Source organism: Pteronotus mesoamericanus, unplaced genomic scaffold (assembly GCF_021234165.1).
Source record: "Pteronotus mesoamericanus isolate MK-2021 breed Mesoamerican mustached bat unplaced genomic scaffold, CSHL_Meso_final scaffold_85, whole genome shotgun sequence".
NCBI classification, from domain to species: domain Eukaryota; kingdom Metazoa; phylum Chordata; class Mammalia; order Chiroptera; family Mormoopidae; genus Pteronotus; species Pteronotus mesoamericanus.
This window is the reverse complement of record NW_026555329.1, coordinates 68909458-70062890: the sequence shown is the minus strand read 5'-3', so window position 1 is coordinate 70062890 and position 1153433 is coordinate 68909458. Positions and strand designations below refer to the sequence as shown.

The window sequence follows — 1153433 nt, the reverse complement described above, 5'->3', positions numbered from 1 at the left end:
AGCACTTTGGTGACTGGACACCTTCTTTCTGTAACCTAACTCACTCTTAGGCTGATGCTAGATCCTCTCCTGCTGTGGGCGCCCCACCAATATCCCTTCAAGACTCACCTCTAGACACAGAGACTTGCCTGGGGCCTTTTATTGGCCCGGGAGCACTGTGCTCTCCAGTGGAGAATATTGCTGGAGAGTTAATGCACCCAGAGCCACCTTTAATCAAAGATAAATGGCAATTTGGTGAATAATTAACGTAGCTTTCTAGTCCCTCACTTAGGGTACCTTTGAGGCCTCTTCTACACTTTCCCAGAATTCCACAGTGTCCGTTGCCGGCAGGGATAATTTACCTTATGATGCACCTTTTAGTGACTTTCCTTCCTTTTCCTGGCTCATTTCCCCTCTTCTCTACAGGTAATTCTTGGACTCTTCTCCTAAATAAATTACTTGCACTCAACATCTTTTTTTTTAAAGATTGTATTTATTTATTTATTTTTAGAGAGAGGGGAAGGGAGGGAGAGAGGGAGAGAAATATCGATTAGTTGTCTTTCATGCACCCCAACTGGGGACCTGGCCTGCAACCTAGGCATATGCCCTGATTGGGAATCGAACCAGTGGCCTTTCGGTTTGCAGGCCAGCACTCAATCCTCTGAGCCACACCAGCCAGGGCATGCACTCAAATTCTTGTCACGGTCTGCCTCTAGGGGAACCCAAACTAAGACAAGGACTATTTGTATGCCAGCAATGCCCATATTTACACCTGCAGTCCCAACATCTCCCAAACCATGCAGCCAATGATCCTCTACCACAGCTCTGAATGGATATCCAATATCCATTTCAATCTTAATGCGTCCACGTTGCGAGCTCCCAATTTCTCCTCCAAACCTGCACTTGTCAAGTCAAAGTCATATTTGACTCCTCTTTTTCTCTCATACCCGCATTTAACCCAACAACGAAATCTATTGGCTCTCTCTTCAATACATCTCCAAATCCTGCCTCTCCTCATCCACCTCTTGGGCCCTCATCCAAGCTACCTTGCCTAGGTTATTGACATAATTTTCAAACTGTCTTTTCTTTTTGTCTCCTGCCCCGTTAAAGTCTATTATCCTCACAGCGGCCACGAGGATCCTTTTAAACCATAGTGAGATCATGCCCCTCCTCTATTCAAAGCTTCATCTCCGGCCACTCTCCAGCTCATTCTCTCTGCTGTAGGATCGTTGGCTCCAAGTGCCCCTTAACACACTCAACATGCTACTTTCTAGGGGCTTTGAACTTTTTCTCCAACCTGGAACATTCCTACTCCAAATATCTGCATACTTTGTTTCTTCACTTCTTTCAAGTCTCTACTGAAACGTCATCCTACTTAGAAGGGCCTTCTTCGTTGGGTTTGAGCCTGCGTGGTCGTGGATTATCACCCTGCCTAACCCTGCGTCCCCTTGCAGGCTGCTTTTCTCAGGCCCCCGTGCCAGCTGGCTTTCAGTCGGCCCCTATCTATAGGAGTGCCAAAGTGAGGTTGGAGACGGGGAGAAGGGATAAAGGAGGGAGGGATATGTTCCCCTTTCTCGGGCTGCACGTCCAGGTGGCAGCAAATCCCTCCAGGGCTCTAGCCCCCTTTGCACAAGCTTCCAGCTTCTTCCAGGAAACTCCAGCTTCTGGGATTTGGTAACAGGATATCCCTCCCTCGTGGTGACTTACACCTGTGGCTGATTTCTGGGTTCTTTGCTGTTACTTATTTGGCCTTTAAGGCCTTCCTGTGCTCATGTCACCAATTCTTTCTATGAAAGTCCTCTCTTTAAAGTACTCAGACCTGTCCTCCTGTCTTCTTCTCTGGATCCTGACTACCAGCTTGTATAAGTTTCAGTCCCAGAAGAAAATTTGTCATTTGAGGAGAGTCTAAGAATGAAATGACGATTTGCACAGGTGTTGGTTTAGGGGTGGTGCAGTAACTCTGAGCCAGCAATAGCTGGCAGCCATTACCCATCAACCCCATGCTTGAGGGTCTAAGGCAAGGCTTCTTCACCTCAGCACTATCGCTATTTTGGGCCAGGCAATTCTTTGCTGTGAGGAAGGTGTCCTGAACACTTTAGGATATCTAGCAGCATCCCTGGCCTCTACCCACTAGATGCCAGTAGCATTCCCCTCGTTGGGAAAATCAAAAGTGTTTCCACACATTGCTAACGTGTCCTGGGGGGCCAAAATAGTTCAAGGTCGAAAGCCACTAGGCAAGGCCAGCTATTGGAAATCTAAGGGAGAAAGGTGTAGGAAGATGGCCATCCAACTAGACAAACCTTTAGTAGAAAGAGATAGCTAAACCATTGCAATTCAGAAGGCCCAGAAGAATAAATATCCTAATTCTATTGTTCTCCCTCCCTCTGCTTTCTTGCCAGTGGTCCCACTGGCCAAACTCAACTGGAAGCCAGAGGGAAAAAATGCCTACTGTGTAATCCAGAAAGGTCAACCACCTGTGGCAGATAATGGAGTAGAGAGGGTGGGGAACAAATCTGGAGAAGCAAGTGGAAGGTACCTAACATACTACCCTATGTATATCATGGTGAACACCCCCTGTATCCTGCCCTTTGTTTCTCTATCACTTATCGCCATTTGATACGCTATATATTTCCTCATTTGTTCACTGCCTTATGCTCAGTGCCCGGTACATTGCAGATGCTCAATAAATGCTTTTCAAATGAATGAGTCAATGAATGAATGAGGGAATCCAATACAAGAGAATAGGTTCTGGATATGCAGTAAAATCTTACTCTGGAAACAAAGTACAAATTACAGGACTTAAAGGAAGTATTTTTGTTTCAGAAAATAAAACGATTTAGCAAGGATATTAGTCACTTTTCCAGAGAGACAGAAACAGGATGTATGTGTACATACAGAGATTTATTTGAAGGAGCTGGCTCATGCGATGATGGAAGCTTGGCGAATCCAAAGTCTGATGGAGCAGGCCAACAGACTGGGGATTCAGGGAAGAGTTGTAGTTTGAGTCCAAAGGCAGCCTCCTTCTTGCTAGGGGATGCCAGTCATTTTCGTACAATGGCTTCAGCTGATTGAATGAGATCCACCCACATTATGGAAGATTATGCTTAACTCAAAGTTCACCAATTTAAATGTTAATATCATCCAAAAGTCATCTTCATAGAAACATCTAGAATAATGTTTGACCAAATATCTAGGCACGGTGGCCCAGCCAAGTTGACACACAAAGTTAACCATCACAGCAAGATTACAGTGTATTAAGTTATAGTTATAGTGTATAAATTATATTAGCGATTTAGAGTTTGAAGATAATAGGGCTGAGCTCTTCAATCTTAACCTTTTACTTTTTCATAAGGCAGAAAAAGTCATACAATGAACTTCTTCCTGTTAACCTAATTATGAAGACAGGCTTATTCTTAGCCAACCACGTTTCACATATTTATCATTCATTTGACAAGGGACCTTGGATAGGCCAAACTATTAGATGATAAAATCAGAATCCAAAAACAATTTGGCTAAACATTGTGATTACTCACAAGAAAATAAGGTTTAGTAGGGATACATGTAAGATCCTGAATTAAGGCCAAATATAATTTCTTCCTAGACTTCTGAATTTAATATTGACTATGGGCAAGACTTTGAAGAATGATCTTAAAGTAGCATATAATCACAACATATGTAAATTAAAGAGCAAACACTTAAACAACCAATGGGTCAAATTAGAAATTAGAATAGAAATTAGAAAATACTTTGATATGAATGAAAATAAAACACAACTTGTCAAAACCTATGGGCTGCAGTGAAAGCAGCGCTCAGAAATGTACAGCAGTAAACAGCTACATTTAAAAAGAAGAAAGATCTCAAATCAATAATTAACTGTATACCTTAGAATCAGAAAAAGAAGAGCAAACCAAATCAAGAGCTAACAAAAGGGAGGATCTAAAAAGGATTAGAGCAGAAAGAAATGAAATAGAGACAATAAAAACAGTGAAGAGAACCAAAAGCTGGTTCTTCGAAAAGATCAACAAAATGAACAAACCTTTAGCTCTGTTGACCATTTAAAAAGAGAAGAGCCAAAAAAAAAAAAAAAAATGGATTCAAAATGGATCAACATCCTAAATGCAAGAGTTAAATTCAAAAAACTTTTAAAAGAAAATATAACTCTTCATGACCTTATGTTGGCTATGGATTTTTGGACATCATAACAAAGCTATAAGCAATGAAAGAAAAAAAGATAATTTAAAACGATATTATCGAGAAAGTGAAAAGACAACCCACAGAATGAGAGAAATTATTTGCAAATCACATAAATGGTAAAGGTTTAGTATCCAGAATATATAAAGAACTTTTAAAACTCAACAACAAAAATGCAAACAGTCCAATCAGAAAAAACGGCAAAGGGCCTTGGCTAGGTGGTTCAGTTGGTTGGAGCATCATCCCAAGCATCAGAAGATTGTGCATCTGATTGCTGGTCAGAGCACGTACTAGGTTGTGGGTTAGATCCCTGGTCAGAGTGTGACTAGTCCCTGGGCGGCCACCAATGTCTCACTCTCTCTGTCTTCCTCCCTCTCTCTCTCTCTCTTTCTCTCTCTCTCTGTAAAATTGATAAGCATATCTTCAGGAAAGGATTAAAAAAATAAGCAAAGGACTTAAGTAAACATTTCTCCAAGAAACATGTACAGATATACAAATGGAGAATAAGCACATGAAAAGATACTGAACGTCATTAATTCTCAGGGAAATTCAAATCCAAATCACAATGAGATACCACTTCAGACCTACTAGGATGTCTATAATTTTAAAATGTAAAATAATGTGTTGGTGAGGGTGTGGATAAAATATACATTCTAACAAAGCTGATGGGAATGTCAAATGGTGCAGCCACTAGGGAAAACAGTTTTTGTGATTCCTCAAGAAAATGAAACATAGAATTCTCATATGAACCAGCAAGTCCACTCTTAAACATATACCCAAAGGAATTTAAAAGAGGTACCCAAGCAAATACATGTGCACCTACGTATTCATAGCAGCACTAATCACAATCGCTAAAAGGTGGAAACACTGCCCATACCCATCGTGTGTGAAATGATAAACAAACTGTGGTATATCCATATAATGGAATGTTATTTTTTCATAAAAAGGAATGAGGTATTGATATGTGCTACAACATGAATGTACCTCAAAAACAGTATGCAGAAAGAAGCCAGACGCAAAAGGTCATATGTTGTATGATTCCATCTATGTGAAGTACCCAGAATAGGTGAATCCACAGAGACAGAAAGCAGGATGGAAGTTGCCAGAGTCGGGGGGAAGGGAGAATGGGGAATAACGGTTAACGGTAATGGGCTTTTCTTCTGAGGTAATGAAAATGTTTTGTACCAGACAGAGGTAATGGCTGTATAACATTGTGAATGTACTAAATGACACTAAATTGTTCACTTTAAAATGGTGACTTTTATGTTAGGTGAACTTCACCTCAGTCTAAAAAAGTAGAGTGTAAAGTACATAGAAACCTTAGAAGTATTCCAGTTTTATATGGATTTTTTTCCTGGTGAAAGGAAAAGTAATAAAAAGTATTAAATTATGTGTTTAATTATCCAGTTCTAATTAAAGTATCTAAAATTATTTGTAAGAGGAAAGCATACATTCATTAATGTAAATACACATATATGCATTCTAGACTATAACAAACCGTAAGTTCTGGAGGTGCAATATATTCTCCTGGAAAAAAAGTTCAGTCTAAATGCTGGGAAGTTAACAGGGACTCTCCCTTTAGTCAGTTACATGGCTTGTGGGTTATTTTTGTTAAAAAAAAATACCACAGCTGACATGTTTCCCATGACGCTTTGTGTTGCTATAGTCTGCTGCTGAGGAGTATCCTGATTGTGTATTTTGGGCCGTAGTCTCACATCCGTATCCCAATACACTGGACCTATATTTTTCACTTATTTATTTAACAAGAGTTTTTATATTGCCATTTATAATGTGCCAGAAATGGTGTTAAATGCCTTACAAATATTAACATATTCAATCCTCATACCAATCCTATGATGTGGGCTCTATTATTATCCCCATTTTACCGATGACAAACCTGAGGCATAGTTTGGGGAGACAGAGGGCCCGGGTTCACACAGCCACTGACTGGAGAAGCCTGGGGGGCTCAGGCGCTCCGTATTCTTAGTCACAGTGCCCTGCTGTGTCTCTTAAAAACAGGGGTACATTTTAGAAATGATTTTTTGTAGGGAAGATATGTGGAGAGGGGAAGTGTACCCTAGACAGTAATAAATACAATCTTCACAAACGGCAGGCCAGTCCATAGTAGTGCATTTGGCAAGATCCCTCATGATTTATTTTAGAAAATGTGTAATAATGTGAATTGGTTTCTAGATCAATTAGGTGAATTCATGTTCAGTAGAATGGCCATACCCAAAGAGTGGTACTTACGGAATTTCCTTTCAACCTGTTAAGGGTCCCCTTGTGGCAGGCCACAGGGCTCTGTCCTGCCTTCTGTCCTACTTAAACTAGTTAGCACTGCTCTCAATAAAGGACGTCATTGGAAGGTCAGTCCATTCTGAAAAAGATATGTAACTGGTTCTTATGGGATGGGGATGGGAGAGAATAGTTAATGTGCTAAAGGCCAGAATGGAGAAAATTAATCTAATAAGATGGAATTGAACAACCATGAGAAATCCTTTACTTTGATCCAGAAAAACAAACTAAGATCTGGGTTGGGGAGAGATGGCTTAAAAACATCACAGGGGAAAAAAAGACTCAAGGATTTCCGTTGGCTGGAGGCTAAATATGAGTCAACAGCAAGTTGTGGCTACTTAACAAAACAAAACAAAAGCAAAACAAAACCCTAAGAAATCTTAGCCTGGAAAAACAGAATTGTAGTATGTAGGCCAAGGCGAAAGAACCCTTTTGTTTTACTAGTCAGCCTGTACCTGGGGAGCTGAGCAGTATCCCAGGCACGGTGGAGGGGCAGCATTGAGTCACAGGGGGACAGAAGAAAGGGATGGGAAGGTGCAAGGCTGCAACCATCTCATGTGAAGAGTGTGAAATATAATTAGGCAGGGATTTAATGTCCTCAATTACCCAGGCAGGCAAGGGTGGGAGATAGTGTTCAAAGAGAGCTTGTAGGAGATAAATTACTTACTCTGTGCCACTGCCTTCTATAGACCAATGGTAGAAAGGGAACTTAACATCGAGTGTTTGCTTTGTGCCAGGAAGCAATAACCACTTTACATGTGTGGTCACTTTAAATGCCTACACCAACTCTCTGAGACAGTTGTTGATATGCTTCTAGTACCGTAGCAGTGTTCTTACAACTCTTCCTTTTGAAGATCAAACGAGGGGAAAGCATATGCTTGTAGAGGTAAACACAGTGTTTGATGCTGGATTCTACTGTTCAGCCTGAAGGTTAACAGTCAACTTCAGAGGAAAGGGCTCTTCGCTCCGGGGATCCAGCACAGCGGTGGACCATTACTTTCTGTGCTCAGTCAGACCAGAATCAGACTGGGGCGGGGCAGTAGGGAACTTCAAACAGGCTGCCAAATTCAGGAGCAATGCCTGAGTAACATGCACCTGCCTGTTACTAAACTGAAGGGGTTCATTCACCTGCATGCATCAAATCCCAAACAGAGGCAAACGGGAGGTTGCAGCAAAGAAAGTAAAGGTTTATTTACGGAAATGGCGCCAAACGCAGAGTCACAGGTGAGTCATTGCTCTAAGATCTGGCTCCCTGGTGGCTCCTAGGAAATGGGTTACACAGGGGACTAAGGGAGCTAAGGTTGTGGTTTCTATTGATTGGTTGGCACTAGGGTAGGGAATAGTTGATCGTTTCATCTGGTCCTGATTCAGCCATGGCGTCGTTCTGTCTGGTTTCGCAAGGACTTGGTCGGTGGGATGATTTTATTTTCTGGGTCTGGAGCTGAAACACAACCGAGGCCAAGATGTTATCTTTAGTTTGACTAAAACTCTGTCTCAGTGGTCAACAGACCTGCGGCTTTGTTCCGATTATTTGATGCTGACCTGAATCTCATTGTCCTGAGGGCGAAATGATTAAGGAAGTGGACGTATAAGGGAGAGGGAGGTGGGTGAGTCAAGATGCGCCTAGGCTGGACAAGACCAGTTTAAATCAAAGGAAAGAAGGAGAAAAGGTCAGATTAAGGAAATGAAGTTTCTGCGCAGTTACACCTCCTTCCACCTCGGCTATTGCTGCCTGGTAGACAAAACAGGGGCGTCAGGGCTCTCCCTGTCACGTGCCACTCTCCTCCCAGCCATGCGGTATAGCCGCTTCCCATGGCTGCTCTGCTTCACCAAGTCCCTGTCCACTGGTTCTTCAGAGGAGACTTACTCCCACGTACTCTACCTTGAGGTCTGGTTTATAAACAAGAACTTGAAGGTCACATTCAATAAGTTATTTGAAAAATACTAAGGGAAGTATGCTAATTTCAATCACTCACTCCTGTGCCTCCCTATGATATATAAATTCTGCTCTCTGGTGTCCAGGACTTTCCAGATCCTGGCCAAATATGTCTTTCAGGCTTTGTTTTTCATTACATCCCTGCTTGGGTTCTCTGTTTCATCTAAATTGAATTTCTCATCCCTGATATCATACTGCCATGCCTTTTCCTGTTGTTCCTTTTACTTGGAAAGACTTCTATCTCTATCTTTCAAAATCATGCTCAGCATTTCAAATTCATTATAAGTATCATCTCCTTCATGAAACCTTTTTTGACCAGCAACTCCCACACCACGGGTGGATTTTTTTTTCCTCATTGAGTTCTACAGCACACGGCGAAGACTTTTGTATGTCACGTTACCACGTCTCAGTCTCCAAGACCAGCTCACATATTATGGTACACAGATTTAACACATTTTGTCCCCTAGGTTTATAAAAACAGAGTGCCTAGTAGTTTCATATTGCACAATGACTCATTGTAACACGTTATTTACATGGAAAAAAAACTCAAGGAAATAGAAAGCAGCAACACAGTTTTGCCCTCAGACCATGTGCAACTGGTTACTTGAACCATCTATAATTAGTAGCGTAGAGGGAGGAAATAGCTCTATTTTTCTTCTAGCTTTGCCTTCAAAAACACGGCTGGCTCTCTCTCCCGTCCTTGGAGATGTCATGGGCAGATCCAATGACTCTCCATTCACTCTTGGGTATTAAAATAATCTAATTTCTCACGTATTAAAAGGTATATCTAGCTAAAAACTTCATACTGTCCTCCACTTCAAAGTGTTACCCTTCCCTCAGCTCAGAACTGATTTTTGCTCTTTGTTTTCTCCCTTTCCGGCTTGTCCTGACAAGGACACCTGGAGCCATTCCTAATAAGCTGCTGGAGTATCTCCTTAAATTTGGCGGGAGGGGAGAAATGACGCCTACAGTAAAGGAGGTGGAGATGCTGGAAATTCCTTGGCAGAGGAACAGGCAAAGGCTCGGACAGGTGGGCGTGCTAGAACTGACTGACGGTACAACTGCAGAGAGCCACTAGATGACCGCGCTTCTCAGAAGACACAAAGGACAGTGTCCGCTAAAGCAAGAAGGAATGCCTCACAGGGGAGACACCAGCATCTTGACAAACTCGGCGTTGTGTGTCCTCTGTGGGCCAGAGTTGACCTTTGGAAATACATCTGGGAAACTGGGCTCCCTGGTGTCGATGGAGATGATAGGATTCTGGAATAGCAGCAGCAAGTTGACAGCACATAACAATCAGAGTGAAGGTCATATTAGTGGAATTAATGGGTTGCGTTAATTGCCACAGTAAGACTCAAGGAAGACAGGATGTTGCACTTACCTGAGTGATTAACAAGGCCAGAGTGACCATCAGTGGCCTCTGACCCTCAAGAATCTGTTGCAACGACTAATAAACTATGTATCTTAGGAGCAAGATGCCTAGGCAGGCAAGTGAGGGTATGGGTTGATTTACAGATCCGAAAAGATCGTGAGTGGGTCAGCGCCTCAATGAAAATCATGGTCTCTTGTCTGGTTTTAAAAGTTGAGGTGGGTTTCAGATTCAGAATCCATGAATTAAATCAACGTCCTCTTGAGGAAGGTCCCTGCAACCCCACAGCAAGTAGTTACAGTAACTATTAACAATTCTTCCTCAGAGGGACCTGCAACATATACCAGGTTGACTATACACTAGGGAAAGTAAATATTCAAGTATTCTGAGGGCTGTGTATAAGCTGACTTGGATATCAAATGACCCAAAATAGCATCAGCCTCTTTATTAGGGCAGGGATGTTTGGAGGCCAAATAATAAGTAGGGGCCTAGCCCAAGTCAGAGTTTATGCAACGCTTAGAAGCTGGAAGAACCTTCCTATAGGTTCTCTGTGGAGTGATGCTTTATGATTGGAAAGACTAAGAGGAAACCCCTAACAACTTTCCTGGACCCCCATCCCTGAGCAAAGGTAGTGAGTGGAAAAAAACAAAACAGTGATTTGCGTCACCCTGAACCAGTTAAAGGAGGCAGGAGAGATGCTCTCCATGAGAAGCCATTCCAGCGACCCGCTGGATCCCGGCTCACATTAAATAGGTCCTGGACGATGACAATGGGCCGCGATTACCTCTCCCCTCTGGTCACTGGCCACTATACTGATGACACCATGCCAGGCAGACCCGGGAGCAGAAAGTGACAAGAGAGTTGAGTGCTTAGGTAAGAGGTGTACCCCTCAGGGGATAGGGAATAGACCCCACAAAGATTCAGAGACCTGGCGCATCTGTGGAGTATTCAGAGGCACAATGGTTTAGACCAGGGCTTGGCAAACTGTGGCCTGTGGACCAGGCCTGGCCCGCTGCCTTTTTTTTTTTTTTAATGGTCCTAAAGCTAAGAATAGTTTTCCATTTTAAAATTAATTTTAAAAAATCCAAAGAATAAAAACTTGTGACATGTGAAACATATTTGAAATGAAAGGTTAGATTTCTATCTCTAGTGCAGTTTTATTGTAGCACAGCCATACCCATTCATTTTCCTATTGTCTATGGCTGTGTTCGAGTTTTAACAGCAGGCTTGAAAAGTTGCAACAGAGACCATGTGTGGAGCTCTCACCACTTCCTACTGCTGTTCAGTAAGTTACGACACTCAAAACAGCATTTCAAGTGCCAAGCGCAGTTTTGTCCCATAATATTTTATGACATGTTGTCTATTTCATTTTATGTCACCGTTGCCTCTCGCTTATGTCAAAACAAGAAAAGTGGACTTGAAATGTTGTAGTAGAGTGCTTTATTTTGTTAGTGAGTTATATCTGTTATGCAATGACACTATAACTGTGCCAAAATAACACAATATATGCCAGCGTTGCCAGATTAAGCATTCATCACAATATTTCAAACTCACAGGAAAGCAACGGTTAAAAAATTAGGAAACCTAAAAGAGAGTATCTCATTATAGCAGAATGTCTTCACAAGAATTAAAAATGTAAATGAAGCTGCAACCAGAATAAGTTTCCAAGCGAGCGGCTTATTTGTTAGCAAGCAAGGAAAGTCGTTTACCAATGGTAAGTTAATTAAATTGTGTTTGACTGCAGAAGCTGAAGAAATGTGTCCAGAGAAAATAAAATAAATCTGTTTAACACAATCAGCCTTTTGTGAGGAACTTTTGGTCGAAGAGCTGGGGATCTTGGAAGCAACTTCAACAGTTAATTAAAACAAAAACAAGGCTAACGGTTCTGAGCATTTCTTTCTTGTATCTTAATGAGCTGACAGATGCTGCTGACACTGCTCAGTTGTTGTTGTTTACTTGAGGTATCAATGCCAAACTGAAAGTGACTGAAGAGAATTGGAGCCCATAGTCTGTGGAGAATAACTGTAAGAGCATTTTCAAAGAAGTGGAGGAAATCTCTAATTCAATACAACTTGAAGAAGAATCTGCTAAAATATGTTACAAACTTCCGGCGGTAAAAGTTTGTGTGGAGCAGCAGGAAAGGCTTAGTCAGACATATTTCCAAAGCTTATGAAAAAGTAAAAGGTTAAAACCTGCAGTTATTCATTGTGTGGTTTGTCAGCAGATACTTTGCAGAAGATGCAGTCATGTGTCACTTAGCAATGGGGACATGTTCTGAGAAATGCACCGTTAGGCAAGTTTGCCATCGTGTGACCATTGAAAGAACACACTTAACACAAACCTGGCTGGTACAGCCTACCACACACCAGGCCACACGGGATAGCCTCTTGCTGCCAGGCTGTTGCATGTTGCTGTACCGAACAGTGTAGGCAGAGGTGATAATAAATACTTGTGTATCTAAACATAACAAATGGTACAGAAAAAATAGAGTGTAAGAGATAAAAAATGGTGCACCTGTATAGGGCACGTACCATAAATGGAGCTTCAGGACTGGAGGTGGTGCTGGGTGAGCCAGTGAGTGAGTGGTGAGTGCACGTGAAGGTCCAGGACATCACTGGACACTTCCGTCGACTTCATGAACCCTGTACACGTAGCCTACACTCAATTTATAAAACAATCCAAGGTTAAATTAAGCACAAGAGAAAATGATGCAATCAAGAGACATGGTAAACGTGAGATGTATGAGGCTGCTGCTGATGTAACATAGCATACTGTTTTACAGCAAGCTCTTTTTATAATTAGAAAGAGTACACTCTAAAACAATGATAAAAGTATAGTAAATACATAAACTAGAAACACAGTCATTCATTATCATTAGCAAGTATTACATTCTGTCCATAACTCTATGTGCTATGCTTTTATACGACCAGCAGGGCAGGAGGTTGTTTTTGCACCAGCTTCACCACCAGCACGTAAGGAATGTGTTGTGCTGTGGCATTACGAAGCCTCCCGTGTCATAAGGCAACAGGAAATTTTAAGCTCCATGATAACCTTAGGTGACCGTCGGTGAATATGCTGTCCATGGTTGACCAAAATGCCATTGTGTGGTGCAAGGCTGTATTGGAACCTGTCATGTGACATTAATCCAATAACAAAAATAAACAATCCACTTTTGTGGATTTAAGCATCTTTGCTTCTATGAATTTTCATCAGCAAGAGAAGCTGATTATTCTGCCTTGCCCCACCAAGCAGCAGTTTTATGGCTTTGTAATGGTAAAGTTTAAAAGTGATTTTTCTTGTAACCCGAGACTGAAACTGAAATTTTTCTGAACAAGAAAAACTACCCTCAACCCTTATTACTTAACATGAATGACTCTGGAATTTTTTTTGCTACATTTTGGGTGTGATGTGATATTAAGAATTCTTATCTTATAGAGATGTATACTGATGTATTTACAGATGTGAAGATATGATATTTGGGATTTGCTTTGAAATAATCAGGGGGAGGAGTAGAAAGTCTAGATGAAATAATATTGACCATAAAATGATAACTTAAGATGAATGATCTGTACTTTACATTCAATATACTATTCCCCTCCTTTTGTATATATTTGAAATTTACCATAATAAAAGAATAAATGAACAATATCTATTATCGTAACTGACAAAGAAAAAAAATCACATGATAGATAGATTGGCCTGCAAAGATGCCTTGAGAACCAAGAGGAAACCAAAGCGGTCATCAAAGGGCTCAAAGTGTTCAGGTAGCTAGGATTCCGGGGGACCGCTGCCAACTTTGGCTCTACAGATACCGTGCCTCATGGGAGCAACTGAGAGGGTCCACAGAAGTCAGTCAAGCAGATGAGGTGGGGTGAGCTCTCAGTCAGCAAAAATGGAGACTCCACCGAGTGAGGAATAAAGAAAAAGTCCCTAGAAATCCTCTCCCCTTTGGAGAGTGAGAAGGGAAATCCTTTGAGTCGGCCAAAGACCTAGCTGACTGAGAACAGCGTGGCCAAAAGCTACCCAGGAAGCAGATGTGCAGGAATTCCAAACCTTTCTGGGAAAGTAGAGAAACTAACTTCCAAAAACTTTACAAACTCAGAAAGGACAGAGGGGGTGATGGAGTTTGGTGGGTACAGAAACTTGCCTGAGGCCAAAGGAAGTCAAATTGCCTAAAGCAAGGGCTTGTCTTCTTTCATGGGCCATGCATTCCTTTAAGAAGTTAGGGGTTTTTTTAATGAGAAAAAATAAAATTTGGCATGTGATTTGAGGGAATCCCCCATGCCTGGGATCCGTTAGACCAAGATTCGGAACTCCTGGATGAAAATCTTCTTTCCTAAAAGTTCACAGCAGAGAATAAATGGCTAGGAAGGTAAGAAGGGCATCACTGCGCGTGGTTCACCTCCTGCGCTGGAGGGACATACGGGAAATGGCAAGGCGCCAGGTGTGGGGAGGTTTGCTCGGTGGAGACGCGCCGGGGCAGTCGAGGATTGAAAATAATCTGCGTGCTGGGCCTGAGAAAACCAAGTTTTTGAAACTGTATCTCATTGAAAAGTACAGGGGAGCCTCTTCACAGGTGTCAGCCCCACTCCGTTCACTACCGTCACCGTTTGCAACATTCCAGACCATTGAACCAACATTTTAACAGACAATGTGTCCACGTGGGAAGTGAACAGTATTTCGGAAACATGGACCCTAACACATGGGCACTCCTCTGGGAATGGCCAATGTGAATGGCCCTTGCAACCCCCTGGCCCTGAGCTCTTTGACCTTTGAAAATGTCTTCCTTTGGGGCATTTTCTGCTAAATACAGCCATAGTCACTTCTTCTGCATTATCCTTACTTACTACTATTCCGTCAAGATTTCAAACTCTGAAATTCTCCTGGACCACAAACTCTTGTTCCTCTTTCTCATACCTACTAATTTTTTTTTTTCCTCTACCCTTATTATGAACTCCAGGCTCCTTGAGTGCTCACGTCCACATAATCAGCTCTGCCTTGGTGTCGCTTGCCTCTTTCATAGCCTAGGTACTGTGGACAGGTGAAGCTACCACTAGGTTGCAGCAGAGTCTCAACCTCATTGTCCTCACGTGGGCACTAAGTCAGTTATGGTCATTTTTATAATGGGAGCCCCAAGCTCAAAGAGGCAAGACAGGAATGGAATTAAACAAAGTCTAAGAGAGTACAGGCAGACATGTTGTCTGGGAACAAGATCTTGAGCTCCATACAAGTGTAAACCAGAGAAGGGGTTAAACCTAAGCAATGCAGGAGATAACAGAGTGCTGCCTTGTTCACTGCAGCCATTTCATCCCTATACACAGGTAGTGCCCTCTTGCTTTGAAACATTCCCTTCCTTACTTCTCTGAAGCATTACCTATTTAAGGGTTAGTTACTTAATGCGACAGGTCTCCTGGAATCCTTTGCTCTCAACTGCCTTGCTAATCCCCAGGGCTAGATAAAGCCAAACCGCTCCTCTTCTCCTGGGCAGCCAGGTACCGCTGAAGAAAGTTACAAAGTTACAATCTAGCTCTGCAGGGTAGCTCAGTTGGTTAGAGCAGGCCCACTCCCGCCCCACCCCCACCCCTGCCCTGGACATGCTAAAATTGTGGGTTCAATTCCTGGTAGGGCGCACAATTAATGAATGCATAAATAAACTGAACAACAAATCGATGTTGCTTTCTCTCGCTCTCTCCCTCTCTCCCCTTACCTCTCTAAAAATATCAATAAAGGAAGTTACAACTACACATCGGTTCAACTTTAAATGTGTAATATGTAACCTCAGAGGTGCTATCAAGGCTGCTTTCCTCTTTTCCGGGGGCGTTGGAGGAACATTGTTCGATAGAAGCTCTCAGCCATCCACTCCCTGAAATCCCTTGGGGCATTTGAGCTCCTCAACCACAGTGTGACTCCGCGTCCTTCTCTTTCTGGAGGACGGGGACTGCCCACCCAGTCCTCCCCTGCAGCCCCTGTAGACAGAGCACAGCACCCACAGAGTCCTCCAGGGTACGTGGCCAGAGCAGGATGGGGAAGACGTCAGAAATTCCACCCTATTCAATGGGAAGTAATAAAACAGATATCCTACATTTTATCTCAGAACTAATTTACTCTTTTGAAAGACAAGTTACTCTTGCCCTGACGGGCGTGGCTCAGTGGATTGAGTGGTGGCCTGCAAACCGAAAGGTAGACAGTTTGATTCCCTGTCAGATCACATGCCTGGGTTGTGGGCCAGGTCCCCAGCAGGGGGCGTGTGAGAGGCAACAGACCGACTGCTGTTTCTCTCCCACACTGATGTTTCTCTCCCTCTCTTTCTCCCTCCTTTCCCCTCTCTCTGAAAATAATAAATAAAATCTTTAAAAAAAAGAAAGCAAGCAAGCTGGGTTATTCTCTTAGTCAGCATGGACTACCATAACCAAATACCACAACCTGAGCGGCTTAAACAGCAGACCTTTATCTCACAGTCCTGGAAGCTGGGAAGTCCAGGACCAAGATGCCAGCCAACTTGGCTCCTGTGGGCATCTTTTCTTCTGGCTTGCAGACAGCCGCCTTCTTGCTGTATCCCTTCATGGCCTCTCCTCAAGTGTGCACACAGAAAGGGATCTCTCTCCTCCTCTCCTTCTAAAACCGTGAATCCTGTCATGAGGGCCTCCCTGTCATGATCTAATCTGACTCCCCCGGTCTCACCTCCAGTACCACCATCACATTGGGGGTTACGGTCTCCGGAGAGGAATTTGGGGGCATGCAAACACCTAGCCCAGAAGAGTTCCAAGTTGATAAGAGGAGAGTGGCCCAGCTCACAGGAAGCAGCCTATGGCAGCTTTTCCAAAGGTTATCTGTAAAGACAATGCTTTCAGATTATTCCCTAAAAAAATTAGCAAAATACATTCTGCCTGTCACATTTCACCAGAGCTTGTTCTGTTCAATGGTTTCTGATTCATGTACTCATTCAGCTAATAAATGCTGACTTGAGCCAAGACTCCGAACCAGAACACATACAGCCAAATACAGATGTGATGATGCGGTACTTTTGTGACAGATAAAGAACATTAAAGAAGAATCATTTATCCGGACTGTGTCAGAACCTTCCTCCGGCACTATGGAGAGAGAGCCCACTCTTCTCTGTCTAGAAAGCACGTGCCAGCCTGCTGGGGGGGGGGGCGGCGGGGAGCTCGGCCGAGAGGGTACGTGTCTCGGGCTTCACATCTTTATTGTAATCGCCCCGATACTCAAGGAGTTTCCAGAGGCTCTCTGGCTAATGAAAAGGTGATGTAGGACCAGCCGGTAAATACATGTTCTTGCCTGTGTGAAGGGTACATCTCTCAGAGCAGCGATGTACATTAGACTTCTACCTCATTTATCAGTTTGTTATGAACTAGATTATTATGGGTCATCCTCCCAGGCCACTTCTGAGTAAATTAACAAAAAAGAATTTTTAAATTTGCAACACTGTAAATTGGACCTTGGCTTCAAAATGACCTGACCCATGTCCTGGTCGGCATCCTCTAAATTCAGTTTAATCCTTGTCTCTAAAAGCTACCAGTATAAACTTAAAGACACATCTATTTTTAATTGTTACTGAAGTTAATTAACTAATCTAATAACATCAGTTTAATATTAATGTTTAATATAATAAAATAATCAGATGACAAATTAATTTACTTATTAATAAATTATTAAACATTAATTTAAACACTATTGACTAATTGGCAATTACCCAAAACAATTGGGAATAACTTAGGAATACACAACTATAACAAATATTTGGAGGGCTTTCCAAGAAATAGATTAAGACTTTTTCTGTGTAGTCACAGCATATAGAATTGAGATCTACATGTAGACTATACAGGAAGACATATTTTAGCATAAAAAAGACTGCTCTAAACACAAGATTTTTCTAAATATTAGTTGGGAGTACAAGGATTCAAGATAGCAGCAGATTAGGTGGAAGCTACACTAACCTCCTCCCAGGATCAAACTGGAATTACAATTAAATTTTAGAAAAATCACCCTGAATAACCAGCTGAGGAAGCTGAAGAGAAGCTTTACAACAAAGGAATTACAGAAGAAGCCACATTGAAACCAGTAGGAACTACAGAGGTGCCCAGAGGGCTGGTGGAGCTCCCACAGTGGCAGCTGAAGTTCTGCAGGAATATCTCAGCTGCAGGGGTTTCCCCTGAGAAGCGTGGGGTCTAAGCCCCAAGCCAGGCTCCCCTACCTAAAGCACCAGAATCAGGAAATGTGCCCACACAACATTTGGCTGTGAAAAGCAGTGGGGTTTCTGTCTACCAGGGACAGATGGCTAGAGATGCAGCCACCCTCTTAAAGGACCAATGCACAAAATTTCATTCTTAACCACTAACCTTGGGCTCCAGCAAAGGGAGGGCAGAGGGGACTGGAGCCGTGTGAGGAGACTTTGGGGTTGGTGGCTCTTGGGAGTGAGCTGAAGGGTCAGCCTCTAGGATCCCTGTGCTGAGCTATTCCCCATACTGCAGAAGACATCTTTCTCAAGCAGAGCACTCCCCTCCATCAGCCTGGGGGGAGCAATAGTCCCACTCACTGGGCTTCGTCCTTTCCCTCCCTACAGAGTTTACACCCTGCTGAGGAGTACAGCCAGAGGCTCTTGCAGTAACTAAGCCTAACAGGCAGCCTGGAGATGAAGGTGGATCTCTGGGAGATCTGAGACTTTCACCTACCTGCTTCCAGGCCAGGGGCTTGCAAAAGCCAGCCTTGATATGCATCTTGGTCCTTTCTGCACACACTCAGGCCTAGCAGAGGAAGCCCCAAGGTGTGGATCACTGATAGCTCCAAACAGGTTGCCCAAAGCCAGTCATAGGCAGCGTCTGACACAGGACTGCATCAGAGACCTCCAAAGAGACCCAGAAATAATACACCTAGTAGTCAGCTTTAGATAACAACAGAGCAGGATGCAACATGCTTCACAAGCAGTATATCGAAGGAGAGTTCAGCAGGCACCAAAACCAGCTGAGGTGAATTCCACTTTGTGTGATCAGCACCTGACAGCGGCTTGCACACTGTGTGGGTGGGTTGAGCCTCACAGTCAGGCAGCCTGAAGTCTGATCCCATGTACAAATGGGCCGATAGTAATCAAGACTCAACTGCAACAGGATAGCACATGTAATAGGTACAAGAGACATTCCTAGAGGACCCAGCTCAGATGATCAGGGAGACTGCACTATTGGGTCCCACAGAACGCATATTATATAAGGCCACCCTACCAAGACTGAGAGTCATAGCAGATCTACTTAATATATAGAAAGAAACACAAAGAGGAAGCCAAAATGAGGAGACAAAGACACAAGCCCCAAATGAAAGAACAGAGGAAATCTCCATAAAAAGAGCTAAATGAAATATAGGCAAGCAACTTCTCAGATACAGAGTTCAAAGTAATGGTTATAAGGATGCTCAGCAGCATGAAAAAAAAGCAAAGAAAACAAAAAAAGGGCAAGTCAGAAATGAAGAATGCAATATTAGAAATAAAGAATACACTGGAAAGAATAAACACTAGTTTGGATGAGGCAGAATATTGAATCAGTGATTTAGAAGAAAAGGTGGGAAAAAAAACACCCAATCAGAGAGGAAGAAAAATTTTTTTAATGAGAATAGTTTAAGGGACCTTTGGGACAACATGAAACATAACAATATCCACATTGTAAGGGTACCAGAAGGAGAAGAGAGAGAGCAAGGGATAAGCAAGTATTTGAAGAAATAAAGACCAAAAACATTTCTAACCTGGTGGATGAAAAACATAAACAAGTCCAGGAAGTTCAGACAATCCCAGACAAGATGAACCCAAAGAGGCTCACACCAAGACATATCATAATTAAAATGGCAAAGGTTAAGGATGAAGAGAGAATCTTAAAAACCTCAAGAGAAACACAGTTAAGTACCTACAAGGGAGCTCCCATAAGACTGTCACCTGATTTTTCAACAGAAACATTTCAGGCCAGAAAACATTAGCTGAAATATTCAAAGTTATAAAAAGCAAGGACCTACAACCAAGGCCACTTTACCCAGCAAGGCTATCATTTAAATACTAAGGAGAAATAAAAAGCTTCCCAGACAAGAAAAAGCTAAAGCAGTTTGTTGCCACCAAACCAGTATTACAAGAAATGTTAAAGAGCCCAGCTGATGTAGCTCAACTGGTTTGGCATTGTCCTGTAAACCAAAATGTCACCAGTTTGATTCCCAGTTAGGGTACATGCCTGGGTTGCAGGTTTGTCCTTAGTTGGGGAGCATGTGAAAGGTAGCCAATTGATGTTTCTATCTCACATCAATGTTTCCATTTCTCCTTCCTCCTCCCTCCCCCTTTCTCTAAAACGAAAAATAACATTATATTTAAAAAAAAAGAAATGGAAAAGAGCTGGCATTAAGAAGAAGAGGAAGACAAAGAAGAAAAAGAAAAAACAAACAGAGGAACAAAGCTAAAAAATAAAATGGCAATAAATATGTACCTATCAATGATCACTTTAAATGTAAATACCTTAAATGCTCTAATAAAAAGACATAGGGTAGTTGAAAGGATAAGAAAACAAGATCCATAATATGCTGTCTAGAAGAGACCCACCTCAGAATAAAAATACACAAAGAATAAATGTAAAGAGATGGAAGAAATATATTTCATGCAAATGGAAAGGAAAATAAGCTAGGGTAGCACTATTAATATCTCACAAAATAGACTTTAAGACCAAGGTTAAAGTAAGAGACAAAGAAGGACATTACATAATGTTCAAGATAAAAATAAGTAGAAGCATATACCATGTTCATGGATAAGAAGAATTAACATCATTAAAATATATGCACTACCGAAAGCAATCTACAGATTCAACACAATTGCTATTAACATAGAAATGGCATATTTCACAGAGCTAGAACAAATATTCCAAAAATTCATATGGAACCACAGAAGACCTCGAATAATAAGTGATCTTTGATACCTAATACCAAACTCTACTGTAAGGCCATAGTAATCAAAACAGCATAGTACTGGTAGAAAAACAGACATATAGAGAGCTCAGAAATAAATCCACACCTTTATAGTCTATTAATATTTGACAAAGGAGGCAAGAATATACAATGGGTAAAGATAGTCTATTCAATAAATGATTTTGGAAAAACTGGGCAAATAGGTGCAAAAAAGTGTAACTTGATTACCTCTTATACCACAGACAAATATAAACTCAAAATGGATTAAAGACTTAAATCTTAGACTCGAAACCATAAAAACCCTAAAAGAAAACATAGGCAGTAAGATCTCAGATATTTCTTATAGCAATGTTTTTTTTTGTGTGTGTGTGTTTTTATTTTCTGACACATCTCCTAGAACAAGGGAAACAAAAGAGAAAATAAACAAATGAGACTACATCAAGCTAAAATTTTTTTGCACAGCAAAGCAAACCATCAACAAAATGAAAAGACAACTTACTGATTAGGAGAACATATTTGCCAATGATACATCTGATAAGGGCTTAATATCCAAAATTTATAAGGAACATATAAAACTCAACACCAAAAAAACAAACAATCCAATGAAAAAATGGGCAAAGGACATGAATACACTTCTCTGAACAGGACATACGGATGGCCAATAGACATATGAAAAAATGTTCAGTGTCACTAATCATCAGCGAAACGCAAATTAAAACCACAATGAGGTTTTATGTCACACCTGTCAGAATGGCCACCATCAACGAATCAACAAACAAGTGTTGGTGAGCATGTGGAGGAAGAGGAACCCTTGTGCATTTTGGTGGGAATGCAGATCGGCGCAGCCCCGAGGGAAAACAGTATGGAGGTTCCTCAAAAAATTAAAAATGGAACTGCCTTATGACGCAGTGATTCCATTTCTGAGAATTTATCTGAAGAAACCCAAAACACTGTTTCAAAAGAATATATGCACCCCTATGTTCATGGCAGCATTATTTACAATTGCCAACATTTGGACGCAGCTCAAGTGCCTGTCCATCAGTAAATGAGTGGATAAAACAGCTATGCTACTTTTACACAATGGTATACTACTTGGCCATAAAATGAACAAAATTTTACCCTTTTGTGACAGTATGGATGGACCTGGAGGACGTTATGCTAAGTGAAATAAGCCAGTCAGAGAAAGACAAGTACCATATGATTTCACTCAGAGGTGGAATCTAATGAACAAACCAAACTAACAAGCAAAACAGAGACAGACTCATAGATGGAGAGCAAGCTGACAGTTCTGGGTGGGGTAGGTGTGTTGGGAGGATGGAGGCATTAAGCAAAAAAAACAAAAAAAAAGTGAGAGAGAGAGAGAAAAAAAAGTCCTGAGTACGGACAACAGTATGACAATTGTAGGGGAAAGGGTGTGGGAGGAGGTAGGAAAGGGTATGGGGGCATTAATGGTGACAGGAATAATAAAGTAAAATAAAGTAGAATAGTTTAGGATAGGATAGGGTAGGGTAGGATAAGATAGGATAAAACAAAACAAAACAAAACAAAAGAGTTAGTCCGGAGTAGGGAATGCCTGGTCCGTAGAGGCAGATGGGCCAGTCTGTGATGTTGAAAGTCTAGAGGACCTTCAGGGCCTTCAAGTTGCCACCTGCATTGGAAGTGCGTGGCTCTAGACTGGCTGGTATAGGCTGAAACTTTGGAGCCAGCCCCATCACTTCTGCTGCAGCTGGAAGCACACAGTTGCTTAGTCTTGGGGCAACCTCAGCTGCTGGCCCTTGCTCACCTCCTACACAGAGACAGCAGGGCTCCAGGAAGACAAATCTGTTTGTTTTTCCAAGCTCCTAGATCTCAGGGCTGGGAGTGTGTTGCTTTTCATATGTTGATTCCCCAAAGACGACTTTGCAAGGCTGATGATTATGATGAAGCAACAGTTTCAACTCCTTGTCTGGGTCCAGCCTAGAGGTAAAATGGAAATAAGTTACAGAACATTAGAATACAACAATTACAGTAGGTTTTTTTACTTTAGAATATTACCTTTTTGTTTAGAAAAGTAAGCAAAATTGAAAGACAGAATCTGCACCCATAAAGTGCTGGAATCAGAGAGAAAAAGGAGTCAAGCGATTTATTTTCCTGAAATCACTGTTTTTCTCAGAAAGCTCAAGCAGAAATTAAGAAATTGGGTTCAGGAGTTCTAGTGCCTTTAGAAATGAACTTCCAAAATGGTCGCCAGAAAGTAGAAAGTGTGGGATCCAGGCTGTTCTGGGTCTACATAACCTCACAGGCAGGCCAAAAGAGGGAACTACTTCAGTGGACATGGAAATGTTAATACTTTAGGAAGACTTGTGGCTTCTAACTTCACTGACTTACTAACCTATTCTGTGTTTGAAGAATCTGTATGGGTGATGTGTGTATTGTTTTATTACAATAACTAAAACCAGGAAAAGAGGCTCTTAAGGGAACAGATGAGCTAGGACTTGCGGGTACTTCTGATTTTCAGAAGCCTGCTCCCTCTAAGACTCCACAGCCCTTGCCCTGGTGGAAAGGTGACAACAATGTGTCTTGTGCTGACAGACGGCCAAAGCCCCAGATCCAAAGACAGGCTGAGGAAGATACATACGTGAAGTCATGGTGTGGCGAACTTGGCTAACAACGTCACACCTGGTAAGACTGTATTTGGATGTGGAAGTGCAATGTGCAGCGAAGCTCCCCCTGTAGAGCTGCTCACAGAGAGGAAACTCACAACCCACTCTTTCCAGTGACGTCCAGAGTCTGATGTTTGTAATGTTACCAAGACAATAAAAAGGGGGAAAAAAGTAAGGGTGATTTTTTTTTTTCTTTAACTGAAAATCTTGTTTAATCATTTGAAACCAAAATGCAGTCCCTAAGTATTTATTGAGTGCTGAATTCTAGAAGAAATGCATAATAATCAGTACGTATTAGTGGCTTTTCAAATTTTTAAAAACTATTATAAACCCTGCTTATTGCTACATAAAAGAGGGCCACTGTCTTTCTGTAACCACAAAGAGCAGCCAGGGACTTTGACAAAACTCTTGGCATTTCTGTATATTTTCAAAAATGTTAATTACCTTCTTACCACCCTAGGGCAATGAACACTCCATTCTTCCCTCCCTTGTAGCTTGGGCTTTGCCATTTTGATACATAATTTTCCAGACAACTACTCAGAGCAGTTGGTAACTCGCTCAGATTCAGCTGCAGTTCCTCCCAGTTTGCAGTTTTTCCATTTTTACAAACTGATGTCCTAAAGGGAGCTGACCTTTTTCATTTGATTTTCATTTGATATTTTTAAATATTCAAAATGAAACAAAGCTGATTTTAGAAAAGAATATGTGAGATTCCTTCCCACCCCCAAATCATCTTTTAAATTCTATTGAGAATCTAGTTTGCCGTTCTTGTTTTCTTGATTAGCTAATTAATGATTCTTTTCCTCCCACTGAAATAGTTTAAGAAATAACTGCAAAAATAGAAAGAGCTTATTTTTTCTGAGTAATTTGAGAGTAATTTGCTGACAGGACACCCCATCATTCTTGAGTATTTTAATGTATAATTCTTACAAACAAGGCCTTGTATCTCTAATTACATTACAACCATTCAAATAAAGAAATTGAGTATAGTACATTAATAGCATTTAATTTGATACCCCACTCAAGTTTTACTCGTTGCCCTAATAATGTTTTCCATAACAAAAGGATCTAGTTCAGAATCACACATTGCATGTATTTATTCTGTTCTTTTTGCGTTAACCTGGAATGTGTGCCAGTCTTCTCTGACTTCCGTGACTTTGTTTTAAAGGTCCCAGACCTTTCATTGTCAGGTGTCACTCATGGCGGGACCGTCTGGTTGACCACGCTCATATTCAAGTCGTGCATCTTTAGCAAAATAGTTGCAGAGGAGATGCTGGCTTCTTCGCATTGCGTCCTGGTGGGTGGTACATGATTTCAGTTTGCCGTATTACAGGTAATATTAAAGCAATCACTTGGTTAATGTGGGATGGAGGGCAGAATTTTAGGATGTGGCTTTGACCGTGGCCCGTGGTGTTACTCTCATGATTGTGCTACGTTCTACGGCAAAGCAGAGACTACCTGGGTGGGCCAGTCTAAGCACATCGGCCCTTTAAAAGTGGAGTTTTCCCAGGCTGGTAGCAGAAGGGGAGGTCAGAGACATTCAAAGGGTGACAGGGATTCAGCTCCAGGGAAGCCTACCTCGTTCAGATGGAGAAGACCTAAGACCTGTGAGCAGGCTCCAAGGTTGGGGGGCTTTTCCTGGCCCCCGGCTCACAGCCAGCAAGGAAATGGGGCCTCAGTCCTGTAGCTGAAAGGAACTGAATTCCGCCAACAACCTGAACGAGTTTGGAAGGTAGATTCTTCCCCAGAGCCTCCAGGGTAGAGTGCAGCCTGGCCGATGCCTTGATTGCAGCTTTGGGAGGCCCCAACCCGAGAACCCAGTTGGACCTACCTGGACTTCTGACTTACAGAACTATGAGGTCATAAATGGGTGTTGTTTGAAGCCATTAAGTTTGCGGGGGTTTGTTACACAGCAGCGGAAAATGAATACCTGGCTACCTGCCAGGTTTCTCCACTGCAAGGCAACCTTTTCCCCCTTCGTAGCTGTCTTAGTCTGCTCAGGCTGCTGTAACAAATTGCCACCGACTGGGTGCCTTAGACAGCAGTTGTTTCTCCCAGATCTGGTGTCTGGTAAGGGCCCGCTCCTGGCTATGCAAATGATCATCTTCTCACCGTGTCCTGAGATGGTGGACAGCGGAGAGAGTGGGAGAGGGAGAGAGGGGGAGAGAGTGAGAGAAAGGGAGAAATCTGCTGGGTCTTCCGATAATGACACTAATCTCAGTCATGAGGGTCCCCCCTCATGCTCCAATTACCTCCCAAAGGTCCTACCTCCTAATACTATCACATGGGGAGTTAGAACGTCAACATAAGAACTTGGGGAGGGGACACAAACATTCAGCCCCTAGCAGTAATTAATAAGCATTTTGTGAAGAGGTGCTTTGAGGTTCGGTAACTACCCCGTTCCTCATCGGAGGTTTACTCACTCACTCATTTAAGTATCCACTGATGTTTCTTGGATGGACTAATTATTAGGATCGTCCAAACCATGATTTTCTAATTCCATCATTGCTTCTGTGCTTATTCCTTGACAATATACTGTGCGGGAAAGTTTTGATTTTCTTCATTTACTTATCTCTGTGTGGTCTCATGGAGTCCTCTTTTATTCCGTGGGTCTTAATCCATTGGTGTCCTTACTAATTTTTATGCTCTCACGGAGCCTACCTCTGGGCCTTTACCCGGGACCCCATCCTTCCTTGAGCACTCTTTGCCTTTCCGGTAAGAAAACCCTGTTCCCTGCTTCAACCCTGGAAGCAGCTCTTTCTCCAAGTAACCCTAGTTTCTTATCATGGAAAGTGGCATGTACATATCTGTGGGTCCACAAGTCTTTACATCCCAGTTTCTATGTTAATCTATCTATAAGGAAAACGACGAGTTCACACTAATTCTAATCCGATTCCACAAGGGTCATAACAGTTTGGTATCTTTTCGTAACTGTAACCTCTTACAGTGAGAAATCTGACTCTGGGGCCTTCACAATTGGACCCTAGTATTAGACCCTCGTGAGCGCAGGAGTAAACATTTGACCATGAATTAAGACTGACATTCTTCACGTATCACCCTTGATTGCAAAATGATGGCCTCAGTACCAGTTTAAGAATGTAGGGCAGTCCCTGAAATTTACTATTTTTTTGTAGAGTTCTTCACTGAATCACTTAGGAGTGTGTGGATAGGCACCATGGATTGTAACAATTAAGAGACTGGGTTCCAGTTTTCTCAAGTGTAAAATCAGAATAAAATACCTTACTTCCATCCATCCATCCATCCATCCTTCCATCCATGCATCCATCTATCCATTATCCATTCATCCACCCAACAGGTATTACTGAGGCACAGGGGATATACGCAACAAATAAAAAGACAACAATGCCGGCTCTCACAGAGCTTACACTCCGTTGGATAGAAACAGAATGAGCAAGCAAGCAAACAATAAGTGAAACATAGACTATGCTAGATAAATCAATGCTATGGGAGAAAACAGAGGAGGGAAAGAGGGAGACCAGAGGACATGGGTTAATTTTAAACAGGGTGGTGAAGAAAGGCCTCCCTGAGAAGACTGTAACTGAGCAAAGGCCTGGGGAACAGGAAGCAGAGAATCACTCGCCTGCCTGAGGGCAGAGCAGACCAGCGGCAAGCGTAGCAAGGGGCAGAGTCTTAGGGCGCAACACGGTGGTAGCCACAAGCCACATCTCGTGTACGTTTGAAATGATGATCGAAGTTGTGAAAGACAAACAGCAACATGGGCACTCGGGCTGCTTCTGCACCTTGGCTGTTGCGACTAGAGCTGCAATGAACACAGAGGTGCCTATATAAATAAGAAAATATAAATGATCTATGCTCTCACTGCTCAAGATATCATTGTCAGAATTGTTTTCCTCAGCCTTTTTTCCCCCCCTGTGCCTATGTTTTTAAGACACTGCGCATACAGTTTTACACTTACTGTCACAAAACAAAACTTTCTGTGTGTTTTAATACGTTCCTCTTAAATTTGTTTTACATCATTTTTAGTGGTTGTATGGATATGATTTATTCCATCATTTCCCTTATTCTTAGACATTCAGGTTATTTCTAGGTTCTTTCTCATATAAGTAAATAATAGTTCAAGGGACCTCCTTGTGAGTAAAGCTTTGGTTACATTCAGTTAATTTTAGGCTAGTTCTCCAGCTGTGGGATTATGCGATCAAAGAAAATTAATTTTGGCTTATCATGTGAGATGTGGTTCAAAATTGAGGTTTATTCCCAATGTCATTTATCGAATGACACCCTCACCCCGCTGCATGTGATGTCTCAGTAATCATCGATAAAGTGTTTATACTTTTATTACCTAATGTTATAAAAGTCACATATATACACTCTATAAAAATATCGGTAGAGAATATAGAAAAAGTATGTAAGAAAATAAAAACCATCCATATTCCCACATTTAGGAACCATCCTCTACACCATACCCTTTTAACAGCCAAAACGGATGATGCTTTAAATCCGTCCACGAGTCCCCACTGGATCCAGCCTTCACGGCCTCTGTCCCCTGTTCCCTCATTGCCTTTCCTGCCTTGTTGCAGGGCACTCGTCCTTTGCTCGTAACGTATCACACTTGCCGGCCTCCTTGCTGTTTCTCCAAGATTCCAAGTTCTTTCCTGTCCCCGGACATTTGCCCTTGCTTCCCCCTGCGCCTGAGATCCTCTCGTGCTGCCTCTTTCCAGGGCTGGCTTCTCTCTTTGGGCCTTGGCTCAAACGTCTTCCCTGAGCTGATGCCACCTTTTCTGACCTGTTGGTGTTCAAGCGGCATGCCTGCCCCTTCCCCCAGTCAGCCTCACCAGCCAGTTTATTTCTCCTATCAGCTTGTTACACCTGAATTAACATGTCTGCTTGGTGGCTTCTTTCTCTGAGCACAAGGATGTAATCTCCATGAGGAAAGAATCTTGTCCGTCTTGCGCACCACCATCACCCCACCGCCTGGGAGGGTACCACGCAGAGGAGACGTCCGATCCCTACTTAAGGAATAAGAGAATGAGTGTGGTTTGGAGGAGGCCACACAGCCTGTTAAAATGCTTAAAAGTTTGAGTCAGAACAATTTTTGAAAAATAGCCAACAGGTCCGTCTTCTTGCAGCCTATTCTGTATCTACTATGATTCATCTTATCCATGATCGAGGGAAGGAAACTCTTTATCCCCAGGGGTAGCACTTTCATGTCCTCCCTGTACACAGCTGCTACCACTCAGGGTGCTGACGGTGGAAGGTTCCAGAGGAGCCATTTGGGCTAACAGGTGAAGGAAGCAGTACGTAAGCAAATGTCACAACACCTCGCTCAACCATATTAATTGACAAACTTTCCATTCAAACAGGACTGTTAAGCAAAACAGCTACACAAACAAGCAAATCATAGTTAAATTTAAAGGGGCAGGTGGGAGCTATCCAAGGGTACTGACTATATTTTACTTTTTTAAGTAAATGTTAATTGAATGAATGGATTGCAGAACATCCAAACCAACAGGAAGAGAAACTACCAAGATTAAAGGAAATTTCTTTAATCTGGAAAAAGTCAGGGAAATATGACAAAAAGAAAATAAGATTAGATAACAGGAAATCTACTGTTACAGAAGATATGACTATGTTAAATTTACCTATTAAAAGTCAAAGTAAATTGTCACCTTCATATTGGGCAAGGATACTGCTATTCACAATTTACTATGGCAGAGACTGGCTTTTACTGAGAACTCCCCGTTCTCCTAGTGTTGTGTTAACACTTGTGAAGCAATTAAGCTTTACAACAGCACTCTGGTGTTCTTTGAGGATTATCCTTCATAAAAAAAAATATTAAATAAATATGGTTATTTCAGTGCATCATCAAATCCTATCAAATTGGGTAAAAAAGCTAAATCAATATAATATTTTTAAGAAGCAAAGATGAGTTACAGTAACAAAAGAGCAATACATTCTGCCAAATTAAGGGTGTTTTTTTTGTAAAAAGGCTTTGACTGCAGGTTGGGGATAAAACTGTGCCTTTAGGGTTAATTCCAGCAGGCCCAGGAGTACCCTCAACTGTCTTACTGAGACAAGACACATGATTCCAGGATCTTTCGCCCTGGCGTGGGCGAGGCCCCCAGAGGAGTGTGGCGCTGGGGATCCCTGCGCAGCAAGATCTATGTGGGCATCGCGGTATCAGAGGCCCCAGCTCACACTCTATTTGGGGCTCCGTGAGGATCTTGGAACTGACTCCCTTGAACCAGCTCAACCGCTGTTGCCCCGGAGCACTGCCGTGCAGCGAGAATTTTTAAAACATGAAGTACCTGACTATTCGTTCAGGGGCACTGACCTCTTTTCCCCTTAGATTGTCAAATTTGAAAAATGACAACAGCCAACATAATAGCTGTCCGGTGTGAATGAATCAAAATTATATCCATTTTTGTTAGCAAAAAAACAAAAACAAAACAAAAAGCAAACCACGCACACATATTTTTGGTGTGCTGCAGAATTGTAGTAATTAGTTTATGCCTGCCATGAGACGAAAAAGGTTGAAAATTGTTGCCTTACACTATTCTTGCTCCTCAGTCTTTTTCAAAGCCGTTAATAAGGCCTACGGTCGTGTGTCCTTTGTAACAGGAGGGAAGCTTCGTGTGGACGTAAAACAGCCCAGGACAGGAGCTGGTAGACTTGGGGGGGGGGCGGGGCGGGGCGGGGAGTGTTTCAATTTCAGGAGGCGAGAGAAGCCTTCAAAGAGTTTTGAAGAAGGGTAGGCAGTAAAAGACAAAGAGCAGAATTGGCCTGTTGGATTTTTCCCCACTCATCAATTTTTTTTTCTCCTTTTTGCTCTAGATCTTGCCCTTCTCCTTTGGACCCTCTACCCCACAATCGTCCAACACTCCCCCTAACGGCCTGCTGGTGAATCTCTGTGACTTAGGTTACATACACAAACCTCAAGACGGCACCTGAAGTCACTGTGTTAAAATAGAAACCGGAAGACTATTGCTTTTATTATTTATGGGGGGGGGTCCTCATTATTTCTTGCATCTCTGTGTTCCATAGTTTTCCTTAAATTCCCAGTTTTGGGGTTTCTCGGCGGCCATTTACAAGCATTGTCCTTGACCCAGCACGCCTGGAAACTGCCACGGTTGGCTTACTCCCTGGGCACTTGTTCTAAAAATAATTATTAGTAGAGCCCTGGCCAGCGTGACTTACTTGGTTGAAACGTCGTCCTGTTGACCCAGAAGTCTCGCTCGGGCTTGCTCCCTGGTCAGGGGGCCTATGAGGAGGAAACCAGTCGATGTTTCTCTGTCACACTGGTGTTTGTCTGTCTCCGTCTTTCTCTCAAAAGGAATGAAATAAAAATGTCCTTGGGTGAGGATTTAAAAAAAAAAAATAGAGGCTTCTCTCTCCATTCCTTCAGATCAAGAAGGTATCTTTGCAAAACTGACTTACCGGGCAGAAGGACACAGTGAAGGGTCACTCATTCTAGCCTTGCAGGAGGTTCTCCAGGTCCTCCCGCAGAGCCACGCCCTGGGACCCTCGGGTGAGGCCGCCTGTGCCTGGCCCAGGTCTTAGTGTTGGCTTTTCCGCTGTCACGGGACCTATCGCTTAGTCTCGCTGAGCCTCGGGTCCTTCCTAGGAAAGACGGCAGCACTGTGGTGACCCTCAGCAGACGCAAGCGGTGTCCACCAGGACAGCTTGCAACGCCTTTGGAGCACGCACAGTCTTTCTTGCCGCTTGGGGACGGGGGTGGGGGGCGGGAAGGAAAACTCCCAAGTCAGTCTGACAACACCAGCACCCAATATTAAACGACCATGAATGCCCCCAAACAGTTTGGGCACACAGGCTAAAGCACCAGCCGTGCAGTAGTAACCTGTGTTAAAGCTCAGGCAATGGGGATGTCTGAAGGCTTGCTACGGAATGAGCCGACAGGTTGGAGAGATGAATCTACGCCTTCCCTGGCCTAGAACTGCTCGGCAGCAGTCAGGGCTGGGCGGACTGTGCATTTCAGACTATGGCCAGCAGAGGGCAGCACACACCTATGTATTCAATACTTAGCTTTCCGGACATGCAATGCAGAACTGGCCCTCGGGAAGTGTTTTCTGGGGAAAGACAACTAGCCCCAACAAAGTCTACGTGAACATGTAAAAATAAAAGCCATTTAGAACGTAATTTGGGACCCAAGCACAGGTCCGGAGCTAGACCAAGGCAATGTTTAGAAGCGGGAAATTTTCGTCTTTGAATCCTTACCACCTCTTGGTGTGTCCCTCTTTTGCTTCTCAAAGTATTGGACACACCACCCTGAACCAGAAGTATGTCAGAAATGCAGAAGTTCAGCCCCCACCTCAGACCCACTGAGTCAGAACGTGCACTTCCACAAGACTGCCAGGTGCTTCACATTCACAGTGAACTCCGAAAAACACTAAACTACCTCCTAACTACATACACGTGCCACCCAGAAACCTAGGCTGTTCCCTGTGCCCAGCCTCCTGCCCCACCCTCACCCGCACACCCTGCCACACACAGAAGGGTCCTGTTGGTTTCAGGCTTAATGACAGGAGAGCAGTTAGTGTGACCTGAGTGGCAGCTCTGAGATAGCCTCTTCCACGAAAAGCAGGGGGCCCCCAAGTGTGTTTCTAACCACCCAGCTTTCTTTGGGGGTAACTGCTGAGCAAGGTAACACTGGGGTTAGTGCTCCCAAAAGATTAAAAACCTATTCACATCCAGAGCCCGCCCTCTAGCGTTGGTTTGCATAAATGTAGAAATAGACAGCTTTTAAGTACAAAACCATTGCTTTACTTATTTGCAATGGGTAGTTAGTTCCTTACAGCAACGAAAAGAAATAAGCCAACACTTTTTTTTACATCACTTTTTGCTAATCCCTTTACTTAAGGAAGTACATGCAGGAGGAAAAGGGAAGCAACTGACAATGTTAGAGAAGACAAGGGTCTCATGGCCTGGGCAGTTCTTCCTAAATGTTATTCTTGCTAAATGTTAAAATGTAGCACAGTATTTTGCAGCTGCAGCAGTAAACAGGAGGAGCTGACAGGAACCCAACTGCAAGGAAGAAATTCACATGTAATTTTCCAAATAGTGTCTGTCAGCAATGGCTAAGCCTCCCTTCCCAGAGGCACAGCTTTGGAGGTGAAATACCTATCTCCTGTACTTGCTGCAAATAAATAAAACTAACTTGCAAGAGTCACAGCTCTGTTTTTGAACAGAGCACCTCAGGTGGCATCCTTGAGTTCAGTCATAATAAGGGGCCTGCTCCAGATTCAGACTGGAAGGCATCCAAGTTAGTGCATTGTTTGCCAAGTTAGTGCTCGCTTCCTTCCTTCCTTCCTTCCTTCCTTCCTTCCTTCCTTCCTTCCTCCCTCCCTCCCTCCCTCCCTCCCTCCCTCTGTGTTCCTTCATGTTTACACTGGGCCCTTTCTTGTTTCCTGTGTGTTAAGAAGCAATCATGATATGACCACATATGCACAGGGCCTGCCTTCATCTGTACTTTTCCCCAGCCCTTCCTTTCTCTCTGACTCCCTCAGTGTTTTAGGTCTCCCAGCCCAGACCCAGTCCCCAGGCGTGCTCTGCTCCTTTCTTCTTAAGTGAACCCACTGAAATGTATTCACACTGAGCCGTAGCGATCCATGGAGCCAGAAGCTACGTCTTTCCGACACTTTGCGTTTAAAAGCCATGTATACAATGGACTATCACTCAGCCGTGAAAAAAACAAAATCTTACTGTTTGCGGCAACAACGTGGTGGACCTAGAGGGTATTATGCTAAGTGAAATAAGTCAGACAGAGAAAGACACATACCATATGATTTTACTATGTGCGGAATCTAAAGAGCAAAATAAACAAACAAAACAGAAACACACTTATATGTACACAGACCAGACTGATGGTTGCCAGATGGGAGGGAGGTTGGAGGGTTGTATGAAAAAAGTGAAGCGATGAAGTACAAAGCGGTAATTACAAAATAGTGGCGGGGATATAAAGTACAGCACAGGAAATATAGTCAATAATATCGTGATAACTCTGTATGGTGCCAAGTGGGTACTGGACTTATCAGGAGGATCACTTTGTAAATGACATAAACACCAGGTACCTGAAACGAATATAAAATAATATCCAATGTCAACCATAACTGAAAAAACAAAAATGACAGAAAAATCAATACATATCACCCAGAGCTGAGCTCAAATCTGGAGAATAAAGTGGTCTGACAGAGAAGGCCTGAGAGGTGAGGAGGCCTCCTGACTTCATCGGCAGGGAAGGCTGGGTTCCAGGCGAGTGGAGGGGCAGCGGGCGCCGAGCACATAGCTCATGGGCATTGGCCCCTTCCTCCGTCCTCTGCTTTTCAACTGTCCCCCCTGGAAAAGCGCTGGACCCCGATAGTTCAAACGGAAAGCAAGGTAGAGTGGATAAGCCGAGAGCCACGGGGGCAGGGTGGGTTCTGGGGAAGCGAGGCACAGAAAGCGACCAATGCCCTGGCCACACAATTATTGATGGGACATCAGCGACGGCTGGTTACTCGACACCGGTGTGTGCATTGCCATCAGCAGAGCATCTCTAGCCGCTGACTTTCTGAATCTAAACTTCTGTCGGTGAGGGCCCATTTCGTGTAAACGAGTGAGGCTTAAATGCCTAAAGAAAATTAGAGGACAGTTTAGAAAGCTCTCTTCAGTGTTTGTGACATTTAGTGTTTTATTCCACCCCTGGCCTTTGTTTCTGTGACTCCCACTTGCAACTTTGTATTGTTATTGCATAACCCCCAACTGCAGGCAAGCTTTTTTAAGTAAGCGAAGTTATTTGGTTTCCCCTGGGGGCCTGGGACACTGGGTGTGGCTCTCTCACCAGCTAGGTCCACACGCCAGAGCCAACCCCTGCGAAGCCCTTCCCAGCTCCTCCAAGCCGAATCCAGGAGTTCGTCCTGGACTGGGCGGGCTTTCTTAGACGTTTGCTCACACTACCTGTTCCATAGTCAGTTCCATAAGCTCTTCTCCTCTTCCAGTCCCCGGAAGCTTCTTAAGAGCAGGAACAGAGCACCCTTATCTTCTCCCAGCACAGTTCTGTCACAGTGAAGATAGCCGATATTATCACTGATGACCACATGAAGGAAGGAACGAATGAATATAGTTTCCCTGGTGGGCACAGGTGTTGGGAAACACCCTGCCTGGTTTCAGGAACTGTAACCCTGACAACAGGCTGGAGGACCCCAAGGCTGGAAATAATCAGAAGGCCTTAGAGAAACAGGCTCCTGAGGAGACACAGCCTGTCCCTCCTGACAAGGGCGTAGCTCCTGCCTCTCTGCTTTGGTAAGACCCCTTGGGGGAGGGGCGACCTAAGACAGATCTCAGTCCGTATTGGCAGCAGAGAAGAAACTGGGGGACACGAAGAAAGGGCGAAAAGACCCATACCTCTCGGCTTGGCTGGGACACGGCCTGAGTCCTCATGGCAGCGGAAAGCAGTCTCCTTCTCTCTTGGTGGTTCCCTCCCCCGACCTGGCTCGGGCTTGAAACAGTGCAGGAATCAGCCCTAAATCAGACCTGGTGGTTCCTGGGGAAATCAGGCCTAAAAGTAAATTCTTTAAAGTGTGCTTTGTTGTTCCCTCAGAGCTCTGGCCAGCTTGTGCTGAGGACAATCACATTATTTACAGACCCTACCCTATATCCTTAGGCACCCTTATATCTACTTTGCCCTTATTGTTAATCTCTCTTGTTGATACTAGTCTCCTCTCAGACCCATGTAAATCGGCGTGTTCCTGTCACTTGTCTTCTTAAAAGCATCTTATATTCTCTGTGAAACTTAACATACTAATGTAATGAGACAGCGTATGCATTCCTGTTAACCTAGCCCCACTGATAAGATTTTTCAATAAAAGCCTTGAAACAAAGGGCGACGGGGCCTTCCCCACTAGAGGGATGTGCCACCGGCTTCTCCTCTAAAAGGGAAGGGCCCTCGTCTGCTCTCCCAGCAAACAGTGTTTGCGATGATGATTCGTGTTTATTTCCCTCGTTTGTGACAACCCCCGGACGGGCTCCGCGAGATTCAGAGCCGCGCTCCCGTCCCAGCGGGCTCAGGCGGTGTCCCTCAGGGTCAGGGGGCGCGCCCCCTCCCCTCGGCCGTGGCGCGCCCCATCAGCCGCTGCGCAGCGCAATGCACAGGTGGGAATGGGACCACAGACACTTTTCCAGACGATATTTAAAGGCTGTAGAGAAGGACACTGGGGGTGCTCATAGCAAGGCACGTAGCTGATCGTTCTTCCACAGAAGGCGTACTGGAGGTAGATACGACCTGTGCTTTTTGATAAAACCTGTGCTTCCTTATGGACACAGCCTGCGTCTAAATTTCAGGTCTGGGTCTGTCTGCACCACTAGCTTTTAGGGCATTCACCCTATGGGCCAGGACCAGTGCACCGTGTTCAAAGTCAGGGTCATGGGCAAGCACAGCACACTACGTATAAGAACGGCTTCACTTCTTTTGCCAGGACCCACCTCCAAGGACGTGCGCCCAGTGCGGCCGTCAGCTCACGCAAGATTCTGACGGCGCGTGTGGCTGGGCGCTGACGTAGAGCCAGACCCCCGCTGGATGGCCCCGAGACTTGCCAAGGTAATACCTCATTGTAGGGCTTGTTGGGATTGTCACCATTTCTCTGGGCACCTCTAGCTCCAGGCCCAGGCTCTGCTGAAACAGCCCACGCAGAATTCGGCAGATCCCGGGCCTGAAGCTAGAGGCTCCCAGCAACAGCACAGCGAGAGCATGAAGGGTCCCAGACGTGTCAGGAGACAAGCCAAGTTGCTTGTCAAAGATGGACTCTGAATTGGAGAATATTTTCACTTCATCTTAAAAGACAAGTTGTCCCCTGTGAGCAGGGAGAGTAAAGAACATAGAAATATTAGTCACTGTTATTATTATAGGTACTGTCATTGCAAGGCGTAACCACTTCTAGGTTTAAGATGGGTAAGTTTAGCTGGTTACTTCTCTCCAGGCCTCAGCTTGATCAGCTATAGATCAGTGAGTTTGACTAGGTCATATCTGAGTTTTCTTCCAACTGCAATGGATTATGATGTATTGCATTTGGAAAGAAAGGGGGGAAATTATGGAGAGACCAGTAAGATTGGATACAATGAAGGGGGAAAAAGTGATAAGAAGCCATAACGGAGAAGCAAGCTTAAGATTCTTGAGTTAGTGCATTAAGTATGACAGAGTCACTTATCAGGAATAACTCTTCTTAAGGTGACCAACCACCCCTCTTTGCCTGCAACTACAGGTGTTCTTGGGTCACAGGACTTTCCATTTGTTTTTTTTTTTTAACTTTATTTATTGATTTGAGAGAGAGAGAAACATCTATTTGTTGTTCCATTTATTTATGCATGCATCAGTTGCTTCTTGTATGTGCCCTGCCTGGGGATCGAACCCACAGCTTTTGAGGACTTCCAGTTTTAAAATCAGGAAAGTTCCAGGTAACTGGCATGAGTTGGTCACCTTACTTATGACCTCAAGTGCCTGCAAAATAATATCACATGGAGTAAACAGAAGAATGAAAACTAGATAGTTTAATACAAATACATTTGAATTTGATAACCAGAGGGTGTGTTCTTGCAAAGAAGCCCATTTAACAGAGAGATAACACTATATGCTAAACAAAGAAAAAGTACACCTGACCGATAAGTCTGTAAACTCACAAAGGATACTCAGAAAATCAAAGAAGGAAGAAAGAGATGCCTTATTCTTCAAGGAGCATGCTTCCTTCCAAAAGCCCAGCCTGGCATATATAACATATATGATGGTTGACGAGGGCAAATAAAGAACTTAAATCAATTCTAAGATTATTAAGCAAATTCGACAAGTCTAGGAGTGAGCGTTGTTTGTTGGTTTGTTTTGATTGGCGTAAGAATGAGAGTAGGATTAGAGTGTTCTGTTTGGGGGTCAGGACTGTCGTTTCCTGTGGGTGCGGGGACAGCAGGCTCAGGGGCGAGGCCCCAGCCCCCCGGCCAGATCCCTCCGGCCCGCCCCCTGCCACTCTGGCTGCCTTGGGTCCTCTTGGAGGAAGAGGTAGAAGTCAAAACGGAAGAAGCTGTTTCGGTGAGAGACTTTGTGAGACTTGGGGCTCAGACAGGAACAAAGTGCAAGCGCAAGTGAGCAGAGAACTTTTGTTCCACTTGGTTATGGGGCCCAGCTTCCCGTTGGCTCCTTGAGGACGACGGGTGGTTCTGAGAGCCCCAGGACGTGCTGAGCCGCCCCCCACCCCGGGCAGCGCCGCTGCCAGAAACGTCAGGGGTGAGAGATCCCCTCGGGGCGCTCCATGCAAAGGGGCACCGAGAGTGGACTTAGGTGCATTTTTTTTCTGGCCCACTTAACTCTGGTTGTGAAAGATGACATTCGTATCACTCATGTTCTTTTCACTGGGATTAGTTTACATTATTATGGCCTTGGTATCCCACTGTATAAGTATGTTGCAATGCATGTATCCAATCTGCTGCTGATGCAAATCCGAGTTATTTCTTGGTTTTTGCTGTTAGAATCAAGGCTGTGCAGGCACGGGCAGCAGGACACAAATATAATCAAGTTTCTCTAAGACAGAAATTGCTAAAGTGCAAATGTATCTGTCTTCAACTTTACTAGATAAAAAAACAAATTGTTTTCCACAGTGGTTGCGCCAGTGTGCTTCCCCCAGTTAGGTACAAGCATGTGGATCACAAACATTTAATACCATCCGTTTCTTTCATTTTTTACCGACCCGAAAGGTATGCGATGGTATCTGTGAAATATTTTTTTAAAGTTTTCTTTATTTATTTTTAAAGGGGGAGGGAGGGAGAAAGAGAGGGAGAGGAACATCAATGTGTGGTTGCAATGTGTGGTCATGCGCCCCCTATTGGGGACCTGGCCTGCTACCCAGGCATGTGCCCTGACTGGGAAATGAACCAACGACCCTTTGCTTCGCAGGCCGGCACTCAATCCACTGAGCCACACCAGCCAGGGCAGGATGGTATCTGTGATTTTAATTTGCATTTCACTGATTACTAAAGAGGTTGAGTATTTTTTTCATGTCTATTGGCCACTGGGATCTTCAGTTTTATCAGATACATGTTCCAGTCTTTCATCCATTGTTCCAATTTGGTGGTTGCTTTCCTATTGATTTTTAGAAATCTTTTATATATTCTGGGTAATAGTCCTTTGTTGGTTATATGTGTATTGGAAATATCCTGTAACCCTGTGGGGGCCTCGATCTGATGCTCTTTATGATATTTTTACATGAAAAGATGTTCTGAATGTTACTGTGATCAAATGTACCAGTCTTTTTCTTTAGTGCTTTTTCTACCTTCTCTAAGAAACACTTCCTTAACTTGAGATCAGAAAGATGTCTTTTCTTAGCTCCTAAAAACCATGCCACACTATCCTAATTACCATACAGTAAGTCTTAAAATCAATTAGTGTTAGTCCTCCAACTTTATTCCTCTTTTTCGAAGTTTTTGGTCCACTGTAGTTCCTTCCACATGAATAATAAAACCCATTTGTCAATTTCTACCTGTCTGTCCAAATGCCTGATGAAATTTAAATTGATATTACATTGAACATGGACACAGATTTGGGAAGGATCGACACTGTAGCAATATTGACTCTTCTAACAAACACAGTAAATCTCTCCATTTACTTAGAACTTTAATTTCTCTCAGCAATGTTTTGTAATTTTCAGTGTTTTGTAAATTTCCCTAAATCTTTCCAATTTTTTACTAGTTTGCTGTGAGTTTCTAATAAGGAATGGATGCTGGATTCTGTCAAATGCTTTTTTAATGTTTCTTGATATGATGGTAGATTTATTTCTTTTTAACCTGTTAACATGGTAAATTAACTGATTTTCAAATGTTAAAGCAACTTGGCTTTCCTGGGATAAACCCAACTTGGTCATGGGCTTTTATCATCTTTGTGTATTATTATACTTTACTTGCTGTAATTTTGTTGAGAATTTTTGTGTGCATGTTCGGGAGGGATGTTGGTCTGTAGTTTTCCTGTAATATCTTTGTCTGGCTTTGATATCAAGATAATGCTGGCTTCATAAAATGAGTTGGGAAGCATTCTGTCTTCTTCACTTTTCTGAACGAATATGTGTAGAATGGATGTTTACCTTAAAAGTTTGGTTGAATTCACCAATAACACCATATGAACCCGGAAGGTTTTCTGGGAAAAAGGGGTAGATGCAATTTCTTTAGTAAATATGGAGTAAATAAGGAATAGAGGGTAATCTATTCCTTCTTAAATGAAATTTGAGAGTTTTCATCTTTTGAGGAATTTATTTCATCTAAATCATAGCATTTTTTAACAAAATATTGCTCATGGTGCTCTTTTATTATCCTTTAATATCTGCAGAATGTGTGGTGATGTTACATCTCTCATTCCTGATTTTGGTAATCTGCATCTTCCCCCCCATCTTTTTTTTTTTTTTTTACCTGATCAGTCTGGCTGAGATGAATCAATTGTATTGATCGACTTAAGAAATTATTTTGGATTCATTGCTTTTTTTCTATTGTTTTTCTGTTTCACTTTACTCTGATCTTTATGATTTCCTTTCTTCTTACCTCAGGCTTTCTTTTTTCTTTTTTCTAGATTTTTGTGGTGGAACTGAGGTTCTTAGTCTGAGACCTTTATTCTTTCAATACAGGTATTAGTGCTTTAAAAATCTCCCTTAAGTACTGCTTTAACAGGATCCTAAAAGTGTTTGTATGTTGTGTTTACATTTTCATTCAACACAACTTTTTTAAAAGGGTTTAATGTTCAATCAAATTTGCCAACATTATTTTAAATTTGAGATTGTTCTTCAGGTCCTTTAATCCAAATATTAAGAGGGTGGGATACTAACGAGGCTTTTTCTTCAAGTTGTATTGAATGTTACTGTATATTGATTGTGGATTTCCAGTGTGAAATCTTGAGTTGTTAAAATCACCTGAAGGGAACAGACACGGCCCTGCTCCCCCGTGTGCCCCGTGTGAGACATTGAGGAGCATGTGCCCTTTGCCCTTGCCAGGCGATTGCCCCAAATTACTTTGACTTGCCCTGCAGCAAAGCCAGTGAGATCCAAAGGTTAATTGAATAATTCCTGTGCAATAAATTCGTCTGGGAGCCAAGATAACTCTAAATGCACGGCATATTGCATTCAGTGCTTAAAATTAGATTGGAGAAGAAAGGTGGAGTAAGACAATTCATTTAACATTTTCTTTGGAGAGAAAAACCAGGGAGAGACTTTTTCATGGTACAGTGACTTCAGGCAATTTGTCTAAAAGGTAGTAATATTTCTTGAGGTAATCCTGAAAAGATGGAGGCTGATTTCCACTCCAGCTTTTACCCTTTCCACAGCCACTGAGTGAGTCATCACATCATTATTATTTAACTTCTCTCATTTTAATAAAACTTCAGTTTTTTTGTTAGCTTACGCACTTTAAATTTTCATATTCCAATTCTTTATTCCAAGAATAGAAAACGAGAATAGTGGGATAAAGTTTTACCACTTCTGATTGGAGGGGAAATTAAGAATCGGATAGGCTAAAATTTGGGACCAAACCCCATATGCTGAGGTTTGAATGAGAGTTAGGATTTAAAGAATCTATGGCACAAACACAGACTAGGAGAGACCTAATTCTTGGATAAACTCACAATAAAAAGAAATAAGGATTTACTTCCAGCAATTCAGTAAGAAACAATAGTATGAAAAATAGAATGACAAATTAAGAAAGCCAATAACTTCATTGCACTTAAGTATGGTAAGATCCTTTCCAGAAAAATCTGTATTTTCTTGTTATGTATGCCAAGGCCATGAAAAACTGATGTGTGCCGATGAGAAGATGAAAAACGGTGTCAGATGGAGGTACTCAACAGAGTTAGAAATGATACACTCAGAGGATAAATGGGGCAAAACATGACACTGCCCAGAATTTGAAGGACTGTCATGTGAAACTTAATGACAGCAGCCACTATGAGTTCCATGGGGCACAAAATAAAGACATTATTGTAATTAAGATGGTCCAACAAATTGATAAGCTGCTTTCCAAATCTTTCGACTCATCAAGAATGGAATTGTTTTTTCCTGGGTTGGGTGGCCAACCATTAAAGTGCTGTAACGGGTCCTTGAATGACTCGGGAATGGTAATAGAGCTTTGTAGCAGTGGCTCTCACACATTTTGGTTTCAGGATCCCTTGACACTCCTAAAAGCTATTAAAGACCCCAGAGCACTTTAGTTTAATGTGGACTATATTAATCAACATTTACCATATTAGAAATTAAAACTGAGAAATTTTAAAAAATATTTATGTATTAATTCACATAAAAGTAAGAATAACAAACCCCTGACGTATTATACAAACAACATATTTTTATGACTGTATTTTCCAAAACAAAAATTTAACAAGAAGACTGGCATGGGTTCGCATTTTTACAAAACTTTGAAATGTATGGCTTAGTAGCAGCCAGCTGAATTCTTGTGTCTTCTTCTGTATTCATGCTGCTGCAATATTGCATGTCATGTAGTTTCTGGAAACCCTACCACAGACATGTGAGAGGAGAGTAAAAAAGAAAAATGCTGTCTTAGTCTGATTATGAAAGTGGTTTTGGCTTCAAGAACCCCTAAAGACATCTCATATGTTCCAGTCACACTTTAACCCTTTTTGGACTAATAACATCTAATAATACCAATTTGTCAAATTTATAACACTATGTGAATAAGCCAGGCTCTTCCCTCTCAGGGTAGGACTTGAAGGTTTCTACTTTAAAATAAAGCATCAACATACGAATCCAGCAAAATCTAAAAAGTTTATTCCTTTTACTTTTAGTCTGTGTGTATCTTTCATTCTGAGGTAGGTCTCTTGTAGGCAGAATATATATGGGTCTTGCTCCTTATCCATTCAACTACCTTATATCTCTTTTTAACATTTAAAAACATATTTATTTATTTTTGAGAGAGAGACATTGATTTGTTGTTCCACAATTTATTTATTCATTCATTGAATGAATTTATTATTCATTCATTGGTTGATCCTTGTATTTTTCCTACTATTACTATCTGACTCCTTGATAAGGCTGGACTGCAATTCATTTAATTACTTTACAATTTTTCCTGTGTAAAATTTTCCAACTCAAGCCTTTGGATTTCTACTATTTTAAGAGAAAGTTTTCTTTGAACACTAGTTGCCCAAAATAACACCGAAACAACCTGCTGATAAGATGATGCTGGCCTTGAGGAGGAAGAATGTTACCTTTATGGAGTCTCAGTATCATCTCAAAGGGGAATGGCCAAAGTTGGGATATTTATTGAGATTTTTGAGGTCTGGTCTAAATTAGGAGTTTTGAAGGAGAAAGGGGAAGAGTGTGGAGCTCAGTTAGAATTGGGGAAGAATCATGACACAACAGATTAGGATTGTTAGATCCAAAAACAAAATTTTTAGAACAAGTTTCAAAGATTCTTGAGGTGTAAACCGTCATTTGATGCTTTGTATTGAAGAGTTAGTGGGTCTTTTAGGACGCACCTGAAATTAACAATAGTTTTCTGCAATTTTTATCTTCCTGGAGGAGTATACAAATGAAAAAAGCAAACTAATATTAATTTAGACAGCAAGATGTGTGATATAGATAGTTTCAGTTCTCAGTCTGACTAAAAAGGAACAGAAAAACCACACAATTTTTGTGGAAAAGAAGATGCCTAGTGTATAAATGTTTTTTATAAATGTTGTATTTTGAATATATTATATATAAATAATAGAATATACATATATTTATAAATAATTTATTGAGTGAATGAATGAATGAATGAATGAAGACTTCAGGTAGGGAGGAGAAGTGGACCAAACAGCCTTATTCTGTCCCCAGGTTGCTCCTTGCTCTGTGGGTTCTAATATTCAATGTCTTTGTCACCGCCCTGCCCAGATTTCCCTAAGTATAGGTTAAAATTCCAGCCCACGCTCGAACAAAAATATGCTTTCTTATAAATTCCTCTGGCATAGCTGAGTTAGGCAAGAATTTTAGAAATTATTGCTGGCCACCAAGAAAGCATTGAGAGAGAGAAACAGTGAGAGAGGCCCAGCATTTAAACAAAAGAATGGTATCTACAAGAACCAATGATACGTCCACTCACACCAACTGGTGAGTAAACAGAGCTATTCACTTACTTAAGGAAAATTCCGTGGTCATCTCTTTAAGGCAGCATGGATGATACAGCATCAGTCACTGCTTAGCAGTATACAGACCCTGATTTTCTGAGATTATTCCCTCAATAGTTCACATTGACGAGACGAAATTAAAACTCCTTTGCTTGGCACTCAAGACACAAGTTTCGTCTTGCATAAGAGAAATAGAAAAAAATGATGACTGAGGCCTAGAATGCTTAAGCAACTCACTCATGTCATAAATGGGGACTGAAGCTGAGAGAGTGTAGCTTTGGAAGCAGGGAGACCTGGTTAGAATCTCTGTGTAGTCACACAATAGCTTGGTGGCCTTGCTCAAATTCTCTGACCTTTATTTCTTCCTTAGTAAAACAGAGGTAATGAGAAAGGGTTGGTGAGAGCTCTGTGAGATAACGTGCATCACCCTGACTGTCTTTATTACACTAAGTCACATGAAATTGATATTTTTGTATTATAAAAAGCTGAATATTTGTAAATTTATGTGGTTTGATCTTATGTTAGCTAATAAGATGCAAGACTGGGATCCAGACTCAAGTCTTCTGGGTCCCAGCCCCTTGCACTCTATACCATGCTACTGTTTCTTGGCAATGAAATTTATGTTTAGTTGGATTGGTCCTGCCAACTGAATTATGAAACAGCTTAATGTAAGAGATGTGTAAAGACAACAAATTGTGAGAATTGGAGAGGAAAAAAGTTACAGAGTTGGTGCACACTTCTAGACTTTACAAATATAATGGGTGTCCAGTTATTCTGCCTTTCATAGGAACAATGAGGTACACGTGTGGAAGATCCTTGTTATCATCCTTCACGTCAGTGTCGTTGGTTAGGTATGACATTGTGATGGTTCATGTTATGTATTAACTTGACTGGGCCATGGGAGTCCCCAGATATTTGCTCCAACATTATTTGAGGTGTATCTTGGAGGGTGCTTCCGTGAGATTACAGTTGACTCCGTAGACTGAGTAAAGCAGATTGCCTTCCCCAGTGTGGGTGGGTCTTATCTAATCAGTGAAGATCTGAAGAGGCAGAGAAAGAGGGATTTCATTTGCTTTGCTGCTGGACCTGAGACAATAGTCTTTTGCTCTCTAACTGGGACTAACCCCACTGGCTCTTCTGGATTCCAGCTCGCTGACTGCAGACTTTGGAATTTCTATGAAGCCTCCATAACCCACATGAGCTGGTTCCTCATAATTAATTCTCTCTCTCTCTCCCTCTCCCCCATGTATATGTAATATATATCATATATAATATATATTATTTTTAAGATATATCTTTATAAGATATGATATAGTTACATATATCTTACATGTAAGTAAGATACATCTTTAAAATTATATATACACATATATGTATATATTATATATCTTATATATAAATACACATGATATATAAGATATATATGTGTGTATATATGTGTGTATATATGTGTATATATTATATATGTTATTAGTTCTGTATGGCAAAGGTTATAGTTTTTCTTAAATAGTGCACTCTGGAGCTTCCATTCATAAATGCATCTAAAAGGCTTTCTAAAGATATTGGCCATCACTGTAGGTTTAGATTTTCAAGGTCTGAGCATGTGAGCCCCCAGCCTGTCACTGGGCAGCCAGCTTTGTCCTGACTGTGAAGGCACGACTCAGACAGAAAGGCTTCCTGTGGGTGGGAAGGAATGTGTCCCCGATTTCAGTGGGGCAGTGTCCTGGACAGAGCTTGAGATTGGATGTCAGAAGATTTGCATTTGAATTCCAATTCTGCCATTTACTGGCTGTAAGATGTAATTTCTTTGAGCTTCAGCTTTCTCCTCTGCAAAGGGAGCACAATAAAGACGAATTCAGGGGTCCGGGAAAGAATTGCAGAGAGAATGTATGTGAGCTCCTCGTTGTAACTCAGTAGCGTTTCAAGAATATCAGTTGTCAGAATGTATTATTGTATGTTGAAAGGAGGATGATTTTTGGACCTTCTTATTTAGGTCAATAAATCTTTCTAAACCTAAGGAACTTTATGTGCTAAAGATAAAAAAGACGGAGAGACAACGAGATTATAACCAACTTTTGCATGTTGTTACAAAGATTAAAATGCATAGTGCATGGAAAGCTTCTAGCAAAAATCCTGGCCATGCATGTGCTTCCTTCTTTCTACAAAAGTATAACTTTTTATTAAATGAATAAACCATCAGCCACTTTAATGTTATGCTAAGTGTATATTTAAATAAACAATGGAATCCTAGAACTGCCCACGCCCACGTTCTATCAAGAGATGTCCATACTCATCTTCCTCCGTAAGCCATCACTACAGCTTCTTCCAGCTCACACGGCTGTTCACCCCGTATCCTTCCTGGCCCATCAAGCACCTGTAACTGTGAAACACTGGCCCCTGAGCTTGTATCACACACACAAAAAAACATTGTTGAGATTTATGATTGAAAGCTAAGTATTCTCTTTGCTAGCTGGCACTCAAGACTGTCACGTAGCTATGAACTTCCCTGACGATCCCGTAGGAAGGGGAAACAGATTTCTGCTCTGGGCACTTAGATGAGCCAGAAAGAGAAATTCTAAACTCATCACTTTTACACGGCTCCCTCACCATTTACAGACCTTAAAACCTGCCTTACTGAAGGTGTAGATTAGTCCATATCATACACTTCAACTGGGTTTCAGGCTTAGGTACCTGTCTCCTTGACAATGAGATAAGGGGAAAATGACAGGGCTTTCAAAAGTCCTTCAATCGTGGCTCCATCATCTTTTTAATTCTATATGGTCTCGGGCAAGTTGCTTAACCCCTCTGAGCCTTCACCTGTACGACGGCAATAACGCCCTCCTACAAGGTGGGATAATGGAGTCTGGATGTAAATAGACTGCACAGAGGAGGTGATTCCACCTGCGCCGCTCCCCCCTTCATTGTAGAACAGCTTGGCCCAGATACCCACTCTCAGGATGGAGAGAATGATGCATACTTATAACTGGACAGCGACATTTTCGTGGCGCTTCTTTGATGGACCCCCAGATCCAAGCTGGCCCTCTGTGACAGCTCTTCTCCGAGCCCTGGGAAGGCCCATGCAGTGTGGGGGTCCTGCGTGGGGGCTCTGGAGTCAGACTACGTCACTACCTGTCACTCTGCCATATAAAACATTAGCATGCTGCCTTTCACATGAGTCATCTTAGTGGGACCTCTGTTAAACTTCTCTAGAGTCTGCATCGCCCTCATAAAGCAGGGCATTCTGTTCTCAGGGAACACTTTAGCAGGGGTGTCCAAACTTTTGGCATCTCTGGGCCACACTGGAAGAAGAAGAGGTGTGTTGGGCCACACATGAAATTCATTGGGACATGTAATCACAAAAAACCTCATAATGTTTTAAGTTAATTTACGATTTTGTGTGGGGCCACGTTCACAGCCATCCTGGGCCGCATGCGGCCCGCGGGCTGCAGGTTGGACGCCCCTGCTTAGTTTCGAGGATAACGTTCATTCTTCCACCCAGCCCCTCGCTTACTCTTCCCCAAGGGTGGGGGAGGGACTTCTTTGGCCATTTCAGGACGCTTCTTGAACTGGGATTGTGCGCTCTCGGAACACACTCTCTGGATCTCCTCTCCCTCTGTGTCTCAGAGAGAGAGCCCTGTCTTCAGGAGTTTCTATTAGATAAGCGACCACTCTGAGAGGGAGGCCCCCGGGGTCCGGGTGTGTGACCCTGGCAGGGCCATTCAGTCCCGAGGGGCGTGTTACGGAGCCGCCTGCTAAGTTCAGACCGCATTCTCCAATTCAGCCTTGTTAGATACAAAACTGATGTTCTGATCTCCACACGCCTGGTTCTTATGTCTGTTGCTCAGTGTCTTCTCAACCAAGGACAAGAAAACCCGTCACCCCCAAGCAACAGCAGAACACGTTTCATTCACATTGATTATGACATTTTAAAAAATCCTCACCCCAGGATATATTCATGGATTTTTTTAATTCGTATTCTTCTTATTTTTTTTAGAGACTGAGAGGAAGATACAGACAGAAACATTGATGTGAAATAGAAACATAGCTTGGTTGCCTCCCATATACTCTCCAACCAGGGATTGAATCCGCACCGTTTCAGTGGACAGGATGAAGCTCCAACCAAGCGAGCCTTCTGACCGGGGCTGTTGATTATTACTTTGACTTTTAGTTTTCTAGAGATATTTATGATGTTTTTTTCCTGAACATCAGATAAGTATTTGTTCATCGAGGAAGCTCTGATACTCCTAAAACAGAGGCATCACTCCAAGGGCAACGCTCTTTAATGATTTTTATAACGGACCCTGAAGAGAGTTTTTGCAAATATTGGCTTTTGGTTCTGCCTCTTTAAAATCAGTGTCCATGTGTAGTCCTGGTCCTGGTTGTGCTTCAAGTGGGCTGCCTCTTCAATGCCAGAGTGAAGTCAGGCCTAACGTGGCACATGGCCTTGAATCAGATTTATGCAGATGATTGCTACCCATTCATTGGGCAAGAGTGGCCATAAACCTTTACCAGATAATTGCCTTCGAGGACACAGCGTTCGTCTTTGCCTCTGAGAAAGGTCGAGTCGCAGAGTACCTGCCAGTGACCCTCAGAGTCAGATCCCTGCCTTGGACCCACGTTTCTTGCTGTGACCCGTGGTACTTCTTAACACTTCCATGCCTTGATTTCTTTTTCTACAAACTGGAAGAAGAATAATAACTAACTTCTGAGTTTTCTGTGGGTATTGCTTAAATGAACACTTGTTAAGTGCTTGGAATAAGGCCTGGCACAGAGTAAGAACTCAGGTTCTGGAGCCAGATTGCCTAACTCAACCTGCCACCTGCAATCTCTGTAGGTCTCGGTGTCCTCATCTATAAAACTGGTATAAAGATAGACACATATTTGGGTAATTATGACACATAATTGAGATTATCTGTGTAGGCTTTGCAGCAAGCAGTAGAATAAATAAGACAAAAGCTTAATTTTTCTTTTCACAAAAAAAGATCGGAGGAAGGCCGTCCAGGTCTGATATGGCAGCTGCACCATTTAAGGAATCCAGGCTCCTTCTCTCCTACTGCTTTGTGTGTGCTGCCTCATGACTCCAACTTGCTGCTTGAGCTCCAGCCATCCTATCCACATTCCAGGCGGTAGGAAAGAAGAAGGGACAAAGGAGAAATGGTATAACTCTTTATGACATGGAATTCGAACATTTTCTTTATAACTTCACTTTCTATAAAACTTGCTGGGGATTTTTTTGCATTAATAATCAGAACTAAACATGTAGTTTAAGAAGACACTTCCGCACACCCCAAGCAATATTAAAGATTCACTGACAGACCTTACCCACCTTGGAAACTGACTTACTTATCCGACTTGGAAGGCTGCTTGAGCATTTGCCATACATACATGTATAACAAGTTACGTGTGTGTATAGACATCTTGCAGTCTATGGGTTTATAGTGTATATTTGTTATCATTTACATTTTATGGAGGCTACTCTCTGATACTTTTCAACTTTTGGGGTGCAGAAACCCAATTAAGGATCTGAAAGAAAGCTTTTAATGTCTCCCTGGAAGAATACACATAAAAACCTTTACTTTGAATTGTGCACTGAATTTTAGTGCACTGAAAAGTATTTCCTTAACAGAAATATTATTTAAAAAGTGTGTGCCCTCGCTAGATGGCTCAGTTGGTTGGAGCATTGTCCCATGCACTCCCCCCCCCCCCAAAAAAAGGTTGCAGGCTTGATTCCTGGTCAGGGCATATACCTAGGCTGCAGGTTCGATCCCCAGTCGGGGTATGTACAGGAGGCAACCAATCAATGTTTTTCTCTCTCTCCCCTGCTTCCTCTTTCTCTAAAATCAATAATAATTTTAAAAATCCTCAATTGAGGATAAAAAAAAAAGTCTAGAATGCCTTATGACTTATTCACTCTCAATAAATGTTTCAGCTTTGCAAATTTTTTTGACAATGAGCTTTCCTTTTCTTGTAACAACAACAACAAACTGTCTGAAGCCTCACCATGCGCTTCCAGAGGCCTCCGCAAAGTCAGTGAGTTTCTCTGGAGTGCGGTCCCATTTCTTGACCAATGCTGGTGACTCAAGCCCTGATTCTGATGAAACTGATGACGCCCACAACAGTAGACAAGACTTCTTTCAGGATTTTCGCAGAGCTCTTGACATTTATAATGAAACGTGGAGCCTCCGCAGAGAACAGAGGAGTCCCTCCCCCATCCCCAGGCGCTCCCAGCCCGGTCTCCTGTTCTCCCCCGTTTTTGCTGTAACTGCACTCTCTCTGCTTTAGCCACACAGGCTTCCTTGCGTCTCCCACCGCCCCCGCCCCACGCCACACACACCCACATCAACTCATAGTGTTCGCAGGGCCCCCGCAGGACCCCCCTTGCTTGCTGAGATGGACCTCTCTGGGTGCGCCCTTGTCTCCCTCTCCCCCTCCACCCTCCCTGTCCGTACAGCCCGCCCTGCCCTCCTCTGTGCTGTCATCTCTTGTTTTTATCACATGGCTTATCAATATCTGGCCAGATATTATCCTGGCTTGTTTTTAGATATGTTTTCTCTCTCCCCCTCTATAAAGGAAGCTTCCTGCGGTCAGAGACTTTGTCCTGTAATCCCCAGACCAAAAACAGTACCTCTGTGCTTGGTATGACATATTTGTTGGGTAAACAAATGAATTTGTTTGCTGATCACACTTCTTCCATAAAAGTACCTATCTTTATGATGTTACATGCACTTTGCCTGTGCAGGGAGCCCTCTTCTTCCAGCAGATTTTCCCAGCCAAGGCCTGGGTCTGGCCATTGAGGATGAAACCGGAGCCGGCAGGCAGGAAGGTAGCAGGCATCTCATCCAAACACATGCTGATGGGGCGCGATATGCTGCTCTGTGACCCGTTTTAAAGTACCAGAACCTGTGTTATCGACTCCGTAGGTTCACTGATCTTCACCCCCTCCGCTGCCGCCACACCAGGATCCCAGATAAGCACGGTGACCCCTCCATCTCACCAATAACCTTTGCCTAAAGCGGAGGGCAGGGGACACATTGGTGTGCTCTGCAAGGCCCGTTCTCCCGCACTGATGGGCTGGTAAGTCTTGCCTAAATCCCTTCCCACAGAAAGGAGAAGTGGTGAGCACCATAGGTTCTCAGCCACAGCACCACTGCCCCTGCGTGTGACCCACGGATGGGAGGGGTGTCACAGTCAAGGGTTTCTAGAAATGAAACATTCATAAACGCCTCCCAGGAGTGTCCAACCTGCGTCTTGTGGGTCACATGTGGCTGTGAATGCGGCCCGACACAAAATTGTAAATTTACCTGAAACTGTTTTTTTGCTCATCGGTTTTCGTTAGTGTTTGTGTATTTAATGTGTGGCCCAAGACAACTCTTCTTCCAGTGTGACCCAGAGATGCCAAAATGTTGGACACGCCTGCTAGGCACTGTTAAGAGCTGCCTCTGTTAGAAGACTCTCCTCACTCACTGCTTCCTCTTAGGCTTTCTTAGCTGGCAGAAGGAGGAGCAGGTGCCTGCCCCAGAGGTGGGGATCGGGTAGAAGCACGCAGATGCTTATGTCCACGTGCGTCTGCTATGAAGAGAGTAGCTGCCAGGAATTAGGGCAGTGTGGATAATAGTTGTTCTGTGTAAGTAACTCAACCCTATGCGTTCTTTTTCATTTTGGTTGTCAATTATATTTAATGCAACATTCTAAAAATCTAAATTAATGCAAAAAAATCCATGATGAACAAAATATCAAATTTTTAAAGGAAGGCTTCTTACTTCTAGGTTTTGGGCAAATCAGTATTGCCAAATCTCAGTTTCTTCATTCTGAAAAATGGGAAAGGAATACAGTGAGTTGTCTTTGCCCAGAGGCTGTAAGGATCAAATCAGAGAATGTATTTAAGGCGCCTGATGCACAAAAGACCCTGAAAAGAGTGAATGCTGTTGTTCACAAGGATTTATGGAATAGCTGTGCTAAAAAGTGACAGAATGTTTGTTTTTCTCTCTCCCTTTTATTTTTGGTTATTCTCCAATGTCGAAGAGGAAGGTTAATATCGATGCTTCTCTGAATGGCATTTGCCATCTGAACCTCATCCCGCAGACACAAGTAAATATTGACACACAGAAGCCATTACTGGAACTGGCCCAGTAAGCCAGTTCCTGTGTCTTTTAGGCCCATCCCACTCCGTGGCAGGGGCTGGGCCTCTTCATCCTCTTCCTATGGCTCCCACCATCTTTCTCTTTGGCTTGCTGCCTCTCTCTGCCTCCTGCCCCTCCACAAGCACAGTCTCAGGCGTTCTCATCCCAAAACTGTGATTGTTTGACTGGAAGTATGGGAGGAAGGAGTGGGCCAAGGTGGCAGGATAGGAAGTGGGCAGAAGTCGCCTTTGCTGGCATGATAGGAAGCCTTCCCCTGTGGTCTCTCCTGAAGCTGGCATCACGTCCCTTGGTGGTGGTTGTAATAGGGTTCCTGCTACCTGAGTGTGTTACCAGATGGGGACCGGGGCTGGGGTGGGTCTGCCTCCAGCCGGCCGGTACTGTGTGGGTTCTTGACTTCATGCAGGAAGGATTTCACAGCCCAAGTCCAAGTGATTTTGAGAGCACGTTTATTAAAGCAGAGGACAGTGAAACAAAGGAAGGGCTCAAGGGAGAAGAAGCAACAGGTGGGGCTACTTTGGCTTTCTAGAAACATTGTAGGAAAGAAGTGAGCCAGGCTAGGCTGGGAGAATTCAATGAGAAGTAAAAGTCACAGTGACAGATTGAGCCAAGGCAGGGCGGCTGTTAGCTCACTAGAGGGAAAAAAAAAAAAGGAAGGCTTGAAAATAGGTTCAGAGGGGAAGCCTGGGACAAGCTGATGCTGCTCTCTGCTCCTCTGGCTGCAACCTCATGGGGACCCTTAGTTTAGGAGAAAGAGAGCAGAGATACTAGCTCTAGGGAGAGCACGTCAGGAGTCCCTTGTCTTGAGGCTTTTTCTCTTTCATTGACCAGTGGGAATCCTTGGGGAGATCTCAGGGGAGGGTCTTAACAGAATAATCCTAGCTTTCCAAGTGTGTCCTTTGATATGTGGACTCATCAAAATGTGTGAATAGACTTGTTTTTTGATTAGTTTTATTTTCAAAGAACGTCCTCAAAGAGGGACCAAGCCTGAGGCCAGTCTGCCCTGGGGCAGACTTACTCTGAAATGAGTAAACCATTTATTCCTAAGTGTCCTAGGTTAGAGGACATAAAGCCTTGGATTCATTTACTGGTTGTGAATTGCTCAAATTGTTTGGCCTTGCTTAATTATATTGTCTCAGCTTCCCTTACTCCACTTAGAGGGTGCCACCATAGGGTGCCATCATAGTCACCCTATAAAAGTATCCAATATGGCTGTGGCTGGTGTGGCTCAGTGGATTGAGCACCAACCTGCAAAGCAAAGAGTTGCTGATTCGATTCCCAGTGTAGGGGGACATGCCTGGGTTGCAGGCCAGGTCCCCAGCAGGGGCTGCGCGAAATGCAACTGCACATTGATGTTTCTCTCCCTCTCTTTCTCCCTCTTTTCCCCTCTCTAAAAGTAAATAAATAAAATCTGTAAAAAGGAAGTATACAATTTGGTGGTTTTTCACATATTTAGAGTTATACCAGATTTCACAGGACCTTGAAAGCCAAGGAAACAAGTTGAAATTTTATCTTAAGGAGATTGAAGAGTTAATTGCAAAACATGTTTATTAATGAAATAATCTGACAAACAGTATTCCCATTTCCTTTGGCTTCTTCCCAACTTTATGCTGCAAGTTGTTTTTATGCTTGTAATCATGCCATATTTATGATTCTGCTTTCACTTTAATATTTTTTCATATCTTTTTTCTATACTGTACAGTCTTCATTTTTTATGACTACATGTTGTCTCTTGCTATTGTTGGATAGTTAGTGTTTTACTTTATGTGTATAGAACTTTTTAAAATAAACGTGTGTGTGTGCGCGCATGTGTGTGTGGCTGGACTAGAGTGAGGTTACCAAGTGCCCCAGGGGTAAAATTTAAGGAGGTGTCCCTGCCCAGGCATGTAATATTGAAACTACCTACATCACTTTCTTCATCCTAATCCCAGTACTATACCTAGTGTGTGTGTGTGTGTGTGTGTACCTTTAAATTATTTCAACAGGGTAAGATTACTGGTCTCATGACGGTCCAAAGTACATTCAGATTCTTATTGCTCCTGATATTAAGTACTAGAATGTTTCTCAGAAGGACTCCATTGAAGGCTTTTTTTTAAAGCATAATTTTGACAGTGCATGATGACATTTTACAAAGATTACGGAGGCAGCAAGGCAGTGAAGAGACTATCACAATACTATGTCCCAACTATAGAAATTCCACAGGTCTGACTTCTCATTTGGGTAACTGGGTCAGAATACTCCGTTTTTAGACAGTGATGCCTCCATGCAGTCAGCTGCTATACTCTGTCATCATAGAAACTGCAACAAAGCCCTTTACCATGAGACCATGCCCCTCCCAGACGACCCCTCTGTGTATGCCAACCTGGTCACTTCGGGTGCATTATTTTTGAAAAAGACTAGCCCTTTGGACAGCAGCCTTGTGTCACCAGGGATCTTAGCAATGAAGAGTGGTGGGCTGCTGCTGTTTGACCGCAAGCCAATTTCGCGCTTCCAGCTAAATGAACATTCTATTATTTGGAGACAACTAGCATCAGAATTTGCCTACTAACAGGAGTTTTTATAAAAATCAAGTGGAAAAATATCTGGTTGTGTATAAAATTTTCCTAAAGGGCACTTTTTAGAAATCACTAAGTGGAAAATCACCAGAATGGAGTTGAGGGAGGTTTGATTCCTGAGTCAGGACCAGGCAGGTATAGTCCTCAATCTTGCACGGTCAGGGGGAAGATTTGAGGGTGATGGAGCAGAAAGAGCAGGTTTGGGGTAGAGCAGAGCATCATGGATAAAGATTGTTGGAAGGAAACCAAAACTGACTTCAAAGCACTTTCAGCAGCTTTCCTTTGTTACTTTGGAACATAATATACCTTTTGAGGTCAAACTAAAAGAAGACTTACCTGCCAATTAGGGCTGGTCGATGTATTATTTAGCACCTCCTGATCTGAAGTACGTGAAACTACAGTATTAAAGCTAAGTTTTCTTTTATAATCGGTTTTCCGCCCATTCACTCTTCCAGGGTTTTGCTAAATTACCAGATTGAAACTTGCTACTTTGATAAGAGTCACTTTCTGAAGATTGACTAATCTGTGTGTTCTGGATCAAGTTCTTCAACGCTTCCTAGTCTGCAGAAATGCTGGCTTTTGGAGGAAAGCTTGCTGAACCAAACCCAGTGTATATATACACGGCTCGCACCTACAGTGAGGAGCCAAGATATATACATGCTGCCCGAGCAGCTACATACAGGCTGGGCAAACCCAAATCTCCAGAACGTGTTCTGAAACAAGATTGCAAACCGTTTCTCTTATAGGCACCTTCCTAAAAGCAAAATGTGCTAATATATACCTGTAGTCGATATGATTTGTACAAATTAAGGACAGGTCATTTGTCAAATTCCCGAGGAGCATGGTACTGGGCCTGGACAACAAACCTATCTCCCTCCCGGCTCTAAAAAAACAAAAACAAACAAAACACCCTTCTTCCAGGGCTGTTTTGCTTATTTGTAGGATGTCTGTTACTTTTGTTTGTTACATGCGCGTTTCCAAGCGCCTACACGAGTGGCGAAGTCTCTTAGGCTGCGTGGGGAACAACCCTCCAGCATTAAAATTCCGGCCCCGCTAGTACGTAGCGGAAGAAGCGTCTCAGAGGCGCTTGGGAGGAGGGGTGGACGCCGACTAGCCAATCAGAGGCCGCCCTTCCAAAGCCAGCAGCCAATCGTGTCAGCCCTTCCCGCGCAGCACGGTTTATATAAAGGTGCGCGCCGAAGCCAAGTAGACAAGATCTTTGGGTCTGGGTTTGAGGAGCGCAGCAGTCATGGCTAGCCACATCGTGCTCTCCAACGGCGCTAAGATGCCCCTCTTGGGCCTGGGCACCTGGAAGGTAGGTGCGGTGGGGGTCGCTTCCTGCTGCTCTCTTCGGGCTCCGCGCCCCCTGGGGCGGGGAGGGACCTAGAGTGACCCTCCGTGTGGTCGTCCAGCGTTTGAAGAGGCACACTTGGGCTTTGCTTGTCCTCGGCGGGCTCCGGTCGGCCTCGCGCGCTCCCACGGGCCGAGGAGGACCAGGCAGACAGGCCGGTGGGTTGCGGTGCGGGAGGGGCTTGGGAGGCCCGCGGAAGGCCGCCTCTGTAGACACTTGGTGGTTTTGGTCCCCAGGCCGCACTTTGAATCAGATCCCAGCTGGAAAAAAATGACTAAAAGGGACTGAAAGGAAAGTGGGCTTCCCGAACCCTCCCCCGCTCTGGCCCCAGGGATGGAAAACGGGAGAAGGATCAGGAAGACGGCGGGGGACGGGGGGTGCAGGGGTGGCGCGGAGCGCTGGCGTTCCTGCCGTAAGGGCACTCGGGGCGCCCTCCCTTTGTCTCTCTTCCAAATGGTTTGTGCTTAATGTGTTCCACTTTTCCCTCTAAGGGATAAGCATCTTAAGGTAAGCCGCTAGATTGCAGATAATTAAATTAGTTTGTCCAGGACGCATCCATTTCCCCGTCCCCAGACGTGCAGCGCGGAACCAACCCCTCCAGCCGGGCATCTCACTTTGGGGTGTGTCGCAATAGCCGGACGTCTCACTTTGGGCGTGTGTCGCAGAGAATCTGGGCACCAGTGGTTACTGCCTGCCTGTGGAAAACTGTTAGCAGGCTTTAGTATTAAATCTGGCTCCACAACTAATCACCACTGAAATCTCTTAACTCACAGCGTCTCTAAGAAATGGTTAGGAATTAAATGGATAGTCTGATTATCTGAAAATTAGGGGCACAGAAGGTGGTATTATGGGCACTGGGGAGAAACCCAGTATTTTTAAGCCGCTCATAAGATAGTTTCAGGTCTTACATAGTACATTGTACAGCTATGGCCCAGATTTACCCACTAACTTTGACTGCAGGCCTGGGCTTTGGCTATTTACAGACAGACAAGGGGGGGAAAAAGAGGCAGGATTGAGTTGCACACCTGCAGTATTTTGAAACTTAACAGAAGATGGTGCTTACCTCTACCCTAAAACCTGCAGTTGAAAATTGGTAAATATAAGCTGAATAAGAAAAGGGTCCTTGAGTTGCATCACATGGAAAATGTTTCTTGGCCGAGATGATCAGAATATTAGTAATTCTGCTTTTCCTTCAAAAAGTCCAGAGGTGGCTGTAAGGGTATAGTTTGAATTACGGTCATGATGTCGAGTTAAATTCCATAAGGAGCAGGTTATTCTCTCGGAATGGATGCGGAAAGATGTTTTCTTGGCAATGTGTAGCCCACAGACATACCCATGGAACTCGAACAAACGCTCCGCAAAGCAATCCTTAGCCTTACCAGGTGGGATGCATTCTGAAATGTTTTCGTTCCCTGTTTTCAGAAAGCGTGGTCCTGACCTTAGGCCTGTAATTTGAAAATCACAACTGTAGGGTGAAGGAGGAGTAAAGTTGATCAAAGAGGGCGTTTAATCATCCACCTGAGCACTTAACACCCTGCAAAGCTGTATGTTTCCTTACAACGGCACAAAATCTGTGTTTAGCTCCCTTGCGCAGGCTACAGTTTGTTGAGGGCTAGGGTGGTGTCTGCCTTGTTCAGTTACTGCCAGCGCTTTTCGCAGTGCCAGGTGAATAGCAGGTACGCAAAAGATAGGCGTTGAATTAGGAAAGTGGAGGGAAGTAAGATAACTTCAGATTTTGGGGGGGGTGGGCAGATGAGGTTTGTACTGAATTGTGTGGAGACATGATGAGGGTGGGGGTCAGTGAAATAAATGAGAGAAGTGGAGGCCTGGAGAGGGTTTCCTTTTTATAAGTACAAAAGTTTTACGAATAGCGGCGTCATACCTTCTCCACATATGAGTGTACATATTCCTTCACAAATGCGGGGCAAAAGGGGGGGTGGCCCAAATACCATTTGCTTCCTCTCCGGGAGAACCAGGGGAGGCCGCGAGTGGGTGCGGCTCCTTGTTCTCACGGACCTTTCCTGGACCTTTCCTGTCACGGGGACTGGCATTCTGGTCAGGCTGTTCTCTTGAGTCCACACTCTTTCAGTTCCAAGGAACGGGATAGCGAACAACAACAAAAAAAGTTTGAAGTGGGGATTTGTTGAACTGCAGAATGACCTGAGGTGTCCCAGATTGAAGGATATAAATGTGACCCTCACCTGCTCCTCAAGCCCACTTTCTTCCAGCAGCTCCTGGCTCAGATCCTCCCAGCACGGTGACCCCAGCAGAATGAAATGGTGTCTTGTTGGTGTCAACTTAAGGCTAAAGACGGACACTTGTGGGCCTGGCTTGGGTCATGTCTCTGTGCCAGTACTAGGCACCGACAGATACACTGTGTGGCTGCCCAGGGTTGGGGGCTGCAAGGTGCTGGGCTGGCACAGCACAGGGCTCTGCGGAGAAGGTCAGCGTTCCATTAAGTCTGAAGAAAGCCTAAGGCATGCCAGGCAGTTTCCCCCACCAGGGTCCCTCACTTGTTCTCTTTTTTGGGAGGGGTGTGCTCAGCTCCACGGCTCAGACCAGCGGCAGCTGTGCCCAGTTCGCCCCAAAGAGGCCGTGGTTGTGATGATCCGCTGCTCTGCTCTGTTCCTTCAGCCATGCAGCATGGGGAAGCTGCGAGGGAAGCTTCGTAGGGCCTCCGGGAAAGAGGAGGTTGCCAGATCACCTGAAGTTAATTTGTTGATCTAACACCTGAGTTAGCATGGCCAGGGCACCGTCAGGGCAGGGCAAGCTCTTATTCCAGTGCCTTCCTGTTCTGCCCTCCTCGCCTGTTCCGAGCAGCTGACGTCCAAACAGCAGATGTCTGCAGCTGCGGGTGGGCCCCGGGGAAACTCCCCTTCCATTCTTTTCTACCCCAGCTCTCGGGGGGAATGCGCTCCCTTCATTCAACAGCCCGCTGCACACGTGTTCACTGTTCACCCCACTGGTCTGAGCCAGGGATGGAGTCAGCGGCTGTGCAGTCAACCTGAGTGAAGCTTAATGGCTCTGCAGACGCTCCCTCCTCCTTGTCCTCCACAGCCGGGTGCCTGCACCTGTCCTGGTCATTCAGAGGGTTTGGGCACAGCCAGCCAGCCCTTCAGCTTCTTTGTAACTGTGACCACAGATCATGGTGTGGTCTTCCAAGATAGAGTGAGAATTGACGCCCAGGCCTTAGGTCTGTATCAGGAATATTATTGAGTTTGAGATTATGTCCCAAAACTGCTTAAAAACAAGGAATTGCCAGTATCTGAATCTGTGCACAAAAAAGAGAGTAAAAGCACAGGCGTTTACTGAACTCTGAAACCAAATGGGAATTGGGTAAACATTTACAGCGATTTTTGAAATATTTTGAGCTATTGAAAGGAACTGGTACCCTTACTGTCTTGGGGCCCTAACAGATTCAGGTAGCGGGGGACTTTTTTACAGTGGTTTGTAAATCATCAGATGTGAAGAAACCAGGAAGTGAATGTCTTCGCACATTTTTTTAAGGTGATCTGTGCTGCTGTTGCGTTGTCAGATGTTCCTAAAATGAAGCAGTGTGGCATTTCACCTGAGAGCAAATAGCTTAGTCTCTGCCTCAGAAGCTGGCCCTGGCCTTCCATAGCTGACCTTGAAGGAGCAGGTGCCTCAGGGAAGAACACTGGGCTCACTCTGTCCTCCTTCCTGGGTTGGATGCAAACTCCATTTTCTGTTTCCTTGGGGGTTTTAAATCCAAGACCTCCCTTCCCTTCCCTTCCAGTCCCCTCCAGGCAAAGTGATGGACGCTGTGAAGGTGGCGATCGACCTCGGGTACCGCCACATTGACTGTGCCCACGTGTACCAGAACGAGAACGAGGTGGGCATGGCCATCCAGGAGAAGATCAAGGAGCAGGTGGTGAAGCGTGAGGACCTCTTCATCGTCAGCAAGGTGCCGCTCTCGGGAGCCTGGGGCGGTAGGGTTCTCATTGGCGGTGATTGATGGGTGGCCTAGGCTTAGAGCCAAGGCCATATTCTGGGGCCCCTTCCTACAGCTACAGTTGTCACTCAGTACACGATTCTCCCAGGGAAAACAGGGAAAACGTATTAACTGGAGGCCACAAGGGGCTCCAGAGCGCGTCCAACCATAGCCGTCTGTGGGTTGGCCGTTCCACCTAGACCGAGTGTCCAGCCCCTTGCTGAAGAGGCTGAGGTCGTGGGTTGGTGCTTTCTTCTCCGGGGCTTCCCTTTGAGGGTAGAACTTGGTCCCCATCTACAGAGTGGATCTCCACTGCTGGCCGCCGCCTTTTACCTGGAGGCTGTGGGTGCCCAGAGGACACGTGGCGGGAGGGTCTCTCAGGGACAACAGCCCAGAGAACTCACGTGTCGAACCCAGGGCAGGTGCTTTGACCTGATAATCCGCGTCCCTCTGGAAAGCAAGGGTCCACACTGTGAGATGGCCCCTCCTTCAGCACCATGCACAGCATCACAGTGACACGGGTGGGCTGTGAGAGGAAAGTGGCTTCAGGCCATCTGGCTCCCAGCCAGGAAGCAGCTTCCTGCGTGGCAGTGATGAAACGCGTTTTCTCCCTGGCTCCAGCTGTGGTCCACGTACCACGAGAAAAACCTGGTGAAAGGAGCCTGCCAGAGGACACTCAGCGACCTGAAGCTGGACTATCTGGACCTCTACCTTATTCACTGGCCCATCAGTTTCAAGGTACGGAGCACAGGGCTCAGGGGTAGCCTGCGGCGCGTGGGGCCTCCTTTGTTGTCAGGTTATGAGTTGGCACACGCTCTGCGTGTGGTGTTACTGCTCACGGCGCAGTCCCCAGGCCTGCAGCAGGGACCAAACCCGGGAGCTTGTTAGACATCAGTCTTGGGGCCCACTCGTGGACTCTGAATCCAAACCCCAGTGACTTAGCTGCACCTCACAGAGTCTGAAGAGCCGTGCACTGGGTCAGTTGGTGAATGTATCATTTACAACCTTGTGACAGCAAACACCGCTCAGGTGACACATCTGCCTTTAGCCACAGGTGTCATCTGTTACCGCCACCCTGCCCGGAGGCACAGGCACACGCACACGTACCCATTCCTACCTGCACCTGTGTCTGTGTGTATCTTCCTACATTCCGCACTCATGCCGCACCCTGCGGAGGCTCAGCGGGCCCGCACGGGCCGTGTCACACTGTCCCGAAGGAATCTCGCGTGACTGTGTCCCTTGCCTTCACTCCAGCTATGGGCTCAGTTTTCTGCTTTGTCAGCCACATGGGAAGTGTGCCCTTTACCCTACAGCCCTATTTCGTTGTGCCATGTGGTATCAGGGCCTGACTTTTACCATTTGTGCTTCGCGATAAGCCAGCGAGGCTCGGCGAGGCCATGGCCCCGTAGGCTGATGATCAGCCAGGACGTGGACCCCGCAAGCCCTGGTCCTGAGTCCTTCCTCCATCCACACACTCCCGTCCCTGGTGGGGCTCGTCTCGCCGGCCGAGAATTAGCCACCTCCGTCTGACAGTCCGCTCACGCCCTTCTAGCAGAACGAGACTCGGGGGGTTTCCGGAGTTGTCTGCCTGTTTCTCTCATGGACACAGATTTGCCCTTGATTATCTTCTAAAAACTTAGCCAGCCCTTGTAGTTGAGGATATTTTTAAAACTTTGCTTTCAAAGACGCGGTTCCCCAGCATGTCTGTGAAGGGCTGTTAACCGATTATTTGCGTTTCATTGTTGGAACAGTCTGGGGAGGATTTTTTCCCGTTGGATGCGAAAGGCAACGTGATTTCCTCTGACGCTGACTTTCTGGACACGTGGGAGGTAAGGCCGTCCCCGGTGGGGCTTTCTTCTCCAGGGCTGGTCTCCTGTTGTTCCTGTGAGAGGGCAGATGTGCGTTCTGCCACTTTTTTTTTTGGTCATCACCCGAGGACATGCTTACTGATTTTCGAGGGGAAGGGAGGGAGGAGGGAGAACAAGAGGGAGGAAAAACATCCATATGAGAGAGAAACATTGACCGGTTGCCTTTCGTATGTGCCTTGAGTGGGAATCGAACCCATGACCTTTGGGTTTACAGGATGGTGCTCCAACCAATGGAGCCACACTGGCCAGGGCTCTGCCACTGGTTTTGCTCTTCCTGTCCGTTTAAGCCAGCCTGACATCTGTCTTTATGTTTCTTGGCTTCCCAAAGGTCTGTCTCTGGTACCCAACAGTAAGGGCAGGGCTGGTGTAAAAGATACTTCTGATCCTTTCCCGTGGGGCACATGTCAGGTGCAGGCTCCCTCTCTTTTGTCTTTAGGTCATGGAAGAGCTGGTCGATGAAGGGCTGGTGAAAAATATTGGAATCTCCAACTTCAACCACGTCCAAATCGAGAGGCTCTTAAACAAACCTGGCTTAAAATATAAGCCGGCGGTCAACCAGGTAAGCATCCAGCAGGGAAGCCTGTGGGCGCGGCAGGTACTTGGTACCTGCTGACTCTGGCAGGTGCCTCTTGTCCGCATCCCGCACCCCCCAGGGGCCCGGCCTGCTCCTGGGCACTGGCAGAGGCCTCATTCAGGACTCAGCATGACAGTGGCACCTTTGGGAGTGAGACTTGGGAGAGAGAAAGGGTGTGAGCCTGTCCCGTGGCGGCTCAGGGTCTCGCAGAGCGCGGCCTGTGGACGTTAAGACCCTCAGACCTGTCGCAGGTGACAAGTGGCCAAAGCCAGGAAAATCCCTTAGGGCCCATGGCCACATTACGTTGGTAACAAGGTTATTCTTATAAATGTCAAGGCCACTAGCTGAGAAACATAGATGTCATTACGGCTTATCTGGGAGATAGGACGCTGGGTACACATAACATCCTATCTGGTGAGGCCAGGACTTGGCACGGAGAACCTTCCTGTGTGTCCTGTCGCCTGCGCCCAGGGCTGCATCAGCCTCCCGTTTGCGCTTGCAGATTGAGTGCCACCCGTACCTCACTCAGGAGAAGTTAATCCAGTATTGCCAGTCCAAAGGCATTGCGGTGACTGCCTACAGTCCCCTCGGCTCTCCCGACAGGCCCTGGTGAGTTTCCACGAGACCGTGTTTTCTTGTCAGTTGGGGAAAATTAGAAATGGTTAGAGAGAAAACGTCAGCATCAAGGCAGGTGGCTCTGGCGCTAATTTGCAGACCTTCCCAAGAGCCTCTTTGTTGGTGTCCTGGGCCTGCTCTTTTTCCAAAGGGTTGGGAGTTCATAACCAAGCTTTGAATCGGGAGGAGACTGGCCAGCCTCCCTCTGAGGTTCACGGAGTTAGGTTTGGGGTGCCGGCTCTCTTGAGGGGCAGCACCAACGGTTTCTCACATGGGCCATTGTTCTGTCTCCAGGGCCAAGCCTGAGGACCCTTCCCTACTGGAGGATCCCAGGATCAAAGCCATAGCTGACAAGTACAATAAAACCACAGCCCAGGTATGGCCGTTGCCCAGCGCTTGTGACTGTCCCCAGAACTGTGTTCGTGGCAGTCCCTGTGGGCCAGGAGGGGGAGGTGACCGAGCTCAGTCAAGCCTTCCTAGAAGTGTGGCTTGGAGTCCTGGGGTGTGTAGTAGACAGCACAGCAGCTGGGGAGTTAAAATGCTGCCATACGGTCTAGGAATAGCAGCGCCTGCCCGCCACCTTCCTGGGCCGCTGCAAGGGTCAGCAGCTGCTCTGTAGGTGAAAGCGCGACTCTGGACCCTTGGCAAAGCTCCCGTTACGGGCTGCACAGGAAGCATCGTTCTCCCTAGCGGCAGGAGGAGTTAGGGAGAACTCCTAACTGATCCTAACTGATCCGCGGGCTGTCCCCTTGCGGGTAGGACACCTGGGAGACACCGAGGCGCTTGGCCTGATGGCTGAGCGCAGGGCTCTGGGGTCAGATCTTGCGTGCCACCCTCCCCGTTGCTGGGTGTGACCCTGACGTCTCTGAGCCTTGCTTTCCTCACCTGAGGTTCTGGAATTCCCCCTTTCTGATGACGGAGACGAGAGATTAAGCGGGGTGACGACAGATGATGTGCTTATGTGCTCCGCACGTCTGTGTGCAGGTTCTGATCCGGTTCCCCATGCAGAGGAATTTGGTCGTGATCCCCAAGTCTGTGACTCCGGAACGCATCGCCGAGAACTTCCAGGTGAGGTCCTGGCTGGCCGCCCCGGTTTTCCTCAGTGGAGAAGGCGGTGGGGAAGGACCCTTCCTAGGGTCTCACCCTGTCCCTGCAGTATTGTTTGTGGGACCCTTACCCTCTGTCCCATCTCGGTCAGGGAGCCACCCTCAGCAAGCTGCAGGGAGCACACCTTGGACTTGGGAAAGTGGCTCTCCCTTGGTGGAGGCACTGTTTTGGGGTGGGCCCTGTGCCTCAGTTTACCCTCTGTACATGCACACTCCAACATGAGGCTCGTCGGTGACTGTTTGCCCTGAGAAATGGTCGTGAATGACACTGGCTTTGCATCAGAGTTTTGCTAGTTACCTCAGTTTCCCCAACTGTAAAATCGTACCTAGTTCAAGGGTTGTCATGAAGATTAAATATGATTCATCAAAGGGCTTCACAGAGCATACTTGGTACCCTAGTAAGCGCTCAGGAAATGCTGCTGTGCTGCTGCTGAGTCCGTGGTCTGCAAAGACTTTATAGGCCATTCCTGCCCACCCCTTCGGCCAAGACCCCGTCCTGCAGTGGGCAGAGCAACAGGGCTGGCGTCAGAGCGCGTGAGGTGTTCTGTGTGGGCGCTGGGGGCACCCCCGAGCAGATCGGCTGGCTCGGCATCGGCATCACACCCTCCCTGCCTCCCACACTCGTGTGGGTCTGGGGCAGAAGAGCTCTGGGCAGCACCTGAGTCTGGCCCCCCAAGCAAAGCTCCACCGCGGCCACGCCGTCCTCACCCAGGTTGTGGTTTCCAGTGGCAGTTTCCACAGTGAATGGCTGGCTGTGCCTGTTCCTTAGCCGTAGGCTGTGGCTGCAACACGTGCCAATGGTCACCTGGGAGAGACTGGGGTGGAGTCTGGGGAGCGGGGAGGGGAGCTCTTTTGATAGTAGGGAAGAATTTTCTCCTTTCTTCAGATGTTTTGACTCTTTGAGATAAAGTGGTAAAACAGTGACCACTAGGGGAAACACGTCATGCTAGGGATGGATTCTTTGTTTCATATATTTTATTTTTTTCAAGGTGTTAGACAATAATTTTGAAATGACTAATGTCATAGAGTTAACATTTTATTTTCATTTCTGGGTGTGCAGTCCTTGCACATTTTTGCACAGCTGTGTTCACAGGGTCCTCAACAGACTTTCTCCTTGCACATTCTGTGATCGTCACAGGCCGAGGGCACTCCTGGTGTGTGGCCGGTTTTCTCACGCCTCCCCGGGGCCGCCCGGGGCCTGCCCACCGGCCCCTGCCGGCCACGTCTCCCCTGAGACTGTGGTCTTCGTGCAGATGGTTCCCCCGCTACCCCTCCTGCCCTGTCTGTCCACGCCTGTCAGGCGTTGGAGGCCTGCCTCAAACCCTTCACCTTGACCGCAGCCTTCAATCCGCAGCTGGGATGCATCCCGGTTCCGCTGGACGTCCCGCGTGCTCTGTGCAGTGCCTTTCATACAGCGTGCGATCAGTTCCCTCTCGTGCTACAGCCATTGTGTTTCCTTTGCTTCGTTGCAAACTGAGGCAAAGACGCGTCTCACGCATCCTGTGTTCCCTGGTGCTGAGCACAGCACAAGTGCCCAGCAGTGGTCTTGAAATGAACTAAATGGAATGAAAAGTATGATTTTGCTGGGAGGTTCTGGAAGGGAAGGAGTGTTTTCGATGTCTCGTGTTAGTACCAAGGGAAGCCTGTACCTTCCGTGGGTCCTCAGAGGGTGCACTTTCTCTGAGTTGAGTCCCCCTTCTCCCTTCCCCACTCAGGTGGCATCTCATCAGTGACCGTCTACAGAGCTGCTGGGGGTATCCTGTGTTGGAGCTTAGCGCTTATTGGCTGTTTTTTCTTTCTAGGTCTTCGACTTTGAACTGAGCAATGAGGATATGACCACGTTACTCAGCTACAACAGGAACTGGAGGGTCTGTTCCTTGGTGAGGTGAGTAGGGTCCCGGGCGAGCATCAGGTGCTGCAGAGCGAAAGCCTAACTCCTGGAGGCCTTGGCGTCCAAGCCCTGCTCTCCCGGACGCCCTTACCTGCATCCTCGTGTGTGTGCAGCCAGAGACGTTTCATCCTGTGTCAGCTGAGCCGCATGCAGCCACGGGGGAGATGCCAAGGCATCTGCTCCAGTGTCTTCTCGTCCTGGGCCAGGTGCTTTGTTGGCCTGACCTGCAGTATCCGCACATTCTCCAATCAAAGGGGCTCAGTAGGAAATGCGGTGTTCAGAGCCTGAGGTTATCCCGGCTCTGATACCACTAAAGCCACTCGGAGGAAGTCATTCAACCCCTCTGACTGAGGCAGAGCCCCCTCCGGGCCCTCCAGCTGCACATTCGCTGGTGCCTTGTGTTCCTTCCGATTTGGAGTTTGGACCCTGAGGGAGGTGAAGAGGAAGGCTGTTGATTTTCTTTCCTGGCCCGCACAGCAACTCAAGTTCAAAACGCGCTTTCTGCTTTCAGGAAGAAACGTCCCGTTTTCTAGTGGAGACTAAGAACCTCCTTTCTCGCTGCTTTTACTGTCTGATCTCTCTGCTGGTTTCTGCTCTGTCTCCTTAGTAGTCAGTTACTCATCTAAGTAAAATGTGAATGCTCGCTGAGACGGGCGGGGTGGGGGGTGCTAGCTTTCCTTCCCAGCCTCTGTGCTCTCTCTGTCCCCCTCAGAGTTTGCGCCGCTGGTGGCATTCGCCGCCACCCCCGGCCGATGTCCGCCCGCTCTGCAGCTTGGATGGTAAATCCCTGTCTTCGGGTGTGAATGTGCTTGTGAGCATGCTGCTATCTTTCACACCAGGGCCTCAGATTCAAAAGAGGCCACAAACAGAGTTTATCACTGGCAGCCCCAAACCAGGGCCCTTTCTGATGTCTGTGTGTGTTCATGTTGTTGAACCTTTAGACATCGAAACTGCTTTTGGATCTGGCGGGGAAGGGGGAGACGCGAATCTTTCACTCAGTTACATCTGTTCTGCTCTGAGAGTCTCTGAGTCATACATTCGGTTCCCTGTCCACTGCTCACAGGATTATTGAAGCTCTCGGGGCTGACAGACCACAGTGGTTTACTAGTTGATCCCTTTGTTACTTAGGCATCCTCCACTCTCCAGCGCAATTCTGGAAACCAACTATCAGATTATTCTATGGGCTGCCGGTGTGTGTTGGGGATGTTTGGGGTCTGAATGGGGAGGGAGAGGCTGTCTCCCACATTCCCAGGTCACCAAGAAAGCTTTGTGGAACTATATGTACATGTACATACACATTCACGTTACTTCTGTTTGGCAGTTACTATGATACTTACACCAGTGCCATTATTTTCAAGTTTGACAGGACGCAAAAAAACAAAAAACGTTTGGGGAACTTTTGAATGGTTCTGAATATTTGAATAAGTGTTAAAAACCAGGTTTGCCCTGGGCTAACCAGTTTTTCCAACATTGCCATTATGTTCCCAGCACAAGCCGTTGGCCCTGCCAGATGGAGCTGTGGGCCGTGGACCGTGGCAGACATGCCTGCAGCTCTCCATCCCCGGACCAGTGCCCAGCCTGTCCCCTCCCCTCTCTTTGTTTTTCAGATCCTCCACTACTCCCCTGGGTCCATGTCAGCTCCTGCTGACACCAGGAGACTTCTGGAGGGGACAGTGCCCCCTCTCCCCATGTACGCGGAGCCCGTCCTTGTTACACGCACACACTCTAAGCATCTCTTATGTTATTTACCACCCACTTAGTGTTTAAGACAGTAAGGCGCGCTCTTGTCTGGCCTGACAGGCTGAGTTACCGGGAGGCCAGAGTGGCACCTTGCTGACCTGGGCAGGTGGGGCACAGGGCTGGGTACACAGGAAGGGTGATGTCCGACATGCACGGTCCAGTCCCAGGGGGCACGTGGCAGGTCCCTCCCAGGCCTTTATTGCTCCCTGCAATGAGACACTCACCGTTTTTGTCTTTTTGTAATTTATTACGGCCGAAATCCCCTCTTGAAAAGCTCATGTATTGTTCTTTCCTCCTCACAGCTGTATCTACCACAAGAATTATCCCTTCCATGAAGAGTTTTGAAGCTGTGGGTGCCTGCCCTTCCCCAACGAGCTGTACCTACCCTTTCTGCCTCGTTCTTCCTGTATGCAGTGTAGCGTAGCGCGCATCCCTCAGCGTTGGGGGCAGCCACCGGCAGACGAACCAGTGAGGGCCTCGCCAGCCTGGCCTTGGGTCTGAAGAACAATCTGAGTAGAGGTCTCTCAGTTTCCTTTGCCCTCCTTGTCCAGCAAGAAAGTACAATCTCAATATCCTTCCCTAAGTTGAAAAAATAGTTCACTAACAGTTAGGTTTTGGCTGCTTGGAACTGTAATCCTCTCAGCCAGAACCAAATAACAAGTACTCTCTGAGCTCAATGGTGTCGGTTTGGTTTGGTGTGTTGAGATGACTCATCGCCTTTTGTCGCAGTTGACCTTCATCCCACTGTTCCCCACAGAGCCGGCCATTTGACCCTGCAACACAAATGAGGACTTGGCACCTTCCCTTTGGCGGGGGACCCCTTCAGCCAGTATTTTGCCCAGTTACCTTTCGGGTAACTTTGGAGTCAGCTGGGGAGCCGCAGGTGCTAGTGATGTCTGGCCCTCCTTAGATGTGTGGAGACGCTCTCATCAGTCTAGGGGGTAGGTGGCCGGGACATCGAGAGTCCGCATGCCCCCCAGGGGGGGTTCTAAGGTGCAGCCAAGGTGAGAGCCACAGCTTTAGGGCCCAGCCAGGCTGTTAACCCATTTGTAGCTGCGCAAATTACTCCATCACTCCTCTCAAAAGCCAAAGTCCAGTTTACTAGGCAGCACTCCTTACAAGTACCTGCTTTCGTGAGCTCCATTGTCTAGACTAGAGAGAAGAAGAGCATCATTAATTGCTATCTATCTTAGCTGGGGCCCCCGTACAAAATACCACAGATGGGGTGCCTTAAACAAGAGGTCCATTTCTCAGAGTTCCTGAGGCCAGAAGCCGGATCAGGGTGGTAGCGTGGTCGGGTTCAGTGAGGACCCGCATCCTGGTCTGTAGGTGGCCACCTGCCCACTGTTTGCACGTGACAGAAGGGTGAATGCTTTTCACTAGGGTTACGGAAGTAAAGGTCCCCGTATTCATTTTTTTTATCCCCCCCTTTTTTTTTTTACTTTTACAAATGCTGTTGCTTGTTTTTATTAATGTTTCCTTACCTCATAATGTCAAGTTAAATTGACAACAGCCAGGAGAAGGATGGGATAGATAGGTGTTGACTTCAAGTGTCTTGGACAGATTGCTTCATAACCCACTTTATCAGATGACCATGGCCTCGAATGAATAGGTGGCCTTAACTGCTTGGCAGGTGAAGTGTGTAGGTAGTAGTTGAACAGCGGTGGCTGCTAGCGGCACCCAGGGGTGACAAAGAGCACCAGGCTCCTGAGTGGCTAGGGTGGAGCCAGGTGGGGGATGCAGAGCCCCACCCACTGGCAGCCCTGAGCCTGGGCCTTTCTTCCTGGCACCTGCTGGTCACAGGGGTACGGTTTTCCCTGCTGGATACACAGGTCCCACCCTGTCCCAAGTTAAACTGCAAAACCTCTTCACTCACCCTCTAAATGATCAAGAGCAGACTATATGTTATATCAAGTTCACTACAACCCAATCCCTGCCCTTTTTTTGCAGTCAAGAATTGGCGTGAACACACTGTGGGAAAACTTTGAGGTAGTCCTTACCAAGAGTTTAAATGAGCTGCTTGCCTTCTAGAGCCCAGAGTAAAAACAGATCAAAACAAAGATTGGAAAAGTCAGCCAGAAGCACCAACAAGATAAAAGGCCTGGCGCTAGCCTGACCTGCTCTCCAGGAGAGACCGAGATGCTATCTGGGAACGTGTCCCTGACAAGGCTGGCCTGGGTTTGGGGAGAGGAGGAAACCAAGGCCGCCTCTTACAAATCACAAAGGACTTGTTCTGTATTTTCAAGATAAAATAGTTTGTGTGGCAGTCGGTGGCCCCAGGAACAGATTTGGGAGGGGGGTGGCCTGTGTGGGCTCGTTGGAGCCAGCTTCACACTACGGCTAACAACTGACCTGAGGCTGCGGCAGGTAGACGCCGGCGGGTCTCCATAGATAGAGACCACTTTTCCCGTGGACAGCCCCCTCCTCCCTTCCCTTTGTGGAAATCATACCTTCTGGGGCAGATTCCAGACCAGCCTAATAGCTCAAGAGTCACTGTGGTGATGTGAAATACAAAATAACATCCACGAAACAGTTGGAATTCCACCAGAACAGTTCAGCTGAAGAGAACTGTTAAGGGCAACTGAAAGGGAACTAAATTTTAATGAATCGCAGGGGCGGTTAACGCCTGCGCTTGAAAAGCCTCTCTGAGCAGTGCGGCCGCGGACTTGATTTCATACAGCCATTTCTCAGGGTCCAATGTCACAGCGAGGTCTCTCAAGGCCAAATTGATGTTTTAGGGCAGGGTCTGCAGTGCTGGACACCAGAAGCAGTCATTCCAGAAGCCTGGGCAGTCCTTAGCCAGAAGCACAACCCAGGCTGCCTTCCTAGAGGGACTGTCTTTGGGGACTGCCTTAGAGGGACTGGTGGCCTTTGGAAGATCGTGGTCCTCTGGGATCCAGGTCACACCTAGTCTTTCGTCCTTGGAAGGCATCTCCTAGCTGTGATCCAAGGAAAACCTTGGTCTCCAGGATCCCGAGAGGAACCTTTCTCTCTGCCTCGGAGCCTGGCCACTCAGGTTCTCCTCTAGCCCAACTTCAGCTCAGCCTGAGGAAGCGCTAGTATCTGTTTTCCTTGCCCTTTTGCCCACAGAGCCTGGAGCAGCACCCGGGCGCAGACACGGCTCCCGATGTCAGTTGCATGAACTAGCCAGTGAACGAATGAAGAGCTTTTCTTACAATGACTAGTAAAACCTCCTAGTGTGAAATGGATGTATTTCAGACCCAAAAGGGCTGCTTAGTTCTGAATAGTGGCCTAAAATACATGGAAGGGTGGCAAAGTGTGGTGTAGGGGTAGACAGTCTTCATTGCAGCTGCACTCTTCCTAATCGTGACCTTGGAGGTTAATGTACCAGCCTTCATTTCCTCAATCTCTAAAATGCCTACCTCCTAGCAGTCGTTGAGATTAAATGAGATCATACATGGAAAACCCCTATCCCAGGCCTTGCACACAGCACTCAGTGCGTGCTAGTTATTGTTGCTGAGGCTGTCGATGTTATAACCAAATGTCAACAACAGAAACACACCCATCTGTTTGCAGGTGGTGGCCCTGGGGGACCTAAGCCCAGAGAGGGTTCTTTCCTCTCTAAGAACAGTTCTTTCTCCAGGGCTGGACTCTGCCCAACCCCATGCACAGGATGGACAGCTCCTGATACATTTTTCAGTGAGCAGCACAATGAACGCTTTTGTTTCCAGTCTTGTTTCCAATCTGAATTGCGCTGGCCGGCCCAAGAATGAGCCCTGAAGACAATACTGCCTATGTGTTTGTAAGAAGTATATTTTTTCATATGGATAGATGAACCCATAGAGTGTCAAGAAGTCTTCCGATCCTGTGTTTCCCTAATCGAGTATTTTCCAACTTACTTTTGCAGCAGACTCCTTTTCTTCAAAACAAATGCCACGCAGATCCTCAGTCTATACACCAGATAAAGACAGAGCTGCAGCAGCTTAAGTGGGGGGAGACTCTCAGGACCAAGCCTGTCGACCCCACGCACAGCCCCCCAACCACAAGGGCCCTCAACAGTTTCAAGGCCTTGAGAGCCAACCCTTCTTTCGTTTATTTGGGAAAACTATAAATGTTTCTTTTACACAGTTGCTGGAGTTCCGGAATTCTGGCGTGGCTTAGCTGGGTGGATGAGGGTCTCATGAGGTGACAGTAGACAGGACAGCTGGGAATCGTCTTGCAAAGGCTGGGCTGGGCTGGAGGACTTGATTCCAAGATGGCACACTCAGTCATGCAATCCTGAGCCTCAGGTCCTTTTATAAAGCTGCTGGAGTACTCAAGCCATGTAGGCTGATTCTCCCTCAGTGAGTGATCCAAGAGCTGCGCAAAGTGCCACAATGTCTTCGTTTTCTAACCTCAGATGTCACACACCATCATTTCCTCAAAGGTTATCCCTATTCACTGGGACGCCAGGGAGGCTGGTTACCACAATGTGCAAAGCTAGAACTGCAGAGTGTTCAGAAAGCTTTTCAGGAATAAATGCAAATATCTCCAAAGGATATATGTTTGCCTTGGCATGACCGGCCAAGCAACCGTTTGGTTTAACAACGATAAAAAGTCCTGAGGATCAGAAAGATGAAGTGACCAGCCAAAGCTCACAGAGCAATTTAAGTAGCAAGTTAATGTCTCCAGATTCTAATCTATTGCATTACATCGTAATATTGTTAACAATGACATTGTGTTGTAATAAAAATTAGAGCGCCCTACCTATGTACACCACTTTATGACCAGGCGATCACGGTTGAGAGCGTAAGATTGATAGTGCGTGCTCTTGACATGCTGTGGCGAGAATGGCAATTTACCTCTATGATCGTCCCCAAACCCCAGTCTAATCGTGAGAAAATATCAGAGAAATCGGATGTAATCACGGGACTTTATACAAAACTCCTGACCATTATCGATACTCAAAACTGACGCAGTTACCAAACACCTTAAAAGTCTGAGAAGCCCACACAGCCAAGAGGAGCCCAGGGAGACCCAGCGGCTGAGCAGATGGGCTCCCGGGTCAGGAAAAAGGCCACTGGGGGCAGCTAAGGATGTTGGCATTGTCTAGACTTTATTTATTTTTTTATAAGAGTTTTTTTTTTTGAGCCAAACCAACAAGAAAATGCCAGTAAGCAAGATCTCAAATGCTCCCTAGAATAGTCTGGACTTTACTTAGCAATAATTTGCAATATTGATTCACTAACTATGCCAAATGTATCATATTAATGTAATCTGTTAATAATGGAGACTGGGTGTGGAGTATGTTGGAACTCTGTACTCTTAGAAAGTTTTCTGTAAATCTAAACCTATTAAAAATATAGAACTTCAAAAATAAAATACCTGTTAAGGGAAAACTTTATAAACGGAACCATTTTTCTAATCAAAATATAACAAGTCTGCCTAGATTACTCACTTGCTTTCAAAATGCTCACACTTTTCTTAGATCAAGCAAATAAAATAATTAGCAAGGGTACAGATTTGAACAGCATAATCACTAATTCTCTTTGTAGAGACTACAGATTTCTAAGCACAGGGGGGACATTTATGAAAACCAATGATAATGCTAGGGCCAAAGTGCTTGCCTCAACAAATCTCAACAAATTGATGTCATTTAGATTATATTATCTGACCATGATTAAATAAAATCATAAAATATTAACAAAAAAATTAACCATAAACTGCCCACTCTTTCACATACACATTTGGAAATTTAAAAAGGCATAACATAAATTTTCTTTTTAAAAAAGAAAACAGCAAACCTACATAACATTTATTAATGATTAATTATGTCCCAAGTAATATTTTATGAACTTGATAAATGTATTTTTAATCCTCTGGACAATGCCTTGAGGTTGGTCCTCTTGTTACCGCACTCACAGATGAAGAAACCGGGACACAAAGAGGCGGAACAGCCCGCCTGCGATGCTGGGGAAAAGGTGGAGCAGGGTGTGCAGGTGGGCAGTCTGACTCCAGAGTCTCCTCGCTCGCTCTCATCAGCTGCCTCCTCCTATAAAGTAGAAAACACATGAGGAATGGTAAAACTAGGACATATCAAAACTTTTGGAAGGTGGCCAAAACAAGTACTTAGGAGTCTTATCACTTATAGAGTCTTATAACCATTAACAAAGCTGAACGACTGGTTAAAAATCATGCCACAGAGAAAATACCGGGCCAAGATGGCTTCCTGGGACCGTTGCTATTTATCACAATATTCGAGGTACAGACAATGCCAAACCTATACGAGCTCTTCCAGAAAACAGAGCAAGAGGGAACACTTGGAAAGTCATTTTATGCAGCCAGCACACCTTTGATACTAAGAACACTGGGAGAGTTCAAGGAAGTTACAGACCAGTCTCACCGAAGAACATTTGTGCAAAAATCCTCAATGAAATATATTTCGTTACATTTGATAATGTATAAAACAGGGATCAATGCGAATTTATCATAGAAATGCAATGTTGATTTAATATTAGGAAATTATTGATGTGACCTACCATGTTACAATAATAAGTTAAAGGTGTATGTATGCACTCAAATAGGAACATATTTCATACAATTCAAAATCGCTTTATGATGACAATCGTTTGGCAAACTCAGAAGAAAATTTTTTTAACTTGCTAAAGGGCATCTGTCTGGGCATCTTATAAATGTGGAACAGCACATGCTCATGGCATACAAACTACAGCTGTATGATTCCACGGGAGTGAGTTGCTCAATGGAATGCTGAGGAAAGAAAGGCTTGTCACAGAAAAATACATACAGGTATACAGTAGGACTCCACTCGTACAGTGTTTAAATTGGAAAAACTAACCAACATGTTTTTAAAGATATAATCACAGGTTATAAAACTGTAAAAAAGAGCAAGAGAATGAGCAAGGATTGAGAAGTTCACCGATGTGCCAAATATCTCGCAGTTGCACCAGGGTTCCTCGTCTTGTTCTGCGGCCTTTCCACTGAAACCAATTTTCATGCTGCTACTTGATCGAGATACAGAACATTTGGCATGCCCAACTCAATACTTTCAAGCCAAAAAAAAAAAAAAATGGTTTCTTCGAACACAGCCATCTTTTAGGAGTCAGCATTCTTGTACAGCCCAGGAAATACAGTCCCCAATGTTGTAATAACTATGTACGGCGCCAGGTGAGGACTAGACTTAGTGGGGGAACACTTTGTAAAGTATATGGTTGCCTAACCATTATGATGCACACCTGAATACAAAATAACACTGAATGTAAGCTGTCATTGAAAAATAAAAGGTAAAAAAATATTCACATTCTTTTCTACTTTCCTTAGCTTTCTGCGGTGTAGCTGAGACTCCCTAGTGACAAGCAAGTGCGCCAGAGTTGCAAGCCAGGCATTGTTGTGGCGATATTAAGAAATGAGAGAGATGGTCAGACCAGAGACAGCAGGTTTTAGAAGAGAATTCTTGGAGCCTTTTCTATGCCTAGCAGAGAGCGGGGACAAAGAAGGGAGGGTGAGCCTAAGGGCCCAGGACAGAGGTCTTGGAGCACAGGGTCAAAAGGGACCAGAAAAGGGGACATTTACCCCAGGGAACACTGCCCATGGCTCAGCACATTGGGGCGGGGGGTAGGGGGCTGGCATGGGACTAGGGCAGGCAGAGCAGGAAGAGGCTGTGAGCTCACCGCCACGGCATAGCTCCACTTGGCCTGCAACAGAGTGCCTGCCGGCCAGGCCCTGAGCACTGAGGGCCATTGTGTGACCTCCCTCCCTGTCAGCATGAATCAGCAAGTACTGATGGGAACGTGTGTTCTGAGGGCCTCGCAGAGGTCAGATGTTCCCAGAGGTCATTGTATAGGAGGAAGTGACTCTGATTCAGACCAGCCAGCCAGTTGGTGGAAGAGCCAGGATTAGATTTACTGTCTCTGGACGTTTACCTAGTGTCCTTTTTCTATAGGTCAGCTGCACTGGTGTTGCCTTAGTCTGGGCACATCATCTTGGAAGCCTCAACTCAGCAAGTGGTGGCCTACCTGGGGCTAGAGGTTAGGCTGGGTCTCCCCAATGGGAAACCGGGAGGTTCCATATGAGGAAGCCCGGATCTGTACACCAGGGCTAAGGGTCAAGAAGGGGGCAGGGAGGTCTCCTCTCTTCCCTACCCTCTCTTCTGCTTCAGCCAGAGAAAGTTCCTTTTCATCTGCTTTGTTGGAATTGTGTGGATGATTTCATTTGTAGAAAGAAAGAGTTCTGACCCTTAAAAAAAAAGCTCAGAAAAATTAAAATCAATCCGTGGAGAACCAGGTTGGATCTCTTGTGGCGCGCTCTCTGCTCATTTTCCAAATTTAATACCTGTTGGTAAATATTCCTGGAGCCTTAGTTATGCGTCAGTTTTGTGGGACACACCAGGTGCATAGAACAGAGGGTGCGGCCTCAGTGTACAGATTTCTAGGTTAGTCACCTGAAAGTGTTTCGCCTTAGAAACAGTTTTACAAATGATACCTCGTCTTGCCCATTTCAAGCACAATATTCCTGCCTCCTATTTAATTGGATCTCATTTCTGAGATGTCCTGGAGAAAGGCACCTGTAATTTGCTAACTTTCTGCCTCTATGATAGGGGTGATTTCTTTCTGTGTGCATGTGGGTAGCTGTAGTTCAAACAATGTCTAGATTATTCTGTGCAGGGTAACATAAGGCAATAACTTCATCACAGTCCACTGAGCAAGGACAGAACAGAACCTCCCCAGTTGGATGTTCCTAAGTTGGCACAGCTTAGGGTGTGACATATAAACCCTGTACGCTCCTGCGACTACCTAGAGGGCAGGTGATATTTCTATGAATAAGAAGGCAGGTGAAAGAGCCCTGGCCGAGTGGCTCAGTTGGTTGGAGCGTTGTTCCGTACACCAGAAGTTCACGGGTTTGATTCCTGGTCAGGGCACATACCTAGGTTGCAGGTTCGATCCCAGGTTGGGGCATGTACAGAAGGCAACCGACCCATGTTCCTCTCTCCACATGCACCTCTGAAATCATTAAACATATTCCCAGGTGAGGATTAAAAAAAAAAAAAAAAGGCAGGTGAAAGGTTAGATAACAAAAAAATGTTTAAGGAGGGAACATGGGAGAGTAAATTGAGAGGCTCCCACGATATGCAGAATTCTTCCCAGGACCCAACACCAGCTCCCTCCAATTATAGGATTAAAATGCTGCTTGAATAGAATGGGGTATAATATAAACAACTGTTCTCTGACTTGCCAGATCCCAGACCTGACCGGCCAGCCTCACCAGAGCATTCCTGGCAATGCCTCAGTGGTCTGGGTGGTCTTGACCCTCAAAAGGGACTAGATACCCTTCTGGGCACTGCAGGCCAACCAAAGGAGGCAGAAGGAACCTAGTTCCTCTAGCTCATTGTTCGCGAGCAAAAGAGTCGCCACACACACCACTCACAGTTCAGTCTCACCCAAACTTAAGTGTAGCGTTTTTTGCCCCCTGCTGGCCACAAGTGAGTGAACGCTAATGTTTCAGGAATGCCTGGTGACTTGGGGGGAGCCCTTGCTGGGCAGTGATTCCTAGTGGTAGTAATAACCACCCTACTGTTGCCAGAACTATCTGTGGAAGGCTTATCAAAATACATCACGCACTGAGTTAAGCATTTTGCATATATGAAGAGATTTAGTTCTCTAAGTAATTTTGTAAGGTAGGTATTATCACTCCCACTATACAGGAGAAACTGAGTCTCAGAGCAGTTATATGACTTGTGCAAAGCACATGCTGGTAAATGGCAGGGCTGGGATTCAAATCCAGGTGTGTCAGACTTCAAAGTCCACATGCTGAGCCCCTGTGCAAACTCATGTGCCCGGCGGGCTGCACCCTCGATGGGCTACACTCTCCCACATTCTCTCTCACAACAGAAGAATGTTTTTATTCCGTTGGTTTCCATCCTGGCAACCTCCCACGTCATCTTCTCTTCCACTTCCTGTGCTAAGTACCAAACCTAGGGCCATTTCAGTCTTTATTTTTCCCGCCTAATCTTTGTGGAAACGCTTACCCTAGTGCAGGGGTTCTTAAAGTGGAGTTCACAAAAGACCTGGATAGAGCGCAAGAAACATGGAAACATTTACATTCTACCGTGAATATAGACGACAAACGGAAATGGTGCGACTCTGTCATTGATAGAAATCACAGACACTTCTATATCATGTTCCCTTGGCCACAGATATCTCGAAATATCATTTATGCTCATCACTGCTTTGAAATTATTATAGTTATTAAACCTGTCTCTAGACCTATTATTTAATCGTTAATGGAAAGCACATAGACTGTCATAGCACACATTTGTTTTCGATATTTTGATAGCATTCCTTGAAAATCATGGAATTCCTTTGTGACCCTGCGCGTCTTACTTTACGCATTAGGAAGGAAGCCGGGGAGGGGCCCGAAGGTTTCTGCAGCCTGCCGCCAGGGCTCTGGCGGGAAAGGGGCCCGCACGGCCCCTGATCGGTGCTGGGCTCTGGGCCTCCCAACCCAGGTCACGTAATGCAGCAGTGACCGTTTTCCAAATGGGATGACCGTATGGTGTATCTTCTGAGTTGAAAAGGAGCACTGTTAATAATTACACGGGCACAAGTGTAAACTGGGACATACGGTCACCCCACCCTAAGAGCCTGTATTCTGGAAACTGACCAAGTAGATAAGAAAATGCCAGGTGATCAAATGTGACTTACAAACATCAACATAAAAACTCTGTAAATATGCCACTGGTAAAACTAGATTATCTCCTAAAATCCAACCAAGTAAGCCAAAGTATAACTAATACAACGCCTCCCGGCTTCAAAAGCACTAACCCTGGCACGTAAGAATAATGGAGCTAATACTAACGTACCGCTTACGGTGGACCAGGGGCTGTCAGTAAAAATAGGTGTGGATTATTATTATTCCCATCTTACAAATGATGGTTACTTGCCTGACATCGCACAGCTGGGGAGAGCGAGCTGAGCCCCACGTCCACGCACGCTGGCTGCCCTATCTGTGCTGGGTTCCCCCCTGCCTCTTTGAGACCTTAGGAATTTTCATGATCCAGAGCCCTGCAAAATGACAGATGGAATACAAAAGACTGGCCTGTTTATCTCCAGCACTGAATGGGGTAGAAGCTACTTTTATTCTAGATGACTTGAACCAATTATTTGAAAGAAATTCCCCAGAGTGGGCGGAAAAATCTGGAAGGTTCCACAGAGCAATAGAAGTCTTCCTTTAGCCCTGACTGGTGTGGCTTACTTGATTAATGTCATCCACAGAGTAAAAAAGGGGTTTGATTCCTGGTCAGGGCACATGCTTGGGTTGCGGGTTCAGTTCCTGGTCAGGGCGCATTTGAGAGGCAGCCGATTGATGTTTCTCACATTGATGTTTCTCTCCTCTTTCTCCCTCCCTTCTCCTCTCTCTAAAAATAAATAAATATTTAAAAAAGTTTTTTTTAAAGAAAGAAGTATTCCTTTAAGACTCCTAGGATGCGATTAGCTCTCTTCCCAGGCATTCAACTTTTTCCTTTAACGGCAACTCCTGGATCCCCATGAGAGGCAGCACAGGGCAGGCTTGGAGTTCAAATTCCAGGCACCTGTAAGCTGAGTGACCTGGGATAGGCCCCATAGCCTTCTTGGGCTTCAGTTTTCTCATTTGTAGCCTGGAAATGATAATAAACCTCATACATAATGATGAGGAGTAAATGAGTTTGGAAAATATATAATACATGGTAATGATTATTTTGATCACTATCAATTTATTAGTAATCTCTACTTTTAACCGTTCTGTCCCTCCACTCGTCTCTCTTTATGATTCTATTTTCACGTGTCCTGGAATTTCCAACCTTACTTCCTCCCCAGCTGCTTCTGTCGTTCTGCATCTATCTTTGGGTGGCTCTTACAACACGTGCTCGTCCAGCACTTGGACCAGAGCTCGTTTTGCTGATGCAGCATAGCCTCTGACAACTGCAAGTGAGAACAGGGGTTTGCGTGATTATCCCATGTTCCTGATCTGCTCACTCATGGCAGCATTTGTATTTTGCTGAGCCATCCTGAGTTTCTGTAAGTTCAGGGGTGTCCAGAGAACGCCGCAGTAAAAATGAGTTGACAAAAACAAACAAACAAACAAAAAACAATGGATCATTTATCACCTTTGTAGAAACAAGATAAATTTCCGTTTTCAACTGAAAAAAGGACTGCCACGTCTGAAGATATGAAGAATGTAAAGCATACAAAAGAAAGATAATTCAGTATAAAAAAGGAAGACACATCTCACATCTTGGGAAATGTTTACATCGATGTGAAAAGGGGTTAATAAATATTTTTGTAAGGCCCATTTAAAAAGTCATTTTGGTTGCATCCTCCACTAAGAAAAAAAGTTGCATCATGACCTATTACATACTTAGGTTGAAACATAAATTTCACATACAAAAAGCTCACTGTGCACAATGATATTTTTAGTCTATTCTATTAGTAATATTAATTAATATTTTATAATATCAGATATAAATTTTCTATATTTCTATTCTATTCTATCCTATTCTGTTCCAGTCTATTCTAACTTTTTCTTTACTGCTGGTCATGAGCCACTTAATTGATTTCATAATGTACTAATAAATCATGATTTGCAGTTTAAAAATAGTGATTTCAAGAGCTCTGATAAATATATTATTGGATGAAGAATATACATAGATATTTCTATGCATAAAACATTTTTTATAATTTTTAAAATGTGGAAGAAACATTTTTAAAATATTACAAAATCTCAGCCTCCGTACTCACCCAAGATAAACAAATTATAAATGATAATAAAGCACACAAAAATAAAGCACAATTTTATTAGCAAAATTTAAATTATCAAAAATTAAAAGCAATAATACTGATGGCAGCACACTAAAGAGTTTTCTTGACTGTACCTATTTATACGCCGCTTCAATTCAAAACGAATTGGGGTGGTTTTGTGTACTGAAATTGCCAAACACAATGGATTGCAGAATCTATTGTTGCGATTCTGTCTGAGAAGCAATTTGGTAGTAGATTTGTGGAGTCATAAAAATGTTCATACACAAAAGTAATTCTGCTTCTGGGATTTTGTCCCAGTGAAGCAGTTCAAAGAAAAAGAAAAATCTCTATGCACCACTCTGCATATCATTTCTTAAATAGCAAAAAATGAGATTCTGTCTAAATAGCTAAGAAGAGCTCAATATTTAAATAGGCTATACTACATCAACTCAAAATATTTTGCAGCCAATAAAATGATAATTATGACTATGAAACAACATGAGTAAATGCTCATGTGAATAAATCCAAAAGTTATAAAACAAAACTCTTATGTGTTCCAGTTATTATGGCTGCATGAAAATTACCCTAAAACAATGATGAATTTAATCATAAAAACCATTAAATACTAATTAAATAATAGTAAGTCCTTCTATACCAAGTTCTATTCCTCTTCCCAGACATATGGTTGTCTAAGGAAGCCTACGTGTAAAAGGTCCTAGCTAGACTCACGGAGACAAAAGGGAAGTTGGTAGTGGGCTCTTCCCTTGAAACACCAGGGCCCTGGAGCAGGTGGAATGTTGCTGGAGAGAGAACAGACTTCCCTCCCCAAAGTCCCCCTGCCCCACTCCTCCTCTGACCACCCTCTGCGGGCCTGGGCCCTGGAGACACCACAGGACACATCCTGAGAGAGGACGAGAGCGCCCTGTGGCCGGTGACCGCGCCCTAGCACAACCCCGCAGGGCACGGGGCCTGCTGGGCGTCTCAGCCTTGGCTCGCTGGGCTGTGTGTGCGGGAACGAGACGGAGAGAAAGAGGGAGCTGACAAAGCTGTACAGCTCAGGCCTGGCTGGTGGCACTTTGCTGGGGGAGGCCTCTGAGGGAGGGTGGCAAAGAGGGAAGGAGCATCGACTCTCACCTCACGGGACTGTCCCTGCCCAGCAAGTCTGCAGAGGGCTGTTTCCTGGAGGGTCGGGGGGTCATTAGGCCCAGGCCCAGGCAGATTCGGTAGCTCCATGGGCCCAGGGCTGTCAGAGGCTTGAGGGGGGCTGGTAGCGGGGTCCCTGGGACTGATTCGTGCACGTTTCTGAGCGATTTTCACCAAACCCAGAGACCTGTGGGGTAAGGCAACCTGCAGGGAGCTGGGACTCCTGTGATGGAAATGACAGCGGGTGTGCAATGGCGGCGGAGGGAAGCCGGGGCCGGGGTGACCCTCCCTCCGTATCCCTGATCTGTTGTGGGGGTGGGGGGCAGCCTTCAGGGTTCTTCATCCTGCTCTGTTGGGCCCAGCCCCACAGTTTTGGGACAGTGCTACCTTCTCTTCCGACCGCCCATGCCACCCCCAAGGACTGTCTGCTGGGGGGCCCTGTGCATGAGGCCTCTCCCCTCAGCTCAAGTGGGTCCCGTCTGAAGCCGCCGGAGGGCCTGGCCTGGCCTGGCCTGGTTTCTGAGGTGCCCCTCGCCAGGTGCACACAAGCACCTCCCAGCCTGACACTCTGCATCATCCTGGGAAGCTGATGTCACCTACTGGGAGGCGGAGTTGGACCAGGTGGTCGATAGGGTTTCCACCGAATCTGTCACTCTGTAATTCTGGGATTAATTTGGAAAATAGCACCAAAAAGGCCCAGTGGAAACCCTCAGACACAGCCTCTCGAGACACTGTTTCCAATTACCCAGCCCTGGGCCTGGCTTCCCAGGAGGTCCCGGGCTGGACCCTGTCCCCACCCCAGGTGGGGCACAGAGACCACAGAGAGGAATGGGAAGGAAGGAATCCAAGGGCCCAACAGTGGCGGGGAGACCTCTGTGGGAAGGGGTCCCTGTTCACAGGAAACCAGAGAAGGGCTCCACCAACTCTTCCCCCAACTTTGGTCTCTGCTTTGACCATAGTGGAAATCTACACCCTAGTGGAAAGCTTTGGTTTTGTTCTGTTTTTTCCCTAGAACCTTGGTGCTTTTCTGTTTTCTAAGTTTCCAGAGAAGAGTTCCTTTTGGAAAATTCCAACTCAGCCTCCGCTAACAGAAGGAAAAAGGGATTTTCCACTTTTTTCCAGGATTTTTCTGGGTTGATAGAGAGGCTCGGCACCCCCAGCTGTCACAGGCCTGAAACCTGTGTCCAGCTCTCACAGGAGCAGCTGGGCGGGAGGGGCCCCACAGGAGGGCTGGCACTGAGGTCAGCGGCGACCCTGGCCCTTCGCTCCCACTATCGTCTCACCTGTACCTGGGTGGGGGGTGGCGGGGGGAGATTCTTACCCTCCCACTTGCTCCTCTGGGACTCAGCTCTCGGGGTCCAACTGGACCCTAATTATCCAACATATTAAATGATGTGATATGATAAGTGCACTCCATTGGAATTTCTATTCCACAGGAAAACCCTCTGCAGGAGTTGGTCCTAGGGATCTTGGACCCTCTTTTTACTCCTCTCTCTGTCCCTATGGGCCACTCTGTGACTTCTTTCTCTTCTTTTTCCTTTTTCTCTTTTCTTTTTTACTTTGGTAAATATTTTTAAAAAATTGAAATCGAGGTAGAGTTCTTTTAAATACAAAACTCACGATTTTAAAGTGCACAGCTCAGTAGCTTTTAGTATGTTCATGATTCCGTGTGACTTCTTACCCCATTCACGTCTTACCTGGGAGAGAGGAAGGGAGCTTGGGGCTGGAAGTTTCCCTGACGTGTTACCAGGGCAACGCTGGCAGCTGAGGTGCCCAAGGCTCCCTCCAGCCTCAGGGGCGGAGCCACACCCCTCTCAGGAATTTCTGGATGGATCCTGTGGGTGGAGCTGGAATTCTGCCATTCATGGGACCAGGAGGTTCTTGGGAAAATTTTCCACGTATGGGAATCTCTTATATCAGTGACACCAGAATGAACGCACAAGGGTTTGGTGACCCCGGACCCTGAGATGAAAGCAACCCCTGAGGGTGAGCTGACCAGGTCAGGGGGTGAGGGCTTCCCTGGGCCGTCACCCTTGAGAAGAGAGTCCTGGTATACTGGTTGGCCTTTCACAGTAACATGGCTCAACTCCTGCCTTCTACACATGAGGAAATTGAGGCCCAGAAACTGAAAAGTTTCACAACCTGACAACAGCTCACCAGAGGCCAGAAGCCAACCCTTCTGATTCTGGGCCAGCGTTTTCTACCAGATCATTCATTCAACAGTAATTACTCATAAAATACCACTCCCTGGGGCCAGGCACTTCTCTGGGTACTAGACAGGATGGACTGGGAAAGCCACATGCAGGCCGCACACTCCCGGCTCTAGAGGCTGGGACTGGAGGGCTTAGCACAGCAGCCACTGCTTGCCCTGTGGAGGGCCAACCTCGAGAAGGAAGAGAGATCCAGAGAGAAAACCCCTCAGGAAGGCTTGGCTCCTTGCCTGGCGGCTGCCCCAAGAAGTCCTTTCACCAGAGGCTCGCCCAGCTCTCCCTCTCTGGCCCTAAGTTAGTGGCAGAACGTTTTCTGGGGCAGAGTGGTTTGTAGGAACTGGCTCATAACAGCTCAGGAGAGCCCAACTGTTACATTTTCAGGAATTTTGTAAAACACGATTTATTGTAAAAATCAAGTGATATAAACTTACGATTAAACTATAGTAGACACAAAGGTAATAAATGCTCACAATGCATCATTCCTAATTATTTTGTTATCACCAACCAGGCTCCTGAGTTGTTTATCACTATATCTGTACAGTGTAATACCACACAGCTGTGCATCTCTTCCGTGTCTGGTGGTGAGGCCATGGTGTGGCTTGAACTAGGCCACGGTGGGCATGTTTACACAGCTATAAATGAAGGTTTGGTTTTGTTTTTAAATTTAGCAGCCACCGAAAGGTCCACACTGTGTATGACACCCTCAGGGGAGCAGGCAGCACGTCATTGCTGAGCTCCCATGGTGTGGCCGCTCCCGGCGGCCAGGCTGGGGAGGGACCGAGGGGGCACCAGCAGGAGTCGCAATGGGACAGGTCACAGGGAAGGCCAGGCAGCGAGAGGAAGAAGAGACAGACAAAAGGACCTGAAACTAATATCATATTGAGTGTCAACTGTCATTTAAAAATTAAATGGATACGTAAATGAATAAATGAAAGGACACATGCAGGTCTGCTCAGCACTTCCTCCCTCCTTTCCTTCCTCCGTTCCTCCCTCCCTTCCTCCCTCCCTTCCTTCCTTCCTTCCTTCTTTCCCTCCAACTAACTACCTATTCGTTTCATTCATCAAATATTTGGAACGTCCACTACATGTCAGGCACCTTGCTGTCTTCTGGGAAAAAAACAACTGCCAGACAAAGAAAGACCTCCCCTCAGGCACCATTCCCTCTCTCCTTGGAAATAAATAGAGACCATGGGGGCCTAAGAATCTCTTTATTTTGGAATTTACAAAGGGTAAGGAAAGCAGATCTCAATTTCGATTTAAGTGCCGAAGGTCTCAGAATGTAACTGGATTACCTGGAACTCAGACGTACTTAGGCTTAAGCAACTTAACTTGTACTTGATTTAACAAGAGGGAAAAGGATCTTTAAAATCCTCTGTCCAGCCAACAAAACCTCCATCCACATAATCCAGTTGCATGTGTAGGCAGGTGTGTGCTTGCGTACCAATCTACTATTCAAGATTCCCTTGAATAGAAACTCCCTCAAGTTTCTATCCCTTTTAAATGTGACCATGTGTCCTCTTGTTCATTCATTGTCTTCACTTTATCTTTTTTATAGAATGAGTTCAATGAGCCTGCATGGCTCCTCATTCAGTGGCTTGTGGTCTCTTTCTGGTCCCAAATTTTAACATACCCCAGACTCGCCCAGGGTACTCGTTAGAAATGCAAACTCCCAGGGACCGTCTCCAGAGGTTCGGACTCAGTAGGTTTGGGGCAGACACCCAAAATCCACACCTTGACCAGGCTCTCCAGCTGCTTCTGAGGCAGGCGGTAAAAGAATAACGTTTTGCAAAATACTTTCTTGTGTCACTGTAATACAATACAACACAACAGTAATACGATAGTTATGGTTTTTCCCTGTAGAGAAGATCAATTTCTGCGGTTCCATTCCCACTCCCTTGCTTGCTGCCCTTATTAGCACAGTTGTTTGACTTTTCCTATGTCTTGTGGTGCCGGCTCCACCAACCTTACTCTAACAAGCCAGGCCTTGGAGCAGGTGGGTGCCAGGTAAACTCGCGAATAAAGTTGATGAAAAACCAGCAGTCAGAGGTGTCGTTCTCAGTTTCACCACGTAGTGGCGCCATTGCTCTTCTATTTACTCTCGGTTTGGGGTCCGGAAAGTTTCCTACTTTATTTTGCTGATGGTTTTAGAGGGATTTGTTGTTGTTGTTGTTGTTGTTTTGAATTGTTTTTAATCCTCTGTTACAATCTTTGAATCGGACACACTGCAACAGAAGGAGGAGCCTGGAAGGGGGATGGCATTTTCCCACCCTCACCACAGGTTTTGGGGATACATTTTACATTGAGTTAGAGAAGATGGTCCCGAAGCATCAGGAAAGACCAGGCTTCGTGACAATCAGCCTGGGAGAGGCTGACCCACTCCTCAAAGTCATGGGGTTACTTGGCTGCCTTCTCGCTAGGCCCTAACGCAGGGATTACACATCCGGTGTAAGGAAGAGTCCCAGTGTTTGTGGATTACCTCCCGTGTGCCAAGTACTTTACATGTCAGCACATTTAATCCTCCCACTAACCCTGTATTTTATTTCTCTCGAGGGGAGCCTGAGGAAAATGAGACCAGAGTGATCCCTTCAAATCCCCCATTCTTTCTGCACACACGTCATCTCAGCTCATTCACAGACCAAACACTGATAACAAAGCAGATTTGCAAGTGATTCTATTTAGGACAAAGGAAGGGGTGCTGGGCCTCTGCCGGCAGCAGGAAGGAAAACACTGAGCTCCCCGCCGCGGAGCCGCCGACGAGGAGCGATTCGCGTCCACCGCCAAGGGCGGCGTTAGAAAGCTCAGGAGAGGACAGGAAATGAGTACTTGCGAACGAATGGGCGAACAAAGGGCCTCCCCAGCGGCGAAAGTCAATGACCCGGCGATGTACGGCACTTCAGCAGCCAGAATGACGGCCACCTGAGACCAGCAGCCCACACCCCTTTCCCAGGACACCTCCTGTCCCTCTCACGCCTGCGGACTTCTGCTTAGGCTCCAAGAGCCACTGGAGGGGCGTCCAGCTGGAGCCACGTGGGTACACAAAACAGCCGGTGTCCTCGCTGCCTTTGGACATCTCCTGTCCCATGTGGGTCCAGGCGGGGTGGGGTTCCAGGTTAGTTAAGGTACAAATAGGACTTTAAAGGGCTAATTTGAAGAATTACATAATGTTGTTAGAGGGACAATTAGATGCTGGTATGATCTGGCAGGAAGGAGCCGTGTCTGAGCAAAACCATGAGAAGTAAGATGTGAGCCCTGTTGCGCCCAGACCGACCCAGGTGGGGCGTGGGGGAAGCACCCTCCTGGTCCAGTTTGGGCGGGGGCCGAGTTTGTTACTTTAATGCCTGTTGGTCTCTTTGGCCTCCCTGGTCCTCCATCAGCCTCTCTTAGGCCCAGCTGGCCATCTGACCCCGCCGCCGGCGGCATCTGAGGCCCCATCAAGCCCCTCCCCAAAGCAACCAGATCATGATCATTCGCATCCCCTCCCTCTGGCCTGCGGCAGCCCTCCTCCCAGGACGGCGTGTCTGCCGAAACAAGGCCAAAGGGGCAAGACCCTGCCTGCCGACAACCCGTCTGTCTGGGCGACGTGCACCTGAGGGGCTCTTTGATCTGATTTGCGTGATAGTAAACTGCGTATGATGAAATTACTGAATTGCAACGTGAGGCTGTGCCATCTGGCCTCTCGCGGCCGCTCCCGAGCTCGGCTTTTGCTTCCACATCTCGGTACGTAGCCAAATCCAGAGGTGCGGCTGCCCTGCGGACCCAGCCTGCGTGCACTGGGCGTCCCTGACACACCCATCCCCTCATTCACTTGCTCGGCGAATGGCTGGCCAGTGCCTACCGTGTGCCCAGCAGCGACCCGGGCTCCGGAAGTCACGTGTTGGCCCTGCCAAGGAGACCTCTGCTCTCAGGGAGCTTAGGTTCTAGTGAAGGGGGCAGAGTCTATGCAAATAAACCAACAAGCCGAAAGCAGGTGGTGATGAGAGCCAGATGGATGGAAAGAAATGTGGAGTGGCCGAGCGTGCCCAGGAGCTTAGTTTGGAGCGAGTGGGACATCTCCCCACGGACTCTGCAAGCCTTCCCCAATGTCATGCTTTCCCGGATCCACTCAGCTCTGGCTTCTGCGGCTGGAAAACCAAAGGGCAGGCATCAGGGGAAATGGGTCATGTCATTGCTTCCCCGTGATGCCACAAATCCATGGGGAAGGTGCGGGATCCCGGGAGGCAGCACTGCTCTGGCCCTGACTGACAACAGAGGAAGCTGGGATCGGGGGCAGCCTGTGGTCTCCCGGGGTCATGGGCTGTGCCAGGTAAAAGAACCAGCCCTCCCTTGACAGGTGGCAGAATGGAGGCTGGCCAGGCGGAGCGCCTTCGCTGACACCATGTAGGTACCCGTCAAACGTCTGCTTTCCATTCCTCCCCAGGCCCCCTTAGTTCCTGGGAAGGGAAGGGAGAGTGTGGAAAATGGACAATAACGTCTACTGATTTTCCAGATTCTTACTTCTCCTATACATGGCAGTGCTGGATTTAACTTGGAAGAGAAGATTTCTAAAGTCTCCCTCTTCTCTACTAATTTTGTTGCAGCCAATGAAAGGAGGCAGGATAGTTGCTAAGCAATGGGAGATCGAGCAGGGGCATTGTTGCCGCGAGAGCCACCACTTACTGACAGCTGCTATGACAGAGAACCGTGTGAACTATCAAACCCCTGCATATCCGCCTTTGCGTTAGGAGTTCAGTCGTGAGGAAACTGAGGGTCAAGGACTTTAAGTAACTGGCCCCAGGTAGCACACTCTTAGCAGTAGAACTGAGATATGAATGCACATCTCCTTGACTCCAAAGTTTTGTCTTTCTTCAACTACAGCACACCAAGGAAAGTTCTGGAAAAAAAAGGAGAGTAAGGAATTAACTTGTCATCTTTGCTCAAAACAACAAAGCCCTGAAACCACATTGTCCCAGGCTCTGCAAGTCATGCTCTCATATGTTGGCACGTAGCGGTCCCCCAGCCTCGGACCCCGGCGAAGCCCTCCCATAGGGTGACCTTGACTCCCTGTTCGGGGTGCTAATCTCCAGTGAAGTGTGGGGAACGTTAGAGAATGTCACTCACCACCCGGGTTATTGGTGAGCAGCAGGGTCAAAGTCCTGTCTCCAGCTCTTTCTTTCCCTGCCATGGTCTGTCCTCCACGCTCCTGGCAGAGGGACCTTGGCAAATGTAAACCCGTCTTGCTCTCTGTCACTCCGAGAACTGAACCTGGGCCCAGGTGTGGCCCAGGGCTGGCGTCCGCTCGCCTCTGGGACCTCATGCCCCGGGTTCCTCTCTCTCACTCTGCTGGAGGCACGTGGTATTTTGCTAGGTCACAGGAAGCATGCTCCTCCCTCAGGCATCTTGCAGATTTGTTCCCACAACCTGGGGACAGGTTTTTATCACAGAAGTCCCCAGAACTTGCTCCCTCACTCTATTTATGTCTCGGCTCAATGTCACTTCCTCCCAGATGCCTTCTCTCCCTGTCAGAGTGAACCCCCCTCCCTTCACACGCTACCTCTTTACCCTGCTCTGTTCTCCTTCCTAACACTCTTTACCACTTGCTGTTATTTTATAATTATTTTTCCATTGTCTTGAGTGCCTGTCTCTCATGCAAACATAAGCTTGCTGAAGGCAGGAATTTTATACATAAACTTTGTCCACCATGAGGCCCATGGAAACCCACAGTGCCTAATATGCTGCAGACTCAGTAACTGTTAAATGAATGAGATGACCTAAATAAAGAGAGAAACTGAGGCAAGCTCAAAAAAGATGAGCTCATTCGGGACTAGCTAAGAAATTGTAATTCGGGACAAACAGACTAGAACAAGATACAGGCTAGTCTACCAAGGGTTTGGGGTAGGTTGTATTTATGGGCAGCGTAAAAAGAGGAGTTCCACCCAAGTCCATTAAAATAAAAAACAGAGACCAGCCTAGAAAAGCTCCCCAGCAGACAAAACCAGTTTAGTCATGCAAACAAAGCTCAATTTTGCCCGTCTCACAAAACCAACCAGACAGGGATCACTGCCCACTCCCGCCTCTGGCAAGACTTCCCAAGGCTGATCTCAGACGACCCCTGACCAACCCATCAGAGTCCAAGAAAATTCCATCATGACCAGGTTTCTGTAAATCGGGCATTTACAGGAAATCGGTCTCTTTGTCCTTAAATTTTGTCTTCCTGTGGGCAGATACATGAGATTCTCCATTTTATATTCTCTGCTTCTCTTTTAGACTGAGAGTCTTCCACAAGTCAATGACTCAATAAGGAGCCTCAGTTCATTTTCCTCACGACACACACTGGGTTCTGAAGAAACGGAAGGCTTTTCAGAGGGAAACAGCCCAGCCTCCTTGGCTTCTTAGGTTTCAATGGCAGACCAGGGCTTGTGGCTCTGTTCCTCTCACACATCCTTACACACGCCAGCTCTCAGAGCCACCTGGGAAGCCTGGTCGCCCCCACGTCCCCTACCCCTGCAGGCCGGTCTGGAGCTGGATCTCCTGCCCTCTTTGCCGCCCCCACCGCCCTGGCAAGAGGGGCTGATTTTGCCTCTCCTGCTCAGGGCTCGGCACCTTTGCACTTCCTGCTTTGGTTCAGATCAAGATCGGCTCCCAGAAATAAGCCTCTCTCCTAGTTAACCTTGTTCTAAACGAAAATCACTGATAAGGAGGAGGAAGAGCCTTGAATGGAAAGGCAGGAGAGAGGAAGGAGGGACCAGGGAGACCTGCAGGGCAGCCGTCCCTGTCAGGCTCTGGCAGGATTTTCCCTTCTCTAACCCTGGGAGTCACGGCCCGCTGCCCTCCCTGGAGGGGGGTAGTTCCTGCCGTCATCCCTTTGAGGGGGGACTCAAGAGTTGGCAAAGTTTAGTTTAGCGTAACAGCTGATAAGCCTGAAACCGGAAAAGCCGGCCTTCGTGCTGCCTGACACCTACCAGACCCAACAAGCAGGGACAGGGACTGAATCTTTACAGGCACTTTATTCAGACCGCCAGCGATCTGAGAAGACGGCGGGTCTGTGCCCTAAGTAAGCTTAGAAACTATTACCTTAAACTAAAATTTTCCAACTCGTGACTCCGCCATCCAGCCTAGTAGTTAACGCCTGTGAAAAGCTATTGTTTCAGGAGCTGAAGGCACAGCCGCCCTGACTCCAGGGGACCCCAGCGATTGACCTTTGTGCTCCAGGAGAGACCTTAAGCCATCAAGGTGGTATCTGAGCCACTGTGTTCCTGAGAGAGACAGGCCCCCCACCCTCCACCCCCCTGCCCAGGACGCAGATAAAGACAACTGCCCAGGACACAGGACACAGATAAAGAAAATGACCAGTCAGCGGATGAGAGGATATTAAGGAAATTGCCAGATTGCAGCTTTTATCTCATTAACCTCTTTCCTGAATTCCAGACCCCTTACCTACACTTTTTCCTCCTTATAAAAAAGGCAGGGAAGGAAGTGCAAGACGGTCTATCAGGGCACAAACCTGCCGTCTTTTCAGACCACCGGCCACCTGCATAAAGCGCCCGTAAAGACTCAATCCCTGACTCTGTGTACTGAGTCGGGTAGGTGACAGGCAGCGCGAATGACAGCTTTTCCAGTCCCACCTTCACTCTATTTGTGTCTCTAGGTTTCCGGCTCGGGTCCCCACGTTCCCCTTTATAGGGGAAGGTTCATGATGAAGGCAAGTTCACGGCAGATTCCATGTCCTTCTCCTTCAGGCGGTGTCAAAGGTGACCCTGAACGAATAGAACAAAGCAATACTTCACCATGTTTTTCACTCTGAAATGGAATCATTCATAAAAGTTCAGACAACTCTAGAGACCTAACAAGCTAATCTTCACTTTTGATTAATGAGGAAACAGGGGGCAGAGATGCTCAGGAACGTGCCCATGGTCACGGAGCTGGTGAAGGGCGTGGCTAGGACTTGAAGTCTCCTGCCCCACTGTCCAGCCCAGCTCTGTGGGGCCACCGAGATGCAGCAAAGGCAGGTCATCTCCACTAAACAAGACTAGTTCCCAGAAGTGTACATGGCTTCATTTGGTCTTACAAATAATTCTCCCAAGTGGTCAAGCTTGAAAACCTTCCCCTTTAGCTTGAATTGTTGCTCAAGGGTTTGCTGCATTTATTCCAAACGATCATCTCTTCCTCTCCCCTTCATTCTCCCGTCCTACCCTTTTTAAATCCACAATGCCCGAAGCTTTCAAATGACTGTTTAGAGTTTGGGCATAAAGGACCCCACCTGTACTGATCCAAGATTTGCGCCCACCTGACACCAGTCTGTGGTCCCCAGCGTCCCCTAGAATCAGTGACCCCTGAGAGCCACCAATGGCAAACCAGGCCCGCAGCCAAAAGCTCTGGCTCTTGTTTATGAAATCCTCTCCTCCTGGCGGTGTGTGAAGTGACCACGGAAGAGGTGGCATCACATGACTTAGCTTCTACAAAGCTAGTGATAAATGGCATTCCTGGAAAACCTCTATGTCAGTAGTCACATTATTTTACATTTTTCATTTATTAACCATATTAAGAACCTTCCCTCCAACAGCAGAATAAAGATGGAACAAAAAAGCAAGACTAATAGGCAACTCTGGGAAGAACACCCCATTCGAAGGCCTGCTGCTATTTCCCTGGGGCATGAGCTTATTCATCACCTGTGTGCAGAAAGGACGCCTGACTCAGTGCAGATACGAGAGCATCTGCTGTTCAGGGGTCCTCTGAATGCTCCCGAGGCTCCGCAGCATCCCGTCCTAAGGGGTCTATTCTTCAAGGAAAGCCACAGCCAAACATTTCTTTTAAATTCTGCTGGTAGCCCTATCCAATGCCTATGAGACTATTGAAAGGACAAAACATGGTTAGAAAACAGACCAATGGAAGAGCTGGCAGAACGGGCTGTGCAGGGCTGACGGATGGTAATGCGCGTGTAGTCGGTAACTGCGCCTGAAAGCACCAGCCACACGGTGAATGCTATGGCCGTCGTGTTAGCCCAGAGCCTGGCGCGCAGTGAGCTTGGGATTAATGCTGGCCTGTGGTGTTCCATCATCTGCCCAGCCAACAAGGCTCGCCGTTTGGGGACCAGCTCCCATGCTGCCTCCTCTCTCTCTTTCTTAATCCTCACCTGAGGGTATTTTCTTTTTCTTTTCTTTTTTAATTGATTTTAGAAAGTGGGGGGTGGGGGGTGGACAGAGACATCAATAGGTTGCCTCCCGTACGCGCCCCTGCCGAGGATGAAACCTATAACCTAGGCCTGTGCCCTGACCAGGACTCGAACTCGCAGCCTTTTGGTGCACAGGGACAACGCTCCAACCAACTGAGCCACCCAGCCAGGGCTGCTCCCTCTGCTTTTAAAGAATCCCAGCATGTGTGCCTTCTCTTGACTCCTGTCAAATTGGGCTCCACATCTTTTCCCTGATGTTTGTTGGTCCTCTATTTTATGGCCCATATTGGATTGCTGGCGTCTCAGAACTATGATTTTTATTGATTCTTTTTATCACTCCCATGGCATAGAGAGGGGACCTGATAAACAAAGTAATTGCAGGTGACAGTCGCCATGTTTTTTTTTGGTTTGTTGGTAGTTTAATTTCTGCTTCTTAATCTTTGTATTGTAGCTACAGAGATGGGGGGAGATGTTATAAATCAGATATATACAGGAGAAGGGGAAATCTTTTCTCACTTGGCTTCATACTTCAGTCTTCTTGAATTTTGATAGAATGGAAAGGATCTTGGTCAAATAAAAAAAAATTCAAGAAATGCAACCCAGTCTTGGAATATAAGATGGAGGCATAAGTTCCCGAAGTTACAATTTTTCACCTCTATGATGAATAATAATTTGTATTCTGACTACCTCCCCGGACTATCATGAGGCTCAAATAAGATAATGTGTGTAGGAAAGCTCTTTGCTGGTAGGAAAGCATGATATAGGTGCAAGGTGTTATTATGCCTTTAATCTTTCTAGTCTCATAATAGAGAAAATTTTTCAAAGACAAATTGGGAGCTCATTTCAGTCTCTCAGCTGCCTCTTGCTACATGACATTCATGACAATTAAATGCTGTGGCCGGCCGAGTCTAGCTGAATCCAAATAAACAGCAGAGTGAAATGCATTTGTCAACCCTCTGGCACCGCGGGCAACTTCTTCCTCAGGCCTCTGGGACGCATCCGCTGGCTGAGATGCCAGTTTGCATATGAACGCCGCCGCAGATGCCACTCTGGGTGAGACCTGTATTGTGTGTGCATTTCCCTGGGACTGCAGAACACAAAGCCTCCAGGAATGAATTCGGGAAGCTCTGCCCAGACCCTCCCACTCTTTTGGGACTCAGGGACCCATTCTCCCAGCTGCTGGGAGTCATGGGGGCTGAGGGCTTTCAGGTGAGTCCTAATCTGGGCACCGTCCTCAGCCTGAGAGAGCTCTTTTCCAAAGCCACGTCCCCTCCCACTCCGGTGAAGGCAGGTGATGGGGGAGGGGCGATAAAGGCCTGGCTCGCTTTTCTCAAAGTGGGACAAGTCTGAAGGGCCACCCCAGCTCCGGAGCTCCCCAGAGGGCCTGCTGGGGTCTCTGAGGCCATTTTATTGCCACTCAGCTTCTCCCTCTGCCTAGCCCTGTGTGTCCCTCACTCCTCACAGGTGTCATTCTTGAAAACAGTTCTTCATAAAGCTCCTGCCTACCTGCCTCTGAGGGACCCTACCTCAGGCACGTCTCAGAAAGCTCCCCTGTGAAGGGGTTGCTGGTCTGCAGGCTATTGACCGCCTCTGAAGAAGCCACGTGGATCTCATGTCACTTCCTGTCCCCAGGCGAGTGGTTGTGTCCATAAGCAGCAACCCCCATTTGCCCTGGCTGGTCATGCAAGCATTATTTTCTCGGTCCCATGATGAGAAAGGTCAGGAAGCGCGAACGTAATGTGTAGCACCCTCAGAAATAAATCTATTTTAACTCTGTGTGGTTGCCTTTCCAATATCCATCCCCTCTCTTCCTCACTAACTGAAGCTGATTTCAATTCCAGGCAGTAATTTTCTCAGCTGAAAAACAAGCCACATGTCGCAGCTTCCTCCGCAGCGCAGGAGAGCCCTGTGCACGGTCCTCGCTCAGTGGAGAGAAGCAGCCGGCGCTGCCTCCTCCCGAAGGTGCACCCTCCCACTTATGTGTTGTTCCCTTCTCTGTCTTCCTGCCTGGAGCTGGGCTAGGACGCTGGTGACCAAACGGAGACCATGTGCTAAGCGTATGCATAAAAAATCACCCCCAAACTTGTTTGGGGTGTCCAACCCGCAGCCTGTGGGCCACATACGACTCAGGATGGCTATGAATGCAGCCCAACACAAAGTAGTAAATTTACTTAAAACATTATGAGATTTTTTCTGTGCGTGTGTACGATTACATGTTGCAATGTATTTAATGTGTCCCAAGACACCTCTTCTTCCTGTGTGGCCCAGAGAGGCCAAAAGGTTGGACACCCAAAAGGCAAACCCTTATTATTTCATGGTTTCTATGGGTCAGGAATTATGCAGGAATGGGGCCACTTTGATGCAGTTTCTTGGTCACCCAGCTCAAAGTCAGTGTAATGTGGGAGGGACTGTCCCTGCAAAGATGTAAACAGCAGGAGGCAGCCACCATGAGAGGCCTGCTGTGGGGGTGCCCACCGCCGCCTGTCCTCTGGCACATCCTTTCCACATGCAAAATACCACGGGGGGCCCCAAAAACCTGGAATCATCATCTGGAGGGCAGGCGCCTTGTAGTACAGGATTCCCCAGCTAGGTGAGGGTTCTAGGAACCCATCTGCATCAGTGTGCCAACTGGTGTAGTTGTGAGAGGCTGCATTCGGCTTCAGTGAAAGTTTTTTGGAAGACTCTTGCGATGCATTTGCCCATTTCATGATATGGGTGATTGATGAGTGCACCTGCCCACTCTGCCCTGAATGTTCAGCAGTTTTTGACCAAAAATGGCCTGACCCCCATGCCCCACCCTCCCTATTCACCGGACCTTGCCCTGAGTGGCTTTTTTGTTGTCGTTTCCCCGATGAAAAGAGACCTCAAAGGGAAACGTTTTGTCGATGTGGAAGAGGTGAAACAAGAATGGCAGAAGCATGAAAAGACATCAGAATCAACAAGTTCAAAAACTGTTTTGAGCAGTGGAAAAAATGTCTCAGTTAGTTTATTGCATCCAATGGAGGGTACTTTGAAAGCGATTGAAGTTTAAACAGGTAAGAAAAAATACAAAATTTTTTATAAATAAATTCCAAGTTTTTGGGGTGGTCCCCCCTAGTAGACTCCACTCTCTCCCCAAACCTCCAAAAGTCTCATCTCATTTTAGCTTCAATGTGCAAGTCAGAACCTTATCACCCAAACCAGGTCCAGGTGTGGACGAGGCTCCACAGGTGTCGCCCCCAGCAGCTCCTCTCGTCCAGGCCCACTCAGCACAGGCGCTCACGGCAGCCTAACAGGCGGTTTCATGACTTCCGTGTGAACGTGTCAAAAAGAAGGGAAACAGGTAACTTGGCTCCTCTCTTCCTCCCCATCCACCACATGCTAACACTGGAGTGTGCACATATGAGCCTGTACAGACACAGCACATACGCACGCTTTCCCCAAAGCACAACGTGAGAAGGGGTGTCTTAACCAAATTAAGCAAGACAACAAAGCCAGGGCTGCAGCAGGAAAGCCAGGACTGATATTTTTGCGATGAGAACAATTCGCTCAGAAATTGAGCTTATAAGGGGCTGACCCAACAGATGCCAAGTGGGGATCGCAACGCTTCTTCAGCCTGAAGCCCCGACCCTCTGGCCCCCAGTATAGGAAGCAGGATGGAGCGTGAGTGGGACAGGGCGGGAGGTGCTTGGGAAGCTTGGACCGGGCCCCGAGACCTGGGACCCAGAAAGGATCAACAGAGACGTTTCTAGGTCCGCAGCGTATCTGTCTTGCTTTAACGTTCTGGAGGCAACTCTGTTGTTTACAGCGCCGACTGAAGAGCGTTCTATGTTCTGCAAATTGAGGGGCAGAGAAAACGCCCCTGCATGAGAAGATCTTCAGTTTCTGACTTGCTCAGACGGGATCTGGGGTCCCCATTCCTATTGGGTCCATGGCATATCTTTGCCATTTGTGTTAATATCTGGTAACTGTGCCAGGGATGGCCAGCTCAGCCCTTTCTTCACTGTGCCAGCTGGGCAGGAAGTCCCGTTTAAAGGTTCTCGAAAGACAATTTTGGATCCAGCTATGAAAGCCAGACCTGAATACTATTCTGCTGGCTTGGCTGTCTGAGCAGAGGATCCCAGAGATTCAATCATGTTTAAAGTTTGTTCTACAAAATTAACGTTGATAACGAACTGAAGCTCGCTTTTATTTTTCAGCTGAGGCTAGAATTTGGGGTTTAACCCTTTTCATCCTGGACCCTCTAGGAGGAATTTAAGAGCATATAGCCAGTAGTTGGCATCACGCCATTTTGGTTCAGTTCCTTCTGATTTTGGCCCCTTGTTTCCAGCCATTTCCGCCCTCCCCCGCCCCCCCGCCTTGTTCCCTAGGCCAAGGCTTTGCCCCAGTCACAACTGGATCCTGACCTTGGTCCCGAGGACTTCAGCACATCTCGCCTTGTCCTGCATCCTCTGAAAACTGATGTCCCATTTTTGAACCCAAATTCCTGAAGGCGGATACTGCCTTCTGACTATTGAGAGTCTCCCCCAGTGCCTGTTTGTCCCATGGAAACTCAGGTTTGCTGAACTCTAACTGCCCCCTGGTCGAGGTCAATGACTTTCCCATTCTGTCCGTCACTTCTCAGACTACCTATGAGAATAAGGGCATTCAAAGGCTGGAAGGGACTTCACACACTATCTCATCCAACCATCTCACTGTGCCTTGTCTGTAGTAAACTCAGGGGCTCATGCAAACAACTCCCCAAATTCAGTCCTCCCTCCCCTTGTTGCACTGAGTAAGAATGACTTAAAATCAAACATTTCCAAAAATTTCTCTCTAACACTAAGGGCCAGGTTGCCTGAGAGGTCCAGGGACGCTAATTTTCAGATTATTTTAACAACCATCTGTCTAATGGATGGAGGAAGCCTGGCCATCAGTATCAGACAAAGAAAGTCAAGTTTCAGACAACATAGAGGTGACAGAGGATGAGAAGGAGGCACCTCCTCATACTGCTGACTTCCGCAGTGACAGCCAGCTCGTCCTCTCTGAGACTGGGCACGGACACCCAGCTGTCTCCTAATTCAGTCCCGAGGTGAGGTCATCTCCTCCAATACTGTAGACAAAGCTCTTGATTAAACAAGGGGACCCACCTTACAGGCTTCCGTTTTTCTGTTCGGGGGATGATGGAGGAACCTATGGATGTGAACTATCCTAGATGGCCCTTTTCCTGGCCTCGCGGTCAGCTAAGGAACTGTGGACAAGCTGTGGAAGCAAGCTCCCACCTCCACTCAAAGTTTCAGAGCTTCTTTGCAAAACAGCTACTCTCCCAGAGAACTCCTTTAGGGTTTAGCCACCCCCTCCCCCGCATCGGTGTAGCCGAACACCAGTCCTTGACCGGGTCCTTGTCTGTATTTGTCTGACATTGCACTTTTATGTACCAGCAAGGCCATAGGATGCCCGCACAGGCTGGATACCCAAAATTGCAGTGTGAGCACAGTGCCTTTTGTAGGTGTGAGAAGACCCAGTCGACGAAATCTGGGATGCCCATGACATGTGGCAGATTGGGGACAGAATGGAATCAACAGGGACAAAAATAATTCCAAAGGTGCCCTACTTATCTCTGAGTGCTCTTGACTACACCAAAGCTCCTCGAGTCAAGGGTACATGAGGAGGGGGTGAAGGCCATTGCTGGGCAGAGGGAGAAAGGGCAGGAAGCATGAGGACTCAGATGCTTTGGTTGGGCCACTTCTAGATTGGTTGTTGACAGGCACTTTGCAGGTAGCTAACCACATAGCATTAAATTACTTGGTGGTTCAACTCAGTAGATCCCTGGGAAAGAAGGAGGTAAGGCTCGCCCAGGACTTTTAGAAGGGGGCCGGAAGCGGGGGGAGGCGGTAAAATTGGGCAACTCTCAGTCAATGTGGGAACAGTCACCCCAGAGAGCCCTGATGTCTGGGGGCCCAAAAATTCCAGGGAGACCCCCCCAAGCCTGGGGAAGGCTCTGCAGGGGCTCCTGGGAACCCAGGCGAGTGCGCCCCTTCCCACGCCGGCCCAGGGTGGTGTGGGGGATTGATAGGTGCGCTGAGATGCGTAGACCGTCCCCACGGGGGTGGGGGTGGAGACGGAGGTGGAGGAAGCACTTGCAGAAGGAGAGCAGGCCTGATTAATGCACCGCAGCCTTTGAGAAGATTAATGTGTGGACAAGGGGAAACCAATGAATGTAATTTATTTAGACTTTCAAAAAGGCTCCAGACTAACGGCTGTTTTTAAAAGTCACTGTGGAGTCTGGGTTTTAAAGGGCTCGCTCGCTTTTTGAGGTTAATGCCAACAAAGGCACATTTTCCCACTGCCACCGCCCCCAAAATATGGATGACTGGTGACTGTTACTCTGTATGGCAGTTTCGAAGCAGATGGCCACCGCCTCTCTCCCTCTAGAAGTGACCTCTCGCTTCTCCCTTTTGACCTCCCATCTGGTTTCTCTCTTCCACACCAATCCCACCTCACGCGCAACTACAGGTGCGTCTCTCATCCCCTAATAGACCTCAGGACAGGGACGGTGTCATATCCATGTTGTACCCTGTACAGTGCTGTGATTGGGGTGTGTTGACCGTAACTCAGAGGAGACACGGTGACCTCACACCCAGTAATCTGAACCCCTGCAGTTTACGCCCGGAGAAGTCGCGGAAGCAGTCAGTGCGGTGTGGTGGCAGCCTCGGTGGCCGTCACCCTTCAGCGCTGTCACCGCAGCTGCTCCTGCAGACCCCTCTTGGTTGGTGGCACCACTCCCTACCCACCTGGCAGTGCCCACCTCTCTGCATCCCGCTGCACCTACGTTAGCCCGGGCCCTCATGCTTTACCTTTATGGCAACACCTCCCACCTGGTAAATCCTTCGAAGGCCCAGCCAGCAGGCAGGGCTCGCCCTGCTCCCTCCCAGTTTCCCTCCAGCCCTACTCTTTGTACCACCCTCTGCCTGCCCAGAGCTGGAGCCGGCTCGATAGCCACGACTCTTGCTCCTGTGATGTCCGCTCCTTCTCTCTTGAGCTTCGTCCAGCTTCTTCCTGTAGTGAAGTCCTACTTGTCTTTTCTATCTCAGCTCAGGCGTTGTTTCCTCTAAGAAAATCTCTCTGAAGTCCCAGTCTGGGTTTATCGCTTTTCCTCTGTGCTCATGCATTCGTTCAACAAATACTGCTTGAGCTACTCTGGCAGGCATCGTGTCAGGTGAGGGTGATGTAGTGGTGAACAAGACAGCCACAGCCTCTGCTCTCACAGAGCTCAGTATCTAGTGAGGAGCGAAGACAATGAATAAAAAGACAGTAAATATTAGAATAAATGCTCCCTTCTGCCCTAGGGCCTTTGCACATGCCATCCCCTTGTGCTGATACTCTCTCCCTTTTGTCTAGTATTCCCTCAGATTTAAACTCAATCAGTTCCCCGAGGCTCGATCAAATCCCCCTCCTTTGTGTTTTTGTAACAAGTTGTACTTCTCCATGCAGGGATTTAACACAATTATAGTTTCATAGGTATTTGTGTTATTACTTGATTGGTGACTATCAGCTCCTCTAGACTGCAAGCTTTATAAACACAGGGCCAGGTTCAGTTTGCTCGCCTGGATGAGTCTGCCATAATAGAAACTCAACAAGGTACTTGTCCTGTGAAGAAGTGCTAGGGAATGAACAAAAGAAGTACCCAACCTGGTTTAAGGGGGGTTAGGCAAAGCTGCTCAGAGGAAGTATAAATCAGAGACCTTAAGAGAGTGAAGGAAGTAGGCCAAGTGCAAGTGGGCTGCAAAGGCAGCTTTGGGAAGACCCTGTAGCTAGAAGGCCCAGTGTTTCCAAGCACAGATTTCCAGAGTCTTGCTCCCTAAGGGGAACATACATAAGAGAATCCATTGGGACACCGGAAGAAAACTATTCACCTACTTATGCTGAATTTTTAATCTAAGTGGCTAAGAAAGAAATAAGCTCCACTATTCTCAAATAAACAGGCTGACGCCAGCGACTCCCATGGTGTCAGAGGGTCACGTGCCCTGCGAAGCTCTTGATGCATGCTGAGAGAGAGGCCATGCCTTCTCGTGCAGCTTCTGTGTGTCTGTCACACAAACTCACGGATTATATTACTTAGCCCGAACCAACCCTCGCAAAATGAACCATAGCTTAAAGGGGTTCCTGCAAAGGAGTCACAGATTGAAGGTAACGCTAGTAATGCAAGTACAAGTGAGCAAGAATTTTCTTCTAAACTGACACTGCTTCCTACAAGCTCTTTGTTAGCCACATTATGAGATCAAAATAATGATATAATGAGATCTGACAAGGAGTCTGCCTAAGGAATACAAAATTATTACCAAGTCCTTTTGAAATATGGATTTGCATGCTCTGTTGTTAATACTGAATCTTTATAGTTCTCTTCAGCTTGATATATTAATGGTAATAATACATTGCACGATTTATAAATAAATACTCGCACCTTGGAGTGTGTATGTAAGTATTGTATTTTGCTGTGTATGATGAGCACTTCTTTGTCCAAATTTCTGAGGGAAAAATAAGGATGCACATTATACATGAGTAGTACCTGAAATACCTTGCATCTGTTCCTCTCTGTTTTGTAATTATTTGTTACATAAAATGTCTTGTACCATAATATGTTCAAAAATAAATGCTAAAATTTATTTGTAAGACAAAAAACAAGTATCTAAATATAAGTAGATGGAAAGTTGAATTAAAAAATTAAAACAGAAGATTTTTTTCCTGAAAGTTTGGGCCAAAATGTGGGTGTGTGTTATACACAGGACTGCATTATACACGGCAAAATATGGTATGTGTATTACATATTCATAGTATATGTATAATACATATGTATGTGTAGAAGGGTTGGGCTTATTTATTTGATGTTGATTTCTAAATGAGGTGTACGTCCAACCAAGACTTTGAAAACTGTTTCATTAAAGAATGAAACAGGGTCACCCTGGCTGGGTCGTTCATTCGGTTGGTCCCATACACAAAAATGTTGTGGGTTCAATTCTCAGTCAGGACACATACCTAGGCTGCCAGTTCAATTCCTAGTCTGGGCGCATACGGGAGGTAACCAATCAATGTGTGTGTGACTCTCTCTCTCTCCCCCTCCCTCCCTTCCTCTTTTCTTCTCTCTCTAAAATCAATGAACATGTCCTCCGGTGAGGATTAAAAGTAATGTTAAAGAATAAAAGAAGGTCAATGTAGAAGAACCTGGAAGAATGGGAGGGCAGTGTTGAAAAATTGTACTGGAGAGGTAAATAGGGACCATATCCTTAGTATAGTATTTATCATATCATTTGTAATTATTTTAGGGGTTCTTAACCTGCTATCTAGGATTAAATTATACCCAATAATTTATGTGTATGAGTATTGCGTAGAGATGATTTAAAGCCTTTATACCATTTTCTAAAGGCCTTAGTAAATGTTAAGAACTATTGATCTGGCTAATGGTCTGCCTCTCCCAACTAAACTGTCTTCCTATAGTCACTCTCATCTTTATGACGATCATCATAATAAGAATGAAACAGGACCTCAGTAATCACTGAATGGATAAATGATTTACCCATTCTTCGCTCTCTCTTTTGGCATTGGAAGACAGAGGAATCAGAAAACCACATGCAACCAAAAGTTCATTCATGGAAAGAGAGTTTAGTAGATTTTACTCAACACAATGCTTGCATAACACTGTGTGCAGATACTAGTCTAAATCTTTTAGCAACATTAGCTCATTAAGTCCTCGTAATAAACCTGGGAGGATGGTGCTATCATTGTCCGTTTTTTAGATGGTGAAGCTGAGGCAAAGACAGGGCAAATGGTTCGCCCTGGGTATGTCGCTAGTAAGTGGGAGAAGCAGGGGTCGAACCCAGACAGACTGGCTGCAGAGTCTCCGGTATGACCACAGCACCTGCGTGTCAGCTCATGTGGAAAAAGGGTCAGTGTCATCAGGAAATGCTCAGTGTAACCTGACATCGAAGACACCTGTCCTAACCTTCCTTAAGCCTTGGCAAAAGACGTCTTTCAAAAGAAAAATTGGGAAAAGCAGGGTTAGATTCTAAGGGCTTGGGATACAAATGATAGGACTGGAGCGGGAAGCTCTATTTTATAGGCTAGGAAGCTGGTCACAAAAGCATGAGATTGTATTTAACATTTTACTGTTGAAATTCTCAAACATATTCAAAAGTATAGAGATAAATACAAGGAACCTTCATGTACCCATTACCCAACCTCAGCAATTATCAACCCATGGCCAATCATGTTTCATTCATACTCTTGTTCACTCCCCTTTTTTTAAATTATTATTTTTAACGGAATTTATTATATTTTAGAGAGATGGGAAGGCAGAAAGAAAGAGAGGGGAGAAACATCAATGTGAGAGAAAAACGTCAACTGTCTGCCTTCTGTACGTGCCCCAACCAGGGCAGAGCACGGAGCTGGCAACCTGGCATGTGCCGTGACGGGGAATCAAACCGGTAACCCAAACAACGGAGCCATGCTGGACAGGCCCCTTTTATTATTTTTAAGTAAACTTCTGATATCACGTAATTTCATAATGGGAATTTAAAATATTGTATTATTCACTTAGAAACTGCCTAGAATTGAAGCCGAGAGTCTCGAGTTTGAGTCTTGCTTCTACAATTTTCCATCTGTGTCCTTGGGCAGTAACTTCTCTGAGCCTCAATTGCAACATCTAAAAATTATGATACTACCTGTTTCACATTATGGTTTTGAGAATTAGATAAGTCAACACATGTGAGAGTGATTTTTAAACTGAAGTTCTTGACTGAACTGCCACAAGCTCTGTGATGGTTAATTTTACGAGTCAACTTGACAAGACTGTGATTGCTAAATATTTTGTCAAACACCAGCTGAGATGTTGTTGAATAACGTATTTTTTAGATGTGATTAACATTTACAATCAGTTGACTTCAAATTTTTTAATTGATTTTGAGAGAGAGAGAGAGAGAGAAACATAGATTTGCTGTTCCATTTACTTAGGCATTCATTGGTTGATTCTTGCATGTGCCCTGACCGTGGATCGAACAGGCAATCTTGGTATATTGGGAAGATGCTCTAACCAACTGAGCTCCTCGGCCAGCGCCACGATGAGTTGACTTTAAGTAAAGCAGATTACCTTCCGTAGTATGGGTGAGGCCCATCCAATCAGTTGAAGGCCTCCAGAGCAAAAACTGAAGTTTCTTGAAAAAGAAGAAATTCTGCCTCCAAACTGTAGGATAGAACTTCTGCCTGAGTTTTCGGTCTTTGGACTCGAGACTGGAACATCAGCTCCTACTCAAATTTCCTGCCTGTCATTCACCTAGGGATTTGGAACTTGCCAGCCACACACGTCATATCTGACTTCGAGCTGGGGCTCTAATGGGAGTCGGCAGCAGGGCATTGGAAGGTGAAGGGAGAGAGAGGTTTGGCTATTTATTCCGTATTCTATCCTGGCAGGTTGCTCCAGGTTGATGTACTTCTCTACCAAGGTGGCCCTCCTCACGGCTCAGGCTCAGTTCTGCTTCCTCCCCATCCCTCCTGGTGATGGGGTGACAATGCTCCCCGACCCTGTTCCCAGCCCTGGGCACATCCCCGGTGCTTTCTCACGCTAGGCCCACACTTTTGCAAATAGCTCCTTTATTAAGTGTTCCTCAATGACCCTGTACGAGTGCTCCATCTGTTTACTACTGGGACCCTAGAGTGAAGCTAGAGAAAGCAGCTGAACGGAGTCTCCATGCTAGGTATGTGGATTAAACACATTCCCTAAGAATCCCACTGGGAAACTTCAAGTGCTCATCAGCCGCACTTTTCCTGAGTCCCCAAACCGTCACGTTCCAAGCTCTCCAGCTCTCTGAGGAGCTCAGATAATGCCTTCAACTCAGATGATGCCTTCGCTGCCGGATCCTTCATTGCCTCCTCTTCCAAAGTTCCCAGCGGGAAGCTGCACTCACTCAGGTCCCTCAGGTCTGCCCGGACCCCCTTCCACATCCAGGCAGCCGGGAAAGCCGGCTCCTTCCTCCCCACGGTATCGCTTCATACCCTTCCTTCCACACCTCTGGTGTCTGCTTGCCCGTCCTCTGAGCCTCCCTCCCTCCCGGAAGCACTAGCCCCCTCCCCCTTGCCCCCTCCCCCTCTGAGCACAGCTCAGTCAAGGGCAGCCCTTCCCCCATCCACCCCGCATCCACCATAAAGGCCAGCTGAGCACCCTCCCTCACACACAGGCACAAATTCTAAATGTCTATCGTCACTTTTCCTTTAGACGCGGTGATTCACCAGTTTGGCCTTTTCTGCAGCAACACACGGCTAATTTCCACCCCGAGATAACTGAATGGCTTTTCGTGTCCCCCATTCATCCGCTAGTCTGGCTCCCACCACCTCGGCCCTCCGAACTGCTTAGAGCTACATCCCAAATATTAGCAGCGCGTTTTGAAAAGTACGTCCAATTTTACCAGGAATCTGATGTTATACTCAAAGCTAGTCACAGCCTTTTCTTCCTTGGCAGCTTACTTTGGAAGCTAGAAAACCTTTCTTGTTTATACAAAAAATAAAAATAAAACCTTGACCTCTATTCACCAGCACAGCAGTATGTGTAAATTTTGCTTTAAATAATTAAAGATACTAATAAACTACAAAGCAGCCTTTCTACCCTCCTCCAGCAAGAGATGTCCATTTGAATGAGACACTGATACAACGTCGCCATTTTGATGTCCCCCTGCTTTCATTAAAATGGGATTATGTGTGGGTGGGTGTGTGTAGACAGAGGAAGAGACTCCAAGACCCAAAAGTACAAAAGCTGTTTGAAAGCTGATGAAAACGGCCTTCAGGATTCAGGTGGTGGCAGTAAAGTAAACAGCATCTCCCTGCCAACCACCTCTCTGTCACGAACATACGGTTCCGAGTCAGGCAGCTTTTCTGCTTTTGGAGTTTATAACTCAGCTGGTTAATGGCCCGTGGACACGAATATTACCGAGCCCAGAGTCATCAGTCAGCTGGGGCCTCTTTGACATCCGTCCCCATCCAAACCTCCGCTGGGCTGCTGCATCTTGACATGGGGGAACGGCCCTGAGCAAATGCGTTCCGCTAATGTGGCCGATGGGGATTTTCTACGCAGTCGTGGAGACAGGTCGCCTGGGACCAGGTTGAGAGTCTGGGGACCAGGCCTGCGGGGGATCATAGCAGGAAGCTGAGCATCCAGGCCAGCCTCATTCCCCCCACTCAGGACGACCGCCCTCCAACCTTGTCTGATCCCTAATGGACTCAGTCCCCTCCCCCAACGTGGCCTGACCCCCTCTCCTGGCCGGCCCCCTGCCCCCCCCACACAAACACCCAGGATGAACTCTCCACTCAGGATGAACGTTCACCTGGCCTGAACCCCCACATGGCGTGACCCCCACCTGGTCTCACTCCCCCGGCTGGCCTGGTCCCTCACCTGGTCTGACTCCCTCCACTTGTCCTCACTCCTCGCCTGGCCTCCCCCACCTAGAAGAGATGGTAGAAACCAGAGCCCCACACAGTCCTCACAGTTTTTCAGAAGAAAGTGGCTTTTCTTGGTCCCTACTAGCCATTAGCCTCCACGATACCGTACCCAGGTCCAGCTGCTTGCCACTCAAAAGCCAATACTCAGGAGACAGGTGCCAGTGTAAGGAAAGGTGGTTTATTCTGGTGCCGGCCACCTGAGTCGATGGGGCATTCTTGTCCATCTTCCCATCTCAGAGCAGGCGGAGGTTTTTATAAGGAGGGAGAGGGAAAACAGAACAAAGAGATCAAAGGGAGGAGGTTGGAAAATTCTCTACGTGCAGACAAGCACAGTCTGTTGTGATAAGGACCTTGGGATGGGTTGAGTGATGGTCTGGTGTGTGTCATCCTGGTTTTACAGTTCAAGGTCAGCAAATCCCCTGGAGCTGGGATGCCTGAAGGTCGGAGTCTGTATCTATTGAAGTTAGTTCCTAGGATTTTTATACAAACATGCTGTTTACCTACAAGCTACACATTAGTCAGAGTCAGCACTTACAGAAACAATATCAAAGGAACGGTGGGGTGGGTTACAATTCCTCACTGTTACAGCCGTACCTTGGGGACTAATCAGAAACAGTAGGTGAGAAGTAAATAAATATCCCCAAATTAGCCCCTTCTAGACACAGCACATTATCCTGTCCTCTAAATCCTTCCTTTTGAACAGCCCCCACCCCCGTAAAACTGCCTTCCTTCACCCACTCCACCATTCCCCTCAAACCCACTCAGAAAGAGGGTATCAAACAGCCAAAGGAAAGCAAGAGGTTTTGTTTGGCAATGTTTGTCTTCCGTAGTTTCTGGAACTAAGAAGCAAGGCCACGTGCGAGCGTGTCTCTGGGCACGTTCAGTTCCTTCCCACGAGTCTGTCTTTGCTCGTCTCAGAGAGGGGCTGGGCGCCAGGGCCAGGTCGGGCTGGGTGCAGGGCTGGGTGCTATTTATTGTTGGATGACTTTGGACGGTATTTAACCTCTCTGGGTCTGCAGCTTGTCAGTCGAGAGAACAATGAGACCTAATAATGGATAATTATGAGGATCGGGAAGTGAATGACTCTGAAGAGACTTAGGGCAAACTTGGGGCAGAGCAGGTCTCCAATCACACAAATGCCACCATGCTGTCTACTTACAGGGGCCCAGAAATTGCATTTTCTGTAAGACTAAGCACAGCTCCGGAAGGGGCTGTTGTTTACATTTTGGGGAATGTAGCAGACCGAGTAATAGCCCCCTAAGGATGCCCTCCTCCTAATCCCCAGAACCAGTGAGTGTGTTGCTTTATGTGATAGAAGGGATTTTGAAAGAATGATTAAGTTAATTCTCTTGAGATGGGGAGAGTACCCTGAATTAGCCAGGTGAAGCCACTGTAATCACGAGGGTCCCTTATACAAGGGAGGCAGGAAGGTCAGAGTCAGAAGAAAGGTCTCGGGATGATGGGATCGGAGGTCAGAGCACTGCAGGGCCAGGGCACAAGGAACACAGGTAGCTTCTAGAATCTGGAAAAGGCCAGAAATAAAAAATAAAAAAGGGATTCTCCCCTAAAGCCTCCAGTAGCAACGCAGCAGCCTGGGCCCGTTTTAGACTCACAGCAGTGCATGAGAACAAATCCGTGTTGCTTGAGGCCCCTGAATTAGTGGGGATTTGTTCCAGCAGCGTAGAGATCATACAGGTAGCGAGTACCTGTGAGAGACTATGAAAATGTATGAGAAGTGTCAGAATCTAAACAACCAACCAAAGACGGGGACATGACGAGAACCTCTTGGAGGAACAGCATCTCAGCAGAGAGCTCAGAAGGCAGGAGGGGTAAGGGGCCAGGCCCCAGGGGCGCAGCCCGATGGTGCAGAGAATTAGGCATTCCTTTCCCACAGACTGTGTGCGGTCTATCTCCGCATACCCACCGCACTGGGCACAGAGTAGGGGCTCAGTGAACGTGTGTGCGAGGCACAGGGTGGCATGAGATGGAATGGGATGGGATGGGATGGAACAGACCTGGGCCGGAGGCAGGGGCCCTGCTTGACATGGCAGAGGCTTGGTCACAGGCCACTAAACTGTCTGGGTGCTGAGGCTGCTGGGAGCCTGTGGAGGCTGCTCCTTGAGGACGGAAGGGAATGGGACCACAAAGAAGGTCAGAGGAGCTGGTTGTTGGTGGAATTAGTTTTGCTTCCCTTTCACTAAAACTTTCTGAGAAGTCTCTAGTTTCTAAGCTGCATCTACCCTGGGTTACAGACCTGTCAAACCTCCCCCTGGGCCCCAGTGAGGCACAGCCCCTTAGGCTCAGTTTGCATAATCAAGGACCAGGTAGGCCGCACAGGTTTGATGTGAAAGAGAAGGAACCTGGTCCAGCTGTACTGATGGCAACTGGGGTCTCGTCTCCCCTTCCTTTCTCTGTACCTGGGACGTGTGCTTTGCTGAGAGCCGGATGTGCACAAAGCTAGCCCCATTCAATGGCTGCCATAAGAAATCCAATCATTTTATGGTTTTTAATAATATTAGTGAAGATGACTCCCACTGTATAACAGTGATCTCCAGCCAGCTTGTTATTTTATCCTTCCTCCTTTTTATTCTCCTCTTTCCCCTCTCCAAGACCAAATAAAAACCTAAATAAAGCTTATTTTCTTATGCAGAATAGCTTTGGCTCTTTCTCTGAAATCTTAGTGCCAGAGAACAGGTATGCTTCAAAGGAACTGACTACGCAAGAGCACTTATCAAGACATTTTCCTCCCAAAGGCAAGTCTTTTCCGAAGAGAAATTCTGGCGCCAGCTACGAAGGGGATATCTTCGTCTCATTGTGCCTGGGAGCTGCAGCTGAGTAGAGTAGGGCATCTGTCACACAGACCGTCTTCTGACGCGGACCCCAGGTGTTCACGGCTGAGTGCTGCAATAAAAAAGCAAGTCCCATCTTAGAGAGTTTTCCGTCATTATCGACACAGGGCTCTGAGAATGTACGTTGCTGCCATGTTGGTACCAGCAGCTCTGAACTGGTGCAAGGAGTGTCAGGCGCTTCTGAAGAGCTAGGCGAAGACTCCCTCACTCAGTTATCTAGACCTTCGGATCAGACATCAGCTGGCAGCAGCCGAGGCGGCGACCTACATGGAGAGTCCATGCCCAGATGTTGCTGGCGGAGTTGGCCCCATCTGGTGTCATCCAATGAACAGCAAAAGGAAAACTGTAGATGTCACTGTGTCGCCAAGGTAACTAATGCGGAGAATTCCCAGGGGACGGCCTCACCTCCAGCGGCCTTGAGCGCTCAGGGAGGCAGTGGAGCATTAGAAAGATTAACTGCCCCAGGCTCTCGGCAGGGGAGGACACAGGGGTGACCTATCAGGGGTCTCTCTGCCAGATTTCTGTAACGAATGAGAAATAATCCATAAAACAAAACACGTGCTTTGTGGATTTGTCTTCCTTGGCACACAACAGTGTGACCTGTCTGCTCGAGGTTATTTAAGAATAACTTCAAAGTGTGGGGGAAAGACAGCTTGGCTGACCTCTTCCCCTCCGCCCTTCTCTATGTTCTCCCGTCTCCTTCCCTTCTTCTCTGGGGGACACGGCTATAGATGGAGACCAAGGTCCTTTTTGCTGACCCAAGAAGGGGCAGAGGCAGTTCCACTTCTGATTAAAAATACTGCTGAATTTCCATAAGGACTCTCTCGTCCCTCTATCTTTCCCAGACCTCCCAGGCAACGCGGTTGAGATAAGATCTTGGTGCTTACAGAGGAGTGATGCTAGGATCTAGTTTTGTAAGGTCAGAAGTGCCGCTCCTATAAATCTTGGATCGAGCCGGAAGCTTTATAGCCTGCCAAGTCATAGAATCGTTTTTACAAAGTGTGAGCTAGAGCCCTTTCTCCCGCCTGCTCTACACTCCCCGCATAGTCATCAACACCCTTCCGGTTCTTTAGGTTGTAAATAGACCCGCCACCTTTTGGGAAAGGTAAGAAATATCCTAGAAGAGAGTGGAGAGTTCAATGTTGTTGAAAGCTTTACTTCGTGTCAATACTAATGTGTTTTGTCTAATGGTCTGCAAGGGAAGAAGCATAAGGAACACAAGCACCTTTGTGCTCATGGTCAAAATTCTTGTACTTGCGTTCATACAGTGGCCTCGGCGGAGACCCTTTGACTCCGCCCGACTCTCTCCCAGTGCTCTGGCTCGTTTCAGCATCCCCGCTGCGGCACGGCCGACGTCCTCATAGCAGTCAGTCTTGACACCTAGAAGCTATCTTTGTAAAAGTTAAATTTATAGGTGGTGAGTATATTTTGCTGTTTCCCTCCCCCTAAATTATACGAATTGTCTCCTTTTTAAAAAATGTCTGCTTTTACACCTGCCATTCCATTCCTTCTATCTTTCTAAGATTTATTTTGTTACTACTATTCTATTCCCTCCCCACCCCCCAAATAAGAAAATTGTTTGAGTCTATGTGTTTACCTATTAAGGCACTGGCTGCCTTCTATTAGACTTCATAGCTTCATAGCTGATATGTATTGGTTTTTTCTCCTCGTTATAGAATTACAGTTTGATATTCTGTTTGATTCAAAAGTAGCTTAAGATGTTTATTTTCTCTTAACTGATTAGGAGTTTTGGTTTATTTCTTTAAACTTTTATTATTTAGGGTAATACAGAATATAGCCAAAAAATAATAACAATAGTAATAATACCAATAACATGTATTGGGTGTTTATTATGTGCCAACTGCTATAGCAAGCTCTGTAAAAACCCTTTTACTCCACAACACCCATAGAAAGTAGCTGTTAATAATATTTATATTTTACAGGTTATAACACCCCTAGAAGGTAGCTGTTAATAAAATTCATATTTTATAGATTAAGAAACTAAGATTAGTAAGCTAGACTGTGACCCCAAAGTCTTTGCACTGTGTTTTAAATTCACACAGTAATTTCCACTCGTCTGCATTTATTGAGGTTGCTGTTAGGTCTTAGTGTTAATGATCAGCTTTGGTGAGGGGCAGAGATGTACTCTAGGACCTCTGTTTACAGTTCCCGGCTTTGCAGCAGATCTGCCAGTGCCCATTCCCTAGGTCCTTGTTTGTCTCGCCGGCCTCATCCAGAATGCGAGGTTTGCTGGTCTCGTGACTGCGCTTCTGTCCTTCCTCCTCCTGCCTGTGCCTGGGACAGCGAAGCCTTTTCAATTTAGCAGACACCTGCCCCGTCATTGAGTCCATTAGCCATAGTTTCGATTCTGTCCTTTATTGCTTCTAAAGTGAATTTTAAAGATTCTTAAATTTTTAAAAAGTAAATTAAAAAAAAGCTTTGCCTTTTAGTTTCCCTGTGAGCCCTTCTTATCTCCGCTCTCTCCATGTTCCTCTCGCCTCGAGGCCTTTTCCTCTCAGCTGCTTCTCTCCTTACCTTATTCCGTTTTATAGAGCCTGTGTCTTCTTACATAGTGCTAACGATATCAAGTTACCCTCTGACATTTCCCGGTTTCAGAGATCTTCCCTCCCAGCAGCCAGGAAACCTGTACCCCTCTTTCTCGCCATGTTGGCTCTCCCTCTTTCAGCTTCTCCCCGGCTCGGCGTCTGCTACAAGACAGGCCACGGGAGTGTCCTTGACTGTACTCTGCCCCTTTCACTCTGTATTCGGCGTGTGCGCTACTGTGCATAACCTGGACCCTGATTGCTAAGTCTATCGAGATTTTTTCACTTAACTTTGCTGAACAGGGAGGGGACCTCTGCGTGACTTTCTGATACTCGGGTGTAAACAGACAGTCTACACCTGCACAATGAAGACAGCTCTTCCCATCTTCACCTTGGCCTCCAACAATAGTTCTCAAATGTGGATATAGGAATCTATGAGCTCCGTGAGAATTTTAAAACTCTGTACCTTTATTTTTATGATAATCTAAAAAATTTATTATTATTATAAAGATTAATCTCTGTTTCAGTGATAATTTGCACTTGAAAGATAATTGCATTGAACCAGATTTAGTTTTTAAAGTCACAGTTCTTAAAAATATCATCAGTCATTATTAACATAATTAGCAAGATTGGATCAGATCAGTGATTTTCAACTGGTGTGCTGCCAGAATTTTAAAAATATGCAATGCCTGACTATTTAGTCAGGGGCACTGATCTCTTTTCCCTTAGACTGTCAAATAAAAAGACGACAATCAACACAGTAGTCATCTGGTGTGAATGAATCAAGATTCTACCCATTTTTTTTGTGAGATTGGCAAAAAATACACATTTTTTGGTGGGCCACAGAATTTTAGTAATTAGCTTATGTGTGCCATGAGATGAAAAAGGTTGAAAATCTCTGGATTAGATAATAGTATTGTATCAATGTCATACTTCGCAATTTTGATAAATATTTATTGTTGTTGTAAAAAGAGAAAGTTCTGGTTCTTAGGAAATAGATATTGGAGTATTTATAAAGGCTGCGAACTGCTCACAAATAACTTAATGAGTGTGTGTGTGCGTGTGTGTAGGTAGGTAGGTTAGTAGATAGATAAAAGGAAAAATGGGGCAAAATGTCCAAAATTTGTTAACAATTCACAAATCTGGATAAGGGTTATATAGGAGGTAGGTTTTTAAAATTTCTTGTGTTTTTGTAAGTGTGAAATTATATCAAAATGAAATGTTTAAATGTATGACTTTCATGGACCTTGGTTCACTAAATGTTCCTAGTGCATATAATTTTTTTTTTTTCATTTGAAAGTGATTCAAGTTGAGAAATACCAATAAGTCCTCCACTGTCCCAGTGGGCTGATCATCGGATAGACCAATTTGAGCAACCACACCATTTTTATGGCTTGGAATGTTCCACTGGCTCCTGAACACTGTGTTCCAGGCGGCTAGTCTGGCCTGCAAGACCCTCCGTGACGTAGCCCCTGACAAGGCCCAGCTGTGCCTACTCCTGGCCTTTCATTTAAAAACACTTACTACTTGTGGCTTCCTAGGCACGTTACGGTTTCACTCTCCTATGACTTTGGCTGGGTCATTCACTTTGTGCCACACCCTAACTCGCTCTCCTCACACACCCTTCTTTCTTGAACTGAGTCACAGTTAATCATTTGTTAAAACACAAACCAGATAGTTCCTCTTCCAGAAAGTTTTCCTTGAATCATCCTAGGCTAAGTGTGTCCACTCTGAGCTCCAGCAGCCCCCTGGGGGATCCTCCATCATAGTCTTCTGTGTCTTCCCCAGAGTGTGACATCTACAAAGGCAGAGAAGTCTGTCCTCTTTCTGTGTCCTCCGCACTCAGCACAGTGACTGGGAACAGAGAGGGCCTGAGGTGGACTGAGGAGCAGAGAAGCTCAGCAGATGGCTCTACTGGTGGCATCCCCTAGCATGTAGGAAGAGAACAGGACTGCTTTGTGATGGATGACCTGAAAAGCACCCAACTAATTCTCCTCCCACAAAGGCCTCTCACACCCCTCTCCCCTGATGTTTGAAATTTCCACCTTGGTGTTCTTTGTGAGACGTACTGTTCTAGAAGGATCAAGTTGAACTACCCAGATTGTTCTGTGATATGAACAACCTATTGGCATGCATTATTATGACACCACAGATTATGATTGTTAATGAGTGCCCCCATACTTGTAGAGTCCTCTGTGATTTACAGATGATGTACGTTAAGTTGCAAGAGGGTCTCAACGGTCTTTACAGGCCTATTTTTTTTTCAGACCAGCAAAATTCCTTAACATACTAAGTGCTCAATAAAAATATGTTGAATAAGTCAATGGATAAACAAATTTCACACAACGTATCTCATTAAATAAAACTCAAAGCTGGAAAAAAACCCTCACTACCAACTTCCTATGTCATTTACCTAAAGGGATGGGCTGTTCGAAGTCAGGGAGGAGGCAGCCTGAGATGACCCTTGTCTTGTGGATATGCGTGTTGAACTCACAAGTGGAGGCTGGCAAGAATAAACTTTCTGAAGAGGAAGGACTATGATGGATTTGCCAGAGCCCAAAATAGGTGATAAGATAACTTCTGAATCCTGCCCATTCAGCAAGGGGTTAATGGAAGCTTTCAAGCAGACTAGATAATTAACAGGATTAAATCTCTACCTGTCAATTAAGCCAATATATTTGAGTATAATGCTATTTAATTCTGTACCAGGAACAGTGCAATAAATCAAAGTTTACAGATGTCTTCAGCAAGCCCTTGATGGATGAAACACTGTAACTCAGAGGTGCATAGAAAATCTCAAATAAGATAACCTCCCATGTGATTAATATAGCTGTCTGCATTGGCATCAGCTCCAGAAGGTTCTAATCCAAACATGTTTAACATCACATACTTTATTGTGACAGTTTCAGACACCTGAACTAACTAACCAGTCAAATGGTGCTTAATTATACTGAATCATTATGGACCTCAGCAATAAAGCTGGGACTCAGAATTATGTGATAATTCCCATCACACACAGTCACATACAACAGGGATTTTCAACCTTCTTGATTTCATGGCATGCATAAACGAATTACTAAAATTCTGCAGCACACCCAAAAAGATATTTTTGCCAATCATACAAAAAAAAAATAGGTATAAGTTTGACTCATTCACACTGGACGGCTATGGTTGTGTTGGCTGTTGTCATTTTTGTGTTTGACAATCTAAGGGAAAAGAGATCAGTGTCCCTGTCTAAATATTCAAGTATTGCATGTTTTGAACATGGCAGCACGCTGGTTGAAAATTGCTGGCATACAACATAAGCAGCCCAGTGTCCGGAGGGCCTTATAAGGTCTGGTGCACAAAGCACAGAGTGGTGGAACCATCTGATTCCTCTAAGGGACACTTTCCTTCTCTCTGTTCAATGGCGCTTGTCCGCAGACCTCGTTCAGACTGACTGGCCAACAAACGCGTACAGCTGATCACAAGGGGAAGGCAGCATGAGAACATGAGTGTCTCCATGAACATTTCCCCAGTTAAAAACAAAAAGAATTGAGGTTCAAGTACATATGCATGACTGGAACTCTGTCATTTAAGAGGCGAACCCAAATGCCTATGAACCTTCTGTATTTATTCTGGAACGCACTTCCAAAAGCATGGCCTCTAAACAGGCATATAGATTAGAGTTATCAGAAGTGGGCCAGAAACTTCCAAGTATAAAATTCAACTCCCTGTCCTGTTTCTAAGCTGAACTTACTCATAGAGCCCCTCTCTCTGTCTCATGGGAATGTCAAAATGTGCACAGTTAGTGCCGATTTTCCCAATAGGATCGATCAAGTTGTTTTGACTCCATCTGTGCTAATGTTATAGTGTAACCGTGTGGAGCAGGTCTCAGTCATTGCTCACTGATTGACTGAAGGATCGATTAAGTATGCCAAATGTTGTGTAAAGATGGTGCAGGAAGAAAATGAAGCATAACAACAGTCTCTGCTCTCAAGACATACCTCATTTATTTGGGAAGGGCAGCTTAACACATACCGAGGATTGTAGTTATGGTGTTGTCTGTACATAAATAAGAATTCAGTGAGGAGAGACACCTAGTTAGAGCATCATCCTGATACCCTAAAGTTGTGGGTTTGATTCCTGGTCAGGGCACATACATGAACAACCAATGAGTGCATGAATAACCAGAACAACAAATTGATGGTTTTCTTTCTCTCCAAAGTCAATAAAAAAATGTTTTTTAGAAAAGAAATGAATGTTAAAGAAAGGGAAGGACTTGGGCAGGCAGAGAAGATGGAGCAGAATGATCAAGATGAGAGAAACAACACGCAAGTGTAGAAGCAGGACTTGATGCGTTGGGGGAGGACAGTGTGCAGAGAGCAATTTAAAGAGCGCAGGTTGTATATTGGTGGATGGAATCAGTGTGATAAAACCGCATCTGGAAAAACACCCAGAGAAGTCTGAATCTAAAACCAGTGGCAAGAGGGAGCCATTTTAACATATCTGGATAAAGATAAGACAATGTAAGAAGAGTAAAGTCTGGCAGAGGAGTGGACTAGAGAGAGACCAGGTAAGCCAGAGCAGGCCAATGAGAAGTTACTGCAAAATGCAGAGATAAAAGCATAAGTATCTCAACTGCAGTAGTGATAGAAGAACTAACATGGGAGGAGAATCAAACAAAAAAAAAAATAACCCAGAATGTCTGTATCTTTGACTGAAAAATGGAATAAAGATAGTGTCTGTGATTATGGGGGACTCCGGCCCGCGAAGTCCCCTGGTTCGCCGTGGATGAAAGAATGAGTCTCTCCAGGCACCATTTGCGTCTCAAGGAAGGGGGAAGGTGATTCTCTCTAAAGGAGAATCCCCGGAGCCCCTGGCCTCAATGGCTTTTATTGAGAGGGTTACAAGCAGGGGATAGGTTGCAGGAATGTGTAGGTAATCTATTTACATGAGTAGTTTGAGCTTACAGAGAATAAGTGTTGTTTAAAGAAGACAATGGCAGGAACACACCACACTGCTTGAGTCCGGGTTGAGCAAACATTATGGCGCCAGGTGGAATTTGGATCAGGTTCCAGGAATTTTGTAAATTTCTTTCCCAGCCTTGAGCTGGTTATCTAGTATAAGATTCACAGAGCTTGAGGGAGAAACAAAACATGCTTCAAGGTGTGTAATTTACTTCTAGGTCTGATTTCCCCTGGGGGCCCTTGGAGTTATTATTGGGTAATGCTCATCAACCGCATTACCTGCGAAGTCTTATAGGTCACTCCCAGACCCCAGCTTGTGTGGGACTACAGTTCCCAATACCCCTCAAAGCAGCCCCCTACATGGGATAGACTCCCCATCATCCATTCTACCCACACACTTATCATGTTACACCTGGACAAATGGTTCTAAAGCAATGATGACAGTTTTATCCTTCTCACCAGGGATGACATCAGGGTCGGGCACAGGACCTTCTCTGGCCAATGAGAGCTAACATCTGGGAAATAGTTCCTCTTTCTAGGTAGAAAACCAGGATGAGACAATCTCTCTTCTTCCTCTGGACATTGTCCATGCGGATGTGTTATCCGAACTGCTGCACTATTTTTCCATCAACTTTGAAAATAATCTGAGTCCTAGATGGCATTATTGAGCTGCGGAATGAGCTAAACTTCTAGCCCCCCACAAACCCCCAGATTTTAAATAATGGGAGATAATCCATGGCTTCATTGTTTAAACTAGTTTGGGTTTGGGGTTTTACTACTTGTTGCCAAAACTATCCTAACTGATCCACAGTTCTATCTTGTTGAGTTGAGGATAGAAAACCTTTACAACACACTATACAATGAAAGCGTAGAAAAAAAGGAAGGGGAATAGTAATTCAAAAGTTACAACACAACTTAACATAAGACTTGTCTTCTTTCATGAGTATATTGCTAAACAAAACAAAATTCTTAAATTATGGCACAACAAAATTCTGTATGCCTCAGATTTGCAAAAATTGGTATTTCCTTTCTATCAACAGAGATGCAACTAACTGAGACAGGGATTACTGTCTTCCCCCTTGCTGTGTGTGAATAGTTATTAACGATGACAATAGACGTTTTGGTTATTCCTTAAGAATGCTGTGGCATGGTGGCTGAGATTTTCACTTCTAATAAATTGCGTGATCCCAGTTCATTTGGAGAGTTGACAATAGGTATAGCCCGCTGAAAGCATGCACTGAACCAGTTAGAATTGCCGCAGTAACAATGCACATATCTCAGGGGCTTAACAATAAACAGTTGCTTCTTACTCACATGAAGTCCACTTCGGATCTAGAAAACTCTCCAGGCTGCTGTCCTCGTGCATGGGCTCAGTGGCACCAAGTACTTTGCTCTTGTGACTTTCTCACTGCAGGCTGCCATCGTCCCCACGGCAGGAGAAGAGAGGGCTGGAGATTCTCACCCAGCAAATACACACTCGGCCCTGATAAGATCCTCCGCTCACAGCCCACTGGCCAGCTCCAGTCACATGGTCTATCTAAAGACAGCGGGGACTGTCACCCATCCAGGTGTCCCAGAGGAGAAGAGAACTAAGTGTGGGTGAGCATCGGAGTCTCTGTCACACATACTGACATGTGATCACGCTCTTTTAAATTGTTGAGCTCTCAAGGGCATTACCCAGTCTTGCTGGTTAGAGTTGGAAGGGAACCTCAAGGCCTTTAATCAAATGAACCTGACTTGGGAATCAGACCACCCCCATAATGACTCTTGTCTTGCTGGACTTTCAAAGAGTTGCTTTTAGTTATTAAGTCTCATAGCTTGGACAGTTGTTCCGCTTGACCACTGTCTTCCCTGTGGCTCTTGATTCCCTGCAAGGAAAGTAGAATAAGGGAAACAGCAAAGATAAGATGGAGTTGGATCCAGCTTGAGTGAGAGGGGTATTAGGAATAATATACCCAAGGAAGTCATTACAGACTGCTGCTTGGGAAATGTCCTGGTCTGGGCAGCTGCTGCTCCAGACTCTCCCATTGACAAACTGTGCAAAGCTGTCAGGTGCTTTGTGAATGGACCTGATGCCTTGTGGTAGATTTCCCCCAAGCTACTCAGTATTTGGAGCAAAGAAGCTGTTCAAAAAAGTCACCCGCCAGTCCTATGGACTTCGTACCAGCAGGAGAGCTTCTCTAACCATGTTCTTGAGGCACAGCCTGAGAAATACATCTCAAAAATGTCATTTCTACTTGATACTTCTCAGCATCACATTTTGCCAAAATATTTGAGTTCTCTCGGCAATCTTTCTTTTAGATCGTTAATGAAAATATGACATAATACCACTTCTCCCTGAAAGTTGGGAGATTTCACTATTTACACTTCTCAAGTTCAAGGAAAGGGCTTCTCAGATGGGGGTGTGAATGAGCAAGATGGGGGAGGTAAGAGGGATAACTCTAACCCCCCCCCAACTCCTTGCCACCTTTCCACCTCTGACCTCTCTTTGCCCTTCTTACTAGCTCTCCCTTCCCGAGGGCTGATTGATCAGGACGTAGGACGTTCATTGGGCTGCATGTTAGCAGAGGGTGGGATAGCTGCAGCCAGAGCCAGTGATCTGGACTCCACTCTCTCTTCTCCCAATTCTTGGGGGCTTAACCAACCATCAATAGAGTAAAAAGTTGGCAGAAAAAGAGGGTGACCTAGGTGCCTTCTTTTGCTGTAAGTGGCTAGCCTTGTCACAGTCTCTAGAGTTCAGGAATTAGAAAATCCCTGACATGAACTTTTCTTCTACATTTAAGGAAAGTTTACCTGCTGGATATGTCTCAAGAATCGAATATATACTTGGCACTTAATAGATGCTCACTAAACATTTTTGAAACACTATAGCTGAGAAGACTAATTGGATTTGCATCTGATAATTTTCTTTCTCTCACAATTAAAACAGGCCTTCTTGGAACCCCAGAAGCACTGCCGACTTGCTTCGTGGCCTTGGGCAGGTTAGTTGGCCTCTCTGAAGTTAGTTTTCTCATCTATAAAGTGGAAATGATGATGTAATAACGATAAGATCCCACAATGTTGTTCAGAGGATCAAATGAGATAAAGTATGTTAAATTCCTGATAAATAATCATAATAATAACTCTATGATAATTATGCTAATAAACTTCGAACACTCCCTCCATCCACTTCCAGACTTCTCTTTGCTCTTTTTAATCCATAATAATAGATTTGACTGGAGCTTTTTTTTATTGGTTACTGGCTTCAACGTTCCTAATACCAGCAGATCACTAGAGTCATGTCAGAGCTTGGGAGCTGTCCCCATGCTCCTAGTTATTAGAATTCAATTTTTTCATCAGTCATCCAATAAATCAAGTCAACTATATTTCCCAGTCATTTAAAAAGTGTTTAATTACACTTCACACTTAATATTATTTTGTACTTTTCCAAGTGTACAGCAGAGTGGTTAGACAATCAGGTGCTTTACAAAGTGGTACCCACTGATATTTTTAGTATCCACCTGGCACCATATGGAGTTATTACAATATTATCTTTTATATTTCCTATGCTGTACTTTATATCCCTGTGACTATTCTGTAACTATCAATTTGTACTTCTTAATCCCTTCAGCTTTTTCACCCAGTCCCCCAACCCCTTCCCCGTCTGGCAACTATCAGTTTGTTCTCTGTGTCTGTGAGTCTGCTTCAGTTTTGTTTGTTTGTTTATATTGTTCTTTAGACTCCACCTATAAGTGAAATCATATGGCATTTGTCTTTCTCTGACTGACTTATTTCACTGAGTATAATACCACCTAGGTCCATCCATACTGTCACAAATGGTAAGATTTCATTCTTTCTTTATGGCCAAGTAATATTTCTCTGTATATATATGTACCATCGTTTTTTAATCCATTCATCTATTGATGGGCACTAGGGTTGCTTCCATAACTTGGTTATTGTGAATAATGCTACAATGAACATAGGGATGCATATATTCTTTCAAATTAGTGCTTTGGGTTTCTTTGCATGTATTTCCAGAAGTGGAATTGCTGGGTCATAAAGCAGTTCCATTTTTGATTTTTTGAGGAAACTCCATACTGTTTTCCACAGTGGCTGCACCAATTTGCATTCCCACCAATACTGCACAAGGGTTCTCTTTTCTCCACATCTTCACCAATATTTGTCTTTTGATTTATGGGTGACAGGAACAATACTTAAAAATTTATCCCTGACTGGTGTGGCGCAGTGGATTGGGTGTCATCCTGCAAACCGAAAGGTCACCAGTTCAATTCCCAGTCAGGGCACGTGCCTGGATTGTGGGCCAAAGTCCCTGGTTGCGGGTGTGTGAGAGGCAACCCATCAATGTTTCTCTCACGTGTTGCTGTTTTCCCCCCCCACTCTCCTTCCCTTCCCTGCTCTCTAAAAAACAAACAAAATCTTTAAAAAAATATTTAATTAGTATTTTTGGGTAGACAGTACATTGATCAAATATCAAAATGAATAAAAAGTTGTACAATGACAGGCTCACTGCCACCGCTGTCCCCCACCCCATTCCTCAGCTCTGGCCTCTCTGATCACCATTTTTATTATTTTCTCATATATTAGTTATTTTCCCTTTCCATATACAAAAGACACTATACTTTATAAAAATGCTCTAAACTTTGCTTTTTTTACCTAACAATATATCCTAGGGTCTTCCATATTAGAACATTCAGAATTTCTGGATTTTTTTTTTTTTTTTTTTTTTTGGTAACAGCTGCCTAGGATTCCACCATGTGGATGTGCCTTGGTTATTTAACCAATAAACTATTGTTAATTCTTATGCGGTTTTCATCCTTTTGCTATTACAAACAATATTGTGATAAATAATTTTGTACTTAAGTAATTCATGTGTGTGCAGATAATCAGGAGAATAAATTCTCAGAAGTGGTTTTGCTGGCCCAAAGGGTAAATGTACTTATCATTTTGATAGATATTGCCAACTTGGTCTTTATATGAATTCTACCCTTTGCAACTCCCAGCAGCAATGTCTCAGAGTGTGAAACAAGCCTGTTTAAAGCAATTTAACAAAGGATAGATGAGGCTAAATAATGGAAGTAAGCAGAACCGTGGGTGAAGAGCATCGCACATCGTTGGCTAAAATTGCATTGTTTATTAGCAATGGAAACGTTGTGGACTGGTTGCACCAAAGGTGGGGAGATGAGATTTACAGCCCCAGCAGCTCTTATACCATTTTCTTTTTTAAAAAAATGTATTGATGAGAGAGAGAGAAGCATCAATTTGTTGTTCCACTTATTTATGCATTCATTCATTGTTTCTTTTTCTTTTTTAAAATTTATTTTACTTATTGATATTCAGAGAGAGAAAGGAAGGGAGAGAGGGAGAGAGAGAGAGAAATGGCGATTTGTTGTTCACTTATTTTTGCAGTCATTGGTTGATTCTTATACGTGCCCTGACCGGGGATCAAACTCACAACCTTGGCGTATCAGAATGATGCTCTAACCAGTTGAGCTACTTGGCCAGGGCATACCATCTCCTGTAATAACAGCAACTTGTGTGTGTGTGCAGGGAGGCACATCGCAGCCCACAAAGCCCTCTGTATATATTAGCTCAATTTGATCTTCACAACAACACCAAGAATCATGAGTGAGGCAAATAGAATCACTAATCCTATTTATAGAAAGGTTAAGCACTAGTCCTAGGTGAACCAGCTGGGTCCTAGCAGCTCTAGGACCTCAGCCCCAATCTGCTGATTCCAGATCCCGAACTCTTTCTTGAACTAGGGGGGAAACCAAACATTCCTCCTACCAGTAGGCAGTCCATGCCCCACTCCCACCCCATGCACCTTATCATCCACCTACTCACTCATTGCTTTGCCCACTTTTCATGCTCCAACCAGAAAAAATGTGCAGTGAACCTGAGTTTGCATTTGATCCTCTGAGTACTAGGTCCAGGGCTGGCGGTTCTGGCCAGAGTCACAACTCTGTTCCAGGCACTTTCTTCCATCTCCTATCTCCCCCATTCCCCAAGGCAATGGGTCTAGATGGCCAAAACTAGGTGGCAACCTCACACACATTCTAGCTCCCAGAAACCCAGGAAAAGAAATTTTCTTTTAAGAACCTATTGCAGCCCTGGCTGGTGTGGGTCAGCGGATTGAGTGCTGGCCTGCAAACCAAGGGGTCGCCAGTTTGATTCCTAGTCAGGGCACATACCAGGTACCCAGTAGGGGGCATGCGAGAGGCAACCACACATTGATGTTTCCCTCTCTTTCTTCCTCCGTTACCCTCTCTAATAATAAATAAATAATAAATCTTAAAAAAAAAAGAAAGTATTGCAAATTGGGGGTAACAAATTGCAGCCTGCCATACGCACCCCAGCCAGTTACTCCCCAGTTCCTTGTCCTTGGCAATTCTGCGAAGGTCCCATGTTATTGGTGCAGGAATAGGGGGAATGCAGGGATTTTTATTTTTTGACTAGAGGTAAATATCCATATTGCCAGAAGTGCAGAATGCCGCTGTTGTCAATGTACCAGTGAGGACAGAATATAAAACATAGACTTAAAATTCAGTACAGACACATGCGATTGGTATAAAGAAGGTGCTGTCATACTGGAGGGGTTAAAACGTGCAAGCTGGGATATTGAAAAAGACTGTACCATCATCTTTTTCCTCAGGCTCTTTCAGAAGGTCATTGTGAGGGATCATTTTCACCTGGAAACCAGAAGCTGAGCAAGGTGACTCCTCGAACTGGTCCACATTTATTTGTATTATTCTGGTCCCTAACAGGTTTGTCATTACCATCCCTTTCCCCTCCCCCCCCCCAAAATCAACTTAAAAATAATCTGTGTAAAAAGAAGTGCTACCTGAGGGGGTGGGGGAAATCAATTCTGAGATAATTCTACTTTCATGTGAAGAGGTTTTCCTCCTTTTTTTTTTTTTTATTTTTGTGGTTTAGGCTATTTGCATGGAAAGTGAATCACAGTTCATTCACTCATCCTGTTTCTTTGTGTTCGTATTCTTGTCTGCTCTGTGACGTGACAATCAGCCGCTGCGGTGGTGACTACATGTGTCAAGAATAGAGAATTTCATAATTTCAGGTGGAGGATGACTTGCTGCGTTCTGGGCTGATAGTTTCTGCGATAGTTTTCGGCTCTTCAGCTGCCTTTATAAGAGAAAGAAAGATCTCTATTGAAAATAATTTTTCTGATTCACCTTTAAAAAATGTATTTAATTCCTTCCTTATTTTCAGCTCATCGGTATGACGCCCACCTAAAGTCACTGCTGCTTTACAGCTGTGGCCATTTCAAATGCCGACAGGAGACTATCTACTAGTTTTCAGTCATGTAGAAAACAAGGTGATAATATGCATCCATGAACTGAACATCTCAGTTTTCCCAGGGCCGTGAGGCACCTGAGACCTGGCAGAAGCCTAGAAGGTGACTTATTCCACGGTTCCGGATAGACCTCTGTCTCCAGAAACATATTTCTCAATCAGCAGAAAGTTCATAATTAAAAATTCCTTCCTTACTCTCCTGCTAAAAGGCAAAGCTGCCTTTGAGCCTCCACCGCCAGCCAATTACCTAGGAAGGTTACAGGGAGCAAGGACTCGGGGAGGGGGTGGAGGTGAATAGGAAAGGAAACGCATGACACACGGGAAGAGGGAGAAGGGGGCAGCTGGGGATACAGGAGCCATCGTCCCTTTCTGAGAGATGTCCTTGAAGTCGAGAAGAACGCGTGGGAGAAGCGGATGGTGGCCCACACGTCTCTCTCCCCTGCTGGCCTGCCGTTCGGAGGACGGCCCCCATCCAGGGTGACAGCTAACTCCCTCGAGCATCTGTTTCTCTTGACGGTTTTCTCTGGCCCCATACCAGGACCACAGTCACTTACTCATGGGTGTCACCTGCGCGGCGGCTTTAGGGGCGCGCCACCACGGGGGAGCGCCGCAGAGAGCACAGCGCTCCCTGAACCTGAGGGACACCGGCTGGGCCCGCTGAGGTGGGAGCAGGGCTCTGAATCCTGCAGAGCCCGTCCCGGGGTTGTCACGGTTGAGGGGGAATAAACACGAAACGTCGCAAACACTTCTCTGTTGGCCGGGAGAGCAGACGGGGGCACTTCCCTCCTACTGGAGAAGGCCGTGGCACATCCCTTTAGTGGGGAAGGCCCCGTCGTCCTTTGTTCCAAGGCTTTTATTGAAAAACTTATCAGTGGGCTAGGTAACAGGAATGCACACGTATACATGTTACATTAGCATGTTAAGTTTCACAGAGAATAGATACATTTAAGGAAACAAGTGACAGGAATTCACTGATTTACATGGGTCTGAGAGGAGACTAGAATCAACAATAGAGACTATAGATAAGGGGAAAGTAGACTTAAAGGCGCCTTAAAGATATAGGGTAAAGGTGTAAATAAAGCAAATGTCTTAACAAGGTAAGGGGTGTAAATAATGTGAAGGTCCTTCGCAGCATGAGCTGGCCAGAGATCTGAGGAAAGAACAAAGCGCACTTTAAAGAAATTACTTTTAGGCCTGATTTCCTTGGCAACTGCCAGACCTGATTTAGAGCTGACTCCTGCATTGTTTTAAGCCTGAGTCAGGTGTGGGGAGGGGACCACCAAGAGATAAGGAGGCTGCTTCTCAGCTGCAATGAGGACTCCGGCCATGTCCAAGCCAAGCCGAGAGGTGGGAGGGCCTCTTTGCCCCTTCTCCATGTCCCCCAATTTCTTATCTGCTGCCAATATCAGCCAATGCCTGTCTTAGGTTGTTTACCTCAGTACAAGGTAACTTACCCGTCATTGGCCATTGGCCCTCGATGGCAAGGCGGGGGGCGGGGGGGACAGGCCAAGTCTCCTCAGGAGCTTGTTTCTCCAAGGCCTCCTGATTATTTCCAGCGTTGGGGCCCTCCAGCCTGTTGGCAGGGTTACAGCTTCTGAAACCAGGCTGGGCATTTCCCAAGGCCAGAAGTGCCAGCGAATTAAAGCCCCAGAAGCAACCTCAAGCCAATAAGACAAATTTGATGGATCAAAACCTCAGCTTTCTCAATGCCTTGGTGGGACTGTCTTAAAGTCTTACTCATGACTGCGTCCCTATCCATTGTCCAAGTTCATTGATCGCTTTAATTATGTTTGATAAATGCATGGTCATTTTCAGCTTTGTTTTCAGATGCTTTAGCATTGGGCAATGCAGTCTCACTTCAAGCTGAACTTTCTCATGCCGGCTCTGAAGCCAAATATAAAGGTATTTGTAAAGTTGGAATAAAATTCTATTGACTCATTTTTAGTACAGTAGGAATAAAAGTGAATATATGCTTAAAAAATAAAATTGTTCATTTTGTAATAAAGGATTGATTCCAAACAAGAAAAACCCCCCACCGAGCATTCCTGGAGTCTCTGGCAGGCCCCCCGCGGGATGAGTCCCGGGCGCACGCAGTGACAGTCCTCTTGTCAACACACCTTTTGTTGGCTTTTTCTCCTCCCATCTCATTTTCCTGCGTGCTCACCAGGCTTCCTCACTCAAGCTTTTCTTGGAACTCAGACCAAGACAGCACGTCTCCTCGAAACAACTGCTCATTCACATCAACTTCCGACCCGCTCCCACCAACTTCTCACAAGTCCCTGCAAAGAGAAGTCGTCCTCAGCCACTCACTTTCCCTCGTGGTTTCCCGACTCTCACCTGGTTCCAGCTCCACATCTTCCATCACAGTCTTGTCCTCCCTGGAACAGTGTCCTGGCCTTCCTCTGTGTCTAAGTCCTTCAAGACCCCTGGGGCCAGTCCTTGACATTTCTGAGAAAGTGATTTGCCAACACGGTAAATACCTTCCTGGTGGGCTCATGTTGTCTGCTTTCCCTCGCAACCATCTCTCTGTTTAATTACCTCATTAGACACCAGTCTGTGCCAATGATCCCATCAGAAGACGCATAAAACAAATCCACCCTTGGGTTAACCTGATGACCAACAGCCCCCCTATAACCTCCAATGTAACCTCCAATGACAAATGCTAGCTGCAGAGACACCTGCACGGATATAGCATCGTGAAAATAAAGGGGTTCGTGCATTGGGTACGGGTGACATTTTTGGAGGAAACAGTAATGTGTTCCTATTTTTTATTTTAACAAAAAATTGCAAATTTTACAGTCTTCCAGAACAAATAGAATTGTGACTTATGCTTCGCAATTTATGTAATTGATTTCCTGGAATTTTGACAGTTCTATCATGCTTTCAACAAATGTCTTGTTCTTCCCTGGGAAGTTGGTCATATGGTGGTAGGAGTGGGTGGTTCAGGGATCCCTGATTACTTTCCTTCCTTTGAATTGCAAGGCAATTACTACCTAAATCATTTATTTGGCACTTAGCAGAAGCCACCTTGCATTTTTAATTCTTTTTTCTACCCACAAAGGCCCAGCTTCCCCAGGCAGGCATACTGCCTGGTAGTCCTCCCAGGATCTGATAATTGCCAGTTACCTAAAAATAGAAAATAAGTTTTTCTTGTTATTGATGAGAACGTTGACACTTTTCTGAAACATATTATAAAAGCCTCTGCCTTCCAGAAGAGAGATTTCAGCCAGGCTGGATCTCAGCGAAGGCACCATGCACCAATATCATTCTACACTGAGTTTAAGTTTCCTGCTTTCTTTCTCAGCCTCCCATCATTGCTCAGCTCTTCTGCTCCCATGACGCCCACCTCAAATGCTTCGCCTTTCCGCTCTACAAGTCCCTTCCCAGTTTCCGTATTATAACCTGCTGCAGGCTAGGAATCCAATATTCCGGAAGGGACTTGGCTTGGAGGCAGAAGGCACCAGGCACCCGCCGTTCGTTCGGCAGCTCCGCGCTGCTCACGTCCAGCGCTCAGCAGCTGTTTCGCGCCACCTCCAGGCCCGGCTGTCAGTTACAGAAGTCTGACATTCCTGTGTACACAGGGTGTCGGCCAGGTCAGGGCGGAGCCTAGTCAATGTTAAATGATGCAGAGAAAGGAATTGTTGACATCCTAAAAGCTGGCAGGAAAGCCTCCCATGCACAGCTGTTTGACTCCTGCAACTTCACTCCCACCCCTGGTCTGCCATGATTCTGGACCTGGAACATCATAAGGCAATTCACATCCTCTAAATCCAGAAACACCTATTGATCCATCAGCCTGCAGAGGACAACCTCCTCGAGGGCTCCCCTCTATTAGTTAACTTGGTTTTAACCAATGGCTGGGAAGCTGCCTCTCACAGGCAACAGCAGGCAGCCCTCCTGGATCCACCACAGAAATTAACTGCAGCCTGTGACCTAATCAAGGTGTATGGTTGTGTTAATGTTCACATTCTGATTAAGAGCAAAACAAAACAAAACATAACATACAATGCATTTTAAAAATGTTTGCTGCCCTGGCCAATGTGGCTCAGTTGGTCTGAGCATTGTTCTGTATCCCAAAATTGTGGGTTTGATTCCCAGTCAGGGCATATACCCAGGTTGCAAGTTCGGTCTCCGGCCAAGGTGCATACGAGAAGGCAACCAATCAATGCTTCTCTCTCACACCTGTTTCTCTCTCTCTCTCTCCCTTCCTTTCTCTTTAAAAAAAGGTAATGAAAAATGTCCTCAGGTGAGGATTTTCTTAAAAAGATTTTCTATCTCTTTCTTTGTACGGAGGAATTGTATTTGTATGGGTTGTACAGACAACCTGTTGTGACACACAAAGAAAGAACCCATTTAACTGAACAACTGGTCTTGTTTGTAATTCAAGATCTTGGGAAATTTGAGCTAGATCATGGGCATTGGGCTTCCCAGTTTTAACTGAGTGAGTCATAACAACACTTCATACCGACATTCCCCCCTCAGTGAAAAAACCCAACCAGAAAACTTTGCTTGGGCAGAAGAGAACCGAGAAGCAGCTTTAGTTGTCCTGTGATGGAAAATCCTGGGGAAGTTCCATCTTCGTGGCTATTTTAGGTATCGCAGACACCCAGTCAGAGACAACCTGAGGGGTCCATGCTGCCAGCGTGCTGGTGGTGAGTGATGGTGGAAAGTTTCTGCCACCAGGAGAAGTCAGCCAAAGAATGCTCTGTATCAGCAACGGCTCAGCCCAAGGGAGCCACGGAAAACAGCAGTAAAACTGGCAGTCCCTGGAGAAAACCCAGCAGCTTTTGGGTACTCTGAAAGGGTATTGACATGCATAACAGATACCTGGCCAATTCAATGCTAGGCACAAGGTCTACTTAGTGCTCCTGTAACTGCAGGAGTGGCCAGCAAGCAGCATGGAGCCTCGGGTATGCCCCGTGTGGACAAAGGAGAGGCCAGTGATATCTCGCGGGGGCCAGAGGCTTTACCCACATTCCTATTCACCCAACTGCCCTGCACAGGCTCTGGGGTAGGTACTTTCTGTTGTCATTTTATAAGCATGTCTCAGAAGCTTAAAACATTCTGCCTAAGTAATAAGAACCAGCTAATAAGGACAAGAGCCAGCAATTCCCCTGGAAACTGCATACACCTTCTGAGGAAGACACCTACTAGGAAACAAAGTTTCTGGTGACACAAATTCTTTTCCAGGAGTGATAATCAAAATATTTCGGCACCCAAATGTCAGAACACTGAGCAATCGGAAGGCAGCCAGCAGTAAATCGTGGGCCTCGCTGCGCAATAGCTGGCCCTCCCGGTCAGTCCACGAAGGAGAGTCGGGACCTTCTGAGTGTTTGGAAGAGGGCATACAAGGTCATTGTCAGCAAAATAATTTTTTTTACTTCAAATAATATTTTTGATGAGAAAGAAATGTAGATTAATTGTACAAAATTACAAAATATTTAAAAGTATATAAGAGAAAATAAAAATTGCATGTAATTCACACACACACACACACACACACTCCTGCCATAGGCAAGCTTTTCCACTTGTAAACACGTTGCCATGTCATTAAGAAAAAAAATCTCTGGTAACTTTATGTCAATGGCTGCTTAATATTTTATTTTAGGGATGTAATATAATTGATTCAATCCTCTTCTTCTCATTGCAAATTTTGAATATTTAAGTTTTCATCTATATAAATAATGCTTTGATAAATATCTTTGTGCCTGAAGCTCTGTTTACATATAAGTTTATGTCCTTAGGAAAATTCCTAGAACAGTTACTGGTGAAGATGATCACAGAATGACTTAATGTTATAAACCTGGGCTCTACGCTGACTATTATTGTGTCAGTTCACCTCTTCAGAAGGGAAAATTCCTCTTCCACTCAGTCAAGTCACCACTAAGAGCAATAACTATCATCATCACGGTCACAGTTATTAGTTTTGTGTGACTTCTCCCCTGCGACCCGAGCACATTGCAGCACATCCCTGCCAGCACCTCATCGGTGCCCCTACGGCTGTTAGGATAAAGTCCAGTCCCCTTCGTGTGCCCTGCGAGGCCATGCATGAGCTCACCTCGTCTTACTCTCTCTGTCTCATCTCTTGCTGTTCTACCCTTGAACTTCATGCTCTCACAACATTGTAGGGCTTGTCATTTCCTGACTATGCAGGAAGGTCTACAGGGCTTTGTACAGGCAATTTCCCTTGTCTGAACCGTTTTCTTCACTACCGACCCCCAACTGCACCTCCTTAATTCCTGTTAATCTCTCCAGTCGATGCTTCGATGTTATTTTTCCTAGGAAATATCCGGGAAGCCAAGCCACCACACTGTCCCTCATCCCCAGATTGGATCCCCTGCCCCTCCGAATGCTCGCATTACGTTGTGCAGTGTCCACTGTATCATTCACCACGTGCAGTGTAGTTGACTATCTTCCCCACTAGATACCAAGCTCCTTGAGGGCAGGGACGGTGGCACACTGGCTATTGCATCCTCAGTGTCGTTTGTGGGTCTGGCATATGGTAACCAGGGAATAGATTTTTGATTTGTTGAATGAACAGAACACAATTTATGTGTAAAGAATTGCTTTGCCGTTCTGATCAAATGAATCAGAGAAAGTACCCGACAGCTGGGAGATTTTGGATCTTGAGGAGCTGCCATTTACTCGAAGGGTTTTTTCTGGTTAGAAGATGCTATCCCTCAGCAGACATGGCAAAAACGTCAAAGCCAATTACGTAAGGGTCTGGTTAGTGGGGAAACATGGAGGGAGGCACAATACGTTTAGGCAATAGACCTAAACACTGAGCTCAAGTCAGAAATTTCCATTCTCACACATCAGCAGTGAGGGATGAATGAATGATCCCTACCTTGAAGAGCCAGGCCACTGTATGGAGAACCAAGCAACAAGAACCATGTGGGCATCTCAGGCTGGTCATACCTGCTCTGCAGGTACCAAAGGTAATGCCTTCCACATTGATCCAGTACTTGTGACTCTGCTTCCGAACCTGTCCCATCATCACCTTTCTGGAGGTTGAGCTACCAGATTCCAGCACTTTCTAGAATCTTCGGAGGAGATGGGCTCGTGGTGACTCATTTCATCCGGCCACCCCTACCCCCACCATGATCTGCACCTGTTCATCTAACCCTGGAGCTGGCGTGTCAGTACATACACATCATGGTTGGCCAGCTTCCAAGCTATCAGGAGACTTTATAGTGCAGTGGAAGAATACAACATTGGACATCAAATGATCTGAATTCTGGTCCAAGTTTTGTAATTCATTTGATTGTGTCTATTTCTTTACATGTCCATTTGCTTACCTGGAAATGGAGCTGTTTTGTGATCAGGCTGCTTCTGACATCCCTTCCAACTCTCAGATTTTTTTCTAATTTGACTCTTCCTAACCCTGTGCTTGATGTTGTTGGGAACTGGTTAGATATAAAACATGACTTCAGTCCTGAGGCAAACTTACGGAGGGAGGAAAGTCTGCCTGAAGTGGTCCTTGCCTTCTCCCATTGGTGTAGATGCCGAATAAAGGGTCGCTACCACACGGCTGGAGATAAAGGCAAGGCTTTAGGGATGGGTGAGACGTGAGCCTGTCCTTGAAGTCAACTATTTAGCAAAGGGCCCTGGCCAGAAATAGCCACTCACAAACTATCATCCTTGCTACAAAATCTGCCCCTCCATGAGGGTCCTAGAGGATCTTTAGGAGGGATGGGATGGGACAGGGTGTAACCATTTCTAATCTACACTTTAGCACCATCCTTGGCTGTAATTCCTTGTTCAGAACCTAAGTCTCTTAGGGTTTTTCTCTGTGGTATCACTATTAATAACACATTAAAAAATTTACATTAGCTCAGTATAGGTAAGGCATGCCTATGTTTCCCAAAGGTGCTGCTATTAGTCCATGAAAATGGAGTTTTAATCTTTGATCCTTCAACTGAGAGGAAAGAGGGAAGCGAATAAAGCAAGTCAGGCACAGAGTCGGGATTAGAGGACACAGCCCCTCTGGGACTTGTGCCCCCCCTTCTCCCCGTCTTGGCCTCCTGTTAGCCAAGTGAGTCATCAGCTGCTCCCTTGTCTGCCAGGTTAGCTGTCTGATGGACCACGGAGCTTTAATGGCTAAGAAATTTTCCAGCAGCTCACACGTCCACCTTTCCCATGAGGCCATGCCTCCCCTCCTGTGCGCACCTTTGGGCTTCTGCAGGAAAAAGTAAAAGGAGGGCACAGAGCAATGGAGGAAAAGAAAAGAGAGGAGAGGAAAGGTCAGGAAGGGTGTCCTGAAATTGTTTGCCTGTCTTGGAAGCTGGGGAATAAAACCAATGGGAGAACACCTGCGTGCCACTCACTGCCACCAACCCTGGGTCGTCTTGGGCTTCAGGTCACCCTTCTACACATGGTTGCCACAATGTCATTCGTAAATCCTGTCATGTGGATTCACTTTCTTAATTGCATTCTTCATAGGCTAGGGCAATGAATCTGGACTTGACCTGATTAAATAAAAGGGAACCATGACAAGTTCTTAGTTAAGGGGAATACTTCAATACAGCAGCTCACATTTTGTATCCACCAGAATCGGGGCAGGAGACAAATGGCATATTCCCAAAGCGTGGTTGAGGAAAGTTAATCAAAAAGACTGTGTATGATGGTGTGGGTGGACTAGAAGGAAGCCAGCAAGGGATAGCTCAGGGGGCCCGAAACTTGGTTCCTGCAATGAGGACCAAGCTCTAGCCCTAGCAGACAAGTGGCCGCCTGCCATCAGCGGTGGCCTTGGGTAGAGGAACACAGTGTGGCTGGGATGGAGGAAGCTGGGAAATAGCCTTGACCTCTCTTTCTTCTCACCTTCCCGTCTCCCGTGAAAGCCTCCCATTAGCTGAACCTAGTGTGAGACCCAGCGAGAGCACGAAAGAGCCCATGGACGCTGCCCATTCAAGTCAGCTTCCCAGGGACGGAGCAGGGCGGGCAACTGAGGGGCTGGGTCAGAGACCGAAGATCTAGTCTACATGGCTTGGTGTATTATGCTATCCAGAGAAACAGGTACCTAGATGTAGATATAGCTACAGATATATAGAGACCTATTTTTTAATCTCCTTTGAACCTCACAACAACCCTGCAGGGTGTGCAGTGCAGGTTTTTCAGACGAGAGAACTTGGGTTCCCAGAGACAAAGTCTTTGACCCGACCAGTAGAGATGGAACAGGGAGGACATCAACCCAGGATCTTGACCTTCATAGACACCACCCTCTGTCTCTGTCTCTTTTCATTCACTACCTCCACTTTCCTTCACTTACCCAGTGTTAGCCTGTCCGTCAAGTCTAGTTCAAACCTGTTTGAATGAGGTAACTCCATTGATCCCATCCTTTCTGACTGACCAGACAGCCTGATATTCAATAGACACAAAGAAGCAACTATTCATTTATTGACTTTATATTGTTCTGGGGTGTTGGTCCTTGAGTTCCGGAGTCTGTTTACTTAAGACGAGATTGATTGAACATTTCTTTGGACGTCAACATCCGACAGCACTTGGCAAATTCTACCACGCAGCAGATGGTCAATAAATATATTCCAAATTTAAATTAGTGACTTGGGAAGGCAGTGAGGAATGCATATGTGAGTGAATAATCATGTGTCAGGTAGGGTTGGATGCAGGAAACAGAGCCAGTCTCACTGAAAGAGATCAAATATAGAGAGTCAGACATCCCTGAAATCCTTAGGCAGACAGAAGCAAGGGGGCCACCTTTAGACTATTGGCTCCGAGATCCCATTACTGCGGCTGTGATTCAGGAAGCTCTTGTTGCTAATGACACCTTACCTCTCACAGACATGGAGGCGGAGTCCAGTCATCACATTCACCTCTAGCTGACCTTCTTCCAACAGCCACAGTGCAGACAGATAACCTCTGCCCCTTCTCCACTATTCACGCAAGTTCAGCTCACTGGCAAAAGTGCACTTAATTGCACATAGCCCCCTAGCTCTAAGAAAGAGTGAGAGGGCAGGTTTTGTCCTCTCCTCTCTCACAATATTGAAGGGAGCAGAGAAAGGGCCAGCAGTGAATTCTGATGCCAACAGAGCACATGCAGCATCTGCTATTAGCCTGCAGACATACAGCAACTGCGCTGCCATTACTCAGAAATTGAGACGGTGTAGTCACGGCTGGACATCAGTGGGCTTGACGAGGTGAGTTCTTCTGAAGAATGTTACATGGTGCACCTTTATTCCAATCGGTGAAATTTGGTGGGGGGGGGGGTGTCTTCAAGATAAGCCTTGGAGGGAAGCCAAGTCAAAGAAAGGCTATCTGTAACGTGAAGACAACCAGCCTTACCTAGGAGCCAGCAGGGGTGTAGTGGGTGGGGCCAGCATACCAGAGGCTTTCGGGTGTGTGACCCTGTGTCTTTGGAGAACCAACTGCTCATTAAAAGCCCCCTCTTGAGCCCCCTGCCACCCTGCCCACTCCGCGCCACACACCCTGCACACCCTGCCCACTCCGCGCCACACATCCTGCACACCCTGGCTACCATCCTGAGCCTTCCTTGATCAGCAGGGCCCCCTAGTGGTAGAGCAGCAACACTCATGTTTTCTGCAGTCTAGGGACAGATTGGCTTCCTTTGAGCTGAACTTTTACACGTAGCGGGGAAACTCAAATCTAAACTGAGATAGTGAGCAAATCGGAACTGGAACTCACAATGCTTAGCTCCGAGCTAAGCCCTTTTGTCTCCTCCTGATGTGCTGGGCTGACTTGAGCTGGTCCTGACTTAGACAGTGGCTCCCAACAGGGCCTCTTTCTGCCACCTCAGGCACATTTGGCGATGTCTGGAGATATTTTTAATTGTCACAACTCAGGAGGGCTTCTAGTAGGAAGAGGCCAAGAATGCTGCTTAGACATTCTACAGTCCACAGGTGAAAAAAAAATATCCAGTCAAAAATGTCAATAGTGTCTCAGTGGAAAAATGCTGCCTTAGAAATGGGCAGTCCCCCCTCAGCATGTCATCAGGCCCAAACCTTCTGGATTTCTCTCAGTTCTCCTGAAACGGGAGACACTGAGAGCTGCAAGAAGAAAGGTATAAAGGCCCACTCACCTCACACCCCTTAGGAAGGCTGCTATCACAAAAGGAACGTAAGAAGCATTGGTGAGGAGGCAGAGAAATGGAAACCCTTGTATGTTGCTGATGGGAATAGAAAATGGCGTCGATGTTGTGGAAAACGGTAGAGAGGTTCCTCAAGAGTTGAACATAGACTTTCCATATGATCCAGATGTCAGGATATATCCCAAAGAGCTGAAAGTGGGGACTGAAAGAGATCTTTGTATACCAATGCTGATAGAAGCATTACTTGCAATAGCCAAAAGGTGAAAACAACCTAAATGTCCCTCAGAAGAAGAGAGGATAAATAAAATGTGGTATAGACAGACATGCAGTGATATATTATTCAACCTTAGGAAGGGATGACATTTTCATCTATACTACAACATGGATAAGCCTTGGGAACATTATGCTAAGTGAAGTAAACCAGACACAAAAGGACAAATGTCGTGAGAGTCAGCTTACATCAGGGACCTAGAATAAGCAAATTTATAGACACAGAAAGTGGAATGGTGGTTGCCAGGGAGTGGGAGAAGGAGGGATGGGGATTTGTTGTTTAATGGGTACAGCTTCTGTGTAGGAAGATGAGATTGTTCTGGAAATGGATAGTGGTGAGACTCACTCACACAACATGGTGACTGTACTTAATGCCACTGAACTGTACACCTGAAAATGGTTAAAATGGTCAATTTCATGGTATGTGTGTTTTATCACAATAACCTCCCCCCAACACACACACACAAACCTGGGGTTCTCAGCTGTTTTAGGTCAGACGGCAGCCATGCCCGCAGGGCCCCCAGCTTGCCAAGACCCCCTGATGGTGGCCCGCAAAGGCCCAGAGCTCTGTCCTCCAGGACCCGTTCCAGGGCATGACACATTTGCGGAGGGTTCGCTGCATATGGCTTTGGTGACCCTGGCTCAAACTGGATACCCCGGGACCAAGGACAACTGGCGGCAATGAGGCTGCCTCTCCAGCTCACCAAGAGGGCATCACTTAACGTCTGAACTGTTTGGCGAGGTGGCGGGGGGTGGGTGCTCCTCCAACGCCCTTTTGGCTTCAGCGGCAGAGTCAGCAGGACCGCCTTTCTGTGGGAAAGCAGATAAGAGGTAGGGACTGGAATCTGTAGGAGGAGTAAGGACATTGCCAAGTCCTCTGGCTGTCCCTGCCTCTCTGCAGTGCCTATGAGGTGCCAGCTCTGCTCAAGTTAAGACAAAGCTGCTTACCCACCTCAGTCCATTGCTCTGTGGCATCTCATGCCTGTCCGTGGGTGGGTGTGCCAGTGTGTGCATGCACGCATGGGCGGTTTATCGGACATTTTCCTTTACGCTAGTGATCTCGGTCTTTTGAACACAAATGATGAGTCCCAGGTTGCGCGTTTAATTCTGGTTACGAACCAGTTAGCGTTACCCGGGAAAGCCGTTTCAGGTCACTGAAGGCACGCTGGCCGCCGCTGGCCAGCTGGCACAGGGAGATGGGCAGAGGAATGGGTCCAACTCCAGGAAGCCATCCACACCCACCTATGCCCAGACCTCCAGGACACAGAGGCTTTGTCAAGTAGTGAGATGCTGAAGGACATCAGTCACTGGCGAGTGGCACTGGTTGGCTTTCTCCCAGAGGACGCTGCAGACCCCAGAAATACCCCATTGGTGATTCTGGTCACTTTCCATTGACTGTGTCTTCAAGCATTGTGATTTCGTAATTCTTTTTGAAGTTGCAGGTAGTGTCCCCTGCGTGTACGCCAAGCTTTTCTCAACGACCCCTTAGGGTCCCCATGGAGAGGGGTCCATAGCCAGCAAAGGTGGCTCCCCAGCTGTCAGCACTGGAGTTACCTGTGTGACCAGACAAGCTCCTGTAGGTTCCACGGGCCACCAGGCCACCCTACTGATGGAGGCCTGGACTCCCAGGGTGAGAATTACCACAGCGTTCCCCTTGGACAGACGCAGAAAAGCGCTTTCACAGTGAAACTAAGTCCAGGGTCAGAAACACCATGGCTTTCCCACAACCTGGATGCAGGCCGCGCCCTGCGGCCCAGCAACGCCCCTGTCCATTGCCTGCTTGTTCAGGGTTTACAACGCTACGAGAAATCAAATCGCTTGTCTCTTTACTATACCTCCCTACGGAAATTCAGTGCAGTAATCCCCATCTCTGTTTCTGTTCATGTTATTCCCCCTGAATACAATGCCTCCCCATCACCCCCTGTTTATTCAATTTCTCCAGCTTCTCCCCATCTTTACGCATCCTGTTACTTAAGTTAAAGCCAGCCATCTCATAGACATTTTTTTTTCCTGGAGCCTTTTACGTGCAACTCCAAAATTAGCCACTAGGTGGCGATGGCACGTTGCGCTTTGCTATTCCTGTTCCCACCAGGAACTAATGGTTGTTGGGGACCTAACCGTGTGCCGGGCACTGCTCTGGGAGTGATCCCGCATGATCTCCATTAATTCTACTATAATCTTGGGTGTTATCACCCCCATTTTTCAGGTGAGGAAACTGAAAGTCAGAGGGGCCTAAATAACCAGCCTGAGGTCACACCCCTTGTTAGAAGCAGAGCTGGAGTTTTGAACCTAGGTTGCGCTGCCAGGAGGCCCGGCTAAGTGTACAAGGCCGGTTGGCCCCCAACGCGTGGGAAACGAGGCTCTAACAGTGGCTTAAGATCCTAAAAAGGTCTCCCCAAAGCCAGCCCCCAAAGTCACGCTGTCAATTCTGCCTGAGACAACTCACAGTTCACGGTGCCTGGTCATGAAAAGTAGTCATGAGCCCTGGCCAGGTGGTTCCTTGCAGTGTCCTCCCGGACAACAAAGGGTTGGGGGTTCGATCCCTGGTTAGGGTGCATACGGATGGCAGCCGTTCAATGTGTCTCTGTCACATCGATATCTCTCTCTTTCTCCCCCTTCTTCTCTCTCTAAAGTCAGTAAACATGTCCTTGGGTGAGGATTTAAAGAAAAAAAAGTCACACTACGAGACAGGGATGCCAGGAACTGCTGCTGTGCTAGGGAAATGCCCTACCAGCCACTGGGCTTTGGAGATGGCTGGGGTGGGAGTAAGCTGGCATGAGATGGCTGTGTACATGGCGATTTCTTATGTCTTTTTTGAAGTACTGAACCAGCACCCCCCTCTCCCCCCCCCCCAAAAAAAACACTAAACCCTGAACCAAGAGAAAGCGGACTTGGGTGAGCCTGAGAGCTTCGGGAACGCTGATTCCATTTGACCTACAGGCCCCTGAGTCTGGGGGTGGCTGACCTCGGCCTGTCTCCTGACAATTCACCAAGCCCTTCCACATATGAATCCCACTGGGGTCTCACAACAGTCCTGAAATGGGGCTTATCGTCCCCATGTTACGATAGAGAAAACCGAGGCCGAGAGACTGGAAGCGGTTCACCTTGAACCCTAGTGCCAGTGGGTAGGTGAGCAGGTGGACTGGAACCCGGGCCTTTCGATTCTTAATTCCAAACATCCACCCTACCTTTTTTTTTTTTTTAAATCAGTGCCAACTGATAAAATATACGATCCACTGAGAGAGTTTTTTTAAAATTTTCATTTTAGAAAATTGTTCTGCATTTTGTGATTATCTCCTTCCTGTTTGTTTTTTTTTCCCTCTCTGGCATTAAAATGTCTTTCTTCATGAAATGATGCTGATTGTGGATGATAGATTAACACTTTTTATTTCAAGCCTAGTTGGCAAGATTTTTTTAAAAAACAACAACTCTAATGAGCCCCCCAAATGTATAATAGTAACTTCTCTGGTGTTTGACATCCGAAAGCGCGGAACTGGCAACCTACAGTCCACAGTGTCCCCAGACGGCCTGGGCAAATGAAGCGGCTGGGGCCAAGGGCGCTGGTGTCCCTGCCAAGTCCAGGCTCCCAGTCCCGGCAAGGGGCCCTGCTCTTCGCTGCAGGACTAACAGCTTCTCTTCCGCATGTCATCCTTCCTGCTGACTTAGTCTCTTTACCACCTCCTGGCGTCGGTGGTGAGGAGAGAGACTCCACTCAGGGTAAACGGGTCACAGATTCCTTCCGGGGCCGCTGCGGCAGAGAAAACCTTGCTCTATTTCGTGAGCAACTCTGCTATCTAAATGCAGAATGGATTCCATACGGCACCGTTTAGGGGAGAGATGGTTTGTGAACCACCAGATCTCTAACATGTGCTAGCACGGCTCTGCCACAAATCTTTCTCTGTCTCCTCTTTGCCTACAGATTGAGATGCAAAATCCTAAATTTGGATCGGTCTCACCCGGTGTCTGGGTCCACTGCCCTTTCCTGGGTGTTCCGACCACCCGCTCCCGTTCCCTGGTGCTCACGAAGCCAGGCTGTTCTCCAGCAGCCGCTGTGTTCTGCCCCATCGCTTTCCTTCACCTGTCTTCTCACACCTTTTTTTCTGACTGGGGAGGATAGATGGAGCCACAGCTCAATTCCCAGTTATGCAAGGAACTCTGCCCCATCTGCCAACACTTCACATCTCCCCATCGTGGTACTGACCTCCCAAATTGTTCCCTCCTTTTTTTTTTTTTTTTAATAACTAAAGATCCACAAAATTACCCCCAGTCAGATGTCAACATTGCCATTACTAACAGAGCTGCAAGAGAGGATATTTGTGAACGGAATATGGCTTGATTTGCCTTGTGTCTAATACAGAAGGTTGGTGTTGTGTGGGCTCCAGAACAAGCAGCTATCCACTCTGGCCCTTCAAAGGGGTGACGCAGGCTGGTCTATGCTTAGGATTTGTTGGGAACACTGAGAATCTCTTGGCTGAAGTCCCTCATGTCGACAATGAGATGGGAGCTGTGAATCCTCTGTGACCCCTTGGTGTGAAGACCACACCTCTGTGTCCTTTTGGGCGACGACTCTCCCCCTCCCCAAGGGGGCAGTGTTGGCGAGATACGAGAGAGCCTCTCTGCTCTCGAGAATCACGGGGATTGAAAACAAGGACTTCCTGTGCCCCCAAGCTCTGACGCCTCAATGGATCTCTTGTCTTCCCATAGCCCGATCGCTAATGGCTGTCCTTGCAGACATCCTCGGAAGACCAAGGCTACCGAGCTCTGTTCTCTGGTGTAATAAACCTTCTGTGACTGTCCCTTCCGTTTCTCCCTGTGGCCAGGGCTGCAGCAGGCGGCTAGTCTCAGCGGCACCCCCAGTGGGACTGACACTACGGGCAGCCCCCGCCCCGCCTCCCCGCCCCCGCCCCCCCCCGCCCCCGCGCACTGAGGCTGCGCCACCGCTGTCTGCTGGAGAATGGACGTCAAAGGGCTACGTCGCCCAGCACTTGCCCTGCTTCAGGTGGGAATCTAACAGGATACAAGTATTATATGTCTTTCTGAGAGCCTCAAAAGCTGGCCCCTGGTTTCACTGCTTCCAATGGGGAAACATGAGCCAGGGCTTCTCCGCAGGAAGTGGACAGGGGAACCAGCTGAGTTCGCCTGAAATGGGCTTTCTCCGTTCCACGCACACCGCTGGACTGGGGGTGTCTCTCCTCTTAAACAATGCTCGATGCTCAGGTGTGCCTTCCTGATACTCACGTCCCAGGATGTGACCATCCTCGGCTTTGGTAACTCACTAGAATGATTCAGAGAACTTAAGAAAGTGTTATATTTACAATCACACTTTTGTTATAGCAAAATGAAACAGATCAGAACCAGCCAAAGAAAGATGCATTGGACGACATCTGGGAAGGTTCCCAGTATGAACTTTCTATGTCTTCAGGGACACATGACCCGTCTGTCACCGACATGTGACTGTACACACAGAGCATACCAGCCCAGGAAGCTCACTCACACTTAAGTACCCATAGTTTCTATCACATAAGCGTGATTGATTCAATCACTGCCCACATGGTTGTCCAAAGCCCCAGTTCTCTAATCACAGGGTGGTCTTTCTGGCCACGCTAGCCCCTCCCTGAGTCACCTCATGAGCATGAACTGTCAAGTGTGTCCAAGGGGGCCACCAGGAATCACAAGACACCCTTGTCACTCAGAAAATGCCCCATGTTTGGTGGCTCCCTCCCAAAGGGTAGAATCGACTCTTCACTAAACTCACCTCTATGACCAAATATGTCCTCCTGGAGCCATTTGTTTGAACACCCCCCCAGGGTTTCATAGACCTGTGCACAGCACTAAGCATAGCTCAGGAAAGTCATAACGCTAATCATAGCCCACACTCATGTGGCCCAAGTGTGAGGCTGTTTTGGTCTGCCTCAATTCAGGGTTAAATTTAGGGTATTCAAGAAAATATCTCCACTGCACACTCTATCAGGAAGCTTCCATAAATAGACTTTCTTTCAGCGAAGCTGTTGAGAGCTCTTGAATCAGCGTGCCTCCCGCCAGCCATTGGGGAACACGTATTTTATGTTCTAGCTGAACGTCGAGAACTGCACCTTAAGGGTCTGCCCAGATAGGAGTAGGAGTGACATTCTCTGATGGACATAGGAAATATGGACAGAGATGCTGTCCGCACATCCAATGTGACAGGCTTTAGAGTATCCCTGGCACCTGAATGGATTAAAAATATATTCCTCTCTCCAAAATGTATGGGTGTATATCACATTGGCAACATTCGTACTGCCAAGAGAACTTTCTATTTTTAAGCTGTAGCACTTTGACAATTAAAGTTATTCAACACTTTTTAAGGTCAGGGAAGCCTTGAAACTGTGAATGAGGTCATTTTTTTATTCAGTTTCAACAATCAAAAAGGTATATTTTAATGAATCTCTGAGAGCATCCCTACGAAGGTGAAAATGGAAAAATATAGTTACAGTTGGGTCCATTTTTGAACGGTCATGGCTCCTCCTGGTGAGCATGACCCTTGCTTGCCAGGCACCGTCGATTGCGTGCAGCGTAAGCACCCGTGGAGGATGGTGTGCGAGCCTCTGTCAGCCAGTTGTCACCCGAAAGGCTTTGTCAAGCCTGGCTCTGAAGACTTGCTCTGCGTCCCGAAACCTACACTCCTGTTATTTGGAGCAGCCCACATTGTCGTCACCGATCGTAGCAACGCCCTCCCATTTTAATGTCAGAGGTGAGCGGTCCCATGTATCAATAGTCACATCACTTCCAAGAGTAACCATTAAGCAACCAATAACAAGAAAACTGGGCTGAACTAATGTCTTGTCATGAAGCAGAAGTTATCAGGATAACAACAGTCCAGGAACGCCCACAAAAGCCACAAGCCGAGCGCATTGCTCTGTCCTCCTTCCCTGAGCTGCCGCCTGTCAGCAGGTCGGCCTTGGTGTGCTCAGGACTCGGCTTCTCCTAGGAAGGCGATTGAATCTGAAGCTTTGGCGTGAGCCCCATTTGCTTTGCTGTAAGCGTCCCTCGGCGGAAAAGAAATGTTCTGGCCAAACTGCTTTATGGCAAATCAAAAAGCGTTGCTCACCAGAGGTGTCTTTCTGGACGCAAAACTGCTTTTGTGTTTTTGTGATAATGTGGCATTGTAACGTTTCCCAAGACCATTGTGCCACCTTCCAAACCACACTGGGCATGTTACCAGCCAAGATGCAAGATTCTTCTTACAAATAATCCTCAGTTCACTTTGTGTGATTGCCTATGGAAGAGGGTAATTTCATGTTCTCTGCATTCCACGGGACCCAGCATTGCGCCTTAGGCCAAACAGGTGCCTAATCTACTTTACGTTAAGGGGTGCCTGCATTTTAAGTCAGCACACTATAGCGTCTCCCACAGGCGCAAACACCCTAAGAGAATTCCTTGGGATGTCAGAGGTGGGAGAGACAGGAAACATCGCTGATACATGCCCCTGGACTAAGAGCCTTCCGCCTCATCACGCAAGAGGAAGTTCGAGGGTGATCAGAGAAGATTCATCTCAGTGAAACAAATGAAATTATTTGAATTCTACGTGGCAGTTCCCGAAATGTAACTCCCAGAGCATGCCTAACTCCAGACGGTTCTAGTTCTAGCACACCCTAGAACAAGTTCCTGGATTCTGGCTTCAGGGTGAGAAAGCAGGGAGGCCAACAGAGAAGCTATGGGGACAAGCACATAGGTAGTGAATACCAGATACCTATAAGGTGCTGTGCAAGCACCAAAAATATGTTTCACTATGTTTTAAATCCTCACCCAAGGATATGTTTATTGTTTTGAGAGAGAGAGAGGAACGGGGGTAGAGAGAGAGAGAGAGATGTGAGAAAGAAACATCAATCAGTTGCTTCCTGCACACACCCTAACCAGGGATTGAACCGGCAACCTTTTGGTGTATGGAACAATGCTCCAACCCACTGTGCCACCTGGCCAGGGTGCTGCTTCACTGATTTGATCAGCTGTTGCTGAAAATGGCTGCTGGTCACCTAGAAGAGATGTAGTAATAGCTTCATGGTTCATAGCTTGCAGAACAGTTTCGCAATACATTATCTCATAAGATCCTTCTAACGACGAGGTGGTGTAGATTTTATTTTCTTTAGAAAAGAAAGGTTTGGAAATGTCACAACTTACCCAAGCTGGGTGGGAAAATTGTTTTTCAAAACCAGAATTTTAAAATCCAAATCCAGTTCTTGCAACTACGCCATGTCTTTCGATCATCCGAACCTCAGAACTTTCTTAAATGGATCAGAAGGACCGTATAGATAGGAATCCAATTTGATGAAATATTAGTACTTCTAGGGCATCATGGAGTTGTTTTGTAAACTTGATTACATTTCTGGGGAAGTTTGGCAGATTTTCATAGTTCTGGGGGATGTTCCTATTCTTTTGTTTTCATAACTTATTCCTAATCAGTGATTCCCAATCTGCCTCTTTGTAGCTGGAATAAACAAAATGTCCAAGCACAGATGATGTGTAAGAATCTTGGCTTCTCCACTAGAGCACAGAGAATTTCTCGCTCCTCTCCCTTCACTCACCTGTGACATTCTGGGCTGAGAGTCCCCAAGCCATGCTGGTCTCAGCCTCTCCTCGCTCACCCCAGCTCAGGAAGGAGTCCAGGGACCAAGAGACCACGGGAGTGGCTGATCCTCAGCTCAGAATTTTCCCTCCTCGCCGATGGATGGGGGATCAGCCATTTAGCAGCAGGTAGTCCCAACACTGCCTGTTAAATGCCACGGGGGGGGGGGGGGATGTGCTCCTAAAAAACTAAGTTGTAAAACAATAAAAAACTCCCATCGCCCTTACCAACTTCTGCTGTAGATCAAGGCAATGTTGTTTTATCTCAAGCCAGACAGTATATGCTTTTCCTTCCCTCGGCTTCTACCCCATCCTATTGCCTGTCTGTGTTGCCCACACATGCATGCACACGCACGCGCGCGTGCACACACACACACACACTCTCTCACTGATTTCTGAGGTCCAGTCCTCACATGACAAAAAGCATTTAAAAAAGAAAATGGGGGAGGGAGAGTAGAGGAAGAGAAACCAACTAGCTAGTTCGCCCTGCTTCCAAATCTCAGGAGGACTGGCTAATGTTAGCGCAGCCTGGAGACCGCCTAGCCATTTAATGAAACACAGAGAGGAGAGAGGCACATTTGCTATTCCAAAAAGCCACAAGTCAGTGAATGCAAATATGCCCTATTCGAGAAAACCAAATTAAAGGACCTGCTGGGAATTCTCTGCATAGTTAAGCAGAACAATTTTCCCAGCTTTAAGGCCATGTTTACCCTTCAGAAATCACATACCCCTAAGCACAGAAATCTAGAAATGCGTTATTTGCAGGAAGGATGTGTTACATTAGCCCAGCCCTGTCCTTCAGAGGAAGAAACTCGAAATCCATCATTGCCCAGACAGCGTCTGGCCGCGCTGCAGCAGCGGTGGAGAGGGAACGGGCTCGGGGCTCCTGTCAGAGTGGCTTCAAGGTGACAGGCATCTTGGGGCGATGGGAGCCGGGCCCTTCCTCTGGACCCCAGCCACGCTGCAGCGTGAATATGGTCCGGGCAGAGCAGGGCAGTGCCTTTTAAAGCTGAAGATGGGTAACAGGCCAATGAACGGGCATGTGCAGAGCTCAGTCCTCATTCCTTAACTTTGCCACTGGGTCAGTTGCCATGACTGATTCAAGATGCATCTTCTTTCCTTGAATTGCTAAGGGAATTTTCTTCCAATTGTTCTGTCTTCATCTCCCGCCAGCCCACGGTGGTTTCGGGTTACGGAAGTGCACCAGCTCAGCCCAAGCTGAAAGGGGACTGATGTGAGGACTCTGAGATCTCATAAGGGAAAACAAACCGAGAAACCCAGAGCAGGCTGGGGTGTATCTGTCTCTCTCTGGGTCTCTGTCTCCGGGTCTGTCTCTCCTCTTGTGGCGGTTTCTCTTCTCGCTTTGTCCACATTCTGTTCTCGGGCTGGAAACGCTTCTCCATAGTCCCGAGGGGACCTGTCACCCGTGCAGGCAACCGGCAGAGACTGACCCCACCTGGGAGTGCCAGTTCCATGGTTCTAGAAAGTGAAAACCGGTGAACCAAAAGAACATACCACCTGCCTTTATGAAACTAGAATTTCCTAGAGACAAAAAGACGCTACCAAAAAAATAGGCACCTAACTTTGTAAATTACGGAGACAGTGTAGTGTGCAAAAATACCACGGAGACTGCTGTGGTAGAGGGGAACGGTTGGGGGTGCTATAAATAGGATGTGTGTGTCCCCCCAAAATTCAGGTGTTGCAACCTAATGCGATGGTATTAGGAGGTGGGGTCTCTGGGAGGTGATTAGGTCATGAGGGTGGAGCCTTCATGAATGGGGTTAGTGCCCTTATAACAGCACAAGAGAGCTCCCAGGGAGAAGATAGCCAGCCATCAACCAAGAAGCAAATCCTCAGCTGGCACGGAATCTGGCAGCCTCTTGAACTTGGGGTTCCCAGCCTCCAGAGCTGTGAGAAATAGTTTTCTCTTGTTTCTAAGCCGCCCTGTGTGTGGTATTCTGTTATAGCCGCCAGAATAAACTAAAAGGGGGTGCTGGGAAGTGCTCTCCTGAAGAAGTGACATTCAAGCTGAACCCTGGACAAGAAGTAGGAATGAGCTGTTGAAAAGGAAAGGGAAGAGCCGTCCAGGCCAGGGCACCACAGTGTGTGAAGGCCCGGGGCTGAGAAGGGCTGGGTGTGTGTGAGAACCTTATGTGCCAGCGTGGCCAGGGGTGGGCGAGGGCGAAGGGGGATGAGCTAGAGAGGGGCGGGGGCCACCGTGCTGGTCTCATTGCCAGGTGATGGGACTTTATTGGAAGTGCGGTGGGAAACAATGAAAGAGTCGTAAGCACATGGACCATTTCTGTGATTGTCTTAAATGATCACTCTGGTGACAGCTTGAACTGATCGCTGGGAAGCAACAGCGGCCAGTTAGAAGCCCATCTGAGGGTCCAGGGGAGAAGCTCTGGTGGCTTCTTAGTCCAAGGTTAGGGAAGAAGAGGATTGAAGGTAAATTTGGGAGATAGAAATGGGAGGTGTTGGGGATGGATTTTGTGTGTCGGGGGAGGGAAAGGAAGAAGCGAGAATGCACCCCAGGTTTCTGGTCTGAGCCACTGGTGGACGCAGGTAGCCAGTACAAAGACTAGAAGCCCTGGCGCAGGAGCCGATGGCACCGAAGGGGAAGCTGCTGTGTTGCAGACACGGGAAGCTTCCGCTGCCTCTGAGACAGCACCGCAGAGTTGAAGAGTGGGCACTATACATGGGAATCTAACGCTCGGGTGGGGTCACCCAAGGAGAAAGTACAGAGTGAGATGTGAGCAGGGACACCTTCGACCTCCGGAGTTTGGGTAGAGGAAGTCAACCAGGAAGTCCGTGGGGAAATGACTGGGGAGCAATGAGGAGGAGCCAGGCAGCAGGCCGCCTCAGAGCAAGCAACGACAGGGGTTGACGGCTGGAAACAAAAGCTGGTGAGTGAAACAGTCACCTGAACCACAGCAACGCAAGGCCTGTGTGGGGACCGCGCCAGTCAGGAGTCCCTCACACATCGCTAATGACAGCACGACCCCCTTCCAGCCCTTTCCTGCTTTACAACCATTCCGGGTAAGCTGTTTACTCGAACCTCTAATTCACAGTCATCCATCCATCCATCCACCCACCTACCTATCTATCCATCCGTCTGTCCCCTCCTCTGTCCATCCTTCCCAGTCCCAGATTTCCCACTAAGGTGAAGGGCACACAAGTATCCACGAGGGGGACCCCTTAGTCCTCTTTCCCTTTCCTTTTCCTTCTCTTTCTCTGCTGGTTTTTATTTCCTGGCCCAGAAGGAATTCTGCAATGTTGGCTTCATGTACCTATAATAAATAATATCCTTTCTGGTATATGTTCTTGGTAAAGAACCTGAGATCCCAGTTTAATTAAGTTGAGTTAGTATTAGCAATAATAGCAATATTAGTCATAGCATGGTTGGAACGAGCTTCCTGTCAAAGAAGAGAAGGAACATTTCTAGCTTCCAAATGACCCACAATGTGTTTCCACACAGTCTAGATTGCCTCGAACCCTTCAAGCCTACTTTCCCTCAGTTCACTCAGTTTCTTTCAACATTTGCATTTTCTTCCAGCCTGTCAGCATGACAAACTCTTACGTAGCAATGCCTTAAAGGTCAGCGTAGCGCCTTCACAAAGACTGATGAGACTATTTCCTGTTGTGTTACACTTGCTGCTGAGCCTTGCCACCCTCCCTGCTACCCCCTGGACTTGTCTTTTCAAAAATCATTTATCCTCAAAGCTTTGGGACGATGGTAGATTTCACTCACGCTTCCCCACGTAACTTCACATAGTCCTCGATGACCCTCTGTAACACAGGCTACAAACTAACACTAGAAGACCTTCCTCGAATCTCCTAGGTCAGAATTACTTTTCACCAGATTCTTCTCTCTTTCCCTAGATTATGGCAAAGCACCTCGCAAGCCGCTCTTGCACACTCTGCCAGCTGCAGCCCCTCTGCCCTCTGCCCTCTGCCCTCTGCCGCTTGGCCCATTCTGGTTACGCTAAATCACTAAATGGAGCCCAGGTTTCCGTGAGCCGAGGCGTCCTGTGTCTTTCTTGAGGGCAGCATCTCACAGAGCACTCGGCTTTCTTCATTCACTTTCCCCTAAACTCCAAGCCAACTCCATCAGCGGGTTCCTCACACCCATTTTTGGAGGCGGCAGAGGAGTCAATCTTTGGAAAATAGATAGACTCCATCAGCTTGTGCTTGCTGTGGCAGGTGATGAATTAGGGGGATTAAACTTCCAGCGAGTGAGAGTTGTTAACACCGCAACGGCTCTGCCAGGAGGAGGTTTCCGCGTGCTTTTCCCGAGAGGTTTTTCAAAAATAAAATGAACCTGCCTCAGATGATTTAGGGGAGCAGATGTGATGACTTTTCGAAGTTCCTTCCAGGCCTGAGTTCCTGCCGTTCGCCTCTTCAGGACTCTGCCCTCTGATTTCAGAAGCAAGAGCGAAGAAAGGTATGTGGTGAGAGGCTGCACCCTCCTCCCGACCTGCATTTTCTGTTGCCTCAGTTTTATGGGTGGGGTGAGGGGGACTTTTTATACATCCATTCAAAAACATACCTGAAACATATTCTGGTGTATGTACTAAATTTAGAAACTTGATGTCCTTTAATTGTCCCCTGAAAAACAATTAGGCATCTATTTTCATATTTGACCGTGTCTTAGATTTGGGGCCTATACATAGGAGTTGTTTGCAATTCTACCACAATGGTGTCTCATGAGGTCAAAGCAAGAAACAGACTGATCACAGCGGAGGATAAGCCAGCATAGTTTTTGCACTTAATGGTTTCAAGACTTCTTTACTCTGAAAAATAAAAGGCCCTTAAAGAGCTTTTTGTTTATGTGGGATATTAAAGAAGGATATTTACTTCATTAGAAATTAAAATCTGTAGGATGCTTCAGTGGCCTCTTCATTTATAGTTTGAAAATCTGTAATAATTTTTAGCTTTTAAAGAATTTACAGTGTCTACCATTAAAACTATCAATTCTTTTCCCCTATACTCTGATTAGTCTCAAAATGGTGCTATGGCTTAACCGATAATCACGATACTGTAAGAAAATGTTCTGTTGCATCAGAGTAAGGTACATTATTAATATCTTTAAAGCTGAGAGGAAGGCAAATTCTGTTATATTTTCACCAAAAAGATCATGAGCAGGTTTCTCATCGGAAACCTTGGAGACTAGAGGGCAGTGGGCTGATATATTCAAGGCACTGAAGGAGAAGAGCTGCCAACCTGGAATCCTGTATCTGGCAAAACTGCCCTTTAGGAATAAGGGAGAAATGAAGACATTCCCAGATAAACCAGAGCGGAGAGAGTTCTTTATCACTAGACCTGCCTTGCGTGAAGGGAGGCCTTCAGGTTGGAATGAAACGACGCTGGACACTAACTCAAGCCTTATGCAGAAATAAATATCTCCCTTACAGTAAATACATGGACAGTTATGAAAGCTCATACTATTGTAACTGTGGTTTGTAGCTGCCCTTTTTGTTTTTCTACCTGATTGAAGAGTAGAAAATCTACCTGATTGATGGGTGTGAGGAACCCGCTCATGTATTTAAAACCCCAGCTGTTACCTGTGTTTTTGGACACAATGCATAAATGTGTGATTTCTGTAACATGGAAAAAAAAAAAAAAAAGAATGGAAGAAAATCTCCTTCTGAAAGCTTTAAAAGGTAGCCCATGTCTCTGATAAGTGTGGTGAGGAGGCAGAGAGGGCCGGGCTTCCTGGCCAGCCCCCATGCTCCCTCCCTGGCACCCAGCTTCTCACTCCTGACCCCACCTCCCCACTCTTCATAAATCCGCCGATCCCCCACCGCGCCCTGGCTCTCTCGCTCTCCTGCTCACCCCTAAACCACCCTGAGCCCTCCCACCTCACTTTCCTGCAAACAGCAAACCTCCCTTGGTAGCGTCCTAAGTGGCTTGTAAGCCATACCAGGCATTTATCAGCATTTCTAAAAATTGTGGAGGCCGTTCGCTGGAGGGAAGTGATTTTTCCCGCTTGTGTTCATCGAGCCTTGATTTAGAGGGGAAACCTGCAGGGGAATCGAACAGGATGGGGGAGAAAGGAAGAGAACGTGGAAGGCCAGGTTTCCCCCTGCTTTGCAGGTGGGCTCTTGTCCTTCGGAACCAGGCTATGGTCACCCTGGAAGGAAAGAAGTGTCACAAATGACGGCGAGCTGAGTGGCGGGCGTTCATTTCAGCTTTCTGAGGGAGTTCTGGGAACGTGGCGGAGCCCCCGCGCCTCCTTCTCAGGCACGGTGGATGCACCCATTCCTCACTCCTGTCGCTGGTCATCCAGGCTCCGCACTCCCAGGCCAGGCCGACTTCCCCCGGGCCACTCGGCCTCTCCAAGGAGGAGCAAAGCAGGAAGGGATCTGGGTTCTAAACGAAGCTGGTGCGCAGGGAGCAGCTGCCCAAAGGTCCCCTGGAGCCTCTGAGCTTCTCGCGGCTCCGAGTGGGCCCCGGCGCTTACAGGCAGCAGCTCTCTCTTACATTAAACAGAGCCTCCTCCGTGCACCTCGACTGTGCATTTAATCAGACGCGGCTTACAGGGGCGAGGTGTGGAAGGAGACTGAAGTTAATTGAGTGCATTCCATGTGCCAGGAGCTCCCTCTATGTAATTTTACCGAATTCTCAGGGTATAACAGGCAGGTGCTATTATTCTCTTTTTTAGATGAAGAAACTGAAGCTGAAAGTTTTAATTTTAATTTATTTTTATTTTTAATTCTCACCCAAGGATATGTTTACTGATTTTAGAAAGAGAGAGAGAGGAAGTGGGAATAGGGAGAGAAACACTAATGTTAGAAAAACAATCGGTTGCCTCCTGTAAGCGCCCCAACCGGGGATCAAACCCACAACCTTTTGGTGCACAGGCAGATGCTACAACCAACTGAGCCAGGGCAAAACTGAAGGTTTTTAAACAGCTTCCTGAAGTCACAACACCTAGTAAGAAGCAGAGTCAGGGTCTGAGGCCAGATCCATCTGATTCCAAAATAATCTCCTTTTCTCATAACTCCAGTTTCCCTTCTTCAGTGTTTTGCACGAAAGCTTGTTAAATAGTATAGACCAATTTTACATATTCCTAAATGAAGGCTTGGTAGGGAGAACCTCAAGAAAATCATTTTCACAGAAAAAAAATCTCCCATGCTGAGCTCAATTACAATCATGAACCACCCACCGCTCAGAGCTGCCCACACCCCGCCACCGTCATCTCTGAGGTGATTCCTTTCCTGGGTGTGTTCAGCAGGACAGATGATCGTGGCCTCTCAAATCATCAATCGGATTTCTCTGCAAATGGAGGCGGAAATGCTCTGTTTGAGAACATGGGGTCCAGGCTGCGCCAAGGCCCAAGCTCAGGGCAGCTCAGGGCTGTCCCCTGAGGCAATGTCCACACCCAAACGACACGGGACAATGGCACAGGCAGTGCTATCGTTCACCGTTTCAGAAGCCAAACTAAATCGATCTATGTACTTTTTTTTTTTTCACAAAAGGTAGAATCAAACAGCAAATGAACCTCATTCGTTCCTTTCTAAAGCACAGTGCCCAAATGAGCTCCCTTTGCTCGCCCAGCTAATGAACTCTCCGCGCTGCCAGGGGAAGGACGGGGAAAAAAAATCTTTGATTAAAAAGAAAGAAGAGGGGTTACTTAATCATTACCTGCCTCCTCGGAAAAGCCTGCAGAGCCTGAGGTGGCTGGCTCTATTAACACTTTCTTTCAGAAAAGGTACTTCTTAACTGGCTGCTGGCTTTTTTGTTCTTGTATTTCTCATTTGACCTTCCCAAACCATGTCTTGGGTCTACAAGGAGAGGGGGGCAGGGGTCAATTCTCCAAGAGAAGGAATAATTGCCAATTAACAGAAGCCAATGGGCTCCAGAATCTTTGTTTTTTAAAATAATTTCTCCAGCCCCTTGTAAGAAGGACCAAGAGGCCTGAGTTTACTAGCTGAGCTGCTGGGCAGAGTGAAGCCTTCTGCAAAAATGAAACAAAGCCTCAACTCTCTGAATACACAAGGCAGATTCAGGAGCCCAGGGAAGAAAACCCAGGTCTGAAGCCTTGCTCTGTCACGTGACCTCGCAATGAGCCCCTGAGGGTTTTGTGTCTGTGGGGTCCCACCCTGGATTGCCCTTGACAGACAATCGACGCTGACCTCCCTGCTGGTAGTGGTTTCAGAGCCTCCCCAAGCAGTGAGCAGCGCACGATGGCCTCATTTCCCAGGACAACAATAGCTGTCGCCTGTGATTCTGTGTCTCAATCTCCTGTGAAGCTCTTGCGAGGACTCTGCCAAGGACTGTCCGCCACCTCCGTGTCCCCATGTTGCTATCTGGCATATCGTTGACTCGCTCTTAATGACAGAAATAAAAATGATGCTGACACCTGTCAATAAAGGACCTACAGTGGAGAAACCTCCAAATCCTCTCGGTGCACCAGCAAATGGCAAATGAAGGACAAGCAGTGAAAACTCAGGTTGGAAAACATGTGACCAGCCATGCACAGGGCCAGGAAGGATCTGAACTGGATGTGAGGCTAAAAAAGCTCAGCACCAAGGCACCTCTTCCAGCCTCTCAGCTACTTGGAGCAGCGATGCCCGCAAGCAGTTGAAGTGTGTATTGTGCAGACAGCCTGTGCCAGAGGCTTTGGGTCCCTGTAATTAGTGACAGAGGGGAGTTGGCTCAGATGTAGAGATTTCCCTATAATAAGATCACTGTTTTATACACTTACCCAATTCTGTGTGAAGAGTTTCTTTCTAGTCCCCTTATGGCTTTCTACAAGCTTATGCAAAGTGGGAGGCAAGGAGCCTATAGACGTAAAACTTGGGCTCTGAAAGGAGATGTCCAAGGGCCCCAAGAAAGGTCTAGAAACTCAGGAGCTTGAAATTTAAATCTGGCTCCTGCCACGTCAAGGTTTCTCAAGTTGTATTCCATGCCTCAGTTTTCTAATCTGTAAATTGGAGAGAAGACCACTAGCACATCCGGGGCTATTGGAAGGGTAAGTATTTTAAGAGGTGAAAACACGCAATTGATAAGGTTCCTTTATTCTGAGACAACCAGGGTATGTTAAATAAACTCTCTTGGGTAAGTTTATTGAGTGGTTACTATGGGTGGCCAGGGAGTCATCTTGATGCCACTGGAGATGCAACAGGGAAGAGAACAGCTGTGTCCCTGCTCTCAAGGAGCTTACATTCTAGTCAGTGGAGAGAGAAAAAAAAAACCTAGTATCACATCATATCATATCATATCATATCATATCATATATCATATCATATCAATCATCTATCATATCATATCACCATAATTTCAGGTATTAATAAGTTTGCTTAAAACATAAGAATGAGGGCTGGCAGGTGATGAAGTGGGGAGACTGCTCCTATTTCAGTCCAGGCAGCAGGTACAGTTGGATACTTTAGGGTTCAAGCAGGACCTGAATGAAATGAAGGGAGCAATCTGGATGTCTGAGGAGAGAGTGCTCCAAGCAGAAGGAACAGGAAAACACAAAAGCTCCCCCATCGCTGATGGTATCACCATCAGAGCGACAAAGATGTGCTTCCTCAGGTAGAGCGTGAGAAAGCTGAGGTCCGGGGAGGGGGGCACACCCCGCCCCGTCCACAGGGTTTCCCGGTGGGGCCGGCGGCCGGCGGGCTGGCTACAGTCCTGCCGACTCCATCAGGCAGTGACGACCTGAGGCGGCGTTGAGGTGGAGGTGGTAGCTGCCTTCCGCGGTTTTCTAAGCCCTGCATTTCTCTGACTGTGAAGACCCCTCAGCCCCTTTCTGTACAGTGGGGCTGGCATCGGGCGCAGCTCTGAAACGGGCAGGGGCAGGATTTGTAAGTGGTCTTACTTAAACCCACTCCGTGCACACTGTGGCCGGGAGTGGACGGCAGGTAAACAAAGCCAGGGGCCCGTCCTTTATGCACAAAGTGGCCGTTACCCTCTCACTAAATATCATTTTTGCAAAAGCGTTAGCTAAATTACAAGCCACTTTACAGTCTGAATATGCCCCACTGTGGTGTGTATATTATACTGAGCCATAAAATGTTTTGAGGCTTCTTGGGATGGGAATAGGTATAAAATTACAGTCCATTATTATTATATATTTCTTTTCATTACTCTTTGTTATACATCTTAGGTCTAACCCAAATAATTCTTTCTCTGCTGACTGTTTACAACCTTCAGATGGTCCCCGAGTTCCCTCAGATCATCATTTACGGGGCTCTACTTATTCAGCTCTTTTCATCTTCATAAATCCAGCTCCTCCTCCATCACTGGGGTTGCCTTTCACCCAGCACTCGGCCCGTTTGTCTGTACCTGGCTGGCAATTAGATGCTCAGAGCAGGGCCGGCTGTTCCTCCCAGTGCTGCTTAGCTGGTCCATTTCTGTTTCTTCCAGGACCTCACATTTCACTCCAGACAGGAAAGGCAAAGAGAGCACAGAGGGGAACGGCACACATGTTACCCAGACCCAGGAACCAGGTCCTGGGAGGAGAGGTGACGAAGCCCAGAGCAGTCGCAGGAAGACGGCGTAGAGAAGGCAGGGAGTCACTTCTCCCCTGTGTCTGTGCCAACGACAGAACAGGTTCTATTTACACCGAAGCGGAGACATGTTGCCTTAAATGGTGTTAAAAACCTGCCTTGGGCTGAGCTTCCTGGGGGTTTTCTCCTTCCAGAATTCACCAGAAGCCTGCTGCGCAGTGAGGTGAGACGCAAGGAGAGACACCTCACCCCGCGGGCAGGCCGAGGGCACAGCCCTGCAACTGGCTCTGTCTTGGCGATGTCCCTCCTGTCTGCGCATGGCCCTTCCTTTTCCAAGTCACAGAAGGGGCACTTGCCTAGAGACTCACTCACCGTGATCTAGGATTAATTCATCTTTTCATCAGCAGTTTTATGGAAGGGGGAAGCCACATCACCAGATAGCTTGTATGAGTTCCTATGCACCAGTCACATGGCTCTGGCAATTTTGTTAGCTTCTCATTTTGTATGCTCGCCTCAGCTCCATGTATCACATTTATCATAGAGCAGGTGTCTGACGGACACTAGGGAAACAGCCCAAAACAGTGCATTCGAATGTGTTTTTAAACACACAGTCCTGGGCTTGTCGCCTTCTTCTCTTACTAGCCACGTGATCTGGGATATCAGCTTCCGGCCCTCAGCTTCCTCATATTCAAGACAGAAGCACCTCACTTATGTTTGTGGAACGTGAAAAGGCACAAGTAAAGCCCCCAACACACAGCAGGCATCTGTACAGGGTTAGTTTTTCTCCCCAGGAGAGAAAACTCATAATGGCAACTTGCTCTGCTAGGCTTCAGAATCTGTCATGCTTACAAAACCTCCGTAGTGTTTGGAGGTAGGGAAAAAAATTCACATACAGTTAGTCTAATCCATTACAAGACAACGCAGAAGTGCACAACCTAGCTTTGATCTGCAATTTGGAGAAAGGCGTTTCCAAATACTTGAGAGATCTTCTCTCCCCCTTGATGTGATGTTGGAATTTAACTTCCATTAACTGTTACAGGCATAATGAGTCGGCATCCGGGGAAACATACCCTCCAGTGCTTAATGAACACAAAATAAAACATTTCCTTTTATCTTCTACATCTACCAGAGTAATTTGAATAATGACATTCATATTCATGACTCATAAGACCCTTCCATCAGCTCAGTATCGTCACTAAGGCTCCTATGGAATGCCAACAAGTACACTGCGACCTTTTTGATGATATTATGGTATGGAAGCTGCTGCTGCAGATGACTCATGGGGTCACGGGTCAATAGATGGTAAAGAACATTCTACAGTACGGTAGCTGCATCTTTCTATGCGATCCAATGGAATTTGGTGGCATTGAAAAATGGTAACACCCAAAGAGCACAAGTCACCTTTAATCAAGCAGAGAGTCTCTATAACTGGACAGGATGAAAACAGGGCCACGGCAATAATGAAGGCCGTGAGGGACTCAGAGGGACAGCCTTGGGGGTTTTAAAAGGACTGGGAGCCCTGGCCAGTGTGGCTTAGTCAGTTGAAGCATCATCCCATACACCAACAAGGTTGCAAGTTCAATCCATGGTGGGGGGGCACATACCTAGACTATGGGTTCGATCCCCAGGCAGGACCCCATTAGTGGGTGGCAACTAATAGATGTTCTCTTTCACATCGATGTTTCTTTCTTTCTCTCTCTCCCTTCCTCTTTCTCTAAAATCAATAAACATATAACATTTTTTTAAGGACTGGGGACTGGGGAGGGAGGGTTCAGGTTGCAGTATAGTCCCAAACGGAGCATGGGAACATCTCTGGAGTGAAGCCATCTCTCCCCCTCATTATATCTGTGAGTTCCTGGAGGTCTAACACTATGTATTATGTACCTTTGTATCCCCACCTCTAGCCCAGCGCCTGCGGCACAGGGGGCTAACCGACTCGAACCATTCACTATGTGCCAGGCCCTATGTTAAGCATTTTACATCGTATCACCTTATTCATTTCTCATTACAAACTGATGAGGGTGGGAGGTAGCATCATTAGCCACTTTGTACAGAACTTGAAGTTGGCTTTAAAAATTCTAAAAACTTGCTCAAGGTTACCTACTAGATGTCCGAGCTGGGACTTGAACCCAATTCTGTCTGGTGCCAGAACCTGTGGCCTGAGGTGTGAGATGTTCACTGACCAGTACCACAGTCAGGGTGGGGTCAGCATGTGCAAAGGCTGTATGGTTTTCATATGTGAGTCTGTGCACAGACAGGAATTCCAGTATGGGATTAGTCTAGAGGAGGTACAAGGGTGGGCAAAAGTAGGGTTAGAGCTTTTTGTATAGAAAATAAGACAATAAATAATAATACAACCGTAAACTCCGTTTTGCGTACTCACAACTGTAAACTTCCTTTTGCCCACCCTGTATGTGTCATTCTACAGCAGAGATCAGCAGACTTTTTCTGTAAAGGGCCAGATAGTTAATATTACAGGCTTTGTCACAACTATTCAGCTCTGCTCTTTTGGCCTGACTTGGGTCCAATAAAACTTTATTTACATAAACAGGACAGATCTGTGCTGCCTCCCCCTCAGAAGTTTGCCAAGTCTTGCTCTACAGTGTCTTGCTAACAAAATCAGTGGCTACATCAAGTTGGGAAACAGCTAGACCCCAAAGAAGAGGGAGAGAAGTAGAAGCTACCTCTGTCAGGATCCCAGCGGGAAGCAGAGGTTACAGTCAAAGGGTTAATAATAAAAGAGAATTTTATGTCAGGAGTTCCCACAGGTAAAAGAGACCCGACAAAGGAATGTGAATCACCCAGGGACCAGCAGCACTGGAAGCAGCCAGCCAGGCCTGAAGGGGCAGAGGGAGGAATATTAATATTGGGACCTGGCATGAGCTCATTCATGGGAGAGGAGCCCTCTGTCAGGGATGGTGCTATAGGAAGATACAGCCACAGCCTGACCCATGGCCAAGGGAGATGAGGGCCAAGGACACTAAAGACCCCAGCTTCTCTGTTGTCCTACCCTCGGACCCCCTGGCTTGTGCCTTCTATTTGTCAGACTCGACTGGGAGCCAGTGAACAAAAGAGCCTGAATGGTGTGTCCCATAGAGGGGACTCCCAGGGCTAAAAGTAAGACAGAGGAGGGTGGATGGGGATCTGGGGGGACAATGGAGAATAAGCAACACTGTTTTCTATGATAAATTAAGCATCACTCTTCCACTGAGATGCTGACTAGTTTTTATGAGTCGATCAATTTTCTCCTAAACTGCCCTTTCACCATCTTTTTGGGGCCAAGAACTGGAGAAGGGCCATTTTTTGGACAAGCTAGTAGCAATCCTGCAGAGAGTAGCTCTCCTCAGAGAATAACCTCACAGTCCTCTCTCTCTAGATTTATGGGGGAGAAAAAATCTCTTCTCGGCCTTTTGGCCAAGGCCAAGTGCTCATTTGTTGGAAAAGGCTCCCTAAGCACAGTTGCCCAACTGCCCTCGGTTCCATCTGCTGAGTGCAAATTAAACTATGCCGAACGAGTCACAATGAAACAGTAAACAGTGCATCAACGGACACTGGGGGGAGTTAGCAATACTGTTAAATGAGAAGATGCTGGAAGGTTGTGATCTCCTGGTGATTTTTTTCTTCTTACTTTTTTGTATTTTCCTTCCATTCTGTGATACACAGAAAAGAACATCCCAAAAAAGTAAAGAAAAAATAAAAACAAAGAAAAGGGAGACCTGTTCTAATAACACGTTTTATTGTTCAGAGGGATGTCAAGGTCCTTGGCCGCAGGCTCTCCCAAGGATGTGTCGCTGCTACCCACAAAGTCTTCCAATCATTCATTCACTCATTCACCTTGCAAGTATTTATTGGGCATCTATTGTGAATCAATTAGTATGCTAGGCACTAGGTTTCCAGTGCTGACAAAGGTTAGCCCTGCCTATACAGAACCAACAGAGCTAGAAGTATATGAGTTAACACACAGGGTCCTTGCCCTTCAGGTCTTTGCGGTCCAGGTACACCGAGTAGCCAAGAAGGCAGGCGCTATGAGAGAGGGCAGCAGAGGAAGCTGTAAGAAGCCAAGGAGGAGCGCACTGCCCCGTCGGGATTCATGGAAAGGTTGCTGGAGGATATAATGCCTGAACTCATATTGGGAGATACAGTAATATTTATGCAGGAGAATAAGAATAGAAAGGGCAGTCCAGGCAGGAAGGCCAGCACAAACAAAGGCGTGGGGGTGATGAAGAAGCAGGGATGGGTTGCTCTGTAACAGCACTGTCCAATAGATCTTCATGCGAGGATGGAAATGGTCTATAAATCCATCCAACATGGTAGCCACTAGCCACATGTTCCTGCTGAGCACTTCAAATGTGCTTAATGTGACTGAAAAGCTCGACTGTTCATTTTATTTAATTTTAATATTCTAAATTTAATTAGCCACATGGGGCTAAGTGGCTTCCACGTCAGACAATGCAGTTCTAGAAGGAAAGCTGGGGTTCCTTGCAAGAGGGTTGTAGATCAGACACCGCGCTCTGGACCTTAACTGTGGGCAACGGGAAGCCGCCGAGGATGTCAGTCTGGAAAGGACTAATGGTCGGATTCGTGCAGCGCTGTGGAGGGTGCACGAAGCTCAGGCCGCTGCAGGAGCTTTGAAGAGAAGGCCCTGGCTCAGGATGAGGTCAGGGAACTTCCTGGAAGATGAGGCCCCACCTGAGCAGAACTGAGGAAATGAGCAGCCATTGCCGGCTGGAATGAGAGGTGCCACGTAGCAAGGCAGGCCAGAGGTGGTCACGCTCGTGCGCAGGGAGGCCCAGGTGGTTCTCAAAACCGAGGTCCCAGTGCAAGTGGTTAAGGGTGTACAGTGAGGCTGGGGAGATAGGGTGAAGGACCCTGGAGGGAGGTTTGGATTCTTTTTTTTCTTTCTGCACAGATACAGGAGATCAATGAAGGTCTTTAAGCAGAGAAATGAAGCTTAGGTACATTTGGGGTAACTACCAACCTTTCTGAGTTTCTATTTCATTTTGGAGGAACCGCAAATGGCAGATAACGAGGCCCACCTCACGCATTGCTGAGTACGGCCCACCTTTCCTGCAGCTGAGGAGTTTCACATACACATTAGTCCCTGGACCCCCACCCGCCCCCAGCTGCCTCAGTGACACCTGGCATCTCAGGGTGCGCTGTGGTCCCCTTCCTCAGCTGTCCCCACCGCATGCTTGATGCTGCACACACTAGAACTGCTCCCTTCAAGTCTACCCACCCTCCTCTGTAACGCCCCCACCCCATTCCATGAAGTTGTGGGAAACCATTGCTAACTCTATAACAACGACAAAAGGAGCATCTGCGTTGTTAGAGGGCTTGTTAATAAAGAAAGGTCAAAACTTTCATTAGTAACAAAAACCCAGATCTCCACGTTGGTGTCTCATGGGGAACAGAGCTCCCATTCATCCTGAGTTGTTTGGATTTTGTATGAAACAACTGCCTTCCTTCACCCTTTCCCACAAGAATGGGGTAGGTTTTAAAAATATACATATATATTCTATTGATTATGCTATTACAGTTGTCCCCATTTTTCCCCCTTTCCCCGCGTCCACCCAGTAGCCCTCAGTCTCTGAGGCAATCCCCACACCATTGTTCATGTCTATGGATCGTGCATGTAAGTTCTTCGGCTACTCGATTTCCTACAATGTACTTAACATCCCCATGGCTGTTCTGTGACTACCTATTTGTACTTCTTAACCCCCTCACCTCTTCACCCACTCCCCCCTACCTCCCTCTCATCTGGCAACCATCAAACCACTCTTTGTATCCATGATTTTATCTCTCTTCTTCTTGTTTGCTTAGTTTGTGTTTTAGGTTCAATTGTTGATATATATTTATTGCCATTTTATTGTTCATAGTTTTGATCTTCTTCTTTTTCTTAAATAAGCCCCTTTAACATTTCACATAATAATAGTTTGGTAATGATGAACTCCTTTAGTTTTTTCTTGTCTGGAAAGATCTTTATCTGTCCTTCAATTCTAAATGATAGCTTTGCTGGTCAGAGCAATCTTGTATGTAGGTCCCTGCTTTTCATGACTTTGAATATTTCTTGCCAATCCTTTCTAGCCTGCAGTTTCTTTTGAGAGATCAGCTCACAGTCTTATAGGCATTCCCCTGTAGGTAACTAACTGTTTTTCTCTTGCTGTTTTTAACTCTTTATCTTTAACTTTTGGCATTTTAATTATGATGTGTCTTGGAGTGGGCCTCTTTGCATCAATCTTGTTTGGGACTCTGTGCTTCCTGGACTTGCATGTTTATTTCCTCCACCAAATTAGGGGAGTTTTCTTTCATTATTTTTTCAAATAGATTTTCAATTTCTTGCTCCTTCTCTTCTCCTTTTGGCACCCCTATAATGTGAATACTGGACCTCTTGAAGTTGTCCCAGAGGCTGGTTACACTATCCTCATTTTTTTTTTCTAATTATCCTAGTTGGTTGTTTTTTGCTTCAATATGTTCCAAATCATTGATTTGATTCTTGGCTTCATCCACTCTATTGTTGTTTCCCTGTACATTGTTCTTTATTCTAATTAGTGTACACTTTGTTTATGACTGGATCTTTTTTATGCTGCTGAGGTCCTCGCTAAGTTCCTGGAGTATCCTTATAACCACTGTTTTGAATGCTGCACCTGATAGATTGCTTACCTCCATTTTGCTTAGTTCTTTTTCTAGAGTTTTGATCTGTTCTTTCCTTTGGGCCATCTTTCTTTGTTTCCCCATTTTGGCAGCTTCCCTGTGTTTGTTTCTATGTATTAAGAAGAGCTGCTACGACTCTCTGTCTTGGTAGCGTGGTCTAATGTAGTAGGTGTCCTGTATGGTCCAGTGGCACAGCCTCCCCTGTCACCCAAGCTGGGTACTCGAAGTGCGCCCTTCATGTGGGCTGAGTGCTCCCTCCTCTTATAGTTGAGCCTTGATTGCTGTCAGCAGGTCAATGGGAGGAATTTTACCCAGGCCAGTCAGCTGCAAGGACTGCCTGTGACCATTGAGCCCCAGCCTCCGCCCTCCGTGGAGGATCAGCTGTGCAGGGGCAGGGTGGTGGTGCTCCGATGTGCTCTGTAGCCGTCCACTGGGCGCACTGCCTCTGCGGTTTCCCGGGTGGTGTGGGCCAAGGGCAGCCCCCTCCTGTGTTCCTCCTGGGGCCAGAATGGGGTAGGTTTGTTAAAATGGAATTGTCCGGGTCCACACTCAGAACATGATGATTCTCCAGCAGGAGATCAGGGACAGCTTCTCCACTTTCTACACGTGTGAGCAACGAAACGTCCAGCAATCAGAGCAGCGCGAGAAAAGCACCCTTCTTGCAAAAAACCCAATTGACACATCATCAGAAAGTTTGTTTTCTGCTTTTTCTTAATCCTCACCTGAGGATCTATTTATTGATTTTAGAGTAAGAGTAAGGGGGAGAGAGAGAGAGGGAGTCGACCCATTGACTCCCGTACACATCCTCACTGGGAATCAAACCCCCAACCTAAGTACGTGCCCCAGCCGGAAGATCAAACTTGCAACCTTTCAGTGTAGGGGAAGACGCTCCAGCCAGCTAAACCACCCAGCCAGGGCCATTATCAAAGGGGTTAGAAGACATCTGCCTGGGAACAAGCTTTCCTTGTAGCAAAGAGGTGGGCAGGAACGCAACCTTTCTGCCTTGGACTTGCCCTGACCACTCTCCTTGTTACTGCTCACAGTCATTTGCCTTTTATTAGCCTGAATAAAAGTAGGGGGACCTGAAGCATCCTGGAGGATCCGGCCTGGGACAGGCAGCCATCCCGTGTTGTGACTCTGGGGAGGCTGTGCTGCAGACGTTAGGCCGCAGCTTGAAAAGCCTCTGATCCAGTTTTTGTCTGTGTCTGCCCAGAACTTGTGGAAATACCATCACTGCAAAATGGAAGAGCAGCTACTTGCTGCTGAGTGTTTTGGCAAACAGTTCTGCAAGAAAAATAAGCCCCGAGGACATGCTCCACAATGGGAAAGCGTGTGTCCACATCCTAGCTCAGCCACTAACTGGCCAGGAGCCGGGTGTCCAGCCTCTCTGAACTCGCTTTTCTTTTCTGTGTCAGTAAAATGAAAAGCAAATAATATGCCTCTCTCAGAGGGGTGTGGCAAACTAATACATGAGACACTATAACATATTGTAAAACAGCTGGCAAGTGCCCAGCACAGAACTGCTGTTCAATACTTGTCATTTATTTAAAGGACACTGACGTGTGATAAAGTAATTCATGTATTCCACAGGGGCTATTATGTGCCAGACACAGTTCTGGTTGCTGGAGGCCTTCTCGAAGTCCCTGGCTTCCTGGAGTCTACCGTCTATCGGAAGATGCACAAAATGTTAAAAAATACATCTATACAAAGATCGCCAATATCATGTTTGGTATTGTGAAAAGGAAGAAAATAAAGCCAGGTAAGGCCAGATGGAATGCCAGGGTATGCTATTTGGATACAGTGGTCAGGAAAGGTCTCTCTGAGGAGGGAATATTTAAGCACAGAACTGAGTGGCGTGAGGGATAAGGCCATGGCTATACACAGCGGAAGAGTGTTCCAGTTAAGACAGAAAGTGCAAAGTCCCCAGGGCAGGAATGCGCTCAGATATTGCAGAAACAGCAAGTAGTTCGGTGCGGCTGGGGAGCAGTTTGCACAGGGAAGGTGGTAGATGATTGAAGGAGATGTACCAGCGGCCAGATGGTGAGCTGGAGTGTTTGGAGGAGTCCTGGTGGCTTCACCTTGTTTATCTTGCTGCTTTGACAAAACTGGCAATCTCTTGGGTCAGTGGAGCAGAGCAGTTGTGATTGTAGCCTCTAGTGACAGGTGTGTCTGGATGTTCGCCAAGCTCACAGCTTTCTATCCCCTTGGAAAGATCTCCTCATCTCTCTAAGCCTCAATTTCCTCCTCCATAGAATGGAAATCATAATAGTTCCTAGCTCATTAGATTTTTATGAAAATTAAATAAGAAAATTTGAGTAAAGTGCTTCAGACATTAGCTGTTGTTGTTGAGGGCAGCGGGACCATGGCCTGCACTTTTCCTTTATCAATCAACAAATATGTATTAAGCTTTATCACGTGCAAACTTTGTCATGCATTATCTCGTACTTCCTAGCATTGTGTTGACCACCTAATTCAACTCTTAATGAATTGTTGTGGACTTACCAAACAGCAATGATTTTGTAACCTAGTAACCAGCTAACTGACAACTGTATTCAGAGCTCAAGAGCCAGAAGGAAAACAAAATGTCTTTGAATTTCCAAAACACCTGTCAGAAAGATTATGCACTAAAGCTATAAACTTAAACCATGGAGAACTCTCCATTCCTTATTTGCTTTGAAATCCAATCACGTGCTCAGTCAGTCAGTTACAGAGGGTTGGAAGGGACAATAGGCAAAGGCCAACCTGCTTCATGCAAAGAGAGCAACATTGCAGAAGGCAAAATTAAAACTATAAAAGGCAGGGAGAGCTCAAGAAAAGAATGTGGGAATCTATTCACTCACTCCTTTGTTCATTTATTCAATAACTCGTTCACTCAACAAATACTCATGGGTGACTATTGTAGGCAGGGCATGAATATTGGGAGCTGGGCACACAAAAGTGACAAGAACATCATCCTTGCCCTCACAGAGTTTAGGGTGATGGGGGTAGCAGGCAAGGGAACATCTCACAGTGTTGAGGGATAAACCGGGTGAGCACAGGACACTAGAGGGCGCTGGAAGAGCACCGATCAGATTTCAGCCCATGGAGACCATTATCCGGAGGAAGTGGAGCCCTTTAGGATCAGGGCACTGAGGCAGGGGTTCAGCCGGTGACCCAGTAAGAATCACGGCCCAGCAATGATGCTGAATGCACAAGATAAAGCAGGGAATTACATGAAGGTTTCCATTCGAAATTATCTCAGTACAATTTTCAGTTCTAAAATTGATATGCTAACTGGAAATTTGGCCTTAGGAGAAACCTTACCCTTATGGCACTACTGTTTATTTCCTGGTGATACTAGATCTCAGAGGAATTGTTAGGCTTGAGGTATAATATATAATATTTTGTCCTGTGTAAGCATTAAATAAAGCACCTATTCTGGTTTGTTTTTTGTTTTGTTTTGTTTTTTAACTATCCGGTTATAGAAAGAAGTATCCTTAGCGACGGGAGCCCTATAAAAGCTAGGTGCTATTAATGCTATTGTTTTGAATCTAAAACTTGAGTAAGTCTGTCAATTTGACTATGTTTCATAGCTAAGTTATAGCCAATTGTTCACCTGTTTGATTTACTCCAAAATGCATGCCATTGATATTCAGTGCAGCACTGTTTATTAGAGAAAAATATTGGAAACAATCTGAAGATCCAGCAGGGACCAATTAAATAAGAGGTGACCCAGTTATACATAGAATACTATGCAGCGATTAAAAAGAACAAGCCAGTGCTACTCTGAAACATTCTCAAGATAGTGCTAAGGGGGCAAAAAATAGTATCTGAGTGTGAAAAAGTTACATATTTCATAGTGAACAGAAGGATGCACAAAACATTGGTGACAATGGTGATCTCAAAGTAAGGGTCCTTGGGTAACTGGGGTTCAGGAGGAAAAAGAGTTATTTTGTACTGGTATCCTTTCTGCTTTTTGAATATTCTACTTTTTGCACGTATTACAGATGCAAAAATAAATCTACAAACTTTTTTTAATTAAGAAAATGTAAATAGTGTCACTGATCCCAAAGGGAACACGTTAGGCCAAGATGGTGGACCAAACTGAGCAAGTGTCAAGTGAGGGCTATTCTAGGGCAGCCTATTCCTTCCTCTGGCTCTGTTGCTTAGGGTATGGTTGGGGGTCATAAGCCAGAGGCCTAAGGAAAGAATCTGGCTCAAAGATTGGTGTGCTCCATGCTTCAAAATTGCCAGTGCGAAGAACTTGAATATACGTTTCTCCAAGGACAGTTTACAAATGGCCAATAAGCACATTCCAAGGTGCTCAACATCACTGGTCATTAGAGAAATGCAAATCAAAATCACAATGAGATACCACTTCACACCCACAAGGATGGTAACTCTTAAAAAAAAACACACAGAAAATAACAAGTATTGGTGAGGATATGGAGAAAAGGGAACCCTAGTGAACTGTTAGTACAAATATAAAATGGTATGGCTGCTGTGGAAAATAGCATGATGATTCCTCAAAAAATTAAACACAGAATCACCATATGATCCAGCCATCCACTCTGGGCATATGCTCAAAAGATCTGCAAGCAGGGTCTCCAAGAGATACTTGTGCACGTGCGCTTATAGCAGTATTATTTTCAACAAAGGGTGGAAGCAACTTGAGTGTTCATTGATGGGTGAATGGATAAACAAAATGGGGTATATGTGGAATATTATTCATCGTTAAGAAGGAAGTAAATTCTGACACAGGCTACAACATTGATGAACCTTGAGGGCATTATGCTAAGTGAAATAAGCCAGGTACAAATATACTCAATACTGCATGATTCTATTTACACGAGGTATCTAAGTCATCAAATTCATAGACACTGAAGTTAGAATGGTGGTTTACAGGGGCTGGGCGTAGGAAAGAGGGGCGAGTGAGTATTTAGTGGGATAGAATTTTAGTTTGGCAAGGTGGAAAGAGTTCTAGGGATGGATAGCAGTGATGGTTGCTGTTATGTAAATGCATCTAATACCACGGAACTGCACACTAAAAATGGTTGTGATGGTAAATTTTGTTATGTGTAAGTCACCATAGTTAAAAACAAAATTTTTTAAATGTGAATTTGAATGTATCCACACAGAGCTTACACTTTCCAATTCCCCAAGAAAACTCCTATGTTTTGCGATCAGTTTCACATGTTTACCTTACCTGCCTGGCTCCATATGCATTCAAATGTGGGAGCCTTGGGAAACACATTTAACCTTTTTGACTCTCAGATATTTTCCTAAATATAAAAACCCCTTTCTACCTCATCATGGATGGAGGAGTAGATGAGCTGTGCGTGGAAGCATTTGTGAACAGAAGCCGTCACCCCGTGGAACAGATCAAAGCATGTTTCAGTGTGTGGGTTAGTGGCATCTTCACATACACTGCATACCTGAGAAGGCAAAATGGTGACAGTGTAGGGAAATTAAAATTAAATGATCTCATGCTTTTTCCCCCTTAAAATATTTTCGGTTAGGGCAGGGAGTGGGGAGTGAAGTAAATAACTTCGAGACATGTCACCCTTTGTGTAGAAAACTCAGTTTTCTGACCTTGTTCTTTTTGTAAAGGTACATGGTACAACAGTGTCTTTCCTGAGAGTTAGATTTGCCACCTCAATTCAGTGACGTAATCTAACAAACGTCAGTCCAGCAGCCGTGAAGGGGGAGGCGCGAGGCAGGGGGATCAAGCAGAGGCGGTTCCTGCCGTCCAGGAGCTGACCCACAGCCTGGGCTCCAACGGCTGTTCCTTTGGGTGGTTATTCTATGTAGCAGGGACAGTTTTCACCTCCTTTCCTGCTCCCCGTATGAGAGACCCTACAAAGACAGCTGGTTTTGCTAAATGTCCTTCTTCCTCCTCCCCTACTCAACCCCGTCTGTCTGTCTTTCCTTCCTACCGTCCAACCATTACTTACTGAGCATTTATTAGAGCCAGGTACCATCTGGATTGGGAGGGCACTATGGCTAAAGTCCTTGACCTTGTGCTACTAACGTTCTGGTAGAGAAGATTCCCTCCGTCGCCAGAATTCTATGTGCTTTAACTACAGAGCTCTGAAAGAGAAAATCTGTCTTTTAGTAACATCCTTGAAGAAAGTAGATTATATAAATCTGTTAATACACTGGGGCATTGTTTGAATCTGACTTATGAAACAGGCAACAAAAATATTTGGGCCTTACAAATACCTTAAGGATATTTATAGCGTTCCTTTCTTGTGCACAGTGCCAAACACCTCAAGATTTATGTGATATAGAGAGGGAAAAATCATCCTCATATGATAGATACGGAAAACAACAAATTAAAAAAACACAAGTGACAGATCCCTGGAGGACTGTCCACTAGAGGACCCTTGTCAAGCAGTAACCCACCGGGGTCATTGCACTTAATGTTTTGGTCAAGAATTTGATTAAGTGGATCCTATAAATGATTCAAAATCTTTCTGAGTGTCTGGAAATAGAAGAAAAAAAAACAAAAACTTGACCGCTGCAACACGGGGACAAAGCCAATGAACACTCTCAGAGCAACAGGTCTTTTCTCACAAGGGAAGAGAATTGTGCGGAGGTTTAAACACGGCGAGCCCAGCTGCTGTGTAAGAGGATGTTATTCACTCGAAGATGCTAGAAGTTTGAGCTCTGTGTTTCCTTTCCTTGAGGGCAAGGAAAAAGAAGAAAAAAGTTTGGGCGATGAAGCCATGCCTACACTTTGAAACTGCGGTTTTATGATGAAACACTTAGACTACTGAAATAACCCCTGAAAGGATCTAGGGCGCACCAGCTGTTCATTCGCAGCCCTTCAGCTCCAAATCCACACGTCATAGCCCTGCCTGTGATGCTGGGGCTGGGTCCTGTGGACGCCGGTCCACTGCTGGGTGGCGCAGTGCCGCGCTGTCAGGGGGATGCGGCAGGAGCCGGTCGGGACGAGGGGACCTCTCTTCCTGATTCTGGCGTGTTTTCCTTTTCCTGTTCCTGCAGCATGTAAGGTGTGCTTTGGCACTCACCTGAGTGAGTTCAGCAGTACCCTTGCAGGATGTCACCAGAAGGTTCTGCCAGAGCTCCAGCCAGCTTCCTAGAGAGCACACTGCCCCCAGCAGCAGCTTCCTGACAAATTGGCTGGTGTCCCAGCTGGACCCCAGAGGTGGCTCATAGAGTTTTCTCAGCGCCTCCCTGAACTTCTCTGCTAGCCAGGGGGCTACAGCGAAACCTTCAGTAAGGCCTGAATCTCCTCTTCCAAATGTGTTTCTTCCTTGCGAAGCCTGTCTCAGTCCTGGGCAGTAGCTGCACCTTATATCTGTTCTTCCTGTAATCTTGGGAGTTGCTTACCCCCTCATAGCAACTAATCTTCTGATCCTCACTAATAGCTCTTTATACTGGTGATTTCTGTTTTCTGACTGGACCTTGATTAATATACTGATATCCAATAGAATTGTGTATTTATGGTCACCAAAAGCTATGTATAAGAAATTTCAAGTAGCACCATTCATAATAGCCAAACGCTCCATCAACAGAAGAGACAAATAAATTGTGGTATATTCATACAAGGGAATGCTATACAGCAATGACAATAAATGAACTACAAATACATGCAACCACATAGATGAACCAACAAACAAAATGTTGAGTGAAAGGAGCAGAAAACAAAGAAAATATTCCGTATGATTCCGTTTATGTAAAGTCCAAAAACAGACAAAACTAATCTCTGGTGCTAGAAAGTAAGAAAGGTAGTTATTCCTCGAGGGGATTAATGATTAGAAGGGAGAACAGGGAGCTTCTCAGATGCTGCTAATGTTCTGTTTCCTGGCCGGGGTACTGGTTCTGTGTCATTGTTTATGGAAATTCATTGCCAGTGCATTTCTGATGTTTGCATTTTTGAAGTTCATTGGGATAAAAACTATTACATATTTATTGAATTTATGAGGTGTGAATTATCTTATTCAAATAAGAAGTCAAGCTCATTTACTTCCTCAACAACAACAACAAAAAGTACATATGACATGCCAGTCAGTGTATTTCATGCTAAGGACCTAGAGATGAATTAGTTATTCTTGGTTCCTGTGTGCAAAGAGGCATAGCGTAGAAGGGGAGGAAGACTGACATGAAAACAGGTAACTACAATGCAACGTGATTACTGGAATGGTTTGGGGATGGATGGGAGTGCTGGAGATATAGAGGAGGGAGCTGCCAAGGGTGCATCGAAAAGCTACACGCAGAAAGCTTATGTGAGCAGCAAGTTCCCTTCAACATCACATTGTTGAAGATGTCCAATAAGCGGATGGAAATGTTGATTTAAGACATGAGGGAGTTTGGGGCTGTGTATATACATACGTGCAGGATCACAGTTCCATGGTGATGGCTGAAGTTATGGAGGTGAGGTCACCAGTAGAATGTGTTCAGGGCAATAAGAGTTGGGAAGAAATCATGGAACTTTGGAAGGGGAATTCAGTGGGCAGAGGAGGAAAAGCCTGCAAAGAACTAAAAAAGGTTAAGTCGGAGAAACAGAAAGAGGAGTGTTGTGTCTTATAAAGAGCGGGACAAGAGAATATCAGAAGGACTGAGCTTTTATTGTCAAAAGCCATTTGCAAGATCAAGTAAGTCTGTGGTACAGTAAGTTCTCACTGAACATCATCGATAGGTTCTTGGAAACTGTGACTTGAAGTGCAACAATGAAAGCAATTTTGCCATAGGCTAATTGATAAACGCAAGAGTTCAGTTCTAATGGCATTCATCATTATAACTAAATGACGTTGAATGGAATAACATTATTCAAGGACCTGCTGTATATGATTTTGACAATTGGGAGGTCAGTAGAATTCTGAAAGAAACTACTTTAAAAAAATCTGGCTTTGATCAGAGTGAAAAAACAAAGACTATGAGGATAGGTTACTCTCTAAAAATATTTGGTGGTAAAGTGAAGGAGAAAAATATATTTGTTTGAGCATGATTGCAGGCTAAGAGGAAAGAGGAGTCTAATGAAATGTTGGGTGGCAGGAGGTTCCTGAGCCAATGGGAGGGGTGGGGTAGAGAAGTCTCCAGAGTCAACTGTTTTATGTGTCTTCTATTCAAAGTGTGGCCCACAGACCGGTTGCCTCGGCAGCACCCGGGAGCTTGTCAGAAATGAAGAATCCCAGGGCAAACTGCAGCTGTAGTGAACCAGAAGCCACATTTTAACAAGATCCCCAGGTGACCATAGCCTGTAACCCTCACAACAAGCGGAAACGTTGGCATTACTGCTCCCATTTTTACCAATGATGAGACTAAGACTCAAAGAAGTTGCTTGAGATAGCAGAACTGATTAGTAGCTGAGCCAAGATTCAATCCCAGAACTTTCTGTGTCCAATGTTCTTTCCAAAAGATAGAAAAATACGGTCAGAGGAATTTATACTTTCACTTGGTTCAGAATTGTTCAGATGGTAGACCGCCCCAGCGATAAATCACAGATCTGCAGCACTAGTGCCACCAGCGGTGTTTGTTGAGACAGTAATGCACGAATCCCCCTCTGAACCCTTAGTAACCTAGCAAGAAACAACCTCGACCAGGTTGGAACTTCACTTCCCAGCAAGCCTCGCGGCTACCTATCGCGCGAGGCATGACGGTCACCTCGCCCTTCTCCCTTCTGTGGTGGAGCGGCCCAGCAGAAGCGGGACACGTCCCAGCCTGACGTAAGCGCGCGGCATCCTGGGATATGTAGTCTGGCAGAGACTAGGACGCCCCCCCGGATGAATGGGGCCGGGGCTGACCGCGAACTACAGCTCCTCGGCCCGCAGCGTTGGTGGTGGCCGCCGGGGAAGGGGAGACTGCGGCGGCCCCGGGGAAGAGTTCCGTTCTGGGAAGGTGGCGATGTTCTGTGCCGTGGCCGAGGCAGCAGCTCGGCTTCCTGGGGTAGCGGTATAGGCGGGCGCTTCCTCTGCGCGCTCGACCCCCTTCCCCTGCACCGGCATGCGCCCGCTCTGCGCTGTGGGCCTGGTTTTCGCAGGCTGCTGCAGTAACGTGATCTTCCTAGAGCTCTTGGTCAGGTGAGTGACCCCCGCGGGCTGCACCCGGTTCCCCGAGGTGCACTGAGAAAGCCGGAGGAGAGGCGTCCCCGTGCCTCCTTCCCCCTCGCGTCCCCCCTCACCGCGCCGGGGCGGAGGCGGGGGTGGGACAGCGCGAGCCAGAGGCCGTGGGGCTCTTTCCTGTCTGGGACCCCGCTGAGTCGGTCACTCCTTCCGCCCGCGCACCGTCGGTTTTCCCGCCCAATAGTTTCACAGCATCTTCCGAGGGAACACTTAGGGTGTTGCTGTCGTCACCCCTTTTTCACGCTCTGGGAGATTGAATCCGGAGGATTTCCCACGTGACTGGCCTCAGGTCGTCAGGGAGCTCGTGGCAGACCCCGAGGTTCCTTCAGCTCTTTTTTTCCTTCCTGGTAATAATGCCACGTTTGCCTTGAGCAAAGCTTTTCGATTTTTAAGGCAGCCTGATTTTGTACACGCTGCAATGAAAGTTTCCTGTGTAGTCAAGTGGCCCGCAGATCGGTGGGCATCAATGAGTACTTGTTCCAAACATTGCCCCTCAGTGATGGAATAGACTCGATTCTTGTTTTTATGTGTAAGGTCTGCGTCATTGACTCAAGAGAGCATTTCCAGCTTTAAGACTCATATTGGTTGGTCTTTAAACCGGGAAGCATCTATTTGGAGATGTAACTTTATAAATTAAGATTGGGAGTGAGGGCATGGATTAAAAAAAAAAAAAAGCTCTGGAACATTTACACAGTGGAATGTCACTCGGTTGTAAATAAGGAGAAAATCCTGACTTTTGTGACAGCATGGATGGACCTGGAGATTATTACGCTGAGTGAAATAAGCCAGTCAGAGGAAGACAAATACCATATGATCTCACTTATATGTGGACTCTAATGAACAAAATAATTAAAATAGAAACAGAATCATAGATACATAGAACAGACTGACAGCTGTTGGAGGGGTGGGTGCTTGGAGGGCTGGGCAAAAATAGGTGAAAAGATTAAAAAAAAAAATAGTGCACGTACATGACACATAGCCCTGGGGACCGAAAAGCACTTGGCTTTGGGTGGTGAGCGCAGGATGTAGTACGCAGATGATATTTTACTGAGTTGTACACTACAATGCCACCCCAATAGATTCAGTTTAGAAATCGGGGGGCGGAGGGAGGGCAGAACGCATTCAGGGGGTGATGAATGGACGCTGGACTTTTGGTGGCGAACAACAGGGTTTTAGAAACAGATGTCAAATTCTGGTGTTGCACACCTGAAACTTACATAATGTTATAAATCAATGTTCAAAAAAAAAGAAGAAGAAAACAATGGCTAGGAACATTACCAAAGGGAGACAAGGTTAGTTATATTGCGATGGTGTGCAAATAATGTTGAGTAATAATGTGCAAAGTTCAGTGGGTAGAAAGTGTTACAGAAAAGGCCACAGGTGTCCTGGAAAGGGCTCGGGACTAAAAAATCTCAAAATTATGAACTTCGTTCTTGGCTTTGTCGTCCCCTGGCTGTGTTATGTGACCTTTTCAGATCATTTAGCCTCCCTGGGCCTCCTTTTTCCTCTGGAAGGTGCTATCTGTGGTGCTCTCTACCACGGTGTTTCTGAACCTGCGCTGTATCTCCATTCACTGTCAGAACAGTCTGTGTACAAGAAGTAGAATTTCTGTTTGACGGTGAAGCAGGTCTCAAGACATTAGATGGTCTTTTAGTACTTGTAAGTGGCGGAGGTAGACCGGGAATCTAGGATACCTGAACTCCTAGTCCAATACCGTTTTCAGCCTCCCTCTTCATTTTGAACTTGAGCAGCCTAAAGGTTTTTTTGGTCACCCAGTTCCTCATGTGGTGCCTACTAGAAATGTATTTTATTTTCCTGATACTGCTGGTTAAGTCATTCTGAAGCAATCAGCTTATTTAGGGGTAAGCTTTGTATGGGGTTAATTTTTGCAGTTACTGAGCTTGAAATTGTGTTATGCAGAAAAGGTTGCTTGAGATCTGTCATTTGTCGTTCTTAAGTAGGTGGTGAGAGATATGGAACAAAATAGATCCTGCTGTGAGCTGGTACATTTCAAAAGAAAGATTTGGAAATTGATTTTAAAATAGAAAAAGTGTGATGAAATCGGGCCAGCCAAATACAGGGGTCATATTTGTGTTGACTATGCCATTAGATTAAACCTTGTCAAAGGCTAGTGATGTCAGTCTCAGTTATGCTAGCAGCTGAAGGCACTCTTTACTAGTTATGCGCCATTGGCTAAATTACTTGATCTCCCAGAGTTGTCTGTTTTCTCAACAGCGAAAGGGGGTAATGGTTCTACCAGCCTCACGTGGTTTTGAGGGATTGAGATTCATGTGCAAAGCCTGAAACACACTCATAGTGGGCTTCCTCTTCTAACAACTTGTATTTCAATACGGGTCTACCTTGCTTTATGAATTTGTTCCTGGGAAGTTGTGGCTAAACCTAACTTAACTCATACAGAAATGTTTTCATGCATTACGGGAGTGTCTATTTAGAACTTTGAAATAATTTGTAAATAAATCATCCCTTATTTATCTTTTTTTGTAAGTCTGGGATTTTCATATAGCAATGGGTTTTCATAAGATGGGAGAAGCACATTATTGATTTAGTGAATGGTACACCAGACTGAATAGGAGCTTTTCCCTGATTTGCTCGGGCAATCCACAGCTTCTCGTGTTACAGATCAATACAGTAAGAGCTGGTTGGCCTGGATGGTCCTTAATGCTCTTTCTAGTTTTGCCCTTCTCAGAATTTGTGACTTTATCTTGGGCCATCACAGCTTATAACTTTTTTATAGAGCAGGAACAGTGCTTTTTATATGGCTTCCTTGGAACCTTTGGGCGCCCTAATAAGTGGCAAGTAGAACACACTATAAATATAAATGGAAATGCTACAGTGACTTGCAGGGAGAAGCGACCGTTCATAATCACTTTCCTCAAATTGGAAAACAAATGTAGGTGTTTCTTTCTGATGTTCATACCTATAACTGGGGTCTAAAATAAAACACAAAGCACAATGCAGTGTAAAGAGCAGATGCGAAGTAATGGCAGGGGATATGCAACTAAGTAGGCAAGGTGTTGTGTGTCTTACATGAAGAAAGCAACCCTAAACATTTTCGTTTTCCCACTCTTATTTCAATCAAGTGCTTGATGCTGAACGAAAGAGAAAAGTTTCCTAAATCTAGAATAAGAGATAACAAAAGGCATGCACTATCTGCCCAATTCTTTCTCTTCAAAGTTGCTTTTTTTTAAAAAATAAAAATTTGGATTCTTGCCAGAGAATGCACAGTCAGAGAAACTGTTTGCTGTTAGTGATTATAATTCCTGAGGAATGAATTTCAACAAAACAAGTGACTTAGGGGAAAAGGGTCCAAGTTTTTCCTCTGACGTTTTAAGACAAATTATTTAAATTAAAATGATTAATTCCATTGTTATCTTTACAACAGTGTGTTCCTAAAAAACTCTGTAAGTTGATATTTGAAAAATTAATAGAGTGCATTAAGCATATTTAAAAATCCTGTGGAAATTGAGCCCTGGCTGGTGTGGCTCTGGATTGAGTGCCAGTCTGCTAATGTAAAGGTCACAGGCTCGATTCCCGGTCAGGGCATATGCCTCGGTTGCGGTCCAGGTCCCCAGCTGGGGACATGTGAGAGGCAACCGTTTGATACTTCTCTCCCTCTCTTTTTCTCTCCCTCTCTTTTTCTCTCCCTTCCCCTCTCTCTAAAAAGAAATTAATAAAATCTTTAAAAAAAAAAAACCCTATGGAAATAGAGAAAATAGATGGGAGCTGTGAAGGCGGTGACAGGAAGTGACTCCTAATGGGTAAGGAGTTTCTTTCGGCGGTGTCCTAAAATTAGCTCATGGGGGTGGCTGCACAACACTAAGTGTCCTGAACGTAAAATCCCACTGAACGGTAGGGAATAACAGTGGTGGTGATGGGGTCTGCAGACACCACGTATGCGCCACGTGGCCCAGGGCCATTTGCCTGACTCAGTGCCCTGTGTGTCTTTAGCAATGGAACGGGCATAATAATACCTACCTCCCTAAAAATAAAGGTAGAACTACCGATGATTGTGATGCCTTTTAAAAATATTACCGAGAATACACTTGTACAGTGAATCATTTTTGGAAAAAAAATTGTTTCTTTCTATCTTACGTGCCGTGTTAACATTCTAGATCACGGTCGCTTCACGGGAGGCGTCCCCACGTTCATTCAGGGACTTGAGCGAGGGCCAGGCCCTGTGCCCAGAGAGTAGCAGCCCCGTCCGCTGGCCATCCCTCCGTGCCACTGGGTTCCTGGGCCTCACACCCCACGTGTGGCTCCCTCAGCTTACTGTCATCTTGAGGGCCGGGCCAGGTCTCATTCACATTGAGAGCTTCATGGCTGCGAGCCCCGTAACTGTCCTTTAGTTGAGTTGCCCAAGCTTTTGGTAAAGAGAAAATGGAAGGGAAAGCAAGGAAGCTCCAGGAGCCCCGTCTGGGCTAAGTCTTGGGCTTGGCACTTTATGTATACTTTCTCATCGAATCTTCACTAGAACGTTTAAACTGTTACCTCTGTCTTATAGGTGAAAAAAAAATAGTCAATACAAATATCTTTTAGCTGACTAGACTTTAGCTAAAGACCTGACAATAGGCAAGGTCCCACGTTTTGGTCCTAGAGTCCTAGCCTTTGCCTTTTTCCCTCCATAGCAGACGCCAGGGGATACGCTTTTCAGGGACTGGCTTATTTGCTCTGCAATAAAACCAGTGAGATAGGTGCTAATACTGTTCCTGTTTTAAAGATAAGAAAACCAGATGGAGATAGGGCAGTTAACTTCCGCAGTCACAGGGTAAGTGACAGCTGCATCCTGCAAGTCACTGTGTACTTTCAGCCACTGTGGAGCACAGCAGTTCTCAACTCTGTGTTGGCACGTAAGAATTACCCTCGCATCTTCCACACAAACACCGGCCCCCGCCCCCGCCGTTTCCCCAGACCTACACTTGTGGTTCTCAGCTCTGGCTGCACAGTAGTATCAAGTGGGAAGTGTTCAAAAGGACAGATTCGAGGGCCTTACCCCAGACAAGTCCAATCCAGACTGGGAGGGGGAGGCTCCCCCGGCACCTGGTCTTTAAAGAGGGACGTGCGCAGAGTTGCACAGAGAGCGCTGAGGACTGTCTGCCTGCTGCTCCAGTGCCGCCTCCTGTCGCCTGTATTGGGGCTAACAGTTTTAACAGCTCCTTCAATGAGGTAAACGTCTTACATGATTATTTATGGATTCCTGCAACCTTTAGCCCCGTCCCTCGAACATAAGTGTGAAAAGAAACCATTGAATTGAATACAAAGCAGTAGTTTTCAAGGAAACCTTCGTAGGCAGTAAATCCTAAAGAGTAGCAACAGTTCTGCTTCACATGGTAAGCTTAGCTCTGTACAAGGTGATCAAAGCAATGAACAAGAAAATGGCAGTAAATACATATCTGTCAACAATTGAATCTAAAAAACAAACTAGGTGAACAAGAGGAACAGAGACGGAATCATGGGTGCAGAGATTTTTGATGGACGTCAGATGGGTTGGGGGGTGTGAGGGAATGGGTGAGAGATGCGCAGATTAAGAAGTACAGACAGGTCGCTACAGAACAGTGGGGGTATAAAGCACAGTATAGGAAATGGAGCAGCCCAAGAACTGACACGCGTGACCCTGTGGACACGAACAGTGGTGTGGGGACGGCCCGAGGGAGTGGGGGTGCTGGGTGGAGGGGGGCAAAGGGGGAAAATCGGGACAACTGTAACAGCATAATCAATAAAATATAAAAAATAAATGAAATGAAAAATGAAATAAAACTGCAAAATCAAAAAACAAAATAAAAATAAAATCTCAGAAAAGAAGAAAGCCTTGTGCTTGGGGTTCTTTCTTTTTATGCTTGATGAGTGTATTTAAGAATTTGCATACTTGTCACTGCTATTTCATATTAATACCACCAACAGGATGGAGTTTTAATAAATAGCATTATATTAATACTTAGTAATATGATACCATCTCTCTAGTCACTATCTTTGGGTAAATGTCTTGGGTGAGGATGAAAATGAAGATGAAGACTGAATTTCTTAATATGGCAATGTAATATGGGGAATCTGGAAGCTTCAGGAAAACAAAGACAACTGCTCACTTTGAACTCCCTCCAGTGATGAGCAGAGCCTGATGGGGGACAAGCCCAAGAAACCCCCAGACAGTTTAAGGACCGAATTCTCAGAGTGCCGCAGGAGGGGTGGCAGAGAGGCTCATCTAGCTTGTGAATTTTTTCCAGCACCATGAAAGGTTCCCTATCCCTTACGCAGATCACTGAAGAGGTTCAATGGAGCGTCACAGGCATTTGTGGAGTGCCCAATATGTTTGTGTTAAGAGTTGTGGAGAATAGGGTACTATAGCGGCTTCTTCAGTTTCTTCATTACTGTTCTCTAATGCCTCCCCCTGCCCCCACCAAGACCCCCTTTTGGACATTTTTTTCCTAACCATCCCCCCACGGATAAACTATTACATGGGTTTATGCACTGTACATATATCTGTGCTTCAGACTTATAAAATAGTAAGATTTCCCCCACCCTAAGAGCCAGTTTTTGTCCCCACAGGGGAGCTAAGGTAAGGTCCCATCGACGGCACGAATCTTTGATAGCAGTCTTGGAGATTCCTGGTCAGAAGGATATACAAACATTACTAGGAGACCTGAGCGTATTTCCATCCTTGGGCTTTGCTGCCTAAGCTGACTAGGATCCCGACTAAAGTCCTGTGGGTTGAGTGAAGATCCCAAAAAGAACATACAGCCACCTTCCTCCAGTTTGCTAGGAAAGTCGTATCGTAGCTCTAGGAGAGGGCATAGCGGGGTGATCCTGACTGCCGGCCCACCCCGCCTGCGGGAGAGTGAAGTTGGCTTGACATCCTCCTCTGTCAGGTATGTCGCTAAATGTATGTGGTCCATGGGTTATGAAAACTGAGCGGAGGACAGTAGGTAATGGAAACCTACCTCTGCTGTTCTGAACTTTCAGTGTCACAAGTCATAGTGGCCTTGATCTCGGTGTTTTATGCCTTTTCCCTCTTTTTGTTATTCACCACACAGGAAGCATCCAGGATGCGGGAACATCGTGACATTTGCACAGTTCTTATTTATTGCCGTGGAAGGCTTCCTCTTTGAAGCTGATTTGGGGAGGAAGCGGCCAGCTATCCCAATAAGGTATGGTACATTGGAGTCTCTTTCAGCCTTTTTCTTTTTCTTTTTTTTCCTTTTTAAAGTTAAGAGCTTTTCTGGTACTCATATAAAAGGAATATGAGACATCCTTTTATAAGATTCATGTCAAATATATCAGTAGGGTAATAATTTATTTTCTGAATGGAATATGTTGTGAAACTCCAGGAAGCCTATATTTTAGAATAAAATTCCTGCCACAACACTTCCGATAACTGTGATGGAGACAACAATGTAGACATGTGTGAGTGTGTGCGGTGTGTGTGTCTGCCCGGCTGTGTGGTATATGGCCATTTAAAGGCCTAGTGTCATAGCCAATTTCCTAAAAGAGTTATGTTCGCTATCCTTGTGTTACCGCATATGGTAAGAGTGGTACCGTCATTCCTTTTAAAAAACAAACAGCTTTTGGAAATAGAGGTGGTAGTTACATAATACTGTGAAAGTACTGAATGCCACTGAATTGTTCACTTTAAAATCGTTGATTTTATGTTGTGAATCTCACCTCAATGAAGAGAATGATTGGTCTTGGCTGGTGTGACTCGGTCGGGTGTTGCCAAGCAAAGTGAAAGGTCGCTGGTTCAATTCTCGCTCAGGGCACATGCCTGGGTTGTGGGTTCAGTCCCCTATCAGGGCATGTACCAGAGGCAGCCAATTGATGTTTCTTTCTTGCATCAATGTTTCTCTCTCTCTCCCTCCCTTCCCCTCTCTCTAAAACTAAAATCTTTTTTAAAAAGGAAAATGATTGGCAAACTAAAGCGAATTGTTGATTCTAGACTTCTGTCCATTAGTCCAAATTTGCATTACGGTCCTCATGGGGCCAAATAGAAAACAGCAGTTCTTACAATAAGCAACATATCAAAAAACCTTAGCATTCTTGTGATGAGAGACGTGAAATAAATACGTGACCGATCTGGTTGTGAGTATTCAGTAGGGTAGTGCCATTAACCCCTTTGAGGAGGACATTCTGGTGCCAATTCATACAGGGACTGGTTCGGGCTCGTCCTTGTTGGTGTTATTTTGCAACATTCCCAAGTAGCTTGCTATAGAAAAATCTAGCCGAATTTTGTTATTAATATTGTAGTTTTAAGTTCCCCACTGAGAGCTAAATATTCTGAGGCCTTTTTTGCTGTTTCTGATGGCTTTAGTGCTGCATCAAGCTTTTTGCTCTCAAGACCAGCATTTGCATCTCTCTTTCCGTTCTGGCTGCCAGCGTAGTTTGGAAGTCAGTTCACTCTCATCTTAACTTTTATCATGGCATCCTAGCTGGGTGGCCTCCTGCCCGTCACCTCCTCCTCGTCCCTTCATTCCAACATCCTGCCTTTGTGTCACACGTGGCGCCCTCCCTCGCAGGAGCCCAGGGGGTCCCCCGTAGGCTCCGAGCGAAGCCCAGACTCTGCAGCCCGCCCTTGGAGGCTCACTGTCCGCGTTTCCAGCAACCGTTCTCTGGGCCCCATTGGTGCTGGCTCGTTACTTCCCATTTGTGAGCCGTCATGAAAGTCTCGCTCATGTCATTCCTCCCCAGGCAGTGCTGTGTTGGCAGCAATGCGGACTCTAGTTGGATTTTATGGAATTAATTATCCTGAAAGACCTCGATGAACTCCCTTTATCTCTAAATGACATCTTTTCAAGACAGGACTAAGACAGTTTGGCAGGAAACCACGTGAAGTCACCTAGAGTATATGATTTAAATGCTGCAAAACAGCTCTCGCCAGTTGTTTTTCTGCACGTGTGACACTGGGTTCTGCACCGCCAGGGGAGATAACTTGGGACTCGGTGCGGCCGCCTCTTCAGGTGCGCAGGTGCGGAACGGGCGGGCTCTGTGGGCAGTGGCCGGCATGTGGGGGTCTCGGCATCGCGTCCTTGCCTTGGCCCTGTGTTCTCTAGCCATTTATCTTAAATGTTATTTTTCTCCTATTGACTGTATCAGGTCAAATCTAATGAAATTGCTGATAGTCGGCCCTTTTTGACCTACAAAAAATGGTAATTTTATGTGGCTGAATCTGATATGTATGAAGCCATCTTAATTTTATATGGTTTAACCTGGTATGTATGAGAGGCATCCTAAGTATTTTGTAGTTCAAAATGGGGGCATACAAAGGCAAAACTATTTAACTCATTTGTAGATTGTATTTATTCCTGTATCTTTCTAAGGTATTAAGGTTACTGGCTTTTTTAATGGTTTTTGTTTTGTTTTGTTTTTTTAATATAAAGACCTGTAACTATCAAACAACAGGGGCCCTGATTTCAAATTTACACAAGTTAAATGATGTCCTCATTAGTTTGGAGGCCCTTGGTTCAGAATGTGGAATAATTATTAGCAGTTGCTAGGCTGAAAGTAACCCTTGACTTAGCAAATCTTTTCTTTAGAAATAGTGAAAATTAATAGTACAAGCAAATGTATTGAAGAAATATTTGAGAGAATTAACCATTTTCAGGTTCTTTAGAGATACACAAAAATTATACCAAGAACTGATAATAAAAATTATTCCCTTTTTTATTTTTTAAAATTAAATTTATTGAGGTAGCATTGGTTAGTAACATGTAAATTTCCGGTGTACAACTTTATACTATGTCATCTGTAGACTCCATTGTGTGTTCACTACCCAAGTCTAGTCTCCTTCTGTCTCCATTTATGTGACCCCCTTTATGCTCTCTGTTCTCTCCCCTTCCCTGTCTTCTCTGGTGACCGCCGCTCTGTTGTCTGTATCTAAGAGTTTGCAGTGGGTTTTGTGTGTGCATTTTTTTCTTACATCCCACATAGGAGTGAAATCGTGTGGTTCTTGTCCTTTTTTGTCTGACTCATTTCACTTAGCATTAATACCCTCAGGAGGCATCTGCGTTGTCGCGGATGGCAGTACTTCATGCTCTCTTACGGCCGGGTAGCATTCCATTGTATATGTGCACCACGTCTTCTTTATCCAAGCGTTCATTTGTTGAAGGACACCGAGGCTCTTTCCACGTCTTGGCTATTGTGAATCATGCTGCAGTGAACATGGGGGTACATATAGCTTTACAAATAAGTGGTTTCCAACTTTTTACGTAGATACCCAGAAGAGGGATTGCTGGGTCCTGTGGTAGCTCTGTTCTTAATATTTTGAGAAACTGTTTTCCTCAAAATATTTTCCATACTGTTTAACACAGTGACTGCACCAGTCTGCGTTCCCAGCAGTGCACGAGGATTCCCTTTTCTCTACATTTTCTCCAACACTTATTTGTTGATTTATTGATGATAGCCATTCTGACAGGTATCAGGTGATATCGCGTTGTGGTTTCAATTTGCATTTCTCGGATGATTAGTAACGTTGAGCATCTTTTTATGTCTGTTGTCCACTGTATGTCATCTTTAGAGAAATGTCTGTTCAGGTCCTCTGGATGGTTTGTTTTTTTTGTTGTTGAGTATAGAAGATTTTTAAAATTTTGGGTATTGGCCCCTAATCAGAGGTATCGTTTGCAAATATCTTCCCCCATTCGGTTGGTTGCCTTTTTGTAGTTGATGGTTTCTTTTGGTGTGCAGTGAGCAGCTTTTTAGTTTGGTGCGCCTGTTCATTTATTTGTACTTTTATTTCCCATACCTTTGGGGTCAGGTTCACAAAATCCCCTCTGAGACCAAAGTCCAATAATTTTAAAATGTGCCTACATTTTCTTCAATGTATTGTGTCAGGTCTTATATTCAGGTTCTTAATCCATTTTGAGTTAATTTTTTTGTGTATGGTGTCATATAGCAGTGTAGTTTCATTCCTTTGCATGTGGCTTTCCAGTATTTCCAACACCTTTTATTGAAAAGACTTTCCTTTCTTCCCTGTATGTTTTTCTCTTTTGTTGAAAATTAGTTGCCTGTGTCTGTGTGAGCTTATTTCTGGGCTCTAAATTCTGTTTCTTTGGTCTTTGGTCTGTATGCCTGTTTTTCTGCCAGTAGTCTACTGTCTTGATTATTTTAGTTTTGTAGTATAATTTTAAGGCAGAGGTGACCCCTCTGGTTTTGTTCTTTTTTCTTATGATTGCTTTGGCTCTTCAGGGTCTTTTGTGGTTCCATGCAAATTTGAGGGGTTTTTTGTTCTATTTCGATGAAAAATGCAACTGGGCCCTGGCCGGGGAGCTCAGTTGGTTGGAGTGTCATCCCTGCACACTGAAAGGTTTTGAGTTTGATTCCCAATCAGGGCACATACCTAGGTCGTGGGTTCGATCCCCGGTTGGGGTGCAAATGGGAGGCAGCCAGTCGATCTTTCTTTTGTCCTGTCGCTCCCTCCCTCTCCCCCTCTCCCTCTCTCCGTCTCTCCCTCGCCTTCTGTCTTCCTACCTCCCTCCATCCCTCCCTCTCTCCGTCCCTCAGTCTCTCAAGTCAATGGACATATCCTCAGGTGGTGATTAAAAAGAATTAGAAAATGAAAAATACCATTGGGCTTTTGATGAGGGTTGTGTTAAATCTGTATATTGCTTAGGTAATGTGGCCATTTTAATAGTGTTAATTCTTCCAGTCCATGATCACAGAATATCTTTCTATTTCTTCATGTCTTCAGTGTCTTTCACCTGTGTCTGGAGTTCTCACGGTACAGGTCCTTTTTGTTGCAGTTGTAAATGGGATTTTTTTTCCTTTTCTGATAATTTTGCTGCTAGTGTATAAGGATGCAGTGGAGTTTTGTGTATTGATTTTTGTATCCTGTAACTTTACTGTATTTGTCACTGTGTCTGGTAGTCTTTTGGTGAAGTCTTCAGGGTTTTCTATATATAGAGCCATGTTGTCTGGAAATAGTGACAGCTTTAGTTCTTTATTTCTAATTTGGATGCCTTTTATTTCTTTTTTTCCCTAATTGCTCTGGCTAGGACTGCCAGTACTATGTTGAATAGTATCCTTGTCTTGTTCTTGATCTTGGAGGAAAAGCTTTCAGTTTTCACCATTTGAGTATGATGTTAGCTGAGTGTCATTTATGGCCTTTTATTATGTTGCGGTACTTTTCTTCTATGCTTATTTTATTGAGTATTTTAATATAAATGGATGCTGTATCTTGTCAAGTGTTTTTTTCTCCATCTATTGATATGACTGTATGATTTTTATCTTGTGTTTCGTTAATATGGTTTATCACATTAATGGATTTGCGAACATTGAACCATCCTTGTGTCTCTGGAATGATCCCTACTTGGTCTTGATGTATCACCCTTTCTAATGTACTGTTATATTTGATTTTCTAATATTTTGTTAAGAAATTCTGCATCTGGGTTGATCTGGAGATATTGGCTGGTAGTTTTCTTCTTTTGTGGGTTGTTCTTGAAAGTTTTGTTATCAGGGTAATGTTGGCCTCATAAAATGAGTTAGGAAGTGTTCCCTGCTCTGCAGTTTTTTTGGAAGAAGTTGAGAAGGATAAGTATTAAATCTTCTTTAAGTGTTACTGTTTCAATTTCCTTCCTAGTGATTGGTCTATTTAGGTTTTCCAGTTCGTGGTTCCTATGATGATTGTATATTTCTAAGAATTTTTCCATTTTTTTGTAGGTTGTAGAATGTGGTCACATAAGCCTTTCATAGTATTTTTGTATAATCATTTGTATTTCTGTGGTGCCTGTTGTGTAACTTCTCTTTCATTTCTTATTTTATTTATTTGAGCCTGTTTTCTTTTTTTCCTTAGTGAACTGAGCCAGAGGTTTGTCAGTTTTGCTTATCCTTTCAACATACCAGCTCTTTGTTACATTATGTTTTTCTGTTGTTTTTGTTCTCTATTTCATTTTGTCCTCCTACTGACTTTGGGCTTTATTTGTTCTTCTTTTTCTAGGTTTTTTCCCCTACCTGCTGAGATAAATATAATTTTTTTAGCCCTTTTTTTTTTTTATTTTGAGGTAGGCCTGCAATGCTCTAAACTTCCCTCTTAGTACCACTTTTGCTGCATCCCAAAAATTTTGGTACGTTGTATTTTCATTTTAATTTGTGTCTCTATGTATCTTATGATTGCTTTTTTTTTTCTACTTTGACCCCAAAGTTGTTCAGTAGCATTTTTTAAGTTTAGTTTTAAAAAATTATTCACATTCCCTTCCCACCCACCCCGTTTGGCAACCATCAGTTTACTCTCTATAGCTGTGGGTCTGTTTTGTATGATTTTGTTTATTCTTTTTTTAAGATTTCACATAGAAGTGGAATCATACAATATTCCTTTCTCCACCTTATTTCACTTAGCATAATACCTTCTGCGTTCATCCATGTTGTTGCAAATGGCAAGATTTTATTCTTTTTTATTGCTGAATAGTATTCCATTATCTATCTGTCTATCTATCTATCTATCTATCTATCTATCTATCTATCTATCTCACGTCTTTTTGCACCCACTCATCTATTGATGGACATCTAGGTTGCTTCCGTATTGCTTATTACTAACAATGCTGCAGTAAACATAGGGATGCATACATCTTTTGAATTAGTGATTTTGCTTTCTTTGGATAAATACCCAGAAATATAATTTCTGGGTCATACGGCAGTTCTATTTTAAATTCTTGAGGCATCTCCGTACTAGCAGGGCTTTAGTGCCAGATAGCTTGGGGAAGCCTGTTGGAGCCCAGCACGGACGCCAGGAGTGGATGGTACCACCGTATTGTTCTTGCTTGTTCTCTTTGCTGGGAGGCCGAAGGATCGGGCAGTGGAGCTGGGAGAGCCGCTGTGATTTTGCCGGCCAGCCAAAGCCCTGACGGCGCTCCCACCTGTCCTGGGGCGCCTGCTGGGTCCTCCCGCCCCTAGAGTTGCTGCAGCTCCCGGAGGCTCCTGTGGCTCCGCCCACCTTCACCCTTCTCCATGTCTGTTGTTCAGCAGTGGGTCGTTCAGCCTTCAGATGTCTAGCAGGAGTGATGTTCTGTATCTGTGGGTATATTTGAGTTTGCTCATGGGAGGCGTCGAGTTCTGACGCCTCCTGTGCTGCCACTATCTTGAACTTTCTTTTTTAGTTTTTTAACATGTAATGCTAGATTGTTGGAGATTTATTTCTTGAGATAGACCTGTAATGCTATAAACTTTCCCCATTTGTACTGCTTTTTCTGTACCTCCGAAATTTTGGTATGTTGTATTTTTATTTTGTCTTTATATATCTTTTTTTAAATCCTCACTCAAGGATATGTTTTTTAAAATTTGATTTTAGAGAAGGAGAGAGAAAGAGAGAAACATTGCTGTTAGAGAGAAGCATTGATTAGTTGCCTCCCATACATGCCCTGACCAGGGGTTGAACCTGCAACCTAGGTTATGAGCCCAGACTGGGGACTGAACCCGCAGACTTTTGGTATACAAGACAATACTCCAGCCAACTGAGTCACCCAGCCACGGCTGTCTTTATGTATCTTTTGATTTCTTCTTTTATTTCTTCTTTGACCTAGGAGTTGTTTAGTGGCATGTTGTATAATCTTCACATATTTTTGTTTTTCTCAGTTTTCTTCTCGTAATTTTGTTTCATACCACTGTGGTCAGAAAATATATTTGGTATAACTTCAGTTGTCTTAAATTTATCAAGACTAGTTTTGTGCGCCAAGAGATGGTTTACCCTTGAGAATGCTCTGTGTGCACTTGGAAAGAACATGTATACTATCATTTTGGGATGGAGAGTTCTATAAATATCATTAAATTCATTTGATCTAATATGTCACTTCAGGCCAATATTTCCTTATTGACTTTCTGTCTGGATGATCTATTCATTGCTGTCACTGGGGTATTCATGTCCCCAACAATAATTGTATTTTTGTCATTTTTTCCCTATAGGTCTGTTAGTAATTGCTTTACAGGTCTTGGTACTCCCAGGTTGGTTGCATATATATTAGATGTTACGCCTTCTTGATAAATTATCTCCTTTATCATTATAAAATGTCTATCTTTGTCTCTTGTTACCTTTTTTTATCTTGAAAACTACTTTGTCTGATGTAAGTACTGCTACACCCACTTTTGTCTGGATGCCTTTTGCTTGAAGTATCATCTTCCATTCCTTTGCTGAGTCTCCTGCAGGCAGTGTAGAGTTGGGTCTTATTTTTTATTCCATACTTCTCCTTTTTGCCTTTTTATTTGTGAGTTCAGTCCATTTATAATTTGGGTGATTAACTTTATATGAAGACTTCAGCTATTTTATCTTTTTTTTTTTTTTTTTTTTTTAATATTTTGTGGCTCAGCTCTGGGTTTTTGTGGTCACCATTACAATGGTGTCAAGTGTCCCATAACAACAGTAGTCCTTTTTCTTCTAATGGCCCCTGTATTCACCATTACCCAGTCAGTTCTTTGTCTCCTCTTTTATGATTTTTGTTGTCAAAAATTATCCCCCTATGTTCTGCATTTCTTACCAAATTGCAGTAGTTATAATTATTTTAATATTCTTTTCCCTATTGACCATTATGTTATAATTGTTTAATAACCTATTCTGAAATAGACCTTCAGTTTCCTTCTCCTGTCTATTGAATCATCTTATTCACAGTTTTGTATACTTTTGTGTGCTTGTTTCCAATAGAAGAGCCTCTTTCAACATTTCTTGTATGCAGGTCTTGTGGTGGTCAATTCTCTCAGTTTTGTTTGTGTGGGAAAGCCTTTATTTCTTCTTAATCGCTAAAGGATAACTTTGCTGAATATCTTATCCTTGGTTGACAGTTCCTCTCTTTTCAGTATTTTGAATAGTATCTTTCACTCTCTCCTGCCTTATACCATTCCCACCGAAAAATCTGGCAATAATACTCCAATGGGGTTCCCTTTGTAGGTTAGTCTTTATGTTCCCTGGCTGCCTTGAGAATTTTTTTCTTTGTCACTGATTTTTGACAGTTTGAATAAAATGAGACTTGGAGAAGGTTTTTTTGTGTTGACATAGTTAGGTGTTCTGTTAGCGTCCTCTCTTCTAAAATCCAGTTCTTTCCATAGGCTTGGGAAGTTCTCATCAATTATTTCTCTAAGTAGGATCTCTATTCCCTCCTCCCTCTCTTCTCTTTCTGATATGCCCATCATCCTTAGAATGCGCCTTCTGATGTAATCAGAGAGTTGTTTCATTTTTTAAAAACTCTTAGTTCTCTCTTCTTCCTCAGGGATTATTTTTAGGGTTCTGTCTTCAGGTTCTCGAATTCTCTTTTCCATCTTGGTCTGCTTTGTTTCTAGTGCTCTCTAGTGCATTCCTTATTTATTGAGTTCTTCAGCTCCAGAATTTCTTTTTTTGTAATTTGACTGTCTTTCATGAAGTACTCCCTTTATTCATTTATTTTATTCCTGAGCTCATTAAACTGCCTTTCTGAGTTCGTTTTTGGCATATCGTTGAGTTTCTTCGTAACTGCGGTCTTGAATTCTCTGTCATTTTAATCAGTCTCCCATGACTTTTGAGTTGGGTTTCTGGAGATTTTTCACTTTCCTTCTGTGCTCCCAGGTACCTTGGTGGTTCGTGGTGTTTGATGGATTGTTTCTCTGTGTGCACCTGAGGTGGTGGCCTCTTGCTGAGATACTGTTTTGCTCTCAGCATTCAGCAGGTTCGTAGGCAGGCTGCTTTTTCTTTTCCCACAGACGCTGTCGCAGGGCATGTTCTGTTTTCTCTTACTTGCACCCTTTACACTCTGGGTGGAGTGGTGCTGCTTAGGTTAAGGAAAATGCCATGTCCCCACTGAGGTGCTGGGTGTCCCTTCTGTCACCAGCCCACCTCAGTTACGGGTCATGACTGCTGTGATGGGGGGATGTGACTCGTGGTGAAGAACTGGCTTGGCAGGCTCCCAGAGCAGTGGCGTTTTTGCCCTGGGCTTCTGGTTTTACCGGGCTCTGCCGGGTATGTGGGGCAGAGGAGGCGCGTGCACAGTCTTAGGGCTCTGCCCCGCCCCCTTGCAGTAATGGCTTCCCAGCCACCTCTACCCAGCTCTCCTGCAATGGGGCGGGCGGAGGGGAGATGCCTTTTCTAGGAAGCAGACTGCTTCTGCCCCTCTTACCCTCCAGGTTGTGGTGTGAGGGCTGCAGCCAGACTTGTCCCCCACTGTTAATGCTCGCTGCTGGCTGGAGCCAGGGTGGGCACCAGACTGCCCGTCCCCAATCCCCCCTCCTCTCCTGCCCTTCCTCCATCCCGCCTCCCCTGCTCATTCCAGTTAGTCACCTTCAGGTGTCCTGATGGGTGGATCTCTCAGGCGTGTTTGTGTATTGAGCAGGGTCCTTTGTTGAATTTTAATTGTCAGACTTGTAAATACAAGAGGAGAAATAATAGCGTCTTCTCACTCTGCCATGATGCTGACGTTCTGTCTCCATTTACTTTTAAAAGCTATTGGTGTCTTGTAAGTAACACTTTTGAAGCCTAGATTTCAGTTGCTCCATATACTTGAAACATATTAAATACTGTTTCGTGAAACATACTCTGTAATTTACACTTTTTCCATGTTAGTCTGGCCTTGTGAAGTGTTTTTACAGGTACTTATTATTTGACTTCAAATTATACTAGTGATACAATCTTAATAAAGAGGAAATAAGCAAAATACTTTTTAACTAAAAACACATATTACCATCTCTGCTTGATTTTCTTGAAATGGCAGATTCTGTGTGATGACAGGCTGTTCCCTCTGCGTTTCAGGTACTATGCCGTGATGGTCACCATGTTCTTCACGGTCAGCGTGGTGAACAACTACGCCCTGAACCTCAACATCGCCATGCCCCTGCACATGATATTTAGATCCGTGAGTTCCGCCGGCTTGCGGGAGTGTGCTCCTCTGGAAAACACCGAGGGGGCAGGTTAAACGCAGGCAGCAGTAGAAGGGCTCGTAATGAGTAGTGTTTAGGGTGGAAGAACGGGACTCATTGATGAGTGAGCAGGGGCTGCCTTTCATCTGAGAAGCGAGGCAGAGAGAGAGAAATGTGAAAGTGGATGGTTTACTTGGACTTATCTGAGGGCTTATAGGTGACGAATAAAAGGGAAGTTCAAATTTTCCCGAGAAACAGATTCTACCTTTAATTTCCTTCCTGGTTGGTTTTATAGTCAAATTTGTTATGAATGTTATTTATTTCTCATCACTTTTTCTTTATTCCATAAAATTACATTTACTTCTAGTAAATGAAACCGACCCTTCCCTTTTCTGATTTTTTTTTTTTTAAGCAGAGCCTTGAGATAAGTAAAAGGAAATTCTTGATGAAGACATGTTTCTTCAAAAGCAATAGAGGTTTTTTTCTTTGCCTCACGTATGGTGTGTTTAGTTTCTATGGAAATAAGAACAGTTTTCCCTGAAGAGCAGAAAAGACTTCGAGGGAAATGTAGATAGGCTGGCAGAAGAATACAAAATGGGTGATTATCGGGATTATAACGCCTTGGTGCGGTCTGAGATTTCCATGAGACCGAATGTGCTATCCCTAGAAGGACTTTCCAGAGCTAATTATAATTACTAAGACGACCTTGAAAGCATTGAGCATGCAGTAGACTTTCAGTAGGCACAGGGTGATTGATTGATGGTCACCCTTCCAAGGGAGAGAGAGATCTCTGCTCGCCTTTCTTCATTAAAATGAGGGGTGAGAAGCTTATTAAAAACTCTTAAAAGATAGATGGAAAATTTGACAAAAACAAGTCTGTATTATGATCTATTCCTGCTAGTCCTAGCTTCAGCTATGACTGGTTATTGAGAATTGATCATTTTTATTTTCGTTGTCATCTTTAAAAGGTCTTAATTATTTTGCAAGATAGATTTTATGGTTTATACTTGCTGCCATCATATGAACACCTGGACTTTACTAATTAATCATCCTAACCTCCTCCTCGCCAGCTGTTTCTCCCTCTTGTCTACGTTCATATTTATCTTGAGTTATATTGTCTTTCCCTGGTCCACTAAAACTTTCTCTTGTCTCCTTTTACAGGGTTCTCTAATTGCCAACATGATTCTAGGAATTATCATTTTGAAGAAAAGGTAAACAATACACTTTTACAGTTTATGTACAAGAAGCCTTTCCTGAGCCCTGTCTGTAGGGGAGATCGTTTGCCCTGTACCTTCTTTGTGTCTCGGTTCTCTCTGTGACAGTGGTGTTCATTCCCCAAGCAGCTGACCACGTGGCTCTGGAGTAGGTTTTCTCTGGGTGGAAGTAGCTCTTGTTGTCATTGATTCCTTAGATCCATACTAACCTATGAAGCCAGTTGATCTAGAACTTCACTGTCCCATATGGTCACCCCTAGTCACTTGTGACTATCTACATTTAACATTTAAATTGCTTAAAATTACATAGTTTCTCTGTCTCCTGAGTCGCATTTGAAGTGCCCAGTAGCCGCATGTGGCTAGTGGTGACCACACTGGAGAGCCCAGTGTGGAGCATCTCCGGCCTCAGAGCTGTGTGGGACAATGCTGTCATAGAAGGTGTTTATCTGTGCGACATAATGAGCTAAGGAATAATCATACTTATTAAAAAGAAAATCCCTAATAAAGGCCCAACTGGCCAAGAAGATGGAGTGAAGTTTCCGTACTGTCCTTTGTGAGTCAGCATCTGCGGGATAAGGTGGGGAGGCACTGGAAGCATCTGGGATGCTTTCTTCAAGTGTATGTCCCCCACCTTCATTCTGAGCCTCACCTCTCACTCCTGAAAAGGAGGGGCACTGAGGAAGGAAAGATAGCACACAGCGCCTGGAACATTCCTCAGGGGAAGCTCACCCTCACTATTATGTCCACAATTGTACAAGTCGATGGCAGCTTTTCCGTTTAATGCCCACCCCCAGGATCAGAACTCTGTACCAGCTTGGGAAGGAGCTGTTAGTTCTGAGTGTGGGAACCTAGAGCTTTGACGGAATAAGGGCTGTGTCATAAAAAGGACAAGTGTCCTATCTTACCAGGCCCCTTATCATGAACCCTCTATCTCCCGAGTTTTGTGCATCCCTGGGGAAGTGCCATTGTAGTTGATTTCATTCCTTGGTCCTCTGCTCACTTAAGTGAGCGCATGTAATGGTCAGGCTTGTCGTGCTTACAGTGACCTTGTGGTGCCTGGGAGAACAGAATTCCCCTTGGGACAGACCTGTGGTCCTTCCAGCCTTTCATTTAGGCTCATAACAGGGATATAAAAGAACATTTTATTATAAAAAATGTATTTTCCTGATACTGCCTCAAAATGTTAGGAGCCTTTCTCAAGCATTTTGGTTTTTCGTAATAATCATTCAAGATTTAAAAAAAAAAAAATAGTGCTATTTGGGAAGCCTGACTCAGGCAAAAATCCAGCCCGTGCCCCAGTTAGGAGCCAGAGGCAAGGTGTGTACTTGGGCAGGGGCTGGTTACATCAGCCGAAGGCGGGCGCGTCTGTCGGAGCAGGTCAGCTCCTTCCAAACGGTGTTCGTAATTTGCCGTCAGGTAATTCTCAGGCCCAGGGTTACAGTTTCTGCTTTCTCGTTATGTTTACAGACAGTCCTTTGGGGTACAGTGTGGCTTTCGGCCCAGCCCCAAGGTTGTTTGCTGTTCTTACGTTCTGAAGGTCTGGGGCGTACAACGTACAGCCGCCAGGCTGGTGGCTTTGACTTCCATTCAAAGTGGTTCCATTTATTTATTATTTTTTTACACTTATTTCCTTTTATTTATCTTGGGTAGAAGGCCCCCAAGTTGATAGTATATTCCTCATTCATTATGTTTTAGGTCTAAATTATAAAGCTTTCTGTCTTGATCTTCCCAGACTAAAGAGTGTTACAGCTGCCTCCGCTGCGCTGGGTCCCTCCCCTGCCCTCGGCTCTCGCTGGGTGTTCTTGGCCTCGCTCTGCCTCTTAACTAGTTCTCTTGGCCTTTTATGAGTTGCTGTGACCAGACCTGTACTAAGCAGTTGAGTAGAAACTTGGGATAGTTCATCTCGTAAATTTGACTTCTTTTCATTTTTGCTCTAGGCCTTTCACTTTATCACCGAGAGCCCGAGAAGGACAGTAATGATACTACTTTAGTTAATGTGAAACGCCACTGTTATTACTGCCAGCAGTCCTATTAGTTTAATATTCCTCCCTTTATCCAACTATGCCGACATTTAAAAACAACGCTTAAACCATTCAGAGGCTTTAAAAGAGAATCCACCCCGAAAATGAACGGTTGAGTTATTTTGAGCGTCGAGCCCTGCTCCTTGCACCCGACAGTCCGTTCTTCGTTGCGCGGTGCGTGTCCGCATGCTCAGGGTTGTGCCCCCCAGACCCAGGGAAAGCAGCAGAGCCAGCCAGCCAGGCGTTCTGTGGACTCCCGCGGGCAGAATGGAATGGAGTGTCTGGGGTTTTTTATTTTTTTTATTTCTTTTTATTTTCTGATGAAACAACCTGTTGGTGCACGAGCTGTTGGAAACGGTTTTAAGCAACACCGAGAAAGGGTGTCGGGCAGCCACCAGTCGGCACCCTGGTCCTTCCACACACACACTCACACGGGCCCTGCGGGGAAAGGACTCCCTCGATCACATGTTGGTGATTTGTCCTCTCAGGCCCCATGGCAGAAAACCTCATGTGGAGGTTGGTGTCTGTGCTTTCCTAAGGTGTTCTTGTTTCTTTTTGCAGATACAGTATGTTCAAATATACTTCCATCGCCCTGGTGTCTGTGGGGATATTTATTTGCACTTCCATGTCAGCAAAGCAGGTGGTAAGAATGGGTTCCCAAACCATTTATAGTCACTGCTTGCCACGGGCGCCCAGGTGCCAGGTCCTTATTCATGACACAAAGAAGAGGGGAGGGAAATGGGTAACAAATACTTCCCTCGTGTCCAGGCCCGCGGCCTGTAGCTCTGGTCTCCGTACCTAGTATTTTTCTTTCTTCCTAGACTTCCCAGTCCAGCTTGAGTGAGAAGGATGGATTCCAGGCGTTTGCGTGGTGGTTACTAGGTAAGTACGGTAATTACAATACAGATAATTGCCTCTGCGGTTCTGTTTGCCGAGTTTTCTCCTAAGGGACATGTTTCTTGGCAAGGAGCTTTAGCTAAACAGATTATGCCACAGACGAGCGGCACCTGGGGTCACAGTATCTCCGGACCTAGTGTTCAAGAAATGAAGAAAAGAAACGTCCAGGTCCGTGGCCGTGTGCTGCGTGGCGTGGACCCGCGCTTTTCCAGCGCGCCGCTGGTATGGGTGGGAAGGGGCGTGCCTGCCCGCCTGCCATGCTCTCGGGGAGCAGTGCGTGGAGGGCCATCCATTTCTTCACGGCCTGTCTGCCGAGCAGAGGCTTCTTCAAAAGAAGGGCACGGTACAGCAGTTGATTATTTAGATTTCCAAGGGACCCATTTCTAAGCCTGAGATTTATTTTCTTCAGAAGTTAGCTCTTCCATATGGCAGTGTTCCCAAACCTGACTGATCCGCAGAATCTCCTGGGGAATTTTTTAAAATGCAAGTATCTCTTTATGGAATTAATGAGGCAACTCCCGCAGAGCCGGGCCCTCCCATCGTGTGATGTGGCGGCGAAACTCTCCCCCAGTGCAGTTGGTGGGGGCAGGAACAGGTTGAGGCCAACCAAGTGGTGGAGAAATAGCAGTGAAAGAAATTCTACCTGCTTCTTGGCTTTGACAATGTATTCCTCCAGATTACCATCTTTAACATGGAAGGATCTTTGTGAGCTATTAGAAGAATACTTAATCCAGTGGGAACAGTTTGCCAAGGATTTGAACCTACAATTCATGGGGAAAAAATGTGCCATAATTTTATGTTCAGCTTCACTAGTCTAATAATCAAAGAAATGCAGATTGAATCAAAATGCAGTGCCTTTTTGTTTTGATCCATTAGATTGGCAAGATAATAAACGATTGTTCTCCTTGCTGCTGGCGCTGCAGTAGGACAATCATTTTCACGTAAACTGTTTACAGTATAAATTGACAGACTTTCTGGGAAAAAGTTTATGTATTGAGTTTTTAAAAGGTCTACACCTTTGACTCAGTAAATTCACGTATGAGAGTTTAGCATAAGGAAATGAAGATTTTTTAAAAAGACTTATATACAAGGATGTATGTTGATTTTAATGATGAAATACTTGGGAGTAATCTACTCATTCTCATATTGTAAGACATTTAAGCATGGTACAGCCACACGATAGAGCAGTATGTAGCCATTCAGACATAGTTTTGAAAAAATTTTAGTGAATGACCTGAAGAAAAATCCAGGAAAAGGATCATGGAAAAAAAAGCAAAATATAAAATTGTGTATTCATTATGATCCTGGCTTAGCATAAAATATACACAAATTATTTAGAGAGATGGAAAAAACTGTAAAGGACTGGATGGTAATATTATGGTTGACTTTTTGAAATTTTGTACATACTCTATAATTAACTTGTAATATTTGTAGTAAACAATCAATAAGTGTTCTTTAAGAAAATATCGGAAATTAGCAAATGCAGGTAGCCTGTAGCCTGATCTCTGTCTTGCAGGTATCGGAGCACTGACGTTTGCTCTTCTGATGTCGGCCAGGATGGGTATTTTCCAAGAGACTCTCTACAAACAGTTTGGGAAACACTCCAAGGAGGCTTTGTTTTATAATGTAAGCAATTTCTTGACCCTGGGGAGGATAAAAGTCACTAGGTTGTCACTGTACTATGTTATTTCACATGCAATGTGCCGCCCTACTGAAGGACGAGCTTACCTAAGTCCGGGAACCTGCGTGGGCCCCACAGGCCGAAACCCCTTCTGTAGGCTGCCAGTGTGCGTTCCGAGCCACGTCCCTCTACACAGGGTGGGCACGGCCAGCCGCCGTGAACGGAACGTGTCTGCTCACCGGGAGCCGCCACAGGGACAAGGAACCTTCGCCCCCGTGTTCCTGCAGGCGGAATCAGGTTCAGACCGATAGGGAAACCTGGACAAGGAAAATAAGTTGCAGAAACAACGTGCCAAGGGGAGAGGAGCAGGCAGGCACTGGAGAGAGTCAGGGAAGGTGTGTGGGAGGAGCAAGTCCCTCACATGGGCCTTATTCATTTTCTGGAGAGTGTAAGTAGCAGTTACATGCGCTAGCTCTTTGTGTTAAACTGCTGACCTAGAGCCTCCTCGTGCAGCTCTTCTCTTCTGCTTTGCTCCTGGGGTGCTAATGCCCACGCACAGCCCCTCAAGGTCAGGGTGATACACGTTCTCCTTCGCTGCCAACTTCTTGTACTGAAGTTGCAGACAAGCAATTTGATATATTTAGGTGGAGCTAGAGTACGTGGCTGGGAATTTAAAAAATAAACATTCCATTTGTTTGACATCTTCCTTTTAGAACGGTAAGTGGCACAAAGTAACTGCTGAGTAAATGGTCGCTGTGATTCCTTATTCAGTTATTGTGGTGTGCATTAATCTTGGCTTGCCTCTTGTTTCCTCTTCCACCTCTTTTTATTCTTCATTTTTTTCCCCTGACATTGTGTTCTCCTCCTCTCTCCTTTCCTGCTACTTTTCTAAACTCCTTGAAATCTGCCTTCACATTCTTTATAATCGTTAAATTCATTATTTTTGCTTAATTCAATGCAAGAAATCCTTTGGACAGAACGACCGTGTGCATAAATCTCCCGTTCCCTTTTGTTGGGGGAAGGATGCTGGTGCGCGCGTGCGCTTGTGATGACCGTCACGCCCCATAATGGCAGGAACTGTAATTTTGGAGTTATTATGCCATACAGTATCACGTGGTTAGATGCACTGGATACATGTAACTTAGTCTAACTTGCTTTTCTTGATACTGCTTGTCAAACAATCTGAAAAACTTGGGATCATTGTAAAACTCCCATTAGTCTATTATGTTTTTGCATCTCAATTTATGTGAACTCTTTCTTCCCATAGCATGCCCTTCCCCTGCCTGGATTCATCTTCTTGGCTTCTGATATTTATGACCATGCCGTTCTTTTCAACAAGTCTGGTGAGTTTGGGGTCACCCAGTAGAATTACCTGACACCTCTGAGGCACAGTTTCAGTTTTACTCTCGACTCGACCACTGCTCTTTTTATCCAAATCGTGGGGCCCGCTTGAAACCACCCCCGTCCCAGGAATGCAGTGCCGTGAATCAGTAGTTGCAGCAGCAAAAGCCTTTTTACAGGGGCTTCTCCATTATTTTCAAATGAAGTAAGACTGTCATCAGATTTTGCTTTGGAATATGTGTGCTTGCCTTTGCATGTGGAAGGCTTGCTGTTTTGAGAATGGAGAGAAATAGTGGCAACGCACAGCAGAGAGGGCGGCTGTCGGCGGGGGCCGCGGTCCCGCCCCCTCCGTGCCTGGTCGTCCTGTTCTGCCGCGACAGGGAGATGCAGTCCTAGCTGCCTGGGGAAAGGGGCCGCAGAAATGACGGCAGGCTCTTTTTCCAAGAGACAGGTGAGATAGGCAGCAGGAATAAGCAAAACTAATTCAAGCGTCTGCAGTCTAAGTTAACGGTTACTTCTTAAAGTGACTAGTTAATAAATTCGCTATAAATTGTCAGTTGAAAGAAATTACTTACATGATCTGATTAGCTACTGAAAGACATAGTGTTATATAGACAAATGAACACACAAAGAACAAATATTTTTTAAAAATAAGGTTTTATGTTGCTCATGCCTATAAAGTATCTTTTATAGAATGGCCGCAGGTGCGCAGTAAACATTTGCCACCTGAACAGGAGTTGTGAAGTTGTACTGTGCTCTGAATTTGCCATGCTGCCTCTCCCACTTTGTCCCTGCAAAAAACAAACAAACGAAAACGCATGATGAAGGTACTGTGGAAGAAAATGTTTAAGGTTCTGAACTATTCATTTCTGGTTTTTTGATTGAGATACAGCTGATTTTTGACACAACCGTTTTTACGGTTTCTGACAGTTGCCACATAGGAAAGAGCTGTTTAAGTAAATACACTATTAAATCTTAGGACTGATTTTGATTTAGTTACTAGAATGCTGCTTCTAAAAGTTGCAGTGCTGGCTACTTACTCTTGTTTTTTTCTCTTTTTAGAATCTGCCTTTAACTTTTTCAGAATTGTCCTTAAGTTAAATGTACATTTTTTTTCTCGAACTTTAATGTCTCAAATGAACCTATTATCCTTGATGTTTCTAAAGTCGTGCTGATTGTCTCTCTCCTCAGCAAACTGACACAGTGGGTCTCTGAAGTTATTGAACAGTGATAACATTTGTTAACTTTCTTTGCATGTCAATACTTGCTAAGTATTTCAGAGACAACAGAAGACCACATTATTGGGATTCCCTGCTAGTGCAGACATACAGTTCTAACCAGTTATCTCTTTATCCAGGTGGCTTTTTATTTTTTGCAAAGAAAATTAATGCTCCTCTCCTAAACACATCTCAGCATCACCCTGTTGGAATGTCCTAAGTTCTGCTGTGTATTTCAAACCCCAGAAACAGTTCAGCCACATAGAAGACACAGCCCCTGGACAGTCAGGGGTGTGCGGCCCAGGGAGGCTGTGAATGCAGCCCAATACCAAGTCATGAATTTACTGAAAACCGTTTTATGGGCTCGTCTGTTTTCATTAGTATTTGTGTCTTTAATGTGTAGCCCGGAGATGCCAAAAGGTTGGCTACCCCTGCAGAGGATTACTGTGTCCTCATTCTCTTTAATCTCGGCGTTTAATTTCCTCCCAAATAGTCACCGTGCAAACCTCATTATGTAAGATTAACATAAGAATGTATTTAAAAGAAGAAAAGTTAAATTTCTGTCACCCTACACACATCAGCTAATTTCATTTTACCAGTTTCCTTCCAGACACGTAAGTTCTTACATAGTTGTAATCCTTGTGTAGATATAATTTTATACTTTTTTACTTTAATTATGAGTTTTTATGTGACTATATGTAATCCTTACTTTTTAAAAATAGAACATATGTCTAATGCCTCTAGTCAAAGCACCTTTGCTTAAATAGCCAGTGCTCTATCATTGATTCATCATTGATCCTTTAGATTGGTTTTTTCCTTATTGTAAGTTATACTGCAATAAATGAAGAACTTTTTCTTTTTTATGAATTATCTAAGATTAATTCCTGAGAATGGATATCAATACTTGTATGGCCCCGTAACAAGAATTGTAAAGTTGATTTTTTTTAAAAAAAATACCAATTTATGCTACTACTGACTGAATGGTTGTCAGTTCCACTTTTACTTTGCCAGATTAGAACACTAGTTGCAAATTTTTAATTGCTAACTTAATAGCTATAAACTGCTACAGTCTAATTTAGAATTCTTTGATTACTAGTAGGGCTGACAGCATTTCCACATGGCATTTAGTTGCTGGTTGTCTGTCCTCTTGAGTTGATTGTCAGTTAAGACCATTTCATCTGAACTTCTCTGGGCTTCACAGCCTTTCTCTTAAAAGCGGGATCCTATTCAGGTGAATGGTTAAGAGGTTATTTTAAAATTAAGATAATCATTTGTTTTAAGAAAGCAGTGTAGTGACTCTTGAGGCTGACGTAGCCTGGAATCAAGGCAGGTAAAGGGGTATGGTCCACATTTGTTCTCAAGGGAAATAACACCGCTATCTCTAGTGTGTTCAGTCTGTATTACTCTGTTTGAAAAGATGAAAACTTTAGCTGTTAAAAGTGATACGGCCATCTCCCCTTTTAATCTTTGCAGAATTATACCAAGTTCCAGTCGTTGGTGTCACAGTGCCCATCATGTGGTTCTACCTCCTCATGAATGTCGTCACCCAGTATCCTTTGCGCTCCTCGGCCGCACGTCCTCTCGGGGTTATTGTGGCGTAGGAGTGTTGAGTTGTGACACGGGTTTCGCTGTCGCTTTGATCTGCTCTGCAGTAAGCAGGAGGCGGGCCCCTCCGCAGAGCCCCTTAGTGGCGGGCTGCAGGTGCGATCGTGGTGCCGTAGGGAAGCGCTCTGGGTGCAGGCGCCGAAGGTGGTGGATAAGTAAGAATTAGAAAATGACGTGCATGATCTGTGATTTCTACCTGGAGTTTCTAGTGTCCTGGGGTATTTCACAAGCTGCCACAAGACTCAGAAAGAAATTTCAAATCAATTAAACTTAATTAAAAAAAATAATTTTTTACAATGGACTGAAGGTCATTCAAAAGAAGTCTGAACCAGTCAAACCGACTGTAGAGCTAATCTGCGAGGGGGCGTGAGGAGAGAGGCCAACCTCAGAGGTTTTTGGAGAAGGGAGTGGAAGGATGGGGCGCAGAGCAAATGAAGGTGGGTGTGAGGACCTTTACTGAGCGTGTCACCCTCTGTCACTCCTTGGGAGGTGACCTTCACTGTCACCTGTGGGAAGAATCCAGAATAAGCATAATGGGAGGTGTCAGGCAGATGAGGTGGGATGGCAGGACAGGAATTCTGCGGGGTGCTCTGCTGGGGGCCTCGCGCAGCCGTGGCCGCCCCCCAGGTTTCTGCTTCTTAGGATGGGACATTTAAGCCGAGAACCACACCGGGAGGCTCTCCCCCAGCTGATCTCTGGGTACTCACTCTACAGGAAACTCCCTTAACCCCGCCTCTCCAGGTACGTGTGCATCCGGGGCGTCTTCATCCTCACCACAGAGTGCACCTCCCTCACCGTCACACTCGTCGTGACTCTTCGCAAGTTTGTGAGTCTCATCTTCTCCATCTTGTACTTCCAAAACCCGTTCACTCGGTGGCACTGGCTGGGCACCTTGTTTGTCTTCATTGGGACCCTAATGTACACAGAGGTGTGGAACAACCTAGGGACCACAAAAAGCCAGCCCCAGAAGGAGGACAAGAAGAACTGAGCTCTGCCTGGGAGACCGGTGTCGCCATGAGCCAGGGTCTAGCACAGTCTGGCTGCCATTTCACTTTTGTTAACGCTGACTTAGCCTCCGGCACCGAACCAGCCACGCACCAGAGAATCCTCAGAAGGCGGGGACATCTCAGATTTCACATGGCTTTACAGACCAACATGGGTGGAATAGAAACCTCACACCCCTAAATTAGAAAAAATAATAGGTCTCTACTATTGAACCACCTGTTTGTTACCTCTGTCTTGTTTACCAAAATATTCGGTACTATACTTGTTTATTGGATTGAGTCTCCAGAGCTACTAGTTTTATATCCACAGTCTTGGACAAAGTTATCCCTTTTGTTGTTGTTCTCATGATTGTCTGCCATAAGTCACCATCATCCTGTGTCCTTGTCCTTTTGTTCTGACACCCCGCCACTCCTCCATGGCGCTTTTCAGTCGGTCACGCGCCCCTGGCATCATCAGGAACGACCGAGTGGCCAAGTGAATGAAGACACCGGTGACGCTGGGGCTGGACCTTCTCCCGCATCTTGGGAAAGTGGTGGTTGTCCCTGTGAGCCGAGCCCTGGCGACAATGGAGCAGGACTGGGGGAACCCTTTCCCACATTCTATTTTGTTTTCTATGCAAAATCACATGCCTTTTGCATCTGTGGCTTTCTGTGCTTAGAACCAACCTGCAGCATACCTCTGTGGCGCAGTGTTAACAAGGGAAAAAGTTGCATATGAATTGGGAGAGAGACCTTTTTTCCCTTACTCTTCTACATGAAGCCCATGAGCCTAGAACTGGTGACACCAGGGTGGCCCAGGAGAAGCTGGCCCTGGGCATCACCCAGAGCTACAGCTTCTGCTCCACAGGTCCTCACAGAGCTCCTCCCAAGAAGGTTTAAGCCTACAATTCTGATAGTCGCGAGCAGGCTGATGAGTAGGCTAAAATGCAGTGTTGGTGTGTAAATCAGGTCGAATCACAACTGAAATGGAAAGTTTCTTGTTTTTCTCTAAGGTGTCTCAGTGTTCTTGACGGGTATTTGTGGCGGTGGGGGTTGTGTGTGTGTTATTCCACATGGAAAGGCAGGGCCCTTTTACTAACCTGGTTTCCTCCCCGGTGTCATTTTGAGACAGAGGAACAATGCCAGCCAGACTGGAGCGCGCAGGTGAGTGTGTGCCCTTCTGTGGTTTGTGATAATTTGGGAGACAGGAGCATGAAAGTGAAGGTTCTTTCATTTTCTCTTCCTTCACTTACCCCTAGACCTTGACTGACCTCACACAAGTGCGTGCTCTGCTGCTGGCAGCTAAACTTCTTGGCCACTCTCTTTTTGCACACAAAGGCCTGCCTTTTTCTCCTGGGTGCAGATCATGTTCTTAAATTGGGAGGTGGCTCCACGGGTGCCCTGGGTCCACCCTTGGTGGGGCGTGTAGTTTCCATTGCGTTTGGGCGGGTCCAAGATGGCAGCGTAAGAGGACACGGAGCTTGCCACATCCCATGCACACACTGAACGCACGTTTATATTTAGAGTAGTTGTCTCTGAGAGACAACTAGGGGACAACTGAAGAGACCACATGGAGAAGGTTGGGAACCTTCAGGAGCTCTCCAGAATCAGAGGGAACCCACCAGGATCAGGAGCCGGTGAGCACCGTTGTTTGCATGCTCCTTACATGTGGGTAGCATTGCTGAGAGCTCTGCCCACGTGTTCTGGCCAACGTGCGAGGCCGCACTAGTGCGCCCTGGTCACCCCCCTAGAACTATAGCTGCAGCAGGAAGAGGGCGCAGTAGCAAGCGTGCATGGCCCCTACCACCAACAGTCTGGATTAGATCCTCTGGCGCAACAGGGCCCTGAGGCTCAGCTACTGCTGCACACGCCCAGGGCTGCCCCACCCAAAGCCAAAGCAGAACCCCCGGGGAGGAGCTGCAGTACACGGGTGCTGGGCAGCCCCACGTGGAGTGACCGCAGGGACTGAGCAGGGCATCACTATGCTCCTGCCTAGGGGGTGGTCCAGCTCAGACCTCCACAGCAGTCAAAGCAACAGGCTACGCCTTGACTGCTAATATACACAAAGAGGGGCCCCACCCACAGTAAGAGGGAACCAGCCGAGCGCTGCAACATGCATTTGTGTGGCTGTGTAGATGGGAACTCTAAGGGCGTGAGTGAGCCATGTGCATTTACACTTAGAGGGAGGCCCCTACCCGAGTGGGAGGGAGCTGGCAGCAGTCAAAATGACAGGCAAACCATGCGCATGGCAGGAAGCCCTGCCTGGAGCAAGAGGGAACCAGCAGAGCTGCATTGCCATGGTCGGGTATCCCCGGACCAGCTCCAGCCACAGTCAAGCAAAACGACAGGGCGTGCCTCCTGCGCACACAAGGCAAGCCCACCTGGATCAAGAGTGGAACCAGCAGGGCTCTACAGGGCGCGTGCACAGTGCTGCCGTCCCTGACCCAGGTCTGTGGACAGCCAAAGCAGCAGGCAGCTACACATGCACACCATGCTGCCCCCTGGGCACGGCACGTGCCCACCCCAACTCCAACCAGCTTGCCAAAACCACCTAGTCTATAGACACCCTTGTATAAGAGGAATTTTTCAAGATGGGGGCGGGGGGGGGGAGAGCTATTTTATCTAACTCCTAGCAATAAGAGAAAAACTAATGAAATCAGGGAAAATGTTTTTCAGAAAAAGAAAAGAAACTGTCATAAGGATAATAAACTGGGAAGTTGCACAAAGGAACTCAGAACTTCTAAAAAAAATTAGAAAATATAATGAACCAATCAGATGAATACAAAAACAAGTGAAAACGACACTAGAAGGACTTGACATCAGATTGGTTAATACAGAACAATGGATCAGTGACCTGGAAGAATACTGAAAGTCACCCAATCACAACGGCAAAAAGAAAAGAGAACTTAAGAAAATGAAGATAGTATGAGGCCCTATGAGACAATGTCAAGCACACTAACATTCACATAGAGATCCCAGAAGAAGAGAGAAAAGGGCAGAAGGTACATACTTAAAGAACTAATGGTGGAAAACTTTCCTAATCTAAGGAAGGAAAAAGACATCCAGGTCCAGGAAGCACGTGGAGTTCCAAACAAGATGAACCCAAAGAGGCCCACACCAAGACAGACTGTAATTGAATGGACAAGTTAAAAACATAACCTTGAAAGAAGGGGGAAACAATGAATTACATACAAAGGAAACCCCAAAAGGCTATGAGCTGATTTCTCAGCAGCAACATTATAAAGCCGGAAGGGAGTGGCAGGAAATATTTAGAGTGCCGAAAGAATCTACAACCTAGTATACCTGGCAAGGTTATCACTCAGAATTGAAGGAGAAAGAATTTCCCAGATAAGCAAAAACATAAAAGTTCATTACTCTTAGGCTTTATAAGAAAGGGTAAATATTCGTCTTTATGCAGAAAAGGCCATGTCAAAAATAAGAATACGGGGCGGGGGGGGGGGCGGGAATCACAGATAAAGGCAAATACAGAATTAACACACTCTGCCACTCAAAAGTCTAATACGAAGATTAAAAGACAAAAGCAAAATGAGCTAAAATAATAAGGAGCTACACAAAAAAAGAAAATATGTCATCAAAAAGTGTGTGGGGAGGGGAGTGAAAATTTAGTGCTTTTAGAATGTTTGAACTTAAATGCCATTAGCTTAAAATAGAAGGCTGTAGATATAATTGGACACACACACACACACACATCCACCCACCCACCCACCTCATGGTAACCACAAACTACAGAAAATACACCAAAATAAAGAGAATAGAACCCCAACAAAACACTAAAGGAAACGAGCAAACCAAAAGGAAAGAGACCAAGAAGAGAACAAAAACAACCAAAAAAAATGACAATAAGTACATATCCATCAACAATTATTTTCAATGTAAATGGACTGAGTTCTCCAGTCAAAAAGACATAGGGTGGCAGGATGAATTAAAAAAAACAACAACGAGGCCCATCTGTGTGCTGCCTACAAGAGACTCCCTTTGGATTGAAAGACACACAGATGGAAAGTGAAGGGTGCTAAGGTATTTGTACAAATAGAAATGAAAAGAAAGCTGGGGTAGTGATACTCACATCAGATGAAACAGGTTTTAAAACAAAGACTCAAACACAGAGGGACCTTGCATAATGATAAAGGGGTCAATCCAAGAAGATATAACCATCCTGAGTATGCACCTAACGCAGGAGCACTCAAGTCTATAAAGCAAATATTAATAGACATAAAGGCAGAAATTAATAGTAATACCATAATAACAATAGTTGGGGACTAATATCCCACTTAACTCAATGGATAAATCAGAAAACTAATAAAATAATGGCTTTGAAATAGAGACAGACTCAGAGCAGGCTGACAGCTTGGTGGGGGGAGGGGTGGAGGTTGGTGTTCAGGGCATAGAAGGATCAAGCAAAAGGGAAAAAGGACTCGTGAACATGAACAGCAATGTGGCAATTGCAGGGAAGCGGGTGTATAAGGGAGGTAAATGGTAATGGAAAAAAACAATAAAAAATGAGGAAAAAACGAAAATAATGGCCTTAAATGCCACATTAGAACATATTGACTTAATAGACATTTTTAGGAGAGACCATATGTTAGGCCACAAACAAGCCTCAATAAATTCAAGAAGATTAAAAAATGTTATCAAGCATATATCCTGGCCACAGTGGCATGAAACTAGAAACCAACTATAGGAAGAAAACTGGAAAAAACAACATGGAGATTAAATAATATGCTACTAAACAACCAATGAGTCAGAGAGGAAATCAAAAACTACTTTGAGACAAATGAAAATGAAAACAACTCTTCAAAACTTATGGGATGAAGCAAAAGCAATTATAAGAGGAAAGTTAATAGATATGCAGGCCTACCTCAAGAAGTAGGAAAAATCTCAAATACAATCTAACTTTACACCTAAAGGGACTAGAAAAAGAACAATCAAAACCCAGAGAAAGTAGAGGAGGGAAATTAAGAAAGGTCAGAGTGGAAATAAAATACAGATTTAAAAAACTATTAAAAAGTTCAATGAAATTAAGAGCTGGGGGTTTTTTTTTGAAAGGATAAAATTGACAGGTCTCTAACAAGACTCTGAGAAAAAAGCTCAAGTACATAAAATCAGAAATGAAAGAGAAGAGATTACAACTATCACCACAGAAATACTAGGAATCATTAAAGAACACTATGAAGGCAGCCTGCAGCGTGGGCAGGGCAGGACTGGAGTTGTGGGCTCGTCCCTGTGGCCACCCAGGAATGTTAGATGCTGAGAGCGTGCCCTGTGCACCGGACTCAGTATTGCATGGTTCATAAGGGTCTGTTGTGGCTGGCTTTGGACATTTTTTGTTAGCTAGTAGAATTAGAAGATCATATGCTGTTGGAGCTGGAGGATTTATGTTGGTGACTTTAGGATGCTGCTTCCATTGCAGGCATAATTATGCAAAGCTAAGGACCCAGGAAAGAATTGCAAAAGAAGGAATTAAAAATAAGATTTTCTATGAAAGCACCCACGTTGATCCTGAAGGCAAACAAACAAATAGCCCCAGCAGCAACTGAGCAGAGACTCAAACATGGAAACCCAAACGCGACTCACTGAAGTCAGTGTGAATGAAGATGAGATCAACACTATGAAACATCCTATGTACCCTAAGAAGGCTCTCAATCAGGTAAAGAAAATTTGTCTAAGTTGTGGTCTTTTTTATACTTGTATGAATATTTATGAACTCCTGGCCTTGTATCTACTACCAGTGTAGCATATAGTTGACTCTTTAGACCTCAACAAAACAGAATACTATCAATAGTATGTCAGCAAATTAGTCCAGAAGAAATTGATAAATTTCTAGAAACACACAACCTTTCACGATTAGACCAGGAAGAAACAGAAAATCGGAACAAACCTAGGAAATTAGTAATGAGATTGGAGGAGTAATAAAAAAAAACTCCAAATAAAATCCCAGAACCAGATGGTTTCAGAGGTGAATTCTACCAAACCTTTAAAGAATTCATACATATCCCTCTCAAACTATTTCCAAAATACTGAAGAGGAGGGAAGGAATGTTCCCAAACATTCTTTGAGGCAAGCATTACAAAAATACTACAAAAAAAAAAAAGAGCATTACAGGCCAATATCCCTAATAAACATGGAAAAATTATCAACAAAATACTAGCAAACCAAAACCAACAATACATTAAAAGGTTTGTACATTATGGTCAAGTGGGATTTATACCAGAGATGCAAGGGTGGTTCAACATTAGCAAAACAATGTGATTCATGATGTCAGCAAAACCAAGGATAAAAATCATATGATCATCTTAATAGATTCAGAAAAAGCATGTGACAAAATTCAACATCAACTTATGATAAAAATTCTCAACAAAGTGGGTATAGAAGGAACTTACTGCAACGTTATCATAAGGGTTATATATGATAAACCCACAGGTAATATCATATTCAATGGTGAAAAGCTGAAAGTTTTTCTTCTACTATCAGGAACATGACAAAGATGCCCATTCTCATTATTACTCAATGTAATATTCAATATAGGGGATGCAGTGGCATATGGATCATTTTCCTTATTCATGCCCCCATTGCTAGAATTGTAGGGGGCTTTAAACATCTGGTTATACTGAACACCAACCGTCTGACAATGAAACCTATTGAACAAATTAGAATAACAATGAGTAAAACAATGTTCAACCCAGATTTCAAAATATCTCTGAGCCCAGCTGGGAGTCAGCTGAAAATATCAGAAAATTTAAATCCTAACCAGCCTGTGGTACTTGAGGCAAAACTGGAATGGCCCCTTTACAGACTTGGCAAGTTTGTTTGTTTCTCATTCTACCTGGGTAGAGTTATTTATGCAGGTACAGCTGGAGGTATTGCCTATGGCCCAAGCTTCTCCCTGGTGGCAAGCAAATAACCAAGCAGTCCTGCTGTTAGGGACTACTCAAGCTGGGGGACCTAAAGACGTTTGTTGAGCTTGAGTGTCTGTAGTGGCTGAGCGGGCTATTGTGTTAATGATTCTGGGTAGATTTTGCATCATTATGTCTAACCAAGCAGTGCCAAGTCCCGCTTATGTTGGAATTTCAAAGGCACCATTTACATGCAAGTAGTAACAGGATCATACTCAGATTTCCATGCAATTAACTATCTGTGAAATTTGTAGTGGTTAATAGGACAAAATCTTAATGAACATAGTACTAATGTGTAGCAAATTACACCAATTAAGCAAGAAGCTCAGATTTATAAGGGCAAAGACCGAAGAGCTCCACACTTCCAACCATACCTCTCAGGGTTATCACCTAAATGTTACCCTCCTGGGGTGAGATTTTAAACAGCCCTCTTTCCAATACATTGTATGTCCCGAGATGGAAAGGGGACACTTCAATTTCTTCACCATTTTTTTTGCTCAATCTCATGAATCTGATAAAATATTGTTACAGTGCTTAGGCTAAGGTAGGCACTCTAAAGATTAATCTAATGAACTGAATTATTTTCTAGGTTCCAGAATATTACTGGTATTAAACAATAAACCTGTCTTCCAGAAAGCCATGTCTCTGGTTGAAACATTTCCTAGATCAGTGATTGAGGAGTTAAGACTGGCTGCCAGTGAACTCTGTTCTCTAACTGTCAGATAACGGTTTGATCTTCTATCAAAAATTCCACCAAAAAAAAACTACAACTGAAAAATAAATTCTGTGAAGTAGCAGGATACAAAATAAATATCGAGAAATCAGTTGCATTTATATACACCAACAATCACTTACCAGAAAGAGAAACCAAGAAAACAATCCCATGTACAATTGCATCCAAAAAAATAAAAGAAATCCCTAGGAATAAATTTAACCAAGGATGTAAAAGACCTGTACTCTGAAAATTATAAGAGACAGAAGAAAGAAACTGAAGAAAATACAAATAAGGAGAAACATATACTTTGTTCACAGATAGGAAGAATTAACATAATTAAAATGTCCCTACTACCCAAAGCAATCTGTAGATTCAATGCAATTCCTTTCAAGATATCAATGGCATATTTCATAGAACTAGAATAAATATTCCAAAAATTTATATGGAGCCACAAAAGACCCACAATAGCCACAGCAACCTTGAGAAAGAAGAACAAAGTTGGAGTAATCACACTAGTTGATACCAAACTGTCCTACAAGGCCATAGTAATCAAAATAGCATGGTACTGTAATAAAAACAGACACATAGATCAATGGAACTATATAGAGAGCCCGGAAATAAATGAACACCTTTACCCAATTAATATTTGACAAAGGAGGCAAGAACATACAATGGGGTAAAGATAGTCTAATCAATAAATGGTGTTGGGAAAATTGGACAGATACGTGCCAAAAAAATGAAACTAGATTATCTTCTTACAGCATACATAAGAATAAACCCAAAACGGATTAAAGACAAATGTTAGATTTGAAGCCATGAAAATTCTAAAAGAAAACATAGGCAGTAACATCTCAGACGTTTCTTGTAGCAATATTTTTTTCTGATATATCTCCTCAGGCAAGGGAAACAAAAGAAATCAACAAATGGGACTATATTACACTAAAAAGGTTTTGCACAGCAAAGGAAACTATCAACAAAATAAAAAGACAACCCACTGAACGGGAAAACATATTAACCTATGATACCTCTGGGTTAAATATCCAAAATTTATAAAGAACTTATGAAAGTCAACCTCAGGAAGACAAACAATCCAATTAAAAAATGGGCAAAGGACCTACATATAGACTTCTCTAAAGAGGACATACAGATGGCCAATAGACATATGAAAAGATGCTCAACCTCACTAATCATCAGAGAAATGCAGATTAAAACCGTAATGTATCATCTCACACCTGTCAGAATGGCTAGCATCAGCATCAATAAATCAACAAACCAGTGCTGCAAGGGTGTGGAGAAAGGGGAACCTTTTTGCACTGTTGGTGGGAATGCAGATTGGTGCAGCCACTGTGGAAAGCAGTTTGGAGATACCTCAAAAATTAGGAATGGAACTGCCTTATGACCCAGCAATTCCACTTCTGGAAATATACCCAAAGAAACCCAAAATACTTATTTGAAAGAGTATATGCACCCCTATGTTCATTGCAGCATTATTTATAATAGCCAAGATCTGGAAGCAGCCCAAGTGCCCGTCAGTAAATGAGTGGATAAAAAAACCTGAGATACATTTACATGGTGGAATACTATTCAGTCATAAAAAAAGAAGGAAATCTTACCTTTTGCGACAGCATGGATGCACCTGGAGAGCATTATGCTAAGTGAAATAAGCCAGTCCGAGAAAGACAAGTGCCATAGGATTTCAGTTGTGTGTGGAATCTAATGAACAAAATAAATCAACAACCAAAAAAGGAGCAGCTCATAGATACAGAGAACAGACTGACACCTGTCAGAGAGGAAGGGGCTTGGGGAGTTGAGTGAAAAAGGTGAAGGGATTAAGAAAAGAAAAAAATGAACTCATACACACAGACAATAGTATGGTGATTACCAGGGGGACAAGGGAGAAGGGGGAGGGAGAAGAGAGCACAGGAGAGACAAACGATGACGGAAGGAGACCGGACTTAGGGTGGCGAGCACACGATACAATATACAGATGGTGTACAATAGAATTGTACACCTGAAACCTAAATAATTTTATTAACCCATGTCATCCCAATGAATTCAATAAAAATTTGAAAATCATTTAAAAATAAATAAAATTCCTTAGCAAACAGGACCACGTCTCACTCCTTTCCTGTATCTTCCGTAGCACCTATTGGGCATGAGTACCAGCTGGTGGACGGTATCTGGAAAAGCATTTTTCCCTCTGCCTCAGAGAAAATGCCAATCCATCTCAGGGTATATTTTGCATATCACGTCAATAATACAATTAATGAAATTATTAACCTTTAAAAATTTATGTTACATGTTATCCATACGAATAGATATTTAGACTTACTCTGACATCACTTAAAATACATTTCAATGCCTACCTGGGTGGTTCAGTTGGTTGGAGTGTCTTCCCACATATCAAAGGGTTGTGGATTTGGTTCCCCACGAGGGCACATACCTGGGTTGTGGGTTCGATTCTCATTCGGGGCACATATGGCAGGCAGCAGGTCAATGTTTCTCTCTCACATCAAAACCAATACATTCACTCTCAAAATCAATAAACACATCTTCACGTGAGGATTAAAATATATATATATATATATATATATATATATATAAATATATATAAATATAAATATAAAATGCATTTCAAGGCACTGCTAAGAGGTAGAAAGAACTAACGAAGGGAGATAGTCTTCAAAATACTGAACTCTATTCTAAATATAATCAGACCCAAGATTGAAATAAGAAAATTTACAGCCTTAAGCTGGCAGACTGACTACTGTCAAGATGTTAATCTTACTTAAAGGAAACTTTCACATTTGAAATCACCTCTTACCTTTTCAATTTAAGATACTGGGGAAAGAACCACACACATTCTAAGACTATGCAACAGTTTTTCTTATGTATCAGTTTTTGCCTTCCCGTGTTTGCCTAAATCATCTCAGTGGAGATGCAAGTCCTTTTCACTTGAAAAACTAATCAATATCAATATCGAGGTTAAAAATTCTTCTAGCAAGATAATAGGAATGATTCCCTTTTAAAATGATGTGCCTTTCCACGGCCGGTGGCTCAGCTGGTTGGAACACCATCCAGTACACCAGAGGGTTGCGGGTTCGATCCCATGTCAGGGTACACATCTAGGTTGTGGGGTTGATTCCCGGTCAGAGTGTATATAGGGGGCAACCGATTGATGTTTCTTCCATCAATGTCTCTCTCTATCCTTCCCTCTCCCTCCAAAATCAATAAAAATATAATCTTGGGTAAGGATTAAAAAAGTGATGTATTTTTTCCTAAACTAGTACCACTGCATTTTACTGGGATATACCCATTTGACTTCATTGACCAGAAACAAGGTCCAAAACAGCTCCTTGTACAAGGGAAATGTACAAGGCTACACTTTTTCTTTAACAACTAATTGTTTCTGCATTAGGTGGTGTGTGAAATGGCAATGGCAATGGCAGAGAGGCAAAATGCTGAAAGCGCTGCTTTCTGCCATGGTGGCCTTAGAGAGGGGGTTTTATAAAATCAACAGTAAGTTATGGACAGTCAAAAAAAACCATAACAAGAATTAACTATGCGGTCATCTGTCTTACCAAAGGTAGAGGCAGGCATCAGATGAGAGGCCAGCATTCCAACAGGTTCCCTGAGGAGGCTAAGATTTGAGGGTATTGTACCACGCTTCCGCGCCAAGGCTGCCCACTTACAAGGTTTAAAAGAGGAAAATTAGGGAGTTCTGGGTAGTCGAGGGTTTATCATATGGAGTAGTTAGACTATACAATCTAAAACACAGGTAAAACAACCAGTTTGTCACAAGAAATTAGGATTACTAATACACCCAGGAATATAATCATTATGATAATAACAAAATACGCATAAGGATTTCGCATAGCAGGGTTGGACTTTACTGGCCTGGTCCGGGATCTTGGGAAAGGTCATCTGTTTTTCGTCCGAGCTGCTGTCTGCTCTGAGCAAATTCTGTGTGAGGTCTCCTATAGGCCAGGGTGTTCAGTTGGTGGATGAGGTGGAAGTATGGGAGCCTTAGTAAATGAGAAAGATGAATTCACGAGTAAAGACCTTTAACTACATAGTGCAGGGATGGGTTAGCAATACCTGGTATGGTCCCTTCTGGCGGGACTGGAGAGAGTCCGTGTGGAGTGGCCTTTTCCTCGTGGACCAGATCTCTGGGTTGTAGGCCATGATCTTCATGATCTTCATTTCTTGGGAGTGTGCTGTGAAAAGACTGCTCTACAGGCTTTGAATGAATGTCAAGAGATTTCATAAGTCCTTTGCAGTAAGTCAGAAGGTCTCTTCAAGGCAGGTTCGTACATTCCCTGACCTAGCCTCACAGGTCTTTCAAAGTGATTTTAAAGGGGGACAGTTGATGTTTACCAAAAGGAAAAGATCGTAAGCAATACCAAGTCAAGGGCTTTAGGCCAAGATCGATGAAAAGATTCAACAAGTTTCACCAACTGAATTTCGACTGCCTCATATGTTTGCTCTATAAAACCAGAAGACCACGGATGATGAGCCCAATGGAAGTGCTGTAATGTTGGCCAAAGTTTGCTTATCTGGTATAGAATTTGTCTAGTAAATTGGGTTCCCCTATTACTATGGAGCTCGGTGGTGATTTTCCAAGCAGGGAAAAAAAATCCTTTTTTGAAGTATTTTGGTAACTGTTGTGACTATAGCCCTTGATGTGGGAATGCTTTTACTGGATGGGAATGCAGATAAACCATCACTGGTACATTTTTAGCCTTGAGAAGGGGGCAACTGGATTAAAATGCACTCTCCGAACTTCAGAACTTCAGCATATCAAATTGGCCTAGTTAGTTTCATTTCTCCCTTTTATAAAGAGGCACTTCCTTATTTCAATTATCCATTTAATCGTCTGTTTAAAGACTTCACAAGCAATTGTAGAAAGTTAAATTGTTAGAAGCAAAATTTAGCTTTTTCAATATCAAGATCTGGTTTACCCAAGCAAAGAGCTGATGGCACAGAACATAGGAAATATACCAAATACACAATCCTTCCTTTCCATTTATGATTTACCAAAAGCATACAATTAGTACAAGAAATCTTGTCCTTTTTAAGAGAAAACCCCAAATTCCAATTCAGTAGCAGGGTGCTTTTGAAATCAAAGAAAGTTCACTTAGATAAACCTGGTTTAGTCCTAGCCTTTCTTCAAGATTCCTTTTCCATAAACCTCCTTCAACATCCATAAATCTTTCAGCTTTTCTTCTTTTTCCTTTCTTATTCTAGAACAAAATTTTACTCTAGGACAAAATTACTCTTTTCCTTCAACAGAATGTGTTTTCATTCCTCATACCTTCTTTTGCCAAGTGTACATCTCTTAATACAATCGTTTTTTCATCCTGTCTGGATTGTAATAGACTAACTAGGCTTTGTCATCCTGTCTGGATTTTAATACTTTCAGGTTTTGAGTAACCAAAGACTTTTGGATATTGTTTGCCAAAAATTTGTCTAAAAACTTTTATCCCACTGATCACATTTATTTTGAACAATTTTGACTACTTTCTGAAGGTTTCGTGAGACCTCAAAGTATAGCCATTATTGCTAAAGACATGTCTGTTTTAATGAAACCAGCAACCTTAAGCTACTCTTCATTCACTAAACATTGACCCTAGAGCTCATGTGTTTGAAAAGTGACTGGGCCCCGGCTGATGTGCCTCGGTTGGCTGGAGCATCTGAAGGGTCATGGGTTTGATTCCCCGTGTAGGCACGTGCCTGGGCTATGAGTTCGGTCCTGGTTGTGGCGTGTACAGGAGGCAACTGATCAATGTTTCTCACATTGATGTCTCTCCCCACCTCCCCTTCCTCTCTCTTTCAAATCAATAAATGTATCCTCGGGTGAGGATTAAAAAAGAAAAAGAAAAGAAAAGAAAAGTGATTGGGTTAGTGTCTGTTATTTCTCTAATTCATATCAAGTGCTCATTTGTTTTAAGCCCATTGAATAGATTCCTTTACAACCCAGTTCTGAGATTATAGCTCAGTGTGGGCAATGCTATCCAGCAGTAGAAATATACTATACCTACGACATACGTACATAAATATAAACATACAGATAAACACAGAGATCTCATAGCTTTCATTTTAAAATGCCAACATATATGTCCCAGGCACAAAAATGTAAAACTCTAAAGAAAAACCGGATTCAAATCATGTTTTTATCAGATGGCCCAAGTCCATGTTTTGTTCCAATGGCTAAAGTTTTTGCCTGGTCTAAGGATTCCTTTAGAGCTGTTTTTAAAATCAAAGGATACGTTTCCTTGTCTCTGAATGTTTTGAGATCCTCTCCTTTAAGATGCCCCTGAAGGTGGACTTATCAAAAAACACAAAAAGAAGACAATGGAAAGCAACTGTGCACAATCAGGTTGGGAATCCGGGAAGCAAAGAAGTGGCCGCAGAAGGTTTGAATTTGAAGGGGACAGGCTCTCATAGGGAGCACGAGAGGAAGATGGCACCTGAGCACAGGATGGTGGCTGCCACCTCCCCTCCACCTCCCAGAAGTAGAGAAGGTGGGGGAAGGGAGAGAGAGCTTGGAAGCCAGTTAAAATAGCTATGCCATGCGGTTTGTGTTATCTGAGAGCTCGCAAATTACCAGTTAAAGAAAGCTTCCTGTTGTATGGGGGAAATATGGTATTTCTTTTGTTCTCTTTTTTTCCAGAGGACTTCCCAATCACACAGGTCTGTGGATTGCATTTTGTAAAGGCCATCAGCCCACGTCTCCACTGCTGACACCAGGAGGCGGCTGCCTAGCATGACAATTTTATCCATTGAATCCCTTTCTTACGAAAGAGTCCCTTTGAAATGGCTGGAGGATTCCCTCCCCCGGTACCAAATACAAATCATATGGAGGGTCCCTCTCAGTCCAACCGTATGGATTGAGGCCAATGCTGTATGAGAATCCCCTACCGAAATGGAATAAAGTCTCTGACGTACCAGCTGAAAGGGTGGGAAATCTTGGATCTGAGAGGACTTCGCAGAAAACTTCTGGCACCACTGGTAAAACAACCAGGCTGGAGGGGCTGACACTTGCACGCATGCATCGGTTTCAGGAAGACATCAGGAGGGGACCTGGCTGTCACTTCAGCTCTCGCCTCTGCCAACAGTTAATGCCAGCTGAAGTTTGCTGCCACCAATGAATGAAATTGATGTCAACTTTTCTTGAAAGGGCAAATAACCCATCTTGTAGAGGGTCAGTTTATACCTAACTGGATGGGAAATGTTTATTAAACGCCTCTCCTCTTTCTCGGTCATTTTGTGCCCCAGAGATAGAGGATATAGTTTGTTTGCAAAAGAGATTGGTGTTTAAGATGTCCAAATCTTTACCCTTGGAGAAAAGATCAAATAGATGACACTGTCCAGAAAATGTTGTGTGCGCGTGTGCGCGTGTATTCGTGTGCCCAGTTAACTGCTTGCCCAGGGTCAAGGGTAAAGTCACAGAAGCAAATGGAGGACATTTGAATTATATTAATTCGATGTCTACGCATCCTTTACCACAATCCTATTGTCATATTATAAATGCTATCTTTTTTCATTTTTATTAGTAATTGTTGATTCTTGTTTTTTCATCTAACTAAAACCACCATTTATGCACCTGATAGGTTTCTATCCAAAGGTAAATTTTTCCTTCTTCCTGTCATCCAAGATGAAACGCTGCAAGTGAGGAAAAGCCGTGAATGCTGAGTTGACCAGAGGCACCCACGACAAGCCTCTCCTTCTGGGAAGATTACCGGACATTTGTTTTAAAGGATTCTAATCAATCTCTTTCCTAAGCACCTTTTCTCTCTTCTGCCCTGTTTTGTTGTTGTTGTTGACTTTCTCACCCCACCTCTATTTAACTCGCTGCAGCCTCCACTCATTTGTGTAGTTCTCTACTGAGCAATACCTGTCATAATTTATCAGTTCACATCTCTGTGATTTGGGGCTTCTTGGATGTTAGGTGGATTCACATGGGAGTAGCCTGTGCCTCGTTATACATTGTCATAGCAGTGGCACTAGGGGTGGGTGTCTCTAAGGGTGAGAATATTTGGCAGAGTATGTGAATATATGCCTAGAGGAGTACAAACAGGAAGAGTTAATGTAAAAATGTTTATCTATTCTGTTACAGCTCAGAGCAGGGCTGGGAATCTTTACCACCTTTCCTGCGTATATTTGGAAAACAATTCTTACTTCGCTCTTTCTACCCCACGCCTAGCTGACTTCACTCAGCAGTGCTGAAGGCCTGCAAGCCGGAAGGGGCGGGCGTTAGCTCAGAAATAATTACTTTTGACCCCGGGAGTTCACTCAGGGCTGGGGACACCATCCCGTCAGCCGGCGGTCATGCTAGAGCACGTGGCAGAGCCCCGGCAGATAGGCAAACCCAGACACGAGAAGGACCACATCACAGAGCCTGAAATCAAGATCCTGCGTTTGCTGGCGTAGGCATCTCTTTGGCTTGCAGTAAAGAGAATTATGAGTAGTTCTGCCCTACTTAAGTCAACAAAGCATTTCGGTCCCAGCAGCTTTGTCCTGAAAAAATGTGAGTGGAACTTACCTGCGGTGGTTTATTCTTAGATTGAAAGCACTGTTAAGAGAGGTAAAAGCCATTATCACCACTGATGGGTGTGACATTTGAGAACGAGGATAAAGCAGATTTGTAAGGAAAAGAGCAGGTCACGCCCTGACCACGTACTTGGGTCAGTTGGTTGAGCGTCACCCTGCAAAGCCAAGCGTCGCCAGTTCAATTCCTGGTTGGAGCGCATGCCTGGGTCATGGGCTGGTCCCTGCCTGGCGCACATGCGGGAAGCAACTGATCGACGTTTCTCTCACACAGCAATGTTTCTCTCCTTCCCTTGTCTTCTCTCTAAAAATAAGTAAATAAAATCTTAGAATAATAACAATAATAAAGAACTTGTCATAAGCATTGGGCTGTGTTCAGTACGTACCAAACCCGGGAGGGAGGCTTTGTAGTGTGTCCTCTTTCCAGCAGCTTCCCCATAGAAGACATGCACAGAGGGGACCTGGGACCATGTCTTACCTACTTGGTTCAATATTGCCACCCAGCTCGCTAGCATCTCTTATCCCCTCAAGTTTCTGAGAAACCTTCTAACAGTCCCTAACATCTGTTCTCACTCTTCGCCAGCTGCTGGCAAGGAGGCAAGGAGGCAAGGAGGCGGAAACGTCCCTAAGTTCCGAGCCAGAGGAGGAATCGAGGATTAGTGGAGGGCTGACGCCAGTAACCGCTACCGCATACAGCTCTTTGCTCTCTGCCTGGTGGTAGGAGGGAAGAGCACTGCAGATTTAGCACCGGCATCATGTGATGCTCACTGCAAGGAGGCGCCTGGCAGGGCAGCACTAGAGATTCCTGAGTTTGTGAAGCCGGCTGCCTGGGGTGGCCCCGATGCCTCCATAGCTGGGGCCCCGATGCCTCCATAGCTGGAGCCCGATGCCTCCATAGCTGGAGCGCTGGGTTTGCCTGGATGCTGACCGGAGCCCACTGTCTTCCTGTCTAGTCTCAGCACCACACTTAAACACCTCCTCTGAGCTTTACCTGTTCAAACCGCTAACCGTCCTGTCGGAGTTCCTCGATTTTAATCCAGCCAGGCAAGCGGCAAGGTACCAGACGTAGGTGGGGGGAAAAGCTTGGCCTACGTTTAGAAGAAATAAGACCCATACTTTTAAAGGAAAAAAACAAAGGCTGTGATAATTCTTTTGGCACATTGAATTATTTATATCTTTTGAGATGTAAAGAAGACTCCTGGGAACTGCCGAGGGGAGGGGAGCGATGGTTATTCAGCAGCGCAATAAAAACGTCTGGGTGTCACCTGCCATCACAAGTCATTTCCGCGCTAGCTGCTTGCCTCCCAGAGGACGGCGGGCGTCGTCCAAAAAGAGAGGATGGTTTCTAAAGTAGGATTTCCTAACTAATCCTGTAGGGGGTGGGGAGGGACGGTGGGGATTTGATTTATTCGGCTCTGATCACTTCACTCAGTGTTACTTTCAAAAACAGAGTTGGGGGAGGAGGGGACTGGATAGCAGTCGAGTGTGTAGAATAGTGAAAAGACATTAGCAAGTATTCAGATTTTGCACTGTGTAAATATCAAACCTCGGCTTCCAGCCTTATGAGTTATTTGAGCAGAGTTGAGGAGGAAAGGGAGATCTTGTGAATAAGATGTCTTGCCAAACCAACTGAATGAGTCTTTTTTTAACCATAATTTCTTATAAAGAGCAATTTTCTATCTTTTGAAACAACTCATCAGACATCTGGTTTTTATCTTGAATTGAACAGTCATTGTTTCTTAATAAAAGGGCTACATTTCCTGCAGGTGTCTCCCAGCGCCGTTACCTGCCAAGGGCCCGTGTGCAGTTTCCGAAGCTCTCCGATCTTCGCCTTGTGTGGTCGCGGCGATGCATTTTACTGCGCACGGTGATGGGCAGCCTGGCGTCCTGGGGCCCTGCAACCGGGTTCCCAGTCTGCAGGCTTGTGTCTCCCTCAGCAGTTCAAGGGGGGTCAGCCTCCTTTGGAGGTTCGAGAGGTGTGTGGCACTAAGTCTCTGAAGCAAACCTCTTAAAACCTCTTTGTCTTAATAGCAACATTGATTTTTGTAATACTGAAATGGTCAGCTCTCTTTATCGTCACACTGCTGCTTTTAAGTGAATCTCAATTCGAAGGCAACTTTCCAAGTGATTTGCCACACCCGGTCTATTTTTAACCACGTTATTCAGCAGCCCAACTGTTGCCACAGGAGCCCTCCCAAGCCTGTCGCTGCAGCTGGGGCGGTGGTCCGGGCGGCTTCCGAGCCCCTTCACCCTCAAGCCACATAGGCACAGAGGGCGGTGAGCTCGAAAATGTCATGCACCGCATGCCTAAAAAGGTCTTCTGCACAGGACCCTACAAAACACAACTGCGGGTCATAGCGGTATCTCTCCCCGAGATGTCCCCGATCAAGAAGTAGGTGGATGTTAGAAAAGATCCTATTTCTTTGTCCCTGTCTTACATTCAGCATTGAAGCAGCGATCAGAAATGAGTACAGATCGGTGGGCTGAGTGGGCATTCACGCCGAAAGTTCTCATTAAAAGGAAAGAGAAAGCACATCTGGCTACGCACGTGGTTAATACTCAAAGCTTTTCAGCGGGTGTCCTTTATCTGCAAATTAACATAATAAAATCATCCCATCATTAAAATTAAGTTATGTTCACGTCTGATTGTTTCTTAATCAGCACTTCAAAGGTTTAGCATCTGGCTTCATCACCGCGTGCGACTCCACTCCACGGTGTGCGGATGGGATCTACAGCTACGGGAGCTTCTGATACTGATTGTTGGAGTTTTGTTATTTCCTATAATAGCTTCAGCTGACGTTTACTGTATGAGTGCATTCCTCTCATGAAGGCCACTTGTCTGTATCTATTTTCCAGAATCTTTAACATTGTTAAGATAATGGGTTTCATTCCAGCAATTAAATGGGCCAACATAGTAGTAACAGTAAACACATGCTTACCATGTGTGAGGCACTCTGTTTCACTTTATATTATTGAATCCTATGACAAATCATTGGAGTCAGAAAATTATCTTTTCACAGGTGAGAAAACTGAGGTGCAGAGGCGCTAACTTGACTTATTACTTGTAATTGTTGGGACTGGGATTTGAACCCATGAACACTGAGTCCAGGACCTACACTCTCTTAATCACTGCACTATGCTACCTTTAAAATCCTTTGCCCTGTCTCCCTGTTTGGTGTAGACAAATGCTCAGTGTCCACGGTCAGTCTTAGTCTTGAATCTATGTTTGATTTTTTGTTTTTGTTTTTTTTACTGTTATGATACACGTGTCTTTGAATGCGTATCCTATTCTTTACCTCTCCTCTAAGAGTCTATGATATGTTCTGTAGCACAACAATAGCAAGAAGAAAATAAAATCCAGAAAGTAGCCGTGCAGGGCTCTGAAGCAATTTTGGGCCTTAAATGTTCCCATCAGAATGTTCCCCATTGTTCCTGTTCTCTGAAGCACACGACATTCAGGTTAATGAGCAGTATCAAACAGGCGGTGTAGAAGCTTTGGTAATTCAATCACAAAGCCTTTATCAACGATTTGCTTAAGTAGCTGTAATTTACAGAATGTTTAATGTACGCATTAACTGTTCTTTTAGTTTCCCCACGTTCTGTCTCAGAAAACATTTAAATTATGTTATCTCCTCTGCATAGATAAATGCCATCCCTGAATTATACTTTGATAAGAAACCTACAATCATTATGGAAAGATCATTCCAAGAGTTGACATTTTCAATGATTCAGTGTCTTTGGCACAAATGGAGTTTAATGCATTATCCATTATCCACTGGATTGCCTGATATCCCCCTTCCAAGCAAGAATCAATGCTACATTATTGCTCAAACTTTAGTTCTAGGAAACATCTGTCTCTGCAGATGTGTGCATATGTAATTTGGTCAGAAAATGAAAATGTATAACTGTCATCTCTTTGATACAAATTTTATCAGAACCAAGTTTAACTGCATGTAACAGAAACCCAAACTGCAGCAATGTAACCTAATGGTTTATTTTTCACGGGAAGTAGGCACACTGGGGCTGGCTCAGCCACCCGAGGAAGTCGCCATGGAAATTGAGTGAAAGGTGCTAAAAAGCGGCCTGTTTGCCAAAGGCCACGTCTGCCCACTGTCACCAGATAAGCAATCACATGGCTTCTGTTTCATTTCTGCCTCCACGTCACACGAGCACATCACTGGGGGATCTGCCCTGGAACACCGCTGGGGACAATTCTGGGCAGAGCAGAGCCCAAGGCCCCCAAAGCCGTGGGACTGCTCACCAAGACCATTTACCTTTCAGACAAAAGATTTGAGCGGAGGGTTCTAATATCATGATGCTGCGGCTGAATATCCAGACCCTCTGCAATTTGGTCGCTCCCCCTGCCCCAGGGACTAGGCTGCTTTGCACTTTCAATGCTGACTCAGTCTACCTGACTACACTGACCATTTCACCGCAAAGCTTATTTTGCTAGTTGATTTTGCAGACCCCAAGGGACACGGAGCCGTTGGCCCCTGCCTTGTGACCCGCCCTGTGACTCCACCTGCTGGCCATATCCTGCCCCTCCACCTGCTGCCCACGAGTCAACTGAAGCCACTCGGGAGCTTCTCTCACAGCCCGACTTGCGGGCCATGGGCCGCCAGCCCGCGCCCGTCCGGCTGCCCCCACCAACCCGAAAATGAACCATGTACGTTTCTGGTCTCGTTTCCCTAGCCACCCATCATCGCTTTGAAAAAAAAAAAAATCTTTGCCTTAGTTTTACCTCCTCAGAGCCGGTCTTCGGTTCATCCTGAAGGCTACATTCTCTAATTTGCAAATCGTATCACAATAAAATTCTCTTTAATTCCTCTGAAGAGCCCTGTGGAACTTTTTTTTACAGAGCAAAACAGCATGCCTCTGCCTGCTATGACACGACTCTTCCTCCTACCAGTGAACACGCGATCATTTTTTTCTTGTTTAAGTCACCACATCCATCTCTAGTTCAATTCCTCTTCATATCCTGTAGCCTGAGACCAAAATTCCAAGTTGGCCACCACACATCTTATATAAAATGAGCCCTGGCTGGTTGGCAAAGTTGGCTGGAGCATCATCCCTACACCAAAAGGTTGTCGGTTCAATCCCCAGTCAGGGCACATACAGGAGACAACCGATTGGTGTTTCTCTTACATTGATGTCTCTCTCTCTCTCCTTCTTCTCTAAAATCAATGGGGAAAAAACCCATATCCTCAGGTGAGGATTAAATGATTAAATCAAATAAATAAATAGGTAGGGGGATTTGTTGCTGATGATCACATTAATTTTCTAATGTTCACACACTAATATATTCATAACAAGGCAAACTATGCGGGCTCATTAATAGTCCCCGTTTTAGCCGCTGCCTGTCCGGGAGGTCAGGGTTGGTATTTCGCCCTTTCCTATTCCCATCCGCATGCTTTGTTCCCTTGGCCCTTCCGCCAGCCACTCCCCCGATCGAGGATCTGTGCCGTGCGGGGCACCCCAGACCTCCCCTCCTGAAGGGCGGGGTCCTGGCGCTGCCTGCACCGGTCCCGACACTGCGGCAGGAAGTCTCCTTCCCAGGGACAGTCCGGTTCGATGCCCCCGCACCGTGCCCTCCCCAACACCCCCACCCCGCTGCAACAACAGCGGGAACCCTCTTCTTTGCCTGTTGCTTCAGCGGCACAAGAAGTCCAAAGTGACCAGGTGGCCGTCTTAACTGCCCCTCCACGGAACCTCTGCTGTGTCCCTTGGTGAAAGCACCCCTCCCATGGAATCACAAACTTCTAGACCAGCAGCGTTTAAAGTTGTGGGAACAAGAAACAAAAATTTCCCAAGTGCGTTGTTAGGGGCAATGGTGTGAATCTACTCACATCTGCCTCCTCATTTCTTGGACCCATGTGTTTTGCCTGCAGGTGCAAAGGGACCCTAAAATCTCTTGGACAGCATATTTTAATTGCTCTTCCCTAGATTGCGACTGAACCAGATTGAACCAGACAAACCAGGGTTTGTCGGTTTACCCTGACCCTTTTTCCTGGCCGCGGGGGGAAGCAGCCAGTGCTCAGGTGCTTGTTAGTGGCTTAGACCAACCTAAGAGACACGGATGTGGCCCAGCTTGATGTCTCTGCCTCCTCCTCAAACACTGCTTCCCAGGTGCCAGCCTAATGCATACAACACACTTGCAGTGTTTCTGGGGTAAATAAGCCCTGAAAGCTACATTTTTTCCCTTTTTCTTTTGAAGGCTCCCCGGTCGCCTCGCCCCCGCTCTCTCTCTTTGGTTGGCCGATTTTAAATGCGTTAAGTTTAGGAAGAGATGTCAGCAAAGGGCAAAAAACAGGTGGGGAAGGCGGAGGGGACACCACCCTTTGATAGTTCGTTTCTGTTTTGCAGCTGTGAGAGCTGCAGATTTGAATCGTGTTACCCCCCTCAACGAGCTAAGTAATTCTCTTTTTTATGAAAAAAACAAAAACAAAAACTCACATCTCTTTCCTTCCATCAGTGTCAACAGCCAATTACAACCTTTCATCACGGAACGTGAAATAACACCAATGTTATCGAGGAAGAAAACAGTTGGACTGATGAGATGAGCAATTCACTCCTTGCTTCTTAATCTCGTAATCACAGGCTACGCAACCGCTCACAGTAACAGACACCTGAGTTTGCCTGTAAATTGCCCCACAGAGGCTGTGTGCAAACTCCGCTTCGTGTCACATCTGCTCTGGGAACAAAAGTGTGCATCTGCCTGCAGGAGACACGGGAGGAATTAAGGTCAGCTCCTGAGAGAGCTTCTCCCTCACCCATGAACCACTGTGAAAGGTTGTTTATGTAAAGGGAGGCTTACTTGGTAGAACATATAACCATGATGGGCATTTAGGGGCAAGAGAAAACCCGGGCAGGGGACAGTGACAGCAGGTATTTCCCCAATACTACGAGTAGCACTTTGCTCTCACATGCTGGGAGACAACGGGCTTCCTGCCTTGGGGGGATCAAGTATTTGTTGATCAGATTTGGGTTTTTACCTCAAGCCTTTGGGAAGCTCAACTTTGCTGTCTGTGCTCAAAACCCATACTCCCTACCACCCTAGAGAGGGAGTGGAGCGGGTATGAATATTAGATCACAGACTGAATTGTGAAGGGATTCCATGTATTAACTGATAGAAAAAAAAAATTGACTTAAAGAAGTGCTTTCCAGCCCCCATCTGCCAGCCGCCCCCACTCTTTTGGGGCGGGTGTGCTCAGTGCGGCCTGCGGGGCCGGCGGCCTGCCCCTTTGCTCCAGTCCCTGAGGGAGGGTTTCTCCCTCTTGAAGGGCCACAGGCATTTCTGCCAGTCTTAGGACATCTTGCCTGAGAGCTATCACACTTCTTTGAGACCCCCTCTGTGGAGGGCGCGGCACGCTTCCTCTTTCCGGAAGTCCTCCCTGTCATTCTGGCCGGGGCAGGAGGCCTCGTGATCCTGCCACCAAACCGCGCAGGAAGGCGTGAGATCAGGCCCCACGGTGACCGCCGCTGGACTCAAACACCTCACGTACACGGCTAGAGCTGGGCGGCCAGTGGGCACTATGCCATGATCAGAATATTTCTTAATATCCAGATCACTGAATCAGCCTTTCTAAAAAAAAATTTTTTTTTTTACCTCCACATGGGATTATTCTTTAAAAAAATTTTTTTTATCAAATGTATCGGGGTAACATTGGTTAACAACATTACATAAAATTCAGATGTACCCCTTTATAAGTCATCTGTACACTCCATTGTGTGCCCACCACCCGAAGTCCAGTCTCCTTCCTTCACCAGGTCTTTGACCCCCTTTATCCTCTTCATCCCCCCCCTCACCCCACGTCCCCTCTGGTAACCAGGCTAATATCCAAAATATATAAAAAAACTCATATAACTCAAGGACAAAAGAACCAACCATTAGATTTTTTAAAAAATAGGCAGAAGCCCTAAATACATATTTTTTCAAGAAGACATACAGATGGCCAATAGACATATGACAAAATCCTCAACCTCCCTAGTTATAAGGGAAATGCTAATCAAAACCACTGTGTGACACCACCCCTGACCTGTTAGAAAGGCTGTTACTAATAAAACAAGAAATAACAGGTGTTGGAGAGGATGTGGAGAAAAAGGAACCCTCATACACGGCTGACGGGAATGTAAGCTGGTGCAGCCGCTACAGAAAACAGCATGGAGGGCCCTCAAAAAATTGAGAGTAGAGCTACCATATGACCCCGCGATCCCTTTTTTGGCCCCTACCCCCAAATTTCGCAAACACTCATTCATGAAGATGTATGTACCCCCGATGTTCACTGCGCATTATTCACAACAGCCAAGATGTGGCAACAACTTGTGTCCTTTGACAGGTGACTGGATAAAGAGGTGGCCCATAGTACAATGGAGTAGTACTCTGCCATAAGAATATTGCATTTGTGACAACATGGATGGCTCTTGAGAGTTTTATGCTAAGTCAGACAGAGAAGGACAAGAACTGTTATGATTTCATTCATATGTGGGACATAAAACAAAAAGCAACAAATAAACAAACAAGTGTACAAACAAAAAATAAACTCATAGATACAGACAACAAAATGCTGAATCATCCTTAACTTGCCGAGCTGTAACCGTTGTAGATGATACGTGGAAGACATCCCGGAGCGTGAGCGCAGCCATGCAGGGTGCTTGACAATCTCCCATCAGGAGTGAATAAAAATACATCTATTTCCAATCAAACAAAGACATACAGACTCTGTGGGGGATACTGCATGTTGAGTTCATTTCACTCCACTAAGGCACAGATTCCACAAACGCCCTTCACTCTGTTTGCAGCCATTCAAAGGTGAGGGCCAAAGACATGTGACGTGTCTCTGGCATTTCCGGTACCCAGAATGCCCCTGGCGGCTTGCTGTGGCACGGCAGCCACCTGCTGTGCATGCAGGAATATATGATAAATGAAATTTCAGAACATGTGGTCAATGACAAGTTACTGATAACAGGCTATGAAGGGTTAGAATTCTTACTATTTTTATATGCATTATTTCAATTAATTATTGAGTGCTGCAAGTCACAAGTCACGAGCACTGTGCCGAACTATAGGAATATGAAGCTGAAAAAAATCGTACTAATTTCAAGGTGCTTACAGCCTCATGTGGGTGGTCATACCCATTGGCGACTCCCACCACCCAAAGGTAACCCCTGAAAAATATTGGTATGTTTCTTTCTAGATTCCTCTATGCCTACAAATCATATACTAAAATGAGGATCATGTTAAATACACAGTTCTAGGTTCTGTTTTATTTAGTTAACAATGTTTCATATGCATATCTTATTTTCTTTGAAAATAGAGGAGTTTTAATGACTTCATGACATTCTATTATGTGCATGCTCCGTAATTGTTAGCATAAATTCATTATTGTTGAATACTTAATATTTCCTGTTTACAAACTTGCTTTAGTATAAATAGTGATTACATGGATATCCTTGTATATAAATAAATCTGTCTGCACTGATCATATTTCTTTCTCAGAATGCATCCTGGGAAGATTTATTGGTCCAGAGGCCATGAAGAGTTTTAGAATCTTAAAGATATATGACTAATCTTTGTGGATCTATACCTCACATAGTTCATTAGGCAGGCATTTTTTAATTCATTTGGCAAGCTACTACGTGCCCCGTCCAGAGCTCTGGCGTGAGGAATACACTGATGAGGAAAATCAACAGGGTCTCTATCTTTAGAGAACTTGTAATCAACTGAAGGAGAACATAGATCTAACTTGAGAACAAGAATTTTTGTAGACTTAATGTTTAACTTCATACAGAATTAAGAGCTTTGGTGGAGGAAAAAAATATGAATAAAATGAAAACTTTGACTATCAGAATAACATTTATGCAAATAATTCCAACAAATGGTATTAAAATTTCCTAAATATTATAGCTGCTGTCAAATTTCCCATAAGTTATGCCATTTACTCATAAATTCTGTGTTCAGTAAGTTAAGGTTATGGAGCAATATTAGAAGTTGGAGTCTGTTGGGAATTTCTACACAGTGACGTGATGGGTGAATGACATATCTGGGTCCCCTCCTGTCCCAACATGTGGATATTCTGGGGGAAAGGGTAACAAGGAAGGGAGGGAAGAAGGGAAACAGAAGAAGATTTAAGCTACAAGCTAGAACATATTTGTAGTACACATATAACTAATAAAGGATTAATATCCAGCTTTAAAAAGAACTCCTAAAATCAAAAAGGAAAAGACAAACAACTGAATAAAACGGGCAAAAAAAGACAGTATTTCACTGAATAAAAACACCCAGTGGCCACTAGACATGAAAGGGTGTTCAATTTCGTTAAAAATTAGGGAAGTGCCTCTAAAAAGCACCGTGATAGGTCACGTTACATTCATCAGACAGGCCGATGCCAAAAGTCAGAAAACAGCAAGTGTGGACAAGGAGTACATTAAAGGGGGCTTTTCATAAAGCGCTCTGGGATGCAAATTGGGACTGCCAACTTGGAGGATAACTAGACGCCACCTTTTAAAGCTGCGAATGTGTCTCTCCTGTGACCAGAAATTCTGCTCCTGGCTAGGCCCACAGAGCTACGCTTGTCTACATGCGCCAGCAGACACAGCAAGGCTGTTCAGAATGGTGCTGCTCGCTTTGCAAAAGACAAAAAAAGGAAAAGAGCAAAATTGCCATTGACAAAAAGTGGAAAAGGGATGAACTATAGCTTCACCTGTCAACAAAGATGAACCTCAGAAACATACTGATGAATGTAAAAAGCAACTCTCAGAAGACAACAGACAGTGATAGCATTTTCGTTAGGCTCAGTATCAAACAACACTATTTAAACAAAAAAAAAAAAACACAAGGTAATAGCCAACTGGAAACATAAAATCATGGTTATCTCTGCCCTCCCAGGGCTTCATTTTCATAAGGGAAACTCACAATAAATAAGATAATTAAAATAAATGTTAGGTGGGGAAACATGTTCTGGAGACAAACAACGCAGGGGAAGGGAATCAGTACCGAGTGGAGTGGGGCGGGGCTCCAGGCAGAGAGATTTTAAATAGGATGCTCAGGGAAGACCTGAGACGGTCCTGTGCCAGCGAGACCTGGGCAGGTGCGGGAGGGGCCGCGTGGTTATCTGGGGAAGAAGCGCGCAGACTCTCACCGCAGCTGAACCTCACACGTGAGGGTCACCCTCTTAACGCCGGTGCGCTGGAACCAACCAACATCCTTCACCTTCAAGTTACCTTGCCTTTCTTGTTTTCTTTTTCCTTCTTCCATCTGGCTTTCCGAATCATATATTAATTGGGTTTCTAAGGACCTGAGCCAAGAAAAGCAAGTGGAATCACTGTATAGGTAAAGGTAGTGATCTAAGCAAAAACATTACTTGGCAGAATTCCTAGTTAGATTAGGAATTTTGCTACAATTTCTAAGTATCACAAATTCAGGAGGACAAGAACCAGATTGTACCTTTATTCCTAAACTCAATGATCCAGTAGGTAGAAAATTTAAATATTCCACAGTGGCAATTAAGAATATTTTTGACTTTACAATTAGTAGGAAATACTATTTCTTACAGGAGTTAGAGAATTGGATGCATGCCTTAGGATAATAGGATTTTCAAGAGAACCTCATAAACTAGGGTGAAAATTAGATTTGGAGCTTTAGTACCAGGGGTTCCGATTTAACATGCTGTGCAATTCACCTCATCAAATTGTAAACCCATCTCTCACGCCATCAGCTGCCTGGGTTAATAAAAAACCTGGAGCTTTTCACATGTTAATAAATAAAATATAAAACTGCAGAGCTTTCTCCTTAAATGCAAGCAAGGAGGACATGACCTTTTGCTGAACCACTTGGATTTGATGGAGGCATTCTAATTAGTGGATCAAATTGCTCTCATTTTTCATAGTTCTTGTTCAACAAAACTTAATGCACATGCTTTTTAGAAACAGCAATGCCACTGATTCCGCCTGGTGCTAGGCTGTTATACCATGGAGCTGTTCTTCATTTGCTGATTTCATCATCTTTGTAAGCGATGCCCTTTGCTATCGCAGAGATTGGGATTGGGGTGTTTTCATTAATCAGGTACTTTGAAGGACGAGTTTTTTTGTTTTTTTTTTCACATGACCGTTTTTCAAACAGGTATGAAAACAGGGACGCCATGCTTAGACATTTGGGGAGCTGAGCAGCACGTATTCAAACACGCAGTGTCCCTCCGCCACTGTGTGAGAAGCCTGTTTCAGGGGTTTGGTGTGGCTTAGGAGATGAGGGGGAGGTAATGCCCTGAGCGCCCGCAGGCCTCTTTCCCCGCCCTGCCCCCACTGTGAGCAAATCACCGGGGGCGTCACTCGCTTCCAGCCCGGGCCTGGCTTTCATCTTCTCCCTGTTTCTCTTTCAGTTTTCAGTTTGTTTTATTAAGGAGATAAACATATTATAAATAAAACATATCTGTGTGTAGTATATGCAGAGTTGTTTTACAGAACATTGTTTTCTCTATTCTTGTTTTGTTTTATATTTATCTTCTTATCCTACTTTACAACTAATGCTTAGGTTCTCTGTATTTTCTTTTAAGATTTATTATTCCATTTCTTAGTGTAATGCTTTAAAAATACTTTTGAAATTTTAGTTTAAAATAGTTCTTTGAATGGCAAATGTTTTTCACATAACTAGTTCCATATGGAGGTTTCTTATACCATGGTATCTCTTATTTACTTTTTAACTTGAGTTTTTATTTTATTTCTTATAAAGGTTGATTTCTTGGTTTGGAAATCCTTTTTCTTAAAATTTGAAGTATGTTACTAATCCAATTTTTTTATCCTGTTTTATTTAAAGTATTTTATTCTCACACTGTCTGAATGCAATGAGAAGACAGGCCCCACGTGACCCCTGCACAGAGTGTGCATATAAATTATAACCTACGCTAGAATGCTCCAGAGAGTCCAAGGTAGTAGCCCTGTTAATAAGTTTACTGGGACAAGAGGCATAAACTGGGGCAGCCCAAGCAAGCTGGGGTGCATGGCCACTCAAAACAAGGGAACGTCTAGGCCGTCCCCTGTCGCAGGCTCCATGAAGCACGGTAGCATTTCTGGTGTTCCCTGACAGATCCTTCACATCTTCCAAAGCCGGTCTTGCCAAAAATACTTACAAGAAGAAAACCAGCCGTGTTCATTGGGCATTTATCATTTGACAAACACTTTATGGGGACAATTCTGGGGGAAATAGGTTGTGCGCGTCCCCTGAGGGTAGACATAGCTTCTTCCAACGCTGGGCGGGGGTAGCTGACCACAGCCTGCCCTTGCCATGCAACGTGGTCGCTGTGGTTGCCCATGGCCTCCCCGCCGCACTGGGGACCGGCCTGGGCTACCGCGTGTTGCTGTGCAAAGGGAAAGGTCAGATGGAGGGTCTACGAGCAGCAATTTTTCAATAGTCCCATCTGACCTTGGTAAAAAAGGTAACCCCAGGGAAGTCGCCCTAGAGGGCCTGCTGGCAGGCTGTCCACTCGTGTGGTACCTTCCTCTAATTGCATCTTAGGTCCCTTTGTGGTTTAACTCTTCTACCTTGTTGACAAAGGAGTTTCCTGGCACGTGTAGTTCTTTCCCCTCATTATGAGGGATTCGGAAAAGAAGGCTTGTTTTTTAACATGGGAGAGCTGTATTTCCCCAGAACACCTCGGACAGAAGCCGAACCAGACAGCCGTGACCTCCTTCAATGGTGGGACCCCGTTCTACCTCTCCAAACAGCGGCTCTGCCCAAAAGCTCGTCTCTCAGAATCATTAACGCTACCATGTTTTATTGAATCTAAGATGTTACAAACTGAAACACGCACCGTCATTTTACACTCCACCAAGAAAGAAAAACAATGCTGTCAATACATCTATGGCATGTCATCAATTTTTAAATGTGCCTTGCTTTTAAAGATATTAAAATGTTAAAAACAACGTGACTCTCAGACTTGATAGAATACTTTTTTCCCCCCAATTTTCCACCATTGATTATTAATTTTCTTCCAAGACCCACCACAGGGGTTTGGAGACTTGAGGATGGAGACCTGCCTGCCATTGTTCAACCTGATTCATTATATACCCTCCCCCCTCCCCATTCCCAGCCTGGGAAGTGACATCTCCATCAGTCCCTCCCTGCGTGGGCGAACCAGGCAGTTGAAGTAACAAAGCAGGGAGTCAATTGCCTAAGGCCAGACTCCTGGCAAATGACTGAGTCAGGATCGGAACTCAGAAATCCCAACAGCAGTCTCGCACAGTTAATCACTATGTTTTAGTGCCTCCCTGCCTGTATTTAGACAGCGCCGCTCCAAAAATTCCTTTTCGGGAGGGTTGAGGGGCTGGGGCAGGATTATGATCATATATAATCTACCTTGAAGGACATTTCAAAAAAATGGCTGTGTCCAACTCAACTGTATTTATTGCCTGTCTTGAGAATGCGGTCCACAAGTTCACACAGCGCCCCCTTTGGGAGAACTGGAAAAAATGTCTCCAAGTCTCCATCGAGAAAAGCTGTGCTGGTCCTGGCCCAGGATCTGACTTTATCTTAAGTTCACCGTGAATCTTGAAACTGTGGAACTGATCATGTTTCCTTCTTTACTGTGACTACTGGGAACCTTAATTTTGTGACCCACCTCTAACAATTAGGGCTTTCACTTTATATATTAAACATGTTTTTCTTTTCTTTGTCCCAATAGCCTTACTTTTTCATGTTTTATCTGACTGAATTGAGTATGCTATTGTAAGTATTCTTGAACCTTTTGGGAATGGAGTTGTATACCATACATATACACACATACATATTTAGGAACTTTTGAAAATTTAGTGCTTTCTAGAAATTGAGATGCAGGCATCGATACGGCAGTACATTAGCATCTACCTCTCCTAGCTCCTTACTCGATGAATTATGAAAGGCAGAAAAAAAATCCAAAAAAATTATAAAAATCCAAAGAAAACAATAATAAAAATAACTGGCACTAGGAATAAAATTTAAAGTTCAGTCCTTATGCCAGGTCTTGGTATACCCATTGGGCATAGCATTCTGAGAGAGCAGAAAGAAAATACAACCTGGGAATAGCAGAATACATGTTTTAAACAAATGTTAAAAAAAAAATCAGTCACCTCTTACCTCTCATCTCTCTACTAGAATACACAGAGAAACCAAACAGATTCCCACATTACTGTGTAACTATTTTCTGAAGTGCTCTCCCCCACCACTTTCCCTCTGGGCTTTCAGATTAAGAATTTGACAACAAGAAAGCAATCATATAAAAGAATTGGTAGTAAACACTGAAACTACTGAAAAACCCAGAGAGAAATAAAACAGCGTAACTACTCAAAATAAAGCCAAAAGAGCTTTTGAAGATTTATTTGGGGAAAAAAAGGAGGAGGGGGAGTTCCATAAATTGAGTCTACAGTTCCTAATTAAATTTATAATTGTGAAAATAGGAAAGGCAGGGAGAAATAAACATTATAAATTCCATGATATACATCAGAGTGGGGAAATAGATATCTTCCAAATCACTATAAATGAAAAGAGCAAATATATAACCAAAGGCATAAACCAGGAAGTGAAACAGCTGTTTTCTATGGTTTCAAACTCAGTACAAAAAGGACAGAAATAGGGCTAAACTCATTAGCATTAAAACGAAATAAAAACAGTTCTCCACAACTGAAGTAAAAGGCAGACACTTGAACTGAGTTAAGGAAGAAATCCAACTATGTTTCTTACAACAGTGAGACCAAAATCAAATTACATAGCAAGAATAGGACTAGAAGGATATAATAAAATATAATAAATCAGGCAAACAAAAATAAGCAGAGGCAGCACTGATATTATCAAAGGAAAGTTCAAGGCAAAGATGATTCAATAAAACAAAATAGACTCTCTTACATTGAAACAAAATGAAATCCATATTTGTTTTAATAGTCCTGAGCATTTATAATCTGATTAACATAATTTACATAGCAAAAAACTGTATGATATGTAAGAAGAAAGACACAGAAGCACAACTAGAGTGAGACACTGAAACACCAAACACCAATATCATCTAGGAGAAAGCAAGTTGATAAAAATAAGGGATATACCCAGGCAGTTTAAATAAAGTAATTAGTAAAACTGAATGAGTAGATGTCGTAAAATGTTACAGACTTTCACTTCTACTGATTTTTTTTTAAATTGAGCACATGCCAAGGCATAAGCAACATTAATAAAGTTTATAAAATATAATTATATAAACCATCTTTTCTTTTCTTCATTATAATCTACTAAAACTGATAAGAAAAAAACTCTTACAATAACGATTGGGTCAATAAAAGCCCCAAACAGTGATGATAAACCCTTTAGATTTTCACTGTCCCACATGGTAGCCACTAGCACATCTGGTTATTTACATGTAAAATTAATAAAAAATGAAAAAGTCAGTTCCTCAGGCACAGTAGCTACATTTTAAGTGCTCAGCGGCCACATGGAGCTATACTGTGGCTGCCATACTGGACAATATAGATATTTCTGTCCATTTATATCATCACAGAAAACTCTATTGGACCATGCTGCGTTTAGAAAATAGAATCCATGATAACCAATGGGACCAAACAGTTAATATATAATACACATAATTCTCAAAAAAAAAAAAAAAAACCCACCAAACATCTCAGGATAAAAATGTAACAAAGACATGAACCAACAATTCATGAGAAAGAAATACTAATAAAAAATAAGCCTATGAAAAGTATTAAACTTAATAAAATATTTTTCAACTATCAAATTAATAATGATAAAATTATAATGTTCTAATGTGTGGTGACAGTCACTCGTAAACTGCTGAAGGCAAATAAGGAAACCCGTGACAAAAATCGTTCTAGAAAGCTCCCACTCAGTCATCTTAGAATTAGTTCCTGAAACCAGCTACACATCGGCATCCCTCTGGGGACTTTTTAAAAAATGTCATGTCTGAGCCCCCGAACTCACATATCCTTATTTAATGGGCTTGGGACGGAGCCTGGGCTTTTCTGGTATTTTTCCAGCTCACGGGGGGTCTGATGCGCAGACCAACTGAGCGCCCCTAGAGCTATTGCACGGAAAAAACTAAACGAACTTTTTAGCCAACCCTAAATACATGTTGGTGAGTGTGTTAGAGTAACCAATGTAGAGACGTAACTTCGGGGTCCAGGGTACAACAGGAACCCCACCTGAGCGTGGGCCTTTCCCAGGCGGGCGCTTACGCCCGCTGCTTGGCTCCCCAGCCTGCTCGCTGGGTTCCCGAGAAGACTCCGCAGGTGTCAAGGCAGAGTGGCCCAGACAGACCCCCGGCCCCAGAATGACACAAGGGAGCAGCAGCTTATCATGCACTTTCCGGAAAGGAACGGAAGCTGCTTCAGAAGGAGGGCTGACATACCTGGAGGGGTCAGAATGGGGCGGGTGCCGCAGCAGCTCCGGGAACGGGTCCTGCAGCGCAGGCAGAACCCACGGCTCTCATTCCTGCGGGAACCAGTCGCCTCCCTTGCCGCCTGGGAACTCTGTAAACCCCGCGAAGCTGGACGTGATGCCGGGTAAAAACCAAGGGAGAAGGCACGGACTGATTGAGGTGGTCCTGAATTGATCAAGCGTCTTCACCCTGGATTCGAGCTTACATGTAAGAGTTTGTGATGGGGTAATACTCACTACCCATGCATTATCTAGCTTAAGCATCCCAAGAATCCTGACACATACTCCAGTTATAATCCTAATCTTATACATGATAGAGCTTTGATTTCAGACAGAAAGTAATTTACGTTTCTAATACTTTTTGCTTTATATACTTTGATGTTCAATTCATGAGGGTCTAAACTCCTAGACGCAGACAATAGGTGGGGGGTTACCAGAGTGGGAGAGGGCGAAATGAGCAAAGGAGGCCTAGTGCATGGAGGCCTTTTGGTGGAGCGCTTGCGTTAGTGTGCGTGGCTAACACGCGGTGACGTTGCATGTCTGAAAATTATACAATGCTATTAACTTATATTACATTATATAATTAAATATTAATATTCAATATTAAATTACGTGTTACCGCAATAAACATAAAGTAAAAAAATTAAAAAATAAAATGAACAACAAATAAAAAGTCCTAAGGTTTTGGGACTACTCCATCTTAGTAATGGGATGCACCGGGTTTCACGTGAAAGGGTACTTTGCGTATCATTTAATGATCTTTTTTGTCTTGACCTCTTGGTGATTATAATATTGCCACTCGTTTATTTGTGTGATGTTACCTTTGACGTTTCTGTAAGCCTTCCTGTCAGGTACCGCTAACTTTTCTATAGTCAGCTGGTAATCCAGGGAGGGAGGGGCCGGAGGGAGGAGGAAAGAAGGAAAGAAGGAAGAGAAAGCTGCTAGTGAGAAAAGAAAGGAAAATCACTGCAAGAGGTTTTTTACTATATCAGTATGAATGAGTTGAAAAAAATTAAAATGATTTGATAAATACGATTAATACGATTACATTAATACATACCTCAAATTTCTGCACCCTACAAAAGAAAAACACCTTTTCTATATTCGCTCATAGTAAAACTTACAGTAACCAAGAATTAAATGAAGCTTCTTTTTTCCAAAGAAGTTTCTCTGCCAAAAATTTATAGCAAATCTCACACTCCGTAGTGAAGCATTAGAAATACTCTTTTTAAAATCGGATGCTGATAAGGATGCCCGCTATCACTGCTCCTATTCAACATTGTATTGGAGGTTTCTTCCAGGGCAGTTTTGAAAAAGAAAAAAAATGGAATGAAATGAAAAAGAAGGAAGAATAATAATAGGAAGGGAAATGAAAAATTGTCACTTTTGGTGCTATCTGGATTAGAAATCTTGAAATAAGCTACAAATATATTGTTAGACTTAATACACATGATATCTATAGAAATGAACTGCATCTGTATACCAGTCACAGAAAATATAATCTTAAAGGATATTCCATTCACAATAACCAAAATATAAGGCACATAGGCATAAATCTCACTAAAGATACAAATGTCCTTTATGGTGACAATTATACAACTTTATTAAAGGAATTAAAGAAAACCTATATAAATGAAGTATATTTATAGAAAAGAAAATCCAATATCAAAAAGAGGAGAATCCAATATCAAAAAGAAGAGAAGCCTCCCCAAACTTATAATTGAAGTGTACTTCTTATCCGCTCCAAGTGAGGGATTTGTAAAGCCTGATAAACAAATTCTAAAGTTACTTGAAAAAGAAAATGTGAAGAATAGCCAAGATAATTTTAAATATCATAGTGCACAATTTGTCCTACCATGTCAGAAGTCCCGTTATAAATGGATTGTGAATAAAACAGTAAGAGAGCCCAGAAACAGACCCAAGCATTTACAGAAACGCTATGCGAGAGAAATGCCTTACGGATTAGAGGGGGAAGGGATGGGCCGCCTGGACAAACATTGCAACCCTACACCACCCCAGGCGCCAAGTCCGTTCCAGGGATTGCATGGACCTAAACTGGAAAGGCAAAACTTTCTTTAAAAAAGCGTTCCAAAGGGCATCTAGGAGACTGCATGACTAGGGGCTAGTGAAGAAATTCATAAGGCATTAAACGTCCAAACAATAAAGAAAAAGGTGTACACATTTGGCCACGTTAAAAACTTTTATTGATTAAAAGATAACATTTTTACAAAGGGAAAGACAAGAAACAGCCTTGGACATCTGCAATACACACAGTTCACAAAGAATTAATAGTCAGAATATATAAATAAATTCTGAAAATTGATTAAAAAATGAATTTAAAACGAGGTAAAAATAGGCAATTCACAGAAGAGAAGAGACATAAGTGGTAAATAATCATACAAAAAATATTCAACTTTGCTAGTAATTGGAGAAATTAAAGTTAAACAATAGAATGAGTTTATGTTAACAGCCATTGGGTTAACAATAGAATGACTGTCAATGCTGCTTGTTGGTGAAGATGTGGAAAAATGGAAACTCACCTATTGGATTGGGCAAAAAGTCCATTTAGTTTTTTCCGCAAAATAAGAGAGACATTTTTCATTTTCACCAATAACTTTACTGATTTGGATATTTTGAGTATGTTGGCTTGGCTTCTAGTGGGCAGAGGCCAGGGGTTCTGTTAAACATCTTCCAATGCACGAGGCAGCCCTACAGCAAAGAACTATTTGGCTAAAATGTCATTAGCACCAAGAAACTTTGCAAACCGCTTTTGACACATTGGATCAGTCACAGCAGCTTCTCTACACACTGTACTAATCTTTTTTTTTTTTTTTTTTTTTGCGTTTCAGCTGTATTTTTACCTTTCTTGAAATAATAAAGCATAACACACCAAAAATGTTGCATATTTTCTTCCATCTTCAATATTAAAATGGCTGCACAAATTCACCAATTTTGATAAATTTTTAAATGCATGTTGATGCAACAGCTGCCACAATACAATCTAACAAAATTGTTTTGAATGAAGACAACTGAGCACCACTAGAGCTATTGCACAGAAAAAACTAAACGAACTTTTTAGCCAACCCTAAATACATGTTGGTGAGTGTATTAGAGTAACCAATGTAGCAATATCTGGTAAAGCTAAGATCTATATACCTGTAACAGAGTGATGGAACTCCTAGACAAAAATACTTTTAGCTGCATCCTCTGTAGTAACAAGAACAAAAAAGCGGAAACAAATTTAGCATTAATTGACTTTCAGGAAAGTGAATAAATTGTGGTATATTCTCACAATGGAATATTATACAGCAAAGAAAAAAACAATAAAACAACACAATCTACATAGATTAATCCCACAAATAAAATGTTGAGAAAAAAGTTAATTGCTAAATATACACAATAGAGAAAGTCCCCAACTTACGAAGTTTCAACTTACAGTTTTTCAACTTTGTGATGGTGCCACAGTGAGATCCATTTGGTAGAAACGGGCAGGCTAAGCTCCGATGTTCAGTAGGTTAGGGGTATTTAAAGCATTTTCAACTTAAAATATTTCCCACTTAAAATGCGTTTATCAGGATGTGACTCCATTATAAGCCAAGAAGCATCTGTATGATATAAAGTGTAAAATCACGGTGAACAAAAATATAGTTTAGGAGTAGAGACATAAGCACCAAAGTCTTCATCAGGGTGAGGAAGGTTTCCTCTATTCCTAAATTTTTATCGTGAATGGATGTTGGACTTCGTCAATGCATTTTCTGCATCAGTTGATATGATCATCGATTTTTCTTGATGAGCCTTTTACTATGGTGGATGACATTGATTTAAACATTTTAATGAACCTTGCATCCTCGGTTAAACTCCATCTGGTCATGGTATAGAATTCTTCTTATATATTACTGAATTTTTTAATTAAGTATATTTTATTGATTATGCTATTACAGTTGTCCCAGTTTTTCTCCTTTGCCCCCTCTGCCCAGTACCCCATTCTATCCAGCAACCCCCCTCCCTTAGTTCATGTCCATGGGCTGTACATATTTCTTTGGCTTTTCTACTTCCAATACTATTCCCATCACCCCCCTGTCTATTCTAGCTTCTTATTCCCTGACCTTTTCCCCCATTCTCACCCTACCCACTGACCCCCCTCCACGCGATCTTCATCTCTGACTCTGCTCCTGTTCTAGTTGCTTGCCCACTGTTTTTGCTTTGTTTTTAGATTCCGTTGTTGATAGTTGTGAGTTTGTTGTCACTTTACTGTTTATAGTTTTGATCTTCTTCTTTATCTTAGATAAGTCCCTTCAACATTTCATACAACAAGGGCTTGGTGGTGATGAACTCCTTTAGCTTTACCTTGTCTTGGAAGCACTTTATCTGCCCTTCCATTATAAATGATAGCTTTGCTGGTTAGAGTGATTTTGGTCATAGGTCCCTGCTTTTCATCTCTTTGAATACTTCTTGCCAGTCCCTTCTTGCCTGCAAGGTTTCTTTTTGAGAAATCATCTGATAGTCTTACGGGAATTCCTTTGTAGGTAACTTTATTTTTTCTTGTTGTTTTTAAGATTCTCTGTTTATCTTTAACCTTTGGCATTTTAATTATGATGTGTCTTGGTGTGGCCCTGTTTGGGTCCAACTTGTTTGGGACTCTCTGAGCTTTCTGGACTTGTATGTCTATTTCCTTCATCAAATTGGGGAAGTTTTCTTTCATTATTATTTTAAATAAGTTTTCGATTTCTTGCTCCTCCTCTTCTCCTTCTGGCACCCCTGTGATTCAGATGTTGGTACGTTTAAAGTTGTCTCAGAGGTTCCTAAGTCTCTCCTTGCTTTTTAAAATTCTTGTTTCTTCTTTCTAGTCCAGTTGACTGTTTATTTCTTCCTTTTGTTCCAATCGTTGGTTTGAATCCCAGCTTCCTTCCCTTCACTGTTGGTTCCCTGTATGTATAATTTTTATTTCACTTTGTATAGTGTTCGCTTCTTAATTTTGTGGCTGTACTCAATCATTTCTCTGAGCACCCTGATCACTAGTGCTTTGAACTCTGCACCGGAAAGGTTGGCTATCTCCATGTCACTTAGTTCTTTTTCTGGAGTTTTGATCCATTCCTTCTTTTGGGCTTTAATTCCCACTCTCTTCATTTTGGCAGTTTTCCGGTGTTTCTGTGTATGAAGTAGAGCTGCTTTGATTCCCAAACTTGGTGTACCTGTTAGGCTGTAAGGGGCAGAGCCTTAGGTATTCACCAGGGCGTGGCAGCATACTTCACTGCTTCGTGGTGCTGTATGTGGCGGGGGGGTCGGCGAGGGAACAAGGCCACTTGTTCAGCTCTCGTCCTGCCTTCAATCGCTTCCCCCACTTTCTGTAAGCACCTGGTGCCCTTCTAGTCGCTGCCCTGGTGCCGATTCCCAGAGTGGGTGGGTTTCATTTCTAATATTGGTAAATGTGTTTTCTTTTCTTTTCTTAGTTAATTTTTACCAGAGAGAAGTTGTCAATTTTATTGATCTTTTCAAAGGAGTAGGTTGTTTTATTGATTTTTCTCTATTATTTTTCTATTTTCATTTTTATTGATTTATGCCTTTTATAATTTCCTCCTGCTTGTTTTGGGTTTATTTTACTCTTTTTCAAGGTGCTTGAGGTAGAAGCTTATTGATTTAAATTCCTCTCTCCTAATGTACGCACTTAGTGCTACATGTTTCCCTTTCAGCTCTATTTTAGCTGCATCCCACAGATTCTTATACGGTGTACTTCATTTTTTTCCAGTTTGCTATATTTTTAAAATTACCTTGAGACTTCCTCATAGGCCCATGAATTATTTAGGAGAGTGTTGTTTGGTTTAGAGCTGTTTGAAGATTTTCCTGTTATCTTTCTGTTAACTGCTAGTTTGAGTCCATTGTGATCAGAGAACAAACAGTATGATTTCAATTCTTTTAAATTTGTTAACGTGTTTTTTACTTTTTAAGGCCCAGGATATGGTCTATGTTGATAAATGTTCTATGCGAACTTGAAAAGAATGCTTACTGGGCTGTCATTGGATGGAACGCTCTATAAATGTCCATTCAATCCCATTGGTTGATGAGGATGAGAACTCATACGTCCTGACTAATTTGGGCACTTAGGGTGGACAGGTGGAAATGATGCCTTATTAGTGCTGGGTGAGTGTGGACGTTTCGCGTCCCCACTAGGCCAGCACAGAGACCACGCTGGCGGGGAGGGGGAGGGGCACCCTGTGGTCCTCCCCACAGGGCTCCCTCTGACACTGCAGGGACGTGGGTCCGAGGTGAAAGTCCCGGATCTCTGCGTCTCTGATCGCACTGATGGGAAGGGAAAGGGGAGTCTCGTTACCACCAACTGGGGAATGGAAGCCCAGGCTCCCGAGTGGCTTTCGGTCGCTTCGGTGGGGGAGGGGCTCTCATTGACAGTGAGTGGAACAAAGTTCTGCTCCCCGCAAGAATCTCTGATGGCATCCCAGCAGGGGGAAAGGCGGGCATTGTTACAGCCACAGCTGTGTCATGGTACTTGGCTAAAGTGAGTCAGTGACTCTCTAAGTTCTCTGTCATGCTAGGCTGCCCCCTTCCTCACCCTTTGGCTAGAGAGAGCAGGCCTTTTGTTGAAGTCTTTGTGGTCTCTGTCGTTGGGGTTTGGCGTGGTAGCTTATCCAGCAGTTCAGGATATTTGAAGTAAAAGGAGAACCGGGGAACTCACCTCTCTGCCACTTGGGTGCTGAGGTCCCCAGCTGGCCCCTTCTCCCTTTCTCCTCTCAGCCTCCTTGTGTTAGTTTTCTAGGGGATGACTAGGATTTTAGCTGTATTTAGAGCAACAGGGACAAGAGCATCTCCTCCATGTTGTCTGAAATTGTAACTGCTATTTTCAAATTGCCTAGTGCGTTTAAAATATTTCATTATAATTTTCCAAAAGACTTGATGATGCTGGTGAAATTTAAACTTTTCTTTAAGGTGTGGCGGGGCACAGTGACCCACTCTCAAGCCTCCCCACTTTTCCAGAGAAGATCACCTCCCTTTTCCTGCTCTGCCTCGTCCTCGTCTTCCCTCGTCTCTCCTGCTCTCCCCTCCCACCAACTCCAAGGAAAGAGTGTTAACCAGCTCCTGCCAGGAACATGGCAAGGTGGAAGGTAGACACCATTGCCAATCATGTTACATCCAAATTTGAGTGGTGGATAAAGTAGTTGTTCGAGGGTTTTGATATTTCAAAAGGGGAAGTTGTTAGAGGGTTTTGGTTTTAAAATACGTATCAGTTAGTACTGACCGATGTGAAAGTCCCCGTCCCCATGAATCACCTTGCACAGAAGATGCAGAGGCAGGACCATTTACCACTCTGCATGGACATGTTTTACCAACCAGGATAATCTTACGGGCGCATATCAGCTGAATACCATCCTGACCTGTCACTACATAATATTTACTTATGTTTTCTGCAAACAGCATGTAGTGGCAGTTGTTTAAAACGTTTCTTGTGTCAGGCAGTACATAATCAGAGTCAGAAAAGGGTGAAATAAAAAAAATCTGACATTTTTTATTCCTTCATATTGCTAAAGCTAGTCAAGGACCATGAAAATTTACATTAATTAATTCCCTTTGAGAGATGTAGTTGATATCATGTTGGTCACAGTTAAATGGAACTCTACGATCCTTTCATAATCGGAATAAAATATTTCAATTCTGTAGAGTATACACTAACATCATAAATGGACACACTGAAATTTCAAGAGCACAATCCCAGTTGGATATATTCAAAAATCACTATGCACATAGCAATGCAGAGATCCTGGGAGATTTTGCCATCTGATATTTCAGAGCAGGATACAGCTGGAAAAATCATTAATAGTAATGGGAAAAACTGAAATGACTTTTCTAAAAGCTAAGAATAACTTACACTAAAAAATAGACAGTATTCAAAGAATCACAAAAGAAACTGATGGGGAGAATTAAGGCATAAAGGGCGTTCTTTTGTAGGTAGTTGGCTGTGTGAGAAAGAGCCAGGACACCTGGCCAGGTGGGCGTAGGAACTGTACATGATCAGAATGAGTTTTCCATGTTAAGATCAAATGTCAAGCAATGGTGTACTTGCGGCCCTGAGGGATTGGAGGAAGGGTGGGTTTGGTGTTGGAGCCTGGGTAGCTGATGACTGTCATCATGTGCCGTCTGTGTTGGAGAGACCCTTTTTCATACTGAAGTGACGATCTATGCAGCGCTGTAAAACATTAAGAAAAACAATACAGTACATATAGTTAAGCCCTTGCTACACTAGACACAGAAAATAAGCACTGTATGATGTAAGCATCAGAATAATATTTACGATTATTTCATAGCGAACTTCAAGGAATACATGACATTCAAACAGGAAAAAGAGAGGATGAGGTTCAGGGTATCCCATGCACGGATGGACAAACCTTGGGTTGTGTCGACTTGCACAATGACCAGAGGCTGCTGCAGCAAGCGATTCCTACCCTGCTCTTCCCCACTGCCCACAGCCACTGTGACCTGCCCTTCACCATAGTCTTTCGCAATCATGCAGAAGTAGACTTAGCGTGTGCGCGCGCACACACGCTGCCCCTCCCTAAGGCTGGTCTGTTCACCAAGGATGAACCACGGAACTAGGCTCCTTTGAGGAGTGTTTTAAGCAAGAGGAGTTTGGATGATAAAGCCTGAAGGTAGACTCATGGTAGACTCAGAAGCAGCCGAATTCTCACTGGGGAGAAAGCGGTGCAGTAGAGCCTGAGGAAGTGAGACAGTATTCTAATGGGAGTGAGAAAAATGGAGTGACCTGTCCGGGAAGACTCAGTCTGCTGGGCAAACTGAAGCAATCCGAAATGTTACAGGCACACAGGGACCTTTGCAAGCTCTGTTCAGACAAAATGGCACGTTCTTCGAGAGATAATACCATGCTAACAGAGTAAAAAAGAAAAAGAAAACAAAAAGGCTCTTCCTTGTTTGCTTCCTTTTTTTTCCACCATTGAGATATTTTTTTAAACTAGAAAGGGTAACAAAAGCATCTTCAGAGAATAAAGGCCCTGAAGAAAAAGATGAGCGTAGAAGACTGGGCCTTCTTTCTCAACCAGCTAAGCTTCCACACCCCGGTAGGTTATATCCCAGGCAGCTGAAATAACTTAGAGAAATAATTTGAGAGTTCCTGATCTTTGAGAGTTCACTGACAGCGAGAAAAGTACTAGAGACAAGTAATATTGCCATTTAAAAAATGGAAATAAAGATTTACAAACTAGTACACCTGCCTTTAAACCTTAGTATATTTGAATTTATTAAGGAAATGGTTTGTGCATTTAGAAAACACGGCAGAGAGTGATGGGCGCTGAAGAGGATTTGTAAAGAAAAATTATTTTAGATTAACTTAATTTCCCTCATACTAAAGCAAGGGTCAAGAAACTATAGCCTATAGGCTAATTCTGGTCTGCAGCCTGTTTTAGTAAATGAAGGTCAGGGGAACCCAGCCCACGTCTGTTCATTTCTATATTATCCACGGCTGCTCTCACACTACAATGGTAGTTGAGTAGCTGTAGAAGAGTCCACGTGACTCGTAAAGGCACAAGCGTTTACTCTCTGACCCTTTACGGAAAGCGTGCTGACATCCGAGTTAGCAAATACCACTGATATGATGTATCTTGCATTTTGCAAAGCACGTGTCAAAGTTTCTAATGTAAATGCCCTAAAGAGACATAAGTGAGAACTGAGACAGTACAGGGACTTGGGCCTGGGAAGGGAAAGATACTGCGCGGGCAGGAAACCAGATTAAAACCAAGTGGTTGGTAGGATAAGCAGACCACAAGAATGTCAGCACCCCACCACTTCTTGCTAAAAAAAAAAAAAAAAAATGCAGAATTTTCTCTCCCTTCTAAACACTTGTTTTTCCTACCCTGACATGGAAAATTCCACAAGCCCGCCAGTTTCAAAAATTCCGTCTCTTGGTTGCAAGTCCTTTGCCCCCGGCTTAGGAAAGCAGCCACGCAGAGCCAGCCGCCCAGCCAGGCCACAGGACCTTCTTTCCTCTCTGCTGCCACGCAAGCTTAACAGAATCTGCCTGAACATTTCTCTGGGATTTCCATCTTGGGGAACCCAAGAACTCCCAGCGCCGGTAATGGACTCGCGTACCGGGAGGACTTTCCCTGGAACTGAGTCTCCAGAGACTTGTCACAGGATGCAACCCTTGGCCCGGTCCTGGATCCTAGTGTTGACAGTGCCCATGGCAAAGGCCTAAGTGGCATTGGCGTAAATAAAATTGCATTTACATAAATAAATCAAGTACACATATATTGTATGATAGAAACCTGGTTTGGCAGTTCACGTGAAAGAGAGATGAGAGTTTAACTGACCCAGAGGCAGGAGCGGGACGTGACCGGTCAGAAAGCCACCACCAACGGCGTCGGCGTGGTGGGAGACCAGAAAGCTCCAGGCCCTCGTTCCCCCGTGGGGGCTAAGGTGGCTTTATGGGGGCTCTGAAAAATCAGGTGAAGGCCTCCAGCAACCGAGTGAATGCCCAATCAAGAAAAGGCCACATTAAAGCAGGAGGAGATATCGAGGTGTTTTTTCTCACTTTGCCTCACCCCACTAGCCCCCACCCCGCCATGAATGAAGCACAGTTTAGAGGAAGGGAGGCCTGGTGCCCAGTTCCTGCTGTGACCCAGAGCGGGGAGGGATGGCCTCACCTGTCTGGGGCCCTCTGACTGCGGTGTCTGTGACTCAGCTGAGGTAAGTCAACAGTGGTGCGTACAGCGGGGCTCTCAGTCTAGAGGAAGCCACAGGAAGCCCTGGACAGAGCTCATGAAAACCACAAGGGGGCGGCAGATGCTCAGGTGCCTGGGGCAAGAGATTACTAAGGGAAGACTATAACAGAACAGCTAAGGCCCCAGGAAGAAGCAGGAGTCTCTCAGGGACATTAAGACATTTTAAAAAAGCATCTGTGTATACTGCGGAATTGGAAAAAAGCCCAGGGAAAGAGCATGTCCAGAAAAGAGCTAAGACTCTAAGCTTTTCCTGCAGGGCGGATTCTGGGCTCAGCATGGGCACTGCGGCTCGGTCCAGCTCTTCCCCTGCTCGGAGCCAGTCCGCAGACTTGGAGAGGCAGCTGCTTTGCAAAAGCCCAACTTGCCAACAAAAGACTAGACATATAAAGAAACAGGAAAACATGGCCCATTTAAAGGAACTGAATTAAGTCTCCAGAAACCATCAATGAAGAAAATTATCACAAATTTCTGCTATGTGTATAAATATTTACAATCATAATACATACAAGGCTCCTAGCGCTTTGCTTCTGACTTGCCCCATAGTCATCTTGTCTGGTCCTATATCATTATATTATGTAGCACATTATAATATACATGTATTACGGTAATACACAGAATGTGGGAGATTACTCTATTTCTGTAGAATAGGTATTATCATTGCCAAGGCTCAGACATTAACTGATTCGCCCAACACTAGACAGGCAGATCATAGTAGAAATGCAGCTAGAACCCAGGTCTCCTGACTCCTGACCTGGTGTTCCTCCCACTGCACCTCAGCTTGCTCTGTCTGCCCAAACTATGTCCAGGACGCAGTTTACTCAGATGCCATGTACGGGAAGGTGCAGGCAGAGGAGAGAAATGAGATGGGAAAGGTCTGGGCACGCTGTCCCGTGGAAGCCAGGACTGTGACGGACGGTGGTCCCGTGTTTGGTCCAGGGCCCCTCGGTCCCCCAAGGTGCCGGTGTGGCAGGTCGCAGCCTTCAATGCTGCTCACTCCTGTAAGCTGCCATGGGGGGTCTACCTGAGAATTTGGGATTGTTTCCTGGAACTTGGGTCTGGGGCCTCCACTCCTTATTGCCACGCCCTCGCTCCTGAGGGAAACCCTTCGAATCCCTTATCGTGGCCCCGGGCTGACTATGACTGTGCTAACAGGGCTCTCCCTTCGGATGGGCTGCTTCAGGAGCCTCTTCCTCCTGGAGGGGCCATCCTTGCGTCCTCTTGTCCTTGGCAATCCAGCAAGTCTCTATTCTGCTTCTGGCTGCCCTGGTTGCCCGAGCACCAGAGCATCCTCACGACTTCTTCTGGGCTCCAGCAGAACATCCCACCCCCACCCCAGGCTACAGGGGGTGGCTCCCGCCCAGTCCCCAGCTCCTGAACCACCCAGGCTGCTCATCCCCCATCAACTGCTCATGGAGCCCCGCCTCCGACCCCAACACTGCGTCACTTTCTCCTTGGCTCATTTGCACCTCTAGTTCCTCAGTGTCCCCACAGTGTTCAAGGTCTTTCCTGTCATTTATGAACATTGCCACTGAGCCCAGAGACAAAAATGCAACCACCATGTGTCTGTGCCCAAAGATTGATATGCATTCGCATGTGTGTTGGGGAGCCGCGGGCAAAAAAGGGGGTGAAGTAGGAGGGCTGGGCCAGGTCCTTCAAACCTAAGACCACCAGGAATCTGCCAGACTCCCAGGGCAGGAGAACGGCCAGCAATCTGGAACCTTCCATGCTTCTCTTCACTATCACTGAAAGGAGTCCAGCTTGTCCAAGGTGGAGCCCAGGCTGTCTCTCCTCCAGTGAGCACGTGCCCCTCGCCCTAGAAGACCCCTGTAAGCACGTGGGCAGGCGGGCAGAGCAGCAACGTCCCCTCTAAGTTGCTAAGTGAGCATGGTCACACTCTGCACCTGTCTGAACTTTGTTGCTCCATCTATAACACTGGAAGACTAATAACTCTCGCTACCTACAAGGAGAGCTTCTGACTTAAAATACTCACTTAATAAAAAAAAATCTGTAACAGTCAAAAAAAAAGAGTAAGAAGTACATGTAATGATAATATTACTATTTATATGAGAACCAGATGTAAAATGACTCATACCTTTTAGGGCCTGATCCTTCTTACTATCACTTCTTTCCAGTCCTGGGTATGCATAAATGCTGTTTGCTTGAGTCTCAGAAGTCAATTCTTTTGGACAAGACTGAAACAATGCAGTCATGGTAGCATGGCAAGGCTTGTTGCTGAAAATTGAAAGATTAATGATATCTGTGAGATGGAAAACTGCTAACGGCCACACAGCTGATGCCCATGACTCCGCTGGGTTACCTTTACCAAGCCCTGTCCGTAGTTTGCGAACAAGTCTCTGGTGGGCCGAGTTTTCAAGGGGACCCGCAGCAAGACCTACGCAGCAGCTGACACAAAGACACTGTTCACATCAGCATGCACGTCTCCTCCATTACAAAAAAATATAACTGCCCTGGCTGGTGTGGCTCCGTGGACTGAGCACCGGCCTGTGAACCAAAGGGTCGCCGGTTTGATTCCTACTGTAGGGCACATGCCTGGGTTGCAGGCCAGGTTCCCCAACAGGGGGAGCACAAAATACAACCACACATTGATGTTTCTCTTCCTCTCTTTCTCCCTCCTCTCTCTCTAAAAATAAAAATATAACTGAATACCTACTAAGAGCATGGCATTGTGAAAGGTAAAACAAGACGTCAAAGTATAAAACAAGATGAGGCATAGGCCCTAATTTCTAGCACTTTAGAATCAAGGGTGCTTTACAAATGGCCCTTTCTGCTATTTTGAGGAAAGAGGAAATGAAAGCACATTAGGGGGCCTGACCTGGGCCACACGTGGGACGCGTCTGATGCTGGTTTGGGGGCTGTGATTTCACCCGGTTGTCAGGCTAAGGCTGGGGTGTGATCCGGGTGCTGACGTTCCTGTGTGTGGGCAGCGGCGCTCGCTCCCCGCAGGTGCTCGCCTGTGGGAGACGCCTGCTTCCCGGCTTCCTCCCTGGCTTCCTCCCCGGGGAGGCAGCTCGGACAGGGGGCTCATCCGGCAGGGCAGGGTGCTGGGAGGAGCTGAGCAAGACTGGACGCTACTTCTTGTATTTACAATTAGCTTGTCTCCCACACTTGTGAACTGTTTACACCTCTTCCTCACTTACCCTTTGAGGACCTTTGCGTTTTCCATATCGGTTTGAGTGAACTCTTTATATAATGAATGTCGACCTTTTTGCTGTATTTTTAAAGAGCTTGCTGTTTTCCTTTTCAATGTTATTTTGAACCTAGAGAAGCTTAAGATGTTTATATCGGAGTATATTCATCTTTTCTTCTGTGATTTTTCTCATTTCTCCCAAAACATGCCATTAACACTTAAATCAATCTGCCACATGAATTTAGTTAAAACTAAGTTGTGTTCTACAGAAGACTTATAATAAAAAAGAATAATCACCCCAACTCCACTCTCATGAGAGCCAACTATTTTTAACCGTGTCTAGTTTAGATGTCTTGACAACAGTCTTATTTCTAAATAATATGTTACTGACATTTATTGATGTATCAGCTTTAGACACATCTTTGGTTATACGGGTTTCCACCGTAACTGGGAAGGATGTAGCTCATTTAATAACACTTCCCTGACTTTCCCCTCCCCCACCCCTCGGAGCCGTCCTATCACTATTTTCAGTTCCTCCATCTGTCAGAGCTACATCTTCATGGATCGTATTCCAAACCTCCATTTCTCGTTCCATCAACAACAGATGACATATAGTGACATTCCGCCTCCACCTTCCGAACTTCGTCATTGGAGCCGTCTCTCCTTCTCACTGTCAATGTTGATTGTGTAAAGTTTTGACCTCATAGTTAAGTCTTTTTGTGACTTAGCCTAAGGTTGATTTAAAATGTTGGAAATTAATAGATAACTGTTTACTGCAGAGACTCGTTGTTGGCCGTGATGATTCTTTCTTCTCTATAGTTCCATCCATGTAATCCCTCCTATCTCCGCAAAAAATTACGTCTCAGGGATCAAGCCCCAGCTGACGTCCGCCTGTTCACGCTCCGCGTTCCAGTTCATAGCTGGCAACAGCGAAGGCTGACGCAAATGGAGCCTGTCCAAGACAAAGCCTGTCATTTCAGTGAGGGAGTCTCTGTTAACCAGGGTGGTAATTGTGACGGAAGCTGAGATGAAAAGGGTAGAAGCAAGTCTTAATGAGGTATCTCCAGGAGTTCAGGGCTCTGTCACTAGAAACACAGTCCAATTAGCGCTCTGGGCCTGTCCTTGATCCGGGAGGAAAAGGTAGTGGGTGGCAAACGCATCCTGGGGGTGACATGTCGAACGTGGGCCCGAGCGCCTTGTCTGTTAGGACTGAATGCAAGCGGCGGCTGCAGCTCTGGGGTGGCGGGTCAGGGCCGGAGCCCAGGAGCGGCCCTGCCGCAGAGCTCCCATGCAGCGGAGCGTGGGCGCCTGCCTCCCGCGGGACCCGCGTTCCCTGGCAACTACGGCAAGGGCCACGAGGCCCCCATATTTCCACTCCAGACATGGTGCGGGAGGGGGCAATCTCCCTGCATCCACGGGCCCTGCTTCCAAGTTTGCACTACTTGTTATCAACGGATAGTGAAGTCGAATTGCTTGCTTGATGGAAGAGATCTCTCTCAGATTGAGTTCTTGTGTCTGTCTTCCTTTTGCTACACGGCAGCTTTGGGGACCCTCCTGAGGGAAAGTGAGCCCCCTCGGGTGGAACAGCCAAGCTCCTACAAGACCCTGTTTCCCAACCTCTTGCTCCCGCACAGAGTTATTGAGCTTGGCCAGGAAGCACTTCCTAGAGGAGGCACTGCCGACGTCTGGGTTTTCCAGTGAGTGACCAACTCTCCCCTCTGCCCCCTGCAGTGGAGAAGTGCCATAGTTAACCCAGGCCTGGGATCTCCGCTCTAGAGATACAAGTAGACCAAGTCTTTCCCCCTAAATACAGCCATAAATGTGTTTATGTTTTATGGGCTAGATCTTTGATTTCAACCTCTAGAAACATAAAGATGCTCTCCCCTTTCTAGTGAAAACCATAATAATCCATAGATTTTATGGCCAAATCTCTAGTGATATAAATGTATTATGTTTACGAGAACACAGAAAATAGCAGGAATGCCCTGGCCAGACGGCTCAGTCAGAGCGTCGTCCCTTACACTCAAAGTTTGTGAGTTCGACTCCTGGTTAGTCAGGGCACGTACTTATCTAGGTTGTGGGTACAAACTCTGCTCAGGCTGCGTATGGGAGGCAATTAATCAATTTCTCTCTCTCATCAATAAACATATCCTTGGGTGAGGATTAAAAAAAAGAAGGCTTCCGCCGTGGCAGCCACTGAGGAATAGCAACCATGGCTCTCTGCCACCCCATGGCCATGGACCTCAACAAGGGCCACAAAGTGACCAAGAACATGAGCAAGTTCAGCTGCCCCTGCAGGTGCCTCACCAAGCACACCAAGTTCGTGCGTGCGGACATGACCCGGGAGCTTTGTCCCCCAGGAACGGAGAGCCATGGAGCTGCGCAAGGTCTCTAAGGAGAAGAGGGCCCTGAAGTTCATCCAGAAAAGGGTGGGGACACACATCCGTGCCAAGAGGAAGAGAGAGGAGCTGAGCAGGGCCCTGGCAGCCATGAGAAAGGCAGCAGCCAAGAAGGACTGAGCCCGATCCCTTCTGGGTCATAAAGCCTGTTCAGGGAAAGAAAAGAAGAAGAAAGAAAAATTTCAGTGGACTGATTAGTAGGTACTGTGCGAGTTGTCTCGGGCTGCCATAACAAAGTACTGTGAACTGACAGTTGAGATTCATTGCCTCTCAGTTCTGGAGTCTAAAAGTCTGAAATCAGTGGGTCCGCAGGGCTGGTTCTCTCTGAGGGCCGTGGGGGAGAAGCCGTTCCGGGTCTGTACACACCGCCCCCAACATCCGCCCCGCCCCCCCCCCCCCCCCCCCCCCCCCCGTGCTTTGCTGTCAGTCCTTGCTGTTTCTCGGCTTCTGCATCCCTCCAGGCTCTCTTCCTGTGTATATGTGTCTGTATTCAATTTTCCTCTTTTTATATGGGCACCAATCATATTAAATTATGGGTTCACCCTACTCCAGTATGGTCTCATCTTATCTAATTACACCTGTGATGACCCTATTTCCGATACGGCCACCTTCTAAGGGATGGGGGGTTAGGGCCCCAACATACGAATTTTGGACGGACACAATTCAACCTGTAATACATGTTTTGGTCTCTTATTTTGGGGGGAGGAAAAAAACTCTTCATTTAAAACACATGCCAAAAATGTATCCCAGAGTAAGTTCTGCCTTTCAACGATTACTTTTTGTTTGTATCAAAGAAAGTACTAAAGGAAAATGCTTCGAGAGTCAGAAGTCAGAGTGGTGGAGTTGAAAGACATGTGTATTATCGCGTGCGAAGGGTAAGACCGGTCGGGCTTGACTGACCAGTCAGCCCCACCCTTTTCACCAACGCGGGCAGATGAGGCAGCGTCCACTGCAGCCTATTAGGCATTCTTTTTTTTTCTTCCTTCCTTTTCCCTTTCCCTTTCCCATCTTTCTTTCTTTCTTTCTTTCTCCTATTATGGGCTGAATATTGAGTTCCCTTCTCAAGATTCATATGTTGCAATCCTAACTCCCAGTGTGACGGTGTAAGGAGGGCCTTTGTGGGGTGCCCAGATCAGGAGGGGAGGCCTTCATAGATGGGATTAGTGCCCCTGGAAGAAGACACACCAGGCAGCTCACTTCCTCTCGTTGTTTTGCACCAGGTGAGGCCATGCTGGCTCCCTAATCGCAGACTCCTCAGCCTCCAGGGCCATGGGAAATAATTATCTGTCAGTTGTGCCCTCTTCTGCAGTAATTTGTAATAGCAGCCTAAACGAAGACATCCTCTTTCTCACTGTGTTCCCATCAACCTGCCTTCCTGTACCAAAAATGCACAGCCCGAATTAATCCTCAGAGCTCCACAGCTTCGACGCTGTCGCAGGAAGCTGATTAGCTCATCATCACGCTAGGGCCCTTCGTGTCGGTGAAACGTGCAGGCTTGAGCAGGCCATTCAGAAGCGGCAGCTGTTTTTCACCATCAGATGATTGAAGGAAGCCCAAAATGTTACAACAACAAAACCCAGAAATGAAGGAAAACATTACTTCTTTTCAAAACTGTCATTCTCATTATGACACGCCACCCTCGTAAACTGTCCCTTTGCTGTGGCAGACTTTTAAAATAACGTTTTAAGGTTATATTGATACTTTGGAAATTATAAAGTGTTCGCTGTTAAAAATATGGGGAAGAACAAAGAAAATTACAATTGGTCATAATCCCAGTACTAAAAAACAGTAACTGATAAAAATTTAGGTGTATTTCTTTTCAGTGTTTTTTTAAATACATACAGATATGAATATTTGTAGACCTAAATTATGTGGGCTATACCTTTGCACCTAACTTCTAACATTTATTATATTACAGGTACTGATTTGTATTTAACTCTTTATAATTTATCTAAATTTTTTAACTATATACAGTGATATGAGAAACTTAGTTGTATCTAAAAGATCGATGTCTCCCATTGTTTGACTATTTCATCAAATTCTCATAGAATTTTAGTAGTTTTTTAGGATATAAATATATATGTATGTGTATAAATACACACACACACTGTGTAGACAATTTAGAAGTTACAGAAAAGAAATGAAGAAACGAAAAACAACTGATATTTCCATAGGAATATCCACTGTTAATGTTGGAGCACTTCCTTCCAGTCATGTTTCTTGCCTACTGTGTTGCCATGTGTTCAAATGTGCCAGGGAGTGGCCGAACCCACAGACCCCCTCTGAGGAGTTCTTTACTCGCTTCTCTGTCACTGCTCTGGCTACAGATGATTGGACAAAGGACGAGTGCTTGCCACAGAGGCCACCAATCTATAAACCAGCCTACTGCCTACAAGGGCCCTGGCCAGCGATCTCTACCCAAGAGTGGCACCCCATTGTAGATGGTGACTGACTCAACCAGCCAGACCTCTGTGTGGGAAGCCTGGATTCCAGACCTACTGCGATGGCCAACTGTGGCCGGTCCAGCTGAAGCAGAAACAGTGTAGTAGAACGCCCGCAAAAGCCAAGCACTAAAAGCAACAGTGGAGGGTCTGCCGTGGTCTACATGGAGTCCTCAGCTCACACACCATCAGGCCTTGAACCACACTTTGACATATTAAGCACTGGAACCCGGAAATGGCATTTTTTATATTGGACAGCAGCTAGTAAACATTTTGAAATACAGCCATTGTACGAATCAGAGATGTTGATTGCAAATCGCAGACACCATCTCTTGCTACTTTGAATATTAAAAAATAAAGAAAAACTATTGGGTAGTTTATAGACTTAATGGAAAACTAGAGAACCAAGCTTAACAATGAGGCAGGCACCAAGCAAGGTTAGCTGGGCCGCGAAAGTCAGCTTACCTTGGTTCCTGCCATTGCTTGTACTTCACGGTAGATTCTTGATTCTTCCACCAACTGGTGACTTGAATGACCTCTAACTGCACCTGCATCTTTTTGTCTCTTCCTCAAGATTCAGAGTCCCAGAGAGAAGCTTCCAATTGTATGAACCTAGGCTACAACCCTGTGCCCTTCCATGAGGGAGCACATACTCCCTTCAGTTCTGTGGGGGCAGGCGGGGTGCTGCTGCCCAGGTTTGGGATTCCCCCGAAGCCTGGGGGCGGTGCCCTGATCTTCCCTCACTGGCAGGACATAGCCGATTCCCTCCAACAAAACTCAGCTCACCTCTTTTCAAGATGTTCCCCAAAGGGAATTTTTAAAAAATCCTCTTCACAAATCTCCACACTTTTCTGCAGTTCTAAGGCTGTGAAGTAATGTACATCATTGGTGGGTGCTGGTACTGAACCCCTGAAATTAGAAATAACAAAAAAAATCCAAAGAATCTTGTAATGATACCACACATACACACATGTAATAGCTAAATACTGACCATTACATCCCGTAAATGCCAATCAAACCTATTTGGAGCAATGTAATGTATCCACTCATAAGCAGGCACCTCGGAGCTGGCATTACTACATTCTAATTTGTAGATTAAGCAAATCTGTATTGCTGTAAATATTCCTTATCTATTAAATCATTAATACAGGCAAATTATCTTCCTACTGACCTGTACATATTTTTATTGTAAACCCTAGTCCATTTTTTTAATGTCAGGCTCAGCACTATGTCAACAACTATAAAAAGGGAAATAGATATTGTCCACTTTTTTTGTAACCTAATACTTTGAGATAATCCCAGAATAAAATATTTCTAAAAATCCTATAATTCCAAAAGTTCTCAACCGAAATTTAGTGTGAAGCATTCTTTTTTTTTTTTTTTTCATCTATATTAGCCTGATTCTCCAGAGTAATTTGAAAGAATCATTAACCATTTTTAGGGAATAAATCCCACTGCTATTTACCCCGGACTTGCCCAACAGAGTGGCTGTGTGCACAGTAGCCCAGTTGCATGTAAATGCATGCGGATCCAAAGCACCTATCTGCTCTAGCATGACCCTCGGTGGAGCTCATATTGAAAACCGCTCAGTTTATCTGTCCAGGGTTTCAATAGGCATGGCCACTCTGCCAGTCAGGGGTCCCGCAGGCTGCAGCGCCCGCCGCTCTGGGGAACGCTGCCGGTCATCTGGCCGCTACCCTCCCGACCCTCCAGCAGAACTTTGTATGTACCACGCAGCTTGTCCTTTGAACCAGACTAACCAAAGACAGCCTACCAATGTGGAGAAAAATCAGTCACGGTTTTTTCCATACATAGCAGGCAAATGACAAAGCTTATTTATGTTGGTTAAAAATTTTCAACAGATAGCTTAAAATTACAGACAATAAAAAGAACTATAACTTAAAACAAATTGAAATGGCCTTTTTATTCTCAGTGACTGGGTTCCTTTTAAGCACAGAGGTCCCCATTTATGTTGATAATTTAGGATCCATTTGCTATTTTTGGATACTAGAAAATCAATCTAAAGGTGCCCAGGTATAAATAAATGTAATAAAGTACTACCTTTGAAATAGGAGTGTGTGATGAGGAGGTATCTTTCCCATTAGGGCCCGCCGGGCTGTCTCATACTGTCTCTCTAAAGAAGTTTTTTCCTAGGCAAGAAATATGTTCAGAAAATTATACTGATGTTAAAAATATGTCAGATGATTCAAAGAGCTATAATCATTCTCTTCTTACTAGAGATTGCCAAATATGGGGAAGGAAAAATGAAAAACACACAGGCCTAAAAAACAACTGCTGTTTACTCAGTGGGGAAAAAAAAACCCTTTATAAATAAAATCAAAATACTTTTACGAAGACTGTGATTTAATATATAAATGTTATATGACGTCTCAATAATAATGTGGCAAATTTTTATTAACATTTATATTTCTAATTTTTCAATGAGATTTTCTCTCAGGGGTCTGGATTATTGTTGTCTTTTTAGTTTTCCCAGATCTTAACACACATAACACCTAACTCATTGACTATAGCCAACAATGTTGGCGTGTGGCCCCGAAATAAGACAAACTGGGGGGTCTCCCTCCTGTGTTTTGCCACCACCGTGACCGTCACTGAATCCTTAGTGAGCATTTGGTGGAATACGAAGATATAAAAGACACAGTCTTAGCATTCAAACCGTTTATAATCTGGTGGTAAATGGCTATTTAAAAAGACGGATAAAAAAAGATATAATAGCACATGATGCTTTATAAATAGTACAACATGTGTTTACACATAGATTATCTGAGGGAGTGGGGACCTATTTAGCAACTGTCCATTTGCTGGGTTTCTTCACTTTAATCAAATCTAATGTATAAAATCTTTAATTTACAGAAAACATGAATTTGAAAGTGCTTATTTGTTTTTAATAAAAGACTATTCATTTCTTAAGGGATTTATCATAACGCTTATTTAAATAGCAAATGCATTTAAAATACACTCACCTTTGCCTGCAGTACCTTAATCTGAAACAAACCTGTTTTGATTTTAATGTCAATACCAGGCTCCTTTTAAGTTGATATTCACTTAAAATTGCATGGGAAGTAACAACAAACAAGTATGCCAGGCAAAGTGTTAACCGTGCATGTTTAGCTAGATATTGAGAAGGGGAGTAAAAGAGACACTGAGCTTAATAAACTCGGGAGCATAAACCTGCTTGCCAGCCAGGAAGCTACAGCTTCTCACCCCAGGGACTGCAGCGTTGCTCTGCCAAGGGGGTTAACACTCCTTCCTTCCCCACTCTAGTGCCAGATTGTTGGGGGCGTGGTGCAGAGGAGGTGCTGGATCCTAGAGGCCTGGCTGTCTAACTAGGAGGGTGGGCCCTACCTAAAGCCAAGGAACGCTTGGGAAGCTGATTGGTCAGTTGGAGAAAGCACCTGGTCTGTCCCAAACCCAAGCTCCTAGCCTTCATCCCAAAGGAACAAAGAAGCCCTCTCTCCTGCCCGTGACCTGCACTCCCAGAGTGCACGCATCTGTTCTCTCCCTGGCCATGTGGCCTTTGCAACCGCGTGGCCCATGGCCTCCAGGAGGGAGCCTGAATACTGCAGCGCAGCAATGGACTACAACTGCAGACACATGCTAAGCTGGCCGGGTGCTGGCCGGTGCTTTCATGTGGAGCAGAAACTCTGGGCAGTGCCCTTTGTTCTGGCCCTTCCAAAGACAAGGTAGGACTTTTCCTATGGACAGAGATGGGACACTGGGAAGTCAGGAGGGGAACCACCTTAATTGTACACCACCAACCAATCATACCATAGAGCCTCACCCCCGCATGCAGGTCTCAGGAAATTCTTTCCTTTAGACACCGGGGGAGCCTCACTTCCACCGGTAAAAAAAGACCCACGTCACGGCTGTGGCCGCGAACCCTCAACTCCAGGCTCACCACCTGCTTAGCCTCGCGGGCCAGCAGAGCCTCAAGAGTTGGCGTATCTTTGGGGGATTTTTTTAAGACTCAAGTTTCAAGGAGTAAGTTGACGTGATTCCAAAAGCATTTTTGCATTTAACTTGCATTTCCTGCCGAAAAAATGTACCTGCAGGAGTGGCTCTGCCCTGTGGGGACACTGAGATTGATGGACACCGATCACCTCTGGGAGGCCAGAAGTCCCCTCTGTACCCCCTGCACATGCACATACACCTTCGCACACAGCAGGAGCTCAAAACATGTTTTTCATGTAAAACAGCAAAAATTTGGGAGGATAATATAAACAATGAACAATGGTTACTGTTCTTTCTAATCTGGACTAGAATTTGCTATCAGCTGTGGCTACCTTGAGAAATGCTAGGTCAAGCGTTTGAAATTGTTCCTTAGAAACCTGTGACACGTGAGAGCTACCACGCGGACTCACTGAACGCTGGCTCTTCGGTGAGTCTTTGGCTGCCAAGGCCATTTCAGGGTTTCCCTGCCTGTTAGCTCCGAGCTTCTGTGTAGGCAGCATGAGGAGGAACTACCTAGAGGGTGGGAAGGAGGGGGTCTGGAATAGGACAAGAAAAGAAGAAAGGAACCCATTCTTGAAATTTCACCATTTAGGCCCTGGCTAGGGTGGCTCAGCAGACTGAGTGCCGGCCTGCGAATCAGAGGGGGCACAGGCCTGGGTGTCTCCAGTTGGGGGTGTGCACGAGGCAACCACACATCGATGTTTCTCTTCTTCTCTTTCTCCCGCCCTTTCCCTCTCTCTAAAAATAAATATACAAAATCGAATAAATTTTCACCACGTAAAAACTGTATATTTAAATAATTCCATAGATAAGCCTAAATGGTTTCATATTACTATAAAATCACTATAGATTGACCAAATCTGCTGCCCTGCTCTCATGTAAGTTTATTCTTCTTCCTCGAATCACTCTGTACTTGTATAGGCATTTGCTGTTGCGATTTCGCTCTATATTTCCTTATTATTTTCCTAGATTGATGCTGGATTTTAATCATATCGTGACTGGGAAGATGGCAGCGGTAGTGGGATTATAGCTTTTGGGTCTTCCAGAGTCTCCACATAAAAACAGACATAGCAACTACATAGTAAAATAGAAGACATAGCAAAGCATTTATAAGAAAACACGGTGACAAGTTATCCCCTCGTGCCTCAAATATAGGGGTTAACAGCCGCAAAACCAGCACAGCATCGGTTTCTGTGTAAGAGGACGCAAAGGGTGGGGGCGACAGGGTGACCGGAAGACCTGAGAACAGGAGAGCCCAGGGTAGCTCAAAAGCGTTCACTGGGAGTCCAAGCAAGACAGTTGGGGAACCGCAGCTGAAACGTGCGAGGGGCGGTTCCCACTCCAACCGCGGACGAGACCACGGGGTCCGCTGCAGGTTCTGAAGGAGCGGGATCGACCGTGAATCCCTGAAACTGACCCCGTGGGGGGTTCCCTTCTAAGGCAGCGTCTCCTTGCACTGAAGAAAAAGCCGTGGGAGTGGAACAGTAATTAACTGGGTCAGGGTCAGTAGAGACAAAGGAAGGAGAAAGCCTAGACCTAAGTGGGGAGGGAAACACAGCCAGGAAATCTCAGAGAGAAAGCTATTTTATATTTTATCATTATGTGAAGAAACCATGTTGCCCTCTAAAAGCTTGAGAAACCTAATTTCACATAAATTTGAGAAGTTTTCTGGTCAAACCCCATGCAAAGTTATTATAAGAAAAAAGAGGAAAGGAGTAAAATAACACCTCGACGTGCAATGAAAACTTGCTCATAAAACAGATAAAGTTACTTCAAAATAAACTAAAAGACATTAAGCAAATGACACATGAAGGAACCAAGAAATTACAATTTTACAAACTCAGAAATGATTGTGACAGAACTCAGGAAAGAATTAAAATATAAGGGGGAAAAAATCACCTTAGAAACAAAAACTAAACTAGGAAGAATGTAAGAGTGAATAAACACCACAAAAATGCCCTAAGAGTAATAGACAGTAAATGGAGGAGAGTTTTTTAAGCTCAAAAAAGAAGTGGTAAAAAGGATTCAAGAAAAAGTGACAAATATTTAAGAGAGACAAAGCAGATCCAGCATACAAATCATGAGTCCTTGACAAAGGAAACCAAAACAAGGAAACAGGACAGATTAAAAACAACAACAACAAAACACACACGAAGTATAAAGCGTAATAGTGTGACAGATTGTTAACAACAGGTAAGAATTCGGGACATCCCGTTCCCATAGCCCTTTCTGCATCGACTAGAGAATAAGCTTAGTAACAAAACAACGAGAGAGACATTTACCTGGATTCTAATGATGAGTGTTAAGTTTCTACAGATTTGAGAACTAAGACAAAATGAAAGTTAAAAGAGAGAGGGTAAATAATGACTATATATGCTAACAGTGTAGCTATAATACAGCCAAAAATAAGGGGGGGGGGGAGAAAGAACATTTACTCCCAATTTTTTATAACTTTTCAGTTTTTATAATGGGTGCTGGTAATAGTAGCATTGTTATTCTGAGACTCTTCTGTGTGCAATGTGGGTAAAACAAATAAAAAATTTGATAAGCTCTTATAATCATTCCCTATGTCTTTCAGAATCAGGATTCTCAGCGTGGAAGGAAAAAAAATATGTGTAATAGAGAAGACGTCAGATAAAAACCCTGACGTCTTTAAATCTGAACTGGATATACTAACCCATGAAATATTTTCTCTGTCTGCAGAAGAGGCCTAGAAACAACGGCCACCCTGCCAGCCATGAGCATGGGAGTATGGCCGTCTCCCACTCACAGAAAGCAAAGCTCCCTGAGCAAAGGCTGATCCCCGGTGGGACAGGCAATGGACAGAAGAGCACAGGACACCTTGTCAAAGCAGACAGCAGGATGGCTATCAAAGACGACAGGGGGCGCGGTAAAAGGATGCCGGAGCAACCTGCAGAGGCTCTCACTGGCCGAAGGAAGACCACATGACAATAAGGATAAAAAAGTGCATTGGGCGGATGCCCTTCGATATGATGGGCGTACATCAAGATCATAAGTGACATTTTCAAATGAATAGGTCACCGATTCATTATCTCGAAAAAAGCGTTTAGACTGCTGACCTTTTGCGAACCCTACCACTCGGTGACCAGGTGGCAGGTGGGAGAGGCATTTCCTAATATATTATTCCAGCTAATAAACATGGTGCTGAACACCGTGCGCTGAGAACTGCACGTGAGCAGAAGAAAGTACTTTTCTTCTGGAGTCAACACAGAAACATGCAGGCTGTGTAATCTTGGACGAGGTCCCTGAGCGGACTGTGTCCGCGCTAGAAGGAAATCATGCTCCATCGATGCAGGCGCCCAATGCGGTGTGACCACAGAGCCACCGCTCACTGGCCCTCGTACATTTGGGCCCTTTCTAAAACTGTACCTCCTTATCTGCCACACGCAAGCATTTGCTAAGCTGGCTTTGAATGAGCGGGTGGTTCGGCTATTTTTTCTAAAGAATGGGCTTCCGGTAACTTGGCCTGGTCCAGGAGCAAGAGTGTCCCCTGAGGAGGTGCGAGGAACTTGTTGAAGAAACAGATATAATTGAAATTCAGACCAGCTACTCCCAGAAGGCAAAGACCTAGTCACAGTAATTCCGGAGCAAAAAAAATCTTCACTAAGCCGTCACAACCTTCAGGTACGCGTCCGGGGAGCCAGCCGTGCAGAAGGGGACTGGGCTGCTCTCAGGCAGGGGAAGAGAAGCACAGTGACGTCTGACAAGTAAAACGCAAGGACTTAGATTCCTGTAACCGACAGTATACGCGAATGTCGTATGAATAAAAACCGCTCACCGGATACTTTTGTTTTATACTTTTTGCAGCAGTAAAAGAGAGCTGTGCATCTCTACAAAACTCAATCCTAACAAGAAAATTGTGTTTAAGAAGTACGGCTGATTAAAATTATATTTATAGTTCTCCTAGAATCTCTTAGAGACGTTCGAACTAATGTGCTTTGGGAATCATTCAGGAAAGCAAATACCATTTAAGCTGTGAAGAGAGAAGAGATAAAGCAACGCAGGAGTGTGTGTGTAAGAGAGGAATGAGAAGTGAGGAAATTGAGTACTTCATTAAATTACTCAAATCCATATTAAATGATGGTCATATTCACAGAAAGCATTGTATATTGATAAGCTGTTAGAGAAACTAGCCAGAAAAGTGGTGCTGGCAGGGTTTTTTAGGTTTTGGGGTTTTTTCCAGACTGGAAGACAAGAAATAATATTCTTGGACGTTTCTTCCTACGAAAGACAAGTTAGTTGGGTCCTAGAGTAAACACCCGGTGACCTTGGACACAAGGAACAGCTGGCGGTGTAGGAGGGGTCAGTAACACGGGGGCTCCCCGACTCCGTCAGCCCATTTTCTGCTTACAGAACGAAGGTGGCAGTAGAAAAGCCACACGCTCACTGACCTGACCCCGTCCACGAGGGGAGACCAGAGGTGTCACTACTAGGCTGTACATTCCGCAAGGACGGGGCCCGGTCTTTCCGTCTTGTTCTGGCGTCTAGAACAGGGTCTGGTCAGCAAATATCTGCTCTATAGGGAAAGCAAATCCAGGCCCGACGTTCATGGTAGGAATGCAACACATTCAGGACGGGCAGACACAGACGAATGAGAGGGAAAAAAGGGGAAGCAGACGGGGTAGGGAAGGGAGGGGAAGGAAAGGGAATAAATATTGCTATTATTTAAAAATCTAATTTATTTTTATATATTGTCATTGTATCAAATAACCTTGTGAAGTGCACTTCTGCCCTAAGTTTACAGCAATTACTTCTTTATGTAACTGGCATGTAACGCGGTGTGGGCTGAAGGGGGGCTGCCGCCGAGGGTCCGAGGCCTTGCTGCCCTCCCTGCCAACCACTGTTGCCACAGCAACCGTTAACAGCAGCTTTATGGGCGATAACTTAGGAAGACGTTCTATAGGCATTTGATACAATAACTTTGTAGGGTCGATATGATACGCTTCACTTCACAGAAAAGAAAATGACATCTCGTAGCAGAAAAGTGACTTTTATAAGATCACCCAGTAGGTGGCAAGACTGTCACATGAACTCAAAGTCGCTGCATCTCCTCTCAGGTCAAGGAACTAATAGTTAAATGCAGATGGAAGCAAGCCAGACTAAAAATACACACAGACACAGAGACCCACACAAATACACACTTACCCGCCCAGCTATGACATGCGCATATGTGACTCCCAAGGAATAGAATCGTTTCCGTAAGACACAGACCGAGGCAGCCTCATGGTTTTGTAACCACGTCTTGACACCCATGTAGTGACAGACTATGCGCATGGAAAGAGTAGAGTGTTAGAAGGAGGGGGTTAGACTGGAAGACCTCGTGGACAAGGTGAGTTTTGGGGCGGTTTTGGGTAGAGAGGACCCCGGGTGTGTGAAACTTCATGAGATGCTTTGAGAGCAGGCGGTTGGTGATACCTGCTCCCCTGCCCCATCTACCGCGGCCAAGGTGGCCTCTTCTATTCTCATATTGCCTTTTTATCACACTCTTTCTCCCCGTTTCTCCATACTGTTCATTAATTTTATGTTGAAATGGAAATGAAGTTTTGCTAAGAACATATAATGCTGCTTTAAAATAAAAAATATCTCTGTTCCTGTTCACACTCCTGGGTACCCAAGTGCCCTCACCCATAGAAAGCTATCTTTAATTCGGCCTGAAAGTGTTCTGAAAGGTAATATTCAGACTGGTCAGGTTTCAAGAAATCATGGATACCCCCCACCTGGCAGAGGGTGCAAATCAGCGGTGTGTGTTTTGCATCGGTGTGTTGAAGCGCAGCCAAATGGCGCTGTGAGCTGGTCCTGGCTGTCAGGACATGGTTCATTATTAAGGAATAAATAAAAGTGGCCAATGATTCATGTTCTGGAGTTTACACTATGGATATGCCATGTCCTAGGGGAGATTAAAGAACAATTTATTAAGCTCCATGAAGCATAAAGCCATACCATCCAAGGAGGACAGGATAGTAAGTAGAGAGAGTGCAGTAGACTGATCTGGAAAGAGCTGGATTTCTGAGGACCGAAGGGACAGGAGTTGATGGCGTCCTCCTGTAGGAGGACCCCTGGGGACGGCACAGTCTCAGGGGTCAGCACCAGACACAGGCACTCGTGGGATGGCATGCGCGGAATCCCAGAGCTGCTGGCTCGGAGTGGAACGCAAGGTCTTCGAGGCGCAGCCCCGTGACATCCATGGGGCATGGTCTGCAGGCCCACGGCTCTCCCTCCACTTTCCAGGGTTGGGAGGGCCTCAGGATGCTAGAATTTAATCCAAAGAAGGGATGTGAACCCCACTCCTAATGACTGATACTTGATTTCCCACAGATCCTAGGTGGATGGGAACAATTCCAGATTTATTTTGGATACATAAGCACTCGCGTAGCAGGGAACGAATTCACATTTTTAATAGGTGTTTAGCGTCTCCCCGCTGCTCCCTCTAAGAAGCCATAATCAGTACCAACTGGGCCACGGGGAACTGGACGGGCAGGCTAATGTGATCTGCTCGGGATGGCCAGAGACGTCTGGCTGGGCCAGGCAGGTTCTCCTGCTTTCCGCAATACGAATCAAAGAGACCGAGAGAAGTTGCTGGGAGTGGAGGGCACAGAGCCAAGAGGTCATGGAGAGCTGGAGCTGCCGTGCATGAGAATGAGCACAGATTACGTAGAGCAGGCCAGGCAGCAGAGAGAGTTCATGAGAATGAGTGCAGATTACGTAGAGCAGGCCAGGCAGCAGAGAGAGTTCATGAGAATGATCGCAGATTACGTAGAGCAGGCCAGCCAGCAGAGAGAGTTCGCTGAAACATGAGACAGAAGCAGACGAAAGGAGCCGCGTGCCTCTGGGAAGCAGAGGAAGCACCTAGCTTTCTAATCCTAGTTCGTTTCTGGGAGGTCTGCTTCATCCTTGCGCACGATGCACCAGGAACGCACTCACTGTATTTTTATAATGGAACTACTCCTACTGAAGCCGATTAGGATGGGTATCTGTTTCTTACACCTCAAACATCCCCCTCTAATGACTAAATCAGAGTAGAATGTATAGACTTGTCTATACCGCAGCCTGAGACTCAGCTGAAGCAGCCAGCCTGATTCTTTTGACCGCTGCCTATGGTTCTGACTTTATTTGCCTAGAACAGGCTAGGCTTAAGGAAACGCAACCAAGGCAATGACAACTAATGCAAGAGTTGTTGCTTCTGCGACAATTGAGATCTCTTTGTATTCCCAGATCATCACACGCAAACGACTAAAATGGAAAATGAGCACCACCGAATTTGAATTGCAGTGCCAATTCTGCACTCAATACCTCTGCGCACACTGATATCTCTGAGTTTTCAGAGAACGGACTTGGGACTAGGTTATATGACTGGTTTAAATAGTGCCATGATATCAAAACAGGGACTCCTTGAGTGGGCTCACTCTAACAACTCAACACAAGAACACCAAAAATTATATCCCTGCAACAAAGTGAGTTTTCCCTGTAAATACATGTTTTACAGTGTTAAGTCTATCGCTGTGCTTTTTATTCTTGCTAAACAGAAGAGCTGAGTGTTAGGGTTTAGACTAGGAGGCTGGGGGAAAGGGACTCACAAACTGTAAACTGTATGTTCTATTTTTAGATCCCACGTCTATTCTTAGAGGTGTCGAAAGAAGCAAAAAAACTTGTCTTTCCATGACACCAGTTAGAGGATCATTTTGGGGAAGCCTATTAATCTGCAAACATTAAACTCTACTGTTGTCTGACACTATGTAATGCTCAGTTATGGCTTCACCCATCTGTCCCTTCTTACCACGGGTGTTTTTTTGGCTGACAGTTTGGCCCATAACTTCATCAGGTAGTTTCTGTCTGTCGAATCCAGGAAAGTAGACTTCTTGGGTGATCTTTGAAATTTCAGCTGAGGTGTCATAATATCTGGTAGGGGGGAAAAAATGAAGTTCTAAATAAAAGGCATAAAATAGGATAAAAGGAACTCTCTGAAGTGAGAGAAATTTTTATATCTGGATTTGTCCAAACACCACAACCGGCATATTTAAAGTCGGGACAGTGATCTGAAGCCTCGAGGAAGAAAGGCATTCAAATACCTGGGGCGAAAGCTTCTTGGGCAGAGTGCAGCTCTGCGCAGGGACCAGAAGCAGCAGTAACACAACTGAACTAAAGCAGCCCGGGCGGCTGAAGCAAGGGAAAGAACGAGAGGGAGAGGCTGGATCCTGGGCTCCACCAAAACACTTGTTCTTCAGATGGGACTGAGAATAGAGCATGTGAAAAAGGCCAGGTAAATTTGGAAAAAGTTAAGATAAAATTTAAAGAAATAGAAGGTGTATTCTGTGAATACACTTCTTTGGAAAGCATCCTAGAGATATGAAAAATTTATTCAAAATGTAGCATTTGTGCCAGGGTTCCTTGTTCTAGTTTTCTGAGACATCAGCCATTTGGACTATGGTGTAAACAAGCCAAGTTCGATCTGATACAATGCAGCTATAATTCCAACAATTTAATGTCTTAATGGTTTCTCAGCAACAAAGCATTCTGGGGAAAGATTACTATTAAATTGCATTGTAATGCAATCACTTCAATGATTTGAACTCCTATAATAAACAGTTTCATACAGTTCTTAATATGGTTTCTAATGTCTTAATACATCCATGTACAAAAGATCCTACTTCTCAATTTTTAAAAAAAAACTGTAATTCCCAATGTTATATTATAATGCCCCACTACAAAGTTTCTTAATGTGGTCCTATTCAAAGTACCTACATTAAAGTCAACCTTGAGGCAACATTAAAAACATATAAAAATTACTTTGTAGTATACAAAAATACCAAGTTCTTCATTATATAGTCTAGTTAAATTTATTTAAATAGCTCCAATGAAGCATAAGTGAATTTAATGATGCATGACAGATTTTAGAATTATTTTATGGATTAGTACCATTACCACATGTAGGAAAATATAAATGAAATATCTGGAACAATCAGAACTACATCTCAAATTCATTTTAAATAGCTTAGACCTTTTAGTTAAAATTATATCCTTCTGTAGTCAAGTGGATTAAAATATTTGTATAAACCATCTTAAAAAAAAGCATAGAATCCATCCTAATAAGTGCAGTAGAAGCCATGTACCTAAGAATAAACACTTGTATGTATATTTAATGTCATATCATCACACAGACTAAACAGGGCCTTTTACTGCATCAAAGGAAGGAGAAAATAAAGACGTCGACGATCTCACATTACAGGCACATAGCCATGTCAATAGCTAGTAATACGATTAGAATCTGGTGGTCAGATTGTGAATGCAGTTGACCCTTGAAAAACACTTGTTGGAACTGCAGGGGTCAACTCATACATTTTTTTTTTCAATAAACACAGTAAATATATTTTCCTTATGATGTTTTAAGCACATTGTCTTTTATCTAGCTTACTGTAAGGATATGGTGTATGCTACATATAATATACAAAATATGTGTTAATTGACTATTATCAGTAAGGCATCTGGTCTATAGTAGGCTATTATTAGCTAACTAAGCTTCGGGGGACTCAGAAGTTATACATGGATTTTCAACTGTACAGAAGGCTGGTGCCCCTAACCCATGTGTTGTTTGAGGGTGGCTGTAGCTTAAAAATCACTACTTTAATAACCAATTTTTCTGTATTAATGAAATTATATATACAGCAAAGTAACTGAGTCACTCTCTTGTCCAAACACGTGAGACTTAACACTTTTTTAACATGATTTTTAAATATTTAAATAAAACCTTGCAAAAAATGAATCAACATTAGAGATTGTTTCTCTCTGAAGACACATGGAAACATATAACTTGAAAATAGCCTTTAATTTTCAGACAAAAGTGCTCAGATAACCAGATGATTTCAAAATTGTTCACTTTCTTCCCCACTCAAATGGAGCTTTAAAATAAACCCATATGTATTTAGGTTATAATGAGGTAATATTAATAATATTAGGTAATAAAAATACTCTAACTTCGTGCAATTTTTTAACTAAGAGTAATTTATACCTACCGTGATTAGATACATATACATACAGTACATAAAACGTAAATTCCTATAAATTCCCTGCAAAATACTCTCAATATTGAAATATGCAATCATAAAATGAGCCAAAAATAAAGCATAAAAATATGCTATACAATTAAAATATTTATTTTTAATAGGATACATAGTTTGTAGTGGAAAATAAAGGGAAAAGCTCTGTTCATTAGGAAGTGTTACTGCAAAACTAAAGGCACCAAAAGAACCTACTTTTTCAGGACAGAAATAAATCTTAAAAGTTTTGTCCATCTGTGCCTATAAGAAAGGAATGATAGCAACTAGAAAAATAACAGTTTTACGTAATATACACAAAAAATTTTCCATAGCAAAGTAAGCCTTTATAGTAGAAAGCTACCATGTAAATCCAAGGAAATACAGTAATAATGTTCATGTTACATGTGGTAAAATGAATATAATTATTAAACTACTATAACAGTAAAGTACTATATTCTTGAGTGTTCAATCAAAGGAATAATCAGATATTTAAACAGAGAACAGATTCCACATCAAGACAAAGAAAAGCATGTGAATATGTCTTTTCACACAGAGAGAATGAGGTTCAAAAAATGTTTCTTGCCATTGAACTTCATACGTCAAATGCAGTAGAAGCCCTGTCCCTGGAATGTCTTCGATAGAGTTGAACGAAGGGTTCAAGTTTGGACATTGTGTTCAGAATGTGCTAGTTAACACATATGACAAAAGTACCCTGAATTTCAGTTCTTTAAAATGGATGAGCTTATCATGAAGTAAGTTGACACCTTGAAGGCGACATCATACAGGACAGGTAAATTTCAAGGGCAGAAACTCGGTACATAAGATCTGGATATGTACAGAATCTGGGCAAGAGAAAACAGAAGAAAAGGAGAGCAATGGCGGGCAGGAAACCTTGAGGGAGCGGGAGCACACACTGAAGGCTTCCTCTCCTCTGAGCAACGCGTGTGATAACTAGAGCTCTGATGTGACTTCCACCCAACTTGACACCCCACCTCTGGGCTAAATGTGGTCTTTGCTCGCCAAGGGCTCATCCTTCAACAACAACTCTTTCAAAGATGTTGTTTCACCGATCAGTTCCCCTAGCAAAGATGGTTTTTGCCTTTTTTCATGGTGCTTTTCTATCTTTGTCTTTGGTAACTGGGGGTCTTCAGATCTGGTAGCTCGTAGATGCCAGTCCTTGTCTCAATCCACCACAAAAAGAAAACAAACGCCTGCTCTCTGCTGGTTTATTCCCAAGTCAAGTAACTTGACAGCATTTACTATTTAACCACTTTGAAATATAAAGTATAAATGCCTCTGATTTTTATTAGTTACATAATAATAGTAAAAATAATAAGTAACATTTATTGAATATGTCCTCTATGCCCGGTGCTGTTTTACAAGTCTTTTCTGTGTGTATCACAGTAAGTTTCGATGCTGCCTGTGAATGCCCACTAAGGAATCTCTTGATCTAAGGAATATTTTGCTGAACCACAATTTTTTTTCCAATACTATTCTAATTCTGCTTAAGCTCCTTAGTCAAGGTTCTCAATGTTTTTATAAGGATTTTCAGAGAAAATCATCCCATTTGCCAAATATTTACACCCACTTTGACCAGTGTTGTCCATATTCCAATTACTGATAAAATGCTACTTAAAAATTGTTTTTAGATATGAAGGCAACCCAGTGCCAGTCAATAGATGGGTGAATAAAAATGTCACAGTACATATGCACAATGGAATATTACTTGGCCATAAAATAGAACGGAATCTTACCAGTTGCAACAGCAGGGATGGGCCTGGAGGGTATTATGCTAAGTGAAATAAGTCAGAGAAACAAACACCATATGATCTCACTTATATGTGGAATCTAAAGAAATAAATAAACCACACAGAGACAGAGAACAAATTGATGGTTTCCAGAGGGAAGGGAGGTTGGGGGCCAGGTGAAAAAGATGACAGGATTAAGAAGAACAAATTGGCAGTTACAAAATAGTCCCAGGGATGTAAAGTTCAGCATAAGGAATATAGCCAACAATATTGTAATAATTATATATGATGCTAGGTGGGTACTGGAAATATCAGGGGAACACTTTATAAAGTATATAATCACCTAACCACTATTCTGTACATCTGAAACTAATACAAAATAATATTAAATGTAAATTGTAATTGAAGAATAAAATTTAAAGTTCTTCAAAAATTAGCTTTTGTTGCTTACACGTTAATACTAACAAACACATCAACACTATGTGTTAGCCATTGTTCTGGGTGTTTTTCAATATATTAACTCATTTAATGTTCACGATAATCTTGAGATGTCTAATATTATCACCTCTATTTTATATATGAGAATTTTGTAAATTGCCCAAGGTCACACAGGTAGATCATACTGAAACTGAAATTTCCAGTTATTATTTTGACATTTAGTACTATTTGAAATCATTAATTTATAAAATAAGAAGGGTCTTCAGCTTTCCTAATCATGAGTACACTCTCAATATCACCTTTAAGATTAAATATTTGGTCTTCTAATATTATTTATCTATCACCAACACAAAGAAATATGCTCTTCTTATCCCCCTCTCCGAATGCCTGGTCCGTAATGAAAATTGATTTCTAGAATTGTCTTTCAAACTGAACTAAGCAACTGATTAAATTCATGTATAGACACACTGTCCTAGACATTATATAAATAACACAATTCTCTGAAGTGAAATTTGGAGGATCAAATATTTTCCTCTCCTCCATATTCTTCTGCACATGATTCTAATGGCAACTTAGCATCCCAGCATGTGGCTGTACTATAACTTTTTCCCATAACTTATTTTTAAATTCCATTAGATGGCTTGATCATTTTGAGATTTTATTATAAAGACATTAATCTGAACATCCTTGTACATAAATTATTTCCTTAGGATATTATCTCTGTTGATTTGAATGCTAGGGGGCCAGACTTCCTTTAAAAAGCTGAAGGTTATACTAGCTAATAGAATGACTAAAGTCCATATATTTTTTTTCCCATAAAGATAACTTTGCTGAGAAACAGCAAATGGAAGTGACGTGAATTTTGTTGATGTAGATTGGAAATTGATAATTTAAAAATATTTATTCTACAATTAAAAAGCAGACGTGTTCCTTACACCAAGAAAATCAGTAATAACAATAAAAACCTCCCACCATACTGGAGTTGGCGATCTTTCCTACTGCTTTCCTTGGACCACAAACAAAACGTTGTCCAATTGCACTGAATCTGAGACCCTTATGCCACCAAACACACACACACACACACACACACACAGAAACATACATTACCCCAGGGAAGGAGGCTAGAGAGCTTCCTTCAACTCAGGAGATAGGAAATCTGGCTTCTCATCTCCCAATAGTGCCCTAATGAAAGTGCAATCAAACGCCTTAAGGAGCCTCAGATACAAATGCCCAAAGAGGAAATTAAGTAAATTTTTAAAGTTCTTCATCTAAGTGAGGCATGGGTACCTCCAAAATACCCCATACACCGCTCATAAAAAAAATAGATGGCTATCCTTATTTTTTTCCTCTCTTTCACAATCTGCGCTCCCCATGCGTTCAATCAAATAATTCTAGAATCTCCATTCCTGCCACAATGCCTTACTTCAGGCCCTTCCTGCCTTGTCAGGACTACTATTGCACAACAGCTTCTCAGCCATTTTTCCTGGCTCTTGTATTGCCTTCCTCAAATGTGTCCTCTTTACCAGCTCTAAACAGATGCCTAGATTTAACCACTCCATAGCTCCCCACTGTTGGGGGATCAGGTTTCCAAGTTCACTGGCATAGCACAGAAAGCCCTCTGAATTTACATATACCTGGAGCTCTTAGGACATTTGGATCATTAGGATATGCCTATGCTATGCCTGTTCCTGACCTCGTGCTTGGGCGTATACTGGTTGCTCCTCAGTAACTGTCCCCTCTGTCCCATCCGCCAGCTACTTCTGCAACCCTGAAGACTTAGCTGAAGGACAACTTCCTCTTGGAAGTATTTCCTGATTCAATTTTCACATCCCAGGCGGAATTCGGTGTCCTTCCTTGGTATCCCTACGATAGTCCGGAAAAGTTCAGAAATAATTTCCTGGCCTAGTCGATGCTGCACTTAGCCTCGTCTGCGGCAGGGCCTCCAGCTGCCCGGATCACATGGCGCGGCCATGCAGCCCGCTGACGGCCCCGCTGTCCAGGAGCAAGCTCCTTGGAGCGTCGTCCTTACCTCACTCCATGCAGCAGCTATCGTAGGGTCTGGCGCGTAGGAGGTACTCAATCGATGCTTGTTGAATGGACTACCGTAATAAAAATAAGTTATATGTTTAAAATTCACCTCGTTACTTTCACGTTGGACAACCCAGATGAATCATAGGATAACTACAAGTGTCACACAGGCTTGAAGTTTTACAAGAGGATCGCTGCCTCATGGGTTTTAAAATATCAATTTCCTCTATTGCCCTGGAAATAACAATTGACATACATTCAATTTTGTGGACACACACTTTTTGTGTAAGATAAGACACACACATTTACCTGGGCATTTAGTCATCAATTACATTTTTTAAGTAGAGAACGCTGAACACTATTCACATGCCATCATATACTTAGTATAATAAACATTCAATAAACATCTTGTAGCTTTTTAGGAGTTGAATCCTGGGTTGGCTGCTTTGCTCACAATTATTCTCTTTTCTGGGATGAAGTCTCCATACACTCTAGGAGTGTGCACAATGGGTATGTCTAAATAGGACCCTGTCCCCAGCCGGAGTAGACTAGTCTAAGAATGAACACTTGAGTCGATCACTTTCTAGTAGTGGGAGCTTCCGAGTTGTTAAATGAGAGGTAAAACTTGAGAGGTGTTAGTGTGCAGCAGCTAGTATTATAATTATTTGTCTCGAAGAGAATAAAGTCGACATGGAGAAAAAGAGAGATGACAGCTGATGAGAGTCCAGGAGATGACAAGAGTCCCAGAGATAAGAATCCAGTAGATGACAAAAATGCAGGTAAGAGTCCAGCTACTGCTCAATAACGGGTCCCCAATCTCTCGGCACCTGTGCCCTCTCCAGTCTGGCTGTGTGAGATACTCCACCCCTTCTGAGCCACTTGCATAAGCTGGCTCGGGCTGGACGCCTGTCACTGGCCAGCAGAAGAATCCTGATGGTACGAAAACACAAAAACAAATTCGCCTGAATCCCGCCCCCCACTAATTCTTTTAACTGATTCAACCAGATGGTTCAGCATAACGAAGGCACGAGCTAATTTACGTGAGGCTCCTGTTCAGAGAGAGGGAGGAAGCTACTCATTTTGAAATACATTTCAAACAAAGGTAAATTTAAAGCAGCATGTGCCGACAGTATCTAAAACGTTGGATCACAGTGTCGCGCGGGACAAGAATGTTCCCCCTTCCCTTCAGAAGGTTCCCACAGAACTGTGGCTTTGGAATCTCTCGGCGAGGGGGAGACCAAAACCCAGAAACTGCAAACGCTTCCTTTCCCAGAGTTCTTGCTTGTGGACCCCTCAGTGATGTAAGAGGCATGAGAGAATTTGCGAATCCAGAAGCAATTTTTTCTAATGAACACAACAGAACTTAATGGCAATACAGCACCGCCTCAGCCAGAGCTGGAACCCCTGCAGGGGTTCGTCCTGCGTCTGGACACCAAGGCTCCTTGCGGACCCAGATCTTTATGACGGACGCTGTCAGCTGGCGCGCCCCCTCCTGGCCTGACTCGGGGCTGCGAAGGAAGGTCTGCATCCCCGCCTCCACCCCCCCTCGCCCCCTCTCCCCGCCCTGACAGCGCCCTGGACACAGCCTTCCCTCCTGGGGCAGCACTTCTTCGGGGGCCACGGACGTGATTAAACCGTGGTGCTCTGACTGCCCCTGGCTCGCAGTCTGTCCTGCCGGCCGCCCTGCTCCTCGGCAGACGGCTGGATCCGGGGCGCAGCGGGGCTTTTCCCCTGCAGTGCTCCCCTCCCTTGTTTTCGGGGGCTTCTCTCTCTGGTTTGCTGCTCGCTTGGAAGCATTGTCCCCTTGGACAGAGCTCTCTCTGGCCTGACTGGTCTCTCCTGCAGGCTGTTGGGTGGGGGCCGTGCCCTCCTGCCCTGGGAGGCCTGAGGCAGCCTCTGCCTCCTGAGACCGCCCCCTTTCGTGAACCTCTGCTTTTCTCCTCGGATGCTCCCTGGGAGCGGAGCCATCCGGGCCGACCCCGCAGAGGCCTTTGCATTCTGGAGAGTTCGCCCCTGTGCAACTTTGCTCTCTGGAGAAGGTTGGTCACTGCTGAGGGGAAGTTTTATTTTCTTGAGATAATCGTCCAGAGCTCTCACTTTTCAAAGATGGTCCTGTTTTGGACACAGCTGCCTTCCGAACCAGGTCATTTGCGGCGAGGTTGGCATGGGCCTTTTTTCTGGAATATTGTGCTTTTCCACTTTCCTCTTCCTTTTGTCAGGGATCTCTTGACAGTGGTTGTGGGGTGGCTCAGGAATTTCTGGGGTGTGGCCTTGGCATCTCTGGGTCCCCGGAGGGGGGCTGGGGTGAGGGTGGGTGGCCCGCTTTGGGAAAGTCGCTCCACTCTGGGGTTCTGGCTGCAAGGCTGTCTAGCGGCTTCCAGACGGCACCTTTTTCAGATGCGCTGGTCCTTCCTTCGTCTCCCTTTGGATAGAAAGTTTTTTCTTCCTCGTTCCCACCTGCCACGCTGGCTCTTGGTTTGGGGGCAACGGCTGCCTATCTGGAACCTTCTTGCTGGAGGAGCGGCCTAGTTTGGGCGCTTGCCTCTCCTTTGCAGGCATTGCCTCCTGAGCAGCCCCGGCGTCCTGAGGCGGCTGCTGTCCCCCCAAGGGTGTGGGGAGGTGAGGAAGCTTGACCACCGGAGGGTCCTCCTCCGGGGGCAGGTTGGGGGCCGGCTGCAGCCCCGGCTCCTGCGCAGGGGGGCTGATCAAGGGCAGTTTCACCTCCCTGACTCGCTCTTCCTGGACGTGCTGAGGACTGTGGCCCGGACGGGGGCTGAGGTGCGGTGGGGGTTTGGGCTGGGGAGGGCTGATGAGAGGAAGTTTACTGGGGTCGCCTTCCTGAGCTGCTGGAGGCCTCGGAGAGGGGGTCGCGGTTTGACCTGAGGCTGTCCCTAGAGCCTCAGCCCTGCTGGGCGAGGGGAGGTTGGGGGTGGGCCTCCGGCTCTGGAGGGGAGCGAGGACCCGAGGCTGCGGCAGCCTGGAGGGAGCCAGCCGGCTTCCGGACAGCGAGGGCCCTGGGCCTTCCCTGCCCGGGGTCTGCTCACTCTGTGTTGGGCCTTGGGGACGTGGCAATGCTGGGTAAGGAGTGCTGACCCGGGCAACGTCTGCCTTGGGGCTTCCCTCCTCCAGAGGGTGTTGAGAGTCTCCCATAGATGGCCCAGGCCTCTTGGCCCCATCAGGGTCGGCGGGCGCTCTTGGGGGATCAGGGTGGGGCCTGCTGGGTGGCAGATTGGCCGACTCCTCGCCTTGGGTTCCCTGGGGGCTGAGGGATGTGGGGCCAGGCCCCTGAGGAGGTTCAGAGGGGGGCGGGCCGGTGGCGGTTTCCTTGACCTCCCCTGCTTCTGCCCCCGGGCCCCGCAGAGGGCTGCGGGGTGGAGGTGGGTCAGGGTGCCGAGGAGGCCCCTGGGAAGGAGCGGGGGACGCTTGCCCTGCTTCACCTGCTACCATCGTGGATGTCCGGGCCTCACTTTCAGGGGGATTTGTGGTTATTACTTGTGAAGAAAGATCTGATTGTTGAACGTCCCCTGCCTTCTGGTCGGGGGGTAAGTCTTGGGCCTCCTGGGACGCACTGAGCGCCGATGAGCTGGGCTGTGGAGGAGCCTCGGCGCTGACGTGACTACTGAGAGAAAGCGCTTCTGGAGCGGCTGCTCCGTCTGGAGTCGGCTCCTGGTTCCGGGAGGGAGCCAGGTCCTGGGTCTCAGGGACCTGTGCGTGAGCCTGCATCCCAGAGAGATGCTCTGCTATCCGGCCATCTGCTTGCAGTTTTGCCAAGCGCCTTGGGGAGGGAACCAGGTGCGCCGGTACCCCAGAGGGCATCTTCTTGTTAGAGGGATCCCCTGCTTCAACATAAAAAGAAGTTAGCCGAGAACATCTTAACAGCCAGGACTACGTAACTTTAGAAATTAATAACAAAGACTATCTTTCCCTCTTCTGACGCACATAGGCCCTTGAAAAGCATAAAGTTACCCATGTAGAAGAATATAACCATCCCTTCTCCTTGGGGATACTAAGTGCCTGGAGTGCTATTATATAGTGGAATTTAGAACAATCTTCATCAACTGAAAATACGAACTGTAAAAAACAAACACGAAGAGGCTTGCTCACAGAACCAAAATGGATATCCACATCTGAGAGTGGCAAGGAAATTTTCTAAGCAAATGAGATTTAAATGTAGCCACCTTTGAAAGGCCAATGCCGCATTCGAAGGCGGAAGCTAGAAGGTGGACATCTAAGCCACATAAAGTCCCATCTGTGCCCATGCTTAGTGGCAGTTCCCTCAAAGAAACTGAGAGCTCCGTGAGGTGTTCACCGATACCGGGCCAGGTGCGAGCAGCTCGGCAGGCACTCAGTAAATACGTACGGGATGGAAGACGGAGGGGAGGAATAGATCCGATGGAATTACAAGGCACCGTGGCTCAGAGAGGCTTCTCCTGAGGACCCCCATTCAAGCTGCTACCCTACCCCGCCCCCAGGGCTCCCCTTCCTCCTCCAAGTCGACACTGGCATACAAGTGGCTCTCGGAGGCCACTAACAAGGGTGATGCTGCAGAGGGGGTTGCTTCCTTTGTTTACCACCACAGTGAGTTTTCAGGGTGACTCTGGTCTCATGGACAGTCTGCTGGACACCACCATCCCAGCAAGCACTTGTGTAGGATCGGATCCTGATGATATACGCCAGCGGTCCCTATGTCACTTTAACCCCGTCCGCAGGACAGGGCTCTGAAACACCAGTGGTCTGGAACCGCCTTGTAGGGGCTCGGCTCAGCTCACTTTGCGGGAGCCCGGATACTTAGAGACTCCACACAAAGCAGGCCCCCGAGGGGATCGCAGGGTGGCCCATCCCCAGAAGTGAACAAGGCTCGCGGCCGCCATCCCCTCTCCCCGACAGGGCAGGCGGCGCTCGGGTTGGCTGCGCGTTCTCGCTGAGCCTCCCAGTGCAGTGCATAACCTGTGCGTCCGGTCAAACCAGACACCTCTGCGGTGGGGGCGCGGTGCCGACTCAGAGAGGCCGGCCGCTGGGTGGCACTCGTGGGGGATGCCCTGCTCGTCATTCTTCTCTCCCTGCTTTATATGGCTCATCAATTACAATACAAATTTAGTCAAGAAGCAGGTTAAAGCACAGTGTCATTAACAGTGAAAATATCAAAGTCATAGAGACAGAAAATGGGATCGAGGTAGCCAGGCCTGGGGAGGAGGGTGTTCTTACTTGGTGGATACGGAGTTTTTGTTTGCGGTGATGAAAAATTTTGGAAACAGGAGTGAGTAATGGTTAGGCAACATTGTAAGTGTAAGTAATGACACTAAGTTGTACACTTAACATGATTAAAATGGCAGATCGTATGCTCTTTTTTCTCCACAATAAAAAAATAGAAAAATATAAGAAGAGTGAGACCCAATGCTGAAGATTCTTTCCACCCTGCAGCCCTCCTGGTTTCCTGTTGTCCAGACATGCAAGGGTCCCCACCCCCACTCTCCCCATTTAACAGTTTGTATAATTTGGCAAATGATCCCATGCCCTTTATTAGCGATAAAGACGCCACTTTATGGACTGGTAAATTGATCAATTTCCCGTTTGGCTCATCACCATCATCATTTTCTCCCATCATTAGTCAGAATTCTGATTAATGATTCACAAATATAACTCATTTTATGATCTCTATAGTGAGAACGTAGGGTGGAAGTTGGATCAGCTTTTAAAAAACTTTACTGGAAGCACCAACTATTCCAGAAATAGGTTGTATAGAGACATATGGAGGGTAAAGAGATACCTTACACTGAGCTCTGAATCAGGTTTTTCTTAATTTTATAGAAACTATATTGTTTACTGAGGATTTTTCAGTCTTCCTATTTTAGAAATGAATAATTACCTGCATTGCTATAGGAAAAAAATACGATGATTCTGTACCTTAATTGATAAACATTTTTAATTAATGGTATATCTAAAGATCTCGAGGGTTCATGATTGCTCTGTATCTAAAGTTACCATTTTATAAGTGCGTTAATAAAAATTAAATTACCTTGTCCCCTTCTGAAGGTTTACATTTCTGGGGCCAGGCCAATGGGCCTCCTGCATGCGAAACAGACAACCCAGGACTCACTTTGACCACTTGGTGCCACTGTCATTGTTGGAGAGAAACTGGAACTGCATTCTCAGTTACAAGCAAGCCACACAGAACTACTAAAGATAAAGTCATCTAATATTGCTCCACACAGCTGGGAGTAATCCCCAGGTTGCCTTGACACAGGATCCCTGTTTCTATGAAAAGAAGGCCACCCACCAGCAGGTTTCTGCTGGCAGAGGCGCCTGGCCCACGGCACGGAGGCCAGAGGCCTGTGGGGGCATCTGCACCCTGGAGACTGGGCTCCACAGGGTTATATAAAGGGGGTTTTTCCGAAGAAATGGAAGTTCAAATGCTTTCCCTCAAGTAATTATTATCAGTGACGTTGAGAATACAAAATGAAGGCTTCCTGTTTCTAGTCCAGTTTTCTAATTGCTCACATAAGACGCTCTTTCACAGAATCTTATATTTTTTTAATTTCACTTTCTTACCTTTGAGAGTGCAATTTTGTATATTCAACCTACAGGGTCCTGCACAAACAACACCCCTTTTGTATTACAAACTCTTTCATCACAAAATCATAAGCATGTCATTCTGTAACATAACTATCACACTCAAGCACGCTGTATGACATTTCTGGTGAAAGTCCAAATTAAAACTATAAATTATTACACCCATATTATTACCCTACCAACCATACTCGAGCAGGCCTTGCTTCTGCCGGACGCTGTATAAAATATTCCACTAGACTGAAATTAATTGACTTTTGTTTTTAAGGGTCCTGCTTACATAAATAATATAAGTATTTATATAAATATACCTAAACTATGGAAATTAAAGTCAGAGTGACCCAGCTGAGAGCCGGGCAAAGAGGGGACAGCCAGTGGGGCCAGTGGCGACACCCTGCTGGGGGTCGTGCCAGTCACTTGGCCATGATTCGGGGGGGCGGGGTCCCTCTCCTGCAGCGAACCTGTGCGCACCGGGCCCACTGCCCCTAGGCCGTACCTCCCAGCCCTGGAACTCACCGGGGGCTCTGGCCATCCTCATGGGCCACTAGAGGCACCAGACAAGCTTAGAAGGACTATGTTAATGAGAATTTTTTAGCACTCGCTTGAATGGTGTTTGGCCTCCACTTGGTCAAGCTCATCCATAAACCGTCAACTGGGAAAGAAAAAAACAACTTCCTCCACAGATAAATAAGGTCAAGTGTTTGGCTTCTTAAGAAGAACACATTTTCTAAAATACTAAACCTGCTGTTGAGGTTTGTGATTTGATATATTAATCACAAACACTCCCACTGACTTTTTAAAAAGCTGGAACGCTATTAGTCAATAACTGGCCCTGTTTCAGTTATTAAAGGATCTGAGAATATACAAATTCTATAATTCATACTTTTCACTCAGTCAGACTGGGCTAACCTAATTAGCCCAAAAATGAAGTTGTATTACACCTTTATAAATGGGCACCCATTTTCCTATGCAAATGTTATCTGGTCTATTAACTTCCCCGATGGCAACTACACGCAGTAGCCAGCATTCCTGGGGGTCGCAGAGTAAGGAGGCCAGAGGGAGAGGCGGAGTCTCGCTGGCCGTCAAGGCCGAGGCCGAGCCCTGCACATGCGCCACCCCTCAGAGGCGCACCCGCAGCTACCGAATCAGAAGCAGCTCTTCTCCATTACTCAGAGCTGGTCGGGCTCGGGGGACCGACTCATGTTTGTCCAAACCCACAAGGGGCTGATTCAAAAGCCAGAACGCCAATTTATTAATTTACAATGGGAGATGGGCCTGGCTCAGGGAGCAGGTAGGGTGTTCCCACGTAAAGGACAGCCCCCACAAGGACGGGTCCACCCGTGGGGACCAAATTAAACATCAGAAGGTTGCTGGGTTGGCCAAGATGTAAAGCCAAGGGAGGCAGATTCCCTCAAGAGAAACGTGCACCAGGCGACAGAAGCCTCATTAGGTAGACCGCGCCACTACCTACTCTAAGGGCACAGCTTTCTAAAGCGCCGATCGCCAGTGCGGAGGATCAGAGCAGTGCTGGGCGCACACACTAGCGCGCTCCTAACCCAACAACTCCTGGACTGCGGACGGGGCCCGGTCCTCCACTCCTCCACTCATGCCCATTCTCAGACTGGGCACGTTTTCTTCAGGCACGTAGTTGGCAGGAGACCACACATTCTCGTCACCCGTCTCCTATGAGACGTGTGTAGAAGGAAAATCTGTCATTACCTGTTGGGTGTTACCAGTTTCACCTGCCTTCATTTTAGAACACCAGGCGACCGGATCTGGTTTAACTCTGGTGAAAGCGGGGACTGGCCGATGCAAGCTGGCAGGCCCAGTCCTCCTCGGTCGGTCACAAAGGCTAGAGCTTACGTGGACATACAAGGCTGCGGCCCACCCCCACAGCAGCCCGAGTCTCAAGGTAACATTTCACGCTATGTGGCAGGTAAGTGAGGTTCAGTCCATTGGAGGGACCTTCTGTCTTCATTATTATGATGGTAAAGTACACACACCACCTAAAATTTACCATGTCGGCCATTTCTAGAGTGAGCAATTCATTGGCGTTAAGTACTTCCACGCTGTTGTGCAACCATCACCACCATCCATCTGCAGAATTCTTTTCATCTTTTGTAAAACTGAAACTCTGTGCCCATTACACAACGGCTCCCCCTCCCACTCTCACCTAGGCCCTGGCCGCCACCAGTCTACTTTCTGTCTCTGTGAGGATGACTACGCTCAGGTACCTCATCTATGCAGAATCATCTAGTATAATATTTGTGGTTTTGTGACTGGCTTATTTCACTTAGCACAATGTTTTCGAAGTTCACCCATGTTGAAGCATGTGTCAGAACTTCTTCCTTTTCTAAGGATGGACGGTGTTCCATTGTGTGTATATAGCACATTTTGTTTATCCATTCACCCTTCAGCAAACACTTGTGTTGCCTCCACCTCTTGGTTGTTGTGAATAATGCTGCTATGAACTTGGTGTATAAATACCTGTTTAAGTCCCTGCTTTCAGTTCTTTGGGGGGCAATTACCTAGAAGTGGAATTGCTGGGTTATATAGTAATTCTATTTTTAACTATTTGAGGAACCACCATATTGTTTTCCAGAGCAGCTATACCATTTTACATTCCCAATTTCTCTACATTCTTGCCAACACTTTTTTTTTTTTTTTAAATAGTAGCCACCGTAGTGTGTGTGAGGTGAACTGGGGGGAAACTTTTAAATACATTTCAAAGTACTCATGCACCGAAATTCTAACTCAGGGCTTTAGGATCCTAGATTCCAAAGAGATACACTCATATGTCCTACATCACTGCTGCTCATGCAGGATCCATGAGACAGGTGGGGAGCATTAAATCCATTTAGCAGGACAGTAAACTGAAGCTCTGACCAGCTAAGCAGCCTGCCCAGAGGAGCAGCAAGGCCAGGGCCAGGCTCGCGTGCTCTCACCAGCGCGCTCCCACTGTTCTCTGCAGTGCGACATTCTGAGGACTAGGGCAATGCAAAGAAAAGAGGGAAGAAATCTCTTGGACCAAAACAACGCTAAATACAAACCTGCCGAGCAGAATGCCACCTCAAAGGACCCTAAGGCAGCCAAACTTCTGGAAGGCTGGGTTCTGACCCACGAGGCTGATGACCATGCCTGATCTACTGCCACCTGGCCAGGCCCCGCTTGGCAAGTCCCTGAAGCGCAGGCCCCTGAGTTCCATTACGGTCACTGAGACCAGGAGAGGCACAGGCCCATAGGGCTGACTCAGTGCAGCTGGGTCCCTGGGGATGGTTACCCGAGAGGGAGGATGGGGAGTAAGTGGTTAGAACCCACTTGAGTTGTTAAGTATTCAAATAACAACTCAAATATCTGTTTTCCTACAAACACACACACACACACACACACACACACACACACACACACATTCATATATTCTGGCACAAAATGGCCAGGTGGTACCTGCAGCTGGAGCCAGGCTCTTGGCAGGTTCCTCAGACAATCCAAGGTATTCTCTAATGAGTTGACTCAGCTGTTGGTAGGCAACATTCGGATCATCTGCAGTAAATGAAAGAGTGTACTTTAAAGCAATGGAATCCTACAAAAATACAGTCAATTTGCAACTGTTGATTGCGATGATTCTTTTAGCTCCATTTAATTTTATGAATATTGTGTTAGGCAGAGTTCTAAGAGGCCCCCACCACATGGACAGGACGTGAGAACAGCCTCGAGGACTGAGGACGATCCCTGGCAGATATTCAATGAGGAAACAGTGACCTCAGTCCTACAGCCACAAGTAACTGCATTCAGTCAACAATAGCAATACACTGTGAAGTGGATTTTCCCCCCAGTTATCTTACATTTCAAAAATAAAACTTTGCTGAAAGTTGCCAACCTGCATTGATTACTGCATCAAAATATCCTGGAAATTCCTGATTAATTTTAATATAAAGGTCCACTCTGGAGACAGCAAATTCAACCTCTGCACGACTGAATAATCCTTTTCTCCGTAAGTATTTCTCATATTTTTTCTTGTTCATGGGTACCACCAGGATATATCGAGGCTCAAAATAGGTACATTTCAAACTTCTTACACCCTATCCATTAAAAAAAAAAAAGATAAATTAGAAACAGATACACAATTTGGAAATCATTCTGGAGGTGTCTAACAACATAAGGTATAATAAGTAGCATGACATTGAATAACTTCTTTTATCAATATATTAGCTATTATTGTCCAATAAATATCTCAAGATTGGATTACTTCTCTCTGTTCATCAAATATTAAATTATCATTGCAAATATGTCATTCTACCTGGTATCCTCTAACTACAAATTATAACAGTGGGGAATTATAACCCACCCCACCATTCTTTTGACATTGTTTCTCCAAGCGCTGACTCTAATACATAGCTTGTAGATGGACAGCATGTTTATATAAGAATCCTAGGAACTAACTTCAAAAGATAAAGACTCTGACTGTCAGGCACCCCAGCTCTGGGAGACTTGCTGACCTTCAACTGTAAAACCAGGATGACACACAGCAGACCATCATCTGACCAGTTTCGAGGACCTTATCGGAATGGACTATGTTTGTCTGCGTGTAGACAAACCCCGACCCTTGGTCTCTTTGTTCTGCTTTCCCTCTCCCTCCTTATAAAAATCCCTGTCTGCACCAAAATATAAAGATGGGCTTTGAGATGTGAGTCCTCCCTCTTCTCAGACTGTTGACATCTGAACGAACCTCTTTCCTTTCACCAGCACCTGTCTCCTGAGTTCAGCTTTCACGGTGGCAGGCGGCTGGACCTGCCTTCGGTTACCTAATGAAGCATGCTAATGAACGTGACTCTCAAAAAAGAAAATTGCTAAATACAAATTAAATAAGTTACACTCATGACAGTTGCTGCCTTTTCATTACCAAAAAGTATTTTCTATTCTACATTTCAAAAGGCATCCTCGCAGCAGCAGGACAAAGAGATCTTGTAAGAGAGAAAAGGCCCCTCTGCTACCCTTTTTTCATTTCCTTGGGACACTTCCTGTTCCTCAACCAGCCACCTGGTTGGCTGGTTCCTATTACAGCCTCCAGGGCACGGGAAGGCCAAGCTCATGATACGCAGAGCTTCCAGTGGGAGGCAGGGGCAGGCAGTGGCAACGGTGCGGTGCAGAGCTGGGCGCTGGGTCGAGCCTGCAGCTCTCCAGCTCCCAGAGGCGCTGCACAAACCCTCATGCTGCCTGAGTGCCAGCTTCCTCCCTGGTGGAATGAAAGAGTTAGCCTAAATGGATGACGCTACAGTTCCTTCCAGCTCCGTCCTACTGCCGATAATTCAACTCGGCATTTAAAATCTTTGTTTTAAAAATTCAGGGGAAGAAATACAGGCTCTTTTTTAAAATAAAAATAATTTCTAAGAGTCAATGACAAAGAGCAGTTTGGAAAAATGCTTTTGCTGGAAAGAATCAGGGGAATAAAACCTGATTTATAGATGCAACCTCTTGAAAAGAGGAGAAGAAAGCTCTCAGGGAGGAAAACAGTAAAACATGAGCCAGCACTCAGAGAACTGCTGAACTGGAAACAGGTGAATGCAAGGAACTGGAGGGATTTTGTACTTAAAAAAATGCATCGACTTCTGTTGCTCCCTTGTTCAAGGAAAACATTTTTAGGAGAAGGCCTTTTGTTTCTTATTAGCTTAAAAACATCCTGAAAGATGCAAACCAATCACATGCAGGCAGATAAGGCTTGCAGGATTTTGAAGTTAGGAAAAGTAAAGAGTTAGAAGAAACGTGGCCAGTGTCACTGAAACTAGTGAACACTTGTGCCCAAGCTCAGGGTCAGAAAGGAATCACGGTGGCCTGCTCGGTGAAGTTACAAGGCAAAAGTTTGAAGGAAGAGTTAGTCGATAGTAAAGGAATACTAGATGTGCCCAGATTTGGTTTTCTGTAAGTCTGGGCTAATGGAATCATTTTTATTATAACTTGTTTTTCTGACTACAAAGGTGTTAGTCAGTGAAGGTAACCTGAGAACACAGAAATCAATCGACTTCGATGATTCAGTTACTAGGGCCATCCATTTTTAAACCCATGAGTGGAACATTCATGCTTTTACTTTGCATCTGCATTTTGGAGAAACCTGCGTACCCTCTAATGCAGAAGGCCAGCAGGGGAGACGCGGCAGTGTGGCAGGGCTCCTGAACGCCGCCGGCCCAGCGGGCGGAGAGAGTGCGGATACTGCAAGCAGTGAACATGCCGGGGGGGGGGGTCGGATGGCAGCACCGCTCACACCCCTCCCATGAAGAATGAAAGGACAAGGTCACCTGTCGGAGCTGCCACTGTCTTGAGGGGACTGGGGACCAGCGCCACACCCTATCGGTGAGAATCGGGCTCTATCTAGTATCATTTTATATACACAGAGATCAGGTTCTCAAGCGAGAAAGGATAATTCAGTGAGAAAATAATTTAGAAAATAAACCTTGAATGGCAGTTCTACGCATACATTTATAATGCATTACATTTCTTGTCATCTAATTGTGTCGTTTAATTTTTCACATGTCTCTCCTCCCACATACTATTGGGTTGGCCAAAAAGTCCATTACATTTTTTTTTCTGTAAAATAAGAGACATATTTTTCACTTTCACCAATAAATGTATTGATCTGGATAGTCTGAGTATGCTGGCTGTCTCCCACGATTGGCTTCTAGTGGGCAGAGGCCAGGGGCGCTGCTAAACATCTTCCAATGCATGAGACAGCCCCACAGCAAAGAGTTATTTGGCCAAAATGTCGATAGTACCAAGACACTTTGCAAACCACTTTTGACACGCTCAGTCGGTCACAGCACCTTCTTATACACTGCACAAATCTTTTTTCCCATTTCAGTTGCGTTTTTACCTTTCCTGGAATAAGAAAGCATAATGTGCCAAAAATGTTGCGTACCTTCTTCCACCTTCAGTATCAGGATGGCCGCACAAAAACTGCCCAATTTTGGTAAGTTTTCTTTTAAATGCACCCTGATCTGACAGCTCTTACACAATCTAACAAAATTCTTTCAAATGAAGTTAAAGACAAGGAAGGGCCACTAGAGCCACGGTACAGAAAAAAACTAAACAAACTTTTTGGCCACCCCAGTGGCTATGAGCTTAAACTCCCCGAATTCCTTACGCATTCTCCTTGTGCCTAGCAGTGTGCTGCCCACATTGCAGCCCCTCCCCACCCCAAATAAAAATATACAAACACACGCACGTTAAAAATAAGTGGAGTGAAAAACACTTACTTCTATTTCCATGTGAACACAGCTTGCTAAACCATCTCTTGCAATACTTTCTATCGTGTCCCTATTTAATCCATAACGGTGGTTATTGTAATTATACGTTAGAATGAATTTCCCCTGAAATGTGAGAAGTACAAAGATTTTCATAAAACAGCTGCCATGATGAAATTTAATATAGAGACAATTATTTGATGTCTTTTTTTATATGATTCCATAAAGCGTACAAATGCCACCAGTTATGTAAGAATGACAATGGGTCTATGAACGTTAATAGCAAACTGTGAGAGAGAAATTTATTCAGAATTCTCTGCTGGCAAAAAAAAAATTAGGTTTTTGGAAATAATGGCCTGACAAAGTGTTAGAGGCAAGCGAAGGTACCGGAGCGTCTATAGAACAGGCCATTTTGCACACTTACCCACTTCGTGCCAAACCCGCGCCATAGGCCTTCATTGTAGGAAAACGTAACAGTTTGCCTTCTGCCTCAGCTGTGCTGGCTACACCAGCATAGCAGGCAGCCCAGAAAAGCTTCCATTCTCAAAAGCCTGCATTCCCAGACAAGCCTGAAGGCCATGAATTATAGGCACATCCTAAAACCTTTGCATTCTGAGATAAGCCATGAGAAACAGACCTGCCCTGTTTTCCTTAGTAAAGGTGGCTTTTTACTGAAACTGCCCACAGAACTGTTGTGCGCCCTACAGCCCTTTGAAGAATAAACACTACCTTCGGCCAGTATTCCAGCAGTCCGGCTCTACCCAAGCCGCACGCCCTTGGAGGGGGACGGGGAGCAAGGAAAACACATCTCTCAAAATTGTCTGACGTCATCTCTGACAGTCTTCTAGTGATGAAACCACTAGGTCTCATAACTAAATTAAATCTAAACTGGGAGGCTGGTGACAACAGAAGGAATAAAAACGTGGGCAACGCTGATGGCTCCTGCACGTGGTTGTGAAATAAATAGTGGAGGGGAGCTCCCCGGGCTGAACCCCGGCAACGGCAGCACCTTCAGTCCGCACGGCACAGTGAGGGTGTCACTCAGGGTCGGGGGGCGGGCCCTGGAGGGGGCAGCGCGTGTTTGCTGCCGAAGAGGAGGAAAACCCACGCCCCCACACAGTCAAAAGAAGTTTATGTCATACCTCCTAAAAGTTAAAAACTCAGCAATACATATCCTTAATCATTTACTCCCTCAGTCATGCCCTCTGTGCTCTGTGGAACAAGTGCTGACTCCTTTTCTTTTAATCTGTGAATTATATCCAGATTGATAGATCCATCCATCCATCCATCCATCCATCATCCATCATCCATCCATATCTGAATTTTCTGTAAGTGTACTGTATCCTGTTTCCTGTGACTCGCCCTGTTTTCAAATGTACACTTGAAGTGGTTTTAAAATACATATTATGGTTTGTTTACTTGTGGGGACCAGGGCCTTCCTCTGTGAATCCAATATTTTCTGGAAGGACGTAGGGTTGGGAGGACTCTCACATCGTACTTATGTATATGAAACAGGCTCTGCTCATGTTTGTTTTAAGGATTAAGCGATTTCCAGCTTCTGGCTAGTGATACTCCTTTCATTTCTCCTTGTCTGTGAATTTCTTCATAAATAGCAATATCCGCATTTCAGGAGCCTTGAGGCCTGTGGTCTCGTTTCCACAAGAGGGGCAGGAGGTGAGTGAGAGCGTGCCTGTCCTTAAGAAGGGTCTGTGCGTCTGTGGGCACGCTGGGGGCTGCTCTGTGCGTCGGGAAGGTGTGTACGCAGGAGGGTGTGTGGGGGTGGGGTACGCCAGGGTTGTCTGTCAGGGCTCCTGTAAGTGGGGGGTGGGTGTTCTGCAGAGGGAGGTTCAGCGTACAGAGGCTGAGTAAGTGGACGTGATCGGCAAAGTTGACATTACGTTGTGAGTTCACAGCCTCCAGGTTTCTCTCTCTTCATAAAACAGTCTCAAGCTCACTTCAAAGAAAAGCGAAGGACATCCGAAGCGAAGCTGAAGTTGAAGCAAATAACATTATACTGAAGTGATACGTGTTAGCAGAAGAGGTAAAAATGAGTAATTCTCAAAGGCATACAGATCTCTGTAGCGGGACTAAACCTAGAAGACTAAATACAGTGTGGAGGTACGCGGATTCCTTCAGCGCGGAGCTGCAGCAGATTTGATTACAGATGTGACAAGGTGTGGAAACCAGCGGAGCTGTGGGCCCTGGGAACAAGTGCACCGGACCAGGACAAAATGCCTCAGACTCTAACACGAGAAAGCAACATTAATTTTGGGAACTAGTTGTCTTTCAACCCAAAAAGTCTTAAGAGAATGCTTCTTACTAATGACAAGATAACTCCTCAAGTCTCCATTAAAGCTTTTAGAAATATGAAGTCCCAGAGTACTCTTCATACATTAAACTGAACTGTCAAAATGGAGCCCTAGGAGAGGAAATTATAAACAATTTCTGAGACGTGTTTTTGACAAGGTCAGAGGGGAAATGGCCTAGGGAATAAGCCTTTCTCACATGGCCTCCTCTGCAAATATAACAGAAAACATGCACCATGTGTAAAGTTGGTCATTCAAACTGAAACTCAGAAACTGCAGAGTCTACGCTGAAATGTTCCCTGGTTATGTGCACTGAGGTATCAGCCAGGCTCATTATTTGGGGTTGGGGAGGGGACACAAAACGGAAGGAGGAAGGAGAAGAGGGGAGGGGAGGAAATGTGTAGTTACACGAGCATCACTGGTTGTGTGGGGATCTTTCAAAAGCAGAAACATAGAGTCACTCTTAATCTGGTCCTTTGATAGGTTTCAGGGAAAACACAGTGGTGCAGGAGTCATTTGGTGATGGAAAGAACGATCAGATAAACAAAATGAAGGCCCTTGCTGAAGAGAACATAAAAGGCTTACAGATTCATTGGCAGTAATGAAGATATGAAGTCATGGGTGGATATGTATTGACATTAGCATGTACTTTTGGCAGATAAAACTAGGGTTGTGACGATTCTCTTTGCAGGTGAAGGTCAAGAAAGAATAAATAATCTTTGAGAAAAGGAACTCAACGAGGATGTCGTGAATTGCTACCAATGAGATTATCAGGGTTTCAGGGAAAAAAAAATTGAGTCAAATTGCCCAGAGCTCCGATGAAACAGACCAATGCAGGGTAGTTGGCTTCACATTGTAAAGACACAGACCTCAAAGAAGCCGAGAACCTTCCCTGGTCTGACAGCAAGGGCTTCCCGTGCACTGGGGAATTGCCTGGCCCCCGAGACTCAGGGCTTCCCGGACAGGGATGTCACAGCAGACGGTTAGGGCTGAATGTGTGTCCGGGACCAGACAGCTGAATGGAACACACCATGACAGAATGGTGCTCAAGGGCATGATAATCCGGAAGCACCACTGATGGCCAGTAAAAGGCGGGGTCTCTGGACAGAACACTCCGAGCCCCAGAATGCTCGGTTCACAAGCATCACGCGTCGCATTGCGTCTGTCTTAAGTAAAATCTGCTTAATAACAGGAGCACCGGATCAACACAAGGCACAAGATTCTTTCACTTCTATTCTCTTCAAACGTCTACTCATTCAATCTGACTGAAAATTTACAATATTTTCTCCAAGATCATAGAGTAAAAGCAGCATGTGAACAAGGATGTATTAAGTGGATTATGGAAAAACAACCCAGTGAGAACACATCTCTCATAACAAACACAAAGTTCAGTTGTTCTCTTTTTTTATCCCTCTTTCCTAATATTTCTACCAGAAAACATGTATTTCTTGTGCAATAAAATAAAGGAGAACATTCTTACCATGTTTACCATTTCATTAAAAACTTCTTGTGAGATAAAATGGTAGTCAACTCGGTCCCCTTCTCCAAAGTAAGGGGGTCTTGTGGTGTGACCGGCCCTGAAAACATAAAATCGATAATCTAGTCCACATCTAGTTACTTGAAATTCAAATGGAAATGAGTCCAGTATAAAGTATATTTGAAAAAACTGACAGTGATCCATAAATTATAAACGATGAAGTCACGTAACGGTGAGACCTGTGTGGTTTTGAAATGCTGGACTAGATTCAGCTGCTTTGCTCTAGGGCTGAATCAAAGTCTGCATTATCAACATCAGTATTTTTATTCGCTGTTATTTATGACCTTCTGAACCAGCTCCTCTGCCATCACAAAATGGTACTTTGGGAAGTATAACAATATTTATTACTTACATATTGTCCACCAGAGTGTTTCCTTGTTGTCTCTAATCTATAAGCATTTCCTACCTGTTCCTCTCCCACCCCACCCCCGCCCCCCGCCGGCCAGCCCACTGGTCTTTCAGGACTCAGTGTAAGCGTCCTTCTCGCCCCCAGCTTTCTCAACCCCTTGTCACTGGACTGGGCACCTCTTCTTTACACGTTCGTCACCTCAGTGCCTGCATCAGCTGCATCCCAGGTCCGTGTCCTGACCCACGTCCTCTGCTGCTCAGGACGAAGTGAGCTCGTCGCACCGAGCCCCAGGGCTTGTCAACACTAGGTGCGGCCCGCCTCTGGGCATCCATGATTCTGGGGCTGGCAGAGCCTTTTCTGACCACTGTCTGAAACAGCATCGCAACTCCGCACTCCCACACCCCGAGTTATTCTCCATTACCAAAACACTTTCTTTTACCTACGTATCTCGTTTTTTCCTATCCTCCCCAGCAGGGCACGTGAACAATGGGGGGAAGACTTTATCTTATTCATCTTGCTCACTACTGCATTCCCAATGTCTGGTCCATAGTAGGCACGCCCTAAGTATTTGTAACATGAATGATGAAGTGAAACATGAAGCAGGCAACAGCGACAATGAACCCCGTTTTATAAATGACTATAAAGTGACTTGTCCAAGCTGGCCAGTGTGGGTCCCACGGCTGGCCATGGGGGTCCCAACTAGCCCAGGACTCTTGATTTCAGACTATTCTGACTTGTTGATGTTAAGTTCTGGGAATGCAAACAGATTTTTAGTTTTAAAATAGGATATGAGAATACAGCATTGTTTATATTTTACGGATGATGGAACTGAGACACAGCAATTAAGTGACACGACTGAGTGGCAAGGCCAGGATGATTCCAGCGTCAATTCCTTTTCATATCAAACTGGGAGGGTAAAGTTGCAACCTCAAAAGCTTCTCCATTACAAAGTCAAAGACAAATTTCTATAATTCACACCACTGTTCATCTTCCCCTAAAATCAAGAATTAACTGCATGAGCAAATGTTAAGGTCTTCACATCACCTTTAAATTGTATACTCAGGAAAGAGAGGACATTCAAAGAGAAGACCGTCAAATCATCGCGACACTTGTTTCGTTGTTTCAATACAGTGGCATTTCTCCACACACCTCGGCAGGGACCTGGGACCCTTGTCTACTAGTGTCCTTGACAGTTGGGAAAGACAAATCAGTGATTCGGCATCACACCCTCAGGATAGCTTTTACACAGCGCGCTGACTTTGCACGCCCAGCAAAGAAATGGAGTGGCAGGAATTGTTTCAGAATTTGTTAAGAGGAAGGCAGGCAAAGAAGCAGTTGGAGCTTCCAGGCAGGTAAATGAAGAGCTGGCTTCATTGACGTGGAGGAGGCTGATGACAGAATCTGCAGCTGCTGCAGGACTTGCTGTTGAGAAAGACCTACGGTGACCTGAGGTTTTTTGAATCTGTCATCCAATATTCATCTGTAGAAACATTCACTATGAAGTGTGCTGCCCAAATAGAGATACGTTAAAAAAAAAACAACAAAAAACCCAAAGACTTCATAGTGAAGGCAACGTTTCACTACGTTTACTCAGAAAAAAACAATGCCAAATTTTATACAAAGAAATTTGCTTTGGCCATCATCTTTGACATCCTCCATCTCCCCCGTAAATATAATTTCAATCATAACTTAAATTCCCATGAGTTCATCATTTTACTAATTAATTTACTCATTAAATCATGTTCAATGAGTCAAATCGTGGTTGATAATGGGAGCCATACTCCCTGTCACTTTCACTCAACAGACAAAAGAACTGAGTTAGAGTTTATCTCTGGGCTACACCACCAGCCCTAAGAGTCTAAGGGTCAGTTAGACAGTCTGAAGCCCAATTCATTGGCCAGCTGTCATCCGGGATCCTAACAAAGCAAGTACCTGTGAGGAGGAGCTGAGGGGAGGGAAAGAAATCCAGAAGGCCAGGTCAAATACCAGATGCTCAAATACCCAAGGAAATGTGATGGGAACAAAAAGATATCTACGAAGAGCTAGTAGGTGGATGAGGAAGTAGGAATTTTGCCAGTGTGCTTCAGAAGCCTACAGATTTAGAATCTCAACTCCGGACCATGCTGTCTCAGGAAACAATAAATTCCTTGTGGCTGCAAATACTTAGGCAGAGGCTTGGCTGTGAGTGCCTCTGATTCAAACAGATTATAGCACGCCATACTGTTAGTAAGGGAACTCTTTATATGTGTAGCCACATAAAACCCCGGGATTCCTAGGGCATGCGGTAGGCAAACTAAATTGTTCCTAATGCTCAGTGCAAATTGTATGCCATTGAACTTCTGGACACAATTTAAGAGATCAGCAACACAGAAGATTCCGGCACACCCCACATCTGAGTACCAAATTCACATCGCTTTCTAACTCACACCATCAGCCCCTGTCACTATATCCTAACTGGTCTCCTAGTCTCCAGCCTTCCCTCCCCAAGTCCTCTCCCAAATGGCATGCCATGCGGCAGCGTGTGCCTTCTAAATGGAGCTGTGACCACGACAGTCCCCTGCTCAGAGACCCTTTAGGATCAGGGGCTGTCTTTCCAGTCGTATCTTCTGCCATCTCTCTTCATACTTCACGGTTAGCCTGTCTGCCGAGTGCACTTTCAATTAACGCGGTGCGCCTGCTCGTTCTCTCTGGCCTACGACCCCTGTTTGAGCGCCACATCCCATTTGATTTCTTCTGTCTCAGAGACGTTTACTGCCCTCATCACAGTGCCCATCAAACCAGTCTCTTGTTAGACAGCACTTTCCTAGGTATTAGATTGCATGCTGCCAGGAGGACAGGACTCATAGGACCCATGTTTGTTGTTTCACAGTTTTATCACCAGCACAAGGCACATGGATGATGCTCGGTAAACACTGACTGAATGGCTAAATGAACCATTCTAGTTAACCACGTCTGGATAAACAGATTGGACTAGACTGCATTCGGTAGCTGTGGCTCATACCAGCTCATTTAGCGAGATGGCTGTGGTATTTTACTTTGCTCCATTACAGTGTTAAAAGTAAAATATATTTAGCAGTCGACATCATGCAAAAGGTTATGAAAATTGCAAGTCCTCTAAAATAGAGATCTAAGGAAGAACGCAGTTTTTCTTTCACGACTATTCAGATCACTTGAATGGTCTTAAATCAAGGACATGAACAGGCAGGCGGGTATTGTTTTGTTTTTCCCTCACCGTTCAGCCCTCTTGCAGGAAGCCACTGATCTGGGAGGTAACATTAAGGTTGGAAATGGAGAGACTCTGAAGGCAGCAAATCCGTATTTGCAGCCCACTAATAATACATGCAAAGAACATCCACCCTACTTCTAAAAACCAAGAACAAACAGTAAATTCAAAGCTAAGACAAGAGCATAATCTTTCGACCACACCGATATTTGTTATACCACCAGTTATGTTTTCAATATTTATATATCTGGGTATGCAGTTTAACACATAAAAACTTCATAGAATACTGTGGTCTTGAGTCAGTGCACTTTAAAAAGGAAGAAAAAATACCGGGAAAAAAATAGGAGCACAAGATGTACGCAAATGACAGAGGAGGTGCCTTTGTAAATGCTTATATTCCATGATGAGACTGTATTCATGCACTTTTTCCTTTTCATTTAATTAAAAATCAATAAATTCCATTTGGACAAAGGATAAAGCAGGCCTCCACTCCACTTGCCCACCCCGGCTGTGCTGGGCCCCTTGGGCACCAGGAGCCGCAGCAGGTGGCCGCCGCACCCGGCAAGGGTCAGCGCCCAAGGCTCTGCCCTGCTGCCCAGCGGCGCCCGCCAACAGCGGACTCCGCAGTGCTCCCGCCACGACGCTGACCAGCAGTGCTGCCTGCCCGCACCCAGAGTGCTGGGAGCTCAATGACCCTAAAGAGCTCCCTGAGGAGCGCAGGGAGTCCTGCGCACTTGGCCTCCCCAGTTCCGGAGGGGTCTCGCAGACCCAAGGACAGACTGGCCCAGCAGCCAACTGTTGGAGTCACACAGCGGAACACCCTCGCCCAAGTTCTTGGGGAAGGCAGAGACAACTTTGCACATGCGCTGTGGCAGTCCTCTTCAAGTGGGAAGGAAGGAAACGTCTCATCCTAGAAGAAATCCTAGTCTGCCAGCTGGATATATTTTGCGCTTCCAAGAGGTGGACCACTATTTTGACACCTCCCAACCGCTTCTCAGCAGACTGGGCTATGAAGGCACTTTTTTCCCCCACTCCCTGGTCACCTTGTTGGGATGTAGAACTTAACAATGGACCAGACGGCCGTGCCTTCTTTTTCCTCCAGAACCGATTCAAGTTGGACCACAGTGCCAATGTTAGGCTGACGGCCATGACGTTGACAACCAACCACGTGGCCATTGGACAGACCCTAGACAGTAAGGGGTCCGGTCGACAGTTCCGCATCACTGTCAACCACTTAAAAGCACATACAGGCTGGGCACAGGTTCGATCAGCTCAAGGCTGCGACCTTATCCAGAACCTGCAGAACATCACCCAAGCAACCAAGATTCCCCCTGTTGTTTGTGGGGACTTCAATGCAGAGCCAGCAGAGCAGGTCTGCAAACACGTTGCTTCCTCCAGCCTCATCCTGAACGGCGCCCACACGCTGCCAGGTTCTGATGGGCAGTCGGAACCTCCAGATACCACCTGGAGGACAAGGACCTCAGGGGAGTGCCGGCACACCCGGGACTACACCTGAATTCTAACACGCTCCAAGTGTGAGGTCAGCTCTTGACTCGCTCACTGAAGAGGAGACCGGGCCCAACCGGCTACCATCCTTCCGTTCCCCTTCAGACCACCTGTCTCCAGTGTGTGACTTCCGCTTTAATGAGGAACCTGGTGGACTTGTATAAATGCTTATCTGTGTCTTTTTCATCACAGAGCCTTAAGCAGGGATGTTTCAGGAAACTGAAAAAGGATGGAAGTTGCCTGAGGATGCAGTTTCTCTCACTTCACTTCACTTCCCACTCTCCCAGCATGTCCTTGGGAAGGAATCCCACTGGTTCACAAACCCTTCCCTCTGAAACCTACAGTGAAAAAGGTATGCACACTCCAGTTTGCTTAGCATTGTTTTCTTTCCCTTAGCATTACGCTTAGATCAATTAAGGGCATTAAATTATGCTTGTTACTGAGCCTTCAGTTTGATGATGCTACATAAAAACACTTTCTCGAATCCATAATTAACACGTATGCAAGAGCAATTTCTCTTGACAGTGTTTCACGTTATTTATTTGTGGTTTTAAATGTCAACAAGATATGCATGGCAATTTTTATTTTTTGTATCTTTGTGTAAAATCGGTAAATTTTAGCATTTAAACAGTTTAAAACCATGCAAAACATAAGTTATAGAGTAATTTAGAGTAATTTCCTTAAGTCTTTAAGATGTTTTCATTTGGTATCTAATGAAATAGTGGTATACAAAGGAACTACTTAGCCTGGGGGCCCCTGGGTTTTCTTTGTCTTATAAGTGGAAATATCAAGTCTCCATGATAAGTTCCTCAAATAATTCTTGCTGTGCTTTCTTGTTCTCTTATTGTATTTCTTGAAGATTCGATGGGCAGCCAGACTTTGTTATTTAATTGCTGTTATGCGTTTATAGTTTTCCATTGAAATGTTATTGTGTACCTTTGAGGTCACTCAACATCATCATTATTTGTATTTGAATGTGCTTTTCACAGCAGGTTATTCAGGAGCCGTTATGTGGCAGTGGCTGGGGAAGTCAGTGGGACCTTCCTTTCAGGGATGGGGGACTAAACGCCTGTTCATGAGGCTGTCACTGCAATTTCCTAAGATAGCAGGGGACTGCCTCAAAGCATCTAGAAAGAACGTAAAAAGAAAGATAACCTGGATTCTCTTTCATCAGAAAAAGAAGTGGTAAAGGTAACAGGTTGGACCCCTTCCAAACAAAATCCCAACAAAAAACCTATTGGTAATAAATTGATAAATATTTTAATCCATGAGTTGTATATATATTTAAGATTAATAGTCTTTTAAAACTTATTTAAAAAATAAAAAATAAATTAAAAAAGAAAATAAAATCTAAAGAAGAGCAATGACCTGCCCCTGATGTGTTTTGGATTTATTATTTGTTGTAATTAGAAAGTTGCCGCATGTAATAGTAATGACTCTTATTTTCTCAATGGATGGAATTACTCGCCATCTAATTCCCTTCTTTTTATCCACTAACAGTGTTTGATTAATTCCTTGATGGAATCCGTAGAGTGATTTGCCATTGAACACGCCCTGATCTCTGTCCCCAGAGGATGCTGGTGAATGGCTGGCCGATGCTCTGAACCAGTCGGAGGCCCACTAATTCCATCCGGAGGAGAAAACTAGCAGTGGCAGCAGTAACAGCACAGAAGCATGAAGTCAACCTTAGGACTTCTGTCCTGCTCTTTGGCCTCCACACAAATTACACACGACACCATGGAAGGTTTGAGTTCCCTAGTAGATTATAAATTTCAGTAGGAAATGCACCTTACCCATCTTGTGCCCACTGTACCTTCAGAACCTAGCACATGGGAGGAACTCAGTAAATATTTATTAAAAGAATAGATGAACAAATGAATAAATCCTTTCATCTTTCCACTTATCCACCAGTGCAGGCACAGGAAAACCACCGATGCTTCTTACCGCAGTCATTTCCCACTAAGTGTTGCAGATACTACCATTCATTCATTCATCCATTCGCCCACTCGGTCAGCAGCCATTCCACTGACAAATATCTGTCATGCATCTATGAAGCACCTGGCTGTCTGCTGGGCACTGAGAACTCAATGGTGAGCAGCAATGACATTGGTCCCTACCCTCATCGTGCTTACAGACAGGCAGGGAAAACAGACATTAAATAAATCAATCAGAAGCGTGATGAATAAAACTCTAATAGGGGAAATACAGGATTTAATGAAAATGAATAATTGTGTGTGTTGGGGAGGGCGGAGGGGTTGGCTATCCCGGTGAGAACGTAAAGGCAGAGGGGGCCAGAATCTTGGTCATGAGCTAATGAACATGTCCAAGGGCACATCGGGCCGAGCATGTCTCAGCCGCGCACACCACAAATGAATACGAAGGACAGGGCCGCCAACCATTTGAAGCGTAATTGGTACCCAAAATGAAAAAGGAATTCTAATCGGAGAAGGTCCCGGTCCCCTTCACTTGGCTTTCTCAAAGGTCCCAGGCTTACACGCTAGCACAACAGCCAGGCCCCGTCCATTTGCCCCGGGCTGACCTTCCGTCCTTTGTGTTCCTGCTCACCCTTCCCGACAGGCCCAGTGCCCTCCGATGAGCATAGCGGCAGGCTATACATTTTTGTTCTAATATTAGGTTTTAATTTATTTTTGTTACTTCAGGGCACTGAAAATGCATTAATGAGTAGATTATTCTTCAGTATTTGTATTCTAAGGTTGCTTAAATGAGGAATGCAATTTTAGATATCTAAATAAATGGACCTGTTTAAAGAAGTATTTACGGTGTTTGAGCACGCATGGCTTACGGGGAAAGCTTCCCTGTAACAGCATTAGAAAATAATTTGCATTTATTTCTCTTGCTGTCCTATACATCTTTGCAGTCACATCCTCAGCTCACTGACAAATACCACTAATCTAAAAGTAATTTCTTTGCCACATAAATAAATAAAAACGGACACCAGTTTACAAGACCACAGCGATCCTTCTACATCTGACTCTCAGAAACTTTTCCTAAATCTGTAGACCCAGCTGAAGGTTTCTGTAGGACGTGGTTCTCGTTTTTTTTTGGTGTTTTTTTTTTTTTGACATTTCTCTATTTTATCTGGATCATTAGAGCATCACATGGCAAAATATGTTTCAAAAAACTAACAGTGTGTTGAGTGCTAACCTGAGGGAAAGGGAAGAAGAGGCTTCTACTGCTCCTTGTCTGTGCTTCCTCCTGAAAATATGCCTCAAAAAGGGGAGGCCCAGTGTGCAGAGGAAGCAGCTGAGCGCTGCCCGCCTGGGTTTCAGCCCAGGCAGGGAGAGGCTGCGCATCACCAAGCCCCTGGCGCACAGGTCTGCCCACCGCACCTCACAACGCTGTGATCTGTGCTGCCAACCACACGGTGACAGGACGAGCCCGCGTTCCTACGCCACTATGCTTAATTAAAAACACACATATTTCCAAACCTTGGAGGGTGGTTTCGGCTGTCACTAATTAAAGTTAAACATTTGGAGGATTAAAGTAAAAAAAAAAAAAATACAGTGTATATCACAACGCAATACATAGTGAAGAAGCAGATAAGCCTTCTATGTACAAGTTTGAACTTGCTTAAAATGAAGAGCCAAACTCAGCAGTATCCACCCTTGTGCAGTCTTCCCAGCCAATAACACACTTACCCGTATCTGAAGTAGGCGCTAAACTGCCTGCAGAGGCGGTAGGCGAGCTCCCGTTTGCCACAGGCTTCTGGGCCAGCTAACACCAGCACGGGGTAGGGCGCGTCCAGGCTGGGCAGGGTGCTGCAACGCAAGGCAGAGTCAGTGCCGGCCTCGGGGGCAGCGCTGGCCGCGGGACTCGCGGGGGGTCTGCGTCACAGTCGCTATGAATGCAGTAAGTAGCCAAGCACTTGCGACAGGTAGGCCCTGCATAGCAGGCTGGCCTTACTTCCAGAAGCAAGCTCATTACCATACGATGCCAAAAATAATATTCACAGCACGGATAACACGTCAACTCCCAATCTATGTAAATTTAACGGAATGGTGCTTTTAAAAGAAAATATATGGGAAGGTATATTAACTCTTGGCCGATGAAGTAGTCCCCCAACAATTTCACAATGCAAGCAGCAAGGCTCTCCTCTGAGAGTTAAACCCTAACACCTACACCTATTAAATTAGGACACCGATATGCAGAGAAACGGGAATAACTGAAATTTCCCTGGGCAGTTACTATGATCCACACACTACTTCTAGGAGTTTTACAAGTATTACCTCGTTTACTCATCACAGGACGCTAATGAAGACATTTCCATCATCATCGCCATTTAACACGTGAAGACTGAAATACTAAGAGGTTAACTTGTTCAGAATAACAGCTAATAAATGAGAGCTGATGTATAAACCTAGGCATGGCTCCTGGGCCTGAGAAACTCACAAATGAGTTTATTACTAAAATCTCCTGCAACACGCAGAGCTCAAGTGCGGGACCCGACTGACAATGACACTGTCACAGAATAAAGGTCAAGCTTTAAATAAATAGAGGGCCGGGGTGTGCATTCCATAATGAATGGGGGCGGGGGCAGCATAATTTTTCAATCTCTCTGAACACCCACGTAAACACAGAAAAACTCGAGCGCAAGAGCCCAGGGGAAACACGTGTGTCAACCCTGGTGATGAGGTACCGCCATGAACCAGATCTGTGCAGGAGGAGGAAGCCCTGGGGCAGCACCTGCCGGGCCTGAGGACAAGGGGAGCCCAGCCAGCCGATGGGCACCGCTGGGAGCAGGCAGGCTGCAATGGAACGAGCAAAACCCTGCGCGCGGTGGGTCCCGGCAGCCGTGCGTGCAGTGGCCAGAAATTGGAATCAGCCTAGAGAACCCTCAAAGTAACTGCCGTGCGTCCCCACCAAGGAGCGCCGCTCACAGCCGAAAGGGACACATCCACAACTTGGATGGATCCCACGGAATGAGGCTAAGAGGGGAAAAAAAGGCCAATCCCAAAGGTTATGTGCTGTATCATTCCGTTTCTATGACATTCGTGAAATGACAACATCGTATCCATGGGGAACAGATTATTGGTTGCTAGAGAGGAAACAGGAGAGCGAGGGAAGTGGCTGTGGTTATAAAAGGGAAGCACAGAGACCCTTGTGATAAAACTCTTCTGCAAGTGACTGCAGTGCTGCTCGTATGAATCTACATGTGAGATGTAGCACAGAACTAAACGCATGCGTGAGCACAGGCGGGGGGCGGGAGGGGGCGGGGTTCCGGTCGGGCTGGTGAGCTGCGGTGGCGCCACCAGCTCTCTGGCTCTGACGTTCTACTGTGGCTGCGCAAGATGTTAGCACTGGGGAAAACTGGGAAAGATACGCAGGATTCCTTCATCTGTCTTCCACGTGCACCTGAGTCTAAAATTATCTCAAAATAATTCTTTAATGACTCAAGAGAAGACAAATTTGAGAAAGTGACAAATATTGAAAATAGGCATATGAGATCTTTCTGAAGAAGAAAGCCAAAGCGAAGGAACAGAACAACTATTAAGTCTGTAATTTAAAAAAAGCTATCCTGAAATAAAAAATTAAACATCACTATATATTGTAAAAGAACACACAACATACCTGAGAATATTAGCCCAGAATGACAAATACTAAGATACAGCCTAGTGAAATGACAATTTAAAAGAAAAAACCTTGTTCGGCTAGAAAAAGAGTACATATGATTTATGAGAGACAGAAAATCAAATCATTATCAGATTTGTGACAGCAACATTTTGCATTAAACAAATGAAGTAACATCTTTAATATATTCAAGGAAAAAAGTATGAGCCATGGACTTTATATACTATAGCAAAAATGACTTTCAACATAAAGGGTAGAGAATATCATCAGTGAAAGATACTGGTCCCATAGACTTTCCTACAGAATCTACTAGAGGACAAGCTTCCTACAATCAAAATGACTCAAGAGACATCAATATAAGGCCTGGAAGTGAGCGATAAATATGCAGTTATCCACAGAACCAAGATTCAATGACAGCAAAGGAGAGCATGCAGTGCGTGATGGATATATGTTCTGACAATATAAGTAGAGTAAACTATTTTTAAAATGGGGTGATTGACACTTAAATAAAAGATATACAATAGGCAACTTCACAGAGATAGAAAGTGGATGAGAAGGTACCAGGGACTGGGAGTAGCAGGGAGTGGGGGCTACTGTTACAGAGATTCTGTCTGGAGCTACAGTTTTGAAAATAGATGGTGATGATGGTTGCACAACGTTGTGAATATGATTAATGTCACCAAACTGTACAATTTAAAATAGTTAAAATAGCAATGTTTATGTCATATGTATTTTACCATAATGAAAATGGTGTTCGGGGGCTGGGAGCGGGGAGCGGGGGGCGGCTTTAATGGGAAAAGCATAAGCAAAAGGTTTCCAGTGCTTTCTGCAATCATGCTGATGCTGCTGTTGGTACTCTGATGTTGTTGCGGTACAACGCGGGATTTTAAAACAAGGGTAAGTATGAGATATTCTACTTCCATCCTCTGTGTCCTTGGAGTGGGAGACAAGGAGATGAAGGTGTCACAGAGAAGGGGTTAAGTAAAAGCTCAGCCGTAGTCTTGAAATTGAATTGCAAGTATCAGTATGAATTGAGGAGGTATTTTATCATCTATCTGTAGATTAATATGGATAGGTCTGTCTAGATATAGATTAGATAGATATAAACAGATTAGATATATGTAGATAGTAATAGACAGGTACAAATAGGATAGACATCTGAATACGTGATTGGAAGGAAGGAAATAAATAACTGTATTCCTAGTTCTGTCCACTACAAGGACTAGAAACAATACCCAACCTGATAGGAATGAGTATCTCTAGCACTCAGATTGGGTTTGGAAAATACCATTTCTCACTAAAACAAACAAGGGAGGGTGTCTTGGAGAAATGGATGATTCCAAAGTTCAAACAAGCCTTGTACAAGATGAGCCTTTAGAATCTTGCCATTCCAAAGAGCAAGAAACTATCGATGACTACCAGGCCAGGGTCAACATTCTGCTGGGTCATTTTTAAAAATTAATTTTAAAGAGAGAGAGGAAAGGAGGGGGAGAGAGAAACATTGATTTGTTGTTCCACTGATTTATGCATTCATTGGGTGACTCTTGTATGTGCCCTGGCTGGGGGTTGAACCCACAACCTTGGCATATAGGGATGATGCTCTAATCAACTGAGCTACCAGCCAGGTCCTGCGTCATTTTAATATTGTATCTAGTCACAGCAGGAGAGGGAACAGTGACTTCCCCCAAAAGTGCAACATGAAAGTACCAAGGTCAAGAGTCAGGGATTGTTTTCCGGGGCTGCCGGAGAGCGGTGAGCTGGCCAGGGTGGGGTGGACAATGACAAGCCTGCTCGTGCCCCCAAGACTTCCTCACAATGAACACTGCTCCACCCAGGAGTATCTGGGGCTGCTTGGCCATTTGTTCTTATCTGGCTCAGCAGCCAGAAATGATCATGAAATATGTGTTTACCAAACACTGCCGTAAATTTCTTTGATACATATTTTTATATGAATGTACCCTAAAGCATGAAACAAGTAGCAATCTTCATAAACTAAAAAAGAAATACAATGAGGACATAAATGTTCTTTTTTAAAAACAATAAAATGTGCTTTTCCAGATATATGCAAATAAATGATAAATCATTTCACCCAGAGGGCTACCATAAATATATAAAGCTGTCATTGTCTGTATTATTAAATTACATGTAAAAAATCATGTCCTGGATGCAAAATAAAACATTTTGCTCCCTGTGGGAAACCAACCATGTGACATACAGGAGCAAATATCACATGAAGAAGAGAAGCCATTTATAACCAAGAGATCTTACAAGAATTTTTAAAATGCCTTTGGGTATTGATAGAATTTCTGCATTACACTTATAGCATAAATGGCCATCTGCTCCGACAGACTGTTTAAAAAGAAAAGGAGAACCTGTGGTAAATCAGTCTTCGAACTTTGAGGTGAGAGACTATTCATGTGTTCAACCAAGCTGAGCGACTGCTCCGAGTGCAATCACCAGAAAAGACTTCCATTTTCCCTCGGGCTAGCTGGGCCTCCTCCTAGGGGGTCTCTGATAATCTGCATTTACGAGAGCTCTTCCGCAGGGGTGTCTAGCTCCCACTCACAGCTAAGGAGGAATTTACAACGGACAGAAATGATCACAATCGTCTGTGGCTCTATCCTGCAGCAAAAAAAAAAGAAACCAACAAACTGCCTTGGCTGGTGGGGCCCTGTGGGTTGGGCATTGGCTCGTGAACCGAAGGGTTGCCAGTTTGATTCCTAGCCAGGACACTTGCCTGGGTTGCAGGCCAGGGTCCCGGTCGGGGGCGGTGTGCGAGGCAAATCGATCAATGTGTCTCACACATTGATGTTTCTTTCCCTCTCTTTCTTCCTCCCTTCCCCTCTCTCTAAAAATAAATAAAAAAATCTTTTTAAAAAACTGACAAATTTTTTTAATCATTATTATTACTATTTCACTGTCCTATGTCACAGGCTCGCCACCATTCAGGGGCCAGAGGTAAAAGGGAACATGTGCCCACTCATCACCACGCCTGGGAAAACACTGAGAGCGCCCATACCCGAGCACGCAATAACACGCTATAACTGAGGCAACACAGGCTGTCAAATGAAGACATGGCCCCATCCCTCGGACAAGGTGAGGGAGGAATGGGTCACAAAGTAGGAGGCCGGGGAAAAGCACGAGGTTGCCCTGTGCTCCCCGCCCCGAGTTCTACCCTGAGGGTCCCGAGTGCCTACCTGTCAAAGATCCTCTGTGGCTGCATTGTGCTGTGGACAATGTGGGTCAGGTGATCTTGGGCTGCGACCACTTCCGGGGGCGGGTTGTATTTATTCACTGCCATCACCTTTTTCAGAATCAGAAATGCCAAAGGGAAACAAATTTCATTTCTGAAAAGCACACAATGCTTACATTTTCTTTAATAAAATAGTCTAGACAGGCAACCAGGTCGAGAAAAATAATTTAACGTGTGCCCGTGAATCTTTGTGCTCAGCCTTCTCGTCTCCTCTAACTTTCCTAAAACCTAAGTAACGGCCATTATTTTAAAGTACCGAGCTGCAGTCCCTTGGTCCTCTACTTCTTTACAGTCCCTGGTTTAGGAGGAAAAAAGTAAAAACGAAAACAAAACCCTCAAGTCCAAGATAACTTTTGATGTAGTAAACGTCCCAGCTTTTAGTGTAAGGAGAAGAAACATAGTCCCAGGTCCTTGGTAATTGCGGCTGCAGAACTTTTTTCTCATGCCGTCTCACCAGGCACTATTCTGGTTACCTCCAGTTCTACCGAAACCACCGCCCCTTTTGGCATAACTCTCTCTGTTCAAAGCTGTGGGCCTTCTCTTCCTGAGGGTCTTCCCTCTAAGTGCATCGTCCTGGCTGCCACACCTTTCCTTAATTCACAGCGTTGAATTTTATTCCCTTTGCAAAACGGGAAAGGGAAATCTAATACGTGCATTTGAGTGTAAGAATAAGAATAATCTGTACCTTATTTTAACCAAGGTTTCAGAGAGGCATGTATGAAATGGAATATCTGCCTCTCTACATATTTATACCTGCTTTCACCCCCATCCCAAATTTGCATCCAGTGCAAGAAACCCCTCATTAGGGGAGATTTCTGCCGCTAAAGCAAGACAAAGCAGCTGGCACAGGTGCGGTGGGAGCGAGGCCAGTGCTAGCATTCAGCAGCTCTGCAACTGTGTGGCCGGATGAACTGCCATCTTAAAGAGCAGAATGACAGACTTAAAATAGCAGAGTGGCGATTCATCTGGGTACCTTCTGAACATGTGGTAAAATGGCGTTACAATGCATTTCATTATTAAATGAATTTTTAGAGTGACACACAGAACCACACACCTCCAGAGACAGTTCTCTGAATTGCCTGCCATGGCACTAGCCGCCTGTGCGAACGGAATGCTGCTGCCGAACCTGCGGTGACGGTTGGCTTTGCAGGCGGCTGAACAGACTGACCCTAGGACAAGGAGGCAGCCCCTAAACAAATAATTAATTATGTGTATCATTTATTGATTACATTGGTCCTGCAGCAGACAGTGTAAGCTTTTCAGCTTATTAACTCTGAACCACATGAAATAATACAATTACGTACCTTTTCTTCCACTTTAATCATCCTCTGGTCTAATTCTGTTAATCGTAGTAGCATAAAAATGACGAAGAACCAATATTCGGATTTTTCCTATTTAAAATATCAAGAGGACTATTCAATTGCCTTCACTTCCTCAAATTAACAAGCCCCAATGTTCTACTTTTATGAGCATGGGTCCATCACCTACCACCTCGTCAATCACATGCACACATACACATCTGTCTCTACGTTTTCACACTTACCAGCCCCCTTACATTAACAACTCAAAAGCACGCAGCGCCACGCAACTTATGAAGCTTTTCAAATGTGCGATCTTGTTGACCTCCCTGCGAGATAAGCAGGGCAGGTACAATTACCTTCACTTCTCAAGAGAAAACCAACCAGGCAAGCCTCACGGCGTGAAGCACTTAGTCCAAGGTGCCATGGCCAGCGACGTAAACCCTGTCACCTAACGCCGTGATTTTTGACCTTTTTCATCTCACGGTACACGTAAGCTAAGTACGGAAATTCTGGGGCACACCAAAAAACACATACTCTGCAGATCTGACAAAAAAAAAATAGGTATAATTTTGATGGACTTACAAAAATCAATAGTAATAATAGTAGTAGTAATTACCTACGCTTTTTGCTCCCAAGTAACATTTTAAAAAATCTTGTGCCTACACTATGCTTGTATATGAGGATTTCTGGTGCCGAGAATTAATCAGGTGCAAACTTATTATAAGATGTGACCAGTAAGATACAACTCTATTACAAGGCCTATATATTTATGGTTCAAGGAATGGCATTCACACTGAATGGCTATTGTTGTGCTCACTGTTGTTGTTTTTTTAAATTTGACAATCTAAGGGAGAAAAGGTCGGTGCCCCTGACTAAACAGTCAGGCACTGCATGTTTTAAAAATTCTTGCAGGCCACCAGTTGAAAATTTGAATTGAAAAAAAAAAAAAATCTGAAAATTGTTGTTCTAACTCCAAATAGTTTCATCATCACAAATAATGAAACGTTATTTATGATTAGTTTGTCATTTATTTATGACTTCATTTCATTTTGTATTAATTTGTATCATTTATTATGAATTTGTTTCACAATAAAGCTATTCACTTATGGAACGAATTCCTTATTATTCCCTACCATCTGCTCTGGTAGGATTATCTGCCTTTTAAAGATATAATTGAAGATTTTGTATTATGAAGCTACATCTCTTTGAAGGGGCAGATATTTGGGGACTGAAGCATTTTATGGACGGGAATGTGCATTACATGGATGCGCTCTCTCCGTGGACCTGAGGCTGGGGGTGCCGGCCGCGTTTAGACCTGCTGCTTTCTTTCCCGGTGTTGCTTTTAAATCACCTCCCCCTAGTCCTAGACCACAGATTGGTCTTCTTTTTAAATCTTATTTTTCACTTTTAACTTAATTTGATTTTTTTTTTTTTTTGCCTGTCCAGACACATTTAATCAAGATACACACAAAAACAAAGGTACTCAGAAATACAGAGAAATTCAAGAGTCTATAGAAAGGCAAGTGAAGGGTATAGGCAGGGAAGTGGGATGAAGGACCACGGAACAAAGAGGGAGGAACAAGGGCCGGGAAGAAAGGATCGGTCCCCGGACGAGAAGGCAAGGCCTGAAAGCTCTCGTGGGTCTCTGAATCCCAGAAGCAAAGAATCCATGGGAAATACATTTATTTTCATAATCATTTTATAACACCACCGATTTCAAAGCTATATGCAGACAATTTGGTTACGTTATCTCGTCTTAGACTTTCTTTCTGTTCCAAAGCAGGAACCATATTCTGTCCACACCTCCAGCCCTGTGCATCCACTCTCTCAAGAGCTCCCTCTTGCCACCTTTATTGCCTGCTGATGACTCGCAGTGGCCCCACAGGACAATCTCAGGCTTTACTTGCACTGTCTGTGGTGCCCAGGGACCTACCTGGCTTAGCCCTTCCAAGTGCTTCCTGAGAGACTGAGAATGAAGGCAAACACACTGTATTCATGAGCCTGACGTTCTTTATCAAAAGTACCTTGTAAGGAAGAGCTCCAAGAGAGCCCTCACCCACCTCCCCTGTTATAAATGATCTCTCACCTGAATTGGATTTCTTAGAAGATTGAGAACTCGAAGGAGAGGAAGATTTTCAATATATTCTATTTCACTCAGCTCAGCGATCTGTTTAATCAGAGGAACACAGCATTATCAATAGACTGAGTGCACAAAGATAATAGAAAGCCTGGTATAAGAGGGGCTACTTCGGATCCTTTAAATTCAACTGATTTTTAAAATCGCTCCACTGAATAATAGCCAGCTTTTTAGCGAGAATTCCACAAAGTTCCATAGAACCAGGAAATTAATGCACAGAACACTCAGCCCCATTTCCCTTTTCCCTCACCGGCTAGAGACCAGTGAGGTGTTCTTCATCTCAGCCATGTTTATTCAAAGGCATAAATGAAGTAGTTCATAGAATCAGAGAAAGAGTATGAAACATGCATGCGAAGGCTCCCTGCTTCTCCCCACCCCCAGCCCCAACCTAACAGTTCCTGACACGCTTCTGCCAGTCTGGGTTCACTGTGGCCGGTGGAGCCTTCTTACTGCATATACTTAGGTAGCTCTATCTTTCTTTAAAATAAGAAACAATTATTTTAAGGAAAGATGAAAATGGAAAGTGTATGACATATTTCCCGACATGGTGTTCCACAGGTGTTCCCTTTAAAATTTTTTGGTAAATGGTGCAGTTCTATATTCTCTTCTGCGTAGGTTAAGTTTCACAACTTTTAAAAGTAAAGAAAAAGGGATCCTTAATTTGACCAAGGGTAGAGTTTGGGTTGCAGCATGCCTGAATCTTCCACTAAACAAAGACGGACATGTTTACTTAAATTTCCAGTCATTAGCGTAATTATAATTTTATTACAAATATAGATATTGAACTTCTGCAAAAAATTAATCATCACTTTTCATTTATATTTCTCCCTAAGTCATATCTGCAGACATTGTGAAAGTGATGAATTCCTGAGTCATCCAACCACAAAACGCAGCTAAAATGTAAACTACTCCCAAAGCTAAATCAGGGCAAGAACCCATATGCCATGTTCAAAGGCTGCTATATTCACAGATACAACGGGAAAGGCAAATTCTGAGTTAAAATATGCGACCTGCCAATGGGTTGATTTCCCTGTAGTGTACAACTCTTGTGCTTGGACCTCACACAAATGTTAGGAGATCTTTCCCACAGTCACCACGTCTCACCGAGTCCTGGCGCCGTGGACTCACAGACATTGCTGGTGACAGCGGAAATTGGCACATTCTTCCAAAAGGGCGATCTGTGTTAAAAGTGCACAGGCTATGAACCAGCTGTCCCACTTCAAGAGGTTTATACTGAAGAGATCGTCAGACAGGCAAACATTAGATTCAAGAATGCTCTACCATCCGTAGTAAAAGCTAAAACTAGTCTAAATTCCTAAAAGCGCCATCATTGTGTGATTAGATGAGTCATGGTACAGTCGCATAATAGGAACACTATGCACCCAATTTAGAAGGTGGCGACATCTACGGTGACTGGCATGGGAAGATCTTCAAATGTCAAAACTGTACGGACTACACACAACTGTGCTACCGCTAAGGTGTCAGCTGGGATCACTGGTCTTTCGGGAGTCAAAGGAGAGGAGTCCAGTTCCCCTCCCAGGCCTTCCAGAGGCAGGACGAGGCTGGCCAGGCGGCGGGAGCGCGCGGGGAGCGGCTGGCTGCGAGTTCGAGCGGCTGGCGAGCGACAGCGCGCCCCAGGCACCAGCCGGCCTGCACGCGCTCGCCCTCCCTCCCCGGGACCTCGTCCCCAGTGGGCCACCTCCCTCACGCCTTCTCTCCTCAAATGCCAAGGCCCAAGGCTGAGTGTGTCACAGACGAGTACAGGTGGTGTGGGGACACAGTGCCCCACATGACCTAGAGTGAAATATTGCCAAGACGCTTATGTTCGGAGAGGAACCTCACCCGTCGGCTGCTAAGAAGGGCGGATCAGCAGAACTGACCCCCAGATTCTAGTCGGCCCCTCTTCTCGAACTTCCTCTGCCTGTTAGTCACGTCCCACCCCCACAGGCTTGTCCACTTGGACTTCGCAGGGAGACACATTTAGACAACTCTTGTTTTGTTTGTTTTTTGCTGTTTCCTTCTAGCCCATGCTCACCGAGCCTTCCATCCTGATGTAATGGGGCCTATTAAAGCTTTTGTTTAGATAGACAGACAGACATTTGTGAAATAACAACACTAAGTCTCAGAAGAGTAAAATGGCATTCTCTAAGTAACATGTTTGGGACAAATTTTCAATGCTGGAAATGACATCCAATCTAACAAGGAGTACAGAGCAGAGAATGACAAAGGCCCCCGAACCACCAGCAGATGACAAACACTTGCAAGGGAATATAAGAGAGACATTGAAATGATCACGTGAAGGACAACAATGTGCCAGCAGCTAAAACCAAGTAAGTCATACTGATGAAGGTGCTCCCAATAAAACAATATTCCTGACATCAGATTAATCGTGTGAGGAGCAGCAGCTATGTTATGTCTCTTTCAAATGATAAACTTCCCATCCCCGATACATGGCATTCTCAGCAGCACTGGAGGGATCCCCGAGGAAATCTTCGGAAGGCTCAAGGAATATTTCAGAGTGCCGTTGGCTGCTCCCCAGCCTGCCCGTTGGGGAGCGGGGGACCTGTGTTATTGTTACCAACCCAGTGATCACCCAAGGATCCTCTCCTTTGGGAAACGTGGCCAATATTTTTTAAGTGGAGTCTCTTTAATATTTGAAAGTTATAAACTCCTTTCTTCACTCACTCTTGTCCTTAAACTTTTCCAAATGTAATTTGAAAAGTCTCTTGAGATGGAAGAGAACAATATATTATTTGTGAGTTCTTTCTAGACCAGTGTGATCCGGTACTGAAGTTACTGGCCACAAGCGGCAACTTAGCACCTGGAACACGGCCGGGATGAATCGAGATGTGCTGTAGTGTCCAGTACACCCCACGTGTCAAAATCGTAGCGTGAAGCTACAGGATGTAAAATATCTTATCAATAATTCTGTATGTAGACTATGTGATGAAATGATGATATTTTACAATTAATTTCACCTGTTTCTTTTTACCTCTTTAATTGTGGCTACTAGAAAATTTAAAATTGCACACACATTTATGTTTTCTATTCTATTTTTATCAGAAAACGCTACTCCAGGGCATTTACACTTTTCTGAAAGGAGGGGCCAGTCGCACTTTATTTACTGTATCGTCCTGCAGGGTGAAGACATTGCCTATAGAGGCCTATGGTCTATGTTGACATCCTGGCTCTGTTATTTGCTAGACAAATAACTTTGGACAAGTTACTTAACCTCTCTGTGCCCCAGTTTCATCTATAAAATAGCAGCACTAACAGAGTTACATAATAAGGATTAAAGGAGATCTACATGAAGTGCTTAGAACAACGGCTTGTGCATAAGTATTCAATGACTGTCATGACTATTTTATGACTATTGCTATTATTAGTATTACCATTACCGAGGTAAGGTCCCTTCTACCTTTCCAATATTCCCCATCTATATGTGAATCATGTCAATGGCAATTTCATAAAAAAGACACTGAAACCATATGAAATAGAGATTGTGCTGATTTCATAAGACACAGGGCCCAATGAACAAAAGTTGTCCACTAGAATTAAGTGAACAAGTTGACAAAACAATTTAACGTACAAGTCAAATGAAAGTGAGGATGAACAGTTCTGTCTGTGTAATTAAATATCCACTTCTTCCCAGAACTAAGGACTGCCTTTTCTTGATTTTACAAACCTAACAGACGCTGGAAGCTGAGCACCGTCATGGCTGAACAGAGAAGCCCCTCCCTGCCAAGTAGGACCAATGCCTGCCTCTGGGTCACCCAAACTTTTCACTTTTCAAGAAGAAATAAACATTCAATTTCCTCATGAAATCTTTTCAAAACATGTGATGAAGCACACAGTATGAGTAAAATCACCATGTGGATCTTAGTGCATAAAAAATCAGCTATAGGTACCAACTTAATATACCATTAGAAGTACAACTACTTTATTGAAAATAAAGTATAATTAAGAGTGAAAGCCCATGTATGTAACTTGTACAGCAAGCCAGATACAGAAATTTGAATAAGTCCGATCTCCAACTCACACAGATTGGGAGCATATGCTGTTGCTGCCCACGGGGTGTAAGAATTCTCCTCGTACGCCTCTTTTCCTTAAGCGGTGGGCATGGGCAAGACGAGCCTGAGGCTACCATCATGTTTGTCCGCAACGCCCCTGCTCTGACGTTTCAGGCATTCCTAATGCTATCTTTCTACACAGAATTTCACACGAACATGTTTACTTCAGACAGTCACGTGCACTTGGTTGCAGTTGAAACCTTTAAAACGAGGTACTTAGAGGCATAATAGAATTCTCAAAAATTGTGAAGTGTATTTTTTTTTTCCGAAAAGTCCTTCTTCAACTCCTGCTCCAGGAGGTTTTCCAGAATGACATTTCTAAGCTGGCATTTAATGGGACAGCCTTTGGGCAACTAATGATGGGTCCTAATGTGTCTTAATTCAGACACTAGCGCTGACATGGGTGCAGGGCAACATTACCTTATTGTCCTCGAGGTTGATCACTTCCAGGAAGTCATGGCTCTCTAAGCCTTGGAGGCTGCTGATCTGATTGTGGGACAGATCCACGATCCGTAAGGCTTTCAGATCATCCAAACCCGTGATCTTCTCAATCTGGTTATGGCTCTAAAATTGATCAAAGACACTCAGTGTCTTAAAGGCCTCCATAGGACAAGGTGAAATGACAAGCATTCATTCTCAATGCTGCGCCTAATCTCTCAAAGCCAGGAAGCCACTCTTGTTGCTTTCCCCACCCCCATTTCCATTACTCACCTTCCTAAACACATATACATACAGCCCGGAAAGGAAGCCCAATTTTTCAGCATGAAGACTCAGAACACAATGTTTTCACTGAAGTTAAAGCTAGAGGAATATTCAAATCAGCAGAACAGACAAAAACTGGATAATATTGCATAATCTAAAGCCTAATGATAGTGTAACCCCATGTTTATGTTTAGAAAAGGAAATTCAATGCAGTTCTTTCATCGGCATCACAATAAGCCACCTGAATATTATAATTTCCATATACACTTTGCTTTCAGCAACATTCTAAATATAATCTCTTCATGTCATGAGGGCTGTGGGAGTGTGATACATACCCTCAGGTATCTGTGCTCTCGTGAAGTTCTCACCTCAGGAACCTGGGCTGGACCTACAATTTGTACAATTTGTCTTGACCGAAGGAATATGGCAAAAGTGTGCCAGATCCAAGTCTCAGAATTAAGAAGGCCTGACAGCTTCCCATTGTGTCTTGGACCCCTGAGCTGCAATGTAAGAATGTTGGCCGCTCTATTGGAGAGAATTTGTGGAGAAGTCCCATGGAGAAGGAGAGGTCACATGGAGGGGGGCCCTGGGACTAAATGCAGAGAAAATTCCAGCATCCCAGCTGGGCCCAGACCCAGCCAACCTGCCCGCTGAATGAGGCAACACCAGCAGAAGAACCACCCAGCTGAACCCAGCTCAGACCACAGAATCGCTAGCTAATAAAGTTTCTCCATGCCATAAACTAAGTTTTTCAATGATTTATACATAAACATCTTCTCAGACAATGAGCATGAAACAAAGAAAAATTCAAGAGTCGACTCAAATGCTGTCCTCTTTCCCAGGCCCCATGTGCCCATAACAAATAATGGTGACAAAACAATTTGCATTTTCTTGTACATTTTCCAACATACTCATAACTCCTTGGGTTCCTTAGCTTTGAGGGAATATGTGCAGTAAAATTAAACTCTTAGTTTGAGAATCATATTAAAGGAAATTTTGAAGTTTCAGTTAATGCTGTTATGTCCATCTTTAAACTTTGAAAACTTTTAATAAGCACCTTTGAACTAAAACATTTAAACCATAGTATTCTCTTCCTCTATAGTATTTTTCCTGGTACATTTAATAGCATTTTCATCCTATTTTTCTTAAGATTTAACTTCAATAATGAGCAAGATTTGTATTCATTGGCATAATTTATGGTTCCTTAAAATACCTTCATAGAACGTTGATGATCTATAAAGCTGGGTGATAGTACACGGGGGCTCATTAAACCATTTCCTTTATTTTTATGTGTGTTTGACACATTCTATAAGAAGGAAAAAAATGCTCATAACCCCAATTGCCTAAGTAAAGTCAAATTTCCTACTATTCAGAGTTCAGAAAAGTTCTAGAAAGAGTAATAGAAAAGAAAAAAAAGACACTAAACTTAACATAATATCCATATTAATTTAACTTATTGAAATGAGACTTCAATCCCCTATTTAAGATATGCCCACATATCTAATTTATACGCACTATATTTCTTTGCAGAGAACTCCGAAGGGCTGGGATGGGGAAGATAGCCTGCCTAACTCTCTGCAGGGTCTCTGTTGGCGTTCGAAGTGGTGGAGGAGTGAGAGTTGAGTGAGGCATAGAAAAGTTTCATTAGATAGTCTGGCCATAAATAAGGCAGAACTGAGAAATATTCAGGATCGCAGAAATCCTGAGTCGAGAGTCATCTAGTCAAACTCTTTATCCGATGCTGAGACACTGACACATGGCCCCGGACACGGGGCGCCCCGTTTCTGCATGAACGGTTCCTGCTTGTGTTGCTGTGATCAGCAGGAAACGGGGCCTTTGGAGAGAAGCCATTTCCTTAAACAAATGAAACAAGAAATATTCATCTCTCAGTTTGGGAGAAAAACAACGAGTGGTTCTTACTGAGACAAAAGTGAATTTTAAAACTTGAAATGATCTGTCGTCACTTGCTAAGGGAAGTGGCTGTCACGGCCGCCCACAAGGGACCACATTTCCCCTTATATTTGTCACCAAAGTCGATAATAGACAATCAACTATCGGTGTGTATAATGAATCATTCTTTTTTCTCTAAATTGTAAAAGAAACTATTTTCAATAGTGAAGCAACTGGTTTTCTTATCCCACAAATTAAAATAAGTAATAAAAGCATTAAAAACTGTTGAGAAGCAGGGACCTACCGCCAAGATTGTTCTACCCAGCAAAGCTATCATTGAGAATTGAAGGGCAGATGAAGAGCTTCCCAGACAAGAAAAAGCTGGTTTATCATCACCAAACCATTATCATATAAAATGTTAAAGGGACTTATTTTAAGAAAAAGATCAAAGGCTATGAACAATAAAATGGCAAAAATACATTATCTATCAACAATTGAATCTAAAAAGTAAACTAAGCAAGAACAGAGATACAATCATGGATACAGAGAGCAGAGTGTTTTGACGGTTGCCAGACGGGAGGGGGATGTAGGGGAACGGGTGAAGAGGCGAGGGGATTAAGGAATAGAAACCGGTAGTCACAGAACAGCCACGGGGATGTAAAGTACAGCCTAGGAGACGGAGTAGCCAGAGAATTTATACGCATGACCCGTGGGCATGAACAATGGTGGGGAGATTGCCTGAGGGAGTGGGGGGTGCTGGGTGGAGGAGTCAAAGAGGGAAAAATCAGGACAATGGTAATAGCATAATCAATAAAATTTTAACAACTGTTGAAACAAATGTGTATCATTTTACTTTGTGTATTTTATTAACGCGGAAAAGAAAACCTTCCTGTTCTCAAAAACGAAAGACGGCGTTTCCTGTACTTTCTAGTTCACCTTGGGTAGGAGGGGCAGGGGTTGGGAAACATCCACCTAATCCATTTGTAGAAGGAAAAAAAAAAAAAAAAAGTCTTTTATGTTTTTGTCCAAAAGCTACTTGAGATTGTCAACATGGATTACTTATTTAGTTCCTGAAACAAATTGTTAGGATGAAAGTGCTATGTGTTGTTATTGTTAATAATGAGTCCCATCCTCGGTCCCCTAAGCACACCCCGAGATGCCTTTCTATGTATCAAGCTCCGCGTAAAGTGAACGGCAACACCAGTACAGCAAGTCAGGGGAAGGCGAGGGTGAGCTGCAAACGGAACAGCACCTACTGCCAACAATCCTGCCAATTATCATAACTTTACAATGTGACTTTTTAAGCAAGTCTTACATTTGCAGTCCGACTTATCAAAATCATCTTCCTCTGTACTTTGCTAACACATGCCTTGGGGGGCAGAAAACAGGAAACCTCAAGGAGATGATTAAACCCTTCCATCCCCAGCACGGGAAGCCAGTACTCTCCCCTCTCCTAACTCACTGGAAGGAGTGAAGGCTCTTCAAAAATGCACGTCATTCTCCAAGCTGGGGGGAAAACGTTAACACACAGCCAGCCATCAGTTATTGTGGTTAAATAAGACAGGGGGAGTATATTGTGGATGTCATAATTCTGCAGACAACCCGAGATATTGCAAACAGCAGTTCAACACTCTGTTGCAGGAGAGCTCGCTTAGGACTTTAATCAGCTGCCAGCCTCCTGGCTTAAAATCCTCCGTGCCCACCGTGTGTGATCGACGCAATAAAGAACAGCAAGGCCACCCCAGGTCAAGAGGTAGGAGGGAAGAGGAAAGGGAGAAGGAAAAATGGATGATCCAGAAAGTATACCATCAACCCCCAAATTAGTGAGCTATGTTGTTATTTCAAAAATGCAGTCTATTTGGGACTATTATGATTCTGATTTTTTTGGTAAATTATCCATATTTTCAGTAGGTCACAGTCATGTAGGATGTTATATATAGCTAAAAAAGACTGTTCGCTGTGGGGGAAAAAATAAACAAGTTGAAACGCTCTGATTGGGACTGTCCATTTATTCTCAGCACTAATTTTGATTGTTAGGAGGGGAAACTAGCACATATTAATAAAAAAGGACTGCAAAAATTCAGTGCCCAGAGAACATCTTGTGGTTCATTTGAAAGAATGTGTGTTAACAGCAATAAATTCAATGCGTAAGACATTAGAGAATGTCTTAAATTGTTAAGAGTATACTTTTCTTTCTCAGTGCGAAAAGTCAGTCTTTTGAAAATTGACTTTGGATACCAAGTTAGAAAGTCATTTTCCATTGGCATAAAATATTGGTCATACACATATGCCAGATATGGAAAGGAGCGATCAAACTGAAGGCAATAACATAGCATTAAAGAACTCTTTCTTTATAAAGCTGAAAATTCCCAAATGATTATAATTCATACACTTACTAAAATTCTGACTAGCATTTCTAAAGAATAACATTTTGTTAGACTCACCAGGCACAGTATTTTGATGGGTAATATGCCTAAGCCATCAATCTCTCTGATCTTGTTTTCGGCCAGACTAAGGTGAGTGAGGCTGCTGCACAGCTCCAGGCCGCGGATTTCTTCTATCTTGTTGCCTATAGACCAGGACTATGTTTAAGGAAAATGTCGTTAAAACATTTTAGGGGAAAAAAATTGGTGTTAAACCAGACCACAGCAACAACAGAGCCCTATTACAGGGCCAATACAGGATGATCAGTAAATCTTGAAATGCAGTCTTCATATGGAAGTTAACACTAGCATGACTTAACATTAACTCTTTAAAGGAATGTCGGTTTTTCTGTTTGTTTGTTTTTCACATGCGGTCGCTCACATTTACGCTCCGAGAGGCCTGCAGCCCTCTCCTCGGCCAAGTGTCTTCCCTCGGTTCCTCGGGTCTCCCTGAGAAACTCGGTGCTCCCCACAGGCGGGACGCTGAACAGAGTCGCCATGGAGCGGCGGGCGCTATGCAGCAGGCCGCGTCTCCGTCACAAGCAGGGTAACAGCCTGGGGAAAGGCACCTGCGGCACATGGTGGTGAAGAGAAGCCAATGCCCTGACCCAGAGAGGAGCAGCCCTTTCTTTGTGCCTGCGTTGCCTTCTCCCTTTAAAATAAATGAAACCGCAACTCTGCCTCAGTTTCCTCGTCCATTGACTAAGTTTCTATTCATTGCTAACATTTTAACTTCTCTTCTTGTGGGCACCTGAAACTGCAATCTCAAAGTCACCAATTTGCCTCCTCTCTCTCTGTCCTCAAATCCCTTTGGCAAATTTCCAGACTTTGATACCATTTCCCTACCAAAGGTCAAGCCCTACCCCCGACCCCTCCCCTTCTCTCCAAGTCACCAAAACATCACCGTTTTCTCAACCGCTTGTAATCTTCAGGGCACCCAATCCCTCGCCAAAACCTGTTTTGTTTTTTTTTTATTTGTTTGGGGTTTTTTTGCTTTAAAACATGTCTTGAATTAGTTCTCTTTTCATTCATTTCTCTGCCAACTGTATTAAGCTTTGGTACCAGTGGGTACCTCTAACATCTGTCCCCAAGTCACCTTACACACTGTGGTCAAGGATAATTTTTTTTCAAAACATTGATTGGATATGAAGCGCCAATAAAACAATTCTCACAGGACAAATTCCAAATTTCTCACTCTAGAATTGAAGGCTCTTCACTTGGAGCAAAGCCTATTTATTCGGTTTCGTCCCTCTTATAATCCAATGAGAGTTCTCCCATTCTGCCAGGGGCAAATTCTGCGCGGCTCTGGAACAAGCCAGTGATCTTGTCACTGCCTCCCTCCTCCTTTCTAAGCCCTGCCCATTCCTCAGGCTCGATTTCAAATCCCACTTTTGTTTTTCTTTGTTTTGATCATTTGTATTCAACCAACATCTTAAGTATTTATTTTTCATTGATAACCTATTTTCCTTTTTATTAATTTTTAATTACATAAGTAAGTGCAAACAATAGATTGGAAGAACATATTCACAACATATATAGTAGACAAAGGGTAAAGAAGAGCCATGAACTAATGAGGGAAAAAAAAAAAAGACAAAACCACCCCTTTGAAAATGTAGAAAGAAATGTGTTCCGGGTATTTCCAGGGAGTTCCCAGAAGAGCAAATCTAAGAGGCCAATAAACATGTGAAAAGACACTTTACAGATTAAGACAAGGTGCCGTTCTTCACCATCAGCTTAGCAAACACAAAAGGTTTAAGCATTTCAAAGGTTCCAAAGAACAGACATGTTCATACTACTGGGAGAGAGGGCTCATTATCATAGAGCCACTTTGGCGGTGACATGGTGTGAGCAGGTCACAGCAGCCCCACGTCTTGGTTTCTACACTATACAAACCGCTTTGTCCTGAAAGCCTCGTCTGTTCAATTTCCACCCCCCAACCCCCAGCTATTTGCTGCCATGAACCATAGAATCAACCACCACGGAATCAGTTTTTCAAAGAGAAAGGAAGGGATTGTAAGCATCACAAAAACATATATTTTGCCTCATAATTATTTGTAGTTATCCCAACTCTACGACTTACAAGTTACATGACTTCTCTCTGCTCAGACACCAGGATGCTGTGAAGGCCAAAATTACATCATACAAAAAAAACTAGAACACTAGAACTATGAGTTGCATGAACCATAACACCACCTACAATTATAAAGCACTGTTTCCTTACTGAATTAGAAGTGCGCAAGGCCAAAAGATCACATCCCCTACCACTGGGCCAACAGCACAAAATGGAAGGTTCAAGGCCAGGACTGATTCCGAAGAGAACTAGGCCGCAGAAAGAGGTCAATTAGGAAACTAGAAGCAATGAAGAGAAAACGTTACCCAGTGAACCAGGAATTTCTAGATTTTCCTCACTGATTCCATTCGGATTCAATTGTTGGGCGGAAACGTAGCTCTGCTTGTCATCAATGTGCACGTTCCACTCTTTCCTAAAGCTTCCTGCCACAATAGCTCTGCGAATAGGCATTTCCTCTCACAAACACTATGCTCCTTTCTGCTTCCATTTTCTTTAGGCTATTTACATCATCCTCCCGCTACCAAAACAGAGACCAGACCTTTGCAGCTATGGATTGTAACAAAGGCTGTGAAACGCAGAGAGTGGGAGATTAAGCTCGCACACAGCCACAGGTGAAATAAAATATCCTCTGAGTAGGCAAGCCTGGGCAAGAAAAACTTCAAACAGCCACCTGTCTCGGTTTAGCGCAGGGAGCGACAACCGTTAGGTCCTGTTTCAGGAGCCCGAGTGTCCTGGTGGCTGTGCTCCAGCCGAAATGAAGATGCTCTGAATTACAACAGAGGATACAGTATAACACATGCCTGTGGGCAGCTGAGCCAGGAAGCAGTCCCGGGGGGAGCAGGCAAGGACCAGAGAACCAGAATACCAGGAATCCTGAAACCGGGAAGAGATAATGGGAATCGAAAAGGAACGCTCGTTTACTGTGTACACAGCCATTTTCCAAGACGTGAGAGGCTAACCAACAAGTTCCCTGGGTGGACACAGCTGACTAGCTCTGACCAGAACGGCAGGTCTTGTTTCACGGCATTACTGTTGCGAGGGACAAAGGAGGAAAAATACAGACGTGTTGCTTCAGTCATACTTGGGCTGCGGCAGCTCCTGTCACCGTCACTCACAGCGCTGGGGCCAAGGGGGACGGATTGACTGAAGGTTTCTAGGGAGAAATAAGTCCATTTCAGAAAAATGGGCATTTCCCAACTCTTCATTCCCCTTTAGATTTCCAGGAATTTCAGGCACTATAAATTAATGGGGTTCTTGAGGAAGGAGTGTTTTTTTTGTTGTTTTACAGTGGCATAGCAGCTTCCCCGCTAGTGACTCCCACAAGCCCCCTCTTCCGTGACTGCCAGCAATGACAACCGTCAATGTGGTCGGCACAAGGCTCTGAGTTCGCTGCTTGCTCTCAGGGATACCTTCATCTCCCTAATCACCTGTTTTCTTATTTTAAGAACCTTGATAAAATATTACTTGGCCTTCCTTCTAACATTCTTTCATGTTCTTTCTTAGGTCTTGGGACTTCTGGCTAAGAAGAAATATAATCTGATAAATCACTAAACTATTCCAAGGAATTAGCTTACTGGGTTAATCCTCTTAGGTATATTTTAATTTTCAAAGGCCACTATCAGGAAAAAGAGACTCAAAGAACGCATCTCTATCACGCTGCATTCCAGCTCTAAAGCTTTTTGTTCTGTGAATAAATCTCATCCACCGAATTTCAGATCCCCGAGGGGATGGAGTGAAAGAACCCAGTGGCGCACAGGCACAACTTCACAGCCAGGAGGAGGCCCAAAAACGTATTTCTTACATTTTGGGGATGCTGTCAGCAGCTCACAGCGCTTGACATGAATTATTCACTCGTTCGGCATTCGCTCTTATTCATTTGTCTATGATCAAAAAATATGGTTCGGGTGTTCAGAAAACAGTTACTGAGAAATCCTGGAAATCTATCACGCTTCTCTTAGTGGGGAAACCTGCAATGATGGCTTTAATCAAAACCAATCCTGAAAGATCTGTATCACCTTGCCAGTGAAAAATGTTCTTCCCTATAGGAGTGAAACTCTGTAAGAAATGAAACACGCATACACTTTAAATAAATGGCAGGGGATAAAAGCAGCGATTGCTCAATGAGTTACAACCTGGGAAATACAATGGAATTCAAGAGGCTAGTCTCAGTTCAACCTTTTTCCAAATAATCTCGGACAGTTCACCGACCCAAGTCTCAGGCTCCTCCTCTTCCATAAATGTAACGGTCAGTACTGGGTGATCTCAAAAATCCTGTCTGCTTTAAAAATTCTGTGAATCATTTTTAAATTCCATAATTTTCTATAATCATAAGGGAAACAATCAGTCAGAATTCATAGGTAAAAAATAAACTGTATCCTTTCTCAGGAATTAGTAAATTTACATACATTTGGCCAAGTTTATCATCCTGCACTTTAGGATGATTATCAATTAATCATCAGTGATCCACATATGAAAGGACAAAACAGCATAATAAACTACAAAGTTCATATCTTATAGTTAATTCATTCTGATATATTAATATAATCTACTACAATCACATTATCAGAATTACTAGTTTTATTAATTGATTTGTTTTAAATCGTTCTTTATTTTTATAATTACTTTTATTTAACTTTATTTTAAAGAAAAGCACATTTTTTCCCCCTTCAGTAGAGAAGTCCTCTGTGCCCACTAAGGAAAGCTTGAACAAATGTGCAAAGCATAAAAAAGGTAACAGCCAACTGTTGGAAGCCACTGGACCGGGAAAGCATGCCTTGCAAGGCATGAGCGAGGGGACAGGTTAGTTCAGAGCCGAGGCTCTCGAGTGCGGTCCTCAGACCGGCAATGCCCGCGCAGCCTGCGCACCTGCTGGAAACGCACAGTCGCAGGTGCTACCCCAGACCTACTCAGCGGGCGCCCAGCAACAGGTGCTTCATTTCAACAAACCCTCCGGGGGATTCTGACACAGCTGATGTGTGAAGCTTGGTAAATGCTTGTTTTCCAAGAAATGAATTTCTAATTTTCAGGCTTTTAAATGTGTTCACTGACAGAGGCACATCATTGGCCCCATATATGGCCTGCTTTTTATTTACTTTTAAAAAGGTAATGGGCGCTCCTGAAACCACTGCCATCACGACCACCCCACTCTCAGCCCAAGAAGTGGAACAGCTGCAGTGACTTTATACACCTCCAGTCCCTTCCTAGTGCCCCCCCCCCCCGGAGATACCGGTGACCACTGTACTGTTCATCTAGTTCCTCTTCCCTTTCCCATTGGTTTTATACCTCATTCCCAGGTTCCATGTGGCCTATTAAGATCCCTCCTAATTGCTGCATGGGAGCGTATTCCATCCACTTTCGCGGCAGTATAATATGCTCCTGCGCAAGTGCACCACAAGTGATACTCGCTCTCATCCATGCACTTTGCGCCTCTTTCAATTTTCTGCTATTACGAGTAATGCTGCTATGAGCATCCGTGATTCTTACACAAGCCTCCAGGTATACACAGGCTGAGACCCTCCATATGTAGGAACGAATACACTAGGCCATAGGGAATTTGGATGCTCAACTTTACAAGATAGTAGGAAGTTGTTTTCCAAAGTGGTTGACCCAGAGACAGGCTCAGAGATGGAGAGCAGGCTGAGCGCTATGCGGGTGGGGGGACGCGGGGGGGGGGCGGGTAGGGGGAGGTTAGAGGGTGGAGGGGTCGAGCGAAAAAGGAAGAAGGGCTCATGGGCACGGATCAGTGTGGTGACTGCAGGGGGTGCGGGGTATGAGGGCGTTAAAAGCAATGGAAAAATACAATAACACGTTTCGAAAACAAATATAAAATGAAAAAATAAAATCAATTACCTTGGCTAAGGAAAAAAGTGGCTGAACCAATTTCATACCCATAAGCAACACAAAGAGATCCTTTTAATCTACCATGTTCCCCAATCCTCGGCATTTTTAGATGTCTTAAATTTTGTCCACTGCTTGTTCATTTTCACAGGAAAGTTCTAAAGGGCGTGGGGCTATGTTCCAAGCATTCCATCAAATGCGAAGAGAGTTGTCCTACTGAATGTCTCCCAGAAAACGCGCCTCCTCCCCCCCCCCCCCCCCCCCCCCTCATTGCAGGCGTCATGTGTACGGGCTGCTGCACCGGCGCTCGCATGAGGCACCAGGGAGAGTCCATCTGTGCTCCACTCCACGCTAAAAATCCTCAGGCGGGCAGAAAGAGGCGCACTGAGAAAGAGGAGGCGCTGTTCTCCTCACCCCGAGGACGTTGTCTCTGGTGTGAAGAAGGGACTCGAGCTCATTAAACGCAGAGACGCCCCATTAACCCCTTAGGCCCTAGGAGCGGGCACATGCCCACTTGAGAGTAGGTGCTGTTTGTGCGGGAACCGGACTCACACAGTAGACAGATCTGTTCCTGAAGTCGGTTGCAAATCAAAAGTTGATTTTTTTTTTTTTAATGAAACACGCTTTAAATACAATAGAGAAGCTTGCTATTTAAAGGGAACTTTTAGTATGAATGCTTTTGTAAAATAAATAATTACTAATTTCCCTTATGGCCATATCTGGATTTTCAGATACTGAATTTATATAAGATAGGGAGCACATTTAAGTAAATTTGAAAAGGAGTTCAGATAAGAAGTTCAGTTCAAACAACTTGTTTGGCTCTAGAATTAAAAATAAGCCTACATTTATTAGAATGACTGTCTCGCTTAGCTTTTCAGGTATAAAATGCTCTTGGTAAGTTTTGATGTGCAGTCTTATTCTTTGGTAAATAAAACATCATTCCTCATTTTGTGATGGTTAATTCTTAATTATTTACATGAGTCACACATCTCTAGTAAACTGCTTATCTGACACTATTCCATGCCGTCTGGTATACAAACACTTATTAATGGGTCTATTAAGCAAATTTTCCCCTTTACTTATCAAAGGATACTGTCCAAAATTAGTTTAGTGAGAGCTTGGTATGCCGACAAATTACCCAATTCAGAAATTTGGTTGCAGGACAGGTCGACCTTCTGAGGAGAGAAAGCAGCAGTGTGTCATACTTTATTTCTCATTGGTCTTAACCACACTAATTACATGCATAACAAGGATGCGCTTCTGGGTGTGGGGTTAGAATTCTTTACTGAAAACAGGCTGAAGCTAACACAGTCCCCTCTGTTCCATCCCTGTCTGCCAGGGGCCCTGCGGGGGTCTCTCCCGGACGCCAGGGCGGGCGCCCCGCGGCTGCTCTCCCCATTGCAGCGCCCCCTTCGGGGGAACCTCAGTTTCAGCCTTACCACCGCCCACCGCGTCTTTCAGCTGCTCTAATGCCCAGCAAACTGTATTCACTTAGTTTATACGCATATTTTGTTTCTCTTTCCTTTGCCTTTTCTGGTTTTATCTCAGTACGTTCTCCATGTCACCCCCTTAATGCCAGAAAAACCTTCCTGATTCCTCCCTCAGGTCATAGCTCTTCAGCTTAATACCCTTTCTCAAAATGGACTATTTTAGGAAAGCATTTTCAGCAACATCAGCTGTTCCTACTCAAAAATATGAGATAAGAGATATATAACATTAAATAACTTTAATTATTCACCTACTGGCAAAACAAACAAAAGTGATTTCTTTTAAGAAATGGGGAAAAAAACCTAACTTTTCTGAAACACTGCATTAATTTGCATTTTCTAGAAAACTATGCAGCAATTATATAAACCACCATTCTTTTTGTACCCTTTAAAACAGTGATTCCGCCCTCAAAAATGTGCTACAATTATTTTGTCAATGAATTAAATACTAAATACTTTAAATACTGGATTCTTTAAAAAGGAAAAATTGGCAACAACCCAAGTGGCAAGAGTGGAAAACCGGTTAAGTCCATTACAGTGTGGCACTGGGACTAGATTCAGTCAGTAAAACGCGTGTGCCCAGGCTCTGTGGCACTGGTTCCCAAATTTGTCAGCCCATTGGAGCCCCCGAAGTCTTGTCATTACCTTGGGCCACTTGAGTCAGAACCTGCCCACAGCGTTCAGGCAGTGGTTTTAAAACTCTCCAGGTGACTGCAGTGTGCAGAAAAGTCTGGAAACCACTCTTCCACGGTCTCTCTGCTGCCCTGCGGCCTAGGATTGGCAGCAATAACATCGCCCTCCCGGGCCCCACCCTGACCTCATGGTCGGACCCTCATTTGCACAAGAACCCAAGGATCTGTGTGCACACTGAGGTGCAGGACCCAGCGCCCCGCAGCAGGGCAAGCTGCTCCGCCAACTGCTGCTCCCAGAGAGTCCAATTCCACCCCAGAAAGGCCAAGGCTGCTGCAGAGAGGTAGGAATGCCGGTCTGAAATCACCGCATCCTCAGAAAACCGAAGCCTGATCCGTAAGGAGGCAAAATCTGAGCCCCCTGCACGTGGTCATAGATTTGTCACGTATAAAATTATTCTACAATAAAAATCATACAGATAATAACTAGCATTTAAATGAAGGAGAGAGAACAGAAGGCAGCTACTTCTTTGGTTTGTACACTAGGTTTGAGCACAGCTTCCTAAGAGTATCCATTGATAGGCCTTTTCCCTTTTCCAAAATAAATGATGCATAAATCCTCCTCCCTGTTATTTCATTTCAAATACACTATTTCCCCCTACCTCTTATTCTCTCTGAATTTCCCATTTGAGTGCCATTTTGCTTAAGAATGTACTTGGCAAACCAGTTAACATAGGTAGTTGGTGTATGGAGAAAGTCTACCTTGAGATTTTTGGGTGGCTTGAAGTTGAAGAATGTAGTCAGTTTATTTTGAGAAGCATTAAGTTCTAGAAGATAAGGCATACAACTCACACAAGACAAATCTGGGGAGAAAAAATAAGTACACAACAAGGTAAGCCAATAAAATAAAAATCAGACTAAGTCATTAAAAACAGCACACGTTGCATGAGAACATTTCTAAATTATGCTCCCTGCAAGTGCATCCTAATCATTCCAGGTGCGTGAAATGACTAGGGTGTGTGAAATAAGCACGCATGCGCGCGCGGCAAACTCTCCATTAGCCATTAACTGAAACTTCTTCCCGGGGCCTCCCCACCTCCTCCGCCCCTCTTCTGCCAGGACAGCCAAGGAACAAATAACCGAGGCCTCCTCGCTGCCGCAGCTTGCTGTTAACAGTCCGATGCTTCAAAACTTGTCAGCCCTGGAGGAGAGAAAGGCCCAGAAACTAGAGCCATAGATAATCCTCTTGAAAATTAGCCCCTAAATAACTGAATTAGGTCTTTTCAGAAAGATGGAAAATGCCACAATTAGAGAACTTTCTTGACTATAAATTAAATTTTGTTTTAGGTGGACTTAATCCTAAATCTCATTAATTCTTTCAAGCGATTTAAATTATTGCGATTACTTCCCTTTGACTTTGGAGTGGCTCGAATGCATGTGTGCGCCTTGCATTTTATCCTAAGCAAATATTCTGAACCTCGAATGCTAAGTAAAGGACTCCTGTGCTAATTCACTCCTAATGAAATGGCAGTAAAACGTGAAAAATGAAGTATCGTGTTGCCTTTTTCTGCCCCTGCACAGCGGACATGCTTCCGAACAGGAAGGGGAAACAAGAAAATGGCTCCATAAGAATCCCATGATGAGGATTTTACTGCCCTGATTCCACCAGTAACTTGTTTCTCCACCTGAAACTGTTAGTAATGATGTCTCCCTCTCTTCTCATTCTAGATCGCAGAACCAGTGGTTACACCCCTGAAGCCAGAAGATTCCTACCAATTTCTTCTTTGTTTCTTTGGTGTAAACAATACACCCTTCTTTTGTCTGTCTTTTAATTTTTTTTAAATTTATTTATTTATTTTCAGAGAGAGGGGAAGGGAGGGAGAAAGAAAGGGAGAGAAACGTCAATGGGTGGTTGGTCTGCAACCCAGGCATGTGCCCGGACTGGGAATTGAACCGGCGACCCTTTGGTGTGCAGGCCGGCGCTCAATCCACTGAGCCACACCAGCCAGGGCTAGTCTGGCTTTTCGAATGAAATTGTTCTGGGAGAGAGAATCCACTGAAACATGAACCCCTTGGTGGGAGTTAATAGGCTGCCTTGAGGGGACACCTAAGGAGAAACTGTCATCACTTTACAAGTTTTGCCTCTTTGTCCATTCTGAGCTCAGCTCTGTGTCTGTCAGCAGTGGTCTCAACTCTACTCATTTCCACCAGCCCCTGTACCCCCTTGGAGCTGACCTTCCTGTGGGCAGGTAAGCGCTGTACCATAGAGTTCTGTCTTAAAGCAACAGCAGCAACCACGTAATGGAGATGAAGAGATGACAAACACATGTCATACTGTGTAGATGGCCAATGCTTTTAAGTCACTGACGGAGAAATTCATGGTCTGGGCTGCTGAACTTCTAACTTTCTCAGGCCTCTTAATTCCCTACTCGGTGTAGTGACCTCCATGTCCACTAGATGGCAGGAGCACCTCGCGTCTCCATCCGTGGTTCTCAAAGTGAGGTCCTGGACCAGCAGCCTTGGCTTCACGTGGGGACTGACTAGAAATGCAAATCGTCCACTCCCACCCTAGATCTGCTGAAGCTGAAGCTCCAAGGGTGGGGCGCAGCCACCTGTGTTTGAACAGCCCCCATGCTCACAGCGCAGGTGATCCTTATACAAATTGAGACTGGCCTACATCAGCTCATCAGTAACACTCCACCCAAGGAGAAAAATCTACTGCACTTTTCCAACAGTAGATTCTCAAATACTCGATGAGCTCATAAAACAGGCCATGAAAGATGGAAGACGACGGATCTGAAGAGGAAAGCTGCACTTGCAACTGCAAGCTCCTCACTCACGTCACAAGGGTGCGAAGCCACTTCTCTTCCCTCTTTCCTAGCACTAGCGTTCCTGAAGCCCCAGCCGCTCTGGAATTCCTTATCCAGTAAACAAAACCAGCCTTGGAGGGGTGGGGTCTGGGAGAGCTCCTGCCGGTCACACTAAAACGTCTTTCTGATGCTTTAAAATAATTCGGGGGATGGGGGACGGGGTCTGAAGTGGGACAGGCCATGGGCTGATAGTTGTGGACCCTGACTGTTCATGACAGTAATCTCTCCACTTGTTCTCATGTTTGTAATTTTGCGTAATAAAGTTTTATAAAATGAGGGGGTAGAAGTCTTTTAAAAACAGTAAAATTTTGCCCTGGCTGGTGTGGCTCCGTTGGTTGGAGCATCGTCCTGTAGCTGAAAGGTTGCGGGGTTGGATTCTCGGTCCAGGTGCATATGGGAGGCAACAGATCGATGTTTCTCCCTCTCCCCTTCCTCTGTCTCTAAAAATCAGTGAAAAGATGTCCTTGTGTGAGGATAACATAAAAACAGTAAAATTTTAAGAAAAATTATACTAGAATACTTCTTAGTCATTGAAATGAAAGTGGATTTTAATCATGGCAGTCATATGCGGTAAAATAAAATAAAATGAGCCAGAGAAGACTGTATCAGTAAAATGTTATTAAAAAAAGACAAACTAAAGAAGGGAGTCGAAAGATTATCTGTGAAGAAAGCAGGGCACAAATAAGGATTTGCTTCCTTTCTTGGAAGTCCAAAGAAAAGAAATTGTACACTTTAACTTCAAATAGGATCAGAAAATTAGAAACAAGGATCAAGCTTTCAAGAAAATGTAGCTGATTTTATTAAATGTGAACAAGGTGTCACAACAAATAGATTACATAGAACTCCAAATGTCAAAGTTAAGAGTTTAAAGAATCAACTAAATATATAGAGACAGCAAAAATTGAGGAAAAAAATTAATCCATGAATTGCTGGTGCTCAAAATAAGGACAGAAGTAGGTGGCCAGGATTCAAATGTTGATGTGAACGTGGCAGTGCCCTTGGCTGCACCCCCGCCCCCCTGCGCCAGGGATCTGTCTCTTGTGTCAACAGTGTTTGGAGGGAACAGACCCAGGGACGCCCCTTCTTCCAGCCTCCGACCACCTCCGACCTCTTTTCTTGTCACTGCCTTCGCAACCACCTCAGCCATCCTCGGCCTCCAAGCCCAGCCAACACGGTGTTTTGACCTTCAGCTCCTTATTGCCGAGCAACCATGAGCTCCCCAATTCGTCAAAGTCCTCCACCCGGGTGGAGGCTGCTGTCACCCGCCTGGCCGCCCTGCGTCTGCGGGCCTCCCGCACCTACCTCTCTCTCTCTCTGGGCTTCCGTTTCCACCAGGACAATGCGGCTCTGAAGGCCACGGGCCACTTGCTCCCCGGGTTGGCGGAGAAGCAGCACGAGGGTGCTGGGCATCTCTTAAAAGATGCAAAACCAGCACGGTGGCCGCATTGTCTTTCAGGATGTGCTGAAGCTGTCCCAAGGTAAGGGGGGAGCTCAGGACACCAGGGAAGCCGCCTTGGCCTTGGAGAAGAATCTGACCCAGGCCCTCCTGGACCTGCAGGGCCTGGCTTCTGCCCTCACAGACCCTCCGCTCTGAGGCTTCCCAGAGGACTGCCTCATGGATGAGCAGGTGAAGCAAATCAAGAAGATGGGCAACACCTGCCTCCCCTCCGCCGGCTGGCCGGCCCCCAGGCTGGGCGAGTGTCTCTCGGAAACGCTCACCTCAAGCATGACTAGGAGATGTTGGAGCCCAGAGGCCTTTGAGGGGCCCCTCTGCATTTCCCTGGTGCCTGGCTTCTGCCTGAGCCTCTCTTGGCGACCACTGTGCATCCTTTTCGCCACCCTGGAGCCCTCTCCTGCGCATTGGACCAAATGGAAACCATAAAGCTTTTTTGCAGCAAAATGAAACAAAACAAGTGTTGCTGCAAATGCAGAATAAATGGAAGAAATCCATTAAAGGAAAAAAACAAAAATGAGTTCATCAACACTGAATAAACTGATAGAGGGAAAGAAAAGGGAATCACCAAATATTCATAAGTATGAAAGAAGTAATGACCCACTTCCTAAAAGGAAGAACGCAAGCAGCCCATCTGGTACTCTCAACCGTAGTGCAGTACTGGGTGTTTGCTGACCTGACTCTTTCCTGAGTCGTCACTGGAGACGTTTTACATGGAAAGCGTTGAATAGATATGTAAATTGAACCACAATAGCATTTATATCAAGTTTTGTAGCATTAAACTATATGACACACTGCAAAGCTTAAATGTGGAATGATTCAGTGATCCATCAATTTACCAGAATGACAATTACATACCTTCAATTTTGTTTGCTGAAAGATCCAACTTCTGTAGGTGAACATATCCGCAAAGGATGCTAATGTCGATTAAGTCTCGACCCTGAGAAAGGAAAAGGTAAAAGACTGGATGTTGCTTTAACAGGTTAGCACTTGGCGTTCTCGCAACATCTAGAAATAATACTTGACAAAAGAAATCCAGAATTTCTTTCGTAAAATAGAGCAGAAGTGAGAGGACAAAAATCTGAAGTCTACTACTAATAGGATCTCAAAACAGACTATATGCCCCATTAAAAAATGCACTCCTTTGAAAAAAATAATAGCTTAGAAAATTAGTGTTGTTAGCAAGAACAAATACAACACGAAAAGGCACATTAAAGCAGTGTCATGAAGCCCTTTAGAGCAGAGTTTGTTTTTTTATTAAAAACATGCAATAGCAATAAAGCCAAAGCCTTTATTTGGCTGAAGAAAAAGCAAACACTCAAAATTTAAATGAAATGTTAAAGAAAGTTCACACCTAATCAGGAGATCATTAATACTACCCATATTTTCACAGGGATCATCTTCAAATCTCTCCTACAATAACCTTCTCTGATCAAACAACCTGTGAGATCCCTGGGGCAGATGATTCCCAACTTAGAGACGAGGAATATGAGGTACAGGGAGAGGTTTGTAAATAGCCTAAAGTCACAGAACAGGTTAGCGATAGAGAAGCAGACCCAGATCTCCTGAATCTTTTTCTAACAACCTTTCCATGAAGTATTGCTTCTAGTGAATGTCAACAGGGGCTGAAGGGGCATTTGGTCCCTAGGAACACAGACTTTTATCACTGAGTCTCTATGTTGTGATATAAAGACTCGTGTTGTGATGTCACAGTCAGAAAAAGTCAACCACTGAAGCATGACTATAAGCAAGTTCTCAAATATAATCCTAACAGCATTTAACACAGGCCACTAGAACAGTAAAAAATAAATACTTACCGAAAACCTACTATGCACGAGGCATTGTGCTCAGCAGGATAAGATATACAGTAATGAAATAGAGACATAGTGTGCCCTTAAGGAAATTATGATTCTGGTAGGAGAGAAGCTACATACACAAGTAAGAAGAGAAAGTAAAAAATAACATGTCATAAAACCGAGATATAAGGGGGTGGGGGAAGCCACTAAACCAGGCGACCCTAAGAAAGTGTATTCAGTAAGACAGGTTATGAAGGCAAAGTAATTCCACATGTAATATCTCAGACGTAAGGAGGTCAGTGGCAAAGTAAGTTAAGCTTCAGTCCATCTAGCTGAAATAAGATTTAAAGAATTGCTTTTTTTGATAGATCAATTTAAGGCATAGCACTACATACATAAGTAGAATATTGATCGAAAGCGACTTGTGTGGGGATGTATTGGCTCATGGAATTACCTCCTATTCCAATGCCTTGCATGGTGCAATTCACAGAGGGCACTCCCTGTATGTTATTGCCTGACTGGCTGAGTCATCCATAAAATGTTATAAAGTGAAACCAGGAAAAGATTAGAGGCCTAATATGCTGTTCTCAAAGGACAGGCCGTGAAACCACTGTGGGTGAAAAAAACATATTGTTTCTTGGATTGTTTACTAGTTCAAATGCCAGACAGAACAGCCTTGCTCTGAATTTTACACACTTGAGCCACATTGGTGCCACCGCGAACATTTCCGTGTGTTTTTTTCGCCTGTGTATCTGCATTTACTCTGTAAATCTCCAAGAGATACTTAATGCTTTACAATATAAGAAAGCAAAAAGAGTTAAATTATTTTTCTAGGACTATAGAAAAACAAAATGGGAAAGAAGCTGGAGTAGTTTGAGGATTCTGCTTTTATGATAAAATTGGAGCCAAGACTCTGTGCTATACTCTGACTGGTATTGAATTCTTGAAAATTGATGAATAACAATACATTTTTTTCATTAATAATTGGTATCTTTAGGAAAGCAAGAGAGAGCTCAAAGCTACTCATTTCTTGACATACTTAGTGGGGAAAAGTCAATACCAAAATCCTTTGTTCCCTTGGATTCAGATACAAATTTTAGCCTGGCACTGATCAGAGAGAAAATTCTTAAGAAGTTTTTGATTAGTTTTACAGAATCAAATTCAACCTTCTGGAAAGAAGGCATTGATTGCTATAAAATAGACTACTTAAGATGAAAGAAATAGACTGTGAAGGGAATGAAAACAAAGGAATTTGAGGAGCTGATTATTGGACCAGCCAGGGCTCTTTGATGTCTAACATTTACATAAATAACTCTTATTGCTGGTCTCCATCCAACGCAAGACTCTGAGATTTGGAGCCCACAAAAGCTATGCGTACCAGAAAAAAATAGGTGTGGTCCAACCAGTGTCAAAGTGTAGCCAGACAACGGCAATATTGCCATACTCACCGATAAGCTTAGATTGAGGTAGACCTGCTCAGTCCCAGAACCTGAGCGCCCCAACTGGGACAGTGCCTCAGCCACCATGTCCTCTCTCAGGACCCCATCAAATTCGTCCTGCAAAAAAGAAACAAACACACCCAGGAGAGGCGGGCAAAGAGGACTTCCATTACAAAAGGAGCAAGCCATCTTGTCAGGTCCAGCACTTATTTAGTATATTACATCTCCAGGAGCTGAGCCCTCCAAAACTTACCAGCCCCGCCACAAAAAAACCTCTGTGTTGAAGACATACAGATTACGTACGGCTGAATCAGTAACTAGCAAATCGATGTTTTCATTGCTACTGGTTTTTCAGGAGGTCACTTGCAGGTGTTCAAGTGGAATGAACACAGAAGTAGGCACTTCGATGTTAATGGTGATATTTAAAGTGAGTGTGTCTCCTTTCTAACACCGTGCTAAGAGCTCTCCGTGGATAGACTCACTGAGTCCTCCTGACCACCCTCAGGTAGGCACTCTTAGCTCCACTTTACAGACAGTTGATTTGCCTGAAACCTCATAGCTAGTAGGTGGCAGAGCCAAAGCTACGAGAAGCCAAGCCCGTCCAACCCCAGGACGATTCTGACCTACACACTTGTCTGCCTGGCCACGCCTCGAAGGACAGGTACATCAAATCAAGGCCATGGCTTCCCTAAATCTGGTGTTCTTGCTGGGAAAAACAGGTCTTCAGTCAGCTTCCTGTTGGCTCATTTTGCTGGATTCATACACTTTACAAGAATTATTAAAAGGGTAATAATCATTTCCATAAAGAGGTTGTTGGCCTGCGGTGTGCAGACATCTGGGGACCGGGGTGGCCTCTCGTGCCCTTCCATCAGAAATGACAGAAAGAAGAGATAACAGGTGGATCAGAGCTAGGTTCGTGCTGCCTTCAACTCCATAGTTACCAACACATTAACACGGACACCAGCCCGAGGACACAAAACACAGAAGTCCCATCAGTCACACCAGTATAACTAAGCCTGACTAGCATGCGGACTATCATGACAAAACACATTTTTCAGGTTTTCTGTATTAATTCGGGAAACAACAATGCCACTCAAGCTGCTGGTACTAAGGACATTAATACAATATGTAAGCTTGTGCTTTATAAAGATTTTATTTCTCCTCAAAATTGCACCAACCCAGGGAAGCAAGTGTTGCTCACATGGAGCTGGTGCAGAGGCTTTGGGGCTGGGTTTGAACCCTGGGTCTGCCATTGTGGATGCATGACTTTGGGCAGAAAAAAGTTTTCTCTGTGCTTCATAGTCTTCATCTACAGGGTCCGGTGCAAAAAAACACCCCTTTTATACTACAAAATCTTTTATTACAAAATCTTAAGCATATAATTCTATAACATAACAATATCACACTCAAGCACACCATACACCATTTTAGGTGAAATGTTCAAATTAAAACTAAAAATTATTACACCCATATTATTACCCTACCAACAACCCTCAACCAGGCCTTACTTCTATCAGACCCTATAAAATAAGAAATATTATTACCTTCTCTTAATGTTTTGGGGAGAATGAAAAAAAAAATTGTCTATGTAGAGCTCTTAACACAATGGCTAGAATATAGCAGTGTCCCCATAAATGACAGTTGTTACTACTAGTTGAAATTCCACATCTCAATGTTTCATTCATCCATCCCAGTCAACCTGTTCAGAAGACGGGGGAGAGGTATTTACTTTTCTAAATAAAGTTCCAATTTCTTATAAAAGACCTGGGAAGGGATAGAGTTGGGGTGTTACCTTCCATCCAAAACTTTCCACTTACACTTCTGAAGTTTACCTGACCCAGCCCTTCCATTTCCTGGAGAAGAGAAGCCTTGCACCCCTTGCCTACATCAGGCAGATGTCTCTTTCTCAGGGTGGCCATTGGCACGAAGACCGGCCACACTGTCCACGTTTTCCCAGATTCCCAAGGCGCGATGCCCCATGCAGCCCCCTCACCCCTCCCTTGAGGTTCCTGCCATCTGTCAGCGCCACGCCCTTCCCTTCTGGTCTGTGGTCATTTTCAGCCCATTTATGCCCTAGCTCTATCTCAGGTGGCTTCAGCGTCCCCAGGGATGGCCACTCAGGGTCCCTACCACTCAAGCACATGCACACATTTCTTTATTTTCTCAACCTCAGATGCCTTACAATTGATCGCCACCCAACTTCCGCCATTCATTCTCATGGCCATGGCCTGGACCAGCCTGGTCATCGCGCTAAACTGCTCCCCCTAGAACTCTCAAAGCCCGGTGTTCCACTCCTCTCTAATCCCACAACTGCCTACCCTTCGACCTTTCTAGTACCCACTGAACTTGTTCATGGACCCCAGCAGAATCTCCAGTCTGTTCATCCTTCCCTTTCTCAGAGGCTACCTGTCCCCTCCTGACTATACTTCTTTCCCTACTGAGAATCCCAAGAGCAATTTCAACGTCCCCACTCTCGTGTCTCTGACTTTTTGCAACTCTGATTGCAACTACCACATGCGTACACAAACCTGAACCAGGTTCACAATCAAGCACTGTTCTGGAACTGAGTCATGTTTCTCACATGCCAGACAAGTACACACGCAACTTCAGGATAAATTTGCTAAATATTACAATGGAGCTAAGCAGGGTGCTTTGACTATAAATAGGGCACCCTTTTTGTCAGTTCTACAGAGGTGCAGCAGCATAGCAGAGGCCTCCTTGGGGAGAAAGCGATTCAGTTGAGACCCAAAGTTGTATGTCATTCTGGAAAAGTGGAAGAAAGGACAGGAAAGAGGACAAAGGAGGGTATTGCAGGCAGTAGGGGAAACATACAAAATCTCAAAGGCAAAGGTGAGCATGGCCTCTTGGGAGAACACTACAAAGAGTTCCATCTGGCTGACGCATAAAGTGGGAAGGGCGGAATTCAGTGCCTAGCACATATAGGGGAACGAATGGACGAACCCACTCTCCCTCCAAACTGCCGAATGGGCCCCACACCCATGCATTCTGGTGCCGCTCTGAAGTCAGCTGGCCGCTGGGTCTTGGTGCCGGTCTCCCATTATTCATCAGCTGCTTTCAACCCCCCTCCCGGCCTGGTCAGCTCTCCATCCCTCTCCTCAGACTGTCCAGTGCCTCCACTCGTTTGTCCTCACTCTCAGCAGATGCTCCTCTCTTCTGCTTTTGAGCCAAAGTAGAAACGATCAGACACTAACCCCCTCAACGTTCTGCCCCTGCCCTGACGCTTCTCCGCACTCAGGGCCCCACTCCCTCTCTTCCTTCAGAGACCTCGCTCACAGGCTGTCAATTTTGCCCTCTTTGGCCTGCGGTTTCAATCAGTCACTCTCCTGTCACTCTCCAGCTATACAAGTTGTGAGTCTCCTCTGTCCTAAAAGGGTCCCCTTCAGTCCTGCACGTTCCCTTATCTGTAGCTGTCATGTCCATTAATAACCAAGCTCCGCCCAAGTTGCTTTTTTTATCCTTTAGTTCCCCGTCCTCACCTCCGATTCACTCTTCCACTCACTACAGTTAGGCTCTCCCTTCGCCACATCTCAAAGTCACATGGGCCTAGGTCCCCAGTGACCCTCAGGTAGGCAAAGCTAATAAGCATTTTTTAGGCCTCTTGCCACTTAACATATTGGTAGCAAAGCTATTCACATGTTCTCAAGACTCTTCCTTCCCTTGGCTTCCCTATCATACAGCTCTTCTTTCTGGTACTTCTCTTACCGGTCCTTTCCAGTCTCGTTCCCTAAATCCTCCTCATCGGCTGGCTACCTGTACCCCAGGTTCCAGTCCTGGCCCTGCTTTCCTCTCCTCTTCCTGGCTGATGGCACAGCTGCCAACGCTGACGGTTCCTAGGTCTTCTACCTCTGAGAGCCTCTCCCCTGATTTCAGTCGCAGCTCCTTGCTGCGCAGCTACACCTGTTCCTCTCTCTCACTGCGGTTAGTGGCCTTAAGAGCCCCCTCTCCAGACCACGCCACAGACCCAGCAGTCAGCCCAGACTTCTAATATTCAGTTAGGGACTGTCCCATCTCAAGCACTGCACTTGTTTTCGTCTTTCACTGCCTTTCCGTTTCCACTTCCACTGCCTTAATCCAGGCGGTCTCTCCTCCATAACTACTTCTAGAGTATTCTCACTGACCTCCCTGCTCCTAATCTAACCCCACGGCCACTGGAGATCCAAGTCCGGAGTCCGCACAACGGCACAGAGCCTTTCACAACCTGGCCCCGCCTCAGCTGCTTTTCCGGCTGTCAGCCGGCCCGCACGCCACCTCTCCACCCAGACAAGGGTGTACTTTCCTTAGAGACCTCGATGATCCCTGTACCTCAGGTATCATCTGTACATAGCTGTGTATCTAATACTTCACATAATGAATCGCTACGATTCACTCACACTCTTACCTCACCTTGGGAGGGACCGCGTATGTCCCCAATCATGTTCTCACCGTCGTCTATCATTATTGTTGCTATGATGGAATATTGAAGATCTACCAGTTTTTAAGAGCCTACTCTACATCAGACACCATATTAAGAACTTCAACATAGTTTCGTATTAAATTCAATGTTTATACCTATCCAATGAGTAGGCATTATTACCCACATTAGTTACTGGCAAAGAGTGGTTTTCATGAGCAGATGCATATAATGGGCCCAGACACTTCTTTTGCCCCATATAGTCGAAGAGAGCTTCCTACACAGCAATTGTTCAAGGACTGTTTGTTCAATGAAGGCTAAATTAATCAAATCACTTCATGGGCTGTTGTAGCAGATGAAAGCATGGAAGTTATTATTTATATTAGTTATAGTATAAATAATATATTATGCTAAGTATTTTACATATAGAATCTCATTTAATTTTCACAACTCTCCTATGAGGTAGGTATTATTATAATTCCCATATTGCAGATGAGACAAAGAGGTAAAGTAACACGCTCAACATCACCCCGCTAACAAAAGGCTTTCTGGGAACCGAAGACTGTTTTGAACAGCTGGTCTGCACCACCTCCTGTAAGTTCACGAGGCCTTCGGAGGGCTGGGCCTAATCGCATTCCAGGCATTCAGTAATCGCTGGGACCCTCATGGCCTTAGAAGCCTTAACTCAGTTGATATACGGAAAATAAATCACTGAGCATAAAAGTTCAAACGCTTCCTTTTCAACTTTAGTTAATTCAGTACGTTAAAACTTATGAGGTACTATAAAAAGCTGAAGTGGAATGTGAAAGCACAAAACAAATATGAATATTTAGAATGTATGTGGGAGAACTAACAAACTTTTCTTACATACACCCTATGAGCCAAAGAGGAAAAACTAGTTCGAGGCACCCTCCTCTATGGTTTGTTGGCTAATGGCACACTGAAGACAGATGAACAATGCTGCTAATGAACCCCATACCTTAAGAGCATGCATTAATTGGAATAATGAAGTGAACTGGTGATTCATCTGTGAATTCCTCTGGGGTGGAAGCTGGTGGTAACCACACAAACATCTCCAAATTGTAAAAACACTGCTACGGTTTTGCAACAGTCACCGTTAAGGGTTGGAAAAGAAATCACACGATGAACAAATTAGGAATAATTTCCTATCATCCACTTTAAGCAAAACTAATGTGTAACTAGCCCATGTAGAAGGAGGTAGAAGAAGAGGAAAGACAAAATAGAGGGGGCAAAAAATGGGTCAAATGTTGAAAGTGAACAAAAGGACATTGCAAAAGAAGGGAACCCAAGTGGGGCAAGGTGTAAGTGGTTAATGGTAGAATCTGAGTAACAGAAGACAATGCAAGTTACTGAGGGGAGAATAAAAGAAAGGAGACTAATACGGAAAAGAGCTTGTGAAAGAGAATGGGCATAACACAGAGAAACGAGCTTGGCTTCAAGGAAGACAGGCGACCGGGAAAGGGTGCAAAGTTGCTAAAGGAGGAAGCCAGAGACTATCACAGAGTGAGGACCTTGGAAACATGCTGTCTCTCTGCATCATGTCTCCTTCTGAAAAGAATTTGAGGCAACTTATATTCCAAGGAAGAGGAAAGAGGAGAGAAGAACCGATCTAAAGAAAAAACTATTGAAATATAGAAAAAATATTGTTTTGAGTTTTCTGGAAGCAGGACAAAGGGGAAAAAAACCTAACAGTGTATTGAAAAGAAGCAAATCAACTGGTTTTTGAAAGAAAACAAATAATGTATTAGAAGGCAAGAGAAGAAAGTGATGTGATGAGAAGTAGAAAGGACAGAAGACAGGCGATGGGTTAAGAAAGAAACAAGATGATAATAAGTGTAAGGAAGAAGGACTGGGGCTGTGGTTAGAAGAGGTATTGCATTAATGTGAAAGGCAAAGCCACTACCCCAGGCAACATAGATGGGAATGTTGGGAACATTCTCTACATCCTAAAATATGTCTACAGGCCGGGGGGTGGGGGGGGCGGGGGAGGGTGTGTGTGTGTGTGTGTGTGTGTGTGTGTGTGTGTGTGTGTTGCTTGATAATGTATCATATATCCTTGGCAGAGGTAATATATTAAACTTTTAAGTCAGTGTTTGAGGAAGCACTTCTCAAATTATTTGAAAAAAGTAAAACTTTTCCCTAGAGCTAAGGGTTTGGAGGGACTAGAAGTGGGGAGAGCATTGGAGCACTTCAGCATCGTGGGGAAAAGGTGCAGGAGATGTCAGAGACGAGCTGTGCCTATTCACAACATTGTCGAGCTATCATTTGGACGAGGCTGAAGTCACGAGTCCCATACAGATAGATTGATTTTTTTTTCATAACTTGACTTCTGCATAACTTGACTCCTAAGAAACCAAATGAGCTACTGAAAAATAAAGGAGATACCTGGAAATATTTCAACAAGAAAAGAGAGGGAGCCTTGAGGCAGTGGGGAAGGGGCACCCCTGGAGGCGAAAGCCCAGGGAATGGGCTAAGCCACAGGCTGCTGAGGGGTATCTCGGGGGGCTGCCGCTCAAGTGGCAGGGCCCCACGGCTGGAGCAAAGAGCCAGGGGGTGAGGGACCGGGGCGGGGGAAGCGCACCTCCAAATTCAGCATTTCGGACTCTGAGGACTCCTTGGACTCCACTTCGTCCTTCCCCTCGCTACCCTCGTCCTCGTCCTTGTCCTCCTTTTCGTCTGCGTCCGCCTCCTGACCCGGGTGAATGAGCTGCCGGAGCAGGTGGGAGGAGGAGGCTCTGTAAGTAATGTTCGGCCTCCGCCCCATGGGGAATGAAGACCAGCGCTGATTTTCTGGGCGCAACAGGATTGACTGGGCTCCAGTTCGTGAACTGCTCAGGGTTCCCTGGAGGGAGCTAGGCTTTGGCCACTGGGGACCTCCACCGGAGGTCGCCATCTTGTTTACCTGGGTTGCCTAGGAGAGTAACACAAGGGGCGGATGTTCCGCAGAGGATTCTGGGGGCTGTAGTCTTCTCCTCTCCCGAGTCCTCGCTTTCAGACAACTGCACCGCTGGCGCGAGACTTCCCCTTTGTTTTTGTCTGCTTCTTTTTTTTGGGAGGGGCGGGGGATTTTTTTTCTCTCTCTTTAGTCCATTCAATCTCTGGCTTTTTTTCTTTTTGCTTGTCTTTCTCGTTTCCCCCTCTTTTCCCCCTGCATCCCTTCTCCTCGTGCCCAGCTGTCTGTTTTTTTTGGACCTCAATGCCCTTTCTTGGAGATTCTTCATCGCACCATAAGATCACCGTGAGCACCCATCCTGTTTAATTCACCAAAGCACTTTTCATATAGTCGTACTTCGAAAGTGTTAGATGTCTATGCAGAGCGCGGTGGTGTAAACAAAATAAAAGGCATGACTCCTGACCTTTTGGTTTAATTGCAGGTAATAAAGAGAGACTACTGGACAAAATTGAAAGCTGATTTGCAATTAATTAACATTCCCCCCCACCCTGGACATGATAAGCCATATCGTTGGGGAGAAAAGTTGGCAGTGGTCGAACAAGCCAGAGAGAGAGAGGGAGAGACAGAGAAATTGTGGAGAAATTGTCAAATCGACACTTGATCGGAAAGCTTCTGAAGAGCTATTAGCATCCCATAAATAATTGTATTAGTCAAGTGACCTGCATTGGTAATTATTTTTGTCTTTTTGCATAGGGTTCTCTTTGCAGTTTTATAAAATACTTCTGCAACATTACAAAGCATGATTTTATGCTGGTGCAATTGTACGTGGCCCAGATCCCATAGCCTTAAGCTCCACAAAGTAGACACTCTATAGAAAAGCAGAATGAAAATTACAACGACTATGATAGTCCTAGTGATGACAATAGAGATCCTTCCAGGGAAGTCGTCCTCGTCCTCCTGGCCCACAGGGCCTTCTCTCCCTGCTTCAGTGACAGCAGTTACAAATACAAAATGATCCTGTCAGTGGCTGTTGAGGAGGGGAAAAACCCTGTCGCCGCCATCCACTGACTATTATCTTTCTCAGTGCCTGAGGGACCGTTAAAAGTGATGTAAAGCTTTCAAAATTACCTTCCTTCATTATCTTGCTAGTCATAAATGTAAAGGCCACAGTGAAAGTATCTCTTTCCACTGGACTTGTCTTGCAGCTTACTCCTTTTCCAGTGGGTGTAGACTCCCCACCTTTACCCCCCAGGACCTGGTTCTAGCTAACTGACAAAGGGAAGAGGGAGGCAGAATCTATAAAAATGGAAACCCAGTAGGTTTTTTTTTTTCCAATAACTTAATCAGAATTTCTAGCAAAGCAAGTTTTGACAATGTCCCTCTCTTCAGGAACGTGTCTTCAGGCAGTCAGTTAGGACCTGTCAAGGGATAATTTTCAAAGAGTTAAATACATGCTTCTCACACCAAAACAAGAATGAAACATCGGTGATTAAATTCAACTCATTAATTAGTAAGGTCACCAGTAACATAGTAACAGGGTATCCCTAATCCACAAAGAGACACACCCTGAAATAAGTTCATTAAGAGATAAAACTGGTTAATGCTTTTCTGGTCATTAAACTATAGTCTTTGGGGTTATATATTTCCAAGTGCTTTGTCTCCTTTCATCTTCACATCTACCCTTTGTCTATAACCCACTTGACAGATGAGGTAACTGAGGCCCAGAGAAGTTAAATAACTGGCCCAAAGTCAAGCACTGGTGTGGACATCCAAACCTAGAGCGACCAATTCCATAGTCCACTTTCAACAACCACTTCTGCAGGTAGAAAATGTGAGGTAAGAGAAGTCTACACAAAATGTCTCCAAAGAAAAATCATGTATCAGTTAAGGTTCTTAAGTATCAGTAAAAGAAGTCATTGAGAGAATAACCCTTCATATAGATTCAAAGCATTTCCGAGCTAGAAAGAACTTCAAAACCCACCTTATCCCAACTTTTCTTTTTACGAAGGAAGAAATGGATGGCCCTCCAGAGACGATAGCTGCTCCCAAACCACCTGACTTGTTAGCAGCTGAGCAGGAATTAGAATCTAAACCTCTCATTGCTCCATCTTGCTCTTGCTAGTTCACCAAAATGCTTCCCTGGCTGAACTTTTATCAATAGAATCACTACTTTGGGATTCTGGGCATTACAACTGAGGGTGCTGTTTCTCTAAAAGTTATTTTACCGGATAGAGAATACAGAATTAGGCAAAGGGAGAGGAGGTGAGGGGAGGGAATAGTCTGTCTAAACTCTTCCCATAAGCACAAAACGTCAATAATCACTTTCATTTATTCATTGCTTGTTGTAAATCTATGCTAACTGCCATGTAAATATCTCAATTAAGTTCTCCAACTGCTCTCTGAAATAGGAACTGATGCCCCCATTTTACAAAGGAGAAGAACGAGGCTGGAAAATGCTAGCAAATTGCCCAGACACTATTTGTGTCCAGATCAAAACTCCAACTCGGGTCTTTCTAGATTCAAAGCCTCTGAACTTAACCACTATACTTTATTTTCTCTCCAAGTCTGAATTACTTTCTCAGGGAGTACGTGTGTGGTACAGAGAGCCTGGACCTGGTGAGATACTGAAAATGTTAGCGTTGGTGGGGGCAGGTTTCTGGGGCCAGGAGAGTGGAGTACGGTGGGCAGTGGCAGTGACGTACAGCAACCCAGGGGAGCAGGGGCTTCTCAGAAAGCTCGGAGTCCTTACCTAGTGAGGCGAGAGGAGAGAGAAAGTGCAAGAGTCTCGCCATGACACCCAAGAGCCCCTGTCTGAGAGGACATCCAGGACAGGCTGCTGAGAGAGTCAAAGGAATAAAGAGTTTAAGCTTGAGCTCTGGCTGGCGTGACTCAGTAGACTGAGTGTCAGCCTGCAAACCGGAAGGTCACTGGTTTGATTCCCAGTCAGGACATATGCCTGGGACGTGGGCCAGGTCCTCAGCTGGGGGGGTGTGAGAGGCAACCAATTGATGTATGTCTCACACATCGATGTTTCTCTCCCTCTCTTTCTCCATCCCTTACCTTCTCTCTAAAAGGAAATAAATTTAAAAAAAAAAAGAATTTAAGTTTGAAAGAGGGTGCCAATTACCAGCCTCAGCGACTTGGTAGCTTTGCCCCAGAAGTATTATTTACCCTTCCCCCTACCCTTTCAGATCGGTGTCCACCTACCTGGGCCAGCACGCTGACATTAGACCTTACTCATTGAGAATAGAAAGAAGAGGCAGGGACGGACCCCTGTCTTCTGTATTTGGAAAAACAGTCTTCCCGGGAGTGTAGACCTTGGGCAAAGCAAAAGAAGTGCCGTCCTATCCCTTTCACCTCCCTGTACCTCCCCCCAACTGTGTGTGAAGGAAGATAGGATGTGATGGCAGCATCTCAAACTCGCGATGTTTTCTGCGGAACGCTACACCCTGTGCAGAATGCCTTGAAGTTGGGAGAGCAGACAGGTCGTGGAAGGCGCCACCGAAATAACAACAACAATGAAGACACAACCACAACTGCTATTTATGAGTAATTTCTACGTTCCAGGCATCTTACTGTGTGCTTCACATATATCAACTCATTTTAGTCCTATGTGGATCCTGCAAGGTAGAGATTAATCTTATTATCCCCATATGATAGATGAAGAAAGAGAGGCATCAATAGATTATGTACCCACTCAAGCCACTTTGGCACACAATGGCAAAGCTTGGACGCAAATAGGGAGCCTGGTTTTCCAGCCCACATCCTAAATCAAAACACGGTACTATCGCGTTGATGCTTTAATAAAACTTTATGGAGGATGTTGACTGAACTATTGTGTTCCATGCCTGTTGCCAAATGCGTATGTTGTACTCTAACCCCCAATGTGGTGGTATGAGGAGGTGGGGCCCCTGGGGGTGATTGGATCATGAGGGTGGAGCCCTCAGGAATGGGATTAGAAGAGGCCAGAGCTGCACTCTGTTTTCTGCCCTGTGAACACACAGGGAGGAGGTGGCAGTCTTCCCTGAACCTGAACCTAGCACCCTGATCTTAGCCTTCCAGCTTCTGGAACTGTGAGATGTGCATTTCTGCTGTTTGTAATCCACCCAGCCCATAGTACTGTGCTCTATAGCAACCCAAATGGACTGAGACAGAGGAGAACCTTAACTTCAATGTAGTTTAATGCATTAATGTCATAGGCATTCGTGTTTTGTTATTTCTTCCTAGGAGGGAGGGATGTTTCTTCATAAGGCAGTTTATTATCTAATAACAGCCTGGTGGATCTATAGACGTTGAATAAATAGTGACACAAATCATCATTTAATTCTAATTGCTATAAGGGCTAAGGAGGGAAAATACAGGAGCCAGGAGAACATCACCGGGGCCTTGCCCCAATGTGGTGGGAAGGGTTCTTCAAAATATCAGAGAGACACTTTGAGCCTCATGATGATTATCGAAAGAAGTTGGGAAGAGACAGTACAACGCTGAGGAACTTTATTTGTTATCATTACAGAAATCAGCTATATTCAAATAATGATGGTAATAATTAATTGGACTGGAAGAGCCTGATAAAGCCCAGGCAGGACTTAACTGAGTCAAGTAACCTGTTCCAAGCAGATATCAAAGGCATTTTACAGGGTTGGGGTCGGGGGGTGCCCCCACTAACAGATACCCTGGATCAGACACTGGTGTTGAGATCAAAATTACAAATTGTAGTCTCAGAAGAGATCATCTGAAAAGCTCATTGACAAAGGTAGAAAAGTCAAGAAGAATTGTTTGCAAAGGAATTGCAAGCACCAAGTCAGGAACAAAATCTGAACAGAGGACTAGATATGGATTACTGAGAATTTTTAGCTCAGATTACCTTCCCAGACAGAAGGGGAGTTTCATCAGAGGAGTCACAAAGTGAGATCAAAACGACTAAAATGTTCAAATGATGACCAAAAAGGACTGTATGAAATATTCTGGGAGAGGCGATAAGAACTTGAGGATGTTATGCTAGGATATTCAGAAGATGATCAAAGAAGACCAGAAGGAATTCAGAAAGAAAGCAGGAGGTGGTGGAAAGGGAAGAGAGTTTGAGAGGCATGAGGCTTAAGAACCAAAGCATCCCAATGACACTAAATAGTAAAAAGAGAAGAAACAGCAAATAGAAGGCAGATGAATGAACGGTGCAAGAAATTCCACCATTACCTATACGCATGAAAACTCACACTGTACTTCCACCAGTTAAGAGCTAGTTTAAAACGGTGTGGGAGAGTGAATCTTGCAGGCTCTGATGTAAAGCACAGGGAAAACCCAGATCATCATTATCACCAACTGGTTACTCAAGGTCCTCCTATGTAGATGGGTCAGTTTCAGGCACTGGGGATGCAAAAAAGTTAAAGTCTTGGTCCTATAATCAAGAGATGTGCATTATGGTCAGGCAGTAGGATATAGAGATTTTAAAAATGAATTAAAACTACACTAGGCCCTGGCCACGTGGCTCAGTTAGTTGGAGCATCATTCCATGCACTGAAAGTTTGCTGGTTTGATTCCTGTTGAAGGCACATACCTAGGTTGCGGGTTTGATCCCTGGTCACGGTGTGTACCAAAGGTGACCAATCGATGTTTCCCTTTCACATCTATCTCTGTCTCTGTCTCTCTCCTTAAAAATCAATGGAAATGTCCTTGGGTGAGAATTTTTTTTTAAAAAAAGACTACACTAGAGAAGGTAAGTCCCACCTGACAGATCTGGCATCGGTTGTAGCCCCTCAGGAAGAGACTGAGCTGCAGGTAGATGCAGCTCACCCCGTCCAATGTTACGCTCGTGGCAGACAGGGCTCGCTCCCTGTGGCAGATAAAACAGTGCCCCCAGCCAGTCTGTGGGCGTTGTCAGCTGAGATAAATCTGTGTCCCAAGGCTGCGATGCCAAGAAGGTTCATGGATGAGGTCAGAGTTGAACTAGGCCTTCAAGGAGAATAGAAATGCACAGGGATGAGGGGTGGGCGGGGGCAGTCCCGGAATGGGAAGTGGCATAAACAGAGGCCAGGAGGCCTGGACATGTTTCAGGAAGGGCCTCTGAGAATTACTGGATGCATGAGAATAAAACCTGCTCACAGGAGGCTGGGGAGAAGCGGGAGGGTTGTGTCTTCCTGGAGGAAAAGGGCAAGAGTGAGGAAGAGGATGAAATTATCTCGTGTAGCCACACAGTTGTCTTGGCAGAATCTAGGGGAGGACTTTTTTAAAAAATGCAGAGAAAATGGGGCTGGTGAGAGATACTGACAGCCACGAGGAGAAACAGGAGCCTTATAATCCTTGGTTTTACATAGAGATGATGCTTTCCTGTGAGATCAATAGGAGGCTTCGTTGGTCTCTGATTTAGTGCATTATTTTAGGCACCTTACACAATTTACATCTACCCTTTATGGACAAATTTTCTCAGTTACCTTTCTTCACTAAAGATCCCCCCTTCCTTGCAAAAAGCTCCTTGCACATAGTAGGAGCTTTATAAACATGTACAGACGGCTAAGAACTTAGCTTTATAGTGATTACACTGACCGTAACTGCCACTTCATTCCTCCTGAGTGAACATCTGTGCAGGTCAGTGTTTGAAATTAAAGCAGCGGGATTCCTGTCGCAGAAAGGGGGACCCGGCCTCCGAGGTCACCAAAGAAACGACGGGTTCACAGGACCTACCAGGACTTGTGTAGAGCCAGAGCTGGGATCTACTCCAAGTCAGTCCCAATGCCTACCTCCAGGGGCTATGGTGAAAGGTAAGGTGAGTGTAAAATTGGCTGAACCGGTGTGGTAAACTCCAAGTATGACCACCAATTCTCATCCCTGTACACTCTCCCCTTGCAATGGGACTGTAGCTCCTCCCGTCAAGAGGTGGAGTCTACGCCCGAGCTGGGTAGCTCAGTTGTTTAGAGAATCATCTCAATATGCCAAGGTTGCAGGTTCAATCTCCAGTCACAGCATATACAAGAATCAATCAATCAATGCACAAACAAGTGGAACAACAAAATGATGCTTCTCCCTCCCCACCCCCACTTCTCTCTCTCCAATATCAATTAATTTTTTAAAAAGTTTAAAAACAGATGAAGTCTATTTCTTCACTCCTTGACTCTGGGCTTGGCCGTGTAACTTGCTTTGGTCAAAACAATAGTAAAAATATGGCACCAGCAGAGACTTGAAAATGCACTGGTCTGTTCTTTCTTGCTTCCCTTAGGAACACTGTGCTCACCATGCGAAGGGGCCAGGGCCTCCCGGCTGGGTAATGAGACACAACGGGCCTTGTTCCCTGGGGCCGTGGGCAGTTCCCTCTCACCGCTTACTAGACATGTGCACACAGCCAGCGCACCAGCTAGTACCAGCTGACCTGCCAACCGACCAGATGCGCCAAAACCAAACCAGAAGAACTGCTTGGTCAGCCCTGCTTTAGCCCAACAATCATGAGCTAACTGAATGGTTGTTTTAAGCCACTAAGACCTGGGCGAGTTTGAAAGGCAGCAAATTAATATATACATAGAGCATCTGGGTTTCCTGTAGTCTCACCCACCTGGTTAGTAACAGATTGAGGTTAGAATCTTTATCTTTTCATCTCATTCAAGTAATTATTTCCATACTGGGCTTTGCTACTGTCGGTATTATCTTCCATCATAAACAAATCTTTGCCACTTACAAAGCACCCCCCACCCCACACCCCCCAAAAAGCAGCTGCGAATCTTTCCAACAATGCACGTATAGGAACCACAGTTCTGCAGAGAAACAGAACCAACGGGAGATAAAATGCAGAAACCAGCTCACATGGCTATGAATGCTGGACGTCCCAAGATGTGAAATTGGCGAGCTGGCGGGCTGGAAACCCAGGGCAGCTGATGGCATCAATTCCAGTCGGAGAGAGGAGGGAGACAGATGTCCCAGCTCCACAGGCTGATTCCCTTCAGCTCAGCCTTTTGGTTCTGTCCAGGTCTCCAGGTGCTCGTTAGGGTTAGGGAGGGTGATTTGCTTTGCTCAGCCTACAGATTCAAATGTTAATCTCACCCAGAAACACTCACAAATGCACCCAGAATAATGTTTGACCAGTGTCTGGGCATCTGGAGGTCCAATCAAGGTGACACATCAAATTCACCACCACAGAAGGCGACTCTAACAGCTGGTTTCTAAGTCAGGGACCGCAAGGAAGTCTTTTGGAATCTGCGAAAAGCGAAAATGGAGTCTCCCCTCTTTCACTGTCTTTGTACCACCAGCCACTCAGTCCCGCCAGGTGGGCCTCATGACGTGCTGCCTGAAGCTCATTCTCCATCCCTTGCCCCACAGTCTGGGGAGCACTCTCGCCTTCCTTAAGATCTATGATGACGCAGACCACTCAGAGTGCAACAAAGTCTAGGACGCGCCCAGAAATAATAATAATAATAATAATAATAATAACCACATGCATGAAAAAGTACAAGTAGACAAGGGGTGGCTTTGGAATTCTTTCCCCTTCAAATGAAACGTTACTTATTCAGAAGCTGGAAGAGGAGGGTAAAGAGGAAAATCATACCTTGAATCCTGTCACAGGGCCTTCTAGTGCGTGATAGGATGCTGGCAAGGTGCACCTCTGGGGAACAAAAGTCAGTAACCATCAGAACAGGATAGAATCCTGACCTTCGGCCTCTTACTGCCCAGGTGAGCAAATTAGTGTCTGAATTATTTATTTGCTTTGTAAAGAGTCTTGCAGATATGAACAGCACAGTATGAATATGCATAGTATTTTCATAATAAATAAATGGAGGCTTAGGGCATTTCTCAAAGTCCATTAATTATTGAAGTCCCCAGCTCTCACTGCCATGCTTTGATTTTTGTTCCCAACCAAATCAAGTTACTCAAGAGTCCATCTTGATTGTGAATTCATTCAGAACGTAATTTAGAGCTTTTATAAAATTGTTTTGAAGAAAAATCATGTTGGAGAAATTTGATTTTAACTATTTAGGCACCAAGTTATTCTCCATTCTACACCTTTAAAAAAGTTGTAGTAAAATATACATAATATAAAATTTACCACCATGACCATTTTTAAAATAAATATTTTATTTACTTATTTTTAGACAGAGAAGAAGGGAGGGAGAAAAGGAGGGAGAGAAAAAAAATCAATCAGTTGCTCTCACACGTCCCTAACCAGGGACCCAGCCCACAACCCAGGCATGTGCCCCAAACAGGAATCAAACCAGTGACCTCTCAGTTCATGGGCCAGTGCTCAATCCACTAAGCCACACCAGCCAGGGCCTATCCTGACCATTTTTAAGTGTACAGTTCAGTGGCATCAAGTATATTCATGTTGCTATGCAGCCATAACCTCCATCCATCCCCAGAATTCTTTTCTTTGTGCAAAACTGAAACTCTATTCTTGTCAAATGACAAGTCCACATTCACTTCCTCCCCAGTCTCTGGCAACCACCGTTCCATCCTGTCTCTATGAATTTGAGTAGTCTAGACGCCTCACATAAGTGGAATCATATAGTATATGTCTTTTGCGACTGGTTTATTCCACATAGCATAAAGTTCTAAAGGCTGATCTATATTGTAGCATGTATCAAAATTTACTTCCTTTTTAAGGCTTAGTAATAGTCCACTTATCTGCTAGTGGACACTTGGGTTGCTTCCACCTTTTGTCTATTGGGAATACTGCTGCTACGAACATGTGTGCACTGGGACCCTGCTTTCAATTATTCTGAGTGTATACCTAGAAGCGGAATTGCGAGGTCATGTGATAGTTCTAATTTTGATTTTTTAAGGAACTGTCCTACTGTTTTCCACAGCAGCTGCATCATTTTACATTCCCACCAACAGTGCGCGGACGTTCCGATTTCCCCACATTGTCACCCACACCTGCTGTTTTCTGAGTGTTTTACCGGCAGCCATCCTAATGGGTGTGAGGCCATGGCTCTGGTTTTGGTGGGCATTTTTCTAATGATTAGTGATGTTGAACATTTTTTCATGCGCTTGTTGGTCATTTGTATATTTCCTTTGTAGAAATGTCTATTCAAGTCCTTTGCCCATTTTTAAATCAGGTTGCTTGGTTTTTTTGTTGTTGAGTTGTAAGAGTTCTTTATATATTCTGGATATTAGATTTTTATCAGATATGTGATTTACAAATATTTTCTCCCATTCCATGGGCTGCATTGTCACTCTGTTGAGTATGTGCTTTGATGCACAGATGCTTTAAAATTTGATTGGACCTTATTTACTTTTACTTTTGTTGTCTGTGTTTTTGGTGTCATACCTCAGAAATCACTGTGAAATCCAACATCATGCAGCTTTTCTCCTATGTTTTCTTGTAAGAGTTCTGTAGCTTTAGGCCTCATTTTTAGATCTTTGTTCTATGTTGAGTTAATTTTCATATACGCTGTGAGGCGAGGGTCCAACCTCATTTTTTTTTGCATACAGACAGCGTCACTCCTTGAAAAAGACACTACTTCTTCTAACGTTTAACATTCTCAGCAGAAACAAAGATTGTCCCTTTGGGCAGAGAGCATTAACACTGTGTAGGATGGGGCTAATTATAGGCCGGCAGTACTGAGCCCCTGACCAGCATTGATTTAATAATCTGTAGGGCATGGGCAATGGCTAGCCTCCATTTCCCTCCTGCGCCATCTGTCCCCTCCTGGTCTCTGCAGCCCTGAGGGACTGATCCCGCAGGCGGTACCACCTGGCTCCCTCGCCTTCTGTCTTCGGATTGATTTTGGCCAACAGGAGGCAGGGGCTCGGAGGGCAGGCAAAAGAATGGTCAGTGCTTCCCTCACACCTCCCACATCGCTCTGTGCCTGTTTCCTGTCCGGAGAGGCCCCTTCCAGGGCTTCTGGAACATTGCTTCCCTTGATCCTTCAGTTCCTGCTGCAGCTAGGCCCTGGGTATCTCCGCAATCTTGTTCTCTAGATACCTCTCAACCGAATTGTACCTCCCCTTGACTCATTTCTCTTCAATGCCTTTGAACCTAACTCTTGGGCAGGCAGGCACAGTCCACTCCCAGGCCTGCCTCAGTTACTGAACTAATCTGATTGTGCCTGGAAGGGACCTCTGCCATCTAGCTGGACTTGAATGAAATCATTCTGTAAACTACACCCAGAGTTTTGTACCCCAGGGCTGAACACTGTGTGCACGTGGTCAGAGTTGCAGCACTTCTACATGGCCAGCAATTCCCCCCATTGCTGATTCAACCCCTCTGATGACGCTTCTGCACTTACAAATATGCCCCAACTACGTCCCAGCGGCAGCTATCAGAGCTGTAGGCGTACGCGGCAAAAGGGAATATTTAGTGGACTACTCGTGGGGTATTTCGTGGATCCAACCTGTTCCAAAGATGACAATCATCAAAGCTTACAAGATAGTACATGGCTAATTCCTAGCCCTTTGCCATCTTAAAAATTACTCTTTATGTTAAAATTTAAAAAGAAATAAATGCATATGGATCATAGTTAAAATACAGAAAGAGAGAGCTTCTCCATGCCCAATCAGCTCATACTTATTCAGGTAATACCCAGGGGGCTGGGAGAGAGGACTTCCAAATTCGGTTCATAGATCCCTTTCGCAAAGGAGCTGCCAAGTCTCCTTAGAAAAATCCTAAACAATATTTTATATGTTCGTTATGCTTGTTTTTAAAAGTGTAAGGAAAAATACAAAAGTATGTTTCACCCTGACAATAAATGTGCACAGGCAGAGAATTAGATGTCAGAATCTTTAGGAGTCATCACACTAGTTAGCCGACGAATCAATAGGAATTTGCAGAAGAGGAGGTAGGATTTAAAGCTATAGCTGAATAACGATAAGGTTCTAGTGTCCTTAAAATTCCACTTTCATCTGCTCATAATTTTCTTTTGACTACAAAAACCATTAATTTTTCTGAGTAAAGTGTAAAAAGATCTATATTGTTTTACAACAGTACCCACCAAAGAGGCTGCCACTATAATAAGAGGTTGTCATTTGAACTGCGTAGACAGCGTGAGAATGAATAAAGGAAAGTCTTGTTCAAAATGGACTTGGGAAGCCACGAAGGGAGGGTTCTCATGCACATACCACTCACCACGGATTACTTTACATACCTGGGCAGGAAGAAGAAAAATTTTCTCCTGCCCCAGCAACAACTTGGCCAATTAGAAGCCACCACAACTGCGAACATTAGCTTCCCTCCAAAAAACTGTTTTTCGAAACTGCCCCTCCCAACTTCTTGCCTTCCTCTGTGAAAGTAGGGTTCCCTTCGTTTCCTGGACTTGCCTATGTTTCACCGTAGTTCGCATGTCCCAACTTGCAATTCCTCTGTTTTCTTGATCAAACTCAATTTTCCTGGCTAAACTGCTTAGTTTTTTGTTTTAAAGGTTGATGACATAAAGAGGTGAGCAGGAAAGAAAAGAACACCCTGGTATAAGAAGAAACAGCGGAGGCAGCCTCTGGACCTCTGTCTTGACACAGGGGACAGAGAGGACGGGATACCATGTTGTTCATTATTAAAAGAAAGATCAGGTGCTTTGAAAGGGAAGGCTGGGGGTGTCATACAAGGCCAAAGACAAGTCCACTTCACTCCAGATGACAGTGTGGCCATTGGTTTTAAGCTTTTAGCAAATTTCCATCATTGAGGTACAGGTTTGTATATGAAATTTACTTAGGAAGCAAAACTTGGGTTTGCAGCACGATTATGCCTTACTACCTTTTCCTTCCCTCCCTCCCTCCCAAATAAATACTAGTCTATTAATGTCACCAGGACTAATCAGCCACCTAACTCCTGATCAGAGATAATAAATATGGAAGCTGAATACATTTCATTGTTAAGCAGGTCCACTCATGTATTAATTAAGAGCAAAAGAGCATAAGCATTTTAATGATGTGATGAGCTGCAGAATCTGAGCTGTAGGCTGTCAAAGCTACAATTCTGGGCTCAATCATTCACAAAGAGGACCATCTAAGGCGAGGAAGCATGCATCATGTGTGGAAATCCAAAACAGGTTACCACTGCTAAACCTCAAGACTGCTCGGAAAATTGCAGTCTCCTTAAGGTCGGTCTGGCAAGCACACAGCTCTTGGGGAAGAGCAGCTAACTGAAGAAACAAGTCTTGAGTCCCTCTATCAGAATGGAGGAACAAGACCTCTCTTTCAAGAAGCAACAGTTAAAAAGGGAGCTGCCCAGCCAGGCTGAGATCAGAAAGGAATGACTCAGCAAGTAGATGGCAGCCCCTTCCTTACAAATGAAATGTGGGCTGGACCCCGACCCCCCTCGCCTCCCTAATGGCTCCTCCGAGGGTGGTTCGGTCAACTTTGCAGCCGTCCCTTAAAAAGGAAAATGAACATCCTGTGACCTCATCACAACACTGAAAGGGGGGGCGCATTTTAGTTAACAAACGGCAGTTTCTCTTTGTAATTTACATACTAAACCAGCCGGAGCTCCTGGATTCCTGGAATGTCCCTTAGGGAGACGGGATAATAGTGAAAGGTGCCTATGCTAACCCACAGTCTAGTAGGAAAAGCTGACCTATGCACAGATGGTTCAAAAAGATGGGTGGGTCTTGTAACACAATGTGAGAGGTGCTGGTAATGGGCTTTGGACCAAGGGCTAAGGGAAAGCAGGGGAGGCCGTGGCTAATGAGCCCCTTTCTTCTCTATCACAAGCCAGTGAACAAGCAGAGAATCAAGTCCCAGAGAGGAGAGAAAGGGCATGCCAATATTTTTTTTCTTTGGGTCCCTGGTTTGCTAGACTGGCTCTACATGCCTCCTTTCTTCAGTATTTATGAAAAAAAAATCTTATTCTACCAGTTTTGTCAGTGAACTTGGTGAAACTGTAGATTCTTTCATATGTTGCCCTTGAAAACAAATCTAGGATGTCTCCCTCACCCCCGCAATTAGTAAGCAGCTGGCCCACCTGGTACTGCCCCCACTTCTAACACAGGTGGAACAAACGGATTTCACCATAAGGGCACCTGATATATGCCAAGCACTACACTGTGTTCTTTATATATATGCTGTTTCTTAATATTCAGAGCAGTGGAAATTATTATCCACATTTTGCAGACCAGAAAACAGAGTTGAGGAGGTCAGAGGACCGCCTAGGAGAATCTAAGCCAGGGAGTGAGTGCAGTACAAAATGTAAGGTCAGGGTTTCCGATCCCAGAGCCCATACTCTCTCTACCACATTATATGCCTCCCACAGAAACCTGAAATAAAACCAAGTTCCACTGAAGTCCCTGGGAGGAAAAACATTGAGATTGTATCACTGCGACAAGCATTATTAAAAACTGGATCACACCCGGATATTTGCCAACCCGATATCGATTACCCCCAATCGCCACTCCACCCCCGCTTCCTAACAGGGCCCCGGCCCCCTCAGGCACCCCGCCTGGGGCAGACACGGGTGCTGCTTCCCGTTTGCTGGAGGTGGGCCCCACCCCACTGCAGACCCTGACAAGGGCCAACTGCGCCCAATCGAGTGTCCCGTAACTTGAAGGTGATTGGTTTAGGATGGTCACATGAAACTCATCTGACCAATGGCATGTCTCTCTCTGCCAGAGAGGCTTCTGAGAACGGTTTCCCTGCTCTTTCACAGACAGTTCAGGGGCGGGGTTGGTGGCCCTTCCACACCGGGCTCTCGGAACTGTGAGAGCCCGCACAGTGGGATGGGGGCCGTGAGAGGGAGGCTGGGATCCCGGAAACGTCCGTCTGCCCCCTGCCCCGGCCGAGGCCATCAGGGTTCTTTCATTATTTCCTTTGATGGTGGGAACTCTCTTGGATGTTTCCAGTGATTAACCAGCACTGGAGCTATTTTGCTTTTCTTTTTTTCTTTTCTTTTCTTTTCTTTCTTTTCCTTTTTTTTTTTTTGGCTTTGGTAGAATCTGGAGCAGGTAAACACTTCATATTCATTTCTCTTGTAATTTAGAGAATTTAGGGAGCTTTCTCTGTGAAACGCAGAGCAACTTCACAGAAGCCAAAGGAAACTTCCCACCCCTCCTTCCTTTGTAAGATCAGATAGGTTTATGCCAACGGAGGGCAGGCGCCCGAGCTAGAGCGCTGGAACGTGCTAATGCGACAGTGCCCGGTCTGTGATTTCCTCAAGGGTCCGCAGACGGCACCCCCTGCACCGTCTCCCACTTTGGTCCCTCTCAGCATCTTCCCCTGATTCCTCTCTCTCAAATTCAAATGATTTCTCAATAGCCTTTGTGTTCTTCATACTCTTAACCCTTTTACTTTACAACTGTATGCTTGCAGGCCACCCCAGATTTTAGCCTGCAGTTCAGCAAATGCCCACGGGGTGACTGCCTTGCGCAAGCACCGTGAGGAGCGCAGCGCGAGGTGTCACCCGGAGCGAAGTCCCTGCCCTCAGTCAGTTTATAATCCAGAGAGGGAAATGAGTCTGGCAAAGGAAGGCAGGCAGAAAGTACAAATCAGCATCCCAGTTTTGAGCAGCCGAGGCAGGAAGGGCGGGTGGGACCAAGCGTGTGGGGTGAGCAGACAGAGGGGACAGGCGGAAGACGAGGCGTCGCCTCCTTGGGCCCCTCGTCCAGTTTGCAGACCAGCTACGGGACTGGCTGTGGGTGAAACAAAGATGCTTCCTCCGCCTCTGAAGCACCTCACCCTTTCCCGGACGTCTCTTCTTACCCAGCCTGTTGACCCTTTTTGTGCGTTTCTACTCTCTCAAATGAGGAGCCCCCTTCAATTACTTTAAAAAATATTATCATTATGGCCATTACCTTCAGTTCCCTTTTTCTCCTGTAAACGGGGTAGTTCCTGGGAGCTTCTGAGGCTGCGTGTGAGGCAGAGCCAAGATGTCAAGGGAAGTCCCATCCATCCCTCAGCCTGTGGGACTCAACAGGAGAGAGAAGCGGCCGAGGCTTTCCCGGGGGAGCGGGCAGCTGCTTGGCTTCCTTCTCTGGATCGCGTTCTCGCCCAGTTTTGGTGGCGCGCTGAATGGGCTTGTGTGGTGCTGCGTGGGGTGGCGTGGGGGGGAGGTGGATGACCCACGTGCCTTGATCAGAGGGTAAGACAGGCTTGGGATGTCGCGGAGCCTCGCCCACGTGACTCGTTCACTGCCGATGAGGAGGAAATCCACCACGGACCTCTGTCTGTGGGGTCGGCCTCTGTCCTGATGTCGCATAGAGCAAAAAGGAGCATTAATCCCCAAAATTAGGACCCCTTGCAGGCATTGCTTAATTAGCTGTTTCTGGTAACACGTATGGGGGCAAGGGACGTAGCCTCTTTTCTGTTTTCTCATCTGAAAAATGTGGGTAATAACTATTGTGCAGGCTCAGTGTGAGAATTAAATGAAATTATGTAAATGCAGCACACAGACAGCTCTTTGTAAATGTTAGTTCTCATCGACCTCCAAATCCCTCTCCATAAACATTTACTTGAATTCCGGTCTGGCCTCAGCACAAAATAATATTAGTCAACTGAGTCCCACAGCCAACCCTCACACAGGAGGAAACACTGTGCAATTTTGGAGCGATTTCAGGAAAGCTAATCAGTCAATATTTTCAACGAAATGTCATCCATTTTGAAAACGAGGTAGGAACCCTTCACTAGAGACATGATGCGGGAAAATAGCTGAGCAAGGACCGAAGCCCCGCGCAGAACAGGGAGCGCGGCACGTTCTGACTCAGTGGCCACACTCGGCTACTGAGCACGTGAAATGGGCTCGCGGGACGTGAACTGTGCTGTACGTCTAAACACACACTGGATTTTGAAGACTTCGTACCAAAAAGCCCCCCATAAAATATTAATACCTCAAAAATTCAAATGTTAATTATATGTTGAAATGGTAATATTTGGGACAGTGGCTTAAATATTTTATTAAAGTGTTATTAAATTTTGTTAAAATGAATTTCATCTGTTTCTTCCTACCCTTTGTGCTGTGGCTGCTAGCAATTATTTAATGACTTACTGTTCGCATTATATTTTATTGAACAAGGGTGAGGTGGTGAGCCGTTTACATGACAAGCCACAATGTGAGACCCAGCCCACTTTTCTTTGACTCAGTACGTTTTGGTGAGAGATCACATGAGGTGTTTTACACTTTTCCTGGCCTAGTTTACATGGGAGCACAAAGCAGTCGAGCATGGTGGCCTACGTGTTAAGTACATTTTTCTGCCACCCTTCACTGCTGAATTCAACCACGGCTCTTCAAACTGTGCTTTAGAGAAAATACTGTCTCTCATGCTGGTGCTAAAAGCATCCGTGGCCTTCTTCCCAGATGCTGTCTTTTGGCTCTTTCTGCCCACGGATCAGGTGAGAACGCTCTGATGACCAGAGCTTCCTATGTCCGCGAGCGCGGTGCTCACCAACTAAAGAACTCGCCCTAGAGTCAAGCGGCCATCACAAGGGGCCTTGCTTTCTTGCTCCTTTAGTGTTCCCACTCGGGTTTCCTGCTATGGCCACGGGAAAAAAGCAGGGGGCCACCCGGAGGGCTGCGGGGGCTCAGGCCTGAGTTCATGCATTCGTTTTTCCAGTTGTGAAGGACACCTTGACAAGCAGCCTGTTCGTGTCATTACTCCCACAGAGAGGAAGGAATTTGGTAAAAGCCAGGTTCAAGCAGTTTTTGCCACCAACCAACCATTTGTTGTTAACAGTATTAAAACAACGACAGCAAAATAACCACCAACATTTCAACAGATTAGAACCAACCTTTAAATGGATTAACAGAGTGGGTCCCCCAGCCCCCTATTTAATTTCATTTCCTATATAGTAGAACTGTTATCTTTCAACTGCCTTCAAAATGTAAATTCTCTTATCCCAAGTGAATGATTTCATGTTTTCTTTCAAGGTCGTATGCTCTTCCAATTTCAACTGCCTGCCAGACTCTTGTACTTGGGAACCCCACAGCCATCCCCCTACATGGCCCTCACTTCCTCGCTAAATCTGGTAATCACGGGCTCAAAATGTGGACAACGTTATGGTCAATTCCTCTCTCCCTTCCTCTCTACTCACAAAACAGTTGCCAGGACAACCCATCGTTTCGTCTCTCGTCTTCATCTCCTCTTTTCCATCCTGCTGCCCTCTGCCTATCTCAGTCCTTGGCCACTGCTTTCGCGGGATTGCTGCGGCTTCTTCCCTAGGCTGCTGCTTGTCCCTCAAGAAGTGGGAGCATCCTAGTTCATGTTCCCGTGGTGGCTCTGATCGACTCGCTTCCCAGCACACCGCAACTCACTTCCTGCCAAAGTGGGTATAAATAAATGTAAACACAAAAAAAAAAAAACCAGAGAAGCAAACTGCCAGACAAAACATATCCCACCATTCAAAGCTTTCTATCGTCTGGCCCAGTACATATTCCCATGGTTCCTCTTCAGATCCTCGCTTCCAGCGAAGCTGAACCGTTGAATCCTCCTGGTCTGTATGCAAGATTATTTTATTTGTTTGTTTGCTTGTTTATTTAAGAGAGAAGAAGGGAAAGAGAGAAACATCGATTTTTTTGTTCCACTTATTTATGAATTCATTGGTTGATTCTTGCATATGCCCTGACTGGGGACTGAACCCACAACCTTGGCATATCAGGACAACATTCTAACCAACTGACTTACTTGGCCAGGGCTGCAAGCTCATTTTTTTAAAAGACTTTATTTATTTATTTTTAGAGAGAGGGGAAGGGAGGGAGAATGAGAGGGAAAGAAACATCAATGTTCAAGAGAAACATCATTCGGTTGCCTCTCCCACTCAGCCCAGGCATGTACTCTGACCAGGAATTGAACCAGCTACCTTTTGGTTTGCAGAATGATGCCCCATCCACTAAGCCACACCAGTCAGGGCTGCAAGTTCATTCTTAACTCAGTAAGCTGTCCTCTTCCTTTTACCTAAAGTTCTCTTTATGCCCATCTAAATATATACTCCTACAAACCCATATTACTTCGCTAGGACTGCTGTAACAAAGTACCACAAACTGAGTAGCTTAGAACAGAAATTTATTGTCTTACAGTTCCGGTCCGAGATCAGTGTGTCCAAATGTCCCCTTTCTATAATTACACCACTCACACTGGATTAGGGACCCATCTTACTCCTGTATGACCGCATCTGAACTATTTACATTGATCCTGACCCTATATCCAAATAAAGTAGCATTCTGCCATGCTGGGGGTTAGGACTTCAACATATGAATTTTGAGGAAACACAGTTCAGTCCATAACCCCGTCCTTACAGCCAAGCTCAAAGGCACCTTCTTTTGGAAACGCCCCGGACCCACTCTCCACCTCTCCGCTCCAAGCTTGACAGTCTTTGCCCCTCTTTGACTGTCCCTGTTACTTTTCTGTGCTACATCACAGCGTTGGCTTTGCATCTGACTCAGGTATTTGAGTTGGCTCCCAGCTATTTTTGAAGGGACTGTTGATGGTGATCGCAGGGTCTCTAACTCCCACACCCCTGTCTCATCCCCCTGGGAAGATGAAGGAGAAGCATAAAGGCTTCGGAGAGGGCTGTCCTTGTCCATGTGAATCTGCTGTGCATGTGAGGAGGCGTCCCAGCCGTGATTCCCTGCCATGAGGGTTGTCCCCAGAACCAGTGCGGGAGTTCTGGACAGTTCTGAGGACTCTTCACCCCCTGCAGCTACTACGGGAAGATTGCTCCGAGCCAGCCCCACCCAGGCAGCCGCTCTCCCATCCAGAGTGGCAAATCTGCTCTTTAAGATGCAGATCTTGGTTTCTTGGCACAGCCTGCTAAGTCACATTTTGCGGTTTTGATTAGGAGATAGCACCCTGTGCCCAAGAACTGGGTCGGGTCACACCATTGAATAAAGCCATCATGACTGGTGTGAGCGCTACATGCGGGAGGGAGCTGGAGTCACACACATGACTCTGCGGAATGAAATCCTGCAGCTTCCACTTGGGTGGGGACCTTTGTAATGCCACAGGGTGAGGGATTGAGTCATAACTATGTAGATCTAAATTGCCTTCCAGCAAACCCACTGGCGTCTCTTCATTATCATCGCAGCAGGCTCTAATTCCAGCATGAGACTGATCACCCTTCTGCTGCTCGACATCCGGCCTGCGGAACATGTTCAGAGTGAAGACTTTGGTGGAAAAGGATGTCAGGTGCTGTTTCTCTGCTTTGTCTCAGACTTGAATTTGATGAATAAATGCGTGTCCTCCTTTCGTGACAGTGCTCGGGGCGTGTGTCTGCCAGTGTGCCACGCATTTGCCTTCACTGCCAGGAGCTCACAGCACAGGGATCTGGGAACCTAGTAGCGCCCCGTGGCTCACGTCTTTAAAGTGTGATCTGAGACCCTGGCCATGACTGGTCATCTGAATTTTCATTAGAAGGCAGTTCAAACCCAAGTCGGATTCCTTCCAGAACCTTTTATGACGAGGGTGGCCAATCGACATGGCCATAAACATTTTCCAGGCCCAAATCATACACAGAATCAGAGCTAAAAATGACTCTCAGTGACTTTCTGGGCATATAGAGGCTGTTCTGAGGGACAGCTGTTCTTTAGTTGAGTTGTAATTTTGATGTGGCTTTGGGAGGGTTTGAGTACTGTGTTTACTGTGTGGCCATCTTGACGGGAACCTTCTCCAGGAGGTCGGAATAACCAGGAGGGGAGGCACAGGGACGTGAGGGCCCTGCCAGGAACTGGGGTGTCTCCACTTCATATCATCAGGCTGTGCCGGGTGCCTGGGGACTGGTCAGTTGACTCTCGTTTTGGGTCCCCCAGAAGCTTGGATTGTCTATGAGCCCAAGACACCTCCTCCATCTTCCATTAGGGTGAACCAAGGACACTTCCGTGCAACATTAGCAAGTTTAAAAAAAAAGGGCTGATTTAGGAGACTCCAAGGAGGTCCCTGTAAGCAGCAGACAGTGAGAGCTGCTTTTCTCCATTAAGGAGAGGGCTAGGCTTTCTCATACTCACTGCAAGGAATGAGCTAACCATACATCTTTTTCCTGTCTGTAATGGGGAATATTCTTTAGCTTAACTTAAATCTGGTAATGTTTAGCCCCTGGCAGAATCGCAAGGGAGGTGACAGAGCTGGGAGGAACAGTCTGGGCTGGCAGACCTGCAACCAGAATGAGCTAGTGGACTTAGAGAAGGCACATGCTTTCGGGTCCCGCCCCAGGTCTATAAAGTCAACGTCTCCATTGGGCTTAATTTTAATTGTAGCAACTCTAATTCTTCTGTGTGGCTTCTGGTTTTAACCTTAGCTTGTTTGTGTGTATGTATCATAACCCCAGACTCCTGCAAATTCTTTCCAGAAAACAGAAGGTAGTGGGGGTGGTAGGTGTCAAATTATAAGTAAAATGAAAAACAGAGGTATTTGCAAAACCCACCTACCCCCTAGAGAAGGAAACCACATTCATCATTGGTGATAAATGGCCATCCATCTGTGCCTGCAATCTTTAAGTGCCAAGCATCTCACTACTTAAAAATGTGACCGTTCCATTGTGGGCTGCCTTGCTTTGAAAGAAAATTAGCTTCCTGGTACCATTTCTCTATTGATCTTCTTTCCTTTGATAATTTTGGAGGATTTTTTCCCTCTTAGCATGCATTTGCTACTATTGCTGCATAACAGATTACCCTAAAACAGCTACTGAAAGAACAGTTTGTGTGAAATACATGGCTTCTTTTCTTTTTAAATGTTTATTTATTGATTTGAGAGAGAGAGAAAGGGCAGAGAGTGGGGGTGAGGGGAGAGAGAGAGAATGAATCATTGATTTCTGGTTCCACTTATTGATGCATTCACTGGTTGTTTCTTATATGCAGGTTTGAGCCCAGGATCAAACCTGCAACCTTGGCATATCGGGACAATGCTCTAACTAACTGAGCTACCCGGCCAGGGCTGAGATACACGGTTTCTGAGGGTCTAGAAGCTAAGAGCAAATTACATGGGTGGTTCTAGCTCAGGGCCTGTCAGGAGGTTATTATTACATTGTCAGTTGGTGTGGCAAGAATCAATGTAAAGCTTGGAGTCGGGAGGATTTACTTCCAAGATGACTCACTCACATGGCTGTTGGCAGGGGGACTCAGCTACTTGCTCTGTGGCTCTCTCTATAGGGCTGTCTGAGTGTCCTTATGACATGGCAGCTGCCTGCCCCCAGAGCAAGTGATCCAAGAGAGCCAGGAGATGCCTTGATGTATTTAGGACCTAATACGATCACGTACCGTCACTTTCACCATGTCCTACTTAGTAGACATGAGTCCTACGTAGTAGAATTGAGTTGTTAACTGCAGGCCAACTCAAGGGGAAGAGAATTAAGCTTCACCTTTAAAAAATGATTTCTCTTTCCTCGTTGATATTCTCCATTTGGTGAGACAGTATTCTTATTCTTTCCTTTTATTCCTGAGACATGATTTTCTTTAGATCTTTGAACACATTTGTAAGAGCTGATTGAAAGTCTTTACATAGGAGGTCCAACATCTGGGACAATTTCCAGTGACTGCTTCTTTTTCTGTGCATGGACAATATTTTCCTGTTCATTTGAGTAGTTCAACTTCTTTGTTGAAAACTTGACATTTTCTTAGAAACATTTTTTGAGATATGTCACATACATCATATTCATACTTTTGAAGTACACAATTCAACGGATTTCAGTATATTCTGAAGGCTGTACAACTACCACCGTTATCTAATTCCAGAACAGTTCCATCGCCCCCAAAAGAAACTCCATACCTATTAGCTGAAAACCAGACATTAAAACTAATACAACGTGGCAACTCTGAAAATCAGATGCCCCTTCTGCCAGGGTTTGTGTTTTGTTGCTGTGTTTCTGTAATTGTTTGTTTAGTAACATTCTTGGGCCAATGCTGTAAAATATGTATTTCCTGTCACACGTCGCCCCTGGAGATGTCGATGGGAGACCCTCCTGATATGAAGGCCGTCCAGGGCAGCCCAGGTGTCAGCGTGTGATGAGAGGATCTGCCAGCCTCGGGGTGCCCTCTTGGATCTGCTTTCCCAGCGAGGCCTCACCGTGGGCTTCGCTGTAGCTCTTCATGCCTGGGTGGCGCCTTACCAATTTTTAGCCAAATTTTCACGTTTAGCCAGCCGCTCTGGCACTTCTCTGTAGTGCACGGAACCGCGATAGATTTTATGCTGGCTGTAACACTGACAAGCAACGGGGCTCTCTCTCTGCTGTTGGACAAATGAGCAACACTCATCCATGGCTTCCACGGGAGTATTTTGGAATTATAATTTAGGTCTGTACATTTGACTTAGAGGGAGCTGCCTCCTGAGTGGCCAGTTATGTCTGGTGTTCAGGGTGATAATTAATCAACAGAAACTCCTCACCTTTGGCTGAGATGGGGCTGCTTATACCTCGTTCACAGTAGAGTCTCACTGGGGGAGAGGCAGGTTAGCAGCTCGCTGGGCCCGGCCAGCCCTGGTTTATGTGGCACACAGATATTAGAGAGATATTAAAAGGGATCTTTTTTGTTTGCTTTAATAGGCCTGGTGTTCCATGGAAAAAGAGGCTGAGAGATTTTCAGTTCGCAATATGCACAGAGGGAGAAAAACTGGCCCACATCACAGCAGGGAGAATAATAACTGGCATATACACGCCGCACCCTGCCTTCTTGGTGGTCTTGAACCAGGGAGTGTGGAGGGTGAAGGTGGCTGTACAGTCTTCGATGTTCCTCCTTCCATTGACAGATGGGAACTATGGCTTGCCTATCCTTGTTGAGCTTTAGAGTATGGCCGAAGGAACACAATGTTAGTTGTAGGTCTCGCGTTGGCACCCTGAGCCATTGTGTAAGAACCGTGCGCATCCTGTTAAAAGTCCACTACCTGCTGGAGAGATAGGCCGTGTGGGCCCAGCTGCGCCCAGCCTTCGAGCCGTTCCTGCCAGGGTGCCAGGCGTGTGAGTGAGGGTGCCATCGTGGATGCTCCAGACCAGCCCCCGCTGTTAACTCAGTACCGCCCGCTGGCCCTGGTTGATGCCACGTAGATTAGAATTGCCCCAGTAATCTCCGCCCTAATTCCAGATCCTGAGAATCATGAGATAATAAAACAATCGCTTTAGGCTGTGAAGTGGGATTAGTGCGTCACGCAGGGATACACGACTGAAGCAGGGCCAGGGCCCTTCTGCAGGGGTGTGCCTCAGACAGGAGTGAGGTCGGGGGCCAGGCCCTGTCTGCTCTGCGGCTGCAGCCTCATGGGCCCTCAGGGACCCTGCTAGGATGTCAGGACTAAGGGGCCTGGGCTGCCCCGTGTATAACCGGATGGGGCCCCGGGTGCCTGCGTGGCGGCACACACGCTAGCCACGCTGAAGCGAACCCTCTAGGTGGACAGCAGATCTTGCACTTATGACGAGCAAGTCAATATTTAGGAGAGAAATTGCTGAGTCACAGGTACGTAAATTTCTAAGCTTTTGGATACATAGCTGCCAAATTGCATTCCAGAAAGTTCCTGCTAATTTCAAGTCCCTCCCATGGTCCATGAGCATGCTGATTCCTGTCCCACCCACCCCCGGAACACTGGCTCTTATCGACTACGTAGCAACTGTGACCTGATGAGAAATATCACCATTTGCATGACCCTTGAATCCCTTGTGGGTGGCATAGCTTCGGGGACAAAGTAGGCACACAACACATATTTTTTTGAGTGAATAAAGACTTCAAAGGCTACAAAATCCATTCCTCCTGCCATAGCCCTCTGCTGTCTCTCTGCTCTTATCCTACATGTCCCACAAGTGCCTCAGATTTATGGTCCACTCAACCTTGCGTCTCCTGCTCCGCACGGCGGCCCCTGTCTCATTGATGGGCACAAGCCCGCTCCCTTAACCCCCCTGCTCCTGTATCAGTTCCTCTTACCCCTCGCCCCCATCCAACCAATGATCACATCATGCCAGTTCTATTCATTCATCACCTATTCATTCATTCTATCATTTACTATGTGTCAGGGATTGTGGTAGGTAAAGCCGCCATGCTTTTAACTACCTCCTGAAGCCATCCCTTCCCCTCCACCTGCACTTCCATTGCCCACGTTCAAGCCCCTACCATCATTCTCCTGGGTTATTACGGGGTGGCGCCTTACCAATTTTTAGCAGGATTTTTGCTTTTGGCCAGCCACTCCGGCACTTCTGTGTAGTTCACGGAACCGCGATAGGAGATTTTATGCTGGCTGTAACCCTGACAAGCAACAGGGCTCTCTCTCTGCTGTTGGACAAACGAGCAACACTCATCCATGGCTTCCACGGGAGTATTTTGGAATTATAATTTAGGTCCATACATTTGACTTAGAGGGAGCTACCTTCTGAGTGGCCAGTTATGTCTGGTGTTCAGGGTGATAATTAATCAACAGAAACTCCTCACCCTTGGCTGAGATGGGGCTGCTTATACCTCGTTCACAGTAGAGTCTCACTGTGGGGAGGAGCAGGTTAGCAGCTCGCTGGGCCCGGCCATTCACCTTCCAGTTCATTCCTGACCTCCCCCCGCACTCTCCCTCCACCCGGGGCGATATTTCTAATGTCAAAACCTGACCCTGCTCTCTTGCTTAAAAGCTTCTACTAGTTACCCCAAACTCCCCAAGGTAAACACTAAAAACTCAGCAATATCTCCTACAAGCCCCCCCGTCCTTCTCCGACCGTCTGTCTCCCCGAAGTCCCCCTAATGGCTATAGCTGCTTATAGTTTCTTCAATACTCATAGAGCTGAGCTTTTAAAAATCTCCTCAAATACCTCTCTCATTCCACAAAGAAGATAATGGGGTTTTATCCTAATTTATTCTTTTTTACTTGGATATGAGATGCATTTGAGAGAACCTGGCACCCTTTAGAAGAGCCATTCATTCAGGAAGGATGGGCGTGGGGACGGGATGAAGCTCTCTAAGCAGTAAGAGCGAGCAAACAATGCTGATGAGGGACGTTTGTAGTTTAAGTCAGGGCAATAGCTCTATATAACTAATAAGCTACAGGCTCCAGCATGGCCCTGGATAGTAATGGCCTAAGCTAGGTGGACTCTAAATCTCGATGCGATAAAGGTAAAAGCTTCGCATCCTCGGAGAGGGAGCCAGTTTGTACTAGCAATAGGGGCTGGGTTGGGGAGGGGGCGGCGTCTCCGAGTCAGGCTTCTCGACTGTGGGTGAGTGGAGCAGAGAGCTCAGTGGGTCAGAGAAGGACCCCGCCACTGGGGCCGATCCCAGCCTTGTTTCCGAGGAGGACCTAGTAGTGTCCACGTGCTCCGAGGCAGGTGGGGACTCCCCCGAGGGCCTGCTTGGCCAAGTTGAGTTGTAGGTCCCCAGGCCCAGTGGACCACTCAGCGCAAACCTGTGCCCACCACTAGGAAAATGACAATTAGTAGATGTCCTATTGTGGTGGACTAGAGGACGTGACGCTCCATCGGAAGGGAGGGATGTTAATGAGGGGCAGGACGGCGCAAGCAGGCAGCTCCCTGAGAAATGCCGTTCTCAGAGCCCAGGCTCTGGGGAGTCCTTCCAGAGCCCGCTCTCCGGCAGTGGCCATGACAAGCTTGTCAAGGGGTCAAGACACGCGCTTGGCTGGTAAGGCTTTATGGCCTTTCCTGTCTTTTCATGAATAAACATAAGAAGTAAACCCAGTGCGGCCAGTTATGGCACGGCCTTCTGGTTCCCTGGGCCCCTGTGACTGACAGAGAACTGTCTCTAGATTTGATTGGCTGAGTCTGGTCCTGCTGACAAAATGCGGTCGTGCCTTACTCGGAGGAAGTATTTGCACAGAGATGCAGGTCAGCGAGTTGGGACAGGCAGTGGGGGCTTCACCGAACTTCCGGAGTGGTAAAAGGCGACTTTTATCCTTGCTTGCTGATAGATGCTGTCTGCTTACCGTGTAGCCTACTGCCTGCTAGCAAAGTTCTGAAAGAGGCATCTTGCTCCTACTTACTTCTTATGGTTGAAGGCTGCTGAAGTTTACCATGGCAGCCTGACAAACCAGAATGTCAGATTGGCCTGTTTCTGTTCTCCCCAAATTTATGGGTTAAAATCCTAATAGTCAAGGTGATGGTAGTAGGAGGTGAGGCCTTTAGGAGGTGCTCAGGGTAGAGCCCCCACAAACAGCATTAGCCTCCTTTTAGAAGGCACCTCATCATGGAAACACAACTGCGTGGTAGTCGAGGGAAGAGGGTGGGTAGAGATGGAAGAGGGTATCGGGGCGGGGGGTGTAAAGGTAATAGGAAAAATACAATAAAAAAATAATGTAAATGAAAAAATAAATAAATAAAAGAGACTCCAAAGAGCTCCTTAACCCCTTTCACCATGTGCAGTGCCATCTATGAACCAGAGAGTGGGTCCTGACTAGATAGTGAATATGCCAGGGCCTTGATCTTGGACTTCCCAGCCTCCGGAACAATGAGAAATAAACTGTTGCTTACAAGCTACCTCGTCTCTGGTGTTTTGTTAGAGCAGCGCGAATGGACTGAGGCAATCAGTCCGCAGTGGAGGGATGGGTTGTGGGGTGAATTATTAGATACTCTTACTTCCCTCCTGAACTCCGAGAAGGGTCTGGGACCGCGGGCCACTCTGTCGGGTTGTGCCGGGCCGGGGCCTGCACCGTCACTAACTGCACCTAGAAAACATGGAGGTGAAAACCCAAGAAATTGACAGTAGTAATAATACTGCAACACTTAAGGCTTTCTCTAACTCTTGTGAAAATACTTCAATGCCTGCTCTATCATAGGTGAGTAAATTGCAGCCTGGTACCATGTGCTTCGCTGGACTCTTGGGACTGGCTGAGTTAACAGCATGTCATTGTTTCATCTCTTCATTTTTAAGTTGCAGCTACAGATCTCCTTCAAAACCATGGCATTTACTTCCACTGGGAAGTAAACTTCCACATGAAGTCCACTGGGACTTCAGAGAAATGCAAGGAACTCTAGGCTGGTGGAGAACAGGGTAGCAAAACAGAACGCAGGTTTTTCTCTGTCTTTCTCATGTTTTGGCGGATGGGTCGGGGTTGTTGGAGGACAAAAACTCAGATCTGGGGACTGGCGTTAGATGGCACTGTGACGGAAAGCTTCCAGAGAAAGGGGCTGTCCGGAGAGATGACCAAACCTCAGTGGGAACTCAGGATTTTAAAGCTTTAGTAACAGGTAATTTTAATAGTTTCTCTTTATGTCCTGGATGTACTTAGAAGTTTTTATATAAACAGAAACACTGAACCAAGACCTCTGTGTATGCTCATTAATGCTACAGAAGTTAAAGGAGGAAGGCAGAGAAAGCAAAGGCACAAATATGCTGGGGGGCTCCAGGGTCACTTACTGAGTGACTATCCACCGCTATTGCTTCTGACTCTAGAACCAATGTGCTGACGGAGCTCTTGATATTGAGAAAGCATCAGCTCTTCTCCCTCAAGCCTTTAAATCTGGCTCCTATTCCCATCACTCTGCTCAAATAGTTCTCTCTCTCTTTTTAAAAAGATTTTATCATTTTTAGAGATGAGGGAAGGGAAGGAGAAGGATAGGGAGAGAAACATCAATCATTTCTCTCTTGCATGCTCCCAGTTGGGGACCTGGCCTGCAACGCAGGCCTGTGCCCTGACTGGGAACCGAACTGGTGACCTTTCAGCTCACAGGCTGGTACCAATTCCACTGAGCCACACTAGTCAGGGCCAAATAGTTCTCTTTGATGAAATAACTTCACCCTTGTTTAACTCTCCCTTGCTTTATCTGCTCTCCTCATAATGGTCAGCCTCTTTGTTGTGCATATTAGTCAGGATAGGCAAGGATATGCTGCAGTAACAAATAACACACAAATTTTGATGGCTTAAAACAACAAAGATTCATTTAATGCTTACACCACATGTCCCCTGCAGGTCTGTGGGGGCTCTGCTCTGCCTCTTCTTCCCCTGGGACCCGAGCACACTGAGCAACAGCTGTCTGGAATGTAGCTGGATGTAGTGGCAGAGGGGACAGTGAGCTCTGCAGGGCTGCACACAGGAAATTAAATGCTTTGGATGGGAAGTGATACACTTGTACTCACAACTCATTGGGCACCTAATGACATGGTCCCATCCCACTACAAAGGAGCTAGAAAATGCAATCCTACTATAGTCCTAGAAGGTAATGACCAGGAAAATGTGTTGCCATATCCCAAGTATGTTGCCATATTCCAGTTGCTTTGTGCACATGTGAGACCGGTCATGTTTTTGAAGGCAGCGTCCAGCCTTCTAGCCCTCCACTTGGCAGCCTAACCATATGGGGCACCACTAAGCAACCAAATGCAGGCTCCTTTGGATTGGCTGCTGGTCCTGCCTCAGGCACTGAGTGTGCCCACCCCCTTCTCTCGGACCTCCTTTTTTGACCCCCCCGCAAAGTGAGGCGGCTGGGACTAAAGCTCCCCCAAGTTCCATGCAGCTCGTAGGGACGCACAACAGGTGAGTTACTGAGAAATTAATTGATGTCATCTCTGAACCCCAAATAAGAATAAAAGGAATACCCTCTCCCTCTGCCACCTTTGCAGGAAGGTCACCTGTGACTGCTTCTGAAGCCTGGCACCGGTACCCCCAGGGGTCTGGTTAACAAACTTCCTGTTTTAGAAAAAAAAAAGAAGAGGGAAAGGAGGGGGCAGGAGAGGGTCTCTTGGGAAACTCCCTCAGCAGGCTCATTTCTGAAAGGCCTAGGACTAGGGAAGGGATTTTGGATTTCCCAGGGGCAGAAAGGAAAAGAGATTTCGGCTTTGGAGGAGGGAGAGAATTGTTGGATCCCCACAAACTGAGACAAGACAGGTTGCAGATGCCTCCCAGTGGCAGGACCTTGGGAGGGGGGCGTGATGGGTTCCCGGCGGAGACCGGCCACTGTACCCGGAGCCCCCGGACGAAGCCTGGATCCAGAGCTGCAGCTCCTGAGGGCAGGGGCCATCCAGAGCAGGGGTGACAGAGTGACCGGGGCACACTGGTGCTGTCGTCTTCACTGCCAGAGGACACTGGCTCTACGCAAAGGCAGGTGAGCCTCCCCCCTTTTCCAGGAAACCATAAAAAATGACTGAAGCTGGACTTTTGCTGAAAATGGTTCAGTAGGAGCGTAGGGTTTACTTGTGGCGGGGCGGGGGGGGGGGGGGGCGTTTTTCTTACCTCAGTTTCGTAGAGCAATCTGTGAACTTAAATTTGAATTCCGCGTGACATTCTTCATGATAGGCAGGAAGTGTGATAGCCAACGCGGGCCCAGCAGACGGTCGCACGTCGGTTAAAGCCTGGCCCCTAGAGCGTGCGGGGGCCTTCCGACCGAATGAGGTAGGCGTGGCACGCTGGCAGGCAGACACGCACGCACGCCGACAGCTAAAAAGGAAGCAGGCTGGAGGAACCAGATTATTATTATTTATTGTGTGTGTGTAACTTTTTGTTATATGCTGGGCACTGACCACCTCTTTTACTTTATTCAGCAACACTGTTGGATAGGTGCTATCGTGAGTGTCCCATGTCACAGGTGAGGACACTGAGGCACGGGACCTTTCATACCTTGTATGGCGTGCTGTCCCTCCCTGGAGCACGCCCACGCCTCTGCTCCCTCTCTGGCGAGTGTCTCTGAAACTCTTAAGGGCCCCACGGGACTTGCCGCCTGGGGAGCAGAGGGCAGCGGCAGCGCATACTAGGTTAACGCCCCGAACCTGTCTCCAAGGCCCCTTTTCTCTGATTCGGCCGTGAGCCCCGGAAGTCCCGCCTCAGCTCTCCTGTTGCTTCTTCTATTCTAAGCCTGTCCTTGTTTCACTGTCCCCAGCTTTAATATTGCACTCTCAAAATCAAAAGAAGAAAATAACTTGTACAACACACACCACTTGTAAAGGCTGAGGTGACATTTTGAGCCAAGGTATGCCAGATTCTAAAAGCAGATGGAGGTGTCAGACTACCAGCCAATGCCACTTGGAGCTCAAATATAGCATGTAAGTTCTCCTCTCTTCGCCATGTGGGATGGGCTGGGGCGGGGGGGCGGTGGGCTCAGAATAGAGGGTAGTGGGTTCTGAGCGTGAACTCTGGCGTTGGCGTCCATCTGGGGCCCAGTCCTTATTTGTTGAGCCTGTTTCCTCTGTAAAGTATGGAGGAAAAGATCTCATAGAATTTACTAGGAGGAGTAAATGGAATAATGAGGTAAAGCGTTTAGCACAGCATCTGGCATATATTAAATGCTCAATAAATGGTATCTAAAATAACATAATGGCAATCATAAAATAAAAACAACAAAAAACAGGTACTTGTGCTGCAATGCTTTTTGCTGGTCTCTCACAGTAAGTAAATCCTGGAGACAGAAAACTCAGCCTGGTAGGTAATTAAATAAGTTTGGGATGAGGAGTCGCCAGTTTTTCTCCTTCTGGAGAATCTTTGCAAAGTCAGCAGGAATCTGAGGCCACATTTCTGAACGGGATAAAGTACAGTGCACATTACGCTCGCTTAACAGCATCAGCCTCCTCATTTTTCTTTTCAGTTGTGTGAACACACTAAGCTGTATATACAGTTAAAAGATACATGTGCAGCTTTTAGAGGCCATGGCTTTCTCGGTCCCCAGGGACCCCTGCTGCAGGTGGGTGAGCGTCCCGGCAGCGTTTCTGCTGACAGACATCAGTCTTTGGCCCAGGCTTGCGAAAGCGACTTCTCAAATCATGCACATTTCCTCACACTCACACCTACCTCTGTTGACAGAAACTCTGCCCTGGCGTTTGCATCTTTTTAAAAGACATTTCCAGCTCACTTCCAGTGGCTTCTGCATCTCATTACGTTCCTGATAATTAGCTCTATCTCATTACACCCCAGCGCAGTTGGAACGGGATTAGTTATTTTCAGGTGGCGGGCCCCTCACTACACCTCTGCACAGTTCCAGGCAGGCTTTCTGCCTCAGCCAAATTAGGGCAACCGCTTCCAGCTGTGCGCACTTCATTCCCGCTTCCGCCTCGGCACAAGACGTCGCTGCATTTCACATCTGGCCTCACACTTATTAATTACGTACTTCTTCTAACAACAGTGCCTAATCAAGGCAGAGCCAGGACCTTTGCAGAGCCCAGGCATTCTTTGTTTTCTGATTCTTGGCACTTCATTACCTCCCCTCCAAGTTACGCCCAATTTGTTTTACACTCCTGCCACATTAAGACGATTGCTCTCAGGTGTGTGTATTTCCACACACACTTTGCCTCTCAAGCAGGATCTCCTTGAGCAGGATGCTCCGTGTTTTCGCATCCTGCTAGGATGGCCACCTTGCTGCTCTTGTCTGCCCCCAGCGGAGGGAGTCTAGCTTGCCTGAGTCCTGTAACCCTCTGTTCTTTACTGTCAAATTTCCGTGCCGTGGTCCTGGGGAGCAGCCACAGCTTTGCCTCAGAGCGAGAAGCCTGAAGGCAATGGCCTGGGTCCATTCAGAGCCTGCGAGGCGGGAATCTGTTTTATTTCTATCAACAAATGGTCCAGGGTGAACTTCTGGGCTCTGCGCTGGCCAGGGAGGGAACAACGAACAGCGAGACACGAAGTCCGGAGCTTCCAGAAGAGCCAAGCTTGGAAGAGAGCAGCAGTGGGTGGGGGCGAAGATTTCAGTTCTCCATCCAATGGGACATCTTCGGGAAGGGGAGGGGAGGGGAGGGGAGGACAGCTTTCGCAGATGGAGAAAGGAATACAAAACTCTGGGAGGACAATATCAGAGTGGAAGTTGTAGGACTCCGCATCAGAGTGAAAGTATAAGCTCCGTGGTACAAGGGACTGTCTGTTCCTGCCATTGCGTGAATCCCATATCACCTGTGCAGTGACAGGCCAATTATATTTTTTTTGACTGACTGAATGAACGAATGTATTAGCACTAAGACATTCCTGGATATGACGTGACAGAAAGAATTATTGGGATTAGTTGCCAATTCAACCCGGCTTTGTGTGAGGTTTTCTTCCCAGGCTATCTGAAACGCAAATTAGTGGCTGTCAGGCTGAGGACACATTCAGGTGAGAACGGGGTCCGGCAGAGGGGCTGAGGTGCCTGTGACGCGGTCACTCCGCAGAGGGCAGTGCTCCAGGTGGAAGGCCCCGCCCAGAATCTGGACGGCTGCCTTTCTCAAGGGTTCAGGCCGCGGGCGCTCAGGCCGGTTCTTACACTCTGTCCTATTAAAGATATTGGACATTTAGTTTTTTCTGTAAAATAAAAGACACAGTTTTCACTTTCACCAATAACTTTATTGATCTGGATAGCTTGAGTATGCTGGCTATCTCCCACGATTGGCTTCTAGTGGGTAGAGGCCGGGGTGCTGCTAAACATCTTCCAATGCAGGAGACAGCCCCACAGCAAAGAGTTATTTGGCCAAAATATCGACAGTACCAAGACACTTCACAAACCACTTTTGACACATGCAATCAGTTGTAGCACCTTCTCCATACACTGCACAAATCTTTTTTTGTGTTTCAGTGGCGTTTTTACCTTTCCTGGAATGATAAAGCATAATATGCCAAAAATGTTGCATATTTTCTTCCTTCTTCAATATTAAAATGGATGCACAAAAAAAATCATCAATTTTGATTTTTTTTTTTAATGCATGCTGACATGAGAGCTGTCACAACACAACCTAACAAAATTGTTTCGACTGAACTTAAAGACAACTAAGCACCACCAGAGCCAACGTGCAGACTTTTTGGCCAACCCAATAATAAGAGTGTCCTCATTGTCTAGTATCAGTGCCACGCTGACCATCTGGCACATATATGACCTCATGGAATGTTTGCTGAATAAAGGATACAAGAAAAACAATACACAACGTTTTAGCTTCTCAAATGTCTTTTTTAATGTTCTGTTTTCCCACCAAGACTGAGGTTGCACAAACAGTTGTAAACTTCTGGACCATTAGGGCGTGGGGAATGACCACGCTTGGTCAAAGCCCTTCCTGCTCTCCCTTCCACTTGTTTTCAGCTGTGTTGCAGTCGGTGCATGGATTTCTTCTGTGACACATCAACCATGGGTAGCAAGAGCACTTGGAGGCCTGGGGTGGCGGCGAGGCCCAGCTGGCCAGGAGCAGTGAGCGCTCACACCACCCAAGAGCGCTCCAGACACGGACATGGCCGGTGGGCGCACACAGGAGGGATGTCAGAGCTGCCCCATCTTCCGTGCACTTAGCTGAGCAGACCTGGGCTATTTCTATGGTGAGGAAGGCCTAGGGGCCCCTAAGGAGAGTAAATGAGCATCTAAGAATCTGTTACACCCAGACAACGTTTCCAGTGACATGAAAAGTCCCCTTGCCACTGTTTTCTGTTGGAAAGGATGAGAAAATCAAGACGATGGAGTCACCTTTCATTTTTCCATTTTGGTCATTAATTTGATGGCTCTTGGTATTGATACAGCAGAAATAAAATCGAAAAGGTAATAGACCAACTCATAGCCTGTATATGAGCCATTGCATGTAAAAATGCATGGTTTGACATAAAAGGACTTTTTTCCCTCCCATCCCTGAGGAAGTCCTGTTTTGGTTTGGGGAATTTGTGGAGAACTCCATCCGGCTGAGAAGCCATTCACTGGATCTTGGCAATGGAGACAGGAAGTAATGCACATATACTTATTTCATTGAATTGTAAACTGACAAGGTCAAGAGAGTAAAAATCCTACTGTCTATGTAAGAGAACCCTAACAAGCAGTTTTGGGAAGAGACTGAAACTTGACTAGCAGTCTCCTTTCCAAAGATGGTTGGGCATTAGTAATCCACACGTTCATTTTTTCAGAGTCCAGTTTGACACAACCTTCCTCCCCCTCCCACCCTAATCCATTCAGAATCGACTGCATTTAATCAAAATGTTCTGCACTGCAAACTCCCTTTGGAGTTTATGTGAAAAGCCAAAACTAAAGTGAAACAATTCCTTACACCTTCTCTCTCCACGAAGGCATTAGTGTAGAGAAAAAAAAACCAAGTCAGCTCAGAATATACCAATAACATACCAGGGAAAGAAGTAGGACTAAGTAAACAAAACTGACCATTCCCCACCCCTTGGCCCCACGCAGTACCCCCATTAAACTGTAGTTATCTTCTTATCCTTGGTGGCTTGCTTGATGGCAGCCTGCTCACAGATGATCTCCTTGAGCCGCTGCAGCCTCATGTTCTGGGTGGTCTGGTCCCCCACCCCTGTCTGACTGCGCTGCAGCAAGGTCAGGGCGTGGATGTACTCCAGCTCCGTGTACTTCACGCCCTGGTCCACCACCAGGTTCAGGAGCTCGTCGGCAGTGTTGTATAACATCTCGTAGTACTGCCTGCGAGAGTAAGACAGAACACTGCTCAGCATCTCCACTGTCAGCGATTTATGCGTGGTTTTAGTGAGAAGGAATATGCTCTTTTTAAATTACCTGGTTTGCTTATTCTGTAAACATTTACTGACCACTAGGCATTGTTCTAGGCCCTACAGTATAATGGAGAATGAGATAAGCCCAGTCTCTGTCCTCTTGGAACGCACTGGAGCTCTCTTTGTGACAGTAAGAGAAGACCCAGGGAGACCTCGCATCTTTCAGAGTTCGAGCAAGAGTTTCTCCTAATTTTGCATTCACCTCTAAAACAAAAGGAAGTACGGTACAAAACCAAGAGGGAGAAAAACAATCATTTGGCAGGCACTGCCAATAGCTTTTGTCTCATTCAATTCTTCATTCGTTCACTCGTTCGATGCAGGCTCTGAGAAATGCATGGTTTTCTACTCCATAGAGTGGGATAATAATAGTAGCTACCTCTTAAGGTTATTGGTAAAATTAATTAATCTATATAAAGCACTTAGAATGGTGCCCAACACAATTATACGTGCTCTGTAAACATTAACTATTATTAGATATATAATAATAATGTATTAAGAGTAATACAATAATGGTAAAAGCAGTACATAATGATGAGCGAGACGTGGCCTCTTTCCTCAAATAGCTCAGAGACAAGCAGGAAAGGTAATGAAAAGCAGAGAGATGATAATTGCTTTTATGCTGACAAGTTAATTTCCGTGCCTGTCGCTTCCCCTCCCTGCACCCAGCGAGCTACTCTCCCTTTTCTCAGACAAGGAAACCGAAAGCAGAGCAAAGTTAGAGGATGCGCCCAATGCCACAGAGTGAGCGGCTGTGCCAGGAGACGGGCCCAGGCTTCCGACTCTCAGCCCGATGCTCTTTTTTCATGGTCACAGCCAAGAAGAGCGGTCCAAATACCATGGGGAGGTATTAATGTTATGAATGTACGGCAGAAGAAGGAGAAATCACACGACACTGAGGGCGGGGTGAAGAATCAAGGAAGATTTCATATGGGGTAGGCTACTGCCAGGCAGGTTTCCAGGGAGGCCATTCTAGATTAAGGGAAAAGAGAGGAGCATGAGCAACGGCAGGGAAGAGGAGTCTGGTTAGCCTGGGGAGTGCAGCTGAGCAACGGGGAGTCGCAGGAAGAGGCAGTGAAGTCAAAAGGTAGAGAGTCTGACGTCAGGCTCGTTAAGTCACAAAAGAACCCGAGGCCTAGTTAAGTCAGTAAAGACCCCTCTCTCCTCCCCTGAGGTTCCGTGGAGGGCAGAGGCGTCATTCCAAGTTGTTCTTCTGGAAGATTAATGTGGCAGCGGTACACAGACGGTCTGGGAGGGGACCACTTTGCCAGGAGAGAGGGGACAGACCAAGGCACCGGACCCAGGGTGGGTAGGGAGTGGAGGAATCTTGCAGGTCTTTCAGGACTGCTTGCTCAGAAATCTCATACTACTGGGCTTGGGGTCTTGGATTTGTTTCTTCTTCATCAGGAACATCTTAAAAAACAGCATATCCTGCGGGAGAGCAGCCATCCCTGGGCTACAGAGGGATTGTGGTCTGCAAGAGCACCCGCATCTTTTCACATGGCTCTTTCCTCTTCCTGCTCTGCCTAACCTCCTTTTTGATTAACACACTATTTTTTTTTTTTTTTGAAACAGGAGAAATAATCCTCTCTTGTGAATAATCAGGAACAGCGACAGGAACGGAGAGCGCTCATTTTAAATGTGCAGGTGTGTGAGGGACTCCTGGCGGCGACTCGTTCCGCATCCCTGTGCGGGGTCCTCGCTGGGCTTACCCTCTGTGGTGGTTTCAAAGGCGTGTTGGTTTCACCTCATGGAACCGCTTCCTTAGGAATCACTACTCAAGGATAATCTTAAATGCAGACAGAGGTACTTCTGAGAGAAGAGGCATGTGACTTTGAACCTCGAGAGGCCTGGGGCCCAACATCAGCTGCAGTCAGGGACTTTTCTGAAGCTTCATGTTAAGCATGAGACCCACATAAATGACTCCTACTCCACGACATCTCTTGTAATTACAAAATACTATTATGGAAAGAAAAAGAACAAACCCTGATGCTGTAGGAGGAGGCACCATATTGACCCTACGGCTTCACATGTCCTCTGGTCCCTGTGGCTTTCCCCCGTTCCGACAAATGAGGCCCTTCCTGAGCTAATTCTGTTTCCCGTAGGTGCACAGGTGAGCCAGAGACTGTCCATTTGCGGCACTAAGCACGCATTTGAAAAATTGCTCAAGAAGAACACATGTTCGAATCTAGGCTTACCAAACAGAATGAGGGAGAATTTGGGGCTGATGATTCTTTTAAAGCCAGAAGGGACCTGAGAGCTGCAGTTCGAGACTGGAGGTTCTCAAACTGCAGGGCGCCTGGGGAGCTTCGGAAAAGTACAGGGTCCCGAGGCCCTGTCCCCTGATGCCCTCATTCCCAGGGGCCCTGAAGCAGCCAGGAGTCTGCGGGATGTGGGAAAGGATACGCAGACATTCCCATCTCCTTGAGCCAAGGACCTAAAAGCATTAAGGAAGGAGACGGAAGCAGCAAGTGGGTGTAGTGCTTCTCCATGAGATTAAACCAAAAGAATCGGGATTCTGTGTATTATGATGCTGAAATTTTCATCATTTGTCTTAAGAAGTAACACTGAACCCTTCAGACCAGATGAAATGGGATTTCTCTTGAAAACTTTGGATGACTTCTTTCCAGGGGTAAATGGCTGGTTTTCTTCAGAGACCGTCCTTCCTCGCTGAGTGCAAACAGCTAGAGAGATGCCTGGATTTCTAGTCCTCGGTCATTCAGTGTGATGAGTGACAAAGGCATGCCACCTAAGTCCTTAATGCTCCCATGTCCTCTGTGCAACGCAGATGGTCACAAATCCCAGAATGACACTCGGAGGAGGGCACTGAGGGACGAGGAGCCTCCTCACGAGCCTGGATAAACGAGGCCTCGGCAACGCAGGGCCGCGGTACTAAACAAAACTGACGGCTGACTGATGGTGTATGCTCTACAGTTAGGGGTGAAAAAAATCCCCAGAACCACGATGACATATGAGATCATAAAGGAACATAAATATTTAAAGACAATGAAATTCACTCATCTTTCAGAACACAGTTCCCAGCTGCAAAGGCTACACTAAATCACGGCAGCAACAGTACTACTTGGAGGTGGAAAAAGGCTGCCGTAAGGTGCCCTAAGGAGAAGGGAGGAAAATGCCCCAAACTAGACAATTAGCATGAGCTTCTGTGACAGTCACTGGCACGCTGAAATGGAATCGTGCAACCCAAATGGGATAAATAATTGATCAGCACTTATGGAGGCCTCAGGAAAATGAAAGCTTGATCTTCGTCATCAAGTATTAAAACAGCAGCCACGGCTTCCAAGGTGCCACGCTTTACAACAGATAGCACTTGACTTAGCTGCCGGGATGGGACCGGTGAACACACATTCGAGTTAGAGACCCTTTTTGGCTTGGGACCTGTGGAGTAAGTCTCTGCACAGCCCCTCCTGTCAAAGGGCCCATTGCTAGCCATGGCCCGGAGAGCCCATTCTGGAAACGGGAGCACCACACCCCCGTGATGGGGGGAACCTTTTACAAGCGGTGGGTCTCCCCTTGTGGCTTCTCTCGCCCTTTGGGCACATGTTAATATTCATAATATCTAACTTTGAGCTCCGTTAACATCACGGACCCTTTGCAGTAGGTGCTGCAGCCATCCATGACTTACAGATGAGCGAACTGAGCTTTCAAGAATGTGACTGAGTTGTCTCAGGACTCAGCAGGAAGGACTTTGAACCCTTGACTCATGCCAAAGCTACCAGAATACAGAAATATCTGAAGCCGTAAAAAGCAAAAGTACTAATTTCGAAGAACACTTGTAGAGCTAATTCATTTTGAGGCATGATTTAGGAAATATGAATTTAATAAAATTCACATACTGACTTAACTCTCTCTGCCTTCCATTGTAATGAAACAAGCTAGTATTGTGGCAATTCAAAATTCATTTATACCCTCTGCAGTTATATTTGAACAACAGTGGATGTGATCTGGGAATTCGGTGCTCTAAACCAAATAACGAAGTCAGGAGTTACAGGGAAGCTTTCTGGCTTTTTCATGCACTTTGTCCCCTCTCTTTATTTCTCCCTTTTTGTCCCTCCAAGCTAGTAATGGACAAGGTGACCTTTCTTTCCAAAAGTCGGCTGCCCTTCTGATTCATTACTTCCTCAAGGAAGGGAGATAATTAAGTAATTTCATTGTAAAGACTTTCTCATCTAGTTCTTCCTGAGATAAAGATAGTATTAATATCAACAAGAGAATTAGGCTCTGAAGCTGACTTCTTAAATGTAAGTTTCAAAGGAAGAAAAATTTACCTGAATATAGCTTAGTATTAACCCTAGCTCCCATACTCCTCTCAGCCAATAGTTGCAGCACTTTGAGCTCTTAAATAAAACCCAGTAGCAGATGGGTCACTAAATTATCAGATAAAACATTCAACTCTTGTTTTCTTGCTCACTCAATAGTACATATGCTAATAAGCAGGGAAGTGGAAGGAGAGAAAAGAACTGAATAATCTATAAACTAGATAATCATCCCATAAATAATTGAGAGGTGGTGATAGCAGAAAGACTTAGAGAAGTAAATAAATACTCAAGGGATCAACTAAACTCAGATTCTAGTTGTCTTTTTACCCGCCCCCCCCCCCCCCCCCCAGCTGTGTGACCTTGGGCAAATGCTGGCAGCTCTTTGAACCTCTGCTTCCCATATGAAAAACAAAGAAGTTATAGCAGAGGCCGTTTAAGCACTGGGATTTGGGATTGTACAACCTTTACTGCATCCTCTGCCTGGTTCTCTGCCTTTAAAATCATGGGCTTCCCCCGGAATTAGCTGATCCTGATTTTCCCCAAGCCATTACCGCAAGATGCGACAGTGACGGACTTGAACCAGTTCTGAACAAGTGTAAACTCAGCTCCCTGTGCTTTCCAGACGAATAACAAACTGGGTGGTAATCCCGTGTGTCAGAAGAATGAATTAGTTCATTAAAACAGATAATATAATTGCTCTTATTTGTCTTCCCCTTCAAAGAGCTTAGAGTTTATTACAGACATGTCTGAAAATTCTCATTTGAAATCGTTGAAGTTATTTTCATTTTAGGAATGAGAAAACTAAGGTACAGAAAAGCTAATAAGTTCTAGAGGCTTAGGAGCAGAATTAGATTTATAGTCCATATTGGGATAGTTTTTAACACTCCTGACCATAGATTGTACAGGTTTTTGTTCTGACCAGGCCACCCCAGAAGAAAAGTCAAGTATGATCTTTAGAAAGTTCAGTGCAGAAATCCCCTCGGCTGGTGGTAATCACTCAAGAGGTAACAAAGCCTGGGAGTCTGCTGAAACGCTCACATGGGCTTCTTTGATGGGTCGTTTGTCCCTATTTTCTTTACATAAAGTGGGCAAGTGTGCGCACACCACGGACCTTCATTCGTGGCACGATTCGTAAGTGGCAGTCACCCACTGGCTGCGCTCTGATAACCTCCGTACTTCCTGGGAAGGTGTGAGTAGTCCAAGCTGGCTGTGCCCATCCCTCTCAGGAATGTAGCCTCATTTTTTTTTTTTAAAGATTTTATTTATTTATTTTTAGAGAGACGGAAAGGGAGGGAGAGTGGGAGAGAAACAGCACTGTGTGGTTGCCTCTTGTGTACCCCCTACTGGGGACCTGGCCCGCAACCCAGGCACGTGCCCTGACTGGGAATCAAACTGGCAACCCTTTGGTTCGCAGGTTGGCACTCAATCCACTGAGCCACACTAGCCAGGGCTGTAGCCTTGTATTTTTGATAGCAGTAGCCACAGCCTTGCTATATTTCTCTTAAAAAAAACAACCACTCAACACCAAGGAATTGCGCGGAAACCCATCCCTTCGGATATGATGGCCTCGCCCAAGCTCAGTCACAGGTGCTGAAAAGGGGGAAAACTCCTTTTGGTTCTCTTAGTTACAAACGTTGCTCCCCACCTTTGGAACACATTCTAAATTTATCAAGAGCTACAGCTGAAATGTCCTCCTCAACAATGTAAGGATTCATATGTCACTCTCAGCTACATCAGATAATTTTTTAAATTAAGTTTTCTACGGCAGGGCCAGAGGAAGATCTGCATTTTAAATTCAGTGCAATTAAAACTGTGTCTCTTTGGTCTGGGCACTGCCTTTGGTCAAACCCCAATTGTATGAATAATTATTCAGTCCATTAAGAAGTCTGCTCAACTCCTTCTCCCATTTTGAAGGTTTTAATAAATATTGATCAGGCACACTTCTGTTTGCACTTGCCAAAGCAATTCTGATGGATTCATCTTCTGATGTTATCAAATAATGAAATATGAAAGAGTGAATAGAATTACCCTCTTGTTCTGTGATTTTTTATTTAGGTCCTTCATTTTACTTTCATAATTGTGTTTGTCTCATACTCCTGTAAATGCCCTTTTGATTATCAAAAGGGGAGTCCAGGTTAAGGAGAGCTATGCTGTGCTGAATATCACTTTAGAGAGTCTTTTCCATTAAAATAAATTATTGAATATCACTTTAGGGAGTCTTTTCCATTAAAAAAAATAAATTATCTAATAGCACAGATTGATAAAAGGACCTAGTATTATGCACTCTGATGGCTTCAAAGCTACATGTTGTTTACCAATCAGCCTAAGGCCCTTATTGGATATTACCTGCTATACTCTATATGTCTCAGATTAGCAATCTGGGAAACAACTGTGGAGATACGCTGAATCAGAGTAATTCAGATGCCCTATGGCTTTGCCAGTTTTAAGTAATGAAATGGAATTAGCAACTTTTCAGTAAATAATGCAAACAATTTCTTTAAAGGGCAACCTAGTATTATTATTACTAATGCTTAGGAAGCTCTAGTAACATTTTAAATGCCAATATAAAATAGATAGTCCTTGTTGCAAGAAGCTTCTCTTATCTACACTTAAAAAAAAAAGTCCAATCCAGGCCCAGATCAAAGATATTTAAGGCACTAGGCAAATGCTTTCATTTAAAGTAAGATAAATCTCTTTGCTTCTCGGCCATTTGGCTAAGATCAAGTGTAAAGTAAGATAAATCTGGGGCTTGCCAGCCAGCCTGCCTACCCATCCTACTTCCAAAGACATGGAGGACCCTAGACAAAGTACAAAACCCAAGGTCCCTGCGCCAAGGGACTAGCAGAGCTAGTGGTGGGATGGAGAAACGAAGGGGTATCAGGTGTTGGGTTTCTGTATGTACAACATGGGGATCCTTCTCCCCGGGTGTTTGGGTGGGAAGGTCAGTGTGGCAGGCATGGGCCGCATGGCTTTGGTGGGAAAACCTGGCCATTAGAGCATTATGCCAATGAGGCCAAGGTAGTGGACTGGCTCTGGCCGGTGCCGCTCAGCTCTGTTCTTGAGCCATCGACTCTGGCCCTGGCCAGCTCGCTCACAGATGGGGCAGGCCAAGGATGGGATGAGGTTGAATGCATAGTTCGCCGCAAGCCCTTGCCACTGCTAGAGGTGTTAAGGTGCCAAGACCACTATTGGGCCTTCGTCACACCCCGACTCCTGACCTTTTAGCCCAGTTAGAAACCCTAGTACCTGTCTTTACATGGTTATAGGAGATTTCTCTACTTTGCTGAGACAAAAGGCCCTATCTTTTAGGACTGAAGGGCCAGAAAGTAAAGTGGTTTTGGCAGTGAAACCAAAAAATCAGCAGATTATTTGAAAAATATGAGCATATGCGAATCAGTAGGTCCTGATGGCAAACACTCTGTATTATTTACTAAGCCCTGAAGGGTATTTATGAAAGAGAGAAAACCTAAATAAAACAGAACTATCAAATGAGCCACCTGAGATTCAAGGACATGTGACTCAGGATGTCAATTAGAAAAATAAGACTAAATCAGAAGGAGCTAATAGAAGTATGTACAGTATCCAGCAGGGTTTAATTAAAGACCCAAATACTCTGACAGATGTGATGGATATCTTTGGGTAGCAATGGGAATTTGGTAGATGAAAAGACCACTGTGGATGATCTATATTTGGATGTCAGTGAACCCTTTTATACAGTGCCTTTAAAAAATATTACTAGCAAAACAAATTTATTCCAAATGTCTACTCTGATAGGACACAGGCTGAAAATAAGGCAAAACAACAAGTTATGAAGAGAAAGCAGCTAGTGAGTGCTGAGGACACAGGCTTGTAACCGATCTCATTTAATACCTTGATTCCCGTGCAAGAGCACACAGACCAGAGGAAAGGGCAGCGTTACCAGGTAGGAAAGGCTGTGAACAGCGACAAAGGAAAAGAGCTCTTGTGAAGGACTTGGAGGACTTAGAATTTTGGGCGGCAAATAAGGAAATGAGATTCATCTTGGGAAAACCCTAGTGAATTTGGAAGAAATTCCCACATCCTCTGTTCCATGGTTGGGAGAAACCTTAGGACAGAAACGGTGAGAACAATCCTTGCAGGGGCACGTGTCGGGGCTGACAGCGTGTAGCCACTGCGTTATCTTAGTTCCTGTAAAACAAAGTGCCGGTTATTGGTCAAGGAGGAGACGACAATCTGTCTTTGCTGTGCTTCATAGTCCTGGGTTGCTGTATGCCGCAAGCCAATTGAAAGAAAATCAGAAAAAACATCAAATGGGATGAAAGTGACAGAAAGTTGGAGGAAAAAGGAGAAAAACTTAAAGAGATCCAGTCCAGTTTTTGCTCAAGTGTCAGCTTATCAATAAGGGAGGTTTTCCTTGACCACCTCATCTAAAATGGTATCTGCCCTGTCCTCATCAAGCTTTGTCCTTTTTCTGAGCTTTACTTTTGTCTTTAGCATCCTTCTCCATCTGAAAATATATATTACCAACAAGTATTTTTACCATGTATTTTATAACTTTATGCATAGAGTTCGAGATAGAGCGTGACACAGTCGTTATACTCATGGAGTCAGGAGTCAGGGGCCTGGGTTTGAATCCCAGTCCTGCCCCTGACTATTTGTATGATCATGAGCTATTTATTAATCTTGCTGTGCCTTATTTTCTTCACTTGAGAAAGAAAATAGTAACACAAGGTTGTTGCCATGATCACATGATGAGGAAAAGTGGCTGGAATGGAAAAAATGCTGTACAAGTGCTTATTACATAAATAAATGTCTGCCCCCACACCTCCCCAGAATACAGGCTCAATGAGAGCAGGGATGGATTCTGTATCACTCTTTGTTACCCCTTGGCCTGAGAACAGGGCACCTAGGGGTGCTGAAGAAATCAAAAGGAATGAATGAAGGAGCGAGCCAACAGTCAGTACATCTTGTTCAGTGACCGAGCCCAATGTAAAACGTTGATTCTTTGACCCTGGGTGGGGAGGAGGTATGAATGAAACAGTCTTTGCGGAGGCAAAGGGGTGTTCTGAGGCAATTCTGAGCGGGAGATTGGCGCGCTCCTGGCTTCGGGGTAACTGGTTGTGACTGGCAAAGGGGAGACCATGCAGGGAGGAGATTGATTTTGGACGAATGATCTGCAACCCCCCACTATTCTCTCTTTCTCTGGGGGAAACAGACATGAATTCCTGGATATTTCTTGGGCTGTCTGGACTTCAGTTTCTTCATTTACCCAATGAGATAAATCACATTACATACCACAGGTTAGGTTTGATGAAATCAAATGATGTGGTAGGGCACCTGCTATGTGACAGAGGTAAAAATAACAGCTAACTTTTACTGTCCTCTTTCCGGCCACCTGTGTATTAGTTCGTCCTTCAGCACAACTGTATGAAGCAGCAGTGGTTTTTTATTAATCCTTCCTTCTCCACTCCAAAGAGGGGTTTCTTTTCTCTTCTTTCTTTTTCTAAGATGAACCCTATGCCCTTCATCCCAATCTCTCCCAATGCCTTTAGGACCCTGCTGGGGTTTGGTTTGTTTTTAACTCTTATATCTGGTATACAGCCCATTCACTGGTTCTTTCATGTCTGCCTTCAAACATCCTTACATCATTCATATTTTGAGAACAAAACAAAGCCAAACAACAAACCCAAACCCTTAGCAATCCTGTGTCTACAAGTACCCACTCTCACTCTTTCTGGAAAAAATGATATATTCACAAGAAAAAATCATTTGCATTCATGGTCTGTTCTTCTGAAGCCTCCATTTTGCCTGAAACGGTATTTAAAAAGGTCACCGATGACATCCTAGTGGACAAACACAACGGCCTTTGCTTAGTACTTTTCCCCTTGGCAGTTTCCAACCCGAAACTCCACTCTCTTCGAGCCCTGCTATTTCTACCCTTCTCCCAGCGCCCTTGGTCCCTTCGATGTTTCTACCGGCTCCTCCCTGTCTGCCCGGCACAGGTGTCCAGCCAGGCAGGCGGGCCAGTGCCGGTCCTTTGTTCTTTGTCTGCTTCTGAAATTCTTATCTGTACATGAGATGTTCTCTCTTTCTCTCTCAAGATTTGGTCTCTTAATAGATCAAAGCTCCATTTTCTCTGACTTGCAGACATTTCTACCCGCCATCCTTATCAGGTAGCCTCCCTGACTTCCAGGCGTTGCTCAGCACAAGTATAGTTTCCAAAACCTCAAAACGTCAGGCTCACTTTTGAGTTTCTGCTCTTCCATTTCTTTTGATGATGATCACCAGGTCCATCATGGTAACATCTTTTATATTCATTTCTTCTTTCCAATCTCATTATCACAGATCTCAATCACTTCTTATTGGGTTACTATAACAGTCTCCTACTACAGTCTCTCCTCATCACTAACTCCTCCCAGGCTAATCTCCAGTTCAACAACAGCTACAACAACAGCAACTTGTGTGTTCAGTAGTGCTAACAGGATGAAGTCCAAACTCTGATATCCAAGGCCTTTTAAAGATTTGGCCCCTAGTCGACCTTTTCTTCCACTGCCCACCTGCATCAACTTCTATTTAAGCCAAACTGGACTTCTCACTGTTCCTGGAACACACCTAGTACTTTTTTGGCTCTGCGTCTATGTATCCAATGCCTGACAAACCTTTAGGATTGCTGAGATCCTCTATCCTCTGTGAAACTCTCTGAGCAATTTCTTCCTTCTGTTACTCATGGCTCAGGTTACCCATTTACTAGGTACCATTCAGGTAGTGTCTGCCTCTTAAAAAAAATTAGTTTTGACCTACTGATACAATAAAAAAAGGTATCAGGGTATTTACTTATTACCTGTGTAAACTTGGAAAAGTTAATTAACCTTTTTGGGCCTCAGTTTTCTCACCCATAACATAGGGATACTGATGGTAGCAACTCATCGGGTTGTTAGGAGGATTAAATGAGTGACTACTTGTAAAGTGCTTAGAACAGTGCCTGGCACATAATACACAAGTGTTTGTTAAGTAAGCGAACAACAAAACAAACAAAAAGGTACAAAAAGCATATAGTGCAAAATTTCTCTCCCGCCCCTTATACCTATATGAGCATAATTGTGTGCATGCCTGTGTGTGTACACACGCGGTATTTAAAGAGAAATAGTGTTTACTTGCTCTACTGCACTTTGCTTCTTCCACTTAACAATATATCTTGGAGATGGTTCCATTTCTGCACATCGACCTGCCTTATTCTTAATGACTGTGGAGAATTCAACTGTATGGATGTACCATAATATATATTTATTAACTTCTCCCCGAACGCAGCCTTCTTGAAGACAATGACTATGTCTCACGACTCTCTGCAGCATCGTTGGTGCTTATATAGTACCTTTCGCAATTCTTTTCTATTTGTTTATTTGCTCAACAAATATTTAAGCATCAATTATGCACCAGGTAGTATAGAGTAGGTCGTGTGGATGATAGAACTGAGTAAAACATAGTCCTTGCTCTCTGGAGATGCAGTCTGGTGTGACAGTAGCCACGTAAGTACAGTTAGGCGACAATGGCTTATTAATAAAGGGACACATGAGACCCCCACCAACAGGAGGGGCTGTATTCTTCTTAGAGCAGTCAGGGAAGGCTTTGAGGAGGAGCCATTAAGGAGGGAAACTTTAGAGAAAGGGAGTGCTTGACAAGTATATGGAATGTGTCGAGTGCAAGGGGAATGGGGAAGTAGGGAACATATGGTATTGGGTGGGGGGAATGGTAGGTGGTTTATTTCTCACCAGAGTGCAAGGGGTGCGTGGAGGGGGAGGAGGGACTGAAGTCAGCAAGGTAAACTGGGGTCAGGTCATAGTGGCCTTGCTGTCACGCTCAAGACTGCACTTTCAGGGGCAGGTGGAGGAAGGGCGTGGAAGGTGAGACTGCCTTAGAGATGCCAGCCTTGTATTTTGCCTCAGTTGTTAGACATAACAATTACCACCTGTTATTTCCAGGATTTAATGGAAGAAGACATTTTCATACTCCTCAAGTGGAAAAGAAATAATCTCGGAACCAAAGGTACATGCTTTCTTTTGTGAGAAACTCACAAACTCTGTACACTGTCCTTATTTTTCAGACTATTCCCTGAACGAGGACAGTATAGCTTCAATTCACACCCTGGCATCTGGGAACTCGTTCTGCTGTTAATGTGGAAAAGTCTGAGGACAGAGGATTTGGAGAAGTCAGGCTTGAGGACCGACGGGCTGGGAAACCCCTCCCACGCAGCCGGGTGGAGGACGGACTGACTGAGCAGTAAGAGCGCAGATGGACTGTCAGCCCGCCCAGCTTCTCCTTGGTAGCACCGCCTCTCCCCTGTCAGACTGCACCCGCCTTTAGGTTTGCTCACAGCTCCGTGACACACACACACACACAGTCTACCTCAAAGAGAGAGAAGGCTGCCAGTATCTCACCTCTAGTACCTTCTTCTCTTAGGTCAACACTGTCGTGGAGCTGGCACAGCAGGCACAAGGGGCTGAGTCAGAGGAGGCAGGGAGGGCGGGAAGCACAGAAAAAAACGGGAGGGATGTCTTTTATCCAGAGGTACCTGCCCTTCTGACCCCTCCACGGGTCTGGCTGAAATGTGAGGGAGGGAGGACCTAAGACGCATATAATTGTATCTAAAATTATACATTAGGGGTGCGATCACTGTTTTGTTTAATCTCTTGACAATCTTACACAGGCTTGATGGGCTTAGTTTGGCAAATAAAGAGAGGGTCTGAGAAGAAGGTCACAGTGTCATGTGCACTGACATGGGATTAAATGCTGGTTCCCTGGATTCTCCACTACAGTTAAGGCGGGGGCGGCTCCTGGGAACTCCGTATTACATAGCAGGGACTTACACTGGATTCTTTTTTTTGTTTTTTAACTTTCTCTTTAAAAAAAGATTTATTTTTTATAGAGAGGGGAAGGAGGGAGAAAGAGAGGGAGAGAAATAGCCATGGGTTGCCTCTTGCAGGCCCCTAATTGGGTACCCGGCCCACAACCCAGGCATGTGCCCTGACGGGGAATCAAACCAGCCAACACTCAACTCACTGAGCCACACCGGCCAGGGCAGATTCCTACTTTAGTACTGGCTTTAAATCTGGGAAGGGTGCCTGGAGGAAAATGAGATGTACCAGGGTACAATTAACCTTAGGAAAATACATTCCGAGAATCGCAGAGAAAAAGGGCAACGAGGAACAGAATAGCAATTTTTTAAAACTGGCCCTTTCCATATAAAAACACCAGTACTGAGATTGCTTGCACTGCTGCTTTCCTAAGTCTATGTATAAAGAAAAGGGCCTTTGATGGGGAAAATATATATAGCATTTGCATTCTTTTTTTAGAAAGAAAAAAGTATTGGATTTAAAAGGGCAACATTATGAGAGGAAGGTGTTTGCGCCTTTAATGCCTCTATTTAAATGCTAATGATAACCTATGGCTCTGGACCACACAGAAATAAAAGTTTTTGAAAAACCAAAAAAGAATTTAAAAGGAAACCTTAATTTCTTGAAGAACAGAGCCTTTATTTTTGAAGAGAAGTGAGCGCTCAGGATTTCAGGAGAGGAATATGCTTCGGATTGGGGTAAAATCCCGCTCCCACCCAGCAGGTGAGGGGCTCTGAGTGAGCGAACGGAGTTGCCTTTGGGGTTCACGTCTGTACAAAGTGTACCTGAGGGAGGGGGTGCTTTTCGGCCCCTGAAACTGTTGCTCCCAGTGGCCTGTGCTGAGGGAGGCCTGCTGTTTGGAGGGAAAGCCAGAGACCAAGGCAAGGAGGAGGCACGAGGCCTGGGGCCGCAGGAGCTCCCGGCGGCGGTGCTTCCCACGGGAGGCGGGAGGCGGGGGTAGCGGATGCAGTGCCTAGGCCGCAGGAGCTGGGCCACAGATTTCAGGTCGGAGGCTGGGCGGCCCGTGCCCCGGGTGGGTGCCTGGGAAACCACCTCAGCCAAAGAAAGGGACACAAAATCAAGAAATACCTGTGATGGGGGAAATGATGAGGAAGGGGGCCCAAGGAGGCTTCTGGGGGGTTCTAATATTTTTTCAAGTTTTTATCTGGGTGGCAGTAATCAGGCTGCGTAGTTAGGACTTGCACAGTTTACTGTATGTATGCTATACTTCAGTAAAAACACATTACTTTTCTCCTCCTAATGCCTCCCTCTAGGGGAAAAAAAGACAAAAGAAAAAATAAAAAGGCAGGCGGCAGGCCAGGCGATGGGATGGGGGGGGGCCTGGAAGTGCATATCTGACTCGGTCGCACACCCTAACGTAAAGGCAAACGCTGATTTTAGGTGCCTTGAAAACATTACGCTAACTAAAAGAAGCTACACACAAAAGACCACAAGTTGCATGGTTTCATTTATATGCTATTTCCAGAGGTTCACAGACACAGAAGGTACACAAAGGTACACTAGTAGGTGGGGGTGGGGGTGGGCAGTGGGGTGGGGCGTGGGGAGTGACTGCTAATGGACACAGGGTTTCTTTTTGGGGTGCGACATGTTCTCAAGTCAGCCAGTGATGGTGGCCGCACAACCTTCTGACTGTACCAAAAAAACCTGCCCATGAATTACACATTTCAAAGGGCTAGTGTTTATGGTATGTAGATTATATCTCAGAGAAGCTGTTAGAAAAATGCTAATTTTATGAACTAGATCCCTGACTGCACCGAAGATACTCATCCACAGCCAACACTGTTTCAAGGCCGACCTATGAGTCCGGACATTTGCGGCAGTTCGGCATTCTCCCGGGATATTTGCAAAGAGTCTGTGAGTGACGCAGGCAAGCATTTTTGCCAGCTCACGTTTTCATGGTCCCTGAAATGTAAAGCCATTGTCCGGGGCTCCACGCTTTTGCAGGTTCTGTGACCCCCCAGCATCTTTGCATGAAGTGCCTCTGAACTCCCTCCAGCCCTATTACTAATCTTAAGGAAAATTTCTAACAACTAATAATAAATAACCCCCATTAGAAAAATAGGTTATGACTGGGAGCAATTCTGTGTGGATGATTACAAAGTAATAGAAGCAAAATTGGGCCAAAGATTCACTAATTATAGTCTTTATCAAGGGAAATCAGGGTTTATTTAACACTTACTACATGCCAGATGCTTTTACAGGTGCACCTGACTTCATCCTCGCGATGGAGGCTCACAACGGCTAAACACCAGGCAGACTGAATTCTGCCTGCGCAACACTCTACCCTGTCCTACCGCCCCCAGATCGTTCTGGAAGACTCCGAGTTGGGCCGTGAGACGACAGTTCTCACCCAGAATCAAGCCTGGGGAGACAAAAATGTTTGCTCATAATCATGAGACCCACTGAAATCTTATTTGTGATAGTCCTATGTAAATGGTAAAGTGCATGCACATACCTGGCAAGGATATAGTCACACTATTCTGGCTTGGGTATCAGATGGGGGGTGGGAACAGAAGCTGAGGTGTGGACAGGTGCTCCAAGTGTAACTGTTATGCTAATTTACGTTAAAGTGAAAGATGAGACTTCTTGCAATTATCTGTTCTTTTACACAGCTGACCTCCAGACCCATATTCATGTAAAGAGTGACTTCAGGGCTGAGCTGAGGCAGATTAAAGAGAAAGGCAAAGAATGGAATGGCCTGTGATCTCAGCAGATACAGTTTTTTAAAAATATATATACATGTCCATCTTTAACAGGGAAAGTAAAAGGATATGCAAAGGCAGCAAAAATGGCCTGGACATGTGAACCACCAGGGTTTTCACAAATACTGCAGAAGGAGGGGAGAGGAAAGGGCCTTTCCTTCACACTGGCACCTTCGGGATTAATCCCAAAGCTTCTGGTGCTTTCACGCCCACCTGAACCTGGTCCAGCAGGGCTCCATCAGCGAGCAGGGTGTGGCCTAAGGATCCTTCTCCTGTGGCCGAAAGGAAATTGGAGGAAGACGGCAGAGGGATTGCCTGAGGTTACCCAACGCGTCAGAGGTAGAGTTACGAGGAGAAGTGGAGTTAGGCCCACTCTGCTTGGACCCCCAGCTGCTCAGCTGGCCCCGAGTCCACGCTCTGTGGCCGGCCAGGCCAGTGCTACCATCCAAGCTTATGCCGACAGCCGCCTTCCAGCGTGCACTGCGGTGTCGTAGCTGCAGACGCCACGCGGGGAGAGCGCGCAAACAACACGCAGCGAGTAAGCCTCAGTCCGTCTTTCCACAAAGAGACAGTTCTGGCCAGTGTGCCGCCTCCTCTGTGCACTCTTCCTTCTCGACACTTTGTCTAAATTCACAGGCATAGGAAGGAATTCACACGCTGCCCACAAAACTCACCCAACTCACAGCACTCCTCAGTGCACCTATTAGAGTTCAGAACTAAAAAATGTCAGTCAAAGGTCATGCTGGGAGAGGTTACATGTCAATTACGAGCCAAAAAAGAAACTGCTGTGCCTGGAGCTTCCTGGACATCCCAAACCAGGTAGCGGGGGCGTCCCTCTCGTTTTGGGCTTCTACTTCTAAGGAAAATGTGCTGCACTGGCAAACATTTCCAATGTTTTCAATGAGAAACCCTGCAAGTGGGGTGGTGAGACAAACATTGGTTCGGGACCAGAATGTTTCTGCAAGTGTTTCTTCAGGCAGGGGGGGTGCAAATGTTTACAAACCATGTGGGCAGAACACTGCCGTGGTGTGTTTCAGAAATAGTCGCTTGAGGGGAAATAAATCCCACTGCTACCATATACTGCCAGAATGTTCTTTAAAAAACGCCCATGTGTTCTTTCATGTTCCAGGTGACTTTGTAGACATGGCGTGACATCTCTGATGTGTCAGATCCATTCCTTGCCCTGCCACTAGCTAACTAGTGGTCATGATCTTACCACTGAATCCCACCGTACCCCAGTTTCCATTTTTGGAACAAGCAATGGATTCGACTGGAGCAGATGATGTCTGAAAACCATCCCAACCCCGGGGGGAGACTGACTGGGGGAAGGAGCTGCATCAGTAATATTATTTCTGTTTTCCAGGAAAAGAAATAGAGGCTCCGAGAGATCAAGCCCCAGGCCATGCAGCTAATCAACAGCAGAGCTTTAATCTGCTTCTCCTAAGCCGAAAGCTTGTACCTTTTCTACGCTGACATTTTTCTGGCTCCCTGGGTGCCTCTGTATTAAACAACAGTGTGCCCTGTCGTAGATGGTCCACATTTGTTATTTGTCCATTCATTTTCACTTTTTTTCCTACCAGGTATTGTGTCAATCAATCTGCACTAAAAAAAAAAAAAAAGTGCTTTTGACGAGAGCATTGTGCTCCCTGGGCATGTGGTAGGTGCCACTTTATTTCAGTGCATGTTCAATCAAAAGTAATGGTGGCTGCATTGAAATAAAAAGCTTTGTTGTGCTTTGTAATGAAGACACAAAGCACTTAGTTGAAATCACAGTCTTTTAAACTAATCTGCTTTATACTCTGCTGCAGAGACGCAGATGCAAGGGGATTCAAAGCGATTTCTACGAAATGATTTACTCAAAGCAGACACGCCTCTGAGCGGGAACCTCGGTTTTGCTCAGGTACTTCCTCTTGGGTCAGGGCTTCTTACCTTTTTTCTTTTTCTGCCGTGTTTCTGGCAGGCACTCTGATCTTCCTCAGTGTTAATTCGGCTTGTGAGAACTGACGGGCTTCCCACTAACAACCCTTCCGCACCGCGTGTGCTCAGCCAGCACTTGTGCACCGTGGGCTTCTGGGCGCACACGCTCTGGTGCATATGAGGCAGCTAGCGCAGTGGGAGGAGAGGGAAGCGAGGGTTTTAGAGCCGTTAAGTAAAGATTATAACTGCTATTGGACTGCCCAAAGATACAGAGTAATTAAAAAGCTCTTCAAAGAATGGAGTAAGTCCATTAAATCCAGTTAAGTAAGTTTTCAGAAACACTGCAAGGAACACTTCTTGCTGTTTCATTCTCTCACAATGAACTGAAGGAAGAATATCTCATTTTCCAAACGGAACTTTGTGGAGTTTTCAATAAGCCCCCTCAACACTTATCTAAATCTTTAATTAGTTCTATAATATACTGATGATATCAAGCCTAATTAAATTTATATAGATAAGGTGCAATGAAATTCTAACCAAGTGAGCTGGAAAGCATATATTAAATAGTAAATTTAATGGTTCAAGCTGATAACTACAATTTTATATCAAAAATTAAATCCCATTTACATGTTGTATTCAAATTGATTTTTAGTGTGCAAATTATTGGAAAAATCTCTTAAGCATATCAGTAAAATTGCTAATCCGACCTGTTTAAATATCAGTTATTAATGCCTGCATTTGCAAATAAGCCACACAAATTTGCATTTTTACTGCATATAGTAAAAAATGATCTAAACCTTATGCCATTTTATTAAGAATACTAAGTTATTTTTCTTTTGGTTTCATGCATAAATTAAGGAGGCAAAGAAATGACTATTGGGCCTAAAGAAAGAGAGTCAGCAATTCAATATGTAGCAAGGCAAAGATCATACACATCCCCCCCACATCTATATATTGCTGACTAAAGCAGTTTATGTTACTCTTTGGGAAGAGCAATTATGATAATAGAATTCTCCCTTATTTAGGACCAGCTGGAATGGAACCATGCACGACCATCTGATGCCATAATCACAGGGAGAGCTGGGCGTGTACAGATGTGGTGGTGTTTACCATCAGTTTTAGAAGGGAAACGCTTTATGTTTGTCAGGTGCAGGTGCACATCAGCGGAGCACATTTTACAGTTTAGCGTGAGGAGTAAGCTTGGGAAGCTGGACTGAACAGTATAAATATTGTTAAGTGAGCATCAGTCACCTCAGAATCAGCTACGTCTTTGTGGTGTTTACTCTGGCCCAGCCATGATCTGCTTCCCCCCAAACGTACCTTTATTACTCTGGGATTCCGTGGGTTGAAAACCTATTTTTGAAGCCATCAAATATTTATCAAATATCTATATTATGTCACGTGCTTGCATGGTGGTAGATACCAATAATATGCTGATGACTTCAGAGAACAGAAAAATGAGCGTCAACTGGGGTAGTCGATCATTCCAGAAGAGGGGTAGGGGTGCGGTGCATTTTGAAGAGAAGTTTAATAAGTAAGAACAGCCAGAACAGAGGCATGGAGGTTAGACTATAAATCACTCGTCAGGAGGACTTTGAGATTGGGGGATCAGAAGATTCTGGAATGAATAATGAGTGAAGCTGGCAAGGTAAGAAAGGACAGTTATTAGGAGAATTTCTGTACAAGCCTGCATGTTTGGGCTGGATAGAGTATTTTTAAAAAGTCACCCTACGTATTGAACAAAACATCAATTTAAGGAAAGCAGTATTGCAAAGGAGTGCTTAGGGGAAGAGACTCAGAGACAGAAACATTAGGTGAAGAGTTGTTGCTTTATTTCAGATGTGAGATGGAAGTGATGTGGGAACAGCAGGACAGGATTCTTTTAGAGGGAGACAGTCAACAAGTCTCTGTGTTTAACAGAGGTTCACAAGATAGATGGACGAGCCAGAGGGTGGCAGAAACTTCTGTGACATAACATCTAAGGTTATGGGATGGTGAGTGAAAGGAAGGTTCAGATTTGGCAGGTCTTGAGCTTCTTCTACAGAGAACGGAAACCTACGGGAAGACTTGGAGGAAGAATTGCTAGAACCAGATAAGGATAATGAATCAGGAACCAAGGATTAGCCAGGTTTCCCTCCAGAATGGAGAATGCTGTCAAGTTTAGAAAGGGGAACCTGTACTCTCTTCAATAAAGTGAACGCTTGGGTATTCTAAGCAGAACAGCATGGAGAGCTGGGAGTGGAGAACCACAGCAGAGGGCGGGGAAGAGGAAGACGACACTACCAGGCCTGGCAAGACGGGATCATTTCAGCATTGGTATGAACACGTGTTCTGATCCCGAACAAAAGTTTTGTTCAGAATTTTCCAAGATGAAAGAGCAAATACAGAGAGCCAATGAGAAGAGATTTAGAATCTCACAGTACATTCTGAAAATTTGGTAAAATCATGGACTGTCCAGCCAGAAAAAATTAACATCTATATAAACAGATTTTGCATGTAACTTTTTGGCGTTCATGGATCTCCTGACGCTCCATCATGTCCTCCAAGTTAGGATTATATGGCTTCTATTTGAAATATCACAGACACACACACACACACACACAATTACCTTCATCTATACAGACACTCGTCTTTTCTGTACAAACACACACCATACTTATGTGCATATCCATCCTTCCATCCATCCATTTATTAGTAACACCGCATGGAGCTCTCTTTTTCACCCATGTCTATTTCTGATCCACCAGGATATCTATGCAGACCACCTGAAAGCAGGAGAGTGGGATGATGGAAATGTGGGTGGATCTCTCCACGTCATGGTGAGGAAAATGAAGGAAGAAACCTCAGTATCTCCAGAATTAGGAGGACAGGTTTTGGGATCGATTGTTTAGACACATACAAGTATATCCTTACAGGCGCACTTTGAGCGCTTTGAGAATGCTGGCTAAGCAAATGTCCATTTATCTTGATTGTCAGGGCCCTTAGCAAATTAAAGCCAGTTAAGCCCTAGAAAGGCCTTGGTTCAAACTCACAGCCCAAGCAGCCATTCTCACTACGCGCCTCCCTTCTGTGGCAAGACAGTGCGGGGACGGAGGACCTGCTGAGTGAAAGGAGGCCGCTAAGGCCAAGCCGTCCTTGCCTGGCTTCCAAATCCACCAATGTGAGGGGAACTGGAGCTCCTCCCGCCCCATCCTGTCGCCCTGGCTCAGTTCTGCCATTGACTTTCTTGATTCTCTGACCTTTTGTCTGGACACTGTGGAGGACCCAGCACCTTGGTGACACATTCCTATTCCACTGGTTGGCCCCGCCCCTACCCATGTCTTCCTATGTCCTCTCCCAATGCCCTCTCCCCTCCCCCCAGCCCTCGAGAGCCCTGGGTTCTCCCACAGTTGGCCTCAGGGATGACCTTTCCTACTCCCTTGGGAGTGAACTAAAGCACCTGTTGATATCTGAATTTAGAAGCAACAAGGACATATTTTGAACCCTTGGCCACCTAGTAAGGGAATACAGGGCGCACCTTGCGACATGGCAGAATGACACCCAGGGGTGAGGAAGAGTGAATTGTGAAGTAGGCCCCGGGGGAAGCAGGGTGGGAAGACTCGTGGTGTTTAATGCAGCTGCTCCCTGGACAGATAAGGAAGCCAGGCCAGAGAGGGGAAGGAGCGGAAGGGGCTCCGCTCTCCCTGTTACTGGGAGGCTGCACGTGAACTAGAACACGCACCTCTTCATTTCGAATGCACCCCTCTCCGCTCCCAGTGGCATGGTCTCTCTCTTCTTGGTAGAAAAGCGCCTTTTGAAAGATGCTGTCTGCCCTTGCCATGAGAAAACCATTGGGGAAACTAATTCAAAAACAAGGGAACCTGGGATATAAAGTCTTCAAGAAAAAATAAGATTTACTGGCTTACAGTAAATGTGTGTGTGTGTGTGGGGGGGCCCAAAAACCCAACCTATATCCCAAGGGTCATATAACAGAGTTTATTCTTGGATTATTATTTATTCTTGTATCATATGTTTTTCCATATGAACAACTGTAAGCCACTTTTGCCCATCTCTTTATGAAGACTGGGGCACCCTGTGGTGCGCCTGCTCTCTGGGAAGGTGAGGGTCTAGGGGCCATGCAAGACAGCGAAGAAATGAGGTGAGAAATGGAAAGCAAACGAGATAGCGATGAGAAGGCAGAGATGGGAAGAGATGAGGCACCAGAAAGAAGTACAGAGGAGAAAAAGTATTTTTTGCCAGTGACTTCTCAAACAAGATGAATTTACCCACCTAATTTAGCTCAGCACTCTAAGACAATTTAGAAGATACGTAAGACAAACTTGAGAAGCCAGTAACTTCTGAATAACCAACTACATGCAATGGTTCCTGAAGAGCATGGTGTAGATATCGCTTCCTAGAGTATCAATGCTCCACATGGGGAAAATATTTTCATTCTGCAACATGTAATTTACCCTGGAACTCACAAAGCCTTGAACCTTTTTGTGCATTCACTGACTCTCCGCGGGAGAAGTCTCAGGCTGCTACATCACAGGCTGCATGTTCAAATCTGAAATCTGACAGGTTGAAGTTTAGCGACGCCAATCCGCCCCGCGCAGATGCCTCTCAGCTGAAGGGTTCAGACAATCCCATCTGCCAGGTATGCTAATTCTTTTACAATCAATACTGCAACTCCTGAGCCTCGTGCTTCTCAGAACTTCCTCAGAAAATGGGCGGCCTGCTCCACTGTGTGGGTGGAGGAGGCACCTTGACCTCTGAAGCGGAGATAGCGGAAAGACAAGTTGTCTGTTTTAGTTCCTTGTTATTCAGAGTGCTAGACATTCTCAAAAGAAGTCCCTAGATTTCGAATCAGGTGCTAAGTAATAAGATGCTGAGGATTATTACTACTTTATCATGGGAACCCTGGAAATAAAAATACATGCTTTCTCAAAAACTCCAGGGCTACAGTTGCATAGTAACAACTTGTAAAAAGTCACAGGAAGTCTTCGGTTTTTTTTTTTTTTTGGTGTGGTGTTCTGTTCAACAAGCTGTTTGAGCCTAGAGCAACTACCCGAAGGACATTTAGAGAAGAAATAAGAAAAACGATGCCTCCACTCAGAACCAAGAAAGCCACTGAGAAGGGACCGGAATAATCCACTTCCAAATTCCACCTAAAATGTTCACGGCAGTGTGTCTAGAGCCACAGAGGTTAAAGCCACAGGAATGCTGTTCCGTCACCTCGGTGTAGGTTGCAAAGAGCGGAAAGTCTAACACCAGGCCTTCATCTCCACTGACACACATTGTCACTAATGGAGATGGTACATTTGAACTTCTTTGAACCTCCCCACCAGGGGAAAATGCTAGAGAAATTCAATTATTATTGAATTATAATCCTGTAACATATTTTATCCCTCATGTCTTGCTTTTTGATTATCTGAGCTTGATTTCTTTTTATAATTCAAAGTGATCCAGTGAAGAAAGATGGTTACCCTGGTGCCTTCTGCGAGGAAACCATCTCACGGAAGCCTGTCAATGGCGGCTCTGTGGGATCCGGCTCAGGGCAACGTGCGAGCAGCTTGTAGTCTTTGACTGAGGAAACTTGGTCAAAAGCACTGGTATCTTTTCCCTCTAGTCTTTTCCTTGCTGCTTTTCATCTGTCCTCTGGTTACTATATTTGTGTTTCAAATGAGAATTAAATTCCTCTGCCTTGTCCCCCACTTTGACTCACTTTCGATAATGTCAACTTACTATTGAACACATAAAACCCGGGAAATCAGGTGCTAGGTAGCCTCTTGCACATTATAATAGGAAAATAAACGAACAATTGCTGACATCCTCCTTATATTTATACTGGCACTGTTTTGCAGTTTCATTTAGTCCTTAAAAACACCCAAACATGTACACTCATCATTTCTACTTTACAGATAATTGTAACTACAGTGTTAAAAGGTCAAGAAACTACGGGAGGTAAGTGGGAGAGCTGGGATTCAAACTCTGGCATGCATTTACCAAGTTGCAAAACAAGGACGTTTTGGGAAAAGACACAGAATCCTTTTCTCTCTACAGAAACTATATATTATGGGAAGGCTATAGATTATCTAAAGAGGTGAAAGATCTTTTAGGATCTATGACTTATATTAAGCTGCACAATCAAAGAAAAATTTACTTAGCAGTTCCGAGGATCCAGATTTGATTCATAAGCTGGAAAGAAGGAATCTGTATTTTCAGATCTCAAGGGAGAGTCACTGAACAGGGCAACTGGACAGGGACTGCAGCTTCTTTTCTGATTTACGTCTGTAACCGAACTGAATATGGGGATAACATGGACAGCAACCTGTCTGTAACAGCTATTGCTGTGAACACATCCATTAAGAGAGAAATCACATTAGCAGTTGTTATGCCTAAGTCGTAGGTTCACGTTGAGGTACAAGTCGCCATTTCCAGGGACCTTCTGCCGGGTCAAGTCTGCTGATGAGCGGACAGCTTTCCCTTTCTGTTGCCGGGGATTGGCTCAGAGGAGGGCCTGTGACCCAGTCTGGGCCAGTAAGACATGAGGAGTCTGCAGAGGCACAGCAGGACAGTCCTTCCTTGATGACAAAATAAAGCACAGGAAGGGAAATGGTCTTTTTTCCATTGGATGCTTTTGTGATCCTTGGAAACGCAGGAACCAGCCTGGGCCCCCCGGAGGGGGGTGTTGCTCTGGAGGATGAGGCCAACACCCCTTGAGGAAGGAGGAGTGGAGAGCTGGTGAGAACCTGGGTTCGTAATGACACCAACAGGCCACTGAAGTGGCCGACCTTCGAGTCACCCCAATGCGACTTCACATTATGGGAGTAAACATTTTCTAAAAAATTAAATGCAGCCAACAAAGATATGGCTCACCTGTAATACCTCTCCTCTTCCTTGTATTTTATTACTTTAGTATGGATATACTCTCCTTCATAATTTAAGTAAATATTTAAACCACTGTCCTGACTTCCGTTAATTTCCTGTCTGCCCCCGCTTTTTAACATGAAGTTATTAGTGACCCTTTTTTAAACATTTCTTGCCCCCTACTGTCCGCCCATCTTTAATTTTCTCTTATGTCACTTTCACCTGTAAACAATGGAATCTTTCATGCTCTGCCTACAGGTCGATTCATGAAGAAACAACAGAAAGCATCTATGTCATCGTGTGCCCCAAGCTGTAGGGCTAGTACTGTCCAGGGCTTCCATTCCTTTCTCCATCAGCCATAACCAGCAGACCTCTCAAAGGGGATGCTTCTGGAAGTTTGCTTTGTATTTGGACCATGAGTTTCTGGTTCAGTTGTTTTTTATTTTTCCTTCTGAAAATTTCTAATTGACCTTCCTCTTTCTTGCATTACTTATATTTATCATACCTTCCCTTGTTTGTTTGTTTTTAGCCTAATCACAATACCCACTTTCTTGAGTCTCTCACTTCCCGAAGATCTTTCCCAGGCTGTGTATCCTGCCTCCCCATCTTGGAACGTCCTTCTATCAGCCTGCTTCATAGCTGCCCTTTCACTGGTTTTCTGAGTGGGATCAAGTGTTTTCTGACACCACGTGTTCTAATTTCTTGGCTTATTTACTTGTTCTGCCCAAAAACACCCTCAATTAGCTCCCCAGGAAGAAGAACATGAGAAGTAAACTTTTTGAATCCTTGTAAATCTGACAATGTCTTCATCTTGCCCTCAGAACCGGCCGATGCGCTCTTCGGCTGTGTAATTCTAGGCTGAAGTCATTCTCCCTCAGAGCTGGGAAGACATGGCTTCATTATTTCCTACACTTAGTGCCACTGATACCGCATCTGACACTAGCTGAGCCCCTAACCCCCACCCCGAGCCTGCAGCAACTTTACTTTCGGAATTCTGAAACTTACGGTGAGGCCGTTAATCCATTCACTCCAGTGGGCACCCAACAGACCCTTTTACCATGATGGCGCCTGCCCTTCCTCGGTTTTATAGAAGCACTTCTCCTAATTCTTGGGTTCTTTCCCTGGCCCTTCATCTTCTATCTCTTTTCCTGGGACTCCAGTTAGCTAGATGCTAGGCCTCTAGGTACAGGTAGGATCTTGTTCCAAAGAACTTCTTCTCTTTCTTGGTGGGAGGAGTTCTGCTGGACGGGTCATGGGGCTGGCGCAGAAGGTGCTAACAGGCAGGTTTCTCTTCAGGGTGAGCCGGCGGGGTGCCAACCGCCAGGCTGGGCCCTCTTTCTCCAACGCCACAATGAGGAGGGTTTCATTCTGGGGCTCCGACATCTGCACCAGCAGCCTTCACATCCCATAAATATTTCCTAAGGTGGCTCTTCCAGGAATAAATTCTGAATGTCAGCATTTGAAGGAGAGAATAAAATGGTGCTATTTTCACGTCTGTGAATTTTCATTAATCCCCATTTTTGGTTTGTCTTGGCACTCCCATATTTTTTTGAACTGTTTATGAGCCTGGAACTTCTCCAAAACACTCCTTACACATTAGACATAAAATCTGAGCCCTGCCCCACCCCCACCTGGTTTATCCATAGACTATACTCCATCTTCTTCCCACTGTCCAGCAGTCTGTTGACATCTTCTGTTCATTAGTAAATCCCCTCCTGTCCTTTCTCGTTGTGGAATTAATCCTTTTTGTGTCTCTGTGAAAGTACAGAGGGGGAGTTGCCATCTTGAACCCTATGCATTATTAAATCCACACAAGCTTTTTAAAAAGTAATGGAGATGATGAAGAATACTGTAAAGTAACTTTTAACGTATGGCACTGAGAGCGGTGCGTAGTCGGGGCAGCGCGGTCTGCTTATTTTCTGCGCCTGAGCAGATGCGCCCTGAGGAGGGCGGCTGCCAACGTTGTCTGCTGGGCTGAGGCAAACTAGTTTCCAAACGGCTTTCATCTCCAGAAACAAATAAAAAGGAGAGATGCCAGGCTTTCACGTGCTGACTCCTAAAACTGCAGGACTGCCCTGCCTGGTGTGGCTCGGTGGACTGAACATTGCCCTGCAAACCAAAAGGTTGAAGGTTCAATTCCCAGTCAGGGCACATGCCTGGGTTGCGTACAGGTTCCCCAGTTGGGGGTGTGTGAGAGGCAAGCAACTGACGAATCTCACATGTTGATGTTTCTCTCCCTCTCTTTCTCTCTCCTTTCCCCTTTAAGAAGTAAATAAATAAAACCTTAAAAAAAAAAAAAGGGCAGGATTTTTTGAGTCCCCACGTCCAGTCTCACTGTGAGGCCCACCCAGCTGTTTCCAAGGGCACAAGGTGACCATCAACTCCCTCCAGCAGCAAAGCCCCCCAGCTCAGGGCTGCTCTCAGCTGGCGCCGCTGCTGTGAGGGTGGCTCTGAGCCTGGGCTGGTGAACCGCGTCTGCACTGTGACGCAGCATGGAGAGGTGCCAATCGGTCCCACGAGCCACAGGAAGGCAGTGGCAGGGGCAGCAGCGGCCAGAGACAGCAGCTCCGGCTCCAGGAGAAAGTGACACGTGCCTGACACTTCAGTGCGGCGACTGTCAACCTTTTTCACACAAATTAATTACTAAAATTCTGAGGCGCACCAAAATATATATTTCTTGCCAATCTGACAAAAAAAATAGAGGTAAAATTTTGATTTATTCACACTGGACGGCTATTGTTGTGTTGGCTGTTGCCATTTTTTTTTTATTGACAATCTAAGGGAAAAGAGGTCAGTGCCCCTGACTGAAGAGTCAGGTACTGCATGTTTTGCCACTTCTTGGGGCACATCGGTGTGCCGCGGCACCGCAGTGGGACATCACTGCTTTCATGTGATATATTGAAAATCGCTTTCTGTGTCTAGAATATTGCTTTCTAGGTAACGTGGTTGTAAGAAAAGACCTGCCTCCGATGAGGGGCCACTTTCTAATTCTGAATTTCAGCTGGCGAGGGGTTAATCTGCTTCTGAAGAGCCTGGGTCCTTTCAGAAGGGCTGTACCCTTTGTTGTCATCAGGTGGCAATAAAGAGTCGTAATTTATAATCCCAGATGGTTTGGGTTACTAGGGAGATCAGACAGTTAGTATTTTAAATCACGACTTTGTAACCACACTCACTATCTGCTCATTAAAACAATCTGAACTGAGGGATTCAATAACAAATGAAAACTTAGAAACAAAACGTCACTGCAAATAGAAAACAAAAGAATTCCCGTTCATTTCTTCAGCTGTTCCTACCTTGATGGACGTATAATGAAGTCTAAGATTCACTTGCTCAGTTTTTCTTTTCATTAGATGCAGCTGCTTCAACTTTGGAATTGCTATTTGTTCGGGAGCTTACTGCACCATAGTTCTTTTGCAAAATAAGAAAGTCTTCCTCCAGCTGGGATGGAAGTGTGTGTCAGACTTTGAGTTAATAATACCTGTCTCTCCCCTCCTAACTGTAATCTGCTCTTTTTTTTTAGCTGGAAGTTCTTTAGTCCTCATTAGCTCCGTAATCAACTCAATAATTATTTAAAACATCAGCAGCACTCCTAAAAGCATTCCCTTACTTCCACAGGCAGTGTTTCAAACTTTGTGTGTCTGTCCTTCTTCAACCATAGATTTCCCTTTTGGAGAGGAAGGGGCGGGGGGAGGGAGGGAAGGAAGGAGGGGAGAGAGCGAGCTTCCTGCCATTCTCTACCACTAATTTAAATGTTTGTTCTTATTAGCTTTAGGGAAAACCCCCCCAGATTTATTAAGATATAACTCACATACCATATATAATTCACCCATTTAAAGTGTACGAGTCAATGGTTTTAAACATCTTTACATATCTGCAACCACTACTGCCGTCAGCTTTTGAACGTTTTCATCACCTGAGAAACCCTGTCCCCCCCTGCTCCCCCATGCCCCGCCCCCTCCACCAGGCAACCACTTATGTACTTTCTGTCTCTATAGATCTCGCTTTCTAGACTTTCATATGAGTGGAGTCATAGAGTGTGTGATCTCTTGTGACTGGCTTTTTTTCACAGAGCATAGTGTTTTCAAGGTTCACTCGTGTTGTCGCATGAACTAGTACATCACCCTTTTATGGCCAAATCGTAATCCATTGTATGGATATACCATGTTTGTTTATCCATTTATTCAATAGTGAACATATGGGTTGTTTCCACCTTTTGATTATTATGAATAATTCCACAATAAACATTTGTATACAAGTGTCTGTGTGAACATATGTTCTCATTTCTCTTGGGTATATGCACCTAGGAGTGAATCTTATGAGGTTTTAACACCTTTTCCTACCGTAATCCTCTCCCTCTTCAGTCTGATCCCACAGTGCGGTGCACATTACTGGGCCAGCCCTGCTGCTCTGTGGATAAGCAGGAGCTGTGCCTTCATTTTTGAAGCTCCAGGAATGGACAGCTCCCTTATATGTTCAATAACTATTGATGTATGAATTATATGAGAGAATGACCCCTTGCTAACTTGTCATAACCATCTTGAGCAACTGACTTCTTTAGGAAATGCTTCCGATACTGAAGCAATACAAATTATGTGCTTTTGGGCCTGTATGTGGCTCTGTTCATTAAGAAAATTAGTGGTAAGAAGCTCCTCATCGTGGATGGTTCCAAAGGCGTGTAAGAGCCTGAGAACAGGCTACTTTAAAGGAACCACCAAAGCAATAAAACAAGACAGAGGCTTAGTCTACAATAAACAAGGGAGACATCAAGCCACGTATTTTGGATAAAGAGACTGTGTCATGAGAAAGATAATCCCGTGGAGGGGCATGTCTCGGTCTGGATATGGTCTGTTTCCTTTATGAAGCTAAGAGACAGCCTACGTAGGCATCCTGTGCTCAAGAGCTCTGGTTCCCCCTGATCCCTCCTAGCTGCTCAGAAAGACCATTTTGGGATGTAAGGGCCCTCAGGTCTATTTGCTAGATGGGGTTATGTATCTGAGATTGTTCTTACACGGCAGATAGCAGGTATCTACATTAGACTCGATACCGCTCAGAGACAGTGAGAATTTGAAGACTTTGTGTACCTGACCGCGACACTAGCCCTCCGCGCTCCTCCCAATGGGTCAGAGGAATACAGATCCTCCCTGTCTGCCTGCCTCCTCTCTACAGCATCACTATGACCGCTGAGGCTCAGGAAGAGAACCTGCGCACCCTGCGGAGAAATTGTCATTGGTGGCGGGAGGCTAGTACCAGGGCCAGCAACTAACAAGGTAGTGTTGACACAACTTCCAAGCCTGGTCAACTGCCCTGTGCCCACTGGTACAGGGGTCTGGTCACCTCCACACGGAGATGACCTAAGAACTCCAGGCCCTTCTGCGAAGGACCCGACTTGCCATTCCTCAGTGGACGAGAAGTCTTTCCCTGTAGCATCTCCCTCTCACATCATCACAGTTCTTACATTTTGTTTTGAGAGTTTAGTGGCATTTAGACAGTAATTAACTGTGTTATCATTTCTACTTTAAATTACTTAAGAAAAAGATTCAATTTGATGTGGGCAGAGCAGATATTTATAGCTGAGAAAGAACGTGGCAATATTAATATCAAAAGTTAATAAAATAATAATCTTTCAGTATTTACTTAGTAACAAAGACAGGACTGTGTAGCTCGTGAACAGAAGTCATAATCACCATTGCATGGTAATTTCTGCTGGCAAAAAAGTGTCCAACAGCAGCGTTAATCTAGTTTTACAGAAGACAAACATTATGGGGAGTGGGGTTCACCTGAGGCCCTAGGGGTTGTATCAGAAACCGGGGGGCGAGGTGTCAACACCACTCAATGATGTCCCTTCTCCCCAGGTTGCCTGCCACCACCTGAGCCGTCACTGATTTTGTGGAATGGGAACCCGTGAGAACTTCTGACATCAATGCCGAGACCTCCAAGGGGAGCCCTGAACCGGGAGCTGGGAAATCTGGGTTCTGTCCTGTCAGGATCATTCCTGGCCAGTTACTTCCTCTCTCTAAGGCCATTTCCTGCCTGGTAAAGGAAGGGGCCAGATGACACCATCTCAAAGTCCTATCCAATAAAGGCTTTTCAAGTTTCTGGGAAGACAGATGATCTAAGTAACCTGAGAACCAATTGGGACTCTTCTTACCAAATTGCAACCTCATCTCTGCCCCCTACTGGTTTCTCTTTTCACTAATATCATGAAAATTAGTGAGTGTGTGTGTGTGTGTGTGTGTGTGTGTGTGTGAGTGAGAGAGAGAGAGAGAGAGAGAGAGAGGGAGAGGGAGAGGGAGAGAGAGAGAGAGAGAGAAGGAGAAGGAGGGAGGGGAGTGAGGGAGGGAGGGAGGGAATGGGTTGTGCTCACTTTCCTCCTCAGCACATGAGAGAGGAGCTATAATTAACTCACATTCATGGAAACCTACAGCTTTATGGAAGGACTATAAATACGGAAATGCAGGTTACTATTATTTCTGGTAATTTCAGCAACTGCTGTTAATCAAAGTGACAGAGGACTACAAGTGTGTGTGTGTGGTTTCAGAAATATGTATTTTGAAAAGGTTTTTCTTTTCCTTTGATAGCAATCACCTTGGAAGTTTTATTTTTGTCTGAGCCCCTTAAACACTTAAAGCACCACTTGCCATACTCAGGGTTAAAAAAAAATTGTCTTGGGAGCAACTAAATCTGAAACAAAACAGTACAACGCTATAGTAACAGAGGCCTTGATTTTCTTATAGACATGGTCTAAGGAAAGCAGCAGCATCTGAAAATTAGACTTTAGAGCCTTTTCTGTTTTTAATAGCTTTTGGTTTTTGAGAAGGTAACCTTTCCTCTGTCTGTAATAGCCTTCCATCTCTATCTCACTTCTTCAAGTACAGCTCAAAAACAGTCTCTTCTACATTTTTCTCTATTTCAATCCACTCTGAATAATGTCCCAATAGCACCTCCATCTAACTCTTTCCATTAAAATGGCTTCCAATAAAATAATTTTAAAAGAGGCCATTTTCCTTGGCACATAAAAAGCTCAGGACTTTGTGCCACTCACTTATTACTTAAACTTTACTCATTCGGCAAACTGCTACTGGGTATAGTGATTCTCTTCTGGTTTATCTGGCATTCGGGCCACTTCGTGTGGTAACACAACCTTTCTTTTCTCTGGAACATGTTCTCTGAGCTCCAGGTTGGACTGATCAGTCCTTCAGAATAGGTGTGAACATGTGATGTGGACTGTCCAATCAGAATGCTCCATTCTTCTTGGTCACAGCAATTGGCTCAGAGATGGACAGGCCTTATCAGAGCCCCCTTTTAAGGCTTGTTATATTGATTTTTAAAAGAGAAAGGGTCTCTCTTTCCCTAACGTTTCTGGCTATAAGTATGACACAAGTCTAGGGCTACTATTTGCTATACAAGGGGATAGGTTACGGAATGACAAAATCAAGCTTCTGCAAACAGAAGAGTTGGACCAAAAAATAAAAAAACAAAAAAAATAGGGCTGAGTCCTGCTGATATGGTTTAACTCCTTGGGTAAAACCAAGTCTAAAACCAATCACCCTTTGATTATCCCAGTTTCATTATTCTATACATTCTCTCTCTCTCTTTTTTTCTTTTTGGCTTAAGCTGCTCTGGATTTGGTCTCTGCTCCTTGCAACTGAAAGGATCCTGGCAAATACATTAGACCAGGCCCTGAGCATCTAACACAGGGCCCGAGGCCTGGATGTAGCGTAGCTGTGTTCCAAAGATAAGCCCTAATGCACCGTGCCATTGTGTAGTCCCCTTAACATTAAATCTGAGCGAGCCCAGCCTTGCTTTACCTAGACTGTGCCAGTCCTGGGTTGAGGCCTAAAAAGGCCTGGCAGCTTCTACTTTCATGCATTTGGGAGCCCTAAGTCATCCTGTAATAAGCCCACCCTGATGGAAAAACCACATGGAAAAGCTACATTAAAGGCGGGAATCTGTGAGGGCAGATGGAAAGGAAGAAAGAGGAGCCCAGCCATCCCAGCCTCCCACTATCCCCACCAGATGTATGAGCTGTCTCGGATACCCAGCCCTGGCTGCCACCAGGGGACAGCCGTGGCGGAGAGTCCACGGCAGTCCAGCAGAAGAGCCGCCCAGCCCAGCCCTCGTCAGTCTGCTAAGCCAAGAGCACTAGCACAACTGTTGATTTTGATGTAAGTATCGAGAAGATTTATTACATAGCAATAGATAATGGAAATAAATGTATAGCTCCAATAAGTAAGTTGTCCCACCTATGGACACACAATTGGGCATACCAATTTTGTTTTCCCTTAAACATTTAAAATTTTTGAAAGATAACTGAATATTCTACATAATTGACCAAGATAAAGAGATATGATATAACTTTATATCAAGATTTTAATACAAATGAGTAATAATCAATCAAAGTTTAAGTCAAAACTTCAATGGTAATGATAATAATATTCTGAACTTTGCACAGAACTGACAGAATTAAAAGCTAAAATTTACTATTCACTGGATTTTACTATATTTTATCAGATATATAAAACATATATATAATATATTTATATAGTAACAGTTAAGGTTGTAAATTGCAAAGAAGGAGCTACTGAAAAGACACTGGGTGATTCATAGACGAGCCAGGAAGACCCGAGAATCAGACTTGGAAAGCGAGTGGGAATAAAGCAAGCCAGGCGGCATTTGAAATCATGGCGCAACTCGCTCCAGAATCACTTTTCAAAGACAGGTTCATGAAGACACCATTGCTGCTGCTGCTGCTGTTAGGCACAGGCAGCAGGCCATGCGCTGCTCCCAGCAGAACTAGATGTTGCCCATGCCGTGGCCGCTGATTCCGCCACCAGCTCACAGGCTCTCCATTACCCCTGTGCTTGGAGCCCCTGGCTCCCTGCTTAGAGTTTGGAGTGGGCACATCTGGGCCCAGCCTAGCTTATGTCCCCACATAGTAAGCAAGCCCGGACTTTGTGTCTTTAGGACTGAAAGTAGCCTCTGTCTCCCTCCAAGACCCTATTGTCGGGAATACCCTAAACATAGGAAGAGATTTAGAAAGTGGTTGGTCAAAAAATGACAAATGTCAATCATACATCACTGGTTTTATTTGTTTTTAAAAAACTGGATTTGCTATTGATAGGATGGAAAGGTGCTTTCTTCTCCTTTCTGAACATTTTCAATTCATGTCTAAAAACACAGTAGCTTCTTAAAAACCATTCTGAGACAATTTCACCAGTCACTGTATTATCACCATATGTAGGTGCTCTATCGATACTTTGGGCTGGGGACTGTACTTGGCAGCGGCCCTGCCCTCCCTGCGCTGGCTGGTGCGGCCTTCCTTCCTGACCTGGCCTGGACGCCCTCTAATGCTGCTGTCCTACCAGGCTCCCAGAGACCCTCCCTGTCCCTGCCCCTGTTGGGCCCAGAGATGACCCTGATCAGTTCTAGAGCGGCCTCAGGCGTTGTGCTAACATCCCTTCTCGTAATCCTTCTCAGTCTTTCTTCCGTGGTTATTCCTGCACGCCTGCAAAACAACATCTCCTTTCCATTTCTCAGGGAGCATAAGAGATCGTCACCCCTCCGTTAAGCCCTTTCAACTAGGAACACCCAATCAGCACCGTTTAATAGGGTCTATCAAATCACTGAGGCTGTGGTATATCTTCTTGAAATACTAATACGTTACGCTGTAATGAGCTGTGTAGCAAAGGAGCGAAAATGCAGATAGAGTTGGCTTTGAATCATGGTTCTGTCATTTACTAGTTGTGCCGACCTTAGGTTACTTAATCTTGCAGAGACTCAATTTTCCCATTTGTAAAATGAAAATGCTAATATATCCTAGGTTATTATAAGGATTAAATAAGATAATGTGTGTAAATCTGTGTAAATCAGATAAGCAGAGTGTCTTATGTGAAGAAGGTACTCAATACACAGTAGTTATTAGTAATAATATTAACAATAATAAAAATATTTATTTTTAAGCACTTGTTACTACCTAGAGATAGAAAAACTCCATGATACAGCATGAAAAGAAAATGAAGGGTTACAGGTCACCAGATACTTTGGCTTATACTGAGATACCATATTGAGTCATTGACTTTGAAGACAAGAGTATATAATAGTAAAATATATGTAATGCCTAAACTATGCTGAATGCAGTGGTATTCTTTGATGACGGGCAGGATCTTCCAGCTTTAGGGGCAAAACCATGAACTGCAAAGATCACTGCAGTGAGAAAGCACGGCAGTCCCAGTTAGTATGATTTTACATAGAGAAGAATTATCCGTAACCAGTTCTCACTGTTCTCCTATTGGGTTCTAAAAATAACAACAGTTCAGCCCTGACTGGTGTGGCTCAGTGGCTCAGTTGGGTTAGGTGTCATCCTACAAACCTAAGGATCCCCAGTTTGATTTCTGGTCAGGGCACTCGCCTGGGTTGCGGGCCAGGACCCCAGTTGGGGCGTGTAAGAGACAGGAAATTGATTTCTCTCCCTCATTCTCTTTCCCTCCCTTCCTCTCTAAAAATAAATAAATAAAATCTTTAAAAAACCCCCAACAGTTCAAAGACAGAGATGAATATTGGAAAGGAAAATAAAATAAACGTACTCTTATAAGAGAGGGATAGCTTGATGTAGAGGATTAAGCAAACTTTTGAAGTAAGGACTTATAATGGCTCACTGATCAGGAATGGACAAGCCATTAGACAGAAGGGAAAAACTTAATATCTATACTAATTATTCAAGCTAAAAAGAAATGCAAACATGTAGTTTCCATTTTTAGGGGGGAGCCAGCCCTCGTACAAACAGCAGGGCGCCTGTGTGAGGTAATGCGTCACGCTGGCTGGTCTATAGTCGGTGCCATTGTATCTGCCTGGGTGAGGGTCCCTTTTAAGATAGTCACCAAATGGAAGTGTCTCTCTCATTCTACAGGTGAGCTGACATAGTGGTCGGTATTATCCAAGCGGGTCTGCACAGGCCCTAAAGGAAGGGACACCAGGAGAGCAGCTGTACGTTTTATAGGAAAACTGTGTGTGTGTGAGTGAGCTGTAAGTAAGTTTTATAGGAAAACTGTGTGTGTGTGTGTGTGTGTGTGTGTGTGTGTGTGTAATTTAAGAAAGGAAAAAACAGCTATTAGAGGCTCTTTGGCTTCAGGGACCATAATTTAAACATATGCCGTCCGTGAGCGGGAGGCCCAAAATGCCCGAGTACATTCCTTCTGTCTGCACAACAAACAGTAAATATTTAAGGCTCATTAGAGGCGCTGGCAAATAGCTGATAGCCAATAGCTACAAAAGTTAACTAAGGCCCTCAGCTCCCTGGCAGACCTCTGCTTCCCTCGTTCAAATATTAGTTATGTGTCATTATCATTTCAATACTTTCATCCCTGGAGAACTAGGAAACCGAGTAATAAAAAAAAATTTTTTTAAAAAGCAAAATTTCTGAGAACTGAAAAATAAAAATTCTCCTGTGCTATATAATTAAAGTTAACAAAAGAAGCAGACCCACTCTGCCACATGCATGCAGCGGAGTGAAGGCGAAACTTCCAATGACTGATTTATCATAGCGAGTAATTACTTATGTTTTTCACAAATATTTGAAACCTATTATTACTTTCACAGTGGTACACACCAATAGCAGGCTGTCACCTAAGGGAGAAACGGGGAACTGGGCTGTAATTAATTTCTGGTCGAATATATCACAAAGCCTTTAATGTTGTCAATAAAATGCTCGAGCAACAAAAAAAATCCCCAACCTCTCCCCCCACCCCTCTCGGTCCCCAATACCCCAAAACGTTGAATCAGCGCCTCTGTGAAACAGACCGCCCCAAGGAGAACGAGACGCGGTGTGAATGCAGGCTGCGCCTTGCGGCCATTGATCCACTCCTTCCCCGGCCCGGTGTACCGGTGTATCCCGAGGGAGAAGTCAATCAAGCACTGGCCTCTCCTACCCCAGCTTGTTTTCTTCCTCATTTGCCTCCGTCTCCAACTGAGGAAAAGAGGTGTGCAGCTCTTTGGAGGAATTTAAACATGCAGATGCCAGGCAATGGAAATCATTACAGCAGCCCGGAAGGCTATATCTTTAAAGGTTAGAACACAAAGGTGAAGAGTGCCTGGAGGAGAAAGGGAAACGGCTGATCGGAATAAAACCTCTCCAGCGGTCAGAAAACCGCAGCGCGGCCGAGGAGGGGCAGAGCTACGGTGGATGTGACATTTATATTTTTGAGTACCTCCATGTTTGTTTTTTGAATTACTGTTCAGAGCTTTACAAGACCTTTATAGGTCGCATAAAAGCAGTAGCTGCCTTCTATCTCTTACTCTCCCCTGCCTGTGGTGAGCAAATGCTGCAGCCGCGATCTTAGCTATGAGAAGAGACAGGCCTCCATTACTTCCTTCCTGGTTCACACACACAGATTAAAAAAAATATATTTCAGTGCCTGTTATGTACAGTATCTTTATTGGAATTGAGTTGAAGTTGACCTTCCTTTTGAGAACCTCTGAACCCCATCTCTGGTCTACGTCACGGAACTCTGGACAAGTCACCCTACGCTGGCCTGACACCCTATGGTTAGTCGTCTAGTCAAACCCTGTATTTCGTTGATGAGAAAACTTCAGCTGAGAGAGCTGAAGCGACGTGCCCAGGTCTGTGCGATGATGGGTTGAATTTGTTTACTGGCTGACCAGTAGATAAATGAAATGGCATTTCGTTCACCCACAGATTTGCAAGAACACAACTCAACTCAAGGTGCCTGCCTTCGGGGATAGGTTTAAGGGAGATTCAACTTAATCCAGGAAAGTCCTTTCAGGTTATAATTACTTTTCCTGTCCAAAGCAGGAGAAACAAAGAGAAAGGGGGACTAAAGGAGGATAAGAAGCTGAGAGAAAAATGGCCTAGATATTCTGAGTCTTGAAGAACATGAGGTTAGGTGAGTATTTCTCCAAGGGGGTCTAATAATGAACAATCAGGACCCCCGGGCACCGGGTACAGATGCCCGGGCCCCACCCTCAGCTTTCTGAATCCACAATCTTAGGGATGGAGTCAAAGAAGTCTACTTAACACAAGTTCTCTAGGAAATTCTTATACCCTCTACGTTTTGAGAACCACTTGGTTAATCTGTTTGGTGTTTTAAGGGTACAGGGTATGTACTTGGGGTTAATGATAGATTTCACCAGCAAAGTGAATCCCGTCCTACTTCTAATTTGTGGGATGGTCCCCAGAGAGTGATGCTGGGCGCCAAGTGCAGCGGCTTCAGGACAGTTGCTTGGGAGGCGTGTGGAAAACAGCACTGGAAACCTGATGGCCGAGCAAAACCAGCCCCGACCCCTTCCCGCGCAGGACGGCCTGCAGGACCCACCACAGTGACCCTGCTGATTGAGGCTGATGAGAACTGCCCGAGACCAGCGCTCGAAGGGAAGCAAGCGGGAAAGACGCACAACCAGAACAAACACGGGGAAAAAAGTGAGAGCTAAGAGCCTAATTGAAAAATGAAATTCTATTTTAATTACACAAAGCAAAACAGAGACCCAATATTAACAAAATGACAGTCCCGATTTCATATGGTTAAGAACATAGACAGACTTTGGCGTTGGACGGAGCTAAGCTTGAATCCTGTCATTATTACGTGGATGGGGGCTTGGGCCGGGTGCAGACCACTGAGTTCACTGTGGCCCTCTGGCCTCCCCTCAGCACTTCGGTTTGTTTGCCTTAGAACGGCGAAGGGTGGTAGGCAACACAGAAGGTGGGAATGGAGAGAAGGCCTTTCTGTAAAATATGCAACAAGAAAAGGTTGGAGCTGGAGAGGAAGTCTGGCCTTGACATGGTTTGTGAGGGGTTGTAGCTTCGCTTTTATAGCTGTAAGAATTGTGCCTGTTTCCTGCTTTTAAGCATCAAAATTAAACATTATTTCCTTATTTAGAAAACAAGAAAGGTCAGCTTCGAGCATCTAGTTTTGCGGTAAGAATTCTAATAGCGTCAGGAAATAAATGATCCTTCTTGGGCTTCAGTCACAAAACAAGTTTAATGCCTTTTTAGCACAATACAATCCTTTCCTGGCAGAAAATGGTCTCACTGGGTGAATTAATTTTATTTCCTGACTATGATGACTACAGAGGTAGTGCAGGGTATATAAACAGCTCAATTTGATGAGAGATTTTGGACAAGTCACTTCTGATTTCCGTTCCCTGGGATCTCTATTGGAAATAATAACACCTGGCATCTATGCTAATCTCTGAATCACTCCAATTGTAGCATATTGCTACAAAGGGAAGACTGCCATTGCAAACTACACATTGACATTATATATGTACGAGGTATGGTACATTAATTGAGCATAATCAAACGGAATCTTACTTAATCAAAGCCTCGCACACGAGATTTGTTTATGAGAAATCAAACACCAATACGTACAGGTATTTTTTTTTAGGGCATTAGGAGTACTCATCGTTTTGGTCTGCTTTATGGGGGACAGGCCCACCAACAGGCATACTCACCTGCCGTCCAAGAGCCCTAATTAAACAATCAATGAGAGATCAATTGTTAGAATATATGGAACCTGCTCTAAGTGCAATAAACATAAAAAAAGGAGATCAGTAGAAAGTGGAGTGGTCAGAAACAGACTGGCAAAGTCAAACAAAGGCTTAATGAGGGAGATGTAATATTATTTAAATCTACTTATATAAAGATCTTTAATTTTTTTCTCAGAGATCAAGTCACGTAAATGTTTTTGTTATCAGATTTTATTATCCCTCCTACCAGACAGCAAAAGCTATTTAACTCATCGAATTTTTCAATCTACCCTGGCCCCTAGAAAAATCGGGGCTCTCTCTGTGTCATCACTAAACGAATTTGAGTAGCAGACTAACCCCTCCTACAAAAATCACAAATCCACATGGTTAATAATCTTGAGTCAAAAAAATCTTGATTATGACAGGTAAAGGCTGGAAAGGGAATAGGTTACCCCAGAATTGAAAAGTCAGGTAACCCAATGGCAGAATAAAGCTGGATGGGGGAAAAAAATAAAACAGAGAAAAAGATGTGAAAATATTTTGGAATTTTTTTTTCAGTAACAAAATCAGTCTTCTAGTGAGGCAGTCAAAGAAAATCGTATTTGATAGGTAAAGGCATTTCCTATTTTCAGCCAAGTCACCTGTGAAGGCTACCTTAGGGGCAGTGACCATTCTTCTGGAGACTCGGGAGACCACAGGCGCTCATTTGCCTGATGCCTGTGGGTGTTTCCAGTAGATGGCAGCATGTCATTGCTAATCCCTCACCACACTACACCCCGGTCACTCCAAAGAGGAAAACCTACAACCTTTTCCTGCAGAAAACCAAAGTAAGGATCCTCGTGCAATAGGTTTAAAGAAAACAAGCCTACCAAACAGGCCCCTCAGCAGGAATTCAACATCCCCAGTCACACCAGAGATCATTCCTGGCCCCAGGGAAAGCACGAGGTCAAGGAGAAAGCGGGGGTCCACACTGATGTATTTCATTTCTAGGTGGGCTTTGTCACAAGGTGCCCAAACAGTTCACTTCCAAGAGGAGTCGGAGAGTTAAACTGAGAAGATGCTTTAGTTTACAGGGGAGTATGATGCTCTATCAGTTGATGGGGAAAGCGCCATTTCGGGGCTGGCAGTGCTTTGATGTGCTGCCCTCTTCCGGCTCTGGTACTTGGGAACTTCCTCCCCTATCCTCTTCAGGGGCTCCTCTCTTCCTTCTCATGCCCTTGACATGTCGCTGTTCCCCAGGGGGTTGCTCTCGACCTACAGTGTTTATTTACTGCAGTGGTTTAACAAACAACTCTAGGCAGCGACTCCCCAAATCTGGTTCAGTCCAGGCTCACACGTGCAGCTGCCCAGTAGACATTCTCCACCTGCAAACCTCACAGGTGTCTGATTCCTCACGCCCACGGATGATCTCGCCTCCATCAAAGCTACGCCTCCCTCCTCCTGCTGGCTTATCTTATTTGATGGCACTGTGACCTAGCTAGAGAGCCATGTCAGTAGCCCACCGCCAGCCCTGACCTACTTCAAGCCCTACACATCTCCCTCTGAACAATCACCTTGCAATTGGTCCGCAAGGTCCCCAGTTCTATCGCCCTCAAATCCATTCCCCACAGAGCTGCTGAAATCGTCTACTTCAAATACAAATCTGACCATCTCACTTTTCCATTTAAAAGCCTTCAGTCACCGACAGGATGAAGGCCAGACCCCTTAATGTTGTCACCCAGGAGTATTTATTGAATGCCAGGTACTGTTGTAGGCCCTGGGGCTATAGAAGTGACTAGGGTCTTAGCCTTAGGAAGTTCCCGTCCACTTCAGGTAGATGAGGAACTGACAAACTGTTTTTGAAAGCAGCTGCACCGTTTGATGTTCCTGCCAACAATGCACGAGGGTTCCAGTTTCTCCACATCTCTCCAACACTTGTCATTTTGATTATAGCAATCCTAGTGGGTGCAATGTGGTATCTCACTGTGGTTCTCATTTGCATTTCCTTAATAGAGAATGATGTTGAGCATCTTTTTATGTGTAGATTGGCCATCTATGTACCTCCTTTGGAGAAATGTCTATTTTGCCTCTTATGCTTATTTTTTTAATAAATAGATTTTTTCCCCCTTCAATAGTTTTACATTTACAGGAAAACTGAGAAGACAGTACAGAGATTTCCCAGATAATTTACACTCAGTTTCCCTATTACTAATACTTTATACTAGGATGGTAAATCTTTCAAAACAATGAACCAATATTGGTACATTATTGGCGGAAGTTTGCAGTTTATTCACATTTTCTTAGTTTTTACCTGGGGTCCTTCTTCTGTTCCAGGACTCTGTCAAATTACCACATTACATGTGTTTGTCAGGGCTTCTTAGGCTCCTTTGGCTGTGACAGCTTCCCAGACTTGCCTTGCTTTGTTTTTTACCTTGACAGTTTTAAGAAGTACTAGTCAGGTGTTGTGTAGGATCCTCCTCTTTGGATATATGCCTGATGTTTTCTCTCATGATTATATGGAGGTTAGGAGTTTTGAGGAAGAAGATCATAGAGGTAAAGTGCCATTTTCATCCCCTTGTACCAAGGGTACATCTGTCAACATGAGATATGCTTGTTGATGTTGACCTTGATCACCTGGCTCAACTACTCTTTGTCAGCTTTCTCTGCTATAAAGTTTTCTTCCACCAATCCGCAGGTATTCTTGGGAAGGGAGTCACTATGTGTATCCTATGCTTAAGAAGAAGGGTAGAGTAGCTACATAATTTATTTGGAATTCTTCTGCACAGGAGATTTGTCTCTTTCTCCCCAGTCTGTCACTTATTTATACCAATATGGGCTCATTGATTTTTTTTTTTTTTTTATGCTTTGGGCTGAAATCCAATGCCACTTTATTCATTCATTCATTAATTTATTATTTATTTTGCTCAAATTGTCCAACTTTGATCATTGGAAGCTCTTTCAGTTGCTTCCTGAGTCCCTTTGATACATCCCTATCAATGTGTCATGTATACAGGTTTTTAGTACTTCCTTACTTTGTCACTGCAAGATATTCTAGGCTCATCTTGTGTATTTCCTTCCCCAGTGCTAGAATTATCCATTTCTCCCTGGAGCTCTGGGTGTTTTTATTTGAGGATAATGTTAAAACCAAGCTCTGGGCACTTATTGCTGTACTTATTGCTACTGGGGTGCCTTTACGAATTGGGCTATTTGCCTTTGTATTATTGAGTTGTAAGAGTTCTTTATGTATTCTGGATATAAGACCCTTTATCAGACATACTATATGCAAATATTTTCTCTCAATCTATTGGTCATCTTTTCACTTCTGGATCCAATCTCTCTCTCTTTCTTTCTGTCTCTCTCTCTCCCCCTCCCTCCCTCCCTTCCTTCCTTCTTCTTTCTTTTAAAAGATTTCATTCATTTATTTTTAGAGAGAAGGGAAGGGAGGAAGAGAGGGAGAGAAACATTAAGGTGTGGTTGCCTCTCATGCGTCCCCTACTGGGGACCTGGCCTACAACCCAGGCATGTGCCCTGACTGGGAATCGCACTAGAGACCTTTTGGTTCACAGGCTGGCATTCAATCTACTGAGCTACACCTGTCAGGGCTTGATTCAATTTCTTATTGAGTTAAACAAATACGGTATATTGTACTTCTCCATATACACCTGTGTTCAGAGAAGGCATTTCAGGCAAGATTTTATTCTCCTTTGGTCCCTCGGTTTCAAAGGGTTCTCTCTCCACCAGTGAGAGCTCTCTGTTGACTTCTGTGGAGCAAATGTTCCCATGTATGGGCACTATATATATAGGAAACATAGGTCTTCATTGGGTAAGTCAACATATCTGGTCCAGCTCCAAAGCTCACCCAGAGCTACTGGAAGACAGCTGGAAAGGGAGGGGTGGGGCTCCGCGGGGCGGAGACTGCCCATCATTAACAGCGAAACCACCCAGTTATTTATCCTTCTAGAGAGATCACAACTCTGCTTCATGACGGGAAACACATGATGAGTACCTATCATGGGAAGTGCAGAGCTTCCTTAGTAACCACCCAATGAGAAAAGATGATTTTTTGCATATTGCAACAGAAACACTTCAATCATTGTATTCTCTGTCAGGCAATAGAGGAAGGAAAAGCCTAGTCTCAAATACACATAAAGCTTGTTTCTATGCTAGGTCAGGTGTGTAGGGAAGATAGAGAAATGCAAACCAAAGCATCTCGGGCCCTTGGGTGACCCACCAGTTCTCTGTCCTGAGCTAATGTAACCTACCAGCAGCACTTAACCCTGATGAGGATACCTTCCTCTTAGAACATTTTCGTCACTTGACTTCTCGGACACGACGTCTCCTGGTTATCTCCCTACTGCTTTGACTGCTCCTTTTCAGGTTCCTTCGTTGGCTCTTCTTCAGGACTCCAGCATCCAAACAGTGAAGTGCCGGGCTCAGTCCTTGGACAGCTGATCTTTCTCCTCTGCTTGCGCTCTTGAGCTCTCACCTCTCACCCTGTCCCATTGACTTCAATCCCATCCACATGCTGATGGCTCCCAGCTCCTCTTTCCAGCCCAGACCTCTGTTGTCAGCTCTAGATTTGTACCATATATGCAGCTCTCTCCTCTTCATCTCTCTTTAGATGTCTAATAGGCATTTAAACTTAACATTGCCAAACCCAAACTCTTGATATCCCCTGCCTATCTGCTCCTTCGCCCTCCTCCTCCCCAACCCCAACTCAGCCTGCCTCTCCAATGGGCCGGCTCATTTTCATCTCAGTAAATGAAAACTCTACTCTGGGAATTGCCCAGGACAAGAACCTTTGAGTCACTGGCTCGCATCCAATCCTTCAGCAAATCCTGTCAGCTGTACTTTTAAAATGCCATAGGATCTTACCTGTAAGTGGAACCTAATCAACAAAACAAACAAGCAAGCAAAATATAAGCAGAGACATTGACATAAAGAACAAACTGACAGTAGCCAGAGGGTAGGTGGGAGGGGGTTAAGGGGGTAAAGAAGGGGAGGGGTCATCAAGGAACATGTATAAAGGGCCCATGGACAAAGCCAAGGGGGGAAGGACTGAGGGTGGGCGGTGGGAGTGGGTGGGGCAGGGGAAAGTGGTGGCAGGGAAATTGGAGACAACTGTACTTGAATCACAATGAAAAGAAGTATTAAAAAAAAGAATAGTCATGGGAATATAAAGTGCAGCATAAGGAAAAAAATATGTATCCTAATCTGACCGCCTCTCATCCTCTCCACCTGCTACCATCTCGTTGTGAATCACCGCCATCTTTCACTTAGATTCCCGCCACAGTTTTCTAACAGTTTCATCTGCTTTTGCCCTTGCCTGCAACCTCCTCCTTCCAATCATGTATTGTCAACATGGCAGCCACAGTGATTCTTTTCGAGAGTAAGTCAGGCTATGGCATTCTTCCGTTCCCAAAGCTTCCTACCTCACTCAAAGTAAAAGCCAACATGTCATTTTAATAGTCTGCAGGCCTCACCCTCTTAGATTAAACCTCTAACCCCAGCTCTTACACTTCGCCTTGTTCATTCACTTCAGCCACACTGGCCTTCCTGCTGTTTTTTAATTGCCACACATACTCCTTCCTCCCTCTGGGTTTGGCTCTTAGCTTCCTTCTCTTGGTATGTTCTTCCCCTAGATATCCGCATGGCTTGCTCCCACTCTTCCTTTAGCTCTGTCCTCAAATGAGCATGCCAGCTCAGGGTAAGAGGACCTCTGATGAAGGCAATGAAAAGCACAGTCATAAAGCCCTTCCACTCTTCAGTTAATCTGCAGTGACCTTCCAGGACAAAGCATCTTTGCGAGTTTGAAAATAAGCAGTGGAGTTAAAAGGGTCAGAACTGAAGCAGAGATCATTACCACTGGGACATGGTCTCTTTGTAATTCTGGTGATCATATAGGTCATCTTGATTCTTTACTCATGCAAGAGTTATCCCCTTATGAGAGATCAGTTGGAGCGCAGGTGGGTAGAAAAAGCGATAGGCAACAATACCATGAGCAGGGAGGCTACGGAAGTGAAAATCTACAAGAGCCTTGCAACTTCTTGTTAAGTAAGTTTTCTGACACATGGCAACTAGTGATTAATTACTGTGTTAGAAGATAACATTCCTATAGAGATTTGCTGGAAATACAGATGCTGCCCATGCTTGATTAGACATTGCTTAAGGAATGCTGAGGCACACAGCTCCAGTCTATTATTTCTGGCTATTTTGCTATTGCTGTTATATTTTATGTTACATAGCTTACAGCTCAGTAGAATTGATGGAGCCCATTTCACAAAACCCATCCCTACCAAAAACAGGAACGGAAACGAGATAAGGCTATAAAGTGTGTCTGTGTATGTGCTTATGTATGAGAGCAAGGGAAAATGAGGGAAAGGGACTATGAAGAGCAGGGAAACATTCTCCTTTCTGCGACACTTTCAGCTCTACAGAGAGAGGTCTGCAAGGGGGATGCCTGGTTTCTTGTAAACCTAGAAGGAAACTGACTCGTGTCAGCTGATTAAACACTTTCAGGGCATTCAAGATAAAACTGAACTTTGTCATTACCCAAGCCCTTCACCAACACAAAAGAAGCCTTAATGTGGTACCTACTCATTCATCCAACACCAATGAGGGGCCCTTACTCTGGTCCAGCACTGAGAAGACAGACAGGACAGTCTGGCCTTTTGGGGCTCACAGTGTAGAGAGGAGATATCTTTGGAACCAGGATCAGAAGGCCAGATTCACCCATGCTGTATGTTTAAGCTAGCCTGTTTCAGGATCCATTAAGAGTAAAGAATAACAGGAACAGAACTTGTCCCAAATGGTCACATTTTGGCTCATGCCCACTTCCTTGGACATCATTCACCCAACCTGCTGTGAAAGGCATGACTCGGTTGCCGTGCAGTTATTTCCTGAAGAAACGCTTCGCTGGCACTCAGCCCACCAACGCCAACCTCGGAGCTGCCCAGTCGGCATTTCATTATTCAGATGCCAGTTTTTTCTAGTATGTTTTCGAGACCCATACCGTCTGCCAAAAACTGTGTTAATTTACTTAATTCAGCTAAATAAAAAAAATCATTTAAAAAGGATGATTGAATTTAGAAAATTATATTCCTCAGAGAATTAGTAATGCTTCCCTCTATCCCTCAGGCCTCCATGTTCTTATGTTTCCCTTGTCAATGTTATTATGAGACTAATTCAATAATGAGATCATTCCCCAGAAGACCGACCAAATAAACGCAGCATTCAGTCACACCTGGTTTCTCTAATCTGAGCAAGGAAGGCTTTCCACCAAATTTAGCCTAAAATAGGGAACTTAATGAACACGCACACACACGCACACAGGGAAAAGTAAGACAGGGAAGCAAGACAGAGAAGCAGAGGAACCGGGTAGCAATGGAACAAATGGAATGGCAAATTGGAGAAGAAAGGTTAAACGTAAAGATATATTGTTATATGGTTCCAAAGCAAGATTCCTAGCATGTGTCTTAATCATTGTCAAAGTGATATAATACTTTGTCATTCCCTTAAGCATCTCAAGAATTGTTTCAAATTTTCTTGAACTTCTTAAGGAATCAAAATATCAGGCAGAGAGACACAGAAGTATTCCTGTATTAGGCAGGAACATTCTGGATTATTAAAAACAAATGACTTCCTGGCCATAAAGGAGCGTGTGGAATGATCCACCTGGATATAAGCTTAGCACTGACATGCCATAATCATCATCCATCCTCTTCAAAACTGGTCATGCTTTCATTAGAACACCAAAGGTCTGATGATTGAAGGAAGGTATAAATAGTGTTGAGACCACATAAAGAGAGAATAAAATTAACTTTCAAATTTGAACAGGCACATTATAAAGAAACATTAAACACCGCGATCAGCAAACGTAGAAAAGAGACAGTGCTATTTAAAAGGAGCTTCAATTACACGGAGAGAGAGCAGGGGCCATGATTGGGAACCCCTCCCCCCGCGAGGCAACAAGAGAGGGTGTCAGTGGGGACAAGATAGAAGAGATGAAGAAATAGATTCATGTAAAAATACATTCAATACCTGTTATTTATAATGACAGAAAAAAATGGGAAAATCCGAATGTTTACAAATTTGCAAATGATTAATAAATCATGGTTCACTTACACCATGGAATTAAAAGTAATATTTTCAGGCATTAAAAGTAATATTTTCAAGGAATATTAATAGATATGGGAAAAATCATGCTTTCAAGAGTTTATTAATATCAGAAAATACAGTTAAATGAATATAAGACTCCATTAGCATAGTTTTATCTTTGTAAAAAGATAAATCATATGTATGCACATGTATTGAAAACTTACCTGTACACAAATACCAGGAGAAAGTACACCAAATATAATTACCAGATTAAAAGTTTATGAGTAATGTTTATATTCTTCTTTGCATTTTATATTACATATATTATGCAATTAACATATATTACTTTTATAACCAGAAAAACAGTAAAGTTTTTTTGTAAAAAACTTCAGTTAGACAATAGGAAAAATTACCTGTCTAATGGATGTTAAGCATCCAACAGAATTCTATAGAATTACCTTCTCTATGACTGAAAAACATCTATTTAATATCTCTTGATTTTTAAAAATTGAGATATAATTGACATATAACATTACATTAGTTTCAGTTTTACAACATAATGATTTGATATAAGTACATACTGCAAAATAATTACCACAGTAAGTGTAATTAACATCCATCTCTTGTTTTTCTTCTGAAACTCACTTTTAAGAACCAATAATCTCCTTTAAAAAATGACTTCACAGCCAATGAGGTCTTGGCTTTGGTATAAGGAGCTGAGCCCAATCTTCCCGCTTACCTTGCAAAGTCCAGGTCTGCTTCCCGCGACATGGTGATGTTGGTCAAATTCTGCTGAAGAACAAAAATGTTCCTGCACATTTTCTTGATGCCAGACTCACTGATGCGCCTGAAGTACTGGGCACCATTGATGAGGATGCAGGAGATCAGATGTCCTAGGCCTGAGGGGCCGGCACACGGCGGTGGAGAGACAGGAGAGGACAGATTAGGGCCGCCTTGCACGAACTGACACATGGGATTTCTCTTTTAATCCTCCACCAGTTTCAATGACCCAAGAATACACATCTCCAATGGCGGCCTCAGCGGGCACCACAATGACGATGGAGGATCTGTATACGGCCCTAGAATCGCAGATGGGGAGCCTTTCTGCTGGCAACAAAACCTGGCAAGCCCATAGCTCCAGCACCGCCACATACACCTGAGGCCATTATTGTGCCAGGGCTTAGGGAACGTGCCCGGTTTTATAAACCACTGAAGTGCACAGGAGCTCTTTGTCCTGTACAGATATTTTGGGAGAGGAGAAGAACCCATGTGAATACAGTGGTCTATGGATTTGGCCTCCTCTTCCTCCCACTGAACAGATAGGAGCATACTTTAGCTCAAAAGTGGATTGGGAACCTACGTAAGCAAAAGTAAATCAGTAAGAAATCGGGCTATTGTCACTAACACACCTCAATGTTGACAATGGAGGATGTTTCTCAAGTGGCAACTGGAGAGATTGGAGGCAGGAACAAAGTGCGAAAGAAAAGTAGGTCATGCATTACCTGCTGAGTTCCTACAAGATACCTACGGACACTTCTAGGGTCTTGTAAGCAATCTGTCCTCGTCTCCACAGCACTACCGCGAGGTCATGAAGCTGACCAAAGAGAGGCCGGTACATAATAAACTAGAGGTCCAAGTCTGGACATCAATTACATGAGAAGCCGGTTCAGAACCACCCGGGGCATGGGTGGATCACCATTTTACAAAGCTAGATATATGAATGCTAAACACTTGGAACTAAATGATCTTTCTTTCTTCTTTTTCCCTTATCTTTTCCAAGTTGGACTCTAGCAGGCTGTTTCCCCCAGAACTTGAACGCAACTCTGACTAGTTGCAAGTGGTCTACTGTATTTGTTATTTTCCTCTTCTAAAGTCATGGTCCCTCCATGGTGACTGGTTCAGATCAGAGCTCAGGGCGTGGCTTCAGGTTTCAAGGCTGCCCCGTCTTCAAAATGAGTTTTCCCTCAAGGGATGAGGATGGAGGCTGTGCTTTCTCTTGCCTCTGCTACACTCACCGCCATTGCTGCAAGACCACAAACTCACTTGTATGTGCCACTACTTGAGAGTGAAGTAACAACATGGATTTTACATTTAACACCACACAAATCACTTATGTGAAAAATCTCTGTAGGTCAGCTTTCCGCTGATACTTCTGAGCCCAAGCTTCAAGTATAACTCATTCTGCCACCTGCAGTAGGCCCTAAGTACAGGCAGTGGCGGGGGCGGGGAGGGTTGTAAAGAACAGTAAATACTAATAAATATATTACACAAATAAATTTATGTAATAAATTAGAATAATGAATGGCGGGGAGGATTGTAAAGAACAGTAAATACTAATAAATATATTACACAAATAAATTTATGTAATAAATTAGAATAATAATGAATAATAAAACCAATTAGGAGTTGGTCTGCTTTATGTAATCACTACATTCCAGCAATTCTACACGACGTCTGCGCTGAAGTGCTCCTCCCTGCCACTCCAAGGAAGGTCAAGACCCTGTTGCGTCCTCCCCCACCTTGGGAAACTCAGTATTATACCTTGTGAATTTAGAAAATTATATCACAGAGAAGTAACAGGCTTTTTAAACACGAAGCCGGAAACTTCTAGGCTTAACTAGATTTCCTAGTTAAAACCTATTCTAAGTCAAAGGGCTATGCCTGTATTTCAAGATGTGGTCTCTCAGCAGGATTACCTGTGAATAAATGTGTGTGCAGAATGAGAGGAAAATCCAGGAGCTGTGAGTGTCGGGCCTGGAAGAGCCACAGTGAGGAGGACGAGGAGGAGACTGTGTAGCCGGGGAGAAGCGCGTTCTCAGACGGGCAGTGCCGCTTCAAGCCCCAGGGCGTTACTGCTGCCCCCAAGTTCTCAGGGCCCTGGGCTCACTGACAGCCCCTGCCTTTTAATCACTTGTGCTTTTGGCTAAAGTCTTTTAGGGACATTTCCCTTCAGAATACATCTCCATCTTTGTGACACAATTTAACAAAAAAAAAAAAAAATTGGATTTTTGGGGTCCAAATTTGCTAGAACAAAACTGTTTCATAAAGAAATCAATGGCCACGCCTCATCACTTTCCTGTTTTCTGGTTGCTACAATCCTTGGACAATGTACCTTCTTATTTGCTCTAAATAACACCGGTTTCATTTTATGAGACACCCTGGATACTTTTAACACCTAGATCTACATACAAAGAAGCCAAAAAAGAGGGAATAGAATTTGAAATCCTAAAAGGAGGTCCTAGGAAGGAATTCAGCATGAAAATTACTCGGCTGTGATTGTGTTTTTCCAATGTGCAAGGCAACCGCCTTAGACGGTACCATCTCTTATATCCTTCCCTGCCTGCCCTAGAGGCATTTTCAGACGCAGCCTTCCTAAAATCATTGCCAATCAGAGGTTTCTGTTGTTTTCCATCAATAACACATTCTCAGAGAGAAAACTTCCCCTTTTGGTAACAAGTTTAGCCAATGAGGGATTTTTCAGGGTTCTCTCCTCATCGTGTGTGTGTGTGTGTGTGTGTGTGTGTGCCTTTTTCTTTTATGAGTTCCTTTTGAGTTAATTCGTGGCCTTCCACCCATTTATCCAACTCTCATGAGTGGTATGTCGGGGAGGCAGCCGGCCTGCCATCTGCCTTATCTTGGATTAAATCTCCTTATCAAATGGGAGCAGATGGCAGCCATATTGTTGTCGACCTAGCCATACCCAGAGACACCAGGTATTGCAGCTTTCATCAAAAAAGAAATAAAAGTCCCAAGAACCTCTTTCTTCAAGTTTTGAACTTCAATGATATAGAAAAACCAGGAGACCCTTCGTCCTTCCCTCCTCCCAAACTCCCAGGGACAGGGGCTCCGGGACCGACCTTCAAATATGTACTGGAACTTGTGCTGCTGGAGGCTGGCACTCATGGCCTCTTCGATGGCACTGATGTCTTTGTTGAGCTTGACCACCAGAGGGTCATAATCCATGCTTTCCACGTTAGCAACGATGGCATAGTTTCCCTCTTTCGCAAGAGGGATGAGATAGTGGAAACAGTGAACCCTGAAAAAGACGGCGAGAGTCGGCGGAGCAATTAGCAGTCAGTCTTTCTGATGAAAATAGTGACCGTTAAAGAAGCAGTGGCCCTGTTTCTCTATGGACCCCTCCCTTTTTCACCGGAAAGCCACTGCAATTATGCCACTGAACAGCTAAGTGACCTTGAGCAAGTCAGCTTCTCTGGTCCTTGCTTATTTAATCCCTATGTCGTGGGTGAGAAATAGATGAGCCCCGGAATTCTCTTCAGTGACAGGACTGTGGGCACAGTGTGAAGAGCATCGCATCTCCCAATGGACATTGTTGTCATGAAAGTGAGAGGCAAAAGTCACAGGTCTTACATGTGTAAGCCTGATAATAAGACTACATTGCTTTCAATTCCTGATTCCATTTATTCCCTGTGTGACTTCAGGGAAGTTATTTTCTCTCTGTCTCAGCCTCCTTACCCATGCGATGGGAATGATAACAACACCTGAGGAGCCACTACATAGAGAGTGTGTCACATAGGGTTCGGAGTGAGGGAAGGGCAACTTAAGTTGTCACTATGTGTCACATAGGGTTTGGCCATCAACATGATTAGCATATTTAATGTTAATCTATTACTTAAATAAAACACTGAACATCCATGAATTTGTTAAAAATCGTGCACGGCCCTGCAAAAGCCTCAGGTATTATCCCGAATGATGCAAGTACATGCTTAACTGTCGTCTTCCTTTTTTAAAGTCAGGTTTATTGAGAGATAACTTACAAACAGGAAAATTCCCCCTATTTAGAGTAACGTTCTATGATTTTTGACAAATGCATCCAGTTGTATGAACATCACCATAGTCAAGTCAGAGAATTTCCTTGTCCTCTTTGCAGTCAACCTCTACTCATACCCCAGACTCCTGCAGCCACGGATGTGTTTTCTGTCCCACAATTTCATCTCTTTTGCATGCCACATAAATGGAATCATTTGTGAACGTCACTCTGGATATTGGCTTCTTTCGTTCTGCCTAAGTGTTTGAAGGTTAATCCATGTTGCTCATCCCTCCCATACATGGATGTACAACAATTTCACCCTTCACCAGTTCGCATCTGCGTTGTTTCAAGTTTGGGGTGATTACGAATAAAGCTGCTTCATGCACAGGTTTCTGAACAAGCTTTCACTTCTCTTTGGTAAATACCTAAAAGTGGACTGGGGGTCCTGTGGTGGGTGCACGTTTAATTTTATAAGAAACTGCCAAACTGTTTCCAAAGCACCCATATAATTTTGCGCTCTGACCAGCAATGTGCAGGAGTTCCAGTTGCTCCGTGTCCTCCACCAGCGCCTAGTGCTGTCAGGGTTTTTAAAGTTCAGCTCTATTAAGGTATAATTGGCATATAAAATTGTAAGATATTTAATGTGTTTCGAGATGGGTTTACATTCTGATAAGATCCCCCTGTCTAGTTAATTAACACATCCATCACCTCACAAAACTATTCTTTGTTTAGTGAGAACATTTAAGTTCTACTCTTGTAGCAAATTTCAATTATATGACACAGTGTTGTCAACCATAGTCACCATGTTGATATTAGATCCTGAGACCTTATTCATCTTTTAACTTAAAAGTTTGTACCGTTTACCAGTCGCTTCCTATTTCCTCCTCTCCCCCAGCTACAAGTTACTCTCTTGTTTCTATGAGTTTGACTTTTTTTAAATTTAGATTCCACATATAAGTAGGACTATGACTATTTGTCTTTCTTTTTATGGCTTATTTCACTTAGCATAGTGCCCTCAAAAAGCGTTTGTCAGTTAAAAAATTTTTAGTCATTCTAATATAGATATGTAATGATATCTCATTGTGGTTTTAATTGATATTTTCCTAAGGACTGATGATGTTGGGCATATTTTCATGGACTTACTTATTATCCATATATCTTTGCATTCACATCATCTGCCTAATATTTTTTTAAATTAGGTTGTTTGCTTTCTTACTAAATTCTGAAAGGTCTTTATATTTTCTGGATGCAAGTTTTTAATTGGATATGCATTTTTGCAAATATTTTCTCTCAGTCTTTTACTTTTCTTTCACATAAAAGTTCTGAGTTTATCAATCCTCTCATGAAAAGTCTGCCCCCCCCCCCCCCCCCCCCCACAGAGACGGTCCCTGAAGAACCTTCCCTCCTCCTCTGGCAGCGCCAGCGCTGGCCTCCGCAGCCCCCGGCCGTCTTCCTCCTGCTCTGCGTTCCTTTCGCTGTTTCCCTGAGGTCTCCGTACCCTCCCCCAGGCCGTGTCCTGTAAGTCTAGGTTTGGGCTCATTTTCCTCTGCGTCATCCCGGGAATCATAAATCGCGCCAAAGCCCACTGCCCTGCCACTGCCAAAATGGGTTCTGAACCCAAATGCAAAGGTGACATCCGGTGCGTTCTTATACGTTTCGGCTCGTTTTTCCCGGATTTCTGGCCTAGGTACTGTTGCCTGTGCAGGGGGAAGGACGTCAGTGACGATCTGTTTCCGCTGAGGCGGGCTGTCGGTCCGGACAGTTCCTGTGTCGTTCATGACGGCGCCCCGTCTTCAAGCAGCCAGGGAGGGAAAGAGGCCCTTTTCTTCTCATCTTAATAGTATCTTTCAAAGAATGGTTTTAAATTTTGATGAAGTTCAATTTATCATTTTTTTTTATGGGCAGTACTATGGGTGTTAGATTTAAGAATCTTTGCCTAACTAAGGTGACTAAAATTTTTCTGTATGTTTTTTCTGTAAGTTCTAAAGCTTTGGGTTTTACATTTAGATCTATAATTCATTTTGAACTAAGTTTTAGATAGTATGTGCTGTATTCCTATGATCTGTTCATCTAACGGGATCTAAATATCTTGACTACCAGTTCATTTTCATGATGGGTAATCATCTAACAGCTGATAATCAACTAATGACTAATTACACCAATAAAAGCTCATCTGACAATCATGTGCTAATGGGCACAGCTATTTTTTGATCAAGATGCCAGTAAATGCACTGGTTACAGGTCCCTCTGGAATCTGACCTTTCTGATATAATAAAAGTCAACCAACCCTGGTTGACCAGGGAAATTGATTGGTATTGTGGTTGCAATTTATACTGAACAGTTCTTAAATGAAAATAAAATCAAGCTATAAATGCCCAAGAGTTTTCACAGTACCTTATAAACATTATAACCCCAGACAATGGGAATACCATGGACAAAGGCATGAGGGTGTGAATGGAGGGCAGTTTCAGGGAATGATAAGGTTCCTTTGGATCCACAAGGATCACATGACAGAGGCATGAGCTGAGCTGGGGGAAATGGGCTGGGGCCAGGCCACCCTAGGCTTGGAGGTCATCCAAGGGCTCTGGGCTATGAGAAGCCATAGGGGACCTCGGGAGGATTTTAGGAGGTGAAATGATATAGTCAGATACAAGCTTTGGCAAGATCACTCTGGTAGAGTATAAAGGGTGGCTTGATGATGGAGCATGGAATAAACTGGAATTAGAGAGAGAATTAGGAAATTATTATGAATTGCAGGTGACAGCTTACAAGATCCTGACGTGAGTGGCAGAGAGGAGAGAGAAACACTGTCTCAAGGGACTATCTTCCTCTCTCAAAATGGTTAGAGAGGAAAAGGAAATTAAAGTAGTCACTGACAAATATAAACAATTTTTAAAAAGTGTTTTTTCCCTTGTCTTTTGAATTCTGGCATCTTGTTGCTGACCTTAATAGGACTTCGCCATTAAGGTTTTCTGCCAATATTGCTGATGGCACGGCAGGACGACTGAAATTTTAGAAAGTGCACACTTAGGATCCCAACAGGGACAGGCAATTTGCTCATGGACCTACTTGGAGCCCTGCTGATGGTGAGATTCTTGGCATCTTAGACTCAAACTGCAACTTAATTTTCTTCTAAAGTTCAAATATGAAAGAATACCGAACAATATTTTATAGCCTCACCATGTCTTTTCATTTCTTGGGGGTGTCATTTGCCTTGTGTTTCAAATTGTGGACTGTCAAATGCCCTTAGATGGGGCCTTCACCAGAGAACCTACTGGATTTGAGAACACTTTTGATTTGAACTTGAACAATAATAAAGAAAAATATGGACTATGAATATAAAATATTTGGAGGACTAAGACAAATTTTGGGCATTTGAAGTTGTTCTGGACTTCTTGCTAGCATTTCCCATTTTTTTTTTGTCACCTCTATCTGTGCACTTATGACAGTGGTTTCTTGGGTTCACAGACACTGACTCACCAGCCACTCTTCATTGTACCGACCCCTGGGCAATGGGTCTGAGTTCTAAGCCTTTCATACGTCAGGATGGGAATAAAACAAACACAGGCTGATTATGATGACAGGGATGATGTTGGCCATGCGTTACCTCTGCCGCTCTCAGATACATGTAGTGAAACACTAAGTGAAAACAGAATCCCGAAACCAATTCATTTTCTTTAATGAGAAGCAAGTTTTATTGGAGGAAACAACACTTAATTTATCTGGGGTTGGTCTGAGGCCAGCTAATTCTCAAGAGTCAGTGATGTTTTTATGGAGCATCTATTAGGCAGCAGGACTCTTCCTGGTTCTTGGGCCATAACAGTGACCAAGACACACCTGATTCCTGCCTTTCGGGAGCTAACAGTTTGCTCCACTGTCACCCACGGTGGGCACCCTGTGCACAGAGCAGCCTGCTCTGTTTAGCATTGTTATACTACAGTATAATGATTTGCTTGAGATGGATCTTAGTCATTCTGTAAACTTACTCATTGTCAACTGTAAAAAGAAAACAAAAAGCTTAAGCACTGTGACAAGGAATGAATAAAGTGTGTGAACATTCACTATCTGAGCCATACATGGGGTATTCTGTCTCATTTTATATACAGTACTGTAAACAAAAAACAAAATGGAGAGTATTCATAAGAAAGCAACCTGCATGTTGAGATGTTATATGAGGAGGTGAAGACATTCAATTTAGAAAAAAATAAACATGCTTAGTGTTCACAGTAAAACTCAGCCTTTTTTGTTATTCATTCTTAAAATGATCTTTTTCTGTTTTCTGATGAATGCTAAAGGAGATATAGCAGTGAATGTTACACCATGGAATGGTTCCTTGTAAACTTAATAAATAATGTCTAAAACATGTTCAGCATCACAGAATAGTACTGCCAAGATGTACAAAAACAAAAAGGGCAGAATAAAGGTTAAAGATTTTAAAGATTTTACTCAAACGTGTTCAAAATATCCCACTTGGAATTAACTACAACACAGGCAGATAATTCTAAATGTAGAAGACACTGTGTGCCCACACAATCAATAGCATAATTCCGGGAGCTGTGATAGTAATGAATTTGATGTTCCCTTGTTTTTCTGTGCAACACTGGAAACAAGAGCATCCAAATGTTGCTGGGTGGTGTCTTTTTTCTTTTATATCTATTGAATTTACCTAGTCATAGAAAACACATGTCATCCTATAAATAAATAGAACACAAATCTAAATATTATTGTAAATCAAATTAGAAAACACAGAGGAAAAGCCTTATTCTATACAGCTGAATGTAAGAAATGAGTTCAGAAATGATGCGGAGTAAAACAGATTCCAAACCTGCGATGCTCCTTCTCTTGCTCCCCTCACAAGGTGCTCAACGAGCAATAAAGAAGTACCTCACTGGACAAAGATAATGAAGGTATAAGAAAGCAAGTGGCACAAAAAAGCAGCAATGCTAACGATACGTTATGAATTGGGCTTTGCCTGGGCACACCGCAAAGACGTCCAAGTTCTAACTGGAGTCCAAATGTATGAACGAAACTCCTACCTACATTTTAAAAATCTAAATCTAGGGAAGACTCCAAAAGAAAAAAAAAATACTCTGCCAACTTTAATAATGCCTCATGGTCATCCAGAAGAAAATGTATTACTAACTATGCACTTTCTGGTCCTAAGGCTTGTGAGCCTCAAGTTTCTAAAGTCTATATCCAACGGTCTATTTGACATTGCTACTGTACTGAGATGTCTAAGAAGCATCTCAGACTGAACATGCCCAAAATGGCATCCTTGATTTCCACTCCTCGCCCAGCCTCTGCCCTCCCTCAGTCTTCCTCACCGCAGCTAACGGCCCTGGCTGTGCCCTCAAAGCTGGTGGTGCCCTTGAGTCCTTTTCCTCTCACCGCTTCCAGCTCTTGTGCCCAAGCTGATCTATCAACACATCTTACTGGCTGTCCCTTCAGAATGTGTCTCAAGTCCAGGACTCCTCACACATCCACCTCCGTCACACTGGTGCTCGTAACCAGTTTCAACTGGTTTCACTCTGCTTCCAGTCACCTCTCTCCCTGAAATTCCTTTTCCATTTACAACCAAAGTGACCTTTTAAAAATGTGCATGAATGTCTGACTCATTTTGCTTAGCATGATACTCTCAAGATTCACCCGTGTTGTCTCAAACGGCAGCATTTCATCTTTGTTTACGGCTGAGTAATATTCCATTGTCTATATGGACCACATCTTGATCCAACCCTAAACATGCTAAGTGAAATTAAGTCAAGCAGAAAAAGCCAAGAACCACATGATTTCAGTCATACGTGGGACATAAAACTGAAAGCAACAGATGAACAAACAAGGAAAACAAACAAAAACTCACGGACATGGACAATAGCATGGTAGTCCCCAGAGGGGTGCGGGGCGGAGGGCAGTAAAAGGTAAAAGGGGGTGAAATATATGGTGGCGAAAGAAGATCTGACGTTGGGTGGTGAGCACACGCAATGCAATATACCGATGGTGTATCATGAAACCTGTATAATTTTATTAACCAATGTCACCCCAAAAAATTTAATTTTTAAAAAATTGAAAAAAAAGTGAATGAATAATGAATGATCGGCTATGTCTCCTTTGCCTAAAAGCCTCTTACGGTTCCTGTACCTGCCGCTCCACGCCTCCCCCCACCCTCGTCCACCAGGCTACCGTCAGCGGGACCCCTCTCCTTTCCAGCCCTGATTTTGTCTGAGGACCCTGTGAGGGTTTCTCCCTCAGAAGAGTCTGACACTCTTCCCCTAGGTTTTGCACAGATGGCTCCTTCTTACTGCCTTGTCACGCTGTCTTTGAACACTCTATCAAATGGCGTTTGTCTATAAAACAAACAAAATCCACTTGCTCGTCCACCCCAGCCGCTTCCTGCGCTGGCTGGGAGGACAGCACCGGAGCACTTGAATGTGACCAGTGCCATTCCTGTGGGTCACCTACAGAGACTTCAAAGGACTGGGCCAAAAATACAAACTATCTCATTAACAATTGTTATCTTAACGACATGTTGAAATAATATTTTGGTTATACTGGGTTAAATATGCTATAATTTATGTTTCCTTCTTTTTTTCAAATGTGACTATTAGAAAATTTAAATTATTTAAAGTGAGTGTAGCTCTCACTTTATATTTCTATTGGATAGCACTGCTTGATTCCATTATCCTTTGTTAATGTTTTAGTTGCCCTTATCTGAAATTATCTTTTTCGTTCGCACATTGGCTGGTTCTCCTCATTAGAATGTACTTCCAGGAGGGCAAGGGCCTTGAGTGTTTTTCCACTGCTATACCCCAACTTCCAGAACACTGCCTGGCATAAAGAAGGAGCTCAGTAAACATTTACTGAATGAATGAATCAACGATTAAAGACTCCCTTGTCCTTTCTTCCTACCATTTCTATATGTGTAAGAGGTTGCCAAAGCTGACCAGAATATTCTACATTGCAGGGGAAGAAGTAAGGGGCCAGGAGTGCAGTGCCTTTGGAACTACATGTATTTTCTTGAATTATTATTTTAACTTAATCTCTTCAATTGGGTTTTAAATTTTTGAAGGAAGGGATCACAGTTCCTGCATTTGATTAGCAGAGCACCTTAGTACAAATATCAATGACAGTAAACTCATCACAGTTGCAAAGCCACCGCATTCTGCATACTTACTATGTGGCCGGCATTGCATTAAAGATGCCATTTTTAAAACCTGTAAGTTAGGAATTTTTGTTTCCATTTTTAAGATAAAGAAACTGAGGGTTAGTAAACTTAATTGTCTTAAGATCGACTAGTCAGCTGGTATAGACACTCAGATCCAGGTCATTCTGACATCAGAGGCCTGGCTAACCCTGAATCACCATATTCACAGTACAACATGAGCTCAAAACACTTGCGAGTGGTTGAGTGACACTAAAAATCACTTTCAGTGTAAAAAAAGGACACCATGAATAATAACCGAAAATCATTGTGATACTCCCCAGAAATAAGCAGGTGGTTTATGAGCCACAGTGTACGTCGACCTGTCTTGTACGCTGCTGTGTCATACCTGACTTCCAGATGCAGGACCAGCAGGCAGCGGTCGGCCATGTCCTGGAAAGATTTGGCAAGCTCGCCCAGGGTCTGCATGATCTGCTCGGACACTGGGGGGAGGTCCATGGTCACGTGGCTCTCCTGAGCAGGAGACAGCACTGGAAAAGAGGGGCGAGAGCAACACCAGTCATTTCACTAGACGCCTACCGATTTTTTTGAAATGACGTGTCATTTTGTTGCTCATCATGTTGTTTTCACCAATTTGGCGAATGCTAGTGTTGGAGGCATTAGACATCCAAGGCAGGATAGAATATTTCTGTCCTTGATTAAACACAGAGGCCCAGGTGATTGTTTTGAATCTATTCATAGAATGACAAAAACAGGATTTCAGAGTTGGAAGTGACCTTAACAGACATTGGGCCCAACCACGTGGTCTATGCTTGTGCCATTTATACACCTGTCAGTGGTGTTCGCCACCCAAATGTTTGTGAATGGAAACTTAGTATCTTTGGAGGCAGCCAATTCCATCCCTGAAAGCTTTGGCCATTCTACATCAAGCCATGTCTGTCATCATTAACTTCTTTTATTAAAAAAAAAAACACACTTTATTTATGTTTAGAGACAGAGAAGAAAAGAGAGAGACACAATGATTTGCTGGTTCCCTTATTTACACATTCGTTGGTTGCTTCTCGCATGTGCCCTGGCTGGGGAACACACACCCAACTTTGGGACGACGTTCTAACCAACTGAGTCACCTGGCTAGGGCTGTTATCATTAACCTGTAATCACAGGCTCTGATTTTGCCAACTTTATAGTCATTCTTATGTGGCAGTACTTCAAGTATTAAAGATATCTCCTTTGACTTCCTTGAAGTCTTCTCTTTTCCAAGCTAAATATCCCCAGTTTTTCAACTATTTTTCAAATAAATGAGCTGAATAACTTTACAGTTCTTATAGTTCATCAACAAATGCAACTGTATACCTCCCTTGAAATGTGGGACGCAGGACCAAACATAACAAATACTGCAGAGCAGTCTGACCTGTCTAGAGGGAGTGGTCAACTCCTTCGTTCTCAATGCCATGCTGCTTGCTGTAAGCCTAAGGCATCCAGGGGGTGGGGGATGGTAGTGTGCTAGATTCTACTTTCAAACACATAGAGCTTACAGTCGACTACAGTACTACAAAAGGCTTCTTGGAAAGTTTTATAAAGCTACCTTCTCCATCTTTCCTAAGTAACTGATAAAATATTTAATAGTGCTTGGACGCTGCCTTCAGGAAAATACTGAAGAGCAAAAATGTGAACTCCATTTGTTTATGTCTACACTTCTGTTGTACATCCAGTTCCCCGCTATTTCTCCAATGTCACCAACAGTTAATTTGGCAATCTCATTCAGGAGTTCTTTTAAGCTCTGATTGGTGTGGCTCAGTGGGTTTGGTATCATCCCACAAAGTGAAAGGTCGCTGGCTTGACTCCCAGTCAGGGCATGTGCCTGGGTTGCAGGCCAGGTCCCTGACTTGGGGCGAGTGAGAGGCAACTGATTGATGTTTCTTTCACACATCAATGTTCCTCTCCTTCTCTTTCTCCTTCCCTTCCCTCTAAGAATAAATAAGTAAAATCTTAAATTTTTTTTTCAAAAAAGTTCTTTTAGTTCACTGGAGCCTCAAAGACTGGCCTCTGAGTCCCATCCTCACTACTTACTATGTGACCAAGAGCTAATTACTTAACTTCTGTGTGCCTCAGTTTCTGTTCCTGTAAAATGGAGATAATAGCACCTAGAACACGGGGCTGTTGGGAGTATTAAATAGGTTTATGTAGATCAAACACTTAAACCAACAGCATATACAACTCAATATTAACATAAATAATAAACACAAATTATTATTATTCAGTAGCATGTGATATGTCCAGGTTAAGAAGCTTAATTATAACAACCAGTTACTTAAAAGATAATTCCATCCATCTTGAAGTTCAATTGCCATTTATCAGTATTTTTTGCTTTTCCATCCAAAAGTGCTTCTCCTCACCAGAGAATGCAGTGTCCCTAGGACATGGTGCGGCACTGCTGACCAAACGTCGGGCTGAGGCACCTCAGAGGATAGCAGTGCACATCTGGCTGCAGCAGCAGCTACAGCTGTGGCTTTCAGAGCTACGTTAAGTCCTACACTCTTGCCCAGCCCACAAAAGGGACCAGAGAGATAGTCAAGACTTATAAGGCTAAGTTCCCTATTATGGATCGACACTTTAATAAAATTATCACAACAAACATAAAGGAAGAAAAATTTTGTTTAAAGGAACTGATGTGCGAGGAGGAAGGAGTGTAGCAATGTAGGTTTAAAATTATTACCAGCCTTGGCATCACCTAAGATGTTCACTGACTGGACGTGCGGGAGACTAGTTGTGTGACGCTGCATTCCCTCTCTAATGTCAACATTGTTCACGTTGCTCCATCCCTGCATGAGATCGCGGCCTTCACAATGTTTTCATCTGGCAGGTTGGATGAAAGCAACTATAGGTAACGTTGATAGAATATTTCAAAGCATTTTAGGGCTTTTGAGCTGCTGGGTTCCTCAGTTGTGTGACTAATTATGGCTTAGAGAGATACCATGCATCAATGTAAAGAGGCAGAAATCAGATCCAGAAGAAATTGGACTCATGGTCTGCGGTTCAAAGTTCTACAGTAGCTCCCCCTTATCAGCAGAGGATACGTTCCAAGCCTCCCAGTGGATGCCTTGAATGGTACCGAACTCTATATAGACTCTGTTTTTCTCTTATACATATACACCTTTTCATGTAAAGAGAGCACTTAGAGTATCTCTTTGGCATGTCCAAATCACCAGCATCTTCCACCGCTCTTGTGTTTCGGGGCCATTATGAAGTGAGATACGGGTGACGTGAACACAAGCACTGCGGTGCCATGAGAGCGGGTCAGGACACGGAGAGAGCTACTCACCGAGTGACTAATGGGAGGGTAGCGTGTGGCGCAGGTGCGCTGGACAAAGGGATGAGTCACCTCCCAGGCAGGGGAGAACAGGGTGGCGCGGGATTAGATCACGCCGCTCAGAATAGTGTGCACTTTAAAACTTATGAATTGTTCATTTCTGGAATTTCCTATCTAATATTTTTGGATTGCAACTGCCTGTGGATAATTGAAATCATGAAGAGCAAAACCACAGATAAGGGGGGACTACTGTACTAACACCCCAAACTCTATCAAAGGCATTAGGTGTTCTGGACAAATTCCACCAAGAAAGAAAAAAAAAAGACACACACACTTACAATGCAATGTGCTAATTACTATAGAAATATATAATTTCATTATGTATAGCAACTGACCACAGGCAAACTGTGCCATTAAAAAAAAACCCAAGTAGAGTAAGCTAATGGCAAGCTAAGCAGCCAAGATAAAAATTGCAATGAGGTAAAAACAGTTTAGAATAGCAACACTATACATTTTGCTTGACTGTAATCTCTAGCAAAAACAACATTTTAGTAAAGCAACATGGAAAAGTAGGTCCAGATTTCTACCGCAAAGCTGGCTTGTGAATTCTGGAGGACTCACTGAAGTTTAGGAAGTTTTCTTAACAAGAAGGATACACTGAACAAAGAAACGCTGAGCATGGCAAACAAAGGCAACACAGACATCGAACTGGCTTTTAAATGTCAAATGGCAATCTACAAAAAAGCAAGGCTGACAGAATCGGCTGTTTGGGAGTAGACAAGATAGAAGGTTACTAGACACACACACACACACACACACACACACACACACACACACACACACACACACCACCCCCTCTCCCCCTTAGAGGCTATGTGGTTAGAGATTTATCTTGGGGATTGCTTCACATCAGCAGAACATGCATATATTCTGGGCTTTAAAAATACTAGTCCTTGATCATTTCGTTAGGATATGCACTTTGAGCTGTTTTTCTAATACTGGGGATGGGTCATATCAGATCATTCATAATATCTTTGTTCCTCTTATAGCCATTGCATTAAGGCAGGCATCTTTGAGACTTCTCGGTAACCGTGTGTGGCAATGTGACTGCGGCTTTCTCTACTGAATCGACTGGTCTATGAGGAAGCGGAGTCCTGGTCGCTGGGGCAAACACTGCTTGTTAGGTGAACCAGCAGATATTTCCAATTTTCCTTTGCTCATTCCAAGAGAGACTCTGGAAAGCTAAAAGCATGCATTCCCACCCTTGCCTCGTCACTAGAGGTGGCTACGTGTCACCATATGGCCAAGGACCCTTGAAGTATTAGCTTCTTTGGCAACTTGATCCAACGCTGGGCTAATTCTGCAACTCACCTTTTGATAGGGAGACAAAACAAAACAAAAGTATGGATGAATGCCACTGAAGTTCTCTGGCTTTTATTCCCAAAGAAGTCTTCGGTGCCCCTTGTTCAGCCATCACTAGTGCTTGGCCGGCCCCTTTCCCTTTCACAGCCACTTCCCCAGGTTCAGGCTGCACTCCCCAGGCCCTCTGTCCTGGCTACTCTCTGTTACTTCCCCCTTGAGGACCTCAGGTTCTTACTAAGACCTCAAAAGAACTGTCAGCACTTGCTTTCTCTGTCGCTTTTGCCTTCCATGAACTCTCCCCTGTGCCATGATCTGATTTCTGCCTTCGCTTCTTTGATAAATAATTATTCTGATAATCACCACTGATAGACTAATTGCCAAATCCACTGGACGTTTTCCAGCATTAACCTCATTCGACCCGATTGGCTCTTTCCTCCTTGAAATTCTGTTTTCTCTTGCCTTCCACGTTTTCTTTTGCCATATTCCTCTGAGTGTCTCTTCACCTCTCTGACATTGTTTCCACAGTTTCCTTCACCCATAAATGCTGGTGTTCCCAAAGATTTTTCTTTCTATTGGTCTCCCTTACTTGTCATTCAATACATTCTCTGAGTGAGTTCATCCATTTTCATGGTTTTTGCTATTATCTAGGAACTGACGACACCTAAACTTCATTTGATCAACCGTTTGCCAGCTAGCTTTACCAGTGCATCCCATAGGCATCTCAAATGCAATGTGTTCAAAACTAATCTCGTTATCTACCTCTAGCATCTGCTTTTTATCCTGAATTTCCTGTCAATTCAGGAATCTCAGCTGCAAACATTAGAGTAATCTTTGAATCTCTGTTCTACTTCACTCCCCTCAGCAAAGACTAATTTCTGTCAACTTTATACCATACATATTTTCTTAGTAAATTTTGTCTTTTCTATATGTACTGCCATTTTCTTGGTTTAGCCCTCATCTCCTCCATGGACTACTGGAGTAGTCTCCTGACAGCATGCCTTGTCCCTATCTCAATTCTATCCTCTGTATTTAGCTAATTAAATGTGTTATAGTTATTTATGTAAGACACAAATTTGGCTGCTAATTTTTGTAAACACCCATTTTTTTTTTTTTTTTAGAAAAATTAAACAGAACCAATGATTTAATCGACCAACGTAACATGACAAATAATTCACATAAGATTAATAAAGATCAGGACAGAGGAGGAACTACTGGCCATCAACAACTATAACTTTCTCCTTAGTTTCTTGAGTATATTCTAGGAACACAGTGGGGATAGGGAAGTAGTTCATTATAGCTGGTTTCCTGGGCTACTCAAAAACTTGGAGAAGTACGGTTTAAAGCAATTCTGGTCACTGCCTACAGCCCAAGCACTTCCCCTATAAATCGGGTTGCCTTTAGAAGTCACTTTAATTTCATGAGACCATCTTGCTGCCGCTGACACATGGGGTCTCTCTTTTCTATTGACATTAAATCCCTGGCATATCAAATACCCAGCATCTCACAAGGAAAACCAACATACTAACTGTCATGGAGAAGCAATCAGCGTGGTTCATTAGGGTGTCTCAAGTGGTTCCACGTCCTAATATTAACCAGACTGAAATCTGTTTAGGTCTTAAAATTAGTCAAAATTGGACTTATTCAGACTCAGAAGAGCATCTGTTTTCAAGGATGCAGCTGCTACACTTACAATGGCAACTTACTGTGCCTTCTTTAATTGATTCATATGAGGGCATCCTTGTGCATCTGCAATATTATCTAAAATTTTTACAACATGAGCTTAGACTGGTATCAGCTGTCATCAAAGTGATAAATTGAAAAGGGAAAGATGGTTATCACAGCAGGAAAAGAAAGGTTAATTCTGTGACTTCAAAGTTTTTAGAAGATAGAAAAAGACAATGAGGGATGATCCCATGAGATTTTCTCCCTGGAAAACATTTTAGAAGATCACATTTCAGTACAATCATTATTTGAGACCTCTTCCTATTTGTACAGAGAAATGACAGACACTGCGAAATGCTCTCTGCTTCAGCCTGGATAAAATTATTTAATTCCCAATCTTATTTAGAAAATTGTGGTAATAGCACCTATCTAACTCCTAGAACAATGTGTTATTAGGTATTGTAAATAATTTTGAGACCCTTTGGTTTTGTTACCTGGATGACATTTTTAAAAGAAAAAATAAAAATGGGAATGCTGATTAGGCTGGTGACATTGAGAACTAATGGGGCCTACAGAGTCAGTGGGACTGTGACAGGAGACCCTCCATCCCACCTTCTTCCTCTTGGTTAAATGCCTGTGGAATACGTTACTACCAAGCCTAACACTGGGGCCGATTTTAAAAGTGTTCCATACACTATAAAGCCACTATTCCAAGTTGGAACTTGAACGCCAGCCATGTCTGTCTTCACCTTCTTGACTTTTCTGTACCACGATCCTTACTTTTAATTCATTCCCTTGAATTATTTGCAACCTTATAAGAGCTAATTTTCCCCCAACCCAGTGTTTTGTACACAGTAGGCAGTTTATAAGTGCTTGTTAAATAAATTACTTATCAATAAACCTACTGGTTTCTGGAATGAATATGTGACCTTCACGTGCTAAAGTATCTATTGTCCTATTAGCGTCTAATTTGGGCTTTTGTAGGATAGAGATATCCTTTTCTCCTTATCTAAATTAATGGCTCCAAATTAAAATCTCATGGTGCCAGCCCTGGCCAGGCAACTGAGTTGGCTAGTGTCTCTGACACACTAGGTTGCGGGTTCGATCCTGGGCCAGGGCACATACAAGAATTAATCAATGAATGCATACATAAGTGGAGTAATAAATCATATTTCCCTCTATTCTCTCTCTATCCCCCCTTCTTCTCTCTCTAAAAATCAACAAATAAAAATAATTTCATGGTAAGACTTTGTGATCACTCTTGCTCTTCCCTGAGTCACATATTTTACACCTAGCTATTCTTTGCCAACAGTCCTAGTTTTAAGCCAGTATTATCAAGCCATTTATTGAGACACTCTTCCCCACCCTCCAAATCATCCATATCCTAGTTTTAAATTATTTTGCTATGTTTCTACATAAGAATGGGCCTTATCTAAGAAACATGTTTAGAAGTTCTCTTTATTTTGCCTCCTATTTCAGAAGCGATGGTCCTTTTGTCCTCAAACAATTTCTTTTCAGCCCCGGTTTCCTCCGAAATTTTGGGTTCGAGATAGCAAAGACGATTGATTTTTGAAAGTCAAAATGCTGACTCAGGTCATTCCTTGACCTGTAGAATTAGGATTGCAATAAATGGGGACATGGTGCGCATCACCCAGATTAGATCCCGGTCATGTGTCGGCATGTATAACCAGCTCCGGAAATAGAGCCCTCTCGGAGACATGATGCCCGACCAATGAATCCTGTCATAGCTAAGAGCTGTGTGCAGGAATGCAGAGTCTTTTCGCTGCTGCCTCTGGAAGGGAGCTTTCTTTTGTCCACTCTCACAGGGGAAGAGGGGCAAATGGAAGGAATTTTTTAAAAACTGGGGTGGGAACAAGTGGAAGAAATTCCACTTTTCATTACCAGAAAGGAAACAAGAGATAAGGATGGGGTACCGAGAGGATAAGATGAAGTTGTCTTATTTATATTTGCATTTTCAGGGTCTATTCACCTAATTGATAATATATGTATGGTAAAACAAAAATGCTTTCCCATGGGTACAGGAGGCAGAGAGCTACTTTCTAGGGATCTGTTTCCATGGTCAGGCATTACACCTTTCCCCCCTATTAATCACAAGACTCAGGGCAACATAACTTCTTAGTGTTCTTTGGAACATCTCTCTCACTCCTTTTTCTCTTTCTCTCCTCCAACAAGTCTTATATTACCCCAATTATAGAGAGCAACTCTTGGGGGAAGAAAAGATACGCTTGTCTCACTTGCTGCCCAGGTAATGACTCAAAGAGTCAATATAATTTCTTTGAGAATCTGTTATTATAAGACCAACCCTCCCTCCCCCTCAAGATGAAACTTTTATAAAGAATTTAACTTTCAGGATCCTGCTTAAGAGTAATTTTCATCTCTATGAAACCATACTCTTTTTGAAAAAAATGTTTATTGATTTGAAAGAGAGACAGAGAAACATCTGTTTGTTGTTCCACTTATTAATGCACTCACTGGTTGATTCTTGTCCTTACCCTGACCAGGAATCAAAGCTACAACCTTCGTGCATCAGGATGACACTCTAACCAACGGAGCTACCAGGCCAAGGCCTGAAACCGTACCCTTTTGTGCGGCTTCCCAAAGGAATAAAATTCTTTCACTTTTTATCTCCACTAGAACACAGTTCTTAACAACTCGAAGCCTTATTTTCCTCATTTACACCACTCACAAATGCTGCGAGGCCCAAGTGGGGGGCCGACGAGGTGCCCGCCACAGAACCAGAGACCACCCTCTGAACTGCCGGCGCCCTCCGCCTCCGTCTCGAGGCCGGAGCACGTTTCCCTCGCACTGCGCTTGCCACAGGCGCCCGAGGCAGAGCGTGGGATCCACGAGAACAGACGCAATACCTAAGGCTTCCCGGCGCCTTTCACAGCCTGCAGTTCTTCCTTGCGCTCAGCAATAATGCCGGGCGAATTTAATCTTTAAGGACAAATCAAAGAATTTTATATCCTTTTTTTTTCTCATTATATTTTCACAATGCCTTTAACCTAACGTCCTCCCAACAGTTCACTGGCTCGGAACATTATTCCACTTCAGGGTAAGCAACTAAGCTCCAGAAAGGCTATGGGTGTTTGAACCTGAAGAATCATTCCCCATATTGACCTGTGTAGTGAGAACAAAGGAGATTCGTGTAAGGCACATTGTGCGGAGCCAAACAAAAATAAACACCAAGGGGAAGAGGAGAGGTATATTCTTAGGCTAGCACCGGATGAGAGGCCAATTCTCAGCCAATGGCGCACACGCCACACGGCGCCGTCCGCAGAGGGGGAACCACATCCCGCTAAACACGAAGCAGGGCTCCACGACAGCGACGAGCCTGCGCACGCCCAGGCCTCCAAGGCCTTTAGCTTCAGGCTCCTCCCCCTGCCCGGTGCCAACCGGCAGACACATATGTGGCTTTTCCATGTTGTGAGTGACAGTCCAGACTGCATCTCTTTGGGGCCTGGGGGGGAACATTAATATTGATTTTTCTTTTATTCCAAATAATCCTCCCTGAGGCTTCGTAAAAACCTAATTATCTACTCAAAAGGCGACCAGTGTGGCCAAATCAGCCCCTGCTGGATATGAAAGTTTCTAGAAATGGGGGGAAAAGCTAACAAACAGCGCCGGTCCTTCCGGTGAAAGGCACAACGTGGAGCCGTATTAGGCTTCCATGGACTTTGTAAGCCTTTTATATTTCTGTAAAACCCTGCATCAAAGAGCATCTTGAAGTGTAAACAAATACTTAACCAGATATTTCAGGTGAATAAGTGACACAGATGTAACTTTTTACATAATTTTAGAGGCGAAAATATTATATGGCAAAGAGAGAACATTTATCCATGCTGTTAAAAACACATCCTTCCAGCTTCTGCATTTGTAAACCTTCCAAAGAGCCTTAGAGGATGGCTTATTCACTGCGTAAATTAGGAACATTAGGCCCATTTACAAATGGTAGAGCTGGACTGAACAGAAATAAAGCACGTTTTCCAATATGACATAGCAAATAAGTGCCTCAAATAAAGATACAACGGAAGGACTTAAGTTGAAAGTCCCATATGGGGTCTTTCCTCAATTTATGTTTTTCCGGTTGCCTTTTGTGCTGAGTTTCCTGTTCAGGCAGCTGCATCATTCATATATTTAGACCCAGGTTGAGAAAGAATCATTACTTTCTTGACTGAGAGCAAGTACCACCTCACCTTTATCCCTGGGTCCCGGTATACAGCGCAGTCACTGGAGCCAGCAGGTGGCTGTCAAGTACAGTGAACAAGACGGCGACCCTTGGAGACGGACAGACCTGAGTTCAAATTCTGCCTGTCTCATAGCATGGGGACCAACTTCTCTGTGACAGACTCTCCATCTCTGAAAGGAGGGCCACCAGACCTAACTCACAGCATTCTGATGATTAAGAGAGAAAACACACAAATGCTTTGGACAGTGTCTACCACACAAGTGCTTAATATATGGCAATGACTATTACAACCCCTTCTATCATTTATTCTATATAAATGTGTTCAACAAATAAATAACAAAACCACAGTCTCCTTCTCCTCTATTACAGCTACTGTAGGCTTTGGAACAATCAGACCAGCTTTATACATTTAATGACACATCCTGAGGAGCTACTGTGGCTGCAGAGCAAAACTGGCTGAATCCCAGAATCCCTGGTCACTCTGACCCTGCTGGTGCGTGGACTACACAGCGACAGCTGACTTCTCGGGAAGGAGGAGCTGAACTTGCCACCGAGCACGCAGTCACCGGTAAGCGCTGTGTAGCTGGCACCGGCTCCCTCTGCAGCGCGCTGCGAGTAAGAAATGGCAGCGGAGTTCAGTTGCTGACATGCGGTGCAGGATTTGCAGGTGTAAATCTGACTAAGAATTTCTAGTCAGTGAGAACAAGTGTGGCCATTTCCCCAGTATGTGGTAAAGGTGACAGTTAAGTACCACCCCTTTAATCTTGCTTAGGACAGACACTCTGCGCAGGCAAAATGGATGAACCAGTGCCGTACGTATGCTGATTTAATGGCTTGGGAAGGTTAATAATGCACAGCCATATTTCAGTTTTTATACGTTAGTAACACATGAATACTGTCCATGCATCCAATCCAGCCTTGCTATATAATCCCTAGAATAATTAACAGTTCATATAGAATCAAGTTTCCTAAAAACCAAAAGATAAATAATCTGCTTTTATGCCAGTTATGGGTAAGCTACATAGAAAAGCAATCATTTTATCTGATTATATAATTTCAGAATATTGCCTCAAAATTTAAATAATTTTCTTCCCCTTAAGTAAAAAGATGAGTGTTCTCATGAATTATGAATCCAATTTCCCCTAAGACAACATTTCTTTTTGATTGGTTACCTATGTGTAGGCTCGGAAAGGGGTTAAATTCTGACTCAACCACTTATTAACTAAATAACCTCAGGCAAACTGTTAAACCTGTGAGTCAGCAATGACCATTTCTGTCTAGGAGGATCATTGTAAGAACTCGATGAGATAAAACACATCAAGCATTTAGAACACTGTTTGGCACATAGCAAGTGCTCAGTAAATCTAAGTTGTTGTTGGACCTCCTGGTGCGGACCCTGGAAGACTGAAACTCCTAGACTCATCTCATTACTCATCAAAAAAGAAACTGGAGCACTTTGGGCTTAGTTGTTCACATGGCTCGGGAACAGAAAGGAAACAATATACTGATACATTAAGACATTTACATCGTGTAAATGTTGGAGCCCTGGGGGGTGTGGCTCAGTGGATTGAGTGCCGGCTTGTGAACCAAAGGGTCTCTGGTTCGATTCCCAGTCAGGGCACACGCCTGGTTGTGGGCCAGGTCCCCAGTGGAGGGCGCAGGAGAGGCAACCACACATTCATGTGATGCTCTCGTTTTCTCCCTCCCTTCCCCTCTATAAATAAATCAAATCTTAAAAAAAAAAAGACATTTACACTTTATAAACTCATGACCTTTTGACTTTAAAATAAGGAATCACAAAACTATCAGAACACTGCAGAGTTCTGGAAATGTTCAGTGAAGACAAGCAGGAGCAAAAGGGGATTAAGGAGGGTGGCAGGTTTAAATTTTATCTTATCTACCAGCGGAGAAGAAGAACTTTGTTCAGAGTTGCCAATTTAATAAAAGAGGTGGCCTTTCAGGCAGGCAGGAGGCAGAGGCGGTCTGGGGGAGAGCAGGGAACGGTGACACTCGGGGCTAAGGCAGCGTTTCCCAAGCTGTTTTCGAGGAAAGGTGCCTCCAGAGCTGGGCTTTTGGCAAAATGAACAAAGGAGTCGCTTTAGCCACGTGGAAGGACAGGGAGAACACTTGGAGACTGGTTCCTGTTTCTGAGAGATCAAGTCTGCCTTACTCAAACAGGGCCTGAAAGGTCCTATTTATATTTATATTTAGAATCAGCATTTATTCATGGTCACAGTTTATTTTCCTGCTGCCACAGGCACTGTGAGGAGAGAAGAAATACATGTTGGGGGGGGTGTCCACACGGTATAGTGAGGGAGTAATCATGATGAATCCATACAGCCCTGACATTTTGACCTGAAATGATAGAAATTATTTTCACTTGAGGAGACAGAAATTGTGTTATAAATTATTTCAATACGCACATCAAGACACTGACAGGTTAGGACTTTTATTAAGGCTAAAACCGCTGAATTGGGCTTATTTTGGAAAGATTTTTTTTTTTAATTTACTACCATAGGAAATGTGTTACTTTGTTTGCTTTCTTGGGAATATGTTCCCCTTGCTAATACCCTACATTAAATTTACTATAGAAAGGGAGACAGGAAAATACCTTGTGCCCTTGTCTATTGTCAACTCAGCATCATCTCCAGAACCTGGAAGCTGGGAAGCTGGGGAATACATATATTCCTACGTGTATTCCTATATATACATATACACTACACACACACACATAAACTATGTTCCATATATGAACTCTAGGAAGTATGCTTCCCACTTCTTGCCAGCAGGGCTGTGGGTTAGATTCTGGGAGTGAGGCGCTCCCCAAAGGGAAGGGCAAGGCACTGCTCTCCTGGGCAGGGGCGGAACGAGGCTCAGGCAGGTGCACACAGGGGCGCTCCTGCCCCTGCAGGCGGTGGAACTGCTGGCGCGCAGCCTGCACTTCCTCCTTCCCTCCAGGCCAAAGGCTGGCTTCCTTGTTCTCTGCTTCCATTGAACTATATTGTGTAAGCCCTTTAAACAATTTTTAACACATCTAATACCACGCATTGAATTCCTTCTTGCTTGAAGAGCCTAAAAGTGGTTTCTGTTCTCCTGACAGCCTTGATGAATAAATGTAACCTTCTACTCGTGAGCTCAGGCAACTGAGATCTCAGAGAACATCTGGAGCCGGAAGGGGTGGGGTGAAGGGTCACTAAGAATGGGCCTCACGGACACTTCGCCCATAGGCTTGCCTCACATTCCCTGAGCCTGCTGTGCACTCATCTGTGATTACGTGTCTCTGCTTTCCTTCCTGTGTTCTTCCACGTGAGCTCATCGAAGAGCTCTTTGGATGCCATACGGCAGTGTGGTGGTTACAAGTACAGACTGTGGAGGAGGCACACTGAAGCAGCTCCAGTTCTGGCTCCATCGCCTAATGGCCTAATGTGTCCTTGGGTAAGTTATTTCATTTCTCTGCACCTCAGTTGCCAGCATATAAAAATGGAGATAATTATGGTACCTACTTCATGGGTTCTTGTGAGGACTAAATGAGACAGAGAGAAAGAGCGAGAGAGAGAGAGAGAGAGAGAGAGATGGAGATGGGGTTGGTGGCGGGGAGAGAGGAGAAGATGAGAGAAAGAGAATACACCCTGGCATAGAGTATCTGATATTATTTTACATTTTGGGCTCAAATTTTATGTCTCAAGTCTTCCCCACCCCTCACCATGAACTGTACTCCCTTTGACAAGTTCTAATCAGGGAATCACATCTATATTTTCCTCAAATGTCCGAAAGTTTAACTTTCTGAAAACTAAACAACCAACTATGCCTGATGTTTACTTTCTTTGCTGTGTAGAGTCTAGTATGATACGGTGACATTCTCCAAAGACTATAAAAAGTTTTACTTTCCCAGTAAAAGCTTCTTTTTGGTCTAGTTAAGTACTACAGGATATTTGCTCTCCACATTTGTTCCTCTTCAAAAGAAAAAAATCATCCAAAAGACATATCAAGAAACTTCTCATCTTCTTTTGGCTGAATTGGACTTCGCGTCTGTGGGGCCAATGGACATGGCACCCCCCGACCCCCGCCACAACTGAGTGCTCGTCAGACAGCCACTGGCCAGAAAGAACAGGTATTGTTTTGGGAATGGATTGTAACCCCCTCCCTCTCTCCTTTCGGGGGCAGCTTCTTGTCCTGTGACTGCTTCTTGACCTTTTACACACTAAGGTAATGCAATTTAGAGTCATGTCTGTGACACGTGCTTTCTTGGCCTGGGACCCCTTTAAACAAGTCTCGGACATGGGGCAGGGGGAGTGGTCTCTCTCGCATCGACTGTAATGTGGTAATAAACAGCGTGTCCACATCTGCTAGCCCTCTGGGTGGTTTTTTCAGAGTATCACAAACACTTAAGCTCCCCGGTTTGGGGCTCCTGCGTTACACGATCACTACTGTCATCATGTCAGCGGCATCATTATATCAAGAAAGCATCGTCTACCCTGGCTGGGTGGCTCCATTGGTGGAGCACAGTCCCGTAACCAAGTGGTTGCCAGTTCGATTCCCAGTCAGGGCACCTGCCTGGGTTGCGGGTTTGGTCCCTGGTCCGGGCATGTAAGACCCCTGGTCTGGGCACGTACAGGAGGCAGCTGATGGATGCTTCTCTCTCACATTGGTATTTCTCTCTCTCTCTCTCTCTCTCTTCCTCTCTCTCTCAATAGCGATGAAAAAAAAAATGTCCCCAGGTGAGGATTAAAAAAAAAGCATCCTCCATAGCTTCTATCTCATTAAGTAGTCTGTAGCTTTTACATCAATATCACTTGCTTCTTCCTTTCATGTTTGTTTTAATCTTAATTTAAATGTTGTTTCTAATTTCTTTTCAGAGAGGAGAGTTGCTACAGAATATTTCCCACATTCTGCCCATTAGCAAGGATGGTTGCTACACAGCTGTGCTTTCCTCCATTGAGACGAGAAACTCAAAATAAATGTACAGGAATTTCTACAAGGGCTTTAATTCCTTTGGGTGCTACAAATGGTCCAATTTGCACTTTGCCATCATTTTAGGTGAAAGCGCTAGTGCACAAAGCAAAGATGGTAAGAAGAAGTAGGGGAGGGAAAAAGGCAACAAGGCGAAGGAAAACAGGCTTTGAATGTAATGAAGTAATTCTGATATTTTAAGTTTGTTAAAATGTGACTGTAATTGTTTTTGTTGTTACTACTTTATTTTTTTTAATTTAAAAAATTTTTTTCAATTATAGTTGGCATACAATATTATATTAGTTTCAGGTGATTAGACATTTATATACTTTATGAAGTGATTGCCCCGATAAGTCTAATATTCCTCAGGCACCAGACACAGCTATTACAATATTATTGACTGTATTCCCCACGCTGTACTTTACTTGTTTTTATCAGGCAAAGAAACAACTTAATGATAAGAGAAGTAAAACGCTTCCTAATCCAGAAAGTAAAAAACATGCCCAAATAATACCAAAACAGAGTTTTTGGAAGGAGATGAATAAAGCACTCGAGACGAAAGATTGGGAAAAATCTGCCAGATGGGAAAGCGGGAATCAAAGAGCGCACAGGCTAATCGCCTACAATGAAGGTCGCTGAAGAAGGTAAAGTGTGGAATATGACAAGGAAAAAGTCAGAGAAGCAAAGTCAAATTTCTTGTTATTTTACTGAAAACTAATGTGTCTCCAAGATCAATATCCCTGCTCTGCCCCTGGCTAGGCACGGATCCTACTTTTCTGCTTCAGCTTTTGCACCTGTCCCGTGGGAAGAAAGGTGCTAGCTTTCCCTCCGAAAGCGGCTGTGGGGATTAGCCAATGGATGACTCCAGCATAAATGACAAATACAGAGTGCTAGGGAGTTTCCGATGGGACACAACAGGCAAATCCAAGGGAAAGGGAAGAATATAAAAAACGGACAGAGTAACTTCAGTTTCCTTGGCGCCCCTGGAGGGCTCCTTCCAAGGAGAGGAGGGCTGCGCGGCAAGGGAAGGGAGGTAAACTAATTAGAGACGCGCCGCGGCAAGCGGGGCCGGCCTTGGGCCCCATTAGGTCGGCAAACAGTGCTGATGGGCGGGAGCGGACTGCTGCTGGTGATAAAGAACCAGCTAAATACTCTATTAGCTTTTCATTTTGCGAGTTAATGTCCTTTATGGCGAGTGTACACTACCCGGTAATGAATTGTCTCCTTTGAACTGCCCTGGGTGCTCCCCTCTGCCTCAGCAAGAAGGCATAAATTTCCCATGGAAATTAGTGCTTTTAAGGAGGCAGTAGTAACTCCTTTCAAAGAACCCTGTTTTCAATTAGTTTCTGCAAACATCTGGCCTTATGAAAATTTCCCTCTTTTCTTCCTTTCTTCTTCCCTGCCCCTAAGCTATCTAATAGAAATTAAAGGAAAAAAAGGCAAATGCAATCCTTCATAAAATCTTATAGATAGAGAGATCTATCTGATTTATTTAAGAGCCCCAATCGGAGCTGGGAATATTTAAAAACAACAACTCTGAAGTCTTGGCAGTCCTCTATGAGAATCAAGAGAAATCAATTTCTTCTTACTGGTCAAGTCTTGCACATTAAGGCTGATGACGGGTTTCGTCCATTCGCCAAGGCCCTCTCACCTTTATTCAGCCCCCGCGGAGTTAGGAAGTTAGGCCTAAGCCTCTGGGGAAAGAATTTCAGTGTCCCTGAGGTTTACAACTGCCAGAGCTCAGGAAGGACTGTGCAGTTAGAGCTGAGGTTCTCATTCAGCCTTCGACTGGCCTCCCTGGGGCGGGGGGTGGGGTGGGGTGGGGGGGGCGGGTCTCCTTCTAGAAAACAGCTCTTGAGGAAGATTCATCAGGGCAAGACCAGGCCCGCCTGGCCTGCAGCTTTCTGGTGGCGGCCGTCTGTTCTGTGGGCAACAATCTTGAAACAGGGAAGTGTTTGCTGATAAAACATAACTAGGTTTAGCTAAAAGCCTGAGAGCAAGATACGATTATTTCTTCAACTTAGCTGGCTTTCTTTTTTAATATAAAAAGTTAATATTGAGGAGGCTATATTGTATTCTGACATAAAGAACCAGAGGAGAAGCCAGGAAGCCCAAGTTCCGTGACTGGTTCTCTTGTTAATTTTCCTAAAAGGGTTTTGGACTTATTTTCTTCCCCAAAGATTTATATACGGCCTATTTTCCTAAGAACTTGAAGTTCTTTTTCATATATTACCTCCTATTATTAGCCTTGCAGATTTTAATTAAAAAGATTTCACAGGGGCATACATACATAATAAAAACAATCTCATAAAATATATGACAAGTCTCTATTTCTAAATATAACATTCTTAACATCCATCCCTTCAAGACGAACTACCCTTTGCTTTTCTCTATCTTCAACATTTCCTAGGTAACTGTATTAAAAATAAAACAAAAACCTCTGCGTGCATTTAACCACTCATCTGCGTGCATGCCTTATGTAGATAACTCCCTTCTTAGGTAGATGAGGGCCACCCCCCGGGCGGTGGGGCCCCCGACGGCCTGGACCACGTGCCTTCCATTCACCACGGACGCCCAGGCCCGGCTCGGTCCGGGGCCCACGCAGGCCGAATGACTGAAGGGGCAGAATGAGCGAAGGGGCACTACTCTGTGCTGCTCAGTAACAATGCTACCCTCCTACTTCCCTTCATGGAAGTCCTCATCTCTTTCTGTTTTGACGCTTAATACCATGGATTCTTCTCTAAAAATTTAAGTATAAGATCAGTCTTTTCCCCACATGCCTGACCCTGCAGTTACCTCACAGTTTGGCACACACAACATCTATTATTTGTCACTTTCCTGTCATTCCCTGCCTCCCTGTCAGAAACACTCCCAAACGCTGGCATTTCTTTTGCCCCTGGACTGTCTCTACTCTAAAGAGATGTTCCTAAGAGGTCAGCTTCCGGGGTTCCTCCGTGGAATGCACTGTCTAGTTTATTATATTACAACAGCACGTAAGTAAGGCTGGTAGTTTTCTTTTTGGCCAATCAGCATCTATTGAACGCTTAGAGTCTAAAATGTGCTCTAACACTAAAAGGCACTCACAGAGTCCGTTGTTTTTTTAAATTGCTGAGCCTTTCCACGTTCTGAGCCCTTTAAATATGGGAGCTCCCCCGCCCCCGCGCTCCCCCCAGACAACCTTTCTGTGTTATCTGCTGCAGGAGAGTCAGATGAGGCACAGCCATGGGAGTGATCAGCCGGGGGCCACCCGGTGAAGCCGGAACCATGGGCAGCAGCCCCAGGCTGCAATGTCCCTTCCTGGGAATCATCTTCTTTTTATAATGCGTGCCGCCCCCGGGTCCCAAAGCCATGCCTACATGTGCAGCGTGTGAAAACATATTGAAATCCTCTTCAGATCATAATACATCTGCTCCAAGAGGCTGAATGAGAGATGCCAGAGGAACATTAGCTCAGAATTTCCTAACTTGAGTGCAATTAAAATCTCAGCCACAGTGCGGAATTAATGTAGCCCTTTGCATTTTAAATACATATTTTAATTAAATGACACCCATCTGCAGAATATGAGACTGCATTTTTATTGAGGATTTCAAATGATATAATCTGTTCCTCTGAAGCGTAAATGGCTCGGTTCATGTTTCCAGAAACCTCCAAAGAATTATATAGATCTGGCAGGAGCACACGTGGGGACACTCAATTTTGCTAAAATTTTAATCTGTTTCACGAGCATGGTAAGTGTTGTTAGTGTTGTTTGTGTGGTACGATTTAGATGGTGCGTGGAAGTGACAGGAAATAAGGGCCGAGCCCTTTAAAGGTCTGGGATCGTTTCTGCAGAGAGTCTGGGCGGAGGAAAGTCAAGGTCAAGGGCAGGCCACCGCTGCCCTGGCTGGAGCGAGGCAGTCGCGGAGGGAGTCTTTCACCTCGTTTCACCTAATGAGAAGCTTCATCTGAGGCAAAAGGTATGAACCTAAGGACTACCATACAGAAAGCACAGCTACTGGGAACTGCATAATTACTTTTGACAAAAGAGTCTCAGGAGGTGTGAAGTTTCTAGGAAACCCAACTACTCTAACAAGAAGTGGAGAGCATATGCCTTCTTTCTCTTTAGAACTGTTTTTTAGTATCTTCGCCCGGTGTGGCTTTTTTGACCTGCTCCTTCGCATTCAGTGTGTTTTTCAAGAAGATGAAGTCCTCGAGGAGACAGGAGGTAACCCGGATTCCAGACCTGGCTGTGGCATCGCTTTGATGTGTGACCTCAGGAGAGTCAGACATTCGGCCCAGTTTTGTTGTCCTTAAGTGGCAAACAAAAGACACTTAGGAATGTGGCAAAGTGGTGAGGAGGGTGGGCACACAAGTCAGACCGCAAAGATTCAAATTCTGCCTCCCCGACTCATCTGCCTCACCTTCCTCCAAGAAACAAGGACAGCCGCCCTCTCCCGCAGAGGCTGCTGTCAGGGCTAGACGAGCTGACACAGCAGCGATCTCAGGCCAGGGCCCGTCTCGCGTTACTAAATGCCAGGTATCAATGCGTTTCAAAGAGTCAGGTCTGGGAGTCACGATGTCCTAGGTTCTAGTCCTGGCTTTGCCACTCACCACCTGCATGATTTTAGAGAAGTTTCTCAATCTTTTGAACCTTATTTTTGTCATGTGAAAAATGGAGACAATAATGCTGACTGTATTAGACTCCCATTGCTCCTGTGACAAATTATTACGAATGTCGCATTTAAAAACGAAGCTGTTATCTTATGGTTCTGGAGATTAAACCCGTGGCATGGGTCTCACTGGCCTGTAATTGAGGTGTCAGAGGCTCTAGGGCGAACTGGCTCCTTGCCTTCTTGCCTTCCCGAGGCTGCCCAGAGCCTGGGCTTGTGGCCCCTTCCTCCGTATCTAAAGCAGCGATGAAGAGTTGAACTACTCATCTGTCTCCCTCTCCTGCCTTTGAGGACCCTTGCAATTACACTGGGCTCACGTGGATTATCCATGCTAACTTCCCTACCTTAAGGTAAGCTGATAAGCAATCTTAATTCATCTGCATTCTTAATTTCCCTTTACTGAGGATACTCATAGGTTCTGGCGATTAAGAGGTTAATACCTTTAGGGGGATATATTCTCCCCACCACACTTACCCCTCACAGGGCTATGAAAATTAGAAATAATATTCTAAAACTCCCAGTATAGTGTCTTGTGCATAATAAATGACAGTATTCATTATGGGGGCTGACTTGTGACTAAAGTCCCATTAATCTTGGAAGTTCTGTGATCCTATAATCATATAGCTGAATGTTTTTCTAACAGTTTTAAGTTTTGATCATAAACAAGTCCATTCCAAGTTCTGATTATACATCTCTAAAGATTTATCTATTAATAGCCAGAATATTACAACAGAATAATATTTTGCTCGCTGGTTAATCTATTATAACAATGTGAGGTAAGTTAAATCTTCTAGCATGATTTTTACATCCCTAGGGGGACTTCCCCCAAAATTCTGCCATACAGCTTGTGAAATTATCTTAACAATAGTGAATTGTTAATTTGAAGAGATATATGCACCCCTATGTTTATTGCAACATAGTTTAAAATAGCCAAGATATGGAAGCAACCTAAGTGCCTATCAATAGACAAATGGATAAAGATGATGTATTGCATATATACAGTGGAATGTTTTACTCAACCATAAAAAAGAATGGAATCTTGCCATTTGTCTCAACAAGGATGGACCTAGAGGGTATTATGCTCAGTGAGGTAACTCAGAGAGAGACAAATACCATATGATTTCACTTACAGGTGGGATCTGAAAAACAAAACAAAACAAAACAAAACAGAAATAGACTCACAGATACAGAGAACTGATGATTTCCAACAAGGAGGCTATTCAGGGGGCAGGGGGAAACAGCGAAGGCAAACAGAGGTACAAACTTCCAGTTACAAAATAAAAAAAAAAAAATCATGGGGAATAATGTATGGCACAGGGAATGTAATGTAGTCAATAGCATTGTAATAACTTTTTACAGTGACAGATGATTACTAATTTATCACAGCGATCACTGTGTAACGTGTATCAATGTTGAATAACTATGTTGTACTCTTGGAACTCATATAATATTGTATGTCAGCTATACTTTAATACAAACTGTTTATAATATTACATATGGCGACATAATGTTAGATGTAACATTACAGATGTGCATCCACAAGCACATAATATAAGGGCTTAAAATTTTTCATTATACCTTAGAAAATAACGAAGTCAACTTATCAGGGTCCTGTTGCTTCTCGTGGAAATACTGCCGAAGAACAGAACCCAGTTCCGGGCAGTCCTGTGTCAGGCGTCCCACTGGTTTTCGCCATCTGCCACTTGATGGTCCCGGTGGAAGCAACCACCCAGGACCTTATTAAACACTGGAAAGTAGAGCTTTTATTACCTCACCCGATGTCAGTCAAATCCATTATTCTGGTAAGATTTGGATCTGGTGGTCGGGACTAGAAATGAGGGCAGATTACCACAGTCATTCATCATAAACCTCACAGGAGGAACTGGGCAAGTCCAGACCCCGCCTGCCATTGGAAGGTCCATTTTCCTCGAGCCTCGGGGTCTCAGGAAGACTGACTGGCACTTTGTGGACAGAGCGCTCCCCCTAACTGGGTCTACCTACCATTTTCCGAGAGTACTTTAAATTATTCCTTAGAATTGATTAAAACCTTAAAAATGAGGAATTTTGCTACTGCAGAAATTTGAGTTTACTTTTATTTGAATCAAAGCTAGATATACACATAAAGAGTCAAGTGGTTTAGATAAGCTTTTTCACCAGGCAACCACTTTCAACTCTTTTAGTTGATTTTCTTGGTTTTTATCCCTGTCTAGTCAAGGAACTTGCCTACTGTGCTACTTCTTGACTTCTCAGCTTCAGGGGCTAATTTGTTGCCCTCCCACTATGGGAGGTGAGGATTTAACTTCCTCCGCTTACACACAACCTCCCTATTACTCTCTCACTCCAGTTGTCTATTATTTGGGTGGATCAATGCTTCATGTTTACTTTATTAAGACTAGCTACATGGTGATTGCCAGAAGGAGAGTGGGTTGGGTACGTAGAAGAAAGCAAACAGGATAAACAGTGACGGAAGGAGACTAGACTTTGGATGGTGAACATACAACACAACATACAGATAGTGTATTATAGAATTGTACCCCTGAAACCTGAGGTTATATTTTATTGGGGTTACAATTTATTAACCAATATAACCCCAATAAATTCAATAAAAAAGACTAGATAAATGCTACTGACATCTAAGGTTATACAGTGTCCCATATATTTTCCCCTTGACAACAGGTTGTTTTCTTCTGGTACTAATAACTGCCTTCTTGTTTGCTTGCTTAGATTAAAAAAAAAAAAAATGTACCTTAGGGATCATTCAACCCCATACAGTTCCCTGATTGTACAATTCCCCTTTCAATAAATCCTGACACTTTGGTTATTCTATCAACATCATTTTTTTAAAACTGAATTTAGTGGGGTAACATTGGTTAATAAAATTACATAGGTCTCAAGTGCACCGTTCTATGATGCATCACCCGAATACTGAACTGTGTGCTCACCCTTCCAGGTCGGGTCTCCTCACCATCATCTTTCCAAGCAAACCTCTCCCGACACCCTCTGAATCGCTCCTCCTGAGCCTGTCGCGGGGCTGCCATCTTGGCATCTCCTATCATTACCGTTTTGGGGTTCTTCCTTTGTTGACTCCCCATTTCTTGTATACCATACCTTCCTATTTTTTACATAAACTCTTTCAGTTTGGTAGACCTGAGGAAGACTGTGTGGAAAGCAGGCTTTTGGAGATCTTTCACACTATGTCTGAAAACATTTTAATTCTTTTCTCACACTAATGTGGTTACATATCTAATTTCAGGTTGGAAACAATTTTTCTTAGAATCTGAAAGGTATTTTTCCGTTGTCTTTTAGCATCCAGTGATACCTCTGAGGAGTCACTGCTTTTCTGCTTCTCGATTCTTTCCATAAAACCTTATTTTTTTCCCCTGGACAGCTGTAGGATTCTCTCTTTATTTTGAGAGTTCTGCCAATTTGCAATGGTTGCCTTACTGTGAAACTAGGTCTTTTATTTACTACACTGGGCACTAGGCCCTTTAATTTGAAAATTCATGGTTTTTGTTTTGAGAAATTAAGAAAATTTTTCTTTGATGATTTCCTCCCTTTCTCTCTCTCTGTGGCCCTATTGACCAGTTGTTGGCTATACCATACTGCTTCATAGAGTCTTCTTTATTTTTTTCCCTATTTTTCTATATGTCTTTGTTTTTCTAACTATTTCTTCAACTCTATCTTCTAACCTTTCTTCTGAGATTTTTATTTTCACTTCTTATTTTTTATTTCCAAGAGTTCTTTTTTGTTCTCTCATGTTTCTTTCATATAGGATACTAGTCTTGTTTCATGGATGAGTATTGTTTCTTCTTCTAAGGATATTAATTAGAGGTTTTTTTAAGTGCCTTTCTTTCAGGATAATTCTTGCTTCCTCTAAGTTACTCTTTCTGTTTATTTTGGTCTCTGTATTTCATATTTTATGGTTTCCTCAACTGTACACCGTCCTGGCTGTCTGATCATGTTTAAGGGGGGCTGACTGAAGCTTTTATGTCTGTGGAGATGGAGATTATGAATTGTGGTCATCACTGTAGGTGACCTGGTTGGTCTGTTTCACCCAGGAACCAAACATCATTCTCTTTGGACTTGTTATTGTTATTTTCTCTTGGACCAATCAGATCCCTCAGAGAGGACTGTCCAACCTCTTGCCTGAAGTTACGTACAGCAGCTGCCAGCCAATCAGGAAAGGGAGGCAGGTCTCAATAGTCATTAACATGAACTATGAATTAATTGCTGAATTTCAGGTGGGAGCCCCATATTCGACTATGACTTATGTCAGAGGAATCCCTATTTTACCATTTTTAGAGACCAAGCCTCCAGTGCTCTGTTGTGATTTCAACAGGAGCAGTACCACAGCTATATGAAGTACGGGGGAAAATATGAGGACAAATGTCTCATACAGACTTTCAGCAAGTCTTCCAATTTTTAGCCCCATGTGTTCCATTCCTCTTCCAGAGGTAGGTGTGCCAATTGAAAAAAAGTAAGCTGGATTGCTTCTTGGTGTCCCTAGTACTGGTTCAGAAATCAGCTTTCTTGGATTTTTCCCCCTGTTTTCTTTGTTCCTGTGGACTTACACCTTTAAAAATCCCTTCTGTTTTGTTTCAGTGGGGTTAATGAAGGAAGCATAGATAGATATGTACATTCATTTATTGTATTTTTAAAAAAATTACTTAAGGTTCATCCTAAGTAACAAATTGTTTATCCTTATTAACTTCATGACTATTTACCATGGAGTTGCACCTGGGGTGTATTTTACTCGAAGTGGCATTCTTTCCCTTCCCCCACCTACAGATTCATCAATTTACTGAATATCCCTCCAAATTCCACACCAGTCTTCTTCCTAGGAAATTGCATGCCTGGGTATATCAAAGCCATATTCTGTGCAAGTTACAGGCAGGCTTCAGGCATCATAATTCATCATTGTTATCCCTCTTACCCCAACGTCTTGGGAAGAAATCTTCCAGGACAACATAAAAGATGAAGTTGGCAGCTTTTATTGATTTTTCACAGCCTCTGACTCCGTGGACATGCACGATTCACAGCATAGAATTTAGAAGGGGCTCTGGTCAAAGTGAAAGGTGGAAAACCTAGAACTCTGCCTGTTCAGTATCCCCCTAAACTGTCTCGAAACCACTGTCCTGTGGCAAAGAATTTGGCGGGGTCTAAATGAACAATTTGTTAATCTGTTGGAGAGAACCTGGAATTATCTTTTGAGAAGGATTTTGACCCTACTCATAGCTTCTCCCGTAGTCAAACTCCAGCTCTCAAATTCTAAATTGGCTCTCAAAAATGTTTACTGGATCTGCGCCCCAAGTAAGACAGGTTGTTCTTGTTTACAGTATAGCATCGGCTGTAACCCTGTCACAGTCTCTCAGGTGTAATCTCATGGTAAGGAAATGCTAGTGATCCAAACGCAGGGGCTATGGGGACGTGTAGGGGTGGCGGGTGGGGAGCAAAGTCTGCCCTGAGGCGCATGTTCTTACTGTCATTCAGATAGAAATATATATTTCACCGCTAATATGACAGTATTAATGGAGGTTAAAGTTGATTAGTTTGTCCATTTATTTGCTAATGAATAAAGTCCACATTTTTTGAGCCCCTTCTATGCACCATAGTAGTTGGTGGTGTAAAGAGGAAAAAGACAGAGTCCATACTTTCAAGGTGCTTTTAGTCTAGTCAGAAAGGCAGATGCCAAAATAGATAAATGGTATAATATAGTATGTAAAATGCTAGAGGTAGCTCTTGGGTATTATCAAAGGTTAGGTAAAGGTTGCTTCATTCACTCTGAGAGGGTCCAAAAGGTTTCTTGGAAGTGCTGATGCTAAAGCTGCATGTTAAAGGAAGAAGAGGAATCAACCAGGGGAAGGGGAATGGGAAACGGCAGGAGAGAGGGCAGCAGACTCAGAGGGCACAGCCCGGCAAAGGTGAGGGGGGGGAAACGGCATGGCAGCTCAGGAGAGCGAGGGCGGTTCAACGTCCCTGCAGCCGCATTCCCAGATTGTGAAGGGCTTTTTCTGTCATGTTTAGGATCTGGGACGTTTCCTAAGGGATAATAGGAAGGAACCATCGTATCAAGCTACCTGGTCATGTTCGCATTCAGACAGAACACTTCGGTATGCCGGGCCGTTGTGTCGCAGGAGGAAAAGGAGAATGGAAGTAGGCCAGGCCGTAGGAGGCTACCGAGACAATTCAGGTGAGGGGTCATGAAGGCGTAAATGGGGGCAGTGACAGTAGCATGAAGAAGAAATGACAGATATAGAAACATTTAGGAAGTAACATCAGCAGATCTTCATAGCAACTATAAGAGATAGGTATTGTTATCCGTAATTTATAGATGAGAAAATTAAGACTCCAAGATGAAAAATCAGGCCTCGTGTCCCATAACCAGAAATAACAAAGTCTCTATGAAAGAAATGCATTAAAAACTTCTGGCAGTCAATTTGGAACACAACAGATTCATTGGTCAGTGAGTAAATATTTGTTCTGAAAGAGGTACTGAGAGAAAAACTGTTTTAAGGAGAAGAAAGATAAGTCCAAGTAGAAGGTCAGAAAGAACATTTTCAGTAAAAAAAAAAATCCACATTTAACAAGGGATAAAACAGGCATATAATTAAATACATTGCTATAAGTAAGCAAGATAATGGCCAAAATGCTGTGGCCACCCAAAGGCACTGCGCACTGCACCCCGGGAGAAGGCCCCAGGAGAAGGCTCCAGGAGAAGGGAGGGGTGCCTGGGGAGGGACCTCCCGTGCTGTGACACTGTTACTGCCAGCGCTTGAAATGAGAAAGAGGCGAGACAGTGGTACCTGCAGAACTAGGAAGAAGGGCTGGCTCATTCTAGACACAGGTTTACCAGCCAGTTCAGCAAAGGGAGGAAGAGTAGCAGGTCTCAGGACCTCCTTGGATGCGCTATGTTAATTTAATTCAATATGATGAAACATTTACCGAGTACCTTGAACTGGTTTTATCTCTGATACTAATAATTAGACTGGCCTTGTCAACAGCTGTGTCAACATGCAGTACGCACGAGCGCCTGGGAGCCACCCAAGTCAGCTCTGATTTCTTCCTGGTGCTCCGGGTTACCCTCCGAGCTACTGTGGAGTAGGGTGATGAAAAGGAGTCTCCGTGCTGGCTGATCTGGCAGTGCTGGTTAAGTAATTCACGTGGCCAATTCAGTGTGGAAAGTGCAAAATTAAGTGAATTGCAACATGGGTAATTGACCCCTGATGAATTCAAGCTAAATAACTATTTTCACTATTCTTGCTTTCTAGCCCTTTCCAGTATGTTCCTGGGATGCATTTCTCAACTGTTGAGATGTTTCCCACTGTTCTGCTAAACAGACCTCCATGATAATGAAGACTTTTTGTTGTTGCATGATGCATATTAAAGTCTAAGAAGTGATCCTTGGTAAAGTATTGGTATGCAAAGGAAGTCACAGAATAACCATTACCTTAATAATAGACACAGGAAACGCCATATTAGCACTTAAGAATCTAAACTTAACCCTGGCTGGTGGTGCTCAGGGGACTGAGTGCCATCCTGTGAACCAAGGGTCACCAGTATGATTCCCAGTCAGGTCGAATGCTCTGGTTGTGGGCCCGGTACCCAGCAAGGGACATGCAAGGGGCAACCACACGTTGATGTTTCTCTTCCTGTCTTTCTCCTTCCCTTTCCTTCTCTCCAAGAGTAAATAAATAAAATCTTTACAAAACAAAAAAGAATTTAAATTAATCTAAAGATCAGAATGGCTCGAACTCTTAGATACTTATAAGGAAAATCCTACTTTAGACTAAGTTATACTTTGCCAACAGGATTTTATTGACGATGAAAGAGTATAGTTATTAAAAGTTAAGTACTTTAAAGTTATGGTAGATGTTTTGAATGAATGCATATTTATTTCTTATTTTCAAAATTCCACTCTATATGGCATTAATGAAGCATCAGTATTCTGTTCACCTTCCAGACATTTAACAGTCTCTAGTTACTCTTCTTTTAAAAATAAAACTATTGATGAATCATCTAACTGAATAAATTCATATGAACAATTAACTCAATGAGACATGTTACAAGTTAATCCCTAATGAAGAAGAGAATAATAATTTTGACTTCAGGGAAATATACCTGCATCAAAAAACTTAATTCAGTTAATTTTAAGCCATGAATATAAAAGCCCTTTCAGTATGCCACTGAGGCATCATCTTAATGGTGCATTTTAGTCCTTAAATATAGTCCTCATACTGACAAAAAAAATCAGGTGGATTACCCACTGGAAAATACAATGCTTTATAAGGAAATGCACAGAAAACATGGTCTCTGTTCAGCCCTAACTAATTAATTATAAATAAGTGATATATCTTTTCTGGCATTATTTCCTCACAATTCAGCACGTGTGCTATACAGTAAGGATGGTCACAATTCTTTTCATTAAAAGTAAACTCTTTCCTCTACCTCTTGATTCTGGACTGGTCTTATGGCTTGCATTGACTAGTGATGTGGCTGAAGTTATGTTTGTGTGGATTCCAGAGCCTGGGACTTACAAATGCGAGCATCTGCTTTGCGTTCTGGGAACCTCCCTGAGATCTCTGAGCACGAAAGCAGCGCAGCATGAAAGACCACATGGCGAGAGAGGCCTAGTTTTCCAGATGATGCAGCCCCAGCTGAGCTGCCCGGCTGAATGCAGCTGCCTGAGAGTCTGGTGAGGCTGGGAACACTGCCCAGCCCGCTCCCTGACTTGTGGGAAATATTTGGGGTAGTTTTTTACTCAGTGCAAGATAACTGAGACATGAAGTCTCTGTGCGCTCTGGCAGCACCTTCTTTGGCCATGACATGCTTCACTTTGCAATGATTAAAATCGATATAAGAGTTTCCAAAGAGGAAGAATAATTTCAAAATGCTTTAATCTGTCAAAGGCACTATACCTTAGTTGAGTTAAAGGTTTTTTTGTTGTTGTTGTTTTTTTTGCTATTTTGTAGAACACAGGAAAGTCAGATAGTTGCCTCTACTAAAGGATGGATGAAATTCTGAAGGACGGACCTATTGCTGCAGTGCAAGCTGTTTCTAGAATTACTTATCATTGTGATTACTGGCGCTTAAACAAGCTGTTGGGACATCGCCTTTGTTGCAGGTAGAAGGAGCTCTTCTAAAACAAACACATCTATTTCAAGGATGCTTCTGAATGCATTTCTGCAATAGCTTTCCCTTTAGGCTCAGGATGGCACCCCATCCTCCCTTTTTCCCAGCCCTCACTCGGTGGGAACTGTTGTTAGTTTCTGATTTTCTTCCAGAAGATCCTGTCCCATCAGAATCACTTCTGTCCTTAACTACTTAGGTTAAGTCATGTAAAAAAGCATCTGGAGGTTGCTCAAGTCCTAATTATTTCATAATTTCAGTTAAAATTTGCAGTACTCTTCTAATACAAAATGAAAAAACACAAGAACACAAAAAGCAAGGGCAGTGCTGTTCTGGTCCCTAAACAGCTCCATTTGGGGACCGTACTGTTTAGAGCAGGGATCTTGAAGCTCCTTTCATTAAATAGCCTATCAGTAAAAAAAAAAACCTTTTGAGCCCATATCATCAGTATATACACATTTAGTTATTTACAAAATTACACACCTTTATTATGGTACTAAAATATAACTAAAAATTAATAAAGAATGAGCTGAAGACGGAACAAATAATGTTCTTAAATGCCTTCCTAATCACGATGACTTCAAACTGACGTTAGACAATATATCAAGACTCAAAAGCACTTAGGGCAAAGTTCACATTGATGGCAGTAGATATAAATCCATATTCCAAATAACAGTCTTGACAAGTTCAAGTTCTTTTGCCAAGTTCCAGGCATACCTGATTAGATTGTTATTACTGATTAGAGAACATCATGATATGACTGGTGAAAAACTACCAAAAACAAGGAAAATGTCAGCTCAGCCATTTTCTCCTTGTTTGCTCTTGCTTATATTTTCAATCTAGGCCTCTCATGCCACTTCTTGTTTTAAAATACCTTGTTTTAATCTTAAACGAGGCATTTTGTTTAAAGTTTGTATTAAGTATAAATATACGGTCTCATATTTTCTCCCCAACGTATTGCTTTTCACATTCCTTGGGGGCATGAAACCTATACTGAAAATAACTGATCTAGAGAACAGAACAGTAATTTGGAATCTTAATTGTGAATTTTAAATTCCCCAGGAATGTAAGGCAGACAATATCTAGGGCCTTAACATTGTTTTAGGCCCACATCGTACATTGTACGCAATGATGAGAGTTGGAAGCTTTCTACTCCTCTCAGTGATATGACAATATGGCTACTCTCACCATCCCGGACTACACGGCACACTACTGGAAGTCCCAGTCAGGGTGACCGGCCCAGGAAGAGAAACAAGAGACACTCAAATTGAAAGTAAAGAATTGAAACTGTCTCTGTTTACAGATGACATGACCTGTAATAGAAAACCCCAAAGACTTCAGCAAAAAAACTATTAGAGCTAACACATCATTTCAGTACAATTTCAGGACACGAAATCAACATAAATTAATCAACTGCATTTCTATACACTAACAAAGAATTACCTGAAAAAGAAATAAAGAAAATAATCCCATTTACAACAGCATCGAAGAAAATAAAATACTTAGGAATATATTTAGCTAAGGCGGTAAAAGATCTATACACTGAAAACTACAGGACATTGATGAAAGAAACTGAAGAAGACACAAATAAATGGAAAGATATCCCGTTTATAGATCAAAAGAATGACTATTGTTCAAATGTCCATATTACCCAAAGCCATCTATCTATATAGTCAATGCAATCCCTCTCCAAATTCCAATGGCATTTTTCACAGAAATATAAAAAACAGTCCTGACTGGTGTAGCTCAATGGGTTCATCCTGCAAACAGTAAGGTCACAGGTTTGATTCCTGGTCAGGGCACAAGCCTGGGTTGCAGGCCATGTCCTCAGATGGGGGCAAATGAGAGGCAACCGATCGGTTTCTCTCACACACTGATGTCTCCCTCCCTCTCTTTCTTTCTAAAAATAAATAAAATATTTTTTTAAAAAAGTAAAAACCATTCTAAAATTTGTGTGAAATGACAGACCTTAAATAGTCAAAGCCATCTTAAGAAAGAGCAAAGCTGGTGGCGCCACACTTCCTGATTTCAAGCTGCATTACAAAGCAATAGTCCTCAACTCAGTGATGGTACTGGCTTAAGTAGAGACACATAAACCAATGGAACTGAATCAACAGCCCAGGAATAAACCCATGCATAAACGGTCGAATAATATTAGACAAGGGAAACGAGCATATTCTCTGGGGAAAGGACAGGCTCTTCAATAAATGGTACTGGGATATTCACATGCAGAGCAAAGAAACTGGACCCCCATCTTACACCACTCACAGTGTTAACTCAGAATAGATTAAAGACGTAGACATAAAACCTGAAGCCATAAAACTCCTAGAAGAATTACCTGGGATAAGCTTCATGACATTGGTGTTGGCAACTTTTTTTTTGGATATGACACTAAAAGCATTAACAATAAAAGCAAAAAAAAAAAAAAAAAAGTGGGACTCCTTTAGACTAAAAAGTTTCTGCACAGCAAAAGAAACAATCAAAATGAAAAGGCAACCTATGAAAGGGAGAAAATATTTGCAAGTCATATATCTGATAAGGGATTGATATCCAAAACATATATGGAACACACAACTCAATAACTAAAAAAACAAATAATCCGTTTCAAAAGACAAAGGACCTGAATATATAGTTTTCCAAAGAACACATACAACTAGCCAAAATGCACATGAAAAGCTGCTCAACATCACTAATCTTCAGGTGCATACAAATCAAAACCACAATGAGATAGCAACTCACAAGCATTAGAATGGCTATTATCCAAAAGATAAAAAGTAACAAGTGCTGGCAAGGATGTGGAGAAAAGAGAACCCTTGTACAACGTTGATGAGAATATAAATTGAAACGGCCACTATGGGGGGTTCACAAAAAATAAAAAATAGAGCTACCACGTGATCCAGTGACCTCACTCCTGGGAATATGTCTAAAGAGAATGAAATCAGCATTTTGAAGAGATTTGCACTCCCACGTTCTCTGCAGTATTACTGATATCCAACAGCCAAGACATGGAAGTGCCCTGAGTGTCATCTATGGCTGAATAAGGGAAATGTGATGTGATACACACACACCCACACAGACGTATTGTTCAGCCATTAAAAAAAAAAAAAAAGAAAATCCTGCCAACATGGATGAACCCTGAGGGTGCTATGCTAAGAAAAAAATCAAGGAAAGAAAAAATACTGTGTGATTTCCCTTACTCATGGAATTTTAAAAAGCCAAATTCATAGAAACAGAGAGTAGAATAGTGGTTGCCAGGGACTGGGGGAAGGGTACATACTTTTATTTATAAGAGGAGTAAGTTCTGGGGATCTAATGTGCAGCATGCTATCCTTATTGTGGTAAACACTTTGTAGTATTTATGTGTACCAAATCATCACATTGTTGTTTAAATTGAAGTTACACAATGGGATATGTCAATTCTCTCTCAACAAAGCTGGGCTATTTATTTTCTCTTTCACGAGGTGGTAAGCAATAATGGTCCACTTGAAGGTGACCGAGTGTGAGGGTAACAAGCGCGAGACCTGATGCCACTCACGTGTGGGCTTGCACGTTAAGCCTGCCACTTACAACCAGAACACGGCCCTCACAGGTCATAAAGACTAGAAGAAACAATGGAAAGGGCTTGGCATATAATACTATTCCTATTACGATGAGCATGTCTGAGACCGATGCTAAGTGTCTCATCAGAAGATACCGTCTATACAAGCAATTAGGGGGCTGGGAGGCATTAAGTAAAAAAAAAAAAAACCCAAAAAACCATATGGAGTACATCTGGTCTCAGAATACCAATTTTTATCATTCCACTTCTGGGTATATACCCAAAGTGCTTAAAGCTGGGACTCAAAGAGATATCTGTGCACCTATGTTCATAACAGCGTGATTCACAAAGTCTAAAAAGTGCAAGTGTCTACTGATGAATGAATGGATAAACAGAATGTGGTATATCCATACAGTCTAGCCTTAAAAAGGAAGGAAATTATGACACATGCTACTACATGGATGGAGACATTGTGCTAAATGAGTCAGCCAGACACAAAAGGATAGATTCTATAGGTTTCCACTTGCAGGTGGTCCCTAGGATGGTGAAATTCAGAGAGACAGGAAGTGGAATGGCGGCTGCCACGGGCTGGGGGAGGGAGGGCTGAGAAGCTAGTGCTCAATCAGTATGGAGTTTCAGCTGCGGAAGATGAGAGTCCTGCGGGCGGATCAAGGTGATGGTTGCATACCCGTGTGAATGTGCTTAATGCCATGGAACTGTACGCTTAAAAAGGGTTAAACTCGTTAAAAAAAGAAAAAGAAATATTAATTTCCATTTCTAGCTAACACCAACATTCTAGCAGAACGGGGACCTCCAGAACCCCCTGAATGCCTCACCGAGAGGCACCATCTATGTAAGCCCTGAGGGGGTAGGGGGATACTGAGTAGAAAAGGAGGTAGGAGGCCGTTTTGTTAGCAGGAGGCAGTAGAGAAGGGTCACCCTGGTGGGCCAGGCCGGGCTGAAGCCTGGGTAAGTCTTCACTAGGGATGGTCCATCAGCCTGAATCAGTGCAGACAGAATCCCTTGATGGTAAAAGGCCCAGGAGCTCCAGAGCTACTAGAGGCCGTGGAATTGGATGGTCTGTCATTTTTTGTTACAGTTTTTACTCAAACTGCAATACAGCAGCTTCCTCATGTCCACGTCCCCTGCTACAACCAAGTGCAAGTTGACACAAGTCATTTAGGGAGAGTTGGTGGGTTAATCTTATGTTTCCTTCACTGTAGTCTCAAACAAAACCACCTCACCCTGTACCCGAGGGCAAAGGCCTCACGGATTTTGGAAGGCTGTTAAACGTAAGTGCTGCAAGTCTAACTTCCAATGCAGTGCACCAAAGATGCCTTACCAGTGAAAACTAAATTATTAGGCGGGATGGCTCGGCCATCAACTAGAGGCAGACTTGAGCATTTCACATTGAGTGCCACTGTGGGCAAACACTGGCCGTAAAATAAAGCGAGTCAGGAGGAAAACAGTCTTAGGATGGCTAAGAATGAGGTAGGGATCTTTAAAAAAGAGGAGAAATAGAAGAAAAGAACTACCATTTACTGCAGGATCACTGTTTGCTCTACCGGGGCTGCCCAACCTATGGCCCGCGGGCCGCATGCAGCCCAGGATGGTTATGAATGTGGCCCCACACAAAATTGTCAATTTACTTAAAACCTATTTTTTGCTCATCAGTTTTTGTTAGTGTTTGCATATTTAATGTGGGGCCCAAGACAACTCTTCTTCTTCCAGTGTGACCCAGAGACTCTAAAAGGTTGGACACCCCTGCCACCATATTAGCCGTTGGGTACTATTAGTTGACATGACGTTCCATGCAAATCCTGCGAGGGGTTTATAACACAGACAACACCATCCGGAGGAGTAAGTGCCTCATCCAAGGCCAGCCCATGGCCATCTGTTGAGTTATGCGGGTGCCGAGGAACAGAAAAGCCAGGAGCATCAACTAAGATGTTGGCCTTGCCTCAATGTTCCACGGGCAGGGTGGGGTCAGGGAGAGTCTGGATACAGCGCGGGAGGAAGGCCCCTCCCGCACTTGTCTGAGGAAACAGGTGGTGGTGGGAGGCGCTTCCGGCCCCTGGTGGCGCTGGTGGCAGCCATCTGTCTGCAGTGACCCAGGCTCTGCTTCCAGGAAGGAGGCAGATACAGCAGCATATGCAAAACTCCTGTGTGGGGGCGGCTCTCCTGCACACTTGCAAGATTTCTGTGAAAAGCCCAAAGCTGTTGGCTTGAGCTAAGGTGTTAATTGGGCTTGTGGTTCCTTTAAACAAATAATACAGGTGGAGTTTCAGCACACTCTTTTACATGCAGTTCTGAACCTCTCTCTCTGGGTAAAAATTCAAACAAATATTTTTCTCCATAAAGACAATCCTAAAGGATGGCCTTTGTAATTAGTGTACTGCATAAAGACTCTGATGTTATTTCTGTTTTGATGCTTACAACAATAATCCATAAATGTTAAGATCAGTACTTTGGTGAGAATTTTTCTCTATACTATGATTCTCAGTATCCTATTATTGCTATTTGAAGACTATGCAGTAAAAAAGGTCAAAGTCTTGTCATCACAGTCCTTGAGTGATGTTTTGTATTCCCCTAAAAATTGGGCAAGAGACTGTCTTGGAGGAAATGGGCAGGTCCTCCAGAGGCCTGAGGAGAGAGAGTCCGGTGAAGGAGGCAGTTGTGTGGCCATTTTATACGGAGCCTTTTCCAGCTGCCTCAGCTCACTCTCCCAGGGATTCCTCATTAGCAAGGGAAGGGACTTGGTCTTAATTTGAAAATAGCACTATACTAGGAGGGTGCCCATGATAAAACCTGGAAGAAAAGGTAAATACCTCAAAGTATGTGTTATAGATCAGTTCCAAAGCTTGGGTAAAGTGTATTTTTTAAAAATAAATCATTTGGAACTACAGGTACCTGAGGGTTTTTTTTTTTTTTTTTTTTTTATGACTTACATCGTTACGATTCTTAGCAATGATCTAAATATAGGAAGAGTTACTGTTTGAATGGGCTTTTCTCCCCCAGGTGTCAGGCTAATGACTTCGTCATTTTCCTTTCAGGGAGTTTCTCATATAAAGGCAATCTTTATATACAGAGACCCAGTTACATAGCTTATCATCACCTTTACTGAGGTTCTATAATATAATAATGCTGATAATACCCCCTCTTGTCTTCCAAACACGGCAGGCTTCATAATACCTCATTTTTGCCATACACTGTGTGTTTTAGAAACACGAGGTTTCAAGGAGATAAAGAATACACATATTCTGGAAACTAAAAAGAATGAAAAAGAAGAGAGGGAAACCCCAATTGCAATTAAAATGCAGCAGTCTCCCCTGCACGTCCCAAAGCTGGTTAATATAGACGTTTCCAATAACTTTAATCTTTAAGTGGTGATTGTTGGGGGAAAAGAAAATAAATCAAGTTTGCGTTTCTTAAAAGACAAGAGGGGAGAAAATGACTTGTCATATCTGACTGGGTTGGAAATATAAAATCCAATTCTGAAGAAGCAGAGATAAGGAAGGTGCTGCGGAAGTGCCATCGGCTTAGCAAACACTAAATAATGAACGATGCAGAGACTGTCCAGCACGATAAAATACTCTATTAGGGGGACTGTTTTTAAATGAGTGATAATTGTGGCACGTCCACAGTGAAAGGTTATTGAATTTTTATCTGTAGCGGGAAGCTTTTGACAGACTTGCTGAAAAGTCACTTACAAATAGTATCTTCTTTAGACGAATTTGACAAAGGGGGTTTCCGGCAAGGAACATCTTTCTGACATTTACAGGACTTTTTTGCTTCCTTGAAGAATCTGATCAGATACTCTTCGTTTCTAGAAAGACACTTAGGTTTTCATGAGTCTTACAGGAAAGCCTCATTTTTCTTCCCGTCCCGTTAAAAACTGGATTAAGTTATTAGTTAAGCACTGCAGTCAAAGCTACCCGGGATTCAACAACCAGAGCTCACAGATGTGAGTACACAGAATTAACTGCTATTAAAAAGCAACGCTGTGTCCTGAAGACTTGTACCTAATACAGACCTGTACCTCATATGAAGAAGGTCCTTCATATTTTTATGCAATGATTTGTACTACTGGATATAATTGCTGTATTGAAATCAGGTTAATAAAGTAAAAGAAAACCTTTCCTTAAATATGACTAGAAAATTTGGTTCCAAAATAGATTGTTGGGGAAGGAAGAGGTGCGGCTTTTATACTTTTCTTAAAGTGGGTGAAATGTCAAGATCACGCCCTCCGCCCTCTCCGCCCTCCCCGCCCCCCACCCCCTGCCTTAAAGCGCATTCAATGCCATTCGCGTGAAAGACACAGCATCACATCCATCTGGCTCCTGTAATCTGAGAAGTCAGCTGAAGAACAGCATTACCTCTGTCAGGGAAACAGAGGCACACTCACTAATAACGGGCGGTTATGTTGTCTTTGTAGGCACCGTGGTGGTCTTCTTTCTGAGAACGATCCGCTCAAGTCTGGATTTCGTCACTGCATCATTTTGACTTGGGCAACTAGCCCAGCTGCAGTGCGCCCTGATTGTCCCCCGTAGAACGGAGGCAATAATGGCTGGCCCGTCACTACAGCTTGAGGCAAGAATGAGGGACTAAGAATGAGTGATTGTGAAGGTCCTTGAAAGTATGAAATGCAATCGAAGTGCTGAGTGCCATTCCCATCCTCATGGCGCCCCTGGGACCGTCACTTTCGTACATGCTCACGTACATGCACCCCCCGCCCCCTCCCGGTTCATGTCCCACTTTCTTGCAGCCGGCCGTCAGGAAAGGGTCTTTTTGCACCACTGATTAATAACGAAGCCGTCTGAAAGAGCAGATCCAGTTTACATTCAGAACATTTTTCTAAATCCAATTCCACAAAGTGCTGGAGATTTCTTCCATTAAACCTAGGCCAGCCCTCTAGCCTCCTTCTGTTTTCCTCAAGGATTCATCTCTCTCCTGCCCTCTGAATTTTGTGCCATACTTGAACTTAGTTTCAAGGGTGAAGAAATTACTCTTTTTCTAGTAAGAAGCTCATGAAGTCATGGTTCACCTTGGTTAGTGGTCTTATCTGACGTTTTAAAGCACCCAACTAGCCGAGGGCTTTTCTAGATAAGAGCTTAGATCAATAGCACAATCAGCACCTTCAGGTATAATCTTTTCACTGCTTCTCACTGGAAGAGGCTCTTCGGTGTTTCAGCCAAATCAGTCCCCTGGGACTTCTCGTTCATGTCCTGCTACCCTGGCGGCCACTCATCCTCACTGTCCTCACCCTGCTCCGGCGTGGCCTCGGGTAGTTCTGCGATCCCCGTCCCCTCAGGCTGGCGCTGCCATTTCGACAGGACACTTCAGGGATGTCTCTTGCTTCCTCACTTCTTCGGCCTCTCCCTTTCCCCAGAGATTTTTCACTCCTGTCCCTTCGTCCTGTTACCATTTTCTGGTTTTGTTTGAAGATACAATCATTCAGCTGGAAGTTCCCAGCTACCACACTTAAGCATCCATGGCATTATCATATTTTAATAAAATATTTCCCTTATGGATACAAATGTTGGCATTTTCAAAGAAACAGCCACAGAATTCTTTACGGGCAGACACTCCGAACGCCGTAATTTCACTGAGGCGCCCACAGCACTGACCTTCTGTAGCTCACAGCCGACACCCGCCTCCTTGCTGGGGGAGGTGGGCCGCCGCTTTCTCTTCAGCACTCAGCACAGGCAATGAACGCTAGGGGTGGCCGCTGACTGACAGGAAGGGGGCTGTGTTTGGTTCTGGTATATTTTTTAGGACAAAAAGAGATCCTTTGGAGATTCAGCTTCGGCTTCTCAGATGGGCAACTTGCAGACAGAGTGACCTCTGATGCAGATCTGGTCTCAGACACATGGCCATGACCTTGGATAGTTTTGGAACTCTGGTAGGATGACAGCTTTGATTTACTGGAAATATTCAGGAACACAGATGGTAACAGAGTTTTAAAAGCAACCACAGATTTGGGATAAAGGAGGAGCCTGAAGAGGTAGGAGGAAAGTGGAGACCCAGTACTGGGGAAGCAGTGAGCCCTCCAGTGATAAGACTCCAGTGGGAAGACAGTGACCCCAGGAACCCACACTGGGCACTCACTGCGTGTCGCGCCCTGCTCAGAACTCCAAATTCCTCACTTCCCTTAATAGTTACAGTAACCCAATGAGTGTCAGTCATTTCTATTCAACAGGTAGGAAAACCTATTCAGCTCAGAAAGGCTAAATAATTTTCCTATGGTAACACAGAACGTTGCCTGATTTGCCCCCCATATGCCCGACTTCAAAATCAAATACGTCTACATGCCTTCTAGAGTAGGGAGAAGTACGGGAAGTGTTCTAAGAATTAAAAGAAGAAAGATATCTAGAAAGAGGCAAAGAAATGGCCACAGTTTAGAAGCTATGAGAGGAAACTCAATGAGAGGAAAGGGGAGAAAAAAGGAGTAGAAATGCTTTAAAAGGGGACTAACCCTCATATGTATCAATATTTAAATTGTGCTAAAAACAAAGGAACATGGGAAGCACACTGGTCAGCCTGACGCCTGGCTGATCATGAACAGCTGCAGTGCACAGTGCAGCAACATGGAGGCGGAGCCAGAGGGCTCCAGGTGCCCGTCCTCATAAAACCAGAGACCCACCAGGGTCTCCACTGCTAGTAACGAAGTGGGTTTCAGAGGACTCCTACGAGCAGGCCGGGGAGCACCCTGAGCATGGAAATTTGCCCTGCAATTCTTCTTTCATTACGATAAATTCCAATCCATTTGTAAACAACAGTAGAGTATAATTGAGGCTGACAATGAACAAAACTGAATCATCATAAAATTATCACTTGGCATTTTTATTTCTACAAAACATATGATTAGTTGTGAAATTGAAAACAGCGTGAAATTATATTTGAGCATTATTTTTAAATGTGATAAAAGTTCATACAAAAGTAGTAGTGTCAATTAGGTAAGATCAAAATAAATTCAGAATATGAAGTAGATAAAACGCCAGTGGAAATGTGATGTTCTTGGTAAACAGCATGATCCTCAAGTTAACCAGTGACAATGAATTTGGAAGATACCACCGAGGAAGAACGATAAGAGCGAAGCCACGGAGTAAGAGTCGGCTCTCATGACAACTAATCAGGCCAACAAATGACAATGGCGTGGCAAGCCTAACCTTGGCGAGATGCTCAGAGAAACTGAGCACGTAGCATTAGGCTAAGCAAAGGCCCAAGGAGGAGCTGTCTGATAACAGTCAACAAATATTTGAAACTTGTAAATACCGAAGCAGGAGAGGAATTACTGCGCGTGGAGTTTTAATTAAAAATAATCAGATGAAATGATGACAGGGAAAATTCCAGCTTAATGGATTGACAAAAGCAGAGCTGAAACAGGACAATGTCTCATGAGATCTTGGCTAGGGACGTTTTTGTTCTCATTTGTGTCAAGGCAGGAAAACAAACAGTTGGGTGGGGTACGCACATTATCGTTCATTTACCATTAAGGCAGGAAAAACCCCTGACAGTGAGTTCTAGTGTGGGATGTTCCCTCTCCTAGAAAATGTTGAATCATAGCAGGCAATGCATAAAGGTCTCCAAGTGTGGCTCGCAGCCATGTACTGGGAAGAAGTACAGAAACAACTGGTCCTTTTCCATCTTTATTGTCAGTGATATGACTGACCTGTAAACACTTCCACTTTCATTCCATTGGTTTGGCGATCAGCCTCCTGTGCTAAGAGAGACACCGATTCTTTGTGCTCTTCTCACTTATCTGGCTTGAAAAGGGCAAGGGGAATGTCTTTATTTTCAATCGGATTTGGGAGACAGCCTGGCTAACTCAAAACTGCTAAGCAGAAGTGCATTGTTGTCTTGAATCTAATATAGAATCAAAGACATCTCTGTGACTGGTGTTATTGTCCATCAAATGAAAAGCCTTGTGAAGCCCAAGCTTTTGAGAACGGAAGAAGTGGCAAAATAACTACAAAGGATTTCCCAAATACAAAGAGCTATAGAAAGTAAAGAGGAGATTTGGAGGGGCCCCTACATCAACCTTGGCTATTTGTTGAAACCGCCGGAGGAGGCGTTAAAAAGCACGGTAGTTGGGGCATCTCCCCGAGAGTCTGACCACAGACTCAGCAGCTGAATCTAATACAGGCCAATCCTTTAGAAGAATGGTTCTCAACCTCTGATTGGACTGGTTTGGAACAATTAAATAAACATCCCTGGGAGTGGGGCCCAGCATCAGTCTTGTTTCCCCCTGCGCTGCAGCATCAGTATTTTTAAAGCTCCCCAAAAGAATACAACTTGATGTGCAGCAAAACTGCAGAATGCTCCTCTCAAACACGCTGCTCAGGAAGCCAGTTTCACTTTTGGGGGCATGAGTCAACAATGCACATGAGAACCTAATGAAAGTGGGTTAAAATAAGACCTTTTTTAGTGAACAGAATTCAGATAACTCCTTTATTCTCAGCATGGCTTTGTCTGAAATTCACATGGTTGTGTACATTTACCAGGGACTGTGTAGCACCCGTGGCAAGTGAGGAATAGCTGCAGGTCCTAATCGTGGCTCAGGGAAGGAGAAGCAGCTCCTCCCACACACAGTCTTTTGGACCCACACGATTTTAATCCCTATCAACTACATAATTGTTTAAGGTGGACAATTTTTTTTTTAGCAGCTATTCAACTTGTCTAAACATTGGGCTTATAATAGATAACACTCACAATGTTAAAAAAAAATAGTCATTAGAAAGATAGACAAAAGCAATTTGTGGAGGGAAAGTGGAAAGTCGATCCAGAATTCCGAAGGAACTGTCTAGAGAGGATTACAAGAAGTGGAGGCATACAAATCAATCCCAGAACGTTGTCAGCGCTAAGTCACAGTGATAGGAGTTCCCCTCGACACGATGTGGTGCGAATGGCACTTTATTTCTGTGGTTTCCCTTCCCCACACCCATAAACCCAGTCGAGTCATGAAACGAGATTAGACAATCTGATACTGAAGGACATTCTGCAAAGTATCTGACCAGTATTCAACTGTGAAGGTCACCAAAACAAGCCCCGGAACTGTCAGACAAGCCTAGAGAGGCCTGATGGCTAAATGCATTGTGACATCCTAATGCGATCCTGGAACAGACAAAGGACATCACGTAAAAACTAAGGAAGTTCCAGTCAAGTATAGACTTTAGTTAATAATAATGCATCAATATGGGCTCATTAGCAGTGATGACTGTAAGATGTGAACAACAGAGAAAAATTACTATGAGATACACAGGAATTCTATCCTATCTTTGCAACTTCACTCTAAATTTAAGACTATTCTTAAATAAAAATGTTATTAAAGAAATAAATCCCAGGAGTCATATTTGCATTTGTCAGTGAGCTGAGGTGTGGAGTTACATTAGTAGCTAGATTATCTGAGAACTGTGAAGACAGTGTGATGTTTGGCGAAGGGCCATTATAGAAGCCAAATTTTGAAACAAGCAACAACAACAACAACAACAAAAGAGTGGGGTACAGTCATTTTAAATTGGTTGACTGGATCTTCAGACCAAAAGTCTTTAATATCCAGAGATGGGCAGGCAGGGGCCAGGGAAAGTCTTCCACACATGTTCAAGTGTTTTATAGAGAAGAGATTCAACATTTAATTTCTTTAGAGTGGGACACAGGAAAGAGGTTTAGATGGAAGCCAAGGGACTTTGATAGAAAAACACAGAGCCCCCTAGATGGTGAGGTTGCTTAAAGAGCAGAATATATAATCAAAGGTTTAGAGCCTCTAATCCTGGAGGGTTTTTACAGAATCCAAGACAGAGAGGAGGCCCCCCGAGCAAGCAGCCCCAGAGCCCATTCCTGTTCTCTGCAGTCTGTTTTTAAAAGCACCATATTCTGAAAACAGAAGGCTAACATACAAAAGAAAATTATTAGTCTTCAAACTCCAATAATTTTTATGTAGGTCACATTTTGCCGAGAATGTTCTTTATCATAGCAGTTAATCTCAGAGTCTTTCTTAAGGATTCTTAAAAATAACAGGTACTACAATGGACAAATACCACAATGTGCCTTTAGGCCAAGGTTGAAGTTATGATCAGTGGGTGAGAGAAAATACATATAAACCTAGATCCTGAATGTCCAACCCTTCCTATGATCCTGCTCAAGTCCCCTGCACTGAGAGCATGTTTGTTAAAACGGGTGCTGGGCATAAAGGAATTCTAGAAGTGGGCATGGGAGACAGAGGCTGGGTTGTGTGTGGGCGGAGAGTCAGGAAACAAGGCACACACAAAGAGAAGCAGAGGGACCGAGAGAGAGAGAGGGCCAGGCTGGGTCAATCTGAGCCCTGTTTGGGGCTGTTTCTCTTGGCAAAAATGTTTTTTGTTTGGGACCAAACACTCCTGGGGCCGCTGGTGGTCGAGGATGCTGCCATAGGGCAAGCTCTCAGCGGGGATGGGAAGCAACACGGAGAAAATGCCAAGAGGGGAGGAAGGGCGAGCGAGCGAGCAGGTGTGTGAGCACGTCTGGGTGTGATGCTACCTTGTGAGCCTCGGGGTCCAGCCAGGGCGGCAGCCTTCTGATTCACCAGTTTTATGAATCAAGGCGTTTGCCTTCCTGCAGTAGGCCTGTGACTTTCCATGGAGGGCACCGTAAGGAGAGCAGTTTTAGGGAAAACTGCGAGAGCAAACAGAGCAGGAAGCACAGGCTGCGGCGTGATGGCAGTAAGAGCGGTGCCTCTGGAGCAGTCAGGAGGCGAGGGGACCCTCTTCAGGGTAAAGAAGACAGAGAGACATTTGGGCGAACACTGAAAGAGACGGAAAAATTATCTTTGAAAAAACGGTCAACTTTGATCTCGTGGACAAATGGACGACCATGCTCGGCCACTAAAGTGCAGTGCTATTCGGTGTGACAAGTGGATGGGAATCCTGCTAGAATATGGGAAGACATACTCCACAGTGAAAATAATTTTATTCAACTTCCTCCCTCCATTACATGAACAGCTTTGTAAATATAATAAAGCATGGTGTTTACCACACCAAGTAGTTAACAGGATGCGGAATAAGCAATAAACCTGTCATCTTTTCTGGATTTCTTCCCACCCTGCGTATCCATGGGTGCTAGATAAGAAGATGGGATTTTCTCCCTGCCACCTGGTCTCCAGGCTTGGCCACACTTTTGTTGAGGTAATGAAGCTCAGTTTTCAAAAGAAGAGCAAAGAGCTGTCCTTTATTCCTTTTCTAGAGTCACTCTGACGTGGAACAATCAAAGTAACCCATTGTGGGAGAATTCCCTGCTTTGTTCAAATTACAAACATCAATGGACACCTGTCCTGGGAATTCAAAGAACAGATCGGTGTGGATGAGCAAGGCCTGTTGTTAGCAGAAAAAAACAGGTTCGCTTGATGCTTTGTTTTACCATAGACAACAGAAGTAGTGATTACAGTTCACTTGGGTTTTGCACTGATCCCCAAAATGCTGACAATTACTTAAATCCCTGACTGGGTGGAATAATTACCCTGAGGGGAACTGAGAGGGTACAACTTATATTACAAATGGAACTGAGCACATGAGACAAAGTATTAGCGGGCGTGGTAGACGAGATCTTTGTCAGAATAACAGGTATGATTAAAGTCATGAGCTGGACAACTGTGCTGAGTACTTCTTGGTGACATGAACAGCAGCTAAATTGTGCCATTCCAAAGTTGAGCATAATTCAGAGAGCTCCTATGTCTTTTGGCAAACAGCTGCTGCCAGGTTAGCTTGTGTGAGTCACGCAATGGCTTGCCACGGAGGCGGTGCGCTGCCTTGTCCTGGGGGGCCTTTCCAGAATGGACAGAATGGAAATCTGGAGTGCTGTGCCACTGGACATAAGATATCGCATTATTAAACATCAGACGTGGAAGGGGCCACCAAACGAAAGGACACCTACCCAAGCAGCCCTGCATTTGTAAGAATCAAAGGAAATCAGGAAGGATGGCATCTGGTCCCTTTTCAGAGCGGTTTGTTTTGCAAGTAGCAAAAGGGAAATTAGCTATTTCTGACTTTCTTTCTTTCTTTTTTTTCCTGGTAAGTGGGTGGCACTGGGAGATAAAGTGGATAATTTAGACAACTGCTTGTGACAGATTGCCTGATATCCTGGGATTATAGAGCTGAGGGTCTTTCAAGAATCCTACTGATGCAGAGTCTGCTCAGATCCAACACTGGGCCCAAAATAGCCATAATAAGTGGATATATTTTCTATTTTTATAGATCCTGGGAATAAACATTTACAATTTTATCAACAGATAAAAAGTAACATTTTGAATAAATATTAAGTGAAAAATAAAAGTATAAATAAGTAGTAATGTTTTAAGAAGATTTCTAAAACAGAGTGTAGAATCTTGCTCAAAAGTCTCCCTCCTTCCATTGACCTTCAGGGCAGACACACATTTAGCATGAGAGCCAATGTGGCGAGCACCCAGGGCCCTAGCCTCTGCCCAGGGGCCCTCAATTTCGGAACTTACCCTGTAAATTTCATCTACGCCTCTTCCGTCTCCATGTTGGTAACCACGTTTCACGAAGAAATAATAACTTTTCAAAAGACAATGATAGTAAGTAACTTACTGTGATGTTCACCTGCCAAATAATGTAAGCATTTTACTTGCAATAATCTTCCAAGGGTTAATTCTAATAGTGAGTTCAGAGCTGATTTTGTTTCTTTCATGTTGTCGCTGTTATTCTGCTTTTTTTCTACCCGGTTTCTGTCTCTCCATTTATGCGTTCAAATCTGTCACCTCCTTTATTCCTTCTTCCTATCATTTTTTCTTTGCCTCTATTGTAACTGCCTAACACATGTTTGTGAACTAATGCCTTCAAAAAGTATTTATTTTATAGTTACTGAATAAAGTTTATGTGCTCTGAAGTTTCCAAATTATTTTTATCTGAGTCAATGGTTCTTGATAGAAAAAGAAGTTTCACATTTTTATTTCATATCCTATTCCTTAATTTCCTTGAAATCTATAATTAAGTTATCTCTCAGCCATCTCCTTTCCGGAATAATTGTTTTTCTCATATTCTCTATTTTCTAGCACCTTAATCACTTCTATTATTCTCTTTTTAGATACTTTTTCATTAACTTTGTATCAGTTAAAATGAAAACATCAGCCTTGGGCTCCGCTCTGAGATACAGTTCCAACTCTTGAGAAGTTCTGAGGAGGACAAAAGGCATTGCTTTTTGTTCCTGAGACACAGTGGTTCAGCCTTGCATGGTTTTATGTTTCCAAGGTTTAATACAAGTTATGTTTACACGGACCATTTGGGCTTCCCACGCCCCATGCAGGGAAGCCTGGTTTACTTCCTTTTGCAGTGTCCCAAGTGCCGGAGGCTCAGCCCAGGTAGAATTCTGGCACAGATCTTCCAACAACTTGGACATGTCCCCATATGGTGACGCACATTGCAAGTAAAAGTACTCAGTCCAGTTCCTCAGCTGTCCCCACAACAGCCCCGACTCTAGTTACTTACTCTGGGAGGTAGAGAGATTGGAGAAAGCTGACTTTGTTCGACCCGCTAACCATTCCAGGCTTTCATGCATGTTGGCCAACGCTTTGAGGTCACTGACGTCACGCAGGATGTCTTGTGGAGGGATTAATTTATCACCCAGGTTTCCAATAAGAACTTCTGATTCCTTGCCAAAGGCCGCCCTGAAAAGCAAACCAGAAAACACTTCACACACAGCTCAGGAAAGACAGGGGTGGGCAATGCTTCTTAAGACATGCCTAGGCCCTGTCTAGGTAGCTCAGTTGGTTAGAACGTTGTCCTGATACCCCAAGGCTGGGGGTTCGATCCCCAGTCAGGGCACATACAAGAGACAACCAATGAATTCATAAATGAGTGGAACTGAAAAGTGATGTTTCTCTCTCTCCCTTCCTTCCTCTTTTTCAAAATCAACAAATTAAAGGAAAATAGACACATGTAGCACAATGGTGTTATAATCACTATATTACAGCAGGCTATTTTTCCTAGGTCTAATTTTATGACAAAACTGTCATATACCTGCTTAAAATGACTCTGGTCGGAGAAAGAGTCTCGGAAGAAGGAAGGGTCCCTGATGCTTGTACCTTCAGCAGCGACTAGTATGGCCCTGAGCTACGCAGTGACGGTCCCTGGCAGTTTTCCTTTGCCTCTCTTCTCCTGCTATGGAAATTGATGAACGGTTCCGGGTATCAAATCTATATACAGTGTTTGAAAGTTGTGGAGATAAATAAAACCACCAAGTTGCTCTAACAGCTAGAAAATGTTTTGAGATGTTGAAAAGCAAAGGGGACCCACCCTCTTCAAGGAAGCGGGTTACAGTTGGGACAGTGCCAGGCCTCATTCATTCATTCACGGATGTACTTATTCTGAAAAGGGTCCTGGGGCAAATAGACCACGGCGCGTCCAGGCGCTCATTATTTGGAAAGGAGCCCAGTAAAAGGCGACGCCAGGATCCTTTTACTGACAGCACAGATAAGGTAAGGTGGGTTTCACGCAGAGCCCAGTGCCTCCCTCACGTGTCTGGAGGCTTGAGGAGCTGGGGTAGGTGGGTGGCGGAAGGACGAGCGGGCAGGGACCCAGATAGCGTAGGGCCCGGCCACGGCACAGAGGGAAAAATGAAGGCTCCGAAGGCTAACTGCTTTGCCCACAAGGCACGTAAGCGGCAGTGCTGGGACTCAGGTTGTCCAATTGCCCCAGCTCTCTTTCTTTCGAAAGCAGAGAGGACCGAGGATGTTAGGGAGAAAAGTCACATCTCAGGGACAGCCAAGCGCAGGTGCATCGGCAGAGCCGATGCAAGTTGGAACGGGCACCTGGAGGTTTCCCCGGAAGCCTCTCCAAGGCTTTTGAAATGCCAAACACCGCACTTCAGGGCTTTGCTTAAGTAGAACAAGCTGGATTACATGTCAAGCAAGCAGTGATTAATAATAGCTGACATATATATTCACAGTGATGCTTAACTGACACAGGCCTTTAGGACCCAGCCCTACGGCAGACGCCCAGCGGTAAAAGACAGAGCAGCTGTGAATCCCAGGCTTATTTAAAATGTTTACGCTGCCAAGTGGTGACCCATGATTAGGCTTATTTTAACAGGAGGTTCCGTTTTTCAGGAAATGTGACTGAGTGACTGAGTTGGGTAGGTCACAGCCATGGGGGCAATACAGCACAGGGGACAGAGCACAGCAACTTGAGTTTAACAGAAACCTGACAGAGGGGACTTGTGAAAGATCCTGGGGTGGGACCCGAAAGTCTGCCTTTCACACTAGCTCCAGGCTGCTCGTCTGGGAAGCGCGGGCTTCCTTTGAGTGACTAAGGGGTAGAGCACGGACTTCAAAGTCAGGCAAGTCGGGGTCTCAGTCCTGAATCTGCCACTTCCTTGCTGTCTGATGCTGCTGAACTTCCCTTAGCACTGTTGGCTAGGGGTGTTGGTACTGACCTCATGTGAAGTATTTAAGAAGCAGATGAATCGACTTTTAAAGTCTATATGGGGAGAACTTCAACAATTACAAAAGTAGAGAAAAAGAGTATAATAAACCCCATGCAGCTGCTGATCAGCTCCAATTTCTAGTCTTTTTCATCTATCCTTGTCCACAGTTTTGACGCAAATCATTCAGATGATATTCCTCAGCGCCTAACTAAGTGCAGGGAACTTGGTGAGAGCTAACAGGCTGTAGCTATTATTCTTAGGTCTGTTGAGATGGTTGGTTTATTTCATTTCAACCCGAGGTATACTGTACCGAGGTATGAAAATACTTGAATGAAGAAATGAAAACAGGAGTGATCAGAGGTAAATTAGATCTCAAGGGCTAGTTTTACCTATGGAGCCTTTTAATATCATAGCAAATGTCACTGCGTTTCTGAGTCTAGACTTCTCTCAAAATCTTCACGAGGAAAAATGCTGTGGCAGAAACCATGAGCCCACGCATTTCATGATCCCACGACTTCTTAGGAAAAGAACCCTGATATTGTTGGGGTCAGCACGTACCGCAACAGAAAAACAGCATAAAACGAAACGCCCCACGGGATCGCCCAGCCCCTCCTGCAGGTGGTTAAGGAAGTAACAACTAGAGCCAGCAGGTGGGCTTCCAGGAAAGCATTTCCCAGCCGTCTGAGGTGGCAAGCGCCTCTTTCGCCTCCCCGGCTCACTGGAGCGCAGCCTGCATCAGATGACCTTGAACATGAAAGTAACACTGAGAATGATGGAGCCAAAGACAGGAGGGTGTAGGTGCACTGACGACAGCGTGGAGCTGCCACGCAGCCCCAGACAGGAGGCTTTTGGCTTCAGCGGAGAGAGAGTGAACCCTCATTTGTTTAAGCCACAGCCATTCCAAGTTTCTGCTACTGGCAGCTAAATGTAATTTCGAACTGACACAATTACCTAATTAGCATAAGTGATGTCATCCTTGGAAAAGTTTCTCTGAATTAGATATCCCTAAAATTGAGTTACTGGGAAAAGCCAAACAATGTCTCCTCCGTGATCTGAGACCCGCAGTTATAATATCTTCCCCTCGGCTGTCACTCAGTCAAGTTGTAAATACTTAGTTTTCTTAATCTGTCCTTATATATCAACTCTCCCAGCCCCTTAATCATCTTTGAGAGATATAACACACACAAAAAATGCCCCTGAGCGAGGTGGTTTAAAAAGCAACAGGGGAGGCAGACAGCTTTGAAAACCAGGCTCGGAGCCATTTTTATGCATGTAGGTGTCACCCTGGGTGGAATGTGACAGTCAAGACAAATGTATTTATGTAGAAGTCTAATCTGCTTGTGTGGGGATCTGAGGGCCCTGGGCACGTCTGCGGTGGCTTCCAGATGCCTATCCCATTCCCCTCCGGCTCCCTGAGATTTGCTCAACCTCCTCGGAGGGGAGAGCAATAGACTGAGAAAAACACAAGCCGCCTCGCGGTGAATACAGAGCAGACATCTCATTTGACAGGAATCCATAATCACCCCCTAACAACCCGGAGAGAGCACAGGCACCATGACATCGAGAGGAAGTGACTGACAGCTAGAACCATTTCGCACACAAAAAATCATTCCTTCGAGGATTTGTGTGTGTCAAAGTGCTTGGAGGATGGTTTTTGTGTGTTATAATAACCTTGAGGGGATGACTTTAGCCGCGAGCCTACAGGTTTTTTTCCTAAACCCTCTAATTCATTAAATAAATTATGGTATATCCACACTATGGAAAAGTATGCAGTCATTAGAAATTATACAGTAGAAAATACTTGATACCATAGAAAAATGTTGCATGCAGTGTATTTTTTAGCCAGGATATGCAGTTGAGTAAAATATGCCGTTGTAAAACTGGATGTACTGTATAATATTTAAGATGAATAATTATATACTTACACGAACTGAAAAAAGATTGACTATATGCCAAAATGGTAACTGTGTGACTGGATCATGCTCTGTGCTTCCTCATGTCTTCTATACTTTCTCCAAAGAACATACTTACATTGTAATTAAAAACAAAAACTGCAAACCCTACCACAAAGGAGAAAACCTTTCAAATAGACACCCGAGGAATCTCATCACGGAAAACCGGAGGACGTGGGTGTCACAGTCCCTTGAACCAGACCAGGAGGCGGTAGTGCTCAGTTGGAAGGCTGGTTTGGGCTGTGGCTCAAGGCGCTCAATTTGCTGCTGGCGCCAGACCGACCGCCACCAAGCAGCTGGGCCAGCGCTGCTGCTGCTTTCTCGATCTGAATCTTACTCTTTATGTTCTACTTCTTAAGAAAGCACATTATTTAATGAAGACATTGCATAGTTTTGAGCGAAATGGGTAACAGAATGATCCTTATCCTGAGAAGTGAAGTAACAGGCACTCGCAAATTGCCCAAAGATTGTCTAACACATGCAAAGGCAGAAATCAGCAGGGACGCTGGTCTGCTTCAGGCGCTGCTCAGTCCCTGGGAGGAGTCGCTGTGCCCTTAGTAGGCCAACGTGTGCACACAGGAGCCTACGAAACTGAAGAAGGGTGTTACACCTGTTAAGCTTAATTTTACCACAAAATTACAATCTTTAAAGAGCTTGATCTGACAAGACTTCATTTAAGAGAATTTTATCGAGAGCGTAAAACCTATTTAACTTAATTTTACCACACAATCAGAATCTTTACAGAGGTCTATCTGACAAGAATTCATTTCAGAGAATTTTGCCAAAGATGCCTAAAATTGTCTCCATTTAGTCTTTAAATAATTCTGTTATTCACTGAAATGTTAGGAAGGCAAAAAAAAAAAAAAAATCTGCATTTTCAGCAGGCTAAATGCACTTATGAGAGAAACATCATAAATAGCTTCTAAGTGATTGATTTGCAGATCTGTGCTATATTTGGTCACATAACATACACACGGCTCTCTCTCCCTGCCCCAATCCCCAAATCACCAGGACTGCTTCCTACCGCTGAACCCTGCTGAGAGAGAAGCACCCCGCCCCCGCCCTGCCCCAGCCCAGGACACACTACCTGATGGCCAGTCCCCCTAGGATCCAGAGCAGACCAGGGCAGGCGCAAGGACTAACAGAAGCCATCCTAATGGGCGGGAGGTGGTATTTCCCCTGTTTTATATGAGGAGCTGGTGGTGGTTAACTATCCCGCTTAGTTCTGAAGTCACCAGGTATGAGGAGTCACGTCTGACTTGACATGGAGGAGAGTGGAGACCCTGGACTTGAGTGAATACAATGGCTGAGAAGCCTGACTCTCCCTTGTTGGGGAGAAGGGGAGAATGCTTCTAGACCATGAATAGCCACCTTGTACTGAGCAGAAGTACGAAGCTTTAAGAAGTGGGTATAAGGGTGGGATTGGACACAGAATGACAAAAGGGTGGACCCCAGAAGTCCTGGGCCTGTTTGCCCTCAGATCCGTTCTGCTGCTCTCGCCTGCTCTGATATGTTGTGGGGACAGGGGAGCTGCGTCCGGCAGCCTGTTTTCTAGGCTGTCAGCTGGGTACTGACCGTGGGTGGCCGTGGGAGGGACACTGAAGGGCAAAGGGAAAGGAGACGCCAGGAGACGCCCCCCCGCCCCCTCTGCCCTGGGGGGATGTCTCCAGCAAGCGACGCATCTCCGTCCTGGCTCTGCTGAGCTCCCACCATGCCTCACTCCCTTTGGGTGCCTCCCTACTAGATGCTTCCTTCCTTTGGCATTCTCGCTGAAGGGAGATGTGGCTTCCTGCTCTTGATAAGCTACGGGTTATCTTAATGTCCCCTGTGTGATGCTCAGATCCCCAGTAACTCGAGTGACCAGTTCCCTACATTAAATTCCCTCTGAGGTAAACACTAGACGGGGTTTTTGTTTTCCCTGTTAGATCCTGACCTCTACAAGACCTTATAACGATGTCTGACCATATCCAATGCTACTGGAAATGGAGTCAATTTTTTGGCACGAGGACTAATTAGTTCTAGAAGTTGTACAGGTTGTGAGACAGATGTGTCAAGGGGACCTGTAAAGATCACTTAGCCATTATCGGTCAGAGCCTAAACCGATGAAGGTTATAAAAAGGTCAGGCCACCTTACCTAGATACCAACTCATCCTTATGAGATGTGACAATGACACAGCCATTTATCATTTTGGCTTTTTACAACCGCTCCATCTTCAACACTTTCAAACCTGTCTAATTTGTCTGTGTCAAAAATAATGGGGGTAGCACCATTCTGACAGGTTCTTTCATCAGGTTTTCCAAAACTGTTTTTCTGAAAAGACCTTGGCTAAACGTTTGTAAATAGGAAATTATAAAATAGTCTAGTTACCTTGATTACAATATCATTTTTGTCTGGAAATGGCTGAAACTCTCCCTGAGTCTACCTCTCCATGGTTTTTGTGCACACTATCGTGTGAGTAGCTAGCTTTCATATTTAATGAATGATTGCTCTTCTTTAGAAAGTTGCCTCCTTCAATAATCACAATCAAGAGTTTTTCATTCGCTTGCTTTGCCTACTGTTTTTCTACCATTTAAAAACTTGCAGTGCTCCTGACTGGGGAGCTGAGGCTGGGTAGTCTGCACTTCTGCTCAGAGGCAGAATTGGGAACAAGTAGGGGCTGATTCTCAATGGTGCTCTTTGGAATCAAGGCAAATGCATGAAATTATCAGCAGCTTCTCTTGTCCTAGGATCTGCTTAGCACTTAAAAAATATTCATTGGTTCCCCCTGCTTGCTGGGAAATTGGGGTTTCTGGGTTCCTACACACTCGGAGATGACAGCCAGAGAAGCTAACCATGACCGTCATTAGCATGTGTGGGGCTCTGCCCCGTGTGCGTTTAATCGGCGTGCTCACTGGAACAGGCATGAGGCACCGGACACATGGGTTTACGGTGTTCTGGCCCTACGACGGGGCTTGGAAGGGAGTGTGAATCGATACTTCTCACCGTGGCTACCCATTAAAAGCGTCACTAAGAAAGCAAACAAAATACGTGAGGTCAAACTTCACCTGCAGAAATTCTGATTCAGTTGGCTATGGGTGGGATTCAGGCATGGGCATTTTTTAAATTCACAGCTTTATTAAGGAAAATCCACCCACTTAATACGTGCAGTTCAATGTGTTACACAGTCGTAGCACAGTTAATTCAGAACGTTTTCCTTTCTGTCTCTAGAGATTTCCCTATTTTAGACACTCATATTTAATGCCTATTCATATAAATGGGATCGTACAGTATCTTGTGGTTTGTGACTAGCTTCTTTTACTTAACACGGTTCTAAGGTTCATCCATGTTCAAGCATGTAGCAATACTTCATTTCTTTTATTATCAAATAATATTCCATTGCATGGGTATACCATATTTCACTCATCTGTTTGGCAGTTGATGGAAATGAGGGTTGTTTCCAATTTTTGGCTTTTATGAATAACGCTGCTATGAACATTCACATGTGACTTTTTGTGTGGATGTGTGTTTTCATTTCTCTTGGGTATCTATACCTAGGAGTGGTGTTGCTGGGTCTCGTGGTAACTCTCTTTCTGTCCCTTTGAGACGTACCAGATTGCTTTCCGAAATGGCTGCGCGGCTTGACGTGGTCACCAGTGGTGCTAAGGGCTCCCACGTACCCACACGCTGGCCAACTCTTGTGACTGCCCGTCTCTCTTCTTTTTGTTACAACAGTCATCCCAGTGGCTGTGAACTGGTATCTCATGGTGGCTTCCATTAGCATTGTCTTGCTGGCTACTGGTAGTGAGCATGTTTTCATGCGCTTATTGACCATTTGTACATCTTCTTTAGAGGAATGTCAGTTCTGACCCTTTGTTAACTTTTCACCTGGGCCATCCGTCTTTTTATTATCGAGTCATTAGTTCTTTAGCAGACATGTACTAGGAATGCACCACTGCCTAGGCCATGTCCTAGTTCCTGCAGTAGGTTCAAAGGCCACTAACATTATTCATAATTTGCTAATATGCCATGACCCAGAGGGTGAAAAATAGGTGTTAAGTCTGCATGGCTTTGTGAGTGTGCTCCATCATCGGACCTCCCGAGAACAGCAAACGTCTGCCAGGAGTTTCCTAGAGAAATGGAGGCACAGAGGGAGGGGCGCTCACCTGCGCGCCGTAGCAGAGGTGGGAACAGACCTAAATTTGTTCTTAGTTCACTGAGCAGGGCCACGGGCCGCACTGCCTCTCACGAGTTACAGGAGCTTTAGTGTTTCCCTCTGCCCAGGGATTCAAAGGGCGCCTCCACCCCCACCCCCTACCCAAGACATAAAAACTGCTTTGAATCATGGAACAGGACTTTCCTAAACACTCAACTGTCACGAAGTGTTAAAGGAGGAAGGACATACATAGATTACATAGATCTGTCACGTCTCAGAGTAGAGCCCGTTAGTAACAACAGGCACTTTGCTATGTTTTAAGACCAGAATGCTTGATTGATGGGCAACTGCCTAGCAATAAAGTACATCAGAGCCTCCTGTGGGAAAACAATGCTTGTTCTAGCTCCTTGATACGTTTACGGTCTACAAATGATCCGAGTTGACGTGGGGTACAGAGAGGGAGGATACAAAACTCCTAAATACAACATGAGAGAACGCCAGTAGGAAAGGGAAGGACGAGTGGGTGCGTGAACATGAGGAATGACGGTGGCGAAGGGTGACTGAGTGGGTGTCACCTCCACTGAAGGTGAGTGTGGGCGGCAGCTGGGCTACAAGTCACCCCTGAGCAGCCGGTCAGGCTGACCACGGGCTGGGTGTAGCCATGAGTCTTTGCCCATGTAGTTAGCTGCCAGCCTGGTCTTCATTTTAGATTAAATTTTAAGCGGAGGGCTGGTGGGGTCAGGTATGCCTTAAGTCTGTTTCTGAGTCACAGGAAGTGTCACATATACTTGGCTCAGAAAACATGCTCGGAGAGCTTTTAAGGGAAAGGAACCATGGGAGATGTAAGAGCACTCTTTCCTAAAAGGAAAAAATCACAATACCCAGTTCTTCGAGCTATTCCATTATTTTAGTCATGTTTCCAGGTCATGCTCCAGTAGCTGAGATGCTAGTAATGGAGCAACAGATTGTTAAACACACAGAACGGGGAAAATGGAAGAGCTTAGTGCAATCACGTCTCAGAAATGCCGGAACCCCTCGCTGTTCCGTAGGCTCCCTGGAGAATGAAAGCACTACTTGCCCCCAACTCTCCCACCCTCGCTCTTAAACCGAACATGTAATAGGAAAGAACACACAGGTAGGCTAGTGAACATGTTTGTAATCAAACACGATCATCTTCAAACATTAGATAATTTGGATGTGACAGCACAAAGACTGACTAGACACCCAGTGTCTATGTTAACATTAGAGAGGTGAGATCTGATCTCTCTAACATTATTACTGGAGTATTGCATTACCCAGTGCAAACACCTTTGATTCATTTACCGCCATTCTGCCTTCTCACCGTACAGCTTTCCTTCCAAGTATGCCTAAAGCTGTGGCTAACTAAAAGTCACAAAGAGATGAGAAGGGAAAGAGAATGGGGGGGGGGGGGGGGGGGGTGAGCGAGGGAGAGGAAGAGGGAGGTAGGGGAACAGCTCTTTTTTAACAGAAGAATGTCAGCTAATGAATGTTTCAAAGTTCATCAATGGATGCTAAAGTTACTGGCTGAGAGGAAAATCACACGGTCTCAGGTTACCACCCCACAGATCGCTAATTAATCATAAAAGGAAATGAATGCACCTGGCAGTTGGGAACGCTGACAGCCTCTACCTTACCCATTAAATGGTCAAGCCGAGCGCTGCCTACGCTGCTTCACATGAAGAACGTCACCTGTGTGGTGTCCCCGACGGAGATGTGCCATCTGGATCACATCACAAAGGGACCGTTAGATAAATTCACATCTCTCCTGGGTGACTGCCCGAGACTCCTCACCAAAGCAGCGTTCCCTGCCGTAAAGATGAGGGAGTGGTGGAGGCTGCTGTCGGTTGGGAGAGCTATTCAGAATTAGTGGGACTCAGAACTGCCTAAGTCATGTGACAAGAAATTCTTTGAATTTTCTCTGCAATTTTAGTTTTTTGTTACCATTTTTCTTCCCCTGTAGCATAACTTTTGTTCTTTTGCCTGTATTACTAAAAACATATCTTATACATTAAACATTTAGCTTTTATAGTTTCTTTTTTGGTGTGTTTTTTATTGTTGTTCAAGTACAGCTGTCTCCATTTTCCCGTCACCATTTCCCCCGCTAATATAAAATTACAGCTCAGATTTTAGGTAAACTGGTAAGGATCTGCACGTTGCTATGGAGGCTGAAATGCATCCTCCTCCCCCGAATTCATACCTTGACGTGCTAAACCCCAAAGTGATGGTCTTTGGAGATGGGATCTTTGGGAGGTAGTGAGGTCATGAAGGGGAGCCCGCATCGTGGGATTTGTACCCTTATGAGAAGAGACACGAGAGAGAGATCTTTCTCTCTCTGACACGAGGACCCAGCAAGAAAACAGGCCTCCGCAGGCAGGGAAGAGAACCCATATCAGGGACTGAAGAGGCTGAACCTTGATCTTGGCCTTCCCAGCCTTTAGGGCAGTGAGAAATGAATTTCTGTTGTTTAGGCCATGCAGTCCATGCAGCCCGAGCAGACTAAGACACACCCTACACTCTTAGGCTCCTGCTACCCTTTTCCTTATTTAACTCCATTACTTGTCTACCAAGGAGGAGGTGGGTACAGAATACATGCATTCAGCAAGCATTTATGGAACAACTATTGTGACACTCTCTATACCTGGCATTCAACACTGAAATTCTAGAGCAACAATACGTGTTAAATACACTGATCATTAACCTTACACCTTTGCTATCAACGTTGAATCCTGATTTGATAGGAACTTGCTTTCAAAAGCCTTTACAGGCACCTTCTGCTTTATGACAAGGTTTTTCTAGAAAATAACAATCTAAGAATTGACCAAATTTTCTTATAAAAACAGCTTTACAACCAAAGATTGTGATTCTGAGACATCAAATAATGTTTGCAAAAAAAAAATGTGCCATTAGTGTAAACATACTAAAGCTAGAACCCTAAGGAGCAGCCCAAAAATAGTTAAATTATGTTCAGTCTTCCACAAAATAGAAAGAATGTACTAGGTATACTGATTATACAAAGGGCAGCAACCTAAAGTATAAACACACAACATAAAAACACTTTATTAGACATTAAAAATAAGCTAATATGCTAGTTAAAACACACACACACACACGCACGCACTCTCAAAAAACTAAGTTGTAGAATCAAAAGCTGTCATTCCCAGGTAAGGGGCGGAAGTGTGTAGGAGTGAGGGGACCTGGCTAGTCACACAGATAATTAGGGGCAGGGTGGGGCAGAAACCCAAGACTCAGTCTTAGGTTCTTCTCCACATTCTCTACCTCCATTTTTTTTTTTTTTTGTATGGAATAGGTCCTTATGTATCAGTGGGCAATGACAGTGAGAAATTCCATGAAAATTGATACGAGGCAACACCAAGCTAAGAGCTCACTGTGAAGCCCTACATTTTCAGGATGATGGCACCTGCCCAGTGCTCTGATGTTGACTCGACTTGGAATAGGGTTGTGCTGAAATGCTCCATTAGCTTGGAACATGAATGCATCTTCCTTAGCTAAGTGACCCAAGCCTGGCTACTGTGTTTTCTTCGTAGGATGTTGTCAAGCAAAGGTGGATACAAACAGTAAGGTCTGAGGTTTTCCCTCTAGGTGCTAGGACTTCCAGTTTTCCTGCCAGGAGCCGCTATAAATTATGTATTCATTCGAACAGCAACAGTTTTCATAAAGAATATTTCTTAAGATTCAAAACAGGTTATCAATAATCGGAATAAAAGAACGAATAACTGCTTATCATACATTGAACATATACTTTGGTTTCTCGACTACCTAGATTATTTGCATTTAAGTGTTAAAATTTATATACCATTGAGCTGTCTTGTCTGAGTAGTCCAGCTTATTGACCATTCTGGTTATTCCTCAAATAGTCATACAGTTTCCTTTTGAAGGATCTAAATCTAGTCAGAGCACAGGCACTAAACAATTGATCTCAAGAAAAGGCAGTAAACCCAAACTTGGCAACTAAGTGCCACGTATTCAAGAAAGCACTCTTGGAACAGAGTGGGGGAGGATCTGAGCCATGGGGAAGTCAGTGGCGGGGGCGTCTGAGGAAAAAGACAAAGAAAGAGACTGGAACCCCTGGGACAAAGTAAGGTACCACACAGAAGGGTAAATGCTTTGAATAAAATTGGCAGAAAAGTGAAGATGGTTTAAGATTGAGATTTTTTTCAGGGATAAAACAATGTTAGAACGACAATGTATTTGTAGAGAGTTGCTGAACTGGCAGTGACCTGGCACAGGAGGAGCAAGGTGGGAGGTTCAGGGCAGAGGGTCCAGCGGGGAGATGCCAGAGGAGCGAGGTCTGAGCTGAGCCGTGAACACTCAACTGCGCGGGTGAGCCCTGCAACAAGCAGCGGGACAAGCAGGAGGCAATCCAGGGAGAGGAAGGGGCGGGGCAAAGACGCTGCAGCCGGGAGCAAAGGGCTGGTGGGCTGGGAGCCTGACCAAGGCTAACGGGGAAGGAAAGGCAGGGGAGCAGAGGCAAGTGCTCCTGCCCAATCTGGCAGCAGCAGAGAGCAGCCATCAGCGGGGACAGACAGGGCGGGGAGGAACAGCAGACACAGGCATTTCACCTGGTGATTTTGGACCCTCACTGCTCGCCCTTGTCCTAGGAACACCTCCTCCTGCCCCGACCCAGGCTAGAGAGCAGGTGGCCCTCCCTCGACCACACTGGCACAGAAAGAATCGGTATCAGCCACACTTTCTGAAGGGCTGAGGGGCTAAATTACAGGGATTAATTTTTCCTTTTTTAAGGTTCCAAATGAGAGAAAGAGGAATGGTATTAAATGTACACCTGCGTGAAACTGTTAAATAATTGCGTGATCTAAAATTAAACAGAAATAAAAGGTAGGAAATACTCTATAGCGAAATTTACATGATACTACCAGACAATTCTAATCTGCAAATAACTAAATAGACTAGCATTTATGCAATCTATAGGAGAGACTTTTTAAGTTTTTTTGTTTTGCCATTCATGCTGACAAGAGGCATATCATTTTCATATAATAACAAAGTGCCTAATTCAATCTTCTTGCACATTAATTGATATGTTTGTAGCTGAGTCTCCAGTTAATTACCTGTCTTTTCTGTTTAATCTCGAACTTTAAGTCTGCTTCTCATCTAGCCTTGCCTGGTGGTGTCCTACATCTTTCTCTGACCTTCACCTTGTTTAATTGAGGAGAAAAGACCATTGTGGCAAAGCATTTTCTACCCTTGCACTTAATATATGCATGTTTTCCGATTCAGCTTTCCTTTTATAATTATATTTTAAAGTGATATTAAACATGCAGAGATAGTGAAATAAATGTTTCCTTTCTAGTAAACATTTTGTTCAAGCTAGCTGAAGTCTTTTTTTTTTTCCTGATCCAGATCTTTTACTTGTTTCTTCAAATTATCTTAAGATTCTTCAACAGCTACAGTTACTTAGAACCTTTTAACAGCTGTTGCTTAGCTTATTTTGAGAACCTTTTAAATTTCCAAGTGGAATTTTTCTGAAAATCTATGCTCTCCTTTATTCATACCATGTTTACATCTAAATACATTCCCAGGCCCACTGGATGGCTGTGTAAGAGGTGTCGGGACCTGCCAAGGGCAAACAAAGCAGAGCAGACCACTGAGGATCAGAACTCAGGCCCGGAAGCCTCTAAAAGGGACATGTTACTACACATAGAACTTTTAGGGAGGCTACTGACAGCATTCCCTTCCAATTCAGGCGTTTGGCTCACCACTCTTTACCTTTCATTTTTTTCATTGGAAGAGCGAGTGATCCTTCCTATTTGCATTCAGTTTCATTTGTTCAACATGTATTGAGGATCTCCGATGTCCACTAGGTTTCCATGGAAGGAGGGCAAGAGTGGAAACCTGCTTTTGCTTTCATTCAAACTTGCCCTTCAGTCTCTCTTTTCTATTCAGGACTGCATCATACTCTATCTGAAACCTGCATAATTTGTCTTACATAATTTCTACTTTCATTCCCTTTGTATTGTCTTTTTTCTCTTTTCAATAATGATTTTCTTTTCTTTGATTAGGCTAACATGAAACTCAAAGGAAAGATTAGACAATCAGTTTTAAAGCACCCACATTCCTGGTTTCCATGTATTGCACCGCCCCTGCCATAGGTGGATATTCTGTTACCATCTTGTTACTGAAAGGGGAAAACTCACAACAATAAAATACACATGCAATGTAATACAATGAATACTAATGATAACACCCTGAATCTACAGTAAAATCACCAATATGATACATGTTTGTGACATTAGTAGAAGATGATTAGAGTATCAGTCAAGATTATGATAATCAGTAAAAATAAAATAAGAACTCAAATTTCCAAAAAATACAAATTACTGGTCCATTTTTAGGCTGGTTGAGGATAGTATGGTAGCTCTGGGAGCCAGGCCACCTGGGTTCAAGTAGCTACATCATTTCGTGGCTCTGGGAATTCGGGGAAATTACTCAATGTCTCTGCACCTCTACTTCCTCATCTCCGGAATCGGAGTAACAGTACCTGAAAACTCATAATGCTGCTGAACAGGGCCAGGCACAAGCTGACTCTGATTGTTGTAACTGTTGAAATAGATGACACAATTATTCCAGAAACTTAATTGTTCATTGTTCATCTTTCTTCACACTAGAGTTCAATACTAATTTGTAAGTTTTATGTACAGGGTGGGCAAAAGTAGGTTTACAGTAATTAATAAACACAATAATAAATAATGCAATAATTAATAAATTATAATACAAGAATAAGCTCTGTTTCATGTATTCACAGCTATAGTTTTTCACTTTTACCACCTGAAAACTCTGGTCCTGGTCCTGCCAATTACATCTATCCACTTACAGATTTTCAAACCTGGCTCTAGGTAAATGATTCTTATTCTTTTTCATTCTGGGGTACTGCGTGAAATGGGGCTAAAAGATTTTTTTTAGGACAGTGTTTCTAAAGCACATGGGCCTCAACTCCTGGAGAACCCCTATCCACCCCCCTACCACTTCTGTTAATTACATCTCCAGAAAGTAGAACTCCTTTTATCAGTGGATATTCATTGATCTCAAAAGGATAAATATATACATACATATGACAGGTGCAAAGACAATGGGCTAGAAAGCCCGCTTTCAGCTTCCTGGGAACAAAAGGGTATTTGCTATTTTTCTTTTTCCTATTAAAGACCTGGCCTGATCTATTTTTTCCCCCTCTATTCAAAGTTAAGCCTGCAAAGAATACATTTTATTTTTTAGTTAAAAAATAAGAATAGGAAAAGGCCTCATTTAGTAATGAAGGGAACATAACCTTTATTCAATGCAAAGGGCACTGGATTCTATATTCATCCGTCTGCCAAATAGCCCTCTAAGCTTTAAAAACTAATTATAGGAGGAGAGTGTGACTTTTCAGTCTTTTGGCTCAAGCCATGCTCTGTGGCGCTCTAATGTGCGAAATCAAGGCGCTCTGTCGCAGCTACCACAGTGGAATATCAATGAAGACTGTTCGCTACCACTTACCTTTGCTTTCAACTTCTAATCAGGATAGAGAATGTAACAGATTAAGAGGAAAGAATCAATCACACGCAAAACAAAACAGGCCTATAAAATTATTTTTCTTCTGTTAAAGCAAATGTAATTTGTTTGCAAACCATGTCTACATGCAAAATGGTGGACAATCTCTCAGGCGTACTGTCCAGCAAAATAAACCAGACACTATGATTATATTTATATAAAATTGAGGACAGTCAAAATTAAACTACGGTGATAAAAGAGTAGTGGTTACCTTGCAGGCAGGCCTTCTGAGGAGCTGGAAAAGTTCTATGTGTTGATCTGAGAGGTGGTTACATGGGTGTAATCACACATAGTAGTTTATTGAATTAGACAGTGAGATTACATATCATATATAATTCACCAAAACATTTTTAAAAAATATGTAGTATTTGTTTTTCCTTCACTTTTTTTGTTCCCCATCTGAGGATATGTTTATTGATGTAAGAGACAGAGGAAAGGAGAGCAAGAGAAATATCGATGTGAGAGAGAAACATCGAATGGTTGCCTCCCAGGTAGGCTCTAAGCGGGGACTGAACTGGCGGCCGTTTTGGTGGACGAGACTATGCTCCAGCCAATGGAGCCATCCTGCCAGGCTGCTTTTTCTGCAAATTTAAGATGCAAAGTGATACAATTAAGTGGGCAAGACAAAAGTAAAGAAAGTTAGGAACCTAATTCTAACTTCTAGACCAGAGGCACGAGGTGGCATAGGAAGGTTCCTCTCTTTAGATCAGCACGGTCTCTGCTGGGACAGGGCTAGAGACTCTTCCCTTCAAGTCTAAGCGACTGAAGAGAATAATAAAACTAACTGAAAACCTCTCTGCAAGCACAGGATACAGTTAAGATGTAACATCATAATAAGCCAAGGAATGACAGAAGAAAGATGTTGATTTAAAATAACCTAAAAAGTTGAGGAAAAACCAATTTATCCTCCAGAGGCTGCTTCTAACACAACTATTAAGCTTAGAGATATAATTAAATGAGTATTCTGAAAGAGAAGGAGTAGAAATGTGCTTATCCAGACGTCTTACAGCTCTGGCAGTAGGAAAAGTGCAGTGGTGATATCAAGCAAGGGTACAGCCGTGCGACCTGACCACTGTCCTAAAGTCCACTTAATTGTTCTTCCTTGAGGCTCCAATCCATTGATGTCTCAATCATTCTTTACCTCTCAACACACAAAAAAATTATGACACTACTCTTTGCTATTATTGCCACGACGCTGTGATCTAAATTAAGGGGGCGTGTAGAGAACAGTGACCGAAAATAAAAATTTAAGAGTTTATAATTTATTTTAGATGTTGGGGAAAATATATTCAGCACAATAAAGGTTTTTAAAAATTTTTTAAAAGATTTTATTTATTTATTTTTTAGAGAGAGGGGAGAGGATGGAGAAAGAGAAGGAGAGAAATAATGTGTGGCTGCCTCTTTTGTGTCCCCCACTGGAGACCCAGCCTGACAGGCATGTGCTCTATCTGGGAATCGAACCAGGGACCCTTTGGTTCAAAGGCCAGCACTCAATCCACTGAGCCACATCAGCCACGTCTTTTTTTTTTTTTAAGGATTTTATTTATTTTTTAGAGAAAGGATAAGGAAGAGAGAAAGAGAGGGAAAGAAACATTGATGTGGGAGAGAAACGTCTACTGGTTGCCTCTCGCATGCTCCCAACTGAAGACCCGGCCCACAACCCAGGCATGGGCCCTGACTGGGAATCGAACCGGTAACCTTTTGGTTTGCAGGCCGGCACTCAATCCACTGAACCACACTAGCCAGGGCTACAATAAACATTTTAAAGAAAAACATCTCTGTGACTTTGGTATAAACCAGGATTTTTAAATAGGATATGAAATGTTCTTTCCATTAAAGAAGCCATGAAAAATTTCAAAGTCTGTTTATTAAAAGACACCATTAAAGAGTAAAAATATAATTTGTAAAATGGGAAAAGATGACATCCATACATCTATCTATCTATCTATCTATCTATCTATCTATCTATCTATCATAAAAAATATTATGTCCAACTGAAGAACTACAGCCCCGACCAGGCGGCTCAGCTGGTCGAGTGCCCCTCCCTCACACCAACAAGGCTGTGGGTCTGATCCCATCAGGGTGCACAAGGGAGGCCACTGATCAATATTTCTCTCCCACATCGATGTTTCTCTCTCCCTTCCTTCCTCTCTTTCTAAAATCAATAAGCATATCATTGGGTGAGGATTAAAAAAAAAAAGAATTCCTACAAAGCGGTAGAGAAAAGACAATCTAATTAAAAATGAGTAATAGATTTGAACAAATATGTTACAAGGTTTCAAATGGCAAGTAAACAAATAAAAATACATTAAAAGGTGCTCAACTTCCTTAATCATGAGAGAAATGCATATTAAGCCACCATGAGATGCCTCTACAAACCTACTATAAGACTAAAATTAAAGAGATGGAAAATACCACGTACAGATGAGATGTGGGGCAAGCAGACCCCTCATACACTGCTATGAGAATGCCTCTTCCCATTGCTCTGGAAAGCTGTTTCACAGTGTGTACTAAAACTTAACATATGTATAGCCTATGACCCAGCAATTCTATTCCTACAATATAACCAATAAAAATACTTATATATGGTTACCAAAAGACATAGAATACTCATTGCAGCACTATGCAAAAATAGTTGCAAACCAGAAACTGCCCAGGTGCCCATAAGCAGTAGAATGAATGAATATATACATACACATACTTATACAAATAATAAAACATAAAAAATGTGGTGTATTCACACAATGGAATACAATATAGACTAGAGAGTAAAAAGAATTTATACACCACAGTATTGATGAATCTTGTCAACATGGAACAAATAGAGCCAATAATAAAAGAATATATAACTACATGCTTCCTTTTATATAGAATCCAAAAACAGATTGAAGTAATTTATGTGTTTAGAAGTTAGATTTTGAAGAGGCAAGTAGTGACCAGAAGGGAACATAAAAAGGTTCCTTGTTGCTATTATTCTGTTTCTTGATCTAAATACTGGTTACATGATAAAAAGTGTGAAAATTTACCAAGTTGTACCTTTGATGTGTGCACATATGTAATATATATTTGATAAAAAGTAAACTATAGGTAACGTGAGTGAAGAGATGGAAACTGTAAGAAAGAATCAAAAGGAAATGCCAGCAATCAAACACACCGTAGTAGAAATGAGGAATGACTTTGCTTGACTTATCAATAGACTGGACAAGCTCAAGGAAAGCATCAGTGAGCTTGAAGAATTGTCAATAGAAACTTCAAGTATGATATCCAGAGAGAAAAAAAGAATGAAAAGACAGGACAGGTATTCAAGAACTGTGAAACAATTAAAAAGGTGTAACGTTTGTGTAATGGGAATACCAGAAGGAGGAATAAAGAGGAAACATAAGGAATACTGAAGCAATAATGACCAACAGTTTCCCAAAACCAATGATATCATCAAACTGTAGATCTGGGAAGCTCAGAGAACACCAAACATGAAAAACACCAAAAAATATACATCCAGGCATATATTATTCAAATGGCACAAAATCAAAAGAAAACAAAAAAACGTTGAAAGAAGCCACAGGAAAAAAATCATCTCAACTAAAGGAGAATAAGAATAAAAATTATATTGGACTTCTTTTCAAAAACTATGAAAGTAAGAAGACTGAAGTGAAATATTAAAGATATTAAAAAAGAATCATCAACCTAGAATCCTACACTCAGTGAGATTATTTTTCAAAAGGGAGGGAGAAATAAAGTCTTTCTCTGACAAACAAAATCAAGAGCATCTGTCACCAGCACACCTGCCTCATAAGAAATGTTAAAAGAAGTTCTTCAGAGAAAAGGAAAATGATACAGGCAGAAACTTGTACCTATATTAAAAAAGAAAGAACATGAGAGAAGAAAAACGATAAGGGGAAAAAATAACATTTTATTTCTCTTACGGTTAAGTAATCAATAGGTAACAGTTTGTTCAAAATAATAATATATGCAGTGATTATAGCTTATGGATAAATGAAATGAATGAGAGCAATATCATAATGAATGGGAGGGAGGAATCAGGAAGACTGTTATAAGGGACTTGAATTCCCCACGAAGTGGTATAGTACTATATGAAAGCGGACTTGGAATAGTTTAAAGGTGTATTGAAAACTCTAGGACCACCACTAAAAACAGTAAAAAAAAAAAAAAAAAAGCATAATTTATATGCTAAGAAGGGAGAAAGAAGTTGGAATCCTACTAAGTGCTCAATTAAAAGCATAAGACAAAAAAGCACAATCCGTAGAATAAGAAAACCAATAAATTTGAATTCAATTAAAATGAAAAATTTACGCTCTACAAAAGACACTATGAAGAAAATAAAAGTCAAGTCACAGACTGAGAGAACATCTCTGCAAAACACATACTGATAAAGGGCTGATATCCAAAATATACAAAGAATTCTTAAAACTCGAAAAAATGAAACATACAAGCCAATTAAAAAAATGGCCGAAAGATCTAACAGATATCTCACCTAAAACACACACACACACACACACCTCCCCCCCACACCCAGATATAATATAGGCATAGGAAAAGATGCTCAACATATATCATTATGTAAATTAAAATTAAAACAAAGAGACTACAACACGCCTACTAGAATGTAGCTAATCCAAAACACTGACAACACCAAATGCTATTAAGGATGCACAGCAACAAGAACTCTCATCCACTGCAAGTGGAAATGCAAACTAGTACAGCCACTTTGAAGATACTCTGGTAGTTTCTTATAAAACCAAACATACTCTTACCATACGATCTAGCAACTGCATTCCTTGGTGTTTGCCCAAGTGAGTAGAAAGCTTAGACCCACACAAAAACCTGCACATGGATGTTTATAGCAACTTTATCAACAGGTGAATAGATAAACAAGCTATGGCAGACCCATAAAATGAAATGTTATTCAGGAGTTCATTAAAAAAGAGCTATCAAGTCACAAAAAGACATGGAGGGAACTTGAGTGCATATTGCTGAGCAAAAGAAGACAATGTGAAAAGGCTATACACCATATGATTCCAATTATATGACATTCTGGAAAAGATGAAACTATGGAGATAGAAAAAAAAAAATAAAATAAAATCAGTGCTTGCCCGGGGGTCAGGGAGAGGAAGGGAGGGAGGACCAGGAGAAGCACAGAGGAATTTCAGGGCAGTGAAACTACTATTTTGAATGACACTGTAATGGTGGATATGTTTATTATAAATTTGTCAAACTCATAGAATGCACAACAAAAAAAAATGGACTGTAATGTAAACTACAGACTTTAGTCAATAATAGTGTTAGCGTATCAATTGTAACAGCAGTACTATGCTAATGTTAGAAACAGAGGAAATCCGGGGGTGGGTGGGGGATATATGGGAAATCTGTGGTTTTTTATAAACTTAAAATTGCTTCTCCCAAAATAAAGTCTATTAATTTAAAAAGATAAACTATAATATATACTTTTCTTATATCAAAGTAACTAGTTAACAAGTTTCTTTGAGAAAATGTGAATAATAAGAAAGAAAAATATAGATAAGAAGGCTTTAGGTTAAATTACTGGTGAATTTTGAGTATCATGATTCAAGAACGGTTTAGATGGCACTACAGCAAATTTTCATAATAAAATGTTGGTGAAAGCCCTGGATGGGTAGCTCAGCTGGATAGAGCTTTGTTCCTGATTCACCCAAGCTGTGGGTTTGATCCTGGTCAGGGCACATACAAGAATTAGCCAACAAATGCAGAAATAAGTGAAACAACAAATCAGTGTCCGTCTGTCTGTCTGTGTTTCTCTCCCCTCTCCCCCTTCCTCCCTTCCTCTCTCTAAAATCATTTAAGGAAAAAAAAAGTAGGTAGAATATGGCCTATACATATGGTTAACTATGTGAGCGGTAAAGACCGATTTCTCTATACCTGCAGCTTACATTCTGAGAAAGAGATGAGCCCACAGCAGTTTGATGATAAATTAAAAATAAAGTATTGGCCATAAGTTCTTTCATTCCTTTTTTGGTCTTTGCTTCTTTAAAGTGCTTTTATCTTATTTTGTTTTATTTGTACTATTTATTTATTCATGTGGGTAGGCAAAAGACAGTAAGAACAAACTTAATTTTAATGTGACAGTGTATTACCTCCATTTATTTCCCCATACTTTACAGAGAAGGTGGAATGCTTTGCTGTGGCAAGCCCGGCACGTGAAAATGAACAGCTTTATCCAATTCGGCCCTACGTAAATAACTTTCATTGTACGTAGGTAAACATTGAGTGATGCAGTTGAAAGAGAGACCTTATTTTTGTCAAAACAAGCATAAAACAATTAATACAGCATATATGGACAGACATGGAAGCACGTTTATATTTCTGGGAAGTTCAACTAATGGTTGTATGAACTGATGAACATGCTAAGAACAACTGTACCATACTCTGTATGGTCAGAAACTTAATTCTTATTAATTGTCATATTTCCAAGGTGGTACATAATAAGGTCAAACAGTTTTGCTGAGTAAGTGAATGAATGAATGAACAAAGTGTATTTGTCCCCTACGAGGGGAGAATCAACCAATTGATTTAACTACAAATTGAAAGATGTACACACATACACACATACGTAACACCGGAGGACTTTTTTCCCCCATTACTTTTAGAGAGAGGAAGGGAGAGAAGGGGGGAGAGAGAGAAAGAGAGAGAAAGAGTTGGGGGGGAGAGAGAGAGACATAGATGTGAGAGAAAAGCATCAACTGGTTGCCTTCTCATATGCACCCTGACTGGGGATTAAACTCGCAACGTGCCCTGACAGGGAATCAAACCCACAAACTTTTCGTCCATGATACGATGCTCCAACCATCTGAGCCACACTGGCCAGGGCTGACAGATATTTTAGCTAGGTTTAGCTTGCTCCAAATTTGATTCCTATCAATCGCTCCCTTCTAGAGCTTTGAGTGCAAGGCACATGTGCTTGGGAAATGAGGTATATGAGCATGAAAACAGACTTTACCAAATCCAGGTAATTGCTACGTGATATTTAAAATTGGTCAGAATTTCACAGAAGAAAGAATTAGCAAAACAGATGTTTTTCCTTCTCATGTTTAGTACAACTTAGAAAATAAACCTTTTACCTTATGAGATCTTCTTCATCTTCTCTTTTTGGCCTTAGCTGTTTGGGTTGAGCCATATTAATCCAGTTTGGCAGAGATTTCAAGAGTCTGCTGATATCATCATCTTTTGCCCAAGATGCACTGATGACAAGTTTTTCTTCCGATTGGACAATGCCCCTAAACACAACCGACAGAACAGAGACACGTCAGCATGCTGCTTCCTCTCTGGTTAGCATTCTTCATCTACTTCTGCTGCACAGAAAAGATACCTCACCCCTCTCTCTTATTAACATGATCCATTACCTGGGTTGGGGGCAGTGGTGCATTTTAACAGGTCACGTTCTGGGAACAATCTTTTCTAGATTTCATTCTTAGATTCTTCATTGTTGAGTAATCATGAAAGCTAACAAAAAGGTACAGTAGGTTTTGGAAGGATCTTTCAAGGAAGATATTAAATAAGGTGGAGTAACCATATAGAAGAACGTTTTTAAATGGCAACATGAACGGTACCTGAAAGGTGACTGTTACAAAGGGTTGTCCTTTGACTTCTTGGTTTAAATTACGAATTAGTTCTACTTGAAGTTACTTTTTGAACTATGGACACCCTGGTATTCAAAGCAAATCTGCCATCACAGGGACACTTTCTGCCCTGATGTCAGGCAGAGAGCCTTTGAGGGCTGCTCTGTGCAGTGGGCTTTGACTAGTGACCTGGAGCTGACAGGCTTCAACTCCTTTAATAGGGCCCATGGGTTGGCTGTGACCACTGCTCTTACCAGAAAGAAAGTCATCTGAAATGTTCACTTTCAGCTGAATTAAAAAGCTGCTCTTTCTATTCAACATTTCTGTTCCCATAGCTAATTTGAATGGTCTAAAAATCTTCATCAGCAATGCCAGGTGACAGAAATGACAGTTATTTAGGAAGGGAGTGCTAATTAGCCGGCCCCCCCTCTGAAGCTGAGCGAGGCTGCAGGGGGCTTCCCTCCGGCAGGGCAGGGATCGATCTGGGACAGGGGGCAGTTACAGTGCAGGGCGCCCCACAGTTCTACCTATGCGACTCGTGTAGGCGGCACATGCACGTTATGTGCGATGAAACCCCCTTCACCCAGGAGACGGTTTAATGTTTGTAGACAAAGGAGGTCGAAGCGAAAAACCTTGGATCATGACAACCTGACTCAAGGTGACATGTCTCCTGTTGTAGGAGGCAATATTGCCCTGTTTTCTGAAAATAAGCTAGAAGAAAAGAGAACCACTGTCAATCCTAGAATTCTTCTCACCATAAGCAAAGGTTTTCTAACAGTAACTATGGTTAGTGATATAAAAAAGAGACTCTCAAATTACTCACACTTTTACCTTCAATTCCTTGTTTTCCCCTTGTTATATTCTTGCATTGTTTCTGAAGTATTTAGCGATCAATCCCACAGTCTAACTTTTGCACATTTGTACTCGGGGTGCGGCGCGCAGTGGTACAGAGTGGTACCGCCCCGCATTTATGATGTGCAGTGCTGAGGGACCCTCCATGCTCCCTGGTCTTCCTTTTACCTGCCTCTGATCAACTTCCTCTCCCATTTCCCTCAAAGACTATTTCTAACATCTTTGCCCTTCATTAATCTCCTCATTGCGTACTCTCCCTTCTTCCTATGTGACAGAGAAAGGAGGGGATCTTATATACTTTCACACATTCCCCCTCCAACCGCCACAGGTGTATGTTCAAATCTGTTTCATCCTCAATCACTTCCAGTAATCTCTCTACCTAGGTTTTTGGGGATCATTTCTTCCTCTGACTATCCCCTTCTTTTCCTTTACATCGAGTACAGTAGTCCCCCGCTTAACCACGGTTTTAGCTTTCTATGGTTTCAGTTACCCGCGGTCGACAGTGGTCTGAAAACATTAAATGGAAAATTCCAGAAATAAATAATTCATAAGTTTAAACACTGCCCACTGCTCTGAGTAGCGCGATGTGATTTGTCCCTTTGTCCTGCGTCTCCAAACTGTAGACATTCCCCACCCATTAGTCCCTGGAGCTGTCTCAGCTTTCAGACCAGCTGTCTTGGTACCACTATGCTCGTGTGCAACAAACCCGTTCTTTACTTAATAAGAGCCCTGAAGCGCAAGAGAAGTGATGCTGGCAATTCAGATATGCCAAAGAGAAACCATTAAGTACTTCCTTTAAGTGAAAAGGAAGTTCTCAACTTAGTAATGAAAGAGAAAAATTATATGCTAAGGTTGCTAACATCTAGGATAAGAAGGACTCTTCTACCTGTGAAATTGTGAACAAAGGGAACAAAAAAAGAAATTCATGCCAGTTTTGCCATTATACCTCTAACTGTACGAGGTACGGCCACAGTACATGGTAAGTGCTTAGTTAAGGTAGAAAATACATCCAATTTGTGGGTGGAAGACATGAACAGAAAACATGTACTGATTGGCAATGTGTTGTGCCAGAAAGCATCGAGCCTGCACAAAGACTCTGACAAGGGGTCCCCTGAAATGAGTGACACTCAGTCATTTACTGCAAGTAGGGACGGTTCCACAGATTCAGGAACTATATGGTTCTATTGTATTATTACTTATTGTTGTTAATCTCTTACTGTGCCTAACTTATAAATCACACTACATCATAGGTACATATGTATAGGAAGAAACATAGCACATAGTGGGTTGGGCACTATCCACGGTTTCAGGCGTGCACTGGGGGCCTTAAAATGTATTTCCTGCAGACACCAGGGAACTATTAGATCTCTCTCTCTCTATTCTCCAACCCAAGGTTTTTCAAAAAATGAATGAATGAATGAATCTCTCCTGTGATCCAGCACGTCTCTTTAGGGAAGCTCCCTCCTTCCTTCACGGACACTGTCATCGAATGCGTGACCTTCACTTGGCGGCTCCACTTGCTCACGTCTCACTTTTAAATTCATGAAATCTCTCTGCAGGATATGCGCTACGATTTCACCCACCCATTGCTTCTTGAAGATTTTCCAATTGACATGTTTTTTATTGCCATATTTCCTATTTAACTCTTTTACAAATCTATGCCAAAATGTCCCATTCTTGTATTATGGATTCTATTCCTTTGACTCTTTGAGTATTGGAAAACAGCAGTTTTAAAGCTCTCTTCACAGGGCTCTATATTTTGCAGTAGTTCTTTGGATGTCAAATGTCCTGTGTGTTGCATTTCCCTTCCCTTTGCATGACAGCGCGTTTTCTCACGTGGTCTGTTGTTTTGTTCTGCAAGCTCTACTCATCAAGCGTAACCTTGGCTCCTCCCTTAGGAGAGCTGACTCCTCTCTTCTGTGCCTCATCACCCTTATACCAGAGGTTTTGTATCTTGACTGCACATTGGGATAATCTGGGGAGCTTTTAAGAAAAACTAGATGCCCAGGCCACACCCAAGACCAAATAAATAAGACTCCCAGAGGATGAGACCCAGGCATCATAATTTTTAAAAGTCTCTCAGGTGATTCCAGTGTGAGGTGGAGAGTGAGAATCACTTCCTTACACATAACCTCCACTCTCACTGGTCCCACGACACCTCTGTACAATTTGAGATCCCATACAGAATGACGGGTTTTCTGAGGATGGGGCTGGCATCTTCTTAGTTCTTGTGTCTGCGGGGCCTCGCGTAATACCTGGTATTGGGCAAGTGTGTAAGAACTGAACTAGAGACAGAAATAAGCCTTCTTCAGTTTTAGGAATCTAGGTAACATGTTAACCTAAAACCAACTGGGTGGCTTCCTTTACTACTTCCCTCTACTAAATGACTTAGGTGAGCTAACAAGCCATTTGGCATTTTGACCAAATTACAGATCGCTCCGCCAGGCTTTCACCATACCACTTGGACTTTAATAAAAACCAGACTAATGGATAAAGGTGTGCCCCCCACCCTCTGAAAAAAATCCAACATAAAAAAGTCCTGACTCGCAAAACACAGGAGCCAAGGAGTGATGACTGACAAGCCTTCCCCTTCTACCACTTAGTCCCAGGTGGCCTGTCATTGGAAGGTCTCCTCCAAGTCTTGCTTTCTCTGTGAAGAATCTGTTGACCGTGTCAGCCTTCAGTAATCTCTCCCTTTGAAAAACAATCAAACAAAAACCCTTCTTTTATACTTCTCACCTATAACTTCACAATTAGAACTTTGCCCTATACGACAGGTTGGGCAAACTATGGCCTGTCAGTCAAATCTGCCCCATCAGCTGACTTTGTGTATCCTATAAACTATAACAAGTGTTGACATTTAAATTTTTTTTTAAATCAAAAGAAGAATATTTTGTGACATGTTGGAAGTTATATAAAATTTAAATTTTAGTGTCTATTTCTAGAAAGAACTTTGGCTGGGTGGCTCAATGCCTCTTCTACCCACACACTACAGGTCAAATTCTGCTGTGCAGAATTAGAAGCCCAAACTTAACTCAGTTCTCCAGCCTCTAGGCCTTTGAGCCCATCCATTCTGGCCCAGATCTGGCCCAGATCTGCCCCAGGGTTCAATAAACAGTTTGGGCCTAAGGTATGAGGTGGCACTGCACAATTTGGGAATCCAGAATTTTTCATTTTAGCACCAGCTGGAATGAAAAATATTAGCTCAGTGGGATACTTCGTTAAAGGCACTCACATTATTTACTTATGTATTTTTTGAAAGACTGGATCAATTCAGTAATTCAAGTACTATATTACTGCCTTTGCTAATATTCATTGATCCAGTCTTATTAAAAAAAAAAAAGGAATCCAAATTAACTAACATGCTACCTATATAGTGCCCTCAATAATAAATTATTAATTCATATTGGAATGAACATCAATTCCAAATGCAATTCCCAATATTCCAATTTGAAATACTGGCATTGATTAGCAACATACAATTACCCTAAAAGAAATTTTTCATTCAAATGGCAAGTTCCTATCCTGACCAGCTGCATTTATTGGTTTATAATTTTGTGCTAAACTGGAATGTGTGGGCTACGAAATTCCAGGACATATCCAAATAGCTTCAAAAAAGGAGAGCTAAATCTCCAACAATTATTCCACAAGAGGAGTAGGGTTAATTACCAGTACCAGAACCATAATCTACTAATTAATTCACAGCTCAATGGACCACAGACAGTCCCATCTGTGTAACTATTTGTACCTGTTCCCAGGAGGAAGAGGAAAATAGGTATACCTCTTGGAACAGGTGATAAGGCTGCCATGAGAAGGGTCCACCCTCTAGACACAGCTGAGTAAATTTCATTCAGAAAACATCTGTTGGTGCTGACTGGCTCTGATGTGCATTGCTTCCTCTCTGGAACAGTTGGGAAGTGCGTGTGTGCCTGGTCCCTGGATACAGCTGGGGTGCTGAGTCTTTCATTAGGTAAACAACCAGGGGCAGGTGGGGCTAATTGGATTCAACTGTTTGGTGACAGCCAGGGCATGATGTTTACTTTCACAGACTGAATCTTGCAGACACTTCCAAAAGTAGGGGCCAATCTAGACAAAGGAACCCTGGACAAGGTTGGTCTGGATGAAGCTGCTGGAGTCGGTTTTCAGCTGTGAACAGTCCTGATTTGGATCTGTCGCAGGCCAAAGTGCAATGCAATGTCCAGCAACACAGTAATAATGACAATGGGAGATACAAAAATAAGAGTTAGTACTATGCTGCTGATTAAAACAAAACATTTTGCATTTGCAAAATAAATGCAAATTCAAAACCAAAATATCCCTTAAGGTAAGAGGAAGCAGAATAAATAGGAAAGGAGCAGGGGAACATCAGGTTACCTTTAGATCACGCTCAATACCGGTCGGAGAGCTTTATGACGGTGTGTATTTCCCACCATCATAAACCCAGGAATCACAACTTACGAAACATTGGAGAACCCTGCAGATGGCAAACTGGAAGACAACTTGCATGGAGTTTGGGGAGGGTTTCCCTGGCAGGTGCCCTTGGCTCTTTTGAAGTTCAAAGTTAGTGTGTTGCCAAAGGCATCAAGCAACCCAATGAGCCATCACAGGAAGCCTGAGTGGCTTCACGAGCCATCACAGCCCGCGGTGTCCAGTCTGTGTTATTAGCACAGTGGGGCCACCATCCTCTTCAAACGCCACTTTGATCGTGAAGGAGGCTGTCCTTCTCCTTTACTGAACATGGGACGCTTTCACAACTCCCCTTTCTTCACGCTCTTTCCCAACCACACTGCCCGCGCCAGTCCATTTTGACTTCTTGACCTTCTCCCAGCCATCACGATGGATGTGCGGCCCCACTGCCTGCTCTTCCCGCGTGGTCTGTCAGGAACGGCCTCGTTCATTCAACAAACATACCACGGGCCAACAAGGTCTCCAGCCCTGTGCCAGACCTGCGTTCTGCCCTCAGCTACTGCAGGTTTGTCCCCATGTCCCCCTTTCCTCGTGCTCTGGCATGAGTTCTCGGCGCTCTGTGGAGAAGTGGAGAACGGTGGGCCCGAACCTTCTCCTAACAGAACAGGCCTGTGTCTTATATCCATTGAACCTCTGAGGTTAGATGATATTTTCCTTGTATTCTCTACCAGGCCCAACACAATGCAGAAAGGCCTCCCCCGTCCAAAAAAGGAATGATTAATGAACTGATGCTAAGTTGGACTACACAGAAACTTCAAAAAACTGACTTCCAATTTTTAAATGGTTATTTGGGGACAGAAGCGGCTGGCTGTACCTCAGGACAGAGGGCAGCCCAAGGAGAGAAGCACTGAACTTGGAAGCAGCAGGTAACGGACAAGTGCCTAATTGCTGATACAGCACGCAGAGAACTCACAGCTGAGTTTTCATTTAAGGCCTGAGGGGTGCGACTAATTAAGGAAAAGACTTCTAGTCCTTATTTCCCTTGGAGGAAACCTCCCTTTATCCAAAGCCTGTAACAGGGCACCATTACATATGTAACCTGGCCTTTCTCTGCAGAGTGAGGGGCGCATGGAGAGGGGTGGCGCTGCTAACCTCCCCCCAGACCTCTCAGATCCTGGTGGAGGCTCGGTTCTCCTGGTGAACTTGGAACACAGGCCGGCTCTCAGCAGAGGGCATTGTAAGCTTATGGATTGGATCATCTCTGTAAAAGTTATCTGCTGCGCAAGACTCGGATTGCAATGTTTTCCTGCTCCCTTCCTCCTTCCCCAATGTTATATCATTTTGGATCATTTGAATTGTATATGGCTTGCTATTTAAGTCAGTCATTTGCTGGCAGCCAAACTAGAACATTTCCTGTTTTTCCTCTCACTGTAATCAGGATTTGGCTGTCCAAATTAGGACTGCCCTAATTACTCCCCAGCAGGTGCCAATGCGGGGGCGGGCAATAAATGAGAGGAGAGGAAGTAAGGACACTTTGCGTCTTCAGACTTGTACAGAAAGAAAACACTCTCTCACTAGTGTAAAAACCTGATTAAGAGACAACAGGCATCATGGGGTTGTATGTGCTGTGTGTGTACGTTGTTGTAGATTTTTACAGGGGTGTCCAACCTGTGGCCCGTGGGCTGCGTGCGGCTCAGGATGGCTATGAATGTGGCCCAACACACAACTGTAAATTTACTTAAAACATGAGATTTCTTTTTGTGATTATGTGTTGCAATGTATTTAATGTGTGGCCCAAGACAACTCTTCTCCTTCCAGGGTGGCCCAGAGATGCCAAAAGGTCGGACTCCCTAGTAGAACAACCATATAAATGACTTTCTATTTACTCCCCTCAAAGCCACAGGATTACTTTTCCCAAGCCTGAGACGGCGCATCCTAGGGCTGCCATTCAGCACCTGTGGGAGATCACTACAGGCATTACCCTGTGTACGGAATGGCCTCGCAGTGGGAAGCATTCCAGAGGACTGGGCCGAGGGAGACACCGAAGAGGTATCCCAGGCTCATGGGGAAGGACTCAACATGCTCTTGATGGCCACAATGTATCAAGAACCAAAAGCAATGGTTATGATCCCAGAAGGAGTATTATACCAGAGATACAGCTGTACCGTCTGGACAACACGGTGAAACATAAATTACAGAGAAATAACTCAATTCCTACAAGAAGGACAGACCATGATGAACAACATTGTGTAGGTTCCTGCCTTAAGCCAGTCAGTTGACTTATTCATGACCTCCCACCCTGCTCACTAGGCAGAACATTATTTCTGCCATTCACCCTTTCGCCCCTACATCAATAGTTTTCCCTTTCTTCTAAACAGTGTTCTTCAAATACAAACATATTCTTTTCACCCATTTAAAATAACACACAAAACAACAAAAAACTGTCCTGTTCATAGAAGAAAAGAAGGTCAATTACAGAACCTGGGTGAGTTTAGAATTATAGGCACAATTCTAGGATGGCATATTAAAGATGGTCTGTGACCGATTAGGAGTTAGGGAGATTGCACGAGTAAGTCACATGACTTTGCTCCTTCCCTCCTAACTGGGTAAGTCATTGACTTGAATGAAAAAATGGTCAGTTTGGCTTAGGATCGAGAGACCTGGTTTCTAGGGGTAATGTGTAAGCTGCCCGAGATGCGAGTCCGCCACACAGGTTTGGCAGAACAGGGAGCCGTGGGTCCTAACAGTGAACGGATGAGAGGGCTTCTGAACGGTTCCCTAGAGTTGTTCATTGCTGGCCTGTAACAGCCCATCTTGGGGAGACAGGAGGGGCAGTTAGCCGCACGAGGAAGATTACGGCTGGGACACCACCAGCGGAAACCTAACAGTCTCTGACAGGGCAGATGATAAAATAGAGGAGGTGCTGTCATGAATGCTGGTAAAGGTAATTTTGTCACCATTGGCATGTCATCAAAAGAGCAGCTAACCATCTTGAGGGAGCTTACTTTTTTGCTAAAAACAGTTTTAAGAGACTGACATTTTCAAAACGAACCTATGAAGGAAGAACGATGATCTCCTTTGGCAAATGAGAAAATTGAGGCACAGAGAGGTTGAGTAACTGTTGGAGGTCATATGGCTAAAAACTGGAAAAGCTGCTATTCAAATTTAGGCCCCAGAGCCGGCCGTGAGCTAGTCTGGGTTCAGAGTTAGAAAAACACATGAACTCCAGAAGTGCTGAGTCACACAGGGATGTCAATCTCAAAGGACGTCTCGAGAGAGATGCCCCCCAAACTGTCGATTTAGCCCTGACCTGCTGAACATTTTAAAAAGTGTTATATATAAAGAAACTCAAAGATTGCTTATAAAATCAAGAATGACAGGAAATTCAAAGGAAGAGCTAAGATTTTTCTGATGACAGAAAGAATTCAAAAATATCTCAACAGACTAAAATGGTGAGCTAAAAATAACATTACATTTAATGGGTAAATGTGAGATCTTGAATTCGAGGTAAAAAAAAAAAAACCCGTACAAATACAGCATGAAAAAGATAAGGCTAATTTCAGCTATTTCTTCTTGCAACTGTTCCTTATTCCCTCCAGCCAACCAGTGGCCGTGTCCTATAATTTTATGCCCTTAATGTCTCAGGATCTGTCCCTCCCGGCCATTTCCCTGCCTGCCCTCTGACTCAGACACGCGCTACCTCCCTCTTCTACCTCCACACACTTGCCCGTCCAATCCAACTTATACAAGGCTCATAAAAATCCCCGTAAAGTGCAGGCCTGCACCTGCACTCCCCATGTCTCGCCTTCCCTGGCTCCCTGCTACCTAATTTAGCCAAGCTCCTTGAGCCTGGCGTTCAAAGATCCCACAACTTTGGCTCAGCCTTCCTTTCCAAAACCCCAAATTCATCATTGGTCTTCCTGCTCCCACCTCCTTGACCTCACTCTGCTTCCTTTCTTCCTTCAGCTCCTTAAGCCTAAATCCTGTCTAAGTCCCCTTCCCCCTTTACAAGGCCTACTTCACACCCTCCACCTGGCCTTTCTGGTCCTCCTTAGGTAATGTCTTCCTCCTGGAGCACCTTGCCATATTTTCTGCCATAAAATGATGCTGTGGATATATACATGTCCTATTTCTTTGTCCCCCATTGCTCTTTCTTTCCTCAACCAACAGTGTGAGCTCATGAAAGGTATAGCCTGTGACTGGCTGACTTCTCTGTCCCCACACTCTTACACACACGGTGCTCTGGGTCTGGAACATGCTTGGTCGATACCTGACAAATGCAACGACAGGACGGAACGAGCTGCACTGTGTTCAGCACGGGCCCCGCAGGAGGGAGGGAGTGGTGGTGCTGACGCACAACAGCACAACAGCGGCCCGCGCACTAGGCTGGCTCGGCGCGGAGCTCTCCCTGGCAAGCCAGGCAGGCCGGGCTAAGACTGGGATGCCGTACAGACCCAGGACTCAGCAGAAATGGCGAATATTCAGTCTGGGGACTGGGGTGCGGGTGACAGGGTGGGAAGGCAAAATGGACCATGACAGCCAACGTCACATATCTGAAGGGTTTCATGGATAAGGCTTAAAGTAATAGGGAATCACTCCAGAACACAGGACTACGTACAATGGATAGGGGACTATCATTTCAAAACAAGAAACTGCTCAGCAATAGGCAGTCTGCTTTGTGCATGTACAGAGCTTCCCATCACCTGACATGCTGAGAGGCAGGATCATAAAAGAGGAAAAGATCTACAATCAGAAAGATGCCAAGCTATACAAATTGAAAAAACTTCTAAAAGAAAATAGCAATAATATAAATGGCTTATAATTTATAATATAAATATGAAATACATTTATATAAACATAAATGGCAGGTTACGTACCATTTCCATTATAATTAAAATTCATCAGCACTGTTATTGGTTAAAATTATTGGCTGACCATAATTAAATATAAGCAAAAGAACATATGACTTGCTTTTTGGAAAGAAGCTGTTAAAATTCAATGGAGGTTAGATATAACAGTAAATTTAAAACAATGTTATTAAAATGCAACTGGCTTTAAAATATTTTTAATTTTTTAAATACTTAGTTTTAATATTTAAAATATGCGATTTGAGTCCATTTGGTTGATGTGACTGTGATACAATCACTTTGAAATCGGGTTTTGTGAAGCTGCAAATACCACTCTGTGGCCCAGAAATTCCAGTCTTGGAGACCTAAGCATGTGCAGTGGCTTTTAAAATTTGTATCTGTGTATCATTGAAAGGACTTTTGGAAAACAATATTCTTCTTTCCAAATTTAACAACTGGTATTTAATAATTCTCAGTATGAGCTTAAAATGGAAGCAAAGAATATATTTCCGGCATATCATAAATATTGACACTTTAAAATCACCACTCTCAGGGTGCCCGCTGGACTCTGATGCCATAAGGACCTGACGGCAACCACTGTACATTTGAAATACACATGAATAAGCTCTTCTTTGACGGTTGGGTATTTTTCATTTTTTCTCTTCAAACTATTATTTCTATTTTAGCTCTTCAGTGAATTTTATCCATTAGAAATACACATATATTTATGCTTGAAAGTAGTTTATTGATCACTCTGTTGTAGTGTTCTGCAGAAAAATTGTTCGTACAAATTAAAATCTAAAATATTTAAATTAAAGTTTTCTGTTACCTTAAGATTAAATTTTGACATATTTTGTTTGAATTGCTGTGATGGTTATTATTTAGTACACAACTGACTACAATGTTATTAATTTTAACCTAAATATGTTATAATTTTTCATGTGTCATTATTCAACAAATAAAGTAAAATATTATTGGAAGTGCATCTCTCAGTGAGATGGCTGGCCCTCTTTAACTGGTTGATGTACCTTTGGGTAAATATGACTTACCGCTGGAATAAGGGAGGGTAAGCAGTAATCTAAGTTGTATTCGTTGGCCAGATTCACCTTTCCTGACAGCTGCTCTGGGCTCACTTTAAGAACGCCTTATCATCTACTGTACAGCATCTAAATGTTCAAGTCTTATTTTTTAAGACCCTTTGTTACTTGGTCTTGCTTTTTCTATTGAATATTATCTCTTACTCCCTTCTACGAGGACATCTGTTCCATTCGAACTTCCTCCTCGTTGCCCTCTCTAAATATTAGGCAACCACGTTTGTGCTTCCTCTCTACTGCAATCTTTGCAACTTCCTAAACTGCATCCGTCTTTCTAAGGTTCAGCACATACCTTGTCGTCTGTGAAATCTTCCCAGACTCCAATTACCCTTTGTCTCCTTTATTCCTTCTGCTCTTCTATTCTGTTTTGTACAAGCAGTCCCTGATTATGAGCTGTACTTTACCTACCTATGCTTAATTACCATATACAATTTATTATTTTATTATACATTCTTTTCTCCCCTAATTGCTGTAGGTCTTGTCAACCAGACCATAATTTGTTCCGATTATTAGCTTTTTATGAGAAGTGCTATGATCTTTTCCAGAAGCTCAAAGAGATTTTTGAGCCCAGAGAGAAGAAATTAGAGGAAAAAACTACAGGTTTTCAAGTTCATAACAATGGTTTTTCATTTCCACTGATGCTAAAAACAGTGTAACTGCCTTTTCATGACAGCGGGAAGGCTATAGATCAAACATTAAGAGGAATACATTTGTAAGAAGTAAAAAGAAATCATATTATAGATTATTAAGAGTTACTATGAGTTTGAAATTGCTTTGCTTTAAAGATCTTTTAAAATCACACGAGGGACTCATCAAGTTCTGAAATTTCCTCAAGGACAGTGAATCTGACGACTCTCAGCCTTCATGAAAATCAAGGCTGACACCTCATCGAAGCCACCTGATGGCATTCCTCCGTGGCTCCATCCCTTTGTCCCTTCCATTCCCTTGGCGGGTATGACTCTAGAAGCCTCTGGGAGACTATCTCTGTGGCATGTGCTCTCATCAGGCCCCTTGACAAATCAGAGACGGTCCTTTCCCCTAAAGCTGTAAAGTTAGGCTCGGAAGCAATCTCACCAACCGGAACAACGGTCCGGTTCTAAAGAGACTGTGCTCGGGCCCTGAGAGAAGCTCTACCTGTAGGCCGCGGTGCAGGTGTCCTTGTACTCCTGAAGCTTCACGCACACCATGCTGAGGAACTGGTCCGAGTACGCACTCAGGTCATGCATCAGGTTCATGAGGTCCTGCACTGTCTTCTCCACGATGATGGTGCTCTGCAGAAGGACACGGAAACTCATGAGGTTTTGTGTTTTTACTCAATAACATGCAGGGCAAGGAAGGACAACTGAGATAATGCAATCGTATCAGACATTCGCGCTTTGCTGGGAGGAAAGGACTTTAAAAATATTGATTAAAAATGACAACAGAATAAGTATGTTACACAGAGCAGGTCTCCCAGAAATCTGAGAGTGTTTTCTGTGAAGGGCACAGGACAGGGGTTTTCAAATCGACTTCATGGAATTCTGGGCATTCATGGGGCATCTCTGTGGCTTTGCAGAAAGTAAGTAACTCGTCAGCTGGGGCCTCGTTTACCACCTCCGGGGCTCTACTTTGAGATGAGGGACCTATGACAGGCAGTGCAAGGAAAAGTCTTCCATGATTTGTTTTAAAAGTTTCAAAACCATCAGCCTATTAAGAATAACAACTAACAGTTGCTTCGTGACTTAGAGCTTGTAGAATGCTTGTGCATACACAGCATATGTTACCTCACTTGAGACTCATAATAATCATGATGGTCATGAACATTTATTGGGTCCTTAGAAGTACAAGGTACCATGCCAGGGCTCTATAAGCTTTACCTCATTTTAACCTCTCAACACGCCTACTTATCTGGTGTCTTGTAATCATCCCTAGTCTGAAGATGAAGAAACAGACTTAGAAAAAGGATGTCCCTTTTACCTACACCACTATGCCTCCCAGCTGGACCTGAGTTCTGCTTGTAGCCTCACTGTTTCTCCTGAGATCACAGTATTTCCTACTGTTTTTGCCAAGGCAGTAGAAGTGTCCAAATAGACTCAGACATACTTCAGAACTGAATGAGAGAAATCTCGAAAGAAAAAAATTAGCCCATGTTACAGCTACAGACAGAGGGTACGCTGCAGTAAATCACTGTTGTATTGAAAGAGAGGCGCACTGAGTAAATTCTCAGTCTTGAAGAAAAAACTAAGTTGTTTAAACCATTAGTTCATGCCTCCTTCAAAAGGAGAATTACATTGGGGTAAATATTAATCACATGCTTAGCAGCTTGGAGTCCTCTGGTCAATAAGTTATTTGCTGAATACATGTGTTGTGTATTCAGATAGAATTGCCTAAGCTGTGGTAGACTTGGCCATGAAGTAAACATTGACAAACATTTTTTTCCAGCCTGACAGTGACCGTGAAAGGATCAAAGGCATTTGATTACGCTTACATGCAGACTATGGGCATGGCATTTTGGTCATTTTTTTTCTCCTTTTAAAAAGAAAGAGAATGGATAAAAGTTTATAGCTTTTCTGTAAATAGGAAAATCGGTTGGAGTTGTGTGTTTACATGTGCATGTTTATTTGAGATTATTTGGTTCTAGAGGTTTCTTATCTTCTTTCCCTCTCTTGCCCTCACCCCATGGCCTCAAAGTAAAATAGACAGAAGGTGAAAAGGAAGAAACAGTTATATTTGTTAAGGCAAACCAAATTACCGTCTCTGTAGAATCCCCACAAGTTCAACTTCCCTTTCTGTATTGATTTTAAGATTAAAACACTGCAGCTTCACCCTGATCCATAATCCCGTTTCTCTGTATCTGTGCGTGAGTGACAGGAATTGATTCTGCTTAGCTACACGTCCCCACGCTGCTAAGAAGAATCTAAAATCCTCATCCTGATTCAGAACACAGGCTATCCTACAACATGTGGACAGAAATTAATAAAGGAGAGCAGAGTTCAGCCTTCCTAACAAAATCCAAACTGCTGCAGGGAAGGGGGGTGTGGGGAGATGGCTCAGATTATTGAGAGAAAGGGCCTGGCTCTATTTCCAATTATGCGATTGATAATCAACTTGGGGGCAGGTGTGGGTAGACTCTTCCTTTCTTATGACTCAATTTACTCTTCAAATAACCGAGGATAATTTGATGGCTTCTCTAATGCACTAGCCCCAGTCTCTCAAGTATTCAATCGGTGCACTGGCGCTTCTGCACTAGGAAATCAACGCTGTGTAATTAACTGTTCCAGGCCACGCTAGGAACATTAGATCATCACCTTCTCAAAAGCAAGACTGACTTCTTTTCCTTCTGTCCATCTCCCTTCCTCCCCCTCTGCCACTTGTTTACAATATCTCAGCGTCTTCATGCCAATACTGTCAATAAAAGAAACAACACTAATAAAGTTAATGCACATCAATGAAGCTCTCCGAATGTCATATATGTATGTGAGGGACGCCAGACAGACATCTCTGCATTTGGAAATCTCTGGGTGGATTCAGGTTGGTCTGGTTCTATCCCAGTTCTTCCGGAGGACTGACACTGTGCTGATGGCGGTCAGAGCCAAGGGGAGGCTGCAAGCAGGGGGTGTATCCGCCGGAGATGAAGGCTTGGGGTGAGCAGGAAGTACCCGCACAGGAAATGATTAGAAAGCCATGGTTTAATCTGAATGGTTGTGCTCAGCAAAGGGCCCGTGCGATGCTACATGATTACATACAATTTCCCAGCTATTTGGTTGGTTTACCTTGTCATGGTAGCTCTCTGGATAATCAATCACTGCATTCTCTTCAAGGAAAATGACACTGGTTTGCCAAATGATGGGTATTTTTAGGAGGGAAAAAAGTTCCCATTTTTCAAGAATCTATAACAATTTCCAAATCAGTGGCTCTGACAGAAAAATGTGGAAAGTATTAAATTTCTAAAAAGGTCAGTTCTGTTTTTATTTACGTGATCTCTTTGGCATTGCAAGGGAGTCACTGATTTATTATTATTTTGGGGATTTGCCAATGTTGAAATACTTCTAATAAGTAAACCCCTGATTTTTATGCATTATAATGTCTATTAAACCTATCATAAATGATTGATATTTGTTCAGAAACAACTCAATTTTCATTTCTTGCAACTTATTACCAGGTAATAAAGTCTGGGCATGACAAGAAAAATGAGAAAATAAGAAAAAAAATCCCAGAATAGTTGATGCTATGAAAAACAAACAGCTAAAGTTTCTTACAGGGATACAACATCAATCTAAAATACAAAGAGGGGGCGTGAGCAGCTCTTTCATCTGCACTTTCAAAAACTGAATGGCTGAATAAATGAAGATGATTGGATCTTTGAAGACTTGTCCATTTTTTTTTCCAAAATGGGGCTCTGCAGTGTGATACTGATAGTGATATTACAGAAAATTTGCTCTAAGTTCAAATAATTTGACAAATGCTGAGTTAAAGAAAACTGAAGTGGTTTCTTCATGGGAGGACTGGAAGCTTTCAATATGCTGATGTCACTGTGAATCTTAAAGAGGAGGCTGTGGTATTCAGACTTCCCCTAACAATGTAAGTAGAGAACATGTTTTCAGAGCCTATCTTTTCACACCTGCTGAACAGTGTTTCCAGCACATGGCGTGGAAACGACTCTGCCTAGTTCTCTGGTCACACTGATGAGGACACGAGGCTGAATGACATGCCTGAGGACACACCGGGAGTCCTTGTAAGAACAGGGTGAGAACCTAGTCTCTCTCTCAGTCCATGCCCTTTCCTACACGCCCAGCCTTTTTAGCTCTGGCTCCTGCCTACCACGCTAGCCTTCTCTCCCCTGGGCAGACCCACCCCTGTGCTCCAAACACACAAAGCTACGAGTCATACCTTGACGGCACTAGGCTACTTCTGCCTGTGCCTTTGAGCTTCCCAATGCCTGTGCCGGGCATGCCCTTCCTAGCTCATGCCTCTCATCCTTGAAGAGGCAGCTCAGGGGCTACTTGCCCTGATTTAAATGCCCTCTTCCGTGCTACCAGAGTGCCCTGGGCAAAATTTTAGCTCAAGCCCCAAGTGGGGTATGGCAACCACAGGTTCAGGGACCTGACTGTCGCTGCTGCTGCTAGAGTCAAAAACTCCTTTGATCAGAGACTGCACCTTCGTGTCTCTACTGCCAACCAGCAAGGTACCTGGCATATGGCAGATGCTCAATAAATGTTGGTCGGATGAATTAATGCAGCGGCATAAGCACATTCAGAACAGGGTAAAAACACAGGTTTAAGGTAAAGTTATGAAGCCGAATACTGGATTAAAGCCCTGATTTGGTAAGGTAGAATCAGACCACCTGCTCTTTGTTACTTTACTGTATCTTAATTCCCATAGTTCTAAAGACTGAACGTTTACTGTGACTAAAGATTTTAGATTTTTTTTTCTACAAAAGCATGCCTAATTTCACCTGACTGTATAATTTTCTATAATCCCATTCATTTTATATATTCAATAAAATGTGTTAATTTTAAAGGTTTTAAGACATATAATTAAATTTACAATTGAGGAAAAATAAACAACAAAATCTGGACTATGCTGACTCTGTATTTGTGCTGTTTTAGCCCCTGGAGCAGGAGGCTGATCAGAGATGCTGCAAAGAACCTCGGGTTCCGGAAACTGCTGAAGGGAGAATGAGAAAGAAAGCAAAAACAAATCATCCATCGCTCAGACTCACCTCCTGCCACCGCACACACACCAGTGACAGAGGAGGGAGGGGCTCCCTGAATGTTTGGTGATGACAATGTTTCTGTTTATCCGAACATATTCAACTATAATTCAGTAAAACTTGTCATACTACACTGTCCTTCCAATTACTATCAGCTCTAGGCTGTGGTTGGATGTAAACAATAATAACTGCAGTCTAATGGCAGTGATCACTTTGTAGTGTGTACAAATATTGAATTATAATGTTGCATACCTGAAAATTACATGTTATATACCAGTTTTACCTCAATTAGAAAACTAATACCTAGCAACGACTGATAACAAATATCAAAAGCAAATCTGCTTTCTGGCTTTTAATCTATATTTTGATTTGTGTGATGCTGAGAATGTTCTGAATGTGTCTGCTTGTTAAGTGAGCCAGCTGGGCAAAGGCTACGCGTCCAGGCGTTGGTGCCTGGAGAGCTGGCACCTCCCCTCCCCTCCAAGTCACCTCCACCTCACAAGCCAAGATGTGCTAGAAAGTTGTATCTCCCACAGAAACGACTGCTCACGTCCAGCAAAAGACACGAACACAATGCTCACAGCAGTGTTATTTATAATAGCCAAAAATAATAATAAAAGTGATCCTCATATCCATCATAGTTGAAGAGGTAAAGAAATTGTGGTATAATCATCCAACGGAGCAGAGTGTTGCACAGACATAAGATGGACGAACTGCTGCTGCTACACAGGACAACATGGACGGGTCTCACGAGACCATGAGCTGAGTGAAAGCACTAAGTGGAAGCAGGCTGAGCGCATGGTTTCGTTATTATAGTTCTAGAGAAAGGCAAAAGTAGTCCCTGGTGATAGAAGTCAGTACAGCGGCTCCCCAGTCCTGACTGGGAAGGAGAGAACCTTCTAGGTGCTGAAAATACCTTGTTGCAGTAGCTGCTGCATGAGTAAAGACGTAAGAATTCTTGCATTTAAGATTTGTGCACTTCACAGTATGTAAGTTTAATATCCAAAGAAAACATTTAGAGGTATAGCTGACCCTATCTCTCGCCAATTACAGCTCTTCAAAGCACTAGGCCCGCATTCTTCAGCTTACCGATAATCTGCCGATCTGCCAGCCCCTGTCCACTGCCCATCCTCCCCTGCCTTCCTATGCCCTGGCCAGGCGGGGCTTCCGCAGTTCTTCATCCCCAATTCAGGCCGTGTACTTGCCTGCCAAGTTCTGTCCGTCCCATCTCATTTTTCTACGGTATTTTTTTTTTTATCTGTCAGTTCTCAACTAAAAACTCCCTTCCGTGGGAAGACGCTCCCTAACTTCCTTAGGTTCTCCTGTTAGAAACACCTAAAATGTGTCTCTCCTCCATCCTCTTGGTTCTCCTTCAGCTTTGCTGGGGGAGGAGAGATACTGACTGGGAGGACATCTGGTTGGTGGTTCCATGTTTAATCTCAATTTTGAACGATATATGTCCAACCATAGTACAAACTGGCACCTCTTCAAAAATGTGTCTGAGAAAACTACTTGTGAGTGTTTAAGTATTCTATTGTAATGGTTTTCACTTACAGTATGTATTTATAATGTGAAGATGTAACAGTACTGTTGGCAACACTACTATAGACCACTAGATAAAATGTGTTCAGAGGAATCAGAGGTTAGCTGGGGAAAAAGCAGGGAGCTTAACTAATGGGTTAATACATATTTATTAAATGAATATTTTCTCTGTGCCAAATATTAGGTTAACTGTAGGAAATAAAAAGCCAGGTGAGACAAGATATGAGTAGGAGGCAACAAACAAGTTCATAAGCAAGGACAATAAAGCGTCGTAGGTGCCATCCCGGGCATTTGTATATTGTACAGTAGAGGCCCAGGGGAGGAAAGGGTTACCTGGACTGCGGGGGAGGGTGGGGGAGTGGTGAGAGGAAGTTGTAACTGAACTGAGCCCTGAAAGGTGAGGAGCAACGTGTAGACTGACAAGATGGAAAAAAAGCACTGCAGGTATTGAAGCGGCATGAACATGGCATAGTGTGGGGTTCAGGGGATTGCAAGGGCTTCCTCATGGCGGGGGGAAGGGTGCACGCATGCGTGTGCGCGTGCGTGTGTGTGTCAGGAGGACAAACTGAGGGAGGCAGGCAGAAGCTTGATCCTGGAGGTCCTTTTATAACACATGCACACACGTACCTAAATATTTTGAATATCCCTCTTTTCCCCTTCTCCACCTAGAAAATACACAAATTAATCCAATCGACGTCCCTAACCACCAGATGATCCACTCCAGGTGAAGGAAGATAACTTTAAAGGGTCCCACTGTTCAGGAAACATATACAACGCACAGGAAACTACCTTCTGAAGCTCTGTTTGGCAGCCTAAACAGTCAGAGAGGATTTATAAATAGGCTCAAGCAAAGAAAATATGAGGTCAACATTTTGGACAATCAGAAAAACTATATCCCTTTCGAATTTACGTAAGTGACTATAAAACTTATTTGCCAATTAAAAACATGGGAAATGTATGTGAAGTAAATTACTAATAATTTTTTTTAAACATTTTAGGGAGAGGATCATTTCTGGTTGAATAAAATCTATACCTAACATATCTGGTAAGTACAGCTGGTGCTTTAGGAGGTTTCTTTAGGAGTTCGTGAGTTCATATTCAAAACAAAGTCACAGGAAAGCAACAGAAGCATACAACAGTTGTGCATAATTAGGCGATGAGATCCCAGGGGGCATCTTTGTTCCCCTACTATTAGGTAGTAAAAGTATTTGTTGACTTACGTACTTCAAATCAATGTCGCTCTACATCCAGGTTATCAGTTCCCCTTGATGTGTAATGGGACCCGGAGGGTGGAAAGAGGTCAATGGACAGGTGTGCACGAGCATCTGCAAGGCCTACGGCCATCCGCAGGTCCCCAGCATGTGCGCGTGCACACACACACACACGCACGCACGCACACACGCACATCACCTATCACGTATTTCAAAAGACCTTAAAGTTGCTATTCAGCAAAATAGATAGTGCTACATGTCACAGGGGACATAAAAGTACAATAACAACAACATCAGCAGCTATAGCACTCCTCCTGGAATAGGAGGAAAAAGGTGCGAGAGCCTGAACGGGGTGCTTGGAGGGTGGGCGAGGTTTGGCTACAAGCAGAGGAAGAGGCAAGGCATCTTAGGCAAGAGAAAAGGTGTACGCAAAGGCGGGAGTAGGGGCCGAGCAAACAGGGGACTGGCAGAGGGGGTGGCTGCTGAGGAACTGGAGGGGAGGGGCCTGCGGGCGGCCTGAATGGCAGGCGGAGGACTCCCTCCGGCAGGAGCACAGAAGCAGGGCAGGGTGTTAGGTAGTAGAGCTCGGGATCCTAATTCTGGAGCTGGAAGAACCTACCCCCAGCTATCCAGTTTAATTCTTTGGTTAAAAAAAAAAAAAAAGAAAAACAACTAAGTCAAATATTAAAGGGCCTGTTAAAGATACATAGCTAGTTTGTGATACTTCAGAATCTAGAATCCAGTCTATAAAATCTAGATCCAGCTCCTTTTGGCCAGAACTGATTATTAGAGCAGCAAACAGAAAAAAATTGTCGTAGGCGATCATATTTATTAAAAAATATGAAAAACATCAATGCAGAGAGAAAGCCAGAAAAATTCATTTATCACCATTCAAGGTGACGATTAAATCAAATCCTTCTTTGGGAATGAATAAATAAAGAGAAAGAATTATGCATTTACTGATTTTCCAGTAGGATCTCTACTCTGGAATTATCAAATAGGGAAAGCTGTACTTGAAAGAAGACCACCAGCTAAGACATGGAGGAAAAATAACAGACCTAGAAAATCATTTTGGAGCCCTGAATAGAACAATCGATTCAGGTGAATATTATCCCATTGATACTAAGACAAAAAGAAGAAAGTTGATAGGAAAATGAACACTTCTGTAGTGGCAAAGCTACACCAGACAGGGCCCTTTCAGGTCACAGGAGGAAAGCTATGGCCCACCACGCAGGGCTCCGATGGTCACGACCCCGTCCAGGTCAGCTCAGCCTCACCGGCGTGAGGGAGCCAGCGCCCACCGGTCTGCAGAGCCGATGGGCTGTGACGTATAACACCATCTATGACACACTCTTGCTAAAAACATTCACATACAGTGAAGCGCATTACAGTCAAATTGCTGAAAACCAGTGATAAGTAGAAAAACCTTAAAAGCAGCAAGATTTTAAAAAAGGGAGATTTGAAATGAAGAAAGGAGAATTCAGGCCTTTTGATGACCATTTCTATGTTCTCTTCACTGCCCCATGCTGTGCCCCCTGTTGGGCAAATGGTGTTAGAGGAAGGCAGGTTTTATCTGGCTGACGTAAGGGTGGACTAGAGAAGTGAGCGTGCAAGGCAAGGTGGTCGCCTGAGGCCCCAACAACAGCTTCAGGTGGCTTGGACAGTAGTGACGGGAGGAAAAGAAGGTCTAACTGAAAAAAGAGCAGGGTCAAAGACCAAAAACGATCAAGCAAGCAAAGTAGGATACAAGCTATGGAAGGAAAGTGTCAAGGCACAGGCCAGGGTATGGGTCTCCGACCTTGGAGAAGCCAGCCTTAACGATCCCTCAGTGTGGAAAGAAGGCCAGCGCAGGGTTCGCTCCCTGGAAGTCTATTTCTCGGCTGTATATTTCTAAATATTGTCTTTCTGCTCAAAGGGCCCAATATTATTCCAAGGTTTACAGTCTACTATACACACACTAAAAAAAAAAAAAAAAAAAAAAATCCTTTACTCTTTTTAATATACATTTTTTTTTTTTTAAGGAAAAAGGCAATTTGCTCAAGGAAAACAGTAATAAAGGAAGCAGTTTAAAAATTAAAAGGCATGAAAAAGAACAATTATAGATGGGCTTATAGAAACAGATAACCAGTTCAAGCCCCGCGCTGACTTGACTGGTGAAGGCAAACTATTCCAGTACTGTTATTTCCTTTCTCTTATATTGAATGTGCATGTAAACATCAACAGCATTTAGAGTATAACATACATGTGAATATTAGAATAAGCTACCTACCACTTATCTATCAATCTATCCAATATTTACTGAGCATCTACTATGTGCCAAGCACTACCACTATGCTACACCTGGGAATACAGCAATTACAATGAAGTGTGCCATGTATGGTGGGTCTAAGTGCTTTATATGCATTATCTTTTTTAACTCCCTATAAATTTTATTTAACTACCAAAAGGTGGGTGCAACTGTCCTTATTTCACAGTTGGGGAACAGAAGTACTAAGAGATCAAAGAGTTGTCCCAGCTCACACAATGAGAAAGTCTTAGTTCCAGCCAGAATTTGAACTCAGACAACCTGAATCTTTTGTTGCTTCAGAAGAAAACACAGAAAGAGTCAGTGATGACTTTGTCCTTTCCAGGTGCGGCGCGGTCACAATGGATGACGACTGATTATGGGAGAAGGTTGCTGGGACCTCAGCTGACAGTTTCAGGGGTGGGCTTCATGAGACCAGAACCAGTTTACAGGAAGTGGTGAAAGGAGATGTGGCGCGGGGAGAGGCGTTCAGTGAGAGTATCGTGGGAACTAATTCGGCAAGTAGGCAGGACAGAGTCAGGAGAGGAAAGGAAGACTGGGCTCCCACGCTGCTCACTGGGCTGTCCTGGAGACTCAGGCCACTCCAAGCCCGGTAGCCAAGAGTTTAGTGACAGCTTTACACCAGCAAGTGCTGCTCTCTCTCCACAATTTCCTGATCCCTCAGTCTCTTGATTTACCCAGACCTGACACCCGAGTCAAAACAACTAGACGTAAGGACACAGACTGGCACGTAGACTCAGCCTAATAATTCAAACTTTCTCAAACTTATCTTTCTGAAATGAGGTTTTCGCATAATTTGTGTGTGGTGATATTGCTAACAATATCATCACAGCATTGTCTAACACCCTTTCTTCTGAGAACTCAGAGTACTTTGCAAATATCTCGATCAATATCCCAACAGATTGTAGAAAGTAGAGCAGTCATTATCATTGCTATATTTTAGCAAGTCTAACACTTAGAGCAGTTTCTAGGAATAAGTATAGCACTCAGGAAGAGGTTTTTAAAGAACTTGAGAACACAAAGCTGCCACCCTAGGTGATTTTAGATGCTTGCATTTTTTTTATATTCCTCAAATTCTCATTATGCTCCCACCAGATTCTGTCACGTTGCAAAGCACCAGTATTCACGGAAACCCCTCTCTTGATGCAACAGATCATTCGGGCATCTCATGTGATTATTTTGTCCTTTTACAGATTACATGTCCTCAGCCACTCCATTTAGTGCCAACGAGCCAACAAATCTGGAAATTCACAGAGCAGAACCTTTACCATCCTTCTGTTTGCTAGCAAAGGCGAGGTCTCTTCAGCAGGAGGCCCAGTGACCCCCATGGGGGCACGATTCATTAGGGGAGAGCCGCAGATTTATAAATCAATATGTCAGAGGAGGACGTTGGGCTGGCCCCGTGGGAGAGGCATGCCACGCACACATGTGCTCCGCTCTGTGCGGGCTCACCTGTCTGTGGCAGCTCTCATCACATCATAATCAATTATGCTGACAAGTTCCCCCACGAATGGTTTCAGCCTCAGTTACTTGTGCACCTCAGAGGTGAGATCCAGAGCCCTTGAAGGAGGAGGGTGAGCAGGGAGCTCGGCTTCCAGGAAAACAGCACATATGGAACTGTGTGGGGGAGGGAGCGCAGGTGAGCGAGCATGCACATGCAAGGGGAAACTCGTTCAAGGGTACAGGTACAATTCACATATGCCTCACACTGGGAGGGACAATGCACTGGCGAAGAGCTAATGGATTTTAAAAAGTAGATCTTACTCTTGGCAGAACTGGTTGTTGTAAACCTAGCATTCCAGCTCATTCTAGGAATAAAGTTAAGTGCTCTTTCTGACCTTGGCAAGCTGGGAAAAGTAGTATGCGTCGCTGGGCAAAAATCAAATGACAAGCAAACAGGGGACCTGACTGCAAATGTGGTTTTAACATTGCCTGCCTTCGGGATAGTGAACAAATTACTCTCCCTCGTCATTCACGATAGATGTGACACACTTCATGAGCTATGGGGACAACTCTGGCAGGCCCACCATAAAGTCAACTAGGGCTTTATCTCTTTTTCCCAAGTTTAGATGAGTCATTCACACTTACCTTTCCTAGTTTTGAGTTATACAAATACATTATTTGTAAAGACAGAGGCCTATATGAAATTAGAAATTACTGCAACGCAAACTGGAAACTAAACTCAGTGGCCTCCAGCCAAAGTTGGTGCAACAGGAACAGGACCACCCACATACTGCCCGGGAAGGCAGCTTTTCTCCCGAGTTCAGGAGGAGATCGTGGCTCAAAATCAGAATACCGACACTCTGATGCCTTTCTTTCTGAGAAAGTCTCTTCACACAGGAGATACCAACGCCCCTGAGAAGGATATAGCCGACACAGTACAGTAACTTCCAGACTTTAGGACTTCACCAACCAGGAAAAATAAATGGACCAACAGACATCTATCTTTCTATTTTGCAAATTATAATGCTTAAAACAGATTACCTACAATATTAGGTAATTACCTACCATTGTTTTTATAAATGTGTGATCAAAGCATGAATATTTTAATACCAAACATAGGGGGAAAATGAGGAAAAAATGGCAATCTTTTCCCAAGAAAAGTAAACTGGAAAACAGGTATGCACGCACGCATACACACACGCACACACACACTACACCAACCTTACCCTGCCCATTTCCTGTGGATCCCGTGCTGGACCGGCCAGCCCAGGGGGGTGGGCTGGCCTTTGGGGGCCGCCATTCTACAAAGGAGTGTTGGGTGTCATTAACAGAGTACATTTTTTGCAGATCACCATGCCTGATAGGACCAATGAGCCAAAGAACAATATTCAACAGTTGTCATTGCTTTCAATTCTGGGGCGGAGAGGTTTTTGCTTTTAAATGGAACACTGTCATTCTACCAAGACAGGCCTTCATATTTATTCTAGAGTCTCTTACTAGACTAAGGATGAGAACAATGAGAAGCTTATGTGTTTTAAAAAGTAGAAGAAATTAAGTACACAAAGATTCAGCTGTCATGATTTTATCTTTCTGTTTTAAGCATAACATTTTTTTAAAATGCAAAATTAATACAAAACTAAAAAGTACTAAATGGAATAATAAAATTGTTCCACAGTTTCTTACTGTGTGGGTATCTTAGGAGGCACTTTAAGAACATTCAGATATAATTTGGAAAAACTCTAATGATTCATAAAATTACCACAGTTCCCATGTAACTGAAAACAATAGAGCCTACTGCAAAATAGAGGCAGAGCATTCAAATTGTTTTAATGGTTTCTCATTTCTTTTAAACTCTGTTCCTTTTATCACTAAGATGTTTTTGGAAATGAAAAGTAGAATGTCCCTGCTGTCCATTTTCTTCTTTTATTGTTTCCCTTTTGTTCTAAAAATGAGGGTAAAATTAAGTGCTTAGATCACTAGAGATTTTCAGGTGGTCAGACAAGTGAGCACAGTGGCTCCTGGGCTTGCTTTTCCTCAGAGACGTGGACGTGGGAATCACTCGGCCTCCACAGGTCTTGTTCCGTACAAATCTGATACAAATCTGTATGTAGCCTAAGTCCTTTCAGTATGTGACAAATTTCTGCCTAGGATGAGGATCAAAATTGGTTTAACTGCTTAAGTCAAAATGGAAAATTTCTATGCAATTATAAAGTATCCCTTTTTTTTCCTGGTGTATATATTTAAAATCAAATATTAAAAAGTTACATTTTACATATTTTAATCTTCAAAGGTTATTCTGAATTATTTTTTTGTCGCCTTGCATTAGCACTACCCTTCCTTGTTCCTTGTTCCATTCCTGAGTTACAATGCCAGCCCACTCTTCTTCTTCTTTTATTTTCATGTGCTCCTTTTGCTATTCTTTCTGTCTTAAACTCTCCCTACTTCTTTTTTTTTTTTTCAGTTCATTTTTACTTTTTTAGAGAAGGGGGAAGGGAGGGAGAAAGAGAGGGAGAGAAACATCAATGTGAGAGAGAAACGTTGATCCAGTTGCCTCTCGTACATGCCCTGACTGGGGATTGAACCTGCAACTCAGGCATGTGCTCTGACCTGGAATCAAATTGGTGACCTTTTCGTTAGTGGAATGACACCCGACCAACTGAGCCACACTGGCCAGAGCTCCCCTACTTCTTAATAAGCTTATAGTAAGGGTCAGGTAACAACAAGAGGAGTTTATTTTATTAAATAAATGTGCGTATTTGTTTACTATATGCCAGGCATTATTCTAAGTGCTTTAAAAATTATTAAAACATTTAATCTCCATAATAACTCTATGAGGCAGATACTATTATTCTCCACTTGACAGTTGATAAAACTGAGGCAGAAAAAACTCAGTAACAGGTCAAGGCAACGTAACTAGGGATTAGTGGAGCCACATGCAAAGCTAGTCAGTCTGGCACCAGAGCCCCCGTTCCTATAAAGAATAAAAACAAGGAGGAGGAGGAAGGGAGTGGAAACAGAGGGAAGAAGACAGAAATTAATGAGTGGCTCACTGGGGATGGGAAGGCTGGAGGCTGGTTTCGAGGTAGCCATGGCTCCACTGCCAACATCTGGGCTTGGAGTTCCCGGGGCTGCGGTGCAAAGAAATGTGAGGCGGGCACGACCCTGTTAGGGGCAGCGATTTGCCATCTTCAGGGTAAAAGGTAACTGCCTGGCTCAAGAGCACGGGGTTCTGGAATGTTGGCAGAGACAGAAGAGAACAGAACAGTGTGGCTGGCAAATGTTTGACAACCAGCTCTCCGGGGAGGTGAGGAAGTCCCAGTTCATACCCTCTCCCGGTTTCATGTGTAAACACTCCCTCCGCGGCTGACTGCAAGCCACCAGTGAGATGTCACTGAACTCGGGGCTGGGAAGCGATGCGCGGTGTCACGCATGGCAACACAGCATTCCTGCTCTCTGCTACAACGATGCAAAAAACCAAGAACAGAATAGAGCACGTTAGTGAGATAATCAGGAATTAATGAGATGGAGTATTTATTACCTTTGTTTTTAATATTATAGAACTTACTTTTTAATAATGACTGTGTTTAATAACCAGCTCACAAATTTCTGCCAATTTAACAGCCAGCAGTGGGGGAGCCTGCGGGAGCCGCCTCGCACCCGCCACTGGTGGTGACTACCCACATACGTCTGTTCTCAGATAAGTGGGCGGACAGTGGTCTGGAGATTTGATCCTCATAACAGAGCTTACGAGAAACAAAACATCCACTCCAATCCGATGAGTGGAGAGAGAGGACAAGAGGACTCAGAGGAGGCGTGAGTCTGTGTTCTCTAATGTGCCATCAGCCGCGACTGGCAACAACAGAAGCCCGTGGAGTCTTGTCACCCATCCTCACGCCCCCTAAGCCGTGGTATCTTCATTCTCCGTTCTGTGTCGACTCCTTTTTCATGGGAAACAGAGGCCAAGAAGGAGTAGAGGTGACTTCACCGAATGACGAGCTTTTGTGAGCAAAAATGATAAAACGGTGTAAAATATAATCATTATGGAATTTAATGAATGCTATGTATATGTAAATCTAGATGTGGCGCTGAGAAAAGTCTGCACAGAAAGCACTGATACAGAGAGAAGAAAAAGCCAAATATGACAGGAACTAGGCATCTTCAGAGAAAGGCCGTCTTTTCACTCACCAAGGTTTCCCCAGAGCCAAGCAAATCTAAATTTAGATTGTGCACAGTCTCTATAGAGTCTAACACCGTCATGTTTAGTCAGTATTTCTTTCACTAAATGAATTTCTGTTGTATATGTTCCGTGAAGTAACTGCCTTTGAAATTCTTGTCACTTGAATACAAAGGGATGCTTGTGTGTGGGAGTAAGAATTGGTTTCATGGAAAACTTTCTGCCTTTTTCTTTCTTCCTCAAGATTCTAGTACTATTTGAAAATTCATGAACTCACAAAGGAATGCAGATTAAAAATTTTTGACCTCCATCTCTTCGTATAACCTTACTAGGTGCAGTCAATATAGAATTTTTTTGTATAAAGCATGTATCAAATGCTTGTTGAATTGGAAGATTAGCATAAAGATCCATCTCATTACCCCAAACTGCCAAATAATGGGCTGTTTGCTGACACCTGAACATACAATTATAACTGGCAATCTTACATGGTAGAGCACCTGAGGTCAAAAAAATCAGCTAGCTTCCAGATCCCAAGTGGCCAGCTGTGGACTGAACTAGAAGGTAGTTAACATTGTTTTCACTTTTATAATTGCAAAGAGGAAGCACAGCTGGAAGCCTCAGGGTGGCTCTGGGAAAGCCAGTTCCGAGACTGAGGCCTCTCCCGCCCCCACGCCCCCCCCGCCCCCCAGCCCCAGCACCCCCTTCTCAAGGAGGTTCTTCACTAAGGGTCTCCTGACACAAGACTCAGCTTTAGAGCAGGGATTCTACCTTCCCGCTCTGGTTGACAAGGTACACCTTGGATACAGAAAAATAGGTAACTCCTTTAGTTAACTATTATCGACTTCTTTTTCCAGAACAACATCAGGTGAATATTCCAGGGCATCCACAGAGGGGAATGCTGTGCTAAGAAGATGTGACTCTAGAAGAGGGGGGCTAATCATTATTAAATGCCCCCTGGATGTAGGGACTGTGCTGAGCAGGGCTGCATACTTCATCTCACTGAGACCTCGCACGCCTCGTTTTACAGAGAACACAGGGAGATCGGAGAGGTTCAGCTCCTCGCCTCTGCAACGCTGTTAGTCAGTGATGAGCGCAGCGCTGCCGCTCACCGGTCCCAGTCCGGAGCGCCTGTCTGTACCACGTGGCAACTTAAATCCCGAATCACAGGCCAGGCCCTGGCATGATGGAGACTACCTGCGTTTTAGTCTTCCCGAAGAGGATGTAAAACTTATATACACACAAACTCAGCTCCCCACATGAGGTGTGCTTGAGTGCTTTTGACCATGGCCTGAGGGGCTCTGCAAGGTTTTAATGGAGACAAGCCCAAGCCCGAGCTGGCCCCTGTCCGCACGGGGGGTGGGAAAGAGAGGGGGTGGTGCTCCACACCCCTTCAGTGACCAGAGGGAGAGGCAGGGCGGGGCCTTCTGAGTTAAGGCACAGGAAGTGGGGCTGAGAAAGACGTGCCTAGGGGAGGATTTACTTCTGGTAAAGAAAGCAGACTGAACAGATACATCTAGTCTCTCTTCCTCCCAAAATGGCACTGAAATGACAGAAAAGGGATTATTTTTTCCCCAGACATAAAAACCTCTATGGGTAAGGAGAACACGAGGCAGAAAACAAAAGCATACAATTTTGGAAGCTGGGGAGCAGATCTGAATGGTAAGTGCCACTAACAGACTCCAGAGAGTGGAATCATCTGTCAGTAGCAGGGAACGCTGGGGAGCAGCCCTGCTTCGCCTGTGAACTCCTGGCAGCCCCAGGTGCATGTGGATGTGGGGACAGACGGGAAGGAGTGGCCCAAATAGGGGTCAGTGGGAAGTCTATTTAAGTAGTCGGATCCCCAGGTCTGTTCCTTCACTTGGGAGCCGTCTTCTCTCCACGCTGGTAAAGGTCTGAAGGTTTACTCCCTGGAAAGGGTAAAATAAAGGGTCTCTGGACTAGGAGACAGGATAAACAATTCAGGAAGGGGTGGGGGGGCGGGAAGGGGAATTAAGGGAATTTCTGCATTCGCTGCCAAGGACCTCGTCCCCCCTCTCCCTGCCTGGGTTCCGGCTGCTGTCAGCGAAGCCTTCACTCTCTGGGCAGCAGATGAGAGGTCCTTCCTTCTCCAGCCCAGGCCAGGCAGTGAGAGCAGAACAAATGAAAGCTAAAGGGTGCATTACCTTCATATTTGAAACACAGAAAGGATCTCTTTGAACCCCACTCTATAATGAACTGTTACTGGAGGCAGTTTCAAGTATTTTAAATGACTTATAAAATTCTTGTTTCTTATCTTCTGTGTTCTTGGCAATTATTTGATTACCAAATTGATGAAATAACCTCAAATTTGTGCTAGTTTAAATGAGAAGGCCATTAGCACATGTGCTTTAAGGATCCTCGGGAGCCACATGGCCAGATAACACACAGTGCAGTGCCAGGTTGAAATCTTCCTTTAATTGGGTTAATCAATACCCATTTGCTCCGAGTTCTACTGAAAGGACCTGGTTGGTCTCTTTTAATATGCACACCCACCTCTGCGGCTTCTAAAAATTAGTCCTTGGCAGGTTTAAGTAAGTGATTAGAGTTTTCCACGGTTACCCTACAGGTCATACCATGCATCACACTTAAGTGAACGTGGCAGGATACTCTTCGGAGAGACTCACTTCCGTGCTCACTGTCACGGGAAACTCGGGGGTGGGGCTCAGAGAGATTTTCCTCTTTCTCTGTTCCCACTTGTAAAAGAATAACCAAGTCTTTGATTCCCGGAACTCCCCAAGTGACACCTCTACCCAGGTCTCTGGGCTGGGGGGCCGGGTAGGAGGCACTCCACGCTTTGAAAGGACCGATGACAGTGGCCGTAATGGCCACACTGGACTTTACTGAGCGCTGACCACTGTGTTAGAAAGGGTTCATGTTAACATGTGGGCTAGAAATTTACAGATGAATTTACCTCCTGCAACAACCCTGTGAAGAAGGTACTATTATTATTGCCAGTTTACAAAGGAGAAAACTGAGAGAGAATCGGAAATGTGCCCAAGGCCACGCAGCTAGTATGCGGCAGAACCAGGACTGGAACCCAAGAAGCCTGACTCAGAGCCACTGGCTTATTCACTCACAGTACAGCTCTGGGGCCTGGGAATGTCTGGATGAGAGGCCGTAGCTTCCATAAGTGGCAGCACCTACCCACAAGCAGTGCCCCAGCAGGTGGCAGATCACCGACGACGTGGGGTGTAGCCTCGGAGAGCCCAGCACTAGGCTACAGCCTTGAGGGTCCTTGGTCTGGGTCCAGTGGCTGAGTTTGGTTGGCATGGGTGGGGGAACTGCAGGGCATGGCAGCGCCAAAGATTTTTCAAATTAACTAATGGAACTTGCAAAGGAGCTGCTCAGCAGAGACTAGGAAGCAGAGCCCATCTCGGTAGGCGTAGCATGTGTGTTTCTCTCTTCGTTAGGGAGAGTTGTGTAACTCTTGCAAAGCCATACAACTCAAAGCTTCAGGGCACACACAGGCTCTCAGATCCAGAGATGAATTAAAGAGAGTTCCACTTTGAAACAGGGAGAGAAGAGAAATAAATTGGGAGGTACTTATGAGAGCTGAGATTTAGTGGAAGAAGTGAGGAGCAGCGCCTCCTGTTAATCAATCCTCATGGCGGCCGCGTGACTCCGCACCAGTCACGGCACAGCCACCTCACCTGCAAGGCCTCGCCAGCCAGCATCCGCCCCCATTTCCCACAGGCTGCACTGGACTGCAGACCCTTGCGACATCGGTGCCTTAGGGCCTCTCTACCCGAAATGTCCACTTCTCCCCTTTCTCTGCTTTGTACACTCCCACGCAATCTGCAAGATCGAATGTCAGCCTCTTTGAAGGCTTTCGCCAAATTACGCACTCATTCCTTTGTGCTCCCACAATGCTTGGAACAAACTATCACTGTAGAATTACTTGTTTGCTTATCTCTATTCCTTAACCCCTGGCCCCTACCATTTCATTGGAAACAGACCTGGAGACGCATGAGGCCCTGCAAACGCTGGGTTGGCTGGTTAGTCAGCGTCCAGCACCCACTAAGCCTGAGAGAGGCAGTGAGTGGTGTATAGAGGCAAGAGTTAAAAAGGCTGAGGCTCACCCTAACTCGGCCAGTGACTTGATCTGTGACCTTAAGTCCCTTAATTTCTCTCAACCTATCGTAGTCAAGATTACACAAGATCACATCTGCGAAAAGCAACCCTGGCGTACTGGGACAACGCTCTAGCCAACTGGGCTACCCAGCCAGGGCTGATAAGGCACCTTAAATCTGATTGGGCAAATGAAATTAGTCAAGATAACAAATTTTGTCCCATGGAATTTATCTAGGAAACACTTAAAAGTGTGACATAATGGTAAGCATCTTTTGAATTACAAGCACAATAATCCTTCGCTATTCATTTTCACGTTTTCCAGACAAGAATTTCTAAAATAAAATATCAACTCCTAATAGGTGGCTTACTTATTTAAGAAAAATTTAATAAAACAATTCCAATATAGCCTTACACTTTATATAATTTCTTACACTCCCATTTAGAATGATTTTTCTAAAATACATTCATGCCTTCCTGCCTTGTAGAATAGAATCCATAGATCTTAATGTAACCCCATAATGACTCCTTACAAATTAATGATTCGCCATTATTAACATCAATCTTTCTGTTTAGCCATAAAGCTTTGTCCATAACGGTGATCATGGCAGGTAGAGCAGTCTGTACCCCACTTCAATGGCTCCAAACCAGCAGGTCATTTTATGATTTTATGCAGTGTTTGTTATAGACGACTCTATACAAGGCATTAAATCTTAATGCTTTGAAAAAAAAAAATAACAGTAGATGCTTGTTGTCAGTTTCTGGTTGGTAATTTGCTACTGCATAAAATAACATGAACCAGGAAATCAGACAGACAAACTTTTCTAGAATACACAGGCTTTGACAAAAGGCCTGTGGGTTTATCATGATCTCTGTTTATGTAAATCAGATGCTTTCACTTTTGCCTATAATCAACTTCTGGTACTTAATTTCTGAATCAATCAGGTGCGCAGACAAAACGCAAGAGTATCATTATCCTGTCCAACAACAAGTCAGGTGTACAAAATAGTATGAATACTACTTTGATGAATGAGATGGTTCATAATACAGATGGTATTTTTTCCTATCCTAGTGTTTAACATGTAAGTTTCTTGAGAGCAAAGCCTGGTCCTACTCATTTTTGTATGTCTCAGAGCACCTAGCATTGTGCCTTGTACATAATTAGCAATCAATTATTATTTACTTCTTGAAATAACTATACAAGTAACAGGAACCTAGCCTTTGGCATATCACCCAGAGCTCTAATGTAATTCCTCACCATTAACATGAATCTATCACCACCATGAAATGTAAAAAGAAAATTGTATGTTTATATATGTATTATATGTGTTTATGTATGTATGTATGTATGTATGTATTTAACCTTTATTTTACAAAGCAACCTTGGCTTCTTGTAGGGATCCTTGAAAATCTTAGGAAGAGCTATCAGCTTCACAGCTTCATGACCTTCAGCCTACCAAAAGATCATCTTTCTGCCGTACTAGTTCTTCAGTTAATCAATCAATCACTCAATCAATCAATCAAACAAACAAAAAAAGGAAAATGCCTCAGTTAATGAAGCCTCTAGGAATAAAGTTCTTTCTGATAAAGTACGTCAAAGTAAAAAAAAAAAAAGATTAAAATAAACTAAAACTATGAATCACGTGCACTGGCATCTGTGTATGCCTTCTGGCTTTATCAAAACATTTCTGGAGCTACACATGTAAACAAGAGATGACCCAGTACCTTGCCAAAGGACTTTATATTTCCATTCACCAAAGAGATATCGGTTTGACCTTAGAACTACGAAAGCAACCCTTTGACATTTCCAACCTTGCCTTCTTTACCTGTCAGTATGTTGATATGCAAGGTACCTCCCTCCACAGCAGTGCTCCTCGAAGTGTGGCCCAGGAAACGCCTTTGTGAGATCACTCGTAAGTTACTGAAACGATCATAGGTTCCTGAGCCCCAACCTGATCTAGGGAACCAGGATCTGTGGGGTGGGGCCCAGGAATTTCCATTTTTAAACAAGGTCCACAGGTAATTCTTGAGCACCCCGACTTGAGAATCACTGTTGCTGGTCCCAGGGTAGCTTGTTCTCATTTCCTGAAAGCCGAGCGCCTAACCTGTCTAAGCACTGGTCTGCTGTAAAGGAACATTCTCTTCACATGCCTCAATTCCTTCTTGGCTTGAGAACAGACTGGGAGGATTAGGCATTATTTGTGAAGGAGGTGGCAGCTGAGCTAGTACCATGTGGATATCTGGGGATGGGGAGAACAGAAAAGCAAGAATGCTCTCAGCACATAAAGAGAACAGGGAGCAGCTGAGTATGGCTGACATGCTGGAATTATTTCTAGTTACCTGTAGTGAGGAAGAGACACAAACAAACATACTGATACCATGTGTGCTGTGCCCATAATCTATTTAGGTTAAGACTGTGAGATCATTATATGCATTTGTTCACTCTTTGAAAAGTTTAAAGTGTTTTGCATAAAGACTTAAATTCCTAAATTTTAAAGACTTTAAAATTTAAAGACTTTCAATTCCATGTCTAAAACCTGGAAATAAGGAGGAAAAAGAGAAATAACATCCATTAAGCACATATAACGCAATACTAGATATTTTACAATTTGACCTTCCACTCACCAACATCTCTCTGAAATATTATTTTCCTTAGTATGAAACCCAAACTGGTAGGCATTAAGTTGTTTGCCGAAAGTCACACAGCAGCTGTATAGGGGCAAAGATTTGCTTTTAATTTGTTCTGCATGGTCCCTTCTTTCTTCTCTCAAAAGGCCAAACTCATCCCTGGAGTCAGCAGAATTAACGTTGTCATTGTTAGTGAGACCTTTTAAAGATGAGGAATGGCTGACTCTTTCCTTGCTTCCTCAGAACTTGAGCCTGAGGATCTCTCATGCTCCCTTAGTTTCAGGAACCTGAAATCATTACTACACAGGCAATGATTTCAGACTCCTCATCCACTGTTTGTGGAACATGTAGAGACACTGCGGAAAAATGAGGCTTAGAGGTACGGCCCGAGGTCAGCCAGCCTGTGTGACCAGGCGTTCCCGAGCACACAGAGCCAACAGCCTGGGCTGGCTCCTCTTGAGGTCATGTGGGCTCTGGCCTACAGGCTTTGGGTTTGTTCAAAGGCGGTCGGCCTTCAGAGTTCTATGTAAAAAGCCAGAATAGTATAGGTTGAACCATATGAAATCACCAATATTGGACACTGATTGACCTGCAAGTGGCAATTTTATAACCTAATAGAAGCACTACATATGTGCTCTAAGGAGTTCTCTAGTCGGCTTCTGGCTCTGCTTTCTCGATGATAATACAACTATTTTTAAAAGCTTCAGCATAGAAAACAATGGCAACATAGACACTTTAAAGTGCTCAGAGCAATTTTCATCCAGCATCTTATTTTATCTTCATGACTTTGCACACGGAAGACACCCCCCAATGAAAAGAATTCCATTCTTTTTCAGCTCTTACAACTCAGAGACAGATTTTTTATGTCAGACCATTTGCTCTATCTCTAGAAGGGTTTTGTGACTTCACTCTCTAAAACAAACGAACAAACAAACAAACAAACAAACAAATCCAAACAACAGAATGGTCCTGACTAAGGATGGCAAGAAAGTGGCCCTCCTGTCCTTGTCCTCAGTTTGATTTCCTTCCAATGCTAATGGCTGTGGGCCACTACCCTGTGACTAAACCCACTTAGGTCTCCTAGTGCCAGCTGCAAGTAGGAAATGAAAGGCAACAGAAAGCCAGGCGCTGTGACAGTTCCAGGGCGGGTACCAGATCCAAAAGACACTCATCCATTAACCAAACAGCGGCACTTTCAAGCCCAGCGGGAACCAGCGGCTCCCCGCTGAGAAACAGAAATTAACTTTGCAAGGAGATAATTCGTCTTTAGATGGTTGTCATATTCAGAAAAGCTCTTCGGGTGAGGGGGTGGGAGGAGAGGGAGGGAAGCCCCTGACAACACAGCCACATATAAAACACGGGCTGATCAGGGAGCCAGGCGGCACTGAAGACGGATGCTCTGTCTTGCTGCCTCTGGGACACATGCGTGAAATGTACCAGGAGCTCTGGGGCCACTTCCGTCTAATGGCTGCTTGGAACAACTGAGACTCCACTAACAATGGCTGTAGATTTAACCCCACCAACAAGGCTCAATAAGACAAGTGGAATCTTGTCTTTGAAAAACAAATTGGTGCCAGCCCGTGAGGTTTTGCAAGGTTTTGGAGAAAGAGTCAAGTACCCAGGGGGTGTCAATGATGACAACAAAGAGACCTGCTGGAGTGGAAGGCTGTCACAAAATAAGCAGTCGAAATTTGAAATGCACCCTGGGATTGGGCAGCAAGCTGCAAAAAGAGGCCCCTTGCTGTTTAAAGCAGATGAAGTGTAATAGATTCCCAAGGCTGTGACACTATTTTCACTATTTTGACTAACTTGAAAATAATTTAACATTACAGGGTTTGAAAACTGCTGTAGGGTAAATGTAGAGGAACACTGTGATGTTTGTAAATGGAACAGAACACCATTCCATTTTGTAATCAACATTTCTTGAGCCCCCACACAAAGCCAAGTCCCTGCCCTCAAGGAGTTTCTAAGATGTGTGGTTCTGAAAGGACTCAGAGTGTCTTCCACAAAGCCATCTGGCAAAACGAAGCATGTCTGTTTAGTCCCAGGGAATTAGAAGACAATCATGCAGGTAGATCAAGTGGAGGTAATTTTTTTTAAGTGTTTTATTTCTCCATTGTATTTATGGCTATAGGTAAGAACCTAACAAGCAAGGGATTTGAGTCAAGAGGCATTAAGAAGCTTGGTGGTGCAGAATAGCAGCAGCTTTGTGGGGCTCTTATAAGCAACATTAATTGCCTATGGCCCCACCAATTCCAATTTATGGTTATTTTCATAAATGCCAGTGATATCTATGTGGTCCTACAGTGTAAGAGGTATAGGAGATGATAAAAATCATGCACTTGCTCATTCAACAGACCTTTCCTGAGCACCTACTTACTATGTGTGAGGCTACTCCACTAGAAGATGCACATGCGGTGAGAATCCAGCCTTTCTGCACTCAAGGAACGCACACACTTGTGGGTGACAGAGAAGTGAACAAGTAATAACAGAAGAGACGATGTCACACTGTCGGTGAATGGCAGTCCAGGATAAGGCAACTTTAAGTTGCTACAGCATTCACGTATATTTTCTCATTTACATCTGCATCAGCAACTTCAATCTGCAGAGAACTTACATTCACAATGTACTTTGGTGTGTGTTTCTTATTTAATCACATTGTGAGGGTCACCGTAGTGTTATCTCCATTAACTAGATCAGGAAACTCAGGATCCCTGAGAAGGGCCATATAGCTCCCAAGTGGCAGGTCTGGGGTCTAATTCCAAAGACGATGCTTCTTAAACTGTATGAGCCAGTTTCTTAAAATCAATATTCACAGAGGGTTTCACTTTACAAAATGTGTGTACATGTTCCAGATCACTTACCCTTTCAGGCAATGATATAAGGTAAATATTTTGGATCACAGGTAAGGGAATTGAGGTTCAGAGATGCTAAGGGAGAGGACCCATTTACAAAGCTAATACGTGGCAACTCTAAAGGTTGACAACCAGGTGCCAGTCTCTAAATTGATGCTTTCCTCACTATCGTCAACATATGTAATAGCTGTTCAGCATCATTCTCGAGTGCGAACGGGAACACAGGGTTACCACTTTGACTGGCAGATGACATGCCGGGAGCTAACGTAATGCCTGTGGTTCAATCACTAGTTGCTTCTACCTTCTCCCCAAAGACAAAGGTGCGTGCTATGCTTTTCAGAACTATCCATCATCCTGTACTATGTTCAGAGTACTATGACATCACCGCTTGGGCACTTAGACAGAGAAAATGAATTTGAAGATCTGAAGTTTATAGGCTAAAATATGGATCCCAGGCCCCTAGACTCAAAGCCACGTAACTTCAAATGCAGTTGTGCTGGTATCTTGAGACTCAAGATAAAGAATCAATCCTGCTTGCCCGGTATGGGGAAGACATATGGACTTGGGTGTTCTTCTCTCTCATTTTCATATCTCATTAGACAAAAGAAATCTTCAGGGTACTGGCTGTAGTGGAGAGGAGCATTTGAAAATCCACAGGTGAAACTAAATTGGTTTCCTGGTTTGGGTTATTAGATTATTCCAGGGAGGCTGGTGGCCTGGGAGACGTTGAGAGAGGAGTATCAAGTAGCAGAAGCTCTCCTTAGTAAATGCCTGGAGAAGTTGTACGTGAGAAACAATTGTCACTTCTTGCTGGTGAGACGAGCTGGGTGGGCCGTGCCTTAGGAAAAGCAGGAGATGCCACCGACAACCCCATTGTCAGCTAGAGGGCAGCAATGGGTTTCCTGCTTCCTGCAAGTGGGAAAGACCAGGAGACAGGAAGAGACTCCAAGTAGGGATATTACACTGCCCACGTCTCTGTCTGATCTAGATCATAAGGCTTCTTCCTTATTTAATTAATGCCAACAGGCTAGTTCTTTTTCTTTTGTTTAATTAGTTTCTTGGGATTAAAGGAAAGGAATAGTTAGGAGGATATACCCCAAAAGAAAAAATGGGTTGGAGGGACTACTTGAAGGTTGGGATGGGATGGGAGATAAGATGGCTCAACAGTTTAAAGTGCTTTAAGGTCCTACACTATCTCTCAATTTTGCTGATGGCTGCACTTAGGTTTTAAAAATAAAATATCTGCTGAGTGGATTAAAGAGTGAAATGTATCTCCGAGGCTCAAGTTACCCTTCCTTTGCCAGGTTGTATCAGCAACGATCGGTAAGACCATCAGTTCTGATGCAAACTTCCCTTCTGCATTCTTTTTAGCTTTGGAGCATACGAAGTACAGGATTAATTTTTTTTCTTTTGCACAGTTGAGCCCAGGAGGAGAATGTGCAAGAGAAATACCTTGTAACCAGGAGACCAAGAAGCAGGGGTGAGGGACACCTCCCCTGGAGTCTCTGCAGGTGCTTCCCTCCGCTGGTCCCCAGATGCCCTGTGTCTACACTCGCAGCTCTGCCTGACTTCCTGGGAAAGAGGAAGCTGACGGCCAGTGTGTCTTGTGTGTCTAGAGGGATGAGTGTAAAATGACACCACCAACCTGTCCTTATGAGGTTTCTTCCTGTGGTCAGATGGGATGGACCCTTTGTCACGCTCTCTGTCCCTGGAACAGTGACTCTGCTGAGGCCTCTGTCTCTCCACGCACCATCTCCCTCCTTCTGTATGGCCAGTGCACCCACAGCAATGCCTGTGTAGCCAACAGGGACCGTGCAGTGCCTGGAACTGTCCACGAGTACCTTTGTGCTCGCAGGCAAGCTGGGGAAAGGCTGCCCCTGGAGGTGCGCTCTCTCCGAGGTGCAGGAGCGATGCCTGGGTTGCACATGAATGAGGGTGTAACTCATTCATGCTGCTTGGTGGGCAGAAACCAGAAGGTTCTGAGGTTTAACCTGGCCAGAAGTGGGAACTGCCTCTCCCACATTATCCTTGTGTTCCCAGAGATGAGTACGAATGTGAGCGCATGGTCAAGTTCGATAAACACTGTTGAACTGGGCCAAACTGAATGAGGACGTCAGGGAGGAGGTCACAATGGTGAAAGGGGTGACCAAGCCTGGTGCTGAACAACACAGAGGCCAAGGCGGAGACAGATATTTCTTTCCCCACAAAACAGAGGTGATGATTAACAAAACACTAGATGAGGTCTTGACAACACCAGTAATAGGAAGAAAGAGGCAAGCCGATGGCAACTGATCCCAGCCAGCTCTAAGAAGCAGGAGTTCTGGCTGGTGACGAAGCACATGGTTATCCTCGGTGCCATACTAAAGAATGATGCTGTTCCCGAGGAGCCTGAGACGGCCTCGACTGCCTAACACAAAGCCAAATGGCACTTTTAAACAGGTACTTTTCTCCCTCAGGCTAGAACTGTTTACTGGATTCTGAACATTAGGAGCAAAAAGACAGGTAATTGACTAACTCTGGTTTCCAGTCACTTGACCTATCTCTGGCCTGCCAGGCCTTGAAGAAATACTTAAGAGCAAAGATACCTGATTACCTTTTAATTTATTTGTTTAGTGCTGTGTTTTGTATTTTCAACAAATCATTGATCTCTAGGTCACTGTAAGAATGCTCAATAAATAAAAATTTGTTTGGTGCAAACCCATGCTAGGCATGGATTTTAAGTGGCAGCAGACCTTGCTATTCCCTTCTCTTAGATCATCAAAGAAGATGCTGTTGAGCTTGGCTTGCTCCCCGATCTCCATCCCAAAGACTGGAATCAGGAAAACATTATGCTTATTTTTTTTTTAAATGGAAGAGAATGCGTTTTAGAAACAGTTGATTAAACTTCAATCATCTTTTGAGTTATGGGATTTAGAAAAGGAAATGTTATCTAAATGCATTCAGGGTGTTGTGTTAATTTTATTTCCTTTTCTTACTGAATTAGTAGACTGAATGATCTCCATGTCCTTCAATTATCTTGAGGGCTGTCCTTAGGGGAGAAGCATGGGGTGGATGACCATTCATAGAGTCAAGTATTAGCAGGGGGGTGAAAAGCTATATTGAGAAAAGTTGGTTAATGGATTCTTTTTAACCGAAAGGGATATCCGTAACAGACTGTAGTCCTTGGAAATGACCTGAACATTAGTTTATTGATAACTGCGAATAAAGACATATAAGATCTATTTATAAATTTAAGAAAAACAGAAAGCTGAGAATGCTGCTATTACTACTGATGACAGAGTCAGGAATTTAATATGATCTGGATTAGCAGAAAACCAAAATAATGAAACTTAAGGACAACAATTTTTTTTTTCACTTAAATTCCAAATTACTGGCTTTATCAAGAGCGTAGAAAAGAAAAGAAAAAGACCTTGAAATTTTAATTTGTCAAAAAGCAGTAGGACTTAGAAACTTGTTCAGATTCTCAGAAAAATAACCACCACCAAAAATCCAGACCTAAAGCAACAGCAGTACAACGTACTACCAAATGCAGGTCATCAAACTATCAGTGTACTATCTGTGTCGATCAGATTGACTGGAATTGCCCTTTACAGGGGTGTCCAACCTTTCGGCATCTCTGGGCCACACTAGAAGAAGAAGAGTTGTCTTGGGTCACACATTAAATACATTGTGACACATAATCACACACACACACAAAAATCTCATAATGTTCTAAGAAAACTGACGATTTTGTGTTGGGCCACATTCACAGCCATCCTGAGCTACATGCAGCCTGTGGGCTGCAGGCTGGACACTCACATTGCTCTGCCTTCCCTTACAATACTCCCCAGGGTGACCCTTCTTTTTACTGACATTGCTACCCACATATGCTGACTCCTCGGGTCCTTTGTATTATTTAAGAACGGGTGAAACATCACCTCCCAAATCTGCACTCACCACTGATCTTAAAACAAGCCACGTCCTTCCTAAATACTTTCTATCATGATCAACCTTCTTGTCTTATCTGTGACATTTCTGACTACCGGAGTCCACTGTCCTATTTACTTATTTCCTGATTTGCATGGTTTCCCAACCACTGGGCTATAGTCTCCACGAAAGCTGTGGCCCTGCCTGTCCCAGTGCCAGTGTGGAGAACAGTGCCCCAAACAGAACCATGGCTCCAGAAGTATTTGTTGAATAACAAGGTGAACATTTTTGTCGGCAGCCCCAAAGCGGACTGTGTTTAACTCCAGGTATCTTACCCTGAGAGGAACTCTGACCATTGTTCAGGAGAAAAATCAGGGTGGTGAGAATTCTAGAAACTTCCCCAAGTGAGGAAGAGTCGAATAAACTAGGAATGTTCAGTTTAAAGAAGAGAAGGTTAACAGAGACCATGATAGTTATTTTGTAGAAAAAGAAGCAAACTTGTTTTTCCAATATTCGAGTGGCCAAAGCTAGAAGTAATTTACAGAGAAACAGATTTTTGGTTCAATTATAAGAAAGAACTTTGTTTTAAAAGAAAAAGAACAGAGGCCAGCAGTGGGGTGGACTTCCTTCTAGAACAGTGGCTGTCCTGCCAAGACTGGTTTGTAGCAGAAGCTTGACGGCCATTTGGCCGGGTGACGGACACAGGGACGGGGTGCAGGAGGACGCCTGGAAAACCTTCAAGGCCTCTCACTCTGAACAGCCTGCGATTCTGTAAGTCTGTTTACGTGTGAGTGTGATCACTCCTGAAGAGTATTCCTTGGAACATGATGTCCTGTGCCACTCTTGTGGAGGAAAATTCACTGGGAACTTGAATACACTGTATTCCCTTCAGGAATGTGCTGCTGCAAAAATACCTGTTTAATGTTAAACTAACTTTTCCCAAACCCATTTTTGCCTTGGAGCCGGTTCTCACACCAGCACCCATTAACATCCTGCAGAGCTGGATCCTGTGGAACACGTTTTGGGAATGTTAGCCTGAGTTATGGGAAGAGCATTCTTTTCTCCCTAGGATACCTTAAAGTACAAAGATGCTAGAATTTCTAATTCTGCTCAGTATGAAAGATTCTGGCTGAAAATATAAAAGTTATGCAGTGCCCAAAGAAAATTTTAAAATGTTAGGCAATTTTATAAACACAATTAATCTACGTATCACAGGAATTGACAGTATTTTTGTTGGTTTCAAAGAACACAGACAGATTAAAAAAAACTGACATTCTATTGAAAAATACTTCCCGAACATATTTATATTATGAGTTGTTTCTTTGAACATTATGCTCATGAATAACTCACATATCCTTAGTTACAAGATATTAAAAACATTAATATTTCATAGGCTGAAGTGCTTAGAGATATACAGAAAGAATACTGTGAAAGCTGACCAAAACCAAGAAAATAAAATGTGGTTTTTAGGAAAACAAAGTCTTATCTTTTTTTCCACAATGTGTTAACTTGGGGAGAATGCAAAAGATTGGAATGGCCCATTCAGTAAACACATACTGGAGTACCTACTATGTGCTGGGAACACTGCCCATGCTTTCAGGAAGCTCATTCGTTAGGAGGCAGACAGCTACACAAGCCATTATAAGGCATTGTGATAAGAAGACCGATGGGGTCAAGCTGGCTCCTATTGGCTCATTAGGGTGAACTGTTAAATTTTTAAGACTTTGGCAAAGCAGGTGTTAAACACAGGCACGATTAAACCATGATTATTACTACTACCAATGCACCTGAGGTTATTTACGTGTACTGTATCCATATTGTGAAATTCTATGCAGCAGTGCACTACAGTACGGCTGCTCTCAGCCCTGCATTCAGCTGCACAGCGGTAAACTAAGTTGGCCGTGGTGGGAGTAGTTACACCATGGAAATTGGCAAACACTACAAATCAGGGCTTGATTTACTGATCTCTCTCCCTCCCACATTTTTTTTCCCCAGAGAGCTGGCTGTTAAACTTTTACAGGAATACCATTGCATAAAAACTACTTTTAATGCAAGCTCCATTAAAAGGTAAAAGCAACCTCCTGAAAGGCTCTCCGATACCAAAAGCTCACGTTTACTTTTGCTTCAACATCTTTTCATTCAATGAACATGCATTAAACATATACCATAAGTAAGATATTAGGGGTCAAGAACATGGCACGTATGCTTTTGACAAGAGAGACCGGACCAATTAGAAAGAAAGTGGGTGTCACACAAAGTACACCATTCCTTACATGACACAAAATATCCTCCCTGCTGTCCCTGATGAGGTATGTTCACAAACTAGCTTTGATAATGTCACAGATATGGAAACTGGAAAAGCTTCAGTATGATGTCTTTCCAGTATATTAAATCCCTCCTGGCCAGTTTAACATTTCCACACAAGAACACTTAGATTGGCAGAGGGACCATCCACACTACGGATCGCACCACTGCCGGCCAGGGCTGATGTAAATGACATCACAGACCATGTGGGCATCACTGCCCTTCTCCTATGTGACCGTCCTAAAGCTGTGTACCCAGGCAAAAAGGGCCATTTCTGGTTTTGTGATGTGTTGCTGGGGTTTTGAATTAGAATCACACACATATGAACATTTCGAGGTGCAGTCTCCCCTAAGTGGGGGGCTCTCTGAGGGCTTACAGGATTCTACCCCCAGACCCATAGGGTCCAAGACACTGATAGAGCTGTGGGAAATTAGATGTGTGTCCTCATCCTCTGCTCCTCTGGAAAAACTGCCCTTGCTGCTGCTAATGATGCTCATCAGGAAAAAAGGCCGCGTTCACACAGTATGTCACAGTGAGTCAATCTCATCTGTGGTATCACATTTAACTTTCTAAGGGAGGCATGGCAAGTACTATTACTATAAATTTTATTTGTAAATAAATATGCAAGTGGTGAGACCCACTTGAAGCCACACTGTGATGATACGGGTTATTAACCTCATGTGAAAATCTAGCTCCAAATCCAACAGTCTTGCCAAGGCACCAGGGGTTCATGGTCTAAACAGTGGTCTGTGGGTCAAATCGGGCCTGCCACCTATTTTTTAAATTTATTTATTGATTAGAGAGAAAGAGACTATTGTCCCACTTCTTTATGCATGCATTGGTTGTTTCTTGTATGTGTCCTGACCTGATATCTAACTTCAGCCCTTGGTGTATGGGGATGATGCTCTAACAAACTGAGCTGCCTGGCCAGGGCCTGGCCTGCCACCTTTTTTTGTAAATAAGGTTTTCTGGAACAAAGCCACATGTGTTAATTTATGTATTATCAATGGCTACTTTCCTACTACGAAGAGAGGGGTGAATAGTTGCAAAAGAAACTGACTATGTGGCCTGCAAAGCCCATCGTATTTACCCCCTGGCCCTTTACGGGAAAAGTTCATTGACCCCTGCGCTACCCCTTACTGCCTCAGTTCATTAGTTGGCCCTAACTTTCCAGAAGCAACAGCATAGAGTCTTTCAGAGCAACATGTAAGGGACTAATCCATAGGTGTTGGGTACTTGAAAGGGACTCCCCGGCCCAGAGTACCATGGAGGGATGCATGTCCACCACCAATCAGCTCAGGGGGTTGAAAAGCTGTGCCTATAAGCTCGTTGACTAACAAGCTGGCCTACGGTTTCTACTATCAGCATTTTGAGGTTAACAAGAAACTGAACAAAAAGAACTGAATAGAAAGATAGAACTGAAGACTTAAAAGAGGAAATGAAATCCTCGGGCAATGAGGCAAGCAGCTAAGAGTAATAATGGATCTTATGAAATTCCGTCTCAGCTTGCTTCTGGTACTGTCTTTTCTCAAATTTCCCTCACCCCATTCCCGATGTCTTCGCTTGATTGAAGACTACATACATATAAAATAAGTGTGATGTTTTGTTATTTTTTGTTATAAATAAATGAAGTTTTCCCTGTGTGTATGTGTATATATGGAGGGAGTAAGGAGTAGAAGGCAGTTACCATAGATTTTATTGCAAAGTCTGTTGGTTTGTTATGGTAAACAAATGTCTTTTATGTTTTTTGAAATCCTACAAGACTGACAAGTTTAGCCAGTCAATGAGAGACACTTCGTCTCCCCCAGAGAAAGGACTGCGAACATCAGCACTCTTGACACAACTGCAGCAAGGCCACCTTACTGTGGCCTCAGTTCATGACGTGACTACGAAACGGACCTGTCACCTGTGAAAACAAGTGGACTTTAGTCATCCCACGGCAGAGCAACATGGCATGTGGGTTCTGCTTCAACTGAGCTCCCTGCTGGTGGCAAGAAAGATGCGTTGTGCTGGGTGAGGGGGAGATGGCGTGGCTGGGCCAGGTGGCAGGAGTTACATGCTGAAGGGCTGACTCATGTGAAGTGCTTCTGCCTGGGAGAAAGCCCACTAAGCCTCATGACAGGGCTTTTGAATTTCTGAGAAAACCAGATGCCAAATAGTGCGAGATGAGTCTGACCCACAGGTCTCGTCCGGTCAGCACAATGGACAGAGGCCACTGCCGAACCTGACCGGCCTGTCTCTGCTGCTTGGCGCACACTGGGCTCTTGTTACACTTTAATGAATGGAATGTTCTCTTAGGTTGTCTGTCCTAAGAAGATTCAGCGTAGGCCTCCATATGGTCTTTCTAAATAGAGAACAGTTTATTGAATCGATCTCATATAAAGAGAAAACACACAAGCAATAAAAACTAAAGTTTCCATGATATAGAGGCTTATATATTCAAATTTCATTTTCAAATATAAGTTTGGATTTTTAGGCTTGTGTTAATAAAAGACCCTTTTAAGTTAAAAAAAATCCATATGAGGTAGAACAAAATCTACTACAATCAAAGCAGAAAATCTAGTGTTTTGAATGTAAACAGATATTTTCAGGGAGTAGTTTAAAGGGGGCATCTATGAGGGATTTTAGGTTTGGTTATAAAAACTGAGTGGCACCTGAGGACAAGGCTGAAGCAATGCCGGCACGCCTGCGGAAGCACAGCAGGGCGGCGGGGCCCAGGACGTGCGGGGGAAGAGGGAGCAGTAAGGACCGCATTTGTCACGCGGAAGGTGTGGTGCAGTTGAGACTCTGCGAAATCAAACTGGTTGGGTGAAAACGTAAAAGAGAGGCCATGCAGTTGGACGTGACAGTTGGAATGAATGTGGGTGTGACGATGGGCGACTGAGCGGCTTTCTGGCAGCACTGTGGTGGACGGGGTCGAGAACTACTGTTACCGGAGGAAGCTGGTATAGATAACCTTCGTGCGGACTAAGCATGGGCCTACAAGGAGAACAAGCTGCAGGAGAAGAGGCCTTTCCCGTTGTGGACACTGTATTCCCTGTCTCAGCAAATGCCATCTTTCTGGTGGACACATTAAAAACCTGGAATCATGGAGGCCCCTGGCTTCCATCCCCAACTGACTCACTGGCCATAGGCTTCTACTGCCTGGTCCCCTTCATACTCATTCTTCCATTTCTTTCTGCCTTATTTTAGGTATTTATCTTCTTTGTAAGTCTCTTGTATTATGAAATACAGGGCCCAGCACAAATAACGCCCGTTTTATCACATAAAAATCTTTTATTACAAAATCATAAGCATGTGATTCTGTAACATAACAATATCACACTCAAGCACACCACGTGACATTTTAGGTGGTGTTCAAATTGCTGTCCATCTCATGCGAGACATTCACATATCCTACCAGCCACACTCAATGGCATTCCTTCTGCTGGAACCTAAAGAACACATACAAGTGTTCGTTAATGCTTTTTCCTCTTGGAAACATTCTCTCACCTGTCTAGATTCTGCTAAAGTATCTCCTTTAGGAAATCTTTCCTGAAGGACCACTCCCTCTCCTAGACTCCCAATGTGCCTGTACAAATGTAGGTCAGGGCAGACTTAATACGGATCAGTTAGTATGTCTGCCTCTCTCTGCTAAACAATAAACTTGAGAGCAGGACTCCAGGCTTCTTCAGCTCTGCAGCTCTGTGCTTTCTAGCATGCTGCGTACTGAGTATGCCCATGATGCATGTTGGCTAAATATGTGCGAGCACAGATAGATAACTTTCAACTATAATATGTAAAAATTCAAAGAAAGAAAGTACACGTGGTCTACACTAAACAGACAGATTAAAGAGGTGAACCTCACACACTGGCCTGAGGTTTGTAAGTTTGGATTTTCACCTTCCCATAAAGCCACTGTCACTACAGGACCCGGGTACAGGCTGAAGTCCTCCGCGGCTGACATCCTAAAGCTCAATAGCGCTCTTAAATGATTACCAGCTTCGGTCTTCTTCCTTTGCTGACTATCAACTCAGACGCCTCTTTCTCTACTACCAGCACACAAACAGGCAAACGCTAAACAAGTTTGCCAAGGCAAATACAGTGAAAATGAATTTATTAAGAGCACACATTTCTCACCAGAGCACAATCTTCGGAGCAATATGCTGCACTGTCATTATCTCATTACAGTAATTTCAACACTTGCTCCTGTTAACTTATTAAAAAACATTTTAAGTCATTTTCTTCATTGCAGGCACAACAAACTATCTCATTACCCAAATATGGATCAGTGCCAAATATATGGCAAGGGATGTGATAAAAGAAATGCACATATGCAGGGAAGAGTCAGAGTTCGGAAAGAGGCAAGCGAATAACAATATATAACTGTAAACCACTGCCTGCCAAGCAGAAAGTGGTTTTTCAAAATGTTGTCACCATTATGCCATAAGGATGCTGAAATATTATGCCTCTCACCTTACTCTAAGTCCTCTAGAGGGAAAGAATCCTTGTTATTTGGCTCAGAATTTGGATAATACCTTGGCAGAGCATAAATTAACCTCTACCCATTTTATATGTGCCTACGTTATAGATCCATCCCATGCAAACATCTGTATGAAAACCATCAAGTGTAAAACATACATACATCATGTCAAAGACATTGTCTAAACCAGGGGTTGGCGAACTACGGCTCACAGGCCAAATCTAGCTGCTGCGTTTTTGGGTCAGCAAAGTTTCACTGGAACACAGCCAAGCTCGTTCATTTACACATCGTCTATGGTTGCTTTTCTACCACAATGGCACAACTGATCAAACAGCGGCCGTTTGGCTCGCATAGCCACGTGCAAATATTCACAGAAAAAGCGTGCCGACCCTTGGTCTACAGCCTTTCTCCTCACAGTCTGGCTCCTGGAGCAGCAGCCTCACCTAAGGGCGTATCTGCAATGCAGAAGAGCAGGGCCCGGCCAGACCGAACCACCTGTGCCTTGGAAAAAGACCTCCCTGGCGGTTAATGTGAATGGTACAATTTTAGAAGCATTGATCTAAAGAACACAGTCCTGATGATAAATAAAATTATTAAAAAAGAGGTGTGCTTATTACTAGAGGCACATATTTTATTCCTAGACAAAAGAAGAGAGGGCTGCTTGCAAAGATGTTCATAAAGACAAAGAAGAAAAAGGAGGTAGGTTGCAAATTGGAAAGCATTAATATTGTATATGAAAAGGAGAGTTCTCTAGCATCAATGGCCACCCCTAGAGAGGGTGGGACATGTGTAAGCTACTTTACCCTGATGGGTAGGTTTTTCCGTAAAAGAACCATTACTGCTGAAAGCAGGTCTGGGCCCCTTAGCACTCTCGGTAGTGCAAAAACAACAGGTACATAAGAAACAAATTTGCCACTTTCAACCAAGTCCATTTGGTTGTCACATTCATTTCCTTTTTAAATACTCCATTTTCCCTGTGTAACAGGAAAATTGTTTTTCCAATAAGGCAAATGGGTTATGATGTCCTCCCCGAAAATAAATATGTTATAAAATCTACTCTAAATCTCTATTTTATCATGTGTTATTTGTGTTCCATTTGTAACACAGTATATGCTGTCATTTTGGGTTTACTTTATCCCACACTCTAAGGACCTGGCAGAGATGAATACCATTTCCTCTTAAAGTTACAAAGCCTGGACCATGACTGTGTTTATATTTAATATCTCTAAGTTTTCTAAGTTCTTGAGTTGGTGAGTTTCACCATACCAAACTAGACACTTCCAAAGAGAAAAGATGAAATATAAAAAAGCAGAAGAAACATTCTGTGATCTTCCCTTCCAGCCAATGGACAGCATAATTCAGGCTTGTGAAAAACACGTTAAAATCAGAACCCTCTGCTTCCAGTCAAGATGGCGGCATAGGTAAACATGGCTCGCCTCCTCACACAACCACATCAAAATTAGAACTGAATTCTAGAACAACCACATCACTCAGAACAGGCAGAAATTCAGCTGAATGGAAGTCTGACAGCTATGGAATTAAAGAAGCCGCATCCATCCAGATGGGTAGGAGAGGCAGAGACATGGAATAGGCTGGTTCCACATCCACATGTGGTGGATAATAATTCAGGAGGGATATCTCAGGAGCAAGGAGTCCCAGCCCTACACCAAGCCCCCCAGCCCAAGGTTCCAGTGCCAGGAAGAAGAGTCCCCATAACTTCTTGCTGCAAAAACTAGTGGGGAATGAGTGGGTGGGAGACCCTCTTGGGTTCCAAACAGCTCCCTTTGAAGAACCCACATACAGACTTACTCAGACTTATTCCCTCTGAGCTCCAGAACTGGGGTAGCTGCTTGAAAGGCACCAGTGGTATATGGGGAGGAGCCACAGGCTCTGGCATCAAGGCAGGAGCTGGGGACAGCTTTCTCCCACACAGAAAGGCAGGCAGAGGCCATTGTCCCTTTTCTAAACCCTGCCTCTACAGATCCACAGACCGGTGGATGTGAGTCTCAGACGGGTGCCATATCTGAGACTCCATCAACCTGGCTAACAGTGCTTGTCCCACCCTGGAGATCCCCTGAGGCTCTGTCCCCCCAATTTATTTCTGTTAACAGCAGCTTTCTCATATGAATGGCTGGTCTTGGCTTATGCTTTACAACTTCCTAAATCTTCTCAAATGAATAACAACTGGCCTCAGTGACCCTCCCCCTACCCCCTGTTCCTCTTGCTAAGTGGCCCCAGGCCTGGCACTAGCAATAGCCAGCCTCTGATAGCTTGAGTCTGCCTGGGAATTTTTAAGCCCAGCACAAGTAGCAGCTATATCAGATTGCTTTATAGCTCAGGCAAAACACAGGTTGGGGGTGACCTTGGCCTGCTCACCCACTGGATAGCTACAGACCACGTCGGAGCACAAACACCCTGCTCAAAGCTGATCCTCCACGGAGAGTGGAGGTTGGTGGTCAGTCGTCACAGCCCACCCATCTTGGGTGATAGGGAGACTGTGCCACTGGACCCTACAGGATACCTGCTACATTAGGCCATACTACAAAGACAGGGAGTCATAGCAGTTCTACCTAATTCATAAGAACATACACAGAAAGGCTGCCAATCTGAGGAGACAAAGAAACATGGCCCAAATGAAAGAACAGATCAAAACTCCAGAAAAAGAACTAAATGAGAGATAAGCAATCTATCAGTTGCAGAGTTCCAAACACTAGTTATAAGGGTGGTCAAGGAGCTTAGTGCGGACCTCAACAGCATAAAAAAGATCTATTCAGAAATGAAGGATACACTAATTGAAATAAAGAACAATTTACAGGGAAACAACAACAGAGTACATGAAGCCAAGAACCAAATCAATGATTTGGAACATAAGGAAGCCAATCAGAACAAGAAGAAAAAAAGAATCCCAAAAAACAAGGATAGTGTCAGCAGCCTTTGAGACAACTTCATGTATTCCAACATTCACATCACAGGGGTGCCAGAAGGAGAAGAGCAAGAAATGGCAAATCTATTTGAAAAAATAATGAAAGAAAACTTCCCTAATTTGGTGAAGGAAATAGACATACAAGTCCAGGAAGCACAGAGAGTCCCAAACAAGGTGGATGCAGAGTCTAGTTCTGAGACACACCATAATTAAAATAAAGAGAGAATCTTAAAAGCAGCAATAGAAAAGAAGTTAGTTACCTACAGGGGAGTTCCCAAAAGACTGTCAGCTGATGCCTCCAAAGAAACTCTGCAAGCTAGAAGGGACTGGCAAGAAATATTTAAAGTCATGAAAAGTAGGGACCTACAGCCAAGATTACTCTACCCAGCAAAGCTATCATTTAGAATTGAAGGGCAAATAAAGAGCTTCCCAGATAAGAAAAAACTAAAGGAATTCATTATCACCAAACTATTATTATATGAAATGTTAAAAGGACTTAAGAAAAAAATAAAAAGTATGAACGATAAAATGGCAATAAATACACATCTATTAAAATGGAATCTAAAAAACAAACTAAGCAAACATGGATATGGAAAGCATTTTGATGATTGCCAGATGGAAGGGGGGTGTGGGGAACGGGTGAAGAGGTCAGGGGATTAAGAGGTACTAATAGGTAGTTACAGAACAGCCATGAGGATGTAAAGTACAGGAAAGGTGGTAGCCAAGGAATTTATATGCGTGAACCATGGACACAAACAATGGTGTGGGGATTGCCTGAGGGAGTGGGGGGTGCTGGGTGGAGGAGGGCAAAGGGAGAAAAATGGGATAACTGTAACAGCATAATCAATAAAATATAATTAAAAAAAATCAGAATCCTCAGTGAAAAAAACAGCTTCGTGAGCTAGCAAAAAGATGTCAGGCAGTGTTCTGAGAGGAAAGCTATTGCTTCTTTGATAACAACTTCCAGTTGCTCAGAGGCTGTTACGTTCTGCTCCCCAACATCCCTCTGCTCGACGCAGGCTGGACTGAAGGTAGAAAACAGATTGAAGAAAAAGGAACCCTTTGTTTAGGAGCTTTCAGCCTGGACCATCTTTGATTTCAGAGGTGATAAACTGATGTCTGGCACAGAAAATTCATAACTTATACCACCCCCTACTCTTCCAATGAAATCTGACAAAGAAGGAATGTGGTTGCTACTTTATGGCCTGTTTTCAAAGATTCACAGGATGCTATATAGATGGAAGAGCTTTCAAAGAGGCCCAATACCCTTTGCCTAGAGATGAGAAACCGAGTCCCAGAGAGGTTAAGTGCATTGCCCACCGTCACGTCATGAGTCGGTAGCAAATCACCATGATGTACATTCCTAGGGCACTGTTTTCTCATTTCCTTTAAATCTTTGCACTGCTTCACGTTCCGTCCAGTGCTGGACCCACAGCAGGAGCTCAGAAATCACTCAGCTGAATATAGATCTCTGAATTCCAGCTCAAAGTTTTTTCCACTGCGCCATGCTTGTTCGTGTTTAACAATGGATTAATGTCTCTTTTATCTTCCAAAAGAATCAGAAGTCACATTTCAAATTATGCTTTTACACAGGTATAATTAAATCTTTAAAAGGTGGGATGGCAAAGAAATTAGAGGCTAGAGCATAACAGACATTTCGCAACCTGCAGACGCCAGCAGCAGGCAGCCCACCCCGCTCCACCCGCCTTCCCCACGGTACAGCGGCAATTATATTCCAGGACGAATAATATAATTATCTAAATGAAACCAGGAAGGGGAAAGAAAGCATACAACATAAAAGGATTAGCTGCTCTAGGACTTGCGTTGGGAGAGACAGGAGGATGGATCCTGCCTGACAATTTCATAAAGTAGCCATCAATTATTTAAATCATTGTGACTTTTCAGACAGCATGCCGGACAGCAAGGGGAAAAACACTGTAAAATTTTGAAAACCATAAAATAGGAGAGAGACGCTTGTTATTTGGTTTTGGAGTGAAACCTGCTCTGCTTTTAGAGAAAAGAGCAACAAGAAAAGCAAAGTCACCCTAAACGGAAAGGTGGTTCGAAATGTTACTTTTCTGGAAGTTCAGCAGAAGAAATACTTTTCTTCCAAAAGTAATGGTAACAACAAACAGCCTTTTCTTATTGCCGATATTAAGATGAAAATGTATTTATTTTCTGTTAGGTAGAATATGGTTTTTGTCTTTAGATGGGTATTTGTTTTGGCTTTCTAAAATGTAGAATGCACGTTGAAAAAATATTTTTCTTATAGTACAAATATTGGGGCTGTTAAAATCCAATGTAAATAAATGACTCAGTACCCGAAAAGGCAGCAGAGTTTAAATATACTGCAGTACACTAGAAAGAGAAGCAGGTCAGCAGGAAACAGGCCTGAGTTATACCTGTGACGCTGCCATTTACCAGCTATGTAACATTACGCAAGACACTTCGTTGAGCTTGACTTCAGTGATAGGGTTGGAGTAGAATTCTAGCTCTAAGATTCTATTGAAGTCTAGTCTTCATATGATAGAAAATGCCAATGCTAGCTGGGGAAAATGCATAGTGTAGGTTTAACTACACAATCAGTCTTTTTATTAAATAGAGTTGTAACTTACAAAGAACATTCATCCCATGGATATGAGTTTGGTTACAGCATTCCTTTAAAAAAAAAAAAAAAGATTTTATTTATTTATTTTTAGAGAGAGGGCCAGGGAGGGAGAAAGAGAGGGAGAGAAACATCAATCGACTACCTCCTACATGTGCCCCAACCAGGAACCGGGCCCACAACCCCGGCACAGGCCCTGGCCCAGGATCAGCCCAGCGACCCTTCACCTGTGGGGCGACACCCAACCAAGGGAGCCACGCCAGCCGGAGGCGTTACCACATCCCTTGTCTGCTGTATTATATTTCTGTCATTTAAGTAAATCAGCCTGTTACTATATGACAAAGAGCTGAAAGACACAGGGAACTAGAATTTTAAAAAGCCTAACATTTTTGTCATTATTTGAAGTATTTGCATCCTCTAAGATAGCTCTAAAGCAATCGATTTTTTTTTACCGAAGCACAAGGTCTGCAATTGAGTCAGTACTCACAAGGTGAATCTGTCAGTAGTTTCACGAGCCAATTAGCTTAGTTTTCCCTAGATATAGCAGATACATCTAGTTGAGAAAGAGTAAAATTAGCTTTTAATCCAGTCACTTATGATTATTATTATAAAGCTACTCCATAAAAATGCAGACATTAAAAATACATAACTAATAAATATTTAACTAATGCATTTTAGACAAATATATAAACTATTGCAAGATGTTAAAAAATATAGCTACCCAGGGACTAATTAAAACATTCACCGACTAAATTATAACATTATAATTAGAACTCATGTCTCTCTCTCTCTCTCTTTTTTTCACTAAACAGATATCTTTAATTTGCTCTTACTTATGTTTTATACATCAAAGAGTTTTGGATGACTTGCAGCTTACACATTTCTTGACATGCTGGGTGTTGGAGAAAGTTCTTTCTGCACTTAGTTTGGCCCCTCTGCCTTTACTTCTTCTACCCTATTAATTCCTCTCCAAACGAAGAGGACTTGCCAGTTCAATCAAGCCTCTGAGCTTGTGTTATGTTTTACTAACATGCAGGATGCAGGTGGCTGCACATTCAAGCAGGACGTGCGTACCCCCTCCTGTGCACGCCACCTCCCAGGCAGTGCACACTTCCTTCTCCCCTTAGTCCTTCTTCGCCATCGACTGGTGTGTAAGTCAGGCTCCAACTGGCCCCCTGCACCCAGATGCTGAACATTCAAAAGTGTGAAAGAAGAAAACAAGAGGCCCCTCAAAGGGCCCCTGACAACTCTTCCAGGAAGCTTAACACAAAAGCTCTTCTTGAAAGACATAAGCTTAGCTTCTGACAGAGCGGGATTTCATTTCACGTGCGGCTTGTTCCTTTGGGTTTGGCTCCTTCTGTAAGAGACCCCTGGGGGAGGACCCCAAATCCAAGCATAAATGTACTTGTTGTTAGCTTGGAGTGACCGGTAAAAGAATTATATTTGCTCTTTTGTCCAATTAATTCCAGGTTTCAAGATAGCTAGATGTCCCTTTGCCCTTTTTTTTTTCCTTCTCATTGGCAAGAGCTATTTTTTTCCCCTTACACAGATTTTCCCATACTCTTTGAGCAGGAAAGAAGAAAAGTCATAAAGTAAAGGAGTCTACTGCCAGGGATTTCCTGTGACTCTATTTTCTCAGACAGAAGAGTTCGGTGCCACCTGATAGGTGGTCTTTACTCTAGCGGTAGCAGCATGTCTCAGCAAGCTGGTTACATTTTCGGGGGGGGGGGAGGGTATGAAGGGTAGAGCTGGAGGGAGAGAGTGTTTTTCTTAGAAACGAATTCTAAGTATTTTTTAAAAACTAGAATCTAATATTAAGTTTTTAAACAGAACCTAAGAGTGAGAGCAAACTAAAGCATTTTTACTTTTGCCTTTTTCTTAGATTCAACAGTTTACTCCCCATGTTGATGCTTTCATTAAAATACCACTGTAATATACTTATTTCTGTCCGGCCTCACCGTCCAACTCCATGCATCCCCGCAACTTCCATACGCAGCTAAAATCATATCCAACTGCGTTGGGAAAAATATGACCACAAAGAAATAGACATGTGGATGTTTACATCCTAACTGGAAGCAACCAAGATGTCTTTCAATATGTGAATAGATAAACAAACTGGGATACATCCGGACTACATCACACATCTATAATCTGTACTGTGGCAACTTATTCAGCGGTGAAGAGAAAAGAGCTGTTTGCCATGAAAAGCCACGGATAGATCACACGCACATGGCTAGTTGAAAGAAGCCAGTCTGAAAGAGCTGAAGACTGTATGATTCCAATGACAGGAATCCTGGGAAAGGCAAAAAGATAGAACCCATAAAAAGAGGAGTAATTGCCGGAGGCATGTGGAGAGGGGAGAAGGGGTGAAGAGATAAATTACAGGGAATTGGGGAGTTGGTAAAAACCATTTTGTATGGCATTGTAATGGTGAATACATGATGTTATGTATTTGTCCGAACTCATAGAACTTTAAAGCACAAAGGACGAACCTTAATGTATGCAAATTAAAAAAAAATCATTTAGGAGGTTAAGGGACCCCAGGATGGAGTGAAGAATGTGACCCAACCACCCAACTGTATTACAAATGTGTAAAACAGCCTTCTAGGAAGGAGTGGGAGAAAAGGTGCTGAGCTAAGTAATTCTGGGAATTAGTAGAGTCTGTAAAACTAACAGCCAAAGAAACTGTACATAAGGGCCATGCACTAGTTGATAAAGTCACTCCCTGTACGCCTATGGAGTAACAAGTCTGATGTTGTTACATAGGTTGCTGGCACTGAACAGCTAAGTGAACGATGGTAAATGGTGGAAGCCAGGTTTTCCACTGTTACTGAGGGAAGCCGGACCTGTATAATAACGCATTAGAGTTGGAAACATCAGTATGAACTCACATTTAGTTTAATAAATAGATACAGGGGCTACATATAGAAATATGTATAGATATGATATACACACATATATTTCCTTTCTCTACCTGCTGAGAAGACCTAGCAGTAATGAGGCCCAAGCAGCAGCAAGCACACAAGTCCCCAGGTCCTCGCTGCCAAGACTGCTCTCCAATAACAGGAACTGGGGCTCCTTGGAAAAAGGGCTGTTTCTAGACCTGGGGTAAAAAGGATACAGGTGTGGTTTGGAGCATTTTGTAACGCCAGAAAATTAGAGCGAAGAATCACAAAGATTGCTTCACAGGAGCTATGTGTCACATTGGCCCAAAGTTGGAACGACTTGAGCGATACAATAAAGTAGCATTGGATTGTAACCCACTGTATCCAAGAAAAATCCATGAGCCCATACTGACGTAAATGAATGATGGAATAAATATTAAGACGGGAGAGGAAACATGCTTCTCATGCAGAAGCATTCCAAATAATTTATGCACATTCTATACCGCAGAGGAAGCAGAGTCTTACTGCCCACTCCGCGAGGACGTGGGCTGTGCACAGTGACTTCCTTCCAGAGAGCGAGCTACGGAAAGGCGAGATAAAAGAGTAACTTTCTAGCGGAGAAGTCTGACAAACGCCGTCCCAGACAGGGATCAGGGTTAACCTTGACCGTGGTAAGTCATGTTGACAGCACGCACCCTTGATATGACGTGATGCGAGTGGCGCTTGATCCCTGTGGTCTTCCTTCCAAAACACAGGCCTCCAGTCAAACAATGAGAAAAACATCGGGCAAATCCACATCATAGGACATCCTACAATCTCCTCTCAAAGTCAGTCCAAAAATGGGAAGGTCTGAGCACTGTTACATCCAAGAGGAATCTAGGGAGGAGGGACAACTGAGCGTAACGTGGTCTGCGGGACGGGCTCCTGGCACAGACTAAAGACATTAGGGATGCAAACTAACAAGGCAATCGGAATGAACGGTGGAATTTAATAAACAAGAGTGTATAGTATTGACTCATTAACTGTAACAAACAAACCATACTAACATCAGATGCTAACAGCACAGAACCTGGGTGTGGGGTGCATGGCGAGTCTCTGTATCGTCTTTGTAACGTTTCTGTAAATCTAAAACATTTCTGAAATAAAAAAAAAATTAAAAAGAAAGGCAAATATTTAATGCTACTCCTTGGCAAACGATAATAGTTCACTTTCACACACCCTGCCCCCAGCTGTGTAAGCCAGAGGCCACCCTGGAACACCCTGTTGGCAATATCCCTGCTGTTCATTCGACCAATGAGTGCCTACTATGTGTCAGGCCTTTCTTTGGGTTCTCATGCAAAACTCTGAAAGGATGGACGAAAAGAGGGTATTTCTTGTTTGAGAAGTAAGAAATTAACTGACAGCCCAGTCTCTCCCTGCTCAGGCAGGCTGCTCGTTCTGGCAAAGCCCTGGAAGTCAGGAGCAACACGGCAAGATGACCAGGGCACTTCTGCAAGCACCTGATAGCAGCCTTGGCCTTGGAATGACCAAAGGGAGAATACATGAAAAAGTGCTTTGTAGAATAAAAAGGAAGAAGCAATTAAGCTCCTTGAGGTTGAAATAGGGCAAAGAGAAGTAATGTGTGAGGAGAGGTACTGAATGGCTCTAATTTAAGTGCAGTTATTGGAATTTGACTTTGTAGCCATTTGCAAGTGAATACTGGGGGTATTCTGGACTCCAAAGATATGACCATCCATCATGGGAATAGCTGTAACTATGGGGGGAGGAGGGGAAGCAGATACAAATGAGGAAGAAAAAGAAAGGGAAACTAGAAGCCTAGCTGGATTTTTTTTTCCTCCTCAAAAGACTCTATTTCCAAAACGCACAATTCTAAAAGGACATAATGACACAGATAATCTGTTAATGAGCTAGCTGCGTGCCCCGTCTTCCCCAAAGCAGGACCTTCACTGACAGGGCTCCTGTGCACTTAAAAAGGCAATATAGGAGAGATGCACAGCATAATCTTTAAACAAATATGACCCCGCCGCTGGCAGACGGCTGCTCTCGTGGACAGGGGTGATGAAGAACCCCATCCAGTCCCTGCCTATGAACGCTCAGAGCCGAAAACCTGATGAAGATTTACGAGCACAGAGCTTATTCCAGAAAGTAAGCCTGTCTGGTTTGTTGAGCGAATTATGACAATCGATCAAAAGGCGGACTTCAAATGCTGAGCTGAGCAAATCTCAGACAGGAAGCTCCTGTCTAGAGAGAAACGTTCATTAGAAAATCTGTCTTCTCTTCAGAACTGGGATTACTGGGTCTCTGCCTTGGCTGGCCTCTCGAACCCCAAGCTCTTTGCCCTCTAGGTCTGTCTGTGCACCGTCAAAGCCCACTCGCCCTTCAAAGAGCATCCGTTAGCCCTGTGTGGGTAGCTCAGTTGGTTGCAGTGCTGTCCCATACACTACAAGGATGCAGGTTCGAGTCCACCAGGGTGCCTGTCTCTGTTCTGGGTTTGATCCCTGGTCAGGGCATGTATGGGAGGCAACTGATCAGTGTTTCTCTCTCACATCACTATTTCTCTCTCTCCCCCCCTTCCTTTTTCTCTCTCTAAAAATCAATAAACATACCCTTGGGTGATGATTAAAAAAAAAAGAGCACCCTTTTAGAGGCACACCCCTTCATGACTCTGCACCTCTTCCCACTTCAAAATAAACTGTTCCATTCAAAATTTAAGACCTCCTTAAGAGTTCTGTGTCCTTGTTAACTTCATTTCTCACTCTCCAGTCATTCCTTCACCCATCTAGGCTACTGTCACTCTCTCATGAACACACCTTTTGTGCCTTTGCTTAGGTTATGTCCCTTGGTTGGGTCACTTTCTTCATTCTGCTTTCTCCATTTCTACACACCCTACAATGCCCAGTTCAGGACCTGCCTCTTGCCTAAAGTCTCTTGAGTCCCCGAGCCCACTGTAGTCTCTCTCCTCAACTCTTAAACTGCAAATCTGCCAATTTCCTAACTGAACTGGAAGCTCCTGAGAATGGGAGTTACACTTTACATTTCTTCTTTATCTCCACTTGTTCTCGTCTAGTGATAGCACAAAGTGGGTGTTTAATAAGTCAACATTTGTCATTTCGTTTTATTGGAATTTCAACTGTAGAAATTACTCATCTACGTCATGTCACGCGTGCTGCAGGAGGCGTATCAGATTGTTACCAGCCCCCTTAGAGTGTGTGCACCCACGGAAAGCACACAAAACCTTCTGAGTGGGACAGCGTCCTTAAGCAGCATGAAGAAACCCAGCTGCTTTATTTGAACAGTTAATCTTAAAGGGCCATTTAACTTTTGCTCTGAGATAGTCTTGTTTCACTTCATTTTCTCACTAGGACATCTCTAAGCCAGAGCTGCAACACCCAGACAGGATGAAAATCACTTAGGGTAAGAACCTCGAAAATTCCCCGAGAACAGCAGTTCTCTTTCTGAGCGCATCTGACTCTGACCAGTCATCTGGCCAGATCAGCAGTTCCGCTGCTCCCGGGAATGATAACTACCATTTGCTTGGGCTCTCAGCCAGCCTTTTCTCTCTTTTTGGTATCTTCTGATGGGACATTCTTCCTCTTCTCCAGCATTTAAGGAAAAGAAATAAATCTGAAGATGCCTATGTTAGCAAGCGAAGTCAAATACATTTCAGGCAGAGGTAACTCTCTACAGATCTGAGCGACAGAGTGTTAATGTGGTTTGGTCCCTGTCAGCAGATCTGTCGTAAGTCATTACTTTCTCCCCTGCTCATCCGCTGAGGAGGGGGCCCAGGCAGGATCAACTCAGACAGCAGTCAATCAACGCCTCAAAGTACTTACCCACACTGAGCCCTGTTTCAGGAACAGTCTAGGTGACAACTGAGATGGTCATCAGAGGACCTACCTTTACCGGGAGAAAGTAAATCCCAGGGCTTATCCTCATAATGATGTCATACTGAAATAGCCCGGTGCTCAGGCAAGCTTCCTACTACTGGGAAAGGCTGGTAAACAAGTGTCATTAACTACTGCATTTAGCAGTAACTCCCCTATCCACGTGTGTAAAGCCTGCCATTCCAGCTTCTTTAAAAAAAAAAAATTAAGAAAGATTTAGTTTATTTTTAGAGAGAGAGGAAGGGAGGATGTAAGAAAGGGAGAGAAACATCAATCAGCTGCCTCCCACATGCATTCCTGGGGATAGAACCCTCAACCCAGGCATGTGCTCTGACCAGGAATCAAACTGGTAACCCTTTGCTTTGCAGGACAACATCCAACCAACAGAGCCACACTGGTCAGGGCCTGGCTTCTTCTTTTTAAACTGACCTCATAACCTGGATAAAATAAATGAATTCTTGAAAAGCGGCATCTAAAATCGGAATCTGTTCCAAACATCGTGAGAGATGGACGGTTAAAGAAAGCATTCAGAATTATAACTGACTTTAGAAAACACAAACTTTGACATCATTAATGGTTCTAATGCCATCTAGTATAAGGCTGGTTGCAAATGACTTTCTGCAAACAAAAGAAAAAAATTTCTTCATTTCTAGCCCCTCTGCATTTTCTCCAAAAGCAAAAGCAAAAGCCTAGCTGACTATACTACATAGAAGTTAGTGTGTACACACACACAACTGATAAATAATAATACAAGAAAAAACTTCATGTTTTGCATACTTACAACTGTAAACTGACTTTTGCCCCACCCTGTGTGTGAGTATACAACATTTTTCTCTCTCCTTGCTTTGTAGAAAGCTTCTTACAGACACTTAGTTAACCAGAAACTTCTCTCAGAAAAGTAGCCAACCAGCAAAATCCTATTCCTTTTTCATCCAGACATAAGACTATGAAGATATTTGTAAAAATTCAAGTTGATCATATTATGTGCCTATTCTGCCTGCATATAAAAATCATCTCTCTATGGCTCACTTCACAGACTTTTTCAACCAACAGTTATGAAGACAAGCTCCCTCATGTTATTACATCAATAGAGGCACTACTTATAGACTAATCACAAGCATGAGCTGGTCAAGTTCCTGTTCATGACACTGTTTAAAGGAAATGTTTGAATGGGTGCTTTTAGAAACTGAACCCTCTTTTAACAAAGCAACTACTTTCCCACTTAATCCACTTCTCTTTATGTTCAGACTTCCCAAGAAAGATATTAAAAACCTATAAGCACCACCATGGAAAGAGCTCAGGGAATTATTAGAAACTTTATCTGGGATGACTAAAGAAGAACGAAACTAATATAGCTATGCATTAATTGTAGAATCTAGATGGTAAGTGGGTGTTCATGGAACAATTTTCTTCCACCTTTTTACGCATTTAAAATATTTTCACAATAAAATGTGTAAAAGATATTGCCAAGGTCTTACACTAGTTAATCTAATCATGGTTATCTAAAAAAACTGTTGGTAAAAACTAGTGAAGCTTGGCATGTCTGTAGGTATTTTCTTAGCACCACGTCCTTTAACGCTAATAGATTCGCTGAGCGGTGTGATCACGTGGGGTGTGGACTAATTACAGCACATATAAAACAACTCAATATGTAGGGCAGTTCATAGAGCCCTGCTGAGGGTGTGACCCTCCCGTGCTTTGTGCCGCGGTCGGTGAGGTAGTGGAGCCAGCATTACGTTCATTTTATAGATAAACGAAATGAGGCTCAAGGGAGGTAAGTGGCTTGGGTTTGTCGGGGGTCACGAAGCTGATGTCGAGACCAGATCTCACCATGCCACGGCGGAACTGGCATGAGTTATTTTCCTGAATGGCTATAAGAATCACCACAGAAATTCCATCAACGTTAATGTACTGAACCAGTAATAGAATTAATTATACGAAAAAAATGACAACTTGATAAGATAATTTGAAGACAGAGATGAATGTTATAAAACCCCAACAGTCCCCATCAGTCCTGAAATATTTACTTTGCCCAGCTGTCCAGAAGTGCACAGGTGAGTGTTGAAAGCTACGGTGACAAAACAGCCAAAGACAAGGATGAGGGCATTTCCACTCCATCTTGCTTCCTGGATAAAGCCTGAAGTCGTACTAGTGGACCCTTACTTGTCATGAAGAGGCCAAGCACTATCAGTAGTGAGTAAAGTGAAATAATAGAGTAAAATTCAAAGAAAATCAAAAGTGCAAACTGTGGTAACTTAGTGTTTCTTTAGGTCTAGATAGACACTGAAAATCAAATTAGACCCCAAGGCAGCTCGACTCTAAGATGCGTTTTAGCACAGTGAGACCATTAGCACCTCCTCTCAGAGCTTATGGGGTTGGGGGGGGGGAATCAATTCATCAGCTGTTTCCAACTTAATGGTTTTCATCATGACTTCCAGCAGACCTTAAATGGGACTAATCTAGTTATGCTAATAAAAACTGAACCTATTCTGTACCGCAAAGTGGAATGGCAACAACTGGCCATGATGCAAATATCATGCAAATGTAACATTCTTCACATTAACATACTGTGGTTTGATGAAAACTATATGCTATTGCTGCTGGCCACGCTTCCTTGGGAAACCAGCAGGAGGTTACGGGCAGCACCTTAGCTTTGCTGGAGAGAGAACAGGTCCTGACATTAGTGTAATTATCACTAGCCAATCACTACACTGTAGGCAGCTGCACCTCCCAACCTTCAATAAGGCTTTGCTGCAGCTCCAGCAGCCTCTCAGCCTACCAAATGCTCATTGGGAACCTTGCTGACATCTAGGCTTTAGACCAGGGGTCCCCAACTACTCTCTTCCCCTGCCCCTGGACGCTGTTTGCATTAGAGCCTGAGCTCTGCCTCCTGCCTCCCCACCCCAACTTGGTCTGTGGAAAAACTGTCTTCCACGAAACTGGTCCCTGGTACCAAAAAGGTTGGAGACCGCTGCTTTAGGTCACCCTGGCCCTATGGCCTTAACACTCCTTCCTGCCAGAAGGGCCTCAGAGCAAATTGAATACATTGCATTCTATGTAACTGGCTTCCAATTATTAGCGGTAGTAGGGTAGACAGTGCCCTCCTCACCCTCAATAAATTTCCACAAGGATCCTCAGAATGTGACCTTACTAGGAAATAGGGTCTTTGAAGATGTAATTACAGACTGAGTGAGATAATGCTGGCTTAGGGTGGGCCCTAAATGCAATGACAATGTTCTTATTAAGAGCCAGAAAAGGACAAATGGAAACACAGAGGAGGAGACAGGTTAAGACAGGCAGAGATCAAAGTGATGCTGCCAGAAGCTAATAAACACCAGGGCCCCCAGAGGTGGGTGAGGCAGGGAAGGGTCACAGGGCTGCAGCCTGTGGGAGGTGTGGCCCCCTGGACCCCAGAACTGGGAGAGAACACAACTCCACTGTGCTAAGCCACCTAGTTGGTGGCGATTCGTTACCGCAGCCCTGGGAAATGAACACACTGGCTTTACTGGTCATAAACACTACACACGGCTTCTGCTGCGCATGAATGATCAGTGGTAAAGTCCAGAGAAAGAGAAAGGAGGTGAAACAGTATCATTTGTGGCTGCCACACTAGGGCAGTGGGTGGCAGGAGACAGCAGTTACTAGGTGGGTACTCGAGTACAAAGAACAGGAGCAGGTAGGCCAAACGCTGGAGATGGGGGGAGATGTACGCTGACCCGCGGGCGGCGATGGGGGCGGAGGGGCCTCTCAGGAGGAGTGCGAGGTCTGCAGAGGTGAGAGTTAAGGAGCAGGCGGGTAACAGGGGCCCCGGCGGTCAATGCTGGAACGACACATATGTGACGCGGGGAAGGGGGGAGATAGGTTTTACAATCATTATTCCATCTGACCACTGGAAATGATTCCTGTGCTCCTGTGACACATATTTTATTATTCTTGCTGTAGAGAGGAGGAAACAGGTGCAGAAAGGGGAGCAACTGGGTCCTGGTCACAAAGTTTTCAACTGAAATGCTGGGATTTAAATCCATCCGCATCGGCTTCCGAGACTTAGGCCCGCAGCTCGGTTCAAGGATCCGAGAGCCCACCCTCCCAAGCCAGACTGAGGAAAGAAGGCCTCAGCTGATTTCCATGTGTGTCCCCTTGGGGCGCTGACTGATTCTACGGTGTACAGAGATCCAGGTCAGCGGGGCTAAGTATGGCTGCTTGCCGGGATCACGTGACATCTTACAAGACGCTGATGCTCCGGACCCACTCCCGGTCCACAGAGCAACATCTACGGCTGGAGTGTCAGCAGCAGTGTTTGCAGAAAACTCCTGGGTGATTCTGATGGGGACTGTTGTTGAGAGCCACTGCCATTCACCCACAGGTAACAGTGGGAAGTGCCGCTGGCTAAGGACGAAAAGAGTGAGATGTCTGTGGGCTGACTCCATAACCGCTTCACTCCCGACCGACATAGGGCAGTGAGGGAAACGGAAATACGCTTTAAATGTTTTGAGAGATTGCCTCTGAGATTTACTTGCACAGCTTTTGCTCTTCCCTCCACTGGTGCGGGCATCTGCGCCCCAGCATCAGGAAGGCTGCCTGTGTGTGGTGCGCCAGGACACGTAGGCTCATCCTGTGTTTGGAAAGAACTTAGCAAAATTCAGCAATGTGCTAGACTGGGAAGCAGCTTCTGCTGCCACTGTAAATATTGTTTTTACAATTCCTGGGCCTGTAGGAAACAAAGCTGCATCGTTTAAGTGACTACTGTTCTCCACCACGTGGAGAGCCCACAGCACAACAGCCCATTTCCTAACCGCCAGCTGGGCGTGGTGGTATCGTGCAAGGCAGCTCCTACAGCTGCTGTCTCCAGCAGCATACTCTGGGGGGCTGGTTAGAGCAAAGGTTCCTGGGCGCTCGCCCAGAGCGGAGTGAGTTCCAGGAACTGCATCTCTCCCGAGCTCAGGTGCTGACGGTCCGTGGACCACAGCCTGCGCTGTGCTGGTACAAGGCAGCACACGGGTACCTTGGAGTTCCTGTGCTTGCAAACTGGCTGGCAATGCCGCACAAATGCAGATTCTGACTCAGAGGTCTGACGTTCTTGTCCACAGACCACTCTCAAAGTGGTAAGTGTAAAGCATAGTCCATAAGGGGGCAGGAAATATTTTTACTTGTACCTTTGTTCAAGTATGTAGATGCCCATTCAGAAGTTTGACAGGTCAAAGATACAAATCTTAAGCATTAGCCCTCTGCCATTTTGTTTTGGATGGAGATACTAAAAAAGGAATAAATTAAATGACACTCCCAAAATCCTGTGTCTAGGGAGTGAGAATTTGTAGGCTCCTGCAGACGTGCAAGGCACGAGAAGGTACCCACTTTGGTTGACTGTTTCTATAGCTCCACATCTGAACGCCAGAAGACCCGACTCAGGAGAAACGAGGAATTTCTCTTAGAGACTTCCTTATTTTGAACTGGAACGCTTTGCCTTGCAACATGTGGAAGTCATTTAAGAAAAAAAGTGGAATCTCAGATGGTAAGACAATGAGGTATATTCTGTCCCGCCTTCATGCTGATAGCATTAGGGCATAAGAATGGTGACATCTGAATTTAAGCATTGTCAGGAATCTTAAACCCAAGACCGTGAATCTTGTGCCCCGAGCACACACGTGTCCTTGTACTAAGGAAGCCATTCATTCATTTCCATCCACTCACCCGCTTATTTAATAGCGTGGAAATCTATATAGCACATGCTGTTCTGGGACCTGGGGATTTGGGAGAGAACCACCTGCAACAAATATCCGAACTACTCCATCTGTTGGAAATGCTTTGGGCACGGAGGCCAGAGATGGGTGGCTCTACGCTTTCACGTCTCTGTGAGACAATAAAGGAAATCAGGGACACAGTTGTCCCTAACTATGGCGAGCGCTCAGATTCCCCGCCTCCAAGCTGCTGTAGATTGATACTTTTATAAAATACCACAGAAATGACTTACTAGACAAAAACATTTGAAACCACAAAGATATACAAAATACAAATCCCAATTTTTTATTCTTAAGTTCAGCAGATAATGTCCAATTGCTTTAAAAGGTGGGGGGCTCAATGCTTCCTTCCAAATTCTGCGCATCTCCTTACAGAATGGGAACAAAGAGCTTGCAGACAAGCTTACTGCTCAGGTAAGGCTTTGAGAAGAGCCGGACCCCGGGCCCAGGTGCCTGGGTTTGTGTTACTGCGCTGGTACCTGCGAGCTCTGTGACCCAGGGCAGGTTATTTAATTTCAGTTTCCACCCCCACAAAGCTGTTGCCAATATGTAAAACAAAAGTCAAAACATATAAAGCATTCAGAACAGTGCCTGGCTCCTTGTAAATGCTATTAAAGTGTTAGCTGCAATCAATGCTACTACCTACCACTATGAATGCTATTATGACTATTATTACTACTTCTATTACTACAAGTACTATGCTGCTGTGTCATTTGGGGCCAGCACTTGAACAGCGGTTTCACCTATGAAATGGTGCTTGTCATTTCTTCCCTTCTGTTGACTTCCTTCCCTTCTATGAAGTCTGTGCCGAGGAAGTGACATTACCGATGCAAAAGTACAGTACCACCCATGGAAACTGCCCCTCATCACCGACTCTCCGTACTGCGCAGATGCCATTTCAGAGAGAGCAGGACAAAGCATCCTGGGGTTTTCTGCACATGTGCACCTTCCCACGAATGACAGCAGCAGCGAGACAGCTGTCCTTCCACTTCCCTGGAGGATCCAGTTGGGCTGATGCTACGTGACACCCAGTGCCACCTCAGGGGAGGGCGCCACCCTCTTCCACTCTGCAGCCCAGCAGCGGTTTAGCAGAGGAAATGGCTTTAAAGGCCGTTTTAATACTTCATGTAATTGAGTACTGCATCTTTCATGCACACATGTATTTCTCCAAGCTCCCTTCTTAACAGTTCTTTGGGAAACTGAGCTTAAATTTTTCAGAATTGTTTCTTTTTCTTCAGATTAGTCACATACAATTAGCTGGGGATAACAATATCAAGGTAACAGAGAAATACATGCGAAACATTGAAACTTGAGCATGGGAAATTATGTTAGAAAACAATTCACGGTCATTAGAAAGCAAGGGAAATGCTCAAGACTGGAAAGGAAAATAGCCTTCACTTTAGTTTTAAATCTCATAAATCTGTGAATATTTAACAAATGTATTGATATGGTCTAACTATTTTGAATTCTCATAAAATAAAAATTTTATGAAGAAAGAGAGGGCAACAAAATAACGAAATAAGAAAGTAGGTGTTTTGGCTCTGAAAACAAATTTGGAAATCAATAACTTGAATGGCCTTAGTTGCAAGAGTCATTCACTTATATGGAATTATCGTAACTTGACAAGGTCAAAGAGAGAACAGGTCAAGTTGGGATTCTTCTCTAGTCTCAACACGGAGTAACTGATTTAAAAAACAAGAGGGAAAAACAAAAACAAAAACAAAAAAAGGTACAAATGACAGGAACAAATGGCTGGTGACGAGGTTGGGAGTGACAAACACATGGGCAGACTGCCTAGAGATGTACAATAATTTAGAGTGTGTCCCCGACGTGGCCCAGATTGTAGTCAATTAGTTATACATTTTAATGTGTCTTTGCTACTCGAGCTGAAAATTACCACATTTAATAAGCCAGCATCTTTAGCTCACAGATTCACTTGTCGTACATTGCTGTCTTTTAAATTCAGTGCACCAAGTACATTCGAGTTGCTCTGTACAACACTATATAGCACGACACTTCAAGGACATAAATGCTGGAAAGTTTTCTGATAGAGAGTAAGTTAATGATATGGTCACACAATGCCAAATGTAAACAAACTGGTGTCAAAGACCATTCCTTATCTCCCCCCCGACTCTGCAGTTATTTGTGACTCTCAAAGCTCATTTGCTGTGTCTATCCACGCCTCCTACAACTATCCATGCTTCTGTGTGTTCATTCCAAAAATTTCTTATTGAGTACTTTCCTGCTGCCTGGTGCTGTATGATGCTTTCGGAACTTACATTCCAGTGAGAAGAGACCAATAAATAAATAAATAAATAAAATAAACAAGTTAGAAAATAAATTAACTAATAATTACTATTGTGTTAAGAAAGGAAAAAAAAAAATCAAAATGTTAAAACAGTGACTCACTGGGAAGCTGTATTTGGGATCCTGACAAAAAAGAGAATTTCAGGCAGATGATTCCAATGAAGAAACCTTACAGAGGAGATACTTACAGATACACCAGCAGCACTGAAAGAAGCAACAAGAGGCAAGGGGGCTCCAGTAACTAGTAATAGCAGAAAGTTGTAATCAAGGGGCAAGGAGAAGAAACGAGGTGGCCAGGGCTATAGAGCAACGTCCCCAGGCAGGGCTGTTTGGGGGTGGGGTGCGCCCCCGGCCAGTACCATGATCCAAAGCGAGGAGGAAGGAGATAAGAATGAACCCAACCTTTTCTCCTCTCAACCCCCTTCCCCCTCCCATCTGCTCATAGTGCTTCCTATTGGGAGGACCTGGTCATCAGTCACCCAGCAAAGGAGCTTTGGCGACATTGTCCACAGGGTTCGACTTTGGTGTTGAGAACAGGTTGGGGAGACAAGTGGGGGAGGGGAGAATGGAGAATAGTCAGGGAAGGGGACCTACTTTGGGAGGAGAGTCAGGAAAAGCTTCTCTGTGCAGGTCACATTTGAACCGAGACTCAAGAGGAGAAGGTCCCGGCCACACAAAGAGCCTGCGGCAGAGCGATCAGCCGAGAACCCAGCGGGCGCACGCCTTTGCCACTCTCCCTCCTCTACGCCCCACACTCAGCAAAGACCCCTCGCTGGGCACAGAAGCAGCCCAAATGAACCTGTTCTTTGGGCGTGATGCTCTAATTCAAGGTCTGGGAGAAGCAAGTGTCTCTAGTCCCAGAATTTCTCGAAACCATAGGAGAGTTTGCTCATAAAAGAAGAATGCTTGTATCTAGGGCACTTCTCTATGAAAAATTCGGCATTGCCATTCATTCTAATGTACACAGAAGGAAAATCAAGACATACATAAAGGCAGGTAAGGGCAGGCAACTGAAGCAGCTATAACTGCCTTCCATTGATACAACTTTCCTCTGAAGAGCTCAAGCTTTCCATATTTTGAGATATCCTCGTATCATGCAACTTATGTAAAAAAAAAAAGAAACATTTTTCTCCTAAATGAAGAAACACCATAAAGATTCAATTACAGGGTAATAGTAGTTAATGTACACCCATAATTTAAACTCCTACTATTTTCTTCTAGTTTTATATTTGCCTTCAAGTCGCTGGATAAAATGGATGTAAAATAAATATCTCAAGTCTATTACTCCGCATGTCTACTGAGAAATTATTTCATTTCTGTTGCTCAGAAACCATTTCTTTATATAGTTAAAGTAAAATTTTCAGTATTAACAAGATCATCCCTTGAATTAAATGATCTGACTTTGAAAAGCCAGTGTGCTGGTAGGCTCCAGCCCACCGGGAGCTAGCCAGGTTCTTCACTTACTGTATGCTGCCCTGGGTGGGGACAGAGGGTCCTGCTGGTGGCTGAGGTGAGGCAGGGAGAGACTTCCCGTAAGTAAGTCTTTTCAAGGGCAAATTCCAGGAAAAGAATGAGAGTCACCTGCATGTTAATGAGACCACTGTCTACTGTGTTCAAAGGTAGCCACTTTTTCCCTTAAATATCCTAAGGAATTTTCATGATTTCTACATTAGTCCTAAATGTCTCTAATGCCTACGAATCTTGTTTTTGTCCCTGATGAATATACAAATAGATGGTAGCTCTTCTTCTTTTGTAATTTGTGACTCTTGCCAAGGCCATAAAAACTGTTGACAGAGAGTAAGCTCAAAGCCTGTCATTACCTGGAGGAGAGGGCGCTGCACCCCCAGCACCTTCATGGTGTCAGCATTAGCGAGGATCTTCAAGGGGTCGGATGTCTTCGTGACTCCTTCGATCTCCTTGTTGATCTCGGCCAGAACTTGATTGAGAAAGATGTTTTTGATGTACACAGTGAGGAACTCTCGAAGAGGACACTGTTTTGCTGGGCCAAGTCCCAAGGCATGCTCGATTTCCTGAATAAACCTGGAAGACAAACAGGGACATGGCTGTTCAATGTATCAGGAAAATAGTTCTACTAATATGACAAAACCCACATGGGTGTCTAGACATTGGCTATATCTGTGGAGAGATAGAGGGAAATTCCCAGAATTCTTAATGACAGTAGATCATTACTCTATAATATTCATCTACTAACATATCTGTCTATAACAGTCATCTCTCTCTCTATAAATACCTATCTTTTGAAGTAATTGAGTAGAAATAGGATGAAATAGAAAACAACTTCTAAACTAGGGTTACAAAAGGAGATGCACAAGATATTTTTATTAATTCAAGAAGAATATAAGAAGCAAAGGAAAGCATGATAAAAATAAAACAATTCTAATGCAACTGGAAGCACACCCCCAGATACTACATATTTCTCATTGAGATCTTTGTATGCATCCATAGAAATGTTGAGAGAGAGAGAGTATAAAGGATATGCTTTTAATCTGTGATGATTTGTGAGCTGGGAGGTTATCAAAGAGAACAGAATAGGAGGTGGGGGCAAAGAAGAACTTCGGCTTATTTGTAATGACTTACTTCCTTTATTAATAACACTTAAAAGCATATATAGAGGAATGTTCATGACTGTCAAAGCTCGGAGGGGAGTGGGCAGTCAGTGCTTGTCATCTTATTATTTGTACTTTTCTATACTGCCAGGTCCTGCTTTGCATGTTTCTGATATATATGAATTCAAGTTACTACAGTTTAGCTAATAACACCTGCCCTTCGAAACAAACATTCAAATTCCAGTTACCAGAGTATGTTAAAGGTGAGTAATGGCATAAGGTATAAACTTTTAAGCTAGCTCTTCAGTTCAGAAATCTCTACGTGAATAATTGATATGCATCATGATCAATGACCAATCATGTCACTGCTCTCCAAGTGTACAGGTGACTGATCACTGCACATCTGTTATTCAGTTCATGTACAGACAGCAAAGCGTGTAGTGTATTCCCTGCCTCCCAGTGATAAGCTTGTGTGATATTTTACAAAGGATAATTAAAAGAGGGAATTGGCCAAAAAAAAAAAAAAATACAGAAAAATACAGAAACAAATAAGAGTGGTAACAGTGGGAGTGAAATTTGAGTGAAATCAATGTTAATGGATTTATGGAAGAAATAGATGACCATGGGAATGTTGACACACACCCGTTTGAGAGGCAAATGCAGCCAGAGTCAAGGTGAACTTGACCTAAATAAAGAGGAAAGTATTACAACAAAAAGGATGAAGATGGCCCAGAGAAAAGATGCCAGTGAAAAATTTCATATTATAAGAACTCTTTAAGGTATTCCATGACATTGAAAATCAAAGAATAAAATACTGGCAGTTGATTCAAACCTTGAAGGAGGTATGACCTTTCACCAAAGGCACAGAAAAGATGCTCACAGTGTATCGTAAAGTATACAACATAAAGAAGGGGCAAGCATTGCTCAAACTGCTCTTAATAAGATATTAACAAAGGAATAAAGCATTTTAGTTCTCAATGTTTCTAATGCCACAGTGGACTAGGTAATATTATTAGTTTTCTTATTTTTCATATCTGTATATATTTATAACAATAAGAGAGTTTTCAATGTGTTGACAAAATTTTTGAAGTCATGAAACAATTGTGATTTCCCCACTGATTAATATTGCTTTGTGTGGTAATTTTTTACAGTTCCCCAATGCTATGCAAAGCAAGGTCTACCTTGTACTTTAAAATCTTCTCAAAAACAGTACGAGGAAAATGAAATAAAATCAAATGAAATAAAGAAAACAAAATGAATGACTATCTGGGAAGATTTATTTGCAACTTATATCACAGATGACAGCTAGGAAAAAAGCAAACAAATTTGTAGAAAAATGACCAAAGGACACAAAAAGACAGTTTACAGTAAAGAAATACAATGCTTGCTGTTCAACATAAGAAAATATTCTGAACTTCATTCATGAAGGAAATAGAAAGTTAACTATACTGAGATGCCATTTTTTACATCCATGCGTTGTCCAAATTCCAAAAGTGTGAAAACACGCTTTGTAGGCCTAAGTGTGGGCAGGCGAAGAGACATTCCCCTATGCTGTTGCTGGGAATGGAAAGAAGTACAACTCTTATAAATGACAAAGTGGCACTACCATTCACAATTGCGAATGCATTTCTCTCTGACCCAGAAATCCTACTTCTGGGAAATTTTTCTGGCAGCCATATCTGGACATGATTACAAAGGTCAGCACAGCATTATTTTAATGGCAAAGGACTGGAAACATCTCAAAAAAAAAAAAAAAATCCATCCATTAGGGATTTGTCAAATAAGCTGTGGTGCACCCACGCACTGGAACAGCATGGAGCAACCTCGACCTGCCAAACAGAGACGCTTTCGGGGCACTAATATGAAAAGACCTCCAGGACATATTGTTAAGTGAGGCGGCGGCGGGGGGTAGAGGGGAGCGGGGCGGGGGCGGAGTAAGTGTAACTCAAGTTGTATTTAGTAGTATTTACTACACTGAAGTTTGTGTAAGAACTGTGTATCTTCATTTGTTTATTTTATTATATAGACACCCAGGGAAGACTCATAAGAAACAAAAACTGAGTACCTGTAGGAAGCAAGGATTAGGATGGGGTCTGAAAGAGGAGTGGGAAGAAGACTTTTAAGCTTTTCATTCTTTTTCAATCATTTGATTTAAAAAATCCACGAACATGTTGGCTACTCAAATAAAATTAAACTAGAAAATATAAAAATCACCTATATATATCAGAGACCATTATTTTACACATTGCTTTCTTATTAGGTTGTATTTAAAGTTTGGTGTGCAAATGCTCCTTAAGTTCTGCTGTTTAGCCTCATAAAACGTTTCCTTCACCTAATAAATGAATTAATCATGGTTCATCTTGTATGTCACCAGTTAAACACTCCATTAACCTCTGGGGTGTGCATGTGCGGTGATGGGTGGGAAGGAGCCAGCGCATATAGGATTATCATAATGGAAAAGTAACCCAAAGGATGCAGGAAAAAAAGTAGAAATTCGTAAATGATGAGAAACACAATGAGGCTTCTTAATTGATCTTATCAACATAGAGAGAGAAATGAAAGCTTGACCCCAAAACAAAGTATAATGAATCTTTAAGAAGACAGTGAGTGGGAGAAGGTATAGCGGAAATGACGAAGTAAAAGCAGACAGTTACTCTTGGCCATAACTTTAAGATCTCCAATTCTACACCCTGCTATGTTGACCCTTCTTCATCTCACCAAATACTCTAGAGAAATCACCCACCCAGGTGCATCCTGGGCTCCCTGGCTGGCCTTTGAAAGAAAATCAGTTAACAATTCGCTAATGAGTAAATACATTTTATTATTTTTTTTAATAACATGGGAATCAACCATCAGATTTTCTCTATTATTTTCAGAGGGACTTTGGGATTCTGAGAAGCCCTTCTTACATTTTCAAAATCTTTAACATTTATTAGAACAAAATTGTAGTAGTTAACCTGCTCCTAAACAGTGACAGAGGCTCTAAATTATCCCCGTTTTCTTTCTTTCTTTTTTTTCCTAGTCCCTTATCTGCCCCTGAAAAGTGATGCTGCTGGGAGCCGCACTGACGGAGGAGCTCCCGCCGCCTGCAGCTGAGGATTTCTTTCAAACACAGGCCATTTATTCCCTAAAGCACACACATCAGTCTCAAACGACGCGTCCAGGTTGATGCCGTCTTCTCTGACTCGAGGGGACCCATTCAACATGTTTCCAAATCTGCTTTCGGAGCCGAGAGGGCCCTCACTGTGCAGAAGGCGCCAAACATTGGAGAGAGAATGAAAGAGGAAAATTAGAGCTGTCTTATCAGCCCTGCTTTTTGATTCTAGTCAAAAATGGGCAGCAATTACATTAAAGAGACAAACTGTTCTTTCTAGGGCAGGAAGGACACAGAATAAGTCCTTTCCTCTGCACCCAGGAGGTAGACCAGATGCCTGGTCGCTGTGAGGACGAACAGTTTAGGGAGGCTGAGTGCACAGGAGCAGAACTGAGAGTAGACATTTCTGAGCCTGAATCTTGAATGTATGGTCTAGGGCAGGTTATTCGGCCTCTCTTAATCTTACTTTTGTATTCTGTGAAATGGATATGAGAACACACAGGACTGCTGTGATGACTGAATGAAGAAATAACAGTTAAGCACTCGGCATAGCGGTTGACACACAGTAACTGCTAAGAAAATGGCAGCTAGTGCTATTTGCGTAACTGACCAAAGCCCCACGTGGCCAGGGGTCAAGAATAAATTGCTCAGGCTGTATTCTCAGTGCATGGCACTGGCTAGCACATAGTAGGCTCTCAGGAAGTAGATGGTGAAGAAAGTGTTAAATAAAATAGTTAACAGATCCTTTAACTTCAATACATAGTTCCTAAAACTAGGGCATGTCCTTGCTGACAGATAATGTCCTTTTCCCAAGAATTTGGACTAGAAGTTCAAATAAAAAAAATTTTTTTAAAGGAATGAAAGAAAAATTATCCTACACCTGCACCAGCCCAACATTAACAGTTGCCTCTCACTGCAAGAGCGCGCTCCAGGCCCTGCGAACGGGCCGCGTTGTCCTTCACTTCGCACATTTTAGTTGTTTCACACTACTTTATATTCTGCTCTTTCGCAGAGTGTTAGTCATTCATTCCCTCATGCTGATGAACAGAACATTATTAAAACAAACATTAACTTGGAAACATTGATGGTGCCTCCTGGTTTCACTATAGATAGTCCTACAGTGAACATCCTCATTTTGTTTCTGCTGAATTATTTCCCCAAGTTCCCGGGAGTAGTTCCTCATCGTTTTTCACGGGTAAGTCTGTATTTTATTCCCCCGATTCTCACAGTCCACGTGGCTCCTTTCGCCTATCAAGGACGCCAAATGTGGCCTGTTGAATGGGAGGCCGGAGAGAGTTAGGGTGGAGGGGAGACTCATCAAAAAGCCCAGCTTTTCCACCAGGGCTCCCAACCCGCTCTGGAGAAGTAAGCAAGCATTGCATTTTTAACAGTGAAAAGAATCTCATTAGGAAAGAAAATGCTTCACTTCAAAGGGAAGATGAGCACAGATGGAACCCTGTCAAAAGGGTATTATCTCATCTCCTGAAGGGCTCTCACATGAGGGGCGTCCTCTCTTTGTAAGTGGTGAGAAGGCAAACACAGAGCCCAGGTATGTATGTGTGCAGAAAGGGAGTGAGGCTTGGAGGAAAGGACCTACATAATGCTATACGCACAGCAGCCAATTACAGGGTTTCTGGGAATCTTATTCAGGTCAGCCTCCTAACCCTAAGGTGGTAAAGTAGGATAATCCAAAACAGCAAACGAGAGCAGGCCACAGATTCTCACTGTGTCTGGACGTCTAAAGCATGGATCTTGTTTCCGACCTTCTAGTATTGCTATTTGTAAATATTTAACCAAAGGTTTGTTTTCAGAGTATCATCAACTAGGGGGCCTCCTAAAATACATACATAGGGAGTGCCAACATTTTAAATGTACTCTTTTTTTAAATACTCACTTGAGGATATGTTTATTGATTTTAGAAAGGGGAGGAAGAGAGAGAGAGGGAAAGGGAAGGGAAGGGGGAAAAGAAGAGAGAGAAACATCAATTGGTTACCTCCTGTGCACAGTCCAATTGGGGATTGAACCTGCAACCTGGGTATGTGCCCTGACCGGATGGCACCTGAAACCTTTTGGTGCATGGAATGACGCTCCAACACACAGAGCCACCCCCTGCAGCTGAAGGATTTCTTTCAAACACAGACCATTTATTCCCTAAAGCACACACATCAGTCTCAGATGATGCGTCCAGCTGCTGGGGCCACTCTTATACAAGTACGTGTCCTTTGGAATGCAGACATGAGCACACACGATCTATATTTACCCAGGATTCTCAGCTTTTTATCTTGATTTGATTTCTATCCAGAGAAATTACAAACTAATTAAAATTTCACATAAGCTTCCCAAGCCCTTGCTTAACCCAGCTTCTTCATCGCAAATTCTATTTCATTGTAAAGCTCCATTTTTCTCTTTCAGCCCAGCCAAGAATTATAGCTGCTACCAGCTGGAAACAGCCCTGAACACAACAGGGCCTTTACTGCATTTTAGAAGTTGCGATGATATTTACTCATTTGAATAAAAATAGTTGCTCATGGTAAACATGTATTCCTTATAGTCATACCCTAGTGAATTTTTTTAATTCTATGGCCAATATTATTAGTAATGGGACAAACTGATATCATGCGCCTTCCTAATACCATGAAGAAGAACACAGCATCACTTCTCTGATATTCTTGCCCAAAACACATAATTTGAATACAATCATGGGGATACATCATTTTTCCATAAAATCTAAATACAAAAATAATTGCGCAAATTTTAGGAAAATCAAATTCACAATTCTGGCTTTTGGAGAGCAAAGAATTCGTTCATGTCTCTCCCATGAACAGTGGGTCAGTGTTTACTGCTAACTATGTTTTTAATGTATACATTTGTATATAATCTATACTGGATAACATACAATATTTTAATTCCTCTCACTTTGATATTTCCTGAATGTGTTGTATATTATCATACATGCTTTGGTAATGTGGGCTGAATAATGTACACAAAATATTTATCTGAAAGGCTTGGGGATTTTTCTCCTGATCACATGAATTACAACCAGTAGGAATGTGTGACTTAGTCCCCTGACCTCCTAGATTCTGTGGGATCTTCCAGCACAACATTTCCACTAATCGCTAACCTGGGCTTGGTCTGCAGCGATGCACCAGGCTGACTGCCCCTGAGAAGCTCTGAATCTCTTCTGCTGTGTAATAACTGTAAGATCATTGTTAGAAAATCTGAATCGTCTTCGTCCCTTCATTTTGGCCCTGGGTTTCCATGTGAAAAGTTGCACGACACTTCTGGGTCTGCAGAAGCTCCCCTTAACGAGTCAAGTGCATCCCAAGCCCGGGCCCCCAGGCCCATCCACCCTGTGCAGGACTCTACTGCCACATTTAGTACATGCGTATTTACTAATGTTGTGTGACACAGATATGCATAAATGTATACATTAAAAACTTAACTAGCAATAAACACTGATGCACTGTTCATGAGGGAGACATGCATGAATTCTTGGGCTACACAAGGCAGAATTCAAAATAGGAATTTTCTGAAATTTGCACCTTGGATTTTGTGTTTTTGTTTTATGGGAACAATGCAAATATCAGCACTAACCACAACCCCATAGCATGAATGACACGTGAATTACAAAGAGAAAATAAAATTCCATTTCCCCTCATACCCAGTAAATATAAATAATCTTTGGACACAGAAAGAGAAAGAACACTGAGTTCCAAATGTAGAGCTTTCCTGGGATCTATGGGCCCATGTAAAAAGACCCCAGGCAGTGCTAATAAGAATACAGCAGCTGATGACACTTTTCCGCATCTTGCTCTGAGAGTAATAGCAGACTTTCATGAGTGTACTCAAAATCCCCGCCACGCTTGCCTTAGATGGGGAAAAAAAACCAAAACATCAATCTATAACGCATAATAAAAGTCACTGCCAGCTATGAACCCATCTTTGTACAAAGAATTGTTAGCTGGGCTCAGGGAAATGGGTCTTTGGGACCAAGCCCCAGTGACGTCACATCAAAGGCCGGAAACAACGCAAGGCGCAGAAAGCAGCCACTCAGCAAGCATGGCTCCCTTAGGGCATATGTCTTGCTCAAGCACTCGCAGATACGACACTGAAGGCGCAGAGCAAACTGAAAGGAACTTGGGCAAAGGAGGAACAAAGCATCAGAGGAACTGACTGGAGAGATAGTCAGCTTGCTTGGACTATCTGACTTGAAAAAGGTCATTTAGAAATGATTTACAAGGGATTCATTCAGAAACAGCAGCAACAGGCATATTTAGGTCCATTAATCAGTGAAACATGAAAACCGAAGAAAAATCCATAAAGGTTAATGCACATTTGAAGCGCATTTGCCTCTTAATGCCTGGGAGTAAGTCATCGGCACATCCGGAAGAGGCTCCCCCAGCAGTCTGTAATTGTTTGTGCTGCAGGTTAGCAGCTATCTGTGCTTTTTGTACATAAAGATTTTCTGGGTAAAAGTGCAAAATAAGCTCATCAGGGCAGAGCCCAATTATGTCCTCAACCCATAACCCCAGGAGACAATTTACTGAACTAATGAAGTAAAAAAAGATTTGGGTGCTTCTGTTTGTAATGGGTGAAACTCATGCCTAGGGCTAGAGGAGAAAAGAGGTAACAGCCGTAAGTAAAGGGAGTAAAGACTATAACCTACAAAATTTGAACTCTGCCGGCTTGCAAACAAATTTAACTAGAAAAAAAATCTTACGATGAGTATATTGCAAGTGATTTTGACTGCATTTAAGTGTTCTCTCCAGACTGAAAAGCACTTTAGGTAAAATAAACTAAGCCTCTTGATAATGGCAGCTGTTTAATTTTTTTTTTAATCACATAATTTGGAAATTGATGTATTTCAAGATCTAATCCTTAATACCAAGCAATCTTTTTGAACCAAAAATGCATATAATAAATAAGGATTATGGTTATGAAACTCAAAGACAAAATGATAACCCTGCTTTTCTGACAGGGCTGGGATTCTGTTTTCATTCTTTACATTGATCTTATTTAAAGTAAAATAACCTCTCCTCTCTATTTTTGTTCTAAAAGATAAGGCTGTCAGAAAAACTTTCAAGAAAAATTGCAACTTACAAAATGTTTATCATATTACCTGAAACTTATATGTAATGCATTAAATATACTTTATTTTAGGTGTTCCACATTTGTCTTTAGATATTCTAATGTAAGACACAGGGCAACCTGGCAAATCTCTTACCTGTTACTATGTCAGTAGGAGCTGTACTAATAATTGCTTACATTTATTGAGCTCTTACCATGTCCTGATTGAGGATCTTTATACAGATTATTTTATGCAATTTTCACAATAACTCTATGAGGTCTGTGCAATTACTGCCTGCATTTTACGTATCCTGAACTGAGTGAAAAACTAACAGTACTTTAATAGCTGACAATTACAATGTATTTACAATACGCCAGCACTATTTTAAGTAATCACCGTGCTTTGCTTCACTTATTCCTCACAACACTATGAAGTAAAGGACTTTTTTCCTCCCTTTTTGCTAATTTATTTGGGTGACTCTGGTTCACAAAATTATACAGGTTTCAGGTGCACAATTCCACGACACATCATCTGTGCACTGTATTGTGTGTTCACCACCCCAGGTCGAGTCTCCTTCCATCACCATTTATCCCCCTTTAACACTCCTCCACACACCCGCTCAGCAAGCACCACACTGCTGTCTGTGTTCATGAGTGTTCTTTTTTATTCCCCCTCATTTTTGCTCAATCCCTTCACCCCCCAGCCCCTCCCCCTGTCCCTCACTCACAGCTGTCAGCCTGCTCTCTTGTCTATGAGATTGGCTCTATTTTGCTTGTGAGTTCATTTTGTCCATTAGATTCCACATATGTATGAAATCCTGTGGCATGTGTCTTTCTCTGACTGGCTTTCTTCACTCAGCATGATGCTCTCCAGGTCCATCCATGCTGTCACAAAGGGTGAGTTTTCCTTCTTCACAGCTGAGCAGTATTCCATTGTGTAAATGCACCATAGTTGTTTTTTTTTAATCCACTCATCTACTGATGCACACTTGGGCTGTTTCCACAGAAGAATCCAACAAGAGGGTATAACCCTTATAAACATTTGTGCACCCAACATAGGGACACCTAAGTATGTACAGCAAATCTTGACGGATATAAAGGGAGAGATTGACAGAAATACAGTCATAGTAGGGGGCTTTGAAACCTCCTTGACATGGACCTTCCCAACAGAAAATCCACAAGAAACAGTGGCCTTATATGACGCACTAGATCAGATGGATATAATTGATATCTTCAGAATATTTTATCCCAAAGTAACAGGATACACATCCTTTCCAAGTTCACAGGAAACGTTTTTTAGGACAGACTACATGCTAGGACACAAAACAAGTCTCAATAAATTTAAGACTGAAATTATATCAAGCATCTTCTCTGACCATAATGGTATGAAACTAGAAGTTAATCACAAGAAAAAAAAATGAAAAACACACAAAAGCATGGAGGCTAAATAACATGCTACTAAACAATGAACGGGTTAACAATGAGATCAAGAAGAAATCAAAAGATACCATGAAACAAATGAAAATGTGAACACAGGAACCCAAAATCTATGGGACACAGTGAAAGCAGCCCTAAGGGGGAAATGTAGAGCATTACAGGCCTGTCTCAAGAAACAAGAAAAATCTTAAATAAACAATCCAACTTTACCCTTAAAGGAACCTGATAGAGAACAACAAAGCCCAAAGTGAGTAGAAGGACTTTTCCAACGGTCATTTGGAAGAAGGCAGGAGGGCATACAAAGGTTAGGTACTTTCGCAAGGTCATACAGCTACTAATGATGGGGCCGAAATTTCAACTTGGGCAGTTTTGTTCCAGAGGCCCTGCTACAACCTATCCTTCTAAGATAAGACTGCCGCCGGCCAGATGTTTGCTCTTTGGGTTACGATTCTTGAAGGGGACTGGTAAGGGGCAGAAAGTCAACAGCAGTCCATGCGGCAAGTCCTAGCGTGGGCTGATGTAGTAGAACCTTCCATGGATTAAGAGGCCCGGGATATTGATAAATACTAGATATCTGGATGTACAAGAGACTGAATTATTCCTCTTGAAATACAATAAATCTTATCCCATGCCCTGACTTCTCTCCCCAAGCTCCTGGGCTGCATTTTTAATCACTGGAAAGTATCTACCTCTTGATGATTCAAACTGCGTCTAAAACTCTGTCTCTTCACAGCCGCCCTCCCATGACCACTTCAGTGCTCTCCAGTGATGCCTATTTTTGTACCATCCTCATTTCACTTTCCCAGGTGTAAAACTGAAAATCTTTCATTTCTTCTTCTCACATTCAGCCCTGCTATTCACGTAAGAAGCTAGAGACATTCTCATTGTATTTTTTATGTACGTGCACTTACTCACTGTTCATTCCTTCGTTTACGTAAGCAGTATTTATGGAGCGTCTACCTTACGCCAAGCGCTGTTTTGGTGCTACAGCACCCACAGGGAAGGGCTCACGCCCCAGGGACCGTCGCTCACACGGCACAGGACATGAGGTGCTACCTCCATCAGCTCATGCTGGAGCCCGGGCAGCAGACGTGACTGCGGCTCCACTGGGAACATCCAGCACCACAACCCAGGCTCGTACTAAATGAGATGATGTAGATGAATGGACAGAATTTAAGATTATTTTAATTTCTCTCCCAGGTCTCCCTGAAATAATCTAACTGTTTTTTCCACCTTGAACTACTTCTTCCTTCCATTTATCTAATATACAGCTATTACTGAATATATTAAGCCCACTAAGGCATAGACTATGGAACTGCTTGCCCTGTTCTCGTCTCGGGGTCTTTGCACGTGCCGCTTTGTTTTCCTGGGGCGTTCTCCCCATACTGTTTCCCCACAGTCACTTTCTCCAGGGGTCTTCTCCCCAGTCCCGGTGGAACGCCCTTTCACTCTGCCCCCACCGCACCCCAGGTCCGCGGAAGATTCCTGACCAGGGGCATTTCCCGCTAGTCTGTAAACATTTTGAGGAGAGAGAATGTGTCTTGTGCCTTGTACACAGTGTGTGGTACCTAGGAGGTATCAAGAAGTAAGTCCAGCAGCATATTTTCACTTCTGCCCGTCAGCGAACTTTGCTTTCTGGGTACTCCCTACATTAAAATGAAAAATCCCATGGGTTTTCTCATGATAGCTCTGTGGTCTCCTTCTAATCCAGGCATTTCCTAAATTGTGGTAATAAGCTAGAGCAGAGTCTTGAAAACTGTCATTTTCACTATAACCTTCCTTCAAGGACCAATTCAAAGCTCACTCCCTCATCAAGTTCTCCCTGATCTCTTTAAACTCCTTTATTAATTTGAGCCGCTCTACTTCATTTCACGGCATTAGCCACCTCTCCGCTCCGTGTTTTCACTGTCCCGTTGGAAGGCGGCTCCGCCGGGCCCTGCTGTGCCCGGCACGTCTGTGCCTCACACTGGACGCACTTAGCACTGTGTCCAGTACTGCGGACACAGCTAATGTATGTTTTAATAAATGAAAACTTTATGTTTCTATCATAAATTATTCAGGTTTGTCTTAAAGGGCTGGTGCTTTTTAAAAGGGTTACAATGCATGATTATTTTAAGGCTGTGTTTTAGAGAATAAACAGGGCTGCCTAAGCAGAGTGAAAAATGAAGGGAGGGAGAGAGAACGAAGAGAAGGTTGAGAAGGGAAATTATGCAAGTACCATGTTAAGTGTATCAACAAGGCACTTTGAGGCAACCTATTAGCAAATCAAACCCTGGGCACACCGCTGGTAGTGTGAAATTCACCAACAGTGGCCTACGCTGAATGTTCCTTGGGCATCGATGACAGAAGTCGCAGGCTGGGGGTATTTCGTATGTCAAAAACAAGAATTGTGAGCCTGCTGGGAACAAATTACAGTATTTTTGCTGGAGGAGACAGGCTGGCCAGTTGGTTCTCTCCTTCACTGTTCCTTAACAGTATAGCTTTCATTATACTTAATAAACGAATGCTTTGGAAAACAGTTTGAATTGTCTCTAATGAGCCTATTTGGCCGCTAACCTTGTTTCTGAACTTAGCTTGTCCCAGGCTTATGCTGATTGTCACTTGGTTAACTACCAGGCTGAGTGCACAGCGCTCTAAGGAAATGTACCTGGGAAACAGCCAGAGCCCTCCTCGTCTACAATTAGGATACATGTGAGGCACAGCCATTTCTTGTGCCCTGAACTTTTCCTCGATCTCCTTTATTCACATACTTGATTATTTCAATTAAGCCATGATAATCTTCTCATATCACAGTTGGTCCCTTTCTCTGCTCCCACATCCATACTTTCCCAGGCCAATATCTATAATTATTTTGCAACAATATTCACAAAGTTATTTCCATAATGGCTCAAAGTTCTCCTCAAATTTACCTCCTGCAGAGTTCTTTCCTATTGGAAAGAGATTATGGGTCTTCTAGAGTCTCACGCACGGCCATCTATTGTCACATTACCCTCTCAGGGCCTCCGCGGGCCCCAGCAGGCTGCAGTAACATCAGCTTCATACGGAAAGTGAACAAAGTTAAACAGTTTTAAGCCATCTCAGCTGGACTCAACTATTATCGTCCTACTTTCCTTCCAGAGGCCTCACGGTCATTTCCTTTGTTAGTTTCATAAATAGGTCTACTTACTACATAGGAATTAAAGACTTTATAATTCTTACCATTCTATGCTGTTTAAGTGTTCATATCCTCTGTGAGGCTCAATAAATGTTGAAAGTCCTCACAGGCTCACAGACATAGTGAACAAAGTGATGGCTGCCGAGGGGAAGACAGCAGAAAGGGTAAAACATGGGGCTGAGAAACAGGTACACATTGCCAGTGGTAAACTATATGGTGATGGAAGGAGACGTGACTTTGGGTGGTGGGCATACAAAGCAATATACAGATCATGTATCATGCTAATGTGCACTTGAAACCTATATAATCTTAATAACCAGTGTAATCCCAATATAATTTAAAAATAATAAATCAATCACAGGACGTAATGTACAGCATAGGGAATACAGGCATCAACACCATAATAAACTTGCATGGTGAAAAATAATCATGCTAACTAAGCTGAACCACAGGAAAGTATAATTGTACCTGTATATGGAATAATACAGGAAAAAAAAAAAGTCTCCGATCTAACTGATTACTTGTAGGTGAGTATCGGTCAGTCGTTTAGGCATTGAATTGATGGAATGTACAGCATTTTCAAACAAAAACTAGACCCTCTAAAGGAATTTCAATTACAACATAATCAGTTCCCACAGAACTGACATTCCTCTGGATGATGTTGAGGACCAACACCTGAAATGCACCGACAACAGCGGCCCCGTGGCCAGTGCCTGCATCCAGGCTGTTCTGCTCAATGAGTTACACGCTCGGGCCAACGGTCCCTGCTAACAGCAGCTGACTAAGCAAGAGACAGAAAAAACCCATAGAAGGAACTCAAACATGAAAAAATATCTCAGTGTAAGCCCTGTTTTCATCTGAGAAATGCCTCCTGTTTTCAAAGCAATGGGAAATAAATGCAAGGAGTATATGCTTTTCCATAGCACCAGTATATCTTAATGGAAAAATTATTTCAGAAAACTTTGTCTCATAGGAAACTTGTGAAAAATTTGTAGCCCATCAGACTGGCAGCCAGTTCCCTCTGACAGTTTATTTTCAACCTGAGAGCAGACGTAAACGTTTCCATTTTTATGAGGTCAACGCTGAAACCTTATGGCCCACGGGCATAGGAGCCACAGGCACAAAAGTCAGTTTTGCATTCAGTATTTATGCATTCAGACTGGTACTAAGTGCATTCACATTTATTAATACCTTTATGTGTTTTTATAACTTTTCCCATAAGCATATTTTGTTTTGGCAGCTATAGTATAACAAGCTCCTTTAGGACAGGAGGTTTTCATTGTATTTCCTCTCCTTTTAAAACAATCTTTTATATAAGATCCCACCCAGCAATAATCTGAAGCACGACAGCAAACCTCCCAAGCATCTGACTAATTAATTACGCCAACTAGGGATGCTGAGTCCAGTGGATAAAAGATGATCTCTCATAACTATAGTGCACATTAGTCCACTATAAAGGACCTCCACGTTCTTGAACTTCACTCTGCTTTGGGGGCTGTTTAGATAGATTTGCATTTTACAAATGAAGAAACTGCAGTTTGGACAAGATAAGCAATTGGTGAAGGTCACACAACTATAAAATTTTAAGGCTGTACCTCGAACCTTGATCTGGCTCCTAATTAGTTACCATTCTTTCTTCTACATCAATGTCTAAAAAGGGCAAAGCCTGTTGGCATTGGGGTTAACAAAGAAGTAAAAAAAGGGCCTCCAATTCTGTACCTCAATGTGCTCATTTCCAAAGATGGAGAGCATGTTTTCCACAACGAAGTTTAGATTGTTTTGGTAGTTTTGAAAACATCGGCCAAGTCAAATGCACAGTTTTGTTGGAAAATGAGCGGGTGGGGTGCCCCTGTGGAAAGGGGCGACAGGACCAGAGCCGCTGCCCCTGGTGTGTCCCCTCCACAGCGAAGGGCTCTGGCCTGGTGCCAACATCACGCACAAGCCAGGAGCTGCGGGGACTGGACTTTTCTAAGACCCAGTCCCAACGTTAGGCCAGGCACAAAATCTCTGTCTTTCGTTTCTTGGTTCGATGTTCTATTTTTCAATGACCAAGGTGAAAGGGTAATTAGACTGTGCGTGTTTCTCTTGGCCATTTCTTTTAATAGCACAATTACCCAGCTAATGACATTGAACTTGGTTTAACTAGAGGATTACTCCACAGCACAGCCCGCAGTGAGTCTGGTTCCCACGGGATCCACCCTTTCGTAGATGCACCCAACATTCTGGATTTGCCTTAATGAAAGCCAGACATAAGACTTGGGCCTGCACAGTTGTGAAAAACACAAGGGCTTTTGTTTATATTGAAAAAGAGCTCCATTTAGTCAACCTGAATCTCCCTAATACCTAGTGAAATATTTATTAATGAGTATCAGCGCAGCAAGCCAGAGAGTCTTATTTGCATTCATTTGAACCATAAATAATTGAAGGTAGATTTCATTCCTTAAGTCATGGTTTCAGAAAAAAAATTCTCAATAGCATGCTGGAAGAAAAAAAAAGAGACCATTAGTGAAGTAAAATGTATTAAATGTTGATGATGGTAGATGTTTTGCATACCCTTGAACTATGTGGATTATTTCTCAAGAATAAATAATTCATTACCCTGGTACAGTCACCTCAGTAGAGGTGACAGGATGAAACATTGGTAATTTTTTATTTCTGTTGGTCAGGATTACAGGGATTCTATCTGTGCTATTATCAGGATGAACCAAAAATTAGTTCTCAGCAGATCCGCACATCCATTTGTTTACTCGCTGACCTAACGTTTTGTGTGCTTAATATATGTTAGGACCCACTAGATCATAAGTTTGAAAAATGGACAAAACATAGAACTTGCTCTTAAAAGAGCTCAGGCAAAAGCAAAGCTGAATCCAAAATGTAATTCACACCCTATTGGTGGTTATAAAATCCAATCAAAGGGTTGCCATCAGCATTGAGAAAGACAGTGGGGTGGGGAGGACTAAACAGGAGAGAAATACCAGAGCGCATTACATATATTAATGGTGAATATTGATTTTTGTAATCTTTATTTTATATATATGTATGTATGTGTGGTCTGTGTGCATGTATACATATCTACTTGGAGGGGGGTTACCTACAGATAGGTATATATACCAGATCTTGGTGAAAATATAATTTTTACTGTGAAAAAAAGTACAAAAGCCACTAACCCAAGGGAAAAGTACTTAGGAATTCTGCTCTGGAGCGCCTAACAGGCTAACCGCACAGGCCACTTTGTGATTTGCTTGCACACCTGTCCCCCACGTGGCTGCAGGTGCCCTGGGGGTAGGACGTTGGTCAGCTTCATCACTGCATTCCCCTGTGCCTGGCACAGGGTGTTAGGAGAGGGTCAGCGCAAACTTCCTGCATGAAGTAGTAAGTTAGGTCGATTCTGAAAACAGCCATGACGTAAACCAGACAACTCAGGGCTGTGTTCAGCTGGGCATATGTAAAGAAAACATACGTTCCTTTGCCCTTGGCCAGTGCGAGTGGTCATTTTATGGTGTATCTTCTCTACTCATGACAATTAGATCTGACTTCATTTCTGCAAGCTCTAATTAATTCATAGCTTTGAGCCTCTACCTTTAGAAAGTATTCAGAAATTACAAACCATATTGCTGCTAAGACAAATGTTGCCTCTTAGTAGCTGGGTCTGCAGTGGTGTAGGGGGAGGGAAACTGCTTATTGATTATTTCTAAGAGCAAATATAACACAACCAACAGGAGGATATATGCAGGAAGGGAAGCTAGGAAACAACATCTAGCTCTCAGCCAATAAGAAGAAAATCATTTCCAAATATGGTCCATGCCTCTCATCTCGTTGATCCCCTCGGAAATTGGCACAGGAATACATAGCATTGTTAAGAAAGCAAGGAGCATTGTCAACGGAGAGTCACCTTCATGCTCTCTATTCACCCTGGCCTGTGTGCTGCCGCCTGCATCACCTGACTTCGTTACAGTAAAGCACCTGGTGTAAGTCTGCCATGCACACTGGAACTCTTGGCCAGTTGTCATGTAACCATTATTTTTTAAAATTTTTATTTATTAAGAGAGAGCAAAAAACACTAATTTGTTGTTTCACTTATTTATGTATTCATTCGTTAATTCTTGTATATGTTGTGACTGGGGATTGAACCTGCAACCTTGGTGCATTGGGATGATACTCCAACCAACTGACCTATCTGGCTACGGCCAGAACAATTTTTCTTTTTAATCTGAAAAAAGATGACTTTAATCAACTTTGACTACAGGCTGAACCATTCAATCCCCCACAGTAATTCACACAAGTTATAACACTGGAAAGGACAAAGCATGAGATGATCTTCAAATCTTTTTCTCTTGTTCTCTGACTTGAGAAGTCATGCATGCTTGACCCTCTGTAGTATTGTTACTAGAGAAGAGAAGATGCCCGCCTGTTAGGTCTCCACACTGAGAAAAATAAAGCTTTAACTAAATATTAACACTGTCAGTTTCTTGGGTCGCCTACACCTTAAAATCAGTGACCAGGGGACGTCCATGATGTGCTTCCCCAAATGAACTGCTTTTCCTCCACTGTCCCAAAGACTTTTTGAACTTTTGCAATAAAAGAAAGAAAACTATTATTAGAGGACTAAAAATTTAGCACAGGGATATGATTTAATTATATGAGTATAACTTAATACTGTTTTATGTGGGAAGTAAAAGGAATACTGTTATTACAACGAAACAGTCAAACTTGTATTCTCGCAGCTGTGAATCTTTCAGACAGAGCACCATAAAGAGAACCAAAGTGACTATTTTAGGTCTTGATAGGGAGAAAGGAGACTCCCGGTTTGGTCAATTAATTCTCCAGGGAAAGGCATTGTCATAAAAGTGCCAAAGGGATCAGAATAATTAGAAACTGAGTCATTGAAGGACATATTTATTTCCAAAGATACAATTTATACATCCATCTACCTATCTAATCAAAATATGATGTTAGAGAATCCAAAAGGGATGAACACTAAGTAATTATAATGTCTCAAATTTGTCTTCAGAATTTTGGAGGCATGTTCATATTCACTAATTAATTTAATGCCACCAACATCTTGCAATGCTACGTTGGCACTGTTATCTGGGGAAGTAACATGTTTGACTGCAAGTATAAATTTAGAGAGGAAGGGAAAATACAGGACGAACGAATGGATGACAAAGTGCATTCCAGAAAGCCACAGCTAGCTGGTTTACTTACTTCTTGGTATTTAACCAGCTCCTTTGAATGTGCATTATCCCCATTAAATTGCTTCGATGAGATCAACAAAGGCAAAAAGGCAACAAAATCATCTCCAAACAAGTCTCACCTTTATGACTGGTCTATAGTTCTGGTCTATTCCCCTTTATCCTAGATTATTGTAACTGTCTCTGCCCTTGCCATTCGGACTTCACTATCCAGCCAATGTCTCACCACCAATTAATCCACCTTAACGATGTCTTTCCTGACAATATTTCACTTCTCAAAAACCTTCCATGGCTTCTACTTCCAGCACATGACTCTAAAGTCCGCTCTCTGGTTCTCATGGCCCTCCTACGACCTGGCCCCGTTACTTTCTCACATCTCTGTAGGATGCTCCTTTGCTTATTAGTTCACAAGAATCCAGAATTATTCCTGCCCTGGACCTTTCACTTATGTTTTCCCACTCACTCAATGCACAACTTAATTCAGAAGACACATATTTCACAGACGGGCTCAGAGGCAGGCACTCAGCTTGCCATTCTGAGTGATGGGAAGGGGTCCCTGGGTGCGTGGGACAGGGAGACACAGATCCAGGCCCCACAGTCAGACTCAGCCACTGGCCGCCTCTGATGGAGCCACACCCAGCTCCCTAAGTACGACGGTGTAATCTTGTATTTTAAAATACATATTTTTAAAGCAATATAATGCCTGTTATTCACAAAGTGAATACTTCTTTTGAAGCTTAACCGAATGGGGGGAAAACCTGCAGGAAAATCTAGCCGCATTGTATTTACTGTGCTGACAGACAACAGTTCGTATCTAACTTGCTAAGTGATTTTCTTAGGTAATCATGATGTTATTCGATTTCCACGTTGGGTACAGGCGTCGATTCTAACACCCACACGTGGTTGGAACTTTCTGATATAGCCTACCTGGATTTTACCTTTTAAAAACTTAGCTCCGGGCCTATCGTCTCCCCCTCTCCCTTAGCTTTCGCAGGCCAAGGATCGCAATTTTGTGGTTGTGCCCCACCTTTCATGGTCCTCTGTTACGTCTCATGTTGTCACCTCTTGCCAACTATATTTCCATTTCTCTGAGTACAGAGCTCTGCTTTTATATTTTTCTGTAGTTCCCATGGTTCCGAACACTACATGCTATTCTCATTAAGAACTCATGGTATGTTACTCTGGACAACATGGTGCACAGGAGAGAGTCCCGGGCTTGGGGTCACACGGGCCTGGGCTGGAGTCTCAGCTCTCACAAATATTTAACCGTAGCCCTCCCCTGACCCAGGCCCCTAACCTACTAAAAGGGCGAATAGTGCCCCCCCTGGATGGTTACTATAAGGTTGGTAGTGATGGATATATTGCACTAATGCCTTGTGGTGACCTAATATAAGCAAGCAAAGTGCCCCACATTTAGAAGGGCACTTAATGTGCCCCACATTACCTACCTCATTATATGGTAGGTAATACTCCTAATACTGAATTCATTTGTTCATTTATTTGTATATGTGCCAACCAAGTAAATGATGGAGTATTTGTACCATAAAGGTTCTTCCCCACTGAGTCTCTTTAAGCAGGAATGCCTTTGAAACGTTTAATGGCTCAGTTTACAATAATGTGGATCTGTAGAGCCCACTTGGAACTTTCTGACAACATCTTATGTCTATGTATTGTTTAGAGTTTAAACACCCTTTGATACATATTACCAGCCTTTCCTAACTAGCAAGCAAGAAATGATGGGGACATTTATCAGGCACAGGACCTGGCAGTCGCAGGTGTGTCAGTGGCAGCACTGATAAAGTACTCAAAATGTACTTGGAGCCTGTGAAGGGCTGGTCCCTCTGCTGGGGCTGCTCTTCCTTGAGACAGTCACACAACTCACTCTGTCACCTCAGCCAGGCCCCTGCATACACGTTCTGAAGATGTTCTTCATGCTGTGGCATCTAAACACACTTCCCCAGTTACTCTCTATCTCCTTTAACTGCTTCTTTCCTTTGTAGATTTCATTGGAACCTGGTATCATATATATTTACTTATCGTGAGGGCAGGAACTTAGGTTGGATCACGGCTGTATACCTAGAACTTAGAAAAGTACGTAACACACTGCGGGTGCTCCAGAGATCCTTGCTGGCTTCCTGTCTGAGTTTTCTGAGAACATTAAGGCCTAGAACCTCCAGGAGGCTGTGATTCCCACAGAACCAGTCAGTGAATGAATGGAGGTCACGCCTCCACTGTTCTCCCCAGCGCCTCCCTCCCAGCCAGTGGCTCAAAGAAGAATAAACCCTCAGGGCCTGGTTTTCAGATTTAGCCCCTCCCTCCCACGTGTCCCCTGACCCAGAGGTGCCAGGCAGTAAAACTGAAACCTGTGAAAGAGCGAGGGTGCTCAGGCAACACGGCGAGACCTTGTCACCTTTCTTTAGTACCTGTTGTTTGATGATCATACCTGAAAGTAAGAAAAGAATACTAGAGTCTAGTGATATTACTTGGACAGAATTGCTTAATTTTTTTTTTTTTTAAATTATCGCCAGTAGCACATTCTTGCATGTTTAAATCCTGCAGCTCTCAATCTGGCCCCCTGCAAAAAGTAACATATGCTCACAATAAATCTTTAAAATGGCTCTATTAATAGAGTGGCTGCAGTGACAGTTTTATAAATGGGCCCAATCTTTATGCAAACTGTGTTTTATTAGATTGCATTATAATGATTTGTAATAAGAATACAGAGATGAATTCTGAGAGAAGGAACTCCAAACATCCCTAAGCCAGTCAGGGGTTTCAAAGCCCGTGAATTCGAGGTGGCAGCCCGTGCGTTCTGGGAACAACAGACATCATCAGATTAGTTTTGCTACAGTTGTCTGCTTCTCCGCCTGCTTTTTCCAATCAGATAATAACAGTCTAATAACTGGCTTTGTGTCTGTCAATCCAATTACTTCCTATTTGGGATGTGCTGACACTCCATTAAACCGGCAGACAGATGGCAGGGGCTTTCATTACCCTCCGACTGAATAATTAGTTTCCTGGGCACATAACTAGCGAAGGCGCCCATCTATGCAGTCAGGCGTCTTCCAAATAAAACCAAAGATAGAGATCACTAAAAATGGCCTTGCTAGGTTCATGGTATGTCAATAACCCATGTTATTGACCATGCCCATAAAGGGCGCTGCCATCCACGTTAGCCTTCTGCCGACTTAGGAGCCTTCGGGGCAGCCTTCCTCCGGAGGGGCCCTCTGGCCGTATTTCCACTAGAGACCCTTCCCGCCGCGAGTCTGAGGCGTATCCGCTCAGGAAAACCACGGTCTCAGTCTGAGATACGCATGATGTTGCCTTGGGAAAGCAGAACTGTTCTTTCATTTGACCCGGTCTCTTCTCGTGAAGAAATTAAAGGAGTGCAACCTCCAAGGAAACAAGCTGCCTATAGAGAAAGTTGAGTAGAATTTAACCTTAAATTTTTAGGCTAGAGGATTAGGTACCTATAGTAAATTAAAAATGCAATCAAAGGAATTTTTTAATCCTCACCCAAGGTTACTTTTTTAAATTGATTTTAGAGACAGGAAGGGGGGGGGGAGAGAGAGAGAGAGAGAGAGAGAGAGAGAGAGAAACAGACATCGATGTGAGAGAAACATTGTGCCTGACCGGGGATTGAACCCTTAACCTGGTTATGTGCCCTGACCTGGGATCTGCAATCTATTGGTGCATGAGATGATGCCTCAACCAACTGAGCCACCCAGCCAGGGCAATCATAAGAATTTTAATGAAGGTATCTTATATACTTCCATAGGATGCTTATAAAGAATTTAGAAAAAAAGAATTTAAATGGAAGCACCATCACATGTCTTCTATATTCTCCCCTCTATTTATCATAATGTTCAGCATTTCACAAGTGTTCTATAACTTCTCCATAAATCAACTTTACAGATGTTTTTATAAAGTCATTAATAATCATAACGATACTTTTAAAAAGGAAAAAAACTGTGATCTACTTGGGGAAATGAAAGTCCCAAAATATCAGAGCTTACTTCTAAGAAACTCCAAGATTGACAGAGACCATTTTCCACTCCTCTCCTGTCCCCGAGTAGCTTTGTTACAAATGCCTCAGAATCCTGGTCCAATTCAAATTAGGTACTGGGCATTTCAAGGGCATCAGGTAGTGGGTTAGAGCCTGAGGAACGGAAAAGGCAAACTGACATGGAGACAGCATGGTGGCACAGAAAGAACGTGGCCTGGGGACCGAAAGGCCTGGGCTCCAGCCTGGCTGCTCTGTTTAGCACTGTGTACCCGAGGCCTCGGTCTCCTCACCGGATGTCCCTTGCGGACCCTTGGAGTAGGCGCAGCCCTTGCATTCCATGCTTGAGTAGGGGATGCTGCCCTGGTTTGGCCTTTTTCTCAGCTTCCCTCCCTGCTAAGAGCAATCCACTCAGGGCCCTACAAGGAAATGAATATTCATTTCCAAAGGCTACTAAGACTAATCAACTCCCAGCTGCAGGGGACACAGGGTCAACACACTAAAACAGCGCTAAAAGCTGCGACATTAGTGTATTGAGCCACGAACGCAGACAACTTTATAGCCCTTAACGAGGATTATATTTTTTCATGGTTGTGGTTAAAGGAAAAGCAGGCCCATTAAACCATTGTTTTCCCTTTTCTAAGTGTCTTCATTGCTTATTTATTGTGGGTAATAGTTATATCCAACAACAGTTACACATGAACTTGCTTGTGTAATACCTGACTATTTTTTTAAGTTCTTTGAGTGCGTCAGAGAGCACTCACAGTGAGCAGCGGCCTTGAAAAGCAGTGACCGGACTGGAGATGCTCAGTCACGGGGGCCAGGGGGCCACCACTGAGGAAGGGACGGCGACTGGCGCAGTTGACCGCGACACATTCAGGCTGGTATCGCCAGCCTGGACAGCTTCCAAGGGAACTGAACGATGGAAGGAACACTTGGGCTGAAAGAACTGAAACCTGAGGGAGCTGAACCAAAGGTAGTGCCTCTCAGATGGTGAGAGATGTGGTAGCCTAGTAACTAAAGTTCAAAATCAGGCAAGAGGTGGTTTAATTGTGAGGTTTTCAGACACTGAAAATTAAGTAAGAACTCCAAAGCAGAAGAGGCAGGCCATACTTCCAGGATCACCGAGGAGGCTGGGGGTACCAGCGCCATTGGTACAGCTGACAAGGGGTTGGCTGCCAGTGGCTTTCCGAAGTAATGCGCCATTTAAAATGGGAAGAGGACAGGGTAAAGGGGGATAAAGGGTGGTGGAAGGAGACCTGGCTTGGGGTGGTGAACATACAATACAACATGCAGATGATGTATTACAGAACTGCACACCTGGAACCTATAAAATTTATTAACCAATGTCACCCCAATAAATTCAATAAAAAATAAAACAAAACTGGAGACACTTAGTCTATAACTCATCTGGACAGCAAAGATGAAAATACCACCCTAACTACTAAAGTCACCTGAATGTATGTGATACGGTGTCTCTGAAGAGTTATGTTTTCAACTAGGAGTCAGGAACACTAGAAGCCTCAGGAAAGGATTCGACATTGATTACAGAGAGTGGAAAGTAGGGGGGGAACCCACTCAGCAGCAAAATAGTGGACACGCTATATGGAGAAAATAATGGCTTCCCGTGCCCAAGGTTCCTCGAATCTAACTCTTCATTCAGTCTTCCTCTGTATCGGGAGAGACAGAGGAAGGAACGACTCAGAACGTGCAAGGGAGATACTCTCATTGGCGTCAGGAGAGTAATGGGGGGCCTGAAGTGGTTTTGGAGTTCTATATTTGAGACTCACTGTTCAACGGCTATGTGAGGTACCTGATACCTACTGACAGAGTCTCCTCAAATCACCAGTAATGAAATCATCAGTGAGGAGGATGAAATGAGGAGAAAAGTCCCCCTGTTCAGGCTCCTGTGAGGATTCTGAGGCCCCACTTTTCTTCAACATCTTTATTTGCCAATGAAACATGCTATGCTTGCTTTCCTAGCAGCCGACCTGTCTTCACCGGCAAGGAGGACAGTGGTTCGGCTGGGGTGGGAAAAACCGCCTCAGAGAAGCCAGGCGAACGTCCGCCCGCCCTGCTCTCCTGCGCCAGACCCGCTGGTGCTCCAAGGCCAGCAGGCCGCGCTGCGAGGACAGCTCACCGTTTGGCTCTCTACGCCAAAGAGCCCCCAAACCACTCAGACAACCGCATGTTGGCTGCTCCTTCTGATATCTCCTCTCAAAGAACTATAAACACATTATTTTATACACTTTTTTCCAGAGCATCAAAATTGCATCAGTTCTTGCAGATCCATTTTGGGGTAAAAAATGCACATACTACAATAGCTTCATTTATGGCTTCAGAGCATAGTAATTTAGATTTTTGTTCCTCTGAACAATTTTCCTCTACAGGAGGGGTTTTTTTTTTTTCCCCATTTTCCATATTATGAAAAAGTAAAGTTGCTTTAGTTGTTATTAAAACAATCACATTCTGCAGACCCTGTCAGAAGTACTTTTGGGGGCGTTTGAAATGGTAAAACATTGTGGGCTGTTTAATTCTGATCTGGGTAGAAGCAAATGTAAAAGCCCTAAAGAGGACATCCCAAATCATGGACAGGACAGAAGGAATGGCAGCCGAGTCTCCAAGCCAGGGTCCTTAGAGTGGGGTCTAGGAACCAACCGCCTGACGCTGGTGTTTAAAATTGTACAGGTCTGGGCTTACATGCATTTCTCCAGGATCCACAGCTGCCATCTCAGATTCTCAAAGGAAGTTGTAACCTGCACCACATCCCCCATAATTCCCTAAACTACAAATTCCCCTACAAAGAGTCTCATGTGCATGTGAAAAAGAAGTTCAGTTCAGTTTTCACATGTCATCCATAAGAATAAAAGTAAGGAAGCAACTATAGAGGTAAGTTTTATCTAGAGACATGAATATTTGAGTTCTAAATCTTAGACATTTTTATTTCATAAAAATCAAACATATGAAGAAATCTGGTATGTTTTATATGACACAGTTTGTGGTGTGAAGCTGGACCAATAGTTTTAGATTCTAATTCTGATTCTGCCGCCACCTGCTGCTCAGTGTGGAATAGGCTAACTTCTCTGGACCCTAGTTCAGAGCTGTTGACAGTAGTTTGTGTGTCAAGAACTGGAATTCTACTAATTCAGTCTCACTGAGATTTTTGTTTCGAAATATTTTTACTAATCAAATTGCATTTATTAAACAATAATTGATTGCTCCTTTTAAGAATTAATCCAAATTCATATAACTGCCAAAACAACTTCTGATCAGTTCTCTTCTACCCTTTGTCCAACCATCCAACCAACAAACATTTAAGTTCCTAGCAGGTGGGAGGTCCTATTCAGGGAGCCGAGGGCATGGTACTGAGCCAGGTCGACCTATCCTCTACTTGTTTGGAGCATAAAGCCAGTGCGGCACCTTGAGCTGATAGAATTCCAACCAGAATACAAATGAACCTGAGTAATTTTGCAGCCATATCGTGAGTGCACCATACTCATGAATATACTGAAAATAACTTGGGAAGCTAGCTTACCACCAGCTTCCCAAACTTCTGGGACCTGGGACTCCTGAGCTGAATGAGATCAGCAGTGAGATTCCTTCTAGTTCTGAAACATTAGTATCTCACCAATTCTAGTGGAAAAGAAAGGATCTATAGTTCAAAACCAGTCCCTGATATCTGGCCCTAATAAAATGATACTTCAATGATTAAAACATTCCCACATCTTCCCAATCTACATCTACAATTAGGTTTCTTCTCTCACTGAAACCTAATTGTGTGACAACTGAAGTAGATGTTTATACTGATAAAATTGAGGTAAGGCACATCTCCCTCCACGCTTCAGAGAGTTGAGTTTAAATGCCTTTTTGATTACGAGCTATTTTCTAAGTGAGTTTAATGCTTGTGAGAGCTACTGGGGCCACCTGCCTGATAATGAATGTTGCTTATTTGACAGGCAGGTTCCACAGAACCCCCAGTCACATGCAGTGACTACCTGCAAACCTCTATCTGGAAAGCCTTGCTTTGTGGAGAATATTTTGGTCATGATTTCTTCTCTTCAGTTACTCGCTACTTGTAACTCTTAAATGGGAGAATAACCCAGCTCTAGTAACAGGGGAGAATTATATAAAGAATTTGCCTAATTATTTATTTCAAATGGAACGCATGTGGCCACTCACAAACTAAAACTTGGAGGAATAGGGCTAACATGTGAACTTGCAATAAAGGCAAATCACTTCCTTGACTTTTCTATCAAGTGTGAAAGTTCTCTCACTGCGGGACAAGTTGAGGTGTTATTGTAATCACTCTCATAGTTCCAGGAACTCAAACCACGTGTTTGCATCATTTGTATGGGTCTCCTCAGTGCTTAGCAACACATAAGTGCGCCCAGTGGGCCGGGCAGAGATTCGTTAGCAGCCTAAAGCGTTAGGATGGCTAGGCAATCCCAGGTAAAGCCATCTCTCAAGCTTCCGCAGTGAAAATCAATTCATCAGATTCCTTCCCTGTCTACAGACTTTCTCTTGCATGCTCTATTGCTCCAAAAAAAGCATGTTTCTCCTCCAGCTGGGGGAACTGCCGTTCACTCAGCAACCACCGATTCACTGCCCGCACAGCAGACTGTAAAGTAGGCTGACTCTTATTTCTGCTGGGAAGATCAGGTTGTGTTAGTTATGTGCTCATTATTTACCAGGCTCGAGGCAGCTTCCGACTCCCTTAGGAGGTGCCTAACACTAACAGTGTCAGGTTGGTTACATGAGAATATGTATTTCTTCTAATTATGCGGTCACTGGGCTGAAGATCTCACTCTCCAGAAACAGTGGCAAGTTCCTGGATGCTTTAAGCTAGGTGTTCAATATGTTGACTATATCTAAGATGAAGAGGTAGAAATTAAATCTGTATAATATGGCCGTGACGATTAAAGTGCACAACTTACGCAGAAAGGTTTTCACTACTTTCAACAGCAGTATATTCTTAGAAACTGAAGTGGAAAAGGGAAAGTTTTTCCCGTCTGCCTCCACAACCGGCACCTAAATGGCATTTTCCCTTTGAAATGGGGAGGCTCACTGATCAGTAAACCTGCAATTGTGAGGATGGAAACACAATCTTATAACCAAACTAAGTAGCGAGGTATGGAGTTTTGTAATTTGACCAAGGATATCCCTAGGTCAACGCTAGGCCTAGAGCCCAACCCTGCTAACCTCTTCCTGGTCTTCCCAACACATTGCATGGTTCTGTTTTCCCATCAAGTGGTAATCCTTTATCATTAGCGTGGCAGACTATAAAATTATAGTAGGAAGCTTGCTGGAAATTAACAATGGAACAAATTGAGAGAGGCAAGAGGAAAACACGTGCCATTTTGTGGTGAGAGGGTGGGGAGGGAGAAGTAACATAGAACTGAATAAAGTCCAGCAAAATGCAAAGTGGCACAAAGTGGAAACTGTACGCATAGCAACAGGCCTAAGGAAAATGATTTTCTTAACCCCGTGTTCCAGAACGTGTCAGGTAAAGAATTTCTTTTTCCTTTCCCTTTCTCAGATGAAGAATGAACGAACCAACCTCCCTCCCTGCCTCCCTTCCATCTTTATTGATATAATTCACATACCATATAATTCACCTGGTTAAGGTTTATAATTCATTAGTTTTCAGCATATTCAATGGAGCTGTGCAGGCACCACATAATCAACTTCAGAACATTTTCCCCACCCCTGAAAGAAAGCCCATATCCATTTCAGGGACTCTTCATTTTCCCCACAACGCCTCCCTGCCTCCCGCCCTTGGCCCTCACTAATCTACTTCCTGTTTCTATGCATTTGTCAGTTCTGAACTTTTCATATAAATGGAACCATACAATAGGCGGTCTTTTGTGTCTGGCTTCTTTCGCTTAGCATAGTATTTTCAAGGTTCATCATGTTTTAACATGTACTGTACTTCACTCCTTTTTATAGCAGAATAGTGTTCTGCTATAAAAAATTGCGTGGATACACCAATTTTTCTTTATCCATTTGTCAGCTGATGGGTGACACTTGCTTTTGGATGTGTTACTCTGCCTTCTCTAAGCTCTTATTAGCTTATAGTCCACTGCTATCACTATTTTCATTTTCATTCATAATCATTGGAGTTCTTTTTTTTTTCTTTTTTAAATCTGAGGAAACAGAGGCAATCCAAATAAGACTGAAAGCCAGATTAAAGTTAACAGATCAAAGGCCATGGCTTGGTATAAAAAAATAATCAAATGAACTGTGAATGAGTAACAGAATACCAAAAGAATCTTTGGATCTTCTGGCTCCTAGGAATGAGGTGCTATGTCGCCTAGGGAGTTGCTACAGTGCAGGTACGTGGTGTCACCAGAGAGGAGGGACTGAACATGGGCGGCAGGTTGCACAGGGCCTTCCTCAGGGTCTCTCAGTACTTCATGAGCAAAAGGCAATGTCACTGCCGAGCTGCTCCCCCGCTGGCTCTCCGTCTCTCTGAGTCTCTCCCAAAGCCCCCAGGAGCACCTGGTTGATCTAGACCTAACAAATTGATCATTTATTAAGTGATCACTTAGTCCAGCCTCATGGCTCCCTGTGAAAATTCCAGAATCTGCCTCTGCCCTGAGCTCGCACAGAGAACTTTCTAAGGGACAAGCTCTTTCAGGTCACTGCTGAGGATGAAAATATTTGGTTCTTGGAATTGTACGTACAATGATTGGATTGCTTGGTGTTGAATAAACATCTAAACCCAGCTGCTCATCAGTTCACAGGTGCTTGCTGAGCATGTACTGCGCGGCAGGCACGGCCCTAGATACTGGGGACCCGAAAGACAAAGCTGCCACCTAATACAGCTCGTGGTCTTGTCAGGGGAGCCAGAGGTGAAGCAGGCTGCAGCCAGGTGTAGCAGATGCCATGAAGGGAAATAAAGGGGACCAGGGTGTGAAAAGTGATGAGCGGTTGCTCTTCTACACAGGGTGGTCGGGGGAGCCCCCGGAGAAGGTGACGTCTGAACAGAGACCATAATAAAGTCAAGAGTGGCACAGGGTTCCGGAGCTCCAGCCCTCCAGGGTTGGGGAACAGCAAGCGCAAGGGTCCAGAGGAAGAACAGACCTCTTGCATTTGCAAAATAGTGCTGAGGCCTGTGTAGGTGCAGTAAGAGGACAAAGGGAGCGATGACAGATGACAGCCCGAGAGATCAGGAAGGGCCGGGGCATGGAGATTGTACAGGCCTTGGGGGAGAACCTGAAGTGACTGCCACGATTCACCTTGTGTCTCAACAGGATCGCTCTGACTGTCACGATCACAACAGAGTATAGTGGGTCAGGAAAAAAGCAAGAGCTTTGTAACTCAGGCTATTACCACGTGCAGGGGAGGCCCGAGGGTGGCGGGTCAGGGCGGGAGCAGTGGCGATGGATGGTGTAAGGTGGCAGATTCCCTAGAGAGAGCTGAGCCTTGGACAACGCAGGTTTGAGCTGCGCAGATCCACTTACACACGGGGTTTTTTCAATTAATATGTACAGTACTGTACATGTGTTTTTTTGTCCTTATAATTTTTTAACATCTTCTATTCTCTAGCTTCCTTAATTGTAAGACTACAGTACAAGAGTCGGCAAAAGTCGGTTTACAGTTGTGATAGAAATAAATAATACAATAGTTAAAAATACAATAAACTCTGTGTTTTGCCCACTCACAACTGTAAACCTACTTTTGCCCACTCCTGTCTATAATACATATAACACACAAAATACATGTCAATGGACTGTTTATGTTATTGGTAAGGGTTCTGTGCAACAGTAGGTTATTAGTAGTTAAGTTTTGGGGGAATCAAAAGTTATATGTGGATTTCTGACTGTGTGAGCAGTTGGCACCCCTAAATCCTGCACTGTTCAGGGCTGACGTAGTCTGATTAGAACACCCGAGATATGTCAGTAACCTACCATGCTAGGGGTATAAAAAAAGAGAGAGGTATCAAACATGACATGAAGAGCTTTGGTCTGAGCAGATGGAAGGATGGAAGTAGCATTTACTGAGACGAGCAAGGCAGTAGAAGAAACAGGTTTGAGGAGAAATGAAGAGCTTTGTTTTGGACAAATTTCGGTGAAGATGCCAGTTAGACATTTAAGTGGAGGTATCAAGTGGGCAGTGCAAATACAAATTTAGAGAATATTAGTACATAGTTGGTAATGAAAGTCGCGAGAGTAGGACGTTCACCCGAGACATCCTGCTGTCGGGATAGAAAAGACAAGGCGCACCCCGCAAAGGAGAAGCAGCAGCAGCGAGGGAGGGGGAGAACCAACCAAAAACCGAACAATTTTTGTATTACATTAAAAACAAGTGTTTTCTATATATATGGACTTTATCCCCCTTCTAGGAAATTCCTTAAAATACATTATATTCTAGACAAAAATAATTAAGAATACGAGTATTAGGTATAATTACCTAGGTCACACCTTCTACCTTTGTGACCCTGAGCAAGTTATTTAACCTCTAGGAGCCTGTTGCTTTATCTGTAGCCCCACCTACATGTGAAGGATGAAACAGCACAGCCCATAAAAAGTGTTCAATATACTACCTGACAGAAAATGCTCAATAAATGTTACTTGTCATTATTGTTAGTCATGAATCTTTTCTCTTTTATGTCTAACACACTTCCCATCTAAATACTAATCATTTGGGATTTATTCATACCCTATGAAGTATAATGAAGTACTTCTGTGTTTATGTCTTATGTTGTCAACTAAAGTGTAAGCTATTTGAATTCAGAAACTGGCCCAACTTTCTTACATTCTCCATAATTCTCGCACAATACTCTGAGCAGAGCAGAGGCTGACTAGATATATTAGTGAACTAATTTTATTATTTTACATTTTTGACAGGGCAGAAAGTATATGGGTCTTCGGGGTTTTCCTCTCTTTGCCTGAATACTTAGAAAGGAAAACTTGATATGCATCACACTGCATGCTCCTTACAGATGAACCGTAAGTCTTCTAACAGCCGGGACGATGAAGTCATCATTGTTGGATGAGGGAAGAAAGGGCAAACAACTGAATAAAGGCCAGCAAAAACGTAAAATGACAGAGTGTAGTCCCTCTATGTGACCTTAAGCCTGAACAAAAATGCTTTCTGGACCTACTATTCTAAACTTTTCAGGTACCTGAATATGCTTTGAGAGCTTTCATTACATTTCTGTATCAGATGCTAAACTATCGGACACTTGCTTTGGGAAAAAAAAAAAAAAGATTTTATCCAGTTATTTATTTATTTATTTACTCACTTATTTATTTAAGAAAGGAGAAGGGAGGGAGAAAGAGAGGGAGAGAAACATTAATTGGTTGTCTTGGTGTGTGCCCTGACTGGGGACCGAAACCACACTCCAGGTACCATGACCAGGGATCGAACTGGCAACTTTTTCCTTTGTGGGATGACACCCAACCAACTGACCCACATTGGTCAGGGTGATACTGGTTTTTTGTTGAACTAAAATGAAGCTTCTGGGACCTTCAATAACAACATGGCCACTTTTTGGATGGTCTAACCAGTCCACTACTCAGAGAAGAATCTATCACCCCCAGAAGGTTAGACACTTTGAAGCAGTTTCTCCCACTGTGTGGCCCTGTTCTGCACTAACTGATTTGCACAGTGTCAAGAGATACCTGGCCAGACTGGGAAACCTGGATCACGCAGTGGGTGCACTAAAGAGGGAAGATTCACAGACTCTGCTTCCTGAGGTTCCCGGAGGGGCCCTGGGCTCTGTCTTTCCAAACCTTGGATTCTAGAAATGCTCTATTGTCCTTCCAAAAAATTTCCCCCTTTTTTTATATTGTTTTCTTTTACTTACAATTAAAAAAAAAAAAAACATTCACTGATACATTTGGTATATTGGAAAGAGGGTGAGATGTGAAGTCAAAAGACTTTTCAGTGTTTCCAAAGTAAAATATAGAACATATGGCCATTTCCTGCCTTCCTCTCTTCCTTTGGCCTCTTGGATTGGTGCCTGGAGATAATGCCATGCTCAGGACAGAGGATGAAAGGAGCCAGGCGGTTTCAAGAAAGTATGTGAAGAAGAAAGGAACATGGGTGATTTTGCCCAGGCCATCCCAGTTCCTCCGCCTCTTGGTGTTGTATCCCTGCACCACTCAGTAAATAAAGGATAAAAGTCTTAAATTATGGTACAGAAACATATATGAAGAAAAAAAAATCCACTGAAAAGATTCCTCAATTCTATGGAAGTACCAAAAAAGGAGTTACCGAAAAAGCTAAGGCATGATCAAACGCTTGTATTATTATTTGTAAAATGGAGTGTAGCTGACAGCTGGGGAAAAACTCACGCACAAGGATGAGCTGGTTTTACTCACCACACTCCTCACACGCGGTGTGTGGATTTTTTTTCCACGCCTACTATTCCTTTTCCAGCTCTCTGGACACCAGCTGGGTGTCCAACGATTTGATTCGATTCTGACACTAACAAGAGGTCATGTTAGACCCCACAAGTCAAGGACTCAGTTCCACAGAATTGTCCCCACTGCGGATACCAACCACCAGCCCCAGGCCTCTCATAATTTTCTAACTGACCAACTAGAAATCAGGTTCTAGCAATCGCCTCCTTAGGTTCGATAATCTGGCAGACCAGCTTACAGAACTGAGCGAAAACAGCTAACTTACTATTACCAGCTTATTATAAAGGAACAAATGAACAGCTGGATGAAGAGGTACATAAGGCGACGTCCAGAAGGGTCCCAAGCACACGATTCTTTGTCCCATTGGAGTTGGGGTGTGCCCCCCCTCCTGACACGTGGATGCATTTCCCAACCTGGAGGCTCTCTGAGTCCTGTTGTTTGGGAGTTTTTATGGGCGCTTCTTATATAGGCTTGGCTAATTAGGCCACTGGCCATGGGTGACTGACTCAAATCTCCAGCCTCTCTCCCCTCCCGGGAGGCTGGGGAAGGGGTGGGGGCTGAGAGCTCCAACTCTAATCATGCCCTGGTCTTTCTGGCGGCCAGCCCCCATCCTGACGCTACCTACCCATAGGTACTGGTCATCTCAGGAGCATACGGAAGACACCCACTGCCTCACTCCGGAGAGTCGAGGGGTTTGAGGAGCTGTGTGACAGGAACAAGGACCAAATAAATCGTTTTTATTGTAGAACAAGTAATAACACTCTAATTCTAAAAATTATGTGCTTCACCAAACAGGCAAAGAAGACATAAAGTGTCATTGCGATAGTGGTACCACTTTTGGACCGATCGACAGAGGTTCTTTTCCAGACCCCCCTTCTGCTTGCTGCCAGGCAGTCATATGGGCGACGGCTCACTAGGGCTGGAGACATGGTGACTGGTGGTGTCACTCAGCGGGGGTAGTTGGTTCCAGGGGAACTGAACCCACGCGCTGGGCTCGCTGAAACTGTGCTCCGGTTACCGGCAATATACTACTCTGAGCTCCTGTAGCTGCTGCTATCTGCCTGGGGTAGCGCAGCTGCTCACAGTAAAAACCAGCAGCCAAGCAGTTAACTGCATTTGGCAAAGAGAAGAACTTTTTTAAAATGCCTTCCTTTTTTAAAAGTTAGCCTGAGTGCAGCTGCGATTCTTGCACAGCTTGTTCTGAACTGCACGGCCGTCCAGCCTCCGTCGCCCACTCTGTTCCGTGCTCCACCGGCTTTCAACAGCTTTCCTGAAGCGACTCTTCAGCATACTAAACTCAGGATTCTTTAACACCAAGCAACACTTCTCTCTTTTAATGGGTGATTTCGCCTTCTGACTTTCACAGAAGATGCATTTAAGACTTGGTGATGTCATTTAATTACAGACTCTGAAGAAATCGGAAAGCATCATTATAACTAGCCCGTGTTGTTGGCTTCCTGGCAGAGCCCATGCGCGGTGCTGTGGACGTGAGGGCTGACTTCAGGGAAGAAGAAGGAAGAGAAAGGGGTGCAGGTCAAGGCTGTGCTCCGTCACCTGGGTATGGACGCCCAAGGTTCTCCGCCTGTCACCGGTTAAATGGGGATGAAAGTAAGAGAGCTGAGGACGAGCTAATCTGGAGGGTCCAGATTAGATGGCAAACGATCAGGTCAATATACCTACTAAATAGTTATGGTGTATTTTCTCAATTAGAGAGATCAAATTAAGATATCAAAGGCCATTTGCTGTCCTCCTAATGGTCTCTTAAAGTCTTAACTGTTAGAGTTCAGTGGCTACTATGCATCCTTACAAGCACTCTCACAGGACCTTCTGCCTAGTAAGAGACGATGAAGATTAAGGGATAAAAATATAAGCTTTCTTTTCTTATTGTTACTCATGTGAGAAAGTGCTTTAAGAAAAAAATTAAATGGCAAAATTAAAAATTTTATTGATTTGAATTAACATAGTAATTATTCATAAATGTTATCATTGAAAATAAAAGGATAGTTAAAATGGATGTTAATTTAAACTAATGATTACTATTCTTTAGGACCAAAAGTGACAAGAAAAAAAATCCTAGATATCCCAAATTAAATTACAGCGGGCCAGAGGGTGAGAGGAGCAGAAGTCAGCTAATTAGTTCGCAGCCATGGACGGAAACCAACAAAAAACTGCCCATATTCCTCAACATATATTGCAATTTTGATTCAACTTCCAAACAGCTACTTAACAATTATCCAGAAAGAATAGCAGACTATCAGAAGTCACTGCATGCTGCTTATGCAAGAACTTTTTGAACTTGACTAATTCAAGTCAAGTTGGCCATGACTAATCCAGAAACAACAAGTATGTCTTCCTTCTGGACTATTTACCTATCCCAGAAGTTTTTCCCCTTCACCTTTCCTTCCCACTCCTTATCTACTGTAAATTCTTTCAAAAAACTTACATCTTTCCTCCCCAAACTCATTGTATAGTTGAGCTCCATCAGCCCCAGGATGGTAGACATGTCTTCTCCATAGAACCCTGCTGGTGGTGGTTTAGAGTACCTACCTCAGCACCTGCTTCTTTCTCTGCCTAAAAAGGGTTTATTTATGGCTCAATAAACCCTTCCTTTCAGAAAATGTCTTTGTCTCTGTCTGAAAAGTCTTTTTTAAATTTGTTTGTTTAACGTAAAGATGGGAATATGAAGAATATCATATTTGTAAATTAGTTAAAGACAACAGATTGAAACACGTCAAAAATAAATATGTGTTTCATCAAAAATAAATACACATTTCATCAACTGTAAAAACTTTTTCTTTGTTCTCACTGCTATCAGATCAGCTAAGAGTCTGAACAATTTAACTGCATAGAACAGTTTAGCAAAAGGAAAGCATCACAACTCCAAGTCTGTATTCTCTCCTGTTATTGAGAGCATGTATCACTGGTGTATCTTAGCACAGGAAGAAGAAACTAAACTATTTTTGATAGTTTGTCGAAATCTGAACCTTCCTCCCTTCTGAGTAATTTAGAATTTTTAAAACTACCTACAAGCAATAATCCCATACACCAACTCTCCACATGATTTGCTGAATGCACACTTTATTACACTACTTAAATGCAAGAGTCAAGAGCACAAACGGATCAGTAATTGGCATGGTGAACGAGATGACCAGGCTGGCCTTCTGCCACAAGGAATCACTGCTCATAAAAGCAGTTCTGTCCTGCAGGAGTGTCCAACCTTTTGGCATCTCTGGGCCACACTGGATGAAGAAGAGTTGACTTGGGTCACACATTAAATACACTGCAACATGTAATCACAAAAGATCGCATAATGTTTTAAGTAAATTTACAATTTTGTGTTGGGCTGCATTCATAGCCACCCTGAGCTGCATGCAGACAATGGGCCACAGGTTGGATACCACTGCGACCTAGGGGAACCGAAAGTAGCATGATGGTCAAGGCCATGACTTGGTGTCATGATGTCACACATAGCAGTGCTTCATATGTAAGCCTCCATGTCCACACGGCCATGTGACCCTGTTGTACTTTCAACAGTCAATGACAGACAATCCCTGCTCTCTGGATCTCTCCACCCAGAGCTGGTCTTGGCACAGGGCTTGGCAGCCTATGCAGCAATGAGAGACTTAAGGATGCTATTAAGGCTTGGTGGACGGTCTAAGCTCTCTACTCCTGGGCAGGGGCAAAGAAGTAGTTTCCAAGGGATACAATGGCTCACATCCGCGATCAAGGGTATGAGTTACAGAAGTTGTAAAAAAATCACTTATTGAATACTACAAACTGTATAAATTGCTATATATAGGCTATCACTAATCTTCATAAAACTCCCATGAGAGAAACACCCTCGCTGACAGTTGGGTCTTTCCACTCCGTCCCCCTCCTTTTCAATGGCTGAACACCTGGCCAGAGCGGAGTCCACAGGGGTGGCCTTGCAGCCAGAGGGCAGGCCTGTGGAGACTTCTCTTGTCTGTCTGCAGACTCCTCACAAGGCCCTCTACCTTTGGAATCCCATCCCTCAACCCACATGCACAGTACACTTGTGTTGTGTACCTAGGTCCTGGGGACATTTTACCTGTGGATAATAATTCCTGGCATTCACTTAACCAGACTTTATCTATAAAAGAATGTGCTTCAGGGGACCCACTGAAGTGTGATTTGCCCCAGGCTCTGCTTCTACTATGGAAGATATTGCAAAGAAGGCCCCCACATTGAGATCATTTTTCTGCCCTGATTTGAAACGTATCCATTGACAGCTTGCAGCCTGCCTGATCTGTGTCTCATCTGTTCAAGTATATTATTGCAAAAGGAACTCCTTGCCTAGTGAGATCTATATGCAGAGAGCATCTGATAATTTATAATTGAATTTTGCATCATTTTGATTAATGTCAATGCCCTCAAGGTCCCAAGAATGGGTGCATTTGTGTAATTTGAAATAATTCAACAATTTTACAAAACCAGGAAGGATATTTGCTTATTGGTAAGCCTAGAGGCCCAGGTATCTAACTAGTTTGATTGCCTGCCCTCGGAAGTTACATTTATTTTAGTAAACGGAGATATGTTTAAGTATTACTGTTCCTAATGCAGCATTTTGACAAATCACCAGCTATGTCTGGATTGATGACTTCCTCTGAGCCAAGGAAGCTAACCTGTTCTCAGCAAAAACTTCTAGGAGCATAGACAATGCGGCAACCCTTGGCTGCCTTTAGATATTAGCCCATCTTGGTTGCATTCATCCCCAAAGATAAATTAGATACAAGACTCATACAGGCTAGGATTACTAAGGACCTCTTCCCCCCCCCTTCTCTCTCTGATTAAAATTAGGAGAGGTTGATTCTGACACAGCAAAAGCTTTTGTGTGCTGCACTCCCTAAGTGGCATGTCTGGAAAGAGGTATTATTTGCTTTGTAGCTGCTGAAACTAATGATAAGTTAGACAACCTGCCCAAAGGCCTAAGAGCTGGGAGTAAGCCAAGAACAGGATTGGGAGCTGAGGTTCTGAGTCCTGACTTCTCCACTCACTACAGTGACTTCGTGCTGAGTCCCCTGGGGGAGGCTCATTCGGGTGAGGGAGGCCCCATGCTACACAAATTCTCTGGAGACGTAACAAGCTCTCCCAGGTATGGGGGCGGCTGGGCTTCAGTTGTCTGGAAAACCCCAGACCCTGACGGAATCTGCAGATGTTAGAACTAGAAGGGGGCTCTGCATTCGCTGACATTCCCATTTTTGCATTTTGCAGAAAAAGAAGCTAACCCAGAGACCCTACGGGACGCACAGAAGGAAACACAACTAGTTAGTGGCAGAGCCGGGTCCGAAACTCAGGTCTACCAACGCCTGGCCCACGGGCCTTTCAACATCACCAGTGCGGACAAACCACCTGCAGATCTCAGAACCTACAGGGAGCCAGTGTATTTTTATAGTGAACCCAGGAACCCCATCTGGTCTAATCTAGAGTTTCATGACCTCACCCCTCCCCGAGCCCCTCCCCAGGACGACCAACAAATGAACCAGATAACTTAAAACGCCCTTCGGAAGTTCTCGGCTTCCAACAGCCTTCTATACAGACTGTTTTGAATTCTGCGTTTAGAGAGTGTGTTTGCTTCTTGATACTTTATGGTTCCCTAGCAGAGAAAGACATACTATCTAAGTTGTTGTTTTCTTTTAGAGCTGAAGTTGGAGGGAACACAGGCCGCTGCATGTTCTACTCTCGTCAGTGTGGCTGACACTCTGGCCAGTACCTCCTGCTTCCTCAAGAGGAACAAATGTCACAGGCCCAGTTCTGGGATGTCACATGTGCAGTCAGCACGAAGCAAGGCATATGCGACCAGGGCAGTCTTCAGAGGATCAACTCACCACTTGGCGTTGCAGGAGGCAACACTGAACAAGTCTTGATTTTAAAAACACCACATGCCAGTGGTGTGGCGGCCATGGAGCTGGTCCCCTTGGATGTCCCCTTACGGGAACGCGCAGTGGGGCGGGGAGCAGAGCTGACTGTCCGCCTGTGGGTGCACACCTTCAGTCCCCAGGTGTCCAGGGAAGCCACCTTTCCTGGAGTCCCTCCCAGCCAGTGGCTAAGCATGGCAGGCGCACGTCAATGGCGCCATTGCAACCCACTGCGAGGTTCCATATGACACTACTTGTAACCACAAGGAAAAAAAGACATTGCTCTTGGGAATTATTAACAAGAATTCAGGTAGACTCCTGATAGATCTGGGAGAGTTGCTAAGTCCAAGCAAGATGGCTGTCTCCATTAATATAAAGGGATAGTTTCAAAAAAAAAAAAAAAAGCACGTAGGGGAAGAAACCTGTTTAATACAAACTCTTAAGAGCCGGTTCTGAGCTCCCAAATCCAAAACATCACTGAGGCTAATATCATTACAAAAACAAAACAAAAAACCTCTTATTGACTTGGTAAAATAAATTACTAAATAATATGCTGGAGGTATGGACTTTTAAGATTGTTAAAAAACAATAATAGGAAGAAGTTATTTCAAATATGAAAAAAAGTGAGGGTAGTTTTGGAAAAGATGTTAGATGAATGTTAAGATATTTAGGGTACTGCTTGATGAGAAAAATAAAACCACAGCCGATTGTAAGAAACTAGTAGTGACCATCATTTGTGAAGCAGACCGATCCCCACCAGCAGCCACCGGCCCGGACACGCGCCCTGCCCCACAGTAAATCATCAGGACGGTCCTGGACCTGGACATCGTCAACTGAAATGTCCCAAATGATCCAAAGGTCTGGTGAGTTCTGAAAGGAATCAAGAAACAGAGTTTCTAAGATACTTGTTCCTTCTCTCTTTTCTCTCACGCCTTGCTTTTTGTAATATCATAAATCCACAATTCTCATCTAGCTCTATAGCAAAAATAAGAGTTAGTAGTATTGAGAAAGCCATTAAAAAAACACCCCATTCCTCTAGAAAGGGACATTAAGTGCATAGTATTTAAACCTCACACTTAAACAATGAAGATGACAAGTAGACATAAATTTTGCAGAATCTAAAAGCAAAACCCTGTGGCCTACCAAAACAAAATTACCTTTCTAATGCAATTCTGCAAAACAAAGTTAAATTCCAAAGGTAATTTTGCATCCAAGGTACTCACTGATGTATGAATTATACTCATGGAGATGAATCCATAGAATTTGTTTGACTGCCTCCTCATTCCTCTGTTTTATCAAACCTTCTAAGGCAGTAGGAAAGGTCATAAGGATGTCTGAGGGTTGCTTATTTGAAGTTGCAGAGGAAGCCAACTCCTACCTTACCTCTTGTAGAAAAGAGCCTGACCATGAAATCTTAATTAACACTGTAACAATTTATTTAAAATTCTCAGATGCAGACCATGTGAGGCCAAACACTGTGAGCGTTTCAGAAGAATTAAATTAAAAGAAAAAAACCTGACATGGCAGAGGCTGCATTACAGACTAATAAGAGTTTATACAAAGCAATCATCGCTCGGGTGTTGTTTCTGCTCTGTGTCGGGTGTTGTTTCTGCTCTGTGAGAGAATAAAGGGAAAAACAGCCCCACATGTGGGTGAGACAAGGACAGCTTTCTGGACGAGCGGTGGCGGAAAGGCGGCACGGGTAAGTGGTCCGCAGCCTTCCGACTCTGTCCATGCCCTAGGAATAGTGGCGACATCTTAAATGAAATAAAGTCACAGGTCAAGGCCTGTTTAAAGTTAATAAGGGAATTATGAGGAGCATGGTTTATATATATATTTTTCTCATTAATGACCCAATAAGATCAGAATCGAGAGAGAGTAAGAAGAATGGCAACTTTGGATAAAACTCTTAACTCTACAGACTTTGGACCTTTCCTTTGCCTTAATCACAGCACAGTCCTAGGAAGAATAACTGAGGGGTTGGTCTAGCTTCACAAGGGATGGTCACTAATAGTTTCTTACAATTGGCTATGGTTTTACTTTTGCTCAAATACTTTAACATTCATGGCTAACATGTTCATAATTCTCATCAATTAAGTATACTTTTGTAAGTTTTTTGGGGGCAAAATGGGGCTAAAATAGAGAGTAAGTGATACTAAATATCTAGGTTGCAAAGAAGTGCAGGGATGTAGTTCCAGGGAGAAGAGAGGACCACTCTGGTCTGGTAAGAGACCAAGACAATCTTCATAATGACTCGTGATAACAGAAAATGCTCTATATGTGTACTAGCTGTATGCCAGGGCCTGTTGTTCTAAGGACTTCGCATACATGAACAAGCTTAGTCTTCACAATAGTCCTAGAAGCCAGGTACTATTATTATCATCCCCATACACGGATGAGGAAACAGAAAAACAGAGAGGTTTAGTAACTTCCTCAAGGTCACAGAGCTAGTGAATGACTAGGCTAGGATTTAAACCTAAACAGGATGGTTTTAAACTCTGCATTCTCAACCATATGTTGCTATCTCTCATCTATACTACTCATCTGCTTCTTACAACAGTTCTAAGTCAGGCCATCCCTGATTCCACCAAAAAGCATAATACTGCCTTGTCCTTTACAATGGACATTCACTAAGAACGTGAAAATACTTTTCAGCTCCAGGGTAGCAACTTCTCACATGACCCTCTGTAGGAAGTATTTTTATAATAAATTGTGTTCCAAAAAAATATCCTCAGGTTGACTGAATCAGACATATATAGATGTAGATATTGATGTATCTGTATCTATATCTATATCTATATCTATATATCAGTATTAAGGTTTCCTGATGATTTCTCTTGAAGCTGTATCTATGAAAGCAAAGTTTATATATATATATATATATATATGTTTATATATATATATGTGTGTGTGTGTATATATGTGTGTGTGTGTATATATGTGTGTGTGTGTGTGTGTGTGTGTGTATATATATATATATATATATATATATATATTCTCAAGAGAACAAGCAGAGGCCCAGAAGAAAGAACAAAGTGTACATGGTATTTAATCTCAATAAAAATTCTGATAAATACTGTGTTCAGATAATTCTCGAGAGGGAACAAGAATCATTAAAGATCCTGGTAAAATCATTTTAAATTAATAATCTCAGCAGAATAACTGTAAAATATCAATAACAAAAGATAACTATGAAATAACATCTGAACATCTAACTAGGGCAGTTTTATCAGCCCTCAAGTGGTCTCATATTTAGGACAAAATGGAAGCTCATGCTCTTTTTGGTTTTCCCTTTAGTTACTTTCCAGAAGCATAAAAGGGCCTTCTTGTTACAGGATGGTTTTGTTTCACATGCTGAAGATGATGGTGAACCACACGAAACTATTGTTAGATGCAAAGAAATTACAAGGACATAAGTAAAGCAGGGAACACATTTGTGGCCCACAACTTGCAACATGGAAACACAGAAAATCATACTTTTTTATAGCATGCTCACAGGAAGACCCAAAGCAACAGGTTTCTGAACTTAATCCAAATTATCTGGCACATGAATAGGCTTCCTCTGGGCCAAATGTTAGCTCTTGAACATTTGACAACTCTTAAAAAGTAATACATTGATGATTTAGGAGGGTACAAATCAAATATGGGTGGAGTTTTTCATAAATTACACATGATCTTACAAATTAGAGAGACGCGTGAATAACTCCTCTCCACATTCACAATGGACCCAGTTCACATGCACGATCCGCAGTCCCTCCTTCACAAAGGGGCCAGTGAGCCTTCTTGGGCCGTCCCTTTACACACAGAAAGGGATCGGGCTTAGGGCAACACGTGCCAAAATGTCTGCAACAGGAGACAAGATGTTCAGTTAACTCCCAAAGGTAACTGAATAAATTAATATAGAACTGAAACTAACGCACAAGTCTTGTCCATGCGGTTAGATCAGAAAGAGAAGAGGAGAAGCTAGGAAGGACATTGCTACATCGATGCTTTACTGAGCAACAATGTAAAAGACACCACCATTCGAATTCCTTGCACCAAAGGGTGGAATCAGAAAACAGACTGTGATAATCAAAAAAGAGTGAAATAAGAAACCAACACTCAATTTCCTCAGGCAGCTAACCCATGCCTTAAAATCATGCTTGCAACTTGAAGTTCCCACTTCCTTCAGCTTTCTAGCCCACCTGAATTAGATCTCTATCTTTTGCCTCATGTCTTTGATTTAAGGGTGCTTTTCATCCATAGACTACGTGTTACAAGCAACAACAATAGACATGTGTTTCCTTCAAGATAACTTATGATACTGATTTCCTTTAGATCTGAGCCTCATTCTAAACGTCTCAGGAATCTTTAAGTTTCAAGAACGCCAAACTCCAGTTCTTTTGTAGATACTGGAACATCCCCAAAAGTCGACACCCATGGTTTAGTTGCAGAGAGGGCCCCGAACGGGTCCTGTGATCTCCAGTGTATCTGGGGACAGAGGACACTCAATAGAAGGGTGAATGCACAGGCCTGGGGGATTATGGCCGCTTCCCAGGCGACATGGGCAGGGAAAAAGATCTCCTACCTTCTTGATGTTTTGAAGCCTTAACTGCATCACAGTCCTCTCTACACTAAATCCACAGAAAACCGATGGGGACACCATATCCCAGGTAGCATTAGTGTGGCTACACATATATTCTGCCAGGTGTCCTTGCTACATGTTTGGCAGATAAAATTAATTTATCTTCTTGTCTAACTTCATTAAGGATGATCAACTAAAAGACAAGAGCATGAGGACAGTGCTCCACTGTGTACCCAGATGTAAAAAGTCATTTGTTTGCAGATCTCTCTGTGGGACTGTCAGATTGACTACTTTATTAAATGGTCTAACAAGTGGCTTGAAGTCATTTCTCCATGATGCAGGCTAATGCATAACGACCAATGTACGCTCTTCCAGTTTATATAAAAGCCTAATGCGCAGAGGCCGCACATTTCACCCATGTCGATTGCTACTCCTTTTCCCCAAAGGATAGGGCTGTTGCAGATTAAAGAGATTGGAAACTCCGGCACGGGGCACGACATAGTGAAGAGTTGAGGCGGGAAATGGAATTCCTTACTCTCACAACATAAACTAAGAAAACAAAAAATTGTAAAATATTGCCTACCTTTTTGAAAAGCTGCCTCACTGGTAACTCCATAAGGAGTTAATGCCTCTTTACAACCCTGTCCTCGGAGCCCAGGGTAAAGGCTGTGCTCTGTCTTACTGCCGTACACCAAGCCACTGTGGGGTAACAGGCTTAGGTCGACCAGGTGTCCACCGTTATGTGTTCAGCTAATAAGGAGGGCGAGCAAGCTGGGTGAAGGACTGTTACCCTCAGAGAAAAATAATCTCAAACTTTGAATTGACACTGTGAGTTCTCCATAAGCCTCGGTGATCCCTGACATTGGTCCAGGGAAGAGCTTCTCACAGCCCATTTAATTCACCTAAAAACTTCTAATTCATTAAACCCAATGCAAAAATGAATTCAGAACTAATGACCATCAGTTAAGGACCATATACCATAGTAGGCACAAATAGAGTAAGAAGAGGCTTGAACCAAGTGGATTTTTGAAACTGCTTTTTTTTTCCTTTAAAAAAAATCAAATGCCTTCAAGTCTCTAGGCTTAATATTCATGGTCAATATGTCACTTGATTATCAGCAACAGCTTGAGTTAAACAGCAATGGCATAAGAATAACCGCAATAATCTCAACTGGAGCTGCCACTTACTACGTACAGGGCTCTGACTAAGCTAACTTTACATACATATGAAATCTCATTATCTTTGATTGCCTTCGCTTTTCAACATCTTTATTCAATGTCATTCTACTTCCTACTGGAACATCTTTAAACCTTTACAAACATTAAGAGTCCGCAGCTGGGAAGGAGGCTGCGTTGATTTAGAAGCCAGAGAACCGTTACGGTAACACACATGGAACTGGCCAATCGTATGCTTCCTGCTCGTGGCTGGGAGTAATTCAAGACATCAGCCTGGGTCTCCGGGGAAGTGGACGGTGTGAGCTCCTGCAGCCTTCCCAACTCTGCCCCGGCTGGCGGTGCATCTGGCAGAGAGTCACACAACAAGGCAGCAGTTTATTCTGCACAGAGAATAATCACTCAGTATCATACACCACATCCTTAATCCCAGCTACGTGTTTTGAAAATGTCTCTGATCAGGAGGGGACCAGATGTAGGAAAAGGTGCTTGATATAAACATAGCTGTATTTATAGGATGGTGGGCGTGGGGAGATTGAAAACCACCTACCACCAAAAAATAAAACAGCCCTTAATCATGTTTTCTACTACTGGTAGTGGACAGCAACCTGTCTTTATAGACACTGACTCTATAGTCCATTTAGGTCAGAAGGGCTGCGGATAGAGCATTGGTGGGGCTGGCAGGGATGGGGGTTGGGTGGGGACAGCGGCTTTGTGTATGTATGACTATATAAGGGCAAGGAAAAAAGCGCCAGTACTTGAAGAATTTATATTCTCAGCTTACTGCTGACATTTCAACCTCCAAAATGCACAAATTAATTAGAGCCCATAAAAAAGTACCCGGGGATGAGAGCAGCTGTAGAAGGGAGCATGTTTTAGGACGTGACCTGCTCTGGTAAGCAGCTCCTCCCTGCAGTTGTCTGGGGAGGCGGGAAGCAAAGACAAACCAAACCAAGCCTAGCAAGTACGCTTCTATCAGGTCTGCTCCAAACCCACGGAGTTAGGTTTTCTCTCAAGGCAGGTGTCGACAGGGAGGTGGAGGGAGGGCAGCAAGCCAGAATCTGTACTTTTATGCAAAGTTCTAAGGAATTCTTCCTCTGTCAGGTTTAAAAACCACAGCCCTGGAGACATCCATTATGATCACTTGGGTTGAAAAAGACTGAATTTCTGCACACGACTTGAGTGGCTGTGTCTCTAAAACAGAAAACAGAAACTTGGCGGGTAACTGGTGCGTGAGGGTGGGTTTCAGCCAGAAAGGTCCTGAGGGCCTTCCTATGGCCCTGAGCAGGTGTGGGGAGAGGAAAGAGGATGTGATCAAAGCAGTCAGAGGGCAGCGCAAGGGGGTGTGGCACCCTCCAGAGGACTGTGGCATAGCTTCCCCACTTCTGCTTGTGCCCCCCAAGGGCAAGGGTGTTATTCCTGTGCCCATTCCACAGATGGGGGAGCTCAGAGTCGGAACAGCCTCATGATTTGCAATCAGCCAGGGGAGAGGCACGGGACGGTGCTCTACAGGGGAAGGCGTAACGAACAGTCTAGAAGCCAGGAGAAGGAGTTTCTGCTCAGGCTTGCCATGAGGTTATTTTAGCACTCTGGGCCTCAAATGTCCTTGTTTATGAATAAAGAGATTGGATTAGGTCATTTCTACGGTCCCTTAAAATTTTAACCATGTATGATTTTAGGCTGTCACCCGCAGGATTCCTGCCACGTGGCTTTGCTTCTTTTCTATTATACTTTATAGCCGTGTTATCATGGTGTTCAGCCAAAGGGGGCGCTGAAAATCAAGGTTAAGTACTACGGCGAGAGTTACCCAAATCCAAGGTTTATATACATGAGAATAAATAATTTTTAATTAACGCACTGTCAGTTCTGCTTTCGTAAAGCTGGGAGGGGGCAGGTGCCTTGTGGTTTGAACCCAACAGAGTGAGAGACTCTTTGTGTTCTAACACAAGTTGCCACGATAAGTGGCATCTTCCAAAAGACCAGGTGGCAGAGACTGCTGTGTGAGATGCTCCTAAATATTATCAGGGCTGCAGTAGCAACTCTGCAAAATGCATGCCCGGCACAGCCTGGGACACCAAGCACATGCTAAGTAGGAAACATAAATGTGCGGAATGGCTGTATAATTGTTGAACTTGGGCCTCATATATTCATAGTTAATTTTGGCAACCGATTTCAGTTACGGGAAGGGGGAAGATGGGGCGGGGGTGACTTCTCCTGTCCTTCAACTTCCCAGAAATGTATTAGAAATGACAGCCTATGATTGCTGCAGACAGTATCTAATTAACTGTCATTATAAAACACATGTCAGAGCCTGGGGCCTATGAGGGATCTGATGTCTAATTTCTCTCCAGAATAATAAGAATCTCCTTTGAAACAAGCTGGTGAATGAATTTTGTTGTCTTATTAATCAACTGATTTCAATCTGACCCCCTATTTCCCTTCCCTACCTTATTCTTTCCTGCTGCAACCCCTCCCCTAACGACTTCAGAACTCATATTTTAGACAAGTGATGGATTTAAACAACTCCTTGTCATCTTCTGCCAGAGCAATTTCGATAAAGAGCTGCTGCAGAAATATGATATGGAAATGGAAGCTGTTTGTAAAAACTATTAACTCAATAATGAAACAATTATTCTTAAACAACCATGAAAATTACTTACAAGCCTTATTTTCTCTCATTTTGCCACACCACAGATTGAGATTCTATTTTCATACCTATTAATTAGAACAAAGAACTTAATCCTTTTCTCCTTCTATTATGCAAAAACAAGCGTGGTTATTAGGGAGCTATCTGGTTTCCGATTAATTTTTTAGGATGGAGTCGCAGAGACAGAACCATCAGTGATGTGCTGTAATGCGGGGCTTAGAATGGATGGGGCCTGAATCAACACAGAAAGTAAGTAATTTCCCTCATTCCATTTTCCATTCACAAGATCACTCAGCAGCTCCTCAGGACAACCTGCGAGTAAGCAAGAAGCACTGGCAAGTGAGGCTGAAGGGCACGAGAAAGGCTGCCAGCTGACAGACGCGTGGAAGGCCCTGCAGAGATGACATCCACGCTGACCCCCAGGCCCCCCTCCAGGACTGAGACGACGCACACCCACCACAGCAGAGGGCCTCCTGGAAGTGGAGTTCAAATTCTGTACCCGCTGAATCTGTTATGTACAACGACCAAAGCGGTGTTTTTCAAGTTGTGCCTCACAACCAACATGAGGCGAATTGATACACAAAGGAGTAGGACAAAGTAGAACAAAAAAATATCAGAGTGTACTGTATGCAGTAATCCATGCTTACATATAAGCATGTACTTAATTATGTATATATGTATTTATGCCTGTACACTTGCTTATGGCCAAATATTGGGAAAATCCTCGGACTAAGGCAAAGAAATTAGTCATCAAATATTCACTAAATACTCAGAGGACCCCAAAGCAAACTGAATCGGCATAATGCTTGTCAGCTACTGGCTTGAACTTACCCGTTCAATTACCCGTCGAGACCCTACCCGTTAGCCCTATCTGTTCCCATCCTTTTCCCAGAAGGAGTAGCTGCGCAGTGTGGGCACGGCCCTGCTCCCACACGGCTAAAGACAGGCCTAACCCTCCTGGGAAAGTCGGTTCCAACTTCTCTTGAAGAATCAGCTGAGAATCTGGGATGCTGGTAAATGCTGAACAAGCTCTATTATGTGAATTACTGAAATGTAAAATAAGCCATAATATTTTACCACAGTGATCACAGCAGATAATTATGTTCTATTTTTTAAGTGCTATGATCTTGACTACATAGGAAGAAGTAGTCACTTAACTGTGGCATATGCAAGAGCCAATAAAATCTAGAGACCTACTTATACATCAGGTATTTATTTACATCTGCCCATGAGAGTACCAATAATGAATTACCATATAAAAAATCAAGACCCAGATTTTCCTATATTAGTTCTCTTGCCACACTTTGTCCAGTCTTGTGCGGCTCAGGCTTAGAGGGGTAAAAGTGGCCCAGAGGTTAGACAAAGCTAACGTACTTTGTGAACTGGGCTGCAACATATAGGGTCAGCTCAGGACAAAATCGTTCATTTGTCCGTACATCTACCCATCTACCCAATGAGTGTTTACTGAGTGCTAACATAATGCTAGGTGCTGGGGATATGGAGATAAAGATCTGCTTTTTGTTCTTGAAAGATTACTATCTAGTAAGAGGATACCAACCAGTAAACAAATGAGTACATTAACCACTAGAGATTCTGTCACACAAATACAGACAGTGTATGGTGGAAGGAAGGCGTAGAATAACTCATTCTTGGGAAAGACTAACTGTTGTCCAGCATGATGATACTCATGCTGGATAACAGCTGGAGGAAGAGAGAATCGAAAACATCAGTTTGTGGAGTGAAGTACAGAGGTCAAGCCAAGCAAAGCAAAAGACCCTGCAGATACAGGGCCGGATCTGCAGGCTTCACTGGAGTCAGGCTACATGCAGGAAGTGGCAAAGGGCTGGAGGCAAGGTGGCAAAGCAACCTGCTAGGTGTCGCTGAAACGTTGCTCTGGGGAGAAAGACTAGAGCCAAGAAGTTCACTGAGAAGCCACTGAATATGGAACTCTTAATTCAGGGTTTATCTCCTCAAAATTATGCAATCTTTTCCCCTGAGCACTTAATGAATACCCTTGTGTTACTTCCTCTCTAGACTTTATCACCAAAGCACCTTACCTAACACCACCTTAAAAAAAAAAAAATGTATGCCTCAAGGTTTCTCTTCTCTTACTTTTATGCTGGGATAAATCTGGTCAGAGAATATCCACTCAAACATCCACTATACTTCTATGCAACCCAAACACTGTCTATCTGTAAATAAAACACTACTGTCTAGATGAAAGGAAATTTAAATTAGGTGCATGGGTGATATTTCTCATCTGGACGCCCTCCCACACTGTCATCCCCTACAGGCAGTGCACCCTAATCCCTTGGCTAGATGTACTTCCGTCCCTCTGTGAACTGTCACAGCACCTGAGTCAAGCTTCTTAACGCACGTGGCCCATGCCACCTCTCACTCTGTGTCTCCCCTGTGGGGCTCTGAGCATTGGCAGAGTGTAGAATTTTGAGGAAGACAAACCTGAGTGGGAACCTCAGTGCTGCCCTTGGTAGCTACAGGAGCTTGGGTAAGAAACTTCTCTGAGCCTCAACTTCCTTGTCTATAGAATAGACATAGCTTCCAGCCATCTTTCACGGTTGTCTGGAAGGTTAATAAAGCTTCTAGTGCAGTTCTGGGTACACAGTTTAGGCTAGGAAACTGCTACCTCCTCTCCCCCTCCCTTGCCAAGGGGCTGGGATCATATCTACGTCTCTTACAGTGCCAAGGGAAGAAGCAATACACGTTAAAGATGTGCAATAAATACTTGATGGCTGAAGGGATAAATAAATAAATGACAAACAAATAAAAAGAATATATGAATTGCATAAATCTCCAGTAGTGGAGTTCAACTGCAGCAACAGATTCATGGGAGAAAGGTCTTTGGACACAGAAGTATCCCTGGAACCCTCATAATCAAACCATGAAGATGAGAGTCTCATGACCTCATGGAAGGACAGCCCTCCAGTTAGAATTATGCAGTGTGAAGAGTCAATCTGTTGATGTAATTTTGTGGATTTCTTTAGAGTGGTAACACACACTGCTGATGAGATGGAGAGTTGCTGTGTAATATCCAGTAGATATTACAGTCCACTGGAGGTGATTTATGGGTTCCCATCATTCCCCCCCATCCCCGCCTCTGTGGTTCTGAAGGTTGCAAACCACAACTTCTATACCTCTGGCTGAGACTTAGTTCTTCATAGTCAGTCAATTTCCCACAAGGATCAGCCATGATCATTTTATATGTAAAGGTTGTTAAACTTTCAGGATTTTTAAAATGAAATTAATCAAAGCAAGCCATCTTATTTACAAGTAGCTGGAGAAGATGCATTTGGACTATCTTCTTTAGCAGTACAGACATGCTACAAAACAGAATTTTCTACTAGGATAAAACAAGGAAATGTTTGAAAAGAACTGCTTCCCATACATAATACTGTCTATAATGACAACTGTTCCATAAAAGGCAAAGTAAAAGCTCCTGATGGAAAGAAGACAAGCAGTATTATTTTTCAGATATGAAGCTATCGGGCCCCCTTGTTCTTTTTCAGTTTCAAAATTTATTCTTCAAGCTTCCCCTCCCACCATCAAACTTCCACGCCTCATCTGAAAATTCTGAAGTTGCAATTGACATATTTTATCACCAAGAGGTGGAAGTTGCTTGGATTACAGTTGAATATAATTCTTAAACACACACAATTCTACATAGAAAACCTCTAAAAATAAATAAAAAGTTCTAATCTGTACTTCACTTACAGATTGTTCTTTGTCTTAACCCTAGTCCTACACTGAATCTCCCATAACTCATCTTGGATTTATTTCTTGAAATCAAATCCATGCGAAGACTTGGTGGTGGCACCAAAACTTATGTTGTGGCAGCTTAAAATCAAAATCTCCTCAATTCTTCTCAAACTGCAATGGAAAACCATTCCATGGCTATGTTTTAATTCATGCTGTTGAAGACCAGGTCCAAGAGGCTTTGTCTTGGAGGAGAAAAGAACAGGAAGCTACAGCCTATTGCTATGCTTAGGGTAGAATAGACCGCTTCTAACGCATAACCCCCACCAGGCGTTGCCTTTCCAAATTATTTTGAAAGAAGAGAGTGCCCTCTCTCTTCTCCACTCATGTTTTTGAGAGCAGTCTACTACCGGTGGTCAGTGCTTCCTCAGCCGTCCCAATGCCTTTCACAGAACAGCCGGCCTAAAAGTGACAGGTGACCTCCTGACAGTGCTCATCCTCTCTGATGTTGCCACAGCACCTGACCTTGGTGCCCAAGGCCCCTCCTGGGGCAGGAAGGAGACACATGGCTACTGTTCTTCCATTCATCGCTACACCTCCCTTTTCTGTCTCTGCTAACTGCTCCTCCTTCATTGCTTTGGCTTCACTTCTTCCACCTGACCTTAAACATCATCACCTACTTTTTGTATTATGTATGCCCACCTCAATGGCATCACTGATCGCAGTAGCTTCAAATCAGCATGAATACCAATGACTAAATAGAAAATTTGTAACTAGTGCTTCAGACCCCAAACTGCTTGCTATGTATCCACACAAGCCTGATCTATAGGAGGCTCAAATTCAAAATGTACAGCGTTGTCACTAGTCCCTCTCACAACCCAAGCCTTGCTCTTCCTACTGCATCCCCTCAGCCCAGAAGTCAAAAGTCAGCTTTTGGGTCTTCAGCTCTCAACCCAGCAACTCTTCTCTGTTCTTTCCTTATTACAGATGCTGCCTTGGTTTGGGTCCTCATAATTTCAGGCTCTGTTTACTGTTATAGTATCCACAGTACAGGAAAGGGGAACTCTAATGAAGATGTTCAATGAGATGACTCTCTGCTAAAGGCCTCTCGGGGCCTGCCCAGGGGCTAGGCACAGAGAAAAGCCATGCATGCTCCCTGGGGCATGCAATGCCCTCTGAAATCTGTGCCAGTTTGCCTTTCTAGTCCTGTCTCCCACAGACACCCTAGTCAGATTCTTTAAGGATTTGTTGTCTTTGCCCTTGACCTCAGTCCTGGCTGGATTGCCTTCTACCTTTTGTTGAACTCAATTTTCAGTGCCTGAAGCCTCTCTTCTGTGACCCTCTGACTCAGTCAGGTGAAGTGATCATTCCTTTCTTTGGGCTCCCACATCCGCATTCACTGTGTGTGTCCACAGTGCCTTGTGCTGAAGCATTAGGATTGGCTGTGCTTCAGAAATGAGGGAGCTCAGAACGTACAAGAGTTATGCGGGGCATTTATTATACATCATTTAAGGACTCCAGCAGAATCGGGAGCAGTCCCCCATAATCAAGCACATATATAAAAATTATAATAAGAAGCATAAATCAAGGCCATACATAGCCTCATATCAATTCAGGTCATATACTGAGCTGGCCAGAAAGTTTGTTTAGCTTTTTCCATATGATGGCTCTAGTACTGCTTACTTGTCTTTAACTTCATTCAAAACAATTTTGTCAGATTGCATTGTGATAGCTGTGACATCAGTGTGCATTTAAAAAAAGTGATCAAAATTAATGAATTTTCGTGCAGCCATTTTAACATTGAATATGGAAGAAAATACACAACACTTTTGGTGTATTATGCTTTATTATTTCAGGAAAGGTCAAAACGTGACTGAAATGCAAAAAAAAACAAGACTTGTGCAGTGTATGAAGGTGCTGTAACTGACTGAACATGTCAAAGTGGTTTGCAAAGTGTCTTGGTACTACTGACATTTTGGCCAAATAATTCTTTGCTGTGGGGCTGTCTTATGCACTGGAAAGTGTTTAGCAGTGTTCCTGGCCTCCACCCACTAGAAGCCAATAGTGGGAGGTAGCCAACATACTCAAAATATTAGCATCAATAAAGCTATTGGAGAAAATGAAAAAAAAATGTGCCTTTTATTTTACAGAAAAAACTAAACAGACTTTTTGGTCAACCCAGCATAAACGCTGAATGAGCCGCATGGGGTGGGGAGAACGCTTCATTTCTCAGAGCTTTTTGGAATTCGGAATTTTTGTACATGCTGTCAACTAGATGTGACCTACTTGAGGTCAAGAGATATCCTTTATATCTTTTAAATTCCAATGTCTGGTATAAGGTTTGGCTTATTATTAGCAAAACATCCTTGCTGAACAAATATCTCATTAAGTCTACATTGGCTCTGGCTTGCTTTTAGTGTTGACAAAAATACCTATTAATAAGCTAACAAGCACTATCATAAAAGATCAAATAACTTATGGTTTACATTAAGGACTGTCATGTGGGAAGTCTACTTTAGCCCATCATAGATGAATTAAAAAGACGCAGTATGGCCTCGTTTTAAGAGCACAGGCTCTGGAATCAGGCAGGCTTGCAGGCATACCCTAGCCCTGTGAGCAGTAGGGTAATGGGTGATTTCCTTGGCTTCTCGATGCCTCAGTTTCTTCATAAACTGGGTATCAGGTTAGCCTCTAATTGAAGGCTCTACTGTACAGATAAACAGGAAAACACATGCTATATGCTTAGTATGAGATAAGTGATTAAAAACAAGTTAACTAATATTTTTATTATAAAATGATTTTAAGAACATTATGACACTTTTATTGACATAGCTACAAGGGGGATCAACACAGCATTCCACATATATGAAAGGATGTACATGTTGATTTTAGCGGCTTATTAATTACTGATCTCTATTCCTTCCCAAAATAAAATGAGACACTTTCTTGATGTCTCATCTTGGCACAGGGGGACACATTTAAAATCCAGCAGATGAGGCTGTGAAACAAAGGCACCTGCTATAACTACATGGAAAAAGGTTCTGTTCTGGAAAAAAAAAATCAAAGTGTGAGTCTCCCCATGGTGATTGCTAATAGTCCTCCAAACCTGGAAGCTAATTCTGCACAAAAATCAGCTCCTTTGGATATTAAGCATTCATGATAAAAGGAATAAGGGAAAAGCTCAAAACTGTCTCAGATTTGCTTTGTTATCTAGGAAACAGAATTGACATATTACTTTTAGAGATTTTTTCCCCCCTATTAGTAAATAACCAAAAGTTTTGTTTAAGCAAGTCTTTTTTTAAAAATCCTGTTTCCTTTAGTTTTTAATAAAAAGAACAATAAAAAGAAATCACTTGTCCTTCTAGGAGCTACATGGCTCAAGGCACGATGTGTGTGCAGACAGACTTTAAAATTGGAATGAAAACCAGACACAACCCCAGGACAGAAAGATTTGATGGATCAAAAACACGTCTGTTCAATCTCTAAGAAAAATGGTGCATTAATTGGGAATGAAACTTTCTACTTCAGTAGCCCAACAACTGTGAGTGGTTGGCGAGTTTAGTCTATCTAACACTACAATGTGGATTTCTTGGTTTTAAAAAAAAAGTGACATTCTCAATGTTTATTGAAGGTCATCTTATTGTAAAGCTATGCACGAGGCCTCAGTTAGCCTCATTATATGTGTTTCACATTTCATTCTCACGTTTGCTTGGGAGCACTAAGCAGAGATGTGGGAAGCGATGTTCAGAGGCTAAAGAACTGGCCTATGATCACAGCCTTGCGTGTGGCCAGCCCAGGCTCTGGCGCATCAGATGTCAAAGCCCTGGTGCTTTCCATTCCCACAGAAAGCACCCTGGATGTGCTCCCTACCAACATCCCACCTCCAGCCCAAAGTCTTCATCTGCCTAATTCTTACCTTATTCCTAAAGACAGTTGAAAGGTCATGTCCTCTGAGATAACATCGTCCTTTTTCTGTTCCTATAATTTGCTCTTTATTTACATTTCTTCCACAGCCCTTTTTAAAGTATTCTGAAAATACCATTTACTGATCTGACTTTTTCATTAGACCATGGCTTTCTGAGAAGAGGGGCCTTGTCTTTTTTCTCTTGTATGTAGTTCAGCGCCTGGTATATGGCAGTTGATCAAAAAGTGCTTGCTGTAGTCAACTGAACATCTGTCCCAAATATAGCATCAAAGTTTAAGGAATTCATATGTACCTAATAGCTATTACCTTCCTGTGAGCCAAATACAAATTTCAGATGACAACTCGGAATCCCTCTCAAAAAACACTGCAGTATTTCCATTTGGTTAATTAAGGCTCATTACCTAACCTTGGCGACAGTTGAAACTAGCTGCTCTACATATTTTATGCCATTTGACTCTCTTTAGCCCTACAAGGCAGGCACCATGGACAACCCCATTTTCTAAGTAAATACCCTGAGGCTCAGAAAGTTGGCACTTTACCTGAAGAGGAATGTTTTAAACCCATTTCTGTCTGGAGCCAAAGCTAAAGCTCTTGAGACAGAAAAGAAAGTTTTTTTGATGTAAATCAGGGAGAGTAAGCGGGAAAACTAAACTGCAAAAATTTTAAAGTCAGTATCACAGGGAGAGAATTTATTTATCTTTTTGTTGTTGACACATTATCGATATCCCTCACTCCCTGCCATGCCTTGCCTTCCTCTACCCAGGCTCCAGTCTTCAGTCCACTGTTGTCTGTGTCTATGGGCTATGCATACGAGGCCTGTCCAGAAGGTGTCCAGCCATGTATTATGAAAAAGAGATATTTATTGAAGAAGATATGAAATACAAAAACCATTGTACATAGGACAATGATGCCTCAGTCCTCTTCAAAGTAGGCACCTTGGGACCTCACACAGTTCTCCCAATGGCCATCAGCTGCCCCACTGCATTTGCCTGAATCTCATCCGTGGTCTGAAATCTCCTCCCTTTCAAAAGTGATTTTAGTTTTAGGAAAAGCCAGAAGATTCAGAGCGCCATATCTAGGCTGTAGGGGGGTTGTGGCACCTGGGTGATCTGATGTTTTGCCAGACAACTCTGCACGAGAGGTGATGTGTGAACAGGCGTATTGTCATGATGAAGCTGCCAATCACCAGCTGCCCATAGCTGCAGCCTTCTGAATCATCTGAATGGCTTCCGTGAAAGAATGCTCAAGCTTAATGCAAAAATCTAATGCAGATTCATTGCTCTACTCAGTCACTTTGAATGTGACGGCCACACTCTAAGCACACTCATTCAACTGCGTCTACTACCCCTACTGATTAGTACAGTGAAGTCATCATTGGTCACGCATGCTCATTCCAGTCTGCTCTCCTTGGCTGCCAGGTTACATTGATGTCATGTAAACCATTCTCAGTAGATTAACAATGGCTGGATTTTTTCTGAACAGACCTCGTGTATCCATATATATTCTTCCGCTAATTTCTTCCAGTCCAGAAATTAGTTTTAAAAGAAATGATGGAAAAGAACAGTCTAAAAGCAAGCCCTCTGAATATATGCAAGAGTGCATTCAAATGAGTCTCCAGCGGCGTAACTCAGCTGGTTAGAGCGTTGTCCCTACGCACAAGGTTGCGGGTTTGATCCCCAGTCAGGGCACATATAGGAGTCAACCAATATATGCAGAAATAAAAGGAACAACAAATCAATGTTTCTCTCTCCCTTCCCCTCTATCTCTCTAAACAAATTAATTAAAAGAGCGCATACAAATGAAAGGGAACAGTTACACAGAAGCGGTGTGTTTTTTAGTATCTAGTGTCTGACAGATTGAAATGGGAAGACTATAGAGGTAAAGAATTTTGAAACTAAGAGAGTACCAAAAAAAAAAAAAAGAAAGAAAGAAAGAAAGAAAGAAAGAAAGAAATGGAAAAAGCCCAACTCCACTGAGAATTTTATTTGAACTCTGCAAGCTCACGAAGCCTACAGACATACTAAGCCTTGGGAGTGATCACAATGGAGTGAACTGGGTGATCGAACATTAAACAAATGCTTCAGAGAGTATGTTAGAAGGTGAACTGCACTTGTTGTGTCTTTGACAGTCATTGCCAAGTACTAATTCTCTCCCTCTCTCTACAGTAGGTGATCGGGAGGATTGGGGGGGCAGGAAGGTTTCCCTTAAAGGATTTGTTAATGTTGACCATTATATTCTAAAACTTTATGCTTCCTAAGTACAATTTGATACTGAAATAACTCTGTTAAATTGTAGCTAGTCCAAATTCCACTGAGGGAGATATTTTTCAACTACCCTTCTAATGAAATATCACTATTATTATTATTTTAGGAAGCATATTAAATTGAAATTTAATTTAAAGAGAAAGCAAGTTGCTTTCCTTTAAAGAATTACACTGTTTCTTGTGTTTAGCAAATAATAATTAACACGAGTACATACAGTTATAATTAGCAGGGAATTTAATTAAACAAATATGCCAACATAACCAGATGCATGACAAAGTAATTGTAATATGCCTAGCCAATGTATTCTTTCCCACTTCAGAGTTCTTACATAATAATTATAAAGCCATCCCTCTTCTTTTCAAAGAAATAAGCACAGAAGTTCTACCTCCTAAAAGCCATATTCAAGTGAAAATTTTAGAAAGCAAGTTAACGAAAGCTTACGGAAGGAGGAACACTGGTGAATGCAACCGTTCATTTAACTCAGCACTCCTGGCACAAGTTTAATTGATTTTGATTCTTTAGCTCCATCTGAACTTCACCTGATTACAACCTCACAAAACTGAAGTGATTTGGAATAATCTAGACAAAGTACTCTATTCTTCAAAAAGAAAGAAAGTCGTCCAGAAATCATATGCCACTTTGAGTCCCAAATAGGGAAATAAATCACAAAAGGGAGAGGACCTATGTTTCACAGGTAACATTTAAAGGTGCATGCTCATTAAACACTGAGGAAAGTAAAATGATGGGCTAATCTGACATTTCCTTCTAGAAAAGACAATAATACAGAGGAAGGTAATTAATACAGAAAAGAGAAAATTTTAATTAGCTCATTTCTAGACTAAGTTCAAGTATAAACTTTAATATCATAATGCTATGGTATACAAAGATCTTAAAAATTATTTATTTTTATCCTATATCTAAAAAAATATGATGCTTTCAGTGATTAAGAAACAAATGATTTGCCCATGGTAAAAGAGCACATCTAGAGAAGTGCATACAACGTCAGTTCCCAAGCCTAACATAATTAGAAGTATTCCATTAACCTTAGGTTTTCAAAATGAGAACAAGCTATTTTAAAATCCTATCTATTCTGCATACAAAAAGATTCAGCTTTTCAGCTTTCAAATTTTATCTAGCACAGGTTACATGGAAACCAGTTGTAAATCCAATCAAAAGGCAGGTGGGTTATAACTGTTTCTGTTAGAGGTCACTTCCATTTAAATATTAAGTCCTGAAATCAAAGGCGGGGCGGGGGTGGGGGGGGAGGGGGATCCTGATTAGATACAATACTCAGTTAAGTGAAAATGGAAACTCACCCTAAGCAATAGAGTGTGCTCATTTTACAGGAAAACAAACTTATGTTCACAAATACTGTAATATTAAAGGTAACAGCCAATAGCCTAACAAGTCCCACCTACCTTTATGTGAGACTTACAAAAATTGTCACACATTTTGCCTCACCCGATGGCCGCAACAGCTACAGCTACCTAGTCATTGGTATCTGCGTTTAATAAGGCAGAAACTGCCTGACAAATGACACAACTGGGACTGAAACCAGGTCTTCGGGTTTTGACTTAACTGTCCCACCACCTTGCTGGTGTCACCCAAAGAAGAAAGATCTATATGCAGGTACAATACATCTCATTGCTCTCAAGATTAGCAAAAGTTTAGTCAATATTAATGAACTCCCAGCTGAGTTGGCTAATACAAAAACATCTGATCAAGTTACTCAATACGCTTGCAACTACTAACTCTCAGATTATTTCAAATATTACTCAAAAGTCAATGAAATGGCATATCTGAGAGAGAAAGTTTATTTTGAAAAAATATATATATTTTGCTGAACACTTAGGTAACTTTTCTTTTTTGAAAAACATTAAAATGCAGGCAGTTCTGTATGAAAGTAACAACAGCTGCTAATACTTATTAAGCACTATTCCAAAATTTGTGTATTAACTCATTTAGTCCTCCCAACAACCCCATGAAGTCATTTTACAGATGAGCAAACCAAGGCACCAAGAGGTAAGTAACGTGTCCAACTCACATCATTAGCAAGTCTTAAGGGAACCAGGAGTCCAATTCATTCTTTATAATTTCAAAACTGTGCTCTTCATCACTTAATTCATTCAATAACCCAACCAATATAATAACAGACAGGGTAGAGCAAAACTAGGTTTACAGTGTCTGTGAAATGCAGTTTATCCTTGTATTATTCTTTATTGTATTATTTTCCATATGAACCACCGTACACCTACTTGTGCCCCACCCTGCATTTTTCTATGCCAAGTGCTGTGCTAGGTGAAGGAGCCACAGGAAAAAAAAGCCATTATATCATGTCCTCAGGGCAGACACACATTAAGACAGTGAAAAAACTGCACTCCAAACTTTCATCTGTTATAGCCTAGCGACTGACAAAGAAATACCCATGTTGTACTTGGTGCTCAGTCCTGTTTTAACTAAACCTAAGCACCATTCACAACAGCTTCTGCGAAGAACCCAGACGTGTGGCACTACCACTGTCTGGAAACTCGTTAGAAATGCCAATGTCCATGGTTCTATGTGGACATGCCTAGCATTTGGCCTGGGGGACATCTTGCCTTTATAAATTGGTGTCCAATGAACAATTATTTTAAAGGCCTTCCCACATTATAAAATCAATACATGTTAATTGCATAACAAAATTAAAGTGCAAAGTGCTTTAAAGTGCTAACCATTTTCAATGTTTTAATGTATTTTCTTCTTGTTCTCTTCTGCATTTACAAATAGCTTCTTACATAGTTAAGATCATACTATATACACTCTTCTGATAGTACTGTATTCAATTCTTATATTCCAGACGGTTTTCAGTATCATTAAAGACACTTGGTAAATATCATTTTAATTACTATATAACGCAACATCATATGGACGCAGCATGATTAACTTATGATTCCCCTATTACTAGATATTTAGAGTGTTTCCAATTTTCTGATGCTATAAACAAGCTGAAATGAACATATTTGTACAAAAATATTTACTTACAAATCAGTGTACTACCTTCATATAAACATCTATAAGTAAAAAACATGAAGTTTAAATATTTTCACACTTAGCAGTTATATTTATCAATGATCCAACTGGCAGAGTATAAGACTACCTGTAGGCTTACCATCTGACAAAGGTATGGAAATAGTTCCTTATTTTAATATTCATTTTTTGGTTTCTAGTAATATTAAAGTTTTTATATATTCACCACCCATTTATGATGTTTCTTGCACATGAGTGACCTCATTTGTTGACTTTTTACAGCTTCAGCCATATGAACTAGGACGTCTTATAGGTAATATAGTAGAATATAGGTAAAATATAGTAGAAAATCAGTCGTTTCATTCTGTTCAAACCCAACAGCTCAGCTTCTAGGATTTGAAACTGTATCACTTACACAGTGATAGAATTTTCAGTGCATTTGGGACACAGAACATATGTACATAAAAAGAAGAAAAAATATTCTCGTCCCTAGTTTCAGTATCATCCTGGGTCTCACTCAGTGCTCTCTCTGCCGCCCCCTCTTCCAACCAAGTAAGTACCCAATGGCATTATAAAATTTACAGTCCCATCTTAGTATTTCCCTAACTAGAATGTCAGTTCCTAGAGTCCAGAGGAAGAGGGGAGGGAAGGTTATAAAACCACTGGAAATCTACCCCTTCAAACCTCAGAATCTGATGTCTTCCTGGACAAGTCTTCACTTGCACAACTCTCCACCTAATACCAACCACCCCCGTGCTTTCGCTCTCTCTGCTCCAAAGGCATAGACAGAAAGATCCAGGCATAAGAATGCTGAACCCCGGGAGGCAGTGAGGGGCATCCACGTGTCCGATCACATGCCCTTTCCTAACCTTCTTGGCAAGCCACTTCTGTGCAGTGTCCTGTGAGGGTAAAGAAACACTTTCCTAGTAAAAGCCAACTGAAATTGTTCCTTTGCTAAGTATATGTAAAAATCACTGAGCCCAGGCGAAAAGTGTTTGCTTTCTAATTAGAATTGCTGGTGAGGTTGTACAGGGAGGTAGCTAGAACTGAACCAAGTCATACAGAGGACTCGCTTATCAGCTAGTGTCTCAAACACCACCCAAGCAATTTGGCGGAGGGAAGAGCAATGAACTTCTCCTACTCTTTCAGGCAACCTGGGGTCCAGCCTTGGCTCTGCTATCAACCTAGGTATGGGACCTGCACCAAGTCTATAGTCAATCTGCGCATCAGGTCTCTCGTAAAAAGAGACAGATCAGAAGAGCTCTAGAGTCTCTTTCCACTTCTAACTTCTAAGAAGACGTGGACAACTGGATACCACCACAGGCAGCCTCTTTTCCTTACAACTCTGGCAACAGTACCTTTTTACCAAGGGAGACGCAGGAAATCTTTCAAAGTAGGCTCTTAAGCCCTCTTAAACTCTCACATATGCCAGAAAATGCAAGACTTTTTATGAGTTTCATGAATCTGTTTCAGATGCTTTAGAAGAAAGAGCATTATCCAAGCTAATTAAATTATTTCATCTGCATGGCTCTATGCAATAGTTGGGATTTTTCCAAAAATGCTCCTTAGGGTATCTTCTGTTTACACTGTTTTATTCAAAATTACAGAAAAAGATAATCTTCTTTTAAGACTTCTTAATTAGGGAAGTTGAAGCCCCAGTAGATTTACTGTTAACAGTAAATTCTTCATTTATCAGTTTGTTTGCTCTCTCCCTGATCGCTGATAGGCTGCTACATGCTAATTTTGGTGCAAGGCTGTGAACTGCAAGTCTTGTCTTTGAAATCAAGTTGTGTTGCTGGGTATTACAGGCCTAATAACGGTAACAGAAAATCTAGGAGCACTTACTAGTAACAGTAACAGAAAATCTAGGAGATGGTAAGTATCTGTTTCTTTTGTTATAATTCTGTCATATCAAATATCGTTTGCAATATGGAGACCATTTCCTAAGCCTTGGAAATATTTTTGTGACACAGAACTTTGTTGTTTTGAAAAAACGACCTTTGACACTGGATTCTGAGATTCGAAGAGGACACGTTTCCAATGATTTCACAGCCCTCTCTCCCTTTTCCCTGTTAGTCTAAGAACTGACATTCTATTAGGGGAAAGCAATAATGGTACATACCCTTCCATACCCACCCTATCACTAAAACAGTAATTTGAAAAAGTTTCCGTGTTAATTAAGAGTATTACAGATATTCAAATGCAGTTACTGTACAAAAACACTACATCAAAATGCTAGTCTTCACTAGAAAAGACTAAGCAGCCAAGGACGGGGCTTCTGGACGCCCCTGCTGGGCACATCCACTCTGACCCAATACTGTTGGCTGTGCCCTTGGGCCCTGCAGAGCCTCACCACACGGAAGTGAGCCCCACAGAAGGCTGCGAGAAGACCGGGATGCTCTCCCTCTGATCTCTCCTGAAAGGGATGTGACCTGTCCTTCCGCTTTGCCTTTGGTCAGACAGCTGCTGACTTGGGGAGGCAATGGTAAATTCCGACCTGCACCCTCTTCTCTCTCTCTCTTTGATCTACATTCATTGGGTCTTCTTTCCTTGCACTGGAAGTTATTTCTAGGCCAACATTCAAGGGCTGACGTCCTGTGCTCTCTCTTGACTCCTTTGCCTCATCCTCCATCAGAACTGCAACGCAGCAAGGCCCTGTTCTCTGCTTGCTGTCGTGGGACACATGGGCTAAGCGACGCTAGGCTGTGCCTGATGACAGCTTGATGGGCAGTGTTACACAGCGGTGGTAAAGACGGCGGGGAGCGGCTCCGGGGCCCTGCACGCAGGGTCTGATTCCGGCTCTACCATTCGCTAGGATGTACGCAAGAAAAAGTTTGTGATCCTGTTAAGCCTATATCTCTTCATCTGTAAAATGAGAAAGCGTACAGCGCCGCTGTATTTAAATGAGATAATACATGTAAAGCCCCTTCAGGTCTGTACCTGGAACACAGTGAATAACAAGTGAGTGTAGATATTAATTTATCACATCACTAATATGTTATCATCATATTTTATTATCTTCTCCCAGATCTATTGGGCTATTAAGAGAATATTGCCTAGAAAAATAATATCTTAATCCAATATTCAATGAAACAAAGAATTCTGTGGTCATATGAATACGGGAAGTGCTGTTTTAAATAAAACTAAATGGATTGTTTTTCTTACTATGGGACTTCTTAGATGTTTTTATTTTCCTAAGGAGTAATGAAATGCCAAGAATGAGATTAGTTATGGTACCTTCCAATCTTATTCTTATTTGCTTATGGAATTCTTTGCCTGCCTAAAACATCTTTAACATCTTATAAAATAATAGGATTCTATACAGCAAAATTTAAGGGAAGGTGCCCTATCTCAGATGATCTTAATGGCATAATTTTAGGCAGTTATAAGCTGGAGGTATTGGATTTGGGGCACGTGGAACAATCCCTGAATCCTACAAAATTTCATCATATTTAAAATGACCTAGCCTATCAGTATGCTACTGGCCCTTCTGCTTTTTTCCCCCACCCTTGAGAAATGCCTCAAAACTTCAACCATTTATTCCTTAACCACATGAAACTGCCAAAGAACTTTAACTTTCCATTTTCCCTTATGAAGAACATGGTCTCTATACTTTATAAGCTAAAAGATTGAAAAAGGCACAGTGTATCCTAGAAAAAAATACTCTGAATCTTAGATTATTAAACTTCAAAAATTATTAAAGAATCCCTTGGGTACCTGGGCAAGAAAAGTAATGCTCCTCTACACACACAGTTCTCAGTGTGTAACTGTATAACATTCTACACCATTAGGATTGTACCCATATTTCTGTTTTAGTTATTAAAAATGTATATACATACATAAAAATAGAAGTGAAAGAGAAAAGCATGTGTTCCTCCCCAAAGCTCTCACTACCTTTGTAACACACTTCACTACAGACACGCTCTTCTCCTAAGTGTGCTTCTTGGCCTGTACGTCTGCCTCCACAGACCCTGGGATATGCGTCCCTCAGAGACAGAATCTTGGCCTCTTCCCCTTTGGATCCCTAGTGCCTGGCATGGTGCTTGGGAAACCATAGGCATTCAAGAAGTATCCGGTCTGTTCAGTGAATAAATCATGCTGCATTGATTTCTGTATTTTATATTATCTTCATGACCTTCTGCCTGGGTCACAGTCCTAAGGGGTGCCATTAAAGGTAGTTTCTAAATAAATAGCCCAGCAATTCCGAATTTCCCTGACTGAGGAGAAAATAAAAGCAACCATCAGCACAGTCCTTCCGTCACCTCCCTGGACAAGCAAGCAGGGTCTGGAGTCAAGACAACCGGCCTCGCCACTTACTTGCTGCGCCAGGCCAGTTATTTAAATTTTTAAAGATGCAGCCCAAAGATGGCCATCTACGAGCCAGGAGGTGAGCTCTTCAGGCGGTGAGCCTGCCAGCGCCTTGCCCGTGGACTTCCTAGTCTCCAGGACTGTGAGGAATGAGTCTCTGTTGTTCATGACACTCAATCCGTCGCATTTTGTTATGGAATTCTAAGGGACTAACACAGCTTCTTGGTGCTTCTCTCCTATACTGTTCCTAACGCATTCTGAACTCACTCTTTTTCTCCTTTCAAACAGTGACCATCCTTGCAAGCACCTGTTTGATGTCCCCTTTCCCCACTAGGCTGTAGGCATCAGACAGCGTAGGCCATGTCCACCTTGACATCCCTAATGCTGGCCCAGTGCCCAACACAGAGTAAGTGCTCAATAGGTATTCTGAACAAATGAATGAAGGAACATACAGACCAGAGAAGAAGCAAAGGGGAAAAAAAAATCCCAGAAAGATGGCTGTCATTAGTTCGATTCTATTGTGAAACTGTAATCGCTCTGAAAAGTTGGCTGCCGTGACCAAACTCACAGTGAGCAAGAGAGCCAGCGGCGAGTGCAGAACTGTGCCCCGTTCTCTGGACCCCACGGCTGCCCTCGCAGGGCGGGGCGGCAGGAGGAAGCCCCTGGGAAGCTACATCCTTAACTGCTGCAGAGACATATAGCGAGTCCCCAAGAAAGGGAGGCGTCCTGGAAGGGGGCATCTGAGATGCTGGTCTTCAAGGAAATAAATCAGAAAATTCAAGAGAGATAATAAAGTAGCCATTCGAGGTAAGAGAAGGCGTGTGGAAGAGGGCAAGTGCGAGGGCTCTTGAAACAAGTGAAAATCGAAACTTAGATGTAAATATTCTGCAGTTGGGTTTTAAGGCAACATGTAAAAACCAATATGAGAAAAAGAGTTATATACAAAACTGGTTTTGCTGAAAACGAAACCCAAAAAAGAACTAACACTCCCACCAAGGTACTGTTATATGTGGAGCTATTTGCTCACTTACATCACCCACCCATCTTTGGCTTTTCTGCCTTAATTCTGTCCATGAAAACCAATCATTCTGGAATGAAACAGAAACCAAGCAGTTTCTTAGAAGATGTAACGCCCTCTTTCACGCTGAAAACTCAAATTGGATGGAAGCAAAGCAGGAAAAAAAATGTCAAACTATTTTGGGCGACGTGTGTTCTCAAGGCCTTTCCCTTGCTAACCCTTCCCACCCCGGATATTTGACTAATTGGAACTCTAGATTTCAAGCAGAAGTCTCAAGCTGTAATTTGGTACATCTGCTCAGAAATGTGACTAGAATCTCAAATGATTTAATTGTAACATTTGGGAATGGTGAACACTAGTGCAATTACAAATAACTACCAGAAAAATGCTAATAAATGTCACTCGGCTGGGAAAGGAGAGAGACACGCTCCACCTTCATGAAAGCAATTAAAGATGCCTCGGTGACCATGAAAGGCACAGGCCTTCCCAGTGGGTTGACGGTTTTCAACACGACCAGAAACGCAGAGGACTCAGGAAAGCAGCGCAGGAGAAACGTCCTCTCTGTGGGACGGTCCTCCTTCACGCTAACACACGTGTGGGTTGCCACGCAACTGACTTTTTTCCAAGCAGCCTGACTCTTGCCTTTCAGGAACAACTGCCTTCTCCAAAAATTAGTTTTCTGACACTTTCCCACTGAAAAGTTCCAAGCAAGTCTAGGATCCCCTCACGCGTCAGCTGCTCATCTCTCATGCCCCATCCTATCTCATTTTAAAATGGGACTCACAGAATGAAGCTCCATAGACATTTCTGCTCTACACAGATATCATTCCAGAAGAAACCAGTGGTCCACCGATGGTTCTGAGCCTCCATCCAGAGAGGAGCCTATAAAACCAAAATAGCCTGAGACTCCTGAGACGCTGGAGTTCATGGACAGATTGGAAAAAGTGCTTTAGGCCAATGATCTTAAATACACTTGGATCTAACTATGCTTGAAATATAAAACACAGTTCTGTCAACCATTAATGACAATGGCTCAACCATTAAGGACATACAGGATCCAGAACCTTAGGGGAAAGGAGACAACGCGAGGTAGATGTGGTAGAGAAACGGAAGCCCAGGTAATCTGAATCCCCAGATAATTCTAATACACTGCCTCCCTTTTTTGCTGATGACTAGAAAATCAGAACATTAGGCCTTGTAGCTTTGCTTCACTTCAGATAAATTTCCAGCAATCTTGTTTTGGTTTCAGAGGTTTATCTGTTTGGTATTTATGGAACCAAAATCTACTGGCAAAGAAAAAGCCGACCAACCATTAGGAAGGGAAAATATGTTATACCAGTGGCTGGGCTTTGTCTTTTACTGAATCTCAAGGTGCTGTGAAAACAGAAGTAATTTAATGTGAAAAGGGAACTGATCAGTGCTTTGACGTTAAAACAGTAGATGATACTGGATGCTCCTCAGTGCTTGAACTAGAGAACTTGAGACATATTTGTACTGTATCTTGAAGTTGGACCATATTAGAATTACTTATGCCACAGATTGAATGCATTTCCAACCAGTTCAACCACATTTTTAGAGTTCTTTGGTCTGATTATACAGAAAGCTTTTTAATACAGGCTACCATGTACCAGGACACAGAAACATGGGTAAAACTGTGAAGTTGGCCACCACGGGGAATCTCTACCCTTTCTGTCACCCCCTTGGACTCTCCTGACAAGTTTATCAGCTAGGGCAGGGAGTCCTTAAAAAAAAAAAAAGAAAGAAGAGCACGACACTAGAATCTCCTGATTTTAATTTCCGCGTAAGGAAGTCTCCCAAATCACCACCACAATGAGTTATCTTTACTGATATGAGGATGGACATGTTTCTTCTGTATCTGCAAGAACAGATGTTTGCCCTAAAGACAACTGTCCTGGCTCCTGAGCATATACTGTCATTGTCCCCCTATAGACATCTAGCAAAATCACTGAAAACAAGCACCCTGGGGCCCAAAGGCTAAGGGAGTGAGCCTGAGGCTGCTGTCTTGAGAAGGGCCGGCTAGTAAAGCGAGCTCTCGGCTCATATTTGAGAATTTGGATTCTGGAATTGTTCTCACCTTTTCCTAACTAATCAGGCTGCTTTCACGTGCCCTGGCTGTCTGCGCCAACAGCATGGTTTATGCTGATTACTCGCTTTCCTTCTTGGAGTCGGGAACTTGGGTACGTGCTAGGCAGAGCGTGCCTGTGCGACCAGGTGGCCAGGCCCTGGCCTTGGGCACCGAATGCCTCCTATGAGTTGTTGGCTTTTTGTCCCTGGGACAAGAAGGCGCTCTGTGTGACCTCCTGGTGGGCGAGCTTGCACAGAGGAAGCCAGGATGCGGGTCCTCCAGGCTTCGCCTGGACCTTTTTGCTTGTCAGCCAGTGAAGCATCCTTACATCATCGCTGTAACATACCTTCACCATGGGGACAACCATATGCCAAGTCCCACGAGTCCCTCTAGTGACTCTTCACACACGAGTGGTCTTGGGGACCTGCGAGAGAACCACGAAATGACTTCCCTGGCTAGGGCTTCGTGAGGGCCTGCTCATCACAAGGGCTCATTCTGTTGCAGGCGTCACATTCCTTCCTGCTTTTGCAGCTCGTCCTAGATTATTCATCAAGTGTATTCATGGAGAAGTCGTTTTAGATTTCTAGGATCTGAGTTCTTCCTTCAAAACGATATCACTTTTTACAAGGAGACTTCTGAAGAAAATATGCTCCGGTTGATTATCTAATCCCAAGTATTAATTCCGGCAGTAGACATCTCCAGCCGATGTTAGTTCAGTAACTGAGCAGTGTAAGAAGCATTCTGGAGCTCCACAGGCTTTGTAGTGCCCCAACTCCTGCTACACTATCCGTTCCTACATCTGCAAATTACGGGGGGCTGAGCACGAGGGCATGGTCTCAGGAATACATCCACTGGAAGGAAGAAAATCTACTCGTCTCCTAGCCTCTTCGGCTGTATAGAGTCTCCTTTTTCAGTGCGAGAACAAGGAGCAAAAAGTTAACAAGGCACTCTAAATCTGAAAGACTGAATTTTCAATCAGAGTGTAGAAGATATAATTATGTGGTGATGGCTGACAGGCAAGAAAATAATTAATATTCCCCTTGGTTGCTGGGTTTTCTTGCTGAGTCATACAGATTTTAGATACTGCCTCAGAACAGAAACAGTTATGTTGAGTTGGGAGAAAGGAGAGCAATGGAGAGGCTAAATTAGGCTGTATGCTCAGTCTGATCCTATGAGGGGCAAACGAGTTCAAATCACTTTTATTTTTGAGTAAGGTAAATCAGTACATAAGGGGTCAGAGAGACCGATCATCATTATTCACCAACATATGCTTCAATGTATGTTAATTTCAAAATGAACTCATAAATTGTTTCATTCGTCCCTCAGAGCATACCGATTTCTATGAATCTTACTGGTGTGATTTTGAGTAAATGACATTTCTACTGATCCTTTTGGAGTTCTTATTTCAAGTCAAACATGCCAAATGTCTTTCATGTAAGAAAAATAAAATAATGGCAATATCAACAATAGCCACCACTGCCAATAAAAGCAACATGGCAGTGACTGTTCATTCTTTCTGCTAAGCTGTCATGGCTTTCTGCATAGCTGTCGTCATTCTGGACTATGTTGTTTTCAGCAGTAATTGCTTCTAGGTGTGTTCCCTGCAATGCATTCCAATATTAGATGAAAATGTAAAACAATAGTTCTTAATATGCCACAATTACAGTTTTTCAGGAAACCAAATCATTAGTAATTGCAAGTTAACCAAACTCCTGAGCTTGGAGTAGAGGAGGCTCAGTTTTTCACAGCAACAAAATGCTATTGGAAGAGCCGCTCCACACATCGAACTTATGTCGCCTCCACCAAAGACGAAGCGGCGCAGGCACTTTTCTAAGTGTGCCTGAAACAACAGATCTTCTGCCGTGACGTACCCGAATCCCAACATTCCCTCGGTACAGCTGTTCTTCTGAACCCCTCACTCTCTCTCCTCAACTTGTTTTCTTCTCTCCTTCTCCTATTCTCCTTTGTTTGGCTTTCTCCAAACTGTTGCAGTGAGACCCTTGTTAGAAAAGAGGAAGCTCTGTCCTGACTTACAAGAGCCACGGTAGAATTTATTGCTGTCAGTTGAAGGAGGAATCATGGGAAAGATGGGATGCATCTCTGCGACTCTGAAATTTTTCAGCAACAGATGAAAAGGTTTCCACATTCTTTCTGAATTCTCTCTGTACAAATCTGTGAGTATTGTTACGATCCTCTTTCGCTGAAGTTTTAGCTTCAAAAATGAAGCCTGAAGTATAAAGCGACCAGAGAATTTCATGAACCTCAATCCTGGATGTCATGGGCAGAGACTCCAGTGCTGGGAAAACGAACACCGAGTAAACCGCTGAAGGAATCTGTGGCTTAATCAGCCAGGTCACAATTTTTTGAATTACAGACTGGACTATTTCTTCATTTATAATAAGGCTCTAAGGTAATACTAGACCAGCAAAATACCTGAAGCTCTTCACCTGAGTTGAAAATGGCAATTATCCTAACCACAGAAGAAGGGCTTTTATATGTTTAAAGCAAAATGGTAGGAAATTAATTTATCTAGGATTCTCCCAGATCGAATAAAAGCTAAAGAAAAATAAAATAATTAAAATAAATAAAAGCTGTGAGTTGATATGGCCACTTAAAAAAATAAGTAAACACACAATGTGAGAAACATTTGTCTTATTATGAACTGTAGAGCAATCATACACCTAAGGAAGGCTGAGATAATGTTTTAAAAATAGCTGTTTTCTCCCTACTATATCGTTAGGGATTTCCTATTAACATAATTGCAAAACACAGAGAAGCAGGGAGTTAACATATTCACTCCGCAGACACTTTTGGAAGGGACACCATCCGCCAGCCCTGGGCACCGACACACGCTGAGCCAGGGCGGGCAGGCCCGCCCGAGCCCCTCCCCCAGCGCTCGGCTCTGCAGGGAGGGACAGTCAGACTCCGGGCAGCAGTTCGGCAAAAAGCTGCCCTTGGAATGTCTACCTAAAATGGATCAAGAGTGAAATATCTAACAGAAAAGGGGTATGGATTCAGAAGAACTTTTTTTTTTAGGCAAAGGAACCAATGCTTATCGTGCACTATTTTTGCCATAAAGGCATCAGCTAGAACCTCCAACTCCCCGGCACCACGGGCAACAAGCAGCAAAGGATTCCGCCCTCGGACGTGTCCAGGTTTAGATGCACTTGCAGTTCCTTGGCCTCGGCTAGTCTGAAGGGTGCTCAGAGTCTTCTAAGGGCCTGGACAAGATCTTAGAGACATGGCAGACCAGGGTGGTGGGGGTGGTGGGGGGATTGAGGAAAAAAGGGAGGAAAAATACTCACCGACATGGCCAACAGTGTGGTGGCTGCCGGGATACAGGGTACAGGTGATGTGCTGTGAAGCTGTGCATCTGAAATCTGTATGATTTTGTTAATCAGCATCACCCCAATAAATTCAATAAAAAGGGGGAAAAAATGACATGCCCAAATCACCCATCAGGGCACGCTTTACTGGCTGGAAGTCCTATACATGCAGTAGGGATTCACAGAGGCAAGTCCAGCCAGTGGTGGAATAACAGAAAACCATCTGTAGTATTAAGAATAATTAACAATTATTCTCATCAAAGCTCCAATCCTGTTTGGGCCTCCTCATCTTACGTTTTGATGCCTTGCGGGGCATGTTTTCTTCAATTCTCTCCCAACTCCCCATCCTAGCCTCTCTACCTTCAATTAGATTTGAGCTCATTCAGTAAAAACCACGCTTCACATATTTCATTTTTTCCCCAGAGAGTCCTCTTAAATTAAGCCTCAAGTAAAAATTATAATGTAATAAAAGAGTTAAGAGCTTGTGCTTTGAAATCATACTGTTGTGGATTCAAGTCTAGGCTCCCTCACTCACTTCTGATTTACAGACCTGGGTAGGGCTGAAGGTGGGGGTAGTGGCTGGGGAGACAGAAAATTTACAACATTAGTCCGGCACCTAGGGAGCCTTCTATAATGCCCTGAACATAACAGGTGCTCGGTAAATTTCTTCATATTATATTCTCTTCTATCTAAATTTCCTCTATTTATTTAACAAGATCTAATTCTCTTCTGCATTTTTCTTTCCTCTTGGAAATATGCACCTGGCAGATGTTTAACAGCTCCATATCGCCAGTGAATGCAATGATGTTGGTACATAATTTGGTTGTAAAGTTTATATAAAAAGTGCTTTGAGCTGAGAGAAGTAGTGCAAATAAAGACTGTAATGAATATAAAACAGGAAATATCTTTCTCACTAACCAATCCTTTCTCCTGAGATTTATTTCTCCCAAACTAGGGATTCCTGGGGTTCTTTTCCCCCTTCCGCTAAGAGGCAGATGCACCAACATAACACGCAGCAGTCAGAAACAAGGTGGCTCTCATTTATTTAGGACTTTCAACATCAGGGCACAAAAATGTCCAAGTGGCTTCACACCAAAGACGGGCTCCGTTCACCTGCGGTGGGCAGCATGCTCATTCAAGCCCGGTAAGTGGGCAGTGATCTCGATCTATGGCCACAAAGAACAGCATCTTAAGTGTGGTCCATACTGGCAGCTGTGAGGTTCTCTTATTTCATGGTTTTGTCAAGGACAGCATCTAATTTCCAAAAAGCTCTTGTTTCAGAGAGAAACTATCTTCCTCTGGAGCTTTGCTACATGACATGTCACAGTGTTTTTCAGCAGGCTTTTGCCCGTGGTGCAAAAACTGTTGACATGAAACAGGTACCAACAAAGGCGCAGCTGCTAATGGGTACATTTAAATCAACGTCTATTCTTCCCACGCCACCGTACAAAGCCCCTTGTGCTTCTCTAAAACAAACACAGCTTAATTTTATTTCCTGCCTGTCTTTGTATCATTTTGACATGTCCTCAGTCAAACACGACCCAGTCCTTCAATCAGGCCCTATTTTTCTGGAGATGGGAAAACAAGAGGAAGCTAAAGCAGTTATTGAAAACTCATAAGCAGCAGCATTAACCTAATTACGTTGACTATCCTTTTTAATTTTTCTATCGATTGTCTCTTGTTAATATACAGCTATTGACTGAGCTGGTTGAGCCTGGTGCTACTATGATAAGAATGGACGCTGGTGGGAAGGAAAACGTAATTAGGACCCAATATTCTGCGCTTCCTTTTCACAAGCAACCTGTACCACATAGACTTTGGTTTGAGGTCCTTATAGGCATTGCCAGCAGCAGCATCTACACAGACAAAATCTTTGTTAAATGATGCTGCTGTTGGTTGTGCCTTTGCCACCAGGGGGCAGCTGGGAAGAAGATTTTTTTTCCTTTGTTTCTCTTTTGATGTTAAAATAATGTTTCCCCCATTTTCAACACATAGTCTATTAGAACTCCCAGGGCATTGACTCCAGAGGGATGAGCAGCCCAGGAATGAAGGAGATGTCCTTCTGAGCTGCACGTGTTGCCTTTCACACGCTGTTTTCCGCAGAGGTTCAAACTTGAAAATAACGGCGCCATATTGGGTGAGCTGCCCTGAATATTAATGTATCATTGACAAATGCTTTTTAATAGTCCCTGATTCCTTTGTCAGGGAGAAATCTGAAGTTTCCTTGCTGTAGAATATGAAACTCATTTAAAAGAGAGTTATTTCTAAAGTGCTTTACATTTTTCAATTTCTCATATATCTAAGTTTTCTAGAACATTAATAATCTGTTGCAGGTCGAGAGTGTTAAATTGCTATCAAGTTGTGCCTCACTATAAGCAAACAATTTAGTAACACTGTGGACAGTCATCCTTTCAGAAGCCAGGAAAACCCCGGTAAATCAGGGTGCCATGTTGCAGCCTGGTTTATCTTTTAAAGTGACTTGAAGAGAAAATAAACAAAGCAGGAGCAATGAGCAATGCTAAAAGGAATCAGAAATATCTGTAAGACAGATTTCTCAAAGACTAAGCCCTGGTCATAAATGCCATTAGATACTCCGGGGGGAAAGGATCATTCTTAAAGCCTGGCAGTAGCCACGGGAACCAAGTTACGGCGTTAAGATCCAGGAAATGGGGAAAGTGACAGGAAGAGGAAGCCCATGGAGACAAAGGGACAAATGAATGAAAGAATCATGAGACTCAGGAAGAGGGTGAAAGGCTGACACACAGCAGATGCGGTGCACTGAGCTGTGGAAGCGGTGGTCCAGCGGCAGAAACAGTTTAGTCCCTCTCAAGCGTGTAATAATAGCAACAACGGTACATCAACTATGAAGGGACAAGTCTACAGACTTCAGGGGGCAGTTAGTGAAAGGGCAGATGGATTTCTATCAAAATAACTTCCTCAGCCCCCTGAGGAGTAGACACAGGCACAAATACGTCATCAGTCCAGAGCAACAAATGGCAAACAATTTTCCGGGAGATAGGGAGAAACAAAAACATACTACAGCCTGAGCAAGAGTGCATAACGACGTCAGATAACCTCACAGGCACTCACCCACACCATACGTTTCATGTGCTTTGGTGAAATATGGGTTCAGGTGCCTTATTTAATATCTAAGATTGAGAGATGCAAGCTGAAAAACTCTTTAGATCTTGAATTAATGAATTCCAAAGAACGATACTATGATTTGCATATGGCTGGATTAGGACACTGAGACAATGTGTTAGCGGTTCAGGAAACATGTTCTGTGTGTTTACCGTGTCCCAGATGGTGGGAGACAGAGGCACGTATGACCTTGTCTTTCTCTCTGCAAAGGTCATTGTTTAGTGGAGAGAAACACTCAAATAATTATGATAGAAGGTGACAAGAACAACGCTTACGATAAGAACAAGGTGTTAAGCCAGACAAAGAAATAAAGTGGGAGGCTTCCTTTAAAAATGTGACGTTTAAGGTGTATTTAAAAGGGCATTTGAAATGACCATCAGGAGAGCTGCAGGACTGAGGAAGTGGGCGAAGACAGGCCCTGGCGTCTCAGGTGAGCCCAGGCCTCAGGAGGGGCGGGACAAACCCACGGGCAGGAGAAGGCCAATGTTTAGAAAGACAAGGTGGGGTGAGAGACAGACACCTGCTGGGAGACTACTGGACGACAAGAAGGGAAGGGAGACAAAATGAAAGGAAAAGGAGAGCCATCACCCAAAGTCGAACTATAACTCTCATTCATGCCCTACACCGGGTGCCATGGAGACAGCTGTGGATTTGTTGCTTCATGACTTGCACTGCAGTCCTAGCTCCACTATTTAGTATGCATGTGACCAACAGAAAACCGACTAAAAGTGGTAAACGGTTAAGGTTTCAATGTAAGAAACCGGAACCACTCTAGTTATTTTAAGCATATCAGGATGTGATAGAAGAAAGCTGGTGCTTACAGCATCATGGGAAAAGCTGGTGGAGCTAGGTAGAAACTGGGTTTCCAGAAACTATTCAAAAATAACACTAAAGACCTGACCCACCCGAGGAACTGCTGCAGCTGTCACTAGTAGGAAGGCAGAGAATTAGGAGGCTGCCAAGGCTACGATTACTTCTGGACAACCCTGAAACTAGTGAGTGACTTGTAACACTTGCAAAAATACCAACATCACCATACTGGCTCCCAGAAGACAGCTGCACCGCAAAAAGTGGCCTTTGTCTCAGTTCCCCTTCCAAATGTCACATGGATACAAATAACAGGACGAATATAGTTCACCCCCTCAATCCTGCTGCAGGGAGACCGGCAGACTGGTCCCGAAGGCATACTGGGCAGGGCCTAGAATGTTTTCTGAGCACCAAAGCACCAGAGTCACAAGCAGATTGAACAGTAAGAATAATTATTAGCATCCATGGCAACAAATTCAAAGGCAAGTCAGTCTCAGAATTAGTTCATTCGATGGCTCTACAATATCATTAAGGTCTCAGGGTCTTTCCATTTTTTTCTATTCTTTCATCATCAGAGGCCTGTCCTTTTTGATTACAAAATGGCTGCCACTGTTTTGGTAAAACATACGTTTGACATTGATAACAGAAACAAAGGGCCTTTTTGTGTGTGTGTGTGTGTGTGTGTGTTTTCTTTTAATCAGAGAAAACCTTTCCCCAAAGCCCTCAGTGGACTTTCTCTCAGACCAGCTGATGAGTTGCACTATCCATCACAGCCCAGACCATCACTGGCAAAGGAAACAGCGTTGGCATGACTGCCCTGCCGTGCTGCACTCGAGGGGGCAAGAGAAGGGGCCCTTCCCGAGCAAACCGCCTTGCAGAGCGTGCCACCTGGACATCAGCCTTTGACAGCTCGGACACAGGCGGGTGGGTACTGGGTGGAAGGCAACCAACAGGCTCAGCAGTTGCTTACCCCCAACTCGGTGTCTTACTTCGCTCAATTCTAGCATGAGGATGTTCACATCGGCTACTCTTCGAACAGGCCCATTGTTCCTCTGGTCACCTGTGACCTAACAGGGCCATCCAAACCACCCTTTCTGAAAAGCGTTCACTGGAAGGGCACATAACTGTCTTGAGGAAAAGTCATTAGCTGAGATGTGTGTTTTTGAAGCATTTTACATGTCACTGTGAAAAAAGCTAGATTCCACCTGAAGAAAGACAACCAATAAACCATGAAACTGCCCAACAGTGTTGGAGTGTTTCCAGAGAACTTCTTTGTTGTTGTTGTTAAGGCTGTCCTAAGCAGCGACACTATGCTGATGAAGCAACAAGCAATGATGTTTCTAAAGCATGTCCACCATTATCCCAGCAGGTAATAATGGATCAAGCGCCTCCAAGTTTAGAGAACAAAGCTCACTCTTAAAGCACCTGTTAATCCTTGTGCAGGCTCTTATGTATAAAATGTGTGGATAATTGTAAATTTCATAGTCCTATAGCTTTCAAAGGGTCATATGCTTATTGTTGCTACTGGGTAGAAGGTGATACATATCAATTCCTTCTGTCAAGTTTAACACTCTGTGCAATTTCATTCCAAATACAGTTGACCCTTGAACAACACAGGTTTGAACTGCACAGGTCCACTTATATGCGAAGTTTTTGTTTTCTTTTTGCTAATTTTTTCAATAAATACATACTGTAAATGTATTCTCTCTTCCTTATAATTCTGTAAATAACATTCTTTATTTTACTGTATTGTAAAATACAGTGGACAATACATATAACAACAAAATATGGGTTATTTGACTGTTTACATTATCCATAAGGCTTCCAGTCAAAAGCAGGCTACTACTAGTCAAGTTCTTGGGGAATCAAAAAGTTATACATGCACTTTCAACTGTGTGAGGGTTCTGCACCCGCAACCCTCACATTGTTCAAGGGTCAACTACAGTTATATGAGGGTTGCAAGATTTACTGACTATTAATGTGACTTATTATAGTATCTTTTGCTTGCCTAAGTTAATTTACTGAATCAAATTACATTATAATATCAAATATTATTATAGAATTGATGTCATAAATTGATGATGAAACTTTTCAAGAGAATTTCCCCTAATTGTCTCATTTATTTACTCTTGATTTTACATTAGAATCCTATCATCAAATACAATGGGCTATTATATCAGACTCTAGTCCCAGACTAACATTAATAATACAATTACATATTCTGACTATGCCTGGAATTTTGTCATCCAGATGTTATGAAAAGATTGGGAAAGGCTTTGACCTGTAGAATATTACCCTTTTGAAATGATAAAGAAGTCATACAGAAGGCTAATTTGTTATTATGGTAACTCTGTAATGCATTCCCTTGGCCAGGCTGAACTACAGTTGCCTGAATGCCCTTCCTTGTGTGTTTCCAGTTGGGATGGGCTACGAGGGACACTCTTCTTGAGATTAAAGGGCAGAAGTGAGGCAGCAGCCACTTGTTTTACAGGTTCCGGAGGCTGGGGCCTGCATCTTGCTGGTTCGACCCCCTGGTGTGGGGCAGCTGTTGGGCCTGCAACTGCGCCACCTTTCCTGGGCCCCTTACAGCTTCTGTGATTCCCATGCCAAGTGTGTGCCTCTGGTACACTGACGGGGATCCAACTTCTCCTGCAGGACACTCATGCCATCAGGGTTGGAGACAGCAAGAACTAACACAATACTTGTCCATTCTTGTGGGTTCCAGTTTGCCCTTATTCTCGACTTTAGAGCTCTCTCCTTTTTCCTGTCTGCAGACTTCAAATTACAACATGAGATCTAAAGAAATTGTTTGACCAGACTTACAACTGCATAGAGACAAGTCCCTGTAACAATTTTTTTTAATTATACTGTATGTGTATTTATATCACACACACATGCATGTATATGCGCTGCTTCTTTCCAGACTGAAACCAGTATTTAAGGCCACAATTAACCTGCTGGAATTTTTTTCCATGGTATACTGTCCATAAAGATCTTTATTTTGAAGAGAAATGACCAAAGGTAAGATTTTTACTTTTTAAATTCCTACAATACAGTAAATGACAGATGTGTGAATCATCAAGAAATGGAGAGTTGAGAGGCAAGAAGGAATACTACACATTTAAGAGAAATCTCCATTTGAAAAGGTTTAATGTTAAGTTTTAACATTAATGCTAAATCACAATTACCTGCTAAATTCTGCTTTGAAAACTTATTCTCCAATCATTCTAGAAAACTTTGGCACTGCTGTATATAAAATTTTGATTTTTTAAAAATACATTAGAAAAAATGATAAAATGAAATGGCATAAAGAGAATTTAAATATGTACATATCTATATTAAGGGGGTAATAGCAGCATCTATTGTGCAAAAGAGTAACAGGAGTCTTCTAAAGAGTAATACTTATTATTATAGCTAACATTTACATATATCAGTGATCTTTAACCTTTTCATCTCATGGCACACAAACAAATTACTAAACTCTGTGGCACACCAAAACACTTTTTTTTTTTTTTTTTGCCAATCTGACCAAGAAAAAGGTAGAATTTTGATTCATTCATGCTGGACGGCTATTGTTATGTTGGCTGTTATCATTTTTTTATTTGACACTCTAAGGGAAAAGAGGTTTTGAAAATCCTTGCGGCACATCGGCGTGCCTGCTGCAGGTCACCTGCTGAAGTCCGCTGACGTACACGGTTCTGCAATGAAATATCGCTGAACCCACATGCCTGTGTGATGAATATTAGATAAACATTTCACCTCAACACCTACTCTGCACTGGAAAACTCAATGGTTGCCCCCTTTGTACTGATGAGCAAACTAAGATGGGAGAGAGAACTTTTCTAGGATCGCCCACTAGGAAAGTGGCAGGACAAGGCACTGTGGCGACTCCTCAATCCAAACTCTCATCCGAAATGCCATGCTACCATTTTTTTAATTTAGACAAAGTTTTCAGAAATAGAAATACTACTTATAATACTCAATTATTCATCATATGATGTCTTTTCCTTACCTCAAAGCCTTTACTCGTATTCCTGAACCCAACCATCTAGGTACAACTGGTGTTCTCTGCTCAGACTGTAAGCTCTGTGAGGCCAGGTCCTAATTTCTTATAACACTTCAAGATGCTTCAAAAGTAACAATATAGTCATGGCTGTTATGAATCAATGGTTTGTGATATTTAAGTGCCAGCTTGTATAAGCCTTTTGTCCTCTTAAATGTACATGGTGCTTTACATAGAGAAGACACTCAGTAAAGCCCTATTAATTTTAATAGTCAACTGGCTTTTCATCTGGCAATACAAAGCTAAAAAAAATCTACAAAAATGATATGCAGACCCATTCACCATATTCCTTAACTCTACAGCAAAAGCGGCCTATCTTGAAGCTTAATGGCCATTTCTGAGCAAATCTAAGAAATTACAAACAGTGGGTAGAAGATGTGTAGAACTGGTTTTTGTTATTCAAGAAAGCAGCACAGATTCAAAATGAAGATTACAAAAGGGTTTGTTGAATTAAAAGAACACATTCATCATGGAAAAGGCAAGGAAGAGGTTGATGTCATCAAGTTCATTCAATGCTGTCCTTTGACAGCAAAAGGTTGTCAGTCGCCCTGTTGAGAAAGCACAGGCCTCCCCTATAGTGGGTGTTCTCAAAAAGTAGTATCAGGTCTCAGATCACCACACATAATTTGCATCTATATTATACTTTATAGTTCAGCTAGCACTTTGGGATCTCAGGTTTTGTTTCAGTCTCCATTTGGGCCAGTTATTTTCACTCTCTTCCACAGCTAAAAACTGTCAAAACAAAGCATCTATTTTATAAATGTGTTCTACATATGAAAAGGAAAACCAGTCTAGAGCATATTTATCTCGGCTACCGGAAAAGAATTCAAGTGAAATGGACGTAGCAACACAACGCGGACTTGAAAGGGAACGTATGCTGGTTCACATGGCACCTAAGCTCCTCACCGCAGCGTCCCCGGACAAGTCAATAATACTATCTTCAAATCAGAAGCAGCTCAGATTTGTGACAATTTCTAGTAATTACTACTTTAAAAACAGATTTTAAGTCATATTCTATTAAAGTGGTGTTCTCAAAACCCCAAAAAGTACGTGTCCAAAATTGTCTATGCAAAACAGGCCACGATGCCCAGAACAGCCCTGCTTTCGCGGACAGGCAGAGTCTGCTTGTTTATCTCGAGAGCGCGCCTCACGGCAGGAAGCTCCAACGACATGGAGTTATCAGTCTATCCTTCCATTATCCACACCTAAGTAAAAAGTTTATTCTGCTGAAAGAATGTTTGTCTGGTAAAATGTTGCACAAAGCACTCTACTGTTTCCCAGCAATGCAAACCATGAAGGTAAATGAATAAGGTTGTACATTTAATTTTTCCAGCTTTCATGCGTCTGCCAGCATTATAAATGAGCCATTAACAGTCTCAGGTTGATTGACGTTGTTGTTGGCTACTGCTGAGAAATCTCATTTCTTTCAAGACAGCGGCAGGACAATTTGGGTTTAACAACTGAGGGGCACAGGAGGCATACAAAGTTAAAAGAATCTGAACTATACTGGTCCAACTTTCTAGGGAATTTATTTTGTTAAAGGCTGAATGGCATATTTCATCAAAAGATCCAGGCTGGGGAGATAGAATCTAGCTTAGAGAAAACATGGAAGTGGTATATAATCAAAAGTGAAAAACCTCATGCTGACCTTGAATGGTTTGAAGAGAAGAGCAATTTGCTAGACAAAGTGCCAGATGTCCCACGCATCACAGTCAGCCGCAAGCCATCTTCTAATGTGCGCACACACTCTGGCTAAATGATATCCGAGCCACCAGAAACCTTAAGCTACTCGGTTCCATGTTGACTTTGGAAGTCTGGTAACATGGGAAGAATCTGCACAGAATAGAACTTTTAAGGCAAAAATCTTTCTTCCTAAGGAATTCAGAAAAAGGTAATAAATGTCATAAAGCAGAGCATTCACACAAGAAAAGTCAGAAAAAAAGTTTCAAGGCGAGGGACTAGCCAACAGCTTCATTTAGCTGAAGCACAGGGTCCTGTGGAAGAGGAATGGGGATGGATTGAAAACGCTGGCAGGGACCTGTTATCAAGTGCTTAAAATTTCATAATAATTGTTTGTATTCAGTTGTAATTAGTAAGAAGCCATACAAAGTTTTAAAGGACAGTGAGGAGACTGGAACTGTGCCTGAGGATGAATATAGCAGCACTGTATAAGGCACAGTGAAGACCAGCTACTGGGCTACTGTACTTGTTCCTATGCAGCCAGAACAAGATTAATGACTGTGGAAACAGGCAAAGGACAGCAAGCTAAGGAGCAAGTCCTAGGGTGGAACCTATAGGATGTAGATAATAACTGGTATCAACAAAAAGGAAAATAAAAATTAAAGACAGGTATGTGCGGCATAGGTGGCTGAAAAATAAAACCAGAAGCTAAAAACCAACAAAAACAAACACCCCCACAACAGTCCCAGCAAGATGACAAGCTCTCCTTTGGTCACGACTGTCCATGGTGTGTGGAGGTGAGATGTCTAGAAGGTAGTTTATAATGAGGATTCTGGGTTTGGGGGAGAGCGTATATGGATGATATTACATAAATACAATGGTGAAGCAAGGAAATAAGATCATTGCTCTAGACTGTATAGCCTAGAAGACCTACGTAGGTTAGTAATTTGGGCAGAAGCAATATTTTGGGGATAGGAAGGAGAAAGAGGAAAGAAAAGAGAAAACATGCAGTCGGAAAGGCGGGCGACGAAGACAGCGCACGGCTCCAACTGTGGATATTTATGAGCGTGCAGAGGAGGCTGCCGCCTGTGTTGAAAGGCCTACTAACACAAGCAGCATAAACGCTGGCGAGAAACCCTGACGAACCTAACAGCGAGGGGGTTGTGAGAGCGGCCATGAGGGCTGTGTTTCTCAACGCTGGCTGCACAGCACAATCTTCTGGAAGATTTTAAAATTTGCCAGTGAAGAGGCTTATCGCTGACCAGTTAAATCAGAACTTGTCGAGGTGGTGCCCAGGCATCTGCAGTTTTAAAGCCACACAGGTGATTCAAATGCAGCCAGGCGTGACGACCACTGTTCTAAATGAATGATGAAAACTAGCAGAACATAAAAAATAAAGTTCGAGTGGGTGGTAGGGAAAAGGAGCACAGCTGCTCCTTGGATAAACTTGGTGTAGAAAAGAGGGCCCGGAGTCCTGCGACGATCTCATGTCAGGAGAAGGTTTCTTCAGGAGAAGTGGAGAATGAGCCTATTTGTAGGCAGAAGAAAAGGCAACAGTGGACTTAGAGAAAATAAATATCTGAAGGGAACAGAGACAGCACTGGATTGGGGTGGGCCATGTACACTGGGGCAAGAGTCTAGAAAATGTGGGCGTGGATACAATGAAAAGCACAAGCGACAAGCTTAGTTGATATGGCAGAACAATATTCCTCAGAAAAAGGAATAAATGACTAGAAGAGGAAAAAAGAAAAGCAAATTCTAAGTAGAGCAGAACAGGGGCATGACTGGAGAATGATCTTTAATACGGGAGGGTTGGAAGTTTCAAAAAGTGGAGAAGGAAAAGTGCCTTAGATCCCATGTAACTGAGGCAGGCGCACGCTCTTCCAATGTAACTTAGCAGATTGCTCATGAGAAAAGACCGGAACACTGACTGGGCTACGTGGAGGAGGATCACAGAAACTTGTGAGTCAGAGGGTAGAGCTGAATCAACAATATGGCTCAATATTAGAAATCAGATGCCAACTGCTTTGTAAAAAAGGAAACAGACTGCTTGAGCCAAGGTTTCCACTCACCTCTACATTAAGCCCTAAGAGAGTTAAAGATCTCATTCAAGTTTTAAGTTAGTCCTGTCTTTAAAACAATTGTCATCTGTGCCTATGTGGTTTTTTCCTTTGGTTAATCCATCAAGAAATACTGCCAATGAGGAGAGAGTCACAATTCATTAAATCCCTAAAATTTCAAGAAGTTGCATGAAATCAATAGAGGAAAATTAGAATGTCAAGGAATCCCTGGATTTCTAGAAGGCGTACAGAAACTAAAAGAAACAAACAAAAAAACTCCTAAGTATAATTTTTCCAGTTCATGGAGTCTAATAGAAATATCAGAGATCACCTAAAGTTTAAAACTCATACCCCTGTTGAAAAAAAAGTGAAGAAGAATAATCATGAGATAAGTGGATTTCAAAGATGCCATTTACATTCTGCCAGGTCCTGTTTAAACAAAACGGAAAGCCAATTTATGACCCATCACCGCAGACCCCCGCTTAATGTGATAATGCCCGTGCGGGCTTAAAAGGTTTGATTTTTACATTCCTTCCAGGACTTGGGATGCTCCCATCTATAATTTGAGCACTTAAGTGTCACCAGCTCTCAGCCTGGGCTGCGAATAGTGACACACGGCAGCTCTCCTGTGGATGACGAACAGCCCACCTGTGTGCAAATCCGGTCGGACTAAGGCGCTATTGTCTAGGGCTTGGTAAATGGTTTGTATAAAAATCCATATATTGAGTTGAGGAGAAATGAAATAAAGTCTGAGCCGTGACAGGATGTCAATTTTGGAGTGGGTAAAAGAGCCCTTTTAAAGAGTTGTTAACTTCGGCATTTTTTTGATTCTAAGAATTTTACTTAAATATCATATTCTTCTATCACAAGCCACATTTTTAAAAATGCCAAAAACTATTTATTGATAAGGAGAAAAATTATTTTGCTAGGCAATTACTTTCTTGGAGGCTTCCCTAAAAATAAGTTAAAATTTGCATTTTAAATTACACAGATATGGCACATTTGGAAAAGAGGGCAAATAGCTAGCAACACCCCCTGCTTACCTAGGTGACAACAGTTTATGTCTCTGTCCCTTGCATGGTTATATGAAGAATTATAAGAAGGACAGAGTCTCAACAGATACTACAAGATCTCTACAGAGATGTGGGGGGATTCCAAACACTGGAAAGGAAGTCACAGACTTAGGAAAATTCAAGTTTAGGGACACTAATAATGAAAGAATACAGTCAGATTTGTTAAATGTAATGATGAAACCTCAATTTAGGATGTTTAGACTTGGCAAGGAAAGACAGTAAGAGGAAAATACACAGGCACATGACAAAACAAGTTTACCCCTGATATATGAGTTTTGACTTTTACAATTCTTTGACAGAATTAACTCCTTGGCTCCTTTTAACGTACCTGATGTAGGTAAAATAAGCTTTTATTATGCTCATCCCAGAGCTGAGGCAACTGAGCTTCAGAGAGGTTCACAACTTGCCCAGAAGCAACTACCTAGACTCTAGAGTGAGAGCTGGAGCCGGGATTCAAACTGAGGTCCTGTCGTGCCAAATTCCATGTTAAAACACTGTACCGGTGAGCGTCTGCTTTGTCCTGACAAAGTACTATATAATTTATCTTTTTATTTTGGGTTGTTTTGCAAATTAAGTAGTGAGTTTTTTTCAATGTACACCAATAATAAAAGGGCCTATTTTACAAAGAATCCAAGGATAAGAGACATTCTTTTATTCATATCCCACATAAAAGAAATAAGCAGCAACAGGAAGAGGGATGGGGAATTATTACTGATGGGCAGAGTTTGCGTTTGGGAAGAGGAAACGTGCCGGAGACAGAGGTGGCGATGGGTGCACAGGGCACAAGTAGGCAAACGTGCCTACTATCACTGCACTGTACCCTAAAATGGCTAAAATGGCAAATTTGATGTTATGAGTATTTTATCACAATAAAGCAATGCAACAATTTTTGTATCACACTAGAACTCTGATTAAAATATTGTACAAAAGATAAACAACTACAGGGTGAGTTCTATGACTGCTGTTGATTATTTATCTTGAATATGGTGCTCTTCTAGTTAAATGTGACCCATATTTTAAAAAAATTCTGAAGTCAAAAGAAAAAGCTATTTCTTATTTTCCATTTGTACTAGATTCATTCTGTATTAATTAGCAAGTGAGCCTTGTAAAGCCAAATGAAATCTAAGAAAGAAAAGTAGAACATTTAGTCTTACTTAGAGCCTATTATGTCCTTCACAGCATCCACCATGAACTGACTAAAGCTCACCATACTAGTGTGTACTGGTTAACGGGAGTGAGCTCATGTAAAGCAGAAAATAGGGAATAAAATGTATCATTGTAAACTGTTTACTATGCAATACTGATAATTTTGGATACTTTTTCCAAAAATGCTTGGGACTGTAAGCTCCATGAGTACAGGAACTTGCCTCATTCTTTGCTGTATGTTCAGAATTTAGCAAATAACAGAAGGAAGGGAGGAAGGAAGAAAACAGAGGGGAAGGGAAGAAGACTAATGGCTTTATAAACGCATCAAACAGGCATCCAGAAAACTTGGGATCTGCCAAGTCTGAAACTGAGAGGAGTTCACCAAGTAGACTAGGTTACAGCCAAAGCTTTTGTTTTTCCTAGAGCCGTGCTCAGCAGATACGGTGGCACCGTTAGCCACCTTTTCCCGACCCAGCACCTGAAAGCAGTAACTGCAATTTAGAACATTTCGGTAAAGGGTCATATAGGCAATGAATCCTAAGATTCTGTACTTGGGAATCCTGTTTGCTAACCTCTAGGATTTCCCCTGAAAGGTCCCTGGTTCAGATGGGGAATATAATCTCATACCCATTAACAAGACTCTCATTATTGTCACCAGTAATTATTACCTTGTTTCCAATCACCTCATTTGTACTATATACATCAGAAAGAAGGTCACTAAAATGCTGTTTATCTACCTTTGGGATATATAGGAGTTTTGTTTTGTTTTTTTCTTTCACCTTTTTTAACCCTTCCTTGCTCTCTGGTTTTAGAAATAGTAGCAATATTAGAATATCAGAAGATCAGAGCCCCACTATTACTTGGTCAAACGCTGACATCATTTATTCCTTGCACCTAAATCTGAGAAGAGCAATCACAGTAGTCAATGCTTATTCATCTGAATGTTATCGCATTTAATTTCTAGAGGTCAATTACTTTATATCTTGCTCTGGGAGATTTCCAGATTAATATTTAATTAATTTTATTCTTCTGACTAAGAGACAAAGTTATTTTAGACTTCGAAATAGTACTCCTCTCAGTCTTCTGTAATACAGGGACAATCTCTCTGCTGAATTCATGGGAGCATCCTGGAGAATCATCCAAGCTGACTGTGACTATCTTAATTCTTTAAAAAAGAAAATACCATGAAGATATTAGTTTGAAGACTCATTAAATCAAATATGAAACAAAAATCTGTAGCTCACTAAAAATAAAATAACATCAGGAGTTTGAGAAAATCCTCCTATGCCCCAAAGACCCAAGAAAGCACTTCCTTCTAGTTAGAGCTGCAAAAACTGCATCAGGAAGCACAGTGAATCCTTTTCACTGTCCCCTAATAGGCAGGAAACTGACAGCAGTGTTCTTTCCAGCCAAGTAACTACCACCCCACAGTGTCCTCTATAAAGACCTCCTTTGCCCCTTTCCCTCAAATGGCAGGGTGCGGGAGGTACACAGCAGGCCGCAGGAGGCCCAATCCATCCATCACTGCTGAATAAGCAAAGAGCAGGGCTTTAACACCTTGATCATGCACTAGTGTGAAGACTGTCTTCTCAAAAATGTAAGTTTTTTAAATGGCATAAATATATATTTACTCAGTAGAGACTAGCCAAGGCAGCTGTCAATCATTCCCACATTCTCACAGCCTGCCCCAAGTGTGTAGTTTGCAATTAAGTTTGTTTTGTTTGGCATTAGCTATAACTTTTCTTAACACTACTTTTAAGGAAAAATAAAGGGAGGGAAATAACCAACATTATCTGAGAACCTACAGCTTTGTATGAAACAGAACTATAGTCTTATCAACCAAAAATTTGAAGGACTGTTTATTGGAAGAGAAATTAGACTATTTCCTTGAAAACCCAAAGGCTAGAACTGGAATGGACATGTAAGTTTGCAAGAGGCAGAGCATTTTGCACTAACAGAAAGCTCTCTAATAGTCAACTGCACTGAATGAAGAAAGGAATTTCAATAGGTGGAGTGTTTTGTATTACTAACTGTCTAAATATTGGAATGGACAAAATTCAAGATAAAGAGGTACTACCGAAAAGATCATATGTTGGAGGGTTGTTGAATGAGAAAACCCTAAAGATTCTAACTGAAAATGACCTGTCTGTGGAAGTCATTCTCATTACTGTTATTAGTTAGGTAGTAAGTGGGTTAAGAGTCCAAAGGAGTTTACAGAACAGAAAAATTTTACATCATATTATAGAGGAACATGGGGTAGGTTACAAAAAGCTAAAAGGCAATGAAGTAAGGAAGATTTACACTTAACATCAAGATATATATCGCCAGCCAATACAACTATTTTCCGAGGGAAGGATAGAAAATCCAGCTTAAATCTGACAAGGGAAGACGCTCTTTGGTTGATTCAATGTAGCCAAAGGGGCGGAGACAGTCTATAACTCTCAGTGTTGTCTGCAGTTCTGCAATAAAAAGCTGTCTTCAGTAAACACTATGTGACAACATCAATGGAAAGTCTCAATAAAGATTTCCCCAGTATACACTGTCACAGAAACAACCCTTTCAAGACAACTCCCCAGCGAAGAGTTATTTGGGGGGAAAAGCAACCACGCTTCTTGCTGCTGAAGATTCACGAAGCCACTAAACAGAGGGTCAGCTCCCCATGTAACTTTCCCGTCCTCCACCTGGTGCACTACCCTACATTTTTAACATAATGTCTTAAGGTCCCATGAAAAAGCCATGAAGTGCTGACTCACTCCAGCATGAAGCTCCAGCTGACGCAGTGATGCCGTGCCGATTAGAAAGGAAACTGGCACTTTGGGATAAAGGAAGATTCAGATATTCATGTGCTGTTACTAAGTTAACACACTGTCAAGTGGCAATGATTCAAAACTTCAACAAGGACTGTAAAACTAAAAAAAGAGAAATTCATTTTGTAATTAACTTAAGGCATAAAAGGTAATGCTTAATCCTTTCTACGTAAATAATTTAAGAGAAACTATGTGCAAGAGAAAGTAAAAAACGCTGTAGGAGGTTAACCGCCACCCTCCCCTCCCAGCAATCTCTTTATGACTTTTCCTTACACAATTTGTTCATTAAACTATTAACATTTAAAAATTGCAATAAAGCCCTGGCTGGTGCAGCTCAGTTGGTTTGAGTGACTGTTGTCCTATAACCAAAAGATGTGGGTTCGACTCCCGGTCAGGACACATACCCGAGTTGCGGGTTTGGTCCCTGGTCCAGGTACATATGGTAGGCAACCAGTTGATGTTTCTCTCTTTCCTTTCCTCTCTCTTTAAAAGCAATGAAAAAAATTTTAAAATTAAAATTAAAACATGCAATAAATGCGTAAATTTAATATATGTATCTCATTTAAATCTCATGAAACCTTATTTATCATTTATCTTAATTTACAGGCAAAGAAATGGAGCCTCCAAGAATTTAGGTTACTTAGCGAAATTACTCAGCCGGTAATGGCAGAGCTGGTATTTACAAACAGGTCTTTTTCATACCATTTTCTGTGCTCATAATTGCTCTACTCTAGCACTCTTGATTCTAGGCAGTCAAAAATACCACGTAGGGACTAAAACAAACAACTGGAATCAAATGTCGAGTGGGAGGATGGGTAGGGGAGCCATGATGAGGGTTTAAGAACGGATGAGAAGAGAGAGACGGAGGGCAGGGGATGTTAAGGAAGTATGCATGGAGAAAAGGACACTTGAGTTGGTTCCTAATGGACTGCTAAGATTTCAATAGGCAAAGAAGGGCAGAATGGCATCCAAACACAAGGGACTTTGAATAGCAAGAGTAAATAAAGCAATGTAAAGTTGCAGGGCTTATTGTAGACCGGAGAAGGGATGCTGTGGTCTGGCTCAAGGCCACAGTAAAATAACAATTCCTGGTCAAGAACTCGGACTTTATTTTGCAGGCAATGGGAGCCATGAAAGCCTTCTGAACAGGTGTTTGTATATTACAAGTTAACAGAAGACAGTATAGAGGACTGTGTGCCCAATGATCCATTTGATAGGTATTGATGAATCTCTCTGTGACACATTTCACCTGGTTGCTGGGACGTCACTTTCTGAGTTGCTCTGACCCTCCCTCAGGTCTCCTCTGCTGAGTTCTCCTTACCTGCTTTACCTCTACACACTGGAGTATGTCAGAGGATCAGTCCTCAGACGTTTGCTTTTCCTTATCAAACACACTTTAGCAGACCTTATTCACACCCATGGGTTTAATACTGTTATTTGTGATGACTACCAGATGTATCTCTGCAGTCCAGATCTCTACCCCCAGCTCTAGACTCCCCCGGGATGCCTATTAAATATCTCGAACTTAACACGATCAAATTCACCAGCTCTCTCCTCTCAAATGTGCTCCAATCCAAGTCTCCTCCATCTTAGTCAATGGCAACTCCATTCTACTCAATTCAGAAGAGAAATAAACCTTAAGTTACCTGTTTGAATCTTCACAGTCACAGTCTATATGCAGACTATGAATAAACCCCATCACCTCTGCCTTTGAAGTTCAGCCTGGTCCAAGTCATTGCCATCTGTCACCCACACCAGGGGTTGGCAAACCACAGCCCAGGAGCCAAGTCTGACTCACCAATAAAGTGTTATCAGAACACAACCATTCTAGCCCTGACTGGTGTGGCTCAGTGGCTTAAGTACTGGGCTGTGGACCAAAAGGTCGATTCCAAGTCAGGGCACACGCCTGGGTAGGCCAGGGCCCTGGTTGGGGCTGCACAAGAAGCAACTAATTGATGTTTCTCTCCCTTCTTTCCCCTCTATCTAAAGATAAATAAATAAAATTTAAAACACACACACACAACCATTCTAGTTGGTTTATGTATTATCTGTTCTGCTTTCATGCTACAATGGGGCAAGCTTAAGTAGTAATGAAGACAATGACATGCAAAGCCTTAAAATATTTACTACTTGGGCCTTTACCAAAAAAGGGTGCTACCCTCTGGTCTGGATTATTACAATAACTCCTAAGTCTTTTCCTGCTTCTGTCCCTCTGCCTCCCGACACACCACTCTCCACGAAGCAACCAGTGAAAATTTCAAATTGTGTTGTCCGATATGCTAGCCACTAGTCACATGTTATTTCAATTAAGATTCTATTAAAGAAAAGATTCAGTTCGTTAGATGCATTAGCATCAGTTCAAGTTCTCAACAGCCACAAGTGGTTAGTGGCTACTTTACTGGACATTCTAAACTAGAGTTTAGAACATTCCCATCATCACATAAAGTTCTGTTGTTCAGCTCTTCTTCTAGAGTTTTGATCTGTTCTTTCACTTGGGCCATGCTGCCTTGTCTCCTCATTTTGGTAGCCTTCCTGTGTTTGTTCCTATGTATTAGGTAGAGCTGTTCTGATGCCCTGTCCTGGAAGCGTGGCCTAATGTAGTAGGTGTCCTGTACGGTCCAGTGGCGCAGCCTCCCCTATCACCCAAGCTGGGCACTCAAGGTGCACCCTTCATGCGGGCTGAGTACACACAAAGGACTACACCTCCTCTTGTAGTTGAGACTTGGTTGTTTTTGGCAGGTCAATGGGAGGGATTTACCCAGGCCAGTCAGCTGCAAGGACTGTCTGTGACCACTGACCACCAACCTCCGTCCTCTGTGGAGGATTAGCTGTGCAGGGGCAGGGTGGTGGTGCTCCGACATGGTCTGTAGCTGTCCACTAGGTGCACAGGCCCCGGGATTTCCTGGGTGGTTCAGGCCAAGGTCAGCCCCCACCTATGTTTTGCCTGGGGCACCCTCCTGAGCTATCAAGCAATCTGAAATGGCTGCCACTTCTGCCGGAACTCAAGATTCCCATGTGAAGCCAAGCTGTTATCCAAAGCTGGCTGCTGGTATGGTCGGGCCTGAGGCCACTCACCAAGAGGTACTGGGGCTGGGACTCACTGAAGAAGGCCGTTGCTTGTTTGAGAAGATTTAGGAAGTTGTGAAGCATGAGCCAAGACCAGTCATTCATATGGAAAACCCACTGTTAACAGCATCAGTAGGCCCCTAAATTGGGATGGAACAGAGCCTCAGGGGATGTCCAGGCCAGGGCAAACAGTGATAGCCAGGTTGATGGAGTCAGATATGGCACCCATCTGGCTTGACAGCTCTGTGGCTCTGTCGGGGGAGGATTCAGAAAAGCGACAATGGCCCCTGCCTACCTCGGTGTCTGGGAAAAAGCTATCTTCCAGCTCTCTCCTTGATGCCAGACATTTCAGTTCCTCCCTGTATGCCTCTGGTGCCTTTCAAGCAGCCACCCTGGTAATAGAGCTCAGAGGGAGTGAGTCCGTGTGGTTCTTTAAGAGGAACTGCTTGGGGCTCCGGCAGTTTCTTTCACTGACTCAATCCCCACTGGTTTTTGCAGCCAGAATGTATGGGCACTTATCTTCCTGGCACTGGAATCCTGGGCTGGAAGGCCTAGTATGGGGCTGGGACTCCTTGCTCCCAAGATATTTCTCCCAATTTTTTATCCACCACACACGGTTGTGGGACCAGCCCGTTCCATGTCTGTGCACCTCCTACCAGTGGCAATTAATACACATCTATCAACAACTGAATCTAAAAACAAACTGGGTGAACTAGAAGAACAGAGACAGAAATTTGGATACAGAGAGCATTTTGATGGTTGCCAGATGGGAAGGGGGTGTGGGGGAGTGAGTGAAGAGGTGAGGGGATTAAGAAGTACAAGTAGGTAGTTACAGAATAGCCATAGGGATGTAAAGTACAGTATAGGAAGTGGAGGAGCCACTTCCTCCCATGATCCACGGACATGAACAATGGTGTGGGGATTGCTTGAGGGGGTGGGGGGTGCTGGGTGGAGGGGCAAGAATTGGGACAACTGTAATAGCATAATCAATAAAATATAACTTTAAAAAAACCAACCCCCCCAAAAAAGTTGTTGTTCAGCATTGGTTTAATATCTAAGACCATTTCCCTCCACTTCTCTGAACCCTCCATTAACTCCATTTTATTCCATGTCGAAGTCTTCGCTAAGACCTACGATAGGAGTACGGTCACCCCCATCCCAGACCCCACCGCTTCTCGGACCTCATCTCCTCTCACGTCTCATTCACTGTGTTCTAATCACATGGGTCTTCTCGCAGGGTCCTCCAAATGCCAAGTATGCACTTGTCTCACTCAGGCACTCTGCACTTGCTGTTCCTCTCCCTAAACATCTGTCCCCAAACATCTGCATGAATCAATCCCTCACTTCCCTCGGCCTGCTCAGGTGTCACCGTCACGGAGACCCCTTCCCCAATCAGCCTGCTGGTCCACTTATCTGTCTTCATGGCATTTGTCAGCTGATCTGTTAAATCTGTATTTTATGATTCACTAATGAAATAATAGATGTGACATTATTAACGTCTGGAATTTTGGCTGTTTTGTCCTCTGATGCACCTGCACGGCCCAGAACAATGTTAGATACACAGTAGGTGCTAAATAAATAATTGCTGAATAAACGAGCGCGCGAGTAAATGAATGAACGGGAATACCCTGCAGAAGAGCCTCCAGCAGAATTAAGAAGCAAGAGGTTCCGCTTTTAAACCTCCTCACTGACCAAGCGTCCAGACGTGGATTTATGATTTTGTCTTTTACTTCCACTGAAGCTGAGTTGTTTTCTCCTTTCAGGTGACTTTGGAGAAACTAGTCAAGTAAGTAAAGCTTCTCAACAGCTCCAATTGAGTCTTCTCTGCCAAGCAATTCAATGAGAAAGGCTCTAGGAATTCAGAAACCCAGTTCTGCCTGCCTTAGCAGCCAGGGCCTCCGACTGAAGCTACTGGCCAGGAGCCGTTCCTGGCCTTGCCAGGTCTTGGCAGCCTGGGGCTCCTTACTGGCCTTGACATGGGGCTTTTGACTCTTCCAGGATTTAAACTGACATGACTAGCAATTACAAGTAAGTTTTTTTTTTTTAAATTTATTTGACTCAGGGCTTCATTTTTGATTTTGAATAAGTCATGATGGAAATAAATTAAACTTCTTCAGTTGCTCAAGATATTATTGCTTATCAAGTCAAGAGGGATTGCTGTATCTCTGCCCGAGGAGACACTATTCCTCCTGCTTCAAACAGTTTCTGCTTTTCCACCCTGACCAACTCCATCTCAGCCTTAATGAAGGAAACCCACGCAGAAGGTGGAAAGGTGAGGACTAAGGCTGAACTGCCGGCGGCCACTGGCGCCAGCTGCAGCCTGGCCGACTTCCGTAGGGACCCAGTGACCTCTTCTGCCCTCCTCTCTGCCCTTTAAGGCACTTCGTTTTTGTCAAGAACTCCAAAGCAGCCACTTTAATGAGCAACAGGGAAGGAGCATGAATATATTCACGCACCTGACAGCTTTCATCTGGCAAATTTGTAACATATGAATTCCAAAGCATGTAAATAATTTAAGACTATTAATGTAAATGGATGAGTAACATTTCACTTATACATAATGCTCGTAAAGAAAGGAATTTTCATCCTCTGAGGCATACGAATAAAAGCGAATCTACGAGATGATCAGTGACCTAGGAAAAGGTTAAGAGCAGCTTAAATAATAAATGCAGAAGTAGAATTCAGACTGACGTGAGTTTTTTTCCTCATACTACATCCATATGGAAATAATCCATTCTGGGAAGCTGAATTTATGTGGTAAGGGCACAACTCAAAGCCTGCCTGTTTAAAAAAAATGCAATAATTTGGGGCAGTTTGGAGAAGTGATATTATATACCACTTTGCATTCTGCATGGCAGGGAAATTTTACATTGATTTTCACAGAAGACACTTAAATGAACACTCTAGTAAAAATCAATGGATTATTTTCCTTTTCCTGGTGACCTTCAAAATGCCTAGAATTCAAGCTGATGTACCTAACAGTTATCATCACTTCTGTTTACTGCACCAAAGACCAAAGACCTAAAGTTTCAATAATGTTTCCAAATTGGCTATTCATAGCCACATGTAATTGCCCAAACTGGGGTTTAACAATAGCCAGCTTCCCTTTCCTTGCAACAAGGATACATACATTTCTTCTTAAACATTCCTGGCTGCAGAATCTCAATTTTTTTTCTAAAGGAAAAAGAATAACTATTTTTCTCCACTTAAAGAGCGTCCGATTTCCCCACTGAACCCTAGGTAAATGCAAAAGTAACAAGAATTTAATGAACTCAGGTAAAGTAGCTGAGTATGTGTAACCAGAGAAACTATTTTTCTTTAGTTTTATATCCTAAACTCTCAAAAGCAAAGTTCATTATCAATAATTTCCCACATTTCATTGCAATGAAAAGAATGGTTTAAGGCTTCCAAATCCCAAATGGGATAAGGGGTAAGGGTTAGCAAGAAATCTTAAAGTTACATTTTATGTCTTGTTCTACGTTGTATGTCATTTTCTATCTTTGTGTGCCAGGAGTTCCAGGTAGCTGCCAAATATAGCAAATGCGTAACCGCATCTATGTGCTTTACTTCAAACTCGGCATGTTCAAATTCGACTTTGTCAGGCACTGTGAAGGGTCTGAGTTTTTACCATTTGGAAGCTCACAAGTTAGCTGACCACATTTTCACGGACACTGGCACAAGCTCCCCACTGCTCCGGGGTCAGAGACCAAGGACATTCGACGACCTTCGGCAATACCATTAACCAGAGTATCCTCGTGTCCTTGAGGCCCCATTCCCTCATTCCCACGGAGCCACGTGATGAGGGCCAGGGCACGCATGGCACTCAGTACAGGAGGGGACCCTGCGGTCAGGAAACGCTGATCCTTCACACCAGGCTGCAAGCCAACCTGCCCAACCTTTGCGCCCCGGGAGGAGACAGTCTTTGTGTGCCAGCGGACAGTAAACAAGCCTGCCCTTCACTCCAGAGGGGAGCCCCATCTCTTTGTTCGAGGCTGTTCACTACACAACCACCCTTGAGAAGATGGTCCACCAAAAAGGTGTTGAGCTTCTGTTCACAAGCTGAGAAAAAACCACAAGAGACCCATGGAAAACTGTCTCCCAAAGTACACTCTCACATTGTAGTCCTGCCAGGTGGTCATGAGAACAAGAGTGCCTGACTTAGGAGAAGGTCGTGAAAAAGACAAAGACCCGGTGCTTTTGGTTGACAATAAAGGTTGAAAAACTTACTTCACCTTAGAACAGCATCATATTGTACCTGCATTTTTCTTTCTCTAAATCTTACAATGGCCTATGTTTAATGTGATAAAATCTGGCCATGGGCATACTAACAATATGAGAAACAGGAATGACACCTCTTGATTTCCAAACATCTTTCTTTCTGCCACACCACATTGCCCCCGTATTAAAACAGATTCTCTATCTTAGTAATGGTTCCAATTATCAGTTTTGATTCCTGCTTCTTTCCCTGAAGATACTACATGAATCCCAAATAGGTAACATTCAGAAAGTGTGCTTGATGATATTTCAAAGTATTTTTCTTTATAATAAGCTCCTAAGAGTATAGAAAATAGTAAACTGCAAAGTGATACCATCGCTGATAAATGTGCACGATATGGAGGTTTTTCTTAATCTTAATGAAAAAAATGGAAATTAAGCTCTACAGTTTCCCTTCTTCACCCAAAACCTAGACCAGTCCATTAATTCAGTGACAAAATAATGAGTTACCTGAATTTCAAGTTCTCCATGTTCCCTTAATTGGGTATAGAGGCAGGAAATGCAAAAGCAAGTCCACCAGAAGCGAAAGGAATAGAGCAAAATGGCAATCTGAATATCAAACACCGCTTATTTTTACTTTAGGAAAACTGAAAGCTCCTATTTCATGCTAAGGAGTTCCAGCCCAAAATAATTCCTTCTTAAAATTATAAGGCAAATGTATGACCCGAATAGCTCTACATTGTACTTGTGGAGGCATGTTTAGAATGGCAGTCAAGTCAGTTTCAACTTATCTGTCTCCTTGCTGGAGTGTTCCTTGTCTATGCCTCCAAATGGTCTATGGTTTGGGGATACACATGTGACAACCCTATACAGTCCATCACAATCCAGTGGAGTAAAGGCCGGTAACTCTTAACTCATCTGTAGTATGTCTGTCTGACCATACATGCATGCATGTGTCCATCCATCCATCCATCCATCCATTTCCTGATTAGTTTCTATCATGCACTATGTGAGGCAGGGATTTAAAAAAAAAAAAATAGAATGCTAAAAGAGAACATGGCATACTTTTGTAAAATTCTGGTCTTGCTACATTACAAATAATTATTTCTTGAAAAGGGAGAGCATTACTTTTACATTTCTGTCAATTCAATTTAATGAGAAACCACCAAAATCCACTTCAGAGAAATGCCTTTTGTAAAGATTATTTTATGGAATATTTTTGTTACTGTGCCTTATTAAAATAACTTTCATTACGTCTCTCACTTTGTTTTTGCGATGCTGAGCCTCCACCTGTGTGCCCGGCGAAGCACCGCGGCAGATGGACAGGCTGGAAGGCGCAGTGCAAGTGGGCGCCGGCCGACGGAAGGCCAGCGCTGGGCGAGCGGAAGTCAAAGTGCAAACAGCCCAAAACTGCAGCTTCCCGGAAAATAAATTACTTCTAGCCTAAAAGGTCTTCTTGCTTTCAGTTTCTTTACCTTTTTTATATATTGGGAATGCCTATCGCCACACTGTTTTTCTGAAAAATTCTTCTACGTGTCATGGTTTGACAAGAAAATCTTCAATGGCTCCGAACTGACTGGAGGGTGACGCTCCCATCACGCAGTAAAGCCCACCACAAATCCACTCCTTTCTCCTCAGAATGAGCCCTTTCCCTTAAAAGACTGGTTTACCCACTACCCCCAAGAACATGCCTGCTCCCACACAAATGCTCTCCCTGTGGCAACTTTCGTCTTCTTGACACATTATTGGTATTTGTGAAAATTTGTTGCAGACTTCTTTTACAATACACACAAAATTGAATGTGACCATAACATACTTCTCTTATGAATAAAATCTTGTTTCGTATCATGTGACAATAAATATGAAAGACGTGCTTATCAAACTGTGCTACATGGAATACTATTTCTAGATGTTAACTTTCTTTCCACCACAAAACGTAATGGGAGATTCCAAGGTAAAATAATTTGGGAAAATACTGCAAACTCACTGCCTTCTTTTGAAGTTTCAGCATTTACACTGGCATATAGAGTTTCTGAAATCTCTTACTAGTAAAAAATTTAATATGGCTTCATCCACTCATTTTCTACACTGTTTTCTTTACTGAGGTAAGACTTGTTTGTAACATCACATCTGTTCCAGGTGTGCGCCACTGTAATCCGACGTCTGCACGTCCGACATCACGCTCGCCACCAAAAGCCTGGTCTCCAGCGTCCGCGCAGTGGGCCCTCACCCTCTTCGCCCTCCCTCCGCTGCCTGTCTCCTGTGACGACAGGCAGATTATTTTTTGTTTATTTTTTAAAAACAAAAAATAAACAGACTGTTTATTTTTTTGTAGTTGTTCTGTTTTTTTTATTTTTTAATATTCCACACATGAGTGAATGCATATTTGTCTTTTTCTGTCTGACCTACTTCCTTTAGCATAATATCCTCAAGGTCCATCCGTGTTGCTGAAAATTGTAAGATTTCACTGCTTTTTTAAATCAATGAATAGCATTCCACTGTATGATATATAATGCCTTCTTTATCCATTCACCCGCTGATGGGCATTTAATTGTTTCCATATCCTGGCTCTTGTGAACAATGAACATAGGGGTGCATATATCTTTCCGAATTTCACTATTCCCTTTCTTGGAGGATCATTTTCCTTCCTTTTCAGCTAATGTTCGCTGAACACATGTACTAAATGTCCACTTTACTTAATCCTCACTACGTTCCTATGAAGAATAAATTAGTACTGTCCTAATTTTGCATCTCAGGATATTGAGGCTGAGAGAAGGTAAGGCCCTCTGGCCACAGAGCCAAGAAGTGGGCGAGCTGGGACTAGAACTCTCTATTTCCAGGGCCCAAGCTCTCAGCCACTGCACTGCAACAAGCAGGACTAACTGACAACGACCCCAGGGCTCACTAAGTGTTGCGGGTAAGCCGAGCGCTTTGCGGCAGGCGAACACCTTTCGCTCAGCCAGACGGACTGTACCCAAGGTCAGTCATCCATAGGCTGCCAGCTTCCTCCCGCAGAAGGGGAAGCTGGAACTTGCCATGGGGCGGGCCGTGTCTAGATCGCAGGCAGCGGCATTCACAGGCAACTTCTGCAGGCAGCTGGGGCACCAAACCGAATTGCCTGGTTCGAAGCAGCCCAGGTGCCGCAGGGACAAGGGTGCTGTCTCATTCTCGCACCCTGCTAAGGCCGGATAACAGGGGGGCCGAAATGCGCACTGCAGGCTGCATCAGACCCCAGTGTACCTCTCTTTGGGCTGACGGTGACGGGAGAGCTGGGGGGCAACGTGCCTTCTTTCTCTTGCTGACGTAGCCTGTGAGTTTTCCTTTTTCCTAGTAGAACCTATTCCTTAACCTGTGCTGGGTGAAGCTGCATGGCCAGCCTGGCACACGATGAATGGAGACCTAGGTGGGACGACTGAGCACAGCTGCATGACATCTTGGTCTAAATCTTACCCGCACCTTCAAAGTTGAGCCAAAGTTCCATTTCTTCTGTGAATAAGTCCCTGGTTCTTAGTGAAGGGCGGTCCCGGGGCCTCTAACAATAGCCGAGGTTATCCTTTGGCCCTTCAACAAAGCATATCTTTGATACATACCACCATTAATTACGATATTTTTTCTTTCAAATATGCATTTTGATTCTAATGAAAGCTGTAGGCTTCTCAAAGGAAGGGCCGAGGCCCCACATATTCAGTACCCTTAACTGGCCAGAGGCAACCCTGTGCACCACAGGCACGGGATGCGTACTGTCTGGCTGCATGTGGGTATACGGGTACATATATTTTGTTCTTCAGGCCACATTTCATCCCTTCATTAGATATTCTGAGTGCCTGCCACATGCCAAGCACTGTGCTGGGTGGGCAATGGGTTTACACGGATTCTGTGCTGGCACGAGGAGCTTATAATACGGCCGAAAGGTAAATGTGCAGTGATGTATTGTAACTAAATTATAGAGCAGGGAGGGGAGCAGATCATGGGGAGCTTCACAGGCGGGGGGGCGGGGGGAGAGTGGGGAGGAAGTAGGGAGCCCCCAGGCAGAACAGCCACATCCCTGCAGGGCCTTTATGAACGAACCAGACGAAAAGGAGCAACTGTCTATAGCCCAATGAGAGAAACGCACTGATTCTTTGGTTATTAAATGAATACTAATTTAAAAGGAGATGATTCTTATCATTTTTAGAATTATAAAGCTCACATAATGACCAGAAGTTCTTTCACCAGTTATTAACCTTGAATTACACACAAAAGGGCAATTTCACTGATTTCATTCTTTGGCAGTAGCCACACGAAAGGATAAGAAGGAGCAGCGAACCTTGCAGAAGTTCCAACAGTTCATCTCCGTCTGCTCCTCCTCACCCTCCCCCCGCCCCTTTTTTCCCTTAGGAGCTAAATCTGAACCTTTGGGAAATATCAGATGGACGTACTTGCTAACAAGACTTTAAACATGGCATTGAATGAAAAAAACTTCTTGTTTCTTTGTTTAGATGTTAAGTCTAAGGAACACAGAGCAGCTGTGAATTATCGCCAATTGCAGAAACATACTTTTAAATTTTTTTTAAATTAATGTAAAACAAGCTCTTTAATGACAAAAATACTCTAGAAGAAAGCTCCAATTTTGAGGGCCTTTTCATTTTTATATTTCATGACAGGAGACCAGATCTACATTAAAAATCACTTTAAGTCTTCATGTCTAATAGGCAAGGTCAGATGTGAAAAGTGGACCCTTAGACTGCAGACAGGGAGAATTTCTCTCACCGGTCCTTCTGAAGCAGAGCTCTCCTCTCTGGAATTTTCCAAGTCCATATTGCTAAACAGGTTGTGTTCACACAAGAGCCTCTCCTGCGCACAGGCATTTCAGCTCTATCCCAAGCCCTCGCAATGACTTGTTCGATTTTTTTCCTGCTGTGCCAAAAGCCCCCTGTCAACTTTTTCAGGGTTTCACATCCCCCGTACTTTGCAGCGCTCTGCACACAGTAAGTGTTCAACAAACATTTGCTGAATGAGTCACTAAATGAGGGGACTGCCTCTAGGAAAAAAAAAATTACCAGGTATCATGATAGAACAAATACATCTAAGGGCAATAAAATAAGATACAGTCTTTTGAGAACTTGTCTGTAATATGCTTAAGAAACAGGGAAAAAATTCTTTATTGGGATATGGTATGCTCTCTACATAACTCAAGGCCAAGGTAATTGCTTTAATGATTATGCATCATCTGTAAACGGTTCTTGCCATTTGAACAGGAATAACATGACTATTTGACAGTAACTTTCCTGTGAAGAAACATGCTTTCTAGAGCAAGAGTTACAATGAGATGTTAACTGCCTAGTTTCAAGAGCCTGTACTAAAAATACCCCTCCCCCCCGCAAGTGAAATAATGAAGGGCACCGGCACCCTGGCACCCTCCCCTTCCCCCCCTCCCCGAATGCCCCTAACAGTAAAGAGAAAACAAACAATGTCTGGTGAAACAACACATAACATGCAGAGGAGGTAGAAAAGATCATCTTTGAATCATCACAGTTAATCAGGACAGAAAGGCCCTAAGAAGCAGCTTAGGAATTAAGAGAAAAACACAAAAGAAGAGCAGGGATAAGACTAAAAAATTTTAAAGCCTCTATGGTCACTCAAAATAAAGGAACCTTTATGTTTAAGACTAAATTATTCTAACTTTTAACTTAGTTTTTAACCTGGGATCTTTCCTGTTTGTTGAATTCCCAATATCACCCCGCCCCCCCAAATCATTAGAAAACATTAAAAGGCTTTAATGTCTACTTCAGGGTCAGCAGGGAGAGCAAGTAGCAAAGATCCATGTGTGTTGTCTACATTTCCAACTGGGTGTGTTCAGTGGTGGCAACAGGAAATGAGGGGACGATGAGAACCCCGAAGGCCCACAATATCCGGCTGGGCATCCCGAAGCCTAGAACACTCCGTACAAAGATACCCTCAGTCACTACTCTCCGCCTTCTCGTTCCCCTCTATTTATACAACCTAGTACAGAACCGCTGCTCTTTTGTGAAGATCATGATGACTTGGAGCAAAAAGAAGGTAAGACAAAAATGGAGAAAATCATTAATGGAAATCAGCAAATTTATACAAGAAAATTTGGAGATCAACAGATACAACTCACCTCATTATATCAAAGAGAAAATGAGGCCCAGATACGGGATGCCTCTCACAAGGTCCTGTAGTGAAGGGCAGAGGCTAAAGTCCAGAGTTAACTGGTCCTTTGCAGTCCAGTATTATTTCTACTAAATTGTGACAGTGATTATGATATAAACGGGAACAATGAACTCCTAAGAGTTCAGTTCCAAAGGCGAGGATGTCCATCCTGGCTGAGCCCAACACAGGCCGCTTCACCGCCAGCAGCCTTTGTTTCCACTCTCGCAAAATGGGGGTGGTGCTTGATGGTCTACAGAATTATTTTCCAAAGGGACACCATACATGTGAACATATAACACGGACTGTTCAATGCAAACGCCCAAGGCGATCCGTCATCTGTTCATACGCTCTCCGCAGCGAGGGAGCTCAGCAGTAAGAGGATCTGTTTCTCATATAACGAGAAGTCCAGGCGTGGGGAGGGCTCCAGGAGCGTGAAGCCAAGGCTCCGGCTGCTGCTGTGACTCTATTCGCTCTTCGCTCCTCCCGAGTTATCTTGTCCTCAAGTTATCTTCCCTTTGAACTGCAGAAGAGAGAAAACCTCTCCTATCTGTGGAATAAAAATCTTTCTCTTCAGTCTGATTAGTCCAGAAAATAACTTGGACTTTATTTTCTTTACTAGCTGAGCTTTCTTAAGAGCAGCCCGACAAGCACAGTGTTAAAGGCATCTGAGGGCTGGCGGAGAGGCGCTTGCTAAGGCGAGTGCGCCCCAGGCTGAAAGTGTCTGAGTTCCACAAAATGCAGGAGGTCTCATCAGTATCTGGCTGAAGCTATTTTCCATATAAAATATCCATGAATTGCTTAATACCATGACACCAAAGTGACCATGTGTATCTTACCAGGGGGCTTCAGTTTGCGCATCCTTCTACAGAAATTCACGAAACTCTCTAAATTTCACCAAAGCCATTTCTCTCTTATTTCAGTCTGAGCATTGCAATCTGGCTCCACAGGTAGCAAATTGAAATCTGCTTTGTGGCCCAATGCAGGCAGATTGAAAAGAATATGGCAATGAGAGAGAAGCAAGCGCGCTTGCTTTGGCGGCACATATACTAAAATTGGAACGACACACAGAAGTTTAGCACGGCCCCTGTGCAAGGATGGCGTGCCAATTCGTGCAGTGTTCAAAAGAGAGAGAGACAGAGAAAGGAAGAAAACACCATACAGTAAAGCTCCCACCAACGGCAGTAATGAGGTAGTGAATGACTAAGCATTTGTTAAACTTCTACCGCTCTGAAAGTAACCTATCATTTTCCTGATAGTGCACCGAAATGCCTCAATCATCTACGGAACGAGCCAGTAAAAAACGATAGTTTATTTTTCCATGCTGTTGCTCTACGGGGACAGGCGGGAATACTGCGACCCACTCCCCGGGAACTCCTCTTTACCCACGGCAAAATTAGCGCCCCTCGCTCCTCGGCTCATTTTGTGAAACGGCTGATACACAGTGGTGATGACATTTCCTTTTCTTTCTTATTCTTTGGTTGTTAAAATTAAGTCCAACATAGTTTCATTTTAAGTTTCAGTGACATGGTTACCCGATTTAGGGTTACTTATAAAAGAGAAAAATAAAAGGAATGTGGCAACTGTGTCAAGGAAAAACAAAGGAAACAGAAATTAGTGGCTCCCCTGTAACATGCTTCTTCGTCTCTGACTGCACATGACAAAGAGCTGAAGTTATGGGGCTGATCTCCTGTAGTGGCGCTGCGTATCTGCAACTAACAATGCACGTCTCGACCAGGTTCCAGGTCCAAATCACCTGACCTGCTGAGAGTGACCCCGCCCCCCCAACATGAGCCGCAGCAGGTGCACTGGCTCGGGACTGCCAGCAAGAGGGAGGGCAAACACAGGAAGGCGCCTGAAGAATCAGGCATGGAGGAGGGGGGCGTACCCCTTAGGTCTTCCTCAGCCTGTGATGCGAGCCCCAGCATGGCCTGTGCTGTTTCTGTGGTGCCTCTTATCAGGCGCTGTGGGCTGAATGCTGTGCCCCCCAAATTTGTACATGGAAATCCCAATAATCCCTGATGTGAAGGTATTAGGGGGTGTGGACTTTAGGAGGTAATTTAGGTCATGCAGGTAGAACCCTCAAAAGTGGGATTAGGACCCTTCAAAGAAGAGTCACAAGAGAGGTGTTCTCTGTCTTGGCCATGTAAAGACGGAGCCAGAAGGTGGCCGCCTGCAAATCACCGGACACCAATCTGCTGGTACCTTGACTTTGGGCTTCCAGCCTCCAGACTGTGAGAAATAAATATCTGTTGCCAAAGCCACCCAGTCTGTGGTATTTTTGTTATAGCAGCCTTAACTGGCTAGGGCTCCAAATACCTTGTCCTAAGTGCCTGCTTAACTACCACATGCAATGTTTTATTAAATTCACAAGATTTTTATGGGTGATACAAATTTGTCAGAATTCCTAGGCAAAGTACTAAAAATATAAAAGTAAGTGCTCTGCTCATCTGCCCATGTGATGTCAACAAGATAATAATGACCAAGTCATGAAAACACAATCATATATCTGTAATAGTAATAACAACATCCACAACCATAATAATAATCCTCCATCTAATGCGCACAGCACTGACCATGGGCCAGGTGCACGTCCAAGTGCTTTACTCATAAAAATTCTATCAAGTAGGTTCGACTGCCATCCCCAGCTTACAGATGAGGAAACTGAGGCAATGCGAGACTAAGTCATCAGTCCAAGGCTTCATATCTAGGGAGAGACCTGCAGCAAGGCCACCGGGCTACAGAGCCCCCGTTCTTCGTCACTGCACTAAAATCTCACACCTCCCTGAAGAGGAAATAGAAAACAAATTATCTGATGACTCCATCATAGGAAGTCTTAAAAACAGTGCGAAACTCATACCGGCAATGCATAATCTCCCAGCTTCTAGCCTGAGGTCTGGATGAACACATACTAAATATGATTTCACTCTCTTCTGTAGGGCCAGATGTAATCAAATCTGCATCTGATAGGAAAAATGGAGTCTATACAACTTGGCAGGTAACAGCTCTGACCTGCGAGGACAAAGCCTAGTGACAGGCTGCTGCTGATAGTCACTTTGCAGAATGTCTCCCTGTAGCTGATCACTAATGTGTAAAACGGACTTGCCTCCTTTTCACCTTTTTTATTCCTCTTGATGTCATCTCCTGAATTCTATTCCTTCCCCAAATCGATATGGTTCTACAGCATCCCTGACAACATCAACCCTGGCAGACACTGCCTGATTGGAACTGGCTGTCCTTCGCTATTACACAGGCTACACTATTAAAGAGGCACTTGCCGATCAGAATCTCCATTCAGAAGGTGGCGCCCGTTAAGAATCTTCCTGTTGTTACAGAGGGGAAGCAGTCCGCCGTGCTTCCAGACCAGACTAAACATATCAGATGTAATTTCTTTTGCAGACATAACCAAGCCTAACACTACAAAATGACTGCCTTAGAAAAGAGCAACTAAATGATGAGCAAAGGTACAGGGTCTCATATTGTGAAATGCTGACATTTGATACAGTTTTCTTGTCAAGAGTGTGGCCGTGGGAGAGAGGGTTGCAGTGGAGCTATGGAATGAAGAGCAGACAGAACAATTTTTAATGACCTTTCCCATTGCTTACTAGCTGTGCAATCTTCAGCAACTTATCGAGACTCAGTTTCTCCAACTTTAAATTGGAAAATAATGATAATGTCATAGGTTGCCATGGGGCTCCTGAGAGAACATATATAAAGTACCCAGAACAATGCCTACAATGAAATAGAAACCTCTCCCCCACCAGCATTTAACTTCCATGATGGCAAAGATTCTTGTCCGTTTGTTCTCCAGAACTTAATAAATACTCAATAAATATTTCATGAATACATGAATAAACATACTGGTTGGCTTTTCCCTTTTAGCAATGCCAATTAAAGTCAATTGCTCTGTTTAGAGATGTAAAAAGAAATCCGTTTGTTAGGACTGGATAAATTACTGACCCCTTTCAATCACTATGGCCCCCCTAGCCAAGCATAATGCTTGTTCTTTCCCAAATTCAGGATCAAAAACTCAAGAAGAGCTTGAGATGGTAAGTGCCTCAAACTCTTTTTTCATTTTCGTTTACTAAGTCACTTATGAAAGATTCCCTTTTCCTGTATTGACCATACATTCTACTTTTTTGTTTTCTACTCCTAATAATTCTCCTAATAAATCAGGAGATTCAACTGCATTCTAACACAACTAATGGAACTCCAGTCAGAGGTAGGAATTGTCTTGGCTGATTGCTATTTGGCTTTGCCCTCAAACTTCTGAGCCTGAGGGTTTTCATTAGGTCTGTCTAGAAGGTTTCAAAAAACAGCACTTTATAAATAACATGAACTAGAAGGCACCATAAAAATTTCAGGGATTATTTTTATTATTCCATTATCTAGTAATCGCTCACTGTCACTTAAGATAACCAGAATTTCCAAATTTCAGATACTCACATTTGTCAGAAACAAAAAAGACAGCAAGTATTTTTTTCAGAAATAAACATTCAGGGGTTGAGAAAAAACCAGGCACATTTCTATTAATTTACTTAAAAAATAGTAACTGTTAATCAAATTAATCAGTATTTCATTGTCAACTTTATTTTTCTTTGCTTCTATTTACCAATGGTTTTTTTTTTTTTTTTTTTTTTTTTTTGGTCGCTGGTATAAGTTGAATGATAAAATCTTACTGGTAAAAACTTCAATACAAATCCTTAAAAGCACCTGGCAATTACTTTTGTGAAAAATAAGAGCCTTCAATTTTATATTGCTTAAAAAAAATGAGGAGGAAAAGGCCACTGAATGTGTACACAGAGAAAACATAGTAAGAACTCCAGTTCACCAAAATGAGATAATTAAAGCTCAAGATAGGAAGGCAGCCCCCCTGTTATGGACTGAATGCTGTGTGTGTGTCTGTGGGTGCACATGTCTCCCCCCTCAGCCCCCAACCTCCTATCCTGCTAAAATTCATAGACTGAAGCCCTAAATCTCAATGTGATAGAATTTGGAAGTGGTAACTTTCCTAAGTAATTAGGTTTACACGAGGTCATGAGGGGAAGCCCCCACGATAGGATGAGTGCCCTTATGAGGGAAAGAGGCATCCGAGTTTCCTCTCTCCAGCATGTGAGGACAAGGAGGTGGCCATCTATAAGCCAGAAGGAAGGAGCTCACCGGAACTTGACCCTTGCGACTCCCTGATCCTGGACTTCCACTCTCCAGAGCTGTGAGAAATAAATTTCTGTTCTTTAAGCCACCAAGTCTATGGTGTTCTGCTATGACGGCCAGCGCTGACCATACACCTCCCTTTGTAGTCTGTCTCCATACTCACTTTAATTGGGCCTGAGAGTCTGCACTTGAAGAAACTTCCCTTTTGCAATCTCTCCAGAAGCAAATGACTCCCACAACTCTGCGCCCCCCCTCAGAGCAGCTTTGCCCCAGCCCTCCACACCAGGAATGTTAATGAGCGCCAGCTAGGCCAGGCAGCCTTCCGTCCCACAGGTGTCCCCAGTGGGGGGCAGGCAGGTTCTTCCTCGCCAGCGGAGGAGGAATAGCAAGGACTGGAGATTTCTGTGGTCTTTATCCCTCTTTTAAGTTTGAAAAATGTTGCTTCTGTCAGCAAACAAAGAAATAATTTAGGCAGCTTTTGGGCAGATGTTCTTTGTGTCCACATATATTTCGCAAGCTCTCCTTTTTTCCTGCCTTCTTCTTTTTTACTTTCTGTAGCAAAGAAGTTGTGATCACTGAAGAGGCTGTTACATGACCCGTGATTCCATGCCTACTTATTATTCTTGCAATCCTCACGCTCCCGGAAGCGCACACTGGGTTATACACACGGGGAATATACACACCTTGCCCAGCACTGTCCAATTGTTTTGTTTTTATTTTGGTGGGAGACAACAAAATTATGCTCCAGAAACTGAGTGTATCTTTGTCAGCAATTTATTTAGCACAGGTTTGCTGTGGGAGTTTTTAACAATTTCACAAACCAATAGCGTACAGGGTAATATCTCTTAATAGGCCAAGTGAAGAAATAATGACAGACTAATCACACAACTCTTCTAGGTAAGGGGAGATGAAGGAATAAAGTCCAAATTTAATATGAAATGTACTTTTTTTTTAATAGGAGGAGACACTCCAAAGAGAGGGACACCCAGCTCATGTTTAGTTACCAGGGCAAAAACAAAAGTCCGCTGTTGCTAAAAGCATGTTGCTAGGGAAGAAAGACACTGCTGCCAGCAGCAGGCTGACTTGCTTCCTTGGGGCCTCTCTGTGCTGCTTTTTGACCATTGCCCATTAGACAGTAGCCCTGATCATAGCAGGACCTAACATGACAACGGTTTTCAGAGATTTTAGGTTAAAAATGAGTCACTTCGCCCAAACTGAAACTCAGTTAGTCCTGAGGAACGCTTGGTATTTATCGTCTAAACGTCCTTTTGCATAGCTGCTTCTCCACCTTTCTTACCCACAAGCCCCCAGAGTGCCCCTCACTGCTGAAGTGCTTATCAAGGACAACAGCTGTGAATGATGACGTCCTGATACCACTTATTTCATACTTAGAGCAAAGCAACTTTTTGGGTCTTTGTCATAAACACATAGATGGAAACAACTGCACCTAAATCCTAAACAAGTGGATTTGGAATCGTATTGAACCTACATGCAACACCAGTACAGCGGCCAAGGCCACGTGAAGCTACCTGGCACTGCAAATGTGGCTTAGTCCAAATCGAAGACACGCCCTGTCCAACACGCACTGCATGTGTGAGATGTAGTGTGAAAAGGAGAATGTGAAATATCTCAATACTTTCTATATTAATTACAGGTTGAAACGATATTTTGAATGTATTAAAGAAATAAAATATATTATTAAAATTTATTTCCTTAATGTGGCACATATATTTCTATTAGAAATAATCTGCATTTGTGGCTCATTATATTTCTTTTGGAAAGTGCTGATCTGTACATTTATTCTAAAAGCCATGTTTAATGTTGACTTAGGAGTCTGTATATTTATATACCAGTAAATGTGAATATAAATGTAAATGCAAATATATATATGTGTGTGTCTCTCATCTTTATAGAATGCATTTGTAATGGGTAAACCAAGTGTGCAAATTTCTGTAAAGTTGAAGAAAGATACCATTCTAGAAATTGTTTAGATGTTTTCTTAATAATTATTATATTGGAGCTCATGGAATAAAATAAAAACGTATACACATATGTATTTTTTCATACCCAGAGACCTGCATACATACATACACATGGTTCCTTATTATTACACAATAAAAGTGACATTAAGTCAAACTAGTTGGAAGGGAAATCCACTTACACACTAGCAGAAAGTCCATGTGAATATTACACTTCTACTTAAAATTAAGTTTATTCATTTCTAAAGTGATAAATGCACTGGCACTTCTAACTAAATGCTGTCTAGTAGAAAGTATGATTTAATACACAAATAAAGATTATTCATAATTGGCATAGCAAAGCCTTAGTGGAAGCAAGCTGTTTAACAGTGCCTTAAAACAATTTGATTATTAGCTTTTCATCTTGTTTAATCATGTTAATATTTTCCTTTATTAAAATCTTTAAGGTAATACATGATTCAACTCAGCTCCAATTCTGATTATCCTGTCACAGGCTGTGATTTATGAAATTATTTTAAAGTATATCCTATCAATTATTAGAGTTGTCCCAATTTTTCCCCCTTTGCCGCCCTCTGCCTGGTAACCCCCTTCCCTCCTGCAATCCCCCACCCTTGGTTTATGTCCATGGGTTGTGCAAAAAAGTTCTCTGGCTTCTCCATTTTCTATACTATTTTTAACATCCCCCTGTCTATTTTGTACCTACCAATTATGCTTTTTAATCCCTGCACCTTTTCCCCTGTTCTCCCTCTTCCCCCTCCCAGCTGATAATCCTCCAAATGTTCTACATACCTGTGATTCTGTTCCTGTTCTGGTTGTTTGCTAGTTTGTTTTTGTTTGCTTGTTTGTTTTTTGTTTTTTTAGATTTAGTTTTGATAGTTGCGAATTTGTTGCCTTTTTAACGTTCATAGTTTTGATCTCCTTTTTCTTAAATAAGTTCCTTTACCGTTTCATGTAATAATGGCACGGTGATGATGAACTTTAGCTTTACCTTGTCTGTGAAGCACATTATCTGCCCTTTAATTCTAAATGATAGCTTTGCTGGATAGAGTAATCTAGGTTGTAGGTCCTTGCTTTTCATCACTTTGAATACTTCTTGCCAGTCCCTTCTTGCCTGCAAAGCTTCTTTTGAGAAATCAGCTGATAGTTTTATGGGTATTCCTTTGTCTGCTTTTCTCCTGCTGCTTTTAAGATTCTCTCTTTATTTTTAACCTTTGGCATTTTAATTATGATGTGTCTTGATGTGGTCCTCTTTGGGTCCAACTTGTGTGGGACTCAGTGGTTCCTGGACTTGTATGTCTATTTTCTTTGCTGAATTAGGGCAGTTTTCTTTCATTATTTTTTCAAATAAGTTTTCAATTTTTTGCTCTTCCTCTTCTCCTTTGGGCACCCCTAAGATATAGATGTTGGCACTTTTGGAGCTGTCCCAGAGTGTTTTTATACTATCCTCATTTTCTGAATTGTTGTTTCTTCTTTTTTTTTTCTGGTTGAACGTTTATTTCTTCCTTATATTCCAAATCATTGATTTGAATCCCAGCATCCTTTCCTTCACTGTTGGTTCCTTGCAGGCTTTTATTTCAGTTAGAGTAACCTCCATTTCCGGCAGTATGCTGTCGCAGTACCCCATGAGTTCTCTGGGCATCCTCATCACCAGTGTTTTGAACTTCGCATCTGATAGGTTGCTTATCTCTATTTCATTTAGTTCTTTTTCTGGCAGTTCTGTTCTTTCATTTGGGCTGTATTTCTTTGTCTCTTCAATTTGGCAGCCTCCTTGCATTTATTTGTGTGTATTGGGTAGAGCAGTTCTGACTCCTTGTCTTAGTAGTGTGGCCTATTGTAGAAAAGGCACCTGTAAATTGTGTGGGGTGGAGCCTTAGGTAATCGCTAGGGCAGGGCAACCTGCTTCACTGCTTTGTGGCTCTGTATGCGGGGAGGCCTCTCCAAGGGGACTGTGCTGCTGCCTGGCTTGTGGGGGTTGCCCAGCACTTACCCCATTTCCAGTCATTTCATCCACTCCCCATATGCGACGGGTGCCCTTCCAGCTGTCGCTCTGGTGTTGAATCCCAGAGTGGATTGGTTTGGGTATGTTTTAAGACTGTTTGGGCCGTTTAAGCAAAGTTTCCTGAAAACCTTGCACCTTCTTCCTCCCCAACCTTCACTCGTTTTAAAACCAGAAGCAATGGGGATTTATCTTCCTGGTGCTGGAACCCTGGGCTGTGTGGTTTGGGCTGGGGCCGGGACTGTCCCCTCCCAAGGTATGCCATCTGATTTTTATCTACTGCCCTGTCTTTGTCCCTCCTACTCATCTGGACGAGTGTGGCTTCCTTAAATAACTGGTCGTTGGACTTCCATACAGTTAGATTTTTGACAGTTCTGGGTATTATTTGTTTTGAGATTTAGTTGTAATTCTTTTTGTGGTTGTACAAGGGGGTGAAGCATGTGTACCTATACCTGTATCTTGACCGGAAGTCCCCTGAAATTCTTTTGTACTCTGCACAGATCTTTTTAAGGATGTGTAAGACAGATTCTGATAATGGAACATTTCTAAAGTCTAAAACTACATTTTAATTTTGATAACTCAGGGAGAAACTAGGTTTGGACAATTAAGACTTTCTAGATGTTTTTAACCCTTTAGTGGAAGACCGCTCACAAATTCAATATACTATTCATTTTCATTAATATATATCTTTGCATTTTGATTCTCAAATCTACTGCTTACCTGGGTCCTTCTTGTATATTTTACCAGATAAGACTATGCTATAAGATACTTGATACTTTTAATAAACATATGAGAATTTAAGCATCCATGTGAAAGTCTTCCAAAATACTTGCCTATGGATGTTAAGATTATTTATCTCAGAGCTGTTACCACTATAAAAATATTCTTGAATTCTACTTTAGTAACTGCCCTAAAAAATTAAATGGTGACATATCTTTGTCGGCTAAAGATTTTTTTGACCATTTCAGACTCTTCGAACTGCAGTCTAAGGAATTAAGATGTAAACAAATTAGGTATTATCATTTGACAGTTCAAAAATAGATACATGAGGACTGTCCAGAAGCTATCCAGCCACATAATATGAAAAAGAGACATTTATTGAAGAAGATACAAGAAACACTATACATAGGACAATGATACCTCAGTCCCCATCGTATTTCCCTGAATCACATGTACGGTCTGAAATCTCTCCCCTCCCAAAGGTGATTTTAGTTTTGGGAAAAACCAGAAGTCGCAGGGCTGTAAGAGGGGCTGCGTCACCTGAGTGATTTGATGTTTTGCCAAAAAACTCTGCAGGAGACGTGATACATGAGTGGGTGCATTGTTGTGAGGAAGCTGCCAATCACCAGCTGTCCATAGCTGCAGCCTTCTGAATCATCCAAATAGTTTCCCCAGGGGAATGTTAAAGCTTAACGCAAAATTTGATGCAGATTCATTGCTCTGCTCACTCAGTCATTTTGAATTCAACAGCCACACAGTACACATGCTTACTCAATGTCTACTGCCCTTACTGACTAGTACAGTGAAGTCGTTATTGTTCACGCATGTGCATTCCAGCCCACTCTCCTTGGCTTCCAGGTTACATTGACGTTGCGCAAACCGTTCCTGTAATATTAACAAACAATGTACTTTTCCTGGACAGACCTTATATACACATAAAATATATATAACATATTAAATCATATGAAGCAACTGTATTTAGTTTTTGAGTCCTTGAATTTGCTCTGAAGTAACTCCAAAGAAAGATTTTTTTCAATGTTTGAAACAAAGTCAACACTTTTACATATTAAAATAATACTCCTAAAGTAAGTATTTTATACATAAAATTCAAGTAGATGATCAAATCTCGAATATTCACTACAAATATCAACCTCTCTACGATCATGTTTCTAACACGTCAACTCAAAAATCAATTGCAAAGACATGTTCACTCTACTTCCATTTACATTCTAGCTCAGAATCATTGAATTACAGCCATATAATTAGTTGCGATCGTCCATTTCCTTTTAGGTAAACAGAGAGAGAGAGTTGTCCAAGGTCACAAAGCTCCAGAACAGGGGAGTCTGGTGTCCTGAGTCACACTCCTTCCACTGCAATTCACACCCAGAGTTCTCCTTTCCCTCTCAAATTCAGATAGGCACAATATTTGCATTTTCAAATTCATATTATTTATTTTGTGTGAATGTGTTCCTCCACTCCCCACCCCCACTACTTTAACCAAATGAAGCTACTTTCTCTCTTAGGGAAACTGTGAAAACTCAGCTGTCCCTTCAACCACTCCCAGTCCCATCTAATGACCACACTAATGCTCCCTTGCACTGACTACCCCAAACACTGATGGGCTCTCCCTCCTTACAACTCGTCCTGCGGAGTTTTTCCCCAAACCCACAGTCTCGATCAGCTTTCTGAGGTTTCCTCCTCAAATCACAGTATAACTATCTCTAACTGCCCTCTTGTAATTAAACTTTAATTCATATTAAGCTTAGGATTTGAACTGGACCAACTTAAACTTTCTTACAACAGACACTAAGTTAATATTTAATATCAGAGAATAACCCTCACCCCCTTTATTAACTAATAAATAAACCACAACAGAGAGTCGCCCCTGCGACTTTTCCTTGAACCACATTGGATATCTAAGTCTCCAACTAAAAAACAATTACCAGGCCAACCAATCTCAGGCAATAAAACATAAATTCAGTAAAATAAGTGAATGCAGACTGTCTATGGTTATTTGTTATCATGCGATCTTACATACATATCTTGACCAGGGCTTAATAAGCAAAACAATGACTACAGACTCAAAATCATGAATTCAAAGTTGAATATCTGACCATGGGTCTCCCCAGATAGCCCTTTAATAATGAATAAAGGGAAACAATTTCCTGCACCTTAGAAATCTGTCACATGCAGAGACAAATTCACAGTAAATTAGAGACAAATCCAGGAAAGAGCCCACAACCAATATCATTCAATTTCTTTTGTTCACATACAAAGTCAAGATGACTTTGATATAAAGAACTTGAATAGACATCATACAGAATTCATTTAGTAGAGCTTCTCTAAATTGTACCTTTTGAAAAAAAAAAGTCTCTCAAGAGAAGATGAGTAATTTTAGAGAGGGGGTTCTGTTAACATATAACTTCAGAAAATACTGCATGCTATATCAATCACTTTAGCACATTATAGTTCAGAAAAGTCCTGGAGTAAAAAAAACCTATTCGATTTTATTTAGCCAAAGTCCAATTCCATCTTCTCTCTAACTTGCCATGATTTCAGTTACATTTCCTGGGGCACCAGCATCTAGTTTGGCAAATGCTGGATTATTGAAAAGTATGTAAGACTGAAAGAAAAACAGTGTCAGACAAAATTTAAGGAACATTCTGTATGACTTTAACAAGCAATTTAGCTATGCTGGACCTCAGTTTTCCGAAAAATAAGTCATAATATGTCCCACAACTATGTAGTGCAAAATCAATTGCTCTATTAGATTCTCCATTGCAGTGCAAATACTCAACTTTATTCATTAAACCAAAATCAAAAGTTTAGTGAACATGCAGTGTTTCCGGAGTCTGCTGGAACTCCTATAGGAAAAGGAGCTCACATCTAGTTGAGAAGACACTAAGTAAATCACCACAGGGAGCTGGAAGAAGAATACTTGGTCAGCCTTTTTGGGGTCAGGCAGGGAAAGTTCTGCAGAGGAGTAAACCCGAGGGATGAATGTCAATCTGCTTGAGGAGCTAAAGGTGAAGAGCATCCAAACAGGTAAGAGTTTGAAAATATAAATTTTTAATTTATAGGTATAAATACACCCCTCTGTAAATACGTTTCCTACTAGCCTCTTAAATGTGTGTTCTAATTTCACCTTTGCAAATATTTATATTGTCCCATCAGTGTGGTTCTAAAAAAGATATATGCTGATACTAAAGAATAACAGCAACAGCTCTTTTTAAATAAAGCAAGTGAGTGCACAGTTTTATAAGAAATAATACATACATGGCATAGAAGTGGTAAAGCACATGCCTACTTTTATGACTAATTTATTATCATGGCCCAATATTTAATTTCTATATTACAGACACACAACACACACAAATACATCAACCACCAACCTCTTAACTGTAACATTCTTTGCACAATCTCAATACATGGCTTCCAAAACCACCAAGAGAGAAAAGCAATGGCCAATATCCCTGATTTAAGCCAAAAACAGGACATTACATTCTAGCACAGAGTAACACACACACACACACACACACTGAATGTCGGTAGTTAAGTCAGTAAGCGTCGAAAATAAAGTTATACAGTATCTCTATGCATCTTCTTTAAGGTGAATAGTCTCAACTTAAAAGTGAAACCACAGTTTAAAACTATAGATAACAATTAAAAAAATAGCATAAGGCTTCCCCTCCCCTCCCGCCACCCTCAGGACAGGCACTGAATGAAACACAGGGCAGGTGGAAAAAATAAAATCAAAGATCAAAAATATAAAAATTTTTTTCATAGAGCATTTCACCTTTTTAAGGATGCCTTCAACTTATCTGCATTTTTCTTTGTTCTTACAACAGAACGCATATACAGTTAAAACAACACATTTTAAAAACAGCTAGTTTCAATTTTAAGAGACAGCTGGTTACACTGAACAAGGAGAACAAGGACTCTTGAGTTCTGGGAGTTCTGGGCTCTGAACCACACTCTGCCATGTTAATTAGATGTGTGGCCTTGTGCTAGTTTTTATAACCTTCAATATTCTATTTAAAAAATGGGGATATTTACTTCATAGAAGTATTGGTAAGAGTTAAATTAGATAAACTGTGTTAAACTGCCTTCCCCTTCCTTAAGTTTTAAAATCAACCACTTCACCTCCCCATTTTCTTTATTTCCAGTTTGTTTTCTATGAAGGAGAACAAAGATAAGGAATAATAGAAACAAAGGTAATAACCAGTCCAGGGAAACATCATGCCTTTATCTCTCAAACACGAGGGAACATTAAATTATCGTGCAACTTTAGAGAAAAGAGCTGCCAGGGGCCAGGCCGGACATCCGGTGGCAGGCTCCCCAGGGGCGCAGCCCGGGAAGCGAGCGAGTTTCAGGCTCCCCGCGCAGTTCCGGTGCAGCCAACTCTGGATGTCTGCTTTAGGAAATTTGTGCTAAGCACAGAACAGTTCTAAGACAAAGGGAGTGCTCAATAAATGTTTATCAAATGACTATGCCGCATAGGATTGACGGAGCCATGTGGGATAGAGAGCATTTAAAAGAATTTTTTTTAAAAACAAGAAGAAGAAAATAAACTACATTAATCATGTCCCAGGCATAGGCACTGACTTTCTGCCTTCTGAGACTAATAAGGAAGTATGAAACACATACAAATAAATTAAAATAAAATTGTGATAAATGCAACAATAGAAACAGTGCAAAGGAGACTGAGTGGGATTAATGTGCTGTTCTAAAATCACTAACTTAAAAAAAAAAAAAACAGCCCTGACTGCGTGGCTCAGTTGCTCAGGCAGTGTCCCACAAGGCAAGAGGTCGCTGGTTCAATTCCCTGTCAGGGCACACACCTGGGTTTCCAGTGAGGCAGCTGATCAGTGATGTTTCTCTCTCACATCGATGTTTCTCTCCCTCTCTTTCTCCCTCTTCCCCTTTCTAAAAATAAATAAAATCTTTTTAAAAATTAAAAATTAAATTTAAAAAAACCACATGATTTCACTCATATGTAGAATCTAATGAACAAACTGAACTAAAAGCAAAATAGACAGACTCATAGAGAGCAGGCTGACAGCTGTGGGGGGGAGGGGAGGGGGAGGGATCAAGCAAGAAGGTGAAAGGACTCGTGGTCATGAACACGTGTGGTGAGTACGGGGGGGGGGCTCAACGGCAATGGAAAAAATACAATAAAAAAATAAATCCATTTAAAAAATAAAATAAAAAAACTCTATAGAAGATGTGATTTCAATGTCAGCAACGACAACAAAACACCCAAAAGATTATATAGAAAGAGACCAAAATTTAGGGGAGAAATATCAATTTTTAATATTTATAATGCCATGCTTTAAATAGTCCTTGATCTGTAGCATATTTTGGTTTTTAAAGAAACAGTGCAAATAACCTCTGAAACATGGAAAATACTCAACCCATATATTTCTGTGTTAATCTTCATATAAGACAACATTATTTCAAGCAACCCCTAACACAGCCGCATTTCAGTATAACAAACGAATGTGGACAGCCCTGTGGCTTTTACTGTAATGGGATTTGATCCATGCAGCGTAATTGTTCGGGTAAGCGTTAAGTTGGATGGCTCTAGAACTGCATTTCAAACTTTTAAAATGCTGAGACAATTGAACAGACTTCACTGAGAACGACGGCTAGAACAGGTGCTGTCACTGTCATTGTAACGATTACCAACACAGACTTACTTAAGCTGTGAATGGCTTGGTTTTGCTCAGCCATTAAAGAGTGGTAACAATAAGTCTCTCAAGACTATTAGGTTGGCTGAAAAGAGGTTCGACTCTTCAGTAAAGGGCTGAAAACGGTGGGGGGCGGGCGGGGGTGAAAGGTGACTCCTGCACCCACCAGTTGTTTCCGGCACACAGAAGAGTCTCTGTAAACACTTCCTAGTATTCTATTTGTTCTGTTGTTTTGCATATATTTGATTGTTGAAGACACTACTAATTGCATTTTGAAGTATTATTTCCAAGAAGCTCTCTTCTGAGCAAGTGGTCAACTTTTATACTTTGGATACAAGGAATCACACAAGTGATATACAGTAAGTCCTCACTTAATGCTGTCAATAGGTTCTCTGATTTTAAGTGAAACAATATAACAAAACCAATTTTATTGTGGGTTAATTGATATAAACAACAGTTAAGTTCTTAGGGCACTCCATGGACGCTATGATGCTGGACAAAGTGACGTTATTCGAGGACCTGCGGATTGCGCGCATCTCTGCACCGCCTGCGGGAAGGCGCGGACTCACATTCATGGCCGGCCCCTAACCAGCCTACCCCACCACCACGACTGGCTCTGCGTAGCCTTCTGAGCCACCGTTTCCCTTGGCTTCCTACATCTCAAGTGTCATTTTGGTTCGTTTACTCATCTTAAGTCGCATATGGAAGAAACTATATAGATAAACAGCAATATAACAAGTATCTTACGAAAAAGGGCATTAGAACAATTTCAGTGTGTACAAAGAATACTGTGAATGCTTGCCAGCAGAGGAGATACCTTTGCTTAATTCCAAACAAAAACAAAAACAAAAACAAAACCCCAACTGGCATCCTCTAGTTTCTCAGGTACTCAGAGTGTAATATAAATGTCAAAACGTTCACACAGGAGCCGGTGAAGCATCTCCTGACAAAGAGAAACAGGCTGGACTCCGGGGCTGTGCCTCCTGCAATGCTCAGAATGACAGACAAGCTAAATTGTGTTTGGAGCTTTTATTTTTCTAAGGCAGACAAATGACACTTTTACTAATACTGAAGGATAATTTACTTGTTTAAAAAAATGTATTTGGGACATGTCCTTCTCGTTCCAGGGCTTCCCAAACCATTTTTAATAGAGAATAAAATTGGGCACCATTTCCCTTCTTATCAGTCCCCAAGGAGCAATAATCTTCACTATACTGTCATTTCTAGTGTACAGTAAAATCTCTAATCCACTGGGACTCAAAGGAAAAAGCTGTAAGGTATTGTTTTATTGCTGCCACCTTTTTTTCCAGAACACATTTTCATTCTGTGGAAGACTGCATTCTATTTAATTAAACACAGACACTGACCAAAGGAAAAATGCGTGTAGGTATGTACGTAACATACCGCGTGTTCTATGCACAGCATGCCCGGACACAGAATTCTGTTTTCAACTGGTTCCATGAAAAGGCAGCTCATTCAGAGTTAATGGTGCAATTAAATGTACAACCTTCAGCAGGTGTTGGTGAAGATCTATAAAATTATAAAATGATGTGAGGACATTTCTGTTTGCATTAACAGCATGTCTAAATTATGATTTTAACTCTAAGTTCAATGGCATGTCAAGCGATGCTAAATAGTTCTATTCTAAACCAACTATTTTAAGAGTTTTTCAAGGCAAACAAAGATATCTTCTAAGCCTACTTTCAAAACTGAATTTTACATATGTCTACAAAAACACAGTTTGCTAGATTTATGTACTAGTGTTTTAAGATTTAATGCACATATTCATGTTAAATACCCTCATTCAACAGGTTTTTTCTTTAAGTCACATTTCATAGTAACTGTTTAATAACTAATGAAGCTAAAATAATGAACAATTGCTTGAGTGTATTTTGAGGTCAGGTTGAATAATTTAACAAGTTTGGAGAAAGATTAGCCCTTGTGTTAACAGCCAGGTCCTGAGGTGTGGGGAAGAAAGGTTCTAAGAGGCAACAGAGACAGCAGCAAATGCCAGCACAGGAACTGAGAACTCAAAGTACATGCATCAATGATACCAGAGAAAAGTCAGTTGGTAAACTTAGTACCATTCCAAAGCATATCTATTCTCTGCTTACAGAGATATCAAAACAGTAGTAGTCTTGCCCTGGCCAGGTGGCTTGGTTGGTTGGAGCACTGTCCTGCGCACCAAAAGGTTGCAGGTTCAATTCCCAGTCAGGGCACATACCTAGGTTTTGGGATCACTCCTCTGTTGGGGTGTGATGGGAGGCAACTGATCGATGTTTCTCCCACATTCATATTCTCTCTCCCGCCACCCCGCCCTCCCAATCGATAAACATATCCTTGGATGAGGATTGCAATAGCCCAGGCAGCATTCACTGTGTGGTAGCTGCTCAGGTGGAAATCATACTTTGCTGACAGCAGGTCTCTCGTGTTTCCATAGATTCAGTAACTGCCACTACCACTGAGTACATCCACTCCACAGGGAGTCCTTGGTAATGGTCAGCCAGGGACCTTGTTACAGCATGATCCCATCCCAGCAAGCTTGGCAGGTAACTGGGCCAAGAGAAGACGCTTATCCAATGGCAGCGAATCCAGAGCCTGGCCAGAAGCCAAGATCCTATCCTTACTCCCAGGAAGTGGAAATTGCAAGGAGGTATTAAGAGGAAGATAGTGATTAAAGGATCGTGATGTAGAAAGAGACTGGAAATGTCGTAATGTAAGCTAAATGTTTAAAAGAATCCAAACTGTGAGAAAATAAAACTGCAAGGAGGGAAAAGCAAATATAAAAGTTATAAAGGTAGCTGAGCCCTGCACAGGAAGATGGGTATTTAGGGTCCAGCTATCAACAGACCCTGCCATCTCCTGCTCATTCCCACACTGTTTACCACCGCGCCTGGGTTCCCTGCATTTTTTATTAACTCCCAAGCACATCCCATAAACGCCAGAACATTTGCAATTATCTGAATGAGTATCTATTAAGCAAAAATTTTGCCAATAGACTTTTTAAAAATTGAGTTAAATGTCCAAGTAAATGTAATCTCCCAAACTCTTCCATATCCATTTGCTCAAATTACCATTGGAGAGAATAAGCGTGGTAGCAATGGCCTGAGCACTATCGTTCTCAGCAACTTTGTAATCAGAGACTCCTTCACTTCCCGCCTGTCTGTCCCCATTCTCTCTTTCCCTCCCCCAAACACATCCCCTCTTTTTCCCAATCACACTCGCCTGCTCAAGGACTCCATTTATTGTTGGAAAATCACAGTGACTGCCAGGTGTTTGAGAGTGAAAAACAGACATCTCCAACGAAATGTAAGCGGACTATTTGTTTCTATAGACATTCAGAAAGAAAATCAGAAGATTTTAGGAATACAAAGATTTTTCAGGGATAATGATATAAAAGCTCCAAGTCCAACTTCCTCATTAGCAAGCAACATACACCATTCACAACAATTCCTACATTTCAGCCACAAGGGTCCGCATCTCCCGCTTCACTTCTTCCCCGCCTCCACTCCATCCGCCCCCATCACCAGGGCTCACAAATCTCCCAGTCAAGTAAAACTTTTTTCAGTCCACGGATGCTCTGATCTTTTCCCCACGTATTAACTAGACACTTAAAGCAAAAGGCGAATAGGATTCACTTAATCTCCATTCTCTAAATCCTTTCAGACTATGTAGTTCCTCCAGAAAATGTCACACGACCTCTTCTTTACCTTTTATTAAATCTTCATATTCTTGTTCGAAATTGTATTATAAAATATTCAGACATACAAATAAGCATAAAGGATGTGTAGCCATGTAGTTGCTACACAGTTTAAGAAGCCATTACAGAGTTAAAATCTTGAGCGAGGTCTTCATTTTATTCCTCCTCCTTTCCCTATTCCCACTCTCAAAAATAAGCATTACACTGACTTTAACGTTTATCATTCAAACTATGTCTTTATATTTTACAATGCATGGATTGCTAAAGAATATACACAGAAATCTATTTATAGCCACAGTTTTTTGAAACTTTAAACTTTAAGTAAACACCTTCATACCATAGCCTTCACCAAACATCACCTTAGGGAGGACGATTCATGTTGATAGACGAAGCTCTCACCAATGACACATTACTGCAGGATAGCACGGTGGCTTTTTGTTGTTACAACACATCACAAAATATTTACCAGTCTTTCTGCTGATGAACAGTTAGGGTGCATCCAGTTTTTCATTATACCAACTAATGTAGGTTATACTTCACTGCCAAGTAATCTATCTTTTCTCTCTGTCTGCTTTCAATGTCTTTTCCATGTCTGTTTTTAACGTCTTGTCTTTTGTTGACTTTGGTATTTTAAAGTTTTATTTTGCTGAACTGAGGAATGGGTTTCTTCTATTTTTCCTGCTTGGGACTTATTATGCATCCCTTCTGGGATCTAAAGATTCACGTCATTTATCAATTCTGAAAATGTATCAACCTCTACTCCTTAAATATTGTGTCTTTCCTATTCTTCCTATTATCTTCCTCTGGACCATCTTTTAGAAGATGCCTGTTAAATCTTTTAATCCCATCTGTTCCAATTACCTACTGCTGTGTAAATAACCACTCCAGGGACTGAGAAGTATAGATTAGCAGTTACAAAGTAGTCAGGGGGATGTAAAGCACAGCATAGGAAAGGCAGTCAGTAACACTGTAATAACTACGCATGGTGTCACGTGGGTACTGGACACAGCAGGGGGACACTTTGTAAAGTATACGGTTGTCTAACTACCATGCTGTACACCTCAAATTCATACAAAATAATACTGAATGTAAACTGTAATTGAAAAAAAATTTAAATTAAAAAAACACTCCAAAACTTAGTAACAATAACTTTTTGGTGGGTCAAGAATTCTGACAGGGCAGAGCAGGGATGAACTGTGTTGGACCTCAGGTGAGAATCATAAAATAAATGGGAGGGACCCAAAGAGCTGGACTCTCCGTGTGGTTTGGGATGCCTCAAAACATCATCGCCTTGTGGTGGTTGATTTTTCATGTCAGCTCAGGGCTCCAAGAACAACTGTTTCAGCAAATAAGGTAGAAGTTGTATGGCCTTTTACGGCTTAGCCTTAGAAGGTACATAACATGATTTACGCCACACTCCTGGTTAAAGCAGTCACAGCCTGCCCCATTCCAAGGGCACAGGCTGTATCTCAGGATGGGAGTACTATCAAAAATCGGCAGTGCTTTTTCAAACTGCCACAGCACACTATACATTTTTACTTCTCTTTCATGTTTTCTAAATCTTTTGTCATCACTTCAGATTTGTCGAGTAGTTTGCTAATTCTCTTGACTGTGTCTAACCTGATGTTTAAACTATAAATAAAATTCTTAATGCAAAGATTAAAATTTTCATTCCTAGAAGGCTTTTTTGACAACCTCTTATTCTTTTATCATGTTATAGATGCAAATTTTATGTTTTTAAATGTCTGAAACGTAAGCCTTTTGTATTCTGCAGACAACAGTTCCATTTCTAAAGTTATTGGAAACTGACTCCCTGCTTGTTGCCTTTGCCTGCCCCCAGCTCACGGTTTTGTATTTCCTGAGGTTGTAGCTCCTGTTCTAGGGCATCTGACCCATGGAAGGACCAAAGTATGCAGTGGGGCACAGTCCTCTAGAAGAACAGTTTGCTCTGCCAGGACAAGTTTTCTTGTCACCTCTCTCTGCTGATGTGTGAAATTTCTCCTGTTCTACCCTCTTACTGAAGGCGTAACACTTCAAGAATTCTGTGCTTTACATGGTGATTTCAATTCTAAGTCCCCACTTGCACTGGCCCCAGGTGCAGCTGTTACAACTCAGACTCCTAGGTCGCTCAGAGGCTGACAAATGCCCCCAAGGCAGCTGCCACGTCAGCCTCGGCTTACTGCTCTGGTTTTCACTTTTCTCTTTATTTTCATCCCCAGGAGACCTCTTACTTTCTAACAAGGTCAGCAATACATTTAAAAGGAAGTTTATTACATTAGATCTAGCATTTCTAACTGCTTTATCCTGGGAGATTTTCCAGACTTTTTAGCTCTCAGCCTCGCCAGAAATCAAAGTCCCTTCATCTTATTTTTATGTGGTCATTTCTGATATTCTCCCTTCCCCATTTCGTTTGACCTAGAACCCGTAAATTTGTCACACAGTACACAAAATCTTTTTACTTTATGAAACCCGATTATTACAAAATTGAGGTAACTTGGTATATTTTAACTTACCAGTCCTTAAAATTGAAAATCAAATAAGAATATGGTAGTTTTGTATTAAATTATTTTTACTTTATAAGCATATCAAGTTTACATTTAGTATAGTTAAACCTTAAGTTTTACATCCCTTAGAAAGTTACAAGAGTGCATTAAAAGTCAAAGGATAAAGTTTTCTGGCATTTTAAATAAATTTTAATTTAATAAATTAGCATAAAGGATGAATACTTTATCTTTCATTTGTAAAACCCTATTTCATAGTTTGCACGCAGTTCAGTCAAAGGACCGAAGAACCTTTCTTTTCTGAGCTATGGCACATCCTCATACAATGTTTGCATATATGTGCTAAAGAGCATCCACCAGTTAAAAAGTTTGTTCAAGCAAAGGAATCTCAACTAGTTGGATAAACAAAACATGTTGTATTGGTCCAACACAGGGTGGGGCAAAAAGGTTTCCAGTTGTATGTGAAACATAGTTTAGTCTTGTATTATTATTAATTATTGTTTATTTTCCATATGAACCACTGTAAAACTACTTTTGCACCAATTTCTATGTCTTTAAATAGCAAATGTGACTTTGTGACTTTCTAAATGATTTAGGACAGATTGCTAAATGTATATACAATGAACTTGGATATATACTGTGATCATTTGCTTAATAAGCTATGTTTTAATAAAAAAAGAAAAATTTCTACTTTCTAGGTATTTTTATATCCTTATTTTTGGATATTTAGATGTGTAGATAAAATATTCATCAGCTTTTCATATTTTCATGCTAATATACATTACCTGATTTTTTTCCCACGTGAATGTGTCAAAAACAGTGAAAGATATTTTAATAAAGCTGGTAAAATTGCATTTCTCAATTCAATAATACCTAAAATCTCATGGAAGTGCCCAAAAATTGGGGAAAAGAGGCAGTATGTTGTGCAAAGACGATAAAACTATACACTAAGGGCAGGGCTTTTGAATGAGGATTTTACTGGACATTATTTTCACAGATTCCAACCTTAAATACTACTAAATTAATGATGAGTGAAAGGATAATAATCACAATATTTACTTGATTCAAAAGCTTCAGATATTAGTTATAATGGCTCAGATGAGCAAATTGCAAACCATTCATTCTTCTATTGCCAGCCTTTTGACAGTTTAATATATATGTTAGATGCTGAGCCCTAAGATATGAACCAACACTGCATATGAAATTAACACACTGTGAGTGAAATGAAGTCAGATGCGGAATAAGCTGCAGACTAGATCCTGATCAATTATGCCCCAAGCAGAGCAGTCAAGAAGTGCTATCTTTGAAAAGTAAGCGCTTTCTTCTGGCACATCTGCTTATACTTTTCCTTTATCCTGATGTTCATTTTAAAACATGTACATGAGCACGTTGACCTGAATGAGTGAGAAACAACACTCGCAGAGACTGTCCTCCTCCCCATCTCTCTGAAAACACTAACAAAATGTGTCTGCTGGAATGAGCCATGTAATGTAAACACACAGGCTGGCAGAGCAGAGGCCCCATGGAAAAGTCAGCAGTAAACGAAGAGGAGAGATGACATTCAGAAGAGTCACACTGCTCAGAAAACCAAGGTGGGAAGGGTGGTCTTTCAAAGGGGCCCTCACACCTTTCACAGAATCGTCCAAGTCTCTGCAACATCAAAGCACCAGCTGGTTTAAAGAAAATAATTTCTTGGGGTTCAGCACAGAGGGGAACCCCCAGAACCCTTGCCATGGGCGGACCAACTCCTTTCCTTAAAATGCATTCACTGGTGCTTGAGCAAATAATGTTTCAGGGCCCCGCAGGTGTATCTTCTGAGTCATTCTGACTGAGAAGCTCAGAGCCTGTGTGGTGGTACAGGGGTGGATCACAGACGCTCCTTTACACCTGACGCAGGGTGAGCAGGCAGTGAAATTACAACAGGCGCACGAGAAGGCAGGCTCCTGGAATCACTCAGGGATGTGCCCCTTCCGCGACGCCAGGTGTGGCGAGCTGGGCGCTTCTCAGTGAATGTGGTCTGCACGCGGTGCACGAATTCTCAGAAATAGGGCAGCTGTTCGCTTACATAAGTGCAAGAATCTGCTATCTGTGTCTCACTTCCCTGACCTATAAAATGAGTGTAACAACAATGCTTACCTCATACATTGTAAGTTTCAGCTGTAAGAATTAAATAAATTAATATATGTAAAGTCCTTAAAGCAGTGCTAGATTTATACCATTCTAAAATTATTAACTATTCTTATAGAATTATCTTTATCGTGCTTAACAGACATATGTGTTTTCTTGACTTCTATACCACATGTCTGACTTGTAAATTTTTATATTGTTTATGAGTATGTGTCTCCACCATTTTGATATGGCATTCCTCCCCCATCCTAAGTGGAAAAGTGTATGTTCATGTACATATTTTAAAAATGAACATCAGAATAAAGAAAAAGTATAAGCAGTGCCAGAAGAAAAATATCCAATGACAATGTATCATAGAATAATTTTTCTAAAAAAGGTAACAAAAGAAATGAAGTAAAAATTTCATCTGGTAGCAAAATTTGATCATATTAATCAAATTTTTATTTATATAGACTTTATTGTACACAATTAAATAAAATGGTATACAGCATATCACTTCTTTTGAATAAAGTTATTATACACCTGTATTCTACTTCCCATGTCCTATTTTTTTAATACTTTATTTTGAAATAAGTGCATGCTTACAGAAGTAGAGAGTTCCTGTCTACACTTCACCTACTTCCCTTTATTTAACCATGATTCAATTATCCAAACTAAAAAGTTAACATTGGTACAATACCATTAACTTAACTACAGACTTTATTCTGAGTTCCCAGTTTTTTCACTGATGTCCTCTTTTTGCTCGAGTTAACCCTTGAAGTCACATTAAATTTAGTTGTTGTGTCTGAGTCTCCTTCAGTCTATGATAGTTCCTCATGATTTGTCTTTCATGATTTCAAAACTTTCGAAGAGTACTTGCAAATTATTTTGTTTCTTTGACATGCTCTCCCAGAATTAGACTGCAGTTACGGATTTGGGGGAAGAATATCAGCGGCAAAGTGCCTATACATGAGGGGATATAAAGTATCAATACATCTCATTACTGGTGATGTGAACTTTGAATGCATGCAAGGTGCTGTCTGTCAGGTTTCTCTGCCACTGAAAAGTTACTCTTCTTCCTTTTCCAGACACTCCAGTTGTCGAAGTGTCACTGTGCCCAGCCCATACTCTAGGGCACGGAAATCAGGCTTTGTTGCTTAGAAGGACAGGTATCGAAATATTTGTGGACTTAGGTTAAAACCACCATGGTGATGGATAAATATTTTGGGAGTGATCCTTTGAAACTATATGAATATCCTGTTTCTGTAAAGTACATGTTTTCAAAAGACATTTTTACATACGCCATTTCCTTTGACCTTCACAAGAATCCCACTTTATAATAGATGAGCCTCAAGAAGACGGACACGACTCACTGTAAGTAAAGGTTAGATTCCCCAGTTCATGCTAATTCTGTTGCTCAGCATCAGCACCGGTCGATTTCACTGTCCATGCAGCAAATGCGTACACAGTGGCACTCCCATTCCTTCAGACTAACTCACTTGACTGCAGACTAACTTTGAATAAGAGAAAAAAAGGAAGAGGGTTGGGGTAGGAGTCAATTATCGTCTGGAGGGCGGGCCCCTTGTAGTGCAGGCTTCCCCCGCCAGGTGAGTGGTCTAGGAGCCCATCCGTATCAGTGTGCCAGATGGCGTTGTGGGAGGCTGCAGTCAGCACCAGCAAAGTCTTCTGAAGACTCTTGCGACGCCTTAGCCCATTTCACGATAGGTGATTTACAAGTGCACCTGCCCACACTGCGCTGCATGTACAGCAGTTTTTGACCAAAAACAGCATGACCTCCAAGCCCCACCCTCCCTATTTACCCAATTTCATCCCCAGTGACTTTTTGTGTTTCCCCAGTGAAAAAAGTCCTCAAAGGGAAACGTTTTGTCAATGTAGAAGAGATGAAACAAAATAATGGCAGAAGCACTAAGAAGCATCAATATTGATGAGTTCAAACTGTTTTTGAGCAGTGGAAGAAACATCTTGATAGGTGTGTTGCATCAAATGGAGAGCACCTTGAAGGTGACTGAAGTTTAAACATGTAAGAATAAATACACAATTTTTTATAAATCAATTTTGGTTTTATTGGGGACCATTCGTATGCACAAAATCACCATTCTCCTTCACACTCGAGTTGTTTACAGATTTAAAAATGTCTACTTAACTCTCTTTTTCAGTAAAATAAACTAGACTCTGAACTGTCTAATTACTTATTCATAGAAGTCACAATTTCAATGGAGGATATAGTATAGGCTTAAGACTAAGATACGGTGTTGTTGTTGTTTTTTAAATCCACAGCTGAGGATATGTTTGTTGATTTGAGGGGGAGAGAGAAGAGAGACATAGATGTGAGAGAGAAAGATCAATCATTTGCCTCCCATATGCCCCAGGATCAGGGATCGAACTCACAACCTAGGTATGTGCCCTGACCAGGAATTGAACCCACAACTTTTTGATGTATGGGACAATGCTCCAACCAACTTGGCCACCCCTGCCAGGGCAAGACTAAGGTACAGCTAAGATAAACCCATTTTCTAATTGTTGAATCATACTTCATTCATTCTTCATTAAAATTTTTAGCAAATATCTTTAGCTAATATCACTTATACCTGAAAGTTTGTAACGTTTAAATTCTAAAAAGCCAAAAAAAAGCCTATATTATTCTGTATACATTTAGGTAATATTTATAAACCATTGTCACATATATTCCTCTCATTCAATCCTTTCAACTGCACATTGTGAGACAAACAGAAAAAAACAACCTCGTTTCCATTTATTTTCACAGATAAGACTTCTGAAGGCTTAAGTAGTTTACCTAAGACCAAAGTATCTAGTAACTGGTAGAATTAGTACTTGAAACTAAACTGAACTACACTATGCTATCAATCTGCATTCGGCCTAAACAGAGGCATATTCACTCTGTTTATTTATATCGGACTTTGTCTAAGCATACTTGGATGTAGCAAATTATTTCTTTTAGACAAAATTCATTATTGGACACGGAGCTATTGACACTTTTTTAAATCACATTTTTTTTTCCAAATCATAAAATATATGCTCATTGAATGAAAACAAAAACAAAAATAGAATAAAAAGGCAGAAAGGAAAAACTAATTCCAGGGAAAACTATGTTTATTATGTATTCTATTACCTCCTAGTAATATTTTACATGGTTGAGATGATATTATGTGTATAATTTCATATTCACTTCAAACATACAACTTCTCTTCACTAAGAAAAGCTCTCTGTGGACATGACTGTAGCATACCACTAATAAAAACAGGAAACAGGTACATGATGTGCTAGTCCCTGCTCTCAGCGCTTCACAGGTGCGAGCTCAGACCTCACCCCAGCCCTGCCAGGTGGGCGCTGCTGTCTCCACTCCCCAGACCAGGAAAGCACCTTAATGGCTCTATATAAGAGTGCGCTGTGTGAAAGTACCGCAATCTACTTAGTCTTCCCATTAGTTCTTGATGTTTAGGTTGCTTACCATTTATAAAACTTAAATAAACAGGGCTAATGTAGAGTTCCCACTCTGTGTGTGTTAATGTAAATGCATGCTGGTTTGGCTAGAACTGTGGGTTAAGTAAACTGAGAAGTGAAATAGTCTTTATCAGGCATTGTTGAATAAGTGGTATCAAAATAAAAGGTAATAAAAATCAAGGCTGCCTTTATGTTTTCAAATACCTTGGACTGCCAATAAAGCCCCAGTTGTAAGCCTCCCGGCCAGGAACCCACCAAACCACGCTGCCTAGAGAACTGTCGCTGTGGACGTCTCCTTCCTCCGTATCGTAACACTGGGCGGTGTGGTTTAGGTAAAGGAAATTGTGACACGGAAACGCAAAATGACATGTATGGTCAGTCAGTAAAGAGCCAGCTAGATCAGAAAAACACCTAGGTTAACTATTCTTGCCTGGTAGACCACATTGCCTTTCAATTGTAAAGTTAAATAAAATGTTCTAACCTCACAACATTCCTCTAAACTAGAGTGGGAACACTTAAGTCCACATACTGAGATACTGAATGTGAGCGAGGGCCCCGTGACCGAGGAATCTTGCTCAGGTACTGCCGCTTTGAATCGGTTATCAGAGTAAGCGGGCGTCCGATTTTGTCGTAAATACAGACTTTCTTTTCTGCTACAGATACAGAGAACATTTCTTTTTAAATTGAAAACAATTTCCACTTCAAAGCAAATCCCCATCATCCAAAGATACCTGGCGCCAAACTCCCTTCACCTGCGTTATCTGTATGGGAAGCACAACAGGAGGGGACTCCTGCTCCCACCACCAAGGCTCTCTAAGCTACAGCCATTGATTCCTTGTAAGTTTATTTATTCAAAACAACAGCACAAACAATTCTTTTTTCTTGGGTCAGCAGCTTACTGAATTAGCATCAATCATCAAAGGAGACGGGGCTGAAAGGAAAGATGGAAGCCCATTTTCTCGGAGATTGATTTTTTTAAAGCCAAAACACACAGGCATAAGCAGGAGGCTATTTACCATCAAAAAGGTTCAATTTGAAAGTCACAGCCAAAAACTGGGCACTCACAGGACTGACCAGTTCCTTGAAATCTTAAAGATTTTTTAAAAAATCACTTGAATTTCTTGTTTGATGGCCTCTGAGAGTTTGAATTACTTCAGTATATAAAGCCCACCTGAATAGCTAAAAACAAGGGGCGGTGAGGTTCCAAAGGAGAGTAAGTAAATCAATGTTGTTGTTTATTATAATGATTTTCTAATGGCTTTCTCTACTCCCTTTACTTCCTTTGATGTATTTAAAGGGGGGGAAAGTTCATCAAAGAGCACTGTGATTAGAGGCTTAAATGTATTTAAATAACTACCTTTGACATGTTTAAAAGGTGATTTGCTCCATAGGCTCCAGCAAAATTATTCTTTGAAAACCTTCATTTGCTTCTTGCTAGAAATTCAGCTCAATTATTGTTCCTTGCAAGGTTGGGGGGAGAGAGTTCTTGCTTTATAGATGAAGCCAGAAAGGTCAGTGTTCCTAAGGCCGCTCTGAGAACCGTGGAAAAAAAGTCATTGGTTTACATCCATTTTACCTCCTGCCACGCCAGGGGAATGTGTTTCCTTCCTGTGGCTTTTCTTGAGACCTATGTCAGGTAAGGTGAGGAATGCATCAGAGCAAGCAAGCATGTACAAACTGCTAGCTTCCTAATTCAGTAGATTGTGCTATATTCTTTACACTAGCTATTTTTAAACATTTGCCGCACTGTTAAACCAATTTTAGGAGAAAATGGGGGATTTGCAGGTCTAAGATTCAAGTAAATGAAGAAAAACGGGGCGGGGGGCGAAGTCCCAGATGCCTGAGTAGGTTGGCAGAGACAACCTTGTATTATCACTATTTTCTCTCAAATTGAGACAAAATTATTTCAGTTAAGAATTTGGTATCAAAGTCATCAATCACCCCCTTGACTGAAAATGAAGGAGAAACATCCATTTGTTCTCCAGATAGTAAACAAAGGCTTTTAGCTTCTAAATCACAAGGATTGTGCTGGGTAATAAAGGTAGTTCCTTGGAAAGGAGAAAAATAATTAAATTCATTAAATAAAATCAGTAAGAAGTATAAAGGACGATTACCTATTGTGTTTTTTTTTAAAAGACACATTTAACAATGAGATGTTATAATTTGTTAACCATTCTAAACTTCCATTTCTATTTACCTCCATATTTACTTAGTCACAGAGAAACTGGCACTCATGCTGTACTTCATGTGTTGTATTACCATCCATGGATATTTCTAAGCAATCTTTTAGCTTCAACACTGTAGAATGTTATACAATGAGAAGGTACACAGTCTGGGAGAAGCAAAGGCTTGCCACAAATAACAGCGAGCAACATCCAGGATTATAGAGCAGTGTAATTAACCAAGTGTCTACGCTGTTCTCTGAGGAGAAGGTGGGAGTCCAGTGAAGCTAGCAGCGCTCCCCAGGGCCAGGGCCAGGGCCAGGGCCAGGGCCAGGTCCGGGCCAGGCCAGGGCATGAACCTGGGGCTTCAGCGGGAGCACCGGAACAGCAGGCCTGAAGCATGGCCTTGCGTGGTTCCGTGTGAGCATCCCCGGTGAGGAGACATCTCAGAGGCCTTTAGGGCATTAACAGCACCGGGGAAGAGCAACTGACCACCATCAGATCTAAGAGGGAGAGCTTAAAGACAGCATTTTGTAAAGGAAGTTAAAAAGCATGATTTGGAATGAAGTCTACAAAAGAAAAAAAAAAGGCATTGTAAAATTCTGAAAAAAATTTGCCTAAAATTTTCAAAATGGTGCATTTGCTTCTAGAAAAGAAGAATCTGTGGGAGACACACATCAGACTTACAGAAACAGAATGTGAAAACATCCCACTTTTCCAAGGTTCTGAGTGTTGAGGGAAGAAAGAGAAAACACTCCAAGGCAATGGAATTATTAATAAATGATAGACCTGAAATATTTTAACAAAACAGAAGTTGTGAGATTGGTTTGAACATATAAAGTATAACCAGAAAAATAATAAAATAAAATATCTATGTGAAAGAAGGAACTAAGGTCAATCAGGCAAGAAGAGGGAGGGTAGGAGACATCAAGAGCTGTTTTGGTGGCATGTGGAAGTTTAAAAGGGAGGAAAAAAACAAAAACAAAAGAGAATGAGACCAGGTGTGTGACTAAATTTGTGACCTCCAAAAAATAAAATAATTTCAAAATAAACATAACCTGGAGAAACTGGTTGCTTTAATAAAAGGGTCAGCATGAGGGAAACAGTTGGGAATAAATTGCATTAAATTATTTCCCTGTGAGCAGATAAACACACAGTGTAATAACCTGCGAAGAGCGTAATTCTGGACTTACATTGTGTTTTGCAAGCAAAGTGGGAAATTGAGAATTACTGAACCTTGCTGAAGTTCTTCTCCAAATGAGTCTTTCAACTGGTTAACTAAGCTTCCCCCACGTTTTAGAACTGGAGGTGGTTTGTGGAATAAAGCAGTCCCTCAGCAAATTTGTTATACATGGGACTAAGTCTAACCAAAGAAGGCTATTTGAACTTATAATAGACAACACTTTTTTTTTTTTTTTTTTTTTAAGATCTGTTAGTCTGATCTGCCTGTGTGTGACCCACGACCTGGAGTTTACTCCTGGTCACACTGTGAATGAGTGACGTCCACAACGTCCTGTCCTCGCCAGCCCCGCCCGGCTCCTGCAGACTCGCGCCTGTGGCTGCTTTTATGGAGCCGGCCCGTCTCACGTTTGGGCCTCCTCTTTTCCCGCTGCCGTGGGCGTTTCCCAGCATTATAGCCTTTCCCAGAGCCCCTGCCTCCTCAGGATGTGCCCGAAGAGCGGCAACCTGTTTCATTATTTTTGCCTGTCTGTCTGTCGGCCTATCTATCAGCTTCACTGCGATATAATTTCCATGCTATAAAGTTCAATATTTTCTAGGTTTATTCTTTTTTTAAAAATTTTCACCCAAGGATGTGTTGAATGAATCTAGAGAGACAGAGGATGAGAAATCTGGCTGTGAGAGAGAAATATCAATCAGTTGCCTCCCGTACATGCCTTCATGGGGGATCAAACCCTAAATCCCAGGTAAGTGCCCTGGCTGGGAATCAAACCTGTAATCTTTTGGTGTATGGGACAGCATTCCAACCAACTGAGCCACCCCGCCAGGGCTTAGGTTATTCTTGGACAAATACAGAAGAAACTTGTCTTTTTAAAAATACTCAATGAAAGTTTGAGTACAATGGCAGGATGCATTTATTGCCCAGTATACTGTTAAACAACGTGAAACACATTATAGGACATCAAATAAACATTCTAATTCACTAAATAATGTGGGGTCTCTAAAATATATCCATGAACCAATGAAAGAAACTTAAATAAAATACACAAAATCTTTCAGTTAAAATTAAGGAGAAAATAACCCGAAGCCTTCTATTCTGATGCTACTTAGCAGACAGGGAAGGATTTAGGAGGGACTGCTTTCCTGAGCGGCCTTGGAGTCGGGGGAAGGAAAGGCTCCTCCAGCCTCTGTAGCCCTCAAGCCCAGCTCTCTGCACACAGTGAGCATTTAAGAAATGTTTGCTATATTAAACTAAAGAATGAAGGAAGCTGCAATATGGGAGAAAGGAAAACACAAAGTAAAAAAGAGAGAGAGAGAGAAAAGCAAATTAAAACATAAGCCTGTAATTCTACATTGAAGCTTTGGAACTTTATATGTTTGGTTGATAACTTGGATGCCAGTCATTTTTTTTTTTTGAAATGCATTCAATACACTTGACGTATGAGAAATCTGCTCTTTATCCCTTGTGGGGAGATCAGTGTGGCCCTGAAAAATATGGAAGTGTCTAGAGATGAAATCGTGGAACAAATCAAGCACAGTAAATCACCTGGATATAGTGCTTTGACTGTAAGTCATTAGGATTTGGTAGAAAGCTTGGGGAATGACAAAGACATGGGGATCTGTCATCTGTCCTAGAAAAGGCAACACATCTTAACCACAACAGAGATGTCAATAAGAATCTTTTAATTCTTTTTTTCTATAACTTAAACATGAGAGATGAGAGAAATACTAAGAATTGCTAAACAAGTTAGTTTTATTTCGTGCGTAGGCAAATGAAACAGAATACTCTTTTAAGGAAAAGACAGATATTAGCAGTATAAACAAAAATAGTTGTTTGAATAAAACAGGCAAGAACTCCAAGCCTTAGAAATTTATCACTTCATTCTTATTCATTCATATTCTCTCTTTCTCTCTGTCTTTCATGTTTACTGTTTTTTCATATCTCCAAATAATAATTATATGACTTTTTGAAAAACTTTCTATAACATACATAAGAAACTCCTCTTGCAAATAAAACATCTTAATCACAATCTTCACTAATGAAAATGATCAGGAAAGCAAATAGTTCAAGGGTATACACACTTAGATATTACATAGATATAGAATAGGCTGTTCATTAATATATTTACTCAATAATGCCTAAAGGGAAATTAATGAATTGCAGGAAGTGTAGCACCCTCCCCTCTACTGTGTATAGATCAGGCCATATCCCGTATACTCTATTCAGTCCTGGTTCCTACACATAAAAAAGATAATACTCTACTAGAGAAGAAGAAGGACAAATCCCACCACTTAGAAGAAAGAACTGTTGAAAAACTAAGGCTATTTAGCCTAGACATGAGGCTAATGTGACTAATCCATTTAATGGCTATCGTAAAGGGACTAGCTCTCCTCTATGGTACTCTCCAAAGGAGGGAAACTTGCTCTTGTACTCGTTTAAAAAACAAAATTTTGCTCTTATTCTAAATGTATTGCACTGCACTGTGCAAGGTGAGCTGGACGACATGGAGGTAATCAGACAAGAATCCTAGCCTCACAGAGCATACATTCTAGAAAAGAAACTAAGACTTAGAGTACGACTGCCATGTGGTATCTGGATCAGTGCCTGGTATACAATGAGCACTCAGTAAATATTTTTTGAATGAATAAATGACTGCCGCTCTCCCCACTGATCCTGTGTCCCTCTGCTTGGCTGAGCTGCACCGGCAGAGGGGCTGACTCACATTCCTCTGCGAGCTGCAGGCTCTCGGAGTGGGCAGCCATCCCAAACAGAGACGGGCGTTCTGTATCCATGAGAAAAGTACAGATAACACACAAGGCCGAAACTACCATCTGCCAGAAAGGGAGACCCAAATAGTGCTACGAGAATTCAGAAGTTGAGGAAATCAGAAGTAGAAGCCACAGGAAGGCAGAGTACATCTCATTCTAATAACTGAAGCTGTCCAGCAAAGAACAAGTATTGAACTCCGAGCCACCCAAATCAAAATTGTACTTTCTGAAGCTTTTCACCAGAAGGTCGCTTTACATGTTCCGCCCCTGCCCTGTTAGCTGGAGATCCAGTCTAGGGCTCTTCATCTTGGCAGGGCCATGGGGAACACAGTCTGCTCTAAATCGAAGAGCCTACAAAGTAGAATGATTTGTCCACCCTACAAGCAGACAACTAGTAAATAAGCTCTCAGAATCTTTCAGAATAAAGTAAACTTCCTTGATAAAGAACCACAGCCTATACACAGTCTACATTGTAATTCTATAATACAGCGCATGGTTTATACGAATAACCTAGGGGTTTCTAAGTGAGTTAACATATCCTTAACTACAACTATGAAGACAAAAGGTCTTCACACATTGATATATTATTACATACACACACTGTTCTAGTTGATACTAAATGAATTTTATCTAGAGAAACAACACTGGGTTATAGGAATAGTAATATGAATTCTCTAGAACATTGTATGATAAACAATAAAATCATGACTTTAGCACAAGCCTTTGAATGAAATGAGAAAATCCTTTTATACTTATTTTTAAAAAGGTAAGCTTGCAACTAGCTGATGCCTCCATTGCCGGTGACTGCCGATCATTTGCTAGGAGCAAAACACAATTGCCAAAGCACTTATCTACAATCCAATAACCACAAAAGCAAACCTCAGCATATTCCTTTACCTTCCATACATTTCCATATAAATACACAATAAAATGGAATTTAATATATTTATTTTTAAAGACTAAAAAAAATAAGAATGCAACATAAAAGAAACACTAAGTATTTTGTGTTTACTGAGGTAAATATCTACCTCTACTGTGCAATACTTAACTTCACTCAGCACTTTTGTTTTGAAGACGGTAAAAGTTTCAAGTGATTTAATTTCAAGGAAAAGCCCCAGTAGTGTATCAGGACATGGGCGGGAGAAGCTAAGTAGGGGCACACTCAGACGGGAAGGAGATGCCTCGGGCTAAGAAGAGTTCAACAGGGCCTTTTGCATAAGCATTTTCATGAATTTATAGCTTCAAACAACTATCAAGCTGGCAGCCTAGGAACTGAAACCACCATGCTAACATACTTGATATGAGACTACAGTATTTAATTAAAAAAAAAAAAGATGACAATTGAATATATGAGGATTGCACATGAAACCAAAGATATCTGACATTGTGTTTGTTTTTCAGATTTAGGCAACCTGGCACCACTGCGACCACATTTTAAATGAAAACAATTAGCTGGGCCTGAGTAGGGCAGTTCTTTATCCAAGAATATTCGCCCCGAGGTCCCAGTGGGCCATGAGTACTACCAAACCCTGCACTGCCTTCTTTCCTACACACATGTAGCTATGATAAAGTTTAATTTATAAGTGAGGCACAGTAAGAGAGTACAACAATAACAATAAAATAGAACAATTATAACTTTATGCTGCAATAAAAGTTATGTAAATGTGCCATTATTAAGTAAAATAAGGGCGGCTTGAACACAAGCACGGAGACACTGCAAGGGTCCGCGGGGTAACTGAGACGGCTCCTCAGTGACTAGCGGGCAGGGGGCGCCCACGGCACAAGACACCGGACCTAAGAGATGAGTCCTGCCCGCAGTGGGACAGCCCGAGACCTTAGCATGCCCCTGAGAACGGCACGCAACTTAAAGCTTATGAATTGCTTATTTCTGAAATTTAATATTTTCAGACACAGCTGGCCATGGGTAACAGAAACTATGGAGAGCCAAACCACGGATAAGGGGAGGCTACTGCGTAGACTGGCCACTCAGCGTGGACCAATGGTCCTGCAACTGCCTGAATCTCCATTTATGCCAAGTCACTCATAGAGGTTATCAATCAAGCTCCTATAGGCATCACATATGTGATCCTGTATTTCAAGGAAGAAGTATCTAGTGAAGGAAAATAAAAGCAAAGATAATACAAAAGTAACCTGAATAACCTCAGAATATAATCAGACATACATTTATACACAGAGAGTTGTGAACATTCATGAATTAACTCTGTGTGGATTTCCACCATGATATACAATGGCGCTATTGGCTCACAATCACACAGAAGTTCCAGCTTGAAAATTTTTCATTTGTGGATAACCAACAGGGTCATGTTCAAACCTCCAAACTGACCACAAATTGATAATAAAGAAATTGCAAAACAATGTCCCTCTACTCCCACACTTCCCCCCCACCAAAAAAGTCCAAGGGTTTTTCCATGAATGAAGATGGTGGAAAACACTAACCTACTATTTATTTAGCAGAAGAAGCTATCATTTAGAATAAAAAAACAGATAAAAGAGCTTCCCCAACAAGAAAAAGCTAAAGGAGTTCATCACCACCAAACCAGTATTACATGAAATGTTAAAGGATCTTCTTTAAGAAGAAAAAAAGACACAATATATGAACAGTAAAATGACAATAAATACGTATCTACTAAAAATAGAATCTAAAGCACAAAATGAACAAATAAGCAGAACAGCGATAGACTCAGATACAGAGAACATTTTGACTGCTGCCAGATGGAGGGAGGAAGGGGGGAAAAGGTGAAGGGATTAAGAAGTACAAATTGGCTGTTACAGAATAGTCATGGGGATGTAAAGTACAGGCGAGGGAATACAATAAAAAACATTCTAATAACTATGTATGGTGTCAGACGGGTATGAGATTTATCAGGATGATCACTTAGTAAGTTGTATAAATGTCTAATCACTGAAGTGTACACCTGAAACTAACATAATATTGTATGTCAACTGCAATTGAAAAATAAAGAATGATTTAAATTAAAACACTTATAAAAAAGAAATTAGGTGTTACATACTTTTAAGAATGCTCCGACTTGAATTGCTAATTTGGAACTGACACCATCTTCCGCAATGCTGCCGGTATGACTGCCTCTCCCCCTTCGCCCAGGGCCATTGCGCTCGGACACCAGTGTAACGTTAAGCACTGTAACCCTGCCTCCCTTAGGCTCAGGTCTATACATGGCATCCCAGTGAGCGGGGGACATTTTGATCATTATTTCTCCACTGAAGTTGTGTTCATCTACCTGCTAGGAGGACGATCACTGAGTTTTACCACAAGCCCAAGGGACCCATTATTTATTATATTACATTTTATGGTGTGGAGTAAATAAATAGCATTAAAGTGCTAAATTCATTCACAAAGATAAACTGTATTAATAAACTGAAGAAATTCTTTATGTCAAGCCGATGCTGCTAACAGGCTCTTCATAAAAATGCAAAACACATTCATTGTAATATGGCAGCAGTAAAGGGAGGCAACTGGGTTAACATGCTGAAATATTAGAAGGCAAACATTCGAGGCAAGGCACATAGGTGTAATACAACCGAATCATAAAGTTAATTAAACACACGAATCTCCCTTAAGTCATCTGTCATCTTCATATAACTGGGTTGTAAAAAATTCCCACCTTAAAATAATATAATTATCATAGCAGAATTCAGCAAAAACTAAACGTATGAATGGATGAAGAGGTCAGCAACCCAGACCCCTCCTAAGACATGCCTTAATGACTACACATTTTGACTTTTTTGGCTTGTCTTACATGAACAGCCCAGTTGACTTGCCTTCTGTATTGCATACAATACACCCTCATTTCCATCCCTGATTTCCAGGGTGTCACACAACTGCATTTGGGATGGCTTTTGACCATAAAAGATATTCTAGGCACCAGTCCTTTGGGATTTCCCTTCCCCATCCCTCAGGTGACTTTACATCATTTAAGGCAACTTTCAGCTCTGCGTTTTTCCCTCGGCAGATTTAAACTCAGCGGAGCTTGAGAGTGACAGCAGTTCCTTGCCTCTCTTGGACCTCACTACCGAAAGCTGCTGTGGGTCTCAAGGGCCAGGCCCGACCGTGCCCTGGCATCTGTTCCTCCTTTTACAGTGCTGCACCAGTGCTACCACACGACTGGATTTCAACAAGAGGAGTAATGTACTTTCTGTGTCAATTATAAGATGGTATGATACAGATACCAAGAATAAGGAAAAATGAGTATTAACAATATTGTAGCACAATAATTACTTAAAAATCATACTTAAGGGGATTACCAAGAAGGGAAGGCATGCCTGTTGTCTGTTTTTGAGATTTCTCTCCAAGCTAACTAGAGATCAATGGGAAGCAATATATCAAACACAGAATGGAAGCTAAGGCTTCCAGAAAGAACTCAGAAGTCTGGCATCAGGGGAGAAGGTCCAAATGAAGGCATTTTAGGGTACGGCAAGACAAAGCAAAGAGGTATGTGGTTAAGCCAAGTGAGATCGAGCCAGGGCATCCATGGAAACAATGAATGGAACTTTCCAAAACAGGAATAAATGGGGAAAAAAAGAAAACCACAGAGAAAACATACACAAAAGAAAAGGCAGGGGAAAGAAAGTTGACTGTTAACACTTCAGTTGTTACACAATCACATTTTACTGCAAATGTCTACCCTTTAAAAATACAGGTATTTATATGATCAAGGGTAAAATAAACACAGGCCCTTCAATGAACATGCCCCTTCATTCACAGTAGTATTTGAAAGTGTTTATTTGGTTCCTTAAATCCAATTGTCCATGCTAAATTCTCCAGGATTTGTCACTAAACCACAAATTTTGATTTGTCAGAAAGGCACTGAGAATGTCCCTTCAACTCTCTGTCCCCAGGTGCCCAGCCATGAAGTTAGCACGGTTGTCTCTCCCGAGCTCACCAGTGGCTTCCACTGTGATGTGGGGATCCGGCCCGACGTTCAGGCATCCTCACCACCTACACCCACCCGCAGGGATGCCACTGAAGCCCCTCCTCCTCACCCACGGCGGGACAACATCCAGCTTCCCCTCCTTTCCTGACAGCGGACTGTGCCATCACCAGAGACAACTCGGTTTTGCTCCTCGACTTCTCCTTCCAGTCACATGGGGAGCTGTTTTGGCACCCTGCTCCTATCCATGGCAGGGGAAAAAAAAAGAATGCCCTCTTGCTAAAAGAAAGGAGGTTTGCCCAATACGCCTTACTATCTAGGGAGTAGGGTACAAAGAGAGAGATAAGAAATGGAGAACAATTCCTGCCCAGGCCCAGCTCCCCCATCACTACTTCACCTTCCATACCTCACCCCAGAACTGCCCTCTGACCCAGGCCATGTGCTACTCTGCGCAGCAGTGAGCCCTGGAGACTCAGCCCCTCACCACCCAACTCTCCCAAAGAGAAGCCTCTGCCCCAGGCCTTGGCAGGCACAAGGAGGGCATGCTGAGGGCGACGCCCTCTCGAAGCAGCCTGGGGACTGGGCAATCTCTGCGGCCTCACTCTTTATCGTACCCCACCATGGCACGTGAGTGTCTGACCCCACTCCCAGGTTTCTGTACAAAGACATGTGCTCCTGGGATCTCGAGTCGGACTCTACATCCACTCCCAGGATGCATGCTTACATTTTAGTTAAACTTGGGAAAGCTCCATCAAGACGCTAGAGAGGTATTATGGATAAAGCTATTTTTGCAGAGGTTTGCACCAAGAAAATGATATAAGATTAGTTCTATGAGAAAATGCACTCCGAGTTCCAAACAACTAGCAAATGAACAGATAAATGAACTATAATCTATTCACATGGGTAAAATTATATTGTTGCAATGTTGCCACGTACCCTATTATAGAAAAGCGTCAGAAAACAGGCAATTTGGCAAATGACCATGAACAGGACCTAAAGATGCCCACAGACTATTATACAATGAATGTATACATTTTTATTTGACTCACATGCATTTCTGGATCATGTTTACGAGAAAAGCAAGACCTTCATATAGCTCATTTTCTAGTCACATATTTAATGATTTTTTTACTCCCTTGCAGATATTTATTGCACTTTCTTGGACATTTTTTAAAAAAAGCATTCACTACATAAACTCTACAGAGCTCCTGTAGTACATCAGATTTCAACAGTGAGTCATTATATTCATTTGTGGATGAGAAAGGCTCACCAGTGCCCCAAAAGCAACATGGCTATTTAGATAAAAACACCCTAAATATTATGATGGGATAGGCAGCAGATGAGAAAACTACAAAGTAAAAAAGAAAAGAACGCTCATTTAGAGGGTTTGTGGGAAAAAAGCAAAAAGCACTTGATTGTAAAGGCTCATTTTAGCCTATCTGATGTAAAGCCTATTTAAGTAGGAGTTTACACCCAATATACTGGTTGTTGGAGTTCGAAGCATCAGATGTACAAAACTTCTGATCAGGTGTCGTCTGAGACATAGAGAGATAAAACAGAGAGTCTGAGTTTATTTCAGGCTCAGTTGGTAACTAGGTCTATTAGCCTGAAGAGCTGACCATAGTGGCTAGACGAGGTGATTGCTAATCTCTCAAGAGTTGGTCTCACAATAGAGCCTTACGTAGAACGGGCATAAATGTGAGCACTAGGGAGGCAGTCTGCTTCTTTTTCATAGGCTGCTACTCAAGTTGGGGAGAGAAGAGCTTTAAACAGTGGTCAGAGTAAATCCCCCAAGAGCTGCTCTGGGTAAGCTGGCCGTCTGCCTAGGATCACTTCTAGTGCTGTCTGCCAAGCGGGTGGTGTAAAACAGCCGAGTCTTCAGTTCTTTAAAGCTCATTCTAAAGAATACCAACTCCAAAATATAATCCTTGCTTAACGTATTTGTTGTTCACATAAGCATAGAATATGCTTCACAGGCTACTTGTCTCTGGAAACTCACAATGAAACTTGAATGCTGAGGGCACTGAAAAGTTCTGTAGTAAACAAAGTTGTTTGTTCTAAAATCAAGCAAACAAAGTGCAATTACACTTTCATGGTTCTCCAAAGGATCTGCTAGGATACAGTTTCTTGGGAATAGGGAACCGTTTCTTAATTCACCTTTCTGACCATGGCCCCTAATACAGTAGCTGACAGATGACAGTATTCACACTTTTTGAAAAACTGAATGACTGAAGCCTGGAACCTGGAACTACGTCTAGTGTCATTAGGTCTCGTATAGCTAAAGGAAAAAGTAAAGTGCATTAAGAAAATGCCAACGTAAAAGTATAATGTACAACAACAAAACAATACATTCCCGTGAGGACAGAAGTGAATCCAAGGCAACAAGTCCCATGGAATACCTTCCTCCAGCAGTCAGAGGAAGCTGGAAACAAAATATACTGCATAGGGCTTAGGAAAGTGCTATTCTCTACACGGGCTCAATAAACATTAGCTGATGTTTCCCAGCAGCGTCCGTAACTGATTTATCTATCCACTTACGTTCTCAATGCCTCAATTTCCCTGTCTATAAAATAAACAAATATTTACTGTAGAATAAAACAGCAATCCATACTTGCTGAGGAGTTTGGAGGCTTAATTTCCATTTCAGAAGCATTTGGAAAAAAGGCGGATGATGGATGGGAGTGTCGATCACCATCACCGTCACAAAGGCTGGTGCGGGAAACAGGTGAGACAGACAACCCCGCCACCTCTCCCGGCTCCCGTGCTTCCTGTGTGGAAGCGGTGTCCTTTTCACAGAACCACACACTTCTCAGCCTCTTAGGGTAGAGAGAGACAGAGGAGAATTGCTAAGACAATAAAACTCATAGCTAAGTTGTAAAGATTTGCATCAGGAAGATCTTTTTATTCACCTATGACAAATATTTTTGACAATAAGAATATGCAAATTAAGTATTTCCTAGGAAGAGCTGTGATGTATGAGAATAAATTTTTTTAAAGGTTCAGGCTGGGGCTCTGAACACAGAGTTGAGGGAGAAAAAAAAACAAAATCTCTGACCAGGATCTTGACTGACCAGCACAGCCCAAAGGTACTTGTGAGCAGGTATGGCAGCACCCACTCTTCTGTCCCTCATGACTGGAGTAGCATCTGGAATATATTAGTCACTGAGGAAAGTGTGAATGGATGAATGAATGGATGGATGAATGAATGAATGAATGGATGAATACCCATGCCTTCCTGTTTTATCAAGTAATAACTAAAACCTATCCGGCTATTTAAAAGCTGACAATAATGATTCAGTTACTTGTAAAATGCTTTAAAGAAAAGTGAAATGTCTCCATCCCTTTACCATAAGCCTTAAGGTTGGAGAAAAGGGTTGTGGGAGACAGCATCTGTATACTCTACAAAACGTCCACCAGAATAATATACGACATGGCTATCAATCTATACACCAGTCAACCCAATCCATTCTGGAGAAAAATCATTGTTTCCAACATAGTACACTAAAACAAATGTATAAATGTTAATAAAATTTTTAAAAGGTCAGGTCACTACTTCCTGTAACATATGTCAGGGGGAACCTAATATATCTCAGTATCAGGTCATTGGCAGGACAGCTGTGACATTAAAGAATGGAGAAAATGGAATTTTTCTCTTCTAAAATTGGTTAACCAGCACCTCTCTCTGTCTCCCTCTCAGCTGCCTGGAATGGAGCAAGCACTGTAACAGGGGAAGTTTATCGGAACATACCATTAAATCAATATGGCAGAGCACTCTGCTTTACACGGGGCTATAAAAGCCATGCATGTGAGAAAGCCAAAACAAATCGGCATTAAAAATAAGAACAAAAAATGTTTTTAAAAAGTAAATGGAGTCCTAGAATTTGCAAATTTATTGGACCAGGAAGCAAAACCAAGGTCTTCAAATTTGCCTTGCAATCCTTTCTTGTTAGGCTAAAATTAGAGATAGACCCCTTACTCAACAATCTAGCATGAAAATGACAAAAGTGAAGGTTCTGGTTGGATTATCAGACATTACTTTAGAAGGTGGTAATAAAACTGAATTTATAGAAAAGAGTCATATCAGGGTTTATTTAGTAACAAATGGAGATGCTATTTTTTGTAGATCATCCATGGAGATTCAGAGAGCAGGGAGAAAATGTGTTGTCAAGTACTTCTGTGGAGTAAAATGTGTTCTGAATATCTGAGAAGCACAAACTGAAAACACAGCAGTTGTGTGTAGGTCATACTGACATTCTGAATAGATTTTAAAAAGTCCTAGGCCAGATTATTCACATATATATCTCCATCCTGTAGTTTCTAAGATTTGAGCATGACATACTTGTATTTATGTATCCCAACTACCTAAATTTAAATTTGTAAAACAGACTAGAACGATTGCTTTTGGAATTGTTAGAATGATTTAGTTCTACAATTGAATTCTTAGAATAATTTAGTTCTACAACCGATGCCAATTGGTCTAACATCCACATTGGCGTCAACTCACAGTTTAAAACTGTAAAATATTTACAGTAATTTATAAAGCATATTTATATGTATATACTTGATCTTCATAAGAATCCTATGCAATAGAAAACATTAATTTGTTTATTCAAGACCATTCAACTAACCATGTGAAAATCAGCAAGCTCCTCACTTAAATTAGGACGGGAAAAGAAACAGAAAATGAAATCAATCACTAATGGTCACTGTGATTTAAAAAAAGTGTCTATAATGCATATGTCACAAAAAAGGAACAAATGAAATATACTGGGTTGCTTGTGGGACTGAAGGGCACTGTGTTTCCACTGAATACAGAGGAGAGTCCCGCATCACTGCACAATTAACGGCATATGGACCTTTTGCAGTCAAGATGCACGTGCTTTCAAAAAGAAAGAAAAAACAGAGCTATCATGAAAATCGCCTTGAACTTGGACAAGTTATTTCCTTGCATCTTGGATGAGGTTTTGTTTTGTTGGGGTTTTTTTTTTTCCACTATGAGTATCAAAAAGAAGGAAAAATCCCCACCTTGCATGGCAGCTGAACCCACAGAGACCCACTTTGTCACAGGTCATTAGTGTTTGTCATTATACAGCTTAATGCAGTTGTCTGTTCCCTTCACTGTGCTCTGCGCAGATTCCTCTTCAGCCAGTGCAGCAGAGGCAAAGGGGAACCACAAAGGCCTCTGGCTTGTTTGCCTTTGTGAGATAGCATTTTGAAATCATCCTAGGCCAAAGGGACTTGCTAGTAACATGTGCTTCTCCTGTCAAGCTATCCTTGTAAACAAGTGGGTAATACTCGTTCACAGGGATAAAGATCTGGGTACTCTGAGGCACCCTTGTTCAGAGGTGGAAAACTGTTACCTTGAGACTGGAACTCAGCAATCAGGAGGAAAAATGTGTTCATAGACACGCACATACACAATTGCATATCCTGACTCCACAACTCTACTTTTAGGCTCTGAAATTTCATTAATTCCACAAACATTAATTGAGGGCCTACTGTGTGCAAGAAATGATCCTAAGTGATAGGGAAACAACAGTGAACAAAACAGACAAAAACCCTTGCGCTTATGCAATTTATATTCTTAGTGGGAGGAGAGAGCCAAATTATCCAGATTAAAGAGAATGCAGATGGCGATAAGGGAAACGGCAGGAACAAAGCAGGGACCATGGCAGCTTTAACTAGAGGGGCACTATCTTTTACAGCTTCAAGGGGGTCAGCCTGGCTGGAGGGGAGGGTCTGCAGAAAATGCACTCAGCCTCAACTGCCTGGAGCACATCATGGAGGGCCCTCTCAACACTTAAAAAGAGTTCTTGTTTTATTCTGCATGAACTTCTACTGGAAAATTTTTCGCCCAAAAGTTTATCTGATGTGACTTTCATTTAAACAGGATTGCTGGGGCTTAAGGGGAGGAGGGCAAGAGGTCAAGCAGGAGACCAGTTAAGAGCCTGACTCAACAATCCAGGCAAGAAATGATGATGGCTAGACCAGGATAGTAATTATGAAGGTGGCAAGCAATGGTTAGATTCTGGGGTGTTTTTTTGTTTTTGAAAAGCCAACAGGATATGGAAATGGATGGCTTCTGGGTGTGAAGAAAAAGGGATGACTCTTAGATTTCCTGTCTGAGCAACTGGAGGAATGGAATTGCCATTTACTGAAATGGGGAAGACTAAGGGATAGCATTTGGTGAACAGATGGTGCAGAATATTGGGATCTCGGTTTTGGACATTTTAAATGTGAGATTCCACATGACAAAGAAGCAGAAATGTCAAGTAAGCTGAAAGACGAGTAAGGTTGGAGTTCACTGGAGCAGTCCAGGCTGGAGAGATAAATCTGGGATGAGATGATATTTAAAGACCTAAGGGTGGATGAGATCACCGGGGAAGTGAGTGCAGATTTAAAAAAAGAAGGTGGCCCAGAACTAAACCATGGGTAGGGACAACAGGCTAAGCGGTCATGCAGGTGAGGGGGAACTGATGAGGAGACAATGAGGTGGCAGAAAACCAGAAGAGGTGTTATCCCGAGAGCCAAGTGAAGAAAGTCTGAGGAGGGGGAGGTAGTGATAAGTTGATTCAAACACCACAGACAGGCTTAGTAACATGTCAAAGTAGCGGGTCACAATAGTGGTGACACTTTGTCCTGACCAGCAGCAAAGTATAGATCAGGGGAGAACGCACTGGGCTTACATTTGTTCCACGCCATCCATTTCTCTGCTTCATTTCATCATGGGGGTGGGGAGGGGATGAGGGGGTGGAGAGGGAGAGAATTAACACCTAATCCCTTCTGCATGTATTATTTTTAAAAACTGAGCAAGACTGTGACATGTTTTGAGGTCTTAGGAAAAAGCATAGAATATCTGACTCTCAAAAGAGTCCGCTAATACGTTTAGCACGTCACCGTCACCATCTAGTACCTACTTCGTTCCTAGCAGATCATTTCCTAGGCACCACAAAGGAAAGATTCTGGTGTCAGTCTGGTGTTCTCAGTGGGGCAGACACGTCACTTTTCCCCCATGGTTTTAGATAAGTCCTCATTTACGAATTTTGGATGACTGAACAGGACAATAGATCCTCATTTATTTATTTTGGAATTTTAATATTTGGATATTAAAAGGAACAGGACAATGGAGTGTCACATAGGATCTCATTTGTTAAAAAAAGTTCAGAACTATTATCCTAGACCAAATAATGCTCTTGAAATCATCTTAAGGGATATCCCAGGATTATTACTTAGTAAACTAATCCAAAACTTCAAAAATGAATGGCATATTGAGATCTGATTAAATGCCCTACTCAAAACAGCTCTACTCAAAGTTCCCATAGACACGTAATCTCTGCATCTGATAATTTATTTCTCTTCTTGATCTCTCTGCAGCTTTTAAAAATAACTCTCTCATCCTCTAAACACTTTTGCACGGTTTCCATAACTGGCTTTCCTTTGTATGCCCTTAGCTGTCTCATCACTTCTGTTATCCTCTTAATATGGCATGTTCTAAGATTAAATTGACCCCAGCTCTCAACTATATTCAAGGCTTAAAAATAACCCCTATGCAGAATAACAGAGAAATGGAGAGTTTGGATTTAAAACAACAAAAATCTTTTCTATGCTAGTTTCCTCATCAGTAAAACGTGGATGTTACTACTACCTGCTGCATAGACTTTTTGCAAAGATTAAATAAGCTGATCCAGGTAAGCCTCAACATCAAGATTGGCACATATTAAATATGCAAAAAATGTTGGCTATCACCCTGACTCCCAAACATAAAGCCCTACCTCTAGCCTCTCTTTATTTCAAGTTTAATTTCTAGTGCCTACTGGAATTAGTCGCTGGATTCCCTCAAACTCTTTGTGAACAAAAGACAACATATTTAGGGATATCATAAAGTAAAGACCTACTGTTACGCCGTAAGTCAACTACAGCACATCACTCAGCGACTGCCAGCGCAGCAGAGCGATGCGTGCAAGGCCGCTTCAGTAAGGGGAGCCCGACCTGAAGACTGCCTGCGAGGCGTCTCCCGCGCGCTTCAGTGTGCCTGCTACAGGGCTCTCACTCCACCTCCTCTACCTCACCAGGCTACACCTGGTCAAGCTGAATTCTTAGAGTTTTTAGGAATAAAACAGTACACTTATTTCATGAATCATCCCACCTTAGACAAAAATCACTAGTCTATTAAAAGTCATATGGAACCTCAGAACCCTATGTTTCTGACATTCTCCTCTTAAAAAAACTTTTATCATTAATATCTTTTAAATAACAAATCACACCCATTTCAAATGCTGCACCCTGCTATACTGCAAGAGCTGTTGGGGGCAACCCTAACGAAGAGTGCTCAGCACCGCAAGGTGTCCCATTCGCACCTGGAAGTGCCCCGGAGAGTGTGTGGTCACCCCAAAATCCTGCTCGGTGCTCACTTTTAGTTGGGTATCCATTTATGGTCAAAACCTAAAGTGGCCTATAACCTACCTCCAAATTCTTTTGATCTATGTCAAAATTCTTTTATTTCATTAATGTGTAGCCCCAAACCAGAAACAGTTAATAAAACATATCCATAAAGCCAGTATAATGTGTATTCTAGCATTTCTGAGTGAGCTTCCCACATTATCTGTAGCTAAAACTTTCTGCATTTGCCCAGAATACCACAATAGCTCAGGTTTTGGAGGTGGCTACTAAAATGCGTGGAATTCCTCCTGTATTGCACAATGATCAAACACAGTAATAAGGGGCGTCCAACCCGCATCCCGTGGGCTACATGCAGCCCATGATGGCTATGAATGTGGACTGACACAAAATTGTAAAGTTACTTAAACATCATGAGATTTTTCTGTGATGACATGATGCAATGTATTTAACGTGTGGCCCAAGACAACTTTTCTTCTTCCGGTGCGTCCCAGAGATGGCAAAAGGTTGGACATGCCTAGTATGGTTCATGGTGACGTTTAGTTTCTTCCCTTCCAAGGGCAGCTCTTGCCGTGGTAATTCACAGTGTCTCACTCCACACATGTGTTGCGCTGCTGGCGTGGAACGATGGAGATGTACAATCATACGCATTCTTGCCACATGCGTGCTGACCCCCCTTGCGGCTCTCCGGGACCTTGCTGAACCCGTCTGCTAGCTCAGCTGTCTCAAGTGCCCCTCTTCACCCTGAAAATGCCCTGGCTAGCTTGACTGGTATGCTGGCAAGCAAACAAAACTAAAAGACCACTGTGAGTTCAAATCTAAATGTACCAGCTAGTTCTGTGCTCTATAACCTTGAAAAAAAAGTCACTGTACTCCTTTCTTAGATTTTGGACTTTTAAAATCAAATGACTTATGAGAACGAAGATAAGAGAAGACACAAAAAGTAGCTGGTGGGGGGGAGGGGTTGCTTAGTAAAATGAATAAATGGCGGTTCCCTCCCTCCAGGCCATGTGTGGACTTGGAGGTAGCAGCAGATCCCAGTACATGTCACCTTAATGAGGTGCTTATTGTGTATCCCCCTCAGGATAAATCTGGCACTGGGTTACCCCTAAGCAATCAGAGGAAAAAAAGTTAACAGAAGAATGAAAAAGAAAAAAACCCGGGAACACGCTAAATGGCACTCAAAGGTTTAATATTCTTCTGAGTGGATGCTTTTGAAATTCGCAGAGTTCAACCAGGACCATTCAGTGGGGGATACCTCTTTTATGGCTTAGAAAGAGCAACACAAAACAAAAACAATGGGCATGAAAGTGCTGGATGTCTGTTATCAAGAGGCCTTTCACATAACATAGCAGAAACAGTATCTTAGAAGGGGAGGCATCTTTATCACCATTCTTTCTCCCCTTCCATTTATTTTTTTAAAAAAGCTATCGGGGAAGCTGAGGTTGATAGCTGTCTGTCTATTCCTCACAGTATTGCTCCCTAGCGCAGAGATAGTTTTCTCATGCTCTCCTTTCCTTGGAAAATATTCTGTAAAGAAATAACTGGAAACAAATTAGTCATTCTGTAGTCTATTGATTAAGCCACAGTAAATCAGGGTCATACCGGGTGCGCTTTGGGGGAAGGGAAGCAATCAATTCAAGGCTGCAAAAAAATTAATGAAAACATGCAGAAGTTTCAGCCTTTTCTACCTTGTTATTAACATTCAGGCTGTGAGTCCTGAACACATTGCCCAAGGGCCATAACAAACCCAAGATCGGCAAAGGGAAAGCTCATTATTAACTACATTCCATGGGCGGCTGGCGGCAGACAGGGGTCAGCCCCTGCTTCTTGAGTTTTAGAGAAGTGATGTCAGTGACGAAGACTTACCCAGAGAGGAAGGCAGTTCAGTCATAGCTTACTTATCTCTGGAAAAATCCATATAAATGGTGGCTCCTAAGTAAATAAATTGCTATTTCTTCATCTACATAAAGCAGGGGGGGAGGGGAGAGAGAGAGAGACAGAAAGACAGAGACAGACAGAGACAGACAGACAATTGGGCCTGACTCAATTAGTTCCAATACCTGTAACTCTTATTAGTTTTAGAAATATATTCTGCTAAAGATAGAAACATTTTTAAACAGGTAGCCACCTAGTTTTTTATTCTGTAAGGGTTCACTATCATTCAAATCACTCCTGACGAAGCATGACTAACTCATCTTCAGGGTCTCAGATAGGACAGTTCTTATTTTAGGACTTCCTGGGCCCCCAAAGGCTGTGTTGGATTATTCCACGGTGTTTGCCCATTCTTTGTAGCTCTCCTCCACTGGCCTGTGAGCACCTAGAAGTGCTACTCACTTCTGGCTTATTCCAGTCAGCCTGCTCAGGACCTGGACACCTGTAGGCCTCCCTACAGCATATAAAGTGTCTGAAAGCAAAGACCACGGCGTGATTTCTTCTGGAAGCCCAGGCAACGCAGACCATTAAAAAGATGCATGAAGAAAACCCACACTTCTGGGTCCCAAGTTCTCCTTGGTCACCTCAGTAACCAATTCTCTCCCAACGCCGGAGTCCACACTCAACTCAAGGCAGAATCCACACTGATGTTTAAGAAAATGGTGCAGCTCTCCTTGGAGGAGAAGAAACTAAGGAAATACACATTCCCAAAATCCTGTCCTCAGGAAACCGAAAATCATTTCTGCTTATATTTTATACTAAAAGTATAATGGTCCTCATTCATGAAAATGTTTTCCAATTTGGAACATCATTGAAATTCGGTGTGTCCATCACAGGGGTTGGGGTGGATGATCTTTAAGGTCTGTGCTGAAAAGATATTCTCAAGTACAATTGTGATATTCAAAATTCTCTTTTTCTATTATCAGGAACAAAACTCTAAGAATTTCTTGATAGCTATGGCAATCTCTTTTGGGGGATGAATGTTAATTATGAGCAGAAAGAAATTAGTGCCAGTGACTCTCTTCTGTTGGACCTCATTCATTATCATTAAGTTAATAGGAAGCCAGAAGTGATCAGCTACTATCACTAGGCATTTGGCATGAACTTTGTTTTTGTTTTTTAATCATGCCTCATTTCCAAGAAGAAATGCCACTTAACATTACTAGACTAAGAACAAAAAAAGAACTGTTACCTGCCACTTCTGATGATCCCCCACCGAGTGTTTTCCTTTCTTCACAGCACATGTTAAATTAGATGAACGAGGCTTGCTTTCCTAAGTGTATCTGCTATTTGAAATGCTTTTCTGAACTCTTCTCATTTCAAATCAGGTTTTCCTCCCCATCTCCATGACTTAATTCCTAAACCTGGCCATTAAAATTAAAAAATAGGTAAATACTATATATATCAACCTTCAAAAGAAACTGCTACAAAACTGCACCACATCATTTTACTACAGTCATGTTGGTGTTAACTTACTGGGACACATCCCAGAGTCAGCCCTGACTCAGTCGCAGTCACATCTCGGTGCTCATCGGCTTCAGAACTCGCCAAACCCTGTACTCATCACTTTTTGAAGAGAAAAAAATGTTTCAGTACTCAGCGCTTGCTTGGAATTCACTGCTTGGAACTCATCGCTCGGAAATCATCGCACTTGCTAGGACTTGTATGAGTCACAACGCATCCCCAAAAGAGAAAATGCTTCATCACTTGAAAAATTCATTTGGTCCTCGTCAGTTTCAGCACTCTTCATGAGTTCCGGAACAAATTAATGATGAGTACCGATGTACCACTCCAGTTCCAGTAACTGTAACTTAATTTTTTTGGAAATAATCTTTTCACTAGTTCTCACAAGCAATTTAATATAAATTTAATAAAAATGGATACTTTCATGTGCCACTGTTCCATTTGCACCATTATTTTAATTAATGGGTCCTTCATGATTTTAGTAGAGCTTTTCCTGTATTTGACAGGGCTACTGTTACCCTTTTAGTAGTTTTAGAACTTAAAAATAATTATCAGTATTCCAGTTACAAACTTTGGATACTTTACAAGATGAAATTCATTTTCTATTTCTTCCAATCGCCAATTATGCTAATGTCCTTTTGCAAAGGCAAAAAAGAAAGTCGTATATCCTGTGCCTTATTGTGAAAGCTCCCCAAATGATATCTTTGCTGCTAAAGCTTAAAACTCAGCCCTTAATAATTTAAGCATAAACAACCTTCCCAAGTCTTTCTATGCTACAAATGTTGTGGTGGGCAATGTATCCTATTACTTGACTGTGCATCAGCCTTGAGCAACAGGCAAAGCAAAGATAGAGAACTGCTGGGCCCAGTACTGAGAAAAGAGCCAAGGGGCAGGTATTCTACCCCCGGCCCCTCCAATTTGCTCCGTCCATAGCCAACCACCCCACAATGCTAAGGCCTCTTAGGTCATCTAAGGCAATCCATGTAACTATCCAGTTTCAGTTACTATGACAACCACCTCTCTAAAGAGCACTTACGGAGTACTTACCGTGTTTCAAGGACAATTCTAAGTAAGTTAGGTATGTCGGCTCATCTTCAAACAATCCCAATGAAGCCACTGGGTACCCTGCCTATTTTACAAAGGAAGAAACTGAGACCTACTGAAGTTTGGTGACTAAAATGAGAGTGGAACCTAACTGGTTTGACTCTAAAACCTGGACCTCAATAGCATTTCTGCCTCCAGGGCTAAACAACCTCCCTCACAGCTCTCAGAATCCCAGTGAATCTAGGGCACTCCTTTACATTCCTACTAAGGAATATTCTTTCATGCAGAACCGCTATTTACAAACCCTTATTCACGCATGCCCACAACCAGTGCTGAAACAAGAGAGACTGCCCAGCGCACTGCTCAATTTCTTAGGAAAACACTGCATATGTTAGGAAACCTTATTTTGTGAGTCTCTGAGGGGGGAAAATACATGATGTCTATGAAGAAACTCATTTCTGCCCATGACTGTCTAGATCTTTCCAGACCAGGTTTCTTAACTCTAAAGAGACTTTCTCATCTCCTATCTGCCTTGGCTTTAGGGGCTTGAATTCCTCCAGCCCTGAATTCTCTGCACCTGGGCGTTCTCATGCCCTGACTCTCTCATACCAGGTGCGTACACAGACAAAGAGCCAGGGAGGGAGAGCACACCATTCTTACGTATTTCTATTTTGTCTACTTCAAATTTTGCTGTGCAGTTCAGAAACAGGGAGGCTCTTTGGAGAGTAAAAACAGAAAAAGATTCCTAAAGCTGGGCTTCCTCTTTCTCATCTGTCCAATGGGAGGAAAATGGAGCTATACAGGGAAGAAAATTCAGCTACAAAGGGAAATAAATGTATTTGCTGGGCTTTTTGGATTTGGGGTTTTCAAGGAATGAATGTTTGCAGATCTGAAAACCCACAGAAAAAAAGATTAGAGAAAGTATTTATGCTATTAACCTGCCAGAGGGAAGTTGTAAGTATACAAATGCAAAATAGTGCAAAAATAGTGGAGCAGCATCGTACACCCTCAGAAAAACTACTTTGGAGGCACAATCTTACAAAAAATATCTGCACTGTCCTGGCACAGTGGCATTTTCAACTGTGATGGGCAAATTCAAGGGGAACTATTTTGTCATGGTAAAGGGGAGGCTTGCCTTGACCTTTAGGGCAAAAGGCTTCTGAAAGGTAAGTGTCAGTTCCAGATTCAAAACCAATTCAATGTAATAGAGAATCTGAAAATAGAACATCTATGTACTAATGTAAAACATTATTATTGCTATTACTGATAATGTTGTCCTTCCTTTCTGAATGTTTATTAGATGACCCCCTTCGGCCCATCAAAATCTACAGGAAAATAGTCTAGATGAAGGCTCCACTATGGATGCTAATACATAACTTCAGGTTTCAAGACCTGCGCAGGACACAATCTCATTCATTAATGCTGGTATCTCCCTCAAGTTCACCTCAATTAGAAAATTAGAAAATAGTAGGCATTGCCATTGTTATAGTCTGAAACTTGTAAGGTTTTTTTTTGGTCCTGGACATTTGTACTCTATGTTCTCCTTTTCAACCAGGAAAAAAGCAGGATTAAGATTTAAGACCAAAACAAGTCTACTTTCATATAGTATTCACCCAGCCTGCAAGTTTTTAGATATTGCCACAAAAGCATTAAAGCTATTTTATATACATATATAAGGAAAAACTAGTGTTATGAATGACAGTTTGTAGAACAGAGGAACTGTCACAATCCCATAGAACAGTAAAGGCAGCCAATTGCTCTGAGGCTCAGCCAGGACCCCTCTCCCCACTGTTCCTCCTTCTCTCTGGATACACTTCCCTCTCTTTTCTTTCTTCTTTATTTAATATATGCATGCATTCCAAAGAAGTGAGTTTATCACAGTGTACATACAGTCATTGCCAAAGTTCCTTCTGTTGGCCTTTCATCCTCCCTCCCCTGTTTTAGGATGGTGGAACATCTGACTGTATCAGCCGCCATATTATCGCCACATCCTCTTCAGTGTGCTCTTTGCCTTAACTCTTCATCAGTCATCCATTGTCATTAATTTGATCTTTCCTCCTTAATATCTTTTGTATTTGTCCTAACATGGTCAGTAGCCTTCCATCTACAATGCAAATATTAACTGTGGGTGTTATGGGAAAAGTGGCAGTTATATGCCATCAACATCATAGCCAAATTACCTGGAAAACAAAACCAACCAACTTTTCCATTTATCTCTAAGCTGATAATGAGAATCCATCTACCAAACAGTACCTGCCTACTCGAGTTTTGGAGTTACAAAGCGAGGTCTTTGTGGGCACTTTTAATATTAGATAGGAGTCCTCGGGGTAATATTTAAAACCATCTTGTTCAATGAACAAGCAATCTGTAGCTTCCTATTATGGTTTCATGCTACGAGGCTAATTCATGCTATAAGTGATCCAAACCCAGTTTCTATTAGAGTCAACAACCATTTTCTTATGATAATGCAGTAATTTTTCAGACTAATGAATCAGGATGTTTTTCTAAACTAGTTCAATTCAAAACAAATACAGAATCTGCAGTGTTAAGAAAACTATAGGTGTTGGATTTTTTTCATTTTCTTTTTTATTTTTAATTTACGGAAGGTAATCATACATTTTCTCCATATCTATTCAAGTCTGAATGAAAAGTTTCTGCTTCAGTTCAGAGCTTGGGCTCCTTGGCTATGACGTCTTCCTTGGCTTTGACCCTAGTGGGAGGAAGTCTCTACACATGCTGTCAATCATCCACACCAAATGCTTGAGCGAGGAAAATGCTACTTTTTATTACAGAACTCTGAGGCCCTCTTTGGGGAAAAAAATGGAAAAATGTGGTGCATGATTTGTTTCAATTTTTCTTTCTCATCTGGAGAATACTTAGGACATATTCAAAGATCCTTTTACAGTCACTACAATTAAATCAGTAAAGAAACTCCGCACCCCCTTTCTTCTTTCTTTGGGGATACATAAGCAATGTCCACTACAGAAGTAAAACTGGCCAATGTCAATACTTGGGAAGCTTTGTGAACAACTTCTTTCTATTGTAGGATAAAATGACCTCAAAAATAAGAATATGTTTCCCGGCTTTTCCTCCCTATTTGAATTTCTTTCACTACAGTTACTTTATAGATTAGAATTAATGCCCCCCCAAACACTGACTATCCAGCAGCGTAGGTTATTAATTGTATCTTATGATAAGAATATTATACCTGATTTGGGCTTCAACACTGTATAAAAAGCCAGCCAGAACTATTAGCATGAAATTTTCATATAAGATTCACTTCCCCATTCTAAGACTTACTTACTGTAGTAAGGGACCTTGACATGGACATCTCATTAATCTTAAGTGGTACTAATTAGGATGTACAATTTAGATCCCTTGTCATACCCAGACACAAACATAGACCATGTAAAGCTGTGGCCCTTTCTGCAACAAAACACCAATTTGAAGATTAAAAATAAGATGAAGTAGCCTTAAAGGGCAGAATTTTCATTCAAGAAAGGAAATAAGCAACCTCTAGTTGCTACCAGAGGGAGGAACAACTGAGTTTAAAGCTCCATTTCACAAATTGAATTCTGGCTGCATTTTAATATCAAGGTTGTGTTTTTTTTTTTCCCTTCACAGCGCCAGAAATACATTCCAGAGCCAACGTTCTCAAGTGAAAACATACAGTATTTAGACAAGCAGTAATTCGCTAGTAATGTTTCCACATAACCATTTCACACACGATTGCTAATCATGCCATGTGAGGGAAATCTCTAAACTAGGGAATAATATATATGGCCATAAAATTAAATTATCAAACTGATAAATACAGGGAAAATGGTCAAATAAAAGAGTGTGTTCTAAGCTGGTTCAGAATATTAATAAAGCCTGTTTTGGATTCATAACCAAATCTTAAAAATATAAATACTTTCTACACTTGATGTTAGCCAAAAGGTCGAGAAGTGACTATAAACACTTTCTTATTTCTGAAATGCTCAGTAAAATTATTTCTCCCCAAAGTAGTAACATAATATTCAATAGTTTTCCATTCGGCCACTTCCATCATCATAACTACTAAGGACTAAGCTCTTAAAAAATTATTTATTGAGACCCATTCCAACAGTTTTCCCATCCGTCCACACTGTTCCGCCTCTCCCTCTTAACAGCCTCTGAAGCCACTAACAGGGAGCCACAGAGGCAGGTTGGAACAGCACCAGAGCCTCCTCGTGAAGAAAGGCATGACGTCCAAACCCTCTGCATTTTCTCCTCACGCTCCACAGGAAGGACACAGAAGGTGGTGACTGAAAGGATTAGTGAGGTTTACAGAGAGGAAAGCCAAGAGAAACACTGTGAACAGGCGCGGCAGCCCCTCCCCTCTTCAGAAACACAAATGAGCAGGGAAGAAGACGAACTTGTAAATAATCTTTAGTGGTAAGGGAGAAGTAATGTTTCACACATGGCAGGATCTGGCAGAGGATGTGACGGAGCCAGCTCATGAAATGCTTAGCTATCAAATTAATTCCAGTTGGCTGGGATGTGAACCCTGTCACATCTACTGAAAACTTGATGAAACATAACTAAATGTAATGATAAAGAGCAATGAAAGCGCTGCTGCAAGAGTCATTGGGAAGCTTGAGGCTTGTTTAATGGTTATGTCAACATCTGGAGAACAGGAATTCCAGGGAGCCAGAAGAAACCTTCCCAGGACTCCGTAGGCCTTACGAGGAAATTACACAAAGAGTTTGTAATACCAGTACTATAAGAAGGGGGCGGGGCATCATTTTAAAATAATAAGCTCAAGAAAATGCTAAACACTACATTTGAAAGCTCAAAATGACTTTTCCTTTATGAATGTTACACTGAAGCCAAGTATACGGGGGTGGGGGGGGTGGGTAGAGAACCTATTCAAGATTCACTGTAATCTTGAAAAACCATAGGGAAAAATCATGCTTTCCATTCACTTTTCACTCTCCCTGATACTTAGGCTCTGGATGGAAAAGCACAGGTATATTAAAAGAAATGAATGAGCAAAATGAAATACATCCATGGCTTTCCTTCCATCAATTGTTTCTGGCATTGTGTTCCCACAACTTAAGTTCTTGACAACTCCTCACAAAGATTCAATCAGTTGTCTCAGCTCCTCTTTAGAAAAGATAAACGCCAAGTGAACAAGTAAATCTTTAAAAAATAATAAAACTTCTGAATTAAACTGCAAAGCATTTACTCAAACTTTTCCAAATAAATTAGAGAGCTCTGTCCATTTTTCACCGCGTAAGAGAAGGCTGAGCAAGATGGCACTGACAAATGACCTGGCGGAGTCAGAGCTGTTTTTCTCCTTTCATGGCCCCTACACCAAATCATCCGGCTTTAAGATAAGGAACAAGAACTGTATCACCCATTGGGAGATATATGTGTTTTAAGTCAATCCATTAATAGTGTCATGAATACTACAATGTTTGAGAACAATATCATACTTGTCATATCGCTTTAAAGAAAAGAAGAGGCCACAATGGCAGAAGTCACTTGAGAAATAATGTGGTACGACAAAACATGGGGAAATGCATACTTTCCAGAAGTCAATGCCAACAGAGAAAATTCATCAAGAATACATTCCTGCCCTGACCAGTGTGACTCAGTTGGTCAGGCATGACTCCACAAAGTAAAGGGTCGCTGAGTTCAATTCCCAGTCAGGGCCCATGCCTGGGTTGCAGGTTCAGTCCCCAGTTGGGGCATGTATGAGAGGTAACAGACAGATGTTTCTTTCTTACATCAGGGCTTCTCTCCCTCTTGTTCTCCCTCCCTTCCCTTCTCTCTAAAAATAAATAAATAAAATCCTTAAAAAAAAAAATACATTCCTGCAGGTGGCATAAAGATTACTGAAAATTTTCATTTCACTTCCTATCAAGACCTAAAGCTAAAAGAGAAATCACAATGTTCTATTTCAAAAATATTCAAGTGCTACTTCTTTCTTGCAGTAAAGCTGCTTTTTAAAATAAAATGGCTTGAAATATTTTTTAAGTACATGTCTTGAAAATTTACCTTGGGTAAATGTGTAAAATAAAGGTCCTTAAGTTATGCAAACAATTATACCTAAATCAACCAGTTAAGCTCATAACGTTTTCTTCTAAATCAGCTCAACTATTTTCAGATGTGTATCTTTTTAGAAGCAAAACTATTAGAGAAGAGCAGTGTTGAGTCTCGACCACTAGGAGAAGTGCTCTGAGGATCTGATCTCGACTGGCCTGGTCCCTCAAATGGGACCCCAAGCTGTTCATACTGTGTCTTCCCATCTCCATTTTTTAAATAGAAAAACCCTTTATTCTAACCCAGCAGGAGAATCATGGTTATGAACTGCTTCCAGAGTGTCCTGCTGATATGATATTGCAGACTCGAAGAGCCCCGTGGCAGCCATTGTGGGAGAGTCCTAGGGCCCGAGGAACCTCCTGCCTCGAGGGTTGTGAAAGAAGGCGTGTCTTTGAAATACAGAGAGGGAGGTACGAGTTCTGGGGTGCTTCTGCCTGGGCTTTGGTCCTGGTCCTTCCACTTAGAGCAGTGTAATCTCTGTCAAGCTGTGTCAGCTCTTTACGCCTCAGGCGCCTTAGTTATAAGATGGGAGCGATAATAGTACCTGCCACCTGAAAGCTGCAGTGAAGACTGAATTAGATGATACGTGTTAAGCATTTAAAACATAACTGGGTGCATCACTAGGCCTCGGTAATTTTAGTTAATTTTATTATTGCTAACTTGAGTTGACTGAGACCTTTATGGTCTATAAGCAGACTGCGAAAGTGAGGCCCTGAATGTGCACTTAGACGACCAGTTCCATCTGTGTTACCCTACCAGTCCTAAAATGCAGGATGCTTCACAACTATTATCTGCTCTCTTGCATATCATCCACGATACAAAGATTTAAGATGTATGCTCATTACTATTTCTAGACACAAGTGGGAAACGATATTAATGTTCCAGAAATTCAATGTTTGTATGACATCAAACTTTTGGTGGCAAATTGGATGTGAGCAATGCAAGCAAAATCACTAAGACGGCTTCAATAATCTGACTGCTTACAGCACCAGGGATGGTTTTCCTGGAGTTTACCGAGATAATGAACATGGACAGCATCGATCCATTAAGGACCAGGCCTGCTGTCTTACTGCCTTCCCTCAAGTAATTCAATCATGTTTGTCTGGGAGAGGCTTGGAGTTGTCTCAGGGACATTCAGAGAGCACGGGGTTTCTCAGGCTATGCTAATACATTTAAATTATAGAGGGGCTTCCTGATTGCATTAAAAATGCATTCGTCTTCCCGCTCCTGCCTTGGCAGAGGGCATGCCATGTGCTCTGTCATAACCAAATGCAAACTTCTCTGAGGCTGGGGCTGCTAATTACATTTTGAAGAGCAACTGGTTTCTTTCTCAGTAGTTATTCATCATCCACCAAATAAAATTATATCTGAAATATGTGTAGCGCACATAAATGTATCTTCCAACTGCCAGGTACATATATATGTGGATGAATCCCAACAGTGGATTTGGTAGAGAGTCCAAAAGCCTGGACAGAAACTAAAAGAAAAAAATAGAAACTTCAGAACTATCTAGGTCATTAGGAAAAGCTCACTCTGAAGAGGAAGTAGGAAAAAAGAGCATGAGATGTAACTAACATTTGGAAGAAAAACTATCTACTCCCTTAGTAACGCCGTTCCCATAAATTGCTTGAAAGAAATTACTCAGAATGTCAGCGGGGCTTCCTTCCTTCCCCAGTCCACACTATAAATGAAACTGCCTGCCCATGCGCTGAGCCCACGACAAAATTCCTCCAACATTTTCATCTGTAATGGTTTTTCTTCTTGAGAAAAGAGAAAATGTGGGCAAGTGAAACCCCCGCAGCCTTTGCCGTGTTCAGCAAGGTGGAAGTATGTTTGCAGACCTCAGAGCTGAGTGACTTGTTGCGGCGCCTTTTCTGACAGGCGACGTTAAACAAGTGTCTCACACAGGAGGCCCCTCTGGTGTGTGCGCCCGGGTTGGGGCAGGGGTCAGAGGAGGAGTGTCACGTGCTGTCGCAGGAAATTAACGGTCTACCTTAAGGAGTTTTACAGGCTATCGTTTTTGATCAAAGGTAGGCTGACTGCCAGCTAAGCACTAAAGAGAGCAAAATAAGTGACTTTTTCTGCTTTATCCTCTTCTCTACAGTGACCTACATAAGAATCAGCTCTCCTTAAACCACAAAACACATTTGGAAATTTATCTTTGTAATTAATCTATTTGGATATCAAAATTAACCCCAAGAAGGAAAACTGGATGCAAATCTATTGCAGGGCCAATGACCTCAAGTCACAGGGGAGCACAAAACCTGAACCATGAACTGTGCATGGTCGCCTAACAACCAGCTGTCTGTCCTCATTATCATTCTGACACATGTAATTATAAGGCACTCCTCACCACCAGAAGTTTCCATTATGAACTCACTTGCCAAACATTCACTGAGAGCCTAGTATGTGCTGGGCATCGTCAAAGTTCCAGGCATGCAAAGCCGATTAAAAAAGTGGTCACTAGCATCGTTGGGAGGGAGCAACATATGAGAACTACTTAAAGAATAATTATATACCAGGTCAATGAGGGCACAGAGGAAAGGGGAGGAGTAAGAGAGGTGTTAGAAGGTGTCGCAGCAGCGATGTTGTGAGGGATGAGGAGAAATTCACCAGGTGGAGGGGAAAGGCATCAAGTGGAGAGAAAACACATGCAAAGGGAGGGAAGCATGACAGAGGGTTTACCGTCTGGGAAACTTCACAGAGTTTAGGACGACTGCAGACTAGAGGAAGCAGGCAACAAGACAAAGAGGTTACTTGCTCAGTTTTAGACCCGAATCTGGTTCCTCGACCGTGGGAGAAAGTCCCAGTTTGGAGGTAACGTTCTGAAAGTCATAGTTAAAACTACTGAATAAGCGAGACAATGGGAGGGTGAGCAGCAAGACTATGGAGAACTTGTGCTGAGGGAGAAGGAAGAGAGAAGAGAATCTTAATAAGCCCGAGAAGGAATGGACTGATGTAGGGTAAGGGGCCAGACATGGCGGTGACAGAGAAGCAATGACAGAAAAGACTGAAACACAAAAGCGTAACGAGCTGTATAAAGGTTGACAAAATCAGGTAAGATATGACTGAAAAATACCCTTGGTATTTCACAACTAGGTAGTGACTGGTCAGTAGAGTTCAACATCAATTGGGAGGAGAAGGAGGGAATGAGGAGCACAGCGTATATTTGAACAGCTTAGTAGGGAGGAAAGAGGAATTTAAGTGATAGGTGAAGGGGGTGAGAGGCAGAAAAGAGATTTTATAAAATGGGACAGGTTGAACTGAGCACATATATTTACAGGTCCCAGGGAAGGAGCCATTAGAGAGATAAAGACTGAAGATATGGGAGAGATTAGAGGGGGGCAGGGGAAGGGACAAGAGGGGAAAGGAGGGGAGGGGAGGGGAGGGGAGGAGAGGGGAGGGGAGGGAAGAACCCAAGATCACAGGTGGGGTGGAGAGAAATGGAATTAAAACTAGGGGACAAACAGCTTCTAGAAAAGGTAAAGACATATAAAGAAATGTGCCTCTACAACAACAAATTTTTAAGAGAAAAGAAGAAAAATTGAAAAAATTCAGCAACAGAGGAGTAGTAGGCTTCTTTGTCACTGATTTTCTTCAATTCTCAAATTACCAGGATAACCTAATTAGGAACAAAATCTCCATAAAGGCCAGGACAATGTCTGGCACACAGTAAGCACTCAATAAATATTTGTTTAAAAAAAAATGAATGAAAACTAGTAACAGGAAAATATGACTCAATTGAAGAGTCACACCCCACCCCTGAATTTGGTACACTTTAAGTACAGTTAACTCCTACTGAATATAGGAGTTGCATCTTGCAAAATCAGTATGTCAATCAGAATGGTGTAAAAAAAAAATGTAACGAATCAAGGCTTGTAAAGGAGAGGGACTCCCATCTTTCAGAGAAAGATGTTGCTTCCTTTTCATTCTTCAGTTAGATCCTCATTTCAATTTTCTGGAAAGCTTCAAAATAAGAAAGGATTGTAGACTCATTCAGAGGCATTTCTGAGCATTGATGCTCCTCCATCAAACCTGCTCAGATTTTCTAATTTCATATTAAAGAATGGATTTAGTGGCCTCTTTTTCATACAACTTTCTTTTCTATTCTTATTTCCAACTTGCATTAAAAAATAGAATATGCCAATAAGATGTGGATGGCTTTGCTGATGCCAGTGTCCTCAGCACGCTGGGCGGGGCGGGGGGGCAGTGGCGGTAGCGGGCAGCCTGTGGCTCGCAAGGCCTTGCTGCCAACAGGCTCCCAGAAGCCACCAGGAGAGGCCACAGATGCATGAAAACTCAGGCGACAAGGTGGCCATGACAAATGTGCCTGCACAGAATATGTTCTAATAGTCAAATAGCTACAGTACAGACAATGAATACATAATATCAACAATAGGCTCAAGATAGTAAAGAGGTTAAAGACACATAGCTTTTAAATGCAAGAATTAAAGCAAGATTCCAAAGACCTATTAAAAGAATATTTAATACCAATCAACTTTATTTTGTGCTTTTACAACCAGCCCATCCACTTACCGATGATTCCTTTGTTCATTCATTCCACACATTTTTACTGACCGCCAGTTATGCACCACCACCATGTGACTTACAGACAGCACCTACACACGACAACCCTGTGAGAGCCACCCGTGGCCCAGGCCTACTCTTCGCTTCCTGTGATGCTCCTATATCCGAGGGACCCTCGATTCATCCCTCATGTCACACTTCTCCCTTCTTGACTGAATTTTGTTGTTTCCAACACAACCTTACCTACTGATGTCTGCTTAAGAGTGCTGATTTAAAGTTGCCAACAATCTTTCTTCATAAAGGATGGTTCTTAACTTTGAGGTAATATTTTCACCATTCCTGGTGTTGAAATTCCTTCTCTTTAATAGCACTGGTAAGCTATGTTAGTTGCCAATTATTTTTTTCATTGACTGATTCATAAATCCCAAAGGCTAAGAAAAACAGACTCAACTAATTTTAGCTTCCCTGATGTTTACTTCCCCGACTGTAGGCACAGTCCATAATCGGTCAGGCAGACAATCTGGCATGTTGGGCAGCAGGCTCATCTCCTGACTGAACACGCCCCGCCCCGCAACACCTCTCACTTGCCTGAGAGTTTCCTCAGTCCCACAAGGCAGGAAATCAGAAGATTTCTTGAAAAGTTGTTTTGAAGACGTTTAAGTTACAAGCGGTAGTAAGACCGTAAGATCCTAAAAAAATTCTCATCTGTTCCAAAATAATGACTGAATATTGTTTTTGAAATTTGCAGTTTGAATATCTGACACAATGACTGACATAAAAGAACCACCTACTGCTGCCCGCCCCAGTATGCAGGTGACGAACACAGATGGCATGTTGCACAAAAGAAACCAAACACCACAGAGGACATATTGTATGATGACATTGAGATGGAGTTCAAGCACAGGCAAAACCAATCTATAATGAGAGAAATCAGAATAGTAGTTATACCCTAGAAGTGCGTGCTAGCAATGAGAGGAAGCCTTCCAGGGCCCTAAAGATGACCTATACTAATGTTCCATACCTTGATCTGGGTTATGGTTACAGCTGTGTGTGCGTGTGTGTGTGTGTGTGTGTGTGTAAAAATTTACATAAGCATATTAACATGTATGTAAGGATTTATACATGTTAACGTATATCTCGCTAAAAATGAAAGGAAACAGATTAGCTTTTAAAATATTCACAGATTCTGAATTCACAGAACCCAGTTAAGTAAGATACTTCCCATATTCTTTCACTAAAAGTGATATCCTAGAAACTTTCTGGCACTTTTTCTTTTTCCTATGTATCAGACACTTTCTCAGTTACTTACAATGTGGTAGCTTACAGTAACAGGCTGTAAAGAAGGCTGAGTTTAACAAACATAACAGACAAATACTTCCCACTCTTCTGCACATACTGAAAACTATTTGAGGAAATCAAAAATTCCAATATCTATTTCATTTCCAAAAGGACAGACATTTCCAAGTTAAAAACCACTATTCTTACAAAAAAAAAGAAATTAAGGTAATTAAAAACTAAATCTTCTATGGGACTTCCACCTCTATTCTTTACGTCTGTCTGTTCTTGCTTATCTTGCATGAACCAAAGAACTTCCCTTTATCTTATTAAACAACAAAGTCTCAAGAAAATATTCTTGCTTAGCTGGAGGTTTGTTTTTGCTTGTTTTTAAATACAAAAGGAAAATGAAAAAGGTTTCTTGACCATGAAATAGAAAATACTTCACTAAGGGTATGACACATAAAAAACACAGTAGGTAATATTAATGATTAAATGTTCAAATGAGAATTACTGAAAACACAAAAGTTTAAAAAGACTAAGAAAGAGCCCTTGGTATTACACAGAAGCCCCTGTAACAAAGTAAGCAAAGCAAAAATAAGAGAACAAAATGCACAGGAGTGAGAATGCAGTTTTCTGTGGGGCAAGGGAAATGGTAAAGTAATCTTCCAAATTTTACAGAGAAACAATGTATAACCAACTCCGGAAGGAATATAAGTTATTAAAGGTGGAGACCGTGTTTTTCCTCTAGGTATTACTATGGTATTTTTGATAGAAAATTACATTATCAATTCAAGTTTCAAATCAGATGTAAATAGGCCTGCGGCTGAACATAAATACATTTCATTGCTGAATAAGCATATTTTGCTTATTGCAGTCCAAGGCAAATACATGTACAGAATACATAAAAAGCAGCACACGAATTATGTAAACATTTTACACTGAAAAGAATCTTCTCTAAATGTAAGTTTCCAATAATGTTAATTAATAATTATAAAATTTAACTGATAATAAAAAAAACCCCTGCATCTAAACTGTCTACTTAAATCAAGTCAAAATCACAGCAGGATTCATGGTGATTTCAGGTTTATTTGGAAATATAGTTTTAGCTCCACAGTAGCTTTTACGGCAGGAAAAAAAGCCATTTTTTACATTGCTTAAGAGTCGAGTTATCTTATATTCATGTAGCAGCTACTGACTCAGGAAAAAAACAAATAGAAAAATACAAACACAGGAGCAGAGAAGGAAAAAGACAGAGGGTAGAAGACACTCCGCTAACAGCTACTCCAGATACAGCGACGACACAGGTTCCCCTTCGCCCTGGCGCTGGCAGTAAGAAAGCCGAAGCTGAAATAACGCAGAGGTCAACTATAGCTCCCCGATCTTGCCAGTGACCATCAGCACTAAACTGAAGCATGAAAACGTATGAGCGAGCAATGGAAGAAACCTACCTACCCAGAGCTCTAGATTTGCGCGGTATGTTAGCAAGACCTACAATTGTGCATTTAAAGAATGTAGACCTGACAATTCAGCATCTAGTGAACTGCATCATGAACTCAGCTTCTGATGAAGCATCTACAGGGAGGACACTGTCTTCTAAGCAAAGCTTTCCTATTTTGGAAGTGCCTTGTTCATTAGAAAGTTCTCATTATGTAGAGTCAGATTCATGGACAGCCGACCAATGCTGGCGTTCAAATCCACCTCCATGAGACAACAAAATACCAAACTGCTTTATCAGTTGTAACTGAAAGAAATTTATATATTTGAAAATATATAGCAAATCTTCTGTTTTTCACTCACAATTTCGTTCTTCCTACTGGTTAACATAAGGAATGATGCGGTGGGCGGTGCGGCAGAGAACAATGGGGGAAATTTGGGACAAGTGTAACAGAACAACGACATATAGAAAGAAACGACCAGTACACTTCTTCTAACTAGACTGACATGTCTTCCCTCTTTGACACTGCCGTTGAGGTGTGCACTGGTATGTGTGTTGGAGGCTTGATCGGCTCTCTATTTTGCTCAGTAATAAAAAGTATTGCCAGTTAGTTGCAATCAGTGTTCAGCCATATATCACACATCATATTTTGAAAATACAAAAGAAAAGGTGAAAAAAAGCCTGAATCTTCAAAAGTTAGTTTGAAGATTAAACGCATTTAACAGTTTTAATATAAATTCGAAAGCAGTTATTCAAATGTGGGGCTTGAAATCTAAATCTACCACCAGTCACATGCCCCACAGGCCTTCACAGGTCAAACAGCCTGAAAACAGTGATATTTTTCATAATTCTGAGGACAGGAAAAAAAATGCTGTGTTTCATAAAAATGCAACAGGGGAGCCACATTTCCTCTCATGCATGAATAATGTATGATCCACAATGTTATTTGCTAGACTATCTAATCACCAGCATCTTTCAAAATGTCCATAGAAGATTTAGCTCATTAAGGACAAACATGTATCTGTATAAAAATATAACAGACTTGCAAACGCTCAGAATAATATTCCTCCCAATACCACCGCACACATCAAACTGACATGGCGGGCCAAATTTGGTGCATTTCTCAAAGATAAAAATAGTGGAAAAAGAAATATAGAATAATTATTTCAGTTTGTGACGTTCATGCTTCCTCTAAATAATCAAACTTAAGTTCCTCTTTCAAAACAAAATGCAAACACACTTTCAAAAATGACCCAGAGGCTATCGTACACTTTTTAAATAAAAGTGAAAATCTAACAGAAACAGAAAAAGAACCTAAATAAGAACGCTTTTAAAGCAAGGTTTCTTCTATTAGAAAAGATTTTATCATTTCAGAAGGGTATTCCACTATTCATAAAAGAAAGATAAGGCCAAAGTCACTTTATGCATCCATAAGCTTTTTTTTTAAACTTATTTTTTACTGTATTTTTTCCATTACCATCTATCAAGAGAAAGAAAAGGTGAAAAAAAAGTATCCAAAGTTCTAATAAATAGCCTCATATTTTGTTTAACTAGTAAAGTTATAAAAGGCATAGTTTAGGATCAGCAATATAATAAAAGTAAATTTCTAAATTCACCTTTACATTTTTGTATTTTATCCTATAACATGCTTTCTAGTTATGACACAGGTAAAAAGATGTAAAAAAAACTAATATCCTATTTTACATATGAAAGAAACATTAATCTACTTTAATATCATTACTAAGGAAAAAATAATTTCCATTAGATTTTTATTCATATCTGATGGACGCATTTACCTCAAATCAACTAATATTTGCTAAGTACTCTAATAAATTGCCCATCAGTTCTTTAAACAAGTATTAACTGTATACCCCATCTGTATAGAAGATACACCTGAACCACTATCCTCTCTTCATTGTAGAAGTAAAGCTGGAAAACAACTTGAGAAATGGAAGACCACAATGAGCAGAAATCCAGCATGTTAAAGGAATGCAGATTTGGTGTTTTGAAGACCTAAAATGATGTTACCAAATTTATTCATTCATTAGCATGAGCTAGTGTCAGAAAGAGTTGAAAAGACTTCTTGTGCTAGACCTGGTTTAGATCAATATAAATAGTTCATATGTTGTTAAGTGATTATCCCAGGATTTTCTATAAAAAACTGTTAGATTTTTTTGGCAAAGCTTATTACGGAAACAAAACAAACAAAAACACAGGCCTTCTGCAAAGCAGCCCATCAAACCACGTCTATACTTGTTTAGGAGAACGCAATAATCTCTGGTCCAGGCACATCCTTCAAAAACTCTCACACATCTGGAATGTCATACTCCCTAGTAACATCTTGATGGTATAACAACATGTTCTCAGCACCTCTAGATAATATCTCAAAATGGTCTCTATCAAAGATTTCTTTTCCATTTCAGTACACATAATTATTAAGAGGGACAGAGGGTTTTCACTATACGAATTACAGAAGTGCAAATAACTTCACCATTAAAAACAGGGCTTCCTGAATATCCCACACCCAGGAAGGTAAACTCTGGAAAAGCAGTTCTTCCTGACAGCCATTATGCAGGGCTCTCTCTACGCCTTCAGAGTCATTGGAAGTTCTGGATCTAGTCCCCCAAGTTTTTCATAATCTAAATGTAACATACTCCTTGTTGTTTAAACAAAAAGGAAAAATTTTTGCCTCAACAGCCCTGGGTACAAGCTCCCTCCTCAGAGGCCCAGGCTGCACCCCAGCATCACAGGCCCCAATTCACGTTATTCCACTCACTGTTCCCTGCAAGTAGCCACCTCCTTCCAATCAAATGTCACGTTCTCAGAAAGTCCTTCCTGGGTCAACCTCTAAAAACAGTGGCCCCCACCACCAGCTCCAGTCATTACCGAATCCCTGACTCTGCTCTTCTGTTCATAAATACTCCCCGAAGCCGGCGCTGTTTCCCGTGTGTATTCATTTACTTTTTATTGTCTGACTTTTCCACTGGACTAAATCCAGTATGGTCAGAAATTTGTCAGTCACTGGATGGAACGACCTGGCACAAAGTAAGTGCTCAATAAATTCTGTTAAATGCACGAGCAATGGTTTTTTACTTTGCTTAATTATAACAGTGATTTCTGTATGCCTTTGATCTGCCAGTGTTGGTAATATGCGATGAGTACAATAATTAATAAAACAAAAATATAAAATATTAATCACAATGGCCATGGAGTTTGGAATACCATTTTTAGAAACATAACTTACTATGTTGATGGCATAATCAATGTTAGAGTCTTTGATTCCCCTGGGTTTGGTTTCAGCTACTTCTTGACCTGGTAACTTCAAGCACTTCTTAACCATCCCAGGCATTTCAAAGCGGTGTCACAACCAGGCCTTAACTAACTTCCCAACAGCACCCCATACTGCCACTAACTGGTAGTTTCTATATCTGCCAAGATTAACTTTTGGAAGTTACAAGTAAGATTAGATTGCATGGTTGCAATTGCTTGTTCTTAAGAAAGACACACAGCGAGAGTGATACTGCTCCTCATCAAAGCCCAGTTGCCAAGAGAATTTCAACTCAATAACTGACCTAAATGCCAGCCTACTCCTTAATGACCAATAAATATTTCATTTTTTTGTTCTACCCAGGCAGCCTTAATTGCTGTCTAATTTTAATGACGTGTGGCTGATAATAAACAGTGGAAAGCCTCCCAGCGCGGATATTCAGTATTCAGGTTGTGTTCCACAGAGGAAGCATCAGTGACACTTTTGCAACTTTAAATGGCACCGTCACTGCCTGCATCCGCAGCCTCTTACCGCTGCCAAGTCATCCCAAGACAGCAAACATCTGGGCTCCAGTTGTCTCCTAAGAACACACTTGATCTATGTAAAGCCCTTATTGCTCCGAAGAGCCAAATGTCTTTTAAAAGAGAGTTGAAGCAAATAAGCAAAAGGAAAAACTACACTGTCAGTTGGACTTTTAGATTCTAAAACGTCAAGCCTTTGGAGTCCCCATTTAGAAAAGCATTCCCCAGTCACAGAATCATAAAGCTCAAAAGGTAAAAAGTCCAGACCAACCAACTTCATTTTTTTATAAATATAAAAAATTAAGACTCACAGTGATTTGAAAAACATCAAAAACTTAAATCCGATCACGCCCCCACCACGCCCCAGCCCTGGTTCAGTGGCCCACCCTCTCTGCCGTGCAACACACAGAATGTCTTTCCACTGAAGCCATGGCTCCGGTGCTGGAAGAACGATCACATCGATCATTCACTGAGCTAATGTCTGAGGTGCGTTGTAAAAGCAAAATTGAATGTACGTTCTTGATGGCAGATAATTAAGGTTAAAAGAGATCATAAGGGTGGGACCCTCATCCAACAGGGCTCATGTACTTAAAAGACAACGCCATGTGAGGGTACAGACAGAAGGCTTCTTTGACCTCATGTGTACTCAGTCTGCACTTGTCCTCACTTGAAAGACTTGGAATCTTTGTCTCTCAAGCACAGGTGGCTGCGTCAAACCCCACCATCTGTATCTGATGGTTCCGCCCCTGAAACCAGAGCCTGCTTGTGGAAGATGGTGGCAGAGCAGCGACCAGGGCAAGCGTGGCTCCGCTGTCACGCGTGCCCCCCTCACCTCTTTGCCTTCCTGGCCCAGGACACATGCACAGTGAGAGAGAGAGCGCGCGTGCGCGCAAGCACGAGAGGGTTTTCAGAACACTTCAGTTAGAGGCTACAAGAATTTATATTTTTAAAAGAATGCTTTTACTCCCCCCTCCCCCCCAATCCTGTGCATGGACATGGACAACAGTGTGGTGGTTGTGGGGGTGGGGAGGGAAGGGGGATAAATGGTAAAAAAAAAAAAAAAAAAAAAAAACAATAAAAAATAAAAATAAAAAAAGAATACATTGTTGTCAATCATTTTCTGCTATATGGAGGAACTGCACTAACAAATCCAAGATGTCCTATATTCTCTGTCTTTAGGCTTTTAGAGAATAAAGAATAATGATAAATAAATGAAAAAAAACACAAAGGAAGAAAGAAATTTCCACTCCTTCCCTCCAAAAATAGCAGCCACAAAGTCATTTCAAGATTCATAAAATGGCATTATATATTAATTGTAATTCAAAAGTGTTACACTATGTCAAACTATGGTTGATACCTCAATAAAATGTGCTTCATTGGTGAAGGCTTATTTATATTTAGATCATGGTTAATAATTACCGTAATGCAATTATTCAAAAATAATTTTTGTAAAAAACCTAAATCATGTCAAACCTAGATAACAGAAGAAAAATGAGCTACTCAAATTTCAACATTAACATTTCTTCCTTTTGTTCTGCAGATTCAAGGCCTATAAAACAAATTCCATTTATCAGAGTGACTCCATCCATTCCTCTCAACTGCTGTCAGAGAAAGCTGTAAAAACGGCAAACACGTTGGCGGGTGGAAGGCATCAGTCCTGTCATTTTCAGAGTCTGTATTTTGGTGAAAGTATTTCAGAATCTACCGTCATGTGGCTAGTAGCGTATTTACTTCAATTTTTTTTTCCATTTTAGACCCACAAGGAGAAAAATTGATCAAGTGACCTCTTACCATCCAAATCTTACATTAAGGGTTTAATTGTACACAATGCCTTTTCAGGCTAAGAGTGAAGCAAGGATAATAACTATATCTCAATTTTCTAAAACTTCATACTCTAAGAGACAATTACCTGGTTTCTTAACCAAAAAGAGAAAGTAGTATGGAAAAGCATTAAATAAACAAATCAAGGGGTCAGCAGAGTTAATGGGTGGTTAACAGCCTGCACAATTTCCCAGGAGGAGACTGCATGGTTATCAGAGGAGTGCAAAAGTAAGTCTGCAAGTTTACCAGGTCTGAGGAGCTTGTGCAGTAATTTTACGTGAGGACAGTATAAACGACTACTGAGAATATATAAAACCACATAACGGGCATGTGCTGTGTGGTGTTCTCAGCAGGTGGCTCAGTTTTCAATAGGGCAAACCTTCGGGCTGCAAGGAATGCTCTGCCAGCTGAATGAAAACCATGAAAAGAACACTTTTAATGAATGAAGTGTGGAAGAGCCACAGCCGAAGCTTCTGGAAGAGAGAGGTTAGTGCTGCTACATACAGGAGAGGAGCAAAGGGAAAATGAGGCCTTGCCTCACACTTGGAAGGGTTTCCTCCCCCCAAAGAAAAATATCTGCGAGTTCACTGAAAGAAAATAATGACATGATGTCTGAATACTGTTGGCCTGTGACAAACGTCAGCCTGTGGTAAGTTCCTTCTGAACTTATTTTTAATATGATGTAAATTATCAATAAAGAATTATTATAATCAATTAGAAAAAGGGTTTAAAAAATTGGGATTAAAAAAGTGAGTCCCTCAATACAAGTAGAAACATGTGGACTACTTCGTGACAGCCTATGTGACCGCTCAGTGACGTCATGCTGGTTCCAGGGAGGCGTCCTGGGTCATAGACTTGGAGTGAGGGATCCCACTGAGCAAGCCCCTCCCCAGTAACTGGCAGTTTCCAACTTCCCGACTTTTGCCACCAATGCAGCCACCAAGTAAGTAAGCAAAAATTTCCCCTTAATTTTTTGTTTCCTCAGGACCTGGCATAGGATCCGATCTCAATACATAATCAGTGAGCAAAAGTAAGGGATGGAACCTACACATGAACCTGGATAATTTGTTCTGGTTTTATTTTAAATTTCAAATCTTGTGCTTTTTCCTCTCTTTCCATTCTTCTACACTGCCTCTCCTGCTATGTTACATTGTTTTATAAGTAATAAGATGCTAAATCACTTTCACTCTAAACTAGCTTAAAAAAAAGGAACAAAAGGATAAAAAATACTCCAATACCAATAAATATTGAAATAAGTCTTAACAAAAGGAATGACTCTAAGCAAGAGTCCATAGCTAAGGGCCCTTAGGGAAGGGAAAACATACATTGCAAGTATTTAATGAACATTTCATTTCTTGAGCATAAATAAATGACTAGAGGAGAAATGAAATGGTAATAGTAAAAAAGAAATACACTAGTATGATAATGCACCTTGATTCTCCTCATTACCAAAAGTAAACTTCCAACCTTTAAAAGAAATAATAAATCCAATAATCAGCAAGTGCTCAAGTATAAAAACTAAAGTAAAAAAAATACTAAAAGACCTTGTCATTTGAAGTTCCCTAAGTCCACATAAGTTATCAGTTGAAACTCTACATCGCTTGAGAAGACGGGTACAATTTGAGTCAAAGGCTAACTTAAAGTCTATAAAGTTTATAAAGAACATATGCATTCTTATGTTCATTGCCATGTTATTTACAATAAATAAGATCTGGTAACAGCCCAAGTGTTTATCAGTAGATGAGTAGATAAAAAAGCTTTGGTTCATTTACACAAAGAAATACTACTCAGCCCTCAAAAAAACAAAACAAAAAAGGAAATCTTACCTTTTGCAAAAGCATGGATCAACCTGGACAGTATTATGCTAAATGAAGTAAGCCAGTCGGATAAAGACAAATACCATATGATCTCGCTTATGTATGGAATTTAGTGAAAAATAAACTGACAAACAAAATAGGAACAGAGGCATGGAAACGTGGAACAGACTGGCAGCTGTCAGGGGGAGGGAGGCTGGGGGACTAGATGAAAGAAGGTAAAGGAACTAAGCCAAAGAACATATGTAACACACAGACAGACAAAGAGTGTGGTTTAGCCAGAAAGAAAGGGGGGGTCCAGGGTAGGTGGAGGTGGGCAAAAGCGGGGGAATTGGGATGGGAAGAGACTTTGCTTGGGGTGATGGGCGCACAATGCACTGTGCCGATGGTGTTTGGTTGAGTTGTACACTTGAAACCAGTATGGTTTTATGAACCAATGTCACCCCAATAAAGTCAATTAAAAACAGGCATACATACATAATTACATACAAAAAAATAAATAAGGTCTATAATAATCACCTGCTTGGAAAGGAGTTAACTTGCCTTGCAGACCATGTAATATTCTTGTGACTTCGATTAAGAGTTACACAGAAAATGAATGATTGATAAACTATTTGAAATGATGCAACAAAACTTTCTCCAGTTCTAATCAATAATAAATTCAAATTCTGAATGAAAGTAGAGACCGAACAAGCAAGTGACACTACGAGGCGTATCCTCAGGCCTTAAAACAACGCCCGCCCTGGCCAGGGGCTCAGCAGGCTGAGCACAGTTCCGTGCACCAAACGACTATGGGTGCGCGCCCCCGCCCCCGCCCCCGCCCCGGTTGGGGCACGTACAAGAGGCAGCTGATTGACGTTTCTTTCTCACATCCATGTTTTTCTCTCTTCCTCCTTCTCTCTCTAAAATCAATAAGCATGTTCTCAGGAAAGGATGTTTTTAAAAAACCTCTCTAGTAAAGCAGCATACATATAATATTAAACAGAAATTTTCAAGAGCTTTAATACATTAAGTTCTACCAGTACTTTACCAGAAGTGCATTTTAGTAAGTATGAAATAGTATATCTTTTTCTATTCAACTAACTTTGCATTTAAAAAGCAAAAAACGTTTATGGGGAAAAAAATCTCTTGAAAAGTGTTTATTAACAACACTGCCAAAAAACTTTGAAAGAATTTGTTTCTTCTATACTTAAGAACAACTGAAAGCAAAAGGGCTCCATTTACCCAAGCCATAACATATCTTTGCAGTAAATTATGGCGTTAATCTAGGTTAGAAGATGCCTATAATGATTAAGGTATTTTCCCATTTTCCTAACAATTAGCAACACTAACTGATAAGAAATCAATTGCAATTAGAGAAGAGAGTGAGTACTAAATTAATTACCCAAGTCAGTTGGTATATATGAGAATTACTACTTAGCCTAGAAATTCTGTATGTTGTAAAATTATTTTATATGTATATAAAATCAACTCAATGTAGAAGAATAGTCTTAATTCCCTTTATTCAATGATTCCTAAATTATGTAAATTTACTTGCTATGTTTGGTAAAACACTTTTTTAAAAGGTTAATAACACTTCTTTTAGAACTTCTTATTTTTTATTGTGTGAAAGTGAGGATTTTTGTTTTTGTTGAATTTATATATTTGTGCTTTTCCATTTAAACCTAATTGGGTAAAGTATTCTAGTAAAATTGTTAAAAACTAGTTAAGAGATTAGAATTGAATTAATTCTAATGATATCAATTTCCTAAGTCTTGTAAATTAATGAGATGGTAGGATAATTCCAGTAATAACCCGCTTATGTTTTGGAAAAGTACACACAGTACTATCTCTGGCCGATTCAGTACCATATGCTTAACTGTTAATCCAAATGCCTCAAATATTATCAAAGTTATCCAAGAAAGTTAGCATGATGATATGACGCATCTAACTTTTAATGAACCCAAGTGTTTCTTGTCTATTACATGAATATTCAGCAAAAATATATACTGAACCATTACAAGGGAAACATGCAATTAATATTATATTGAATATCTGTGTCCAACAAATACCCTTTTTATTTTAGTCAAAAACACATCTTAGTCTCCTTCAGGGGTACAGTTCAGCAGTGTTAAATACAAGCACATTGTTGTGTAACAAATCTCAAGAACTTTTTCATCTTGCAAAACTGAAACTTTAGCTCCATTGAACAAACCCCCTTCCACCATCCCCAAAAGTCCCTTTTAAAAGATATTTAGGGCTTAAATGTTTTTTACGTGGAAGTATCATGGATTCTTATTCTTTTACAATCACAGTATCACAACAACAGAAGCACTGCAATAGACGTCATTCTAGCCACCATCGAGTTGTCCTTCAGTATATAAAAACCATATATGGATTTGATTGCTATAATGTCTTTTAGTTTTGTAAATCGTATTTGTTCAGAGACCTGCAAATTCTCAAAGGATACCGGAGTCATTAATGTAAAGTAGTGAGACAGATCACGGGTCTCCAACATTTTAATGTTAAGGGCCACAGAATAAGTATTTTAGGCTTTGTGGGCCATATGGCGTCTGTTGCAAATATTCAATTCTGCAACTGTAGTACAAAAGCAACTACGGGCAATACATAAATGGATGAGCATGACTTTGTGTCAATAAAATTTTATTCACAAAAACAGATGATAGGTTAGACTCCTCCCATGGCCCTTAGTTTGTCAATCCCTGAAAAACATAAGAAGGGGGAAAGAAAGACAGGGGAAGGGAGAAGGGCAGCGACAGGGAACAGACTACTTACGGAGAATAAGTAGCTACTTAGGAGGGTTGGCATTATTTCTTCTATTGACTAATTTTGATAGTGAGGCCCTAGAAAATGGAACATTTTTTTTTTCCTTTTTTAGTGATTTGTTTCAGCGCTGACTGACCTATTCGCATTCAGTATATCAGCATCAATAATGAAAACATTGATCTTCCGTGAGTACACAGGATTGACCTTACCTTAGTAATGGATGGAATATAACTGTAATATTTCTGGCTCCAGGTTTGCAGACAAACTTTGTTCCTCCACCTTCAATTAAGTTGTCATCAGGACCCCCTTTCAGGAAAAAAAAAAAGAGAGAGAGATTTAGTTCATTAGAAACATTACAAAAAAATAAACTGAGTATACCTAGTAAATGTTATAGGGGCACATGAAGGACCATCTTTGAAAACAATTGCCTTCAATATATATATATATAACTATTTTGAATGACACAACCTAGTCTTCTTCATTCAATCAACTATGAATGAGCATTTTCACCCTAATTAAACTACAGAATCCTTCCTGAAAACCTCCTTTTGAAATAAGTAGATGTTTCCCATAAGTCGCACATGTAATAAGGAGCTATAAGAAAAATAAATTGATATTCTTAAAACCATGTAATATTCAGAGTCCAGCTCTTCTGAATGACCCAGGGTTGTCAATATCCTTATTTTCTAAAGACTATCACTGAGTGAATCTCTCAAAGAAATGTATCCAGGGTTTTATTTCGAGCCGCTGACTGATACCCATTCAGCAAGGTTTAATGTGTTGCTATGTTCTTGGTGCTCTCAGGAGGTCCACGGAAAACATGTTCCTATGCCAAGCAAGACTCCTCCTCCTTCCTCGAATGTTCCTTAAGAGGCTCATTAGCACAGCAATCCTGAAGGGTCGCGGCGTGAGGAATAGCCCCTGAACTCCCGCACACTGCGGCAAAGGCAGGTCATCAGGACCGCTGCCAGCGCACAGCCATTAAGAGGCCACTGATTTCAGATACATCCTAATTTCGGAGAGTTTAGAATGTGGAAAAATGCGTATCTTAGGATGTTGGGAGAAATGCTCTCCTTCCACCCCCACGTCTTGTGCTCTTTCCATTAAAATGAAGCTCAATTAATGGAATCCCGGACCTTTCTCCATGTTTTACCCACTCCAGGGAAAGTGAGGTAACTCCTTTGGTAAAGTGGAGAAGCGGCAGCTGAGGATGTTTGCCTCAGCAACCCCGTGACTCCACTTTAGAAACCAGAATGCATGCAGTAAGTGTTGTCTTGCTAAGGTCGGCGATAAAGATCCAGCCTTGCCCAGAGAAGGACGAACTGGTCCGGCACCTTCAGTGAGTGGCTGAGTAAATCTGTTTTAATACTGCCGTTCATTCAGAAAACCCATTTGACTCTCAAACCAGACTATATCATTCCACATCTGGCTTCTATCAATACAAAGGTAATATTTCATCCTTTATCTACCTTATTTCTATCATTTCTTAACAGTTTCAGAACTGATAAGAAAGATACAGGCCATACAATGGGTTCCTCAAAACTTTAACAATCTACATTTACAGTGTTTCATTTCTTCTTTCTAAATTAAACATTTCCTCATTATACTTCTTTGCATGATACGAAACACAACTTAATCTCACCTGGTTTATTATCTATCTTAATGGTCTCTGAGGCACCTTGGAAATTGACTGATAAAAACACGTGAAGCTTCAGAAATCCATACCCCAGATCATCAAGACTTCCCGGAGGCCTGAGAGTCTAGACAAATCCCATTTGGATTACTCATTTCCACCGACTAATCAGAGCATGTTGTCTTAAGATAAACAGAAAACATAATGGCATGTACAGCTTTTAATTCAAAATCGTGAGCTATTTTTTCTCATTTGAAAGAAATCCATTTTATAGTACTACATTTGCAACAGCGATGTTAATGTTCTGCTACATCACTGGTTTAGCTGAGTTAAAGGAGAACAAAAGGAGAACATCAAGACTACCACAAATATTACTCCTTTAATAAAAGTATTCCTAAAAAGCTCATGTGGTATGGTCACATACAGGGAAAAGAGAAGTAAATATGTCTCCTTTATCAATACTTCTTTTTCTTAGATCATAAAATCAAGATACAATTAAATCTCCAAGAAAATGGTTGTGTATATATAGAAGAAACCAGGCTATGTTCTGCACTCCAGGAAAAATATAAATAACTTACTATGAAATAAATAAATCTACACAAAAAATAATGCCTTAACCTACTCAATATGAACATATCTTTCTAAGGGCTACATGATTCCCAATGATTTCTAAAAATTCTGATGTTCTGTGATTTTAAGTATTGAATAATTAAATACAGACCTGATTAACCTACCTCCAGTCATTTGTTCTAAATCCCTGTTAGCTATAGACGGGTGATTACTGATTTTTACAGGGTTAAACTAAGCAAAAAGTAAAGCTTGGGCAGAAACATGAAAAAAAGAGACTTCCTCCAAACCTGAACCCCAACCAAAATTCCATATTCAAGAACTTCGTGTATTATTCCAGTCCCGCTACCAAGTACCACCTATACAGCATTTGATATGATTTCCTCTGCACAGACCACAAGTTCCAATCTAGCTTGTTAAATTACCAATAAGCTGCACCAACCCAGTGAAAATGTTCCTGAAAATCAAGCTGTTATGACCAAAAGTAAAGGCTGTGGCCAAAGACCATACAGTCTGTAAGTTTCTGTCCTCTGAGGTTCACTCCAGCACTTCAGCACTCTGGGTAAGAAACGAGACTTGCTGGTCTTTCTGCGCCTTCCCAGGCAAGTAACCTTGGAGCTGCTCTCATGGACGTTGCCACGGAACCAGCTGTCGGATCCTGAGCAGAGTGCAGAGAGGGCCAGAGCCTCTCCCTCCCTGGCGTTCATGGCACTGACTGTCTTGTCTTGGCCCGCAGAGGCCAGGCGGTGGGCGCCAGAGAAGACGCTGACTGAGGATGGGTGGCTGGAAAGGGAGGGAAACTGACACTAGTATCACAAGGAGAACATATATTCTGCAGGAAGCGGGGGCAGATGTGCCCCAGTCACATGTCCTGTTTCTATCCACCAGGACAATGCTTTATCAGGCTCTCTCAGGTGACTGGCAAGAGGCACCACGGCCACCCAATGACCATGGAGATGACAGCACCCTAGTGCTCGCAGGTGAGTCCCTCCTTTTAGAATTCATTTACTTGTAAGTAATTAGCTCCTAAGCTTATTCTTTGATTTTTTTCCCAACTAGAAAGTTGATGTCATTTAATAGAACCAAAACAAAAAACCAAAGCCAGAGAAATAAATGGAGAATGGGTTCTCACCGAGAGGACTATGGTTCAGGGAAAGAATCAAAAAGATCTGTGCCAGAGCCCAGATCGCTACTTAATGAGATTGATAAAATTATTTAAATTCCCTGAGCCTCAGAATTTAAAAATACAGATTGCAATCAACTCTTTCAAAGACTTTGTGGCGATGTGTAAGTAGGATAACGGACTCAAGGGCATTTAGGACAGTGTCTGACACTTAGTGCGTCTGAGATAAATGGCTGTCTAGTTTTCCCCGGAGAAATCCCAAGCAGTTAAAAACCTACTGATCACACACACACACACACACGCATGCACACACGCACGCGTGTGCGCGCACACACTCAGCATCACTGAAACATGAACTAAGAAAGAAAAACTCCAAGTTCAAAAAGTGTTAGTCTTGCTACTTTAGGCAACATTATGCAAGTCTATAACATTAATGAGATCAATTAAAATATGTCTGTCTTATTTGGGGGCAGGATTATTGAAGGGAAAAATTTAGAAAACTATTGAGAACACAGCATGATGGAATAAAATTAGTCTTTATTCACTTTTAAATTTCCAATTAAAATAACCACTATTGAATGTATAGATGTTAAAATTATGAATGCTTTGTGCCAAGTACTGAGATGAAAACAATACAGACTTTGATGGTCATCTCTGTTGAGCCACAGAATGCAGCGATCCTCATGTGATATTTTTAAATGGGCTCTGGATTTAAAGTTGGTCTTTCCATACGGAAGAGAACCACGGTAAAGGTGAATTTTTCTTTGCAGCAAATATTCTGCTTCACAAAACTTTCTAAGTATTGTGCAAATGCATTCAGTACAATAAATATGGAATTCCTGACTTCATCAATAAATAGGGTCTTTAACTGACTCTAAGAGCCAGCTGAATGGTCTAAAAATTCCCTGAATTCACAGCTGTCATCTCGCAAGTGGAGTTCTGGCAGATTAAGTTCTTCAGCAAGTGCCTATTCTTTTTGTTGTTGTTGTTGTTGAAAGATTCTTACCTACTACCTATTTGTAGAGAGAGGTGAAGGGAGGGGGAGAGAAACATCAATGTGAGAGAGAAAAATTGATCAGTTGAGTCTTACACGTGCCCTGACCGGAGACCAAACCCACAATCCAGGCAGGTGCCCCGACTGGGAATCGAACCGGCAACTTTTCACTCTGAGGAACCAACTAACTGAGCCACACCAGCTAGGGCAGCAAATGCCTACTCTTAAAGTACAAATTTTCATAGTGATGTAAGGCTGCTGCTGCCACCACCACTACCAACCAACTTGTAATAAGGAACTATCTATAAGCATGGGGGTGGGTACTAAATTAAGAAGAAAACACAGGTAAAATACTTTTCCTAACTCCTCAATAACTTATAATCACAGTCAAGTCAAGCAAATCAGGATTGGTGATGATATTCCACTGCTCATGAGTAAGCCGTTGTTGCACCTGGAAGAGAAATCCAGGCAACAACCCCCTTCAAGGAAAGGATCAGTTTTTGGGACTCCACTCACACCAAGTGTGTAATTATTAACGACAATACTTATTTTGTTCATGGATGTATCCCTGGTGCTTAGAATTGTTTCTGGCATGTAATGAATACTCAGTGGATATTTGTTAAATGAATATATAAATAAACAAGTGAACAAACAAAAAAATGATAATGTTTCTTTTAGACCAAATGAATTCTAAGTACAAAGCACTTAGGAACAAACAGCAGTTGTGTTTTGCATAAAGTATGTTCAGTAAGGGATCCAAGTTTCAATAAAGTCTTGAAACAGTATATTGATTAAGACATTATGTGTAGAAAACAATCTCCCAAATGGGGAAAAAAATGAGTTATCTCCACCACTACAGAAGTAAATGCCTTGCCTATACTTCACTGCTCAATTACATTTACTCCTAGGTAGTTAGCTCCAACGTTGTATTGCAGATAATTAAGACGGGTGTCGCGTGGTAGGCAGGAGAGGTGGAAAGAAGGTCAAGACCAGGAAAGGGGACTCCTGTTACACATCTACTAGGAAACTGGTACTGTGCTAGGCCCTTTCCATAAAATGTATCACTTAACTTCAGTAATATCCCTGCAATGTTGTTACCCAACACAGAGGTCACAAAATGGAGACTCGGAGTGGGGGGCGTAAAGTGTCTTGCTCAAGGTCGTACGCACGGTAGGTTCAACATTCAGTATTCAAACATTTTTTCCAACCATACATACTACAATGTGTTTATGTTCCCCAGAAACTCACAGGTGGAATAAAGTGACATGGATGATGGGTGACACTGGGAAATTCTAAAATAGGGAGCAATAAACCCTGACTTTATGGTGGTTTTGACATATAAAATGCATTTTCCAAGAAATCAACACTAACTACAGCAGTTGCTTATCCAAGTCAATGTGCAAAAAGCACCTTGGATCGAAAATGAAAGTGAAGCTTAAGAAAAGCAATATTCGATATATAAAACTATCATGGAGACAATAATTCGTGAAGAAACACATTTAGTGGTCCAACTGAGGCCCAATATAACACTTTCCTTTCTAACACAATCCCAGCAGTGAGAACTAGAACTAATTCTACTTCCCCCACCTCAACCAGTAGTGGGGATAACGACCTCCCTGACCTCAAACTACCCAGGGCTCCATGGGGATCCGAGCACATGACTGTAGGAAAGACACCAAAGGGTTGAGAGCTTCAGGGAAGGAACTTGGGAGAGTCTGCCTGTATTAATACCCAAAGGCTGACAGAAGCACATTTTTTTCTTCTCCTTTTAAGTAAAAAGAATTTCAGAAGCCCTCCCTTGCTTCTTCTCTTATTGTTACCGCAGGTCATTTCCACATCTCTAGTCATCTGAGGCCATTATAATGTCTTACAGTTTCCTTACGACACAGGAATTGCATGGAGTCCCACGGAGATCACCTAATTGTTTTTTATTTTAGCAACAAAGAAAAATAGGAAGGCAGGGGAAAATATAAAGTTTGGAAAGTTTCAAAAGTCTCCCAATACAATGAACAGTCCTAGAATGTAAATGAAATAATGTTTACTTTTTTAATACTTAAAACCTTGTTTCTATTCACTTTTTTTCAGCTTTATTGCGGTATAATGGGCACTACTATAGATAGTGAAAGTATACATCATGGTGATCTGATAGACGTATACACTCTAAAATGGTTCCTCTCATCTACTTAACTAACACATCCATCACCACATTACCTTTTTTTGGGAGAAGGGTGAAACATTTAAGATTGACTCTCTTAGCAAATTCTAATTATACAGTACCTTTGTCTCTGTTTCTGTTGTTCTCTGTAACCATTAAAATCCTGAGCAAGAATTTTAGGCTAATATGCATGAAATCCTCTCCTGACCCCCGAACACCCATAATTGAATACGATCACAGCAAGGTCTAAGAGAAAAGCAAGTGATGTTGGTGGATTCTTTTGGTACTCAAAAATTGTAATTAAGTAAAAGTGACAAATACCACTCAGATAGTCTTTTCCCCCTCCTGAGCACTGGCAGCCACTGCTAGTTGAATTAGAACCCTTTTTTGTTCTGAGAAGCAGAGAGAGTTGATGGGAATTGAAACCTATCATCTCTGCGGTAGAGAAAGACCTTGTCTCTTGCTCCACATTCTTCCTTCACTGGGATTCAAAACCAAACCCAACAATCAAATAAGCAAACAAACAAGAAAAGCTCTCCTGGGCATTTTGTACTTGTTAGTACACAAAATGGGTCTCTTGGAACTGCAGGAAGAAGCAAAGAATTAGGAGTCCTTAAATCCTGAGTACGTTCATGTTTAATTACCTTGGTGGGGCGGAGGCTTAAGGTGAATGGAGAAAAACTGAACTGATCTTTGAAAGGAAGGGAAGAAAAAATAATTAAGGATTTCTTGATAATCCTTTAATACTGCTGAGGGCCAGATAAAATCACTGAAATTTACAGCAATGTCATGTAATTGTGGAATACTCTAGAGCAGAAATAAGAGTGGAGAGACTTCGAGAACCAGGGAGAAGGACTTACCATCTAGAAGTGGTGAAAAACAAGGGATAAAGATAGTTCTGGTAATAAAGAAATCAAACTGATTAACCATAGGTCAAAGCTTGATAAGAAAATAAATGAGGTTTGGAGTGGATATGACCAAAAAAAAAGATAGAAACTGATACTTGGGGGTCTACATATGATAATACGGTATTCATGGCTGGAGACAGAGTGAGAAAAGTTTGAAAACAATGGAAGGTTGTAGTTCGAGAGGGGCAGACTCAGAATTACGTCTTTCCTTGCTCTCCATGTGGTGCCAGCACAGGAAGCCCTCCCCTGGATTAGAAATGGCGTGGTGGAGAGGGGGCAGTCAGTCTGATGTTTCCTACTTCAAGAATTAGGCGGCAGCAATGTCTCAGAGTAGGGTAAGATGAAGAAAGGAAATTCTGAGGATCTCAGCCCGGAGGAAGAAGGGGACTTTCCTTTGGGTCCTCTCTAAAATACAAGGAATAACACAGAGAAAGAAAATCTAAATTGGGAACTGCCTAATGATAAGTTACAGTGAGAAGAACAAACAGTACACGTTTTGAAGTATAAAGGACAGTACAGTATATGTATGTGCAGTATCTTGTATCTGTTGGAATTTAATTTGAGCAGACCATTTGGAAGGAAGTATCCCACCTGAATTTTGTTTCAAGTAAGACCATCTCTCCCAGATTTTGGTTAAAGACCATGAAATATTTTTTATAAAGAAACTAAAATCATATCCCTTTGTAGTTCAAGAATTGAATATATTCTAGCTCCTAAACATCGAGTGAATTTTATAATAATCTATTATTTCAAGGTGGTCCCTTGGCTTAAAAAACAAAACCAAAATAAATCAGTCCCTCGATTATTCTCCTAAGAATAACTTGTAAGAGGTTTTAGGGTACAGGATGAGAAGGTACATAAAAAAATGAAGAAACAAATTTTAAGGTTAATAATTGCTCACCCTGAGCCATCAGTAACGTGTCTACTTGGAGCTCCTTCATGAGTGTAAGTCAGAAAAGGCTCCATTAGTAACAGTACTGACTGATTCTATAATGGAATCTGAAATGGTACACTCTGCGAAGACCAAACTGTAAGACATGAGCCAACTAACAAAGGGTCCACAGTCACTATGTGCATATTTTTTTACATGGTTGATCAATAAGGCATGAGGGAACTTTAATTAACCATCTTTGAGGAACACTTCCATCTTAGTGACATTATCCTCCAACTCACTTTATTTTAGTCTACTTAAGGAGATTGTATTGACTCTTTTTTTCCCTTCTACTCTTTAACTGATGCCCTAGTTTAAATTATCTTGAATCTATTAAATATGTTTAGTGGTTAGTCAGAAATATCTAGCTCAGAGATTCTCAGGTGTGTGAGCTGGAGACCCCACCTTATGTATCACGTGCCTTGCTTCTTTTACTTAGCATAATGTTTATGAAGCTCATGCATGTGGTAGCATGTATCTGGGCTTTATTTCTTTTTATGGCCAGATAATATTTCAAAGGATGTGTATATCACATTTACTTTATTTATCTGCTGATGAACATTTGAGTGTTTCCACTTTTTGACTATTATAACAATGCAACTATAAACAGCCACATGCAAGTTTTGTGTGGACCTAAGTTTCCAGTTCTCTTCCATACAGACCTAGAATTTGAATTGTTGGGACACAGGATAACTTCTGTGTTTAACATTTGGAAGAACTGCTGATTGTTTTCCAAAAAGGCTGCACCCTAATGCTCATTGTTGCTATTGTCGTTTTAAATAGTTGTTTAAAAAAGAAATCTGTGCATGTGTGTGTATGGGGTTGTTCATATGGAAAATGATACAATAATTAATATATAATAATACAAGAATAAACTCCTTTGCAAACTCACAACTGTAAACCAATTCTGCCCACCCTGCATGAGTGCTCTGTTCTCAGGAAAAACCCTTTCCTACTGGCCCAGAGCTCCCTCCTGCCTCCTATGGGGTGGCCCTGTGTGTTTCACGGGATCACGGAAGAAGCACTCGCAGATATAACAGGTGAGAGCAGAAGCACTGGGAACTGGCATGACTAGAAACTCTCTGTACTGTTTCAAGTGTCCACACTGGTTCATCACCTATGATTAAAGCAGACACTAAGGTTCCTCTCCTTACTCAACTTTTGGATTGCAGAAGATTTTACTGTTTGCTCAGTGGTTCTTGTTAAAATAAAGCAAGAGTGATAGGAAAGGTGAGAGAATGTAGTGACATTCTCTGATCAGATAAGCCCTTCTCAGTGCTGACCTGACACGTGCCTGTGACTGGCCAGGAGCCTTTCCATGATGGCTTGCCAGATGAGTGGAGATTTACGATGCAGATAAGCATCAACCTGCAAACAGATTGAGCCCATCAATCTTATTTTGCCTGTGAAATGGTCTATGATGGCGCCCAGGCCACTGGAAATGATGAGGGCATAAATATACTAGTTCGTACAGAAGAAATGGCATTGTTAAATGCCGTCATTTTCTTCACACTCACAGATGTGCTTAAATCTAAGTACTCTCCAAGTTGGAAAGGTGTTATTTGAAGGAATTGATATGACAGGTACAAAGTATAATAACTGAAAATGACTAGGAGCAGTAGGAGAGATAAAGGGCTCTTTAGGTACGAGTGGAGAGTCCAAGTGCAAATTGCAGCACAGGTAGCAGTTAGCTGACTGGGAGTTAGCGCCGGTGCCCACACAGCAACAGCCAGCTTTGCGGCTCGCTGGCAGCATCTGAGGCTCTGAGGCCAGGCGGCTTTGAATGACTTGCCTAGAAAACCAACAGTCGTTGTTTAGGTTTAATCAGCAACAGTCACCTTTCTAGGCACTTGAGGCAAAATCTCCTGCAACACTCTCACAGAATTAAAATGAGAATTACCGTTAACACATGCTGCAAGTGTTAAAATGTATGTACTTCTGGAGCCCAAAATTCTAGTTCCTGGAATTTCCTCCCATCCTCAACAAAAAATAATATCATGCGTAAATTTAAGATTTGGCAAGAACAGTGTTCATCACAAAACAGTGTGTGAGAAACTAAAAAGGTCACCTAAAATGCAAAGCAATAGGGAATTGCACCTATGTGATTTATACAAACATTACACACATATACACAGACACATCTATAACTACAATACGATGCAGCCATTAAAAATACTGACACTCTGTAATAGAGCAAGAAAAGATATAAAAGGCAGAGCTATAATGGCAAAAGGTTATTAGTTAAAGTAATATTATAAGGTAAGCCAGTATTATATGTCTCATAATTGCAATATTGGAAGTCTTTGCTGATCTGACTTTTTTTTGTCTCTCACCTCTGCTGAATCTTGTTCCTGGAACCTTTTTTCCTATATGTGTTGTGTATTGTGTGTGTGCGTGTATGTTTTATAAGCTCACATTCCACAGAAATTTATCTGTAGCAATTCTTTGAGTCCTGGTTTGAAGGCAGGTTCCACCAAAAAATATTAACAGTAGCTTCTGCTTGTCTGTATAAAGGAACTACCAACCTAGAACCCATTTTAAATGAAATTCTCACTTTGAAATTTTCTCAGATTCATTTTGGCAACAAATCTGGTTATGAAATCCCAAGAGAAGAGGAAAACTTTCCTCCCTTTAGCCTGTGACAAGGTGACCAATTTTTTTAGTGCTTTGAGGACAACATGGGAAAGGGGTGATATTTCTAGATGACCCATATATACTCTGTGTGGAGTTTGGGGTAGTCTGTACCAGACTCCCCAGGGTGGATGAGTTCTGGGACTGGCTCCTATTCTCCTGCACCTGCAGGTTCACTCAGGTTTGACAAAGACACTCAAAGTGAAAACTGACTGTAGTAGTGCTTTCTCCACTATAGCTCTATTTTTTTTTTTTTTTTTTTTTTTTGCTTCCTGATAATCCTAACTTTCTTGCAACCTCATCAAAACAACTGTTAAGTGTTTTATCCAACATTTTCCATTTTTTCATGGGAGCATCTATGAAAGCCATAATTATACTGCTGGAAAAAGAAGTCTCCACGCAGTCTACTCTTTACAGAATAGTCTACGAATAATTTCCCCTCAGAATTCAATTACTCCAGTGAAAGTGTCTTTGGATTATACTCAGACGTTCCTGTTATTATTTGTTTTTAACACATTCTCATAGTAAACCAAAGATAATCATTACAAATAATACAAGAAAAATAATAGAGTAGAATATGGTTCTTGCCTTAAATATTAGTGAACTTGAGATAGTGAAATATGGCAATATGTAATAAAACACAATTTGGTACAGTAGATTATAAAATCAGATATTAGAGAATGAATTCATTTAACTTTGATATCAAGTAATTATAAGGCATTAAGCTGCTCAACCACTCTGTGCCATCTACTGCTTAACAATAAAATAAGGAGAAGGAACCAGACAGTGTACTCTTGGGAACCACTTGCATCTATAAAATTTTATTTCCTAGATTATATACTTCCTTTATAATATAATCTACCAATTGGTTTTTCTTGCACTATAGTATCTTTATCAAGTAGAAATTTATACCAATCATTATAATCATTGAGATTTCCTATGCAATAATTCTAATGGGATTTTAAATGAGAATGGATTGTATTTTGTTTTGGGGTATTAGTTATGCTTCAGGAAAAATAATTGGTTCCATTACAGGCTGACATTTTTACACCATCTAATTAGGATTATCTTGTGCTCTCCTTCTTTTATGGGAAGCATCTTAGATTCTGCCTTGATTATGACAAAAATGGGCAAATTTTGTGGCGTGTCTCAGCAATTTTAATCTAAAATGTTTCTCTCAATGATTCACCCCAAAACAGGTACCTGAACTTTAAACAAATCACTATAACCAATGATTTTCAAAGAATGAATTCTTAAAAAAAAATTAATTAAGAAAGCAATTTCAACTGAATTCAATCCGTAATCAGGAACTCAGCATCTTTGTGCCTAGGAGTGGACTCATGATGATATAAACAAAACTAATAAACACAGTTCATGACCTAAAGAAGTTCATATTATGACTGTGTTATAAAGAAAATAAACCAAAGTTACGAACAAAGCTATTATAAAATGTAACAAGAGGATTTTTTTAAAAAGCATTTCACCAAGATAGACCTAGTGCTCTTGAATTTGGAAACCAATTTACATAAGCATAATAAAATCCAGGGAAGACATGTGAAGTTGGAGCTGTTTGGCAGAGAAAATATGCCATGGTTCCTCTGCACAGTAGCCTGATATTAACAATACGAGAAAGGAGACTGGCAAAGGGAACACCTAATACAGAATTCCTAATATTTTATTCAACAGCTACCCCATTTGGCTGCTCAAAAGTAGCTGCTTACCAACACTTTCTAAATGCACCATACAAGCATTGCTAAAACCTCTTCCTGGAAAAGTATTTTTCTTTTGTGTTTCTTTAACGATTGGTGAATCTGCTTGTGAAATGTGGTTTTCAAAAATCTAAAATATAGACAAGGCTTTTTATTAAAATAAAATGTACAAAATCAATTTAGCTCGGGACAGAGCAGCGATGGGCAGAGGTTACTAACAAAAAGGCTGTGGAGCCACCAGACAAAGCAACTTAGGCCTGGAAACTGATGGTCCGTGGACACAGCCTCTGTGTAAATATTTTTATCCCAACAGTCAAGCACCACTTCAGCAGTAAAGAACTAAGGCAGGACTCGAACAAAATGATGGAAGGCAGACGAAACTCAAACACATTCCACAGGTGTTTATTCCATGCCAATCATGTATAGGGTATTGTCCAAGGTCCCAGAGTAGGAAGAACAACATCAGCCTTTGGTTGCCCATGTCTGAAACCCTGGAGTCATTCTCTCTGCTGTTTCACCCATGCCTCTTATCCAACCCATCAGCAAATCTGGTTGGTTCAGTCTCCAAAACATCAAGAACCCCACTACTTCTCACCACTCTCACTGCTGCTACTTTCTAAACCACCACCAACCAGTCTGCTGACTCCTAATCTCCTAACTGGCCTCTCTGCTTCCCTCCCTGCCCCCTTCCAGAGAGTTCCCGGCATACCAGCCAGGGACATCCTCGTAACGTGGAAGGCTGACCCAGTTGCTCCACTCACTAGAAAGCTCCAAATGCTTGTCTCATTTGGAATGAAAGCCAAACTACTCACATTAACCTACAAGGCTCGATACTATCTGCCCCTGTGACTTTCCAGGTTCATCTCCTGCTGCCTCGTGCCCCTCTGCCCCCGTCACACACCATGCGCACATCTGCCTCGGTGCCTCCATGCATCCTGTTCCCTCTGTCAACCTTCTTCTTCCGGGTCTACATGGTTTGCTCCCCTACCTCCTTCTCAGGAAGCCCTTCCTTGGCATATAGTAAAATAAAATATAAATGAATTCATTGCAATATTAAATGTGGGCAGTAGAAAGCACATATTTCTATATACCAGCAACAAAAAGTCTCTAAAAACAAAGCTGCAGCCCTGGCTGGTGTGGCGAGGTGGACTGAGGGCCGGCTTGCGAACCAAAGGGTCAGTGGTTCAATCCCCAATCAGGGCACAGGCCTGGGTTGCAGGCCAGGTCCCCAGTAGGGGGCACATGAGGGGCAACCACACACTGATGCTTCTTTCCCTCTCTTTCTCCCTTCCTTCCCCTCTGTCTAAAAATAAAATCTTTTTTTAAAAAGTTGCAGAAATCTAGCCATGATGATGTAATTCTGAGGAAGACATGACACAGGAACTGGCGACTAAAATGACACACTTGTACACAGCTAAAGCATACACATATGTATAAATGCTTGAGCCAGCCTCTCTGTCCTAACACTCTATCCTGAGTGTTTCCCGTGTCATTAAATATTCTTTAAGAATCTGAGTATTAAAGATTACACACCATGTTGGAATGCGCCAAACACGCACCACTCAACAACTGGTGTTAGAAAACCTGCCGCATAGTTAAGATAGCACATTTATGTTATGTGGTATTTTACCACAAGAAAAATAACTGGTTTGTTTTTTTTTTTTAACATTGTTGAATAGAAGGGAAAAAAAGTTAGTTGTATGCCAGGCACTCTGCTAGGTGCTGGGAAATGAGAGTGATCAAAAAAGATTCAGCCCTGACCTTGTGCAGCTGAGCACATCCCACAAACTGCAGTCATTACAAATTGCCTTCTGTGTTATGAAGTAGGAACAAAGTGGCAGGAGAGACCACGGTACCTCTGTAGTATTTAACAATAATCTTTATAATGTCTACTAGGTGCTCATTTACTTCAAGGCCAGACAACAGCATTAGAGGGAGCAACACTTACAGGGCACCCAAAGGGTAAGTAGGAGCTGGTCCGGAACAGCAGGGAAGACGCGTTCCCAGCAGGGCAGGAGCAGGTGGAAAGCCCGGGCAAGGAGGAGCGAGGCGCACTAGGGGCCTGGGAAGTTCGGCGCCAGAGGGCACGTGGGGAAGGAGGGTGCAAGGGAGCGGAGGTGGGCAGAGCCAGCTCACGCAGGGCCCGGCAGGTCATGCTACAAAAAATAGATTTTTTTTTATCCTAAGTACAATGGGAAGCCATTAAATATTGGAGCAAAACAGGGTATAATTTAATGCAAATTTGAGAAGATCATGTTTTTAAAAAGCCAGATTACTCTCGAATACACCCTCTAGTTAGTTTTTATCTTGTCGTAAGGTCTTGCTTCAAAGTGTCTCTCCGATCTTCCCCACAACAAGTCTCTGGACTGTCTCCTCCAATTCTCTCTGCCAAGCAGCGCAGAGCCTGCAGCTTCGGGGACCACCATTGGCCAAATTAAAGGTGACAAATCCTCTGGCCACTACACCCAAACCCCACCGCACCTCTCACTTCTACTTCATTGGTCAATCTCCTTGGAGAGAGGAGATCTCTAACTGTTACCCCCCAGCATCCCCCTCACAATATTCTGAGTTTCCTTGCTCCTGGTTCGGATCCAGCATTTCCCCATCTCAAAACCCCTCACGCTCTCCCGCCGGGTTCCCCCCGTGAACACCGTTTCTCCACAGGCCTCTCAGGAGCTCTGGTCCAGTCTGGGCGGCGTCCCGAGGCTGCTTCCAGACCACTACACCTCCAGTGCGTGAACAATAATGTACATTTTTAAATTCTGATACATAAATGCATTTCAGGCACACAGGGCTAAAATGACTTGATGCCTAGGAATTGCTTTAAAATACTTCAGCAAAGAATAAAAAGGAAAAATAGGATATGAGGCAAATAAAGGTAAAATCCTGATAACTAGTAAATGTGAGTGTAAATGATGAGTATATAGAATATATATGCCTATATATAAAAATTTTTCCAACTATGGTATTTGTTGGAAATTCTTCAAAAAATAGAGTTGCCAGAAATACACCAGTTATATTTAACACATATAACAACCATATATTAATTTTCCCAGATCTATTCAAGTCTTCAGGAAAAACCTTCTTAAATTCTGTTTCAGCATGTCCGACTACTACGTACACATTCATCATTATTTATGAAGGATAACAACACCTTTAACTACTTGGGCCAAAACTGTAGATATTACTGTCTACCTCAAAAGTACTTAAATAAAGCCACAAGGCCTTCCTAAGGTTCTTTTTTGACCTCGCACAGATATGTATCATCATATTTATAGCCTCAATTTTCCTGTTATCAAAGGAAGGTCCCTCGAGGTAAACAGCTGCCTTCAGTTATTTTACACCCGCTTTGCTGAGCGCAGGCCTGGCCAACAGCACACCCGCCGTGAGCCACGACAGGCAAAGCAGCGCGCTGGACAGCACGGCACTCGGTGCACGTGGTCAGAGCGTTAGATTTAACAAGAGCTGCTTCGGGGTGGCGTTCGAAAGTGTCAAACTACAGGAGTAACGGACCTAATGTACATTTACAGTAAGCCCCCAGAACACCAGGCAGGCCAAAAGTGAAACAAGTTGGATACAAGTTGGTTGCAAGTTTATTGAAACTGGAGAAATATCTTTTAAATTCTGGGCTCAGAACAAATGACTGTTCTGCTGAACTAATCTCATGCATCTTCTACTGTAATATTTTATTTCATCTTCATCTTCACTGCATTTTCAAAGAGTGTGGTGCCCTCTCTCTGTCCCCAGGAGCTGTGACTGCCTTGAAGGCAGGGCATACTGAAGGCAGGGTCTTTTTCTCGATTTCAGCACAACGCCTAAAGCTTTAACACAGTGTTCCACAGTTGAGGAACACAATAAATATGAAACCATTTTGAGAAGGCAGAACGAAATTACCACAAATGCAAATGAGGTAATTGAACAAACTGTTGACCTAGATCTCTTTGAGAAATATAAGAGAAGATATTCATAAGACTCATCCTCTCCTGTTTTTGCCAAAGGAAAAGGAATTTCCCTTCCTGTTCTTCATTTAGCCAAACAAACAAACAAACAAAAAAAAATAGTCCCAAACTCAGATTAAATTGTTCTGCATTAAAAACTAAACAAACTCCCAGGAAAACTCTGCTATGAAACTTAAACAACTTGAAGTTGAAGTACATTTTACTAAAAATGACTTATTTAAAAAAAAAAGTCAAAGGAACATTTTCTTACTCCATTTATAAATTTACAATGTTCATAAAGGACAGCTTACAATTACTTAATGATATCGATTTTTGCTTGCTATTCCCCCCCTCCGTCTTTACTTGGCAAATATTAAATTTAAACTTCAGAGCCATGCTTGTCTGCTTTTCTAAAATCTATTTTTATACTTTAGTTGTATGTAGTTTTAGGCAAAGGTCCATTTTATATCACTCTGTGAACCATACAGCAGACATTCCAAGCATAAAACAGGTTCACGTGCACTGATGCAAATGTGTCCATTATAAAAATTTGCATTTTTACTGTTAATACTTCTTATAAGAAGTCTATAAAGCAATTACAGTCTTCTGATCTGCTTAAAGCACAATAGAGAAGGAAATATTAGAACTGATCACAGAATGCTGGTAGTAATACAATTTCACTCTGATCTCTTTCATATTCAGCTCCATGGAGATCTTAAGGCTCCGCATGGTGCCCTTATTTATTTACTGAATTTCTGAGCTTGGTGCCATGAAATGGATTTAAAGTGTTACATAGATGACACTTCGGTACTTTGTCCTTCTGATGCTGCCTAATCTATTTTTATTCCCAATACTATCTTGTCTAAGATAAAACACCATATGCATTGAAATAAGTTATTCTTCAGTGTTTCAAAACCTGATTTATTAGATGTTCGCATTCCATCTGCTTCAGAACCCTGCAATGTGCCTTTACGTTCATCGGCTGCACAGAGGTTGAGGCTCAATTTTCCTCCACTTTATCACTGGAGCAGCATATCTGGCACCGGTGGTACGTTCTCCTTTCAACTCCATAAACCACTTAAAATTCATGCCCATTTTTTAAAGAACAGGTCAGTACAGCAGGAGCTTGACTGATGCATTTGTCGTCTTCCATATTTACTAATGATTCAAAAAAGCTGGCCACAAAAAACTATCCTTGCTACTGCAAATGACATTGAAGCCAGGCGGTAGCACCGACACTTGCCCCAACACGGCAGACCAGCGACTTTACTATTAGCACACATGCTGCATGTACATGCTAGGAACATGATGGAACAATCCTACAACCTGTCCATAACTACAAGGAATGGTAACAGAGGGAATAACCTGAGGAAAGTTTTAGGGAGAAGAGGAAGAAAATGGTCTGTAGGAGGCAAGCAAGACACCTACTGCAAGTGCACGGGAACTTACTGCATTTCTTTAAGGTGACTTTTTCCTTGGGTCAAGCCAGCTTTGCCCAGTCTAACAGCACCATGACTCGCTTGCCTTTCAACCAGATTCCTCCGCCTCCCTTATGGTTAAGCCCTTAGGCCCTCAGGTCCTGATCAGCATCAAACTGTCTTAAGGCCTCAGGTTTGTTCATCAAGAGAACAGAGTTCGGGTCAAATTAAAAATAACATCTTGACCTCGGCTGTGTTTCAGCCCCAGGCTCATGAAAGCTGAAGGACCCCACAGACCACACCCTTGTGGAATCAGACAGAAGGACACCGTGGCCGATGTCAGGACCTGATGCAATGATCAGTCAATCCCGACCCTGGCCCCACCGGTGTGGTACAGCCCGGCACCAACTCCTTTAGCCGCCATGACTAGTGACTTTTCCCCTATTAGCCTATCCCCTGAGAGCCACTGGGAGCCCTGTTTTAGAGCGCTAGCTCGTGTGTGTCTCCAGGCTCGGGCCATTTCCTTAAATAAACTTTTCCTGGTTTTGCTGCACACTCCGGTTTCATTGGGCTTGATGTGCGTGGGCAAATGAACCCCTTTAGTCCAGTAATACTATCATGTCTCTGGAAAAGGAAAGAGCCACTGTTTAAAACATTAGCAAGGAAGCAAGCTCTCGGAGGTGAGATGGATTTTAGTTCTAGTTGCTCTAGGAAGACGGTTAAGGGATCGCTCCATAAGGATGGTCAGGATACAAAGGACTGGCAAAGATGGATGGGTAAATCCAGACATTGGACAGATGAGGGAAACAGAGATGTACAGAGGGGGATGGGGACAAGGGGCCTGGGGGTGTATGGCAACCGGTGAACCCTGGACTATGTGTAGTAACCGGTGTGAGGGCGATGAAGGGCCTCATGAGAGGAACGGCCGTGGAGATGTGGCTGTACAGGCTGTGGGGGATGAAGCGACACGGGGACTGTGGGAACAGACACAGGCACCTCTGGGGCCCCGGCGGAGGCTCCCTCTTTCAGGGGAAGGGTGGAAGCTCCCCTATTAAAATGCTCTTGGTCAGTGAACAATTCCCAGTCTTCATTTTCGTGATCTAAAAATGTCAATTGACACAGTTAACTGTTCCTTTCTTGAGTAATTACTTCACCCTATCGTCTCTTGATTCTCCTCCTTACTAACTAGTCCTTCTCCATTTTCTTGCTGATTCCTTCTCATCTTCTTGAGCTTTTATCTTTCAGGCACCCAAAGGGTCAACCCCTGAACCCTTTCTGTGTCCTAGAAACAAGCCATACAGGACATCACCTAATCTGGTGGCTTTAAATATCATCTATATGATAATGACCCTCAGCTCCTATCTGCAAACCTCTCCAGACCTAAGTTACATGTCCAGCTGACTATTCAGTATCTCCGTTGGGATTCCTGTAGAGATGACTTGAATTCAGTATGTCCAAAACAAATCCTGACCCACCTCCTACCCCCTGCTTGCTCTTCCAAGAGTCTTCCTTATCTCAAGAAAAGGAATGAAGTGCTGACTCATGCTACAACAGGGATGACCCTTAAAAACGTTCTGCTAAGCAACAGAAACCAGACACGAAAGGCCACATATTAGATGGCTTCATTTATACTTAACATCTAGAGCAGGCAAATCCAGAGAGGGAGAGAAAGAACACATCAGTGGTTGCCAGGGGCCGGGGGCAGGAGGAATGGCGAGTGGCTGCTAACAGAGAGGGCGTTCTCTGGGGAGCGATAAAAATGTTCGGGAACAGCGCTGATGGTTGCACAACTCTGTGAACACACCAAAAATCACTAATTATACACTGCAAAATGGTGATTATTATGGTATGTGAACTTTAGCTCAATAAAAATATTTATAATAAAATAAAAATAATAACAGATTACAGGAAATTTGCTTTGTTTGCTCTTGTATAGTATCTGTAACACACACACAAAAACTAGTTTGCTGTTCTCTCTTCTTCATACATTGCTTTCTAATGATGTGTGAAAGAGAAGCAGGTGAGACCCAAAATCCACTGTCCTATCTTGAAATCAGTGCTAAAAATTAGTGTAAATATGAAAAAAGCTGAATAAGAAGTACCAAGCATGTCCATTCTTTACATTCAGAACTCTCTTCAGTTAATTTTAATTATTTAGGTATTTGCATAACACTGCAGTTGAGTTTAAAAGTTATTTTTGGCGGAGTACAAATGGTAAGTTCTAAATTAATCCACAGACAGGTATTACAAATTATTTTGTGTGTGGCACAGTGAGAGAAAACAAAAAGCCCGAGGTACAATGCCCTACCCTCAAGAAATTTATAACCTATATGGGCAGAAAATATCCAAGTCCTGAAATTTCCAAAGATAAAAGACCAGTAAGTAGAAGGAAAAAAAAATATGTAGAATTTTAATTTGGTAGCCACTGAAGGAAAAAAATATCTCATATCCAATATTCTTAATTTTTAAAATCTGGCACTTAACTGCTGTAGCAGAAGACATTCAATAATTGTTTTTCTTAGAAGACTGAAACTCCACAGTATTATCTTAAAACCTATGGAACTCCCCCTCAGCATGCACACACACTTAATAATTTTTCACACACAGAGGATGGGCCCCTTTTCCACATCCCGCCGGCAGGCACAGAGGTCATTCCTGACTGCACAGGGCTGCCAAGTGCACCGCCACTGGGGGTGCACGTGCCTAGCGAGGCACAGAATGCTCCCGTCAAGAAGAAAGGCCCAGCCGGAGCCAAAATATCTGATAGCCTGGATTTCACCCTGCCATATCCTATTCCTCAACCTGCTCATCCATAATCTTGTTCAGATGGGTTTTTCTCCCTTCTCATCATGGCCGCGTTGTTTGGTCTGAAATTCAATCACAGACGAATTAGTCTTTAGGAAACATTCCCATTCTAGCTCTGTAGTCACATCAGAAACCCTAGACCCCGTGTTAATTTTGTTACAGCTTTCAGCTCTCGCATTTCAATGCAAAATCACTTCCCCAAGAGAACACCACTGATATTGGCAAGGAAGCACAAGGGGCTGCCACATAACTGAAGCGCCAATAACAACCAGGGAAGCTCAACCCTCTGCAGACATTAGTAATCACGGGAAAACAGCCAGAACTTTAATCACAAGTCTTTCAAAAACAGCCAGGGATTTCAAAATGCTGTTATTCTAGGATGTGACCCTAATACAGTGCTTAATCAAAGCCACTGCCAGTACAAGGATAACCTGCAGACTTTAATAAAAACCAATTTCATAAAAGTCAGTGTGTCGATATCATGCTGGACCCATTTTAGCAAAACTCTAGAAAGTTTACATACATACACATTCCATAGATAAAATTTGTTTATGATACCCTACAGCAGCTGTATACTTGGGGCTGTGTGTTTATACAAATACACTCACATGTGCACACACACATACATACTGCCATTTAGGCATACGCTGTCAGGCAATTAGGGTTCTCTAACAACAAAAGCGTAGGAAAGGGAACCTGGATGATTGGCGGCCAGCTGGGCAGGCAGGTGCAGGATCGTATTGGATTGCCCACATGTCCCAGGGATGGTTTGGAGGCTTTCTTCAAAACAGAAACTGGGGACAGAGCACTTTCTGGTGCCAAGCCTCTGCTGGCAAAAGACACAAGTCCCAGATGTTCAGGGAGCCGTGAAGCTTGACTTAACTCTGCCACCCGCTCCACATAGGCTGTGTCCTGGCACACTGGCTAAGCCATGATCACACCTTCAGGTACAGCAGCTGCCACAACTGCTGTAGCTGGAGGGAGCACTGCAGAGCTTTCTCTGTCAAGGGAAGAAAGAAAGGGGCAGGACACCGCTGGCCCTTCTTGTCTGCCACACCCCCTCTCCCAGGGCTCGCCCCTTCTCCCCACCGAGCTGTGGCCGGGGGCAGACAGGCACGGAGGCGGAGAGGCTGCACTAAAATGTTCTGTGTGTTCATAAAGCTGATCTCTACCAGCAAATGTGAATATAACACTGGATATAGAGCTCAACAGCTCAGAGTGACTTACAGCCTATTAGAATGGGAGGGAAGGAGTTAACTTTTAATTAAACACACACACACACACGTGTCCCCATGAGTGTGCTGCCCGTGTGTGCGCACTCACACCCACACACAGGTCTGCAAACATTTCAACAGACTGCTTTATATCACCAGATAATGTCCACCAGGTCTTCCCACAAATAAACGGGGAGGAATTTCTCTGAATAGAAATAACGTGACTACCAATGAGAACTCCAGGACAATAATACCAATAAACGTCAAAATTCAGCATTTCAATGAACTAAAAAACCAATTTGAGATTTTTTTTTTTTTTTTACCCCTGAAAAAGCAACCCAATCGCAAAGAGGTCTATGGAAAAAAATTCCACATAAATTATTCCTTCATTTTTAAAAATGTGGCATATGAACAAGGGAAGGGATGGACAAAGTTGTATACATCTGTCACGTTTCCATGCACTGCTACCAGGACCCTCTTTAGGGGATTATTCCCAGGATAGGTGACTAACAGCAAACCTGCTTTCAATCTATATGGACGATATTTAATTATGTACTTTCTTGGCATAATCTATGTGCAGTTGGGGCTTGTACAGAAGCTAACAAAAAGACCATTTCACAAATTGCTGTTCCTATCTGACCAAAGGTGTGCAGTGCTGAGAAGGCTGGCTCACAATGCCTCAGAAGCTAGAACCGTCCCTGGGTGGAGGCTCGCTCCACGTCTTTCCTCTTTCCTGCAACAGGTGATGCGGGAACAAAGGGGTGTGGGGTGGAGAAGTTGCAAAGCATCTCATTTTCTTCTGAATCAGACTGACTTTTTTTTGGTGTTGTTATTTGTTTCCTGAATTACGGATTCCTGGAACACCAGAGAGACTTACATGTAAATATAAATGTGAAAATATTTTCTAAATGATTTTCTAATTATCTGCCATTTTGGAAAATTTGCGACATTGATTCTCTCCATTAGTGCAAATAATAGAGTGTACTCTGCACCTTGATGGCTGGGGAAGTGGGAAGCGACGGCACCCTCGTTTCACTGAAGAAGGGAGCAGGTCTACATAAATAATGATACCTTACAATAGTGTAGCTGCTAACTATCCAAATCCTTTTGCAGTCAGACCCTGATCTGAGCCGCGCACTACTGTTAAGGATGCAACTGATGAGAAAAATCGAGATACCAATCATGAAGCATGCTGCCTAAGATGCCTATAGGCGGTGGGTGTTTCAAAACAAACAGTAACACCGTGCAAGGCAGGAAACATTCAAAGCACTGGAAAGTCAAGGATTATCTTTCTAATTCATGGTAGCTGCTCCATAACCAACTGGCAGTATGATAATTAAGGAAATAATGTCGAAATGGATATGAATGTTCACTTTGTAGCATAAGAATCAGACTTACGCTACACCTCCTCCCCAGCTATCTCAATCACAGATACCAAAATAAACAAAAGGCAGGCTTTTGGGTATAAAACAATTTCAACATTTAACCTGCATCAAACTGGTTCTCCATGAAGTTTCTGACCACTGTGAGATACTAGAATTCCTCTCTCAATACAGGCTGTGACAGTTTTCCTTAAAGACACCCAGAATGGCCAATATGACTACCCTTGGTTTGAGGATAATCTCAGTCATTGTGCTTCAGTTCTACTTACTGGGAAAATATTACTTGTTTTTATCGAATGTACAACTGAGCATCACAGAAATTTTTTTGATAAATGCATTTTTAAAAAGTTTTTGAATTCTGCTGCATTTTTATGTAAACACATAAAATGTGGATTCTGATAGGAAATTAGAATGCATTTATTCTTTTTTAATATTTAATCAGAATAAAATACCAAACAGGTTTACTTCTGTTTGCTTAATAAATTATTTTGTATATTGTTTTCAAAATGTTGTATGTTTTACTCTATTTGCTCAAATATGCTTGCTCATCTATTATAGAAACACCCTGTTGCAGGAATTTCGGAAAAGTCAGCTGCAGGAGTTGTGACAACTGGATGTAAAAAGGAAAGAACCGTCTTTTAAAGCCAATGCTTCCATGTGTGGAAAACAGAACTGAAGACTCTAAAATCAGGAGGGATTTCTATAATTCAAGAGCTTCCATCCATAAAGACCTCCTATAATTATTTACCATATAGATCTGACGATCAGACTTCATCAAGTACTCTTCTCAATCCAGACTCCCAAAGACAACCAATTCCCATTTAATAATCATATACACATTAGCAATTCAGGGAGCAAGAGGGCCTACGGCTTAATGATTTCTAGCTGGATTGTCACAGGATCTGAAGGTTATGCCCTCTGGGTGAGGATTACCAGAGCTAATTTCCGAGTGAACTGCAGATACCAAGACCCTTGGGGAAATGTCCAGAGTCCATAACCAGAAAAATAAACCAGCATCTCAGATCTTGCCCTGAAAAATCTCCTTGCTTGGACATCTTTCATTCTCCTGCTCATCTGTGAACACAAAACAACACCCCCACACTCATCTGCAGTGTGGAAGTGGTGACTGATCACAGCCCTCTTTCTCTACAACAAATGGAGACTGGGAAGACTTACTAGGACCAAAATGAAAGACTTTCCTAATTCTTTGAAGGTTTAAACCTTCTGTTAGTATCTATTTAGTTGTTGGATTGATCTTTCAAGGCCTCTCCAGATAATCTCAGGAGTGAACATTTCTCCATGCGATGTAGTGGCCAAAAGGGAATGTTTTCCAGAGGCTCCCATGGCTGCAAAAAACTCAAGTCCAGATCTTGCCAGACTTGTTTGGCCAAAGAATAATCCCAGCAGGTGAATTTCATAGTTCTGAAGGGGAAAAAATACAAAAACCGTTAGCCCCAAAAGACTCAAAAGACAATCTCTGGGTATTGCAGCCACACGACCACCTCTGTGAATCCACCTTGAGGCCGCAGAATAAAGCGAATGAAAGCAAATGAATCAACTCTCAAATCACAGGCATTCAGTCCCGCCCCCCAAACCAAGCGTCTGATACTTTCATAATGCACTGAGTTGCCTATTCTGTCAAGCAGAGTACAGACCTAAGAGAATTCACTTCTGCAAACAGACTGTTAAATAAGCCCTGTAACTAATTCATAACAACTACTCAGTTCCAGATGTATTTTAAAAACAAATATATACAGTATTAAAAAAAATAAAGGAAAATAGGCAATGTTGCTAGGAAATATGAAGGCTAAATTTTTTAAAATTATTAATTAAAATGCAATAACATCAAAATAGCCAAAAAGGAAGCAAAAAAACTGCTAGGCCTGCATTTCCTTTAAAATTTGGACATTTCATTATACTTAAAACAGAAAATAATGGCAAAAGGCAGTATTTGTTATTGTTTAATGGCTAATAAATTATTATTCTACCAAATGCAAAACCATAAATAAGGAAACCAGAAATGCTGAAACAAATGTCATTTTGCTTACTTTAAGGATGCTATATAATATTTTTAAGGGGTGTGGAGGGCCAGGTTGGGGAGGGGAGAGAAAAAGAAATCATTCGTGTACATATTTAATTTCTTTTTTGACTTGAACTGAGGATCTGGGCCTCATGAATCTAAGTGTTACTTCATGGCCCAGTTCCTAATGATCAGTCTATTACACTATAGTTGGATTTATTTGAACAATTAAATGGCTTGTCCAAAACAGAAGGCATTCCTGCCTTCCGGTAGATAAAATACAAAAATTCCCTTTGGGGATGAATACAGGGCAAGAATACAAAGAAGAGTGTCTAACAATGGTAAAAATGTCAGGAAAACAGAAAATGTCAAATCCCCAAGGGAAAAACAAACTCAAACTTTGGTTAGAGCTCGGGCACCACTTTTTGTGTGATAAAATTACAGACTACAGTCTCCCCTAAGGAAAAACAACTGCTCAAACTAATCAAAGTGCAGTGCCAGGTGGATTTTCTTTTTTCAAAGTTGAAAACAAAAGCACTAGCAACAACACAGCTTTCATGTCACTGCTGGCAGGAAATACAAGTCTTCTCAGGATAACTTTTCGTGGGGGTGGGGGGGCGCTGAACCAGAAATGAGAGTTGCACATTATGAGTTCCTCTTTCTGATTCCAATTTCCTGCCTGGTATGCTGGAAGCTAAAGGAATCTGAAAGATAAATTTAACTGTTAATTACATAGTCAGGCCATCATCTGATTTTGCTGATGGATCCAGACAATGATGCTAAAACTTGGGCCTTTGGCTTGATGATTTTTGTTCAGTCTGACATGCAAACGTGTTGTAAAAACAAATGATTTGAATAAAATTAGTTGTGGATCCTCCACCTTTCCAGGGCCAGTCCAGTTCAGTTTCAGTCTGAGTGCTGGAGTCGCACTTAGCTCTAAGTTCAGGCAATTTCCCCTCGGCAGTCCAATTTTCGTTAGGACCCTCAAAGGCACGGCCATCCTCAGAGCCTCCAAGGGGCAATTAATACCACCTGAGGGAGGCTACTAGTCTTTATTCTTCTAGTTTTGATGGTGCAATCTTAAGTGTTTGGCCATATAAAAATTAGATGAAACACAAGTATTAAATACTTAACTTCCATGGAATTCTACCAACCTTCTCTTAAGTATAAAGGAAGGTCTTGCCTTTGCCATGATTTCCAGTTACGTTGTGATCTTGTGTCAATTCCTTGTCAGGATGATATATTTCCTCTGCAACACAAGTGGGGTGAGGGATGCAAAGAGCTAATACGAACTGTCCTTCAGCTCTAGAAGCCCTGCGGAGCTGAGGACAAAGCTGACTAAGCGTGCCACATCTAGACAAACGCCTGCCACAGACTAAATACTGAGAGTGCGCAAGCATTCACGGGTTTCTGAAGAGAAAACTCAGAGAGGCCGTCCCCATCACCCTACCTAAAATGTCAACTTTCCCTCTGGGCATTTCCTGTCTCCCTTTCCTGCTTTACTATTTCTCCTTAGCACTTATCAGTATTAAAACATGATACATTTCTTATCTCGTTTATAACCCATCTCCTCTTCTAGAACACAGGCTCCGTGGCTGCTGACATTTTTGCCCATCCTGTTCACTGGTGCTCACCCACCGCCCACCGGAGTGCTGACGCAACTCGCTGGGTGAATGAGTAAGGGAACGGATGAATGAACGAATGAATGAGAGGACCCAGAGGGACCAAGAGCCAAAATATTAACTACTGGACTTCATGTTTCACTTTTTTATTAAGTTAACGCATACAATGCCCTGTTCTCAAATAAGGAATTTGAAATTTAGAGTTCTTCAAAGTTACACATAATAGGCAGCTGCATGAGTATTTGCACAAAACTTTTACACATCCTCACACTGCCTCCTGGTCAAAGAGGAAATGGGGCTTGAATTGTTGAGTTGAACCTTTGCATGAGTGAGGAGTGAAGAAGGTAATGGAAACAGCATAAGGAAAGGCAGACATGAAAATTCAGTAGGCTCAAATATTGCAGAATAGCAAAAACCCCAAACTTAGGCTGAGATTTCTGTCCAAAAAGATAAACTGGAAATAGATTCTGCAAGGGTCTTGAATGCTGGGACCTGTATTTTTACAAATGAACATGTTCAAATTTCATTTTTCTTTTTTTTTTTAATGTATTGATTTTAGAGAGAGGAAGGGAGGGAAGGGAGAAGGGAGGGAAGGGCAGGCACGGGGGGGGGGGGGGAGAGAGAGAGAGAGAGAGAGAGAGACTGACTTCGATTTTTGTGTTGTTCCACTCATTTATGCATTCATTGGTTAATTCTTGTATGTGCCCTGACCAGGGGTTGAACCCACAACCTTGACTTATTGGGATAACACTCTAACCAACTGAACTACCTGACCAGAGCCAAACTTCCTTTTTCTTAAATAGTAGAAATTCATCATTTGGAAGCTTTTATAAAATTCTGATATATTAAGTGGATAAAACTCTGAGGGAGAAATTCTGGAGACAGGAAGATAGATTAAGAGAAAACTGCAATAGACTAAAAACAAAGGTCTGAAAATGATGCAAGTGGAAAAAAATAAGAAATTCAAGGTTTAAAAAGTATCATAGTGGAACAAGCAAAAGAACTTGGTGACAGATGAGATAAATTAATTGTCAGAGAAGACTCACTCACAAGTTTGAACTCCAACTACAATGAGAATGCTGCTGTCATGAGAGAACAAGGAAATTTAGAGAGAGAGAGGCTTTGAGGAGAGATGTTGACCATGACTGGGATAAGTGTGGATGGTTTCCTCTTCCTATGTACACCCCTAAGATGGTAAAGCTCCTGAGGTTCTGTTTGCTAATTCTTTGCTCTTCTTACTGTCTCTCCGAAGGACCAAATACGCAATCAACTACTACCTAAACACTAATGAAACCGCAATACACGTGTGGCGCTGACCTCTCTCCCAAATTCCTGATTTCCAATTCAACAATTTCAAATTCAACACCTGAACTCCTTTATATTTCACATTTTCCCCACAAATCTGGACTCTCCATCACGCGATTTCCCACATCAATAGTTATCTCACATTCCTTCCTGTCCTTTAATACCTTCTCCTTCCCTAACCCAGTCAGTCAGAGAGAACTAAGAAGGGTTTTTAATTTTTATACTTTTCTGCATTATTTGAATCTCTACAGTAAGCATATGTAACTCCCATAACTTAAAATCTATAGACACAACAGAAAATAACAAGTGTTAGTGAGGATGTGAAGAAATTGGAACCTGCATGCACTATCGGTGGGAACAAGAAATGGAAAACAGTATAGTGATTCCTCAACAAATTAAAACCAATTACCATATGATCCAGTAATTCCAATTCAGGGTATATACCCAAAAGAATTGAAAGCAGGGTTTCAAAGACATATGTGTACATCTATCTTCATAGCAGCATTCACAACAACATCCATGCATAATTATTTATATAGCCAAAAACAGGAAGCAGCTCAAATATCCATTGGATAGATAAACAGATAAGACAATACATGGTATATCCCATGGAATATTACGCAAACTTTAAAAGAAGGAAATTATGACACATGCTATAACATAAATGAACCTTGAAGAGACGGTGCTAAGTGAAATGAGCCAGTCCCGAAGACAAACACTACGATTCCACTTATAGGAAGTAACTGGAGCCGTCCGTCTGACAAAGACAGAAGGTGGGATGGGGGCTGGGGAAGACGAAAACTACCCGGAGGCGGATGGCGATGAACGGAATAACGCACTGGCCTGCTCACTCAAACATGCTTAGGATGGTGAATTTTGTTATGTGTATTTTACCACAATTAAAATTTAAATATTAAAATAAAAATGTCAATGAAGCAACTAAAGAAATCCTGACTACATACTAAAGATAACTAGCAGTATTTTTAAAAATAAAAAAAAGGGAGTACTTAAGCACCAAAAATTATTAACACTGTGTTCATACTTTACCCAAGAAGAGTTTTTAATCTCAAAAGAACTGATGCATCGCAGGGATAAACAAATGATTTACTCATGTCAGGTACTACATTTTCAATTCAGAGACAAAAAGCCAATATAGTATAATTTATGCTAAAGTAACCCTTCTGTTAATAAAGTTTAAATGAAACTCATTATGGAGGGCCAGAGACCTAAAACTGAAGTATCAGTATACCATTAATATTTTAATTGAATCCACGAATATTCATAGCCAAGATTAAAAAAACTAAATTATTCTAATATGCAAATTTAAGCCTGACAAGACAGCTTACCTTGATCTAAATTACAAAAACCAATGCATTTTGGGCCCATTCATTATTTATGTAACCCTACAGTTTTTCAGGTTAACAAGGCCTATTGAATGTAAGCAGCCTTTTCTCAGATAGGGTAAAGTAATTGTGGTGTTCCCAAGCCATTTTGCCCTAGCCATCAAAAAGAGTAGTATTATATTTTTTTTCATGATTCCAAACTAATTTCAACACCACTCCCAACACCTGTTCTTCACTACAACGCACTGTTATTAAAGAATTGTTTCTCTGCTTTTTCTTTCAACGCCCTGGAAAGCTCCTGCTCTAACACCACAGAGAACGTTAAGAACTTTGACAGCTATGCCAACTGTTTCATAAAGCTAATAGTGCCCTACTTCAATTTTCAATTATGCATAAATTTATGTAAATTGATTGATAGTCCCCCAAAGTGAAACAACTCATTCTGATGCAACAGTACAAATAACCTGTTAATTCAAGGAGCTATCCAGAATACATCACCATGGCAGGTTATATATTTTTTAAATCATGTTATTGTTCCAAGTTAGCCACGGTGATGAGCACTATAACGGCTGAAAATTCCATGAGAAACTCTTATTACTGATTTTTGAGATATAAGAATACTGGGTTGACCAAAAAGATCATTTGGTTTTTTCTGTACAAGGCTCTAATGGTGCTTAGCTGTCTTTAACTTTATTCAAAACAATTTTGTTAGACTGTACTGTGACAGCTGTCAGATCAGTCTGCATTAAAAAAAACAAAGCAAAACATCAAAATTGGTGAATTTTTGTGCAGCCATTTTAATACTGAAGATGGAAGAAAATACCAACATTTTAGGCATACTATGTGTTATTATTTCAAGAAAGGTAAAAATGCAACTGAAATGCAAAAAAAAAAAAAAAAGTTTTGTGCAGTGTACGGAGAAGGTGCTGTGACCAACTGAATGTGTCAGAAGTCGTTTGGGAAGTTTCTTGGTACTTTTGACAATTTGGGCAAATAATTCTTTGCTGCGGGGCTGCCTTATGCGTTGGAAGATGTTTAGCAGCACCCCTGGCCTAAAACAGATTAAGCTAATCTTAGCATCTTTTTTCTAAGCAGTAATAAGTAGCATTATCATCACCACAATAGTTAGGTGTTACAACAAGATGTTGGACAATGCCGGTAACTACACCAATGCTGAATTAATTATCACCACTGCGGATATTTAAAGGTCATCCTCTCATTTGCCATCACTGAATTTAAATGGATGAATCCCTTTGCCCTATACGTCAAGGACTTCAGTGCAGATGTGCTGTGTCCTAGAAGGGCGGCACGGGGGCGAAGGCCTCGTACTGGCTCTCCAGGGCACTGCGGCCCCACAGTCTCTCTCCATGTTGGTGACGACTTCGCACTGAGATAGGTTCACAAATCCCATTTCTCACTTTTACTTGCTTAGTTTTCTACTGAAACTATGAGCAATCACCTCTAACTTTATCTGGGTGGTGACTCTTCCCCTGCTTTAGAAAAACCATCTTTTTGGATCTGAGATTATTGGGACCCCCTTGTTTGCTCATTTTGGTTTTGCTCGCTGTTACTAAATTGCCAGTGTAAAAGAGTATTTTGAATAATTCAAGCCCAACCCCCAGATGCCTCATAAATGGGTTAAATCTGTTTCTCAAAAAGGCAGAGCAATATACTACCTGAAGGTAATTTGACTGTGACAGAGACTATGAATTAAATGAAAGAGACAAATCAACCAATCACTTTTCTTAAGGTGTGATCTGCCAATTATCTCAACCAACACAGACCCTAATATTATCATTCTAGGCCATATGTGTAATTCTCGGGCAAAAAATAAATCTTTTAACAAGTCTGCAAGAACTCTTGGCACCCATTCATGCCAGCCTGCACTAACATCTTGAGAATTTTCTTTATTCCAAAAAAATTTATAATGAGGGGGGAGTGGAAGAGGTGGGGAAGAACCTCACCATAAACGTGATTTAGCTGTAGGATCAAAAAAATATAAAGAGCCAAGCAACTCTTTGAAAATTTGCTAATAGATAATAAAATGCTGGCAGGGCTCACCACTCACAAGCTGAAGGAGTGTGTGGAGGTCCAGAACACTCTCAATATTCACAGCGCCCATCTGTCAGCTACACAGTCGCCGAACAGAACGAGCAATTACCAAAGCCCTTTTCAGATATAATCTGTCAACCACATCTAGTCCTCCTGCCAAAAGAAATCCAAACTGAGAAATGCAAAAACAGACTGGCCTTATGGGACCAAGGAGAGGTTCATTTAAGATGAACCTGAAGGTGAAGAGCAGAAAGGGAAGTAGAGGACTGCTACAACCACACACCAGAATGCGTCTGAATTGCACGCCACTGGACAGCAGGGAGGCATGAAAGGGGGCAGGCCCCCGGGTGATAGAAACCCACTGTGCCCTGCTGTGCTTACGACAGACTTTAAACGCAAGAAGTTGCCTATTCAGTTCCTCTCACTCTCTCTCTGGACAGTAAATGTACTGGACCGGCCTCTCTTGACAGCCATCCCATGCCCATACCCTACCACCAAAACAGTAGAATATTTAAATCAAGGAAACTATTTCAACTCATCAAATATTTACTAAACATGTTCAGAATCTAAGGCAGTACTGTTATGTGTCATGAGTCTAGAATTCTTTTTAAGGTGAGGGGACACTTTGCAAGTCAGGGCTCTACTACGAGCCAATTTGGGACTGAGGCTTACAGTCTGTATGTTCCTACTGTGCAAACGCAGTGTACAGAGATAACCAATGAAAGTAAGAAGTACTTTGAGGACACAAACTGTTTTATGTATACTCAGTGATAACTGAAATGATTGTAACGTGTAACAGAAGGTATTTTTAAATTTTCCAAAGCTGAAGAATACCTCCTCACACCAGATTTAAACTCCCCAACATCTTTAATTCAGACTGAATGCAGGAACATACAACCCTGACAGCTGTGAATCAAAACCTCAGATGGGCAGTTAAAGGCTTGGCTCTAAGACCAAGAAGCTCTACTGGACTCTACACCACAAGCCTCCTAGGTCCCTAATCTTCTATTACTTACTAGAGTTGCCTCTGGGGATTCCAAAAGTGGGTGGGCCCAAGGGAAGGACGGGGTGAAGGCTTGCCAGGGGATGGGGAAAAGACCGAAGCACGCTACCCCCTGTCCCACCTGGCCCTGAAACCGGTCCCTCCCCGACTCTTCTCAGTAACTCCAGGGCTTTCCCGTCTGATGCCCAAAGACCTGGGTTCCTATTCGTCTCTCCCAATAACTAGTCCGTTCACCTCTCCATATCACAGTTTTGTCATTCTATAAAAATGGGGTCCTTCCTGCTATAACGTTCTCTGTAGAGTTATGAACGAATATTGGCTTTTTTGATTATCAATCAGAAACTCCAAAGTCAACATATTAACTATACTCAAGAGTTAATTGTTCATGTATTATCAGCTATATATGACTACATTCCTTTGTTTCAGAATTGGCATAGTTTCCAATTACCTATGTAGAATAAGCACCTTATCATATGGTCATGTGTCTGGCTAGGGCTTCCCAGCAAGGGTAGATACCTAATTGTAAAATTCTAAAACAATAGATTGTTTTCTCAAAACATTCCCCATTTTTATAATGGGGAACAAAATTTAGTAAACTGGAAAATTTCTCATAATTATGAGTAGGAAGGAGGTTGAGTCATAAAACTTTTTAAGTCACTATAGATCCTATTCAGGTAACACTATTCTTGGATTATTAGTCAGAATCAAATCATGCTGCTTCAATGGATGACACTTAGAGATGTCTCAAAGCCTTGCTAGCATCCCAGCAGCTCTTCAAATCAATCAAGTATCTTCCCTAAAGTTTATTTTATTTTACTAAAATGATTTTTATTATGCCAGCAGGAATTCCTTTCATATAGTTTTATTTGTTACTTTTTTCATTCTGCTATAACCTTTCAAACACTAGAAATTTTTCATATACACAGAGAAATTATCAATTCTTTTCACTTATACTGTTAAAAGTAAAACAATTATCCAAGAAACTCAGTTGTTTATTATTCTTGATTTATTGCAATTTTATATTGAGTAAGCTTTCACAAGTTTTTCCTAAGCTTATTGATCCTTCAGTCCCAGTCTTTTTTTCCGGGCAGCCTCACGCTTCAGCCTATTCAATAATTCACTGCTGTGATGCAGACTGACTGACTGTAGTGCTGCAGCTTTGGAGGAGAAATGGAGACAGCATTCTACACGAGGAGTCAGGCTACGACGTTGTGAAAACAAAAGGAAGCAGGCTGAATGTTGTGCTCGAGGACCGCAAAGCACAAACAAGGATGGCCATTCCAATGACCGTCCAGTTTCTTTAATATCTACTGACATTTAAATTCTTCATTCATATATACTACTACCTTTGCCATTAGACTCTCTCCATCATCTTCTACTTTATTTTCATCCAATGACTCATTAACAAAAAAAAAAATCTCCATATCCGCTTTCTCAGTGAATCCTAATTTTTCATTAACCTTCCTTCTAGAGACAGGCATTTGCATTAGTATTTCCCACATGCACTGGCCCCTTCTGTCTGGACAGACCATCCAAGGGGCTTCTCTGGTCACAGCTCTGACTCACACTTGTCTCCCCTCTTGTGAACCATCATATGACCTAGAGCCACATATGTAACCAGTTGGATTTTCTACAAGATTATAAGTTACTTAAAGGCAGAGTTCTGAAACAATTCTAAATTTCAGTATCTAGGGGGAAAAGCCCACCTGAGATGCTCAACGAGCTAATGACTGGAAAGCATGGAGATCCCAATACTTTACATAGCACCTCTAATCAGTTTCACATCGAATCATCTTCACGACAGCTATCACAGACTCACTTCTTTGGCGGTGGCTCATGCTGAACCATCGCACCTGGGTATTAACAAGCCTGCCTCACGCTAAGCAGTGGTTCACGCTGACTTCAGCCGCTTCCTAAATCTTGTGCCAATGGTCTAGGTCGAATCAATCATCTCACTTCCTGCAACATGAAAACTGTACATTGAAAAGATGCTGAACGGTGCGTCAGAGTCCTGGTTTCACCACTTCCTATACATGTGACCTTGGATATAAAACATCCATGTGCTTCAGCTTCATACGTAACATTTACCACCTTTCTCAAAGCATGGCACAAGTACCATCTGCTTCTGAGTGGGTACTTATTTAAAGATGTAGGTTCTTGGGCCCAGATACCAGACTTGCTGAATTAGAATCTCTGAGGTAGCAGGTCAAGAGTCTGTATTTTTACCAAGAATCACTTGGGGTCACTGAAAACTGAGAGCCACTATGGAAAAAGAATTAACATCTGCTGAAAAATGTAATAAAGCAAGTCAGAAAAGCTAACTGTCAATGGCATCTCTATCACCAAATGTGACTTACACAATCAGAAAAACAAAACAAAACGTATTCAGGTTTTACTCTTTTAAACTATAAAATAGTGTGCCTAAACTGGACGACACCATTAACTGCTAAGGCTGTACCACCTCAGATTCCCAAGCCCCAGTCCAAAGAGAGCTGGCAACCCTTATTCCCCGCAGCATGCAAAGTCTGCAGAGGTTCTAAACACGTGAGGCTGTCGACATTCACATGGTGCCACGTATCATGCGTTACACAGACACTACTAACTTGACTTTCACTGCTGAATTTGAACTGCCAAATATTCCCGGGAATCCCCTGCGGCCTTTCCTGACAGCTCACGGTTCAACTTGGGCAGCAGGGCCACTCTCCTGGTCGCGCCCGAGCAGTCAGACAACTATTTGATATTTTACTGCGTTTTGTCATTGTCTTATAAAAATTAGTGGAGAATAGAGAAACGAATGGATGTGCAATGGTAAGAAGCGTAAGTTGCAAACACACTCCCCTTGAGACACAAATGCAAAATACTGGGTGTGCAAAAGCGCAGGCTCTGTAGAAGCTGCCACGGTCACTGGAAATGTGAGGATTCGATTATGGAGAAAAAACAGCAATATTAATCTTTAGGTGTGAAATGCAGAAGCCTGCATCAAACACAGGGAAAAATCATCAGATATTTTATACTTCTCTGGGCTTTCTGGGGACAAAATTTAATATCTTACCATAATATCCATATGTATGCATGTGTGTTTGCACATATATACATAAATATACACTTGAAATATAATCCACATATATTTTTGGTTTCTTCCCCCTAATATTGGGTCTTCCTCATTCTTCATTCTTTTAATGATACTGGTTAATGCATTCTTTATTATAAAGTTATATTTCTCTACAATGCTATGAAAACAATTTTAGTATCTTCTCCAGTTGGAAATACCTGCCTGCTGGTACCTGACACTGCATTTCCTGGGCTTTCCTGAAGGGTATGGAAACTTACATGTTTCAGCTGACTTTCAAAACTTAAGCTGTGTTCTTATCACTTCTGTCCTTTGGACATACCTCACATCTTTGCTGTCCCTCTCCATTGAAACCCTGGAGAGTGACTGAAAACTATCTGCTTATTTCGTCAATAGTACCAAATGTTAAACACTTCCCGACATGATTAACTTTCTTTTCCTTTATCACCTCACAATGTATTCTGTCATCTTGCTAGTTATCTGAGGTTCTTTTTAATAAATACTTTGGCCTTTAAAAGAGTCTTTATTAATTATTCTCAGTTCTTTCTCAAAGGGAGTTCCAAAACATGAAGTTGGAATGTTATTGTTCTTATACTATTGCACCATCCTCTCCTTCATCTTGAAAACTAACTTTCTCATATTTGTTTTCCTAGTTCTATTTTTTTCCTAGCTAAAAAAGTATTCCTAGGGATGAATCATATATCATCAGTTAATCTATTTGTACTGTATATGCAACATTCTTAGAACTCAGATCATACCTATTTTAAATCAATCTTTCAATTAGCACCTTATAAAACTAAATTATTTAAAGATATTGATAATCAATTAAAAAAATAGTATTGTCTGAATATTTCGTTATTATGAGTCCTATCCTTTCTTATGCACAAAGAATCAATCACTCTTACCTTTTCATTGCATTGCCAAACATGTGCTTATTGTGCTTTTTCATGTGTAATTTGTTTTGGAAACCTAATCCATCCTGCCAAGCTATAAAATGCCCTTTGATAGGGTGTCGAGCGCTGCGGGGGGAGGGCCATATGAGAGGGTTACATGGTGATGGAAAAAATACAATAAAATTTATTTTAAAAAGAGAGGGCATTGAGCGAAGCTCCCCGCACATGAATGATATTCAATAAAAATTAGCTAAAGTAATGACATCACAAATGAAGCAAAGTCAAAGCAGAAGTCAAGTGATTTCCTCCTACTTCATATTTAGATAATTTTTCCAAGTGGATTAAAATTTTTCATGTAAGAAAATGAAACTGTAAAAGTAATGGAAGAAATCATGAGAAAATTCCTTCTATCTCAGCCAGTGGATGTCTTCTCTAACTGTGTCATAAGGAATCCAGAAAAGAAAAGTCTGTTAAACTTAGCAAAAATCTGACATTTCTGATGGCAAAAGCTATGATGAAGAAAGTCAAAAAATAAATGGAAAAAATATGGCAAACTCATATTTCAAAACGCTAAATTACCTGATAAAAAATTCCTACAAATCAATAAAAAGGGAAAAAAGGAGGCTATTAAAAATTACTCAAAATAGTATGGACAGGTCACATGAGAAAAGGAAACATAAAAAGTTCTTAAATATATGAAAACAAAAGTTGAGTCTCACAAGAAAAAATACAAATCCAAATCAAAAAAAACTTTTTTTTTCCCCTTTTATACAGAAAACAGGAATGAGTCCAGAGCTTGTTAACACAACGTGGCGAACAGACGCAGAGAAAGGGCCCCGAGGGAGCCTGCTGAGCTCGGTGAGGGCGTGAACCATCACAACCACGGTGGCGGCCAGCAAGGCCGAGTCCACGTGCACACGGCAGCCAGCTCACAAATCCCACTCCCAGGAATTTACCTTTCAGCTACAGTCACACAATCCTGAAAGGACACTTACACTGCAGCTCTGCCCACGATAGCAAAGGATCAGAAACAAACCGAATGCCTACTCACAGGGGAGTGGTTTGAAATTATGTTACATCAATGCAATAAAAACTCACCAGAATGAAACATGAACCAATCAAACTCCATGATACATTAAATGAAAATAAAAACAATGTTCATAACAGTATTTATAATGTGCTATCATTTAGGTAAAGTGAGAAAAAAAGAATATACATATATTTGTTATTTAAGCAAAAAAATCGTCTCTGAGATGAAACATAACAAACTAACGGAGCCGGCTGCCCGCAGGAGGCTGGCAGGGAGGCCGGTGCGCGGGGGCTGCAGGCCGGTGCTTGCCCTGCGCACTTGTAAACTTTCAAACTCTGGAGCATGTGACTGTGTTACCTATTTATACTGACTGCTTTAAAACAATAAAATAGACTTTTTTTAAAGGTATCAAAGTATATCAAAGGTTAAAAAGGAAGAAAAAAAACAAGTGACTTTATTCTCACACCAGTACTTTTAAAGAACGCACAAACCTGCGTAAAGCCCTTCCATGTCCTGCGGCACTCTGTATGATTTTGAATATATGCCCAGGCTTGTTGTTTAAAGTATTATAAAACTCTAATCCACATTATCCACAGAAACACAGTGTTCAAATATACCTATAATATAATATTGTTGTTATTATACTGCCTATAATATAACTATCAAGTGTTTAAAGATAGTTTATTAAAAGCATTTATCAATGGCAGCCATCCTTCCTTCTTTCCGCAAATACTTACTGAGCACTGCGTTGTGAAAGGCCTTGTTCTAGGCACTGAGGATAAAACACAAGAAAAGAAGCATGCCCTCATGGAGCTAGTATTCTAGTGGGCAGCAGACCAAGTAACTAAGTTTGAATATGTATCTTTAATCAATGCATACTGATTATGCATAAGGAATCAATGGTGTTTCTTGGGCCAAATAACCCAGCTTAATTCAGAGGCTTTATTAACAGCGACTCAAGAATTTGCCCACTACATTGACTCTTTATGAGTTTTGTCAATGCTAATCTTAGATAATATTTTAGTGCTAAAACCTGCTGTATATATACCCCTGCGAATCATCCTCAATAGTATGAGAGAGGTGCTGTTACTATTTCCACTACACAGATGAGAAAACTGAGGCGTGGACAGATTAAATAACCGCCTAACTCAGAAGCTCATGAAATCCTCGTGCTCTCTTATTCTGCCCCTGTGTGAGCCACGCTTTTGGAGTCTGATTTACAGAGAGGTAAAGTACAAATGACTTTCTCACATGCAGCCCAAAAACAATTCCTCACAGCAAAAGGCTATAAATCTGAAATTCATGAAGATGTGGCTAAATTAAAATCATGCTAAAAAAATGGAATCTGGGATCTCCACTTCATTTAGGCCAATGCACTTAACAGACTTTCATAAATAATACTGACCTCCTATTTCTTGTTTTAAAAAAATTTTAACTATAACCCCCTACTAAATTGTCACCATTTGGACACAAACATTATTGCATCGCATCTTTGACATCCTTCGAACTTGCAGCGAACTTTTACATCTTGTGCTCCAATTATTTGAAAACAACTGTTCTCACCGTCCTCAGTGCTATCGGCCGTAGTCCCAGTGTGGTCCTCAACGGCAGCAGCATCCCCTGCGAGATGCTGCCAGGTTCAGCAAAAACAAAACAAAACAAAACAACAACAACAACAACAAGCTAAGATGCCCTGCTAAATTCAAATTTCAGATAAATGGTGATTTTTTTTTTTTTTAGTTTAAGTATGTGTCAAATATTGCATGGGACATATTTTAAAAATTCGTTGCTGTTTCTCTGAAATTGAAATTTAACCGAGCATTCTCTATTTTTATCTGAGAAGTATACACCAGAGTCAAAACCCCGTCAAAAGCTCGGAAGGTGGATGCCAGGAATTCGCTTTAACATGGCCTCAGGTTATCCCAGCGCATGCTTCAAGTTTGAGAAGCGCTGGCTTAGACTTAACTCCCTGCTGAGACATTTCGAACCAAGTCTGAGTCCAAGTTAAACCCTGTGAGTGGCAGCCGCTGTAACAGCCAACGTATTTATGGAACATGCAATCCATGCCCCAGAGACTGCCCACGGGTTTGTTCTTTTAGTGCCCGTAAGCAACCCATGAGGTGACTACTACTATTAACTATTATCATTTCACAGACGAGACAACTAAGAATAAGAGTTAAAGCCCAGGATCTAGCATGCAGGGGGGAGCCCAGCCCACTGACGGTGCGCCCTGTCACCTCGCCTGTGCCTGCCCAGTCACTGGGATCGGCTTCATCCCCGCTCTTAATCAGCTATGGCTCCCGCTCCACCTCACTACGGTCCTCATTCAAACTACAAGGGTACAACTGGGCAGCCCAATACCAAATTAGAGATTTCTATTGCTATTGCTATTGCTATTGCTCGCCAGAGGAGAACCCTGAGTTATGCAGAGTTGGCTGGGTGAAGCTTGAGATCATGGAGCTCCCTGCATGTTACAAAATTCAGGCTGCTACAACTGGCCTCTGCAACCTCAGGCCACACGCCTCCAACTGCAGGAACAACCGGTGGCTAAGCCACAGGGATGAGTGCACAATATCAGCTCACTGAGAACAGAATTAATATGGTTCCTCTTTGTCCTCATGTTACATGTCAAAAGCCTTACACACTACAAACCTTGAAAAATTATTAAAAGAAGAGTGAAAATATTAGCTTGTCTCCTACTGTTCAGTCACCAAAATTGAGTATTTTAATTGGCCCTAACTTTCATAGTTGATAACCAGAAGTTGGTTTAGTAAGGTACAGTTAAAAGTGTGACAAAGAGACTAAAACATCTTTATTTTATGTCATTTACTTTTTTATTTAAAGTAAGTAGAGATAGAGGGCAAAAAGGTGGTAACCTGACTTTCTTCTGCAACTGATTAGGCAAAAGAAAAGAATTCCTATGAAGCAAATGCTCTTTCCATAAGCGCAATTTGAGTCAGATCTATGCCAAGAAAAAGAAAACAAATTCTTAGCACCTTCTTTTTTTCCTTCTCTAGAGTAAGCGCATTCTACAGAATCATGCCCAAGAATGTATAACTCAGCAGAAATGTTCAGACGGACAAAGTGCCGGCTGTCAAAAGACAGTGATCTCCATGTGTAATTAATTCAATTTCTGGCAATTTTGCAGAAACACATGTCTACAGTCACCCAATTTTACATTCACGTTGAAAGCGTAAGCAAGTGTTATTTGAACTGCTGTGCTTCAAGGCCCTATTTTGCAAGGTCTTCATGTAGTAGAAGATTCATGCTACTTTCCCCCAACTTATGCCACCTAGTTTTTACCAAATCCTTTTCTAAGAAAACAGAGACGGAAAAAAAAAATGACGATATATCAGGCACCTCCCACTCAAACTACATACAAATAGGCTACCGCCGGTGCAGGTTCAATTCAGCTCTTAAGGTGCGTGGAGGAAAAGGTTTTAACAGATAAGTACACTAGTTGTTAGGTTCTTAAAAATAACCAGGGCACCTTAATTCTTCTGCACAGGCAAGCCCATCTGATCCAAGCCCCAGCGGGAAAGAGTGACACCGGAGAGGCAACAGGGAACTACAACGAGGCGCCTCACAGCCAGGAGCCGCAGCAGGGCAATTACACTCAGTACTTCCAAATGTTCACGAGCGCAAACTCATTTGCCCAATTTTGATTCTCATTTTAAAAACACACTTCCCGAGACTTAATTTACAAAGCCCGTTTCATTCTGGATACTTTAATAATTAAAAAATGGAGTTTTTCTTCATTCCAACACTTCAGTCTTCTTCGAATTTCATATGCTATTGTAAATGGCCATTAAAAATGACCACTAATGCCAGAGTGTGACAACCCACCAATATTTATCAAACAAATGAAATATAACACTCAACCTCCCGAATACGGACCACAAAAAGCTCTCTCGGGGCCTGAAATAACCATTTTCAATAGATTTTTTAAGAAGTGGCACTGCAATGACTGAAGTGATTCCAGCCTATTTTCATGACTTCGTGAGCCACCACAGTGTGTCCCAGCAGAGCAGGGCATTCCTAATGAGTGTCTCTATTATTCAAATTAACTAGGGAAGAATTCAGTTTGGCCACAGGGGGGCTAGCAATTCAAAAATGTGATGACTCAGGGACTAAAAATTAAAAGCTCTTATTAAGAGGCATGAGGATTACTAAGGGCACGGTAAGATCCTTTTATTTTAGATTTCACAAGTAACAAGGTCCCAGTGTGATACATGAACCCCATCATGCATTAGTTGTATCATTAGACACCATGATGACTCAATGCCCTCAATCCTTTCCATTTGTTGTCATAGTAGAAAATAAGAATATTTCAGCTGTGCTTATCTGAAACTAATTGCAATTTTCCAGCTCTTCGCGCACATGTGAAAACAGCCATAGTTAAAATAAAGCTAATATTTTTCCTAGGTAAGAAAGAACTCGTTTGTCAGGAGTGTGTCATGACTGCTGAAGCAATGAGACCTAATAAAAACGGCAAGTCTGGAAGTGCCAGTGGCCTGGGGTCCAGGGAGCCGTGTGAACCAGGAGCACAGGGCTGCCAGGTCGGAAGCAAGGGAACCTAGGAAGGCAGAACCCATCGCCAGAGAAGCCCCGCGGCGCTCTAAGCCAGAGGTCAGCAGGGGCCCAGTGACACTTGCCCCATGCCTTCCTACCGCGGGGGCAGAGCGCAGCCCTGGGTTTGGGCAGCCTGGAGCAGCAGGGCGGGGTTGACTGTGAGAGCAAAAGTGCCTGTCACAGAAGTTCAACTACTTCTTCACGGTAAAAACAAATGAGCCAACACAGACAGGGTCACCATGGCAACTGAGGGAAACAAAGTGCTTTCTAGGGTTTCTCGGACTCGGTCCTGCCCTGGACAGGTGGCAGGCAGGTAGGGATAATGTCTTCCTAGAAATCAGTAAGGGCGAAAATGGAGCCTTCAGCAAGGGGTATAGGAAAATATTGGTTCAAGAAGATATAGAGGAACTTAATTATCTTTGGTACAAAACTGGGTTTTCACAATTTCAAATATTTTCAAGGGTGATTTTCATCTTCTTTGCAAAGACAGATGGTGTGGACTGGCTGCTCAAGGCCAATCCAACCCGCTTCCCGTGATAGGGACGAAAATGCCAAATGCTTGCTTTCGCCAACCTTCCCTGCATAGAGGAGCGGTCATGTGACCAGACATGAGCAAGGTAACCTGAAAAAGCGTTCATGTTTCTGACAAAGGACTGATGCATGCTGTCCCTTACCCTCCTGCCTCAGACATGAATATAATGACGGTCATTGCAGGAGCTGCCCTGTGACCTCCGGAGGAAGGCCGAGAGACCGAACAGAATCAGCTCCAATTTCATGGAGCCATTGAACCCACTGCCTGTCTTCAGGCTTGTTTTTACGTACATGATCCCAATACGCTATCATAATCAGGTTTCCTGTAACTCACAAGTGAATGCGTTACCAACCAGCAGCAAGCGCCGCTATGTGGTATCCCCAGAATTTAACCCCAGTGGAAGAGGCAGCCCCTAGCACATGCCTCAGTGTAAACTGTTATCTGTGAGTGGCAGGATTACAGAAAATCTTTGTTTTCTTCTGTTACTCACTTGTGTTTCCTAAATTATTATTCCACAGGACTTTACTTGGTTAACCAGAAATTACAAAGAAATATTCATTTGACATTAATATAGCAATGTTAGGCAGTTTAACATAAAGAAAAGATTTAAAAAGAGAGAGAGGCATACCATGATTCTGGAAAGTCTCAAAAAGAAGCCAATCCTCCTCTGATACATCTAAAAATTCAATATATTCCCATCAACAAACAATGGGATGTATAATAGAACTTGACATTCTGGTTCTAAATTTCATCTAGAAGAATAAATACCAGCCAACAATTGTTTTAAAGGCAAAAAAAAAAAAAAAAAACACCCATGAGAAGGCACTTTCCCTGCAGTGTTCTAAGGACAACAGCACACAGCGCTGAATCTGAACAGATCCAGCTAATTATGGCTAATCACAATTTCGCGAGAGCTTAGAACCAGACCCATCCTGCGCCTTCATCCACATGGGCTGGCTGGGGCTGGCCGCGTTCTCACACGATCCCATCTCCCGAACACGGTGAAGCACGGCCGACTCAGAGATTTTTTTTTGACTAGAGACCAAAAGAGTCAGTTTCTTTTTAGACAGATGAAAAGATCAGAAACCACTTATAAAAAGACAGTCTATAGTGAGAAAAAGAACGAAGTCAACACACAGAAACAAGAGGAGAAGAGAGATGGAGAGAAAGGAAAAGAAAAAGACAATAAAAACCTAATGGCACTTGGGTCCCAGATCACATTTCCTGGTCTGTGTTAACTCTCCTTCATAATTACCCCTTTCTACCTAAGCTCACTAAGCTGACTCCTTTTCACCTGAAATCAAAAAGTCCTAATTATACATATGGGAATTAGTATATACAATAATTCAAATCCCTGGAGAAAGGACAGACTGGTAGCTAAAAGGTAGTGGACACTGATTTTACCTCTGAAAAAAAAATTAAGTTGAAGTTCTATTTCACGGTTACACACAAAAAAATGAACTGCATGTGGAATTAAGACCTAGATGCCGTATGAAAAAACTGAACTCCAGAACTGTAAGAATGTAGGAAAAGAAGTGTTTTTTTAAAAAAATACTGAGGTAAGGAAGGTTTATTTAAACAAAATTATAAACCAAGAAGCTGTAAAATGAAAACCAGAAGTGACACAAAATTTTAAACATTTGCATAATGATAGATAACTAAACAAGGTTTAAAAAAAGAGCAAGAAATTGGAAGAGAATTTTGCCATACTTAACAAGAACGGATATTCAAAATATTGGATGCCTATACAGATCAGTAAGGAGTGCAGAAAAATGGCCAAGGAATAACAACAGGCAATTTGGAAGAAGACAACAGAAACACAAATCAAATGCAAACCAAGGTTTGGGGAAACTAGTTTAACTGCTTAAAATCAGAGATGTGGTAAGCATTTTCCATAATTACTGTATGTTACCATGTATTTCTCCTCTCATGTCCTTATTCTTAAACCAGTGACGGGGCTAACGTCCCGGGCTCGCCAGAGCCGGGCCCAGCACCTCCTCCTCCGGCCCTCACACTTCTCCCGGAGGCTGTCGCCCCTGGCATTTGCTTCCTCAAGTCAGAGAATTTGCAGTATAAACAGTGCTAACTTTCCGATATCTTCATTGATCAAGAGTCCATTAAATATAATTTATAGCTCATATCTCTTCAGTGAGAATAACCACAGCCTATAGGGACTAACAGAAAGACATGCAATATATATTAATTACTTTAAAACTGGAAAAAAGGAATAGGAAAGAGAAACTGAATGTGGATAGCATTTCTTTGTAATTTCCAAAATTATTGTTCTAACTTAAGAAAGGGGCAAGGGTTAGCTTAAACACATTTTCCCATTAAATTAGTCAATGTTTACTTGCCCACCAAAACTGCCTCAGGTAGTTCATAAACTTAAAAGAAAGTAGGAGTCATATATTTAATTGAAAAAATTGATTATTATGAAGTTACACATAGAAAATGAATATAAAATACCTAGTAACTTTTAATTTCAATTTATATCTGAACTCTAAAAAGCCATAATTCTAATGCTGTTATTAGATTTCCCTTTTACATATATCCTGGGATTTACATTCACAACAGATTCCAGGGCAAAAGAAAAATGTTTTTACTAAAAAAAGAAAGAAGAGAACCAAAATGCCAGCTAACATTTCCTTTCAGGAAGCATTTCACTGTGGGTATTTTAACAGACATATTTCTGCTTTGATCAAGGAATAAAAAGCAGATGAATTAGCAAACATACGACATGGGTCAGAAACAATGCGAGAGGGGAAAACAATTACCGTACTATAATGCCCCAAGCTGGTGCCCTTTTAGGTACAAGGGGCTGTCGGAGTTGGGCGGTTCATATCAGGAGAACGCGCTTTACTATTCAGAGCTCCATAAAAACCATGCATGTTTTTATCACCACACACCTGTATCTTAACACCCTGACAGTGTCTAACAGTATGAATCTGATAACTCAATTTATTCAAAATAAAATTCTAATAATTTTAAAGTTCATGAAAAATGGAAAGCTTTGATTTTACAGTTAAACCACTAACGCTGGGCCCATGAAATCCCTAGGCCATTTACAGAAAGCATACAGCATGTGTCAGTTAACTGACAGGGTATCAGTACACAGCCTGGGATCTCTGTGTGTGTTCTACTTGGGAAGGCGAAGTGGAGGCCAGGTGGTAATTTAAAAGAGTGTGATGACTAGAAGTCAGGTTGAATAAAAGCTGTATTATTTATTTGGAAGGGATGGGTGTCATTTCTTTAATATGGCCTTTTCTTTTCTTTTATACTTGTCTGAAGGTGACTGGCGGCAATGGCTACTTTAAGTCATGCTGCTGATTCACCTGCACAGGTTTGTTTAGCACATCAGTAATATGGCCTTTTCTCCTTTATTTCCTTTTGATTCAAACACGTCTCATCCAGCTTCCTGACTCGCCTGCCCCCTTCTCCCTTGTTGGTCCACTCCCTTAATCATTAAGACCTCAGGACAATGAGATTCCGGTTGGCATCAAATTATCTTGAGAGCAAAGCCTTGGGTCTGTTGACCACAGGGACGCAGTTTCAAACTAGAGATAACATCTAGGCCTCAGTTGTGTTTCAGCTCCAGAACCACCCCACTGACCACATCCTTGCAAAACCAGACAAAGCCACGCCATGACTGACGTCAGGACGAGATGCAATGATCAACCACCCTCTAACCCTAGTGCCGACCAACCAGGTCCCTATAATAACTCATTTCCCACAAGGCATCAAAGAGCCAGGTCTCTGAACATTAGCTCATCTGTGACTCCAGGCTTGGCAATGATTCCTCAATTAGTAAACCGTTACTTTCTTAGCTGCCATTGCTGTTCACATTTGACTGAGATTTGATGTGCACAGACGAAGGCAAAGGAACCCCTTTAGTCCAGTAACAGGTCTCCTTGGTCAAACACCCCAATTAACCCAGCTTTGTGTGAGCTGCTCTATTCTGAAGGGCTAAGTGACCGACACTGAGGTAAATGGCACTGAGAGACTCCAGAGGCCTACCTTCTACCTAGCAGTATACTCTCTTCCTCTGACTTCATCCACTCACATTTTGCTCACTGTGGAAACAGAAGGAAGCAGAAAGGGTTGAAGGAAGCCCTGGGCGGGGAACTGACCCAGTCCTTGAGTATCAAGGTTTCCTTGTTGACTTGGCTTCTTCTCTCCCCACTCCTACATACTGTGGACCCCCCCAATACTAAGTCCTTAGTCCTTTGCTCTTGAATCCATCCACTCTTCAGTCATCATTTCCCTGAAAATTCCACCAAAAAACCCCCCACTCCATTAATATCTTATCTCTCTTGTTCATTTAGCCCTCAATTCTTCCCACAGTGGTTAATTCCTATCATAAAATTCCCTTTGTAGGTTTCCAGTCACACACACTGAAACTTGTCCTTACTATGGTACTTATTTTGTTTGTTTAAAAACCTGACACAGTATATTCAGTTCAATGTCAAGCTGAAACTTGACTTTTCTTTCTGAAGACTGGGGGGGTGTGAATTTGACAGTGACACGGGGACTTGAAGATGTAGGTGAACAATATGGAACTGGACACCAAAATAAGCCTAATCTTAACAAAAAGGGATGAAAAAATAGGGCAAGAAGTCTCCTTTCAAAATAAAAAGAATTAACCCTAGGTATGTATGGAAATTCCACTTAGGGAAAGAATCAGCGACAGGAAACAGCCAGAAGGGACTATTTGTACTGAAATACAAGCCATTAACTTGAGCCAAGCTAACAGCAAATGGCTGCAGTGGCAACTGCGGGCTGCGGATAATTAGTGTAGAACCTATTTTAACATGAATATTTTATCGTACAGTACAAAACTCGTTAAGGATAAGAATTAGAGAGCCAGGGCATCTGAAGGCTCTGGAGAGGCGATCTGTCAGGTTCCAATAAAGAGCCTTCCAGGAGAAAGCAGGTTTAGTGATTCAGCAAGACTGGATTTCATTAGCGTTACAGCAATCCATTAAGGACAGATCTGGCACAAGTGAAAGGGTACAGGTACCAAGCTACAGGGCAACAACTTAACTATAAGCAACAACTGACAGGAAAAGTACAGGTAAAAACACACCTGAAGTGATTACAGTGTCCTCAGTAAAGCACACATGCCATTTCTCTCAGAAACAACCTAAGATGTCCAGCCAATTCTGTTATAAAAGCATCATCACCTTATGAGTTGACATATAAAAGGTGAAAAATGCAAAATTCTAAAAAATAAGAAGTCACGTTTTGCATGCTACTTAGGAATGTGTCAAATTGATGCTTTTTACTTCAAAAACAGCTGCATATTCAGTGTATCTCATAATAACTAATAATCATGGGTAAGAGTCTTACACGCATTCTCTCACTGAATCATCAGAGGTAGGTACCACTCCCGCCCTTATTTTGTAAGTGACGAAACAGTAAAGAGATGCTAAAACAAACATGTCTAAAATCATGCGGCTGAAGTAGCAAAGTCACAATTCAAACCTGGGCAGTCTGACTTAGGAGTCTGTGCTGTCTCTCTTTGCACCTTTCAATGACTCTGGGGCTTCTGAACATAAACCTACTTCGCAGAGAAACAAAGTTAATGGCTTTGAATTGTATTAAAAAAAATAAAAATAAAAACAGGGGCACATAGGTATTACTCAAAAAATTACTATTTTAAAGAAAAATACGTAGTTAGATAAAGAATAACATTTATAGGTTATCACTGAGGACAAGACATGAAATGTCCTACCTGAGAAAGGAGTTAATGCAGAGGTAAATACTACCATCTTCTTAACCACTACACATCCAGTGACCAGGAAAGACAGGAGGTATTTTAATTATTGCTAGTTTTACAATCTACTTAGATACCTGACTCTACGCACGTAACAGCCAGATCTAGCACAGTCCCTTAGGCTGATGGGGACTCAATAAATATTTGTTCATTGTTATTTAGATAAATAACTTGCCGAGGCCATTCTGTGTTAAGGAATTAATCCATACCCCAGGGGCACTACAGGCTAGACTCAATATTTTCCAATAACTTCTAATCCACTGCTTTTCAAATATTTTCCACCCACAGCAGCCTTGGAGGTTTTTCTATATTTCATACTTCCATCCATACCTGCGGAGAGCTAGAAGATGAGGAATCTTGTAATTGTTAATCCATCACTTAATTCTACAAATGTTTACTGCATGTAAATAAGGTGCAAGGATTGGGACTATAAAAAAAAATTAGTAAGACATTATTCCTGCCCATAGGGATCTCACAGTCCAGTTGGGAAGAAAATATATAAATAAAAAATTATAATACAAAATGATGTTTGTCGATGTATCAAGGAGCTGACAGAGTAAGAAAGGAGACTTTAGATTCTGCATGAGCAGCGCGCCGGGGCCCTGCAGATGAGCAGCTGCATGCAGGGCACCAGCCTGCGGCGCCTCAGGCAGGCGCAGGACACGCGCAGGCTCAAGTCCAGCAATGAAGAGGAAATGACAATGGCCACAAAACCTCAAACCTGAAATGAGCCCTGTGACTGGAATTCTGATTCATGGTGATTTGGAGGGAAAAAAGGCAATTTGGTCATCTTTTGAATCCCAGAAAAGGCAACTGGCACAAGTACTGCCTTAGCACGAGATGAAGGCTGAGGGCCGAAGCCATGAATTCTCTGCCAGAGATCCATTTACTTGGAAGTTAACAAAAATTATAACAATTCTATTTTTGGTGTAGGGAACTTAGGAACTTAGAAATTAAACACATTTTCAAAATTCTTATTACTCAACTCTTTGACAATAAAGACTTCTAGAGAATAGTGTAAAATTATTGAAAGCTAAATCTTCACACTTACCATCCTGTGGGAGGACAGCTCAGGAAGGGTTTAGGGGCTTCAGAAACAGCCTTTGGCTGCCTTTCTATAGATACTACCACCCGACAGGGTATAATCTACGACTTGCCTTGAAAAGGTAAGAAAAAGAAAAGCTGGTAACCAGAAATCTAAATCTACATGACATATCAACTGTGAAGTTTTTCAATACACAAACTGATTTCAGATTTTTATTGTGTAGATTAGATAAGATAGGAATATTGATAGATCTACATACAATCCGCATATTAGGTCAAGGAAAACTGAACACCACAGAATGGACACAGGTGGGGGCAGGAGGCACCCATGACCCGTGCTTGGCAGGAGAAGACAACCTGCCACAACCTTCCATTCCCCAGGCACAGAGCCACCCTGGACGGCCCCTCCCTGTGCCGGGAACACTGCGTCCCGGCTGCCATCTTGTCTGTCCCTGGCTCCCTTTATCTAGTCCATGTCCATAAAAGAAAAATTAAGTCTATCAAAGGGGGGAGGGATAAGTAAAGGCAGAAAATCATATTTGACATGGAACTTGAAAGATAGATCAGATTTATTGCGTAGAGGCAAAATAAGGTTAACAGGGAGAAGAGATTCCAGGCAGAGGTAAGAGCGGATGCCAACGCACGCGGGTGGCAGGTGTGAGGGGGAACAGCAAGTAGCACAGGGAATGGAGCGGGGGAAGCAATGCAAGGAGAAAACACAGCTGGAGAAGTAGACAGGTGGCATGTGAGGAAGTCTTGAGAAGGAAACTAACATACTTCACATATAATTTCAGGACTACGCAACACATTCTATAAAAGCCAGAGACAGGGAATTTCTTTAGTAGAAGACAGATATCATAATCCAAGCTAAAGGCCTGAATTAATCGAGCAATAGGAATGAAAAAAATTATGTATTTTATACCCGTGATCTTATTTGATTCTCTTAATAGTCCTGTACAGTAAATAGGATATATAACACTGCCCCTGCCTTATCCATGAAGAATCAGTGCCTGAGATTCCGGAGCCCGCCCAAGGTCCCCTACCCACTAGTAAACAGCAAGGGTAGTGGGATTAGAGCTCAAGCGTGTTAACCCAAAGATCCTTCAACTATGCAAGAGGCAAGCAGATCAGACATGAGGCACCCTGTTATTTGTTATCTCATCAAACACATCTTGTTCAAAGGTTTCATACAAATTTCTGAAGGGGCGGTAAATGTAACATGTTAATGGTAAAACGCACCATGGCTGCCAGGTGCCCTGAGCGTGGAGGTGGGCACTCCCGCGCAGCCTGGGCCCACTGTGCACAGAGACAAGCCCGACCAGTTCTCTCGCCGGCGCAGGGACAATCGCTCGCCCCACCCCATTCCCGGCCACCACCGAGTAGCAGCAGAGGGGGCCTGTAGTAACAGTGCAAGTTCCCATCCATCCCTGGGGTGGCTATGGTGGAAAGGAGGTGATGCCTAATGTCCCTAGCTCACCAAAACACTTGCAAAGTCCATAGTTACACCTCTGCTTCCCGAACGCGTTTGCTGGACTGTATACAGAGTACCTTTTTCTTTTCACATGACATCCATAACACAGAGACATCTTTGGTGATTTCTGTCCTGTCTATTAAAACAGCTGCTTTGAAGGGAGGCTAAAACATTCGAGATGCAATGTGAAACAGTGCTAGCTGACATATAAACCAATAACTCTGTCTGGAACTTGGAGAAGCATTTTTATGAGGTCTGAAAACCATGGTTCAATGGAGCCATGTTTGTTTTTTTTCTTTTCCTATTTCTGAAATCAAATGTTCTTAATGATATAAAACAACCGCAGTATCACGCAGTCAAAATGCAACCAGTTTTATTACTTTTTATATTCAATCAAAATACCAAATGCCATTCACAATACCATTATTCCTGAACCATGAAAACATATTTAAATTCATTAATATCATTACTTTCAAAGATGTCCAAAATGATCTAACTCTATCTTCTCCTGAAGACTCAATAAAATAAAATTAATTTCCCTCTCCACTCCACAAGTCAGAAATGGATACACTGCTCCCCGCTGTTAATGAGGTAATAGAGAAACACTACTGCTTATTGTACTAATGCAGTCACTTAATGAATTATTTTTTTTCTTGGTAATTACTATAATAACAGTAACTCATCCCAAACTTCAGCATTTTAACACTGACATGTTATTTTCATTTCCATATTTAGTTTGCTTACCTCTTAGACAAATTTAAGTGAATGAAATTCAGCTAGATTACAGGTGGTAAAGACCCCAAAAGCAACGCCATATGGAGAGCCATATGCTTTGGCACTCTATCAGCACGTGACAGAATCCTGGAACGTAACTTCAGAGCGACTGACAGCCCCTCAGTACCAGCGCTCTGTGCCGGTGCTCCAGAACCGGCAGCGCTCAAACCCCGCGCTCACGCAGTCTGTGCCCAACTACGGGCTACAGTAAAGCGCCACGCACAGCAGTTTCTTTTCTCCTTCCAAAAAAGTAAACAGAACGATTTCAAAACAACTAAAATTACAACATTATCTCCCCATACTCAAGACCAGATGAAACTTTCTTCTAAAGAAAAAATCCTGGGAGAATTAAAAAAAGTCAAACGGCAAAGCAGTGAGTGGCTATAACAGTGAAGTGTATGGCAACTGTCCGACCAGTGAGCACAGGCATTTCTCACACGGTGCTGGTCTTTGGTCATGAGGAACAGAGGAACAGACCGATGAGTTAGCACCCAGGCCTTGCATCGCACTGTTCATTATAGAAATGTCAGGAACCACCTCTCTGACTGGGTAACGTATCAGTTCTGGTTCAACCTGAGAAACACAACCACACAGCCAACAATGGGATACATCTTGCTAGGCAAGTCCAAAATCCTTAGGGCAGACTCTACCTCTCAGGCCTGAGCTGAGGCTGCTGTCTGGGCAGAACTTCTTTTTTAGGGAAGCCGAGCCGTTCTGAAGGCCTCTTCTGATGGAAGCAGGTCCACCCATACCACCTAGGATACTCTCTTACACTTAAAAATGAACGGATATAGACTTTAATCCTAACAACAAAATACCTTCCTAGCCACACCTGGATTAGTGTTTTATGGAATAACTAGGGACTGCAGCCTAGCCAAGTTGACAAGATAACAATTTGGAAAATGGCACCATGCCATGGTGTGTGGAGCTGGGACACTGGACAGCATCACACAACTGTATCTCAAGTAAGTTTGAGTGCATATGCATTCTTTTTTGTTTTTATTCATAAACATGGGTGATAAAGCACAAAGGGCCTTTCACTTATGGTAATGCTGATGGTACTAAGGCCATTACTCTTGAAGAAAAGCTACATGTCATTAAATGCTAGACTTGCTCAGAGATACAGGTTTTTCAGTCTCAAACACGGAGCTAAATTTTTTTTTTAAATTCATTTAAATTCATACAAGAAAAATAATTTATTATAAATGATAACCATAAATACATAATTAAACAAACCTAAACAGGACCTGGTATTTAATACACCTCAATGCAGCGCATTCTGCCATGAAAGGGGTTGTGGCTAGAACCAAAGATCCTTATTCAGGGAGCACCTACTGTGCATCTGCCATGCTGCTAGATGCTGGGCTCATGGTGGTACACAAGGGAGACACGGTACCTTCCTCAGAAAGCTTGTTTTGTACATGTAAATGATTTACTACACAACCTCCCTCCCTGAACAGCGTAGGATTGTTTAATATCTACTGAAATGATAAGAGTTTCAAGAAAAACTGTGGCTTTAATTCAAATATAAAAAATTTTTACAACATCATAAAGATTTGATTCATTAGAAAAGGTCAGTTGAGAAACAAAACTCATAGTTTCTAATTGTTTATGGTAAACCAAAAGGAAAATGCATATATATTTCAAAATTAAAATGGCCAAGGAATAGCACTGACAAAGAGAAATATGAATTTCTCTCCATATGAGAGTTTCAAAGTCATGTTATAGGCAGAAAAAGTTACTAGACTATTATGTAATGAAAATTAAGGATGAAAACTGTGTACCAGTCAACAAAGTATATGCCAACATTTCTTAAGTTGTACTTGGTTAAAGTGTAGGTATAAATATAATGAGAACAATAATATACTTAGGTGGATTAAAGTACACCACCAGAAGAGACTGATAAACAAATAGATGCCAACTTAGAGAATGTTCTCTAGTGTCAAACAATGGTTCTGCCACTTTGTTCTTGTTAATGGCCAAACTTTTTTTTTTCCTAATAAAAAGGAAGAAAAATACAGCCCAAAATGCATATCATATTTATTCATGTCATGATACAGGAAGACAATAAAAACAGAATTAGGATCCCAAAAGACTATGCTAGTCTAGAGCTATGCACCCAAACTAAGATTAACAAAATTTAAAAGAATAAAGACCAAGTCCTTTAACAGAGCATAAAAATCAGCCATGTATGAATAGAATCATATCTAGAAAAGGCAAACTTATCGGGAGAGAAAGGTTGCCAGAAACTGAGGGCTGGGAAGAGACTGACTAGAAGGACGCCAAGGAACACATGGGAACAGGGAAATGTTCCATGTCTCAAATGTAGCTACGTAACTGGATACATTTGTCAAAACGCATCAGACTGTCCACTTAAAAAAAGAAATTTTACTATACGTAAATTATATCTCAGTAACCTTGATCTTTAAAATAATACAATAGACAAGTGTAGCTTTAAAATAGCACCAATGAAGAGCCCTTAAAAGTCAGTATGAATCAACAATGTAACTAGTAATGTGATATTACACATTAACAGATGCACAGTCTCTCGAACGAGAAAGTAAAGCATCCAGCTCTCCTACAGACAGGTGAGATCCTAGCTGGAAAAGAGAATCAATCTTTTTAAAGTGCAGTTTGAACCAAATGAAACAGTCAATAGTATCAGTCAGAATGTCAAGGTCACTGGAAAGGCGGAAATATAGCCTGGGAGCTGAGGGTTTTCACCTGGAAGAGGCTCGGGGGAAACGTGCTGGCCGTCTGTCCCCATGATCACAGGGGCTGCTGGCAGGAGGTTGAGATGAGACAGTCTCTGAGGTTAGACCGAGTCAAGCGAGGACCAGTGTGTTTAAGTTACAGATATAGGCTGGAAAACGACTTGAAGAAGGAATGCAGAGAGAATGCAGTAACTGGGAGAGAGTCAAATTAGATGGCTTTTAAGACCCTTTAATATTGAAAATAGTTCAAGTGAGTGATGGAAAGAATTTAAACTGGGAACCTCTAGCAAATATGGAAAGGAAGAAAACCATAAAAATATAAAGTCTCAATGATTCTGTGATGATGAGAATGTGAAGAAATAAGAGAACAGGAAGCTAAATCAAGTTATGACAGGTAATGGGAAAAGGGAAGGAACCCAATGTGTGTTAAATGGCTAAGTATTTTATACACATCTAACCCTCAGAACAAGCCATTGAAGTAGGTATTAATTCAAGTCCATTTTTAGAAAAAACATAATTGAGGCTCAGAGAAATTCAACTTGGTCCACATCTAAAAACTGGAGGAATGAGGATTCCTACTTGGATTTGACTCAATAGCTCATACCATGTCCACTGAACACCCGTGATTCCCAGAAGTAGGATTTAGTTATCTAGAAAATTAACTTTTGAGAGATACTTCACTTCTTCATGATACTAACAGATGAGGCATTTTATTTATTTGTTTGTTTGTTTGTTTGTTTGTTTTTGTCCGTAAAGCAAGAGTCTTGACCCTAAAGTATGGGGGTGGGGGGCAAAGAACAGGGCACGGGACTCTAATTTATTACTATTTGGCAGAACAGCATTTCTTTTTGGTGGATTCCCTTTAATATTGTGCCTTTTTAATCCCCTATCAATTTTCAAACACCAAGTATATATACAGATTCCTGGACTTCTAAAATCCCAAAATGAAATGGAATTAAAAAGATGTAATAATCAGAGCAAAAGGTGAAGAGCTACCCTCCTCTTCATTAGCACCCTCTCTGGCTGTTGTTTCCTGGGTGATATGAAGCCCTGAGGTACGCTGACCGGGAAGGAGATCTACAGAGGAAGACGACACGGGTCTCTGAGCCCAGCACATCCCTATCCTGCACATCCCTGTCCTGCTACTTTAGAAACAGAACAGAGACGGTTACCACTGCTTTAGTTCCCTTGATTTGGGTAAAGCTCACATTTGACAAAATCCCGTCTAACAAACTTATTAGCATGGTCCTGGAGATCAAGAATAGAGGAAACGGAAAAAAATGACAGTGTTGAGGTTCTAAAATTTAAGTTAAAATGCAGAAGAAAAAGGCACCAGACACTATGAGGTAACCTAATTTAATTTGTTAGAGGAGTTGATAAAAATGGGTTCTGAAGTCCTTGATCCTGACTGACAAAAGACAGTTTCAGCCTGAAGATATCGGAATCACATGGAGAATAAGGTAAATCAGTTTTCTAATAGAAAAACAAACGAATTGGTGGAAGTTATCATAAAAGTCACTTTACCAGCAGGAAATTGTACTCAATATCATTTTAACCTGATTTTAAATGATTACAGGACCAGAAGGAAGACAGATCAAACAATGAAGACATTAGTCCTAGACACGCTGTGATTATCAAGATTTAAAATTTTATTTGAGACCTGGAAAAAAATCCAAGTTCAAGTACCTGGTGAAATTTATCTTAAACATAATTGGGTTGGCCAAAAAGTCTGTTACGTTTTTTCCATACAATGGCTCTAGTAGCGCTTAGTTAGTTGTCCTTAACTTCATTTGAAACAATTTTGTTAGATTGCATTGTGACAGCTGTCGGATCAGTGGGCATTTTTAAAAAATTTATCAAAATTGGTGACTTTTGGTGCAGCCATTCTAATACTGAAGATGGAAGAAAATACACAAATTTTTGTCGTATTATGCTTATTATTTCAAGAAAGGTAAAACACAACTGAAATGCAAAAAAAGATTTGTGCAGGGTATGGAGAAGATGTGACTGATCGAATGTGTCCAAAGTGGTTTGAGAAGTGTCTTGGCACTATTGACATTTTGGGATGGGCAAATAATTCTTTGCTGTGGGGCTGTCTTACGCACTGGAAGATGTTTAGCAGCACCCCTGGCCTCTACCCACTAGAAGCCAACAGCGGGAGATAGCTGACATTCTCAAAATATCCAAATCGATGAAGTTATTGCTGAAAATGAAAAATGTATCTTTTATTTTATGGAAAAAAAATGTAACAAACTTTTTGGCCAACTCAATATTTTTTTCAGTGTACCTGGGAATAATTTTTAAGTTAGGTTGCAAAAATTAATGATGAGAAAATTTTTATGCTCTTCAGGAAAGATATGCTGAGTTCTCAACACTCTCATTTTTTGAAAGCACCGTTATTTGCTGCTAAAAGCCAGGAAAAAAATATATATATATAATAATAATAATCAAAATGTAGCCCCTAGCCTTTACTATTTAACTTTGTTCAGAAAGGTATAATTCAAAATTTTCTGAGTAATGATATTTCTTGGAGAAATAAGATAAACCTAATTTAATTTACAGGCTAACTAAAGACTGAGGGTCCATTTATCATTTTTAAAATGCTAGCCAGCAGATAAGATTAGTTTCTGTCACTCACAGCACTGTCAAGATGACTCAATATGATTGCAAAGTCGATTTTTATGGCCATATTTGAACAAATAATAAATGTTCCCATGGCGGCTTCAGTTTGAGGCTCTCAAAGAATTTGACTGATACAGAGGATAAACGTGCACACGTCTAGCAGTAGGTTCACTTTATAATCTCATCCCACTCTTTCTAAAGGAGATCTAGAAGGAGCCACTGAAATTATTAAAGCCTGGGTAAGAGCAGTATAGAAATAAAGATTACAGGAACTGGGATTATTGTGCCTGAAGAAAATACAGCATAAGGGTAACCTAATAATCATTATTAAATATTTGAAAGCTTATTGTATGAAGGAGAGGTGAAAGTGTTCAAGGGAGCAAGTCAAGCAAAACTGGGAATAAGGAATGGGGTAAAATGAAGAAGGAAACCTACCCACAGAATAATCATTAGGTACTGAAAGTATAAAAATTCTCCTCTGAAACCTAACATTAAGGAAAATCATCTAATATCTGTGGGTGGCATCAATATAATTAATTAAATTGTATCTGGATACTCAAGGTAATCTACTGAGACTCCAAAAAATACTGAATTAAATAAAAATAATAAATTAAATAGAAACATAAAAATCTGCCTAGGGAAAAAAATCTTAGGCTAAACAGATTATGTCAGGATACTCAATTTATACACAAAGTGAATTTTGGAAGAATTGTAAAAAAATCTCTGATTGCCTTCTTAAATCATTACTAATGGGAACCAAATACCAAAAATATAAATTGCAAAGCCAGCCAAGAGTTCAATAACAGAACCAAAAAGCTCAGGTGTACTAAAACACTCAAGTTCTGTATGTCTGTGGTCTCACTAACAATAAGCAAAAAATTGTTTTGATAACTATGGTCATCTTATGGCTCTCTATAGGCATTTTTCTAGTTTAAACACACTTAATATTATCAATATTTTTAATCTTTAAGTTTAAAGTCTGAATCTATTATCCACAAGTTTGAGGAAAACAATTCAAATTTTTCTGAGTACAGAAAATAAAACTGATGCTGATAATCAAATATATAATTTAAAGCCACTCATTAAATCAGATTAAACCATTCCAGACCAATCCACGGCCCCTTTATGTGGGCACTGTCCTCAGGAACATGAGCTGGGTGTTGTCAGCAGTGTGGACAAAAGAAAAACGCCTTGCTCTCTGTTGGATGGGATGTAAATTGCTGCTTCTAAAAATTTAAAAATAGAACTACCACATGACCCAGCAATTTCTCTTCTGGGTATATAATGAAAAGAAATGAAATATGCTCCGATTCATAAGAGGCACAGCGTGGAAACAACCTAGGAAGGTGCCCATCAACAGAAACCTGGATAAAGAAGTTGGCGTGCGTGCACACGTACGTGTACACACACACACGCACAAATATTATTCAGTCATGAGAAAGAGGGGGATCCTGCCATTTGCAACAATCTGAATGGGCTTTGAGGAACCTATGCTGAGTGAGTGAGATGTCAGACAGAGAAGGACAAATGCTGTATAACATCACATATATTGAATCTAAAAGGCCAAACTTGTAAAAACAGAGAGTAGAATAGCTGTTACCAAAGGACTAGCGGACAGGGGAGCTAGGGAGATGTTATTTCAGAGTACAAACTAGGACCTAGTAGATAAATAAGTCCCAGAGGTTTAATGCACAGTGATGATAGTCAACAAGGCTATATCAACAACGTCAAAGCTGCTAAGACAAGAGCTTAATTGTTGTCACCACAGAAAACAAATGATACTTGGGTGACGTGACAGAGCTATTACTAACATTATGGAGGTAATCACACTGCAATACATAAATATGTTAACTCAACAAACTGTACACATTAAACTTACATGTTATATGAAATCTTATCTCAATAAAATAAAATGAATAAATAAATGTACATTCTTTGAGCAAATATTATTTCAAAATAATTTTTAAAAATGTTTACAAAATGCACTTATCCTGTCCACCAAACAGGAAACAGGCTGATAAGAGTGTCCTGGACCTTGCAGTCTCCCAGGAATCAAACGGCAGGACCAGCACAAGAGGGACCTGAGCCTTTGCTTTCCTCGCTGTCAACCTGAGCACACGATGCAAACACAGCACCATGGCAAAACTTTGTGCCCCCAAAATACTCCCAGCACAACCTAGAATTTTTTACTTTATCATACAGCTAAAACGTGCACCAAGAAAAGGCCCAAGCACACAGATAAGAATTTATCCTTAAAATACAAAAACCCCTGGGTGGATTATTCACACCTAAAAGGAACTATTTATGTGTGCATCATTGTTTCCAAGGGCAGATAGTCAATAGCTTTCATGGTCATCAGGGAAATGCTATTTAGTAACGCTCAGGAATGCAGTGGGTCACAGGGACAGACATTCAGACAAAGACAGTTAGTCGAAGTGCCATTCGGCACAGGATCTCAGAGACCACACACCTAACATACAGTCTCTCTGTGTAAAACCAAAGTTCCCAAATTGTTTGGAAAAAATGGGGAGAGTCCTTTCCAATAAAGAAAAAAATAACCGCTAGAATTTGCTTAACTAAACCTAATCATTTCATGTAGACATATGCAGACTATGAACTATGATTTATCTTATTGTCACCTATTTTAATGTGAAAACTTTCATATTCCTAGGATTAAAAATACAGCGGCTAGCAATGTCAGAAAAAAGGAAGTAGTGAGAAGTGCTTTGCTTCACTGTGGAAAAACACCAACACATCAAGCGACTACAAATTTGAAATGAAATATTTGTTAAAGTTTCTTGATGAAAAGAAAAAAAGAGTGTTTTGGTAAGACGTAAATAAATAAACGAATGTATCTTGGCAAGAAAATCTTTGTCTACTTTATAAAGGGAAACTATTAGCTTTGCCAGTGCAATTGGCAGTCTATTGGGTCAATACATTGTTCCATAATATGCAAATTGATAACTCCTGGCAGAAATTTCACAGAAAAAGAGATCCAAAGCTTTAGAATAAGAAAGAAATAGCAATTTACCAGAAAAACACACTCATACATATATATAATGAGCTATGCAGTAGTAAATTAAAGCACAGATTTGGAAATTATGTTTGTATATTTGAAAGTAAATAAAAAGGCAACTTAGCAATTTAGCAATTGGTTATAAAAATGAAACCATGCGTGGAATACCTATTAACGTTCGTTTAATCGTTTTCTAAGGTAATAAGAACTATGATTGGGGTAATCAATTGGAGTTACACTGATTTTTACTGTTTTTTTTTTTTTAACCTGGGCACCCAATACCATGTGTTTATAAGAAATTTCCATTAGAGGCTCATTGACAAATGGGACAGAAACAGTACTCTAGAGCTGGAGTTTGAAGAAAAAAAGAAATGGCAACATTTAGGTGGTATGTGGTTTACCACAGATTACATAATGACAAAAAGAGGCCATAAGGAATAAAATTGCAGCCCCTGTAAGCAATTGCATTAGTGAGGCAGGTGCTACAAAAATGATAACAAGTAATGGCAATAGTAATAACAAAAAATACCTATGTTTCCTAATGCCTTCCTCCTGAGGTGCTCAAAACTACCAACGAGGAAGAGCTGACTGCTCCTCCTACGCTTCGGAGGCTGCTTGTGATGGGTTTCTTGCTTTGTTTTGTTTTTTTACATATCTGAATTATAGGATGGTTTATCAAAGAATCTTAATGTAGGAAGGGATTCTGAGAGATTATGCAGCAAACGCATTATCTCTAAAGCAGATGCATCCCTCATGATGCCCCCCTTAGAGTTTTGTGGGAGAGAGCCTACAAGTGCTCAGGTCAAGGGATTCATAAACTTCACACAGCAATGAACTTCTTCCAGAAGGACAACTAAAATTCAAGTTATATCCATGATGGGATTTGGGGACATCTTTTATGCTTTTTAAAAAATCATATCATAATTTCCTTTCCTATAATTGAAAACTGCTATGTCACACACACAAAAGGAGAAACTCCACACTATTGAATCATCACAACCTACACGGATATTATGGTTAGCTTTTAGACAGAATGTAGGTCTAAGACATATGGATTTTCCTGTTCCTGACTAAGAGGGACTAAGACAGCCTGTCTTCACTTACTTCAGCAAGGAAGAGAAGGCAGACCCAAACACTATTATGTCACTCTTGCTAAAGTTCACAATTTGAGTTAGTTTTAAGGTTTACACATTGGCAGTTATGCAAAATGAAAAATATACAGCCTGGGAGGGGAAGTTAAGGACAACCTGCAATACAGAAAGATGGTTACATGCGTCAGATTCAAGCTGATGACAATAAAGGAAGAGCTATTTCTTTCCTAACCAAAGCATAACAGTGCTTGAGAGGACAGAATGAAGAAGAATGCTATCCCCATTTCCATGCAGGTGCAGGACACTCTGCCACCGCCTTCTGTCCCACTCTTTGTAACTATACATGATGAAGTGTGTGTGTGTATGTGTGTAAATATGAAACTGCTCTTTCTAGAAGTGATGGAGTAAAACAGATGCTTAAGCATACCTTAGGAACAAGGTATATGGGTAAAAAATACAGACAGACAATATTTCCGGAACGGAAAATGACAGATCATTATGAGTTTATACTGAAAATGTACTGAATAAAGGACACTGAAAGAAAAAAAATAACACAGCGATTTCAGTAAGGAAAGTGCAGCAATGTGACCCTTTCCTCACACATATGTTATGTCTCCCTAAAGAGACATTAAGTTCCTTGAGAGCATGGACACAATTTTTAAATATATACATATTACAAACTCAATTGTAAAAGGAAAGATAAAAGGACTACGGGTGAAAGACTTTATAAAAAGGGGAAGGAGATCTTTGTTAAGCAAATGGTTCAACAGCAACTTAAAAAAACAGTTCAATTTGAAGAGATAGCCACATCCCTATGTTTGCTGCAGCATTATTTACAATAGCCAAGATACGGAAGCAACCTAAGTGTCCAACAACAGAAGGACAGATTAAGAAGATGTGATGCATATACACAATGGGATATTACTCAGCCACAAAAAGAATGAAACCTTGCCATTGTGACAACATGGATAAAACAAGAGGGTATTATGCTGAGTGAAGTAAGTCACACACAGAAGAATACGAATTCACTTACATAGGGAATTTAGAAAACAAAATAAACAAATGAAACAATCTCATAGATACAGAAAGCAAATAGATGTGTCACCAGAAAGAGGTGGGGGGATGGGTGAACACATGAAAGGGATTAAGAAATACAAATCGCCAGTTACAAAAATAGTCACAGCATAGGGAGTATCGTCCAATAATATTGTCATTATATGTGAGGTCTATCTGGAAAAAGTCCAGCCATTGTTAATATAATGAGAACAGTTTGCATGATATCACTGTAACCTGGCAGCCAAGGAGAGTGGACTGGAAAGCACATGTGTAAACAATGACAACTTCACTGTACTAGTCAGTGGGGGTGGTAGACACCACTGAGTGAGCATGTGTGCCGTGTGGCCATCGCATTCATAATGACTGAGTGAACAGAGCAACAAATCTGCATCAAATTTTGTTTTAAGCTTGAACATTCCTCCACGGAAACTATTCAGATGACTCAGAAGGCCACAGTTTTATCGGGACAACACACCTCCTCACGCATGACATCTCGTGCAGGGTTGTTTGGCAAAACATCAAATCACCCGGGGACCCAGCCCTCCTGTAGCCCAGGTTTGGCACCCTGCGACTTCTGGCTTTTCTGAAAACTAAAATCACCTTTGAAAAGGAAGAGATTTCAGACCATCTGTGACACTCAAGAAAATATGATGAGGCAGCTGATAGTGACTGGGAAAACTGTGTGAGGTCCCAAGGTGCCTACTTTGAAGGGGGCAACATTGCCCTATACACAATGTTTCTTGTATCTTCTTCAATAAATATCACTATTTTTTATAGTACATGGCTGGATACCTTCTAGACCGGCCTTGTATGTGTAGGATGAGTACTAGGCTTACCAGGATGATCACTTTGTATGGTATATGAGTATCTAAGCACTATATTGTACAACTAAAATTAATATAGTATTGTATGTGAACTGTAATTGGAAAATAATTTTTAATGAAAAGAAAAATGGTTTTACTCCAGAGAAACTTTTTGATAGAAAGGAGGGCTTTCCCATGAAGGATGACTCATCCTTTCTGAAAAAGCAGCAACAGGGACTTATAAGAATTTCCAATCTGGTAAGTGAAAAAAAGCACTAAATGAGAAAATAAGTATCTAATATCAAATATAACACTAAATAAGGATATATCCAGCTCTGGTACCATAGGGCAAAAGGAACTGAGTTTGGAGTCGAAAGATCTAGAATGGAGCCTTAGGTCTGCAGTTAACTAGTTATAAGACCTTGGACAAGGTATCCACCCTCTGAACCCAGGTGTGTCGTTTATTAAAGTAAAACTACTCTCATGGCTTCATTATCTGCCAATCACATGTTTAAAAAGCAGGGTAAGTCTTGTAGTTGTCACTACTGAAGATAGGACACAATTTATTTATAAGAGAAAACAAAGGAAACAAAAAGTATGCACTATTGTGGTCAATACGTAAAACTTTTCACAATTACCTCCTTCAATACACTGCATGATTACACCTGGGTACTGATATGAACTATATTTCCCACACAGACTTAGATGAAAATTAACTGAGCAGTACCTACCACCAAAATTATGATTTAAGACAATATGAAAAGTCACATGCTGGGCCACCTTCAGAGGAATACAGGGGCAAAAATCCAACATGGCATTCTGCTAGATTTGTCTGCTAAACACGCAGCCAATGATCACGGTAGCTGGTTTATGCAGGAACAAAGCATCTGACTAGTACGGACAATCTCTTTTTGGAAAGAAAATGAACAAAATAGAGTATAAGTATTACTCTATTCCCATAACAGTATAGACTTAAAAAGTATAAGAAGTAAGCAGGTAGCTGTATAAATGGTGTAAAAGAAAAGAATTTCATTTTCTGAGAGTTTAGGTAAGGATATGTAGCACATCTCACATAAACCATCAAGACGCACACTGCTAGTTGTCCTCAAATACCCACTCTCCCCTTCTTCCTTCCCAGCACACGAGTGAGCCAAACAGACCACGTTCCTGAGTCGTCATCACAGCTGGGTACGGTCACGTAGCAAGTTACGGCCGATGAGAAAGGTCAGAGGAAGTCAGTGTGGGCAGCTCCCGGAGAGAGGCACATGTCCTCCGTTGCCCCAGCTACTCCCCCTGAGTATCGGAGAGATAGGATGGCCAGGGTTAAGTGCCCGTCGTGGGCAAGGAGACCTTGTGAATGGAGCATACACATGAAGAAACATTGGGAAATGTGGTGGGTGTCGTGGATCAAAGCCACCATACTATGACTTGACTGCCAGACTCTCATCTGAAAGGGAAATTAAAGAGTACCTTGTGTGCACCACCACTGTGCGGAGTCTGTTATTCACAACCACACCTCCTCCTAAGCCAGGATGAAGACGTTGGGTACAAAGTCTATCCATTTGAGAAGGAGAGTTTTAAAACAGATTGGCGAAAGAAACAGGCTCAGATAAAATAGGCAACATAGGAAACAACATGAATGACTAAAAAAAAGTAGTGTGATGAAGATTGTACCCAGTAACATTTGGCTGCGATAAGGAGACTGGTTAGAGACAGTACTGATGACCCTGTTTGTCTAACACTAACGATCAAAGCTTGGTCAAAGTAATCTTCAAAGTTAGTAAGCGTGATCTCCTAATAATCACTAAGACTTTGGGATTATGAAGAGGGAAAGACAAAGAGAGCAGAAAGTAGGGCAGGAGGGAGAGGAGGAGGAAAATGTAAAAAGTACAGGAAACAATACCACATGTAAAGGAGAATTAATTATTGAACACTTACTCTTAGGGAACATGGTAGCCATTTCTCTTTGGTTGCCCTATTTAATTCCCACAATAACCTGACTAATCCTTATTATTACAGATCAGGTTAATGTGGCTGGAAAAAGTTTAGTAACTCAAAAAGTGAGAAGTGGAGAAAACTCTAATTCAGGTCTTTGTCTCAATAGCCTACATACTTTTTTAAAGCCGGACAAAAGTTACTAGACTCAGAATAGAAGCAGAGTTAAGATATCTGGTTTGGCATAAAGACAAGAGAAATAAATGTGATACCACTCTTTCAATATGAGCCATCAGAAAAGAAAGCGATAATGTTATAGTAACAGAAATCTTGGAAGAAAATGAGTATGTTCATTCAGTTTATAACAGCAACAAAATGTATGCGGGAAATACTTGAACAGGCACCCACGAGTCTCAGAAGCAAGAAAGTGGCTGGCGGGGGTGCACTCTGCTGTCACCTTGCTTTCTGCAGCGTTTCAGTGGCGGTGCTGGGGACTATCCCAAGTGAAGTCTGGGTTCACAACGGCCACCGTCACTCAGGTAAGACTGGAAGCATCAAGGGATGACGGATTTTTTAAAAATGAAATCCTGGTCATAATTATCTAGCATCATGTTAAGCCACAAAGGGGACAGCTGCTATGTCACTAAAAGACAACGTGACCACACCTCGAGTCAGAACGACTCACACTGAAGGCACAGCCTTTACTGTAGTAGTGGGACTTTGGGCAAGTCACTTGCCTGCTCTGAACCCCATCAGTACATCAGGATAACACCTAGCTCCCAAAATAAAAAGGCCATGACAAAAGTCAAGTACACAAATACATTAGATTTTACATTGGATACTCAATATAGAGTATCTGAGTTTAACTGATGCACAAAAAGGTTGTTTTTAAAAAAATAAAATATAGTAGTTTGGTGTCCTCAAGCAGAGATAATGCATAATGTGAGACCCCACTCAGCCTGTGCATGATGACCCCATGGCCTCCAGCGTCCTGCCTCCTAAGCACAAGAATGCGAGCGTGTGTTCACACGTCCACGTAAGTGCCGCTGAGAAGTACACAACCATCATACTTGGGATAATGTCAGCTCGGAACATAATACGTATCCCTGCTATTCTGCAGTTTTTCAATTTGTCCCCAAAGGCAGCATATTTTCAATCAAACCGCTCTTCAGTTGCATAAGAGTGACTCAATGAGACCAAAGGTAAATATGCCACTATGTTTGTTTGCTGACTTGAAATCACCAGAGAAGCCATCCTCAAAGTCATTCATTTCCCTCCTCTGTTTGGTTCAGCATGACTGACTTTGAACATCGATGTCACACTACTCCTGTGTGTGTGTGCAACACAAGTGTATATACATGTTAATGTAATTCAATACACCTAGGTCAAACCGCAGAGAAAACATTTCTCAGCCTTTGATTAAGGCCTGCATTAAACCATCAGACCCCATCACAAGCCTTGCTGATGAGCAGCTATTTGGACACACACAGAGCTGTGATTTCCATCCACTTTACTAATCAGCAAGCTCAGATCTGCCGCTAAAGTGACATTGATGAACAGGAATGATGTTAATGTGACAGTGATGAACAGAAATGACAGCTCAGAGCTGATTAAAATTAGCTGAGGTTCTTCAGCCCAGGACAAAGCAGAGAGGCTTTGAAAACAACCGCAGCCAAATGTGCATCTCTGAAACAGCAAGGAAACGCCAAAAACACGTGTTTACTGATTATACGTAAACTGGAGCAAATAGATACCGCAATGTGACATTTAAAATGTAGGCAGTCATTATTCAAATCCTACGTTAAATGAAAAATGGCAATAAAAACCTGAAAACATAGAACCAAAGTGCTGAGCAAAACATGTCAAAAGGTACAGGGTATGGTTTCATTATGAAAATACAGGGCATACCAGAAACACAAGCCAAATGCTTGTTAGAGCTGAAATAAAATTCTCTGATCATGCTAGCTTAGGAAATGCGGTCGGTCTCAAGTGCCACGTGGACTTCTCGCATCTCTCGTTCTCACAGACTCAGTTCTCTTACCCATAGCCTTCAGGACAGTTACTTCACCTTCCTAACCTTCTCCTTTCTCACCTCCTACTTCCGTGCCTCGAGGCCAAATCAGTACTTTATCACAAGGAGAAACAGAAGAATCATTGAATTGGCTTTATAAAAGTCAAAATGTACTCCTGGCAAAATGGAAGAAGCTACAAATGCATGTCTATTTTCCAACATAGTTGCCTTAATCCATTCACTCATGTTTCCTAGCAGCACAGTCGAGTCTCAGAACAAAAACAAAACAAAAAGAGAAAATCTACATAGAGACGTCATACTCAGCTGTGGCACTGCCATGGCTTCTTATGGCAAGAAAGTGACCTTAAATAATCCACACTGAACAGGCTTCTTACTCACTGCTAGAGTAGAATGGGATAGAGATGTCTTTTTGCTTTTTAAGGTAAATGACCATTAATACATTCTGCCACTATTAAATTCTAATGAAGTGACCAGATTCTCATGTTAACAGTATTGAATTTAATTCCTAAAGACAGGTTTACACAGAACATAAGCTGCACCACTGAGTCATTCCAAAACTGTTGGCATCCGCAAGCTACAGCGGCCTGGCGTTGGCCCTCAGTCTAGCACCAGAGATCAAGAAGTATTTCCACACAAACAGTCATATCTAGGAGGTTCCACGAAGAATAAATAAGAAAAATATATTAGATGCCAAAAACACTAATCTCCGAATTCTAGCAAACATTAATTCAGGTTTTATATAATGTTAATGCTGTTATCAATGGAAATATTCTACTTAGCAAACACGAAACAGAAATGGTTAAGTGGCCTTCTAAGAATCCAAAAATCTATAGATAAACCAGACACATTCTACAAGCATTTCTGAAAGAGGTAACAAAAGAGATCAAAGAACAAGATGCAGTGCTCAGAGCTTCTGCAATCAGATACTGAAAGTCAATCAACATAGGCAAATCTTCAATTACTGTATTCCCAGTAGCAATTATTGACAGGGCTGTTTCTGGGTCATACTCCATCCATGTAATTTGCTCCCTGAAGTCTCAGAGAATGGACTATATTCAGAGAGAATCTTCCATTTTAAACTCTAACCATCTTTAGTAACATTACTCCTTTTTTAGTAAGTAGTCTAAATTATCCTTTATTAGAATTCCTTCTCAAAAGTAAATTTTCTGAAATTATCTAAATTACTTTATTGCTTCTAAATAAGTCAATTACAGACTCCTCCAAACAAATTTATATTGAAGTAAATAATTCATTTTTTTCTCCCGCTAAGGTTCAAAAATCAAACTTGGTTTCCAGACTTAACAGATGTGGCCAATTTCTGACGTAGGCGCACTGTCGCCCCTTCCACCCCGAGGAGAAATGGGTATCAAAGGCAGGCTCTCTGCGGGGTTAACGTGTCCTGTCAGCACTGCGCCTGGATTTCTGGCGCTGACTTACTACCACAGCACCGCCTATGAACGGGCGCTTGGGAAAACAAGCTACCTGCTAAACTACGCATCCCTCTGCCTGCATCCCTCTGCCTGCGTGGCTCCTCTGCTCCGCTCTACGGTGGCAGGGGAAGAGATCGCAGTTGATAGTCATTTCCCAAGAGGGTGATCACTGAGGCCGTTTAGGCTACATTTTGTCATTCTGAGCCCATCCGTCCTTTTGTTTTTCTAAAATACTGAATGATGCTGGGGCATATGCTAACGAATCAAGTCAAGTTCGGGCTAATGGAGAAAGAAAAAGTTCAGAGCATTTTTTGGAAGGAAGGGGGGAGTCTCCAAAATTAGAATAATAAATACTGGGTACTTTTAAGTCTATGAGGCCTCTATAGCCCAAAACTAAATTCATGAAAACTATTTCATAAGAAGATTTTTAAATAAAAAAACTATCACATTATTGAAAGTTAGGTACACTGAAAAGCAGTAGTACAACTGAATTCTCACAGGCAGCCCAGAGGAGGATATGCATCCCTGGGGACTCCTACAGAGCAGCTGGAGAGGCTGTGGCGTGTGCTTCCTTTGGCTTTAATAAGACAGTGAGCATGCGAAGGGCCCTTCGGTTACGCAGGCGGCGCAGAGGCAGCAGAGCTGACTAATGGCAGAGAGCTCTCCAACCGGACACGGAGTTCAGCAGCCTTCACCCCCGCAGGGAGTCTCTAAATTCAGGGGCTGGCTCTGCCTTGGAAAGGTCCAGAGGTCCCAGTCCTGTTAATGGCGCCTCTAGGGCGCCTGTATCTTTAACATAGACGGACACTTTTTTTATGGTGACTACCAAAGGGAAAGGGCGTGGGAGAGATAGAAGAGGGTGAAGGGGGAGGAAATGGTGATGGAAGGAGACTTTGACTTGGGGTGGTAAAGACATAATACAATATACAGATGATGTATGATAGAATTGCACTCCTGAAACCTATATAATTTTATTAACTGTCACCCCAATAAATTCAATTATAAATAAATAGAAAGAGAAAGCGAGGGGGGGGATTTTCATGTTGTTTTTCTTACTGAGGCTGACAGACTGGCTCCCAAGCCATCTCTGGGTCCCAGTAAGTGGTCCAGCCATAGGCCAGGTCTTTCTGGGTTTTGTTACAATGTTCCATTGTCTCCTGTAGCCTTCACCTACTTGACAAAATTTAACAATAGAATATAAATTCACTTAATGAATCTGTAGTGAGAAACCAAGTACACTATACTAACAAATCTAAAATGCTAAACAGGAAATGGCTTATTACATTAAAACTAATTAAAGAAGCATGGATACTGTCCAACATGGTTGGATTTCACAGAACACCGAAGGCAGACTCTCTGGTTCAGGAGTTAACCTGGGAAAGACATATGAGTACACTTAGACGGAACAAAATAAAAATACCTTCTCATATAAAGACAGTGTCGGCTATGTTTTAAAGGATATGAATAATAATGGGTACCATCCTTTAATTTTGATTAAAATCTTTTCCTCAATAGAAATTTTTTGTTCTTTCTTAGTCTGCTACAGAAGACATGTATATTAAGAGGTATTTGTACGTGCACGCATAGTAACGGGTGTCTACTGCTACTCCCACGTTTAATGAGGACAGTCTCTACCAGGTCCTGTCTCCCTGAATCTTGCCAGCCTGTCAGAAATGGCTCAACTCTTAGAGCTTTAACTAGGAAAACAGATCAGGGTAAGACCCTCCACTATGCTCAAGGTTCTGCAGTTCAGACACCTGATATCATTTGTTCCTTCTCCACAGATACATCAGTATGGAAAGTGAATCAGATTCATCTTTTTCCTTTACAACAAGGCTGTCAATGTGCAAAAGCTCTAGCCTTTCCCTATCTCTCTTTTAAACTATGTAAACTATCCTCAAAGCCCCAGCTCCTCCTGCGTGTACCCAACTAGAGTGACTCAGAAACCTTATAACCAACTTCCTTGGATCAATCAGAAGTATACCAAGTAAATTTATGGCAACTTTAACTTCTCTATAGGAGATGAGTATTTAAGGAGGGATAAAAAAAGTATACCCCATTTTCTTCATATTTCTATTTGGTTGATGGAAAAAGAAAATGACCAGGTGTTCAAATAATTTACCTCTTTTCTATGCTACAATGTCACCCCGCCCCCATGTTTTAAACCGCCACAGACTGGAGCCCGGGGGCAGCTCTTCCCTGGGCTGTACACCAGCAAGTTATGGGACCTGGCCATACTATTCAACTGCTCGTTTGCTTCTTCTTAAAATTTTTATTGAATTTATTGGGGTGACACTGAGTAATAAAACTTTATAGGTTTCAGAAATACAATTCTATACTACATCATCTGTATATTGTATCACGTCTTCACCACCCCAAGTCAGGCCCCCTTCCATCACCATTTATCCGCCCTTTACCTCTTCTACCTTCCCCTCCGGTAACCACCATACTGTTGTCTATGTCTGTGAGTTGTTTTTGTTTGTTGGTTTGTTGTTTTTTTTTGCTTAATCCCTCACCTATTTCACCCCGCCCCACTAACTTCCCTCCCCTTGACAGCTGTCAGTCTGTTCTCTTTATGAGTCTGTTTCTATTTTGTTTATTTGTTTGTCTTATTCATTAGATTCCACATTTAAGAGAAATCGTATGGTATTTTTCTTTCTCTGACTGGGTTATTCCACTTAACCTAATACTCTCTAGGTCTATCGATGCTATTGCAACAGGTAAAATACACCTTCCTTTTTTTTTTTTTCCTATGGTCCAGTAGTTTTCTGGACCTCATTTTCCACATCTATTCCCACATTTCCCACAGTAAATGAAATAATGCATAATGTGGCCAGCACATTGTAAACTCACAATACTGTTAGAAAGGTTGAAATACTTCTCCAATTACAAAGGAAGCTCCAGATCGCGGTTCCCAATCATCTCTGCCTATGTCACTTGGAAGACTGAATAATTCTCCAAATAGAAAAAGTATGCTCTATATATGCATCTGAAGCTCCACATAAAAATGGTATTTTTAATGATTTCTCTAGTTGTCTTTTTTTTTTTTTGAATAATCATGCCTCATAAACAATGATGCCACATGAAAAATGAACATGGACATTTGAATTTATAGATAACTCACCAAAAAGTAGTATAAGTAGTAGAGATTATATGGTAGAATCGGAAAGGCCCAGGTTTGAGTCCCTGCTCCACAATGTACTAATTGAGTTATTTGATGCTTCTGTTGCTCAGGGCCCTATCTACAAAATGGGAAGACAATACTTACACCTCCTAGATTTTATGACCACAGTCAAATGAAGTGACATGTGTGGAGCACCTGGCACAAAACAAGGACTCAAATTGTAAGCTCCCTCCTGACAGGCAGAATGAATGTGAACTATAACCCCTCCCTCCACCATCCCCCTCCCCCCCGCCCCAGCAAAGTTGCTTTTTATTGCCAAGGGAGCACAGATGTCTGAATGGCAGGAACTTACTTGTGGAAATCCATTCTTAATATTTCTCTAGTTATAGAAACAAGTGGTATGTACTAATTACAGTGGGGTTTTATTTTTTTTAAATAAAAGGCACATCAAATACATAAACCTAATAAAAAGCCAAAGAAGAGGGAGGAGAGAATAAGAAGGGCACAGCTGGTCGGAACTGCACATCATTCAAAGAGGCAATGGGGCCAACAAAGGTTTTCAATAAAAGCAAAGAGAACACAAGGTGGTAACAGAACGGACACTTTAGATCTGGGGAAGGAAAGCATATTCATACTCTCCCTGATGCCAGGGGAGGGATGGGTAGCATCTCCTGTCTTAATGAGCTACACCCCATTGCCAGCTGTTCAGAACGACAACAGAGTTCGCTGCGGCAGAGGCTCTACATGCAAAAACTCCATAGTCCCTGAAGCCAGAGGTGCAGGGCAAATGCTAAATCATGCATCTGTTGGCATTTGGATGGAAAAATGAACAGCGATTTAGAACAAAAAACAAACAAAAAACCTTGCGCATCCAGCACCTTTCTTCTCCAATAACTGTCAAATTTATGAATACTTTCTAATCTCTTTCTTTGTTCAGACAAATGTGTTTGGCACTGGGCACTTTAAAAAAATTAACTAATTTTATTTTTAGAATACTTTCAGGTTTACAGAAAATTAGCTATTTTAAAGAGTTCCCATACACCTATCCTCTCAAACTGAGCACTTTTTAGAGTTATGGCTCATTTAAAATATTAAATTGTCACCCAGAATTTAAATAAGCCAATAAGCAAAATGACCAAAGAATCTGAAATCCCTTCTCTATTTAGATTTGCATAAACCAAGTGATGGTGACCATAATCGATACAATATAATGGTCCGTCACTAGGAAAAACAAGAAGTATAGCCACAGATTTACACTGTACCTATAATATTATCTTTACAATAGTACCTTTAATGTGGCAAAGCCACATTAAAGACAAACTCAAAATCATGGTAACTGATAAGACATGCAAATGTACAGTAGTCCCCCTTATCCACAGGGAATTCGTTCGGAGACCTGACACTGCAGGTAGTACTGAATCTTCTGTTTTTCCTATACCTGCGAATCGATGATAAAATTTAAACTACTCCTGCGCCTTGCAGCCACCATTAGGTAAAGCAGGGTTACCAAAACACAGCCCTGGGACACCGGGGCAGTTGAAGCGATAAGGAGACTAAGTGACTAAGAGGCCAGGAGCGTCTGCAATGTGGATACGCTGGCAGAGGGGCGATTCACACCCCCATTCCCCAGGCAGGACAGAGTGTGAGGTGGTGGAAGGTTTCATCACATCATTCAAACAGCTAGCAATTTAAAACTTATGGATTGTTTACTTCTGAAATTTTTCATTCAATATTAACAGACCGTGGTTGACCTTGGGTAACTCAAACCAAGGAAAGCAAAACCAAAATGAACAGGGTGGGAGGCAAAGAACTACCATATTTGTAAAAATAAGAATTTTCGCAAGCCAATGAACAACATCAACATCTCTTTTACCTCCACATTTGCCAAGACTGTAAGAGAACATCTCACAATAGATCAATCTCCAACGTAAAGGACTTGAATGTTCCTGATACCTAGGCTCTGAGCTTTCTTTATGTTCACATAGCAACTTTTAACTGTGCAACTGCTCCTTTTGGTTTTTAACAAGACGAGGGGCTCTATTGAGTCCTGCATGCACATTAAGCAAAAGCTCATTCGGTAAGTCATCCCTACAGCCAGGAACCAATTAAGTGGACAACACAATACAGAGGTCCTCAAAGTGGGGTGCCTAACTTGTTAGAAATGCAGGCACGTGAGTCCCACTCACCACCTAAGGAAGAATCAGAATCCTAGGGAGGCGCAGAGCAGCCTGTGGTTAGCCAGCCCTCTGGGTGATTCTTAGGCAAATAAGGTTTGAGAATGACCAGTGTACTCAAGGATGTCTGAACAGTAAAACAAGCAGTAAATATGTCCCCTCCTCCCCCCATTTTTGCTTAAAAACAATAAAAGATTTTGATTATTGTTAGAACAATGTTGCATTTCATTTGGGAATTTTGATGATTGCCTTGTAAGGCTTCCTATAGTGGCCTACAAAATAGAACACCAACTACTGCACTTTTTATTAATTGGTGCAACTCACATTTTTCATGCATCACAAAATGAACCACAACTTTTTGTCTTACCCATATACAATTTTTCCCTTCCATACAATTTCAAGTTTATGCAAAGTAGGGTTTTTAACTACATTTTTTTTCTTTAGTTTTACAGTGGCTCTCCAGTCTTCCCAAACTACATTCCACCATACTGACTAAATCTTCTCACTCCTTTACCTGTGCTTCAGGGTGAATGATACAACAGATAGACCATAGTAAGATCCTAGGTTCAGATAAATCAGTGAAAGTCTCCATTTGTATGCTCAAGCTCTTAGTTAAGCAACATAAAAGGCCCAACTACTGCATGACTTAAATATGTATTATTTCAAATCAACTACAGCTTGATGCAAGAAAAATCTAATTAATAGGGTTATATTACAGTTAGTGTTCCTGTAACTTTGCTGCCTTTTCTATTGTCATCTAAATCTATTTCCCATTATGTCTCCATAGTAAAATTAGTTATATTCTTACTGCTGATTCTCTAATGTGCCCAGAGACATGAAATGCCTTTGTGAATCAATTTGCTGAACTAGATAGTCATGATACATTTGTTCGCTGCAGGAAGTTATACCATGGTAAACTTCTCTCTTGAGAAATATAATGTAGCATCAATGAGAAAAGTTTTATAGAATCTTAGATCATGTATTTTTTTAATTTTCTGTAAATCAATTTTTACTTATTCCAGTGAATATCTGGTTTACTTCAAATTACCTGTATCACAAACAAATTCCTAACCTGACGTCAACTTGGAAGAAGGAGGAGTGGTCAACATTTATAAATGGGATTAACTTATTTCAGCAAATTGGAAAAAGATTGGGTATTTCTGTCAAACTGATTTATGCTTTGGTTTACACCATCCCAAAGAAATAAGAATTTCTCAACAGCTTGCGTAACAATATTGTATTGGCCTTTCAAGTAACGAAAGAGCCAATTATTGGGGGAAAGAAAATAATGCACCAAACATATGTCTCTCCTGGCACAAGAAGTTAAAGACACTGAATCCTTAGCAGCAAACAGAAATTATCTGCTAATGTTGAAGGAAGTCAGCCTTTCAGGAACAAAAGGCAAGAGTCTCTCTTACTCTGGAATACTAGCTCTGGGGGAAAAAAATTGATCAGATAAGCACTAATACCTTTAGAAAAGGCTTCTTACTCTAGGGTCCTTGAATAAAATACAAGGAGTACCTGACCTTGGGTGGGGGGAAAAAAACATTATTTTTATTTTATTAACTGCTAACAGAAATTCAGCATTTCCTTCCATTATCATTACGGGCTACAACTATAATAGTATCAGCATACCTGTAACTCTGTTACCAGTAGAAATCAATAATATTTCATATATTAAAGTTGTTACAAGTATCTCAAAATTACACTTCTGCTCCTAACTGCTTTGAAAATATAGAATATTAGACATGCCACTAGTTCTTGATAGTTATTATAACTGTATTTCAACAGTTGGTTCCTTTTGTACTCCTAAGTACTTTTTAATGTATTTAACAATGTTATTCTGAGAATTTGAAATGGTTCATAAGTGGAGAAAAAAGATTAGGAACCCTACTTTCACCAGAAGGCAGCAGTATGGAAAGACAACATGTTCCCAAGTAGTCCCAGAAACTCCAGCATACACCCAATCATGAAGAAGAACTTTCTAAGAAAAACACATGCATATTGTTCTTTTGTGAAATCCACATACAGGTGGAGAAGCAACACCAGTTTATTATTCTCACTTGCAAACCACAAAAACACCTTGAGCCTGAGATGGCTTAGGTGATCTCAACTGAAAAACTTCCATCGATCAGTTTGCCCTTGGAACTCTTAACCTAACAGCAGTGGCTGTTCTGGGAAAAGAAAAGGCAGCCCAGTGATAACAGAGCACTCACACCATCAAGGGCCACGTTTTCCTCAGTCCAAAACGCTACCAAAAGCACCTCGAAGGGGCACTCTGAGCAACGTCAAGAACCAGGGTCCTTGCAGGATCCAAGCATTAGCTAGCAAGTAACCTGTAGCGTACTATCCAAATGGCCAAATGCCACACTTACAAGATGGAATGGGTCAAAAGCTCTGTTTGTAGAGAAAGGATTTCAAATGTCCAGACAACAGAATAACTTTGTGAAATTGTGGGCAGTAGGTTAAAACAGTCACAGGCCCTTAACAATGATCAGATATGTTTTGATAGTTCAATCTCTGCACACAAGGGATATTCCTGAAATAGTGGTTTGTAAGTCAGATAATTTCAGTGTGCTAAGAAAGAACTCATTATTAAGGGGAATCTAACAGTAAGATTTGAGTTGTCTGAGAGCATGCTTTGGAAAAACAGGGCAGTGAACATGATCCCATTACATGGATCCACCCAAACCAATTTATAAAGAGGTAACCATTAATATACTTAAATCCTTACTGAGTGTAACACATGACATATGCATTAACAGAGTTATGCACTAGCCAACTAATCATCTGCCATTTATGCCACGAGATTATACACTTCAAACTTTATTTCTGGCACGATCTTTTATTCTAAACTATACCAGAAATGGGTAGCCTCAAGAAATCAGCACAAAAGAAGCCGTGGCATATTACAGTTATTAACTGGAATTTTAAGTGAGGGTACATAACAACCGTCACTACAATGCAGCTTGAGATATATTTCTGTATGGCACCTGGCAAAACAAACACAAAGTGGAGGGTGAGGCCCGAGTCGGCAGCTTGAACTGGCTCAGAAATGAAACGTTGCAGATGCCCTTCCAATGAGGCACATTCTGAAAAGAGTTCAAAACAAACCCGGTGGCCACATCATGGATTCTTGGGCAGACAGGCTATTTCATTCCAGCCACCCATAAAATGGAACTGCTTGAAATCATGTGTATGCAAGGATCTTAGAAAGGGGTATTTCTGGGGCAGATTCTGCGCATTTAAAATGGTCCGCAGCTGAACAGAAACACCATTTCCCTCTCTGAACAAAGAATTTTCTATATTCTGCATGCCTCTGTGTTACATGCCATCCCAATTTTTTAAAAATCTGCACAGATAATTATGGTTCAGTGGAAACAAAGATAGTGCCACTATAATTGTGCCCAACGAGCCCAAAATATTAAACTTTTATTTTTGAGTATGGCTTTCATCCCTCTCTCCTCCAATGCGGTATATATGATAATATATTATTTGTTATTCAGAAAAGAAAGAGTTCCATACAAAATGAATGACTTCAATCGCCTTATAAATAAAACATGGATAAATGTCTTGGTAAAATAAATTAAAGGAGCATTTGTATTTGATCACTCTATCATATTACTGTCTTTATCTACAAGCAAAGAAGGTGTTTCCTGAAATTCATTTGTATAGAGTCCATAATGGAGAAAAACCACTACTAAGTTAGGGCTGAAGCTCAAACAAATCACACATATTATGCACATCAGAGACACAAAACACATTAAAGGAACAAAACTCCTAAGAGATAATGGGGTCCACACCTGTAGGTGCGGGCTGGCTTTGAGTTTGTTTTGGAAGAACTTTTCCTAGCTTGTCTCTTTTAAAAATTAAGCTGTAACACATTACTGAAGGTTGGTATTAAACTCCACTTTCACTTCTTAAAATGTACTAAAATGGCTGAAGAGAACAAATATTAGTCTTGATGAAATACCTTTGCTAATTTTGATTTAATGAATAGGAGTTCTGAGATAAACTACTTAAATCCATTTTTTAAAGAAAGCTAATTCCACACCATTATTATTATACTGTTAAAAATACAAATATATATGAAATGAACTAGAATAAATCACAGATAATAAACACAATATATTTTGCTCAGGGGTGTAATTCTAGGTTATCTTTCATTCTTCCCATTATTGTTGAAATGCATTGCAGGCAATACAAACTTCAAAAACTATAGAAGTAAAAACCGGACACGTTGTTTTTTAAAAAAAGCATTTTAAACAGAAATGACAATACTATTTTCAGTGAGAAAATCATTAAAAAAAGCTTTTTTCTTATGTGCTATGGCAGGGTGACTTACAAACATAAACTTCTATTGGGTTGGCCAAAAAGTTCATTTAGTTTTTCCCGTACAATGGCTCTAGTAGTGCTTACCAGTTGTCTTTAACTTCATTCGAAACAATTTTGTTAGATTTGTATTGTGACAGCTGTCATATCAGCATGAATTTTAAAAAGCCTATCAAAATTGGTCAATTTCTGTGTAGCCATTTTAATACTGAAGATAGAAGAAAATATGCAGTATTTTCCACATACTGTGCTTTATTATTTCAAGAAAGGTAAAAATACAACTGAAATGCAAAAAAAAGATTTGTGCAGTGTATGGGGAAGGTGCTGTGACTGACAGAACATGTGCAAAGCGGTCTGCAAAATTTCTTGGTACTACTGACATCTTGGCCAAGTAATTCTTTGCTGTGGGGGTAAAGCAAGTAATTCTTTGCTTTACATATGAGAATATGCTTAGCAGCACGCCTGGCTTTTACGCACTAGAAGCCAATAGCGGGAGATAGCAGGCACACTCAAAATATCCAAATCAATAAAAGTTTCGGTGAAAATTAAATATGTGTCTCTTATTTTACAGGAAAAACATAATGGACTTTTTGGCCAACCCAATAATTATAACCATCAATTAAGAGTAGGTAAAATAAAAATCATCCAATTTCTAAGGATTTCAAATTTTCAACCATCGTTTGCCATAGCATAAACGGCTCTACATGAATCATGTTAAAATAATGACAGTGGGAGTATTCGATGCAATAAAAGTTAAGCCTAATTCATCCAAATGCCACTGTGCCAATTCATAAACACTGTCATTTCCGCGAGCCAATAAAAGCTGGCTCGGTTTACCATCCAGACCATCCATGTGTTCGTAATAGCCCTGCAGGGTCACGGGTCCACGTAACGTCCTGTTATTTACTTTGTACACCATCACCAACAGTAATCATTTGCATTTGAAGCTTATTTTCCATCTAACTGGAGCTATATGAAACACATCGTTGGATGATTTTTGTGACTAAGTGGGGAAAGGCATAAGTGAAACTCAAAACCCTCACTCTCTTGCTGAGCTTGTTACGAGGAGGGAAAGAGAACAAGGAAGTAGGAAAAGAGAAAATAAGAAGGAAAAGAAGGAAGGAGAGATGTACGACTGAAAGAGCAAAGGCAGAACTTCAGAACTGAAAGAAAGAAGAACTAGCAGGGCAGAAGAAGGATCTCTGATACTTAATTCACATAAACTAATAATTTGTGTTATCTGCATTTATAATGTGATTCCAATAGTCATTCAGGGTTTTACTGCAATGTATATTTCACCTTTTAAATATCCTGCACCAAAAGTCATGGTTGATGCTACACCTGTACAGTAATTTAACTAAGCACTTTTCTCCCCTTTATTCAAATCAGCTTTATTAATTGACATGCATTTGCCAGCATTTCACACCTCAGTAAAACAGGGGACCCCAATTTCAAGTTTTTTCACACTCTGGCATTATTCAGTTCCTTCAATGGGCTAGATTTTGTGATTGCCCCTGACAATACCAACTGAATAAGGGATCCACACTAAATGAGTTATTAATTATAAAACACTAGGAAAAAAAGATTAAGAGACAGACACGCACAGGTCTTATGGCACCTCAAAAGAGGCTTGTATCTGATAAGAACTTTAGCTTTTCTGCCATATCTGTTGCAACAGTATTCAAAATTTTTCTGGCTTTTAATTTTATATGTGTAGATTTTTTTAAGTTTTTACACTTTTCTGTAGCAACAGTAAATTATCCTTTCCTTCAGGGGTTCTTTCATGCAAAAAGTCATTGTATTCCAAACATTTAACAAATATTTACTTTCCCCTTCTAATTTTTATCTGTTGATGTGTTACATTTACTCTTATCACCATCTGTAACTCATTTTTGTCAAATAAGATCACAGGAATCAGAGAGATATTTTTTTTCCTAAATTGTTCCAGAGCTATTCATTGGCTACATCCACTCCACACTGAACTATCACGTCCGGTGAGTTCTTACAGAAATAGACTTCTCTGCGCTCCCATCCTAGTGGTCCAGTTCACAGCGAGAGCTTCTGAGAACAGCTTCCTACTGGCACTGCCGCATACCCGAGTTCCTATCAATGCCCGTCTCCTCTACATTACTTACTAGTCTCATTTGGAGGCTACTTAGGTTATAGTCCATTTCTGTCCAACTTTATTTGCTAGAGAAGTATGTATGGATTCCTCTGGCTTGGCTTTTTTTACTTCTGATTATTTTTTTAAAACTTTTCCCATGGTTATAAAGGTAACACATACTTGTTTAAATGTATCTTATTTACATGTCTGAGGTTGTAATGAATGTATAATTTCCATTTACAACAAGTATTTCTTATGAAACACTTATAATATTTAAATCAATAATACTTTCTAAAACTTAGATGAAATATTTACTTACCTACAATTGCTCTACGGTTAAGCATTTAGGCAGCTGCCAATATTTCATTGCTAGAGTGAATTTATATTTTTATTACTGTAAAGCATTTATAACATAACATTTTCCATTTTAACCATTTTCGAGCGCCCGGCCCAGTGGCATCAAGCACACGCAGAGTGCGGTGCAGCCGCCCCCAGCACGCGTCTCCAGAGCTGTGTCAGCACAATGGGTGGCACAGACTGAGAACGAGAACCCAATACTTGGCTTGCCAATCTGAACCTCTCATTAATAATAAACTGGAAAGAAAAACAAAAAGTCAGAATATCCTTAGTCCAATACAGCAGGAAAAAATGTCCTCATACACAGAGAATATAATCTGTATTGTACAGTGAACATAAAACATTGGATCAAATCTAATCCACACCCTCTGGCGAGACCCAGGGTTTTCTCATTATACTGCCATGTTCCTAACACCCCTAAGTCTAAGCCCTCCAAGTTTCACTGCTATCTTATCAACTAATACATGCTTATGACACATTTTTGTATTTTCATTATTCATTTTTCAGAACATTAGTGGTTTGTGCTGACTCCATGGCCACCCTCTAAATCTCGAGTCAGCAGCCTCTCATGAGCTATGTAGATACTGAAGGGGTTACCTGGAGCTCCTTGGAAGCATCTCTTTGTCAAATTTTCTAGAACACTCATTCCAGAAGGGGATTTATCAGAAATTACCTGGAGGAATTTCTACTTCTTTTGAATATAGAAATGTTCCTATGATTTGACTATTAGAAATAAATTAATTGAATTATGTAACAGTAACAAAATACTATCAATATCATGAACACATACAAATCACCTAGAACAGTATCTGGATGTGATATTCAATAAATGTTACGAATCACACTACATACATAAATTAACCAGCATGATGTGGGGCCCTGAGCCAGTCCCAAGTGTGGCAGAAAAACACCACTCAATGGAACTGATTTGTTCTCTGCCCATTTATGGTTCAGCAATTTGGAGAGCAGATGTAACTCACATAGATCCAGCAATTTCATGAATCCAGGTAATAATCAATTGAGAGTAAACAAAAAAAGGCCTCTCAGGGGACAAGACAGATGTCACAAATTTTATAAACCTTTCTACTCATCTCAGGCCTATGTACTTTTTCTTTACACGAAGCAACACTTTCTGATATCCAATTTCTATGTCTGAAGGAAGGAATGAACACAAAGATTACTAGAAGAAAATAAGCTAAGAGCAGAAGAAGCTGCCTGACAATAGGAAAGAAACATAAAAATTAAATTAAATTAAAGAGCAGACCCAAGACCACAAAGAGCCAGAATACTGGATAATCTGAATCAAGGACAGAAGACAGAAAACTCAGCATAGTATATTGTTTGAGGTTCATAACGATAGCCCAAAGTTTTCAATAAATGTTATATTATGTTTTAAATTATTCTGTTCAAGACAATGAGAAACACACGAAAGCTTCTTCTACAAAATGGATAAAACTTTTTTAAGATAAAAATAAACACCAATCGTAGGGTCAAAAAGTTTCATACTCTTTTATCTTCGATTCTAACTGCCTTTCTAATTAAAATATGTAATTACACACAGCAACTTAGAACTATGAGATGGTTCTTACCTGCCAAACCATATGAACAGTCAAAACATAACTGTGCATTACCAGAAGCATCCTAATACCATCCATCACTACAGCTTCTGCAGTGATCTGTACCACCCTGTCCATAGTCCAGAATGAACTGAACAAAATATCATGACAACTCTAATTAGTCATTTGCATCCCTGTGAATCCCATTATCACCCACAGGGTATTACTGAAAATCACTGTAATGGTGTGATTTGTTTTTTATGTATGCTTTTAAAATAATTCTTTGCTTGTCTGCCTCTAGTGTTTAGATTTCTTAATAAAAGATCTCTTACAGTATTTCATTTAATCCTCACAGCAACTCTATGAGGATGACTATACCAAAACCTTATAGAGACAAGGAAGTCATGTCTCTTAGAGATGAGCAATTAGGCCACTTACCAGAGGTTACCAGACTATTAAGTGGACAAGCTAAGTTTCAAAGCCTCACCTAAGTGTCAGAATAGGGAAAGTATACCATATTTACATCTAGAACATATGAGTATCAAAAAATCATTAACGAAAAACCCTCCCAATTTTAAGAAGTAGAAAAGGGGTAAAGGATCAAATAGTTTTAGACTCAATAATAATTTAGTGAAAAAACTACAAATGTCAAATAAATGTAGAAAACAATACAAAACCAGACTAGTAATCAGGTACACAGTCATTTTTTAAAAAACTGGTAATATTAAATGATGTCAGATGTCAGGGAGGTAAGGAAATGGATGCTTTCACAGACTTTTGGAGCAAGTGTAAACTGGTAACATTTTTCGGAATACAATTTGGTAGTCTACTCAAACAAATTTTAAATAGGCTTATTCTTTTACCCAAGAATTCCTCTTGAGGACACCTATTTTAAAGGATTATTCACAAATGTTCACAAACTGTTTGCTGCAACATTTCTGAAATAGTAAAATCTGGAAAATGTGCACATTTGAGGTCATGTGATATATCCAGGGTAGAGGAAAGTAAGTTTACAGTTGTGAATACACAAAACACAGAATTTATTCTCACATTATTACTTACCAATTACTGTATTATTTTGCATATGAACAACTGTAAACCTACTTCGCCCTGCCTGGCACATAAATGCATAGAGCAGGAACTAGAAGAAGACCCACCGAATCCCTTACAACAGGTGGTCTGGGCGGAGCAACAGGAGTGAGAGGTTGAAACATTTTACTTAACTTTTAAAAAAATTACACGAATCAAACATGAACAAAACAATTTCAGGTATAAAATTCCAAAGAGGCAGAGGTATACAGAGGAACACTTGAAAGAACAAATCTTACCTTGAATCCCAACACAGAAAACAAAGAAACAAAACTCCTCAGCCTCCCTGGTTGAAGCTTTTGAGGGAAGACTGCGAATCTCAAATGATCAATTTCTTTAACCTATTCAGGCTTCTATGTGTCCTAGGAAGCAAACCTAGTTTTAAAAACCACTGAACTATTTTACCTAAGCTTCATAGTCCCACAGGACAATAGGGTATTTTTGAAGGATTTAATATCACTGAAGTCTATCCAAATCTCAGTTACATACCTGAGTCCACTTAGACCACTGCCATGGAGCTTTCTTTACCTTCAACTGAAATCAATCATACATCAAAGGTACATATAAAAAATGTACCTTCCTAATCCATTTAGACATCCTACGACACATCTCATGATCCAATTGAAAATTAAAATATAATTACCAAATACGCCAACTGCTATGGAAAAAGATTATTTTTGAAAATATTTCTTCAGCATGTCTCCCATTTTTAAGAAACTTTAGCTGAGGAAGACCATTACGAAGTATTTATATACACTCACTGAAAAAATATACAAAGAAGGGGCTGCCCATGCATCCAGTACTCCATGTTGCACATGGGCAAAGACCGCGCAATGAGCAGCAGGAGACTTCAGCCATGGTTAATGGCAATTGAATACAATCACAAAATCGTAACATTTAACTCCTAGAGAGAAATGTGGAAATCATCCAAGCTAGTAATCATTTACAGTATTTTTAACATTATTTAAGGGAAACTTGCTATAGAACATCAAGCTTTTGTTATTACACTATCAAGCAATTTGAAAGAAATCTGAAAACACCAATGTGATTTGCAATAATATTAAATTCTTAAAAGAATCAGAGTGAGCTTGGGGTTTCTCTCAGGAACTTAGGAGGTCTTATAAATACCCAGGCCTCACAGAAGGTTCATATAAGAGATGAAGAGAAATTCTTGGTGTTATATTAGAAAAATCTCCACAGCTCTGGTTCATTTCATGTCATCAGAACGAGATGCTTCCACTAAAGGCAACAATGCCCTTCAGTAGTTCAAGATTGCTTTTCCTTGATCATTTTCACAATGGTTGCAAAACATACACAATTCTAACTCAGGAACTTGGAGTCAAGGGTTAGAGACTATTAAACCATTAAAATAAACCCATCATTTTGGACATATTGGGCTCAAACCTGACAGAAGGGCATGAAAAGTGAAAATAAACATTTGAGTACGCTTACTGAGAATCCTGAAGACTGCATCTAGATGAGTTTTTTAAAAAGCTGATGGCGGGAGACTTCTACACTTCTACACCTTAGTTGTGCACTTGTCTGCCCTCTCCCTAACTCATTCCAGACACTCAAATCTCATGAGAAGGGACGCCTTCTTGGACCAAGTCTAGTCCTGAGCTTCTCTCCCCATTTATCCCTACTGTGAAAGCTCAACAACTCCAGGACTCCACCTGCCACTAGAAGATTCACATGTGTCCACCTCTGACCAGACTCGCTCCCAGTCTACTGTCTTCAGCCCTGAGATTTCAGCCTTCCTTCTCACTGGCCCACACCAACCATCGGGTGCACAAAAATCTAAGTTCATAAATTAGGCTGATCAGGACCATCAAAAAATGGGTTTCTTTGTTCCTACACTATTTCTGCCAGAATACGATGTCCTTAGCAAATCAGGTATTTTAATGGAAGATGGAATTGAAGAATAGAGAGTTTCAGCCACTTGACAACAATGTAATTTTTCTCAGTAGAAATTTCAATAATAATTAAGTATCTATATCTATACAGATAGATATATGTAATCATGTATATAAGCATACATGCGCCAAACACTATTAAAAATGGATAATATTATACTTAAAAGTAAAAACCATCTTTCCCAGTCATCGCCAGCAGAGATGTTGAAGCAGCCTTTTCCCAAGTCCACCACCTCCAGCTGGGCACCCAGCCCACCCAACAAGGCAGGGACGTTGCCTGTGGGACAGCTCACACCCTCAACCTCTCCCCCATGACTTCAGAACGTAGGAAGGTAATTGCCAATTGTGAGCTGCTTCAAGCCAATCAAGTCACTTAATTGACTGACAGAGCTACAGCATACTACAGTTTTTAAAAACCTAACATTAGAGGAGGAAACAATACCTAGAATACCCTTGGTGTTTCCACTCCACTTAACAATAATCCTTGCTTTCTTTAAAGTGATTCATATTTAATAACTATGCTTCTCCTGATTAATTTTCCCAATTTTTATAAATTCAATCATTTCTGCCTCTCTTTGATACTTAAGTAAACATTTGAATATAGGTATGAATGTATTTAGTTCACGCTTATTACAAAAGGATATCACTTCATGTGCTTTAATTGAAGTTCTTTCATTGTTTTCTTCAATAGATAATAAGGCTCTCAGAATTGGGAACTGATTTGTGTATGTTCTTGTGAACGTGCATAGGTTTACACACAAACACATATAATAATAGCATTTTGCAAACCTAATAAAACCTAGGCACCTTCCTCCACCTTTGCCAACAAATCTGCATACAAGCCAGGGTCACAGACTCCCTGAAGGGCCCCCATTCACCCCTCCCCCCGACATACGTACACATAGGTTCTGAACCCAAGTCGTCGGCTCAGGCTCCTTAAGTGATGGACCCAGAAACACAGAAACGTTTTCCAACAAAGAAAACATCTATAAGCTAACACTATAAGTTCTTCCAGCAAATATTTAGTGAGCACTAAAAAAAGCATATAATCAACTACGTTTAAAATGTACAGATCAGCACTGAGGCTCACAGCTACAAATCTGACAAGATCAACTCTCCAGCCTCTGTCAGTTTCTCCTCCTTCTTTCCCCAAAATTAAACTGCAGATAATTTTCACCCAGCCAGTGATAGATAGTCTTCACCAACAAAGGAAGGAGGATTAAGCAAGACTGACAAATAAAGCTGAGAATCCACAGTGGCCTTGGAATAATGATAGACTAGATCAATGAATCATGTTCCTAAGCCAGAGATGCTTTTGGGAGAAACACGCAATGACAAAAATCACTGATTATATAGAGGCCATATGGTCTCTCCAATTTGTGTTTCGTATAGTCCAGAAACTGCAAATAAAGCTGTTTTTCAAAACAACCCCCAAGATTTCAACACAAGCTCCTACCCTTCATGCAAATAGACAGAACCGAGGTTGGGAGACCACAAGGAAGGCCAGATTCACACGGGCCCATTAACCGATCTTCAATCCCATCGCACCTCCACCCTGGGAAGGGTTGTTCACCTGTGTTCCATCTTGGGACTGGGTGCCAACAATTTCCCTATAGGATCTCAACAAGCGGGCAGTCCACCAATAGGACATATTGGCTGCTGCAGGTAGGCTAAGCCCCATCAGCGCAAAAAAAAAGGGCAGTGAAGAGAAGGCTGGGTGACTCAGAAACACTGAGGAGGTCCCTTTACTTAAGAATCTGAATATCTAATGGATAAAGAGGAGAAAGGGAACAGCTGTACCCTGGAAGAGTGAGCTATCACAAAAGACACATTGCTCCTCTATTTCTCAATTGAAATTAGATTTCAAAATTGAGAGAAGGTAAAAAATTTTTTCCAGAAGAAACAAATTTGCATTGTGTTCTCTCTTCTTGTGGGGGTACCAACTGTACTGATGACAGAATACACTTCGTCTTCCAGGATGACTGGGTCGACTGACTTCCCATCTCCTGCCCCTAAGCTCAGCAAAGGTCACTTATCAGTAAGTGTTAATCTGTGCCCTGAGATAACTCACAACCTAAAACTATGCTTCAAGTGATTTAAAATCCAAAAGAGTAAACTAACATTTAGAAAAGATTTCTTTTTTTTTAAAGATTTTATTTTATTTCTAGAGAGAGGGGAAGGAAGGGAGAAAGAGAGGGAGAGAAACATTGATGTGTGAGAGATACATCAATCCGTTGCCTCTAGCATGTTCCCAACTGGGGACCAGGCCCGCAACCCAGGCATGTGCTCTGACCGGGAATCGAACCTGTTACCATTCGGTTCACTGACTGGTGTTCAATCCACTGAGCCACACCAACCACAGCAGATTTCTTTTTCTAATGAAAGGAATTCTGACTTCTCTCTAAAACATATAAATATTTTAAATATTTGTTCAGCCACTGAATGTCTAAAACAAATTTATTGGAGAAAGACTTATTATTCAATAAGTAATAATGCAAGAGCAAAAAAATATGGCTGTGCTTCTAAAACACATTTCAAGCAAACATTTACAACAGACACTTTGCATAGCAAGCAGGCTGCTGAAGAACCAGGCACTTCAGGCTCTTGCATTTTCAGACTTTTGGTTTTTTCCTCCTTCTCTGACTTTTCCATTGCTTTAACAGCAATCTCTGAATTAGAATCAAAAGACAATGTTTTTTTTTTAAACGTATAATTTCACACTCCCCATCCCCGCTTTGCTGTCAAGTATCTGACCCTGGTTTGATAATCTCATTTCCTGAGAATCAAAAAGCTGGAAATTTAAGCTTCCTAGAGTGTTAATTGCAGCCCTGCTCCATTGTTAATCAAAAAATTGGATGGTTTGCATGAAAATGCTTCTCTAATTAATTCTCAGTCATAAATCGCCCTGGTTTTAATAACCCCTCCTTGATTGGATGGCCTTTGAAGAGACAGAGCAGCTAATCCGCCAAACTAGGAAAAACACATGCAGAGGAAATGATAAGTGGGCTTACAAGGTATGAACTGGATGATTGCATTAATACTGTCAAACCAAAAAAGTGAGTCTGCTTTCCAGGGTCCTCAGGTCTCATCCTGCACCCGTGCAAAATAAACCATGAAACTAGGAATCATGAACAAAGGCAACTGTCGGAGAGGTCATGCATCAGAAGTCAAATCTTTTCACCCTCTTTCCATAAAACAGCTATTCCTATCATTTTTCAAAGGGAGGTTTCCCCTGACATTTTTTCCCTGCAAACTGGAAATCCAGCAATGTCCACTTGTCACACTGTCGATTTTAATAAGACAGGGCTTTTGCTTCCCCACTTCCCTCTTCTTCTGACTGACAATACATTATCATACATGTCTCTAAGAGGCACTGAACTGAATTTTCATTATCCAAAATGTCAAGATTCGTTTTTGTCATCAGCGAACACAGCTGGTCTACACCAGCAGCCCTTTGATTAATTCAAATGGAACAAGTCACCTGTACATAACTTCATCTTCCCAAGACTAGGTCTTGCATTCTGCAAGTTTTAATTTACAGCTTGTCGGTTTAAGATACCATCTGGGGCCTTGGGGGCACTCAAAGAACAACAGATAGTCTTAATTAGCAGTACTTTGCATTAATCCTGTGATTACTAATAAGGCAACAATTGGTAATTTTTAGCTTCAGAGCAGGACTTATTTAGAATTCACTCTCTGCTGTTTGATAGTATTATACAAACTATCAGAAGATGCTGGAACTTATGTAGATGCACAATGAATATTTTTAAGTAAGAACTGTTTTAACATATAAACAAACATATCTGTGGCTTTCCAGTTGACTTGTAAAATACTTACATCTATTTTCTCTATACTGAAAAACCTCATGGAGGTAGCTATAAAAAAAAGTATTCCAATAATCACAACAGAATAACAGGTCATGACTAATTATTACAACAAGAGAGAGGATTTGAGGTTAATTCTAATTTGAACATAGAACACTCAAACCCAGTTAAAGTCCTTTACATTGATAAGAGATTACATTACAATGCATAAGCCACACAATGAGATACAACTGTACATCCACTAAAATGTCTGACATTAAAAAGTCTGACAATACCCAGTGTTGGCATACACGGCTGGTGAGAATATAAAATGATGCTCTCACTTCAGAAAACTGGCAGTTTCTTAAAAAGTTAAATATACACAAACAATATGACCTAGCAATCACATTGCTAGGTATTCCCAAGGAAATTGAAAATATATGTCCCATATGAAACTTCTTACCTGAATGTTTACAGCAACATTATTCACAATAACAAAACACTGGAAACAATCCAAACACGCACCAGCAGTTGGAAGAATCAACAGATATGTGGTATCTCCATATCTATTGTGGTATATCCACACAACAGAGCACTACTCAACAGTAAAAGACACACACTACTAATAGACACAACAAATTGGGTGAATGTAAAAATCATTATGTTGAATGAAAGAAGCCAGTCACAAAATTGTATACTGTATGATTCAATTTATGTAAAATTTAGAAACTGCAACCTAATCTATTATGACATACACATACACAATTTCAGTAGTTACGTACAGCTGCAAGCGGAGGGAGGAACAGGGCACTACAAAAGAACACAAGGAAACTCTTGGGTGATGAAAATGTTGTGTATCTTGACAGGTGTAAACATCTATCAAAACACATCAAATTGTTGATTTTAAATGAACTTACTGTATGTAAACTATATCGATAAAGTAGAAAAATGCACAAGACATTTCAAATGCAAGTTATTTTAGAAATCTTATATAATAAAACTCTATTATATTTAGTCAATTTTAACATTTATCAGTTGTGTGACTTGGGCCACGTTATTGTACTTTCTATGAGCCATGGTTTGCTTAGCCATAAAAAATTAGAAAAGAAGTCCTACCTGACAAAATGATTATAGGATTCAAGTGATAATTATGTATGTCCTAGGAAAAAAATGCCAGCTAAGCAAGTTCACCCACTTCTCTCAAATAATATAGTTCCTCTTATCATCCTTCTTAATATAATTTATCTATGACATGTTCATATCTCAAGTATTATTATATCTGAAAAAGCTCTAACTCGAAGAGAACAGACCTAAGCTGCTGTCTAGCTCATCGCGTGGTGAGTGTGCAACGCTGAACTTCTTTTCATTTGTGAAAAGCATGACTATCACTGGGTGGTTACTACATGCCTGACACTGTACAAGGCGCTTGGTATGTAAGGAAAACTCACTTGCTGTGGTTCCTGCCTGAACGAAACATAAAATCACTAATAAACATTTTAAACAAAGAATAAATAATTAATTGAATAATTTTAAGTATGCCATGTGCTACAAACAAGGAAGCTAACCTACTCTGAGGGGAATTTAAACAAACAAACCGAACCAAAAGTCCTCCCTACGGAAGTAGTACTAAAGAGGATAAAAGAAGATACTCGGTGTAAAATTTTTTAGAATACTGAATGACATTGGTAAGTACTTAATGAGCATTATACAAAATCTTCTTACAAAGCAGAGCAGACAGGGGCAGGCCAGTTCCGTGTAAGACCATGGAAGGAGGCCGTGCGGCCTGTGTGAGGATGGCAGGCTCCGAGAAGTCCAACATGGCTGCGGTGAGGAGAGGGGCCAAGCAGAGGAGGCATGCAAGGGGTGGCCAAATCATGCAGAACCTTATTAGGCATAGGAAGGGTATGGGGCTTCTTACTAAGGCAGGGGACCCCAACCCCCAACCACGAACCTATTTACAGGTGTTCCCATCACTGCGTTAAGGCCTGCGCTCCGCCTCCTGTCAGATCAGCAGTGGCACAGACAGAGGAGCACGAACCCTACTGTGAACTGCGCATGCGAGGGATCTAGGCTGCAGGCTCCTTATGAGAATCTAACGCCTGATGAGCTGACGTGGAGCTGAGGGGGTGATGCTGGCGCTGGGGAGCAGATGCAAATACAGATGATCATTAGCAGAGGTTTCACTGCTCAGAGACCACAGTAAATCAATTGCTTGCGGACCCATAACAAAACCCCATCAGTGAGTGGCAAGTGACAATTAAGCTGCATCTGGTGGCAGACTTTAAGTCTGAATCCGAGACTTAATTTTGTCAGCACATGGCCCGACTAAATTATTTTATTTACCACTTCCATCTGCACCTCTTTCCCACACTGCGCACTCAGACAGTTTTGGTAAGCCCACATGCTAACCTTAGCACTTGGTGAGTTATGTAATTATTTCATTATATATTACAATGTAATAACAATAGAAATAAAGTGCACAGTAAATGTAATGCCCTTGAATCATCCTGAAACCATCCCCCCATGGCCAGTCCATGGAAAAATTGTCTTCCACAAAACCAGTCTCTGGTGCCAAAAAGATTGGGGACCGCTGTCCTAAGGGCCATAAGAAATCACTAAATACTTTTACATCACTGTGATTTGAGTATAATAAATGATTTGGAAGGATTCAAGACTTAGGCCGGAACAATCAATAAGATCTGATGGCAGTGAGGACCTGGGCGGAGGTAAGGGACATCTGGAAAAGGAACAGCAGATGGGTCTGTAACAGCAAATGCGTTAGGAGGCAGTATCAGTAAGATCTGGTAATAGATTAATGGTGTAAAGCCAAGGTGGAAGACAAGGATGATTTCCAGGTACAACTTCCGTTAAAGAAGAAAACAGAGGACAAAAAAGTTTCTAAAGACCATTCTAGGAGAGTCTGTTTGAATTTATTTTTCGATTAGCATACTTACTCATTCATTAATTTTAAAAAATGTATTGAATGTCTCCCATGTGTGAAGAATGATGCTAGGAGCTGTGAGGTCACAGGAAAATTAACAACAGTTAACATTCATTTAGTACTTACTAGGTGCCAGGCACAGTTCTGAACATATTACATGTTTTAACTCATTTCTTCCTAACTATAGTCCTGTGAAGTTTGTGTTATAGTCAAGGTTTTAACAGACAATAAACCTCACAAACAAAGGGGTTAATTTGCCCAAATTCACCCAGTGAGTTAGTCTGACTGCAGGGACCACACTCTGAAGCTCCAATCCTCAGACTCAGACAGGAAAAGGGGGTGACCAAGGAGCTGGGACTCGAGAGTCTAGAGCTTTGGACTGAATGGGAGTCACAAGAATCATTTAACTTCTCTTTACAACTGAGAAAACTGGTTAAGTGACTGGCACAAAATCACAGAGCAAATTAAGAAAGATGGATGGTAGCTTCATTTTAATAATAATAAAAATACAGGGTACATCTCAGAATAAAAATTAAAGAATTCATATTCTTTAGAAACCAAAATGAGGACTAAAATTAATAGACCAAGCAGAGTCTAGAAAAGGTGAAAGTAGTATTTGTAATTTTAAACTAGGAGGAGGAGGAAGGGGGAGAAGAAAACCGTAACTCCAACATTCTGTACGTAGCAAAAGGAATGATGATAGGTAATCAAAAACCACCGAATGCCTTAAACAAGAGGAAATTGATAATAGATTAGATTAGATTAATGAGATAAAGAAATAGCAGGTTAGAGAGATCTAAATAAAACTAAAAACATCTACGCAAGTCGCCAGACTGGAAAAGTGGGAATCAGCCAAAATGCCTGTCTCTTGCTCACACTCCACACAGAATGAGTCGTCATGTCCAACTAATTCTGCCAATTAGCTTCTGGATGCAGTCCCACCTCTCCATCCTCACTGCTACTGCCCTTCTAAGGAGCTGGCTTATCTTCTGAAAACTCTCACCTGAAATAACAACACAACCTGCCTCCACAACTGCAATCCCATTGTACTCAATATTCAAAGTATTTTAAAATGCAGATTTGATTTCTGTCACTCTCCTTCTTTAAACCCTTATTACCCACAGGACAAAAGCCATACCATCTTGCTGGTATACCAGGTCCTTTGGGATCTGCCCAGCTGCCTCCCTTGTCTAGGTCCAACCTTCCCTGCACACCCTATGCTTCACCCACAGCAAAGTACCGACGATCCCATGATGCTCTCACCCATCTGCGTGCGTGTTTTCCATCTTCTCCCTTCTAGCAGCGATTGCCCTTGCCCTGGGCAGTCTGGTTAACTCATCTTCCCACCTTCAGTATAAAGCTTCCTCCTTTGTAACACCCTGCATGACTCCCTCTGGGAATGGTAAGTGCTTTCTCCTCGTGCTCCCAGAAGTACTTATAGCATTCATTAAAACTATCTGTTGGCATGTCTTCTCTTCCACGGCACCCAGAACTCTTCCATATTCAGATGTCCCAGGAGCAGGGCCTAGAATATGTTGTCACCTACGACATGTCAATGAATGCTTCCAACAACCCTAAGGACTAGGCAGGGTAAGTGTTGCCAACTTCATTATACAAATGAGAGATCTGGGGCTCAGGGAGGTAAAGTGACTTTCCTAGTAACAGCAGGATGAGTAATAGGTTGTCCTTCCACTAACCTAGGATGCTCCGCAAGCTACTTAAAGCATAAACTGCCGCACCAATATTCCACATATGAACATCACTAACCAACTGAACAAGGATATGGAAATTAGTTAACTGGTGCTGAAATCAGACATTAATATGCAAACAAACACAGACTTATTTGCACTAAGTGGGCATGAATATGCAAATGAACTGGCTGCAATTCAGTTGATATCATCACAATTTTAGGAATGAACATCTTATATTTTGACTATTACAATACAGGGTGGGGCAAAAATAGGTTTACAGTTGTGGGTACACAAAACGCAGAGCTTATTCTTGTATTATGATGTATTGATTATTGTGTTTTCCATACAAACAACTGCACATCTACTTTTGCCCTATACCGTATTCATGTAAGTCACACATACTATACTGTAATGTGTGCTTTTCAAGTTTAAAATTGTGATGTGGCCAAAAGTAACTTGCTGTTTTTACCCACACCAAAACTACAAGCTGGGAATCAGATGTGGGCGCACAGAACTCTGCAGTCTTCGTACAGAACTAAGCTTCCATTTGCAGTCCAAACTGAACAGGCTCCTCTGGAATTAGGTTAGGCTGCTCCTTGATGATCCAGCCCCGGACAATATCCCCAGCCCAATCTACCATGCACAGTCTGGTACAATACACTACAATAACTGTATTTAAAGTAAAGTTCTTTTCCTACAAGATTTTTAATAACAAAGTGGCATGGCTATCCTACTTGCACACCCTTCAGAAAACCCAGCATGTGATTACTTTTAGCTCTGGCTCAAGTATAATAATGACTTTTATTTTCCTACCATCATCAGTATACCAGTGGCTCCTATCAATTCTTCATTTCTTATTGTTATAATGAACAATGGCCAAAGCCATTCACAGCAGCTTTGGTGTCCCTTCTATCCGGAAAGTAACTAATTCTCATCAGTGGATGCCTATATACATAAACTGACTTCCCTAATTACTGTAATGGAAAGAGTTACAACCAGTTCATGTTATGAAATGAGAAAAGCCCTACTCTTGCTTTCCTACATTTAGCCCTGCCATGGCCACTGCCTGAAATGCCCACCCCTTCTTTATCTGAAAAGCTTCTCTTCATCCTTTATGAGCAGCTTGAAACTTAAACGCCTTCCTGCCTTCCCAGCTCTTGGACACACATCTCAGTTACGTACATACAACTCCATCAGAACACCTATCACAGTGCTGTGATCATTTATACGTTGAACTAATTAGGGTATCTAAAATTAGGGCTGTAAGTAACCGAGAACAAACATACATGTGACTTAAGGCAGTTTATTCCTCTCACAGAGAAGTCTGGCCAATATGGCAGCTCTGGTCATCAGAGGTGTGACGGGCACTCCACAGAATGAGAAACTCAGGCTCCTTCTATCTCCTTGCTCTGCCATCCGCACGGTGCTGTGTCACCTGCATGGTGTACGAGGGCACACTGCCACATTTCATTCACGTTGTGTGTGTGTGAGCATCTTCATAAGGCCCTGGGCTGGGAGGGGAGGAGAGCCTGTTTCTTCCCTTGAAATGTAAGACGTGAAGTTACACAGATCAAATTCACTCACTTTCTATTGGTTAGAATTAAATTACATGTTCATAAGTGGCTGCAAGGAAAACTTAGAAATGTTTTTATTTGGGGTGGCCATGTGTCCAGCTAAAATCAGAGGCTCTATGAATACAGAGGAAGGGAAACAAATGTTGGGGGACAAGTGCCAGTCCCTGTGACACATTCATGGTTGCTTCTATTCTTTTGTCCTTCAAGGCAAAACTTGGTTTTGTTAATTACTGTATCCCAAAGGCCTGGTGAAGTGCCCTGGTAAAATAAACATAATAAATCTGTACAGATTCAATATATAAAGAGAAAGTCCTACAAAACACAGGAAACAATAGTATAATAGCCGCTGGCTTCACGTGTGACTGGATTCTGACACCCCAGAGTTGGGATGAGGGACAGGAAGGAGAGGTAAGTGGGATGGGAGCCCTTCTGTCCCCAGGTTGTCTTCCTGTGAACTAACTACCTGAGGCACAGAGCTTGTTCAGTAACGACCCAGACCTAAAGTTTCTGTGGAATGGTGCAGGCCACACGGCCACTCCCAGCGTCACAAAAAGCTCCAAATTTGGTTTAGACTTCTAAACAGGAATATTACACTGCATATATGGTTTTATCTCTGAAGGTTTAAAAGTTTTTAAAAGTTTGTTATATTTCTACTGTTTATAAAATGTATGTAAGTGTATATGACATTTGCACAGTTTTAAAAATAATAAAACATATCAACAAGACAGGCAATAGCAAGTGTTGTGGAGGATGCAGGGAAAAAGGAACCCTTATTCACGGCTGGTAGGCATGTAAAATGGTACAGCCACTACAGAGAACAGTATGGAAGAGCCTTAAAAAATTAAGAATAGAGTTACCATATGACCCAGCAATTCCTCTACTGGCTATCTACCCAAAAAACTTGAAAACATTTATTTGCAAAGATATAGATAACCTTATGTTCGTTGCAGCATTATTCACAGTGGTCAAGACACGGAGACAATCAAAGTGTCCTGTGATAGAGGATTAAATAAAGAAGATACAGTACATTTATACAATGGAACACTATTCAGCCATAAGAAAAGATGAAATATTGTGCCATTTGGAACAGCATGGATGGACCTTGAGAAAATCATGCTAAGAGAAATAAGTCATTCAGAAAAACCTAAGAATCATATGATTTCACTCATATGTAGGATATAAAACTGAAACTCATAGACAAAGAGAGACAACAGCATGGTAGTTACCAGAGGGAAGAGGGTAGGAGGGTAGTAAAGGGTAAAGAGGGCCAGTTATATGGTGATGGAAGACAATCTGACTTTGGATGGTAGGCACACAGGGCAACATGCAGATCAGGTAACATAGAAATGTACACCTGAAACTACATGACGCTATGAACCAAAGTCACCCTACAAATTTAATGAAAATAATAATAAAGCAAAAAACAGTATTTCTCCACCAATTTTAAGAAATAAAACCGTACCATTATCTCTGAAACCCTATATGCTCCTATCTGATTATACCCTCTTCCACCCTCTCCAGATGAGATCTCTTATCTCAGATGTATATTTACGCTCACTACCTTACCTTCTTCACCTTGCCATCACACGAGGATATATATAACTAAAAAAAATAACTATTCAGTTCTGACTGTTTCTGATCTTCATACAGATGGAATTAGATTATACTAAGCTTTTGAGATTCCGTCAAGTTAAGGTACAGTACAATGCATTTATTTTCATTGCTATATAGCATTCCACTGTATGGCTATACCACAATTTATAAATCATTCTCCTCTTGTCTTTGGTATTTGAGTTGTTTCCAGGTTTCTGTTATTCAAACAGTGCTGCTATAAAGATACTCGTGAATAGGTTTTTGCCTTTCACATTTGAGTTCTCCACCTATCAAAAATTTATTTTCCTAAATGACATGAGGTTTCAAATTAAATGTCTGTTTTTATTTATGAAGAATCAACGGTCTCACCACTCATTACCGACTACTCTGTCATATCCCTGTAAGTCTGTAATGTCATCTCACTCCTGTATCAAACTTTCCTGATACAAAGGAAATTTTCTTTATATCAGGAAAATTTCTGAGAGTCTTTAGTTTTGTAACAGTGCCTTGGGTGCCCACAGAAAAAGAAAAAAGGGCAAAACGGAGGAGGGGTCTGAGCAGCTGGGTCTCAGAGCCCACAACCCCACTTAGTCAAACCATCTCCAGTTCAATCTACTTTCTATGCTGAACTGTGAAATAAAAGAGAAGACAGGTACTATGACTATAAAATGAGTTTGCAGAGCACTGTATCTTGAGTTCTAAAGCACTCTCCACCATGAAAGCTATTTTACTTTCTAGACATAATATTACATACATGTTTATGACATTTTTTTCTGAATTTTGGTAAGACCACTTCAGAATAAGATAACCTCTATTAGTATAGCTGAAAGGACCCAACTTCCATTTTAAAATGTCGAATTACCTTCTGAAGCATGTCTTACTGAGATAATGATAAACTTGTTATTTTGCATTCTCATCAGTTTCTAATAATGTCTTTCCTCATTATAAACCATGAATGTTTGTTGTCTACTCTATTTTCTAAAACAGCTCAATCAGAATTAGTTATATTAACTACTTGAGCTGCCAAAAATATAATTTCTCATGGTCCAAAAGTCTAAAAAATGAGCAAAGCTATTATTTTTATGTTATTAAAACATTAATGTGAATCAAATGGTGAAAAATATCAGAGAAGCTCTTAGAATTTTCTGTTACATGTTAGAAGTATTTGCAGTAATTTGTTCATACTTTGTTTTTTCCCCCCAAAAACTAATCATTGAATTAAAGAAAATGCATATGTATTTTCACTGCATAAAACACGGCACAGAGCAAGGGTAAGAGGGAGTACTATGTTCAATAATAATCTTGGTATAATAATACTTTTATTTCCTAAAAGATATGAAATAATGCATTGATCTATTCATGACCTGAGAAAAATATATTTAATACTTATTACTCCTTAAGAAGAGATAAAGAAATTGATTTTTATAAAAACTGTATTATAATGTCATTAGAAGAGAAATCTTACATATAAGTAAATTAAGAATTCTTTTAAAAATATAAATGTACTAAAAGAGGGAGAATCAGTTTTATACACTACTTTAGAACCTAAAACAGAAGAGAAAACTATGAAAAATTGGTTATTTTGAAATATTTATATGCAACTTTAAGAAGGAAGAAAACATTTTTTTCATTCCTTTGCATATTGTTATTAACAAAGACATTATGCAAAATTGAAAAGACTACAAAGAATTTTCTAATCAAATTTCAGGGTATAAAACTTTAAAAGCACTTCTTATACTTCAGGCTATGGAATAAATATGCGTTATGAGTGTAAAATTTCTGTACCTCACTTCAGCCAAAACGTTCCTGAAAATGTGTAATGAAATGTTGCTTTAAGTTCTCCATTATAGAAGAGCTCACCATTGAAGAGATTCCTATTATATAGCCTTCTGTAAAAAGATCAACTCATGGTTAACCTATTTCAAATAGTCTTACCTTAAAGCAAGACACCTCCAAAAAGATTAATTACATACAGTGTTATTAAGCATTCACAACCCCAGTCACCAACACTCATTAGAGAGAAAAACTCAAAAAATTGAGTCAGGTCAGTATGAGGGCCCGGTTTTCCCTGATGCCAGTACTTCCATATTTACCACATAAAGCAAATCCTCTTAGAGAAGTCGATTCTCAAGTGGTTGGAGCTTTATAGGGTATTTTAATGTCAGGGCTATCGAAATGCCACTCATTAAACTAATGGGAATAAAAGTGGCACTCTAAAGGTAATAATATTGAGTACAAGCAGAGGTACTAAGTAGCCCCAAGACAGAAAAGAAACTGTAATCAAAATTGAGTATACATTTCTACTTGGATCAATGATAAATAATATTCTCTACCTATTTGTGAGCTTTATTATCTTTAAAAATAAGTGAAGACAAATCACAGGACTCCTATTCTGTTTATCAAAGCTCCCACTAGGGTTTTCGGATAAGTAGGTTTGTACTTACAACATAACAAGTAAGATATTGAGGATAGAGACTTCCCTCCTTCATACACATATTTTTTAAAGATTTTATTAATTTTTAGAGAGAGGGGAAAGGAGAGAGAAAGAGAGGGAGAGAAACATCAATGCGAGAAACATTGATCAGCTGCCTCTTGGACACACCCCAACGGAAGACCCAATCAACTAGAGACCTTTTGCTCCGCGAGGCCAAGCCCATCATGGCAGTCATATGTTCGTAAATGCCCAACTCAAGCCAAACATTGTCCTAGGCACTGGAATGCACTACTGAGTAAAGCTTGCATTCCGGATATTCTAAGAAAAGTGTAGAAATTTAACGATTTAACAAGACATGTACAAATCAAGAAAAGTGTAAGGAAAATAAAAAACATGTTGGGATAAAGAATGAAAGGATGGGGCTGGGGAATAGGATGCTGGGAAAGGTCAGGGAGCAGTAATGAGATTTGGGCAGGAGCCTTGGACCTGGAAGCCATCCTTCCCCGGCCCTAAGTGAAGCTTGGTCCCAGCTGAGATCACCTGGGGAGAGTCTACAGAGTGAGCAGAGGAAAGATCTCAGGAGCAAACCTTGAGCTACTTTTAAGAGCGCTTGAGAAGACAGAATGAATATGAGAAGGAAAAAACAAGAGCTGCTGACAGATCAAGCAAGATGTGCACAGTAAAGCAAATGCTGACCCAGCCAAGATGGAGGTCACAGGTGACCTTGAGGAGAGCCAACTGCAATGCAGCAGGGAGAACAGCGGGTAAGAAAATGAGAGACCAAGAAGTGGACACAGTTCTCCTAATTCCACAATGATAAGTTTTTAAAAGCACTGCTTTAATTTAAATCAATTCCAGCTATTCTAATTTTTCCAGGGTTTTAATGTCTAATTTTATATTAACAATACTCCCCTAAAGTGGTCAGAACTCATAACAGCTTTATTTTTCAAATGAGAAAATGGAGGCACAGTGGGGCTGAATAGCCTCAGAGCTCATTCCGGTCATGACCGGCAGTATTTTGATTTTTTTTAAACCTCATGAGATAATGTGTTCATCAGTTATACTATTCTGCGGGAGAATTGCACATTAAACCTGAGAACCTATACTCAAGCTAAATGTTCATTAAAACTAATATCTTTCTAACCTATAACACGGCTGTCTAAGCACTACAATGAAGCAGTAGAGAGGCTCAGAACAACAGGAAGTCTGTGATTAACGTAGACACACACACAAGTTCGACTTCCACCTGTTATCTCGAACGCTTTGAAATAGCATCCCCACCTCCTCAGCCCAATTGCCAATGGCAGACTATATAATGAACCATCTGTGCCACAACAGAGCCAACTGAGATGGGTTGATGATACCAAAGAAATCTTTTTTTTTCCCCATTCTTTTTTCCCCCTTGTGTGCTGTTACGTTGAGTAACATTTTAAATTGCATGATAAATTGAAAGTGTTGGCAGGAACTTCACTTTTGTAAAATTGGAGCTTTTTAAATGCTACTTTGATGGTCTTTTCTGGTGGATTTCTTTACCGCTTTGCCTGCAACAGAAGGAAAAGGTGACCCTATGAACCAAACCAGTAGGAGGCAAAGCCTGCAGCTACGACACCTTTGGAGACAAAGATCGTCTGCCTGTCTCTTATGATTTGACGGGAACTATTCAACTGTGCTTTTTCAAGGATAAGCTGAAATGCAGATCTCACTGCGGGCCCTGCACCAGTCAGATTAATAGAATAACTGAAAAGGATGGTCATTTTTCATGGAACATAGGTGTGACTCCCTCCACCCTCTTTTCCTGCTGAAATGGGAAAAGCATTCATCAGAGAAACTTTTGTTCCTAAATGAAACACCATCCATCTTGCACAAATACCGGTCAGCTGATCTATTCTCTCACCAAGCATGTGATGTGTCAGCTCAGCGAAATTATTTCTTAATGATTATTCTGAGCATGGTATGTGTGATGACTACTTTCTCCCCTTGTAACCAAAGATAAATCTTCCTATTTTGCTGAACACTGGTAAACACAACAGACTATTGCTTCAAAGTTCCATATTTCAATTAAGTTTTGAAGGATGGGAAAGTCCCTAGTTAGATTATAGTGATTCTTCAATTAGCCATCCTCACAGAATGAAAGTCCTCTGTACCTTAGTTGAATTTTAAAATGTTTTTCAATTACATACAGCAGAGCTGTCCTAGGCCAGGCTGAAGGACAACATTCCTGTTTAGGAAAGCTACATATAACTGCAGAGAACAAAGACACATCTACACATACCCTCTGCTTCTTCAACTTAAGAACTAAAGGAGCCTACGAAGCTGAGAGGCTCAGACCTCAGCTTTCCTTCTTCCCGTCGCCGAGTCAGTGGTACTTTTTGAACATTTACTATGCCAGGCATTGAGCTAAGAACAGGAAGTAAAATGGCACTCCCCTCATGGAGCTTACAGTTTTGTGGCACACTCCAACAAGTGAGTGTCTCCAACAAATCAGAAAGGGAACGTTAAAGAAGGGAGCACACAGCAGAGGCTGGGCCTCAGCGTGTCGGAGAGACCGTGTGTGCATGTGTGTGCATGTGCGTTAGGTTCGGGGAAGGAGAGTTCTGCAGAATAAGGGATAACTAAATTTACTTTGGAAAGCTGAGGAGAATTCAGGCAGAGAAACAGAATGCATATGAAAACTCTGAAGAGACAACACTAGTAACTACAGTAATATTTGAGGAGAAAGAGGAAGACAGAACATTTATTGTACAACGACACTTTTCCGAACACTATTCACAGCTTAACTTACCTAACTTTCAAAACAACCTAATGGGATAAGTACTATTCTGTCCCCATTTGGAGATAGCAGAGGCACAGAGGTTACAAAGCTAGTAAATGGGAAGCTGCATTTTAAATGTAGGCAAGCTGGGTCCAGAACCCTCTGCTCTTCATTGCTTTGCTACTGTGTCTCAGGAGATCGGGGACCGTGGTGGGAGGCTGGGGGAAGGGGTAGGGGACACAACAGAACTAAGAATCACTCCACATGAAGGGTCAAGTCAAGGAACACGTATAAAGGGAAAAGCAAAGTGGGGAAGGATTGAGGGTGGGAGATGGGAGTGGATGGGGCAGGGGAAGTGGTGGCAGAAAAAGGGAGACAAATGTATTTGAACAATAAAAATTTCTTAAATTTTTTAAAAAAAGAATCACTCCACATGGCTACCACACAGTGTTCACTATTCTTACTCATTATCTATCAGAGAATCTAGCACCAGTCATGTATACTTGTTGACTAATTATGTCTGTCTCCTGTAATTCAAGACTCCAAGATACACACTTCACGTTTTCTAGAACATAAAACAACACTTTAACATGAAATGAAACGCTGGTAGGCTAATCTCATTTTCCTTACATTCTCAAACATATTTCTAGGCTTTTCGTTCTCATAACTGTATGTAGGAGCTCTGGAATTATTACTGTGATATAACCACGAGAGCGCTTAGCAGGATCTTTAAAAAATTTATAGGCATTTAGATTAATAATGAAGGTGGATGTAGGAATGGCTGGGCAAGGGTCTTTAAATCCAGAAAGCTGGCTGTTTACCTCATAAAACACTTTGATGCAGACCTGCGATGAGTGACAAGCTGCACTGCTGTCTCTTTAATTGCATGATCTACCTTTGCGTCTCTAGGTGTCAAACGAAGGGCTCGTGGGGAAGCAGGACACTGGTGGCAGGGAAGGTAGTCAGGGGTGGGGAAGGGGCACCCAGGCACTCTCTGCACATTCCACTCAGTTTGGCTGTGCATCTAAAACTACTCTAAACAATTAAATGGACTAATTAATAAAAAAGTGAGATTGTCAGGACTAAGCTACAAAGAAACAAGATGTTTCCTTGTTCCCATTAAAGGAGTTTTATATACTAGAAGCCAGGGGAAGAGAAATTATGAAGGTAAATTTGAACTATTCTTAAGCCAACTCTGAAATTAATATGAGGACACTGTGAGTATGGAGGACACCTCCAACCTTAGAGGATCTGTTATGCACCCCCTCTGCTCCGGCAAGTGGCAGTTAACTACAAGAATGGGTGCTCTGTCGCTCTCCCTTCCAAGCTCTGCCGCCCACCCTGCCCTCGTGGGCGGTCGCTGCCAGCTGGAGCCTGGGTCACGCCCCTCCCACCCTCCCTGTGTAACCGCAAGGAGGGTTGCTCCATCATTTGCTCCAATCCTCACTCTCTGCCTCCTGTAATTCAAGACTCTAAGACACATACTTCATGTTTTCCAGAACATACAGCAACAGTTTAATATGAAATAAATGTTGGTAGGCTGACTTCCTTTTCCTTATATCCTCAAACACATGTCTAGGTTTTTCATTCTGATAACTAAACTAAATATTTAATTGTACAGGCTCGTCACCTCAAAATATCCCAAGTGCCTCCAGTGCATCAGAACTGGAAGCGTTCGTATCCATCTCCTATGAGAAAGCCTACAGTCCTAAAATAATGTAAATAATCATTCGTTCCCTCAACTCCTGTACGGCAATTTTATGTTCACCATCTACTTAGTTGTTAGTATTTACTCTCTGATATTGTTACTGACATCTCTGCCTTAATTTCATAACTGAATCTTAGATCATTATCTTTTACTTCCTTGTGGTTGACTTCCATCCCTTCCAATGCGTAAGATGTTTTGCCCTTCACAGGCCCTCACAAATCTTTAATTGATTACATTTACCATGATTAGGTTCTTTTTGTCACAAAATGAAATGTTATTGGTCTGATTTTTATTTAATTAAATTTACTTGTAATTTATTTCCTTGTGTATTTTTTCTTCAGATCATCATTGTTTAGTAGCCATATGTAGGTATCAAATATCCTGTGTATCAAAGTTATATTGATTAGAACACAATGATTAGAGAAATCCTTCCTCCCTTTAAATAACGGCAGAAGCCGCATTTGCCTTTTTCCAAATCTCAGATACTCTTGACAGATTCCAGGAGGTACTGACAACAATAATGAAAGTTAACAGTGGCAGCCACGGAAGACCGGTGTCGCCCGACTACGGCAGGGCCCATCTTTAAGCCTAGAAGAGACTAACTGCATCTCTTTTTGCTTTGAGTTCCCACTAGAATGGTAGCAGGTCTATAAGTCCTATGGCCACAGTAGTAGTTTTAGCTGCTTGTCAACAGATGCTGGGAAATGAAGGGAGAAACAGATGATCAAGTCTTTAAATCTCTGCTATCTTGAAAGAATCCTGTGAATTCAGACCTCACATTCACATGCCACACACTTCAGGTCTCCCAGAGAAAGGCGGCCACCCACCTTGGAGTTCTCCACTCCGACTGTAGAGCTCCCTTCTCTGCTCCCGCAAGTAGGCACTCATGCTGATGGCGTGGGAAGATGACTCAAACCTGCAATGAAAAGCAGGGTCAACAAACGGTTAGGTGGCAACCAAAGAGGCAGTGTCCGTCTACGCATTCCAAAAGTAGTCTAGTCCAATCTGTGTGATACTCCCTAATGGTCCATGATGGGCCAGGGGCAGGCTGCCAGCACCCTCGGTGTGTGAATGGGGGTCCTGGCTAACACTCCTCCACAACAGTATTTGGATCTTTTGCTCATTTTCCATTTTAGCTGGTACAACTCTGACTTGTTGCAACTTTCTTTTGCCTCCAGATCCTCTGCCAGGATCCCTATACACACACAGCAACAGGAGTATCTTATAACGTCGTTACACGTTGCCTGTCCAGCTCGAGAGCCATCAGTGACTGCCAGCTGTCACCGCAGAAGTCCTGGCTTCTCAGAGCAGACATCTTGCCTCTCCATGTCCCTCTGTTAGAGGACTAGGACAAAGGACACATTAGGCATACCGCTGGTTAGCTACACCGCAGAAGCAAGGTGTCTCTGGTCTCTCCTTAAAATCCTGGAAACAGCACAGTTTCGGAAGGGCTGCCAGGCTTTGGCCCTGCCGCCTCCCACCTACAGAGTGCCTGTCTGCGCCTACCCGGGAGCTGTTTCAAGTCAAGAACATGGGGGAATGCTTGTGATTTAGAACAGGTCTCTAAAATCTAAAATAATAATACCAAAAAAAAAATCACAATCTTTAGATAAACTTGTAGCTAAGGGGAAAAAAACCAGTTAATATTATGACTCCCTCAAACAGAAAATCCTCTGATGTGCTCAGAAGTTCCACTTCAAACCTGCGACCTTCAACGTCAGACTAACAGGCTGGTGGGAGAGAGTCTTCTAAGAATTACTGCCACCGAGGGGTAAACAGCAGCATAATGGAAGACCAAGAGTGACAACGGAACAGGTTTCTAGCAACAAGGACCGAGCGCCGTCATTTTCTTAATCACGCCTTCTTTACCCATTCCTCGGCAATGAGGACGAACACTAAGATGAATGTCAGTCTGAGGGAAATACTTGGGTCGCTTGTTCCTCTCTCTGCACCCCGCTGAGAGCTAAGAGGGCACTTACAGCCAGAAGGGAGGCCGCATGTCCAGGGCTTAAAGTGCCACCCGCCTGACAAGTAGGAAAAAGAAGCCGCTGACCTCCATAAAGCATGCTGACAGCTATGGGACAGAAGTGACACGGGAAAAACAAACTCTTGAGCAAAGAATGGAGAGGCACGCACTACACAACATGAGAGAACTTAAGCACACTTAATTAACCTTGGTTAGGGGCAATTAGAGAGAGCAATAAAGTCTTTCATGAGTGTGATAAAAACAGATTACAGTTTACCAAAATCTTAATCCTTTATGACCTGATGTGTTTTGCTACTTGGAAACCCTTTTATGTTTGGAACCAGATTGTCACACTTTCACAGTAAAAAGGGCACCATGATGATTCGGTCTCACCTCCTCATTTCACAGCACAGGCTCGAGGCCTTCCAGACGGGAGACCTGCTCTGGGCACCGGGCTCAACAACGGCGGAACCAGGACGAGAAAAGGCAGATGTGTAGTGATGGCCTAATTCTGTGCAGGTGATGGGTTGTTTTTTTTTGTTTCTATGCAACATTAATAAATGCGTAACAACTATTTAAGGTCATTTATTCATTTCCAACGGTTTATATGCTTTCCAACACCACAATTTCAGGATTGGCTAAATGTTTGAAAATGGATATGTTGTCTCAGGCTGTAAATTTGGGGCGGTGGCTCAGAGTGTGCAATCTAAAAACCCTGACGCTTGATTTCGGCAACACACCTACATTTAAATGGGAGGATGGGCGGGGAGACAGGAGGGGAGGCCTAACAAGCAGCACCTGAGGCCGTCTCCGCGTCTCTACCAACTTCCTGCCGCCACCTTTCCTGGCCTTTCCTGCCTGCCCACACGGCTCCCGCTCTCCCTGGGTGTCCCGCGACCTTGCTCCCTATTCACAGTGGCTCTCCGTCCAGCAGGAGGCCCATCACCAGAGAAGAAACCTAACTGGTTTACGGCAAGCCGTGATCTTCTGGCCCTGCCAGTGACTGGTTTAGGACTGGACATAAGACCCAGTCCTAGTCTTCTTGAGGGAAACTTGCAGAGGGGCTTTGTCACGGGCAGGAAATATTAATAAATGTATCAGCAATAACTTAAAGTAAATGTAAAAGGATTTGAAATGGCATAGTCACCGTGGGAGACAGTTTGGCAGTGTCTTACAGAGTTAAACAGCATGATCCAGTAATCATGCTCCTGGGTATTTATCCAAATGAGTTGAAAACTTCTATTTACACAGGAACCTGCACTTGGATGTTTAGAGTAGATTTATGGAAGCAACCAAAATTCTTTTCAGTAGTTGGATGGAAAAACTGGTATATCCACATAATGCAATATTATTCAGTGATACAAAGGGATGATCTATCAAGCCACAAAGACATGAAAGAAACCTACATACATAATGCTAAGTGGAAAAAAACAGCCTGAAAAGCCTACATACTGTATGATTGTAACTATGAAAGACATTCTGGAAAAGGTAAACTAAGGAGACAGTAAAAACGTTGGTCATTGTCAGGGGTTCAGTGAGCAAGGAAAAGAAGGAAGAATAAACAGGTGGAAAACGGGGTGTGTAGGGCCATGGAACTATTCTGTATGAGGCCGTAACAGTGGATAGATGACACCATACATTTCTCAAAACCCATAAAACTGTGGAAAACAAAGTGTAAACCATAATGTAAACAATGGACTTTAGCTAATAATGATGTACAAATATTGGCTCATCAATTGCAACAAATGTACCACATTCATGCAAGATGTTAACAGAGGAAGTTGTAGGAGAGGGAACATAAGGGAAGTCTGTGTACCGTCTGCTCAATTTTTCAAAAAACCTAAAACTGCTATAAAAAATAGACTACTAATTAAAAAAGAAAAGATTTACAGAAAGAATCACACCCTATTTCTTCGGCATCACCATTTTTACTTGAGTGGGGACAAAAGCAGAGAAAGGGAAAGGGCGGGGTCCCCACTGCTACTGGTGGGTTAAGGGATCCTCTACACCCATCCTTCATGTGTGAGACAGAAACTTCCACCTGGTTTACCCACTTGTAGCTCCTTTGAGGTTCTGCGTTATTTGTGGATGAGAGCATTTTTACTGATACTCCAACTAACCTCTGAATAAAAGTGCAAAAAGAAAAAAAGGAACACATTCAATAAACAGAATGGATTTTATCCCACTGTGAGCACAGTAAATCTCTTCTCTAGGCCACAAGGTAAATGAACTGCTGAAACTTTCCCTAACGATTAAGAACTCTATGAATCCACAACAACAACAACAACAACAAAATCTCAAAAGTCAATCAGTAAAGGATACTGGAGCCTCAGCTATTCCAAAAACCATGATGATACTTCTGTAGTCACTTGAAATGCTTAGATTTACAAATACAACTTCTTAAAAATCTATTAACTCTTCTAAAGAACACATAAGACTGCCAAGACTTAAATTCTGCCTCTAGCGCTTGCTAGCTGTGTGAACTCCCATCAGTTACCTAACCTCTCCTGTGCCTCAGCTGTGTATTTTTTTTTCTTTCTTAACATGTAAAAGAGGAGTAAAAATAGAACCCACACATACAAGGTCATAATGAGTGAATAAGATAACCCATGAAAATGGCTTAATGCCTTGGCTAGCACGTAGTAAGGACTCAGTGTCAGCCAGTACTCTAGCTGCTGAAATTTGATATAACATGAGTTATGTTTAATTGCAATTATTTCGAGAAACTTATCTACATAGTGTTTGGAAATAACGGTAAGTTCTCAATCAATAGTAGTTGTTATTGGTGTTGTTATTATCAATGCTAATAATTGCATAACTGTTTACTGTTACCAAGTGGCATATACTTAGGATACCTGGCCAGGCAGGTTACCTAAGATAGTAATAATTAGAATAAAAAGGACTTGCAGATTGTTTCTTTATTATATCAAACAAAACCCAATATTACTTAGCTACAGAGATTTACATAACTTTATTAACAAAGGTTGTTTCCTGGCACTTTGGGGTTTTTCAAGGGCTGAGATATTACATTTCTTTTCATTTCATATAAATTCCCCAGAAACAACTGGAGAGTTTAATTTCCCTCCAATATATATAAAACTCCCCAGAAATAAATCCCTGAAATATTTTAAAAAGTTCTAGATAGTCCAGTAACCACATTCCAATATAACTACTTCCCCTTACAGAAAATAAAAATATACAAAATATACAATAAAAATATGTTCACTTCCTATAAATTATTTCAAGTCAAATTTAACTAGGAGATGTGATGGCCCACAACTAAGCAGAAAGTCCTACCTGGATCTAACACTTCTTGGCACCTGCTATATTGCCAACAGGGAGCCACTTACTTGAAAAGAGAATTTTTTGGCCTTTGAGGTTTCTTCTTGGCAAAAAAGGCTGCAAACTCTCGTCCAGTGCTGGCATAACTTAGTTGAGCTGACGGTTCAGAGGCCGTACGAGTGTTTTTCATGTCCAAGTACTCAGTCAACAGCATCTGTACAAGCAGATATGCAATTTAATACACATATCTATGATATTGTTTTTAGGAAAAGCAATTTTAAACCATAAAAACCTAATTCTAAATTCTCATCCCTGACATCCAGAAGTATATTAACCTAGCTACTCATGTTTCTAGTGGTAGATCTGAGGAAAGAGACATTATATCTAGAAAGCCATCTATTTTCTGTCTATTCCTAAACTAGGGAAAGGGTGTGGCGGGCATTTGAACAAAGGGGTAAAGGGAACTTTTTCTTTCTTAATAAAAGTATATTTGAGCTAAACTGACACATATGCTGACACATATGAGCAAGATCTCAAATTCTCTGAGGGGAACCTTTCTATTATGGGTCTACTATGTGCCAGGCACTGAGTTAATAAACATTTCCCTGTAGTCATAATTTAATCATTGGTTATCTGAAATTATAGCAGCATCAGCAACAATGCCGTAATATTTATCGGGGGCTTGTTATGTTGCAAGCAAGGAGCTAATCCATTTAGATGTATTAGCACACTTACAAAGCACACAATTTTACCCCATAGATTCTCAGATCATATACAGAAATGAGGCTCAGCAGAGGTTCCCGAGTGCACAGTGAACCCTGGTGGATTGACTGGACTCGAGGCTCTTTTGGCACAGTGGGTAAGTGCTGCAACCCTACCTGCTCAGAGCTGCCATGGGCCACAGCAGGCTAAGAGGTCCTGATCTACAACTGATTTCTAGGGCCACTACTCATCTTAAGAGCTTCAAAGCAGCAAACAAACAAACAAAAAAGCAGCTTTTGATCACTACTGCCAGTGGGCCCTGCTTATAAAATCAATGCACTTTAGGGCCTCAGGGGGTGGGGCTTGGGCAAAAATCAACTGTTCTGAGGTTCTGAAGACCAGAGTTCTCAAAAGTCCCCACATTTGTCAAAGGAAGCAGCAGGTCTAGAACAGAAGTCACCACAGTTCCTAAGAACATCTAACCTGGACTAAAGTGTTTCAACTCATTTCCACAATCACCACATTTAAGATATCAAGTCATATAGTACCTATAACAGGCAAACAATTCTACCCAGGACTTCAGTTAAAACTTTTCAGAGACCTAGAGATCCCATGGAACTATTTATTCCTGCAGGAATGTATACATTCATTCATTCACTCAATGAAAGCCTGAAGGCCGTATTAAGCATTATCATCAAAACACACTTCTAATGCACTCTATAAACAGAATGCTTCCCCCAAGTAAGTTTTAAAGCAATTGTGGCTTTACTATGAGTGCATGTCCACTACAGAGTACTTATGAAATGTCAGACATGTTAAAAACATGATCTTCCTCAATCATGAAATCTATGAGGTAAGAGTTACAACCTGAATTTTAGGGATGACGACAGTGCATTAGTGGTGCTTAGAAATGAGCCTAGAGGCGCGCGGGGGAGCAGAAGCGAATGAGATATCTCTGAACATTCCCCTCATTTTCGCTGCGAACCTTAAAATGCTCTAAGGAACAGTCTTCATAAAGACATGCAACAAGCCTAAGTTCTTATAATTATAGCATAACGGCCCCCGTGACCTTGGAGCCCCGACTCTTCCCCATGACACTCCATCCTCACCAAAAGCGTAAAACGGCTGATGAGTGTGGCTGTGGGTGGCAATAAGTGGACTTTATTTCATTTTCTGTGAAATAAAGATTTCATTGGCAAATTGTAAAACATGTTAACAGATTGGTCATTTTTTTAAAAATTCACGAGGCCACTGGAATATTAGTCAACATGCTGATCAAGTAATATGATGACAATACCATCTCTCTGAATACATCACCCAAACTGCCCAAGAGTCAGGGAGAATATTGAATATTGGGTCCCTACATTAGTAACTCAACGGAGGGACTCAATTTGTAGATTTGACACCGATGCTAATGAAGTTTATAAAAATCTGTGTAAACCAGAACAGAATATCAAGCTGATATACCACAGAAAGATGTCTACAAATGCACTGGTTTCACTGGTTTTAACACCAATATGACAGAGGGATAGTTTTATACCAAAGTATGAAATACGCTAAGCCAAGTAATTCTTTTGAGGTACTTACTTGTCCTAAAATTCAATGACTGGCCTCGTGCAAGAAAATATTGACTGATCAGGAACTAACTAACCAGCATCCTTAAAACCCTAATATCTTAGGATCATTGTTCTTTTCCTCCACATCAGCAAAGTCTCCTCTATTATTACCTCTCAACATCGTCAGTCCATTCCTAGCCATGTCTTCTCCCTTTCCTCCTTTTCAAGAAAAGGCTTGCTTTGGTCCCATGCTCCATGTATAATCTTATTTCCCTTTCGTCTTTAGGTTCCAAACTTCAAAAAACAGCCTCCACATGTATTGCTTCCTTTACTATAAACCTTTACCATCACATTTTTTCTTGATTTCTCTCTCAAGCTCCATTTGCTGACTTGGAATCATATATTTCACTGACACAGTCACGAATTTACTGATAAAATCAACCATAAATTCTGAAGCCTAAATCATCCTCCCATAAAAATCAGTAACTCCTTCTGTCTTTTTTGTTTGTTCGGAGTGTTTTACTCTCACTGCTCTCCAGATTTAAAACTTCAGAACCACCTTTTGGTACATTCCTTTATCCTTTGTATCCATACAAGAGTTAGTCCCCAAGTCTATTAATCATTCTTCCTCGGCTCAATTCCTTTGCCCCTTCCTGTGTGTTCTGATAGCAACCCACTTAGTTCAACTCGTACAGTTTTTCCTACTTAATGCTCTGCTTCTCATCTCTTACTTGTCTAGCCTTTCCCACACACTATCAAACCCGGATGCTGCTATCAACATAGGGCAACTCATGATGGACAAACCTCTGATTTCAATGTGTATTTCCAATCATATCATACTCCCCTGACAAGGACCCCAACACTCCAATCAAAATAACCTACTTTACTCTTCCATGAATATTCCTGGGCCTTCTCACTTCCACAATGCCTCACCTAAATAAGTCTCTCTCCTAAATAAGTCCTAACAAATCCTTCCAAAAACAATTCCACTCTTTTCTCTTCAATGGCTCCTTCGCAGGCAACTCAGGGCCAGCTGTCGCTTTTCCTGAACTCCCATCATTCTGTAGATATTTACCAAAAACTGCCTAATACTAGTATTTAATGAAAAAAATGCCTGAACACCCCAACTTAAATGCTATAATCCTGAAAGCATTATATTTCTTTCTTCCCACCACAGTCATGCAACATACCAGAGAATAAAAAGTGACTCACTGATTTTTAAACACTGTGTGATAAGAAGCCTTGATGTATATGTTATAATACACAAATTACAGAGAGTCTCCAAAATAGAATAAGCCCTATAAATGAGTCCTCAGCACAAAAATCTATAAAAGAAATGAAATAAAAAAGGGATACGTGTCATTTTAATCATAACCTTGGCAATGTTTATTTCCTTGATGTATTTTGCTTCTTTGCCTCAATACCATACACCATCAGTTGGAAAACACTGCTTTAAAACAGGTAAAGTTGTATCTTGACACCGCAACTGGTAAAAGTGCATTTTTAAATATCTCAAAGGACAAATAGTCTCCTATTTCTAAGATGTTTTAAATTTGATTGAATTAGGCTAAATCTTCTATTACAAAGTCTTGACACAAACATCAGAGGTCCAGTATTAAACTATAACCACACAACTTCTTGGTGATTCTACATCATTGTGGATAGTGTTCTGCATCTTCTCACTTGTACTTCAATCTCGCAAGCACTCACCTATGAGGGTCTGGGGAAAATCATTCAAGATTGGAATTCTGGGGCAAAGGGCATTACACATAATATCAAGTACCTCCTGCCCACAGAAAATCTGTGGAAGATAATCCTGTGTTCTTGCTGGCTCCAAATTCCCTCATGTCTCAGACACTCATTTCTTTTCTCTTTTTAATTACCAGAAATTGCTATTTCTTATTGATCAAGAGTTCAAAAAATAAAAGTCAAAGTTTATGAGTGTTTTAAAGTTTAACTTAAAAGGCATTAATTTGTAAAACTAAGGACAAGAAATATGAAAACATGGTTGGAAAGCACCTGAAAAACCCATATATCCCAGTGAGATCATGGTCCACTATATTTTTTTTTTTGAGCACTTGCTACGTTGGATGGTTCTCTGATTGAAATAAAATATAATGCTTAAAAAAAGGACAAATTAGGGTGATCAGGCATCTCTTCTGATACAATATTTAATTAGTTGCTAAGATGCTAGTTCAAAATCTCATGATGTATAAAGCAGGACCATGATTCTGAGATTTATAATTTGATATAACATTGGTAACGTCACTGAATACATTTGTCATTTACCATTTCATCCTCTTTAACACATTTGTCATTTATCATTTCATCCTCTTTTACACACTGCCTGTGGCTGCTTGTGGTTATACTCACAGAGTCCCCTAAAAGTAAATACGGGAATTATGGGCTTAAAATGAACACATCTCCTGCTTTCAGCTTCTCTGTTTATCCAGATAGCTACTCACTGACACATCCAGATCCTTCTAGGTATTTAATGGGTTGATCCCTTATAGTAACTTCCCAGCTTACAAAATCCTCTCCTTATCCAAGAACTGGCCCCCAACCACATGGTGGGCTCTAGTAGCCATACTTCTACCCACCCTCTTGGCCAGACCCTGTTCTACCAGGGGGGTCAGCCACCTCTCAACTGGCCAATCATATTCCCTTCCCCAGGAAGGTGTTAGTGGAATGCAGTCTCTGCTGGTCAACGTAGGTGAGGAGATGTAGGTTCTTTGAGGCAACTGCCTTTCACTATGTGGATGAAAAATCAAAGAAAGCCAGTCTACACACAGAGAATGAACTCTATGAACTATATGAGCAGAGAGACAGAGAAATGGGAGACCCACACAAGAGAAATTGAAAGGTTACAACCTGTCTTCCATAGCTTTAAATGTTTCAAATCCAATTGCAGATAAGGTGTTAGATGTTCTACGCTTTGGTTCCAAAGTATATCCATACAGCTTTCAATGCATTTTCCTTAGTTTTCTGTATGATAGCTTGAATAGGTTTTTGTTTCTTCACTGAGAACTACAGATAAATGAATACATACTAATATGCATCTAATGACATGTATACACAGATAGTACTGTTTGTCCACAATAATGGTATCTCATGATAACAAGAGAGGTAGAAACAAATTCTCCTGCCTACTAACTTCACATGTTCAATGATTTATAGCAAAGCTACACTGCATTTATCCCTCTTGATGAACCTGAAAATTAAATTGTTTTTATGTTAGGAGCAATAAGGTGAAAAAAATCAGCTTGAGCTCCCAAAATGAACTAAGACTCAATGTCTCTTATGCAAAATATCTTCAATGGGCCTTCACTCAATGCTGTAAATTTTGATAATTTGTTCTTTTAAAATGAAGATGTCCAGGAGCTGTGTTTCAGGCACAGCAGAGTAGCTCCCATTAAACTAACCCTCATATTGCAAATAACTTTAAAAGCTGAAGAAACATGTACAAAAATAAAAACCTGAAGGTCTTAGAGCTGAACCAAATTAAACAGAAACTGGAGGCTACGATCCAAGAAAGGATCCAAGAAAGGAACACAGGTGAGTTCCTCTGGCCTTTTCCCCAGAATGCACTTCACCATTTCCATGGCGCAAGGGCAGGACCTAAGCAGAAGCTACAGTCTCACCAGATGGAGGAGGCAAGGCAGATACAGGGATGCCAGGATGCCAAGAATTTGAGAGGAGAATTCCAGAGAGGGGTGAGGAGCAAAATCAGTGATATATAACCAAAGTGCCACCTCGATCCCAGAAAATATTACAACAGAGAGATTGGAACAACATAACAGCATTTTTAAATTACTAAAAATGATGAGATTTCCCCCACTGAGCCGCCAGTGAATGAAATATTAATGACAAAGAAAAAAAACAGAAAAAGTTATTTTCTGAATATAGCAGTCTCATTTCCTCACTGTATAAAGACTAAAATATTCTGCAGTAAGGATACTAAAAGAAATATAAACAATCATTTTGGAAATACAATGGCCACCTGCTTAATTATACTTATTATTAATGGCAATTATATCATTAAAACCACTAGCAGTGTGGTCTCATGAATAGTCCTCACTTGAGTGTTCAAAGTAAAATAAACCCAAAACTCCAAGACTGCACATGCACTTCGTTGTCCTGCATCAAATACCTTCCAAATGAAGCCGAGATCAAACTGCTACTGTTTCGCTTTCCCCTACTACCTCAACGGGAGAGCTCTGAACAAAGAAAACCCAGTTTTTATAGCTTTCAAAAGAAAGTCTTCATTTATTATAAATAAACATATATTTATTCAATGCATAAAATATGCAAGGTATTGTACTAGAAATACAAGCAAGACTTTAAAAAAATCCTTCCTTAATATCAAAACAAGTGAATTCTGCTACATGTAAATAAAATATTTTAAGTGAATTGAAAGCCAAATCAACCAGTCAGTCAATCCTCCCCTCAAGGTGTCGCGTGTGATGAAGACACCGTGAATGGCTACAGTGCACAGGAGAGAGTGAGCAGCAGGACAAAGCAGCAGCTGTGAGCATGTGAAGAAGGGCAAAGCTGCTCCTCACTAGGACAATGAAATAAATGTTTCAGGAGCCTGACACTACAGGACATACATATAACCTTAAAAGGTGTAAACGGCCAAAAGAAAACTGACAGAAGAACAGAACAAATAAGTAGTGGTAGGGAAATTTAGGGTATCATTCATGAACAGCAAACAGCTCAGGTAACGCAAAAATGATGACTGAGAGGGAAGCCTGGGAAGGCAATCAATGGAAAAACATATTGGGTCCTTCACCACCGCACTCAGACAATGAGGTCAAATACAAAATGACAAGGCAATAGCAGGTTTTGAATAAGTAAATAAAATGTTGACAAATATACTTTAAAGTATCTACTGGCATATAAAACAATAGATTAGAAGGCAAAGGGGTGGGGATAAAATAAATGATTAAGGGAAATACTATAAAGGAAGGGGACAAGAAGAGAAAATCTACCAAGACAGTTCAAGAAAGGAAAAGATGATTTTAAACTTTAAACTAAAGTAGCATGAGTAAGATTGTACATTATGGGATACATCTGAGGTTCAATGCAGAGGAAAAACATAAACAAAATTTAACCAGTTATCCCATAAAGGAAATAACAGGAGAAATAAAAAATGGCTAAAACACTGCACCTCTGAAAACACTAACAAACTGTGGTTCCAGGAACAATACTCAGGAGTGTGAGAAGCACAGGTTTGATAGGGACAGGGACACTGAATTTACTTTGGAATGTGCTCACTTGTGAAGCGCACAATATTCATATTCGTGTACACCCTCAAATACATAATTGTGAATGGGGAAATGACACCGATGAGATTCCCATGATCTATATGTTAACTAACTTTCATTGAGACTGTTAAGTGTATGTTCATTGGGTCTCTGAAGGATACTGTGAAGGACATCTATCTTTGAATGCTTCTAATTTGATTTTATCCCATAATATTTTTAAAACAGCTTTGTGAGGTATAATACCATAAAATGCGCCCACTGTAGTGTCCAGTTTCCCAAGTGTAGGTAATGCAAGCGGCAGAGTAGCCACCGACACAATCACTGTGGAACATTTCTACACGGCAGAGTCCCCTGATGACGTCAGCTGCAGGTTCTTCAGGCTTTTATTACACTGGGAGAATTCCTTTCCAACCCTACTTTGCTGAAGGTTTTTGTCTTTGTTTTGTAATCACCAGTGGATGTTACCTGGATATTGAAATGATTATGCGGGTTTGGTCCTCTATTCTATTAAGATGGTGTAGTACATTAATTGATTACTGATAAATCCCACCTAACAATACTACATAATACAGCTTACATGCTGATGGATTCCATTTGATAATATTCTGTTCAAGATTTGTCCACCAGTGTTCATGAGGGATATCACTCTGTTTCCTGTGCTTTCACTTTTTATCAGGGAAAATAATGGTTTTATTTTTGGCTTATTTCAATTCTGCCAGTGTTTACCAGCCTCAGAGAATGTATGGGAAACATCTCATCGCTACTTTCTGAGTCTGCAAAGCACTGGTATTGTTTCTTCTTTAAATGTTTGACAAAACATTTGCATGGCTTACATATAGGTAGGATTGTTCTTACAGGACAATTCAGATTTTCTATTTCTTGATTAGGTTTGGTATTCCGTGCCTTTCTAGGAAGTCGTCCATTTCATCTAAGTTATCTAATTGGTTGACATACAGTTGTGCATAATAAACTGTTTAAAATCTTTTTAATGTCTGTAGTGTCTATAGTAATATCTTCTTCTCTCATTCCTGGTTTTTAATTGCTCAGTCTAGCTAGAGAGTTATCAATTTTTGATCTTTTCAGAAAACCACCTTTTGGTTTCATTACTTTTTGTGTTGTTTCTCTGATTCTTCTTTGATTTTCACTTTGATCTTTATCATTTCTTTCCCTCTGCTTGCTTTGGGTTTGATTTTTTTTTTTTCTCCCATTTTTCTAGCTCCAGGTGGAAACTTAATTGTTGATTTTAGGTCTTTCTTCATACATTCAATATGCACTTAGAAGTTTGTTATTTCCAAATATTTGAGAAATTCCAAATTTTCTTCCTGTTTTTATTTAATTGTTGTGATTGGAGGGCATACTTTGTGTTATTTAAATTCTTTTAAATTATTGAGACCTACATGGTCTAACATGCAGCCTACCATAGAGAACATTCCATGTGAACACGAAACAACCGGTATTCTGATGGTGTCAGGTGGAGCGTGCCATATATGCCACTTTCAGTCAAGGCCCCTGATAGTGTTGTTCAAGTCCTGAATGTTTTCTGTCCAGTTTTTCTATTAATTTTTGACAAAAATACCGAAATCAACAATAACGGTTTTATTTTCAGCTTATTTCAATCCTGTCAGTGTTTCTTCCATGTGTTTTAGATCTTGTAATGTTTGATGGTTTATTTCTGACTCACCCACAGAAGAAAAAAAAAGGCAACTAAGAGACACCATGCTGAGGCAGACACAGAAGTGGTCGTGATGCCCAAAGGCTCATTCCTCACTGCAGCTTCACAATAGCATCTGCGCACCTTACTCAAGCATATGTTAAAGTTCATTCCACCTACTAACATCGCTTTCTCTCTCTTTGTCATAACAGTTGACCAACCAGCACCATGGTTTTCTCACACAAAATCTTCAGCCACTGGTGTTACAGTCTTACCGCTAAGACTCCTACGTTTTATCACAATGTCTTAGTGACCCCTTTAACCATAGCACTGTTTTTCTCTGTCCCCTCCATTCCAACAACCTCTCCTCTATTTATTTCTCTTTGACATTCCTTCTCCTTTGGAAATACCATCTTGAAAGGCTCCCACTCTGACTTCTCTTTGACCACAATGTTTTATCTTTTCTCAACAAATACATGCCCCTTCCTTTTGTCAGTGCTAAAATTCTAGAAAGATTCTTAAGTCTACACTTAAGAATCGCTTGAGAATTACTTTAAAATAAAGATACATGCCCCCCACTTGAGAACTCCAAGATGAGAAGACAATATTGCAACGTAGAACGTCTGTGTGAGAAATTGGTTCTATCACTTATAAACTGCGCGACATTGGCCAAGTGACTTACTCTCACTGAGCCTTATTTCCCTCATCTATGAAATAAGCATAACAGAACCTACTTCATATAATATGAGAATAACACAAAAAAATGTTTCGCATTTAACAGACCATTATTATCTATGAGAATGAGGATCTGTTGGTGTTCTTTTCTTAATGCACCCCAAGAACCAAATTACTACCACATTACCTCCCTGTGCCTTAGAACCTGGCCTTCCACATCTCTAAAACAGGAATGATCGTATTACCTGGCCCACCATCGGGAGTAAATGAGCAAATGCTGCAAATCACCTACAACGCTGCTCTGAGCATAGAAAGCACTTTATAAGTGTTATTACATAAATAAATAAAATTATTTCTATCTCTAATTATCTTCTCACTGCTATCATTCTTCTCCTCCTTTTTTCCTCTCCCCTTTCTCTCTACATTAAAGACCCCAACCACTACAGCCAGGCTTCTGCTAATAGTCAGTCTCTAAACTTTTGGAATGTTTTCTTTCACTTCAGTGAGTGTGACTGCCATATTTTCCTTCCTATTGCATACCTAAGAGCCTTACCATTTCCTCTTCTAAGTATTCTCATTCCTATATTCATCCCTCGAAATCTGACCCCCATTAGCTTTCATGTAGCATATTACAACAGTCTGTCGGCTGGCTGTCCTGCACTCATACTTCTCATGCCCGTCTATCCCATGACCTGCTACCAGATCAAGCTCACTAATGCCGAGTTCAAGGTCATCATTCTTCCACTCAGACCCTTCAGCAGCTTCCTCCTTGCCAGATAAAAAAACCTCTACCTTCCTCCCTGTTAGGCAGCACCATCCGCAGTCCCACGTGACTTCTGAAGCCTTAGTTTCTATTTGTTGTTTTCAAATAATTATCATCTGATTAAACTAGAGCATTCCTATTCCCTACGTAAGTCCCAGGGTTTTCGTTCTCAGACACAGTTTCATGTCTGAATTTATCCTTTTTCCCTCTAGCTTGTAATTACCTCTTCCATCTATCAGAAACAGGGGAATGAAATCAAGAAAGTGAATTTAAGCATCACTTGACTGATCTGAACAAACTATACGTGCTCCATTCAGATGTCACGAAACAGAGTCTGCACGCCTGAGGGAGCTGCCAGCCCCACGCATAGGAAGCAGAGGCAGGTGCGACGCCCATGAGGTTCTGTCTTCTCGCGGAGGTGTGATCTCTGTCTTTTTCTGTTGAAAGTTCTTTCACAGTGTTTTCTTATGTCACTTAGCCTTTGTCTGCTGATGACAACTAGAAGCCTGTTTCTTCACAGTATGCATAAAAGTGTAACAAAAGTTGCTGGGTAGGGTGGACCTCTACTACCCTCCTCACTGCCTGGAGTTCAGTGTCCCACCAGGAGGCTGACACACAAATTGAGGCTATCAAACCACCAATGACCACATCTTGAAAGGACACTTGACTTTTTTCTGGTTTTCACATCTTTACCATACTCATTTTAGATCAACACCAGACATTAATAAGTCATATCTCATTTACATAAGCAAAGGAGGAAAAGGGTATATATGTGAAGACTATAAAAAACATTTCCAATTAATCTAGCTCATATTTCACCGTTACATGTATAAATATATATACATTTGTTCATATAAACATGTGTATGTATATGTGTATGTGTATATATGTGAAGAACAGACATGAATGAGCACACCGTGTGGTCAGGTCATGGCCCTATCTGTTAGCTATGATATCTCACTCTCATTAAAACCCACAGAGCCGTTTCCACTCCTCAAGGATTTTACCTTGCAGTTAATTGCCTTCTCTCATGCTTCTCAGTCCAGGCCATGTTTTTTCTTGTATCTCTGTGAACATGCAACACAGGGCCCTGAGCAAAGTAGGTGTTCCTAGCAGGTTACCTAAATTGAAAGTAAGATGCTCTCAAGGATGGTTACCTACTGATTTTTACATTCGCACGTGGGCTCCGTGGAACAGAGCGACACCCCCCTGGTGAAACGTGAAGCTTTCTGAGGGACATTAATTTACTCACGGTGCAGGACTACCATTTATTAAATTTCTGCTCCAATGAGATAAGTGCCACCCTAATGACTTGAAAGAGTTAATGCATCTTGGAAAAGACTCAAATTACTCTCTAAAGACAGTTTATTCAATTAAGTGCCTACAACCCAGAATTTTCAATTAGCACTTTGGTTGCTGAAGACTTCTTCATACTGGTTATCTGCAATCTGCAAACACTGACACGCCTACACAAACAATGTTTGCTTATAATTAATTCAAAATGGAATTTGTAGGAATAACAAGTGCCAGTTCAGATCCAATTAACATTTATTTTGTACCTACTGGGTACCAGGTTCTGGGTTAAGTTATTAGGGTTTGAGGGGAACACTGTAAAGACTGGGAGAAAACAGGGTCTGGAGGCACTGAGGATACAAAGCACAAGGATACAGGGACAAAAAAAGTGGCTCCTTTTTTTTAAGGAGTCCACAAAGAAGCTCTTAACTGAGTTCTTCTAAGGCTCTTCAGAATGTGGTTTCAGGCTATCTAATCACATCTTACACTCTTCTGTATGAATCGTGCAGATGAGAAAGTCAGTAAGGTTGTGTTATGAATACATGCATGTTATCCCTCTCCCGAATCATCTTCCCACGTGCCTCCCAGCCCTCCTTAAGGAACCAGATCAGCTCCAACCACATGCACAAAACCTTCTCGGACTGATCTAAAGTCATCCTTTAATGTTTACAGGCCCAAAGATGATTAGCTGGATTTGTCAATTAATCATACATTGCTATATATTTAACTTTTCCTGTATTTATCTCTTGAACTCTCAACAGTACAAAAAAGACATTTTGTCCAACACTCCCCTGTATTACCAAAAATTCATCTCACACTGAAATAACTTAAGTAAAATACTTTACAACTGAAGCAGCACCTTAATACCAGTCATTTCTAGATTTTGTTAACTTTTATATCTATAAGATTTTATCTATCGCGTAAGCAAAATTATTCTAAGGAAACTATGTGTGTGTGTGTGTGCACTCATGTGCATGCACATATACACACACAAATACATATGCATCAACATCATCATCATCACCATCATCATATGAGGTCTGTCTGGAAAAAATCCAGCCATTGTTAATATGACAATGGTTCCTGTGACATCAATATAACCTGGCAGCCAAGGAGAGTGAACTGGAATACACATGCATGACCAATGATGACTTCACTGTACTAGCCAGTGGGGGCGGTAGATGCCATTCAGTGAGCATGTGTGCTGTGTGGCCATCTCACTGAAAATGACTGGGTGAGCAGGTCAATGAATCTGCATCTAATTTTGCGTTAAGCTTGAACATTCCCCCACAGAAACCATTTGGACGGTTCAGAAGAACACAGCTATGGGCAACTGGTGATTGGCAGCTTCATGACGACAACACACCCGTTCATGCAACAAGTCTTGTGCAGAGTTGTTTGGCAAAACATCAAATCACCCAGGTAACTCAGCCCCTCTACAGCCCAGGTTTGGTGCCCTGTGACTTCTGGCTTTTGCCAAAACTAAAATCACCTTTGAAAGGAAAGAGATTTCACTCTCGATGAAATTCAGGATAACACAACGGGGCAACTGATGGCAACCGGGAGAATTGTGTGAGGCCCAAGGTGCCTGCTTTGAAGGGGACCAAGGCATCACTGTCGTATGTACAATGGTTTTTGTATCTTGTATCTTCTTCAATAAATGTCTCTATTTTTCATATTACATGGCGGGATATCTTCTGAGCAGACCTTGTCTATACTTGAGCAACATACTAAACTCATGTTTAAAAAAAAACCCTACATGTTGACAGCTTGGTTAAGCCAGAAGTAATCCTATTTTATCAGTTTTGTTCCCCCCCCCAAAAAAATATCCAAATCTAATATAGGTCTGTGATTATTATACACCATTTCTACTAAAATGGTACATGTTAATTCAAAACTTGAGATTAAACTATTTCACTTATCTACTACACTTAAGGTTAGCCTACAATTTAAAGGTTAAAAAAATTAACAGTACTGCTGGTTTAAGTACATTGATAGTAAACATAGAAACTCCAGAGTTCAAAACTGGAATACTATTTCATTGATATTTGTGGCACCAGATTTAATTTTTTTGTTTTTTGTTTTAATCCTCACCCAAGGAAATTTTTTCATTGCTTTATAGAGAGAGAGAAAGGGAGAGAAAAATCAATGTGAGAGAGAAGCAACAATTGGTTGCCTCCCGTAAGTGCCCAAACTGGGGACCAAACCTGCAACCTTTGGGTTACGGGACAGCACTCCAACGTACTGAGCCACACTGGCCAGGGCCAGATTTAATTCTTTTAGATCAGTTTTCCTAGTTAACTTTACTTTTCCCCAAATACTTCTTTGTTTAATTTTGATCTTTTATTTAAAAGCAATATATGATCATAAAAATTTCAAATACAGAAACACAAAGATTCAAATATTATTTTTTAAATTTTTATTGATTAGAAAGAGAGAGAGGAAAGGATAGAGAGCAAAAGAGAGAAACATTGATGCATTTTTCCACAACACTGATCCATATGCAATGAATGCATATTTGTACATTCACTGGTTGATCCTTGTATGTGCCCTAACCAGGGATTGAACCCGCAACCTTGTCATATCAAGATGATGCTCTAACCCACTGAACTACCCAGCCTGTTGTATGTAATATACAGGGTCCTAAAAAATTAAGGACTGCTTGAGTGTGCTTGGTAGGGTAATAATATAGGTGTAATAATTTATAGTTTTAACTTGAACATTTTACCTAAAATGTCATACTGTATACTTGAGTGTGATATTGTTATGTCACAGAATTACATGCTTATGTTTTTGGAATAAAAGATTTTGTAATAAAAGGGATGTTATTTGTGCCAGACCCTGTATTTTACTGAGATGTCTTTATAGATACTTCATTATCTTCTCTTATCATTCTTGTAAATGCTAATAAGCAGCATGCTGCACAAAGTACCTAAGAAATGCCTCTTATATGCATCCATCAGAGAGCCTGATTCTACCAACAAGTAGGGAAAAAACCTGCCAGATTGGCAGCATATGGTCCAGTTGGATTCTTTTGGCCTTCAACTATTTACGCCGCCATTTTCCACACATCACACCACAATTTGTTAATCAGTGACAACCAACGCCAACCGGTTCCAACACAGTTAATTCCTCCCTTCTGCCCTCATGACCCAAGGACCAAGTCTAAACAGCTGAAATGCCAATGAGTTTAGAAAGAAGTTGCATACCGGAATCATTTCTCTCACCAAAATCCACATCTTTTAACTCTCAAAAAGACAACCACATCCAATAGAGTGATGCAATACAATGCAATGTGGCAGGACGACTAACCTGACTCCTTAATGAGTGAGAGTGGATGTTTGTAAATATGACTTCAGAGCACAAGAGGGAGGGGGAAACTGAGCCAAACTCTCTCACTTAGGGAAACTGCCACATCTCCACCTAGTAAGTATCTGTGGTGCTATTGTATCCCTCGGTAACAAGCTTATACCACAAAGCCAGTCACAGAAAAGAAAAAGACAGCATGCTATTTAAATAACAACCATGTTAACTCAGAAGCAATACAGTACAATTCAGGTACCTCTTGTTCTCTGCTAATTGCTTAAGGCATCCTGCTATGGAGAGGACAGCAACAGTAGCCAGGCCCAGTCTTCTTTAAATGCCAGCTCTTAATAGCAAACTTGAAAAAGGTCTTAATTGCATTTACCAGGAGCTCATGAACTTTAAAAGTTGTTAATCAGATTTCCATGTAAATGGAATGACGATTAAAGGTTAAGTACAGGTTTCTAAAATTTCAGAAGTTGAGAATATATTGCCCTTCACAGGGGGGGAAAAAAATCTCTATCAGCCTTGACAGGAACTAAACATCTTCATTAAAAATGCAGAAGTATCATGCTCATTTTTACATGAAGTTCTATTTTCAAATGTCAAAGTTAATCATGCACTTGACTAAAAATGTGCACTGTTCACTCTGCCAGAGAAGAAGCGCCTCAGTCTCCTTCGCTACAACAACACCTGCAGGGCTCCAGAATCGTCCGCGGCGTCCCTCAGACCCGTCCCTGCCCGAGCTGCGGGGAAACCTGGGAATTGCGGCGAAACGCCTTCCCCAGACGGATCTTAATTGCTCTCCATCTGAGGAGTAATCTGAAGCCACACGTCTTCAATCAAGTCTGCTTCATATTTATGTGGCTCAGGAGAAACACAAGGTGCTTTCTCCATAAATTTGCGGCACCTGTGTCCCTGGAGTGGCATGTTGACAAATGAACATGACATCGCCTCAAACTCCAATAAGAATTTATAATTCTTTGAAAGAATGCATTTGATCAATTATAGTGTCATCACAGTAGAAAAGCAAAACCATGTCTTTGGAGTGCACTTGACAAAATTTGCAAGTGCTTGTATTCTGCAACAGAATAAATGGCAGATCCCAAACCCCCGACTCAGGTCCTCATTCCGCCTTTAATATTCAATCTCAGATTCTCCAGCTGAAGAGGAGCTAGGTGTAGCAACCGCTGAGTACAATAACGACTAAGATGAATGGCCATGTAGTGCTCTACACAAAATAACTGCAGAACTCAAAATCAGAAAATATTTTGAGTATAATATCTAGCCAGTAAAAATAATTATTTTAAGCTCAAGATACATGCTCATGGGAGAGAAAAAAAATTCCTTCTTCAATCCTACTGTTTTTCTGCGTTGGTTCCTGATTACACTTCTAATTCTCCTTCCTGGTATTCCCTGCAGAAGCCCGAGGAGAGCGCAGTGTTCGCGCAATGCAAGTATTTGTAAAAGCAAAGCACGGGTTCCCAGTGTTACTGCCGGAGCCACAGCCGCTGCTGCTGTCAGAATCACTCCCGGTACTGGGGCCGCTGGGACTCAGGGTGGCGGCGGAACAAACCAAAGCTTGTGAGTTTCAAAGAAACCTGTAAGTGAGAGAGTACTATCCTGAAATGATTAGCCAATGTAAGGTGAAAAGAGAGGAAGCAGGGAAGGGGAGATTTTTTAAATGGTTCTTTTTGGAAAATACCTCTGCTAAATGCATGAGCTCCTTTTAGCTGCATGTGTGGTTGCCTCGCCAGGCCTAGCACAACAGGATATGCCACCTGGGAATGAGATTTCCCTTTTCCTGAGGATCAGGTTCCAGAGTGTTAGTTACATTTGGTTCAATCCACCAAGTGTCAGTAAGGCTGCTGGTCAGCAATCTGACTGAGAAAATTATCCCACATGGTAGGGTACATTCTTAGCTGTAGGTGGGCGTGCTGAGCTACCACACTTGCTTCTTACCACTGGCCCTTTGTGACCACTAGCACACAGTGAGGCAGTTGGTCAGGAGTTTTGAGATTAGTCTGTGAAACAGAAAAGTGCCTCATTTTCCTTTGCATTTCCCTGATTAAACCTCTACTAGGTCTTACTGTGGGTAAGCAGAATCAGTTCCATCTGAGTGCAGAGGAAATCCACAGGCTGGCCTCATTAGTACCCTGTTCCCAAGTAGGTTTACCCACCAAGATAATCAGGACAGGGCTTCTTCAGTAAAGACAGAATACAAAACCCCCAAGAACTGGTCTTTAAAAATAACTTCTTCCCCAGCATTACTACAACATCCACCACAGGCCACTCCAGTGCATTACAAAATCAAACATGAGTGTCTCAAAATCTTCAGTGTGTCTCAGGATCATCCCAACATCTCTGCCTGTATTCCGAGTCCTACGACCTGGAAAAACCACCTCACTTCCCTCTGCTGTATCAAATCCAACCCTTTCAAGGCTGCGCACAAACATCAGCCTTTCACTGAGGTTTCTCTTCGTTCAACAAGCGTCTGCGGGAAGGCACTGCACTAGGCGCTGCACGTGCACAGAGGCGTAGGGCAGCTTATGTCCCGAAGGGGCTCTCAGCACCGCCCAGTGGCCGTCCATTCCTTTGAACCAGAGCACTCGGTTCTCCTCTGTTGGCTTATTCAAACAATGCTGAGAATAAATTAACAACTACAAATGTCACACCAAATGTACTCATCACAAGCACTAGAGCAGAGATTCCAGCTACTGAGTTGGCTCTTCGTTCTCCATATATTCTCTGGCCTGTTTTCTGTAATTTCCTTTATTCGTTTAAACAGTATTTATAGGTGCCGTCTACGTGGTAGGTCTTACCTAAATACCTTAACTTGCCACTTTGCTGCTATGCGGAGTGATCCCGTTCTCCAAATCACCTATCGTACCCTCCATCCTGGGCTCTATGATACCCGACTGCATACTGGCGGCAGCTGCCCCCAGCAATGAGCTCCGAGAGCTTGGGAAAACACATCAAGGATCAAGTACAGGATGATTATCTGCGCTGGTCAGCGCAGCTTGTGAAGCTCCATCCACGATGCCTCTGCAGCGTCTCACACAGGAGACACTCATCAGATAGCACAGAACCTAGTTTTCTGTTACTACCCAGCCTACCAGAGAGGCGCCATCTGAAGTTTCGCCTCCTCCTGAGGATGTTCAATTATATGATTGTGTGAACGTAAATTATGATGCTATGTTCCATAAAGGCTACAGAGCTTACCATTCCTGATTCACTTTCATGAAGTGAAGATATAGTAAGTGCTGTTTTGTTGGCCTTGGTACAGCTATTCTTTTCTCTGGACCCATGAAGCCATTACTTAAACATTTTCCAGCCGCAGGCTAACCCCTCTAGAATCTTGTTACCCATAAAAATATAGTCATTTCAGGATTCAGTCACTATAACTTGCAAGCAGAAATCAGAATCATTAATGACAATGTATAGGCTGGGACGCAGATGCTTTCATTTCCTTTACATTTACTTTCAACTGAAAAGCATGTTTTTACCTGTAAATAATAGCTTCCATGGATAAAGGCAGAATACGCCCAGCCTGGATACAGAATATAACAGCAACCAAACAAATTCTGGTTTGGCCCAACATGGAAGGAAACAGATTGCTCCAATAATTACTTATAATTTATACTCTCAGAGAGAGAAGCCATTATAATCAATAATCCCCAAATTAACTAGTAACATAGGTAAATAATAAAAGTTTACGATTTAGGACATTGTGGAGAGGGAAACAGTTGCACTGCTTATGTTTCAGGGAATTCTGTTTCTTTTGCAGCTTGAAACATCGCAGTTGATTAAAATCCATAAATCTACAGAATGCCAATTACACATATTATATATGCAGTTTTTAAGTTGCAGTGAGCACTATTTCATCTGGACAATTAGCGTGCATGCGCACATGCGCGCGCGCACACACATACCCCCATTTCTTGAATTTTCAGATTCATCAACTTCAAAACAGCTTTCAAAAAAACCTAGAATTCTCCATAATAAAAGGTTCTACAGGTAACAACTTTAGAAAATAGCAACTTTTTTTTTCTCATGCATCAGTCATGATACTTTAACTGAAAATCAAGGATAGGAATCTAGATGGTTGCATTCCTGAGTTTTGTCACAGATGAGTTGAAAGTTGGCAAGATAATATTTGTATTAAGTTATAATCACATATTGTCACCTTAAAAAATGCTCTTTTTTTTTTTAAGCAGGGAAGGAGTTATATGTTTTGTTATCTTCAGCCAAACAATGAACCAAAGCAAATTATCTGAAGGAATAAAGGTAGTGTTGCAGAAATAATTAAAAATGTAATACAAAACATAAAAACAAAGAGTTGTTTTAGTGTGTAAGAAATTTCCTTTTAGAAATGAATTAAAGAAAACATCTCTAAATCTACTTGGAAAATGAATATTTAGAATGTTTTCAGTCCAGTAATGTGTGAATAGGGGTAAAAATGTAATAGTAGCCTGTCTCTAGTTTTCTTTAGATTGACATTTAAAAGCACCCCAAACCACACGATCTAGAAGTTAATCATATATTGTCTTGAAATGTCAGTGCTGTTAAAAATAATACTAGTTTGATCTCAACTACAAAGCACCTAAGAAGAAGCATTGTTTTCTACTTTTTCTTCATCTCCTGCATTACCCATAGAGATTGCTGAAATCTAATGACACGAATTTAGAAAGAAAATCATCCTGCTTTCAAAATAAAGTTGTACATTTAACAGATTACTCTTAACTGTATAAACTGTGTAAGAGTTACATATTATAAAGGAAACTTTCTAAAGCAAAGACACCTTATTTGCTAAAACAGCAAATAAACCAAGAGAATGGTACCTTTAATATAAAGAATATATTCTCTTTAAAACACGTTTAAAAGGTTTTAACTTTATAATAAAATATAATAAAATATATTTTATTTATAATAAAATATAATAACTTATATTTTATGATTAATTTTCCTTAGAAAAATCTTGTTAAAACATATACAATAGAAAAAACAATTATGACCATTCTCTGGATGCCTTACAAATAAGTTGCACGGAAGTTAATTACTAATTTCAGAGAAATTACTTTTTAATTAAGGAAAGATATAATGTTGGAAATTTTCAATACATACTTTCAATTTTTAAAGGATCAGAAATCTGTATGTTATTACCTAAGAGCAAATGTAAGAGAAAAGGTAAACATTTCCTTGACGATACGCTGATAGCAGTACTAAGCGAGTATGATCCTTAATAGCAAGTAAGCATACAAGTTCCATGCTACCAATTATTACCATGAACAATCTTTACTGTGGAACTTTCTACTACATTCCATGTAGAATCTGGTCAACCGACGTTATTAAAATCACTGAGCCTTATTGCAGGGAGGAGAAATATATTTCTGCTTTCATAGAAAATGATTTCTATAACCCTGCTGTATTATTTATAATTCACAGTGGTTTTTATATTCTCTCAATGTACTACAGATTTTTCTTAGTGATTTATGTTCAGCTCTTTTAAAACCTCGTCCATATTTATGGTTTATTCTCTTCCCAGAAAAGGTAACAATCTATTCTGTGTATGTGTGTCATGATAAACTTACAGACTGACAGAGAGCGGACACACGCGGACTTCACATAATGGAAAGGAGACTGATGAACAACTGGTGCTGCCAATGTGAGGGGCTTTTCATATGGAAAAAAATACAAAATGGACTATGGAATTGAACAACTGACCTCACGTGACAGAATTTTAAACAGACATATATTTCAAATGTCCATATAGTGCTCGTTTGCTCTGAGAAAACACAAAGGTTAGCAGTTCACGTACATAACATTCTGTTGGCTATTCTGTCATTATTACTAAGGACATGTTTCCACTGTGTACATTTGTTGGATTGTCAGCTACTGTCAACAATCCATAATGGTGGAGAATCAAAACAACCTAGTTAAAAATAACTTTCATAAGAGGAAAAAAAAAGCCTATTTTCTAGAATCGATGAGCATCAGCTACACTGGACATAGGAGACGGGCAGAGAGGTGAAGGCTGGGTGGGCGGGGCCGGCGGCGGCTGCCGAGGGTGTCGGGCCAACCCCCGATCCTCTGTGTGTCTGTGCCTGGCCCTGGGCTGCCTCTGTGGTCACCAGTTTTCTCCTCGGACACAACACTGGCTGCTTCTCATTGCCACACGTGATACTTCCTGTATTTCTCAGATTTTAAAGTACATATTTTCTTACATTTTTACCTATCTAAAGTAACTATAACGTATCTTGGAAAAAAGGTATCAGCAGGGGTTCTATAATAGATGTGCACATTTAAGGATCTTTTTCTTTTTTCCCCAATCTTATACTTCTTAGTATCTTAAATCAAGGAAAGGAGATATTTGTTAATACTGCTGATGTAGGGGCAAGCATATATCTAAGTTTTACTCCTCTTCCCTCCTCTCAGCATTTTTTTCTTTTGTCTTTGTGTTTCATACACTTCATGGGAAACGCGGGGTTGTGCAACAAATCCCAGATCGTGAGACTAATTATCAGATCCTCACCTCTTCTCAGCACAGAAAGTGGTTTAAAAGCCACACTACTAATTGTACACTTAAAATCGCTAACATGGTATATTTTATGTGTTTTTACCATAATTAAAATTGTTTTTTAAAAAGTAAAAACAAGGCCCCAGGTCTCTCCAGTGTCACCCTGGTAAACTGCCTCGTCCTCTCAACTCAAAACCCCTGACCTCCTGCCACCGCCGCCATCGGCCGCAGGCTGAGCGGGCCGCCCTGCCAGCACACTGACCTGCGCCGGCTGGAGGCCTTGCTGAGGAAACATCAGAAGTGGCGGCAATTTCATTCAGTCCTTCACACGGCAGCTTGTGGATGGGTAACCACCATCTCAAACCCCTAAATAAACCCCAGTAACTCTTCCACTGACTCAAGGTTCTTAAATAAAATATGCCTGTGGATGAGGAAGACCAAAATATACAAATAGGGAAAAAATTGAAAAATTTTAAAAACTATGAACCTATCAAATGAATGAAAGAAAAACTCATTTGGTCAACAATGCAAGAAAGAAAATGTATCAATAAATACAATGTTAGTAAATTACTTGAATTAATATTTACAGTAACTTGTATTAAACATAGGCATTTAAAATACCATTTAAAGCTAAAGAATATAAGATTAAAAGAGGATTTTTTAAAAAGATTTTATTTATTTATTTTTAGAGAGAGGGGAAGGGAGGGAGAAAGGAGAGAAACATCGCTATGTGGTTGCCTCTCGCACACCCCCTACTGGGGACCTGGCCCACAACCCAGGCACGTGCCCTGACAGGGAATCAAACCGGCAACCCTTTGGTTCACAGGCCGGCGCTCAATCCACTGAGCCACACCAGCTCTGGCTAAAAGAGGATTTTGTCCTAAGTTCCAAGTCAACAAGAAATCTATGAGTAGAAATGAGAAACAAGCATAACACTTCACAGTTAAAATGTTAAGATGGTGTTTGACTAGTAGTGTCCCACGCAATCCCTGCCACACACCCACTGCTGTGTGCCTGTGAGTGCGACGGGGACCAAGGGAACAACCCTTTGCCCACACACAACCACTGCCAGACTCATGAAGGAATCTCCACTAAATACAAGGTTGATGGAACAGGGTTAAAACCTACCCCTTTTTGGTTTCAACGGAACGGTTTTACTGCATACCAACGGAAAACGAGTGAGTTTGCTCACTTGGAGACAGGTACAAAAAGCCCTTCCCACACCCCCACCGTCTGCGCTCTCCAAACCCGCTCTTCCCCAGATGTGGGGCAGAGAAACAGCCAGCCCTTCTGCCTGCCAGCCCACACAAGCTGTGCTTTTCCTACTCTTTTAGAAACAGCATGTCAAACGAAACAATTTGCTATCAAGTCGGAGAGGACTGGCGATGGAGCTCTTGACAAATAGAATCCTCTTATGTAAAAGACTATAGATAAGCACAAAAATAATCATGGAAGGTGCACTTATGTTTATTTTAATGTCATCTATTCTGTATTATCAGGAGTCAAGTAGAAATAGAGGTTGAAGATTCCATCTCTAGGAAATTGATTTGCATTATATGAAAACGAGGAACTGAGCTGGCAGATGTACATGTGAAATTGATTTCTAGCAGTAAAACTCCAGAAAGTGATTTCATTAGCACCCAAATGTTTAAATAATAGGCGAAGAGGCCGTCTTCAGAGTCTTCAGATTCCAACAGTCAGCAAACATCGGATCACAGATGAACTTCTTCTCAGTTGAGAATGAGTAAACAGGAAAAAGAAAAAGTGAGGACGGAGTAAATTTCAAGAAATCTGAAACAAGAAAATTTCAATAAATTCTGACAACTTCAGGAGCATATAAGAAGAACACATGCCTTCCTGCAATGGGGGGCGGGGGGCGACCTTTCAAGAGTAAATGGGCTGAAAGGAAAAGACACCACGGTAAGATTAAAAATGAACAAAGGAAAGATAAGAATGGCAAGGAACATAAAAATGCTGTAACAGAAGAGAAAGCACTAATAAAAGCAATACGTTAATAATTTATATTCCACAAAGTAAAACCAGTGGTGCAAAAAACAAATTTGAGAAGTACTCCCAAGTGTAAATAGAAAAAACAACAACAGTGAAGACTGAAAAGATTGAGAACAGATAATAGGTATGAAAATTTGAGAACAGGGATTCAATCCAATACAGGAAGAACTTAAAAAAAAAAAAAAAAAGGTGTGTATACATACACACACACCCCCTGAAGTATATTTTCCTGCTTTGGGGGAAAAGAATACCATGAGTAAAACAAACAAACAAACAAACAAAAATGGCTACCACATTGCGAGGTAGGGGTGACAATGAAATGGCCCTTATCTAGTAAGATCCAATTTGTGATGCAAATTTTTTAAAAGGCAGAATAAAGAACTTAAGAAAAAAAGACAGCTTTATACTTTTTGCAACACTGTATGATAGGATACTATGGGGCATTGTCTATTTGTCTACAGATTTTTTTTTTTTTTTTTGGAAAAAGAATGTGTTCAAAGAAAAATTATCCTCACATTTTAAGGAGCTCAGGAAACATAATTTGAGAGAGTTCAGAAAGTAACCAGGGCTCCTAAGGAGTGTATCAGTTTCTTAGGGCTGTGGTAAGAAATTATCACAAACAAAGTGGCTTGAAACAACAGGGATGACGGTCTCCAGGTCTGGCAGCCTGAAGTCTGGAATCAAGGTGCTGACAGCTCTCTGCCAAGGCCCCCGGAGAAGAGAGCCATGCTTCTTCCTAGTGTCCGGTGGTGCATGCAGATGGATGCATCCCTTCAATCCCTGCCTCCACTGCCACACAGCATCCTCCCTGTGTGTCTCTTTTCTCTGTACCCAAATTTCCTTCTTAAGGGACATTAGCTATTAGATGAGGACCCACCCTCATACAGTATGGCCTCGTCTTAACCTGATTACATCTGCCAAGGCCTGATTTTCAAAGAAGGTCACATTCACAGGCACCAGATGTTAGGAATAGAACGTGTCTTTTGAGGGTACACAATTCTACCCACGACGTCAGGGAGAGGGAGTTTTCAGACACACTCCAGGCTACCAAGGATGATTAGGAATTAGGATTGAAAGCATAAGGAAGTCATGACAGAAAAGGGCTGAAGGGTTTTCTCAGCCCCAATATTAACAGGCCATCGGACCGAGCGCAGTGGGGTGCAGGGTGCAGTTCAAGGGCGAAGCCTGGCCACAGACCACCAGCTGGACTTGCGTCTTTCCTCTCCTGCCCTTCACCCACGGTCACTTATTTTGTCCCACAGCCTAAATATTTTAACTAGACACTTAAGAAAACAGCAGTGTTATCCTTTCTACCACTTACCAACAGTGACTCAAATACTTCAAATACATTTGGAATAACCTTCCAGGAGAGCTACTAAATAAAAACTGTATTTTTCTCTCTAAAAGGGAACAGTTACATAAAGCAACATAATAACTCTTCTTACTTATAAATTTGATAAATATATACTTTTTACATTTTTCACATTCATTCTGAATCATTAACTTCTTTATTTTTCAAATAATTTTTTATTTTTAAACTACATTTGATGTACAATTTTACTATTAGCTTTTCAAATGAACTCTTCTCTCATCTAGGTCCTATGACTATACCTGCATTAGGTATGCTTAAACTACAGTATATGAATTCAACTATACTTTTTTAAAAATTGAAAGTAAGCACATATAAGTAGAAGTTAAAATTTTTTAAATAAAAGTTAAAATACTATACTTTATAAGCTTTCTCTATTTTTCTAAGTATGTCTATAATGAACATGTAATTGCATTTATAAGCGGAATAAAATGGTTTATTTAAGTAATGGTCTAGAATTTTCTGTTTCCAGCATGATGACCATGTTATGATTTTTAATGAAGCAAAAATGTGGAGAAGGAAATCCACTAAAATGTGAATAATAGTTATTTCTAGGTGGTGGGAACATGTAAAAGTTAACATTCCTTCTTCTATTTTTCTTTATCTCCCAAATTTTCTGTACTGAGCATGCCTTATTCTTACAGTAGGAAAAATAATGTAAGAAAAAAGGAGGAAGGGGAATTTCACAGTGGACTTTGCAGGAAGAACAGAAAATGAATCAATCTTTCTTTCTTGACTGTAAGATTTATATATTCTAGCTGGGAAAAAAGCAAGCAGAAGTCTCTGACTGACTAAAACAATGTGTAATAGAAAAGGATCAACAGTGATGTTTTCATGCCTCCATATGCTTTAGAAAACGATACATCTTCTATCTAGGGTATAACAGTGCAGAGCCAGAATACGTCTGACTATAACAAATGAGGAGATGCTTAGTTGACTTGGCCAGACTCACTTAAAAATGGAAACATAAGCCGCCAAAGCAAACTGAAAACGATTTTTCCACTTTGGTTCTTGACTCATGGTTAAAAATCCAACATTAAACCTGCCAAAATGTCCCTGTGTCTTCAAAGGGCTAAATAAACATACGGAAATATAAATGCAGCCTAAGGAGCACAGGTGGCAAATAGAGTGTCAGAAACATGTTTAGAAAGTTATATTGTAAACTGAGGCTGAATTCTAGGCCGATTCCCCCTTGACCAGAACATGGAGCTTACGCCTTGACAGTTTTGTTACTCTGCATACTCAAAACAGTCCCAAATCAAGAATGCAGGGGTGGGCAAAGCAGGTTTACAGCTATTTGAATGGAAATAATACAAATAAATAATATAATAATTAACAAATAGTAACACAAGAATAAACTCTGTGTTTCGCATACCCGCAGCTGTAAAACCGCGCTTCCCCGCGCCCGCACTATCGACGCTCTGAACAATGCAGGGGTTGCCCCTCTCCTCTCCGTTCTTGCTGGGTTCAGAGATCTAGTCCATGACTCCCCGCTATCTGTGAGAATGGATCAGTGTTGCTAATTTTGTAAAACAGAAAAGGAGTAAACCTTTAAAAAGAAAAAAGGGAACAGAATCTAAGCTCCAATTTTATTTTATTATTCAATTCATCAGACATAAAATTACTTTGTCCAATCACTATGAGTTTCTAACTGCTCGAGCTCGGTGTCTCTCCCTGCTTCGCAGAACAAGGTCAGGTCACAGCAGGCCCATCCCGTGGGCGCTGGCCTGGGGCCTCCGACACGGCCTCGAGGAGCACTGGAGAGTCTGGAGGCAGCGCGCACTCACTAGCCGACAGCGCACGCGCTGGGGAAGAAGCCGTCTTCAGTCTTCATCTCACAGACACACCCGCAGGAGAAGCTGAACAGAAACATTCCCAACACCATCAGCTCATCGGAGAGACATTTACAGCATGAACAATGGAGCAAAAACTACAAAAGTCTCTCTCTCAACCCTAAACTTAACGAAGTCCCCTTTTAAGTGAGGGAAGAGTTTTGCTGACGGTTTTTGGTTGAACTGTGCACTGGGCTGAGGGGCGAAGCAGGAGACCTAGCCCCACTGGTGTCCCGCGCAGACAGGGAACACGCTGCTGCCAGAGAAAGTGGTGCAGCCTTCAGCTCACAACCAGATGGGGAAGGAGTCGCAGTAAGAGTAAGGGCTCTGAGACTGCACTGGAAAGAAAAGAGAGGCCGTCCTTACCAGCGTCATTACAAAGTGTCCTGGTTAGCTGAGTGACCTCAGAGTTCAGGAGACAACACACCTGGTCTCAACACAGCTCCCGACCAGGTGGTTTGGTACAGAGCGGGGGTGGCTCCCAACCACCTCCACTGCACACAGAGCACCGGGGGAGTGGGGAGGGGGGGCACCACCACCCAGGCCTCGGCAGCGGGCCTGGGAACAGTTACTGCATCACCTTTTTGTTTTTGTTTTTACCTCCCTACGGTGAGTCTCACATGTAGCTAAGATGAACCATGGAGGAAGTGAAAAGAGCCCTGGCAAAGAAATCCGGCCCTGCGTTCCAGGACTGGCCTGGCCATTTTTAGTGGTGTTGCCCTGTAGGAGCTACTGCCAATCCCAGAGCCGCCTTCTACACAACCGGAAGGCGGGGCGCGCGCCCCACCTCCCTGCCTCACAGGGCTTTGGGAGCCTCAGATGTGTGTTAACTGTAAAGCACTTTACACGTGTTCCAGCAATCCTTTTCAGATACAATATTTACTAAGAGAGAGATTTCAGGGACTCTTAATAAATCTGAAGATCAGAAACCTATGACTGCATATGCACACTTCAGTACACTCTATAATGAGGTTAGAAATTTTTCAATTTGTCAAGACATAAGGCGAAAACTTTGAGAAATGCTGTCTTTTAGAATCAAGAGATCAGTATACATATGATCCAGAAACATTATACTGTTATATATTACATATTAATATAATATATAACATTATACATTAAAAATATATATTATATTTTATATAGACACAAACACACATATAAAATCATATTCATGCCCATAAAGTTCTGTCTACTTTAAAAAAATCTGTTCTCTTTAAAATAAAAATTTTATGTGCAGTTTCTCTTTAGGCAAGTAGACATGATTAAAAAGAACCCCCCAAAAGTGTGAGCTTGAGACTTCATCTAGCCCTATGACTCTAAATACGCTCTATCAGCCAGGAACTCTCTCCTGAGCACCCAAAGCCACGCGCCTGCCTGCCAACGCAGCGTCTGTTTCACGGGCTCCGCTAGCTTCCTGTGGCCAAACAAGCCCCACTCCATCTCTCCCTTTCCCAAATCTTAATGCAGCCGTCTCTTTCATATCACTGAGGACCTCAAGTCAAGTGTCATATCTTCAACAAGAGCTTGGTGTCCGCCCTAGCTTGAAGAAGGTACCTCCAAAACAAATCACACCCTGCTGTATTTTCCCTAATTCTATCTTTTCCGCCAAAACTCATCAGAAAGGAAATCAGCTTTGTATGTATGTATGTAGGTAGTATGTGTTTATTATCTCCATCTCCCCACTAGGAGACAGGATTCTATGTTGTTCATTGCTGTGGCTCCAACATGTGAAACATTATCTGATACAAAGTCAGTCCTCAATAAATCTTACTCTCCAACTAACACTGTGTGTGCCCAGATAGAGGCATGTGCAAGGAGGGAGATTAACCAAGATTAATAGAAAAAGAATAAACTACCCATAGCTAACTGACCTCTTTAAAAGATTTCCTCCTTTTCACACACCTGTGACCTAAGGTACTCTATTATATAAAGATATTCTGAGTCATAAAATTCTTCCAGGTCCTACTTGCTACTCTCTGCTTCAATCCTTCCTTTTCTGGTCTCACTGGTCCATTATGCTAGCTCTTACCTAGAATCTGCCTTGCTCCTTTGGGCTGAAACTGCCTTTGGTCAGCCAGCCTGACTCTGTAATGAGGCTTTTCCTGAAGACACCGTTCAGGTTGAACCCCTGGCCACGCGGAGTCTGGGAGTGAGCTGCACCCTGCTCTGATGTGGGCGGGCTTGGTTGTCGGCATGCCTTTTTGGCCGGGACATCAGTACACCCAGGTCTCCTGGGAACAAGAGAATGGGAAGTGATCATGATTCCCTGCACCACATCATTCCTGGGGTCTGGCATTTGTCCCAGGTCCTGGCACAATGGCCAAAATAAGGGAAACGCTCCGGCCCAAGCCTTCTTCACCTGCCACCTCGCTCTTGCTGCAGGTGCTTCTTGTACTACTGGAGCTGCGCGAGCAGAGAAGCAACACCTCACTTAACCACTACATCCCAGCCTGAGGGGGCATTCTGCAGCTGACTCTTCTGGATATATAACCTTAGATAAGGATGAAGCCTCAGGGCCCTTAGGCACTACCATGCTTCTGGCCCTTCACGGAAACCAGGAAGATGGGTGAAACCTTTCCTAACAACCACTCATACCACCTGCTCAACCCTCAGAGAGGGCAAGCTAACAGGCATGCACCTGAACCTGCAGAGCTGCCCAGACAAACGCTCATCCAGTGAATCTGCTGGGTCCTGCACCCCGGTGCCTGACCATGGGAAGGGTCAGAGAAGACTTTCCGGTATTCGAGTTTGAACCACCAGACCTGAAGCAGCAACACACTCAGGGGCACCTAATTATTATTCACTTCACAGACCAAGTCCTGACCCAGAAGCCTGGTTTCTGATTCCATCCCAGACTACCAGCTACTGTCTGGTGAAGAAACCAGAGACAAGCCTACATTCTGCGCATGAGCAAATTTACCTTGAGGCTCAGTGGCTCCTGTTCATCCTTCCCCTTACGCTGGGCCTCTCCTGCTAGGATTTCCTGGAAACTCACCCTCCTGCTTGGAGGGCTGGTTACATTTCCCACTCCAGGACCAGCCTCCGCATCATCCCATGCCTGAGTTCCAGGACAAAGCTATTACTGATGAAAGAATATCTTCCATAAAGAAGCTGTGGTGTTATCCCTTCAGGGAAATGAATTGCTTTAAAAGTCACCCCATGCTTCCTTTCACAGCAACTCCGCTTCCCACTGCACCGCTTCCACAACCCCCCCATGCCTGCGGACAGGCACTTAGCAATACGGACTACTTTATTATTATAGCCCTCCTCTTTGATCAATGGCGCTCACCTTACCTTTCACTGGTCAACCTTATCAACCTTCACTACGAGCTTTCCATTGAAATGCCATCATCGCAAACTCAAATGGGTTTAAAACAAATTCATCTCCTCTTTATTACAAATAGTACCACCATTCTTCTAGTTATAAAAAACTGATGACTCGGTCGGCTTTGATTTCTTTCTTTCCTCAATAACCAGCCAATCTTCAAGTCCCTCAATGCCTTCCTATTGTAATCAAAATCCATTTACTACCACCTCCCCAACAGTTCACTTCATTAATTATCCCTTCTCTCCTCGATCATAAATAAACTCCGCCCCCTACAAATTCCTTTCCTTTAGCTTATAAATAGGCTCAAATACCAGCCCTCTCAAGCCCCTCTTGAGTCCGTCCCTGTTCCAACCAGATTGAGGAATCCTTCCTCTCTTTCCATAGCACTTCAGCACTTTCCTATCATTAAGCATCATGTTATCCCAATTTAAGTGTCTGGCTGCCCACTAAGTAAGGTCTTTTTGAAGCAGAGATTCCAGCTTTTCCAACTTTAAATCTCCAAAGGAGAATAAATTTCAATAAATGTTTACTAAGTAAATAAATTCTCCCTCTGCATCCTCTCTAATTGCAACCCTTTTCTTTCTATTCTCACTGTCTTTATTCTGCCCCTCCTCCCCTCCTGCTAGGCTTTCAAGTGTCTTTTTAATTGGCCTAAAGTCTTATCCCCACCAATTCATCATGGAAACTAAATCCACAACGTCCTCTCTAAGACAATAATTTCATAATATCAATTCCGGGGTTAAAGAACACATGCACAAACCATTAATAAACCAAACCAACAAAACAAAACCTCCAATGGTTCTCCATTGCTTATGGCAATTCGTGTCAGCAGGCTGATCATTAGTAACTGGTAGATCTCCAAGACCACGTGGCCAGAATTTGATTTCACAGCTTCCCAAAATGATTCCCAAGAGGAGAAGGCGGCCGGCGGTACCATGCTCTCCTCCGCCCTGCTCAAGGCCTCCCCTCTCAGCGATAGTCATTAGTGTGCATGTTATGTGTGCACACATGCATGCACACTCACACAAACAACACACACAAAGGCTGGGCAATGCCGGTCAGAATTAGCCCCACTAAGCCCCTCACAAGCCCCATCCTGAAGGGGATGACTGGAGCCTCATGGACAATGATAAATGCCTCTTGAAGACGTGAGAAGTGCTTGCCCCATGAAATAGGACATTGACATCTTTAGCTGGGATTTTCTCTCACGCCTGCCTTATGTGCCTGCCCTCTGCGCTCGTCTATTAGTACAGTCTCTCCCTCCACACACTCCCAGTCCTTTCCCGCTCCCACCGTTTTCTGGTTCTGCTTCTCCGGTCTTACTGGCTTACTTGTCTGTAAGGCCACTCCCTTCTTGAAGTGTTTCCCAGAAACTCAGTGATCTCACCTTTCCTTTAACTCCCCTGGTACTGAGAGTCCATGCCATTTATTTGGCATTTACCACTAGCTGTGAAAGTTACAACTTTTGAAAAGGGAGATTTCAACTAAAACCTCCCAATAGTACTGAAATTCCTCCAGTCAAATCATGAACATTGATGACCAAATGTAGCATGAGAGGTTAATTCTAAGGCTAAAGCACTTGAAAGGAAGAGGGGATTGGAGAGGCAGCTAGGGGTAGCAACAAAGGTGTGAAGAACAACAAAGTGAGAGCCTTCGTAACAGTACAGAGTTGATTCTAGTACTCACCTCTGAATCCCGTGATATATTATCCACGAACAGTAAGACCCGGTAAAAACATGAAGAGAAAGAAGATATCCCTTGTAGTTTTTAGGAACTATAATAACTCTTTGAAAAGTTTAAGAGGTAGTCGATGGTACTATGTGAGAGGCTGACTTGGGGATAAAGTGGGTGTCTGTGTGGGGGAGGGAGAGGGTTGCCGGGAAGTGATTATTCAATTGGATCACTAAGGTTGTTTTTAAAAATGCTTTTCAGACAACACATTTAATTAAAAGGAAAAAATAAAGAAAGAGGTTGTAACTCATGGAAGCACTGTGCTGGCCTGACTCCGGTTCCTTTGAACTGTCTGAACTGAGTGATAGATGGGGGAGTTCCCCACTGAGTTACAGTCCCCCTGATTACTTCCGTTGTTAGAAATCTCTACACACTCCACAATTTAGCATTGAAGCAGATTCAGGGGAAGCATGGGAAGGTCATCTGGGCGGAGAGACAGTCTCCCACTTCATCTTGGCTTCTTTTGTGTTACAGACTTTATGTCTCTTAACAAGTCCTGACTCTTTCATTAGTGCTAGGCCCATGACATGTCTTTTTTGGTCTTAGGTAATTATGTATCAGTAGTTAGAAGGCAGGTCTGTGTGGTTTCATGATTCTCATAAATACAAACACACAAAACTATAGGTGGCATTTAATTGATTAGATGATGCACATTATTTCACATGAAATGGGGTGGGGTCTCATAAACGATGACACGTTAGGACTGATGAAGTACAATATATTTCCTCTAACCCTTACTGTAAGATCTTGGAGGCAGAGGGTATGACTGAGATTCAAACACCGACTGAAAGGAACGTCAGTGAGCTGATATACTCTCGCCTGTTTTAAGTGACACACACACACACACACACACACACACACACACAGTCAGTCAGTCAGAAGGAAAAACAAACCTGAAGTCCGTGTCTGATTCCTGATTTATACTCTCGCCTGTTTTAAGTGACACACACACACACACACACACACACACAGTCAGAAGGAAAAACAAACCTGAAGTCTGTGTCTGATTCCTAGCCATCGCTTTCATGTTCTGTGAGCCCATTAGCAACAATACTGATCAACTGACTCACTGTTTCATGTAAGCAATAGGAAACCAGAGAAATTTTTTGAGACAAAGAAAACATGAAAGAAATTCAATCTTCTATAAGCATTGCAAGATCAGGGATAAAGTCTGTTTTGTTCACCATGGTATTCCGAGTGCCCAACACAGTGCCTTGCAGATCATGGGCATTTCATAAATAACTTACAAAGGAATGCTCTGAGATGAAAAACCTCACTGCTGTCCTTCAGGTGAAGGTGGGCAGGAAAGAACAGCGTCAGCAGGCAGGGCAGCAGCCCACAGCTCGGCCGGGGACCAGCTCATCGTGCCTGTTAAAACTGAAGATATCTAGGCTCATGGGAAGCCAAGTGAATTAGATTTTCTGGGCTTCAGACCCAGCAATTTGGACTTTGAACAAGAATTCCATGGTGATATTCGTGGCCATTAAAGTCTGCGAACAGTGTATGAGAAAATAATGACCCGCACTGGAGGCAATGGAAACAAAGGAGCAATCACAGAAAAATAAATAAATCAATCTAAAGAATGTAGGGCATTAGAGAGAGAAGGGGGAAGAACAAGGGAAAGTTAGTTATGGACTAATATAAGAACCACTTAAATACAAATGTACAAACGTTAAAGAATCAGGAACTCTGAGAAGTCCTGGGATGAAGGATTCATCCCATCAGCGTGCAAGACAGGCCAGGAGTACCATATGAGACATCATTAGGATAATTAAATAATTAACACAAATAGGATTAAAATTCTCTTGGGAAAAATGATAATGAACAAGAAACACCTTAATGTAATTTCACAAATGACTCTTCAAATATCTGCAAAGACAGATCCGAACTAAATGTGGAAAAAAGTGGAAAGGATCTGGATACAATCAGCTAAAACTTAAAGAAGAAAGGAGTTCAGGTAGCAAATTAATTCATGCTATTCAACTAAGCCAGACATGAGAAAAGCTTTTTAAATTATCAAGGTGGGGGAAAGGCTAGGAAAAGAAAAATGCTGCTAAAAATGGAGTGGGGTATGGAATTAATGAACACTAGACTAGCTCAGAAACTGAACTAATTCTTTTTAATTTGTCTTTGACAAGAAAAATGAAGAAGACATATTTGTATAATTAGAGAGAATGAAGACCTTGCAAAAATAGCGACTGACGAAAAGCAGATAGGAAACACTCGACAAAACTGGACTCAGGCCATCGGTAGCCTGGGTGATGGCAAGCTGAGCCTCTTACGGGAACCCATGCACACCCTTCAGGGTCCTTCACAATTGTTATGGAAGTATCACAGAGAACAGGGAAACAAGATGTAAGGGGAAAAAAGGTGAGATAACGAAATATCCTATCAATCTTAAAATGATTACAAATGGACACTATGGAACATGTTAGGGGTAAAACCAGTGACATTTTTTCCCACCCAGAATGAAGTCCAGAGACATCCTTCTTCACAACCAAATGTCAGCATCGAATTTAGAGCCAACAGCAAGTGACCACCAGGCAGCTGAATACCTACAGACAGTGCGCTGCGAAGTGAATGCTACCAAACTTTTCCCTTTCTTTCTGGGCAGACAATTGTACCACAAAGGAGGTGACGGCGCATTTTTTCCCCCTCTGTTTAATAGCAAAAAGTAAAACACTTGAACATCTGGTGGGTAATTAAATCATAAGCCATAATCAGAATAAAAAACCGAAAAACTCTAGTAACAAAAAAATAGAAAATGTGAGAAACTATAAAAGCAAAATAAAGTACAACGTAAACTATAAATTTGAGCAAATATTCTCAGTAGTTTCTTTAAAAATAAATATTTTAATGTATGTTTCTAGAGAACATGCTATGTTTAAAGAGAGACCAAAAATAAAGAGAAATCCTAAACATTACCTTTACTATAAGCATCACACAACTTAATGAACCATGGACATCCCTTACACACACACACACACACCAACGCAACCTCCTCCACAGTCACACACTCAAATACATTTTTAATATATCTTCAATTTATAAACAGGTAAATTTATATAAAGGCATATGCTTTTCAGGAGGTTGACTAAGTTACTGGGAAAAAACCTCAGATGTTCCATTTCCATCAAGCCTAATTAAAAGTGGGGGTGGACTTCATTTTTGGACATCTTTTTGTGGAGAGCATAGTACGTTCCATTAATAACTATGCACTGATTAAACTACAGTGCAAACCACTCACACAGGAAAGGTCCATGACACAAGGACTGTTCGTTTCACAGGTCGATCCTAGTCCTCTGATCAGAAACCTACAACTGTCCTCAAAAGTTTTAGTAAAGAAGGATTATGCCAGTAGACTAGCCTGTAAAAGATGAATGTTAGATTTTTTGGGGGGGGGGGGGGGGGGGCAATGACTTCTCTCAGGAAAAAGAAGGCAAAGAAGAGAAAAAAAGAAACAGGTATTGGCCTGACTATTGAGAAAGTGCGTTTTACGATTTATGAGTCTTGATACCAAATGAAGATCAAAAGAGAAAGCAGACTCAAAGGCAATAATATCATTTATAGGTAATGACAGCTGTGGTTTAAAGAGGACAGTCAGAGTCAAATTCAAGGTCCTCTCCTTCAGAGGGCAAGGCTCACGGCGGATAGACGGGCAAGGTCAGACTGCCAGCTGAGACAGTAAAAGGGGAGGGAGAAGAAGGCCCAGGCAGTTCTGGATTTGACCCAGCTCACATCCACTTGGTTTTTCTGGACATCAAGAAAAAAACCTTTCAAAACTGTAAGAGCCCCCATCGCTTAAAACAGCTGGCTAGAGTAAATTCTATCTTCATAAAATAAAACAGACACACAAAAAGAGCTGTTTAAGATCATTCAAACACCCTTCTACTACCCTTAGGAATAAAGCCCAACAAGACCAAATCAAGAGACTGTTTCCAAATCTTGCCTGTTGGGAACACCGCTGCAGCTTAGGGGTCCAGCAACAAATAAATGGAGCAAGGAGCTGTTGTATACACACACAAACACAAAATGGAATATTATGCAGTTGGAAGAAAGGAGGACATCCTGCTATTTGCGACAACATAGAAGGAATTTGAGGGCAGTATGCTACATGAATGCGGAATTTTTTTAAAAAGCCAAACTTATAGGAACAGAGAGTAGAAAAACCAGTCTGCCAGGGGCTGGGGGATGGGGAATAGGGAAAGGTTGGTAAAAGGGTACAAACTTTCAGCTGTAAAATGGCTGAGGTATGAGGATCTAATGTAAAACACGGTGATTATTGTTGATAATACTAAAAAAAAAAAAAAAATTAAAGAACAAATTAAGAGGAAAAAATCTAAACTCCCCTCCCCACAAAATCCACTTGCTTCAGTGTCAAAAGAAGCAGGTTTATTTAGTCACTTACTCATTCAACACAATCCGGGTAGCATAACAAGCAATGGCAGACACTTTACACCTAATCTAGATACTCTCGGAAATTGAGAGATTATTAGAAAAATGGAGCATTTTCCCCAGAAATGGATGCCCATGGACCACCTAAAAGTCAAATGCTACACATACAGATGGATAAGACCAGCAGAGAGAAGTCTACCATACACGTGGTTTAGGTGTCATTTCATTGCCATTGTTAGCATAATAATATCCAATGTTCCTAGTGACCTAGACCACAGAGAACTTTAATGAACAAAAGGAGTAAAGGAATATCTCCATAGCCAAAATTTACTATGTTACAAAATTCTTGGTTAAGATCTCAAGAGCTGATGCCAGAGAGTACTTCTCTGTCTACTTATCTTGGCCACCTCAGTCCAGCCTTCCCAGCCTTGCCAGAGCAGCCGGGCAAATCAGGAGGCAAGCGGGGCTTGTCTGTGACAGACACAGTAACGCGCCGGCTCATGATAACCTACTGCCACACCGCAAGGGGGAAAAGGCGGGTGGCGTGACAAGCAGACAAGTGAGATAGAAAGAGAAGTCTGGGCTGGTTCAAAGCGGGGGCCATGCGGTACATGCCTCTGTCAGTGATAAGGTGATCTGTGCCACAGCACAACGCCCCGATAAAGGACAGGGCCACAGAGTGTGAAGGAAGCATCGGCCCGGCTCAAAAGGGTGCCCCCTGCAGTCATCAACAGGAGTCTGAAACTATGCTCAGTGTTTTGTGACAAAAAGACCTAAAGTTCAGAGCATGTGCCACTTAAGTACACTGGCTATTTTGAGTTAAATGCACTTGAAAAACAGCAAATACAGGAAAAACTCTTGTGACCTACTGTCTTTTTCTTTCAAGCAGATGAAATCCCTGTATGAAAGAGGCCCTCTCTATACCAGAAAGTAAGAAATTTCTTCTTTTCTTTTCTTTTTTTTTACTGATTGGAGAAAGAGAGAGGGAGATTTATTGTTCTACTTATTTCTGCACTCACTGGTTGATTCTTGCATGTGCCCTGACCAGGTATCAAACCCGCAACCGTGGCACATGCGGATGACGCTCTAATTAACTGAGCTACCTCGTCAGGGGAAAGTGACATTCTTATCATTAAGAGTGAGAAGTTGAGGCCAAGAGATTTCTATACAAATAGGCCTTGTTAAAATAATTATCATCTTCCTTTAGCCTCCTCACTTAGTTTAGTCACTTTTCCTTAGTCATAGCTGCCTCCCTGTTCAACCTAATACAAAAAAGCAAGCAGGTGTCACCACGTCTTCCAGTCTTCATTTTCGCCTGAAGGTTCCTCTGTCAAGGAAAACTTTAATTAAATAAATGCGTATGCTTTTCTCCTGTTAACCTTTGTCAGGTTAATTTTCAGACCAAGCCAGGGACCCTGAGAGGGTGAAGGAAAACATTTTACTCCCCTCCAGACTCATTGTGAGAAATACATTTTACAAAATTTCCCATTTAAGAACATTAAAGGAAAACCTTCGGTGCTTACAGGGGTAAGACTTTGTTTTCTGAAAAATTACACTGCACTGAAAATCAGAGTCCTAAACAGTACTAAATAAATTGGGCATCGCCAATATTCTTTAAAAAAAAAAAATATGATACAATAATTAGAAGTTTACTTACAATAAAAGCAATCAGTCACCATTAGAACAAAGATAACCTTTAAAAAAAGAGCAGTAAGGATGAAGCTTTAAAGACAAAAACAAAGAGCCTTCGGGAGCGCTCTGCTATGACAGCAGGAGCCCTGAGCCCGTGGAAAGGCGCGTGGTCACCTCAGCCCTGGGGCTCACAGGCTGACAAAACGCTTACACAAGCTCAGCGCATCTTTAAAGCGACCATCCAGGGTGCATCAGTTTCCGGTTTTTCCTGAGCTGAATTAAAAGTTAATAAACATTATAGGCAGCTCCTCTGAGTTCCTTAATCCACAACCTCCCAAACTCTAGGAAACAAAAGGAGCCCCTACCATCACTGCATAGTCTAGAGGGTTTGCAAAATGACATGGTGGGGGAGCTTTGAAGTTTGTAATAATAGAAAGAAATATACCATGAATGCCAGAGGGGGGAGCTCAGAGCAAAGGGAAAGATCACGTTCATAATGGGCAAGAAAGGGAAATTCTGAAAACCTTCTGAGCTTTCACACAATATCCTTTTTTCTCTTTTTTTCCAGTGTTCTCTTTTGAAGGATGGATCCCAAAGCCTTTTGAAATAAACAATCTTGTTTTTTCCCCCTTTTTTTCCTAGGTAGAGGGAAATCCAAATGCTGTGCAGGTTAACGGGTCTCAACAGCAGGCCGGTGTCTGAAAGCTCTGCTTTAGGGAAGCTCCTGCACACAGCCTCCCGTCTCATCAGTTTTGTTTGCAAATGAACCTACACAGTAAGGCTGGCACCTAATGATGCTGGAGACACAGAGAAGAAATTAGCCCAAGAGAACCATTATTTTAAAGAGGTATTTGGTCTCCTCCAGATTCCTTTATGTTTAATTCTAAAGACAAAATGGCAAAATGGAATTTTAATAGGCTCTTCGCATAATTAAAGAGACTACCTTTGTGTATTCACTGCCCTTTTTCACCGCTGAGGAAATACAAGAACTTCACCCGACAAGAAAGGAATCATTGGTCTTTCTTCTAGAAACAACTTCGAAGTACAGACGGTTTGCAGAAACAGCCCCCTTCTTCTTCCAGATATGAACTGTTAGCACTCCTTTAAATTGAGTTTTCAATCCTGACCAGTTTTGTCAGAGACCAGAGAAACAAAATTAGGCATTAAAGTAGGTTCAACCAAACAAACAGGGAAAGGTAAGGCTCCCAAATCAGTGCCCAAAGAAGATCTTTCAACCAGCATCCCTTTGTATCTGGTTAGCTCCTGTCACAGCAACAGGCTTATCACAAGCCACCTCAAAAGTCAGTAACACACAATAGTGAGCATTTCTTTCCTGTTCACGTATATGCTGCTTACCTGGGATTTGGCAAAATACCAAGTCCTAATGCACAAGCACATTGCAAACCTCTGCTGCTGGCATGTCTGCTGACATTCTGCTGGTCATGTAAAGTCACATGCCTAAGCCCACTATCAATGGGGGAGGAAGCATATCACTCTCAAGGAAGCAGGGGTGGGTTGGCAGGGGGCGCTATGAGGGAATGAGTATTTGCTAAACAATAATTCAATCTATGGCATCCTCAGGTGCAGACTGCTAGTTTTTTTTGTTTACCTACACCAGTATCCTGCTGTTAATGGAATACAAAGGTCTCCTCACCACAGCATCTGGGTAATAGAGTTTTATCAGCTTGCCATTTAGAGGACGATCAGAAAATAAGTATTAAAAAAATTTATACAACTGAGATTGTATTATATTTCTGAATATAAATGGACAAGATTAAGAGCTTTAGTAGTACTTTAGTAATCAGCTGACTAATAAATTCTCTACCTCACATCAGTATCAACAATCTTTTATGCAGTCTTAGCTTTGCATAGAAATAGCCTGCCAGGCAGCATAATTACAAAGAGGAGAGGAAGTAGAAAAGATCATGCCAAGGATCCCAGCTTGGATGACGTACGCAAAAGTGGTGACGTTGGCAGAAATTGGAAGCAAGCAAGCAATTAACAGATTTAAAGCAGCTACTAACAAGTCTTTACAATAAACAACATTTGAAGATAACTATAAAAAGCTCTGATTATCCTAACACATTTAAACGTTAATTCTCAACCACATGAACAGATAACTCATATTGAAAACAAGGTGCGGGAGGAAGATGGGCCAGCATGTGTGAGTGTGCACACCTACACATGCATATAACAAAACCTTCTTAGGGCGGTCTGACACGCCCCAGCTTCAGATTTCACTGACTACTGGATGCCTGCGACGTGTCCCATCCAGTATCTCACCAAATACAAAAGTTATGTTGTGAGAAATTATTGTTATCCACATTTCACAAATGAGAAAAGCAACCCCTGATGAAGTTCTGTATTTTAAACAAGATTACACAACCAGAGGTAGTCACAGAGCCAGAACCTGAACACAAATATTCTAAATAAAAGTCTGGGGTTATTTTTTTCTACCACCGCATGGTAATCCCTAAAAATGCCTTTATTTCTTACTTTAACAAAAAGGAGAATTCTTTAATATTTTCCCACTCTCAACTCCCAACACTACATGGATGGAGTAGGTTAAAAACCCAATTATTATCTTAATAACTTTATGATCCTCCCTAAGATATGTCCCACAGATTTGGACCAATGTGACCAGAATTCAGGAATCTGTTAAACCTCTTACTTTAATGCCAAGTTATCAATCAGCTGGTGACAAGTTAACAAAAAGCAGTTAAGTCTCAATACCTGCAAATAATATCTTAATATTCTGCTTCCTGGAATGAGTTTTAACTAAGGTAACTGAACTGTTTTCTGTAAAGCCTTATAAAATAAAGGCTTTGTGAAAAGAAAGTGAAATATATACCCTTTGTATTCAAAGGTCTACCTACAGTCTACAGATTTTGCAGAGCAATTCCCAACTTCATCACAGGTCCAGTCTACAAATCCATCCTTCGTGGCGCACAACTCCATCCATTTAACAAACGTGGCTCAAAGAACCTTGCCTCAGATGCAGGGTAATCCATGCTTGCTTACACTATGCTACATTGAATGGATACATATATTACACTGAAGAGCACAGTAGGGAAGGAAGACTGACGTAATAGATTCCTCCATCCACAAGGGTGATTAGGAAAGGAAAAATTCTAGTAAGTAGATGGCAAAGTTGCGTTAACTTCTCTCACTTTCAGATAATTAGTTGTGAATGCTTTAAGGCAAGTAACTCACAAGGGAGGGTACAAATTTATTGTCTTCCACAATTTAATAATCTCAGTAGCTATGAATGTTATCTATTTATTGATGGGCAACTGTAATTTATCTTCCCTAGGTAAAATGCAGTTATTTAAATGTTTTTCTCCTTTTATGAATGCTGGCCTCAGCAGTAAACATGCAAATGATTTCACAAGAACAAAAACACTCATTAAATGTCGATAACCCCCCAAAGCAAAGCTCTAAAACTGTCAGAAAATGCGGTACTGGGTCAGCAATGGACCACGAAGCTCAGGGGGGGAAGAATGAATTTAGGCTGACTGTGGGCTTGAGAGCTTGGCAGGGATGGATCTGTTAGACAGAGTCCCACCTGCTCTCAAATTCGAGGACCTTTCAGAGCTTCAGGTAAAACTCACTCCAGCATACATGAGGTCCAGCAGTGCAGGAAGCAAAGGGTAGACTTATGGTTAACAGTATGTCAGTTACAGTTCAAAAATATGCCCAATATAGTAGCAATATAAAGTGGTACCACCAATGTAGAAAACAATTGAGCAGTTTCTCAAAAGGTCAAAGAGTTACTACCCATGATTCAAAAAATTCCATCCGTGGGTATACTGAAATTGTAAATATATTTTCATGCAAAAACTTGTACATGAATGTTCACGGCAACATTATGCATAATAAATAGCCAAGAGTGGAAACAACCCAGGTGTGACCATCAGCTAATGAATGGACAGTATAGTAAAATCAAATGTCCATACAATGGCATATTATTAGGCAATAAGAAGGAATGAGGTGCTGATACATGCTGTAACATGGATGAACCTTGAAAATATTATGCTGAGAAGGAAGGTAAGTCACAAAAGATCATGTACTATTCTGTTTATATGAAACATCCAAAATGGATAAATCTATAGAAACAGAAAGCAAACTGGTGGTTGCAAAAGGCTGGAGCAGAGAATGGAAGTAGCTGCTAATGGCAACTTCACTGCCAACGACCAGCTTCCTTTCATGGGTAATGAACATGTTCTGGACCCGGACAGCGGTGATGGATGCACAGCCTTGTGAACACACTGAAAACCAGTGAACTGTATGCTTTCAAATGGTTTATGCTATGTGAATTATACCTCATTTTTTTAATATTTAAAAAATTATCAAAAATTGATGCAAGTACATAATAAAATCACTTAACTGAGCAAAATTCAAAATGCATATTGAAAAAGAAAGATTTGCTAATGAAATGTTTAAAATATTTAGGTTATGATTTCAAAGTAAATTTTACACTCTGCTCATTATTTTAGGTCCAAGGCAAATACTCAATTGAATAAAACAGAATATGAAAAGGTATGTTTCTATCAATTCTTTCTCTAATATTCTGAGATTTCACTGTTCTAATACCCTTTTACCTACTAAATCAATATACTCCCTGTTTCTCCATTACTGTTCTTCCAACCCATCTTATTAATTACCTCAGGCCCTATTCTCAACTCACATATCTCCTGGTTAATACTTTCCCTGCTGCCTCAACCTTTCCTATTACCCTTTAATCAGCTTTTGACTCATATCAAATTAGAATGTTCAAATATACACATCTTCATAACATTCATAATGTGACTTTTGACTAGTGAAAAGAGGAAGAAATAAAACACAAAAATTTAAGGGGTAGTGATATTCACTGTAAGCAACTTTACCAAAGTTTACTTTAAGTCCTGGTATAACCCAGTTCAGAACTACACAGTAAGCACCAAAAAACACTTACAGAATAAACATCAAATAGAAGAAGAAAACACGCTGATGTGGAAAGTAGCTGACAGAACCTAGATATTATGTTAAGATGTTAAAAGCCATAACTACTGAATCAGTTTCCTGACTTATAAATTCTACAAAAGCAAATTCTGAACAATAAGTTTATGCATACCTAGCCACACCAGGAAGAAGTCTCAGGGATTTTTAAGAGGAACTGGACGAGGACCCGCATAATAAATGTAATAAAACATGGGCACAGGGTGATGGTCATTTGTTCGAAGACTGCTTCTTCCTGGTCACCCTAAGGCATGTGCTCCAGTTCATGGAACATGTTTACGGCTCCTGGAATAACAAATGGCATCTAAATGTCAGCGAAGAACACAAGTATGAAGGAAATGTTAGTGACTCTCTTCTCTGACTGAGAAGTCCAAGAGTGAAAGGATTCCTTAAAGCTTAGTTTGGTTGGCCCTGACCAGAAACTTTGCCTGTGGTTGAGAAATTTATACTCTACTACACAAGACCACAAAGAGGATGGCTGCTCCTTACATCAGACCAAATGAATAAAACTGGAAGTTTCTAGATCAGGATGTCCTCTATGGTGAGGTTTAATAATCCAGGGACATTCAAGTCCCTGTCAGGCGTGATCCAGCAATTCTGAGAGCTGCACTCTAGGCTACCATCGTGGGGAGGACTGATCCCATCGGTCCTGTGTTGAGAAGTTAAATACCCTAGTTCTCTGACTCTTGGAAGCTGCACAGACTGAAAGCAAATAATTTGCACACACAAGCTGTTTATGTTCCTCATCCTCTTCTGTAATAAGGAAATTGACTCTCTCTTTAAAATCTACCCAATGATTTTTTTCTTCTTTTAATCAGGATCATTAAAAGGTAGTGTAATTTCTCTACCTAGGGTCCTCAGTCTGAAGGAAAGAAGAACAGAACTGCGGAACCCCACGTGTGTTTGCGTGTTGTGCCCTCACCCCCCACCCCCACCCTCCTGAAACATATAAGAAACGCCTGGCTAACAGTCTTCCAAACTCTAGTCTCTACCATGGTAATCGAGAGGATGGGCAAAGACAGCCCGAAGGCAAGATGTGAATTTACAGAATTCAGTGGTGCAACCATCCTATGCTACCCACATGCTCTCCTGCACCCCAACACACAGGTAACCACAAAATGGCAAAATCGGGTGGAAAGTAACTAATACAGAATACCAGGTACCAAACACTGCTCCCTTTTTGACTATAGTGAAAATTCCCGCTCTACCAAAAATTAAAGCAAATGTCCGCTTCCATTGTACTTCCTGTTTTGTGAACAACAAGTAGTGAACCACAGTGTTTGGTATGTCATGAGATAATAATTTTAAAACTATGTCAAAATGTCAGGGTTGTTGATAAAAATGCATAAAGGTGAGCAAAGTGCTAAGATGTAGTATATCAAAAGCAAATAAAGAGAACAGAAACAGAAGGAGCGGAGGAGTGTATCACCCCATCAAGGGAAGCATCCAGTGCATAAGCCCAGCCTGGAATGCTGGACAGAAAAACAATTACTCCTTATCCCAACCAAGATGTTCCCTAGCAGACGAGGCATCTGATATACAATCCAAGTTAATGACTCACAAGAACTGATTATCCTGAGAGAATAAAAGAACTCATCTTTTCACCTCTGAGGTACCTCAAGGAACACGCACACATAGAAGCGTGGGAAGCCACCACCAGATACAGATGTTTCTTCAGAGTGTGTGGAGCACCAGGCAGAATTTAGAGCCATCTTTTCAGAATGAGCCCAATCACTCAATAGCAAAAAAGGCAAAGGCCCGCACCATGGATCGGCTATCAGTACAAACTCCTCCATTCTCTGTGTTGCCTTCAGAGAAGGAACATCTGAACTTCACCAAGAAGCTGACATCAAAAGATGTTCACGAAAAGGAGCCCCAGAAAGTCAGTCTGGGCTGAATACGTGAGTGCTAACATTCAATAATAACCTCTATTGCACAATGACACTCACAATGATGGCCATTTTTAAGGCAGGAAAAACCTACGTACAATGGACAGTTCTTTCTTCACGAAGTGCACACAAATACTGTCTTTAGAAACTTGGCAAAGCAATGATAGCAAATCAAAGTACCAGTTTTTACAATTTTGATAAACTATTTTTGAAAGAAAGGAGAAAGAAACTAAGTATTTATCATTTTCCACAGGAAAATTAGCAGAAAATTGAGCCATGTAAATAAATTTACCATAAACATCCCAACAGATACTATTATTATCCCACACTTCCTGAACAACAGTTATTTGCATGTAATTAATTTGCTTATTTCTGGTGCCTCAATGTAACATGCTTATCAGCTTGCTTTCTAAACAATAATTGTTTAACTCTTCCTTTTATATTTATAAGAAAATATTTATCTTGCTCTTTCCTTGACAGATTCAGAGCCATCTGCAGGCAGAACACAGAGAGCTGCTTCTGTGGCAATTACAGATACGCCCCGCAAATGGGACATGATGCCACTAACTTTAAAGTGAACGTGGAAGTAGCCAAGGTTGAATTCAGTAGCACCTCTGCTACCCAGATAGGCAGGCATGCTGACCAATGACACACTTCATGCCAAGAGCACCATTCCCAGGGACAGAGAAAACATCTAAGAAGGGGGATGGGAGGGGTCCATCAGCACTAAACCCAACTTCTCAATCCTGTCCTCCCTTGAAAGGGCAACTCCCTACCAATGTCCCCACACTCCCTGCAGCTTTCTTGGCTGCTGAGCTAACTGTCTCCCATGTCCCTCTTTCTACAGACCCGTAACTGTGATCCATGACCCATGGAGCACCTCTCTTCCCCCAAAAGGAAACCCTGACAGTTTCTCAGCTCTCTCCTGAGCTCTGGCCCTGGGAAAATAGCTTTGCTTTGTCCACTAGCTTAGTTTGTGGCTGTGAGAACTCCCCTGACCTTGTATGTATACTGGCCAACCTACTTACTAGCAGCTTTGTTCCCAGAGAATTTTGTTAATTCATTTGCCAAGTCATGGTTTAAAGACTATATATGTCCTGCCTATTCATCTCTCACTATATATGTCCTGCCTATTCATCTCTCTTACTCTTCTTTTCTTGTTTTAAGGTTACCTTCTCTCTGACAGAATATAAGAAATAAGAGTCAAAGTGATCACATTTTTTATTAATTATTTGCTGACTACATCTGTAGTGCTAAACTTCATAGCAAATGTATTTACTATAATCGAAGAGGCTAAAATTGACGTTGCCTATAAATATTTCTAGTATATCTTCATATGAGGAAATCTGTAGAGAATATTGAATAAATAATAAATATCCCTTAATTCATTTAATAATTACTGAGTGCCTACTGTATCTAAGGACAATGCTAAGTACTGGATACATAATGATAATAAGGTTCTTACAGGGTTCTCATTTTAAAGGAGCTTAAAATCTAGCAAGGAAGAAACTGACAAATGTTTACACATGCCCAGGCACACACCAAATGAGCAAAGTGATATAAAGGTAAGATAAAAAGTACATATGAGAAAACTACTCATGTGCACAGTTATCTTAAGCAACAACAACAAAAAGGTCTAGAATATCTAAGGAAGTATTAGTTTTACCTGTGGTTTCACATCTCTGTATTGTGAAGTCTCTAGAACAATTCTAGAATTAGTCTCTAGAAGAAGTCTCACCTCAAAGAAAATTATTTAGCCCATTCTTGGGTTATTCCATTAATTCTATCAGTTTCCGTAATAGTATTTTCAAAATAAGACTAATTAGTCCCTTTCTCTCATTTAAAAATAAAAGCATTTCACCCTGTCCAGGTAGCTGAGTTGGTTAGAGTGCCCCCCTAACATGCCAAGGTTGCAGGTTTGATCTCGGTCAAAGCACATGTAAGAATCAATCAATGTATGCACAACTGAGTGGAACAACAAAGTGATGTGTGTCTCCCTCCTTTCCTCGCTCTCTAAAATGAATAAATAAAAAATTTTAAAATCTTTAAAAATGTCAGCATTTCCCACAATTCCTTTAGTAAGATAAAGCCTAACATACTCCCCTCAAACTCTGACTACAGATTTTTTCTACTACTAAGAGTGAGATTCCTAGTTCTTTCATTGTTCTGTAACTCCTCAAGGGCTTTAACCACCAGTGTCTTGCCTGTTCAATCTTTTACCTTTTTTTTTTTTCTTTTTTTCTGATTGAATCTTCACGGTACTTTTCCCATTACTGTCTATTCCCCTATACCCTCCCCTCAGCAGTTACCACACTGTGGTCCATGTCAGTGAGTCCTTGTTGCTTTTTTCCTTGTTGCGCAGTATCTCCATCCCTTAACCTCCCCCCCGCAACCTGTCATCTGCTCTCCATCTATGAGTCTGTCTCTGTTTTGCTTGTTAGTTCAGTTTGTTCATTAGATTCCACATGAGTGAAATCATATGTTCCTTGTCTTTCTCTGCCTGGTTTATTTCACTTAGCATAATGTTCTCCAAGTCCCTCCATGCTGTTGCAAAGGGTAAAATGTTCTCTTTTACAGCCGAGTGGAATTCCAATGTGTAAAAGTCCCACAGCTGCTTTATCCTCTCATCTACTGATAGGCACTTGGGCTGCCTCCATATTTTGGCTACTGTAACTAACGCCGCAATGAACAGAGGGGTGCTCATGTTCTTTCAGATTAGTGTTTCGGGTTCCCTCGGATTAGTTTTTTGAGGCACCTCCATGCTGCCCCAGCCTGCACTCCCAGCGCCAGCACCGATGCCCATTTCAATCAGCTCTCTCCGCATCGAATGTCATTAGAGCTACGTGAGCCCGGAAAACATATAACCTACATAACCTCCCTGTTAAGAAAATGTGGTTCTAAATCAGCCCTATACATTTTGACTATAATTTCACCGGCTTTCATCTAATTTAAGCACCCATTTTATTAAGTAATACAAGGTACAGGGAACACAGCACTCGTACCAGGTACCCTTTTCATTATGCAGTACAAGCTGGGTAAGTACCCTTTTCATTACATAACTGCAAGCTATAGGGAACAAAGAAATCTTGTAATAAGCACCCTTTTAAGTATATTGTACAAGCGATATAAATACCATTTTTACATGCAATGCAAGATAGAAGGAGCACAGAACCTCTAAGAACAACTTTAAACATGGAAATATTCCAGTCACCCACAGGTAAGGGTGACTTAGGCATCTCAGGAGAACAAGTAACTGCAATGAACAAGTATTTTTAAAAGCACAGATCTAAGCTCCTGATTTGTCTTGTTTTCAGTTTGGCCTACATCACTGTAATTCTTGTAACATGCTTTCATGAAGAAAAGCAGACGCGGCCAGACGGCTGGCCTGCCTGCAGTGCTTGGGGCACAGGCGAAAATGGGAGGTGCAAAAGCATCAGCCAGGACCTCAGTATCAGGGACAAAAGTGCTGGTTCTTTGCAAAGAAAAAGAAAAAAAAAAAGGAAAAAAATGTAAATGGCCTTAAGTAAGGCTATGGAGCAAAAAATAAGAACCGCCTTAGAACTGCACATGGTACTTATTTCTTTCTTCTGACTAATATAATATGGTCATTTACATGTCCATCTCCATCAGTAAATTAAAAGCTGCTTAGGGGCAAGGGTCATTTTTCTTCATATCATATCTCTAAAAGTACCCTGAAAAAAATACTCAATAGCTATTCAGTAAATGAAGGAATATAAATGGCCTTAAAAACAAATTATACAGACATGAGGGAAGAAAAAGGAATGAGTAGTTAGGGGATTAAAAAAAGTTAAGTACCACACTTACTGGCCTCCACTTCTGTTATTTTCAACTAGAGAGCTGAATTCAAAATAACTTAAGCTAAAAAGAGAGGAATTTATTAAATAAATTTAAAGGAATATTATACAACTCAAAGGCAAAAGATGTAGCCAGAACCAGGAAAAGCCAGCAGGAACGCAAAGCAGACAAGACGTCCAGGGGTGAGTCTTCTCTCTGCATTATTCTGACTCTGTCTGTGCAGGTCTAGTTGCCTCCGCCCTCTGCGACACACTTCCTCTGTCACTCACTCCAAACAGCACAAGACGGCTACCCTGAAGCCTTCCTGGTTTCTAATCTCCTTACATTAGATGAGCAAAGTCAGAACTGTCGCCTTTTGGCCCCAAACTCAAATTCCAAAATGGAGCATCTGTGTGGCCCTGTTCGGGTCGAAAGGTCACCCCTGTTCTGATAGACAGCAGTCAGACAGGCACACAGAGGTGCAGTCATGACTTTAAGGTGCCCTTTACTATGAAAAGAATCAGGCACGGACAACAGAAGGAGCCCACTGCAGCTTACTAAGAACATTCACGTTCATTAATTCATTCAATTCATAGAACACCCTCTATGAGTGAAATGCTGGAATTCACATGCAAGAGAACGGACTTCCCCAAGGCTGCTCAGCTACTAGGGCAGGAAAAGAACCTCAAGTCGGGTATTACCCACCAACCCCCATGGCCAAAACGGAACAGCGAAAGGGAAAAAGAGTAACTCCCGTTTCACATAGTCAAAGTTAGGAAAGCACAGACTCTCTCAGAAGGGAGTACCCAACAGCACCACAAAAGTAACACACACTACCCTTCATTAGAGGTGGGGCCACTGGCAGGAGACACAACAAATTCGCTGTCAATAAGCCGTCAGACAGCAAATGATTTTGCTGGTATTAAAAACAGTCCACGTAGCCAAGCCAAGCACAGGGAATTTTCTTCTCCCTCTAAATCAACTCTTTTGGAACCTATCATCTCCAACACGGCTTCTTAAAGTGTAATCACCTGGGAAATATAGTTAAAATGTAGATACTGACTCTCTAGATGTCACGGACAGACCTGAAGGGGGCCCCAGGAGCCCCACCTCCTGACAGCCACACTTTGTGTTATTCTCTCCTCTTGGTGTGAGAGAAGCCTGACTTGCTTTTTTAACCAGTAGAAAATGACAAAAATGACGGGCTGTCACCTCATGCTGTCGAAGGCCGCCTAGCTAGTAGACTGCACCCCCCTCCTCTGGCTTTGAAGCAGCAGAACGCATGGATCCTGGAGCAGCGCAGAAATTACCGCGGCAACAGCGAAGGAAGCCTGGAAGCGAACTCTCCGCAGCTGGACCTCGGAGGTGAGGCCGGCACCCCCACTGCAGCCTGCGAGAGGCCCCGAGGAAGAGGGGCCAGCCCGGCTGCCCGTGCCCTGGCCCACAGACACGGTGCGCTAATAAACGGTGTGCGGCTTTGAATCACTGAGTCTGTGGTACTCTGCAAGGCCACTGTAGAAAACGAATGGAGGAGCTAGGGGCTGGCCCCTGAGGTTTGAGATTCCCGCTCTGAATAAGCACTGCTACTCATTTCACACCAACACATGCTGCCTTCCTTGCGAGTTGACCCTTCAAGGTGCTGCTGTTCTGATTAGACCGCCATCTCCTTAAAATGCAGAGCAGGTACCCCAGGGCTCGACAACTACCTGAGTACCGGCTGTGTGTGACTGTGACGCTGGTGCCTTCCTGGCCTCACTTCTTCCAGGCTGCCTTTAAGCTTCACTCAAAATACCACATTCAGGTGGGAAATTTCTTTATTACTGGTCTTCAGAACTTACTTCTTAATTCTTGTGAAGGTAAATACCCACTTGGAAGATTGGAGGTATGTCCCCAGCCTACTGACCGTCGACCGACGCATCCAACCCTGCACCGCTGCTCCACACTCACAGTTCTCACTAGACGACTCGCCTGATGTGCTGCAAATGGGAACCACCTTGTCATTTTCCTGAAGTCATGCCTGTACTCTCCCTCCTTTAGTTGAAGTGACTGCCTCTCACGCCGCACAGCACTCCCTGAGTTCACCTGTCCCAGGGAGGTCACACCGAGCCACTTTCTCCCTTCCCAACAGGCAAGGATGACCTTCTTCTCAACCCTGAAAATGCCTGCCATCCTTACACTATTTCCCCATAAACGTCCACTTTTCATTTTTAATATAAATGCTAGAAGCTTCTCATGTACAAGGACTTTTCTAACCCTATACTCTGCATACGGGTTTGTTATAAAATAGCTGGCCAATCGAGTGCAATGGTGTCCCAGCTCCAGAGTATATTCACCAGCACTGTACTTCTCAGTCATCTAGCCAGATGCAAAATAATCCTAAAGGTAGTTAGAGGTAGCGGGAACATATAATGAGTCAAAGCAGGAAAGAGGAAAGTGGAGATCCCAGGATTAAGCCTCTAACAGAACTTCAAAAGGTAGGTCATGCATCCTTAGACGTTTTAACCAGGGATTCTGTTGTGATCCCTTTGAGACTGTGGTCCCCACCCACCCTTACCCCAAGAGAACCAATGTACAACATCTACCTGTTCTTCCAGCACTTCACCAAACCGTGCATTTTAGACATTCTTCTTAGTCGTTTCTAACACATTATCTTCCTTGAATACTGTGACTATATTTCAAGAATACAGTAGTCCCCCCTCATCCGTGGTCTCACTTTCCGCGGCTTTAAATCACCCGCGGCCTTAAATCACCCGCGGCCAACTGTAGTCCAACTACATTAAATGAAAAATTCCAGAAATAAACAATTCTCAAGTTTTCATCTGTGCGCGACTCTGATTACCGTGACGAACTCTCACGCCCTGGCCCGCATCGCCCCTCTGTCCCGCGTACCCACGCTGCAGCCGCCCTGCCCGGCACTCAGCAGCGGTCGCGGTTATCAGATCGACTGTCACCGTGCTGCGGAGCCTGTGCTCAGATCGCCCTTGTTTTAGCTAACAATGGCTGCCAAGTGCAAAAGTGGTGACCCTGGAGAATACGCCACAGAGAAGCCATAGAGTGTTTCCTTTAAGTGAAAAAGAGACTATGGGACAATAACATTATTTTGAGAGCAAGAAAGATCATATTTACATAACTTTTATTACACTATATTGTTATTGTTCTATTGTATTATTAGTTATGGTTGTTAATCTCTTACTGTACCTAATCTATAAATATAACTCTTGTCGTAGGTATGTCCATACAGGAAAAAAAACCATAGTAAATATAGGGTTCGGTAGCATCTGCCGAATGTATCTTAGAACGCGTCCCCTGCGGATAAGGCCGGGCTGCTGTATCTTGACCATACGGCATGAAAGAAAGGGACTGACTAGTCAGTGTTCTCAAGGAACCAACACACGGCCTTAACAAGGAGCAAGAGCTAACTGGCCAACCTTACGATCCAAGTTCCTTTTCCACCCCTTTCACGTTCAGACAAAGCAACAGAAACAAGAGTAATCAATACTACATTTCCTGGCACTATCGTACCACATCAAAAAGAAGTGCCGAGCTTAGGATCCTACAACATCACAGCCTCTGTAGACTATACATGTTAAGCCCTGAGCCAAGAGAGGAACAAACACATGAATTTTGTACTATTTAGCTGTCCCTCATGCTGGACTCCACGGTATGTTAGATGACACTCTTCACAAGATGAGTAAAACTGGCAAAGCTGCTTTTCTCTCCACTACTAAGAGGAGAAGAAAGGAGGGTGAAAAGTGAGCAAAAACTATTTAGTAATTGTGTTTTAGTAAAAATAAAAAATATATATTTGGTTATAAATAGTAAGGCCTTTACTCAAAATATAAAATTACTTAATAATAAATAATAATAATAAATAAAAATATAAAATTAGGTAGCTCTAATTATTGGTAAGTTCTTTTACTGAGCTCGAATCTGTCTCACTTTGACTCTCCAACCTGAGTTCTGTTCTCTAATAAAATGGAACTATAAGAGTTATTGATCCATATGGGAAATGTGCAAACATTAAAAGGAATTACTATGTCTCCACCAACTTTTCATTTCCATAAATCCCTCCCCATATATTATATACTCTGTATGCTTTTCTTCAGTCCCAGCTTCCAGAGCAAAAAAGTCACATATTCACATATCATTCATAGTATCTAAATTTAACTGAATTCTCCATGTTGCTAGACCTTGCACTTAGTCACCTGCCTTTTACTCCTTGGCTCACACAGAGATGCCCTAACTGTTCTTCGTTCCCTTTAATACCCCACCTGCTACCTCCATCACCTGGGACCTCCCTCCACCACGCGGAGGGCAGGGACCACACACTCTGCCATCCGTTCTCCTCTACTCTGCCGCACAGGTAGCCTCCCTCCTTCCATCCCTCCTTCTTTAAAATTTAACCCCGCCTGCCTTTCTGCATCTTTAGGAATTGTTGTCCTCAAGTAGCTCCTCTCAAATATCTGGTAGGGGAGGCGTGATGAGGGAATAGAAACATTTATCGACCATGTGTACACTTTGTACATACTGTTTCATTTAGTTGTTTCATCATTAGACAGCTTTCCTATAAGGTCTCCCCATGTGAATAAGATTGTTTCTTTTAAATTAAGATATATTATTAATGCATTTACTATATGCAAAGTACTGTGGCTGGCAGGGGTACAGAGATAAACAATAACATCATTCCTTCACTCAGAGAACCTTAAGAGTGAGAAAGTATTGATAAAACAACCATTATGCAAATAACACAATGTTTTTAACAAGGGAGGAAGGGGAGAAGAAATAAAGAGTCATTCTCCAGTTTTCTAAATCAGAAGGGTGTTGCTGTGGTGCTGCTCAGAAATCCCAACCTGTGCACGTGGATGACAGTCAAGTGCCTGACCAACTTTGACATGTAAGGCTCAATCAAGCGCTATGCTCCGGCTTTCCTGTTAAGCTACTGCCCTATTTCTCTCCTTCAATTCACTGCCAACGTTGTTAATGTGTTTTATGGTTTTTCTCACACACCATATACTGTTTACTCCCTGCAGTTTAAATTTGACCCTCGCTTCTAAAATCAAAACTCCTTGAAAGGTATTAATGAATTTTGCTTTTTTATTTAACAACACATTCTCTCCCTCTCTGCAACATTTGATATTGTTGATAACCTTTACTTAGTCTCTACTAATAAATGCTTCTTCAGCTTACACCTTTCTGAGCAAACTTTATTTCCTAGTTCTCATATCTCACCAAAATGGAAGATTGCACCAAAGCATTTCTGGGATTTCTATTCTTTTTTAATTCTTCCTTAGAAAAATTTCCTACTCTGACCACATCAAGTATCAGTTTTGCATAGTTGCCTTCATATGTATATATGTTTAATATATTATATGTATAATACAGATATTTTTAAAACACACATACTACCCATAAATAGAAAATCATAAACCAAGACAACTATATAGTTACCACTGTTATTTAACAATGCTAACATTTTCCTTTATTTGTGTCATGCTTTTTTTTTTAAGAAGTAAAATGATACAAATATAGCTAAAGCCCCTCTCTCTCCCTCTTCCCATTTTTTCATACTTTGATTATACACACAGGGTGGGGCAAAAGTAGACTTACAGTTGTGAATATACAAAAGAGCTAATTCTCATTATTATTTATTAATTATTGCCTTATTTTCCATGTGAACAACTGTAAACCTACTTTTGCCCTGCTCTGTATGTATTGAGAAACGATATAGATTAATGTTCTGTTCATTTGAAAACTGTGGAGTAACACATGAAAAAATGATCAACATCATTAGCCATCGGGGAATGCAAATCAAAACCACAATGAGATGCTACTTCACACCCACCAGCACGTTTATAACAAAAAAGATGGACAGTAACTAGTGTCAGCAAAGATACAGAGGGAGTAAAACCATCACACGCTGCTGCCGGGGGTGTGCAAGGATGCAGCCACGGTGGGGAACGACTTTGTAGTCCAGCAGAGCAAGGTTACCGTATAACCCGGCAATTCCACTCCCAGGCATATACTCAAGAGAAATGAAACATGTCCACACAGAACTTGTAAAGAAATGTTCATGGCAACATTATTCATAGCAGCCAGAAAGTGGAAAGAACCCAAATGCCCATCATTGGCTGAATGGAGAAATAAAACGTGTTACATCCATACAATGGAATATTATTTGGCAATAAAAAGGAATGACTGATACATGCTCCACCACGGATGAAAACCAAAGCACACGACCCACCTGACAGTGGCCAGTCACAATTAAGGACCACATACTGTATGGTTTCATTCACAAAATGTCCAGAATATGCAAATCTACAGAGACAGAAACTATCTTGAAAGGATGGGAGATGGAGGGGGTTTGGCTACGGGTTTCTCTCAGGAGCAATGAAAACGTTCTAGTATTGATTGTGGTGACAGACGCAAAACACTAAATATTCTAAAAGCCACTGAATTATACACTTTGAATAGGTGAATTGTATGATATGTGAATTATATCTCAATAGGCTGGGTTTTTACATGCATATACAGACACACGTATTATGTTAATTATATATTACATATTGCACACATTTACAATTATGTTATTACATACACACACACACACACACACACTCTCTCTCTCTCTTCCACAGCTTAAACATTTAGTGCTGTTTTTGAAATTTATCAATGTGGATATATGCGTAACTAGTTTATGTATCGTAACTGCTTCAATGTGTGGAGAAAAAAATTACACTATATTTCTCAAATTCTCTATTTGAAGTAGTGCTATAATGAACACCCTTGTATTTACATGTCTCCTTGTTTTTAACTGTGACAATTTTCTAGGGTAACAACTACAAGTAGAATGAGTGAGTTGCAAATTACAACCACTTTGAATTGTACCAGGTATTTCCAGATGGCTCACTAAAAATATCACTGCAATTTATTCAATGAGTTATATACAAGAGTCCTGTTTCTTGCCAACACTTGGTGTTATCAAGCTTATTAGATTTTCCCAATCAATAGGTGTGAAATGAATTCTCACTGGGGTTTTACTTTTCATTTCCCTGATTATTAGTGAGGTTGAGCATCTTCCATAATTAGACAGTCAATCTTCTTCCTCTGTTATGTGCCCAGTCATATCTCATGCCTATTTTCTATTGAGTAGTTTGTGTTTTTCTCATTGACTTGTATGACCTTTTCCAAGCTCTGGATATTTGTTTCCATCACTTAGAAGAGGTGCAAGTATGTGTTCCCAGCCTATGGTTTCTCTTTTCATTTGTTTTTAATGCTTTTTTGTTATACTGAAGATTTTTATGTTAATGTATTCCAAAATGTCAGTCTTTTCTTTAAGGGCTTGTGATTTTTATGTCTTAAGGATTTATTCCTTTGCACAATGTCATGGAAGTATGTATTGTATATTCTCCTATGAAAGTTTTAGCGTTTTGCTTTTCACACTTAGAACTATAACTCATCTGGAATTTATTTTCCGAAATGCTGTGAGGTGGGTTTTTAATTTTAATTTTTTCCATATAGATAGCCAATAACCCTAGGTCCATTTATTATTTATCAAATCCATCCTTACCGCCCACTAATCAGTAATGGATACATTAATTTCAAGTATATATTTTATATTCACAAATATAATAACTGATTCAGACAAAAATCAAAACTGGACGCAAGCTCTGGCGAAATGTTGCTGAGAGACAAATGGTCTCCAAGTATCACTCCATAGATAGCTTACTGATTACAGAGGAGATCCTGTCTCTTTAAAATGAGGAGTCAGAGAAAATACTTTAATCAAGTGATCAAACTCGGCCTCGCCAGTGACAGACCACCGTGCCGTGCACTTCCTGAAGGGGCATAATGGAAAGTACACACCACTGCCTGTGCAGTGCGCTTGCCAAGGATGCCAAAAGGAAATGACCTCGAAAGAATGAATTAGACAAATGCCGGTGTGGAACATTCTTCAAGATAACTGGCCTGGACTCTTCAAAAATATCAATAAAGACACAAAAAGGCAAAAGGACTACTCTAGATTAAAGGTAAAATTAAATAGAACAAAATGTAATTTACAATCCTTGCATGATCACAGATTATTCTTATAACCAGTTGTAAAATTGGAATATGGACTGCATATTAAATACTATTATTGTATCAATATTAAATTGTGTGATAATGGTACTGAGGCTATGTAAAAGAATGCTCTTACTGTAAGAATATATAGGCTAAAATATTTAAGACTAGTGTCTTGATATGTGCAACATCACATGTGTTATAAATACACACATATACATACACATACTTCTATATACATATGTATTTCTACAGTTATATACGAGAGACAGATTAAATAAAAGTAGCAAATGTTAAGAATTGTCAACCCTAAGTGAAGGGTATATTAGTGCTGATGGTGCTATTCTTCCAATATTTTTCAAAGTCTGAAATCCAATACCCCCCACCAAAAGCAAGCTAGAGGTAAAAGCTGTATTGTCTCTCCTGATTTCTGTTCTGAACTACTCCCTTTTGGGCATTTCTTCTTACTGCCCACTGTCATTTTGATATCAACCTATCTAAAATAAATATATTTCCCCCATATAACCACCTTTCTGACTTTCTTCTTTTTAACAAGTTGTTTTAGTATTATTTTCCCTGTTACGTAGATTCAAAATCCTACAGTCAATTTGTAGGACACTATGAAGTGAACAATAAAAACTACAATAACTTATTGAGACAGATTTTACTATTTTTCCAATTATGATTTTTAAATTATTTTACTTAAATAGATCAGTGAATAGAGAAAGAATGTGTCAGTAGGTGAGGGAATTAAGTTTGCAAATCTGTGAGGGACAAGGTACATCAAGGAGCATTCTAAAGAAAACTGCCAAAGGCAGTCCTCATCAGAGGACACTAGTTACTAGTTACTACTCGTTCCCACCTCTTAGAAGGAGGAGTCAACTGACAAGACATCTTGGATTCCTAAGACAAGTTGATAAGATATCAGAACTTCTATCAGCCCAAGGCTCTAGATTGCAGATTGCATCTGTGCATGCATCCCAAAACTCTGCAACAGTCCATTCTGAGAACCTCTCGGGGCTACTACCAAGTTATCCTGACTTCGTAAGAATTTGACCACGGATGGAATAACACAGAATCATTCATCAAACTTTTTTTTTTTTTAAGAAAGAGAAAAGAGAGGGAGGGAGAAAGATAGGAAGAGAGAAATATATACAGAGAGAGAAACATGGATTTGTTGCTGTACTTACTTATACATTCACTGGTCAATTCTTATATGTGCCCTGACCAGAAAATGAACTTGCCACCTTAGTACATCGGGACGACGTTCTAGCCAATTGAACCATCTGGCCAAGGCCCATCAACCTGTTTGCAATAAACATTTATTGAATGCCCATAATATGCTGTAAACACCATCCTGCATGCCAAGAAATAAAGCATAGATACAACATGGGCCCTGGGCTCAAGAAGGTCATAATGAAAATGGTTAAGTAAACACAAAATTATTACAGTGTGTTAAGTATGAGAAACAGAACTGTATATGACATACAGACTAGGAGTGAATAATTCTTTTTAAGGAACAGATTATCTACAAGACCAGTGCTCTAACCACTGAGCTATAGGGCCAGGAACAGATTATCTAAATAGGAACTCTGAAGGCTGAAGGGAAGTTCATCAGGTGGAACAGAGACACAAGTCAGGCAAGCAAGAGCACGCGGTGGCATGGACACAGGCAGAGGCATGAAGGCATGAGAGCTCCGGCCTGAGGGCATGAAGGGTGGGACATGAGACGGAGGTACCACAGCAGGGGAATGTTCTTGACTGCTACACTAGGAAGTCTGTGAAAGGCACAGCAAAGCTGAAAGATTTTAAGCAAAGAGACAACTACATGTGGATATGTTTGTTCATGTTTGTGTAAGCAGTGATGAAACTATAATAAATAAATCTATTCACAGCAAGTAGCATTTCGTAACTAATACGTGCTTGACAATACCTCATTTAATGCTCTCAACAACCTTGTATCGCTATTAGTTCCCTCATTTTGCACACCAGAAATCTAAGACTTAACGAGGCTAAGTAATTTCCCCATACAGTTGATAGGTGGAAAAGTGCCATTTTGGTCCCATTTCATTAGTACCTATTACCTCCTGTTGAAACTCTCATAATAATTACTACAGACTCTCCAGATCAAACATCTACTGCACTGCTTTCAGCACATCACTTCTGCGTTCTACTCATCTCAGTGTCCCCTTATTCCCTATAGGTGAACATCCAAATCCTATTTAGTCTCTCCCTCCAGACCCCCACACTAGAGTAGCTGGAAAACAGACTCTGAGACCGAGCCTAGCACGCAGAACATTCACTAGGGAGTACTCTTGGGAGCAACACCCACCGCTCCCTTCCAGAGGAGTAATGGAAGCAGGATGGAGCAGAGGGAGCTGTCTGGGCTCAATGAAGGCCCAGCCCCAGCATCAGCTGACACTGTGGGGAGCTATGGGACTAGAATGGCCCTTCGGAGTGGTTCAGAGTTTGGCTGAGACGGCCTGGACTCCACACTCCATAGTGAGCCACCCCAGGAAGAGGGATCCTGGGTGATGTGGTTCTTTCCAGCTTTGGCACTCTCTGAAGAGGTAAACGCTAGAGTCCTGGCACCAACATTTCTGGTCTGACATACCATGCAAATAGGGACAGTCCCCCACTCAAAACTTTTTAAAGGCTATACTGCCCTTCCAACAAAGTCCACACTCATTAAATGTGACCCACAAGTCTCTATGGGGAAATTGAGGTTTATAAGAAGTAAGTCACTTGCACAGTATCACAGGGCCAGCCAAAGTGGTAGAACTAAAAGTCAAGCCTCAACATGACACCAAAGTCACTGTAATTACTGTGACATTGCCAATAAAATGCCAATTCGAGGACAGGGAAGGGGATTCAAGCTAGGGATGACTAAAGAAAGACCATCTACAGGAGCATGTTCATAAGGACAGTTTTACCATCGACCTAGGTCCCAAAAAAGCATAACTATTAAACAACTGATTTAAGACTACTCCCTGATAACTCCTTGGATTTAAGCACTAAGCAAAATGACAAGGAATTCGGTTTTGAAATGTACAAATTACCAGTTTCAGCGTAACTTCCACTGGCGCCTATAAATCAGAAGAAAATTCAAGGAATTGTGCAAAAGGAAAATTGCTGGATTGAACAGAAGGAATGGTTCTGAAATGGGCCTCAGTAGATGGAGCTGTCCCCTCTGAATTGGTGCTGAGCAGGGAAATCTGAAGAGCTAAAAATACAGTCGGTCAGACAAAGGTTCTAAACATCTGCACTGATTAAAATGCCAATCACCTTTTTCCTAAGAGCACTGGCACTGACCCTGGTATACCAACCACATTTCAGCCCTGAATAATGTTATTATTATACATGAACTGAGCACCAACAATGCCTTCAGCACTTATAAGAAAGAGATCGAGTCCTTGCCTAGTACTTGGCCATAAGACGAGTGTTTTGAGAAAGACAGCAGAATGACTACAAACTACTGAGGGTTCTATTTTCATGGGAAGAATGAAACAAAGTTTCTCTCTCCCCTTAAATTTAGATAATTCAGCAGTTCACTTATTATAAAAAATATTCTTTATGATTGCAACTTTTTTTCTTCATGCTTGATGCTCTCATATGAATTCGGCTCATGACCAGGCTCTGTTTCAATTAATTCAGAGGAAACCTGATTTGACATGATGGTTTGGGATTGACATACATTCGTGTGTCTGCAGAATCGGTCCACCCTTACAGACAGAAGCTGAAGAACTACATACCTGATTGTGGAAAAGAATTAGACATTACCCCAGACACATCCAAACAAAAGCTCAAATGCCCCACCACCACATGCCACCTTCTGTCAGCTAACTAATGCCAGCCCACCAAATACTGGCAAAAGAAAGCCGAATTTGCAGGACTCAGCGGGTGCAAATCAGAAACTCTACACGGTCCAAAAGCTTTACAAGGCTTAAATTAAGGTTACATTGCCCACCGCAGAGCAGGACTAACTCTGGCCCAGCAGTCAAGTAACAGCCCCCAAAAGGCAACACACTATAAGCAAGCTCACTGAAAGGTGGTTATTATTTAATGATTCACTGCAAGGTTTAGGGTCCTTCCTCTTCCTTTCAAGGTTTTTCAACTTAAAAATAAATTATTAGAGAGGAACAAAAACTTTGCATCTCAAAATCAAGGGGAAAAAAAACTTACTTTGTTATGATGACTTAATTACTCCATGATTTTAAAAAGGCACGTAAGAACTTACATTCAAGTTTTTCAGTATAAACAACACTGCAAAAGTTTCACTTGACATTGGGAAACACCTATCCCTAAGCCCGCATACTTTTGTGACCTTGAAGGTAAGTCTCTCATAATCTGATCATAATTTGTACCCAGAGACACTTTCACTGGGGTACTGGATGCTGGGATTTTTGTCTAAACAACTTCCTTGAGAATGTCAATATGTGTTTAGCTGGAGTGCAAAGACCAAGAAGTTGTTCCACTTTTACTGATGCTGAGTCCTGAAAACAGTAAACCTAAAGATATGCACCTACAGTAAGATCTAGTTAGAATTCTGTAAGGGTAAGTGTACTGGGAGAGGTCAGGGAAGAGAACAGGAAATAAGAAATGTTTTTCTAATACACAAATGACTAAGAATACTTCCACTTAACGATGAGAATTCCTGAGTTTATTTCTAGTGACATTACTAACTAATGAAAGGCAACACTACCATAGGTAAAGTGATTCAATGAGGATCTGTGAGCTACAGGTAGCAGAAAAATGCTTCGACTCCCTTATATTTGGTTACTACTTTTGATAAACTATCTAAGGCCCTTTCCTTTGTATCCAAAAATGACTATAATTCAGCACAATTCTTAGAGAAACCAGCTCAGAATGATAAAACCAGGGTTTTACTAGTCACTGAATGCCCTCAATTAGACACCCCTTTAAATACACAGACATACCCCAAATCCTTTTCCATTTCAAAAAAAAAAAAAATGACTCTATAGACGTAACACAAAGTTCAAAACTTTGTACATAAGTGAATGTGAGTTTATTCTAACCTACACACACACTATTGACAAGTTCCTTTTGATAAAAAAAGATGGGTATATTTAAGATGGCTGACCTTTATTTATTTATAAATTAAATATATAATTTATAATGTATAGCCAAAAAACAGGAAAAAAATTTAACTAACTACCATCTAGAACTTCAGCCTCTTAGTCCTTTCAAATGTAGTTCCAGTCCTGAACTTTACAAAAAAATGACAGGTGTTAACCTGCAACAATTTAAGTGGTCTAGATCTACTGTTGCTAATGTAGACTTCAAAAATAAATTGTAACACTATCTTTTGAGACCTCAGAAGTACTCATCCAAACAGAATACAAAGAAAGACAGTAGATGGGCATCCATGTACACAAAATATGAGTGAATGTATAGCCTCACGCGAAGAAGAAACTCAATTACGTACAGAAACCCATTCCTCAATCTTAAGGTTCTCTCGATAATCCTATGCAAAACTTGAATTTCCCTACTATAAAGCTTTTTTATCTAATATAATGCTTCCTTCTCTCCCTCCTCTGATGACCTGTAAGTCCAGATATGAAGACTGGGCTACGCTGAAGCACATGCCCAGCCCCCTGCTATGAGTCCTGCAGGCTCAGTGCCCTGCTCTTCAGCATACAGCCACTTCCGGTCTACACTGCCCTGTCCTGGCTCAGTAGGATGGACTCTCTGGCAGGAGGGGAAGGTGACAAGGTGATAAAGAGGCAGTCCAGGGTAAAATATAATTTCATTTCTTAGCTCAGAAAAGAGACTCCCAGCAAATCTACATGCTTACTCTCTCTCTTCATTTGTAAAACAAGGCTAATAATTCTGAATATTCTCTTAAGAACATCATACAGATAGGCCACTTAATAATAATAAAGCAGCAGGAAAATGCACAATTCTTTTAAAATGTTAACTCATAACAGGTTTCTCCACAGCTGAAGTCCAGTAATTTCTAGTTCTTTCTTCATTCAGCTCCCCTGCATTAGCCCTGCAAGGCTAACTAACCCCACAGCTGTAAGGATCAAGATATTTCCAATACTTATCAAGCTGGCCAAAAGTAACATTTTTCAGAAAGCAGATCCCTGGGGTAATTAAAATATACAGAAAAGAAGAAAGGAATTAATTGAAAGCGCACAGCCTGCCAAATGTCTAAATGAGACTAGTTGTTGCTAGGTCCGGTGGTAGGAGAAGCCAAGCAGGGGTCAGGAGGGACATGAAAGCAAGTCCCACCCATGGCTCCAAGGTGGCAATCTCTAAAAGAAATCACGGAAATGCTTAGAGAAGCAAAAGCCAACCACCCCCGCTGGCCGCTTCTGGAAACATTTTGAGCACCAACAAAGACACGCAGCCCCCAGCACATCTGGCCTCTCACAGCTGCGACACCACAAGACTGCCCGGAGAAGGCGGAGGGAGGCGCGCAACTTGGCGGCAGCGCTGACCTGACACAGCCCCTCCCTCGGCCGGAGCAGGCAGGCTCGGGAACGGGAAGAAATTGGGTGAGAGAGTAAACCTGATGCAACTAAAATTCTAGTAATTTCAGACCACAGATATGGCAGCTCTGTAGTGCCAATAAAGCTTGATCATTGTTTCTCTATTTTAGCTAAACATGAATAAATTTGCTAGTTTACTGTACAATCCCTGATAAACAATGCGAAGGCGTAGCCTATGAGTAAGAACAAGGATGATTTATCTGTACGTTAACTTATTGGGAGGTTTATCTGACTTTGATTATACTTCTCTTTTCATGCAGTCACTCCAAATAGTCCCAGCACGAGAAAACTGTACATGTAAGATGGTCCTAAAACAGGCTACCTATGTGCTTCAGACAGGTCATTTAGTCTTATAAAGCACTGAATATTGGAATACATAACTGAGAAGAATCACTAGTGCCTTTCTTCTTCTAGCCCGACAGTCCCAGAATCTGTATCTAGTGTCACTACTCTATGAGGATATATACAATTCACATATGGTGGACTGAAAAGAAGCTGGGGCAGGAACATGCCTGGACTATGTAGGCTTTGGTGTCAGACTGATTTAGGTTCAAACCCAAAAATCTAGCAGCAATGCTGGAAAACGTGGACGCAGCACTGAAGTGTGTGTGGGATGAGGTCATCACAGAGATCAGAACAGATGAAATCCTAAGCAGCCGTTTTGAATAAGCTTACCGGGATTCTTGCTAAAACTGGCCTTAGCAAGGACAGGCAGGTAAGTCCAAAGCCCAGGCCCAGTTAGGAAAAGGGCTCAGAAGAGCCTAACCAAAGTTTGGTCCAGGAGAGTTTCTGTCAAATCCAACAGTCAACAGGCCCTCAGTGGAAGACGAGAGTAACTGTCCTTCCAAAGAACATGGGGCTCCTTGCACAACTCTGGGACATGCACACTTACAGCAACGGACTGTCCCCTCTCACTCTCTGTCCTGGGGGAAGATAATAATAATGCCGCTTTACATTATGCAGTATACTACAGTTAATAAGCCACTGTTACATTGTACCAATTGATATTGTCAATAGGAATTACTGTTGCCTAAATAAAGGCTTTCTGTACAAGCAGATATAAAAATAATTTAAACTAAGGTGAACTATGAGAACTGCATTTTATTTATATGCTAAAATTCCAATATATTTCTTCCTCCAAGTTCTTTCCTAGCTATAAGAACTCCATCCTTTATATTTAATCAATGTAGCAAAGAAATTACAAGAGGCAAAGAGAAAGAAGCTAAAGAAATTTCAAAAACCACATACCCTCCTTATAAACTAAATAAAAATACAATCTCAGAAAACATTAAAGGTAAAACCATATTTTAATGTTTCAAAGAGACCTGATAGGTAACATAGTACGTTGTATTAGTCCATAATGCTCAAAAATTACTAAGCACTGGAACACATGTCATAATTTTTTTTAAAGGCAGTTTTAAAACCATGATTCTGAGAACTTGTTAGCGTCCTGGGAGGTACTCCACAGCAGCCCGTGGAGGCAAGAAGGAATGGTGCAAGAAATACCATGGGATTTTAATTAAGAGTCTATCCTGGGTTCAAGTTTACTGTCTCTACTGGGTAGCCATGTGACTTGGTATGAATTACTTTGTCTCAATTTTTTCATCTGTGATACAGGTATAAAAGGAAATAAGGCACATGAAACAGCTTTGCAAGCAATACATCACTACTTAAGTATTAACTGTATCAATAACACCAACGAGGACTTATAACTGAGGTTTTTAAATTATGGACACAGTTTATCTTTAAGATGATACACACCTTGCTTGCAACACCAGCATCTAACACAAGGCCTTGCCCACAGAAGGCACTCAAGTATTTGCCTCTTGAGGCAGATTGATGGGTGGAGAGGACAGATGTCAAATAGATGCGATTTCTTTCTCTTTTGCTAGCTCTCAGTTACAATCCTGTTACCACTTTAGGGTGGTGCATTTGCCCCGAAAGATAGACAAAAATCATATTCAGAAAACAGAATAGTATATCAGTATTTCTTGGTAATATCTATTATTATTTTACCATACTCTGAAGAGAGAAGCAAAAAAAGGACAAAGAATTTTATTTTTTTACAATTTCAACAACCTCTCTGTATCTACTCAAATATTTATTATTGGTCTTATTAGTATTCCAGGTCTTTTCTCTCCTCCTTCATATTTAATATGGATCATTGCCTACATCCTAACACAAAATTACATATTTTGTTTTATTGACATGTGCTCTACATACATCATTAAAACTTTACTACAAAATCAACATTGAATGGGTTTAATGTAAAGTTTCCATAGCCTCAAAAACATTGTAAATTATCTTAGACAAAAGAAAGATATAATACCTAGCTTTTCATTTTCTTTTTCATTCAGTCTCTTTTTCAAAAAGTATTTCTATGTGCCCAGCACTAAGAACATAGCTGTGAGCCTTTTAAACAAGTGATGCTGGGAAAACTAGGTATCTCCATGAAAAAGAATGAAGTTGGGCCCTTACCTAACACCATATTCAAAGAATAACTAAAAAAAGACTAAAAACCTAAATATATAACCTAGAACTATAAAATTCTTGTAAAATAAAGCATAGTGCAAACGTTTCGCAACTTTGGATTTAGCAATAATTTCTCTGATAGGGCCCCAAAGGCACAGGCCACAAAAGAATAAATAGATCAATAGAACTTCACTAAAATTTTTAAATTATGTGCATCAAAACAGCAAAACAGCAACCCACAGAGTGGAAGAAAATATCTGCATATCATATATCTGATAAGGAATTAATATTCAGAATACATAGAGAACTCCTAAAACTCAATAACAACAACAAAAACCTTCAGGGACGTCTACAGCAGTCTTCCTCCCAGACAGCCTGACATCGCACCGGAGAAGTAAGAGATAAGTGAGTGCTGCCGAGAGAGCCCGGGGATGAGGAAGGTGCCTTACCCAGGGCGCCCACCAAACGAGAAGGCTCGGAGGCCAGAAAGAATAGGCCCCACTGAGGAACTGCCGTGCGCTGCGAAGCAGCCGGGGCCACTCCCCAGAAGGCCTCGCATGCCGTGTCAGGGAGCCCAGGCCGACCCTTCGGACTTTGGGAGTTAAGGAGGAATCCGTCATTGAGAAAGGATAAGCCCAGCTGCAATGTGAAGAATAAATCAGAACAGCCTTAGAAGATCAGTTGATAGGTCAGTACAGTGACCTGGAGGGGCAGGAATATGGTATCGGGGGAGGGGGTGGAAGATGGTACCTTGAACTAAAGCTGCAGTCTTACAGGGAGAGAAATTAGAGGGTTTTAGAAATGTTAAGGGATGAAATTGTTAGATGTTACTGATTGGTGGGGGACGCTTTTGACATGGAGCATCTGGAATAGTAATAATCCTAAGTCACCAAGATGCCAGTTGGCTTAGCACCCAGTACTGTGTTAACAAGTGAAGACATAGGACTCAATACATAATGGCATTGCTCTAACGGTCAATCACCAGAATAGAGCAAATTCATTTCAACTAACTGACAACCAGAGAGGTTGAGAACTTGAGTTCTAGCTCAAATGCAGTGGCCGGCCAGCCAGCTTTCCACGAGCGCAATGGGATGCATTAATTAGGAGAAAAGGATACAGAAGAAACACCAGTAGAGACCACAGCCCTTAGAAGACCCCGAACACTCCCCAGTTTCTCAAGATGAGAAAGGTTAACGGACGGATGGCCCGCACGGGCATGTGTTTCCTATGAGTAAAAAGATCTGTCCCCTTGATTAAAGAAATTACAGTGTCTTGCTACTCAAATTGTGGTCTCAGCAATGCAATCACTTGAGGGCTTGTTAGAAATGCAAACTACCTATACCCACCCTGCACTACTGAAGAAAAGTCCGCATCTTAAGATCAACGGGCGATTCATACACTTTGAAACCTGAGAAGCCCTGATCTAGGGGCTTTGTCCACAACTCACCTCTCTAAAGCTAACGTGAATGCGCCAGCATTTTTGCCCCTGGACCGACCTACAGGAGTAGCACATGACCCTTCGCATTACCTGACGCACAAAGCAGCGCACGCTGGTACTCAGTGGCAAGTACCAGGAGTCAGAGAGTAACTTCAGGGCTTCCTGTGTTCCGTAGGCCAGATACTTAAGCAAAACTAACATAATTATGATTTGTCCTGGTTTGAAATACTTTCCAGAGGAGAAATTCATTTTCACTACACATTTATGTAGAAGAGCCACAGATAACGTCCATACTTAGCTGCACCCCTGGTTTTCTGCTTTCCCAAAGGGCTCTGCAAAGCCCTTAATTCTATTCTAGCCTGAACAACTACTTCATTAGCTAATTTTCTGCCCACCTCCTTTGGTCAGGTGAAAATGTGTTGCCCAGGTTCTTAGTGGAGGCACAGTTAATGTGTTTTTGGATAGTGATTTGCCTTAAAATGAGTTAATTAATATTCTAGTTCAAAAATAAACACAACAGCTATTAAAATAATACATTCAGGAATAGATCAAAAGGTTGAATAAGCTAAACTTATGGCAAAATTTAGACCAAAAAGAACAAGTCATGGAAAAATCACTGTATATATTGTATAATATCTTTAGTTATTTTTAAAATCTTCAATAAAAAAGATTCAGGCTGATGATTTCTCCTCTAATTATTAAAAAACACAAAACACTGTCCATGTTAAGACAGACCAGATTTTAGGACAACCAAAATCACCGAGAGGTTAAACAAATGATTTAATATGAGAGGAGAGAATCTGGATCAATACTGGAGCGAAGCCACCACCACTAGGCTGCATCGCTTTGTTCTGCCCAATAAAAAGCATGCACTCCCCATCCCAGAACAGCGCTGCACTAGACTGGTGAGGGGAGCTGGGATTCTTAGGCACGCCCTAGCGTGGTCCTAAAATCCACGGCAGCTTTTCCAGTTAGTTAAAAGAAAACTCGAAAGACATTTTTTATACCTTGTACTGCTTCCTGCACAACTCGGTTAGGAGTTTTGGACCCAGACTCTAACTGAACCTGTGGCTACAAAGAGCAACTCGGACAACCACTCGGAGGTCTCTCCCCTCCTCCTCTTCTCTGTTCTGTTTCATTCTGTCTGTTTCACTCCCTGCATCTACTCTTCCTACTGTCCTTCTTCCTTCTCCATCACACACACACACACACACTGTCTACCAATCTCCACACCCGCCTATCGCTATATTCCTCCTCTCCTTAGGTAGCTGATCACCAGGTACACAAAACAGGAACGCGGCCTCCCAGAGAGGTGCTGGAAGGGAACGAGGGCCTGAGACAAACCTTCAATAGTTGTTATGGCCAACAAGTCCAAAAATTGAGAGAAAGAGGGAAAAAGGAAAACGTCAAAGAGATCTGACTTTTATTCCTAAAATGATGAAATGAGAAATAAAAAAAAAATGAGAAACCATAAACTAGATTCTGACACTAGCGTGCTGCTATTTAAAAAATAAATAAATAAAAGACAAAATTTCCCAAGAACAAACTGGAGAGAGCATTGTAAAACCACAATCTTCAGTCAACAGCGTGACTCCCAATCTGGTTATACACAGATACTGGGAAATATCTCACAGTGGCACTCAAATTAACAAATTCCCAGTGAGCAGAGGGGCCATGTAGAGAAATATTTCTATGGCAGGTGACTGATAAGTACATACCAATTAAGTACTCATTCTATTATTACAAACTCTGACATTAATAATGTAAGATCATATGTAAAATATCAAGAAAATCTGAAGTGTCTATCCTCTGGGTCCAGGGTCTTCAGGCAGCGGGATTTACCAACGTCAGGACCAAGCCTCATGCCAGGTCTCCTCATCTGTGTGTGACCAACCCATGCAGTCCTCGTACTGCTTTTCCTGCCTGTGTCTCTCCATCTGTCTCCAGGATGCTCATGCCTTCAGTGCCACTAACCTCTGCACCCACAGCACGAGCTGTCTGTGCAAATCCATCTAAAACTCATCCATTTAAAAGTGAGCACTATGCCGAACACACAGATGGTATTCGGCGTGTCAGTTTACTACGGATCCTTAACTATCCACCCAAGATTCTCAAGTCTGGCTCCTACCTCCCTCTCAAATGCGGATGGTGACTATGGCCTTACACGAACTGTCTCCTCCAAACAAAGGGGGATGCTCCCCGTCACCAGAACAAGCCACGTGCAAGGTATCCCTTGCTTGGAATATATGCCACCCCGACCCTCCTCTCTTCGTCTTCCCTTAACTCATTCGGCCTCTCCTGCCCAGCCTCTCCATCGCAAGGGGCAGCCCCACTCTAATCCCTCCTCCAAGGCAGGCTTTTCTAACAGGCCCAGCCTCACTCCTGGGCTGCCATGTTATGCCTGCACCATTCATGATGTGTCCTTCCCTTGGACTATTAGGTGCTTAAAACCAGGGGGATGAAACTTCTGAAATGCACAAAAATGAGTTATATAACTGAAGCAACAGCTCAGCATAAAAACTCATTATGCCCATACTTCAGACTTTACCGATCTTTACATCTCCAGTCTATAAGGCAGAATGTTGTACTTAAACCAACTTAACAAATAAGTGATGAGAGCTTCAGGGACCCAGGGAGTGCGCTAGTTCTTGACCAGGGTGATGATTATGTGGGTAGGTGTGATTTTTAAAAATATGTGGAAAACATACTTGTACACTTATGATGTATACACATTTTTATACATGCAAAAATACAAAATAAACAGATGGAGGAGGGGAAGTGGGAAAGGTGAAGGAGGAGGGGAAGAGAAAAACCTAAATTATATAATCAGAGCAGAGGAAATCAATTAATGCTCATATATTGGCCTGGAAGACATGTCAGGGGTTCCAAGCACCTAGTTATCCTCAAGAGTATTTAGGAATGTTTACCGACCTGGCCAGGTAGTTCAGCTGATTGGAACATTGTCCCAGTACCCCAACGTTGCGGGTTCGATCCCCATTCAGGGCACATATAAGAATCAACCAATTAATGCATAAATAAGTGTAACAACAAATCCATCTCTTTCTCCCTTCCTCTCTAAAATTAATATAAATTTTAAAAAATTTTAAAGAATGTTTACCTTTAGCAGTTTAGAAGCTATTAATCACTTTCACCCTTTTAACAAGGTGTAGTTTGGCTGAAATAAAAATAGTAACTATAAACTAAAAAACAGCAACATTTCAGAGGATAATACTGACATAATTTATAGAAATGCCAGGAGGACCAGCTAATTTACATGAATAAGGAACTCTGGAAATGTAAATGGTGTGCAAATTCTAAATGATGATGATAATGATAGTTGAGTTATCAATATTTTAACCTTCATAAATATAATTTAAAAATAATAAGCACTTAAATACTGCTTTACGTCCTCTAATCAGTTTAGAGATACTAACTACACCACAGGTCATCCTCTGAAGCACATGTAAATAATTCCATTTAGGGAAAATGGAAGTCAAGCCACTGAGTCAGGCTCACAGTGAAGGAACGGAAGGTAATCCAGTTCTCGTTGGGCGTCAGAACTTCAGTTGAGAATGTGGAACTTACTAAAATAAACAAACAAGGACAACAGAAAGTCAACACTCTTGTTTTGCCTTTAGCTCCCTATGTAAACTTTGCTTAAAGAAACAAAAGACCACTACTTCGGAATGTCTGGAAAGAGAATGTTATTAAAATGAAGATCGGGTCCCATTATGCTCTAGTCTACAAGAAAAGTTCAACACATTGAAAATGTAAATACAAACTACGAGAGTGAAATAAACAAAAGGGTTGATGTTCAAGTGTACAAAGTCAGGAAGGTCCCGTGTGCAATACTAGCAGAGAACATAGCTAAACTAGGAAAATGCTGTCACAACACTACGTATTTTCCATGTATGCATCCTTATCCTTACCCTTAGAAGCTACTAAAAATGGTACCGAAGCTGAAGTATGAACCACAGTGTGGAGACTGCTTAAGCCATGTAAAATAAATCTCCACTCGGGAGGCTCTAGCTCATTCTAGCTCCTTCTGATATTCAGGTCCCTCTAGTAGAAGACTCCCAAGATTTTATATGCAGGAGTTCTGGCCTGGAGGGGCTCCCTAATAGTCCCTACATGTGTTTTTCTGTTTGGATGGGTTTTTTTCCAGATTACAACATTAAGCCTAATACATGAGTAAGATATCATCACAACAAAGGGAAGTACACAAAGCCATAAAGGTTTATATACATTCTGAAAGCAATGGGGACAATATGTCATAAGGGTTAAGTGTCTAACTGCAACTAGAACTGAGTTTGAACACTGGCCTCACCACTGAATAGCCGAAATCTCACTTAACCTCCTGAAATCTCACTCTTATCATCTGTACGTAAAAATAGTAATGGCATTATCCATCCGGGGATTAAGTGGGATGATAAGTAAAGTATATTGACATGTGACAAATGCTGAGTAAATGTTAGCTATAATTTTTTAATTATTAATGGGGAGAATAAGTTTAGAGAGAAGAGAATGGTGCATGTGAGGAGGAGAATAACAAGTACAGATGTTTGGAGGTAATGGGATGAATATTGACACTGAAAGATAAATAAAAGACAGAGGACAGGCTTAAAAATAATAGAAAAATACAGCAAGATAAGCTAGCATCAAAATATTTTTTTAATTACTGAGCACCTGCTAAAAAAAGACACAGTATTAATTGACAGACAAAAAACAAACAAGCAGTCCTCATAGCCAAAGAACTAATTAAGTTGGCTGAAGAAACTGCAATGTCAGGTGGTGGTAGATGGGAAAAAACAAACAAAACAAAACCAGAGGGCATGCGCAGGCCGAGATGAGGTGCCTAGATCAGCTGGGCCAAGTAGATCCAAGCTGGTTCAACAGCGTACAAAGCAAGGCTTAAGATGGATAAAACCGTGATTGTTCTGACAAACAGGAAAGATGCAAGTCAAAGAAATACTTGAGGTTTGCAAATGGGCTCCTATATAAAATGCAGGTAAAAGTGAACCTCAGCATTTTGGTTTGTTTGTATTTCTTGGCTCTTTGAAACAGGATGATAGCAAAGTCTCAGCCTTACAGCACCAGCATGAACAGAAGCAACTACAGCTCTTCCAGTCGAAAGGAGGCAATCACCTTGATAAAGTCACTCCAGCATGCTAGTATTCCCAGTCACAAGTGAAAGCCTCACTTTAAAAGAGATAGCACACTTTCTGGGGAAGGGACAGTCACCTAAAGAATCAAAACTCCAAGGAGGACGCCTGTTCAGTGAGACACTAGGTTGAATAAATGGTATGAGGAAATAAAGGCAGAGCTGAGGCTAGAATTGGGTTCAAGGTTTATACTTTGGTTTGCTCTTGGGACCCGACCTGCCATGTAACATACCTCTTGAGTACCTTCCTAATGATGATATACTTAGTTGTAAAAGTCACAAGAATGGTCACTTAAAGTCATTCTTTTAAAAATATTTCTCTTCAATAGTAAAGACAATACACATGGAAATCAGACCAGGAGTCAAAGCCTGGCTCTGCCACCTCCAAACATGAGCCTGCACACACTGTCGTCATAGGAGCACAGGCGCAGTAACACCAAGCCCTCTGAAGTGCCCTGAGGGTTGGAGGAAATGCATTTTAGGCTTTGCCCAGGTCACAGTCATTAGCATAAGTGAGGATGAGTGTTGAAGTGTCTTGAAGTAACACCACTGCTTCCTGGTGATTAACTTCACGGTTCTCCTGAACATCAGTATAACCAGGGGAGCATGTTCAACACAGGCTACAGAGCCCATTCTCCCAGAGCTTCTCACTCAGCAGGTCTGGCATAGAGGCCTAGAATTTACACTTCTAACTAGTTCCCAAGTGATGCTAATGGCCTTGGTCTGGGGGCCACACTATGAACCACCAGCCTGTCTAAAGTCACTCTGGAGAGCCCTGGCTGGGTAGCTCAGTTGGTTAGAATGCCGTCCCCATGAGCTTGGGTGCTGGTCCCCTGTTGGACACGTGTGAAAGTCAACCCGTGAGGGTACCGGTGGGTGCAGCAGTAGGTTGATGTTTCTCGCTCGCGCTCTCTATCCCTCTCCCCCACTCCAATCAATAAATTAAAAATTAAAGTCATTCTGGGTCCCAGTGTCTACACTGAGAAGTTTTCATGGTAAAACAAAGAAATGAAACACTTCCAGAGAAAGCCAGTAAAGGCTAACGTTTAAAAAAAACAATCACTTGCCATGTACATAGGCAATAAAGAAAAAAAAAGCACCTGCTGAGTTGGGAGCTGAGCAACCCCTAAAGGGAAAGTTTGGTTGCCCCCTGCCCCCTCCTGGTACCCTTTTCCATAAAATGTTAGCACAGGTTTATTCTTTACAAATCTCAAGTGTTTCATGTCAGATTAAATCCCCACGGAAATGTAGGCAAAATGAACAGATGGTTTTTTCCTTTCTAAATACTGTATGTGTGTGCAATATATATAACTTTTTTTTTTTCACTTGAGCATTAAAGCTCACTGCCTCCAGAGTCACACAGGACCTAGACATGAACAATCTCAGTGCATTCCTAACAGCCACAGTTCGGGGGTCCTGTTCACTTGCTCCTTTAATACTGTGAGCTGCCCATACCTATCCAATCCCAGTGAGCCAGGGATGAAGAAGGATATAGTAGATTAAAAAATCAAGAGCATAACAGACATAAAAGATGAGGGTTTTCCCAAGCTGTCCTAGCTGTCTCCACATTTCTTTGTTTTAAAGAAAAGTGCGTGGTCCTTTACTCCATGAACTTTCCCATCTCTCTAGTCCTCTGATTAAAACAACAGATCTTTATATATATTGAAATGGTGTTTGTATGAATATACAGGAAAACTGTAAGTATTTTACATTAAAAATGCAAATTTTCTTTAAAGTGAGCATTGTAAATGTCTCTAGTTCACTTTAGCAATTTCACCTTTACCTGTCTCTAAGTAAGTGGATTTTTCATCCTCTCCAATTGCTACCAGATAAGAAAAAAGGTGAAAGTACTGCTGTTTAACAATAATATAAATCAATGACAACATAAAGACTTGGTGATGGAAGCAAAATGATACTAATTAGCACAGACTAGCTGGGCATCCTCAGATTGAGGCTCTCAGAAGTAATTCACTACCACAAACTAACTCCATCACAGCAATTTTAATTTCATGTTCTTGTAATCCCCTTTCCCCTTGTAACTTTGCTGGACTTTAAAAAGGACACTGTCAGGCGCCCTAGGTAGGATCTTTTATACTACATTTGTAACATTCTCGTGAAGCCTGAAATTAAAATTTCTTTCCTCTACCACTTTCGTCCCTTTCCATTTGGCAAACCTCTTTTTTGATTCTTGCATCTCTAATGGAGCTGAAAATTAATATGATTTTTTTTGTTTAATTCTTCAATTATGCAAAAGAACCATCAATGATGTTAGCGTGGTTCTTTCTGTCCAGCAGACCGGGAGCTGCACCGAAAGCCCTGCCATTCTATGGCGCCTCGTCTCCCAGGCCACAGAACACTTTCCACACTGTACTCACAGGAGACCCCTCCTCACACCACTCACTCACAGCTGCCCCTCAGGTGAGGCCATGGGCTTAAACAGCATTTACTCAAAATAATTACATAACAGAAGTTCTGGCCAGTCTAACGAATGATCACTTAAGAAAGTAGTCTTCCTCAGTAAGCGTTTTAAATGCAAATAATCTCTTGAATATTAATACAGCTATAATAGGTAGTAAAAATTTACTAAAGCCAACTTTGGCCCCTCATTTGCAGTAAGCCCATAGTATAAAATAACCTGTACATCTGAACAGAAAATACATTATTATCTTTCCTAAAGCTAGTAGATTATAAGAGAAGGTGCTGGTATGAGTGAAAGGGAAACCAATAACAAACCATCAGAGGGGAGGGGGAGGGGGGCTGGATGGAAGGTGAAGGAATTAGCCAAAGAACATACATATACAAACCACAGACACAGACAACATGTGATGGTCAGAAGGAAAGCGGGGCAGGGCTCGGTGGAGGTGGGCAATGGGGGAGAAAACGCGGACAGCTGTAACAGCATCAACAATAAAAATTAAGTTAAAAAAGGAAATTTTTTAAAAGATAATTACACACAAAAGACATCTCCAAAAGAGAGGATTTAATTTACACTAAGTGCAGTTCACTTACAGGAAGATACGAAGAAAAACTCTTTTAAGAAGAAGAAGAAAATAAAAATGAAAAATCAGAATGTAAAGTCTTTTTTTCCCCCCAAAGAACCAATTTTGGATAGTTTTATGATAATCTACTTTAAAATTTTTCACCAGTCTCCCAAATCTACTGTCACACCTACAATAAAAATGATGGCAGTGACTGAGCATGGGTTATCTGGGAACAAGACTATGATGGTCACAATTATTAACGGCTTCTCTTGCCAACATTATTTCATGCCCCTTATCTGGAACCCTGAGCTAATCTGCCAGACCAACAGGAAGCCTGGGATGATTTAACTGCCATCCAGCATAAAAGAAAGTGGAAAGAACTGGTCTCCTGGGAACTAGCAAACCTTCACAGTATTATGATCCCTCTGCTACATGACTTGTAAATCTACAAAGTTCATCGTGTTTACAACGCATTTAAAATTCTATCTTAAATCAACCCATCAGTAGATATGTTTTGGGTATCTACTATTCATTCATTCAGGAAATATTCACTAGGTACACACTGTACATAAGAAGCTGTGCAAATTCTGGGGTGGGGGCATCACAATTAATAAATGACAGTCCCTCCTATGAAAGGGTTTAAAGACTAGTCCACAAATGAAATAGATAGAAACTTAAAGTGCAAAAGCACTGTGAGAAATTTAACTACGAGTAAGAAACAGTCCTCCAGAGAACCTTCATCTGATTGAAAAGAATGTAGATTCTGCAGAGGAAGAAAAACATGAGATATGTCAAATGAGTAACAGAAACAAAAAGTGCAATGTGTTCTTGAAAGGAAATGATCAATGAAAGCTTCATAGATGAGATGAGAAAGAGCAGACTGGAGCACGCCGGAGAAGGTGTTCAGGGATGGGGCACAGACAGTGGGAAAGACGTGCAGACCAGACAGAAGTCCTGGTGTGAGACTAATTTAATTGAATCACAGCATTTCTACAGGAAAAACTAAAAATACGTGTGGAGAAATCAGCTTTGTCTAAATTGTGAAGGTATTTGAATGCCAAACTAAGAAAACAATCTTATCCCATAAAGCAGTTTATTACAGGAAAACACAGACCATTTGTAATGAACCTAAAGTTCAGTTTGCATTTTCAGTTTACTTATTTAATCATACAATGATGCTATCACAAAGACTGGACCACACATCATTATCATACTATAAGGAGTCAAACGTTTATTCAGCAGCCCCACCCAGGAACCTGAAATTATCCCATTTCTACTGGACACGGGAAGAATCTATGGTCACCTAGCCTGCTGAATAGCCTTTTGCCTTAAAGTAAAATCTGGGAGGAGGAGTGGTATGGCTGGCATCATTCCCTACAGCCCTTCTATTCCCAAAGCGCCCAGAAAGGCCCTGTGGGGTTATTACATGCCTTTGAAGAAAACCCTGACCCCGTACACACCAGCCCACTCTGTCAAATTTACTCGCCTTCAGTAAGGGACCCCACTGACCCTACTAGTGCTGCATTCCAAACAGAGGGCAGTAATTCTATGAAACCAGGGAAGACGAAGCCAGGTCAGCCTCAGGGCAATGAAGTTCCTCTTTAGCCTATGTCAATCAGCAGAGCAGCTGAAATGGGCCTGGGTGTAGAAAAACCGGAGATGCTATTTCTTTCTGATCACAGCAGGTGAACAGATCATCATCAAGAGCCCAGAATCAGAGAAGAAAGAAATGACAAAGCCTACAGGGATATCCAGTCTATTTCCCTACTGATAGCACATTCAATTCTGTCAGGATCAAATGCCCAATGAAATTCAACTCCATTTTCCTGTGAGACTATCCTGTGTTGCAATAGTTCTCACTGTAGAAATATTCCCTTACATTCAGTTTACATTCTGCATTTAATTTCTTCCTGCTGTGCTTACCTATACTACTGTGGAAAATAAATAATTCCTTAATTTCATATTTGAGTTTTTAAAAATTACTGTAAGGCCTCGACCCATTGTTTCCAAATTTAACATTTGCTTTGAATTTCCAATGAAAAGCACCTGACCTAAATTATTGATTATTTTGTATTCCTTTCCCCAGTATAGCAGGCACTGCCTTACTTGCTGATCCCTTGATAAAAACACAGTTGACCAATGACAATTTTAAAAGAAATAGAACCAAAAAAAAAAAAAAATCATCAGATTTGTATGGAACCACAAGACCCAAAATAGCAAAAGCAATCATGAGAAAAAAAAAATGAAGCTGGAGGTATCGCACTACCTGACTTGAAATTATACACAGAACTATGATACTCCAAACAGCATAGTCCTGGCAGAAAAACAGAAACACAGGCCAATGGAACAGAATTGAGAGCCAGAAATAAAACCACATGTAGCCCTGACCCGTGAAGCTCAGGCAACCAACTGATGTTTCTCTCTCACATCGATGTTTCTCTCCCTCTCTCCCTCCCTTTCCCTCTCTCTACAATTAAATAAAATATTTTCTTTAAAAAGCACATGTACATGGGCAAGTAGTTTTTGACAAAGTAGCCAAAAACATACCATGGAGGAAAGAAAGCCTCTGCAATAAATGGTGCTGGGGGAATCGGAAAGCCACACGCACAAGAATGAAACTGGACTATAGTTTGTACTCATGTACAAAAATTAATTCAAAATAGATCAAAGATCTAAACATAAGATCTGAAACAATAAATTACTTAGAAGAAAACATAGGTACTAAAATTATCGACTTAGAGAAGATTTTATGACCCCAAAAGCAAGGGAAGTAAAAGCAAAAATAAATGAATGGGACTATATCAAACGAAAAAGCTTCTGCACAGCAAAAGAAACGACCAACAATACAAAAAAGGCAACCAACCAAATGGGAGAAGATAGTTGCAAATAACAGATCCAACAAGGGGTTAATATCCAAAATATATAAAGAACTCATATAACTCAACACCAAACAAACAATTCAATTAAAAATGGGCAGAGGATCCAAACAGATACTTCTCCCAAGGCATAAAAACAGGCAACAGATGTAAAAACGAATGCTCGACTTTACTAGCTACGAGAGAAATGCAAATGAAAACCACAATGAGATACCACCTCACACTTGTTAAAGTGGCTCTTATCAACAAGACAGGTAATGAGTGTTGGAGAGGTTGTAGAGAAAAAGGAACTTCTGCATCCCACTGCAGGTGGGAATGTTAACTGGTACAGCCACTGTGGAAAACAGTATGAAGGTTCCTCAAAAAATTAAGATTAGAGTTACCATGTGACTTAGCAACCCCTCTTCTGGGCATCTACCTGAAAACTTTGAAAACATTTATTTCCAAAGATATATGTACCCTCATGTTCATTGCAGCATTATTCATGGTGACCAAGACATGGAGACCACCAAAGTGTCCTTTGATAGACAACTAGATAAAGAAGATGTGGTATCTGTATACAATGGAATACTACTCAGCCATAAGAAAGGACAAAAGAAACTGCAATTTACAACAACAGGGATAGACCTTGAGAATATCATGCTAAGTGAAACAAGTCAGTCAGAAAAAACTAAGAACCATATGATTTCACTCATATGTAGAGTATAAAACTGAAACTCATAGTCACAGAAAACAGTGTGGCAACTGCTAGAAGGAAGAAGGTGGGGGTGGGGAGGAAGGCAGTCCAAATATATGGTGACAGAAGACGATTCGAATTTGAGTAGTGAGCGCACAATGCAATCTACAGATCACGTATCATAGAAATGTGCACTCAAAATTTGTATAATCTTATTAACCAATGTCACCTCAGTAAATTCAATAATAAAAAAAGAAACAAAGAAAAACAGTGGACAATAAGTATTTGCTTCATCACTTTGGAGCCTCTTCTGAGTATCTGCAACCCGTAAAAATGCATGAATAACCCCTGTAAAGTGCCCTTCAATAAACCAGTGCCAACTAACAAGGAGTCCTAACTCTTTTCTGAGCGACTATCTTTACAGCGACACTCTCTCTCCAGTACCATCCAAGCTCTGAAAAGGTTAACATTTTGCTTTCCATACTGACTCCTAAACAGGACAGCTTTTCCAAAAAGCACCCACACTTGCCTCTTCTGAAGTCCTTAATCACTACAGATGCTCTGCTTGGGGCTCCCCATCGCCTGCCTGTCACTCCCGTGCACAAGTGTCCAACACTCTGGTGGCATCCCAGATGCCATCTCCCCAGAGCTGGGGAGACAGCAACAACCAGCCCCAGCTCCATGATGAGATGCTGTTTTGTGCCACGCAGCCAAAAATAGCGTTGGCCTTTTTCGTTGCCATATCACGCTGCTAACATTGCTAACACATATCTAATGTGCTGTCATTTATCACCCCCGTGAGACTGGCTACATCGTGCTGAGTTTTCGTCATCTGTTGTGTGTTCACTTGGCGGCAGCCCTTATCTTTCTTAGATGGAATCATATCTAACATGGTGAATTTCACTGCTGTTGTTCACTTCAGATTCTCAAAATCCTTCAAAACTTCCAGCGACTTAATCAGAAAGGTTCATGCCACTCAGCATTGTGGCAACACTAACAAATTCTTTTGGAAAGCCCAGAATTTAAAAAAAAACAAAAACAGGTACCTTTGAATGCTATAAAATTTGCTATATAATCGTGTTCAGGATAAACAAAATTTAAATTATTTTGAGGATTATTCTCCTGAGAAGTACCCTCACCTTTTTTTCAACATTTAATTGTATTAAACGCATAGTTTGAAAGCAAACATTTATTTAGTCCCAGCTTCTACAACTAGGCAACAATAGACATAAAGCATAAGTGAGTAAATAGGATGCTGTTGAGCAATTTGAGATCTCTGAATAATACATTTTCTTAAGATCCTTCAAGTCAGCAAGAACTTTCTTTTAAGACTTTTTTTATAGACCATTTTTGTGGCCTTCCCTGGAGCTCTGATGGATGTAAGAACAAACAAAGAGGAGAAACTCCTGGCACCCACCCTCACTAACCAGTCCTCAGAGAGGATGTGCATCAGGCTGGCTACCAGAGGCAGATGCAGTGGTTAAGGGAGAAATAAGTACCAACTCATCTCAGCTCCACAGTCTTTTCCTTACGGCTGGCCCAGGCTGGCCCAGGATACACGTTGTGTGCTTGGTCTGCTTCTGCACTTCCTTCCAGGCTCACTCCCAGACGGACCACTGCAGGCCTCTACTTCCTCCTCAAGCCGTCTGTCCAAATCCCCTATGAATCGCCACTTCTGAAAGCCACCACCCTTGGCCTGAACAGCACTTGGGTCCTGCTGTTCATCCCACACAGGATGTAAAAATTCAAAAGCAAACCAAAAACGGCAAAATGTGGCTTCACTCCAAGAAACTCCAATCTCTAGCGACAGTATAATATGCTCCTCGTAGCACCAATGGACAGGTGATTGAACTGATGAACCACATAAAGAAAATAGTCCTTGCTTCCTTTTTACACTCACAAGCTTCTGAGCTGGCCCGTTTGTACAGCTTCAGCTACTTCCCCCAGACAGAGGGCCAATCCCTAAATTCCCACCTCCTGTGCTAACCCCTCTCCTAGCCTCCTGTGCTCAATCTCCAGCTGCTTAACACACAACTCTGCCGGGGCATTCTGCCAACGCCTCAAGTTTACCAGGCACAAAGCACCAGCTTCCTGAGCCTAATTCCCAACCATCCAGGCTCAAGCCTTCACCCTGACCTCTCCATTTTTTAGTCAATGTCAAAAGGTTTCAAAAATTCACTCTTCTTCAAAAATCTCTGTCCTCTCCCTTTTCACTGTCCCTGCCTTAGTCTAGCCTCTTCCTTTGACTTGACTGAACTTGGTTTCTTACTGTTACCTCCCCGTCCATTTTTCTTCTCCACCAATTCATTCTGCACACTGCTGCCAGATAAATCATCCTAAAACATTACTTTCACCACGTTACTCCTCTGTCAAGAAAGTGTAATATCTACCATTATATGTGAAGTAGTCACTCCTGCAAAGTACAACTTAAATCTGACTGAGCCTCTACACCCAAGTTATAGAAGATTAATAAAAAGCAAATGATAGTATGAGGAAGCAATCAACAAAAGCCAGGACATGGGAAGTTCTACAGAACAACAAATAAATAAATTTTAAAGGGTAAAAAAAAAAAAAAAAAAAAAAAATGAGAGAGATGGAGGGAAACTTATAGATTAAAAGAATCTTAAGAAACTTACTCATCAAACTGTAATATTTAAACCTTATTCAGATCCTATTCAAACAAACTATAAAAAATACACAATTACAACATTTGACACAACTGGAAATGTGAACATTGACTGGATATTTATTTGATAATAAGGAAATTATGTTTTGAGGTACAGCTGTGCTTTTAAAGAGTCCTTTTCTTTAGTCTTTATCTTGGAATATAGATGAAACAATATAACCCTGACTGGTGTGGCACAATGGACCAGCATGGGTCTGTGAACCGAAAGGCTGTTGGTTCAATTCCTGGCCTGGGCACATACCTGGGTTGTTCGCTGGGCACAAAAGGCAACTGATAGATAAAACAATATAATTGCTAGAATTTTTTTCAAATCAAGGGAAAGGGAAAATGATAGGGGTAGAAATGAAACAACACGGCCATAAATTCATAATTCCTGAAACTAATGAAGCTGGACGATGAGTCCATGGGTGTCCAGTATACATGTCTATGGATTTATGAACATGTTTGAGATTTTCAATGATTTAAAAAAAAAAAAAAAAAGTAACAGTCTACTGCCTAAAGGGGCGAGTCCAAGTTCTAGATCTCTTATTCAAAGATCTTCCTGTCATCCAAAATTATTCAATCTTATGTTTTGGTTAACACCTTTTAAGAAAACAAAGACACCAAAATGCCTTCATTCTCTCAAATTTTATATAATACTATTCACGTGATGTATTCAACAATAAACATGTTAAAATGTGCCAAGTTCTACTCTGTCTCAACTTTAACCCATTCTGACCTCTTCCTTCTATGGTCTTTTCTAGCACTTGTGTTCATACTGAACATTTTCCCATGGGACCTGGAACTGCCCTGCATTGTTCTTGGCTTATGTTTTTGTCTTAACGCCCTCAAGATTAAAATAATTCCTTAAGTTCCTATCATATGAACATATTAAAAAAGAAAGTACTATGTTTTCCCCTCAGTTAAAAAGCATAAATTAATATAAATTTAGAAAACCCACACAAGTAATAAATAGTGGTGGAAGAAGCAACATAAGAAATCTCGCTTTCTTAATAATCAAACAATCATAAAGATTCTCATATAATTGTTTTCAGCCAAAAAAATTCTTGGAAGAAATCATGTATTTGTCAATGTTCTCAATTATTAAAGTCAAAAATAGAAATTACTCATGTTTTCCGTCTTTGGTCTACTACCCTAAATAAAGTTGGCCAAAACCTGTAACTGGAGATCAGTTATAACAGAGCCATTTAGTTTATCTTTTCCTTCTAAAGTGTGTGTACATTGTAAGTATTTTCCTATCTATGGAGTTTCAACTTACTAAATAATATGCTATAAATCATAGAAACAGAAACTCTCTGAAACATGCTATAGTGACATTTTCAAAACTAAACTAAATTTCTCTTTCTGTAGATTTCTCATATCCTTTAAGACTGCCTTTAATATTCTCAGTTTTAATATGACCAAATCTATAATACTTGCTAATTCTGTCTCTTCACCATCTTGTGCATTAGAATCAGACGGAATCCTACTGAAGGGGCCTCTCTAGGTACGGGGTCCACGGGTAATTCTGACTGTACACCCGTTTCAAGGTAATAGAGATGACAGAACTAAGACCGAAGAGCAACCATGACCAGTGGAACAGAACCCAGAAGCCGTCGTGGACCAGATCACCCGTACATTTAAAACACAGCAGACCGCGGGATTCATCAGGTCAGGGGGTGCTGTCTCGGACTTCTGCCCCAAAGCTCCTGTCACCTCTTAACCATGGCAACTGGGTCCTGCACGACATGGCAGAGCATCACAAAAAATTCTTCTTTCAGCATCTCTTCCATTAGCAGAACTCATTCAAATAATGGAGATATTATAGGCTAAGATAAAAAGAAATACTGTAACAGCAGATTCTGTATCACCTTTCACCTCAAAAGGTTTAAGGTCACAGACATAAAATATTAATATCCTGCTATTTAACTTCCACTCTATTTTTACATTAAGCTTTACATACTTACATTATGAAACACATCAGTAACGTCCCTCACTTTTATATTCCAACCTTTACTCCAGAACAAGAATACAGGCAATGCAGAGGGACACAGTTACTAGGACGCAGTCCTTGCTAGAGTGATAAAAGAGCAGCAATGGCACACCAGGAAGAGTGATCTCCACAGCCTCTCCATGCTCCTGGCCAACAACCATTCCATACAGGCAACAACACATACAAGAGAAAACTAAACTACCTCTAAAAATTGGAAGGAGGGGAGGAGGGAGAGGAAGAAGGAAGAAAGGGATAGAGGGAGGCCCAGTGACCACTAGCATAACTGTGACCAACAAAATATTCAGATCATTCGGGTGATCTAATCTGAACCACCGCAATAACATAAATGAAATAACTTTAATTTCCCTGCCCTATAGGTTTAAACCTATAGGTCACAGAAATTAAACCAATTTTAATTGCAAAGGCTTAAACCAATTTTAGTGCATCTGTCAAAATCTTTGGTATTTTAGAACAAGAAAAGTGAAATTTCTATTCAGTGACTCTAAACTTTTAAACTTGAAATCTTCAGTGTTCATAATTTGAAAACATGTATACCTGTATGGGTACAAATAAACTGCCATATATACAAACATCACAAACAGTAGTGAGACATAATCCTCAACATTAAGCCCTCATTTTTAAAATATGTGAACTAAAATCATTTCTTCTAAATAAATTAACTAAAAGAATATCACGTTTTCTTAAAAGTCAAGATGCCCAAAGTCAAAGTATAACCCAAAATAGGTTGTGAACAACTGACTTAAAAATTTAAAAAGAGAGCTAGGGCAAGCTGAGTTCTACATCTGACTCTTCGGTTATAAAAACATGATTTAAAACTCTCATCACAGTTTCTACATCTCCAAAGTGGGGACAATATGATAAGATAAAAACTCACTTGAACAAAGCAGTTCCATGAAAGACCTAAATGCATCTTGAATGGTCTTTGTTTTCTTTAATATGATCAAACTGGTAAAATTTGCTGAAGCTGGTAATCATTTAAATATCCTCTAACCAATTAAAAGCAAGCAGGAAATAATAAAATGTTAACCTGTGACCAAAGCCCAGCAATAATAGGCTCATGCCAGTGTCTGACTCTGGTGGATTCTTCCATAGAAGCAAACCTACAAACCGACCATTTTGTGGCAGACAGTCGCAAATTCTTTGCCACTCCCCCCGCTAAACGGACACTTTCCCTCTGCATGAATCCAGGCTGCCCTTTGACCAACAGAACGTGGCCAATGGGACAGCATTTAATGTCCAAGGCTGGGCCTTAAGAGACCCCAGCCCCCCCCTCTGTCCTTTAGAATGTCTCCCTACTGGAAGCCAGCTTTCATGTAAGAGGTCCAGCTACCCTGAGACCGCCAGGCTGCGAGGTCCTGAGGAGAGAGAGAAACCACGTGGGGAAGACTCCTTGCACCTTCTAAGCCAGCTCAGTCTTTAGGGGAAGCAGCCCACTGACTGATCTCAGCTGGTGACACGTGAAACAAGCACTGCCCAGCCAAGCCCTGACTGAATTCCTCACTCACAAAACTGTGAACGTCGCCTTAAGCCATGACGTTTATGAGTAACGTGGTAGGCAGCAACAGACACTCAAACCAAAAGAACCATCACTAAATCTGGGAATTTAGGCATAGTCCCACATTACCTCTACAATCAGAAAAGACTTACGAAATTTTTGTAATGTATCATCAATCCAGGAAAATATAATTATTGTCGCTCTAAAATCTTCTCAGGTAGCCAAGAGCACTTCAGCAAACTAATGTCAGTTGCTTTTTAATATCACTCAAATCATGTATAACAATACTCTCTACCTCACATTCTTTCGCCTCCTATCACTAATCACCACCACTTATCATGGCCTGTTGGTTCCCGGCAACCCCCTTGCTTTGGCCCAGGTGCCTCAAGCCTCAGTAAGCACACGGCCTTCAGAGGGACACTTAAATCACCAGAAGCAGAGTGAGTCTGACAGGCACTTGGCTTCTAATGGTCCATCCTCTAAAGTCTCAGAGAAGTAAGTATTGGAGGTGGTAAGCTGAAAGGAAGACTTGTCATTTCTACCACTGGGTCCTTTAGACCAAGATCTCATCAGGCCCAAGCAGACCCTTCCTGGGTAAGCAGGAATTTAAGGAGAGCAGACTTTCCATCGAATCTACTGATCCCGGGGTATCAGCCCCCAAGCTACTATTCTGTTTGGCCCTGTACATTAAGATGTCCACGTTACCTCGGGTTTCACCAGGCCTTAGACTGCAAGCACTTTGATCTCTACATTTGCTGCCTCCGCACCGGGAGCCAGAGCGTCTGCCAGCCCATCAGCTCCTGCTTTCAGCCTAAGCAGTGAGCGTAAAACCACACCGGGAGAGTCCTGGTGCTACAGACGCTGAGTCCAACTTAGGGGAAGATTTCTACTCTAACTTTAAATGTTAACTCTTTCTTGGGCAGCAGGCTATCCCCTGACAAGGCAGAACAAAAACCCCAGGAGCAGGCACCCTTCTGGAGGTTTGGTGGCCTGGCTGACGCATGACTTTGACAAGCCGCCCAAAAGAGAGGCTATCAAAAAACTATAAAGGCTAAGAAATGAAAACCATTTCTGTAATCTCACAAGTTGTCTAGCCTGAAATATGGGGGGAAGGCTAGTTTCACTTACAAGTGTGGAATCCTCAGCTAGCCAAACACCAATTGAAACAAAAGCCAAGGAGAGCCAGTTTCAGAGCCGGATTCAAAATGGAAATTGTGCCTGTCTCCTGGAAGCCGCCCCCCACCCCAGGCCGGGGATCAGTACCAGTAAGATCTCTGTATTTTCTTACCTGACAGCAAACTTCAAGTTCTCTCTCCATGAGGTTAATTTTATCACTATTCAAACATTTATGTGGCAGTTAACAAAGCTAATATGATTTTACATTCCATCTCTGTTAACCTCCAGAAAAAGCGCGCTGACTTGTTCTGGGAATCACTGTCCACGGTTGAAGGTGTAATGAGAATCCCCGCCCCCATCCCCGGAGCCCCGCTCAGCACACCGAGCGGTCAGCATTCTGGCCAGTGGGGCCAGGATGGGCAGCTGTGCTTTGAAAAGAGATCTTGGAAAAAAATGAGATTTTTTTTTTTTTTCAGAATCACAAAACATCAAAGATGAGTTTGTTCAAAGTGATCCTCTTATTACCTGTTTTGCTGATTCCCACAATAAATGGAACATTGTGGGTTTCTGGTGAACCTTAGCCTCAGACACTTGAAAATGTGCAGCCGACAGTGTGACAGGCATGTCACCAAGGAGCCGACATTGTGGAAGGTGCTGTTACTGCTCAGAGAGGCAAAAACATGTATTTCTATTATCACGGTTTCATCAAGAGTGTGAGGCTGAAAACGGAAGGCGACAGTATGGTCGCCAGGCGGCCACCAGGAGGAAACTCCGACGCACCGTCATGATGGCACTGCACCCTCGTGTCCTCACTAAACCGTCTCCAGACCCAGCACGCGGTGACAAATGAGTCTCCCAACGACAGGATGGGTTCTGCCTGCCAGGGAAAAGCCCAGGTTCCAGGGGAGAAAAACTGCTGTGATCGTCACAAGAGCAGAAATTACTGTCTTTCTCAAGATTCAATAAACAAAAGAATATTTCAACTTTTCAGCAGGAAATATTTTCCACTCTTAAGAAACACCGAAATGCAAACTCTCAGCACTTGCAACCCCGTTCATCCTGTGGTCCCATCCCCTTCACTCCGGCTGGTGCCTGCAGAGTGGCCGGTGTCTGCTCCTCTTCTCGGTGGCTGTTCTCCAGGAGTATTTTAACCTGAAGAGCACTCCCCACAAGCACAAGGAAATTAAATTGGCCCTAAGCAGAAACCTCTACATAGACACTGAAACCAAAAATATCCTTTTCCAAATCCGCCACGCTGGCACGCATTCTCCTGTGTTATTATTCACGTGAAACAGCAACACCAAATTTGGTGGGAAACATACACCAATGTAGAGAGAGCTTTCTCACTATCTTTTGTTCATCTTTATTTCCTAATATCTGGCCCAGAGTTGGCCCCAATACTTTAACACTAAACTGTCTTTAAAGTATCTGCCATATTGGAAATCAGGCTGACAAGCGGGCTGTATGGTTTTACAGATTTTCGGAAAGACTCCCCAAAAGGTTTACAAATTCCGTTCTCTCTTCTTTGTTTTCCTTCATCAGGCCCCAGGAGAGCCTGTCTCGGTTTTTTCACTAACAGCACCTCAAGTAATGCAATCCACCAGACGCTCTCTGCGAGCCAGGAAACAGCTTCCCTGCCGGAGTCTCCAGCCTCTCCACGCAGTTCTTTGTGCTGCTGCCATAGGAATCACCCCCATCCCATCATGCCCCAGCCTGACCTGAAAGGCCCAGGGCACCTCACACAACGGCCCCCAAACTTCAGCAAGCACACGAACCACCTAAAAGGCCTGTTAAAACATAAACTGTATGCCCCACCCCCCCTAGAGTTTCTGATTTGCTAAGTCTGAGGTAGGAATAAAATTTTGTGTCTCTAATACGTTCCCAGGTCACACTGGCCCTGCTGGCCTGGGAAACATACTTTGAGAACCACTGACTCAAAAGCCATGGTTCCCAATAATAGGATTCTAAACAAACATATTGGAATCACCTTAGGAGCTAAAAGAACAGAAACAAACAAAACAAACAAACAAAAAACACACAGAAACCAATCTCTAGATAAATCTAACATATACCCAGCTTCAAAAGCATTAGTCTAAAGATACATCACGAACAAACCTCTTAGATGACACCAGGCCTCCCACAGCCTGCACCTTGACCCACCCATCCAAACTTCCCTTCCAGTCCGCAAAGCAGACTCTCGGGTACGGATGCTGCCGTCTTCTTCCTGATGACCCCTGAATACCCTTAACCACTCATTCCTTTGTGCCACTCAGCAATGCCATCTGATTTGTCATTCTATGCACCTGAAGTGCCAGTCCCCATGGTTTCTCCCTCGCTGAATCCTCCAAGCATCATCATCAACCTTAAAGACCTTTCTTAGTCCATTCAACATGTCTCGAATATATAACACATTTTGCCAACGAATGTTTCTACATTCAGCAACATTAGTTCATTTACATGTCTGTTGTCCCTGCATATCTGATTTATTGATGGGTGTATAGCCTAGTATTACTCAGTCATCTGTAGCCTGAAAGGACTTGGTGAGAACTGGAAAATACAGAGACCTAAAAACAACTTGTAAGTCGTAAAATAATTTCAATTGTATAACTTAAAATATATAGATGAATCTCTTGTTCAAAAAGGCTTCATTCTCAAGTCGGTGCATTAGTAATAAAGATGATTAGAAATCATAGTTAAGAACCAATTAACCATAGATTGAGTCAAGTCATGATTAAGGTCATTCTTCTAAAACATGTTTGGAAATAGAAATGGGGGCAGAAAAGCAGATGGGAAAGAGGGGGAGAAAACGGAAGCAAGGAAAGAACATTGCCGTACCCTGACCCCAAACCAATTAAACATGATACAGGAAATGAAATGTTATTTCTATGTTAGACCTTTAACCCTGTATTATTAGCTAGGTTTCAGTTTTCTGTTCTTTATCTGTCAAATAGCTTATGCCAATGGTATATGTATGCATTAACTGAAGTAACAATATTGCCAAGTATGTAATTTGGGTGCTATAAGGTACTGAGAAATAGAATTCAAAACTGGTACCTCTTTAGTGCCTTAAACATATCTTGGGGGTGAAGAGAGTAGGAAATAGAAAAAATGACTGCTAATGGATACAAGGTTTCTTTTTAGGGTAAATGTCCTAAAATCCTATCATGACAACTGTTGCACAACTCCATAAAGATACTCAAAATCACTGAAATCTATATTTTAAACAGGTGAATCTTATGGCATGTAAATTATATTTCAAAAAAGCTATTTAAATAAATAACTCATTCCATAATATGAAGATATGATCTCCAAATCACTCTATGAAACCACATGTATGAAAAGTGTAATTCATTTAATAAGCCAGAAACATATTTTTAATCATTTTAACATTTCAAGTTAATGTCTGATAGAACTTAAATTTCCTCGGTTTATTATAAATGTTGTTGATTTGAGATAATGGGTTTTATTTGCCAAAATGTAGGAATTATATACATTTGACAAATCCAAAGTAAGTAAAGCATAATATCTTACTTTGTTCATAATCATAATTCTTTGTGATATTGTTATAAATAGGATCCCAGAAGATTTGAACATTTTAAATTTAGAACATTAGTCTTAGTCAAATATCAGATCATAAAAAACGTATTCATAAAGTATTTTGTAACCTTGTAAGAGTAGGATTACATCGTCTATAACATACTATGTATTCAGGTTTTAAATGCCATTAAGTACTATGATACAAATAACTCCATTTAATATTATATATACCGACAGTGTCCAAATGTTTCCATTATACAAATTATTATTAGTATTTCATAGTATATCTCTTTCCATTTGCATACTTTTAATCTAGCTATAATTTATATTAAAGTGTATCTCTCAAACCCAAAATGGGGAACTTGTATTTAAAAAATGGGGGTATGTTCTTCCCCCCCCATGTATTTAAAAAATGGGGGTAAAATGCCACTGTTAAAAAGGTAAAGAAAGGCTATGGGAATGTTCAAGCTTAAATTAAACTAAAGAGACATGAAAAGTAAATGTATTATCTAACCCTAGACTGGATTCTGTACCAAAGGGAGAAGAAAAAAAAACTGAAATAAACCTGTCAAATTCAACTCTTGTTAACATTTTGTTATCAATTGTTTTCTATATGTACAAACACACATAAATATTTTTCTCTGAACAGTCTAAGTTGTCAAGTCTGTCCGTATTCTAGTTTTGTCAGTTGACCCACTAATGCTCTGCTTGGCAGTTTTTTAAAAAATTGAATTTACTGGGGTGATACTGGTTAATAAAATCATATACCATATTTTTCCATGTATAATGCACACCCACATTTTTGTGCACACTATACACGTGATTACTATACCCATGTCAATCATTACACTCATGTATAATGCACATCCTTATTTTCCTCTCAAATTTTGGGGCAACAAAAGTACACATTATACACGGCAAAATACGGAAGATTTCATGTATATGATTCTGTAACATTAAGGCATCACTTGCATATTGTACTGTGTGTTCACCACCTCACGTCATTTTTCCCTCCTTTAACCTCTTCTGCCTCCCTCCAACCACCTTCCTCTCTGGCAACACCATACAGTTGTCTGCGAGTTCTGTCGGGGGAGGGGGGTTGTTTTTGTTTTGTTTTTTTTGCTTAATCCCTTAACCTTTTTCACCCAGGCCCGCTCCCCTCTGACAGCTGTCAGTCCGTTCCATGTGTCCATGCCTCCATTTCTATTTTGTTCATCAGGGTATTTTTTTTTTTCATTAGATTCTACATATAAGTGAAATCATATGGTATTTGTCTTTCTCTAACTGGCTTATTTCATTTAGCATAATAATCTCCAGGTCCATCAATGCTGTTGCATTTATTTTTAAAATTCATTTATTCTTTACTCTTCCTCTCCTGCTTTTTTTTGGATTAATCAAACATTTATTCACAAAACATTTATTCACAAAGCAATTTTATCCCCTTTACTAACCTTTTACCTTACATCTATTTTATAATTTTAGTTTTGCTCTAGGGCTTAAAATACACATTCTGAACTTAACACAATTTACTTTAACCATCACACCTCTTCATACACAGACACATCTTGTTTTATTATGCTTCATTCTATTTTGCTTCACAGATGTTGATGTTTTATTTTTGGTTCTGTTTTCTTTCTTACAAATTGAAGGCAAGACCCTCCACCAGCAAAAAAAAAAAATTCAGGAATTGCTTTATTGCGACACTTGCTTTACTGTGGTGCCGGGAACGGAACCTCAACGCCTCCAGGGCACCTGTGTAACGCTCGGAACTTCAGCAGCGCCACGGGTCATTTACCTGATTCCCACCTTTTACACAGTTACAGTCATTCACTTCAGTTCTAAATATATTATAAAAACCAACATATATTTTTTTTTCTCTAAATAGAAATCAATGAGAAAAGTGTAATTTAGTCTTACCCACACATTTACCACTTTTGACCTCCTTTATATTTTCCTATAGATGGCTATCATCTGGTATAATTTTCCTTTCACTTGAAAAAAAACTGTCCATTATAACATTTCCTGAAGTCCAGGCCTAGTGGAGACAAATTCTCTCAGCTTTAGTCCATCTGAAAATGTCTCTATTTTACCTTCATGTCAGACTACGGATAAATTTCAGAATGGCAACTGTTGTATTTCCCAGCACTTCCCAGATTCCATCCATTGGTTTCTGGCTCGCACTGCTTCCCATGAGAAGTGCATAAAGAATTCTATCACTGGCAATGCTTTTTTCCTCTGGCTAGCTGTAAGATTCTAGTCTTGGTTTTTCAGCAACCTGATGATGTGTCTGTGTTTTCTGTGTATTAATCCTGCTTCAGATTTGATGAGCTTCTTAGACATGTGGGTTTATGTTTTTTAACAAATTTAGACATTTTTGCTCATTGTCTCTTCCATAATTTTCTGCCCCAATCTCTCTCCCCTCTGCTTTTGACCCTGCAACTACACAAATGTCAGGCAGCATCATACTGTCCCAGAGAACATTGTGACTTTGTTCATTTTTCTTTTCAGTCCATTTTTTTCCCTGTGCTTTGATGTAAGTGATTTCAATTGATTTATCTTCAAGTTCTCTGATCCTTTCTTCTACAACATGCAATCTGCTGCTAAATCTATCTGAGAAACTTTTCATTTCAGATATTAATTTTCAACTTTTTGAAACTCCAGTCATCAGTCACATTTTTCTGCTTTTTCTCGAGGATAACAATTGTATGCTGGACATTATGGATGCCTCATTATTATGGATCTGGATCATACTGTCTTACTTTATGGAGAGTTTTGTTCTGGAATGCAGTTAATATACAAGTAGTTGGGCTGACACTGTAGAGACCTGGTTTGGGGCTTTGTTATGTGTGTCTAGAGTAACCCTTAGCCTATGGCTAAGACAGCCTTGTTCCTAAGACAAAGCCTGTCTGAGGTCACAGTGAAAAGCACAGGATGTTCATAAGTTTTCCCCACACAGAGCGTGCCAGCTCCAACATTCCCAAGCATCTGGCAGCTTCCAGAGTCTCCGCTCTGCTTCTAGTCCCACAGTAGCTGTTTTCTGCCCAGCCTCGTGGTGAGCACAGCTTCGTGTTTGAACAAAGGCTTGAGGGTGCTCTTCTCAGATTTCCGGGACTCCTCTGTGCCACTGCCTCCTCTCCAGTACCCCACCCAACAAACACCAGCTGCTGCTGCATCGCTGACCGCTGACCTCTGACCTCGGCTTCTGCTGATTAGAGCGACACTCTGCTGTCTCTGTAGGCGTCACAGTGCCACAGATTGGAAAGCACTCCAAAGAAGCTGTGGCGCTCAACTCTCTTCTCTCTCCAGGCTTGGCCGACGGCCTGAGACACGCCCCCTCCCCCTTAGAGCTGCCCAGAGCGGAAGCTAAGTGCAGCATGGCCTGAAAATGAAGTCCCTAATTCTAACTATTTTTGAAATAGCTTTAAAATCTATTATCTTATCTCATCCTTAACATGAACATGTAGCATGAAGGTACATATTATTTCTGTATGACAGATTAGCAAACCATATATAAAATGTTAAATAATCAACTTCTAAACAATAAAGGTATTTTATTCAATGCACAAATATTCATCAAGTACCCACTATGAGCATATAGTAACTGAGAGAGTGACAAAAAGAACTCAGGTAACACAGTTGCAACCCATATTCTTTCTACTGAACCATCAATGAAGTACACAGACTTAACCCCCAAAAATGTCTAATGAATGAATAACCAAGAATTAATCATTCAATCCACCAGGAATGTGTCTATATTGTCAAAAATAACTACAACTTTCCATCTTGATTTATTCCTGCAAGACTCCTATTTGCCATGCAAGTAATTTCACTCCTACACAGTTACATTTTTCAATTTCCTACATATACTTAACTTTTTTTCATATTAGTAGGTACTGTTTAACCAAGACATTCCTATTTAGCTATATCAATTTGTTTCAGCTGACTCTTAATTATATTTCTAATTTTCATCTGGCCAAATCAAATATGTTTTCCTGGCACATTGAGGGGAAAATATAAAAAAAATTTCTAAATACCATCTCTGCAGCATCATACCAAACAGTAATATCATTTCTCCATTCTTAATCAAATCCATCAAAATGATTCATTTATAATTATAGACTTATTCTCATCTCAAAACAGGCTCTTGATCTATCACTTACCCCAATATATGCAAGAGTTGACTATTGGAAGATGCTCATAAAATAAAGCCACATATGTGTTTATAAAATAGTGTTTAAAAACATTTTAGTATTGATTACCTTGCTATAGGACTAATTCCAGTGAACTAACTAAAGTACCCTGTGACAGAAAGCCAACCACTGTACATCCTTGATTACTAGGTACTGAACATCTCCTCCTAATTCTAAAGTCTGGGAAAGAAGTTTGTTAGAAGGTCTTCTGAAGATGATAGAAGTTCATGAGATCAGCAGCATCACCTTTAAATAGGAACATTCCTTTCTCACCCTGTTTATGATTAAGGGGATATTTTAGGTTGCTCGGTCTTATGCTGTTGTTCTACCTTGTTATGCTGAAAGAAGACGGCACCTGTTGTATAAGGACCTTACCTGGAGCACATCTTGAATCTTCACCCACACGTCTGCCATGTCATACAACTTGACGTCTTCCTGCTGAGCCAGTGGTGTCACGACCGTGTCCTGCAGGTATCCCAGGACCACAGAGTGTGCAGCGGCTACGGCATTGAACTTTTCAAATAGCAACTCCAGCAGTTCTAGAAGTAACCTAGCCAAGAAAGCAAGTAAGTAAATGACATAAACACACACACCCAAAGATGATTTACGTACACTGGCCTGCAAGGAACCACCAAACTAAAGTGACAACACAAACAGCACATTAGATTTCAACAAGTCTGATTTCAAACAGATGGAGCATCTAAGAAACTTTTGAAAACTTACCTAAGCCTCAGTTTCCTCTATATAAAATAGAAATGATGTAAGAATTTAAAAACCAACTATAAAGTCCCTAAGCTAGCAGAAAGCAGCTCAATGAACATTTGTTTCCTTTTTAACATGTTTTAGTGATTACAATACTACTGCTCTGTATTCTTTTAAGCAGTTTCTCCAAGGAATTCAAGCAATTTTTCAGACAGTTCAGATATTACACAGAATATGCTATTCCCTAGCAATAAATTAGGCACTTGGTTAAGGACGCTAATCCTTTCAGTCATGGAAAGCTGCACTTGCTACTGCTCAAATGCATGGCGTCAGGCGCCTGAAAAAAAATATACACCTGCCAAGCAATCTGACTTTCACCATAGGGAGCAGCTTAGTCATCCGCATTATGTCACTTTTCATGGTGGGAAACGCTGGACACATATTACTGCATCAATTTTATATACTCAAGGACACAGAATGAGGCAGCAAGGCAGTAGGCCTAGAACAAAAGCTGACTTCCACGCCGGTGTGCGTAGCCTCCTGCCCCCCCACTCTAGTTCTAGGCCGCAGAAGTCTCCGCAGAGCGGGGCGGAGCTCCAGGGCGGAAAGCACGGGAATTCCTCTACCCCTGAGACTACGGCTTTGCTGATTGCCCAGGCTCTCAATCCTCCTTCCTCCTCTGAACTCGAATAGTGGTTTATCCCGCTTTTGAGGAACTAAACCACATGTGGGTCCCATGTGTGATTCAATAAATGTGGGTCATGTATATTTTTATCTGGACATTTTAACTCCCCTCTCCATTGTTCGTTTTTCAGCATGGGCACTGCTTTATTTGCCTCTGTGTACCAGCAACACAGAGAGCAGTGGTCAGCAAATTTTGCTGAATGAATTTCATGTGTATACCATGAACAAGCATTGGAAATTTTTGAAATGTGACTTTCATTGTATATTGTGTGGCTCTCAGTTCATAGTTCCTAATAGATTTATAAACCAATCTGAAAAAGAAAAAAGGAAAGGAAAAGAGCTTGTCATTGATGTCAATTAACAAGATCTTACTACTATAAATAAGAGGTTATGACTATAATCTCATCAAAACATGTAACACATCCTCTATTCCTCTGGCTTCTTTACTGCCCAATTACTGTAATTAATGTGCCAGTGTGACAGCCAATAACTGTCAGATGATAAAACCCTAACATCTATTTGGCATTTTAATTTTGATGAGACAGAATCAATAAAAATTTATGTAGTACTCCCAATCTAGAATATACATAAACCAGAATTTACACATTGTATTAGTACATCGGAGCCACCCCACCTTTTGAATGGAAATTTTTAAAAACCTTTTAAATGTCAATTCATATTTATATGTACATATACTTAAAACAATTCCTTCTCGTGTGTTATTAGAGAGCTATTCAAATATAAGCCAAGAAAGATACAAAGTACAGGAAGATGCATCTAATGTAACAGCCAAAATAGTTAAGAGTAAGAAAATAAACTGTAATAAACTGGTATCTGGCATCACACAGAGTAAATGCTTGATTAAGTGATGGTTCTCACCTTTTAAATAAAGACTTATGCTGAGTATATAAGCCTGTGGTTTCCAAATATCAATCCACAGACCATGATGTATTCTTCAGTGATGCGTAGCAAAAATGAGAAAGATAGGACCATATATTGGCTTTTCACAAAGGTAAATATAGCTAATTGATATTTTTTGTACTCTCTTGACAGGATGATCTGTTCTGTTCTCTCTTGATGGCAGTTAGAATGCCAAATGTCCCTGTTTGACAAAATTTAAACTTAATAACCTATGTGACACTCTAACATTCTTTGCAATCATGTTGATCGTGACACCCAGAAGCCTGAGGCACCCTGGTGTCCAACTTCCCGATGGCAGGAAGTCCCCCGTACAGGCCTGTGAACCAGCAGTGAAGCAGGAAGCCCTAGGAGAGAAGTGGCTGCTGAAGGGGCCAAACTTTAACACTAGGTCAAGCCTGGGCCGAAACAAGAAACTAGAACAAACAATACCCCAAGATGAAGGGAAGAATTAGAGCCCCCCCCCTTAGTAACAAGATAGGACAACGGCTGAGCCTTGACTCAGACAAATAGCCCATAAAAGCAGGGTCAGAGCTGAGGATAAGGGAGAAACAAATACCAAGAAAAACATATCAGGGTGCAGCCCCCATGCAGCTGGGCCAGAGTCGACAAGAATGAGGAGGAGGCATAGGGCGAGGGTTGAGCCTTGCCTCAGATACACATCCTGACCAGAGAAAGAGTAGGGGGCCCAGTAACAGCCTTGAACCTAATCAGCAAAAAAGAAAGAAAGAAGCTGCCTATTGCTAACTGCCACTTCTCGCCCTTGTATCTTGCTTGCTTGCTCTGCTTATAAAAACCCGTGTACCCTTACAGCGGTGCGCCTTTTTCCTTTCGAGGGAAAGGTGGCCCCTGCGCAGGTAAACTTGGCCAAATAATAAAGAGTGTGTGATCAAACTCTAATTTCTGAGCTCATACTTGTGGGGATCGTAACAGCTGCCGCCTGATCATCTCCAGGGTCCCAGGCGCATGGCGACACACCCCGGTGCCACTCAAGGACAAGGCCGACTCGGCAGCCAGGGTCAGTGCTCTGTTTAGAAAAGAGACCCAACAACGAACTGAGGTGTAAGATGAGATTCATGGTGTCCACTGACATCAAAGAAATAGCGACCCCTTGATGAAATGCAGACAGAGTGCCAGTTTCCGTGGCTTGTGGGGGATCAGGGCCAAGACAGACCCATTGTAGTGTGACCATGAGAGCCCAGGCAAGACTACACAGGGAAGAAGAAAGGGAGGAGAGGCAGGTCAGAGGTGGTAAGGTCCTACCGGCATGTCCGCCTTCTCTGCAACACCCACCCACTCCAGAGAGGGACGCCCTCTGCACCCGACCGTCACACAGCCCAGGCGGTTTAATGAAACCCGCAGCCAATGCTGCCGTCAAGAAGGTAAAAAGGCAACCCTAAAAGGGGAGAAAATATGGGCAAATCCCATATCTGATAAAGGATTTGTATTTAGAATATCTAAAGAATCCTTACAACTTACAATAAAAAATAACCAAATTTTAAAATGGGCAAAGCATTTGTATATGCCATCTCCAAAGAAAATATATGAATGACCAATAAGCAAACAAAAAGATGTCCAACACCATTAGCCATCAGAAACATGCAAATCAAAACCACGAGATACCCCTCCCACCTGCCAGGCTGGCTATAATCAAAAAGATAGACAATGGAAAGTGCTGGTGAGGATGCAGAGAACCTGGAACTCTACACAGTGCTGGTAGGGACAGAAAGCGGCGCAGCGGTTTTGGGAAACAGTCTGGCAATTCCTCAAACCATTAAGCACAGAATTATTACATGGACCCAGCAATTTCATTCCTAGGTATATACACAAGAGACATGAAAACATACATGTGCACAAAAACTTGTATACAAATGCACATAGCAACACTATTCATAATAGTAAAATAGTAAAATAACAGTAAAACCATAAAAGTGGAAACAATCCAAATTTCCATCAACTAAGTAATGGGCAAACAAAATATAGAATATTATTTGTCTATAAAAGGGAATGAAGTAACATGGATGAACCTTGAAAAACTCATTGAAATTATATATTGTATAATTATATTTATATAAAATATCCAGGATAGACAAATTTATAAAGACAGAAAATATATCAGTGGTTTCTTAGGTGGGTGGGAACTGACTGCTAAACCACATGGGATTTGTTTTGGGTGGGTAGACAAAGAACTAGACAGTGGTGATAGTTGCACAATCCTGTGAATAAACTAAAAACCAGTGAACTGCATACTTTCAATGGGTGAATTGTATAGCAGGTGAATTATATCTCAATATATGTCGTTTTTTTAAAACACCCATCCGTTGTGGCTCTGAGTGAGGACAGTGAAGGCCCAACACCTCCCCTGCGATGAAGACAAATGCATGGAACAAAGAAAAAAGGAATCTATCTGCTGCCTCACAAAGTGAAGTATAATGAAAGCTGATTCCTTCACACTCTCATAGCCAGGAGGACATTAGTGTTTCTCTTTTGGCTCACTTTTTTTTTTCCTTGTAATATGAGTAATCTGCAAGGAAAGATTCACATTCTTTCCTGCTACTGATGATTCCTAACCTTTTAATTACCAGAAACAATCTCGACTTCTCCCAGTGTTCCATCTGTAACATCAAAGTGTTAAGGAATACCTGTTTTAGGAGCCTCACAGAACTGCTAGGAGGATCAATTAGAACAGGGATAGAACTAGTCAAGGAAATGATACAGTAGTGAAGAGGCAAGTCTGGATCCCTTTGGGTTTCTGGCCTGACCAACTCTGAGGAGGATGGATACCTTGAGAGAGAGAGAGAGAGAGAGAGAAAGAGATATTAAATGTAGAAATCTGGAAGGAGCAATGTTGCTTTGGATCTGGATATGTTACATTTGAGGTATCATGTACTTAGGTACCCGGATCAGCAAGTCTGGAGCTCAGGACAGGAGACAGACTGATGCTGGGACTTTAAGAAGTGAGAAACACTGGAGAGGATGAGATCACACAGGGGTAAAGCACAGAGTAAGAAAAAAGAAAAGCAAGCTCCAGAGCCAGCACTGCCTGAAAGAGCAGCATTGAAAAGGGGGTTAAAAAGCAGCTTGGGCGAAGGAAGCCAGGAAAGAAAATTTTAGGAGACAAAGGAAAAGAGAGTAGTACTAGCAGAGTCAAAGGCCGCATGGAGTCGGGAGCGGTAAAGAGAGAGACTGAGGGGAGAGAGGTTGCAGAGGAGCACCAGAGGCTGCCCTCGGCAGAGGGTAAATGAATGGCTGATGATAAAAAGAAACCAAAGTCAATCACACTCTGTGGCCAACACATGCACTCTTTAAAAAAGAAAAAGAGAAAGTAAGAAGGCCTTCCCCTGATGCATCAAAGAGGAAAAGAGATTAGGAGTCACTCACATACACTGAACATAAATCTGCACTAGTCTGGCCCAATTTAAAGCTACCAAGAATACACTAAATTATGTTGTTAATATTCATAATATTCTCCAACTGCCCACACAATGCCGGACTGAGAAAACAAGGACTGACTCTCAGCTGCAGGCACATTCAGGATGAACTAAACACACAAGGCCCAGGAAAACCATTCCCCATGCCACTCCCACCACAAAATAGTAAATAAATAAAAGGAAAATGCAACCGTCACAATGCAGTTAGCACAGCTGCTTAAATCCTGTTAGGGTCAAGGTTTTTACCACTGATCCAAAAGATAATAGAGCAGGCAGAATCATTAAATTACTAGATGACTCCTTAAACCGACCTGAATGAAAGGAAACCTCATATGGGAATAAGCCTAAGAACCTTAGAGATTAGAATTTCAATTAACTGCAATTTCTACACATCAGATGAAAATACCATTCACACACTCACATGTGCACACACAGGTTATTTCAAGAATCAGAAAATAGTACGCTATAATATACATCATCACAAGTAGTGGGAGAAAGTACTAATCCTGGAATGGCAAAGTGCTTTATCAATGCCAGTATAAAGAACCGTCAGAAACCTGGACTTGACACCAGGTCTCTGACGAAGAATCATGTGACTTTCAGTAGGCATGGGACTTTTCCAGCTCTCAGGTTGCTCAGACAGAAATTTCCTAATCACCAATGGATTGTATTAAATGCAAAATGATATGTGAAAGTATAATAAAAAAGCAAACGCAAACTAATAGTAAATTGTTACTATGTACCTTTAACAGTTACCATCTACAGAAAATTTTCAAAGGGAGACCCCAGAGTTTTACTCCAGATGTTGACCCGGTCCAGCTACACCTCTGTGCTTCCCTCAGCCTGGTTAGTGCTGCTTACGTTCCACAGGATACACCAGTATCATTCCAATATAACTCCCTCTTTGATTAAATTAATTGCAGTTGGGTTTCTGTCACTTATAACTAAAAAAAAAAAAAAAAAAAGGCCTAATTCACAGAATAAGAACCAATGTCTTTATTCCCCTCCAAAACAGAAACAGATGACCACAATGGTCTGCAAAAAGAGACAAAACAGAGCCGTGCGTGGTCTCCTGGGTGGAAAACGAGGACAGAGTGCCTGTTTTATGCTTCCTCCTAACCACGCCTTTACCCTAACACGTGGCCAAATGCCCACAGTGGAAAGGCACTCGGTCAAAGTCTGTGGATGCCCGAACCAAGAGTAAGAGAATGAGCAATGCAGGGCGGCAGCATGAGGGTAAAACTGGGGTAAGGGACCCCAAGCTGGGGCCCTCTGCATGGGACTGGCAGCTAAAGCTGCCATAATGGAAGAGATCCATGAAACAGTAAGGCTGAAGTGACCAGGAGGAGGAGGATGGTGACAACAACGTCATCAACTGTGATGAGGAAGACAACAAAGAGCACTATGTCAACATCAACACTAGCCGCACTGATTGCAACTTGGGTTATCTCATCTGACCCTCGGGACAACCTGGTAAGGGAGGTACAGTAAGTCCTCGCTTAACACCATTAATTGGTCCTGAAATTTTAAGCAAAACATGTACTGAAGCCAATTATACCACTGGCTGATTGATATAATCAAGAGCTAAGTCCCCGTGGCATCTCCTTACCACTGTAACAAACGGACTTCAAACAAAACAGTTATTCCAGGGCCTGCTGTACCACCCTCATCCTCATTTTACAGACAAGAAACCCAAAGTTCGGAGATAAGAGGAGACCAAAGGACTCAATTTTGGAGAATGGTCCTTTTAAGGAGTGTTAGGAAGCAATTTAAGGAAAGAGGCCAGAGAGATACCAGTACTGTAGGATGTTAGGAAAATCAAGCCAAGAAAGAGTGTCAAGAGAACTATCTATATTGCCTTTAGTTTTTTCACTGCAAATTGGTTCTTACCCCTTTAGTACTATTAAAAAAAACTCTTGCCAAAGTCTCAAATAACCATTTAGCTCAATCTAACAGAAGCTCCTCACTCCTTATTCAAATAAGCGCAGCACCTGTTTCTCCTGCCTGCTCACCGCTAGAACGCTGCCCTCCGCTGGCTCCACAACACCGCTCTGCTCGCCTTCCACCTCTCTGGTGGCTCCATCTCAGGAGCCTCTTCCTGAAACTCTGCGAGCTCTTCTCAATCCCCACGCTCCCTCTGGGCGAGTTCACTGACCACTGCATCCTCAGCTATCCACCTGCTGATAACTCCCCAGCGTCTTCTAGCCAGACCACTCCCCGGAGCTGTGGACTTCAAACTTACCATGTTCCAATGGGGCTCTTCACACTCCTCCCCAAACCTACTTCTCCACGTTCCCGAAGCCAGTGAATGGTACCACGCGCCCCAGCAAGTCATCTCCGCCTCCCGCCAATCCAATCAATCGCCAGCTTCTTTTATTTCCATCTCTTCACTCTCCCAAATGGGACCACGTCACCCCATTGTCACTGTCACTGTGCTAATTCGGACTATAGCATCTCTACCCTGGACTATTAAAGCAGCCATCCAACTAGGCCCCTTGCCTTCAGTCCCTGCCTCTCTCCTCCTAGACAGTAAACTTGTCACGATGAGAACTGCATCTGACTTATTACTGTATTCTTGTATTTTTTTCATAATATTCAGAACCTGATAGGCAACAAATGAGAATTTGTTGAATGAAAGGATGGGGGAAAAAATGAGATCCAACAGATGGGAGAGGTAGAGATCTGATTACAAATAATAAATGATGAGGAAATGAGTTTATAGATTATAACATCCTGGTTTTAGAAGACCACAATAAGAAATACTTTGCACAAAACTATCTCTCAAAAAGATAACCTTATCAACCTAAGCATGAGAACCAAGAGAAGTAGAGTTACAATCTGAAAGATACATGCATTCAGAGCTAACTTTAATAATATTGTAATAAAATCTATTTTGTGTAAAAAAAAAATGGAAAGTGTCAAGATGAAGAAAGTATTTGTTCTTTAAACCCAATTACCTGACAAATTTTAAAACCAGCCCTCTTATTGATATAAGTAAAATATCACTCACGCTCCCAGATCTCCTGCTAACTTGCTACCCGCAGCTATCCCTAAGTGCCTCATCTCCAAGTGCCACCATGAAAAATGGCAAAGGGGTAAGAAGAAGAAAATGTTAAGGAATAGACACAATTGCACAAGAAAAGAAATGTCTACGGTATAAAGCTACATCATCCACCTGTGGAAAATGTTCAATTTTTAATGTGAGATACAACTATCTGACTCTAAATTTAATATCCAGGAAACCCTGAATTAGTCATTTGGCTGGAAAAGCCAAGCTCACAGCCAAGAAGCTGCCTTACTTGGTCACAAAGCAATGACACACACCAGGGAGAAAATCAGTTCTATTCTGCTATTTATGTGCTGAGACCTTAACATCGGAGGCCTGCATTTCCCACTGACAGACAAAGGCAATAACCACAGAACATTTATTTCCCTATTACTACTGTGCTCTAAACAGCAGGGAAATACTGACCTCGGAACTTAGATTTTACACAAAAATTAAAAGACCCTGGTCATCAATTATTTCATATCAAAATGGCCTTAGTTTTACATGCCTATAACTCACATACACATTCTCCTACTGAGCTTGGCTAAGCCGGTATTTTTCACTTCAAACAGGACATAGATCCCATTTAATCTTCAAGGTTATCTAATGCTTACTTTTAAGAGGTAGAAATAAGTTTCACCACTTATTAATAATAATCTTCATGTAAAAAGAAGTTACTATTTGAGGAGTGCTGACTAATTCTCCATCTGCACTATGAAAAGAACAGGAAAAAGAAAACCATTAGCAATACAGAATCAAACACAGTAAAAATACAAGGAGCACTAAACTGGGTCCTCCTGGCCCTAGTCATTTCCTTCCTGTGTCACTTCCCTACTTGCCAAGTCCATCTCTCACGCTCACTTTCTGAATTCTGGAGGGATGACTTCAAAGGAAGCTCACATTCTAACGTGTAGCAGATTACTGACTACAATTACAAAATAAAGCCAGGCTCCCTTTCTTCTAATAAAAGTTTTAGTGTCATTCTTTCATATGCCTTTCTCAGGAGAAGCTCTTCAATAAAAATTCTGGAATAACTTGGTAGCCCCATGCAAAACGTTGAAACTGGACCACTATTCCCACACTATACACATAATGCAACTTGAAAAGACTTGCATATGAGACCTGAAACCACAAAACTCTCAGAGGAAAACACAGGGGGGTAAGCTCCTTGGTATCAGTTTTGGCAATGATTTTTTGGATTTGACAACAGAAGTAAAGGCAACAAGAGAAAAAAAAAGTGGGACTACATCAAACTAAAAAGATTTTACATGGCAAAAGAAACCATCAACAAAATGGAATGTAACCTATGGAATGTGAGAACCTATTTGCAGATCATATATCTAATAATCAGTTAATAATCCAATTTGTATGTTAGTACACAAATAACCCAGTTTGCAGCACTGAACCAATTTGTGTTAAGTGCTACACAGGAAAAACAAAGTGTGCCATGAGAGCATATAGCCATGGGGACCTGAGCTGGTTTGGGTAGGGGTTTTTTAAAAAAATAAATAAATAAACTAAGACAGTTTTCATTGTTCTCTTGTAATAGTTGTAGTTATTGAGTGCCGTTTATTTGATAGCACCTACCAGCGAACTAGCTGTTTGTCTACTATGTCTATCATTTTACTGACTTGCAGGAACTCTTTATATATTAAACATAATTAGTTCTTAGATATTTATATTTCAATTTTCTCCCAGTTTCTCTTTTAACATTATGATGGCTGACCACTAGACATTTGTTTTTATGAGGTTATATTTAACAATGTTTTCTTTCATAGCCTCTAGGTTTTTTATCAAATTTAGGACTTCTCCACTCTCAGGTTATAAAAAAATTTTCCAAACTTTCTTCTAGTACATTCTTAGTATTGCTATTTTTGATACACCTGGATTCAGAAGGTATGGCTACACTACTTTTAAACAGACGTGACACACTGTGTGGTAACGGACCGTACACCCCTTTTATTTCTGCCTCCTGTGTGTCTGTCATGTAATGGCCGCCAGGTTAGCTAAATTACTGCTGGGTAATTCTAACACTGAATCATCTTCTTCATAGTCATGTTTTTTTCCAAGGTTGATTGTTGCCTCATTTCCTGATTTTTTTCCTGATTTCTCAGTCTATGAAGGCTGTGGATGTATAGAAATAGATTGAACTATTTCTCTAAAAGATGAAAAAATATACTTTAAAAATTCAGAACTCAGAATGAGGGCATACTGTTGTAACAGGGAAGCCACAGAAAGTCTAAAGACACAGGTGCCAATGTTAGTTTTGTGGTACAAGTAGAGTGCTTATGAAAAGAGAAATAAAATATTTCTCATGATTTCTTTGACCTGTTGCTGGAGTCAGGCATGGGTTTCCTTTTCAAATGTGTAGCATTTCCTTTCCTTTTTTTCCTTCTACTAGTTATTCTTCTTCTAAGTGTCTGAAATGTAGGATTTTGTGGAATTGGTCATTTTACTTTACAGAAAAGTCATTTAAGAGCAGCTTTGAAGCAAGGTCAAGATCTGTCTCTGTGGCTTCTTGTAGCCATTCCCAAGCACTGCATGAAGCACCTGGACACACTTGGAATCAGGAAGGACCGCGATTTTAATTTGGATGAGTAGTTAATTCAAATCAAAGCAAAAGGGAAGCAAGTAAATTTGACTTCAGTGATTATGATTCCATTTGATTAAGCCACTGGTTCTGATTACCCATATCAGTAAGAACATGCTTTAAAAACACCGATCTGTTAAATACTGAAGGGTATGAATAGGATGAACCAGGGACATGTAGAAGAAATTTCACTGTTTCTCAACTAGAATATATCCACTGCAGCTTTACTGAAATACTTTTAGAAGAAATGAAAGGAATTAATTCTTTACATATGGCACTTACTGTAGCAAGCGTTAACCAAAATATACGATTCATTAACATGGAAGATAGTACTGGTCCCAAAGTTATGTGCTTTCTAGTAAGGCTCACATAAATGAATCGATGAGAGCCTCATCATACACCCGGTGAATCAGGAAAGTCGATCATGTCTGTAACTCTTTGGTAAGCATGAAGCTGGAGAGCTTTCTGACTGCAAACTGTTCTTTCATGTGCTCTCTACAGAAAGGAGCCTTGGCGGAATGGGCTAGAGGTCTTACTCAATGTTATATTTCTTAAATCTTTGTTTTATATTTGTCAGAGTAAAAAAAAAAAAAATCTACTTCTGATTTCTATTGTTTTTCATACTACAGCAGGTTCAAATTAGAGACTGGACCAGCTAAGGGAATAATAGGTAAAATCTGTTCCGTGGGTTGTAACTGATAACATAATTTAGTGTCAGCCTTCATGCTGTTCCAAAGCGCACCACTTCTCTATCAGGCAGAGAGTGGGAGCCACCTTAGGTCTTGTCATTTCGTGCGCTTTTTGGTGTCATAATGCTGAAGGTAGTCTGTGCTCAAACTGATACTGAGTTTTTTCCACTGTAAACACACACAAAATCTTGTGTCAAATGAAATCCTTCCCTTGGTGATGTTTAGAAGTGGTGTCAGATATGATTAAAGTGCCCTGGTGTGTATTTCAGGGTATATCTCATTTCTTTTGGGCTTCTCTAGTTCCTGGCCCCTCCTACGACTATGGTCTCTGTCTCTAACCAGGTTGGACCATGAGGGGAGTTAACTTTGTGTTTGCAGCCTGAGTTAGGAATGGGCACATGTTAAATGCCCAAGAAGTTTAATGAATTAATAAATAAGTAAAAGATGCAAAGAAGATAATTTTTAATGAGAGAAATTTTTATTAAATTTTTTCCTCTCAGCATTACTCCCAGTGGGGTGCAAGGGTCAGCCGCATGGACAACACTTGAGAGTTAGAAATGCAAGGAGCCCTGTGGCGGAGGGCGATTAAACTGGAATCTCTGGGTGCAGGGCTCTCGGGAGTATATACTTGAGGTGATTCTTACACATGCTGAGGGCTGCAAACACTCTTTATAACATCACAGACCTCACAGAGTTTGCAGTTTTGTAGCATTTATGCTTTGCAAAGCAGTTTGCCATCTGGTGTCTCACCTGAGTGAGCCTCACTACTGGCCTCATCACAGGTAGGGGCATTATTATTAATCCCAGACTTACCCAGGGAAATGTGAAAGCTGAAACAGTTTGACAGTTCACAAAGCTTGGTGGCAGTGGATTTAAGAGGAGAAATGGTCTCTTCCCACCGTACAAGTTCACTTTCTGGCTCACATAAAGATGGCGTTCCTGATTCATTTCCTGGGATTGATTTTGGTTTTCCCCTGGAGAAGGGCATCATTTGCACTGACACATCCATTCTCCCACCCACAGCCCCCGCTGCGATCAATGGCAGGCCTCTCAGAGATAGCAGAGCATGTTAAAAAGTCTGATCAGCAGTCACAGAGTAAATGGATCTTAATTAGCTCACCTGAGAATCAAACTGATGACTTAGATTCCTAAATCCTCCCCCTAGAGAACTTGCACACCCTTGTACTAAAACTAATATACGACTAAGTAATAAGCATAAACCCCTAAAAACTTAACTTGTATTTCCTCTAGGAAGTGGATTTATGAATAATTTTTCTAATGTCTACTATAAGGAAATATTATTTTTGGAAAGGGAGACGATTCCCCCCCACCGGCTTTATTGAGATATAACTGACACATAACATGATGGCAGTTTAAGGTGTACAATGTGTTAATCTGATACACTTACACACTGCAAAATGATCATCAACTTAGCATTGGCTAACACCTCTATCACTTCACGTAATTACCATTTCCTTTTCGTGGTGAGAATATTTAAGATCTTCTTTCTCAGCAACTTTCAACTATACCTGTATTCCTTTCCTACATTTTCCAAGAACCTTTCTTCAATATGACAGTGAGCACAAAACAGGCAATGTTCTCCGCTGTTTTTTATCAGACACTTAATCTTCTCTCACTCACAGGACTGATCAGGAACATTGCAAAACGGCTTCCTCCCGGAAAAAGAGAACAATCTCTGGCAGCTCTGGCTCCAGCTCCTTCGAGACTACTAGTTCCACCAAAGTGGACCAGGCCTCCCGCACCTCCCCTGCGGTGAACTTTATACCTTAATGTTTCAACAGGGTTGTTTTCAAATAGATGGTGCAGTTGCCTCACATGTGCTAATCACTCTTTCCCCATGTTCTTTTCTCTTTCATAGCCTTAACAAGATATCATACCTTTGGGGAGATCTAGTTCTTCCATCTCTTCTTCATGTTTTTCTCATTTGTTAAATATTATAGAACATCTTCCAGCTTCTTTGAAACAAAAATGATGTGAAAATACTCTTGAGCTAGATTCTGGAAGGGAATCGATAATTAGGCACCAGGAGTTGAAGAAACTGGATATGAGCAGCACAGGCTGCAGACCACATTAGCCATCAGAGGCTGTAGACACAGCCTGCCTTTCTGAGGACATTAGGGTAGCAGGTGGTTCAGGGAGACTAGCAAAGCGCATGCTCCCTTAACGTTTCTCATGTTGGCAACAACAGTGGTTGAATATTTTCCATCAAGAGTAAACAGAGGTTTACAGACGCAAGATGTACTATGAATGACAAAATATTTCTCCTACAATAGACAACAGATAGTTTAGAATATTTTCATTTAGATAGCTTGGGGGTCAAAAATAAAATAAAATAGCAAGTGGATCACCAGAGTGATGTTTTAAAGCTGGCTGTGAAAGGATACTGGCTCTGTAGGAAGTACAAACAAGACGATTCTAGCTTGGTTCCTTCTTTTCTAACAAAATAGCACACAACATTAATTCTCTTTCCATAAAGACAAATGAGAACAAGCGTGCAATGCATCACTACCAGAATATGTTTAATAAGAGGTTGCTTAACAATGAAACTTCTAGAAAAAATTACAGAAATGGTATCTTGCCTCAGAGTAGCACTTACATGCTAACAGTTTGGAATAGATTTTTTTCACCAGGAGGTGAGGGCGAATATATGCCTGTTGGGGAAAGAGGCATCATGGTTCTTTTTGGCTATGCTCCAACTTTCAGTAAGAGAAACAGATTCTTATTCCTTTAGCAAAAGGTTCCTCATGGTAATAGTAAAAAAAAGAAAGAAAGAAAGAATTTGCGAAGTACAGTGACTTTACTTCTCTCTAAAACACATGTCACTAACACCTCCCAGCACCATTTATTTGATGAGCACAAAATACCATGGAAGCTTCAAGGGATAATCTGACAACACCCATTCTCAAATTCTAAACCTCTAGAAGCAATAATGCAAATCATCCTTTTTCAATGAAGTTTCCAAGGTAATTAATTCTTGAGAAGTTATAAAGCGTTTGATGGCACACAGCCACCACCAGCTGGCTCAAAATTATTAGTCGTTTGGAATCCCAGTCCAAGAATTTAATCTTTGATCTTCAAAAAGTGGTTCAATACCAGAGAGGAAGGCAGCTGGGGCGGGGGTGCTGGGGGGAGCAGCAGTAAAGGGTAAAGAGGATCAAATGTAAGGCGAAGGGAGGGGATTTGACTTTGGGTGGTAAACACACTACAAAATACTGATGATTATTATATAACTGAATACTTGAAACCTACATAATTTTATTAACCAATGTCACCCCAAGAAATTTAATAAAAATCTTTAAGTGGTTCACTCCAAATATTTTTTTCTCTGTACTCTTCTATCTCAGAGTTTGGGCACAAAATTTCAGATTTGTACATTTTATAAAATGAGATTATGTTATAAACAGTTTATACCCTACCTCCAAAAGCCTTTAAAATATTGACCAAAAACAAAACTTAGAGAAGGAAAAAACCCTCTGGCTGACTCATCCCTCACAGAGAAACATTTCTTACTTCCAGGGGCAGTATGCTGAATTTCCACTCGTGAATTCTGGAAGGGGCTTAGGGAACAGAAGAGTAAGAGGTCAAAATCATTTGAAAGACACATTGCTTTTAAGGGTGCTATAATGAAATTTGCAGACAAGTTATTGATCCATGCCCTTTTGTTATTTCCAGTATATACTATACTCACATTATTTCCCTATGAAAGTTCAGTGTATTCATCTAGGGACTTGTAGCAACAGGCAAACAGAAAATCAGAATTCTAGAGTGTTTATTAGGAAGGAGGCAAAAGGTATTCAAAGAAATTCAGGCACCAGGCGAAGAGAGAACAGTTCAATTTAGAACCATTCCCCAGCTTCCCTGGATCACACTGCGAGTGATCCAATAACATGGAAGCTGAAGAAACAAGAATAAATACACATGTGGATTCATATTCACACATATGTGTACGGTACTTCCTGGTGCTACCCTACTAAGCTCTAACCATATAATCTAACACCATCAACCCCATAAAAAAGGTATTTCCCTCAGATTACAGAACTGTCATTCAAAGTCAGGTCTACTCGACTCCAAAACCTCTGCTCATCAAAACATGTGCTTTGAAATATTCTGTGGCAGGAAAGGGGTGAAGGATGGCTTCTCAACAACTGCTCTTTTGAATGAAGTTTACAAGGGAATTAATTTTTGAAGTTTTAAAGTATAAATAAAATTAATGTTATTTAAAGACATAAAAGGGTATGAAAATGAAAATAGAATACATTTTTTTAAATCCTCACCTGGTGATATGTTTATTGATTTGAGAGAGAGAGGGGAACATCAATGTGAGAGAGAAATATCGATTGTTTGCCTCCTGTAGGCACCCTGACCAGGGATCAAACCCGCAACCTAGATACGTGCTCTGACTGGGGAATCAAACCCGCAACCTTCTGGTGTACAAGATGACACTCCAAGCAACTAAGCCACCTGGCCAGGGCTAGAATACATTATTTTTCAAAAAAAATTTAAAGTCTGGGGAATTCTTTACTAAGTAAACTACTACTATTTCTCCTTAAATTTATCTTCTTTTTTAAAAAAAAAACAAACTTTAAAGCCCTAAGTACGAACAGCGGCATTTCCTTAACATGTCAACAAGGTTATGATGCCTTCTACACACTGTCTAGCACCTCCCAGAAACTCACAATATTAGAACTGAGAAGACTTGCTCTACTGCGCCCTCAGTTCTCAGATGAAAATGTGGTTTCCACTGTCCTTTCCCCGCAGTGCCAAAGTCCTGCCTTGTACCTGCCTGGTATATGGGAGGAGTTGGAGGCTGGAAGCAGAGGAGAACAGAGAGCTGTGTAGAGTGCATCTTGGACTTTCTAGGAAAGTCTTCATGTCAAATACCTGGTCCCACCATCAGATGACATTAGTCTATGATGCCCTAAATTCTGGTTTGGCAAACATGGTCTCCCAGTGCATGATGGTCAAGAGAGAGTTTGGATCAGAATACAATTTCAGATTTCCGCTTATGAAACAAGAATTATGAAATCCAAATCCTATTAATAGTTTTAAATAGGTACAGTAATTCCTAAGACTAATTTGCCTACTGCCAAACATCACCACATATTAAAGGATAAACCGTGGGACAACAAAGACCATGGACTTGCATTCAGATCCAAGATCAGCTACTTGTCCTATGACCCTTGACTTAATTAATCTCTGAGCCCCAGCTTCCCTAACTGTAAAATGTGGGCACTAGTAAGTAGCTCATAAAGTTGTAGTGGAACTTAAATGAGATAATACGTACATAAATTGCCTGGAATTCTGCTTGGTACTTAGTAAATATTCAATAATTGCTTCATTCTTTGAGTATGGACAAAATGCATTGAAACTTCACAACTATGTCAAAAATCAGCTGAATTATAACTATCCAAGCTGTTTCACCAATCTGAGTTTGTAAGGACTATATTATCCCAAGTTCAAGAAATAACATCAAAAGAAGATAATTACTTACCACCCACCCCTAGAAAAGGTACGACAGTTACCAAAAACCCAACCTACACCCGCACCTACCTTGGCTGGTTCTCCGCAGTAAGGTTCTCGCCCTTCTGATAGCTGCTGTCTGCCACCTGGGTTGTAGACCGCTTCACAATTTGTTTGAGCTCCTGCTCCAAGCGCTCTTTGATCGCCTTGACGGTCTCTGGGACCTTCTTCAGCTTGGCTAGCCCCTTGATGAGGATGCCCATAAAAAGGGTGCTGTTGTCCTCTGGATCCAATTCCAAGTCCTCCTTGATGTCCTGCAGGCTCATCTCTCTCGCTGCCAAAAATAAATAAATAAATAAACAAACAAACACAGACTCCAATACCAGATTCAACAGAGTGGGCCTAATAAATGGGATCTCTGCTTTGATCACTCCCTTAAATAAATCAGGGAAGGTTTTTTAATTATATTTGTAATTAAAGTATATTTACATGGTAGCTACCTAAGAATCACACCATAACAGAGCATTCTTTTTTTCTTTCTTTTTAAAGATTTTATTTATTTATTTTTAGAAAGGGGGAAAGGGAGGGAGAAAAACATCCATGTGAGAAACATTGACTGGCTGCCTCTTGCACACGCCCCAAGAGGGGATGGAACCCACAACCAAGGCATGTGTCGCGATCATGAATCAGACCGGCGACCTTCCTCTCTCTGCGGAATGATGCTCAGCCACCTGAGCCACAGCAGTCAGGGCAACAGTACATTCTTCAAACCATATCCATTGGTTAGTAATAAGAGACAGAAACAATTAAAAGCCAAGTAAGCAACTTTCCATGGGAAGCTTCCATAGACTTCCCATGAGTCAGAATGAGTCAGTCAGTTTGTGACATTTATTAAGCACTCACTGTTTATAAAATGTTTTATTTGGCATAAGAATCCAAAAAAGACAGACCACAGTCTCAAATTCCTACTTATTAATGAGAAGAAATAAATAGCTTAATATAAAGACTATTACAAATACATGTAGTAGAAGTAAATAAGATACAATTATAACAAATGATAAAAGAGATGAAGAAAAATAAAGGAGAAATAATACACCCAAGTGAGACAAAGCTTTGAGGAAATGAATAATGAAGAATATTTCATAAGTACAAAAAACCCCTATTTTTCTTTAAACTTATGTCTACCATAACATTATTATCTACTAAAGACTGACCTTGCTAGTACATATAAAGTTTTTTGACACATAGGTTAATTGAATGTGTCAAAAGTCTCTGAAGACCTTTAGACTACAGCTTCCATCCAAACTGCCTGGTTTTGAAATGGAAGAAACAGTCTGGGACAGTGTTCTTAACTCCTGTGGGAACTTGGGAAAGGGGTGGGACTGGAACCTGAGACTTCTGGTATCTGCTGAAAACCACAGGCGCATATATGCAAAACTTCTCACATGATTGCAGGGCCGTGACTAGTGCCAAAAGAAGCACAGGCTGAAAACGTCTGGCCTAAAAATAATTACCTCATTTTACAAGTGGCTGGATTAGGGACAGACAAGCAAAAGTGAATATGAGCTTAAATATGGATCCTAATAGTTCAAGCTTCCCCCATCCTCGCCTCTCCTTCACTCCTCAAAACCACCGGAACATGTTTAAAATATGTGATGCTCTGAAAGACTACATACATTCTTCTTTAGTAGATTCAAGCTCAGCGATACAACAAGCCCACTCAAGGTTTTTCAGCACCAGTGCATGCACTGAAGAATGAAAATATCCCAGTATATGGAGTAAATCCTTGTAACTTCTGCATGCATGTTCCAAAACCTCTACTTCAGATGACATGTAGGTTATTCTCCTCAGTCCCTTTCTTTGCTCCCAACTCATAAAATGCACTTAAACATGAACCAAAGGTATTTAATGACATAATTATACAAGCTTAATATATAAAATAAGTCCTCTGCATATTTATGGGTGATGTTTTCTTACTTAGATCCACTAGACCCCCTGAGACCCATGAGGAAAGAGAACTATATAAAGAATAACCAAATTCATATGGTTTTCTTCACAGCAAAGATGGCATTTGATGATATGGTATTTAAATTATTTTTCTTTAACACTAGTAAACTGGAAGTAGAATCAAGAAGCCTTAGGCATCTAAGGATCATGTGACGATTCGGATGGCAAATCAAAAATAAAGTCATTGAGCTCTGACTGGTGCAGCCCAGGAGGCTGGATGTCACCCTGCAAAGGGAAAGGTCGCTGGTTCAATTTCCGGGTCAGGGCACACACCTGGGTTGCGGGCCCACCTCTCAATGTAGGCATGAACAAGAGGCAATGGAGTGATGTTTCTCTCATACATGGATGTTTCTCTCCTTCCCTTTCTCCTCCCCTCCTTTCTAAGAATAAATAAATTTTAAAAATCTTTTTTTAAAAAGCCACTGACATTTTCAAAAGTGGCATTTCGTGAACACACATTTTAGTTGTGGTTTTGTTTTACACATAAGGAACCAGACATAAAATCACTCCATCCTATAAGACCGACCCCAAAAGCAAGAAGAGAAAAGTAATTAGCAGCCAACGGGCCATCTAAATTTAACCTGTTAGAGGGAGAAAATGAAGAGAAAAGACAAGCAGAAAAAACAGACATTTATCTGGGACAAAACAATCTTCACGAAAAAGGACCAAGTCACAAAGAGGACCATGCAAAGGCCACCTGAGAAATTACTGCCACCTGCCTCAAGAGTGATTGACAATGAGGTAAATGTGGTTTAAATCAGTGGGCCTCTAGATTATATGGCAAAAAGCTACTTATATGCACTCTAATATGATAGATAGCCTATTAAAAAAATAACAAATAAGCAAGGTATGCATAATAAAATGCCACAGCTCGAAATGGCACATTTGTTTAGAACCGTATTTATCTGTCCCCTGAAATCTCCTAGAGCACAAACACTGAACAGATCCAATATTAATTAATTTATATTCTCCATTTCACTTACATCAGCTGAAAATTAAAAGGCAATTTAAAAGGATAATATAATCAACCATGAAGACTAGAGTCTAATAATCACAAAAACCCTGTGAGGTCAGAGAGAATTATTGGTGCTTCATGGAAAAAGGCTTGTACAAAAATAATTTAGCTGAAATTCAGTAAGGCTTCACACCACAATTAGAACAAAATGTACATATTTCCAAATTGCTAAACCCCAAAGCACTGTGTTGTATCTACCCTGACATAATATGTCCTCAAATGTGTGGGTTTTGGAACACTTTGACAACCAGAAATACTTTATTTACTCCCTTTCCTGATTTCTTATCTTTGCCATTTTTGCTTTCAGTATTTTGAGGATTTCTTGAACCTGGTTTTGAAGACTTTCACTGATAGAACAGTGCTAAATATTAGAAGACGTTCATGTCTTTAAACCAATTATTCCTATTAAAATCCTACTGGCCCCAATTGTTATGTATTAGAAACAGACAGACAGGCATGCACATGCACCTACACCGCTATATCTAAGTGGATGTAAATCCTTTCAAGCATGGATCCTGAAAGAGCTTTAACGAAGACACTCTGGGACTCACAAAATAACTAACTAGATGATCTCACAGGTCCTTTCAAACTCTACACTTTCATGATTCCAATAACTACAGTTTAAATCTATACATCTCTGATTACCAGTCCTAATAGCTGATTACGTATACTACCAATATTATAGACATAGCCCATTAAAAACTGGATAAACAGGGTGAATAACCCACTTATGCAGCTAAATATTTTATAAAAGAAAACTACTTTGTTTCCCAGTGAGTCCAGAAAGCAATCTAGACCCGTCTACAGCTGCCTTCTTTCCACAGTATGTTGGGAAAGAAAAGACTGATAACATATGCCATACCTATAACATATATGTCATCAAATTGCTAAAGATGAGGTCTCATGTAAAACACTATTTTTTATTGAATATGCTATATTCCTTTATCATTTATATTTATACATGTTAATTAAGGTATAATAGATAATGGTAATGTTTACTGTAGAAACCCTGCTAGATGTCATTACATTACGCACAGTACCTAAATTACATAACATGTTTTTGACCTAATTGAATTTACATGTATTCAAAAACATTATCCCTATATAAGAAAACTGTCTGCCGCTATTGAACAGAATTCAACATAAAAAGGAGCCTTCAAGAAATGACCACACCTGAGTAAGCCCAAACGTGTGAGGACCACACAGCCACTGCACTTCCAGCACCGCAACGGCGCCTGGCCTCGGAACGCTGACGACACTCTCAGGCAGAAAAGAATAAGGAAGTTACCATTTAAAAATAATTCTTCTTCTTCTGATCAAAATATTATTACAAATTCATACTTTAGCATCCAATCTATTATTAAAAAGCACTATTATATATAAATTAAGAAATTAAAAAAATAGTAAGGCTCAAAATTGAGACTAACATTTCTGTAGACCGGAAATGCAAACTGCCTGGAGTCAGGGCGTGTGTCCCTGGAGCTCAGGGTGCAGACACAGGAGAGGCTGGCAGCAGTGGCCCACCTAGGGTTACAGAGACCTGAGCGGCCTGGCGGGCTGACAAAAAGCCCCCCGAGGGCTCTAAGCACAGGACCAAATCACGCTCTAGGCCCAGGCCCGCAGGCTGCTGGCCACCCCAAATCCTCCTCCTCCATCCCTGCCCCAGTGGAGGCACCTGGTCAACTACGTATATCTTAAATACCATTCGTTTCCCCATGAAAAATTACTTCTAATATCTTTTATTCTAATTAATGTACCAAGTGAAGTAGACTCAGACAGCAATATCTGATACACTGGTTGCCTCTGGAGTATAGAATCTTGATTAGGGTCTTTCAAATGTTAACTAACTACCCCTGGAGTGTGGAGTCCTGATTAAGGTACTTCAAAAATGTTAACTAAGCACCCCTAAGGTGCAGATTAAATTACTGTAAAGAAAGCTACAGGCCATATAACATCCCACGCCTGAAAGGAGACTGCCAAAAGCTACTGCCAACTGCTACTTGGGGCTATCGCTTACAGGAGCTGGGGGGTTTAAGCCTGGGCATAGCGGTGGTTTGGGTTCTGAGGTGGACATGAACCCCATGTTGCACTGAGTTTTGAAAGCACAGTGACTGTGCACTGTCCCTTCCGTAAGTAAAAGCAGGCTAAGGGGCTCGCTGGTCTACGTGCCTTTGGGAAGGGAGAGTGGAAGCTGTGTTAGGATAAAAACTAACTAACTAACTAACTACTGTTGAATTAGGTTGCCTTGGGACAAACTTTAAATAATGTGCATCAACCATGTGGAGCGAGGAGGACGTACCTTTGAAAGTCAGAAGAGCAGCTAATGAAGAGAAGCTACTAAAAATGTGAGAGGGTTACATGGTAAGAAGATGGACAAGGAAAAAATGAATATATTCATAGCTTATGTTAATATTTATAAAATGTACCAGATTGTAGTCATTTGTTAATGTATGTTTTTGTAAGTTCAATTGCTCAGAAAGACAGCAAGATGTAGTAGAAATAACTCAAGGCTGGCATCATACATTTAGATTTGATTATCTTCTCTACCACTTTCTAGCTGTGTGACCTCTCAAATCATTAAAATCTTGCTGAACCTCAATGTCTCCATCGGTAAAATGGAGATAACATTACCTACAAAACTGTGCGCATTAAATGCAATGTGACATCAAAACACAAAAAAAAAAGCCCCTAAAAGAAAAAAGAAAAAAAGTAGATATAAAAGCTCTAGCATTAGGAAACCTCCAAAACCTCCAGTTGCAGAGGACAACACTGGCTGCACAGGATCATTTCTCAGTATTATGTCCAAAAACAACACAAAACAACAAAAAGAACTAAAGTCGTAAAAAGCATGCCCTCAGGGTAACTAAAGGCAGAAATTGCCCCAAATTAAAAACAACAGTAAATAAAAACAAGAGAAGAACAACCTAATCTCAGCAAGTGATCTCTCAAAGTCCTGCCCCCCTCACTCAGCCACAGGCTTTGCAGCAAGCACAGGCAGACTGTGAAAAACTGGTAAGAGACAAGAAGAGAGTAAGTGATGAGCCAGAGACTGAGAAAAAAACTATCAGTAGAAAAACAAAGTCCACCCTAAATTTCAAAATACTAAAAACTACCAAGCAGATCAGAGTATAAATGACAGAGAATGAACTTAAAAGCAGACACAATTTGATGAAGCAGTGTTTGTGAGACACATAATTTCTGGGGGAAAAAGACAAAAGGAGAGAAGTGCCCTTTGGCTATTGGATAGTGAAGGGAGACAGAAGCATAAAGGAAAAATTAAGGATCCTATAGGACAAGAGGGTCACCGTTCCATGCCCAAACACGAGTCTTCCCCCATCATCAAAAACAAAAATTCCATTCAAGTGTCTAGATTTTGCTATACTGACAGAAGAGGGAGCCAATGAGCTAGGATTTCTATAAAACACCCAATACCATAACAATGAATGGAAAAAAAGGAAGAGATTCATGTAAAGGTATATTTAAAAAATCAGAAATCCAACACACGTCAACAGAGGAAAAGTCTCTGTAATAAAACAACTAGGAAGCACAATAAAACGAGATGACAAAGCCAGATGGACTTAATATATTCAAATAAGAATCTGAGGATAGGAAAAGCCACCCAGAGTCAAAAACCCAAAAAGTAAGAACAGACAAGCACAAATAAAGATATGCAAAGAAAACAGACTAAACTGGGAAAATATATAAAGAAAAATACAGAATTATCTCATACATGAAGAATAAACTATGAAATACCCACAGGAGAATAAATCCAAATGAATATTTCATAAAGGGTATTAAAGAAATGTAGAGAACCAAATAGAAAATAAAAGGGATATAAAGAAAAAAGGAGACCAAAGAAAAAGTAGTAGAAATGGAAGACAGCCAAGGAAAAAAGTAACATATCAGATGAAAAAAAAAAAGAACAAATACTTAAAATTATAAACAAAGAAAAGTTGCCAAAAATTTTTAGTCTATAAAATGAAAGAGCCCACTGAGTATCAGGGAAAATTAATCCCAAAATATCAACTCCAAGACATTTCCTACTGAAACTATTCATTTCCTAAGTTTAAAAGTCCTCAAGGCCTAAAGGATCAAATAAACTACAAGGCAAAAAAATTAGATTGGCATCAGAATTTTCATAAAACACGTGCAGGAAGACAAAAATAACATAGTATTTTATAAAAAATTTCAGCAAGTAAAAGTGTAAACCAAGCAATTCATACCCACTCAAGCTGTCCTTTAAGTACCAAGGTTGTAGGAATCGGGCAGCCATGAGCCCTTCTTAAGGAATCTTTTAGACGATAGACTTCATCCAACCAAGAGTCAACTGAGAAAATTTCAGCAAAAAGACAAAGAGATTTGAAAATATGTCAAGGTAAACATAAGACAAAAACAAATTGGAAGTATGGATGAAAGAAGAGCTATTCAAAAGTAGTATGTCATGAAAATGTAAAAATAATGCCACTAAAAATTGGCAGAAGGGAGAGGAAGAGGAAAATAAAGTAAGTGCATTATTTGTTATCAAAACAATGGATAGGAATTAAAGGATACCAATAAAAAGAGAGAAATCTGAGAGTAAAAGGCTAAAGAAAAAAAAGGGGCTGAAAGCAAAGGTTTTTAAATACATTATAAGGTAATCACTAGGAGGGAAAAATCTTCCTAAACAACAAAAAATTCTGTGTTAAGAAGAATATTTCAGAAAGATAATAAATATAACATAATACACATTTATAAAATACTGTTAGAGTTGAGACAAATATATCAGTCATATTAACAAATGTATGTCAATGGATTCAACTCACCTATTAAAAGGATTTTCCATTTGACTCACAAAGCAAGATCCAACTATATGCTACACATATATCTAAAACAAACTAATTTTAAAAGGCTAGAAATAGAGAATGAACAAAGGTATTCCAGTCAAAAAGCATTAACCATGACAAAGGGCATTTAATTCCCAAAACCACTATTCACAAAAAGCTGTAACACTCATAACTATATACCAAATAAAAGAGCAACAACCTTTTGGGGTGGGAGGCGGGGGGGTGGCTACAGGCAATGCAGAGACACTGAGGAAAAAACACACTAAACTTTAATAAATCACAAAAAAATAAGAGACAAAAAACCTCAACAATGTAATTAAATAAAATGCACCTATGGCTATCTATCAAACTCTACACCTAATAATAGAGAATGAACCTTTTTCTAAAGTACCCATGGGACATGCACAAAAATTGATCATATATTAAGTTACAAGAAAATGTCAGTAAGTTCCATAAAGTAGAAATATTATAAACAACAGTCTCTAAAGTAAATGCAATAAAACCAGAAAGTAATAAACAAAATAAAAACAAAAAACCCTTCCATCTTTAAATTTAAAAGCCTTCTATTAAAAACACTTGGATTCTCATCCAAATATAGACTGAAATAAGACAGTTTTTTTAAAATGATAATATGATACATATTAATATCATATTAATATCTATGGCATACATTTAAAATGTTTTTGAGAGAAAAATTCGTGTCATTAAACACTTTCATCAGTAAAATTGAAAGAAACATGATTTTCAACTGCTAACTCAGAGGCAGGGGGTGGAGCACAAAGAAGGAAAAACTGAAGGTAAAAGCAGATCATAAGGAGGAACAGAACAGAAAAACAACAGGCCTATGCAGTAACTCAAACTCCTGGTTATTTCTTGGGAAAAAAAAAAACTAACAATACAGACAAACTGCTGGTAGTACTTTGATCAAGAAGAAAAGAAAACAGCACAAATAAAAAAATGACAAAAAGGAAACAAAATTTCAAAACCATAGGAAAACACTTTGTAGACCCCTATGTGTAACATTTAAAAACTAAAAAAATTAGTAATTTCCTAGGAAACTACAGATGATTAAGACTCACCCCACTAGAAACAGAATGCTTGAAGAGAAAAATTTACATAGAAGAATTAGAAAAAAGTGTTAAGAAATAAAAAGTAAAAATATTAAAAAGTACCATATCCAAATGGTTTCACAGGGCAACTCCAAAGTTTTCAAACACCCGATGGTCCCAATGCTCTATTAACTGTTCCCAGGAATTGAAAATGAAGGACAGCTTTTTCATTCCTTTTATGAAGCAAATGATACATTGAACCAAACTCAAACAAGATTTAGACTAGAGGCCAATATCACTTATGAACATCCATGCGAAAACCCTAAATAAAATATTAGCAACAAAATTCAACACCACACTGAGAAAATATACCATGATCAAGAGGGATTTATTCTAGGAATAAAAACTTGGTTCAATATTAGGAAATCCATTTATATACTAATAGATTTTAAAATAAAATAGGAAAAAATAGATAAAAGACAATGACAATGAACAAAACATATAAAAATAGACTTCAAACATATGAAAAATTGTTCAAACTGACACATAATCAGAGAGATACAAATTAAACCATACCGTCACACCACTCTTTACCTGTCAAACCGACAAAAATAAAAACCATGACAGCACCTTCCTTGGCAGAGCTGTGAGGAAAACAAGCCCACTCACGCGCTGATGGTGGGGCTGCAAACTGGCAAAGCGCTTCTGGGGCAGAATTTGGCAATGCTGGAAAACACTCATCCGGACTCATCTTTGGGTAGAGTTATCCCTCTTCTAGACATTTACCCTGCTGATACACCCCCAACAATATGAAAACACATATAGTCAAAGTTATTCATTTCGTCATTGCATGTAATGATACTTCTACATAAGGTGGTTAAATTATTGGTAAATTGACAACAATGAAGGACTATGCAAGTATTTAAAATTTCTAGAAGGTAATATGGAATGATTTCCAAGATATAAAGTAAAAAGAGTAAAGTATAGGAGAGTATCTATTGTATCCTACCCTTCATAGAAGAAAGATGTAAAAGAAGATCTATATCTGCTCACTTGTGCCAAAAGAAATACAGTAAGAATAGACTAGAAGCTAATGAGATTGACTACTTATACGGGATGGGTGGAAACAAAACAGAAAAATGACTCACATCTACTTAACCTTCTTATATATTATGGTTAAAAGAAATTGCCTAATAAAGTAGTAAAAACTGGGCAAACAATAGACAATTCACAAGAAACCCAAATGGTCAATACATACGGAAAGACTCTCAGCATCACTAAAAACCAGAGAATTCCAAACTAAAAAAACTAAAATAAAAACACAAAATCTGTCAGGTCTGTAAAAGTCAGTCTGCAGAAATTAAAGTCTAACAAAGCCAAGTACATGGTGGTGGTTATACTGATCCTTAATATATGAATAATATAATATTCATATTTTATAATACCTACAATATAATAAATATATTACAAATAACTTTTTAAAACTCTGACCTTGCTTCATTTTTACACTTAGAAACATTTAAACTATTAATTCTATTCTGCTGGTATTGTATCTATCCATCAATTATACTTACAATCAATCACAGAAATCAATGAATATATTTTATGAGTAAATACAAGATACTTTAGGAACAGCTGCTTTAAAATGCCAAGGGAGACCCTGACCTCAGGACAAAAGTATCTCAAAAAGTGTCATAAGATTTTCGAGAATCAGATCATTATTCTAGACATGTGAGTTCCAAGAGGAGGAACCTCATCTCCTTTTATGTTGGGATTTGTAGCTCCTACCCCAAGTAGAGAAAATATTTTAAATGTCTGATCCAAAATTCTTCAGATAAATACTAAGTCTCAGAACAAGACTTTATGAAATAAAATGCCAGGAAAATAGCAGCAGAAGAAAAAAATCACTTAATTTGTACTCTCTTTAGGTTTTACTACTTAACCAATGCTGGTACCAAAAGAAAAGAAGTCCAGTTTCATTATAGCTCCAATCCCAGCAGGAGCATGAATAAAATGAATAAAGAAGCCACAAATGAAACGCCTGTGTACCCTGGGAGTAATTGCTCAGAGTGTTCCGAGGGCGGTAGGCCAAATGAAAGGACACACTGAGAATCCACAAGCTTAAAACAACATTTTCCTACAATTATTGGCTTTTCTCCACACCTCTCCAATCCTTCTATCCAAGTTATATTTGAATTATTACATCTAAATTAGCCATTAGTTTCCCTGCACACTACAAAATATTGCAACTGGTGAAAATAACAAGGAAAAGGCTTGCAAAATGCATCCCTACACTTTTAGAGTGTAGCAAGAGGCCAGCCCCCAACAATTACCATCTTGCTTGAACCTGGACCAATCCCTCAACATCCTTGGATTTAGTTTCCATATTTGTAAAACGAGTTTTTAAAATACCTGATTAACTAGAAAGCATAAGCAGTTTTCAATACATTTTACTAGCATACATGCCTTCTTGTGCAAACTACCTGTTCATATTTTTGCTTACTTTTCTATTAGCTTGTTTTATAGTCATTTTACAGGGGTTCTTTATGTATTCTGGATACTTTGTCAGGTAAATGCCAATATTTTCATGTATGTGGACTCTTCTGTGATTTGCCCTTTTTTGCCCACTTATTTATTATGTCATTTCTTCATTATTATTTGGGAAAGCTAGGATGACACTAATCATTCTTCTCTTAATGGGTTGCTTGGTTCTGCCAATCTGCGCCTTGATTTTGCATTTTATAATTAAATGCTTTATTTTTTAATTAGATGATGTATGTACATTATAGAATTACATGTATAGAACTTTTATGATAACCTAAACATTTTATAATATACTTAAATGTGATAGATATAAATATAATCATAATGATAATAACAATAGTACCTGCCCTAACTTCTCATAGTTTGCATCAGTTGAATGATGACGTAATGATGTATCTCACAAACTGTAACACCTCAGCTGTGATAGGAAATCTCTCACAGAAAAGTCACAACTCTACCTCTAAAAGAGACATCTGAAAAATGACTCATTCACAAGTCATCAAAATTCTCATTTAATTAATAACAATCTGCAAGTTCTCAGGAACCACCTCCAACCTTAATTTACAGCACCCCAATGGAAGATCTGTTCTATCCGGGGATTCCCTATCAGAACTCCCTCCATAAAAATGTCACTTCTAATGGATTACACCTTTAATCCTACTATTTCACAATATGAGAGGGAAGCTTTAAGAGCCTATGTTAAATTGCCTGCTGACAATGACATTACTTTCTAGGTTGACCTGGAGAGCACTTCACAAATAGACTCTTAGGACTTACTGGTCATTAATAAGAATAAGAAGATGTCTGCCCCTCATTATAATATATTTCATCAGCCTCACACTTTTATGTGTACTTAGTAACATTTTATGCAGTTCCCTACATAATTTACATCTTCCTCATTTATACAACCCCCTTTAGTAATGTGACCCAGACTAATACAGACCTAAAGACTAGAACTGCAATGACTTAAAAAGACTTCACACACAACTTCAAAAAAGTCAAATTTTTACACATCGGCTCCTAAAGATAACTTAAAAAGGTAACTTAAATGCACAATGTGATAAGCAGAATAATGGTGCCAGAAAGACCCGTGTCCTAATGCCCAGAATCTGGAAATGTACCTTACATGGCAGGGGAAACTTTGCAGATATACTAAGGTTAAGGACTTACAGTTAGGGAGAATATCCTGAATTACCCGGTAAGAATCAATCTAATCACGCGAGTCCTTACAAAAAGGAAGGAGACAGAGAGTGGGTCTGAGAAACGGAACATGAAAAGGATGTGACCCACCATCTCTGGTTTTGAGAATGGAGAAGAGCCACAAGGTGGGGAAAGCAGGAAAAGGCAAGGAAAGAAAGTCTCCCCTAGATCCTCCGGGCAGAACACAACCCTGCCCATACCTTCGTTCTAACCCAAAGAAACCCATGTTGAACTCTTAACCCAAAAAACTATACAATGATAAACTTATGTTGTGGGAAGTTTTTGTGGCGGCAGCAGAAAAGTAACACACAGAGCACACCTACCTTATTTGCAGGAAAACCAACTGGGCATACTGGAACCCAGCTCCTGGTATGAAATCACAGCTATTCTACTTGCCTCCTGACAATTTAAACCGATTATTAACCCTCCCTAAGCCTCAGTGTTCTCATCTGCAAAGTTAGGCTAGTAGTACAGTAAATCCTCACACCTAATGTCTTTGGTAGTTCTGCAACTTCAAGTGAAACAACATCTACAAAACCAGTTAAGTTGCTACGGCATCTCATCAATGTTATAACAAAAGATTATTCAAAGACCTGCTACAGTACCTATCTTAAAAGAGAACTGGGTTAATGCATATAAAGCACTTAAAATAGTTTCACAAAGAGAGGCACTAAACACATCTTAACTACCACTGTTGTTGATTTTAATCGATGGTAATTTACCTACCTTCTTTTTCAATCACCCACAGAAAAAATCAAGACATCAACAGTCTTCAAACCAGTCGAGGAAATGAGGCTTTCTAAAAACTAAGGCCTGTGCGCACACCTACAAGCGTTGCGCATATGGTCCCCGCTCCTCTGAATTACCAAGCGCAGTTCTTCAGGAGCCCTCCCTGGCAGTTAAGGAAGAGGCTGACCACGTCCACGTGTCCACATGAACTCCACTAAATGGTAAACGCTAACAGGGTCTGACAGAAAAAGTGCCCATCAAAACATAAGAGTTTGTCTTATTAAAAATAACAGATGTCCCAAAATGAAGTTTGTACTGAAATTTTCCATAATTGGCATTTTCAGCTTATTTGGTATTTATATAGCACTTTTCATTTGCAAAATGCCTGCCCTATCACTTCTTCATAAGCAATTAAATCTTTATTTCACTTGGCTATTGATTGGGCAACATTTACATAAATTGACATAACCTAGCTAAGCAATGACAACACCATAAAAACCCAAAGACACGACTGATTTCCACAAAAATTAGAGGCAAATACAAATCAAATGTATAGATACATTTTCTGTTTCATAATTCCACAAACTGCAACAGCCCAAAGCACTGTCAAAACTCAAAGAACAGCAACAGTATATCAGAAAGAGATGGAAAACAAAACCTTTTAACAGAGACAGTAAGAACTTTTGTCAAGTATCAAAATAAAATCCAGTGTTTGGGGTCTTTTTAAAAAAAAATCAGTAAGTAAGCAGACTATTAGAAAAATCTAATACAATAATTCCTAGAGTAAAAGCAATATACTTCATGACTCCAAGCCTAAATAACCCTAAATTAAATCAAATGATGTTTTAAAAGGTAATTAAATATGCCCCAGCAAAAACAATATATTGTTAAGCTAGCCCCCCAAAAAGCACTTTCAATTAGTTATAGAAAATGTATTGATTGAATCCAAATAATGTTTTCTACCTTTTCTACCATTTCATTATTTCAAGCTCTATAGGACTACAGAACTAATTAGAACTGTAACAACTATAATTCTTATCCGAAAAGCCAATGGTAACTGACACTGTATTTGTTTAAAAGGCGTGGAGGAAGATGTCAAAGGTGGGCACACACAGGGCATCCTACAGAAGTTACCCAGACCCCTCCTACCCACTTAGCACGGCAACAGCAGACAGGCAGCTCCTGGCCGAGGCCCAGCGCGGAGCGGGATTCTCCGATGCTCAGGGCTCAGCCACGCCACAATCCCCCTAAAGCCTTGCATACAGATTCGAAGTATGCTCTCCCTCCCCCAGCTTTAAATATAAGCCAGAATGGCTCTCCTTTATCTTATTCACCAGACTATTAGGTAGTCCAAGAAGAAATATGATTTTGAGGCTATGTTCTCAAAGTACATTGCATGTGTGTGCACATGCGCGTGCATCAGGCACATAGGAAGGGAAGAGGCCACTGAAAGATACAAGACTCAAGATACAGGAAAGGGGCCACACATGCCAAAGCCTTCAAGGGCCACACAGGGAGTGTAATACATGAAGCAGCTAAGTCAAAGCTAATAGGAGTGGCCCTGGCCCGGTACCTCGGTTGGAGAGAGTGTCCTTCCCATGTGCCAAGGTTGTGGGTTTGATCCCCAGCCAGGGCCAAGTACAAGAATCAACCAACGAGTGCATAAATAAGTGGAACAACAAATTAATGTTTCTCTCTCCCTCTTTTCCTCCTCCCTCTGTAAGTTTCAATTTAAAAATAAAAAGCTGCTAAAAGGAGCAACAGAAATTACAGCAAAAATGACAATACACACCCCATAAAAAAACATTCAAACACAACTTCAGAAAAACAAACAATGCCGGTCAAATAAAACGCATCTACAGCTGATTCAGCAGGCAGGCCAGATTCAGCTGCTGTTTCCAACCATGATAAATGCCAACAGGCCCAATCAATCTTCTTAAACCTTACTCCTTCACAGGAAGGCAAAGTGCTCATCACAAGACCCAAGACACTAACCTCGGGCCCCCCAGGCCTGCAGGCATCCCCAGTCTTTGCCTAGAAGCTGCAGTATACCAAAAAGAAGTGTAGTGGCTGGAGAATTAACTACTTACCACTTGAGGTTCCAGGAGTTGAATACTGAGAGGTATCGAGAAACTTTCGAGGAGTGGGAAGGTTTGTAACATCAATCAGCGGAACAGGAGGAACGTCTTTCACAAGGGCGCTGAAGGGAGAAGGAGCAGTAGTTACTACTTTCTCCCAGAACAACTCAAGTCCCACTAAATGCCCGTCCCTTATCACTTTGTTTCTCTTATGAGCCCTCTTTACACTGTGACTTCAAATATCTCCCAAGTGAAGTGGTGATTGTCACAGGCAGGGATAACAATGTATTTCCAAGGGTTCCAAGTACTTAAATATTTAGTCTTTTCATTTCGATGCAAGGTCTAAAAAGAAAAATGATGTGTGTTCTGGATCATCTGGATGCCACCTTAGAACCAAATTACACCGTGCAATTTCAGTACCCTCCTTTGTTTCTGAATAACAATTAACTTATCAGCAAAGAAAGAGCAAATGACACCGTATCTTGATAAACAAATGAAGGTTTAACTAGTTAAGCCTAATTTGTGTTTTTCAAGCTATAGTTTTTTGACATACTCTGGGAGTTCACTGTTTTTAGTTTTCTTTAAAAGAGGTTTGTATATTTCATCATGTTGAGAATCACTACAATAAAAGATGACTTAAGGAATCTCAGACACGTTAATTCAGTAACGTATATATATTTACCTTTATATATTTATTGTATATATTTATTACCTTTACCAAAAAAGCCTCGCACCTCATCTTAATGATTAACTTTATAATCTCCAAAATATACACCTTAATTTCAAATGACACAAAGACTATTAAAAAATTAAATTTTCAAGTTAATTCCCATTTATAGGCATCTGTTAGGTCCAAGAATATAGGCAACGCCAGGGCAAATAAGCCCTGTGACCTGCCTTCCAGAAACTGAACCATCGTACAGCACCTATGACAGAAAAGCTCCTCTAAATCTCAAGGGTAAAGAAGTCAAAGCCAAAAACAGTTCTCATCTCCCCTTTCCCGTCCCCACACACTTCATCTGTAGCAGTTGCTACCCTTAGAAATGACCCACATAATGAGTCACTATGGCAGAGGGGAGCAGGGATGAGGCCTCACCCGCAGGAAGGCTCTCTCCAAATGGGATACAAGGGTGCGTGCAGTTCTCAACATCGGACCCCCTCCACAGTGATGGAGCCCCAATCTCCCGCCTACACCACTTTTGGAGCCCAAGTGCTAGGTAAGTGTATATTTTTAAGCTACTTAAAAAAACAAGCATATCCTTTCAGAAAACTCTGAAAAATAAACTTTGTGTTAAAGGGCAAAAATTATCATTTAAGGTATTTTTATCCAGTGCTGGTAACGTGTGATCCACTGGCATAGGCCATAAGGATAACTGTGACAGTCATCAACGTCTCCCTTTTCACTTAATACAGAGAAGAGAATCATGACTCAAGTCTGAAGCATCTGTTAGGTGCCTGGCACTGTGCCCCCTGCAGAGGACGTGACTATGACTGAGGTAGGAGCTAAACCAAACTTAGCACATTTCCAACTGTTGGAATCGCTTGCAGACTAATGTGAAACAGCCTCAAGTGAAGCGTAACACATAGAAAAAGTAGCACGACAGCATTTGCCACGAACTGAACTGATACAGTTCCAATAACTCTTTTCCCTCAGTGTAAAGCTGTAATTTCCTACTCACCTAAACTATCTTAAGAAAATCCAACAGCACTTTCAAATCCACTAGTTTATCACAACAGTATGTCTATCAGATCAATGGGCAAATCCATCAGATCATGCATGCACACATGTCTCTTTCATATATTGACTACTGTTGTCTTCTCATTTTTCTTTTCAACTGCCTCATCCTTTTCACCTGCATTTTACTCACAATCGGAAAACCAGCTCCATACATCTCCCTAACCCCCAGACATGCATGACCAAGGAGCGTGTTTAATGGTACTGCTATTGAATAAATAAGTTGTTCATTTCAATTCTAAGAAAAATATATACTTTATAAGTTCCATAACAAAAGTGGGGAAATTATTTTTAAAGCACTGTTAAATGAAGGTACAATTAGCAGGTAAGTTCAGGTACAGAGCTGGAATACTGCCTGCCAAGCCCATAAACAAAGCAGTAAAGTGAGTACGTATGTGTATGCACAGTGATTATGTGTATATATGTGAGTATAATATATGCTTCTATAAACACAGATGTGCACATGGTTCACTTTAGATCAAAACCTATCATTACTTTCTCAATTTTTACCTAGAAATATATTTTAGTTAAATATATAGGGAGATAAACGGCTTGCCATTTTACCTTTGAAAAAAATATCCTGCTGACTTTATTATCAGAGCCAGAAGGACCCTCAAACTCCATCAATAAACTTTCAGAAAGTCAATTTACTGCAAACCTATTTTCATAGACTCATCTCTCTTTCTAAAATTTTCCCTTGGGCTTCAATTTTCTCCTTTGTGAACAATAACCCAAAGGCAAGTCACTCAGCAAATCACTTTTAGTTTTTCTCTTGTTCTCTTATGGAAGGACTTAATCTCAAGAGTTCAAGAGGACTCTTCCTTTAGTCACTACAGACAAGAAACTCAACAGAAGTGTAGGTGCCATTTCACTAGCAGGTACAAACCTCAGTTTCTACTTCAGATAATCAGAAAAAGCCTGTTCTCATCATACACCAGAGATAAAGTTCAGAAAGTATTAATTACTAAATTAAATGGTAACTTCAAAGGGTTTTGAATCTCTCAGAGGAAATACTTTTGCAAACAAACAAAAAAATTGTACTGTTCTTTTCAAGTTTCTAATTAAAGGAATGATCTGAACTAAGTTATTTTGAAAAATATTGATAGGAGTTATTTTTCTTTTTAAATACATTTGATTGCAAATTTTTATTTAAAATCCATTCAGAATCATTCATATTTGAGTTTTTCAAGATAACTGATGAGCATGAGCCCATCTCCCCAAAATTACTAATTATATATTGTGACCAAATGTGATCTATTAAATAACTGCATGGTAGCACACAGGAAAAACTATAAAACATATTAAACTGGTCCAAAACAACAACTCCTACCACCACAACCCCAAGAACTTTCTGGCTGTTAACCATCCATCCAATTAGTAAGGAGCTACTTCTAAATGTGTTTGATTTCAGTATTTCAAGCCATGAAAAGTTTGCGTTTCTTTTTTAAGAAGGATTAGAAGTACTAACATCTTATTAAACATTTGCTTTTTAATTAGAACTTATTTCTGTTCCTTCTTTAGTAATAAATAGATCCAACTATGTCCAAAATTTACAGCAACAATTCATTTGGTTGATTTTATTCTCAAACTAAAACTTGACAGATGTGAGTTGTAAATCTACTAACTAATACATTTACCTCTATAACCCCAACAGCTGGCACAGTACCTGTCAAAGATCAAGTGCTCATAAAAGTTTATTAAATCAAACTGAGCTGAGAAATAGCTATCAAGGATAATATGCCCTTAGTAAGAAAACTTAACTGAAGAATGAAACAGAAATGACTGGCACAGTAATTTTCTATAGTTCTAAGATCTGCTGGAACATACAGAAAAAAATAATGAGTGATTCAGAGAGTATAAAAGTCAAAAACAATCATGATCTCAAATGACAGGCCAAGGATTGATGACAAAATAAAGTGAAGTTAAAATCTAAGCAGAGAGGGGAAAAAAGAAAAAAGAAAGATAACAGAAAGAAAACCAACAAAGGAAAAAATGAAAAGACCAAACAGTGAGGCAGCACATAACGCACTGGCGTCAAGGTCGCCCTTTACACACCCAGACACAAACATGGACACTGACGCTCATGAGTCTAAAATTTTCTCCTCCTCAAACTAGTGTTCCAGAAAGCAAGATTAATCAAGTATTAACCCAGAGTGCATGCAATAAATAAAAGGATTATTTTTAAAATAACTTTTTACTGATTTTACTTGCTTATAGGAGGTAAGATCCAAAAACAAAAAAAAAAAACAAAAAAAAACCCTGGAATTTATTTATAAAAAAATTGTATATTTATACTTACATGTTTAAACCTCAGTCACCTTCAAAGTACTCTCCACTTGATGAAAGACACCTATCCAGGCCTTTTTACCCCTGCTCAAAACAGTTTTTGAACACATCGATTTTGATGCCTTTTGGTGCTTCTGCTGTTGTTTGTTTCACCTCTTCCACACTGGCAAAACGTTTCCCTTTGAGGACTTTTTTCCACAAGAGGAAACAAAAATGCTGCTCAGAGAGCGATGGGGTGAATAGGGAGGGTGGGGCAGGAGGGCTCAAAAGCTGCTAAACACGCAGCACAGTGTGAGCAGGTGTGCTCTGAAATACCCATGATGAAATAGCAAACTCTTTGAAAGTCTTCAAAAAAAAAATTCACTGAAGCCAAATGCAGCCTCTCACAACAACGCCGGTTGGTACACTGGTACAGATGGGTTCCTGAAACACTCATCTAGTGTAGGGGCAGGAAATAATTCTTTTTGGGCGGGGGGGAGGGGTGTCTTCCCTTGTAAAGATACAATGGGTTCCTTTTTGAAAATACAAAAAAAATCTACTAATTTTGGCGAAAGGCCCTTCCAAAACACTGGACAGAACGAAGCCTCTGACTGTTCATCCCCGACACGCACACGTGCGCACACACACACGCGCGCACGCACACACACACACACACAAATCGTGCATTCCCAGCCCCCCCCACATACACACACATAAACTGTACACATTCTCTTTTTTCAACATTCTGTGGACGATCCTGTATAGAATTTTAAATCCTAGTTTTTCCCTTCAACAGTAAACATTTTGCCATTTCATTAAAAATGATCTTCAAAAGCACAATTAATAACTGTTTTATCATTAAAGTAATAATAATACGTGTACAAGGCTCATGACAAGTCTACTCACAGGGCAGAGAGTAGGCAATAAGTCCTTCATACGCAATCCCCCGCCCCCTTTTCATTTCCCACAGGTAATTCTTTTTAAGTTGGCATTTCTGCATTATCCTTTCAGGGATTTTTCTACACACATACATTTATATTCAGGGGTGTCCAAACTTTCGGCATCTCTGGGCCGCATTGGAAGAAGAAGAGTTGTCTTGGGCCACACATTAAATACACTGCCACACGTAATCACAAAAAAATCTCACAATGTTTTAAGGGAATTTACAATTTTGTGTTGGGCTGCATTCACAGCCATCCTGGGCTGCACACGGTCCGCAGGCTGGAGGTTGGACACCCCTGAAAGTATACAGATTTAAATATATATCATTTCCATTCTTTTCTACTTCAAAAATATCTGTTCTTTACATGTATGTGCTTTCATGTGATTTCTTTTCTCCAGCAGCAGAAGCTTGTTGTTGGGTGTTTGCATGTTTGTTTTTGGATACCAACAATCGAAACAGTCTTCTCTCCAGGTCAAAGCAAAAAAGAAAGAGGACACCACTTTGTATCATAAAAGTTGAAGGAGGCCAGACATGCCCCAGGCTCAACAAAATGAATGCTTCCAGCCATGACTTCGAATCTTGAGGATATAAAGAAAAGATGGAGGGACATGTAGAGAATTTACCTGAGACTGAAAACTCGAGCAGGTGCAGGCAAGGCCCCGTGGGCAGCGACCAACCAGACAGACCCTCCCCGTGACTTGTCTGTGCTGTGTATTCAGCTGCTTTGCTGCCCTGAGGCCCTCCTGCTTTATAGCTGATCGCAGATTTTGTGACCTACCTGATAACTTTCCACTAAATTCCTGTCCTTATTTTACTTTCCAAGATTGAGTTCTACTATTGGCAGTCAAGAGCACTGGTAAGATAACATGTTTTATTTGCTGTTTTCGCTAGTGATTTTTCAATGTAGAAATCTTTAACTACACATATCTAGGCTAACATACATGAATTTAAATAAATGAAACACTTTCCTCTAATTATTAAAATCCAAAATGAAACAATTTCTGACTCACCTTAAGCAAGAATCCACATTCCTTTCTATCTCCTGCCCATCCAAATTTCACAGTCTCTACTAACAATGTTGAGATATACAATGAATCCTGTTTATTACTGTATTCTTTGATCACATATACCTTCTCTTTATCATGCATTTATTTTTATTGAAATATATTAGACATATAATGTGTAAATTTAATGTGTACACGTTAATTTGAAACACATATTGTAATATGACTGCCATTGCAGTGATAATTAGCACTGTATTTTTTAAAGAAATAGAACAAAAAAAAAAATCAGATTTGTATGGAACCACAAAAGACAATAGCCAAAGCAATCCTGAGGGAAAAAAAACAAAGCCAGAAGTATCACACTACCAATTTACACTACAAAGCAAGAACAGTCACAATAGCATGGTACTGCAGAAAGACAGACACACAGACCAAAGGAACAGAAGTGACAACCATGTGTCTGACCAAATAATTTCAGCTAAGGAGCCAAAATCATACAACGGAGAAAAGGAAGCCTCTTCAAAAAATGGTGCTGGAGAAACTGAAAAGCCACATGCAAAAGAATGAAACTAGACTGCTATTAAATCTTTTTCAAAGTAATGTTCAGCTAATATTTTTGATCTTGTAAAACTAGATTTGTCAACTATTTAATGTAAATTTACATATTTACTGGTATACAGACCTCGCAGTAGCTATAAACTACCTACAACTTGTTCTCAAGTTGCTAAATCTGATTTTTATCAGAGGGTTCATCATTGAGTACTCAGAAAATTACAGTGATTTATTCTTCGTTAATTTATATCTCAGGATGTCTCTCTGCCACCCATGCATATCAGTGTCCTCTTGGCTGGGTATAGAAATCTTTGGTGACAAGTCTCCGGATTCAACACTTTGTCAGCTTTGCTTTGTCTGCTGTGTTCTGGCATTTCCTGGTCAGCAGATGCCGATTCTCACTCCTTTCTATGGATGAGGACCAGGGAAACTGTATAAAACAGAAGACCCAAATAGCAGTGGCCTAAGTAAAACAAAGGTTTTCCTTCCTGTCACATAAAAGATGTAATCTATTCGAGGCTATTAACAGAGGATCCATGTTATTACAGAAATTAAAGTGTGGCTTCATCCAGAATGTCCCCTCATGTCTAACATGGATTAATGGCTCCAATCCATGTTCTACATGGAAAGTAAAAGAAGGCAAGCGAAGGGTAAAAGAGTATAAGCATACCAATTTAGCTGACACCTCTAAAGAACTTTCCGATGAGCCCCAGTCCAGCAGCTTGCAAGCAGAAGTCTCACTAATTACTATTAGCTATACAGGAAGCTAGAAAATGCAGTCGTGTAGCTGGGCACGTGGCCACTAGGAACAAAGTTGTGGTTAAAAATGAAGAAGGGGAGAATAAATATCGGATGGGCAGATAACCATCACTGTCACCACAGGTAACAAATTTTCTTACTGCTACTTACAGAATTTGGTTTTGAAATTCATAAAAATTTCTAGCTCATATCTAAGAGTAACTTTTTTTTCATTAATTTTACCTTGAAATCTTTTGATTTGCAGATCTAAGTTTTGGGGGGGTTTTTTCCTGTTTAAGTAGCTTTCTTTATTTACACTGTAGGTATTGCTTCTGTTTCTCTATTTGTTTGCTAGGGCTGCCATAACAAAATATCTCAGACTGGGTGGCTTCACAAACAGCAATTTATTTTTTCACAGTTCCGGAGGCCAGAATCCAAGCTCAAGACACTGGCGGGGCTGCTTTATTTTGACGCCTCTCTCCTTGGTTTGTACGAGGTCATCTCATCACATGGTCTTCCCTCTGAGCAAATCTATGCCCAAAATTCGTCTTATATTCAACAAGCGCCCAGCCTGATGACTTCCTTTTAACTTACTTACTTCTTAAAAGACTCTACCATTAAATTTAATCACAACTTCTGGTACTGAGAGTTAGAACTTCAACACATAAATTTTAGGTGGAGACAATTCAGCCTATAGCACTATAATTTTATTGTCACTCTGCAGAATACCTAAAATCATTGAATTGATAGCTATTCTCCATTTTTCATACATATTATCTTTCTTTTGTCATCTTGTCTCTTTTTCATAATAAGGAAGTTTTCCCTCCCTATCAGTGATTCAAGTCTCCTCTCTAATGCTTTCAACAAAGACTTTATTTCCCTACTTTATTTTGGTTTTCCTTATATTTCATTCATGTTTTCGTTTTTCCTTTTTGTATCTTTCCCATTTCCCCTCTTGTCCCTCCCTATTAACGTTTCATAGAAGCTACATGTTTCACAGAAGCTTGACGCATACAACCACAAAATTTCAGTAACCTTCGACAACAAGCACATATCCTGATGGCTGGCTGACCCGGGCTGGGCAGCTCAGCTGATCCTGGACAAGTTCCACGTGTCTCTCATCCTCTTCCTGGGACCAGCGCCACTGGGGCAGACGCAGCAGCACAAGAGGGCATGCTCGCTGGCACACGCCCACTGCAAGCTCTTCCTTGTGCCATGTGCTAATGGACTGGCAAAAGCAAGAGCCCATAAATCCAAAAGCAGAAAACGCATTTTTTTCCACTCAAGTCGAGGAGAGATAATTTTGAAAAATAATCTAATCTTTTCCATCTTCTGAGAAACCATAAGCTTCCGTCTCCTAAAGGTTTCCTGTTTTGCTTTATAAAATGTTTTTCAAATAAATGCTTTATGTTTTTTTTAATAATTTACTGGTTTTAGAGGAAGAGGAAAAAAGAAATAGAGAAAGAAACAGAAAGAAACATCAATTTGTTGTTCCACTTAATTATGCATTCTTGTACACGCCCTGATTGGGGATTGAACCCGCAACCTTGGCATATTGGGACAATGCTCTAACCAACTGGGCTACCCAGCCAAGGCTAAATGATCTTTTCTGAGACCTCAGGGTAATGCTCATTTTCTCGTATGCTACAGACTATTTTCATAGGAACCAGAGTTTTGTTTTTTTTTTTTAATCTTTGTATGGGAAGAAATCTATCAAGACCTGCCATTTACCACCAGACACTGTGGAAGGAAGTTCCTAAGCATGGCCTCCCCCACCCCCACTACTCTCTACTAAAGGTACCGGCAGTTATTCTATTTCTATCCAGTGTTGAAGTTGTCTCAGGTATATAACCCTTAGCTCAGCTTGTGTGTCAGGCAGAAGTGTTTCTAGCGCCCACATGCAGGAAAGAGACAGAAACTCCTCGTTCTCTGGCAGTGTCTCCGACTAAACTGCAGCTTCACACACAAAGTCAGAAATCTTTGTCTGAACAGGTAGGTCTTTATAAAGATTCCATTCCCAGCATGCTCTGCTTCCAGCATTCCTCTTGCCCACAGGTGACGAAAAAGTATGACCAAGTAGATAGCAGTAGATGGTGCTAAACTGCCCTCTGAAAAGACCTTATGCCTATTTTAAAGGACTTTTGGTTGGACATGACGTGCACAGCTCTCTGCTCCATGTTAATAACGCCAATGCCCTGCTGTCTCAACTTTCTCCAGATATGGTCTATTCCCGACCAGGTCTACACTAACCCAATGAATGTCTTGCGTCCACCCCAGGCCCGGCAATGCAGGACTCTCCTGAGCTACTCCAGAGAAAGGGTTGTCAGAAGCTGAAAACAATCCTAAGTAACAAAGAATCTTATAACTTCAGTCCATATAGCTACATTTCTTAATTAGGTTGACTTCGCTATCCAATTTAAGGATTTTTTTTCTCTTCCTTCTGGGATAAACCAGAGCATCTCTGATCCAGTATATTGAAGGCCCACAGTAAACATTTATGTGTCTTTACATAAAGGTCCATAATAAATGTGCAATGAAGGAATGAACAAATTTTGAGCGTCAGCCTTTCAGAGTATGGAGTATTTTCAAAGACAATATGTTAAAAGGAGAAGTAAAATAAACTACAACAATATTCTGGAAAACAAATAATATTCCTTAAACTTCTACACTGCCACAGTACACTGTGGCAAAGAGCCCCTCTAACCAACCTCATTCTCCCTTTGTCCTTGTTGCGCTGCACGACTCGGCCAGTGGATTTGATGTACAGGTGCCGGTGCAGTTCATCTATGAGAACCAAGTGAAGATTCATCTTTTTGCTGTGAAGCTCCAACCTAAGGTCACTCAGCCCTTCCACCTGGAGCAGGGGGCCCTCCAGAGACTCGACTGCTGACACCTGAAGAGGGGAAAAAAGATGGTTGAGTACAATAAATAATCTAGCAATATTATAAATATGAAAGGTTATTTTTTAAAGGATACTGTAAGCGGAGAGATTATGAAAATCTTACGAGCCTACATCTGACCCCAGAATACAGCGGCCCCCCTTATCCGTGGTTTCACATTTGGCAATTTCAGATACCTGGGGTCCAACCACAGTCCAAAAATATTACATGGAAAAATTCCAGAAGTAAACAACTCATGAGTCTTAATCTGTATGCCGTTCTGAGTAGTGTGATGAAACCTCACGCTACCCAGGTCTGACCGGCCCCTGACATGAGTCATCCCTGTGTGCTGCGTACACACACTACATACGCTACCTGCCCCGCTAGTCACTCACTTCGTGGCCAGCTCGGTTATCAGAGCAACTGTCATGGTATCACAGTGCTTGTGTTCAAGTCACCCCTATTTTAATAATGGCCCCAAAGTGCAAGAGTACTGATGCTGGTAATTTGAATATGCCAAAGATACGTGGTAAAATGCTTCCTTTAAGTGAAAAGGTAAAAATGTTCAACTTAATAAGAAAAACAAATTGCATGCTGAGATTGCTAAAACCTATCTTCTTTCTGTGAAATTGCCTAATTTATAAATCAAACTTTTTAGCAGGTGTATCTAAAGACAGAAACAATAGCACATATAGGGTTCGGTATGATCCACGGTTTCACGCATCCACAGGGGGTTCTGGAACACACGCCCTGTGAATGAGGGCTGACTATGGCACAGTGTGGATAGGCCTAGTTCTGCCTTTAAAGGATTTAACATCTGAGACACAGACCACTGAAGACAACAATCTTGATAAACAGGAAAGCATCTAAAGTACTGCAACAAAGCCATACGTACATGTGATAGCCCCACACACATTGCCTATCAACAGACACAAGTAAAATGACCTCTGCAAATAAATGATTATGTCGTTCATATCCTCACAAGAATTCCATGTATTAATGCTTATGTCAACTTTCAAAGCTAGCCTTTAAGACTAAAGAAAAGCACGCGGGAAGTTTCGTGAATACGCCCCATGGCGACCAGGAATCAGAGCAGGGTTGGCCTGAGCCCGCCTGTGCATCCGCTGAGGCTGGGCCCTGTCTCGCTCGCTCGCGTGCGCGCGCACCCGGAGGCCAGTGCAGTCTTTGCCCGAATGCTACCGGCACAGGAGGACTCACCACCACTCCAAGGCCTCACCCGGTTTGATAGAAAAAATGGTCTTTCAACGGAGAACGGAAGATAAACCAAGCAGAGGGAGACACTCCTTGGGTAAAGTGCCATTTGGGAAACTTTAAGACAAAATAGATTGGATGAATAAAAATGGTGTAGGAATGCCTACAACAGGTGGAGAAGATAGGAACTCAGGGAACCTGGAGCAATTCATTTTGAAACCAAGGCGTATAGATTTCAAAAAAAACAGCATATATGATATGATCCCATTTATCCGTGTATATAAAATTATATTTATTTCTTAATGTATAAAGGTCTTATGTACTTTCAATGAAAAAACCTTAAAGAGAATATTCTAGGTATTATTCCTTGGGAGAGAGAAAGGGGAAGGCAGAGTAACACAAAGAATGCAAAAGTAGTAATAACAACAGCAGAGAAGAGCTGGCCACAGCTGAAGGTGGGGGGCGGGGGACAGAATACTACCACCCACCCACTTCCCTGAAGAGATTAGCGTGCTGCGCCTATTACCTGCTTAGCTTATACTTCTAAATATCCCTAATATGTACAAACAAAGGCAATTACTAATAATACTTACTGCAGGGTAAAAACATTAAATGTACTTATGCAAATGAACATGCCCCTAAAAAATTAAGCATTTCTACAAAAGCAACAGACAATGAAAGCCATGAAACACACCAGCGGTACGTGCCGCTCACAGATCTATACCAACACACCCAGGCCTGGCGGAGCTTGTGGGCTGCGAGCACAGAAAGCTGGGGAGCTGCCCGATGCGAGCTGGCCTGAGGCGGGAGGAAAAGCAAAGGCTAAGCCGCAAACGTCTCACTCGTTGTGTGATACGCTATAATCAAATGTCAGCAGCAAATAAGTTCCCTTAAGTTAACCAAGAAAGAATCAGGGAATGAAGGAGTGACAAGCCCTGGGCCAGCGCTGCCCTCTGACGCCTGCCAGTTCATTTTCATGCTGACTTGCAGCTGCCCCCGCTCGCGAGCCCCTGGGCCTTGCACAAGCTGCCAGCAATTCCAAATGGAAAGGCAGCCTTGCAAAATGACCAAAGTGTCCCCAAGGAGGAAAAACAACAACAAATTCATTCACACTTGTGCTCTAAAATGGATTTTTAACTTGAGTCTCTAGCAGAGAAAAGAGGATGCATTAACCTTTAGTGACATGGAGATCCAGAAAATGAAAAATAATTTGGTAAACCACTGGTCCATCATGTAGCCTTATCCCTTATGGTAATTAAATCCAACTGAGATATTTAAGCTTAAAAATCACCCACTGCACATCTGCACTTGATTTGTTTGAAGGAATATGCATGGAAGGTTTTTAACCCAAATAGCTCAAGTTTCAAATACAAAATTATATGACAATGTCAACTTTCAAAGACACCTAATTAAAATTTTAAAAAATATTTTTATATTTAATGTATTGACTGGGGGGTCGGGGGAGAGATAAACATCAATTTGTTGTTCCGCTTATTTCTGCATTCGTTGGTTGATTCTTGTACATGCCCTGACTACTGATGGAACTCGTAATCTTGGAGTATTGGGACGATGCTCTAACCATCTGAACCACCCCGGGCCAGGGCTTAAAACCTTTTTTAAATACAGGTAAAACACTTAGCACAGTCCCTGGCACACACTGAGTGTTCACTGAAATTATTTTTGACAGAACCTATTTATTCCGTGGATAAAGAAATCTCAGAGAGTGTGTGCATCAATGTAGCATTTCCAGTAAAATGCTGTTTCCTTCATAGAACCCTTATAACTATTTAGTTCAGGGGTCCCAGGCCGCGGACCAGTATGGGTCCACAGCCTGTTTGCCTGTTAGGAACCGGGCCTTCTGTTTCCCCCTCTTCCACAAAACCAATCCAGAGCCCCTGGTGCCAAAAAGGTTGGAGACTGCTGATTTAGGTGACAAACTCTCTGAATAGGTTCTATTTACCCAAAATACAAGTACAATTAACACACACTCACACAGTCAAGAGCAGTCTTAAAATTTCAAAGATCTGAAAATCTACCACAACAAGAATAGGGAATAGTCTCTTATTTCTATACAAAAATGCAGTGTTTTCTCTTCTGTCCTTCTCTTACCCAAAGTCTACTTATAAAGCTGTAATTATGGAAGTTAGGCAAGGTCACTGTCTTCCCCTACTCTAACCTTACTAAGTGGTCCTCAAACAAATTTGAATAAAATAGTTGCTAATGCAACATTTAAGGTCTAGAACATCACTTTAGAAATCTGACATTTTATCTCACCTTGCTTTAAGTAGCCTGCACCATAAAACTTACTAATAAAGGAAAACTTGGTGAGACAGCACTCAACCCAACAACCATCACTGATGATCAATTCTGCCGTCCTGGGGGAGGGGGGAGGAGGGCGAGGTGGGGGCGGGGTCTGGCTTCCTGGCACTTACTAACGTACTAACATTAAGGCTTCACTAAGAAAGAAATCCATCTACATTTAGAAATGAGCGTAACTACTAATAAAAATATAACTAAAGAGATTTTTTAAATGTATGAGGCATGGCTACTTCATAAATTATTTCACTGTGTTCCAAACTCAATGACTACAGGACACTTTTAAAAGAACACACACATGGACAGAAATTCAAGAGATGCAGCTGGATCAAAGAAGACAGCAGCAAAAGGGTCTCACAGGTTAGTGGCTATGACAAACTATCAGAATTAGGTTCATAAGTGTGACTACTTGTGACACTAAATAATGACACTAAACACACACACACGCAAACACACACACACACACACACAATTAAATTGTAGGACAAGACAGCAGTAGAAAGGTCAAGTAGACAATAGACAGCGGAACAGTTCACTGGTGAAAGTTGCCTATACATCGACCCGCCACTCATGCATCATTCATTCATGCCCCAAATGACCTCTACCATGACCCAGAATTCTCAAGTATGCCACACCATTTCTCACAGTAGATTACTACAAGTAGATAATGAGCCAACTAATGTATCTGGAATTTTTCTAACATGTATTTATAAAGTTATTTGGGGGGGGGGGATATTATTGTAGAGTTTTTTTTCATAGAACACCACTTATTATCTAAGAGAACGCTGGCATTCTACTCAACACAACTGAAAACTGCTCATATAGATAACAGAAAGATGTTTTGGAATAAAAACAAGTATATCCTTTAGGGTTATAAAAATAAGCAAACATTTACAAAACATTTTAATACATGATATTGAACAAGACAGCATGTCTGTTATTAGAAACCTATCCATTAAGGAAACAGAAATTCCAAAAACCGTTTCTGTAACTCAAAACCTAGGTCGAAAAACAGCTAAAATGTATATAATGAAGAACTGTCTGATTTTTCAAATAATTTTACTTTGAGATGAGAGAGAAGTCTACAACAAAAGAAATCTTTGTCATTAGAAACCACAGTACTAGTAATTTTTCTTTGCCAAGTGTCTATTTTTCAATTTCACTTTAGTTTAAACCAGGAAATTATTATTCCATAGTGAAGTATCTGTCTTCTGCCAGTCTTCCTCAAGCTGCTTAGGTGAAGATGTAGTTTTGTGCTTTAACATAAACCAATGGAAACTTTTTGGAGAAGCACCAAAGTTGGCCATTCTCAACAGCTGCTTCACTGCAGAAAGAAACCTACTGGTCTTTTTATTTTTTTTAGTTTGTGGAGAGGAGGGGTGAGCTACACAAAGGTAAACGATATTAGTAACTGTTTATAAATAGAACGAAGGTTCAAGCCAAAATAAAGAAGGAAAACCTGAAGGTATAAATAAACAAACAAACAAACAAAAACCAACCTGATAACCAACCCTTCTGCTGGCTAATGAAAATGCTTATTTTGGCAACAATATTCCCTAAGAAAGCAAATGTTTGCCAGTGTTGAGTCCAAAACAAATATTTCCTTCAGGACTCTGATAACTACATGGTTCCAAAATGTTTTAGCACTTCTGAATCCATCACTTTGTCACCCTTAAGGAAGCTTTTTTTTTTTTCTTTTTTGGTAGTAAGACAACATAAACATTCTGAAAATGTTCCCTTGGCCCAACTTATGGATGTAGTAAAAAAATAAGAAATTAGACTATTCCATAGAATTGATACCTACTCCATTCCTATATGCATGTTGTAAGAAGACACAAGTTAAACAAAATTTTAGAACAGTCTTAACTAAATAAGAACGCCAAAAATCTTTGCCTGCAAACAACAAAGAAACATGTCTTGAAACCCAGAAGGGGAAGATGCTTTGGGCTCCAGTTGGCTCAGCTTTGCTAGTGTCTTAGGCCTCAGGGCTATTGACAGCGTGGTACTTAAGACAGACTCCCCTAGAAAGCTGAAGCACAGGGCAAGGCCAAGTGCCTGGAGCAAGAACGTTTCCCCCAACCCCCCAACTCCACTGCCGGTAGCTAATCAGTGATCAAATCAGGCAATCAAAAACACCCATTCTTAAAACCAGTTTGCTAACATAATATCGATCTGACCCATTCAGGTGCCCCCTCTCCCTAAGGAAACCAAATACCTATAATGCAGACTCAGCATGCTCTCACCATTAAAACACGATGCTGTCTACCTCCACTCTCCCTTCATTACTTTAGTGCCGGGGTGACTGCATGTTTTTATTTAATAAACCTTCATAAGCTCAAATGAAGGGTTGTTATTAGTTGAGCTAACAGCCAAATGATTATGCTCCAGAGAGATATCAGCGCTTGTTGGTGCATTAACAAAGAGAGCAGAAGGGCTGAGGTCAAGCACGTGTCAATGTAAATGAGGCAATATTAGGCACTAACCAGCTTAATGCAATAGACTGCCTGGAAGATAATGGAATTTCCAGGATAAGGCAAATGAGATGAAGTTATTGATAAGTGAATGTAGAAAAGGGGGCTGTGAGAGGAAGTGCTGTCAAAGAAAAGGCCTTTTCCTTGTGAATCTCTTCTTTAAAGTATCTTCAATTCTATTTTAGAAAACAAAACTCAAAAGGGATCAAATGTGAAAAATCTATCCTATTACTGCTGTGAAACACAGACTTGTTCTAAAACCATGCCATTTTATTAAGCTATTCTTAAGCTTCAGAGATCCCCCCTTTTTTGTTTTCATCTTGTTTTGTTTTTTCTTCAACATCAAGGCATTCTACCAGACAATTCCCATATTTTATTAACGGAAACGTCTAGAGAGGGGAAGCCAGGTCTTCTGAGATACTCCCTTAGCCCAAGCCTCACGGCATGACAGTACCTGAGAAGTGAAATATTGGGATTTTCTATTCTAATATTCTAGAAATTAGAATAGTTTCTAGAATATTAGAATAACTCTTAGAATAATTTCTACTCTAAGGGATGTTTAAAGGTTGTCCAGCCTGGGACCCCACCACAATTTTACACATTAAAAAAAAAGTGAGTACCAGAAATGAATTTTTTTTTTATTTTATATTATTGGTTATGCTATTACAGTTGCCCTGATCTTTCCCCCGTGCCCCTCTCCACCCAGCACGCCACTCTCTCAGGCCGTCCCCACACCGCCGTTCATGCCCATGGGTCATGCATATAACCCACGCAGGCCTCTTTGTATCTATCTTGTTTAGGACTCTGCTTCCTGGACTTGCATGTCTATTTCCTTCACCAAATTAAGGAAGATTTCTTTCATTATTTTTTCAAATAACTTTCCAATTTCTTCTTTCTCTTCTCTTCTGGCACCCCTGTGACACAAATGCTGGACCTCTTGAAGTTGTCCCAGAGGGAGATTATATTATCTTTTATTTTTTTTTGGATTCTTTTCTCTTCTTCTTGTTCCGTGTGGTTGTTTTTTGCTTCCTTACATTCCAAATCATTGATTTGGTTCTTGGCTTCATCCACTCTACTGCTGTTTCCCTGTAAACTTTTTTATTTCAATTAGTTTATCCTTTGTTTCCAACTAGATCTTTTTTACACTGTTGAGGTCCTAAGTTCCTTGAGCATCTTTATAACCAGTGTTTTGAACTCTGCATCTGATAGATTGCTTATCTCCATTTCACTTAGTTCTTTTTCTAGAATTTTTCTAGCCAGAAGCAATGGGGACCTATCTTCCTGTCAACGGAACCTTTTGGCTGGTGGCCTGGTATGGGGCTGGGACTCCTCACTCCCAAAATATCCCTCCCGAATTTTTATCCATATACGTGTATGTGGGCCGAGCCCATTCAGTGTTTCTGCCCCTCCTACCAGTCTGGATGGATGTGATTTCTTTAATTTCGTAGTTCTCAGATTTCCAGTCAACTCAATTTCTGCCAGTTGAGTGATGGTTGTTCTATAATTTAGTTGTAATTTTGATGTGGTTGTATGAGGAGGTGAGCCATGTTTACCTATGCCACCATATTAACTGGAAGTTCTGTACTTTTTTCCTTAACCTTTATTTTTCTTCCAAATCACTAAAGTAATACATGCTCATTCAAGACAACCTGAAAAACACAGAAAGTCACAAAGGAAAAAGATGTTCCATATTCTCAATAATTGTATAAAATAATATATTTTAACTTATTTATTTTTAGAGAGAGGAGAAGGGAGCGGGAAAGAAAAGGAAAGACACATCAATGAGACAGAGTAACATCGATCAGTTGCCTCTCATATACGCCCCAACTGGGGACCTGGCCCACAACGCAGGCACATGCCCTGACAGGGAAACAAACCGGTGACCCTTTGGTTTACAGGATGACACCCAACCCACTAAGCCACACCAGTCAGGGCTAAAGTAACACATTTTATATCAACTCCTTCCGATCATTTTCCACAGGAAATTTTTACAAAAAAACTGTTATTTTTAAATACGCTTTCTTTTCCTTTGGCAATACATAGGAAAGATCTGCCCATCCCTAAATACAGTTTTCATACTAACCTATTATATGAATATTCCACAAATAACTTAAATCAATTCCCTATACTTAAGTCATTGCTGTTTTTTTTTACTTTCACAAATCTTACTGTGATAATTATCCTTGTATACATATTTTTGAACACATAATTACAATCTTTAATCTTTCCTTAATAGAACAATCTAGAAGTAGAATTCAAATCTAAAGTTATGCACACATTTAGGGTTTCTGATGCACAATGTCAAGTTAAGAGCCTTTTTTGTTCTAAATGAACTTAAGTCTTTTCACAATTACTTTCCTGATAAAATTATACTTAACAGCTTATCAGAAAGATAAAAATTGTAATTGCTTATGGAAAAACTTAAGACAAAAAAATCCTTCTCTGTTCCTAACTTTATGATCCCTCCCATTTTCAGTTCCCTTCAGGGCCCCATGAAGAGAGCAACTGAAACCTAGGTATCTCCTCCAAACCTCAAGAGAGGAGACCAGTAAGAAAGACACTCTCATTTACGAAGTGACCCAAAGTCACTTACATTTGTCATCATGTCATTCCAAAACAAGAAAAAGTTACAGAACAACAGTCCTCTTAAGAGTTGGCAAAGAAGGTCTCTAAGAATCGCTTAAGGTTCCCACTGAAATCAGGACAATTCACCCACACCCTGCCAGCGCCCCAAATCCATTAGCACTGCTCACCACTTACACAGCTCTTTACTGAGATGAACTACTAAAATCCCACAAAAGAATATGAGGGGAATGTGCCTTTCTTCATTTTAAGAGCTAGGCAACCACAAGCAATTAGTACTGGCATGGATCTCAGAGATAATAGACTTCTTTATCAAGCTCCTCCTGTCTCCTCAGGCCAAACAAAAGCTACTGATCAGCATTCTCAGACCATCATCAAGTTGAGATAAAGGGCTCCCATCAACAACATGCACTGTCATCTGCTGCAATTTACACATATCTAGGGTCCCCATCTGGCCACAGACTGACCAGTCAAAAACCTGTTGAAGCAACACAGTCTGTAAGGCTGAAACCAGAATGTGATGGAAGGTTCAGCGAAGAACTTGCACATTATTATTGACCGAGACTATCCCTCCTATGGACTCAAGTGTGTAACACACAAACACAACGCAGAGTCAAGCTGATTAAAACATGTATGCAGTAGTGATGGTAGCCCTAGGCCAGAAATGCTACCCAGTGGAAGCGAGCCCAGACTACTGCTTCTTCCTTCTGCCTGGCACTGTGTGACAGGGATGACGACACTGCCGGCCACACTAGTTTACACTTCACATTGCCTGGTATTTTTACAAAGCACTTTGCCTGTGCAAAATTTCATTCTTATTCTCACAACCACGCTATAACATTGACAGGGTATTTGTATATCCACTCTGTAGAAGAAGATACTTAAAAAAAAGAAAGAAGGAAGGAAGGAAGGAAGGAAGGAAGGAAGGAAGGAAGGAAGGAAGGAAGGAAGGAAGGAAGGAAGGAAGGAAAAGAAAGGAAGGAAGAAAGAGAGAAAATGATTTATTTGTCTCGGCTCATAAAACTGGTGAATCATTGGGTCAGGACTGGAATTAAGAAGGCCTGACTTTTACATCCATTTTTGTGTGCACTATACCACAGTGTACCTAGCCACCACCTGTCAATAAATAAATTTATGCCCCAATTTCAATCCATTAAATCCTGGCTATAAATCAGATAAGAACCCACAATAAAGATGCAGGAATGGGAGCACCAAGATGACAGCTCTGAAGAGTTCCAAGTCAGCCCAACCTGGAAAGCAAGCATCTACTTCATCCACTGAACAGATCTCCTATTAACCACATAGTCACACTATTACAGAATCGGAACAAGAGTCAAAGATTCATCAGTTCCATCTAAAAACTGCACTACATGACAGCAACAAAGCAACATCAATCAAACTATTTATGTACAAAGGGGGATACAAAAAAGCAGAATTTATTTATAAAAAATTGCGTATTCATTCTTATGTTTGAACTTCAGTCACCTTCAAAGTACTCTCCATTTGATGCAATACACCTATCAAGACTTTTTTCCACTGCTCAAAACAGCTTTTGAACGCAGATTTTGATGCCTTTTAGTGCTCCTGCCATTTTTTGTTTCACTTCTTCCACATTAGCAAAACGTTTCCCTTTGAGGACTTTTTATCATCCAGGGAAACAAAAAGAGTCACTTAGAGCAAGGTCGGGTGAATAAGGAGGGTAAGGCACAGGGGTCATGCTATTTTTGGACAAAAATTGGTGAACACTCAAGGTGGTGTGGGCAGGTAGACTCATAAATCACCCATCATGAAATAGGCAAACATGCTGAAAGAGTCTTCAAAAAAAAGAAAAAGAAAAAAAAACACTGAAGCAGAATGCAGCCTCTCACAACACCACCAGTTGGTACACTGATACAGATGGGTTCCTAGAATACTCACCTAGCAGGGGGAGCCTGTACTACAAGGGGCCCACACTTCAGAAGATAATCCTGGTTTGGGGGATACCCCCTTGGATTTTAGTACATAAATGTGAATATCTCAATGTAATGTCTGTCTTATGCAAATAGTTGGTTTCTAACTACTTAGAGCTGGTATTAAATAAAAATAAAGTCAAGGACAATCGGTTTTGCTTTGTTACACAGCATGTGCTATACCTTACAGCAATGGTTCCAAATTTGTCTATACATTGGATTCACCTGGACAATGTCAAAATTTACAAAGCCTAGTGGTGTCCCACCCCCACAGGTTTCAATATAATTAGTCTAGACTGTGACCCAGACTTTAAAATTATTTTTTTTAATTTTTTTTAATTTTTCAATTATAGCTGACATACAATATTACATTAGTTTCATGTGCATAACATACTGATTAGACATTTATATAACGTATGATGTGATCACCCCCCCGTAAGTCTAGGACCCACCTAACACCATACACAGTTATTACAATATTATTGACTATATTCCCTATGCTGTACTTTACATCCCCATGACTTTAAGGATTCCCTAATCTGCAGAGTTTGGGAAACGTTGCCTTACAGCCAAGTAAGCCAATTTAAAATTTCTAAACTTAGGAGGTTCAGTGCAATAAAACAGAACTTCTCATTGCTTTAAAATAAAATGAACAGATAAATGAGCACACTAAAAGGGAATGAAAGCTAATACAATGACCCCCTGCCTATCAAACAGGGTGGCTTTTAGCAACTCCAGCCTTCAAAAACAAATCTAAATAGAAAGGGCATTTAGCCCCAAGAAAAACTGTTGCTATAAAGTCCTGTACTTTTACATTGTAGGAGAAAAATAAAGCTGCCACACTAAGGTACTCAATTTTGACACAAAACTAAGGTTACCTATTTCATAACTTTAAATTCAGCTTTTCCTAAATCTTTTTTTTTTTTAAGATTTTATTTATTTTTAGAGAGAGGGGAAGGGTGGGAGGAAAAGAGGGAGAAAAACATCAATCTGTGAGAGAAACATCGATCTGTTGTCTCTCACACACCCCCAACTGGGGACCTGGCCCGCAACCCAGGCATGTGCCCTGCCCGGGAATCAAACCAGTGACCTTTTGGTTTGCAGGCCAGCACTCAATCCACTGAGCCACATCAACCAGGGCAGCTTTTCCTAAATCTTTCTGAAAAGAAGATCAGATGTAGGTATTTAAGGGAATGGAGGGGTCCCCAATGCAGCGAGAAGCAGCTACAGCCGGCCATCCTATTACTTTCACACCCACTGTTCCTGGTCCCTGTTTCTTGTTCCATACTGATATGAGACACACTGTTTATTTGTTCATCATCTGTCTCTTCCTATTCGTGTGTAAATCCCTTAAAGGTTAAGATCACCTTTACAGATACATAAGTACCAACAACACAAATGATCAACAATGGCATCATCACCATCATTTGTCTATCAAAGCATGTGTCAAGCTGTTTTCTCTTAAGTTATTAGTACAGAATACCGGCATTGGTCTCTCAAGTCAATAATCTACACTAGGAACAGATGGGCTTTAATGGTGGCTATTTCATTATTGATCACTGATATATATTTTATCATGTTGTAAAGAAATCTATGTAGAATATTAAAACATTTTTGCAGAGTCACTGAGTTCAGTAAGTTCATTAGAATGTTCCAGCTCCTGTTATTTATAGAGCTTTCATCTCAATACCATTTCCAGAGTCATGATGAGGAAAAAAACAGTCCTGTGAGATCTCAAAAACTTTCAAGTCAGATGAAAGGGATGGGCTTTTTGGCCCCTTTTGTTCTTACTTGTACATTAATCATTTGACAGTGGATGCATGATCACCCCTTCCCTGACCTTAGTATGAGAAAAGAATTAGTTTATTTGCTAATGACAAAGTTTTACTGACACCAACAGAAGCTACCTCACTGAAGCAATGACAGAAAGAACAGTTTAACATCAACTGCTCTAACACCAAAATCAACATGTTTGGTGAACACCCCCCAAGAGTGAACTGGCTTAAGTCAAGGTAAGACACTCAGCAGAATAACACATTTAATACTTAGAGATTTTGCAACAAACTGATCTTGGACAGTTTACCAACAAATTGCACAACTTATAATTAGATAGTCAATGGGTACCCCGTGAACATACACGTGTAGGCTGAACAGGTAACTGATGACACAGAACTGAATTTGTCCATGTTAAATCCCAAAAAATAAGGCATAGTGCTTTGGGGTCTTGATCATCCATTAGTGCATGTGTGAGAGCACACAGGACTTGTTTTCTGAGAAAAATCCTATCTATCTGCCTGCAGTAATTCCTTTAGTTGTATAAAAGGCAGAACAATCTTTCATTCAGATAAAGGTCCATGTTAGGCAAAAAAGAAAAGGAATCAAAAATGCTTAGTTTCCCAGCCCTATTTCAACCCTTTTCCCAGCTCAAAACAAGCCCAACTCAGAACAGCTTTTGAGATTATAACTTGGGGGTCATCACCACGTCCTTTCCTACAGTATCAGTAAAAATAATCAATTAATTATAAATAACATTTCTAAGCACTTATATTGTGCCTACTTTACATGTAGAGCTTAGCATCTCTTAATCCCTTCAGTCACCCATGGGGGTATGTATTATTCTCAACTCTAACTTTCAGCAAAGTCAGATTAAATAATTAGCCCTAAACCATCGAGTTAGTAAAAGTCAAAGCTGGATTGCAGCACAGGTCCATCTGACCCACACTAAGACCCATGCTGACATTCATAACCTTGAATCATATCCAACTGCAGAGAATCTTGTAGGCTACATATATTGTGAATATACTTATTTTCATTATAACGACTTAGAAAACTATGCAATAGCTGCCCACTCTCTTTACTCCCCGATGTGGTCACAGCGTCACAGCGTAAGTGAAATAATTCCACCACATCATTCCTTTGGCGAAGCACTCTGGGGTCCTCTGGGAGGAAGGCCGTTACATAAATATACGTTGTTATTATTATAATTACCATAATAATTCTTATCTGACTATAGGGCTATGGATTCTTTGTAAAAAGGCATATAAATAATAAAAAGACAAAATGATTAAAAGACATTCAAAACCTCTCCACTCTCTGAAAGACTTAGAAATGAAAAAAATTATTTTAGTCATAAGTCTGTGACTGTCAGCTAAAGTGCCTCAACACTACTCGCACTGGTTTGGTTCCCACTGATTGAATGCAATTATGAACTGGTTTCTGTGCACTAATAAATCAGAATTTGTGTAAGTGATTTTTCGAAGCTCATCTGTGCAATGTCAGTTTGATGCAGACTTCTACACAAATTTCCCTTAAAAAAAAGTTCATAAAAATATTAACTATCACAAAATACCTTCCTGGTTAGCTCATGCCACTGGGAAGACACTGCTATTCTTATATTACTAATTCTTCCCAGAATTAATCAGTCATTGTACATTAGAACCAGCAGCTGGAGTGTTTTGAGTGATAATGAAACCTGTAACAAGGCATCTTCAGCCGTCTTTTCAAGACAATAAGGGAATTAAAATTTCAATTTAAATGCAGAGGTTTGAAACACGCTTCACTGCCAAAATTACTTCAATTAATGTGAGTGGAATACAAAGGACAGACTGCAGAAATGTGATGCAGCAACCAGAAATTATGTCATTAATGTGCCTGCATCAACCCAGCACAATGACTGCAAAGGTCTAATTTAAACTGTACATATCACAAAGCTACAGGCTACCATATAAATCAAGTCTCTGATTTCAATGTGACGGATACAGGCTCCTTGTTGGATCACTTTTAGCTTTTTGTAAGCTAACAGCAGCTGTTTACCTTGAAGAAGGAAACAAAAGGCCATGCCTATTTGCAGACACTGCCAGTCATGACAATTTAATTATTTTACGCAATACTCAGGTTATCATATCAAAAGGAGAAAGAAATAGCCCATCTAGAAGCCCAGCCTCTAGCTATCAGAGCAGGCCAATGGTGAAGCCAGAACTGCAGGGGCTGACCGAGCCGGGGTCACTGCTGATTTATTTACTCTGGATTTATTAACCTGAGTAGGGATTAAATTACTGGGCATCTGCACCTGCCTGAAAATAAAAATGCAAAATCTTTTGTTAAACGAATCCAAGGAAATCAGAGGGTTTTGAAAGACTAGATTATTGTCTTCACTTTCCTCTGATGTCTTTTAGCAAAGGTTTCCATTTGGACCCTTCAGATGCCTTAAGTGGATTTTACTTCTAATATCACATAACCACGGGAAAAGGAAATGTGATTATTTTTTCATATGAAGTCCACTGAAAGAGCACTTATAAGCTGTACTATTCACTCTTATAAACAAAAGGATGTGCCAACACCCCAGACCATGCAAGCAACTATTTCATCTGGAAAAAGAAAATGGTATTAGAAACCTGTTTCTCATAGGGTTGTTGAAAGAATTAAATGTGTTAACAATGTAGCATAACTTAAAATGGAACTAGCACATACCGAGTGCTCAATATATATTAGCTATCTTAATTATTATTTTTGTCGTAAAAAAAAAAAAGATTAGAAACTATAGAACTCTTAAAAAGCAAACAAACAAAAAAACTGGAGGAGAAAAATCAGACAGGAGCTCCCAGAAAGAGAACAAAATGCCTTTTTCTGTTTAGTGATGTAAAACTCTTTCAGCGACCCATCTGACTAATGATGTATGAATTCTGACTATATGACTATGCTAAGTACAGGGCAGACAAAAATAAGTAAGATATAGCCCCTGCCCTCAGTGACCTACCAAGCAAACAAAAACACTTATGTTACTAAGAAATGCATACAGCTTACAAAAACAAAGAAAAGCATCTACTCATGTCAAGTATTCTTACCACAATAAAATAAATACATAATTTTATAAAATGAAAAGTATCTAATCACCTGGGACATTCAGAGATGATGAAATTAGAGCCAAGTCTTAAGAATAAATCATCATTTTCCAGGCAGACAGGGTTTTGGATTAGTTTCAGGGAAATATATGATCAATTTAGAAAAAGAAAATCTACAGCATCCCTATACAGCAGCAACAAATAACTATAAATTGTAATTAATAAAAAGCCACTGTTTTAACAAATAAAAATATGATGCTCAGAAATAAAACATGTAAAAGAGTATCTCTAAGGAATGCATTACTAAGTGTTATTATAAAGTATATGAAGACTTCAATAAATGAGAAACAGAGCCTATTTCTTGAAAGACCTGTATTACAAAGATGAAATTCTCTTAATTTTAATCAAAATCCCAACATACTTTTTGTGGAACTTGATATGCTGATACTAAAATTCGTACGGAAGAGTAAGGGCCGAGAACAGCACAGAAATTCTGAAAGGCAAGGTGAAGGAATGTCTTCACCAGCTATCAAGATAAATTATAAAATTATAGTAATTAAAACAGCATGGTTTTAGTGCAGACGAGACCAAATGAACAAAATAGAAAGCTCAGGAACACCTACACATATGTGAAAACTTGGTGTGTGAACACGGTGGTATTAAACCAGTAGGAAATGGAGTCAATAAATGGTCCGAGCCAACTGGCTAATTATATGGAAGATAAAATTAGATCCCCAGTTCATACCATATATGAAAACAGAGCCCAAACAGATTAAAGAAGTTGTAGGAGATTCTCTTTATGACACTGGGATAGGAAAAAGAAAATCCTTAAAATAAAAATCACATAACATAACAACAAAAGAAACGTTACTGCATTTATAACAAAAGACACCATAAACAGAATAAAAAAGATATATTACCAACTGAGAGAAGACATTTATTATCCATCCAACAGACAAAGGATTAGTATCCAGAATATATAAAGAACTACAAACAGCAAACAGGAACTTCTGAGAAGTCTGTCTCATACCTTCACCCTTTTCTGAAGGTAACTGTTCTTCCTCCCCACCTCCTAACCACACAGCTTTAATTGGAACTGGCAGTGATAGTACCCAAGCTGCTCCAATCTAGATCCCACCCCTGTATTTTTTAATTAGAAAAAAAGATTATTTGCCTCTGCAAAGCTCCAGAGCTGTAGGCTACAGCCTATACCCCTTCTTCTCGCCAAACGCCCAAATCCCACTCAGAGGGGAGGAAACATCTACAGTAGAATGAAGGCATGAAAAAGAACAGAGAGGCGGCACTCCACATGGACGCCTGTCCTTTCAACAGGCGGGTTACATGAGCACAGCAATTCTTTTACCTAAATTAGCTAGAGTTGAATATCTGTAACTTGCAACCACGAAGTTCAAGACATATTTAATGACATTCTAAAGAGAATGAATTAAAAAAAAAGAGATTATTCACTATTGATTAGTGCTCAAGTAAATAAATTAGTCCTTCAGTAAGAAAACCATAAAACAAAAAATCTGAAATCCTAAAAGAACATAATTAACAAAGAAATAAATTCTACAACCTATTTTTAATATATGGCACTTCTTTAAAAGCAGGCCTAATACCAAAAACAGTTATTCAAATAGACCCACAGGTGCTATATATATTATATAAGCTTATCTCTTCTGATTGCTGAATCTTAATAATTTAGCACCTATATGCATCCTAATGCACAAACCAAGAGTAAAGCAGAAAGGCGACTTTTTTTCTCTGTCGGACACCCCACAGCCATGATTAAGGAAGATGTCACTATGAACAAGATACCGAGAACGGCCCCTTCTTCTGCCACCCCCAGGAGCCGACCTAATTATGAACCTCCCCCCACCGTGGGAATCCAGGATTCAAGCTGAGCGCATAACCGGGCTTCAGGATGGAGCACCGTGGCGCACCTCCCCTCCAGGTCACCAAATTTCCTTAAAAGCTTCGGATTAAAGTCTTACAGAGAAACTCTTCTTAAAAATCTGAATGAATTCTCCCACCAAGTCCTCTCAGTGACTTCTCCAGTTTTACAGCCTATCTAATTTGGTGAAACAAAAGTAAGGGACTGCCCCCCGTTATGGAAAAGAAAACCCAAATACAGCCCATCCGCTCCCGAGAGCTTCTGTCACCCCCAGACAACCCTGAACAAGGCAGGAGTCGGGCGTCTGTGCGGCGCGGGGAGGCAGACAGAGCGGCCTCCCGAAGGGCCACAGGCCCTGAGAGACTCAGAGCTGTTTGAGAAGACGGGTATTTTAATACTTCCTCCCTTCCCTGATGCTCAGCCACAGGCACCCACTGGTTGCCACCTTCCCTGAATTTTCATTTCTAACTCAAAAGGTGGCAGAATGGGCTAAGACAGAGACTAAAAGCTAGGCTGTGAAGTACTCTTGCTTGACAAAATGACTTCCAAAATTGTTTTCTTTCTTATCAATGTAGAGGAAAAAATAAAGTCCTGATGTAAAAGTTCCTTCACAGAATTCATGGAACATCAAGTTTATAAATCTCCTCAAGTTCTCTTTCATGAAGATGACATTCTTTAAAAGAGGATTCGTTAAACATCTTCCTCTGAAGCTATTACTATTCCAACATGATTAGAGTGCTGACTTCTTACCATTATATTTCTTATCATTGTTCCAAAGGCAGAAATACATAAATAATCATCGCCTACCATTTCAAACACTGGAATTAGGAAGAGAACCAGCCAGGCTTCACCTGCAAAGACTGATGGGTCCCAAGAGAGCAGTTTGTAATGTGCTACGTGAATTACGGAATTCAGAGAGAACAAAAGGGAGCTCCACATTCTCTTAGCAGTAACGGCCGTTAGCTCAGGCTGTTGTTCCCTTACCAGCATGTCGGTGGCACTGAGATAGTGCTTGCTGGCCATGCACTGTTCCAGCTTCTGAGGCACTTGCTTGATATTCTCAATTTCATCCAGCAGGTTCAGGACATGCTTATGTTCAATTCCTTCAATCCACAATTTCCGAAGCTCATCCCGTTTGCAGTGCAACAGCATCTTGCACGAAAGCAGATTTTCTTTGACCTAGAATTAAACAGATTTAGTCTTGGGTCAGTCCAAAGTCTTGCTAGCCAAAACCCATTTCTGGTTAGTGCCCTTCATTGGTACTACTGTAAGTAACGGTTCCTCATTTGCACACTCACTTATGCCCCTTGGTCAGTCCATTTGCAAAATTCTAATTCTGATTCGGACCCCGACTGATTTGGGTACACCTCCCCCTCTCTGGGTATTTTCTCTCCTGCAAAAGGAGAAATCTACTCCTGATGTACCTTTGAGTGCACCTCGAAAAAAATTTCCTTAGGATATAAAGCACATACCTTGTTTAGGTTTTTGTTTGAGGTAAAATGTATGTGTGGAAACGTCTCCAGTGTACCATGCAACGCGCTTTAGCAAACGCACACGTCTGTGTAACCCAGACCTTCAATGTGCAGGTCGCTGCCATCAGCCTCGAAAGTCTACAGTGTTTCTGAAAACTGAAATTTTGTCTTCTACAATATTTGGTGTGATGTTACACATAAAGAGGCTATACTTCTGGTAATTACAAATCAAACTGCAAAATTTTTCCAAGAAACATGGAAAAATATGAAGACAGACACTAATATTAAAGGGTTTCTTGAGAAAGCATCTCATCTCTTCCTACAACTCTAGGACAATAACTGAATCATACTTTTATGAAACTGTCCAATGTAAAAAAACAAACACTGAATAAGAAGATTTTGTAATCTCTTAAAAAGATTTTTTGGGGATCAAAGATCCCTTTGAAAATCTTTTGAAGATGGTCCCAATGACCTGTACTCCTTTCTGCAATTCCACCAAGAGCAGAAAACAGAGAAGAGGGAATAGCAAATAGGAGAGAACAACAAAACTTTGGAAGCTGGCAAGACATGGACGGTGGCTCTGTCCTTCAGCAAGGTATGGAGACTTTAGTACTATGCAATGCAGAGAGCTCTTCCAGGAAATGAATATAGAACAAATTCCTCCATATATGATTGCATCAAAAGAACCTGTGCACCAAGATCTCCAGCAAACTGGAAAAGGAAAGAGAAACTGCCGCAGGTCACAAGGTCCTGGCACAATTATATGTATACCTGTGTCATCCAGGATTTCCAAGCTTCAGCACTTCAAGTGTCAGATCCAACTCATGATGAACAAGTAGCCGCACAGGTGCCAACTGTTTATTATGAGTTCCCCAATGGCTACAACTGTGATTCTGGAGCAGAACGGTTAAAGATTCCTGAAGAATTATTCGACCCTTCCAATGCAAAGGGACTATCAGGAAATACAATGCTGGGAGCCGGTCACTTTGTCACTGCAAGTGTTGGAATGTTCGATACTGGTATCAGACCAGGTCTCTAGGCAGTGATACAGTAGCAGGAGGAGACGCACGCGTACAGAGCTTTACTGACAGGCTGAATAAAGACCTCTCTCAGAAAACTCCCCCAAGTATGGGACTGATATCGATCGCAAATAATACAACAGTGGGACAGAGGTTTAGTTCGTGGATTGGTGGCTCCATTCTAGCTTCTCCAGGCACCTTTCCCCAAGACTATGAAGGAGGAGGAAAGCAGTGTGGAGAAAAGGAAGTGCCCGTGAGAAGTGTTCCCATGCCTCCGTTTCCCCGTCACCTTACGTTTCATAGCTTCAGGACACTCAGGAAAAGAATGGCCATCTTTTGTAGAATGTTTATATATTTTTGTATTTTTCAATTTCCACTTCAATTACTTAAGGCTTTAACTGGCTCTAGAAATTAAAATTAGGTTGCATTGTCCTTGAAATGTACTTATTCTTATTATAAGCATTTTATAATTTTACATCAATGTCTGTTTTCGCTAAATATTTTGCTTTCAGTCAAATGCTTTCAAACTCTGTAAACTGCTTTTTATTGATGAGTGAAACTTATTGCCTATGCTTTTTACCTTAGCCTTGCAAAATTAAATAAAAATTAGTAGCCATTCCAGGAAAAACTGTTAGCCAAGGAAAGCCTGTAATATGGAAAGACAGCAATCAAAACACAGAAAAAAGTACTGGGAGGATGAGGGAAACAAACTATGCAGGAAACAGTTTATTAAAAAATTATAATAACATCCTTAGGAAAAATAGGAAGATATAACATCAAAGAACAGGGAATAAAGAAGAACTCTTCAAAATTAAAAACATGATAGAAAAAAGATCCAATACAAAGATTAAAAGAGAACCCTGAATAAACAAACAAACAAAAAAAGATGTAGGTAAAAAGAAGATAAAGAAAAAGAGAAGATTGACCTAAAAAGTCTAACACTTGCCAAACAGGAGTTCCAGGAAAGGAAAAATGAAGGGGGAAAAAAATGAAGTTGAGAAAAATACCAATAAAATAATAAAAGAACAAAAGAATGCACTTTCAGATTGGAAAGGCACAGCATGTGTTCAAGACAATGAAGTAAAAACAAGACCCAGGCCAGGGCACCTGGTTCTGATATGTAAGAACACAAAGGATAAAGGGATAATCTTGCAAAAGCTTTCAAAGGGGGGTGAGGGAAATAAAAGAGGATCCATACAAAAGATTGTGAATCAGAATGCATATTAGACATGCAAGCTCTCAAACAGTAAACCTTATATGCACCATATCTCACCAAGATACTGAAGAAAGGGCTCCATCAATACCAGAGAAAAATAGAAGAAACCCAGGATCCAGGGAAAGGAGATAGGGGTGAACCAATGCAGATGAAAGGCAACAGGATTAGTCAACCACTGACTCGAAGAAAAAAAAAATTACACAAGCAAAAATAGCATGCTGGGTGGCCCAGATATAAGTATTTATATAGGTATAACAGTGTAGGCGCTACTGAACCAAAAACAAGGCTACAACTATATAGAGAGGGTGAGAAAGAAGAGGTGGAGGCATAGAGGAAAGAGTAGGAGGAGGGCTATATCCTCATCTTCCATAGCTGGAAGTTCATATGCAATGTCTAAAATAGAAAAATCAAGAAATATAGTATAAACATATTACCAGTACTTAGAAACAGAAATAGAAAGATCTGAAGGAAAAAACTAAGAGTAAAAGTCAGTGTCTCTGAAGTGCTGGAATCAGGACTAGGGTAGGATGAGGTAACAGTGCTGGGTTCTATCCATTTGTGATTTTATTTTATTTTTACGGCCATTTCCAGATCCTCTCAGAGTTCTTGGTCTCTGAGTTATGGACTCTAGCTATTAAAGCCATTGTATTTGAAATCTTAGTTAAAATCTAGAATTTGATTTCTGATATTCTACTTATATCACCTTTGTTCTATAAATCTCAGCTTTTTCCTCTGTGTGTAAACGTTACTATGGAAACAGTTAAAAGTAAAGTTTATGTCACACAATCCCCAACTAGGCTCTTGATCAAGAGAAACTTACAGAGTGTCAATAAATCTTGGCAAACTCCTTTCTGATTGGAAAAAGACCATTACAGCATTTCACACTAGGATATACACAATGTAGTCAGCTCGCTTCTTTGGCGTACGACATGAAGGGAACAGAAAAGGAAGGTCGCGCTCAGGGAGCGGAGAGATGGCATCAGGCTGTGTGGAAAATGAACATCACCAAAATTATTCCCTAAACTAAGTGAGTTAACCAAAGCTGCAAACATAAGAAACTGTAAGAACTTGATACTAAACCACCCAGAGGCTTCAGGGTTTTTTTATTACAAAGTCAGTTATGAAGAAATGTTATTTTAAAAGTTGGGGAATAGGGATAATACTAGTCAGCAATAAAAGGAAAGAAATATAAAGAATCTCAAAAGCATTATGCTGAGCAAAAGAAGCTGGGTGCAAAAGAATACATACTATTATGAACTTCAGAAAGGCAAAAATAATTTATAGCGATCATTTCAGATCAGCAGTTGCTTGGAACGGGATGGCGGGGTACTGACTGCAAAGAGGCACCAGGGAAAAGGGTGACGTAACACATTCAAGGGTACATACACTTGCCAAAGCTCATTGAGCTTAACTCTAAAAATATTGCATTTTAGCCCTGATCGGTGTGGCTCAGTTGGTTAGCAATGTCCACAAAGCAAAAGATCGCTGGTTGGATTCCCAGCCAGGACACATGCCTGGGTTGCAGGCCAGGGCACACATGAGAGGGAGCCGATTGATGTTTCCCTCCCAAATGGATGTTTCTCTCCTCCTTCCTCCCTCCTTTCCTTGCTCTCAAAGAATAAGTAAATAAAATCTTTAAAATATATATATGGTATGTAAATATAGCTCAGTAAATAAGGTTTTTTTTAAACAGAAAGGGGAGGAACTGGGCTATGTCCATCAATGACTAACAACATCTCAACGTGAGAAAGGTAACAAATTATACATTTATATCAAATGCCTGTTTTACGTTTATGAGTGTGGCATAGGCAATTTTAATTTCAATCTATTTATCAGGACAATTAAAATTTAAAAATTATGTTACGTTGTTTCTCCCTTAAATAAATCCATGAAAAGCCAAGCTGTTCGAATCAAGACATCAAAACCCAAGCACAGAAATCCTTCCTCAAACACACGTTTCCTGTGCTTCCTGAGAATTCAAGTAATTTCACCATTACTCATCACCTGTTCAGCAACAGCAAGCATTTCTGTTTTAATATACAAGAACTGCAAGTCATTCTAATTAGAGACTATTAGAGAAACAGAAAATGAGGAAAACAGGGCCCAGGAGGTGAACAGACACACGAGACGACGCAGCCGGCAGAGTGACGGCGACGCCTGCAAGCCTGCCTGGGGAAAGACAGGGCGGGAGGCGCGCGGGGCCTCGGGGTAACACTGCGCGGGCAGCCGCCAGGGGGCCGCAGAGGCACCTGCGAGAGGGGCGGACGGCGCGGGCGCGGGGCGGGTGGTGGAAAGCCCTAACTTTCAAGACCTAAAATCAGAAAAGCAGTGAACGTGGATCAGGAACAAAGCGGGAAATGCCCCTGAGTGTGCACAGTATCTACAATGACTACAACAGACGTGCACGCACCTCACTGAAAATGTAAACGAGAAATCCCCTCAAACAGGCGTGTCCAACCTTTTGGCATTTCTGGACCACACTGGAAGAAGCAGCGTTGTCTTGGGCCACACACATTAAATACGTTGTGACACGTAATCACCAAAAAAAAAAAAAAAAAAAAAAAAAATCTCATGTTTTAAATAAATTTACAACTTTGTATAGGGCCCCATTCACAGCCATCCGGGGCCACAGGCTGGACAAAAGCTCCCCATGTATATGGGATGGTGAATGAAAATTAATATAATTATTCTAAAAGCACAAAATATGGTATGTTCTCTTTTTATAGTAAAAAAAAAAAAATAGTATTTTCACAGGTATTTTTCTGATGTGTCAACCCATTTTTTCCCCGAATCTTATTATAGAAAGTACACATTAAGAATGAACTTCAGAAACACTGCTTACTATTCTCTTTAAAAGCCCTTTATAAACTATAGATAATTATCCAATAACCCCCAAGCTTATTCCAAAGGTTTTGTTCTCTTAGATTTTTTAGCTACCTCTCTAAGGTCTTCAATTCTCTGAGAGGCTCCACTCAACCCTTTCCAAGGGCAACATTTCTGAGCTGCAGAGTCTGGAAACAACACACAAATACAGACGCTGTTCAACTTAATGGAAATATTACCGCCAAGTTCTAGGGGCCGCGCTAACGCACTGCAGGCTCCTGCCTCCGTCTTCAACTGCAGCATCTCATTATTGCCCACTGTTCACTGCGTCCATTTCTGGGCTTTCTTTCCCTTTCTCATACAAGCAGCGAGGATCTTCCATCTAATATGAGGGTTGTAAATAACTTCCTACCAAAACCATGTTGTTCTACTGTGACTTTTAAAATATTAATTAAGGTTATTCCTCAGTCTAATTCTACCTTTCAAGGTATACTTTCATATAAAAGTCACAAAATTATTTTAGTTAAATGTCAATGAATGAATGTTGCATGATCAAGTCCTAACGACTTCACTTGAATAATTTTGTATACTTTTTTCCAACTACAGGCAAGAAAAATGAGTTAAGAGCTTGATCTAGCACCAGTAAGGCAGCCAAAATTGGGGTGAAATGTAAAGTATCTGTGCACATGTCACTATGTCTCCATCAGCCTACCTGCTCCTATGGTAAGCATTAGATGGCCTACTGAGTATCTTTAAAGAAATCTAATATCATCTCACCCACCCAGGACCCATGGAGGAAGCACCCAAATACCAGCAAGCATCACCTATACGGTCGGAGTCCTCCACTTGAATCTACTGTATTCATCCGCTTTGCTGTTGCTGCCACAATTGTCACCAGATGAGGTACTGGCAGAACCAATGGATGCTTAAGTTTTCTAATGCTATACATCTCATTTTGACCCCTTTCACAATATATTCAACAGTAAGAGGACTGCCCAAGTATTTTGCCTAGTATCTACATTACTTGACCTGATCAATCATACATGGCATTTTATTTGCAATTTTTTTCATCTAGAAAAATAAATTCCAAAAGGACCTGAGGTAAAAAAAAAAAAAAAAAAAAAAATTTGGACCATCTGGGAAGACAGTCAGTCAAATCTGTCAGCTCATATTACCCTCCAGCACACAGATTCTACCAACAGAACAAAAATCCATACATGAAACTAATATCAAAATGGGAACTGTAAACAGTTCTGTGTTCCCAAGCTTTTAAAGGTAACAAGGTGTGCATATGAACATTTTCATCTATGTTGGTTCCCACTAAAATTTATTCTCAGTGTAATAGCTAGAGTGGCCTTTTTAAGCTATTAATCATATCATGTCATTCCTACACTTAAAGCCTCACAATGGTTTCACAACACACTCCGAGTTAACATCAACGTCCTCGCGGTGACCAAGACCCCGCCTGGCCCGGCCCACCCCGCCACTTCTCCTCCAGACCCTCCTCTCTCTCCAGCCCCGCTGGACCCCTCCCTCGCTGCATCCCCAAAATTCCAGTCATGCTCCTGCTTCAGGAAACCTTTGTGTCTGCTGTTCCTTCCTCCTGAGCGCTTTCCTGATTCTCACCTCCTTCAGGGGCTGGCTCCTATGCGACCTCAGGGGAGCCTTCTCCCCCCAACCTGTTTAAAGCAGCAGCTCCCTACTCTCCCTTCCTTGCCATTCTTTTTTCTTTCTTTTTTGGCACATCACTTCTTAACATCTGCAATACCATATTTTACTTAATTATTAATAAATAGTCTTCTCCCCTGACTAGAAGGCAAACTCCACAAGGACAGGAATTTTTGTTTTATTCACTTCTACACCCTAAAGCCTAGAGCAACGCTCAGCACAAAACAGACACTATAAATACAGAGACTGGATCAATGTTGTTAAATGTCATGTCTGTTTCTTCGTCCGTCTCCTGCCATTAGCATGTAAGCTCCATGAGGACAGAGCCAGTGTTTTCCACTGTTACAGCCCCAGCATCTAAAACAGAACCAGGCACGTCGCTGGCACTCAGCAAATGTTTATCGAATCCTCATTAAATTCTTTTGGCAGAAAACAGGGAAAAAATTTCTACTCATGTACATATTCTCAACATCTTACTTGGTTCTGAAAAAATGGTAGTCCAGTGATCACTGAATCATTCTCATTTCTACTTTGAAAATATACATACCTATATTTTGTATATAACCCAAAGTGCAATTAAAAATCAGAGATGAGAGGGAAAGATTGGTAAGGAAACATTAGTGTTTTTGAGGTGGTAAGAAATGGACTTTCGAAGTACAAAATTGTCAAATTATACAACGAAAATAAATTCCTTTTAATTTTTCTTCTCCCATTTATCAATTTTTAAAGGCTCTTTTGAAGAGAGCTTTAGCCCTTTCTCTTCCCAGTATTGAAGCTAATTCAGAACACAGAATTATGTGACTTTTTTCTTGAAAACTGATATATATAAACACAAAGTTTTCTTTTTTCATTTCCTTTTGCTCAAAACTTTACCATACTTGAAAATGAGGACAGCAAAAAGCCTGTGGCCACTAAAACAAATGTGAAATGACCAAGAGGAGCCGTTCCTTTTCCATATGAGCAAGCAGTCCCTGGACCAAGATGCTCTCGGCTCAGAGCAATGGGGAGTCAAGGCAGCAACCGCAACAGTGCTCCCTTTGAGATTAGGACAAGGTCCCTGCAGTCAGGAAAACAAATCAGAAAGCACAAATACCAAAAGGTCCTTCGCCCTCGCTGTGACTACCGGAGACGAAGCCAGAAGGTCAGCAGCTCTATACGTTCATTTTCTGACCCCTCTTGGGCTTAGTCTGTTGGGTCAAAACGGACTACAGTTTACTTTAAATCTAGAGCAAATGATCTATGCTTTTACCCAGTTTCACAGATAAATCCATAGGATGAACTCACCACTTGTAAAGGCCAAGAATGACAGCATTCTATTCGAAAATGCCCAGTTAATTTTAAAATATAGAGAGGTCAGCACATTGCTTCAAAAAATGTTAAAAGCTTACTGATTTGGCAACCGTAATTTTAGAGGCTGAAACAGATCAACGGTTGTCTTAGAAGAGTAATTTACATGGCTGCTTATAAAATCCTAATATAAGGTCTAGAAGACAGGGAAGAAAACCAGCGAGAACACGGCAAGCAGGTGTTATTGAGCAGGTGGAGAACAGGGAATCCCTGCGCCAGTCAAATGGCACCAGGCAACGCACTTCACATGGTCCAGGGGCCCTCAGCCGACAGGGATGCCTCCGAGGCAGCCGCCAACTGCGAAAGAGGGGACCGAGCGTGAGCTCCCGACCCCTCACCCCTCCTGTCGGGCAATCAGAGAGCACCACCACCTTCTCTGTTCGGTAGGCTGGGGTTCTGCCAAATACCTAATTTTATGAAAAGGGCGTGGGGAAGGTTACTGCTTTAAAAATGTCTGAAAACCAGCAGCAAGGGCTTTAGAGTCAGGGAGGCCAGAGTTAAAATTCTAGATTTGTTGAATTAGGAAAAGGGACAACCATGCCTGGCAAGAAATCATGCTCAAAAAGTAGAAGAAATTAATACTTACCAATGAGTAGTACTAAGAGGTATTAAAAGAGTGACCCTCAAAATACATAACCAAGAACCGCACAACTATAATGTGGCAGTACACAATGTTTATGTATCAGTTTCTCCCTTGGCCAAATATAACACTTCTTACCCTTTAGGGACTAAAGACAGGGTGCCCAGGAGCCCCCAGCAGCTTCTCATGCACCTACCACAAAAGGAAGGAGGCGGAAAGGGGGTGGAGGAAGGAAGAAAGGGCAGAGAAAACGAGGGGAGGCAAACAATGACAGTAAGAGAAAGGAAACAACTCCAAAACAGGAAGAGACAATCATAAAATAAAAATTAATACATGCTTGTCACTACTAAGAATTATAATCAAGAATTTCAGTACCCATAAATATCTCATTTTTTGTTTAAATGATTCATGAGTTAGATTTTCTTCACAAAAATTGCAAAGAATGTCCAATGACTGCAGAGAAATCACAACCAACTTCAAGTTAGGCGACATACTCAGACAAAATTTCAGAAAACAAAAATTGTCTCAACTGCTACAGCAATACACACACACACACAGGCGTGGAACGAGCACATTAAATACATCTGCCACACTGCAATGGGCCCCTAGACTCTTACAACAGCTCTCCCCCTTGGTTAGGATTCCTCTTCGTCATCCTCAAGCTGTGGCCACCGCCTGTGTCATGTCACAGTACGAAGTGATGACAGGAGCCAAGGATAAGACAGGGGAGAAAGAAGCCAACCCCAGACGCCCTCTGTGACCCTCAGGCTTGCCAGCGTCGGCATCTCCTAGCTCCTGAAGCACCCTCAGGCACGGCACAGTGAGGTCCCGGCCACTGCACAGCGCCTCTCTCCCAGCGGCAACACCCGGCCGAACGGGAGGGTGCTGGAATCGCCAGAGGAAAGGAGGCTTTACCTGCTTTATCTTATTCCGGGAGTTGGTGATGCGCTCTGTGATGCTCTGGTACGTGCGAATAGCGGTCGTCAGTTCTGTGTAGTGCTGCACAATCAATTCGTCCAGGTCACGGTCGCATTTCTCATAGGCCTCTTCCAGGCGACCCTTCTCATTTTCTCTGTCTTCAACATCATCGCTGGTAGACAGAGTCCTGATAAAGACAGAGAACATATCAAACTGAGTCCAACTTAAAGCAAAAAGGAAAAAAAGTACACCACAGGAAATGTAGTGAATGCTGCTGCGATGACTACATATGGTGACAGGTGGGTACTGGAGATTTCAGGGGGGCACTTGGAAAGTACGTGATTACCTACCCACTATGATGTACACCTGAAACTAATACAAAATAGTACTGAATGTAAACTGTCGTGGAAAAAAAAAAAAGGAAAAGGCAGACCAGGTATTCAATATGCTAGCCCATTCATCCCACTAGGAAAACAATTTACTGACAGAAAATATAAAACCACCTTCCCAGTAAATCCCAATACCCCATCTAAATGGGTTTGCCGGGTGCCTCTCCATGGAGCCTCCCCTTCCCCTTTCCTTTGGCATACCAATTTCAATCGGGTAACGGGCAGCATGAACTTCACGAGTCTGGGCAGGTCTTGATTTGTTTGAATGAATCCTGGTAATCCCATTCCCCTTGCCAGTCTGGCTTCTAGGTAAAGCTTACTTACCTAGAAACAGGCCCCTTTTCCCAACACTGAATACTGGTATACAAAGCTGAGCTCCTCAAATAATTCAGCCGTCTAACAACCAGGGAAGGGAAAGCTAAGAGAAATGCCAAGCTACCGCTGTGATGCCATTTGGCCACCAAAGCAGCCAACCCCGCAGCTGCCTTACCTCAGGACTCCTTGTTAGGGGAGATGATAAATGTCCATTGTTTAAGTCACTTTCAGTTGGTTGTCTTTTACCTACAGCTGAAACTGTACTAACTGATAAAATTACTCACACACTGAGGAGCCACCTTCCAAACAGCTCCTTAAACGACCTCAATTTGGTACAGAGCCTCCAGTGGCCTGGAAATAAGGCCATATGAATTCTAAAACGTGTTACAATAGCAATAATATCAATAATATGAGCTATACTTCAAGGCAGTCCCTGCATTTACTATTCTTCCAACAGCACTAACAAGATTGATATGAATCAACAATAACCATGGAATGAGATAGATACACTTATTAAAAACCTTTCAATAACTTAGTTTGATACATTGGCCACAGATCTCTGTTTCTTACATTATTTTTCTTGAGTAATTTTTTTTTAATTTAGTGTTATAATCAGTAACAAAGAAACCTTTTTCTCTTATCTGTTGGCTGTAGTAATTTAGAGTTTCATTAAATTCCCTCAGATTTGTCAGTTTATACATTCAGCATAATTTATTTCATTTATCTTTTTTCATTTAGGGAGGGAGTATTTTAGGCTCTGGATGATGGATGCAATCAATTATAAGTCCATCATCAGAACTGCTTTCAGAGATGGTCTGTCAGCGAATCAATCACATGTCCACTCCTAGGTATTTGCTAGCAAAATCCTGTACAACAGACTTCTCAAAACTGTCATTTAGACCGAAGATCTTAATTCATGAGCCACGTACTGTATAAAACTTCTTTTGCAATTTAGAGGGAGATTCAGGAGGCCAGTCCCTGACTTCAATCTAACCTCCTAAAAGAATTTTGTAAATGTGTTACGGATGCCAAAGATCTGATCTAGCATGAAATTGGGAAGTGGGGAGAGAATGTAATAAAGGAAAAATGGTAATGCCTCAAAGGAATGTGGGGTATACCCAGGAAATCAACACACTGGGAACCCTGAGACTTGAAGGAAGGCCTCCCCCACGCCAGGTACTGTGTCCTCCCCTGTCAACCGATGACCCCACACCAGACCCCCCCACGCTTACTTCCAGGTAGAGAATACCATGCAAGTGTCGGACCAACAAAGTAAATTAGAGTGGAGACCCTAGGGAGAATTTGGTTTCAAAGACAGGCCTACCAATATTACTTACAATATCTGGGTACAGGGTAGCTAAGTATGTCTTCCTGTTGTTTCTATGATACATAACTTTGCTCTTTAAACCTGAAACCTTCCAGCCTGTTAATCTAAAGTAAAGCACAATCAGAAAATGCCTTCAATTAATCACCTGTCTCAAAGGGAAGAGTTCCTCAATAATTAACTCTACTATGTCCCCTTGTAACGACAGACAGCCACCGAATATTCAAAGCTGCGTTGGGTCAGTCTGCCATCTTTACGACGCGTTGCATGATTTCCTCACCGCCATTTGCAGAAGGAAGCACAGCAAACATTTCACACTGTTTACACTGAGTAGCAGCATCACCATTAAGGAAAATTTCGGGCCCGTAAAGGACATCTTCTTGGGCATCAGCTGTCATGGGAACACATTACTGGAGCATTAGGAGTTGTTTAGGAAAGAGAAGGGGTTACTAAAATGAAGATTGAAGAGTAAATTGAGTCTATAGGGGGTTTCAGCTATTTTCATTTTTAGAGAAAATATTTATATAAGGAAAACAGCCTGTGCCAGTGTTGCCCCACATCTGAAATTCATCCTCTTGATGTAAACTGGGCTGAATGACAATTTTCCTCTGGTAAAAAATACTTACATTAGAGAACTCTGAGAGTACAAACCATTAAAGTTTTTTTTTTTAATTAAAGGAAAGGAAGGCAGCAAGGATAAAAAATAATAATACTAGCTGCTCATGTTTAGAGAGGCTTACTAGCTGCCAGGAAGCAGCTGTGCTACAGACTTGATAGAATGCAGGTAAGTTTAATTCTCCTAAGACCCCTATGGAGTGGGTCCTATCGCTGCGTTCCCTCGCCTTCTTACAGATGCGAAGGGCTGAAGGCGGCTGAAGAGGTGAATTTGCCCCACCTCACACAGGAAGGGAGGGCACGGTACAGGGATTCAAAACCCAGGCAGGTCTGTTTTCAGATTTCGCTCCTCACTGCTCCAGAGTCCCGGGCTCTGCAGTCACTCTGCCTGGGTTAGAGTCCACGATTTCCTGCCCCTGTGATATCGGTCATGGTGTCTCATTTTGCTCATCTACAGAATGGAGAGAGGAGGTATGCCTGCCTTACAGTGCAGTTGGTTAGAATTCAGTGAGATGAGACAGGGCCTGGCGTATCACTGACACCCAGCAGGTGTCAGCTGCTGTTGCGGGCCTTCGCAGCTGGGGTGGCCACAGCTCTGGTGGCACCGGGAGAAACAGTAAAAGCAGGAGCACTTCTCTACAACAGGAAGGAAAGGACATCCTCGGGAGACATGGGCTCGGATTTCATGACCCCGGAACACTAGATCATCTGTCCCCGGGGCCTCTCTGACTCTCACTTCACTCCTCCTTAATGTCCACAACTGTGAAGAGCCTGAGATTTTTATCCTACTTACAAGCTAATGAGTTAGCCTGCCACAGTTTTACGGATGCTGGTAGAAGACACAAAACTCCTGGGGCAGAGACTAAGGCCTTCATTACTCCCAGCACAGCAAGTGGCACGAGCACCAGCCTGTTTGTTCTGTGTCCTTTCCCCCACGTCCCTTGGGGTTACACTAACGGGCCCTAATGGATGCCTATGCACACACTGCGAGTTACCGGAGAGAACCCCGAGCTTAGAAACCCAAATCTTTTATGCTGGGCAGTAAACACTCCTGCCCTCTGCTCTAGAGAGACAGATTCTACCTTCCAAAGATGCCTGCTAGCAAGCCTCCTGACGAGATACTCTAAAACAAAAGGCACCCAGTTCTTTGCTCAAAAGAACTCCCAAAACACAACACTCCCAAGGAGAACTGTCTCCCAAAAGGGAACTTAACTCATTGGGTTTCTCCAAGAATTGCATGATGTATGCTAAATACAAATTCATTTTCAATCTGTTTTCATTTCAGCAATATAAGGCCCGAAATATAATGTCTCACACAACAACTATCTGCAAGATGAATGAATGATAGACCAGGAGAAGAGACTGCCTCCTGGGAGAAAGTTCCCAGGCATGCTACCAACACCCAGCAAATTTCAGTGCGAAATTATCTTGCTCTCAGCCAGTCACTTGATCTGAACTGACAGCAGGGCAGAAGAGACCACCTGTCACGTAGGTCACCCCTCCAGCCAGGCCAGGATCCTTTCCTTGGCCTTCTAGGCCTCCATGCGATGGCGAGCTCACCAGCCCACAAACAATCCGCTGCAGTTCTGAACAGCTCCTCTTATTACAAAGCCTTTCATTATAATAAAAATAAAATAAAATAAGCCTCTGTATGTCTACTCATTGATCCTAGTTCCACTCTTCCCAGTAACACAAAATAAGTCTATTCACTCTTCCCTAAAATTTCTCTTTAAATGGTACAGGACTCTCAACCCTTCTTTCTTCCTCAGGTTAAACACCTCCAATTTCCTCAACTTCCACAGCATCCTGGCTGCTTTCCCCTGGGGTCCCCTCGAAAGCAGCTGACACTCACTTAGAACTTACTCCGTGCCCAGTATTAATCTGCGTGCTTGACACAAAATGATTCATTCATTCCTGGTTGTGCAGGTAGGTGCCGTTATTGCTGCTCTTTTTACCAGTGAAGAGACTGGCTTGTGTTTTCCAGGCACAGAGCTGCCACGTGGCTGTCAGACCTCGAACCTGGGACATCCGGTTCTTAAACGCCTCCCTATGCTGCCTCTTGGGAAGAGGTACTCAGAACTGAACACAGCATGCTCTTCATGTGGTGTGACCAGTCCATACAGAAAGAGATGTCATAGTTCATAAAAATGGGCACTAGCCCAAAGCTACACTGCATTGTTCTTATTGAATCCAAAACTTAACTAAGATCCCTTGGACGTTAAGTCCTAGCAAGCACCAGCTCTCACTCATCCTCTACTTGGAAAATTTTAAAACTGAGTGCAGAAATTTACACGCATTCCTGTGTCCTACAGTTGGGGAAGAAAAGATGAAAGTGAGGCACAGGGTATAAATCGAACGTCTATTACACACCAGGCAATGCAGTGATCATTTTGCACACCTAATCTAAGGCAATCCTCAAAATTATCACCACCCTTTTTACCGATAAGGAATCAGAGGAACAGAGAGGTAAAATAACTCTCACACAGGCACAGTTAATAATATCAGAATTGGAATCAAAGCCAAGTATATCTGACTCCAAAGCCCTTGCCTTTTCCAACATGTTACAAAATCCTACTTTTCCTGCCTTCAGCTGCTGAGCTGCAGGACTAGACCATAATCAAGCTGCAGCTCACATGCAGAGGGAAGAGTTCATAGCTAAAGATGGAAAAAAGAGCACTGAGCAGTATTTTTAGTAGGAACGTCAAATCTCGACAAGATGATTTAAAAAGCATGAGCTAAAAGACATGAGCAGATGACAAATGGTTTAACGTTGCCACCCGAAGATGCATTCAAGTTATGGAATCATTCTTTATATATTTTTTTCCCATCCCTATCTCAAAACCATTATGATTTACAAACTTTGCCAAGTTCGTGGAGGAACATAAAAGTGTAAACTAGATTTCAGTTAAGTTGTACACAAAGACATTTTGGGATCACTAAGAATGTTTTTTTGCTAAGACAGCACTGGTATTTTGCATGGTAAATTAAATACATCCCTAACCATGACTAATGAACTCCCAGGAAGACCTTTATTTACCTAATGGGCTAAAAGGACCGTGGTACACATGTTAAGCCATTGTTAACAACTCCTACTAGGATGTTAGATGGTTCTAGTGAATTCAGAGTCATCAGCTCCAAGCAAGCCCTAAAAACAAGCGAAGTCCAGCACAAACAACTGCAGATCTAAAACTAAGCTGGTCAGTTTCCTTTTTTTTATATCAACTTCTGTATTTCAGGGTAGCCAGTCAAGTGTTTTGAAAAGAAAATAACTAGTCACTACTCCTGGCTCCTCAATGGAGCAATTTTGTTTTCACTTTGGACTTAATAGAGTAATGGAGGGCAGACAGGAGAACATACACAAAAGTCGTTATTACTCTTTAAAAAGACAAAAGAAAGACCGAATAAAAGAAAAAGCACACCTATGAGAATAAGGGTAGTCACCCAAAGGGAACCCATCATTCAAGAAGACCAGTAACCTTCAGTCAAAGACAGAAGAAGACACAAGAAAGATGACGAATCTGGAATGCTGCCATTAAGAAATACACCAGGAAAGCTTCTTCCTACTCTCATCAGATATGTCAAACATGAGGTCTGACCTGGGACAAGTCACTTAAGTTCTCTGGGTCTATTTCTTTCCTTGTCAAACAGACAAGAGAGTAAGAGTTCCTGGCTGACCACGTAGTGGTGAGGATCGGAGAGGTGTGTAATGGGCTTTGTAAAACATAAAGTGCCATCAAAGTGCAGACACACACACCATTAGGAATAAAACACATCACCCATGAATCACAACACTGTGGGCCCAAATTCCCTAAAGCCTCCTTCATTCAAAAGTCCCTGAGGATATTTATGTACGAACTGACATCAGACCTTATCTGTGTATTCTTATGTGGCTGGGCACAGTAAGGGCTCAGGAAAAGCTAAACAAGGAGCAGCAGGCAGATGCAGGGTCTGAGGAAGGCACAGAAGGCAGTTTCCTATCTTAAGAAACAACTGCAACTGAGTTATCTCCCACAGAGCAGTGCCTGTTCAAAAATGTCTAGACGAGGACAAACAATAATAGTGACCCTATTTAGTTCATTTATTCATTCAACAGACAGTCACGAAGCACCTACTCCTTAGCAGGCCCCGTTCTAAGTGGCTGGAGATCCAGCTGTGAACAAAACCAGTCCCTGCCTCATGAAACTTCCATTCTCCTGGGGAAGCAATGAAACACACAGAGAAACATGACACGTGGAGGCCAGGAGGTAGCAGCAGTGGAAAATGGAAGGCAGGGGAGGCGGGAGGGGCGATCTCACACTTGGAGACCAGGAAGGGCCTCTCAGATCAAGACACACTTGACTGGAGCTTTCTAGGTGGCGAGGGGTGGGAGGTGGCACTGTCCAGAAACGCCGATTCCAGAGAGAACAGAAGACAGGCAGGCCTTGAAGCAGGACATGTTTGGCCTGTTCAAAGGAACTGCAAGGTGATCAACGTGGCTTTAGAACAGGAAAGGGGACAGGGATGAGATGAGGTCAGGGAGGAAGCTGAGAGCCAGATCAGTTACAGCTTTACTCAGAAAGTGTTCATTCAACCCACTTGGGGGTTAGCACCCATGCAAAGAACAATAGTCTTCAACCAGGATTTCATAGGAGTACTAATACTGAATAATAATACTGGCTTCCAAGTGTCATTTTAATTCTATCCTACCTCTTTCCAAAAATGAACCAAGATGGTTTATACAAGAATATAGATAATACAAAAGAGAAAGTAGAATTAGTTAAAAAGATGCAGGGCAAAACAACATCATATAAATGTAAAACACAGGTGTGCTGGTGATTTGAGCAAACAGTTTATATGAAATCAGCCCTCAAGCTAACTCTGAGGTTCCTAGTAGCTACTGCAAAAAGGGAACATAGCCAGTAATACAGTTGCCACTATCAAAAAGATAGATTCCAGTTCCTCTGAGGAAGCGAACTTGAAACAAGTCTTAAATTCTAAAAGAAATCTTTCTCTTAAAACAATAAAGAAAACATTATACAATATAGTGAACAATGTCCTCAACAACCTTCTGGGAGTAAAGTAATAAATTTTATATAACCATTCCTAGTAAGTCATTCAGGAACATAACATTAAAATGCAACTCAGACCTACAGATTTTGAAAGACTCTGAATATAGTCCAAGTAAGAACTTTTCCAATGATCCATTTTAACCTATGGATAGAAATTAGGGAATTTATAGGACCAAATAGGGTCAAATCATGCTTTATAAATTTCCTCCTCTCAACAAACGTTTTAATAGTTCAAGGTGACTGGACAGAAGTTGTTTTTAAAAAGAGTCTACAATGCAAATATTTGGGATTAGCAGGTTAGTGAAACATCATAAGCCAGAAAAGCATGCAGTGAGGTTGACAACCAATTATGAAAAATTAGGAGCCTGGCCAGGGCTCTTGCCTGCGCCTCAAGGTTACCTACAGGTAATGAAGGACTGTCCCGATGGAAGCAATTTAGGGTCCTCCAACACAGTAATGAGTCCCCAGATTTCCACCTGTTAAGGACTGAATTGTGACACCCCTCCCCTTTAACATCTTGAAGCCCGAACTCCCACTGTGACTATATTTGGAGATGCTGTCTATAAAGGAGGTGATAAAGATTACATAAGTCAAACAGAACTGGGTGTCCTTTCAAGAAGAGGAAGAAACACAAAAGAGCTCTCTCCCCACATACTCAGGGAGGAAAGGCCACGTGAGGCCACTGGAGAAGGCGGCCATGTACAAGCCAGGGAGAGAGCCCTCCCCAGAAACTAACCCTGAAAGTACTTTGACCTTGGACTTCTAGCCTTCAGAACTGTGAGACAATGCATTTCTGTTGTTTAAGCCACGCAGTCTGTGCTATTATGTTACGGCCTGGGCAGACTAAGACACCCTGTGAAATACAGGTAGTACTAGTTTGGTTGGGTAAATTCTCAAGACATGTTATCAGTCACCCCCTCCCTTGGCCATAGCAATACAGATTTTTGGCAAATCCACAAGAATTAGCTACCTAATACAGCTTCAGATAACTACACTAATTAACCTGTTCTATGAAATACTTAACATGATACACCTGAGTTTTGGAGACACCCGCAGAATAACGAGCATTAAGTCATGCTTTCTGAAAACAGTTAATAGGCTTAACTATCTATGAAGGGCATTCCTTGCTGGCATCCAGTGACCTCTCCTCCAGGAAAAATAAAGATTAACAAAACAATTAATGAAAGTCCCTTCAAGCAACTCAGAAAAACTAATTACAAGCAAGGCTCCTCATATCCCAAAATCACTTATCAGGAAGTTAGAGCTCTACAGAGCGCAATCAGCAATAAGAATCAAACCCCCTCATCCATCCCCATTCTGCAAAGTAAAAAAAAAAAAAAAAAAAAAAAGACGGGGTCCCTGAGCACCAAACTGGATGCCATCAAACACCTGCACCCCACCCCTCAATCACTGCTACCTTCTCTCTCATTGGGACAATTCTAACTAACTTTTGTTCATTTATAACAGAAAAAGCAGTAGATAAGGAGTCATCTTTATTTCTTAAATATTCTAACATTATCATAAAGGCAAAAACTGAGTATTTGAAAACTCTCAACAAATACTCAAAGGTTAATCAGAACTTCACTCCAAGTAAGACAAAAATTAACTATTAGTTTATTGATCTTTCTAGAACATAACATTCCTTTTTGTTATTGATCCCAAACGCAAGAACAAAGAGCCTAGAGCTGACGTCATTCTTCAAAACATTACCCTATTTTCGGTCCCAAACTGCTTTTAACCAGAAGATACTAGGTTAGTGTAACCTAATATCTACTTAGCCCTTATTTCAAAGTGTGGGCATCAGATTTTTCTTTCCTTTAAAATGCAAACCAGTAAACTGAAATGCCTGACAGCAACACAGAGCTAAGGCTACTCTGTCCCCGGGGGAACTAAAGGAAGTCAGTAAGTGTGAGCTGAATGAGAGCAGAGGCTGAAGAGGAGGAAGGAAGATTGCTAATACAAACCAAACAAATTGAGAAGGAGGTCTTCAAAGACCTTTTATACTAAGCAGAGCACTCTGTGTATGATCAGTAGCCTATTAATGCTTCCAAAGAATTATAAAAATAATAAACCCTCATCATAATTCTGAGTTTCTGTTAAAAAACCACATTAAATAAATGTTTGAGACGTGTACCGTTATATAATCATACAAGATATGGCTTCACTTGAAACATAACTAAATCTACATTACATTTTTAGATCAATTTTATTATATTCAATTATACACTGAAATTGTTTGTTTCTTAATTATGTCTTATTAGAGCCCACAAAATACAGGATAATCCCGTCCCAACTGATAGCAATTCACAATGACAAGCAAGTCCCTCTGAAAAAGTTTTCTAATGCATAGAAACAACATCCCTTACTTAATTCAGTACAAAAAGATTCATTTAATACCAAGTGACAGTAAGCCATTTCTGCTTTAAAGTCAATTGAAAATTCAGTGGTCTCTTGCTTCAGACAGCACTTAGGGCCAATTACTATACCAAACACATGCAGTTTTTCACTATTTCAATTAATTTGGTTACACAAAACACTTCTGGGGATCAAAAGCGATAAATCTCGTAGCCAACAGAGAAGGCCATTATCTAAAATTAAGTAAAATCACCCCCACTAACGTATAAAACTGAGCCCCCGGTTGACAAAGTCAAGTTAAAATCTACTCCTACCCTCGCTGAGCCAAGCTACCTCTCCTCCCTCTTCCATTTGAAGCCCCATGTTCTCCTCAGAGCTCTGGCCACAGTGACCCTAGTTTTCACCTCCAGGAGAATGTCTCTGTTACGGCATTCGGTCATCTTAAGGATGTGTGTTATTTCCTAATGTGGAGTCTCTGATGAGTTCCTCAGAAATAATGTCGTGTAAGGTACTAATAGGTGTTGTGTTGTGTGGTAACAGGTTACTTTGGAAATTCTGGATTGCACAAACTGAAGGCTCCGTCTTAACCGCAGACATCCAGGGGACTTTAACATGTTCGTGTGCAAGGTGGCTCTGGGAGGGAGGGGGCAGAGTAGAGGCCGGGCAGCCAGGACATGAAAAATTAATTATTTAGCATTTCTGTCATTGATTCATCTACAGAACCTAGTCATCCTGACCCCACCCTCTCCCCAGCGTATGTACATAAGCACACATACACACATTTTTATGAGAACTTTCAAACACGTACAAAAACTAAGACTTGTTGAATAAACCCAGCTTCAGCAACTAAACACAATTCCAATCCTATTTCACCTTTCACTGACTCAAACTCTCTTCCCCTATTTATTCTGAAACAAATCTTAGACATATCATTTTTACTGGTACAGATTTCTGTCCAAAAAAACAAAGCCAAAATGCCAGTACCTCAGTTTTTTCTAAAAGTTAAAATGCAAATTAGTTTTTTAAAGTGCATTCGAATCACCTGAAAATCAACATAGATTCTGGTCAGGTAGATCAGGTGGTAACTGAGATCTGGTATTTCTAGTGAGCTCTCAAGTTGTATTTTGACTATTAAAAAAATGTCTCCCATAACACAGTGACAGGCACAATGTTTTAAATAGAAAATCATCTTTTGAATTATGTGCCACTTTATTTTTTGCAACAGCTTCATAAAAAAAATTTTTAAAGAATAATGGGGCTGAGGAGGGCAAAGAGGGAAAAATTGGGACAATCGTAATACAATAAACAAGGGAAAAAAAAAGAATAAATAAAAGTCAGGAAAGGTTGTCCTAAGGATCTTAAAATTTTCTTACCAAGTCAAATGGTACACAACGATTTTCCCTTAAAACTTCCTGTTAAATGGTGAGTTTCCATGTTCTTCAGGTGAAATTCCCTACAAATAAAGGATTGGCTACTAAAAAGACCAAGGTCATAACTCATGTCATGGCTTGAAAGCAGTTCAAAGTGTAAGAGCAACAGAAGAGAGGACAAGGGGCGGGGGATGGTGGCGAGCTCATCACTGCAAATTGAAAAAACGCAAGCAGAGATCGCCAGCATCCAAATGCACGCAAAACAAAACGACCACCAACAAAGACAGTCAAAATACTACGCCACTCCAAGAAAACCTATTTATCACTCCATGAGACCTTGGGCTAACAACTACCAATACTATCACAGTCATTAAATAAGCAAAACAGAAAAGAACTATATTCCTAAAAATAAAGAAATACATAAACAGACATAGAAGTTCCAAAACATTTCTAAGAGATCTGAAGGAAAAGTTCCTGAAAAAGTACTACATGAATTAAAGGTATTGAACTGTTTAATTAAATGCACTGCAAAATACTGAAAAGTCAGGAACACTAACTGTGCCAAGATGCCTAGTTCATTTTCATATCATACGTTTTTACACACCTCTGATTACTTTATTCTTCCACTCTGAGCATATGCAACCATCTGAAACAACTTACAACAAAACAAAACAGGTTTCAAACTTGAACATTAAGGCAGTTAAGAGCTCGCAGGGCAGAGGTATGGAGAGAAGACAACTCCTGAAAGACGGCTGGAGGTCTGCCAAGGATCTTCCTTAAGTCAACTAGACGTTGTCAGCGCCTGCGCGGGAGGAAACTACTCAAGGCCAGAAAAGAACCACCTTAAAAGGGAGCCCTACTACACTGTTGGTGGGGATGCAGACTGGACCAGCCACTGTGGAAAACAGTATGGAATTTCGTCAAAAAACTACAAATGGAACTACCTTTTGACCCAGCAATTCCACTACAGGGATAATACCCTAAGAATCCCAAAACACCAATTCAAAAGAACCTATGCACCCCAATGTTCACAGCAGCACAATATACAATAGCAAAGTGCTGGAAACAGCCCAAGTGCCCATCAGTAAGTCAAAAAACTGTGGTACATTTACACAATGGAATACTACACAGCAGAGGGAAAGAAGGAGCTCCTACCCTTCGCGACAGCATGGATGGAACTGGAGAGCATTATGCTAAGTGAAATAAGCCAGGCAGTGAAAAATGAATACCATATGATCTCACCTATAAGTGGAACCTAATCAACAAAACAAACAAGAGAGCAAAACAGAACCAGAGACATGAAAATAAAGAACCAACTCACAGTAACGGGGGGGGGGGGGGGGGGGGGGGGATAACAGGGGAAAGAAGGGCAAGGGACGTCAAGGAACATGTATAAGGGACCCAGGAACAAAGACAAGGGGGCAGGGGATTGAATGTGGAAGTCTGGGATGGGTAGAGCGAGGGACAGTAATGAGGGGAAAATGGGGATAACTGTAACTGACTAACAATTTTTAAGAAAGCAGGGAAAAAAAGGATTAATGGGAACGATTATCTGAAATCATACCAAAGTCTCATCATTCACCGAGCACTGGAAAGAGTACTCAACAGGATTTTGCCATCTTGCTGAAACAAAATTGGCCCTAGACTAAAGCTCTGAACATGAAAAGACCACACTGTTCACACGTACTGGGTTGGCCAAAAGGTCTGTTACATTTTTTTGCCCAACCGTGCTCCAGTAGTGCTTAGCTGTCTTTAACTTCACTCGAAACAATTTTTGTTAGATTGTATGGTGACAGCTGTAAGATCAGCTTGATTTAAAACATAAAAATTTATCAAAATTGGTGAACTTTTGTGCTGCCATTTTAATATTGAAGATAAAAGAAGATACACAGCATTTCTAGTGTGTTACACTTTATGACTTCAAGAAAAAGAAAAACGCAACTGAAACACAAAAAAAGATTGGTGCAGTATATGGAGAAGGTGCTATGACGGACAGAAAGTGTCAAAAGTGGTTTGCAAAGTTCTTGGCACTATTGACATTTTAGCCAAGTAATTCTTTGCTGTGGGCCTGTCTTATGCATTGGAAGGTGTTTAATCAGCACCCCTGGCCTCTACTCACTAGAAGCAAACAGTGGGAGATGGCCAACATACTCAAAATATCCAAATCAACAAAGTTATTGGTGAAAATGAAAAATGTGTATTTTAGTTTATGGAAAAAACGCAGCAGACTTTTCGGCCAGCCCAATAAGTTACCACATCCCAGAACAAAGCTCAGGAATACTTACAGCAAATAAAAACATCCAATATCAGTACCCAACAAGGTAAAATTTATAATATCTGGCAACCAAGGAGTGGAAGGCATGTAAAAGAAGCGGGGTGGGGTGGGCAGGGAACACTAATCTACTATAACTAACCCAAAAATAAAACAGATGATAAATCCCCAGAACTTCTGGCTGTAAAAAGCCAGTGGAGGTTGGGGCAACGGAAGAAAATGCCAGATTTTCAGGAGACTCCACCTTAAAGGCCCACACAGTCTTAGAACATACGCAAACCACCTCCTCCAGGATTCAGCACCAGGGCAACAGGTGGAAGGGCGCTAATGACACATAGGAAGGGGGTGAAATAACTGGAAATGGGGTGAGCTCTGGGCATACCTCCAGAGGCCAGGCAGGTGCACTGCGCCCTCTCCAAGCCCTCCCTGGACTCAGAGCCACAAAGCAGTGAAGCAGGTGGCCCCACCCTGGTGATTACCAAGGCTCCACTCCACACAATTTACAGGTGCCCTTTCTACAACAGGCCATGCTACTAAGACAGGGAGTCAAAGCAACTCTACCTAACACACAGAAACAAATACAGAGAGGCTCCCAAATTGAGGAGACAAAGAAATATGGTCCAAATGAAAGAATAGAACAACACTCCTCAAAAAGAATTAAATGAAACAAAGATAATCAACCTATCAGATGCAGAGTTCAAAACTCTGGTGATTTGTATGTTCACAGAACTCATTGAGTACGGCAACACCATAAAGGAAGATGAACGTTCACTAAGTGAAATAAAAATCTACAGGGAACCAAGAGTGGAGGGGAGGAGGCCAGAATTCAAATCAATAATTTAGAACATAAGGAAGAAATAAGCATTCAACCAGAACAGCAAGAAGGAGCAATAATTCAAAAAACAAGGATAGAGAAGTCTCTGGGACATCTCCGAACATATCAACATCCGAATCACAGGGATCCCAGAAGAGGAAGAGCAAGAAATTGAAAATTTATTTGAAAAAATAATGAAAAAAATTCCCAAGTCCAGGAAACACAGAGAATGCCAAACAAGTTGGACCCAAAAAGCACCACACCAAGACACATCATAATCAAAATGCCAAAAGCTAAAGAGAGAATCTTAAAAGCAGCAAGAGAAAAGGAGAGTTAACTACAAAGGAGTTGCCATAAGACTAACAGCTGATTTCTCAAAAGAAACTCTGCAGGCAAGAAAAGGCTAGCAAAAAGTATTCAAAGTGATAAAATCAAGGACCTACAATCAAGATTACTCTGTCCAGCAAAGCGATCATTTAGAATTGAGGGGCAGATAAAGTGCTTCCCAGACAAGGTAAAGCTAAAGGAGTTCATCACCGCCAAGCCATTATTACATGAAATGTTAAAGGAATTTAAGAAAAAGAAGATCTATGAACATTCAAATGGCAACAAATTCACAATTATCAACCACTAAATCTAAAAAAAAAACAAACTAAGCAAACAAGAAGAACAGGAACAGAATCAATCATAGGTATAGAGATCATCTGGAGGGTTATCAGCTGGGATTAGTAAGGGTGGGAATGGGGGAAAAGGTGCAGGGATTAAGAAGCATAACTGGTAGGCACAAAATAGGGCAATGTTAAGAATAGCATAGGAAATGGAGAAGCCAAAGAATTTACATGCACAACCCATGGACATGAACTAAGAGGGGAAATTGCTGGAGGGAAGGGGGGTACCAGGTGGAGGAGGGTGAAGGGGGAAAAGCTGAGACAACTGTAATAGCATAATCAATAAAATACATTTTATTAAAAACACCCAAATCAAAGTTTTAGACATCAATACTACAAAGCATAAAAATGACACTACATGGAATTAACAGATGAGGAATTATAGAAAAGATTAGTGACCTTGAACACTCGACAATACAAATTATATAAAACACCAAGAAAAGAAAACAGAAGAAAAAGTGAACCTCAGCATTCAGTGGCCTACATCACTTAAGAGAGAAATCTGACAAACATGTAAGATTTACACATTAAAAATTGCTAATAAAAATTAAATAGAGAAATAGACCCTGTTCATGGATCAGAATACTTAATAGTGTTAAACTGTCAACTCTCCCATATTAATCTGTACATCCAATGCAATCCCAACCAATACCCCATCAGGTTTTATTGTAGAAACTGAGTAGCTAGTTGTAAAATGGATACAGAAATGTAAAGGACCTGGAACAGCTAAAATAACTTTTAAAAAGTAGAATACAGTTGAAGAGCTTACACTATACACCTTCAAACTTTATGATAAAAGCAGTGATCAAGTCTGTGGTATTATCATTAAGAAAAGATGAATGGATAAGTCTAAGAGTCAAGAGAGACCCACATTAGTCAATGACTTTTGGACAAAGATGCACAAGATATTCATTAAAGAAAGGATAGACTTTTCCATGAATGGTGTTGGAATAAGAAAATATCCTCACACACATACACATGCAACTTGAAAAAAACTGACAGGGAGCTGGAAGTTTTCTCTTCCTTGATGTGAGTAGTAGTTATACAGGTAAAAATTCATCAAGCTATATATTTAATATATGTACACTTTACTATATATCTGCATACCTGGAAAGGGAAACAAGGTAAGCCTACAAGTTAGCATACAGAGTAAGATTCCATATTTATTAAAAAATTATTTCTATCTATCCAACATTTCAGACACAGAGAGAGAGAGAAATTTGGAGAATGTACAAATGTGCACGAGAGATATGTCTAGAATTAGGTTCATCAAATTTCAGTGAAGGAAACTTATAAAGGATAAAGTAAAATAATTTTTTTATTTTTATCTTCACATTTTTCTGCATTTCTATTGTTTGAATACCTTTAATGAGTGCATACTATTTTTTATAATGATACAATGATTTTTTTAAATGGTAGTAAACTTTATAGTAGTTAATTCTGGATGAAGAAAATATGAGTAATTTATATTTTCTTCTCTGTAATTTTCTGTATTTTTAATTCTCCCACTTAATAAGTATTTCTGTAGCTACAAGGATTTCATAGTAACATGAAAAAATTTTGTTATGCTAAAAAATGTTAACTTATCTTTGCATATATGTGGACAAGGTCAACATGAAAACCTTAAAAAAGGAAAACAGGAAATACTTTGGAAAATGAGACTATTGCACAATGTTTTTCTTTTATGACTATTTTTTACAAATTTCTGCAATACAATTTTTGTAAAGGGAAATGGGAAATGTTTCAATGACAAGTGTGCACAGAAGAGAACAAGCATGGAATATTGCTGAAGATCCAAGATATGGTCAAGAATGGGGAAAAGAAAATCTTTTCAATAAACAGTGCTGAAGCAACTAGACATTCACATACAAAACACAAGAATCTAGGCACAGATCTTACACCCTTCACGAAAAATTAACTCAAAATCAGTAACAGACCTAAAGATAAAACACAAAATATAAAACTTCTAGAAAGTTACATAGGAGAAAATTTAGATGATCTTGGGTTTGGCAATAACTTTTAGATGCAATACCAAAGACACAATCAAAGAAAGAAATAATGGATCAGCTGGGCTTCATTAAAATAAAAAACGTCTGCTCTGGGAAAGATGCTGTCCAGAGAATGAGAATGCAAACCACGGACTGGGAAAAAATGTTTGCAAAACACGTGTACCCAGATACATTGAACAGCAGTGTCTAAATGGCAGTGAAACACACAGTCCCCTCTTCATTTTTTAGTAGAGCATACTTAATAAAGACAATCATTAAAAATACCCAGTTTCTAAAGATGTGGGGGCAGGGGTGTATACACATACACTATATATACATTCAATAGAATATGCCTCAGCCATAAAAAGGAATGAAATGTTGCCATTTGCAACAACGTGGGTGGGCCTAGAGGATATTATGCTAAGTGAAATAAGTCAGACAGAGAAAGACAAAAGCTCTATGATTTCACTTACATGTGGAATCTAAAAAGGACAAAGAAAATGAACAAGCAAAACAAAACAGAAAGAGACTCAGGTACAGAGAATAAACTGATGGCAGCTGGAAGGAGGTGGGTGAAAAAGAGTTAAGAGGTACAAATGTCCAGTTATAAATAAGTCATGGAGGTGTATTGTAGAACACAGAAAATATTGTCAATAATATTGTAATAACTTTGTGTGGTGACAGACTGATTACTAGACATCATGGTTATCACATCCTAAGATATGTGAATGTCAAATCACTATGTTTTACACTTGAACCTAACGTAATACTGTATGTTAACTATACTTGAATAATTTTTTATAAAAATCTAGTTTCTGGAAAGGTGTGAAAACAGGTACTCTAACACACCACTTATGGGAGTGTAAATCACCATCTTTCTTAAGGACATTTTGGCTCTGTCAAAATACAGAGGACACATGTGCGTACTCCGACGCAGCTATTCCATGGCCATACCCCCAATGTACATGGATCCCCACAGCAATATATTTTCAACAGAAGATGAAAAGAAACAAAGAAACAACTAAAGTGTTTAAAAACTAAATGAAAGGTGGCCACCAATTAACTAGATTGTGGTGCATCCATGACAGAACGCTACATAGCCACAAAAAGGAATGACCAAGATCCATGTGTGCTGCTAGAAGAGATCTCCAAGGCATATTAATAAAAGAAGGGGAAAAAAAAAAAAAAGCAACAAACGAACAAAGGTTAAAAAGCACACAGAGTACGATCCCATTTGTTTAAAGAATATACAGGGTCCAGCAGAAGTTACACCACTGATTGTAGTTGGTAGGAGACGTGAATGTCTCACAGGAGATGGACAGCAATTTGAACAATTCACCTAAAATGCCATATGGTATACTGGTGTGTGATGTTATGTTACAGAATTACATCCTTAAGATTTTGTAATAAAAGATTTGATATAGATTGCCAGCTCATAAAAAAAGAGGCATTATTTGCGCCAGACCCTGTATATTATAATCTTTATGAATATTCATTAAGTATCTATAAATCCATAAACATTATACTTATATATTAAATACATATTCTTTTGTTAAGATTATACATTCACACATACTTACATATAGTCTTCTATCTTCTTCAAGGGACCACAAGACACTTAAAAGGGTTATATTGTAGTTCAGAAAGGAAATGAACAGGGAGAAAAGCCTTCATTTCTTTTTATTTTGTTTCTCTTCAAATATTTGAATTTTTAAAATATGTGACTAATATTAGAAAATTATGCATATAATTTTAGGAATCATAGGTATAATTTTTTGATGGCAGCAAGAGTTATCTAGGCAAAGAGATCACAGGCCCTTCAATTGGCTTGTTTACATTCTTTGTATCTGTAATCTAATCTATTCCATATTTCCTGTTGGTTTATATTTTGTTTCACAAAATATTCACAAAAGCAAGCATTAAATCTAGCTTCTTTACCTGACTCTCAAATTATCAAATAATAACCATCTAAATTCAACTACACAAGGTTCTCTGGGCACAAAGAGAACATTCTGACAACTTCAATCAAACTTTCTAGCCAACCTGGCCAGGATAGCACTGGAGGAAAATTAACATAACCTGGCTGCTGTCTAGCAAACATTAAAATCAAGTTTCTAGCCAGAGAAGCTGTGGATGCTAAAAATGAAGAACAGAACTTTGAGTGCCTTCTTTATGCCAAACTATTATAGGCACTTTCATTTACTCTTATTTAATTCTCCCAAAAACCATAGCAGATCACCTTATTACCTCATTTTACAAATATGAAAGTGAGATATGATGGTTTTAAGTAAGTGGTCCAAGGTTACTTTACACAGATAATACAGTAAGTTTCTACTAACTATACTGCACTGCCCACCAGAGGCCGTGACCACACCCACCTACAAGTAACAGCTAGAAAAAAACTGACCAGTCACTCAACATTAAAACCATACGCCTCAAGGCCTCCAAGAAATTCCAATGTTAAAAAGTATACATGAGGTTAGAAAGTACAACATGGGTTCCCAGGCTATTAGTTCTGCATGTTTAGCCAGGGAAAAAAAATGGAATTTTCCCCCTTACATCCACATATGCTATCAGATATCCCAGGACTTCCAGAAAGTTTAAAGTGTTTAGTCTCCAGGTATTCTAGTAGTAATTTTCAAACTAGTGCCAAGACACCCCAGGGTAGTTTTTAGGGAGCCGGAAACCCTAAAAGCTATTCTGAGACAGGTTCAAATGAAGAGAGAAGGTGGCGCTGGAGGCCAGGCTAACACACATCCGGGACTCTGCTCTGAACGGGGTCCACATCTCTTGGCTGCCACAGACTGTGTCAGGAACCTCAAAGCTCTTTGTTCAAAGCTCGCCTCAAAGCCTGGACCCCTTCAACAAAGTCTCCTTTGAATTAAATGTGGGCTTGACCAAATACTCTCTGAGGAACTTAACAGGTGTCCACAATAAAGGATTCCCTAAGTTTTTGAAATTCCATCTTCTGTGAAGACCTGAAAGTCAGTGAAAACGTGAGCCTTCAACTGCCTCCAAGCCTCCATGACATCTGTAGCCAGGGTCTGTCTACAAAAGCTCTGCTCCGGGGTTTCATTAAGGTCTCCTCGGTCACGGCCAAGTTTGTCTTCCCAATTAAACCGGCTATTAATGACCAACTTAAAAAGAGAACAGTCAATATTTAATTGGAAAGCAAATCACCTAACAGTAAGTGGTAGACTCATTTCCCAATTAATAATCTGACAAGAACTCACAAAAACAAAACAGCATCTCCCAAGTGCCATCTTGCCTACTTCCTGTTTAGAAAGGCTTCCTGTTCCAAATCCACACCAAACACAAGGTTGGGGTCGGGGTGGGGGGATCAATCGTAAAGTAGAAAGATGCTGTGTGCACGCACAGGCATAAAACCGTCCAAATTGTACATCAGCAGGTAATGAGGACTCTGTCCACCCAATTAGTTCTATTTTAAGGGGCCAATGGCATGACTTAAAACCAAAAACTGCAGTTAGCAGCAGCCCCCAACAGACTCAGTCGCAAGCACTTTCTGTCTCATCCAAGCCCCTCCTGAGGACCTTTTCTGCCAAGCCATGGGAGTACAACCTTTGAAATAGCTGACTGTCCTGAAATATTTTTTTAAATACTTTTTAAGTGGCTAAGACTTTCATTTATGAGTCTCAAGGTACTTTAAAAAATACTCATCTGCCAAATGTAATACTTTCATTACAATTACACTATACTTCATCTTTAAATTACTTTGATGGACTACTACACTGGAAAATAGTCATTATTTAACCATTTGGTATCACGGTTAGAAATAGCAATGAGATTTGGATATTCCATGTCTATACCTACTCTGTTCCTTGGGTCAAATTCTTATTCACCTGCACTTTTTTTATCCAGTTAAAAGATAACTGTTCTAATAGGAATAGCATTTAAAATACAGAAAAACTTATGTTAGTACATAATATAGTATAGAAATGACATTTTTTTACATATCCAAACAAGAAAATTACGGGGGAAATTTTAATTCACTCTTCAAAAAAGAAAAACAACTGCTCAGTGATAAAAAGACAAAGCTAAATTAAGCAAACTTTTCAAAGGACAGTGGACTCTTTCACTAACACGTAATTTTCTGTGACAAAATGGTAAGTGCAAGGAAACATGAGAGAAAACTGGCCCATACAATTCCATGTATCCTGAAGATGGAGCTCAGACTTTATAAACATGAGTCTAAAATGTGTTTTCCTGCCCTGGCCAGGTGGCTCAGTAGATTGGAGTGTTGTGCCATACACCAAAAGGTTGCAGGTTCAGTTCCCAGTCAGGGCACATACCTAGGTTGGGAGTTCGATCCCCGGTTGGGGCCCGTAGGGGAGGCAACCAATCAATGTTTCTCTCTCACATCATTGTTTCTGTTTCTCTCTCTTTCTCTCTCTCTCTCAAATCAATGAACACATCCTCAGGTGAGGATTTAAAAAAATTTTCCTTTTTGAGGTTTCTTGTCTCAAAGCTATGGAATTTGAGAGAGAATTTGAAAAGCAGTTAAGGATAAAAGGACGTAATCAAAATTTTATACCATGAATTAAGAATCATGAGGATAATGCTGCAAGTACAATACTATAAAGCTGGTAACACAGAAAATACAACTGAACAGACCAGACAGAGCAGAACTACAGTGACAGAACAATTCACTAACAATAGATATACATGCACACCTTTCTTTTTTTTTTTCTAGTTTTATTGAGATATTGGGTTGGCCAAAAAGTCTGTTCTTTCCCTAAAAGACACATTTTTCATTTTCACCAATAACTTTATTGATTTGGATAGTTTGAGTATGTTGTCTGTCTCCCGCTATTGGCTTCCAGTGGGTACAGGCGAGGGGCGCTGCTAAAGATCTTCCAATGCATAAGACAGCCCCGCAACAAAGAATTATTTGGCCAAAATGTCGACAGTATGAAGAAACTTCACAAACCACTTTTGACATGTTCAATCAGTCACAGCATCATCTCCACACACTGCATAAATCTTTGTGTTTATTTGTGTCTTCTCCTTTCTTGAAATAATAAAGCAAAGTACACTGAAAATGTTGGTTATTTTCTTTCACCTTCAATATTAAAATGGCTGCACAAAAGTTCACCAATTTGATAAGCCTTTTTTTAAATGCATGCCTATTGGAGCTGTCAGAATAGAATCTAACAAAATTGTTTCAAATGAAGTTAAAGACAACTTAAGTGCTACTACAGCCAATCTACAGAAGAAAACATAAAGGACTTTTCGGCCAATCCAATATAAGTGACATATAACATTACACAACATGATTTATGTGAATGTTGCAAATGATTACCATAGTAAGTTAACATCTAACACCTCACATTACAAATTTTTTCTTGTGATGAGAAATTTGAAGATATAGTCTCTTAGCAACTACATTCCCTGTTCCGTTCCCTGAAATACCTGCACCCAACCCTCCTCCAACCCAAACACCAGAGTAATATTACCATCTGCCTCTCATTCACTGCTCTGTTTATGAAATTTAAACCACTGCGAACATTCAAAAGCACATCAGGGAGGAAAACAACAAGAACAGTGAGTTAGTAACATCCTCACTCCAACCCCCAAATTTTCCTGTGACTCAAAGAAATTAAATACACACATCAACACTGCGATATCAACATCAGGCTTAAAAAGGTCACATGTAAACATGAACCCCAATCCCTACTAAACCTGCCTAGAATGCTATGTGTGGATACTCCATTTATATCATGCTCGTAACAGATTTAACAAAATAAAAACGTTCTTCAAATGGTCTGAGGCAGTCAAAGACAAAGAAGAAAAATGAAAACAAGAATATGCAACAGAAATCAGGGTAGAAAATTCCTAGGACTACATCATGGTGGCAATGTGAAAATAATACACATGGGCATAAGAAATGGATGGATAACCACAAAATCACACTCTACACCACACAGTGTTGGGAAATTTCCAACACAAAGGCAACCAAAAGCAATGTATGTTTCTGAATCGGTATGGGGCGGGGGCTTTAGTTTGTTTTTTTAAATACTTTTTTTAAATACAGGGCATTTAGGGTAAATTTAACTGCATTCAAGAAAACTGACATACAGCATAAAAGAAATGGGTAAAGCCTACAGAATCATAAGAACACCAGTGAGATGGTACATTTTATAAAGCTGCTAACGTGCCTAATTCCCTACTCCACTTCCACTGGAAGTAATTACTCCTTCTCCTGGATTCCCATCATATCCCATCTGTCTCTTCCCGTCTTAAGTCATAGTTTTTACCTTACATATTTTATCCCTCAAATACAGTCTACTTTATAACATGTTATAAGTATCGGGTACTAGAATATTATGTTGTAAGTATAGCCTACTGTAGCATCATGTTAGATTAGTCTTTGCAAAACTCAGGACGTTCAGTTATTCATTCAATAAATATTGCCAAAGGCACTGATGGGTGTGGCTAAGTTAGTCGACAAAGCTAAAGGTCACCGATTTGATTCCTAGGCAAGACACAGGGGTTGCAGGTTCGGTCCCCAGTCAGGACACATGTGAGAGGCAAGAGATGGATGTTTCTTTACCTCTCTTTTTCCTTCCCTTCCTCTCTCTCTAAAAATAAATAAAATATTTTAAATAAATAAATATTTCCAAAGTACATGTAAGTGCCAGGACCATCCTACAAACAGGCAAAAAATATGTACTGTTCAAATGAATGTTGACTGCAAGGTAGATAACCATAAACAAGTTCAAAGAAGAATCCGAAAAAATCATGTATTATATTTCCACAGGGAATTAGGATGGGAAGCTACAAATATCCTAGTATCATGAAACATCTACACCACCTGTGTATTATCACAGCAAGAAACTGTGTCCACAATAGAACAGCATTTTCTCTGCTTGGCCTACCAGGTATATTAAGTATTTCCATACTGAGAATTGTCTTAAACCTCTCAATTTTTTTGTAGTAATGATTTAATATGCCATAATCTTATACTAGAGCTCCCTAAATAACACCTATGAAATGGGTCTTTATCAGTCCGGGAATAGTGGTCTGTTCATTCACTCGAGAGCTTATTAACTGTAAGACACTGTTGGGCCTGGGTTTTAAAAAGATCAGGACTCTCCAAGAGTCCTCAAGAATTCAATCCAAAGTCTGGCATAGGTTGGGGGCATTCACGTTTTATTTTACGGAAAATACCCGAGTTGAAATTGAAATGTCAACAACGTAACAACGTTTCATATTTCTTTCAAGTGTTTTTAGTCATTCCCTCTATCATCCTTAATGTTATTTGAAAGGGTTCTCCCATCCACAATTTATTTCACTTAAAAAAAAAACCCCATAAAAGGCCTGCCACTCCCATTACCACCATATATATTCTGGGAAAACAATATGCATAGACTGTAACTTGAAATTTGTTTCTTTTCTTTTCTTTTTAGGAATAGACCGGGATAGGAAGACAGAATACTAATCGGAAACGGATGTGTGCCTTCAAACCCACAGCCTTTCCACCAGCTCACTACAGGCTCTTGCCTGTGAGGCTGTGGCCATTCACAGGTGGTCACCTTCCTCGGTGAGCGCAGCAGAAAGCAATCGACAAATCAACGTGGTAGGAATAAATGAACACACCTGGCTTTCTCTACAAGCCCGAACAGCGAGCGTGCTCTTAGGGCCGGACACTCCACAGAAAAGACTGAGGCGGGGCTCCTCCCTCTAACCCAGCCCCAGAGAAAAGGGGGGTCTGTGGGGACCCTGGGATGGGCTGAGAGGAGGCAAGGAGGGAAGGGGAGGGTCGGCAGGTTGGAACCCGGCTCCCCCTTATCCCCTCCAAAGCGGAGGTCAAGCCGCTGCCCGCTGTCCCCTGTCCCCTGACCCTGCCTCCTGCCTCCCTCACCTGATCACAGAGATGAGCAGCCCTGAGGGGTCTTTGCTTTTGCTGACTGTGCTTCTGTACTTCCCACCAGCTGCTTCTGCCGCCATCTTGGTACCGGGCGGAGAACCCGTGGGTTGGAACGAACCGAAGGCAACGGGAACTCTGTAATTGACCTCTCCAAGAGCCTACCAATGGGAGAGGAGAAGCTCACAGAACTTCTCTTCCAGTCGCCGGAGTGAGGGGGCGGGCCCCGGGCAGCACGTTTCCAGGCCCGACGCGCCCTCGAAGCACTCTGGGAATTGTAGTTTTCCTTCCGCGGCTCCTGGGCGCGGAGAAACGCAAACCAGGAGCTGCTCTGTGAAGTCTCCTAACGAGTGTCTTACTTATATATATTCTGATCTTGAGCTATTTTGTTTCCTTGTCTTTAGAATTATATCAATCTTTAAGTCAAATTTACCTGATGTTGCCGGTGAGGGGCGGTGGGGGTGGAGGGAGGGGGGATGCGCGCGCGCGCGCACTTAAGTGAGGCGGGGTCTATGCCTGATGTCTGCGGGCAAAATTTTACTTTAAACATAGTAGTGTGTTTTTTTTTAATCCTGTAAAATGCGAAAATGTACAGAGACAGGAATGCTTCTCTTTAATATTCTCTAAACCCAAATGTTTTACATTTGTTTTATGTGGGTTCAATCATTTTTCAGTGTCCCTATATTCCCAGATAATCCTAAAAGGAACACGTAAATGGATGTTGATAAAGACAAGACCGAAAAAACGAAAACCAAAACTGACCAGATTACACATTCCTTTTCTTCCCAAGCTAAATAAAATATGGATAGCAACATTGTGCATGTGTGCTTTATTAATACTTTTACTGGTAAATTTTCATATTTCCTGCATTTGACTTTATTGGCTCAGTCATTCATTTAGAAGATGAAATGAACAAATAACGAAGATTAGAGTACGTATGGAAAGTGGAAAAATAGAGAATCAGAAGGAAAAATAATTACTGAGCAGGAGGGAAAGAGGTGATCTGCTTAGTAACAGCAAAGATTAAGAACTTCAGAGATGAATAAAAAGCAAACTTGGAGGCCCTGGAGTTCTGAAGCAGCAAGCACATAGCTCATCAACTAATCTCATTACATAGATGTTGCTGGTAGAAGTTCATAATGATTTTTAAAAATCAGTTGGAATTTTTTGTTTATTTTTTTATATTTCAAAGTGTTCATAGCCTTTGTCACGGTAATTCCAGTTATAGGGACTTTGTTCCTAAAGAAATAGAAATAGAAAAATACTGAAAATTTGAAACAAAATAGAAATATTAAATATAGAACATTCATATAAGGATATAACAAATAGCCACTGGGAGTCATAATTTTAATGACCTTTAATGAAAAGAAGCTTTTCATGGTATAAGCGCAAAAATTAAATGACTCATATATATAAAAATAGATCATTGGACCTAGTGACTAAGAATACCAGCAGTAGCCGGAGGGGCGGGGGAGCAGGGGTGGGGGGGAACACCATAATCATCTCAGCTGATGAAGAAAAGCTTTTTGACAAAATCCAACACACTTCATGATGAAACACTTAGAAAACTAGAAATAAGAAGGAACGTCTTCAACATGATAAAGATATTTATTTAAAAAGCATAGCTAACATCATACTCCGGTGAAGAACTGAAAATTCCTAGCTATGATCAGGCACAAGACAAGAATGCCCACTTTCACCACTTTCATTCTACAAAGTAATGGAAATTCCGGCTAGAGCAATTAGGCAGGGAAGGAACAAAAGCCATCCAAACTGGAAAGGAAGAAGTAAAACTATCTCTGTTTTGTAGACAGTGTGCTTTCACATATGAAAATCCTAAAGAGTTTTTTTAAACACTATTAGAGTTCAATGAATTTAGCAAGGTTGCAGGATATAATATCAAGAAAAAAAATCAGTAATGTTTTTATATAGTAGCAATGAACAATCCAAAAAGGAAATTAACAAAATTCTACTTACAATAGCATCAAAAAGATTAAAATAACTAGGAATAAATTTAACCAAGGAGGTGAAAGATTTATACACTGAAAACTGTAAAACATGCTGAATTAAAGTAGACCTAACTAAATGGAAAGACATCTAGTGTTCATAAATTGGAAGCCTTAATATTGTTACGATGTCAATATTCCCTAAAGCTATCTACAAATTCAATGCAATCCTATGGAAATTCCAATAGTCTTTTTCACAGATTTTTTAAAAACTGACCCTGAAATTCATATGGAATTTCAAGAAGCCTCGAGTACAAACAATCTTGAAAAACAACAAATCGGAAGGACTTAGACTTCCTGATTACAAAACTTACTAAAGAGCTACAGTGGTACTTGCATAGAGGTAAAAATATAGATAAATAGAATGTAAGTGATAGCTCAGAAGTAAACCCATTCATCTATGATCATCTAATTTTCTACGAGGGTGCCAATATCATTCAATCGGTAAAGAATAGTCACTTCAACAAGTGATGCCGGGAAAACTGGACATCCACATGCAAAAGAATGAAGTTGGACCCTTTCTTAGTCCATTCAGGTTGCTATAACAAAATATCACATACTGGATAATTTATAAACAACAAAAAGTTACTTCTTATCGTCCCAGAGCCTGGGAAGTCCAAGTCCAAGGGGCCAGCGCAGCTGTGTTCCGGTGAAGGCCCTCGCTCTGGTTGTCGGCGCTCCACACTGTGTCTTTATGGGGTGGAAGGGGCTGACTCTCTAAGGCCTCCTTTGTAGGAACACTAATCCTAGTCACCTCCCAAAGGCCCCAACTCCTGATACCAGTACCCATAGAGGTTAGGAGTCAACACATGAAATTTGGGGTGGACACATTTAGACCTCACACCATAAACAAAATTTAATTTTAAATGAATCAAAGACCCAAATATAAGAGAGAAAACTCTTTAAAAAAAACACAGGGGTAAATTCCTACAACCTTAGGTTTGGCAATTGATTCTTATCTATGACCCTCAAAGCATGAGCAACAAAAAGAAAAATAGGTGAGTTGGACTTCATCAAAATTTAAAACTTTTGTGCATCAAAGGACACTATCAAGAAAGTCATACGACAACCCACAGAATGTGAGAAAAGATATGCAAATCATATGTCTGATACGAATCATTATCCAGAATACAGAAAAAATTCTTACAACTCAACAGCAAAAGACAAAAACTCCAATTAAAATCTGGGCCATGGACTTGAATAGACACTTCTCCAAAGGATATTTACCAATGGCCAACACATGCATAAAAAGCTGCTCAACAACTTTAGTCACTAGGGAAATCACAATGAGATACCACTCCATATGCACTAGTATGGATATAACTTTTTTAATGGAAAAAAATATTGGCAAGGATGTGGAGAAATTGGGACCCTGTGCATTGATGGTGAGAATGTAAAAGGGTGCAGGCACTGTGGAAAACAGTTCAGTGGTTCCCCCAACAGTTAAACATAAAATTACCATATGACCCAACAATTCTACTCACAGGGATATATCCAAAAGAATTGAAAATAAGTGCTTCAAAGATATATACTTATACACAAACGTTCACAGACAGCACTGTTTACAATAGACAAAAGATGGAAACAACCCAAATATCCATCAATGGATGAATGTGGTATAATGTGTGGTATATGATAAAGGTATAAACAAAATGTGACATGTTCACACAATGGAATATTATTCAGCCATAAGAGGGAATAAAATACCGATGTGTGCTTGCAGCATTGATGAATCTTGCAAACATTATATTAAATGAAAGATACCAGACACAAAAGGCTACACAGCGTATGATTCCATTTATAGAAAATATCTGAAATAGGTGAATTCATGCAGATGGGAAGCAGGTTAGTGGCTCCCAGTAATTGGGAATGACTAGAATAGACAATAACTGCTTTATGGACACAGGGTTTCCATTTGGGATGATGAAGGCATTCTGGAACTTGATTATAGTGATGGTTGCCCATTTTGTGAATTATTAAAAGCCACTGAATAATATATTAAAATGGTAAATTTTATGTGATGTGTATTTTATCACAATAAAAAAAATGTAGATTGTAGGGTAAGATTGCCTAGATTTAACTCCAGGCCTCCCATTAATGACTAGGTTACCTTAGGCAAGTTTTTCATCCTTCCTGTGCTTCAGTTTCCTTATCTGTAAAGCGGGTGACAACAGTCTTTCCCTTAAAAGGTTGTTGTGAATGGTAGAAAGAAGGGGAAGGGACTAGACAAAGAACATGTAAGACTGACCCATGAACATGGATAACGGAGAGTGGGAATTGACTGTAGGAGCGGGGGGTGGGGGAGGTGGGTGGAGGAGGGCAAAGTGGGAAAAATTGAGACAACTGTAATAGAATAAACATGATTTTTGAATAATTAGTTAATTTTTTTAAAAACAGAAAATCATTGTGAGACTATGAGATATGCATGGTCAGCTATTATTACTCAAGAATGGTGACAATTTTGCTTATAACACACTTCTTTGGGTGTTACAAAGTTTGTTTGAGGATCAAGAATATGGGTAATTTTTTAAATTTACACTGTTCTATTTTTTTTCAAATTTTCGATGACTAGGTATTGCATTTATAAACAGAAATAAAACATTTTTTAAAAGCAAGAATTGGATACGAATCAAAACAATGGGCTGCTTTTATCACAAACTGGACATGCAATTGTGATAATTAGATCAGCACATCTCAATTAAACCTTAATTGGATGAACTGTTTTTGTTTCTCTGTTCCACTTCCTTCACATTCCACCTCAGGAAACCTTACACACTGGACCTTTCATCTTCGGGTGACAGACAGACCCTTTCACATTGCTTCTCTTCTAGGTGACCTTCTAAACTAACTCCAACCCTTCACCAAACTGTGAACAACGAATAAAAATAAAATAGGGGATGGCTTAGTGGGTCTGCCTGTTTGTAACCTTTGACCTTCAACCACAGACCCCCCCAAATTCTCCAGGCTACGGGATCAGCTAAAGTTCATGAAAATGTAAGAGATTGATCATAGGCTTCTCTATGTGAAGGAGCTGACATGCAATACAGAGAAATTAAAGGAAATGAGCATAAACTGTAGCATCTACTCAATGCCCACAGAATAATAGCCTAAGTGCCTCCGATGTTTCAATGAGAAAAAAAGCAAGGAAGGCTAGGGTAAGCATAGCAGTCTGCATGGAATACGTTGGTTATAATCGAGTTAGACCAAAAAAGAAAAAGAGTGGAGACTTGAACACGTGAAGAGGAAGAGAAGCATCATATAGACAGGGTGAGGTGCAAAGTGAAAATATGCGTTCTATATTCAGGAAATAATTTGACTAGAATAAAGAATTCATGGAGATGTGGTATCATAGGAGGTGCATGGAGATCTGCTCAGAAAGAACCTCGAACCCCGTAGCCAGGCATTGGATATGTCTGTGCAGCAAGGGTGAGAAGCAGTGTATGTTCAGGTCTTGTTTAATATTGTGTATTATATTGTAAACCAGGGCAGACTTTCTTATTATTACATTTGTAAATATACCCAGAGGCTCTTTAAGGCATGGAAACATCCAATTAAATGAAGATGCTTTGATCTCTTTGGATAAGGGGTTCTATATAAATCCAAGGCATTGATATTCTTATTACTGTGGACAAATGAAACGCCAGAGTTGGGCCAGCTCAGCAGCAGAGCTGCTTCTCTGAGATTCATAAAACCATGCCAGGCCTGGCGTCCACAGGACACCAGACTCAGACCCAGGGGACTTTAAGAAGATGTCTCATAGTATCAGCAAGGTAGGCAGAACTCTGGGAAAGGAGGTATTTCAAGCCTCCATTAACATTTCCCGGTAGCGAGAGTCAGCTCACCTAAGATTAAAAAACAATATGTGCTGTAGGCATGGCTGAGTAAATCAAGGCATAGCACATAGATTATAAACTGAAGGAAAAGTTAATGATGCTTTCATCGTGGGAAAAGTAACTGTCTTATTTATTCGGGATTATAAATTTTATATCAGCTACTTAAATTACTTGAGTTTAAATAAATCTTACATAAATATAAGCTTACTTTAAGGTGTGCACACATTGTGTTCGATTTGGAAGGAAATTTATAAGTAACTCACAAAAGGCTGTACCTCTCACTGGTTGATTTTGCTTTTCATATTCTTGGTACCTGATTCAGTCTCTATTGCCTGATTGAGAAATTGTGGTTTAACGGTCCTGTTGCTTTTGAGTTCCTGAGTGTTTTTGGGGGTTGGCCAAGAATAGTACTTAATAGTTTCATTCAATAATAAAAGATAACTTTGTCGAAAGGGACTGCTCTTTGTTTCTGTTGGACACAAGCCTCTGACTGCTGGTAGCTAACACAGCAGCTCTCTCCAAAATTCTCTTCCAGATTCCATCATTCAACAAACCCTAAATGCATATCATGTTCCAGGTGCCACATTATGCCACACACCTTCTGAACATCCCACCCAGATTTCCAACCAATGCCTGCACCTGCACCCACTTTTCCTCCCCACTTCCATCCCCATTGGCTTTTCCCCTGGGTTTCCTGTTTCAATAAATGCTTCACAAATCTACTGAGTGAAAAGATAACCTAGAGAATAGGAAGAAATATTTGCAAGATCTAAGAGTCTAGTATCCAGAAAATACACTCTTTCAACTCAGCAACAAAAAGGCAAATAATCTAACTTTTATTATTTTTCATTGTCTTTGGAGAGAGAGGAAGAGGGGAACATGCATGCAAGAGAGAGAGAGAAAGAGAGAGAATATTGATGTGGGAGAAAAATATCAATTGCTTGCCTTCTCCTAATGCACCTGATCAGGAATCAAACCCACAACATTTCAGTCCATGGGATGATGCGCCAACCAACTGAGCCACGCTGGCCAGGGACAGATAATCTAATTTTTAAAAAGAGCAAAGGATCTGAATAGATATTTTTCCAGAAGAGATATAAAAATGGCCAGCTAGCACATGAAAAGATGCCCAACATCATTAGTCATTAAAATGCAAACAAAAACCACAATAAGATATATCACCTCACATCCATGAGGAATGGCTATAATTTTTTTAAAATCTTCACCCAAGGATATGTTTATTGATTTTAGAAAGAGCAGAAAGAATAGAGAGAAAGAGAAATATCAATGTGAGAGAGAAACATCAATTTGGTGCATGCACCATGACTGGGGATTGAACTTGCAACCTAGGTGTGTGCCCCGACCTGAATCGAACCCACAACCTCCTGGTGTGTGGGATGACACTTGAACCAGCTGAGCCATCCAGCAAGAGCTGTAATATTTTTTAAAAGGAAAATAACAAGTATTGGCAAGAATGTAGGGAAATGAAACCCTTGTATATTATCTTGAGAACGTAAAATAGTACAGCTGCTTAGACAACAGTTTGGCTGTTTCTCAAAAAGTTAAACATAAAATTACCGTATGACCCAGCAATTATACTCGTAGGCATATGTGCAAAAGAAGTACTAATCACAATATTCAAAAGGTAAAAAACAACCCTAATGTCCCTCGATGGGTGTATCCCTAAGTGGAATATTACTCAGACACCACGAGGAATGAAGTAGGTTTGAGAACATGGACAAATCTCAGAAATCTTAGAAGTATTGTGCTGAGTGAAAGGAGCCAGACACCAAAGGTCACATATTGTATGATTCCTTTTGTATGAAATATTCAGATGAGGTAAATCCAAACAGGGAGAAAGTAGTGGCGGTCAGGGGCCAGGGGGAGGCAAGTATGAGGAATGACTGCTTTATGGGTACGGAGTTTCCTTCTGAGATGATGAAAGTGATCTCGGTCTGGGTAGTGTTGTATAGCATGGTGAATATATTAAATGTCACTGAATTGTTCACTTTACAATCATTAAGTGCATGCTATAAATTTTATCTTAAAATATATATATGTATATGCAAAATATATATGGAAATAAAGGAATACTTGGCACATTTGGGACATTTTAGATAGATAGATAGATGCCAAGCTAGATCCTTTAAGTCACCCTTCAGTTGGACACCAAGTTCTGTGACTATGACCTGTACAATGTTTCTTAAATCCACCCCCTTCTCAGCCTTCCCACTATCATAGCCTAATCATCATTTCTCTTCTCAATTCTTTCCACAGCTCCCCATTTGTTACCTTTTCTCTTATACTGCTCTCATTCCAATCTACCCACCACACTTGTCGAAATCCGTCCATTCAAATGTGTTCTACACAGTGTTCATGGCCTTTGCTGACATGAAGCTGTTCTGTGAAGTTCGCTTATCAGCTAATGACTTAGTGATCAGCCTGTGCAGTACTCTGTGCATCCAGGACCTCAAAAGGTCTTTTTATTATGCATTATACTAAATCTACCATATGAGTGGAAAGTAAGACTTTACGTGGTTTTTATATGATGTAATATTTCTTTAAATAAATGTTTCCTATAATCAAAAAAGGCAGGAATCTAGCCTTTCACTTTTGCTTTAAAAACCTCCACGGAGCTGTCTCCAATGTGGCTCAGCTGGTTGGAGCATCGTCCTTACACCAAAAGACTGAGGGTTTGATTCCTGGTCAGGGCCCACACCTAGGCTGTGAGTTTGATCCTCGTTGAGGGTGTGTATGGGAGGCAACTGATTAATGTTTCTCTCTCTCTCTCACCCCCAACCCCTGCTTCCTCTCTCTCTAAAATCAAAACATATCCTTGGGTGAGGAGATATATATACATATACGTATGGTATGGAATGAGCACAGAAAGACACAAAAGAATTATGTATAATTTCATCTGTCTAAAGTTCAAAAACAGGCAAAATACACTGTACCGTAAGTCAGGACAGTGGTTACCTTCCAGGTAAGTGGGACAGGGTAGCAGTTGACGGGGAGGGGTGCTGGTAGTTAGTGTTCTCTTTCCTGATTAGTTGGTTGTTACATACATATTAATTTTGTTTATATCTTATTTATATTTTTCTATTCTATTTTACTAACGTTTTTGAAGATGGCAACAACGTATTGTCAAACGTATTGTTCCCTTCTCTGAATGTGAGTATATATATGAATTTATATATACATTCTGAGCATAGCATGCTTACATATGCATTATATATCCTTGCAAGAACACAAAAAGCTGGTATGATAATCTTGGTTGCCTCTTGAGATGGAAATGGTGGTTAAAGGGTAGGGTTGTATTTTTAAAGTTTTGAATCATACTAAATATTATGCATTCAAAAAATAATAATTTAAATATATTATCACAACAAGCTTTACCCATTATTCTGTCAGACGTTCGTTTCAGCATTCTGGCTTTTTAGTCGTGTGTTAACTTTGTCACTAGTGTCTTGCATTGCGGAGGTGGCAGCCTATGGCTATTCGCACCTACTTGAGAAATCCTATGAATTTTACTCTTCACTTCCAGTCATTCTTTCTTCAGCCTTCCCTATCCATGTTCCATTTCAGTCTCCAAAAGTCTTCTCTAATATTTAATTGCCAATTCTGACACAGTTTTTCAGAGTTCCTACACACAGTTCATTTACCTTTACACACGCTAAAGCTTAAAAGTAATTAAATGATTGCTCAAAATCTCATCAAATTCTTTGATTATGTAAATAATTGCTCAGAAGCACCACTCTCATAAACACTTGTAGGCACTAAGTAAGTGCAAAATATTTAACTTTATAGGTTTGTGAAATTTCAAAAAGAGTAAGTAAACAAATGCTCAGATACACACACAATTGTTAAGAAACAGTCACTCCCATCTGTTACTTGTTCAAATGCCAACATTTGTAAATTAATAAATATGGTGTTCACCTGAGCACTGAATGCTGGGCTCTTTGGCCGGAGTAATTGTTTTCAAAGTGTGCTCTTCTCTGGGGAAACATAAGTAAGATTTTTATACATGATAGATTACTATGTGTGTTATAAAAGCAAAATGCAGAAAATTGCGGGAATGTGTAACTAGACAGCTTAATACCTTAAACAGTGAAAAATTTAATCTTAAACCTATAGAGTGACTGAACAAAATATCAGAAATTCTAAATAATTTTTTAAACAATAATCTCAGTAGACAGATGGGAAAAATAAACTAGAAACAGAGGAGTGGGGGTTGGGCGGGTCAGGGGAGAGCAATGGGGAAAAAAACTGGGACAGCTGTAATTGAACAATTAAAAAAAAAGAAAAGAAAAAGAAACAAGAGTCTCTGGAATGTGCCTATTCAAGATTTTCATTATGTTAGTCCAGAAGTGATATTTAAAAAGTTAAGAATGGGATGGCACAGGCACTGGCGCATTAGAACAGGCGACTCAGCCTTGGTCCCGGAGCTCCTCTGCGGCCCAGAACTCAGGCGTTAGGCGCGGGGATGAGCCTGTGAGGGTGCGGGGAAGGAGCGCGTCGCCGAGGGCTTCATGCAGCAGCTATTACCTGCATGTGGCGGTCCCTCCTTTATCCAAACTTTCACTTGCCACAGCTTCGGTTACCCGCGGTCAACCTTGATCTGACAAATAGTAAGTGGAAAATTCCAGAAATAAACAATTCACACGTTTTAAATTGCACACCACTCTGAGAAGCGTGAGGAAATCGTGCACCATTTCACTTGGGATGTGACTCGTCCCTTTGTCCAGTGTCTCCACGTTGTAGATCTTCCCTGCCCATTAGTCCCTTAGGAGCCATCTTGGTCGTCAGATTCACTGTCATTGTATCGCAGTGCTTCTGTGCAAATCGCCCTTATTTTACTTCATAGTGACCCCAAAGTCCAAGCGTGGCAGTGCCGGCGATTCACATATGAAGATGAGAAGCTATGAAGTGCTTCCTTTAAGTGAAAAGGTGAAAGTTTTTGACTTAGAAAAGAAAAAACAAGTAAGCTGAGGTATTGCTAAGATATATGGTAAGAACAAATCTTCTATCCATGAAATTGTGAAGAAAATAAAAAAGAAATCCATGCTAGTTTTGCTGCTGCACCTCAAACTGCAAAAGTTACAGCCACATGTGTGATAAGTGCTTAGTTAAGATGGAAAAGCCATTAAACTTGTGGGTGGAAGATGTGAACTGAAAATGTGTTTCGACTGATGGTAACCTTTTGTGCCAGAAAGCATCAAGCCTATACAAAAACTTCAGCACGGTGTCCCCTGAAATGTGTGACACCAAGGCATTTACTGCAAGTAAGAAACGGTTACACAGAGTCAGAAATAGGGTTGGCATTTTAGCTTCTCACATCATCACAAGAGGAAGAATGGTGAGTATGCAATGGGAGAAACTCAGCAAGTTTATTAGTGTGCAAGCAGGGTTTCTCAGCAATACGTTCTCACGGAAGAGAGCGGGCCTTGCCGAGGTGGGGGTGAAAAGCATAGTTTCAGGGCAAAGCAAGGAAGGGTGGCCAAAGGCCCTGGGTGGCCAGAGGCCCTGAGTGGCCAGAGGTGTGATGGCCAGAGGCATCAGGTCCTTTGTTCTGAGGACTTACATTGTTGGCAGGATGGGGGTGAAGGAGTTACATGTTGATTGGTGGGTAAAGGTGGTGCTAGCTTCTCCTGGGGAGACATGCGTGACTAGCCAAACGTGTAGGTGTTCTTTGCCAGACAGTGGAAATGATACATAGAATCTCAAGGACTTCCCTCCTGCTTTCTAGTCCTCGGGATGTTCAGGACACCCAGCAATCTTAGTAAGATTGTTACAGAAGCCTGCAGAAGCCCAGTCTCAAGGGCTTTCCCCTCCTCCTGTACTATCATGGTTTTGCTTGTGTTGTTCAGAATGCCTGGCAATCCTACCAGACCAGGCTCAGGACTACTGGGTCAACCGGTGAGACGTGTCTTCCTTTGCTTCTAGCCTCCTGTATTAAGTTCTTTGTCAGATTGTAATGGCGAGGACTCTGCCTTTATTTCCCCTCTGGCCGCTCACTCCTAGCTGCCACCCAACAAGCACAGTTCAATAAGATATTTTGAAAGAAAAAAAGAGAATGGCCACATTCACATCACTTTTTTAAAAGATTCTATTTATTTATTTATTTTTAGAGATTGGGGAAAGGAAGGGAGAAAGACAGGAACAGAAACATCGATGTGAGAGAAACATCGATCGGTTGCCTCTTGCACACACTCCAACCAGGGACCAGGCCCAAGACCCAAGCGTATGCCCTGGCCAGGAATCAAAATGGCCACTTTTCGCTTTGCAGGATGATGCTCAACCAAGTGAGCCATGCTGATCAGGGCTCACATAACTTTGATTACAGTATATTACTATAGTTTTTCTATTTTATTATTAGTTATCATTGTTAATCTCTTATTGTGTCTACTTTTAAGTTAAACTTTATCATAGGTACATACAATATGTATAGGAAGACACATAGTATATATAGAGTTGAGTACTATCCGAGGTTTCAGGCATCCTCTGGGGCTCTGGGAGCACATCTCCCCTGAATAAGGTGGGACTGCTATATATAGAGTTTCAATATTAACACTGTACTGGTGCATATCAGCAGAGTGTAAGCCCTGTTCTAATCCTAATACCAATCCTAGTCTTCCCAATAACAAGTACTTGGTATATATGCTAGACCATGTTCTGAGTATTCTAGACATATTATCTCCAGTGCCTCCAGAATGTTTCTAGATTCCACTAAGAAAAACTGTGGGACAGAAATAGTAAATGAATCACTTTAAACTTCCACATTCATTCAAAGTGACTTTCTGGATGTAAAAACAAAATGCACTCTATGAACCTTAACAGGATCCTAGATTTTAAAAAGTGATAACAGCAGCTATGAAAGACATTTTAAGGCAATTCTAGGATTTTAAATATGGACTGTATGTTATATCAATACTTTTTACTTTGTCATGAGAATATTGTGGTTATATAAAAACATGTCCATATTTTTAGGAAAATGTTTATTTAAAGGTAAAAAATCATGATCTCAGCAGAATATTTTCAAAATGTTTAAATAAAAATAAGGTATATATAAACAGATAAAGCATATGTGGCCAGATATTAACAACAGGTAAGTCTATGTATATAGGTTTTCATTGTTCTATTCTTTCTACTTCTCTGTATGTTTGAACACTTGAAAAATAATATGTTGAGAGGAAACTATAAAAGATATGAGGAAAAGGCATGTTTAGTGGGTATTTACTACATCATAGCCATGAGCCAGGCATGAAGAAAATTAAAGCAAATGTGAGAGCAGTGCCCACCTTTGAGAAATGCACCGGCAAGTTGGGAAATACCACAAGCAGGGTACACGATTACACTTTGATCAGTGAGTGGCTCAGAGAGGAAGAAGATGTTTAATGGCGCTACTCAGAAAGTGCCATGGTGTAGCTCAAAGCAGAAAGAGGCTGAGGACACCGTGCGCTCTGCGCAGAACGAGGGAGGCTGCAGCACCATACGCCCATTTTTGGTGACAAGTTGAGCAGACAACTAGCAAGCAATCTGTAGAATTAATGACAGGTGGACAAATCTTCCGCGGAAAATACATAATAAAGATTCAGTCCTTAGAGGTGAGGCTGTGACAGGCAAATGCATGTGCATTTGCAGCAAGAACATGGAACATGTAAAAGACGGCACAGTCTAGACCAAGTCATTCTCCTCAGCCCACTAGTTAAGGCTGTTTACCAGGGCACTAGGAGATAACGTTTTAGAGTATGTTAAATACAAGGGCCTAGAGAAAAATAAGCTATTTTCTGCACAGAGAGAGCATTCAGTCTTTCTCAACAAATCTTTGCTGCCATTTTTACATTGCTCTGAGATAAGGAATTTTTCTCAGTATTGTTATATTTAGATGCCTAGACCCAATAAACCCCGTATCATTAAATTCTTATTCCCCTATGCTGAGCAGGTAAACAAAAGCTAAGCCACCCCTTCCCTCTCCACAACCTCCCATTTCCGTCTAGTATACAATGTTTCCATAACATGAGGGAGTTCAGGGGCAGAGGCTTTACCGATTGGAAGCTGGGAATGAGACTAGGAGAAACAGAATTGAGGGCCAGAGAGAAGAAAACTGTACTAGAAACCCCGGAAAGACAACGTGGGAAGGAAGAATTTGCTGACTTACACCGATTCTAAGTCACGCAAGAATGAGCGACTGTGGGAAGTAAACACACGCCGTTTTCACAAAACTCTGCAGGGCATGAAAATTCTGTTCTCCCTGCGAAATCAGAATCGTCCCTCCTACAATGCGACGTGCTCCCTGGCTGACCTCTCCTTCACAGTCCCCAGCCCCACCGATCACATCCTTCCATATCACTAAACTGAGCAAACATAAGCCTCCGCCTGCAGCAAATTCTAAAAGGCCTTGGCATATCACATTGGTTTTGCATCAAATTTATTGCTGAGTTTCACTGGCTTCTCCTAATCTGGTTTATTGCTGATTTTAATCTTGTTTGTTTTAGGCTTCTGAGTACCACTGCAAAATACCTAATATACTCTTTGTAGCTAGAGACTGTATAAATAAAATGTATCATATTCCCATTATAATCACACTATATCATCCACACTATGCAGCACCCATAGGTGGCCTACATTTTTAATTATTTTCTCCCCAAAACTCTAAATTAATACAATGAATTTAGAAACTCCTCCACCTCTCATCAGAGCAAGTAATTGAATCTTCCATTATGATAATAAACCTTTTTTTCGTGGCAAGTGCTCATTCCCAGAGGGCTTTGCTGTGCACCGTGCAGTAAGTCTACAGGCAATGGTCCTGAAAGGGCAACGTGTGCTGTGTACTCAGATAATAGCACTTTGTTATTTTGCCTACATCGCAAACCGCTTTTCCTCTAACAAACCCTCCCAGTATTCCGTGGCAAAATGTGTCAAAGAAGCTCCATTTTCTGGGTAGAAAAGCAATTCCCAGCCTCGAGTGTTCTCCTCTTCCTGGTAAAGGGCAGGCACCTTTCTCATGGGAAATTATGTGGCCTGTTTTTAGGTAGAAAGAGGGAAGTCAGAGAAGTCTCCCAGCATCTGCCGCTTTTCAAGTGTCCAGCTCAAAGTCTTCATAGTGCCAAAGGGGCCTGTTTGGGGGCCTGTCCCCACGTCAGGAGGCTGGAGGGGCCGCTAGCGCCGGGATGAAGTTGGAGGGCTGATAAAAGACCTTGCCGAACAGAACGGCCGCCCCCAACAAGCCAAGGCGCGAAAAATCACTCATCAGTCCTCACATCGCCTTGGAAATCACCTCTGAACATAAAAATGACAAGGAAGGGGAGGAGGACAATTAGCATCTGATGGGCTCTCTGTTCGGAGCTCTCCAAGGCTTCCCGACGACCCACAACGGACTCTCCCTTGAGCCTTCAGAGCCGGCTCCTGGGCGGCCCCACAACGGCCTTCCCCACTTAAACTCTCAACTGCTTTCCCCACTTATCTTAGCGGCGGGCCACGCGCATCTGGCCGCGGCTCCTGCAGTCTATTCTAGCTAGACATAATTCTCCTCCCGGCCTCTGTTCTCAGGGGGTCTCTTCACCCCGCCTGGGCGCAGGATCCCTGGCAGCAAATGCCATCAAAGCCCGTTGAGCGCCTGTGTCTATCCCCCGCAGTATGGAAAGGATTTTCATAACAAGAAGATTAATTGCCCACGCACCAGGGGAAATTTATATACAGTAACCAGCAGTTGATCTTCAGCATAAACCCAGCATAAAATTGATATACAATGGCATTCGTTTGCACTTTCAGTGCCTTCACACTAACGGGCAACATGTACTCAAGCACGAAAGGAAGACTCTGTTGTGGGGGTCGGGGGGGGGGGCAGGCTTCTGAGGGGATCCCAGGGACCCTGAGAACCACAGGACAAACATTGAGCTTCTTTCTGAATCTTGTCCTTTGCAGCCATGGTCGTTAAAGTCATGTGACTAGCAAGTAACGGGTAGAACGATTGGACGATTGACAAATAAGCATACCTTCCACAGAAAATCATCCAGATTCCAGGCTTAAAGAAAACTCTGTCACGGGAAAATAGAAAGGGGCCACAGGGACCTTCTGCAATGCTAGGCATGTTCTACTTCTTGATCTCAGGATAGCTACCTAGGGGTGTTCACTTAGCAATGTGTACTTTTCTATATGTGAGTGGTATTCAATTAAAAACTCATTAAAGTACTAAAGAAAACTGAATATGTTAAGGATATGCTGTTTGAAATTTAAAAATTTTTTTAATTAACTGTATAAATGGACTAAAAATATTAATCAGTCAGGTTAAAAGTTATTGTTCAAAATTTGCTAATTCTGTGAAAGAGAATAATGAAATTGAAAAGCTGAATTTTAAAACTTAAGGAAAACATTATTCAGCCACAAAAAGGAATGGAGAACAATGTGGATGAACCTCCAAAACACTGTGCTGAGTAAAAGAAACCAGGCACAAAAGGTCACAGATTGTATGATTGCATTTGTGTGAAATATCCCGAATAGATAAGTCCATAGAAACAAAATGCAAATTGGTGGTTGTGGGGCTTGGGGGAGGGGAGAATGAGCAGTGGCTTGCTTAACGGGCAAGGAGTCTTACTTTGAAGTGATGGAAATGTTTACAACTAGATAGCAGTAGCGGTTGTACAATACTGTGAATGTGTTAAATGCCAAGGAATTATTCACTTTAAAATGGCTAATTTTATGTGACTTTCACCTCAATAAAAAACTGAAAAGAGATTAAATTTAGAGTTTTTATTTATTGATTTTAGAGAGAGAGAGAGAAACATGAATTTGTTGTTCCACTTATTTATGCGTTCATCGGTTGATTCTTGTACATGCCCGGATGGGAGGTGGAACCCAAAATGTTGGCATATCAGGACGACACTCTAACCAACTGATCTATCCAGCCAAGGCCAAGATTTAGATTTTATTTTTATTTTTTTAAAGATTTTATTTATTTATTTTTAGAGAGAGGGAAAGGGAGGAAGACAGAGGGAGAGAAACATCGATATGCGAGAGGTACATCGATTGGTTGCCTTCCTCACTCCCCCGAATGGGCACCTGGCCCGCAACCCAGGCATGAGCCCTGACTGGGAATCAAACCAGCAACCTTTCAGTTCGCAAGCTGGCACTCAATCCACTGAGCCACACCAGCCAGGGCTAGATTTAGATTTTAATACATTAAAATTTAATACATTCAATAGCGATTTAAAAACTTCTCAGTGGTCTTTCCTGTGCACCAAAACAACCCTCAAGAGCATACAAAGTTGTCATACTTTCTTTTGGCTTTGAATATGGGAGCTATTGATAGGGTCAGGTTTATGACTGGGTACAGGGATAGGAGAATCCCTCCACACTCCGTATGCAATTGTTCACTGTCTCTGCAAACCCAATTTCATAGGTTCTCCCTTGCAAAGTGGAGATTTGGATAGAGCATAAAAAAAAGTAATCTGAAGAATTGTTCTATCTTTGTCCCTGCTATTGGGTAAATCTGAATTCAATCCATTTGAGATAGCCTATTGCAAATTAATCCCTGGGAAGAAGATTCTACAAATATTTGTGATAGATGTTATGCCCAAAGAATAGAATTTGCAGGAAAAAGCCTACCTCAAAGATTATGTATACGGGACTCTATGTAGACCATAGGGGATGGACATTCAGTTCCCTTTGTGGTCAACTGCTGATGTTTGCTACTTTGGCAGTAGAAGGGATGGAGCTCTCTGCAATTCGGGGAAAAAGAACGAATTCCAAGATATACCTACTTGAAACCTTACCATAGGATCTGCAAAAGGGGAGCCGTACTTACAGTGTGAACATCGAGCAGCTAAAGACAGAAACTAAGAATTATTTGTAACAAATATACATGTCCTAATACAAGAAAAATTATTGTTCCAACATAGGCCAGCACGTGACAGTCACGATGTCCTCAGCACCAGTCAGATTGCATTCACTAGTAGCAAGTAGATCTGAATTTAATTAGATTAGAATTGCCAGATGTAGCAAATAAAAATACAGGGCATCCAATTACACTTGAATTACAGATAAAAAATATTTTAAAGTATCAATATATTCCACATATTGCTTGGAATATAGTTAGACTAATTATGTCATTTTATCTGCAGTCCAAACTTAACTGGATATTTTGTATTTTATCTGGCAATTATGGGTATGTGTGTGTGTGTGTGTTTAGGAGAGAAAGGCACTGAGGTTCAGAGAAGATGTATGGCTCATCCAGGTCACCCTCCCACAAAGTGAAACGGGGGCTCTGTTCATTTTACCCTGAGATCCTCCACAAGGCAACGCAGCCGTGTGAGAAATTTGGTGTTTTCTTGATTCCTGTCTCTTCCCCGATCCTCCTCTACTGCTGTCTCTTCTGCTCTGCAGCCGAACAGTTCTCTAATTAACCTCTTCTGTCCCCATGTTGGCATGATCAACCTTTTGGTGTTGTCTCCGAGGACCTGTCTCCTTCTTCCTGTTTTCTTATCCTGCCCTTCAGGGTCAATTTTGTTTAGGAGTCTTCTCAAAATGAGTGGAAAGTAAATGAAGACTGTTGACTTACCTCAACCTGGACCAGAAGGTGGTAGGGAAGGAGTGAAACCATGAAGACAAAGAGAAGAAAAAACCCATCTTTTACCTTTTCTTTTTGCCACATGTCAGGGCATACAAGAGCTGCTGTGTCTGTGTACATTTACCTTAGAAACAGGCTTTGTGTAAATTGGGTAAACAAGTTGACCTCAGGTTGGTCAACTAGAAATAAAAATAATCTCAACCTAGGACTCCAAGGAGAAAAGGATGGGAAGGCACCTTAGAAAATGTGAAGGGCTGTGATTATGGAGTTATTTTGTTATGTGTTTTTTCTTCTTGGAATATCACATTTAGTGCATGCTTTGATCTTGAAAAAAGAAACATTATCAATATATTCTATTCACCTTCACCCTAACCCCAACAACTAGTCAAAGGTGTTGTAAACAGTGACAAAGGAGCTTAATGAAGGTGGGCCAAGTGCCACCTTCACCAGCACCTTCCAATCCCCCTGGGTTAAGCCCTCCATTAGAGAGCAGACGATGGTTGATGGAGAAGCAGCCTCTTTTCAAAGCTACCTTGGAGTCTCAGAAATGACAACTCTTCAGATGCATGAAAGGAAATGTTCTGGAGCTAAACACCAGGAAACATCTATCAAAACACAAAGGAAGTGACAAATTACTTTGTAATATGCAGAAAAATATGCATTTGAATGATCATCTTTAAAAACTTATCTTTTTTTTTGGAAAATAACACATTTATAGAAGTTCTGCAGGAGGGTGGTGACTGCTTTATTTTTCTATTAAATCTTCCCAGAAAAGGAAACTTTCAGGACTCAAAAGCTGCTTACAGATCACACATACAGCTTCTCTCTTTCTCCTACTGGCTTTTTTTTTTCTTTTTTACTTTTGCTGTTAACAAAGCACCACAACTCTGGTGGTTATACACTCCCATCACTCTGTGTTGAGTCTCTGCTATTTTGTTTGTTTGTTTGTTTGCTTTGTTGTTTTTAAAACATCCTTCTTTCTGTCTCTTCTTTTCAGCTCCACAGAGATAGCTAAGGTTTTCTAGCAATTTGTGTTCTTAAATCCCTTGCATTCAATCCAGTTTTGTCAATCCAAGTTACAGTAATTCCCTACCTCTTACAAAAGGGATATGCCTGATAGGGACCCTGTCCAAGGCCCTGCGTGGCCATTTAGCGCCGTGTGTCAGTGTTAGCTGCCAGCAGATGATTGGACCAGTGGTCTCTAAAGATTAAAATGGGGAGACACATGATGTTCTAGGAATTGGGTAAAATTGGCCATTGGTATATGAGGAAAAATAGGACATTTGTTTCACTTAAAAAGTGAAAGTTGTTAAACTTTAGTATTTACTATATATACGATTTATATATGTTTATGAATATTTATATATACTATTTACATATACTATTTACTAGACATACTGCTGCCCTTACTTGCTCCATTCAGTTTTGTCACCAATGATATGCCAAGTGTCCTGGGAAGAGTGGGGACTCCATAATGAGTTAAAATTGACAATGATCTCCATTCTTATTTACTCTATTTCATAGAATTGTGAAATATTGCTATTTGCATGAATACAGTTACGTGGTTTTGCAGATTGTGTTTAGTTTTAATCCACAAAGTGAAATAGCTTAAAAATATTCCTATAGAGAGACAATGATTTAAATTGAATTTAAAGCCCTGACCAGTGTGGCTTAGTTGGTTGAGCATCATCCCCCCTACACCAGAAGGTTGCATGTTTGATCCCTGGTCAGGGCACATGCCTAGCTTGCGGGTTCAGTCCCTGGTTGGGGCATGTGCAAGGGGAAACCAATCAATCTTTCTCTCTCTCTTTCTCTCTCTCCCATATCAATTTAAAACAATAAAAAATATCCTTGGGTGAGGATTAAAAAAAAGAAAATAAATGTTTTACATCACAAATAAATAAAATCCATTTCAATATATTGTTCATTTTCCTTTAAATAATTTTATAAGCATATTAGTACAGTAGTATGTGTACATAGTATAAAACTAACTACCAATATTTTGCAGTTATAAGCTCAGTGAATCGTTGAGGTATATGCAACCAAAAATATTTGGCAACTACTGGATAAAAGTCAGTGGTATTCTGGAACTGGTTCATATAAGCTCATGAGTGCTGACTGTTAAATTTTCAGGAGTTTTTAAAGTTATATGTTAAACAAAACTTATTAAAAGTTAATTATACAAATGTGTAATTACATAAATTATGTTAAAACAAAATTAGTAAATATTCAAAACCTGTCATTTCCTAACTATTTTACTCCTATTATTACTGTTATCTATGCTCTTGAGATTATTTACATCTATTTTATGTGTAATGTAGTATATCAGGTATCTATTGCTGCGTAAGAAGTTGCTCCAAAATTTAAGATCTTAAAATAACAAACATTTACTAGTTCAACAAGGCTCTAAATCAGGAATCTGAGAGCAGCTTAGCTGAGTAATTCTGGCTCAGTGGTTCTCCTGAGGCTGCAGCCAAGATGTCGGACGGGACTGCAGCCGACCTCAAGGCTTGACAAGGCCAAAGGGGTCTCTTCCAAGGCGGTAACTACATGGCTGTTGGATGGAAGCCCCCGTCTCTCACTACTCGAGCTTCTCCGTCAGGCTGCTCACAGTGTGGCAGGGAGCCCCAAAGTGGGAGACGAAAGAGAGAATGAAAAGCCGCAGACTCTTCTATAGCCTACCCCTGGACGTAACACAGCGTCACTTCTGCTGTGTTCTCTTGGTTACACAAACCAACTCTGGGACGGTGTGGGAGGGGAATCCACATTCGGTGTGAATGCTGGGGAGGGGCGTGACTATCCGAGGCTGGCTAGCCCAAGGGGAAATGCTCTCTGATGACCTGCTACTCTGTGCCTCTTTCTAGCTCCACATTTAGTGACATCACATTGATTGCTTGACATTGGCCACGGCAGAAGGACTTATACCACAGAAATCAGCAAATGCTACAAAATCAAGTGGGTTTTTGGTTGTTGTTTCTTTGTGTGTGGTTTTTTTTTGTTTGTTTGTTTGTTTGTTTTTTTGCCTGGAGAGCCATTTGTTAAACATTTACCAGCACTTCCCAGATTAGAGTACAACATGACCCTGTGCCTCCCATGCTGAGTGTAGCAGTTAATGGCGAGGGGTTGGGTTCCCAGAAGGAGGAAGGTGTGGTAGGAAGAATTAGCTGGGATGTAGTCGGGACTCGGTAGGGGTTAAAGAACCGAGGCAGAAGCAGCAAACCAAGATCGAGGCAATAGGAGTCGGGATTACGGGAGGGGCTGGTCCCTTGGAGATCCAGAAGGCGGGAGGGGCGGCCTGCAGGTTGCTCCTTGCTCATTAAGAATGTCTAAGACACGGAAAGACTGGACAGCCCCCTCCCACGTAGGACACGGTGTGGACCCAAGGCTCCCACTCCGTAGGGGCTGACAGACCGTATCTGAACTGTGACCTTGAGCTCCTATCAGTGCCCTGATCTGAGACTGAAAACAGGAGTGATTTGAGATTGGGAAAGCAGACTTTGGAACAATGGTTAAAGAGACAAGGAGAGAAGGAAGCATGGCAGAGGAATAGGAGACAAAAGGAACGGTCTCCTAGATAATAAAAGGCTCTTGCACAGAAGAGTGAGCAGGATAATGACAATAATGACCAGAATTGAGTCTCTGCTATGAGATCACATCTGTTTCAATTTCTATTCACTACTAGATAATGAATATAGGCTTGTTTTATCATCAGTATAACCGTTCAAAATTCAATTTAATAAGCGCAACTTAAGGCCTGCTCTGTACCGCAGGCTGGGCTGAGCTCCTGGGAATGAAGGTTGGCGTGCAAGTGAAGAGAACTATATTCAACAGTCTGTATTTGAGATGACAGCACACACTTTTGGGTTTAGTTAACAACATTTTAAGAAACCTCCAATTTTTTTGGATAACAAATATATTGGAACTTAGACGTTGTGTGTATGTGTTTACTATGGTAAAATATAATACATAACATAACAATTTACCACTGTAACTGTTTTGAAATGTGTAATTAAGTGGCATTAAGTCCTGGGTTGGCCAAAAAGCTCATTTGGTTTTTCCCATAAGATGAGTCTAGTAGTGCTTAGTTGTCTTTAACTTTGTTCGAAGCAATTTTATTAGATTGTATTGTGACAACTGTCATATCAGTGTGCATTTAAACAAACATCAAAATTGGTGAATTTTTGTGTAGCCATTTTAATATTGAAGATGGAAGAAAATAAGCAATATTTTTGGCATATTATGCTTTATTATTTCAAGAAAGGAAAAAATACAACTGAAATCCCCAGAAAGATTTGTGCAGTTACGGAGAAGGTGATGTGGCTGATCGAATGTGACAAAAGTGGTTTGTGAAGTTTCGTGCTGGCGATTTCTCACTGGATGATGCTCCATGGTCAGGTAGACCCGTTAAAGATGATAGCAATCAAATTGAAACATTAATTGAAAGCAATCAACATTATACCATGCAGGAGATAACTGACATACTCAAAATATCCAATTCAATAAAGTTATTGGTGAAAATGAAAAATGTGTCCTTTATTTTAGGGAAAAAACCGTACGGACTTGTTGGCCACCCCAGCATTTGGAAGCCATGGTGATTCATGACAGCGCCCCAGTGTGCGGCGTTGACTTCTGGCCTCCTCTCCTGTGATGAGGGCCAATTTTTTCTCACTGATGAAACTCCCAGGGAGAGGATGTATTACAACGGAGTTCCTTTTGGAGGCTCTGTCTTTGGGCAGATAAGGGGAGTTCAGAGAAAGCCTCTCCCTGCATTTGCTGTTTTTCAAGTACCTACAGCTCAAAATAATCAATCTATCAAAGCAGCACACTTGGGGTGGCACGTTCCTCTATTTATATAAATATATCTATTTATATATAGTTATATACCGACTCCCAATAGTCATTGCTTGAGGGCTGTCCCAAGGGTCAATAAAAAACTATGTAAGAGTGCATTTAAATTCATATAAGAAGTTAGAGGCAGACCAAAAGGCTGGAGGGGCTTGAAAACATAATGAGCAGTTAGCATTTTATCGTGAAACTAAGCATTTTATCCAAGAATTTACTCTTGAATCACTGGAGAGCATTTTCAGCATGAAACAAAAGTATTCTCTGCCTGGGAATGTTGTCTGGCATATGTTTTTTAGCTAAGATGACTCTGGCGGCTGCGTGAAGAATACATTGTAGGAAAGCGATAGGTGAAACAGAGAAAGCCGTTAGAAGCTGTTTTAAATTATTAACCGGGGCAAGAAAGGGTGGGGGCTCAGGCTAAAGTGATGGCAGCCGAGACTGAGAGAAGGGGTGCAATGCACGGTCCTCGACAGTATGGACACTACGGGTGAGAGAGAAAGGGGTCAGTGATGACTCGGGCTTTCGACCTGAGCAGCTGGGCTATTGGCAGTGCTATTGCCAAGTCTGCAAAGGCGAGGGAGACACACTGGGGGCAGGCGTCAGGAATTCTGTTTTGAACATGTTATGCTTAGAATGTCAGTTAGACATACAGGTGACGCTGTTGAGTAGGCAGTTGGAGATACAGTCTAGATTTTTAAAGAAATCTGGCTTCAGATACGCCTTTAGGCCTTAATAGCATCAATTTAGGTGTCAAATATTGAAATAACCTTTAAAGCCAGGGGATGAAACTTGCTGTTTTAAAACAGTTGCCGAAGACATTTCTACCCTGGTTCCAGGTATCTTCCCTTTGTCCCTCCAGACCTGCTCTCCTCCTCTTTCTACCCTGCTCTCTGCCTCAAGGGACTGATACGTGTGTACGGAGCCACCAATGGGCTCCCTTACCCCAGGGCTCCTGGGGGAGTTGCATCTGCCAGGCACCCTCATCCACCCCTAGGAGGTGAAAGAGAGGAAAGATGATGAGGTCATGTCATCGAAAGGTCACTGCTACTCTCTAGAGGCGGTTTCTTCCACTTAACACCCTCCTCTGAATCCCAGTTACCTCTCCCTCCCACCCCCCAGGCGGGGGGCGGGGGCTGGAGTAAAAGCAGCTCTGCTACTGCCCGGGCTCTGTAGTCTCCCCTGCCCGCTCCCTTACATCCAGTTCAGACCTTTGTGAATAGGCCGTTTATTGACACTTCTCAAATTATGCTGAGTTTAGTGTGCCATGTGTTTCCTTTTGGAACTCTGAATAATAATACACGCACTTCCTCCTCTTAAAAGTCACCCCCACAACAATGAGAACAATGCACAGAAGCACAAACTCCATATTGTCAGGTATAACCCTAAGTCATACCATACGAAGATGGAAAAGTGGGTGAGGAATGGTAAGTGATTTGGCAAAGCTTAGGAAAGTCAAGAATTGGGAGCGCCCAGCTCTTTGGAAGACAGGGACGAGGCAGATAAAAACAGGAAGATTTGTTAAAAGGCTGTATAGCAACACACACGTCCCCATCTCTACTTCAAATCCAGGACAGGCATTCTCACCCACTCCAGAAAGAGATAAGATTTTTATTTTCGGGAGAAATTAAACCAAGGAGGGTCTCCATTGGAGCAGGAAGGTGGGGGTCCTAAGAAGACTGACTTCAGGAGATTAAAAGTAGGAAGGATCAATTTCCTGACAGGTTTGAGCATGGAGAAGGTTCCTTGGAGTGACATTTTACATTTCCCTGTGACTATCCCAAAAATCTTAACTATGTTTACAAAAACTATTAAGTAAATGAAAAGAACAGTATTTCTGAACTCCAGGTAAAACAAAAATTTGCACAAGAAAATAAATATAATGATGGCACATCAATTGACTCAACAGTGAGCAATATTTTTACATTTGTCATATTGAGAACAGATATAATGTGGTACCATGTTGGGAGGAAGTGAAGTGTTTATTAGCTTAAAATGCACATACCTTATTGCCAAGAAATTCCACTTAAAATAATTTATTCTGTATATTTGCACATATTCAAGGATAATTATGATAATGTTGTTTGAAACAGCAAAAGATTGAAAACAACCTAAAGCAGTGATTTTCAACGGGTGTGCCGCAAGAATTTTTAAAACCTGCGATATCTGCCCTGGCCAGATAGCTCAGTTGGGCAGAGCACTGTCCTCATATGCCAAGGTGGTGAGTTCGGTCTCCAGTCAGGGCACATACAAGAAGCACCCAGTGGAACAAGAGATTGCTCTTTCTCTCTCTCTCAAAAATCAATTTTAAAATCTAACATTAAAAAAAAAAACAAAACAGGCAATACCTGACTATTTAGTCAGGGAGACTGACCATTTTTACCTTCAACTGTCAAATTAAAAAAAAATGACAACAGCCAACACATTAGCCATCTGGTGTAAATGAATCAAAATTATATCTATTTTTTAGTCAGATCGGCAAAAACTGTATTTTTTTTTTTTTTGGTGTGCCACAGAATTTGAATAATTGGTTTATGTGTGTCATGAGATTTAAAAAAAAAGGTTGAAAATCACTGACCTAAAAAGGATAACAACGGAGTTAAACCAATAGTATTTCCAACAATGGGTTACCATTCAACCATCAGAAAGAATCAGGCAACCCTGCATGCACTGACACCGAAAAAAATCTCCAAGATATATTTGTAAGTGAAAAAAGCAAAACTCCGAGTGTTGTGGCAAGTGCATGTAAAAGTGTGTTTGTGTTTGTACATGTCTGGAATGTCTCTGGACGGACACACAAGACGCCAGTACCATGGGTTGCCCTGAGGAAGGGAACCAGGGGCCGGGATGGGGTGGGAGGGAGACGGATTGAGATGGCTAAGACAGCGGGGCGCGCTTTTGTTGTAAAAGCCTCTGGCACTGCTGGATTTTTAAAAAGTATTTGTATATATCGTTGATCCTCCTCAGATTAGGCTCTTTCACAGTCCTGCCTGGATATGCACAGAGCGGCAAAAGCTTTGAGTCACCTAAAGCACAGGTTCCCGGCTGACGTCTGGGGAGGCTGCCCTGTGCCTTCAGTCCTCACATTGTAACCAAGTATCCTTTACGCAGCCCATGTAGTGCCATGTGTTTTGCGTTTGTGTACTTTGTGTTGGTGATTTCAACGTATAAAATGGCTCTCAAGCACAGCGCACATGTGCAACTATTTCTATAGGATCAATTTACATCAAAGTGGAATTTCTGTGTCAAAAGAAATGAAAATTAAAAATCTAAAAAGATATCGGATATCTCCCAATTTTGTTTCTAAAATGTATCTTTCTGGCCTCAGTGGGTGGAAACCTTGATTACCCACAACAATATTGGAGGTTACCAATCTTTTAAAGTTTTACTAATTTGATGGGGGAAATGATGCTATCTCATTTTTTAAAACTTTAAAAATTGCGTATAGCATTCATATGGAAAACTGCATTAAGCGTTCCATTCAATGAGTTTTAGAAAACGAAATGCAAGCACGTGACTCAGCACCCAGGGCGCGCACGCTGAATCTCCCTCTTCACGCTCCGTTCCATCGCTATCCCCTCTAGGGCTTTACTCTTGAGAGCGGGGATTCAGTTTGCCTGTCTTGGTACTTTATGTAAATGAAATCATATAATATATGCTATTTTGTGTTTTGTTTTTGTGACTTGACATAATGGTTGTGGAAAACGTATTGTCATTGCTCTTTCTTATTGTTATTTAAATTTGTATTTTTGCTCTTAGGTAGAATAGTATTTAGTTCATAAACAGATAATAGGTGTCTTTATAGTATTAAATGTCTCCATTTAGAAACATAGCAAGTCTCTTGACTTATTTTATAGTTCTATTTTTCTTCTAATAGATACTGTGCATTTATTAGATTCTTTTAAGTAATTTATAATTTTAATTGTTAATTAGGAAAGGAATCCCTTCTATTTCAAGTACACGTTGTTGTTATTGTTGTTATTATTATTATTGTATTTTAAGGGCAAATAGAAAATTTGATTTTTTCAATGCTAGCTTCAAATCTGTTCAAATTTCTAAATTTTCTTTATCAACATTAATAGTTTTAAGTAATTATCTTGAACTTTCTAGTTAAACAGTAATTTGTAAAGGAACAAAGAAGGATATTTTTGTTACTTTCCCCCCAAAATCTGTGATGTACTTCTTTCTCTTCTGGCCCGGAGCTCCAGGAGAGTGTCTGCTGAACGGCGGACCCCTTCCCGCCTCCTGATTTCAACGGGCTGCCGCGGATGTGCCCCGCGGAGTCCCCCTCTGGCTCCGAGTTCGCGGCTGGGCTTACGGCAGATACCATCTATCAAGGGGAGGGCGTTTTCTTCCTTTCCTATTTTAGCACAAGGTGATCAAAAATAGGACTTGAATTTGGGCAGATTTTTAAAGCAGTTGTCAATTTGATTTCTCCACTTGTTAATGTAGAAAATTGCATGAAAAGATTTTCTAACATAGAAATACCCTTATAATCATGGGATTAAATGATAGCTCATAGACCCTCACCCTAGCCAACTATCATGTCCACGAATTGAATTTGTCTATGAATTGTCTGGAATGAGCCTTCTAGAGGATAGATCTTTGATTATCTATTCAAGTACTTTTATAGTTACTGAAATATTCTGTTTTCTACCTCTTAATTCTGTGGAAATCTATATTTTTCTGAAAAATCATTCGTTTCTTTTATATTTTCAAACATAATAGTATAAAAAAACTACTGTTAGACCTTTAGCCTGTTCACTTTCTTTTTTTTTAGTTGTTTTATCTTTATAAAAATTGTCCAAAACTTACTTTACTATTCTTTTAAAATAACTCACTTCTGTTTATATTGATAAAATCTGCTATATTTATATTGTTTCATCGATTTCTGCTTTTACTTTTATAATAGTTCCCTTTTACGTTTGTGTTCTTTTCAAAGTTTTCTTGTGATGAATGACTACTTTATTTTTTTTAATTTAATTTTTTACTTTTCTAATAAATATATTTAAAGCTATACATTTTACTTGTCCAGATCCCACAGGTTTTGATGTAGGGGGTTATTGTGGCCATTCATTTCTCAATAATTTGTAACTTCTGCATCAGTTTCCTTTTTAAGCCAAAAATATTAGAAGTATGTTTTAAATGTTATATTTTAAAAGAACTTGGGTTAAAAATTTCCTTTTTAACCCAAGAAAAGGCAGGGCAAGGCTAATATGATCAACCTTACTGACTGTGCACTTAAAAATAGTTAAGATAGTCAATTTTATGTTATGTATGTTTTACCATAATTTAAAAACAAAATTAATACAAAAGAAAAAGTAAGGAGATTTCTGGGCGGCCTCAATGTAACCACAAGGGTCTTTCCAATTGGAAGGGGCGGTGCGGGGAGCAGCGTACAAGAGAGATGGCAGCGTTGGGAGGACTCGGCGCATCCTTGCTGACTAGAGATGGAGAAAGGAGCCCTGAGCTGAGAAATGCAGCCGTTGTAGAAACCAGAAAAAGCGAGGAAACGGATTCTCCCCTCGAGCCTCTGGAAAGGAAAGCGGCCCTGCCAATGCCCAGATATTAGCCAGACCTATTTTGGAATTCGGGCCCCCAGAACTGAAAGATAATAGATTTGTATGTTTTCAATGTATATGAGCAGTTTTAACAAATCCATTTGATTTTAAGAGCAGCTATAACAATGCGAATTCTAATACACTTTTATTAGCAGCAGTGAATTAAGCCCTGAAGTTCATATGAGATGCAGCATCAGTATTAGCCCCTTTCTATACTTGATATAAAAGCAATGTAGGTGTGGTAATAAATATGGCCTGACATATAAACCATAGGGAAGTTCTTCCTATAAGATACCCAAAGCCTCTTGTCCTCGTGCCATCTTTTTGCACAAACACAGTGCAGACAACACCATCTAAGTTTTTCAATGAGAAAATGGCAGCAGGAAGAAGTTAAGCTCCTAGACTTCAGGATCCCAGGGGTAGGTGTGGGAGCAGAACCTGCAAGACCAGGGAGGGCCGTTCCACCATCCTAACTGAGTTCCCTCCAGAACCCACTCCGCACAGCCAGTGTCAAAACACAAAGCCCCTGGGGCCCAGGCCCAGTGTGACCCACAGAGCAAGAGCCTGGAAAACATTAACCTTGAAACACTAGTCAAACCCTCATTTGCAGTGATTAGAACGGGAGAGAGTGTTAGCTCAGCAGAGAGAGAGAAAGGCCACAGCTCAGCGGCCTCTTTGCCCTCGCCAGGGCTTAAGGGAATTTCATTCCTGGAAATGTGTACAAAGCTTTCGCCACTGTGTCCCAGATGTGTTCCACCTGCTTATCCTTTGAACTTTAGATTGCATTAGAAGAGCTAACATTTGCTTGTTTGGAAGGAGGCTGAGCCTCTTCTCCCCTCGTCTCCTGGCCGTTTGAGAAAGGTCTGAGAATAAGAATAACTCCTTTAAGAAGTGGAGACAGAGCCTCACCGTGCCAACATTTTCATCAATCTTCCATTTTACTATTTTTAAAAAGAGAGTTGTAAGTTATATTCAGGTTTTGTACCATTCCTCTGATGTATGATTCTCCAAATTCATAGGTAAGCCACAGGACATTCTGGCCTATCATATGAGGAAACCGAGGCAGGGATTGGGAGAGTGATGAAATGAAAGTTACTCATGTAGAAAAAAGTAGAATTTGAAAACCTGTGATGCATAATGAGTTGATGAGAAACTCAATCAGGGGTTTCTAATTTTCCTCTCTCTTTCCCTCAATGATCGCTCAGCATCTTAGAATAATTATCTCCCAGGCTTCATTTACAACTCTCTTTCAATAGGATAGAAAATGAAGATGCAAGTGAACTCCACGTGTCCAAAACAGATGCAATACTTTTTCTCCTACGCTGCCTCCCCACCTCAAATTATCCAAATAGTTTCTGTAGCCCTTGAATCCCATTTAAAAAACACACACACATGCCAAAAACTGAAAATTCCCTTTAAAATGTTTATATTTTTTGGTGTTAAAATGCTATTCCAAATGTGAATTCTGAGGGCAAAAATATTTGCACACAATTTTTACTAGCACTTACACTGTGTATAACCTTTGCAAACTATTTTCTTATGTAATCTTCCTCAGAAAGCAGTTTCCTTAGGTAGGCAGTTTATGCAAGTTCTAAGCTGTTGAGAAGTTACTAAGGAAAATCATTTATGTGCAAAATAAAATATTGACCAAATGGTATAACTTGTAGAGAACTCTCACATAAAAGAAAATAAAATGCAAAGGTGTAAAGGCATTCAAATGAAAAGAGATTTAGAAATAGAATTAATTACTAAGAGGATTTTTTCTTTTTTTAAATGTAGGGCTGGAATGCCTTACCTAGTCATAATCTCCTCCTTTTCCTGCTCCCTGGAAAGATCAATAAAAACACCTGGAACGTAAGGACCTACTTCACAGAAGCTGTGAGAAAGGGGAGTCATTAAAATGATTCTTCAAGCTGCATCAGTAGCCAGTGGGTGATGGAAACCATGGAAACAACCTTTCACCCTACAGCAGAAAAGCCACGGGCATGAACCATTGTACATATTGTATGACTTTAAAACGATGATTAAAGAGAAATTACAAAGACATTTTAAAATCAAGTCTTGGAAAAGTAAACTATGCTATGAATGATCACGTTTGGGATTTGTAAGAAATGAACAGTTTTGCCACAGTTCTTTCTTTCTTCCCCCAACTATGGCCCATGGATCAGTGCATCTGAGGCAAAGGGCAGTAGAGATGGAATGTCACTGTTAGCTAACAGTCAAGCATTTTCTCTTCTACCTGAATGTACCATGAGACTATATTCCCCTTTCCACTTTACCCTTAGGTAAACCTGATTGAATTTAGCCCTGGACTTACTATGGCAACTGCTACAAGAGCCTGTAAAAACTCTCATGTATGTGTGTGTGTGTGTGTGTGTGTGTGTGTATTACATGCTCCATCTTTTGTATATATATTGGTCTAGAGACAAGGTTTTCCACAGAGGACTCCCAATACTTAGAAGATGACAGAAACATGAAATGTAAGGAGTCCGAGTCCCTGAATCCCTGCACAGGAAGCGGCCAATCCATTTGCACTGCTATGTATTAGCACAATATGAACCTTTTATGTATTAACCATCTGAGGTTTGGAAGCTATTTGTTATGACAGGCAACCTTCATTATTACTACAATGTATATTACAACAATAGATTCCTCGTTCCATTCCAAGACACAATGAATCAGAAACTCTTAGAATAGGATCCAGGAATCTGAAATTATTAACAAGTTCTGCAAGTGATTCTACCCACATTGAAGTTTGAGAATTGTTTTATACTTTGATTTCTTTAAAAGTTGTACATACATATATATCAAAATGAAACCTTTCTTAAATTGAACTGTTCAAAGAGTTTTAAATCTGTTAGTATAGAACAATGCATTTGAAACAATGTCAGTCTTGTTTTCAATGTCACACTCAATTTAAATCACTTAGGTCAGAGTATGCAATACTTATTCAACAAATATGCATTAAGCACCCACTGTGCGAGGAACTCTAGTAGATGCTGGAGATACCTGATCAACAGCACAGTCCCATTCCCTGTAGTCTTCCACAGAGCCTCATATGGATATAGATAAAAATAATATGTTGTGATAAGTGGAGATACCTGGTGCTCTAGGAGCCAAGTATGCAAAACATTTAACCCAGGTGTGGTGGATTCAAGGCAGACATCTCAACCTGATGAATAGGAATTAGCCTGATGGAAGGGAAGAGGGAGGGTAAAATATTATGCGAGTAGGAAAACAGCATGTGCTAAGGTCAAAGTGGAGAGAGGACATGCAACATGGGAAGGATGAGCATGACAAGAGCTGGGGCCAGAGAACTCAGTGTGGCCAAGTCAATGAGGGCGATAGAGGTCAATTTAAGGAACCTGGAAATTACCTTGAGGGGAAGGAGATGCCACTGAAGGGGTTTAAAGGAAAGTGCCCTTTGTCAGATTTGCTTATAAAAATTATTCCAGCTGTGTTGAGGAGAATGGATTGGGTGGGCCAAGACTGGGGGAAATCTGTTAAAAAACTGGTTTGTATATATTGCCGAATTCCAGGTGATAAGTTCACTAATTAATTTGTTCATTCAACTAACCTTTATTGAGCCCCATGTTTGGGGAGATACATTGGTGACAGGTAGACGTGATTTCTGTCCTCACAGACTTTAAAGCTTGGAAGGGGTAGGAGACGAAGGGAAAGAGGGAGAAGGAGAGGGAGAGGGAGGATGGGGGATGGGGGAGAGAAGGAGAGACTGACTAACAAGATTATAGTGGCCACTGTCAGGTGGGAGAGAGGTGCTGTGCTGGTCACGGATGAACTGCAGGAGTGGAGGGGGAAGGACAAGATGGTGCTCTGGTTTCTGGCTGAATGAAAGGCAACACCATTCATTGGAATAAGGACAGGAATAAGGCGAGGTTGAAAGAAAGAATGTGTTCAGTTTTGGATTTATACTACCTGATTTCAAGGCTTACTATAAATATCAGTAATCAAGACAGTGTGGTAGTGGCATGCAGATAGAACAATAGATCAATGGAACAAATTTATGGAGTCCAGAAATAAACACATACATATATGGCCAAGGTTTTCAACAAAGACACAAAAGCAATACAATGGGCAAAGACAGTCTTTTCAACAAACAATTCTGTAATAATTGGACAACTACATGTAAAAGAAATAGACTTTGATCCATAGCTTATACCACATAAAAATTAAATCAGAATTGATTTTTAGATCTAATTATACAACCTAAAACTATAAAACTTCTAGAAAAAAATGTCTATGAACTTAAAGTTTTCTTAGATACAATACTAAAAATGCAAGCCATTAAAGAAAAAAGAGACGTTGGATTTCATCGAAATTAAAATCTTTGAAAGAGAGATCTTCATTCAAGTCAAGAACTTTATTAAAAGAATCAAAAGACAAGCCACAGACTGGGAGAAAATATTTAAAAATCACATATATGGTTAAAAAACACTCCTTAGATCCAGAATATATAAAGATTTTTCAAAACTCAATAATAAGAAAAGAAACAATTTTATTACAAATAGGCAAAATATTTGAGAAGTTAATTTGCCAAAGAAGATATACAGATAGCAAATATTCACATAAAAAAATGCTCAACATAATTAGTCATCAGGGAAACACAATTAAAACTTCAAGGAGATGCCACTGTATGTCCATTGGAATGGCTAACTTTAAAAGCCTATCACAGCAAGTGCTGGAGAAGGTATGGAGCAACTGGCGCACTCTGCGCTCCATACACTGCTGATGGGAATGGAAAATGCTGCAACTGCTTTGAAAAACAGTTTGGCAGTCCCTTAAAAAGTTAAACATACACCTACCATATGACCCACGCATCGACTTGTAGGGATTTACTTGAAAAATGAAAATATATGTTTATATAAAGACTTGTATACAAATATATATACACACACACATATACATACACACATACATACATATATATGGCAGATTTATTTGTAATAGCCCCAAACTAGAAACAACCCAAATGTTCATCAACAGGTGAGTGATTAAACAAATTGTAGTTATATCTATACTCAGCAACAAGAATTAACTAAATTGATCCATGCATATAACATAGATGAATCTCCAAATTCTAACCAAAAAAAGTCATTAAATGTCCTGGCCAGGTGGCTCAACTGGTTGAAGGGCCATCCCATGCACCAAAAGATTGCAGGTTCAATTTCAGGTCAGGGCACAGGCGTAAGGTGCAGGCTCCATCCCCAGCCGGGGTGCACGCGGGAGGCAGCCGATCAATGTTTCTCTCTGACACCAATGTCTCTCTCTCCCTTTCTCTCTCCCCCTTCCTCTCTCTCTAAAATTATAATTGAAAAAATATATTCTCAAATGAGGATTTTAAAAAAAATCATTAAAAAGAGTAAATGCTATATGATATTATTTATTAAAAATTCTAAAAAATCCAAATGAGTCTTTGGTGACAGAAAGAAGATCTGTAGTTGCCTGAGGACCCATAGGGAGAGGTGGCAAGAGGGGGCTGTGGGGAGGGATTACAAAGGAACGCAAGGAAACCTTTGGAGGTGACAATGCATTTATTATCTTGATTGTGATGTGGTTTCATGGGTGTACACATATATAAAAGTTATTCCATTGTATACTTCAAACATGTATACTATCTTATACATCAATTATACCTTAATAAAACTGTTATAATACTTTTACAAATAAAACAATCATCCAATTCTTTGATGGCCAAAATAGAACACAAGGCTGATTAGGAAAGAATTCTTTCACTCTGGCTGCTGCCTGTCTTTGAGCTGGGACATCAGCCTCTTGCCTTCAGACTTGGACTCAGACTGGAACTGACACTATTGGCTTTTCTAGGTCTCCATCTTGGAACTATAGATCTTGGGAATTCTCAGCCTCCATAATTGCATGAGCTAGTTCTGTAAGTAAAGTAACTCTCTCTCTCTCATTCCCTGTAGATAGATAGAGATATAGATAGGGATGGAATATATATATAAAATTCTTTGCAGTTATATAGAATTCTACAAATATATATGATACATAGAATATAAATTCTATGTATCATATATAGAAGTCTACATATATTTATATGTATATTTATTATTCTATATATTTATGTACAGTTCTATATATAGAATACAGAATATATATTACATATGGGGTTAGATATATAATTCTCTATAGTAGAGTATATATATTATTAGTTCTGTTTCTAATATAGACTAATTCCATTTAATACAGACTAATAGAGAAGCAGAGAATGTGAACAGTTAGATCAGTAAAAAAAAAGCTATCTGGCCAGGCAGCTGACTTGGATAATGAGACAAGAGAGCTGTGGAAAGACAAAGCGATGAAGACAGGACAGAGGTGCTGGGTGTGGGGAAAACAGAAGGGCCAGGGAAGTGGAGGTGTCAAAGTGGAAACGAACCAGTACAGAGAGAATAATGAGAGAATGAAAGAAGTTGCCAGAATGAGGACTTTCAATGAAAGGTGTCAGAAACAGAGATATTCTAGATGATGACAACGTCTAGACATGTGGCTTTATAAGTAGATGGCTGACGGTGGAGGTGATGTTAATTGGCATTGTGTACATCGAGAACGTATTGACTATGGCATTGAGTCATCCATGTGTTCTTGGTGACAGGAAGAGCTAAGAGAATCCAGGTGTGTTACCAACTGACGTCAGTGTCTCCTATGTGCAGCTTTTGCTGTTGTAAATGATGTAGTACCTCTGGAGGAATGAACTCCTGAACGCCTGAAATCGTTATGAAAAATATTATTATGCCTGAAATACTTTAATAATAAAAATTGTGTTATTTACTGTTCTATATGGTGCAACTTTTTTGAGGGGTTCCCTTTATGTTATTTTTACCTTGAAGGTATAACACTTTTTTAAAATACTGTATTTATTTATTTTTAGACAGAAGGGAAGGGAGGGAGGAAGTGAGGGAGAGAAATATCGATGTGCATGAGAAACAGTCATTGGGTTGCCTCTTGCGTGCCCCCAACAGGGGACCTGGCCTGCAACCCAGGTATGTGCCCCAAACAGGAATCAAACCAGCAACCTTTGGGTTTGCAGGACAACAACCAATACCCTGAGCCATACCAGTCAGGGAGAAGGTATAGGACTTTTACAATAAATCATGTTAGAAAACTTCTTTTTCTGTGTTTAACCTTTCCTAATCTCTCACCTGACCACTCTGTTTTAGCACAGTAACTTGAGTAGTTAGAGTTGGACAGGCTCTATGAAATGAGGGCATTGGATTAGAGTAGTGAAACATTCTGGATTTTTTCTTTTTCAATTGTTGACCTCTTTGTAAATTTGGTGAAAGAATGACTTTCTTTTTTTTTTGCAGGAAAATGAATGTTTCCACATACCTATGGAATTCTGCCTTTAATTTGAAGGTAGTTCAAAGACTGTCACAATATAAGCTGAATTTTATTATTGTGGGTATCTTTTCAGTTCTACAATATTATGACTACAATTATGCTACAAAATCAGTTGGTTTATGAGACAAAAAATCTTTTTTAAGTCTCACTGCCATCTTTCCCCTTAAACTTGTCTCTCAGATCCCTTTCTGTACTGGTGAGATCTAGAGTAGAACGTAAATTTCTCTCTGACTGTGGCCTGATATTTCTCTCCAAGTGTGAACCTTCCCTGTCAGAGCACCTGAGTCTTTTATGTTATTCACACCAACAGATTTTATTTTAAAAGGATCAATCTCTCTGACCAAAACAGCTGGGGTCGACAACCTGTTTGCTGACTGGCAGCGACCCAGGCCCACAGCTGAAGTGGTGGAAGGGACACCAGAGACACCTGCCATCAGCCAGTTCATTGGGACTCGGGAATTACAAGTCAGAGAGAGGAGTCTGGCACAAAAGGCAGCAAGGGAACCGCTGGGCTCATGTCAGAGTCTCTCTCCACTGAGCACACTTGTGCTCATGGGCTCCAGAGTGCTGAGAAATGACAAGCCTCGGAAGAGACCATGGAGTGAAATGAGGAAATAGGAAAGAAAAAATCTGCCCCAAACAAGCAAGCAAGCAAAAAACATTCACTGGTTAAAAAAAAAAAAAAAAAAATCACTAACAGTTTGTTCAAAGCAGCAGGAGATTTACCTACTCAGTATCCAGAGTCAGTGCAATTTCTAATCCAGTTTAGAAAATGAGCAGGCTTTCATAGATCAGATTGTCTCTGCCCACCCTCGCCCTTTGGCAGAAAACTACCTCTCTCCTGTTTCTTTCTGTGCCTTCTCCTTTTATTATGAGAGTTTATTCTCTTTTCACATTCAACTGGACTATCAAATTCCTAGAATGGTGATATAAAAATTTTGTACAATTTATTTATTTACTATTTTGATTTTATCTATTGCCCAAAGGATTTGAAATGATTTACAATAAATACTAAAATGCTAGAGAACCACTAAAAATTAGCTAAAGAAGACAAGCCAAGCCCTAGGTGGATTACAGTTGTGCCATAAAAAATTAGGCTAAGCAAAACTACTACAACAGATCCAAAACATAGCTCTGAGTTCCTTGGAAGCCAAGGAAAAAAATATAATCATTGCAGTAGTCTTCATTACCTGTTAAATTATTTAAATATACTAACATAAAAATGTTCCTTATTATTAAATTCTAAAATGAAATTATTCATCATGGAGATATTCAATTAGTATATTTAAATAGCTTCAATTTTATTGGAGATGTGGAAACATTTTAATATGGAAAGTTTCCAACTATATCCTTGATAAATGCCAAGGGAGATAATTTAAGTCATGGATTTGTTAAGTTTTTCTCATAGGTAGATTAAAGAAGTCTGTCATATAGTGTTATTGACTAGTTTCTGACTTGGCATGGGGATAGAACTTAGGCTTGAGGAGAATTTAGTCTAGATGAATAAACTGTTAACTGCGCTCATTAGAAAATTCTTTTCAGTTATCAATTATCTCAGTTGGATAATTAACAATGAATGGCAGGTAATTTGAGAACTAAAGCAAGATCTTCCACACTGCTGATATTAGAAGGTTCGTGTGCTTCAGATATCTTGTGTGCTGATGGCAAAGCCAAGACTTTAAAAAGTAAAAATAAAAACAAAGGAGCTTAATATAGAAAGTCTTCTCATTTTTACCCTGGGTAGGTTTCAGGTGCATATTCAAATAGTGCCAAAATTTTTCTCAGGAAACAGCTTTGGATAAGTAAAATATCTCTGATGACTAAACTGAATAACAAAGTTGATTAGTCTATAAACTGAAGCACATCTGCCCATGGCAACTATTTTAAATTTGGCACAATTAATTTAGGGCTTTTCTTTTTGATGCTGCTATTTGCTTGAGGACAATTGCTAAAGAGAGTAAGACTGTGCCATCAGGAAAGAAAAGAACGATCTTCCAGTTTGCTGTGGGGAGAGAGAGAGCACCAGCTCCTAGAAAAGTTGTACCAATATATTTGGTTTTACAGTTGTTGCTGATAAGGCACAGGATCTCTTATTTCTGCTCCTCAGGACTCATTTAAGGGTACCATTGAAGTTAGACAGAGTAGGATCAGATTTACATTATTCATTCCAGAAAGGACAAAAGGAGACATGGCACAAGCTATGAGAAGCAAAAGATTCATAATGTCAGCATAGTTGTTAAAACAAGAGGAAATTTGCATTATAGCTTTTCATATTATACCAAACTTTTTTTCCCTTTAGAGTCAGTCTGCTTAAGTAACTTGTCCTATGATTTAGCCTTCAAGAATAAAGAACTCCTTTGCTCAGTGTCCAATTACTTCCCCTATGGGAATTTGGTTATCTTGTAAATCAATAAATAGGTAGAATAATGATTCTAAGAAGAATATAATAATAAAAGACACTTCTTTGAGTATTAGGATTTGAAAAAGCAAGCAAATCCAATGTTGACAGAATGTCATGAACAGAGGAATATGATCAATAAAATAATCTGGATGTGAGGACCAAAATAAAAAACAACTATAAAAACAAACAACAAAATGTCTAGGTCTTAAAACAGACTTTTAATAATATTGTAATAACTATATATAATGTCAGGGTGGTATTAGGCTTATTGGGGTGATCACTTTGTAAGTTCTATAAATGTCTAACCACTATGCTATACACCTGAAGCTAATATAATATTAAACATCAACTTTAATTGAAAAAAATTTAAAAATTGGTTAGAAGTGACAAAAAATCATTATATAATGATAAAATGGTCAATTCATTAAGAGGATATAATTGTAAATATATATACACCTAGATATATTAAGCAAATACCATATCTGAAAGGAGAAATAGACAACACAAAGCTCCCAATTTGGTACAATAATAGGGACTGTAAGCCCTGGCCAGTGTGGCTCAGTTGGTGGGGCATTGTCCCACAAACCTGAAGGTTGTTGATTTGAGTGCCGGTCATGGCACAAGCCTGGGTTGCAGGTTTGGCCCCAGGTCACGGTGTGTTTGGAATGCAGCCAACAAATGTTTCTCTCTCACATTGATGTTTCTCTCCTTCTCTTCCTCCCCTCTTTCCCTTCTCTTTAAAATAAAAAGTAATATAAAATTCAAAAAATAATAGGGACTTTAATGCCCTATTTTCAATAATGAATAGATCATTGAGGCAGAAATTCAATAAGGAAATGCTGGACTTAAATGACCTCTTAGACCAAATGGACATTCCACCCAAAAGTGGCAGAATTCACGTCCTTCTTAAGTGCACACCAGATATTCTTTAGGATGGTTTGTATATGAAGTCACAAAATAAGCCTATTAAGTATCTTTTCTGACCACAATGAAACTAGAAATCAATAGTAGTAGAAAAACTGGAAAATTCACAAATATGTGTAAATTAAACAACACACTGCTGAACAACCAATAGGTCATAACAGAAACCAAAAGGGAAATCCCAAAATGGAAAAGAAATATCTTGAAACAAATAAAAATGAAAACACAACATACTAAAATTCATGGGGTATAGGAAAAGTAGTTCTAAGTAGTTCATGGGAAGTTTGTAGCAATAAACATCTACACTGAGAAAAAAAGAAAGATCTTAAATAAACAACCTAATGTTACACCTCAAGGAACTAGAAAAAGAACAAACTAAGACCAAAGAAAAGATAGATAAAACTAAGAGTTGCTTTTTAAAAAAGATAAAGAAAATCGACAAACTGTTACTCAGATTTACCAAGACAAAAAAAAAAAAAAGGCTCAGCATCCACAAATCAATAAATGTGATACAATACACTAATAGAAAGAAAGATAAAAGTCATTTAATCACCTCGACAGGTGCAGTAAAAAAGCATTTGACCTATTTCAACATCTTTTCATGATAAAAAATAACTCAAGAAATTGGGTATAAAAGGAGCATACTTTAACATAATAAAAATCATATATGGCCTGGCTGGTGTGGCTCAGTGGATTGATTGCCAGCCTGCAAACTGGAGTGCCATCCTGTGAACTGAAAATTTGCTGATTCAATTCCCAGACAGGGCACACATCTGGATTGCTGGCCAGATCCCCAGTTCGGGGCGTGGGGATCAATATATTTCTCACACATCAATGTTTCTCTACCTCTCCTTCTCCCTCCCTTCCCCCCTCTAAAAATAAATAAATAAAATCTTTACAAAAATAAAAATCATATATGACAAACCCCCAGCTAATATATGTAACAGTAAAATGTTGAATGTTTTTCTTCTCAGTTTAGGAAAAAGACAAGCTCTAACCAATTCTATATAGCATAAGCCTAGAAGTCCTAGCAAGAGTGATTAGTCAAGAAAAATAAATACAAGGAATCCAAATCAGAAAGAAAAAACTAAAATTGTCTCTGTAGATGATATAACCTTATACAAAGGAAACCCTGAAGACTCCCCCAAGGAACTGTTAGAACTAATAAATGAATTGAGTAAAGTTTCAGGCTACGAAATCGTCATATAAAAATCAGTTGCATTTCTATGTACTAACAATGAGCTATTTGAAAAACAAATAAAGAAATCCTATTTACAAGAATATCAGCAACAATAAAATTCTTACATATAAATTTAACCAGGGAGGTGAAAGACCTACATGCTGAAAACTATGAGACATTAGTAAAAGAAATTGAAGAAGACATAAGTAAATGGAAAGATATCCCATGTTCATGGATCAGAAGAATTAATATTGTTAAAATATCCAAACCACTTAAAGTCACCTATAGATTCCATGCAATCCCTGTGAAAATTCCAATGGCATTCTTCAAAGAAGTAGAAAAAACAATCTTAAAATTTGGAAGGAACCACAAAAGACCCTCAATAGCCAAAGCAATAGTGAGAAAGAACAAGGCTAGAGGCATCACAATTCCTGATTCTAAACTTTACTACAAAGCTATAGTAATCAAAATAGTAAAATGTTGGCATAAAAACAGATACATAGACCAATGGAACAGAACCAGGAGTCCAGAATCAACTAATATTTGGCAAGGGAGCCAAGAAGACTCAATGGGGAGAAGCGAGTCTCTTCAGCAAATTGTACTATGAAAACTGGATAACCACATGCAGAAGAATGAAATTAGACCACTCACCAAAGTAACCAGAAATGAATTAAAAACTTAAATGTAAGCCCTGAAACTATAAAACTACTAGAAAAAAAAGCATGGAAAAATCTCCTTAATATTGGTCTTGGCAATGATTTTTTTGTTATGACACCCAAAGCACAAGTGACAAAAATAAAAATAAATAAGTGGAACTACATACGTTTCTGCACAGCAAAAGAAACAATCAGCAAAAAAAAAAAAAAGAAAAAAAAAAAGAAAAAAGAAGGCAGCTTGTGGAATGGGAGAAAATATCTGCAAACCATCTACCTGATAAGGGCTTAACATCCAAACTATATAAGGAACTTATATAACTCAATAGCAAAAAACCAAACAGTTCAATTAAAAAATAAGCAAGGATTTGTATAGATATTTTTCCAAAGAGGACACAAACAGCTGAAAGGTACATGGAATGATACTTAACAATACTAATCATTAGGAAAATGGGAACCAAAACCTAACCGAGGTATCTCCTCGCACCTGTTAGAATGCTTATTATGAAAAAGAGACAACAAGTGTTGTCTCAGAACTCACGGTAAGTCTGTGGAGAAAAGGGAACCCTTATATACTATTTGTAGTGTTGTAAATTCATACAACCACTGTGGAAAACAGTGAGAAATTTTCTCAAAAAAGGTAAAAGTAGAGCTACCATATGATCCAGCAATCCCACTTCTGGGTGTGTTAGCAGGAAACGAAATCACTGCCTTGAAGAAAGATCTGCACCCCCATGTTCACTGCAGCATTCTTCACGGAGGCCAAGACAAGGAAACAACCCAAGTGTCCATCAGTGGATGAAGTGATAGCAAATGTGGTATTATATACACAATGAGATGGTATTTGGCTACAAAAACAGAAGAAAATTCTGCCTTTTGTGACAACAAGGGCGAAAGTTGAGAGCATTATGCTAACGGAATAAGTCAGACAGACAAAGACAAGTAGTGTATTTCTCACTTGTATGTGGAATCTGAAAAAGCTGAACTCAAAGAAATAGAGAGTAGAATGGTGATTACCAGGGTCTGGGGTGGGGTAGAGGTAGGGGAATGAGGGAGATGTTAGGCAAAGGGTACAGACTTCCAGATGTGAGAGGAATAAATTCTGGGGATCTAATATAGTGTGGCAACTATAATTAACAATACTATATTATACATTTGAAAACTGTGAAAGTAGATCTTATATTTTACCACTTAAGAATGGTAATTATGTTAGAGGATGGAGGTGTACTAAATTTATTGCACTAATCATTTCACAATATACACATATATACATGTATCAAATCATAACGTTGTATACCTTAAACTTACATATGTTTATATGTCAGTAATATCTCAATGAAGCTGGAAAAAAGTTTAGGTCTTGAGTGTGTGTTCATTTAAATAGATAAACATTCCCTGAAATGTGTTTCCCAGAGTATGAATTCCATGCCTGTTCCATAGTATGCTCGACCAAAGGGAAAAAAAAGTTCTGCTCTGTCAGATGATTCTGGAAATCTGAGCACTATATTCCATTCCCAGAGGAGTCACAATGCATGCCGGCCTAGGCAGAGAAGCGTATTTTGTTCAACCCAGAGTTTCTCAAACTTATTTCACCAGGGCATCCTTTGTAATGTGACACAGTAATTTCCTACTGAACACACTTTGTTAAACTTTGTTTGTTTGTTTTTTTTAAGAAATGCTGACCATGGTCTAAGTAGAGGGCGGTATAATAGTTCTATGCTTATGTTACACATCAGGGTTCTGGGAAGAAGACTTTCTTTTCATGAGCCTGCCATACTTCATTCAAGGCAAACTTCTGACAAAGTAAGATAAGTGCCTACCCTTTGGATTTTTCTCATTAGCACAATTGGTCCCAGAAGAGCCTGGCTTCATCCCTGGTACATGCAGGATCTGTTACTTCTGTGTCTATGGAGGAAGCTAACCTGCTCGTGGATATCCAGATATCATAGACAGCTACCACCCCGAAGCTGCCTGGAGTCAAAATTGTGAACATTCACTGTAAAAATGTGGGGTTTTTTTTGGTTTAGTATGGATAATAAAGTTTCATGTATGTGACATTTTCCTGTAATTGATTATCTTTAAAATCTTATTATTATTTGCCTATTTACTAAAGTCGCTGCTTCATAGAGGAAAAGCGACATAAGAGAACTATCATTTGTTTCTCACCACCTATATTTCAGCTTCTATCCTGGATCCTTGAATAGACTGTCCATGTGTTATTCGCAACAATCATATAATGTGGGTCTTAGTGCCCTCTTTTTCAGAGTAGAAAATTGAGACTTAATGACATTAATAAGCACTTTTTATAAAGGGGAGTTGGACTATGAATCTAGGTTTCTTAGACTCTAAAACCCACGTTTTCCTATTGTTTCATGGAATGCAGGCTGGAAGGCCCTGGGAGAGGAGGTTGAAGGCAGCTTGATCCCCTACCAGCTCGATGACCTTAGCCCAGGGCTGTCCAATAGAAACATAATGCTTGCTACATATGTGAACTTTCTAGCAGTCACATTTTAAAAATTAAAAAAAACAGGTGAAATTAATTTAAGTAATTATATTTTATCTCTCCTGATATACTCAAAATACTATTTCAACATGTATGCAATAGTTTAAAAATTACTGAGATATTTAACATTCTTCTTTTTGGGACTATGTCATCAGAATGCAGTGTGGATTTTAGCTGCATAGCATACTTCAGCTTGGACTGGCCACACATTTCAGGTGCTCAGTAGCTACCTGTACTCTTGGCTGCCATATTGGACAGGGTCGCCTTAGCCTTTTGTAAAATAGAAATGTTATTAACCTTCCTCTCAAGGTTGTCTTAAGCATTACGTGAGATGATTTATCTAAAAGTGTTCTTTTAAAAACAGGGTGAGTGTGGCGAGAATAATCATGGACACCCCCAAAGATGTCCATGTCTTAATCCCTGGAACCTGTGACTAGGTTTCCTTAATGGCAAAGGAACCTCTGAAGACATGACTAAGTTAAGGTCCTTGAGTAGCGGAGGTTATCTTGTATTACCAGGGTGGGGCTGATGTAGTCACCAGTGTCCCTTGTAAGGGCTCGGGAAGAGGGAGGTCAGAGTGAGCAGTATGAGATGTGATGCCAGAGCCTCTAGAAGCTGAAAAAAGGCAGGGAAGCCCTTCTGCCCTGAGAGCCTCGTGCAGCAATGCTCCCTGCCAGCACCCTGACCTTGGCTTGGCAAGACCAGTTTTGGACGTTGGACATTCAGAAGTGTAAAATAATAAATTGGTGGTGTTCTAAACCACCAAGTCGGTGGTAATTTGTTGCAATAACAATACAAAACAAACACAATGGGCCATGTAAATGTGACGCATCCTCGTCATCCTGTGTAGATGTAAAAGACCACTTTAGATGTGGGAAGAATTGGAGCTTAACCGTGTATGTGTGTGTGTGGTGGGCGTGGGGTGATGTTGGATTAGGTGCAGGTCTTGGCTGTTGCTGGGGGGAGGAATAATTCCCCACTCCCGTTTTCCACCTCTGTGGACTCACAAAATAAGGGGCAGTAGAGCCACTTGGGGAAAATGTATTAGACTCTACCTCCTTCCTCCTGCGTGTAAAAGACATAAAGGTACACGCGGCACACTAGTCCTCCAGCCCAGGGCCAGACTGCACAACAGGACATTTCGCTCCTGAGAGAGGACCTTCCACAGAAGAGGGGAAATTCGAGGCTGGTGGGCTGGACTTAGTATAAGAAGTTTGGCTACCAGAGAAAAGTGGTGGCTTGGAGCAGAGTTCACGGGCTGAAACTTCTCACCCAGTTGCCCCAGCACCCTTGGACCACCATGGTGGAAGCGGCTGCAAACTCAGAGAGCTTTACCTCTGAGACACGGGCTGGCCAGCTGCCTCTCCTGGCATTCTGTTCAGCTGGGTGACGGGGGCAGAGAGGGAGACTCCGGGTCAGCAGGAGGCTCAGCAGGTCCCATTGCTGTTGACTGGCTGGCCGGCCTCAAGGGCAAGTGTCTTCTTCCCCTCCTGGCTGTTGGCAGCTAGCAAGCCCTGGGGGACCTCCCCAGGGAAACTGTGGGGTTCTTGAGGCTGTCTGGCAGGTGGGGCTCAGTGCTGTGGCGATCTGGGGGGCTTAAAGGAAATGTGAACATCAGAAGCTCGGGGTTCGGGACATTTGGGTTAGTTTAGGAAGCTTTTCAGCCCTACATTTGCATCAAGAACTAAGAAATGACCATATGTAAGGGGATTAGTGTGCCTAAAAGGGTGAGATTATACAGTGTCCACCGACATTGGTGCTTAAAATGACAAGCTTCCCTGGAGAGATGGTTTTTGTCTTATGAAGGAAGATTCGCTTGGGGAGACCACCTGTAAGTTTATGAGAGGGTCTCCCTGCGGTGAGGCAGGTTGGCAAGGCTGCTCGCAGGCAATACCTACTGGTATAAGGATTCGAAGGGACAGAGAGGTTGACAGAGAAGCAAGACAGCCCTGAGAGGTCGACACAGGGGAAGGGTGTGAGGGGCACCTCAAGGATTATAGTGCGTGCTTAGGGGAGCTGGCTCTCAGAAAGGGCTGTCACCCCCAGGCCAAGCACCCACTGCCCGGGACTAAGTCGTTAGTGTCCATGGATAATTCAGAGCATGAGGGTGGCCCTCAAGAGTGAAATCCTGGACTTTCTGCCAATAGACGCCCAGGGAAGTTTTGCTGAATGGTCAATGACAACTAGGAAAGCGAAAGAACTGTGGCCATGTTTGCACCTGGAATGTGTGGAGCCAAGAGTTGAAATGGAAAGAAATCGTGCTCTATTTCCCAAAGCATTCGGGATTCAGGAAGACAGGGTCACCATTTTATTCCAGCGCAGACATTACATGATCTTGTTGTGTAAAACCCCCTAGAAGAAGCTGGGACATATTCACATGACCCTTTGACGCCATCTTTTGTGAACACAACTCCACACAAGCATCCTTGGGTTTTCCTGACATTTGCCAATTCCTAAACAAATAACCAGTACCTGAATCTCTAGCAGCTGGGAAATAAATTAGATTTAATCGGTTCAGGCTGACAAGGAGGGGTACAGTCTGGCTGACTTTGTTTTGAAACAGGATTAGATACCCATGTAGGAGCTGTGAGAAGGTAAATATGTGTTAAACATGGTGCTGAAAGCCTGTTAGACACAGCTCTGGGCTTCACGGAGGTGTGAGGGTGAGGAATTTCCTCAGTGCACAACCGAGAACGTTTCAACACCTCTGTCTCTGTGGATGAAATACTGTCATCCTGTTCACTCTCCAGCCTCTCTAATTTTCAGCTGCATTCAGAGAAAGTGATACATGGTAATTTTATGAGGAAGCCATCACTGGGAGAGGTCAGTTTGGAAAAATTAACTGCTGCCGGCCGCCGGCGCTCTTACAAAGGAGGCAGAGTGTGTGCAGACGACAACAAAAACAGGCTTCAACATGGAGGGACCGCTTACTGCAGTTTGGTAGAGACTCGAAAAATCTTTTCTGATAGGACAATGACCAGTGCGGGCTTCCATGGTGCTGACCTGCGCGTGTGGCGGGTTATAAATGTCTCTTCACAGCAGCACTGAGTTCAGTCTGGGACTTCTGTGCAATTAGGGAAGCTCTGAAGACACTCACGCGCGTGAAATGAAGTGAAAGGGAACTGGTGGTGGAGAAGCCTACAGGACAGTGGGTTTCCCAACTGCTTCCACCGAAATGTCTTCCAACTGCTCTCTGATTCTCCGGGCTAACAATTCTAAGCAGCCCTGGATCACTGTACCCCCGATTCCAATCGTCTGGCCAGAAGGGCTTGGCTCACAGAAGGGACAGGGGAGCCCAGAGTGTTGGCCAGCCTGCCAGCATTCCGAAGTTCTCTGGTGTCCCAAGATTCACAGGGAAATGACTGGGCTCGCCCTGCAGTCTGGTGGCAGAGGCAGAGACGGGACATCTGAGCGTACCTAGTCAGGGCCACTCATTACTCAGGTGGTCTAGTCACAGGTTTTGAAGACTAAGCCAAAGGTCTTGCAATGGAATGGTCAGGAAAGACATAAGGCACTAACAGTAGGTCATATTGAGAATAGGGGCACACTTGTTCTGGTATTAGTGGTAAGTGTGGGATATGGAACTAATTCTTTGTTCAGGTGTGACATGGTGCAACCCACCCCAGATCCTTTGGATTTTGCGTTCTTAAAGCTCTAACTCCTGTCTCAGGAAGAGCTGGATGTTACATTCAGTTAGTTGATGGGCTGAGACATATCAATTTCAATTTCCTTAGATTATGGCAAAAACATTTAGAAGCTCCTCTGACTGATGGGCTCTTCTTTTTCTCTTCCATCATCACAGCATGTCGACTATGTGTTTGCCATAATTAACTAACTTAATGTTAATAGCAAACTTCAGTGATGTATATCAGCCCTGGAACTCACTGAGATCTTAGGGAGAAAAAAAAAAGACTAATTTTTTTTCTTACTTAATACTATCCCCTGGGGAAATCAGAAGCTAAGGAAATTTCCAGCGATGAAATTAAAAACTATTCCCTCAGTGGATTAAGTGAAATAATAGAGCGCAATGGCAGCTGAAACTTCACTGTAAGGGACTTTTTAATGTCACTTTAGAGCTGACAATGCTGACACACAATAGGCCTTCAATACATGTTGAAAGAGGAATGTGAGTTGGGGAGAGAGGTTGAGAGAATGAGGGATGGGCGCAGAGGGGGTGGGAGAAAAGGAATATGGAAAAGAAAGATCGCTGACTCAGGCGGAGCTCAGATTTTTGAGGAAATGAAAGCAGAGACATTTTAAAATGTCTATAAATAAGTATGTTGGAAAAGTATCGAATTGCTTCCTAAAATCTTTGGACATGTCAATACTTACACTGACATGTAACTAACAATCAAAGAGACACTATAAACTTTTATTGCAGCGGGAGCAGTCACCCAATACTGCAGTTACGATACCGTGTGTCTCCTGGAAGTGGAATGAGTAAGGCTTCTGTGAGTCAGGTAAAGAGAAAATCTGCTAGGGAAGGTGTTCTCTTGAAACCTCTGGATTAAAACAAGAAAAAACAATGGTGCCCTGTTTTCTCAACCTCTTAAAATATTGTATATATAATATACACACACATATATAGTTTTTCATTAAAAGATTCAGTTGTGGAAATCAGGGCTCACTAAAACCCTTTCTGGGGATTAAAGTAAAGCTGCCTATACATTTGAGAAACCTGTCTTTACAATTTGGGAGCTGAACATTAGCATGATGTTGACAGGTGATTTGTCGTAGTCCATAGTATTTTAGTTTGGGGCTTGGGGTTAGAATTATATACACTTTCATCACCCTGCCAGAAATTCTAAACGAAGGCTGTGACCTTAATCCATAGGTATTAATCAAAACCCAATTAAATACCAAATGATTAATGATGACAATCTCAAGTTCCTCTTTTGAACTCACCTGAGGAAGAGAAGACTGAAAAATACATAAAAATGGAAATAGAATCAAAGGAAGGAGAAGGTGGGGAGAAGGAAATGATGAGAAAGGTCTTGGGAGGCAATCGAAAGTCAAAGAAACCTCAAGAAAAGTCATGGCTTAAATGAGCCAGAGCACCCAACCCAGGAGATGGCTGGCCTGACGCCAACAGAAATATGTATCGCCACCTCCGGAAAAGCAAAGCTGTTATATCTAAAGCACAAAATCTTATGTCTGGAGCCATTGTCTCTATTCCCTCCATTGCTCTTTCTCAGTCACATCTTTCACACAATACAGACTCCGCCTTCCAGAGCAGAGGGACCTGACATTCAAACTGGGCAGGGAGTGAACACCTAGACTGGTTCGGTCCAGCCTGCTTCCACATACCAGTAAGGCACCAGCGGGTCCCAGTTTTCTTTCCCAACTCCATCTTTCTCTTGCCAGTTCTGGGGCGTACATACTTAGGCACATTCTTCCTCTTTTATTCTGTATTACCCACTCACCTTCTCTTTCATAATTTTTGAGGGTTTATATCTATCACATCTGAATCTGTTTGTTGTGGATTATAATACTAGTATAAAGATTTTTGTTGTTGCAAGTGACAGACATCTATCTCAAAGTGACTTTAGCACAAACAAGGAATGAGTAAGTTCTCATGAAGTCCAGAGCTTCAGGTATGGCTGAGTCCAGAGACTTGAACCCTCTCAAGTCATTAGAACTCAATTTCTTTCTTTACTCTCAACTGTAATGACATCATTTTCAAGAAGATGTTTCCTATATGGGAGCTCCCAGCCACTTTAAGCATCTATCATCCTTCTACTGATAGAAATATCTGCAAGAGCTTACCTTTTCCTGTAATTTCAGTCAAAGTTACAGCATTCAATTGCATTGGCTGGCTTGGATTGCATACCCATTATTGAACTAATTAGTGTAATCAGCAAAATGGAATATGCTCACTGGCCATGCTTGGGCCACATGCCAATTTCTGGACCTGCAGGTGGGATCAATTCTGCAGAACGACACAGACTGGGAGAGGTGTTGTGACCAGAAGAACAAAAGCAATCAGTGAGCATTACGTATCCTTCCTCTTCTTTTTCTCTTTTTCTCCACTTTCCTCAAAACTTTCCTTTGCTTTCCAGGAACCACCAGTTCCTGGAAAATGAATTTTTCCCTCCAGTTCCAATTGGAAAATGAATTTTTCAGTTACTTATCCACCTAAATTGTGTCTCACATGCCCTGACTTCCTTTCTCTTCTTTAAGAGCTTTCAGACTAAGTGAAAATATTCCCCTCAGCACTTGCTGTCTGCTTTCTAAGGCTCTTCTAGATAAGTTGCCTCTGCTCAGGTAATTTTCTCTTTTCTGATTACTTCTGCTTTTCTCCAAATCATATCACATCATTCTGCTCCATTTTGCTACCTGCTCCCAGACTTCTTAATACGTCCCTTTGCCTCATTCTATCGGCACCTTTGAGTTTCCAGGCCTAAAGAGCCTGCAAAACAGTGCTGACGTTTGCTGTCTAGTACCACAATTATTTGTCAAACTATTGACCAAAAGAAATAGTTTTTTTTTTAAATCCACAGGAATTTTGGGGATGGTGAGTAATTTACTATAATGAATAATGGTAAGAATTGCAAAATTATTGCACATGGGCAAATGTATGGAATTACCATAAATTCCAGGAGTTAGTAATTTGATGGTGTGCTAAGTATCCCGGGGGGTTAAGGGAGAAATTCTGAACTTATAGGCTGGGTTTTCTTTCCCTCACAATATATGGAATGCTAAGGTTGCACATTCAGATGTCTGCAGAGCCCTGGCAGATTGACCTACATGAGGACAGAACTGGATCTTAGGCAGTAGAAACTGCTGTGCAGGACTGGCAAACGGGAACACGCATGGCCCTTCTCATGGGAGTGGGTAGTGGCTAAGAGCACAGGTTCTGGAACCAGACAGTCTGAGTTCACATCCTGATCCCGCTGTTGCTTACCTTGGTGATCATGGGCTAAATAGCTGACCTCTCTGCCTCAGTTTCCTATCTGTAAAATGGGAATATCCCCAGGATCTACCTTGGAGGATTGTTGGGGGTTACTGAATTAACAGAAGTGAAGCACTTAGAATGGTTTCTGGCACATAGCAAGCACTGTGTAAGTGTTGACAACCAGGATTTCCACTTCAGCCTGTTGTCTCCATACAGGAATGTGTTCTATCTTGTGAGAGCTCCTAATATTCCAAAATAAGCTAGAAATGTAGTTGTTTATGTCAGGTTTCCCAACTATGCTTGTTTGAGTGGAAACAATTTAATTAATTTTCAATTTAATTTTAAAACATCAAGATGGTTCTATTGGTTGGGAATGCATTCAGTTGTAATACTGAAGATATAGCTTACAGAGGCTTACCAAACACAGCTTTATTATTTTTTTTTCACAGGAAAAGATGTGTGATACAATCACTTTGGAAAACTGTTTAGCTGTGCATCTCCTATGACCCAGCAATTCCACTCTTAGGTATATACACAACTGAAATGTGTACATGTGCTTATTATTAGACAGTTGGGAAATGTTCATTGATAATAACCCAAAACTGGATAGTTCACAAATGCTCATCAATAGGACAATCAGTAAATTGTAATATACAATGTATACACACATGGATACCATACAGTAATAAGAACAAATGAATCACAACTACATACATCAATAAGGAAGAATCTCACAAACATAATATTGAATGAACAAGGCCAGACAGCAAATAATACACACTGTACAATCTCATTTACATGAAGTGCAAAATCAGGCCAAATTAATCAGTGGTATTCGAAGCAGAAAGGGCGTTACCCCTGTAGAGGTCAAGGCTGAAAGAGGACATGGTGTGGGAGGACACTGGGCTGCTGGTCACACTCTTTCTCCATCTGGGTTCTGCTTTCTTGGGTATGTGCAGTTTGTGAGATTCTCTTGCTCTGTGCACTTACGGTTGGTATCTTTTGTCTGCATATTATACTTCAGTAAAAGTATGTGTTCAATAAAAAGAGGAAGAAGTCTAGAGATGAGGGATTTCTGTATAGACTCTGGGGCCCAGGTCTTTATACCTTATTGCTCTGCATCATCAGCTTGTTGGTCTTCATCCTTAAGCCTGTCACTGCATGTGACAGTTACTACAACCCTCTGTGTCATTTTCACCTTTAGGGCCATCTCCCTTTTTATCACAAAATAAAACACTCTTTTCTAGAAACATCCCCTCACCAGTCTTTTACTTGCATCTCGAGGGCCAAAAGTGGGTCATGAGCTCGCTCTTTGTTGTAAAAGAGCAAATCCCCAGCCCCCAAAGTGGGAGGTGCCAAGGAAAAAGACATTTAGGAAAGGAATTTTTTGTAATCAATCAACAGTGTCTGCAACGTAGGCAGATACAATTGCAAGTCACATGTGGTTGTTGCTACTCCTTCCTAGATCCTTAACAGCATTTGCCTGTGTGGGTTCATGGATAGAATTTATTGTATTAAATTTAAGAAATATTTATGTGACTAACATGCTGGTCATGTCCAACCTGATAAGTCAGGCTTAGCAAAAATGACAAGTCACAGAGGAGATTGGGCATGAAGGTGGCCCAGACTGATAGGACCCTTTCCTCACAGATTGTGAGACTTTCTGTTGATTGAATAAACAATGAAATGTAGGTTTGCTCTTCTATAAATATCTGTACTAGTCAGATCCCAGACCACCAAGGATAATTTTGTGTATAAGTAAAAGCAGGTTTGTTCTTAATTTAAACGCTGAACATGCCTTGCAAAAATCCTCACTGAGTCCCTGGTGCTCTTGGATCTTTTTGTCTCTATGAATTTGCCTCTTATAGCTATTTCACATAAGTGGAATCATACAATGTTTGTCTTTTTGTGTCTGGCTTAGTTCACTTAGCATAATGATTTCAAGAGTCATCCACGTTGTAGCATGTGTTAGGACTTCATTCTTTTTTCTGATTGGACAATATTCCATTGTACAGGGATACCACACTTTAACCCACTCATCTGTTGTTGGATATTGGATTATTTCCACCCATTGACTACTATAGATAGTGCTGCAATGAATGTTAGAGTTTAAGTATCTGAGTCCCTGTTTTCAGTGTTCTTGAGTATATCCCCAGGGGTAGAATTGCTGGGTCATGTGAAAATTCCATGTTTAGCTTTTTAAAGAACCACCAAACTATTTTCTGCATCTCCTGCACAATTTTATAGTCCCATTAGCAATGTAAGAGATTCCACTTTCTTCAAGGATATGTTCTTTCACTGAGTTTCTGTCATTAATGGGTATACTCCACAACTGTGTCCCCTCACTTTACATTCCACGTTTCTGGGAGAGAGAAAATGCAATTGGCCCAGCTTAGGTTGTGTCAGGCGATCGTCCCTGTACCAACTGACAATAGTGGTCTACAGGTGCGCTCACATGGTGGCAGGAGTTATGTGAGCTGTGAATGGCCAACCCCGGAGGTTCATACAATGTTCCGTGGCTTCTTTTCTGGAATGGGGACAGTAATACTTAACACAGTGTACATGTGAGAATCCAGTAAGATAGTGCATACAAAGTTTTTAGTAATTGCCTACCATTCAATAAATGCTGGATAGTAGCAATAATAGAACCAGCAGCAGCAGCAGCCTCAGAGTGGGAAAACGGAGGTTTGTGGGGGAGCACAGTGACTTTCTGCTAAGCGGCACGTACCCTGAGCTTACCTATGACAAAGGAAACCCTCTGTCATAGGTTTGTAAGTGTGACTTTTTCCAAAGCAATTTTTGAGCCTATTTCTATTTTCATCCTATATTGCCTTCAGGAGCAGCATGTTTCATTTCTTTAGTATCTACTTTGTCGAGTAGTAATTTGTTGTATTTGTCTTAAAACCTCCCCCTTGAAGCTCCTGAGGCAGGTTCTTGTTTCTTCCTTGGTAGAACCCCCAACACCTTCACCACAAGGACCTGTTCATGTTTTAGAATTCAAGTGAATGGGAACATTTGTACAGGTGCTGCGCTCTCTTCTCAGTTGTATTCCAGATCTCGTGCTTTCTTCACATATCTTCACAGACAAGCTTAGAGCCTTTTGAGCTTTACTGAAGTGTCAGAGTAAAATCACTTCTCCACAGCATTTGTGTGAGTTGCTGCCTATAAGGACAAAGCTGAAATGATGAGTGGCTGCTTGGTGATTGGCTAGGTGCTGTCATCATCTATGCCCCTCGTTCCTGTCACTTGTCACCCAGCACGGGTGATCCAGACTTGTGCTTTTGGAGTTACTCTGATTGCAAACCAAAATTGATGAACGCAAGAGTCTACTCATTCAGAATTTAGTGAACATGTGTATTTTTTACCCCTCTTATTCCTTTTATGATTAGGGGTGCAATTAGGGACATCCAAAAAGAGGTGTTTCTCTATATAAGACTAGAGAGATCTGACTCATGCGATTCCTTGTCCTCCACTGAGTTAATCACATTAACCTGAACTCAGAAATGCTCCTGTGATGTGATCCATATGTGACAACTGTGTATCTTCCCTCTATATAGCCACTTCCCAATTATCGGCACAAATTCAGGGGTGCGGTGGTGCAGATAATTCAAAACAGCAAATAATCCAAATGCCATTTCTGCTTGGCTTGAGAAGACATTATGCAAATTTGTGGCAGCAAATTTACCTTCTTTATTACATTTTGCTTGCATTCATATTAAAAAATTATTTGCATTCTCTGTGAGTGTGTGTGGGGTGGGGAGGGGGGAGGTAGGAATGCCATCCCTGGAGTTCAAGAGAGCCATAAATCCTTGGCACTTGGAGAAGTCTTAGAAATCATTATGTGACTTCCTTCCCTCCTTCCCTCCTTCCCTTCTTCCTTCCTTCCTTCCTTCCTTCCTTCCTTCCTTCCTTCCTTCCTTCCTTCCTTCCTTCCTTCCTTCTTCCTTCCTTCCCTCCCTCCCTCCTTCTCTTTCTTTTCTTTCTTTCCTTTTCTTTTTTCTTTCCTTCCTTCCTTCCTTCCTTCCTTCCTTCCTTCCTTCCTTCCTTCCTTCCTTCCTTTCCCTTCCCTTCCCTTCCCTTCCCTTCCTTCCTTCCTTCCTTCCTTCCTTCCTTCCTTCCTTCCTTCCTTCCTTCCTTCCTTCCTTCCTTCCTTCCTTCCTTCCCTTCTTTCTGTCTGTCTGTCTGTCTCTTTCTCTCTTTCTTTCTTGAAAGCAATCTTTGCCTGAGAAGTGTGACTTCTGTGATATCCCAAAGTAAACTGGTGGCAAGAGCAGTGACCAGACTTAGCTCCCTGGCTCCCTTATTTCAAGAAGAGGAACACATACTATTAAATCAGAAGCTGATTCAGTATCCCAGCCTTTGGGTTTCCAAACACATGAACAATCTTGTTAGTCCCTCCGAAGGGCGACGTCATCTGCATACTCACTCCTGGAGGCACAAAACTTCCTGATGAGGCTGCATCAGGAGGCCCTGCCTACACGTGGACTGGACACCTGTTTCCCCACGGCAGCAAGCAGCCCTGCTGGGCCTGAGTCTTCTCACCACACACTGGCGGGACTGGAGTTGCTTGCGCAGCCAAGAGCTTGCTCTCAAGCAGAGTCACCTGAGTTTTGTGTGAGTTGGGAGCAGGCATTGCTGGGAGGCCCCGGAACTCGTGAGTCTGTACCTTGGGGAGGGTAGCAAGGGAGAGCCTGTGTGAGCGCTGGGCTTTGAATCAGGACCCCAGCAGCATATGCCATCCTGCTGGGCAGCCTGGTGTTCGGCTGCCTGTGAGTTAGGCTGACCTTGACATAAGAGCTAGAGAGCAAACACGAAGCAGGTAGGCAGGCCTGCACCCCCGGTTAACCTCCCCAAGAAGTACAGCAGTGAGGATGGGGGAAAGATGCTCACAAATCAGCCAGCCAGCAAACATCAGTTCAGGTGCCTCTGAGGAGCGTGGGGCTGGAGGGGACATCAGTGAGCTATGTGATGCTGCCACACTCTGCATCAGCTCTCAGTCCAACTGGTGGCTGTGCCAAGGGTCATTATCTGCTAATGGCTTTCCTATCGTGGAGCTGGTTGGCAGTCATCCCTTGGGCTTTTCTGTGCGGGCAGGTGTTCTCTGTGCATTGGGTCCTCCCTGAGCAATTCAGCCGAAGGTGCTGGAGCACCCGGGGGCGTGCGGAGGCTGGCACGGCCCGGGGGCTGACTTTAAGTGAGAATGGAGTCCAGAGACTGAGACACTCTGGGCAGAGACACAGGCAAGGCTTGCTTCGCACTTCCAGTCTGGGTAGTCAGGTCTATCAACACCACGCACCTGTCCTGCACACTCTTATCTTCTGCCAAGAATGAAGGTAAATATTTACCTTTGAATGCAGAATAATGTCTGAAGCGACTTAATGGGCGAAAGGCCTTCTTTTTAATCAGAGATGGATATTATTAATGTTTTATTAATTTTTCCTGGGCAGAGCCTTTCTTTCTGCTCATAGCAACATCTGCTTAGAACTGCTAGGGTTATCAATAAAAGTGATGTTACAACGCAATACGTTACTAACACTGATGCATAACAATATAGCTTTAGTTTATAGAATGTTGGCGTTGATGGAATAGTTTGTATAGAATTTCCCATTTAATTCTCACAATAGCCACATAAACTAGACAACAGTAGTTTATTATCTCCGGGGCTTCGGAGAGAGAAACTGCCTCATCCAAGGACACAGGAAGATAGAAACTTGAAACCAAGTCTTAGGGTTCTTTTCCAGTTTCGATGGCTCTCCCTCCAACTACCTGGGAGGAAAGATTAAATGGCTTATGGTAAGAAAAAGTGAGAGCTGTGAGTTCAATCCTAGTGTCACAGGTAGGCACAGGTAACCAGGTTCTTGGTGATGGCGGACAAAGAATTGAACACACAGAGAGTTCATAGCAGAGCGAGAGAGAACAGATTTATTAAGCAATAGTACACTCCACAGAACATGGAAGCTGTCCAACTCCAAGCAGAGACTGACCCTGAGTGGCCACAGGGATTCTATTCTTACCAGGTGGGTATTTCATGGCTAGTTTTGGCAGGCTTTTCCTATGCATGTACAAGTAGTTACATTACTTTTAAGCTACTGTGCATGCGGTCTCCAATGATTTTCTTTGATTGCTCACCAGGGGAGAGGGGGCCTGCAGTGCTAATTTATTATAATGCTGTTATAATGAAGCAAGGGTCACGGAGCATCTTCTACACAGGTACAGTCATGATTCACCGTGATTCAGTGCTTTTCCAGAAGGCAGTGATGACTGGTCTTAGAACAGGGTCTCTGTCTTGCATTGATGTCCCTTGTTCTCATCCTGGGTGCCTCTGGGGTTCCCTCACTCCTGACTATCCCCTGCCTCCCTCGCACTCAGCAGAAAGCTCAGTGCATGGTAGAGAGAGCAGTTACCAGCTCACACAGGACACAGAATAGATAGTTGCCTACATAGCATAACTTGAGGATTATTTGAGAGGATTGGAAATGCAAATTCTTAGGCTTACTGAATCTAGTGGTTGACACAGTGATCTGTGTTTTAACAGGCTCTTCAGGCAACCTTGGAGAACCATTGGCTTAGACCATAGGTCAGTCCCTTTTTTCTGTTGAGGACAAGATAATAAATGCTTTAGGCTCCGCAGGCCACACAGTCTCTGTCAAGGTTATTCAACTCTGTCAGTGTACTGAAAGCAGCCATAGAATGTATAAAGGAATGGAGGAGGCTGTGTTCTAATAAAACTTTATTTAGACTAATCAGGGCTCACTTGGCTAATGATATTAATACACTTCAGTGTGAGTATACCTACAGAATAAATTCCTGCAGGTAAAGTTGATTTTTCAAAGTGTAATGCACTCTTTCATGAAACTAAGAAATCTCAATTTATAGTTTTTTTCTGATGATCCACCTCAAATCTAAGACATTAGCTTTCCAGTATCACAAAGACATTTCCCACTGCCTTCTAATTGCCAGCAACATTGTTGAGAAATCCAATGCCGTTCTGATTTCTGATCTTTTGTATATGACTATTTTTTAAAAAATCTCTCAGAGGCTTAGTCTATTTATTCCTGATGTACTGAAGTTTTACAGTGATATCCTTTAATATGAGTCTTTTTCATTCTTTGTATTGACATTTTGGGGCTCTTTCAATCTAGGGACTCATGTCCTACAGTTTCCTTGTATTATTTCTTTGGTAATTCCCTCCCCATGACTTTCTTTGTTCTCTCTTTCTGGTATATCCATTAATCAGATGTTAAGCTCTTGGTTTCAACCTCTAATTTTCTAATTGTTTCTCTTATGATTTATCTCCGTGTCTTTTTGTTACACATTCTGAGATATTTCTTAAAACTCTTTCTTCCACTCCTTTATGAAAAATTTTTTTTGCTGTAATATTTTAATTTTTAAAAGCTCCTTTTCTCTGATAATTCATTCTATAGTTCCATTCTTTTCCCATAGATATATTATTTTTATTATTTCTAATACCAATTATATTTATTTTTGTAACATAACATTTTTGCTACCTGCCTCGTCTCTGTTTCTTCTTAGTTCCCTTTCTCCCCTTTGTGTGTGTGTGTGTGTGTGTGTGTGTGTGATATTAGAAGATTTCCTCATATGTCAAGGTGTCCTTGGTTTTCACTTCACATTTTAAAAGGAGCTATTAAAGAGCTGAACTTGATGGCTTTATCATAAGTTAGTGAAACATAGCCAACTGCTGGATTTTCATTGGTGGAATTCACAACCGTCGGTGTCCCTAGGTATTTTCTCTGGGACATGCAGGTACTACAGAGAGGAAACTAGAATTTACCTTCTTTGGGTAGAGCGTGGTGGGGATAGGCAGCCATGGCAATGAGGCTGGTTTCCAGTGTTCTGGCAGCTTCGCGTGGGGTAGGAGATGGGGTTTCTCTGTTCATTTGACACAAAATTTTATTTTATTTTTTAGACTAGTGCTTATTCCCTGGGCTTTCCACTGGGCTGGTGCCCCGGAGGTTGAAACTACTCTGGTTTGACTTCTTCTTGGTACAGAATATAGGAGAGAGTCCCCTGGCGGCTCAGGGCGGGGTGAGGCTGGGAGGGGCTCTCTCTGTGCCTTAGGTAGACTTTTGACCTGCCTCCCCAGCTTTAGCCCCTTGTCTCACTCAAGCATTCTGTGGTATTAAATGTCTTAGGAATCCTATTGTTAACCAATTATCAGGTTTCCTCCACTCTGCAAAATCATTTAAAACTCATTAGATTTCATATATTATAGTTTGAGATTATAAATATTTCCTAATTTCATGGATTATGAAATTGTGTTTTGTTTTTCCTATTCCTTGTTGGTTTTGGGTGATTTCTGGGAAGAAAAGGGGGCAGAAAAAGCTTAATCCTGACCTCTTAAAACTGGAAATCTCTGATAGTACATTTTCATTTTGTTAGATATTCTCAAATTGCCCTCCATAGAGTTTGTACCAATGCATATTTAGCAATACAAAAGTGTTTATTTGCCATATCCTCCTCGCCATTTTAATACATTAGCTTTTTAATCTCAGTCAATCAGCGAAAAATGGAGATTTTTTTTTAAACTATATTTTTTGTAAAGGGCACAATTTTAACATCTTTCGTAAAGGGCACTATAACCGCCTTCATTCTCTATGTAGTCATTTAGCAAATGTGTGTCCTTACATATAGATGTAGATAAATTACTCTGAACCCCTCCTTGGAAAGTCCCCCAAAGCGCCCAGTTTTCTGAAGGCAGAGTGCCAGTGAACATTGACTCTGTCCGTGTCAGCAGAGTTGTAGTTGTATCTGAGAAACTTACCTGAATGGGCTTGTTTGGATGTAATATGAGACCCAGGGAGGCAGGATCTCAGAACTCCGGGTCCTGGGCCACCATCCCCCAGTTTGCCCTCTTAGAGTTTCCTCCAGGGAGGCCAGTGGAGGTGATGGGAAGGAGCTGGGAGGCTTACCCACATTACACTTTCTTCTCAGACCCTTGACTTCCTGGCTCTTAGCTTTACACAGTATGTGTCCTCTAAGCTGTCCAAGGTGGTATATAATCTCTTTGCCAGTGAACATTTCATAAACATCACAAGAGCCCAGTTGTTAGATACCATGCTGAAGGGAATGTTTCGCACAGAAGCTAATCCAAATCTCTGGACTATTGTCACTGAGGGCTATGGAAGGAGCTGCTCAGAAGGGCAAGATCTGATTATTTGTCCTCGTGTCTGAGAAATGAGAGGGCATTGGATTTTTCATTCAGTGGCCACTTCTCTTCCATCAAGGGTCCTGGCCTATCTAGAAAAACAGAGATAAGGGACCAATGACACGGATGGGAGGTCTCTAAGGGAGAGTCACCACATCTTAGCAACTGAGTACACCAAGTTGTGGAAGTGCTTTGCTAGTATGGGGAAGACCTGCTTCTTTCCCCTTTGAGGACCTTACTGTGAGACCGAATCCGAACCCGTAGCTGGTATCCGAGGCCAGGCTGGGGAAGACATCTCGGTGCAGGCGAGAGGCTAAGGCAGTGGATAAGAAGGCTTCCTATTTAGTGTGGCAGATTAGCTACACAAAAACTTCTCTTTTTTATTTTTTTGAGCTTTAATGACAATATCGTGTCTTCTAAGGGTTACTTACCTCAAAGATTTAGATCAGTCTTTAATGTTCTGAAATTTTTTTAAAAAGAAAAGGCTATTTTCTTTTGAAGGTGATTTATGGTTCTGAATCTACACCCCTGCATATCGCTACCCTCATAAAAAGGCAAAATAGAGAGAAACTTGTTTCTTTTTTGACATTAGATGAAAAAACAGAAGTACATGCTCTGCCAGGCTTTTTTAGATGGAGCAGCAACAGAAATACCTGCCATACATTTCAGTGACATTCTGAAGTATGATTTTTAGTTTCTGTCATGAATGCTGAACACCTGTGGGTCTCCAATGCCATACCATATTTCTATCTTATTCAAGAGACACTTAGCAATTTCACCAATAAGGTTTTTTTTTTTTTTTTTTTTTATGTCGTTGTCATTTGACAAGGGAACAATATGCTGACAGACTAAGCCCACAATAGCTTCTATCAATCAAGCACTTTGGGAAATCAGAAATGACAATGAGACCCACTGCATTAAATAACCCATGGTGCTGGGAATTAATCAGAAATCTGGTGTTGTTGAAAATAAATGAGTTTTTAATAAATTAGATTTGAGAATTACTTACAAGCTGTGGATTATGGGTCTGTGCAGGCGTGGCTTCTGGCTTGTTGGGAAATCCACAGGGGCAAGAGCTTCTGAAGTAGACAGGAAAATACGCTTGTCTCCCCAGAGAGAAAGGAGAAGGGAGAAGGGAGAGGAGGTTGCCCAACTATGTGCGAGCTTCTCTTCTCTCGCTCATTCCCATGTTGGCCAGGCCAGATCTTTGTTGAGGCCCTTACCTTCTCTGTGTTGACTTTAATATTCAACAAAGAAACATTTTTCCCACTTACACTCTTACTCTCACAATCAGCTTTTTATCTTAGATTTAAATTACTGGAAGTTTTTTAGCAAATGATACAAACTATGATGACACTTAATCTCATAATTAAATGAATCAATATAGGAGACATTCAATTAATGATCTACAATAGGCAGCGAGACCTGGTCCACCAGACCCTAACATTCAATTAGATTTAATTCAAGACAATAAACCAATTAGTTACGGAGTGCCTACTGTGTGTGAGATGCTTTGCTATCATATTAGGGATACAAAATTGCTAAAATTCTCTCAAAGATCTTAGAATCTAGAGTTGGATCTAAATATGAAGCAAGGTGTTGTAAGCGCCTAGATGAAGGTACAAATTGCTTAACACTATAGAATGGCAGAGGAGGGGCAGGACATTCTAGCTTGTGGTGTTTGGGAAGACATCACAGATAAGGGGGGATTTGGAGTGGGTAATCGAAATACAATAGGAGAAGGAAGGCTTCATGGCATTCTAGGATAAAACAGAACGAGCTAACACAGTGATGGAATCTTGAAAGTGCAGGATATATATAGTTAACAATAATGTTTGTGTACTTGAAATTTGCTAAGAGGGTAGATCTTAAATGCTTTTGCTATACACACACCAAAAAAAAGAAAAAAAAGGAAAGAGATAAATACATCAAATAATAGATATGTTAGTTTGATTGGAGCAATTATTTCATAATATATGAAGTCTGTCCAAAAAAAGCTCAGCCATTGTTAATATAATGAGAACTGTTTGCACGACATCGATGTCACTTGGCAGTCAAGGAGAGTGGACTGGAAAATGCAGGCATGAGCAATGACGGCTTCACTGTATTAGTGAGAGGGGGCAGTAGATGTGCTTAGTGAGCATGTGTAGTGTGTGGTTGCTGCATTCAAAATGACTGAGCCAGTAGAGCAACGAATCTGAATCAAGTTTTGGTAAAGCTTAAACTTTCCTCCATGGAAACTATTTGGATGACTCAGAAAGCTGCAGCTATGGGCAACTGGAGATTGGTAGCTTCATCACCACAACACACCCACTCATGCATCATGTCTCGTGCAGAGTTGTTTAGCAAAATATCAAATCACCCAGGTGACTCAGCCCCACTACAGGCAAGATATGGTGCCCTGCAACTTCTGGCTTTTCCTAAAACTAAAATCACCTTGGAAAGGGAAGAGATTTCAGACTGTCAATGAGATTCAGGAAAATATGATGGAGCAGCTGATGGCAATTGGGAGAAATGTGTGAGGTCCCGAGGTGCGTACTTTGAAGGGGACTGAAGTGTCATTGTCCTATGTACAATGTTTCCTGTATTTTGTATCTTCTCCAATAAATGTCTCTATTTTCCATATTACATGGCTGGATACTTTCTGGACAGACCTCGTATATGTATAACAAAACATCAAGTCGTCTACCTTAAATATACACAATTTTTATTTGTCAATTATACCTCAATAAAGATGGGTGGGGGAGGAATTACAGGACATATTTTAAAATTATAATTAATTCATTCATCCAACAAACATTGAATGTCTACTCTTACTTAGCTACTGTATGATGTAGCTGAAGTGTGAGATTGAGGCAGGAATATAGTAGGAGGTGATGCAAAGGAAAAATTTAGGACTAGAGTTTGAAGAGGCAAGAGCTCATTTGAAATGTTATTTTTATTTTGTTTAATATTGTTTTAATAAATGGGGATAGACTGGGCATGTTTATTTCTATTGCTTAATTTTCTTTCACTTAATATGTCATAGAGATACTTCCATGTCCATACCTATAAGAATGTCTGATGCTTTTTTCATTTCTGTATCATATATAGATATGGGTACTAATTTATTTAACCATTTCCCTACTGGTAAATATTTAAGTTGGGGAAAACTATCTTAAGCATTTTTTTTTTGAAAAGAAATCAGCCCAAAGGCTATTACAATGCTATAGAATTTTTCAAAGGAAGATATATTAGACCTAAGACTGAACAATACCAATTAACCGGTCACTCAATCAATGTTTGCAGAGGACTCTATCGTGATGAGTCCTGTCAGCAAAAAGACAGTGCAAACTAGGTAATTGAGAAGACTTTAATAGATTAATAAAGTTTGATAAAGTTAATAAAGCTTAATAAATGCATTATTTACCAGAGTAACACCCCGCAGGCTAACATCAGAGGGCTGTCTACACTTCTGGGCCACACTGGCAAGGAGGGCGGTGGCTACTCGAAACTAAAGCAAGTAGCTGTGCAGAGAGAAGCCGCCAGCTCCTTGTGACTAGGCAAAGAGGGATCCATGGGGAGCAGCACCTTGACCTCACTCCCCACCTGACTATTATCTTTGGCATCCCATTGGGAGAGTCCCCAAGGGTCTCCCGTTGGCTCAGCCACTCGGCAGCCAGAGGGCAAGCAGGTGCACCAGCCTCGCAGGGGAAGGAGAGAGGGAGGGTCTGGAGGTGCACTCAAAACCTCTAGTCAAAGGACCGAGGGAGCGCTACCAAAATTTTTATATTGAAAATTATACTAAAACATGGGGATTATTCATTGAGAGCCTCAGGATATGTACTTGTCAAGGAAGAAGTGAAATATTTTTGAGGGTGAAAATGAGGACTTCTAAAACATCCTACACTATACCTGACCAGTTTTCAGCAAAAACAGGACTTGTACACAGACATCTTTCTTCTGGACTTTTCTTCTGAGGTCCAGTCTCAGACTTCATTTGATTACTGGGCATATCATTTCTATGTTAAACTTACTGTCTCCCTGATTTTAGCCTGTCACTAGTCCCAGCTAACCTCCACTAGTCCCTCCGCCCCCTGCCCCTGAACTGCTCTCTTTCTCTCAACTTACTGTATAAGCGATCGCTTTAAGTTTCTTCCTCAACTGAAGGTTAACTCGTTGAACTCAAGACAAGGAGGTGGCTCCTTATTTACACTCCACAGCACCCTGTGTAGAGCTTGTCTACCTCCATTTTGGGGAGAAATAGGAACTTTCTCTCCCAAAGCAGATCTGTGTCATGGAACTCTCCCTACTTTGTACCTCTGTAGTTATTCCCAAACCATTCCATTTTTTTTAGCCATTTTCTCACTATGTATGTTATTTGAGGGCAGGGGCTATGTTTATTTTTGTTGACAGGACTCCTAGTATCCCATTTTCAGAAGAAAGAACTTAATGCTCAGCAGGAGGCCCGTCCCTACCGCTGACGTTTTGCTCTCACTGTTAATTGTGTGTGGAGTAAACCCCGTCTAAGTTTCCTAGACAAGCTTTGAAGTAAGAGCTAAGTTTGGAAGTGTTTTAATAAAGGTGGATTCCCGTTGGGTCCGGGCTCCCAGCTGGGAAAATTGCTTTCAGTTCAGCCACTGTTTAACTGCTTTGTCAGCTGGCACGAATATGCAAAGGGAAAAAGGCCGCCAGCAGATCCTGTGGCTTGGTGATTAGGCATCAACAGACAATCAAAGCTTGGACAGACCTCGATTGCAAGTGCTGCGGGTATCAATCAAGACAAGGTACTCAATCGTCCTGATTTCATTGAACTGGCTGTTAAACAAGACAGCAAAATGCATGATTATAACTATCCCTTTGTGGGTCTTTTCCACATTCGTTTGAAAAAGGTATGGCAGCCCATAAAGAACAGCGACTTCCTCGCGAGCCAGAGGGCTTAATGAAGAATTAAGGATACTGCACCCTTGTAGCTGAAATAATAAAAAGGAAATTGAATTATTCTTCCCATATTGAATGCATATATTCCTGAGTGTTTTTGTCAAAATGACTTTGCTAACCCACAGAGTGAAATACACTTTGTTTTCACGCGGGTGCATTAAACAAAGCTGTGGGCTCTACTACACTGCTCAGAAGGGAACAAAAACCATCAGAATGAAAAAGCACTCCTGACGTATGGTCATATCAGCTCTAAATTGTTTCGCAGCTGCTTCTGGCACCATTAGACGGAACACTGGGTAATTCATAGAAGTCATTTTTAACAATTTGATTGTTGGTATATATCTGCTAAATTGATTGGTTTTAGAGACAGATCTTTATTTGTATAATAGCAATAACATCCTTTGCAGATTACCACTCAATTTATTCCTGATGCTAACATTACCAACCAGCATCTATCAATTTACATTGAAAAAATATGTTCTTATTTCTTAATTATCTGTTTAATTGCAGGGAGACTAGAGTCCCATGGTGCCCTGATGTGCCAGCACTGGGGAGCCTGCCAAAGTCTATGAGCGTCATGCTGTTTGGCTTCCAGAGGGCACTGTGTAAGCTCGTGATATTAGCAACCTTTACCCTGTGTGTGTGAAGGCGCCTGTGCTCTGGACCACACTCAGCAGCGCAGCCTGCTCTCCTACACCCCAGCGGAAGTCTTCACAAGCCAGCAGATGACTTCTCCACTGACCTACTTTCCAGCTGATCTAATCCGGCCAGCTGTGGCCATCAGGAACCCTGGCGATAACACCCTCCATCAGCTCTCCCTTGGGCACCGTGGACCTCCTTGCAGAGTGTTTGGCAGGAGGGCAGGGCTGCCCACATTTTGTGGCAGTTCCCGGGAATAAATTATAGGTCTCATTTCTGACCAGTGGATTCAGATTGGCAGAAATGGAATTTACACACATTTAGCCAGTTTCTCCTTCACCCCAGCTGCCACCACCGCTAAATATAAATGCAAATCTATGCAATAGATGTGCTTTAGAAGACAACTACTTTAAGTCTTGTCGTTCGTATTTGCCCATTGTTTTTGAGGAGGTTTCTTTAATTTCTTATTTATTATTTTTATTATGGTCAAATATATACAACATAATTTTGACCATTTTAACCATTTTTAAACATACAGGCCAGTGATGTTAGGGGTCCCCATTGCTCTGCAGCCATCACCACCGTCTAGCTTCAGAGCTGCTTCATCTGCATAAACTGAAACTCTATCCATCAAACAATAATTCTCTGAATCTCTCTGCTCCCTACTCCAGACAATCACCAGCCTACTTTCTGAGCTTGACGACTCTAGGTATCCTATATAAGTGGAGTCATATTGAGTACAATATCTATCCTTTTCATCTGCCTTATTTTATGTAGCATAATATCTTCAGTGTTCATCCATGGTGTAGCAAATATCAGAATTTCTCTTTATTTTAATGCTGAACAATATTTCATTGTATGGGTCGACCATATCTTGTTTATCCATTCACCGACCCATGGACATATGGATTGTTTCCACCTGTGGGCTATTGTGGTTTTTTGTAGTGGTATGTTTTGCTTCCCCTCTCTTAATCATCTGTGTATCTACTAGGAGTTTTTACTTTGTGGCTACATGAGGTTGACATAAAACATCTTAGAGTTATAACATCCTCTTTTAAGTTGGCTCTTGTGAATAATACTACCATGAACTTGGTGTACACATATCTGTTCAAGTCTCTGCTCTCAATTAGTTTGGTCTTCACCCACGCTTTACTTTTATTTTTTTTTTTTAACGATTTTATTTATTTATTTATTTATTTATTTAGAGGGGAAGAAAAGGAGAGAAAGAGGGAGAGAAACACCAATGTGTTGATGTGTGTGAGATACAGTGATCAGCTGCCTTTCACACACCCCCATATGGAGATCTGGCCCGCAGCCCAGGCATGTGCCCTGACTGAAAATTGAACAGGAGACCTTTTGGTTCGCAGGCAGGCGCTCAACCCACTGAGCCACACTGGCCAGGGCTCACCCACTCTTTAGAAGTACTGCTCACATCTCCTTAATCATGTAACCCCATCCCAACTTTTGTCTCCCTGTGATCTGTGTGATTTTCAATTCCTGCCAATGCCTGTCATTGTTACTACTTAGATATTGCCTCTTCCCATTACCTGCCCTCCCTGCACCCCCTTCTTCAGTTCACAGCTTCTGATTTACCTCCTAAGCTTCCTCCCCACCACTAGCTTGCTGTGGAAGAGGAAGGAGCCCAGGCCGGACTCCCAGAGGAGGGATACTCCCGTCTTTTCCCACTGATGCTTATTAGCCTCGGTGGATCCCATTCCCAAGCCTTTCATGGCTAAAAGTAATAATCCCTGATTTTTAGCCAGTAGCCCACATGAATAGACAAAGATCATCCCTGACTTTGAGAATCTGTGTTACCACTTACTAATGGCTTGAACCTCTCTATCCCTTAGTTTCCTCATGCAAGTGGAGATAATAAAGTATGTATACTAAAAGTGGTGAAAATGAAGATAATCCATAGAAAGTATTTAGGATCACACCTAGCAAATAGTGCTTGACTAAGGCTATCTCTTATTATGTCTCCATCTTAAAGATCAAGAAACTTGCCTAAGGCGACACACGCTGAATCTGTTGACTCTCAAGTGTATGTTCATCATATTTCTCAGGTTTATAGATGCCTTACTCTGTTGTTCATGGAAGAGGAAATAGAACAAGCTATATTTCAGCCTTTTATATAAATTATAAATATATACTCACCCCAGATATATTTTGTGTTAACCCATCGACCTCTACTTCAGTTGCAAAGAGTAGATAACAGAGTTCAATAAAATTTCTGCCTTTAATTTTTACTGACCTAAGGCAAGTGGATATCTGAAAGGCTGATATATTGATGATATCTTCTATGTACAAACACCGTAAAGTGTGGAGATTCCTTATCTCACCCTCTGCTAAATATCTATTCTCAACAATCCCAGTAACCAGAAAGCGGACTATTAATCTTCTCTCCTATCTCACCACCCTCATCACTCTCCACAAATTGGTACATGAGAGATAGTGAATGTAGATGACAGTTCACAGGGCTGGAAATGATCTCTACAGGTATTCCTTATGGAGAAAGCTGCCCTGTCCCCAAGAGGGAGGACCAGGTGAATCCTGCTTAAGTGCATTTCAAAGTCATTACAGTAAAACTCTTTAAAATCTAGACCATTTCAAAATTACTTTTAATAGATTTACTTAATATTCTTGGGCTTTACTTAGATCAGAAGCAGTTTCACCCCCCCTCTACCCTGACCCATTAAACTTCATGCTATGGTTGGTATAAACTGGTTATTTATGATGGGCATGGCCCATCTGACCATACGAAGGAAAGAGAGCAAGTTTCTAAATGTACATAGATTTAAATTGGAACGTCATTCTGCCTCAATTGTAGACAAATCTCTGGATATAGATGTGAGCTCATCTTTGAAAGATAAGAGCATGCAATATGGAAATTATGGAATACAAGTGAACTTCTCCGGAGGTGGTTAAGAAAAGGCTTGTGGGGCATATGTCTAGATGTTATGGACACTTACAGGAAACAACATGTTAGACTTAAAAGTGAAATGTACAGTTTCTTTCTGTGGCCACATTTTCTGATTTTATAAGGAAAAGGGTAAATGTGTATGTTAGGGAAAAGATTTTGTCTAGGTCAGGGGTGGACAAACATTTTCTATAAAGAGACAGAGAGTAAACATTTTAGGTTTGTGGACCATATGGTCTCTGTCACAGCTGTTCAGCTCCTCCTTTGCAGCAGACAAGCAGCCACAGACAGTGCATAAATGAACGGCCGTGGCCGGGTTCCACAAAAACTCTGTTTACAAAACAGGCTGTGGGCCGATTTTGTCGCTGGACCACACATCGGCAGCCCCTGTATTAGGGTCTATGCTGGGCACTTTGTATACATCACCTTCATTGCTCAGCCCACTGAACATCAAGGTACAGTCCAGTTATGCTAACCTAACCTAGTTAAATTATATGAACGCAGGTAAAAAGACATTTTCCTCATGCATCCAGTAAGGAACAATAAATAGGCTAGCTCCAGACTTTTCCACAAAAGTGTGCAATGGTAGAAAAAGGTAAAGGAGGAACATCATCAAAGTTCTCAAGGAAAGAACATATGACCTGTGAACATTACTTTATCTAAGGAGACTTCAAGTAAATCATTCAGAGAACACAGACCCATGAGTGATTCTGAAAAAGCTGTGTATAACAAAATTCTGCATTGAGATAAGTCAAAGTAAAGAACTGAGGAATGAACATTCCAGGATAAAAGGCCTGGTGATGAGCATTAAATGCATTTGAATAGAGAGCCAAATGTAGGACCACAACCGGATTCCAAGCAACTGCAAGGATTGTGTGCATAAATCAAGGTGAAAGCTACAGATGTGGACAATATAAAAACAACAATGCAGCCAACACAAATCAGTGGTGGGCGAGGGGAGTTAGGAGCAATGGAGAAAATGCTGATGTCTCAAAGAGAAACATAGGACTCTGACCTCCTAATATATTTAGCTTTGGAGATATCTTTTAGAAAACTGTTTCTTTTGTAGTGAAAGAAATATTTATTTCACATTCAACAATTCTGTTTCACATCTATTAAAATAAAGTGAAATTAAGTTCAATATTAAAAATTAAAAATAGCATCTATAGTGTGAGCTTATTCTTTAAAAATGTATTTCCATCTATTTTTCTAGTTCCATATTTGCATTTTTAAAAGATGCTTTGGATGACAAAGAGTTTTTGGTCATGTTATTCAAAGAATAGACTTTCAGGGTAGAGAGATCTGAGCTATTTCTAAATTTTTAATCGTTTTCATTTCCATGTTAATTAAATTTATATCATGAGCAAGTAAATTTTTTACAAAATGGTGGAGTAATTTTCATAAAGAAAATACCAGAAAAGAGAATCAAACATGTTAGCAGTAGTTAACATCTTGATGATAACAAAAGATGGATAATTTCTTTTTGTTCATTTGTATGTTAAAACAATTTTAAAGAAACCAACATAAGTTTGTAAAAACAGAATATACTGTCATTGGAGTCATAGAAAGAGCATTTTCAAGAATGAGAGAGGTTAATTCTTTAAAAAAGAAAATGATAAGATTAGGACAAATACTAGCAACAGGAAAATCACAGTTAACTTTAATAAGAATAATTTCAAGGGAAAGGTAGAAGCAGAAGCCAGAAGTAAGTGAGCAAAGAGTGAATGGAAAGTGAAGAAGTGAAGATTCTGGCCCTGGTCAGGTGGCTAAGTTGGTTGGAACGATGTCCTATACTAGGAAAGTTTGCAGGTTTGATTCCTAGTCAGGGCACATACGTAGGTTGTGGGTTCAATCCCCAGTCAGGGCGCATATGGGAGACAACCAATCAATGTTTCTCTCACATCAATGTTTCTCTCTCCCTCTCTCGCTCCTTCTCTTACCCTTCTCTCTCTCTAAAAACCAATAAAATGTATCCTCAAGAAATGAAGATTCTGAGTTTAGGTGACTTTTGAAAATAAATCATTATTCCTCAAAAGCACTTCTTGGGACAGAAGCTATTTCCTCGGTTCTTACAGAGAAATTGAGGTCTATGCCTTTTAACCAAGGTCATGTGGCTGGTGATTACTGAGCCAGTATCTGGACCCAAGTCTGCCTGACTTCCAAACCTATTCTCTTTCTCTATACCAGGATTTGTGTGAAGTTTGGTTGAAGGATACAATTAAAGTAGAGAGCAAACTGAAGAGAAAAGGGTGCCTTTTGAAGTGCATATCCAGCTCATTGTTCCCATCCCTGAGAACATTCTATAGTCACAGGAATGAATGATTATAGTTATGTGTGCACTGCACGGCCCTGCCATCTGCCAGCCAGTCCATACTGCATAGCCCGGGTGGACAATCAGTAGATGATACTAACTGACCTGGAGTGGACCAAACATGATCCTCAGTCTTCTGGGGATTTTTATTGGAGCTACAAGATACTAGACTTTTTTTTTTCAGTCATTTGAACTAAGGAGAATTAAAATAGGCCAAGGCAGCTATATTTGTCCATGTGCATGTGGAGAGGCAAAGAAGATTGATTAAGGGAGACTGCAAATGATAGACATGGAGCTAGAGATAGAGATAATGACAGAGGGAAGGAGAAAGAGAGACACGCAGGGAAAGTGAAGGTGAGAGGTCATGTGGCTCCAGAGAGAGAAAGGGACCAAGCGAGGAGGAGGAGGGGCTGCTCCGACTCAGGTGGCTTTCCAGTTCCAGGGTGGCAAGGTCTAGTTGCACTTTTTTGACTAAGTTAGTTTGAGTGGGTTTCTGTTACTGCCAACAACGTAGTCTTGACAGAGGCAGAAAGATAAGAATTTAGGCACATCAGCCCTGACCAGTGTGGTTCAGTTGGGTGTGGTCCCTGAAAGGCAAAGGTTGTCGGTTCGATTCCCAGTCAGGGCACATGCCTGGGTTGTGGGTTTGGATCCTGGTTGGGGTGCATGAAAGAGGCAACAGATCAATGTTTCTCTCGCACATCAATGTTTCTCTCCCTCTCTTCCCCTCTCTCTAAAATAAATAAATAAAACAAAAATAAAAATTAGTAAGAAAAAAGAATCTAGTCACATCAGGAAAGACTAATGGATGTAGAACAGCTAAAGGGTTACCTGACATCACCATGGCACTGTGTCTGCTGCTTACAATGGCTTATGCACTGGGTGGGGGTGGGGGGCGGTATCAAATTTACTTAATAAAAAAGTCTCCTGAGAAACATAGCCTTGACTCCTATTCCCAAATGCTTTCCTTCCTCTCTGACTGGGCCAGGAGAACCCGAGGGCATGGAATTTTTTTAAAGGCTATATGAGGAAGAATCCGTAATCTAAAGGCAGACTGGGGGCACTCCTGAGGCCCTTCTGACATTGCAGTGACTCCTCTTTTCTGTGAGGATTGCCGACCAGCTATGAAACTGATGGCTTGGCCATAACCCTACTGCCTCTCAGTTTCTGACGGCTGTGTGCTCCCCAGTTCCTTTCTTGCTCCTCGAGTTGGGTTTGGAGAGCATGAGTTTCCCCATTACTACCAGTCACAGTTCTTCGGGCAGCAGCTGGAGGAGGAAACTATAGGGTTCTAGTGTCAAATCTTTCTTTATAATGAAGAGTTGGCTTTAGAGACTCAGGTTATTTATTCATTCATCATTTCTAACCATTGTTCTCCTGAAAAATCTCATGTATGTAGTCCATGGGTTAGAAAAGTGATGATAATAAAATCTTACTTTTAAGCTCCAAGAAAGTCATTTAGCATTATTCTGATCTGAGGAGGCAGTGTTCTTCCAGTTACATGTCTCGTAAGTTACTTGCTATTGACCCAGCAGCACCCAATGCGTCCTTTGATTCATCAGCATCAGTCCTGGAACAAGATCTCCTCACAGGGCACGACCCACCTGACAGTAGTTTAGAGGCACCATCCTCTCACTAGAAGTCTGGAATATTTTCACTATTTCAGATCCTTTCTCCTAAGGACATTAGATCACATCCTTGGAACAATGGGCATCTCGCGTCCATGCCAATGTGTGCCACTTGGCTAATGTCGATGTAAATGCTACAATGCATTACAAAGTGCTACATGTCACCCCAGGGTATGTTCGCCTCCATCACAGTTTAGGCTGATGGGATGCAACATAACAGGATGTGGCAAGCTGGGTGATAGATAACGCAAAGTTACATGCCCTGCCTGCAAAGCAGTGTGTTCTCAGTGGGAGCAGCACATGACAGCAGAAAGCCCTGCTCTCAACTAATCCTGTGTCTGTCAGTGGACTGGGCGAGCCGGCATGCTAAGGTAACGGGCTCTCTCAAGATCTTGGAAAACCACTGCTCAGTTCTAAGGTGCATTTACCTAATTCTATCAGCAATTGCTTTCAAAAAACAAGGCTGAAGCCCATTAACTTCAACCTAAAGTCACCCCAGGGAAGAAAAGAGCCTTGAATTGTTTGTCTGTGGTTAGAAATTAGGTGTGCCTGAGGTCCTGGCATTTGCCTCAGCCTCTGAAGGCTCACATGAGGGCAACTTCCCATGTGTGTTTTCCAGACTTTGCACTGCACCCTGAGTATGACCAAGTCACTGATACCGAAGTGTCTACACAAGGCTACTGTTAGCCTAGGAGTTGCCTTTTCATAAATTAGAAAAAGATGCCGCTTTCCCCCCCAGACATGCCTACAAGAATGCACATTCTGACAATAACTGTTATCCAGAACAATCACCAGTTCTTGGTCGCTTGAAAGGATCTCTAACCAATCCCTTCCCATAAGACTTCCTTGGTCAGGCTCCCCTTGTTGCTGGCCCATTGGCATTGCCTCTCAAACACACCTATCTCTATGGAGGGCCCACTTCAGAGAAAATGTACATGGACAGTGAAGCGGGTCTTTAAAATTTCGAGCTGTTCCAGAATACCCACTTCCTTACAGCAAGACCAAAGCACAGCCATATGTATCCACAGCAGTGAAGAGAATATGGGCTTTCATAGCGCATGAGACACTAAATCATGGTTAATAACGAGGTATTGGTATTTATAAAATATCGGCTTTCCCAAGTATAAACACAATGTCTGAGAAAGAAAAATGGAAAAGTCCAAAGTAGAAAAGGGATAAAGGTATAAAGTAGAAAATCAAAAATTCTCATAATCCTACCACTTGGAAATAATCATTATTTATTTTTTGGTATATTTTCTTCTGATTTTTGTTATAGACATATGCATGCATTAAAAAACCTCTTGAGATATTTATATGTAAAACATAGTGATTCTTATTATACATTATAATTATATTATATAATATATAAAATTATTTGTATAATAATATATTATATGTAAATATATATAACTCTGTGTCTTTTTTTCCCACTTACTATAACATTATTAACATTTCCCTATGAGTTGCTAGCACAGAAATCCCTCGATCAGAGAGGTGTTTGAAAATCATATGAAACACATGGCCAGATAAGGACACTGTGTAGCTTTGAAACCTTAACAGCCTTGCAAGCCAGTGAAGACCAATCCATCACCTTCCCTGAGAAGAACCCAGGTTCATTACAGTAACTACCCCACAGTGGCTGGAGGCTATGAGCTGCTTCCACTTTACTCCCTGAGTCACTGACACAATAAATATTTCCAGCCCCAGGTCTCAGTTCTCGATTCTGTAATACGCACTTAAAAATGAGTGCCTCCAGGATTCCTCAGATCGCGAGAGGATCACAGGACACACAGGATGGGTTCCCAGACTTCCTCCACTTACTTTTCCCCATGCCCAGCTTTCTTGGGAAGCACGTCCTTTCCTATATGATTAAGTCATCAGGTCAGGTCAGGCACAAGAGAAGGGTGAGTGTCAAGGGAAAACGTTAGAGAAGCTGTGAGCTCTGCACCATTTCCAAAGCCTTCCTTAATTTCCAAAGGCTTTTTTCAGGAGAAGCTGAGAATAAAACAAACTTTTCCATGAAATCTGTCCAATGCAGTAGCCATGAGCTACATGTGACTATATCAATTTAAATTTAAATTATTTAAGTGCAGGAGAAATCAAGATGGCAAAGGAGTGAATGGAAGTCACACTGATCTCCTCCCAGGACAAACCTGGAATTACAAGTCAATTGTGGATAAATCACCTGGAACGAACAACTGAACAATAGTGAGAGAGAAGCCTTATAACCTCGGACAGACAGAAGAATCAGTTTTAGCACAATCTGACTTGGTAAGGAGTGTGGTAGAGACTCTAGAAGGCTGGTGGGGCACGCAGGGGTGGCAGCACCAGAAGGACATTGAAATGGCCAATTGGATCACCCTGAGAAGAGCTGGGTCTAAACCATAGGCGGGGATCTCCAGCCTACAGCACCAGAGCCCAAAAAGTACACAGATAACAGCCAGCTACAAAAAACATCAGGGTTGCTCTCTGCCAGAGACAGGCAGCTGGAGACACAAAGAGCCGTTTAAAGGACCAACGCATAAATTTTTGCTTGCAGCCACTTACCCTGGTTTCCAGCAAAGGCGGGGGCAGAGTGGGCTAGAGATGCCTGAGGAGAGACTGGGGAGGGAGGCTTCGGGGGGAGAACTGAGAGAGTAGCTGGTGGGGTCCTGATGCTGACTCATCCCCAATGGGGCAGCAGCCATCTTGCTCAGGCAGACCACGCCCCTGAGCGGCAACAGTGTGGAAGCACACAATAGCCCCACCCCCAAGGAGGGACTCTGACTCACCCTGTGGTGTCTCTAAGCTGGCCTGCTGAGTGCGCAGTGACTAGATGAACAGCTGAAGGAGACAGCCACAGACAGTAGATTCCTGAAAGCCTCGAACAGACTGCCTAAGGTCAGGCAGGGTCAACATCTGACATTATCAGAGGCAGATCCAGAAAGAAAAAAACCGTGGTCTCCTACCGTAGAAGTTCACACCACCAAGTCAGGAAATCAAGATGGATCAATTTAAGAAGCAGAAGCAAAAAAGAAGAGTCTCACAGATAATGGGAAGACAAAGAAACACCCCCTAGTCAAAGGGAAAGAACAAATAAAACCCAGAAAGAGAACTAAATGAAAGAGAGGCAAGTAAACGATCAGATATTGAGTTCCAAACAATGGTTCTAAGGAAGCTCAATGAGCTCAGTGAACTCAGAGAAAATTACCAAAAACTGCAGGGAAACTACGAGGAACTTACTGCCAACTATATCAGCATGAAAAAGGACATAGAAACCATCAATAAGAGACAAGAGGAAATGAAGAATACAACTTCTGAATTGAAGAACATAGTAGAAGGAATTGATGAAGCAGAGGATCAAATCAGCGAGCTGGAGGAGAAGGTAGAAAAAAAAGCTCCCAGAGAGAGCAAGAAAATGAAAAAAGACTCAAAAAGAATGAAGAGGAGTTTAGGGAAATGCAGGACAGCCTGAAACGTAATAATATTCATATAATAGGGATACCAGAAGGAGAAGAAAAGGAGGAAGGGATAGAGAACCTGTTTGAAAAAGTAATGATGGAAAACTTCCCTAATTGGAGGAGAGAAAAAGTCACACAAGTGCATGAAGCACAGAGGGTCCCATTCAAGGTGGAACCCAGTGAGGCCCACTCCAAGACACGTCATCATTAAAATGGCAAATATCAAAGACAATGAGAGAGAATCCTAAAGGAAACAAGGGAGAAAGAGGTAGTAACATACAAGGGAGCCCCTGTACGGCTAGCAGCTGACTTCTCAACAGAAACACTACCAGCCAGAAGGGAATGGCAAGAACTATTCCAAGTCATGAAAAGCAAAGGCCTGCAACCAAGACTGCTATACCCAGCAAGGGTTTCAATTAAAATGGAAGGTGAAATAAGGAGTTTCCCAGACAAAAGAAGACTGAAAGAATACATCTCCACCAAACAAGCACTGCAAGATATGCTAAAGGGACTGCTTTAAGAAGATGAAGAAAAAGAGTCTATAAATACCCAGTTCCTTTCACAGTCACCAATACTTGATATTACCAATATTTTTAATACTTATTAATCTGATTGTGACAATGATGTATTTTAAGTGTTACTTTATTATTTGTTGAAACTAAACCTCTTTTTGTATATTTCTTGCCTATTTCTATTATTTTTAAAAAGCTTTAAATGACTTTTTGGTAATCTTTATCCATTTTTTTCATTAAATGTTTGTAGAATTTTTCCCTAAAAAACAAACAACAACAACAACAACAAACCAACTATTAACTCTTCTATAGATGTGTTGCGAATACTTTCTTATTCCATTACTTGTCTTTAAAATATTTTTACATGTATATTACTGTATTGGCTTAAACGTTTAATATAGTCATATTGTCAATATTTTACTCTATAGCTTCTGTGTTTGAATATGTTACTGCAAGGTAAGAAAAATATTATTTTGAGTTTTCTCCTAAAACACCTTAGATTTTACATACTGATTTTTAACTCACCTGAATATTTGTTGTATAATGTGTGAAATAGTGCTCTGTTTGTTTTATTTCAAGTATTAGCGGTCCATGCACCTTATTTGTTGAATAAACCTTATTTTCCCCATTGATTTGAAAAATCAGTTTAATCATGTTACATCATTAGACAGATATATACATTTGTTTCTAGAATGCTCATTTTATTTAATTGATCTACTTGATTATTTCTGTATAGGTGTCATGTTGTTTTAATTGCAGAGAGTTTATAATGGATTTAAATTTTTTAATATTTTATAATGGATTTTGACATTAAAAAATTAATTAATAAAATCAATCTGCATTAAACAAAGAAGAAGAAAGAAGAAACTCCTACTTTATGCGACAACATGAATGGAACTGAAGAATATTATGCTAAGTGAAATAAGCCAGTTGGTGAAAAACAAATACCATATGATCTCACCTATAAGTGGAATCTATTCACCAAAATAAACTAATGAACAAAATAAACCACAGGCAAGGAAACTTGGAGCAGACTGAAAGTGACCAGAGGGGATGGGGAAGGAGGACAATGGTGGAAAGAAGGAGAAGGGACTAGACAAAGAACATGTATGAATGACCCATAGACATGGACAACAGAGTGGGAATTGACTGTGGGAGAGGGGAGTGGGGTGGGATGGGTGGAGGAGGGAAAAGGGGGAAAAACTGAGACAACTGTAATAGAATAAATATGATTTAAGAAAATTTAAAAAACATAAAAAATAAATAAATTTAAATTATTTAAATGCAATGCAATTAAAAATTCACTTCCTCGGACTCTCATTTCACCTTTCAAGTGCTCAATAGTCCATGCATCTATATATAAAGCATTTCCAAGATCCCAGAAAGTTCTATGTAATGTGCAGCTCTAAACTACTTAGATAGAGGGGCGTAAATGCATATCCCCGGGGTTCTGGAGCTTCTGCCAGAACTCTATCAGAGGAGAAATTTCTTTGAAGTCTCTCATTTTCTTTTAAAAGCTCATGTAAAATTTTCATTCTGTGATATAATGCATACAAGTTTGCTTTAATGTAAAAATATGATTTTAAATATTGAAGATTGAATAAAATTGACAAACCACAAAGGCCCTGAATTTATCCTGCAGTTTTTTCATACAGCGGCTGGAGGAACACAGCTTTTGCAGCCCTGGGGGTCTTGCTGTCCTCTGCCTACCGCCAACGGTGAACCTTCCTGCTTCGCCAGAGAGAGGGGGCCGTTCTAACAAAACGATCCCTGATTAGACCCTGAGAGCGATACATGGGCAAGCCACTCGGAAAACCTCTCCACACACCTGGTGAGGCACTGCAAAGCTCAGGGGACAGTTAGGATCATTTCGGAATGACCCTATTTTTAACTATGCTGTGACACCCTGGCTGGCTGAGTAGATGCAGATTGAAATTGCAGATGTCAGATTCCATGTCTGATCGCTGAGGTCCTAGCACTCTGTCCTAGGAAGCTGTTCTCAGAGAGATCACTGCAAGCCCAGGGCTGAGGTTTGGTTGTCCTAGGTCAGGGCTGTTCGCAATCATATGGAGAGGTTATTAAACATGTACATTTCCTGGTAAAAAGAGCCTTGAGTAATTATATTGCATGGGACCCTTCAGAGGTGGGCAATAGAAATATAAGGCAAATAATCATTAATTTCTAGGCTCTTAAGATTAGAAGCAACTTCCAAAGGATATATAAGTCACACATAAGCCTTATGTGGCTTCCGTGGTAATCAACAGAAGACCCCGGTTCCTGCTATTGATTCGTTCTATGGTTTTTTCCAAAGTAGTGCTTTTATTTAACAAAGGCTGCTGAATGATTTCTAACAAAGGAGGTGTCCAGTATAATATGAATAAAAATGAAAATTTGTGGAGATCATGGAAGGAGGGGGCTTTGGCTGGGATTTGTGACCTCCCTGCAGTTCTTAAGGCTCCCAGAGAATTAGATTAAATATCTGTATAACCTCCTGTTTTAGACTCCAATGTTCAAATTTGTGCTTCGTTCAGATTTCTTATTCTGTAGTTGAGGTTTATTTCTTCTTTGTGCTCATGAGAGATGGAAATAGCAAGTTTCTATCCTTGAAAAAATTAAAAACCGTATAGTGTTGAAAGTTTTTATCAATGTATTATGCAGATTAACAGCTTAGACTAAACCATCTCTTTTCTCTCACCTTTCCCACAGGTGCTATTTTCCAACTTGAATCATTGTTTCTGGAACTTTGTCAATTTACCCATGCCCTCTCTGTCATATGCTGGCGGAAATAAGGCCCTAACCAGCACTACAGAACTGGACTCAATCAAAACCGCACCAAGGCTATCCAATTTCAACTGGCCATTTGGTTTTTCTCTAACCTGGGGCCTAACACCTGTTTTTCTGTTATTTTCACCTCTGGTCAGACCCCTCTATTAAGATTCTCTCAGCCAACTGTTGGAAATATATCATGCACAGGAACTGTTATTGCAAATATTTGTTTCAATTAATTAGCAATGACCTTATGATGAAGCCTGACTGCATTTTTCTATTGTAACCATGTGGTAGCTCTAGCCCTGGGGTGATGCATAGCCCAGCAACATTCCTTAACGATCCTCTTAATTACACAGTTGGGGTAACCATTCTGTCTAAAAAATCTGCTTTGTAATTACAAAATCACCAGCTCAGCCAGCCGTGTTGACCCATCAATCGCTTACATTCCACTGTGTCCTTAAAATGTGCACTGTCTTCTTTCCAAATGACAGGGATGCTTTGGAAGCTGGTGAGCGTTGGGTACAGCTGCTCCCATGACAAATGCCTCTCTCTGCCTCCCTCCGCCCCGGGCTCCTCCATTGCTGGGCTTTCTTCCTTTACCTCCTGCCATCTTTTCCTCCACAACAGCCTCAAAAAACACAAGGGAATTCATCCTCTCTTTCCAAAACATCTACAAAAAGCTAGCTGCAGTAATTTAGCATAAGCTTGAAAAAGTAATTGTGGCCCCTCAGGTTGACTGGCTTGGTTCCTTGGATGCAGAAGCTGTTGTTGAAATTGCCACTTAACTTGTTCCCATTTACTTCCCGGGTTTGTATCATCAGCTCCAAAATCAACACATGCCCCTTTGCGATGGTGTGTATTGCATTGAATCCTGATAATTTGCTGATGCGTTGTTGCCCTGGGATTCTGGAATGCTAGCACCTAGCACAGTGACCAGCCCAGAGTACAGGTTCAATGCATCTTTGTGGTCAAGTGTTGGCAAATGAAAAAGCTGGCAAGTTTTTGATTTCTGTGCTATGTCACATCTTTTTGCTCCGAAGGCGCCTGCTGGGAGAGTTGTCCTGACTCCTCCGCACATGAGGAAATCTTGGGACCATGTAACATATGTACATCTTGAGTGTCTGGTGAGTGAAGCTCGTTCTTGATATGACAGAATGACGTTTGGCTGTGTGATGACATTTCCTAGTCTCCTGGCTGTCTATATGCTTGCCCTTGTTTCATCGAGGGAATTATCGCCTCCCTTTCTACTGCAATAATATTGCTTCTTTGGATGCCCGTTGGGAACGGGTGGTCCGTGGAGTCATGAGAACGGTGGATTCTGAGGGCTCATGCCCCGGTCACCACCTTTTCCTGGGAACACCCTGTCTTCTGAAGCAGGGGAGACTGGTTAGGAGCTTTTCTTAATTTTGTGAGTGACATGATTTAAATTAAAAGGAAAGGCATAGAGCAACAGGAACCCTCATTCATTGTTGGTAGGAGTGCAAAATGGTACAGTCAGTTTGGAAGACAGTTTGGCAGTTTCTTGCAAAGCTAAAAATACATAGTCTTTTTATATGATCCAGGAATTGTGCTCCTGGGTATTTACCCAATTGATTTGAAAAGATATGTTCACACAAAAGACTGCACACAAATGTTTATAGCAGCTTTATTCATAATTGTCAAGTACTGGAAGGAATCAAGACATCCCTCAATAGGTGAATGGACAAACAAAATGTGATACATCCATACTATGGAATGCAATTTAGTAATAAAAAGAAAATGTCAAGCCACCAAAATATATGAAGGAATATGTAAGCTCCTAAGTGAAAGAAGCCAGTCTAAAAGGCCACATATTGTATGATTGCAATTATATGACATTCTGGAAAAGGCAAAATTATATAGCCAGGAAAATGATCAGTGGTTTCCAGGGGTTCTGGGGGAATAGGGGGAGGGAGGAACAGATGAAGCATGGGGCGTTGTTATGTCAGTAAAATTATTCTGTATGATACTGCAATAGATACATGACATTATGCATTTGCCAAAACCCATAGAACTTTACTGTGCAAAGAGTGAACATAAATGTATGTAATTTAAAAAATCATTTAGGGGACTGAGGGATCCCAGGAAAAAATGTGGACTATGATAAGATAATCTAAATGTATGAAACAATCTCACCGAAGGGGGCAGGGGAAAAGGTGCTAAGTCACTTTGAAAATGGAGTCAGGAAGATTAAAGACGAAAGACGCTGCATGTGAGCACTGTATTGTAGTAAAGTCGTTAACTTCAGGGGTGTAGACGAACTGTTCTGATACTGCTATACATGTATATTGGAAGTGAATGATTAAGTAAATGAGTGGCAAATGGTAGAGCCAGGTTTCTTACTGCTGAAGTGGAAATTTACAATTCAGCAAAGGGAGGCACCTGCAATGATCCATGTGGTAATGATTTAGAGTTGGAGATATCAGTGTCAACTCATGTTAAGCACACATACACACACAAAATTTTACTCCTCTATTAGCTCAGGGAGCCTAAATGAACAATATCCCAGTAGCAATAGGCACACTTAACACCCAGATTTTTGTTTCTTTTATCATTCTTCAGTAAACAGACAGGGCACCTTGAAAAAATGGCAGCAGATTCTAGGAGTAGGGCAAGTATGACATTACAAAAAAATATATATTTGGTCTCTGTCCCCAGTTTCTGGCATAAAACTCCTAAAATCCTTGGACTTTCCTGAGTGATAGGGTAAGAAGGACATCTTTGGTTATTCATAATAAACCACTTTCAACCATACTTGAATGTATGCTAATTGGGAGACTCTTGGGGGAAGGAGAAGACTTAGTTACTGAAGGAACCAACCACATGATTAGAGAGTTAGGACTTCCAGTTCTACCCACCACTCCAGAGAGGGAAGAGGGGCTGAAGATTGAGTTAATCATCAATGGTCAATGACTTCATCAACCCCATCTGTAACTGAACCTTCACAAAAACCCTAAACCACAGAATCTGGAGGACTTCTTGGTTGATGAACATGTCAGGATGCTGGGACGATGGCACACCTGGAGAGGGCACGGAGGCTCCAGGTGCCCTGCTCCTTCCTTTTCCTAGGCATCGCTTCCATTTGGACGTTCCTGAAATGCATTTTTTGTAATAAACCAGCCACGGTGAGTAAAGTCGTTCCCTGAGTTCTATGAGCCATTACGGTAAATAATCAAAAAGGAGGAGGAAGTCATGGGAACCTTTGACTTGCAGCCAAGTCAGACAGAGTGTGGATGACCTGAGAAGCCACTGCATGTGGTTGGCCTCTTAAGTGGGGGGTAGTCTTGTAGGACTGAGCTCTTAACCCATACGGCCTCTGCTGACTCCAGATAGATAGTGTCAGAATTGTGTCATGTAAGGGAAAACCCCAATATTTGGCATCAGAAATGTTCTGTGGGTAGAGGAAATACTTTTTCTTTTAATAAGAAGTATACAAGATAAGATCAGAGCATCTTGTAGTGCAAGAAAGTAAGAAAATGTACATTAAGGCTTCTGGTACTTACATCCTTCCACAACCACATCAAAATTACAACTAAGTTACAGAACAGCCACCATTCAGAACTGCCTGAAATCTAGCTGAATGGAAGTCCTGCAACTAAAGAAGGATATACAGAAGCCACATCAAGACTGGTAGGAGGGGCAGAGAAGCAGAACAGGCTGGCCCAATACCAACATGTGGTGGATAAAAATCAGGAGGGATGTCTCAGCTGTAGAGGTACCCCCTGAGGAATGAGGGGTACCAGCCCCACACCAGTCCTCCCAACCCAGGGTTGCAGCACCAGGAAGAGAAGCCCACAACTTCTGGCTGTAAAAAACAGTGGCAATTAAGGCTGAAGGAGACAGAGGGCTTCCAGAGTCCCAGGCATTCCTCTTAAAGAGCCCATACATGGACTTACTTGGACTCACTTGGACTTACTTCATCTGAACTCCGGTACTGGGGCAGTACTTGAAAGGCACCGGGGTACATGGTGAGGAACTGAATTGTCTGGCATCAGGTGAGGGTTGGAGGGGTGGCTTTCTCCTGGACAGAAGTGCTAGCGGAGGCCATTGTTCCTTTGCTGAACCCTTTCTCCACAGAGCCAGCTGGGGCACCCTATCTGAGACTCCATCAACCTGGCCATCACTGTTTGTCCCACCCTGGCAACTCCTCGAGACCCTGACCCACCCTACTGGTGGGACTACCAAAGCCATTTCCAGTGGCTTTTCCATTTGAATGACCTCCCTTACCTCATGCTTTGTACTTTCCTAAAATCTCTAAAATAAACAGCATCTGGCCTTGGTGTGCCCCATATCTCTTGTTAAGTGGCCCCAGGCCTGGCAGTAGTGGCAGCTGGCTTTCGTTTGCAGCTTGGCCTCTTCTGGGCACCTCCAAGCCCAGCACAGGGAGCCACCACCTGCAGATTGCTTTGTAACTCATGCTCAATGGCCCCAGGCAGAACACAGGTGGCGGCTGACCTTAGTTTGCACTTCCCAGGAAGCCCCACTGTACCTGGTGGACAGCTTCAGACCATGTTGAAGCATCACTCAACCACCTCCACAAGTGACACACTCAGGGGGTGAACTAAGTGGGCATCAGAGCCCTACTGAAATATGTCCTGCTCTGTAGAGTGGGCCCCAGCACAGCCTATCCTCCATGGTGGTTGCAGCCAGTCCTTGTAGCTGATTAGCTTGAGGGTAAATCTCTCCCATTGATCTGCCAAAAGCAATCAAGACTCAACTACAACATGAAGGTGTACACAGCCCACATGGGGGGTGAGGAGGACACACCTGGAGTGCCCAGCTTGAGTGATCAGGGAGATTGCAACACTGGGCCGTACAGGACACCTACTATATTAGGCCATTCTACCACGCCCAGGAGATGTAGCAGCTCTACCTAATGAATAGAAACAAACACAGGGAGGTCGCCAAAATGAGGAGACAAAGAAATATGTCCCAAATGAAAGAACAAAACAAAACTCCAGAAAAAGAACTAAACAAAATGAAGACAAGCAATCGGCTTACTAGATGCAGAGTTCAAAACATTGGTTTTAAGGATGCTTAACAAATTTAGTGAGAACTTCAACAGCATAAAAAAATATGGAAGCCATAAAAAAAAGTCAGAAATGAAGAATATACTAACTGAAATGAAGAATAATTTACAGGGAATCAACAGTAGAGTTGATTCAACTGAGAGTCAAACCAGCAATTTGGAATATAAGGAAGCAAAAAACACCCAATCAGAACAGGAAAAAGAAAAAAGAATCCAAAAAAAAGAAAATGAGGATAGACAAGGAGCTTTTTGGACAATCTCAAGTGTACCAACATTCACAACAATGGGGGTGTCAGAAGGAGAAGAGAGAGAGCAAGAAATTGAAAACCTTTTTGAAAAAAATGACAGAAAAGTTCCCTAACCTAATGAAGGAAACAGGCAGGCAAATCCAGAAAGCAGAGAGAGTTCCAAAAAGATGAAACCAAAGAGATCCATACAAAGACGCATCATAATTAAAATGCAAAAGATTAAAGACAAAGAAAAGAATCTTAAAAGCAGCAAGAGAAAAGTAGTTACTTAGCTGCAAGGGAGCTTCTGTAAGACTGTGAGTTGATTTCTCAACAGAAACTTTGCAAGCCAGAAGGGTTTGGCAAGAAATATTCAAAGTGATGGAAAGCAAAGCAAATACAACCAAGATTATTCTACCCAGAACAGCAATCATTTAGAACCGAAGGACATATAAATAACTTCCCAGACAAGAAAAAGTTAAAGGAGTTCATCAGCACCAAACAAAGGTAACATGAAATGTTAAAGGGTCTTCTTTAAGAAGAAGAAAAAAGATTAAAAAAACATGAACAATAAAATGGCAGTAAATACATATCTATCAACCACTGCATCTAAAAAGCAAAATAAATGTACAAGCAGAACAGAAACAGACTCATAGATACAGAAAACATATTGATGGATGCCAGATGGGAGGGTGATTGGGGAAGATGGGTGAAAAAAAGTGAAGGGATTAAGAAGTATAAATTGATAGTACCAGAATAGTAATAAGGAAGTAAAATACAGCATAAGGAATATAGTCAAGAATATTCTAATAACTGTGTATGGTGTCAGATGGGTATGAGATATGTTGGGATGATCACTTAGTGAGTTATATAAGGTCTAATCACCAGGGTGTACACCTGAAACTACTATAATATTGTATGTCAACTTTAATTGCAAAATAAAAATGATTTAAAAAAATAAAGTAACATTAAAAAACCAGAAATAAAACACATTGATGGGGATGTGTCAAAGGAGCACAGGAGCCAACTGCAATAGCTCTCAGTGGCCAAAGCTGCCACAATTTGAGCAACAAGATAGATAAAATAGCATTAGATTGTAACCTAAAGTAGAAAGTAAATGTCCATGAATTCCTACTGAAATAATAAATGAATGAATAAAATAAGAAGTGGGGAGAAAAGAGAAATCCCCCACACAGAAGAATTCTAAATAATTTATATAGATACTCTGCCTTCAAGGAGGTGAGCTTACTTCTCTGCTCCTTGGGGATCACACATAGTGATTTCTTTCTAAGGAGTACAGTATGGAAAGGGGAAAAAATAACTTTATAGTATAAAAAGCTAACAAACACTACTGCAGCCAGGTGACCAAGGTCAACATCAATTGTCATAAATCATGTTGCTAGTATGTACTCTTGACATGCTGTGATAAAATTGGTATTACTTTACCTCTGCAGTTTTATTCCCTGTAACCCCTAACCCCAGTCTTATGACAAGAAAAATACAGAAACCAGGATAAATTTCAATAGAGAGGCATCCTACAAATAACTGACCAGTACTCTTCAAAACTGTCAAAGACATCAAAAATAAAGAAAGTCTGCGAAATTGCTACAGCTAAAACAAGCTGGGTATGCTGGATGGGAATCTGGAATAGAAAAAAGGATATTGGAGAAAAAATTGAAAAACCTGAAAAAACTATAGACTTTAGTTAATAGTAATATATTAGTAATACATCAATATTGGTTCCTTAACCATAACAGATGTACCATACTAATTAAAGGTGTCAATAATAGGGGAAACTGAGTGCAGGGTATATGGGAACTCTCTGTATTACCTTTTCAATTATTCTCTAAGTTCAAAACTATTTTAAAATATAGCCTATTTTATTTTTAATCCTCATCTTAGGATAGATAGGTTTTTATTGATTTTAGAGAGAGGGGAAGAAAGAGAAAAAGAGAGGGAGGAAGGGAGAGAGAGAAGGAGAGAAACATTGAAGTGAGAGAGAAACATTGATCAGTTGCTGTCCATATGCGCCCCGACCAGAGATTAAACCTTCAACCTAGGTGTGTGCCCAGAAGGGGGGTCGAACCCACCACCTTTTGGTGTACAGGATGATGTTTCAATTAACTGAGCCACCTGGCAGGGCATGAAATATAGCCCATTTTAAATGGAGGGCAGGTCTGTCATCGTCAGAGCTACCATCCTGGCCCCTTTCTCTCCTGTGCCCTCGTTCTGGGAACACTCCCACCGCTCTGCTGCGCTCCCTTGACCTTCGGTGAGGATGGTGAGGCAATGCTGACAGTACTGCTGGCCCCTCCACAGTTGCTCCCCGTCCCTTCTTTGTCCCTCTGGAAGCTGACCACCAGGAATTGCACCAACTAGGCCCCCTTACCAGCTCTCTTCTGTTAGGTTCTACTAATGGAAGGTACTGGTGGGACATCAGAAAATAGAAGGTGAAGGAATTTGGGGTATTCATTCTTCTGGTGGCCCTGCTGCTCAGCTGTGGGCGGGCCATGACTGTGTTATTCTGTCTAAGGCCAGAGCTCTGCCTGGGGCGGCCTCTTCACAGCTCTGTCTCCAAGTTTCCCTGACTGCTCCTTCCACGTGCTCCTTTAGGCCTAGGCTGGTAACTGTTGCCCTTGTTGTCCAGACATTTTACCATAACTTACTGGTTTCTTTTGACCCCTCTCACACCCTCCATGAAACTGGTTTCAATTTTCCCACTTGAACGGCCACTTGTATCCTGATCCTAGCGATGCTCTCAGGCCTTTTGGGCCCTGATTACTCCCAATACCCCCTTATCTGCCTGATCCACCCCTTGACCCCCTGTGTCCCCTCCCCAGCCTGTAACTCACAATCCTTTCCTAAGAAAACAAGATAAATTTGTCTCCCACGGGTGCCCTTGAAACTTGCCCTATCTGCGCCATTGTCTGCACAACCGGTAGAAGTGGAAGATGAGAGAAGTACTAAATCTCTCCATATAAACTCTTGGTAAATGGCACTGTCACTATTTATCTGGGTCTTCATTTGAAAAATGGGGGTAATGCCACAGGTTTACCTCATTTCTGTAAGGATTACTAGGGGTAACAAAAATAAAGTCGTTAGTGAACCTAAAGAAATATGCAATAACACTATTTTTATGATTTTTCCTCCTCATTAAAAAAGTAATATAACTTCTACAGTGTTAAATTTTTTTACAATAATCATGTCTTCATGTATTACTATTGCAATTAAAAGACTCTAAAATATAAAAATAAAAGGAATATATGTTTATTATCAAAAATTTGAAAAAAGATTTTAAAAATTTAAAGGAGGACACAAAAATGGCCCACAATGCTGGGACAAACAAAACAGTATGTTGAAAGACTATGAGAAGACTTGACACTCAGTAGATTGAGTACCGGCCTGAAAACCAAAAGGTTGCAGGTTCGATTCCCAGTCAGGCCACATGCCTGGGTTGCAGGCCAGATGCCCAGGAGGGATCGCGTGAGAGGCAACCACACATTGATGTTTCTCTCCCTCTCTTTCTCCTTTCCTTTTCCTCTGTATAAAAATAAGTAAGTAAAATCTTAAAAAAAAAAAAAAAGGAACATGAGGATGGAAATACGGGCTCTGTTACTCTTAGTAGTAAGCTTGCACAAGTCACTTAGCATCTCTGAGCCTCATTTGTCACAGCTATTACAAAGAGGACACTAATTCCTCCCTAGCAGTATTGTGGCAAGAATTAGAGATAATCTAAACATGGCCTTTAGCACAGTGCCCGAGGCGGAGTATATTCAGGTAGAAACAGACCTGGTTTGCATCTCTACCTTGCCAGTTACAAGCTGCTTCACCTTGGGAAAGTTAGCTAATCTCTCCAAGTCTGTAAAAACAGGAAGAGAAAAATGATAACTATTTCCTAGGGTTAAACAGGGTAGCTAATGAAAAAAGATCTTCCCAGGATAGTGAATAGTCCGTGGCAAGTACATTGTGTTGCAGCCACTGTCTTCGTCTTCCTCTGGTTCATGATCAAAACCTTTGTCTCTTCATCACCATCAACAATCATCACCTTAGGAGAGGAAGTCAATCCCAGAGTTACCCACAAGGCCATAAAAGGATTCCCACCTCCATGGTTCCAGACCAATGAAACCTGCCAAGACTCAGAGCTGCAATAGCCATTCATTGAAGGGGAGGGGAATGTAATTTGGTGTGAATGACAGAGAGGAGGGAAATGGGAGTGGAAGGTGAGAAGGAGGGTGAGAGGTGGTTATTAGGAGACATTATCTTTTCTTATTTGTCTTAGCAGTGGGCGAAGGTGCGCCAGCCTTTTATTTATTTTATTTATGCTTGTTTGCTTGCTCTAGAAACCTCTATACTGCTTTCTGAAAGCCAGGCCTGTTTTAAGCACTTTACAGATATTAAAAGCATTACAAACATACAAATGTACAAGTACATCATTGGATCACGTGTGGGCCCAGGAGTCTCAGGCCTTTTCTAAAGCGGCAGGTGTATCTGTTCTGTCTTTGCCGGAGGTCACTAAGGCAGCATTTGTGTGCCCAGCTGCAGGCCACTCATTCATTAATTCTTTTGAGAAAGATTTCCTGAACACCTGTTAAGTCAAGGAAACAGCTTGCACTGACCTTCTGGAGTTTATATTCCAGCAGAAAGAGACAGACAACAAAAGGTTAGTTATAAATCATTATTCCAGAGAATCCAGTGTTTCAGTATGAAGTTCACCAGAGAGTCTTTTTGGAAGTAGCTTTTGACAGACAAGATGGCGGCCAAAACCTGGGGTCGGGCTTTGGGGGATAAGGTTATATGGACACACGTCAGTGACCGGAAGACTCAGATGGGGTGATCAGCGGTCTGGGCAGTTGCCCACATCTCATCTTTGCCTGAGGTCAGCCCAGAGTCTCTGCCTGAAAACTGCGGGTGCAGCTTTGGCCTCTTTAAGGCAAACGGCCTCTTCCTGATCTCGCCGCACTTCCCTGGCAGCTCATGGATGTGGCGCATGCCCACACAATCTCCAAGAATCAGAGTAGTGCTGAACCCAAAGGTCGTGCGGTTTCAGAACTTCCTATCTCTTTATCTCCTGTGAAGACTGTTTCAACAAGCCAGAGGGGAACCGGGGATGATAAATTTTCCTAGGAAAATCATATTAAAGTTCAATTTGTTAAATCAGCCTCCTGATCTTATCAACGGTGGGCACTTGTTCTAGCAACAGAATCAGGAGGCGATAAATCCTTTAGGCTGAGTCCGCAGATGGTTATCCTAACTGAGGACAAAATCAATGGGGAAGTCATCTAAGGAATGTACTTGGGGCTTATAGAATACCAGGCTGGCATATTGCCTGATGGGATTGCAATCATTATTTTCCCCTGGAGTGCGTGTCATTTCAATAACAAAGCTTTCGACATGGTTGGGATTTTCCTCTTCTGGCCCCAGTAGCAGAAACACCTGTTACCTGTGTCCCTGATTTCAACATTGAACTTCACTTGCTCACTGTGCCAAAGTGTTGCCTGGAAATTTTTGGAAACAAGACGGGAAAAGGAAGTTTGTGTGATGCAGCTGGCAGTCAACACAAACCCATGTGGCGCCAGTGCATCACAGAGAGCCATGGGCGCACAGCAAAGAACCCTGTCAGCCTGAGGGGTATTCAACTGGGGGCGCAACTGCCTTATGGGAGATTTCATGGGCAGATGGGACATGAGGCTAGGCAAGTGAATTTTTTTTAGGAAGAATGCAGGGACTGGCATTTTGTCTTGCTTATGTAGCCACCCAATAAGTGCCGGGGACGTTCAGTGTGGCAGGAGCTGTGCAAAACACAGAGCAGAGGCCACCCGAGCAAGTCTTTCCCTCTTTCTGGAGCTTAGGACCTAGAGCAGAGACAGCTAAATCTGTCCCTGCTTGTTTTTATATAGCCCGAGGGCTAAGAATGGCCTTTCCTTTTTTTTTTTAAATGGTTGAAAAAGAATACTTCCTGACCTAGGAAAATGACGTGACATACAAATGTCAGAATCCATAAATAAAGTTTTATTGGAATATAGCCCTGCTTATATGTCTATATATCGTCTGTGGCTGCTTTCTCACCACAATGGCAGAGTCGAGTCATTGCGATAGGGACCTTCTGGCCTGCCAAGCCTTAAACACTTGCTATCAGGCCTTTTAAAGAAAATGTTTGCCAACCTTGTTCTAGGGGACACAGGCAAGTAAGAGGAAGCTACTTCACCACGTGCTAAGTTCAGCAGCAGCTCCTTGCCTTGAGGATTCCAGGACAGTGAAGATATTGAATCAGCCGTTAGCAAGTGCTATTGCTGTTACAAAGAGCTGACTTTGCAATGAAGGAGCGATTAAGTGAATGAAGAGGCTGGGCTGGCCAGGGCTGATTAATAATACAGGTAAGAAGGCATCAACCTTGTGAGAGATGCAGAGGGAGTAGACTGACTGGGGGTATGGGTTTCTTTGAAAGTAGAGCCTAAGGCAAGAGCTTGAGTACAAAAGAGTTTATTTGGGAGGTGATCTCAGAAAAGGGGCTGAGAGAACAGAGGGCAGGAAGCGGGCAAGGAAGGAAAGCGAATAGAATGTATGTTGAAGACAGATGAGTGCTGTGGGCACCCGGAGCTTCGTCCTTCTGGGAACCCTGTGAGGAACAGTGTAGGACCTCTCAAAATTGCCCCACCCACCGTGGGGCAGAGAAGCTGGGGCGCTTACTCTCTGGTACTTGGTTGGTTCAGCCCACATCATCTCCTTGCCACTTCACTGTTGCACCTGCAGGTGGCTCCTGAGTGCCTTCTGAAGCTTGGGAGTAAGTCCTGGGCCAGCAAGCAAGTCCTGGACCCCATGCTGGAAGCAAGATTCCACCTGATTGAATTGTCCACCACCCGTGCGCTGACGTCAAGTGGATGGAAAAGACGTGGCACCATGTACCATGAACATATCCTGCAGAGAAGTCCACGCAGCTCCATAGGAGCAACATCCTGCTTTGGTCCCAAGCTAACATACATTCTGTTGGCTGATAGGTCCTGCCGCTGGCTCCTCAGATGCCCTGGTTGGCCTTGCTGCCCCCGCGGGAGCCTGGACCTTATGTGCTAGAAAGAACATGTTCTAGGAGTCAAAAGGCCTTGATTCCCTCTATAATAGTTTTCCAGAGAAACATAAACAATAGGAGACACCCGCACATGAAGAGATTTATTACAAGGAATTGGTTCTCAGTTATGGAGACTGAGAAGCCCCACGATCTGCTGTCAGCAAGCGGGAGAGCCAGGGAAGCTGGTGGTATAGTTCAGTCTGAGTCCAAAGGCTTGAGAACCAGAGTACTGAGGGCCAGAGAAGATTGATGTCCCAGCTCAGCAATCAGGCAGGAAAGGCAGAGTTCTTCCTTCCCCTGCTTTTTTCTTCTATTCCAGCCCTCGGTGGGTTGGATGATACCCACCCACATTTGGGAGGGCAAAGTGCTTTACTGAGTCATCAGTTCAAGCACCAACCTCCTCTGGAATTCCCCTCGCAGACACACCCAGAAATAATGTTGAGCTAAGTGTCTGCGCAGAACTATAACCTAGTCAAGTTGACATGAAATTAACCATTGCAGTGCCTGACTGACCTGGCAAGCTATGTATCTTTTTAAGACTAGAAAAACTGTCCTTTCTAACTCATACATTTGTGATGAGGATTAAGTATGTGTTGAGCCTCACAAAAGAACAGAGTGCCGTATAAGGATGACATTATCGTTATTATTTCTGTCAAAGGCTCCCTTCTCATTTCTCCTATAGCACAGAGGGCTTCCAGAGAGTGTCAGCGCCCGTCAGCAGCTCCCCGCAAGCGCGGTCTGTGCCCATCGGCGCTTGCCAGCAGTGCGAGTTCGCCTCTGTGGAGAAGACGGGGTGCCTGGCCCCACTATGTGTCTTGTTACCCATTCGATATATTGACATTTTCCTACCTTGTTGTTGATTCATCCAACTTCCAAGAGCTAAGAAACTGCAAACATTCATGAACAACTATAGAAAGGTTCCTGTCTCTGACACAAACAGATAAACCTTTGACCAGGGTTTTTCTTTGAATTTAAAAAAGAATAATAATAGGGAAGCTACGGGCTATTCCTGAAGCTCAGCCCACTCTGTTTCCTGGGAAAAAAAAAAAAAAGACAGACTATGTTTGGGTGGCAGATGGTAAACCTGTTCACATTAGAGGTATCCTGCCTTCCTGGGACCATTGAAAAGACGCTTTTCATATTTCCAAGCAGTTGGTCATTGGTTATGTTTGCTGCTTCTGCAATATCTGGGGAGGAAAAAAAATCCTGTTGCTTTTAAGTATTTCCAAAGTATAATACCTCACCCCGATAGAAGACAGTTGTCATCAAAGGGAAACATAAACAGGGAAGGGGAGAGGGACGAAAGTTGAGGGAGAGGCAGGGGAAGCAGTGAGCCGTTTCAGGATGCCATGCGCACCCTGGGCTGTCAAAGAAGAGGCAGGCGCAGAGAGAAATGATAGCAATAGGGGCTCGTCAACATCTGGAATTCACCGCTCATCACGTCTTTGTTCAGTCTAGGTGAAAATGTTATGGAAAGATCTCTTCTATTCAAATCCATTCATTTTCACAATGGCCGAGAGAGGCACCAAGTAAAACCGATTCCATTTAGAGAGATGGGAAATGAGTGCCTAGTTTTCCGTGACAGCGGGCTGGAGGGGACATCCAGAAACATCCGTTCCCCGGGGCCAGCTCCGGCTGCAAGCAGCCCCATTCCCTGGGTTCCCTTTTGGCCCTTCCTTTGCCAGTTCGCCCCTCTGCCTCTAATGGCATTTCCTTCCCCAAGGTAATTATGAGCAGTAGTTCTGAGATTCTGTCATTTGGAGGAAGAAATTTTTTTAAAAAATTGAAACTCACACTCTGGAATCAATCCCTTAAGGTTCCTTCTTGTTTTAAGCACTGAAGGGCAGAAATGCTCACTATTGTTAAAGAGAAGCACAGATCAAAGGCAAGAGTTAAACCACAGTGACAGATCTGTCATCGAGAAAAGACTTCGCCACCACTGCTGTATTTGGAATTTGCACGAAGCAACATGTCTTCTGTCCATCGCTTTGCATTTCTTTCATGCTCCCCACTCCTGAGAATCTGATAGTCTAACAAATATGTTCCCCCCAATCATAAAAGTCAGCTTGATATTTTTAGTTCTCCTTAGTAGATAAAGCTCTTAAGACAGAAAAACAACAAGTGTCTTTTCTTGTGGTCGTATGAAAGCCAATAGAAGAGCCAGTATTTGGAGCTGGCGCTCTGGAGTTTCTCTTTCCTCGTAGGCTTCCTAGCTAATATGCGCAGTCCAGTCCTGGTGTGACAGGACAGAACAGGGCAAAGAGGGATAGTCAACTAGGAAAAGTCACTCACTGGGGGGCCTGGGTAGTATATCACAGCATCCAGCACAGGAATCTTAAGACAAACACTGATAATTCCCATAGAAGAATAGAAATTGATGATGAAGGAGAACCCAGAAATCCCAACGTCCCCAGTGCCTGCATCCCCTCTGAAAAATGCTGTAGCAGAGAGCTTCTTACACTCATTCAACGTGTTCTAGAAGATGCAGGATATAAGCTGAGAGGTGGAAGCTCAAATCTTGTTGCTGGTGGCTGCATAGCCCCTTACTCTGAAATAGAGGAGGTGTTCACTAGCCACAGGAGCCCAGACACAGAATCGACTGTTGATCCTACCAGGGAAGGACCTGCTTCAGAGTGAGATGTGGTCCTCATTCTCTCTAAGGAAACTGTGCTTGCAGAATTCAGATTGGTGTAACTCAAAGCGCCCCCGATAGTGGTAAGCAACAAAGGGCAAATTCAGCCAGATTTCCGTTATGGGAGCTGAGCCTCACTACAGCAGCTGCCCTAGTGACTCCATCAGAGTCAGGGCAATTAGAGGCATCTACACTAGCTGCTCTGAGAACCTTCTACTCCATAGCTGAGGCCTGGATTCCAGGGGCACCGCGATAGATGCTCATGAAATGAGGAGACCCTGAAAATGATGCTCAGATCCACAGAGAAAGCCTTACCACTCCGAGGCTGTGGCTATCCTTTCCAGGTCTGCACTGCAGCATTTGCAGCTTGGTCTGCGTGAGCAGGCCTGGGGACTGGGATGAAGTTCCGGTCTCACGGAGCACAGGTAGGTCAGTTATGGTGGAGGAAGGTCCAAATTAAACCGAGTTGCAAATAACTAGAGTTGAGTACGTTGTTGGAACTGAGTCACGCAATAGGCCTGATCTGCTTGGGTTATTTTGACTTTAAGGTAAGTTTCCATATCGTATCCTTGTATAGAACCTTCTCATTCATTCTTCCAATAGACAGTTTTGTGGACCTGATCAGGACCTGCCATTGTATTGGAAGCTGCAGGCACAAAATAGCTAATTAACACATGGACTTTTCCTTTCAGGACTTCACAGTGGTATTTCCTGGAATCAACATGCCAGCCATACTAGTGGATGGGGCAGGTTTAGGGTAGAGTAGAAAGGATGATTAGGGGCCAGTCTCAAGCCCAGATGACCCTGACTACTTGATATGAACTCAAGGACATCCGCTGGGGTGAGAGCCCTGCTCTGAACCTCTGACTTACTGACTGGGGCCTCGATATTCTGGCACTTGTGAAAATCTTCTTCCTAGTGTTGGGCTCTGACAAGATGAGTTTCTTATACCTTGATAAGGCCATTTTTCCACCTGTAAGCATCCCAGCATCATGGAAACTTCTGCTGGCACACCTCACCCAGCAGGCTGCACCCCACCTATTTATGCCATCTCCGAGGCAGCCTGGATTTGCTATAGCCGCTTGGACGTCAAGCCTGCCTGCCTCCCTCCACCCTCCCTCCGCCGCTCTCTCCAGCCCTTCCTCCTGCCCTTCCTTCCTTTCTCACTGGGACTAAGGCCACTGGCTACCCTCCCTTGAGGACCTCCCAGACAGAAAAATGTACACCTCAACCCCAGCCCTGCGGATTTGTGGCTTCTTCCCTTTTATCTTGACTTGCAGCTGAGAACTCACCATGCCTTCAGGACAAACTCCAATGATTATGGCATGGTCCAGAGTAAGCCCTTATAGGGAAGACCAACTTCTTGATGTCACTTGCACCGTAACCCTTCCCCTGCTCTCCTAGCACAGGCTCCTTTGTGTGTATTGGGGAGAATGGCGTCCTGAAATTTGCTGCTGCTGTAGGACACCAGATGGGATGATGGCTCCAAACCCAAGTGTGAAGTATATTTGACCCCTGCTGATTGGCTCTTTGGACCCCTTCTCCATGTCATAGTTTAGATCAGCTTCAACGCGGAAGTTAATTAAGCTGGTGCTTCAGGGGCAATGAGCCTGAGTTTTATGGCAGCTCTGCCTTCTTGTGACTTTGGACACAACATTCAGCTCTCTGAGCCTCAGTTCCTCTATGTGTAAAACAGTGCTAGTACGATTACCAGAGTATTTAAATGAGATGGTGTACTAAAGCACAGGCTTAGTGCTCAGCGAAAGCTCAAAGCATGGCAACCAGGCTTCTTCCCTGCTGTGGTGGTTATTCTTTCCTTGGCACCTTCCTAACTAAAACCTTAAAAGAGGTTCAATCCTGTGTTTGCAATGACAGCGCTGAGACATAACTCAGAAGGGCCTGGAGGAAGTGCTCAGGCAGGTGAAAGGGAAGATTACCTGAGAGAGAGAGAGAAAGGAAGGCTCGGACTCCCTGCCTGTCATCTGGGTGAAGTGTGCTGTTTCATGTTTCTTTCTTGAGTCTCTCTTTTTCCTTTTTATTATGGATATTTCAAACACACAGAAAGACGGAGTGTGTATCCTAGTCTACCTCCTGCGTATTTATCCAGCACCAACGACTATTTGCCAACCACGTGAAGCTTGCTGCTGGTACCTTAATGCCTCCCATACACAGTAAGCAATGGCAACTGTCTGTTCCCCTCCCGTCTAACAGGAATCGGCGGTGATGATAGCGAGGACCTTGACATTTGCGCCACTTGCACAAGACTGTCTGGGAAAGCTTTGAAACACAGCACTTCATCATGACAAGCACAAGAGATTTCTGAAAATTCTGGAACTTTCCAACCCCAAACTTGTCCACAAATCCAGGACACAACCATATCACATTTCCTCCCCCAATTCCTGTCCTATTATTCAGCACAAAACAATTCGAGATTAAAGTGACGAATTAACAGTTAACTGTTAAATATTTAATGTCAAGAAAAAGCCATTTAAAACCCATAAAAACTCAGGCAGTAAATCTAAATAGTATAGTGGAGAAATGTTATATTAACTTAGACTTTGCAGCACCTTAATGTTGTCTTATATCAGACATTTGCCAATTGGAGAACACACAGCACTTTTACTGCATAAATTTATGAATATGTTCCAGTAACCTCATCCATTTTCTCGGTATTGTTTTGTCTTGACATTTATAGCAACTTCAGTTTGTCACTGCGCAAGGATAAATGATTTTTAAAATTTAATTCCAGCTTTGGCCCTAGTTTAGTCAAGCGCTCTCATGGCCAGCTCCCTCTGCTTTCCTCACCCTCGAAAAATCAGGTGATTTTTAAAAAATGTAAGTGGTAGAATTTCATGAAGGACCAGAGAGGAGGTAGAACCCAGGGATGGGAAGCTCTCTTTCATCTCCGGTGATAATTCATTCTCAGCATCCAGGTTGCTACTTTTGATGTATTCTGCTGAGGTTGCTCTGAAGGTAATACTACTCGCCACAAAGCAATCTTCCAGCAAAATAGAGGAGTTGAGATAATAACAAGCTGAAAATGCCTATGAGTTGTAGACTATTCCTTGAATGAAAGTGGTAGTGAATGAATGTGAATCGTATGCAACTTTCTGGATCTTTCACCTTGTCTTTGCTTCCCGGAATGCTCAATCCTGTCCTCTTTGCCTAACCACAAGGATGCCATTTACAGCTATAGCTATACAGGCGGTACATCGCACAGGTCCTGGGGCTCCATCCGCGCAGATCACAGCATGAACGCCTGTCTATATCCTCATGCCCACATCTGGCAGGCCTCTTCTCATCCCCTCATTCTCAGGGCTTGCTCCCTTCGGTGGACACTCCAAGGAGCCACTAGTGGTGTCTCTGGTCCCCGTCTCATGAGAGGACCACGCCCAGAGTATGATGCTCGCTAGGGAATCTAATGATGAAGAGTGAACTGAGAAGGGGGCTTGAACCCCGCAAGAAAAACCTGGTCCTCCCAGGATGTTGAGCTACCTGCAGAAAACAGCACAGGTTACTGGGCCATGGGGACTCAGGGAAACCGAGACGGGTATCCGGAGGCAAGCAGCTCTTTCATCTGAAGGAAGATCAGCTGATGGTTTGGCCTCAGGATACAGGTAACAGCCGAGGATACTGCAGCCAGAATGTCCTACCTAGATGCCGAGGCCAGAACCAGGCGTGCGCGTTTGTCCCAGCTCTGCTTCCATCCCTGGTGAGCCGTCAGACACTGGCTTTAAACGTGAGCCTGGAGCCTTTCTACGTCTATCACTCAGGCCCCCAGCCCAACTGAGTGACCTGATGAGTGGCCATGCTCTCTGAGCCTGGCTGGCACACCTGCACATGGCTGCTTCTGGCCCACTGTGCAGGCCCATGAAGCAGTCCATCCAGGACAAGGCAGCCCTCCCAATAGTTGGAGACGTCACGTGTGGCATGTACTGTGCATAGCACTCCACCCACTCTTCCTGGAGAGCACGGGCCAGGCTGCATCGAATCTACCCCCACAGCCCAGCGCAGTGATGAACACACAGTGGGTATTCAAAAAGCATTTGTTAATAATGCCATGCATGTAAAATGAGCAGTTTCAAATTTCCTGAAGTAATAAAAGGAGCACAGCTCAAGTATCATCTATTTTTTATTACCTGGTATTTACAGGCCTCTGGTTGATAATCCAAACGTGTTTCTATGGTGAATGAGGCAGGACTATGTGGTTATGGGCCTGTAACTTCCTCTTCCTTTTGAAAAAGCCGTGTTTTTACCACACCTATAACTTTATCTCCCTTTGTAAGTTTTTCCGATATTATCTTGAGGCTGCCTACACCAACAGCTTCCCAAAGTGGCTTCTCCTTGCCCTGGAGTTGATTGTTTTGTAGAAAGTTCTTATAAATATTTACAGAGAACTATGGCAGGAAATCCTTAGAGGTCAGAATGAGGACCAGAGAGGTAACATTTCTGTGGGGCTCTCTGACACCAGGATGCATATGACTTCATTTAATCCTCACAATCCCATTTTACAGATTAGGAAAACAAAGACCCAGAGAGGTAGGTAACTACCTCCCATAAAATAAAGCAGAACTTTGAGGTAGAACCAGATCAAATCCAGACATACCTGACTCCAGGGCGCATGCTCCTTCTCCTACCTGTGCTTCCGAAAACATTTCATCAGTAAGATAACTCAACAATAGAAGGTCAAGGAAGTAGGGGAGAAAAATGATATCCTATACAGATTAATTGTTTGGTGATAAAAGAAGACAAAGAGACATAATATTCCTGTAATATCTGGCTTTGGTTTTATCCAAGAGAAGGGCAAGGATCACATCCGTCTCATTTACTGTTGTCTCTCCCCTGCTTAGCACAGAGCCTGGCTCCTAATTTCTGCTTAATTGTTGAATAAATTTCTAGTCTCTGACATGAGGCTTTTTTTGCAATTAGGTCTCAGCAAGAATAATCAAATGTACCTTTATTGGTTTTAGCTACTATGTGCTCGCAGATTGTTTAATGAATATGTAATCAGTGGAGCCTTGTAGCTTACCCTAAATCTTTCCTAGGAAGCAATTGAACGAAATGGTTTTGAGCTGTTTGGTTTGGATAATCAGAGACCATCCAGTATGATAGCCACTAGCTACTTGCGGCTATTTAATTTAAAATTAATTAAAATTAAATAAAAATTCAGTTCCTGAGTTGCACTAACCACATTTCAAGTCTCAATAGCCACGTGTGGCTAGCAGCTACCATGTCGGACAGTGTGGATAGAGACCATTTCCACCCTCACAGAAAGTCCTGTTAGACAGCTCTGGTGTAGAGCAGAGCCTTTGGTGTTGGACAGACTGGGGCTGAATGAGCGTTACACTGTTCCATGCCCGTGTTAATTAATTGGCATCTGTAAAATAGAAATAACAGTAGTCCCTGGGTTAGCCTAGGTTCCCAGAAAACAGAGCCTAAAACAGAAGCCTACGTACACATCCTTGGTTGAGGAGTGTCGCTGCAGAGAACGGGGGCAAAGGATGGAACAAGTGAGGTAGGACAGGAGGGAGAGCCCACTGCGGACGTACGTTTGAACAGGCTTCAGCTGCAAGCAACGAGCTACTTCATTCTGGGAGACTAACCTGAAAAGCTGCATGACATGCAATTCAGATTCAGTTGTCCAGGAAGTGGAGGGTGATGGGAAATAATTATCCACTGGTTCCTACCTGCTTTGCTTCTTTCATGGGGGGTGACTCAGACATTCATCTCTGAGCAGTAAGCTTTGCTTGCCCTGTCGTGCCAGGCAGAGATCCCTGCAGTTCCCATGCACCTCTCACTGAGAGATGCCCCCACTGAAGCCCTGGACACACTCTGCCCACCCTGAGTTGTAATAGGCGCTCCTTGTGGTAATCAGGCCAGTTATTCTTGCCAGTATATTCGATCTTCTCTTAGTTGCGAGCCTCAGCATGGGGATCCCAACATGGTCAGCTGGTCATGACAGCTTCAACTTCAGTGACAGAGCCCCCTGGCAAATCTCTCCCCTCCATGCATTCTAGTGTTGGGGAGATAGATCCACATGTCTTCGTTTGGTTCAATGCCTAGACTGTATCCCAGAGCCAAATGTCACTACCCAGCAGGGTGTTCTTCCTGAGATGGAGCCCAATTGGAGATAACACTCCTTAATAAAGTGTTCTATTGGACCAGTTGCTTCTGAATGATGGGATACGTGGTCAGACCAGAGCATCCTGTGTCATGTGTTCACTGTTGCACCATCTGTCATAAAACTGGACGCTTTCTTCTAAGGCAATGCTGTGCTTGTGCTACACACCACACATACTATAGATCAATAAGAGTGGCTCTGGCAGGGACACTGTGGGCTGGAAAGGCAAATGCACATCTGGAACAAGTATCAGTTCTGTTAAGGGCAAATTTCTGCTCCCCCTGAGGTAGCAAAGTCTGATAAAATCAACCTGCTGTCAAGTGTTTGGGTGGTGTCCTTGAGAAATGGTACTATATCAAGGGCTTCAGGTCACTGTTTGCAGATTGGACAGTCAGTGTGAGGGGTCCCATGCTGTTGGCCTCTTGCATAGTCTCCACTCCTGCCACGTTGTCTCTTTGTTTTTAGATCAACTGTTCACCTCTGTGGTGGCTGAGGATACAGGCTGGCTGACAGCTCCGGATGGGCCGCCCTGCCTCTCTACCAGGCTGTTTACAGCCTTCTCTGCATGGGAGCTTCTCCTCTGAGCATCAGCATTGAGACACAAAGATCTGCATGCGCTCTCATCATCCCCACAGGTCCATCCACAAGCCTTTTTCTGAACGTCTCTGCCTTATGTCTCCCAGCTTCATTCCTTTCGAGCTCATGACCAACCAGCCAAAGCATTCACCACTGGCCAGAAAACTGTATAGCCATACCTCAGGCTACTTCTCCATCCATAGAAATGGAACAATTAGGAAAATGTCCCTTTACCACTGGACTAATGATATCTATTTTTGGCCAGTACCAACATAAATGCCAACCCCTCCAGGAACCAGATGCAAATTCTTTCTTCCTCTATTAGTTGGATTCAGGGACATCCTCTTCCAGCTCCATAAAGCCATTGGTGTGAGTTGAGGGATAGTTGTTGGTGCAACAGGGGTAGGCGGCTTGAGGACCGGGCCAACTACTCATAACACTTGCTTGTGCTTTGCTTGTGCATTCTGGACCTGCTCTGACAGGATCCCCAGTGGACTGTTTGTCACACACAGTGAACCGCAGCTGTGCGCAACTGTCTGTATGACTCAGTGAGCTCAGGATGGTCAGATTTCCATAGCCATTTGCAGATTCAGGTGTAAGAGCCCTACTAGGGCCCAAGAATGCACCTGAATCTATTTCTCAAAAGGAGAATAGTTCTCTGATTCAGAGGATATGGTCTTGCTCCAGGAACCTACTACATATAATTCTCAAGAGAGGGCTTGCCAGAAACTTCACACTGCGTCCTTGCCCACCGGGGGTCTCCTCAGGGTTGTGTGATCGGCTTGGTCATGTGGCCAAGGTGTCAAGGAGGTTTGCCCCACAGCCTGGACCTGTTGCTGGGTTCTTTTTGTGTTCTGGTCTCCTGGTAAACTGAGCAGAATAGTATTTTCAGGTGTTTCTTCTCAAATCTGAAATGGCTCGGCAAACACTGTGCCTCCTTCTTAATGATAGGAGGCACAAGGCACAAAAATTTGTCCTCGGCCTTAGAGTGGATATCCCAGGCTCTAGGGACTTCTAAAAATGTCATCAACAGCCCCACACTTAATGGGAAACAGAGAGGAACATGCCAAAAGATACCAGAGGGATGCCATTAGTAAAATAAAACCTGCAAGAAAAATAACCCAGTTTTTTTTAATAGATAAATTGTAAGGAAGAAAAAACAGTGAGATGAAAGGGAAACTGATAAATTAGAAGCAACTTAAAAACACATCAACCAATTGCAACATGTAGATTCTGTCTGTATCTTTATTCAAACAACCAATTTTTAAAAATTTGTGTGACACTTATGAAACAACTGGAAATTTGAAAATCAACTGAATGCTTGATGATATTAAGGCATCCTTAAGAATTTTTGCATGCAAAAATGGTATTGTAATTATGTTAAAAGAATGCCTTTTTAGAGAGGTATATGCAGAATATTTATGAGTGAAAGGATATGCTGTCTGGGATTTGTTTCAAAATAATATGGGAGGGAAGAAGTGAATGAAGTTATAGATAAAACAAAATTGGTGATGATTGTTGCAGCTAGGCAAAGAACACCTTGTGATTTATTACTTTATCCTGCTTAATTTTGTACACGTTTAACATTTCCTATGGTAAATGTCTAACATTATTTTAATTTAATTAAAAAAATTATTAGTCCATAATTACACTAGTAACGCTCACAGCCTAAGCGTTTGTGGAATTTCTCTCCCCAACCTCGGCTCCCTCACAAGGCCACCCAGGACTTGCCATCCCATGCTCACCAGGTCCCCTTTGTGTGATGTCACTAATGTTCTGGTGGATGTCAAGTCAATCAAGTCCCTGTAGACTCTACGGGGGAGGCGACCAGGAAAGTTGGCATAGGCCCGGGGCAAGACATAGATTGCACTTTTGTCACTCTGATGTAGAATGAAACCGATTCTGGTCCTCCACATCCTGCTCTGGATGAGGAAGAAGGCCTTTGCCAGATCAATAGCTGCAAGCGAAGACCTAGAGGCCGTGCTGATCCGCTTCGGGACGGGACAGCTGGCATGGCAGCTGCTCATTGAAGCTGCCACCTGAGTAAGGTTTACGAGTGTGTCACCCACCAGGGTCCATCTTGGATATTTTTTGCTTTTGTTTTTCACATTCAGATGGATGAACTGAATGGAAATATTATGGGCCTCACTACCTCTGTATCTTTTTTTTTTTTCCACTTCAAATCATTTAAAATTTTTCTTTATCTTTCAAGCCTCAGATGGTAGCACTAAATCTCTACAGTTCCTTCTGGGATGCACAATTGCTTTACTTTTCTTGGCCAGAAAGAGGGGAGAAGGAAGCTCCACAAGAGCCTCCAACAATTGTCCTTCCTACCACAGTGGCTTTTATTGTAGAGGTCAGAGAACTAATGAGAGGATTCTCCCAACTTCTGAGCAGCTCCATCCCCGTGACATACTCAGGGATGTTTTCCCAGCAGCCCATGCTGAGCGTGGACACAGAAGCGCCAGGGCAGGCAGCGCGGGACTAAGGGCAGATAGCGCATTGGCAGGAAGCTGGCCGGAGCCTGTGCAGGACTGGCCTCTGCAGCATTGGCTCGATTACCAAAGCAGTGAGGCTCAGAAGACCTGAGGTCTGTACAGGGTGTGTCCTACAGAGGATTAAATGAGAAAACGACGTAACACTGCTTTGCATGTAACACACGAAAACTACTCTCGTTGATGTAATTACTACTACTATTCTTATTTCCCTGAGGAATAGGCCTTTTATTTAGGAAAAGGGTGAGGTATGGAAGGCTTAGATTATTCTACCTCCGCCTCCCATCATCTCTGGGATTTTCTTCTGAAAGAACTCATTTGCTTGCTTGGCGCCCGAAGGCAGACAGGCATAATTAAAACTACAGTAGTAATTGCCATTTTACCTCTTCCACCAGAATCTCACATAAAGTGTTATTTTTTCAGTTATTTTCCATCCCAGTTCTCTTTTCAGAGGCCTGTTGTGACTTCATTTGGGCACCTGGATTCTAAGCTATACTCTTCTGAATCTTGCTGACTACATTGTCAGGTTCACAAAACTTGCTTTCATGAAGTATAATAGCCTAGTAACTTTTAAACTGGTCCAGAGAGAAAAAACATGAGAAAACCACAAAGTCAACAATTTAAAAGAAAGAAAAAAGGGAAATAAGAAAACCATATAGGTGGAGAGAAACAATATGAAGATGAGATGATAGATATAAACCTAAATAAATCAACAATTGTTTAATTAAAGTGGACTAATGTGCTATCTAAACCACAAAGATTTTTAGACTAGACTTAAAAGGTCTAATCACATGTTCCTTATAGAAAACATATCTAAAATATGAGGCTATAGAAAAATTAAAAATAAAATAAATCTTCTGCTTCCAAGCCAAGATGGAATAACAAGGATCACACTTACTCTCCCACTGGAAACAAACACTAAAAACAGACAAAATGTTTGACACAATGGTTTTCAAGACACTAGAAGTAGGCACTAAAGAACAGTGATGTCTGAAAAATAGGAAAGAAATGAGGTGAGCCTTGCCATTGTCCCAGTTTAATGTCTTCAAAGTTTCCAAGAGGGTGTAGGGGAATAAATGGTGATGGAAGGAGACTTGACTTGGGGTGGTGAACACCTGAAAACTATATAATTTTATTAACCAATGGTACCCCAATATATTCAGTTTTTTAAAAAAGTTTCCAGATTACTGTGCAGGGAGGGAAAACCGAAGCAGAAGTTGGTGGATCCCCTGAGTTGAAAAAACAGGACTAAGGGTCTGAGAGGACACAGGTGGCTGGAGTGTGCAGGAGGCAGTACTGAGAAGGAAAGAGCTGATGAGGCAGGGAATGCTGGGCATTTGCAGAGGGTCCTTTAGTAGAGACTGATCAGCGCATGCATGGGAGAAAACTATCTGAGACTGGGAAAAGAACCATTTGGAAGGATTTTACAAAGGTCGGGGAGCAATACCTGTTCCCACCAGTCAGAGTAGAAGCTTAATTCATTGGCTCATGGAATAGAATGCTTAGAAGGGTCTTGCTTCAGTGGTGGAAAATAATTACTCCTAGACTGAATACTGCTCTGGTCCTACCTAACAAAACTTTGAACAAAACTCAGAGATATTTACAGGACTAGAACACTACCCAGCATTCAGCAAGTTAACATTCCCAATGACTGGCATCCAAGTAAAAATTACCTGGAATGAAAAGCAGCAGGAAAGTATGACCCAGAAATAGGAGCAAAATCTATTAATTGAAATTGACCAGAACTGATGAAAGTATTAGAATTAGTAGACAAGGATATTAAAACAGATATCATAACTGTGTTTCATACAGTAACGTAAGTAGAAGTATGGAAGATTTTGAAAAACAAATTGAACTTCTGGATGTGAACATTAAAACGTGTAAGATGCAAAACATGCTGGATGGGTTCATAGCAGATTAGACATTGCTGAAGGAAAGATCAGTGAACTGGAAGACAAATAGCAGTGAAAACTACTCCAAATAAAGCACAGAGAAAGAATAATTTTTAAGAAAGAAAAAAGAGTTTAGCGAAGGGCGACACAGCTTCAGGTGGTCTGATGTATGTGTTAATGGGGCCCCTAAAGGAGGGGATTAGTAGGAAAAGTGTTTGTAGAAATAAGAGGGAATGATACACACAACATGGGTGAATTTTAAAATAATTATGATGAGTGAAAAAATTCATATAAAAGAGTACATAATGCATTATTCCATTTATATCAAATTCTATAAAAAATAAACTAATATATAGTGACAGAAAAAAAATGATCAGTGGTTGTCTGGAAACTGACGGGGAGAAATGCAGGGAGAGTTTGGGGAATGGACGAAAGATTCGAGGAAACTTTGGGTGAGAGACGTGTTCATATTTTGATGCACAAATTTATACCAGGCAAATACTAACTGAAAGAAATCTGGTTTCGTTATATTAATATTAGGTGAAGTAGAATTTTGGTTAAAAAAATCATTAGTGGTCACTTCTTGATGATTATATTTTAATGATATAATTACAGTTACCAAAAAGACATAGTAAATTGAAATTAATATACACTTAATAACATAATCTCAAAATATATAAAATAAAATGCAGAACACTAAGAAGGCAAATCAATAAACCCACAATCTTAGCAAGGGATTTTAATCACCTCTCTTTAAAAATTCACATAAAAAAGGATCCAAAAATCAATAAGAATATGGAAGACTAGAACAATGAACAATTTAACTAACAAACTTTGCTTCATAGTACCCAATAGCACAGTCCCTAACACCTTTCACATGATTATTTTTAAGGACCCCTGCATAATTTACAAAAACTGATCGTGTGCTCGGACAATAAAGAAATCTCCAAACACTAAGAGGACTGAAATCATATAGAGCAGTGTGGTGCGTTGGATTCTCCAGACGTATATTCCTCCCCAAGGGTATGGGCCTGGGCGACTTGTATACCAGCTCCTCCCAGTTATTGTCTGAGGGCTGCTACCTGGCTTCACCGGTGAGGAGGCATTAACACCAGCACATCCAGCCTGGGTTCTGAGAGCCAGAGAAAGTGCTCAGGCAAAGAAAGGTGGGGAGGGGCGTGGGAGGTTGGATCAGAGCCCATTGAAGTGGTAGGGGCCAGGGAACGGGGAACAGCACCAACCACAGTTGGCGCACTGTGGAAGAGCAGGGAGGCGGGGAGTGTGGCGATGGACAGCGTATGGACGGCCCTTTACAGACATCCCGACTCTTGGCCTCCATTCCCCTTAATACATGTGCTTCCTCTTTTATTGCCTCGGGCGGGCGACGGGCCAAGGATGGCCAAAATGTTTCCCCCCAGCCCTTCCTGCATGTCCTGTATCAATGGTGTAGTGCTATGGGTTAGAAGGTACAGGTATTTTGCACCTGTAAATGTGAACTGGGGAGCCTGAGCCCAAATTCTGAGATGGGAAGAGTCCCCTCTTTATATCCTATTACAAATCCTTATAATTCTTTGCCCTTTCCCATTTTCTCTTGGGGTAACTTGGACAAGCTTCTACTCTTTGAAAGCCAGAATCTAATTAAAATACACACACACACACACACACACACAATATATATAATATATACATTGGTGAATAGGGTATTAATTATTGGACTGGGAGAGAATATCAGTTTAAATATCTTTGAAAAGTATTGGAGCATTAGTGGTATTTGAAGCATACAGCACAAGTTCTTTCATTTTTTCTCAAAGGGTGGAACAAATCTGAGTGAGAAACGAGTCTTCTAAATGCAGGAGTTGACTGTAGTCTGTATTCTGTAATACAGTCATCTGGGCAGCTGCTCCCTTGCCCCCGAAAGCTCAACTCCTACCCATAGTCCTCCCACCTACCCAAATCCAAAAACAAAGAGTTGGAGAGATCATTTTTGAAATCTGTTCAAACATCCACAGTCCAGAACAACTCAATCCTCCAGAACTGCTGGACAGAAACAATGCTGCCCCATCTGAGAGCTCACACAACTCCTGTCCTAAGGCCTCCCAGTCCTAGCTCCTGGGACTGGCCAGTTGAGTTTTTCTTTGCAGTATCTCTCAGATACTTCCTTCTACTCCCAGTTCCTGCCTCTCTAGAAAAGGTCTCCATGTGGCTTGTCTGAACTGCAGTCTCTACAAGCTCTTCTTGCTTTCCACTGCTATCTCACTGCCATGGGTGTGCTGTGTTATCTGTAGCCAGGATGAACTGCTTAACATACCTTTTCATCTTTTCATTCTCCTGCTCAGTATCTTCTCTGGCTATAATTTTTTATCCAAGGCCCCACACTAGCTTTCCAAAGTCCCCCCTTTCTTATCTGCCTGAAATATTCTGTCCCTAATTCCTAATGTGTATCCTGTACCCTCCCTTATCTGGTCTATTGTC

The 1153433-nt window shown here is 42.3% G+C and overlaps 4 protein-coding genes, 1 non-coding gene and 2 pseudogenes across 5 annotated transcripts; 5 read left to right on the top strand and 2 right to left on the bottom strand.

The window, feature by feature from the left end:
• Window positions 1-55335: 55335 nt before the first annotated feature.
• AKR1B1 (aldo-keto reductase family 1 member B) lies at window positions 55336-68216 on the top strand. Its single transcript, XM_054563894.1, has 10 exons — window positions 55336-55468; window positions 59262-59429; window positions 60078-60194; window positions 61208-61285; window positions 61761-61883; window positions 62401-62507; window positions 62808-62889; window positions 63498-63581; window positions 65422-65504; window positions 67553-68216. Exons 1-10 carry the CDS (start codon window positions 55403-55405, stop codon window positions 67593-67595), a joined length of 951 nt encoding a protein of 316 aa, XP_054419869.1. The 5' UTR covers window positions 55336-55402; the 3' UTR covers window positions 67596-68216.
• A 102101-nt stretch (window positions 68217-170317) lies between these two features.
• Window positions 170318-200380, top strand: SLC35B4 (solute carrier family 35 member B4). The gene is made up of 10 exons (XM_054563991.1): window positions 170318-170640; window positions 177729-177842; window positions 188378-188480; window positions 189646-189695; window positions 192281-192362; window positions 192541-192601; window positions 194133-194242; window positions 195505-195580; window positions 198269-198344; window positions 199142-200380. The coding sequence occupies exons 1-10, from the start codon at window positions 170564-170566 to the stop codon at window positions 199386-199388; spliced, it is 996 nt and encodes a 331-aa protein (XP_054419966.1). The 5' UTR covers window positions 170318-170563; the 3' UTR covers window positions 199389-200380.
• Window positions 200381-249062: 48682 nt separating this feature from the next.
• On the top strand, window positions 249063-249369 carry LOC129063514 (60S ribosomal protein L36-like; annotated as a pseudogene).
• Window positions 249370-252441: 3072 nt separating this feature from the next.
• LRGUK (leucine rich repeats and guanylate kinase domain containing) lies at window positions 252442-336920 on the bottom strand. The gene is made up of 18 exons (XM_054564631.1): window positions 336609-336920; window positions 329605-329712; window positions 327219-327300; window positions 322800-322900; window positions 321015-321096; window positions 314035-314159; window positions 309419-309562; window positions 304878-304958; window positions 302795-302881; window positions 301435-301541; window positions 296308-296427; window positions 287514-287610; window positions 283740-283853; window positions 280373-280574; window positions 279940-280035; window positions 263458-263579; window positions 253752-253840; window positions 252442-252599 (listed from the first exon to the last, which is right to left on the bottom strand). The coding sequence occupies exons 1-18, from the start codon at window positions 336918-336920 to the stop codon at window positions 252473-252475; spliced, it is 2196 nt and encodes a 731-aa protein (XP_054420606.1). The 3' UTR covers window positions 252442-252472.
• A 33588-nt stretch (window positions 336921-370508) lies between these two features.
• Window positions 370509-1046005, bottom strand: EXOC4 (exocyst complex component 4). The gene is made up of 18 exons (XM_054564275.1): window positions 1045867-1046005; window positions 1020824-1021013; window positions 1010768-1010962; window positions 992347-992531; window positions 982414-982523; window positions 967047-967290; window positions 949791-949965; window positions 855584-855729; window positions 851095-851183; window positions 746721-746817; window positions 570649-570868; window positions 513016-513152; window positions 500184-500339; window positions 477470-477648; window positions 431576-431717; window positions 423121-423299; window positions 420003-420162; window positions 370509-371984 (listed from the first exon to the last, which is right to left on the bottom strand). The coding sequence occupies exons 1-18, from the start codon at window positions 1045950-1045952 to the stop codon at window positions 371747-371749; spliced, it is 2928 nt and encodes a 975-aa protein (XP_054420250.1). The 5' UTR covers window positions 1045953-1046005; the 3' UTR covers window positions 370509-371746.
• Window positions 672849-672955, top strand: LOC129063562 (U6 spliceosomal RNA). Its single transcript, XR_008528354.1, has one exon. It is a non-coding gene; the product is annotated as a U6 spliceosomal RNA (small nuclear RNA).
• On the top strand, window positions 1011861-1020668 carry LOC129062938 (actin-like protein 6A; annotated as a pseudogene).
• Window positions 1046006-1153433: the final 107428 nt, after the last annotated feature.

Excerpts from the sequence above, each read along its gene's own strand:
- AKR1B1 (XM_054563894.1), top strand. The coding sequence starts at position 55,403 with ATGGCTAGCCACATCGTGCTCTCCAACGGCGCTAAGATGCCCCTCTTG. Across the intron at positions 62,508-62,807 it reads GGCTCTCCCGACAGGCCCTG|GGCCAAGCCTGAGGACCCTT; the intron begins GTGAGTTTCCAC and ends TTCTGTCTCCAG. Across the intron at positions 63,582-65,421 it reads GCATCGCCGAGAACTTCCAG|GTCTTCGACTTTGAACTGAG; the intron begins GTGAGGTCCTGG and ends TTTTCTTTCTAG.
- SLC35B4 (XM_054563991.1), top strand. The coding sequence starts at position 170,564 with ATGCGCCCGCTCTGCGCTGTGGGCCTGGTTTTCGCAGGCTGCTGCAGT. Across the intron at positions 177,843-188,377 it reads CGGCCAGCTATCCCAATAAG|GTACTATGCCGTGATGGTCA; the intron begins GTATGGTACATT and ends TCTGCGTTTCAG. Across the intron at positions 194,243-195,504 it reads AGGAGGCTTTGTTTTATAAT|CATGCCCTTCCCCTGCCTGG; the intron begins GTAAGCAATTTC and ends TTCTTCCCATAG.
- LRGUK (XM_054564631.1), bottom strand. The coding sequence starts at position 336,920 with ATGGCGACCTCCGGTGGAGGTCCCCAGTGGCCAAAGCCTAGCTCCCTC. Across the intron at positions 304,959-309,418 it reads TCAACCTCGAGGACAATAAG|ATCGCTGAGCTGAGTGAAAT; the intron begins GTAATGTTGCCC and ends CTGATTAAACAG. Across the intron at positions 287,611-296,307 it reads AGCGCCTACTTCAGATACGG|GGCCGGTCACACCACAAGAC; the intron begins GTAAGTGTGTTA and ends TTATGTTTTCAG.
- EXOC4 (XM_054564275.1), bottom strand. The coding sequence starts at position 1,045,952 with ATGGCGGCAGAAGCAGCTGGTGGGAAGTACAGAAGCACAGTCAGCAAA. Across the intron at positions 851,184-855,583 it reads CCAAAAAATTCTCTTTTCAA|GTTTGAGTCATCTTCCCACG; the intron begins GTAAGTGGCTCC and ends TTTTCATTGCAG. Across the intron at positions 420,163-423,120 it reads GTTCCAGTACATATTTGAAG|GCCTAGGACATCTGATCTCC; the intron begins GTCGGTCCCGGA and ends CCGGCCCCTCAG.